Source organism: Podarcis bocagei, assembly GCF_964188305.1.
Source record: "Podarcis bocagei genome assembly, chromosome: 11".
In the NCBI taxonomy this organism is placed as follows: domain Eukaryota; kingdom Metazoa; phylum Chordata; class Lepidosauria; order Squamata; family Lacertidae; genus Podarcis; species Podarcis bocagei.
The window spans coordinates 7,531,258-8,550,260 of record NC_138136.1 but is presented as its reverse complement, the minus strand read 5'-3'; the positions used below and the strand labels follow the sequence as shown (position 1 = coordinate 8,550,260).

Here is a 1,019,003-nt window from a genome sequence, read left to right as displayed (position 1 = left end):
AATGATTAAAACAATACTAACACTTATGAAAACAGCCATATTTAACATTCCTTATTCATGGTTTTACATGATGTCTGAACTGAGCCATAATATACAAAATCTACACATGAATAGGTTTAATTTTCCATATGTGGCTGGCAAGCACATGGGCACTGGCTTTTCAGTGGTGGCCCCACAACTGTGAAATATCCAAGCATTATTAGGCAGGACCAATCCCTGGATAAACCTTGGCTTGCAGAAAATAATTGTGGCTGTGTATCTGATTGTGTGGCCAGGTCTTGGTTACTATTTTATGCTCAATTTTTTATATTGGATTCTTAGTTATAATAATATAGGATTGTATTATGAAATTGTTTTCCTACAAGTTTTTTTTAAAAATCTATTGTATTTTATGTGAAATGTCAAGGGAGGTATAGGAATTTATTAAATAAATAAACTTGTATAGTCTAGTCTAGATAATGAATATATTCATACCTACTCTGTGCATACATAGTCTCAAACAATTGAGTTTTAGAATACTGTATGTCACTGCAGCATAATCTAACACTCGGCCAGAATGAGATACAAGAATACTCAGCCCTCCAGTTAAAATCTGACACTTGCATAACCATTTGTACAGCTGCACTACATCAAAATTTACAACTCCCTCCACATGTGTAGCACAGTCAGCTGTGACAAATTATAATATGACACAATTCCACTCCCCCCCAAAAGGGCTGATTCTGATTTGAAATCAGCTAAGTCAAACAGCTTTGAAATTTATGAGACTGGCTTGTTCCAAGATTAGACAGGAGCCGCTAAAAAAGCAAATGTTGGGGTGGGGAAGATGTTTATGCTAGCTAATTAAAATGAGGAATAGCAACAAAAGTGAAGCAGGGTGTATTGTACAGTACTAAATTTGTGACCATTGCAAGGCTAGACAAGGAAGCCAATAGCTATACTTGATGAGCAAACATTTTAACGAGAACAGATGAATAAATAATGAGGAACAGCCCTGAGTGTTGATTTTTAAGGAGTCAACATTATTTTTGTTTGTGATGTGTTCCCTTCAATACTTAACACAAAACATAGGTACAGCACCAGATTAACCCCTTCATATCTACATTAGGCTGGGAGGGATGTGGAGAATGGCGATCTCTCTTTCATATGTGGTGGAGTCACAAACGTGGAAAACTCCTGGGTTTTTGCCACACTATCTGACATCAGTGATCCAGGCCTTGTCTACTATTGCTTGGAGGTGATCTAAATCCCTAAATGACTAGTAGCTTTGCTTCTTTCAACAGTATGTTCTGAGATTGTATTATGCTGAAAGACTCGGGCAGGCTTTTCAATTATGACAGAATCTGGTCAATTGTGCTTTCTGAGCATCTTACCTATCATGCTAGAGTTATCTGAGGCACCTCAAAAAGGGATAATTTTTGAAGTGGTTGGGTTCCCTTTCATAAGTTATGTGAGATGACAGGCATAACTAAATCCTCTGGTCACTCGGTTTTCACTTTCGAGAGCTCTGATTCTTCCAAGAAATAACACCACACAGAATAATGTGTTGTAATCTTTCTTGAATGGGACAACACTTTTTCTTCTTACTTTGTTTCAAGCTTTGAGGTATTCTACTCCGGTTTTGTGGTTGCATGCATTATTGTTCTAGTCTGATGTGTACGGCATTTTTACATTGTTTTTATTTCCATACCATCTGTCTTTGTAAGACTTATACTTGCAATTGAAAATCCAACAAAAACTATTTGAATGCATGAGTGAATGAATAGGTACACTAGTGTGAGGGAAAAGCTCATAGTACTGGGATAAAAAGTGCACAAAAGCTTCTTACAATTATATTGATGACTGAGGTGCCCTACCATGGAATATGGGGGGGGGGGGACGGGACATCCCAATACAAAAGTAGGTTATTATTTTCTAAGTCCCACCTCACAAAGGTGTGTTTCCCTCTCATCTCTCTAAACAAAAAGTTCCATTTAAAAAACACTACTGGCTAATAAAAGGAGTTGCTTCTGATTGTGTAAGTCTAGATTTTGTGCAAGGGAACCTGGCTTTGTGTAGCTACTAAGGCCATTGCTTAAGGAACTTTTGGTGCCTGGAGCTTTGAGGCATGTTTGAATGAGAGGCCACATGCTTCTTTAGTTTTAGGGAGTTTTCCCAGTCTGGATTTTTGGTTACCAGTGAGACAGGTTATAAGGGCACCTTCTATGGTTTGTTATCCCTCAAGCAGAAAATGAAACAACCTTCAACATGGTAGTAGTAGATCCTAAGAAATCCAAATCAAATTTTGCCATACCACTAGAGCTTGGGGCTGGGGAATTGCTACGACTCCCATCATCCCTGACCATTGGTCATGCTTGCTGGTGCCAATGGGAGTTGTAGTTCAGCGACATTTGGAGGGTAGTGGGTCCGACACACATTTTACACCTTGGGAGTTCCATAGTCTCTTGCCTCTTCCATCTAATGCAGAAGACCCAAGGACCAACGCCTCAAGGCCTCTCTCTCTAGCACACAGAACTCTCACCAGGCCACCCCTCATTGAGCTTCCTTGAGTGTTCTTTGTCTGGCTGGAGTGTCCTGAATTGTGATGATACCTCTTATTAGCCAGGGTGGAGAAATGGGTATGTTTGAGTGTATAGGTGTACAAAGCTCCGACTTCTGTGCAGACGGAATGCAGCCTGATGTACAATGGTAAGAGTCACATATGCTGCATCCCTGACCATTGACCATGTTGGCTGGGGCTAACAAAGGGGAGCCTAGCACCATTTGTTGGGCCACAGATTCCTCATGCCTTCTGTAGATGGAAGCATCAGGCATAGCTTAAACAAGGGCTCCCTGGCTGCCAGTTATAATCCAGACAGAGACACAGTAATGATGAATTGATATCTCTAATTTTCCATTTATTTGGTTTCATTGCTTAGAGAAGCTACACTTCCTGTTTGCCACATGATTATAATTTCTGATCAACTGCCGCATGAATGGAATTGAGCCTTGGAAAGACGACTCTGAACAATGTCAAACTGGCATGTTAGACAGCTGCAACCAGAGGGCTTCAGATAAATGTTTTGACTCGAGAACAATTCAATTACTCATCCGGTGGTGATGGGAACTAAATTTGGCTAATGGCTTGTGATCTGATTTTAACCCTTCCAGCACTGCTTCCTCTTGTTATAAAGGCTATTATAAAGTCACGAAGGCACCAAGCATTGGAGGATAAATCATGATGCTCTGTTAAGGGTTAACAGGCTCTAAACAATACACAAGCCTTCTGCATTTCATCTGCTGCTTTACTGTAAAAACAAAGGCAATATTTGCAAAGAGATTTACCGTAGCTCTTTAAAATTTTATGATTGCCAATGCAGTCTCGAAGATGCAATCCCAGGATGAACACAGATCAGCTAGGTAGGGGGCTGTTCTTGGCATTTAATATCCTGACCTTTAGCTATCATAATGGTACAAGATGAAAGAAAAACTGTACCAGCATCACAGACTGGCAGGTTTTACCTAATTGTTGTCTCACTCACCTAATTGTTGTCTCACACGCACTCTCTTTCCCCTCACCCCCACCCCAACATTAAATGTGAAACCAGCCACTCAGAAATACCCCGGGCTGCAATCATGCTGCAATCTAAAGACACCCCCCCCCCATTTTGTTCTCCAGCCACTGAAAGAGCTTTTCACCACCAATTAATTTCACTGGCTGACATTAAGGGTTGGCTGTCATTAAGGAAAGCAAAACAACAACACAAACAAATGTCTAACCCTCTTTAACAGACTCTGGAAATCTTTAAGATTTCTTTCTTTATTAAATTTGTACCCCGCCCTATCCCAAAGGAGCCTTCTTACTGGGGCATAGCGTCACACTCCCAGGACCCACGGTAAGTGCTGCCCCCCACGGTGTGCCATTTTGTCACCCCCTCAGGGATGACACCCCGGGCGAAGCGCACCCCCTGCACCCCCCTTCCTATGCCCCTGCCTCTTATGCCTTTCTGTTCAGCTTTTGGTGTCCTTTCCTTAGCTGGTAGAGTGTTCAAGGCAGGCATTTAGGTCCCATTGGAAAACCGACCACTGGGGACCTAAATAGGCCAGATCAGAAGAGCTACTTTTGATGCTTCCAAAGGCTTGGGACCCAGTAAGGCTTGGAGCCTTTTCCCTTGAGCAAACTAAATAACTCTATGTGGTTTACAAAAATCCATTGACAGTAATGTACAACACCTTCTAATACTTAGTTTTAAATGATATGTACAGTGCCAAAATAAGAATGACATACACAAATCAATATCTCAAAGCCAAACAGGCCAAATATTCCTGCAATAGAGAGCCAGTGTGGTGTAGTGGTTAAGAGCGATAGACTTGTAATCTGGGGAACTGGGTTCGTGTCTCCGCTCCTCCACATGCAGCTGCTGGATGACCTTGGGCTAGTCACACTTCTCTGAAGTCTCTCAGCCCCACTCACCTCACAGAGTGCTTGTTGTGGGGGAGGAAGGGAAAGGAGAATGTTAGCCGCTTTGAGACTCCTTCGGGTAGTGATAAAGCGGGGTATCAAATCCAAATCCAAACTCTTCTGCAATAAGTCCAAGAGAATAACTCTCTATTTGTATACTTGTTGCTGGTGCAATTCTGATGGAACTCCAACAACGAGGTAACCGGATTTCAATCTCTGATGCGTGACTCTTCTTCTGGTTGGTCCAAAAAGGAACTATGGAATGGCAAGTAAATGCTCAACCAAAAAGGTCAGTTCCAACCTCGAAAAGGCACTTTGCTCTCGGCCTTTTCAAAAAAGAGCGACCTGGGAAGGTAGCCCATCTAGGAGAAGGAAAACTCTAACCCTAAACCTCCACTGCCTTGTGGGACATCTTCAAGAGAAGAAAAGGCTAAGCAGTAAAGCCTACACAAATCCAGAGTGGAGTCCCTAAGATGGTTGGATGGTACCTCACATGCCTCCTTCTGACAACTGCTAAGCCAAGCTGGCACGAAACATATTGCTCTGCTTTCCTTTGGACCACATCAGCGAGGCCGAGAGGAGGGTCTTGCCATCTAGGCAGCCAGGACCAACATACACACTACCCAGTTTTGCGACCTGGAGAGATGACTTCAGTGCAGCTAATGCAGCCATTTGACTTCATTCCCAGAGGTGCACTCCATTGTCTCTCAAGACAGACGGATGCCAACAGTGCAGTATTAGATAGAGATGATAGATATAGATAGATAGATAGATGATAGATAGATAGATAGATAGATAGATGATAGATGATAGATGATAGATGATAGATGATAGATGATAGATAGATAGAGGGGAAGGACTTGCTGAACTAAATATCTGAACTGGAATACAAAAAGGGAGGTGTGAGGAGGTCAGGAAACTAGTAAATGAAGTATAAGATATGAAAATATTTCTTTCTTTCTTTCTTTTTCTTCTTTTTAACTGTTTTCTATTTTGCATTTTTCACGTGTTTTGTTTTTGTATACTTGTAGCTCTTTTTTCTTTTATTAGGGTTATTCTTTGTTCTTATTTTTAAGGTTTAAACTTTGAAACTCTTTATTGCTTGTAAAATTTTAATAAATATTACTTTTTTAAAAAAGATAGATAGATAGATGATAGATAGATGATAGATAGATGATAGATAGATGATAGATGATAGATAGATGATAGATGATAGATGATAGATGATAGATGATAGAGATAGAGATAGAGATAGAGATAGAGATAGAGATAGAGAGATAGATAGATACCTCTGGTCTGATCCCAATCACCACAGGATGGGGAGAACCAACTCTTGAAGTCTGATCATTCACTGCCAGGGTTTTGGTGGTGGTGGTGGTGGTAAATCTCTGTGCCCATAATCCACACAATGAGAAAGTAATATCTAAATGCCATTGCTGCATGTGTTAGTCAAAACTGAAGCATTTGTAGACCACTGCCAAAGAGTGTATGAGTAAGCGAGTCATTGCCCTTTGTAAATTGCCCTGGGAATGATCAATAAGGATGAATGGCAGTTTGAAAATGTTTCTAATAAATAAATAAATAGTCATGAGAAACACTGCCCTGGCCATGTTAACATTGCATGCATCTAGGCTGGAGCATGCTGCGTGCATTTAGATGGATGAAAGGGCTTTTTGCAGCCACCACAAGCAGCGAGCAATGGACAATGGACCCTTAATGAGAGATGGAAATGCTTATAATTCTCATCCCTCGAGGTACATACAGCTTCCAGCTACATTCTAGGCAGCCTGGAAAAAAGACATTCAGGCCTCCGTTTAATAAACCTGAAATGCTGCCATTTGTTAATGGCTACCATTATAGACAGAACTCCAGAAAAGGGGCATGAGCTACATTGACTGTATACATGTTACTGTAACAGTCAGATTCATATCATACTTGCATCACTGAGCAGTCAGTATTTTTTTATCTTTCTGCCCTGTCCTGGCTGTGGCTCTCCAAGGTCTGGGATAGAGACATCTCCAGCTGTGCTTCCAGGGTCAGTCCCATCATTAGGCAGAATGAAGGAACTGCCTCAGTCGGCAAATGTTCATTGGCTGGATATATCCTGACACCCTGGCTGCACTTTTCTGTTGAAGGGCAGAGCTGTGTTATGGGAGAGCAGGGCACACAGCCTGCCCTGCTCTCCCATAATTCATCTGCTGCCATCAGGCGTGAAAGAGGACACTATCCTGTTATCTAGTATTCAACAGTATGTAACTGCAGGCCTGGTCAATTTCTGTAGATGGAACACGGGGGTTCACAATACATTTTTATACCTCTTAAGAGAGTTTTGTGTTTAAGTAATCTACATAAATATTTCTAAATTATTATTTTTTTAAAAAAATAACTGGAGTTGGTAGGATTCATCCTGTGTGTCCTTTCATTTGGAAAACAATGTATTTCACCATGGGCGAATGCGCAATCCTGCATATTTTTTCCAGAACCATTGTAAACTCTTTTCATTCCAAATAGTTGCTAGAGACACAGCAAGAAGGGCTAAACTAGTGAAGAAGGGGGAAAGATTAGGATGAAATGTTATCTTTTGTATGTTTTAAGGATACGCTCTGAGAGATGGAGAAAGAGCTAAAAATCTAAATATAGCATAATAACTGTTGACTGGGATATTGATGTTTGGGACGTGTAAATTTCATGCTCCTGACAGGCAGAGAATGTTCTCTGCCATTTTCCATATGCTTCTTTTATCTTTTACTCCCAGTCTTTTCTAATCAATGGAAGATTAAAGTACCATTTTGAAAGGCCACAATGTGAACATCTTAAAATGCTCAGTGCTTGTACTTAGAACAAACAGTAACCTTCAACCACTTCTTTCACAAAGTATGTTTTGTTTACTATTTGTAAATTTTCCAGCACCAGAAAGCAAACCCAGAGGTGTGCCTAGGGTCCCTTGCGCCTTTGGCAAGAAGCTGTATCAGCACCCCTCCAAAAAGGGAAGAAATCAATTTTCTGCAATAGCCACATTAGAAAGGTACTCAAAACATCTAGATTGAAAGCAAGTTGAGTGAAATATACTCGGAGTCAAGAGTGGATTTCATGCTCTTTATTCAGCTCATAGTGGTGAGGAGGAATGGAAGTTCCCCCAGAATGTCTGCTTTATATACATTATTTACACCAGTGTTTCCCAACCGGTGTTCCCCGGCACACGAGTGTGCCGTGAGACACCGGCTGGTGTGCCGCGAGATGCCTGGAGGGAGGCGGGCGAGTCGGGCGGCGAGAGGCGGGGCGGGGGCGGCGAGGAGAGGCCGCGCCTCCTGCTGCTGCCTGGCGCTCCTCCTCGCAGCCGGCAGCGCTGCCTGGGCGCCTCCGCGCGACTCTGTCTCGCTGGGTTTGGTCTCCCAGCAGAGACGGGTCACACGCGCCCCTCCCTCCCTCCCTCAGCCTGCGCGGAGGCGGATTGAGCGCAGCTGAGAGGAGCTGCCGAGGGAAAAAACGTTCACTTTTGTGCGTCCCTCCCGGCGTGACGCTGCGCGCTGACGTCACGGGGCGGGGCTTTAATGGTGGTGTGCCGCGAGATTTTTTTTTAGTACACAGGTGTGCCGTTGCCCAAAAACGTTTGGGAAACACTGATTTACACAATGGGCCCCACGTGATTGGCTAATTCCAGGATTCTCCTGTAGGCCAATCAGGTTGCGGATTCACTTCCACCTGGAGCTGGACTGGGTGGCTCCTGTGGACCAGACTGCTGCATTCTGGACCCTCTTGTTCTAGGACCAATCAGACTGCTGCATTCTGAATCCTATTGTTCTAGGACCAATCAGACTGCTGCATTCTGAATCCTATTGTTCTAGGACCAATCAGACTGCTGCATTCTGAATCCTATTGTTCTAGGACCAATCAGACTGCTGCCTTTTGGATCCTATTCAACTCAGTATATAATATTGAGGAAGAGCAAAATAATTCATGCAGCTTTGTGTTGTAGTGTAAGAAGGATGGGAAGCTTCTCTCGCATTTGATCTCACCACAATAGCAGCGTTGTGATGCCAGATACATATGCCTCATGCACTCCATAGTCTGATAAGGGATTTGGGGGGTGGGGTGGGCCTGCACCCCCAGCTGGTTTCCGCCAACCCCTAGGCATGCCTCTGAGTAAAACAGTTAGCCTTTGCAATTCACAAAACATGGGCAAGGATACCTTTGAAAGTTCACAAAACTGTTGGCGACAGATAATTTGCACAATCAGGATGACGGATGATCGCCTGGGTTAAATAAGCAGCCAAATTAGCATACAGTGGTACCTCGGGTTACGTACACTTCAGGTTACATACGCTTCAGGTTACAGACTCCGCTAACCCAGAAATAGTACCTCGGGTTAAGAACTTTGCTTCAGGATGAGAACAGAAATAACGCAGCAGTGGTGCGGCAGCAGCAGGAGGCCCCATTAGCTAAAGTGGTGCTTCAGGTTAAGAACGGACCTCCAGAACGAATTAAGTACATAACCAGAGGTACCACTGTATTGAAACCTGAGGTGGTAGAGTGAACTTTACCACTTCCCTATATTTAAACAAATCAAAACAAACCGTTGTACAAATAAAACAACAAGCATCTCAGAGCAAAAGTGTTAGTCCAGCCCTCTCCTTGCTTACAAATAAGGTTTTTACATAAGGGAGGATTAACAATGTGATTCTGATCCATGTAAACAATGCACTTTTTCTGTGCCAATAAAGGAGATTGATTGATTGATTAACAATGTGATTACCCCTGCTGCAGAATAAAGTGGCACATGCTATCACCTCCTATTAAGACCAAGCCTCAATTTCAACCTTCTTTATTAATGTTGCTGTTGCTTCAAGCATAGGCCATAAGAGCTACTACTCTAGGAGCATAAGGACCCACCTGCATCAGACCAAGGGCATATCAAATTCAGCATACTGTTTCCCACAGTAGTGAACCTATGGGAAGCTCACCAGCAAAACATGTGTGCAATAGCTTGCACCCACTGCTGTTCCCCACTTACTGGTACTCAAAGGCACGGGGCCTCTCATCCTGGCAGCGTGGTCCTGACCTTCCTATACCAAACTAAGCTTGAGCTGTCATCATTTTCATAGCACACTTTTGACAGGGACAAATGACAAAATCAAACAGCCACGATTCAATTATAAAGCACTTCAAATTCACCTGGTAGATTTAGCCACACAGCTCTTTAATCACCAGACACGTTCATGGCATGTTAATAGCAGGGGTGAAATTAATCAAGTGAGCTTTTCCCTAATGGACTCTTGTGGGACAGAATTGGAGACAGGCCAAATTACATGGAGGAGAGGGAAATCACCAATGACATCGAGCTGCTATTCCCCCTCCCCACAAACTTCCCAACTTTGCTTCTTGTGTCTCCCCCCCTCCCTCAAACTTACTGCCTGTTAATGCAAAGCACAAGACTAGCAGCGGCTGAAAACCTATCAGTAATGCTTTTTGAAATCAGTTTATCTTGGGCACAACTCTGCCAACTAATTTACTGTATATATCTCTACAGTGGAGGGGCCTACACGCAAACCCCTCCACAGGTTGAAATAACATGTGGACGAATCTCTGGGGCCACAAAGTCTAGTTCTGCCCACCAGTATTGGGGTGCTCCACTGATGTGTGTGAAGGGCAGAGCTCTTCCATTATTAACAGTGAACATTCCCAAAATGGCATTTGTGAGCACACAGACATCCAGAAATTTGTTCTGCCAGTGATTTCCTTCTACATTCTACACAGGAGAAAGAAGCCAGTCTATGCCAGATAAAAAATAGCTGTAAATCTGACCTCAGAACTGGCAATATATTGATTAAAATAATAAAAAAGCAGGGAACATTTCAGTCTCCCAGCATACTCTGTCACTGGACCAGTGTGAGGGCCAGATTGTGGGGACTATGTCCAAGGCCCATGCAGTCAGGGCTCCCAAATGAGGTGGCAACAGTGGCAGGTTGTGAAGCAGTAGGAAGTGAAGTGTTGTGCCGCCATTCAAATTGAAAGCATTTCCCCAGAGTTATGAGAAGTACGGCAAGCGGAATAGTCGCACGTGTGTGGTGGTGTGGAATCACAGAGCCACCTTCCTGACAGTATCATCACTGCTGCTTGCCTGGACAGGGCTGGGGCAGGGCAGTTGTTATGTACTGAAGTTCTCACCCTGGGCCAGCAGGAGGATACTGTAGATAGTTATGCAAATAAGGGATCGAAAGTGACGTTCAGTGATTGGATAGTTTTAGAAAATTGTTACAGTTACGTTGTACTGGAGCTCTATATAAGCAGGCTGACTGAACCCTTCAGTTCAGTTCTGTCCTGGCCTGTGAATAAACAAGAGCTGTTTGAAGAATAGCTGTGTCATCTGATATGTTCACCCACAACGTAACAGCAGTGCCAAGACTGGGGTCATGTGGATTCACTGGCAGGATCAGATTAATTACAGCAGTGCATGTGTGAGGCCTAGCCATGCTGCTGACCTGCTCCAGCCCTGTCTAGGTAAGCAGTGGCAATGCCAGTGTCAGAAGGGCAATTCTGCCCCAACATATGCAATGCTACTGAAGCTGAACACAGGCATCATAGATGGGCCCCCTCACACAGGGACCCCAACAGCACCTCTGCACAGACTTCAAGATAGGTGTTCTCAAAACAAAGGAACTTCAAAAGCTGAATTATAGTTTATCAAAAGGTTTAGTTTACTGCCTGTGGCAGGAATTGGAATAACTGTTTATTATCACACTACATGTGTTGATTCGCTTGCCAATTATCTCCAGTAGTACTTTCTAAATGGCCACTGTTGGTAACTGTTGTTTTTTGTAATTAACTTCTCTCTAACCTCACTGTCCACACACAGACACACACACACACACACACACACAGTCCATGAAAGCGTATGTGTCATGGACTGGCTGGAAGCAGAGAAGTAGTAGGAGGCACCAGCTGGGGAACCCCCAAGGGAAAAATACTCAGAGTCCATGGATTGGTGGTGGGACAGTGATGAGTGGTCAGAGAGAGCAGAGAAGAGGGAGGAGGAGGTGTTGGAAACTGAAGAGCAGGAAGAGGCTGTGGAAGACAGCAATCCGGAATCAGAGGCAGAAACTGAGGCTGGAGAGGAGTGGGGCCAAGAGACGGAGATGAGACAGGCTGCTGAGGAAGCTAAGGAGTCTCCCCCTCCTGCTGTGACCAGCTCCCCTGCCCCTCCACTTTTCTCGCAGAACCCACAGAGGTATGAAGAGGGCAGAGCAAAGACAGGCAAGATGAAGGAGTCTTAGATTGCTTGGGAAGGAACCAGGGGAGGAGGAGACTTAAGAGCAGTGTCATCAAGTTGCGCCCAACATTGGGGGGGGGCCTGTCGCACGTGCATGACATCACATGCACGATACCCACTCCCCGATCTGGCCAGACTGACTTAGCCTGTCATCTCCTACTCTCCCACTGCCAAATGCCTTACCTTTTTGAAAGAGATACGTGGTGTGAACACGCTTCACCCTGTACATCCCTGGTGATCCTCAAAAGGAGGCAGCAAGGCAAAGCATATTCGTCCTGGTGCGTCCTTTTAAGGATCAAATTGGATTTGGGAGGCAGCCCCTGACCCCCCCCAGCCCCCCTGACTTAAGAGAGCTGTCGGGAACTCACAACTGCCTCATTGGGGCAAGACCTACTGGGAAGAGTTGCTGTGTCACTAGGCCTGAGTTGTTTTGTTTCTTTGAATAAAGAATTAACTTCGCTTGCGCCTTGTGAGTTATTGCTGGCCTGCCCCTGATACGCACCCAAACAATATGCCACAGTAAAAATGTTAGTCTTTAAAATGCCCCAAGTCTCTTGGCTGCTTTTGCTGCAATATGCAGAAACCCTTCTTCCATACATGTACGTGCACTGCCAGTTGTAATGATGGGCACTTTGCTGTGAGATTTTTATGATAAAGCAAAGGGGGAATTGGTGTCTCTGAAAATCTTCTAGTTTAGGAAGGCTACACCGCTATATGCTCTCCTCTCTTCCTCTTCTGTCTGCATCTCTCTCTCTCTTACACACACACACACACACACACACACACACACACACAACCTTTCCCCTTTCACTCATAAAATTCCATTACCGGTTCTTCCCCAGAGTAAACAAAAACCATCCAACAAAAGTGATACAGTGAAGATCAAGAAAACACATGCTAAGTATTTGGGTAATGTATGGAATGCTAGGTCACCCAAATTTGCTGACAAGTAGACTAATTTCCCGGTAGTGCCTCTAATCCATAGAACTGGGATGTACCACAGCGAAAACCACAGACCACACCTATGCAAGAATTTTGTACTAATTCATTCTGGCTTTCGTGCTGAAGTTTCATTTGAAGAGACTGCTGTTAAGAGTTAAAAGAGATTTTCTTGCTTGCTGAGTTATAGATAAAGAGGCATTTGATGAAATAAAAATCCGGGAGGGGATCTTTCTAGTTTCCAAAACAAGCATTTGGAAACAACAAGACCAGATCAGTTTTTAAAAGAAACAAAAGATACAGCTCAGTGTGAGAATTGTATTTTGTTTTGAGAATATTATTAGGCATTCTGGGAATGGCAGGTGGCCAAAAAAGCACTCAGTGGAGCTTTTCATCCCCTCTGTTCCCCGTGTGTGTGTGTGTGTGTGTGTGTGTGTGTGTGTGTACGTTTGCAGTTATAGTCCTTAGGGGGAATACTAGGAGGCCAGAATGCTTTATCAACCATTTGTACTATTTATTTCCCTGCCTCTGCTCTCAGTTTTCAAATCATGCTTGTATTAAGCTGGTAGTTTAACTAGATTTATTCTGAAGATTCAGTTTTAAAATCACCCATTCTCAGCCATTACAAATGTACTAAAGCAACTATATTTGCACCTGATGAACCCGCGAGTTCTGAATCATAGACCAAGAGTGATTCCAGCAACAAAGCTGAATCTGGACACGTAACAATAAGGCTGACCATTTTTATATAGTGCTTTCAAATGTTTGAAACATCGTACATATGTTATCTTGCCATTTTTACAACCCCCCTGCAAGGTGGGCCAATATTATCATTCATCAGCTGCAAGCTGAGGCTGAGATCAAATTAAAAATTATTACTTTATTTATTTCATAAAAGTTATACACCATATGGTTGTTAAACACCTCAAAGCAGTTTACAAAAAAGCAAAAAATTAAATAAAAAAATACAACCCTACTTTAAAACATACGTAAGTTCAAATAGTAAAGCAGATTAAAGTTACCTCAACTTTCAAACTTTCTTTAGCTCAGTCAGTAGAGCACGAGACTCGTAATCTCAAGATCATGTGTTTGAATCCCACTGGGCAAAAAAGTCCTGCAACTCTACAATTCTATAAGCATCTGGGTAGACTTGTCTAAACAGGAATGTTTTTAACAGGTGCCAAAATAGTACAATGAAGGCTTGATCTTCATAGGCAGGGAGTTCCAAAGTGTAGGGGCTGCCACACTAAACTGAGTTCTTACAAATGTGGAACAGGTACGATGTGGCAGTTGTAGTGGGATTCTTTTTATCAGTGCTTTTTTCTGTGGGTACGCAGGGGTACACATACCACCAGGCAAAGGCAAACTCGGCCCTCCAGATGTTTTGGGACTACAACTCCCATCATCCCTAGCTAACAGGGCCAGTGGTCAGGGATGATGGGAGTTGTAGTCCCAAAACATCTGGAGGGCCAAGTTTGCCTATGCCTGCCCTAAACATTTTGTGTATCTTTGTACTTTTGTCCATTTACTGTACAGTGGTACCTTGGGTTACATACACTTCAGGTTACAGACGCTTCAGGTTACAGACTCCGCTAACCCAGAAATAGTTCCTCGGGTTAAGAACTTTGCTTCAGGATGAGAACAGAAATCGTGCTCCGGCGGCGCGGTGACAGCAGGAGGCCCCATTAGCTAAAGTGGTGCTTCAGGTTAAGTACAGTTTCAGGTTAAGAACGGACCTCCAGAATGAATTAAGTTCTTAACCCGAGGTACCACTGTATTTATTTATTTGAACTATAAAATGCTGGTTTTCTTGAGTCAAAATGAGAGTACCCCTAAACATTTTTTTTTAGAAAAAAGCACTGTTTTTTATTATTATCTTTTCGCTCCCTCTCCTTCAGATAAATTCCAACCCCAACTGAAGGAAGCTGAGAGAACTAAGATAGTGTGAAAGTGCCTTTCAGGCTTATCTGGCCAGGAAGTCCCTGGAGCTCTGCAGGTGGAGTTCCTGCAGGTGGCAGACCCTGAAGCCTTGGATCCACTGGATCACCTCATATTCCAACTGCCACCCAGTTCAGGTCTCCCATCTATGCCAGTCTGGAGCTCCCTCCCATTGGGAGGGAAAATAGTAAAAATAGGGACTGCTGGTTATTTTTTCTTTAAAATAAAGTGACACACAGAGAACTCTGCCCTCACCAGAGCAAGCTGGCGGGACTCTGAATGCGGCACTGGCTCACCCACATTGTTTTATTTTGATGGGACAGTCCTGTTGTTTCCTGCCTGACATTTTCTACTCCTGTCAGCCTAGCACAGCATAAGGCTACCCATCCTATAGGCACTTACCTGCAACTAAGCCCCACTGAAGCCAACGGGGCTTTCTTATGAGTAGGCTTGGAGAGGGCTGCACTATAAATAGCCTCGGTTATGGATTTTCTAACCCTGCCCTACCCTCATTTCTTAAGCTTATTCGTCTCCCTTTTTCCTAAGACTTGCTGCACTGGAGTGGCAGTTGGGGAAGCTGTCAGTTGTTATGCCTAGTGTAACCAAAGGCAGATAGGATTTCTCAATATCCTTCTGTGATGAAACTTGCCTTGGTTTTACATACTGATGTCTAACCTAAAATAAATAGGTTATTTATTTATTTATTTATTTATTTATTTATTTATTTATTTATTTATTTATTTATTTTAGGAAGATTCTTTTCAAGACTCTCTTAAGACAAAAAGACTTGATTCTCTTAAGGGAGTTCTTTTTGGATCATCTTTATTTATTTATTTATTTTTTAATAAAATTTTTTTATTGCGTTTCTTTCCATAGGTTAACAGATTTGTTTACACAGCAACATGCAAGAAACATTTTTTTTTTTTTACATATGAAGAAAAGTAAAGAGAAAGAAGAAAAAGTTAAGATACTTTCATAACGTCCTTCGACGGCTCATTTTTGGACCTCCTCGCATCCTCTCAGCATTGCATTCATTATTCTAACCAGTTCAGCAATTTGTTATCTTGTTTCCCATCTTATTATACCTTTAAATTTATTATGTTACCAATTTCGAAAATTTGTAATTTAGTTATAACACTCTTAATAAACATAATATTTTGTTTCTAATTTGTCTCGTTTTTTTTCCATCAATACTTACTTTATCATTTACTTAAAATAAATTGCAGAAGCGTGACGTTTCTTAATCGTGCACAATCTTAACATTCAAACAACTTATAATGTTTTTGCAAATAGTCCTTAAATTTTTTCCAGTCCTCCTCCATTGTTTCTTCGCTCAGATCTCGAATTCTGCCAGTCATTTCTGCCAACTCCATGTAGTCCATCAGCTGCGTCTGCCAGTCCTCCAGTGTGGGTAAATCTGGTGTCTTCCAGAACTTTGCGATAAGAATCCTAGCTGCTGTGGTTGCATACATAAACAAGGTTCTGTCCTTCTTTGGCACCTTCCGGTCCACCATGCCCAGAAGAAAGGCCTCTGGTTTCTTAGAAAAGGTATATCTGAATACCTTTTTCAGCTCATTATGTATCATTTCCCAAAAGGCCTTTACTTTCGGGCAGGTCCACCAGAGGTGAAAGAATGTCCCTTCTGCCTCCTTGCATTTCCAACACTTATTATCAGAAAGATGATATATTTTAGCCAACTTGACTGGGGTCATGTACCACCGGTATACCATTTTCATAATGTTCTCTTTCAAGGCGCTACATGCCGTGAATTTCATACCGGTGTTCCATAACCTTTCCCAGTCCTCAGACATAATGTTGTGTCCTACATCCTGTGCCCATTTTATCATAGCAGATTTAACTGTCTCATCCTGTGTGTTCCATTTAAGCAGCAAGTCATACATCCTCGAAAGTACCTTAGTCTTTGGTTCTAGTAACTCCGTCTCCAGTTTCGATTTCTCCAACTGGAAACCCACTTTTTTATCCATTTTAAATACCTCTTGAATTTGAGCATAATGTAACCAATCTCGCACCTTGTTTTTTAGTTTGTCCTGGCTTTGGAGCTTCCAATTATCTCCAACTCTTTCAATCAATTCCCAATATTTTGGCCAGTAGGCCTCCATATTGGGCCTTTTTTTAGAGATCTTGGCTTCCACTGGTGATAACCACCTCGGGGTCTTGCTTTCTAATAAGTCCTTATACTTCATCCAGACGGCAAAAATTGATTTTCTGACAATATGGTTTTTAAACAGTTTATGAACCTTCGCCTTGTCATACCACAAGTATGCATGCCAACCATAAACATTGTCAAACCCTTCCAGATCTAGGACATCGGTGTTTTCCAACAGAAACCAATCCTTCAGCCAGCAGAAGGCCTTTTTGGATCATCTTTAAATAAAGAATTTTTAAAAATCTTTCATCTTATTTATTATGACTACGACAGACCAACACGGGTACCTACCTGAATCTAAAATACAGTGGTACCTCGGGTTAAGAACTTAATTCGTTCTGGAGGTCCGTTCTTAACCTGAAACTGTTCTTAACCTGAGGTACCACTTTAGCTAGTGGGGCCTCCTGCTGCCGCCGCGCCGCCAGAGCACGATTTCTGTTCTCATCTTGAAGCAAAGTTCTTAACCCAAGGTACTATTTCTGCTGTTTAGCTTCACCTTCCTGTCCTTCTGCTAGCAGTTCTCAGTCACTCTAGCAAACAGGCTGAAACACTTTCAGATTAGCAAGGCAGCTGCAAATCTGCTGCGTATCACTTGGTGTCTCTCACCCACATGGCAAGCTGCTGCAGTCTCTTACTGTAATGAAATACACACAGAGGACCTAACCTTTTAAAAGAATGTGCATGAAGTGTTCCCCTTGCTTGGCCCATCTCACATCCTGGGCCTGCAGCATTCTGGGTTTAATAACTCTTCTGACAAGTGGGCTGCTGAGAGCAGTATCTGGCATGTCAGGAAAAGGACTGTGGGTGTGAGGTTTTGAGAGTCATACAATGAAAAAGCAATGCCTCCTGCTGCTAATCTTGTGTAATGCAGGCAATTCAACCTTTCCAAATGGAAGACCGTAAAGGCAAATGAATGCTTATTGTGTTATTACAGGGGTCAGCAAACTTATTCAGCAGGGGGCCGGTCCACTGTCCCTCAGACCATGTGGGGGGCCAGACTATATTTTGAAAAATAATAATAATGAACAAATTCCTATGCCCCACAAATGACCTAGAGATGCATTTTAAATAAAAGGACACATTCTACTCATGTAAAAACACACTGATTTCCCAGACAGTCCGCGGGCCAGATTCAGAAGGCAATTGGGCCAGATCTGGCCCCCGGGCCTTAGTTTGCCTACCCATGGTGTTATATGGGATCAGATTTAACTGACGGAGTCTATTACTAGAAAGTTGTATCTGTGCTGAACTTTGTGAAGTTTCATCCAACTTTTTGTTAAGGTATAGTGATCTTGGCAGCAGTGGCGTAGCGTGGGGGTGCAGGGGGGGCTGGCCGCACCGGGCGCAACATCTGGGGGTTAGGGTTAGGGGCGCAAATCCACAGGTCAGGGGGCGCAAATCCACGGGTTAGGGGGCGCAAATCCACGGGTTAGGGGGTGCAAATTACTTGCCTTGCCCCGGGTGCTGACAACCCATGCTACGCCACTGTTTGGCAGTAGTAAATACATGACATAATTGACAAAACCATGTATGTGAGAGAGATTACTAAATTTAACTATATTAACTATATAAGATTGCAAATGGGAAAATAATGAAATAAAAGCCAGGCCTTATTTTCAGTGGGAGCACAGTTCTGGCACTTCTCAGGTGGGTGAAATTGCCATTCTAAGAGAACAAAGGAGAGGCTTTCTTGGTGAGTCCCGAAACCTCTTTTTCCTGGAAAAACAGTACTGATGAAAGCTAGTATTGAACAAACAAGGAGTGTGTGGGGATTTGCAATTAATTTTTTTCCTTCATTTAATTTCTACAGCATTTGCAATACATTAAAATGCAGACTGCAAACAACCACACCACCTTAATTAGCTGTATATGAAGCTAAAATGCGGTTTTGGCAAGTTATGCTGCTGTTGAAGCCTCTGACCAATAGTTTTACACTCCAGCCCTATGTTTAAATTAAGAAGGGCACTCAGTGGCTTGGGCTGGCACTGCTGTTGTGTTATACTAAGCTTAGTAAATGGGGCAAGACTGCCCAGCTACGGTCCCTGGACTTTACTGGAGTTTCTAGTTGTAAAACTTTTTTTATTTACACTTTAGAAATAGAAAAGAGCTTGCAGCTTTCATGGGCATAGCGATGATTTTTGTTAGGAGGGGCAGAACCACAGTTTGCTATGTAGTTCTATTGATTTTCATTGATTTGGGTGGGCAGCTGCCCCTCCCTGCTCCCCCCTTGGCTACGCCCATGGCAGCTAGGAACTGAAATAAGTTATTGCTGTGTGCTTTTCTTTTTTTCTGAAATGTTCTGCCTTTTTATTCTTCCTTCCTCTTTCTTTTACATGCAGTAAATAACAGTTGAACCTATACTTTGCACCTAGACATTTCATTTTTTTAAAAAAAAATCATTTTTATTTGATTTTACCAATACAAAGTTATAAAAAACCAAATCTATATCCATATATAGAGATTTCCCCAGAATCTCAGGACTTCCCTCCACCCCTTCCATGGAGTCCCATTTTAAATATTTAAAACTGCATCTTTTCCCAACCTCTAACTTTTATATCAATCCATATTGTCCATGATCATTGTTACACTACAAGTACAATCAAAATCCTGCCAATGTTTCCATCTGCTTACGGTGGTCTCTTAGATAACTTACAAAATTTTTCCCATTCTTTTGTAAAGTTTTTGTCCTCTTTGTTTCTGAGTTTTCTAGTGAGCTTTGCCATTTTGGCATAGTCCATCAACTCGAGTTTGCCATTCCTCTCTGGTAGGGACCTTGTCTTCTTTCCATCTCTGGGCCAGCAGTTGTTCTGTACATTTTCTGTGTGCCTAGACATTTCAAAAGCCATCTTTTCATGCATGGCTTCTTAGTGCGCTGGAAGTTTTGTCAGATGAACCAGAAAGTCCTTCCAAATGTAGAAAGAGCCTATAATGAGCTATTGCATTGCAACAAGATTGAGGCTGGAGCAGAATTATGTGCTTTGAAAAATATTCTTTACTTACATTCAATGAGGAAAAGTATTACAGTTTTGACACAGGCAAAGTTAATTTCTCCATGAAAATAGAAGTTGAGCTAATTTGAAAATCTGATTCATGAAGTTCCCTTCCTGTATTTAGCACAAACAACTAGGAATAAAATATTTAAGCACAATATTGCTATGTATTTGAAATAAATCATTTATGGTTTAACTCATGAGCTGATGTTGTGTCTGAAGCTTAAATCCTGATTTTTTTTGCTTTAAAAATAAATAAATCGGGCATGTGCATTTATCTGGAATATTTTTTGTTAAATAGCTCTTTTGGTCATGTGTATATATATGAACATATTTTGTTATGTGTTAAACAACTTAATAGGAATTCCATTTCAAAACGTTTCTATAGGATTTGAGGTTGCCCATGTCCAATATATGGAGTTGCATGACAGCGACAAGCTTTTTTTACATTAAATATAAATATGTAGGATAAGGGGGAAAGAGAGAAAGTGAATTTCCAGTTAAGGAACAAATATGATATTCAGAATAAAGTGACATATAATATTGGATGCAAAGATAGAAGGCTAGAACTCATGGACATGCAGCGAAACTGAACGTTGGGAGATTCACGACAGGTAAAAGAAAGTCCTTCTTCGCCCAGCACATAGTGGATCCATGGGACTCTCTCCTACAGGAGGCACTGATATAATAATAATAATTTATTATTATGGCCAGGACATCTTGCCCATAGAGGCAAGTGGTGCAGGGCGCCAGGGTGCCAAGTTCTGGAGGTCACCAGGGAAGAGGCGGAGGCTGGACGCGGTGCCTCCTGGCATCAGCTCGCTGCCCTCACCCGCCTCCGCCATGCTGCATCGAAGCAGCGCCATGCCCGGAGCCTCCGCCTGCCATGGCCACCGTGGCACGGGCACCAGGGAAGAGGTGGAGGCTGGGCGCGGCACCTCCCGGCATCAGCTTGCCGCCCTCACCCGCCTTGCTGAAGCAGCGCCATGCCCAGAGCCTTTGCCTCTTCCCCACCGGAGGAGCCGCCCTCCAGCCGCTGTCCGCCTCCTCCGGCCCCACAAAGCTGCCTGCAGCACCGTAAAAAGGTGGGCAACTCTGGGAAACGGGGGGCGCCGGAGGGATCTTTGCATCACAGTACTGGATATACTTAAGACAGCCCTGGTGATGGCCACCAACCTAGATGGCCTTAAAAGAGGTTCGATTCATGGAGGAGAGGGCTACTGTTGACTACTAGCTACGTTGGCTGTCCTCTGCCTCCACAGCTGGAGGCAGAAATGCTTCTGAATAGCAGCTGCTGGAAGCTGGGGTGGAGAGCCAGTGTGGTGTAGTGGTTAAGAGTGGTAGACTTGTAATCTGGTGAATTGGGTTCGCATCTCCGCTCCTCCACCTGCAGCAGCTGGGTGACCTTGGGCCAGTCTCACTTCTCTGAAGTCTCCCAGCCTCACTCACCTCACAGAGTGTTTGTTGTGGGGGAGTCACTTTGAGACTCCTTCGGGTAGTGATAAAGCAGGATATCAAATCCAAACTCCTCCTCCTCCTCCTCTTCTTCTTCTCTTCCTGTGCTCATGTCCCACCTGTGGGTTTCCAGCAGGTTGGAACTGGGAGAAGAGGATGCAGGACTGGACGCACCCATTGACCTGTTCCTGCAGGCCCGTATGCTTAGCCTCAAGAAGAGAAGATTAAGGGGAAACATGATGACAGTAGATTTCATCTATCTGAAGGGCTGTCATCATGAAAAGCATGAAGACCAGCTGGTTCTCTGGCCAACTTGAATAAAATATTGGGGAGGCCCACAAAAGCTCTGCCCTGAATAATCAATCACAAGTCAGTGTGTACACAAACCATTTGAATGACAATGCCCATGAACTGTTGGGAGGGCCCCTGACCCCTTCAATTTTTTAATGGGGGGGGGGGGGCTCACAAAGGGACCTCGGCCCCTAGGAGTTGGCTCCTATGTTCTCTGGTGAAAATGACAGGCAAGTTGATTTCAGCTAAATATCAGGACAAACGTCCTAATGATAAAAGCTGTACGAAAGTGAGAAACAGCCTTTGAGAGGATGTGGGGGTATTTAAGGGAGAGAGCTGCTTGACAGCGGAGCAGTTGCCTTAGGGGACAATGGGGGGCTCTCCTTCGCTTTACAGCCACGTCTTAGAGCATGGGTTGGTAAACTAAGGCCTGGGGTCCAGATCCTGTCCCATCACCTTCTAAATCCAGCCCATGGATGGTCTGGGAATCAGTGTGTTTTTACATGAGTAGAATGTGTGCTTTTATTTAAAATGCACCTCTGGGTTATTTGTGGGACATAGGAATTTGTTCATTTTTCTTCTTCAAAATATAGTCCGGCCCCCCACAAGGTCTGAGAGACAGTGGACTGGCCCCCTGCTGAAAAGGTTTGCTGACCCCTGTCTTAGAGAGTTGCATTCTGCATCGGACCCTCTATGGCCCTTCCAACACCATGGATCTTCGGCACAGGAAGGCACCTACTTCGAAAGTAAAAAGACTTCTTTCTTTGGAAGGTATTCCTAGTAGATCGGTTAGTCATCAATAGCAATAGTAACTGTCACAGGCTGGTTCTAGACACATCCAAAGATTGTTTCAGAAAAATGCGTTGTAACCTTTATACTGTAATGAGAAATCGCTGTTGGCAAAAAGGGAATTCCACAGCGCCATCTGGCGTCACAGTGTTATATCGCATACAAAAGGCTTTTTCTTTACCGATCTACAAGTGAAACTCGAAAAATGAGAATATCATGGAAAAGTTCATTTATTTCAGTAATTCAACTTAAAAGGTGAAACTAATATATGAGATAGACTCACGACATGCAAAGCGAGATATGTCAAGCCTTTATTTGTTATAATTGTGATGATTAAGAAAACCCAAAATTAACAATCTCAGAAAATTAGAATACTGTGAAAAGGTAGCTGAGTCCACTAGGATGCAGAAGCTACCAGCCGACTCAAACGTTGTTGCTCCTGAAGAATAAGGCGGGAATACATGACGCTCCAGTGGCTGTAACATTCTGAAGCCCCCACGAATCCTATTTAGTTCTCTTACCACTCTTTTTATTTCTGTTTTCGCCTTTGAAGGGCTTGAACGAAGTCCCCAAGAGGATCCCTATGCCAAGTTCCGCCTAAATTGCCACTTATTATCACGAGGACAAAGAAGTTCCCCGCCCAGCGCTAAGCAAACAGAAGGCGGCAAAAAAGACGCCCAGCGCCGCAGCAGAGAGCCAACCTCCGGCTCTCCCTCCCAACCACCGCCTCGTCGGCCACTTCCCCGGCCCGCCCTCCTCTTCTCTGCTTCCCGCTTCTCTTTTCCCCCTCCTCCGCCTCTCCCTTCCACGCGAGTTCCAGCTTCTCCCCCCAGCATCTCCAGCAGCGTCGGAGTGGTCCAGCGATGGAACGTTGCAACACCTGGATGCGCAAGGAGGTGCCTAAGTTCCTTTCCCCGCCTCCCCTGAGCCGGGATAGGGCCGCCCCCACCCCGCCCCCTGGCAGGATTGGTCCGTTGAGCAGGGAAGGTCGACGCCTCTTTCCTTCCACCCACTTTCCCCGCCCCGGAGTGGTAGATAGTTCCGGGCTCCAGAGAAAGCTGTCGTCTCCAGAGCGCAGCTACAGCAACCCTCTCGTCGCCGCCGCTGCTTTGGGTGTCAGTCACCATGACGGACCGATCCACCTTCGACACGAACGTGACTACCCTGACTCGGTTCGTGATGGAGGAAGGCAGGAAAGCCCGGGGCACAGGGGAGCTCACGCAGCTCCTGAACTCGCTGTGCACGGCTGTCAAGGCCATCTCCACCGCCGTGCGAAAGGCGGGCATCGCTAACCTGTGAGTCCGCCGAATACCTGCATCCTTCGCCTTGAATTCGCCCGTCGCTGCTCCTCCCTAAGCGGGGAGAGGCGCTTTGGTTTGCCTTTCTCAGCCCCCCCACCCCAGATCTTCCGCCAAGTGTCCCGGGTCAGCAGCTCAGGGCCCTAGCGCAAGGGAAGGCGTGGTTCCCTTGGGTGTTGTACTCCAAAGCCCATAAACCTGACCAGCATGATGAGTAAGTAAAAATGATGAGAGCTGTAGTCCAGGAAAGTCTGGAGGGCCACAAAACCGCAGGAAACCCCTTCCCGGAGTCTAGTGGCAACCCCCCCTCCCCCAATAACCTGGAAGTGGTCTTTCCCTATATTATATTTTCTTGACATCGCCTCTTTCCTGAGGTTTCTGCTTGGGACTCTAAAGCAGTCCATGATCCACCAAGATGCCAGCAAATGTTGTCTTTGCTTGAGAAAGAGATCAGCCTTGAGTCCAGGGTCCAAATATCTGTGTGGGCCGGGTGCTCTCTGTATACTCCCTGGGTGGTATTCAACTAGGGTTTTCGTAGAGTAGACCTGTTGACATTAATGAGCTTGCTTAGTCGTGTTTATTAATTTTAATAGGTCTAAAAGGTCAAGGGCCATCAGGTCCAGTCACGGACGACTCTGGGGTTGCGGCGCTCATCTCACTTTATTGGCTGAGGGAGCCGGCGTACAGCTTTTGGGTCATGATTAAGTCGCGTCTGGCGAACCAGAGCAGCATGTCATGTGGCCAGCATGACTAAGCCGCTTCTGGCGAACCAGACTAGTGCATGGAAACGCCGTTTACCTTCCCGCCGGAGCAGTACCTATTTATCTACTTGCACTTGGATGTGCTTTCGAACTGCTAGGTTGGCAGGAGCAGGGACCGAGCAACGGGAGCTCACCCCATCGCGGGGATTCGAACCGTGACCTTCTGATCGGCAAGTCCTAGGCTCTGTGGTTTAACCCACAGTGCCACCCGCCTCCCTCTTTAATAGGTCTACTCCTGAGTAAAACTTAAGTTGAATACCCACTCTTATCTCTATCTGGGTCTCTCTAGGGCCCAGTCCAGTGTTTATGATGCCATTTGCCTTCAAAATCTCCTTAAATTAGCATCTATCAACTCCCAAGCCCTAATTTTCTACCATCCCGGGTTCCTTTCTTTCTATCACATACTTCATCTTGGCAATGAAGCTTCATTTGCTAACTATCTAATACCATATCCCTATTTACGACATGCACTAGGATATTTCACATCCTATCTAATGGAAAACTTGGGGCTGCATTTTAATCTGGTGGTGTATGCCAGCATGAAGGTTACTTCACATGATGCACTATTTCTTCATAACCTGTATGCACAACATAACGTAAGAGCAGCTCTGCTGGATCAGATCACAGGTCTGCCTAGTCCAGCATTCTGTTTTCAAAGTGGTCAACCAAATGTCTATGGGAAACCCGCAAAGTTGACATCTAGGCTCTCCACTTCTGTTCCCCAGCCAACTAGTATTGAGAGGCATACAGTCATAATGACCAGAAGTCACCAACAGTCTATGATTTTTAAATCTCATTTTAAAGCTGTTGGCGTTGGTGGCTTACTCCTGTTTAGCTTTTCCCTCTCCATGGAAACACAAGTTAATGAACTGAACATAAAGTAAACTGGATATAAAAGTTCGTTGACAGTATTTCGGAGCACTGCAGGAAAGAGGAAAAGCACCCTTGCTTAGGAAGCTTTGGTTTAGTCCCATATTTCTCCGTCTTTTGGAACACAATATAAATGCATTTTCCCCCTCCCTTCCTAAAACCGAAAAAAGCCTCGAAGTACAGATCTCACAATGAAACCTGAGCGCAATTGCCATTTTACAATGTTTACTCTTTCATGAGCAAGTCATGATGAAAGTGCAGCCTTTTGTAATTCCATCTTCATGGAAAGAGGAAGCACAGAGACACTGATGTTGTCACTCTCCATGTGTACATCTGTTTGCACATATTTCGTTAAAACTCTTTATCAGGCGGTTATGTTGGTCTTTCCTCAATTGCAATATATAGCTAATTTAAAGCAAAGTTGAACAGTAGCCGTTTATGGTGCTATTGATACACTGTGACTCTCTTATCTGCATTATTGTTAATGTGTTACTCAGACAACATTTCAGTGGTATTTCTTACTACGTGGTCCTAGGTAGTATTCACATTTTATCTATGTGATTTTATTATGGCATGAATTCATTACAATTATATGATATTAAACATTTAAAATACAAGGTTACATAAGCAAAACAGTAGCATTAAAAGAATTTCAGGGAAATACAGAAGCAAGCTTTAGCCTTTGCCCCATTTGATTATAATCTGGACAGCTTTGTTGCATTGGAGCAAGGTAATATTTACAGTTCAAGGTACGCTTTTTTCATATCTGAGTGCTTGCTTCAATCACACATGAGTTCCCTTGCTCGATTCAGCCTTGAAATGGCTTTAAAGGACAACAAAGATCAAATAATTTGTCTCCTGTTTGAAAAAAAATATGTATATATTTGGCAGTTTAAAAATAAGCCATTTTAAGTCCGATTTATTTCAGATGGAAGTTAACCATGAATTAAAGTCTTGTTGGTTCAAATCAGTGAGATTTAAAAGTGCTTAACTGGTTGGATCGCATTGGGGGAGACTGCTAGATGTTGACTCTCTTTAGGTAATTCTCTTTCAGGGAGTGGAAATAATACTACTGGCATCTTTTGCAGCTATTTTTTAATTTGTTGTAGAAATATCAGGCGCTGTGAGAATATTTTTATTTACACTGTTGCAGTTTTCAGCAGAGATGTAAGAGAACATACTAGTGTATTAAGATTTTAAGAATTAAAATGAAAATTAAGAAGGGTGGTGTGATCTCTTTTGAGAGTTACAAAAGAAACATCAGTTTGGAAATATATATGAATAAGTCAAGATACTTGTCTATGTGTTTCTTGCCTACCTGTCTCAATATAGAACTCTTAACTAATTAGTGAAAGAAATGGTGCAACTCCAACTGATGATAACAAGACCTGGTGGAACCAAATTATTTGGGGATCTGTGTGAGATATCTAAATCATATTTGATACAAGAGTGGCTGGGACATGTACCCTACTTATTTAAACACACACACAAATCTTTTACTGGTCATCTATTCTTCCCTGTTCAGATATGGAATTGCTGGTTCTACCAATGTGACAGGAGACCAAGTCAAGAAACTGGATGTCCTTTCCAATGACATGGTGATCAACATGCTGAAGTCATCTTTCACAACTTGTGTGATTGTCTCTGAAGAAAACAAAGATGCCCTCATAGTGGAAGAAGATAAACAAGTCAGTACCTCTCAAAACTATCCCAGTGCTTGCTTTCCCATTGGCATTGAGCAACAGCTGTCTCTTCAAACATGTAAAAATTAACCTAAGATACAGAAAACAGGACAAAGGGCAGTGCCCTTCTGAGGTCAGAAAACGTAAGCAGGCTCTGCTCTGTTGCCTGTGGTGCTAGACATTATGAGGGAAATGGCTCCCTTCTTGTGTTGCTAAATGGTAGGGAGGGCATTGGTGGGGAGAATTGGTAGGCAAAAGGGGTGCGTATAAGCCTTTCAGTGCCTGTTGATTCTCCCAAGTTTTTCAAAACTGGAAGTGAGCCCAACTGCAGGAAAAACAGCCAGGAAAAGGCATTTTGCAGAAGATAATTGATGAGCAGAGAGAGTAAATACCCTTTCCATCCACCTGTTTCTCCACGCTAAGCCCTGTCCAGCCTCTGATTCCTGTTACCTTGTCAAATGTGGGATTGGTATTCCATGTTTCCTGATAACTCCTGTCAGGGCTAAACTAGATGATGTCCACTCTAAACTCTTACTGCTGTTGCCTGAGCTACAGTAAATTCATTAATTCGGATTATCTGAGGAAGTTTTGAAGAAGGTATGTTGAGGCAAGCCTGCTTATCAGCACCCAGCCCCACCGGGATGGACCTGACTTCAACTTCCTTTGATGGGACCAAATATAGGACTGGTTTTCCTTGCCGTCTTCTATATGCCAGCATGGACTCTTCAGCAAACACATAACACTATATGTAAAATCACCAGTTGGTTGAGATATTCAAAAAGTATCCTGTGCAGGAGGCACACATTTCCTGGGAGGATAGAAGTGGCAGGGACACACCCCACAACTGCTGCACAGCAGGTCCTCAGGTCCTCCCCGTGTTACTGGACTACAACTCCCATCAGCCCTGACCAGTGACCATGCATGCCTGGGGCTTTTGGGAGTTGGAGTCCAGCAGAAATCAGTATGTACAGGCTAAAGCTCCTGTGTTGGCTAGCAAGGTCGATCCTACACCTTTATAACTGTTGATATATGCTGTTGTTGCACTGTGTATTTTGGGTCTATGGAGCGCAATAAAGCTGTGTGTGTGTTACTAATGTGTGTGAGGGACTGGGAGTGCAGCACTCTGAAGCTGGCATGGGCAATGCCCTTGCATGCCTGATAAGATGGCGGGTAGATTTGGGAGAGTGTGATGGTAGCAGAAAAAAGCAGAGGGAGGAAGACAAGGAGCATGGGATGTTTGTAAGTGTACAGTAACAAAAGCGAGAAGGAGAATGGCTGCCCCAGCGAAGTCATGATGGCTGCGGCTGATGGGATTTGGAACTGAGCAACATATTGGGGGCACCACTTTGGCTATCCCTGCCCTCAACAGTTTTCATCAGATTAACAAAAGTTTAAGTAATCAGTTTTGTACAACAGCCCTTCCCTGTTGGCCTAGGGTGTGGTTGTTCATTTGTGATTGGCTGTGGTGAACTTTGTTTTCATGTGTGAGTGGGGTGGGTGGGTGTTTTTGAATCAGGTTAGCCATATTGATTTGTATGCTGTCAATCTTGTTGTTGTCTTGTTGGGCTGTGTATGTGATAAAGGGGAGCCATACCAGGGGTGAAGGCATCTTCTTCCATTTTTCCCCATGTCACACAAGCGAATAGTAAAGAGAACCTGCACAAGCGACACTGACACAAAACCCCACACATACATTGAGTAAAATAGAAACATCGCCACCCGACTCCACCCCCACTCACCATGGCCCCCTCCACCTCTTTCCCCATTTTCTTCCTAATGTTACAGTAATGTCTCAACAAATGAAACTGATCTGTAGAAAATGTAACTTGAAAAAAGAGACATTGCACATACTTTTGTAAACCAAGAAACTTTTAATTAAAAATACGTTTAAAAAAAAGGCTGTGGGTACCTAACACATATTTAACATGATTCTCCTTTCTCACTTAATCCTCAATCTACATAAGAGCCATGGGTAATTGAGCCATCATTAGTGTGAAAGTTGCCTGAAATCACCCTCAAAAGCATTATTCAGTTGGAGTATTTTAGCAGTGAAGCAAGCACTATACACATCTAGTTTATTTTAAGAATATTTGAATGTTTCTATCTTCTAGGGCAAATACATAGTCTGCATGGATCCGCTTGATGGCTCATCTAACATTGACTGCCTTGTCTCTATTGGGACCATTTTTGCTATCTACAGAAAGGTAGGATATATTTAATGGTTGCTTGCGGAAGTAGTGAGGTAATAGGAGTAATGAAGAAAATACACTGCTTTGAGGACTGGGTTTCTGCTTATATTAATAAGTCAGTAGGGACAAGGGTTAACTGAACAGAGTGAATGTAATATGTGAAACAAAAATAAAATTATATCAGATTTTCTTTTGTTGAAGTGGATTGGGGTTAGCTGATTTAATGGAATCTGTTCCATGGGTTTTAGCGGTGTAAACCAGTGGCGTAGCGTGAGTTGTCAGCACCCGGGGCAACGCAAGTAATTTGCGCCCCCTAACCCGGGGCAAGGCACGTAATTTGCGCCCCCCCTAACCCCTAACCTGCAAGTTGCCGCTGGCGCTGCTGCCCAAACGACGCCGCTTGCCCGGAGGAGGAGGGGGGCAGAGAGGCGAGGAAAATGCAACGGCCCAGCAGCTGCAGCAGCACCGGCGGAGGCGGGGCTGTGAGGAGGGGCTGCCTGGCGCGTCCTCCGCGGCGAGCGCTGAGAGCCGCTGCCTGCCGGGCGCCTTCAGCCGGGCGCCGCGAGACATGCGGCTCTGCTACAGCCTGCGCCCGAGGCTCTTCGGCGACTCCGGAGGCAGCGAGCGCGCCCCCCCAGATGTTGCGCCCGGTGCGGCTTGCACCCCCCACGCTACGCCACTGGTGTAAACTGACTTTTCACACAGGGAAATGATCTTGCAGCATAACCTGCAAACTTGCTATGTAATCCTCAAAGCACTTGTGTTTGTAAGAGTTCTGTTAACTGCAGAGAGGATATTACTTGCGCCTTATTTTGACAGGCAGTTAAACTGTTTAAAGAGACCTGAAGTTCTGGACTAACATGTTTTTAAATAAGCAAGCTGATTGTGTTTAAGGCACTCACCCCGTTTTAATTGTTTAGCTTCTAGAATAGGATGTCTTTGAATCATATACTCTGGAACTTAAAACCTAACATCAAAATAAGATAGTGCATTGACAGCCAGGTCTTATCTATTTTATGCTCATTTACTATATAAGGGTCAAAAGGAGCTCTCAGTGGCCTATCCAGCTCAGTGCTGTCATTCTTGACTCTCAAATATCTCTCCATTGCAACTTTGGCATGTATACAGTTGGCTTAATAATTCATGTAACTTTTCCATTTTCACTCGCATGTGGGTATGCCAATCAGGGATGCACTTGGAGCCGAAATTGGAAGGTGGATAATGTGGGCAGGAGTCTCTACCATTTGTTGGGGACCCCTTACTCTTGTAAAAAACAGTTGTGAGTACAGTCATACCTAGGGATAAATGTGCTTCAAGTTAAGTATTTTTGGGTTGCGCTCCGCGGCAATCCAGAAGTAACGGAGCACGTTACTTCTGGGTTTCGCAGCGCGCGCATGCGCAGATGGTCAAAATGATGTCACACACATGCGCAGAAGCGCCGACTCGCGCACACGCAGACGGATCCCATTCGCATCCCAAGGTACCACTGTACAACATACCACCTCCAAGCTCCAGAACTCTAAAAGGGAAAGGGAAGGGAATTGGGCTTTGTGCCACATGTTCCCTGAATCCAGTGCCCACCTCCAGGGATTCTGAGACAGAATGCTTGTGGACATGGCAACTGCAAGCAGCATGACTTTTAAACCCACAAGCAGGGCCATACGTGAGGCTGACAGTCACGTGACTCCTTACTCAACCTAATTTGAAAAGATAAAACAGTCACACAAACCAATAATGAAGCTGTTTGCTAGCCAAGCAGAAGTCTTAATGAGATACTTCAGATTAATAGTTTGCTACAGTGATGAGGAAAGGGACGCGGGTGGCGCCGTGGGCTAACCACAGAGCCTAGGACTTGCCGATCAGAAGGTCGGCTGTCCGAATCCCCGCGATGGGGTGAGCTCCCATTGCTCGGTCCCTGCTCCTGCCAACCTAGCAGTTCGAAAGCACTTCAAAGTGCAAGTAGATAAATAGGTACTGCTCCAGCGGGAAGGTAAACGGTGTTTCCGTGCGCTGCTCTGGTTTGCCAGAAGCGGCTTAGTCATGCTGGCCACATGACCCGGAAGCTGTACGCCGGCTCCCTCGGCCAATAAAGCGAGATGAGCGCCGCAACCCCAGAGTCGGCCATGACTGGACCTAATGGTCAGGGGTCCCTTTACCTTACAGTGATGAGGAAAGGCAAGTGTCCCACAGAGCCCCCACTCCTCTCCAGCACTAAATGGAGCCATTAAACTTGTGCCAGCCTCATAGAATTCTGTTTTAGCTCCTGACATTGATTCTTCCTCTTTCTTTAACCATCTCCATATTTGATGCTTCATGGGAAGAGAACAGCAGCTTAAAGTTAAAAGCTTTTAATGTCCAGATTTTAAGGTTCTCGGGGAAAGGGTCATAGCTCAACTGGTAGAGCCTTTTCTCTGCATGCAGATTCCAGGTTCAGTCCCCAGAATCTCCACATAGAGCTGGGAATAACGGCTGTCTGGAACACTGGGAAGCCCCTGCCAAAGCTCAATGGACCAATGGCCTTTCTCTGCAATGAAGCAGCTTCCTGTGTTCTTCTCTTATTCAAGTCTTCTCCTGGTGCGCCGTCTGAGAAAGATGCTCTGCAGCCCGGGCGCAACCTTGTGGCGTCTGGTTATGCCCTCTATGGCAGTGCCACCATGCTAGTTCTCGCTCTCGAATGTGGTGTCAACTGTTTCATGCTTGATCCGGTAAGGAGTGCTGTTATGGCCTATGAAAATATTATTGTTTGTTGTCATGCTTTTTTTAAAAAAATATTTTTTATCATTTTACACAAATGAGTTTATTCTAAGGGAAATTAATAGAGCTTATTCCACCGTAAAAATGTCAAGTGAAGTAATACTTTTTTTAAAAAAGAATTTTTTTATTTTCAATGCAGAATCATAACAAAAATTACAAACACTGAATCCAAAATAATACTGTACAAACAAAAATCCCCGGAACATATATAGAAAAAAAAAAAAACAGAAAAGGGAAAGAGGAAAAAAAACCAAAGGAAACAAAACTAAACTAAACAAAAACGAAAAAGCACACATCTACAGAAAAAAACCATATCATTACGTACATAAACACAAATTGACTTCCTTCCTTTGTTCTAAGACCTCAAAAAATTTACTCTTACTGTATTGTTGTGTCTAATTAGATTACTTCCACCTTGGTACTTTTTTTTTTTTACACCATTTTTCTTTTTCTTTAACCCTGTAAAGCATCATTCATTACATACCAATATACTAACTCCAGAACAATGTTTTTTCATATACTCTTTGGCACAACCCCATTCTTTTAATAATTTCTGGTCCGATTGTCCCCTTATGTAAGCTGTGAGTATTACCAGATTTATGTATTCACATAATTTAACTTGCCAATCTTTCACTGATGGAATTTTTCTGCCTTTCCAGTTTGTAGCTATAAGCATCCTGGCAGCTGTTGTTGCATAAAGGAATACTTTCCTTTGATTTTTGGGGGTGAAGTAATACTTTTTAAGGACCAAAATATGCATCTGTGCATCAAACAAACAGAGGGGCTGCAAATACTTGCAATCTTTCAACTCTTTTTTCTTTTAAGTAAAATGAAAATTAAAAAATACAGGGTTGTTGTAGAACAAACAAGATAAAAATTGTACAGAATTTTCAACATGCCAGATAATTGGAAGCAGTTGGTGCCTTTAAAACGCAAGTCGCTAACCAGTGGTCCTCCAGATGTAGGATTCAAACTCCCGTCAGTCACAGCCACCAGAGCAAATGGTCAGAGATGATGGAAGTCATAGGCCAACAACATCTGGAGGGCCAAAGATTACCCAACTCTCCTCTAGAAAAGAACAACAACAATTTTATTATTTATACCCTGCCCATCTGATTGGGTTTCCCCAGCCACTCTGGGCAGCTTCCAGCAAAATATAATAAAACGTCAAACATTAAAAACTTCCCAATACAGGAGTGCTACATATACTATTTGCCCTGCCAAGTCACTCCCACCATTGCTCAACTCCCCTCATGCAGAGCTCCTTCACCCTGTTCTACTTCAGCTCCACCCATGGGTAGCTATCAGCCAGGATAGCTAGACATTCCATATTCAGATGTGATATCATTCAGCTTGGACATTGAGATCTAGCACTGAGGGCCTTCTGGCACGAGAGGTGAGGCTACAGGGAACCAGGCAGGGGGCCTTCTCGGTAGTGGCACCCACTCTGTGGAACACCCTCTCATCAGATGTCACGGAGATGTGTAACTATATAACCTTTAGAAGGCAGCCCTGTATAGGGAAGCTTTTTAATGTTTAATGTTTTGTTATGTTTTTATATATGCTGGAAGCCACCCAGAGTGGCTGGGGCAACCCAGTCAGATGGGTGGTGTACAATTATTATTTTTAAGCTCTGAAGAACGGATAGGAAGAACAAGATGCCAGCCAACCTGCTACTTGCAGGTGCCAGTAGGGGGCCCTGGATTCCATCATAGTGGCATACTGAGTGTAAACCCAGTGTACATTTTGTGTGCAGCGTCACTAAAGAGCTGGTGCTTGCACTGTCTTGGTTCCTTAAAATATCCCAAACTTGAACTGCTCTCATAAGGACAAAAAGAAGGGGGAAAGAGTTGACTAATTCCCTACCCCCAATTATCCAATATAAGCTTTGCATGTCCTGTAGTCTGTATAATGAGATACAGCAGCATAGAAAACAGAAGTTATCAAAAGCATCCCACAGCAGAATCAGGTTTTTGGTCAGTCATTATCTCCACAAAATGCAAGCGATCCTGAAAAATGATTATGCATCATAATCGAATTAAGACTTATAGGAAATTTAAACCCTTTTGGTACATGAAGGCTGCCTTTTGTTTTAGCACTAGTGTGTAGGATGGCTAATCATGATGCTCCAGGTGTTGCTGGACTCGCCTCCCATCATTCCTGATAATTGGCCACGTGAGATTGGGCAGATGTGAGATGGAACCCAACAACCTCTGGAGAGCCACTGGCTAACCACACATTTAAGGAGCTTGGAATTTAAGGCAGCATGTTGCCCTCAGCCTTGTTTTGAAATGGCTACTATCTTCTGTTCATCTACATCTCAACAAAACCATGTTAACAGATGTTCTTGTACACTTTCAGATTGCATCTGATGTCTTAAAGAGTAAGTGGGGTGTTTACGTGTGTGTGTGCGTGTGCGTGTGTGTCAGAAAGAGAGCCACCTTAAACACCCTAGAATCTTTTCATCTTTGTGCATCTACGATAGAAAGCATGTTTCAACATAGCTGATGCCATACAGCTTCAATTAAAATTGCTTTCTAGATGAAGCAAGGTTGTATAGCCTTGCTTGGGTTTTTCCATGTTTGTTCAGTTTAAAAGAACTGGAGTTTATTTTCTGCTGTTAGAGCCCAGCATTCTCCAATATGTGTATCTCAAGTAGTTGCATGTCCTTTACTTTATTTTTGTTTATTTTTTAGCAGCTAGACTGTTACGTTCTATGTATGTAGTAGCATTTTTTCCTTCAAACAACTGTGAAGAAATGACAGTGTGGCCATTGCCTACAAATGGTTTCATGAGCATCCTAGTTTCAACAGGGCAAGATTGATAAAGGCTGCTGCAAACTGCTTTGAGGCCTTGCCCTAGTAAACAGGATATTGGAAAAGGTATTCTTAAGTGCTTGAAGTTTCCCACCCAAATATTTATATACTGCTTTTATCAGAAAGGAACACAAGGCAGTTTACAAGAGAAAACAAAATCAAACAATATAGCATACAAAATGGATAAAACATCAAAATCCATAAAACCACTTTCCACTCTATACACACAAATTTCACATTCGCTAACTAACCTGTAGTTCAAGTCAACCTGTGCATATTCACCAACCTTGTAACACACACAGCTCTCACGCTCAACAATTACAGATCCCAACAGTCCATACTACAACCCTGGCAGCCTAACACGCTAAGAGACAGAAAGCAAATTTAATCTGTGACTCCACCAAACCCAATTAAAACCTCACGCTCCTTCACATAGGGCTCTCGTTAATACCTTCACAAGGGAATTGCAGTGAACTGGATGCACTTGGTAAATATGCTATGGCTGGTCCTCATTTGTAGACATGCACTATTTTGCCTGTATTAACTTGTCCGACACTGATTCACATGGCGGTATTTTTTGTTTTGTCTTGTAAATGACGAATGCAATTTACTCAGGAATAAAGTGTATGCTGTGCAAATGATAATGCTTGCTTTTCTTCTTATGCTAGGCCATTGGGGAATTCATTTTGGTCAACAGGGATGTAAAAATAAAGAAAAAGGGAAATATCTTCAGCCTCAACGAGGGATATGCTGCATACTTTGACCCTGCTGTCACAGAATATCTCAAGAATAAGAAATTTCCACAGGTGAGCTTTCACATCCTGCAAAGAAATTTGCCATCAAGATATTCCGGAATACAACATTTCTTTTAGTCCATATACATTTGCTTTATATAACTTCACAGTGAGTAGGACCCTCACTTGTGCGTTGGGTCAAAAGCACCTTTCTCCAACAAAACAGGCTCCTCTGGATCCAACCCAATCTTTTTTGTACAAAGCTTAGAAACAATTTTGTGGGTGCAAAGTGAACCCATGGATGTAGCCATTGTGTCCTGTCCAGAGAACCCTAAGACTTGGTTCAAACATTAGAAGTTTCCTGGTGTGAAAACTCTTCTTAGGGAAATGGATGGGAAGGTGTGTGAATTGTTACCTGCACACAGTACTCAGCTTCACACCGTTTATAAGTACAGTGGTACCTCAGGTTAAGTACTTAATTTGTTCCAGAGGTCCGTTCTTAACCTGAAACTGTTCTTAACCTGAAGCACCACTTTAGCTAATGGGGCCTCCTGCTGCTGCTGCGCCGCCAGAGCACTATTTCTGTTCTCATCCTGAAGCAAAGTTCTTAACCCGAGGTAATATTTCAGGGTTAGCGGAGTCTGTAACATGAAGCATATGTAACCCGAGGTACCACTGTACAGTGGTACTTTGGTTGTTGAACAGCTTGGCTCCCGAACAAATCGGCTCCCGAATGCTGCAAACCTGGAAGTAAGTGTTCCGGTTTGCAAACATTTTTCGGAAGCCAAAGATCCGACTTCTGCGGCTTCCGATTGAGCGCAGGAAGCTCCTGTAGCCAATCGGAAGCCACACCTTGTTTTTTGAACGGTTCTGGGAGTCGAACAAACTCCCAGAATGGATTAAGTTTGACAACCAAGTTACCACTGTACTGTCTGGGAATTTCTGATGGGCAGTAGTAAACACAATACAACAGGCACATGAGTGATCATTGCACAGACTGACTGGCTTGCTTTTCCTACAGCTTAGGAACGTTGTAATTTGTTGCAGTCTGTACAGATGGTGTGCTTCAGCATTTACTGATTCCTTGTCTTCCTGTGTGACTTAGAGGCATGACTGACATTTGCATGGCTGGCTTCCCTATAGTGAGCCTAGTGATGGCCTGGGCAAAAGGGGTTCTTCCATTTATTGGGAACACCTCCTGTCCTTCCCATTGGATGCTACAGCACCCAACCAGGAAGCTGCCATCTGGACCCAGCCAGGGACAGAGGCAGCTGCTATCCATTTCGCATCAGTCTGGGGTATGTAGTACTTCAGAACACTTATACAATATTTCACCAATCTTCTCTTCTAGGATGGTAGCGCTCCCTATGGCAGCAGATACATAGGTTCCATGGTTGCTGATGTGCACCGTACCCTGGTGTATGGAGGAATCTTCCTATATCCAGCCAATTCAAAGAGCCCCAAGGGAAAGGTAACATAGCTAGCACATGCTTAATTTTTTACAAGAATTCATCATGTGATGCTTCTATTTTCTTCATGTTTTACAACTGAATGTCCTTCTAAACTACATGTTTAGTTATCAAAGTCTGGGCACTCTGGTCAAGGTCATAGAAAGGCACTGTTATATTTAACAAAGGCAGGGAGAACATGCTTTCCCTTTGTAAGTTGAGCGGTAGGACTATCCATCGTCATTTGGCTTCCCCCAGTACGCATCTGGCTTCTCTGCTATGCAAGGTAGGACACCATCAAGCAGCACTGTGATGGTGTAACATCCAAGGAACTGGCTGATGCTCCCAACCAAAAGCGCCGGGAGTTCTGGGGAAGTGAACTGCTCTGAGACCTCCAGGTAGAGGCTGGTATAGAAATTAAATAAATAAATTAAAAGTGCACCTGGACAAAAAGTAAATAGTAAGGGGCTCATCACAGAAGTAGAGCACCCATTCTAAAAGGCACAAAATGGGGCTCAGTGGATCATTATTGTTGCCCTTTTCCAGGCAAGGATTTACTGAAATAAGTGGTAGGTAAAATGTCATCAATCCTTGGGAAAAATCTCTGCCTCTTTGTGTGCTTGATCAAAGGCTCCTGAATGAAATACACTTGGGCTAGGCTGTTATCTATAAGCAGCAGCTGGATTCCTTTCCCCTTGCTAATTAGGTTAATACTGGTTGCAATACTTTTTGTCACCACTCCTTTAGGCGCTCAGTTTTATTTCTCTCACACACCCTGTCCCAAATTGCCTGTGACATACAGAGCTTTCCCTGTCCCCTGGGTTCGGGGAACTTAAAAGCTAAAATTTTATGAGCTTACAACTTGAAACGGGGGCTAAACTTGATATGGCACACTAGATACATGAATAGGGGTATCCTATTGGGGGAGAGTTCTTGTTTTCATTTGCTAGTATGATATATACATATTTGTTTTTTTATATTGTAAACCACCCTGTGATGTACCAAGTTTCCTGCAGGAATTTAAAAAAACAAAATTTAAAAATGAAAGTGCTTATAGTGCCCCTCCCCCCGGTGTTAAACATACAGTGGTGCCTCGCAAGACGAAAAGAATCCGTTCTGTGATTCTCTTCGTCTAGCAGTTTTTTCGTCTTGCGAAGCAAGCCCATTGATGGATTAGCGGATTAGCGCTATTAGCAGCTTATCTGCTGATCGGATCAGCTGATAAGCGGCTTAGCGGCTTAGAAAAAGGGGGGGGGAACTGCAGGAACTCGCAAGACATTGTCGTCTTGCGAAGCAAGCCCATAGGAAATTCGTTTTGCGAAGCACCTCCAAAACGGAAAACTCTTTCGTCTAGCGAGTTTTCCGTCTTGTGAGGCATTCGTCTTGCGGGGCACCACTGTACTCTGCAATCAGTAAACTAGCACAGCAGGGAGTGAACTGGAATCTTTGTCCTGATGTGCTAGTTCTTTTAGTTTTGCAGGAAACTTGGTACATGAGAGAATAAATAAAAAATGGCACCCCCTGCCTGCAACCTGAAGTGGTACAGTCCACACCACCGCTCAGGATTGTACCACTTCATTCTGGATAAACTAAAACTGGGAAATTTGGGAAAGACTATGTATCTGACATATGAGACCGCAGCAAGACTAAACTGCTTAATTGTTGAATTGCCAGTTTTGATATCTAGTATCATTACAGTGGTACCTCGGCTTAAGTACTTAATTCCTTCCGGAGGTCCGTTCTTAACCTGAAACTGTTCTTAACCTGAAGCACCACTTTAGCTAATGGGGCCTCCTGTTGCTGCTGTGCCGCCAGAGCACGATTTCTGTTCTCATCCTGAAGCAAAGTTCTTAACCCCAGATAATATTTCTGGGTTAGCGGAGTCTGTAACCTGAAGCGTCTGTAACCCGAGGTACCACTGTATAAGGAGTAGAATAGCCTGCTCCACAAAAGAGCAACCATTGAGTTGCATTCAGTTTTCACAGGTTTTTCTAACATGGCATTCAAGTTTAATCTCAGACTTCCAACAATTGAGAAGAAAGTGCAGTGGTTTCTGCGGCAAACTCTTTCCCAACTCTTAACTGGGCAAGGGAAGGACCTGTGTTTATTCAGCCAAAAACTAATCTGAACTACATTTCAGTGCTTGCTCCAGCCTGTAGATAAGAGGCAGTTACTCATTTACACAGAATGTCACAAACAGGACCTTTTCCTCTACTTATGAGCAAAGCAGTACTACTTCTGTTAATAGGCTTTGTCCTCTTGCATAGTTTGGTTGACCAGCTGTGCATTTACCTGTGTACCTTTCCCCCAAGAACTCACGCTGATATACATCATTCCCACCCTTCTCTCCACTCTCCCAACCAAATTTTTAATCCTTATAATATCCCTGTGCATTCAGTTAGCCTGAGAGATAATGACTAAATAAATATCATCCAGTGAACCTCATGGCTGAGTGAGGACTCTAACCTGGGTCTCTCTGCAGTTCTGATCCAACCAACTAACTCAGAAATATGGAAGTTATGGCCCTTCAGATGCTGTTGGACCAGAACTAGCATAATCCCTGACCATTGGCTGTGCTGTGCCGTCAACAAGTCCAACAAGAACTGGCTCCAGCTTCTCCATTCCTACTGTAACTTCAGCCCTTCCAACTGACCCGATATTACAAAAGCAGTCCTGGTTTCTGACTTGATCCCAGAATGTCCCGTGTTTCCCTTATCCTCCATGTCTCAGGGGACAATTAAAAGTGGTGAGTGCAAGTGCAGAAACGGAAAATAAAATCCCTGCACCAAATGAAGGAAATGGTGACGCTGGCATACAAAGCCTTTCCTATAATTTCGAAGGAAAAGGTCACCAGTCCACTTTAAAAGTCTTTCATCGCAATGCTTCTGCAGCCAGACGTTTCTTAGGAAACACGGGGAGTGTTGAGTCCTTTATTGCAAATGGAGTCTGACACTGTCTACTCAGAAGGAAGCCCCACTGTATTCAATGGAGCTTACTTCCAGGTAACTGGGTCAAGACTGGGCAGCCTTACACGGCCATCTGAAGCATTTTGACTCAGAACTAAGTCCCACTGAGTTTCTTTCTTGTATGTTCCTAATCATAGGGATGCGGGTGGCGCTGTGAGTTAAACCACATAGCCTAGGTCTTGCCAATCAGAAGGTCAGCGGTTCGAATCCCTGCGACGGGGTTTAATCCTGTTGCTCAGTCCCTGCTCCTGCCAACCTAGCAGTTCGAAAGCACGTCAAAGTGCAAGTAGATAAATAGGTACTGCTCTGGCAGGAAGGTAAACGGCATTTTCGTGCACTCCTCTGGTTCGCCAGAAGCGGCTTAGTCATGCTGGCCACATGACCCGGAAACTGTACGCCGGCTCCCTCGGCCAATAAAGCAAGATGAGCGCCGCAACCCCAGAGTCTGTCACAACTGGACCTAATGGTCAGGGGTCCCTTTACCTTTATGTTCCTAATCATTCTCACAGTTTCTATTATCATCATCATCCCACCTTTTTCCTTGACAGGGACTCAAGGCAGCTTATCGCTAAAATTTTGTATCATTCCCTTTATCTGTGGAAGGTGTTGTACATGATCCCTTCCCTTCCATTTTTTCTTTACACCAGTCCTGTGACAGGTGAGGCAGAGAGGTTGCAATTGGCTTAAGGTGACTGATGTTGATGTGTCTGTGTGCGCGCGGTGAAATCAAACATAGGAGAAGCTTCCAGATGTAGAATAGGATGTCCCTATACTCATCGGAGAAATGTTGGAGGGGATGTTACTATGGTATCACACTGCCTCTCTAAGCATAAACATGGAATGAAAACCTCAGTTTCCTACCTGCACCAATACTGCCATTAGAAGCATGCATGTTGGGGAGCAATCCCCTTTAGACACAATGGAACTTATTTCTGAGTAATCATGTGGACATTTGCAATGTAGAAAACCTGTGCAGAGAGCACTATACAACTGTGGCACACTCTTCTTGTGAGTATAGCATTTGGCTCAAGTGCAGTGCTGATGCCTGATCTGTTATTTTTAACATATGTAATTCCAGCTGAGGCTCCTCTATGAATGCAACCCCATGGCTTTTATCATCGAGAAGGCTGGAGGTCTTGCAACAACAGGCAAGGAGGCTGTCTTGGACATAGTGCCTGAAAACATTCACCAGCGTGTGCCTATTGTCTTGGGGTCTCCAGACGATGTGCAGGAATACCTAGCCATGGTCAAGAAGCATTCAGCTAAATGAGGAGAGGGCGGCTGCATCTGCCATTGGAATGCCTTTCAACTGGACCAAAGACCATAACTGTGCAAAACTACGGACTGAAGCAAATTTATAGTATGCAAAAGAGCCATTACTTCATTATGCATAAAAAGCAAACTCAATGCGTTTTGCTGTGCCATTAAAAACAAATCTAAAAAGCTATTTCATTTGTAACTTACACAATCCACATAAATAGTAGAAGGCTTGCAATTTCAGGGCAGATCAGAGGGATACATGGGTAGTCTGAAAAAACTAGAATGTTTATGATGTGAGTGATGGGTTAATCCAGAACATGGGTGGAAACTGTTATGGCCTTTCTTTATTTCAGCTCACATGCAGCACAGTTAACAGTGGTCATCTCCAGCTTTGGGAGAACAAGCACAGGATTATACTGCTACAGCTAAAGTCATATCTCACCCTTAGGCAACTGGGATAGAGCTACCCTATTCTGTACGACCAATAATTTCAATTGCCCTAAACACTGGTTCAGGTTACACCTAACACAAAGCCAAACCATGGCTTAGTGTGACCATGTGGGTTCCTGGCTGCACACACGTTCTTCATTTAGGGCAGCAATTGCCAAAGCGAGGTAATAACACAGAGGATACTGTGTCATGAAATATCTATGGTCGATATTACTCCTAGTTTGATAGTTGGAATTTAGTGGTAGATCCCAAATGAAAAAGTTGATTCATCTGTTTAATTGGATATGTCAGCCACAGCTACAATTCAGTTCCATTTCTATATTAGCCAAAGGCCATAAACAGAATATAGAACACAATGGAAAACAATAAAACCCTAGTCATACAAATGATCATAAAACAAGTTAACTAATGTAGTTTTCATTCCATCAGTTGTGGCAGTTCACAATTTAAGGCTCAACAGCATGAGAGTTAGATAAATGTGTTAAATGGTGAATTGCATTCGTTGTTGATATCTAGACTTTGTTCAGACCACTGGTCTGTACAGTTTCTCCCAACTGCATCATCACATCAAGATTCCTCTTTTGTGCTGTGATCTGATCAGTGTGCGTAGGTGCAGGTAACTGAAAGCTACTTCAAACTCACACACATACTAAATCAGTTAAACCAGAAGACGAGTAGCTCTAGATATGCAGTGATGCCCACAAAACAATAGAAGAAATGGAGAAATGTGTTAATCTCTACAAGCCACACAGAAATCAGCACACATTTTAGTTTCTCCTTTGCTTTCTGTAGAGAGGAAAGCATAAGAAACTCATCCTCAAAGGAAATTTCAAAACAAATGATCACCTAGAGCAGCATTTACCACACCGGTTTCTGTCTTTCCAAGTGACTAAAGAACTTTGGCATTTGGTGAAAGGTCAGGGTCTCTCATTACAGATGGTGTCAGTAACACGGATGACTTGCATCTGCATTCTCTTGGAAGAAAATAGCATCTCGTAGGAGCTGCTTTAGCCCGTTGGATAACAGAAATAAGTAATACAGGTGGAATACAGTATATAAATCCAATATATGCATCAAAGAGAGAGACCCCCAACCTCCATGGGTTCCCGGTGTCCCACATTCTCTGGGGCTCCTCCATTTCTGCAGTACAGCAATGCCACCCCCATGTGTGTATGTAGGAACATGGGTGTGCCTCAATGTGAATGAGAAGAATGTGGGCCAGTGGTAAAGGGAACTTCATGTGTGATTAGGCATTAAGGAAGAACTGGGCCATGTTTTCAAAGCCCACTCTTCTCTGGCCTTAGGAAAGAATAATAGAATTGAACGATGTTAAGCAATTTTCATTCTTAATATATTTTCCATAGCATTTTCATGAAGTAAATAATTGGAAGGCTGCAAACAGAAAATGGACCTTATCAGAAAATTGCATTTATGGACCAGTCTTAAAACTCAGTAGGCCCTCAGCTTCTCATTGCTGACTACACAAAGGCACCATCCAAATGCTGGTAGATACAATGGTGCAAATATGAGACAAGGATGGAGTCTTAATCCATATTCTATTTAACTGTTCCATAGAGTTTAGTGTTGTTGGTTTAATAAGTTCCTTGAGAACTGCAGGATTTGACTGCACATTAAACCGCCAAGCTAAACCATAATAATCTGCAACAAACAGGAATTACTTCTAAGTAAACATAAAATATGGCTGAAAAATGTTCTAGTTGGGAAATGCCAAACTTATCGCTGCACTTCTATAGTATATGCCAACATACATACAAGGTAAGCACCCTTCTTTATTCTTACAATTCAGCTTTGCAAGCTACTACACCAAGGTACCCCCAAGCTTTTAAAGACTTTATGGTGTGCTTTGGTCACATTTCACTATTGGGTTCCAACTGGAAGACGATTCTTACCATGGCTGACAAAATAAATTGAATCACTCAGTTTGCGGAGTTCAAGAGCCACCAAATTGGAATCAACACAGAAATGGGTGTCCAGTTTGTAACATCATTGCTACCATTCTACAATAATGCTGTTTTGTTAAAAAGATACTTCAGTGTCCTAAGAGAAGGGGAACAGAAACCATAATGAAGAGCAAGAGCGCTCCAGGATCTACAAGTCTGTAGCAGATCTTCCTTAGGTGCTTTTGGATATTGCTAAATCATCACAGGCACAACTTTCCTCTTGCCGAGCTAAAATTAGAATTGCTTTGGGCCAGTTTCAAGACTCTGGGAAAGCTCTTCATTTGCCATCCTGCCCTTCTTATACTGCTACCGCCGACTCCATTCTCAGGCTGATGCTTTAATCCTGCCCTGGATATTCTATTCATTTTGCTAGCCAATGAAACAAGGCAAAACACATGCAACACATTTTATCTGGTTCATTTAATTTATATCCTGATTTTCAGGACCAAAATATACATGTAAAAGCAGAACGCAATTCTGTAAATCAGTGGTGGGCAACCCATCAGTCCACAAGACAAATTAGACCCACCAGCCCAGTCCATTTTGGCTGAACCACACCCACCTTTTCTGCACTTGACATCAGAGTGTTATGAGGGTGTGTGTGTTTTTTTGCAGGGGAGTAGTCTGTATGTGAGATAGTGAGAAAGCCTGAGTTTAGAGTTGAAAGTTGCAGTGATTAGGGCCAGAAGCAGCAGCAAGCTGGAAAGTCAGAGCAACACTTGAGAGCAATGTTTGTGGTCTGTTTGAATCCAAGGCTGCGGCTATGGAAGAGGCAATACCTTTTTGAGATGTAGACTTTGGTGGTAAAGGTAAAGGATCCCTGACAGTTAAGTCCAGTCGTGAACGACTCTGGGGTTGTGGCGCTCATCTCGCTTTATTGGCCGAGGGAGCGGGTGTTTGTCTGCAGACAGTTTTTCCGGGTCATGACTAAGCCGCTTCTGGTGAAACCAGAGCCGCACATGGAAACGCCGTTTACCTTCCTGTCGCAGCGGTACCGATTTATCTACTTGCACTGGTGTGCTTTCGAACTGCTAGGTTGGCAGGAGCTGGGACCGAGCAACGGGAGCTCACCCCGTCACGGGGATTCGAACCGCTGACCTTCCAATCGGCAAGCCCTAGGCTCAGTGGTTTAGACCACAGCACCACCTGTGCTCTGTTTGTACATATGTGTAAATAAACCATGAACCATAAAGACATCACAGACTCCACCGTGCCTCATTCGAAAAGGAAACACAAACTCTGGGTAACGACCTGGAACCTCACACTGCTCTGTGAAACAATATAATTCCAGGCACAGGAAAGTTCAAGCTGGAACAATTCAAAAAGGGAACTCAACCCATAGCTGCAATTGCTTTGTAGCTGTGGCTCAAATTTGGTACTTACTGAATTTGGCATCTTACAGACAGGTGCCTAATGTACCACTTTAGATAATATGGGTTGTGTTCTCATTATATAATTCATATATAATATTTCATGAGTGGGAAAGTAGCTAACCCTCTGTGGTTCACTCTGGCAGACAGAGCTGTCCAGGTGTCACTCACCAGTTGTCATAAGATTCTTCCTTTGCAGGCTGAACTTTAATTCAGTGCTTCAAGCTGCAGCTTGAAGTTTCAGTCATGCGATGTCACATGGCCCGAAAGAGGGTTAGCCACTTCTGGATGCAGCCTTCGAATCTAATGACTCACTGCAAACAAACAATACTGGGGTAAGGGATAACAGAACATTAGTATGATGTGCTCCAATTATCAGACTCCAACCCTAATTCTGACACCCACCTTTTTTACCAACTGCAGTTTCCAAATTGTCTTTAAAGACACTCCCACATAAATGTATTGCGGTAGTGCAGTTTACTTGCAGGATATACCGTAAGTAGGGTATGAGTAACTGAGGCCAGGTTGATTTTCTCCAGGAAAGAGACCAAGTCATCCGGGCAGCTGGTAAACCAGCCAAACTAGTTGGTGAGCATGTGATTGGCAACAGTGGCGTAGCGTGGGTTGTCAGCACCCGGGGCAAGGCAAGCAATTTGCGCCCCCTAACCCGTGGATTTGCGCCCCCTAACCCTAACCCCCAGATGTTGCGCCCAGTACAGCCGCTCCCCCTGCACCCCCCACGCTACGCCACTGCTAAGGGGACAAGGAACACGCGTGGGGTGGGTGGAGAAGGATGTGGCTAATAATGCAGGAGGGGGGTCTAAGGGGAAAAGGAGCTCGCATGGGGTGGGTGGAGAAGGAGCTTTTCGGAGAGCTGAGCGGGGAGGGGGGAGGGAAAGAGCACTGTTGCTTTAAAGGAGCCAACCGGACAGCAGCCACTTACAGCAGTGTAAGCAGCTCCTTTCCACTCCCGCTTTGCTCCTTCTCTCCCTCTTTGCTGCTTTACACAGCTAATGGCAAATCCCCTGCAACCCAAGTCCTGCTCAGCGGATCAGCTGAGACGCTGGGAGAATTGTAATTTCCCCCTCTCCCTCATCCTGTGCCCTCCTGTCCCCAGCAGCCTTTAAAAAAACTTTTTTACTGGTTTTCACTGAGCTCGTGGCTCAGAGCCCTCCTGTGCCCTGCCGTCCCTCTGCAGCCTCATTGCTCCGTTTAGAGAGCGCACGGACCTTTGCAAGCTGAGGCTGCAGCAGCTGTTGCTGGCTACGCGGCGCTTTTTCCGGGTCCCTATGGCTCCCGCCTGTCCCTCCTCGCGTGTAAGCGGCTGCTGCCCGCTTTGCTGGCATGGCTCTCCTTCCCTCCCTCCTCCTCAGCTCCACCCCCTCCTCCTGGCTGTAAAGCAAGCATGAGTGCTCGCTCCACCTCCTCCTCCTCCCGGCTTTGCTGCTGCTGCTGCTGCTGCTGCGCGGCTCTTTTCCTCCACCGACGGCGCGCTGCGCCTTGGAGAGGTTCCCGCTTCCTCGAGGGGGGCCGGCCAAACGCGCCCCCCAAAATGTTGCGCCCGGTGCGGCCGGCACCCCTGGCACCCCCCACGCTACGCCACTGATTGGCAATGGTCTTATTGGCAATAAAAGCCACTTGTATTCTGTGGACAGATCGTCCTCGTTCACGTAGCTAACTTGCATCACGTATACTGCTTATCAGGTAAAGATGTGGGTGGCGCTGTAATCTAAACCGCTGAGCCTCTTGGGCTTGCCACCAGAAGGCTGGTGGTTCGAATCCCTGCGGTGGGGTGAGCTCCTGTTGCTCTGTCCCAACTCCTGCCAACCTAGCAGTGTGAAAGCATGCCAGTGCAAGTAGATAAACAGGTACCGCTGCAGCAGGAAGGTAAACAGCATTTCCGTGTGCTCTGGTTTTTGTCACGGTATTCCGTTGCACCAGAGGCGGTTTAGTCATGCTAGCCACATGACCCAGAAAGCTGTCTGTGGATAAACACTGGCTCCCTCGGCCTGAAAGCGAGATGAGTGCCGCAACCCCAGAGGTCCTTTACTTCTTTTTTTTTTTTTTACTGTTTATCACTGACATTTTCCCATTAGAAGGACAATTATTGTTCTGAGAATTTTGTTTTTAATTTTTACAAAAATCACCTAGGAAAAATCTAAGGGGAAGGGGGACAGCAAGGGGGGGATTCAAAGCAGTTCACATAAAATGGTATAAAATATTCATTAAAATGCAAATAAAAAGGCAACAAAACACTAAACAAAAAATTATCAAAATAAGGTTAAAATAAATTTGAAAAACAAATGTACATAATTACATAGTTGGGTAGGCTTGCCAAACCAACTTTTTTTTTTAGCCGGCATTGAAGGTTAAAGTTAAGATTAATAGGATCTCTTGCAGACTGGAAAATTCAGAGGAGTTGCACTGCCCATCTATTCCAAGCCTGTAAGTCACATGGGCTCAGAAACCTTTTACTAAACCGCTTCTCGCATCCATGCCAACTGCTTCTTCTTAAAATAAAACTGCCACTGAAGAGCAGCAACACTGAGGGTGCAAAGGAACTGCTAAATTCTAGGGAAGAAAACAGACCCTTTTCACCAGCCAAGATGTCGGACAGAAGCCCCTTTGAAACAGACATGTTAACCCTTAACCGATATGTCATGGAGAAAGGACGGCGGGTTAAAGGGGCCACAGGAGAACTGACCCAGCTGCTGAACTCGATGCTCACTGCCATAAAGGCCATCTCTTCAGCGGTTCGGAAGGCAGGCCTTGCTCACATGTGAGTTGCACAGAATTGGGGAGGATAAGAATTCTTTTAAATATAAAACGGGGGGTGGGTGGGGTGAGCATTGGGAACTCCTTCTTTTAAACACAGCATGAAGCTTTTAAACTAAATGCCATGGCCAGAATAGCAGTATGGGAATTCCATGTGCCTGGAATGAAAGGAGGCTAGTATCGCAGTCATGGTGTATGTTAAATTACGGAAACTCCACAATCAAATGGTCACTGATTTTATTTTGGCCAAAGTTTTAAGAATAACTACTGCAGCTAACTACTGACTGCTTTAATAATGGGAGTGGCAGCACCTGCAATTACCTGTATTACTATTTACTTTTAAAAAAATGGGAATAGGCTGCTTTTCTTGTGGGCCCCATTTCTATTGCCATCAAGGTCAAACAAGAAGGTCAAGCAGTTAATTTGGCTTAATCACAGTCTGAAGTGATTGGAATGGCACTGTCTTCATTCAGCATGGACATACACGTTGGCCATTGCATAGAAACCCACTCTTATTAAAACGAGTGACTCATTTCTTCATCTCATGCATAAATTTCAAAAAAGAAATTGTCACCACAACTCTAAGTGGCACTATACAAAATGTGAGAACCTCGGAGAATAGTATACAAAACATGCAGTTGTTGCGCATCTTTATTCAGAAGCATATTCCATTATGTTCAGTGGTACTTAACTCCAGTTGCTAGACTACAATTCCTATCATTGTGGATTACCATTGGCTGGTGCTGAGCTGTAGTCCAACAACATCTGAAGGATATCCCTTCTGGTTAAAGAGTTATAATTAACATTATGACAATATTACATGTAAGCTAGTATAAAAACAGCTTTCAGAGAGTATACTCTGATTATTAGTTTTGTTTGGTTGGCTCTCCCATTAGGCTGGAAAAATACTGCCAAGGAGAATCGTTGTTACACAGTAATTTTAACTGTTCCTTACTTTTGTTCAGCAACAATTATATATGGAAGTTTCCCCACAAGGAATTTTGTGTGGAATTGTCATCCTTCGTTTATTCCAAGGGACCCCATCCCATCATTGTGATCCTGTGTTTTAGCTGTGATTCTTCCATCTGTCATGGTCTAGAGCAGGGGTGGGCAACCTAAGGCACAGGGGCCACAAGCAGCCCATGGGGGTCGTTTAACCGGCCCATGGACCCCTGCCGCCTGCTCGGTCGGCTCCCATGCTCCCATGCTAAACCGGCATGGAACAGAGCAGGGACCGCCTTCTGCGATGCTGGCCGGATTCCCATAGGGTGCAGGAAGCTCCTGCAGCCAATGGGAAGCTGCGCACGCCTCCTCCGCACTGGAAGGAGCACGGGAAATAGCGTTTGCGCATGTGCACACGCGCACACTCTGGCTCACTGCAGCGTCTGCGGGACCATGAACCAGCCCAAGCCACAAAAACTTTGCCGACCCCTGCTCTAGAGCTAGGGACTCAGTCCAGGGGACATAACTTTTTACACAAACGCCCAAGGGAGCAGAGTTCAAGATGCAGCATGATCTCAGCAAGCCAAACTCAAGGGAACTCACTCTGAAACTCACCTACAGATGTACTTAACACCACAGAAACTGGTGCTGATACAGCCGGAAACCTCACCAAGATGTGAGCTGGAGGCACATACCTCCACATGTGGCGGGAATGCCCTAAAATCCAACCCTTCTGGAGATATGCAGAATAACTAAACAGGTATTAGAACTCACCCCACAACTGGCCCTACTGAACATCTTCCAAGATCATAATGACCACTCACATTATACAGAGCTTATAACCCACCTACTCTCAGCAGCCTCATAGCCAGACATTGGTGACACTTGTCAGAAGTAAACCTGAACCAATAACTGTCTGGGAAATGACCTTGCTAGAAAAGCTAACCAATAAACTGAAATTGACACAAGTACAAATAGAAGAGGACACCTTCACCCCAGTATGGCTCCTCTTTATCACATACACAGCCCATCAAGACAATAAGAAGAATTCACCAACAGCATACGAATCAATCTGGCTTACCTGACCCAACAAGTCCCCCCCCACACACTCACAAATGCAAAGAAACCCCATTGCAGCCAACCACACCCTGCCCCCCAACCCCTCTCACTATCAAGCAAATGTAATAAATGAATAGAAAGAGAACCTACCGAGTTGACACTGACACAAAACCCCAAACATACACTATAGAAAAGAATATAAGCCTCACCCCCCTCTTCTTCCCCCAACCTTATACTGTACTCAACACTAATGTCTCACCACAATCATACCTTTGGTTACAGACGCTTCAGGTTGCGTTTTTCTGTGTTACGGACTGCTGAAACCCAGAAGTACCAGAACGGTTTACTCCCGGGTTTTAGCGGTCACGCATGCGCAGAAGCGCTAAATTGCACTTTGTGCATGCGCAGAAGCACCAAATTGCAACCCCCGCCTGTGCAGACAGGCAGCTGCAGATTGCGAATGTGCATCCCGCAGATCACATTTGCAACACGAGTGTCCACTGTACAGTGGTACCTTGGGTTAAGTACTTAATTCGTTCTGGAGGTCCGTTCTTTACCTGAAACTGTTCTTAACCTGAAGCACCACTTTAGCTAATGGGGCCTCCCGCTGCTGCTGCTGCGCTGTCGGAGCACGAGTTCTGTTCTCATCCTGAAGCAAAGTTCTTAAACCGAGGTACTATTTCTGGGTTAGCGGAGTCTGTAACCTGAAGCGTATGTAACCCGAGGTACCACTGTATTTGTAAGAAAGACTGTACCACCTGAAAAAAGGCATGAGCTTTTGTAAACCAAGAAAATCTTCAACAAAAATAAATCTTAAAAAACAAGCCAAACTCAAGCACAGAGAATCAGTCTAGGGCCAAAGCATTATTCGGAAGCAAGGCCAGAAAACCCCCCCATCAGGGAGCTCAGCCAGGCAGGGGAACTGTAAGTAGAAACAAAGAACCAGAAAACTGCATTGTTTCCAGCAAAAGGAAGACTCTAGAAGGTCTTAAATACTTCCTAAACCACTCTCTAGCCACAGTAGCTAACTGTGAAGGACCATCAGGCACTCCTTGCTCTTGAGTAAACCCCATACTCAGGGGTAGACTGGTAACTCTGGGTCTGTAGACATTACACTGTGCTCTTTGGCCTTTACCTGAAGCTGTTGACACGGTGCTTTCAAGGACCGGGGACTATTCTACCTCCTCTTTTGACAGCTCCAGGTGTTCCTTGTCTGGTAATGACTTAGAGGTCCCTCAGAGGGATCCAGAACACTGGATTTAGGGGGCTCTGTCTGCTCCTCAAGATTCTGGACCTATGGGGAGTCTGGTTCATTTTTTGCCAGACAGCAAAATATCTGTGACCCCCCCCCCAAGGAATTGAAATAGTAGAAGAATCTCCAGAAGCTTACATACCTTTAGCATGACTTCTGTCTTTTTAAAAAGGTGGTTATTTTTTACATGTATCAGGAAAGTGAACCTATCGCAGATCAGCCACACATACTCATTATTTGTAAACAGTGGTTTAAGCTTTTAGGATGAGCCCGACGTTATTGTTCTGCATTGTTTTTAATTATATTTTAACTCTCTTGCAGATTTGTTTGTACACCACCCCGGCTCTATATTTTATTTAATATCTATATGACATTTGCAATGGGAGCCATTTTATGAGCCAAATTTTAAAAGCAACTTTTTAATTTTGGCTAACACACTTTTCTGGCTATACAGTAGTCATAAGTGTGTGTGTGCCAGAGGTGCTTAGTAATAATTAAAAATTCGGTGAAACAAATAAAGCAGCACCTACCTCAGGGTTTGTAATGAGTGTGTGATGAGCTTCAAATTGCCCCATCCTTAGCATAAGTAGAATGTACACGCAGGAACTCAATACTGTGGATTGTCAATGGCAATTTTGCTTTCAGCTTACAGTGGAAGAGCAAAGACGGAGTAAAATAAGTCCTTGTGAAGAGAGAAGCAGGATTGCTAAAACCTAACTCAACACAGGTGTGGACGTTGAGTTGAATGCCTGCATGAACTTGATGCCATAAAGGCAACACCTGCGGGGTTTACTTCATGTGATCATGACTCCTATTTCCCCAGGGTTTGCAAAAGTTCAAAGAGTTGTACAGTTGTATATGCTAGGGACATTCAAGTGAACAAGTCATGTATGAATCCACCTTCCCTGCCATACATTTATAATGGTGTTTGCCCACCCCTTCCTTGTCTCTAAAATATTATGAACACATCCAAATGAAGTAGTATTATCTATTTGTTTTTAGAAATCTGTATGCTGCCCTTCAAAATTTTATTCCAGGGCAGGGTACAACATATTTCACCATTAAAAAAAAAACAATAAAATATGCACATGAAAACACTAGAGCAGAGTGAAGTCATAAGCTGGAAGCTTGTGAAAGGAAGTAGATACCTCTAGTGAGAAATGAATACATGTTGAAGACTAATCAGTCAGGCGGCCAAATTGTTATTGTGCTGTTGTTATTACTCCATATTTTCTATTTTAATTTCCAGGACAGAGGCTTCCATTTCTCTTCCACAATATTTTTTTATCTGTTAAGATTGCATTGTCTCTGCTCACTCACACACAAACTATTGTTATCATGTTTAGACTCTCAGGTCCAGCTCACTGAATCAATGGCGATGTGTCAGTCTTCACGTCCTAAGCATGCTTACCCGAAATCAAATCAATAAGGCTGTCCTCTGAGTGCATAGGAAAGGGCATAGAAACTTCTATTTAAGTTTTCTTCTGCGGTATGAGGAGAATATTTTATCACTGATAGTTGATTCATGTGCTATTAGCTCCATACAGCCATTGCATCATGATTGTAATTCTCTCTTGACGGTGTTGTGCAAATACAGATTAGGATCACCCATGTATCGTGGGGATTATCCTCAAGCTGTCAAGCAAAATAAAACTATAGTGTATTGCTGTAACTAGCATCCAGCTAAGTTTTCTGAATATATGAGTTCCAACACAGGTTTTAATTGGTATTTATCACTAGTAAAAGGTTTGGGAAGTCCTTATAAATCTGAGACAATTACATGAGGGACAGTTTGAGTCATGTCAGTGTGAAAGTCAAGTAAAAGGGAATAGTAAGGAAATAATGTAAAACAGTATTGCAGTATAATGTGTACTTTTCAGTGTTCCCTTATTATAATAACGAAGCCCTTTCCTATAGGTTCGGAATAGCTGGCACTGTGAATGTGACTGGGGATGAACAGAAGAAGCTTGATGTTTTATCTAATTCTCTGGTTATTAACATGCTACAGTCCTCCTACAGCACATGTGTCCTGGTCTCAGAGGAGAATAAAGAAGCTATTATTACTCCAAAAGATAAAAGGGTCGGTACGCATTCAGATTTGACTGGGAAGAGGGGCTGTTCTCTCCTTTTAGCAGCAGGTGGCACAATTGTATTTCTGAAGAAGTCGTTTGCCTGATTACCGGAAAGATGCTAAACACAACTGCATACCAGAAAGGGAGACAGATTTAATAAATGGAAACTGAGCAATGGGGTCAGTGTGATTACTAAACTGAATGAAGTGATATGTACATGAAATCATGGGAACTGAAGTTTTTTGGAGGTAGTTCTGAGGCAGTGTTCTCTGCCTCTCAGAAAACTATAACTCACAGGGTTCTGGGGAGGGTGGTGAAGCCATGAAAGTTATACCAGTGTATTTTAGTATAATACAAAATTGTTTCAGTGCGTAGTACTCCAGTCAGATTTGAAAGATTAAGAGAGAGAAAACATTTTTATTTATTTGCTTTTCATTTGATTATTTCCTCCTTTTTCAGGGTAAATATGTCGTGTGTTTTGATCCACTTGATGGCTCTTCCAACATAGACTGCTTAGCTTCGATAGGAACTATATTTGCTATTTACAAGAAGGTAAGGTGAGAAATGGAACAAAATGGGGGTTCAGCCCTCTTCCTCCTCACCCCCCTAAATGCATGATGTCTATGACAAAAGTGTGTGTCACTAAATACAAGCAGAGTGTGAAACAAACTATGAATTGAAAGTGGAGACGAGGGATGTACCTTTCCCTCTTTATTTGTTTTGTAACACAAAAAAAACCTTTAATAAAAACTATTTTTAAAAGATGGGAGTTTGGTAGAATTTATTCCCAGAAAGTGGGTATGAGATTGCAGCTTCAAGTCTCAAAGCAATACTACAACATTATTAATAGGGGTATGGAATGTAAAAATATGGTGATTCTCTAATTATTATTTGTTAAAGACATTAGTAACTTGGCAGCATTTTATTTTTTATATCTTCGCTATGCTGTGGGTATCCAAATAAATAGTTTTCCTTGCAAAAGCCATACATATACTTGCTAACTCCATGCTAATGATACAGAAAATTACCCCTAGAACTTGAATCCCAACAACAACCCTATAAGGTTGGTTTGGATGAGAGGCAGTGATCGGCTCCAGATTGTATATTAATTTCCTAAGATTCAGAAAAAAATCACCACAAGATGATTAGGTGAGAAAATGGGCTTGTGAAAGGGGTTTCCATGTGGCAAGATTGGAAGTTAAGGTGCCCTGGAAAATGCTAGAACTATTAACAATATTCTGAAGTTTGAACAGCAACAAAAATATTTTAACATGTACAGAAGCATTGTGAATTGTTTCCAAGAATGCTTCATTAGATGAATATTCTATTGCCACTAGCTGCCAGTTAGATACTGGGCTCAGTTCAAGGTGTACTGCTGTACAAAACCCCATATAGCAGCCGATCCATTCTGTACAATGCAAGAATTGGGCCTTTAGTGTGGTGGCACCTAGCCTTTGGAACCTCCTCCCACTGCATAGCAGACAGGCACCCTCTTTACTCTTTTTGGCACCTATTGAAGGCCTTCCTTTTTCAACAAGTCTTTTATCCCAGCCTATCTACATATTGGATTTGAAATGGCTTTCCTTGCTCCTGTTTTTTTTATTATTAAATTGCTGTGGGATGATTCATGGGAAGCAATTGGTGAGTGAAATAAATAGATAGATGATGATAGATAGATAGATAGATAGATAGATAGATAGATAGATAGATGATAGATATAAAATGGCAGTAAGCGGACAGTGTTATTTTTAACTACTGCTGGATGTGCCCCTCCTATGGTTCACTATTTGCAGTTTGTCACTGAAATTATCACTCGAGATCCTCTTACAAAAATGCCCCCAAACTCTATCTCGTTATATCGGGTGTCGATACAAAGCTTTCACGAGGGCCTGTTGTACAATGTGCACCATAACTGGGAGAGAGTCCTATTTGAATTTGTGGTTTTATTTTTCTTCTTCTTCAAATGCGTTTTAATAATAACAACAGCAAAATACTTGAGATTTGAGTACAACCATCACTTTCCCCTTAGACATCAGAAGACGAGCCTTCCGAGAAAGATGCCTTGCAGCCGGGGCGCAACATCGTCGCAGCCGGCTATGCTTTGTACGGGAGTGCAACCTTGGTAGCGCTTTCCACGGGGCAAGGAGTGGACTGCTTCATGCTGGATCCGGTACCTGTGCAAACATTCATTACTAATACTAATTTCTGCCGCCCTCTCGTATTCATATGAAATTCACCCCACCTTTTCAGCATGTAGAGTGTAGCTCCCTTCCTGGCCACTCATTTTGAGTGATTGTATTGCTTCCTGCCCTCACTTTGCATCACGCTATCATCGTAGCGAGAGTGTAATCCCTTGTTAGGTAGCTAGAAGAACAACTAAATTATGTCAGCAGCGAGAAGGAGGAATTTGGTAGAGAAATGCTGCTCAAGTCTCATCTGATGGGTGCTTCAAACAAGTTGCAAAAAAAGTAACGGAAAGGGTGAGGGCGGTTGAGAGTCAGGAGATATCTGTCAATTTGGCAAATTGACAGACATAATAAGACAAAAACCAAAAAGTGAAGTAAAAAAAGAATGGGAGTGCCTAAATGAATACCTCAAAAGTCAAGGTTCGAGGGCAGAAATCTGGCTGAGTCTGGAATAACCTTGTGAAGTGAAAGGATATGAAAGAAGGATTTATATCTAGATGTTAGGATAGAGATGATAAAGAAAACAGGAAAACAGGAAGACACAATGAGAGATAAAGGAGGTGCTGTGGGATTGGTGGAAGTCAATGTCTTGTTGTTGTTTTAGTGTTTATAATATTAACTTGTAAGATATGGATTTGTTTTTGTTGTTTTGTTTTTGTTGTTTTGTTTTTAGTTTTGTTGTTGTGTGGAAAATACTAATAAAATTCATTTTAAAAAAAGAGAGAGTCAGGAGATATCTGAGCACCCTTTAAAGCCCTCTTTTTCCACAGCAAAAAAGCAAATATTACAAATGCACTGTAAGTTTCCTGGACTCTGTTTTTGAAAAGGAACTCATATTGCAATCCCATGCATGTTTATTCGGAAGGGTGTTCCATTGGTCTCATACCCTGGCAGGTATATTTAGGATTGCAACCAAGCCTTATTACTCTTTGAAAGAGTAGGGAGCATGTAACTGTATATTAGGGTCGTAACTGGACAAGCCTCAGAACGTCAAGGAAGTAAACGCATGGCATTTATGACTCGTGACATCCTTTAACTATTCTGCAGGCTCTCGGCGAGTTCATTCTGGTGGAAAAAGACGTAAAAATCAAGAAGAAAGGGAAAATCTACAGCCTCAATGAGGGCTATGCCAAGTACTTTGATCCTTCAGTGACAGAGTATTTACAAAAGAAGAAATTTCCTGAGGTAATATACCATTTTATTGCAACTCTATCATGCTACTGTCTGTGAAACTGGGCAAATCTCATCATCATTGTACATAAAGCACAGTTTACGCTGGGATACATTTTACGTGGGCATAGCTTAGCTAGTTTTTTGGTTGACTGTTGTTAAGCTTTTTTTGACAGATCGCCCCCAAAAGTTGTTGAGCTTTTTGTGGGGAGATCATGGGTAACAGAACATTACGGGGGGGGCAGGCTTCTGCTGGGGGGGCGGGAGCAGAACCTCAGTTAATTTAGTATTTTAAATGCAGCTCCCCCCCCCTCGGGATACATCCATGTCATTTTATCTTCCGGTACCATGGAAATCCTACACCATAACAATTGCTATTTCCTTTGAGAGGGAATGTGGCATGGTGCCAATGGAAGCTTGGAGGTGAGGGTTATTCAGGGGGAGGGTTGCAGTCTTGATTTAGATCCTCCATGGCTGTTATGTTTAAAGCAAAAGGCAAGATGCATTAAATGCACATATGAATTTAACGTCTCATCTTTCTTGCCTGCTTCTGCTCTGTCTGGCTATACCAGGGGTCAGCAACCTAAGGCCCATGGACCGGAAGCGGCCTGCAGAGGCCATTTTACTGACCCACGAGCCGCCCCCGAACTGAGTTGCCCGCTTGCGCGCTGCGCTAAACCAGTGCAGCGTGGGGACTCGTTTTCGAGGCGCCGAAAATTGTGTCTGTGCAGATGCCAAAAATCGGGGGGGGGGGGCGCTCACACACACATATGATTCGGCCCACGGAGAGATCTCTGTGGGACTGATCCAGCCCAGGCAAGATAAACCTTGCTGACCCCTTCCTATACCAGTCCCAGGCACTTCCCAGCAGTTCCCTTCCTCTTCCTGTAACCTAGGTTGTTACATTTCCCTATCCTTGGGAACTAGGTGAGTCGAACATTCAAGTCAAATTTGACACCAAACCACATAAGCGAATATAGAACCATGTGTATTTAAATTGCAAAGTCAGAGCCCTGAAATATGAAAATACAGAAAGTGCACTCACTTTGCAGGTGAAATAGCTGTGTATGCTATTAGCATAGCTGTCAACTTTTCCCTTTTCTTGCGAGGAATCCTATTCGGAATAAGGGAATTTCCCTTTAAAAAAGGGAAACATTGACAGCTATGGCTATTAGACTCGATTCAAACAAACGAAGCTCCTCAATCTATGCAAAATAAATGCACCATGTTAGACACTTGTGGTTCCTATCTCTCCCAGAGGACCACATTCTCTTCCCTTATCTCTCACTGACGCTAAAAGGGTGCACTTTAACTGGGGACAAACTGGATCGCAGCAGGAGAGGTCAGAACATTGATTGTTCCCTTTGGTATGGGCAAATTGCAAGATGCTTGCAACGTAAGAAGTCTGCATCAGAAGCCTCAGTTATTTGCACTCAAATCTACTTTAAATAGAAGGGAACAAAAGTCAATGTTGTCGTATTTGTTGATTTGAGAGTTCTTAAAATGTGTCTGCAAATTAAGACCCATGACAACATGTGGCAGATAAGGGCAGGCAAAGGAAAGAGTAAGGTGCTTAGTGGAGATTAAAACATTCCTATACAAAGGCAGCTTCACTTAGCTTCAGCTGGAAAGGAGTGAGGTAGCAAAACAGTCACAGCCTTCCAGCCACTGAAAATACCAGTACAAATGGTGACTGTTATGTGTGTGTCCAATTGACACATGACTGCCGATGTGCGGGTCCTTTTGAACCCAGAAGAGGGCAGAACGGGCTTATGCTTCCTCTGCCAACATGAGTGGGGGCCAGGAACAGAACCCCTGCACAAAATGTTAACTGCCTGCACTCAGGAAGCCTGCATTCACATGGCTGTTTATTCACAGCTTTCCCCTGACTGTTAAGTTCTGCATTATATTTGAGCTTTAAAGGTAAAGGGACCCCTGACCATTAGGTCCAGTTGTGACCGACTCTGGGGTTGCGGCGCTCATCTCACTTCATTGGCCAAGGGAGCCAGCGTACAGCTTCCAGGTCATGTGGCCAGCATGACTAAGCTGCTTCTGGAGAACCATAGCAGCACACAGAAATGCCGTTTACCTTCCCGCTGGAGCGGTACCTATTTATCTACTTGCACTTTGACGTGCTTTTGAACTGCTAGGTTGGCAGGAGCAGGGACCGAGCAACGGGAGCTCACCCCGTCACGGGGATTTGAACTGCCGACCTTCTGATCGGCAAGTCCTAGACTGTGGTTTAACCCACAGCGCCACCCATGTCCCTTTGATTTGAGCTTTAACAGCATGCAAAAACTGCTTCTGGAACTATAGTGGGATGTAGTGCAAATTTAGGACTCACTTCTATGTTATTTGCTTTCAGAGAAAAAACCTGTTTGTAAATAATATAGGTATCAGCAGTGCTTTTTTTCTGGGGGGTACGCAGGGGTACGCATACCCCTAAACATTTTGTGAATCTTTGCACTTTTGTCCATTGTATTTATTTTTCCCCAATTTGAACTATAAAATGGTGATTTTCTTGAGTCAAAATGGGAGTTCACCTAAACATTTTTGTAGAAGAAAAGCACTGGATACTAGTACTAAACTTGCATTCTATTCCACTATTGTTCCAGCTTTGGCTTTTACATCATATGAAAGCTCAAATATCATGCAGAAATTAACAGTTAGGCAAATAGCAGTTTATTTCACTTTCATGACATGTGACTGCAGCCCAAGTGTTCTCACGAGACAAAGCCCTGATTTTTATGGAGCAGCCCATCCCCCAGCAACCCCCTCCCCCGAGCTGTCTCTGTGCTTAAAGAACCACAATTTAAAAAAGAATTTTAGGTAGAAAAGAACTAAGCAGCATTTCCTTAGTATCAAGTATCAATGGTATGTTGGTGTTGCTCTAGCAAATACTAACATAATATTTATGTGTCATACAAAAATAACTCAAGATCTATGGTAGAAAACTTCCTGCTAGTACTGTAATGGTTAAGTACTGAAGCAACGACACCCTTCCTGCTCTTTGCATCTATATTTTCTTTGGAATGCTCTAAACTCAATACAGGTATTACCTGATTCCGCTTATGAAATAACCTATTGTGTTAAAGCCAGTGCAACAAATAAAAGAAAAATGACCAAGTAAAGCTATATGCTAACAATTTTCTAAGCTTGTCACACTGAATATTTATTTATTTATTAATTTGTTCATTAGATTTCTTAATGGCCCTCCACTCACATAGATCCCAGGCTGGTTAACGAGTCAGTAATAAAACATGAAAAATCAAAAAACTATTAAAATAACACTATGCTTGTCTATGAACAAGCATAAAGCAGGACTTAACAATGGGCAGGATTCTCCTATATGATTGTCAATTTACACAACCAACTCTTAAGCATATTTACTTGAAAGCAAGTCTCACATTTTTTAATTGGGTTTCCTCCAAGTAAGTTAAGCATACCTGGGTTTGCTGTCGTCAAGACAGATGTAATGCAAAACCATAGTTTACTTTTACATTATGAGCTTTAGAATTGTGAACTCTCCCTTCCTTCCTGCTATAGTCCATGGCCTAATAAAAATAAAAATAAAAATAATTAATTCACTCACTCCCCGCTCCTTTTTCTCATGACAGAGGAGATCAAAAGCTTCTTTTGAAGTTTTAAAGTAACCAGAGTGCCTCATGTCCAAACTTGAGAATCTATAGGTTCCCCAAGTTTGGACTTAAATGAGATTTCTGGTTATTTTAAAGGTTTAAAAAGGAGATGTTTCCTTTTTCTCTTCTGGCATACACCAGAGCAGTGCAAAGAACTGAGAAACACACAAGCGTGAGTTACACTGTGACTCGTACACAAAACACTTCTTAAACCATAGCTTAGCTCTACCTCCGAACCTGTCATTGGGGTTCCAAGACCATGACCTCAAATTGCCCTTGTAAATTTGGTGTTCTTTTTATTCTAATCTGAGGATATCCCTTTAAATAAATTCCTTGCATCATCCCCCGCCCCCGTAGTGAGATCATAATGATTTCATTGCTAGCTGAATGGATTGAGGTAAAATTAGCCTTATGCAAAATGTATAAGCACTCTTTAGACTGGAAAGGATATTGTTTGTGCTGTAATGCATTCCAGTAACTTACAGTTTCTTGGAAACAGAGAAGTGGGTTTGATTTTGTAGAAACCCGAACTGCTTGGCACAGGTTTCAAAAAGTAAGCAGTTGAGTAGGATACAGGCACTTCTGTTTTATCCTGTCTTATTTTTGTAAACTCCAGGTACATTCGTCAGAACATGACCTGAAAACCTGACATTTAAAATCGACTGCTTGTGCAATTTGTAACAAACAAAAAGAGCAAGCACAAAACAAATCAAGGAAGTGACATCACTCTGTCACCAGGCTACCTATATTTCAAACACGGAATCATACTGCGGAATCCAATGATAGTTCAGTTGTGTTCCCTAACTTGCTCTCATGAATATCAGTTCAACTACCGTCATTCATATCCAGTAACAAAATGAAGCAGGTAGACGTAAACACACCCTGTACAAACCAGTTTAAGATGGTGCTATTTAGAATTTGTGCTATATGAGAAAGCATTTATTTGAAATGTTAGAATTTTAAAATCTCTAAGTAGCCAATAGGGTTGCTACCTTCTCTTGTCCTGGCCACCACCCGTCTCCCAGTAAGTCATAGTATGTCAGAATTAAACAGATGCAGCTCTCCCAGACATTTCATTGCAAAGTTATTGTAGAACTTTGGTCAGGAAACCAGGTGGCAAATCTCCTTGTTCCACAATCATCATGATCACAGGGCTTCCTGTTAATAGTGATCAGATGCTTGGTTTTTGTTAGAGCTGCAGACAGTTCAAGCATCAATCACTGGGGCGAGGGGGGGATCACCTCCCAGTTATTCATTGGGGCTAAAGATAAAGGTAAAGGGCCCTGACCATTAGGTCCAGTCGTGGCCGACTCTGGGGTTGCGGCGCTCATCTCGCTTTATTGTCCGAGGGAACTGGCGTACAGCTTCTGGGTCATGTGGCCAGCATGACTAAGCCGCTTCTGGCGAACCAGAGCAGCGCACGGAAACGCCGTTTACCTTCCCGCCAGAGCGGTACCTATTTATCTACTTGCACTTTGATGTGCTTTCACCCCGTCATGGGGATTTGAACCGCCAACCTTCTGATCAGCAAGTCCTAGGCTCTGTGGTTTAACCCACAGTGCCACCCGCGTCCTGCTCATTGGGGGTAGCATCATGTAAAATTCTGGAACTGGGACTTCTTGAAAATTTGATGCCACATGGCTGAATTTTCCATCTTCCCTGTGTCAAGCACACTGTCCAGCTTAAGTAATTAATCTGTACTCAAAGCTAATGAATTGTTTAAAAGCAGGAGGTGATTGAATCACAATTACTGGATTCACTGCCTGAAAGCCACTGAGCTGAGTTTCAAAATTCTTTAAATTCCTGGCTGCTCTCTTGGCCCCCCCATTGTAAGAGTTTCATCTTTTAAAAGTAAAAATGGTTCCCAGGTGCCAAAAAAGAATGTTTCCTATGCAAGAAGCCATTAAAGGAATTGAAACTCCATCAGATGTCCCTGTAACCCCAATATCTCAAATAACCTTTGAAGCCTCTTGTAACAGCTGTGTATGTTGCTGACTTATAGGAGACTGGTATCTATGAAGGGAAGCGAAACATGCTGCTATGCTGCTCACTGCAGAATCATTTCTTTGAGTTTTATGGCTGGAACTTCCTCCAGGTGCAAAGCCAGGGAACTTAAAAGCTGAGAACAAGTTACAGTACTTTCTTGGTTTTAAGCGAGAGCACAACAGATGGAGCCAACAAGCTTTCTCATGCTGCGGAATCTACCCCACAAAATGTGGGTGGATGACTCCTATTAGGAGCACTTAGGAAATGTTTGATTGAGTGGCATCACAGAGAACAATACACTTCTAGGATTCCAAGCAGAAGGAGACAAGTTACTACACCAATTGTGACAATTCACACTATTGCTTTTTCAGGAAAGGAACACTGAATCCTTCCAAGTTTGTCAGGTAGCATCAATTCCCTTTGTCATCTGAAAGGGAAATTGATGAAACATAACCATTTGCCTTCTATCCTGATCCTACACTGATATTGTTATCCACCCACAGCCTTTGCCTGCAAGATTATATTTCTGTCCTACAGCAGACAGGGATAACATGAGATTAACTGGTGAAAGAGCAACAACTATATCAGGTGTGGGGAACCCTTGGCCCACAAGTGTTGCTGAACTACAAATCCCATCAGTCCAGCAAGGATGGCCAATGGCCAAGGATGGTGAAAGTTCAGCAGCACGTGGAGGCCAAAGGTTTCCCACACCTGGGCAGTGTCTTTGTTGGTGTTAAAAGCAAAAGTCCCATATTTGATCAGGGATTTAGCAATCCTTAATATCTAACCAATCTTTTATACTTTAATCCCAAATCATCATTTCATGTGAGCAATAGTATTTTTGTGGACGGGTGTTCCTTGCATGGTTTTCCTCCACCTAGTTTCACCTTTTCCATTGCAAATCAATGTGTGCAGACACTGGCCAATATATCTATCCCTCTTTTTCATAGGAAGGTGTTTCTCCTTATGGAGCCAGATATGTGGGCTCCATGGTGGCTGATGTTCATCGTACCCTGGTTTATGGTGGGATCTTTTTGTATCCAGCTAACCAGAAAAGTCCAAAAGGAAAGGTAACTTTTTCTCATCCCATACTCGGTGTATAATTATATTGAAACAATAAAAGAATTTTGTGGCACCTCAAAGAATAACACATTTATGATGGCATCATGGCATCATGGCGTGAGCTTTTGTCAATAATAGTATTATATTATATTATATTATATTATATTATATTATATTATATTATATTATTAATTTATATGCCGCCCACCTGACTGGGTTGCTCTCACACAATCCCAAAGGGATTAAGAAAATAGGCAAAATTATATATTTGTGAGCCTATTTCATTTGATCACAGAACACTTTCTCCGAGTCCTCAGCTTTAAAAATATGTCAGGGTTGGCAATGCAGATTCAACCACAAGTATTTCTGCTCAGGAAATCCTATTGGCTTATCTGCTGAATGATTGTAGGGTTTTCCTCTGGTGAAAAACAGAGCAAATACACAAACTTAAACATACATGGACCGTACCTCTGAGTAAACATACATTTGATTGTATTGCATTGACATAATAAGGGCTCATGCATCATTTTTGGGGACCTAATACAAAGTTGTAATATGGGCCCTTTCCAATGCATATATGGCAATACCATTCATACAATCTTATGTGTTATGCAATAAAGGTTTATTTTTTAGTGCTACAATTTTCTACATTCTGAAATTACAACATGATGCCCACTGGGGCTTTTCTACCATGCTCTCCCATTATTATTTTTTACATCTGGTTTGAAGAATAGTTCTATAGAGCTTCCTGAGTACTTTGTAATTTTAGAGTTGGTTTTATCTTCAAGGATTTTTTAAAAATCTGATGGATCAATGCAGCTACAAACATTTTATAAATAGACCAAATCACTGTAAATCTTTGTTTTTATTACAGACTTTTCCATTGCAAAATCATTAATTCTCTCCAAAAAGTAAACTTCTCTTTCAGATAGCATTTGATGAATAAAATAGCTAGGTGGCTTAACTGTTTTTGCTGCATATGTGTGAACTAGTGATTTACTCACATATTTTTTGTGCCTTTAAATCCTACCAGTAGCATTGTCTCACTGTGTCCCTGGGATCAATGTCTTTGATTAATGTCCACCCCTGGCTTCAGACATCCCTTCCTCTTGTCTCTGTACAAAGAGTTCTGGGACTGGTAGTTCTTGAGAGATCATGTCACTGCTTAGGGAAGCCCAACTTGATCTCCCTCAGACTATTAGTATGATCTCTGTGTTCTTGAGAAAGGCCATCAGCGCACTGTTTAGAATACTGCTGGTTCTGCTCTAATGCAGCTTCTGATTGGCTCCAGTGAATCTCACAAGATCTGGAAAATAGGCACATAAATACAGCACATAAATATTTCTGTTAATATCCTTAAGTTGAATATCCAATTTAGCATCAATTCACTTCTCCCTGGCATTGTAAGAGGGTGGGCTCTTTTGCCCTCCCCACCAAATACTTTAGCCCTGCCATGCAGTTCATTAGTGAGCAAAATTACAAGGAAGAGGAGTTTGGATTTGATATCCCGCTTTATCACTACCCTAAGGAGTCTCAAAGCGGCTAACATTCTCCTTTCCCTTCCTCCCCCACAACAAACACTCTGTGAGGTGAGTGGGGCTGAGAGACTTCAGAGAAGTGTAACTAGCCCATGGTCACCCAACAGCTGCATGTGGAGGAGCAGGGAAGCGAGCCCGGTTCACCAGATTACCAGTCTACCGCTCTTAACCACTACACCACACTGGCTCTCATTTCTTTGCTGGAAATTACTTTGCCTAAGCCTAAAAAATTGCACCTCAGCCTATAACCCCAGCCATCCTGCTGTATGTGTTCCACAACCACAGCAAAGCCCCAATGAATAATAATAATAATTATAATAATTATTCCCCACTCTGGGCGGCTTCCAACCGAATATTAAAAACAATGCAGCATCAGACATTAAAGAGTTGTCTTTTAAAAGTAAAATACCGTATTTTTTGCCCTATAGGACGCACTTTTTCCCCTCCAAAAGTGAAGGGGAAATGTGTGTGCGTCCTATGGGGCGAATGCAGGCTTTCGCTGAAGCCTGGAGAGCGAGAGGGGTTGGTGCGCACCGAGCCCTCTCACTTTCCAGGCTTCAGGAAGCTATCCGCAAGCCTTGGGACAGCAGCCTGCAGCTATCCCAAGGCTTGCGGATGGTAGCCTGCAGCCCAAAACCCGGGGAGCACAGCAGAGCGCACCCTGGGCTTCGGGCAGCTCTCCGCAAGCCTTGGGAGCCCGGCGCAACTTCCCGCTGGGCTCCCAAGGCTTGTGGACAGCAGCCTGCAGCCCGAAACCTGGGGAGAACAGTGGAGTGCGCCCCAGGCTTTGGGCAGATATCCACAAGCCTGGGGAGTCCGGCGGGAGTTCCCGCCGGGCTCCCCAGGCTTGCGGATAGTAGCCTGTTCTGGGGGCTGGGGTCGGGGGAAGCTTGGGCTTCCCCGCCCCAGCCCCGCGCCTGGGGGAATTTTTTTTTCTTTATCCCCCCCAAAAAAACCTAGGTGCGCCCTATGGGCTGGTGCGCCCTATAGGGCGAAAAATACGGTAGTTGCTTATTGCCTTGACATCTGCTGGGAGGGCATTCCACAGGGCAGGTGCCACTACCGAGAAGGCCCTCTGCCTGGTTCCATGTAACCTCACTTCTCGCAGCGATGAATTCAACGGTTTTCTCATTCCGAAATAGTGGTTGGAATTGTTAGTTCCGCTGATGGAATTTCAGTAGCAGAATGCTCAGTACTAAGAAATTTTATTAGTTGTGGACTGAATTAGGGTTAAACAAGATTAGCAACTCTGTAAGAAACAATTGGTTAGTGCACAAAATGTTTTGTGGCCGGGAGGGAGAGGAAGGATGCCATGGTTGAACTGGCAGAGAATGACTTGACCGGCTGTACTCTTGTACTATGAAATGCAGTCCGTATTGTACATTTCTGGGCACAGACGCATGTTTGTGTCACATGCCTTTAACCTCTGCAAACTGCTTTGTCAAATAATGCAGAGTACAAAGGGAAACAGTACATGATGGAACATGGCCTTTTGCCCACCTTTTCCTGGAGAGAACACAAGTGGTTTCAGATTCCTGGGCAGTTAAGAGAGCTGCAGGAGCCATTGTTAAGTTAGCAACAAGAAGTTACAGTAGTTTGGAAGAGTCCGAAAATGGATAAATAAGCTGGGGTGCCAGGGTAGAATGTATTCCATATGGAAAAAATAACCTAGGTAAAGGTAAAGGTAAAGGGACCCCTGACCATTAGGTCCAGTCGTGGCCGACTCTGGGGTTGCGGCGCTCATCTTGCTTCATTGGCCGAGGGAGCTGGCATACAGCTTCTGGGTCATGTGGCCAGCATGAATAAGCTGCTTCTGGCAAACCAAAGCAGTGAACGGAAACGCCATTTACCTTCCCGCCGGAAGTATAAATTTATCTACTTGCACTTTGACATGCTTTTGAACTGCTAAGTTGGCAGGAGCAGGGACCGAGCAACGGGAGCTCACCCCGTCACAGGGATTTGAACCGGCGACATTCTGATCAGCAAGTCCTAGGCGCTGTGGTTTAACCCACAGCGCCACCCGCGTCCCTTCCAAAAATAACCTAATAGTATGTAACTTCCACTCTGGTGGAGCTGGGAGCTTTAGAAAAAAGTCTCCAATGGGAATTTTTCCACCCTAAGGCTCCTAGCTGGTAGGAGAGCGGCCAATCTCCATTCCAGCCTTGGTGTGGTAGTGACAAGATAAGGGAAGTGATTTTGGCAAATTCTTTCTTCTCCAACAGAAATAAATGGGACTTAGTACTTAACGTTGCCTGGATTGCAGTATTTTTAAATAATAATAATAATAATAATAATAATAATAATAATAATAATAAGGATTATGATATTGTAATATACAGAGTGTCTATAATTTGAAAAACTGTTTTAGTTGACAGTAAGTTCCCTGGTTGCTTTCTAAACTACCACCAACCACCTAAACTGAATAAAGGATTTTCTCTTCCGCCACAGCTCCGACTTCTTTATGAGTGCAACCCCATCGCTTTCATCATAGAGCAGGCTGGAGGAGTAGCTACCACTGGGACAGAAGCTGTGCTGGATGTGAAGCCAGAGTCCATTCACCAAAGAGTCCCTTTTGTTGTTGGTTCTCCGGATGATGTTCAAGAATACCTGAGCTTCGTGCAGAAACACGCAAAGAGCACCTCGTGATCTTCTGCTTTTCACTGCGCACTGGGAAGAGGGTGATGCTTAAGAGTGAAAAAATGCCACCCTGCTGACAAGCAATAGAAAAAGCCATTTTTGTGTTGTTTTTAATAAAATGGTTTATTTTCTGCTAATGCAAAATATGACACTCCTCACCTCCCTTTCTGTGATACACAAATAAAAATGCAGCCTGCAGAATGGCGTTTAGTGAACCAAGTAAGTCATTTGCCATCTTCCTCCTTTACTCAGATAAAACATTTGTCAATGTTCAAACCATCAGTCCAGCTAATCAGTCTGCTGCAGGTGTTTGTTTTCCATTCAGCCACATGAGACTACCCTTAGTCTTGTGACCTGTGAGGTAACATGTTTATTTCCCCAATTTTACGGTGGGGCAGCTGATCAAAATCAGAAGGCAACTGTCCTTGGCTGCCACGCCACAACAACTGGACTTTTGCATAACCAACATGACCCAACATTGTTCTGATAAAGATGGCCTCTTTGTTTTCCAGTTTGGTAGCTTATTTATGCTTATTAAAAGCATCATATCTCTAAGCATGTATTTTCTCTCCAACTAGCTAACATGGATCACTTCTGTATATCAACCCTCCCCTGTGTTTTCCCTCAAAGAAGAGGCCGTGTTGTTCTGTTTGGATCAAAAGTCATTAAAACTCTTGGATAAAACCCTGTTTATTCCACATCCAGTGCACTCCCAACCACTAGTTTGAGAAGCTGTACACACATGATGTGAGTCACAAATATCTAGCCTCTATTTATCTTCTTGTTTCTTATAAATCCTGTATTTTGATGCACACACCCACCCTGCCCAACGCAGCTTCAATCCAGATTGAGAAAAATGACTACCTAGCTGTTCTTTCAGCCAGTAATATGTACAGACCAACCTCAAAGTTAACAACAAATATTTCAGAGGAAGGCTCCAATATAGAATTGTTTAACTAAGAGTTGTTCACAAATTTGTTTTCATTCAGTTTGGACTTAATTGGAATGCTGGACCTCTTACTACAAGTGTTAAATTCACAAAGTATATAGTTGGAATAATAATAACATCATAAGGACAGCAGTTATGAATGGGGGAAGTGGGTTTGTTACACAAGACCCCCAAATAAACTTTAATTGCATAACGTGAATGTTGATGTTGTTGTTGTTGTTTATTTATATATGCCCCACCTTTCCCCCTGTTTTTTAATAGTTCTCATTTTTACATGAGTCCTGTCTCATGTAAAAATGAGAACTACTAAAAACATATTTGATGGTATGTGACTGAAGCTCTCCCCAAAATGGCAATAGTCTGAAAGCACCCTTGGTCCTCTGACAATGGGTTTGGGTATATCATATGTGTGTTTGTGAATACATAGTTGTTGCAGTCCTAATACACATAAACAACTTAAGAATAACTCTCCCCAAATCATTATGTGTCAAATGAATTTCAGCATGGACTGTTCCTCACCATAGCTAGGGAAAAGCAGTCTATCATTTGCAGAGGAAAGAATAAACCCATGGCCACATGCCCAGCTGAACTTGAAACATAGCAATAATAATAATAATAATTTATTATTTATACCCCGCCCATCTGGCTGGGCTTCCCCAGCCACTCTGGGCGGCTTCCAAAAGAATATTAAAATACTATAATAATAATAATAATAATAATTTATTATTTAGCAACATGTGCACATGCTCTGAGGAAATGCATAGATATATCTGCTGGAACATAGATATATCTGCTGGAACATCTGAAGAGTCCAGTAAGAGTCCCAGCAAAACATTAGCATGCAAACAAGTCTTCTTTGGAATGCTTGAGATTATTATCTCTGCCTCGCTGGCCCCAATTAGCATAGCACCAAGATGACTGAGTTTGACTGAAGCCTGAAGCTCTACTTCATCAAGTGTAAAGGTTAAACTTTTGACGCGAAACCATTGTCTGCCGCACGAGTCCTGCCAGCCCAAACTTGCAGAAAGTAAAAAACGATTGAGAGGCTTGGAAGAAGGCAAAGCTGGCAACATTATATGGAATGAAAGAGTATATGATGAATGTGCTATTTTACTTCATTGTCAAGGCAACTGTGTTCCTTGATTTATTGATTGCTTTAATTTACAGACTGCTTCTCATGGAGCATCCGAACGTGATTAACAAATGTGTCTTTAGCATGTTTGACTCAGACATGATATCAGTGCCTTTCGTGTGGGTACATTGCATGATGTACCCACACGATGTACCTCATCCTAAGCACCTAGGTTTATTTCTTTTTGCAAAACAGCTTCTAAGCATTTTGATTAATCTAACTGAATTTGCTTTTGAAATCCAATTAATTGGGTGAAACAGCTGCACACGTTTCCAGGATTGCCGTGGTGCAGTCAGGTAATTTCTGACTCTGTGGTCTGACTGCTCTTTAGGCAGTAATATGCATTGTATGCATTCGAGGTGGGAGGGTACCAACTTTTGGGGAGTCAAAATGCACATTTTTTTGGGGGGGGAGTGTTGTGTGAATCACTCACTTCTAGCTGCTTTGTGGCTCTTCGTGATTTCCCCCCTCGGAGTGTAAGATGCTTTGTGGTTCTGTTTGGATCAGGAAGTGGGTCAGAAATATCCTAAATAAATAAAAGAGGACCTGAAATTCTAAGCTGAAGGCCTAACTTCAGTTTAGGAAATGAGATTAAGGCAATATGAAACCACTTCCTTAAAACGAATTAGGAATCTAAAGTCAAAAGGCTAAAATAAATTATGGCTGTAGGGGAGAACAAATGCAGAAAATATTCACACAATTGGCTTACGCATAATTTTTGGATGTAGCTTGATTTTTATTCTGGAGGCAGCTTCCACAGTGCACACTGCCATTTCTCATACAGAACACAAATTCAGGCTGTGGAACTTTGGCACAGCCCAGTGCTGTGTAGACATTACAGTTTAGGGTGGCTCCAGCACATGCCCACCACTGGTGTTTGAACCTGAGTGCACATGGTGTTAGGCACAATCGACATGTACGCTGCATTTTTTTAAAATAGAATGTGTGCTGTTTGTGTACTTTCCCTCAAACCAGTTCCATCCAATTCCAACCGAGATGCAACTGTTAAACTGAAATGCCTACATTTCAAACAGCCATTGCACATGACCGCTTCATTGAATCGGAGTTCAGGGGTGTGGGGATTACAGATACAGAAACAAATCAGGTAATGCGCATCAGGAGAAGACACATCCACACACTCTCTCTAGTGTGTACAGCATGGGTCGGCAAACTAGGGCCCGCAGGGCGGATCAGGCCCAATTGCCTTCTGGATCCAGCCCACAGACGGTCTGGGAATCACTGCGTGGATCGCCAGTGCGCACACTCTTTCCCTCTCCCTCCCTTGGCAGTGGCGCCAGCGCCTCCTCCCTCCCTCCTCCTGGCTTCTCCCTGCCCTGCCTAGGGGAGGAAGGGGGCTGGGCTTTGTTGGTGCCAGCAGCAGCAGTCAAATGGCCGCCATTTTAAGCAGCCCCTCTCCGGAGCCCTTTCGTGCGCCGCTCATCGTCCTGCCGCTGCTGCCAGCCCCTGCCGCTTGCAAGACACAGGTAAGCAGCCACCGGGGCTGGTCCGGTGCTGTGGAGAAGGGAGGGGAGAGTCAGTGGGCGGTGGCTTATAGTCCGGCCCCCCACAAGGTCTGATGGACAGTGGACCGGCCCCCTGCTGAAAAACTTGGCGGACCCTGGTGTACAGCATCATAAGAATGCGACTTCATGCACAGCTAATTTCAAGATACTAAGGTGTACATAGGCAAGGTTTTCTTCCTGCTGTGCACTGCCTGATAGAAAATGAATGAAGCCCAGCTGCTGCCATTTTTGTTATCTCAATGGAACTGAAAATATCTCTTCTCCATACTATGGTTCAAAGATATGCCATGGATAGTGATAAGGATATGGTTTGCCCTTTAGGGGAAGGAGGTAGGAGCTGAGCTCTGTTGGATGTTGGAGGGGGTAATCTGATCAAGGGCGTTACTGTGCTTGGGGCACAAGTCCATGGCACAAATTTCCATATGCCCACTGGGCATATTTCAATATGCAGGGGGGGGCGGGGGCAGGTGACAAACTCCTGCTGTCAGGGTTTACTCTGAGCTATCGGGTGCCAACAGAATATTTTGGACCCAATACATTGTATGTGACTTGGGCTCTCTGCCCCAATCCCATCTCTCTATGCAATCCATAGGGAAGAACTAGAAGGGTAGGTGTTGGGACATGAGTGGGCCATGACATTGCAGAGCCCTTTTAAAAATTAAACATTATTTCTGTTTACCCTTTTCCTCGTAATTTCTGCTCATTTGGTATGTATGGCATAAGGCATGGGTAGGCAAACTAAGGCCCAGGGACTGGATGCGGCCCAATCGCCTTCTAAATCCAGCCCATGGATTACATGAGTAGAATGTGTCCTTTTATTTAAAATGCATCTCTGGGTTATTTGTGGGGCATAGGAATTCGTTCATTTCCCTCCCCCCCAAAATATAGTCCGCCCCCCCCGAAGGTCTGAGGGACAGTGGACCAGCCCCCTGCTGAAAAAGTTTGCTGACCTCTAAAAGGTTAAGGTAAGACCAAGTTTTTTCGTTTCGTTTCGTTTTGTTGTTGTTTCGTTTTGTTTCGTGTTCTTCTTCTTCTTCTTCTTCTTCTTCTTCTTCTTCTTCTTCTTCTTCTTCTTCTTCTTCAGGTATCAGTCTGCAACCTTCAACATTTTCTTTTAGGTTTCAAATGCAACAACCCGTCTGAACAAGAATGAAAATTATTAAATCTTCAAGGATGGGCTGCTCTTTGCTGGGCCATGAAACCTAAGAACCGAAGCCAAGCGAAAATCTTCTTGCTTGGTTCCTGTACTGATCACCAGTGGAACAGTTTGCTCACTGCTGAGAAAGAGATCATATCCCCTGCTCAACTGCTCACTCAGTCGTGGGCTGTGCAATAACAAACGCACTGAGCAAGCCTAATCCCAGCCCAGGGCAGAACTGCTTGCTATGCCCCACTGATTCAAAGCGAAATTCAAAAATGCTTTATCAGCACAGGCTCCAGAGAGAGACATGCCAGTTTACTTGAAAAACCCAACGGCAGCAATTTATAGGCTTCCCCTCCAACAGTTGCTCTCTCTTTCTTAATATCCACTGATACAAAAGCAAACCTAGTGTAGGAGGATGTCTTCTGTGTTCCACTTCCTGTTCCAGTCGAACCTTTTGGGTCTCCCCCAGCCCCACAGTCTTAGTGAGAAATAACTTGTTTTCCTGTCATCAACGTTCGCGTGTGGGCTTTTTAAAAAACTAGTCTCATTGATGTGAAAAGGTGGTTGGAAAACCTCAAACGTAAGTTCCAACAAAACAAAAACAAAACTTGGTACAAGTAATGCTGCAGCCTTCATCACATGTGCTAAGAACTAAGTCTTCCTTGGTTCTTGGTAACTGTGTACCGAGTAAACATGCATCTGATCAGGCTAGACGGCTTTGCAGGAACAGAGAGTTCAATCACCAATGTACTTATCGCCTGGTTAGGTGAGGACGGTGGAAACCTTGTTGATCTAGATTTAAATGGTAAGCTGTGAGCCAACCAGCCAAGGTATTTTATGTACATATAAATGGATAGCTGGGTAGTCATGTGACCTACTTTATTTTACTGTTTTGAAGAGCTGTATTTGAAGGTGTCTTGTATTTCAATGCTGACCAGTCCAAGTCTTCTTTTAAGAGAAGGAACCATAGAGAGAGAGAGGAGCTTGATGCTAGCAGACTGAGTAGGCATACAAATCACCTGGTGTCTCCACCCCCACCCACGGGTGAAGTTCTATTACTATTTATAGTAATTATTTCTACATTTGCTTCTGCATATATCATTGCCATATGCAAAAAAACTGCCCTCTTTGGGGTGATGCAGACCCTCTTTATGTTAACATGGGCGGCATAACTGGACACCCTAATGGACACATCACAGGCAGATTTATTTTGTTATTTAATTTTATATCATGCCCGTCCACCCAAAGGAGCCCATGGCAGCATGTGACTATAGTTCAATCTCCCCATTGAGTTGGTTTAAAAGCTACTTCAGTCTGCTGCTGCATATTTTCCCTTTGCAGGGTTTGAAATGCTGAAGGTGTGCAGTTTGGGGCAGGAAAATAATGAAAGGTCTTTCTCCATTGCTGCATCTCTGCTATCCATTGTAAAGCCACTCTTTTTTCCAGTTTTGCAATGGATGTCTGTCATGAGCACCGACGACTATTTATTATTTTATGTATTGATTAAATTTGAATGCCACCCTTCGTCTGAAGATCTGCGGGCAGTTCACAGCATTAAAACACAAAATATCAATGCAAAATTGTTGTTTAGTCGTGTCCGACTCTTCGTGACCCCATGGACCAGAGCACGCCAGGCACTCCTGTCTTCTGCTGCCTCCCGCAGTTTGGTCAAACTCATGCTGGTAGCTTCGAGAACACTGTCCAACCATCTCGTCCTCTGTCGTCTCCTTCTCCTTGTACCCTCAATCTTTCCCAAAACACATAAAACTAAAAGCAACCAATAACCCCTTCACCACTCAAACACATTTAAAAGGACATAGGCCTGCCCAGAGTGAAATTAAAAGTCTGGGAACAAGCAATATCCCTCTGGCTGAAAATCCATTACAATCCTAAGGGTCTATTACCCTGCTTCCTGGCCGCAGTTCCCTATCCTCCTTGGCTTATGCAAATAACTAACAAGATCAAACAAATTGGTCTAAACCCTGAAAATCTTTTTATTGGTACTTTGAACAAGGCAAAAGCTATTATCACTCGGAGACTTTATGATATCAAATTACAACAAGAAGGCGCCCTGCTCCCGGAGACGTATAGATGTTTAAAAGCTTGGCCTAATTTTGCAGCTGCCCCTTACTTAACTAACATCACTAACAAAGCCTATAGATGGGCTTTCTCTAGAGCCCGCTTTGAGACAATGCCCTCAGCTGTGCTGTACGGCAAATTCACGCAGGTCCCAATGCATGCGCGTCTCTGCCCTTGTATGTCTAATAAGGTAGAATCTGTCACACACATTCTTCTATTTTGCGAATTTTATAGTGAAGAACGAGTTCAACTTATTTTACCGCTTCTATCAAAATTTATACCCCTTCAATATTATTTGGAATCCTCCCCTGAAATTCTTCGAAAATACCTCCTGGAAGATTCCTCAAGCTCAATATCATATGAGGTGGCTAAATTTTGCACTTTAGTAATTAGGAAGCGTAAATCTCTTCTGTTGAATGGCACACTGCAAAGTTCCCTTGTGTAACCTTTTTTCTTTTCTGAGGTTGTTGCTGATTTCTTGTTGTCTGATCTTGTGGTGTTTAGTGTCACTGGCTTTGGCCGCAATAAAACTTGACTTGACTTGACTTGAAAAGGACATAGGATGTTAATCAGCCTAAGGCCTGGCTGAAGAGGAATGTTTTTGCCTGGCGCCTAAAGATGTATAATGATGGTGCCAAGCGAGCCATCTGGGAAGGGCATTCCACTGCACTAAGGGCCTGTTCTTGCATTGCCACCCTCTGGGCCTCTTGTGGCGGTGGCACACAAAGAAGAGCCACAGATGATGACCACAAGGTCCGGGTCCTATCAGGGATAGTTGTTGGACTACAGCTCCCACCATCTCTGACCACTGACCATGCCTGGGACGGATAGGAGTTATAGCTCAACTCCTGGAAGACACCAAATTGGCTTCCCATGAGCAGTTGAGAGAAGTTGGGGGAAATGCTAATTATGCAGACTTTCAAGCAGAGAACAAGGGAGGCTATGTGTTTTGCTTTACAGAACACAACCTTCTACTTGTGGGTGTTCTGTGTTAGAAGAGCGGCCCAGTCGAGATCTGGTTTATAAATAAGGGAAAGCAGGGGCATCGAAATCACCCATCAACAATTAGCACCCAGAGAGCACACTGAAAAACTGAGCAGGCACACAGCTTACATGGCAAGTTTTCTCCACTATGGGGCTATGAATTGTATTTCGGTTTACTTTTTATTATTTCTAAATTTGCAGAAACACATTAGTTTATACAATATCTGTGCACCGTTCTTTGGTGATACCAAATAACCCACCCTATAGAAAACACACACACTCTCTCTCCATTTCATTGGGAATCTCCACGGGGCAGTGAATGAAGAACAGGAAGAAAATTTCAAATAGAAAAAGGTAAAGCACCAAAACTAAAGGGATTTTGGCCCAATCCATAAAGGCAGGAAGGCCTTCCTTTGCACCTTACCCAGCGCCTCTTTTTTCATGACAGCATAACCAAAGCGACAAAAACAGGAGCTTTCACATTTCAGCAGTTTACCTTGTCTACTACAGTGGTACCTCGGGTTACATATGCTTCAGGTTACAGACTCCGCTAACCAAGAAATAGTACCTCGGGTTAAGAACCTTGCTTCAGGATGAGAACAGAAATCAAGCTCCAGTGGCACGGCGGCAGCGGCCCTATTAGCTAAAGTGGTGCTTTAGGTTAAGAACAGTTTCAGGTTAAGAACGGACCTCCGGAACGAATTAAGTACTTAACCTGAGGTACCACTGTACATAGAGGCTTTTATAATACAGTATTAGGTTCTCAGTCCACCAAGAAGGGAGTCTTATTGGTCACAGAATGCTACAACCATTTTTATTAACACTTTTCACTGTGCAAACTGCTTAGAAGACCATCTTCAAGACAGCTCTGTAGAGGCAAGATCACTATGCCCCCCCCCCATATTAAAAAGGGTAAAATTTGTTGATTTTAATATTTTTCTTGTAAGTTGTAAAGAGTTGGGGGTTTTTTGTACTAATTTTTTCTTTTTGGAAAAAGCTTTGAGGTTTTATTACAATCGGTGCTTATTTTTATTTCACAAGATTCATAAACAAAATACTAAGCAGCTGTGGAGTTCTTTACTTGTTTCTGCATTCTAAGGCCTGTTCTACCCAAGCAGGAGGTGGTAGCATAACCGACATAATGTGGGTAAGATTTCAACTTCAACAATTTTTCCTAAGACAGAAAACTGCACAGTAGCTTTCTTCAGCTTTAGATTTCCAGCTCTACTGGTTTACTGACTGCAAATCACTTTGCTTGCAGAGCATTCAAAAAAAATTTATAACTCACCAACAGACAGCTGATACAGTTCACTCTGCTCTGCTTGTAGAACAGGTGTCATTTTAGCAGATGGAAAAGATACCCTATTCAACTGTCACCCAAAGGAAAACTTTTTTTCATATATCTGCATAGCAGAGAGAGCAGGTCCCTTGGCATTTAATTGTATAGTCCTTTTGTGAAGTCATTTGAAGTCTGTTGCAGCAAAGGCTGCCAAGGAGCTTTGTGGAACGTTCAAGACTAACAAATATATTGCGGTGTAAGCCGGTTTGCATTGTAATGACTTTTGCTAGAAATCTTTTAAGGTACTCATTACAGATGGAGAAGCTCAACTCCAATCCCATACAGAAAACATTGCATTACATGCTTTGCACTACTGTTCTGTTATTTTGCAGCTTTTATTACCACACCAGAAACCAAATTGGTCCAAAACTAATTGATGTGATTGAGAAGGGGGATACAGGGTGAAGTTCACGTACAAAAGAAAGCACACAAAATCCATTTAGGTACATTGAAATGTTTGGTGTTTTATTTTAAAAGCTGTAACGTTCTGTGCAAGTTGTTGCCTAAAAAATAAAATTAAAAAAAAGAAAATCTACATGGTTTAGCCAGTCTGCAAGCTATCAATATTACAAGCTTGTGCACATAAGCAACATTTACATCAAGTAATAAAAAACATTGAAAAAAAGAGGGGCACATGTTGCCATCAAGTAAACATCAGAGAGGTTCAAGGTTAAAAAAAAAACAAAAAACAACCCAAACAACAATCTTGGAAGAAACAGATACTAGTCAGTTTAAAGTCTTTCTGCAGCTGGAATGCTTGGTGGCCTCAGAAGATGCCTAGCGACCAACAAGCTGGAAAGCTTATTCCAGTGGTTCATATTTCCTCAAGTTAACGGCTGTGGCTGTTCCAGTGGCTCCTTTTTCTGCAAAATTATACTAGGGGATAGCTAGCTGCTGTAGCAATTCCACAGTGGTTTTTTCGATCTTTAGCCATGTAGATGTAGCCTTTGAGGCCCCACTTCTCGCTCCAGCTGGATAAAACAAAAACACAACATTACAACTTTGCCTCTTGTTACAGGATTTACTTTTGTACCTCCACCCTGTCCCCTGCAGTTTTGCACAGAATGCATAACAGATGGGCTGCTTCTCTGGCTAAAAGCAATACGACTAGCCAAAAGTGTTTGGGCAGCCTAGAAATTATTAGGCCCGAAGGAATATTTAGTGCCCTGCGTATCTGTTTTTGGGACAGTTTATACATTCAGCGGATTTCAAACCGAGAAGCTGTTCTTGGTTTGTACAACTTCAAGACTCAGGTGGGAAGTAGGAGTGCCTAGATGTCCCCAAACCTCAGCCAGAAGAAAACCAAACTTGCATATAGAAACAGTTAAGTCTGCCAGAGATCAAAAAATTAAAGAAGTCTCAGTACCTGTTTTTCACAATCCAGTATTTCTTGCCATCTTCATCTGCACCCTCAAAGCCATAGCCAACGACAAGAACACCATGATCCAGCTCTTCACTGCTACACTCCGGCTCATAATAAATACCTAGAAAGGAAGGAGTCAAAAACAGTGGGTCAGCTTCTAGAAGAACAGCAACCTTTCCTCATCTACTTTGTCCAAAGTTATCCATCTGAATGTTCAGTCATAGGAACTGCCAGTGGCCTATGTAGCTTGGTAATGCCTTACACTGACTGCAGGCAGCTTGCCCGGGCTTTTCAGAGACAAGTCTCTGTACCACTGAACTATAAAGGTAAAGGAACCCTGGACGGTTAAGTCCAGTCAAAGGCTATGGGGTTGCAGCGCTCATCTCGCTTTCAGGCCGAGGGAGCCGGCGTTTGTCCACAGACAGCGTTCCGGGTCATGTGGCCAGCATGACTAAACAGCTACTGGCGCACGGAGGACTGTGACGAGTGCCAGAGCACACGGAAATGCAGTTTACCTTCCCACTGCAGTGGTACCTATTTATCTACTTGCACTGGCATGCTTTCAAACTGCTAGGTAGGCAGGAGCTGGAACAGAGCAACAGGAGCTCACTCTGTTGAAGGGATTTGAACCGCCGACCTTCCAATCAGAAAGCCCAAGAGGCTCAGTGGTTTAGACCACAGCGCCACTACTGAACTATAAGTCCTTTCCCTCAGTTGATGGGTGCCCCTTGTCCAGAAAGTGTTAGCACTAAGCTAGTTTTGCCCAGTGGAAGAAACTGACACAGGGCTCTATAAGCCTTGGCAGCTTGCAAAAGGCAACTATCTCCCCACCAAACCTCTGCATGAACTCACTAAGAATACGAGGAATGGGGTTTGTCTTATCTTTATGCAGAAGTAGCAAGAGCCTTGCAATGCTTCTGCAAAAACCATCCATGCATATTGGAACAAGACCCAGAACCCCACTACACCTCATAGATAAAATGGCCTAAGGATGTGCAAGACTAGCACGCACAAGAATATTGTTGCCCACATTGAAATCAAACTGCGTAATACTCCATTCAGCCAAGTCCATTACAAATCATTTTCAGACCCTTAGACTAATGCTCACCTGACTCATAAAACTGGAAGGAGCTGTGTCCTGCATCGATCGCCACAGAGACTGGTCCTACTGCAGCGACGGCCTTCATGAGGGCCCTTTCCCGCCCTTCAGGGATGTCCACAAAGCCAGTGTCGTTAGCAGAGTTGTATTCAGACTTGTACAAGCAATCTTCGTCATCCTTTGAAACAACAACAATCACGTTGATTGTGGTTCAGAATTCATAATGTCGGTGAATGCAAAAGGAAAAAACACACCCCAAATAGAAATAAATACATATCCAAATTTAAATAACCACAAATGACACACGAAGTATGTGCCCCAGCAAGAAAATATCACATCTGAGCTTGTGACTAGGTCTTCCCAACTACTTCTTGTTCCCAAACCCAAAGATATTTCACATGTGAAAGAGGTGCCAATTTTAACACGCACACACAACGCTCTTCAACTTACAGAAGATATACTGGAGCAAACCATCCTCCTCCCAGATGTCATTACTTCAACAAAGACTAAATCAGGGGGTGCTAGAATAGTTGATTTCTTGAGTCAGCAGGGTGTTGGACTACATTACCTTTGAGGTCCCTTCCAACCCTGATTCACATACATCATGGGTGGAAAACCCATGTCCCTCCAGATATCGCTGGATTCCAACTCCCATCAGCCCCAGGCAACAGGGTGAATAGTCAGAGGATGGGAGTTGTAGTCCAGGATCTGAAGGATCACAGAATCCCCATCCATCTATCAATTCCCCACCACAGCACTTCTGACAAGTCTCACATTCCACTCCTAGGAATCTCTACAATGCATGCAACGTCTGCCCAGGCAAAACAGAGTTATGATGCCAGGAAAGAAGTATGGATAACAGGGAAACGTTAGCAGAGATAGAGTTCTTATCCGAACAGACCTGTCCTTTCATCTCCGCAATGAAACAGCACCAGAGGTGAGCAGTATTGGAAAGGCACTCCTGAATTCAAGAAAGACTTTCTGAAGCAATTCAACATACAGCAGAGATGGGAAAAAGAGGGCTCCCCGGAGAATGCTAGACTAGCAGACTCAGCCAGCATGGCGGAGGGTCAGGGGGATAACAGCATCTCGATGGCCACAGCTTCTCCCTTTCCAAAGTGTTAAGAATTTTATTTCTTTGCTGGCCAAGTCATAGGTGGGCCTTGAAGTTAAAGCTGTTAACAAGCTAACAGCAGTTTAATGTTGTATTACATCCAACTTGCCACCCAACAAGTGGTATTAGAGGCAAGTAGAAAAATAAAACAGAATGTTCCATTAAGAAGTTGTGGAAGAATGGTTTCAGTAGTGTAACTCTGAAAGCTATATACAGTGGTGCCTCGCAAGACGAAATTAATTCGTTCCGCAAGTTTTTTCTTCTTGCGAGTTTTTCGTCTTGCGAAGCACGGTTTCCCATAGGAATGCATTGAAAATCAATAAATGCGTTCCTATGGAAACCGCTTGCCAGGCTGGAGGTGCGGAGAAGGGCTTTTCTCCCCACCGCAAGCCTTCAGGACAGGTACGGGAACAGAGGGGAAGGGGCGCAGCGCTTCTCCTCTGTTCCCGGGGCTTGCGGTGGGAGGAGGGTTTTTCCTCCCCACCGCCAACATTCAGAACAGCATTCTGAATGTTGGCGGTGGGAAGGAAAACCCTCCTCCCACCGCAAGTCTTCAGGACAGCCATCCGAAGGCCGGCGCGGGGAGAAGGGCTTTCCGCCCCACTGCCAGCCTTTGGAGGAGGTCCGAGGACAGTGGGGAAGACGCGCTGCGCTTCCCCGCTGTCCCGGAGATTTCCCTATGGGCTTTCGTCTTGCGAAGGAAGCCCATAGGGAAATTCGTTTTGCGAAGCGCCTCCAAAACGGAAAACCCTTTCGTCTAGCGGGTTTTCCGTCTTGCGAGGCGTTCGTCTTGCGGGGCATCACTGTAGTTTTACAGGTATCTGCAGAACACTCGGCTGATTAAGAATCCTATCAAGTCCTTGGAGATAATTAGCCAGCAGCAACTCACTGATGTGTCAACAATGTAAACCTGTAGTTATATTTTTAACTTGCATTGCACAAGTAGAGCTTTAAAGGGTTATCTAGCATGTGCAACCTAGTTAAATTAACCACAACACTATCATTGCTCAAGTCTTTCAAATCAATTCAGGCCAATGATGAAAGAGGGGGGCAGGGAAAGGCCTAGTTGTCACTTTTATCTGCTGGGCTGCCAACAACTCAGTGAAACCCCCATGTATGCTTGGGTTCAACCTCTTCCAACACAACTTTTGGAATTTCTTTTCCTGGGAGGTATGTTGACCTGGTAGATCTGACAAGAGAACAGACAAGGAAGAAGCTGTCAGTCAGGAAGCCATTTCACCTTTCCAATGTATGGGTAGGAGTCCTCAGAATCAATGCCGCCGTTGTCCTTTATGTACTGGAAAGCCTGGTCCATGAGGCCCCCATTGCAGCCCTGGTTCCCTTCGGGCCGAGAGCAATCCACAAGGTTCTGTTCACTCAGAGAGACCAGCTTGCCAGTTTTGCGAAAGTGCTGTCCTTCCAGGGCTCCGGTGGTACTGAATGCCCAGCAAGAGCCACACTGACCCTGAGGGCAAATGGGGAGAAGTGCATTGGTTTAAAGCCAGGAAGAAGTTCAGCCCATGCTACTGTCATGCTTCTAGTAAAGCAGCGGGAGAAAATGCTGCTTTGGCAGTGTCACTACTTTTCTCAATTTAGTATTTAATGGATGGGACTGATGGGAGTTGCAGTCCAACAATAGGAGGGAGCCAGGTGGGAGCCAAGGCTGGCCTAGACAGAAAGCATACAATCTAGAGGCATTATTCAAGCTCAACACATTCCAGTTGGGCAAAAGACACCCACGGAAGGTGCAAAGCAGGGCCTGTGCAAAGGCAACTCAATTTCACTAGCACCAAGTAAGAAAAATGCACTTTGTATTTTTGACCCCATTGCAAGCATCCCTCAACCAATTCTCAATGGGTACTCCTTGAGTACGTTTCCGAGCACAATTCAAAGTGTTGGTGCTGACCTTTAAAGCCCTGAACGGCCTTGGCCCAGTAGACCTGAAGGAGCGTCTCCACCCCCATCGTTCAGCCCAGACACTGAGGTCCAGCGCCGAGGGCCTTCTGGCGGTTCCCTCATTGCGAGAAGTGAGGTTACAGGGAACCAGACAGAGGGCCTTCTCGGTAGTGGCACCCTCCCTGTGGAACGCCTTCCCTTCAGATGTGAAGGAAATAAGCAGCTATCTTCTCTTTAAAAGACATCTTAAGGCAGCCCTGTTTAGGGAAGTTTTAAATATTTAATGCTGTATTGTTTTTAACTTTGAATGGAAGCCGCCCAGAGTGGCTGGGGAAACTCAGCCAGATGGGGCAGGGTACACTGGGGACAGAGAAAGTGTTGCTGTGGTCAGGCATTTAGCTGGTCACTCTGAAATTGGGATAGTTCCCTAGGAGCTTGATCCAACAGGCTCTTATTGTCCTCGGGTTCAGCAGCTACCTCCCATAAGTAAAGTAAGGTAAAGGAGCTATTTTTTTCTTGGCAACGTAGCTATGTTTTGGCTGTCAAGTCCTACAGAAGCTGAAGTACCACTTAGAAATCCAACCACAGACTAAGCTGCTTGTGTTAGGCAAAGGAAAAGAAAAAACCCAGAAGATCAGATACATACTTGATCCTTCACTGGTGTGACATATCCTCTATCTCTCCAGTCAACAGATCTTGGCGCCTCCAAGAAATTTGGTTCAAGGAACTGTGATCCTGAAAACTTCCTTTCTGTTTTGGAGCGTTTAAATCCATTCATGACTTGCCTAAATTCTTCATTAGTCTGAAGAAAGAGGAAATAAGTCAGCATGCCATCTAAGCAGTTACTCAAGAGATGCTTGCTGTGCAACTTGGCATTTACGTACCATGTCTCCAAAATGATTCATTCCCAGTCTGTAGCTGTGCTTGCCCAGGCTGTGGTCCAGGTTGTGCAATTCAATCATCTTCAGGTTCTTCTCCCAGATCATTCTTCTCCAGACTTCCTCCTTCTAAAAGGGGAAGAAAGCAACAAGGAAAACTGAGCACCCAACAGCCTCTAACAGCTAAAGACATAGGCTCAATTCAGACATCAGACCATAGTTTGGGTTCTAAACCATAGTTTGTGACAAACCATGGTTGGAACCTCTGTATATTCCTGCAAACCATGGTTGCTTCCCTGTTTTGGTTTCCCCATCTATTTGGTATAGCTACGGCTCCAAATGCCATAGGCTGCTGCAGCTATGGTTTGTAAAGTCACGCACCACACCAAATCATGGTATCCAGTTCTGGTTTACTGGCTCATTACAAATCATGATTTGTCCATCCAGGCATCATGCCAAGCCAGACTTCTTAAATGTGGCTTGCAATGACATCTGAATCGAGCAATGAAAAGTATGCCTAGCTTTTCTTTGCTGCTCTAAGCAGCTTACCATTGCTATGAAAAACATTTCAAACATTAGCCCTAATATTTGAGTAGTTCATACTTAACATGACTACTCTTGCTAGCTTGGTATTCCCATATAAAAGGAAGCTACATTTTTTGTTCCCAAGATGAGACTTATTCAAGCAGCAAAATAATATTGAGAAATTCTTTTTGTATCTGATAATAAAAGTATCTAGAGCACCTGAGTCTACCTGTACAAGTTGTCTGCTTGATGTATGCCTCTGAATCACAACTGGGGAGAACAGTACTTCAGATCCTGCTTGCCTGCTTCTCAAAGGAATCCGGTTGGTCACTGAGGGACCAGGATACGGGACTAAAAAAGTGTTCATTATGTTCTTAACTACGATCTGCTATACCAGTAACTCTCAGATTATTGAAGTGTTGTTTGTGTGCCCTAAGGTGGCAATTATGCCCAAATACATAGGCTGGCAGATGGTTTCACCAACAGATACATGAACCATTCATACAACTTTTGCTACCGCATGTTTTCTGAACACCTTTTGCCCATGCACACTGAGAGTTATGTAGTGACACTCACCTCATGGTACTTCTTGTTATGCCACGATTTCCACATGCCCCAGTGATCGTCCAAAGCAGGGTCCAGCCCTGGGGCGGCAAAGCACGCCTCCAAACTTAGGGCCAAAATGCACAGATAGAACTTCATGGTGAAACCTCTCTAAAGGGAAAGAAAAAGATCTGATTAGACAGGAATCTCTCCTTCACATACAGTGAGGAACCAATAGACAGAAACAGTTTAATTCCCACTGATGAGGCCATGCAAACTATACAGAAATGAAATTCACTGAAGTGAGAATAAATCACTTCTTTAAAGTTTTGGTATAAATGCACCACAGCGCTACCACACAAGGCACCTAGTATGTATATACAACGTGTTTCAGATCGTGGTTCTGGGGCAAGTGCAAAACGAGCACCAGAAACTAACTAAATGAGATACAGTGGTACCTCAGGTTACATACGCTTCAGGTTACAGACTCCGCTAACCCAGAAAGTGCTTCAGGTTAAGAACTTTGCTTCAGGATGAGAACAGAAATCGGGCTCCGGTGGCACAGCGGTAGCAGGAGGCCCCATTAGCTAAAGTGGTGCTTCACATTAAGAACAGTTTCAGGTTAAGAACGGGCCTCTGGAACGAATTAAGTACTTAAGCCGAGGTACCACTGTATATGAAAGGCCTGTTCAAGCAACAACTAAGCCTAGGTTCCCCAATTCTGCCAGATGTCCACAAATCACATCTCTAACAATCCTATACTTTATTATTACCCACCGCACAAATATTCAATCGGAGTGAATTAGATTGGCTGCTTTACAAACAGATTTTTCCTTTGCAGGTTAGATAACTAAGACAGCGACCTTTCCCCCCACCCCTCCCCAAATGTACTTTTCTCAAAGCCCTTGTCGAAGGCTGAAGAAAACCAGGAGGGATCTGTAAGCATTTTAATAGCTGGCGCTTTCAGAAGCCTCCCTGGATACCGATATGAGTCATCAGGCATTTTCCAGGAATCACTTCCGCTCTCCCGACATCCCAGTCTGGGGCGGAGTAGCAAGGGGGGGTGAAGGGGGGGTCCTTGCAAAAAAAAAAAAAAAAAAAAGCCCAAACCCAGCACGTGACCCCGCTCCAGTAAACAGACACGCGAGCGCCCCTCACATGATAGGCGGCCGAGGGGGGAGGGCGCCGGGCCCAGTGTAAACAAGCCCGTTTGGCTGCTGATCCGGAGCCAAATCGCTTGGGGGAGGACGGCGCTGGAGCAGGAGCGCGCGGCGGTCTAGTTCAGAAAAGGGAAAGGGGGAAATCCCTCAACCCAGGAGAAGATGAGAAATCCCAGCGCTGAGCTGCCTCAAAGGGAGAGAAGGACCCGCGCAGCAGCCAGCTGGGAAGGAAGGGTCTGGGACCCACCCCAGTTGGGTGCGCCCCAAAAAAACGCGCACAAGCAAATCGGGCGCGCCCCAAATCCCCGCTACTCCCACTTGTGAAAGATGGGCAAGGGGGCTCATCGGAGCGCTGCCCACCCAGGGAAAAATACATAAGCTCAGCCGAGCCCCCAGGCGCCTCCTTGCCCTTCGCTCGCCGAGAAAGATGCACACAAAAACACCCCGTTAAACGGGCAGCGACGCCTCCCGGATTCCTTTCTCCACCGGGGAGAAGGAAGCCGAGTGGCTCCGAGCATCAATGGGGCAGCCAAGGGAGCCCCCTTCTTCTCCCCCCCAGGCCCCCGTTAGCAACAGGGACCGGGGAGGCGGCGAGGGATGCTGGAGACCCAGCGCTCAGCCATTACCCAGAAAGGCCCGCGGAGAGGAGCGAAATGGAGGCGCTTGCAAACCCACCTCGTCGGCCCGGGGAACAGAAAACCCTCCTCGGCTGGCCCCTGCTCTGGCTTGTTTCGGGCCGGGGGCTTTGCTCTAAATGTGCCCGGCTTGCCGAAGCCCGGCCCCCGTTGCGCTTCGATTGGCTGCCAGGCGCCGAGGCGGAGCGAGGGCTAATCCTGCCGAAGTTCGTGACTCCCGATCCCGTGATCCGAGCGGTGCCCGGACCTGTTCCGTGATGGAGGAGCGGGAGGGGGTGGTGGGTTGTTTTGATGGGAAGCAGCGGGGCTGCCGAGGACAAGGACCCGTGCCCTGGCTGGCTTGTGGGTTTTGCTGGGAAATCATAGAGGCGCAAGCTTTTCGATCTGGAATTCAATTATAATAATATAATCAGCAAGGCGAGGGAAATCCTGTTTCAAAACAATGCCGGGGGGGGGGGGGAGAGGAGACGTTGCAAGCAGATATGATCTCAATGCCCCGAAGCGCAGTCAACGCGCATTCAGGCCATTTCACCTCGCAAGACAAGGCGTGGTTCTCTTCGTCCAACTCAAAAGCCTTCGCCGCCTGCAAAGCGCAAAAACAAACCAGCAGACGTGACGGTAGACATCGGGCTACAACTAAATTAAATGCAGATGAACTCGGGTTTCTTGATGTTTTCTGCTATGCATATCTCCTGGGGCGCACCTAAGGGTTGGTGGTTGTTGTTTAGTCGTTTACAGTGGTACCTCGGGTTAAGTACTTCATTCGTTCCGGAGGTCGGTACTTAACCTGAAACTGTTCTTAACCTGAAGCACCACTTTAGCTAATGGGGCCTCCTGCTGCCACTGCGCTGCCGGAGCACAATTTCTGTTCTCATCCTGAAGCAAAGTTCTTAACCCGAGGTAATATTTCTGGGTTAGCGGAGTCTGTAACCTGAAGCATATGTAACCCGAGGTATCACTGTAGTTGTGTCTGACTCTTCGTGACCCCATAGACCAGAGCACACCAGGCACTCCTGTCTTCCACTGCCTCCCGCAGTTTGGTCAAACTCATGCTGGTAGCTTCGAGAACACTATCCAACCATCTTGTCCTGTCGTCCCCTTCTCCTTGTGCCCTCAATCTCTCCCAACATCAGGGTCTTTTCCAGGGAGTCTTCTCTTCTCATGAGGTGGCCAAAGTATTGGAGCCTCAGCTTCAAGATCTGTCCTTCCAGTGAGCACTCAGGGCTGATTTCCTTCAGAATGGATCGGTTTGATCTACTTGCAGTCCATGGGACTCTCAAGAGTCTCCTCCAGCACCATAATTCAAAAGCATCAAATCTTCGGCGATCAGCCTTCTTTATGGTCCAGCTCTCACTACTGGGAAAACCATAGCTTTAACTATACGGACCTTTGTTGGCAAGGTGATGTCTCTGCTTTTTAACATGCTGTCTAGGTTTGGCTAGGGGTTGGTTAGATTGGCCCAATTGGCGTAGACAGGATTTTTGCTTGGGGGGGACAGAACCAATGTCATTGGTCAGTAAGTTAAGTTCTGTACAGTATTTTTATGGTTTAACTTGAAGGGGGGCAGCTGCCCTCCGCCCATGGTTGGTCCCCACCATGGGCACCACAATAATGGCACGGGCAGATAATCTCTGCATTGTAGCAATGGTGGCTCCATTTTTCTCCATGTCTAGGTGTTTGTACAAAACCCAACTGTCTGTCAAAAAGGCAGCGCTGGTCACCTACTTCTCATTCCCGTTTATGCCACATCCTATCATCATACTCAGGACAATACGAACTAGGCCTGCTCAGTTAATGATATCAGAAGTTGCTTTGAGAAAACAAGTCAGATCATTGGTACTGCTTAGGCTGGCTGGCTGCAGCGCCTAAAGATCTCAGGTGTCATTCTCAAGTTTGCTATCTGAAACCCCAGATGGCAGAAGTTGAACCCACAACTTTATTCCATGCCACTGACATACGGGCTCTGAGCTCTGCTGGCTACAGATCAGGCCTGAAACATTATTTACTGTATTTTTTGCACCATAACACTCACTTTTTTCCTCCTAAAAAGTAAGGGGAAATGTCTGTGCGTGTTATGGAGGGAATGCCTACGGGTGGCATGCCTACGGATTTTCCTCCTCTAAAAACTATGTGCGTGTTATGGTCGGGTGCGTGTTATAGAGTGAAAAATACGGTAATTCCCCGCAGCAAATAAATGAAAAACTCTTATTGTGTTAAATGATTGTATGGAAACCACTCTGGGAACCTTTTTGGCTGAAGGGCGGTGTGCAAACACTCAAAATAAATAAAATTTTGAGTTGTGCAGCCCAAAATTCTCCTTGATTTTACTGCTAAGCAGTTTATGTAGGATGATAGTCTTAGAAAACATTTTCATTGACATCTGTGCCTTTTCCTCACAGAGGAAAACATTTTCTTTATTTATTTTAATGAAATAAAAGTAACAAAGTGATGATAACTAAATTTAACCTGTGTCAGACTCTGTGGTCTAGTATTGTCTACTCAGGCTGAAGTTGCTAGGGGCTCCATCTAAGACCTTAAAATGCAAATAATGTCATCTGTCATGGACTGTCCTTCACTCATTATCAAATTCTTTATTCGTCTTTAAACTTACTGGTTTTGATACAGATTTTTCAATACCTTCAGAACTCACAAAACAGGCACACACACATATTTTTTTACATAATTCCATTGGTCTCTCACCTTCCTTATAGCAGCTCAGATGCAGATTAATATTGTATATATTAAAACAGCCCTCTGAGGCTGTGAGATTTTCTTTTGCCCATTATCACCCAAAGAGCTTCATAGCCAGGCAGAGATCTCAATGTTCATTTCTGTGTGCTTTCAAGCATAACACAGCACTCAAACAAAAAACTCCAAAACGCAATTTAGAAGTTATTGTAGCATTTTAATTTCCTTAAATGAATGCATAGAATTTTGAGGTAAACACCATAATAGTCTCTGTTGGTGTTCTAATAGTACTATCCTATGCAGGTTTACTTGGAAGCAAGTATCACTGGATTCAGTAGAAATGTTCAATGGGATTTTGCTGTAATTCTGCAATCCTTTCATTGAGTCTTATTTTTGACTAGGCACACATAGAATTAGGATGTTGCTTAACTGTAATCCAATGCATTTGATAGATACAATTAGTATTACACTGAAAATAGCATTTCTGTTGAGAAGTAATTTCTGTGTACAACCATGCAAAGGTTTAATGTTGAACAAAACCCCAAATCTAAACACATCTATACATGTGCACATGTCAGCCTCTAGTTCTCAGTAGGCTTACTTTGACATATCTTTTACTGAACCATTGTAGAACATTAGTGTAAATCTCAATAAATTTAGTGACAGTTGCAAGTGGGTAGAAACATAAGACTGTAACAGATTTGCTTTCACATGTGTAACTTTAATATGCAATATTGTGCAAACAATAGTAAAAAAACCCACAATTTAAAGTTTGACAGTGAAATTGTGTAATTAATAACCACAATTGACTTAAGTTGCATTTAAGTTCAGATATTACTTTTGAAACGAATAAGACTATATCAGTGTAAGTGTAAGAGGGGTCCCCTTAGATAGGTTCACATTATATAAAGTTTCCAATCCTTTGCTTCTTTTATATTTGGACTTTTACAAACATCTGACACTTTAAACAACATTCAGGAGATTCATCTGGTAATTATTGTTATTTATATCAGGCAAATAAGTCAAATTATTTATTTAGTAATTACCAGTTGCCCAGAATTGAAGTTTTCGTGTTGACAAAGTGGGTGGGACAAATGGAGGTCATTTACCTTTAAGTTCTGGCAGTATTCAGCCACTCTTATGTTAAAAAGCACATGATTTCTGAAGTCATGTGAGGATTTCAGCTGGTCTTTGAAATGATTGGATTTTCGCCCTAAACTAAACTGAAAAGCTTCAAAGCACATTTTCTTCTAATTAAAAGTTAAACAGTAGCGTAGTTAGTCTGAATAGTCTAAGCTGAAAACCAAAGGTCCTTTGAACTGGGAATTTTTTGTGTAAATTTCCACAACAGCAGTGATGATTGTAGTAGGACATATGTAAAAAGGATTGGCTCTCGTTGAATTGGCAAAATGGCTTGTTAGCTAGCCAAGCATATGGAATTGTTACTAGATTTTAGGGTACACACACATAGCAGACACACACTCCACAGAAAACTACTCCTTCACCCTTCATAATGAAAGACCAGTTAACCCACCAAGGCCAAAATAATTCATTTATTGCATTAAAACACTACCTTTTTCTTCATGGTTAGGTTGAGAAAACTGGCTCAAAGTCACCCAGTGAGTTTACTGGCTGAGTGGAGATTTGAACCCTGGTCTCCCAGGTCCCAGTTGGACACTAACCACTACACTGCACTGCCACTTCTGTGTCCACTTTTTTTTGGAACCTATTGAATGAAATTGGACTTTACATCCCCGTAAGCAGGAATAGGAAGGAATCTAGCTACATGGTTAAGATAGTATTTTAGACAAGTCCTTTCAAACTAAGTATTACTTATTTCCTAGTGGATATGTATAGGATCCTTAGCCTACATTTCATGAAACAATTACCACTTAACTAAGTGGAATTTAATTCTGAGTAAATCTACTTAGCAGAAGGCTGCAGCAGGAATTTAAAGCCATGCTGACTGTTCTACAGAATCATGTTGGCAGGTGCTATACATATTTAACAAACATATGTAAAGGCAGCATATAACGGCAGCAAAGCAAATACCACTTTCATTCTTTTAATAATACCAGAGGAACGCGGGTGGCGCTGTGGGTTAAACCACAGAGCCTAGGACTTGCCGATCGGAAGGTCGGCGGTTAGAATCCCCGCAACAGGGTGAGCTCCTGTTGCTCTATCCCAGCTCCTGCCAACCTAGCAGTTTGAAAGCACATCAAAGTGCAAGTAGATAAATAGATACCGCTCCGGCGGGAAGGTAAACGGTGTTTCTGTGTGCTGCTCTGGTTCCCCAGAAGCGGCTTAGTCATGCTGGCCACATGACCCGGAAGCTGTACGCCGGCTCCCTTAGCCAATAAAGCGAGATGAGTGCCGCTGGACCTAATGGTCAGGGGTCTCTTTACCCTTTACCTTTAATATGGTTTTGAAGGATCTTGGATTCAAGTAGCAGCCTATATGCCAGGGCAACCTAAGACCCATGGGCCATTACCAGCCCATGGGGGGTCATTTAAGTGGCCCATAGACCCCCGCAGCCCACTCGGTCGGCTCCCATGTGCCGCGCTAAACCAGCGCAGAGCAGAGCGGGGATCGCCTTCTGCGACGCTGGCCGGCTTCCCATTGGCTGAAGGAAGCTCCTACAGCCAATGGGAAGCTGCACACACCTCCTCCGTGCTGGAAGGAGCACCGGAAATAGCATTTGCGCATGTATGCGCGCACACACACACACTCCGGCCCACCGCACCATCTGCGGGACCGTGAACCAGCCCAAGCCACAAAAACCTGCTATATGCTATTAAGGGCTTGTCCACATTGGAATTGATAGTGTATTTGCAGAGGTTTGCATTCCCATTTAATGTACAGGTACTTAGTCCACATGATATTACCACCAAACAGCACCAGTTTCAATGTTTGCCCCCTGTAAATTTGGGTTTACCCAGTGCTTTTTTTCTAGAAAAATGTTTAGGGGTATTCTCATTTTGAAACCACCATTTTATAGTTCAAATCAGGAAAAATAAATACAGTAAATGGACAAAAGTAGAAAGATTCACAAAATGTTTAGGGGTATGCGTACCCCTGTGTACCCCCAGAAAAAAGCACTGGGTTTACCCAATAAAGAGATAATCCGATAAACTGATGGAAATCTCCAAACCACTTCACTTGGGACCGCAAATGTATTGGGGTAGGTTGATCAGCCAACACTTTCTGCAACTCTCCTTCCCACTGCCATTACTTATGAAGTACTTTCATTTATTTATTTTTACGGCCATGCTCATAACTACTGCCATATCAACAGACAACTGTCTGGTCTCTGCTCAAATCTCTGTTTCGTCACATTGGATTCACCTGGAGGCATATTTTAAACCTCAGTTACTCATCTGCAAAATGGGAACTGCAATAGTCTTCTGGCACGTGGTTGGATAAAGATGAATGTGTACTCTGCACATTAAAATAGGCCGTGGTTACACAGCTGCTAAAAATAAATAGTGCAATGAGTTAAGCAGGCGGCAGCTGGAGCTGGAACTGCGTATGGCGCTGCATCTTCAACAATGAAACAACATGCAGATATTAATCAGTTCTCTCTCGCAGTGGAAACTTGCCTTCTTTGGGTTCTAATGTTGCACAATACAAATTGCAGAGATCATGGGACCTTCAGTTAACTCACTTCCCAGATGCTAGCACTGTGGTTTTGGGGAAAACATTCCCTCCCCCTAATTTGTATGGGTCCTTAAAAACTGTTACTGTTATGGATATTCTTTTTAGCAGCTCTCTTTAGATCTATGGAGAGGGCAGATCTCAGCAGAAATATGGGGCCCAAACTTATTTTGCTAGTCATGCACGATGCACAATTCATATTATGTGCGGCTGTCTTTGAAGATGTTCTGGAAATCACAGTTGCTCCAAAATAAGACTGCGAGACCACATTATGCCTGTGCTCTATAAGTTGTACCGACTCTCAAGTCTGTTTCTGGCAAGAGTGGACACCCGACAGTGGCACAACTGCCATGTCAGCATCCCTGTATGCGTCTGCAACACTGCTGTTGGGTGGGTGAGGGCAGGTCCATGGCACCGACCCCACCAGGGGTGCCAGCTTAAATAAAATATTGGGGGGAGGCAGGTAAGCTCCAACCCACATACTTGATCACAAGATGTGGCACGCACACACCTAACACACAACATCAACTTTGGGGGAGCCTCAGTCCCTCCAATATTTTATTGGGACAACGACAAAGAGAACTTAGGCCCTAGGATTATGCCAGCAGCTGCTCTTGGTTTCTGGGCCAAATTTAAAGTGCTAGCTTTAGCCTTTAACACCTTGAACTGGTTGGGACCAGGTTACCCGTATATATACTTAACTACTCCTTAAAATCCTTGTCATGTGCGCTTCTCTGTGTGCCTCACAAGTTAAGATGTGGCGAATGACTAATTCTAATTGGCAGCATCCATTTTATATATATATTAAAACACAACAATTTAAACTTCTTTGGCGTGGATGTCCTGGTTAGCTGTTGAACGCACGGTTCTTACTGGACTTTACGCATAATTTTAATTCCATTTTCATCAATTTCAGGAATTAAACATCTGCCTCAGAAAAGAACAGGGACCTTTTATAGAAAGTGGAAGGCGAGGCTAATTTTACGGCAGATGGGAAGGTACCTTTTACATTTGAACTACACAGTACAAAAAATGGTCTACAAAAATTGGTGAAGGTGGCCTGGAGACACACTGCTCCGCATTGAGAAATTCCATTGTAACCTTATCTTGAAAAAGATGCCCTTGGAATGGGAGGCACCATTTCAATTTGTCAGTAATCCTTCCCTTTTTGCATATCAACTGGCCCTTCTGGTCACAAGTTTAGGTCGACAAACAATCGCCAGAGTGATGAAATTAAATGCTTGTCTTGCATGAGGGGGGTGGGGAAGAACTGTAGAGTCACTGATAGAAGTAGACTGGTTGGGAAACAGCAAAACCTTCTCACTACCTGCCCAGGTCCTTGTCTTTTTATTTATTACATGTATTTATTTATTTATTTGCTTTACAAAGTTATAAACTGCTTCAGAGCCTAAGGCAGGCATGTCCAAAGTCCGTTTCGGGGGCCTAATCTGGCTCGTTGGTCAGTTTATCTTCTGGGGTAAAATCCTAAAAAAACTCAACAGCTCCCAATACTAAAAAAAGGTCAACAGCTTCAATCCTAAAAAAAGGTCAACAATTTTGGTCGGCCCCCACGGTCCTTCACTTCATCAAATCTGGCCCTCTTTGAAAAAAGTTTGGACACCACTGGCCTAAGGGAATCAAAGTATAGATGGTTTGGGGGGCGTGCAGGAAGGGCAACCCCCCCCCCAACAAGCAGCTCACTTCCCCACTTGCCTCCCATTGCTGAACTCCTGTCATCAACATATGCGGTTATTTTCCTTTCTCCCCTACCTAGAAATTTCCTTCACCTTCCCATAATTTTTTTTCTCATGCTGCCCCTGCATCAAAGCAGTGTACAACAAGATTAAGAAAATAGAAATTCTAAAAATAGTTAAAACCATTTCTGCAAACTATTAAGAAACCCCATAAAATAATCCCCACAGATGTACACTGAATAAATGGGTCATGCCTCACGGAAAGCTTTCTTAATAACAAACTGTAAGTCATTTCAGCTGGAAAATCCCCCAGAGGGCTGGAGCTGCAACGCCAAAAGCCCAGTTTCTAGTATAAACTAAGCACACCTCTGGGGCAGACAGTACTTGTAAAAGGTCTGTGAAAACAGAAGCTTCTAGGCATGGCCTGAGTGTTTGTAATCTTATCCTTTTCCTTTCCTTTTGTTCTAAAATCTGCAGACTCAGCAATGTTGACACCAGCACAGTTGTATCATCGCACTGAACCCCTAAGATTCATTCCTGAAAGTGCTCCAAAGTGGCTTTTTTGACGCTTTTCCTGTTGTTGTTGTTGCTGCTTCTTGTTCTTGCTGTTAAAACCTATCACTCAACTTGACAGTTTGCAATTTTGCGATAACCAATGGTTGTTAGCAAATTTGACTGGATGACTGACTCAACAGTTGGCTTATATTTACGATTCTGATTTTTACCATCTGTTGCCATTTTATGGGAAGCCACCATGGATACACTTTGGTGTAGAAAGGTGCCTTAGAAATTATTTAAATAAACTTTTAAAAAAGCAAAAAAAAAAAAAAAAAAGGTTGGTACTACTTGAAAGATTATTTCCAGTGTGTAAAGCGACTAGCTGGTTCCACAAAAGCTATTATTGCATTTACTCTGCGTTTAAATTTTTACCTATGGAAACTACTTCTGGTGAGAATCAATACAATGTTGAAGCTTTAGTTCATAACATTTTGTCCAGAGCGTCAGAATTGAGTGCAGATCAGCTCAGCCTATAGGCCAGGGGTAGCCAAAGCAGTGACCTCTATATGTTTTGGAGTACAACTCTGATGGTTGGGGCTGATGGGAAATGTAGTCCAAAATACACAGAAGGTATTATGTTGGCTCACCCTACCGTAACCTAAGTTTTTAAAACTGATGGTTACTTGTATTTCTGCCTACGTTAGTCATGACCTTTACTTTCAGTGGGACTGCTCTGAATATGATGCTGTAGCTGAGATTTCTGCACGGCAGATTAAATGACACTCCCAACTCTACAATTGTATGATTCTATGATTCTGTGACTAACACTGGGAAAAACCCAGAGCAAGGAATTGGACCTTGTGGCCCTCCAGATGTTGAAAACCACTTCCATCACCCTTGACTATAGGCCGGGCTCAGTGGGGCTGCTGGGATTGACACCACATGCAGGATGGCAAGTTCCCCATCCCTGCCCTAGGTGAATATTCCAACCCTCAGACCATTCAGCAAACTTTTTAACCTTTTTTAAAATATTCATTTTTAAAGCTCCTAAAGTAGTTTAAAACAAAACAAAGCACCTTGCAACATTATTTTACCTTTCCACTATCTTGCACCAGGAAGCCTGTTTACATTTCAAGCCCTCAGCTGCTCATTTTGTTAAAAAATAATAATATCACTGTCGAATTTGGCTTGACATTAATAGCGCAATACTTTTCAGCCATCAGGCACAATTGCCAGCCTGGGAAACAGCTCCCTGCCATAACGAAGCACCAATTAGTCATCCTTGCTGCTGAGAAAAAGCCATGGAAACACAGGCTGTGCTTTCAATGCAGTAGCAGTCCACATACCCTTGAGAAATTCACCACAGTCAATGACAGTTGAAATATTAATATACAAGCATCTTGTTTGTGCACTATAATACATATAGCATTGTCTTGCTAGGATTCATGATTGCCGACCTTGCTTTCATATATATTGTTACAGATTTGGGGTAACAGAATTTGTGGGGTACAAGAGCACCAATTTTTGCTGGAGTTAGTGAATGTTAGAAATTGATAAATGGTAGAATTTAGAAAATAGCTAAGTTTCTTTTCCAGGCCAGGACCTCACCTGGGATAGAAGTCATTACCACAAAAGGTAATGGAGGCAAGGCATTCATCCAGCAATGGAAACCATCAACCAGTTTCCTCTCGTAGTCTCCAGTTGAAACCTTTTGGCAGAAGTATGACAACTTTCAAGCCTGATATTGAATGCCTATGAAAATTGCTCATGAATTAGTCTTGTGAATAATTGTAGCCTCACTTTTTCACAGGTGTGTCCCGTCCCCCCACGTGAGCTTTGGGATCACGCCTCTTCATAGAGCTTCTAGAAGAAACTCCCTCTTACACACCCTTTTGTGCCTTCCAGTTATCCTGACCTTGGTAACTCTTGAGACAGTTGGTAAGGTCTTGACATTGCATGTCACCGCCTTTCCTGTACAGTACTTCCCTGGCCTGCTTCCATTTCTGAGAGTGTTTGCATTTCTAAAAGTGTTCTACTCTTCAGTGACTGTTAGTACAGAGAAAAGCAAGCTTTTTATGGAGATAGAAAGCCAGTAGCCACTGCGATTATATAAGAATACAGAAGCCAGAAGTACAACATCTTATATATAAACCTCAAGCAAAGTCTTTACTGTTCTCCAGTGCAGACCAAGTTAAAAGAAAACTCCACGGGGAGGGAGGTATATCTATCAATGGAACAGTTTCCTGCTTGCATAGCAAGCTTTCCCTTTCTCTCCTCCACCTTGCACCCAAGCTCTCAAATTTAACTTGGGGAATCTTCTGGAGCAGGGGGAAGGAGAGTAAGGAGGCAACCCATTGGAATTGTTGCTTGGAAAAAAGAAACTCAACATAGCAACTCTATTACCATTGGTTGGCTTTGCAGATCACTTAGGCTGAACATAGGCACATAAGACTTTTCATATTCAAGCCTTCTTAGCAGATTTGCAAATCTTTTTATCACAGACCTCTGCTAGCCCAACCCCTGCTATGTGAATAGCAATTTTAAAATCTCTCTCTCTTCTCTCTCACAAGTATAAACCTCTTGGTTATAAGGATTATTTTGAAAATAGGGTATTAGTGTACCAGTGTACACTTGCACAAGAAAACCCACTTTTGTAGGCTACGATGAATACAAAAGGATAGTAACTGGAGAAATGAACTTTCCACTGCCTTCTTGATGTACACCAGCTGAAATATTGTGTAGGAACTACCAATATGTATGACAGATTGCAATCTTTCTGAAGACACAAATCAAGTGACTAGGGTTAAGATTGGTCAATCAGTCTACATTCCTGGGTGTTTGTCATACCTTTGTCATTCAGATCTTTGCTCTTTCTCTCTCCCTTCAGAGATGTCACATGCCATCTGCCCTTCCCTAAAGTGCTTGCCTTTTGTTTGACCAGTCAGTTATTTACCACCTCAGCCAACAGGAGATAAATCTGTTATTTTCCTGCAACTAAAGAACGCAATATTGCAATCGCTTTTTAAAACTAACTTCTTAAAACTAGCACCTCTCCCATCCTCCCTGTTCACTAAGATTTCAGCCCCACTTAACTTCCCATTAGACAAATATTTGTTCACCTGTAAGTATGTTAAGAGTATCTGAAATAGTTTTGTTAAGTGAAGCACAAAATGTCAAAGAATGACTAAGAGACTCAGGTAATACACATGTTCTGCTGCTGGTAATGCATGGGTACATAGTCATTTTGCTAGTTTTAAAGAGTCCAAATAAATATTTGTTATACACAAACTTTAGCAAAAGAGAAGTGTTTTTTTCTAAAAACCTGGAAACATTGAGAACATTTGCTATTTATTATAGGTTATTGCACTAGTTCATCAGTCCCAGTTAGGAAACGTATACTGGCATTTACACGGGGGTTACATTCTAGGCCCCCACATACATAAATATAGGTTGCATTAGTGGAGAGCACCCTCTAATAAGCCTCTAAATGTTTGTTTTCCCCCTGCTCTTCATCCACAGAACTATGTCTTCAACTAAAGTTTAAACTCTGGGGCTGGCTGGAGGCTGACTGGCTGCGCTACCGCACATGTCAGCTGCTAGGCAGGGAGGCTGAGTAGCCTAACCAAAGCCCTCCGGTCTTTACAGGGCTGGTCTTCACAGGGCTTCCTCTGCCCTCACTGACATCCTCTTTGGGCTCTGGGGAGGGTCCCTTCATGAGCCACGATGACTCCAGTTCTCTCCCGCCATTTTCAGATTTGAATATTTTTATTTTTCTATTTCATGGCGCAGAGCTTCTGTGTGGTCACATGCGAGTTGATCGTATGTAAATGGGGAGACGCCTGTATATTACTTGTGATTTCCCATCCTCAAGTCACAACCATCGGTAATCCTTGCAATGAGACCCAGGGCCACAGTTCAAGATAGTTAAGTGCATGTGGGGGAAAGATACCTTCAGGTATGACTGAAATTATCACATGTCTGTGCATATTATTTACCAGTCTGCTGAAATCATGAGATTCGTGCTCCCTTCTGGACGACCTTCCAACAGCCAGAGACAAAAGTGAGTAAAGGCACATATTGCCCTTGTAAAGGTAAAGGTAAAGGGACCCCTGACCATTAGGTCCAGTCATGACCGACTCTGGGGTTGTGGCGCTCATCTTGCTTTACTGGCCAAGGGAGCCGGCGTACAGCTTCCAGGTCATGTGGCCAGCATGACTAAGCCACTTCTGGAGAACCAGAGCAGCACATGGAAACGCTGTTTACCTTCCTGCCGGAGCGGTACCTATTTATCTACTTGCACTTTGACATGCTTTCAAACTGCTAGGTTGGCAGGAGCTGGGACCGAGCAACGGGAGCTCACCCCGTGGCGGGGATTCGAACCGCTGACCTTCTGATCGGCAAGTCCTAGGCTCGATGGCTTAACCCACAGCGCCACCCGCGTATTGCCCTTGTACAGTAGTCTAATTTCTAGACACAACCTTCTTTATTATCCATCTATGCAAGCAAGAGGCATCCTAACACACCAGAGTTGTGAGGATAAAATAGCGAGGGGAATATGTATGCCATGCGCACATAAATATGCATGCCAGCCTGAGCTGTTTGGAGGACAGATAAAATAAAATAAAATAAATCTAGAGTTTGCACTGTCGCCTACAGTATTAGTTGCTTGCTAAACTGGCAGAGAGTATCCCACACTACAACTCCCTCAGCAATTTATCTTCACGCAATGATCTCAAATATGTATAAAACGGCAGGCGAGACTGTTACGCCAATTTTGTGCAGTATGCAGCAGAGTTCAAACAGCTCAGAGATAGATACCTTTTATTCTGTACTACAACTTGCTACCGTCTTCACAGTTAACCAAGTAGAAATGTTGAGATGCTTTGAATGCATGAATAATTAAAAACTATTTACTGTGAACACAAATAAAAGGAGATGCAAGAGAACATTCCAGAAATGATTTGGAAATGCAGTTTAGATAGCAGAAGGACAGCCTGCCAGAGGCTGCCTAGATCAAGGTACAGTCTCAGATCTATTAACTTATTTTCATTTTATTCTGGAAAGTCTTTTTAAAAAATGGTTATTGAGTACACTGGTACCTCGGGTTAAGTACTTAATTTGTTCTGGAAGTCCATTCTTAACCTGAAACTGTTCTTAACCTGAAGCACCACTTTAGCTAATGGGACCTCCTGCTGCTGCTGCGCCGCCGGAGCACGATTTCTGTTCTCATCCTGAAGCAAAGTTCTTAACCCGAGGTACTATTTCTGGGTTAAAGGAGTTTGTACCCCGAAGCGTTATATAACCTGAAGTGTATGTAACCCGAGGTACCACTATATTATATACACTCCTAATTTTAGTGCCCAAATGTTTTCATAATATAAATGTTCATGGCCAGTGGGCTACAATCTCTGGCCGACTCCCTGCTCTTTATAGAATTTGTTAAACAAACCATGGTTTAGTGTTACGTGTGTCTGAGGCTGTACCACTTCAGAGCTTCACATCACTGAATGCACATAGGAAATCTCCAAAAACTAGATGTCAGGCACAACACGAGTCTGGTAAATTTTGTATGGAGTTGTATTCAGTCATGTCAGCTTACACCTGCACTAGGCAGTGTGGTATAGACTAGGGGCTCAAGAGTAGAGAATCTGTGTCCCCTCCAGATATTGTTGGCCAGCCACTTCCAGCAGCCCCACTAGCATAGGCAGTAGTCAGAGTTATTGTCCAGCAACATCTGGAGGGAAACATGGTCCATACCCTCCAACATTTCTCCGATGAAAATAGGAACATCCCATTCCATAATGATAATTTTACTATTTATATCCCACACATCTTACTGGGTTGCCCCAGACACTCTGGGCAGCTTCCAGCATATATAAAAACATAATAAAGAATTAAACATTTTTTAAAAAATCCCTATAAAAGATTGCCTTCAAATGGCTTGGGATTTGGCAGAATAACTGCATACCCTCCAAAATATCTCCAGTGAAAATAGGGACATCCAAAGGAAAAATGGGACATTCCAGGATCAAATCAGAAACCGGGATGGCTTTTCTAAATCAGGGATGTCCCTGGAAAATAGGAACTTTTGAAGAATATATTCCGTCAATTGTAAAGACAATTTTGACTTTACATTTTATGCTCAAGCTATGGCTAGCTAATCTATTATATGACTTTTCTCCCCAAAGGCAGGATAAACATTTCTTCAAAGTATTTCATTTCACTTCACAACAAAGCCCCTTGGGGCCTTTAAGGTGGAATGTGTTAATATTATGGGATTGCAAATGGAAACATTGGTACTAAAGATAGGTGGTTTGTTTTGAAGTAGCTGGCTTCTGTTCTACATTAATAATAACGTTTCTGGGGGGGGGGGATGGATAAAAGCACATTACCTCAGGGGAAGTGTTTTGTATACATGAGGGTCTGTTTCTCATTTCCATCAAGCCTGCTGAGAGAAAACACTGCCGTGTCCGCAATCCCGGAGGTGTGGTTCCTGCTGAGTCACCAAAGAGCCTGAAAATGCTTAGTCAAACCAGTAGAATCTGCTACTTAAGGAGCTCAACCAGCTTGGCAAAACAATTTCACCTCATGCATCATTTTGAAATAGAAGCAGCACCACCTTTTCCCCTATTGTCAACAAGACAAAGTCAAGGCTGGTTTACAATCAATCATGTTCTATTGTGGTCTCCAGCATACAGACCAGATATTCTTCTCCCATAGCTGTCAACATTTTCCTTTTTTAAAGTGAAATTCCGAATAGGATTCCTCGCAAGGAAAGGGAAAAGTTGACAGCTATGCCTTCTCCACTTCCACCAGGGATCAATAAAAGAGATCTGCAACCAATCTACTTCGTGTGGCAAGAACCCCAACATGGAGTGAATTAATACATTACGTGAAAGAAGGAAAGTGTAGGCTTTCCCTAAGTCACTTGCGATTGTGAACAACCGCATTAAAAGTCAAATAAGAATTTGCCCGAAAGAAATAGAATAAATCCCAATTTGAGGCACAACAAAACCTGTTCGTCTTGCTTGTGAAGGTAGTGGATCTGTAGCTCATTGGTAGTGCTGTATGAATGGCATCAAGAATACAGTTGTACCTCGGGTTACATATGCTTCAGGTTACATACGCTTCAGGTTACAGACTCTTCTAACCCAGAAAGAGTACCTCGGGTTAAGAACTTTGCTTCAGGATGAGAACAGAAATCGTGCTCTGGTGGCACAGCGGCAGCAGGAGGCCCCATTAGCTAAAGTGGTGCTTCTGGTTAAGAACGGTTTCAGGTTAAGAACGGACCTCCGGAACGAATTAAATACTTAACTCAAGGTACCACTGTATTGGAAAGGCTGTCTCATGTGGAGGATGGAGCAAGTTTATTTGCTGTTGTTCCAGAATGTAAGGCCTGAACAAACAGGTTTAAATTAAAAGAGGATTTTGATAGAACATTAGGACCAAGGATCCAGAAGTTGCTAGCTGTTTGACAGTGGAACAGCTTTCCTCAGAAGGTGGTGGTCTCTCCTTCAGTAGAAGTTTTGAAGCAGAAGATGGGTGACCACCTATCAGGGATGTTGTAAAAGTAGATTTCCTGCTTTAGCAGGGGTTTGGATTAGAGTAGTTTTGAGGAACCTCCCGATATTATGGGCAGTATTCAACAAAGCCACCCCATTATTGCAAGGACTTCAAGTCCACACAATGGGCATCTTTCCCTGCAGCCCCCTTCCAATCTGTTCTGGGTTTCCTCTCAGCCCTCTGGGTATTATTATTGCTATTGCTATTGTTATGGTTATACATTTATTAAGCATCCTTCACCAACAGTTCCAGGTAAGGTTACAACAATCTAAAATTCAACGTTAAAACAAATCAGAGTCATGGGAATAGAGTGGAACCCCAAAACACATCTCAGAGGTCAAAGAGGTGTGTCTTTAGCATACAACAAAAGCTGTACAATGGAGGTGCCAGCCACACCTCTGTGGGGAAGGAAATTCCACAACGTAAGGCAGACATAGGCACACTTGGCCTTCCAGTTGTTTTGGGACTACAGCTCCCATCATCCCTGACCACTGGTCCTGTTAGCTAGGGGTGATGGGAGTTGTAGTCCCAAAACATGTGGAGGGCCGAGTTTGCCTATGCCTAACCTAGGGGCTATCACAAAGAATGATCTCTCGCTGGCCTCTCCCCCCCCCCAAATTTCTGTGGGTGGTGGAACTACCAAGCTGCCCCCACTTCACTGATCTTAATACTTGAGAGGGTCTGTATAGAAGGAGACATTCTTTCAGATATTTGGGGTCTAAGTCATGTAGGTCACTGATGTGAGCACCTTGAACGAAAGACTCTTTATGGACTAATACGTTGTAAGATAGAAATGTTATGTGACGGCTAATGTTACCTCTTGCAATAAATGGTTAGGAAACTTGAAGATGAGGTACACGTTGCTAAAGTCTGTATATTCTGTGGTTTCTATGTGCAGTGTGTGTGTGTGTGTGTGTGTGTGTGTGTGTGTGTGTAAATCTACATATCAAACAACACCCTTCTCTAGGAGGCCTAACTTGATTAAGCAAACAACTGCAAAATAACTTCAAGTCTATTTCACCTTGAAGAAAGAGAGGAAGTACTTCCTCAAACGTGAGTCAGTTTTTTAAAATAGGATGCAGCCTGCTAGGAATTTATCTCCTCCACACCTACATAATAGAGCATTCAGAGTTCAGTCATACCTGCTATTAATAACACATCACCACTGGATTTACTGATACACTCCTGCAGCCATTATAGCAATGTAAACCAGTGATGCAAACATGCTGCATTTGATAAAACCATGTAGTATGCTTCAGCCATGTGTAATAACACCTCCAGCATTATCAATTACTTTTGGAAAGAGGTGATATAAAAGGGATTGGGGGGGGTTAACCCTTGTTTTCTCCTGAAACTGCACTTCTACAGCTGTTTTTTCATTTGTGTTTGATTTCAGAATTTATCTCCATCATCACCATCACTAGGTAAAGGGACCCCTGACCATTAGGTCCAGTTGTGGCTGACTCTGGGGTTGCGGGCGTTCATCTCGCTTTATTGGCCGAGGGAGCCGGCTTACAGCTTCCGGGTCATGTGGCCAGCATGACTAAGCCGCTTCTGGTGAACCAGAGCAGCGCACGGAAACGCCGTTTACCTTCCCGCCGGAGCGGTACCTATTTATCTACTTGCACTTTGACGTGCTTTCGAACTGCTAGGTGGGCAGGAGCAGGGACCGAGCAACGGGAGCTCACCCTGTCACGAGGATTCAAACCACCAACCTTCTGATCGGCAAGTCCTAGGCTCTGTGGTTTAACCCACAGCGCCACCTGCGTCCCTAAAGCACCATCATTATCATGTATCTATCTATATCCCAGGGGCTATACCTTACCTATTTATATCCCACCTTTTCCCCTGACAGCGACTAAAGGCGGCTTACAGATAAAATCATTAAACATCTCCACAGCTTGACCGATACTTATTTTCCAGAAAGCTTAAAGTGTGTTTGGAAATCCCGTACTCTGCTTACATTCACAGCGAATAAGTAACATATTGGAGCGTAAAATAGGTAAATAAAACACCGCTTGGATATGCATGCCGCTTTAGAGATATAGAATTGATGCCTGAAGACATATGAAACATCGTTAACAGCTAGTGAAGCTGGATAATTATTTTAGGGAGGGTGCTCTGTACTTTGAGGTGACAGATTAGTGCGCAGGTCTGTTGCATTCCTCCTCAGAATCCACACCCAACTCATGTGAAGTTCTACAAGGTGGTGAGAGTGGGCTCCCTTTTGCTGTTTACATCTTTCTTTCGTTCAGACTGGTAAATTAGGGCTGCTAGAAGCGTGACTATTACTGCTTGGATTGTAATGGGCATTGGGGGAGGTAGGACATGATAGCCTGTTCACTTGTGGCTCTGCTTCAGCCAAATTAAGCAACAACAACTGCTGGAAGAAAAAAAGAATGTAAAAGGCAGTCCATAATAATTTAAGTAGGTTGAATTGGTTCTCTATTTGCAAAATTCTACAATTTCCAAATACAGGCGTGCTTTCAATTTTGCAAGATTCAATACACAGTGGTACCTCGGGTTACAGACGCTTCAGGTTACAGACTCTGCTAACCCAGAAATAGTACCTTGAGTTAAGAACTTTGCTTCAGGATAAGAACAGAAATCGTGTTCCGGCGGTGCGGCGGCAGCGGGAGGCCCCATTAGCTAAAGTGGGACCTCAGGCTAAGAACAGTTTCAGGTTAAGAACGGACCTCCAGAACGAATTAAGTTCTTAACCCAAGGTACCACTGTACTGCCTTCGGCTGTACTTGAGGGTTGATTTCAAAAAATTCCGCTCCCTGAGGAGATGGCAGTATGGAGTCCGTGGCTCATGTACTTCTGGTTTGCACTCTTTTATAAAGATGTGAGAAGTGAGGTTATTACCCCTCTACTATTGTCTATGCCGGTTCGCTCAACCATCGATACTGTTTCCTTTCTTCAAGCGGATCAAGTTGATCGGGTGACAGCAAAAACTGCAAGGTTTTTAGCAGGGGCAATTAGAATAAGATCCATTTTTTTGATTATTGATGTAAACCTCCAAAATGTATTTTGTATCGTTAAGTTTCTACTTCTATAAAGATTCTTCTGATCTGATCTAAGTAGGGTGAACATTTGGAGTGTGTATGTGGATTTAAACAGACACACACACACACACACACACACACTTAACACTTATGCAGAAATGTGATGGAATGGTCCGAAGGAAGGGCCCACATGGAATGGAAATAGGAGGAAACTAAACTGGTCTGTTCATCCCAATAGCGTTTGTTACACCGACAAAGGAATGAGAGCCAGGGCCACACAAGACAGTATGTTGAACGCACAAAAGCATTTGAGACATTTTTAAAATTTACTTTGAGAACAACAGCCTTTGGAGAGGAGGGTGGTAGGAAGGTGAATTAGGATAAGGGCTACAGTATGTGGAGGTGTTTCCCAGTAGTGATGTATGGAAGTGAGAGCTGGACCATAAAGAAGGCTGATCGCCAAAGAATGGATGCTTTTGAATTATGGTGCTGGAGGAGACTTTTGAGAGTCCCATGGACTGCAAGAAGATCAAACCTATCCATTCTGAAGGAAATCAGCCCTGAGTGCTCACTGGAAGGACATATCCTGAAGCTAAGACTCCAATACTTTGGCCACATCATGAGAAGAGAAGACTCCCTGGAAAAGACCCTGATGTTGGGAAAGATGGAGGGCACAAGGAGAAGGGGACGACAGAGGATGAGATGGTTGGACAGTGTTCTCGAAGCTACCAGCATGAGTTTGACCAAACTGTGGGAGGCAGTGGAGGACAGAAGTGCCTGGCGTGCTCCGGTCCATGGGGTCACGAAGAGTCGGACACGACTAAACGACTAAACAACAACAAATGTGGAGGTGAGTGTAATTGTATTGGAGCTGCCCAAGTGAATAGCAGATGAGTTGTGGTGTTGAGGATCACAACGCAGGAGCAATGTGCCTTCTCCACTTGCCAAACTGCTCTTATTTTTAAAGTAAAGGCAAGAGTCTTTAATACACACACACACACACACACACACACACACACACACACACACAACGCATACACACACTTTATACAAGGTTGGTAAAGCTGTAGCCCTCCAGCTGTTGCTTGACTTCAACTCTCACCAGCCGAAGCCAGAACGGCTAATAGGGATGACGAGAGATGATCTACAACAAAATTTGAAGGGCCAGAGGTTCTCAGCTGTTGAGGCAAGTACTGAATAGCGGTCACAAACTACTTCATGATCCATTTAGAACTGCTCCTGCACATAATTGTCTTACAATGAGCAGAAAACATTGCTACTGGTTTTTATCTGTCTGGACAGAATGACACGCCCTATCTGCAAGAAGCTGATTTGGCTACCATTTGCCACATTATGAAAATTAGTGGTTTTCTAGAGAACAGAATAAATTACAGGTGGAGAAGAAAACAAAACCCTACAATGGTTCAGAAATCACTCTATAGGTTGTGTACTAAATTATATCTCAAATGGAAAGTTCTTCAGAACCCTGTCAGTCACTCACACTTAGTGGGCAGCAGCCGTGGTCAGTTATAAGCCGCCATTTTAAATGTGCCGCAGTTCCCAAAAGCAACATGTTGGCAGCATTGTGAGACATGGTGGCTCACAGACCCAGTTGCCTGGTAGATGTTGTCATTAGGCCTTCAGCAGCATTGGATTTGAAAAGCAGTTTTTTTTATTCACTGGAAGTAATTGGAGTCAATGATTGCTGGAAGGGTAGGAAAGGAAAAACAGGAAGTGGGTTAGAGAAGGTTTGAAATGTGTTTTTATATATGTTCAGTGTAGATTACATTAATTTCCTAACAGTTCAGCATATAAAAGTAGCAGACCCTCCAAGTGTCCCTATTTTCCAGGGTCAGTTGTAGATTTACAGAAGCCACCCTGGTTTCCATTTGATCCTGCAATGTCCTGCTTTTCCTTAGGACAGGGGTCTGCAACCTTTAAGACAAAAAGAGCCACTTGGACCCGTTTCTGAAGGGAAAAAAAAACTGGGAGCCGTAAAACCACTGCGACATTTAAAGCATGCGCGCCGCTGCCCTCCGATCTGACAGCGGGCGGGAAGGTGACGGGACGGTGCGTGACTAACGCACGCACCGCCCCCATGCGACGTCACAGCCAGTACAGCGCCCGCCACAGTGGGGAGTGTTGGGGCGCACAATGCGCCTCCTCCCCTCGCTAGTACTGTATCCGCCCCGGAGCCGCGGCAAAGGTGTAAAAGAGCCACATGCGGCTCCGGAGCCGCGGGTTGCTGACCCCTGCCTTAGGATATCCCTATTTTCACTGGATAAATGTTGGAGGGTATGAAGTAGGGAATGAACAAAATGAAGAGATCAGTCTTCCTTTCTACTTTATGTTAGCTAAAATACAAGCAGCAGCACAAACAAGATATTTGACTGTGACGTGTTGTAACTGTGAGTCAGAAGATGGAAACTGCAACCTTAACAAGATCAGTACTATCTATGTCAGTCCCTTGCTCCTTTTTGTCGTTTCTCAGCAGGACAGTTGGGAAAGAAAAACACTAAACCTCACATTTCAGTCACAGGATTGATTGTTGCACAAGTCATACTTGCTATTCTTCACATTCTTTCAGACTGTAAGCTTCTTGAGAACAAGCACCTGGCTTTTACAAATAAAACCCCTCCACAATGCCCCACATTCATGGTATGGTGCAAATATAGGCCTAATAAATATTACATTCTCAGGGAAGGACTTATGACAGTCCTAAAGAGAGGTTTAAATGACACACACATTGATTCTACTTAAGTTGCACATTGGCTACAATAAGACTACAATAAATGTTACATGTAAAACATATTCCAGGTAACATCTAAACATGTTTCCCTCATGCTAAGATCCTCAAAGGATGCGGGTGGCGTTGTGGTCTAAGCCACTGAGCCTCTTGGGCTTGCCGATCAGAAGGTCAGTGGTTCGAATCTCTGTGACGGGGTGAGCTCCCGTTGTTCGGTCCCAGCTCCTGCCAACCCAGCAGGTCGAAAGCACACCAGTGCAAGTAGATAAATAGGTACCGCTCTGGCGGGAAGGTAAGTGGTGTTTCTGTGCACTGCTCTGGTTTCGGAAGCGGCTTAGTCATGCTGGCCACATGACCCGGAAAAACTGCCTGCAGACAAACGTCAGCTCCCTCGGCCAGTAAAGCAAAATGGACATCAGAGCACAGCCAGATGCGGCCATCCTATGAACTGAGCTGAATCACTGAGCGAAATCACTGGACAGAACCAATTCAGAGCTGACTGTTCTGGCTAGAGCACTGCATTCCATCCATCGCCCTGAACCATGGCTTCACTTGTGCATCTACCGCCGATTGCGCCAGCCTCTGAATCGTGGGACTCCTACCTCGCTCGGTTCAACTGCTTCCTCCAAGCCAACGAGCTGACAGCAGCATTAAAGGAACGGAAGCGGGGCCTATTCCTCAGCCTCTGTGGGCCTGAGGTGTTTGAGATGGCCCGAGCATTGGTTGCGCCTGAAGCAGTCCAGGCAACACCATGGGACACGATCCAAGAGAAGCTCCGCAACCACTACGCGCCAAAGCCGTCCAAGATTGCTGCCCGCCATGCGTTCTACCACCGGAAGCAGGCAGAGGGGGAGTCAATCAACAACTACACCACCGCCCTGCGACAGGCTGCAATGCACTGCGAGTTCCGAGCCTTAGACGATGCCCTGATGGATCGAATCGTCTGCGGGGTCCGGGACATCCATCTGCAACGGCGTCTCCTCGCCAAGCCAGACCTCACGCTACAGAAAGCCATTGAGGAGGCTGTGGCCTCAGAAGCTGCCCAGGAGATCTGCAAGTCCAGCAGCCCGCGTCTTGCTAGGAAGCCAGTTCCAGTGCATCACGAAGAGGCCAGCAGTGATGAGGCATCCTCCAGAACTTAACAAGTACCAACTTGAATAAAATGTTGGGGGGCCCAGGTAGGGCCCCACCCCACATAATCAATCACAATACAGCACCCTCATTTGAATAGCAATGCTCATCAACTCGGGGGGCAGCCCTCTCAAATATTTTATTGAGGGAACCGAAGGGATCTCAGTCCCTAGGAGTTGGCTCCTATGATATAGTATATGCAAATTAAAAACGGTTCTGTAGGTTTGCCATTTTCATGGAACTACCTATTATTTTAAAGGTAGTTCTCACTAACAAATAGGAAGCTATTAAAAATGATTGCTACCGCAACTATGGTCTTTTGATTGAAAATGGTACTTCTTGGCAGGCATTACGAGGGCCTCATGATGAAATCTGTCATAGTTTGATTTGCACATTCCTTTGCTGTGTGGCTTGTTTTGTGCGGCTGCGTGCAGTTGAACTTTTCTCAGTTCAAAGGTTAAAAAAACAATTATGGCTAAGCTATGTGGAAATGTCACTGAGTTTAACAGGACTTAATCTCAGAAAACACCTTACCTGTGTAGGCACAGGCCTGGACTAAACTGGAACGCTGATTTAAATAGGTATAAGGCGGCTTCCTTCCCTGGAAGACAGGAAAGGAACATCTATCTACCTATGGAGATACTTATATATTATATATAATAAACAAACAGGTCCTCAAAAGGGCCACCTTGAGGACCTGTGAAAATCTAACTTTTCATGCTCTGCCAAAATATAGACCCTGCAAAGGAGCCAGACCACCTGGCTACCAGACCTCTGTCAAAACAAGCATATTCTGCCAGAGGAAGATTTGTTTTAAGTGCCGAATAAGATATGCCTTAAGGCATATTTTCATTATAAGCAGTGGGTTTTATAAAATCAAGTACCGTATTTTTCGTCCCATAGGACGCTCCGTCCCATAGGACGCACCTAGTTTTTTTGGGGGGAAATAAAGGAATTTCCCCCCCGCTTTATTTCCCCCCCAAAAGCAGGTCGGGGAAACCGAACCAGGTCGAGGAACAGCGGGATGGCGGCGCTGCGCCTCCCTGCTGTCCCCCGAGCTTGTGGGGCTGGCCGATGTCTGCCCGGCGCGAGGGGCGCTCTGCATCAGGGCGCCCCGCCCGCCGGGCGGCAGGCTGCTATCCACAGCGTTGGGAGCCCTGCGGGGAACTCCTGCAAGGCTCCCCACGCTGCAGATGTCTGCCCGGCGCGAGGGGCGCTCTGTTTCAGGGTGCCCTGCCCGCTGGGCAGCAGGCTGCTATCCACAGCGTGGGGAGCCCTGCGGGGGACTCCTGCAGGGCTCCCCACGCTGTGGATGTCTGCCCGGCACGAGGGGCGCTCTGCTTCAGGGCGCCCCGCCCGCCGGGCAGCAGGCTGCTATCCGCAGCCTAGACATCCCTGCGGGACCTCCCGCAAGGCTGCCTAGGCTGCGGATGTGTTCCCGAAGCGCCGGGCACTCTGCTTTCAGGGCGCCTGATGCTCCGGGAATCAGGCTGCTATCCGCAGCCTAGACAGCCCTGCGGGACCTCCCACAGGGCTGCCTAGGCTGCGGGTGTCTTCCTGAAGCCTGGAGAGCGAGAGGGGTTGGTGCATTCGCCCCATAGGACGCCCCTTCATTTTTGGAGGGGAAAAAGTGCGTCCTATAGGGCAAAAAATACGGTAATTGCAAAATATCTTATTCCTAGAAGCAGCACTGCCATCCCACTGTGGATTTGTAGGGTGCAAGTAAGTATTAAAATGAACACAGAAAAAAGAAATCTCGCTGCATTGAAAAATCATCTGACTTTTAGAAGACATTTGAAAGCAGCCTGCATAGGGAAATTTTCAATGCTTGATGCTTTACTGTGTTTGATCTTTTAATTTGTTGGAAGCCACCCAGAATGGCTGGGGCATCGCAGTCAAATGAGCAGCATGTAAGTAAGTAAGTAAGTAAGTAAGTAAGTAAGTAAGTAAGCAAGTAAATAAATAAATAAATAAATAAATGAAACTGTGAGATTCCTGTCCAAAGATCCCTGGAAATTGAAACTGAGATCCCATACTGATAGGAACTACTGCTGAAAAAAGGAAGCTTAATCACAAATTACGTTTTATGCACTCATGAATGCAGCACATACCATCTGCAGAAAGTAATCCTGGATTCTGCTGTCTGGTGATGGTGATTCACTCTGCATACTTAAGCAAAGCCACACCCTTCACTATCACTGCTGTTTCCAACTATGCAGAATAAGCACTTTTGGAGGAAATTAACACAGACCTTGGCCAGAAATCATTGTATTTACACAAGAAGTCATTTCCTCTTCACACACTTAAAAAAAAAAAGATGATTCAGCAGAGGAAACTCTTCAAAAACATGTTTGCATATGTTTTCGCCTTTGTGTCTTCCAGAGTCCTCCTCTAGTGTGCACAAGCTATTTGTTCCCTTTCTGCTTGACTTACTTGCAATATCCGAATCACTACCAGAAGCAAATTACAGCCTTTATCCTAAATGTTCTAGGGATGGCTCACAAATCACGGCAGACTTTGGAAGAAAGGTGGAACATAAATGTAATGGTGGCTACCAGGTTGGCATGCCTGCAGGTTAAAAAAGCAGGCCATGCCTAAAGGATAGCCTACAGCAACCTCTTAATATAAATACTGCAGGGAGTAATATAGTCCTGCAGAGTTCACAGCTGCTGCTAAAAAGTCAAGTTGTTGGAACCATCAGCTAGCAATGCTCAGTTTGCTGGTTTACACGAATGCAGCTAGGAAATGAGGAATGATGAAAAAGTTGCAACAGGCAACCATTTATTTGTAAAAAAAACTTTAAAATTTTACTACAACAAAGATTAAGGAAAAACAGTATTAATATATATACATACATTGTATATGTATATACACATAATGTATCTTGTACAATTAAAATTACATGCTTTTCAGAACAGAAGAGTCTTGATCCCTCATACCAACTTTTCTTACCGCAAGAAATTCTTGCTTTCCTTAATTAAAATAAAAATCAAAATCAAACTTTCAAGTATAAGAAATAAGCACACTAGTATCTGAAAGTGAAAAAAACATTTGCTTTGCACAAATGATCACTGTTAAGTACAGAGTAAATCTGTTTAGCTAACACTTGTATATGTGCCTTGGTGAACTTTACAACTGTGTAAAATCTTTACCTGAGATATGTGGAAAGAATGGAAGGTGCAAGTTCATGGGGTTTCAATTTTTCCATTCCACTTCAACGGAAATAAAAACTGATAATGTCTTAATGTTTGTACTCGCACGGTATTCAACATGAGAGCTCTTCAGCAGAACAATTTTCATGTTACCAAGTATCTTAAACTCCAGAAAAACACAGAGGCAAGCACCACTTGTAGCAACCAGCATGCAGAGACAGTGAAATAGAGGTAGCATTGTCTTATAGCTTCAACAGGATCACTTGATTTTAGCCACATTATCTTCTGCAAAAGGCACTCACTTTTTCATTTCTAAGTCTGGTGTTAAAATTGAAATATACTAGCATTGTTTTACTATAAATGGTTTTTTCGTTTTTAAATTAAACAAGCACGATAAAAAAGGAGAGGACTTAGGAAACGAGCTTTGTATGCTTCTTCTGTTTGGAAAAATGACTTTAAAAACCTCTAGGTACCGAAAAGCTAGAGTCCTCCCAGTTAAAATGCCAGTATTTAAGCAGCACGATGTATAATCAGAAACAAACTGTGAAATACCCAGAAATACACCAGCCTTTTTATAACTAAAATAAGAGCAAGAGGTCACAGTAAAAAATTAAGATGATTGGTCACTTAAAAAGTGGTGCTGGGAGGCAGCGGCAACCCATGAATGTAGAAACTTATAAATACATACAAAACTGTCGTACTTAATCCTTTGTCGCTATCTGCTATTAGAAAAGTGTGTGCTTTCTCGTGTTTGCTTTTACCGAGAGACAACTGAGCTAATTGAATTATAAGATGTCCCGCTGTTACAGCTTGAAGCATAGGCTTCCTGGCCATTTACATCTAAGCTGACTCTAAACACAGAGGATGCTTTCATTAAAAAGTCGGCTGCATCTCTGCGCCCCAGTTCCCTCAATTTAGACATTAGGGTGCCCACAGTACTTTCAGGGCTATTTCCCCATTCCTGTAGAAGAGCATAGGATGGGCTCGGGACAAAGTCATTCGGACTCCCATTGTTTGTATTGTATTTCGCAACCAGGTCAGGAAGGCCCAAGTTCATAGCAAGAAGGCACCAGTCCTTGCCCATGGGATCAGGTGGATCCAGAAGTCGACTCAGTTTCCTTCGTGTAAGCAGATTCAGATCAGACACGTGGATATCCATCCCCAAACTCCCCTGTGAATAGACATCTAGACACCCAAAGCACAGTATACTGCTAAAGCTTTCTTTGTAGCCACCCATGGTATTAGTCAATGAGGTCTCCTTTTGACTTTGTGCGCGGAAAAAATCTCTCGGGTGGTAGATCATTATTGGCTCATGGTGTTCCCTCAGCTGCTGCGGACTGAGATAGTGTTTGACTGTCAGGAGTCCTGGTAATGTTGTGGCCATCAGGTTATCAATCGTACTGCACACAGAGTCCAGGAACAAGCAGCATTTTATCTTCTCAGTTTCCAGGCCTCTAACTTGAACCTCAATACCCTGACCATTGTTCACAAGGAGGACAAGGAGCTCAGCTCCACGGTTCACAATCTTTGACCCATTGATCCACAAGCGTATGTCTGCATCTCCCTCTGTGCTCTGTTGATGGATCCATCTACAAAGGTTCACCTGAACTTTGTGGAATATCCCACAAGGCAGTGGGGTGAGGTGTTCCACAGGAACAATTCTAACACCACCATAAATCATAACTTCATCCTCCTCGTCAGCCCAAGACCTATGGAGGCTATCAGTCTTGATTAAAGCAGGAATGTCAATCATTGTTCCACTGCTGAGATCCCTGGCACAGATGTCCATAGCGTCCAAGATTTGTATGAGTTCTTCTATATCGCTATCTGGGACCAGGCGCTGGATGTCCTCTATGGTGTAACGGCCTCTGTAGTGATGGAGGGCCTTGGGGTTCTCCACGGACAGGAGTCTTCCAAGCACATTTGAGCACAGCCAGCGAGGATCCAGGAGAACAACATCTTGGACTGTCTCGCTTTGCATGATATTGATCTGTTGAACAGAAGAAAAGCCACAAGTCAAATCCAAATACGAGAGGAAGGAAGAGTTTTGCAGACATCACAGCTTTAACTGTAAGAGGACTACAGGTTCTCATATGGTCCATTATCTACATCCAATGAAAAATGTGAATTTGAGAAAGGGAGGAGAGCTTCTCCTTGGGCTGAGTTCTCTGGCATACAGCACTTCAAGGACAGTGCAGACCACAAGTTATGGCTGGGCATCAAGCTGAGCCAAAATTCATTCACCTCTTTTGATGGCCAAGCTGCAAAGAATGCAGAGTTACCTACAGAATTAAAATTGGATTAATGCAGTTTACTTACTTCTCCTATACTGTGTAGTTGCTGGGCAATGTGCCTCAGCTCATCTTCGCTTGCTAACGGGTTAAGCTGATCTTGCACATCATACACAAATTGCTGCAGTGACATGAGCTGGTTGGGTCCATTTACTTTTCTCCATGAAGGCAGCGTGGAGATGATTTTTTCGCACAAGTGTGTCATGGCTGGACATGTCTATGGAAAGCACCAGATCGGACATTAGCTCTAATTCGAGAAGGTAAACTGTCATCTTTTCACTTTAAAAATATATATGCCATCAATCACTCATATCCTAGCAGGAACAGACCCAGTGCGGTGGAACAGTCACAGAGCCGCACTTCTGAGACTGGTGTTACTACAGCTTAGCCAGATGGGTCTGTGGCAGGGCAGGTGTGATGCTACACAGACACAACAGCAGAGCCAATCTGCTGCCGCCACTGGTGCATCTGCACAGTCTCTACCTGGCCAGGTAAGCTGAAGTACTGTGTGAGGGCTGGCTCCATGGCTCTGCCACACCTCACTGGATGCTGAAGAATAGAGCATTGATTCTCTTTGGCCATGTATACTCCTCTATTGGTAACGATGCTAGAAGTGGAAGTTATTTCCACAACTGATGCAGCCCTAGCAGTATTGGCTTGCATGCTCATTCTGCTGAATGTGAAGGCTGTGCTATTCTGTCATTCCCATTTCAAGGCAATGCATTCTGTAAAGGAATACAAGAATGAAAGAAGCTATCAAATCACAGATTATGCTAAGTACTTAGTCATAGTCACTCCTGCTCCAGGCATCATGTAAACTGTATTTTCTTAAAAAAACAACAACGAACAAACCCCAAAGCAAACTGCGACAGCATAACTGTAACACTCATCCTTTTTATATTTGTAATGTGAAAGTATGTCACAGTACATTTTCCTCAGTTTTTGACAAGACAGTTAACAAGCCTTTTCTTTTATATTACAAACTTTTCAAAAAGACAGCACAACATGTTAGTATGGCTTGCATTAAATCTGTACTGGCATAAGCAGACAGGCTCTTGAAGTCTTTTTAATGGAAAAACTGTGCAGCACCACGAACTTTCTGGAACAAAACAAACCCCGTTTCTTGGCACCATTTGCACAAGTTAACAGAATGAACTTCAAGTGCATGCATATACTGCAGAAAAAGAGCAGTGAAATGATCGCTAGTTTAGCTGAGTGGTTCTGGGAAAGAAGGACCAGCTTTTCACCACAACATTGCAATCTACGAATCATGTGAAAGCAGGAATCAACACACACTGCTTAAAAGGGGTTGCATTCTTCAGACTCCTGCCTCTGGCGAAAACTCATACTGAAACGAACTGTATAGCTGTTGCCTGTTTGACAGCATTGTTAACTACTTATTCTGGGAGTGAGAAACATTTTACACACCAAAAAAATCTGGTGGCAAACCCAGCAGTAGGAGAGTGTAAGAATTATGCAGTAGAGGATAGTTGATCTACACAGAAAAGTATGCTTCTGTATGCATACTATTTATTTTTTTACAAAAAACCCCACACACAATTGGATGCCAGACAAATTAATTCCTCTTTCAAATCTGTTGGAAGTGAAAGTGGCTGAGTAAATGATGTGCAAAATAAACATAGAAGCAGTGAGACCACCACTATGGTATGCTGTGTAAAATATTGGACTAGGACCAGTGTTCAAACAACCACTCAGCCATAATACTCAGTACGTGACCTATGGCAACTCATGTGATATGAGGATAAAGTGGAATAGCTCATTTATTCCACCATGAGTTCCTTGGAGGAACGGCAAAGTATAAATGAAGAAAACAAAGATGACTCTCACTGAAAGGTTCAGGATGGTTTGGTCACATGCAATTCAAGAGGCCCAAAGCTTTTCAGAAGAACTAGTTCAACACTGCAGACACATGTTTAAAAACTTGCTATACTTCAATAAAATATTTATTAGGCCGTTTCTGCAGAATGAGACAAGTATATTTTCTATCTAAATTTACTTGCCCCCCTTTTTTTACAAGGTGTAAGAAGGAGCTGAAAGAATTTGTGGGCTCATGATCTATTTAATACTTCTTGCTCACCACCAGAGGGCACTCAGGCCAATGAATCTAATTTATCCCATACAGACCTTGTTTGTACTTGATTCATATTTCTAACTCTCTTCCTTTCTTCCCATACTTATAACCACAAGGCAACTTCATAATTCAAGGTGCACTCAAAATGGAAATATTCTCACGAGGCCTGGGCCAAGGGATGTACTAAGAAGATGTGACTTACAGAAATAATTTGACTACGTAATTCTTGGAGGTGGTTGCGGAGAATCTTCATATCTTTAGACCCAGATGCCCCAGCATCCAAAATAAATAATCTGTCTAAAATGTGAAGGTCATTTCCAAACCTGAAAGGAAAAGAATAAAGAACCTGTTTATCATTTTACAGTAATGCATCCATCTTTTTCATTCTTATTCCATGTATTAATTGAAGCACTTTGAGGAAGCAAGTTCTACTAATATCATATATCTAGTAAAAAACACACCCTTGTAACTTGATCCTATTTCTATATACTCAGATCCTTCCAAATTTAGTGGTGCTTATCCCACAGTAAGTGTGCATATTTTTGTGGTACACAGTGCCCTGGTTTAGTTGAAATTACGTTGACCCCCTCATGCATGAGCGAAGGAAATTGAAACCTTCCCACTTTCTATTTTGAATTAACTGTGGTTTCCCATTATGCCCGGACTAAGAAAGCTGTGGGTTACTCTAACTGTGCTCACTTCAAACACGATCTGAAAACCATGGCTTAATGCTGCTTCGCTTGACTCAAGAGTTCAAACAAAATAGAAAATGGACGTCTGTTTAAAATGGAAAGCAAGCAGATGCTTGTATGTGGAAGTAGGGAATGCCTGAGCTCACGTTTGCTGTGGCACATTTTCATAATGGAAATCCATTGTTTTAGACATATATATATATATATAGATTGCCCAGGATTTTTACTGATTTTATATCTACTGATTTTTGTATTTTTTACTTTTGCTGCAATAACTGCTTTTGTTTCTGATGTTTTTGATCTGTTTTATATTTGCTTTATGGTTCTCTTTAGTTAAAGATAAAAAGGGAATCCATTGTTTCCTTTCTGTGTCTGAACCAGTTCAATGAAAGGTGTAGATTTTCTTTATGTGTATGCAAGTACAGCCTTTTCTTTTTAAAAAAAGTTTAGCTCAAGGTCTTAACATGCACACAAGTTTTATAATATATTAATTTCTTAGAAAAGCAATCGTTCTTTTTTAAAAAAAATACAATCCCCCTGTCTTACCTGTTCCTGATTTCTTTCAGAAGAGATGTATCTTTGTCATACTGGAACTCTCCTCCAGCAGAACGCGGAAGATTGACAATGTCGGCATGAGTAGCCACCAGTGCAACATGTAGTGGGTTTTTTAGCTTTCCTCCAAATGCTTCAGGAGAGAAAAAAAACCATAAGGAAGACTTTGAGAGGAAAAGCTTTCTCTTCTAATGGCATGGTTCAAATGTAACATTTTATGGTATGTTAAATTGTTATAATTAGTTGACCATTTTAACTTGGACCAGCAGCTTAACCACGGTTTGTTAACCATGACAAACCATACCTGTAAGCCATGGTTTGTTATTGCTCTATAAAGTTTGGCTTAGCGTGATATCTGAACCTGGTGCTCGAGTCAGGGATTGATTAAATGTTTCCCCAAACTTAAGAGGCTGACTGTGGCTAGTGTGATTACATTCATAGCACAAAAAACAGACGTTCATCATTCCAAAGCAAAATTGATGGTCCATGTCATAAAACAGAGACATATTACAAATCACAATAAATCTTTGTAAACCATCTATTTCGTTTCTAACAAAATAAATATTTGGAGACGGGGCAATGCTTTTTTCAGCTATAGCTACTTTTTAAAAAGATCATCCACTGACCACACTAGTCTACAATACTATGGTTGAGATTATTATAGGCAGGAAACAAACGATCTAAAAAACATTCATACAGTGGTATGAATGCAACTTTACAGTACTTACACAAACAAAGAATTCTCACATAAGTGAGAGTTAAGAAGGAAAGCCTGGGAGATACCATGAAAAAGAATGAGAGAGAAAGAGATACAAATGGGATATGAATGAGGTAACAGCACTGAACACAAATTTGTACAGCCTGCTTGCTTATACATCATCTTGATAAGATGAAAGTATTTTGCCAAATTTCGGAAAATACTGAATTTAACTTTATTGCTTTTACCTGTATTGTGGCAATACCACAATTATCCGTATGAGCAAGGGCCATCATATGCTAAACACATACATTCTTCAAATGCAGAATACAGATAAGCATACTTCAGACTTCCATGGAACATAAGCATGCCCAATACAATCCTTGCTTTCTGTTTTGTGCTCTTTGTAAATTCTGTGCAACTCTAGAACACCCCAAATCCCTAATTTGGTTCCAGTGCAAATATGATCTGTATGCATTCTAATGTGTAGCAGAGCATGTGCTTTGCATGCAGAAGGTCCTATGTTCAATTAAAGTAGGACTGGGAGAGAGCACTGTCTCAAACTCCAGAGAGCCATTGGTAGCCAATGAAGACCAGCGGTGTTGTCAGATGACAATTCCCATCAGGTCTGACCATTGGCCATGCTTGCTGGGCTGTTCAGCAACATCTGGCAGGCCAAAGGTTCTCTACCCCGATATAGACAATGCTGACCTAGATGGACCAATTAACTGGTTCATCTTATATCCTTATATTCATTAGAAGCACTATGGTCTTTCTTAAACCGTCAGTCCCATGATCGTTTAATTAATGGCTTTGTTGCACACATTTCAGCAACTTTGCTGTTGATGAAGTGAAGACAGACATCATTACTTTGTTCTTCCAAAAAACTTCCACAGTAGTAGGTGAAGAGTAATTTACCATAATGTAGCTAGATTTATGATGTTAGCTAAACCTATATATTTAATCTTTCTCCAAAATATGGAGCAATTAAGTTTGTTGGCATACCCAACTTTAAAGCATCATGCCTAGTTAAAACAGTTGACCAGTGATCTCATTTAAGAAGTATACTGAACAGCAAAGAATTCTAAAAAGGTTAATTTGTATGAATCAAGGCAGTAGAGTAAAAAGAAGGATGGAATGGTTCAACATAGCTCTACAAAACCATGAACCCGTGTTGAAGGGCTGGCAGAGATAAAGTACTTGTGGCATACCTATGGATTCTTCGACTGGAACAAGAGATTTTAGGAAACTAAGCCAAAAGGTCACTTGGTTCAACTGTATTTCATAGGGCTCTTCAAGACTAAAAAGTACAACGTGAACTGAGGTGGGATCATTTGCAGCAAAATAGTCATAGCAGCAGAAATACACAGGATTCCCAGAGAATTCCCACACACTGAAATCACCAACTCCTGCAACAAGCAAATATATATTAAGTAGAACAAGTTTTACAAACATTTTTATTCTTGTTGTTGTTGAAGTATACATATCATTATTGTTATTATTATTATTAGTTATTATATTCAGAGACAGAGGCTGCAATCCTGATCACAGCTACATTTACTGATTTCAAAGAACCAAGCCATGTATACTGGGTGCAAGACTCCTGTCAAAATTAGACAGGTTTATCCACTGAAGAAATTCAAGTCTTTTTTTTTTTTAACACAGTGGGTCTTACATTAGAAGACAAACTTTCCCCCACAACTTTTCTGTAAAAACTATAGAAAACATGATACAATATACCTACGACTAAAGCTGTAGTTTGTGCAGAAGTACACGTTAAGACCACTGCAAGAGAGTTAATTGCTAAAATATTAAATGAGTAATTTTATTATTTTTGTCTTGTTTGACAGAATCTGAAGCATACTATTACACAGGCATATTATTGTGCTATATAAAGTGTCAAAACAGGAGGTTTTCTATTTTAAAAAATCAGAACAGGCCATTTTGTTTTACAAGACAGTAGAATAATAATGTGTAATTGTAAACTCAGAGAGAGATTAGAATAGTCATAGTTCATTACTAACTGCCATTTTATGCAATACTTTATCATGCAATTTTTATTTTTTTAATTTTTCTGAAGCTGAGAGAAGCATATGTTTATTCCCTGTCCTCCAGAGAGTAACAGGCATTTTTACAAACTTTAATTAATAGGATTTATAAATAAATGCATCTCAGGAAGGCGGGAGCACTAGAGAAATGCCTCAGCATTTTAAAAGGAATTGTAATTTCAGATATTAGTAGTTCAGAAATGTTATCCTTATTAATCTGGAGGATTTGAGCAAATACTTTGGCTAGTGTAATAATCTCAATCTGTATATATAAACAGGATGTCAGGCTACAGCTGGTAGTGACAGTATGCTAATTCCAGGCTGGAATTTAAGCCCCAACGCATACTATCTTTAGGAATTCCTTCAAAAATTGTGACATTTTCCTAAGCTCATAATTTCTATGACAAACCCCTGGCACTTTTGACAAATACTGTGTCCTACGACGGCGGAGATGCAATCTATTCCTCCTTCTCGTGGAATATTTGGCTGCTGTTTTTCGAAGCTTTGAAGAATAACAAGTAAACATCTGAAATATCTACCCATTAGTACACCTGCAGGTTGGAATGACTTCAACCTTTCTTTGGGTGCAGGTTGGCTGAATGAGAGCTTCTTAAACAGCAGTCTAGACCTGGCCCTTAGTAAGCGCCTCACAGTGTTTGTTCATCAGTGGCAGAGTGAATTCCTCAGACTATAGATACAATGCTCCCATCATGTCTGTTCAACCCTGCGTTGAATACCTGGGAGAAGACTGTACCTCGTATAAGGGTTTCTTTGCAGGCTGTAAAAGGGCCTATATCTCCTCAGACAGAGAATGGCTCTCTCCAGCTTGTATTCCTCATAGAGATGCTTGTACAGAGCACACAGCAAGTTAAATCACACTTCAGGGATTCCATCAGTAAATGCAGCTCTTGCTGAAAATGTAATACCACCACTGGCTTTGGCCAATATCTCTTGGCTCTCAGAGGATTAGTGCTGGATTGAGATACTACGCTGACACTGAAGAAACTTTAAAATGGTAATGTTTTTTGAGATATTGTGTTGAAATAGCAAATGTAACACCTAACTGTAAGCTTTTATTGTGCTGGTAGAGAGTCTGAAATTAGGGATAAAGGTAAAGGGACCCCTGACCATTAGGTCCAGCTGTGACCGACTCTGGGGTTGTGGCGCTCATCTCGCTTTATTGGCCGAGGGAGCCGGCGTTTCTGGCCAGCATGACTAAGCTGCTTCTACCTTCCCGCCAGAGTGGTACCTATTTATCTACTTGCACTTTGACGTGCTTTCGAACTGCTAAGTTGGCAGGAGCAGGGACCGAGCAACAGGAGCTCACCCCATTGCGGGGATTCGAACTGCCGACCTTCTGATCACGGAGCAATGGATCCAAACTACAAGAAAGAAGATTCCACCTAAACATTAGGAAGAACTTCCTGACAGTAAGAGCTGTTCGACAGTGGAATTTGCTGCCAAGGAGTGTGGTGGAGTCTCCTTCCTTGGAGGTCTTTAAGCAGAGGCTTGACAACCATATGTCAGGAGTGCTCTGATGGTGTTTCCTGCTTGGCAGGGGGTTGGACTCGATGGCCCTTGTGGTCTCTTCCAACTCTATGATTCTAAGTCCTAGGCTCTGTGGTTTAACCCACAGTGCCACTGCATCCCTGAAATTAGGGATAAAGCACTGATATACTTAAAGTGTGCCCCCTCTTAGAGAGGTTTGAAGGGTGGAAACTATAGGGGAGACTTATGTCTGCAGAATGCTCTCCCCAATGATGCTCACCTGTTTTCACTGCCAGGTTAACACTTTCTCATTCCCAGGACACTTGATGGAACATGATCCAGCTGTGCTCTGGGTTACTGATAAATGTTTGCTTGCTGGTTTTCTGTGGTGGCTGGCACTGTTCTATGTATTTCGTTAATTTTTCATGCGTGTTTCAAACAATTATGGATTTTTTCAACCCAATGTAAGCCACCTAGAGCTTGCTCTGTGTTCGGCAACTAACAAAATAAACCAATAAATCATTTAAGTGGATTTCAGACTGAAGCGTTTTTGCACAAAGGACCCAATTAGTTACATTAAAAGAAGAGGATTTAAGTTCATGTTTTACCATTCAAATATGCATTCTGAACGTCAATGGCCTTGGTTGACTGGTCATCTGCTGAGCAGTGGGAATGGTGAGAGGGCGAAACAAAGACTTCCAACATCCCTTTGGTAAGGCCTGGCTCAAACATCATGCTCCGGCTTCTCACACTAACATTCTCACAGCCAGGATACAGATTTGTAATACTTACTGAAACTGGATCACAGGAAGAAAATGAGAAGGGCAAAAGAAGATTAAAAACCCTGAATTTTTAAAAACAGCATTATTATCTAAAGATTAAGGAGACTACCTATAAAGCATCAGTTTGAATAATAAATAGCAAAGCATGAAGAAGAGCCATTTCATTATCCGTAACTTTTTCAGGATTAACAGAAACCATGCAAATTTAGTACAGTGGTACCTCGGGTTACATACGCTTCAGGTTACATACACTTCAGGTTACAGACTCCGCTAATCCAGAAATAGTACCTCGGGTTAAGAACTTTGCTTCAGGATGAGAACAGAACTCGTGCGGTGGCAGCGCGGCAGGCCCCATTAGCTAAAGCGGTGCTTCAGGTTAAGAACAGTTTCAGGTTAAGAACGGACCTCCGGAACGAATTAGGTATGTAACCAGAGGTTCCACTGTAAATATGTATAATTAGTACTTTTGGTATTGAACTAGCCTCCTCTAGTGGTTGAAATAATTAAGGCACCCCTGACATTTCTGAAGGCGCAAGTCAGCTTTGATCAACTTGGTGCCCTGTTTTTAGACTACGGCTCCAATCAGCCCCAGCCAGAATGGCCCTGGAGGGCACCCAGTTGGGGAAAGCTGAAATAAATATAAATACATATTTTAATATGAAAAACAGTATTATCTTAACTGCACCTTTAATGCTACACTGTAAAGCATTATCATCCATCTGAACAGTGGTGCATCCACTCTTGTTAGAAACCAAGTACTATGCTAGTGTACTACTGAAATATAAAATGTCAGGAGCCAAAAATGAATGGTGCAGACCATCACCACTCCCCAAGCAAAGCTCTGCCATTTTGTGGATCCTTCCTTCTAAAAATACCAAAACATTTCTTTCCAAGAGTTTAACACCTGCCATCTTTAAAGCTGGCATGTACCGTATTTTTCCATCTATAAGACGCCCCCATGTACAGTGGACGCTCTGGTTGCAAACGTGATCCGTGCGGGATGCACATTCGCAACCCGCATCTGTGCACGTGCGGGTAGCGATTCAGTGCACCTGTGCATGCGCAAAGCGCAATTTAGCACATCTGCGCATGTGCAATTACCAAAACTCAGAAGTAACCCATTCTGGTACTTCTGGGTTTCGGCAGTCCGCAACCCGAAAAAAATGCAACCTGAAGTGGACGCAACGTGAGGTATGACTGTATAATTTTGGGGGACTCAATTTTAAGAAAATGAGGGGAGATGGCCCAAAATTGTTGAGCTTCTCCCCCTATGCAGCTGCGGGCAGAAAACACTCCCTAGATCGTTTCCCACATGCAGCGGCATCGGGGGAAGTTGCGCTCCTGTCAACCAGCTGGCGGGCGGGCGCGTTGCTTCTCTCCCCCCCTTCATGCCACTATCCGTGTATAGGACAACTCCTGTTTTTTGACAGGATTTTTGAGTCAAAAAACCTCATCTAATACATGCAAAAATACGGTATCTAGCAAGCCCCACCTTCCTGCAGGAAGGCTACTCTTCTGCCTTCTCCAATTTTGCATGAAAATTCATCACGGCATTACTGTAACTAGATTAGGCCCAGCACAAACACCACAAATTAAAACAGTTGCTGTAAATTAGTAAGCTCACCCAATGCACTGAGGTAAAAAACAATGACTATTAAGAGCGACAATATAAAAAGCTTTAAAATGGTACCTGATGGCTTATTAGATAAAGGTGAAGGGGGAAAACGGACAGAGTTTGTAGAGGAAAGTCTTGGTCTGCGCCTTCTGAAAAAGCTCCTCAGGAGCCCACACTTCAGAGACTCCACAAGAGTAGTTTTCCCAGATGCCGAGTGTCCAAAAAGCTTAAGTTTTATTCTCGGCTGCAGATTATGAGTAGGTCTAAGATGCTGGATGAAAAGTGCTCTGTGTGTATCCTGTAAGGTGAAAGCAAAGAATAAAACAAACACGTAATTGTGAAGAGAAATGCCAAACATCAAAATGCTTCTGCTTCTTAAACATCCCATATTTTCCAGAGCAAAGCAGTTGTGCAGGAATTAGTATTCTGATTCAAGTAGCAGAAATATAACGAATGACGGGAGGGATAGGGGAGACAAAGCCCCATGGCACAAGGGGAAGCCTTTGTGCTAATGGAACAACTTTGCTGGATACGACCCTGCTTTCCTCTAGGGAAAAGGGAATGCTTTACCCTTAGGGGATTTTGTTAAAATTAAAGTGATATCTGTCAATGAATTACTAACCATTACTAAAAATTATTTTTTGATCTATTATTTTTCATAATATTTTGGGTTCAAGTGAAAAGTTGAAATAAAGATCGATTCCTCACTCATCTCCTCACCTTTTTTAATCTTGTAAGCAGACTGGCTACGTGTTCGTGTTGCTCTGCTCTAGCCAGGTCTTCTGCTGTTTTTCCATCCTGTTAGAAGACAAGTGATTAGCTCCAATGACTTCTGGCCCACAAGAGAAAAACAGAAAAAAAATGTTCCAGTATCCTCAGGGTGGTAAGAAAATAAATTATGTCAGAAGCAAATGGATTAAGGAAAGAAATAGCAAGGACCTCCTAGCTGGAATCTCTATTTTGTTCTCTTTCTGCACTTTTTTCTCTTAATGCTTCTTTTACAGAAGCATCCTGATATTACAGAAACACTTGAAGCATTTTTTCTTTTACCACTTTCAGCATGATTGCTCCCGTCTTTACAAAGAAACAGGCAAAATGCTTTTTCCAAGCCATGTGTTCCTAATACTGCACATGAACAATATGAATCTTTAAAATGCAACTACGATGATCTGTTGGTGCTCATTTAAATAGGATGCAAGAAATCAAGAATTGTGTTTATATAGCTATGAGAAATAGAGAGGGGGAAATGAATTACTTGGTTACTTTGTCTATCATCTCTGGGAGGTGTTAGTGCAGGGAAGATGACAGCGCAGCTTTAAACAGCTTAAGCAAACTCAGGAGCGGAGCAAATCTGTCTTCAGCATTCTGCTTTTGACTTTTAATTACCCACATTCCATGAGTCAGCAGTTTGGTGTGAAATGAAGTATAAGAAAAATTGCTTACTGCAATAGCTTCTTAGGGCTGCATTCGTGTAACTGTTATACCTTGAGGACCTACGCATTCTGTATTTACAATCTTTTCTGAAACAGAACTGCATTTTCGATTTAATCAAGGAGAGCTAATGCAGTCCTTGTGATAGCGTGTTAGCATGTCTTCCATTAAGACCACCAAGATCAACAAAATACTGGAACTCAAAGTGGTTCTTTTCTGCTAACCATTTGAAGACACTGTGCTACCTCATCTATCCAAAACTATGCTTCCATAATCACATATCCCTTAAGCTACTTAAATGAATGCACTTTATACCCATCCATTAAATAAAACACAAGAGTGTGGTGAAAGAATGAAAAAAGCAACCCCCACCCCCCAGTTTTTCAATATAACCTTATGATGCTGACCAAGTAGTAATTCTAATTGTTATTAGCTAGCGTGCATGCAAGTGTGGACATAGGTGGAGTTATTCTGGATTATTAAGTTCCAAGTAAAAAGTTAAACTCTTCAAAATGAGGCCCCTTTATTTCCCTACTCTGCAGTACAGTTCATGGAGATTCCTTTGAATACGTGAATTAGCTTTAAATCAGTGGTGTAGGGGTGATGCAAGCAGGTACATAAATTGCACACAGAAATTCTCTCTTTCTGTTTTTTTTACAGTAATGTTGTGAGTCTATGACAATAATAAATAATAAATAAACAAAATAATAATAATAATAATAATAATAATAATAATAATAATAATAATATATTATTATTATTTATTATTTATACCCTGCCCATCTGGCTGAGTTTCCCCAGCCACTCTGGGCGGCTCCCAATCAAATGTTAAAAACAGTACAGCATTAAATATTAAAAACTTCCCTAAACAATAAAACTATTTGGCTTACAGCAGGAGAGCCCTGAGAACTATGCAGGTAGACTGAGGGGAGAGGGCACACATTTTAGGTGCAATCTCTAGGCGCCTCCTGCAGAAAACCCCCACATGTTACTTAGTTAAAGTGCAGGCAATGATGTGTGTGATAGCTATTTGGTTCTTCAAGAAGGTCAGTTTTAGGAACATTACTCAACCCTGGTGAGAGCTGAAAAGACAGCAGGTGGTGCTGATTGGAAGCAGTGGCGCAGATCCGTTGGACAAGCAGTAATTGTTTTACAAGTTCACCTGCAAAGCTTGCTGATCCATTCACTCTGCCTCCCACACATGCCAGTACACTGTGAATTATCCTTCTTATTTTTAGCATGAAAGCTTTCCAGAGGAACTAATTTCAAAAAGGCCTAAATATTGTATTTATAGGTTTTCAACACACATTGTCAGGGGAATAGCTAACACGTTACTGGAAATGAAGTAGCCAAGTTCTTAGCAAGAATACTGTCGCTAAGCTAGGAACCGCGTTCCAAATTAAATTATTTTAGGCTTAGTGTCAGAAAAGCCTGTATATTGTGTGTAAGATTTTTTAAAAACCTAAGTGTTATAGCTCAGAAGCTCTTTGTGTGTTGGGGGGGGGGGGAGAGAGATTTCAGAAAATTGCCAAACCCATATACTAGGTCATACTTACAGAAGTTAACGCCTCCACATTTGCTCCACTTAGGCAAAGGTACCGGACAACATCGAGAATTCCATTGTTTGCTGCCAGATGTAAAGGTGTCCTACCATACTATAAAAGATAAAATAAGACTTCTGCTGAAACGATAATCCAGTCAAAATATTAAAATGTTGTGATTGGCTTGCAGACAGAGACATGGTCTTGCACTCAGTCCTCCTTTCCATGCAGCTGAAAGGAGGCGTTTGGTGAACAGCAGTTTCCTATTTTCCCCCAAACTGGGAATCAAAGTTTATCACTAACTGCGGCTGGTTTAAAGACGTCACATTTCCTGAACCATGGTTTGAAGTTAGCTTGTTTGAAACCGGACCATATGGTATTAAACTATGATTCCTGGACAAAGTGGTTCGTATTAAACTTCGATTCCTGGTTCAAATGAAGTGGGTAGCTGTAGTTAAGCAAAAGTGAAAGCTGTCAAACGCTTCCTCTTGGCAATGTGAGAGAAAGGAGGAGTTTGCAAGATCAAGGCTCCTTGTGCGCAGCATTATATCTGAACAGGGTCATACTCTAGGAGCCTTTCAATATACCAGTTTGATATAATCATGCCTCTTGCAGTTTAGTGACGAAACCATTCAGCACACCGTAATCTAGCAAGGCAGTTTGTAACCCAAGAAGTGCACTCCCAAGGCTTAATCTTCAGCAGAAGCAAACAACTTTACAGTGGTGCCTACTTACTTTTTCCTCCTTAAAGAAACCTTTAAAACTTCCATGAATCAGTGTTTAGAAACAACATCTGAAAGGAATGTTGAGGTCACAGTACAGTGGTGCCCTGCAAGACGAATGCTTCGCAAGACGAAAAACTCGCTAGACGAAAGGGTTTTCCGTTTTTGCGTTGCTTCGCTAGACGAATTTCCCTATGGGCTTGCTGCGCAAGACGAAAACGTCTTGCACTTTTTTTTAAAGCCGCTTGAAGAGGCGCAGTTGCGACGGACCATGCTTCGCAAGACGAAAAACATCGCAAGACGAAAAGACTCGCGGAACGAATTCTTTTCGTCTTGCGAGGCACCACTGTACTATAGTAATTCATCTTGCTGTCTGGAGAGGGAAACTATGGATTCACACTAAACACATTAAAGGAATTCCTACACTTGTTGATAACTTTTGCTTGAGGGCACTCTACTGCCCAGTACTAAAATCCTAGATATCTGCATTGTTTTCTATAGGCAGCTCTCATTTCCTCAGGGGGGGGGGGAGGAGAGAGGGGGGAAAGCATCTAAAACAGCAGTGGCATCACACACACACACACACACACACACACACACACACACACACACTATTCTGCTATGACTATATAATTTAGGGATTTCTATAGGAGTGCAGAAACACAAGTGTCTGCATATTTTAAAGCTTGTATTAAGGCTTCTAGAAGTTTTACTTTTAAAATATGAAGTCATTGCAAATTACATACAAGTCTGTGTTCCTTTTGTAGGATAATTAGAACCATGTATGTTGTTACTTCTTCCATCGTTTTTGTGAAATCCTGGCTTTACTGCCAGACACAAAATGGACATTTACATGGTTAATACGTTTTCTGTGCACCTTCTAGGCAAAGCTGCTTAGTGATATTACTTTATCTGTGCTGCTGCAATTTCATCAAATATTATGACCTTTTAGAGCACATGCACAGTAATATTTCACCTTTCCTTAATTAATCTGGAGAAGCAGCAAAGAAAGTTAATAAGAGCTTGGTGGTTTGAGAACTACTTGCATTTATAACTCCTGGCATCTCCAGTCAAAGGATCTTCAACTGAAGAGCTGGGGAAAATATTTTCCCCAAACTCTGCAGACCCCTTGTCAGTTACAGTAATCTCTACTAGGCTGAACAGATTATTTACCTGACACTATGCAAGACAGTGACATATCCAATAAACTGCTTAATGTCACGTTTAAGGATCCAGAATGGATGCTTCATTAAGTCCATTATTCCTTGTCAAAAGATTTGATTGTGAAGATGATTTACAGAATGTTTTGTGCTCAAAGTCGAACAAGCTAGTTGAATAAAATTCATGGCATCTAATGATGTCACAAACCGAAAGAGCTTAAGATCATACATGTGTAACGAAACTACTTGACCTCTTTAGATGGAGGGGTTTGCTTTTTTCTCCAGGGGGAAACTGGTGCCAAGCCACTGAGACCAGTATAAGATTTTCAGCCATAAAGTCAAGCCTTTAGCTGTATTAACTCTGCTTCCCTGAAAACTGAATTTCTATCATGGTTCTACATTTAATTGCTCAATCAGTCAGGATTAAGCTAACGCAAGAGGGCAGAGGGCTTATTATCATAAGCTTTTTACTTGGCAGCTGGTGATACTTAAATTTAAAAATAATCCAAATAAATGATTGCACAGGGTCAGCCAAAAACCCACAACTTTCCATGGTGGGTTGTAGCACAGAAGGTCATGGAGGGTGTTTAGGTGGTCAGGCTGTAACTGCAATATTACAATGTTCCTTGAAAGGAATGCAAGGACTCTTGAATTGAACCGATATGTGTCATATAAAAGCTGCATTATTCAAAATATCCTTCACTTCTGTAGCATTATAGAATCCAAGATTTGCCTCCCTCCCTACCCATACACACAGAGTGTGTCAGCTTTAGGATCTCTAAAGCCATTGAAATTAGCACCAGGAAAAATCCTGAAGTTCTACAAACTCCTACATGGAAAGTCACAAGAGTCAAACCTGTTAAGTACTGTATTTCGCTTTCCCACATACTGCCGAGCCATTTTCACAAAGTAGTAATACCAACACCACAGAGGCATACAATGTTTTTGCAATGCAATTAACAGCAATCTTCTAATGCACAAAGGAACAAGAGTTGCTGAGATGTATTATTTACCAGCTGCATGGAAGCAAAATAAAACATGAGAAGCTGTCTAAGGGATCTAAGCCTTTCCACCTTAGGACCTAAAATCATCCTTACACCCACATGCTACCTATCACCAATGCACCTTTTCCCCAGTTAATTACTAGTTCGCTTAATGCAGCAACTTTCTTGCTCGCTTCTGCTACCTCAGAAGCAGCTGAGAACTGCCAGAAGGTAAGTGGCCAACTTGCCAGGAGGTGGGTAGGCAATGTTGCTGAAAAACAGCTTGAAGGGGTCTATCTGGCTCTATAATGTCAGAACCGAAAACTGCACTGATAAATTTCTGATTGCACAAGAACAGTATGAAGAATTTTGTGTAAACTGGGACAACAGTGGTACCTCGGGTTAAGTACTTAATTTGTTCTGGAGGTCCGTTCTTAACCTGAAACTGTTCTTAACCTGAAGCACCACTTTAGCTAATGGGGCCTCCCGCTGCTGCTGCGCCGCCGGAGCACGATTTCTGTTCTCATCCTGAAGCAAACTTCTTAACCTGTAGCACTATTTCTGGGTTAGCGGAGTCTGTAACCTGAAGAGTATGTAACCTGAAGCGTATGTAACCCGAGGTACTACTGTATGTGTCAAATTCAGATTCTCAGCAAATAAAATGAAGAGTGACTTAACCTGGCATGATGAAATAAAAATACATGTCTAGAAGATACAGTGGTACCTCAGCTTAGGAACACTCCTGTTTACCAATGATTCGGTTTACGAACTCCGCAAAACTGGAAGTAGTGTCCTGGTTTGCGAACTTTACCTCAGTCTCCGAACGGTGGAAGGGCACGGGCAGTGGAAGGCCTCATTAGGGAAAGCGCGCCTCGGTTTTAAGAACGGTTTCAGTATAAGAACGGACTTCCGGAATGGATTAAGTTCGTAAACCGAGGTACCACTGTATAAGTATATTAGCCTGCATGCCCGCCCAGCTTAGTATGTGAACAGATGAGGGAGGATAGAGTGTAACTTCTCTGGATACTGAGGCTATTCAAGTAAAATAATATAAAATTCACCAAAGGACATGGGGGGGGGGTAGACAATCATGAGAACTACCTAATAGGTACTAATTACACTGAACAACGAGAATTCACTCTTGAAATGGAACCCCTAGCTGTAGAGAAATATCCCCTTTCCTCCCTCAGAGATTAGCAATTGCGTTTTCGGTACTCAGAAAATGGGAGTTCTCATTTAATTGTAGCCTTTTTTGGGGGGGGGGGAAAGAACTGTTTGATCCCTCTCAAGTGCAAACCTACTGTGCATTCAGTGCTGGAACAGTTTGTCATCTGGAAAAGCCCTTAGTACAAGCAGTGTAGGGTTGCTGGGTGTTGTGTTTTTTTTAAAGTACCTTATTGGTTATATCGATGTTACAGTTTGCTTCACAGAGTGCCATCACAATGGGAATGTTTCCATCTTTGCAGGCCACATGGAGAGGAGTGTTCCCATGTCTATCCTGGAAATCTATTGAGCATCCCTGTATGATAAGCATTTTAACCACTTCCAGCTGACATCTTCGGACTGCAAGGTGAAGGGCTATGTGTCCGTCCTAAATGCACACAAAAAAAGAATGACCAGCTATTTCTTGTATTGCAAACAAAATCAGTAACTGTTTTTTTAACATGTTTCTATCAGAAGCAAATACAATAATATTCAGTCATTTTGAGCACCACAGAGCTCCTTTTGGGCTTTGTGGAACCTGATAACTTCCTTGCTAAGTCAGTGTCTGCAGTTGGATGCAACACTAAACCGTGGTTTAAAATTACTAGAACAAGATTAACCTCCCTCTGGACTGCTGTGCTCCCTCTGTCCTCACATGACTGTGAGGAGGAACGTTACTGTGATGTGTCTGGAATCTTCCATTTCAGATTAACTGCCATTTGGTGTGTCACCTGAACTCTAAAGTATGGTTAATGTCAACTATGTATATAAACCAGCTTAATAACCCATTAACCAAAGTTAAGATTAATCACACTTTAGAGGTTTCAGAAGGCATCCTAAACCGTAGTTAATTCTAAAGAGGGAACCAGATGCTTCCATTCTTCCTTGTGGAACACCAAGGAAGGAGGAAAATGCAGGAACCAGAGGCTAGGATTGTTCTTGTATGCTAAATTATCACATTACTTCTGAACCAGCCCCACTGTGGTCCAGTGGGCTGGATTGTAGAGGAATGTTCTTAATGCCCTGCTTGACCATGAAGTCCATTTGATGATCTGGGGTCCTCAACTTCAGAGTTGCGGTTAGGATAAAATGGCAATCACCATAGGTTTTCAACCGTGACCACCTTGGACTGAGGTACAATTGGTTTGTCCCATAAAAAGTTACATCCTTTCCTGCCTTGTTTGGGACCCAAATGAAAAAAGAAATGTTCTAGATAAATGAAAGAGTAGATTTAAATAGCACAGCTTAGCCCATGTACATTTCCCTGGTACTGAAAGCTACTCCTTGCAGGTGTCAAGAAAAAGGCCAAACAGGAACTTCAAAACTACCTCATGAAAAGCTAGTCCTGTTTAATTAGCTGCACATTCAGTTAGCATTGTGCAGTGCTTAAAAGGTTATGAGGAAATTTCTATATAAATCTATCACAGACAAAACCACTTGAATTTCTCCGCTTTCCGCAATGATTCTTTTGCTGTAAGCACAGTACAGATGCAGAGAATCGCAAGTAAGACTCACAATGAAAACTCTTAAACTGCAAAAGAAACAGCTATTTAAAGAAACCCCGAATTTCTAGTAAGAGAGATAGAATTGTATTTTTCTTCTTCAGTACATCTTGATGATAACGAATACTGCTGAGTTTGTACTCATTGTGACACTTCTAAGCAGTAAGTGGAGCTTTGCTGGAGAGACTCTAACCTCATATATGGGAAAGAGACCTTGTGGTAAACGGAGGACTCACAAACACACTAGAGTTTCCTGGATTTCAGATACTTAAAAGTTGGAAATAAAAGCTTCATTTGCTTGCTCCCGGTATATGGGAAAGCATCTCTGAGTTATTCAAAAAGGGGCCCCAAATCTAGGGTTATTGTCAAAGACTTTTACATTTTTTGATTTGTTTCTTATACTGCTCTATTGCTCTATGTCTTAGAAGTAATTCACACTGAATTCAATGCAGCTTACTCTCAGGTAAGTGGGAAAAGGACTGAAGCTTGAACTTCTTATTCAGCTAAAAATGCCTTGTTTCTTTCCCCCCCCTTTGCCTTTTAAGTGTCTCTCTGATTGATAAAGAACCAAACTGAGCTCCTGCTGCAGGCAGGACAGAGGGCTCTGACCATGAATGAGAGCCCATCAATCCAGACTATGGATTATCCTTTCATAGGGTTGAACTGGAGTCGGAGTTGGATCAATCAATCTTCAAAGACTGGATGCAGACAAGGAAGAAACGGCAAACTTCTAGTAATCTATCTGTATGCTGAGCATCATATATTTTCACCATCTTATTTCTACTTCAAGTATTTAATAAAAATTAAAAAGTCTTGCTATCATTTGGGATGTTCTGGTGGAAGAGCCTTATGTCTCCCAAAATGAACAGCTGACCCACAGAGGAGATCACTATACAGTTATATGAAATAAGCATAGTAAATGCAATTAATTAATTTTTCATAGTGCTGTATCCTACTTCTTAAGACAGCCTTCATTTAGTGATTAACAATGACATGCAATATCCAAACAAGTTATGAAAGCTATTTAAAGCTCTTCTCTACTATTCAAACCTTTACAGACAATTTCTTGCTAAATGCGACGCAATTCAACCATAACTAACCTTGTCAGTTGCATCGAGGTCAGCGCCATGCTCCGCCAAACATTCCACAATATCATGGTAACCTCTAGCCGAGGCTGTCAAGAGTGGAGTTTCCCCTTCCTTATTTTTAACATTCACATTGCAGCCTGCCTTGCAGAGTGCTTTGGCAACAAGGTAGTATCCATGCCAAGCAGCACAGTGCAAAGGAGTTTCTTCTTCCTAGAAAATAATTTAGTAAGATTGCTATTAACAAAGCTGACATTATACTTAAACAACACTTCCAATTTTGACTCCATAAATCTAACTCCTAGGCAAATGTCGCAATCCCATTAAAAGGTTATTAACACGATGTGCTTCGTATTTGTGAATTAGTGCCCTTCAATGCATCAATCAGGCATAGTGGCCCATGCACTGGGGTCGATATCTGAGGAAGCGCACACAAGTAGGAGATTTGTGCATAGGCTTCATCCATGCAGATGTCCTTGTCATGGTCTCCAACAGCAGTGTGCTCCAGCTCTCCAATCGACATGCGGCAGACTTGTGAAACTGCAAATTCTATTAGTTTCATATCTATAGATCACAAACAATCCCAAGTGTTAATTCCCCCATCAACAAACACAGAAAAGAATATTATTACTACTACCATGATGATATCACTAGTAATACATGCAGTGAATGTATTACTGGCCTGCCTCAAGGGATACAGGGTAAATCCCACGTAGCACAGCTATGAATGGGATAGGGAAGGGGGACTCTTTATAAAAAGGGGGGGGGAAAGCTTATCATTTATTTGCAGAATTTTTACTTAGGACCAGATAGCCCAACAATCTGTGTGAACACGTGAGACGTCCCAACCATTCTGGAGCAATCACAGTGGGAAACAACTCATAAGACTGCACTAAATAGAGGAAGTGGAGTTGCAATTTATTAAATCAGCAATGGCTATATTTGTGACTGACTGGGTCCCATATGCTTCTCTACCAAGTTGGCAATTGTAAAACATTCACAGAAACATTCAGTGAGAACTAGCCTTAAACAGGCCTTTTCAATCCATTTTTAATATTTAGTGTTGGTGATTAGTTGGTGAAGGGTCAAAGTTCAGAAGTAGAGCACGTGGTTTGCATCTTCAGGTAGGCCTGGGAAGGACTGCTGCATGAAACACTGGGAAGCTGCATGCTGTTACGTAACCTTGCTATATTTATAGTACTGAAATGTGGCTTTTTGGTATGTTATATTTTGTTTTGCTTTGTTACTATGAAATTATTTTGCAGCTTGTTAGAAATGCATCCCTGTTTCTTTGCTGTAATCCACCTGGAGCAGGCTTTCTTGTGGAAAAGTGGCAAAATGAATGAATGAATGACCGTATTTTTTGCTCTATAACACTCCCTTTTTCCCTCCGAAAAAGTAAAGGGAAATGTGTGTGCGTCTTATGGAGTGAATGCAGACTGCGCAGCTATCCCAGAAGCCAGAACAGCAAGAGGGATTGCTGCTTTCACTGCGCAGCGATCCCTCTTGCTGTTCTGGCTTCTGAGATTCAGAATATTTTTTTTCTTGTTTTCCTCCTCCAAAAACTAGGTGCGTCTTGCGGTCTGGTGCATCTTATAGAGCGAAAAATACGGTAAATCTGCTACTAGTACATGCGTAAGCATGGACTGCAGGCCTCATTACATGGTTGTCAGACCCATAGAAACTGGAATGTTAGGCCCACTAATTTCTACTCTAAGTAAAAAACCCACATGGTAGTTTCAAGTACTGAATGGGAAGGAATCCTGGTTTTGCTTAGCAGCAGAATAAGGCTTAATCTCTACTACTCACCTTATCTTGAAAATTTGGATTTGAGCCAATGCTACACAAGACTTGAACCACATCAACGTGACCATACCGAGATGCCACATGGAGTGCTGTTTCTCCAGACTGAGAAGAAGACAAAACACACACAAGCGTTATTCTTCATGCCACACTGTGGAATACAGTGGTACCTCGGGTTACATACGCTTCAGGTTACATACGCTTCAGGTTACAGACTCCGCTAACCCAGAAATAGTGCTTCAGGTTAAGAACTTTGCTTCAGGATGAGAACAGAAATCGTGCTCCGGTGGCACAGCGACAGCAGGAGGCCCCATTAGCTAAAGTGGTGCTTCAGGTTAAGAACAGTTTCAGGTTAAGAACGGACCTCTTAACCCGAGGTACCACTGTACTCCCAACATCATGGATTATATTGGTTCCTATAAATACTGGATGGGAACAATTTCTAGAGAGAGGTTTGCCCTTTTCCTCCCATGCCAGGTCAACAGCAGCAATAATATGAATACTACAAATAAACATAAAGGTTCTGCTTTGGAGCTTGTTGTGGGCTACTGCTGGCTGGAAAATAGCTTGGGGTAGCATTACCTACAGGCATCCACACTGACTGCTGAAGAACCCACCCCATCCCAGAGCAGATCAGCAGATGGCTACCTCTGGCACATACTAACCTTACTCTAACAGAAAACTTCAGGAGTTAGCATAGAACAAGTACTTTGTCAGAATCAATGTTATTTAATTTTTAGAAACACTGTAGCCTGCCCTAAACTTGAGCACTGGATGGGTCAGGCTGCATTCACATACACATTTATTTCGGAGTAGGTCCTACTGAAAGGGACGCGGGTGGCGCTGTGGTCTAAACCACTGAGCCTCTTGGGCTTGCCAATCAGAAGGTCGGCGGTTCGAATCCCTGTGACGGGGTGAGCTCCCGTTGCTCGGTCCCAGCTCCTGCCAACCTAGCAGTTTGAAAGCACACCAAAAAGTGCAAGTAGATAAATAGGTACCACTCCGGCGGGAAGGTAAACGGCGTTTTTGTGCGCTGCTCTGGTTCGCCAGAAGCGGCCTTGTCATGCTGGCCACATGACCCGGAAAAACTGCCTGCGGACAAACGTCAGCTCCCTCGGCCTGTAAAGCGAGATGAGCGGCGCAACCCCAGAGTCGTCTGCGACTGGACTCAACTGTCGGGGGTCCTTTACCTTTACCTTTCTTAGGTCCCACTGAAGTCAGTGGGGCTTATTTCTGAGTAGAGAAGCTATACGATGGCACCACAAGGCTATCTAAAATAGAAGTTTTAAAATAATGCTCCAACAGATTTAAAAGTTTGCCCTTACCTTGTCTCTAACATCCAAAGGACATTTATTTAGATGGAGGAATTTCAGAGTTTCGACGTGACCATGTCGAGACGCCCAGTAGATTGCATTAGATCCTGCCTGTCCAAAATATTTGATGATGGCAATCAATAAAACCATAAGCAAATTGCAGCAACATATTCCAACACACTTAGGATAATGTTACACGATGAGGAGAATTATCAAGATCTAACAAAGTGACTTTTCCAAAGCGGAAACATTTTGTTTAGCTATTCATTCAAATAAAATGAATTCATATGGGTATTAACTTGCTGATACTAACGAAAGGGTGAGAAATGCAATTGCTCTTTACCAAATTTAGAATATGACTGGCTGAGCTGCAGGAATGATTGCAATCTATAATCTTCATTTACAACAATGTAAACAAATGTTTAATCTGTTTCTTTCTAAAATGCACTGCAAATAAGTAACACATTTAGATACCAATCTAAACAATTGTCTCACCTTATCTTGGACATCAATACGGGCACCTCGCTTTAGGAATAACTGAAGCATTTGAATATTTCCACATCCAGCAGCAATCAGAAATGGAGGTGTCCCATGCTGCAATGAACAAACTGTTAAAAACTGATCACTTTTCTCAATAATAATAATTTATTATTTATATCCCACCCATCTGGCTGGGTCTCAAGAGATTATGGGAGAGAACAACATATATATATATAGCTAGTTGATAGTCTCTGATTTAATTTTTTAACAGATTTTATTATATATGAAGACAAGATTGTAAACCGCTTTGATTTTTTAATGATATAGTAGTATATGGATATTTATAAATGTTTTAGCTGATGCAAAATCTGTGTACGAAGAATAAGCGTCTGCTATTGAAGAGCTGCGTCAAAATCGCTCTGAAAGTCCAGATACATTTAACAAACATCCAAAAATGCAATGCTATGAGTTTCTGAGAAAGATTTAGAGTGGGTCCGGTGCACCATGTACAATAGATCTCTGTATGTAATAAAACCTATAGCTAACATGCAGAGTCTTTATTTTTCATTATTAGGATTATTGCTTTCATAATGTAGTGAGCGACAGCACTGCTAAATTTACCTTTGTGAGCATTGTGTAAGTTGGCATCGTATTTCAAAAAGGATATTGACAAATCATGAAAAACCAATTCACTGGAGAAATGCAAAGACAATGAAAGATTCGGAAGATAAATAATGATTGAAGGATAAAGGCGCTGAGTATTTTAATTATACAGAAAAGCAAGTTTTTCAGGGCTGGAGGTACACTGCCGGTTTTCAAGCATTTATGAAAAGGAAGAGGAATAGCTAACTATGTAACACCTCATTCTCACAGCAACAACCATCCATTCCACCCACTCATGCAGGCAGCACCAGGATCCTCCCTCCCAGGACCACCCAATGAGAGGCAGGAATGGTAGCTTTTGGATCCGACATGGTTTTTTTTGGAGGGGAGGCCTAAACTGCACACAACAGCCATAGCTTTTCCTTCTTTTCCACTTATCACTGCTGGCCAATCTGGGCAAAGACATCAAGAATGGAAGTAACTGTCTATAGATATTGTGGTATTTTCTCAAAATGGGTGTTAAAAGCTAGATATCAAGTGGAAGAGATAGGTTCTTGTCCACACATGCAAATAAAAAAACCCATACAAAACTGTGTCCTCTGTAACCTTCCCAGGAAGATTTTCCTGAATTGATATTGGAATGCTCATGAGTCTTTGGGCTGATCTTTGTCGGTAAAAATGATAGCTTCTTCTTCTTTAGCTGCTAAATCTATACAGCAACAGCATACCTTATTAGGTTGATTGACATCATAATTGGTCAAAGAGCCCAGAAGGTGCTGGAGACCAGGAACGTTGTCATCATTGATGGCATGAATGATGGCTTTCATTACAAATGAATCTTCCTCGTCCTCATAAATTAACCAGAAAGTAGATGGGAAGGGAAAGACAAGAGAAAAGAAGTTATTAGCTTTGAGAGGGAGGAGGGTATGGAAAGGAAATAAACTCTTCAGCAGCAATATATTGTCATTTCACAGTATGACTGCCATTCCCAATGGGAAACAAGCTGTTATAACATCTGCTTAAATTCTGGAGGTAATTTACTTTCTCTAATAAGAGTCTCCTTTTTTATGCATCAGCACATATCACTGACCCTGATTTAAAAGAGCTCTATTATGCATTTCACAATTCGTTTTTTAAAAGCTACATCAACATAAAAACAGGAATAAGAAGCATCTATTTCCCAAGAACGACATCTTAAAGCAGAACAGTGCTATAAATTAGTCCTATCTAGAGTTTATAAGGTTTTAAACCACAGTGGCACGAGGCTACAATTTTACTGGGAGCTGGTTCTGCAACAGTTAGGATTACTGATTCAACATTAAAAAATAACAGCACATCAATAAGCAGAGATTTCATTTACAAAAATGTAGAAGTTAGCAAAGTGAGATAAAGAGAGTAAGACAGAAAGACTTGCCACTCTGCAGAATTTTTAATGCCTAAGGACTTTTAATTCTAAGGAAAAAAATGTTTGCATGATACTTATTAAAACTAGTACAGTGGTACCTTGGTTTAAGAACAGCTCTGTTTATGAATGATTTGGTTTACAAACTCTGCAAAACCGGAAGTAATGTCCTGGTTTGCGAACTTTACCTCGGTCTAGGAATGGAATCCGAATGGTGGAAGGGCACCGGTGGTGGGAGGCCTCATTAGGGAAAGCGCGCCATGGTTTAAGAATGGTTTTGGTTTAAGAATGGACTTCCAGAATGGATTAAGTACGTAAACCGAGGTACCACTGTATTTAAGAACACATTTCATAAAGTACAGAATCAAACCTTTAAAAAGAAATCTACAGGATTTATGCACCTCCAAGTGTAAATCAGAAAGACTCAAAACAGATAGCATACCTGCTTTCATGTGAAAGCATAAAAAAGGAAGTGTTGCTGGTTTAAACTAAACACGCAATACATTATGATGTCTAAATTAAGAACAGCTGTTTCAACTATGGTTTATTAAAGCAAACCTAAACCAAATATCACAATCTGAGCCTGGCTTGTTTAAAAAAAAAAACATAGTTCAAAGTAACCACACTTTTGCTTAGTGTAGACATGATGAGAATCTAAAGCAAGTTTAAAACCAGGAAGCAAATGCTTCCAGTTTTTGCATTATGTTCACTAAAATATGGTTTAGTCTTAAAACCAAAAACTATGGGTGTTTTACTCAGCAGACCCACTGAAATTAATGGGTCTAACAGTTATGTTTATTAATTTTAATGGGTCTGTTCAAGGACCTGGGAAAACAGGGTTCAAATCCTCACTCAGCCATGAAGTTCACTGGGTGACCAACAACTTATTGGGAATGGCACAGAGTCTCTTCTCACATCTCTTGGCCAACTACACGGTTACACTAAAGCAAATAAGGTGGCGCACCTCTCAACTGTATCACACTGATGGCAGCTCAGACAAGCGGAAGGGGGAGAATCTTCTTACACTTTGGTACCCCAATGTCCGCCAGCCAAGCTACTGCTGTAATTAAGGTGACCTGTACGAAGGAGGGAGACAAAATGCCAGCCCAATTTTCTGTTTGATACCTGCTGTTCTCCTCTATCTACTTGAGAGACCTCTGGCTTGTTTCTAGATTTAACCCATTAGTGGTGCTCAAATAGCATTGCAATGAATTAGCTTCGTCCAGAAATATGGAAAGCAGAACTGACTGAGCAAAATCTAGTCATCTATCTTAAATTAGATTACAGGTATTGTCCACATATTGTCTTTTGTCTGTATTTATTGCTCAGTTCCTTGGGATCAATTTGAAACACCTGCAAGGGACATTACAGTTCTAATTACTGCAGTTCAGAAGATGTTATATGCTATGTTAACCCCCATACTCCCAAGTATTTACTTACCAGAGTGTCATCGCTCCTAGCCACGCTCATGTTACTTCTGGACAAAAAGGATCTTGATAATCTTTGGCATAGCGATATTAAGCGCACTGATTGCTTTTGTAAGAGAAGAGACAAATATTTATGTGAAACCATAAAAACTCATTACAGGAAACATTTCTGATACGAGTTCACTTCCGCAAGCAATACTGCTAAACTGTTAGTAGTTGCATTCAAGCTAAGTCTCTAAGGTCTGTATTTCTATATGGTTCATTTGCCTCAAGATAATAGTATGGTTACACACTCCCTACTTCCCTGAGCATTCCAGGGGTCATGCTCTAAAATATAGTGTCCTCTAGATGAAAGAGGCTGCAGACTCACAATGTATCTGCAATATTTGTTCAGCAAGATCGCTACAGAGGGCAGCAAAAAGATTTGCTCCTACATGGATTTTGCAGGAAGGAAGTGCAGACACCCTGACAGTTGTTTCCAGTCCAGGTTAAGTCCTGCTAAAACCTTTATTCCCCCTGTCCTTGTTGTATCCAAACTGAACCGCCAACTCTCTCCATTTCTTCCCACATTACCTTGCAGAACGATCCTCTCAGATCTGATTCCCTATAGACAAATTGCCCATCCAAAATATAAAATAAAACATTGTCGTCTGATGGTGAGTTAGCCAATGGTACCCCCTCCAGATGTTGCTGGACTTCAATTCCCATCAGCACCAGAAAGCACAGCTGATGGTCCAGGATGACCAACAACTTCTAGAGCAGGCTTCCTCAACCTCGGCCCTCCAGATGTTTTTGGCCTACAACTCCCATGATCCCTAGCTAGCAGGACCAGTGGTCAGGGATGATGGGAATTGTAGTCTCAAAACATCTGGAGGGCCGAGGTTCAGGAAGCCTGTTCTAAAGGACACCATTACAGGCAACTCCCCAGTTGTGTGGGGATTGCGTTCTAGGTCATTGTGCACTTGTGTGAAATCATATGTAATCAGAGCACCCATTGAAAAAGCCTGCAAGCACCACGCTCTGTCCCTGCCTTGTCTCTTTTGGTGACATTTTCAGGTCACTTTTGGGTCTGGAATGATGCAGTCGCACACATATCAGACACACCTAAAATGGTCACTGCCTGTATTTCCCACTGAGGAAAGATCCACTGATCATCAGTGAATGATTGCTAATAAGCATATTAATAAAACAGGGTTGCCAAGCAGCAACACAACCAATATTACCATGTTAGTACTATGTGGCATATCGTTCTATGTGGCATATGGTTCAATGTGCCATTGTTCAATGTGCATTTGGAGAGGCAACTAATTTCTGTCATATGGTGAACATGCCAAGGCATACAGGACATTACGTATTTGCCACTGAAAACTGATATGGCCAAATAACCTTGGAATGCCTTATTATCACATTAGAAAGTCAGATCTAGGACAAATTTGGGATCTATTATTATAGGGCTGAATTCATCAATAGCCACATCTGCCTTGCATTTGCTGATCTCGTTTCCAAGAAGGAGTTATTTTCTTTGGTTGGACTTATTTGCTAACTCTCACTCTCTCTCTACTAACAGTTATTATCCCCTGATGATAATTATGCACACTGTTCCATATCTCTTTCTTCCAAGTTATCCTTCCTACACATCTCTTTTTCACAGTTTGCAAGAAACTCCTTGCTGCTCTTACTTCCACCTGCTCTTCTTTCATTTCTCACGATACACTGGAAATACTATCTGCTGCTCAGCTGTAATGCCCCGTACCAATTTCACTCTAAAAGTCTAACAAATATACAAGAAGTTCAGGACTGAACTTAACCAAATCATTTAAGGCCCAGATGAAGCTCTCAATAGCTTTCATGTGTTAATATATACTGGCTATGTTGACATGCCATGTTAAACTACACTTAATCTTTAACCATTCATTCCCACTTGCTCCTTCTTTACTCCTGGCCCAGTTGTGCTGGGGACAATAAACGAGGATGAGCGGTGGGTACCATCATGCTGCTTGTTCCATGTTAGAGCATAGTGAAGCATTATGATTTCATGTGAGCCGCTGTTACATGTACTTATTCCAAAGCCAAAGAACAATAGTTACTATAAAGAACTGTTAGGTCTTACTTTCCATTTCCTTCGTGCTGCGAACTTCTTGAATTTTTCCATATTCACGGCAGATGCTTTTCTACTAAGTGCTTGAAGGGTATCCTTCGGCTGTGAGAAAATTAAAACAACACTTTGAAATGCTATATCCTCCAGTGAAGAAGCGAAGAAGATATTGCCTTCTACATGGGCAAAAGAAAGAGGTAAAACTAATATAATAATCTATGCATTGCACACTAACCTTAATCCATGGGTGCTGCAAGCTGTCTTGAATTGTCATTCTTTTCCTTTTAAAGGAGAAAAAAAATTCATTTCATTTATTACTTTTATGGTCTGTATTTCCTTCAAAGGCCTCAAAAAGGCATATACGTACCCCTATTTTTATTCTCACAACAATTCTGTAAGGTAGGTTAGGCTGAGAAATGATCCCATGGTCAGTTTCATAGATTAGTGGACACTTAAACGTTACATCTTCCTGGTTCCAGCTGGAGATTCTGAACATTACACCAGACTGGTTCTAACATATTCTTCAGGCGGTTACTTCCACTACATATTTATACAGCACTGAAAACATGCTAGAAGTAACTAATAAATAAGCAAATGCAAATTGTATAAAGTGGTGTGGTAAGGGCAGCAATGGGATGCGGGTGGCGCTGTGGGTAAAACCACACAGAGCCTAGGACTTGCCGATCAGAAGGTCGGCAGTTCGAATCCCCGTGACAGGGTGAGCTCCTGTTGCTCGGTCCCTGCTTCTGCCAACCTGCTCCAGTTCGAAAACACGTCAAAGTGCAAGTAGATAAATAGGTACCGCTCCGGTGGGAAGGTAAAAGGCATTTCCGTGCGCTGATCTGGTTCGCCAGAAGCGGCTTAGTCATGCTGGCCACATGACCCAGAAGCTGTACGCCGGCTCCCTCGGCCAATAAAGCGAGATGAGCGCCTCAACCCCAGAGTCGGACACGAATGGACCTAATGATCAGGGGTCCCTTCACCTTTACCTTAAGGGCAGCAAACTTGACAGCTTGGATCAACAAAACAGTGAAGATCTCCTTCATTTTGAAAGGCATAAGGGTAACTACCAACTAATCCTGTTTGCTTGAATCACAAAATGAATCCTGGAAGAAACTTACTTTGGATCCTTGATTAGTAGTCTTCTTATAAAATCTTTCGCTAAAGCACTGGTGTTACTGAAGAATTCCTCCTCGAAGTCATAGTTCACTGCAGACACATTGGCTAATGTTTCTTGTTTTGTCTCTCCCAGAAACGGCGATGCACCACTCAGACTGCAAAAAATAAACCCAGATGCCAACTTTGCTGCCACATACACCCGGACAACACCATTACTGGCCCCAACAACATCACACATACCATCTCGGGACTATTTAATTGCTCATCGTCTAACATTGTGTATGCCATCAAATGCCAACAGTGTCCCTCAGCTCTCTATATTGGACAAACAGGCCAAACCTTACGCCAAAGAATAAACGGACATAAATCTGACATCAAGAATCACAAAACAGAGAAACCAGTAGGAGAACACTTCAATCTCCCAGGACATTCTATACAAGATCTCAAAGTAGCTGTTTTACTACAAAGGAATTTCAGAAATAGACTGGAAAGAGAAGCTGCTGAATTGCAACTCATTACCAAACTTAAAACTATGGAGAGACCTGGTCTGAACAGAGACATTGGATTCTTATCTCATTATACATGACTAAGCCATTTCTCACCTTCTCACCCCTTGCCTTTTCCTGTATGACCTATTACAGTCGTTAAGAGTCGACAACAGGCTCATCTCAGCTATCTGCCAATCTCCCATTCCCACCACCCTTCTGAGTAATACCCCTCCCCACCTTCTCACTATATAGAAGGATCTGGCAACTTCTGTTTCAGTGTATCTGAAGAAGTGTGCATGCACACAAAAGCTCATACCAAGAACTAACTTAGTTGGTCTTTAAGGTGCTACTGGAAGAAAATTTTTTATTTTGCAAAAAATAAGTTCGGTCACAATGATATAGTATGACACCAGGACAAAAAGTTTGGTTCCAGGATCGAGTTTTAAAAGTGATTCTGAAGCTCAGCCCAATAACTTAAACAAGGCCTCCACTATCTTCTCACAGTGACTGCAACTCTCAGAATTTACATATTTTCGCTTTTCATCATTTATGCTGACTGCATGGAAAAACACACACTATTCAAATAAAATAAAATTATGTTCCCACATAGAGGAACATAATAATAAATCGTAACATTGAAAATAAGGACAGCGACAAATTATGTTTGTAATCAGTAGTTTGAAGCATATATTTGGAAAATTATGTACAACTATCCAAAACATGGGCCTGGATAGATTAGTAACCTTGACTATAACTTTGTGGAGTTGATTTAATAACCAAATGGGTAAAACAAAGTGATTTAGAGTGTTAATACTTACAGAATATACGTTATTACACCAATACTCCTGAAAAAAGAAAGAGTGTCTATCACTATTCAAAAAGACACAAAAAAATTACAAAACTTTCCAAGTGCAGAAGAATTGTGAACTTACCACATATCTGCCTCAAGGCCCAGCGGTTCATAATTTACTATTTCAGGAGCTAAGAGACAAAGCAGAAGCTTTAGTCTACAGCAGAGCAGTTTGACACGAAACAATATATTTTTTTCAGCTATGAAGTATACATACCACAAGGATAGGGTCTAGAATGAGCAAATGGAAAAAGCAGACTTTCCAACAGGAATCATCTGTACACTAGCTTACAAGCTTCATTAGTTTACACAAATGCAGATCCACAAACATTTTATCGTTAGTTTATTTTACAATTAATTGTACTACAACCTCACCCCCTTTTAAACTTTTTATGAAACTGATTCAGACTGTTCTGTAAGATATTTATTCATTATGATCCCCGGTATTTGAAAACAACACAATTCCATGTATATACTATTGCCAGAAGTATTCATGTTCCCAAAACATCTGCTGTGTATTGTATCCAGGGCTGATTTTGAAGACTGTCCAGAAACTTCAGCTGGCCAGGATCATCAAACCAGAACTAAAAATTGCCACATTTGTATCTGGAGAGATGTCAAAGTTTTTAACTTATAAAACTATATACATTAGTTTGGGACTGTCTGCTTCCATAGGAATCTGTGCATCAGATTTGGGAATGACCTGCCTTCAGTGATTAGGTGGAGAGTAGATAGAATCATCCTGGAGGGGGTGCTATTTTCTCAGGAGGAGGAAAAGGTCAGAGGAGCTTTGGATCAAGTTTACTGTGCGATCTGCACATGCCTACCCCAAAGTAAGGCAATGTCATTCCACTAAACTGATTTCCTTCTCTCCTTTTGCCACTGCTATTTTACTGCTACTTTGTCTGTGGTTTTGTTAGGGATTTTAGTTACAAAGCAATCAGGTAAACGTGATTTTATTTTAAAAGTATTGTTTTAAGTTGTTTTTACCATCTTATCCACCTTGCAAGCTTTATATTGAAAGGTAGGACATAAACCTTTCAAATTAATATTTTCTGCCTGGACTTTCTATACTCTCTCTCTCTATATATAGTATAGAAAGTCCAGGCAGAAAATCATGACTTCCACATACAGAAAGGAAAGGGTGTTAAATTTGCAAATATTCAAATTCAAATTAGTTTGAATGCAGGTAAATATTATCTACCTAGAAACAGTGTTCAAGAGGATGGGCAACATTTAAAGAGAACTTGTAAAGACTGAACACATGTAATGATCACCACTGCTCACATATGAAATGTAGCCCAAAGCAACAGTGACATGTACATATCAAACTGCCTAATAATAATGTGTTTGGCACTCTGAGAGGCTTATGTTTTTCCTAACATATAAAACACTACCACCCACTCTCGTACCATTTTCTTCTTTTATTTCTGCTTGATGAACATGTACATGTTCAACATTATTTCTCTGTTAATCTCTCTTCCACTTGCTATTGTCTCCTGTTTTGCTCTCTTAACATACGGAAACATACAAGCCCCGGAAGTCTGCTTTTAATGTTTTCCTGACTGTTCCTAGTCATATAAGTCACTTTAACTCCTTTGGTCTTCTATGCAAGGTTTATGTGTGGTTATCTTTGTTTATTATCTTTATGACTTTTTTTTCTTGAGTTAATTTTAGAAATATTCCTTCTCCTCCTGCTGTTCAATAACCCCCCCCCCAATTATTCAAATGCCTGGTGTCTTTGCTTTATGTTAACCTGAAGATTTTCCCTTTATCACAGCCCTTGTTCTATGCTCTCCCCATTTTCTTATTTCAATATGGAAACAACTTTGCTTTATATGGTTTATTTATACAATGCTTCCTTCTGCCTTCCTTCCCTATACTCCACAGTAGGAATGTTCTACATTGTTATTGGTATTTCAACATATTTTCCAAGTCATTATGGAGTCTATTTTAAAAACTTGCATTAGTTCCCAACAGTTTCCTCCCTCATGTGGACTATTTTTAGTGCCTGGAAGGAACTTAAAATAAAACATCCATTTTTTCCTTCTCACTGTCTTTGCTTTATATGTTGCTACATGCAAAGAGATAAATGAACACTCTTTTATGCATTAACAGCTATTCCTTTTATTCAATCTACGCACTTTTGTCAACAGCTTTTCCTTTCCACAGAATTTCTATTTTTGCATTAACACTCATCCACCTTGCTTAAATTCCTATATGTTTTTTCTAATATGAACCACTTGCTGGTCTCTGAACTTTTCTTCTTCAATTACAAGTGTCTTGTTCCCTTCCTCCTTTAGTGGCACAATGTTTTTCATCTGTGTTCTTTTTATAATTTGGTTATCTCTCACTTTTTCTGTATTTGTTTACCTTCCCTTTGACTATTGCCTATCAGGCTACTATATTTCCCCCTTCAGTCTCAGGAACTGGCCTGTAGCTCAGTCTGCACCCTTTTCACATATTCTAAAATGGATGCGAGAATTATTTTTTTTAGAGATGTATATATTTCACACGTGCTTTAGAACAACTAGAATAAAAACAATAAACCAGCATACAACCAACTAAAGAACAAATAAGCAAAAAATGAGCAGCAGCAGCCAGACAGTTATACTAAAAAAAGCTTTGGACAAATTTATTTTTATTTAATAAAATTTATATACCACTTCATGGTAGCAAAACATCCAAATGGTTTACAAGAATAATAGAATAATAGAATAATAGAATTGTAGAGTTGGAAGGGACCACAAGGATCCTCTAGTCCAGGGGTCAGCAAACTTTTTCTGCAGGGGGCCAGTCCACTGTCCCTCAGACCTTGTGGGGGGCCGGACTATATTTTTTTGGGGGAAAATGAATGAATTCCTATGCCCCACAAATAACACAGAGATACATTTTAAATAAAAGCACACATTCTAGTAATGTAAAAAAACCAGGCAGGCCCCACAAATAACCTAGAGATGCATTTTAAATAAAAGGACACATTCTACTCTACTCATAAGGCCGGATCCAGACCCCTGGCCTTAGTTTGCCTACCCATGCTCTAGTCCAACCCCTGAAATGGAGGAATCTTTTGCTCAGTCTCACAACCTTGAGAGTCTCACGCTCTCTACCGACTGAGCTGTATTAAATTAAAAGTCCAATAAAAACAGTTACAAACAATAACATTGAAATATATTTAAAATCAAGAGTAAAAAAGATTAAAAACAGCAACATGTCTGAATAAGCGTGCCTAAACAAAAATGTCTTAAGCGTTTCAAATTTATCCATTTAAAATGGGTGCCAGGATACCATCAATGCTGATCAGATGTCATTAAAAGCTTAGGACATTTCCTGGGAAACTGCAATAAACATGCAAGGTGAACATAATTTGGGCACCACCACTGAAAGGGACCTCTCTCTCTGGTAGCCACCCTTCCAATCTCAAAAACCAGAGGAACCAAGATTTTAGTTGATGGTTATCTGGTAGAAAAGAGTCTCCCAGATACCCTGATTCCAAGCCATTTAGGTTTTTAAAGGCCAAAACCAGCACCTTGAATTGAACTCAACAATGAACTAGCAGCTAGTGAAGTTCTCCATACCACTGAAGTATTCTTGTGGTGCTGACTCAATCCTGCTACCATGCTCTAAACTAGCTGTAATTTCTGGATGTTCTTCCAGAGCGGCCCCATGTCTAACACATGACACCAAACCTGGATGTTTTTGGAGAATGGGTACAAGAAACATAGGCCACATGAGTATCCCTGCAAAGCAGGGGCAAGCAGAACTCAAGAGAATGGAGACCTGATTCTCATGAAGCTCAACCCCATCCAGAATAGGCTGAATACCACTTTCCTGGATTGATAAATCATTCATCATCACCACAGTCTTTATCTGGATTGAGCTTCTATTTGTTAGCTCTCATCCAGCCCATTACTGATTCCAGATACCAGCTGATACCATGCCAACACCTGGGTCAGATATAAAAGAGAAACAGAGCTGGGTGTCATCAGCAGATTTCTGTAAACCTCTCTTGATATTTCTTTTGATGAGTAAGCAGAATATAAATATTTTTAAATAAATAAAAGGTCTCCCATCTGGCACCAGGAATGAGCTCCAGGTTACCAGGCGTTTGCAAATGGGTAGAACTGTTTCTTATTTTCGGTTTTGAAGTCAGGCCATCCATCTGTCACAAATTTCTAAGATTGGCATACAGGGACAGGAGGGCTGGAAAAAGGTGTGTGAACTTGTAATGTATGTTCCTTTATTTGCATGGCAAATGAGAAACTGGGAGAAGTACACACTACAGTATCGTCCTAGGTAAATTCTTTTGCTGTGCAATCTGGACAGGTTGTGCTTGCCCATCCACTGCCCCTGTTCTCAGCACAGAAAGTACAGGCGAAAGACTAAGTAGACTGAAGTTTCCAGCTCATGTGGGAAATGGAGGTCAGTTCTGCTTTGGCTATACGAACCAGTCCACTTTAGCACTGTCATGCAAACACACCACAACAGCTAAATAGGGAAGTACAATACTCACCAACAAATTCAGGCGTCCCAAAAATGTTCTTAAACTCATTACTAAAGTCTATTTTATGCGCTAAGCCGAAGTCAATGATCTTGATACGAGGCTTTGGTACATTTCTATCCAGCAGCATTATGTTCTCAGGCTTTGAAGAAAAAAAGATTGGTTGCGTGTAAGCAGTTGCAAAACACAGGAACAATTTGGAAAAATAATCTCTTCCTGACAAGTACTCAAACTCATATGCTCTAAGCATCACACTCAACGGAAATGGCCCGGTGGCTATGAAAACACATTGGTTCCTAACACTGAATCCTGACTTGACATAGGGTTCCCAGATGATGATTTATTATATCCATACATCATAATATAATGGTGGGTCCTGCACATAGAAGAGCTGCAAGACTCCCATTTGTTCTTTTCAAAATCAGGAGTATTCCTAAGTGCTTAAAATAATTGAGGCAGGGACCCGTAAAACACACATTTGCACATGCTAATTTGTATATACAAATGCAAGTTTGGAAATAAACTTCACAGCAGCAAGCTAATTTATTTCTCATCCAAATGACCCTAAGTAAAATAAATTCTCCAATTAATTTGAGCCCACCCCCCCAATCTACCCCAAATCAGCGAGTCTTTAATTAAGTTCTCCTCAATTCATTTTCCACATCCAGTTCAAAACCAGAGTCTTCCTTCAATTAATAATTACTCACATTCATCAATCATTAAGTCTGGTTTGGCACTGAGACTGCACAGGTTCTTTCAGGCGGGCAAAGTGAGTGGACTAGTAGGTAGGGGCACAAAATATTTAGGAAATAGTGCAAAAGCCCCAGGGCATGCTCCGCCACCACCCATGATACTCTTATCAATAGCTACCTTTCACATAAATAATGGGGATTTTTATTATGCTACCCAAGTTCTAAGTGTTGCTTTAGGCACTATTCCCAAACTTAAAATCTATCCAACATACCTTGAGATCAAAGTGTGCAATTTGCAGAGAGTGCAGATAGTTAACACCATTGAGGATTTGCTTGAGAAATTCCGTGGCCTCCTCTTCAGACAGAGATTCCTTTTCCGCTAAAAAATCAAAGAGCTCTCCTCCTGCAACACTGTGAGAATAGGAGCAGCAGTTATTGACTTTAACCTATTGATTTTTTTTTTCAGCTTAAGGACTTTGTACAGCCATATTAAGAAAGGCAATCCATTCTTAAAAGCTTCCTGCACAGGATCTGAACACGTTTGTTTTTGTTTTTTTTAATTACAATTCAAATGTTTATTTCAGCCTGCCATGTAACAATGCATGCTTGAAAATTCTAGGCACCTAGAAAATTGACGATTGCCTCTGAAGAATTGTTCTGGTATACTGAACTATTTTTCTAGCTTTATTATCATAGGTTGTACTTTTATTTATGAAAATCAATGAGGATCATACATTGTTTTGGATGACAGGAAGTGGGAGTATTAGCAAATCTCCGGTGACAGGAGAGAAATAGCAATATTATATGCAACTATTGATTTTAAAGCACAGAAAAGTCACACATTGTTTCCCCATAACTCTATAAACGTTGACTCCTGCCATCTCCCAACCATTTCCATACTTTGGTTATAATTTTCAGTGCTGCAGCAAACTTTATTTTAAATATTTCTGTGTACCCTTTGCCTGCATAAAGACTACATTTTAAAAGTTCTCAAATATTTTGATTGTAAAATCTGTCAAGAAACTCTTACATGTGTACACGCATAGTCCTTTTTCCATCCATCACTTTCTGTGATGATGAATAGCAGCTGACAATAACAGTTTACTGGCTCACCATCACATCCTTTCGTTCTATACAAAATTGAATCGCAACACTCTCTGAAAACAACTGAGCAATGTTCTTGGTTTTTTTGTTCCAAATGTTACTTCTTTGTGTCAGCATCTACATTATTAGCAACAAATATTAAGTGACAAAGGCGGATTTTAAAATGAAGCATTGATGAAAAGATCCTTGCCTATTACCACTGTTTGTATTGTATTTATTACTTATTTATATATCTCCTTCCCATTCACCAAGCGCTCTCAAAGCAGTAACTAACCCATAAAAAGAAGAAATTTGGCACTGAAACTCAACAGTGGTAATTAAAAAACAAAAACAAAAAAAACCAACCCAAAGGGGGAAAGATGCAGATGCCTTAAGCAATCTTTAGAAGACAAGGGAGAGGAAGCCAACTGAATGGTTTTCCTTGTGGAGATCCACAACACAGAGATGGAAAAGACCTTACCTATAACCGTATATAAATTGGAACTGTATAAAAATTTGAATTATGGTGCGGGAGGAGACTCTTGAGAGTCCCATGGACTGCAAGAAGATCAAACCTATCCATTCTGAAGGAAATCAGCCCTGAGTGCTCACTGGAAGGACAGATCCTGAAGCTGAGGCTCCAATACTTTGGCCACCTCATGAGAAGAGAAGACTCCCTGGAAAAGACCCTGATTTTGGGAAAGATGGAGGGCACCAGAAGAAGGGGACGACAGAGGACGAGATGGTTGGACAGTGTTCTCGAAGCTACCAGCATGAGTTTGACCAAACTGTGGGTGGCAGTGGAAGACAGGAGTGCCTGGTGTGCTCTGGTCCATGGGGTCACGAAGAGTCGGACACGACTAAACGACTAAACAACAACAACAAATTGGAAAGGTCTGAATGGAAATCAGTCTTCCCTCAAGTAACCTGGTTTTAGGCTGTCTGTGGCTTTAAAAATTAACACCATTATTTTTTATTGTGCCTGCAAACTACCTTGTAGGCAGTCAAGCTTCAAGAGGCACAATATGTGCTCTGTGATCAGACCCAGATAACAGTGTCGATGCATCATTCCGAACAAGCTGAACTATTCCAGCCTTCCAAAAGTAGCCTTATACAGAACATGGTATGCAAGCCAATCTGGAAGCTACCAAAGTATGTATGAAACAGCGAAGCCCATATTTCTATTTACTTTAAAGCTCTAAACCAATTGTAGTACTGTCAGGGGTAATCATGGGTACCTTCACCACTGGGGTGTTGTGCAGGCATTAGAACAGCCCATAGACAAAGTGCCATTAAGTCCACCAGGAGTTGGTGAGATGTATCTGGAAAGTCCCATAACAGGGTGTGAAGGCAACAGCCTCTCTGTCCCACACTCCATCTTCCCTGCAAGAAACCACTAGCATACCTGTCACACAAATCTCAACAATGGCCTTATCTTTCACTATCTGACACAGTGAATCCCATAATGATTTCTTGTTCATATGAAGACATACAACCACACATGCAATCACTGTCCTATATGGCTGGCTGAGGTGTTTTTTTCACTCTTTTTATGTTAAAAATGTTTTGCGATCATGCCTGACATATGTTTTATCCTTCTAAGCTGGGTTTGGATTCAGTGCCAAGGATGTACAGAGTGTTGCCTTCCCTAGCAATCTGAACTAGTCCTGAGTGACCATCAGTCGCAGAGCATTATTAATTCTTATTGCTTATGCTGCTGCATCATTTTTAAGCAGCTAGAGAGACATGCTCATACCCAGAAGAGCTTAGTCTAAAACTGGACAGAAGACACAAGGGGAGTAAAGGTTTGCAGACAAAGATTACAAATACTCCACATGTCAATCCACATCCCAATGCTCAATTCAGTTCTCTGCCTTCCACTCAACTTTGAATAGCTCAAGAATCCAAATATCCCACTCGTTAGGGCCATTCACTGAATATCCTTTCAGAAATCTGTGGCCTCCAGGTGCTGATGGACTACAACTTTCACCATTCCTGAGCACTGGTCATACTGGCTGGGGCTGATGGGAGTTGCAGTCCAATAACACCTGGAGAACCACAGGTTCCCCCATCCATAGCTGTCAACTTACAGATTTGAAAATAAGGGACCAGCAGCCTCAAAAATAAGGGATCAGCAGCCAAAATAAGGGATTTTCCAGGCACAGGTATGTTCAACTTCTGAGCCCCTCCGAGCCAAAGGCAGAAAGCCCAGCCAGCAGCCAAACGAAGCCTCAAGCGGTAGTTCCCACAGCGCAGCAACCCGGCAAAGGGGATGCAGCAAGGAAAACCACCATCACCTCTCCGCTGGGAAGCGCTGAGCAAAGGCGAGTCCCCAGGCAACGCAGCCGATTTGATCGGCACAAGGCATGCAAGCTCCACCCCCAGTCGTTCTTAGACTCCTTATTGGGTGAGCAATGCAGCCAAGCAACACAGTTGGAGCCTCCCTCCTCCCTGGCCGGTAGGCAGGGAGGGAGAGGAGCTGCTTCCTTTGAAACCCGGGAAATTTAAGGGACATCATCAATAAGGGACAGCAGCGGGACACAGTCTTATTTCCCGCCAAATAAGGGACGGTTGATAGCTATGTCCCCATCCCTAATTTTATAGAATATAATTTCATTTTACAGTTTGCTAGTATGACAATAGCCCATGCTACTTTCATTTTCTACTGCAGAAGTTTGCTTTGTCCAAGATACATTACCTTTGAATCTCTACATCATATGCCTAACATGAATAGCTGCACTGTATAAAGGCTGCTATTCATGTTAGGTGTATAATGTATACCCTGTACCCGTGGCTCCTAGAAGCAGTGAGCATGCAACAGTGGCCACACACAAGGAAATGGCTTTGACTGGTCAGCTAAACCAGGAGAGGGTAACCTATGGGACTTCCCCTGCATGCGAAGAAAGGCTCTGTTGCATTGAGCGGTCTAGACCAACAGCGGGTCCAACGGTCAAGAAGGTGGTTACTGCACATGTTGTAGAGGGAACTGAGGGGCAGATGGGGCTAGTCAACCTGGGAAGGTCGCCCATCTAGGAAAAGGAAAGCTCTGATCCTAAACCACTGCTGCCTTGCAGCTCTACTCATTCATGAGAAGGGCTTTGGCAGCAAATCTGGAGGAAAAAATCTGTATCTGCTAAGGAGTAAACTCCACACAAATCCAGAGTGGAATCCCAAAGACAGTTGGATGGTGTCTCATACGCCTCATTTCAGCAACTCGTTTCTGCAGCCAAGCTAGTACCAAATGTACTGTTCTGCTTCCCCTTTGACCACATCAGTGAAGCTAAGTGTGGGGTCTTGTTGTCTGGGCCACTCAGGACCTCCATACACATTGCCCAGGCTTGCACCCCGGAGAGATCACTTCAGTGCTGCTAAAGCAGCAAAAACAACATTTGAGGCAGGTGTTGCTACCGGTCTCCACAACCACAGCAGGCGCTGTGATTCTCCAGCAGTTTGCCTTCACCCCCAGAGGCACACTTCATAAGTCTCTTGAGACAGATAGATGCGAACAATAAAGACTGTATATACCGGTACTACAGAAAAACAACTTAATAGGAACAATTAAAGGAGACAGTAATGGGCATAACCTATGGTTGGATTAGAGGGGATTGGAGTAGTATTGAAGAAATGAAGAGAGGAGGAAGAAAAAAAGTAGTGGTAGCCATGGGCAGGAAACAACCTTTGCTTCTCAATGTGAAATGCAGGAAAGGTGAAACCATTGTAAATGGGCAGGCATTTCATCAAATAGGCTAGAAGTATAAAAAACCCCCCACATCTAAGAGGTTTACCTAAGCAGGGCAACTGCTAACACATCCCACATTTCAGTGCACTGCTGCTTTGTGGTTCATTATAATGCCACAGCATGCACCAAGTTAAGCTTGAGCAGTTTATTCACCTTAATGGAACTAAAAAAGCAAATTATAAAATTAAAATGTGAATAATCTCCATTTCACCCAGATGAAGCCAGTGGAATGTTTAAAATTCTGTTTTCAGAAGTTCACTTCTTGAACATCTGCTATAAATATTTCTGAAAAGAAATGCAGCGCAGCAAAATGGTGCTAATTAGTTGATGATTAACTTGTCCTTTGAAGAAATAACTTGTCCCCTACATTAGCCGCCATATTTTTTCCACACAGGAGATTTTATTTGCAGCATATTTATGACAACAGCTGAGGGCAAGTCTAATGGATTATTTTCCTTCAGGTTCTCTAATAGGGATTACTGAATAAATTCTGCATAGCTCCTTAAAGAACTGCATGCTCTTGAACTCTGATTAGCAGAACATTATAGAGAGTGCCACCCACAGACTCTAAATACTTCTAATGAACATAGCATATAATTACATTAAATTCAGATCATGTATGAACCCTGCAGCTTTCTCATTCAGCAGCAGAAAAGTAACCTTTCCAATGCAATTTCTCCAATTCATACCTGAAAGTTTATACTGACTGCTTCCCCAAGCATAAAATAACACAAAGATCACACTAAGCAAACAGCAGACACTATTAGTCACTGGCATATGCTGTATCCTTGTAAGAATAAACAACCATAGAACCAACGTTTCACAACCTAACATTTCATTTTTGTTCTAGTTTCATCCTTAACATAAAACATTTTCCAGAAACAAGCTCTTTGAGATTTGCTTTTTTCTGACATGTTGGTTAATCTCTTATATGGAAGAAGCACCAGCAACCAAGACCTGCACTCTGATTACTGAATTGGAGGTAGAAGCAACAAGAAGCCATTGCAGAGTTGGTTTTTCTGAGACCTATATACTCAGAGCAAAACAGCTGCAAACCCAATAAAACCCCTCAGTATTTAACACACAAGAAAGCTGTATCTACAGTACTCCCTCTCTGGATCACAAGAGGTAATTATATTTTTGTGCATGCATAAGGAGTTTACAAATGGAATCAACAGAAAACATACATGTGGAGTTGGCTATAGGTTCTAGTGCAAGGTTTAACTGAGAATCTTCAAGAAGATCAAGCACTGTGTTTAACAGTAAAAAAAAAAAAAAGATGCGTGCAGTCAACACTTCCATCCTCTGGGAGGAAAAATATATCACACAGCACTAGAAAATAATTATTTTTCAAAAGAAGCAAACAACCCTTTTTCAAGCTTTGGGATTAAATGCTACATCCCATAAGATATAATTATAGATTTTAAACAGTAACCTTGAAAGAGATTAGCTTCAAAAACCAGCATCATCATTCCTTAATGAGCTAGTAGCATTGTACTTACATGCCTTTATTAATGGACTGATTAAATAATTAAGGCACCAGCTAAATAGTTATTGTCCCATGGAGCATTTTAAGCCCAGTGCGTTTAACAAAATTTAAATGGCCTACATTGGAAATGGAGAGTAAATCAGAACAAAACAGAGATTAGCCTGATTGGTTTTGCTATTATTGGGGAACCTATCCTTTTTCACTGATCATTCATGGTGAAAAATGAGGCCTGAACGTTTAGTTAATAGCTTTTCTTCTTGCTTGATAAGATAGAAAAGAAAAGAGTCGCATAGGCGCCGACTTTAGCCCAAGATTGAGGGGGTTCAGCAGGTGTCACGTGTTTGTGACATCGTGTACCCAATCTTGCTTCATCAGGAGGGAGCCAAGCACGGACCCCAGGGCAGCACGGCTTCAATGGCCAGCAGCTCCTTCTCTCTGGCTCTCAGGAGGAGCCAGTCACAGAAGCTACGCCGCACTCGGCCTCCTCTGCCCCTCAACACTGAGTGCACTCTCATGTTAAATGTGTATCCTTTTCAGATTCATCCTACGTATATTGAACACTAGATGAAATCCCCGCCCCTCATGGGGCTCAGCAGCGTTAACTAGCAGTGTTAACTAACTAACTAAGTCAGCTAAGCGCGTTAACTAACAAGAAGGAATAAATTCTAGGGAAATATTCAGCAATAACAGACCAGATGTCTGACAGTTAACCTTTATTGAAAATTGTATTTTTAAATGAGTAAGTTTGAAAAATTGATGGTTCAAGTTTCCAGCCCGTCTCCCCAAACCAAATGAGTTCCTTTTTTATGCATTTGAGATATTTACTTAACAGTGCTTCGTTTCTGTCAGGAGCCAGTGCCAGGAGTAAATCAGCAATAAAAAAAAAAAACCACTGGTGTCAGTGGATTCTTTATTCAAAGAAACCAAATCAGTGTAGGCCTAGTGATCATACTTGCGAGGACTAAAGGTCCCTGCTTTCCCACCGTTCTCTTAGGCTCCTCCCTCTGTACCTTCCCCAGCAGCCTAAGGCTCCTTCGCTTTGTCTCCCTTCGCTCTGACCTCTTCATTTCTCTGTGTCCTGGGAGACCAGAGAGGAGGGGAGATGGCTGCAGCAGGAGGCAGACACCCCTTGATTCTTCAGCAGCCTGCTTCATCTCTGTCTCCTCTCCTCTCCTGCCACTGAGTCTGGAAGGCTCTCTGCCCCAGCCTCTTCCTGCTCACTAAACTCTGTTGCCTCTTCAGCTTCTGACTCCTCCTTCTCCCAGTCTGCTCCCTCTGACCATGCATTGGTGGAGCAATAGAGTACTTCTATTGCTCCACCAACAAGCAAAATGCAAGAAACTGGCAACCGGGGGGAAGAGAAACCTAATTGCCACATGTAGGTAAAAATGACAGGGATTTCCCACTTCACCACTCAGTTTGATTCTCTTGTTTGTTTTCTCACTGTTTAACTCTCAAATCATTGATCTGCTATAAAACAAAATAAATTTTCTAACTCACCTCTGTGCACACACACAATTCTTTTTCACAATTCTACCACCCAGAACTACCACCCTTCTCTCAAAAAGCTGCAGATATTTTATTAAGATCCGTACCACAGTTTTTTCTAGCACAAACTGACAGAAGGTGCATTTCCAAAAACATCCATTTCTGATTTTCAGAAACTGCCCCATCCCCTAAAAAGCAATTTCAAAACTACTTACAGTTCAAGAATAAGAATTACATCCATTTTACTTTCATAAACATCGTGCAGAGTAATCACATTGGGGTGCTGGATTTCCTTCAATATGTTTACTTCTCGTTCGATGTCTTCTCGAGTAACTCCTCGGCGGCTGGATTTTGTTCTTCGTTTCTTGATGAATTTTGCAGCATACTGTGCCCCAGTGCTCTTCTCTCGACATTTCCTTACTACTGCAAACTGTCCACTAAGAAACACAAGACAGCAGGAAAGGTATTTATTAAGTATAGTACAAAAATATTTTCTATTGCTACACACAATAGAAATGACAAAAATTCGGAATTCATTGGCATATGCAAAATCGGGTTAATGTTGGAAAACTGATTAAAAAAAATTCGGCAAAAAAGAAAGAAAGGCAAAAATTAAATATGAAAGGAACACAGAAATGTGCTCATACCTGGTGACACCACTGGTCCATTTAGCTCACTTGGTGCTAGCTACGGATTCAACCAATGAGCTGTGATCTTCCCCCAATATAACCACTCATTTAAAAAGAAATAAATCCCTAACTGCAATGCGGAAAATGTTTGGGGGGTGGGGAATCACCAGAAAAGCAATTTAGCACTAATTAAAATAGGCTTTAAAATGCTGCACATAACAAAGGTTAGAGCGAATGTGTACCAAACTGATACCACCTTTTTGACACATCACTGCCAGAGTCAAAACCCTGACATTTAAACAAGAAAGAGCAACATTTTAAGGTGGAATCCAATGCAGCACCAAGTCTCTCATTCCATTAGCACAATTATTTATCCATGTACAAGGGAACACCCTCTCACTCTCCTCCTCTTGCGTGCTTCCTAAATTTGCTTTAAGGATTCCACCAACCTTCTGGAGCAGATTTAGGGAAAGTGTGGAGTGTGCATGAGAGAAAGTGGGGAGGGAGTCCCTTTGTGTAAGTGGAAATCCTTGCACTGAATACCACCCTTAAGGGCATCTATACCTGTGGATCGTGCGCCCAATCTTCTGGGGATGAATCCTAAGGAAAATACAGGATGCTGACCATTGGATGCCCCAATGCCCCATAACAAGCACAGTAAGCCTGAAACTTGCTCTCACTTTACTTAGGCGATTGACACCTGCAACCTTACATGAGCGAGGTGGGGGAAATAACTAAATGGAGAACTGGGGGAACCCACTGCCCTCCGTGCCCCATTTATTTACAGTCATGGGAAAAAAGAAAGTACACCTTCTTTGAATTCTGTGGCTTTACATATAAGGACATAATCACCTGTTCCTTAGCAGGTCTTAAAATTAGATAAATACAACTTCAGATGAACAAATAATAATAATAATAATAATAATAATAATAATAATAATAATAATAATAATAATAAATTTGTATCCCGTCCTCCCCAGCCTAAGCCGAGCTCAGAGCGGCTAACAAGTAAAAATACCACAGTGTACATAAAATCACAGTCAATTAATTCTAAAATCAATTCAGAATCAAATTAATGGCAACCATTGGGCTAGAGTTCTATGAGGATTACTGAAGGAGGGGGTCAGACTGTGCCTTGGCCAAAGGTCTGGCGGAACAGCTCCGTCTTGCAGGCCCTGCGGCAAGATGTCAAGTCCTGCAGGGCCCTAGTCTCTTGTGACAGAGCGTTCCACCAGATGGGGCCACAGCCGAAAAAGCCCTGGCTCTGGTCGAGGCCAGCCTAACCTCCCTGTGGCCTGGGACCTCCAAGGTGTTTTTGTTTGAAGACCGTAAGGTCTTCCGTGGGACATACCAGGAGAGGTGGTCCCGTCGGTACAAGGCAGACCCCGTGTCTGCCTTTGCAAGCAGACCCCTAGAACCAAACCCTCGCCCACTGTAAATGAATGAAGCATGGTAATTCCACATTAATTGCCCAGTGTGGAAGCATCCCATGATAACCAAAACTCCAGTGTAAAGAAGACTGTTATTTCATTTGAAGGGTGTATTTCATTTGAATTTAGTGTAACCAGTACTGCGATTCAGTTACATGTTGATACAAATTTCAAAGGTGGCTAAGATCTTCCTTTGTTCATAAGCAACAGCAACCCAAGGGGCAACCATTCTGTAGATGATCTCAGTGACTGAACTGCAAAATAAGGGTTCAGGTGTTCCCTAAGGTTCCTTGGACCTACCGTATTTTTCGCTCTATAAGACGCACCAGACCACAAGACGCACCTAGTTTTTGGAGGAGGAAAACAAGAAAAAAAATATTCTGAATCTCAGAAGCCAGAACAGTAAGAGGGATCGCTGCGCAGTGAAAGCAGCAATCCCTCTTGCTGTTCTAGCTTCTGGCTTAGCCGCGCAGCCTGCATTCGCTCCATAAGACGCACACACATTTCCCCTTACTTTTTAGGAGGGAAAAAGTGAGTCTTATAGAGCAAAAAATATGGTAAGTTGTTCCAGGTTTTGTGAATCTTGAATCTGACTTAGCAGGAGATATTTCTAAATATTATGGAAAATTTGACATTATTTACTGAATATGCCTATTTTGCAGTGTTAATTTATTTTGTAATGAAGAAATATCAACAATATATATTACTGATTCATACAATTAAGGACGTGGGATTTTTATTACTACAGAGGCAGGTATAAGAGAGAACTTTCCATGGGTGTTTGTGAGCTGAAGTGTGGGAAGAAATCCTGAAAGCCATTTTGCTAAAAATTAACTCCAACATTAGTGTGCCCTCATTTCATTACTATGCCTCATCACAGCTGCCTGTGCTGCAAATACAGGAAACACTCTGCAGGTTTCAAAAATATAGTGCCAAGTGTCATAGGTTTTATTAGAATTGAAGAGATAATTTAAATAATAATAATAATAATAATAATAATAATAATAATAATGCTGCCTAGCACTCTACTTAAATAATATTAAATAGCATATATAATTTCCCTCATGGGAGAATATCAGTTGAAGACAGCGAGAATCACAATGAAAGCACTTTGCAAGAATAAGTGCTGTCTTTTAATAACAGTGATTTGTTTGTGATCCTGCAATTCTCTTTGAATTGGTGGATAATTGCTACTCTAAATCTCCTCTGTTCAAGGTGCTTGGCATCAGCCTATGCAAGTGTTGTATGCGTAGTGATTTTTTCAACCATCTTTCTGACCAGTTAGCATATCATCTGACAGATAAAATTGTGTTTTAGCGTTTAGTCCAGGAAATCATAAGCTGCTGCTTAAAACAAAGCGTGGGGAGGAAGGAGAAGGTGAAGAGGGAATTCACAAATTTACGTAAATGGGCTCTGCGTCCCAGCCCTCTTGTTGCTCTCCAGCACGGACAGGGTGCACACATAAAGGATTACTAATTAGCACAACATGGGCAATGATAACTCCCACGGCAGCCCAACTTCCTTCTCTTTATAGAAAAAGATAAAAAGAATCAGACACTGGAATGTTTATAAAGCTATTACTACTAGATGAAATTGGGGACACGGGTGGCACTGTGGGTTAAACCACAGAGCCTAGGACTTGCCGATCAGAAGGTCGGTGGTTCGAATCCCCACGAGAGGGTGAGCTCCCATTGCTCGGTCCCTGCTCCTGCCAACCTAACAGTTCGAAAGCACATCAAAGTGCAAGTAGATAAATAGGTACTTGTCTGGCGGGAAGGTAAATGGCGTTTCCGTGCGCTGCTCTGGTTTGCCAGAAGCGGCTTAGTCATGCTGGCCACATGACCCGGAAGCTGTACGCCGGCTCCCTCAGCCAATAAAGCGAGATGAGCGGCGCCACCCCAGAGTCGGCCACGACTGGACCTAATGGTCAGGGGTCCCTTTACCTTTACCTTTACTAGATGAAATTATAGTAAGTTGTATTTACCATTTCCACCCCCTGCACTGTAATTAATTTAGAAATTCTGTAAGACTTTACAATACCAGTTTATCAGAAGAAATTTCACTGAACAAAAAATTTAAGCCTATATGTCTTAAAGGAAGCTGAAGTCCCATCAGTTAAATGGATTTGATTGTATTTAGTTCTTTGTTTCAAGTTCCGGACGATACTCAGAAGTTGCTTGCCCACTGAGGTGGATCCACAACACAACCTTTCTTGCAGCAAAATTAGTGTCCTTACTGAAAGGGTTGAGATGGACAGGAGGTCTGCATGGTGTAGGCAACAGGGACGCCGGACTGATTCTGCTGACCTTCCTGTCTCCTCACCCTTCCCAGTAAGGGGCAGTGACTCTACTGACAGCAGGCTGGGTGAGGTGCAATATGGGGCATATTTTTTAAACTTAATTTTTGGCTTTATGTCTCTGGAAAATTATTATGTCTCATTTCTTAGAAGGAGGGGAACGATGAAGACAGGCAAATGCACACAGATCAGTCTTGACCAAATAGAGATTAGTCTGTTAAGCGACAATGGAAAAGCTATTGTTCTGTGAATAGAACTTTAGCAATCAAGATGGCAAGGGGCCTCTTTTAAAGCCTTCAATTTAAAGCCACAGTTTTCTTTAAAACAGATGATACTGTCATTTCTTTTCTTTTTGTCAACTGTGTGAAAGGCAAAAATTAACAGAGGCAGCTGGAACTTAGGGAAGTTGAAAAAGGAAAATGCTAAGAAGTCAATTCATGATATATTCATAGAATGTATCACTCCCCCCCCCCCCCGGGAGATATATACTGTACAAGATTTTCCCTTATAAAAACACTCACTAGTATAGTAATATTTACAAAATGAACAAATATTTTTAAACCAGTTTACACTGCCTCCCACATCTGTCTGAAGGGAGTACAAAAAAGCCCAACACAATGATAAGATAATACAAAATAAATGCAGCTGAAATTGAAAATGAACAAATTAAGTGACATGCTGGATTTAAAAACCAACAGAAGCCTCTGTACACAAATATGCTTTGACGGAGGTGCTGAAAAAGTATAAATGATTTTGGCTTAGTTTGGAGGGAAGGTGATTCAAAATATGGGATAGCAGCATAGTAAAGGCTCTCCCCCGGTTGTGCTTCATCTTCTTTATGATCCAGGGCAGATGCACAACTGCAAATCTCTTAAACATGCTTTATGGGATGGGCTTGGCTTGTGAGCTACCTTCCCTTCTGACTTCTCTGTTCTAGCATCAAGTCATCCCTCCTTCCCAAACATTAAACATGATATAGTGTTACATCTCAATTGGCACCAACAGCATTAGCACTAACCAGAATTTGAAAAAAACAATATAAAAAACAGCTTAAATCTTCATTTAAAGCTCTGGTTAGTACTAAGGTGGTGTACAGACTGCCTTCCCTAACCTCACATCCTCCAGATGTTTTGGACCACAACCCTCATCAGCTAGTACGGCCATTGACCAAGGATGATGGAAGTTGTAGCCCAAAACATCTGGAAGGCACCAGCTTGAGAAAGTCTGATGTAGCCTTCAATCTGCATTAGTGTGAAGTCTGGCTAACACTTACAAGTGGAGGAGGATTAATACGGAAGAAGGGAGGGTGTGCACAAATGCCCTCACTCATTCCCTTAACCATGGGATCAGCATGGTTAAGCGATTGTCAATATTACATCTGTACGGAGCTTTCAGGCGATGTATCCATAAGCTCAGTTATGTTTGAACCTATTTCAACACAAAAATCATGCTTTGTAAGGAACTGACAAATCAGGACATCAACCACAGTCTGAAGCTGGTTTGAAAACCAGTTTCTGCTGCTGACATATGAATTCACAAATCGAAGTTAGAGCCGCGCTTCTCAATCTCAATGGGCTACTACAGAGACACGAAGTAAAGAACTCAAGAAGTTGTGTGCCGCACATGGAACAAAGTTGGGAAAGGCTGTTCTAGATACTGCAGGAATGAGTGTGCACAAAATAATCAAATACAAGAATCCTTTCATAATATTCATGTTGTGCAGGATGTAAGGAAGGTGTAGTAAAGGTATTAAGGGATGTGTCATAAATCTCTAATTTGCTGGAATTTTAATGCTGCCTGATGTCCAAGGCTATGAATTATAACACACTAAAAAGCCAATATGAAAACATTAAAAGCATTGTCCTAAAAAAACAAAAACACCACTTACGAACTAATGTTATGTTAGTTGTATCCACCTTGTGAAAGTGATAGAAAGCAGAGTTTAAGGGCAAGTACAGTGGTACCCCGCAAGACGAACGCCTCGCGAGATGCAAAACTCGCAAAACGAAAGGTTTTTTCGTTTTCGAGTTGCCTCGCAAGACGAATTTCCCTATGGGCTTGCTTCGCAAAACGAAGCTTGCCCCGCAAGCTCCGGGGACAGCGGGTCTTCCCCGCTGTCCCCGGACCTCTTTTGAAGCAAGGGGCGGTGTGGAGAAGCGATCTCCCCGCAGCCCCTTGCTTCAAAAGAGGTCTAGGGACAGCGGGGAAGAAGCGATCTTCTCCCCGCAGCCCCAGGTCCGGGGACAGCGGGAAGCGCTTCCCGCTGTCCCCGGACCTCTTTTGAAGCATGGGGCGGCGGGGAGAAGCTATCTTCTCCCCGCAGCCCCTTGCTTCAAAAGAGGGGACAGAGCAGCGCTTCCCCTCTGTCGCCGGACGGTCTCCATAGGAACGCATTGATTGATTTTCAGTGCATTCCTATGGGAAACCGTGCTTCGCAAGACGAAAAACTCGCAAGAAGAAAAAACTTGCGGAACGAATTAATTTCGTCTTGCGAGGCACCACTGTAATAATGAACAAACAAACAAACAAGCGCTTCAAATTGCACATGTAAAACACTAACTGGTGCTATTTAATCTGTTTATATTGCAGTAATTCTTAGTGATAATCTGGCCAATACATTTTATATTAAATATCAGACAGGTACATATTGTGAATGACAGATTGTGGAACATTCCCTAATCAGAACAAACTGGTTGCCTAGTTTGATAACCTAGAACACACTGTAAACATGTAACATCTGATAATAACAATAATTTCACGACCTGCTTTTTTCCAGTGGGGGGAGGAGGGTTTACTCCTACAAGCTTTACTGCAACTTGTTGCCCATGAGAAAGAGAAAGAAAGAAAGAAAGAAAGAAAGAGAGAGAGAGAGAGAGAGAGAGAAAGAAAGAAAGAAAGAAAGAAAGAAAGAAAGAAAGAAAGAGTTTGTGTGATTGAGAATGAATCTAGTAAGGAATCTGTACACCTTTTCACCACCACTGGGCCTGTGAGGGACTTTGCAACTATGATTAAGCATTTGGCTGACTAAAATCACTCACATTCAGTCAGTGAATGTTAAACTGGGCTTGTTAAACTGTAGGAACTTTGTTTTGTTTGACAGCTTTTGCTTTTTGTATTGATGCTTTTATTGAAAGTCACCTTAATCTTAAGCCAAGAAGGAGTGCTAACACAAACATTGCCGTAGCTAGATAAATAAATGGAGCACACTCGTTTGTTTACTTTTTCTCACACACCTTCCTGAAGAGACACTAGTCCTGGTAGACAGTGCATGAAAAAGAGCAACTGATGCAAGTCCTACTGTTTGGAACTTTTAACACACAAACGCACACACAGAGAGATTCAAGGCAGATCAAATTTCCAAAGTTGTTCAAAGAAACATTCAACTCAGCACCATGAATCCATGACCACAAGTGAACTCAGTTCTGATGTCAGAAACAGAAATTAGAAAGCCAGCATTTTACGGTCAGTGTATGGAATCAGTTCCTTGAATATAGTAGGCTGGGATCTACCAGTGGCCTTGTGCCAGAGCCTGGCAGAGCCTGGCATAGCCTCACCTGCTTTTTGTCCTCAAGCCTTTTCGTTGGGCCAATGCCAGCACCAGGCAATGCCTTGGCATGCAGAATGAAGACGGCCAGGAAACAGAGGGGTTCGTGGGGGAGAGGATGGAAGAAATACGTTCCTCCTCTAAGGGCTGGAGAAGGTAGTGAAGATAATACAGTATAAATAAACTGGGAATATAAAGGAAGGGTAATGAAGGAAAGCTATCATAGGAGGAAGAAGTGAATGTAAAATGAACAGGGAAGAGCAATGAAAGAAATTTGCCATTTGGGGAAAAAAGGTATAAGTTGAATGTGGGAAGGAAATTACAAGAAATTGGTAAAAATACTTTGAAAGGGATGTGGGGTTGGGAAGGAAAATACCAACAAAAATGCCTTCTCCATTTATGAGTCTGTGGACTCTACCTAAAATGAGTAGAGGCAAAATTCTCACCTCAGCCTTCCTGACTTAAGGAAATGGACATGTGCTTATATCTCAATAAATATGCATAAATTACACAGATAATTTAACTATGCCCAGCCACACGACCATCTATCTGTGGCTTTGGCAATAAGACTAACACATTAAAAACTGCAGTGAAACTACTGTTGTCCTGTGAATGGCCACAATTGGTGTAATTTTCACCGTTTGTATCTTCTGTGTTTCATTTCCTCCTTGACCTCCCTGTTCACAATTCCTACTGATCCACAACTGTGTCTGTATATACGCCTGTAGCTCTGGTTAACTCTTCATACATTTGATGCAGTGGCCAGTGTTAGAAACTGAGATATGAAAGCTAGGAGCTAAATGGCACCTTAAACCTAGGTTGTGGGCGCAACAACAGAATGTCTAAGCACACTTTTTTTATAACAATACAAAGCTGAAAATGAATGAACTGAGGCTAAAATAAAATGTTAATTTTTCACATGGTCTAGTCCTTCCCTTGCCCTCCCCACTAATATTCTTAAGAGGCTTTCTTCTCCAGTCTTCAGAGTAGCTGGAAATGGGGAGGCAGAAAAAGGCCCTCCTTTCCTTCTACTCTGCAGTTTTAATATGAAATCTTAGGTGCAGTACTGTGCCCAGAGCTCAGAAACTGCTCATGCTAATGAAATTCCCTGTCGCAAAATGCGCCTAGAACAATGGGAGTTTTGAACACTGGCAGTGGATTGTAGTCCATAAACGTTTATTCAGTAATAAGCGTGTATGTCTTTAACATGCCAAAAATGTTCTTTTTGCTGCAGGAAACTATTACAGCTATGCCTCTGAAAATTGTTGTTAAAGTTTCTCTGTTCTCTTTTTTACATCCTCTTTCCGTTTCCTGTATCTCGTAAGAACTTCAGCATATTTGTTTCTTCCAGATTATCATCTGTGGGTGCTTCAAGACCAGGCAGCTCCTAGGAGCTAACCATACATTGGTCTTCTGTTGTAAGCTACATGTTGAATTTCAATTGACTTCCTACACTTTGGGGCAGTGTAGCACTTTTTAAGTGTCTATATTTTGTTGTGCTTCATCCATACTCAAGCATAACATAGTCACGTGAAGAGGGGACATGCAATGTTTAAAACCATTTCTTAATTTGTGCTCACCTATTTTTTAAATGTCAGTTCCACTGTGCAATTTAAAATCAACAAATTTTACGTTTGAGCAAGAACACTTTAAATTAAATATATTTAATGGCAAGACCCACATAAACTAAAAAATCGGTTAAGCATGCAACTAAAATGACACTGGCAAGAAAAACACGAGTGAAGGTGTGTGGAGGTACATAGCAATTCACATAATGTAGCTCTCCGAAAGAAAGAAAAATGCCCAATCACTGGGCACAGTTCCAGTTATGCTTATCAAATCTGAAAGAGGTGTTTATCTTCTAAAAGGACTGTAGACTCCTGCTTAAAGGTTTTTCTGTCCAACAAAAAAACAACTGCCTTGGCTCACTCATGGGTGCAGTACTCAGACCTTTGGCCTAGTTATTACCATAGGTTTAATCCAAAATTCACTATACAGTCTAAATATCAATCTGGTAACCAGGTGCACATTTAGCAGATTAATACTAAGCTCTAAGTACATGGCTTGGTGTTAAGGTAAGACATTATCCCAACACTTAACACACACGCTGAGCTCCCCTTTTGTAGAGCAGGCACAGTCTTACATGCAGATCATTGATCCACAGGACTGGGCAAGCAGGCAGGCACACCTTTGAGTAGGCAGAGTTTATTCACGCCACCACAGCCAGCAGCACTGTGTCCTTGAAGATGGAGGCAAGGTTGACTGTGCCAGTTCACTGTTCAACCTAGGCTCAGGTGCCTACCTGGGATGAGAAGTGCTTTGCTAGCAGTTGGTGAGACAGGGGCTAATTTGGACACTCCCCAGTTGGTGCCTGGGACGGCCAATGTCCCTGAGGTCGGGCTTTCTCCTGACAACCTGCTCAGCCCCTCCCCAGCATCCTGATGGGTACCTCCCAAGCTCCTTCAAACCAGCCCTGCCAAGGAGTCCTCCCAGAAGTCACGACACAGGCAGCCCAGTGTTCACTCACTAAAAAACTTGGGCAACTTTTAGACTTCATGACCATGTAGACTTCATGTACAGAAATAGGTTACTTGCCTAATAGGTCATTTCCTAACCTCATTATACGTTGTTTGCCTCTATTATACAAAGCAATAGATAAAAGCACAGCAAGACTCACTTTTGCTTTCATCATAAGGTACACCAAACTAAAAATGTAAAGCAAGTCTGACTGAAAGCAAATTTGACTGTGGCTTTTCCAGAAAGCAAATTATCAGTGTACAATTACAATGCATTACTGTTAATAATATTCCTAAGAACAACACTTGCATAAACCATCATGGAAGGGAAATTAATGTCTACTAAAAGTATTGCTTACATAAAAGAAGGAGAAAAATTTCTGAATCATCCTATATTTATTTTAATATACATACATAATTGTATTTGTATGCTGCATTTCCATAATTCAAACCATGCTCAAGGCAGCATACAACATGTAAAAAAATACATAATTCTAAATGCTACAAAAGTAATCACGAACAAAAAATAAAACATCAAAAAATACACAACCAAATTGAAATTTCCATATAAATCGTAATATTTTTTTAAAAAAGAAAATAAACAATAAATATCAATAACAGCAACACCCTTCCCCCACAATAAAACTCCCTAAACAATATCGAACCCAAGAGTCTGGACATACCAAGCACATAAATGAAAGAAAATAAGGCAAGTATTATTTAGGGATTAAGACTTCCAACTTGAAGTCATGGCAATTACCCTGTTGTATTCACACCTACAATGAAAGACAGATAAGACAACTAAATGCATGAAATGGAAAATAAACTCGACATTATTTCCTTTAAGCAACAGGACTTTCACTCTGAAGCAAGTCAGCAACAATATATTTAATTTAATTTACTGATTTAATTCATACACACGTAAATTTAATAATTTTTATTTAAACGTAAGGAATTATAAAAGTTCTACAACAGATACAAAACAGAACAAGTAAGCTCATCAACTATTATTCTGTTACAAATGGAGGGGAGACAAGTAAATGACGCATTTAGTCTGCAAGAAGGCAGACTAAAAAGGAACTATAAACCATAATAAGGTTCAAGAAGATATTAGTAGTACACTACTAGAAACTATTTTTCCTTTAGAAAAAAATATTTTTACCATTAAGTCAATTATATCAATTCCATCTTTTACGCAAGTGCATTTAAGACGGCTCAAAATCTTTAAAAAGGTTTTTACACAGTGCAATCACTTCCCATGCAAGGGATCTTTTCCAGAGGCAGCGTATATATGCTTAATCGCATGCAGCCCAAAGCTGCTGGTAGGCAAGAGAGGGAACCTTCGCATGGAGGACTTCTGGTGACTCTGATGCCTTTCCTCACTCCTCCATACATGATACCTGCACTGAGAGGGCCATAGCAGATTGTTTTCCTTCCTCTCCAAGGTATCGAGCAAGGAGGAGAGAGTAGGGAGTGGAAACCAGCCTCCCTTAGTTCCAAGACAAGTGGGGAAGCAGTGGAGGCAGACAGAAGAAGAAACCCCATTCCGTTCTCTTCAACTGCAGAAGGGAGGAGAGGCAGGCAGCAGCTGCGGTTCCATTTCAGAGGCATTCCAGCCTTTTTCTTGAAATGCAAGATGAAAAAAAGGTGTCTTGCCCAACACATCCAGTGTGTCTTCCCTCACCATCAAATCATCACCAGAAATAGCCTATTCCCTGGATAACAGTTGCCATGTCAGGTGGTGTGGCTTCCAAGCATGCTGGAATCTCATTATAATAGATTAAACAGAAGCATACTGCGTTGCTTACTTATGTTAATCATTGGGAGCTGTCTGTCCTGCAGACAGATTTTTTGAGCCCTTCTCTCCATTTGTGGCATGCAGCAATGAATGGCATTTTATGGATTAAGCTCAGAAATGGACCTCGATAGGAAAAAAAACACCATCTGAGGTGATATCCACTGTAGACCCAATGGAAATCAATTTCCTTGATTACGGTAGGCTTTCTCCCAAGTATGACTGATGCTGGGTATCTCCCTTGGTGACCTTATGTATAAAATATCACTCCTTTCATGCAAATTTACTAGCTAATAATAGGCAGTCATAGTTGACTAAGAATGAGGGGAAGAGAAAGATGATGAAAGCTTGAAATGAAGATAAGCGTATCTGTGTCTCTCTCTTCTCCTGAGATTTCAATTTAAGATTAAACACACAAATACTGATAATCCAGCTTTATTGTATTCTGCATTTGGAGCTTTGCTAAAGCAGTGTGCTAAATATAAGCAGTATACAGCTGTCCTGAACTTGAAACAAAAATATGGATAGCAGAGCTTTACAGAGATAAGGTTTCCAACTGCCACCTTAGCGCTCAGAAAATTAAATGCAGGAGTCTTTAAAAGAATGAATTTAGGGAATTCTCTTCCCTCATCATCAATACAATCACATCTTTAAACTGCTGATCCAAATGAAATGACAGCTCAATTTATTGTGAAGTGGAAAGAGACAGTAGTACTTTTTCTTTTTTTTCAGAAATTTAAGAATAGTCAGTAACCCTGATGTTTGTAGAATGGTTGGCATCGGTGTTCCAAATATTATCAAACCTTCTTAACCTGTATAAGGTTATTCAATGAAATGACTAGTCAGCCTAGAACCACTGTTATTTCAAACCATGGTTTTGAAGACTTATATAAAATGTTTGAATTTCTTTCGTTTCTCTTGGTTTGCAATAATGCACTAATTGGGGACACTGTGGTTAGCATTAACCAGGATTGACTTGGAAATAGAAGAGTGCGAAAGCCTGTGGCACATTCTCGGTCTTTCAAACTATTGTTTGGCATATTGGGATCATGATGCTCAATTGAGTCTTAAACCAGGCTCAAGTTAGAAAACTATAGTTTCCCGCTTTTCAAACAAGACACAGAAAGACCTGAGATCATGTGCTTCTTCCTCATCTTCAGCATAGCAGGAGAATGGAAGCTTCTATTTCCAATACAGCTCTCTGTTCTGTCTTATATCAGGGACTATTGTTTGTTTAAACCAGTGTTTCCCAAACTTGGGTCTCCAGCTGTTTTTGGTCTACAACCCTCACCATCGCTAGCTAGCAATACCAGTGGTCAGGAATGATGGGAATTGTAGTCTGAAAACAGCTGGAGACCCAATCCAAGTTTGGGAAACACCTGCTTAAACCCTAGTTAGGAAAAACAAACCAGGATGAGAAATGAGAGTTTGATATTTGGTGGTAGGAAACGTCCTATGGAGATTCAGTCACTCCTCTTGGTGTGTTGTGCGCATATGCTGTGGTGGTGGGTAGGAATCAATCATCTCCAGTTATTTAGTGAATCTAAACCCACAAAGTAGAAAAACTAAGCAGCCTACTTGGTAAAATAATTACTTTTATTTCAGGTATTGGAAAAAATAAAATAAAATAAAAATACACATTTAGAAGAATAGAATCATATTCGGGTCATCTAGTCATCTAGTCCAACCCCTGCAGCTAAAGCATCCAGGACAGATGTCCATCCAACCTCTGCTTAATAACCTCCAATGAAGGAGAGTCCACAGCCTTCAGAGGGAGTCCGTTCCACTATAGAACAGTTCTTACTGTCAGAAAGTCCTTCCTCGGAATCTCCTTTCTTGTAATTTGAAGCCACTGGTTCATGTCCTACCCTCCAGAGCAGAAGAAAACAAGCTTGCTCCATCTTCCATGTGACAGTTGTTTAAATATTTGAAGACGGCTATACTATCTCCTCTGGGTCTCCTCTTTACCAGACTAAACATAACCAGCTCCTTTAACCATTCCTTATAAGACTTGATTTCGAGACCCTTGATTGTCTTAGTTGCCCTCCTCTGCACGCCTTCCAGCTTGTCAACATCCTTCTAAAATTGTGGTGCCCATAACTGGACACAATATTCCAGATGTGGTCTGATCAAGGCAGAATAGAGTGGTATTACTTCTCTTGATCTGGACGCCATACTTCTGTTGATGCAGCCTAGAATAGCATTAGCACTTGCATTATACCTACCTAGTTATCAAATAGGAAGGGGCCACAGGTTTGTATTGTATTCTTAAAGCATGCAACTAAAAACAACAACACCACCCACTCATCTCTACCTCTTTCCCCTTTTCTTCCTAATGTAACACTAATGTCTCACAACAAATGAAACCGATCTGTAGAAAACGAAACTTGAAAAAAGAGACATTGCACATACTTTTGTAAACCAGGAAATCTTTAATAAAAATATATTTAAAAACACAAACAAACAAACAATGCTCCAGCATTAGGCATCATCCAGCTACAGTGGTGCCTCGCAAGACGAAATTAATCCGTTCCGCGAGTCTCTCCGTCTAGCTGTTTTTTCGTCTTGCGAAGCAACCCTATTAGCGGCTTAGCACTATTAGCAGTTTAGCGGCTATTAAAGGCTTAGCGGCTATTAAAGGATTAGCGGATTAGCGGCTAAAAGGCTATTAGTGGCTTAGAAAAAGGGGGGGAGCGAAAAAAAATCGGAACACTTGCAAGACGTTTTCGTCTTGCAAAGCAAGCCCATAGGGAAAATTGTCTTGCGAAGCAGCTCAAAAACGGAAAACCCTTTCGTCTAGCGGGTTTTCCTTCTTGCGAGGCATTCGTCTTGCGGGGCACCACTGTACCTTGCATGGAAACAGCAGCAACAAGTAAGAAAAAGAATTTGCAGCCATATTCCTAACAAGCTTTGAGAATGGCAAAATTTAATACCTAATGCCTGTTTCTCGGTTAAAGACACTAAAAGAGAGCAACCGTACTAATAATTTTATTCTAGCCATAAACTCAGTTGCTTCAAGGCTACTGAAAACACTGAAGTTATTTTCCAAGTTCCTAAATGTATCTCTTCTTGGGATAAGACTGTAGCTAGAAGGATACACAGTGATTCACAATATATTCCCAAGGAAAATACAGCATCTTTGTGTGTTTGCTGCTTGACAATGGGAAGACCCAAGTGCTTTGAAAATGGGGGTATGTGGATGGAACAGCACATTGACCACCCTACTGATATGCTGCTGTTACTGACATCTCTAAGACACCCATAGGAATTCTCCAATTCAGATGACTATATTCACATTACAATAATCTGTTTATGGAATTAGTTTTCTCTTTTAAGCAAAAAATTCATTGTTATTGTTCTCTAAGCAGGTCATTAATGGTCTCTGCAAACTGGAAAGGGATGGAATTGTAAATGGCATGCACTTTATATTGGCTCCATGTACTGCTCAATGCTGGGACGCAGGTGGCGCTGTGGGTTAAACCACAGAGCCTAGGACTTGCCGATCAGAAGGTCGGCAGTTTGAATCCCCGTGACGGGGTGAGCTCCCGTTGCTCGGTTCCTGCTCCTGCCAACCTAGGAGTTCAAAAGCGCGTCAAATTGCAAGCAGATAAATAGGTACCACTCTGGTGGGAAGGTAAACGGCGTTTCCGTGTGCTGCTCTGGTTCACCATAAGTGGCTTAGTCCTGCTGGCCACATGACCCGGAAGATGTACGCCGGCTCCCTCGGCCAATAAAGCGAGATGAGTGCCGCAACCCCAGAGTCGGCCACGACTGGACGTAATGGTCAGGGGTCCCTTTACCTTTACCTTTTCCGCTCAATGCTATGAATGCAAAATTTGAAGCTGAGGTACAATTCCCAAAGTGGACACTAGTTTAACAACATCAGGAATCAGACCACTGCTGAATTACCTCTGGTTGAACACAGGTACTTTAGAGCAGTGTTTCCCAACCACTGTTCCGCGGCACACTAGTGTGCCGCGAGATGTTGCCTGGTGTGCCACGGGAAAAATTAAAAAATTTGAAAGATTTTTTTTTTAAAAAAGTCAAATTTTCGATTGGGGCGCCGTCACTAGATGACCCCTGGGGTTCCCTCCCTCCCTCCCTCCCTCTCTGCGCCTCCCTCCTCCTCCGGGGAGGCCCTTCCTGGCTCTCGGCCAAGGCTTGGCGGCTGCCACTCACTCGCTCGCTCGCCCACCCGTCCCTCCATCCCTGCACCCGGCCTCTCCCCCTCCATCCCCAGCGCGGGGGGCTGCCGGGATCCGTAGTCCCCTCGCCCTTGGGCTCCGCGCCCGCGCGGGGTGTGCGAACTACGTTTCCCAGCGTGGCCTGGCGGGCCGGGCGTTTTGTTTGAAGCGCTCTTCTCCCGGCCATGGAATGAGCGCAGCGGCGGCGGCCGGGCGGGCAGGGGCTCTTCCGCGCAGACCCCGCGCAGCCTGCCTGCGCCCCCGCGGAGATTGGGCGGCAGGATGGAGCCCGGGGATCCCCGCGGAGGCGGAGTGGTGGAGGCAGAGGCTGCCCCCCAGGTAGGGCTGCGTCGGGGGTTTTTTATTTTTGCAATGCTGCATCCGCGCCGGAGGGGACGCATCGGACCACGGGGAGACCCCTTGGCGGGCATGCAAGGCAATGCATGCGTGCAGGCGTTGCATGGAGTGCAGTGCAATGCAATGGCAACGCGGCGCCCTGCATGCATGCATGCAACTTCCACCGGCGCTCCGGACTTGGCAGGTGAGGGGGGTCCCCAGTGGGCGGCAGAGAGAGCCGGGAGGGCGAAGGGGAGCCGGGGGGGGAGCAGCGCTGCTCCCCGAGCCGAGCCCGGGGGGAAACTTCGGCGTCGTTGCGCCGGGTGTTGGAAGCGGAGGCTAGCGGGGGGCCCTCACCTGCAAAACCTGGTCGCCTCTCATATATTTCGGGCATTGCATTCATCGCCCGCTTTCTCCTCCAAGGAGCTCCCGGGGGCGCGCGTGGTTCTCCCCGTGTTATCCTCGCAACAACAGCCCTGCGAGGTGGGTCAGGCGAGTGGCCCAAGGGAGCACCCAGGGATTGTCCTGGCCAGGTGGGGTGATTTGAACCCTGCTCTCTGCCCGGTCTTCGTCCTCATTTAGCCCCCACATGTGCATGACTGTGCATGACGGAGGTTTTCCCCCCTCGTCTTGGCTATGGTGTGAGTCTGTGCTGTTAATTAATGGGGTTCTGCCTTCGGAGAAGATGAGCCAGCCCTCAAGGAGGTGATTATGTAATTTGCTAGCAATTCACGTCCCTCCCGGCGTGACGCTGCGCGCTGACGTCACGGGGCTGTAATGGTGGTGTGCCTCGAGATTTTTTTTCATGAAACAAGTGTGCCTTTGCCCAAAAAAGGTTGGGAAACACTGCTTTAGAGAACAGACTGTAAAAACAGGACAAATCATACTGGAAATGAGAATACAGTTCCAAAGTACAGCAGACGTGCTATGCTGGAGCTGAGGGTGGTGTGGTAGGGGACACACATGGGTCAACTGAATAGATCATGTTACAGCCATCACAACAGAAATAATTTTCCCGGCAAAATGTATGCACTAGTCTTGGACAGAAAGATGTGTGTATGTGTGTGTGAAGGGATGGCGATGCTTTGGAAATTGGTGCTGGAGAAGACAGCTGAGAGAATGTTGTTAAGCAGGCAAGTAATCAACTATTTGAACTCCATAGGTAAAGGTAAAGCGACCCCTGACCATTAAGTCCAGTCGCGGATAACTCTGGAGTTGCGGTGCTCATCTTGCTTTACTGGGCCGAGGGAGCCGACGTAGAGCTTCCAGGTCATGACTAAGCCGCTTCTGGCAAACCAGAGCAGCACACGAAAATGCCATATACCTTCCCGCCGGAGTGGTACCTATTTATCTACTTGCACTTTGACGTGCTTTCGAACTGCTAGGTTGGCAGGAGCAGGGACTGAGCAACAGGAGCTCACCCCATCGCGGGGATTCGAACCGCCGAACTTCTGATCGGCAAGCCCTAGGCTCTGTGGTTTAACCCACAGCGTCACCCGCATCCCTTTGAACTCCATAGCAGTAGCCAAATTACAAAGTGACACCACAAATAAAGTCATTCTGCTAGCAGTCACACATGGGAGATCTACTGTATTTGGGACAGTGTCCTAGAACTCTGCTAAGAGGCAGGTGAACTAAAAGGCAACATAGCACAAGGACAGAGCTTTGCACAGCAAGTTACATTTGCACTCACATTTGGCTTCTAAACCATGATTAGTGCAAACCATAGCCTGTCACGGTATATGAACCAATTCTGTTGAGAAGTTACTGGACTTAACCGAGGACTACTTGCCAGGAATACTAGCTAATATTTTAATCTTCTTTCCTTAGGTTTAAGTCTCCTAAATTTAATTTATTTATATCAGTTATGGGGGGGGGGGAATACTTGTCTGATAGCTGAATTTTAGGCATAAGTAGGAAGTCATCCTCCTCCAAGCACATCTATTTAGCCATTATTGTTTGCAAGGCCTGTTTCATCTACTTTTACTCTACAACTGTCAATTCATTTGCTCAATTTACTCTGCATTTGATCAGAGGCTATATTGTGCACTCCAGAAAACATTGTGGCAAACAATGATAGGAAACATGAAAGAAAGTGGTGGGAAATCTAACAGCTGTAACTTAGATCTCCTACTGATGCTAATTCACTAACTAAAAAGCACAACTTAAAAAAAAGAATTTATGGCTAGAGGCCTAGCTGATTAGATGTAGGGAACAACTGTGATCACATGGAACTAAGCAATTAGGTCAAAGCCTGCTCTTTAAATTGAGACAGATGAAGGTCAAGGAATGCATGAATGGAGACAAAAGAAGATTTATTCTGTCCTCAGAAGTTATACAAGACTTCCAACAAATAATAATTAGAACTTTTGAAACTTTATGTAAGTAACAGATACAGTTTTGTCCTAGAACATATAAAATAAAATACACTTAAGATTTCCCAGTAAGGCAGGCAGGAACTGACAAACCAGTGCTCAAGCAGTCATATGCAAATCCCTCATAGCTAATGTTTTCTGAACACGGATGCACTATTTTTTTTTAGTGGATATTAAAATCCAAGAAATAAATTTCCAGGGTGCATATATGGTTGATGTGCTTATTTTTCTAGCTACTGAATGATGACGATGATAATTTAACAATAAGGCTTACTTCCAAGTAAGCAGGCTTAGAACTGCAGCCTTAGAGACTATATAAGGATGCTCTGAGACATGATGCAGAATGCATCCATTGGTCCATTCACTGGTGGGTTCATCAAACCCTTCATATTGTGGAGGAGAATATGATTTCTTTCAGCCACAGCAAGCAGAGGAGGTGGGTGAGGGATGAGATGATAACACAGGCTGTACACAGATCAAAGAAACCATGGGGTTCCTGCACATCACCATTTCAGTACAAGGGCATGGGACCAGGGTAATAAGCATGCTATAATGGGGTCAGAACAGCATACCTAAACACTTTTGTAGGAAGAAGATTGATGCAGGATCTTGATGCAGATGGTTTTGAGGATCTATGAATGATGCACATTTGTGAGGGATAGCAAATTCATGGGGATTATGAGGTTTTTTAAAAAAATATATTAGAGTTTCACAACATGGTGCAGTATAACACATCAAACAAACACGAATATAACAAACAGAACTAAGAAAACACAGCCAGTTAGACAATCTAAATGGCAATAAAAGGGAGTTAAATCACGGGTGGGGTAGAACATTGTGCCAACATAACCGAGTCCCTTTAAAATGAGTTTTGAGATCACGAAGGTACCAGTCCCCTTTCTACCTTACTAAGAGAAAAGAAAAGAAGGGAAACTAAATAAATTTAAAACTCTTATGGTTTCAGAGCTCTCAAGCACTTAACTGCACACGTCAGTCATAAACACTGTCTTGAGAACTAACATTGGGACATAGTTCATATTTTCTTTGTGGAGCTGCCAATACAAATGAAAACACACATACAGACAAGTGGATCGTTTCTTCCCCCCACCCTCAAACCTTCCATAGGGGACAATCAAAACAAATGCCACAACATTCCCAAGGCAACTCTAGCTTATAATACAGTGGTGCCTCGCAAGACGAAAAGAATCCGTTCTGTGATTCTCTTCGTCTAGCGGTTTTTTTGTCTTGCGAAGCAAGCCCATTGATGGATTAGCAGATTAGCGCTATTAGCGGATTATCTGCTGATCGGATCAGCTGATAAGCGGCTTAGAAAAAGGGGGGAGGGAAAAAAAACCAGCAGGAACTCGCAAGACATTGTCGTCTTGCGAAGCAAGCCCATAGGAAATTCGTTTTGCGAAGCACCTCCAAAACAGAAAACTCTTTCGTCTAGCGAGTTTTCCGTCTTGCGGGGCACCACTGTACTTCTTTCAGAAGATGCTACAGCATCTTCTTGTTTTCTTCTGAAAACAAGAAACAAGTACAGCAAGATTAATTCCTCTAGCAAATGCCAAGTAACATTGTTATGGTTAAAAGGGGTTTGGGGTTGGTTTTTTTTTTGCTAAACAACTATTTTTTCAACAACATATCATGGTTAAAGATAAAGGTAAAGGGACCCCTGACAGTTAAGTCTAGTCACGAACGACTCTGGGGTTGCAGCGCTCATCTCAATTTACTGGCCAAGGGAGCCAACGTTTGTCCGCAAGTTTTTCCGGATCATGTGGCCAGCATGACTAAGCCGCTTCTGGCAAACCAGAGCAGTGCACGGAAACGGCGTTTACCTTCCCACCGGGGTGGTACCTGTTTATCTACTTGCACTTTGACATGCTTTCAAACTGCTAGGTTGGCAGGAGCTGGGACGGAGCAACGGGAGCTTACCCCGTTGCGGGGACTCGAACCGCCAACCTTCCAGTCGGCAAGCCCTAGGCTCTGTGGTTTAGACCACAGTGTCACCCTCATCCCATATCATGGTTAGGTCCCAAGGCCAAGAGACTGACCCTGTCCATGAATTCATACTATTCAAACGTATTACTGCTGCAGCAGGTGCATGTAAACTGGGCCTTATGCACGATGAATTTTTAATGTGATAAAACCCAATTTTTGAAATCCAGGTCTATTTTAGACAAACAGAGCACATAATAGTCCTTTCAGCAACCTGGTGTTTAGAACTGGGAATGCAGTTGCTTTCACAAGTGTTTCTGCCTGGCAGTTTGGCAGACCCTCTACCTGCCATTAACTTTCAGTTGTCACAGTAAACCATAGTTATTTACTGTGCATGAACTAGTCATGTCCACTACCTCCTTGCTAGTGCTGGGGAGAAAGAAACCATGGCCCTTGGGCTTAGTATTACATTGTAACCAGGGTCTGTTTCTATAGATTGTTTTGTTCATACCAGCTACGATTAGGAAGCCAAGAAAAGCCTAGGCTATACCTTGCGACTTTTTTCTGAGTGAAACAAAACAAACTCTTTGTCTTGGACACAACACTAAACTGAGAATTCTGATCTGATTCTTCCTAGAACAACAAATCTTTAACTATACAGTGATACCTCGCAAGACGAATGCCTCGCAAGACGAAAAACGCGCAAGACGAAAGAGTTTTCCATTTTTTGAGTCGTTCCGCAAGACGAATTTCCCTATGGGCTTGCTTTGTTTCCTTTTTCTTAAAGCCGCTAAGCCGTTAATAGCCGCTAAGAGCCGTGCTTCGCGAGACAAAAAAACCGCAAGATGAAGAGACTCGCGGAACGGATTAATTTCGTCTTGTGAGGCACCACTGTAGTTTATTATGATGTTCATGACTGTTGCCATCGTCTTCTTCCTAATGAGTCCCAAAAGGGAATGCCGTATAAAGGAATCTAGCACCGGAACTAGCACACTGTACAGGTGTATCAATGAGATCTCTCTTTGCTGAACAGGTAACAATATTAAGAAATCAAGTGGAAATGTGGATGGGCCCCTAAATTGCTTTAAAAGATGATCAGACAAATTCATAAAGTATAAGGCTATCCACAGCTACTACCCACAGTTGCTGTGTTCTACCTCCACTGCTGGAGGCAGTTTGCCTCTGAGTATCACGAGTCAAGAGAGAGCCACTGCGGTGGGTCCTGCTTATGAGCTTTCCACATATATCTGGTTGGCCACTGCAAGAACAGAATGCTAGACTAGACAAGCCCTGGTGCCAATGTGGCTAGATGCTTCTTATGATAACTCAGCTTCCAACATATGAAGGGCTGCAAGAACTGTGATGTGATGGAGGTAGTGTTCTCCCTGGCACCATCCTGATGAGGTGTTAATCAGGGGGATGGGGATTGATAAAAATGCCTGAGTAGTTTCTGGGCTCACCTACAAGTCCCAGTCAAACAGGAATTATACAACTGCAATGCCCAGGTACGACATCTACCCCTCCTCAAGTATAACTCCCACTCCCACACCTGGTATGACTAGCAAAACCCTATATATGAGTGCTCAGAAGCAAGTCCTACATGTTCCATAGGATTTACTCCCAGGAAAACACATGCACGGTTGCAACTTTGATTTCAGTGTGCTTCACAGCTTCTTTGCAATCCTCCTCTAAATATTCTGCAAGGCAAGGCAGCTCATTGTTCATCTGGAGAGTAGAACAGTGGGAATGGAGGTTAAAATAAATGGCTTTGAGTGTGTCAATCAAGCTGAAAAGCAGCCTCTTTCCTAGATGATTTAACATCACTGATTTAAAAATCAATCCACCCAACCTCAAGCCTGTTTTTAAATCATTTTTCTCAGCCAACTGCTGAAACTGGAAGCCAGCCCAACTTTGGGTGGGGAGGCAGAAGAGTTGTAGGGGAGGATTGCCAGACATGGGTTTTAAGCAGCCTTATCTCCCGCATGCCCACTGCATTTTCCCTACAAATGCCATCTCTGCCGTCCACCCCCCTCCCCCCAATGCATCTTGGCAAACAAAGAACTGGAAACACAAGTTTGCCAAGATAACGTTAAGGTTTTTAAAGCAAGGATGCATTTTAATTACAGTTACAGACACGGTTTAGTCTACTGTTTCGAAAAATCTATACAGTATAGCAAATAGTATGGAACTAAGATGGGGAGATACATTTAATTTTCACGTGGCCCCTAGAAATTGAATATGTGTTCCTCCCCTTACTTTAGTCCCAGGTCCAGTACTGTATCAATTGTCCTTTTAGGTTCTAAGTAATATTGGCAGAGCACAGGGCACTGTGATAAAAAGGCAGGTAAAATAGCATTAGTGAAGTAACCTCAGAGGGCAGGCAATACAGAAATTTGGGCTGAGTGTTGCTGGGGTAGCAGATATATAATAATAATAATAATAATAATAATAATAATAATAATAATAATAATAATAATAATAATAATTTCATTTATATCCCGCCCTCCCCAGCCGAAGCCGGGCTCAGGGCGGATAACAACAATAAAATAATACAACATTCTAAAATCATTTCATTAAAAAATTACTTCAGATCAAATTGATGGCAACCATTGGGCTAGAGTTCTGTGAAGATTGCCAAAGGAAGGAGTCAGGCTGTGTCCTGGCCAAAGGCTTGGTGGAACAGCTCTGTCTTGCAGGCCCTGCGGAAAGATGTCAAGTCCCACAGGGCCCTAGTCTCTTGTGGCAGAGCGTTCCACCAGATCGGAGCCACAGCCGAAAAAGCCCTGGCTCTGGTTGAGGCCAGCCTAAACTCTTTGTGGCCTGGGACCTCCAAGATGTTTTTGTTTGAATGGGTTGTCCCTTTTGTTTGATATGGGTTGTTCACAGCTGTAAATCAACTGAGATATGACTTATCGTTATTATTTGACTTGCATTTAAAAACAGAACTGCTGTAAAAGCTTTTCTAACACGTTTGATAGGGGCGGAGCACAATAAATTGTGCCTAAGTGTGGTTGAAATGTTATATTCAAACAGATTCAAAGATTTACAAATCTGTATCTAACAGGTTTTCTCCATGGCACCACTCTAGTTATGGTCTTCCCTCTCAGCTTTGAGCTATCCAGTCCCAGCGCTGTTTTGATTTAGGAGGCAGCTTAAGGCTCGTTTATTTTTGCAGGTCTTTGGTTCATAGTGGAAGTGGCCCTGCCAGTTTAATAGCATCTGTTCACTGATTGCTGGTGTTGCTGTTATTTCATGGTTTTTTGTTGGCTTTCTTCCCTTCTTCTATTTCTCATGAATTTACTACTTGATAGCCACCCCAGGCTGCTTGATAAAGGGATTCATTAATTATGGTGAGTTGCAATAAGAAATTATTTTTATTAGAATACTTGTAGATTTTAAAAGATGACAATTCATATTGCTAAACTTAGTTTGCAAACCCACTTCAAAACCTAGATTCCGATTTGCAAATCATATTTTGTTAATTTGGCGAACCCATACCACAGGTAAGTTGATTTGAGTCAGTGGTTGCATTTGAGCTCAAGGATACAGCCTGATGATCTTCATCTCATACACTCCCTCAGTCTCTCCAATGCAGCCACTAGAAGAAGTTAGGAAGCTTTAGAATTTAGCATGTCCAAACCTTGACAAACTCTGGCTAATCTTAACTAAAGTTTGTTTGGAACAAACTGTGGTTTTTGAAGTTGGCTTGTTTCGAGCAAACCATAATTGATGCTAACCAGAGTTTAGGGTTCATCTATAATACTTTAATGTGGTTAGTCAAAAATGGAAGCTAATGCCTTAGATCTCTGTCTTGCACCCAAAGGCTTGCTGTGGCTTATTCCCATCACAGTGAACCATAGCTTACTGTGATGTCCAAATGCAACCAGTGTCAAGGCAGCAAAAGTTGTATTGAATAGCAAAGCTCTCATCCCCTAAAGTAGATATAACAGGACATTACTAGAGGAAGGGCCATTGACAACTCTGTCACCTAGCTAGTCTGCACAGTATATTCGTCCTTTTTTAAAGGGCATCTCCAAGCATATTAGAATGGATCTGCGTGCATCAGGCTGTGGGCCTGCAATTTCACCAAGCGTTTAGCTTAATATAAGCACTTCAAACACAATCTTATTTCGTAAGCCTCTTATTTACCACTCACTGTATTAAAACACACAGAACAGCTGAAGCCAAGAGCCAACTGAAAGGTGCACTGCTATGAGTGTTTATTCCAACAAAGTTGAAAGTTCCATGGTAACTTACTCTATACAACATACCAAAGTGGGACTCAAATAGCTGTAGCTACTAAGTATTTGCTCTGTGAGATAAAATCCAATTCCTGGATAGGGACTCAAACATGGGTGTACATTCCATCAAAGATAAGATTTTTTAAAGTGCTAACAACTTTCAACTAGACACTTTAATGAAATCATTGGGAGTTTCTGGACTAAAGTATACTCTGATTTTTTTCCTGGTGGTACTCAAAAGTGCAGAACTGGCACCTTTTTCCCCTAGAAAAAAAGCACTGATGGTGCCTAATAAAGTAAATAAAATTCCTAGGTAGGTGTGGGAGGGCACGATCCAAAGGCATCCCAGTTGCTGACTTGCACCACCAGCTCCAGCAAAGCAAAGGCAACAACTTCCGAAATACGGAGGGGAAAGAATCGAAGGTCTGCCTTGGCAGGAACTCAGCAACCCAAGCCAAGAAGTGAGGGAAGCAGCTCAGACCCAAGAAGCAGTTCCTCCCTTGCCTTCCATGCGTGCCTCTCGCTTGTTGCAAGAGACTCTCCTAGGCCTTCCAGAGAGGCAGAGGGAGTGTTTCTTTTGGGGAGGGGCGAAGCCAAGAGGAAAAACTACCGTAATGAAGTGCAATTGGGATGGAATAGCAATTGGAGATGTTAAATCAAACAAAGGACAATCTATTTAGGGGCAGGATCCTGCCATCTGCCTTCTGCAAAATGGATACAACTGTGCTCAGTGGGTAGTGGGTTTGAGTTCCATGTTGGGTTTAAGATTCCTGAAGGGCAGGGGGCTAAACTAAATGATCTCATGGTCACTTTCAATTCTGTGATTCTGTAAACTTTCTAGCACCTAATTTAAGTAGTCGTGGGGGCGCAAGGCATTGGAGTTCAGGCCCCACCTCTGCCTTGTATTCAGTCTGCCTCCTTATGTTACTTATGTGCGTTTAGCTGAACACAGTGTTTGCAGCAATGACCAGTGGAATACCTATGAAAAACTGTCAAACAAGTTTCATTGGCAACTGTGTTCCCATTTGCTTGCAGCAACTGTATTCAGAGATTGAGAGAAGGAACCTGCGCATTAAATGTGCAGTTGTATGAGACTTGTCTGTATGCATGAGAGAGGCAAAGCTGCATGAGTCGGTGTGAGTCAGGCTTGCTCCAGTTCCACAATGGGAACATTTTTATAGATGCCTTCCACACATTTAGCTCATTTAACATATCATGGACGACTTGACCAGCACTCTTGCAGTTTCACTCAACTTTTTTGTTTTTTAATGTGTGTGTTTTTCCTAGATGCAGGGCAGGTCTTTGTAAAACTAAGCCACCTTCGTGAGGATTAAGTGTTTTGACTCTTTTGATCAGGAGCAATGAAAAAAGTTTCAGAAGAATGCAGCACTGTGGCAACCACATACACAAAGTCCTTGAAACAACAAAGTATCATAAAAGAACGGCAGAATTGTTTATTTAAAATGCACAGCCACACTGCTTGCAACCGCAAGAGAACTAAACAGAAACAGGCTTATATTTGCTTGCATTTCATAATCATTTCCACCAAAATCTGCTTTGGTCTTCTGAAATTGCATGATGAGCCGATTGCTTAAAACATCTGTTTAAAAGATAAGCAAGGGAGTACTTATCTTAGTTTTAAGTTTGGTATTTTAATGGAGATAATGTGACTAAGTGAATATTTTGCATTCCAATCTCAAATATTTTTAACCAGGCATTTCATTGATTTTGACAGAACTACTCTCAAGGTGACAAATATAAGGCCTGATTCATATAGTTACTGCCGCCCACATGAGAAAACATTTGGGTAATTACTTGATTACAGCTCCACAAAGCAAGGCATTTGTGTGAAGTGGCTTCCAGTCCATATGGCAAGTATTCAGGACACTCTGTCTCGCTGGTTTAAAACAGGTAATTATGTTGCAGCCTTTGCCTATATGGCTGTAGGTTCAAATCTCCTATCACTCTGTTTATTGATTTTAAAAAAAGAGAGGGTACCTACTTCTCGGTCACAAACATCCTCAGTTAAAGGATCTCATGTACCTTTGAGGTCTTCTGCTAGTCAGAATAGACTACACTGGATCAGATGGTCCAGTGATTTGACTCAGTATAGAGCTGCAACTTAATCCCTTAATTAAGATAATCCAGTTCAGATAGCATTCTAAAAAGCACACAAATGAACATGCTAGATTCCAACTTAACTAGAAATCATTTGCAACTTTTTTGCTATACAGTAGTGCCCCGCAAGACGAACGCCTCGCAAGACAAAAAACTCGCTAGACGAAAGGTTTTTTCGTCCGCGATTTGCCTCGCAAGACGAATTCCCCTATGGGCTTGCTTCGCAAAACGAAGCTTGCCCCGGGGACAGCGGGTCTTCTCTTTTGAAGCAAGGGGCTGCGGGGAGATAGCGATCTCCCTGCAGCCCCTTGCTGCAAAAGACGTCCGGGGGAAGCGGGGAAGCGAAGCGCTTCGCTTCCCCGCTTCCCCCGGACCTCTTCTGAAGCAAGGGGATGGGGGGAGATAGCGATCTCCCTGCAGCCCCTTGCTGCAAAAGACGTCGGATGAAGCGGGGAAGCGAAGCGCTTCGCTTCCCCGCTTGCCCCGGACCTCTTCTGAAGCAAGGGGATGGGGGGAGATAGCGATCTCCCTGCAGCCCCTTGCTGCAAAAGACGTCGGGGGAAGCGGGGAAGCGAAGCGCTTCGCTTCCCCGCTTCCCCCGACCTCTTCTGAAGCAAGGGGCTGGGGGGAGATAGCGATCTCCCTGCAGCCCCTTGCTGCAAAAGACGTCGGGGGAAGCGGGGAAGCGAAGCGCTTCGCTTCCCCGCTTCCCCCGGACCTCTTCTGAAGCAAGGGGATGGGGGGAGATAGCGATCTCCCTGCAGCCCCTTGCTGCAAAAGACGTCGGGGGAAGCGGGGAAGCGAAGCGCTTCGCTTCCCCGCTTCCCCCGGACCTCTTCTGAAGCAAGGGGCTGGGGGGAGATAGCGATCTCCCTGCAGCCCCTTGCTGCAAAAGACGTCGGGGGAAGCGGGGAAGCGAAGCGCTTCGCTTCCCCGCTTCCCCCGGACCTCTTCTGAAGCAAGGGGATGGGGGGAGATAGCGATCTCCCTGCAGCCCCTTGCTGCAAAAGACGTCGGGGGAAGCGGGGAAGCGAAGCGCTTCGCTTCCCCGCTTCCCCCGGACCTCTTCTGAAGCAAGGGGCTGGGGGGAGATAGCGATCTCCCTGCAGCCCCTTGCTGCAAAAGACGTCGGGGGAAGCGGGGAAGCGAAGCGCTTCGCTTCCCCGCTTCCCCCGGACCTCTTCTGAAGCAAGGGGCTGGGGGGAGATAGCGATCTCCCTGCAGCCCCTTGCTGCAAAAGACGTCGGGGGAAGCGGGGAAGCGAAGCGCTTCGCTTCCCCGCTTCCCCCGGACCTCTTCTGAAGCAAGGGGCTGGGGGGAGATAGCGATCTCCCTGCAGCCCCTTGCTGCAAAAGACGTCGGGGGAAGCGGGGAAGCGAAGCGCTTCGCTTCCCCGCTTCCCCCGGACCTCTTCTGAAGCAAGGGGATGGGGGGAGATAGCGATCTCCCTGCAGCCCCTTGCTGCAAAAGACGTCGGGGGAAGCGGGGAAGCGAAGCGCTTCGCTTCCCCGCTTCCCCCGGACCTCTTCTGAAGCAAGGGGCTGGGGGGAGATAGCGATCTCCCCCCAGCCCCTTGCTTCAGAAGAGGTCCGGGGGAAGCGGGAAGCGAAGCGCTTCGCTTCCCCGCTTCCCCCTGACGTCTTTTGCAGCTGTTCCGAAGTGGGGCGGGGGGCGGGGTCACCTGCCCCAGCCGCCCCACTTCGGAAAGCTGTTCCAGGAACAGCTCCATAGGAACCTCCATAGGCGCCCGTCACCTCTCCAGCCGGGAGAGCGCGCGCGGGGCTAAACCAGCCCCCCGCGACCCTCTCCCAGCTGGAGAAGTGACGCGTGACTATGGCAGCAGCCTCTGAAGGATGCACCGAAGCCTGGCGTGGGGGGGGGGCGGAGAGACCTTCTCCCCGCGCCAGCCTTCGGATGGCTGTCCTGAAGACTTGGGGTGGGAGAAGGGTTTTCCTTCCCACCGCCAACATTCAGAATGCTGTTCTGAATGTTGGCGGTGGGGAGGAAAAACCCTCCTCCCACGCAAGCCCCGGGAACAGAGGGAAAGCGCTGCGCGCCTTCCCCTCTGTTCCCGTACCTGTCCTGAAGGCTTGCGGTGGGGAGAAAAGCCCTTCTCCGCACCGCCAGCCTGGCAAGCGGTTTCCCTAGGAACGCATTAATTGATTTTCAATGCATTCCTATGGGAAACCGTGCTTCGCAAGACGAAAAATTCGCTAGACGACAAAAATTGCGGAACGAATTAATTTCGTCTTGCGGGGCACCACTGTACTACGTATTTTCTCCATGGTGCATTTTTATTTTGCTTTGGTAGCACCCAGTGTTTGAAATTCCCCAAACACCAGGCATGTTTTGCTACTGGTGCGGATCCAATGGTGACTACGTGGAGATTGCTGGGCGCCAGGTTGGCGGCTGACCTCTCTATTGAGCCAGCTGACTCATGTGTGGCAAAAGAGGTGCTTCTTACGCTTCCATGTGAATCAGGGGCTCCTGACCCAGAACACAACCTCCATACAAGACGGGGTTTGCCTGCATTCGGAAACATACTTCCTCCACCTGCAGAGGCACAACATTGCTATCATGGCTAGTAGCCCCTGAAAGGTTTGTCCTCTGTGTATTTGACCAAGCTTCATTTACAGGCATCCAAGTTGATGGCCATCACCACCTCCCGCAGCAGCAGAGCTTCCTAGTTAACTACGCACTGCATTAAGAAGTACTTTATCTGCATAGCTGTCAACTTACAGATTTGAAAATAAGAGACCAGCAGCCTTGAAAATAAGGGATCAGCAGCCAAAATAAGGGATCAACAATTACTTTGATAAAATACATATTTTGTTGCGTGCAAATGGCTTTAGATACCTATTAGGTCCATAAATTACCATATAGCATATATTCAACACAAAAAACCAGCAACAATTTGTTGTTGACATTAATAAGGGACAGCAGCGGGACATGGCGCTGGAATAAGGGACTGTCCCGCCAAATAAGGGACGCTTGACAGCTATGTTTGTCTGTCCTGAAGCTTCCAACAAAACTTTTCTGTCCACTTTCTCCATGCCATGCATAATTTTATATGCTTCCATCATGCCACCTCCAACTCGCCTTTTCTCTACATTAAGAAGTCCCAAATGCCGTGACATTGCACATGCTACAATCGTCCCAATTAGTTCTGATCAGTATTCTGTTGAAGGATGAATTTCTTTATTCACTTACTGGGAACAAGTCCCACTGAGCTCAGTGGGGCTTACTTCCAAGCAGACATGCACAGGCTTGCACTGTTAGTGACTACCTGTTAAGATTGTACTTGGGAATCATCAGTACTGATGCAATCTGCACAAAAAGAAGCACTGCCCTTAGTAAAATGGGAGAACATCCATGTTTAAATTTAAGCTGAATTATGGGAGCACTACTTTTGTTTTCCCATCAGCCACTGTATGACGATTGCCAGAAACCAATTTAAAGGTCACTGAATTAAAAGCGATCAACTGTTTTACTGTACATTTTAGGGAGAAATGGATTCCCACATAACATGTCGAGGTACGGAATTTAGCTTTTATACACTAAATAGTGCACATTCAATTCACAATAATTAAAGGGACACTGTTCCCCACCTCCACTCCCCCCCCAAAACCCCAAGTTTACAGCATTGAAATAAAAGGCTGCAGCATCAGATTTCTATTTTTGTATAACAATTTTGTATGATACACACATCACTGGTAAAAGTAAACTCATTTAAGCAAGCACAAAAATCAAGATGGAAGCCAACACTAATGCTTTTTTTCCAAGCGTGAGAGCCCCTTCATCCACAGGGCAGGCTCACAGTATAGACTTTGGTCAAGCCGCTAGCTCAGTTTAGATGTAATGACAAACAAGAGTTTGGTGAATAGGAGCATCTCTATAGGTTTAAATAAATGCATGTTCTCTCTTTGGATGCAAGTTCCCTCCATCCACTTACTACTTTTTGCTAACCATAGCTTGTCATGTTGTCCAAATTGGTACACCATGGTTAGTGATAATCTCTAAACTATTGTTTGCAGACCCACACCAAATCATGGTATGGAGGTCAGTGGCTCAACTTAACCTTCCCCAGAGTTGTCGTGATAGTAGTGAAGAATAATAAAACACTTAGGGGCAAATTTAACTTCACACTATGGTGAATGTGCAAGTGTATCAGCTTGCTAGAGAACCCTCCCATTCCTAAGCTGGGGGTTCACCCAACCATTTTGGGGGTTCAGGGAAAAAGCCTTATTGTGCAACCCTTGTGCAGAGCCTCCGCTTACAGAACTTGTTAGGTAAATCCTACCCTTAGTGTACTGCAGAGTGCTATACTGCAAAGCACCAATAGTTCACCTAGTTTTTAAATTTAAAAATTAGCAATACCTTAAAAGATAAAATGCAAGCAGCAAACACAACACACAGTAAAAAGCGCACACTTCATTTAGCAATTAAGCTAGGAGATTTAAAACCAAAAGCAAACTATAATCTCTAGTCAATGGTCTGGGTTTTCCAGCACAAAGCTGTGGCATAGACACAGCATTCTGTAGTATTCAACTAACAAGCTTTATGGAGACCGTGTTAAATCTACACTGCTTAATGACTATAAATCTCTTGATCTGACATTTGACTGGAATGGAATAATTGAACTCTGATACCTTGAAACTGATCAATCTCCACTGGATTGAAAACAAATGCTAGAAATTATCTGTATTCAGGCACCCTCATACTTAAAGAACCAAGATGAAGCTGGAGAAATTATTAATATTGCATGCTAGTATTAATATTGCAAACTGGTTTGCATTCTTCCACATACACTTATAATTCACTACTGTTATCATCAGAACTTAAGTGTGCATACAAAACCCACCTGCCTATGCAAACCACTTTTGCAATCAGCATAAAAATAGACATACAAGTATGTTTCAATCCTCCAGCCTTACATACAGAAGAAAATCGCTTTAGCTTAGAATCACCTTTCTACGCAATGTCATCTGAGTACATATAATGTATGCAAGGAGACACCTCTCTATGAAACACTAATAGCAATGCCAAGTGTAACACATTTTGCTTCTGGCTTACATATTAACTCTTATAAGGCACACAGGCTCTAAAATATACCACAGAACATTCCTTAATCTGAGGCATATAAGCAGCTCACTGGGGTTAGCAGCAAATGAATTTACACTCCAATCCAACACAGTCTGCTCATTTCTCCTGCTTCCTCCAACAGAACCGCTGGCTTCTCTTCCTCCACAGACCCTCTGCTATCTGGTCCTTGACCGGGGGACAATCTTACTGATACAGGCCCACACCTGGCATGCACTTTTCCTTCCAACAAGTACGGTACCTTCCAAGTTCCTCCCCGATCTCATAGTGATCATCCAGGTTCTCTTGCCTGAAGACAGTCATGATAGCTGCCACTCCTCAGAAAGGAAAACAACACTCTCGGCCGTCGCCGCCTTTCAACTCATCACATCCCTGGTAAAATCCTCCAGCATTTTGCGGCTGCAATCCCTGAAGAAACAGAGGTGGGGACGGGGAAGGGGAAAGACAGTTGTTTAGTTAAAACGCCTGCGTTTGCAAGAGGGGTGTGGTTATCTGCACACTGCAACATGCACCCAACCCGCACCGGTTAACGCCAGATATCAGCAGCGGCGGAGGCGGCGACCCCGGTTTCAGAATCGCCGTGCGGATCAGCCCGCGCGCGGCCTTGGGCTGCTCAACTTTGCTCTCCAGGAGCCTCTGGGGCTGCGCTGCCGACGGCAAATGGAAGGCGCCGTTTCTTCCCCGGCCTCCCGTCCATACATACATAGGAGAGGGGCTCTCCCTCGCCTCCCCCCTTCCTCCGAAGCTGCAAAACGGGAAACGCGCCGGCCTGCGGGAGGGAAGGGGAGGGGAGACCCGACGCTCGTTTCCCGGATCGAGCCCCTCCACGGGCGAGAGAGCAAAGCGCAGCGCCCAAGCGCGCCTCACCTTTCGCTGGCCAAGAAAGCCGGAGCGGCGGCGCGAGCAGCCACCATTTCCACCTCAGGAAGGCGCCTCCGAGCCGCCCGTGCGCCACATTCCTCAGCGACTCCCCCTCCGTTACCCGGTCAACTAGGACGTGCTACCGGGAGGAGCCGCCGCTGCTACTACTACCCGGTTTAAAAGGCGCCTGCCTCAGAGGAGACCACATCCATCTCGGGAGGCAGCCAGCGCCGGCCTGCCCAGGTTGCCTCCAGGGGCGCGGGGACCCTTCCTCCTTTCCCTTTCCCCTCCTCGGCGCTCGCACGAGGCCTCCTCTCCCCCACACGCAGCGGCGCCGGAGAAGGAGGGAAGCGGCCAGCAGCTCGGCTCAACTAACCGAGGGGAGGGAGCGGCGGGGGGAGGGAGGGGGGGAGGGAGGGAGAAAGGGAAGGAAGCCCTCCGCCTCGCCGCGCTCTGCTGTGGCGGCGGCGGCTGCAGCTGCAGGGGGAGGAGCGCGCGCGCCGGAGTTCTCCTTTGGCGCAGCGACCCTCTTCCCGGGTTGGGGCAGCCCGAGAGAGAGAGAGAGAGAGAGAGAGAGAGAGAGAACCCGCCCCCTCTTTCTCCTCCTCAGCCACGCAGCGCTCTCTTTCTCTCGCGCCGGCGACTCACCGGCCGCACTGGCTGCAGGCGGCGACAATCGGCCCCTGCCGACGTCCTCGCTCCCGGGAGAGCCCAGCAAGGCAGGAGAAGGACTCCGGCCAGCGGCCAATGGGAAGGCAGCTGCGCGCGGCGCTCCCCCCCCTCCTTCTCCTCTCCTGACCTGCGCTCCGCAGCGGCGAAGGGGCGGGCAGCGCGGACGCAGGCGCGCAACGCGGCCGTACAGGTGTCAAGAACTGCCGGTGCGCGCGCGCGGGGCCCGCTTGGGCCGCCCGAGGGTTCGCCTCGGTTTGCCCAGCGGGGAGGAGGAGGCGCTTAGGCCCGCTGCCGCCCCTGCGGCGCCCTTTGGAGTGGCTTCGACGGCCCGGCAGCTGGGCGCAAATGGCTCCGCTTGGGATTAATCGACGGCGAGAGGGCAAAGTGCTAAAGCAACAACCTGAGATATGCAAGTGACACAACCTTGATGGCAGAAAGAGAGGAGGAATTAAAGAACCTTTTACTGAGGGTGAAAGAGGAGAGCGCAAAATATGGTCTGAAACTCAACATCAAAAAAACGAAGATCATGGCCACTGGGCCTATCACCTCCTGACAAATAGAAGGGGAAGAAATGGAGGCAGTGAGAGATTTTACTTTCTTGGGCTCCATGATCACTGCAGATGGTGACAGCAGTCATGAAATTAAAAGACGCCTGATTCTTGGGAAAAGAGCAATGACAAACCTAGACAGCATTTTAAAAAGCAGAGACATCACCTTGACAACAAAGGTCTGTATAGTAAAAGCTATGGTTTTCCCAGTAGTGATGTATGGAAGTGAGAGCTGGACCATAAAGAAGGCTGATCACTGAATAATTGATGCATTTGAATTCTGGTGCTGGAGGAGACTCTTGAGAATCCCATGGACTGCAAGAAGATCAAACCGATCCATTCTTAAGGAAATCAGCCCTGAGTGCTCACTGGAAGGACAGATCCTGAAGCTGAGGCTACAATACTTTGGCCACCTCATGAGAAGAGAAGACTCCCTGGAAAAGACCCTGATGTTGGGAAAGATGGAGGGCGCAAGGAGAAGGGGAGGACAGAGGACGAGATGGTTGGACAGTGTTCTCAAAGCTACCAGCATGAGTTTGACCAAACTGCAGGAGGAAGTGGAAGACAGGAGTGCCTGGCATGCTCTGGTCCATGGGGTCACGAAGTGTCGGACAAGACTAAATGACTAAACAACAACAACAACAACATTGTGACTTCAGGCATGCAGGAGCTGGAGCCTGTGGTTGAGAAGAGGCTCCAAATCACAGCTCTCTCCTCAGCTTGCCCTTTCAAGTTATGCTCTCTGGCCTAATAAGCAAGATAAGCTTATTAGATAAGATAAAGGACCGTATTAAAATGGATTGTCTTGTAGCTACACCAGGTTAAGAAACATGAAACTTACTGGAACATAAGAGGTGAACAATAGCAAAACTGGAACAACTCACATAGTTTTTTTGTTTACTTTCACTACGGGGGGGGGGGGAGAAAGTATTGTAAAGTATTGTAATGTTTGCGGTAGATGAGCCTTTCCAAAAGTGTGACGGATTCCAGAAGGCCTAAAATGATTTAAAATTGGCTGAGATAATGTGTGTTGGGGAAGATGGCAGAAGGTGCTAGTTTAAGTCTACTACTGTGCAAGGGACTGCTATTTATAGACTTTAAGATTTACAGCAACACCTACAAAATCAAATTAAAATACTGTAAATTTCCCCATCCTTCTGTCAGTTTATTTGTAATCACAACAAGTGAGTCCAAATAGGTCTTGCAGTGCTTCTGAAAGATGCTCTACTATCAGCTTTGAAGGCTTTCTGAAGAGAAAGAGTTGCTTAACCAAGGGATGACTCTTATCTACATACCTTGCTAAATTTGCCTGAGAAGGGATACTGATAGGACTCTACCACTGGCTGATTTCAGATAACTAGCATCATTGCTTAGCACAGGGAAAGAAGTGATTGGTTAAGTTTTGTTGTTGTTAGTCTGAAGCCTTTTAGCTGTGTATTGGTCAAAACCAGCTGCTTACATTCTTTTTAGAAGCGGACACTGGAACAATGTTGCCTGTGATCGATTGCCATTAGCAGGAGATGGGCTGATTTGCTCAGCACCAAAGACGAAACTCATATTAAAAGGACATTACTGTTCAAAATATGTATGTTGATTTAGTTTGAATGAATTTCCAGAGGGATATCTGCATAAATCTAATGCAGAAAAAGGAACAACATAAATTGAGCCCTGCTGAATCCTGCCAGAGGCCAATCATACCCAGGATTATGTCCTCACAGTTGCCAACTTGATGTCTGAGAAGCCCGCAAGCAGAAATTGAATGCATCAGCAGTCTCCCCACCTATAAGTCCTAGTAGCTGGTATACTGAGGTTATACTTACTCGTGAGAAAGGTTTTGGGAGTAATCCGCAAGGAAAAATCTCTCCTTGCTGCCTTGTGGGGCATCTTCAGGAGAGGAAAAGTTTAAGGAGCAAATCCTACACAAATCCAAAGTGAAGTCCCTGAGACGGCTTAATAGCATCTTGTATGCCTCCTGCCGGCAGCTCCTGCAGCCAAGCTGGTGCCAGAACTTGGACTGCATCAGTGAGGCCGAGTGGAGGATCGTGTTGTCTGGGCCGCCCAGGACCTCCACACACACACTGTGCCCAGGCTTGCACCCTGGAGAGGTCACTTCAGTGCTACTAATGCAGCAAAAACAATCAATGCAAGAGGCAGCAGTTATGAGTTACCAGTCTCTGCAGCCACAGCAGGCGCTGTGATTTCCCAGCAGTTTGCCTTCAATCCCAGAGGCACACTCCATTGTATCTTGAGAAAGACGGATACCAACAAAACTGCCTCCAACGGTGGAACATCTCTCATGGACTAGAAACCATTGATACCCTTGCCCTTCATGAATTTATCTAATCCCCCCTTAAAGCCATCCAAGTTGGTTGGAATCACTACCTTTTGTAGGAGCAAATTCCAATCTAACTATGCTCAAGGTGAAGAAGAAAGAGCCTTGTATTACTCTGAAGGCTAATGCATTTGATTACGAGGTTTTTAAGGTTACCGTATTTTTCGCTCTATAACACGCACCCGACCATAACACGCACGTAGTTTTTAGAGGAGGAAAATCCGTAGGCATGCCACCCGTAGGCATTCCCTCCACAACACGCACAGACATTTCCCCTTACTTTCTAGGAGGAAAAAAGTGAGTGTTATGGTGCAAAAAATACGGTAAGAACAAAACTATATCCACATTGAGTTTTCAGTCAATGTGAACTGTGTAAAACAAATCCTGTATCCTCCTCCTGTTACATGTTGACAGTACTGAAATTTAAATTGCCAAAACAAAACCAAGAGAACTGCCTAGAATTACCGTAGATATAGCTTGCTTCACCAGCTGGCTTATATAATATGATGAAACTCTTGGGATGACTCAGGATTGAAGAAAGGAAACCAAACGGAGGCAGTTTGGAAAACAAAATACATTCCTAATTATACAGAAATGTTGCAGTATTTATTAAATTTCACACTTTATTACCAAGATGAAAAATGTGGGGGTTTTTTACTCATTAGTAAGTAAAAAGTAAGCATTAGATGATGATTCTACAACGCTACTAAATGTTTTTTTACCCATTCAATTCCGTTCTATCTTGCCCATTTCTTTTCATAATTGAGATTGTGATTCCACGATTCTACTAAATGTTTTTGTACCCATTTAATCCAGTATTATCTTACCTATTTCTTTTCATGCTTGAGACAAGTTTTCAGGTCATACGCAACCCCAAAGGAGCATAAAACCTACTGCAGATGAGCAGCTTTTAATTTTCGTGTGAACTATTTTATCTCATAAAAATTGCTGATCATTAAAGGTCAAGGGAAGTACAACAATCAGACAAGGCATGTCTTCATACACAAGGAACCCCAGTTGTCTAATGGCTGGTGTGTAGGTGTACATATTTTGTCTCTCCAGGACTCAGTTTATCTGAACTGGTAATTTGGGTAATTCTGGGTGTTGGATAAAGTATGATTAAGAACTGTCGACATGTAGTCTTTCTCATCCCAAGAAATATGGGATCCATGGCTCCCAACTTCCTCCACATAAACTTGATAAATAATATGAAGTTGTGAATAATAAAGATGGTGGAGAAGAGAACTAATTTGATGTAGCTGAATGAGGTGAACAGGTTTGATTTCTCCTTGTGCAAGCACCCAGGGTACATTTTGTCTGGCATTGATTATGGTTTTTTTTTTGTATTTTTCTAAGGACAAGTTTAGCATTCTGCTTAGTTTAGCAACTTCCCAGGGAGCTAGCGGATTCTATGATCAAATAGATAGAGGTGATCTTAAGCCTGGTGTTTGAAGCATTCTTGCTTATGGTACTGGATGTCCTCTGACATTCATGCCAAGGTCATCTGACTTAGGACTGTTGGGAATTCCATTCCACCCTTGCTGCAGATATGTGGGATTGTTACATGTCACATGTCTGTTTATATTCCAGCACAGATTGCTGGAGTCCCATGAGCGGAACATCCTCTCTGTGTTGCTTTTGTTTTCTCTCTCTCTTAGAAGAACGACCATGTTTTTCTTTGTCCTGATTTATGTATAATAAATGCGTAGTATAGTCCAACAAGGACTTCATGGCTGTCATAACTTCCAATGAGTTGTCCTAGGTTATATTGGGAATATTAAAAAGTTACAAAGTTCAAGCTTTAGATTTACTTTTCAGTATTAGGCAGACTCCATTAATCTAAAATTATTAGTGACATTGATATAAGGACGTTGTTACAGATAAGACAGCTACCTAATCAAGGTTGCTTACCTCTGCAAGGATGGTAAACTAATTGGGTTGGTCTGTTACAGGGATCCTAATGTAACTCTAATATATTCTATAATTAACATGGTGGAGTTACTAATGGAGAATGGAAAGAGGTTCTGTGGATACCCTAACCAAACGGTGAACATAGTTCCTTAAATTTAGCAAAGAGAAATGCTGTTGCAACCCACACCTGCCCCCCCCCACTAACGTGAATACCATTCTGTGTCTGCTAACATGGGCCACCACGTTCTTCAGTAGCTGGAAGTTTCCAAATCTTTTTCAGATGCACCTCCAGGCAGAGTGCATTACAAGAGTGTAATCTGGAGGTTGCCAGAGCATGAATGACAGCCACCAGTCTCTGTATTCAGAAAGACAGTGTAGCATTGCGTACAGCTGCATTCTGATGGCATAGGACCTGCGAATGATGAAGTATTATTGCAAATTCTGTGTCTCTTGCCCGGAGCATTATCTGGATTTAAGACCATCTGGGAACCGTAAAGTTAGCCACTTAAGAGCAGAAGAGCAGGGTTACAAGTGCAGCAACCAACTGCAGCCATTCAAAATCCAGACAGTTAATCTGCTAAGGCTATCACTTGAGAACAACTGTGTTGAATTTTGTAGATGGTAATCTTAATTGCCTGAAATTTGCTAGTTGTTCATTAGGGCAAAGAGAGACAAGTTATTAGAATTATCTGGCCATATTTATTTTAGCAATAAAATATATTCTGTTATTGTGCCATCATTTGTCAGGGTCAATTAAAAATTTGCTGTATTGAATTGAGATGTAGAAAAACTATATTTTCTCCCTAGCAATAAATAGTTGATCTTGTTTGAGGCAAATAATGGCTAAAGCAGTAAATTGGAAGTCAACAAGTAATGCATTTAAATTGGTATCTTCTATTTGAAGGGTCTCTCTCTCTCTCTCTGTATTGTGCAATGGCAACCCATAATTATTCCAACTCTAGGGTTGGGTGCTGATAGCACCTACACTGAATATCACAAGCATTAATGATACTGTTCACATAGTAAGAGACATAAATATATCTAATGGTTCAGATCATGCTTGTTTCACTTCCTTAAGTGTTCCTGGACATATTTAAGGGAGAAAGTTTTAAGTCGTCTTAAAAGCTGCATTACTACTGGGTACAAATATAGATTAGTTTAATATCAACCGCATGATTATGTGCAATGTGTTTAATCTGTGCTACAGCTCCAAATAATGCAGAAATTATCTATATAATGCAGAGCAGTTGGCTGTAATCACTGTTGCTGTCCTGGGATCTCCTTGGTACCAGAGGCTGTGTCAGTGACGGCTTATTCCATTCAACAATATTGTTCTTCCTCTCCAGTTTCACTGCGTCACAAAAATAATACTGTATGAGGATATCCTTTGGTAACCTGCTATATCCTGCTGGCTTGTTAAATGCTGTAATAAACAAGCAGGAAGGAAAACAGGCTTACCAGGCTTGATTCTAGAAAAGCTAAGTACTCCAGATTATCAGGTATGGCAACAACCCAAAAGGCTGGGCAAGTATAGCAAATTATTTTTCGCACAGAAATAAGCATTAATTATCATTCATTGTATTTCTTAAGCAGTAGTTTTCTAGTATCCAGACTTACTCATTTCCCATCCTCAAATAACTTTCTTCTAGATCTAATGTGTGCATTAAATGTCCTTCTTCAGCTGCCTTAGCATAGCTTTGACATACAACGTGATATAAACCAAAATCTCTCTCTATGGATTTATTATCTTTCTTGCACTCTCACGACATTCTATCACACTCTAGTATGAGACCCTGAGAAGGGCTACCAAAATATTGCGGTTCAATCTGGATATAACTGGAGGGGGGGAGTGTAAGATCTGCTGGGATTACCAGAACAGGGAACAAGTTTAATTGTTCTGCAACAGTATGATCTTGAAGTTTCCAAAGCAAGGATCACATTGGCTAGCCTATGTCTCTGAGACAGTGCCTTTAATAGTTATATGTACGATGCAAAGGATGCAATAGTTATACGTACGATGCAAAGCACCGTGCATAAATAAACAAAGCATCACTTTTTTAAGGAGAACAGAATCAAATACCCTGGAATCAGTAGCCTAAGCCACCGGCATATTTCACAGAGAGGGGCACTGCAAAAAGGAAGAAAAGCAAAGTCCTTCTTGGCTAAAAGAACACCAACAAATGGAAAATGCTAATTTTCACAGTACAGCTCACAAAGGAGGGCAAGTGATATTACAAAGGACATGGCAGCTATGTGTGGAGTTCTCACTTCCCTCCCTCTGGTAACTTTCTCCATTTATCTTCTGTCCTGACATCAGGATGCACATTCCCCCCACCTAACCCTGAACCAATGGCAGCCAATGATGTGAAGCAGGAATGGGTAAATGCGCAGTCCAACACAGCACAGGATGAGTTCCATTGCTTGTTACAAGGACTCATGATGGGCTTGCTGCTTTTAATCATACACAGGTCTGCTATCCCTGGGTAAACAGACAATATTCTTCCCTTCTTGCTAAAAATGCAAAGGGCCAATATTACCCCACTTGCTGATAATCAAGGAGGCTTAACCTTCTAAAAGCCAAAGAGGATAAAATTGTGTTGCTTTGTTGTCTAACAACCAAATCACAAAAGCAGCTGTAGTGCAAAGCCAAAATTTATGTGACTGTTTGCCTGTTATTTGTATGTAAAGATGACTGTGTAAATTGAGCATAAGTGATACTGAAGAGGGTTGTAAATCATTTGCCTAGTTGAGATAATGGGACCTTTATTTCCGTGGACCATGCCAGGAAATATAAAGGCTTTCAGCCAGACTGGATTCCCTGTAATTAATAAAAGGCATTGTAATGAATCAAACACAATTCTAGAACAGTTGGGAATTGAAGGTGGCAACAAAACATTATCATAGCTTGCTCATTTGGGGATACATGTCTGTATGTCCTTGAATGGTTTATACACTTAGGCACTGGGGAGAGAAATCCTATGCATATTTTGCAGGAAGTAACGGCCACTGAATTCTGTGTGATGTTCTTCAGGGTAAATTTAATGGAGGCTCACCCTGTATATTACCTTCCTATAGAGTTCAGTATTACAAGGTTTCTGTGCTTTTTGCTAAGGAATAGCTTTGCTGTTTGTCAACTTTGTTCGGTAAAATAAATCTTTATTTGTTCATCTTCTGCCTGAGTCTGCAAGTAGCTAAGTTTACCTTCACACAAAACTAAAAGATAACCCATGGCAGTATTATAGAGGGGGTCCACCGCAAAATATTACGGAAACAATACCACAATAGCACAGCAAGACAATGACATAACAACAATTTCATAATAACATAGCAAAAGCAATAATGTAGTAAGAATTTCATAATAACATAACAAAACAAAAATAAAACATGCAAAAATCCACATTTCAATACTAAATATAACCAGGTTACTTAAACAAGAAAGGACCTGGGTGGTGCTGTGGGTAAAAGCCTCAGTGCCTAGGGCTTGCCGATCGAAAGGTCGGCGGTTCGAATCCCTGCGGCGGAGTGCGCTCCTGCTGCTCGGTCCCAGTGCCTGCCAACCTAGCAGTTCGAAAGCACCCCCGGGTGCAAGTAGATAAATAGGGACCGCTTACCAGCGGGAAGGTAAACGGCGTTCCGTGTGCTGCGCTGGCTCGCCAGATGCAGCTTGTCACACTGGCCACGTGGCCCGGAAGTGTCTGCGGACAGCGCTGGCTCCCGGCCCATAGAGTGAGATGAGCGCACAACCCTAGAGTCTGTCAAGACTGGCCCGTACAGGCAGGGATACCTTTACCTTTACCTTTACCTTTACTTAAGCAACATGCAGCATCTAATAGCAAAAATTAAAAAGGGAGCTTCACAGTTTCACCTTAGTCCTAGAAACACCCCTCCCATGATGTTGCTCATCCATGGTCATCCGTTTAATGTGCAGCAGGTGAAGAAGAGCTATCCGAAATGTGACACAGGGCAAGAGCATAGGCGATCCTCCTTGCTCCAAGGACAGGACCTATTTACAAGCCCATTTTATCTGAGTAAACATCAGTTCAGCAACCTTTGATTTATTAATTTTCTCCGTTCATTTAATTTGAAGCGAAAACACCGAAACCTTGCACCTTAGGAAGCAAAATGTAATTCTGCATGAATATAACAGTTCCTTTTCTGTTTTGATACCAGACAGCCACAAAATGTTTTGGAATACACTGTCTTGGTTCTGTTGCCTTTTCTGCATTTTCTGAGGCAGGCCGTTTAGCATTTGTTGCCATGGATGCTGAACAGCACAATGAACTGTTTGGAAGCTTTTTTAAAAAAAATAAAGGCTGCAATGCTGCCCACATAGACTATATTTAAATTCCATCAGCTTCACACTGTGCTTCCAAAGCTGCTTTACATAACTCCAAACTATACATGAAGGTGGCAGATAAATCCCTGGATTTTCATGTGTAAAGTGGGAGTGTATTTTGAAAGGCTAAAGAATCACAGGGGGGAGGGATGTTAATCCATCTTCTGACCAATAGTCTTATTCCTGATTCCTGAAATCTATTCCACTGTCCCCCGCCCCCAGATTGGTGTGTTTTGCAGGTGTAATCTGGAACATGTTGACATAATAGTACAGTTCTGGAGGATTTGTATCAGACCATCATTCTGCTTCGTTAGTTCTGTGAAGCTTCCTGAAACCACATCATTGCACTCTTTCACTATAGCACAAGAGAAACGGGATACAAAACTCACAGCCAGAACACTTGTGTTATAAAAAGTTATATGATTTTAGCAGGAAGTTACAGGACAGGCAGCAATGGGTATGGCTGCACCAAACCTTTTGCAGACGCAAAGTGGAAAACTTCCATCTCTGCCATAGTGTCATTCCTGGTCCCAACACACACAGTTGCCATTTTAAAGCAATTTAACCCAGTTCTAGGTATCACCACAATACCTCAGACTCTGGCTGAACTTGTCTTCTTTGTGATGAGACTCAAAGTGCGTTCATCAGAAAAGAGGACACTGACATTCTTTGCCGTTTTTAAACACATATCAGATAATGGACAGTGGAAGAGCACTGTTGGTGAACAAGGAAACCTGGTGCCACTTGGAAACACACAAATAACTATGAAAAATAACTTTTCCCGACATTTGGTCTTGCATAAGTGATGCGGAGTTAACATGATGGACCAGAGGATCTGGTCTCAAGAATGTTATTAGCAAGGGTAAAAATACCAAGCTTAAATTATACATTTTTTCAGTCTTTTATTTTCTTTTTGCAGGCAGTTGCATTTAGATCAGAAGTCTCAGGACCAGGAGAATAAGCCACTTGGTCTGTAATGACATCAAGAGCACAGGTCCTGGTTATAGGTAGTTGTTGTTGTTTAGTCATTTAGTTGTGTCCAACTCTTCATGACCCCATGGACCAGAGCACGCCAGGCACTCCAGTCTTCCACTGCCTCCCGCAGTTTGGTCAAACTCATGTTGGTAGCTTCGAGAACATTGTCCAGCCATCTCATCCTCTGTCGCCTGCTTCTCCTTGTGCCCTCCATCTTTCCCAACATCAGGGTCTTTTCCAGGGAGTCTTCTCTTCTCATGAGGTAGCCAAAGTATTAGAGCCTTGGCTTCAGGATCTGTCCTTCCAGTGAGCACTCAGGGCTGATTTCCTTCAGAATGAATGGGTTTGATCTTCTTGCAGTCCATAGGACTCTCAAGAGTCTCTTCCAGCACCATAATTCAAAAGCATCAATTTTTTGGCAATCAGCCTTCTTTATGGTCCAGCTGTCACTTCCATACATCACTACTGGGAAAACCATAGCTTGAACGATACGGACCTTTGTCGGCAAGGTGATGTCTTGTGTCCAATGAACCATATATAATGTTCTTCCTTTCATTTAAACAGCAAACCCTACGAAGGTCTCATTTTACCAGAAGATTAGACAATTTAATGGCGGACAAGGCTACCAGTGGCTCCTGACAACAATGGCTGGGCTCTACCTCCACTCTCAGAGGCACGATGCCTTTGAATAGCAGCTGGGCAGAGTGTTGTTGTGTTCCTGTGATGCTTGCAGGCTTCCTGTAGGCATCTTGTTGGCCACTGTGAGGATGCGGCCTAGATGGCCCACTGGCCTGATCTAGCAGACTCTTCTTATGTTCTTATGTTTGAAATGGATTACAGCCATCATTTATCCATTATATCACAATGTGTTATGTTGAAGCATATTATTTATATTTTCTATATATGGGACCAAGGGTTCAGAGTGCTTCCATACACCCGTGTCTATCCCAAGGTCAGCTTCTGAGTATCTATCATTCTGTTGTTCTCGGCAGTGGCTCGCAGGAGAGATCGTGATTCAGCCAGTTCAATAAGGATATGTGTATCATTATTCAGTCAAGAAGATCTGAGGCACAAGAAGGTACCTTGCTCAAAATTAATGTATCCATTACATCTAGAGAAAGGAAGGAACAGCCCTGCAGACTTTCTAAAAACGCTGCAGTGACTGTCTAATTTTAAAAACTGCTAGATAGACTCATTCAAAGTCTATCACATGCTTGTGGGTTTATTTACATTCATCTTGTTTTATGCAAATTACCTTACCTTACCTTTATAAGCAGAAGGTGTTGCCTCTGTGTTTCTGGGAAAAAGCTCAGAGACAGCTCAAGCGATTAGAACCCGCAACGTGTCATTTAAAACCCTACTGAATAGCCATGATCTGGCACTGCTTAATTTATTATCAAAATGCCTGTGAATCTCAGAATTCAGACTCAACAAATTATAATTAGAATCAAAGATTTCTACATCACTATAATCCAGCTGCCTGGATTTCATCTCGCAAAGACCACCAGTGAAAACAGATAGCCTGATACAAGCCCAGAGACTTTTGTTGTCTTAACCTTTTTCCTGCCACATCCTTACATGTTCTGTGGTCAGGGGACCTTGCAAGCCTTTGTTTGACTGGGGTCAGGGTGGCAGTGTTGCATCTGGCCCAGATCTATTTTACTTGCCCTTCCCCACTCATCTGCTGCTGCAGCTTTTAATGAGTGAATGCAGGGAAGGCAGTGAGAGATTTTACTTTCTTGGGCTCCACGATCACTGCAGATGGTGACAGCAGCCACGAAATTAAAAGACGCCTGCTTCTTGGGAGAAAAGCAATGACAAACCTAGACAGCATCTTAAAAAGTAGAGACATCACCTTGCCGACAAAGGTCCGTATAGTAAAAGCTATGGTTTTCCCAGTAGTGATGTATGGAAGTGAGAGCTGGACCATAAAGAAGGCTGATCGCCGAAGAATTGATGCTTTTGAATTCTGGTGCTGGAGGAGACTCTTGAGAGTCCCATGGACTGCAAGAAGTTCAAACCTCTCCATTCTGAAGGAAATCAGCCCTGAGTGCTCACTGGAAAGACAGATCCTGAAGCTGAGGCTCCAATACTTTGGCCACCTCATGAGAAGAGAAGGCTCCCTGGAAAAGACCCTGATGTTGGGAAAGATGGAGGGCACAAGGAGAAGGGGACGACAGAGGACGAGATGGTGGGACAGTGTTCTCGAAGCTACCAGCATGAGTTTGACCAAACTGCGGGAGGCAGTGGAAGACAGGAGTGCCTGGTGTGCTCTGGTCCATGGGGTCACGAAGAGTCGGACACGACTAAACGACTAAACAACAACAAAAGGGAAATTGTTAGGACATAGTTTATTGCAACGCATACATAAGCTCCATGGAGGATTTAGCAGTGGTTGCTGGTGCCTATTGCAGGCTGCCGTATGTCCCGGATATTACTGGAATTTCAAAGGTGGAAGTGACGTTTGGGGTGGATTTCTGGAAGGAAACAGTTTGTCCTGGAACTTCAGCATGCAACAAAATTGGCATTTTTTGTAATTTTGGGGTCAGTATAAAAACGGTTTTCGAGGTGTCCTGGTTTTTTTAAAATGCTGTATGGCAATCCTTGGGACTGGTAGGGTGGAAAATGTGGAGCCTAAATGTGGGGAGAACGAGAGCCAATAAGAGGCAGAGCCACCTAATTCTAGTTTTGTCTCCATCCTTCTCCCTGCTGAATTCTACATAGGCAGTGCCACCCCCAGGAGGCAGGTAAGGACTGGCTGAGGCCAGAATGAGATTTGTGGGCCAAGCCCCATTATCTCCTATAGAGCAGCTTCCACTAGTATTTAGCAAGGGAATTCTGTAATTCCTAAGTAAATAACTGGGTCATACAGTTATTAACTGGGTTTTCACTGTGGTTTTCCTATGTGCATCTCACAGTAGTCAAGAGTCAGGACAGATTAGCTCAAACATAAAATCAGCACCTGACTGGAATTAAATGTAGCTAAAAAGAAGAAGACATGATCACTTGAGGGTTACATTTTGAAAAGAAAAATAGCATTGTGAGTGTACATTTTGTCCTGTTCCAGTAGCAGAATATGAAAGGCAGATTTATTTTCAAATTCTGGAGCTCTGGAAATAACATGTCTGAAACCAAAATGTATGATAACTGCTTCTGCAGCACCCAGCTATCACCACTAGCAAGCCAAATATTTCCAAAAACTGCCCTGTGCAGCTGTTAGTTAAATGCTTCTTGCATGGTCTTAAATTAGCATATGAATGCACTATTTTCTGTGCGTATTTACCCACATCCCTTGGTATTTCCTAAAGTAAACACTCATGTATATGAAATGACAAGGATCAAATCTATGCAAACAGTGTCACCAAGACATTTTAGAGATATTATAATCATGTGTGGCATATTTCACAGACGTACACTCCACCTGTCTATCTTGCACACAAAGGCACAGATCAGATTAAAATATCTGGAGCATGATATTTACACACAGAGAGCTGTTGCGCTTCTTTCCACTTGGAACAGAAGTACCCTCGTATGCGAACACAGTTTGGACTGAGGAAACTGTTGTTGTTGTTGTTGTTGCTTAGTCGATTAGTCGTGTCCAACTATTCGTGACCCCCTGGACCAGAGCACGCCAGGCACTCCTGTCTTCCACTGCCTCCCGCAGTTTGGAAACTGATGTGTGGATAAGAAGCTGCATGGATCCCACCACGCATTTGGACAAGGAGTGTCTCTAGGCAAAATTTGCAATGGGACACAAGGGCCTCTAACTCCTTATCGTCAGGAGTTTCCGGCTCTTTAACAATTTTGTCTTCTCCTGAAATGGTGCTGCAGCCAAGTCACTTCCCCACCCATGTCCCCTGAGCCTTGCTAAGGTCTTCTGTCTCTAAATGTCCTGGGGGCCTGTCACCTGCATTTACAGTGTACATGTGGCAAGAAGCCTTCCTGCTGTCACTTAGCATCACACGAAAGAGCTTTCAAAACCTGACCACTGGAGCAGAAAATAGCTATGCTTTCTATATGGCTAATGCCCTCTTCCCCCTCATTTGACTAGGATTTTTAAATATAGGTCATTTTCATCCTTTGTCACAAAAACTTTTTTAAAAATGGGTAAAATTGTTTCATTTCCTGAAAAGCTGCAGCAGTCCATTTGTAAAAGATTGTACTTCATAGTCTCATTCTCCCTTCTCTCTTTTTAGTTTTGTCTCTTGCATTTCTTGTTTTTGTTTTGCTTTTTAAATATGACACCGTGCATGATTGTAATGTGCTAGCTGTAAGTGACTTCTGGGCAGTTTCTGTAGGTTGGAAAAGTGGGTTATAAAAGCTTTAACTAATTTAATGAATAATGCTTCGAATTCAAAGTCATTTATCATAGAGTGGTAAATTGGCCATGGGTCAGCTGCCAATGGATAGGATAACTTCCCCTCAACATGGTACCTTCCAGATGTTTTTCACTGCAATTCACAGCATTCCTATTGGCAGTGCTGGCTAGGACTGATGGGAGTTGTAGTCCAAATCATCTGGGGGGCATTATGTTGTGGAAAATTGGACTAGGACATGCACCTATTCATAAAGTCATGGAATACTTCGCTATCTTGCCACCTCCCTTTTGCTGTCACTTATTAGTAGCTTAGGGACGCGGGTGGCACTGTGGGTTAAACCACAGAGCCTAGGACTTACCGATCAGAAGGTCAGTGGTTCGAATCCCTGTGACGGGGTGAGCTCCCGTTGCTCGGTCCCTGCTCCTGCCAACCTAGCAGTTCGAAAGCACATCAAAGTGCAAGTAGATAAATAGGTATCGCTCTGGCGGGAAGGTAAACAGCATTTCCGTGCGCTGCTCTGGTTCGCCAGAAGCGGCTTAGTCATGCTGGCCACATGACCTGGAAGCTGTACGCCGGCTCCCTCGGCCAATAAAGCAAGATGAGCGCCGCAACCCCAGAGTCGGCCACGACTGGACCTAAGGGTCAGGGGTCCATTTACCTTTACTTATTAGTAGCTTACAGTACAATCCTATACATGCCCACTTGGAAGTAATTCAGTGGGGCTTACTACTAAAAACTGGGTCTAGCATTGGAGCCTTAAGGGTTTTTTTAAACAATTGAATAAGTTTCTTCCAGCTGTTTGACAGTGGAACTGACTCCCTTGGGAGGTGGTAGACTTTCCTTCCTTGGAGGATTTTAAGCAGAGGTTGGATGGCCATGCTTTTCAACATCTACATGCAGCCGCTGGGAGAGATCATCAGGGGATTTGGGCTGGGTGTTCATCAGTATGCGGATGATACCCAGCTCTACCTCTCTTTCAAATCAGAACCAGTCAAGGCGGTGACGGTCCTGTGTGAGTGTTTGGAGGCGGTTGGAGGATGGATGGCGGCAAACAGATTGAGATTGAATCCTGACAAGACAGAAGTACTGTTTCTGGGGGACAGGAGGCGGGCAGGTGTGGAGGATTCCCTGGTCCTGAATGGGGTAACTGTGCCCCTGAAGGACCAGGTGCGCAGCCTGGGAGTCATTTTGGACTCACAGCTGTCCATGGAGGTGCAGGTTAATTCTGTGTCCAGGGCAGCTATGTACCAGCTCCATCTGGTACGTAGGCTGAGACCCTATCTGCCCGCGGACTGCCTCGCCAGAGTGGTGCATGCTCTGGTTATCTCCCACTTGGACTACTGCAATGCGCTCTACGTGGGGCTACCTTTGAAGGTGATCCGGAAACTACAACTAATCCAGAATGCAGCAGCCAGACTGGTGACTGGGAGCAGCCGCCGAGACCACATAACACCGGTCTTGAAAGACCTACATTGGCTCCCAGTACGTTTCCGAGCACAATTCAAAGTGTTGGTGCTGACCTTTAAAGCCCTAAATGGCCTCGGTCCAGTATACCTGAAGGAGCGTCTCCACCTCCATTGTTCTACCCGGACACTGAGGTCCAGCACCGAGGGCCTTCTGGCGGTTCCCTCACTGCGAGAAGCCAAGTTACAGGGAACCAGGCAGAGGGCCTTCTCGGTAGTGGTGCCCTCCCTGTGGAACGCCCTCCCACCAGATGTCAAAGAGAACAACAACTACCAGACTTTTAGAAGACATCTGAAGGCAGCCCTGTTTAGGGAAGCTTTTAATGTTTGATGTATCACAGTATTTTAATATTCTTTTGGAAGCCGCCCAGAGTGGCTGGGGAAACCCAGCCAGATGGGCGGGTTATAAATAATAAATTATTATTATTATTATTATCTGTCATGGATGCTTAAGCTGAGATTCCTGCATTGCAGGGGGGCTGGACTAGATGAACCTTGGGGTCCCTTCCAACTCTACAATTCTGTGATTCTATTCATAGAGTTGTATGGTATAATAAACTAGACTATATGGTGCAAAAGAAAGGTTGAAATCCTGTGCCCAGTTTTATATGCTGTGGCTCCTTGGTATTCAAGATACGTTCCAGGGAACTTGAGATTCCTTGGAAGCCTTTCAGTAGTTCCTATATGAGAAGATCAGAAGTGATGGACAAGTTCCCCCAGAAGGCAGCTTGTCTGTCTTTATTGATCTCCCCCTTCAGCTTGAAGATGTAAGACATATATTCTAGCTCACATTCTCCATTCTAAGAAGAGTAATTGTGATGCTCAAGTAGATTTATCAACTGTGGTGGAAGAAATTCCAGAAGATCCCCTCTCCCAATACTGACAGTGAATTTCTACCCAATTTGACCCCTTCAGCTCACCTTTAAACCCCAGGGAGAGTGGTGGGTCTCCCCAGAGTCAACCTCCGGGGCCATGTCTGTCCCCCTCCCAAACTTCTTGTATTCTCCCTCCCTGCAGCTAGGTAGTTGACGTGCCACCTTCATAGTGAAATAATTGAAATTAAATGCTTTCTTCAGCCCAAACATTACAACGACTGATACCAAGAAGCATCAGCACACTTAGGGATCCGCAGAGTATTTGTATAACAGAACTCAGTAGCACAGCATTTTGGCTAATCTATGTTTATTTGCATATAATACACTTAGAGAATTCTGCCTTGGCTGCTTTTGCTTTCTCATCAGACAGCAAAGGGAGAGAAACAAAGGACAATAGCCCCACTTCACGGAACACAGTAACACCCAAACATCCTGTCTCCGTCACTTCCCACGCTGTGGAATGAAAACATACACCGTCATGTGATAGAGAACAATCCCATGACTGCAAACACGTAGCAAGAATCCTAACAGTTTTTACCTGAAAGCTGGGTTGGCTTGTCCTTGCCTTCCTTCCTTTTAAATTTGTATTTGAGCTGGCCTCTTGCTGTTCTTAGCAGATCTGGGTTCTTTTTTTAAGCAGTCAAGAGAATCTGCACAGGCCATGTGAATGTTCAGCTGCACCTGCATCTCAGTCTTCACTACGCTATTTCTCAGCCTGTTTCTGTCCTTGGACTTTACTTATGAAAACTTTCTCACATTAGATCCAGGAATGGAAAGCGTGAAAGAGACTAGTTTGTTTACATCTGCCCTCTGGCATTCATCTGCAAAATCTCCCCTCATCTCTGATTTATATTCTGTTCCTTCAAGATCATCTCAACCCTTGTTTGTTGCTGTCAGGGAACTGACATCGGAGCGAGAGGCGAAGGGGAGGCTCCCAGATGATGCTGGCAAAGGACCCAGCAGTAGGGGGAGAAACAGCTCAGTAGAGGGGGAAGCCAATCAGCGCAACACCAGGGATAAAGGGAGGCAGACGGGGGAATTGGAGAGAGGGCTCCAGGACTCTTCACTGGACATCAGTGAGGAGAGCCCAGGTCCTCCGCTACCCACGCCTTCCCTGTGCAGAAGACTCCCGCGCAGTGAGAGGAGGAGGAGACTGGGTGTCAAACAACTTTTATGTTGGAAGAGGTTCAAGAAATGCCCACTGACGGATTCTGCCAGTGACTGAGGCAGCCGCGATGAGAAGGGGCTGTGCAGTCAGAAAGGTTTAACAAGGCAAATTAACCGAGAAAGGCACCAGTTTACGCGCGAGTAACTCATACCTATTACAGTTGCATAGCGCAGAAATCATCGTACAGCTTGCCAATGTCTATCTCAATGTGGAGTGCTGTAGAAAGAGACCCTAAAGCTGTCCATTTCATGTCATTGTGAAGTGAGAGCACTGACATCTGTTTTTATAAGTGATGTTTCAACACCATACAATTTCTCCAGGTATTCAGCGCACCATGTCAAGGATTTCCATCAGGCTGTGCAGAAAGAAAGCAAAACAAAGAAGCGGGGATTTGTGTTCTTCCTCACCGAATGCTGAACACACAATCTGAAACCCCCTTCTGAAAAAAAAAGTATGCCCTCACTGTTGACTGTCATGGTAGTATGAGCATATAGAAGTGACAGCTACCTTGCTGGCATGTGCCTAAGCACACCTTTGTATTCTGGTTATACAAAGTCAAAAAAAGGACACAAGCGAGTTTATCATATTGACTGAGGAGGAAAGCACACGGTTTACTTTGAGGGCAAATCTTCCTACATCAAATTTCAAAGCCTTCATCTCATGTTTGACACAACTGTGGATTATATGACATTTAACTGTGGATTATATGACATTTGCATCTGACTTGTATCAGATGCTGATAGCCTTGATAGCTTTATCCACTGTGAAGTTGTCTAATCCTCTTCTGGAGATGCAACTATTACTTGTGGTAGCAAATTTTGTACTGTGCACCTCCTTTTTGTCTGTCTTGAAACTCCCACACTTCAGCTTTAACTTAATTGAATGACCAGTTTTATGGAGAGAGGAGAAAAAACCTATGCCCAAGTTTTCCACACTGCACACAATTTTATTCATGTTAGCCCATCCCCTGCACTCCAAGTCAAAATCTCCTCATTGGAGAGCTGCTCCAGCCCCTTGGTCACTTTGGTCAACCTCTTATGCCTTAGAACATGCCAAATCTGAAGAGTTTTGTGGCAGATATGCAGTGGTTCTGCAGCAGACAAGATGATGTAGAAATGAATCTACTGTACCCTGAAGGTAGACAATTTTAAGAATTGTTTATTTGAAGACACCTGGCTTAAATGGATGCAGCTATAGCTACAGGACTACAGCTGTACTTCCCGATCCAAAGTTGTGTGCTCTCTTAGTATTGGAAGACACAGGATCTACCCACTCTGGAAGAATGGCAGATGAAGGTGATAGACTATATGGGACTGGCCGAAATGACTGGCAGAATCCGAGACCAGGGGAAAGAGACGGCGGAAGAAGAATGGAAGAAATTCAAAATTTATCTTAAGAAATATTGTAAAATTAATGAATGCTAAAATGTTGAGGTTATAGAAAAAAGGGGACTACAGCTGTAAAAGATTAAGTAAAAGAAAAGAACGGGAAAATTAGATAAAATCAAGGGGGAGGATTTGCTGAAACAAATTTGGAAATTGGGATGCAGAAAGGGGAGGTACGGGGAAGTCGGTGAAGTAAGGTTTAAGAAAAAAGGATTTGAAATTATACATGTTTGTTTATGTGTTTGTTTGTTTGTATTGTGCATTGTTTGTGTTTATAAAAATTGTGAAAATCAATAAAAATTTTATAAAAAAAACAAACAAATTTGTGTGCTCTCTAGTGCTTCTCTGTTCAGCTTTGTACATTCCTTTGAAGCATGCCATTTTACATTTTGAAAAAGGAGGCAGGTTTTGCAGCAAGGTTGGAAGGCCTTCTTCTCTAGCATGTAGAAAACATTAAATTGTGCAACAATCAATGTAGACAACATAGATTAATTTGTTGCACAATTTGCTGTACAACTTTTTATGCTAGAGATCGTTGTTCCTAAGAAACAGAGCTCTGAAATGAAGAGGGAGATGCAGACTTCCCCGCTGCTAGCTAAATACTGTCCCAACAGTTTCTCATGTTGGGTGTGATGGGGCTGCCTCTGCCACTGAAATGGAAGTAGGAGCATTTCAGAGCTCCCACTCCTGCAAGGGACTCTTGGATCCTGACACTATTGTTTAAAGGCAACTTTAATGGAAGGTGCACAAAGCTTGCAGCAAGCAGTTCATTGTATTACTTATTTCATATTTTAGTGCTTGGCCATAAACATATGGTCCTCCTGATATTGCGCTTCGAGACCCCCAACCACCCGAAAAAAATGAAGACACAGTGTCACAGGATTTTAGTTTAAGTTACTGGGCAAAATTTAGGCCACAACTTTATTGACTACAGAATGTGAGTGGTATTGGCTTAGGCATTGGAATCATCCAAACTAAATGACTGGCAGAATCTGAGACCAGGGAGAAGAGTCGGTGGAAGAAGATTGGAAGAAATTAAAAAACTATTTACAGAAATACTGCAAAATTAATGAATGTTAGAATGATGTTGGATTGAAGTTAAGTGGTTTTTAGCAGCAATGTTATAAAGGAATATGTAAAAATGGATTGTTAATAGGTGATAATTTAAAGTTATAATATATTAAGATAAAAGGTTAAGATAAAATCAAAGAGGGAAAGGAATTGCTGAATTAACTAATTGAACTGGAATACAAAAAAGGGAGGTGTGAGGAGGTCAGGGAAACAAGCAAATGAAAGATAAGATATGGAAAGACTGGTTTGTTTTTAACTGTTTTTACCTTGTATTTTCATTTTTGGTTTTTTTGTTTTCTCTTATTTTTTCTCTTTTTTTGTAATATGCTGAAACTTTAATAAATATCTTTTTTTAAAAAAAGGAATCATCCAAACTATATCAGACTTCCACCTACATTGCAGGGAATCTGATAAAAGGGTGAAACACCTCCAGAGGGAGCCCCACCTATGCGAACCAACTCAAGCTCCCCCCTGGTGCCCCCGTGGGGTCCTGGTATGGCCCTAGCCCCTACCACGGGGTTTTGGACAATACCCAGGCCAACCCCTGATTCCTTTACTGGAATACCCTTGAGCTTGGAGAGGCAGGTGATGGCTGCACCTCCCCACACATTGCTGATCCAATGCCTAACCGCCAGACCGTACAAAGTTGTGACGATTGCTATGTGGTAGGCGAAAACCAAATGGCTCTGCCAATCTGCCAGACGGAAAAATTCTTACCAGGCCCCCATTGCAAAACAGGCAACCAACAATGTCCATAGCAAGGCCAACACACCAGATAAAGGGGGGTGGGCGAGTGATCCGCTGCGCGAAGGCAAAGAGGTCCAGCAAACATTGCGCAGGGATTAAAGAACATTTCATGGCCACCCCCCAAGCCAAGCCATTGGTTTTAGGCACCAAGATGCCTGGGGGCCCAAGCACAACGCGTACCCTCCTTGAAGAGGATCCGATTTACTGGACTCCTGGCACCCATCAGTTACAGCCGGTACGACTAATGGTTAAGGATGATGGGAGCTGTAGTCTATCAATGTCTGTAGGGCCATTCCTGCTCTCCAAAATCAGCATGAGAGTTGCTTTGTTTCACCACCCTTTTCTCACAGAGACATTCACATAGTTAACGTTAAAAAAATAATAATACTGGAAGTTCTTGTTTCCAACATGCAGGTATAGATCGTGGTGACATGAATGCATGCTCAGAGGCACTCTCTCCTCACATGATTTTGTCACATGTCCTGGGTATGAACCTTTCAACTAGAAACAGGTTGTATGCTAAACTCACAATTTTCAGGTGTTGATTACATGGCTCAGATTACTACCTGGGTACTAAGTACACTTGATGATCCTCAGCTTCAGCCCTCTGCGTAAACATTGTAAAATGAATGATCCATCTAGCATTGACATCAAACATCTGTAAGCATCTGAACAAGTCCTTGGAATTATAATCATCACACATTTCCAAGGAGGACACTAATATAAAACCATGTAATGCCATCATTAGGATGAAGATATGGAACAGAACACAGAACACCATGCTTGCCTGTGGCTCCACTTTCCAGCTATGAGAATGTATGACTCATAGTGCTCCTGCACAGGATTACAAACATTGTATGAAAGGTTGAATATAATTGGTGGCATCTTTGCCACGGCAGAAGGTCTTGCCGATGACAAATGAAGGATTTTTGCTCATTCTATGTGGCATCAATTCTGCCTCACTTGAAATGTTTAAGAAATGTGCCATCCTTATAATCGGTCTTTATTTAGTCGGACAAAGTTGTGCTTCATATGCTTTTATTTGATATATCGTACCTGAACCTTGAAGTGAAAGCAAAAGTCATTGACAAGAGAGCTTTATGTGCAAATCAGAATTCCCACACTCAAAGCATATTGAAATGGGGCAATTGTTCATCATTGCCAGCATTTTAGCCTGTTAAACAAAGACCTTTTTTGCATTATAAAAGTAGCTCATCTAATGAAAAATGAATGTCTCCTCTTAGCTAAAATTTAATGCACTGCTTTATGCATGTCTCTTGTGCACATTAATTTATATTAGGTCTTTTGTAATCACACACAGCCTGGAAGTCTAAAGAGATGTAAAAGAACAGATGATACAAAGAGTTCTTATTGCTTGTCCATTTAAACCTACTTACTATTAAATGGCGGTCTGAGCACCATGCAAATCAATACTAATGTGAGCCTTTTTTTATAACTTGGCATCATTTATTCCTCACTATAAGCTGACTTGCTCCTTCAATGCACTTTCAGAAGTTTCTTAATGGATGTAATAGAATCTAATTAAACAATATCCAATACGGATATTCAGTGTGACATAATTAGCAGCATATCTAAGTGAGTTTTCTTACTCCAATAATAGCTGCAAAGGCACTGCTTAGTCTCTGCTTGGGAGGCGGCAAACAGTGCGTTTTACATCCAAGGTTGGGCTAAAATTGCATCATCATCCTACATATGCTGACTCAGAAGTAAGTCCCATTATGTTCAATGGGACTTACTTCTGCATAAACAAGCATATAATTGTACTTTTATGTCTGCAAAAATGCAGCCAGATATATGGAAAAGATCCATGTGTTTTGTTACATGCCACCCCCTCTCTGAACGGTGAGAGATTGCGAGGGTTCCAGGCGCTTACCGTTCCTGGGATTTGGTTTCCTTGGGATAAAGGCCAGCGGAGACTGTGGTGTCTTTAGGAGAGATGGTTTTATCTGCACCTATATATGACCCGAGCCTGAGATGGGGGAGCTCACAACATTAACAGAACTTGCTCCTTCATTAGTACAGCCTTAGATACCCAATCAAGCTTGTCTCTGTCTTTCTGTCTCTGTACCTGCTGTCTTGCTCAGCTGATACACAACTTACCGTGTTTTTCGCTCCATAAGCCACACCTGACCATAAGACGCACCTAGTTTTTAGAGGGGGAATGCAAAACAAAAAAAATTCTTTAAAGGGAGCGCTGAGCAGAGCCTGTATGCATCCCAGGATCTGCTCAGCGCTCCCTTTCATGAGCCGCGTGGAGATTGTGTGCAGGCTTGCAGGCTTTTCCCTGAGGAGGGAGAAGCCCCCAAGACCCGCACACACACTTCACACGGCTCTTTAAAGGGAGTGCGGCTCTTGGGGGCTTTTCCGGGAGGTGGGGGAAGGGATAGAGGGGCTATCTCAGAAGCTAGAACAGCAAGAGGGAGCACTGCGCAGCAATCCCTCTTGCTGTTCTAGCTTCTGGCTTAGCTGCGCAGCCTGCATTCGCTCCATAAGACGCACACACATTTCCCCTTACTTTTTAGGAAAGAAAAAGTGTGTCTTATAGAGCGAAAAATATGGTACTTTGGCTCTTGTCCTTCTAACTACCAGCCAGGTGAGGAGGGGAAAGGCTCACCCTTTTGTTCAGAAGGCACCACCCCTTCTTTGGTTATGTTAATCATGATGCTCAACTATTCTGGTGCTCAACTATTTACAACCATTGCCTAGATAAAGGGACTGGGATTGGCAAGCCTGTGCTCATACTTTCTACCCCCTCAGACTCACACTATCCTCCTTCATGGTTCCCCCAGCCCCAGTTAATTTTCTTATGCTGCAGCCTTGGACTTCCATGGGTTTATTTGTTTACTGCATTTATAGATCACCTTTCCTTCAAGGAGATCAAAGTGGTATACATAGTCCTCCGATATTATTCTTGCAACAAGAATAAGGCTGAGAGTGAGTGATTGGCCTGAGGTCAACCAGTGAGCTTCATGGCTGAGTGGGGATTCAAACCCTAGTCTCCCAGGTCTTAGTCCAACACTCGAACCACCGTGCCACACTGGTTCTTATGTGGAAGGCTGAGCTCGTATGGAGCTGAGGCAGCTAAACAGAGATGGGGGAACTGTGGCTCCAAAGACGATGCTGGACTCTGGTTAGAAAAGGCCAATGGAACTTTGTTACAATATATGATTACGGCTCTGTGTCGTTTATATGCACAAAGATGGAAGGACATATTATTACCAACAATGCGAGAATGGCTGTTAAAACTAACAGGCTTAGCTGAGAAAAGTCATTGCTAACATTTGTTAAAGACTAGAAACCCCTTGTAGACTCTGTGTGAAAAAGAAAAAGAAATAATGATATCTGAATTTGATGATTGAATATAATATTTGTTTATAGAAAGTGGCTTAGTTGGGTGTTATACTGATTGGACGAAGTGAATTTTTTTTTTTAATAGCAGACAGATGAAGAATAGGAAGTTCTTTATTTTCTGAATCTTATTTTTCTATCTGTCTCTTTTAACCTCTTTTCTACTCTTTTTCTTTCTTTTTCTTTCTTTATCTCCTCTCCCCCTTTGCATTTTTATCGTATTTAGATAAAATTAATGGTTTGGTTTAAAAAAATGGAAAAAGATATTAAGTTTTGTATCTTCCTCTATGAACCTTAATAACATTTATTTTAAAATAAATAAAATGATGCCGGACTCCCAACTCCTTTCAACCCTGACCATTGGCTTCTGGCTGGGGTTGATGGGTATTGGAGTCCAGCAATATATTTATATCCACAGGTTCCACATACCTATTAACTATGTATCCCTAAACCAAGCTCACTGCAAACCATACAATACTAATTTGTGTCAAAATGGTTTTTGTAGCCAATTACCTGGTTTTGATCCAATAAATTTTAATTGCACTCGGATTTTCATGCATTTATTGCATTGTTGTCTTTCTTTTTTATCCTGAAAGTGTCAGTTTAGAAAAATAGCGTACACATGTAACCTGTTTTCCTACCCAGTTCTGTATAGGTATTTCCCTTCTTATTGCTGCATTAATCTCAACCTTCCTCTTTCCTTTCCCAACTCCGCCTGCTTCCCCTATCGCCCACGTGTGTGGAGATCTTTTTCTATTCTTCACTTGTAATGAAAAACTCCTTTCAGTAGAAATAGACCATTTTAAAAAACAGAGGACGTGAAAACACTGGGAAGCAAGGAGTAAATTGCTTTTGCTGTGTGTTGTGGGATGCTGGAAACAAACTCAAAATGAAGGGAGAGAACAAAGTATTGCTAGACTAATTGTACAGGCTCTTTCATAAGTGCTGAAATGCTAACTACAAATCTTTTAAACCACAGAGTATATCCCCCCCCCTTTCGGAACTAATTCAGTTCCTTGGCATGAAGGGTATATTTTCTCCTGGTACATTGGAGATTTCTGCCCCCCCCCCACATTTAATCCTGTAGAGATATCAAATGCTGGTGAACGAGGGAGGCAGAAGCACACTGCGTAAATGCAGTAGTATTTCATCTCAAGAGAACAAGATGCAGCTTCAAACATTAAATTGCCTTGGCAGCATCAGTCTAATAGATGTTGGTTCTCATCTCATCATCAATAAGGAGAGCCGCCTTCAATTATACGTGAAAAGGTAGCAAAAAGTATTCCTAAGGATTCCTTTGCACTTGGATCACTGAAGAGGTATTTTGCAAAATAGCTCCCTTTTAACAATTCCAAAATCCATCTTCATTCCCTACTGGCCTGCTGTATAGCTAGCTAGCTACATGTTACACTCCTCCCCCAAATTTAAACCTCGTATATAGTTAGCTACTGGGGAATATGATGGCAGGAACATTATTGACAGACTGAAGAACGAGTGGGAGTTGATTGCACATTGCTGAAAACCTGAAAGAAAGCCAGTTTGATATAATTTCACTGGGAATCTATTGCTATAGCAACAAAGAACATTTTTTAGGAAAAGGTTCCAGTTCAAAAGAATCACAAAAGCATAATTGAACCCTCTTTTAAAGTTGCTGGTTTATAGTCTTATTAATTCAAATATCTGGAGTGGGGGAGCTATTTCTTGTTCTTTGGCATCAAAGCTAAAGGATCTCTGCCAAAAAGTTTTCTCTCTCTTTTTAAATGTTATTTACTTGGAAGCCAGACACAGCGTGGACGGAGCTCTGTTGCCACCTTCAATTTGTTTTCCGCAAGACGACAGTTATTCCTTGGCAAGGCTATGGAGTTTGAGAATCAAAGCAATGCTCTTAAAAACACTTGTGCGCACACATTCATGCAAATGTAGCAAAGCAAATGTTATTCAGTCTATACGGTTGCATACCTACTAACTGATGCTTCACAGATAAGATTCACCTTCTGTTGTTTGGGCAGGGCAGTCCCTCCTCCTACCTGGCCAGTCCCCTGGCAACACCTCCCCAGGCAGGATTGGGTGATTGGTTGAGGTGGGCAGAGACCACCAGGTATCCAGCCTGGGGAGAGCAAAGCCAGCTCGTACTACTGGGAGCCGCACTGGGATCTGGGGGGCTGCTCACAACCACACAAAAGGCGCCCACCATTTGATGTGGGGAGCGGTCATTGTAGCAGGAAAATGTAGTTTTTCCTCAGTTGGGAATCGGTCATGCTCTTCCTCATCTGCTTGGACTACTGCAACGCGCTCTACGTGGGGCTACCTTTGAAGGTGACCCAGAAACTGCAATTAATCCAGAATGCAGCAGCTAGACTGGTGACTGGGAGTGGCCACCAGGACCACATAACACCGGTTCTGAGAGATCTGCATTGGCTCCCAGTACGTTTCCGAGCACAATTCAAAGTGTTGGTGCTGACCTTTAAAGCCCTAAACAGCCTCAGTCCAGTATACCTGAAGGAGCGTTTCCACTCCCATCGTTCAGTCCGGACACTGAGGTCCAGTGCTGAGGGCCTTCTGGCGGTTCCCTCACTGCGAGAAGTGAGGTTACAGGGAACCAGAAAGAGGGCCTTCTCGGTAGTGGCGCCCACCCTGTGGAACACCCTCCCTTCAGATGTGAAGGAAATAATCAGCTACCCTATCTTTAAAAGACATCTGAAGGCAGCCCTGTTCAGGGAAGTTTTTAATATTTAGCGCTGTAATGTTTTTAACACTTGATTGGGAGCCGCCGAGAGTGGCTGCGGAGACTGAGCCAGATGGGCGGGGTATAAATAATAAATTATTATTATTATTATATAAGTTGCTTTCAGTCCAGATTGATTCTAGATACTGACATCCAGAATGGCAAGAATGATAATACTTCTAAACTGTGTGTGTACTATTTTAGAAAAACAAGTACTCGGTCTGTATTAATTCTAGGATAAAATGTTATGTGTACACAGGCTATCTCTACCTATGCTTAAGAATAAGCAGAGTTTTATATGAGCCACAGCTTAGACCTAGAACAAGATTGGCCCTAGGAAATAATAATAAGGAAGAATAAGTAATGGTGCGGAATAGCTGCAGAGTGCATAAGAACATGCACAATGATGCTTTTAAATGAAAATTGAGGGATATATGTTTTCTGTGGAATTGAGAGCTGTGTGAAAAGCAACAGTGCAGCAGTGTGCAGGGAAGGCACACCCACAGTTAGGAAGACAGATAAGGCATTGGCCCTCAGTAGCACAGCTGGTCACACAGGAGCTGAACGGAACTGGCTCTCTTGCCATGATGCAATTCAACACCAACCCAACAAACGTGACATGCCCTATCTGTTCCTCTGCTGTTGCAAAACGAACACAGAGCGGAAATGTCAGCCAAAGGACAATGGGTGGATGGACAAAATTGCTCAACTTGCACGTAAATTCGGATCACGATTCTTAAATAAACAGGCCACGGGACATGTTGGGCCAGATTGGAATGATGACTGAGATGGACAGGCCATTCATCACAGGCATATTTCTTCCGTGTTATGGACGATAATGATACTGACCCAGAACACTCAGAAACCAACGAAACGTGCGTTTTGTGTGGTTTAGCAGTTTCAATGTATGTCTTTAATCCTTATTGTAAAAGGTTGGGGTGGAGGCCTGTGAATGGAGTCTGGCTTATGGAACAGAAGGCTCTGAGCTCCCATTAAACCTATGCACCCCCAAAAGACTGTATTAAGAGCTTGAGCGCGACTGTTGGGGTGAGGGGGAATCTACTCCCCCCCCTTGTCTGCAGAAGCTCTGCTTGATGCAAGGCCTTCTATGAATAGGCTCCCTCCATTCATGGAAGGGAACCCGGATCCATGTTTCTAGCATTTCATCGCTCGTTACAGCTTAACAAAGAAAAGCATTGCATTAAACATGTTGCAGTAATCTATACGTTATATGCAGGGCTGCTTCTGATGATGGTTTGGAAACTTCAGCTAGTGCAAAATTCAGCAGCCAATTTGCTCACCAAAGCAAGACGGTTTGAGCATATTACACTGATCCTGGTCCGTCTGAACTGGCTACCAATTACGGTAGTTTCCAGGGCCAATTCAAAGTGCTGGTTTTAACCTATAAATCCTTAAATGTCTCAGGACAGCAAGACCTCAAGGACCGCCTCTTTCCATATGAACCTATCTGGACCCTGAGTTCATCTTCTGAGGCCCTTCTTCAGGTGCCTCCTCCTCAAGAGGTCCAGAGGGTGGCAGCAGGAGAACGGGGCCTTTTCTGCAGTGGCTCCCCATCTGTGGGAAGTTCGCCTGGCACCTTCATTCTACACCTTTAGGCACCAGGCAAAAACATTCCTTTTTAACCAGGCTTTTGGTTGATTTGATTGACAACCTATGCCCTTTTAAAATGTGGTTCTTTTTGGGTTGTGTGTGTTATTGGTTGATGATGATGATGATGATGATGATTATATATATTGTGGTTTTATATTTTGATTTTGTTCTGTGAACTGCCCTGAGACCTCCGAGTATAGGGAGGTATATAAATCAAATCAAATCAAATCAAATATGCAAGGTAAATATGCAAACTTTGTCAGTATTTCTTGCCTTCAATGTAAAATGGCATTTTCCTGGAAAGCGTACAGGTTATCATGAATAAGCGTTGTAAATTGCAATCCCACATATCTTTAGCATATGAAACAGCTCTTTGAGGTTCAGGTAGGTAGATAAATAGACCCAGAGCCTGGACTATCAGAGCAGAGGGACTGACAGGCCAGCCGGCCTCTGAACAATCCCGAAAAGGGAGGCTGCTCTGAGATTTCATTAGAGCAGGTGCAAAAGCAGCAGTTCCACAGCTGAAGTTTCAGACTGCGCACACAGAGAAGACCTTAAATGCACTGGCTTGTAAAGCTGCAGCTGTTTCCTATTTGCTTTCTGTGGGCACTGTCAGTAATTACCACAACTGTGATCATGAAGGCTAATTACACATCATTTAATTTTTTTACCTTTACTGCTGGAAGAACTGGACTTAATCATGGCTAACCTGGTGGCGCTTCTTTACACCAGGCCCTTGGGCAAAAGGCTTCTGCAATGTTCTTGCATTGTGTTAAGACCTAGGGCTTGCCGATCAGAAGGTCGGCGGTTCGAATCCCTGCGATGGGGTGAGCTCCCATTGCTCGGTCCCTGCTCTTGCCAACCTAGCAGTTCGAAAGCACATCAAAGTGCAAGTAGATAAATAGGTACCGCTCCAGCAGGAAGGTAAACGGCGTTTCCATGTGCTGCTCTGGTTCGCCAGAAGCATCTTTGCCATGCTGGCCACATGACCCGGAAGCTGTACGCCGGCTCCCTCTTCCTGTAAAGTGAGATGAGCGCGCAACCCCAGAGTCGGCCACGACTGGACCTAACTGTCAGGGGTCCCTTTAGCTTTATGTTAAAGGGATGGTCACATCCTATGTGAGCCTATCAAACGCTATTCTGATGGTACCTGAATGGCCTCTTTTGCGTCTTCCCATCTTCCAAGGTTAGGAGATGACTGGAGAAGAGGGGCTTTTCAATTTTGGGGAAAGGGTTGCAGCTCAGTAGCAGAACACCTGATATGCATGCAGAAGGTTCCACGTTCTGTCCTTGGCATCTCCAGTGAGGACTGAGAAGGTCACCTTTGTGAAACCCTGTAGAAATGCTGCCAGTTTGTGTAGACAATACTGAGGTAGATGGAGTAGTTGTTTGACTTGGTATAAGGCTGCTTCTTGTGCTCCTATTTGTAGCACTTAGAATTAAATCTGATGCCTTTTTTCAACAAGCTGGAGAACTTTTTTAGTTGCCAAGGCATTCCATAACCTCAGCTGATTTTATCCAATTATTTTTATGGTTTGAATGGTTCTTACCACTCTCATCTGTTTTTCTTGCTTCGGCTGACTTAATTTCAAACATATTTTTTTTTATTCTGAGTTCTGTACTGGGTATTCTTTTGTTCAGAGCTACCCTGAGAAATTTTAGCAACCTGGTGTACAAATGGTTTAAATAAATGAACAAACAAACATTTGGTCAGATTGCCATGACAACTGCAGAATCATCTTAAATGCACCAGTGTAATGACAGTTGCGGCCCTGGCTGGAGGGTTAATTGTAGTCACCTCCAGTTGTGACAGTAGGGCAGGGTAATTTAGAAGGAAGATTTCAATATACCCTGCCACGGAGGTGCCCTCATTTCTCAAATAAAAGGATTATCAGTACGGAGCAGCAATATTTGAAAACAATAAACTTGACTGTATGTGTGTTTGTATTTTATAAGATGCCTAAAGCTTTATAGACACTGTACAAAAAATTAAAAAATGTCAGAGGCCCTGCCCTCAGGCTTACAATTTAAAAGATACAACACAAAGGGGAAAGAAGATAGCCCCATACAGATGTACCCCTCCTATAGGTCACTTATGATGTTACCTTTTACTGAAATATTTTGTGAGGCCCCTGTCTCAATATGTATGTCACTGGTATGCAGGCTGAGACCCTACCTGCCTGCGGACAGTCTCACCAGAGTGGTGCATGCTCTAGTTATCTCCCGCTTGGACTACTGCAATGCGCTCTGTGTGGGGCTACCTTTGAAGGTGACCCGGAAACTACAACTAATCCAGAATGCGGCAGCTAGACTGGTGACTGGGGGCGGCCGCCAAGACCACATAACACCAGTCTAGAAAGACCTACATTGGCTCCCAGTACGTTTCTGAGCACAATTCAAAGTGTTGGTGTTGACCTTTAAAGCCCTAAACAGCCTCGGTCCAGTATACCTGAAGGAGCGTCTCCACCCCCATTGTTCTGGCCGGACGCTGAGGTCCAGCGCCGAGGGCCTTCTGGTGGTTCCCTCATTGCGAGAAGCAAAGCTACAGGGAACCAAGCAGAGGGCCTTCTCGGTAGTGGCGCCCGCCCTGTGGAACGCCCTCCCACCAGATGTCAAAGAGAAAAACAACTACCTGACATTCAAAAGACATCTTAAGGCAGCCCTGTTCAGGGAAGTTTTTAATGTGTGACATTTTAGTGTATTTTTGGTCTCTGTGGAAGCCGCCCAGAGTGGCTGGGGAAACCCAGCCAGATGGGCGGGGTACAAATAATAAATTATTATTATTATTACTGGACATTTCACACCAAGTTCAGGGGCAGGATTGTGGTTCAGTGGTTAGAGCATCTGCTTTGCATGCAGAAGGTCTCAGGCTTAATCCCTGGAATCTCCAGGTATGACCTCAACTTAAAACCCAGGACAGCTGCTGTCAGTCAGTGTAGACAATACAGTGGTACCTCCGGTTGCAGACGGGATCCGTTCTGGAGGTCCGGTCGGATCCCAAGGTTTCCACAATCCGAGGACTACTTCTGTGCATGCGCGCATGGCGAAACCCGGTCAAATACTTCTGGGTTTGCCGCTTTCGCATCCTGAAGTTTACGTAACCAGAGGGTAACCGGAGGTACCACTGTACTGAGCTAGATGGATCAGTGTTTGGACTCATATAAGGTAGATACCCGTGTTCCTTTTTTCCAAACAATAGACAATATTAACAAAAATCAACCCTGTTTCCAGTCTAAAAACTTGTGTGAGGGGGTGTCCACATGATTTAGAGGTTAGTGGGGGCTGCACAGCGGACCATACATTTAAGATATGGGGACACTGTGCACATAGGCTATCCCTCTGAAGAGATCAGAATATAAAGACAGGATACTGGGGAAAGCTCATGACTTTTTTATTATTATTAAAGATTTTCTTGTTTTATAGAAGTATGTGTAATGTCCCTCGTAGTTTTTTCCGTGTAACATTTTTTCAAATCAGTTTCATTTGCTGAGACATTGGGGGGGAGGGGGGAAGATGGGTGGTGGTGGTGGGTGTCAGGTGGCGATGTTTCTATTTTCCTTAATGTATGTAGGGTTTGGTATCAGCGTTGTTCGTGCAGGTTCTCTGCTGTTCGCTTGTGTTCCTTTGGTGGTGAGAGAGGTTGGGGTTGGCCTAGGGTGTGGTTGTTTGTTTGTGATTGGCTATGGTGGTCTTTGTTTTCGTGTGTGAGTGGGGTGGGTGGGTGTTTTGGATCAGGTTATCCATATTGATTTGTATGCTGTTGGTGGATTCTTATCATTGTCTTGTTGGGCTGTGTATGTGATAAAGGGGAGCCATACTGGGGTGAAGGTGTCTTCTTCTGTTTGTCCCCATGTCAGTTTCAGTTTATTCGTTAATTTTTCTAGTAGGGCTGTTTCCCATACTATTTGGTACCATTGGTCCATGCTTACTCCTGACAGGTCTCTCCAGTGTCTGGTTATGGTGTTTCTGGCTGCTGAAAGTAGGTGGGTTATGAGTGCTTTGTGGTGTAAATGGGCATTGTTGTCTTGGAAGATGTTTAGTAGGGCCAATTCTGGGGTGATGTCTAATACTTGCTTAGTTATTTTACATATTTCTCGTATGGCTGTTGTCCAGAATAGTTGGATTTTGGGGCACTTCCACCACATGTGGAGGTATGTCCCTGTGGAGGTGCACCCTCTCCAGCATTTTGGTGAGATTCCTGGGCGTATTAGCGCTAGTTTTCCTGGTGTTAGGTACCACCTGTAGGTGAGTTTCAGAGTAGGCAAAGAAACCCTGCTGCCCCTTGATTGATTGAACATCTCCTCACACAAGTAACGTCTGAAGGGAAGTACTCTTGCAGTCAGCATACAAGGGAGATGTTCTTATAATCCACATCATGGATGATCTATTATAAAGAAGAAAGAGGAGGGACCTGTGTTGAGCAGAGCAGACTAATTAGGCCTGGTTCTCATGTTCCTTGCCAAGAGTAATAAATCACATTATTTCCGTCTTTTGGAAATGTGTCTGGTTGCTTCATCAATGCTTCCGACGATTCTTACATATTCACAAAGTATTCCTGGGCTGCCGGAAAAAGATTTTATTGAGTTAGTGAACTCTACATTTCAGATGGCAGGGCTGCAATATATGGAAAGGGGTGATTCCTTGTTTTGCTTGACAAAACAGGGGTTGTCTATATTGTCTTGCATTTGTAGCAGTGAAGATGAATTGGCTGGGCAGCTGAGATGGTACATGTTCATGGCTATTCCATCTGCCGAGGGAACAGACTTCTCAGGAAGTTGTGGAGGACTCTTCGTGAGATAAATAAAAGTTGCCTCTCATGGACCCTAGGAGCAGGAATAGTTTTGTGGGGAAGGCTGAGGACCAGAAGAGGTCCCAGAATGTAGTGAAGCTAAAAGGCAGGAAGCCCAAGTGATAAAGCAGATGAACAGAGGATACAATGGATTAAAATAAAATAAAATGAAATCTGAGGAATATACAGGGAGGGCTTGAGGAAAAAGGCAGAGAGGTTAGAATTTCACATAGCAGCTTGGTCTAACCAGCTAGTTCTTTGGTTGTAGGCTTCTAGATATAAAACAATTCATGCCTTTTTCTATAGGATGCATAAAGACGAAAAGCATGCTCCATTTTTATTGTGTCTGTCAGTATTTATCTGAACAGTAAGTGTAAGATGTCCAGGCCTGCTATCCTGCCTCTCTTTAGATGATGATGATGATGATGATTTCTTTTAGATGCAGCACCAACAGCAGAAGGTCACATTACTTTCACCTGCCATGAAGTGTTTACCAGCAATTCCAAAGGCAAAATCAGTTTACAGCTCTTGCAAATCTCTTTCCTCTCTGTAAACGTCCTTGATTATTAACTGAGGACATAGCACACTCGCTGTTCTCATGTTGAAGTGAGGGCGCACAAGCAACCAGAAAAAATAGTTTGCCACTCTTCTATGGACTGAACTGCAAGTTGTACCCTCTGACTTACGCCATTAGCTGGGTTGTGCGCCGTGATCTAATCGGTGCTATTTCGTTCCCAAGTAGGCTCAAATAAATATTGATTTAGTTGCATTGATGTTTGTTAGCCAACTGTGCTGTGGGCGGCTTCTGCCTTTTAAACAGAGGCCTATGGTTGAGCATAAGATTAAAGGATCAAGAGGAATGAAAGGTATGCCTGAACGAAAGATAACATCTCCCTAAAAGTCAGCAAATGTTTTCCCTTCACTTCCTCTCTGAGAACCACATTTTCTCTCACCTTTGTGCTGCAGGCCAGGAGAGAGCAAGCATGTTTCTGCCACGAGGCAAGTTTCGCTAGCTTATATATGGTACAGTTCAGTAGGAGAAAGTATTGAATGCAGAGGAAAATGAATTTCAGGAGCATTGGGACATGTTCTCTCATACATTTTTTTTAGTTTTTTTTAAATTCAAAATTATAACAAGACATATTATCCAAAAACATATCATCCTTGTTCCCCCCATTTCCCCCCTCCCCCCCACAACCCCCCACCCCCGACTTCCCTCAGTTCCAGTCTTTGGTTTCTCTAAGAATGCTGTTTTCTGCATGTTACAAAGTTGTATAGATCCTCAAACTATTTAGCTGATTATTATCAATAAAAAGTTTGTGAATGTTTATTCAAAGCCTGCCAAGGAGTCCAGTACGCTTTGTTGCGTCTTCAGATACTTTGTAAAGGGTTCCCATTCATCCTTAAAGTCACAGTTATCCTTGTCCCGTAGCTTATATGTCAGTTTTGCCAGTTCTGCATAGTCCATCAATTTTTCTTGCCATGATTCTTTAGTTGGGGTTTCTTCAGTCTTCCATCCTTGTGCTACCAGAACTCTCGTGGCCGTTGTCGCATACATGAAGATGTTTTCCAACTTTTTTGGCAAGTCCTCTCATACATGTTTTTACCTCTGTCCGGTGAGTGGATCATTAGGTCTTCCCACTGCTGAGCAATATGGTGCACAGATCTGCATCTGCTGAGAAATTCCTAGATGATACTGCCTTATGTGAGGGCAATGACCATTAGGAATGCCGGTGAATTCCAACAGAAACAGGAGCAGAAATTGCCAGTGTTTGCTTATCAATATCTGGAACCAAAAGCAATCCAGTTAATCCAACTGAGTATTCATTGTTGTCGAGAAGAGTAAGCAGAGGTGTTTAATTAATATTATTGATAAAAATGAGAGTTAAAAACAAGTGAACCAAAACAAATATGAAATTCAAAATATGCATATAAATAAAACCAGCAGTTATAGCATACACTGTAAAGTAAAATTACGTGTTATAATAGATGCCAGCTTTATTTATTTGGGTAGCCTTGCCTAAACAGCACAACCAAGTTGCTCTTGGAAGAGAAGCTGTTCCAGCCTCTTCCTTGGAAGCATATATAGACCTATTAAAAAAGGTTTTATATTGTGAAGGAGATAAAATAGGCTTTATTTTGTATTTTGGTGGTTTTGAAACATTTAAAGCAAATACTATAAATAGGGAGGTGATGGTGATCTTTTCAAGAGCAGATGGTTCTCTCATGCCTAATGTGGGAGTTGACTTCTGTGCAACTGTTAGGTTTTTTGTTTTCTATTGCAGTTCAGATATCCGGGAGTGCACTGCTGCAAGAAAAAAAAGCTTCCCCAAATTCTGCAGTTTTTCATTAAAGTATTTGCCAAATATTCAGAAGTTGTCATTTTGGATCAAAAATCTCAATTTCTGAACATTTGAAATACAATACAGTCATACCTTGGGTTGAATGCGCTTCAGGTTCAGCGCGTTTGAGTTGCTCTCCATGGCAACCCGGAAGTAACAGAGCGCGTTACTTCTGGGTTTCACCGCTTGCGCATGCGCAGACGGTCAAAATGACGCCACGCACATGCGCAGAAGCGGCGAAAAGCGACGTGCGCGTGCGCAAACATGCCGTCACTAGTTACGTTTGCTTCTGGATGCGAATGGGGCTCCGGAACGGATCCTGTTCCTTTCCAGAGGTTCCACTGTATTTGAATTAAAAACATTATTAGGGGTTGAAACTTAGATTTCACAATCATACCTTTATAAAAGCAAACCGAGAGCCCCAAACATGAAGTTTGTCAAAACTCAGAAAATATATACTCAAATGTACAAAAATATCTTTTTGATAATATTTGGATTTCTAAATCGAAATTACAAGCGTAGTATTTCTCTGCAGATTTCTGTCCTACACTTTCTTTTGCCAATTATTCAGGCATGTGAGTTTTCAAACGAGGCAACTGTTAAAGTTAATGCAGAAAGAAAATGCCAACAAATTAACATGCCAACTAATTAAATGCCAACTACGGTGAGATCAGGAGACTAGATCAGGGGTCAGCAACCTTTTTCAGCCATCTCTCAGACCATGTGGTGGGCTGGACTATATTTTTTTGGGGGAAATGAACGAATTCATATGCCCCACAAATAACCCAGAGATGCATTTTCAATAAAGACACATTCTACTCATGTAAAAATACGCTGATTCCCGAACCGTCCGCGGGCTGGATTGAGAAGGCGATTGGGCCACATCTGGCCCACAGGCCTTAGGTTGACTATCCCTGAACTAGATGGTCTATTCTATTAGGCTGATTCAACAGGGTTGCTCTTATGTAATATCCAACCTTCTTCTTTCCCATAGTTACTGACCATTTTCTGCCTTTCATCCCCCAATATTGCACCATATATCTTAGTCACTTCTCTCTCTCTCTCTCTCTCTCTCTCTCTCTCTCTCTCTCTCTCTCTCTCACACACACACACACACACACACACACACACACACATAATTTATGATTTTTTGTTTTATACATTTCAATAATTTTACAATCATTCTAACCAGTGCTTTCCCCCCTAATAATAATGTTTAGGGGTACTCTCATTTTCTGACTCATATTGAAATACTGCCCCTCAATGAGGCCAAACTGAGATTCACAAAATGTTTAGGGGTATGCGTACCCCTGTGCTCCGCCCCCCGAAAAAAGCACTGATTCTAACATTTCAAAACTTGACTTCTTTCTCCCTCTTTCTGCAGTTACATAAATTTATTTTTAATATTTTCTGCATATCCAAATTAACTAAATTTGCTCATTTATTCATCTACTTTAAATATATACTCTTATAAAACTGCAGGTTATTACAACAATCCTGCCAATGTTCTTACCTGTTTACAGTTTGTTTGTAAATATTCAATAAACCATTTCTATTCTTTTATAAAAAGTTTGTTATCTTGATTTCTTATTTTTCCGGTAAGTTTCGCCATTTCTGCATATTTCACAAGTTTTTTTTATCCATTCTTCTTTTGCCGGGACTTCTTCTTCTTTCCATTTTTGGGCAAGCAACATTCTTGCTGCTGTAGTTGCATACATGAATAAATTTCAATACAGTTTGGGTAGTTCTGTCTCTATAATTCCCAAAAGGAATTTTTTGACCTTATTCCAAGCTGCCTAATACATGGCCATCAATTGATGACAGATATGCAATCAAAGCTAAATCTCTGGATTGAATGTTTTGAAATCATTACGCTTACTCGGGAGTCGGAGTGCCCACTCTACAGCTAAGCCTTCCTTCTGGAGCCTTAACCTGGCCTTCTCTAGGATTCTCTGGAAGTAGTCAGCTTTCCGTGGGCAGGCGGAGTCCCCCCAACCCCAGGCGACCTCCGAGCGGAATAATGACTCAAGGCAACGTGCTATGTGTTAAGTTGTGGGTGAACATATCAGACAACACAGCGATTCTTCAAACAGCTCTTGTTTGTTCACAGGCCAGAACAGAACAGAACTGAAGGGTTCAGCCAGCCTGCTTATATAGAGCTCCAGTACAACGTAATTGTAACAACTTTCTGTAACTATCCAATCACTGGACGTCACTTTCAATCCCTTATTTGCATATGTGGGCCTGAACTATCTACAGTATCCCCCTGCTGGCCCAGGGTGAGAACTTCAGTACATAACACTATGGGATTAAAATTGGCCACAACTTTATTAAGTTTCAGATGTAGGGAGACCTTGGCTAAGGCATTGGTGTTTATTCTTCCCAGCCCCAGCCGGGGATCTGGGAGGCATCAGGGTTATCCAGAATGTGTGGGGATTGGGCAGGCTCTGGAGAACATATGTTCAAGCAGAGAGCCTGCCCCCGTTTCTCCGCTGTCACAGGGTAGAGCAATGACAACCTCTTGGCGTATGGCCAATGCCTCCCCTCAAGACCCCTTTGCTATGGGGAAGGCAAAACCTGCCAATGCAGGAAAATTCCTTTCCGGCCCTTCAACAGCAACCATGACGTAGCAGCGCCTGAGTACTTGTGGAGAAGAGGTTAACTTGCAAAAAAAGGCTTAACTGAGGGAGGGCAGGGTGGGAGATGCTCTGGAACCAACTGATGCTTCATAGGTAAGCTTCACCTTCTGTTGTGTGGGCAGGGCGGTTCCTCCCCCTACATGGCCAATCCCCTGGCAACGCCTCCCCAGGCAGGATTGGGCAACTGGCTGAGGTAGGCAGAGATCTCTCGGTATCCAGCCTGGGGAGGGCGAAGCCAGCCCATACTGCCAGGAGCCGCACTGGGTTCCAGGGGACTGCGCATGACTACGAAAAAATGTGGGGAGCGGTCATTCAAGAAGAGAGAACAGAGATGAGATTCAGACAGCAGTGAATCGTTTTATTGCAGGTTTGTTGTTTTGGTTGCTTATTATAAATGTGTTCACTTCCACAGCAAAATTTTTTTGAAGGTGCTTAAAATTCCAGCAAGTTGCCTGTATTGCTGTACCACAGATCCTGAATCCATTGTATGTAATCTGAAGACCCACTCAGCCCCCCACCCTCCAAAAACCATGCTGAAGCTTGGAGGCAAACAGCGAGGCTGTTCTCACAGGCCAGATGCACAAGAATTACGTGACAACACATTGACTGCTGCCAGGCAGAATTAGGAAGGAAGGACGCTGCAATGTGCATAATCCAAAACAGTTTGATGTACTTGCAAGTGGAACAGCTTGTTCAGACTTTTGTATGAAGGATTAAAAAAAAAAAGAAAATTGTGTTAAATTGTTCTTTGTGAGGCATCTGCAAGAGGCAGAGCGCAGGTTCCGCCCCTCCTTTCCTCAGTTATTTCCCACACCTCAGCCACGTTCACCAATCTTCTACTTTGTAAAAAGTGCCATTTCAGAGTGGGGGAGAAAGGGGGGAATATGGAGGTCTAGATGAAGTAAGGTCCATCATAATGGGGAAAATAATATAATGAACATTTTTGAAATGACCCCTGCTGTACCTGTAATATATAATCTATTGTCATTTCCCCCCTTCTCTTATATATCTAACAACAAACTCTATAGCAATGGTATCAGCACAGGGTAAGCAAGCACCTTTTGGAGCAGAAATATGCAGTGCTTTTTTTCTGGGGATACGCAGGGGTACACACAGTCCTAAACATTTTGTGAATCTAAGTCTGGTCTCATTGAGGGGCAGTATTTAAATACGAGTAGGAAAATGAGAGTACCCCTAAGCATTTATATATACCGGTATATATAGGAAAAAAAGCACTGGAAATATGTATAATTAGCATATATTCATTTTATTTATTTACAAGATTTCAATCCTGCCTTTCTGAGGGTTTATACTCCACCCAAGCCAGGTACCATAATTTAAATCTTGGGGTCTCAAATTTCAGTGGTGCCCTGTAACACCAAAATACAGTGTCCCCCACCTCTCGCCTTCCATTCTACATCATAGCTGTGGCACCCCCTATGGTTCCCCCGAGGCCCCGTGCCCTGTGCGACTGAACTTGTTGCACTTGCTGAAATACACCTCTGCTACCACCTGGGTGCTGGCCTCTGTTTTTGATTAGCCTGACCCCTTCGTCTTTCCTTTCATGGTTCCTGTTTTCCTCCAGTTATGTGCTGTATATTAGCAAATCTTCCTCTTTTGTCTGGGAACACTTTCTAATCCTGTTGTATTCTTAGCATCTTCCTTGGGTAGAGCACTTCCTTAAAAACAGAGGGCTATGTGCTCTTATCAAAAGGGAACAGTGGTTTGGAAGCTCCGGGTGGTGCAGAATGCTGCAGCTAGATTGTTGGTGGGGACAGATAACAGCCAGCATGCAACTTTGCTCTTAAAAGCTTACACTGACAACAGCAGCAAGAATACTTATCGCAAAATATTGGAAGACACAAGATTTACCCACTCTGGAAGAATGGCAGATGAAGGTGATGGACTATATGGAACTGGCGGAAATGACTGGCAGAATCCGAGACCAGGGAGAAGGGTTGGTGGAAGAAGATTGGAAGAAATTTAAAAACTATTTACAGAAATACTGCAAAATTAATGAATGTTAGAATGATGTTGGATTGAAGTTAAGTGGTTTTTAGCAGCAATGTTATAAAGGAATATGTAAAAATGGATTGTTAATAGGTGATAATTTAAAGTTATAATATATTAAGATAAAAGGTTAAGATAAAATCAAAGAGGGAAAGGAATTGCTGAATTAACTAATTGAACTGGAATACAAAAAAGGGAGGTGTGAGGAGGTCAGGGAAACAAGCAAATGAAAGATAAGATATGGAAAGACTGATTTGTTTTTAACTGTTTTTACTTTGTATTTTCATTTTTGTTTTTTTGTTTTCTTTTACTTTTTTCTCTTATTTTTGTAATATGCTGAAACTTTAATAAATATCTTTTTTTAAAAAAAGGTTACACTGGCTGCCCATGTTACAAGGCCAAGCTCAAGGTTTTTGTATTCATTTACAAGGCCCTTAACAACTTGGGTCCAGGATACCTTTTATCCCTGCCCCATCACTGAGATGTTCAGAGGAATCTCTGTGAGTTGTCTCACATTGTCTCAGATGCCTGACTCATATCCACCAGAAACTGTGCATTATGGTCTGTGGTTCCATTTCTGTGGCATTCCTTCCCTGCTGAGATTAGACAGGCCCCCTCTCTAACTTCAGCCATTTGACTAAGATCTTTCGATTTCAGCAGGCACTTTTAAGCAAGTTTTCTGTTTTTCACAATTAATTGTAATTGATTTTACCCATTGCATGGCAAGGTCCCAGACCCTCCCGGGAAGTGGAATAAAGACACACGAAACAGTATTTTAGGTTAATGGGCAAAAAAGGCCACAACTTTATCGGTTACAGAATGTGAGTGGTATTGGCTTAGGCATTGGAAACAACCATATCTGATTCCTGCCCGTCTGCAGGAGTCTTGGAAGGGTTAACCACCAGAAAGGAAGGGGAGCCCTGCTGATGCACATCAACTAGGAACTCCCCCAGGGTCACCGCTAGGGGTCGTGCCATGGCCCTAGCCCCCTCCCATCTGGGGCTTTGGACATCAAACATGCCCCTTGAAATAGGAGGGGTAGGAGATGGCCACTACCTCCCCTCCCCTTCAACCTAATACTCCAATGCCTAACCACCAAACTTTACAAAGTAAGGGAGGGATTTTACTTTCTTGGGCTCCATGATCACTGCAGATGGTGACAGCAGCCATGAAATTAAAAGACGCCCACTTCTTGGGAGAAAAGCAATGACAAACCTAGACATCATCTTTAAAAGCAGAGACATCACCTTGCCAACAAAGGTCTGTATAGTTAAAGCTATGGTTTTCCCAGTAGTGATGTATGGAAGTGAGAGCTGGACCATAAAGAAGGCTGGTCGCCAAAGAATTGATGCTTTTGAATTATGGTGCTGGAGGAGACTCTTGAGAGTCCCATGGACTGCAAGAAGATCAAACCTATCCATTCTGAAGGAAATCAGCCCTGAGTGCTCACTGGAAGGACAGATCCTGAAGCTGAGACTCCATTACTTTGGCCACCTCATGAGAAGAGAAGACTCCCTGGAAGAGAGCCTGATGTTGGGAAAGATTGAGGCCACAAGGAGAAGGGGACGACAGAGGACGAGATGGTTGGATAGTGTTCTCGAAGCTACCAGCATGAGCTTGACCAAACTACAGGAGGCAGTGGAAGCCTGGCGTGCTCTGGTCCATGGGGTCACGAAGAGTTGGACATGACTAAACGACTAAACAACAACAGTTGATGGCCACTACCTCCCCTCCCCTTCAACCTAATACTCCAATGCCTAACCACCAAACCTTACAAAGTTGTGACAATTTGCTAGGAGGTAGGTGAAAAGCCAAATGATCGGTGCCAATTTGCCAAGTGGAAAAAATTCCTACCAGGCCCCTGTTAAAAAACAGGTGACCAACCGAAGTCCATAGCAAGGTGAGGAGAAAAAGAGCCTAACCTACGGGAGGGAGGGAGGGCGGGAGAACTGACCGAGCAGGGAGAAAAGGAACATGTCCTTGGCCATGGGCAGTTTAAATAGCCCACACCCCGCCCCCGGACTGTCTGGACTGGACAGCCTTGGGATGATGTGGCTGAGGACCAACCAATGGCACAGGGAATATCTCGCCCCATGCGCGTGGGGAGGGCTTGCTCCCAGCCTGCAGCGTCATCTCCCCAGGGACAGGAAATGGCTTTGTATGATTTTTATAATTTTTATGTACACCACTTGCAGACTGTAGTGCTTAAGCAGTACATTAAAGGTACAGGGACCCCTGACCATTAAGTCCAGTCGTGGCTGACTGTGGGGTTGCAGCACTCATCTCGCTTTATTGGCCAAGGGAGCCGGCGTACAACTTCCGGGTCATGTGGCCAGCATGACTAAGCCGCTTCTGGCGAACCAGAGCAGCACACGGAAACACCGTTTACCTTCCCGCTGGAGCGGTACTTATTAATCTACTTGCACTTTGACATGCTTTCGAACTGCTAGGTGGGCAGGAGCAGGGATGGAGCAATGGGAGCTCACCCCGTCATGGGGAGTCGATCCGCCGACCTTCTGATCGGCAAGTCCTAGGCTCTGTGGTTTAACCCACAGCGCCACCCGTGTCCCAAGCAGTACATTATGAGTACATTAAATAAAGAAATAATAGTGAGGTTTCCTTCCTTTCCCTCTGAGGCATAGCCTGCAGTCACAGGCTGGATAATGACTTGATCATGTGGAAATCATTGCATGACTGGAGGTGACAGGCAGTCTAGTGCCTGGCACCTATATAAACTGGCCTTTTAGACAAATATCTACATTGACCAACGATTGGGCTATTCCATCTTTCGATAGCACCCCCATTAAATGGCTCGTGCAAACAGCTGTGTATGTAAACTAAATATAAAACTAAATATAAACTAAATATAAAACCAAGGTTTTACATCAGACTTTAATTTTAAAAAGCAGAACTTACCTTCACTTAGTTCTGGAGGTGAAATTAGCACTTGAATCAGCAGGGTTAACATTTTTACAAGTTACAACTTGGAATACATTTGGGGTATTGAATTTCTAACATGTTCAGATCTCTAGAGTTTGGAGCATAAGAAGTGATGGCAACTTTGATAATAAACCTCCTGCTGTGATTCTACAAGTTTGGGGGGGAAACTAGAGCAGACTTTCTTAATGCATTTCTTTCATGCAGACATGTTATGATAAACTGCTCATTTAACAGTTTCTAAGATACTGTAGCATGCAGTGGCAGCGTTTTAATGAAAAAGGTTTCTGGGAGACGAAAAAACCCTCCTGTGTGGGCAGGTACATATATTTTGGCCACAAAGAGAACAGGGGAGGAAAAGAAGATGTTTTTGGAAATTTCTAGAGACTTGAGCATTTAGAGAAAAATTTTGTCCGGAGAACCACATGCTCTAAAATGCTGCATTTTAACACATATAAATTAGCATTTCTGCTTTAATTTTGTTATTTGTCATTTTGCTATTGCTGGAAAAATGCACAGTGTCCTGCAAGACACGTTTTCCAGGGACATTTTCTCTGCCACCAAGCCATTTATCTCTATTGCTATGTTTTTAGGTGCCACAACAATATTTGATTCATGATGGTGATGGTGGCGATGTTATAATGTGCAAAACGACTAGGGAGTTGTCTCCAGTGCGGGGAACTGGTTGTCATTAGTGTGTGGCCACAATATGATGCTGACTTGGCTGCACTGTTGCCACCACGTCGAAATTTGGTGGGGCTTTGGTGAAGGAAATGAATCGTGTACAAAATGTGTCTCTGTGTAGGTAGGTTCGCTGTGGACTTCCGGACGTTGTTGGATCCCAGCAGCTCCACCATCCAGGATCAAAATAGTTTCAGGAAGGAAAGATGCTACAAGGCCTGGAAAACTGTGGCCTCTACATCAGGGACGATGGGTCAAGGTCCATCAAATTGAGCTTCCATTCCTATCATTTCAGAAATTCATTAGTCAACAAAGTGCTGCCTTTTTTGTATAGTCCCTGCCTTCATGACAGATACTAAACAATTTGGTAAGTGGGGTTGAGGAATATATAATAATAATATTTTTATTTATTTATTTATACCCCCACCCTTCCCGATTTAAAAACCGGGCTCAGGGCGGCTAACAGCAAATATAAAACACTGATTAAAATGTGACTTAAAAACAGCACAAAACAGCATAAAATACAACATAAAATGCAGCATCAATATCAATAAAATTCAAAAAATTCAGGGGTCATTTTAGGAAAAAACCAAACAAAAACCCAGTCAGTAGACATCAAATGATCACCAGGGCTAACTGGCCAAGTTGGCCCTACTAGGGCCAACAAGGAGACCAGGGAATAATTTAAATGTGGGGTCCCAGAAAGGGTTTCTTCATAGACGAGGAAAGGGAAAAGGGAATCAGGCTAATTCAAATTGAAGGCCCATATGAATTGATCCATTAGTCTTTCCTTAAACAGTAAAAGGAATGTTTCCTTAGAGTTCTTGTTAGTATGATTTTTATTGAAACCTCCAACTGCCAAAATATACAGGGATAGGGAACCTACATTCCTCCAGTTATTGTTGGAGTCCATCAACCCCATTCAGCATGGCTAATAGTAAGGGATGATGGGATTTGTAGTCCAATGGCATCTGGACAGAACTATCTAGGCAACCCCTGATTTAAAGCAGAGGTAGGGGATCTGCCCCTCCAGATGTCATTGATCTCCAACTCCCAACAGTCTCAGCCACCGTGTCTGATAGTCAATGATCAAGGGAGTTTAATCTAACAACATTTTGAGGGCCACAAGTTCCCCTGATGTATAGGACGCAGTTTACCAGACCTTGTAGCACTTTCCCTTCCTGAAACCATCCTGAAAGAACTAGATTCTTAGTAGAAAAGGCAAGCCCTCAGACCAAAAGCAATACTAGACAGCTTCTGTTTTGGGGAAGCGGTTGGTAAACACTTTGAGGTGTCTCAGTAGATATGTGTTCATTTGAATAAAATGGAGAACCAGATATTTTTGGATCTAATCATATAGACTTTGTGGAGAGTCTTATCACATTCTCATGGCAACAATTGATGTGATTCCCATCTAGAAAGTGAAAGTATGGAAGCCACATTTTTCAGGAAGTCTGAGCCAAAATTTGAGGTGTGCATGCGAGGCCAAAGAGAACTGAATTATTTATTCCCTGTATTTAAAGCACAGCATATTGTCAGATAATAATCAACTCTTTTCGAATTAGTCAAAACTGTTGGGTGTGCTAACCATATTCTTAGATACTGACTTCTGGGATTTAATCTACCAAAATATTCCCTTTAGATATTCATGTCTAAGTTCTATGTCCTGTTTTTCAAACGGTATCAGGTCCTGGTATTTCCAGGCGATCTCCTGTGCTGCTGAATATTTGGGATTCTGAAGGCTACTGAAAATGGGTACAGACTTCCTTCCTTACCTGTTTGTAGATATATTTTTAGTTGTAGCTGCTGCTGATTATAGGACAATGCATATTCTTCACCAACCAATGTTGAGGGAGCATATCTTAGATGCAGCTGCTGTGAGGCAGGGTCTAAGGCAGGCATAGGCAAACTTAGCCCTCCAGATGTTTTGGGACTACAACTCCCATCATCCCTAGCTAACAGGACCAGTGGTCAGGGATGATGGGAGTTGTAGTCCCAAAAACATCTGGAGGGCCTGGTCTAAGGTGCCTTCTGAGAACTCAATCCAGTCAGCAAGACATTCTCTTAACTTTCCTTTTCCTTTTGAGAGTACGTCATTTCCACCTGAAGATACCAAATAATACTTGGCTTGCTGATTGGATGGTTGGCGGTTCGAATCCCCGCGACGGGGTGAGCTCCCATTGCTCGGTCCCTGCTCCTGCCAACCTAGCAGTTCGAAAGCACGTCAAAGTGCAAGTAGATAAATAGGTACCACTTCAGCGGGAAGGTAAACGGCGTTTCCGTGCGCTGCTCTGGTTCACCAGAAGCGGCTTAGTCCTGCTGGCCCAGAAGTTGTACGCTGGCTTCCTCAGCCAATAAAGCGAGATGAGCGCCGCAACCCCAGAGTTGGTCACGACTGGACCTAATGGTCAGGGGTCCCTTTACCTTTACCTGTATACTGAGGTCTTTGGTGGAGAGCCTTCTGCCCACCAGGTGAGGTGAGATGGTGGCCTATTTATCTACAGGGACCAGTGAGAAAAACATTTCAGTGGTGGTGTCACCCAGATGCAGAACTCCTTTTTCAGAGGTTTTCCTGGCACCCAAGGTCACATGCACGGCATCTATTTAAACTACATTCAAGTGCATGGCTTCTTGCCAAGATTCCTGGAAACTGATTTTACCTGTCACAGAGCTCTAACTCCCAATGCCCTATTCTCAGGAGTCTTTGTGAGAAGCCATGTGCTTCAAATGTGTGTTAAGTGTGCTTTATTGTGGATGAGACCTTATTCTCCTTTGAGAATGTGTCCCACTGCATGTGTTTGAGATATAAATTAATCTTGCCAACTGTTTTATGATGCATTTGTGGTTTGTGTAGCCCTTTCTTTTATTTTCAATGACCATTCTATTTGTTTTATTCTTCCTTGTAAATTGCCCTGGGAATATGGTTGAAAAATGGTATGAAAATGTCTATAGTAGATAATTTTTCTAGAATGAAGAAACAAAATAAATACATTTAAAAATGTTCTTATCACAAAATGAAGTGAGGCAAAGGGCCCTCTGTCCTGTGTCAATCATCAGCTATTGAACCTTCAGGATTGAACTTCAGATCTTCTGCCTGCCAAGCTATAGCTCTGTCCCTCAGCCATGACCTTCCCCCAATGTGCCTTGTTTTTCTGACAAACAAACATTCCCAAAGAAGCTGAAATTTCCAGCTGCTCTCTTCCCTTGGGCTTATTTAGCAAGTCAGCTACTTCTTGCTGCATTTGGTTTATTATCCAGAGTGATGGGAAGGATGATGACGGATGGGGGAAATAATTGCCGAGCCTATAGCCTCAAAATAGCTTTTTTTTAAAAAACCCAACTGCCCCTTTAAAAATCAATTGGTGATGAATATGTATTAAAGGCAAGAGGATTTCCCCACAGCGATGGTAATGTGGCAGCAATTGCTTAGGTGAGCCAGTTCCTTCCTATCTCTTGGTATCTGGCAAGGTCATAAGATCAAGAATGCTCCCTCAAGGCATATGCAAAGCATGTGGATAATTCTTTTAGAACAAACAAACACCACAAATTCTGAAGTACACAATGCTGAGAGGGGAAGAAAACATGCACATTTAGGCCATCCAAGCCACGAAGTGACCAAAAGTGAATCATAGAATCATAGAATCATAGAGTTGGAAGAGACCACAAGGGCCATCGAGTCCAACCCCCTGCCAAGCAGGAAACACCATCAGAGCACTCCTGACATATGGATGTCAAGCCTCTGCTTAAAGACCTCCAAAGTAGGAGACTCCACCACACTCCTTGGCAGCAAATTCCACTGTCGAACAGCTCTTACTGTCAGGAGGTTCTTCCTAATGTTTAGGTGGAATCTTCTTTCTTGTAGTTTGGATCCATTGCTCCGTGTCCGCTTCTCTGGAGCAGCAGAAAACAACCTTTCTCCCTCCTCTATGTGACATCCTTTTATATATTTGAACATTGCTATCATATCACCCCTTAACCTCCTCTTCTCCAGGCTAAACATGCCCAGCTCCCTTAGCCGTTCCTCATAAGGCATCGTTTCCAGGCCTTTGACCATTTTGGTTGCCCTCCTCTGGACACGTTCCAGTTTGTCAGTGTCCTTCTTGAACTGTGGTGCCTAGAACTGGACACAGTACTCCAGGTGAGGTCTGACCAGAGCAGAATACAGTGGCACTATTACTTCCCTTGATCTAGATGCTATACTCCTATTGATGCAGCCCAGAATTGCATTGGCTTTTTTAGCTGCTGCGTCACACTGTTGGCTCATGTCAAGTTTGTGGTCAACCAAGACTCCTAGATCCTTTTCACACGTACTGCTCTCAAGCCAGGTGTCCCCCATCTTGTATTTGTGCCTCTCATTTTTTTTGCCCAAGTGCAATACTTTACATTTCTCCCTGTTAAAATTCATCTTGTTTGTGAGACGGCCTCATTGGCAGAGTTGCCTTCATCAACCTATCTAACCAGCTAGTGGCCCCTCCATAGGCTTGTCAAAGGTCTACACCAGCCTTTTCCAACTAGATATTTTAGACTACAACTCCCATCAACCCCACCCAGTACGGCCAATGGTCAGAGATGATGGGGGGTTGTAATCCAATAACATCTGGAGAGCAGCAGCTTGCAGAAGGCACATGCTTCAGTTGTCAGGTTCGGAGACACTAGAAGTATATGGGATGAAGCTGGCAACCTCCACCATCCCAGTGGTTGACAACTATATCTCTAGAGAGGCAAGTTCCCCATTTGAACTAGTGAGGCCAGAGAGGGAGAGCTTCATTGTAACTGACAGGGCACACTTGTAATCGGAGGGAATGCTTTTCCCTTGAGAGTTAATCTCGTTTAGTTCTCTGCCTAGCACAAACACCCCTGGACCAATTTTCCTGCAATTTGGCAGGAAGCTTACCCAGGGACATCACTCCCATATCTGAAATGTTCAGACCGGTTTATATAGATAAACTTTATTTGCATTAGCCAATGGCCATAGCAACATAAAACAAGCAATATATACTGTCAGGGGTACAGGGACAGAGGCACAGGGAAGGCAGGAAATGGAGAGCGATGGAGAGGAATCCCAGGACAGCGAGGAAGAGGATGGCAATGACGCAAGGGATTCTATGAGTCTCTCCAGCGAATCAGAGGATTCCCAGAAGGGGGCGCCCGTGGTCAGGGCAAGGGGAGCCCCAGGGGGAGAGTGTCAGGAGCGGGGGGCCAGCAGGGGACCCCAAAGCGGCAGCTGGGAATCAGGGCCAGCTTCCCCACCAGAGCGCAGCGAAGGGGGGGGGGGAGGTTCCAGTGTGTCAGGGGAAACAGCTCCGGCAGCAGAGAAGGAGGAGGGGTCAGAGCAAGCCATCATCCCGGAAGGGGAGGAGGGCAGTGAAGGGAGTAGTATAACTGTCAAAAGGAAAGTTAGAGGTTGGGCGCGCGCGCCAAGTTCAAATGTGGAGGCGCGCGGAAGTGCAGGGAGCCCGGAGGAGGAGCCAGGTCCCAAAGCCCGCAGGAGGGGGGAAGAGCAGTCTGGGGATTCCGCGTCAGGGGAATCCAGGAGGAGCGGAACCCCAGCGGGCAGAAAGACCCTGCGGAAAAGGAAGGAGAGAAAGAGGTGGAGCAGCGTAAGCCTCTTAAACTGGTGCAGGGGAGGGACTGATTCAGAGGGGACTTCAACGGTCTAAGGCTAACAGACGTGGGGGCTGCACACCTCGCTTGTGGAACCAATTATGAACTGCAATAAACATCCTTGTATATAAGAAGAACTTGGCGTTGGTCTTTTGTGAGCTGAGACCTGAGGCAGCCCTGACATATACAATTAAAAAGACAACAATGGGTAAAAAGGACAATCAAATGACCAAGATCATCGTTCATTGCACCCTCGATAAACCTAGCAACATTTGCTGTTGTCTGATCATTTTGATCTGATAAAAGAAAGAACAATGTGGCCGCAGATGGGCGGCCTGGGATGGTAAGTAAGAGTGGGGTGATGATTTAATTCCTCAGATCTTTATAAAGGGGACAGGACAGGAGAACATGAGCCACTGTTTCCAGATTGCGATCTCCACAGGGGCAGAGTTGTTTCTCAGCTGGAATCTTTTGGTATCTGCCCTCAAGTACGGCAGAGGGCATCACATCCAGTCTGGCGAGTGTGAAGGCACGTCTGTATTTTGGGATAGTTAATTTATACAAATATAGTGCCAGGGAATCAAACTGAGAAGGGGGGAAAAAGGCATACCAAGGGCAGAGTTTCTTTATAATGGCCAGATTGTTCTGTTGCTCCAAGTCTTTCAGATGCTGTGTTCAGACCGGTTGCCCACAAAACACTTGGGGTGACTAAGCAATTGTTTTTTAAAGCCAACCCCAAACTGTAACAGCAGGTCCTCCAAGGGTCTCTATTTTCCAGGGACAGTCCCAGATTTACCGAAGCCATTCCAGTTTCTGATTTGATCCTGGAATGGCCTGCTTTGACTTAGGACATCCCTATTTTAATCAGAGGAATGTTGGAGGGTACGGCGAGTCTTGTTGTTGAAAGACAAACATCTCCACCAGGCACCGAAAGGGCTACAAGGAGGGCAATAGTGAACTGGTGTAGGGAAATAAAACAGACTCAGAACCTAAACTCTCCTAGTGCCTCTTTTACACAGGAAGGCTATCTTCCAAAGTGCCACATCAGGATATAAACCAAATCTTGTGGTGCACACCCTACTTAGAACCATTTTGTTTTCTCCTTGAAGATGGATTGGTTTGTTTGTTTTTAAAAATCCATATCTCAGGTTCGTTCTTTGGAAGCTCTCTGCAATTATTGTAGAAATGCACATTAAGTGTTGGCCAAAAGATACCACACAAGGCTCTGTCAAGAGTTTTTGGAACATGGAATTAGCTCACCTTTGAATTAATAATATTATTTAATGTTTCTCTATGCATGAATGTGAAATATCCTATATGCTTGAGCTGTTACGATGGATCGGTGAGGTGGGGGAAACCTCTTGAAAGTTACCTTGTGAAATGTCACCTAGATGAGGCTTGTGGAACTGCTCAGTATGGCATATTTAAGAGGTCACTTGATAATTTATGGTGACAAATGGAATTGCTGTACCCTTGCAGCTGGACATCAAAGTGCCTTCCACATATATCCATATTCCCTTCCACAGGAATCTCTCGAGGGTGATTGCTGAGTTAACAGTGCCATGTCTTTGCCAGTATGTCAGGCAAGAAAAATATCCCTTTGTGGTTACTATGTATGTATTAAAATGATACGGGGTGATCTGAATTGCAACAAAGACGCATAGAAATATCCAAGTGTGCACCTCACAAGCGTATACAAACCCTTGCAGTCTTGTTAACATTCAACATGTGGAACCTGCAACAAAATTGCACTGTATGGAATTTCCTAAAATACTGCATTCCATTTCTGTTTTCTACCCGGTTGTCCTTTCCCTCCTTCATCCCCCCACCATCAGTCAGTATTCAAGGCCAGTGAGCATTGGACGTGTTCTAACATTCCCCATCCGGCTTCGGCTGATATCCCCCTGAGCCCGGCTTCGGCTGGGGAGGGCGGGATATAAATAAATTTATTATTATTATTATTATTATTATTATTATTATTATTATTATTATTATTATTATTATTATTATTATCATCATCCCTATTGGAGTTTCCTCTCCCCTAAATATTTTTGTACTTCTGTACACTTTGGGTTCCCTCATCTCTTTCTTTCTTTCTTTCTTTCTTTCTTTCTTTCTTTCTTTCTTTCTTTCGTGTGTGGTGCCATTTTGGACACTCATTCCAGAACACTGAAAATAGAAGGGATGATATGGTTATGCAAACTAGGAAGTTATTTAAGCAAGATAGCCAGGAGTGCAAGGAGACCCTGAAAGAGGAGAAAAGTTGTGTCCTCTTGAAGGATGTAAAATGCATTGGCCAATGCTGTCCCTGTAATCAGCAATTTCCCCAATCCAATATTTTAGACAGTCTCTGCAACACATTCATCACAAACTACAAGGTGGAACACCTGTAGTTTTTATGCCAACTGGAACAATCTCCCCCCCCCCTTTTTATTTGAAGTGTGCCTGCCTAAATATGCATTCTTCTGTAACAGATAGTTATGATAAAACATAAATCTATGGTTCATTCAAATGCTTAAGATTCGATTGTATTAAAAACAAACCCCTATATGAAATTTATCCATGCTTTATTTATTCTTCTGTGGTTGATGGCGAATCCTGTCTTCATTTCAAGTGATTTGCACACTTAAGTGTGCAACACCACCCTCTGCTGGGCAGGTTTACTCAAGATTAGAATCTGAAAAAACAGAGAAGAAAAGTCTATACAGTTTAAAGATTGAGTTGTTTTAGATGGTATTTTTATTATTATTATTATTATTATTATTATTATTATTATTATTATTCAAGCAAACTCTTTTTATTAAGCTGAAAAGTAAAGAGAATGTCTGTCTCTCAGAGTTGTTCCTTATACAGCAGTGACAGGAACACGAAGGAAATCAGACACCTTTTGTATCAAGGAAAATGCGTTTACAGAACATGTACTTTTCTGAAAGGTCGTGCCACTGAGGAGTTTGAGTCATACCTCTGGGGAGAATACTCTTTGCCCGAAGAATAATTGGAAATCTAGCAATGGTACGTGCGAAAATTAGACAGATAAATGAAGTCAAGTGTTTACTGAAATGAAGTGTTTCATTTTCCTCCACCTCCGTTCCCACTATCAGAAAGTCTTGCATGGTAATTAGTGACCCAAAGCTTATGTTCCTGATGAGCAGAAAACAAACAAGCAGTACTCTATTGAGTCTGAATTATTTCCTTCTTTGGAGAAGGCTTTTTTTTTTGGGGGGGGGGGCTTTTTATGTATTCCTACTTTCTGGATAAAGAGGTCTTTGAATGGGTGATTTAAACCAAGGGGGAATGTTCAGTTTAGTGGGGAAAGTGGGAAGAGGAACTCCATTGAACACAGTGGGTCTTACTCCCAAGTAAATATGCACAGCCTCATGGAATAAACTTGCTTATTCCCAACTTGAAGGCAAATCTGCCGGTTCTGGTTTCTCTTGTTTTCTCATTTTCCTAATCTTCAATTCCATTCTCTTGTTTACACATCAGCAAGCAATTAAAAAAAAAAGAAAGACCTCATGTAAATTCACAAGCAGTTTAATGTTAATTTATCCCGATATGCACATTTAGTATGCAATTTTGCCTATTTTTTAATGCAAATCAGTGCCCCCTGCTATAATGCATTCCTGTATGTCATTTTCACTGATATGAGCATTTTTATGCACACTATAGCTTAGCATATGCATTTTTCACACACCTCTTAGCTGGAGAACTTCACTGAAGGAGGCTTGCCTTTAAATACAAATTGAATCCAGTTTCTTCACCATCCCTATGTATTCCAGCTCTACATCCCATGAAAGAAAAATGCAAGTTCCAATAATGCTATAATAAGTTTATTATTACTATAATTTATTTGTAAATATATTGATTCATACACAGATGCATTTGTTACATTTATAATCTGCCCTTTCTCCCTGAAGGGTGCCCATGGTGGTTAACAACATATAATCGAATGAAACAATATCCAGTATACAATAAATGAAGCGATGGTGCCTAACGAAACCTGGCCCCTTTTAAAGGCCAAATATATCCATCTTGACAGCATCTTAAAAAGTAGAGACATCACCTTGCCAACAAAGGTCCGTATAGTTAAAGCTATGGTTTTCCCAGTAGTGATGTATGGAAGTGAAAGCTGGACCATAAAGAAGGCTGATCGCCGAAGAATGGATGCTTTTGAATTATGGTGCTGGAGGAGACTCTTGAGAGTCCCATGGACTGCAAGAAGATCCAATCTATTCATTCTTAAGGAAATCAGCCCTGAGTGCTCACTGGAAGGACAGACCGTGAAGCTGAGGCTCCAATACTTTGGCCACCTCATGAGAAGAGAAGACTCCCTGGAAAAGACCCTGATGTTGGGAAAGATGGAGGGCACAAGGAGAAGGGGACGACAGAGGACGAGATGGTTGGACAGTGTTCTCGAAGCTACCAGCATGAGTTTGACCAAACTGCGGGAGGCAGTGGAAGACAGGAGTGCCTGGCGTGCTCTGGTCCCTGGGGTCACGAAGAGTCAGACACGACTAAACGACTAAACAACAACAACAACAACATCCATCTTGAAATTCCTTCTGAACATGTCCAGGGAAGCCATTTTGCATGTTCCCAGCCTCTTTGCCATTTGTGGCCGTGGTACAGTGATAAAGAACTTTCCCCACAATACAAAAATATAAGAAAAGTGCTCCTTTAAATGCAACTGATTGTGTTGAGCAGGCATAAGCAAACTTGGCCCTCCAGATGTTTTGGGACTACAACTCTCATCATCCCTAGCTAACAGGACAGGGATGATGGGAGTTGTAGTCCCAAAACATCTGCTGTTGAGAGTATGTTCTTATGGCCATTGGCAGCTAACACACTTAGAATCCCTTTGTCTTATTTCAGGCTATGAAAAAGGTGGCAGTGCTTGCTGTTCTGTAGCTAGTCAGCTGCATGTTCTGCCCAACTAAGTGGAGGTTTCTTATTAAAGGATCAAATAATTACAGTTTCCATAGCCACCAAATTGACCTTTGTTTAAGGGGCTGCTATTCTCTCGGGCCAGGGATGTCTCTGCAGTTCCTCTCTCTGAATAATGAGTAGTGTCTTTTGAAGTCAGTCATCATGTTGGTCTCCACCCCTGTCATTACTGTATCATTTAAGAGTGTTGAAATCACGGCAATCTTCGCTAGGTTGGTGGAAGCAATTTGGAAGGATTTAAATGTATTCAGCGAAGCTAGTATTACCAGTCGCTTTAGATATGCAAAAAAAGTAAATGGAACTAGAACACACGTTTTTGTTCTCTCTTTCACTTGCATCAAATGAAATATCTTCACTGTGACCAATGAATCTTGAAGTCAAATGACATTTGATCGTGATAATTTGAGGTATTTTTTGCCTATATACATCTCTTTTCTTACTGACATGCATTTTAATTTGTATATCGCTGCTGAAGGCAAGGGAGAACATTTAGTACAGAAGCCCTGCAAATGTTCCTCAGGGAGCGTGCAGAGTTTGCTGACGTGACCTTTTCTTAGCCTGCTGAACAGACAGTTCATGCTTCTTTCCAAATCCCTTTGAAACCTTGGAACAAGGGGTCATGGGGTGTGTGTGTTGCCTTTTAGCAACAAACAAGACACAGAAGACATGAAACACAAGACCTTTCTAGGACATTTTCTATTGACAGCCCCTCTTAAGCACAAATAACAATATAATGACTTGTGTGTTTTTATTTCTCCCCTAGATGCTTTCAGTGTGAGAAGTTCACTAAGCCCCGGTCATAAATCTGGGGGGCAGCAGATGCTCTTTTGCATGTCTCTGACCTGCTGCTTGCTGTTATTGGCCAGCCTTAACCAACCTGAAGGGATGCGGGTGGCGCTGTGGGTTAAACCACAGAGCATAGGAATTGCCAGTCAGAAGGTTGGCGGTTCGAATCCCCACAATGGGGTGAACTCCCGTTGCTCGGTCCCAGCTCCTGCCAACCTAGCAGTTTGAAAGCACGTGAAAGTGCAAGTAGATAAATAGGTACCGCTCCGGCTGGAAGGTAAACAGCGTTTCTGTGCGCTGCTCTGGTTCGCCAGAAGTGGCTTAGTCATGCTGGCCCCATGACCTGGAAGCTGTATGCCAGCTCCCTCGGCCAATAAAACAAGATGAGCACTGCGACCCCAGAGTCGGCCACGACTGGACCTAATGGTCAGGGGTCCCTTTACCTTTAACCAACCTGATGCCCTCCAGATGTTTTGGACTGCAGTTCTCATCTGCCCTGGCCAGTATGGGCAATGGGCAAGGATGATGGGAGTTGTACTTCAATGATATCTGGAGGTAGAGCACCAGGCTGGGGAAGCCTGCTGTTGATAGTTGAGAGCTGCCTGGTTGATTGGGATAGGCACCAGGCCTTGGGGTAAGATGCAGTTTGACTTACTTTCCTTTGTCTAAAACAAGCCCGAAGGAGGCCCCTAACCTGCTCACAGGTCCTTGTATGATCAGTGGAAACAGTTGGTCCTGGCAATTATTAACCACTCACAATTCCACCCTGGTAATTGCCACCTGCCCGGATTTTAACTTGCCTGAATTAATTTTAAGATGTATTCTAATTAATTGATGTCTGTTTTTATGCTTATTGTGTTGCTTTTATGATGTTAGCCGCTCTGAGCCCGGCCTCGGCCAGGGAGGGCGGGATACTAATAATAATAATAATAATAATAATAATAATAATAATAATTTACCTCTCATAGTCAAATCCTGACTGTGGATTCTTGCCTGCAGGTTGGAGAAATGGCCCCCAATTGGCTTGTTGTTGTTGAACTGCAAAATTGAGAGAAGTACAAATTTTAGAAAGATAGTTTCACTTTGCTTATTGTGTCAGAAAGTGGATTAGGTAGGATTGCCAACCTGAATTTCTACCCAATTTCTCCCCCTGCCACTCACATAGAAGGGTAAACGACAAAGTTAAACAATAACTGAGTTATAAATGGAGCCAGGGCTGCTCCTGAGCTTTTCCCATTTGTACCTGCTTGTAGTCAGCATCCTTCAGCCTTCATTTGCATCCAGTAATTATTTTGCCCTTCTTTATCTAAATTTCAAGATATGTTAATCAGAGTAAAGTGGGGAGTGAATTTTTGTCAAGTGCTAATTAACTCAGCTAGGGTCCAATTTTGCATACATTAAAATCAATGGGAGTTCTGCAGGGAGGCTCTGCTCTTAGTGCTGGATAAATAAAATAAAATATCCTCTTTGACTAGTCATGCATAATATTCCAAGCCCCGTTTTTGATTATTACTGGCACATCATTTAAGATGGAATCACAATTTATGCAAGTCTCCTCCCCATCCCTGCCATCTTTGTTAAATGACGGGAAATTCTCTGTTTACAGAATGCCCTTGCACAGGGCAGTACAGATTTCAAATGTCCTCTGAAATGGTAGAGAATCACCATAGCAGAACAGGTTAGCTAAAGACAAAAACAAAAAAACACAGAAAGGTAGCTTCACTGGTACAGAACATATATGTTCAAAAGGGCTTTTATATCAAAGCTTTGAAATCACATCAGTTTACAGGAGAGAAGCTGATCATGGCCCAGATTTTGTTTTTGTTTCTTTGTTTTTTAAGGTAAGACTGGTAGTTTGTGGTACATTAAGAGTGAATTGGAAGGTGCAAGAGAGTGGGACTTAAATGGATTATTCGTTAAACAATCTGAAATACAGGAGGACTGAAATATGAGGACTGAAATATTGGATTATCTGCTGCTACTTGTGTAAAAATTTCTCACACCCAGGCCTTAGCACTGGGAATGATTTCCAGTTTTAGGGCTGAGTGGTTCAATGTGTGAAGCTGTAATAAAAATAAATGTCTCCAAACGTGTACAAGAAATAACCACCTTGGGTAATCTCTATAGATGTACCACTCCTTGTTTTCTGTGACCTCCAAGTGAAGCAATTTTCATGAACACTAGAGAGATCCTGAAGGACGTTCAGGTCTAGCATCGCCTGGATAAGTGACATCCTAGGAACCACGTGTGTGCCACTTAGTGTTCCACGATGGAAGAAAGGTGGGCTATATATGTCATTAAATGAATCATAAATAAATAAGCTAGACTTCTACCCGCCAGTGCAATCAAAGACTCTGTCCCATCACTGGTGTTGCAACAAGATTCCACAATCAGTCAAGTCAGCTTATGTAGATGGATCAGAGAGCACCATCTTGTCCTTTGCCCCAGGCAGCAAAATATTTTGAGCCAGCCCTGCTCTCAACATAATTCTTCTTGAAGTAAATAATACTGCTGCCCCCAGAGAAGATTGCATTTGCAATAGGTTGGGCTTTTGGTAACGTTTTAGTAAGAATGAACCTTGCAGTTTGAGGCTTGCCTCTCCCCATGCCCGCCCTGTTTATTGATACTCCCCCTCTTGCACTTTTAATACATACACTACTGTCCTGTTCCAGAATATCTCCATTTTTTATATACTGACATTTCTTAGAAGATCTGTTTCCCCCTTTATGGCCATAAATAGAGGTCTGTAGACACAGGTTATCTATGGATCTCTGTACACAACAGTGGCAGGCTGGGCTGGATAAAAGCGAAAACATGAAACAATGCCTTCATTGTATTGCTTAGAGTACTTTCCTGTGCCCAGAATAAGCACATCATGACAATTTAGTTTTTAAGAATTATTGTTCTCTCTCAGGGCAGTCCTATACTCAGAAATAAGTCACTTGGTAACTCAAGGGGGCTTACTCCCTAGTAAACTGTGTTTAGAATTGCAGCCTTAAATTGATTTATTTGCTCACCTGAGCCAGAGAAAGCAACACCTGTTTATTAAAGGAATATTTAATCTACCTCATTCATTAGTTAGTTGCCTAGGAACAGGCACATTACTCAAGAAGTGTTTGTATTAAAGTGTTCTTTGGAAATCAAAGCTGAGCCACTATTTTTATATAGGATTTTTTAAAAAACCAAGGTGCTTTTACACAGAGCTTCTTTGTGATATATTTAAAGTATTTGTGGCATGTAGCTGGAGGGCTCAAAAGTATTATATATTTTTGGTGAACAAGGAACATACTATGACTGTCCAAACATCAGACAAAAATAGGAAGAACTTGGATACATAAACAAATAACAATTTTTTCTACCCAACCGCTTGTGTGTTCATGAAATGCATGTGATATTTAATTTGCGATTGACTTGGCCTAATCTTGATTAGTCTTGGGTGGATTTCAGCCTATCAATATCCTGGTGGGGGCTATTTTTATGATAAAGTATGGTGACTTGGGTGGCACTGTGGGTTAAACCACAGAGCCTAGGACTTGCCGATCAGAAGGTCGGCAGTTCGAATCCCCGTGATGGGGTGAGCTCCCGTTGCTCGGTCCCTGCTCCTGCTAACCTAGCAGTTCGAAAGCACGTCAAAGTGCAAGTAGGTACCGCTCTGGCGGGAAGGTAAGCAGCATTTCTGTGCGCTGCTCTGGTTCGCCAGAAGCAGCTTAGTCATGCTGGCCACATGACCCAGAAGCTGTGCGCCGGCTCCCTCGGCCAATAAAGCGAGATGAGCGCCGCAACCCCAGAGTTGGCCATGACTGGACCTAATGGTCAGGGGTCCCTTTACCTTTACCTATGGTGACAAATACTAGTTGAAACATATGATGACAATATTACAGTGGGAAGAGTAAGTTTATAGACTTTCTGTGTAAAGGGCCCTGTTTTATTTGCACAGGCTTTCCTCATGTAAAATAAGTGCCATACTTTTCTGTCTATAAGACGCCCCCATGTATAAGACATTTGGGGGGACTCAATTTTAAGAAAATTCAGGGAGATGGCACAGAGTTGATGAGCTTTTTTGTGGGGGGATTATCAAGGGTTGTTCGGCTTTTTTTAGGGGGGACTGCCGAAAATCGATCACCCACACGCTTCACAAAATCCGCCTCCCATTTGTTCCATCACTGGCAGAAGCTGCCAATTGCCCGCCCAACAGCTGGAGCGTCAGCCAATCAATACCACCCATTGACACAGCAACCAATAGTACGCACACTAGCTGCTGACAGCTGTGGCAGCAACCAATCAAACATCCACTCTATGCACTATCCATGTATAATACGACCTCCACTTTTTAGCTTGATTTTTTTTAAAAAAAAAACATAGTCTTATACAGGGGAAAATACGGCACCTCTTAAACTGTTATCACACCTTTGTCTTAGGCATTGTGGTGCAAAAAAAGTCTGCAGTGTCACAGGTCTCCCATTGCAGTCTACAGTAGAATAATGCATAAAGGCAAGGGCTGAGTTTCTGTTTCTGAGCTGCAGGCAGAGATGGCTGGAAAATGCATTTGCTTTGGTAAAGTGTGCATAAAAATGCACATATTAGTGAAAATGGCATGCAGGCTGCATTATAATAGGATAACGTCCAACCATGGCCATTGCAAATATAACATTTTAAGCGCATTATACAAATGTGACACTAGATGGCGATGGGGAGCTAATGGCGAATTTGACATATATTTTTAAACTTTTTTTAACAAGCGTTTTCACAGCGTTTTTTTATATATATGCCTAGATTCAGCCCATGGGACAGGGAGCAATGGTGGACCTCAGGCCACTTTCGACTGAGCCTCCGTACCACAACCCACCCCAGGTTGGCTGGATACTAGCTGTAGCTGCTCTGGACTTATGCAATGCATAAATGTGTGTGGAGACAGGATTAGGCTAGAGAGCAGAGTGAAGCATGGATAGGAAGAAGAGAAAGAAAGAGGAGGACATGGACAGTGTCGTCAACTGAGTATGATGGATGGAAAAGAAAGAAAGAGAGAAGTGGAAAGGCAGAGCTGAAAGGGGCGAAAAAAGGAGAGGAAAATGGGAAGCCCCTGGGAGCTACTAAGTCTTCCACTTCTCTCTCTATCGCTCTCTCCCTCTCTCTCACCCACACACCCTCCTTCCTTCCTTCCTTCCCACATAGTCTCCTGTCAGGAAGCTTCTCCTTCCTCCCCTGAGGTGAAAAGTCCAGAGAGGGCATTGACGGATATTAGGTTAATGTTTTTAAAAGTAATAAGAGAGCAGGAATAAAGAGGAAGAAGATAAGAGAAGGAAGCTGTTATAGGAGGAAGGCCTGGATGTTAAAAAAGAGAGAGATGGATAAAGGATGAAAGAACCTGGTAATTGGGGACAGGAATAGGGTTCAAGTTAAGGGTGGAAAGAGAAGGAGAAAAGAACTGACAGGAGTGAGGTAAATACTCTGAGGTGTGTATGAATATACTGTACAACCAAAAGTCTAAGAGCAGGAGTGGAGAACATATAGCTCTCCAGATGGTGATGGACAGCTGTAGCCCTTCTCACATAATTCATGCTTGATGCCATTCATGATTCAGGGTGATTTCTGATTAATCCTCTCACATTTTAACTACACAATATGCCAGTAATTTACTTTGAAACCCTGTGAATGCGCAACAATATATTTTTGAACTTATAATGGCTGTTCTATTCCTGAATTAGATTTCAGTTCCAGCTGCCTGCTTTTACATTTTAAATAATCTGAATGCGCTCTATACCACAAATGCCCTCTTTAAAATCATGCCTTCCAAAAATATCCCTTTAGGGAACTGCATGCTTTTAACTATTAGAAGATATTAGGAAGAAATAAAAGAACACCAAAGCTGATGTAATACTGTGGATGACTATTCATAAGCAATATTTTGCATTATTCATGCATAACTAGCATTCAGTGCTTTGCTTTTTTATTATTATTGCAAATTAGCATGCAGTATTAAGCCTCTTTGTAATTATATCCAATAGCTTCAGAGAAAGGCAAGACATTTCAGTGAAGTCTATATAGAAGCTGAGCTGAAAAGTAAATATGATCCTACACTTTGTTGAAGGGAAACTCCCCACCCTATATATTGAACAGATGGAAAGCTCTTCAATCTGAGTAGGCTGAAAGCAAAGAGTAAGGTTACCGTAACTTCTGTCATAGAGCTTCAGTATGCTGATGACAACGTAGTGTGTGCACACTCAGAGGATGACCTCCAAACCATCCTAAATATCTTCGCAGAAGCTAACAAAAAGCTTGCCCTATCACTCAACATCCACAAAACCAAAGTGCTGCACCAACAAGCACAAAACAACCCCTCTGCAGTGCCACAAACCCAAGTAAAGGTGTAACGTTGGAAAGTGTTGATCACTTCTCCTACCTGGGCAGTTATCTTTCCTCAAGGGCCGACATTGGTGCCGAAATCCAGCATTGCCTGAGCTCTGCGAGTGCAGTTTTCTCCTGACTGAAGTGCAGAGTGTTTGAGGATCGGGACATTCACCAGGAAACCAAAATGCTTGTTTACAAATTTATCATACTACCAACCTTACTGTATGCTTGTGAAACGTGGACCATGTATAAACGCCATCTCCAATTCCTCGAAAGATTCCATCAACGGTGTCTCCAAAAAAATGTACACATCACTTGGGAAGACAGGCGAACTAATGCCAGTGTACTGGAAGAAGCAAAGATCATCAGTGTCGAAGCAATGATCAACTTTGTTGGTCTGGTCATGTTGTGCGAATGCCTGATTATCGTCTTCCAAAGCAACTATTCTGAACTTAAAAATGGAAACCATAATGCTGGTGGTCAACAAAAGAGGTTTAAAGACCCTCTCAAGGCAAATCTTTAAAAATGTAGTATAAACACCGATAATTGGGAAACACTGCCCTGTGAGCGCTCCAATTGGAGAACAGCCTTTAACATAGGTGTCTTGAGCTTTGAAGACACTCAAACTCAGAATGCAAGGGAGAAATGAGCCAAGAGGAAGGCACGCTTGGCAAATCTTCACCGTGATCAACTTCTGCCCAGAAACCTGTGTCCACACTGTGGAAGGACATGTGGATCCAAAATTGGCCTCCACAGTCACTTATGGAATCACTGTTAAGATCATGTTCATGGAAGACAATCTTACTCGGCTATGAGTGATCGTTAAAGAAGTAATTTTTAAAAATCATCTCAAAAAGACTGTTAGGGCTAGGACATGGACAGAATTCTGGAGTGACTCAGGAGCCAGGAGTCAAGACCAAAGAGCAATCACACACCTCCTAACATTCCTCAGATGAAAGTAGGGCTATTTCTACCCCCCCATCAATTGCCCCTCCTCAACCACCCCATTTTTGTGCCCTCCACAGAGCATTTCCTGTCAGAAGAAGGGCAAGTGGGACTCACCACACCCACCCTCCACCCGGCCTTAGAAAACCCCTTAATCCCATTTTATTTAATTTTTTTCTTTGGTAGATTTATGAGAAGAAAAACACACGCCAATAAATAAATTTTAGAAAAGGGTATGATAAGACACAGATGCACAAAGCATTATTTTAAAAAACCCAGACTCCTTGCGCTCCCCCTTTCCTCCTGCCCAAGGCAGCCCTGCTCTCTGCCCACCCCTCAAATCTGGTGCATCACACGGGGCTACACCTTCTCCTCCTTGCTCGCTCTCCAGCAGCCACTATGAGCTGCCCAAGGGAGAAGGTTGGCAGCGGCAGCCATGGAGAGGCAAGGAGATGCTCCATCGCAGTCACAGCAGCCATTGTTGTCACTTGGGGGAAGCATCACTTCCTCTTTCTCCTCCTGGAGCTTGGTGGTGGTGCTACTGGGGAAAAGAGGGACATCCCAGGATCAAATCAGAAGCCAGGATGGCTTTTGTAATTCTGGGACTGTCCCTGGAGCCCATGATGTCAGGATCAGAGGGCAAACCTCTCACCCAGATCACTACTTTCTAGGGAAAAGTGAACAGGCGGAACATTTGCCTCAGGCTTCTCCTGGACTTGGGAATGGGCAGCAGCAATCAATCAATCAATCAATCAATCAATCAATCAATCAATCAATCGGTTTAATGGTATATAAACTCAACAGTAGACTAGAAAGGGGGAAATGTGATGAGTACTTAATGTGCAATTGAGAAGACATCTTCCTTTAGCTAGTACAGTGGTACCTCGGGTTACATATGCTTAGGTTACAGACGCTTCAGGTTACAGACTCCGCTAACCCAGAAATAGTACCTTGGGTTAAGAACTTTGCTTCAGGATGAGAACAGAAATCGTGCTCCAGCAGCGCAGCAGCAGTAGGAGGCCCCATTAGCTAAAGTGGTGCTTCAGGTTAAGAACAGTTTCAGGTTAAGAACAGACCTCTGGAACGAATTAAGTACGTAACCAGAGGTACCACTGTACTGTATACGTCTTATTTGGCTTTGTGCTGCCCTCTCATCTTTGGATAGAGCTTGATTTAGGCCCCCTTAGCGGCTTCACGGCATAACTTGTTTGCTTTGTCCTTGAAGACTGTTCAGATACTACAGTTAGGAGTCTGGTTATTAACTGGAAGAGGCCAATAGGAATGAATATATACCTCCCCTGTGTTAAAAAGCCTTCACTAACTGCCAATTTATTGATGGGCACTATTCAGACAGCTACTTTTGACATATAACGTCCTATACAGCTTGAGACCAATATCTGAGGAATCACCTGCTCCGATATGGACTGCTCCTTAAGGTGTACAGCAGAGTTTGGGTGAAGCCCTCTTCAGGTGCCCTGAAGAGACAGGGGCTTCTTACTTATGCTCAGTATCAGGGGGTTAGTATATTAAAGCCTGATCCTCTGCACACTGTTCTATGTCCTACTTTACAAAGTATTTGATCTGGTTGCTTGACTAAATTTGCCAGAAGCAGCTTTTCCCCTATGCAATCTCATTGTTTTCAGCTGTAATACAGTGGTACCTCAGGTTAAATACTTAATTCGTTCCGGAGGTCTGTACTTAACCTGAAACTGTTCTTAACCTGAAGCACCACTTTAGCTAATGGGGGCTCCTGCTGCCGCCGCGCCGCTGGAGCACGATTTCTGTTCTCATCCTGAAGCAAAATTCTTAACCTGAAGCACTATTTCTGGGTTAGCGGAGTCTGTAATCTGAAGCGTATGTAACCTGAAGTGTATGTAACCCAAGGTACCACTGTACTACAGGAACAACCTCTTTTAAAAACTGAATTTTGCACGATGCCAGTCTGCCAAACACCACTAGATGGCAGCCTAATACTTCTGAATCAGGATGCAGCGAAGGATTTGCTTACAAAAATCTCAGATAGATTTTGCGCATTAGGTGATACTTATAAAATGAACTCATGCTAGAAGGTCCATTCTATTAAATACAGTAGGGCTTCCAGGTCATTATCAGGGTGCTGACAACAGTACTCTAATATTTTCTTGTGGTCTGGTGTGTATGTTTAGTCTGAGGTGCTTTTGTGATATTACTGGAAAGATACCTATACCATACAGCCCATGTTTAAGATTTTGCTTTTGAATTGGGAAAGGTTCAATTTTGCCAGCAAGTCCCAATAAGAATTGGCACTTTTCTTTATTTATAATTGATTGCACATCAATTGGGAAAGGTTCGGTTTTGCCAGCAAGTCCCAATAGAATCGGCACTTTATTTATAATTGATTGCACATGGGAGAATGCATATTACTACAGTGGTACCTCGGGATAAGAACTTCATTAGTTCTGGAGGTCCATTCTTAACCTGAAACTGTTCTTAACCTGAGGTACCACTTTAGCTAATGGGGCCTCCTGCTGCCCCTGCATGATTTCTGTTCTCATCCTGAAGCAAAGTTCCTAACCCGAGGTACTATTTCTGGGTTATCAGAGTCTGTAACCTGAAGCATCTGTAACCAGAAGCGTCTGTAACCCAAGGTACCACTGTATTCATTTCATGTAGCTCCCCAATGTTTCAGAGGTGCACATTAGGACATGTTCGAAAATTATTATTACATCCTGAAAATGTTACACATGTAGACAAAAGGCCAGAGAGCGGTGTGGGCCTAAGTTGCTCCTTCAGTGATAGTTCTCTAGGTCTGTCCATCGCAAAGGTCTATCTCAGAAGTTCTTTAGCCATTCAAGACTCGGCCCTTCCTTGACACAGAGGAAATATCTGGCATATAACCAGGGATTGCACCTGGAACTTTTTGCATGCAAAGCAGTTGAATAAAGGTGTTGTTGTTGTTTAGTCGTTTAGTCGTGTCCGACTCTTCGTGACCCCATGGACCAGAGCATGCCAGGCACTCCTGTCTTCCACTGCCTCCCGCAGTTTGGTCAGACTCATGTTTGTGGCTTCGAGAACACCATCCAACCATCTCATCCTCTGTCATCCCCTTCTCCTTGTGCCCTCCATCTTTCTCAACATCAGGGCCTTTTCCAGGGAGTCTTCTCTTCTCATGTGGTGGCCAAAGTACTGGAGCCTCAGCTTCAGGATCTGTCCTTCCAGTGAGCACTCAGGGCTGATTTCCTTAAGAATGGATAGGTTTGATCTTGCAGTCCATGAATAAAGGTAACCCAGGGCAAAGGCTGCAAGTTCCCAATTCAGAAAGGGCTCCAGGGAAATATCTGGGGTGGTTTTTTTTAACTTTTTAGTTTTACCTGTGATAAAAGGTAATTGTTAAGGTACACCCAGAAGTTGCCCTGTCGACAAAGGGTTAGAGGAAGACCAGAGAGAAGGAAGTTAAACTTCTCAGTTAAAACTTCTGCTCAGTACAGTGGTACCTCGGGTTAAGAACTTAATTTGTTCCGGAGGTCTGTTCTTAACCTGAAACTGTTCTTAACCTGAGGTACCAATTTAGCTAATGGGGCCTCCCGCTGCCACCACGCAATTTCTGTTCTCATCCTGAAGCAAAGTTCTTAACCTGAGGTACTATTTCTGGGTTAGCGGAGTCTGTAACCTGAAGCGCCTGTAACCCGAGGTACCACTGTATATCTGTTACTATAACCATTAACTGGCTAAAGTCAGTGGTGCCCACAATTTCCACTGCCATTCAGCCTCACAACCACGTGAACAAAGCTTCACTAAGTGTAGCCACTAGCTTCTCCAGATTACCTGTTTCAGTGTTACTGTTATATAAACGAAAGCACACTTACGAAGGAATAAGCCTCATTGAACACGGTTGGCTTTGTTTCCAATAAAATAAACATGCACAGGACTGTACTGTGAGGCTGCAGTTTTCTACACAGTTACGTGGAAGTAGGATCCATTGCACATGATGGAACTTAATTTCTGAATAAACAAGCACAGGGTCCCACTGTAAATTAACCTGAAGCCAAAGAACACACTGGGGTCTTGAACGTGCTGTGTGCTCATCCAAGCTATTCAATTCTAATTTATGTGCAGAGTATATGTTTTGAAGGGAACAGATGATGCAAGGAGAAACAACTGTTTACGCCAGCTTTTTATTTTTATTTTTAAAAGACAGAACAGTTTTGTTCCAGACACAATTTCAAAGATGAATAGCTTGTTTTTACAAAAAAAGAATCTTGAAAGTAACAGACATTGCTGTGGGAAAGCTGGTAACCTTTCTTCCAAAGGCATATGGAAAAGTGCCCATTCTTTCAAGTACAAATAATAATAATTATTATTTTTAAGAAAAACTTAAAATTCAAAGACTGGTTTATGCATTGGGAAGGGGAAGAGATTTTCCAATGGGCACCAGTGATGGTTTCATCAAAATACACACTCACCCACACCTACTGTTGCTGTACTGGTTATGGTTTGGGGGAAACTAGTTTCTCCTTTTGAATGACATGATGCTTCCTATTTATATGTTTAAAATATTTACAGGCTGACTTTTTTTTTAATAAAAAAGTGGCAATAAAAAATATATGAAACACATAAAACAGAAGCGTTTTCCAGCAGAAGCAGATTAAACTGGCAAGAGCATCTGACAGCCAATTAAGAACTCATCGAAAACCAATCTATAGCTAGGAAAGCACAATTGCTTTTAATGTGGTATGTACCAGTAAATGACATCTGATCTGGTAACGGAGAATTTCATTGCTGAGGTGCCACCAGCATTGAGGCATTAGAATACAGTGGTACCTCGGGTTAAGTACTTAATTCGTTCCGGAGGTCCGTACTTAACCTGAAACTGTTCTTAACCTGAGGTACCACTTTAGCTAATGGGGCCTCCCGTTGCTGCTGCGCTGCCGGAGCACAATTTCGGTTCTCATCCTGAAGCAAAGTTCTTAACCTGAAGCACTATTTCTGGGTTAGCGGAGTCTGTAACCTGAAGCGTATGTAACCCGAGGTACTACTGTATAGGAAGAGCTAGCTGGATTAGGTCAGTAATAATAATAATAATAATAATAATAATAATAATAATAATAATAATAATAATTTTATTATTTGGCCCAGCCCCTCTGGTCAGCTTTCAACAAATATAAAAGCATAATAAAACACAAAATAATGGAGCATCTCAACCAGCACTCTGTTCTCACAGCAGCGAAACCAGACTCCCATGTAGACACTGAAAAGAACTTTCCCCAGGTCTTCAATAGGCCTTCTCTCTCAGTTTCTCCTAAGAAATGAAGTTGTTCCCTTGGTCCCGGGGGCTGCTTTGTTATTTTGCTTTATAGTTTGCTTATTTTGATTCCTAACTCATCCTGAGGGCTCAGAGTAGATTAAAACACATTATAAACATGGCGTGCTAAAACTAGCACAATAAAATGCTCAATTAAAGTATAAAATGATGTGTTTAAAAGGTGATTAAAAGTAGAGCACAGTTGTATTAACCTGGCTGTTAAACTCCAGCTGAAATGCAATGCTGTGATTTGCTTGCAATTTAGCAATTTATACCTGGAATTTATATTGCCCCATTAGAACCACAATTAAAAGTAAGCAAACAAAATCTTCAGATAACATAAAGCTGATTGGTGACCATTTGTCTTAAGTTGGGATGGGGAACCTGTGACCCTCCAGACATTGCTGGAGTCAAACTCCTGTCAGTTCCAACCTGCATGGCAACAGCCAGGAAAGTAGAGAGTTGGAGTCTAACAACATCTGGAAGGTGACAGGTTTCCCCATCCCTACTTTAACACCGGTGTTCACAGAGTTAACACTGTCATTCCAGTGCCCACATGGGTAAAGGGACCCCTGACCATTAGGTCCAGTCATGACCGACTCTGGGGTTGTGACGCTTATCTCGCTTTATTGGCCGAGGGAGCCGGCGTGCAGCTTCCGGGTCATGTGGCCAGCAGGACTAAGCTGCTTCTGGCGAACCAGAGGAGCACATGGAAACGCCGTTTACCTTCCCGCCAGAGCGGTACCTATTTATCTACTTGCACTTTGACATGCTTTTGAACTGCTAGGTTGGCAGGAGCAGGGACTGAGCAATGGGAGCTCACCCCGTCGTGGGGATTCGAACCACCGACCTTCTGATTGGCAAGTCCTAGGCTCTGTGGTTTAACCCACAGGGCCACCCGCATCCCTGCCCACATGGGTAGACCTCTATAACTCTATTCCCATCACAGTACAAAATATAGGCTGAGCCCTGTGGACGTATCTGCTGTGGACAAGCAGGACGCTAATATTCCACCATTTTTACTGAACTTCTGCAGCTTCTTGCATACTAGGCTACTAATGGAGGTGCTCTTGCTGGGAGCTATTCATATGCACATTGTAGCATATATGGCAGGGGTAGGCAATCTAAGGCCCAGGGGCCGGATGCGGCCCAATCGCCTTCTCAATCCGGCCGGCGGACGGAAAAAAATCAGTTTGTTTTTACATGAGTAGAATGTGTCTTTATATTTAAAATGCGTCTCTGGGTTATTTGTGGGGCATGCCTGGTGTTTTTACATGAGTAGAACGTGTCCTTTTATTTAAAATGCATCTCTGGGTTATTTGTGGGGCATAGGAATTCGTTAATTCTCCCCCCCCAAAAAAATAGTCCGGCCTCCCCACATGGTCTGAGGGACGGTGGACTGGCCCACAGCTGATAAAGGCTGCTGACCCCTGATCTATGGTAAACTCCATAGTCCAAAATATTTAAGATGAAGCTCAATCTGCTTCTTCTAAAATCCTGCTGGTATCTGTACCTATTTAGATATTCCACAATTAGACTTGCAGCTTCCTGGGAGATGTAGCACAACTGGTTGGTTGTCTTTTGTTTGAAATGCAGATGTTTGAAAATGATGTATAGATGGTATATAACACCAGTACCATAAAGTGACCATATGGTTTATTCAAAACCTGCCGAGGAGTCCAATTCATTTTGTTGTCTTTTTAAATACTTTGTTAAAAGTTCCCATTCTTCTTTGAAGTCACAGTTGTCCTTATCTCACAGTTTGTATGTCTTTATGGACCATAAAGAAGGCTGATCGCTGCAGAATTGATGCTTTTGAATTCTGGTGGAGACTCTTGAGAGTCCCATGGACTGCAAGAAGATCAAACCTATCCATTCTGAAGGAAATCAGCCCTGAGTGCTCACTGGAAGGACAGATCGTGAAGCTGAGGCTCCAATACTTTGGCCACCTCATGAGAAGAGAAGACTCTCTGGAAAAGACCCTGATGTTGGGAAAGATGGAGGGCACAAGGAGAAGGGGACGACAGAGGACGAGATGGCTGGATAGTGTTCTCGAAGCTACGAACATGAGTTTGTCCAAACTGTGGGAGGCAGTGGAGGACAGGAGTGCCTGGCGTGCTCTGGTCCAGGGGGTCACGAAGAGTTGGACACGACTAAAGGACTAAACAACAACACCAGTACAGATAGCAAAAATGTACAAAACCGGGTTGAACATATGTTGGAAATGTAAAGAAAAGGAAGGGACCTTTTATCATATGTGGTGGGAATGTAGAGAAATTAATTTTGGGGGGAAATGATACATAATGAATTGAAGAAAATGTTTAAAATGACATTTGTAAAAAAAACCAGAAGCATTTTTGTTAGGAATTGTAGGACAAGACCTGCCAAGGAAAATAAAGAACTTATTCAGGTATGCTACAACAGCGGCAATAGTCTTGATAGCACAAGGATGGAAGAATGAGGAAACCCCGACAAAAGAACAGTGGCAAGAGAAATTGATGAACTATGCAGAATTGGCTAAACTGACATACAAACTGTGAGATAAGGACAACTGTGACTTCAAAGAAAAATGGGAACTTTTAACAAAGTATTTAAAAAGACAACAAAATGAATTGGACTCCTTGGCAGGTTTTGAATAAACGTACACAAATTTAGTGATTGATGGTTGATTGAAATAATTAAGGATTGAAATAATTTTATAATATGCAGAGAATAACATGTGTTGAGAAATCAGAGAGAGGAGCTGAGGGAGGTCTGGGGGGGGCGGGAAGGGTTTGATGGGGAATGGGGGAAAAGGGGAAAAATAATGAATATGATATGTTTTGATATATTGTTATGTTGAAATTGTTAATATTTTTTTAAAAAAAGAAACCCCTTCATGGATCACTGCCTTGCCATGGCGAAGGGGCTTGAATAACTCAGAGAAGCTATGAACTAAGCCGAGCAGGGCACCCAAGATGAACAGGTCATAGCGGACAGTTTTGAGCAAACGTGATCCACCTGGAGGAGGAACTGGCAAACCACTCCAGTATCCCTGCCAAGAAAACTCCAGTGAGAGATTTTACTTTCTTTGGCTCCATGATCACTGCAGATGGTGACAGCAGCCACGAAATTAAAAGACGCCTGCTTCTTGGGAGAAAAGCAATGACAAACCTAGACAGCATCTTAAAAAGTAGAGACATTACCTTGCCAACAAAGGTCCATATAGTAAAAGCTATGGTTTTCCCAGTAGTGATGTATGGAAGTGAAAGCAGGACCATAAAGAAGGCCAATCGCCGAAGAATTGATGCTTTTGAATTATGGTGCTGGAGGAGACTCTTGAGAGTCTCATGGACTGCAAGAAGATCAAACCTATCCATTCTGAAGGAAATCAGCCCTGGGTGCTCACTGGAAGGACAGATCCTGAAGCTGGGGCTCCAATACTTTGGCCACCTCATGAGAAGAGAAGACTCCCTGGAAAAGACCCTGATGTTGGGAAAGATGGAGGGCACAAGGAGAAGGGGATGACAGAGGACGAGATGGTTGGACAGTGTTCTTGAAGCTACCCGCATGAGTCTGACCAAACTGCGGGAGGCAGTGGAAGACAGGAGTGCCTGGCGTGCTCTGGTCCATGGGGTCACAAAGAGTTGGACACGACTAAATGACTAAATGACTAAACAACAACAACAACAACAAGAAAAAAAGAAATGCAGATGTCACCTTAGTTCAAATAAATGTGAAAACCGGCAGCATCAGCTTCCCAGATAGACCATCTGTGGCTGCTGGCATCTAGCTAGGCTGGTTGGCAGCTGGAACACCAGACCTAGGCAACACTTGCCCACAAACTGAGGCTGGGTCATGTGGGAAGAGGTCTTATAGAGACCTCTCCATTTTTTTGAGGTGGTTCTGCTGAACTGAGGGTAGAAACATTTGTCAGCCAATTCAAGCTGGAATAATTTGCATGAGAATCCCTCCCTCCCCCAAAATCATGTCACTTCTAATTTCTCAAACCCAGTTTTCTAGGCTCTTTTAAAACAAAAATCTTGGCTATTCTACTTCTTAATATCTCTGGGATCAAATGTGCGGTCTCATATACATACAAAGCACTCACTTAGAACATAAAAGGGCAAACAATCAGGCAGTTCAGATTCGGCTCAAAAGCTTACATATGCAAAACACTACCAAATGAAATATTTTATCAAAGGCAGAAGGGAGATGTTTGCCCTGCAATGGACTGCCAAACCAAGATCTATTTAAAACAACAACTTAATGTTGGCATATATGGATATGCATATAGTTGTTTCTGGAAAAGGCATGCATTTAACAGGGCCTCTTTTGTTTCGCTCGCACTCTGGAGCAGAGGACATGTTTCTGTTAAACAGATCTGCTGCTCTCTTTTTATAAACCTTGATGGAATCTTGGCACTGAAATGATAATGATTGCGGCATTGCAAGAAGACAATAGCCTTTCCATAGACAAAGTAGTTACTTGAGTTTTCCCTTATAGGAGCAATTTCCTGACAAATCTTTTTTTATGCCTCAGATAATCCATCTGCAATATCAACCATGATCTCTTCTTCCAAGGGAGAATTTTTACATCTGTATGGAAACTTTACTCCCTATGGGACTAGATCGTGGGAGTGCTGTATCTGTTTTTTCAATGCACGGTTCCTTTATTTCCGCTGGCTGATTATTCCCCTTCCAACTATAGAAGACTGCAAAAGGCCTATTGGCCTGACTAAAAGTCACATTGATTTTAAATTGCACGGGTGTCTGCAGGTAAGTCTTGTGGGAAGGTTTCATATACACAAGAGAAAAACAGAAGACTTTGGGCAATCCTTTTGATAATTTTGGACCATTCTAACAGTAGGAAGAAGAGGAGAAAGAAAAGGAACAAGGAACTAGAAAAGCAACAACAGGAGATAGATTTAAATGTTCCAGATCCAGTGCGTCGGATTTGATGAAGACACACAATCACTTTGTGCATTTCTTTTTCCATACATGCAGATCTTTGGCTGCCTAGCTATCACATCAGTCATGTGAATTGGTCCCCATTCAGATAATTGGCTCACACTCCATAAATCGTGTGAGAATTTCCAAGTAATTCATTGTGGCATGCTTCCTGGTTCTGCGGCATGCACAACTTGTTGAATGCAGGGGAACATGTTTAGGTGCATCGAAAAAGAAAACATCAAAGTAACTTTGCCTAAGTGGAAGTGTCATGATGACACTTTTCAGGAAAATATATAGCCTTGATTAGCATGCACCCGTTATCTCACAATTTTAATTCCGCTGCTTCTACGCAAAACTGGACTTTTCAAATTGAAGTGTTGGTATATTAGCATGTAATTCATCTGCAAGCATGCAGCAGCTAGGACTATAAATATGCAGCCCCGTCATACGAGCCGTAGAGGAACCATTTATCTCTTCAGTGAGAAGAGGGGACAGTGGGTGGATCTACACACAGGAAAACCCCCGCTATAAATATGTCAGAAATTAGATCGTTATAAGAAAAGAAAAGAAAAACCCTATGGAAAATTGCACTCAAAAAATTCTACTCTCTGGTGCCATAACAACCCCCCACTCTAATGTAGCTGAGTCCTAAATCTAGCCATCTACTCTCCTTCCTGAAAAACCGATTGTACTCTCACAGAGTGCTATGTGTATGTAGATCCAGCCAGGGAATCACATGCACACCATATGTTTGCAGGTCCAACTGGGCTTGGTAGGCCCTGCCCAGCACAGATTGGTCCCCACTCAGTACCTGCTTTGACTTTGGTCCTGTGCTGTCACTGATTCCTTTTTTTTATTTTTTTTATAAAAATTTTTATTGGTTTTTCACATTTTATAAAGACATAACATACACAAAAAAAGACAAAGACAAAAACATGCATAATTTCAAAAATCTTATTTTCTTAACCTTGTTTCTTGACTTCCCCCCACCCCCCCTTCATGCATCCCAATTTCCATAATTATATCAGCAAGTTATTATGTCTGCTCTTTACCATCTTAATATAACACCTTTTAAAAAAAATTAGGTTCTTTCCTAAGTTGGACTCAAATTCCCTTCCATCGATTTCCCAATTTGTATTAGATAAAAATCATATTAACTAAACCCAAAAATCAAGAGTGTTTTTAAAGTTCTGTTTTCCCTCTCCCTCCCATCCCCGGTTTCCGTCCCTTCCCAAATACATGTCCATAATAACAGTTCTTAGCCTGGGTTCCTCACGTCCGAGGCCTTCAAATCTCTTTCAGTCCCTCTCCGCCGGTCTTGTTGGAAGTCCTTTATGTTGGTCATCGAATCTCGAAGGAGTTCTGTCCCAATCAAATCAGGTTTTCTTCCCACAGGAGCACTTAAAAACAACTGCTGCAAAAGTTCCACAAACTCTTCGTCTTCAAAGTGGGGGCCCCAGTTATATTTCTTCTTTATTTTAAATTCCTGTAATCCAAGTATTCCAGGGGCCTCCTCCTTCATCTTTCACATCTTTCGCAGATTTGTAATCCATGTGATCCAAAGGTCTTCTTGCTTATACTCCACTGATATAACCTTCTGGTTGGTACTTTCCATGTGTACTTTCTCCTTTCCTTGTTTAGTCTTCCTCAATTCTTGAGATATCTCTTCCAATTCAGCTGCAGGTTCTTTCCCATTCAAGTCCTCAGTACATTCAACAGAGCTGCTTATTCCAGAAGTCAAGGTCGTGAGTTGTTTATTCATAGCCAGACTCTGTTCTTGTAAAATTCCCACAAGATAGAACGTTCTTTCTATTTCAGCTAGTAACTTTCCATCCGCAGCCATTGTAATGTCTCAGAATTCCCCCTAGAGGGAATCTGGTTACTTAGTAATCTTTTTCCAACAGTCCTCAACCTCGTTGGTTTCTTTGTTATCAACAACTTTAATTCAATTGTATCACAATTAATCCAGAGAGATCTTAAGTAGCAAGCTTTTTCACTTTAAGTTGCCCGTTTGACAGCTTTGACAGCTGTCAAACTCCTTTCCTCTTCAACAGGCTCAGAGGCAGGACGCTCCCGGGCCCGGGAGGGGGGGGGGGTTGCACACAACAAGAAAAAAGCTTCTGAAATTCCACTCTTACACTCCAGCTCAAAACTTCTTTTATCAAATCGTGAAAGTTAATGTCTTTTTAACTCACCCCAAAAGGGTAGGCTCTCCAACTTAGTTCTCCTGCTATTGCTTTAAATCTTCTGCAGGAGGGGGGGTGCGGACTTCCCTTTGACACATCCCCCGGTCGTATCAAATTCAAAAATAAATATTTTAGAGTCCAAATTCCCATCTACTCACGGGTTGCTTCTTTTCCGGTCCGAATTTGAGGAAAAAAGTCAGCGCTCATCAGCCATGGCACACGGCTCCGCTCCGCTGGGATAGCGGTCTACTCCCAGCACCACGCCGCTCTCCGTACCCTTTCCGAAGCCTTTAAAAAGGCTCTTCGTGGGTCGGGGAGGGCGCTTAAGGTGCCCACCGAGTCACCAGGTCCGCAGGCATCCGCGCCTGCGGTTTTTGAGGGTCTCCGCGTCACCGTCGCGGTAAGACCCGTCCCCAGCGGAGCCGATTCCCTCCGGAGCTCCGAGGGAATCCGCCATTAGCTGTTCGCGCCAACCCGGAAGTGTGCTGTCACTGATTCCTGCTCCCCTTTCTGCCCTTGTGTTCATCCAGTATCGACAGCCCTTTAGCGGACCCAGAGTTGAGCATGACAGCAGCACTAGGGAGTAAGTCTGCAAGGGAGCACAAAGGGCTGGGGCAACTGAGAACAGACTGCTGGACTAGGTGAGAAAAGGGTATTTAAATATACCTTTCTGAAGAAACCAGAGGCCTTCCTCTTGGGCATAGCTGGCCAATTGGTGCCAAAGAAGGACAGAACTTTTTTTTATGTATGCAACAACAGCAGCAAGAATACTCATTGCAAAGTATTGGAAGACACAAGATTTACCCACACTGGAAGAATGGCAGATGAAGGTGATGGACTACATGGAACTGGCAGAAATGACTGGCAGAATCCGAGATCAGGGAGAAGAGGTGGTGGAAGAAGACTGGAAGAAATTTAAAGACTACTTGCAGAAATACTGTAAAATTAATGAATGTTAAAGGGATGTTGGATTTAAAATAAGCGGTATTGGTAAAAAGATTAATAAGAATATGTAAATATGGACTGATAATGGTGGAAAATATATATTTATAATAGGCTAAGATGCTGAGCAAGGATAAATGATAGAGGGTAAGGACTTGCTGAATTAAATATCTGAACTGGAATACAAAAAGGGAGGTGTGAGGAGGTCAGGAAACTAGTAAATGAAGTATAAGATATGAAAATATTGATTCCCCCCCCTTTTTCTTTTTGTTAACTGTTTTCTATTTTGCATTTTTCATGTGTTTTGTTTTTCTATCTTTGTAGTTCTTTTTTCTTATATTAGGGTTATTCTTTGTTCTTATTTGTTACGTTTAAATTTTGAAACTTTTTATTGTTTGTAAAATTTCAATAAATATTACTTTAAAAAAAAGAGATCTTCTTAAGTTCCTGGTCCCTGACAGGATCAAGAAAATGGTGCTGATGGTCAGCGGAGTGAGGAAAATAAATCTACACTTATATTTTTATTTTGTCAAACACAGTGCTTTTTTCATTATTAAGAGAAAAAGGTGCCGTTACTCACTTTGAAGTTGTTACAGCATGGGCCACACTTTTAACATAAAAAAATAAAATAGGGCTGATGCTGCGAACTTTGAGTACCCCCAGAACAAAAAGCACTGGTCAAATATTCGGACAGGATAAAATGCAAAAACTGAAAATACTGCATTGCAGGTATCTAAGAAGGAAAAAGCCATAGTTTGCTTAAATCTTTTCTGTTTTTCTTAAGTCCGGAGATTTGTTTTTCATGCTATGATTTAGCAAAACACAAATGGGTTAATGCAACTAAGACTAAGGCAAATATTGATTTTCTTTTCCCAGGAAGCCTTGTCACAATGAGAGTATGATCTCAAAGGTAAAGGCCCACAGGAGCAGGATAACATTTTGACATTCACTTCAGTTCATGTGTCAGACACAGAGTGTTAAAAGTATGGACCTCTGCTTCGAGAGAGCATGGCAAAAGGTAAGTACGTATGGATAAGCCCTTCCTCTTGGCAGGCAAGATTAATCCCTTTCCTAGTGTAGCATAGCGGTAAAAAGTAGGAACTACAAAATATCCTATTTACGGTAAATCTCTGCTAGCTCACTTGGCCTCACTGTGTGGTCTCCGGCATGCCATACTCTTTGACATCATTCTGCAGGGCCTGAAAGATGGAGCTGTTCCGCCTGGCCTTCGGCTTAGAATTACTCTGACCCCATATATGGGTTCTGGTATATAAATTTTCCCTTGGCTTTTTTGCTGGCCCATATAGGACCAGCATGGATAGCTGGCTCAGGTGAATATCTGATGTTTCTTCGCTTTATGGTCTTGATCTATGGGCTGTAACTAAAATGAGGCTGCATTTTAAGCTGTATTTTAAGCCATACTTTAATTAACTGTTTTTTTCTATTACGTTTTATTATAATTTATATTTAGTGTTAGCTGCCCTGAGCCCGGCCCTGGCTGGGGAGAGCGGGGTATAAATAAAAATTTATTATTTATTCTTATTATCATCGGGACACGGGTGGTGCTGTGGGTTAAACCACAGAGCCTAGGACTCGCCGATCGGAAGGTTGGCGGTTCGAATCCCCGCGATGGGGTGAGCTCCCATTGCTCAGTCCTAGCTCCTGCCAACCTAGCAGTTCGAAAGCACGTCAAAGTGTAAGTAGATGAATAGGTACCGCTCCGGCGGGAAGGTAAACGGCATTTCCGTGCACTGCTCTTGTTCGCCAGAAGCGGCTTAGTCATGCTGGCCACATGACCCAGAAGCTGTACGCCGGCTCCCTCGGCCAATAAAGTGAGATGAGCGCCGCAACCCCAGAGTCGGTCACAACTGGACCTAATGGTCAGGGGTCCCTTTACCTTTACTATCACCATCATCCTCAGTCTTCTATCTATAAAATGGGATAATAAAACTGGCATTTCCCCCAGGATTTTAATCTCAGGGGGTGGAATTCAACCCCACAGTCTTCCAGTTGTTCAGTCTGTGGAAGCATTCCAGCTTGCTAGATGGACTTGCACCTCCTTCTCGCATGTGCTGTTCTGTGGTTTCTCCTGACACACCCCAATTTATATCTGCTTCTAACAAATTTATTTATTGGATTAGTTCAATATGCCATCTAAATAACATGTATTATTTCACTGACTTGTGTAACTTTTGGCAATTTAGTCTTCAAATGAGATTATAAAGAGTCAGAACTTAACTTATGCCTTAGATTCTAAAATCCAAACTCCACAATGAACACCTGTGCCAAATCTAGACTAGAGTCTTTCTCTATTTCAGCTGACAACGTGCTTTTGCTCCTCAAACACTTTTATTCCTGAATGAAATCTATATTTTCACCTGAACTATACCCCATTGCTGGATTTGTAAATCCTGCCTCAAGAACTGGAAACAGCAGAATGGATGATCAGGCTGTGTTTACATTACTCTTCTTCTTGCCACACATATTATTTTGCTTTCTTATCTAAGCACACCTTGAATACCTGACTCGTCATCTAAGGCCTTGAGCTGAGAGCACCATAATTTTAGTTGCTAAAGCAAACAGTTGAGAGATTTTCTTCTTTTTTTTTATTACATACCAGGTGACACTCTGTACAGATGCCTATTCTTGCCAAGAGACGGCAGGCCTGCATTTTAGCTCACAGGTTTCCTGTAAAGAATCCAGTTTTTGATCTATACAGCTCCATATAATTCCCATTCATTTCAGGGAAAATTATTCATAGGGTCTTGTAAATTAGTGATGGGGGGGAAAGGCCCATCTGAATACATTGCCAAGAAACTGTCTAATTATCCAGTGCACAATTGTTTCCTGTATTTCCTTGTCCAGTCTAGTCTAGTTTGTGCAATCTGGGATTTAAAAGTCTAAGTGCTCCCACCATTTCCTGTTGGAGTCTAAACCACATTCTCATATACTTCACTGTCTGGAAGGTTTTTTTAAAAACCAAGAAAACCAAAAACTTAAAGCTGCAATTTGCTCTTTTTCTTAATTTTACCTCATTAGCTTTCTTCTCTTCTATACTGCACTAGTGTAATCGAAGATGCCTTTGCTCTTTCTTCCTTTGCAGATGTTATTACTTTATCTGTAAGCCATATAACAGGGATGGGAAACCTGTGGCCCTCCAGACGTGGCTGGACTCGAACTCCCATCAGCCCTGATCACTGGCTGGGGTTGGTGGGAGTTGGAGTCCAAGGACATCTGAAGAGCCACGGGGTCACGGCCCCTTCTGTAGAACATACATGACTTTTAAATAGCTCAGGGAAATTACAACAACAACAACCACCATCTTTTAAAAACAAATTTGATCTTCCATTACATATATACCTAGAGGTCAGCCTTGTGGCAATGATAACTTTGAACACTGTACAGTGGTACCTCGCAAGACGAATGCCTCGGAAGACGAAAAACTCGCAAGACGAAAGAGTTTTTCGTTTTTTGAGTTGCTTCGCAAGACGAATTTCCCTATGGGCTTGCTTCGCAAGACGAAAACGTCTTGCAAGTTTGTTTCCTTTTTCTTAAAACCGCTTGAAGAGGTGCAGTTGCGACTTGACCGTGCTTCACAAGACAAAAAATTCGCAAGACGAAAAAACTCGCAGAACGAATTAATTTCGTCTTGCGAGGCACCACTGTAAATAGACTTAAGGCTAGAAATTATATGATGCTGAAGCAATTAATTCCTCTATTCTACATAGAGTTGGCCTTATTCTAAAAACAAGAACATCTAACAAAGTAGACTTCAGAGACAGCACCATTTTCCCACCTCCATCCTTTGATGTATTGCTCCTTTAAATCCCACCTCTTTTGCAGTTAATTGAGCATTAAACAGGAAGTAATGCTCAATTCAAAAAAAGACGCTTATAATGGCTTCCTGTTTGCTGTGGGTTTCTCTGTGGATTGCCCCTCAGCTTGTTAAATCATGTCCTCCCTAAAAGAGGGCGTGTGTTGCGGTGAGATCTGGAGATTGACCTCTTGGTTGTGGGTGGGTCCATTGGATAGCCACAACACCCAGCTGGTAGGTCCCTCGATGCTGGATTTCAATGGGGTTGCAGTCTAAACTGATCGAGGGACCTATACAATCCCATGCACGTGACCCAGAGCTTCCTCTTTCGGCTCGTGCATTGGAACACCCACCCACCTCTCCCTAATTTTAGGGCCTTTTGCCATTGACCTTGCTATGCTGTTGTATGTCGTCTGTCTTTGGGACAGGGGCACGGCAGGAATTTTCCCACTTGGCTGATTGGCTGTTGCCATTTGGTTTTGCCTGCCGTGTGGCAATTCATCACAACTTGTAAGGTTGCGGATAGGCTCTGGTTCATGTGACAGGGATGGGAAAACAGTCTCGCCATCCCTATGTGAAGGGTCTTCCGTTAAAGGAATCCAGGGACTCAACTTGGTTTGGTCAACCCCTGAGAGGGGGTTGTCCCCGTGCCTGAGTCCAGGGGGGCATTTGGGTGGCGGAGTTAGCCTGTTCCCAGCTTTCCGCCTATCCAGGTGTTCACCCTAGGCTGACCTATGCTGGTGCCCTGGGTCAGCACTACGTGCAACGGTACAGGGAGCTAGTCAAACCAGAGCCTATGCAATCACTCACTTGCTGTAATCAATAAAGTTGTGGCCTAAATTCTGCCAAAAACCAAAACTAAAATTTGAGTCAAATGTGTCTTTATTTAGGAGGGAGGTTTCTGGGTCTGAACATGCAACTTACATATATATTACACCTGGCAGTGAAGTGCTGCTCACCCCTGGGTGTCTGGAACACTTTGCTCCAGGTGCACCAAGGCAGAATGCAATGGTCGGGCAGTGAAACTGGGCATGGAACAGTTTCTTGCTGCAAAAGTGGAACTGACAGCACACAGTATTTCCTCTTGGAATGTGTGAAGGAATCTCCAGTTCTTGCCTTACATGTGTCATCAGAAGAGAAGGTTTTCTGCTAATGAACCCAGGAGGTCCTAGTATGATGGAACTGGAGCCTAGAACTGCCATTTAAATTTGGTGCTGCATATGCAAGTTACCACAAGCAGCCACAGGTTAGGAACCTCTTGCGCCATAAGAAGAAACCATCAAGTGTCAGCCTAACTGATGGCCCTGGGGTTTCAACTTGTTCCTTGATGAACAGCGCTAAAGCTTGAGCCAAAATTAGATGCTTCACAGCCAAGGTCCTCTCTGCTGGGACCGCTTTTCAGACTGAGGATAAGAAGGCCCTGCTGGATCAAGCCAACAGCCCATCTAGTCTGTTATCCTGTTCTTAGAGCAGCCAACCAGATGCCTATGGGAAGCCCAAATGCAACAACGTTCTCCCCACTTGTGATTCCTGTTAAGTTGTGGGTGAACATATCAGACTCTTCAGACAGCTCTTCTTTATTCACAGGCCAGAACAGAACTGGGCTGAAGGGTTCAGCCAACCTGCTTATATAGAGCTCAACTACAAGGCAACAGTAACAACTTTCTGTAACTATCCAATTACTGAATGTCACTTTCAATTCCTTATTTGCATATGTGGACCTGAGTGAAAACTATCTACAGTATCCCCCTGCTTGCCCAGGGTGAGAACTTCAGTACATAACAATTCCTAGCAAGTAGACCGAAGGCCAAGCCCTGAGGCCTGGTGTAACTGTTTCCATTACTGAGAACATCTCATCAAGTGTTAAATCTGAGGAAGAGCTTGTATTGTAGGCTGGATATTATCCTCAAGGCCAGGGGTCAGCAAGGTTTATCTTGCCTGGGCCGGATCGGTCCCATGGAGATCCCTCTGTGAGCTGGATTGCTTACGTGCATGAGTGTGCCCCTCCCCCCCCGTGATTTTCACAGACACGATTTTCAGTGCCACGGAAGCGAGTCCCTGTGCCACGCTTCGTCAGTTTAGTGCAGTGCTTGAGCAGGCAGCTCAGTTTGGGGGTGGCTCGTGGGCCGGTCAAACGACCTCCGCGGGCTGCTTCCTGCCCACGGGCCTTAGGTTGGTGACCCCTGCTCAAGGCAGACATTTTAAGCCTATGAGGCCTGACAAAGCAACAAGGCCCTCTTGGCACATGAGGAAACATAGGCTCACAAGCCTGACTACTAAATGTGCAGGTCTCAATCTTAACATCATGGATCTGTAGAGCTGGAAGGGATCCGTAGGATCATTTAGCCCAAGCTCCTGCAATGGAGGAATCACAATCCCTTACCGTACCCCACAGAAGGGTGGCTAAGAGGTACATTCAGAAGCTAGGATGTACACTGCCTATGTACTGGCAGCTAGCTAACCCTGGTCAAGATTATAGTTTCACATCCGGTTAATTGCTACTTAGACCAGGCATAGGCAAACTCCGCCCTCCAGATGTTTTGGGACTACAACTCTCATCATCCCTGACCACTGGTCCTGTTAGCTAGGGATGATGGGAGTTGTAGTCCCAGAACATCTGGAGGGCGGAGTTTGCCTATGCCTGACTTAGACAAAATGCTACAGCATTTTCCTTCTGTGCTGAAATTTAAGCCAAATCACTGGTGTATTTTGCCTGAACCACTCCACAGTATTGAAAGACTGGCTGACTTAAGATGTGGTTCAAGACATAGGTAATGTATTTTATTCATTGATTTATTTTCTTACATTTATAACCCGTCTTTCCTCTTTCAGGAAGCCCAAGGTGGCATACATGTGATTCCCCAGCTGCCAGGGGCATTTGAAGGTTACCACTTTCTGAAAAAATAAAATAAAACAAATACAAGAAGGCACTCTTGTTGAATTCAGAAGAGAAAGAGGTTTTTGAATCTTCTTGCATGCTTTATCTTTTATAGATGTTAAAGAAAAACAGGGAGCAAGTTTCCCCTTCACAAAGCAGAGGTCAGAAAAGGCAAGCAGATCGCAAACTAGGGTTAGGTCCTTGCTAATGTTCGAAGCTCATTAATTACTTGGATTTCCTCCAAAGGGAGAAGTTCTGGCAGGCCTTATCATGAGGGAGACAGGCCCTGCAGGGTGCTTCAGGTCTGTGGTGAGGGATTATACCTGGGGAGACGGTGCATGCTGGTTTCAGATAGGAATTAATCAGGTGAAATGCACAGTGCTCTGTAGCTTGAAGAAATCAGATCTGAAAGGAGGTCTATGTTTGCTGTTAATGGGCAGGCTTTCTCTGCTCAAATGAAGAGGGCAGGCATTTGAGACAGACCACAAGGAAAATAAATGCAGGGTGAAACTTAAGCTGTGAAGGCCAGATTCCCACTAAATTCATGCACTCAGGAAACCTTGATTACAGCACAAATGGGTAATAAAAAAGATTTTGTGCTATACTGAAGGGGTACAGGGAAAGGGTTGCAGCTCAGTGCAGAACATCTGTGTTGTACATTAAAAGTCCCAGGTTCAGTCTCAAGTGTCCCCAGGAAGGGCTGGGAGAGACTCTTGCCTGAAACTGTGAAGAGCCACTGCCAGTCTGAGTAGACAGAACTAGGCTAGATGGGCCAATGGTCTGACTCAGTATAAGACAGCTTTGTATGATATACAGACCGTATATGGGCATCAACAAGTTGTTCATATTCCCTTAACTCTGCTGAGTGGAGACGTACAGAGCTTAGGCTACCATCCAAAATCCACTTACCTGGAAGAAAGCCCAGCTGAACTCAGTAGGTCTTACTTCTGTGGAAGCATGGGATGGAAGGATCTGTCCATTTGGTTCTCTCAGTTTCTCATTTTACCACTCTTAAATGTAGTTCTCCACATTTCTGCAGCAATTTGAGAATGTTAAGAATAAAAATAACAATAAATTACTGTGAATTTCTCCTTATAAGCACACTTTTGTATGCACCTGCCTTTTAAACTATTTCACGTTAGTGGAACAGGGGTGTCTGTTGCTAGAGAGTCAGTGTGGTGTAGTGGTTAAGAGCGGTGGACTCGTAATCTGGTGAACCGGGTTCGCTTCCCTGCTCCTCCACATGCAGCTGCTGGGTGACCTTGGGCTAGTCACACTTCTCTGAAGTCTCTCAGCCTCACTCACCTCACAGAGTGTTTGTTGTGGGGGAGGAAGGGAAAGGAGAATGTTAGCTGCTCTGAGACTCCTTAGGGTAGTGATAAAGTGGGATATCAAATCCAAACTCCTTCTTCTATGATAAACTGTTGGGCAGATGTTCACAACAACACCGGTTATAAGCTAGTGATGTCATGGCTAATAAGCTATGTGAGTGAATGATAGAAGACATAGGTTCGGACCCAAGTGAAGAAGTCATGACTTTGGTGTTGGCCTTGGTGAGAGGATGTATGCAGAAAGGAAGAAGAAAGGAAGGAGTAGAGTGGAGGTCTTGGGAGAAGCAGAAAAGCTCCCCGCTCACTCCATAAAGTTGGCTGAGATGCAAATCATGTCAAAAGTTCAGAACCTCAGGATCCAAGTCAGAATAGAGGAAGACATAACAAGGTTCTAGAAACTGCATGCTCAAGAAGATAAACGTGTGTACGGAGCTTTATTGATCACCCCACTGATACTCCTACTATTATCATCATCTCATCCAAGGCATTCAGCTGATTATTGTGTGTCTTTTCTCCTTGTGGACCAAAGTGAGCTGGTAACAGTAAAGGCCGTAAAATTTCGAGTGACATTAAATCAGGGCCATGATGATGGTCTAGAGAGACAGTGATGATCTAGACCAGGGAGACCACAGTTAATATTCCTGTTCTGTCATGAAGCTGATTGGTTGACCCTGGGTTCAGTCTCCCTGTCACAGTCTGTCAGCCTACCTACTTCACAGGTTTGTTGTGAAGATAAAATGGGGAGGAGTGGAACCATTCTGGAGGAAAGGTGGGATATAAAATATAATGTCATAATAGTGTATGAGTTTGAAATGATAGAATCTTTAAATTACTTATGCAATTTTATCTGCTTAGTTGTGTTTATATCTGTCTGTACTTTGTGTGCAAATTTCAGTGGCTGGTGGCTGGTGGAAATAAATATCTATCTCAACCCAAGATGGCAAGCAGGTGTACAACTGAGATCAGGGAAGTATAGCAGGGTGAACTTGCTATATCTCTGCTATGGGGTAAATGGGGTTAATGAAGACAGCTTTGGTAGTTGAGTCTGGTGTATTTTGAGACATCCAGAAGGCAGTTGGTCACCAGGTGGGTTTTCTGTGCTCCCTGGACTCTACTAATAATGTACTGCAGAGGGGAAAGGGATCGGCCATTAGATTTTTTGCAAAGTGTGGAGCTGAAGCACATATTCTGAGCTGCAAGAAGAGAAGCTGCTGAAATCCATCTCTGCCAAATGAAACATCTGGAAAGAGACCTTTTCAAAAAACCCTTAGCAAAATATTATCTCAGCGTTCGATAATGGAATGTGGTTTGATTTATCTCCTCTCATTTCTCGCTCTCCCCCAACTCCAACGCCCTGCTCATCCCAAACAAGGCTAAGAGGGCATCTCAGCCTCAGAGAACAACCAAGAAAACAGCCGTGGTGTACGTGAGAGCAGCCTGAGAGCCTGTGGGCTGCAATCACTTATACAGCTCTCCTGGTATGTTGAGAGAGAGAGGGTTTTTTTTTGGTCTTTCCCTTCAGCATTTTTTATAGCTGGGGTCTGCATTTTTGTGTGGTAAGCTCACAGAGCTGGAATCCCTGAGGACTTGCAAACCTTTTCCGCATTCATATTTTATATGAGCTACTCTGTGCAGCTGATCTTTCTGGTGTTTATTTTGCTTTATGTGAATTAATTTGTATTCCCTCTGCAAGACACTTGCTTGTAATGAGTGCTGGCTGCAGTGCTTCGGCAGGTCTCCACCAGTTTTTCTCTCTTATAGCTCATTCTCTCTCTCTCTCTCTCTCTCTCTCTCTCTCTCTCTCTCTCTCTCTCTTCTACTTATTGCCCCTCAGCAAGTAGGTCAGAGATGGCAAAGGCATGCAGAGCCATGAGGATTAATTTTTTGCCCTATCATGAAATGTGGTGTTTGCACCACCAAACATTGCAGGGTGCAGTTTGCCAGTGTTTGGCATTGCTTTCGAGTGAATTGGACGACGCTGGGTTTTGGGTGAAACAGTGACCCCGCAGATTAGGGCGCCGAAGGCTCCTTTTACGGCCTACTGTGAAACATGGTGTTTGCACTGACAAACGTTGCAGGGGCCAATTTGCAGCGTTTGGCAAAGTTTTTGAGTGAATCAACAACGTTGTGTTTTTGGCGAAACTAGGACCCCATGGGTTTGGGCGCTGAGGGCTCATTTTATGGCTGTCAGGCAGCTGTAAGCAACTCCCATGGTGGGTTGCCCAGGAATGTACAAAGACAAGGAAAAGTTCCTTACACTCCACTTTTTATTCAGTATTTACAGAGAGAGGCCTTGGAACACAGCCTCTTGGATAATGGCGTTGTCCTGAGTGACTCTCCACCCCTTCTGTCTCTCCCATTCCTTCTATTTAGCTTTGGATATGGTCTCCTTGCTGCTAAGTGCTCATGACTCACCCTTGCCATTAAACTGATCCTGATGAACTTAAGCATCATCTCAATGGGTTAGGTTTTGTACATTTGCATGTTGGTTTTGCTTTCCTGTCATTTGTACAAGGGATCTAACATGAGAAGCTAGATGTATCCCATGCCAGACCCATGCTCAATCTATGGTAAGATCTTGGAGACAGTCAGTCATACTGCAGCTGCCAGCAGTGACGTAGCGTGGGGGGTGCAGGGGGGGCCCGGCCGCACCGGGCGCAACATCTGGGGGGGCGCGCTCGCACTCACAGCTCTCTGCCCCTACCTGCCCCTACCTGGGTTAGGGGCGCAAATTACTTGCCCTGGGTGCTGACAACGCTACGCCACTGGCTGCCAGTCATATCCCTCCTGAAAAGCCATATGCAGTTGTTTCTGAAATAGAAAGAGAAGCCAGGAGATGTAAAGACTGAGAGAAACGAAAGGGCATGATAGCAGTCTTCAACTGTTTGCTTCAACAGGACTAGATCTGACTGGCTTAAGTAACAACATGGCAGATTCAGTTGAACATCAGGAGAAATGTCTTGTCAGAAAGAGCAGTCAGCAAGGTACTTAGATGGTCTTCAAACAAAGGCCGGACCATCTCTCAAGGGATGCTCTAGCTCTGGATTTCCAGCATTGAGCAATAGGTTGGAAAAGATGGTCTACAAGGCCTCTTCCAACTCTATGAAGTACTTGGGTTTCCTTTTGGAACTAGAAGTGTGGACCACCAGACGTTGGGCCGGAAACCAGTACAGGCCAGGAATCCAATTAAGCAGTTAAAAGGAGAATTGAAAATAGGGGAAGCGGAATGAACAGTTAATATACACACAAAACACACACACACCTCACAACAGTACGCCAGAACATTGGTCTACCTGTTCCTACATTAGATGAAACTACCATAAGCAAAAGTTGTTCTCGGCGGTCATCTTTGGCTCTGTTGGCTTCTGGTATCAGTTACACAACATGGGAGGCAACAGAATTCAGGGATGATATCAATATTTAAGGTCTTATGTACCCAGATGGCTTTGCATGACAGGCTGCTAAGCCAAACACAAGATGGCAGCCTGCTGCTGAGAGGGGGGCTTATCCCCTTTGGAAAGATGGGAGGTGGGCTGCAAGAGTGTTAACTATTATTTGAGAGTTCAGTCACAAGCAAAGCTGCATTAAACTTACTAAGGAAGTTTCTTGCCACTCTCCTTTCTGGAAACCACAGGAGGGGAGAGCCCTCTCGTGCTCAAATCCTGGTTACTGGTTTCCCACGGGCATCTGCTTGGCCTGGACCAGATGGGCTATTGACTTGATCCAGCAGGCTTTTCTTATGTTCTCTCCTGACTATTGTTAGCAATCGCTGTAGGTAATGAACCACACATGATACCAGATTCAGGCAATCAAGTAGAAAATGATAAACGTAACACAGAAATAGCTTTCTGGGTGGGGTGAAGCTGCTTTGCTAGTTTACTGTGAGCGGGAGATGGGAGGCAATGGGGAGGCTGGCATGGTGTAAATGCAGTGGCAGAAGCACTGAACTGGCTGCATTGCACCAACCTTTGCATTGAACAAACCTCCCCATTTGCCTTAAGCGACAGTGACTCATCTGCTGAGAAGCTGTTGCAGGGCTTCATCAGACCCAGCCCTCTATTTCTGACATAGCACCGAACGGTCACTTCTTCCTTATATGGCTGGCTTTGTTGCCAGTACTGCGACTGAATGATGACTATGCATAAATTAAACACAGGATCATCCCAAGAATGGCTTTATCTGATTGCATGTCACTTGGAAACAAATGGAAAAGAGAATGTGGTCTCTCTCTGTGCTATGGTATTTGAACTGAAGCTATATTTGAGTGAAAGCCCTGTCTGTAACTTTACAAACATGCAATTAGGGCTCATGGCCTTATCTAAATCCATTTTCTTGCCTTATAATTTTATGGCTAAAAGCATTCTTTTTTTAAAAGACTCTCTTTGGGTGTACAGTAGCCAAAAAGGGAACCAAATATTGTTTGTTTACTTACTTGTGATACAAATTGTGCCCTTCTGCTGCCTTGACTATCTAATCTGTATTGGGTAGAGAAAGTTTAGGAGAAATCAAGCGTACCCTGGTAGCTTTGAGGAAACCAGCAACAGAATGTGACATGTTACTGCCTATAATTTCAATAAAACAGCACGTTATAGAGGCTCATTGACTGGAACAAATGTGTGCATTTCAACATGCACTCTTATGCACCCCTAATAAACAAAATATGCTTGGCAGAATTGGAAGAGATCTTATTACTGGAATGCCTTCTAGGGTATTGTTGTGCACAACTCCATAAAATTAGATCTTTTCCCATTTACTAGATGGGATGCTTTTTGTTTAAGAAATGCACAATAGTCAGTTTTCTGATTATTGGAGTATGGAGGGAAAGAAGGGCAAGACTCCCCTTAGCAAATTCCCCCCCTGCTTTGTGCATGCGTGTTGCTTGCTTTCACATAGGGTTTTCCCCTAACATTATTTGGTTTTGGATAATTGCTACTATATGAATATAAAAGCCGCATAACTGGACCCGTATCAAGTCCAGCTTCATGTTCTCACATGGCCAGCCAGATGCATATGGGAAGACCCCAAGCAGAACACATTTACAGTGGTGCCCCGCAAGACAAATGCCTCGCAAGACGAAAAACTCGCTAGACGAAAGAGTTTTCCGTTTTGGAGGTGCTTCGCAAAACGAATCTCCTATGGGCTTGCTTCGCAAGACGACAATGTCTTGCGAGTTCCTGCTGGTTTCTTTTTTCCTCCCCCCCTTTTTCTAAGCCACTAAGCCGCTTATCAGCTGATCCGATCAGCAGATAAGCCGCTAAAAGCCTCTAAAAGCCTCTAAAAGCCGCTAATAGCGCTAATAGCGCTAATCCGCTAATCCTACAATGGGCTTGCTTCGCAAGACGAAAAAAACCGCTAGACGAAGAGAATCACAGAACGGATTCTTTTCGTCTTGCGAGGCACCACTGTATAGCGCTACAAATGTATTGCGTGAGTGTGGCCTTGTTCGCTCACACTATGATTGGAGTGATGCCATAGTTCATGTGATGGCTTATTCACATCGGATTTTGACCCCTTGATGTTGCAGTTGTGTGTTTAGACCTTTAAACCTCCCCCTTAAATAAATTCAGACAAGACTCAAATTTTGGTTTGGTTTTTGGCAGAATTTAGGCCACAACTTTATTGATTACAGCAAGTGACTGGTTGCATAGGCTCTGGTTTGACTAGCTCCCTGCACCGTTGCAGGTAGCGCTGACCCAGGACACCAGCATAGCTCAGCCTAGGGTGGACACCTGGATAGGTGGAAAGCCGGGAACAGGCTATGTCCACCACCCAGATGCCCCCCCGGACTTAGGCACGGGCACAACCCCCTCACAGGGGTTGACCAAACCATCGAGTCCCTGGATTTCTTTAATGGAAGACCCTTCACATAGGGATGGCGAGAGCGTTCCCCCATCCCTATCACCTGAACCAGCACCTATCCGCAACCTTACAAGTTGTGATGATTTGCTACGCAGCAGGCAAAACCCAAATGACACCAGCCAATCAGCCAAGTGGGGAAAATTCCTGTGGTGCCCCTGTCCCAATGACAGACGACACACGACGGCATAGCAAGGTCAAGCGTGCAAGCCTTAAATATAGGGAGAGGTGGGTGGGTGTTCCGATGCACTGGCTCAAAGAGGAAGCTCAGGGTCACATGCATAGGTCCCTTGATCTGTTTAGCTTGTGTCCCATTGGCCTGATGAAACTCAGCATCAACGGACCTATGAATTGGGTGTTGTGGCTAATCAATCAAACCCACCCACAACACAGGGTTTGGTTGCCAGGTCCTCTTTAAGGGAGGACCCGATTTGTCAAATGGTGAACTTTGTATGGACCAGGCCTTGCAGAAGGGTTTTTATGTGTTTGGGCTGCTACTTTTCCAGCCACTCAAAGGACTAAAACTTCTCAAGCAAACTGTACTTTCCTTGCTGCCTTCACTGAAGAATCCTGGCAGTCCAGGTCATCTGAATTGTATCTTTTCTGTTCCTTTGCCAGAGCTTGTTATGAGGCAGGGAGGAACATGCAAAGAATTCCAGTATTTGTACTTCTTGACACTTGCTTGGCGGCAGGAGCAGAAAATATATATCACTATGTAAACAGAAAGCCTTTTAGCGGTGAGTGTGCCCCTTGCCGATATTTCTACTCTATTTATGTTAAGTCGAAAGCAGGAGATCTTGGCAGCAGCACCCAAGAACTGACAGGAGCAAATCTAGAACGTTGCTTTCACTTGAAAAAGAAAAACGAAAATGCATGCTAACATCCATTGCAAGAAACTATTTTCTGATTTAATTAAAAGGCATGTGCCAATTGTAGTCTTCACAGAAGAGACTGGACTGTATAAACTTTGATGCCTTTCTCACCAGTCCAGATCCAATGGTACAATCTTTTGAAAAAATTCTGCTTTCACTGATATCATTGAGTACAACCACACACTGTATATATATTGAGGCAGGCACCTACAAATTCCGAGTGTGAATTAAACAAAGATACAGTGGTACCCCAGGTTACATACGCTTCAGGTTACATACGCTTCAGGTTACAGACTCCGCTAACCCAGAAATAGTGCTTCAGGTTAAGAACTTTGCTTCAGGATGAGAACAGAAATCGTGCTCCGGCGGCACGGTGGCAGCAGGAGGCCCCATTAACTAAACTGGTGCTTCAGGTTAAGAACAGTTTCAGGTTAAGTACGGACCTCCAGAACGAATTAAGTACTTAACCTGAGGTACCACTGTATTTGCAAATATCAGCCCCACAGGTGCATTGATAAGGCAGCTGTGGCTGAGCATGCACTTACTTTAGGGATAGGTTGATCAGTCTATTTTCAGGCTGTGTCTCTCTTGCTTGCATTCAGTCGTAAGTCCATTCTGTCTCAGTTCTGCAACGATCTGCATTAAAATAAAAAAATCTGCATGAAAATCTGCATATTTTCTCACAAACTATGCATTTCTCAGTGTATTTTCTCTCAAAATACAAACACTTTATTTTTGAACTGAGAACTGCATTGCAGCATTGGGAGAAGTATTCAGTTGAAAGGTACCTCTATGTTTAAAGTCCTATTGAAATCAGTCACAGTTAAGTTACGGTGTCTTAAGTCGCATTATGTTACTGTCAATGGGACGTTGTGCCAAATAACTTCTGATGGAATATCCCCCATTGTTTTTAGTTAGAACTTCTCTAATATGAACTTCCCTCTTTCTCTGTGACAGTCTCCAGCTGTTTTCCTGCTGAAAATATATATATTACTTAAAGGAAGCATGGATCTCTTTTGTAGGAGTTTGGTCTGAGCCTCTTTGATTACATGTTGGCATTCAAGGTGTACTTGTGAGGGGTTTTTTCCCCAGTCGGAACTCACTGGAACTCAGTTCTGGCACTTCTCAGATGGACACCATTGCCATTCTAAGAGAACAAGGGAGGAGTTTATGGTGATTTCCGGTACCTCTTTTTCTGGAAAAATAGCACTGCTTGTAACTTCTTCCAGTGGTTTCAACTCAATGCAGATTGAAATCTGCATCCCCTATCAATAGGACTTGATCCACCATGCCAATCTTTTTTTCATCAAGAAGAAGAAGAGGAAGAGTTTGGATTTGATATCCCGCTTTATCACTACCCGAAGGAGTCTCAAAGTGGCTAACATTCTCCTTTCCCTTCCTCCCCCACAACAAACACTCTGTGAGGTGAGTGGGGCTGAGAGACTTCAGAGAAGTGTGACTGGCCCAAGGTCACCCAGCAGCTGCATGTGGAGGAGCGGGGAATCAAACCTGGTTCACCAATTACGAATCCACCACTCTTAACCACTACACCACACTGGCTAAAGACTGCCAAATCCACTGTTTCTGGGGGTCTTTTTCTGCGCTTCTGAATGCACTAGGCACAAAAGAAGAAGCTTGTCGCAATGTGTGCTGCAATGTACAAAGGAGTCACAGCAAATATTTCTGAGAAATGACTCTCCTCATAACAAGTAAATGATTTTTGGTTCACCGAAATCCTGAAGCTAATATTAAAGTGCAATCCTAATAGCATTTGGAAAGATGTATTGGCAGTTCCTGTTGAGCTATTTTTTTAAAATGTCAAAAGTGTTTCTCAACTTTTTGCAGTGGGTGTTGAAGTGACATTTTGCTGTGAGATTGAATGACATCTGGCTACAGAAACTTGAAGCAGCACAGAAAAGATAATACCAGTGAGAAGAGGAAAACAATGTAACTTCCTATACCCACCTAGGAATAAGCCCCATAGAAAATAGTGGGGCTTCTGAGTAACTATACATGTTGTTGTTTAGTCATTTAGTCATGTCCGACTCCTCATGACCCCATGGACCAGAGTACGCCAGGCACTTCTGTCTTCCACTGCCTCCCGCAGTTTAGTCAAACTCATGCTGGTAGCTTTGAGAACACTATCCAACCATCTCGTCCTCTGTCGTCCCCTTCTCCTTTCCCAACATCAGGGTCTTTTCCAGGGAGTCTTCTCTTCTCATGATGTGGCCAAAGTATTGGGGCCTCAGCTGCAGGGTCTGTCCTTCCAGTGAGCACTCAGGGCTGATTTCCTTCAGAGTGGATAGGTTTGATCTTTTTGCAGTCCATGGGACTCTCAAGAGTCTCCTCCAGCACCAGAATTCAAAAGCATCAATTTTTCGGCGATCAGCCTTCTTTATGGTCCAGCTCTCATTTCCATACATCACTACTGGGATAAACTATACATAGCATTGCACTATTCAAACATGTAGCAGTTGTCTAGTTGTTAGTATTATTGTTTACTTTATATATTTTCTGAACTCCTCACTACTTAGAAGGGCAGAAGTTGTAAAGGTGATGCATTGTGACATATTAGGAAATAACCGTGTATGAGCTCCAGAAAAATGGGATGGGGAAGTTTGTGGATTTTGGTTTCTACTGTTTTCCACATTTCCACATAAGTTTTCAATGTTTTTAAAGAACAAGCCCTCATGAACATTCAGGATCATTTCACATGGTTTTCTCATAATATATACATGTTACTATATAATTTTGTGCAATATACTCTTTTTTGCAAAGCAATTTCCCCATATATAATGCATTTTTGTATGTTGTTTTGACTAATATATGCATTTTCATACACACTTTACCGTAGTGTATGCATTTTTGTACATGGTACTTGGCTGGAGAACGGCATTGACAAATTTGGAGAAGTGCAAATTTCAAAGGATTCCTGGAAGTTGGTTTTCATATTGTTTCAGGAAGCGTGAATCAAGCAAGATCATCTTTAAATGTGAACCAAATCAGATTTCTGTCCCATCCCTACCATGTATAGCTCCCATGTCTTTCAAGAAAACTTCCCAATGTCTTTCAATGTCTTTCAAGAAAACTTCCCAATGGAGTGTAATGGGCTATTTCATTTTGCAGTGGGGGCTTATTATATTTTTTATGCCTAGCACTCATGGGGAAAAAATCCTTAGCTGTAGAAGAATGCAAGACATCTCCTTAGCAATGTGAACCTCTGATCTGTCTCCCTATGAAGATTGAGGTCAAGTCCAAGGTCACAGCAGTAATCTTCAAGCCCCTGGGTGGAATTGCTCCAGGATACCATGGGGTGCCTTCTGTTTATGACAATGATGCCCCCTGACAGCTGCTTTCCTCAGGAATGATGAAGCTGTCAAGCTCAAGGGCAAAGCCCCTACAGTAAAAGAGAAATTGGATGTCACACAAGAGAAGCGATAACCACCATCTGATTGTTTTCTTTCTTTATCCGAAAAGCAGCCTCGGAGGCTGTGACGGGGAAGCATAACTGTCTCATTTTCTGCCATTTGTCGTCCCTACTCCCAGCTGCTTTGCTACCTAGGGAGGAAAAGATTCCATGGGAAGAAAAGCAATTGGGGAATGTAATTTTGGGCAGAGGCAAAAGAGCTAAGTAGCCCTTCTCCCTTCCCTTTGTTGCCATCACTGTGAGATTGGGGTGTACCTGTGAGATTCTTCATGGGTTCCCCGTGTAACACGAAGTATATCCTTTAGAGTCCATATACATTGTTGGGAGTAAAGAAATTGCACAAATTGAATCTCCTTCCTCCACTCCCACAGTTGCTCATGTAAACACTCTAAATCTCCTATTGATTAGACTTGGTCCAATATGTCAATCCTCTGCACTTTTTTGACTATAAAATGCCAGCTCTACTATTTTTGGAGAACTTCTAATGAGCTTCTAAGGCACTGGGCACAGAAGGAGAAGCCTGTCCCTGCAATGTACAAAGGAATCACAGCAAAGGTTTCTGATAAATGACACTCCTCATAACAAGTAAATGACTTTGGGTTCACCGAAGTCCTCAAACTAATTTTAAGGTGCAATCAAAAAGGCATTGGGAAAGATGTATTGCTGAGCTAATTCAAGTGGAATTTCAAACAGCAATGTGTGCAGATGATTTGCTATTATTTATTAGTATGTCTGGATCATCTATACCACAATGAATAAAATTGATCAACAATTTTCGGTGTAATTTACGACTGTATGATTAATTGGTTAAAATATGAATTAATGCCAATCAGCACTATTAATGCTAATCAGCAGTTTCATTGGTCCCTATATAGGCTATAACATTTTCAGGTATTGTTCTTGGAGATACTTCTCCAATGATTGAATTTAATTTGAACAGATAAACAGGAATATCTCTTGATTTTGAAATATGGGCATTACTCAGCCATAGTGCTTGCCGATCAGAAGGTCAGCGGTTTGAATCCCCGTGATGGGGTGAGCTCCCATTGCTTGGTCCCAGCTCCTGCCAACCTAGCAGTTTGAAAGCACGTCAAGTGCAAGTAGATAAATAGGTACCGCTCCGGCGGGAAGGTAAACGGCGTTTCCGTGCACTGCTCTGGTTCGCCAGAAGCGGCTTAGTCATGCTGGCCACATGACCCGGAAGCTGTCTGTGGACAAACGCTGGCTCCCTTGGCCAGTAAAGCGAGATGAGCACCTCAACCCCAGAGTTGTCCACGACTGGACCTAACGGCCAGGGGTCCCTTTACCTTTACCTATACTTAAGATGAATATTTTGCCACAAGAATTAGCTAGATCAGATAGATGCCAGTGATGTCATGCAGATAATGGCTCTATGGGACATATGTCACGTGTCGTCTTGTTTCCAGTCAGAAATTATTGTTCTTATTAACTTGGTTTTCGAAAAATCATTAAATCATATTCCTGTGGGGTGTTATATTTTCAAAAGGAAAAAAAATGTATACAAATGATTGAAATCAAGGCAATTAGTGTTATGCCTTTAGATTGCTTTAATTGGTTCTTATCTCATTCCTTCTTGCACTTCTTATGTGACCTGAAACTGAGTCATTTCCCAGCACAATCGCTAATCCCTTATAGTCTGCTCTTTTGATCAAAGGTAACACAGATGTAAGCTGAAGATGAGTTCTTACAGGAAATGAAGTTCCTCAATCTCTGTTGAGCCATGTAACAACACAAGTAAGAGGCATATCACGAATTCTTATCAAGGCAGTTGGATTCAAAGGATATTTTCACATGACTGCAAATTGGACTAACAGCCTTGCTCATGTTTCATTCCAGGTGCGTTTGGTAACCGTGCAAAACAAGACATGCTAACACAGGTGCCAGCCAGCAGTAGATAGATCTGGGGTGATGGTGAATGCACTGCTGATTTTAGTGTTGGTTTTTCAGGTGTTTAACCCTTAAATCTCTGAACTGTTTCTATTTTGTACCAACAGCACCCTGTGTATTGCATAGAAAACAGATTGATAGCCACAGGGAACCTGTGACCTGTCAGATGTTGCTAGACTGTACCTCTTGTCAGCTCCAGACAGCATGTCCAGTGGTAAGAGATTAAGGGAGTTGTAGTCCAACAATATATGGAAGGCTCTAGATTCCCCATTTCTGTTATATTAGATGAAAAAGACAGGGTGGGGAAAACATCGTGAAGACAGGAGCATAGCAGAGAAGTGGGGAAATGGAGAGACAAAGTAACATGAGATTGATTCTTCAATGATTCCTGGAGGTGTCATTAAAAAGGTTCATAATGGGTTTGATTAGGCATCTCCATCACTGAAACCAGATATTTATGTTGTCTTCATGCATCCAGACACTAATTTTTTTTAAAAAAAAATCTCAGACATTACACTGTGTACCTTATACCTGAGAAGGAAGTCTTATCTTTGATTTCCATCTCATAAATATATTCAGTGCAGAACTCATACTTCCCTATCCCTTTTGAACAATTGAATTACATATTATTTTCACATCAGACTTGGCAGGTGGACTTTTCTTTCTTTTTTTAAAAAATGTAATCTAATACAAATGGAAATGAATTTGCTTTGTGTGAACAGGAAGCAAAGCTGTTAGTGCAATGTGAGGTCAGTTGTGTATTAAGTCAATCACTGACGTTATGATTGGCTCTTACAGGTAAAATTCATGAGTACCTCCCCCCCCTCCTCCTCCTCTTCTTCTATGCCCCACAAATAACCTAGAGATGCATTTTAAATAAAAGGACGCATTCAACTCATGTAAAAACATGCTGATTCCTGGACCATCCGTGGGCCAGATTGAGAAGGCGTTTGGGTTGCATCCGGCCCCCAGGCCTTAGTTTGCCTACCCCTGGTATAGATTTACAACAGGGGTTTGAGGGAGGTCACAGCTCAGAGGCAGATGAGGGGGAAGTTGGGAAATCATGGAAAAGCCAGGACAACACCTGGCTGACACATTGTTATTAGAAAGCATTCCAGACCCACCATCTCCCAGAACCTGGCGAGCCTTAAAAGTAGGAGAGCAAAGAGCTCAAAGACAGAGAGGGCACCTAGCAGCACCAGTAGAGGAGACGAATGAGGAATTGGGAGAGACCGGGGTGGGGTGGAGATTCACTCGGGACAATACCATTATCCAAGAGGCCGAGTTCTATCGCCTCTCTCTGTGAAGATTGAAATAAAAAAGGACTGTAAGGAACTTTTCCTTATCTTTATACCTTCCTGGACAATCAGCTGGGAGCCTCTGACAGCATCCTGACACCTGAGCATCAGAAAATGTCATGTTGTAGCTACAGGAAAATGTACAACATATGCTCAGGGCAGTGACGATGAACATTGCATGCAACTAAGGGAAAACACATAAATGCACCACAGATTGAAGACTGGTTGCATAAACTTCGAGCACCCTGGTTTTGAACTTGTAGGCTTCCAGAAGTTGCTGGAGCACAATTCACATCAACCGGATCATTGGCTCTCCTGACTGGAGCTGATGAGGGTAGGAGTCCAATGACATTTGCAGGACCACAGGTACCCCATCCATCATGCTAGGTTTGGTAGACAAAAAATAGCAAAACCTTGATGGTGGCTATTGATAATGTTATCGGAATCAAATCATGGTGAAATAGAGAAAATTATACACTTTTTAAGAGTCAATGCTTTCTTAACTTGACAAGGAATACTACATGATGTGGTTAAGAGACTAAATGGGTGGTGGGATTAGGTATCAGTGTCTGTTTCACTTTATGGAACTGTATATGTAACATACAGATTAAGGATCATAGATAGAATTATTGTGTAAAGGTAAAGGGACCCCTGACCATTAGGTCCAGTCGTGACCGACTCTGGGGTTGCGCGCTCATCTCGCTTTATTGGCCGAGGGGGCCGGCGTACAGTTTCCGGGTCATGTGGCCATCATGACTAAGGCACTTCTGGCGAACCAGAGCAGCACACGGAAACGTCGTTTACCTTCCCGCCGGAGCGGTACCTATTTATCTACTTGCACTGCGTGCTTTCAAACTGCTAGGTTGGCAAGGAGCAGGGACAGAGCAACAGGAGCTCACCCCATGGCGGGGATTCGAACCGCCAACCTTCTGATCGGCAAGTCCTAGGCTCTGTGGTTTAACCCACAGCGCCACCCGCGTCTTGTGTCTTACTCACATTATCTCAAACACAGCACTGCTCATTGGAATCAATTCATACAGTCTCATGGAAGTCATCAAAGTCCTGTTCAAGAAGACAAAGAAGGTATACTGAGCATGTATAGAGGGCAGCAGTCCTTGCCCCTATGGTCCCTATAGTTCTGTGATCTGCATGTATTCAGCTGAAGGTTTGCCTTCACCATGGACAGACAGAAGTTATACTGGGATCCACTGGTATTCTCTGGGTGAACTGAAGCATATCAGTTCAGGTTTCCCATGTGTTTAGCAAAACAACAAAATAACTCTTCCCACCCACCTCATCCTGGCAAATTATTCTGCTGAAATGAAGAAAGCTAGGGTAGGGAAAAGTAGATTTCAGTACGGATAGATTGTGTGCTCTGTTTAGTTCTGGTACTCAGAACAAAAGGAGAATGATTTAAGTCTGTGTACGGTGAATCTTCTAGTGAAACACCCCTGTTGTGCAGAGCCTACATGCCACAAGTACCATGATCACCATCACCATCAGATGCAGCCTAATGCCAAAATAGACTTAGTGGTTTACAAGTATTAAAATCAATCACAGAAGCATGAAATTAAAAACAGCCACAAATAAACCATGCAATAAAGAAACCCTATTAAAGCAACATGGGAGACTCAGGTCATGAGATCAAGGGAACGCCTTTAGGCTAAGTGTAAACCTTTGGCTGAAGGTGAATTCTGGTGTGAAGCTGCCCTCTCCAGTCCTGCTCAGCCCACTTCCAGGGTACCCTGTCCATCATCTGAACAGGGTTTATGCGTTGAGTACGTAATCAACTGACAAGTAATCAAGGGTACAGAACATGTGTGAAGCAGGGACAATAAAGCAAACTTTGTGCCTCATGAAGTTGTGGACTGGTTTTTTGTATGAACACTATCTATCTATCTATCTATCTATCTATCATCTATCTATCTCTATCTATCATCTATCTATCTATCTATCTATCTATCTATCTATCTATCTATCATCTCTCTATCTATCTATCTATCTATCTATCTATCTATCTATCTATCTATATCTATCTATATCTCTCATCTATCTAACTATCATCTATCATCTCTATCATCTATCTATCTATCATCTATCTATCTATCTATCTATCTATCATCTATCTATCTATCTATCATCTATCTATCATCTATCTATAATCTATCATTATCTATATCTATCTATCTATCTATCTATCTATCTATCTATCTATCTATCATCTATCTATCATCTATCTATCTATCTATCTATCTATCTATCTATCTATCATCTATCTATCTATCATCTATCTATCATCTATCTATCATCTATCATCTATCTATCATCTATCATCTATCTATCATCTATCATCTATCTATCATCTATCTCTATCACCTATATATCTATCATCTATCATCTATCTATCTATCTATCTATCTATCTATCTATCTATCTATCATCTATCTATCTATCTATCATCTATCTATCATCTATCTATCTATCTATCTATCTATCTATCTATCTATCTATCTCTCATCTCTCTATTTCTCTAGCATCTATCCAATGTATGTATAAACCCACCCTATCAGATAGTTTTGCAACCATCTGTTTCTTGAGCATCCATCTTTTTTCCCTTCCTTTGTAATTGATTTGCACAGTAGCAGCATCCTGAGTGATTATCACCAAGAGAGGAAGCATTTAAGCAAGCCAGATGCTTCTGGTGCAGGAAGCCTTGGACACAACAGCGAGTAGCAGAAAGTTGCATGGCAGGTGTTTACACAGAGACACACTCATATACACACTGCCCCCCCTTCTCTTATTTCCTGACACATGGAGCGCAGCAGTAAATGCCATACACTCCACATTGCACGTCAACTTCAAACATAGCCCAAATCATCCGTGGAAATGGCAGCAATTAGGAGAAGTGAAATCCAAACAAACTGCAGTAACTCGAAGAGTCTCAGTGGAGGAGAGAAAACCCTCAATACCGCCCAGCCCCTGTGAACGGAGTTAACGGAAAGATAAACCTCAAACCAGCTTGGAGTTTACAGACTGTCATCAGCTAATGGCTCTGATCTCCATAATACGGAAATATCAGTGTTTGCATGGAAAGAACTGGTCCATAACCATCTGGGAGGCATTTCCCCCTGTGCTTATGGGGCAGAGAACATAGATTCCTGCCTTCCCACCTCCGATATGGAGCGGAAACATAGATCACGAGGAAGGCTTGCATTTTTAGAATGCATGTAAAAGAAGTGGTGCAGGACCAATGCCACAGTTTTCTTTGGAGAGGCATCTTCAGATTATTCTGATTTTTAATATATATATTTGGCCTCTTTCATCGCAATGGGCACGTGGTGAAAAGGCCATCTGAATGTTTGATGGACATCATGTATCAACGAGGTTTTGCTTCTCTTAGGGAGACCCCATCAGTCACTAAATTGGCCATGGTCATTGTCCCATCTGTCAGGAAAGTGATTAATGCAGATGGCACAGCAGAGCCTTCTCACAGAAGACACTGATAGCATGGGATAAGCTGTCCAGGGAGGCCACCTGGTACTGCTTTTTCAAAGGGCTCCCAAGACATTTAATTTTAGGCAGGCATTTATGGGGACTTGGGAAGAACTTATTTTGACATTTTTTGTGATCAGTTAAGAGTTCCAATGGTTCTTAAGTAACTGAGATTCATTTTAGAGCTATTGAAACATTTTTGTAAAAACAGCACAAAAATGCTTAAAATAAACAAATGTATCGAAAAGTATAAGGGACGTGGGTGGTACTGTGGGTTAAACCACAGAGCCTAGGACTTGCAGATCAGAAGGTCGGTGGTTCGAATCCCCGCGATGGAGTGAGCTCCCGTTGCTCGGTCCCTGCTCCTGCCAGCCTAGCAGTTCGAAAGCACGTCAAAGTGGAAGTAGATAAATAGGTACCACTCCGGTGGGAAGGTAAACGGCGTTTCCGTGCGCTGCTCTGGTTCACCAGAAGCGGCTTAGTCATGCTGGCCACATGACCCGGAAGCTCCCTCAGCCAATAAAGCGAGATGAGCGCTGCAACCCCAGAGTCGGTCACAACTGGACCTAATGGTCAGGGGTCCCTTTACCTTTTATTGAGAAGTATTCCTAAGATGACGTCTGCTTATGTTCACAAAGGAAAGATCCGAGTGTTCCCCATATGCCATTCTCCGCCTTCTGAGGATCTCTTCAGCTTTTATGTGATGCCTTTGGCTCACTGCCTAGTTCTCTCACCCTGCTGTAACTAAGGCTGCAAGCTTAACTCCACTTATCTGAGGAGTAAACCTCATTGAATTCAGTAGGACTTAGTTTTGGGTAGACAGTTTAGGATTGTGCGGTAAACCTGTAACCAAGCGGAAGTCTTTCCCTGTGTCAATTTCAGATTGTAAACTCTTTGTGGCTGGGACAGGACCTTGTACACTCTGTGAAGCACCATGCAATTTTGCCTAATGTACACATTTATGCAAAGCAATTTTGCAGTATACAATGCATTTTAGTATATTATTTCACTGATATTATGCATTTAATCATTTATTTGTATACTGCTGTGTCATAAAAAAATATATCTAAATGGTTTGCAGCAATAAAACCATGAAAGCATAGAAAAGTTAAAAGCAGACATCCAATAACCACTGTGGAAGGACTTAGTCTTAACTGCCTATATAGGCCTGGTGGAATAGAAAAGTTTTAAGCAGATATTTAAAAGCTGACACAGGAAGAAGCTGCTGGATTTCTATTATATGCACACTTTCCCCTAGTGTATGCATTTTGTACACAGTACTTAGATGAGTCGCCAAACACATTGGAGAATTGCATTCCAAAAGCACAAATTTCAAAGCTCAGCTATGCGTATTGTTTCATAATGCACAAATTAGGTAAGAACACCTTCAAAAGCGAATTAAATTACCGTATTTTTTGCTCTATAAGACTCACTTTCTCCCTCCTAAAAAGTAAGGGGAAATGTGTGTGCATCTTATGGAGCGAATGCAGGCTGCGCAGAGATTCCTCTTGCTGTTCTGGCTTCTGGGATTCAGAATTTTTTTTTCTTGTTTTCCTCCTCCAAAAACTAGGTGCGTCTTATGGTCTGGTGCGTCTTATAGAGCGAAAAATACGGTGGTTTCTCCTCCATCCCTAACTGGAGGTATCATCTGTGTCTGTCGTAGGAAGGAAGCACTCTCTTTCTGTTGCTCTGGTAAAACTTATTTTTAAGAGGATCTTGAGATCCTTAGCAGTGCAATGCATATATGCTTTTGCTAATGTGTAGTACCACTTTTTGCAATGCTCAAAATGTCCCACATTTTTACTTAAACAGTAATGTTAAATCTTGCAATGTGGGATAAGGGCAGCTGCCAGTAAAGATGTTCGACTAGCTTTGCATCCGCTTTCAGTCTGACCATGCTGGTCTGCTTTTAAAAAATAGCACAGCCTCTGTGTTCTTCAGCCGCAGCCGCCTTATAAGCCGGTTCATCCACATAACTGCCGACAAGTGGAGATTTATTTGATCAGAACCACATCTTGGCTGATGAGGTGAAACTGCATCTGCCAAACCTGAGGGCTGAGGTGAGACTGTTCCCAGTTGTAGCCGCAAAAGACCAACTTACGCTGCAATGCTAAAGACACTTATCTAGGGAGTGAGCACCACTGAAAACTACAGGACTTACTTCTGAGTAAATATGTGCCTAAACTGCTCCAACTAGAGAATAAAATATATGGAAACACTTACAAAAAAATAATCAAACATTTTACCAGTCCAGCCAAAAAGCTAACCACTTTTAAGTGCCATTCAATTCAGTGAGAGGCAGGTGTACACTTAGTTTCCAAGCGAAATAAAGTGTATAACTTTGGCCTACCCCTTGATATTTATGTCAATCCAAGTGGCACAGGCCATTTTCTCCACAGAGCTTAGCTTGTGCAACAATGATTTGTACCCAAGCAATGCCAGATTACAATTCTGCAAGAACATTTTACTTCTACAGAGTCACCCTTTCAGAGAGGTACAGTGAAAGTGATTACTTGATACCTCTAGGTCACTAATGAGTATATACAGAGCAGCAGAATTTAAAATCCTTGGCTAAGTTTATGAAGATCTGTAAGCACAAAGGAAACAACAGCCTGGTTCCCTTTCAACTCATTCCACCTGAATCACGGCTAGAATGAAGTTGAGTGTTCAAACTTCTGCCATAGTCATGCATTAAGAGAATCTTTTAAGGCAGCCTGTTAAGCACATAGAAAATAAGCAGCAGCTTTGTGTATCACATACATACATCCTTGGGAATCCTTGGAAGTTAGGCAGAACAGGAACAAATTTCCAGAAACGTAACCGGTGAACCCGAAGTGAAATCACTTTTCTCCTTTTCCCATCCTAGAGAACTGTATGATCACCAGAACAACTGATTGGCAGTAGACTGGCAGCAAATAATGTGTCCTGGTTCAAATGTCATGCCTAGACAGTCTCTCCATGGTCTGTTTGCTTATATGTTGTTGTTGTTTAGTCGTTTAGTTGTGTCCGACTCTTCGTGACCCCATGGACCAGAGCACGCCAGGCCCTTCTGTCCTCCACTGCCTCCCGCAGTTTGGTCAAACTCATGCTGGTAGCTTCGAGAACACTGTCCAACCATCTCGTCCTCTGTCGTCCCCTTCTCCTTGTGCCCTCCATCTTTCCCAGCATCAGGGTCTTTTCCAGGGAGTCTTCTCTTCTCATGAGGTGGCCAAAGTATTAGAGCTTCAGGATCTGTCCTTCTAGTGAGCACTCAGGGCTGATTTCCTTCAGAATGGATAGGTTTGTTCTTCTTGCAGTCCATGGGACTCTCAAGAGTCTCCTCCAGCACCATAATTCAAAAGCATCAATTCTTCGGTGATCAGCCTTCTTTATGGTCCAGCTCTCACTTCCATACATCACTACTGGGAAAACCATAGCTTTTACTATACTGACCTTTGTTGGCAAGGTGATGTCTCTACTTTTTAAGATGCTGTCTAGGTTTGTCATTGCTTTTCTCCCAAGAAGTGGGCGTCTTTTAATTTCATGGCTGCTGTCACCATCTGCAGTGATCGTGGAGCCCAAGAAAGTAAAATCTCTCACTACCTCCATTTCTTCCCCTTCTACTCCGACATAATTCCTACGTCTGTTACATGGAGCCTTGGCGTATTCTACAATGGTAACACTTTAAACTTTATCCCAAATTCTCGAGCATTGAAGCTGATTTTTTTTTAATGTACTGCTGTTTAAACACTTATTTTTAAAAAAATTCAGAATAGCTTCAGGGCATCACACCTTACCTTTTCAATGTTCATGCACATAGAAATTGAAACTGTTTTGAAGTGAGAGGCCCATACTGTGTATATACCCAGGAAACAGACTTAAGATTTTCATTTTAAAAATAACGGAAATTAAACTGTTTTATAAAAGCTGTTAGGGCAATAGAAAAGTGTTGATTAAACTCATAAACCCCAGGAAATTCAGTGCAAAGGCAGCTCTCACACCCGCTCCCACTCTACCACATGAGTAGAGTACTTGAGCTATCCCACACTGTTTTCATAGCTCTACGGTTTCTGAAACATAATCAGGGTGAAGAAAAGGTGATCATAACATAGGTGGTGGAATTGTGCACTTCAGCTTGTTGCAGATGCGCTATGAGTCACCAATAACTTCGTACTCTAGGTTCAGGATGTGGCCTCTTTTTCAGCATATTAGCCATCACAATATGGTCTCGGTCACAATCGAACCAACGTAACAATTTCAGTGTGGTTGTAAAGCACAGGGTTTAGAAATCAAAACCATATTGGAAGTAAAATAGGTGGTTACAGATGGTCACAGCACTTAAAAAGAACTGTTCGTGCTTAATCTAACTTGAACTAGGAATAGAAAATATATTAAGGCTGCAAATCTATACCAGCTAGGGCTGCCATATTTCAAAAAGTAAAAACCAGAACACCCTGGAGTTGTACATCTTTTTTGGGGGGGCAGGGATGGATGCTTCAGGTTACAGACTCTGCTAACCCAGAAATAGTACCTCAGGTTAAGAACTTTGCTTCAGGATGAGAACAGAAATCGTGTGGTGGTGGCGCAGCGGCAGCAGCAGGAGGCCCCATTAGCTAAAGTGGTGCTTCAGGTTAAGAACAGTTTCAAGTTAAGAACAGACCTCCAGAACGAATTAAGTTCTTAACCCGAGGTACCACTGTAATAAATGGAGGAGCAACAGGAGAAAAGAAAATTGAAAGAAGGAAGAAAATCTTTTAAATATAAACATAGAAATTGTTCTGAACCTAAAGGTGCTGCCAGACCGTTGCTATTTTGGGGTGAGATTGTCTCATCCGCTGGCAAATTCACAATTAAAGTTCATTTGGCACTCTTGTACAATTCCCCACCAAACAAAAAACCTTGTCCATGACTTGTGTTAAGGAAAGTGATGTGGAAATGCAGGTGGAATAACAAAGCCTCCCAGCATATAAAACAGAACTGCTGGAGTCATCTAACCTCCCCACAAATATAGGCAAACAAATCAGGATGAATTCTTGATAAGGAGGCTGTCTGTAAGTGACCTGAATGGCTTTCTAAGTTACCTAACTTGAGCACGGAGGCTGCATGTCCATGTGATGAATAATTCCTCCTACGAAACTGATACATGAAGAGCTTTCCCGGAGACTGAGCCTTGCTCTCATTCTGCTGGAATTTATGAAAACCACAAGGCAGCCTTCGTACATCTCTACCAGTCAGCTCCCCTCCTCGCAATGGCAGCATTGTCCAGTGTGATGGAGGGTCAGACTGCAGGCTAGAGGCACATTTATAGCCCTCCGACATCTGGAATTCATTCTGGGCTTGAAGGGGACTGTGTGCAACAGGCAGAGACAGAATTCAATAACATCTCCCCTGTCCCATTGTTGGCAGCCTCAGATGGCCAGATAATCAGAGCACTACTGTGAGTGAAAGTGTTTATGTGTTTATGTGACTGCAGGTATGTGCTTTTTATTATTTAATGCCGCATATTCCTGCATACAGCAATCAGCGGTATCATGAGGCTGAGTGGCGATGGTGCAGAGCAGATAGCGATGGTAGAGCAACACTCTCCAATGGTTAAAGACTCCTCATATTTTCCCTTCTTTTTTTCAGAGCTCACCACAGGGTTTTGTGACCTCCCTTTCTCCCTACATCGCAACAGCAAGCTCTGTCTGCTTTCATTAGCTCATGTTTTAACTTGCTGCTAGGGAATCAACTTTGACCTCCAACATGTTTATGAGAATCAGAGCCATTGGTGAGCAACACTCGCCCAAAGTTGGCTCTCGTAAGATGTTTTTCTTTTCAAATTAGGTTTCGGATCCGGCCAGCATCCCCCTGAGTAAATTCACTAAGCACTGTGAAATCATTATACCAATTTCAACTCCACACATCATCTTAAATTGCTGCCAAGGTTCAGATTCGTATCTGGGCTTCACTTCCCTTGCTTTGCGGAGTGAAACAGTGAACCATTCTGGGAACCTTGGTGGGGCCAAGATGATTGCTTCTGGATCTCCTGCGGTTAGAGACTCAGCAACAAGCAGCATGATCAGCTGAATTTATCTGAGGAACTATTTCTTGAAACTCCTAGTCAGCTTTACAGATTAAAGCTGGAACAAGATGCTTTCAGATAATAAATAATATAACAGATGAGGAATACAGAGCTGTGCCTGTCTACATGCAGACACTGGTGCGGTGCTAAATCAGCAGTTGCTCGGCTGTGGCTCTAAGATGTTGGATTCCGGCTCCCATGAGCCCAAGTCAGCGAGGCACAGTAGTCAGGGATGATGGGACTTATAGTTCAGCAACACCTGGAGGGCCACAAGTTAGCTAACCTAGTGGTACTTTTTGTCGTGCAGGGGCTCATCATGGCAGCAACGCCCTCAGAAGAGCGTTCATAGCTACATCACTTGTGTCGATCCACATCTATCCCACAGAGCAGCAGTACAGAACATATCACCCAGTTTATTAGGATCAGTGGACAGGCACAGAATAGTGAGCTACGAAGGGCAGTCCCGTGGTTGGACTTGCCTGGGGAATATTTGGGTCCACATCCCTGATGAAGTTGAGTGGGTGACCCTTAGACCACTCCCTGTCAAAGGGATCATGCACCAGGTCAGACCTATCCTTGAACCCTGCAAATTACAGCACTGGCAAATGCTGCTGTGGCAGATGATGTCATTGCTCCTGTTGTGACAGCTCTCCTCTATGTTCCTCCTTTACCACATTCAGTATGAGTACAGGGCACCCCTGTGTCTAAGCACCATTTCTTTCCCTCTCTTCACCCACAACTGCTGGCATTGCCTTTAAAACCATTGCACAGCCTGCCTTGCAAGGGCTCCTTCTTTTTCTTCATTCCCTCTCATGTTACATTATGCATATGTAATGGTGATGTTGTAACTAGGAAACCTGACGGTGTGGGCCTCGTAATATGTAGGATTTTATACTGCACTCCAGTTACGCAGAGTTTGGCTACATACATGCTACAGTTGCTCATATAGGAAGCTGCCTGCTAAGAATCCCAAATGACTCGTTCCCACCATGATCTCAAAAGTTAGGGGAAGCTGGCGTGCTTTGAAGGACTGACTGACTCTCTACCCTCACTTTTTCCTGCCCTCTCGGGATGAAGAAAGACCACAGTGAGAATTAACGCAATAGGAAATCCCTTCTCTGATAGTGGGAGTCATGTCATGGTCTCCTGCTGGCTCGGTTTTTTCCTTCATCTTCTGGTGTTTATCAGGAGAGGTACAGGGAAGATTTGCAATTTGGGAGTTAACTGCCCCCCCCCTTGATAAATACCAGAGGATTAAATAACAACACAGCCAGCAGTTGGCTCCATCCGGTAAGGAATTACTCCCTATGCTTTTAATTTATCCAGGGGTCTTTCTCTTTCCTGGGAGGGCAGAAGGCCTGTTTGAGGGAAGGAGCCTTAGCGATGCTAAACAGTTTCCTATAGAAAAAGATGGTTTCCCCATGGCCAAGGGTCAGAGCTCATTGGCAGAGTATGTGCTTTTTCCGCAGGCAGTCCTGGGTTCAGTGCAGGTAGGGCTGGAAAAAAGCTGTAAGGGTGCAAGGATGCAAGGATTAGTGATAGTGCAATGGAACTTTGCCCCTCCTTCCTCTGGCACATGCCCTACACCAGGGCAGGCTTCCTCAACCTCAGCCCTGCAGATGTTTTGAGACTACAGTTCCCATCATCCCTGACCACTGGTCCTGCTAGCTAGGGATCATGGGAGTTGTAGGCCAAAATCATCTGGAGGGCCGAGGTTGAGGAAGCCTGCCCTACACCATGTGCTCATCAGATTTAGGGGGCACACAGTGGGGAGAATGTTCCATTGTGCAAAGGAAAATTCCTGCACTGATGGAACGTTCTCCTTAATGCTACATTTTATACAACTTCAGGTTCCTATGTAATCATCCTCTAAAGGGAAACCTTAAACTTGGCTTGGTAGTAGATTGGCAAATCACACAAGCAAGGCGTCATCCCTGTCCACTGGTTCTGTTAGCTAGGGATGATGGGAATTGTAGTCCCAAACATCTGGAGGGCCGGAGGTTGCCTATGCCTGCTGTGGGACATTTTGCAGGAGCTGTGGGTCTGTTTTAAATCAAAGTCATAGCTGTCAACGTTTCCCATTTTTTAAGGGAAATTCCCTTATTCTGAATAGGACTCCTTGCAAGAAAAGGGAAAAGTTGACAGCCATGATCAAAGTGACATGAGTGGATTGAGGGTTGGGTAACCATTAGGTACACCCAAGAATCCTTTACACAAAAAACAATCTCATGTCTCTTATTGCATTCTATTAAGGGCCATTTATGGCCAAGCATTAAAAACTGAGCAAGACTTTCCAAAGTATCTTCATGCCAATGGCTTTTTGAAAGTTTGCATTTGGCCTAGGGATGGGCAAATTTATCACTTTTCGTTTCTTTCTGTTTTTCAATTTCCCAGTCTTACATTGGTTCTCCACATCTTAGCCTCAGTTTGTGAATCTTTTAAGAGCCAGTGTGGTGTAGTGGTTAAGAGTGATAGACTTGTAATCTGGGGAACCGGGTTCGCTTCCTCGCTCCTCCACCTTCAGCTGCTGGGTGACCTTGGGCTAGTCACGCTTCTCTGAAGTCTCTCAGCCTCACTCACCTCACAGAGTGTTTGTTGTGGGGGAGGAAGGGAAAGGAGAATGTTAGCCACTTTGAGACTCCTTCGGGTAGTGATAAAGCGGGATATCAAATCCAAACTCTTCTTCTCTTCTAAGTCCTTGTAAACATTCACTAGCATTTTAGCTCAAACTTCTCCTAATACAGTATACATGTTTGTATGTAATTTTGCCCAATATACACATTTTTCCAAAACAATTTCCATTGATGTAACACTTTTTTGTGTTCTTTTTGCTAATACGTGGACTTTTAAGCACACTTTATAAAAACCAGTATATGGATTTTTGTGCTCATAGCTGGATTGGATAATTGCGATTGCAAAGGAAGGCTGTGTTTCAGTTCGTGCATTGTTTCAGAAAGTGAAAATTCAGTAGGTTGACCTTTAAAAATGTGAAATGGGTCAAATTGTGTCCCGCTCCGTAACAGGGACTGAGCATGACTGCCAATGACTTTTCCAAAATCTGTATCCATTCACGGAAGCACCCAGTGCCAACAGATTCTCAAGGAACGGTAATCATTTCTATAAATGTTCACACAGGCATCTGCCAGTCTTTTATCCTAATGCAGACAACAGGAACAGCTGCTGCTGACAGTAGTTTTGAAGACACCAACAAAGGTATAGAGTTAATAACACCCTGAGAAGCCAAACAGCTCTTGCAGCTATTGTGGATATGGATCTTGAGCCAAATAAGTTTAAAGCAGATTTAACCGAGATTTAGCAGAACCTCTAGGCAGAAGGTGCTGGTTTGACAAACATATTACATCTAATACACTGAGTAAACAGAGATTTAATGTCGGAATTGAATTGACTGGGAAGTTTGGTTTACTGAGTGACATCCTTTGGCTCTTTTAATCCTCTTTTTTAGGTCTGACAGAAACCACAAATTCCTATTATGGAATTAAGATTCTTTCACTTTTTCAGGTTTTGGACAAAGCAAGCAAATTTCTATGAAATCCCTTAAGGCAGCTGCAAGATTACATTCCAAAGAGAATGTTGCAGTTTTAAGAAGTGTTATCACAGTTCTAATGTCTTCCTCCAGACACTATGCAATTTCTCTTTATGCCCAAGTTATTAGCACCCCTGTATGTTTTGTATGTTTGGTTATGTTGGCTAAAAAATCTAAGAAAAACAGGAAATAATAATAATAATTTTTATTTATACCACGCCCTCGCCAGCCAAGACCAGGCTCAGGGTGGCTAACAACCGATATAAAAACAATTTGATTGAAACACAACTTAAAAACAGGATTAAAATACAACATTAAAACATTAAAATGCAGCCTCGTTTCAATGGAAACTCAAATAAAAAACTTTTGGGGGGATGAAAATATCAGGTCTTCAACAAGGCTAACTATCCAGACTGGTCCTACAGGCGGAACAACACTGTCTTACAGGCCCTGCGGAAAGAAATCAGATCCTGCAGGGCCCTGGTCTCATGAGACAGAGCGTTCCACCGGGCCGGGGCCAGTGTTGAAAAGGCCCTGGCTCTGGTTAAGGCTAATCTGACTTCCTTAGTGCCTTAAATGCATGTTGTTTGCATTTGTCAATGTTACACCGTTGCGCATGCAGTGCTCAGTTGGGATTAGTGGGTGGGGTGCATTCCCCCCCCAACTTATCTGAGATGCCCAAATGCCCTGAATGTAACTGACAGCATCCACTCAGGGTGACTTTCACAGTCTTTGTCTTTCTTATCAAAACCCCCATGGCACGATTCTTATCATAGCAATGAAGGGTTCTAGGGAACTCAAAAGCTTGCACACTATTGGGTGACGTTATGACTGGCCTAATAAAGGCATTGCCCTAACACGGATTTTGGATTATTTTCTTATGGGCCAGCTCAGCTACTTTTGTGTGATTTGTAAAATATTGAATTGAGTCATTTGGCAGAAGGACCCTAACATGGAAGAAGAAGATTGTACACCACCCAGAAGTGGGACTTTATTTCTTGGGGAAACATCCATTCCAATTTCTAAAGCTAACCAATTTGGCTTCCTTTTGGACCTAGTACATATCCTAAATATTAATCTCCACCTTTGGTAATCTACAGGCTCCCTAGTTTCACTTTATACATGTTCTCCACCTATTTAGGAACCTGAGTGTTTTACAAAAACCTGAAGACAAAGACTGATAGAAGCTGCTTTTTGTAACTCCAGAAATGGGGACTCGGCCATTGTGTGTTTCTTCCCCTCCAAAGACCTTGGTGCAACCTTAACCCTAGCCATGCAATCTCATCTGAATGTCTGCAGCCTCCTCCTCCATTCCATCTTAAGACAAGATACAGATTTGTGGCTTTCTCTGCCCCACCCCACTTTGTTTAGCATTTTAGCCTGATGAATAATTCTGAGATCTTGAAAGCTTGCACACAATTTTGTGATACTTTGGCATTCCCCTAATAGGGAGTTTGGAATAAGGCATGGATTCACTATCCATCTGGGAAGGAAAGAATATTGCAGACAGATCACATTATCCTTTGCTGGGGTGCAGGTAGAGCAGCAGTGAAGAACTTTTGACCTGTGGGCTTATTAGATACTTCACTTGAACTTAGCCAAAAGGCAGAGAAGCGATCCTGTGGACTTATTAGTCCCATAAAGGGTCCTATTTTGGCGCACAATACTGTTTTCAACAAGCTACAACCATGCACTCCGTCACCTGCTGTCATCAGTGGTTGCAAATACACTCCCACTTGTTCCTTTTCAAGTGGAGTTTGCATTTGATGCCATTTGAATTTGGAGCCAATGCAAGTCCTCCTGGTTCAGCTGATTGGTGGTGACTCCAAGCTGTGCTTGGAAGTCCTTTGCAGTATGACTTGTGACATCAGGTGATTGACAGGTTGGAGGGCCCAGCCACCTATCAAAAGTGGGATGGGGAGTGAAGGATCCAGACTGTCAAGCTGAAAAGATATGCTGCTCATATCGCTGTCTGCCAATTCCATTAGTTTGGCTTATAACAAGAAAGATGATATTAAATCCTACTGCGATGCTATCGGACTTAAAAATACGACATTAATGCAAAAGGCTGAACCCGAAGAGAATCTTGATCTCTCTCTAAGCATCTGGATTCTGCACATTGTGGGGAAAGAACTCTGTTTGATTAGCCTCTTGATGATAGAAACTGTAGTATGTTAATAATGTGCAATTTCACCAAGAAGACAGTTGTCTTTTTCAACAGCTGTCATCACCACAGACTTCTAGGGGTTAAAGGGAAAGATTAGGACTGTATTGGGGTGGGGGTGGAATTACAGTCGCAGCACACCAGCACTTTTCATAGAGTCAAATTCCAGCAGGAAGGAAAGGCCTTGAAGCAGGAGGAGAATGCGCTGTTTCTTTCTTGGGCTTAAGATTGCCATAAAAATGGGAGCAGACTGCGGAAATTGTGCAAAGCACACTATCTAAGGAACACCAGAACTTTCTGTGTTAAGACTTTGGATATCTGAGGACAGGCCTCCTCCCCTAGAATGGGAGAAAGAATGCTTTGAGAAAGCAGAGCCAAAGTACAAATGATTTATGACCTAACATGGAGGGAGGAGCCCTTTTCAATAAAGCAGATGTAAAACGTCCACCTTGGGACTTGAGCCAGTTTTTGTGTTCCACAAAAGGGAAAACAGCTCTAAACGGAAGAACAGAATATAGAAAAGGACTACGTTACAGTTCCACCACAGGCTGTTTTAAAATCTTTTCTTCATGGAGCTTTTAAATTCCTTGCCTCTTCACTCAGACTTCTGTACCATTCACTTACCCAGGATCCTACCGGTTCACCATTGTCAGCATCCCTGAAACTCAAGACTATTGCCACCAGATCAGTTTAGCACAACAGAAATATGCAATTGTTGTGTTGTTTAGTCGTTTAGTCGTGTCCAACTCTTCGTGACCCCCTGGACCAGAGCATGCCAGGCACTCCTGTCTTCCACTGCCTCCCACAGTTTGGTCAAACTCATGCTGGTAGCTTTGAGAACACTGTCCCACCATCTCGTCCTCTGTCGTCCCCTTCTCCTTGTGCCCTCCATCTTTCCCAACATCAGGGTCTTTCCCAGGGAGTCTTCTCTTCTCATGAGGTGGCCAAAGTCTTGGAGCCTCAGTTTCACGATCTGTCCTTCCAGTGAACACTCAGGGCTGATTTCCTTAAGAATGGAGATGTGATGGCCTGGGATTCCGATTCGGAGGATGAAACAGAGGAATCCCAGCCTGCACAGGAGTCCCCGCCTCCAGGGCCGGCTGAACTGGGGCAAGGCCTAGATGCTGAAGAGCCTGCACCTGTGGCAGTGCAGCAGGAGCTGGCCCCAGGTGAAGTCCTCCTGGCCCCAGAGGGGCCTGATGACTCAGTGGCCACAGGTGAGCCTCCTCCAGGGCTCAGTAACCCTTCGGCCTCTCCTGATCTGCAGAGGCTTAGGGCAGAGAGGCGAAGGGAACTAGTTGCCCCCAGGAGGAGTGCTCGCCTTAAGGCCAGAGTAGGCGGGGCTCCTGGGGGTCGGGACCGCCCCTGACCTTAGAAGAGGATAAAAGCCCAGTCATCCCGGCCCCAGGTTGCGGGAGCAACGTCGTTGTTGGCTTCGGACCTTCCTGTGATCCTGATCCCTGCTCGGCCTCCTGTTCCTGACTAACCGGTACTCCTGTTCCCTGCTCGGCTTCCTGTTCCTGACTATCCAGTACTCCTGTTCCCTGCTCGGCCTCCTGTTCCTGACCATCCGGTGTTCCTGTTACCTGCTCAGCCTTCTGTTCCAGCGTTCCAGTTCCCCGCCCGTCTCTCTGCATCGGACCTCGCCCCGCTTCGTGTGGACTCTGCTACACTCACGGTACCTTACCCCCGGGACCAGCACAGGAGAGGTTTGATCTTCTTGCAGTCCATGGGACTCTCAAGAGTCTCCTCCAGCACCATAATTCAAAAGCATCAATTCTTGGGCGATCAGCCTTCTTTATGGTCCAGTTCTCACTTCCATACATCACTACTGGGAAAACCATAGCTTTAACTATACGGACCTTTGTTGGCAAGGTGATGCCTCTGCTTTTTAAGATGCTGTCTAGGTTTGTCGAAATATGCAATAGTTACACACATTAGGTGTGTACTGTTCCGATATTTTCCTTTGGGGTAGCAATTTTCCTGATCACTATACTTTGTAACTGCACAGTGCAGTTCTCAACCCTTACCCAACACCAGAGAGCACATTGCTATGTTGCTATTCTGGTTGTACTGCAGGAGCACAAGTGTTACCTTATGTTGTTGTCTGTGATGTCACTAAGGATGACCAAGACAGCTCCTGGCCATGCCATTTTGTGAAATGTAATTTTACGATATGATACAATATCTTTATTGTCATTGTCCCATACAGAACAATGAAACTGAAAAATCTACATAAGACATTCAAACCCCCCTAAAAACTCTGAAACCCCATTTTAAAATACAATATACTATAGAGACTCCTTATGCCACGTTTAGAAACCGAATTGCATTTGCGTAGAAACTGTTTCTCAGGCGGCTAGTCCTGGTCTTTATAACCCTGTACCTTCTTCCAGAAGGCAGAAGCTGAAAGAGATCATTTCCGGGGTGTGTACTATCCCGTGCTATCTCTGCAGCTTTCTTATGGCACCTGGCAGCATAGATTTTATCTAAGATGGGAAGAGTGCACCCAGTTATTCTCTCTGCAGTCTTTGCAACCCTGGACAGCATTGTTTTTTCCCTGGCTGTGCAGCTCTCAAACCGCACACACACTGCCTTGCCGTGGCGAAGGGGCTTGAAGAACTCAGAGAAGCTATGAACTATGCCGAGCAGGGCACCCAAGATGAACAGGTCATAGTGGAGAGTTTCGACCAAACGTGATCCACCTGGAGTAGGAACCGGCAAGCCACTCCAGTATCCCTGCCAAGAAAACTCCATGGACAAAGACAACAGGCATATAAAAGTTATGACGTTGGAAGATGAGCCCCTCAGGTCGGAAGGTGTCCAACATGCTACTGGGGAAGAGCGGAGGACAAGTACAAGTAGATCCAGAGCTGATGAAGCGGCTGGGCCAAAGCCGAAAGGACGCTCAGTTGCGGATATGCATGGAAGCAAAAGGAAAGTCCAATGCTGTAAAGAAAAATATTGCATAGGAACCTGGAATGTAAGAACCATGAACCTGGGTAAGTTGGATGTGGTCAAAAATGAGATGGCGAGAATAAATATTGACATCCTGGGCATCAGTGAGCTAAAATGGACGGGAATGGGCGAATTCAGTTCGGATGACTATCATATCTACTACTGTGGGCAAGAAACCCGTAAAAGAAATGGAGTGGCCCTCATAGTCAACAAAAGAGTGGCGAAAGCTGTACTGGGATGCAGTCTCAAAAATGATAGAATGATCTCGATACGAATCCAAGGCAGACCTTTTAACATCACAGTAATTCAAGTTTATGAACCAACTACTGGTGCTGAAGAAACTGAAATTGACCAATTCTATGAAGAATTACAAGACCTTATACAAGTGACACCAAAGAAGGATGTTCTGCTCATTATAGGGGACTGGAATGCTAAAGTAGGGAATCAAGAGATAAAAGGAACAACTGGCAAGTTTGGCCTTGGAGATCAAAACGAAGCAGGGCAAAGGCTAATAGAGTTCTGCCAAGAGAACAAGCTGGTCATCACAAACACGCTTTTCCAACAACACAAGAGACGACTCTACACATGGACATCCCCAGATGGGCAACATCGAAATCAGATTGATTATATTCTCTGCAGCCAAAGATGGAGAAGCTCTATACAGTCAGCAAAAACAAGACCTGGAGCTGACTGTGGCTCAGATCATCAGCTTCTTATAGCAAAATTCAAGCTTAAACTGAAGAAAGTAGGAAAAACCACTGGACAGGTAAGATACAATCTAAACCAAATCCCTTATGAATACACAGTGGAAGTGAGGAACAGGTTTAAGGATTTAGATTTGCTGGACAGAGTGCCTGAAGAACTATGGGTGGAGGCTCGCAACATTATACAGGAGGCAGCAACTAAAACCATCCCAATGAAAAAGAAATGCAAGAAAGCAAAGTGGCTGTCCAACGAGGCCTTACAAATAGCGGGGGAGAGAAGGCAAGCAAAATGCGAGGGAGATAATGAAAGATACAAGAAATTGAATGCAGATTTCCAAAGAATAGCAAGGAGAGACAAGAAGGCCTTCTTAAACGAGCAATGCAAAGAAATAGAGGAAAGCAACAGAATGGGAAGAACCAGAGATCTGTTCAAGAAAATCGGAAATATGAAAGGAACATTTCGTACAAAGATTACCATAATAAAGGACAAAAGTGGTAAAGACCTAACTGAAGCAGAAGACATCAAGAAGAGGTGGCAAGAATACACAGAGGAATTATACCAGAAAGATATGGATGACTCGTACACCCCAGGTAGTGTGGTTGCTGACCTTGAGCCAGACATCCTGGAGAGTGAAGTCATATGGGCCTTAGAAAGCACTGCAAATAACAAGGCCAGTGGAAGTGATGGTATTCCAGCTGAACTGTTTAAAATTTTAAAAGATGATGCTGTTAAGGTGCTACACTCAATATGCCAGCAAGTTTGGAAAACTCAGCAGTGGCCAGAGGATTGGAGAAGATCAGTCTACATCCCAATCCCAAAGAAAGGCAGTGCCAAAGAATGCTCCAACTACCGCACAATTGCACTCATTTCACACGCTAGCAAGGTTATGCTTAAAATTCTACAAGGAAGGCTCAAGCAGTATGTGGACCGAGAACTCCCAGAAGTGCAAGCTGGATTTAGAAGAGGCAGAGGAACCAGAGACCAAATTGCAAACATGCGCTGGATTATGGAGAAAGCTAGAGAGTTCCAGAAAGACATCTACTTCTGCTTCATTGACTATGCAAAAGCCTTTGACTGTGTTGACCACAGCAAACTATGGCAAGTTCTTAAAGAAATGGGAGTGCCTGATCACCTCATCTGTCTCCTGAGAAATCTCTATGTGGGACAAGAAGCTACAGTTAGAACTGGATATGGAACAACTGATTGGTTCCAAATTGGGAAAGGAGTACGGCAAGGCTGTATATTGTCTCCCTGCTTATTTAACTTATATGCAGAATTCATCATGCGAAAGGCTGGGCTGGATTAATCCCTAGCCGGAATTAAGATTGCTGGAAGAAATATCAACAACCTCAGATATGCAGATGACACAACCTTGATGGCAGAAAGTGAGGAGGAATTAAAAAACCCTTTATTGAGGGTGAAAGAGGAGAGCGCAAAATACGGTCTGAAGCTCAACATCAAAAAAACGAAGATCATGGCCACTGGTCCCATCACCTCCTGGCAAATAGAAGGGGAAGAAATGGAGGCAGTGAGAGATTTTACTTTCTTGGGCTCCATGATCACTGCAGATGGTGACAGCAGTCACGAAATTAAAAGACGCCTGCTCCTTGGGAGAAAGGCGATGGCAAACCTAGACAACATCTTAAAAAGCAGAGACATCACCTTGCCAACAAAGGTCCGTATAGTAAAAGCCATGGTTTTCCCAGTAGTGATGTATGGAAGTGAGAGCTGGACCATAAAGAAGGCTGATCGCCGAAGAATTGATGGTTTTGAATTATGGTGCTGGAGGAGACTCTTGAGAGTCCCATGGACTGCAAGAAGATCAAACCTCTCCATTCTGAAGGAAATCAGCCCTGAGCGCTCACTGGAAGGACAGATCGTGAAGCTGAGGCTCCAATACTTTGGCCACCTCATGAGAAGAGAAGACTCCCTGGAAAAGACCCTGATGTTGGGAAAGATGGAGGGCACAAGGAGAAGGGGACGACAGAGAATGAGATGGTTGGATGGTGTTCTTGAAGCTACCAGCATGAGTTTGATCAAACTGCGGGAGGCAGTGGAGGACAGAAGTGCCTGGCGTGCTCTGGTCCATGGGGTCACGAAGAGTCGGACACGACTAAACGACTAAACAACAACAACATAGAGACTCCTTATGCCACGTTTAGAAACCGAATTGCATTTGCGTAGAAACTGTTTCTCAGGCGGCTAGTCCTGGTCTTTATAACCCTGTACCTTCTTCCAGAAGGCAGAAGCTGAAAGAGATCATTTCCAGGGTGTGTACTATCCCGTGCTATCTCTGCAGCTTTCTTATGGCACCTGGCAGCATAGATTTTATCTAAGATGGGAAGAGTGCACCCAGTTATTCTCTCTGCAGTCTTTGCAACCCTGGACAGCATTGTTTTTTCCCTGGCTGTGCAGCTCCCAAACCGCACACACAGACCATAAGTTAATACACTCTCGACAGTACAGTGGTAAAATGCCATCAACAGGTCCTTTGGGAGATGTTTTTTTTCAGAGGATTCTCAGAAAAAAATAACCTTTGCTGTGCTCTCTTCATCAGGTCTTTGCTGTTTTCTCCCCAGGTTAGGTCATCTCTCAACTCCATTCCCAGGAATCGAAACACCGAGACCTGTTCCATGCACTTCCCCTCAATAATAAGTGGCTGAATATTCAATTTACATTTCCTAAAGTCCAATTCCTTGGGTGGCTGTGACTTCCTTCACCTTTTGCACTGAAGTGACTGCCCAGTGCTAGTTTTGTTTTCTCTTGTGTTAAAAATACAATGTTCAAAGAAAGCAAGGTTAAAACAATTTTAGAGAAACAAATTGCTTTCTAAGTTGTTGCTATTGTTTTAATTCCTTGCTACCTGTGCATTTTCCTCTATGTAAAGCTGAAGTTGGATAGGACGGCCTCAAGCACATTTCCCAAAATAAAGAAGAAAAAAGAGAACATAAGAGGATACAAATCTGCATGTGATTTGCGTATGCTAATTTACATAGAGAGCTGGAAATGCAGAAATAATCTCCAATTGACCAAGTGAACTGTATGCTTGTCCAGTCTCTGTCCGGGAGCTAACTATAGATGGACAACTTGAAGGTCCATGCTGTGCTCTTCCGTCTTATGGTTCTTTATATTTAAGCTGGACTTTGACCAGACAGGGCTTCAAACAGAGGATTTCTTCACTTAAAGGGCTGTTCTCTGGTATCCCTTCAGGTCTTTAAAGAAGGGCACATGTCTACCCTGGAGCCAGAGAACTCATCCACTCTTACTAAAAATAAAAATAAAAATCTGGTAACAGTGCAAGGAAGGGTAGTTTTCCATCCACTATGCAAGAACTACCGTATTTTTCTCTCTATTACACGCAGATTTTTTCTTCTAAAAAGGAAGGGGAAATGTCTGTGCGTGTTATGGAGCGAATGTGGGGGGGGGGTCCCTGGAGCCGATTAGGGGAGCGCAGGAACAAAAATCAGCAAAAATCAATCGTGCGTTGTGTCCGAGAGGGAAACCTGAAAAGAGGAAGTTGCAGCTTTCCTGCATTCTGCCTCAGGGTCTTACTGCCCACCCTCCTCTGTTTCGTTGCTGTGTTTGCTCAAACGGAACAAAGAGCAGGCAAATCCCCTCCCCTCCAGGCAAGCAGAGGGGAAAGCAGAGGTCTTTCCTTCTAGTAATTCCTCTCTGTGCTCCTCGCAGGCAGCCAGAAAACATGCAGGAGGAGAGAGAAAGCTGGCTTCGGTTTGTGGAAACTTTTGCCTTTCTTTCCTCCCTCCCATAAAATCCCTCTCCTGCTTTCTTAGCCAGCTGCTTCTCTGCACAACGCTCTCTTGTCCCTTCTGTGTTTTTCCTTCACTCCCCACTTAAAATGTAGTTACAAAGCATGGATCCACATGGATCCTCAGGATCTTTGCATTGGGCCACCCCAAATTCACCATCAGATCACATAGCAGCCTGCCCCCCAAAAATCACACACCCACTGTTGCCTGGGGCTGCAATGGTGCAAAAATGTGGTTAAAAAGCATGGATCCACATGGATCCTCAGGATCTTTGCATTGGGCCACCCCAAATTCACCATCAGATCACATAGCAGCCTGCCCCCCAAAAATCACACACCCACTGTTGCCTGGGGCTGCAATGGTGCAAAAATGTGGTTAAAAAGCATGGATCCACATGGATCCTCAGGATCTTTGCATTGAGCTACCCCAAATTCACCATCAGATCACATGTCTGTGGCCACAGCATGAAGCACAAAAATGATACATCCACTGTTTCATTCAGAATTTTTTTCCTTGTTTTCCTCCTCTAAAAACGATGTGCGTGTTATGGTCAGGTGCGTGTTATAGAGCGAAAAATACGGTAGATTTTGCCCTGTTGATGCAGAGAAATTGTATTCCCTTTGCCAGAAATACATTTCATTTTTTAAGCTACTTTGCACCGTTCTTTTAAAAAAAGGGAAGCAGATTTCTATCGCTAATAAATAGATCCATAGCAGAGGCGCTTATTTCTGGTAATGTAGAAAAACTCCTGCATCAAAGCCCTTGAAAGCATGCTGAAAACACACTGAATGCGCCGTTTGTATCTCTTGGTTTTTATTAAACCAGCAGAATCATCTCTCAAAGAAGGAGAAATGATTTTGTTTTTGTTCATGTTTTACTAATGTGAATGTCCATAAAGGTTAATGAAATCATGACAGAAAAGATTGAAATACAATGCCTAACCCAGAATAATATCTGGGGTACACAGGAGTGATCATCTAATCAAACTTACGTTAATTTCCATCCTCTAGTTTTTCTAGGGACTGAGTTTAGGAGAAAAGGGAACACGCCATCTAATAGCTTGCAATCAGTACCTTCAGTACCTGAATGTGGTAAAAAGGCATTACAATTTATCATTTAATACAATGACTCATGATCCTACTCTTCCCACTGTTTCAGAACAAGACTTTGCCCAGTTGTTAACTATATGGGGAACATATAAAAGGTAAAGGGACCCCTAACCATTAGGTCCAGTCGTGACCGACTCTGGGGTTGCGGCACTCATCTTGCTTTATTGGCCGAGGGAGCCGGCGTACAGCTTCCGGGTCATGTGGCCAGCATGACTAAGCCGCTTCTGGCGAACCAGATCAGCGCACAGAAACGCCGTTTACCTTCCCGCCAGAGCGGTACCTATTTATCTACTTGCACTTTGACGTGTTTTCGAACTGCTAGGTTGGCAGGAGCAGGGACCGAGCAACGGGAGCTCACCCCATTGCAGAGATTCGAACCGCCAACCTTCTGATTGGCAAGTCCTAGGCTCTGTGGTTTAACCCACAGCGCCACCTGTGTCCCGATGGGGAACATATAAAACCGCCCCAAAACACCCCACCTCCAATCTGAAGTGGTATAGCCCAGAATTCAATCCTCTCATATAGCATCATGTTTAGATTGGCTCTCTGTCCTCAGAGAGAGTGCAGGTTGTTTGCATCCTGGCTAAATGCGTTTTAAAGCTTTATACGTGGCTCTTTTCCACCAGCACTACATTAACTTAAATAGGTTTCAACACCACAACAGGTTGTCACCATATAGCTTTCCTAGTGGTTTTGTAGCCAGACGTATTGGTGAAACATGCAACATATATTACTTTTAGAATTATTCCACCACCCCCTCCAGTTTTAAACAGTTAAATAACCAGTATTTATCAGCTGGTTTGAAACATACTGTATTACATATGGCTTGGTTTCCATGAAAGTGCTTCGTTGCATGGAAAAAATTCATAAAGCAGGGTTTGTGTATATAATATTTGAAGTTAATCTGCCTTTGGGGGCTAGGGCCTCCTTTTAATGGCACTGACATCACTACTAGGAAGCATGGGCACAAACTGAATTGAAAAGGGCATCCAAAAGAGGTTTAAAAATAGGGTTGCCATAGAATTCTGATAGCACAGAATTGGAAGACTAGAGAAATACCATCAAAGGAACAATGGCAAGAGAAGTTGATGAACTATGCAGAGTTGGCAAAGTTAACAGATAAACTGCGTGCAAAAGACACTAGCGATTTTGAAAAAGAATGGGAACCTTTTACAGTGTATTTGCAGAAACAACAAAAAATATAGAGAGTCATTGGCAGGATTTAAAAAAACATTTGCAATTTTACTTATAAAAAATAAGAAATCTAATATTAGGACTATATAGAAGTACAGTGGTACCTCGGTTTAAGTACTTAATTCATTCCGGAGGTCCGTTCTTAACCTGAAACTGTTCTTAACCTGAAGCACCACTTTAGCTAATGGAGCCTCCCGCTGCCACCACGCCGCAGCTGCATGATTTCTGTTCTCCTCCTGAAGCAAAGTTCTTAACCCGAGGTACTATTTCTGGGTTAGCGGAATCTGTAACCTGAAGCATATGTAACCTGAAGTGTATGTAACCCGAGGTACCACTGTATATACAAACAGCAGAATGTAATATGAGCTGTAATAAATCAGGGATGGAAGTTGAGGGAAGTCAGTGGGGGAGGGGGAAGGTGAAATTTGAATGTAATGTAATGATTACAGATATTGTTAAAAACAAGAAAAGAAAAAAGGGTTGACATATCTCAAAAAGTGAAAATCCAGACGTAAAAGTTGTGGAGCTGTTTTGACACTTTCAGCATGGGCTGCCATACAGTATGTCTGGATTTCCCCAGGCCTTGCAGTGATTTCTGCCCGGAGGCTGCTAATAAGGGCAGAGGCGGCGCTAGCTGCTCTGGAACCTGGAGCGGCGAACATGCTGTGCACTTGGGGGTGGCACTAGCCACCCGTGGGGGGCTGGGTGAGCGTCCCAGGGGGTGCCATCCGCTGTGAGAGGCCCAGGGGGGCGGTGCAGTGATGTCACCCCCCCAGGCATGACACCCAGGACGGACCGGACCCACCACACTCCCCTTCCTCCTCCAGTGAATAAGGGTCTGCTTTGTCCGGGAAATTCCGGGCATATGGCAACCCTACTTAAAAATGAAAAGAGGAGGAAATGATTATGCAGTGCAAGCCTATGAATTCTACTGGGCTGATTCCCAGGTCAGGGTGTGCAGGATCGCAGCATTAGTAATACTAAAATGCAGCACAGAGAGCAATGTCATCCTTTTTCGTGCGCTATATGACAGTCAGACTTCAGGTCTACATAGGAGCTCTGGAATTTCCCCCATTTAATTAATATGTAGAATAAAAATGAACATTTACTGGTAAAGCATAACACAGGTGCATGTGGTCTGGCCATATTGGTGAATTACTTACAGTGATGTTTGTTCACCTACCCACTAATCCATTCTTAATGGCTTTTTTGTTCTAGGTTTTTTAAAAAATTTTTTTATTATGGATGAAAAATGTTAACATTCTTGTAAATATGACTGGAGATATAAATACGGTGTGTGTATACATACATATACATAAATTAAAGAGAGAAAGAAAGAAAGAAAGATGAATAAAATAAAACAGTAGTCCTTTTTTATCAACAATATGTTAGATAACTCTTTTAAAATGTACAATGTCCTCTATTTGTGTTGATGTTAGGGGGGAAATATATCTTTATTTATTTATTTATTTATTTATTATTATTATTATTATTATTATTATTATTATTATTATTATTATTATTATTTTATTATTAATTAAATTTGTCTGCCGCCCTTTATGTGTAGATCTTAGGGCAGTTCACAACAAAAGATAGAAAACGGAACAAAGATGGCCTGTTAGAGTTTCAGCTTTCATTGTGCTCCTTGATCAACTCAGTTGGTGCCACAAGAAATATGGAAAATCTTCCCTTATGTAGATAAACAAACTTTCTAGCCATTCAAAACTAGATTGTGTTAGTGAGAAATCTAGCCTTTGACTTTCATCCTCCCATCCTAGTTTTAGTTCTGCAAGACATCTGGGAAGCATTCAGACATTCAGTCCTCTACCTGCTGCCCGAAGTAAGAAATACAATGAAATAGACCAGATTTGGGATTGTTTTTAATATGAAAATGGGCTCCTCCTCCTTCTATCTAAAGGTGGGATACCTAGATCTTCTGTTGGTGGTTGATAACATTTCCTCCAAATGCAGGAAACCAGTTTGTGCAAATCATAGTTAGAACCTGGTTTGATATCCTGGTTAGTTAGCAAACTAGGTTTTGAAGAAACCATAGTTTCCTAAATTCAGATGAAGTGGGAAACTATGGCTTGTTACAGACTGCAACTGGAAGCTTTATATTTCCTCCCTTCGTGCATGAAGGAGGAGAGAAGATGTGTAATGAGCATGAGACTCAAATTTGCTTGTTCTATGATAAACCATGATTTTGTCACTATGTCTGAATCCAGTGCTTGTTTTCTAGAAAAAATAGGTGGCGGTACTCACCATGAAGTTCTTACAGTAAGGCCTCTCCTCCTTCCGGAGGGGAGGTGTTGTGAGCGGGAGACGATTCCCACATCACGCAGGGGGCGTTCTGCCCCCTGCCCCACTTACATGGCTGGCACGCCACGCCCCCTGTTGAGCACCCAACCGGGAGGCTTGGTGGGGGTGTGGTTTGCTGCTGAAATGCAGCCGCGCCAGCCATTCTGCCCATTGGGCTCACCTTTTGCAGCTGTGAGGGTATTGGCGGCGAGCCTCTTGGGCTCAGGTGGCGGTTAGGCATTGGAATGTGTCGTTGGTGTGTGGAAGGGCAAGGTGTGGCCATCGCCTACCCCTTCAATTTTGGGTATTCCGTTAAAGGAATCCGGCGGTCGTGGATCCTGTCCGATGCCTGTGTGGCGGGGGGCCATGGCACGACCCTCGGTGACATCAGGGGAGAGCTTATAGTTGTATTAGCATCAACAGGCTCCCCTGACTGGTGGTTAACCCCTCGTCTGACTTACCCCTCTTCAAGTGGGTCGAGTCAAATCTTCTGTGGTCCAATGCCTAAGCCAATACCTTCTCACATGCTGTAATCAATAAAGTTGTGGCCTTTTCTCACCCATTAACCTTATGCACTGTGTCCACGTGTCTTTATTCCACCAAGCGGGGATCGGGTCCTCGAATCACAAGTGCCATACTTTTTAACAACAACAACAAAAAGAGGTGCCAGTACCGCATACCCTTAAGTACTCCCTGGAGAAAAAACACACTGTCTGAATCAATCCGCAGCTTCTGGATGTTTGACACCTGAGTGCAGGTGAGCACTCACACAATGAAAGGGTCCTCCATGCAATAGTTTCTTCAACTTAGAAAACTAGAGGTTAGGAAGACATTCAACTTTCAACTTATCATGCCCATTTCCTCTCAGAAGGGGTTCATTATTATTTTTTTAAAGCAAGTCATGTAAGTCTGAAAGTGTGCAACTCAGACAAGGGTTTACAAAGAAAGTAAGATAGCCAGTTGTGCTTTGGATGTACAGTGGTGCCTCGCAAGACGAAATTAATTCATTCCGCAAGTTTTTTCTTCTTGCGAGTATTTCGTCTTGCGAAGCACGGTTTCCCATAGGAATGCATTGAAAATCAATCAATGCGTTCCTATGGAGACCGTCCGGGGACAGAGGGGAAGCGCCGCTCTGTCCCCTCTTTTGAAGCAAGGGGCAGAGAGGAGAAGATCGCTTCTCCCCCTTGCCGCCCCTTGGTTCAAAAGGGGTCCGGGGACAGAGGGGAATGGCCGCGCGCCTTCCCCTCTGTCCCCTCTTTTGAAGCAAGGGGCGGAGGGGAGAAGATCGCTTCTCCCCGTTGCAGCCCCTTGGTTCAAAAGGGGTCCGGGGACAGAGGGGAATGGCCGCACGCCTTCCCCTCTGTCCCCGGAGATTGTGGGGCAAGCTTCGTTTTGCGAAGCAAGCCCATAGGGAAATTCGTCTTGCGAAGCAACTCGAAAACGAAAAAACCTTTCGTCTTGTGAGTTTTTCGTCTTGTGAGGCGTTCGTCTTGCGGGGCACCACTGTAGATGTGAGATGGATGAGGAAGAACAAACCGAGCTTGAATCCTGGCAAGAGGGAGGCCCTGCATCTAAGGGGTTCCCCATGCCCAAGAAATTGGTCTATTGCCTACTGGTGACAGGATAGCATCCTTCAACACACATGAGGACACCAGGCCTTCTTGGTGGGAGCAAGAGAGGTTATGTGGCCAAGAGTGGAATGCTTTCCCTAACATCCAGCACTCTGCCTCCTGGAAGGGTTGGCCCTGAAAACAGTAGGGCTACAACGGCAAAAGAAATATATTATCTAACATCTTAGGCTTACTCATTGCACATCAGTATCTGAGATTCTAAAAGGCCAGTCTGGCAAGTAAGGCAAACATTCTGTCAGTGAGTCTCCAAGTGAAGAAGTTTGGCAGCCATTGCTTTACAAAATATTCAGACAGACAAAGTAGACTGGCTGATCACATGATGGCTGCTAGAGTATTCTTCAGAATCAGTTTTACAACTAAATTTAGTAGAGGAAGGTCGCTGAGCATGAGCAAAAGTAAACCCTGTTTAAAATTGGTGTGTCAAATACGTGGTTTAGGTATATAAAAGCAATTGTTCTCATTGGCTAACACCGTGCAGACTTTCCAACAAGGCATGTAGAGTGGGCGTTGTTCCATTTCCATTGACTCTGGTATATCATCTTCAGTTTATTTAAAATGAGAATTAGGAACTAACAAAGTATTAGTCACAGCCTTTAGTGTATCCAAACTGTCTCTCTGTGTTTCTTTAATTGCTATAAATATAGTCTTCCCCTGCCACACACAGAGCACCACTTCTGAATATAATCTCCCATCTTAGTTTAACTCTGCTTTTCATTTTTATGGCTGACATAATATCACATATATAAAATACTGACCACCAGGGACCAGAATCTGTGCCAAATACTCTCCCATTTTAATCTTCAAACAAAAATGAGCCATTTGAGGGAGTGTGGAATTTCCAACCATAATACTTTTAATTGTGAGAATATCCACCTTTTAAAACCCTGTGTGGTGTTCATTACTTTCCCTAGCTCATAGATGAGGACCTTTGGCCTCCCAGATGTTGTTGGACTCCAAATCCCATCAGCCATTCAAGGATGATGTAATGAATTCAGTGATGTTATGACGCTGACGCCAGTCAATGTGAAATAAGTCACTTTGGAGTGAGAGCAATGATTCATGAATAGAAGAACATCTTTGAAGCCATTATCAAAAATGTTGAGGGAGTGTATTCGGTGCTGGAAATCAGTGGCAAAGGAACCCTCTCTGGCACCCGGGGCGGGACGCCGAGGGGTGGGGCAAACTGCCCGGCGGCGCATGTACAATGTCCATACAGACTGTGCATGTGTGGCATCCCATAAGGACTGTCCATGCATGGCAGCCCATATGGTCGCCGTGCGAGAGGCATGTTACGATATTCCATTCCACCTTAACAGACGTGTGGAACTGTTGTATGTCCCATGTCTGTTTACACTCCAGCACAGCTTGCTGTGAACTTCCGTTTGTGTATAGCTTTTGCTTATGCTGCTTGCTCTTGGACACGAAAGGGAGAAGACATGTTTTTCCTTTGTCCTGAATAAACTGCTCATAAATATGCTTTACACAGCCTCTATCTGCGCTTCTGTTGCGAAGAGTTATTTATTCTGCTGATTAAGTGTGTTCCAGCTTCTGAAGGCTTCTGAAGCTGCGGGTCATTGTTTCATGCTGAGCCAAGGACCAGAGATTGCCGGGCCACCGGCCGGTGGGCTGGGGGCTTGCAAATTGCCCCCGTTTCCTTGGAAGTATCCCAACAGCCCATACGGTTGCCGTGTGAGAGGCAGCCTGTACGGACGCCACGCACACGGAGCCCATACTAACTGCGTACGCGCCCTTGGCTGCTCTACAGCTGGGGGGGCAGTGGGCCATCTTGTCACCCCCCCAGTGGTGCCCGGGGTGGACCACCCCCCCCCCATCGTACACCCCTGCTGGAAATGCTCAACAAACACATGAATGCATATGTGTTAATTCATTTTTCGGTCATCAGAACTATATAACCAACAAAGAACATCACAACACATGGGTTGTCACAACTTCCTATAAGAATAAAAGTTATAAATGTCCCAAATGTCTGTATTGGCTCAGTTCCAAAATCATTCTATGAATTCAAATGAGAGCGTGGTGGTCTTCTGCTTCTTATAGTCTAGAACTGGTTGCAAAGTGTCGTAAAAGGAAAAGAAATTTCCTTGGGCACTTCTGATTTGATTAGTTAATTTCTGTCATTTTAGCTAACACTGATTTTAAAGGTCTCTTTTTCCATAGAGCACTCCATTGTTCATTAGCAATTTTGATTCCCAAGTCCGACTCCCATAAAATTTCAATGTGCTAAAAAATCACCATATTCAGTTTCTCTCAGAGATTTATACACTACTGAAACTTTACCTTTAGTTGATGGGGAAACATTAATGATCATATTTTCAAAAGCTGTGAGTGTTCTACATGCTTGAGCAGTCACCTCTGGCTTCAACAAAAAAACATGTTAATTGGTTAAATTGAAGCCAGGACCATCAGAGATTACTAATTTTATCTTCAATCTGTTCCCTCCACATTGGGATACCAACAAGGTTAAAATCTATTAACCAATACTGCCCAACCTGTTCCCAACCATCTCAATTTAAGGTTTCTTCTGCATCCTTAACTGTTGGGTGGAAACGCACTGGAATTAATATAGAAAATGGGGGTGCTAGTTTTTTAAAGACCATTTGCCAAACACCGATAGTATCATGCATAAAAGGATTAACAATTCTAAAGGAAGATTTTAGTGCAGATGGCACAAATGGCCATACCTTAAAACTGGTGCATCTATTGCTACCCCTGGATCATGACAATTATTGACAACAGATTATGTAATTGGAAGGCACACATGACTATATTTGACACATCTCTGGACCAGAGTCTACTGTTAACTTTCAATATTAGCTTCTCCTTCTGATTCAGCAGCATTGTCAGATTTTCCCCATCATGGGTATTTGTGTGTTTGTGGTTCTCCTTTCTCCATAGTTATGTGGGAAAGAGACTTTGAGAATGCCATCTGGATGACATGGGTGAGCCCCAGTTGATTTTTGGAACAATGTTTTGTTTGATGCATGTACTGTTCCATAAGGCTGTGATCTCTGCATCAGCGCTAGAACATGATAGATTTTTGGATTGCATTTTATTGATTTTAAAGTGTGAAGTGCCCAGGGGGACACGGTTGATTAGGTGATATAGCCAGTGCTTTTGTATAAGAAAAAAAAAATGTGCTGGTACTCACCATTAAGTTGTTAAAATAAGCGCCACACTTTAAACATTTTGCCGGGTGGAAAGGTGCTGATACTGCGTACTCTTGAGTATCCCCAGGGAAAAAAACACTGGGTATAGTAATGCCTCGATAAATAAATAAACTCCACCAAAGTTAAATGTTTAAGGCTGTAATCCTATACCTGAAAGTAAACCCTATTTTACTATCCAATGGAACTTACTTCTGAGTAGACATGGGTAGGATTTCACAAAAAGGCACACTTACTTTAGAGTAAATGCCATGGAAAACTAAGGCCCAGGGGCCGGATGTGGCCTACTGGGCTCGTTAATTTGGTCTGCGAACCTTGTGGACCCTGCCGCCCGCTCGGTCAGTCCCTGCGCTAAATTGGCATGGAGGCCTTGCCATGTGGGAACTGACTTCCGTGACACTGGCACAGCTTTGGATTGGCTGCAGAAAGCTTTTGGGAGAGGGTGGGTCTGGCCCCCCACAAGGTCTGAGGGACAGTGGACTCCCCCCCGAAAAAGTTTGCTGACCCCTGCTCTGCAACATACATCCAGGCAGTGGCGTAGCGTGGGTTGTCAGCACCCGGGGCAAGGCAAATAATTTCTGCCCCCTAACCCGTGGATTTGCGCCCCCTAACCCGTGGATTTGTGCCCCCTAACCCGTGGATTTGCGCCCCCTAACCCTAACCCCCAGATGTTGCGCCCGGTGCGGCCGGCCCCCCCTGCACCCCCCACGCTACGCCACTGCATCCAGGCACAGCTGCACAGTCCCATTGATTCTTGAGGGTGTTAAGCCAGTAAGATTTAAAAAGTGCTTAACTTTGGCTAGACCCCTGGTCCCCAAGTGGTGGGTTGGGACTCACTACTGGCCCACGGCCTGATTCATTGTTGCTTAGAATAGCAGCAGCACCCCCACCCCCTACAAATATATGATTAAAAGAGGAAAAAGACATTGCTCCACAAATGCATGTTCGGGTTAAAGGTGGGTCATTTTGGATCTGAAAAAAAGTTGAACTACTGTTCTAGACCATCACCATAATCATTATATATTTATTTATTTATCTCTCACCTTTTCCCATGATGGGACTAAAGGCGGCTTAAGTATAAAAATGAGAACGACTAAAACAGAAAAAAAAACTATAATTAAAAAACAATCAAACATTTTTGGAAGTAAAACTATAAACATATATATAATCTATTAGGTCATGGTCTTCTCTCTAGTTAAATAGGTTTAGAATTGGCATCTGTGACCTGAACCACATTTTCCTTTTTTAAAAAAACCACAAAAACAAAGCTCCGCTTTAGTGTTTCATGCAGCACATTAGTTCCGTTCTTTCTTTAGGATGAGGAGGGGCACGTCTGTTTGCATTTATATATGAACAGTAAATCTACCTCCCCATTCTGCAGTGTTGCCTGCTTACTGATTTATATACTGATTTAGATACTGATTACTGATTTAGATACTGATTTAGATACCTTTCCTTCCACATTTATGATAGGGCTACCATATGCCTGGATTTTCCCGGACATTACTGGGATTTTGAGGGAGGATTTGATGTCTGAAAGGTGTCAATTTGTCCTGGATCCTAGACAAGTCAATTGAAAAATCGGGGTGTCCTGGTTTTTACTTTTTGAAATATGGCAATCCTAATTTATATTGAAGCTGCTGGCCCTAATCATTTCAGCTACGACCACGGTGCTCTGTGAAAGCGAAGTGGCCCCGATTCATTCACACCCCTACCCCCTCCTCACAAATATACAAATGTAAAAGGCTGTTTGTTTTCCCCAATCTGTATTTGAAAACAAAGTGTAAACCAACCTTCTTTTACGTCTTTTGCTGGTCAGCGGCCAATGTAAATGCTTACACTACGAGAACAAGCCTATTTCCTGCTGTTAAGGCTTTTTTGTTTATCCTAGGGCTACTCACTGCCACTGCTTGCCCCCGACAGACTATTAACCCCTGTTTGTAGCAGGCAAAAAACAGATGTGGTTTCTTAAGCAAATTATTGGTTATTTCACCACATGTAGTTTTTGCAGCTAAGTGCTTCCAGCTTCTCAAGAACATTCCACAGCAATAACATCACATTTTCCCTCAACCTGTTAATTAGCATAAATTTTATCAGCTTGGAAACCACAGCTTGAATTTGTTAAGCGACAGGCAGAGACATACTGGACGGCAGCCCAGCCAACTTGAAAGAGTGATGAAGAGATGGGGGCTTTGGAAACCAGATGTGTGCCTCTCTGAAGTCAAGCTGAAAACGATTCCATCACCTTCCTTTTGCAGAATCTTCAAGAGGTTTCGCTCCTCATCCCACCCTGCCTATCGGTGCCAGAGAGCACATTAAGGCTGCGCAAGGAACACTGTTGGAAATGGCCTCCCTGCCTTGAGGGTGTCTCATCCCACTGGCAACCCCATCGTGTTGTGAGTCTCCAAGTCACTGTATCACTTTCCCACAGAGACCCTGAATGTGATGTGATGGGTGTGAGTCACATGGCAGTTATTGACAAATGTCAAGGCCAGCAGGGGGATTAATGATCCCAGGAGACCATCAGGTTGTGGTGACCATCACTTGACCTCCAGGTGTCCGTCAGCCAGTATGATATATATAAAAAAGTAAAGTTCATTCAAGTACTGGAACATCAACATATAAAGGATCTACGGGTATTTCCTAAAGAGTGTAAAAGACACTGAGATGTGCACTGCAAGTGGATTTGCGTGGCAAGTCCCCTCCCCCATGTGAAATAAAGACACTAGACACGGTATTTAAGGTTAATGGGCATGAAAAGGCCACAACTTTATTGATTACAGAATTGAAAGGTATTGGCCTTAGGCATTGGCTCCTAACGACTACCCGGCATGGGCGGGTCCCCGGGCGTGCCTAGCCTTAAATAGGCTAGACCACGCCTCCCCAGCCCGCTGATTGGCGGGCCGGGTCGCCGACACGCCTGGGGATTCCCTACTCTCGCGGGGGCAAAGGCTAGCCCCCACGTGAGGATGTGGGAGGATTTCTGCCCGCAACCCCCTCTCCTCTGAAGTCGGAAATGGCTTTGTCTAAAACGATGCAATGCTGGCTGAATAAATAAATAAATGATGGCAGGCACTCCAGCAGAAAGCAAGACAAGCCGTACATCGGATGAACCAGAAGTCTGTGGGAATTCCACCTTCACCCACATCAATTGCTTTGGGATTAGGAGAGAAGGGATTTGTGGTGGTGATTTGCAAAAACATAATTCTGGGAACAGAAGAAGCCACATAATGTCTCTTCCATGCTGAGAAGGAGGGGCAGTTTGGAATATGTGCACATCTGCAGAACGCAAGCTGTGTTCACTGTTCCTATGAGAAGGTGTTAAAGGCCTGGCTAGTTGACCTCCAGAGATTCCTCTGGTTAAACAAAAAAGATACTACATTATTATTATTACTATTATTACTATTATTATTATTATTATTATTATTATTATTATTATTATTATTATTACAGCCCCCCATCTGGCGGCTTACAGTGCAGTGGTACCTTGGTTCTCTGTATTCAAGCAGAAGCTGTGTCAGACGTTTGGCTTCTGAAAAACATTTGCAAACCAGAACACTTACTTCTAGGTTTGCAGCGTTTGGTAGCCGATTTGTTCAATAACTAAGCCGTCTGAGAACCAAGGTACCACTGTACATATAAAACCATTACTTCCACCCCCTCCCCTCTTCCCGCTTCCACCCTTTTCTCAAACTACTCTAGTCTTGTTAGGATAGGAGAGATCCCTAAATCAGCTGTTGACCTCTTGCTACTCTAGAGAGCCAGTGGGGTGTAGTCTCGTAATCTGGGGAACCGGGTTCGCCTCTCCGCTCCTCCATGTGCAGCTGCTGGGTGACCTTGGGCCAGTCACACTTCTCTGAAGTCTCTCAGCCCCACTCACCTCACAGAGTGTTTGTTGTGGGGGAGGAAGGGAAAGGAGATTGTTAGCCGCTTTGAGACTCCTTAGGGTAGTGATAAAGCGGGATATCAAATCCAAATGCCTCCTCCTCCTCCTCTTCTTCTCCTGCTCTTCCTATGACTGTGTTTTTATTCATTGCACCCTAGCAAAACAGGCACATCAAGAAGACCTGTGTTGCATTTAACTATTTTAGCGATGTAACAAAATTTGAATACTGCTTAACTGTAAACAGGGGTGCCAACTTCAGTAAAATATCGGGGGGGGGGCAGCTAAGCCCCTCCCCATATAATCGATCACAACACACAAACCAGTGGCAATGCTCATCAACTTTGGGCGGGCGGCCCCCTCAAATATTTCATTGGGGGACTAAAGAGACCTCAGCCCCTAGGAGTTGGCTCCTATGACTGTAAATAAAACCTTTACACCTGAAAAAGAAGGAAGAGATGGAGAGCTTCTCTTTGGAAGTCTGGCAACTTAGGCAGCTGTGGTGGGTTTCTAATACCCAGACCTGCAAGGATAACACTGGTTTGGTCTGGGAGATGATACCTGGCTGATGCAACCTCAGGTGCTTGTCGCCTGATCCGCAGGAGGTGGTGACACCCTTTGACTTCCTTAACTCTCCAGCAGGTGGCAGCAGCTCAGCCTTTTTGTGGCTTCCTCACTCTTGTTGACCCCAGATTCAAGTTCCATGTCTTTCATTCCTTGGGTGAACTATTAGACTAATTGCATGGCATGTGTGCCACGCACTCTTTCTACCATCTCTGATCTTTTCTAGTGCACAGTAAATGCAGGGATTCAGCCACACGGATGTCAGAAAATTCCATTGGAAATGGAATTGGAATTGGAAATTGCTTCTATTTATAATTTCGTCACAGGTCCAGAACAGAAATAAATCCAGCAAATTCAGTTCGTATTCACTCATAATGTTAATGGTTCTTATTTTTTAAAGGCTGCAATGAATACATTATTTTGATGTTGTTTCGATGTTTCCTTTACATGGAAAGGAAAGGTGTGGAAATAATGATGTCATTAATTTATGTTAAATTTGCTACTTATATTGTATAAATAATTGCATAAATTATGTTAAATAGTGGACAGTGAGATGAATTATGTAGTATTTGGTGGAAATCAAACCATAACAGAACGGAAACAAAGACAGATCTGTGACAAAGGTAGATCAGGACAGAAACCACTGCCTTCAAACATGCCTATTCAGCGACTCATTGATCCTCTAGCTGCAATATTAGTTGATAAACTCACTCTTTGAAGCTTACCTTTTGGCCAGTGTTTAGGACATCTTGGTTTACTGAAATCTTACATGTCATCTATTGTCCAAATATTTAAGTGACAGCAGGATTCCTTGAATGCCAAAATAGCTAGGTTTGTTTTCAAGGTTCCCATTTCAAATCACCTGAAGGGGCATTCGCAACGTTTTTCAGTAGTGTTGGTAGCAATTAAGATGCAGCCACAGATATCTGGCATACAGATGTTTTACAGAAGGGGCAGAAGCACGAATGTACTGCCTCTTTCACCATTCTTCTTTTATGAAATGTAAATTAGAGATAGACTTGAATGAGGATGTTTTCCAGGTCTCCACTCAGCATGTGAAACAACTGAAAGATGGTTAAATAAAGCAGAATATTTTGCTCTTCAAAGCCCACCAGGAACCCATAACAGTTGTGATTGTGCACAGCTTCTTAGGAAAGCATTTTGTTCAGTAATTTTTTGTTCATTCAGGAATTTCATCACTTTTTCATATGTAATGAAATTGTCAGTTTTTAATGGAAAAAACAAGGGGATCTGCTAGCTAAGGCTACAATCCTAACCCTATTTACCTGGGAATCATTCCCACTGAATTCAATGGGACTTACTGCTCTGAGTAAACCTGGTTAGGAATGCTCTGTAATTTGTGTTTCCTGTTTTTTATACAAAACTGTAGCCTTTTTCAGGCATCCAGTCAGAATATGTGATGGCAAATAGTGTGAAAAGTGTGGGATAAATTCCTCTTGGTCTTGGAGGTTCAATTACAGAGGCTCACATCAAATTCCCAATCCATAAGACTTTATTCAGTAATACATTACAGGATGGAGTCCAAAGAGCCTGCAAAAACATTCCCATCAGGGCACGTATTATATAAGCAAATATATGTTACATTGGCTGTTCATCCTATACCTAACCACCTCCTGCCATCCCAATACTTCACCATCTCTCATCCAACCACAGTCCATGAAAAGCAACTTGTTGTTGTTTAGTCGTTTAGTCGTGTCCGACTCTTCGTGACCCCATGGACCAGAGCACGCCAGGCACTCCTGTTCCACTGCCTCCCGCAGTTTGGTCAAACTCATGCTGGTAGCTTTGAGAACACTGTCCAACCATCTCGTCCTCTGCCATCCCCTTCTCCTTGTGCCCTCCATCTTTCCCAACATCAGGGTCTTTTCCAGGGAGTCTTCTCTTCTCATGAGGTAGCCAAAGTATTGGAGCCTCAGCTTCAGGATCTGTCCTTCCAGTGAGCACTCAGGGCTGATTTCCTTCAGAATGGAGAGGTTTGATCTTCTTGCTGTCCATGGGACTCTCAAGAGTCTCCTCCAGCACCAGAATTCAAAAGCATCAATTCTTCGGCAATCAGCCTTCTTTATGGTCCAGCTCTCACTTCCATACATCACTACTGGGAAAACCATAGCTTTAACTATACAGACCTTTGTTGGCAAGGTGATGTCTCTGCTTTTTAAGATGCTGAAAAGCAACTTAAAAAGGTAAAGGTACCCCTGCCCGTACGGGCCAGTCGTGTCCGACTCTAGGGTTGTGCGCTGAGAGGCCGGGAGCCAGCGCTGTCCGCAGACACTTCCGGGTCACGTGGCCAGTGTGACAAAGCTGCAACTGGCGAGCCAGCACCAGCGCAGCACACGGAAACGCCGTTTACCTTCCCGCTATAAAGCGGTACCTATTTATCTACTTGCACTTAGGGGTGCTTTCGAACTGCTAGGTGGGCAGGAGCTGGGACCGAACGACGGGAGCTCACCCCGCCGCGGGGATTCGAACCGCCGACCATGCAATCGGCAAGTCCTAGGTGCTGAGGTTTTACCCACAGCGCCACCCGCATCGAGTAAGCAACTTACTCAACCCAATTTTACTGTATGATCAGTCCCCTCCTTGTACCTTTCACGGAGTCGTTCCCCCCCCAACCATCAGCCATTTGGTTCCTCTTTAACTACAGTGGTGCCCCGCAAGACGGAAAACTCGCTAGACGAAAGAGTTTTCCGTTTTGGAGGTGCTTCGCAAAACGAATTTCCTATGGGCTTGCTTCGCAAGACGACAATGTCTTGCGAGTTCCTGCTGGTTTTTTCCCTCCCCCCTTTTTCTAAGCCGCTAAGCCACTTATCAGCTGATCCGATCAGCAGATAAGCCGCTAAAAGCCGCTAATAGCGCTAATAGCGCTAATCCGCTAATCCTTCAATGGGCTTGCTTCGCAAGATGAAAAAACAGCTAGACGAAGAGAATCACAGAACGGATTCTTTTCGTCTTGCGAGGCACCACTGTAGTTCCTACCAGACTTGTCGTCAGGGTGTGTTTTTGTATATGTGACACTTGGCTTCATATTTATTCCACCTCAAAGCACAGGACCAGTATGCCAGCCCCAGCCCCAGCATCTTGTATGTGCCACCCCCCCCCTCCAGTCCTGATCCTAATGTGTATAGTATCTGTGAACTCACTTTTTATTTTTATTTTTATTTTTTAATAAAAATTTTATTGCATTTTTTCCAGATAAAGAAACCAATCAGATATACAAAGAAACAAGAACAGCAAGAAAATAAAAGGAAAAAAAATGAATCGTTTCAAAGCTTATTTCAGTCATCTATCGGACTTCCCCACATCTCCCGCACAATGCATTCTTAACAATAAAATTATCAGCAAATTGTAACCTTGTTTCATGTGTTTCTTTTATACTTTCAAATTATTGCATTTTAAGTTTAAATTACTTATTATCCATTTACTTTAATAACAAATATAATATCATTTTAGACATTCAAACATTTAATCCTTCCATTGGTGTTACCTAATTTCATATATCATCAGCTCTCATCGCTGGAGCTAACCTTCCAAATCATGCGAATTTTTATAGTTCATATAGCTTATAAAGTTTTTGCAAATAGTCCTTAAATTTTTTCCAGTCCTCCTGTGAACTCACTTTTTAAGAGACATGTCTTGTCTGTCTGAATGTCTTTCATTCCTTCTCTGGTCAGTGGGAACTAGCTGGACGTTTAGTCTTGCCTAAATAGCAAGTCCTAGCTGCTATGGCGAGTTGTCATCTATTTATTCTATTTAGTCCTCAATAAATACAACTATTGAAGATATCCCGATTCCTGCTGCTTTCTGTTATTAGGGCAGACCTGTTGCAAGGCTTCCTCACACAGCGAGTACCCTTCCCAAACCCATAAGATACTACAATATATTTAGTACCAAAGTCTGAATGGAGCTTGTAAGTGTGTTCAGCTGAATATGTCTAGAAGCTTTGTGATTGGGAATCAGTTTTTTTATCATTAGGAGGCAGTTTCAAGGAATAGGTCTGTGATGGGAACTGATTTTTTTATATAAAGTGGTACCTCGGGTTACACATGCTTCAGGTTACAGACGCTTCAGGTTACAGACTCCGCTAACCCAGAAATAATACCTTCGGTTAAGAACTTTGCTTCAGGATGAGAACAGAAATTTTGTGGCGGTGGCACAGCAGAAGCGGGAGGCCCCATTAGCTAAAGTGGTACCTCAGGTTAAGAACAGTTTCAGGTTAAGAACGAACCTCCAGAATGAATTAAGTTCTTAACCCGAGGTACCACTGTGTATAAAAAATGATCATGTGCCAGTTCATATTGTAGTCCAACTCGTGTTACCCAGACAGATGACTACATGTTTTTATAAATGAAATATCTGTAATATACTCATTAAATATAGGAGTTCACCCCTTGCTACTCAGGCTAGCCCCTAGGTGACCCTTAGACAGATTATTTAAAAAGAGCTAGGCCGGTCGTAGCAGACTTTCCTTTTGCCTAGAATTCCACCTCCGTCTTCTCTGTCAGAATGTGTGATAAAAAGGCAAATATCAACAGCAGGAAACTCTCAGGAACAAGAAATATAGCCATCCTGATGTGTCAGAAACTTGCTGACTCTGCGTGTCGCACTGCTAGTTGTGCTCACAGTGATGAAATTAGTTGAGTGAATCCCCACAAGCCAAGAATGTGAGTAATGCATTCTCCAGCCCTAACTTAACGTAATAATTTGCTCGCTTGGATATTTTCTCTCTCTCCTGTTGCATCTCAAGAGCAGCGCATCTGCCTTGCCTTTATATATCCTGGCTTCCTCCCCCTCTCCCCCCCCCTTCTTTCATTTTGACTCTTTAGATGTAATTTAAATATAGGGGGATTTGTGTTTGTGTTTAATTTAATGCAGGTTTGAGTATCCACTGGAATGCTACAAACTAGCATTACTGCGGAGATCGTAATGAAAAACACAAGGGCTGTGGACCAGATTGTGGTCTTCTCTGGAATTCCGGACCAGCTCTCTAGTGGCTGCTAATTCTCTGCCATGATTCCATTCCCAGCCTTCTGCTATTCTAGTTAAAGACGTCAGGAATTGTGGGTCGGATGGTACAATAAATGGCCACAGGCTTGCGCTGAAGTGCAAAGACAGAAACATGCAGCTCAGAAGACTCCACATTAAACCAGGCAATTCCTATCTGTGCCATTTCCAAACTGGTTTTAAAAAACAATGCTTTAAACTATTTTTGGTTGCTTAAAAGAAAAAAAAAATGAGTAATGACTGAGGGAAATTATTGTATCTAAGACCTTGGGAGACCTATTATTATTATTATTATTATTATTATTATTATTATCATTATTAAAACCTCGCTCTCTTCATATGTGTATAAACTCTGGGTAGTCTATTTGTTGCGTTCTTCCTCAAACCTTCATCTAAAAAAATGATCACTGTAGCAGCAGCTGAAAGCAAAACAAAGCAAGCACACACACTTAAATCCATGTAAGGTAAGGTTTCTAGCTCCCCTGTCCTGCATAGCTTTTGTTCCTTAACAGCTCTTGGGCAAAGAAATTCATGAAGGAAAGTTTTCCTCAATCTCTATGCTGGAGAGATCCAACAACTGTGGAGGTTTTACCAGCTCATGTAGATATTAAAGGCATCTGAAAAAGGAGGCAAGCCTAATTCGTTTTTCTCTACAGAATAATTTATGAATCTGAAACTAACTTTATGGGTGGTTCTTTGTGCCAGCTGTATGAAATCTGAATTAACCTGAACATATGTTATTGGGATCTCCTTATCGCGCATCGCAAGGTGGCATTACTGCGATATCATCAGAATGCAGGGATGGTCAATTTTTTCCTCGTCAGTTCCTCTCTGCCTTTAATAGCTCACCACATGGCAGATGAAGTTTACAACAGATGCACCGATACAAAAAATATCCCCTGTTGAATTTTTCTCCTCCAGATGTTAAAGGCACAGGTACATTGCCAGGCATCCAGATTGCGTAGGGATGCGATTAGATGCTAGGAGAGGACATATTTATCAGATATTTTCCTTCCTTCCTAATATTTATGAGTTCAGCAGAGTGCATCCCTTTGCAGATTAAAAGGGAAGCTTAGCTAGGCTAGTTTTAACCTTTCAGTTTAAGTAATCCAGGATGCTTTAAGGCAGACTGGATTCTCCTGGCATTTTCCCCCTTTCTCCCCCTTAAACTAACAATCACATACAAAATAGTATTGAAAAAGCTAAAAACAGCATTTACTCACTCAGAATACTGGTTGAAGAGCAACAGATACAGCAGCTTTGTTCAGGTGGGCTTAAAATGGTAATTCAGTTGCACAGACATACTTCAGTCTAGCTTAAAATGGAGCTGTCTTAGCAGTTTGTTCTCACATTTCTGGCTTGTTGGAGAGTGAAGAGAGGCAAAAGACAGGATGTGCCCAGGCAGGTAAGGAAAATATATGTGGCTATGCCCTCTCCCTGTCAGGGCACAGTGGGAGAGTCTCTCAGAGTTCTCTCTAGCAAATTTACACGAAAACCTTGTGAGCTTCAGCTCCTATCACTGCCTATCTAGCAACATGCTTTGTTGTTTGGACTGCCTTGCAAATATCCCACAGATTATGACAGCCGTTTAACTGCTCTGAGGCACCATGAAACATCTTCCTCCATTCCAGCCATAGCAATCATGACAAAATAAATAATGAACATGAAGAAATATCGCCAATACAATAGCCACTTTCATAGAGAACCCCATGTGTCCTGGTTAATTCTCCTCAACCTCTCAGTGGCTTTTGATACCAGTGACCCTGGGATCCTTTTGGAGTGGCTACCGAGTTACGGGTGGGTAAAACCACATCAGTCTTCCTTGGATGGTCAGTTCCAGAGGATGATGCTAGGGGAGTGCTCTTTGGCCCCACAGAGCCTTCAGTGTGGGGTTCCTTCATGCTGTATCCCTCATGCATTTCTACATGGAACTGCTGAGTGGAGTCGTCCAGAGTTTTGGAGTATGTCGCCAGCTATATATATATGACACACATCTCAATTTCTCCTTTACATCTGCAGGTGAGGCTGTGAGTGTGCTGGACCATTGACTTCCCTTGGTAATGGACTGATAAAGGTAAAGGGTAAAGGGACCCCTGACCATTAGGTCCAGTCGCGGACGACTCTGGGCTTGCGGCGCTCATCTCGCTTTACTGGCCGAGGGAGCCGACGTTTATCTGCAGACAGTTTTTCCAGGTCATGTGGCCAGCATGACTAAGCTGCTTCTTGCGAACCAGAACAGCGCATGGAAACACCATTTACCTTCCTGCCAGAGTGGTACCTATTTATCTACTTGCACTTTGATGTGCTTTTGAACTGCTAGGTGGGCAGGAGCTGGGACTGAGCAACAGGAGCTCACCCCGTCGTGGGGATTTGAACCGCCGACCTTCTGATCGGCAAGTCCTAGGCTCTGTCGTTTAGACCACAGTGCCACCCGTGCCCCAAATGGACTTGATGAGAGCCAATAAACTCAATCCAGGTAAAACTGAAGCACTGCTAGTGGGTGGTTCCCTAGACTGGATGGCTGGCCTGCTCTTGATGGAGTTACACTCCCTCTGAAGAAGTTGGTATTCAGCTCAGGGCTACTTCTGGATCCATTGCTGTCACTTGAAGCTCAGCTGGGTGTGGAGTGCCTTCCATCAGCTTTGGCTGGTGGCCCAGTTGTACCCCTATATTGATAGGGATAGCATAACACCTGTTGTCTATGCACTGTTAACAGGGGCGCCGACTTATAAAAAATATTGGGGGAGCCCGCGAAAGCTCATGAATAATAAATAAGCTCATGAATATGCAGATAAAGTGGCGCCGCCTCCTCGTGAGCGAATTGGGGAGAGCGTGCTGCGCCTATTAATCAGCTCCAAAGGAAATTGGGTGGAGCTTTTGCTCGGGAGGGAGGGCAGGAGGCATACAGCCCGACCCTGTGCATTTTGGGCTGGGGGAGGGGCAGCGGTGGCGCTCTGCTGGAGGGGCACCCGAGATTATTGGGGGGGGCTGAGCCCCCCCAAACGAATTTTTGAGGGGCCCGGGCCCCCTCAGGCCCCATGGAGTCGGCGCCTATGACTGTTAACCTCTAGGTTAGATTCCTGCAATGCATACATAGGGCTGCCTCTGAAGACAGTTCAGAAACTTCAGCTGGTGCAGAATTCAGTGGTCAGACTGTTCACCAGGGCAAGATGGTTTGAGCATGTAATGCCAATCCTAACCCAACTGTAAAGGTAAAGGTACCCCTGACCATTAGGTCCAGTCACAGACGACTCTAGGGTTGCGGCGCTCATCTCGTTCTATAGGCCGAAGGGAGCCGGCGTACAGCTTCTGGGTCATGTGGCCAGCATGACTAAGCCTCTTCTGGTGAACCAGAGCAGAGCTCGAAAACGCCGTTTACCTTCCTGCTAGAGTGGTACCTATTTATCTACTTGCACTTTGACGTGCTTTCGAACTGCTAGGTTGGCAGGAGCAGGGACCGAGCAAAGGGAGCTCACCCCGTCATGGGGATTTGAACTGCCAGCCTTCTGATCAGCAAGCCCTAGGCTCTGTGGCTTAGACCACAGCGCTACCCGCGTCCCTAACCCAACTCTACTGGCTGCCAATTAGTTTTCAGGCCTAATTCAAAATGCTGGTTTTGACCTGTAAACAGTGGCGTAGCGTGGGGGGTGCAAGGGGGGCAGGCCGCACCGGGCGCAACATCTGGGGGGCGCGCGCTCGCTGCCTCCGGAGTCGCCGAAGAGCCTCGGGCGCAGGCTGTAGCAGAGCCGCATGTCTCGCGGAACCGACGAGCTGTGCGCGCGTCCGGGCTGAAGGCGCCCGGCAGGCAGCGGCTCTCAGCGCTCGCCGCGGAGGATGCGCCAGGCAGCCCCTCCTCACAGCCCCGCCTCTGCCGGTGCTGCTGCAGCTGCTGGGCCGTTGCATTTTCCTTGCCTCTCTGCCCCCCTCCTCCTCCGGGCAAGTGGCGTCGTTTGGGCGGCAGCGCCAGCGGCAACTCGCAGGTTAGCGGTTGGGGGGGGGCGCAAATTACGTGCCTTGCCCCGGGTTAGGGGGCGCAAATTACTTGCGTTGCCCCGGGTGCTGACAACTCACGCTACGCCGCTGCCTGTAAAGACTTAAATGGTTCAGGACCATGATGCCTCAAGGACCGCCTCTCCCCAGACCCCGCAATCATCATCTAAGGCCCTTCTTGGTGTGCCTCCTCAGAGGCCCAAAGGATGGCAGATCACTGGCACAAACAGTTCTGTTTTCCAACAATGCCCTGATGCTCCCGTTCTCCCTCCTACCTGCCACAAGTGCCTCATTTTGCCCGATGATAGGGCTGGCCCTCTCTCCTTGTGTGTAATGAAGAAGGTCGTATCTTGGAGGTTTTTTTTAATTCACTATAATGCTTAAAGTTCCTGCTTAATGTGCTTCCTTCCAGAAGTGGCATCGCATAAATGTTAGTAGGATTAGCCTAAAGCTTTCATTCATTTAACTTAAATGCAACAAAAGAAAGCTTTGTCACTAAGTACTTTGGAAATTGTTATTTGCTGTTTTTGAAGCTTCAGGAGAAAATGACCATTTTATACGGCTATGACTAAACACCAGAGCAGTCTCTCCTATTATCAATAATCACTGTAATGAAGCTGACTTATTGTTCAACTTTTAAAAGGCCCCACTATGTATTCCTTATTGAGTTTAACTGCCATTTCTGGGAATGCTGAGATCAAACCAAAATTACTGGTTTTCATATGTCTCTCTCTCACACACACCAATTGTCCCTGTTCTATGGGGTTTTCAGCATCCTATTTATTCCAGTTAAATAACCCATAGAATGTTCCCAATTGCATTTGGTTCTTTGCACTTTTTCATGGCTCATTGCTTCTAAATACAGATTTTTATGTAATCTAAGGTTGTAATCAGACCCACCATATTCCATGAGATGTGGATTGTATTCAAAGGGACAGAAATGTATGAATCTGCATTTTCTATATAAATTAGAGCCAGTGTAGTTTAGTAGTAGCTCAGCTTGGAAGCTGTGAGTTCTTGCCTCCACTTTCCAAGTACCTCATAGCTTCCTGATCTTTTGCTCAGTCCTGGTTCTGTTCCTCAAAAAGTGGATGCTGCAAGGTGAGCCTTGATATCGTTTCATTATTGTCAATAAGCAGCTCCATTTTGCTTTTTTTTGGGGGGGGGGTAGTGCTGCAAAACTCTGCAAAAGCTGGAATTATTATCTGGGAATTGTGCAAAAAAACAGAGAAAGGTTTTTAATTTTTGTATGTTTTGCTTAGCTGCTTGAGGAAAATTGTCACTAATCAAGCGTGCAATTTTCATTAATGTTGCAGTTGCTTTAAGACAAACTCCCAAAGGAAGTGTAGCAAAAAAAAGAGAGGCTTTAGTATGTAGCACAGGCATAGGCAAACTTGGCCCTCCAGATGTTTTGGGACTACAACTCCCATCACCCCTGACCATTGGTTGACTATGGATGATAGGAGTTGTAGTCCCAAAACATCTGGAGGGCCAAGTTTGCCTATGCCTGATGTAAAGGTAAAGGTAAAGGTAAAGGTAAAGGTAAAGGTAAAGGTAAAGGGTCCAGTAAAGGTATTAGGTCCAGTCGCGACCGACTCTGGGGTTGTGGCGCTCATCTCGCTTTATTGGCCGAGGGAGCCGGCGTACAGCTTCCGGGTCATGTGGCCAGCATGACTAAGCCACTTCTGGCGAACCAGAGCAGCACACGGAAACGCCGTTTACCTTCCCGCCGGAGCGGTACCTATTTATCTACTTGCACTTCATTTTTTCAAACTGCTAGGTTGGCAGGAGCAGGGATCGAGCAGCGGGAGCTCACCCCATCACGGTTTAACCCACAGCGCCACACTCATCCCATGCCTGATGTAACATGCTTCAAAACCATGCTACATTGCTCAGTACAGCATGAGCCAGGTTGAGGCCAGGTTTTAAAGTGGCCGTATTAAGTGAAGGATTCCAAGTGATAAATGTAGTTGCTCTTGTCTCCATTATGGTTTCTGGATCTAAATGGGAAAGGTTCTGATGCTGGAATAATTTCACCTCTGGTGCAGGATGACAGTACCTCTGACAGTACACTGTACCAACTCAGAAAAGATGTGCAGTGAGTTCCCACATTTAGCATTTCAGGGATCTAATCTTCCAGGCCAACAAGATTTCCTTCCCCTCTTCTGTAGTTACCTCCTCATTTGACGTATCTGGTTAAGCCTCACTCACAAAATTTAATGGACCAAGCAGCCTTTCCCAGCCTTGGGTCTCCAGATGTTGTTGGACCACACGTCCGGTCATCCCTGCAGCGGCAGAGCAAGTTGATCGGGCGCCTGGGGTGGCGTGCGTGCCCTGTGCCCAGGGGTGGGGCGAGCTGGGGCAGGACACTTTACGGGACCTCCGAGGAGTCTGCCTGCCTCCTCCCACTCAGCTGCCCTACAGCTGGGGCTGGGGAGGCAGCGGGCGGACCATTTGGGGCAGTGTGGTGTCTGTGGGCGCCCAGGAGAGATATGTGGCTTGGGCATGCTGCAGGCCCCGCAGTGAGTGCCGCTCGGCATTTTGTCACACACACCCCAGTGGTTGTTAGGAGATCGTCCTACACTCAAGTAGGACCCTGCCAGAGACACATGCCCAACTGGCATGTTCTCTCCCTCCTGGTCAGGAGCTTCAGAAGCTTTCTTCAGCCTGAACATCACAGGGACCAATGCCAACAGACATCGGCACACTTAGGGATCCGCAGAGTCCTCGCAGATTGCATAACAGACCTCAGCAACTCAGCATTTTGGCTAATCTACTTTATTTACATATAAGCACACACGGAGCACTGCAACATGGTTCCCTCTCTCTCTAGCATCAGACAGCAAAGAGAAAAAGAACAAGGTCCCACTTCACGGAACACAGTAACACAAACATCCTGTCTCCGTCACTTCCCACTCTGTGGAGTCAAAACATATACCGTCATGTGAAAGACAACAATCCCATGACTGCAATCATAGAGCAGGAATTCTAACAGTGGTAACACCTGGGGCAGCCTGCATCCCGCTTCCTCCAACCTGCATCCCTGACCATTGGCCATGCTAGCTGGGGATGGTGGGATTTGGAGTTCTACGACATCCAGGGATGACAACAAGTTGAGGAAGCCTAACAAAATGGGCTCCAGTGAGCTTCCAACTTGCCTCCATGTGGAAGTTTAGGATAGAGGACACCCTCTCCAGGGAACACACTGTGCAAATAGATGCAGCTTCTCTAGCTAGTGCCAAAGGGCTGCAAATCGTAGAAACGATAGTCTGGATAATGTAATCCATTTAATGATCTGTTCAGGGCAGATGCTGTAAATCCAAAGATTCCATGATAGGCTTTAACATATGCTAAATCTCTATTTAGTATTATGAACTGAAGTAGAAGGCAATGTAATCCTATTATTATTACTCACGATGAGCTAATAGAAGAATGCTAAAATAATTTCCTCTCCCCACAAATAAGAAGGCTTTGTCTAGATTCCCAAGGTAAACCAAAATCCCATAATATTATCCGTTAATTTAAGCTTGGCTGTAATTTTCAGGGAGATTTCCCCCAGGCAATAAAGAGGTTTGTTTACTGAGAAGGAGGAAGGGGCAGAAGGAACTGGCAAGTAGGCAATGATCGGTATTTTTGATCAATCTATTGGCTGATTATTCAGTTAGGATTACCAAGGTCTGCCCCAAACCCTTGACAGAGGCAAACAATGGGAAGAAAGTCCTGACCAGCTGCACCATTTATGTCAGCCACAAGTTAAAGACTCTGGCAGCTGTACAGTGCAGAGAAAGAACAATATGCATGACCTCCTAAAAGCACGAGCTACAGGAAACAGGAAGGGAGGAAAAGTACTTGGACGGTGCTCTCTAATTTAGGATAATGCAACACACTCCTGTTTCACACAGAAAGTTATCATTTTTACAGCGTGTGATTTCGTGAGTCTCTGTGTGTATTTGTTAGGGGTGGGCATTTGTAAACCCCTTCTATAAATGCTGACTATGTCAACAGAGGAACAACCATAATGATACGGAGCAAAATGCTTGAGGTAAAAAGAACACAAAGTCTTGAATTTAACATTGGGAAGGTTCATGCACAAAAAGGACGCACAGCCAGATTAAAACGTCAAAGTTTGCAACATTATGAATTTGAGTGAAGTTAACCCACTGAGGGCTCTTCCAGGAAACCAGCTTATCGAGCATTGATCCTGACACTGAGGTTAGGCTATAGCTGGTCTTTATTAAACATATGTTCTGATTTCATTCTGAGTCACTTGGTGTGTTTCCATGTCTTCCTGTTAACCTTTCATACATCTCACACTCTTCAGTGCATTTTCCGGTCACTTTTCTAACCACAAAATGTCAGCTGTTTTTATTTTTAAGTGGATTTGTTGTGCCAAGGAGACACAGTGCTTTAATACCAAGTTAATTGTGCAAACCTAAAGCGAAAGGAAAGTCCAATGCTGTAAAGAAAAATATTGCATAGGAACCTGGAATGTAAGAACCATGAATCTGGGTAAGTTGGATGTGGTCAAAAATGAGATGGCAAGAGTAAATATTGACATCCTGGGCATCAGTGAACTAAAATGGACAGGAATGGGCAAATTCAGTTCGGATGGCCATCATATCTACTACTGTGGGCAAGAAACCCGCAAAAGAAATGGAGTGGCCCTCATAGTCAACAAAAGAGTGGCTAAAGCTGTACTGGGATGCAATCTCAAAAATGATAGAATGATCTCGATACGAATCCAAGGCAGACCTTTTAACATAACAGTAATCCAAGTTTATGCACCAACTACTGGTGCTGAAGAAACTGAAATTGACCAATTCTATGAAGTCTTACAGCACCTTATAGAAGTGACACCAAAGAAGAATGTTCTTCTCATTATAGGGGATTGGAATGCTAAAGTAGGGAATCAAGAGATAAAAGGAACAACTGGCAAATTTGGCCATGGAGAGCAAAACGAAGCAGGGCAAAGGCTAATAAAGTTCTGTCAAGAGAACAAGCTGGTCATCACAAACATGCTTTTCCAACAACACAAGAGACGACTCTACACATGGACATCACCAGATGGGCAGCATCGAAATCAGATTGATTATATTCTCTGCAGCCAAAGATGGAGAACCTCTATACAGTCAGCAAAAACAAGACCTGGAGCTGACTGTGGCTCAGATCCTCAGCTTATTATAGCAAAATTCAAGCTTAAACTGAAGAAAGTAGGAAAAACCACTGGGCCAGTAAGATACAATCTAAATCAAATCCCTTATGAATACACAGTGGAAGTGAGGAACAGGTTTAAGGATTTAGATTTGCTGGACAGAGTGCCTGAATAACTATGGGTGGAGGCTCGCAACATTATACAGGAGGCAGCAACGAAAACCATCCCAATGAAAAGGAAATGCAAGAAAGCAAAGTGGCTGTCCAATGAGGCCTTACAAATAGCGGGGGAGAGAAGGCAAGCAAAATGCGAGGGAGATAGATAAAGATACAGGAAATTGAATGCAGAATTCCAAAAAATAGCAAGGAGAGACAAGAAGGCCTTCTTAAACGAGCAATGCAAAGAAATAGAGGAAAACAACAAAATGGGAAGAACCAGAGATCTATTCAAGAAAATTGGAGCTATGAAAGGGCCTTCTCGGTAGAGGCGCCCGCCCTGTGGAACGCCCTCCCACCAGATGTCAAAGAGAACAACAACTACCAGGCTTTTAGAAGACATCTGAAGGCAGCCCTGTTTCGGGAAGCTTTTAATGTTTGATGTATTATAGTATTTTAATATTCTTTTGGAAGCCGCCCAGAGTGGCTGGGGAAGCCCAGCCAGATGGGCGGGGTATAAATAATAAATTATTATTATTATTATTATTATTATTATTATTATTATTATTATTATTATTTCGTTCAAAGATTACCATAATAAAGGACAAAAGTGGTAAGGACCTAACAGAAGCAGAAGACATCAAGAAGAAGTGGCAAGAATACACAGAGGAATTATACCAGAAAGATATGGATGTCTCGTACACCCCAGGTAGTGTGGTTGCTGACCTTGAGCCAGACATCCTGGAGAGTGAAGTCAAATGGGCCTTAGAAAGCACTGCAAATAACAAGGCCAGTGGAAGTGATGGTATTCCAGCCGAACTACTTAAAACTTTAAAAGATGATGCTGTTAAGGTGCTACACTCAATATGCCAGCAAGTTTGGAAAACTCAGCAGTGGCCAGAGGATTGGAGAAGATCAGTCTACATCCCAATCCCAAAGAAGGGCAGTGCCAAAGAATGCTCCAACTACCACACAATTGAACTCATTTCACACGCTAGCAAGGTTATGCTTAAAATTCTACAAGGCAGGCTTAAGCAGTATGTGGACCGAGAACTCCCAGAAGTGCAAGCTGGATTTAGAAGAGGCAGAGGAACCAGAGACCAAATTGCAAACATGCGCTGGATTATGGAGAAAGCTAGAGAGTTCCAGAAAGACATCTACTTCTGCTTCATTGACTATGCAAAAGCCTTTGACGGTGTCGGCCACAGCAAACTATGGCAAGTTCTTAAAGAAATGGGAGTGCCTGATCACCTCATCTGTCTCCTGAGAAATCTCTATGTAGGACAAGAAGCTACAGTTAGAACTGGATATGGAACAACTGTTTGGTTCAAAATTGGGAAAGGAGTACGGCAAGGCTGTATTTTGTCTCCCTGCTTATTTAACTTATATGCAGAATTCATCATGTGAAAGGCTGGGCTGGATGAATCCCTAGCCGGAATTAAGATTGCTGGAAGAAATATCAACAACCTCAGATATGCAGATGACACAACCTTGATGGCAGAAAGTGAGGAGGAATAAAAAAAAAACTTTTATTGAGGGTGAAAGAGGAGAGCGCAAAATACGGTCTGAAGCTCAACATCAAAAAAACGAAGATCATGGCCACTGGTCCCATCACCTCCTGGCAAATAGAAGGGGAAGAAATGGAGGCAGTGAGAGATTTTACTTTCTTGGGCTCCATGATCACTGCAGATGGTGAGAGCAGCCACAAAATTAAGAGACGCCTGCTTCTTGGGAGGAAAGCAATGACAAACCTAGACAGCATCTTAAAAAGTAGAGACACCTTGCCAACAAAGGTCCGTATAGTAAAAGCTATGGTTTTCCCAGTAGTGATGTATGGAAGTGAAAGCTGGACCATAAAGAAGGCTGATTGCCGAAGAATTGATGCTTTTGAATTATGGTGCTGGAGGAGACTCTTGAGAGTCCCATGGACTGCAAGAAGATCAAACCTCTCCATTCTGAAGGAAATCAGCCCTGAGTGCTCACTGGAAGGACAGATCGTGAAGCTGAGGCTCCAATACTTTGGCCACCTCATGAGAAGAGAAGACTCCCTGGAAAAGACCCTGATGTTGGGAAAGATGGAGGGCACAAGGAGAAGGGGACGACAGAGGATGAGATGGTTGGACAGTGTTCTTGAAGCTACCAGCATGAGATTGACTAAACTGCGGGAGACAGTGGAAGACAGAAGTGCCTGGCATGCTCTGGTCCATGGGGTCACGAAGAGTCGGACACTACTAAGCGACTAAACAACAACAACAAAGCTCCCTTATGCATTTGAAGCCCTCTAGCAAAATACTGAGAGGGACACAGGTGGCGCTGTGGGTTAAACCACAGAGCCTAGGGCTTGCCGATCAGAAGGTCGGCGGTTCAAATCCCCGCTCCCGTTGCTCGCACTTAAGTCAGTAGTGACATGTCACAAACTTTCAGCCCAAACAAGTGTTCAGGCTCCCTACTTTAAAAGTCATTGGGGGTTTTGAGCAGCACCCTTGCTGCTTTTCCTCAAGAGCATTTGCAAGAAAATCGTTATTTTTATTTATTTTATTAAACTGAATGATTAGAAAAAGAGAGAGCATGGGCAGCAGAATGGGTCATGTTCTAATCTGACTTGGTGTACTGTTTTCACAATGTTTAATTTTCTAATCTTATTTTGTTTCTGCCTTTTAAATTATTTTAAACTTATAAACAAACAAAGATGAAAAAATCCAACGTTCCAAGCTGGCCTTCCATCTCCCTCCTTGTTAACAATTCCATAATAGAAGCATTACTTCTAAATAAGGCAAAACAGGCTTGCTCTTCACAGGGTTTAGGGAAAAACAAGATGCTGCTGCAGATATCATGACTGTGTGCAGCAGCGAAGGCCCAGCTCACAAGTACAACAAAAGGAAAGACAAAAAGCAAAGCAAAGAGAGAAAGGTTCTGAGCAAAACAGCCCATATATTTATTGAATGTATTCTCATTTCTTTTGGTTGTTGGTAGGGGTGGTCCAACTTCAGTTTCTCATTTTTTTTCAATCTTAAATTCAGTTTTCCACATTTCCTAATCCATCTGCATTTTTAAAAAAAATCATCATGAAAATTCATCCATTCAACCCACCAGAACATGTCTTCACATGCAGAGGAAGTCTTTAACTTACTGCGAGTTTGAGAGCCATCGGCTACCCTCACCTGGTTTAGTCAAAGCCCCCTAAACACAAACACACACACACACACACACACACACACACACTTTGCCCAGTAAAAAAAAAATTGTTTAAAAGGAAGCTTGTATTTTTGCATGGATTAATAATGAAAACTAATAAGCATAAACAGGACGATGGGAAAATTTAGGGTTTATTATAACATTATCATAAATCATGTAATAATGTTACTGCAAAAATATTTCCCTGAGGCTCACATTTTAATGCTCACAAATTACAAATAAAACCCATTTTTGAATATGTTAATAAATACAATGAGTTCACATTAAGATATGAGACAATGACTGCTCTTTCTGTGTGCATTTGGCTAGGTCACTAGTGTGGGGGAGTGAGAGAAAGGTTAACAATAAAACAATGACTGTTAATGGTTGTGAATGGGTAACACAATCACTTTAACAGTGAATCAATGAGACATAAGATAAAGTGAATACACATTTCAGCAAACTTAGCAAACTTTTATGATCAAACACTGATGGCGATGGTAGTTGACCTAATCATATTGGAAAAAATGTCATGTTCCAAAAATTATATTTTAAAATGGTATCAGGAAAATCCCTAGAAAGTTGCTTTGCAAAGAAAGTAGACATTATTATTATTATTATTATTATTATTATTATTATTATTATTATTATTATTATTATATTTTTGTATACCGCTTTCCACAACCAGGACTTAAGGTGGCTCACAAAAATTAAAACATTAAAACAAACAAAGATAAAACTCAACAAACTAAAAACATATAAAAGATAATATTTAAGAAGCAATTAAAGTATAGTACGATTAAAACAATACAAAAGCAAATCTATAAAGTTGGTAAACAGATCTAGTGAAAAACAGCACAGCACTATTTAGAGTCCTTCTGTAAAAGCAGTTGGCAATAGCCTGATGAAATAAAACAGTCTTCACCTGCCCTTGGAATGGCAATAAGTAGGGGCCAAATCTATCCTCTCTGTGAAGTTTGGCAGTAGCCACTGAACCTGTTGCTGCAGAAAACCAGGACACTTGTGTGAGAACATGGCGTCCCCAAATGCGTGGTTTTGGCACCACAATCTCACTCACTTTTGGCTGCCATATTCTCACATGAGAGCATGCCCACCCCCAAAAATGGGGTGTCCCAATTTAATCGGGACTGTTGAGGGGCATGCACCAAGAAGGCCCTCTCCTGCATACCATAATAATAATAATCCCTTTATTGTCAATGTACAACCTGTGTATAATGACATTAACTGAGCTTCCCCCCCCAAAACAAACCTTCAATCTCATTGCACTCTGTGTGCTTGTCGCACAACACACAAACCCCGAAAGTCAGTTGCACTATATTATTTTCCATTCAGCAGCCTAACAGCCCACGGATAGAAACTGTTTTTCAGCCTGTTGGTACGACTGATTATACTTCTATATCTCCTGCCTGGGGGTAGAAGATTAAAGAAGTGCTGGCCGGGGTGTGAATCATCCCTGAGAATTTTCCTCGCTCTCCTAAGGCATAGATCCCTTGCGATGTCATTTTGGGGGCTCAGGGGACAGCCCATGATATCATGTGCTGTGTTCACCACCCTCTGTAAAGACTATCTGTCCGTGGCTGTCAAGCCAACCTACCACACTGTGATACAATATGAGAGGGCACTTTCTGTTGTGGACCGGTAGAAGGAGGTCATCAATTGTCGTTTAACATTGTTCTTTCACAAGACCCTGGGCCTTCTCTACATTGTTTTTCCAAGTGAGGTCTTCACTAAGGTAAACTCCCAGGAATTTAAAGGAAGAGACTCTCTCCACACAATATACATTGGGGCTAGTTCCCCTCTCTTCCTCCGAAAGTCCAACACCTTCTCCAATGTGCCTATGAGCATGGCTGGATTGAGAGAATGGCCTCCCCTGTGGATTTCAGAGCCCAAGCAGGTTCATAGGGCTTTATAGGTCATAACCAGCACTTTGAGTTGTGCCCGAAACAAAGCTACTGTTTTGCTCCCCATAACCAGCCCTGGTCAATGGTCTGGTTGCAGCTCTTTGGGCCAATTGAAGTTTCTGAGTACTTTTTAAAGGCAGCCCCCTGGACAAGCGTACGATAGGCCAGTTCAATGCTTGATCCACATATAGTGAATTTTGCCACCATCCCTACTAGGGAGTAAACACCACTGAATTCAATGGGACTTAATCCTGAGAAGACATTGTAAGAATTGTATTTTAAGTAGGAATGGGAGAATCCATTAATTTCAGTTTCTATCAGTTCTTCATTTTTCCAGTCTTAAATTTGATTTTCCACATTTCCACATCAGTTTGCAATCTGAAAAAAAGTCCTCATGAGAATTCATCAGCATTTTAGTGCAAATTTATCATAATACAGTAGTACGTTGGTTTACAAACTTAATCCGTTCTGGAAGTCTGTTCTTAAACCAAAGTTGTTCTTAAACCGAGGTGCACTTTCTCTAATGAGGCCTCCTGCCGCCGATACCCTTCCACCATTCAGATTCCATTCTTAGACCAAGGTAAAGTTCGCTAACTGGAACACCTACTTCCGGTTTTGCAGAGTTTGTAAACCAAATGGTTCATTAACAGGGCTGTTCGTAGTCTGAGGTACCACTGTATACACATTTTAATATGCAATCCCCCCTAATATATATTTGCAAAGTGTTTTCCCCCATTAGAATGCATTTTTGCATGTTATTTTAACTAATGTCATAGAAAATGTATTTTTGACTCACTGCTTGGTTGGAGAACTGAATTTTCAAGATTTGAAGAAGTGGGAATTTTGGAGAATGGCTGTGTTTTTATTCATGTTTTATTCTGAAGCTGAATGCATCAACTTTGCCTTTAGATGCAAATCACATTTCTCCCCCATCCTTAGGTCTAAGAGAAAAATATGGTCATAGGTGAAAATAAAATAAGAAATTAGAAGTTAACTGGGACTGAAAAGAACACAAAGATACGTTTCTTCATTTACTGTTGGCTAAAGCATGATTTGGGGTTTAAACTATCAACACATCAGTTTGAATTGAATGTCACTTCAGAATTCTGTTTTACTTTTGCGTCACACTATAGGTAAACAGACCAAAAAATTTGAAAGAAATGTTAACTGCTAGAACGATACTAGTGCACATCTGTCTATAAAGGCCTTCATAAGACTTATTTTTTAATATGCCTTCTCAATTATGCCTTTTTTTTGCTGTGGAAAATATTTTGTAACTGAAACGTGCTGATTTTACAGTTACAGAAGAACCCACATAACAGCAGGAATGAGGTTTTATAGCCACTATAATAATGACCAGGCTATTAAACATCAAACAGTAGCCCATTTTCTTACCATGGTCTGAGAGATCTCCAAAAACAAAGCTATAAAATATAATCCTGTGTAAGACGTCACCCACACAGTTTAATTTTAGTTTATGGAAGGAGTTTTATATAATTAGCACTTGTATTTAATAATGGCTATTAGCGCATTTTTATGCTTGACCGTGGCAGCAAAATGCAGGCAACTCATTATTTAAGAATATACGGTTGTTCAGACCAAGTGATAATAGTCGAAAGGTTGGCCACAAGACGGTTGAGCAATAATGAAAATTCAGATTTGTCCCAGGTTTCCAAAATTACTTTTTGTAGAATTCAAAGGGAAAGTTCACTACAATAGCAAATGGAAAGAGAAGAGAAATAAATAAAGTACAAAGAGACACCTGGGCCGAAGCCATCTACTGCATAGAGTACTTCTGGCCAAGGATTCAGATGAAACACATCCCATAGAACTAGCAGTCTAGTTTAACTTCATAAGTAGAAGCTGCACAGCTGAGTTTTGAAAATTCCCCAGAGGCCACAAATTCTATATGCATTTTCAGGACCCCACCCCCGGTGAATTTGCAGTAAGTTGCAGGGCATCTTATGCTAGTTATTCTGTCTGAATCATTAAAGGGTGACTTCTATTACATACCTCATTTAAATCATTGAGATTTAAATTGCAGGGTGCCCAATTTAAAATCAAGAAACTGATGTAATCTTTAAACAGACGCTTCCTACAGACACATTTGTCTGGTGAGAAATGTTGTAGCTTTGCTATATCCATAATCTGAGCCAGGGGTGGGGAATCTGTGACCCTCCAAATGTTGCTGTGCTGCAAAGCCCATCATCCCTGACTGTTGGCCATGCTAAATGGGGCAGGTGGAATTTGAAGTACAACAACATCTGGAGGGCCATATCTTCCCACGCCGGGTCTCAACTCTTGCATACTTTCCAGATCTCGATTTAAAACCAAGAACATTTCTCTCTTCGTGACAAAAAAATGAAAGCGGGGAGAAGGGGAAAAGCTTCCAGCTATCATAGTTTCAGAGAAGGAATGCAATCTTAAATTCTGTCAACAAAGCCTTGCTTGCATTTCAAGACGAAAAGCAGAATAAAAATGCATTAAGAATAATTACGTGTTAAATCCAAACATGATTTCTTAATAGACTTGAGCATATAACTATGTGGGGATTGATATCCTCATAGTGAGGCCTCCTGAAGAATGCATAGCTTAAAGGCACAAGATAGATTAAAAATTAAGAAGGAACATGAACTAAAACCATGTACATTGTAGAATCCTCTTGTGTTGTATCCACTGGATTTAGAAAATGAAGAGAGTAGTTGTGAATATCTGCATTTCCTGTAGATAATGTTTCTCTGAAGAGACGGAAAAACATAAAGCCACTCTTCCAATGTGACTGATGTAAAATTTTATAGTGCACCCTCTTTTGCTTCCGGGAATAAAGTGCTGTAAGTAGGAGAAAGTTTAGGTGGATCATGTATGTGGCAGAGGAGTGAAAGTGCTGGAATGATTTTGATGTAATCAAGTTTCTTTTCCACAATGTTTCTTGGGCTCATTTTCAAAAGTGTGTTAAGGCAAGAGCAATTTTGTGGTTGGGACATAAAACCATTAACAAATTCTCCGTGGAAATCTGTGGATGCCCCATATGCTGGAAAAGTCATGTTTATATCCTTGTGCAAACAGGTGTGATCCCGGAAGGCTCTTTTCCTTTATTGGAACACTTTTGGGATGGAGCTGCCTTTATGCCGTTTAGAGATATAGCAAGCATGCTTTAGAAGAACAGTCTTCTCTAGCCTGGTGCCCTCAGTGTGGTGTAGTGGTTAAGTGGTAGTCTCGTAATCTGGTGAACCGGGTTCGCTTCCCCGCTCCTCCACATGCAGCTGCTGGGTGACCTTGGGCCAGTCACACTTTTCTGAAGCCTCTCAGCCCCACTCACCTCATAGAGTGTTTGTTGTGGGGGAGGAAGGGAAAGGAGAATGTTAGCCGCTCTGAAACTCCTTAGGGTAGTGATAAAGCGGGATATCAAATCCAAACTCTCTTTTTTCTTCTCAGCTGTAGTCCAAAATATTGTGGCTGGGCACCAGCTTGGTGAAGGTTGCGTTAGAAGCCCTTAGTTTCTTGCAAAATGTATTCAGAGGCAGTATGCTAAAAGTGACTTTGCTTTCACTATAATGATCTTCTAGCAGAGATCTGGCAAGCACCCTAACTTTGTCTTTCAGGTATCTCTAAAAGACTTTATTTTTATGCCAACAGGCCTTAAAATTTTCTTGAGTAGCCAGTCGTTCTGTTTACATTGTTTTGTACTGCTTTTAATGGTTGCATATTTTTTTATTGTCATATACTGCCCTAATATGTTATGAGAGGGGTATATAAATACTCTGAAAAATATATGCGTACCTTTTAGGGCTGGCCCACCCAAGAGACATGGTGAGACAACTGCCTCAGGTGGCAGAATCCACGGAGGGGGGGGGGAGCAGATCTGGCCTCCACAGAACACATCGCCCACTCCTGCTGCCACGGTGCCAGCAGCAGCTGCCCTGTGCTCCCTGGAAGCTGGATTTCTCGCTTTCTCAGCAGCCTCTCCCCTCAGTGCTGCCTCCATATCAGCCTCTCAGTGAATGGGAAGCACAGCTGGTTTCCTCCCATCGCTGTTATTGATGTTGATCTTTATTCCCTTCTTCCTGATACAGATCTTCAGTCCCTTCTTCTTCCCTGCCATTTTGTGGTTTCCCTCAGGTGCCAAAATGTATTGGGCAGGCCCTGGTACTTCCACACACTTCCCTTAACCCACAATATGTTGCTTGGATGCCCAACCAGAAGTTCAGAGTCACACAAGTACGATGCAGGAAATAAATACATCGCATTGCCCCACTTGTTGTTATAGCTGTCATCAAGGATATATCCCCCCCCCCAAAGAATAAGAACCTACACATTACCCAAACCATCTGTTCCCACCCCCCTAATATGTGTATTAGCAGAGAAAGTTTATGAATTACTTTGCTCCAACTATCAGGGGGATTTTTCTCTTTCCATCTGATCCATTTATTCCATGGAAACAGGAGACATGGAAGTTGATTCACAAACCAGAACTAATCAAAAGCAATCCTCTAGCATTTGGGAGGTTTTTTTTTGTGTAATTGCATATTGTTGGGATTTAATATCAAGTTGTTTGAATGTTCGTGGCATTCTGTGGTCCTCGCTTTTTTGTGCTGTGCTTGCAACTATCATTTCTTCCGATAGAGCAACAAATTAAGCTGCAGTTTTGCTGAATTTGGAGACCATTTTTTAAAGAAAATGACTCCTATACAGTGGTGCCTCGCAAGACGAAATTAATCCGTTCCGCAAGTCTCTTCGTCTTGCGGTTTTTTCGTCTTGCGAAGCAACCCTATTAGCGGCTTAGCGGATTAGCGGCTATTAGCGGATTAGCGGTTTAGCGGCTATTAACGGCTTAGCGGCTTAGGGGCTTTAAGAAAAAGGAAACAAACTCGCAAGAACTCGCAAGACGTTTCGTCTTGCGAAGCAAGCCCATAGGGAAATTCGTCTTGCGGAACGACTAAAAAAACGGAAACCTCTTTCGTCTAGCGAGTTTTTCGTCTTGCGAGGCATTCGTCTTGCGGGGCACCACTGTATTTGTGCTCCAAATTTTATATAGCATGGTTGTGAGTTGAAGTTCTTTAAAAAAATAATAATCCACAGATAGTAGATGCAGAGTAAATACATTCATCTGTAGAAAGTCTGTGAACGTTTTAAAGGACACACTGATGGCCACAATAATGTTGTGTATACACATATTCAAACATCTTTTAAGCCAAATTTTGACACAGTGCACCAGCAACTTGCACTGTGAACCCTTGTTTATATGAATGGGAATATTCTACTTCTATGCTTTTGGGCAAGCTCCTTTGGGACGCGGGTGGCGCTGTGGTCTAAACCACAGAGCCTAGGACTTGCCGATCAGAAGGTTGGCGGTTCAAATCCCTGCGACGGGGTGAGCTCCCGTTGCTCGGTCCCTGCTCCTGCCAACCTAGCAGTTCGAAAGCATGTCAAAGTGCAAGTAGATAAATAGGTACCGCTCCCGTGGGAAGGTAAACGGTGTTTCTGTGCGCTGCTCTGGTTCGCCAGAAGTGGCTTAGTCATGCTGGCCACATGACCTGGAAAAACTGTCTGCAGACAAACGTCAGCTCCCTCGGCCAGTAAAGCGAGATGAGCACCGCAACCCCAGAGTCGGTCACGACTGGACCTAATGGTCAGGGGTTACCTTTACCTTTGTGTATATGTGTGTGTCCATAGTGATGTTTCTTGTGAACTGTGTGTTTGCTGTGAATGTACATAATATTTGCTGATATTTGATTTATAACCTAGCAGTTATTCCAGTAGTTATCACAGGGAACAGCAGGTGCAGCCCCTAGACAGAGGTGTGTCCCCTCAGCTACAACACAGAGGTCAAAGAATGATATGGAGACACTGTGCGTTTTGGTCTTGCTGGATCTCTGCTTCTTTGGAGATGAGGTTTGGGATGCTGGCCAATTGTATCCTCACGTTCCTTCTCAAAGTGGCCTGGTAACCAAGGATTTCTGCAGAACTAGTGACCAACAGAACTGGACCATGCAACCTGTTTGTGAGGGCGTTTTAGAACCTGGGCCAAGGCTTTTCTTGTTAGGAAAGCCCTGCTCCCCTCACAAAGCTACAATTCCCAGATTACTTGGGAAGAATGATTAATCCACTCTGGGAACTGTATCTCTGTGAGGGGCACCGGGAACTGAGCTTACATATATATTTATAGTCTGGTCCTTATCATTTCACAGCTTGCTTCTAATTCAGTGGGGAATTGCCTCACAACATAAGCCACATGTGAAATCTGTGACAGCAGCTTTAACACATTCAGGTTATCAAAGAGTAACCATGATTATAAGAAAGCAGGCAAAGCAGCTCTAACTATTTAGACCCCCTGAATGGCATGTAGGTCAGAGCTTTTCTCAGAACCATAATGGGTTCCCCTCCCTTTAGCTTCTTGAATAGCTGTTTTTCTACCTCTGAAATGATCCCTAGAGAAAATTCATCCGTGTCCATCTATTAGCTGGCATGTTTTCAAGAATGTGCTTTCCCTTTACAATGCAAACGAGGCCCTTGCTTTAAAATAAAATAAAAATAAAAATTACTGCTTACAGCTCAAAAGCCTAACCCTGGCTGTGTCTAATGCTGTAGAGCTTGTACTGTACATAATGGAAATTTATGTTGGATGAGAGCAGAGGGGAGCATTCATCAGAGCCACAGAGATGTGCTCCTCTTTGCAAACATAATCCATTTCCAAACTAAGCAAGCATTAACTGAAGATGTTTTGGAAACCACAGAATGCTATTTTTAAAGATGACTGGTGACTGTGACATATCAAAAGATAAAACACTGCAGACTAATGAATTTCATGCAGCTCTGCATTGGTTCGTTTGGGCAATATTTTCCCTTCAATCTTCATGTGGTTCTAAAGTTCATTCATCGAACAGTATACAATATTGCATGCATTACAAGAGATGGCACTATACTATGCCAGCTGTATGGGGCTGGATTGGCACCACTTAAAACAAGCCACAACAGCTCTCTTTGGGCACTCACTGTTGGAAGTGCCACGACAGAGATCATTCTGTGTGCATCTTAAGGGGTTAATTCTTATTTCAGTGTTAGTCAGCTACCCAACGGGAGGTAAGATGGATGTGTGGTTTAGCAACCAGAGTGGCATGATCTTCATTGAGGTAGCATGTTATGTATTTTTGTGTTTGTACAGTGGTACCTCGGGATGCAGACGCTTCAGGTTACAGACTCCGCTAACCCAGAAACAGTACCTCGGGTTAAGAACTTTGCTTCAGGATGAGAACAGAAATTGTGTGGTGGCAGCGGGAGGCCTCATTAGCTAAAGTGGTACCTCTGGTTAAGATCAGTTTCAGGTTAAGAACGGACCTCCAGAACAAATTAAGTTCTTATCCCGAGGTACCACTGTATATTGCTCTGATATCCTTGGATAGAAATTTTAATACTAGTAGTAGTAGTTCTGAGGAAGTTCCCCTGTATGTTTGGCTTGATGTCTTTCAGCTATGGACAAGGCCTGACCTAATAAAGACAAAACCTCTCTGTTCCTTTCTCCTCGTGTTAGATGCTGTTTTGGTTCAGTGACTCTGCTAACACTCACTAATTTAAGTGACTTTGCTAACACTCACTAATATGAGGAAGGGTGTTTAACCCCGGTGCCTAACACTGGACCTAACATAGTAATGTTGGTTAATTTCAGTAGGTCTACTCTGAGTAAAACGTAAGTCGAATACCACCCAGAGTCTCCAGAACTACAGGAGGCTCCTTTCCTTGGGGTCCTTCAACTCATGGAGGGCTGTAAGGATGGACAAGTTCATACCCTTAAGGGGATGAACCTTGCCGGCACACGTGTCTCGCTGTGTGATGACAACCACATGTGTGAAATGAGTCGAAATATCAGCTGAATATACAACTAGAAGAAGAGTCCACCGTTCTGTTCTCGCAGGCAGGACATGCTGGAAACAACACTTTCCAAATTAATCAAATTAATGCACTGCGGACAGAAGATAAAAAGATTGGGATAAACAGGAAAAAAATCAAGATTCCAGATAGAAATACTGGAAGGAAATTCAAAACTCTTATCAAAAATGTATAATCAACTGTTAGAATGGATACTAAGGACGAGGAAATAAAAGAAGTTATGGTGAAATGGGCGATAGATATGGGACATAATTTGGAATACGATAGTTGGATTAAGCTCTGGAATAAAGATATGAAGTTCACTGCTTGTGTTGCCTTAAGAGAAAACATGGAAAAAATGATGTACAGATGGTACATCACCCCTGTAAAATTAGGAAAAATCTATAAGAATGGAGATAAAATGTCGTGGAGGTGTAAAAACAAGGAAGGTAGTTTTTACCACATGTGGTGGACTTGTGAAAAAATCAAGAACTTATGGGAGCTCATTTATAATGAAATAAAAAAAATTGTTTAAATATACTTTTGTTAAAAAACCTGAAAATTTTCTTCTGGGAATGATTGGCAATGAAATTAAGAAAGAGGACCAGACCTTATTCCAGTACGCAACAACAGCTGCTAGAATTTTAATTGCCCAAAATTGGAAATCAACCAATATCCCAACAGTAAGAGATTGGCAAAGTAAATTATTTGAATATTCAGAATTGGCAAAATTAACACAAAAAATCAGAGACCAGAAAGAAACAAAGTTTATTAAAGAATGGAATAAATTCATAACCTATATTGAAGTAGATTTAAAAAATCCAAAGATCACAGTAGGCTTAATATAACCCTTCGACATACAAAAGTTTTAAAGAAAAACTGCGGGGGAAAATGTATTACATAACCCAAAACTGAGGTGGAGGGAAGTCAATAACTTACATGTTTGTTTTTGTTTTTTCTTCTTTTTTTCCTTATAATTAAGTTATGTTGTCCTTATTACTGTTTTTTTTCGTGAAGAATTTATTTTCTTATGTGTGTATATGTGTGTATGAAAATTAATAAAGAGAAGTAAAAAAAAAAAGAAACAACACTTTCCCGATGAATTGTGGAGAAATTGAAAGAAACAATGTAAGAATTCATCCCAGTCTTGTTATGGTGTTGCATCCAGCATCTGAAAATATATTGCAAATCTGAAAGAGCCTTACATCTTTTCCTCTAGCTACTAACAAAAGTTTGTGTTTTCCTTTAACGTCCAGCCTGAATAAAGTTTCTGGTGGGCTTGAATGTTTGCGCACAACTTTGTGACATTTTATCCGGATTATTATAGTTGTTCCTCATTTTGGATCCCTCTGCCCCAAATACCAACATGGCTTCCAGCCCTTTGCCATAGCATTTTTACCCAGCCAACATGAGAAAAGACAGTGCTGAGATAGGAATAGCATTTGAGAGTCAGTGGAACAGAGAAGTAAGGCGAGGACATGCCACATGTAAACAGAATTTGAGGAACAATGGGATTCCCAGGAGATTAGTTGCACAATTGCCTTGCTTTTGAGAGGGGGACTTGTATTAAGGCAAGCAAATATTTGCAATTTGTGGTTTTGTAAATACCACTGCATGGCAGCGGGAGTGTTGATTTAAAGGATTAATTGTCCTAGTAAAGCTTGAAATAACAGCCTACTGAAAAAGGTGGAGCACTTCATTCCCAAGCCAAGAAATGCAGAACTTCTAGCTCCGAGATGCGATGTGGTAGCACCAGAAACAGCCCCTGAAAAGTGTGAGGCTTGAGTCTACCCCTGGCTGAAGCTGGCCCTGAAAACTGGGAACATGAAGAGTTGCTTTGGAGAAGCTCCCATTGTTGGACAATCTTCCTTAAGTATTTTGAATGGGACAAAAGAAGCCTCCCCATTTCCAGCTATGAAATCCTGGGTGTTTGTGTGTGAAGATAAAATATGGCACTATAGTTTGAGGGCCAGTAGGTATCAGAAAGCTGGTTAGCCTGCTTAAATTAAAAGAGGAGGCTGCAAATTTGAAAGAGGATTTTTTAAAAAATGTGCAAATGGCTGCAGAAATATGGAGAACTGAATTTAAGACTGAGGAAATGAGAAAACCAAAGCGGACAGATCCTGCGGCCCTGCTCCCATTATCCTTGAACATTGGCAGTAATTGACTGGGGATGATGAGAGTTGAATCAGAAAACATTTCAGGTGACTCTTCTATGCTTATTCTTAGCAACTGGGATCTGCAACAAAATGTTGCAACATGAGGTGCTCAGGGTGCCAGCCAGCCATACCCTTCTCCTGGATACCCCATTCCATCCCATTCCCACCAGTTTTCAGTCTCACTGAACAGTCAGCCAGCATTCACGCGACGGTCACCTCCAGACTGGATTACTGTAACTCACTCTACGTGGGGCTGCCCTTGAGACTGACCCAGAAACTCCAGCGGGTGCAGAATGCTGTGGCGAGACTCCTTACGGGGTCCTTGCTGTGGGATCACATTCACCCAGTGCTATACCAGCACTGGCTCCCGGTGGAGTACAGGATCAGGTTTAAGGTGCTGGTTTAAAGCCATATACGGCCTAGGACCCTCATACCTACGGGACCGCCTCTCCTGGTATGTCCCACAGAGGACCTTACGGTCTTCAAATAAAAACATCTTGGAGGTCCTGGGCCACAGGGAGGTTAGGCTGGCCTCGACCAGGGCCAGCCTGGTGGAACGCTCAGTCACAAGAGACTAGGGCCCTGCGGGATTTTACATATGTCTGCAGGGCCTGCAAGACAGAGCTGTTCCACCAGGCCTTTGGCCAAGGCACAACCTTTGGTGATCCTCATAGAACTCTAGCCCCAATGGTTGCCATTAATTTGATTTGAACTGATTTTATAATGAATTGATTTTAGAATGCTGTATTAGTTTACTGTTACAGATAGGTAGCCATGTTGGTCTGCCATAGTCAAAATAAAAAAAATCCTTCCTGTAGCACCTTAAAGACCAACTAAGTTAGTTCTTGGTATAAGCTTTCGTGTGCATGCACACTTCTTCAGATACACTGAAACAGAAGTTGCCAGATCCTTCTATATAGTGAGAAGGTGGGGAGGGGTATTACTCAGAAGGGTGGTGGGAATGGGAGATTGGCAGATAGCTGGGATGAGTCTGTTGACGACTCTTAACGACTGTAATAGGTCTTACAGGAAAAGGCAAGGGGTGAGAAGGTGAGAAATGGCTTAGTCATGTATAATGAGATAAGAATCCAATGTCTCTGTTCAGACCAGGTCTCTCCATTGTTTTAAGTTTGCAACTCATTACCAACTCACTATATAGAAGGATCTGGCAACTTCTGTTTCAGTGTATCTGAAGAAGTGTGCATGCACACGAAAGCTTATACCAAGAACTAACTTAGTTGGTCTTTAAGGTGCTACAGGAAGGATTTTTTTTATTTAGTTTATTGTTGTTAGCCTGGCTTCGGCTGGGGAGGGCGGTATATAAATAAAATATTATTATTATTATTATTATTATTATTATTATTATTATTATTATTACAGTGGTGCCCCGCAAGACGAATGCCTCGCAAGACGGAAAACTCACTAGACGAAAGAGTTTTCCGTTTTGGAGGTGCTTCGCAAAACGAATCTCCTATGGGCTTGCTTCGCAAGACGACAATGTCTTGCAAGTTCCTGCGGGTTGTTTTTCCCATTTCCCCCCCTTTTTCTAAGCTGCTAAGCCGCTTATCAGCTGATCCGATCAGCAGATAAGCCGCTAAAAGCCTCTAAAAGCCGCTAATAGCGCTAAGCCGCTTATCAGATGATCCGATCAGCAGATAAGCCGCTAAAAGCCTCTAAAAGCAGCTAATAGCGCTAAGCCGCTTATCAGATGATCCGATCAGCAGATAAGCCGCTAAAAGCCTCTAAAAGCCGCTAAAAACCGCTAATAGCGCTAATCCGCTAATCCTTCAATGGGCTTGCTTCGCAAGACGAAAAAAACCGCTAGACGAAGAGAGTCACAGAATGGATTCTTTTCGTCTTGCGAGGCACCACTGTATTATTATTATTCCATGGCCAATGATATTGTTCAATCCTCATTGGACTTTTTTCGGGGGGAGCTCCCTCAAGCCTGCTGATGCCTCTCTCTTGTGTCCAGACAGTGACATTTTGGCTACATAAGGATCCACAGAGACTGAGTTTGCTATTCGCCTATACAGCATTGCTTTCAAAGAGAAACACTGTTAGAACTTTCTTAGATTTAGTTTTATAGCAAAGGAGACTGCCCAGGATCATCATTCCAAAATGAAAGGAGAGGAGACCACACAAAAGCAGAACTCAGGGCGATGAAAAAGATAAGGAAGTCCTTTTTACCAGTGAATTTCAAACATTACAGGAAAACAATCCCTCTATGTGGTCTGGGATACTTGTAAGATCAAACCTGTATTTGTAGCAATGGCACATCTCCCACATTTTTTCATTTTCTTTTTGAGAAAAAATTCCCTTTTACTTTTTTCTGCAAAACAGTTGTGTAGATCAAAGATTACTGTCCACGAAGGATCGCTTAAGAACCTGCAGTTTCCCCTAGAGCATTTATTGAGCATCTATCCTGATTTACTTTCACAAAGCTTACACAGAGGTTACATAATGGCTGGTCTTCATTCTGCATTGTTTACAAGGAGTTTAAAAGACAGTGAGCATTCCTCTAGCATTCATCCTGATGTTTGTACATCTTCCCACAAAGATGTACAAACTAACATTTTCCATTGCATTTCCCTAGCTGCAAAAAGTTTGTTTCTTTTTTATTTTAAAAGAATCCATTTTAGGATTTGTTGCACTAGGCAACAGAGCACTTCAATCCACTGCACAACTGCACAAACTTAAATTTCCTGGTAAGCACTTGAATCCCTCCCCCAAATCCTGCCAGTACGGAGGCCCCTTGAGCTGCAAGATGAGTGCTTACCAGTCTGTGCCAGTTGTCTGAAGCCCTGGCTGGCATAATCAGTCTCCTGATTTTAGTAAGCATGTATAGCAGTAAATGCAGATCCTTGCGCTGTGCAAGGATCGAAATAATCTTAGCCGCCACTGGAAATTCTTCCTTCCCCCAACCCAAGACTGTTGTGTGAAGGTGAAACTTGCACACTGCTCAATTCTGCCCCATGAGTCCTCCTAGTGGTGCAGCAGTAAAACTGCTAGTACATTTGCAGAGCTAAGCAGGGTCCAATGTGGTTTCAAACGGGATGGGAATCATGGGTGGAGATTCCTGCATTGCAGGGGGTTGCACTAGATTAGGGTTACCAGATGTCCCAGTGCCCAGATTTGCAAATCTGTCCCCAGACAAATTCTGTCCCCGGAATGTCCCCAGATTTGCAAAACTGCCCCCGGGAAACGTGGCAGCGGCAGCCTCAGCAGCCCGGAGCCAGCCTGGTAGCGCAGTTGGCTCTGGTTGGCTTCAAGAGCTGCTCGCTGCCTGCTGCCGTGGCGCCCGCCATTTTTCCTTGCTGGAACTTCCGGCGAGGAAAAATGGTGGGTGCCACGGCAGCGAGCAGCTCCTGAAGCCAGCCAGAGCCAACTGCACTACCAGACTGGCTCCGGGCTGCTGACTGCCACTGCCGCCGCCACTGCCTAAGGGGAACCGGGGATGCCCGGTGGTACAGATCTCCTGCCCCCTTCACCCTTTGTTTTGACTGATCGGGGGAGGCTCGGGAGTTGCAGGCGGGCGGCCGTTGCCCAGTTTTTTAAAAAACTCTGCGCATTTATGTTTCACAGGGTGCGAAAGAAGGGCTTTGCACCTTTACACAATATGCATGTGTGCTTAGGCCCAGGGTCTTTTGCCTCACCATCCCCGCTACTGACTCCCTGTTGCTACTCAGCTTAAAAAAGAGACGTGTCCGTGGATTTATTGGAAAAAATCTGGTAACCATACACTAGATGACCCCCAGAGTCCCTTCCAAGCCCAGTTCTGTGATTCTATAAATATCTTGCATCACTCTCTGATGGAGTGCTACCCACTAGAGAAAAAATAAGGGTGGCAGATCAACTGCAGCTTATGCCAGTCTGGGGGTGAGTGATAATTTTTTGTTCAAGTCCCATTTGTATTATATGAACCATAGATGCGGTGGACTGTGATGTACAATTCAAGAAGGCTATATCTGCTGGGCATCACTGATTCAGATATTGCTGAAAAATGGAGAGATCTTTATTTGTATGCAACAGTGGTAGCGAGAGACCTTATAGCTACAAGGTGGAAGAGTGACATAATTCCTTCTAGACAAGAGTGGATTCAAAAATTGACTGCATCTGCTGAATTAGACAATCTATCGGAAAAAATAAACAATAAACCAAGAACCGAATTTTTATCAAAATGGGAGGCCTTCAGAACATATCTTAAACAAAATCATACCATGTTAAGATCTGTAGCAGCTTTTGAGTGATCCCAGCAGTTTTTAGCAATAGCTTATATAAACATACATATTTATAAATTGTGAAACTATTAACACAAAAATTAGTATTTTGGTATGGCAGTAAAGATATGTAAAAAGAATTAAGGAATAAATGGGAGGTCGGGTATAAAAGATAATGAGATTTTAATTTTTATTGTAACATGAAATTGCAATCACAAATTTATGTCATACTTTTTATCTAAGTTTTATTTATATATATATATTTCCTTCCCCTCTTAAGTTGTACCCTTTTTTGGTATTATTATTTTTTGTATTATTTTTCTTGGTTATGTAACAAGCATGGGGAAAAAAATATTGTAAATAAATAAATGAGGGTAGACCTGGTAAAAATAACTATCATATATGCCAACATTACTTCAGGGGATGAACTGTCTATTTCATAACTTTGTATGCCGTTAAATAAAGGCTCAACATTCAATTAAAGTGTCTGTGATTAATACTGTGCCTATTCAAATCTGCAGACTTGCCTATGGCTTATGGTTTTCATCACCAGTTCATGGGATCAGAAAGAATGATGATTTAGCAATTACACTGTGAAATCAGTTCCAGGAAAATACAGCAGGCAATGAGTGTACATGCAGACAACCCTGATCAATGCATGCACATGTCAAGGGGCGGTGAAGACCCGGAGGGAGACAGAATTAGCATAAACAGCTTGGATATTTATTAAGCTGTTCAGCTTCAGAACTGGAGTACGTTGCTCAAATCCCATGGAAGATCAGAGTTTTGCCTTAACATCATAGCCTTTACTATGTGAATACAGCTTGCAAATATTTCTTTAAAAAATATGTAAAGAATTGCGCTACAGGCTACAGAACTCAATGCCCCCAAAAGCACAGCCTATAGTCTGCAGGGATGCCAGAAAACTGCACTGAAAATGGAAAACAGAAATTCTCACAATTTGCATGTTCATCCGAGGTAAAGAATAGAAGTCATGGAAGTATGTATGAGTGGCAAGCAAATATGAGTGGCATTTGCTATAATTTCTTGTATGCAATAATTATGCACACAACTATGTTATTTTCTGTATTTTTTATATTTCCCTTACATCGAAATGCAATTAAATTAATTGCCTAAGTTTCAGTCACAGTGGATGGAGAGATGAACGATGTAGCTTTTAAGAGAAGCTGAATGGAAACAGTACGGATTGTGGCTAACCTAGAGCAAATCGCTGCCCCCTTACATCCCTACCCACAAGCCCCTAGGTGCCACAACCTATCAGACAGACATAAGAGAGAGAGAGACGCAGAGAGAGCTCATCAGTGTTTTTCTCTGTAATTGCTGCGAACTTTCCCCAAGAATGACTCAGTGAGATAGAGTTACTTACATTACAGTCTAATATGTAAGGTATGCCAGATGTCTGACTAGGAGTGATGTGCCCTCAGGCCAGCTAGGCATGGAATTTTGCTCCAGGAGTGGCGGTGCCTCTGCTGGTCTGAGCTCAAACTGACCCCATCTTCTCTGTTCCATCTTTTCTTCTGGATTAGGGGTGCCCCTCTGCTGTTGACACCTCCAAATATTTTACTTCAGGGTGGGTGGGTGAGCATGCTTTAGAGGAGTTAGTTGACCCAGAGCTGCGTGGCATCCCACAAACAATGCTGGAACGAAGTTGGAAAGCCATATACAGTGGTACCTCGGGTTAAGAACTTAATTCGTTTTGGAGGTCCGTTCTTAACCTGAAACTGTTCTTAACTTTTGGTACCACTTTAGCTAATGGGGCCTCCTGCTGCTGCCACGCTGCCGGAGCACGATTTCTGTTCTCACCCTGAAGCAAAGTTCTTAACCCGAGGTACTATTTCTGGGTTAGAGGAAGCGTCTGTAATCCAAGGTACCACTGTATCTCAACTGAGTATTAAAAACAATACAGCATCAGACATTAAAAACTTCCCTAAAAAGGGCTGCCTTCAGTTGTCTTTTAAAAATAAAATAGTTGTTTATTGCCTTGACATCTGCTGAGAGGGCGTTCCACAGGGCAGGCGCCACTACCGAGAAGGCCCCCTGCTTGGTTCCTTGTAACCTCACTTCTCAGAGCGAGGGCACTGCCAGAAGGCCCTCGGTGCTGGACCTCAGTGTCTGGGCTGGATGATGGGGGTGGAGACGCTCCTTCAGGTATACTGGACTGAGGCCGCTTAGGGCTTTAAAGGTCAGCACCAACACTTTGAATTGTGCTCAGAAACGTACTGGGAGCCAATGTAGGTCTTTCAAGACCGGTGTTATATGGTCTTGGCAGCCGCTCCCAGTCACCAGTCTAGCTGCCACATTCTGGATTAGTTGTAGTTTCCGGGTCACCTTCAAAGGTAGCCCCACGTAGAGCGCATTGCAGTAGTCCAAGCGGGAGATAACCAGAGCATGCACCACTCTGGCGAGGCAGTCCATGGGCAGGTAGGGTCTCAGCCTGCATACCAGATGGAGCTGGTAGACAGCTGCCCTGGACACAGAATTAACCTGCACCTACATGGACAGCTGTGAGTCCAAAATGACTCCCAGGCTGCGCACCTGGTCCTTCAGGGGCACAGTTACCCCATTCAGGATCAGGGAGTCCTCCACACCCGCCCGCCCCCTTTCCCCCAAAAACAGTACTTCTGTCTTGTCAGGATTCAACCTCAATCCGTTAGCTGCCATCCAACGGCCTCCAGACACTCCAGAGACTTTTAAATTCCCCACAGTGTCCCAGAATGACACATTGTCACCGTGGGCATTGTGGGAAATAAAAATGGCAGGTCCCAGTTCCCCAGAGCTGCCACCACCACAAGATAAGCCTCACAGAAGGGCCTCATCAAACTTGGAGTCAGTCTTGGGAACATTCGATTATGCAAACCATGTGTGTGTGCGTGCGCATACATTCTTATACTTACTTCAAGTTTTCAAACTTATATATGGACAGTGCTTTTTTCTGGGGGTACGCATACCCCTAAACATTTTGTGAATCTTTGTACTTTTGTCCATTTACTGTATTTATTTTTCCCGATTTGAACAATAAAATGGTGATTTTCTTCAGTCAAAATGAGAGTACCCCTAAACATTTTTAAAGAAAAAAAGCACTATATATGGAGATTGGTGAGGAAACCCTGAGTTTGCAATGGGTTGCATCTCCGACATACTTCTTCAGCCACAAAGTCCAGTCTGTTGGCTATAGTGACCACAAGAAGTGGGGGTGCTTGAAGAATTTGATTTTTGTAAATTCTGATGTGAACTGATCTGATCCACATTTCCTACTGCTATTGAGATTTTTAAAAGTTTCCTTTTAAACCTGTAGCAATTAATTTCTAATGTACATGATGCCAAATCCATTTCCATTCTTCATTTTCTATACTAAAGGGCAGAGTGGTGGCTGTTTTAATAATGAATATGTGAGCAGAATAGATCAATGTTCTTATGATGACAGGGATAAAGCAACTCTTGTATCCTTTCAAAATTTCTGTAGTGAGCACTAAGAAAATAGTTGCAAAACCATAAGGTTAAACATATTGTGTCCTTTTTTCCTCCAATATATTTTATTTGTTGTTGACTTGCAAAATACTTAAAGATTAGGAACTCAAGCATGGGACATCTGCACGTCCTATGAGTCACTGGGGACAAGAATATTTTTTAACTCTCAGCAAAGAGACCACAACTGTATTTCCATTCTTGCAGAGCTATTATGATAGAGAAAATTTCCATTAAAGCAAATGCAAGTTCTCTGTGGGAAGATTTAATATGTAGGTTTGAGTTCAGTACTCAAGAAAAGATTGGGGTAGATTTCAAGGAAATTTTGTAGTCCAACTCATATTTCTTTCCCCTCTCAAACCAGCATTCAGGGAAAAGTTGGATACAACTCTCTCTTTCGTATTCAGTGATCAAAAGACAGCAAAATTTATGTGATTCTCACTGTGTGGTTCTTGAGTTGTGCCAAAATTTCTTATCAGACTTATTTTATGAATTCAAATGAGACAAACACATATCTTAATTCCTTTCTGATTCAGACAGATTTGCAATTAAAGTTTTCATGGACATTTACTAAATTGCAATGGTGGAACAAATCTAACAAAAATAAGTTAACTGACAGACATGGAGCAAAGTACAAAATCTGATTAGCTGAAAAGGTGGTTTTTCCCTGCCAAAAAGGCTCTAGTTTGAAGGGGACTGACTTTTGCAAGGGAAAAGAAGAATATAGGAAGAATAATGGTTACCAGAACAGACTGGAATTTGGTGGTTCTGACCCAACTAAGCTTTGCTTGCATCAAACCAAATCTTGCATCAAGCACTCTCTTAAGTCTGAGCTGCTCACACACAATTTGTATACACACAAATATGCATATAAATGCATACAAATATACATATAAAAGAGACACTATTTGCCATGTATATTATCGTAGGTGTCTATTTATGCGATGGCTACTTTAGGAGACCTGGAGTGCATATGCATATAACATCTGTATAATAATGAGTAATAAAGCATATAAGAATGAACATAATGCAGAAGACTTGTTCCTATTTTTAGTTGAAAACTTGCCTCTCAAAACAATCAAGGAGATGACGGTTTGAAAAAAGTCCATGCAGATAAGCTTATCGTCATTATTTACAGAAACCTTTTTGCTTATTGGCTTTTTAATTGCAAACAAAGCCTTATAATATTCTGTAAGAATCCACTAACTCCACCCTCATTCTCCTGCAGTCCCTTTCAATATGTCTGCATGTCTGCATGCTGGCATGTCAATATGTCTCCCTTTCAATACAGCACTATGTTCTGTAATTTGTAACCCAAGCCAAAATTAGTTGGAGGCTAATTCTGGCTCCAATCCTGTACTTGCTTGTCTGAGAATAAGTCCCATTGAACTCACTGGGGCTTGTCTCTGAGTGTACCAATATAGGATTGTACTGTTGCTCCACAAAGAGAAAGGCAGATCTGTTGCCAGATTGCGCTCCCCTCCTCGCTCCCTCTTCCAACAATGGCTATTCTGTTCTCAGTCTTGTCTTCCAAAAGCAGGTATTTCCTGAGAGAAGGGCAACAAGCGAGCTGACAGGGATCACCTTTCTGTGTCCTGCTCTCACTCACACACTCTCTGCCCCCGCAAGCCATTGAAGGGAAAGAAAAATCGGCAAAGCTGAATCTCCTGGCTAACAATGAGAAGGCTTGTTTCCTACACAAGCCCATTGCGGTCATCATTTAAGACATGTAATCGGAGTAAAGACAGCTTTGACATTATCTAGTCATGGTTTTTCTTCCATTATTTTTAAAACCTCAATAACGTTGGGTATCTTATAAAAATATCCAATTGTCTCAGCTGTTGTGTAGGCAACTTATGCTGTGTGTATATGGAAGTCTTAGCTTGTGGTGAATATTCATAGGAAAAGCGTTGGCCTGATTTATGGCAACACAGGGACTATAGTATAGAAGTTCTTAAGGGATTTGGTTCCCAGCCAATTTTATATAAGTTTTTAATTAGGGTTCCCTCCCACCATTATTTTCCACATTCTATCTCCATATAATTGCTTTGCATAATTGCTCAGGATGGGTGAGCTTTAAATGAGCACAAATCTTTCTTCATATAATGAGAATATAGATCCCAGAAGGCAAATAGGAAACACCACTTGTCACCTGTTGATTAAGCCTTATCTGCTCATGTCTGTGAAGAAATTATAGATGAAGGGAGGGCTTCCATAGAAGGGAATAGTCAGGCAAAGCAGCAACGGAAAAAGAGAGCAGAATAGGTCCAGTCTGCTTAGGAGGAAAGAGAATGTGAGTTGAGGAAAACATTTGGATGGTCGAAGGAAAAGTCACTGAGTTGTGGAAGAGGAGTGATTGAGGATAGCAATATTTTGTGAACAGTTAGACCAAGGAGAGAAGCTGGTGGTGTAGGACTCCAAACCAGAATGGCCAATAGTCAGGGATGAGGTTTGTTTGTAAGTCTTACCGTATTTTTTGCTCTATAAGACTCACTTTTTCCCTCCTAAAAAGTAAGGGGATATGCATGTGCGTCTTACGGCGCGAATGCAGGCTGCGCAGCTATCCCAGAAGCCAGAACAGCAAGAGGGATCGCTGCTTTCACTGCGCAGCGATCCCTCTTGCTGTTCTGGCTTCTGAGATTCAGAATATATTTTTTTCTTGTTTTCCTCCTCCAAAAACTAGGTGCGTCTTGTGGTCTGGTGCGTCTTATAGAGCGAAAAATATGGGGTGTATACTGCTTTATGTCATGCAGACCTCAAAGCGGTTTCCATAAAAGTCAACGTCATATCATAAAATACAAAACATACATATTAATTTATAACGATTTCATTACATTTAACAATAGTACGAAAAAAGAAAAGAGAGAGAGAGAAGTAGGCGGGAAACAAAGCCCACCTCCAGAAGGTGGGAGGCGATCCCTGTAAAGAAAAACAAAACCTCCTTGGTTAGTTTCCCATTCTTCACAGCCATCTTGGTGTGAGTTGTAGTTCAGCAACATCTGGAGAACCACAGGTTCCCCAACCCTGACCTATAAGGTAGTAGGAAGATGGTCCTTACAAGAAAAAAGAGAGAAGAATGGGTTGCAACAGGACTGGTGTTAATGAGACTCAGGCCAAGGCTTTATGTCATTCAGAAAGGTGAACAGGGAGCTAACTGGTGCCAGAGGGATCTCTTAAACAATCACAAATTTGGGGCGCCAGGTGTGGCAGATTAGGAAAACCTTAACAAAAAGTGGCCTCCGCCCTCATTCTCTTCCTGTGCAAAGAAAGATGGGCAGAATCACCATGACATTATATTTTCTGGTGTTCTTGGTTTTCCTGCAACACAGCTACCTACCTTGAAACTGTTACGAAGCATCGTTTGTCATTAGTTATTTTCTGAGGTCTGCTCCTCCACCTCCCACCAAAGCTTCTCATTGGTTTGTGGTGATGTTCTCCATTTCTCCTGGCCTGTGGGGAGGTCTCTTTCCGCCCTCTGTTCTTATTGTTTTAAGTCTCTTTTCTTATTTTTAACATTTGCTACTCATAGCTGCTTGAATTTGTTTGCAAGAAAAGTGGGGTATGAACTATAATATTTAGTAAGTAAAGGAATAAATCATCAGAGCAAATTGTGTGTGTGTGTGTGTGTGCGCGCACACGCGCGTGCGCCTGTGTGTAAGTGTGGAATGAAGGCACAACGTCTGAAAGGAGGGGGGGACTTCTGTAATTTAAGACACTGTCTACTGCTTTTGCTGGGTAGATGACCCTTCCCCTCAAAGGCTGACTTTGCTCCCAAATAATTGCTTCACCAGGCATCTTCTTTCCCTCACACCCTTGGAAAGAAAGAAAGAACGAAAGAAAGAAGAAAGAAAGAAAGAAAGAAAGAAAGGAAGGAAGGAAGGAAGGAAGGAAGGAAGGATTTGCCCCTAACCTCATCCACTCTTGCATGCACTCTCCCTCCCTCATGATTTACATTCTTGTAAGTGAAGAGCAATGAAAGATATTCCCAGGAATATTCAAATTCTTTAATATGGCAGCCCTGTGATGAAAGCACATTTTTGGCAATGACTGACATGTCTCACGATAATGTCAAAAAGCAAGCTTAGAAGATAAGGAGAAAGAAAAATGGGAGCGAGCTCGCAGAACAGTTTCAGATGATAGGATTTTATGCTTAGGCTTTTAATTCTGTGTACACTTACTTGGGAGTATAAGCACAGTCCTAACCATGCCTATTTAGAAGTAAGTTCTATTGAATTCTGTGGGGCTTACTTTCAAGTAAGTGAGGTTAGGATTGCAGCCATAGTTGGATATGACCTCTCACTATTTTATTTGTTTGATGCTTTGTATATGTTTTGTTTCATTCACAGTGTTTCCTTCCCATAGCTTTTAGGATATGGTGAACTAAAAATCCGTATCTGGTTGCTCCTTTTAATTTTTTGTTTTTGTTTCTTATTTGTTGTGTTTACCTGGATGCTATCTGATTGGCCTGAAGCTTTTTAATATGAAATATGCCTAATAGTAAATATATCAGAGCTTATATATTGAGTTCCTCCATATTATATTTTTATTAGATCAGACTGTAGAGATGGATAAGGGCAACATTCCTCACATACAGAAATGGGGAGAACACTCGCCCTGATGATATATTTCATAATAGCATGTGTTTTATTTCTCTTTTCATTAGGGGCCCTGAGTTTGTGTAGATGAGCTATAATGAATAGTTAAAATGACATATCCTCTCCTCCATCCACCCAAATCATTTCATCCCAAAAGCAAGCGAGTCTGCGCTTTGACAGGAGCTTGAAATGTTCCCTCACACAGCTTATATCTTGCCTGTCGTTAAGATTTAAATATTTTAGCTCCTGACAGTTTGGTCTGTTTCTTGCTGATTACAGCGTGATGATCAGAGTTTTCTAACTGTGACGGGTCTTATTCATGGTAGTGCAGGTTCCCTGTTTCCCAACTTTGGCCCTTTCATCACACTGGTTAATAGCCGACTTACTTAACTGCCATGAAAAGTAGTATAAGAACAGTCCCTTTGTGCATAATCAATGGAGGCTTTGGGTTCTTTCCTGCCCTATATTATTATGGGGAAATGAAGCCTTTCTAGTTTTCACTTGAACAATGAGGACATTATTATTATTATTATTTCAAAAAGAAAAAAAAGGAGCAAAGAAAGGAGAAAGACGATCAGACCATATAAAAACCTCACTGCACTTTTATAGTCGTATGTGAAAAACACCATAGTGTGGAACTCTGGCTTACAACATTGTAGTATAGATAGAATGTCTGTAATTTTTATAAAGAATTTCTCTGCAAAGGAGGTACTGTTTTCACCGACGTATTTGAAACATTTGGATTAGCATTGCCAGCATGATGAGGCCAGACACACACCACCGCAAGCAGAGTTTTGTGTACCTGTTTTTCAGAGAAATGGATAGGCAGTTTGGCAAAAGGCAGAGGAGAAATCTGTTTCAGGAGTCTGGGTTTTCTATGGCTCCAGCCTTTAAGCCACTTGATGCAATGTGAAGCGTAGAGTTTTGTCTACGAAAGAAGCAAGGATCACTGCAGCAGAGACAGAACCTCTGTTTTAACACAGAGGACTTTTGAACTTTCAAAATATGGCTGGTATTTTGCAGTGGTGAAACCTTAATCACAGCTAAGCTCCGCATAACTCGGTCCAAAATTGTGAAACTTAATTTTTTATCGAACATCTTTTTTTGTTTGTGTAAAAACCATGTTCCTGGCACACACAGAAATGTTATCTGGTTTTACTCTCAGAAACCTTAAAAGAGAGAGAGAGAGGAGGAGGAAAAGTGACTAATGCGTTTGAATCTAATATATGTCTTCTGTTTTTAATCCAAGGCTGATAAGGTGGTCCAGATCATCTCTGGCATTCTGGTTTAACTTCACTGTATGAAGAATAATGCTACAAAAATGTCTTGAGTTTCTGTGAGTAGAAACAGGAAGGTATTAACAAGTCTTATCAGTTATACAAAATTCTGTGCAGTGTATCATATAGATAGTGCTATTTTTCTAGAAAAAGAGGTGCCAGAACTTACTATGAATGCCTCCCTCATTCTCTTAGAATGGCATTGGTGCCCACCTAAGAGGTGTTGGAAATGGGGGGGGGGGGAGCCCAGCCTCCTTCTTTCCTTCTGATTAATTTTTATAGGAATCAGAATAGATTCTGAAAGGATACTCAAGCATACAGGCCAATAAATATGTTGATTTCTCTCTTACTGAATGTTACAAACTGAATGTCTGCTGTGATGAGAGTTGCCATTCATTCAGTCAAGCAAAATGCTTTTGGGTAAGGAGATATTCTGGACTGTTTCTTGACTACACCATTTCAGGCTGCTGGGGTGGTGGGGTGATATCACATGAGTGTAGTATGCTACAACAGCAGCAAGAATACTTATCGCAAAGTATTGGAAGACACAAGATCTACCCACCTTGGAAGAGTGGCAGATGAAGGTGATTGACTACATGGGACTGGCTGAAATGACTGACAGAATGCGAGACCAGGGGAAAGAGACGGCGGAAGAAGATTGGAAGAAATTTAAAATTTATCTTAAGAAATATTGTAAAATTAATGAATGTTAAAATGTTGTGGTTATATAAAGTAAGGGATTACAGCTGTTAAAGATTAAGTAAAAGAAAAGAAAAGGAAAAAATCGAATAAAATTAAGGGGAAGGATTTGCTGAAATAATTTTGGGAATTGGAATGCAGAAAGGGGAGGTATGGGGAAGTCGATGAAGTAAGTTTAAGAAAAAAAAGGAGTTGAAATTATACGTGTTTGTTTGTTATTGTATGTATATTTTTGTATTGTGTGTATTGTATGTGTTTTTAAAATTTGTGAAAACTTAATAAATATTTATATTAAAAAAAGATATCACATGAGTGTAACATAGTACAGTGGTACCTCAGGTTACATACGCTTCAGGTTACATATGCTTCAGGTTACAAAACTGCATCTTCTGGGGTCAACAATGCACAAAAAAGGCATATAGTGGTACCTCGGGTTACAAACACCTCAGGTTATAAACACTTCAGGTTACAGACTCCGCTAACCCAGAAATAGTACCTCGGGTTAAGAACTTTGCTTCAGGATGAGAACAGAAATTGTGCTCCGGCGGTGTGGTGGCAGAAGGAGGCCCCATTAGCTAAAGTGGTGCTTCAGGTTAAGAACAGTTTCAGGTTAAGAACAGACTTCCCGAGGTACCACTGTATCTGCTTTGGAGCTTGAGATATCAAAATGAAAATTCAGGCCAATTAACAAATACAGTGGTACCTTTGGTTACGAACTTAATTCATTCCGGAGTCTGTTCTGTTTATAACCTGAGGTGTTTGTAACCCGAGGTACCACTATATGCCTTTTTTGTGCATTGCTGACCCCAGAAGATGCAATTTTGCACACATTACTTTGTTGGAGACCTGCATTTCAAATTTCAGATGAGTGCAAATTTTGAAAGGTGGCTGTGTTTGGTTGGGTGGAAGGTGACAATTAGGTAAATTCGCCTTTCATAGAATCATAGAGTTGGAATAGACCACAAGGGCCATCGAGTCCAACCCCCTGCCAAGCAGGAAACACCATCAGAGCACTCCTGACATATGGTTGTCAAGCCTCTGCTTAAAGACCTCCAAAGTAGGAGACTCCACCACACTCCTTGGCAGCAAATTCCACTGTCGAACAGCTCTTACTGTCAGGAAGTTCTTCCTAATGTTTAGGTGGAATCTTCTTTCTTGTAGTTTGGATCCATTGCTCCGTGTCCACTTCTCTGGAGCAGTAGAAAACAACCTTTCTCCCTCCTCTATGTGACATCCTTTTATATATTTGAACATGGCTATCATATCACCCCTTAACCTCCTCTTCTTCAGGCTAAACATGCCCAGCTCCCTTAGCCGTTCCTCATAAGGCATCATTTCCAGGCCTTTGACCATTTTGGTTGCCCTCCTCTGGACACATTCCAGTTTGTCAGTGTCCTTCTTGAACTGTGGTGCCCAGAACTGGACACAGTACTCCAGGTGAGGTCTGACCAGAGCAGAATACAGTGGCACTATTACTTCCCTTGATCTAGATGCTATACTCCTATTGATGCAGCCCAGAATTGCATTGGCTTTTTTAGCTGCCGCGTAACACTGTTGGCTCATGTCAAGTTTGTGGTCAACCAAGACTCCTAGATCCTTTTCACATGTACTGCTCTCAAGTCAGGTGTCACCCATCTTGTATTTGTGCCTCTCATTTTTTTTGCCCAAGTGCAATACTTTACATTTCTCCCTGTTAAAATTCATCTTGTTTGTTTTGGCCCAGTTTTCTAATCTGTCAAGGTCGTTTTGAAGTGTGATCCTGTCCTCTGGGGTGTTAGCCACCCCTCCCAGTTTGGTGTCATCTGCAAATTTGATCAGGATGCCCTTGAGTCCATCATCCAAGTCGTTGATAAAGATGTTGAATAAGACCGGGCCCAAGACAGAACCCTGTGGCACCCCACTAGTCACTCTTCTTTCAGTGCAAAGTGAATCAAATTTCCCCATAATCCCCATACGTAACTAAGCTCACGGCTTTTTTCAGCTGGAACTCACTGGAACTCAGTTCTGGCACCTGTCAGGTGGGCCCCATTGCCATTAGAAGAAAACAAGGGAGGTGTTCATGGTGAGTTCTGGCACCTCTTTTTTAAAATAGAAAAATTGGCACCTCTTTTTTAAAATAGTACTGACAAAGCTACATCCTTTCCCTTAAGCTTCACCCTTCACACATAGGACTCAGCTATACAGCTGCAAATAAAACGTTGTAAGTGTGTTTGAAGTGCAATATAGAATGTGACACTAGATGGCAAAGGTGAGCCTTATGGAAAATTCAATGTATTTTTTTTAATAAATGCTTTTTAAAAACCATTAGATTCCAAGAAGGATAGAACTTTCTTTATGTATGCTACAGCAGCAGCAAGAATTCTTATCGCAAAGCACTGGAAGACACAAGATTTACCCACTCTGGAAGAATGGCAGATGTAATTAATGGTCTATATGGAAATGGCAGAAATGACTGGCAGAATCCGAGACCAGGGAGAAGAGTCGGTGGAAGAAGATTGGAGGAAATTTAAAACTTATTTACAGAAACATTGTAAAATTTTTGAATGTTGATGACATTGAAATGAATTGAAGGGGTTCTAGCAACAAGGTAAAATGCAAGATGGGATTGATAATAGATGAACTAAATTGATTATGAATTTGCTGAACCAACTTTAAAAAAGGGATACAAAAAAGGGAGGTGTAAGGAAGTCAGGAAAATAAGTTAACTAAAGAGGAGTTAAAAAAGAGGGAGTTTTGTTTTTTTCTTTATGTGTTTTTCATTTTTCTTCTTTTTTGTGTTTAATGTTTGTATTTTTGTATTCTGACTTTGTATTTTTCTGTTTTTGTATTTTTTCTGTTTTTGTATTCTTTTTGAACTTCATCGAGAAAACTTAATAAAATATTAAGGAAAAAAATAAAAAAATTAGGGTTCTCAAAAAAAAAAATTTAAAACCATTAGATTCCACCCTGCTCTACTAGAATGAACTCACATCTTCCCCTCAGCCAGCTGCGTTCCATCTCAACAGCAAAATAAAGGGAATGGTCCCTTGTACCAATCCTTGGCTCCAGTTGTGTGGCAGATCTTGCGCCTTCCTTTCCTAAATGGCTTGCTGCTGAAAAATCAGAGGGGTGGGGTGTGAAATGCCAGGGCAATTATCTCTCCTAATGAGCACCTGTGCAATTATCGAAGTTCACATTCAAGGTGACAAGCAGGATCATTGCAGGGGTACCACTCTCCTGCACTCCAGCCATCTTTGTGGGCACGAAGATGAGGAAACGCCTCAAATTGTTCTGTGCTTTGGCTCGCAGTACCAGCCTGTTACTACTTGAGGAAAGAGTGAAGAACCCTTCTGGCTCTTGAGAAGTCTGCCAAAAGAACGGAGAGAGTTGTTTTAATTAGAGAAAGAAGTGAGTGTTGTGGGAGAGAAAAACAAACTAGACATTCACTCGCCATTCTCTGATATCGTAAGTGTGGAAAAAGAAGGTGCGCAGGGGGACATAGGAGGCCTGCTTTACACCAGGGGCGGACTTTGGTAATATGGTACCCTGAGTGAGGACAGAATTTGGCATTCCCCCCAAAAAATTCTTTATTTATTTATTTTTATTATTATTTTTAAAAAATACTCTTATTTTGCTTTAAACAAATACAGATAGATATAAACAACCAAAATTACAAAAGAAAAATCCTTAATAATAATAATAATAATGGGAAAAGTTTAAAAACTACAAAAAATATCAAAGTACATGGCATAGAACACAAGCCATTATAGGAAAGAAAAATATTTCTTATTTTTGTGCCCTCCTGCCTTTGGCCTTCCATTCTGTACCCCCTTTCAGCCACCCATGCATTCTTTTTCAAAACTTCTAACGGCCGTGGTGTCACTGAAGAAATACAATGCAGTTTTCTGGGACACCCCACATTTCTTTGCAGCTATGAGCACAAAAGCTGCCCTGATGAAGAACACATCTTCCCACCCCTGAACCCCATCATTCCTGGCAATGATGCTGGAAACTCTCTTACCTGAAGTCTTTAATGGGATTGGGAATAACAAAACCTAGAGTTCTCTAGTGGGATCAAGACAGGAAAGGAAATGAAGTGGTATCATGAAATAACACCTTCCCATTATGCTGTTGTCTTCTAGGGCAGGGGTGACTAAGCTCTGGCTCAGGGGCTTGTTCTGCACTCCCCAAGCCATTATTTCCAGGTCCCGAGGCCTACACTCATTTCTGATATGTATGGCTTCCATGCATAGCTGTCAACTTACAGATTTGAAAATAAGGGACCAGCAGCCTTGAAAATAAGGGACCAGCAGCCAAAATAAGGGACCTGCAGCCTCACCTGTTCCAGGCACTCCAGTCTTCCTGCCCGCCTGCAGTCTAGTCAAACTCATGCTGGTTGCTCTGAGAACAATGTCCAACCAACTTTGTAACCAGAGGTTCAACTGAATAGAATCTGAATCACATGCATCACAAGGCCTGTGCAGCCTCAACTTAAAATGGCTCCCCGGCCTGGCTTTGCACTGCAAAGTTTGCAGCAGCACGTGCAACAAAATGGCGTCCAGCATTCAAAAAACCCCTCAGCTTGCATTAACTAGCCACAGACGAGGCATGCAAGCTTCACCCCCCAGTCGTTCTTAGACTTCTTATTGGGTGAGCAACACAGCCAAGCAACACAGTTGGAGCCTCCCTCCTCCCTGGCCGGCGGGGAGGGAGGGAGAGGAGCTGCTTCCTTTGAAATTTAAGGGACATCATTTAAGGGACATTTAAGGGACATCCATCAATAAGGGACAGCAGCGGGACATGGCGCTAGAATAAGGGACTGTCCCTTCAAATAAGGGACACTTGACAGCTATGCTTCCATGCAAGAGTGTACATGCAACAATGTAGACTGCCCTCACCCACCACAGCCATGAACCCCCCTAAAGTTTTGCCAATTGGCCCTCAGTGCCCATACAGGTGGGACGCGGGTGGTGCTGTGGGTTAAACCACAGAGCCTAGGACTTGCCGATCAGAAGGTCAGTGGTTCGAATCCCTGCGATGGGGTGAGCTCCCGTTGCTCGGTCCCTGCTCCTGCCCACCTAGCAGTTCAAAAGCACGTCAGAGTGCAAGTAGATAAATAGGTACCACTCCGGCGGGAAGGTAAACAGCGTTTCCGTGCGCTGCTCTGGTTCACCAGAAGCGGCTTAGTCATGCTGGCCACATGACCCGGAAGCTGTACGCCTGCTCCCTCAGCCAATAAAGCGAGATGAGCGCCGCTGTGACGTTAACATATGAGAGAGTGCTGAAGGCGAAATCGTTAAACAGGTTGCCCAGTCAGGACCCGGGGGGGTGGAGTCAGTGGGACTATAAAACTAGCTCTGGGAGTAGCTAAGGGGGGAGTTCGTTGGAGGAGTTCATTGGGAGTTGGGTGGTTGGTTGGAGTGGAGTGAATTGGGCTAGAGTTGTGGGTAGGTTGAGTTAGTGTAACAAAACAGGCTGAGTCAGGAACAGTTAAGGGCTAGGCAGACAAGTAAATATCGGAGAGGTTGTTTAGTGAGTGAGAGCAGGTAGTGAAAGTTATAGGACTGGATAGGCACCCCATGAATGTAATTGACTGATGTTGTTGTTTAGTCGTTTAGTTGTGTCCGACTCTTCGTGACCCCCTGGACCAGAGCACGCCAGGCACTCCTGTCTTCCACTGCCTCCCGCAGTTTGGTCAAACTCATGTTCGTAGCTTCGAGAACACTATCCAACCTCTGTCGTCTCCTTCTCCTTGTGCCCTCCATCTTTCCCAACATCAGGGTCTTTTCTAGGGAGTCTTCTGTTCTCATGAGGTGGCCAAAGTATTGGAGCCTCAGCTTCAGGATCTGTCCTTCCAGTGAGCACTCAGGGCTGATTTCCCTAAGAATGGATAGGTTTGATCTTCTTGCAGTCCATGGGATTGACTGATCAATTGACTGATACTGTTTATGAAACCACACGCTTGTTAAGCTGCAATAAATAAACAAAGGTTTATGTTCCAATTTAACCCTGACTGGACTCAGTATTGTCCCAGGTAGGGCCTGGGTGGTGGCAGCGAGAAATAAAATGGTGGCACAGGGATCAATAGATGGTGAAACGTCCAGGGACCCTGTGTGATCACCACAGCCGCAACGCCCGAGTTGGCCACGATGGGACTTAATGGTCAGGGGTCCCCTTTACCCATACAGGTCATCCCCCACTCTTGTCAGTCATGGCGGAGATCCTTGCTCCTTTGGATGTAGTGATGATGATTAAGATGGCTTGGCTTTGCCCTCAACACAGAGCATCTGCCTTGAACCAGAAGCAGTGATGACTGCTCCATGTATGCCCAGTTCACATTTTTAAAAAAGTGTCCTTCCCAAGTCTCATTTCACTTCCCTTCGCGTTTTGTGGGATCTACTTACCACTTTCAGATTGGACTGCATTTTTGTGTGGACTCGGATTTCCTAATCTGTGCTCTCTTACGCTCATCCAAGCAGGAACATGCCCTTGTTCTCCACCTCCATTGGCCCTCTGTCTCTTTCCCTTCTGCTTTCTTCCTGCAAAAGTGTTCTCCTCAATTTTCCCTCCTGACCATCTGCTCCTTCTTTCTGTTCCTTGGCTCCGCTGTTCCTACTACATGATCGCTCCTCAGCGCCTGCATTTTGTCTGAACAAACCCCTGCTCCTCCCACCATTTAATGCCTTCTTTTTCTAACTGCTGGCTGAAAATGCTACTTTACAGTGTGACTCTATAAATCATGACTATGTGTGATACACAAATACTGTGCACAGGTGTTTTATTTTTAAGAAAAATACAGTTGTGCATGCTTGACTATAAACAGTACTGTGAAATATATAAACTCACATTCACTCTTGCTTATATTATACTTACGTCAAAATTTGGTATAAGACAGACTCCAAATAAATCTCTAAATAGAAGCGTAATAATAAGAAAACTTGGTGTAATTTTAGCAAATCTTTCAGTTGAGGTTAGGGATGGGGAAGAAATTTGATTTGGTTCACATCTAAAGACAAATCTGTCCAATGTGCATTTTCCCAAACAATATGAGAACTAGAAACAGCTATCCTTCGAAATTCATATTCATCTGAGTTTAGCAATGCAGTTTTCCATCCAAACAGTACATGCTAATATGCATATATTAGCGGAAAGTGTGCATAAAAATGAATATGGTAGTGAAATTGCCCTATGTGAAGGGGAAAACTGCTGAACTGCAACCCATCATCCCTGGCTGTTGGCTATCCTTGCTGGGGTTTATGGGAGGTATATTTCAGCAACATCTGGAGGGCCAAAGGTTCCCCACATCTGGGCAACAGTGATTGTGACTATGGAATCAAGAACGGCTGTTGTTCTGCTTGAATTTTTTAGCAATAGGCAGCCCCAAAAGAGCTGGAAAAAATGAGACAAGATAAAGTAATGGTAGTTAAATAATTTAGGCAGCTTCTTTGCATTGCTTGTGCCTGGTTTCTGGAAGAAAGGAAGAGCTAAGAAGGAAAACAGCTATGGATCTGGCATGGGCCTCATTTCATGCAGAAAACAGATACACGCTTTTGAAGCATGTGGAGTAAGGATTGGCACATTGTCTTTCCCTGATGTGGGGAAATACCAGACTGCGGATGTCAAACTAGAGTTATTTCTGGGAACTGCAAGTTTGATTTTCTGGAAATGCAGAAATTGGTTCCTGGGGAAACAATATTTTTGTGTTTTTTGTGTTGTTTTTTTAAAAACCCTCTCTCTTCAGATGCGGAGCATGGCCAACAAATATGTCTTCCTCTTGGTGCTTTTCTCCCTGAGATAATACAGTACTTGCTCTCTGTTTCCCACAATAGCACAGAAAACATTGCTTGGTTCCAAAAACACCAAGGGTTGAACCTACTCTTGCGGATGAGTAGGGATCTCTGTCTTGAGGGCTGTCATGATGGTGCCTTTAATCAATGCTAAATTAACTTTATTCCGGAAGGAAGATCTTATCAAGTGGCATCATCTTTGGAGCTCTGCCCTTGTTTTAGTTTGAGGATTAAGCTGTCACTCCTTTCACTTGTATCGCATGCGGAAAAACAACATGAAAAGTAAATATTCTGTACTCCAAGGAGTCCTGAGAACTTACAAGAGTTAGTGAGCTTCTCTTCTTAGAAAATGGCTGAAGCAAAATATAGCTCCCACGCCATTAGCCAGGGAGGCGGCTTGGTATGCCCCCTGCGCAGCGTGGCCCCTGGGGGGCAGGGGTAGCTGGTCCCCCCAAAAAATAAATTCAAGGAGAGGGACTGGCCCCCTCAATATTCTGTGATAACCATGGGCATGCCACACATGCACACTGCATATCGTGTGTGCAACATGTCAGCACAACATGCACAAGTGATGTCAGCATGTCACACAGTGTTGGGATGCGTCCGGGGAGACGGGGGCATTCTGCAGGCCCCAGCTGGCTCCAGCCACCGGCCGGCAGCCGGGTGAACTCCGGCCTCCCTTGGAACAGCATCAATCAGTGACTCAGCGGTTCAGAAGCCTTCAGAAATTGAGCACGCTTTATCAGCAGAGTGAATAACTTTTCACAATGGAAGTGGCGGACTGAGACACGTGTAAGCATTATTTATAGGCATTTATTCAGCATAGCTCAGGAACAAGGGAAAAACATGTCTGCTTCCCTTCGTGTCCAAGCACACAGCAGCATAGCAAAAGCAATATACAAAACGGAAGTTCCCAGCAGACTGTGCTGGAAGTAAACAGGCATGTGACACACAACAGTCATGCCTGTTCCTTTTAAGGTGGAACAGGACTATATCCTAACAGCGCACACACCGCAAGCAACATAGCTGTCAACTTACAGATTTGAAAATAAGGGACCAGCAGCCTTGAAAATAAGGGACCAGCAGCCAAAATAAGGGACCTGCAGCCTCACCTGTTCCAGGCACTCCAGTCTTCCTGTCCTCCTGCAGTCTGGTCAAACTCATGCTGGTAGCTTCGAGAACACTGTCCAATCAACTTTGTAACCAGAGGTTCAACTGAGCCAGTGTGGTGTAGTGGTTAAGAGCGGTAGTCTCCTAATCTGGGGAACCGGGTTCGCGTCTCCGCTCCTCCACATGCAGCTGCTGGGTGACCTTGGGCTAGTCACACTTCTCTGAAGTCTCTCAGCCCCACTCACCTCACAGAGTGTTTGTTGTGGGGGAGGAAGGGAAAGGAGAATGTTAGACGCTTTGAGACTCCTTAAAGGGAGTGAAAGGCGGGATATCAAATCCAAACTCTTCTTCTTCTTCTTGAATAGAATCTGAATCACATGCACCACAAGGCCTATGCAGCCTCAACTTAAGATGGCTCCCCGGCCTGGCTTTGCACTGCAAAGTTTGCAGCAGCACATGCAACAAAATGGCGTCCAGCATTCAAAAAACCCCTCAGCTTGGAAACAATACAAACTGAAAGCTTTCGCAGATGACTTAGTCTTGACAGTACAGGAGCCAGAATCTAGCACAAAAAGAGTTCTGGAACTTATCTTGGAGTTTGGTCGGGTGGCGGGATTTAAGCTAAACAAACAAAAAACTAAGGTTTTGGTTAAAAATCTGACACCTACAGAGATAGAAGGGTACCAGAAAGAGACAGAGCTAAGTGTGGTTAAAAAAGTGAAATACCTGGGGGTATCCTTGTCCACTAAAAATTTAAACCTTTTTAAAGATAATTATGAAAAATGTTGGTTGGAAATTAAAAAAGACTTGGATATTTGGTCAAGATTGAAACTTACCTTGTCAGGCCGAATCACAGCTATAAAGATGTGTGTTTTGCCAAAAATGTTATTCTTATTTCAAACCCTTCAGGTCGTGGACAGAATGGAATGTTTTGGAAAATGGCAGAAGGATATCTCTAAGTTTGTCTGGCAGGGCAAAAAGCCCCGAATAAAATTCAAAATACTAACTGACTCAAAAGAAAGAGGGGGGTTTGCCCTGCCGGATTTAAGGTTGTACTACGAAGCTGCAGCCTTCTGCTGGTTGAAGGATTGGTTTTTGTTGGAAAACACCGATGTCCTAGATCTGGAAGGGTTTGATAATGTGTATGGTTGGCATGCATACTTGTGGTATGACAAGGCGAAGGTTCACAAACTGTTTAGAAACCATATTGTCAGAAAATCAATTTTTGCCGTCTGGATGAAGTACAAGGACTTATTAGAAAGCAAGACCCCGAGGTGGTTATCACCAGTGGAAGCCAAGATTTCTAAAAAAAGGCCCAATATGGAGGCCTACTGGCCAAAATATTGGGAATTGATTGAAAGAGTTGGAGATAATTGGAAGCTCCAAAGCCAGGACAAACTAAAAAATAAGGTGCGAGATTGGTTACATTATGCTCAAATTCAAGAGGTATTTAAAATGGATAAAAAAGTGGGTTTTCAGTTGGAGAAATCGAAACTGGAGACGGAGTTACTAGAACCAAAGACTAAGGTACTTTCGAGGATGTATGACTTGCTGCTTAAATGGAACACACAGGATGAGACAGTTAAATCTGCTATGATAAAATGGGCACAGGATGTAGGACACAACATTATGTCTGAGGACTGGGAAAGGTTATGGAACACCGGTATGAAATTCACGGCATGTAGTGCCTTGAAAGAGAACATTATGAAAATGGTATACCGGTGGTACATGACCCCAGTCAAGTTGGCTAAAATATATCATCTTTCTGATAATAAGTGTTGGAAATGCAAGGAGGCAGAAGGGACATTCTTTCACCTCTGGTGGACCTGCCCGAAAGTAAAGGCCTTTTGGGAAATGATACATAATGAGCTGAAAAAGGTATTCAGATATACCTTTTCTAAGAAACCAGAGGCCTTTCTTCTGGGCATGGTGGACCGGAAGGTGCCAAAGAAGGATAGAATTTTGTTTATGTATGCAACCACAGCAGCAAGGATCCTTATTGCAAAGTTCTGGAAGACACCAGATTTACCCACACTGGAGGATTGGCAGACGCAGCTGATGGACTACATGGAGTTGGCAGAAATGACTGGCAGAATCCGAGATCTGAGCGAAGAAACAATGGAGGAAGACTGGAAAAAATTTAAGGACTATTTGCAAAAATACTATAAGTTGTTTGAATGTTAAGATTTGTACGATTAAGAAACGTCACGCTTCCGCAAATTATCTAAGTAAATGACAAAGTAAGTAATGATGAAAAAAACGAGATAAATTAGAAACAAAATATTATGTTTATTAAAAGTCTTGAAAACAAACTACACATTTCTGAAATTGGTAACATAATAAACTCAAAGGTACAATAAGATGTGAAACAAGATAATAAATTGCTGAACTGGTTAGAATAATGAAAGCAATGTTGAGAGGATGTGAGGAGGTCCAAAAGAAAGTGAATTTGACGATATTTAACTTGTGTCTTCTTTTTTCTATTTTTCTTCATATATTAAAAAAAAATGTTTCTTGTATGTTGCTATGTAAATTAATCTGTTAACCTATGGAAAGAAACGCAATAAAAAATTTTATAAAAAAAAAAAAAACAAAAAACCCCTCAGCTTGCATTAACTAGCCACACACAAGGCATTCAAGCTCCACCCCCCAGTCGTTCTTAGACTTCTTATTGGGTGAGCAACACAGCCAAGCAACACAGTTGGAGCCTCCCTCCTCCCTGGCCGGCAGGGAGGGAGAGAGAGGAGCTGCTTCCTTTGAAATTTAAGGGACATCATTTAAGGGACATCCATCAATAAGGGACAGCAGTGGGACATAGCGCTGGAATAAGGGACTGTCCCTTCAAATAAGGGACACTTGACAGCTATGGCAAGCAAGTAGCACAGCTTGTGCGTGGCGCACAGTGCTGGCCCCCTCAGCTGCAGGGGCAAGGCGGCCTGCTTTCTTCCTCTTCAGCTACACTGCAGGCCTCGCCCCATGGGAGCCAATCAGTAGCTGGGTTGGCTTCAAGAGGGAGGTCATGAATGGACGAGCGGGTATGGTATATTCCTGGATTATAAATCCAGGCACTGACCGCAGCCACAACTTCTGCATTGCTGCCATTGGCTTTCCCATTCACCCACCATTGGTTAATAGCTTATGTTGCTCTGGACCAGCGGTTCTCAACCTGTGGGTCCCCAGATGTTGTTGGACTACAACTCCCATCATCCCTGAGCTCTGGCCTTGCTAGCTAGGGGTGATGGGAATTGTAGTTCAACAACATCTGGGGACCCACAGGTTGAGAAAGGCTGCTCTGGACCATGGTCAGTTGCTGAGGGACACAGGTGGCACTGTGGTCTAAACCACTGAGCCTCTTGGGCTTGCTGATCAGAAGGTTGGCAGTTTGAATCCCCACAACGGGGTGAGCTCCTGTTGCTTGGTCCCAGCTCCTGCCCACCTAGCAGTTCGAAAGCATGTCAAAAAGTGCAAGTAGATAACTAGGTACTGCTCCAGCAGGAAGGTAAACGACAATTATGTGTGCCGCTCTGGTTTTGCCAGAAGTGGCTTAGTCATGCTGGCCACATGACCTGGAAAAACTGTCTGCGGACAAACGCCGGCTCCCTCGGCCTGTAAAGTGAGATGACCACCACAACCCCAGAGTTGTCTGCGACTGGACTTAACTGTCAGGGGTCCTTTACCTTTACATTTAGGGCTGGGGAACCATTTTACTCATTGTTGCAATTAGACAAGATGCTGTGGAATTTTTGCCTTCTCCATAGTAACCACTGTTTATATTGTGCTACTGAATGTCTATTGTCACAAGTTCTGTTATGGTAGGGTTGGCCTTCAGCAAGGCCTTGTGCATGTCATCCTATGATATCACCCTATGACCCTACCACGGGGGACTGGCCTGCCACACTCCAGGTTGTCAGCAGACGCCACTGGAGCAGCCATGGTAAGTCCAGCTCCCAGCCTGTGGGTTGGGAGAGGCAGCTGATGGGCTGCTCAGTGGCAGGATCCTTGCCCTCTGCCATGCCAACCCCTGGTGTTGCTGTAACCAGCAAAGTTGTAGCCATTTGCAACCCACATCAGTTTCCTTTGTGTTTATTGTTCCCATGCAACATGCCATAATGTGCATGGGCCACAATATATACAAGCATCTCATATATTCCTATTACAAAGAAAGAAAGAAAGAAAGAAAGAAAGAAAGAAAGAAAGAAAAGAAAAGAAAAGAAATTTCACTGTCATTCTCTTCAAGGGAACTCTACATGGTAGGGCAGATTCTCTGCCATGATATGATGACTGACGTTAAATAAATTGGAGTTCTTGTTATTAAATATACCAAGACAAAAGCACATCAAGAACTCAGGCCAATGTAAGTTTCAGTAGTGGGGGTGGTCCCTACTCGCAAATTAATAGTCAGTTGTAACAAAAACTAATCCATTCAAAAGTATGTACAGTGGTGCCCCGCAAGACGAATGCCTCGCAAGACGGAAAACCCGCTAGACGAAAGGGTTTTCCGTTTTGGAGCTGCTTCGCAAAACGAATTTCCTATGGGCTTGCTTTGCAAGACGAAAATGTCTTGCGAGTTCCTGCGGGCTTTCCCCCCTCCCCCCCTTTTCCCCAAGCCGCTAAGCCGCTTATCAGCTGATCCGCTAAGCCGCTAAACCGCTTATCAGCTGATCCGCTAAGCCGCTAAACCGCTTATCAGCTGATCCGCTAAGCCCGCTAAGCCGCTAATAGCGCTAATCCGCTAAGCCGCTTATGGGCTTGCTTCGCACGACGAAAAAACCGCAAGACGAAGAGACTCGCGGAACGGATTCTTTTCGTCTTGCGAGACACCACTGTATTCTGACAACCCAAACAGAGATTTCAAACTCATAAAAATATGTATAACACAATAATTCGTTACAGAATTAGAGATAAGAGTTTATGAGTAGAGATAAATTCATGTTAGTCCATAGTCAGATTCAACGTGAAGGTCTTAGTTTCAATCATTGAGCAGAAGTCAGACGTCAATTATGGATCAGAAACCAGGACAGGGTTTCGATGTATTCACCTTCATCAGCTAATTTTTAAAGGGTCGTGTAAGTTTGAAGAATTTCGAATAAATATATCCTGTTATTTTCTACGTTTCTTAGAGATAACAACTACATGTGGGTAGATCAACATGTATCTGGAGCTTTTCTGTGCGTTTTGTTTAGATCATTGCTTCAGGATGGGAGTTGGAGGAATGGCAAGATGAATTATAGATGATCTCTGGAGGACTACGGCATAGTAAAGCTAATTTCAGATGCTGAGGCAGGATTCTTGACTGCAGAATAGTGTTAAAAAGGAAATTCCAGGGAAGGAAGATAATTTAATGAACAAGATCAAACAGCCAGCCTTCTTCTCATTTGTGCTCTTAGAAATCCTGAGTATTTCTGCTGGCTGTTTGTTGTCTCTACAATAAATGGGTGCCAGGACCTCAGATCGATTCACTGTGTTTATACTAGCATTGAATCATAATTACAACACCTTTCAGAAGTTTAAAAAAATATTGCCTCAATTTGTGAATTATAGACTCTTAATTTGGTTTAACAAACTCAACAAAGCCTACTAAGAAGCACTTAACTATGGTTTAGTGTTACATGAATGAGCTGGCATGGCTCTTTGACTCACATATTATAAATTTATGGAACAGTGGGTACTTTAGACTATGGTTGGTGATCAAGCCATCATCATCAGTCATGGTTTGAAACTGGATTCTTTGAAACTCAACATAGGACGTCGCGACTCCCCACCACAACCAATCACTCTCGCAAGCTGGCATCTCCGGCCCTAACTTTTCCCCTACAAAAAAAAATAAAAATTAACTGCACGCCACTGCCAGAAAGCAAAGATTTTTTTTGCACATGAGCTCAGCTATGTTTGCCATTAGGCCCTTTTAAAAAGTTTCATTTGGGACAGAAAGGCACTCTGTGTGCTCTCAGAGGCATTGGGCTTGAGGCGCCAGAATTTTTGAATGCCAAGTTTTGCACCCCTAACTGAGACGTCTTCATATTCACCTGCTGCATCCTGGCAGTTTTCTCAGTTGGGGCCAATGAGTCAGACTTTCTGCTTATATTTGATGACTTGCTTGAAGAAGAACAGACCCCTAATAAATTGCAGAGTCATTACCCTTTATGCATACTTGTTCTAATAGGTGTTGTGGATTCCTGCCTCCTAATAAGAAAAGGAAGTAGAAAAACGCATAAATTCTCCCTTGGGAGTCAGACAGCCTAAAGCCATATTTGACAGCTGTTGCTGTTACCAGGAGCACCAGGAGCAAAACAAAAAGATTGAAGAGGAGGGGAGGTATTAGAAGTAATTTTGGCATGATTTTCTTGGAAAGCAAATGTGTTTTGCATTGCACTACCCTATGAAAAAGCAGCACTCCCACAGTGCAAGATGGCATGAAGAGATTAAACAAATACTGGCAGTGACGGGCTGAAAATAAAGTTATCCAAAGTTTGCATTTCTGAGTAATCCAAGTTCTGTTTAGTTTGAGTTTTTAAAAAAACTAGTTTACTTTAATCTTAGGCATTAATGACTTGGTATTGCAGATAATCTGCTGTCACTGTAACTATTTATTAAAATACACAGCATGCCTGAAATATACTCAGAGTTGCAAAGTGATTTCATGCTCTTTATTCAGCTCATAGTGGTGAGGAGGAATGAATGGAAGTCCCCTCAAAGTATCTGCTTTATATACATTATTTACACAATTGGCTGCACATGATTGGTTAATTCTGGAATTCTACTGTAAGCCAATCAGGTTGTGGATTCACTTATATCTGGAGCATGATTGGGTGGTTCCTGCCAACCAATCATACTGCTGCATTGTTCTTGGACCAATCAGACTGCTGCATTCTGAATCCTATTGTTCTAGGACCAATCAGACTGCTGCAATTTGGATCCTATTGTTCTAGGACCAATCAGACTGCTGCATTTTGGATCCTATTCAACTCAGTACATAACAATGCCTCTTAGAAAAAAAATATTCATGGATATTTCCATATCTATAATCTTCATCCAGGGTAAATCTTGGTGGCTTTGCTGAACCTCCACAGGTTTACAGAAAACTGAAGGTTTTCAAAATGATAAGGTGGAGGTTCCCTTCTAAATAGTATTTTCAAAAGTTGCTTTAGCATACTCTGCTTCAGAATGTAGAAGAAATAATTCAAAAGTGATGAGCATTAGTGGGCCAGAGATGACTTGGTAGTCCATGCTCTGAGAACTTCCATATTGGATTACTGCACTATGCTCTCTGGGGGGCTCCCCTTGAAGGTGACCCAGGAACAGGAACTTCCATTGGACCAAAATGCAACAGCTAAATTCCTGGCTGGGATTGCCTTGAGAGCTTATATAACCCCTGTTCTGAAACATCTGCATCAGCTGCCAGTTTTTTTTCTGGACCCAACCCAAGGTGCTCCGGTTTGTTTTTAAAGCCCTGAAGAATTTAGGCCCCAAATATCTGAAAGACCACCGTCCTCCCTACCTACCCTCTAGGGTGCTAAGATCAGCAGAAGGCCCTCTGTGTAGTTCCACCTCCTATTTACTGCCACACCACTTATTGGTGTTTCAGCATACTACTAAAACTTTTAAATTTGACTATGCTTATTTTCCACACCATTCTATGCTTTTGATTATCAAGCTGTGGTTTTTTGCCTTTTTAAAGTTTGTTTCTGTTTAGTTTTTATGGTTTTATGCATGGCACATTGTTTTAACTAATGTTGTAAGACCCCTCAAGGGTCTTGTGAGGATCTGAAAAGTGGGACTGACATATTTTAGGGGGAAAACCATATATACTGTAGCATGGCATTATGGTGCATAAACACACACCCCCACCCCCTGGATCTGGAGTGGTTTTTTCATGGAAGAGATTTACTGTGTGATTCCCTTAAATGTGCAATAACTGAATGTGCCAATAGACGTTAAACACACATTTATTTATTTTAGTTTGTGGTCTTGTTAAGCCATGAAGAGATTCAGGACAGCTTGACAATATGCTGGCATGAAAAGGACTGTTATATCTTTGACGAGAGCACTTAAAAAGACAATGTGTCCTACAGTTTATAGAGTATCAACTTGACATAGTACAGTAATTTTAATTCACTGTTTCTCAATATATATATATTTAGTAATCCCTTCTTCTATCCCCCTGCCCCTCAGCTAACCACCAACCATATTTGGTGAGGGAGCACACAAAGATTCTTCCACATGTGAATTTAGATCTACAGCTTGTAGCACTTATGGAGTTTGCATTGGCCACATTCACACATCACAGAAAGCCCTAAATCATTGTAAGCCACAAACCATACCTGCATGACTGAATTGCACTGGTATTGTTCCTCCCAGATAGCAGATAAAGGAAACAAAACACGATCTCCTTAGTGCTATGTCTGAGGTAGCTATCATGGTTTGTTTGACTCCACAAGCCACAATAGTTAGAGCAGGTTTGTTCTTGGTGTACAGACCATGGTTTGTTTACGTCTTGCCATGATGTGCAGATGTGCGCCACAGAATGGTGTCAGGATAATCAAATCTGCTCGTGATTCCCAGTATAGCATGGGAAATCACAAACTAATCTCCCTTGCTTGTTTCACGGCACTGCAGGCTTCTTTCTGGCACTGATATCTGTGAAGAAGAAATGACGTCTTTTAATGAACAATGGCCTTTAGAAGTGGAAAAGAGTGCAACGGTTTGTAGATGCCTTTTCAAAGCATTGCTTAAAATACGTCTCACTGTTGAGCTTTCAAATCACATACAAACAAGAACATTAATGGCTCTTCAAAATAATAAGCAACGTGGCTTGTTCCTTGGGCCCAGTTTAATTTATCCCCCCAAGTCTCCACTTAATATCTGTCCCTTGGGCTGGGAGGAGGCCTTGATTTACAATTATGCCTTGACGGATTACCTGAAAGCGTAACCTTCAGGCAAACTGTGATTAACTTGACCAAAGACATCTGGGAGAACCATCTATGGTTGAAAATTATGACCTTGGTATTGGGGGCGGGAGAGGCTGAAACTAGACACCGTATAAATTGCGCCGCTGAAAACGCTCCAGCACAGAGGCCTCTGTGTGAGATTCCAGCAGACATTTTTGTTTGTTTGTTTGAGCAATAGCTCTGGCAGCAACACCTCCTATTAAGATACATCAGATGCATAGAAAAAAGAGGAAATGTCCTAGGTTTCCTTCAAAGCCATATCTTGAGCAATGAGACTAACTTTTCACACACACACACACACACACACACACACACACACACACACACTTGTTCAAGAAAAGCACCACAAACAATTAACATCTTAATGAGTAGCAAATGCTCTAGAGATAGAATGGGGGTTTCACTTCGGCAGATTTATGGAGCTAAATATAAAAGTATGACTCTCAAAAGCCATGTGCTCCTAATTAGCTAGCTTTTTTTTTTTTTTACCCCTGGATACTGTAAAAGCACAACGTGCTGTCAGAGCCCATTTTCTGATCCTGTTATCAATGCAGAATAAAGGCCCAAATGAAATGCAAACCAGATTTACAGGTGCTAAAACAGCTATTTTATCAGTGGGGAAACAAGCTACCTTTTGTTGTCTAGAACGGCATTTCATGCTTGAGGAAAGTGAGTAATTACAACATAGGGAGAAACACAACAAGTTTGTCTGAATATTTCAAAAGGAAAGGCTTTGAAGGGGGGAGGAATTAATGAAATAAGGTCTTAATCAATCGCACTGACGGCTATAGCCTTTTAAATGTCCACTGCGCTTTTTGAACTCTTTATCTCAGTCAACCCTGATGCTGTGAAACAGGTCCTGAAAACTCCCATTTTAGAAATGGGAGGCCTGAGGGTGAAAGTGAATGACTTAGCTACTGGTAAGTCCATCCGTTGCTGAATAAGAATTTGCACCCCAGCCTCTCCCATCAAATCAAACATTTTAGTCACTCATCCACCCTGCCTTTTGTTGACTGGAGACAGACCATACTTTCTCCCACCTGCAAGAATTAAAGGAACTCAGAGAGGGATTGCAGCTTGTGGTGTGTGGAGAATCCAGTTGGAACTGATTTATGCCGACCAAGTACCCCGACACTCGTTTTGTAGACTGGAACCCCACTTCTCCCTCCAAGCAAGTGTGTAACGGTAAGAACTGTGTAGCGAGGCCTATCCTGCAAGACAGCAACAAATCCCAAATAACTGCAGTGCCTCATCCTATAAAGAAAGGAACAACCACTTGCGTTATGTAACAAATTAAAGTTTTATTCCTGGTGTCAAAACACTGTATATAGTTATGAAACATTTTTCTAGAGGTCTCAAGAGGTTTCAAATTGTATGTGCTGCTCTGTGTTCAATGAATATCTAAAATGGAAATTGTAACTTTTCTTTGCAATTGTCACTTCTTTATGTAAACTATGTTTCTTGGGAGGGACGCGGGTGGCGCTGTGGGTAAAACCTCAGTGCCTAGGACTTGCCGATCATCAGGTCGGGGGTTCGAATCCCCGTGGCGGGGTGAGCTCCCGTCTTTCGGTCCCAGCGCCTGCCAACCTAGCAGTTCGAAAGCACCCCTGGGTGCAAGTAGATAAATAGGGACCGCTTACTAGCGGGAAGGTAAATGGCATTTCCGTGTGCTGCGCTGGCTCGCCAGATGCAGCTTGTCACGCTGGCCACGTGACCCGGAAGTGTCTTCAGACAGCGCTAGCCCCCGGCCTCTTAAGCGAGATGGGCGCGCAACCCCAGAGTCGGACACGACTGGCCCGTACGGGCAGGGGTACCTTTACCTTTACCTTTTTTATGTTTCTTGGGAGGGTCAAGGCATACTCTGTATCCAGTCTTCAATGGATTATCAGCAGCAGCTGTGAAACCTTGAAACTCTATTGTTATATACAGTGGTACCTTGGGTAACAGACGCTTCAGCTTACAGACTCCGCTAACCCAGAAATAGTAATAATAATTTTTATTTATACCCCGCCCTTCCTGGTTCAGAAAACCAGGCTCAGGGTGGTTAACAACAAATTTAAAACACTTAATTGATGCAACAAAAACCAGTATAAAATACAATATAAAATGTAAATAACAATAAATTCAGAATTCAAAAATCAATTTAGGGGGGAAATCCATCCAATAAACATTAGATGATCACTAGGGCTAGATGGCTAAATTAGTCCTATTTGGGCCAGCGAGGAGACCAGGGGAGAATTAGCTGTGGGATCCTAGAGCGGGTAATCTTCATAAAAAGAGGAGGGGGAGGGAAGGAAGAGGAATAAAAGATCAGGCTAAGTTCAAATTGAAAGCCAGGCAGAATAGCTCTGTCTTACTGGCCCTGCGGAAGGAAGTTAAATCCTGCAGGGCCCTGGTCTCATGGGACAGAGCATTCCACCAGGTTGGAGCCATCACTGAGAAGGCCCTGGCCCTGGTGGAGGATAATCTGACTTCCTTAGGGCTCGGGACTTCTAAACTATGATTATTCATGGACCTTAAGGTCCTCTGCAGTATCTCAGGTTAAGAACTTTGCTTCAGGATGAGAACAGAAATCATGCGGCGGTGGTGCAGCGGCAGCGGGAGGCCCCATTAGCTAAAGTGATACCTCAGGTTAAGAACAGTTTCAGGTTAAGAACAGACCTCCAGAACAAATTAAGTTCTTAACCCGAGGTACCACTGTATCAGCCACCGGTCAGCCTTTCTTCCATATGCTTGGGAAAAGAAAAGGTCAATGCGTTAACACAATCATCTCGACTGTACTTAACTTTTGGCATGCCCAGAGGGAATGATCTTTTCACACTCCACCTAACGCCCCCACCAATCTGCAAAGCCCCAGGCAGCCCATGACTTACCTTTCTTACGTGTCCATGATGTAGGGCTGACACAAGGGGGGAGGGCATGGGAAATGTAAGACCAGTGAAGGGTAGAAAAGCTTGCCTTACCTTTTGTCCTGGGTTCTCACCAGCCTCTCACAGACACAGGGGGAACCCTGTTGCAACAGCACTTCCATAAAGATCAGACCTACTGACCGCCTTGCTTCAAATTCTTTGACTTCCTTTCCTCCCCCAACTGGCAAAGGGCTCTCGGAGATCTACCTGAACTTCTTTGAGTGTGGGGAGAGCTCTTTGGGGTTTGATCTCTCTCCAGTTTTTGCATTCATCAGAAGAGAGGTGGCAGTGGAGTGGGACAAATACCACATTTAGACTATTTGTTTTAAATAAAGAAGATTTTTTATAAATTTAACAACAACAATGATATTTAATAGGTTACGTCATTGCAAGTGATACCTCTGTTTAGTTGCATGGATTGTTTCAAGAAGTGCCAATTAGGTAGGCTTGGATTAAAACGTGAACAGAATAAAATCCCCACATCTGCATATGAGCTGGCTAATGTGTTATAGAAAACAGATTACAGCAGCAAAAGTGTGTGGGGTGTGTGTATGTGGCCTGGACCCATCTCTGCATTTTCTGATTTCAGTACTGCTGAAGCGACAAGAATGGATGGCTTCTTTCTTAAACAGCTCAATCCATACCAAGTGCTTCAGATAACAATTGCAAGTTTAAATTCCTGTTCATGGGCATGCTATTTCTAAGGCCAAAACTCTGGCACATATCCCCAGCGCCATCCTCTGAAGGGGAGGTGAAAGTAGTGATACTTGGGGAAAGAAACCTTTGCTTGGTGAAGGAATAGTCTAGTTTTCTTTTCTTCTCTTTTTTACATAAATTCCCATCTGCATGCACATCAGGACCGCATGCTTTCAAACCAGTAGGGGAGATAAAGCAATAGGGAATAGTTTGGGAAAAGAAGAGGGCAGATAGAAATTTGTGATATGTGGGACAATTATGCATGGATGCAAATGCTCATCTAATAAGTGCTCAGGGCATTGGTATGCTCACAGTTATCTTATCAGCCAGTCCAACTAAAGTTAAAATAACTCTTAATGTAATATCTCTGTTGTAGTAGCAGTGTGTTCTGCATGTCATGAAGGGACAGTAATGGATAATTATTTCATTTATTATTGGGGTTTTTGTTTTTGTTTTACTTCCAGGGAGGTGCACTTGGGGTATTTATTTATTTTTGTCTCAGGCTTGAAACTAACCTGGTTAGTCTCGGTTATGATGATCCTTGACTTGGGAAGGGGGTTCCATTAGCTGTCCTGCCTCAGGCAGCAAAATGCCATAAGCTGGCGCTCCTTGCTGGTATGCCATTTAGCTGATCTAGTCACCACTCCACGGTCTTCCCAGCAGAAAAGTCATCTGGAAAGTCCTAATCTGTACAAGATGGGCTTTGCAAAAGCTGTCTTTTGTTGTCTAAGAAGAGACTTTGAAAGAGCCCATCCTGTCAAGTCAAAGTGCTGGTTTAAGTTTCAGCAGCTTCGCCATAGAAGCAAGTTTAATGATGCCTAGGAAACTAACATTATGTGATCGTTTGTTAATTAATTCTAAGTCCTGCTGGGTCTAGCTGTCATGATCCAGCACCCTCCTAGTGTTACATTTCCTGGCATTGTTGCACTGTTTTGTAAAATATTTAATCCATGTGGGTACAATATCTAGAAAGATTTGAATGTCAAATAGTAATAATGAGGCTGGCTCCAGACTGGCTGATCTTAGCTACGACTTTTTCCAGGAAAGTTCTTCCCCACTGCCCTAATTATGCAAGAACTGGAACAGGGCATGAAAGCTACAAAAATGTGAACTTTTATGGTGAGCTAAATATTCCAAACTCTTACTGCACTCCCCCTTCCTTTTCCCTAGCTTGGATTGCATCAGGCAAGTGCCTTCATAGTACATTAAAGGTGGGGCATATAGTTGTCCCAAGATGCATCAGGACTCGATTAACCATGAAGCTTCGCATGCAAAGGAGCAGGGCCAGAGCCAAACTCCTGCGTGTGCCAGATTTGCTTTCTCTGCTGAGCTCCATAAAGTTCTTCGCAGCTCAGAAGATGGAAGTCATTCCTTTTATAGAGGAAAGCGTGGCAGCGACCATGTTCTTGGTGGTGGGGTCACGTGGGCAGCCTGCACTCTGTGGGGTGTGCACGGGGGCAGCTAGCAATTTTCAGCAGCTGGGTTAGCAGAACCCAGGTGTCAGGATTCAAGAAATCTGATCCATCCCACGGTGGCAGCCAAGAAGTAGGTAAACAAGAAGAGTTCTTACCAAGTCTTGTATTCAATATACACAGAGAGAGACGTAGAAATGCCGTCTCTCTTAGATAATAGCATTGTTCCGAGTAAAGTCCCACCACCTCCGTCCTATTATATGTCATCCCTCTGTTGGCTGATCGGAGCTTTCTGCCTCTGAGCTTTTTATTCTCCTACTCTCAGTGCCCCCCAAGTTTAGGGAGGGGGGGAGTCAGGCATTCTCTCTAAAGGCACTGAGTTCGTCAGTTGTCTCTCTTCTTCTTCTTCTTCTTCTTCTTCTTCTTCTTCTTCTTTTTCTTCTTCTTCCTCCTCCTCCTCCTCCTCCTCCTCCTCCTCCTCCTCCTCCTCTCCCAATATTTCCCAGCTTCTCCCCTCTGCTGAGAGGCTATGACCTTCCCCAAACCACTGTTGTAAATCTATACTGTCTCTCTCTTCTCTGGCATGTTCAGGCTTTGGAGGCAGTCTCCACCATTCCTCCTAAGTCCAGTCCCTGACACCAGAGAAGATACCTGTCTCTGTCTGCATCCAAAAACTAATGGCAGAAAGCGTGAGTAGGAAGTGACTTTCTTGACCCTCCTTCCCTGGCAGCATCTCCCCCCCCCAAAAAAAAAGCTTCTTCTGAGGGTCAGAGAACCCTCTGGAATGGGGTGAGGTGGGTCACGGTGCAGGTGACTGCGGAGGAGATTGGATTTGCTGGAAATCAGGCAGAGGCATATTCTGGACACAGCATGCCATCGATTTGTAGAACAGCGTTATGATATTGGCAGATTTATTTTCAATTCCTTTCCCAGTGAACCCTTGCATGGAATTTGCCTTTTTTACAGCTGCCGCAAACCAGGTCAACATCTTAAGGGGCAATAAAATAGATGCAGCTTACAAATGAAGGAGCTTCATGTTCATTAAAAACAACTCAAGTAGGTGTGATATCTGGTTGTTTATTCAACATTAATTGCAAATATGCTGAATATTTGCTATGTGACAGCAAAATAAGGCAATTTGTAGACTTTTCCTCCCACATGGACTACTTAACATAGCAAGCTTTTACTTGAGAATGGGTATGATATACATTAATATTCAGTCAGTTGCCTAGTTTAATTTATAAGCAGCCGAGCCTTTCTGAGGAGGTCTCTGTGCCTATAACTAGGCAAACGTTCTGGGATGGGACAGTAAATGTCAATCAAGCCTTTATTATTGTCACAAAGAAGACTGCCTCAGTGCCTGCCAGATCTAATGTTACATTCCAGCATCAAAGGCTGAATATCTTGGGCTATCAGAAAGAGTGGGAAAATGGGCTCTGCTGTTTACACGGGGAAAGAAGCGCAGTTGTTGGTCCTCCGGGGCTCAGAAATGCATTAGGAATGTGCATAATATGGTACTGGGGAATGAGTCATGGTGGAGGTCGGGATGGAAGAAACTAAATACTTTCAAAGAGTGGCTTTTAAAATTCATTGCATTTCCCATAAAGACTGATTTCCTGAACAGGAGCATTCTCAAAATAATAGGATTTCTTGAGGATGTTGCTGAGATACAGGCTGCCCCACATGTGGGCTATGGGGCTTTCAAACAGCACTTACATGGCTTTAGAGCACTACCAGGCTTCTCCAATTTCCTGATTCATAGATTGTCATGATGTCCATGAACAATGGAGCCAGGGTGGGCAAGAATACTGATCCAGTAGATTTATCTATCCATAGATTTATATGCAATCACCCAGATGCCTATTTTGTCACCATTGTTGTCTCTGGTCTATTATAAAGATCAGTGATGCATTCAAATATATAGACGCTACATCTAGTTTGGTCCTCCTGAGTCTACACAGCTTTTCACCTATACATACATGTGCTCCAGTCAAACGTGGATCATTGAAAGGCCTCTCCTTCTTCTCAGCTGAAAAACCAGCTTTATCAACTTTATCTAACAGTGGTGGCATAGCGTGGGTTGCCAGCGCCCGTGACCATGCAGAGGGGTGGGAAGGAGGGAGGGAAAATGGGTGGAATATGGATTGCACATTCAACTGCCTAATGACACCAGCATTGCCTAGCAGATCGCAGCCGCAGAGATAAGAAAAGACAAGTTGTTCTGTTGTCTGGAGAGGTCCCATTCTGGTTCGCATGGAGAAGCCATTTTCAGTGGAGCCCAGTGACCCCGAGGCAGCACTGGATGTTGAAATTTTGTGCCCCTATAGCAGAGGAAGAGGTGGGACTGCAGAGCTTCTTCATTGGCTCGGCTGAAAGTTCAGCAACTCTGGGATCCTCCTCTCCTTGAGAAATTTGCATTTCATTACAAGAACTCTGTCACCAAGAACAAATGCCTGAGTTTGCCTTTCCCCCCTTCTCCTTCCCAATCACTTTTCCTTTTGTGCCATGTTTTGAAGATTGTAGGCCTGAGGACAGGGAATGTATTATTTCTGATATTTAGAAGCCACACTAGGAGCCCTTTTGGGGGCTGAAGAGGAGAGTAATAATAATAATAATAATAATAATAATAATAATAATAATAATAATAATAATTTATTATTTATACCCCACCCATCTGGCTGAGTTTCCCCAGCCACTCTGAGTAAACAACAGCAACAACTTTAAACAACTAAAAGAATTGATTTCAACTCAGGAGCAATATAGCCTGAACTAGTAATGCAGACCAGCACTCACATTACTCCTAATCCTATTTATATAGAAGAAATATGAATTAGCACCAATGCAGTTGGTACACAGGCCACATTCACACCATAGGTTAAAGCACTATGATGCCTCACGGAGCTACAATTCACAGGGAGACCCCACGGAGAACAGGGGTCTCCTAACAACTCTCACCATCCTCAACAAACTACAGCTCCCAGAATTCTTTGATGGAAGCCATGGCTCTTTAAAGTGGTATCATAACACTTTAAAGGTATGATGTACATGTGGTCACAACAAGGAATAGACCTATTTTAGTCTTAATCAATGCCGTATTTTGAAAATACCATATTTTGTCGATTATTTTGAGAAGCACACAAGGTCTCTCCTTTTTAGGCCTCTTCAGAAATTTAAAATGCATGAGTTTCTTAGTGACAAGCTGTGATTAATAATGCACTTTCATGGACGTTCTGAGTACATTGAGCAAGCGGAGAAGGGGGTGAGGAGAACCTGAAAAAGAATTCTTGGATTGACTTCAAGACGTTTATCCCTTTGGCAAAAAACAACACACACCCTTTCCAAAAGGAGAAATGTAAAAGCAAATATTAGCCTTCCAATAAACCTTTCTCTCGTTTCAAATACAAATGCATGTTTAACCGTAGAAAAATATTTTTTCATTTCCCTTTCGAGGCTTCAGTTTGAATGTTTATCCAAAACAATATTGAAAAGGGCGCCATGACCTTCTCTTTCTTATTGCAACATAATCAGGTGCCTCCCTTTCTGCTAACAGAAGACAGAGACAGACGCTTGCCCTCCTTGCTGCTCACCCGGGACATGATAGCATTATTTAAAGTCTAAGGACTTCTTTAAATTGGCTGTTGTATTTCACTGGCTAACCAAGTTACCAAATTCATCACAGGCCTAAAACATAGGCCTGCTGGCACCAATTACACTTTCCAATATAGAAAGACTTTTCCTAGCTCAGTACAACTTTTCTCTTTATGCCATTTAAAGTCCAACCAAATCCCATTATTCATTATTTTTTAAAGTGCACATGTGAACCAATTACAGGCGACTCCCTTCTTACATGAGTTATGTTCCAAGCACATAAGTGAAATGACCTAAATTGGGGCGCACCCTCTAAAACCTCTTTAAATGCCCTCTCTGCCACTCTCTCTTCAATACATACCAAAAATACTGGATCAGAAAATAGCCACAACTAGAATTGAAGTTCTGGAGTCGGCAGGAGGCTGAAGGACACTTGGAAAGAAGCAGCTGCTGCTGTGCTATCCCGGACATCAGCTGTTAGGTGGGGAGGCTGAGCAGCATTAAACAAAGCCCCACTGCACCTCTGGTCTCTTCAGGACTTCCTCCATCATTTTTAAGTGCTGTCCATGAAGAAAGAATGGGCCATGATAAAGAGACTTAGTGGTTTTTAATGGTAGGTGATGTTGCTGTGTTGTATTATATTATCTTTGTACATTGATTCATTTCTTGGAGTTAAGAATAGGACTAGGATAAATTGTGTTCGTTGAGCCCGTATTTTATACAGTTTGTATATGATGTTTGTTTGTTAATGTGTGGTGTGTTATGCCTAATAAAGGATTTTGAATTTGAATTTGACTTCCTCCATCCTCACTGATGTCCTCTTTGGGCTCCAGGAAGGGTCTCCTCGCGAGCCACAAGGACTCTCCAGCTTTCTCCTGCCATTTCTGTGTATGAATTGAAGTAGTTAATTACTTCAATTGAAGTAGTTAATTACTTCAGTTAATTACTGGGCATGGTCGGCCAATCGGTGTTAAAGAAGGATAGAACTTTCTTTATGTACGCTACAGCAGCAGCAAGAATTCTCATTGCAAAGCATTGGAAGACACAAGACTTACCCACCCTGGAAGAATGGCAGATGTAACTAATAGACTATATGGAAATGGCGGAAATGACTGGCAGAATCCGAGACCAGGGAGAAGAGTCGGTGGAAGAAGATTGGAGGAAATTTAAAACTTATTTACAGAAACATTGTAAAAATTTTGAATGCTGATGACATTGAAATGAATTGAAGGGGTTCTAGCAACAAGGTAAAATGTAAGATGGGGTTGATAATAGATAAACTAATAGGATATGAATTTGCTGAACCAATTCTTAAAAGGGATACAAAAAAGGGAGGCGTGAGGAAGTCAGGAAAATAAGTTTAACTAAAGATGAGAAATCAAAAAAGAGGGAGTTTTGTTTTCTTTTATATGTGTTTCTTCTTCTTCTTTTTTGTGTTTAATGTTTGTATTTTTGTATTTTGTAATTTTGTATTTTTCTGTTTTTGTATTTTTCTGAACTTTTCTATTGATAAAACTTAATAAAATATTAATGGAAAAAAAATGAAGTAGTTAATTATATCCCAGTGATGTGCATATATGCAGTCATGCTCACATAGACCTCCCATAAGTGATGAGGGGATGCCTGTAATCATTTCCAATGCACCCCAACATCCTTTAAGCCATGGCAGGCTCCTCCTACTCTCAGATCCCAACCTGTGCTACTTAAATCCCAGCCATTTCTGATCTGGACCGTGGCTCCAGTGGCTACTTACGCATCACCAGGAAAGAGAAAACACTCCTTGAAAAGGAAGGCAATTATATTTGCATAAAACGTACATATGCTAACTTACATGTGTAGACGCACATTTAAAATATAATTGCTATAAGTGTTATACTTCATCTCACCAGGGTGAGATGGGCAAGATGGAAAAGGACTTTCATCCATTTTGTGTTGGGGTTTTGGTTGTGAAATGGTCACTTCTGACTTTACAGGTCCTTGTGCACAGGAGGGCCTGAAGTTTTTTTTAAAAAGGATGTTTTTCTCAAAATGTTTCACACAGAAGGGTCAAGGGTTTATCTCAGGAATGTGAGAAACTGCCCTCCCATGCTGACTGGGTTGGTAGGGGAGAAAAATTAGTATATATCAGGAGGTAGAAAACAGGATTGTTAGGTGGAAGGTTCTGGAACTGGAAACTTAAGAGGAGAGGGAGAGAGAATGAAAGAATGAATGAACACCTTTGGGTGTCGCAGGAGGAAGGAACAAGGAGAAGGAACTATGAAGGGACTTGGAAGCTGCACTGAGGGAAGCAAATTGATAAGCATTGGCTTGGTTAGGGAAACAGTCTGGAATAAGAATACAGTGGTACCTCGGGTTACAGACGCTTCAGGTTACAAACGCTTCAGGTTACAGATTCTGCTAACCCAGAAATAGTACCTCGGGTTAAGAACTTTCCCTCAGGATGAGAACAGAAATAGCGTGGCGGCAGCGTGGCGGCAGCTGGAGGCCCCATTAGCTAAAGCAGTACCTCAGGTTAAGAACAGTTTCAGGTTAAGAACGGTCCTCCAGAACGAATCAAGTGCTTAACCTGAGGTACCACTGTAGCTGAGTGTGTTTATATTAATTTAGTCTTTTTATTTACTGCTATGGGTAACTATTTAAATGGTAAAATTAGTTGTTGTGTTTCTTTCCAAATTAGTTTTCTCAAAAACTCTTTGCCTTGATGCCTTGCCCTTCATCCCATGCACAGCAGTTAACAGAAGGGTTTGCTTGACTGCTTGCCTGGCCACTCTTCCCTCGCATACTTCAGCCTTCCACAAGTGGGGACAACTGTGGCCAGGTGATCTATATGCTTGCTCAGACCACTGTCTAGGACAGGCACCCCAAACTCGGCCCTCCAGCTGTTTTGGGACTACAACTCCCATCATCCCTAACTAACAGGACCAGTGGTCAGGGATGATGGAAATTGTAGTCTCAAAACAGCTGGAGGGCCAAGTTTGGGGATGCCTGGTCTAGGGGCTACCTGCTGGTGAGCAACCTCAGACCCTTTGCTCTGGTTTACCATTAACTTGGGCATCGACCAGGCAGCCTTTCAATCTGTGAGTGCCTTTGAATAGAGGATGGTCCCTAGCAATTGCTCCAGGTGCCTCTGCTAAGGGCAAACTTATGAGAAAGAAGGGTGCTTCCTAATGTAGCAGGAACCCCCCCACCCCAATCATTCTGTTTGTACAAACTTCACACACACTCACACTCACACATTACATACGCCACATTTCTGTTATAAATTCATAGAAAAATCAACCATACATCGGATTTGCACTGTTCCATTTTTATTTTACTCCATATGACAAGGACTATCAGAGGGGGGTGGCTTGGTTCTGGTCAGCCATAATCCCTTCACCATCCCAGCACATCCACAGGAGCCCTGCCCAGCTGCTATGCCAACCCTGATGATCCCAGACAGAAGACAATCAGGATCACAAAGAACTTGTATATGGGAGTGGATTCAGCATGGACTGAAACAAAGGACAATGATCAGATCTTCCCTCTGGGGGCAGGAAACTGCAAACTCCCCTTTGTCTCCTGGAAGTGACTCATGGGCAGGGGGAAAGCCAGGTGACAAGACACTCAGGTTACCACCACAATTCCTCCCTCAACCCCTCCTTTCTGTAATGTATGCATGATGTTTCTGGGGGTGGGCTTGACCTAGAGGATGGGAATTTTAAAAGTTTTTATAAGGTCTTGCACACCATCTTTTTGGATCTTTCCTCTCTCCTGCAAGTGAGGGGAACACCCTGTTGCAACAGTTCAATAAAGGCCAAGCCTACAGGCTGCTGTTTTGCCCCAAGTTATCCTGGTTCGTGTCTTTGTTTTTGTCCAAGGGAGCCCTCGGATTTTTCCGGTAACAGTTAGAAAATAGCCTTAATGATTTTTTTTCTTCTTTTCTAAGAGCTGCTCAGCCACCTCGCTCAAATTCATCATATAAAATAAATCAAAGAGAGTCTTTAACAGTGATTCACCAAACACAAAGGAAATTTATAAAAGCAAAAAATGGGGTGGGGGGCCAAAATGTCAAAACGTGCTAAAAAGCCCTTTGGCAACAGACAGGCCAGAGGTGGCTAAGTGGAAAGAAAGCAAGTTTTAATATTAAAAATCAAATAAAAAACAAACTGAAAAGCCTTGAGGAAATACGAAGGAATGAAAAAGGGGCACAGAAAAATAAAGGAATATATACTCCTCTATCTATTATTTTTTGGTAAAAGATTGGCAAACTAATGTTCAAAACACACACACACACACAATACTACTAGCAGATCTGAATTGGCTCAAATGTTTTATTTAGAATTGAGAGCAGTTTCTTATTGCTCCTCTACTACCACCCTGCAGTTACCTTAGTAAGATAGTTTTACTCAGATTGGTTCAAAAATGTGTGCTGATTTTGTTGTCGGTAAATTAGCATCGCTCCTTAAAATAAATGCCTTAATTAGACTGAGAGCCTAGACTCTGGAAATGCTATCCCCAGGGACTGTTTTGAGGTTTACTTGAGATGCAACACTTTTTAAAAGTGGGTGTGAACCTATAAAAGTACTTTTTGAGCAACGCCACATCTGAGAGAAGCAAACTCTGGAGAGATCTGGACGGGAAACATTGGAAATCCAAAGAAAACCTCCACAAAACAAACATTAGATTTATAGGAATATTTTAATCTCTCCTTTTCTTGTTATTTAATAAAGTTGAGAACATAATGCTATTTTATGAAGTTTTCTTTCTCAATACTATCGTTTATTGCTTTTCTTTTCATTTTCGCCAAAAAAAAAAGCGCTTTATAGTACTGCCAATAACGAAGGAATATTATACCCTGGAATCTGTTACTTTTTTCTCCCCAGTGAACATTAGAGAGGAACATTTGGCAAGAGTGTGTCAAAATAACAAGTCACAATAGCATGAGTCAATTCCAGAGAATTCCACACTTTCTCTGTTCCTCTCTGGTCACACACACACAGAGATACACACACATATTCTCTCAAAGTGATCTTAGTTCAACAAAACAAACCCCCCCCCCATCATCTGGTTAGAATTTCTATGCAGTTCATTTGCAGGCAGCCCTTCCATTTCCTCTTCATATGTTCTGAAAACCACAGGGAGGACACATTCGTTATTTTGTAGGAATCAGGAATGAGATGCAATTATGGGAGGCCTCAGTACAAGACTGATAACATCTCCTTCCTGCCAGCCACCATAAAGGGCAGCCTGTCTGGACCTCAAGGCAGCGGATCAGATTGGAGCTGGAGCTTTCGAAAAAGAGTCTTCACAGCCCAACTGTCCCTGCTTGCTTAGAACAAAATCATTGTGTCCCTTGGTTATTCTAAGGTCTGCAAAAGCAAATGCTGGCATAGCGATGACGATGTTTGAATGCTCACGTTTGAGTGCATTTTGCGCCTGCTTTTTAGATGCTCCCAGAATCTTCCACCCTCTTGCTGAGGCTTGCAGTTTCAATATAGTTGTGGGTGTTGGGTTGCCTTTTGTGCATTTGAATGCAATTTACATCTGTTGTGTGGACTTTTTTTTCCATGTGAGCACAACTACAAAACTGCAATTCTCTAGCAACAGTTCAATAAATAGTATGCACTCTTGTGTTTCGTTGAAATCAATGTGACGTGTTCATGCATAAGTCTGTACTGGATTGTGACCTGTGTATTTTGGCCCAATCAATTTTGAGTTTCGTTCCAGGGCTGGTAGCCAGGAGTAACATAGCATGCGGGCACCAGAGTGATTATAATATTATTGTTCAGCTTTCAGAAGAACATTTCCCCCCCTCTGAGTTTGCTTTACATTTTACACTAGATTTTTTTTAGTAAAATAAAAACAAACGACACTGCCTATTCCATCTGTTTTCTTCTTCTCTTAATGGTTTGGTATTACAGAGAATTGGACAGATTGGAGGATAGGGGCAGCCTAGAGGTTACCATTAATTACGTTAAAGACCATGCAGAATAGAACTGGCTTGTGCTGGAGGTTTTCCTTTCTAAGAAATGATTGATAGAGATTAAAACCTGGCTTGTGTTGTTGTTTTTTCTGGGGTTGAAGCAATGAGCCACCAATGCCAAGGAATCCCATGGTCTCTTAAAGATGAGAAAGAGTCTTTTTGGCAACATGGAAAGGTCTACTGCCATTGGTCAATCTAGCCTTGTATTATTTACACTGACTGGCATCAGCTCTCCGGGGTTTCGGACCAAGATCTCTCCCAACCCTACCTGGGGATGCCAGGAATTGAACCTGTGACTTTCTACATGGGAGGCAGATGCTGTGGCCCTTCCCTAAAAGAACGAAAAGAGTGCCACCATGCTACTTCACTTCACCAAACAAACCCCTGTGTTGCAAAGAGAACGTCAGCAATGTCTAGGCAACACAATGACGATATACATATGTAATAGACAATCTTTATAGAATTCCTTCAATCCATAACAAGTACAAAATGAAATCTTTAGTCTCAAAGTCTCTGAAAATCTTTAAATGAAGCGAGGTACCAAACTTTGTACGATGAAAGACAAGCTGTGAAGCTTTGTGTATTCAGCAAATATGATGTCCAACACTGAACAGTGATTTCGGATATTGACTACTGTTTCGTAGAATTCTTCGTCAGCATGGTGGGAGGATATAGAATTGCTTCTTAAACCCATCTTATCTTGAATGAATTTATGTAAATGAAAATATCAAATGCTGTGGAACAGTGCTCATGTAACGATGTAGCATTGTTCCACAGCATTTGATTTTTTCATTTACATATTTGCTGAATACACAAAGCTTCACAACTTGTCTTTCATCGTACAAAGTTTGGTACCTCGCGTCATTTAAAGATTTTCAGAGACTTTGAGACTAAGGATTTCATTTTGTACTTGTTATGGTTTGAAGCAATTCTATAAAGATTGTCTATTACGTATGTATATGGTTATTGTGTTGCCTAGACATTGCTGGCTTCATTGCACCAGCCTTGATAACTGCTTTGGCTATCCAACCTGAATTGAGTGAGTGAGGCAGCTGGAATGCCTCACTATCAAGGGCGAAGGAGAGATGTGCTAGCCCTCCACACAGCTCATTTGATGCATATGCTATATACCAGGGGTGAGGAAATCTGTGGATCCACCCCTGACTCTTGGCCATCCTTGTTGAGTTATGGTACAACAACAACATCTGGTGGCTCACTGGGTCTCCATCCTCTGTATGTGTGCATCATCAGGAGAACATTTGTATTTTCCCTTTTTGATACAACTGGAAGAGTGAAAATATTTTGGAGGATGTGTTTGTACGTATAAATTCCATCCTTAGGGGCAATCTACATATTAAGGGGGACGCGGGTGGCACTGTGGGTAAAAGCCTCAGCGCCTAGGGCTTGCCGATCGAAAGGTCGGCTGTTCGAATCCCCGCGGCGGGGTGCGCTCCCGCTGCTCGGTCCCAGCGCCTGCCAACCTAGCAGTTTGAAAGCACCCCTGGGTGCAAGTAGATAAATAGGTACCGCTTACCAGCGGGAAGGTAAACGGCGTTCCGTGTGCTGCGCTGGCTCGCCAGGTGCAGCTTTGTCACGCTGGCCACGTGACCCGGAAGTGTCTCCGGACAGCGCTGGCCCACGGCCTATAGAGTGAGATGGGCGCACAAACCCCAGAGTCTGTCAAGACTGGCCCGTAACGGGCAGGGGTACCTTTACCTTTACCTTTACATATTAAGTTAAATGTGCTGCTTGCAGGGGCAATTTCCCCTCTTTATTCCCAGATACAACTGAAGTGGTGGGGATGTTTAACCCTTCCATGCTACAATCACAGCACAAATTGTTCTCTCTACATATCCTGCAGTGCCAATGTTAATCTGTGCTCCTGCACCTAGAATTGAAGGCAGGGAATCCGTTGATATCACAAGGGAGTCATTTAGCACAGCGTGTAGCTAGGCTGTAAGTGAAACATGAAAGGCTGCTCTAAATTAATTTGTAAACTAGAGGCTACCATTAATTTCAGTTGAATTTTGATGTTTTCCTCCTCAAGAAGGAATTAATTTTATCATCCTGAAATCATTATCTCTAGGGCAGAGGTAAGCATAATGATCTTGGGATGTTTTCCACCATGGTAACCTAAATACCATCTGTTTGCCAGACGTTTCAATGCATTTTCATTCCACATGTTTAGAGATTTAAACTGCCCTTTTAGAAAAGGGGGGAAGGGGAGAAGCATGCTTAATGGGAAAATTTAGTAAAGTGCAACTTAAATAACTAAATTGGGCATGACGGGGAAGAATGCATAGTTGTGAGATTAGTCACCTTTTGAAGAAAGGATTGGTGAGTTTGCATCCTTTAAAGACTTAGTGAGGCTTGCTGCTCTAAACTCATTACACGCCACCATAAATTATAAGAGCCTTCCAAAACATGCCAGGGCCAAAGAATTGGGACACTTTTGCAGTGGAAAGGAAGAATGTGGCAAGTGGTGGCAAGTTTTGGGTGGGAAGAAGAGGAGAGGGGAAAGGTGTGTAAGTGACAAGTTGACAAGTAGAGGAAATAAAATCAGATGGGAAAGATTCCTTGGGATCCAAGAAGTAAATAAGAAAACAGAGATAAGGGAGACTGAAAAGCAAACTTCCACAATCTTCTGGACAGGAGGCTAGAATTTTTGTGTGTGCAGATCTGCAGTAACATTAAATACAATTTAGAAGTATCATTCATTGGCTGAGGACAGGAAACACATTTTTAATTCCATTTTACCAAGAATTGAACTTAATGAAAGTGGCATGTTGTTTTCTTGTAACTTAAAAAAAGCAAAAAAGCAGAGGTTTGAGTCACCCTCACTAGTGGTTTAAAAAAGTGCATTTTTACTCAGTCCTCCATCCACCCTAAAGCGCACTCTTTGTGTGGTCAGTGTTATGCAGAATAGCTAATAATCAAAAGGATTCACCAGGAATAATTTTATCTCCTCAGGTGGCCCCACTGCAGCTGTAGCCTTCAGAAAAGCCAATAATCTAAAGGCACCAACTGTTCCACTCAGGTGGACTTATTCCACCTCAGAATGCCATCTGAATTTGATCTTGCTCAGTCCTATGCAGCTTGAATGGCAAATGACTAGAACAGCAGCAGACTGACCATTTCTCTTAAGGAGGCTGCCTAGAGATCTTGCTTTCAAGCAAAGCAGATGAGGCACATGAAAAAACACCTCCCCTGATTTCTCTTGAACATTTATTTATAAGAAAACAAATTGCTACATCGTTAGGCAAAAGAGTTTCTCAGCCCCCTATCTGTACTTCCATGGTGGTATCATGGTGCCATCTTAAAAATCTGGATCAACATGACGCTTTGGCATTAAATATTTGCCAGGTTTAATGCTGGACACCATGGACCGGGACTGAACTTCTGCTTCACTTGACTGTCTACTACTAGCATACTAGCATCATTGCATGGATGCTATTTGTCTGCAAGTAACCATTCAGGCTTGTATAAACACACCTTCTTACTTGGTGTGCTGGAAAAGAGCGATGTGTGTTATAACAGCTGGCGTTCCACTGTTTAGCAAGTAAACATTATGTCCAGGGGTTAAAGTGGATTGGAATAACTCCAGCTCAAATCTACTGTCTACACAGCTACTGTATTAGAAACTCCTCCCCTTGTATTTCCCCTTCCTGTTCCCTAGTTTAGAGCATTTAACACACATTTGAAAACAGTGTTACAAGGTTTTGTTCTCTCTTGGGGGGAACGGTGTAGCTCCATTTTACATCAGTTAGCCTTTAAATTACCCACACATGTGAAGTGTGTATTTCATAGCCTTTTGTGTATTTCATAGCATTTTGTCCTATGTCAATCCCATCTATATTTTAAATACCAAATTCTATATGATCTTGTAAAAAGGTGATCTGGAAACTGAAGTTGTGTCCAGTTCCTTAGGGATCATCCAGGTGCAGATTTCCGGTGCTTCTGGTTCAGTGTTGATTTTTTTTGTGTGTGTTCTGGGACACCTAGGCAGACTTTGCAAGAAAACAGCTGCAGGGGTTGCCCAGGTAGTGAGCAGCAAAGATGATCAGAGTCTGGTCTAAAGCATCCGCTGTGAGTTGATCCAATACAAAGAACCACCTATGTTTCCACCAAAACTGTGCTGGATTGGCGAAGCAGTTTCAGAGTCTTCATGGCACTAAGGGGAAGAAGCAGGGGAGCAAGTCTGGTGGTGTAATAAACAAAATCTGCCCTTATTCCCTTATGGCATACACAAGAGCCCTTGTGGAGTCCTTTGTAGGTTCTCCATCAGTAGGAGAAAATAATAGAGGCCAACCAGAGAATATTGAGAAGCAAAGCAGCTAGTAAACTTGATCTTTATTCAACTATTGCAACAGGGTGCCCCTTCACAGGCAGGAAAAAGGAGGAGGAACCCCTAACAAAAGCGTGCCTGCCCTTATATAGACATTTAAAATTGTCCACCCTCGAGTCCAAGAAGCATCATACATACATCACAGAAGGGGTGTAGCCCAAGACACCCCCCAGATACATCATACCTACATCACAGAAAAGGCGGTCTACAACAGAAATCTGAGTGCATTGTTTATTTCCTGTCTGGCAGGTTACCTGTTTAATGGTCACTTGACTGGATTACCTGGGGAGCCTGGCCATCCTTTTGTAATGATAAATACTTAGTTCCTGAGCCAGGTCACAGGCTCACACCCTATTCATATCTTAAATGCGCCCTTAAGGCAGGATCTGTGAGGAAAGAGACAATGGGGAGGTTTTCCACTTTGACCTTGCAGAGAAATATTTGAGGTCAATTTGTTCAGGACCTTTTTTCTGTGGGGTTTCAGAAATGTGATTTATACATTTATGTATGTGTTTGCTTGGTACATTTATGAGCATTTATTACATATCTAAGACCTTAAAATTCTTATAACAGTGGCTAGAAACTTCTGTGAAGCAATGGGAAAGGGAACTAAGATGTGATGACAATATAGAAGGCAGCATTGTGGCTCTGTAATCTCTTTATATACCATAACCACTGACTGCCAATTAACTCAATATACAAATTTACTGTGCTCAGAACTAAGACCATAATTCTCCCTCAGGTCTTCCACATAACTACTGTGAATGATTTTTTAAAAAAACAACTCACTGCTTAAACACATGCACAAAGGGAGAATAAACCCACAAGATTACAGGTAATCAGGTTTTCTTCTACAATTTTGTCATCATGTGTTTAAAGCTCATTATCTAGAACAGGTTATGGTATAAAAAGATTAGGGTGCAGGCACCCACCTCTGTAATTTTCAAGTCATCTGTTATGTGCATTCAGAAAGCAGCGCCGTTCCTGTGAATAACTTATTGCAAATAAAATACAGCCGTACAAATAGGTTGTCAAATTATGAATAAAAGTGCAGCAGGGGGAGGGGGAGAGCAAAGATAGAGACAGGTGAAACACAGGGAAGGAGGGAGGGAGGGAGGGAGAAGAGCAGATATTGCCATCAAATTCCCAAGAATTAGTTTGAAGAGAGCAAGAAAAACAAAAGGTGAGAAAAGGGAAACGGGGCTAAAGGCGTCCAAAGAAAACAAGGAGTAGTCACTATTACAAAATTAAAGATTAAGAAGAAAGTTTTCTGCTCTTCTCTTCCACCTGGGCCATCAAGTAGGATGGAAGAATCTGACAATTTTGATGTCTCTCAGTTTCTCATTTTTCAAGTCTTAAGTTCACTTTGCTCCATTTTTACCTCAAGTTATGAATTTTTTTTTGGGGGGGGGGGAAATAAACACTGCATGGAAATTCACATGCATTTTCATGCACATTTGTTCCAATAAAACATTTTCTTCAGCCACAGTTTGTTCATTTAAAAAATGTCCCTCCCCCTCACACCAGGGCTGTTCAACATGGTTTTACACATAAATATTTAGGAACCCAACCCCAACCCCTGTTCATGTCATTTGGAGACCCACCCACCCCATAATAAGCACAGCAGGATGAGAAGTCAAAGCTGGAGCAAAAGAGCACTTTTAGAGATCTTTCTTACAGAAATGACAACACTGGAAAGAAACAAACCAGAAACCATTTTTCAAAACAGATTTTCCTCCAGGTGTTTTTTTCTTCTTCCTCCTCTTGTGCTGTCCTTTCAGAATCTGTTATCTCACACTTGGTTCACTTGTTTACAGCAGCCGAGACTTTAACAACAGCTTTGGTTTATCACTTTTGCCTAACTTGGCAAATGAATGCTTTGCAGTTCTCCAAGCCATAAAGCAGATGTTTAAAATCCTTCTGCAATGTCAAGACACTTTTGCATGACCTAAGCGCACGATGCAAATTTGCCTTGAAAAATTATCCTTCCCATTCTTCTTTTCATTTTCCTATACTTTTACTTTGCACTGATCAGGAGGTTTCATATATAATACGGAACAGATGGATGATGCAATATTTTCACACTTAAAAAGAACATGGAAAGTTCTTTTTCCAGTGCAGAATTGCTTGCATTCTTTATCCTAATAATGCCATCTGACTCACCGTGGATCACATTTCCCCACATCCATCATAGCCAAATAATGCATTGTCTAGGGGCCGCAATACTCTTAGCTTGCCCATCCATGACTGACATTCAGCACATTGTTCTCAGAGTAGACTATAAAGGTTGACAGAAGGTAAATTCTAGACCAGGAGATCAGGCTACAAAACCCTTTTGTGTGTTGTCTTTCCTCAACCCCTTCCAGCATCTCTGTAGCCTCCCTTGGTGCTCAGAGTACTTTCAAGTGCAAGCATGCAGGGTATCACTTTTCTAAGAATTCTGGCCTGCAACCATACACATTCAGCTCTCAGTAAAAAGATATGCCAGCAGAGGAAGCCAAACACAACAGTGAATATGTTTTTTTTTTTTAAAAAAAAACACCTTTTGCAATATGAGCTTGTATTACCACTGATGTCAAAGCTAGCACATTGCTAATCTAATAAAAATGCACTGTAATTTATCAGCATGCCTGCCCTGCTTTTGCCACTATTTCATTTAATCATGTGAAATCTGTACATTTGAATTTTCCTTAAAATATAATCTAAATGAAGATGTAATGACTTCAGGCCTCAAGATGTTTGGGGTCTGAATAAGCCCTTTGAGGCCTAATCCTGATTTAACCTCCCCCCCCAAAAAAAACTTCTTTAATCCTTTTCCTGGTGAGTCTGCAAGAGGAACTCACGTGAACTTGTATCAGCTGATATTCCACCTCAGGTAAAGCATCTCATGTTGCCAACTCATCTTGTACTGGAAAGAAAAATGCTAAGGAATTTTGAAGGCACCTCACCTGGGGAGGAACTGCCCAGGTAAGGTGCAGTACCTTACTCTCTGTACCACTACTGTGGAACAGCTCACCAGTTCTTTGTTTATTTTTAATTTTAAATTTTTTTAAAGAATTTTTTATTCAGATTTCACAAAAGATTTTAACAAACACAGCAACACAAACAAACATAAAGCAAAACAAAAACATGTATAATTTCAAATCCTTATTTTCGTATAACTTATTTCCCAGACTCCCCCATACCTCCCCTTACTGCATTCTAATTTCAAACTTTTTTCAGCAAATTCTTACTCTCAGTCTTCTCAGATTTATAACCTCCTTTCTTCTTTTTAATCTTAATCTTTACAGCTGTAAACCCCTTAATTTATAAAACCAGCGCCATTCTAACACTCATTAATTTTACAGTATTTCTTAAGATAGTTCTTAATTTTTTTCCAATCTTCTTCCACCGCCTCTTTTCCCTGGTTTCAGATTCTGCCGGTTAGCTCACCAGTTCTTTGTTTAAGCATGACCACAGATGGCCAGGGAATCATATCACAACTATTACCACAGCGGGGATCAGGGGCTACTAAAGCTCAGTGGCAATTCACTTGAACTATAATGCTGCTCCCATACCCTCCATTTGTCCCTATTTTCCAGGCACAGTCTCAAAAATATGAAAGTCCCCAGCTTCTGATTTGATCCCAGAATGTCTCTGTTTCCCCTGCCAGTGCTGCTGGCCCTGAGTTTGGGGAGGAAAATGAGCTGGCACTGGTCCCGAGTACTGGTGGTGGTAATGGCGGCAGCTGTGAGGGAGCACCCCATTGTCTCTCCAGGGCTGCTGCTGCTGTTGCCAGACACCTCCCTTGGGCAGGTGACAGCAGCTGCTGGAGGGCAGGTGAGGAGGAAGAGAGGCTAACACCACTGAGACCCAGCTCTGTGTGTCACGCTGGCTCGAGGCAGAGGGCAGGGCCAGAAAGGCAGAGCTGAGTGGAGTGCAAGGAGTCTTGATTTTTTTATATTTTAAAAAATGCTTTGTGTGTCCGCATGTCAGGGGCTTGACCGAGGAAGAATGGTGAGAACCCCCGGTGGCAATTACACAGGGTCCCCGGACGTTTCACCGTCTATTGATCCCTGTGCCACCACTTTATTTCTCGCTGCCACCACCCAGGCCCTACCTGGTACAATACTGAGTCCAGTCAGGGTTAAATTGGAACATAAACTTTTGTTTATTTATTGCAGTTTAACAAGCGTGTGGTTTCATAAACGGTATTGGTCAATTACAATCATGGGGTGCCTATCCAGACCTATAACTTCCGCTACCTGCTTTCACTCACTAAACCACCTCTCAGATATTTACTTGTCTTCCTAGCCCCTAACTGTTCCTGACTCAGATTATTTTGCTACACTAACTCAACCTACCCACAGACTCTATCCCAATTCACTCCCACTCCAACCAGCCTCCCAACGAACGCCTCCCTTCGCCCCTCCCAGAGCTGGTTTTATAGTCCCTCTGACTCCACCCCCTGGGTCCTGATTGGGTAACCTGTTTTAACTATTTCACCTCCAGCACTCTCATATGTTAACGTCACACACACCCTCCCTCTCTGCACCTTCCCAAGAAGAGGAGGACAGTATAGATTTAGAACAGTGGGTTGCAGAAGGTCATAGTTCAGAGGCTGCAGAGGGGAGAAGCTGGGAAAGGAGGAAGAAGAAGCACCATGGGAAAGACAGCTAACAGACTCAGTGGTTTTTTTGAAAGCATTCCTGAGCCCCCCTCTTCCAGGACCTGGCGTGCATTGAGAGTAGGAGAACAGAAAGCTCAGAGGCAGAAAGCACAGATCAGCCAGTGCAGAGGTGGTGTAGAATAGGAGGGACTGGGGTGAGTGGGACTTTACTTAGAGCAACGCCATTATCTAAGAGAGATTGCATCCCTTCGTCTCTCTCTGTGAATACTGAATAAACTACTTGGTAAGAACTCTTGTTTTTCTGCTTCTTGCCATCCCACCGTGGGAGGGATAGGCTTCCCTGAAGCCTTGACACCATGTCTAATCTTGCCCCTTTCTAAAATTTATCTATTGTTGTGCATTTTTTTCTTTTTGCAAAGAATAAAAGAAAATTGGGATTAAGGAGTTTTGTCAGGATGGCGGAGGGTGTGTTTGTGCCCCCTTGGCGTTGTAGTGTTGGAAATGCATTACGAGGGGAGGGGCAAAAATGGGAGAGGGTCAGTTCAGTGCAGTGAGAAATGTCCCTATTTTCATCTGAGGGATGTGCTCCTCTTCTAAATTGGTTCCTCAGCAGCAATGGTGTCCAGCACAGCCTGAGCATCCCAGATTACCCATCCCTGATGGACTGTTAGCCCTGATGTTTTGTCTTTCTTTTTCATCCCTGGAAAATGGACTTTAGACTACAACATCTAAACATAAAATAGAAAAGCAAACCAACTCCCCCACCCAAAATAGATGCTGGTTTCCTTCTGTTGTACATCTGGCTCCTGGTTCTTATTATCCACCAAGTACAGTGGTGCCTCGCAAGACGAAATTAATTCGTTCCGCAAGTTTTTCTTCTTGCGAGTTTTTCGTCTTGCGAAGCATGGTTTCCCATAGGAATGCATTGAAAATCAATTAATGCGTTCCTAGGGAAACCGCTTGCCAGGCTGGCGGTGCGGAGAAGGGCTTTTCTCCCCACCGCAAGCCTTCAGGACAGGTTCGGGAACAGAGGGGAAGGGGCGCAGCGCTTCTCCTCTGTTCCCGGGGCTTGCGGTGGGAGGAGGGTTTTTCCTCCCCACCGCCAACATTCAGAACAGCATTCTGAATGTTGGCGGTGGAAAGGAAAACCCTCCTCCCACCGCAAGTCTTCAGGACAGCCATCCGAAGGCTGGCGTGGGGAGAAGGGCTTTTCTCCCCACCGCCAGCCTTCGGAGCAGCCTTCCGAAGGCTGGCGCGGGGAGAAGGGCTTTTCTCCCCACCGCCAGCCTTCGGAGGAGCCTTCCGAAGGCTGGCGCGGGGAGAAGGGCTTTCCGCCCCACCGCCAGCCTTCGGAGGAGGTCCGAGGACAGTGGGGAAGAAGCGCTGCGCTTCCCCACTGTCCCGGAGATTTCCCTATGGGCTTTCGTCTTGCGAAGGAAGCCCATAGGGAAATTCATTTTGCGAAGCGCCTCCAAAACGGAAAACCCTTTCGTCTAGCGGGTTTTCCGTCTTGCGAGGCGTTCGTCTTGCGGGGCACCACTGTATATGGTTAACTGTTGGTAGGAAAAGATAAAGGTGTAAATATCAGGCCTGCCAAAGAGACCCACCCCCCAGGCAAACACAGCCCACGGGCAATGCATGCTGGTCTAGCAGGCACCTTGACAACCCTACCCCTCTATCATTTCAGTTTGTTGTGCCCGTGATGAACGGCTGTGCCCAGCTAGTAGAACCAAATTTGGCAAGGGTCACAAATGTACCTGACTGGTTTGTGTGACTTACGGTAATGTTCAGAATTCACGTTAGGTCTTCATTTGTGACAAAAGACATTGAGTTTGATATAGAAGCCAGAGAGCAGCTGATCTTGAATGTAGATATGAGGCTGGGCAGAGGACAAAAGTGCATTATGTCTCTTTTTTGCTCTGTGCACAGCCACAGTTCTTCCAAGAAATGCCTTTGAAACATGATATTGCCAGGAGCTGCCAAAAATAGGCTACCCCTTTTATGGCCAACAGAGAGACAGATAAGCTGGACCATGAAGTTGTGCTGATTGATTAATATAACCCCTTTCTGAAGAATAAGGATAATCCAGTATTACAAAGATGGGAATCAGACCCACATGAAATGTGTGGATTTACCTAATAACTGCATCATTTTATGTCCATGTGATGTCCATTATTTGAGCAATACCATAGCAGAAATTCAGACATTGAACTAAAAGGAATTCATCTGAATGGCATTCGGACATCAGAAATCTGAAGCTAGTCCCAAATTTAGATGAGTATTCTGCACTTAGAAAGTATACATGAAAAAGATTGTCTCAAAGTAATAAAGTCCGAATACTGGTGGTCTTGCCCACCACACCTCAAATAAAATAAAGATCTGAATACCAGTATTATTGAACTATGAAACAGAGGTGGTTTATTCTAGAGCAGCCTTCATCAGAACTGGACTACAACTCCCATCATCCTCAACCAGCATTATGTAGCTACCGTGCTTTTCTTCTAGAAAAAAAAAAAGGTGCTGGTACTGCATCTCCTTGAGTATTCCCAGAAGAAAGCACCAAGAAGCTAACAAAATTTTATTCCCAAATGCTCCTCCGACTTCCCGGCTAAACATTGTTAGAAATGCAAGTCAGATTGTGAAGCACTTCTTGCATTTTAGACCAAGTAAGGTCTGGTTATTCCGTGTCCTAAAAAAGGAATGAAAACTGCTCATAGCACATGCACACCAGACAAAAGGCAAAAAAATTGACCAGAGGTGTAAAATATAAATAGTGGGCCGTATGATCAAAGTATAGCTATAGTTGCATGCTATTCTTCTGTGATTCATGGTCTATATAACAATCCCTTCCATTTTTACCTGGCAATGTCACTAATGTTTACTCACTGACAATGAACTCCAAAATGGTGTGATAAAGAGTTAAGCCAAGATCCCCAGATGTGAAGGCTTGAGGAAGTTTAAAGACAATATCTTAGGTTCACAACTTGATCATTGTGATTCATATGTGGGTAAAGACTGGGCACAGGTGGGCGATACTCAGATTGGCTGACCCAGGGAGAAAGATAGAGAGTATAGTTTTGCATATAATTAGTTAAGTTCCTTTAAAAAACAGCAATCGTGTACAAATGGTTCAGATGTAAGAGTCAGTTTGAGGCAAGCAAAGTTTGATTGTGCCAGAACTGCAAAATCCCTTGTATAAATCCATTAAAAATGGCTTCCTCCTACATTTTTATTCCCAGCTCAGCAGGTTTCAATAGGTTTCTACATCCCACCTCCATTTTACACCTCCGTGGCAGTGAGAATCCCTGAGCTTTGAACTCACTGTCCTCAAGGAGGCCCTTAGCCGCCACATCTAATAAGCTCATCAGTAGCTGAAGTTATTTTAAATTTTTATTTTTTAACAAATATTTTAAGTAGTTTTCTCTCTCTTGCCTTCTTTGGGCTTTAACTAAAACTGTGATTTCCTTCCGTTACGATTTATTAATGAGATCTCACGCAGAGGAATACATCTTAAGCATACTCTGTTTTGGCTCTGATCCAACTCCAAAAGCGTTTATGGCTCTTTCACAGAAATAGAGATCTTCACCAAAACAAAATAAACAAAAAGAGAGACTTTTCAACTCGTATTTCCCCAGAGAGCGCTACTCCAGCCAAACCACCCCTGGAAACATATTTTAATCCATTTGAGCAAAGAGGAATTCTGGGATTGCTGCCTGATTTGCTTAGGCATCAAATTACATGTGGGGGAGCTTCTGCTGTTTCTGCGTATCACGCTATTGCTTAATATACAGGAGATAATATTGAAAAATAAATAAAACAACGCTTTGTGGCGCCACTATGACATCAGAGACTGTAACCACTCGGAATGCAAAAAATGCAAATCCCTGGCCTGGAAAATATCTGCAAGCAGATTGCATGAATTCATAGCCTAGATGAGCTAAGTGCAGGATTCTTTAGCTTTCTGCTTGGAAAACAAAACAAAACAGGTTTAACAGACATAAAGGTGGTGTACTTGAAAAATTGGCACTGAAAGCCAGGAATTAAGCTGGGGAAAGGGGAGGGCACCCAAAGAGGCGGAGGAAAGGGGAGGGAGGGAGGTGCCAACTGGCAGAAAATATGGGGCCCTGCCCCCCCTAAATATTTTATTGGGCAGACCAAAGGGACCAGAGCCCCATAAAGTTGGCACCTATGGAGTGAATCATGGCAGAATGTGCAGAAAGGGTGGGAGAGTAGCAACGTTTTCCAGTGGCTTCTGTTGTTGCATCACACCGTGCCCACTGGCATGAATGAAGTTTAGCATGGCATACTTGTATATCACTCCAAAAGTCTCAGTTCCGTAACACAACCAGTGAAAAGGAAAAGGACCCCTGACAGTTAAATCCAGTCGCAGACGACTCTGGGGTTGCGGCGCTCATCTCGCTTTATAGGTTAAGGAAGCTGGTGTTTGTCCTCAGACAGTTTTTCTGGGTCATGTGACCAACATGACTGAGCCGCTTCTGGCGCAACGGAACACCGAAACCAGAGCAGCGCACGGAAACACCGTTTACCTTCCCGCCAGAGTGGTACCTATTTATCTACTTGTGCTTTTTTGGCATGTTTTCGAACTGCTAGGTTGGCAGAAGCTGGGAACGAGCAACGGAAGCTCACCCCATCGTGGGGATTTGAACCGCTGACCTTCTGATTGCCAAGCCCAAGAAGCTCAGTGGTTTAGACCACAGCGCCACCCGTGCCCCAAACACAACCAGTACTGCAGTGTAAAAATGAGACAGAAAATGAGAAACATTTAGTATTATAATAAGGGAAATTAACCCAATGTCTCCCTTGTCTGAATGCAGCCTAAGTGTTCTTAAGTTACATGCATCTGTCCTGCCATATAAACATGAATAGCACACATGTGGGAGAACTGTGGCCAGCTACACCCTTCTGTTGTGCTTTCATGATGGGAATCAAATGCCTGTGAGCAGCCTCCCCAAATAATAATAATAATAATAATAATAATAATAATAATAATAATAATAATAATTTATTTATACCCTGCCCTTGCCAGTTTGGAAAACCGGGCTCAGGGTGGCTAAAAACAAATTTAAAACACTTAATTGATGCAACAAAAAACAGCATAAAATACATTATAAAACATGAATAACAATAAATTCAAAAATCAATTTAGGGGGGAAATCCATCCAATAAACGTTAGATGATCACCAGGGCCAGCTGGCTAAATTTGGGCCAGTGAGGAGACCAGGGGAGAATTAGCTGTGGGATCCCACAGTGGGTAATCTTCATAAAAAGGGGAGGGGGGAAGGAAGGGGAATAAAAGATCAGGCTAAGTTCAGATTAAAAGCCAGGTGGAATAGCTCTGTTTTACTGGCCCTGCGGAAGGAGGTTAAATCCTGCAGGGCCCTGGTCTCATGGGACAGAGCATTCCACCAGGTCGGAGCCATCACTGAGAAGGCCCTGGCCCTGGTGGATGATAATCTGACTTCCTTTGGGCCCGGGACCTCTAAACTATGATTATTCATGGACCTTAAGGTCCTCTGCGGGGCATACCAGGAGAGGCAGTCCCGTAAATATGCCGTATATCAGCTCAAGCATGTGAGCAGAACTCAAGTTATAAATCCAGATGCACAAAAAATGGAAATGTAGGGAGCTTTGAAAAGTTAGTTCTTACTCATCAACAATCTAAGCCCCCCACGCACATCCCAATCCATACATGGAGCTCCTATATGAGCAGGTGGTTCCCTGGATCTGGTAGCAGATGCTCCTGTTAGGACATAGGAAGGCTCTGTACTTCTCAAGCTGTAGCACCTTTATATGGAGAGAGAGAAAAAGTTACTTTCCCTGTTATTTTTAGACATGTTATACATTTATTAGTATTAATTTTCCTTATGGTAATAAAAGCACATGACTTCGCAGGCCAAAAGATACAAGAAACAGTACCAGTAAAAATAAAAAGATTTTTTTAAAATAAAAAAACAGCCTTATGAAAACATTCTTGACTGAGTATTTTTATGCAATGTGTATAGAAAATAAATGGCGGCCTTTAGTATGATTTTTTATTGAAATGGTTTGCATAGCTCACAAGCTGCATAATGCAAGAATCCAGAGCTCATGCACAGGTAAGCCACACTGGCGAAGTGTTGGATGGAGCAGATATTTTGTACCAAGGCAGATCTAAATATTGGCCAAAACAGAATCTAAATGGGTCTGCTATTTGTTAGTTGAACCCATTACCAGGACCAGACATACACTATTTAACTAAACACATACCCCCCCCCAAATAAAATGTGTCTTTGGAAACCAAGGTTCTGCACACAGGAAATCTAAGTTTTCTTTTCATTCAAATTTTGGAAATGAGACTAACAGTGCGATCCTATGCGTGTCCACTCAGCCAGTGAGTTCAATGGGATGTGCTTCCAAGTAGTATGTAGCCTAGCTTGTATGGACGCTATCAATCTCAAACCATTTTTTTTTTAAATTTATTTTGCAACTGCATTTCTGTTATTCACTCATGCACATGTGGGGGAGGTCAAGGATACTTTTAGGTGTCACATGTGAAATCTTTCTGACTTCTTTGGGGCGGTGACTGATGAATCAGGAAACAGAACCAGACACCATAAGCACCAGACCAGCATTAGGAACATTTTATCTCACCCCATCTGCGCCTCAGTCTCCTCTGTTTGAAAGACAGATTATAAATTGTTACTGCTTTCATTAATTTGTTTTCAAGAATCACAAATTACGCTGTTATTTTATCTGCCAAGTCTGCAAAGGGAATTGGAATGTGCAGCCAAGCCCAACTTTATAGCACCAGAAGTCGACAACGCCCAGGTTTCTTCATCTAATATGAGCACTTGGTGAAAACTTTGCTGCTTTTTTAAAAAACCGGGAGGTTGGGAAAGGTCACCCCTTTCTTAATTTCCACTGCCATCATTTCAGACTCTGCTGCCTGCCTGTGCGTGCCTGCTGGATCGAAGCAGAGCAATCTAACACAGAAAACACATTTTTTTGTTATTTTTAATTAACTTTTTTTACTCTATCAAGACTGTAAACTCTGCAAGTGCACTTGAAGAAAAATCATAAGCAAGAAACCTAAACAGAAATCAGAATGACCTCCCCGCTGCAAATGACTCTGCCAATGGGGAATAATTTCAATTTGTATGCGAATTTTATTTTATAGCTAAACAAATTATAGGAAGACAAGTATTCCATTAACCCCAGGAGTCTTCCCATAGTTTGATATGAGTGCACCAAGTCTCTTGGTCTGTGGTTTTTCATTTCTTTTCCTTTTGTGATCACTCCATTGCAAGACGGCTCTTGTGTGAGACTGACTGCATTGACAGTCAAATACGCCCCAGCCGATACCCAGAAGGACAGTCACCATCAGAACTATTATTCGTTTTTATCCAGCATTTTCTCCATGGAACTTGAATAGACGCATATGGCTCTCTCCCGCACCATTTCCATCTGCCCAACAACCCTGAGAGGTAGGTTAGGCTGAAAGACAGTGAGTGACCCAAGGTCATCCAGTGGACTTCATGGCTACATCTGGATTTGAACCTGGATTTTCCCAATCCTAGTCAAACATTTTAACTCCTGCATGTAAAGGTAAAGGTAAAGTTAAGTCCAGTTATGAACAACTCTGGGGTTACAGCACTCATCTCGCTTTACTGGCCGAGGGAGCTGACGTTTGTCCGCAGACAGTTTTTCCAGGTCATGTAGGCAGCATGACTAAGCTGCTTCTGGCGAACCAGAGCAGCACATGGAAACGCTGTTCACCTTCCCGCCGGAGTGGTACCTATTTATCTACTTGTACTTGCTTTCAAACTGCTAGGTTGGCAGGAGCTGGGACCGAGCAACGGGAGCTCACCCCGTCGAGGGGAATCTAACCGCCAAACTTCTGATCGGCAAGTCCTAGGCTCACTGGTTAAGACCACAGCGCCACCCGCGAAAAAGATGTGTACAAATACGGGAATGGGATCATACCAAGGAGCAAACACTACAAGGCAATTGCAGGATAGCATGAACAAAACCACACAAGCAGAGACCTGTCTAAGACTGGAGGCACTGCTTCCTAATAATTGTTTGCGATTAACAGTTTCCCCCAAAGAAAGTGAACTGAATTGAACTGGAATGAGTGCCATAACCCTCCATGTCCAATCTACCTTTTATGCCAGCCTCTTTCACAATAAGCTGGGCTTGTAAATTTAGCATGGGAGGCTTCCTTTTTCCAGAGTTTTCGAGATTCCTGCAAAACCCCCTGAAGCTTGTGTAACTCCTCCCTTTCCCTGGCACCTTTAAATCACTCTAATGTCACTCCTGATCAGCTCCAAAGGAAACAGGTGGTTTTCATACAGAATGTTGGAAAGTATGACAATGTGTCTCTTTATTCTGAGATAAATTGAAAATGAAAATTAAGAACCACTTAATAATCTAAGGCCCTAGAAAATTTACAGGTAGCTTGATAAGCAGCTCCTCTCACCCACCCTTTATTGACTTGGCCAGGTGGCATCTATTCTACTTCCTAAGGTAAAGGTAAAGGGACCCCTGACCATTAGGTCCAGTTGTGACCGACTCTGGGGTTGCGACGCTCATCTCGCTTTATTAGCTGAGGGAGCCGGTGTACAGCTTCCGGGTCATTGGGCCAGCATGACTAAGGCACTTCTGGCGAACCAGAGCAGCACATGGAAATGCTGTTTACCTTCCCGCTGGAGTACCTATTTATCTACTTGCACTTTGACACGCTTTTGAACTGCTAGGTTGGCAGGAGCTGGGACCGAGCAATGGGAGCTCAACCCGTCACAGGATTCGAACCGCCAACCTTCTGATCGGCAAGTCCTAGGCTCTGTGGTTTAACCCACAGCGCCACCTGCATCCCCTAGAATGGTACAATTAGTATGTGTGAAGTTATGCAATGGTTATCCCTCTGCCATTCTTAAAATAATGAAGGTCAAAAAGCACAAAGTTTCACAAAAGATAAAGAACTCAGTCTGTTTTGTATGAAATATAAGATATGAAACCCAGTTTTGAAAACTTTATTATTATTATTATTATTGAAAACTGTAGCAGCCTGTGCCTGGAAATACCCACGGGCTCTAAAGATGGTATCAGTAAATAAATATTCACAGCTTCCTGAAGATTTTTCCCGACAAAGATGTTCTTTTCTGAGTTTTTTTTCCCCTTTCTCCCTTCTCTCACTCTTTCTTCAATTTCTTTTGACCTTTAAAAAACCAGTCATTATTCGCAGCTTGATTTTTTCAAGATGTTCTCTGGTACAAAATGATGGCAGTGAATTCAATTTGAGAGTCAACTCATGAAATGCAATATATATAACAGGCTAAAGACGGTATTGCTTTAGGCATGATTTTATGAAGCAAACAACCATTCAGAGTATTTCACCTTGGAGTACAGCATATCCTTTTCAATGCAGTGCCCTTTGGCTCTGGAGCCGAAGCATTTTACAAGGGGTATATTTAAACCATTCACAGGCATCCGAGCAAAATGTGCACTGCTCAGCTACATGTCAGGTAACTCTTGCTCTTATAAAGCATTGTATACATGGCTGGTTTGCTCATATCAATACTGTTTAACAGCTTCCTTGCCCTCCTTGATGAGCGGAATAACACTTTTATCCATCAGCAACATTTTGAAAACCTGAGAGTATGTTGTAGATCTGTGGTGAAATCAAACCTTGGCAAAAAAATTCTTACCGTGCTCTTTAATAAAATCACCTTGCGGTTCTTTATTGCCCTCTTGCACAACTACAGTTAAAGGTGCCTCAAGATCTTGCCGCCCCCCCCCCCCCCCAATCTCAACAGAATAGCAAACAAAACCATAGCATTAAAAACACAAGCATACTGAAAAGGCTTGCAGGGTGTGGCATGGTGAAAACCTTCAAAACCATCAGGTGGAAATCGGTGGCCTAATCCAGACTAGTGGAAATCAGGTAAGGTATTCAGCCTAAGGAAGGGGGAGATCTTCCATTAAGTGTCCAAGTTTGCACACTTACAGGAGCATGGCTGAATTGAGCATTCATGGGATTGGGCTGGATCTTTCTTACTTCCAGACATTTCTTCAAACTGGACCAATCATGGCAGAGGAGATGGAAATCAGACTGTGAAGAGTAATCTAATGTTTGTATGCAGTGCCCGGTTCACACTTAATCTTATTTACATCATGGTAGAGGCAAGCATATGAACTAAAGCATAGATAATATTGTGCAATTGATAGATAAATAATTCTCCTCCAGAAAACTGGTGCCTGGATACTTACAGACTAACATGGGTAACTCAGATTTAGGAATGGTTATCAATCTCTTCATTGCTGCAAAAAATAAAAAAAATGGCAATGTCTTATGACTGGAAAGCATTTCTCTTCTGATGTCTGAAAGATTATACAGAATATGAGATCTTGTCATATTCTAACAGCTGCAGTGTATGTTTTCTGATGATTATCATTTCATAAAAAAACGAAAGCTGATAAAACTGGAAATAGGCATTTTTTTTAAAAGGGTCCTAAGTTCTAAATGAACTATCGTGTGATTCTGTTCACAGCTAAACCTGCAGAGGAACTTGACTCAGTAATTTTTGTGGTGGGGAAAATAGGACTTGTATCCTGGAAGATGCTCTCCAGAGGTTATGCTCCTGTTATTAGATTTGTGTGTCCAACTGTGCAAATCCATTTCAAGTGTGCTTCTTTCAAAGCTCCACGGGAGGGATGGAACAGACCCTCCAGGGAATTCCTCTTAGAATTCCTCTCCAAGCCAGAACCTTACATGCTTCCCTGACAAGCCTTCCAACCACTTGAAATGTTACCCAGTGAAAGATTTATTTATGTGCCAAGCTCATACCCACCTTCCTGCAGGGAGTGCCAAGCCCCGCAAGGCTTCCTTCCACCACAGTTTCTTCCCAGACATTTTGGCTTTTTAATAGCAAGCAATTACCAAACCTCAGCCAAACCAGGGAACATTTCTCTGCTCATTGTCTACACAGGTAAGGGAGCACCCTGATGCAAATGTTACAAAAGGTGCTGCTCAGAAAACCCATCCAATAATACCACAAAAAATGTGGTCATTTACATGGCCATCTATAAACAGATTAAGTGTTATCTAGACAGTAATTTGCTGTGGGCTGTCTAAATCTCTTTATGACAGTTTGCCTTAAACTTGTATATTTGCTGTGTACAAGTCAAGGCCCTGGACTTTACTCTTTGAGAACCTAAACAGAATCTAGGTGTCTCTTTCGTAGTGGGGCAGTTTAATATTTTCTCTCTCTACTATAATATTTTTTTAAAAAGAAATCTAAAGCAGAAATCCTTTTGAAACAGAGTTATGAAGCAGTCAAAGGTTCTGCAAGCGTAAAAACATTGTAGTTATGTTTGTTTTACATATTTAAAGCATCGTGCTTAGGATGGCCACTTTTGAATTGCCAAAGGGGGGCGGGGTCACCAATTTGTATAACATGTATATATGCTAATATATATGTTTAAATGCAAATGGGTTAAACCATGGAGTCTAGGACTTGCCGATCAGAAGGTTGGCGGTTTGAATCCCCGCGATGGGGTGAGCTCCCGTCGCTTGGTCCCTGCTCCTGCCAACCTAGCAGTTCGAAAGCACGTCAAAGTGCAAGTAGATAAATAGGTACCACTCTGGCAGGAAGGAAACGGCGTTTCCGTGCGCTGCTCTGGTTTCCAGAAGCGGCTTAGTCATGCTGGCCACATGACCCAGAAGCTATACGCCGGCTCCCTCGGCCAATAATGCGAGATGAGCGCCGCAGCCCCAGAGTTGGTCACGACTGGACCTAATGGTCAGGGGTCCCTTTACCTTTATATACACATCACCATAGTGGGGAAGACAGTGATCAGGAGAGCTGCATGCCCACTTGGTCTGCTGCCCTGGTGATGATGGGCAACTTCAAGGCCTGTTTTCCTTTCTTATGGATTTTTAATCTTTCAACCAGACTTGGACCAGACAGCCCTTCAAATAAAGGCCACCTTCAAACACAGGACTGCCCTTTGATAGCCCTGTAAAGAGAGGACAGTCTTCTGTAGAGGACATGACCATCCTAATCTTGTGGCACAGACACAGAATTATTTGTTTCAGGAGCCAAATGTTCGCTATTTTATCACTTCACTGCCTGGCCTCAAAAGAGGCTCGGATGGGAGCATGCTTGAAGTGGAACCATAGGAAGAGCAAAAAGCCACATTTGGGACTCCGCCATGGCTGTGTGCCAGGACATGGGAGGAGCAGGTGGGGTTCATCTCCTCCCCTCTTCAGTCTTCAAGCCACACCCAGCCCTACTGCCCTGTATATGGTTTGCGATTAGCAAGTGATGATCTAACTCAAGTCTTGACCCAACCCAACATTTCTTATAATACTTCTGTCCAGCCTTTCCATGAGGGAAGACACGCACAGTAGCTGAAAACAAAGATAAAAACCAACTAATCCTTCCAAAAAGACAAACCATCACATAAGAACTTTTCAAGAGCACCACAGCAGGGGGACAAGCACCACATCTCCAACTGCTTTCTCTCACGCTTGTCATCTAGTTGGGATGGGGTGGTGCCTATTAGATTTTCTCGCCCTCGTGTCCAACAGTTGGTTATTCTAAATCCCCATGCTTTGAATTTCCCCACCCACAAGCAGAAGCCAAGGGTAGAGTGGGTGACAAGGAAATTCAACAAGTCAATAAGACAATGATAGCACATCAAGCGTGAAGGAAGGTGTGGTGCTTGATTTTGGTGGCAGCCATGAAACCCACCTAAAGATGAGTCCAGCCTGGGTTAACTTACCTGCAGCATCCTGGGAAGTTCAGCACCTCTAGATTTTTATTTTTTATTTTAGCACTTCTAGATTTTCAACGTGGCTCTGGTAGCCACAAAAGGAAGCTCAATCTAGAAAACAGCATAAAACAATCCAACAGCTGTCTGCATATACAAAGCTGTCTGCGAACACAAAGAAATAACTCCCATAATAATGCTATCTACAATGTCTGGTACATATAAACAATGTGTGTGTGGCTAACACTTCTCTTTGGTTATGCAAAATCTCCCATGTAGATGGATTAACAGATATCCATGTATTTGTTTAACACAGGGTTGGGGAACCTGTGAACCTCCAAATTTTGCTGAACTAGAAACCCTATCATCCTTGAGGCTGAGGGGTGCTGGAGTCCAATATCTTCCAGAAGGCCACAGGTTTGCCTCCCCTGGCTTAACAATTACCCTTACAGTTAGTAAAGTCAAAAATAAAGGGGTATTTGACTCCTCTTCTGTTTGTAGCTTTGTTTTAGCAACACGTGTGGTCCAGTTTGCAGTTTATATTGGGAAAGGGTTTATAAAGCAGTGATCCAGTAAAGAATTGAGCAATATCTCTATGTTTACCATACATGGGGTAAATACCCTCCGTAATACTTACATTTCATATAAATAACAATCCCATTTTTAAGGAGGCAGCCAAGCAAGCAAATATGATATATTAGGAAGACAAAAGACCCACAGACTGGGAAGAGCTTTAAAGACCGTTTGTATAAGCATTTATATGCTGCTCTCTGGAATTTGTATTTTCATATTCAAGGAGAAAATAAACCTTCCTTTCTCAACAGGGATGGCAGCATATCCACATACACAGACACCTACCTCTGAAAGAGGACAACCAATCAGAGTAGAAATGTGTTTTGAAGATAGCCACTCACCTGCTGGAGTCTCTCACTCTACAGAAGTATGAGATATATAAATCTCAGAGGCTGCACTGGGTCCCTAGATGCTGGCCTTCATTAGTCAGTTGGGACGCGGGTGATGCTGTGGTCTAAACCACTGAGCCTTTTGGGCTTGCTGAAGGTCAGCAGTTTGAATTGCTGTGATGGGGTGACCTCCCAGCTCCTGCCAACCTAGCAGTTCAAAAGCACACCAGCACAAGTAGGTAAATAGGTACCACTGCGGTGGGAAGGTAAATGGCATTTCTGTGTGCTCTGGCACCCATCACAGTGTCTCATTGCGCCAGAAACAGTTTAATCTGGTAGAGAATTTCCAGCTGTCTGGAGTATTCTCAGCTTTTCTGCCCAGAAATGGTGCAGGGAAGGCACTTTTGCCCAAAGCCAGACCCATCCATTCATACACTACTTGACATTGCTGTCATCAAGTGATTAACATGCATGCGCAGATCATCTCCTAGCTTCCGTCCTGTGAAGGACAATTGCAAAGATCCAAGTCCTTTTCAAATCTAAATGACTGGCACAGCAGAGAGATCAAACAGCATCTAGCACAGTGCATTTGCTACATCAGGCAGAAAAATCATTAAGCGGTCCACCAAGAACATTAGCAATTTTCAAGAGGTCCATGGAAGTGAAAAGTCTGGGGTCCAAGCCTTTCTCTTAGGCATGGTCGGCCAATTGGTGCCAAAGAAGGGCAGAACATTCTTTATGTACGCAACAACAGCAGCAAGAATACTTATCGCAAAGTATTGGAAGACACAAGATCTACCTACTCTGGAAGAATGGCAGACGAAGGTGATAGACTATATGGGACTGGCAGAAATGACTGGCAGGGAAGAGAGACTGCGGAAGAAGATTGGAAGAAATTCAAGGACTATCTTGGGAAATATTATAAAATTAGTGAATGTTAGAATGATGTTGGTTAGAATTTAAGTGGTTATCAGCTGTAATAATTAAGATAATTGGGGGGGAAGAAAGGTGGGAATTTAAGTGAAAATTAATGGTAAGGATTTGCTGAATGAATAATTTGAATTGGAATACAAAAAGGGAAGGTATGAGGAGGTCTGAGAAGTAAGTTAAAAGAAGTGAATGGAATTATATGTGTTTTTATTTTTGTATTTTTGCTTTTTGTTTTTTCTGTATAACCTGTGAAAAGTTAATAAATATATTATTAAAAAAAAAAAGTCTGGGGTCCACTGATGTTGTGGTTGGTGTGTTTGGTTGGAACAGAGGAGACCTGCTTTAAAAGCCTCACCAAACCATAAAACTCACCTTGAGTCTGAGGTAAATGATGGGAATCCAGAGCAAGTGTGGAATGGCAAGTTAAGAATGCTGGACTTGGGACACAAAGAAGCTGGTTCAATGCCTGGCCGCCCCCACTAGCCAGAGAGATGGACCAGTCGCTATCTTTCATCCTAACCTACCTCATAGGGTTGCTGTGGTGATAAAATGGGGAGGGGCAGAACCATGTGTGCCTTCTGAAGTCATTGGAGGAAGAGCAAGATATAAATGTAAAGGAACACCACACCTCCATCATCATGTGTAAGGATGGCACAACTATACTCATATGTGCAATGTAATTATGTGCTGCAGCATATAAACCAGGGAGATGGTTGTGTAGGTTTCACACTGTTTCCTACACAAGAGGGAATTTGTGTGAAAGAGACCAGAGTCTTAAGTTTCTAAACTGTGAATCATCTCCTGAGTGTAAAAACAGATGCTTGCTGGGAAATGCTTCGAAAAAGATTGTCAGATTGACTCCTAATTGTTGGGCACTTTCATACTAATGTAAGATTTTAAGACAACATTTATCTCACAAATCCAAGCTCCTTTTCGTTCTGGAAAATAGCTTTAGTCTTGATTTTTATGACAGATGGAGCCACAGTCTCCTAGAGTCTTTGACAGGCCGTAGACACTGATGCCCCTGGTGGTCAAATGACTGTGAAACTCTGAAATTAAGGTAGCACTAAACTTAAAACAAAACAACTGTGCAGGACACTCTTGATGCCAAAGTTTTTAATCCCTTAGGTTAATTTTTTTCCTTTGCCTTTTCAAGGTGGCAACGAATGCCACGCAAGAGACGTGAGTGGCTGGGTTAATTTCCTTCTCAGCATTGTCACGGATTTTAAGGAATTGTTACTGTTTTTCACCCTAAGAAAGACACTTCCAAAACTTTACAGTTATCCTGGTTACAAATGTTTAACATGTTTCAAGTTAATCTACATGCGGAATCCCTTCTTCTGCCCCTGCCTCTAAATCCATGTGCTTCATCCCATGGAATTCATATGCAAAAGCTTAACTTTAATGCAAATTTGTGTTTTCAATGAGTTGGAGCAGAAGGCAAGGATTCTCCCACAGATGCTCTGGTCGTGGAATTGCAGGATCTTGTCTTAAGTGAAAGTTTGAGGGAAAGGTTCCCTCCCTGTCGAAAGGATTTAAAAGCGTGTGTGAGATCCCTGATCCTTTGAGGACTCACTTCTGTCTCCAAGTTCCCAACCAAACAACTCACAGGGAAGCCACTGATCCACCTTTTCGCAAGCTCTCCAGTATAAATAAACAAGTGTGTACCTATTTATGATGAAGAACCTTTTAACCCTTCCGTTCGGTTCAAGGTTCCACCACACGGAGAAACTTTTCAGAGCCACGTTCTGCCTAAAAAACCCGCCAGCGGAACAAAACAAAACCGTCAATCGAGCAGCAGCCCTTTCTGCCCGCTGCAAAGAACTGCAAAGTTTCTGCTTTCTGCTTTGAGAGCGCTGCAAGTTAAGCTGCCTGGAGAAGCCTCCTAAATGGGAGGAGGGGCTCCTCGGGGGCTGCTGTCAATCTCTTTAAGCCTTTCCTTTCAAGCTTTGAATGTGAGCTGCCCACTAGCCCCCCGCCCCGCACCCTCCCCCTTTCTCCAGCAGATCGTAAAAGAAAGGAGGGGGGGAGTTTCAACAACAGCCCGGACCAATAGCAAGTCGCAGAGCGAGGAAAAGGGGCCGAGCAACGGGAGGGGGAAAGAAAAAGTGGAGAAAAGGAGAAAGAGCGAGCCAGCCAGGGAGCTCGGGCGGAGGGGGGGATGTGTAAAAGGAGAAGAAGCGTTGCTAATTTTTTTTTGTTTGTTTGCTTTTCCATGCATGCATAATGAGGGCTGATCAGAGCACGCTGCTGCTGCTGCGGCGGCGGCGGCAGCTTGGAGGGCACTTTTGTATTTAAAGCCTCGCGAAAGAAAACAGCTCCGCAGAAGGATCCGCCGGAGAGAAACGGCTCGCCGGGCTCGGCGGCAGCAGCAGCAGCCGCATCCCGGAGTGAGGAAGCGAGAGCGCGAGCCGGGCGGCTCTTTCTTGTGCAGCCTCCAGCTCGCCGGGCGAGGAAGGAGGCTCGCGGCGCGCACCGGGCGCCCGGCGACGGCGGCTGCCCCAGCGACCTGGCATGCACGGCGATGCTGCCCGCCGAGCGCTGAGAGCGAAGAAAGAAGATCGGCGGGAGCGAGGAGGCGGCGGCGGCGGCATGAGCTCAGCAGGGAGCCCCCGGCCCCGCAGCCCCAGGCTCCACTGACCGCCTCGCGGCCTCCCCAGCCCGGGAGGAGGGGGCGGAGGCTGCTGCTGCGCGCGGCGGCAAGAAAAGGCGCCGCTTCCCCGCCGATCGCAGGCCGAGCCGGGCGCCGCGCGGATGGATTGATGAGCGGGACCCTCATGCCCACAGCGCGCAGGACTTCGGCCAACTTTCCCACCGGCGGCTGCCACCCCACCCCCAGCGCCTCCCGCTCGCCCTCGTCGTCCGCCTCCCGCCCGCGATTGTCCTGCCGCCGACCGCGATGGTGGCAGCCCGGCCAGGAGGAGGAGCAGCAGCAGCAGCAGGCGGGCGGCGCTGGCGGGCGGCGCTGCTCCCGCTGCCCGGCGCCGTGGCGCTGCGGCTGGGGCTGCTGCTGCTGCTGGTCGCCGCTGCCCCTCCGCCGGGGGCTGACGGCCGGCGCTTGATCTGCTGGCAGGCGATGCTTCAGTGCCAGGAGGAGCCCGACTGCAGCTACGCGTACAACCAGTACGCCGAGGCGTGCGCGCCGGTGCTGATGGCCGCGGGGGACGGCGCGGGCGCTGCTGCAGCGGCGGCTGCCTCGCCGTCCAGTAGGCGGCGGTGCCCGAGCCACTGCATCTCGGCGCTCATCCAGCTCAACCACACCAGGCGGGGCCCGGCGCTGGAGGACTGCGATTGCGACCAGGACGAGAACTGCCGCGCCACCAAGCGCGCCATCGAGCCCTGCCTGCCTCGGACCAGCGGAGGCGGAGGAGGAGGTGGAGCAGGCGGCGTCGGGGCGGGCGGCGTGATCGGCTGCACGGAGGCGCGTCGGCGCTGCGACTGGGACAGCCGCTGCAGCGCGGCGCTGGGCCGCTACATGACCTACTGCGGGAAGGTCTTCAACGGCGTGCGCTGCACCGAGGACTGCCGCGCCGTCATCGAGGACATGCTGGCCGTGCCCAAGGCGCTGCTGCTCAACGACTGCGTGTGCGACGGCCTCGAGCGGCCCATCTGCGAGTCCGTCAAGGAGAACATGGCGCGCCTCTGCTTCGGCGCCGACGCCGTGGGGCCCGGCAGCAGCGGCGCCTCCGACGGCGCCATGGACGACTACTGGGAAGAGGAGTACGACGAAGAGCTGGCCCCGCGCGGAAGGGACGACCTGGACGACGTGGCGGCCGTGGCCGGAGCCGGCTCCGAAGCCGCCTCGCCCAGGAAGCCCAAGGACGGCTGCCCGCCGCGCGCGGCTCCCTGGACGCTTGGCGCCACGGCCTCCATTTTGCTGCTGCTGCTGCTGCTCTCGTAGCCATTTCCAGCCCGGCGCTCGTGAGGGGCGCTGGAGGAGACCAGGCCGGGTGGAGGAGAGGGGGGGAAGGAGCCTGCGCTCGCCCGAGGGCCCTGGCTCCTCTCCGGGAGGAGGACGGGGCTTGGGCACGGAGAAAGGAGAGCCTCACCCCCAGCAGCGGCCCTGCAGAGCCCGGGGACTCTGAACTCGCCCCAGGCAGAGGGGCCTCTCTTCTCTTCCCCCCCGAGCCTTGTATTCAAGCAGTGTGCCTTATTCTGCACCTCCAGTATGCCTTTGGTTTTGATGGGGCTCCCCTCCGTGTCCTCACTGGGCCCGGTTGCCTTGCCTGACTAGTTCAGTTGGAACAGATGCTGGGCTGGATGTTATGGTTTCTTTGCGCTGTGGTCACTCCTTCCTCCTGTCCTCATCTCTGTTTGTACATCAGACCCCAGAATTGTGGTATTTGTTGCTTTTGGTTCCAAGCGTTCCGTGCATGTCCAAATAAGCGTGCTTAGGGCTGCAACCTTAGAGATGTTTTACTCCTGGCATTTTTTCCCCTGCGGGGCTGTATGAAGCAACCTGGATATGCCTGTCATATACAAAGATTGTGCAGTCCTTTCTTCCCTGTGTACAAATCACTACCAGTTGCAGCTTCCGAATCTTTCCCCTGTACATGCAGGAAAGTAAGTAGCAGTGTGTATAATGGTTTGTTCCCTTCCCCACACACACACTTAGCCCCTGCATACAGCCGTGTCAGGGGAAAGGCGTGATTCACCCCTCACTGCACTATGCAAGTTGTTGCTACTTGGCTCCTTAGAAGCAAGAAAATGAATTCACAATAAATGTGTAGCGTGGGTCATCGCGCCACGAAACCAACTTGCAAATAGCAAATGTTTGCTCTCCGCCCCCTGCCCCCCCAAGCTGTAGACATGAAGGTAAGAAAGAGTTAGGCTTCTTCCCTAGAGTGCCTTCAGAAATGCTGCTTTACAGAGCTAGCCAGCATCTTGAAATGGAGTCCTTTCTCTCCTCCCATTCACAGCATTCATCATGATGCCTAAAAGAAGATGCAAACTTTGATTCCTGTTAACTGGGTGTGTGCTTGAGTGGAGGAGACTTGAGTATATGTGAGGGTTTTCCAACACCTTTTCTCAGGGTTGTTTTGAACATTAGTGGTAGGGACTTTATTCTGCGTTAAGGTATGGAAACCCCATGTATTTTTGTCACGTGTGAGGATTGCACATGCTTTTTTTGCATGGTGCATGTATGCTGGGAAGCTAAAGTTGTGGTTTTCCAGTAAAATAGGTGTGTGTGTGAACTTCACACATTGTTTTCATGCTTTCTCCTACAAGGATTCCCCTAGCCCATAATGTTCAAAGTGGCCCTTGCACCACTCAGAATTGCAATGCAATACAATTCATCAGCAATTTTCTCTTGCCTCAGCCTAGTAGGAAAAATAATGCTGATTTGTTGGCTACATCGAACAATGCAACCATTGTCTTAAAAGAGCTCTGCACTGCCATCTTCAAAAGACACTTTTAAAATTCAAGAACTTGTATCTGCAAACATCACGAAAAGTTATATTGCCTCTAATCCTATCAGGGGGCTGACCTCTGGTAAATCTTATATAAAATGTATTTAAAACTGGGATTTGTTACCAGTCGTTTTTGCATGTATATAGAAATTTATAAATTGTATACTTGGGAATAATTTATTTTTTAAGAAATTAAAGATTTAAATGCACCCCAATTGCAAGATAAATGCATCTGCTATTCTTTTGTTGCAAAGGTACAGATCTCATTTGATATGTAAAGGGATACAAGCAACAGTAATTCCCATGGAAAAATGCTAGATCAAATGTACAGTGTATTTTATAGATTTGAAGTTAACATCTGTATTGTTTGGAGAGACTTGATGAACTTTGTAGAATTGTATAAATGCCTCTCTGAGCTGCCTTGAACATTGTATTTTTATAGAATGTGTGAAAAGGTCCCATGTCTTAAGTATCTATTGCTTGTGTATTTTTATGTGTAAATTAGTAAAGAGAGATTTTTAAAGAATATATATCTGGTGAAGTTGTTTTCTAGATACTGCACTGCTCTTGAGATAGTTTAGAGGCAATGGGAACACACATGCAAGTAGTTAATGTATGGCTGCATTCCTCAAAACCCTTACACTGAAGTAAACCCATGGAATTCTGCTCTTGCATATGAGCAACTGGAGGTTATCCTAGCTATCACTTTTGTAGCTGTTGGTAATGGCGTACCCTATTTTAGTGAATAATTACTTGGAAGAAGCCAGTGCCCCTTTGAAAACATTCCCAGTGGTAGATTTATAAGTCTTGAGCTGCATTGGTAGGACAATGAGGTAGAGTTAAAGTTGGGGAGGACAATTCCACTGATGCTTTTTGTCTTTCCACAGAAATGTGATGCTGTTGCCACAGCTTCCTCTTTGAAGGCGTGAAGGCCAGTTTCATAGAAAGCCCTGTGCTAGTGCACAAGTCTCTTGCTTGCAGTCCTTCATTACTGAAGGAGGTCACATTCCACGAGTAACGCATTAAGGGGGCATATCCTTCAAACGCTTGCATTTGATGCAGAATTGAGGGCACTTTGCATACCAGCTCACCTTCCGTGCTGAAGAGGGCAGACATAAACAAGCATGTGTGACCAACAATGACAAGCCCTTGTCTGATACTGGCCTGCGCCGTTGTTTTGCAGCCTGCTGATGGCTGGTTTTCTGCCAGAGCTACTGATCTACACTCAAACGCCCTTAGATAAATAATTACGCTCTTAAGCTGTCTCGAGTGCTGATACAATTGACCTTGTAAATAGAAATGTTTGCAGTTGGAATAAACTCCGGCATTTGGAAATCTTTTAAACATTAACACAAAAGAGAGCGGCTCAGTCCTCCCTCCAGGGGATTGCGCTTGAACTGTGCCAAGCTAGGCACTTGCTTTTAAAAAAAGAGAAGAGTTTATTTATCTTGTATCCCTTCTGTTTGTTTAAAACTTTTCTTTTTCAACGCTGTGATTGGAAGACAAGTCAGAAGATTAAAAGCCACAACAAATAAACCTTGACTGGGGGTGGGGGAGAAGATCAGCAAGGACTGTCGTTTTTTCTTAGTTAACTTGCTTGGCTTTTTAAAACCCCCAGCAAAGGTAAAAACCAGGCTTGCTACTTGTTCAGAGGCAATTAGCAAAACAGTAAATTTCCTTATACTGTATAAGATCTGTTCTTCCCACCATGCCTTTCACCATTTTTGCTAGATCACTTGTTCAATTTTCCCATCAGTTCACAAAACCTTATGCGTTTCCCCCCTTCAAAAACAGCCACCACCAAGGAAGCTGAGATATCATATAACAATTCTGCAAGTATCTAAACTTGTTGCTGAGGTTAACTTGAATGGTAGAATAAACCTATTGTTACAACAGAAATTGTTACTTTTATGTGAAGAGCAAAGAACAGTGAAATGAATTGGATGCCTTAACTACTGAGTTTGCAGTCCTCTAAGGATGCAATCTGGTGTTCTTCCTGGATTGTGGTCAAGCATATTTTAATCGTGTTTTTATCCCCTCTTCCGGATCTGATTCAACGCCAACTCATCCCTGATAGTGGGGAAATATGTTTAGGGAGGCAGTGGAAGACAGGAGAGCCTGGCGTGCTCTGGTCCATGGGGTCACGAAGAGTCGGACACGACTAAACGACTCAACAACAACATGTTTAGGGCCCATTCCTGATCCAGGAAGGAGTAAATAATACAGAAACACAGGAAAGGACTGATAAATAACTGCTCCAATAGACACCAGAAGACTTTGAGAAGCAAAGCTCCTGTCAAAAGCAGCTGCCTGAAGTAATTGACCCTCAGCTTGGCGTTGGGTTGGGAATGCAATGCTTTTTGTGTTTGTGTCATCTTTCTAGTATATTTCCTGGAGCATTTGTATGTAGAAGTTGGCCATTGGCACACAGCTGCGCTTTCTCTGCTGCATCCATAACTAACAAAAATGGATCAAGGTTATTGAGGAATTCATGGGCCTGTATCCTGAAGGGATCCACGCTCTTATTTCAACACTACAATGCCTCTATTAGACACTGGCATCTGCCACAACTTACATTTCCTTAATAGCAATTATAAAGGGTTTTAAAAACAAACTTGTAAGCATCATTAGAGAGGATTCTCTTTCCCCGCTAAAGAAATAACTGTCCGTACCAAAAAGGACACAGACGCACACACACACACACACACCCTTTCTGCTTCTCAAGCATTTCTGAGATGACACATTGGTTTCCATTCTCACAAGCCTTCCGGTCCCATAGTTGACTTTGCATTCTGCAAAGCAGGTGAGACTTGCCAGGAGGGCAATGTGCTTTCCAAGAAAGGACACGGAAACCTTTGACGTTTCCAAGATTTTCAAAATATTTACAAGCCTCAGCCCACCTCTGACAAAATGAGTTGGGGAAGGAAAGATTCCCTCTCTCGCTCTCTCGCTCTCTCTCCACCCCCCTTCAATTTCATGTAAAATAATCCACTGGGTCTCCTTGTGCCCCCTTTCTTCCCAGTTACCAGGTTTGAATTCTCGGTGACAGTTTATTTGTCTTTGGAGGCACTTCAGTGACAAATGTTTAAGGGAGTGTGGGACAATGGTGGAGAACAAGAAGGCAGTTCATTGAACTGACAGTGACCATACAGTAAATAGAAGGCGATTCAAGCTTCACTGATCACCCAAGAGCACTGTGGGGCTTTTGTACACAATCACAATAGGCATAACATAAGGTCTCTGTTTATTTTTAACAATATAAACCAGTGTACGCAGGCAAGTATACATCACCTGGAAAATAATTGCAAATACCAAATCAAGTAGACTGAAAAGCAACAGCACTTAAGCAAAACCACTGATTCCAGCCAGTCTCTTTTCCAAGTCACGAGATGAAGATTATTGCTTTCAAAATCACACACAGTATCTCCCAAGAAATGCTCTATGGTTCAAAGGAGCTGTGCATTAACAAGAACCTTGCTGTGCCTAAGTAATAGCAGCGCAGAAGAATTTATGTTTCCTGAGAATCAAGCACTGCATTCTTTAAAAAATAAAAAGCAAACAAATGCTGCGATCCTAGGACTTGTGTCTTCTGGACCCAACAATGGTATCCATATTTCAAGCAAAATACAAATGAATGTATTCCTGCCTGGGCACCTAGTTTTCAACTGGAAAATATAGGTGGCCTTATCAAAGCATGGGCATGTTCATTGGTTGACTCATACGCAACTGCTACAGGAAGTCCCCTTTGTACAGTAGAAGCTGGACTTCGCCAATGAATGTTCTTTATTAAGTAAGACTTGGTTTTGATTTCATGATCCAGCAAGGCTTTTGAGCAGTCTGGGGAAATGTTTTGTGAAGCACAGACCTAACCGGTTTGATCATTTCTGACAGATACCACAGTACGTAGCAGTACAGAATGTTCCCCTATGTATTGCCCAAAATAACAGACCACGGGGTGTGGAGAGGAGAGGCTCCCTCCATTTGCTTACAAATGCTGCGGGACTGAAATAGTTAACATGGAGGTTAACACAGGGTAAGAAGCAGTTGAACCCAAGGAGAGCATGTGCGAATACAAGCCTACTGTATTTTACTTGAGGTATTGGTTGTGGTAGACAGTTGAAAAGCCTCACACTGACTGTCTGAATGACACAAGTAATGCGCTATTAGCATAAATACTTTGTAAGGCATCCATTTAATCAATTTCTCAAATAATGGAATGATCTACTACAAAATAGTGAACTGTATACACTATATTTTGGCACAAAGATGGTCATTCTCCCACTAGTAACCAGGGACTCTAAATAAATGATTTCAACAATGTTTTATTAAAGGAGGACAAGAGCCCTCAAGCTGCATTAATCGGGGAGAAGTCGAGTGGCACTTTTGTCATGGAAATGTTAAGCACATAATAGTTCAGGCAAACAATGCAGAGCCACTTCATTCTTTCAGCCATGCTGACACCTCTTAAAGAGGAACTGCAGGGAAGGATGTGGGAAAGATTTGGTTTCTGGAGAGCTTGTTTCAGTGAATATTTTGGAGGTTTACCTACAAACTCCTTTACTAAAGAGTATAACTGAGGGACACACGGGCAGCCATGCAGGAGCAGAGTTTGGGACAAGACATTTTATTCCAATTCATTCTTTGACTGGATTTATTACGAGTCCATGGCATTTTATTGCAATTCAACAAATCCATACATCTACAGCCTCAGTAGCCTCTAAGGATTTGGAGAGGAAGATAATGAAAAACCAAGTTCATCCCAAATATGCATAAACGCCCAGGCTGCCAAACTGAAAGAGAGAATGCAAAACTTCAGACTTCTTTCTATAAAATATATGGACTTGCAGTCCTGCAATATGTGGATTGTGGTGGGCTTGGATAAAAGACAAGAGACTACATTTTGAAAATATAATTTAACTATTTTAGTACCACCATAGTGAATGTGCTATGGAAATAAAAGAGGTGAGGTCTAGGGAAAAGAAAAAGCAGGAATCAGGAAAGATTCAACGTAGATTTGTGGTGGTGGTTCTTGATGAAGCTTATGATGTTAAAATGTCATGTCAGAGACAAGAAATCAGAATATGACTTGTGCAGTAAACATAGGGGCTAACTCCTAGGGGCCTTTGCCCCACCCCAAGAAATATTTGAGGAGGCCTGAGGAGTCCCTCCAAGTTGATGGACATTACCATTCAAGACGTGCCGTGTCATGTGATCAGTTATGTGGGGCAGAGCTTACCTGGGCCCCCAAAATATTTTATTCAAGTTGGTACCTCTGGCAGTAAATGATACAAGATGGCCAAGAAGGAGAATTGGAGGGGAGCATATTGTGAGGGGAGCATATATCTAGAAGCACATGTTTTGGAATTAAGAGTAGTCAAGGCAGTAAATTAAAAGAGAAAATAAGAATCAATTGGCATTAAAACAATACATACACCTGTACAACCAGAAGTATATATATTAGATCAAATGCTGAATGATGATTAGAAGCTACAAGGGTAAGGAATACTTATTCCATGCAGGAGGTTTCTATCCCTGATCAGGCTGTGCTTAATATCTGGAAGAAGGAAATAAGAATCCAGGTGTACTTCTAGTTACCATCTCTAATTCTCTGATTTAACAGCCTGAAGGTAAGAATGTCTTTGTTAATGAAAGCTTAGCTCACACACTCATATTGTGGGATAACCAACATGCTTAGATCTAATCAATGCAGGAAGGGGTTAACACCATAGAGGAAGCTGTCCTGCTAGGCTTAGCTAGGTTCCCCATCTTGGGAGGAAGCTAATCAAAGATATTGTTCCCCTTCAGTCTACCAAAGAAGCTCAACGAGTGAAGAGGTTCTGAGCTGGTTGCTCCAGGCTCAGACCACATGGCTTTTATGAGCCGTTCTTGTGTTCCTATGCCAATAATTTAGGAACTTTCACCACTGTAACTAAGCCAAGTTTCACTGCCTGTGTTTTCTGACTGCTGTATGGAAAAGCACATGAATCTAACCTTCGGAGAGTTTGTATGTAAACAATTTTTACCAAAAGTGTAGTCTTTTTCTGTGCTTAGGGAAGTGCAGCACTTTGGAAGGAACTTAGAAGGGCATATTTTAAGGTCATTGTGAATCCTGATTTTGTCTTCTGTGACATTGGCTGCCACTCACAGCTTGGTGTCATCTGCAGATTTGATAAACATTTCCTCAATTCCTTCATCCAAGTCATTTATAAAGACGTTGAACAATAACGCGGCCAGGACAGAACCCTGACAGAACTCTACTTGTCACTTTTTCCCAGGGTGATGAGGAACCATTAGTGAACACTCTTTGGGTTCTGCCAGTCAACCCAACTACAGATGCATCTAATGGTAGCCTCATCCAGCCCACAATTTAGCAGCTTCTCCAAAGAAGTCATCCCCTCCATCTGCTTCCATCTTGTAGTTTTCTTTTTTAAAAAAATAATTTTTATTAACCGACCAATCAAATCAAATCAAATCACATCACATCACATAAATTCCAAATTACAAAGCCGAATTTTAAATTTTTGTTGTTGAGGGGACCCATATTTCAAGTTTCGAAGGGGGATTCCGATCATCTTCTTGCTACTGCGTTCATATCCAAATCAGTCCAAATAAAGTTCATAATTCTATCCAGTCTTATCTTGCTGTTTCCACATCTCATCTTATTCGTACGTTTTTCTTTTTCTTTATGATCTCTTCTGATAATCTCCTTAAGCAGATAAACACCAATTATATCCTGTGTGGATTTTTCCGTTCGACCAATCCTCATATCGTGATGGTTTCCATATATCATCACTTTCATAAATAACATCGCTCTTTCCATCATTAATCTCAGGATCTGTTGTTTTTGAGTCCCACTGAGGAGTCTCGCCCACAGTATAAAAACAGCTCTTTTCCTCCTCCCAGACTCAAGTCCTCTGACAGAGCTTGCCAACATGGTGACGGTATTTTTAACTGCGTCATTCCAGAGCTCTTAAACTTTCCACGCTCTTCTTAAAACATGCTTTGGTTAGAAAAGTTATCTCCACACAGACGTAAATCTACAGCTTAAGTCATTAAAGCGGCATTTCTGACTTGTGAGGGGAGGGTTCTTGTTTTATCACATAGAGGAAAGAAAGAAAGGTTTTTTTCCCCTCCCCCATCAGTCCCTTTGCCATACCGAGTCTTAGCTGTCTTCTCATGATTGATTCTTATTCTTCCGACTCATCTTGCATATCAGAGAACTCTTCAGTTAGCAGTCTTTACTCCCCCTCCTTCCTTGAAATATGTGCATTCTCTTCTTCCTAATTGTTCCTTTTGAAGTTCTTGCAGCTAGCGGCACGGATCAGAGACAGCGTCCAGGAGCACCGAGATCCACAGGGGGGCATTCTGCCTAGTCCCCCATCCCCTCAAATTCAGGGGGGGGGGATATAGGGCACTGCAGGCACGGGCAGCCCCCCCCAATCCTGGGGGGGTAGGGAGGCTAATTACTCCCATCACAGCCTCCTAATTACCCCCTGTGGGTTGGAGAGATGTTATTGTCAGCCATCTTCCGATGCGCCCCTAGTGGCCCCCCATCTTGTAGTTTTCTGCCCTTTAATGGGTTTCTGTAGTACTGCTTCAGTTTCCTTTGCACCACTGAAGCTATTATCCCAGGTGTTTCCCTGTTGTCTGTAACATTGTCTCCATCCTGCTTAGGATTTAGCTTAAAGTTCTCCTGATCTCAGATACACAAGACTCTTAGCAAACACATTCTTGCCAACTGCTCTGAGGTGCAGCCCATCTTTTGCCAGAAGTCCTTCCTCGTGGAAGCAGAGATCATGGTCCAAGAAGCCAAACCTTTCCTGGTGACACCCTCTGGGCAGCCAGTTGTTTACTTCCAGCATTTTCCTCTCTTTTCTTGGGCCATGACCTTCAACAGAAAGGAGTGATGAAGAAACCACATATGCCTCAAGGCCTTTAAGTTTCCTACCTAGAGTCTCATAAAGGTAAAGGGTAAAGGGGCCCCTGACCATTAGGTCCAGTCATGACCGACTCTGGGGTTGCGGCGCTCATCTTGCTTTATTGGCCAAGGGAGCTGGCGTACAGCTTCCGGGTCATGTGGCCAGCATGACTAAGCTGCTTCTGGCAAACCAGAGCAGCGCATGGAAACGCCGTTTACCTTCCCGCCAGAGTGTTACCTATTTATCTACTTGCACTTTGACGTGTTTTCGGATTAAATAATTTTTATTAAATTTCTTTTATGCACACAAAAGCAAAAAACAAAACATTCAGCAAAAAATCACGACACTTAAGTACTATGAAAGAAAATAAAGAAAAAAAAAAGAAAAAGAGAAATAAAGAATCAGACAAAAGAGAAAAGAAGAAAGACAAAAAACTACAACATAAAGACATAAAAACTGTCGACTTCCTTCCCTACTGATTTCGGGTTTCCACTTTCAGTAGTTATCTTTTTACCGCTGGTTTTTGTTTTGGATTTGCACATCGGGAGTTTTACAACAGACCTGCTGTATTTGGTAAGTTTTTAAAATTACCTTCAAAATAGGCCATAAATTTACTCCAGTCTTCTTTTAACTTTGTATTTTTGTGATTTCTGATTTTTTGTGTCAATCTTGCTAATTCAATAAAGTCATGTAGTTTTAATTGCCAGTCCCTCACCGTTGGGAGATTTGTGCTTTTCCAATTTTGAGCAATTAGCATTCTGGCCGCTGCTGTTGAATATTGGAATAGAATTTTATCTTTTTCTTGAATTTCTTTCCCGACCATCCCTAATAGAAAGGCCTCTGGGTTCTTGGGAAATGTATATCTAAATATCTTTTTTAACTCATTGTATATCTGATCCCAAAATTTTTTAATTTCCTCACAAGTCCACCACATATGTATGAAATTACCTTCTTTTGTCCTGCATTTCCAGCAAGCCTTGTCTGTGGTCTTATACATTCTATTCAATTTTTCTGGTGTGAGGTACCATCTGTATATCATTTTTTCTAAGTTTTCCCTGATTGCAGCGCTTGCCGTGAATTTTAATCCCTCTCTCCATAGCTTTGACCATTTTTCATATTCTATATCATGTCCCAGATCTTTTGCCCATTTGACCATAACTTGTTTGATTTTTTCATCTTTGGTTTCCCATTCCAGTAGTATGTTGTACATCTTGGATAGTATCTTCGATTTACTTTCGACTACTTCAATCTGGAATTTGGACTTCTTTTCATTCATTCCTAATTTTTTATCTTCTGTCCATATTGCATTAATTTGGTGATACTGTATCCAACCCGACAACCTCTCCCTTAGTTCTTCATATGGTCTTAGTTTCCAGCTGTCTTGGGATCTCACTAATAGGTCTTCATATGTCAGTTTTTGTACTTCCATGTTTGTTTTTTTGATTGATAACAAATCTGTTGGGGACAGCCACCAGGGTACTCTTTGTTCCAACAATTTCTTATTTTTTCCCCAGACTTCATACAAGGGTCCTCTTATGATATGGCTCGAAAACCTTTTGTGTACTTTTTCTTTATTTAACCAGAGGTAGGCATGCCAACTGAATCTATTATCGGCCCCTTCCAGATCTAATAAGTCCGTATCTTCTAAGGTTATCCAATCTTTGACCCAGCAAAGACAGGCCGCTTCGTAATATAATTTTAGGTCAGGTATTGCCAGTCCTCCTCTCTCCTTACGGTCTGTTAGTAGTTTAAATCTAATCCTTGGCCTTCTTCCCTGCCATATGAATCTTGAAAGTATCTTCTGCCAATCCTTAAATATTTTAGACCCTCTGATGACAGGTATATTTTGAAATAAGAATAGCATCCTAGGGAGTATGTTCATTTTTATTGCTTCCATCCTGCCCAACCACGAGAGATTCACCCTGTTCCAAACATCCAGGTCCTTTTTCACTTTGTTCCATGTTGGTATATAATTATCTTCGATTAAATTTATATTTTTGGGTGTAAGCCAAATTCCTAAGTATTTTATTTTCTTAACCACTTTAATTCCAAATTGTCTCTCTAATCTTTCCGTCGCATCGTTTCTCAGGTTCTTCGTTAACATTTTTGTTTTGGTTTTGTTCAACTTGAAGCCCGATAATTTACCGTATTCCTCCATGATCTCCAATACTTTGCCCACGCTTTCCTGCGGCTCTTCTAGGGATAACATCAGGTCGTCAGCGTAAGCTTTTAATTTAAACTCCTTAAATCCTATTTTGATCCCTTTTATCTCTGTTTTGGACCTAATTTTATTCGCCAGGACTTCCAGGGCCAGAATGAATAGAAGCGGGGAGAGGGGGCATCCTTGCCTTGTTCCTTTCTCTATTTTGAATTTATTCGTAAAATTGTTGTTTATTATCAATTTAGCATGCTGGTTTGAATATATTGCCTGTATTCCTTTTAAGAATTCACCTTCAATCCCTGCCTTCTCCATCGATTTTAGTAAAAACCACCAGGAAACGTTATCGAACGCTTTTTCTGCGTCTATGAAAATCAGGGACGCCGGAATATTATTGTTAATCTCCAAATATTCAATTAGGTTAATGACGTGCCTCACATTATCTTTCATGAATCTGTTTGGGAGGAAACCCGCTTGATCCTTGTGAATTATCCTTATTAAACATTTCTTCAGTCTATTCGCCATGATGTCCGCATATATTTTGTAGTCATTGTTTAATAACGATATTGGCCTGTAATTTTTCATGTTCGAATTATCCGTATCTGGTTTCGGGATTAGTGTTATAAAGGCTTCTCTCCACGTCTCAGGAATTTTCCCTCCTCTTAAAATATTGTTCATGGTGTCACAGAGTACTTGTGCTAATTGGCTTCCCAACACTTTGTAATATTTGGCCGATAGCCCATCCGGGCCTGGTGCCTTCCCTAATTTCAATTTTTTTATCGCATTTTCAATCTCCTCCATATTTATAGGTCTATTTAATTGGGTTCTTTCTTCTTCTGTGACAGTTTTTCCTATGCAGTTCTCTAAATATTTTTCTATTTGGGCTGGGTCTTCTTCTCCTTTCTTATATAATTCCTCATAAAAATTAAGGAAATTTTTTTGTATTTTTTTTGGGTCGGTTATTGATTCTTCTTCTACCATTATTTTATTTATCACATTCTGCTTCTGTCTTTTCCTCAGTTGCCAGGCTAGGAATTTTCCTGTTTTGTTCGCTGATTCGAAGTATCTCTGCTTCATTAGCTTGATTTTCCATTCTACTTCTTGGTTCGTTAATATTGAGTATTGTCTTTGTAGTATTTTTATTGATTGTAGACTTTGTTCGTCTTTCGGATGTTCTATTAATTTCTTTTCATACTCCCTCAGCTGTTTAAGTATTTCGTCTGTTTTTTGCTGCCTTATTTTTTTCCTGTGGTTGTTTTGCTGGATAAAGAAACCTCTTAAGACCGCCTTGCTGGCGTCCCAAACTGTTTCTATGTTTATCCCTGTGTTAAGATTCAAGTCCCAATACTCTTTTAATGTTGTTTTGGCTTTTTCGATCACCTCATCGTTGTCCAACAGAAAGTCATTCAATCTCCATCTAAAACCTCCATTTGATTTTCCTTTTAATTCCAAAGTTATTGAGTTATGGTCGGAGAGGGTTTTCGGTTGAATTTCACATTTTATCGCTCTTAGGGTAATTTCTCTTGAGGTCCAAATTTGATCTATTCTTCCCCAGCTTTTATGTACTTCTGAGAAGAAGGTAAATTGTTTTTCTGTTAGGTGCTTGTGTCTCCACACGTCCGTTAGTTCCATGTTCTCCTTCAGATCTTGGAATGATTCCGGTAACTTTCCTTGTTTTCGTTTTCTCTTTTCTGTTTGCCTATCCAATTCTAGTGTCGGCACTGCATTAAAATCTCCTAATAATATCAACTTATTGTTTCCTAGTTCTACTAACACTTGTTCCAATTTTTTATAAAACTCAGACCTATTTGAATTTGGAGCGTAGATGTTTACCACGTCAATCTTTTCTCCTTGAAAGCTTATTTGCACTCCCAAAATTCTCCCTTCTTCATCCTTGTAGGACAATTTGGGTTCCCATTTTTCATCGACATATGTTACCACTCCCCTTTTTTTCTCTTTCCCAGAATTTATAAATTCTATTCCCAGGTTCTTATTTACTAATACATGCTTGTGCTTTTTGGCTACATGAGTTTCTTGTATACAAATTACATCTAATTTTTTCTTCTTCAACACATTTGCGATTTTATTCCTTTTCGTTTTTTCATTCAATCCATTTACATTCCATGTTAAAATTTTAAGATTCATTATTACTTTTATCTAATTAAGAAGTCAGTAATTTGTCTGTTTCGGTTTTGAGTTTTAACTAGTTTAGATTCGGGTGTTTTGATTCTCTGTTTCCTCCTGATCCTCCCCTTCCTCTTCCTCCTTCGCCTCCTCCTCTTCTTCCTCCCCCCCACCCTCCTCCTCCTCACCCCCTCCCTCCGCCCCTCCCCCTGCTCCCCCCCTCCCCTCCCTCTCACCACCTCTCTCCCCATATCTCACCAACAACCCCCCGAGTTCTTTTTCGTATCTGCGAAGGAATTTACTGACTTCCTGAATCTCTGTTATCTTGAATCTTTTCCCTTTGTAAAAAAATGAGATCCCTTCAGGGAATTCCCATCTGTGTTGTATGCCATTCTTTTTCAAAGTATTGACTATCTGTTTGTAGCCCTCTCTCTTGCGAAGGAGCCTGATTGGTATTTCCTTGAAAATAATGATTGGTTTCCCATCAATCATTAATTTCCTTTGGTAGCTTTCTCTCAAAATTATGTTTCTCATCTCTATCGATCTGAAAATCACTAAGCAATCTCCTGGGATCCTTTTCTGTTTGTTTTGTTTCGGTCTTATTTTTATTCTAAAAGCGTTTTCTATGGTTTGTGCAACCTCTTCTTCTTTCAGTGCTAGCCACCTCGCCAATTCTTTTGTCATTTTTCCCTTTATATCTTCCTCCCTTGCCTCCCCTATTCCTCTAAATTTCAGATTTAGCTGCTTTTGCTTCATTTCCATCATGGCTAAATTGTCTAAAACTTGATCCTGACTTTTACTTAGTTCTTCAAAATTCTCCTTAATTTTTTCTACTTCTCTTCGCTGGTCTTTCGTTTCTTTCTGTATTTTCCTATTTGAGTCCTCTAGGGACTTTGTTCGGACCTCTAGATCTTTAATTTTGTTTGATAATTCCCCTACAACAACCTCTATTTTTTTATCAAAGGAGTCCTGCATCTCTCCTAGCTTTTTTTCCATGTGTGTTTCATTCTGTCTAAATTCCTCTTTTATTTTCAGCCATAAGGCATCTAGGTCCCTTATTTCCTCTTGCCTTGAAATTTTCCTCTCTATAGGTGTTCCCACCGACTTTTTCCCATCTCTTCCCGCCATCCTCCCGGTTTATTCCCTCTCTCCTCCCCAATCTTAGAAGATAACCAGCCTTGTATTTCTTTCTGCTGACCCCCAAGGGGCGTACAATCTAAAAGGAGATTCCGTTGGCTTGCTCCTTTGATAGGTTAAGGCACTAAAGTTCAATAAGTAGAGAAAAAAGGGGGGAGAGGGGGTTACGCAGATGAGGGGGGGAAGGGCAGGGGGGTTGGAGAGGGGAGAGAAACAAGAGGCAAGAAAGAGGTATAAAAAGTCCAAAGGTCCAAAAGCAGTGAGGGAAAGCTTGTAAATCTTTCTTCTGAGTTGGTTTCAGCCACTTGTTTGGCCTAATCCAAGGTTCTGGTTTTAATAGCAGCCCAATGTTCAAATTTAGTTCAGGTAGTAGTTTTATTCAGGTTCAACTTGATGTCTCCATGAGGGCAGCCGGAACTACAGATCAAGGATGGGAAACAGGAAAGGCGGGGAGGGGGAGCACACGTGGAAGGATAAAAAGGAAGAAAAAGGGGGGCAAAAATGAGCAGAGGGTGGTACACCGCTTAAGGTCCTTTAAGTTTCCAGGTCTTTCTGTAGGATTTAGGTATTCTGCAGGTAAGGAATGTGGAGGGGTAGCTAGGTTTTAGACCTTACTTCCAACTAGACAGGTCCTTTAGTCAGGTCAATGTTTCCATAACAGCAGCGCAGGTTTCCAACAGGGAGGGGGGGTAAGGCTTGGGGGGGCAGACAAAAAAAAATAAAAAAATAAAAAGGGGGGGTTTGGGTTGGGTACAGGGCAGGTGCAGGGGTTGGAATTCTGCAGATTTTCAGGTCTTTCTAAGAGGTTTGAGTAGTCCACAAAGAAAGGTGGTGGTTGGAGTTCACTCTTAGTTTTAGAGCAAAGGTGGGTAAATATGCAGGGATTCTGCTACCTCTAGATGGAAAAGGGGTTCCTCAGATCAAAACTGAGAGGTGGTAGCTTCTGTATTTTGGATTAGTTCCAGAGCTATAATTAGATCCGTTAAAATCCAGTCAAATATCAAAGGTTTCAATTATCGAACTGCTAGGTTGGCAGGAGCAGAGACCCAACAATGGGAGCTCACCCCGTCACGGGGATTTGAACCGGCGACCTTCTGATCGGCAAGCCCTAGGCTCTGTGGTTTAACCCACAGCGCCACCCGAGTCTCATACTCCCTTGCTATATGTTGAAGGCTGTGTCTGACAGTATCGTTTGTACCCACATGAATCAGAAGGAAGGGGTTGTAAGTGGGCTTTATAAGATTGGTAACTTCTCTGTCACATCTTGAATCTTTGCACCTGGAAGACAGGACACCTCCCAGGGCATCCTGTTATCGCCAGACACTGCTGCCTCTCTCCTGCTCAGTAGGAAGTCACCTACCGACGCTATATGTCTCTGCCTTCTCTGGGGGTGGCAGGAATCATTCTGTGCATTGTACCTACCACAGCCACATTGGTATGTTCTGAGGTCTGCAACTGATGTCCTTGCTCCTCTGGCCCAGAATCAGTGTCCAAGGTGGGGACACAGAATTGATTTTGCAGCTCCCGTGGGTCCTGATAGTCCTGCTTGTGTGTATCACATTCCTCCAGGGGTTCATCTCCTGCACTGTGCAACCTTCCTCTTCCCTAGGGGGCAGCCCCCCACCAGCACATTGCTGTTCCAGGACAATCTACTCTGCTCTATTGAGAAATTCTGCATCTTGCCCGACAACTCAAAGTGTGGATAGTAAGGCCTCAAGTTGCTACAGCTTCTCCTCCAGCAAGGCAAGCAGCTTGTAGTTGCTGCAGGTGTATTTAGCAAATTTGCAGATAGGAAGACAAACATGGCAACGGACTTGCAGGTCACTGCAGAAGCCCCCTTGCTGCCCATGTCTCTTGGCCTGACATACAGTGTGAGACAGCACTCTGGGCCTCTCCCACTGAAGGCCCCTGTTTACAAGTCCTGATCATGAGCTCCTGGTCATGAGGTTCCAGATACTGCAAGTGGCTAAAAAGAACTGCTGCTGGCTGCTAAGTCCTCCCCCAATTTACCTCAGCCTCAGCCTCATCCCCCAAACCCTCAACTAAGTCTAAGGAGATGTTTTGAATATATGATGCGATGTAACCAACATTTTCCATGGTTTCTTCCACCTGGAACATTCCTGAATGTACAGTGGTTCCTCGCAAGACGAAATTAATTCGTTCCGCGAGTTTTTTCGTCTAGCGAATTTTTTGTCTTGCGAAGCACAGTTTCGGAAAAGTTTTGGAAAAGCTTCAAAAATCACCAAAAACCTCAAAAAAGGCTACCACACCGCGTTCTATGAGTTGCTCCTTGAAGTCAAGTCGCAACTGTATTAACGGTGTTAAGAAAAAGGAAACAAACTTGCAAGACATTTTCATCTTGCGAAGCAAGCCCATAGGGAAATTCATCTTGCGAAGCAGCTCAAAAACCGCAAAACCCTTTCGTCTAGCGAGTTTTTCGTCTTGCGAGGCATTCGTCTTGCGGGGCACCACTGTACAAGAAGTCATGGACCACATAATTTCCAGGGCACTTGACTTCTTTACCAAGTACATGGGCACTATGGGAAGCTACATTTCCCAGGGCTCCTTGCTGAAGAAGCTCTGTTTACATTGCAAGCTAAAGGTAAAGGTAAAGGGACCCCTGACAATTAAGTCCAGTTGCAAACAGCTCTCGGGTTGCAGCGCTCATCTCGCTTTAAAGGCCAAGGGAGCCAGCATTTGTCCACTTTCGCAGACAGTTTTTCCGGGTCATGTGGCCAGCATGACTAAGCCGCTTCTGGTGAAGCCAGAGCAGTGCACGGAAATGCTGTTTACCTTCCCACCGGAGCAAAACCTATTTATCTACTTGCACTGTGTGCTTTTGAACTGCTAGGTTGGCAGGAGCTGGGACTGAACAATGGGAGCTCACCCTGTCACAGGGATTCGAACCGCCGACCTTTCGATCAGCAAGCTCAAGCAGCACAGTGGTTTAACCCACAGCGCCACCTGCGTCCCACACATTACAAGCTAGAGAAGAATTTATGGGGTGGAAATACACTTGGTGTGTAGTTCAGGTGAGCATTACTTTCTTGTGAAAGTCATATTATGGTCCAGGTAAACTCAAACTTTGGCAAAATAAGTTCTTTTAGGTGCCAAAGAATGGGGCTTTATGCAACTAAACACAAGGAACATTGACTTTGCATATCCTAGCATTATTCTGCAGCCTCCTTGTGTTTCATAATCCTGTGTTATTGGCTCTGAAATAGTTGTTTTTTGACAATTGTACAAAAGCATTTGTATCAGAGCACAGGAAAAAAGCCCCAGATGAGTATTTGAAATCTCTAATATTGCTGTAAATATGTTGATTCAAGTCTTAACAGTTAACAGATTTAACAAGGAAGCATGAAGGGTTGGAGATGCGGATGTGAGCTTGTGCACAGCAAAGTCTCAAGACATTTTCACACTTGAAGTGAAAAATCACTCTCACTAGCACCATCATACATCTCCATCTTATTGTCCCCTATGAGTGCTATCCACTGGTACATAGAAGGCCCACTTTGAAAATCCCATGAACAAATTAGGTTTTTCTCACAATAGTGACTTTCATCCCTTCAAAACACATGCATTTGTGGTTTTTGGGTTCCATAAGTTTGTTGCAGCAGCGGAACTATAAAGCATTTGGTGTTTCTGCCACGCACCCAGAGAGTCAACTGAAAAAGAGAATGAGGTACCACAGAATGGAGATTTCTTCTACAATTTCATTATCAGACTCATATAATTTCATTCAGTTGCGTGCTCAATAGCTACAGGAATAAGAGCTGTTGCCGTAACTACTACAGTTTCCCAAAATATGTACTTCACAGTTTGCTTAGCAACAGCAGAGACTGCAAACATCCCCATTTGCTGAAAGGATTATGGTCTCACGGTTTCAACTGCACAGCTACTGCTGATCAATTTGCAGCTTATGTCATTCAGTTTTCGTTCTCTTTTTATAGTTCCAGCAATTCCCTGTATCCCTTGTTATAGAATGGAGGTGGGATCCATAATTTGCCACCCCTCATGAGCCATTAACTCCATTCTAAAACAAGGGAAACTGGGAGTTACTGGAAGGGACAAAGCAGTGTTGCAGTCGGTGTGGTGCAAACACGGTGGCAGAACCAATTCATTGCTCACCCCTATCACATCCTTCCCTCTCCCAGTAATTCACAGCTACTCTGGTGCCGATGGCTACTGGGCTGGTGGAAAGCAAAGAGAAAGAGAGAAAAATATCTGTCAGAGTCCGTATATATTAATAGGAAACTCATTTTTTTCTGAGTGTGGATCCTTATGTAGCTAAATTGCACTATCCTCATAAAAGAGGGAGTTGTCTGCAGGCTTGGGGAACCCCCCCCAAAAAAAAACTTTAGGGGAAAATATCTAAGGAAGTAGGGAACTTCTTGTCTGGCAAGCCTTTCCACACAGCCCGCTAGGGATCTCCTGCTTAATTTCTAATTGCAATGAGTTCCACAGGGCCTGTCACTAAAGTTTCCAGCCAAAACTCAGGAGCATAGGGGACCACTGAAAGTGCCTCTCCAGAAGTTCTCAGTGATTGAGGTGGAGCATAACGAACCAGGGAGTCCTTAAGGTACTTTTAGGGCTTCGTGAAATAACACAAGAACCTTGAACGTATAAATTGTTGTTAGTTTATATGTTGTGAAATTCAGATCCATTGCTATGGCCATTTGTCAGTTTCTTGCATTTTCGCTTAAAAATGGACTGGAGAAGCAGAGCATCACATAACTATTTACAGTGGTACCTCTGGTTACGTACTTAATTCATTCCGGAGGTCCATTCTTAACCTGAAACTGTTCTTAACCTGAAGCACCACTTTAGCTAATGGGGCCTCCCACTGCTGCCGTGCTGCTGCCGCGCGATTTCTGTTCTCATCCTGAAGCAAAGTTCTTAACCCGAGGTACTATTTCTGGGTTAGTGGAGTCTGTAACCTGAAGCATATGTAACCTGAAGCGTATGTATGAAGCGTATGTAACCACTATATTATTGGTATGGTGAAGGCATCCTTAAGTAATGATGGACACCAATGCAGGCACCCCCTGATAATTTTCTGTAATGTTTCAGCTCATAGTGCAAAACCTGCTTCATTCTTCCGCCTTGCGCTGGGAAGGTAACATAAAAAGAAGAGTGAAAGTGTCAAGGCAGAGAGCCAGAGTATGAAACTGAGAAGAGATGCTGGTAAATTAAAACATAAACAGCTTGCCATGGGAGGCATGAGGTAGCTAGTAAACCAGCCAACAAGACAATCATTTTTATGCAGGGGTGTGGGGGGAGAGATATTGTTTCAAATAGCATTTTAAAACACTAACATCATAAGGTTTTTGTTTCAAAATCAGTTTAAAGTTTTTATAACACTGGTTAGGCAGATTAATAGCAACTATAATTTTATATCATGCAATTGCCACATTAGCCCTTTTCATGTGTGTCTTTCTAACACTAGTCTTCTGAGAATTCTCATGCAGTTGAAAAGGCTGCAAGCCAACAAACAAAAATCATTCATGATATGCTGGTGTTTTAGCTTTTTAATGAAAAGCACACCGTAGAGCCTTGAAGAAAAAGGCAATTGTGTGCATTTTTAAAACACCATCCACTTAATTAGCTATGACTGTCTAGTGTGAAAGATAAGTGACAAACTGTATAGTATATTAGATGGACATGTTTTTCTCCAGAACTTTTTATTCTCTTAATTTGTTTCAAATATCTTATTTGGGGTAGGTGGGAAGAATGTGAAAGTCACGTATCTCGAAAATGCACAGCCACTATAAGAGAATGCAACATGCCTATTAATAATTATTTACTCCTCTGGTATTGTTAAGAATAATGAAGGAATGGGAGTGTTGGCCCCCAAGCTGAATTTCTCCTGAAATGTTTTCAATTAACTCTTGGCACCGGCAGGAAAGCATCAAACCTTTCCCATGCTGAAATATGGAAAATCTGCAGGGTACATCTCCGCAGGGGTGGAATTTCATTAAAACAAGCACATCATAATTCAACGACTTCTGCACCCTCTTTAAGCCTCTCCATTGATAAGGAGGCCAGGGTGATTTTTATGGATTTGCAAAGAGAAATGATTCCATAAAGATCTTTTCAGAACGTTTGCTTTGGCCTAGGCCTTTTGAGTCCTTCTCTGCTCTCTGATGCAAAAATGGTAAGACGTTTAGCACAACTGTGACTACCAGATAAGAGGCAGAACCGAAGAGACTTCAGACAAGACTTTATCCCTTAGACAACTCCTTTCTGAAGTCTCGGTAGGAACTCTCTCTACAGTGATTTCCTGGGGTCTTTTAAAAGCTGAAAGCTTGCTGCAATCCACATTTTTTTGTATGGCTTATTTGGAAAGCACATACATACTTGGAAAGGACAAATGATGTCTTTTAAGGTAACAAAACTTCCACCCATGACAACCCAATAAACAGATGTGGTCACACACTACTCAGAAAGGAGGGAAGGGATTTTTAAAGAGGGAATTTTATACTGAGGAGTCATGCTGCACTTTGCCGTGTGAGAAGTGCCTTTGTTGCCACCGTCTCTTTGCGATTTGTGTTGTGTGTCCCTCCTTCTTTCAGCTTTTGAGCTGATCAGTTTCCCTTCTCCTCTTCATTATACTGTGAATACTAAAGAGAAATGCCATTATCCCTTCATATTGCTCCTGTTTGTCGCTTGGAACTTTACTGGTTTGAAAAATACTTTACGCTTTACGCCATTATCTCATTCATAACATCCCAATGAGATAGATTGCTAATTATGTCTCCATTTTATAGGTAGGGGCCGAAGCCGAACAAGGACTGTGACTCCAGGACCACCCAGTGCGTTGAAGGATGGGGATGGGGCGGACGAGGGGGGGCGGGTGGAGTGGGGATTTAAGATGCTGCTCTCCATAGTCTGAGACTATCTACTATGCTGTAATGATTTCATAACACCTATTCTTCATACTGGAAGTAAAAGAAAGATAGTAAAATGCTACCGGGAGGGTGGGGACGAAAGTGTTGTGTTCGCTTTGTGCAGATCCAGTTTTTCTTTTGTAACAGATTTTGGCTTGGGCAGTGTATGAAGCTGCTGTATTCACCACCTTTTCCCCGTGTGGGTTTTCCTTTAGTGTTGAGAGCTGCATATACCCTTGTGAGAGACTGAGGCACACGAGCAGTACCACATCAGAAACCCCTGAGAGACCTCTCCCATGGTATGTGCTTGCCAATGGAGAGGCACATTGTGTATGTCAGTGTGCAGGTGGCAGCCACAATGCTGTGTGGCTGCACAGGATTTCACAGACCATTATACTCCCTAGTTTGATGGATGTGGCTTGCAGCAGAGTAAATGTGTTTAAAATTGCACTGTATGCATAAAGGAAAACTGAAATTTAGAGTTGTGTTAGTCCGTGGGTTTTTATTTTAAAATAAAAAGAATGTAGCACTTTGGCAATAAACTTTTTAAAAATGTGCCCGAGCTCTCATACTCTAATCAAATCCTGATACATCAGATCCTGAAATGAACTGAGCAACTGCAATCATCTAAGGGCTGTTGTTTATGATTTAAAAGGAAATACCTCAGTAGAAGCTTGATCTTATAACCCTATGTAAATAAGAATATGCCTTCTCTCACCCATGAGAACAGAATCCATTGTCCCTCTTGAGATCTTGGGTTCATGCACTTTTGTTTGAGGACAGCTGCTCTGAGGTCCTCCGAGGTTCTCAGCCTGGGAGCTGGCCCCGATTCCAATGGATTCATGGATAAGCTGTTCCATCCAGAATCTCAAAGTGGCCGAGGTGTTTAAGATGCAAACAATCTGCTCTTGTACAGCTGACATTACTCAACTCATTACAGCATCTCGTGACGCTAGCTCCAAATCACACATTTGAATAAGGAAAAATAGTGAATCGGATGGTAAAATTCTAGTAAAATATCTTGATTTTTGTAAAAGTATTCATCACAGGCTTTGTGGGGCGGTCAACTGTTCCTTAATTATTGCATAACTGGGACAGCTGGAGAAAACTGCAGGAAATCTAGGACAAATATTCTAAACTTCTGGACAAAGCCTTATCCAGGTTATTTGGGACAGAGGAACAGGCAATTATCTGCTACTTTCATCTGTTGAGGGTGATATCTGACCAAGGTTTTGTACATATTACCATCAAAAAATGAAATTAGGTCGTTTCCCTCCTGTTCCATTTCAAATTGTTGAAAACTCCCAGAATGATTGTCCTGGGGTACATAAACATACATGTTGGACATGAATCAGTTCAGAGCACGAATCAGGACACATTCTAGATTTTTTGTTTTTCAACTGAACAAGATGGACTGAAAATAGGGGCGGGGGATACCTGCCGTGATCAGCTCGCTTCCTGTTTAGGTTTAGGCTCTCAGTTGCTTTGCAGGAGTGGAAGACCTACCCAAATGATTTGCTCACAGAGGCAAATGGATTTTGATAGATCTTTTTTTAGGGCTTTGTGGGATTTTCCAAGTGGTCAAGTTGATGCTGCTGAAGTCCCAGTTGGCTTCTGGAATGGAGAGTGGTGGTTGATGTGATCTCTCCCAATCACTTGCTTCCATGAGGCTCCTTAGTATACACCTGAGCTGAAGGCAATGAACATATGATAAGATACCTGGAGAAAAACTCATAACATGCGCAACCAGTGAAGTGAGGGCCCTTTATTGAGCTTACTCCATGGCCTCGATGGACGTGAAGAAACAGGTTTTCAGCTCCACAAATGCATCCTCTCAGTATTAGACCTTTTGCACTGTAGTAAGATGTGTGTTTCTTGGAATAAGTTTTCCATAGGTCCCCAAACCTGCAAATTCAGAAAAGGGGTTTGGAATATCTGAGGTGAGCAAGACCCACACAACATACTTTCAATGAAAAACATGTGGCATGCTTAAATATGTCACAAGTCAAATGAGTATATAGCAGTGCTCGATTCAGCAGCACATATACTAAAATTGGAACGATACAGAGAAGATTAGCATGGCCCCTGTGCAAGGATGGCACGCAAATTCGTGAAGCGTTCCATATTTTTAAATAAAAAATGTCAAAAAATATATATGATGAGTATATAACATACTTACACTGTACTGGATAGATTTCTGTGGCTGCACATCTCTTTTAGTGTTAAATGAAAGAAATGATATGTTAACAGATGAGCTGAGGAATTGATTCATTTGAAACATATTCAGTATATGTTCCAGTACAGTCAGTAGCAAACCCTCACTGCCCACCCCCAGCACCAATGTTAATTATTTGAAATTCCACCTGTTGAAAATAATTAACATTGTCTCACCAGTTTTGCAGCACATGCCTATGGACAGAAATCAGAGGCTTCATGAAAATGTGCCTCTTAAAGCTGAATTAATTTGCACTGGTATTTCCAAATGCATTTCATTTCATAATAAAACCAGTTGCACCACATAATGGTTCAGCTAAGTGCAAGCAATTCTTTTGAAATGCACTGGTGCTTTCCATATATTCATGCCCACTGCCACCTCTCTTACCAAGTTCTTCAGACCTGGATTTCAGGAAATCCCAAATCGTTTCCCAATCCAAACTGCCACTTTGATTTCATCACATCAACCCCTTGTTGAGATCAAACCTTTGAAATGAGAAAAGATTTTTTAATCCAGTTACACCAGATGGAGTCTATCTCTACAGGTCCTGAGAGCTAAAGGATTAGCATTTCTCAAACGTCCCCGCACACATAACACACACAGACCCACACACAGCCGTGTGAGTGCACACACAGAAACACTCATAATGTTCAATTTCCTTGACAAATTGTTTTTAAAACTTTATTGTAAAGGTGCCCCCCCCCTGTTTAGAAGAGGGTTCAGCTTTAGCTATAATTGCCTTCATTCCCTTCTCTCTCTTGATTCACCCTGAAAACACATTTAAGCACATTCAACATGAAGATTTAAAGAAGACAATTTCTTGCATTTATCAGAGCCAGCAGACTTCCTGTTCTCAAAAATATATTGTAGTATAATCCATTGAGACAAAAATTGCCTGCCACAAAAACAAAACTATAACATCTACTCTTATAATGTGTGTTTTTTTTGAAGAAGAGGAAAAGTCCAACATATTTGCTGGTAACATCTTGGACTGTTCCTGGCTTCTGTTAAGTTTGATGACATCATATTCACTCTATATCCCCAAAGTGGGTAAGTATGTCTTCTAAGTGGTTGGTATGTTGCTCTGTGACCCATGAAATGGGATCAAGAAATTAGTCAGGAGCAGAAAGGCAAGTATGAGGAATCAAAGCATCAGTGAGAAAACATAAAGACGTGTTTAGTTTGTGGCAATTGTAGCTGGCACTTCTCCAAGGCATCAAAAATGTGCTTATTATGAGAGAAGAGTTTCTGAATATGAACTGGTGCTGGTTTCTTTTTGTTTAGTGATTTCATCTTATTGTCTACTAGGGAATGGGGGGGGGGCTCTCTCTCATAACATTACACCTGCCCATTTATGTCATTCAAGTGGTAGTTTCAATCAAAAAGAAGGTTGGGGGGGAATGCTTTCATAAAGAAACTACAGTGGTACCTCGGGTTAAGTACTTAATTCGTTCTGGAGGTCTGTTCTTAACCTGAAACTGTTCTTAGCCTGAAGCACCACTTTAGCTAATGGGGCCTCCTGCTGCCGCTGTGCCACCGGAGCACAATTTCTGTTCTCATCCTGAAGCAAAGTTCTTAACCTGAAGCACTATTTCTGGGTTAGCGGAGTCTGTAACCCAAAACGTATGTAACCCAGTGGCGTAGCATGGGGGGTGCAGGGGGGCCCGGCCGCACCGGGCGCAACATCTGGGGGTTAGGGTTAGGGGGTGCAACATCTGGGGGTTAGGGTTAGGGGGCGCAAATCCACGGGTTAGGGGGCGCAAATCCACGGGTTAGAGGGCGCAAATTACTTGCCTTGCCCCGGGTTTTTTGCAGATTCCAAATTGCTCTTTAACATGGAACATCACCACAAGAGAATAATCATGGAAGCCATCGAGATAGAGAAACACCCTCACAACATGAACAAGCGTGACGACACGTCCCGCCTGCCAGACATCTGGAAATTAGCCCTCCCCACAAAAACCGACACCAGAACCAGAGGCACACAGAACGCCATCTCCAATCAACCACACCAGACCCAAACCCAGACCCTCTCCACAGATAAATTACAGACACCATCCAGTAGCCAAACCATAGTGGCACCTCCGGATGCTGCACCCCCCTGCAATCCCTACACAGATCTGGCTGGCACAGGGCACAAAACCACAGCTCGCCCCTATACACGAAGCCAAGCCAGAGCACAACTAAGTGCAGTACAGCCATCTTCTCAGAAAAACTCTTCACAAGCTCAAGAGGTCAAGACACGAAAGCTTTAGCAACTAATTCACACCTAATGACCCTCCTAAATGGTACTCAGAATATCACTCAGGAAATCTCTCAAGATATCCCTCAAGTAATTAATGAACAAAAGAAGAAAAGGCACACTAACCTGGGAACTTCCTCTCTGCCCAGAACGTTGGAGGCTATACACCACACCCCCTCAACAGTATTTATAGGAACTCAAACACTGAGATCCTGCTCTGTTCCAGTAACAAGAAGCCGAAAGCACCAGCCTGAAGATGACGAGTGAGACCTCGTCGAAACGTCGCCTAAACACCCCAACTCTTACACGGGAAGACACCCGAAGACACCAAAACCTGCATTCCTGTACCCGTGAAAATCTACGAAAACAAATATCTCACCTCTACGGGGAGGAAACCTTCCAGCTGACAAGAACCTACGAGAAACTAGAAATCCGAAGAGCCACCATCTTATGTGATCTCTTGTTCCTACGCAACTGCCGAGACAACAACTTAATTCCCACATGCTTCCAACTTAAATTCCACTCTAAAACCCCAGCTACCGAAAGGATCCTGAAACGAACTGAACTATCCCTTCAGAAACGAACTACATAGGAAAAGATACCTACTAAACCAAACCAACAAAGATCTGCTCACTCTTCACCTCAAACTCTGTAACAAAATCCACCCTGCACTCTGGGACAAATGCAAACAACTAGCCGTTTGGAGAGCTGAAACTGAGTCCTCACATAAGACAGACACACACACCAACAAACTCCACAAACTAGAGAAACGCCAGAAGCCCAGCCACCCTCCACAACAACCCATGAAACAAACAGTACATAACATATCAGACAGGATCCTCACCTCAACTGAAACCAAAGTACTCTCCAAAGGTTTCAACTTTGCAGTCGCCCCGAGACGCATCCCCACGGAAAACATCATATGCGGAGTCGAAGCTAGCCTAACCAAAATCAACCCAGATGAAGCCAATAAAATCAGACTTGAAGTCACCAACATCCTCTGCTCCAGCAAACCACCCAGAAGCAATTTACACAAAGAAGAACAGAAAGCACTCACCAACCTGAGGAAAGACAACAACATAATCATTCTCCCAGCAGACAAAGGTAATGCCACTGTTGTGATGAACACATCGGACTACGAAGCAAAACTATCAAATCTACTCCAAGACCCTACCTACCAACCTATAAAAACAGATCCCACCACCTATCTGGAAAAAACCACCAAATCCAAAATAAAAGCCTCTCCTATCAGTGAAGAAATCCAGCTAAGAATCATCCCCAGAGAAAAATCATCCAGATGCCCCAAACTCTACGGTCTCCCCAAGATACACAAAGAAGGAACACCACTCAGACCAATAGTCAGCTCCATAGGCTCACCTCTACAAAATCTCGCTAAATTTCTCGCTAAGCAACTTCAGCCCTATGCAGAATCTATCGCTTCACACGTTACAAACTCCTTCCAGTTCATAGAAACAATAAAGAAGCAAAACCTACATCCCGATGACCTACTTGTGAGCTTCGATGTTGTATCTCTCTTCACACAAGTGCCCATTAATGAAGCCTTGACAGCCATTCAAAACAAATACAATCCCCCCGAATACATCCTGGACCTGACCAACCACTGCCTAACCAACACGTACTTCATCCACAATGGACAAAGATACAAACAGATAGAAGGAGCACCTATGGGATCACCCCTCTCACCGGTCATCGCAAATCTGTACATGGAACACTTTGAAACCAATGCTTTAGACAAGTCAGAACACAAACCCAAACTTTGGCTCAGATATGTTGACGACACCTTTGTAATTTGGCCACACGGGAAAGAAAAACTAGATAGCTTCCTCACACATCTCAACAGCCTACACCCCAAAATACAATTCACTATGGAAATAGAAGCCAACAACCAACTTCCCTTCCTTGACGTCCTAATCTACAAAAAACCTGATGGCTCCCTAGGACACACTATCTACCGGAAAAAAACACACACCAACCGCTACTTACATGCACAATCACACCACCACCCTGCACAAATAAACTCCGTAGCCAAGACTCTCATCTCCAGAACCAAACGCCTGGCTGACAAAGACCACTTGACAACTGAGTTACAGAATCTCTCAAATGTGTTAATCGCCAACGGATACCAGCAAAACAGGGTTACGAAACTAATCCAAAAAGAAACACCCCCCAAAAACCAAGACACAGAAGAAAACAATGGCATGGCCCTCCTTCCTTATATCAAGGGCACTACAGATAAAATTAGCAAAATCCTCCATTAACACAATATCAAAACAGCCTTTTGCACCAACCAAAAAATAGCCAATATCCTCAGAAACCCCAAAGATAAAATCCAGTTAGAAAACCAAGGGGTCTATGAAATACCCTGCAAAGTCTGCCCAGCCACGTACATTGGACAAACAAACAGACGAATAAATGCACGTATCGCAGAACACAAGAATGCCGTCAAAAAAGAAGAAAAAACTTCCTCTCTTTACCAACACATGAAAGAAACAGGACACGAAATTAATTTTGCAGATTCCAAATTGCTCTTTAACATGGAACATCACCACAAGAGAATAATCATGGAAGCCATCGAGATAGAGAAACACCCTCACAACATGAACAAGCGTGACGACACGTCCCGCCTGCCAGACATCTGGAAATTAGCCCTCCCCACAAAAACCGACACCAGAACCAGAGGCACACAGAACGCCATCTCCAATCAACCACACCAGACCCAAACCCAGACCCTCTCCACAGATAAATTACAGACACCATCCAGTAGCCAAACCATAGTGGCACCTCCGGATGCTGCACCCCCCTGCAATCCCTACACAGATCTGGCTGGCACAGGGCACAAAACCACAGCTCGCCCCTATACACGAAGCCAAGCCAGAGCACAACTAAGTGCAGTACAGCCATCTTCTCAGAAAAACTCTTCACAAGCTCAAGAGGTCAAGACACGAAAGCTTTAGCAACTAATTCACACCTAATGACCCTCCTAAATGGTACTCAGAATATCACTCAGGAAATCTCTCAAGATATCCCTCAAGTAATTAATGAACAAAAGAAGAAAAGGCACACTAACCTGGGAACTTCCTCTCTGCCCAGAACGTTGGAGGCTATACACCACACCCCCTCAACAGTATTTATAGGAACTCAAACACTGAGATCCTGCTCTGTTCCAGTAACAAGAAGCCGAAAGCACCAGCCTGAAGATGACGAGTGAGACCTCGTCGAAACGTCGCCTAAACACCCCAACTCTTACACGGGAAGACACCCGAAGACACCAAAACCTGCATATATATATATATATATATATATGCTTTCGTAGATTTTCACGGGTACAGGAATGCAGGTTTTGGTGTCTTCGGGTGTCTTCCCGTGTAAGAGTTTGGGTGTCTAGACACCCAAACTCTTACACGGGAAGACACCCGAAGACACCAAAACCTGCATATATATATATATATATACACTAAAACAAAGAGCCACACCGATACATGTTTATTTGGAAGTCCCATTAAGTTCATCAGCAGAGCCACTATAACCCATAGGTCCTTACGGAAGCGCACTTCAGTACACTGGTCATGACGTTATGGAAGAATATACCAAAAGGGTATTGGGGGGTGAGGGAGTCCCATTGAGTTAAGTGGAACTTACACTCAGGAAAATGTGAAGAGGGTTGCTTATATGGACATAAGCCCTACTGGACGCAGTGTTTCCAAGTAACATGTACTCTCAGTGTTCTATCCAAATAAGTCATTCTTCAAAGGCTAAGTGTACCTCTTACTGTAGCGCTCATCTGTGGAAGTGTTCATGAAGCTCTCACATTTTGTTTTTAGAGATAAGTAGGAGAAGAAATCTACATGCAGCTGATCTCCAGTGGGGATGGGGAGTAGTGCTGGCAAGGTGTCGGAAGATGTAGCCAAAGGGCACCACTTGGTCTTCTGGCCTGTACGCCTTAACTTAGCCAGATGCCTTCAGGGGAAAGATGCCAGGCCATTGCCAATCCATTTGGACTCTTCATGTGGAATGTGTGAGGAGGGGACTGCAAAAGCGCCATCTTCTGGCCCCATCACAGAATATTCTGAAGGCCAGGAACAATGGTCCAAAACCAAGAGACCCACAAACAATTTCTAGGTGTTTTTGGTTTTTTTTAAAATGAAAATGCAGCTGCCAGTTTCACTGGAGGAATGGCGAGGGAATGTCTGCTTTGTTTAACCTTTCTCTTCCTGGCATTTGCCTGCATAAAATCATTCTCCCAGATGTGATTTCACTTTGCATGGGAGTATATTCTGCCCCCCACCAAGGGTGAGAAGGCACCTTGGAGAGGGGCAAATTCTGAGTAAATGATCAGAAGGGAAAGGGTCAAGCGTGCCCTCTCTCACACAAGTGAGATCAGAAAAATAGTGTGAGGGAGAGGTTGCTTAACACTGTTTTTCTGCTCTGACTTGTGGCTCCCATGGCTGCTTTTCATACAGTAAGCAGGTGTCAGAGGACTGTTCATATTTTTCCTGTGTTTGGCTCTGACGATAAAGAAGTCACCATATTTTTCTGTGTATAAGACGCCCCCCATGTATAAGATGACCCCTATGTTTCTTAACCCAAAATTAAGAAATTAAGTTGTTTAGCTTTGGTGGTGGGGAAGTCCTTCCACCAATCGCTCACCCCCCTGCCCGCCACTGCCAATTGCACACCTTGCCAAAGCCGACAATTGTCTGCCCCCTCGCCACCACCAACAGCCCAGCCGCCCACTTGCCACAGCAGCCAATCGCCTGCCCAGCTGCCCAATTGCCACAGCCAATCGCCAGCAGGCCTTGCTGCAGCCGCCAATCACCCGCCCAATCGCCACTGCCAGTCTCCTGCTTGCTGCCGCCATTAATCGCCCTCTGCAGTCACTATCCATGTATAAGATGACATTTTGCCTAATTTTTTAAAGCAAAAAGCATCGTCTAATGCACAGAAAAATACGGTACTCTCTCCTACGCTTTCCCTGCCCATCCTGCCATTATCAGCTCTGTCGGCACTCTTGAGGGATTGATCACCTAATGCCGGTGGTTGTCAAACCCTTTTCTGTGGACTACTGAAAAATTGGGGCAGAGGGCAGCAGCATTGGAAACAACTTAATCAACCCTTTCTTCCACTTCAGTACCAACATCATCCTCAAGACTAGCACTGCATTAGAAAAAAACCACAGGGTCTAGGGCAGGCTTCCTCAACCTTGGCCCTCCAGATATTTTTGGCCTACAACGCCCATGATCCCTAGCTAGCAGGACCAGTGGTCAGGGATGATGGGAATTGTAGTCTCAAAACATCTGGAGGGCCGAGGTTGAGGTTGAGGAAGCCTGCTCTAGGGGATGAGAAGGGCCCCTATAGCTGGTCCATTTTTAGGGTGATATTAGCAGACTTCTCCAATGCAGTATGCTGATATCACAGGCCCCAGGCCAAGTCAAAATAGGACCCTGGTCAAAACAGCCTTGAACTACATTGTCAGAATAAATCAAATGTGTTGTATAGTCGTTTAGTGGTGTCCGACCCCATGGACCAGAGCACGCCAGGCCCTCCTGTCTTCCACTGCCTCCCGCAGTTTGGTCAAACTCATGCTGGTAGCTTCGAGAACCCTGTCCAACCATCTCATCCTCTGTGTCCCTTCTCCTTGTGCCCTCCATCTTTCCCAACATCAGGGTCTTTTCCAGGGAGTCTTCTCTTCTCATGAGGTGGCCAAAGTATTGGAGCCTCAGCTTCACGATCTGTCCTTCCAGTGAACACTCAGAGCTGATTTCCTTCAGAATGGATCGGTTTGATCTTCTTGCAGTCCATGGGACTCTCAAGAGTCTCCTCCACCACCATAATTCAAAAGCATCAATTCTTCGGCGATCAGCCTTCTTGATGGTCCAATCAAATCAAATGTAGGCCCAAGTAAAGTACAGATACTTTGTACTGTTCCGTAACTTCTCTGCAGACTACAGTCTGCCTTGGATGTCTGTAGGATCATTTGCCTTGGACAGCAAACCCCTTAATTCATTTCAGTATTAGGAGGTATTGAAGCGAATTAAAGCAGCACAGGTACAGGCTTTTTCCTTATCCCCTTTCCTCCTTCTATTAGCTGACTGGAAATAATAGCATGCCCTGTAGCTTGAGAAGGCAAGAGCTGGGTGGTGTTCACTTGTCACTCTCTGGTTGCATGAAGCCCAGATGACCCCTTGGTTTTCCCTGGAGCTGAGGGCGATGAAACAATTTCTGAGCTGGCTAGAGCGCCAGTGGCGAAAAACTCATTCTGAATAGGACTGAACGCAGTTTAGAGCTCAACATCGAGCATACCGAGTGGCGAGAGCAACGGCGAAGAAGACCTTCTGACAGTTCTCTCACTGTGAGAAGCGAAGTTACAGGGCCTTCTCAGTAGTGGCGCCCTCCCTGTGGAACGCTCTCCCATCATATGTCCAGGAGATAAAGAACTACATGACTTTAGAAGATGTCTGAAGGCAGTCCTGGATCAGGAAGTTTTTAATGTTTGATGTTTTATCATGGTTTTTCTATGTTCTGGAAGCTGCCCAGAATGGCAGGGGCATCCCAGTCAGATGGCCGGTGTATAAAATAATAATAATAATAATAATAATAATAATAATAATAATAATAATAATAATAAGAGTTGCTAGTGCCCAGGGAGTTCATGGTGGTGTCCAGAATAGTAAAATGTAGAGAACCTGGGTATTACTTTCATAAATCAGCACAATAGAAATGAAGGATTTCCCTCAGAGTGCTTTGGTACCAAAGTGCCCAAACTCAGTGGATTCAAAATGTGGACTGCATTATGACATCCCAACAACAAGTATCCGCTGTGAGGGTTACTGCGTTTTCTTTTGTTGGCTGTCCACTTGAAAAAGGACCATTTAACATAGGGTGGACAGCGAAACCAAGTTTCCCACTAGTTATGCAAACTATGGGGAGCTGTAGCCATTCCTGCATGCCTAGTATGGTTACTTTAAGAACATTGTGAGTGTTTGCCTAAATACCGTATTTTTCGCTCTATAGGACGCACTGGACCATAGGACGCACCGGACCATAGAAGGGGGAGAACAGGGGAAATTTTTTTTCCCTTGTTCTCCCCCTCTAAAATAAGGTGCGTTCAAGGTGCATTCACCTGAGCGTGTGGGGCTGGCGGCGGGGGGAAGCGCTGCTCAGCCTCAAAGATCCCTGAAGCCTTTGGAGCGCAGCACCCTGCTGCCCTGCAGAGGCTTTGCGCGCAGCCATCCCCAAGCTAGAAGAGCGAGACGGAGCCCTCTGGCTTGGGAACAGCCTTGCTAGCCTCTGCAGGAGAGCGGGGTGAAGGCACCCCACTGTCCTGGAGAGGCTTTGCGCGCAGCTGTGCCCAAGCTAGAACAGCAAGATGGAGCCCTCCGCAGCGCTCCGTCTCCCTGTTCTGCCTTTCAGCTTAGCAGCGCAGCCTGCATTCGCTCTATAGGACGCACACACATTTCCCCTTAATTTTTGGAGGGGAAAAAGTGCGTCCTATATAGCAAAAAATACGGTAAGTAATTTATGAATAGGTCCTAAACGTGTATTGCATTGCTGACTGTTGCTGTGGGATTTTCTGCTAAGAGAGATCCTCTCCACAATACAGTGGTACCTCAGGTTACATACGCTTCAGGTTACATACGCTTCAGGTTACAGACTCCGCTAACCCAGAAATAGTGCTTCAGGTTAAGAACTTTGTTTCAGGATGAGAATGGAAATCGTGCTCCGGCAGCACGGTGGCAGCAGGAGGCCCCATTAACTAAAGTGGTGCTTCAGGTTAAGAACAGTTTCAGGTTAAGAATGGACCTCCGGAACGAGTTAAGTACGTAACCAGAAGTACCACTGTATATAGATAGGTACCGTATTTTTCGTCCTATAGGGCGCACCGGCCCATAGGACGCACCTCGTTTTTTGGGGGGGGGAAATGAATAAAAAGAAATTATTTTCCCCCCCTCCGCCCTGGCTGCCGCCCCAAGCCTTGCGCTCACCTGCCCGAAGCACGGGGCACCCTCCGGAGGGCTCCCCGTACTTCGGGTGACAGGCTGCCGCCCCAAGCCTCGCGCACCGGGCGGGACCTCCTGCCGGGCGCGCAAGGCTTGCAGACACTCGCCCAAAGCATGGGGAGCCCTCCGGAGGGCTCACCGTGCTTCGGGCGACAGGCTGCCGCCCCAAGCCTCCCGCGCTTGGCGGGACCTCCTGCCGGGCGCGCAAGGCTTGCAGACACTCGCCCAAAGCACGGGGAGCCCTCTGGAGGGCTCACCGTGCTTCGGGCGACAGGCTGCCGCCCCAAGCCTCCCGCGCTTGGCGGGATCTCCTGCCGGGCGCGCAAGGCTTGCAGACACTCGCCCAAAGCACGGGGAGGGCAAGGCGATCACATGTGACCTAACTTTTCTTGAGTTTTCCCCATTGTAGTCTCAGCGCACATCTGGACTGAGGAGTACAGGGACTGTCGGGTCTGTCTTGGTCTGATAACCAGGCAGTGTGAGGGTCCTGGCAAAATGGTCCTCATGCTTCGGCAGAGTCTCCGCCCCCCTTTTATGTGCTTTCCAGCTGCACTGCTTAAGGTTTAATATTGCGTTTCTGCTCACTTTATTACGGGATCATCTAATGTTTTCGCTGTCACTCTATCCCGTTTTCAGTTGGAGAGCTTCAGATCCTGGCCTCTGGACGCCCAGCTATAGCCGGATTTTCTGGAGCTCCTGTGGCACTTTGGCAACAATTGATAATTAAGAGGAGTAGTAGCTTACATTTCCCCTTCTGCTTTCAGGCCTGGACTGATTTCTTAGCATTTAGCTGGCAGTCCTCGGCCATTCAGAGGAACTTGCCTCCATCCTCTGAGCAGGACCTGCAGTAATTGGACTACCTGCTGCAGATCGGATGCACTGTTAAAACTATCAGAATTCAGTCCGTTGCAATGTCTGCTAGACTAAAGCTTTAATTTTTCAGAGACCCTTCTAAAAGTGTGTCGTGCGCAGGGTCTCGGAAGGTTGTAAAAGGCTCCAGCCTTCACAGGACTGCAGGCAAGAAGCCAGTCAATCTTGACCTATGCAGTATCCGCAACAAGTTAAGACTTGTCTCCTGGTTCTAGATCTAGACGAGACTTCTTTCAGTATTCCATTCTAATTTTGGTGTACTGAGGGTTGGGGAAATTGTGTTGGAGCCAGCACAGGGCTGAGAGTTTGGAGGCTTATTGCCTCTGGATTTTTCCTTATCTGCTTTGGAGCTTGTCATAAGTGTCTGGAGCTCTAAGTCAGACCTAGTGGGCTGGGTTGCCATCATCGGGCTTCCAGTCACAGGTAAGGTGGGCCCTTGCCCTGCTATTGGATACCAGAAATATTTGGCTTTTCGTTCCCCTGGGGGCTGGCTCGATCCTAGAAGTTGCTGGTTCTCATGGGTTGCTCCTTGGGGATATATGCGTTTCCCTTTTGGAGTTGAGACTTGTAGTGCGCAGCTCCAAAACTGACCAGCTGGGTCGGGGGGAGGTTGTCCGCCTCCCAGCGACTGGGGAGGTGGACCCGTGCCCGGTCAAGGATGTAAGGAAGTACTTGGCCTTGAGACCTCCTGGGGACGGCCCCCTACTCATGCATGAAAATGGTCACCCTTTGACGCGACACCAGTTCACAAAAGTCATGCGTAAGGCCATCTCTGCTTGTGGGATCTCGGCCTCTGGTTTCGCCCCTCATTCCTTTCGCATAGGTGCAGCGACTATGGCAGCCCATTGGGGCTTCTCAGCCGCCAGGATCAAGGATTTGGGGAGATGGAAATCGTATGCTTTCAAGGGTTAAGTGCGAAACAAAATGCTGAGTTTGGTACTAATGCTTGTTTGTTTCAACCCTTGCAGATCCCACGCTGGTCCGCGTCGAGATAGTGGGACACAGCATCGTTCATTGGGCTGGCAGCAGAGCGAGGCAGTCTGCAAGGGGAGCGTGTCTCGGCCTCCCACAGCACGTGCAAGTGTCATGGTTTTCCAGACATGGAATGTCATGGGGAGAGTTTATGCCGCTGATTGGTCGCCGGCTGCTCTCGGACCTCCCCACCCTATGGTCATAGTGGTGCAGCTGGGAAAAAATGATGTGGCAACTATTGATTGCCTTGCTTTGCGCACCTCAATCCAAAAGGGATTTGGAGGCATTGGCAGCCTTATTACCTTCAGTGAGAATAATTTGGTCTCACCTGTTGCAGAGGCAAACCTGGCGTGGTGTTTCCCGCCCGGAGGCCGCTGAAAGGGCCAGGAAGCGCATTAACTCTGCTGTTTGCGTGAAGGTATTGGAGCTGGGTGGTTTGGTGATTTCGCACCCAGACATTAATTTTAAGGCTGAGGCCCCTTTACCGGGCAGTTGGAGTGCACCTCTCCGATTTGGGGAATGATGTTTGGCTGGATGCGGTGGCTACTAAATTGGGTTCATGGTTGGGTTTGTGAGTGGTTGGCGGCGAGCGTTAGAGCTCGTGTGGCGGTTAGGCATTGGTTATAATATGCTGGTGGTGGAGGGGTCAGGATAGGCTGTGCCTGCCCCTCCCATTGCACTGAAGGGAATTCCGTTAAAGGACTCCTGGGGCTTGCCATGATTTCGTCCAATCCCTGTCATGGGACCAGGGCCGCCCAATCCCTTAAAAAAAAAAAAAATATTGGTTTTACAAATTTTTTATAAACAATACAAAGAAATAAACAAACAAACAAACATGTATAATTTCATATCCTTTTTTCATAAACCTCACTTTCCGACTCCCCCGAACCTCCCCTTTCTACATCCCAATTTCCAAAATTATTTCAGCAAATTCTAAATTTAATTTTATCAACTTTATTCCTTAATTATTCTTTTCTTTTACTTAATCTTTTGTCGCTGTAATCTCCTTTCTTTCTAAAAACCTCAACATTTTAGCATTCATCAATTTTATAATATTTCTTAAAATAGATTTTAAATTTCTTCCAATCCTCCTCCGCCGTCTCTTTCCCCTGATCACGGATTCTGCCGGTCATTTCAGCCAAAGTCATATAGTCTATCACCTTCATCTGCCATTCTTCCAGGGTGGGTAGATCTTGAGTCTTCCAATGCTTTGCGATGAGTATTCTTGCTGCTGTTGTAGCATACATAAAAAAAGTTCTGTCTTTCTTTGGCACCAATTGGCCGACAATGCCCAAGAGAAAGGCCTCTGGTTTCTTAGGGAAAGTACATTTAAGTACCTTTTTCATTTCATTATATATCATTTCCCAGAAAGCCTTAATCCTCGGGCACGTCCACCAAAGGTGATAGAAAGTACCTTCAGTTTCTTTACATTTCCAACACTTATTGTCAGGCAAATGATAAATCTTTGCTAGCTTGACTGGGGTCATGTACCACCTATAAATCATTTTCATAATATTTTCCTTTAAGGCATTACATGCCATAAATTTTATCCCGGTGTTCCACAACCATTCCCAGTCAGCAAACATAATGTTATGACCAATGTCCTGTGCCCACTTAATCATAGCTGATTTAACTGTTTCATCTTGTGTATTCCATTTCAGCAACTAGGGCCGCCCAATCCCTGTCATGGGAATCCTTGTCATAGGATCTGGGCTGGCAAGCTTTCGGGGAGCTGCTGGGGTGAGCGGCGTGGGTCCGACGCTTAGCTCAAATGACCCCCAAGTTTGACTTTCCCTTCTACTGGCTACCGATCGGACCTCAGGATGTCAGTTCTGTCCCAGGCGGGGGGACAGATAGTCATAACCAATGTCTAAACAACCACTCACTGATTTTGTATTTTAATAAAGTTGTGGCCAAAATAGTGCCCAAAAAACCAAAACTAAATTACGTGTTATGTGTGAAGTTATTTGAGGGGTGGCCTGGGGACCTACACACGCAACTCCCAGAAAACTGGCCATGATGTTGCAGCTTAAACTGTGTTGAAGCCCTAGTTTAGGAGACATTAAGGCATTTGGGTATTAGGTATTGTCTACCTCACAAGTGCTCGAAACTTTTTAGTCTTTGTTTTTTAAGCCTAAAAATTTTAAGCCTTTGTTTTTTAATTCACAGAGTTCCACAAGGACTCCCGATAAGCTCCATAAACACAGAAATGGTTTTCTTTGCATTTGTTGCACAGTGCTCAAATGTATAAATTAGCCGGGCCAGTCAATAATTTCCTAATGGGCTGTGTGAGACAGAGTGGAACGGGGGAGAAAGAGAGAGAGAGAGAAGCCGTAAGAAGGTTGTGCGTTAGAGGAGGAGAGAAGAGTGATTTTTGTGCCGAGGGAGAGAGAACAAAAGTCTCCATTTTGATGATTCTTCACTAGTAAGGCCCCATCAGCTCCATTTACTAATGCTCAATAGCTGAGACCTGACAGGAGCAGCAGTAACAGCTCCCGCCAGGCTCCCAAACTCCTTCTCGGATGTGCACTTCCCAGCAAAAAGAGGAATAAAAAAAAGAGGATGGGAAGGGGTAGCGGGGAGAAAGAAAGAAAGAAATAGGGGGAGGGGAGGGAAAGTAAAGGGGGGGAAAAACCTTGCTGACACGGGGCATAACTTAATTTTCACGGTGCCGGGACAGCTGTATCGTGTAATCTGCCATGGCATGCCATTAAAACTTCAATGCCTTTACTGACCCAGAAGGGAAACTCAGACCGTGGAGAGTCTTTTGAAAAGAAGTGGTGATCTTTCACGATTTATGAGCTTGTCTTAAAGAAACAGACTCCACTCACTTTATATTAATCACCCTTTTCAGGGTACATTGAAATCTGGGGTCTCTTAACTGAAGAGTGTGGAGACCCAATACCTTGAAAATGTTTGCCCTTTCTTGATTGTTGTTGTTTTGATTGTGGTCATTCTGATTCGATTTTTATTATTATTATTTGTTTCTGCCCACCAAACAGGGCAACTGGAACTGTACCTTAGGAATCAAGAGTGCAAAATTCAATTACACTGAGTCAGTTTGAATGGCTGGAGTGGGGGAAGGGAGGGAAACTTTCGCATTTTTTTCTACATTGTATGTAAAAAGGAAAATAAAAAGGGAAAGAACTTGAGAACTACGAGGAGTAAAGGTCTTAGGCGCTCATGAAAGCCGAGATCTCTTCTGTGATCCAAGAACTGAAAACAAAAAGCAACCATTCCTCTGCTGCTGCTGGAAAATAAAAAAGCCTTCAGTTCACACTACTAAAATGTAAGCACTTAAACAATCATGTAAAAAAACTGGGGAAAGATGTAGGTATCATGTTTGTCCATGACAAAAAGTATGCATCAGAACTTACAGCACAGTACACTTTCAGTAGGACCAACTAAAGTGTCACAAAAGATTTTGAGCTCTTTCGAATGCTTTTTCAGGCTGGATGTTAAATAAAGGGGTGTGTGCTTTTGTGAGCCATACACACACAGCGTATATTACCCCCTAGATCACCTGCAAATGGACATGCTTTAACATGTAAGGGCTGGGTCCAGAACAACTTCCTCTGATAACGGAAGAGGTTCCTTAAGCTCTTCTGTACCCAACTAAAATAATTTATAGAGATTGGATTGTTAGATGAAGAAAGCTTTACTGGGTGGGTCTACCAGCCTATGGGCCTCCATTGGCCCACGGTCATGGATAATGGGAGTTGAAAGTCAACCTCATCTTGATTGCTGCAGGCTCCTCAGTTTTGCTATACCATCTTTATCAATGCCTGATGGATTGCATCCCAAAGTAGCTTTCTCTATTCACACATGGACAATCCAGCTTACAAAAAAAAAAAAAATGTGTCTAAACCATACCAAATTTCTAGGGAATCATTTAAGGAAGCATAGGAGCCAACTTCTAGGGTCTGAGGTCCCTTCACCCCCCCCATAAAATATTTGAGGTGCCCCCCATTTGAAGGACATTTCCATTCAAATGTGTGTGTGTGTGTGTGCCATGTCATGTGATTTATTGTATGGGCGGGGCTTACCCCCATATTTTATTCAAGTTGGCACCCCATCAGGAAAACTCATACACAAGTCCTACTGAAATTCCTGGCTGCTTGCACTTGTTGCCTTCAAGGGACTGCACCTCTTACCCCTCCTTTTCTGCCCTTGTCAGAGAAAATACCAAAGTTCATTTGGTTGCAATCATGTACTAATAAGACTGTTGTTTTTAAGTGCAACAATAATTAAGGCTGAATGCCCTGTCCCATTCATTTACATGACCTTGCAATTTTTCAGTCTCTGTGAGCATCAGCGCTAATTTCCCCTTGGCTAGAGGAAAACATGAAAAGGGAGCCTCCTTGCTGTAATTTAAACCAAACAATAGTGTGTTAATTTCAAAGCTGTCAAGAGTGACCATTCACAATTTGATCCAAAAGTACTCTTTTACCAAAATTGACATAGATGTGTGTACTCAACACCATTGTAGAATCTGCAAAATGTGTCTTAAATGATAGCAGTCATGGCTAGTTCAAGGACTCGTTCTTTCCTGTTGGAATGTGTAACTTCTCTTCTTTGAACAGCTGGCTGTCATGCAATATGACAAATGCCTTTTGAAATTCTCCTGGAGCAATTTACCACATGAGTCCAGGGGCCACAGTTGGCAGGAGGGCAGGGGAAAGCGTAAAGCCCTATCAGATTCATGGATCCTACATTGCACAATTAATTTTGATGGAAGGTATTGTTAAGGGCATGTTCAGACAATGGACATGATCCTGCCAAAGCTCAGTATTTCTTAAGACCACAGACCTTTTATATATAGCATGGACTTTGGAACCAGTTGCATGAATTCCTGAGAAGTTTTTTTTTTAATTAATTACATTTATTTGTCCTAAATTACATTTAACTTCTTTTCCCCTGTGGTTACATAATAAAAGGTAAAGGACCCCTGACAGTTAAGTCCAGTTGCAGACGACTCTGGGGTTGCGGCGCTCATCTCACTTTACAGGCCAAGGGAGCCGGCGTTTATTCGCAGACAGTTTTTTGGGGTCATGTGGCCAGCAAGACTAAGCCGCTTCTGGTGCAACAGAACACCGAAACCAGAGCAGCGCACAGAAACGCCATTTACCTTCCCGCTGGAGCGGTACCTATTTACCTACTTGCACTTTTTTTGGCGTGCTTTCGAACTGCTAGGTTGGCAGGAGCAGGGACCGAGCAGTGGGAGCTCACCCCATCGCGGGGATTCGAACCACCGACCTTCTGATTGGCAAGCCCAAGAGGCTCAGTGGTTTAGACCCAGCGCCACCTGCGTCCCTTTTTGGTTACATAATACACACATGCAAAAAAAGTACTTTGACATATAACAAGAATTTGCAAACCCATCCCATAATACAATTAGTGAGAATTGTCCATGTGAAGACTACCTGGTGGAAACCCTCGCATGTATGGTTCTTAATTATAAACTATATGCTGATCTCCACCAGCAATTTCTAGATCGACTTTGTATCCCCAAATGGAAACCAGAGTAGGAGGTCATACATTTTCTATTATTGGGGAATGATCAGGAGCTCACCAAGTTAGTGGCTAAATATCTCTATTTGGTTTTTCGTTGTCGAAATACACTGCAGACGTCTGATCTCCCTGGAGACCTAGAGATGTGACGATAGACTGCTCTGCCTCCTTTCTTTTAGTAAACGTTTTGTGCCACTGGGGAAGTGGTAATTCTGTATTGATTTGTTTTGGATGTATGTATGTGATGCCAATAAAAGGTTTGATGATGATGAATTAGTGAGAAGCCTGGGTGGTGGTGGTGGTTTTAAGAAATTAATAATAATAATGATAAATTTTATTTATATCCCGCCCTCCCCAGCCGAAGCCGGGCTCAGGGCGGTTAACAACAATCAAATAATCAAACAGTAAAATAGTTACACAATCTAAAAATATTTCATTATAAAAATTAATTAAATCAAATTGATGGCAACCAATTAAGCAAAATTCTGTGCAGGTTGCCAGAGGAGGGAGTCAGGCTGCGCCCTGACCAAAGGCCTGGCGGAGCAACTCTGTCTTGCAGGCCCTGTGGAAAGATGTCAGGTCCCGCAGGGCCCTAGTCTCTTGTGACAGAGCATTCCACCAAGTTGGAGCCGCAGCCGAGAAGGCCCTGGCTCTAGTTGAGGCCAGCCTAACCTCTCTGATTAAAATCATCATATGAATAATGTCTGGTTTATTTACTCTTCTAATAAACCTTAAGTGGAATTGTAGTCACATAACAAAAAATCCATTTCACAAGGGCATAACCAACCTGATATGTTCCATCATTTGACCAAGTAGAGTAGTCATAAGTCCTACTTTACAGAGGACCACCCTCTAATTGAAGGCGTCCCCCATTTCAAGGGCCTGTTCCAGGTCAGGAAATAAGAAGGAAGAGCAAAGGTCTTGAAGTTGCCTGGTGACAATCAGCACCTGGACAGCAGACTGAGCAGGCACACAGGTATATCTGTCTAAATTATAGTAATTATTTCTAAATTCCTACCTAGAAATATAAACCAGCACATGGAAATGCTATGTGTGCTTTCTTTTTCAGTGATCCATTCACTCCTTTTTTGTCAATGTGTAGGCGACAATCCTTTTCCTAGGGAACAGGGCACAACTTCCAGGAAGGCTTCACTTCCCTCCTAAAGAAAGTGGTCCCCATTCATGGAATCTGAAAGTTTTCTTGCTGAGCTTTGTGGAGCTTTTATGGACAGTAATAAGCCAAGCAACATTCCTTCAAATAATTCATTAGCTATGCCACTTAAGCATTTCATCTGTGAAACAAACACTTATTTCATAAGTCTTCATGGTACAGAGTAGCACTGAACCAAATATTACCAGTGAAACCGATACTCAGGAAGCATAAGTGGCCTGAATCTCTTCGCTCAGTTCAGTGCTGGGTATTAAATTACTTGAGACTCAAACATCTGTTCACATAACTTCTTCTCTTTGGGGCAAGCTGTTCTAGAGTAATCAGGAATAACTAATATGCTAAGTATTACAACCTCTAATTCACTTTAAACACACTGTGAGAGCACCAAGAGTGTAAAATAAGATAACTTTCTGATAAAAATGTGAACAGCAGTAAATTACAGAACCTGCCTAGGTCCATATAATATTTTAGATCATTAACAGGTCAACATATTTTAAATCACATAAATTATCAGAAGCCACCATACAGAGCAATGAACAAATTGTTCTGGGGAAATGTAATGGAAGACTAAAGATAGTTCTTGAAATTAGAAAAGCAACAACAAAGGTAGTACATCACAAATTAAAATATCTTTCACATAACCACTGCTATCACTGTTCAGTTTTCTGCAGCCTAAGACACTAGTTGAATTCCTAAGATGTAGGTGTGGTGTACTGAAGTAAATAACAGATAGGATAAATTTCAGTAAAGGACTGGATCCAGATTAAAAGCACAACCCTAACCAGGTCTACACCTCAGTTTGTCCTGTTGAATCAAATGGTGCTTACTTTATTCCCAGTAAGGTTAGGATTGTACCCTAAACTAGTTTTACATAGATCCCACTGAAATAGATGGTGCATGTTAGCTGCGACTTAACCAAAGTCCTATTGATTTAAATGGGAACCAGTAGCTGGATTCAGTTCAAGATAATGAGTATTTATCACGTCAGGAACGAACTTAAGAGTTTTATACATAATAAACCTGGCTGAACACCCACTGAGGTCAAAGAGAGGCAAGAAATGTAGGCCTTTTTTCTGTATTTGTATTTTATATTCTGCTAACCTGCTGCAATACCCTTAAAGAATTCCAAAATAGAGAACAAAATATAATTTCTGTATATGAGTTATATAAACTTACAGTGTGTGCATAATATCATTTCATCCAATAGCAAACTCTGATGGTTGAGTGCATGGGCATAGCTGGGGGGGCAGGGAGGGGCAGCTGCCCCCAATAAATAAAAATCAATAAAAATATATAGCAAACTGAGGTTCTGCCCCCCTCCCACAAAAGGCCTGCCCCCTTTAACAAAAATCCTGGCTACACCCATGGTTGAGTGCCCATCAGCTTGGAAGATAAATAGTTCCACCTCAAATTGGCCTCTGGATGATTGGAAGGGTCTGAAGTCTTTCTCTTGGCATTGTTTTACTAATGTAGACACCCCCTTACTGATTGCCTATACCTGGCACCCCCAACCTGCTGTCCTCCAGATGTTTTGGCCTACAACTCCCATGATCCCTAGCTAACAGGACCAGTGGTCAGGGATGATGGGAACTGTAGTCCAAAACATCTGGAGGGTCGAAGGCTGAGGATGCCTGGCCTATACATTTCCTCCAGCAGCAGATACAGCAGACATGGGGTGCTACTCTGGATTGCGCTCTGCATTTACTAGTCCAGTTATGGGCTATTCCTGTGATTTTTCTTGAGCACAGTCCCCGCATTTTGTTATGTGAAGGAAGCCAGGAGACTCCTAGTGCTGCCTATTTTCAGACTCTCCTGGGATAGCCTCTTCAGCTCTCCTGGCTCTGAATTGAAGTGCAGGTGAGTACTGTTTTACAGAGAAGCCCCAGTGTCTAGCCCATTTCCACACATTGCTAGGGAAATTCCTGGTGAATTCCTGGTTACCAGTACTCCAGGCATGGGTTTGCAGTTCCTTGATGATATGGCAGCCATTTTACACTCCACCATCTTTGAAAACAGCCATCATAACCATATCAAAATGAATGACATCTTCATTTGTGATGGTTGATTTGGTTTCACAGCCCCCCCCCAAATATGCATGCTTGTGTGTCATTATTGTTCTGCTCAATCTGCTCTTGAGAATTTTATTTATTTACTGTTTGTTTGTTTGTTTGTTTGTTTGTTTGTTTGTTTTGTTTATAGCACTAGCCCAGGGGTCAGCAAACTTTTCCAGCAGGGGGCCGGTCCACTGTCCCTCAGACCTTGTGGGGGGGCCAGACTATATTTTGGGGGGGAGGGAAATGAACGAATTCCTATGCCCCACAAATAACCCAGAGATGCATTTTAAATAAAAGCACACATTCTACTCTTGTAAAAACATGCTGATTTCCGGACTGTCCGCCGGCCGGATTTAGAAGGTGATTGGGCCGGATCCGGCCCACAGGCCTTAGTTTGCCTACCATGTTTTATACAAAAAAGAAGTGTCTCAAAGTGACTTAACAGCAAAATTAAATTCAAACAGATAAAATCAACTAGTAGCCAAACTTTAAGAGGTGTACAATACAATATTCCTAAAATACTCCACTCCTCACTGAAAGATATGCACCACAGTACAGTCTTTAATGGTCAGAATGTAGTTCCTTAAGAGTTGGTGTAACATGGTTCGGACTAGAATTCTGGCAGCCAAATTCTGTACTAGTTGGAAGTTTCCAAACCAGTTTCAAGCGTAGCCCCACATATCACACATTGCAGCAATCCTAGAAGAGCATGGATCGCTCTGGCCAGGCTACCGCTATCCAGGAAAGGCTGGTGTTATGTACTGAGTTGAATAGGATCCAAACTGAAGCAGTCTGATTGGTCCTAGAACAATAGGATCCAAATTGCAGCAGTCTGATTGGTCCTAGAACAATAGGATTCAGAATGCAGCAGTCTGATTGGTCCTAGAACAATGCAGCAGTATGATTGGTTGGCAGGAACCACCCAATCATGCTCCAGATATAAGTGAATCCACAATCTGATTGGCTTACAGTAGAATTCCAGAATTAGCCAATCATGTGCAGCCTATTGTGTAAATAATGTATATAAAGCAGATACTTTGAGGGGACATTCATTCATTCCTCCTCACCACTATGAGCTGAATAAAGAGCTTGAAATCACTTTGCGACTCTGAGTATATATCAGCTGGTAAACTAAATGAATCTGGTAAAAGGTGGTCTGAGCCACCCAGCTTCAGCTGGCGATGGTGGTTGAAGGAGGACTCCAAGCTCCATCCCTGCTCCTTCAGGTGAAATAGAACCCCAACCAGATAAAGTAATACACAAACTTCTTGGTCCTCCACTTTGTCAAGATTCAGCTTCAGTTTATGGGACGCACTCAACCCACCACTGAGTCCAGACAGCAGTTCAGCACTTCCACAGCCTTTTCTGATGCTGCTGGCAAGGAGAAACAGAGCTGGATGTTACCTGCATATGCGTGACACCTCACTCCAAATCCCCAGGTAACCTCACACAGTGAGTATGCATGCTTAGAAACATGGGGAATAGACAGCAAAATCCACACTAGGTCCCATAATCTGTTACCTCGTGTCCTTTTTACCTCTCCATTTCTCCACCTTCTCTTCAATCACCTTATACCTTGTTCCATCCATTCCCAAAATCACCTAGAAACTACTATATAGCCTTAATCCAGGGTGGGGGATTTGTGGTCCTCTGGATTTCGTTGGACTCCGACTCCCATCACCTCCATCAGGCAAGTCCAGTTGTCTTGCTTCATGAAAGTTGTGGTCCACCAACATCTGGCAGGCACCATGTTGGTTACCCTGCCCTAATCCAACCTCATATTGCAGCTTCAGCAGCTGGATTAGCAAGAAAACCCTTTTTCTCCATAGAACTGTAGAGGTGGAAGGGGCCACAAGGGTCATCTAGTCCAACCCCCTGAAATGCAGGAATCTTTTGCCCACCATGGGGTTCAAATCCATGACCCTATCAAGAGTCTCATGCTCCACCAATCTGGAGAGTAGCTCCATAGATGTTCACATGGCTTCTCTGAACCAACTGAACATGTGTTTTGTAAAAGGCCAGAATCCAATAAACCTTCATTTTTATCAAAACTATAGAAACAAACCTACTGACAGTAATCAGACAAAAAACTCATAACATCCATCTCAATATTTCCCCCACTTTGTGGACATGCTTATGGCACACACGGCATTTGATTGATTGATTTACTGGATATTCGCAGACACCAGAACATAGTTATTGTTATTAAGCTTTAAAAAGCATTGACTAGAAGAAATATGTGTGCATGTGAAATGTACCATGGGCACGGCAAAAGAAAGGAATAAAAGTAAACTAAAATTAACTTTAACAAGAGTTTAGGCTGCAGTTCTGCACAGATACTACTTTACTCACCTGTTGAAGTTACTGGGACCCAAACAGTGTACAGGATGGAAGCTTTAGCTTGGGCAATCCTTAGCTAATTTCTCTCTCTGTATATATATACATACATATATATAAATGTCCAGTAGCACCTTAGAGACCAACTAAGTGTGTGCTTTTGTGTGCATGCACACTTCTTCAGATGCCTTAGCTAGATTCAGATTCCTTAGCTAGACAGAGATACTGTGCTATGCCTGACAGGAGTTTTCCCCCCTGAAAGGGCAAATTTTATATGGCTTTTGCTGTAAATGTGAGAAGCTTCCAAATTTTATGTGATCATGTTTTTCACATTTTGCCTGTTCTGCCTTTACTATTATAAAGTGCTACGTAAGTGTTAAGCATTATTAAATTCTAATGGTAATAATGAACATGCAAAGCAGTAAATATTTAGCCTTTCTGTTGCCCTTCCCCATTACCATGCCTTAAGAGAAGCACACAAATACAGTACTGTTCTAATATATGCTTAATTTTACAGATCTCCTGCTGTAGTTTCTGACTAATGGTACGTTATTTGTTCAGAAAGATTTTATGGCGCTCATAAAATCTCAATTACAGTTTTAAAATAACTTGTAGGTTTTTTGTAACACGATGCTGCCATCTCAGTTCCCAGAGGATATATTAAATTCTAGTAGCAATAACAAATCATTTAAGCAATAAATAAATAACCTGAGACCAAGAGTTGTTAAGAGTTAATAGTCTCCCGTACACTCAATAGAGGCTGAGACACCACTCTATTAAAGTGACCCCTGGGGCCATTGGCCAAATTGCACCCAGTTGCTTTGTCAAAGGTATTCATCCCTCACACATTCATTTCCTTCTTTATGTTGTCTCTTTTCATCAGGGAAGGCCCTCTGCAGTCCCTGAGTCCTGAGAACAATTACGGTACAGTCTCGGAGAAAAGAAAGAAAACTGGGGTCATAAATATGTTGAATGGGTGCGTGGGTTTAAGTGCCTTTGTAAAATAAACACGAAGGAACCCTCAGACTAATTAATGAATATGAAACAGCATGATAGGAATGTTTTAAGTGGAAATTCACAGATCGCCCCCCCCCCCCAGCAATCTTCTTAGGTAGATTATTTCAACTCCTCCTCCTCTAAATTGTCTTTTTCCTACTCTTCCTCTCCAAGTGTTTTCAGCTAGAAAGATAAAATATTATGCACATTTTTAAAAAAACGTGAAAGCTGGTGACACAGAAAACTCATCTGTGGTGCATATGTTGCATTTGGTTTGAAATGGATCATGTATTTAAATGTAAGTGTATAGTGCTTCTCTCGGCCAGCTGTAGGAATGCAGATAGCAATGTATGTGCATTGTGTGTGGAAGCACATGTGCAGGGCTTGAGTATAACTGCAACATACAGAAGGTCGTAGCATCAGGAAGAGTAGCTCATGACATAGCGACGCTGCAAGTCAAAACATCTCAGTGAGAGTCTCCAAGATCCGTGGGAAGGAGCGCAGTTCAGTGGGAAAGTGTCCGCTTTGCATGCAAAAGGTCCCAAGCTCAGTCCTCAGCATCTCTAGGGAGGTCTGGTAACACAATGCTGAGATACAGAGACCAAGTTCTGACTCACCTGAGACTCCAGGGAGTAGCGGCTGCGACTGTAGCCAAGGCAGCCCAAGAACTGAGGTGTCTCCAGGCAGAATTCAACACAAGAGTTGCAGCTGTACAAAAACAGAATCCAAGACCAGTGTCAGTAGCCGGAGTCAGGTGAAGGTCAGCAATTAGAAAACACTGGTGTCAGCGAAGTTAACTCTTTCAAAGTCAAAATCAAAACAGCAACTCTTCATAGCAGGTCTTGCCCCAGTGAGGAAGTTGTGAGGACTGAAGATCCCACAGCGGTCTAAGTCCCCTCCTCTCTCAGGATTTCTCCAAGCAGTCGTAGACTGCATCTGAACACAACCAGGAGACCAGGGTGAGGGTGGGGGAACTGGTCACAGCAGGAAGGGAAGACTCCCTGGATTACTCATCAGCCTGTGTCATGTCTGCCTCTTTGCCCCCCGCCCCTCCTCTCCAGCATCTGCTTCTGCCTCTGGTTCTGGGCTGCTCTCTGCCACGGTTGCTTCCTGCTCACTAAGCCCTGTAGCCCCTTTGGCTTCTGACACCTCCTCCTCCCAGTCTTCTTCTTCTCCCTCTGACCACTCACCATCATCCCACCACCTGCCTCTAAGCCTTCTTCCCCTTGGGGGTTCCCACCCCTTCTCTGCATCCAGCCAGTCCATAGCAACCAGGTAGACAGAGGCTGGAAGGGCTGGAAGTATAGCTATTCAAAAGTACAGCTATCATACTGGGAGATATTTTACTAGCAAAGGTCAGGTAGACTCACTCCTTCCTGGTCATGAGCTGGGCTATAAAATGCACCTGGTGCCTCATCTTGGGTAGACCCCTCTTTCTGAATCGACCTCTGTCCTGAAGTCCCCTTGTAGCCAAGTGAGTGCTCCTCCACCAATCTGCCACTGGGCTCCCTTTGACTTAGATCTTGGGAGGGCAGCAGGAGGTGAATTGGGTGAGCTTGCTAGTCTGGCATAGGGGCCTGACCCCCAGGCAAGATGTCTGTAGGACCAGGTGAGTTGGACAGCTTGCTGGCTGCTTTAGGGACCATTGCCTCTTCCACAAAAGATGTACTCTCAGAAAATAAGGTCTTACTGGCTTACAACACCAGAAATAGGATTTCCCCCTAATGTGAACGTAATTGTGTTGATACTCACCTTACTCCTGAGCAAACATGTTTACGATTGCATTGGCCAAGTACTAACTCCATGCTAACAGTTTGAATTGCAATGTACACTTGTAAGTCTGAGTTCATGTAAACTGCTTATTTGGAGGCCAGAGTGGTGTAGTGGTTAAGAGCGGTGGACTTGTAATCTGGTGAACCGGGTTCGCTTCCCTGCTCCTCCACTTGCAACTGCTGGGTGATTTTGGGCTAGTCACACTTCTCTGAAGTCTCTCAGCCTCACTCACCTCACAGAGTGTTTGTTGTGGGGGAGAAGGGAAAGGAGATTGTTAGCCACTTTGAGACTCCTTAGGGTAGTGACAAAGCGGGATATCAAATCCAAACGTCTCCTCCTCCTCCTCCTCCTCCTTATCTTCTTCCTCCTCCTCTTTCAAGCAGAGTGCCTCCCTTAAATGAAGAACTGGACTTTAAAAGACTACTAAAGTATAGCAGCAGGCATAGGGAACATCCAGCCTTCAAGTCAGGCAAGGTCCTAATTTTGCCCAAGAGGCAGTTTTCCCCAGCCTTGCCCACCTGGCCCATGCCTGATGCCACATGGCTTCTGGTGTGGGTTAGCTAAAGTCACAGCTTCAAAAGTACAATCAGGAGTCTTAAATAGCACTCCCAGTTGGCACCAAATGCAGCCCCACTGCTGTTGGCTCCACTTGAGAGCACCCAATCAGAGCTCCAGAGTTGAGCCGCTCTCTGCTGAAAAGGAGGGGGGCTTGCAGTCAGTGGTGAGTTAAATTCAAGCCCTACTGACTTTGCTTGCAGTCCTCTTATGAGCCCCCAAGTCGAGCCAATACTTCCCAAAGCAGGAATTTGCAGCTGGTGCTGAGTTGAAATTCTGTGCTGAATACAGCCTCTGCGTTCTGCAAGAATCTTTGCAGCCCTGACTTGAATTCAAGCCAAGGCTACAAAGGAAGAATCCCAGCACACAGAGGAGTTTAAACACAGCAAAATAATACTATGCATTAGCCTTCAGGCCTCTTCTCTCTCATGCCATCTCCTATTCATTATTGTTTATTCCTTCCACTGACTCCTCAAGATGAAAAAGTGATCTATGTGTATTTTCTGATATATATATATTCATATTGGCAGAAAAGACATATACGTACTGTTTTCCATCTAGGGCTGTAATGGCATTTTATTGCCCAAAGAGGCAACTTCCACAGTGGTGAAGGTGTGTATCATTGAGGCCAGTTATAAAACATGGTTAATATGAAGATTGCTTAGGGGCCCAACTACACACTATGTTAAATATGTGGACTAGGATCCACCATACCATTTAAAAAATAGTTCACAGAGACTGAAATTTGGAGTAGTGGACTACAGAGGGGTATATGCTTAACCCTTTTACTACGCACTATTTTTTTATTCTAACTCTCAACCCAGGATTTTTTCCTACAGGATTCCAAATTTGTGTTTATGGTCACTGTGAGTGTATAAATGTATTTATAAAAACTGTTATTATCATGCAAGGCAGATCATGGTCCCAGGTTAAAAATATAATACAACTTTTAAAAAACGAACTAACCAATCAGAGAGCTGAAAAAAGAGAGCTAAAAACTGTACATGGCTTATGAGACCAGAAAAAGTTAAACCAATCCAAAATATTGACAAAAAAGAAAGGTCTATCACAAAGTCAACAAAGAGGAAACCAGCTGGGCCTCCTGAGGTAGGAATCGCCACAATTTGGGAGCCACAACCAAAAACACTCTATTCCTGACATGCTACCCAGCCAAGTGGACTTCTGGTAGCATCCCAAGATGCAGAGCACGGTTTCTCATTGCAGAATGCAGTGGAGGAGCAGACTAATGTGGCAGAATAGTTTGGTCTCAAACTATTTAGTATAAGGACAGAATCTCTCGTGAACTGCTTCTGTCTTGGGCTAGCTGGCAACGTGCGCGACTGAGTCCTCCATTCCATCTTCCTTAGAAGCTTTGCTTCTGAATCCTAAGTAAGTATGATTGTAGTGTGTTGAAATAAATACCCTACACCAGCTTCGAGGAATTTAAAATTAACTTGACTTTACCTTTTTCAGAATTTAACCCTGGTCATCAAAAACAGATTCAGGAGATAAGGTCTGGAGAACCATGAAAATGTCTAGTTGCTTGGCAGACCAGAAGCATGTGCTGTTTTGAGCCTGGCTGGTATCAGGCATGAAATTTGGAAATTTGGGGTGCACTTACGGGTCAGTAGCAGCTTGGCTAGAAGCAGTACATCAATCTAGCATGCTGATACCAAGATGCCTGACATACCACATGAACAGAGTGTGTGCTCCACAGCCCAATTCTAGTATGGTACAAAAAAATGAATCCAAAATTTGATGTACAATGGAGGCAGTCCTCCCTCAACCTCAAAAGGCCTCTTCCTGCACAGGGAATTTTAATGCAAAGCTGGAGGACTTAAGACTATCATGGCCACTTATGCTCACCCAAAAAGACCTTGATGGTTAACTGCTCACCCTTCTTAGGGGTCTTTATCTTTAAACTAGACTTGACAGCCCTTCAAATAGAGGACTTCACTCTATAAAGTAGGAGACATGGCCGCTCTGCTTATTAAGGACAAATGATTGAGAGATGTCTATTATCCACTCCCCGACCCCTTTGAAGTGTAACATTTTAAATATTTCTGAAAGTTCGTGTTATTTATTTTGACAATTTGTATAGCGCTTAATCACAGCCATCTTGAAGAGGTTTACAACAATCTCAATGCAGAGCCCCAGAGATCGAGCAACATTAAATTAGCCAGATAAATGATTCAAAATTTTTCAAATTTTTAAATTGATTTTCCTAATTTTTCACACAGAAAAAAGAGAAAACATGACAAAACACACAACAAAGACAATAAACTAGACAAAAAAGAAAATTATTACTTCAAATACCTAAATCTCTTAACATTGGTAACTGACTTCCTCGAATCCCCTCTATCTCAATTTCATTATATCACCTGTATAACAGTTCTCCAATTTCAGATTTCTAATAATATTAACTCCTTTCATTAACTAAGCTCTTCTCCTTTATTAGTATTCAAATCATTAATATTTACTACCACATATTCTTATTCTACCCCTAAGCCTATTTGTTACTTCCAAGAATTTTCTATTTCTCTTATATTGCAATATTTAGCTAAATATTCTTTAAATTTCTTCCAATCCTCTTGTGTCTCCTCTTCTTTCTGGTTGCGGATTCTTCCAGTCAGGTCAGCCAGCTCCAAAAAATCCAACATCATCATCTGCCAATCTTCTACTGTTGGTATTTCTTGTGATTTCCAGTTTTGGGCTAATAAAAGTCAAGCAAGCAAAACATTCTTTTCTGCGCATGAGGGAAGACGAGGCGGTGGCTATTTACCTTTCCATGGTTTGCACTGTGTAGCTAACAAGCAGCCTCCCCAGCAGAGCGCAGAACTGCTTTGGAGTGCAGCTGCCCAGGCGGTCCCCACTTCCTCTGGCGGGGAGCACCTCCGCCACACACACTGGTGGGCGTCATTCCCGGGGCGCCCCCAAGTCCCTGCCACCACAACTGCCCTTCCTGAGGCCAGTTGCCAGGAGCTCCATGATGGAAATGTCAGGAAAAAGCAGCAATGCAAGAGCGAGCTGCAGCTGCCTGGAATGCAAAACAGGATGTTGATGTGTGGGACTGTACTATTGGAACAAAGGGGCAGTCTATTCACTGTGCTGAGCACCGGATGTTAGCTCAGAGTGTCATCTGACCTGTACTGGAAGTACAGGGGTGGAGTTTTATCTCTCTACTGTTGGAGACTGGAGAGTGCAGACACGTTTCTCTGTACTGCTGGAATGACAGAAATAAAGACATGTAAATAGATTTCTGTCTGTCTCTTTTCCCCTCCCTGAGGGAAGCAGGGAGGAGGGAGGAGAGGTGTGTCCCTCTCACGCTGAGTGGGATCGCCGATTAGTGGCCTTGCCTGTATCCTGCCGGGAGACGCAGACGGGGAGGTCAACAAGGATCTCAAGCCGAATGCCTGGAGTGTGGCCAGTTACCTCTGACTGCGGCCTGAGAATCCGACAGGAAATCCAAACTGTGGCTCCTTCTGCCCTCTTCCCCACCCCGGAAGAAAAGATTGCTGCGCATGCGCAACGGACTGAGGAGGGGCTTGTCTCGACACAGCCACCCGCCTTACTTTTGACCCCCAAGCCCGGCTGAGTCGCAAAAACCATTGTGCATGTGCTATGCAGGCTGCCTGGATTCCCAGACAGCCTGCGGGCCAGATCTAGAGGGCAATTGGGCCTGATCTGGCCCTCGGGTCTTAGTTTGCCAACCCATGAGCTAGCTGCCCTTGGCCTCTGTTATTCCATGTGTCTATTTCTTTGTGCCAAGATGAAATAAATAGATGGAGGGCCAAACTTAGAGTGGGGAACTACAGGACACAGGGTTGATGCGGCCCTCCAAGCCTCTCTGCTTGGCCCTCAGGATTCTCCCTAGGCCACACCCCTCATTCCAGGCCACGCCCTTCACCCGCCCTGCTCTGTACCCCTCTTTGAATGTCTTTGCTTGGCTGGAAAATGCACTTGAACTGGGATTCTGCCCCTTGCTTGCCTGGAAGGACAGACAAGAAGTTTTGCATGAGTTTAATTTCGTCTTAGTTGTTCTGCTTGCCTTTGTATCTGGCCCCAACCATTGCTGCCATGTGGCCCTGGAGGGTTGCCAATGAGGGCATGTATCTCCCTGGCAGAAAGTGATTCCCCGCCCCTCTTCAAACTAGCCATGCCATGGCATTCAAGGTGAAGTTAATGGGCCCCTTTTTGTTATGTAAATTAATAATAATAATAATAATAATAATAATAATAATAATAATAATAATAATATATTTTATTTATACCCCGCCCTCCCCAGCCAAGTCCAGGCTCAGGGCAGCTAACAACCAATAATAAAAACAAGTTGAATGAATACAACTTAAAAACAAGATTGAAATACAACATTAAAACATTAAAATGCAGCCTCATCACAGGAGGAGAAAGGAAAAAAGAAATACTCCAAGCCAAAGGCCAGAAAGGCCAGGCGGAACAACTCTGTCTTACATGCCCTGCGGAAAGAAATCAGATCCCGCAGGGCCCTGGTCTCATGAGGCAGGCCGGAGCCATCACTGAAAAGGCCCTGGCTCTGGTTGAAGCCAATCTAACTTCCTTAGGGCCCAGGACCACTAGGGAGTTGCTATTCATGGATCTTAAAGTCCTCTGTGGGGCATACTGGGAGAGGTGCTCCCATAGGTACAGGGGTCCTAGGCCGTGAAGGGCTTTAAAGGTCAAAACCAGCACCTTAAATCTGACCCTGTACTCTACCGGAAGCCAGTGCAGCTGGAAAAGCACTGGGTGAATATGCTCCCATGGCAGAGACCCCGTGAGGAGCCTCGCTGCAGCATTCTGCACCCGCTGGAGTTTCTGGGACAGCTTCAAGGGCAGCCCCACGTAGAGCGAATTACAGTAGTCAATCCTGGAGGCGGCCTTCGCATGGACTGCAGGAGGTAAAAAGGAGAAAGTTTTACTCTTTCATATCCTGCTACAGTCCCAACAAAAATCACCTCCCACCTCAAAGCTGCTATTTTGTCCTCACAGGCTTTTTGCAATTAGGCACGCACACTCCCTTTTGCAGTGTATGTGTGTTTGTGTTATAATGGCTGTTTTCTCTGAAGTGGTTTTTAATTGTCTCTGGGTTTTATTCCAGCTGCATTGTGTTACTTCCTGATGCTTGTTTTGGTATTTTAGATTTAGACTGTGATATGTTAAAGCATTTTGTTCCTTCCCACAAAATGTAGTGATGACCACCAAACTAAATGGCTTTGAAAGTGCATTAGACAACTCCATGTTGGATAAGGGATGGCTATTTATATATAGCGGTCAGTCAAGAGTAGGGGTCAGCAAACATTTTCAGCAGGGGGCCGGTTCATTGTCCCTCAGACCTTGGGGGGGGGGCTGGACTATATTTTTTTTTGGGGGGGAATGAACAAATTCCTATGCCCCACAAATAACCCAGAGATGTATTTTAAATAAAAGGACACATTCTACTCATGTAAAAACACGCTGATTCCCAGACCGTCTGTGGGCCGGACTGAGAAGACGATTGGGCCGGATCCGGCCCCCAGGCCTTAGTTTGCCTACCCATGGTCAAGAGGAATGGCAGCACTGACCTAACCTCCAGCCACCGGCGTCACCACAGCATATTGGAAAAGACAGGGAGAGAGGCCAGATGGTTAATTGTTGGAGTTAATTATTATAGCATAAGCAATAGAATATTGTTATCACTTCAGATAGCCAGTAGTGTCACATGTATTGATGTTTACACCCGTTTACACCCTTTCAGCCATACCCACTCCAGGAAATGAGGGGTCAGTACTACACTATGGCTTGTTGTGGGTGGGTGGGGGTGTTGAGATGGGATGAAGTGGCCCTTGACACCATCTGCCCAAAGGGGAGACAGGATAGCTCTGCCTGCTGCAACCCAATACATACATACCTGGGAATAAGGCTCATTGAACCCATTAAGTCTTACTTTTGAGTAGACAGGCACAGGATTGCACTGTTAGATGCTGAGGGTGTGTGATTTGAAACACTCTGTGGAAAGCACCTGGGATTAGAAATAGCTCCCCTTCCACTGGCCCCAGAAATAAATATGTGATAAATAAGTGGATATGTACAAAATCAGCTTGACTTTTGAGAGAGAGAGAGAGAAAAGACAGAGTATGTGGCAATAAAAGAAGAGAGATGAGCCAGTCACCAACGATATTGGAGGAAGCTTGCCGATCGGAAGGTCTGCGGTTCAAATCCCCGCAACGCGGTGAGCTCCCGTTGTTTGGTCCCAGCTCCTGCCAACCTAGCAGTTCAAAAGCACGTCAAGTGCAAGTAGATAAATAGACACCGCTCTGGCGGGAAGGTAAATGGCGTTTCCATGTGCTGCTCTGCTTCGCCAGAAGCAGCTTAGTCGTGCTGGCCACATGACCCGGAAGCTGTATGCCGGCTCCCTCGGCCAGTAAAGCGAGATGAGCACCTCAACCCCAGAGTCGTCCGCAGCTGGACTTAACGGTCAGGGGTCTTTTACCTTTTTTATATTCACACAAGGGACCTGGGAGCAATAATGAGGCATTCATTTCCCACAAGAGTAAGGAACTAGCTAATAAGGATACGTCAGGATGGGAGATGGACATAGCTCAGTAGCTGAGCATTTTTTAAATATTTTTTTGCATGCAGGGGGTCTTAGGTTCAACCTGGAACATCTCAAGGTAGGGCTGGGAGTGTGGTTGGACCTATTGTCTGATTCAGTTTAAGGCAGCTTCCTGTGTTCCACTGCAGAAACCACCTGTGCCTTTAGTTGTACACGTGGCTGAAAAAAAACATTTTCAAGTCTTTTTTTATTTTAAATTACAAAATGCATAATCTGCTTGTGGCACATGATCCTACCAATGCATACTTGTTGAGAACATCAAGTTGCATGATGTTCAAGAGGAATCGGTAAGTGGATTCAGGATTGCTGTAGTCATGGGCTTATTTATCAGCATGATTTCATCTTCCAAACGTTTCTCCTGCATCAAGCAGGATGCACAATTTTTTTTTAAAAAGCAAGACTCCTTGAGGTCCACTCCTCTCCCCCTTTCTCCCCACTCTGCCCTCTGCCTGCCCCTCAAAGCTGGCATGTCTCCTCCTTCTTCTCCACTCTCCAGCAGCTGCTATGAGCTGCCCAAGAGAGAAGACCAATAGTGGCGGCCATGGAGAAGCCATTGGAGAGGCAACAGGTCCTCCCTGACAGCCTGTCGCTCAGGACAAGCATCAGCTCATCCACCTTCCTGAGCTCAACGGCAGCAGCGCTGGAAAGGGAAATAGGTACATTCTGGGATCAAATCAGAAGCTGAGATGGCTTTCATAATTCCGGGACTGTCCCTGGTAAATCGGGACACTTGGAGCATATGGCATGCTCCCTTTAAGCGAAGGTGTAATGTGATAAATGTATACTGTACAATGGAGCCAGATGAAGCTGCATCAGCAAAAGGACAGTTGAAAAAGTATATTACACAAACAAATCTGTATTCGATGGACGAAAGGTTATATGATTTCTGACATGACTGAGGATCGCAGAGCCAGAGACAAAGAAGCTTGGAGAGTTAAAATCCAGATGTGGAAATATGGAAGTATCGATGAGAGGCAGGACTGAGATTCGGATATGCTTCAAGGTTCAGACTATGGGAAGTCGTAAAATTAATAATTACAATTTGGAAGATAATTCAACCTTTTTATTTTATTTTCTTATTTTTATTGGATTATGATTTGATATGTTAATTGGATTCTTTTATTGGAAAATTAATAAAAACGATCTAACAAAAAAATTGTATACTGTACAGATCTCACTAACAGAGAAATTGGATGGAACTCAGTTTATTAAGGATGTGCTTGACAATCTGACTATGCTGCTACATGTGTGAAAAAGCCTATAGTGCAGTGATGGTGAGCCTTTTAGAGACCGAGTGCCCAAGCTGCAACCCAAAACCCACTTATGTATCACAAAGTGCCACCCACAGCGGAAGTTCCCCAAGGGAAAACACACACCCTGGGGGTGGTGGCTCCGTTTTGCACCGCCACCACCCTGACGCCCCACCTGAGGCGCTTCTACTCAGAGACAAGTCCCAGGATCCACGCCCAGCCTCTGAAAACAACATGAGCACCTGCTTGGGGATAGCGTCACATATCCGAATGGGACCAATGCCCCACCTGGCCTTTCCCTGGCCACAAGAGTGCCTTCTTGGTCTGGGCATCCTGGGCAGAGTGGTTGAGCAAAAGGATCCCTAAAGGCGCTGCAGCAGATGGGCCAGTTTGGGGATTTGGGCTCTGTAATGCCGTGCTCAAACCTAGACAGCACCTTAAAAAGCACCTTAAAAGCAGAGACATCACCTTGCCAACAAAGGTCCGTATAGTAAAAGCCATGGTTTTCCCAGTAGTGATGTATGGAAGTGAAAGCTGGACCATAAAGAAGGCTGATCGCCGAAGAATTGATGCTTTTGAATTCTGGTGCTGGAGGAGACTCTTGAGAGTCCCATGGACTGCAAGAAGATCAAACCTCTCCATTCTTAAGGAAATCAGCCCTGAGTGCTCACTGGAAGGACAGATCCTGAAGCTGAGGCTCCAGTACTTTGGCCGCCTCATGAGAAGAGAAGACTCCCTGGAAAAGACCCTGATGTTGGGAAAGATGGAGGGCACAAGGAGAAGGGACGACAGAGGACGAGATGGTTGGACAGTGTTCTTGAAGCTACAAACATGAGTCTGACCAAACTGCAGGAGGCTGTGGAAGACAGGAGTGCCTGGCGTGCTCTGGTCCATGGGGTCACAAAGAGTCAGACACGACTAAACGACTAAACAACAACAACAACTGTCCTGCTTGTGCAGCATCCGAAACCACAGGGCAATTGGGCACAATGAACTTGGGCCAAAGAATAGCTGTGACCCCTGTTTCGGAGAGACGGGCATCACATCCCACTCCTTCTGTGCAGTTTCCTGTGCTGACCTGCCACGTACATGGTCCAAGTTGAGCTGAAGATTCGATGCGCCACCCTCGCCTTCTGCCGGCTCTGTGCTGGGGCGACGGCGCGTGTGCCCACAGAGACGGCTCTGAGTGCCCCCTCTGGCACACTTGCCATAGGTTCGCCACCACTGCTATAGTGCAATCCTGTTTGCATAGCATTTTCTTTCCTCATTAAAATAAAAAATAAAAAATCCAGAAGCATTTTCAGTGAATATGTTTCTAATGTCTCCATGAAGGAGAATACAGGAAAAAATACAGGGGGGAAAATAATACAGGGGGGGAAAAATACAGTTAAAGAGAACCCAATGTGTTTTTTCTCTCCACAATGACATTTTCACTGTTGCTATGGAAGTTGCTGAAATAATAATTTTAAAAAAATTGGCAGGATTTTCACTCTTGCAACATTTTAAAGAATTTTAGAAGCAAAGAATCTCTCCCTGTCTCCCTGTTAAGGTTGTCAGAATAGTAAATCACACATTTGGCCGGGGGGGAATTCATAACTTTAAGAAACCCTGAAAGTGTCTCGTATGGCATCTGTAAAGATTCCATCTGGAATTATTTAACTCAGGCATTGATACATGTATCAGAGTTTAAAGAGCATGTATAACTGGACAATGCATTGCAAAGCAGAGAAACTCATCATACTTTCTCCTTTCTTCCAACTCACTTAATTTATTTTTTTGGGAACACTTAAAGAAAGGTTTGAGGGGAGTTGCACTGTGTGTGTATGTGCACTTTAGTGACTATGCAGAAAGTTCATATCACAAAAGACCAGAATTTATTTTAAAGCAAGGAGCCTTGTGTGGCCATCTTTACTCAGGCAAGGGGAGGGGGGGCGGAGAGAGACCGACTGTGGAAGACAGGCCTGAATGTGAGTTCATGGTTGGTAGCCCACCTTACTTTTTTTTACTGAAAAAGATCTATCTGTCAAACTCAAAGAAAAATAGACTCCCTGTCTAATACTTCTTCAAGCTTTTGAATTATCTCTAGCAGTTGCCTTTTCATTGAACTGTGAGACAACTTAATTTGAAATTACTCTTTCTGGATATCCTAAGCCCTTGACACATTTCATTACCCTACCAAATGATTATAGGTATCTGTTAATTTGTTGGAGGACTTAGTAAACATCTCCGACAACGAGTGTTTAAAAGAACCAGTAGTTAGCGAAGAAGAGGAAGCCGGCTATATCCTTTTGTTTATTTACTTAGCACTTACAGAGCACCACTTCTGTATCTAGCCTAAAAAGAAATATTTTAAGCAAACCGTAAAACTGGGCCTGACCTTTTCACAGGCACATCATAAATCATTGTTAAAGCGAGGGCAGAAACTCTGAAAGAGGTCAGAGGTGGGAGAGAGGTCATCTCGAAGAAGGGACAGTGTGAAAAACCAGAATGGGAGGAGCTTAGGAGAATATAAAGGATAGAGAAAGGGAAACTCTTAACAGTAGCTGGGCCAGCTGTAGCACAACTTAAAACACCAACACAACTGTAGCTCTCAAATCATCAAGGGCACCAGAATCAGGCTACCTTTGGAGTCATTTTCCAAAGATGCATGCTAAACACTGAGCTCGTGGTTTTTGGTTGTTATTTGCAAAAGAGTCAAAACAGTAACAACACCACTCAGTGTTCCAAACTATTGAGTGTTTTCCTGCTTGATTTTCAAACGCTTCAATGATGACACCATTGCGAACGTTGCTAACAGTGCTGAACATTACACAGGAGGAAAACTTAATTGTTTTGAAATTGCTCAATTTATTAGTCATGAGGACATGCTTTCATAGGGCTGATTGATGCCCTAATTACAAAGACAGATTGTGAGTTTGTACAAAATGCTTTCCTTGTTTTCAGTGGGTCAGTGCTGGTTGGTCTGTATCTGCAGAACTTCATTCAATGCACTGAAAGAAATTCTCCTCAGAATATTACGGCCCACGTCTTCAGTACACATTTAAAGCAGTATCCTATCACTTTCAATTTCAGAGTGGTCTCACAGTCAATCCCTCTTCCCAGGGAACTCTGGGAATTGTAGCTCTGCGAGGGGAACAGGGATCTCAGCATCGTTAATAAGCTATAGTTCTCAGAATTATTTGAAGGAACCATAACTGTTTAAAGTGGTACGATGCTGCTTTAAATGCATAGTGCAGATGGGGCCCCAGAGCTCTTATTGTGTTAACAGCAATGTGTTGCTGCTTCTTTGTGGCAACCTGTTTGAGAACCAGACATATGAAATGTTACATCACTAGCAATTACATACCCTTCAGGTTACAGACTCCGCTAACCCAGAAATAGTGCTTCAGGTTAAGAACTTTGCTTCAGGATGAGAACAGAAATTGTGCTCCGGCGGCGCGGCAGCAACAGCAGGCCCCCATTAGCTAAAGTGGTGCTTCAGGTTAAGAACAGTTTCAGGTTAAGTACAGTCCTCCGGAACAAATTAAGTACTTAACCCGAGGCACCACTGTAATTTAGGGCTCGGGAAATAAGCAATGAACTTTCCAACATGTCACATTTGCTTCAAAGAAAAATCAGTTGGGGGCCCTTTCAGTCACTAATTGCAAGGTTTCTATTCTGACGGCTTGAGCATATAGCAAAAGCTGTGCTTGTGAATATTGTTGCAGTGGGGGCAACCCCCTCCCCATTGCCCATGACATTAGAAGCTCCATCTCCCACAGACTGGGATCCTGTTGTGGTAACCTGTACAGAGTGTTCCTGCTGCCCTCATGGACTTTGCCATTGGCTTGTCAAATTATGGCCATTTCTCTGTTTGATGAAAAAAGTCAAAGATACAGATTCCGTTTCTTTGAAGAGAAGCCCAGCCCAGAGGGTGAAAGGGAATAAATGAAGTCCAGTTATTTTACACACAATATATGTGTTTATGTATAGACATATATGGGAGTTGTCTTTCATAAAACACTTCTATAAATCAACCTCTTTTCCCCCCATGCACATTCCTATGTCATTATGAACTTTCAAGCTCACTCATCCAAATATGCACATGAACATTTTATGTATGGAGTGATGACAAAAGATACGCGAAAGGTATAATTGTGCTCTCCTTCTGGGCAAAGGTAAAGTCCCAGTCCAGTAAAGGCTATTAAAAAAGGTAAAGGGACCCCTGACCATTAGGTCCAGTCGTGACCGACTCTGGGGTTGCGGCGCTCATCTCGCTCTATGGGCCGAGGGAGCCGGCATTTGTCCGCAGACAGCTTCCGGGTCCTGTGGCCAGCATGACTAAGCCGCTTCTGGTGAACCAGAGCAGCGCACGGAAACGCCGTTTACCTTCCCGCCAGAGCGGTTCCTATTTATCTACTTGCACTTTTGAACTGCTAGGTTGGCAGGAGCAGGGACCGAGCAACGGGAGCTCACCCCGTCACAGGGATTCGAACCGCCAACCTTCTGATCGGCAAGTCCTAGGCTCAGTGGTTTAACCCACAGCGCCATTAGGTGCACTTAAATTCCATTGGATGCAATGGGAGAAGTTAGCTGCTGCTAAGTTACATCCTTCGAATTTCAACGGGACTTAAACCTGAGTGACTTCTGCTGGCTGGGAGCCAAGCGTGCTCCTTGCTTCCCATGCTTCTCCCCCCAAGTTGGAAAAAGAGGTTTCTGTATGCAGTTATTTTGCTGTAAGAAGAAACCACTGTTGAGAGAACAACAGACGGCAAGCCAAATTCTTGTCTATCACTGAAGCAGCCACTCCACATCTATTTCTCATCTTGCCCATAGCAATATTTAATAAAACAAAAGTGCAGTGCGATGTCATCACACCCAGGCAGTGTACACATTTCTATACCCTCTGGTTCCAGTTTGGTATATCCTCTGATTTAACCCCATTTTGGCAAATTTTTAAAAGCAGGAAATAATGGGACTATCAAGTTTGGGGTATCCAGTCCTTCCTCCCCACCCTTGGTAAATTGAGCACCAGATTTGATGGGGTCGGGGCTGTATATGCATGAAGGAGATGGTGTTTGTTTGGGGGGGGGCAAAGCCAACCGTTTTGCAGTAAAATGCACTCAAGGCAAGCCATTACACCACTCCATCCTAAAAGTCGCTGACTTCCAGGGCTGTCATCAGCAAAGATAAATGTTTGCTGTGCAGGCTAAGCAGGGGAGAGGAACTCATCCACTCGACAGCCATGAATACCTCTTGAGAAATGTCATGTTCATTCAGTTTGGGGAGGCAAGTAAGAACTGGTCTTCCTTAGGGAAGGAGGGTTAGGAAGGGTGTTTTGGCTGTGTTAGCAATTCCTCCTCCTCCTCCCTTAGATTCCACTCATTTCGCGATGGAAAATGCACAGAATGAAGCAGATGTCATTTCGGAAGGCAGCATTCTCTGCGACAGTGCCCTGAATGAACTAAAACAGACGAGGCATGGGGTGGGGAACATCAGGCCTGAGGGCTAAATGTGGCCCTCCAAGCATCTCTAGCTGTTCCTTGGTACTCTGCCTGGGCCAGCAGGCCCCACCTGCCACCAGCTCTGCTCTGCTCTCTCCTTTAGAGTTTTTGACAGGCCAGAAGGTGCCTTTGAACTGAAACTGCCTCTTGTTTTCTTGAACAGAGGGTGCATGTGCACGTCTGTAGGAACCTCTGGCTATGGTCTGACTGGAAGGAAACCTCCTGTATGGAGGTGATCCCACTCTAGACTTCCTGGAGCAATAAATGGCCTCGGTCCTGTATACCTGAAGGAGCGTCTCCACCCCATCGTTCAGCCCGGACACTGAGGTCCAGCGCCGAGGGCCTTCTGGTGGTTCCCTCATTGCGAGAAGTGAGGTTACAGGGAACCAGGCAGAGGGCCTTCTCGGTAGTGGCGCCCATCCTGTGGAACACCCTCCCTTCAGATGTGTAGGAAATAAGCCGCTATCCTATCTTTAAAAAACATCTGGAGGCAGCCCTATTCAGGGAAGTTTTTAATATTTAATGCTGTATTGTTTTTAACACTCGATTGGGAGCCGCCCAGAGTGGCTGGGGAAACTCAGCCAGGTGGGCGGGGTATAAATAAATTATTATTATTATTATTATTATTATTATTATTATTATTATTATTAATTGTGATTTTGACATTTCTGGATGGGGAAGGGGGACAAATACACCCAGAACCCCTTGTCTTTCTCCTTCTCACCCCACCCAGAGTTGTGCACTTTTTTGCCCCCACCCAATCTTCATACCACCCTCACCTACTGCCACACCTTTGCCACCTATCCCTCATCTGCTGCCTTGGTGGTGGCTAGCCCTCAGCCGTAGATGGAAATGGTGCATCTGCTTCTAGAAGTTTGCTTCCAGGTGTGTTGTGCCTGCTTGCAGATGTGCGGTGGAGGGTGAGGCGGCGGCAGAAGCCGTGGCGGAGACTGCCACAGCCGCCCCGACCGCTGCGGAGTCGGTGGTGGCAGAGGAGAGGCAGTGGCAGTGGGGCATCCCAGAATTCAAACAGAAGCAGAGACAACTTCGGGACAGTTGACTGGTATGACATATTGCACAAGCATATATTTATTTCTTCTTGTGCCATTGACTTTGCACGAAGAGTGTCTTATGACTTGGAAAATGGCACATGGAAACAAGAGGCTTTTATGAAAGGGGAAGATCAACAGGCATTTTACTGAAGCAGCTCTTCAATGTGGAAAAACCAGAAATGTTTGTACCACCTTAGCCAGAGGTAATCACATGCCAGAAAGTGGTCGTGCAGAATTTGGAAAAGACATCATACACGGGGCTTAAATTGGAGGGAGGTATGGGAAAATCATGGATCAAAACTGATTCACAAATATATGTTAGTGCACATAAATTGTGGCTCAGTTTAAAATTATTAATTTGAGTCACAGTCAGGTTGCAATCCTAAACCCACTCAGTCTAGAGAGTAAATCCCATTGAATTTAGTAGACTTACTTTTGAGAAAACATGCCCAGGATTGCCCAGTAAAACTACTCTCATAGGCTCATGTATATGGGAGCAAGTCCCATTGATCTTGCAACGACTTCTTCTGAGTAAGCCTGCTTAGGTTTGACCTGCATGTATTTTAAACCACAAAATACTTACTGTATTTAGAAGATAATGTGTGCAAGCAGGAAAATCTTATTTTTCATACGAGTATAGGGCACAGAATACTTTTTAAAAAAAAGGTTTGTTGCAACAAGAAGTTTATGTAAAATATTTTACACATCCTGCATTCCCGCCCATGAATCCAAGACGAATAATGCACATTTTCCAGTTCTAAGCATATTTAATACAATGTTTTTACAACAGCTGTTGCTTTCACAGAACTTTAACCTTGCTGCACAAATCCATGTCAAGGAAAATACTCTATTGTCTTGGATACGGCCTCTACACACGTCCCTTTTCTCAGCTGGCTGGTGTCAGCTTTCAGCCTCAGAGGCCTTCCAAAACTCGCAGCCAGGATCAGGGCCTCTCATCTGCCCAGATTTCTTTTCCAGCCCTGATTAAAGTTTGCAGTGGAATCATTCTGCAGTAATAGCTGTCTTCATGTATGAGCAGCTTCCCTCAAAGTACCTGATGAGAGAATGGCAAAATTAACTCCAGGGGGCGGGAGAATATTAATCAGCCTTTCCTGGCACCGTGCACCGAATTTCTTTCTTGCCTAGCCAGGTGCTTTGTCTTGCTAGACTTGGACCAATTTATTACACTTGGAAGACTGTTCAGAGTATTGTGTGACAACTGACTGTCGCTCAAGTGTTCAGAAAACTTTTGGCTGTCTCCTTGAGAGGGGAGATATTATTACTACCTCCGAGTTTGCTCGCGAAAGCACTTTCAAGCACAGCGCTTTGTTAAATGTGTATGAGCAGTTGCTGAGAAACGTGGAAGACTAATGATCTACAAGGTTCCACTCTTTTTGTTACATACTGCAGCACTAAGCAACATTATGGCAAGCCTTGAAGGCTCAGCCTTAAGCACATTTGCGTGTTCAGACCTTTAAAACTCCCCCTTAAATAAATTCAGACAAGACTCCAATTTTGGTTTGGTTTTTGGTAGAATTTAGGCCACAACTTTATTGATTACAGCAAGTGAGTGGTTGCATGGGCTCTGGTTCGACTAGCTCCCTGCACCGTTGCAGGTAGCGCTGACCCAGGGCACCAGCATAGGTCAGCCTAGGGTGAACACCTGGATAGGCGGAAAGCCAGGAACAGGCTATGTCCACCACCCAGATGCCCCCCTGGACTCAGGCACGGGCACAACACCTTCACAGGGGTTGACCAAACCATCGAGTCCTTGGATTCCTTTAACGTAATACCCTTCACATAGGGATGGCAAGAGCATTCTCCCATCCCTATCACCTGAACCACAGCCTATCTGCAACCGTACAAGTTGTGACGATTTGTTACGCGGCAGGTGAAACCCAAATGGCAACAGCCAATCAGCCAAGTGGGGAAAATTCCTGCCGTGCCCCTGTCCCAACGACCAACGACACATGACGGCATAGCAAGGACAAGTGTGCAAGCCCTAAAAGTAGGGAGAGGTGGGCGGGTGTTCCGATGCACTGGACCAAAGAGGAAGCTCAGGGTCACATGCATGGGTATATATAGGTCCCTTGATCTGTTTAGCTTGTGTCCCATTGGCCTGATTGAACCCTGCATCAAGGGACCTACCAACTGGGTGTTGTGGCTATCCAATCATACCCACCCACAACACAGGGTTTGGTTGCCAGGTCTCACCGCAACACGTGCCCTCTTTAAGGGAGGACCCGATTTACATGGAGACCAATCTCAAAGAAACCAGTGTGACTTGCATATACAGTATGTCAGGCTTCCTCAACCTCACCCCTCCAGATGATATGAGACCAAAATTCCCATCATCTTTGACCACTGGTCCTGCTAGCTAGGGATCATGGGAGTTGTAGGCCAAAAACATTGGAAGGGCCAAGGTTGAGGAAGCCTGCAGTATATGAAATATCTGCTCACCTTGGGCTTCAGGCAGGGTTTGACACATGGTGCGGCTGTGGCCATATCCGGAGAAAATCACCTTTGTCCCACCTGGTCAGAGGAGGGGGACGGCCACTTGGCCCCACACTCCCCTGGCCATGCCAGACCCACTGTTTGGGCAGGCCTGGCTCACAAGACTATCAGGACATGAATATGGGGGCTGTGCCCTGCACACCCATGGGGTATTTAGGAGGACATCCTGGAGCAGGCCGCCCTCTTGGCTGACCGACACAGGATTTGCATCCCACCCAGACTGTTAGGGACCTGCTCAGTGGGGGAGTGGGCAGGTTAGCATAAGGACGTTGATGCTTAATTGGTCGCCATATTCAGGGCCAAGGAGGAATTTTTCCTGCAGATTTTTGCCTACCTCATAGCAGCTGTCACAACTTGGGTGGATAAGGCATTGGGCCGGATCCTTAGTCCCAGGGGTACTCTGTTAGAGGAGTCCAGGAGGGGTGACTCTGTCTGGGAGTCCAGTGGGTGACCAGTGGGCCAATACACTTCTCCCAATGGCGGCCTACGTGAGGTGGTCGTGGCATCCAGTCCATGTTGGGGGTCCAATCCCCAGCCCAAGTTCAACCCCACCAGGTTCCTATCAGGTACATGCCCAATGCCTTAGCCAAACCTACTCTTACCTGTAAAGTTGTGGCCTGATTCAACCCAATACTAATCTCCTGTGTTCATTTCCTCGCTCTTCCCTGCACCGGCTGCAGACATCATGCGTCTGTGGCAGCAGTGAGTGTGGGGAGTTCAGTGCTGGAAAAACTGAGCAAACTATTGGCAGATTTTCAGTCTACTCTTTTGTACAGTCTAGGGCTGAGTGTTGCACTCAGTCCCAATCCAGTGCAAGGGGACAAGACTTAGGAACGTGGAGAGCCGCCTAATATTGAGTCACACAATTGCACCAGTGTAGGAGGAGGAGGAGACGTCAGAGGACGAGATGGTTGGACAATGTTCTCGAAGCTACCAACATGAATTTGACGAAACTGTGGGAGGCAGTGGAAAACAGGAGTGCCTGGAGTGCTCTGGTCCATGGGGTCATGAAGAGTCGGACACGGCTAAATGGCCAAACAACAACAGCTCAATACTGACTGGTAGCAACTCTCTGTGATTTCTGACAGCATTTTCTCCCAGCCCTACCTAGAGATGTTGGGAATAGAGAGGGGCAAATATGTCAATTTCAGTTTCCCTGAGTTTCCCTCATTTTTCCAATCTTAAATTCACTTGTCCACATTTCCACATCAGTTTGCAATTTTAAAATAGTCATCATGACCTCCCTCGTAATATACATGTTTGTGTGCAGTTTTGCCTAATATACCCAATCTTGCAAAGTAATTTCCGCTAATGCAATGCATTTGTGTATGTCATTTACACTAATATATGCATTTCTGTGCGCACCTTATGTATATGCATTTTTATACACAGCACTTGCACGTGTATGAAAGAGATGCATGGCAAAATTCAGAGAGGTGTCAATTTCGAAGGATGGCCGTGTTTTGGTTCTTATACGGTCTTGGAAACTGCAAATTAGGAAAGTTTGCCTTTCATTGTGAACTGATTTGAATCCCCGCCCCCCCCCTAGCCAGGGATCGTACCTTGGACCTTCTGAATGAACACTGGATGCTCTGTCCTTGAGCTGCGACCTTTTTCACTTGGTCCTGTATCAAAAGCCAGTTCCAGAACAGCCTTCCTCCAACTCTGTTGGAGGAAGAATAGAAAATAATAAATAAATAAATAAATGTCAGACTGCTGACATTTCATTCAGTAATAATAATAATAAAAATCACTGACAAGAGAAGTAAATGTATTGATTCATATTTACAGCCTGATCATAGTCATGCTTACAATAGATTCCCTCCATAAACTCGCACTCCAATGTTTCATGGCCTGATTCAAATGCTTTCCAATTGACATTTCAGCTCTGGAGACTGAAAATCGATTAAATAAACATCAGTTATGGTTTAATATGCAAGATCAGAAGCGTATCATTTTTCATTCTGGAGTTCACAGGGAAAGAACCAATGAGGAGAGGAAGATTGATTGAGTATAAACTCTTAAAATATCCCCCTTGCCAACGGGAGCAAAAGCTTGTGAGGGTCTATTATATGATGTTTTAAGAGGCAATGTCAGCACATTCATAACTGAGTAACTTAATGAACACAGAGAATAGAAAAGGCTATTGGTTTCTTTTGTAAGTCTTTTCCCTTTTGACATGTCAAAAACCAAGGAGGGGGGGAGTCCCCTGAGTTTATAAATGTTAGAAAAGGTACCTTACCACAACAAATGAAAATAAAGTTCAGCTTTCCTAGCCCCATTTTTTTTTTGGGGGGGGGGTGCACACTGGTTGAGAGAGCAGGGATACATAAGCCCTGCAGCTCAGTGTTGTTGGACAGAGTGTTGTTGTCGTTGTGGGGTTTTTTTTGAGAAAGTAGTGTACATAGTAGACAAAGGGGGCAGGGAGGTGCAGCTGCCCCCTCTAAATCAATAAAAAAACCACACAATAAAAATACATAGCTGAGGTTCTGCCCCTCCAACAAAGGCCTACTGCCCCCCCCCAAAAAAATCCTGGCTACACCCATGGTAGTGTACAATAACCCTGCATGTTAACTTGGCTGTGAGTCCTGGAATACCTGCTCCCCACCTTGCAGGCCTTTTTTCACCTGGCCTGGAAAGGTGTGTTGAAGTAAGAGTTGCAAAAAACACAGTTAATAAGCTCAACTTATATATATACGACTGACACCCTTCTTTGGAAATTAAACCAATGTCCAGACTTTAACATCCAAAAACTTGCAGAAGCCTGTAAAGTGAAGGTAAAGGGACCCCTGACCATTAGGTCCAGTCGTGGCCGACTCTGGGGTTGCGGCGCTCATCTTGCTTTATTGGCTGAGGGAGCTGGCGTACAGCTTCCGGATCATGTGGCCAGCAGCGCACAGAAACGCCGTTTACCTTCCCGCCGGAGCAGTACCTAGTTATCTACTTGCACTTTAACGTGCTTTTGAACTGCTAGGTTGGCAGAAGCTGAGACCGAGCAATGGGAGCTCACCCCATTGTGGGGATTCGAACCGCCGACCTTCTGATCAGCAAGTCCTAGGCTCTGTGGTTTAACCCACAGCGCCACCTGTGTCCCGGTTGCAGAAACCTGTAGTTATAGATTAATATTTACAGTCACATGCTTCTCCAAGCATGGGCTTACAGCCACTTCTTCTAACTTCCCAAACAACTATATTTTCCTTTCTTTCCAGAGCTCAGCCTTCTGCACCTCAGTTAGGCCATGCCTTGCAACTCCTATGAGAGATTTCCACTTGTGCCTTTTCCTGTAGCTTTTTCTCTCTTTCTTTCAAGCAGGGAAGAAGCATTCCGACACTCTATTCAAATTAGCAGTGTTCACAGTGGATTCTAAAACAGACATCTTGCTTCACATAAAACAGGGTCTCTCCTTCGTTAGATGCCTCCCATGTGACCAAAGTTAGCCAATCACATGAGAACTCTCTAGAATTCAGTTACCAACCAATCAAATTTAAACACATAGTTTAAATGCATATAAGTAAATGCATACAAGCATTTACAATTTCAGTGAATTAAATTATTTAACAAGGTGGGCCTTGACTGACTCCAGCTACAAAAGCTGAGGCTGCTGAACAGGGGTATTGTTTTGGGTTGTGGGTGGGTGGTTGTTGCTGTTATTACCCTTAATTTTTGTATATTATGATTTATGTGGTATTTGTTTGATTTGGTTGTGTACATTTTCAATGTTTTATTTAATGTTGATGATTACTTTGAATTATGTATTTTTAATGTTGTAAACCACTTTGAGCATGGTTCTAGAAGTGTGCATGCACACGGAAGCTTATACCCAGAACAAACTTAGTTGGTCTCTAAGGTGCTACTGGACAATTTTTTTTTATTTTTTTTAATATATTTCGACTTTGAGCATCTTAACTTTATTAAGGTGGTATGCAAATAAAATGATGCATATATCTATCTATGTATGTATGTAATCCAGAACTGTTTTCCAGAAAAATGTGTTGGAGGAGGCTACTGTGAAGTTTATTTTAGCAGCAACATGAGGGAAATACAGGGATTCTTATGGGTGGATTGCTGCTGATGGTATAAGCACTTAAATGTGTATACCCATGTAAAAGGTTCAAATTCTTTTTGTAGGGGAAGAAAAGAGCAACCGCTTGACCTATGCTAATAACACTGCTATAAATAATCACAACAAATGCTCTTGGAATGCACTGCTTGCTTTTTACCAATCTCATCTTGAACTTATCCAAGCATAGGCATTTGAACCTTGGTTGCTATAAATCTTAAATCTCATCTGACCCCACCACACCCCAGTCTAAACTACCATGCCTGGACTTGCACTGAATGTCGTATTGCCAGCCAGTTTATCAAAAACCTCCAGCAACAAAACTGGTTTATAACTCATGGTTGAGGGCTGGCCCTGCAGGAGAGCAAGGCTCTTAAGTATTTAGCAGCTTTATGGCAGGCAGAAATTCAGCAGGTTACATCTTTGCCTGTACAGAAATGCAATAAGTGATGCATCACTTATTGACATTCTGTCTGTCAGACAACTTATTACTAGTGTGTCACCCCAGTTTTTAGGTGAGTTAATGGACGTGGGTGGTGCTATGGTCTAAGCCACAGAGCCTAGGGCTTGCCAATCAGAAGGTTGGCTGTTCGAATCCCCGCAACGGGTGAGCTTCCGTTGCTCGGTCCCTGCTCCTGCCAACCTAGCAGTTCGAAAGCATGTCAAAGTGCAAGTAGATCAATAGGTACCACTCCTGCGGGAAGGTAAATGGCGGAGCCAGTGTGGTGTAGTGGTTAAGAGTGGTAGTCTTGTAATCTGGTGAACCGGGTTCGCTTCCCCGCTCCTCCACATGCAGCTGCTGGGTGACCTTGGGCTAGTCACACTTCTTTGAAGTCTCTCAGCCTCACACACCTCACAGAGTGTTTGTTGTGGGGGAGGAAGGGAAAGGAGAATGACCGCTCCCCACATTAAACGGGGGGTGCCCTTTGTGTGGTCGCGTGCAGCCCCTGGACCCTGTGTGGCTCCATTAGCACAGGCTTGGCTTCGCCTTCCACCAGGTGGGATACTTGGAGGTCTCTGCCTACCTTAGTCAGTTGTCCAAGGTGACCAGACCAGGTAGGGGAGGGACTACCTGCCCACACAATAGAGGGAGGATCTTACCTGGGAATCTTCAGTTGGCTCCAGAGCTCCAGAAAGGAGAATGTTAGCTGCTTTGAGACTCGTTAGGTTAGTGATAAAGCGGGATATCAAATCCAAACTCTTCTTCTTCTTCCGTGCACTGCTCTGGTTCTCCAGAAGCAGCTTAGTCATGCTGTCCACATGACCCGGAAGCTTTCTGCGGACAAACGCTGGCTCCCTCAGCCAATAAAGCGAGATGAGCGTCGCAACCCCAGAGTCGTCCACGACTGCACTTAACGGTCAGGGGTCCCTTTACCTTTTAATAGCCTCTTATAGAAAAACTGTTTCCCAACCCAGTCTTATGCTTAGCAACAAAATTAAGAGATGTAAATTATGCTAAAATTAAGAGATGTCCATTATGCTTAGCAACAAAATTAAGAGATGTAAAGGGTAAGAGATCACCTGATCTTTTCAGTCTTCCCCACTGTGGTCAGATGTACTGTGTTTCTATTCAAATTGTTCTAATAATTTATAAATGCCCATCTATGCACATAAATCAGAACATGTGCAAATATTGTGCAAATTTGTGCCACATTTTGTGGGTGGGACCAATTGCCTAATCTACATATGGTATGCTGGGTGGGCACAAAAAAATATTTGCTTACACTTGAAACAGAGTCAAATTTCAAATCATTCCATAAAAAATTCTGATGGCTACCATATTTGTCTTTGAGATAGTATTAAAAAACATGAGCTGAATGATTCCTCTTCACTTTCCCCTAGGACAGACATGTTACCCACCCTCCTACCTTGGTCAGATTCCAAAGGAAACAATTATATACTTCACTTAATTTATTCCTTCCACTGAAGTGAAGCCTAATATTCTTCACTTCCTGCTTTAAGCAGTACTGGAGTTTTGTGTCATATTTTGTCTCAGAATTAAGAGCTTTCAAATTATGTAATTTCCAAATGAAGAGAATCTAGGTTTTTAGTCTTTGTATATGTTTCATTTGTATTTACTCTTTCCGCTGAGGTGATCTAACTTTGGGCAAAATCAATCCAGAGATAAGGGCTTTTAAGGTCTGTTAATTTAACATGTGCTTAAATCTTTCCCCTATTCGGAGAACATAATTTCACTTGTTATCCATAATTTCACTTGTTATCCATAATTTCACTTGTTATCTAGGCAACTTAGGGACCAGTCCTAACCCTCCAATGTTGATGGTGGGGTTAGGAAAGCTGAATCCCCTCACAGGGAGTCGACGTTGCAGGCAGATCATGAGCCCGACCCGTGCTTAGGTAGCTCCGTGTCACAGAGAGTTCCTGGCCGCGTCTTTTCATATCAGCCAGTCCAATCGGCCGAAGGGGGCATGGCTTAGCCCATCTAAACAAGCCGCGGCCAGGCTCGCTCCCTCTTTTACCTGGCTCGGGTGGTGGTTAGGCATTGGAGTATTCGGTTGGAGGTGAGGGGAGGTGGCGGCCATCACCTACCCCTCCTATTTCAAGGGTATTCCGTTAAAGGAATCCGGGGGGGGGGCGTGTCCTCTGTCCGAAGCCCAGACAGGGGCCAGGGCCACAGCACGACCCCTATCGGTGACCCTAGGGGAATTCCTAGTTGATGTGCATGAACAGGGCTCCCCCTATCAGTGGTTAACCCTTACTAGACTCCCGGCAGGTGGGCAGGAGTCAGATATAGTCATTGGTTCAAATGCCTAAGCCAATACCACTCACATTCTGTAATCAATAAAGTTGTGGCCTTTCTCAGCCCATTAACCTAAATTCTGGTGTCATGTGTCTTTATTCTACAATGGGGGAGGGTTCAGGACTTTGCCACGCAAATAGTGTAGGAGTCTTCTTGCCTTGCCTTGGTAGCAATTGGGTATCAGGGCACTCCAGAAACACAGCATCTTAAGGAGAAGCTAAGGTCAAATACAGTGAGTCCATTCAAGACTGGCTCATGGTCCAACAACTGGGACATGAGACAAAGGAGTTGAACAGGAGTTCAGGGTGGTGGTGTTGCAGATACAGGGAAACAAATCAGGTCATCATGTGTCCAGAAAGTTAAAAACAACTTGAAATGCAGTCTATGTGTGTGAGGGAGAATCTTGCTGCATTTTAAGTTGCTAATGCGTACATGCCCTACATCTGCAAAGGATTATACTGCAGTAATTATTCTGTCCCCAGTGTTCCTTATTAATGAATTACGTAATATTAACCCAGTTTGGTACTCAGGAATGATGTGGAGATGCCACAAAGAAAGTACAAATAAAAAACCAGAAAACTCAAAGTCTAAATGCTTTCTCTTTTCCCCTCCAGGCTATTATCTCTCACATATCTTAGAGTTGTTGACAGAGTCATGCTATGGTTGCTTCTGCTAAAACCTTCTTAATAGCTGATTAGCTGGCTTTTCCTCCTGAGAACACAGATGTTGTTTTTCCCTTTTAGCCAAGGATTTGTTAAGATACTGCAGGCCCACTGTCACCACTTGAAAGCGGAAAAAGAGAGGAATAAGAGAGAACCATCAAGCAGTCAAGATAAACGCCAAATGGATATACCCCAAAAAACAGCCGAAGACTTTGGGCAGGTAAATTGTTTCAATTGTTTTCCTGACCCAACATTGCTTTGTTGTTGTTTTTAAAACCTAATTATGTCACACAGTGTTTCAAATCTGATGTTCCTTTTCAATAGGGATGATAGGTCCGTGTTAAGAGTTTGATCTGACAGATTTTGTCCATGAGAAACATTGGATTGCAAATTTTATTACAGCAGTTTAAAAAGACAGCATAATACACGGTTTAAAACAACTTGCAATCACAAAAACAGGGTGGGTCCAAAAAATATACATATCAGGTGTTAAAGGCCAGGGTAAAGAGGTGTGTATTCAGCATTTGCGCGTGAAGACCCCCCCAAACCACCCCCAAAATAAATACACAATAGACACAGAATTTTAGTTTAAGTTTTTTGGCAATAATTTGGCAATTTGTGCAATTGTTGTTGTTTAGTCTTGTCTGACTCTTCGTGACCCCCTGGACCAGAGCATGCCAGGCACTCCTGTCTTCCACTGCCTCCTGCAGTTTGGTCAGACTCATGCTGGTAGCTTCGAGAACACTGTCCAACCATCTTGTCCTCTGTCGTCCCCTTCTCCTTGTGCCCTCCATCTTTCCCAACATCAGGGTCTTTTCCAGGGAGTCTTCTCTTCTCATGAGGTGGCCAAAGTCTTGGAGCCTCAGCTTCAGGATCTGCCCTTCCAGTGAGCACTCAGGGCTGATTTCCTTCAGAATGGATCGGTTTGATCTTCTTGCAGTCCATGGGACTCTCAAGAGTCTCCTCCAGCACCAGAATTCAAAAGCATCAATTCTTCAGTGATCAGCCTTCTTTATGGCCCAGCTCTCACTTCCTCACTGCTTTGCAAAGGGCAGTCCAAAAGACTATGGTCCAGTGAATCTGGTACTCCCTGATTACAGGCACACAGGCGGGCTTGATAAGGAATTTGCAAGTATGTACCTGTGGTCACTGTGGAGGGGAATGCATTTAGTCTTGTGAGCATAAAAGCTCTTCATTGGGAAGGAAGTAGTAGATCTTTTAGGTAATTGGCACAAAATCCATAAGAAGTAGTTATGCCTAGGGCCTCTGGAGAACAGGGTCTCTGAGTTTGAGGAGACAAACGCTGTTTTTCATGGTCATAAAGCCACTGCTTGATTGTTTGGAACCAAAGTTGTTGGTTTTTTTTAAATTAAAAAATCATGTACCTTTGAATCCCTTCATCTGAATTAATTGCCATGAATTAGACTTGTGTATGCTGTGGGTTAAACCACAGAGCCTAGGACTTGCCAATCAGAAGGTCGGCGGTTCGAATCCCCGTGACGGCGTGAGCTCCCATTGCTCGGTCCCTGCTCCTGCCAACCTAGCAGTTCGAAAGCACGTCAAAGTGGAAGTAGATAAATAGGTACCACTCTGGCGGGAAGGTAAACGGCGTTTCCGTGTGCTGCTCTGGTTCACCATAAGTGGCTTAGTCATGCTGGCCACATGACCCGGAAGCTGTACGCCGGCTCCCTCGGCCAATAAAGCGAGATGAGCGTCGCAACCCCAGAGTCAGTCACGACTGGACCTAATGGTCAGGGGTCCCTTTACCTTCACCTTCACAAACTTGTGTACAGTCCAATAGTAACATGTCTACTTTGAAGTAAGTTCCACTCTTACATACACTTAAGATTAATACTTTTTTATTATTCTCCACACCACCACATGAAACTCACAACTGATTCCTTCAGTTTCCATGGGGAAATGGGGAAGAGAAGAGAAGGAGAAAAGGGAATCAAATAGACCTGGATTGAATTAGTTCACCACGTGCTAAATTGTGGCTTGGAGAAGTGTGTCACTATTATGAGCTGTTTGCTTTGTCTTGGGAAATTGAGGAAATTACGTAAAGAAAAGGTGGGTTGTATTAACACATGCCAATGACACTTGAAAAAGAATAGTTTCACGTGATCAGTCCTCAGTAAATTAATCAATCCTGGTGGATTATTAATTTTCCTTCCTAAAATACACCCGCAACGGTGGCATTTCAATGACAAGTTGATTTTTTAAAATATGAGTTTTGCAAAGTAGGAGAGAACAGTTACTCTTTTATGCGTCTAGTAAGTGTTTGCCATGTTTTAAGCACTAAAAGAAATCCAGAACTTTAACAAAGGAAACCTTTTCATATGCTTTGAAACACAATATGTATATAATGGAGTCGAGTCATGGTTTTATAGTCACAACATGATCATGTACCAGAAGCATGGCCGAGGCTAAAGGAGGAGTTTGAGATCTCTGGTGAGGCTGCAGGAACTTGCACAACATGTTGGCAAGAGGATAGCAAAACTACGGGGACTGCAGCCCCACCCCCCATTAAAAAGCCAAGACATTTTTTGTAAATGAGCCCACAGGATGAATATGAAATCTCTGATCTGGAGACCAGTCGTCAGGAAATTGCCAAATACTAACAATTCGTATTATGCTCATAAGCCAGCTGGCGAGATATCTGAGAACCAAACGAAAAAGCAAAAAAACACATTTGTTCCCTTTTGGGTATGAAAAAAAGGCAGCCATTAAGAGAGACCAAGATATTTGGTTTCTGCTTTTCTAAATCCACCTTAAAAATCACTTAGAGCCAATAAGGGCTAACCACAGGAGAGCATAACCAACCACATATCATTTATACTGAATTGCTTCTAAGGGGGCGATAAAGTGTATTTCGCAATCCATCACCGGCTGGGTTTTGAGCTGGCATAACAGTCCCCTAAAATGAATCAGTGCAGTGCTCCCAGTCCTAGATCAGTCACAGCAGGAGCGAGCCGTGCGTCTCTCTTCAGACAAGTTCGCCTTGCTGTCTAGACTGTGTCAAGTCACTGTGTGTGAATCTGGAGGCTGTTCATCATGGTGGTGCTTTCTCTTAAACTTGCCTTCTCAGCCAGCCCAGAAGAAACACAGTGAAGAGTAGCTCTACACCTGCAAGTTTGCCAAGCATAAGATCCACTACCAGCTTGGCAGATGAAAACGACAGTTTTGAAAAACACATAAACCAGCATGGTGGGTATTGTGGAGTTTATTCATAAAGTATCTACTCTCTTTCACTGTGAAGAATGTGTTTGGCATGTGTGTATAGGTGGTTATTATTATTATTATTATTATTAGTTTATATGATGCCCATCTGATTGGGTTACCCCAGCCACTTTGTGAAGCTTCCAAAAAATTAAAACATAATACGATATCAAACATTAAAAACTTCCCTGAACAGGGCTGCCTTCAGATGTCTTCTAAAATAGTTATTTTATCTATGAACAAGAATGAGTGCATCTCCTTCAGCCTAAAATCACACCTGCCCTTTTTATACAGACTGTGAGCATTATGGAGGTGTTTTCTCAAAATGTGTGTTGACCTCTTAATCCATGTTGCCATCCAAAGGTTGTGCTACCTGGGTGCAAAAGCTAAGTTGGAAATTTGGCCACATCATTTGGCCTTGTGATTTCACAACTTGAGCACGAGACACACGGTACATTCGAGAAAAGACAAACTTCTCTCATACATGCGTCTCTCTATCATGATCATATGTTGTGCTGTTTGTTTCAGACATCTTCCAGCCACATTCCATCCTACATTTTTAAAATGTCAGAATCTGCTTCGGGGCATCTGAGCATTCCATACAACTTGTAGGCATAACAATAGCTTTCCCATTCATTGTCCAAACTTGTAGCAAGTGTTTTTCACCAGGACCTCCTTTGCTTGAATGTCCTCTTCAAAATCACTGAAGCCATATTAGCTGACTGCACTAGAACTAGTGCCCACCTTAATGGAAATTATTATTAGGACGGCTGTTACGAGTAGTCGACATTTCTTACAGAATGTAGGGACTGGCCTCCTCCTGCAAAATATAGTGCAAACAAATGATGCCATATTTTGAGTCATGAAAATAAAGTTAACAGCAATTTAAGTAGGTCAGCAAGAGCTATTAAATAAGTTATTTTGGAGGCCTTGGCTTATTTATTTATTTTTGTTAAACACACTGAATTAAGAGTACAGACATTGCATCAAATGCTCCATCGCAATATAGGCTCCTGTAAGTTGTTGCTGGAAAAGGCAAATAGATTTGTCAGCCTGCAATATGACTCCATGAGGTCATCTATTCCTTCACAGCTCTAGCTTGCTGAGCCATAGACCACCCACACAGCTGGCCTGGACTCTCTTTGGCAGTCAGAAAAAAAACCCTTATGATACTAGTGTTGGGGGGACGGGACAGAGTGAGCTATATTAAATATTTGCATGGTATTTTCTAGTGAGGATTTTCTCCCCCACTTTTGTGGCTCCGTAGAAGTGCTGTTCAAGTATGGTTCAAAAGTCTGTGGGAAAGATGAAATCTTGGTTAAGGTTACCAGATGTCCCCGTTTCCCGGGGACAGTACCCGGATTTACAAATCAGCCCCCAGACAAAATCCATCTATTTAGTAGGCAGTTGAAAAGTGTCCCTGGATTCATTGGAAAAAAATCTGGTAACCTTAATCTTGGTGTTATTGGTTTTTACTAAGACTATATTAAAGGAATTAAAGAACCTTTTAATGAGGGTGAAAGAGGAGAGCGCAAAATATGGTCTGAAGCTCAACATCAAAAAAACGAAGATCATGGCCACTGGGCCCATCACCTCCTGGCAAATAGAAGGGGAAGAAATGGAGGCAGTGAGAGATTTTACTTTCTTGGGTTCCATGATCACTGCAGATGGTGACAGCAGTCACGAAATTAAAAGACGCCTGCTTCTTGGGAGAAAAGCAATGACAAACCTAGACAGCATCTTAAAAGCAGAGCCATCACCTTGCCAACAAAGGCCCATATAATTAAAGCTATAGTTTTCCCAGTAGTGATGATAGAAGTGAGAGTTGGACCATAAAGAAGGCTGATCGCCGAAGAATTGATGCTTTTGAATTATGGCACTGGAGGAGACTCTTGAGAGTCCCATGGACTGCAAGAAGATCAAACCGATCCATTCTGAAGGAAATCAGCCCTGAGTGCTCACTGGAAGGACATATCCTGAAGTTGAGGCTCCAATACTTTGGCCACCTCATGAGAAGAGAAGACTTCCTGGAAAAGACCCTGATGTTGGGAAAGATGGAGGGCACAAGGAGAACGGGACGACAGAGGACGAGATGGTTGGATAGTGTTCTCGAAGCTACCAGCATGAGTTTGACCAAACTGTGGGAGGCAGTGGAAGACAGAAGTGCCTGGCGTGCTCTGGTCCAGGGGGTCACGAAGAGTCAGACATGACTAAATGACTAAACAACAACAACAAATATTTGTATGTATATAAGAGAGGTGCAATCTGCATTTTTGAAATCAGTACAAGATTGCTTTTTTTTTTTTAGGGAAAGGCGTGATTTATATGACCTGGGACCCAAATACCTGAAAGAATGCCATACCCTATGCCAACCTTTCTGGTCTTTAAAGCTGATGAGCTGTTTCTAATAGTCCCTGCATGGGTTTAAGTCAGCACTGTGAGGACCCAGAGCAGGGTTTTGTCAGTGACAGCTCCAAACCACCGACTGACCCCTCCACTGAGTTAGGCCTTCCCTCTGAAGAACATAAGAATAGTCTACTGGAGCAGGCCAAAGGCCTGTCAGTTCCAGCATCCTGTGTTCACTGTGGCCAATCAGATGTTTATGAGAAACCCCCCAGCAAAACCTGGTAATGCTTGCAGAGGAGTGACAAAGAGGTACTGCAAGCTGAACACCCAGCCACCCTTGGAAATTTGTACTTATCTAAATTTTGCAATACAGTTCACCAACCAAGCAATGTTTACAAAAATGCACACATAGGGGGAAGTGTGCATTTAAAAAAATGAACGTATTAGGGAAAATAACATACAAAATTGCATTATATTAGGATTTTATTGCTTGAAACAATGTGTACGTTGGACAAAAACTGCATGCAGAAATTTGTAAGATAGACAAAATTAACATTCAAACGCTGAAGAATTTTCATGATAGTTTAGAAAAAGATCGCAAATTGTTGCAGGAATGTGGAGAACTGAATTAAAGACTGGGGAAATGGGGAACTTCAGAGAACCAAAACTGACATCCCTAGCACCTCTGGAGACTGGGGGCACTGAATTCTGCTGTTTCTCCAGCTGGCTTCCTTTCACCTTGATAGTGGTGGTTGTGTTTCTGTCCACCCATCAGTGGCATAGCCTCTTCTCCACAGTGAAACCAGATGATCACAGGGGTTGTATTTTTGGTGAATCACTCTGCAGTGGATATGAAGAAAACTTAATTTCCTGCCTAGTGCAGCTGGAGGGTGAGAAGAGGGGTGAGAAGACAGGAGAAACTGTTGTCTGCAACTTTTTTTCCTGTTGTTCATATTAACATCTGTCATAAGGATTGTTAGAATGAGCTTATCCCCCCCATAACAGCTGGTGAATCACAGGTGTTAGTAAAGGAAACCACAGCTTCACAGAAACGTACTGGGGAGTTTCTTTGTTATGTTAACACCGTATTTGGAGAGCACTTAATTTGCTTCGATGCAGAATGTTCTTTATGCATAAGGTGCTGTGTAAACACTGCTCCAGAGGCGACTTGCACTAACTTTAATTTTATTTGCAAAGAGGGCTGCTTTAAAACAGATGAAATCTAATTACTCAACTGTTTTCTCAATATGATGTTAGCCCATGTGCATGCACTGTAAAAAAACCCAAAACCTAACAGGCCACACCTCAGAAAGACTGGGGCTTAGAATGAGGTTGTATCAACAGCCCACTGCCTCAAAGCATGACATTGTGCTGGCTTTACAGCAAAATCACAGCTGGGCATTGAGGACAGAGTCAATTCCTTAAGTCAGTTCTGGCCTTAACTAATTGAAGTTGTAAATAATTCTACTGACTAGGGCAACCACCTCCCCCCACCCCACCTTAAAAGGCCGCTGAATCTTTGACATCCATGCGCTAAGCAGAAATTCAGGTGGCGAAGTCTTTCCCATTACTCCATCTGCTTGCTGGGAAATGTGTCACCCTGGAGTTTGATTCTGCATCATGTCATGTAGCTGTCAAAAAGCAGACACAGGAGCTCTGCCAGAAAAAAAGCTGGCAATCCTCCTTCATAAAACACTGTTCCAGAGCTCTAGAAACCACAAATTTGTTTGTCCATCTTTCACATTTGCTCTCTGGAGGGCCAAATATGGAAGGGACACCGTCTGTCAGTGGCTTGCTTGAGCACTAGCTTCAGAATGCTTGAGAGAAAAATAAGGAAAGAGTTTGTGTTTGCTGAACACAGTGTCATGGGACTGGTATCTCTTCTATTAAAAGATGTGCAAAACAGATGCTTTCATTTTCTCTGGTGAGGGTGTATATAAATATACTCGTGGCTGTTGTTGTTTTACAGTAGTACACAAAAAATGCACAAACGAATTAGTGTTTCATCTCTTGGTATGGAGATGTCTGCAGTAAGGATTGAAGGAGTAGGCAACTTGGTGCCATCCAGATGTTGCTGTACTACAACTCCCATGGCTGCTGGAGTCCAACAACATCTGGGGGCATCTGGTGAGTGAGCGTTTACTGTGGAGATGAGGGGAGGGGAGGAATCAAGAACAACGTTGCCTCAGAAAGCCCAACATGTCTGTTACGTCCTGCTTGTTGTTGTTGTTGTTGTTTAGTTGTTTAGTCGTGTCCGACTCTTTGTGACCCCCTGGACCTCCTCACGTTCTGCCATCAAGGTTGTGTCATCTGCATATCTGAGGTTGTTGATATTTCTTCCAGCAATCTTAATTCCAGCTAGGGATTCATCCAGCCCAGCCCTTCGCATGATGAGTTTTGCATATAAGTTAAATAACCAGGGAGACAATATATAGCCTTGTCGTATTCCTTTCCCAATTTTGAACCAATCAGTTCTTCCATGTCCAGTTCTAACTGTAGCTTCTTGTCCCACATAGAGATTTCTCAGGAGACAGATGAGGTGATCAGGCACTCCCATTTCTTTCAGAACTTGCCATAGTTTGCTGTGGTCGACACAGTCAAAGGCTTTTGCATAGTCAATGAAGCAGAAGTAGATGTCTTTCTGGAATTCTCTAGCTTTCCTGCTAAGTAAAGGCAAAATCCATCTTGCAGTTGCAGGGCAAATCATTTAACTATGCTTCTTGCAATTATCACTTAATGGGGTTACAGTCTTGTGTTACAGTTACGTATAATATGCATATAAGCATACGCTTAGTAGGGAACGGCAGAGGGTCCATGGTTCAGTCTCCAGCATCTCAAAGTAGGACTTGGAGAGACCTCTGTTGAAACACTGGAAAGCCTCTGTGCTCTATGGACCAATGGTCTGGCTTAATATAAGACAGCTTGTTATGTTTCTATCTTGGAGACTGGCTTAAATTTAGTGACAATGCACTGGCAGGCGAACACTGTAGACTGGGGTGTTGGTGGTACCTTTTAAAAAGATACTTTTTTGTGCAGTTTATATCTTACCCTTCATCACAAATGATCTCAAGGCAGGTAGCAACTACATAAATTATAGTAAAGATCAACAAAACACAACAGTGGAACTTCAGTACGTTGCAGTAAACAGCCTGAAACACCTAGTGCAAGATAAATAAAGGTCTTCAGCTGGTGCCAAACGATGGATATTATTGGCACAAGCCAAACCTCAGGTTGTAGAGTGTGCCAATGTCAAGAAGGCTCATGGCCAGATCACTGTTCCTCTGGTCTCATTCAGCGATAGTATAAGGAAGAGGGCCGCCTCAGCTGAACTTTACAGATGAGGCGAGGTGCATACGAGGAGAGGTGCTCTTCCAAGTACAGTGGTACCTCGGTTTATGAACTTAATCTGTTCCAGAAGTCCATTCTTAAACCAAAGCTGTTCTTGAACTGAGGCACACTTTCCCTAATAAGGCCTCCCGCCACTGGTGCCCTTCCACTGTTCGGCTTCCATTCGTAGACTGAGGCAAAGTTCGCTAACTGGAACACTACTTCCAGTTTTGCAGAGTTCATATATTGAATAGTTCGTAAGCAGGGCTGTTCTTAAACTGAAGTACCACTGTAAACAGGTCCCAATCTGTTCAGGGTTTTATGCGCCAAAACTAACACCTTGAAATGCATTCGTTGAGAGAGACACATGGTCTGTAACATAGTAACGTGCAACAACGTTCACGTTTGACCAGCTGCACTCTGAATTGTCTTCAGGCGTGGTCCTACGTATAGCAAGTTACAATATTATAAATGGGAGGTTTTTAGAGCATGGAACGGCCACAATTGAACCGCCAGTTGGGACTCCCTGGAGCATGTACTTATGGCATCCTGTCACTTATTGTGGGTGCACCATGAATACACAGCATAGCATCTAGACTGTAATACATACTATGAACTATAAATGATCCTCAATTCTTGTGACATATGGTTTGCAGCCAGGTATATTCCATAAGCAATTTGACTGGCGTACAAGTGTGGCAGCTTTTTTCCAGTCTCTCCATGCCTTTTTTTTTAATCAGAAAAATCTGAGCCCCATCTACACACTGGCAATGGGCTGGACAAATGTACTAGTGAACCGATCCTCAAAGGCTAAATTAGAAGCTGCAACAGAACTACAAAGCTATGTCTGCCCAATATTTCTCCAAATCAGCAGACTGGGCCAGCGATCCTGTTCAGTTTCATGCACACTAGAACTCCGACAACGCCTCTTTCTTGCGTAGATGGAGAGCAGAGAAGGCTGTGTGGGCAGAAACAAGCCCCATTAAACAAAGGTAGGCTTCACAATTATTGCTCTTCCGCCTTTGCCTCTCTGGCCCTCCATGCCACTGGCATGTGGCCCTTGGAAAGTTACGCAGAAGGAAATGTGGCTGGAAAATATCCCTCACAGAGGGATACTGGCCATTGGCATTTGCCAGCAGCCCAATAGGCTACTGAGTTCTTGTCAGAAAGGATTAACTACAGTGGTACCTCAGGTTAAGTACTTAATTGGTTCTGAAAGTCCGTTCTTAACCTGAAGTGTTCTTAACCTGAAGCGGACTTGCCCATTGAAAGTAATGGGAAGTGGATTGATCCGTTCCAGACGATGAAAAACGCTCCCTAAAACAGCAATTTAACACGAATTTTACTGTCTAACAAGACCATTGATCCATAAAATGAAGGCAATAATCAATGTACTGTACTATAAAATAAATAAGACAGTATTTTAGATGGAAAAAATTAACATTTTTTCTTCTTACATGCACTGAAGATAGTCAGCTTGGATTGGGGGGGGGGGCTTTTATCCATTTCTGAAGTCACACAGTCATCCAGTAGCTGAACTGGGTTCCACACAGTCACAAAAATGAAGTCACAAGCCACAGTCACAAGAGCGAAGTCACAAGTCAGTCCCATAAAATGAAGAACAAATCACAGTCAAAAACCGAAAAAGCCACACAAACCAAAAAGCAAAAAGGAACCAGACGATGAAAAGCGACCCCTAAAACAGCAATTTTACATGAATTTTACTATCTAACGAGGCCATTGATCCATAAAATGAAATTAATAAAACAGTACAAAATAAAAATGTGATTTTTTTTCTTACCTGCGCTGATGATAGTCATTGTTTGGATGGGGACTCAGGGTCCTCTTCCACAATCATAATCAGCTTGGCTCCAGGCATCGGCAAGGCCTCCGAGAGCTTGGCCAACTTACTTCCAGGTTACAATTGTTTGTAACCCAAAGAAACGTAAGTTGAAGCATTCATAACCCAAGGTACCACTGTACAGGGGAGAAACACCACCATGTGAATGGGGGTGGGGGGAATTCCTGAGAGGGGTATAGCCTGAATTGGGGGGGGGTGCTATGTGTCCTACAGGACTTATACAGTGACAAGTACAGTCATACCTCGGGTTAAATTTGCTTCAAGTTGAGTGCGTTCGAGTTGCGCTCCGCGGCAACCCGGAAGTAACGGAGCCCGTTACTTCAGGGTTTCGCCACTTGCGCATGCACAGATGCTCAAAATGACGTCAGGCACATGCGCAGAAGCGGCGACAAGTGACGCCCGTGTGCGTAGATGTGCCGTTGCTAGATACGTTTACCTCTAGATGCAAACGGGACTCTGGAACAGATCCCGTTCATATCTAGAGGTACCACTGTAATGTCAGTTTTGCTGAGCGTAAAGCACTTCCATAAAGCAAACATGGATGTTCTCCAATTGTTTCAAAATGACAAGAATCAAAAAAATAAGCGTACTTTAATATGTAGATACAGGACGGCAACCCAAATCTTAAAGTTGTTAAAGTTGTTCGCCTCTGTTCAAGCAAGATAAAAGTCGAAGGATATCTCCAAGCTCTCACTTTGTAGCCTGCACCTTTTGTTCCCAAATTACCCAGTAACCTAAATAAAAAATGGAGGGGGGGGAGATGGAAGAGGTATTAATACAGCCATCTGGAATGCATAATATAGAAAGATCTGCAATGCATTACATGGTCTGGAAAGTGGGCTGGTTGAATTCCAGGCAACTGAGATAGACTTCAAAGCCTGGCTGCACATCAGTGAAACTGTTGATCAGCTCAGATATTTAAAATGGGTGTCGATGAATGAATTTATTGCATTTTTTTTATCCGTTGCATTCATACGGGAAAACACAACCACAGATAGGTTTCTCTATTAATTTCATGCTGGCTGGTTTTGTTTTGTTTTCAAGTCTGTATTTTTTAACACTTGTGTCATCTCGTACCGAAATGTATTTTCCCAAGCACTGTTATGTAGTTGCATGTTCTGTCAAGGGCAATAAAAATTTACAAAAACCAAATGGCAAAATTAAGATGCATGTCTTGAAAATGCTTACTTGATGAGGAGGGGGTTTTTTTCTTTCTCTGGGGCAGCGTTTCATGTATTCTAAGGGAATGTGGATAATAAAAAGTGCCAAACTAGACATAACAGATCTCTCACTGTTTTTAACTTCTGGGCTGAGGGAGGTCATCAAGACCACAGCATAGAGGAAAGAGTGGAGCTCTACTTTCACGAGGACTATGGTCCTGATGGAATTCATTCCCTCTCTACAATTATTATTAATAATAATCCTGTGGAACAGCCAATCACACATATTTTTTGTCATGTGTAGTTGTGCCCTTTGAGCAGGAGTAGATAACTTTTTCCAGCCTAAAGCAGAATTCTTTCCCAGGCAACTTTCTCGGGCTTTTCAGTTGTTCGGTTATTTGATGCAAGTTTTAATCTGTTTTTAGTTAATTGCTATTTTAACTTTTTGGAAGTCTTAAGTAATTGTTGATCATTTTTCTTAGTGACAATTTTATTGTTTCCTCTTTTTTGTAAGCTGCTTTGACCTTCTTTAACCATCAAGCAGTGTACAGTGGTACCTCAGGTTAAGAACTTAATTTGTTCTTAACCTGAAACAGTTCTTAACCTGAAACTGTTCTTAACCTGAAGCACCACTTTAGCCAATGGGGCCTCCTGCTGCTGCCGTGCTGCCGCCACACGATTTCTGTTTTCATCCTGAAGCAAAGTTCTTAACCCGAGGTACTATTTCTGGGTTAGTTGGAGTCTGTAACCTGAAGCATCTGTAACCTGTAGCGTCTGTAACCTGAAGTGTCTGTAACCTGTAGCGTCTGTAACCTGAAGCGTCTGTAACCCAAGGTACCACTGTATAAATTTTACAAAATAAATAAACAATCTGCAACATGTTTGAAAAGAAAATTCACTAAACACACTAAATTCGCCCCCTAAATAATGACCACAAGGGACTGCTTAGCCGGTGAGGTGTCTCAGTAATAAATCTAACCAAAACATTTTTTGAAGAAGTGGCGACCACATAACGGAAGAAGAAGTTGTCCATATCTGGAAATGTTCCCCTTTGCTGGTTGTTGTTTCTTTGGTTTTTTAAAAACTGACCAGGACTCTCTGCCTTTGCCAGCTGCCTGAGCCAGGCAGGTTTTAAACAGGTGCAGCATTCCAGGAATGGAGGTGTCAAATGATGGGGAGACCTGAATGTCTCAAATTTCTGCTGTCATGCAAATATCAAAGACTGAAGGTCAATCCCTTAAGTTTTCCATGAAAGCCATAATGGAAAAAAAAAATAGGTAGTGATAAATAGTAAGATTAAGGCTGAAACTAAAAAGTCTGTTCTATAACTTACAATGAAATGATGCCTGAATCACAAGAGATTGCTCTTTACTGATTGCCAAAGGACACCTCTCTTTAGATTTGTGTTTTGTGAGTAGAATCATAGAATCATAGAGTTGGAAGAGACCACAAGGGCCATCGAGTCCAACCCCCTGCCAAGCAGGAAACCCCATCAGAGCACTCCTGACATATGGTTGTCAAGCCTCTGCTTAAAGACCTCCAAAGTAGGAGACTCCACCACACTCCTTGGCAGCAAATTCCACTGTCGAACAGCTCTTACTGTCAGGAAGTTCTTCCTAATGTTTAGGTGGAATCTTCTTTCTTGTAGTTTGGATCCATTGCTCCGTGTCCGCTTCTCTGGAGCAGCAGAAAACAACCTTTCTCCCTCCTCTATGTGACATCCTTTTATATATTTCAACATGGCTATCATATCACCCCTTAACCTCCTCTTCTCCAGGCTAAACATGCCCAGCTCCCTTAGCCGTTCCTCATAAGGCATCGTTTCCAGGCCTTTGACCATTTTGGTTGCCCTCCTCGGGACACGTTCCAATTTGTCAGTGTCCTTCTTGAATTGTGGTGCCCAGAACTGGACACAGTACTCCAGGTGTGGTCTGACCAGAGCAGAATACAGTGGCACTATTACTTCCCTTGATCTAGATGCTATACTCCTATTGATGCAGCCCAGAATTGCATTGGCTTTTTTAGCTGCCGCGTCACACTGTTGGCTCATGTCAAGCTTGTGGTCAACCAAGACTCCTAGATCCTTTTCACATGTACTGCTCTCAAGTAGGTTACAATTCAGACTGGATGAAAAATACCTGGGAGCGCTGTTCAAAAACACTTGTGCTGGAGCCTGCAAAGAGAAGTCAATATCTGTTCTCATGCTTGGGCAACCCTTGTGTAAAAAGAATTTGGGGTTTAATTTCAGAAATTTTTCTGTAACACTCGAGCACAGCCCAAGGACTAAATTTTCTCATGGGCCACCTTTGGGTGGGGGCGGGGGTCACATGTCAGCAGTGGGTGGGGCCAGAAGCAAAATGGGCAGAGCAATGGATATGATGCTCACCGTTGGACAATAGGCCGACTTCCAAGTCAGAGGTTTCTTGTTGTTGTTTAGTCGTTTAGTCGTGTCCGACTCTTCGTGACCCCATGGACCAGAGCACGCCAGGCACTTCTGTCTTCCACTGCCTCCTGCAGTTTGGTCAAACTCATGCTGGTAGCTTCGAGAACACTATCCAACCATCTTGTCCTCTGTCGTCCCCTTCTCCTTGTGCCCTCCATCTTTCCCAACATCTGGGTCTTTTCCAGGGAGTCTTCTCTTCTCATGAGGTGGCCAAAGTATTGGAGCCTCAGCTTCAGGATCTGTTCTTCCAGTGAGCACTCAGGGCTGATTTCCTTCAGAATGGATAGGTTTGATCTACTTGCAGTCCATGGGACTCTCAACTGTCTCCTCCAGCACCAGAATTCAAAAGCATCAATTCTTCGGCGATCAGCCTTCTTTATTGTCCAGCTCTCACTTCCATACATCACTACTGGGAAAACCATAGCTTTTACTATACGGACCTTTGTTGGCAAGGTGATGTCTCTGCTTTTTTTCTAGACACATGCATTTCTCTGCTCCTCTGATCAATATCTTTGACCATATGGATTTCCCTTTTATACTTGTATTTTTTTTCAAGTTACAGTGGTACCTCGGGTTACATACGCTTCAGTTTACAGACTCCGCTAACCCAGAAATAGTACCTTGGGTTAAGAACTTTGCTTCAGGATGAGAACAGAAATTGTGCTCCAGTGGCGCGGCAGCAGCAGGAGGCCCCATTGGCTAAAGTGGTGCTTCAGGTTAAGAACAGTTTCAGGTTAAGAATGGACCTCCAGAACGAATTAAGTACTTAACCTGAGGTACCACTGTATTCAACTATTCTGTTTTACAGAATGTTTTATTCACAGAATAGTTACAGAATGCTTTATTATATAGAATGCTTTGTTCATTTCCCTTTCACCAATTTAGGCCAAAACACGAGTTCATGACATGCCTAGAATGAACTGTCATTAGAAAGCAGAAGTTTATGTTCAGACTGTTCTGTGTTGGAAAGCGATTCCCAGCCCCAATTCAGCATGAGATCGCACATGCAACATTTAATGGCAAAAAGGGTGTGCCTCTCATGTTCATAATTATCTAATGACACAAGTCTTTTGGGAGCCACCCTTCATCCTGTACATGACTGAGTATCCCATCAGAGTGCCAATTTTTTCTTTCTTTCATTCATTCAGAGTAACTGGTGATGAGAAGTCATTGATATTTTGCCACACAAACACTGATTTAATGTACAGTCCCCTAAGGGATTGATTTGGAAAGGAGGCTTAAAAAAGAAGTCCTCTGATCTAGTGCACAAGACATATGGAAGTTCTTTGGCGTTTCACATTTTTTAATTTTAAAAAGTCTTTATAATGTGCATATTTTACACATAAAAGACCCCTAAAGTAGTTAATTATAGGTGTGTGAGAAAGAAGGAGAAGCAGCCAATATATAGATAAGGTACATTCGGTATGTTGTCAAATTAAGCATCCTTTTTCTTTGCTGCATTCCAGAGTTATTAACCAATTTATGAAGCAAGTCAGAACATCTTTGAAATTATTATTGTTCACTCCCTACTCCCCTAACCACCACCCCCATTTCCCAGAGACCTTAGAGTTGGTTCTGATATCACCTCATCTCTTGGGGAAAATGGATAATGCAAATCCATATCTAGAGCTTTGCTTAATCTTGACATATTGCTGAGTTCCTATTTTTTAAAGAGTTTTCTCAATTCCCTCCTAACATCCCCAAGATTAAGCCAAGATCAGCTCCAGTCTTCACTATGTATGATACCTCAGGATGCCCACATTTTGGGCACAACAAGCTGTGATGACCTATGAAAGTGGACAAGGTGCTATTTTGCAGCTATTTACCACTTACCTCTTAGGGCGCTGAGTCTGTATAAGCAATGAGTCCTTCTGGATGGGGAGGGCAGCAAAGTATTATTATTTTATTATTATTTAATAAATGCACTCAATCCCCAAGTCCAGTCATTTAAAATGAATTGACTTTTTTTTTTTTTAGCTCTAAGGTGGATGGAGTTTAAACACAGACATGATCCACTCTCTTGTCTGAATTGGTACTGAAATTTGGTAATTGATTTTAATTGTGTCAGGATTACACAATATTACAACTGTGTATTGTAATATTTTAATTGTATCATATTTTGTTGTAAACTCATGTTCTGAACTGTCCAGGGATTATTAATAATAATGATAATAATAATAATAAAATTATTATTTGTACCCTGCCCATCTGGGCGGCTTCCAACAAAGATTAAAAATACATCAAAATGTCACACATTAAAAACTTCCCTGAACAGGGCTGCCTTCAGATGTCTTCTAAATGTCAGGTAGTTGTTTATCTCTTTGACATCTGATGGTAGGGCGTTCCACAGGCAGGTGCCACTACCGAAAAGGCCCTCTGCCTGGTTCCCTGTAGCTTTGCTTCTTGCAGTGATGGAACTGCCAGAAGGCCCTCGGCGCTGGACCTCAGTGTCCGGCCAGAACGATGGGGGTGGAAACGCTCCTTCAGGTATACTGAGCCGAGGCCGTTTAGGGCTTTAAAGGTCAACACCAACACTTTGAATTGTGCTCAGAAATGTACTGGGAGCCAATGTAGGTCTTTCAAGACCGGTGTTATATGGTCTCGGCGGCTGCCCCCAGTCACCAGTCTAGCTGCCGCATTCTGGATTAGTTGTAGTTTCCGAGTCACCTTCAAAGGTAGCCCTACGTAGAGCACGTTGCAGTAGTCCAAGCGGGAGATAACTAGAGCATGTACCACTCTGGAGAGGCAGTCCACGGGCAGGTAGGGTCTCAGCCTGCGTACCAGATGGAGCTGGTAAACAGCTGCCCTGGACACAGATTTGACCTGAGCCTCAATGGACAGCTAGGAGTCCAAAATGACTCCCAGGCTGCGCACCTGGTCCTTCAGGGGCACAGTTACCCCATTCAGGACCAGGGTGTCCTCCACACCAGCCCGCCCCCTGTACCCCAAGAACAGTACTTCTGTCTTGTCAGGATTCAACCTCAATCCATTAGCACCATATAAAAAACCCTTAAATAAACTAATAATCTGTTCCCCAAGGAGTTCAGGATGTGGCCTGTGTGGTTCTTCTTCCCCATTTTATCCTCACTGTAATCCTGTGAGGTAGGTGAGACTGAGAGAGATTGACTGGCATACAACGTGCTGGTTCACTAAACACGTGCAAACCAGCCCTGAACTAGTGAAGGGTGCAAACACACTGAAGTGATCATTGCCTTACAAAACCTATTTTTAAATAGAGAGAGAGATGAAAATATGATAATTAAGAAACTGGGAAGGAAGAATAGAAATCTATGAGAGAGGCCAGGAAATGCTCATTAGACGGCTTGGGAAGGGTTATGTTGTTTTTGTTCTATCTCCTCTCAGTGACATAATTTTGGATAACTCCATAGCCCTGAGCAAATTTCCTCTGTTCGTATAATCTCTCCCATGTTCTTACACGCCACTAATTCAGTTTGCCCTAACTAGGCATATTTGTTTATTTTCTTTTCCACCATTGCATCCGTTTTAAGATTCCTACACTGCCAGTCACGAGCAAAATGACACAGCGTACATAATCCGTACGAAAACACTTTTTATTGTCTTTCCCATCAGCGCACGGCTGATGATCAAGATGACATCCAAAAAGCTGGTCAAATCTCGGTTTAGCAAAAGTTCAGCTTTTCTGGCTCTGTTTTAAAAATAATAATCATGTATTGATTTTTAAAAGCAGAATGATTCTTCACATATGCCTTTGTTTAACATAATTTTTTGTAAACATTTTTTTTTTCCGAGATGCAGCTGCAACTATTTTAAAATGCATGCATGTGCATTTGCTAAAAGAAACGAGTCTACCAATATTAGAAAGCTAGCCTTGAGGCAAGAGCAACAGCCCCAGGAGAGATTATAATCTGGAGCTGAAAAATGAAACCACCAGGTCCTAGTGAAAAAGAGACCGGTGGTTTGTGGTTGTTTAACATAGTGCCCTATGTGAAATACTGTCAAGTTTTAACTAGGATTTTAACCAGTGCTTTTTTTCCTCCTTCTTCTTATTATTATTTTTACTGGTACAGTGGTACCTCGGGTTACATACGCTTCAGGTTACAGACACTTCAGGTTACAGGCTCCGCTAACCCAGAAATAGTACCTTGGGTTAAGAACTTTGCTTCAGGATGAGAACAGAAATCGTGCAGCGACGGCGCGGCAGCAGCGGGAGGCCTCATTAGCTAAAGTGGTGCTTCAGGTTAAGAACAGTTTCAGGTTAAGAACGGAGCTCCGGAACGAATTAAGTTCTTAACCCAAGGTACCACTGAACTCTCATTTTGGCTCAAGAAAACCACCATTTTATAACTCAAATCGGGGGAAATAAGTACAGTAAATGGGCAAAATTACAAAGAACAAGCATTACCTCGTATTGCACAGCTTCCACTTGGGCATGAGGCTGTGTGCACTAACATCTTCCCGACTTTCATCGGTAAAACACCACACATCCACCTTCCACACTGCTTCACACATTAAATGCTCGCTTCCGTCTAAGACTCAGGGAACACCATGACAGGAAATGAGGCCGACATTGGGGGTAGCAACAGAACTGACGATTCACTGTGCTAGAGAAAAAACTAACAGTCTCCTGTTAGATTCACAAAATGTTTAGGGATATGCGTACCCCCAGAAAAAAGCACTGATTTTAACTATGGAAAGGCAAATTAAATGAATTATTATTATTATTATTTATTATTTATACCCTGCCCATCTGGCTTGGTTTCCCCAGCCACTCTGGGCAGCTTCCAACAAAATATTAAAATACAATAGTCCTTCAGATATTAAAAGCTTCCTTAAACATGAATGCATGCATGTATGCTGCAGACTTAGCCTGTGGGTGCTAGGAAAGGACATAGCTCAGTGACAAAGCATCTGTTCTGCACAGTGGCGGAGCGCAGGGGGGCCCGTGGCTCTGGGCGCAGAATCTTGGGAGGGGGCACAAACCAGGTGCCCCCCTGGTGCTTTTCACCCTCTGCCCCCTGCAGGATGAATCCACCACATTTCGAAGTAAGTGAAGGAATGTACATTCACATATAAAGAGGCGTTGGAGACCCTTGTAGGTTAAGACTTTGGGAATCCATCTTATTTGTTTAAAAACAAATTATTTATATTCATTTATTTACAGTCATACCTCGGATTACAGACTCTTCAGGTTGCGTGTTTTCAGGTTGCGCACCGTGCCAAACCCAGATGCGCAGAAGCGCCAAATTGCAACCCGCACGTGCGCAGATGTGGTGCTGCGGGTTGCGAGCGCTGCGGGTTGCGAACGTGCCTCCTGCACGGATCACGTTCACAACCCGAGCGTCCACTGTAAAAACAAAGCATACATTTTTATACAGTGGCACCTCAGGTGAAGAATTTACGGTAATTCATTCTGGAGGTTCGTTCTTAAGCTGAAACTGTTCTTAACCTGAAGCACCACTTTAGCTAATGGGGCCTCCTGCGGCTGCCACACGATTTCTGTTCTCATCCTGAAGCAAAGTTCTTAACCCGAGCTACTATTTCTGGGTTATCAGAGTCTGTAACCTGAAGTGTCTGTAATCTGAAGCATCTGTAACCCAAGGTACCACTGTGTTTTCATATTTGGAAAATGAACAGCCACTCCCAAGCACCACATATGACTTATAGACATATGTATAAATAAAAATAAGTTTTTTTAAAATTCCTCACAGTGCCTCTTGGCGTTCTTTGGGCTGTGGCTTCTTAAATTAATTGTACGTGCCAACGATTGATCGCCAATTTTGAATCACAAAACCTTTCTTAACATACTAATGCTGCCCTCCAGCTGACTGCATTATGGAAATGCATGTCAAAGATTATAAAGCTTTTCCAAACCCACTTTATTGCTTTCACCTGCTCATGTGGTAAGCACCTGGTAATATGTTTTCCTAGCTCCAACCTGCATCCAGGCTTCTCTCTTAATTAAATAAAATAGCTCATATTATCCAGTAACTAGGCTAGCCAAGTGTGATCCCGCTGAGGGTTTTCCAAGTGTATTGTTTGGGGGCGGGTTATTTTCCATAAAAGTCATTCACTGCTGGTTTTAAAGTAAGTAGAAGCCTGAAATTCAACCCTGCTAACCAGTTGCATGATTTGCAAAATGCTCAGTTGTATTCTTAAAATACGTGGCTTGCAGATGGTCAGCTCATGCATAACCATGTTTAGTCATGTAACCTGTGCTCAGTAGGACTTTACTCTCAGGTAAGTCATGTGATTGAAGCTTTAAATGGTAGAAAGTAATCAGCTTGCATACATTTTTCAGCTATTCAGTTTGGGATATTTAATGGGCCTGCGCACTTCTGATTTCCACAGGAAAACAGTATCCATAATACTCAGGATACTCACCTAATGACATGAAGAACAATCTCAGCCCAGGTAGTTTGCTTAAATACAATTGGATAAGTTCCAACCTGAAAAAAGTCTGCAGCATATGTTAACCAGGTGTACTTTCAGGCTAAAGGATGGCATTACAGCTGTAAACAAAAACAAAAAACAGCAACAACAAACCCTATCTGCCAATCTCCCATTCCCACCACCCTTCTGAGTAATACCCCTCCCCACCTTCTCACTATATAGAAGGATCTGGCAACTTCTGTTTCAGTGTATCTGAAGAAGTGTGCATGCACACGAAAGCTCATACCAAGAACTAACTTAGTTGGTCTTTAAGGGGCTACTGGAAGGAATTTTTTTATTTTGACTATGGCAGACCAACACGGCTACCTATCTGTAACCCTAACAAGTGTGATGCTTTAAATCTGCTCCAGCTAAATTAAAATCGTGGAAATGACCATGCTTCCCCCAAAATTAGTCACACTCCAGTGTATCCACGCGAAATGTCTGAATGAGCTTTTTTGGGTCCCAAGAATTCCACAGCTCAAATGAATGGATTGGAGGGAATGGGAAGGCAGGGAAGAAAAAGCACAGATGCTCACTGCAATCTCACACGTCTTTACTCAGAAGGAAATCCTGCTAAGATTAACTGGGCTTCCTCCCTTCCTTGCAGTGGCGTAGCAAAAGGATGCCAACATGTGCCCTAGCCCAGGGACAGCTGGGGGGGGGGGGGAGCTGCCACTAACACCGCCCACTGAGGAGGGATGGAGGAAGAAGGTGAGAAATCACAACCGGAGCCATGTGCTCTGTCCACGTGCTTAAGATGTTCTAAACTTTAGGATTGCAACAATCTCAATTACTATTTTTGTTTAAAGGTGTTCTACTCAGAAAAAATATGGGACGTGGGTGGCGCTGTGGGTTAAACCACAGAGCCTAGAACTTGCCGATCAAAAGGTCGGTGGTTCGAATCCCCGCGGCGGGGTGAGCTCCCGTTGCTCAGTCCCTGTTCCTGCCAACCTAGCAGTTCGAAAGCACTTCAAAGTGCAAGTAGATAAATAGGTACCGCTCCGGCGGGAAGGTAAACGGCGTTTCCATGCGCTGCTCTGGATAGCCAGAAGCAGCTTAGTCATGCTGGCCACATGACCCAGAAGCTGTACACCGGCTCCCTCGGCCAATAAAGCGAGATGAGCGCCGCAACCCGAGAGTCGGCCGCGACTGGACCTAATGGTCAGGGGTCCCTTTGTCTTACTCACAAAAATACCATCAATGCAAAAAGGTGAGTTTGCTTTCTGGCACTGTCATCACTTTCCCTCCATAAACCTGAAATTTTGGATGAAATAAAAATATTTCACACTAATGTTATATAGAAACTGTTTCTGAGTGTCAAGCAAACACTAAACACATTGACCTTCCGAAGATTATGTTGTTATGTATTCCTTAGCAAATCTGTTGCAAAAAAAGTTTTCTCATTTTGATATATGTTAACTTTTTCCACTTGCAGTAGTATTTTCTAGACCTGTGAGATGGAGTGTTTTGGAAAGCAGAAACCCAACCCAAACCTGTCTGAACAATTTACTGTCTTCTTGGCCCAAGTGAAAATCCTGGCACTTCTCTGCCATTAGTTGTATGTGCTTTTCCAAACACTCTTCCACTCCCAGAACTCAGCTTTTAATCCTTTTTGAAGCTTTTATCGTCCTCTCAACTCTTGGGATGTTTTCTTTCTTTGCAAAAAGAAGTGTTTTGGAAGAAGAGGAAGTACAGCAGTGTATGATTAGAACAAACGAGAAGGGGACTGCAGTCCTAATCACATTTTCCTCAGACAGAGTAAGCACCATTGGGTACAATGGGATATACCCTAAATAAATATGCATAGGGTTGGACTGTAGTGCTGGCTAGGACTGATGGGATTTGTAGTCCAAAACATCTGGAGGGCACCAAGTTGGCAAGGTCCTCCTTTATTACATATGCATCAAAGAAAGAACATGCATTTAAACCAGGGGTCAGCAAACTTTTTCAGCAGGGGGCCGGTCCACTGTCCCTCAGACCTTGTGGGGGGCCAGACTATTTTTTTTGGGGGGGGGGATAAACAAATTCCTATGCCCACAAATAACCCAGAGATTCATTTTAAATAAAAGCACACATTCTACTCATGTAAAAACACCAAGCAGGCCTCACAAATAACCCAGAGATGCATTTTTAAATAAAAGGACACATATTCTACTCATGTAAAAACACGCTGATTCCCGGACTGTCCGCAGGCCGGATTGAGAAGGCGATTGGACCGAATCCGGTCCTTGGGCCTTAGTTTGCCTACCCATAATTTAAACCACCTAAGACACATGGGAGCATGTGGAATGATATTTTTTAAACCAGCAACTGTAGAAATAATTTTTTATTTGATTATATTACTAATGTAATTACCTGGACGTAGTTGGGGCTGTTTTGGGGTGGTGAGTAGGAGAAAACTGTATTTGATTGCTTGTATTTGATTATATGTTGTTCTTATATTCAAATAATAAAATATTCAAAACAACAACAAAAGGCTGATGTAGTTTTTGTCCACTGTTGGCTTGCCTGAGCAGTCTCCCCTTAAGAAATTGTTTGATACCCGGCTGAACAAAGTTCCAAGCTTTTGACAAATTGGTTTGGTGTTTTCTTTGCTGTTCCTCTAGTTGCCCTGGCATCGCATTGTTGTGTGCAATAGGTTTCGTGCTCCTGAGCCACGAATAAATATCAAGAAACTGGAACTTATTAAATGGTTTCTCACTTGCCTCCACTGCCAAGACCTCTGAGCTGGGGGGAGATACAAAAGGGCATAGAAAATCTATTCTAAACCCAAACATTGAATGCCCTATATTTATAGTAGGCTGGAATGGGCAGCTTTCAATACACAATACTCAAGCAGGTGCCTTCTTCCTGGGTTGCTTACATGGCCTTAATGAGAGAGAGTGGGAGGGGGGGAGAGAGAGAGAATAATGGGCATTTAACGTATCAGTGAGAATTATATGCATATGTTATTTCTTTTTGGGTAAATGTTTAGCAGGAAGTTGTGTATTACTGCACTGCTGTATATAGTGCCTTAAATATGCCACTTTAAAAATTCCTGTCATAATACTGGTGCAACTATTTTAGCCAAACTGAGTCACATCACAGAGAGCAGATACATGTAAGCAGGCCACGGGGGAAATGGCCTTTCGGGAAATTGAAGGTTTATAAATGCCTCAACTGCTACCCAGCAGGCTCGCTTGTTCAAAGAAGCAATGGCATTTATTTTTTGGACACCTTCTTGCTCATCAGACTTGTAGCAGCTAAGAGGCTCACAAAACTGGCTGAGGCAGTGGGAAAAATATTTTGTTTCCCAGCCTGCTCCACCACTCTAGGACACTGATAACAAGCTGAATAAGCTCCAAGCCGTGTTTAATGAGCACATATTTTATACAAATAAGTGCCAAAAAGCTTACCCATCTCTAATTAAACTAGAAAAGAAGCATTTGTCCTAATTGGGCAGCACTGCTGAAGAATTAATTGTGAGACTGCTTAGAATTGCAGTCTTATGGCCCAGTTCACAGATAAATGCCCATTTGAACCTACAGAATGTACATAATTTAACTGGTGCCTGTTCCCTCTTCACTCAGCTGGAACTGACAGATTCACGAGCAATTTTGAAGCCTCTAAAAAAAAAAAAAAAAAGGTTAAAGGGCTGTTTATACAAACATATCTGAACCTAACCAACCTGAGGTTAATGCTATAGTATTGATAGCATAATATGGTAATGTATGCCTGGGAACAGAGCCTGTTGCTATAACAATGGATTTTGATCCAATTTCTAAGGGAATATTTTGGAAAGAAATGCTTTGCAAATATCAAAAGAGCCATTGTGCTCCGACTGGAGAGTAACAAAAAGTACGGAATCGGAATTCATATGCTTTGCAAATGATGCCCAGTGCTACCAAGACTTTGATGAATTTTACTGGCACAGCTGGTGCGTTCTGAAAGGTGTTTGTTTTCTGCAGTATTTCCAAGGCGAGATCACTAGAGATGAGATCTGATGGGATTCCTTCGGCTGTCTCCTCTTTTGCTTACCAAAGAAAGCATGCTGGGACGACGGTGCTGTCTGCCCAGCCAAGGGCTGCTGCAACAGAATGTGGTGAATTGCGTTCTGCCTCGAGCTTCGTCAAGGAAATTGTCAGGTAAGTGCCAATTCCAGACTCTTTATAGCTGAAGCTTCATGTGCAAAATACAAGAACAGCATGACTGAGAGGCAGGCCAGGACATGTGGCATAATTGGAGCTGCAAAAGTCATCATTTCCAATCTTGAAACAAGTTCATTTTATGCACCCTGCTAAAACAAAGTACTTAAATGAGCCTTGGTCTAAGGGCAGTTTTGCATTCCTCTTTAGTTTTAGGATGGTGCAGCAGCAGACCCTGTTCATTTACAGATTTCACTTGAGGAAGTTGCTGCTTCTCATCCTAATTCCCCAGGATCTTTGAGATGACATTAATGATAAACTTTGCCTAGTTTGACTTGCTAAAATCCAATAACATGGCTAAAAGAAGAGGAGGAGGAGAAGAAGAGTTTGGATTTGATATCCCGCTTTATCACTGCCCGAAGGAGTCTCAAAGCGGCTAACATTCTCCTTTCCCTTCCTCCCCCACAACCAACACTCTGTGAGGTGAGTGGGGCTGAGAGACTTCAGAGAAGTGTGACTAGCCCAAAATCACCCAGCAGTTGCAAGTGGAGGAGCGGAGACGCGAACCCGGTTCACCAGATTACGAGACTACCGCTCTTAACCACTACAACACACTGGCTCTCAGTGCAATTGAGGGCTAAAATCCAATTAAAGAAAGCAATTCATTAACATTAAATTAATTTCAATCAGTTTATCCTATGAGTTTTAGTCTATTAAACTATCAAATGTGCACATATTTGAATGTGGATATTTACAGTGTTTTTTTCCCTAAAAAAATGTTTAGGGGTACTCTCATTTTTCCTACTCATATTGAAATACTGCCCCTCAGTGAGGCCAAACTTAGATTCACAAAATGTTTAGGGGTATGCGTACCCCTGAGTCCCACCAGGAAAAAGCAATGGATATTTATGAAGCAGGAAGCATATCTTCTTTGTTTTTATATGATGTATATGTGTTATCGGGTTAGAAAAGGCATTCTCCTGTCTGGGAGAGAATAACTCTTTTAAGATCTGTCTGTCTGCCTACTTAAAAAAAAAGGTTAAGGACCCCTGACAGTTAAGTCCAGTCGTGGACGACTCTGGGGTTGTGACACTCATCTCGCTTTACTGGCCGAGGGAGCTGAAGTTTGTCCGCAGACAGTTTTCTTGGGTCACGTGGCTAGCATGACTAAGCCACTTCTGGCGAAACCAGAGCAGTGCACAGAAACGCTGTTTACCTTCCCGCCAGAGTGGTACCTATTTATCTACTTGCACTTTGACGTGCTTTCAAACTGCTAGGTTGGCAGGAGCAGGGACAGAGCAACCGGAGCTCACCCCATAGTGGGGATTCAAACCGCTGACCTTCCGATCAACAAGCCCTAGGCTTAGTGGTTTAGACTACAGCGCGACCCGCATCCCTATCTGCCTACTTACATACTGCTTAATAAAGGTAAATGGACCCCTGACCATTAGGTCCAGTCGTGGCTGACTCTGGGGTTGCGGCACTCATCTTGCTTTATTGGCCGAGGGAGCCGGCGTACAGCTTCCAGGTCATGTGGCCAGCATGACTAAGCTGCTTCTGGCGAACCAGAGCAGCGCACGGAAACGCCATTTACCTTGCCGCTGGAGCGGTGCCTATTTATCTACTTGCACTTTGATGTGCTTTTGAACTGCTAGGTTGGCAGGAGCAGGGACCGAGCAACGGGAGCTCACCCCGTTGCGGGGATTCGAACTGCCGACCGTCTGATCCTAAGCTCTGTGGTTTAACCCACAGTGCCACCCGCGTCCCATACTGCTTAATACATACTGCTTAATATAACAAAATCTCTAAGTACTTCACACAAATTACAATTGCAAAATCACAAGCAAAAAGTAAATACATAATATGCAATCAATATATGCAATTGAAATCCAACGTTGCTTGCCACCTGCAGTTATTATAAGAGATACTTGTTGCAGGATTTTCCTAGTCAATAATGACAGGCACCGGGTTCTTTGAGGACGGTCTGGTTTATTAAGCTGCCGCTGGCATCAGCGACATCATTCTCAAAGGCTGAGCCCCAATTGCTATCTGGGGCTCACTTTTATAGTGTGTCACAAACTTCCAGACAGGGGTACAAGAGCATGTGCAAAGCGATATTACACAATTTTGCAAACAGTCAGTACAAGAGTCCTTCCCTAAGCAGTTCCTCTTTCGGGGAGTGTCTCAACAGTTCCTCTTTGACATTACAATAGCAGGCAAAAAAGAACTTTTTCTAGCCTCTTTCCCCCTTCCCTCCTGTCCTGTCTGCAACTGTGACCTATGCAAGTTTCAAAACAGACACCAGACACCAGTTAGCTCATCTTCTTGTGACTGACTTTCTGGACTAGCCGGCTTACACATCATTTTATGGCAAACTCGAAAGTGGGGGAGTGGCTCTGGAGACATTTTCTGCTCATAGGGTACTTTTTGGGTGTTGGACTGCTGAGGCAAGTAGATTCTATTTTCCAACTGCTGAGCTGATTTCTGCAGTATTCCCTCAGGCAGACACTTTCTGATCAGCCTCGGGGCAGGGGCTGCTGGGGTATGGTTACCAGACATCCCCGTTTCCTGGGGACAGTCCCTGGATTTACAAATCTATCCCCGGACAAAATCCATCCCCGGATTTCATTTAATGTCCCCGGATTTATATTTTAAGTGTTGTAGATTTATTAGTAGGGAATGTATGCTGCGTGATTGGTTCAATGGCACAAGACACATAATATGGGGACTTCTGGTGAGGCAAAATGGTGGGCATCACAGTAGCGAGCAACTCCTGAAGCCAGCCGTAGCCAAGTGCGCTACCAGGCTAGCTCCGGGCTGCTGAGACTGCTGCTACCGCCGCCACTGCCAAGGGGGAATTGGGGGCACCCAGCATGTCAACTGGGGGAACTGCTTACCCCCCCATGACCCAAATTGAACCAGGAACAAGAGTGTCCAGCCGCCCAGCCGGCTGCCCAGTGGCAGTGGCGTAGCGTGGGTTGTCAGCACCCGGGGCAAGGCAAGTAATTTGCGCCCCCTAACCCGTGGATTTGCGCCCCCTAACCCATGGATTTGCGCCCCCTAACCCTAATCCCCAGATGTTGCACCCGGTGCAGCCGGCCCCCCCTGCACCCCCCATGCTACGCCACTGCCCAGTGGCGCTCTGGGACCAGGAAAACCCTGGAGCCAATGCAGGGAGGAGGAAAGAAGGAGGAGAAGGAATAGAGAGAAAGAGGTAGGAGAAGAAAGAGGGGAGCCCTGACCTTGCCACGCCGCTGCTGCAGAGGACGGGTAGGAAAGCACTGGGAGGGCAAGGACACATGGCCGAGTCCAGGCCTGACCCGAGCCTATTCCACGCGTGACAGAGGAGACGACAGAAGAGAAGATGTTACTTCTTATTTTTTTTTTAAAAAAAACTTTTTTTAATAACTTTTTTTTCTCTTTTCAAAAAAAAGTGTCCCCGGATTCTTTGAAAAAAATCTGGTAACCTTATGCTGGGGGCAAATGGATTCTATCTCACCATTCCTCATTTCTAATGGAAATAATCTTTTGGGGCATTTCAGATGCCGCCTGATCATTTGGTGCACCTTTTTAGTTTATTAAAAGGTTTTAAAATTTAGCTGATTAACAGAGCAATCCTGAATTAGAGGAGGGGTACCCAAGTCAATAGGAGAAGATTTGGCGAAGGGAACAAACAGAGTTTTCCCAGGCCAAAAGGAATGAAGACAAAAAGCATGTTGGAAAATATCCATTTTTGTGTTCTATTCAGGCTGTGACGGAGCAGCAGTAAGAAATCCCCAGATGTTTTGGTCTTTCTTGGGTTTTACACGTACACAAGATGGTTGTCAGGGCAGATCCAGGGCATTTTGCTACTGAGGGAAAGGGAAAAAATGCCCCCCAGCCCCACTCCTCCATTCCACATGCAGAAGCCAATTAGACTGGCAATTCACAAAGCGTTAAAATCGAGATGTGGAAAATATGGAAACAGCAAGGAGAGGCAGAACTGAGATGTGGAGATATGCTTCAGAGGTCCAAACTATGGGGAGCCCCCAAAAACCAACAATTATAATTTGGTCTTTTTTATTTTAGTTTTTTATTTTGATTGGATTATGATTGGATATATTAATTGGATGTTTTTTATTAGAAAATTAATAAAAATGATTTTTTAAAAATAAAAGTTTTTAAAAAATAGACTGGCAATTCAACAATGACTTTGGCAAGGGGACAGCGTCCCTCAAGGCACCTGAGGGCAGCTGGCCGGTTTAGAAATTGATTTTGGATTCTTCCACCATCGATGTCTTTGTCAAGCAGGTGTTCCCACAAAAGCTCTTGATTCATGTATCTTCCTCACTTTGCTAGTTAGAGGAAAAGCAGGCAATGGATTGGGGGGTTGGGACTTTCCAAAGCTCCATCCATGGTGGGCAGGGGAGGGATGAGTGGAAGCTCTCTCCCATCTCCGCTACTAACCATCTGAGAACTAAGGTCATTGGAGCAGATGGGCCAAAGTGATTCAGGCCAGCTTCTCCACTCAGGAAGAGTGAGATGAATGAACATGGAGGTGGGTGGTGAGCTGGAGGAGGAAAACACTGGAGCTCTCAGCTCATCCACCCTCAAACTTGATGGGCCCTTAAAAAGGAAATAATATTTCACGATTTATTTGCAACAGCAAATACCATTGATGCTTAGCTCTGGTAAATACGATGCACACCTGAGTAAGAACTTTGGCCTTAATTTTATGAAACCAGGTATTTTCATCAGCACCATATTTTCTCATTTCATATAGGATTCTCCTTTCTTTTTTAGAACTCAGCTGTTATCTTCTTGCAGAATACAGAAAAATATGCATTCCATTAACTACCCTGCTCTTGATCTTTTAGCCCACAGGAAGTTTGTTCAACCATCTTCTTCCTGTATCAAATTTTCATTTAGAGGGGCTTCATATTCTTTGATTCTGACAGAACTTAAGTTTTCTTCTTTTTCTTCTGTCTATCAGATCTGTTTTTTATTTAATCTTGAATAAAGAAGGAAGTGTAGAACCCTAAAAAAGATAGAAAGACAGATAGATTTATTCACCACTGGCCCCAAAGGTAATGGTAGCTAAGAAAGGAGACTTTTTAATATGAAACAGCACGGATCATCACAAATTATCATAAAACTTTACTGAATAAAAACCGGATGGCAAAACAAACTGATAATGCCATAAGCAATAAAATCATAAAATGGCATGGCAACACTCCAAGTTATAATGGATTTGCAACATTTTGGATGTATGCCTCTCTACGTTCGTAGAAACTGTGCTATGGGATCAACATAGCAAACAATATTTTTTTTCCCTTTTAGGTTGCTGCTGCTGTTTTGGTAGTTTTAGGAAATGTGATAAACTGCACATAAAAGGTTCTGGTATAGGATCCCTCTGCTGTATTTTTTCTAGAAAAATATGTATGTTGTAGAAAATGTGGCTTCAAAGAGAACCTAGCACTGCTGACAAATCCAGCTGATTATCAAATATAACAGTCTGCACAGTGATCCAGCTTTTTACTCTACTATACCCAAATTGTAAAAAAGTCACTATTTAAAAATAAAAGAAATATTGTTTTACTGACCAACCACACAGGTCCACCACAGTGCTTTTGTGATGCCAAAATATTTTGTGACCTGGGGAAGGGGCATGGCCAACTGACTGGAAGACTGAACAGGCGCATCATGCACAGCAATGTTTTGTTGCAGGCCCCACTCTCATTTACTAGTGAGCAGACCAAAAAGCTACGGTAATCTCTTTTAATACCCAAGGAACATTCAGGGCTGTTCAGAGGGAAAATGGGTAAGATGATGGTAACCCGAAGGTGCTTTGGCAGAGGTCATCAGGTCTGGAAACAGAGTCCACATTGGTGCTTGACAAATGGGCTGCGCCCATGACATAACCACACCTGGGCATCGCCAGCATCTCTCCTGACTCACCCGACCTGAGGATTTCCTATCCCACCTGTGCTACAGTACATGGGCAGCCAACAACCCATCATAAAGCACATCTAAAACAATTAACATTGTAATTAGTTTGTTTTGGAATGAAAACTTTTACAAATACACTGAGCTCTTCAAATTATATTGGTTATGAAGGCATGCCCTTAAGACTTAAAAGTCTTCAAGCTTTGTACCAGTACAGGTTTTTTAAGGAGATAAGTCTGTTCTTGTCTGAGCAACAACCACAGGAACTCAGATAATTTTTTTAAAAAAATCATGTCAATATACCGTATTTTTCATCCCATAGGGCGCACCTAGTTTTTTTGGGGGGGGAAATAAAGGAAAAAAAATTCCCTTTATTTCCCCCCCAAAAGCAGGTCGGGGAAACCGAACCAGGTCGAGGAACAGCGGGATGGCGGCGCTGCGCCTCCCTGCTGTCCCCCGAGCTTCTGGGGCTGGCTGATGTCTGCCCGGCGCGAGGGGCGCCCTGCTTCAGGGCGCCTCGCCTGCCGGGCGGCAGGCTGCTATCCGCAGCGAGGGGAGCCCTGCGGGGAACTCCTGCAGGGCTCCCCACGCTGCGGGTGTCTGTCCGGCGGGCAGGGCGCTCTGCTTCAGGGTGCTCCGCGCGCCGGGTGGCAGGCTGCTATCCGCAGCATGGGAAGCCCTGCGGGGACCTCCCGCAGGGCTGCCTAGGCTGCAGATGTGTTCCCGAAATGCCGGGCGCTCTGCTTTCAGGGCGCCCGACGCTCCGGGAAGCAGGCTGCTATCTGCAGCCTAGACAGCCCTGCGGGACCTCCCGCAGGGCTGCCTAGGCTGCGGATGTCTTCCTGAAGCCTGGAGAGCGAGACCCCTCTCGCTCTCCAAGCTTCAGTGAAAGCCTGCATTCGCCCCATAGGACGCACCCAGATTTCCCCTTCATTTTTGGAGGGGGAAAAGTGCGTCCTATACGGCGAAAAATACGGTATATATTTTAATATACACACACTGTAGCTTTCATTGTATACACTTCCTCTTTATGACTGAATCCCACCCAGTGAGTGTCTGAGGTGCTGAGAGCCCCGGCAAATGTCACTTTGGGAGTCAAGAATGCACAGCCATGTGTTGCTCCTTTTGTATTGCATTGAGGTGGATATGGGAAGCCAACAGAAAAAGTTTTTCAAAAGAATTACAGTGGTACCTCAGGTTAAGTACCTAATTCGTTCCGGATGTCTGTTCTTAACCTGAAACTGTTCTTAACCTGAAGCACCACTTTAGCTAATGGGGACTCCTGCTGCCGCCGCACTGCCAGAGCACAATTTCTGTTCTCATCCTGAAGCAAAGTTCTTAACCCAAGGTAATATTTCTGGGTTAGCGGAGTCTGTAACCTGAAGTGTATGTAACCCGAGGTACCACTGTATTTTGAAAACATTTACATAAATTTCAAAGAAGGACAGCCCAGGGCATTGTAGTCCCGCAGATGCTCACAGAAACTCACACAATGTGGAATCACTTCCGTGAGGCCATGGAACAGCAAATTACAGGTGATTTCATAAGCAGTTTAGAAACTGCTTTCTGCACACCCCAAGTCTATGGTGGGGAACCCCTCTCCCACAAGTTTAATTGGGCCCAGAAGGGGTCCTAATTTGGCTGGTGAGACCATTTCCCTCAAGCCACAGCTACCTTCCCCACACAAGTGACATCTGATGTGGGGCATAATAATAATAATAATAATTATTATTATTATTATTATTATTATTATTATTATTATTATTTATTATTATTATTTGTATCCCGCCCATCTAGCTGGGTTTCCCCAGCCACTCTGGGCAGCTTCCACAAAGACCAAAAATACACTAAGATGTCACACATTAAAAACTTCCCTGAACAGGGCTGCCTTCAGATGTCTTCTGAATGTCAGGTATGTCTCTTTGACATCTGAATGTCAGGAATGTCTCTTTGACATCTGGTGGGAGGGCGTTCCACAGGGCAGGCACCACTACCGAGAAGGCCCTCTGCCTGGTTCCCTGTAACTTGGCTTCTTGCAGTGAGGGAACTGCCAGAAGGCCCTCGGCGCTGGACCTCAGTGTCCGGGCAGAACGATGGGGGTGGAGACGCTCCTTCAGGTATACTGCGCCGAGGCCGTTTAGGGCTTTAAAGGTCAACACCAACACTTTGAATTGTGCTCAGAAACATACTGGCAGGTGAAGATAACAAGTAAATGCAAGCTGTAGTAGGAGATGTCCCACTTTGGAGCAACCAGGTGGAGCCGTCCATTTCAAAAGCAGGATTTGCAAACCAGCACTGAACTAGCTGATCAGCAGTGCCTGCAAACCCTGTGACTGACAGGGATCAGTGACATCTGAAAAACCCCTTTTGGCAGGGATCTTCCTTTGCAGCCCAGCTTGAGTTCAAACTGGGATGGAAGAAGAAGGGGACAACCAGGAATGCCTTTGGAGCAAGTCTTGATTCTTTCCTTTGAACTTGGCTCACCTGACATCTTGGGGATGTTTCGTGATTAACAGCTGGGCAGACCTGCCCATGTATTGAAGTGGCCTGCTGGCCGTGAGGGAACTCAAGATGCAGCTGGCCAAGTTCTGTACCCCTGGTCAATTGTCTGCCACCAGAGCCCCAGAAGTCACAAAAGATGGAGGTGGCAGCAAGAATAGCCCAGAAGAAGTCCCACTAACATCTGGCTTCTTGGGCAGCCATATTTGCGCCTAGGTTCTTCTGAGTTATGATCTTTTGGGAGGCCCAGGAATTCAGAGGATTGAGGGGTGGGAGTTGAATCCACATCTTCCCCTTCTTAGTCACTATTATTCTATTTTAAGTATATTGACAGTCTTATTATTCTATTTTAAGTATATTGACAGTCTACCCTGAGAAATCTGGTCTGTAAGTGGAATATAAGCAAGCGAAAATAAATGTAACAAGGAAAGACAAACACCAGAGGAAACTGTAAATCTTGTAACTTGTTGATTTCTCCAGGGGGTTTTTTGGAGGGTGAGGTGGAGTAATACATTGCAGGCATTAAAAAAGTGCATTGCGGGGGTACTTATGACATACTTTGGGGGAAAAGGGATCTGAGATAAGAGTGACATATTGTGAAAAGAAGAGGGGAGGAGAATCCCTAAAAGTTCCTTGAATGAGTGGTACAGACAGTCCCTTCTCGATTTTGCAAGATTCTCCCATCACTTTTCATTTAGAACTCTCTTTTGGCCAGATGTTTTGTGGGTATTTGGTCTGGCCCATCCTCCTTCCTCATGCTCTTCACGTTTGTGAACTTTGCCCGGCTTTTTCCTGGTTCCAGACATTTGGAGACCCCCAGGGGTTTGCAAAATGTTATGAGTGGAGTTGTGCTTTTGGATTCTCGTCGTGGAAATCACTTCTGACATCCTGCTTCCCCCCCCCCCCTCAGCTTATGAACTATATTAGCAATAAGATCTCCTCTGGGGACTAGGGATTATTTATCCGTAGGCTGTTTGGGCTAAACTTAAAGAAAGAGAGAAACCTCTGCATTTCTGTTTTTCTTTTTAGTATTCACATTTTCATGTCTTTAAAGTAGCACTTTTATTTCAGTTGGACTATTGTCTAGAGTACTTTGGGTGATTTGTATATGTTTGTTGGTTAACATTTCAGCTGAAGACTGTAAGGAGTTGCTTAATGACAAAATTGTGAAGAACTGGAAGTGCAGAACACTAAATATACACATCTATGGTGAAGGAAATGACTCCTCCAAAAAGCTGTCGCTGATGTCAACTAATCATGCAGGGTTAAAACCACAACTCAGCCACAAACCTCCCTGTATGCCCTCGGGCCAGGCATTAACTCTCAGCCTAACCTACCTCATAGGGTGGTTGTGAGGATAACATGGGGGAAATGAGATCCTTGGATGCCACCTTGAACTGGGAGGAAAGCGGGAGGGGTATCAATGTAATACTGATAAATAATGAAAATTCAAAATAAGCAGTCCCACTCCAGTCTGCCTGCTCCCAGTTTTGAATTTGGGCAGTAGGGTGGAATCTTGAAAAGAAAACCTAACCTAAAGATCAATGGAAAAAGGAATCCGGGACACAACCAGGATATCCAAGGCTACAAATGTTGTACATATTTCTGTGTGGTGTCCACTGGGAGAGTGGATAAACCCAAGTGTTAAGAGGCAGCTAAAGCTGTTGCTTCTTGCGCTCTGGGCCACAGCTAAATGCTTCAAGCCCAGCCTTCTCTCCCAAACAAGAAGTGCAATTCTTCACTCACTTTTTTGTGGGAAGTAGGTCACGCTGCCAAAACCACACCGCATAGTTTGGCAGAGATCTTTGGTCTGCTGTCGAGAGAAGAGCAGCAATAAGTCAGCTGTGAGGCCTCATTGACTTAACATTTATGCAGCACAGTCATTTTGGTGTTTCCTGCTGTCTTCCATGGGGCTTTCTTTGAGGAAAGTGTGCATAGGGTTGCTGTCTCAGAGAAGCTCAGAAGACCTGTTTCTTTCAGATAAAGGGCATTGACCCGACCAGGAGCTCCTGTACTAGTATATAGAAGCATTTCACAAAAAGACAAGATGAAGGAATATTGTTGTTGTTCAAGTACAGAGGTACCTCGGGTTAAGAACTTAATTCGTTCTGGAGGTCTGTTCTTAACCTGAAACTGTTCTTAACCTGAGGTACCACTTTAGCTAATGGGGCCTCCCACTGCCGCCATGCGATTTCTGTTCTCATCCTGAGGCAAAGTTCTTAACCCAAGGTACTATTTCTGGGTTAGCGGAGTCTGTAAACTGAAGCGTCTGTAACTCGAGGTACCACTGTATCTAAATCAGGGCTGGGAAACTTCAGGTCCAGGGGAACAAATGGAGCCCCCCGACTTCTCTCTCTAACCCTCAGGACTCTCCCCAGGTCAGATTCCTTCCTCAGCCACATCCCCTCTCCCCAAACCACACCCCACACCTCCTTGACCTTCTGCCAGAGGCGTACAAAGGGGTGGGGGGTGGTCTGCCCCAGGTGCCATCCCAAGGGTGGTGGTGACAACCTCCCCCCCAGGGCAGATCGTGCGACCGCACCATGGTCGGCCCCCCACCGGGAGGATCACACCGCTGTGCCGCAATCACACCCCCGGAGGATAGTGGCACTGCGCCGATCGCCCCGTGGGCAGATCACGCCGCCACTTTGGGTGCAAGGAGCAGCTAGCTCCGCTACTGCCCCCTGCCTGCTTGGAATGTGCTCTTGAACTCTGGAAATGCCTCTTGGTTGCCCGGATGGACTGAAGATAGGGCTTTATATGCATGTGTAGAAACCAGCCGACTGCAGAAAGCTGAAATAGGCATTAATTGCTCTGTGTACTTTTGCCTCTGGCTCAGCACTGGCATGTGGCGCTTGGAAAGTTGCCCAGATCAGAATGCAGCCCTAAGCCTGAAAAAGGTACCCCCATCTAAACAATAGTCAGGTATCTTGGAGAAGCTTTGTCTTATCCTACGAGCATCTTCAGGGAAAGGGTTTGCTCCTGAGGTAACTCAGCTGATAAAGGTCACAGGTTCAATCCCTGTATGGGAAAGCTACATATTCCTGCATTTCAGGTGGTTGGACTACATGATTCTTAGGGTACCTTCCAACTCTACAAGTCTATGATTCATTATCCTACATGCCAACAGGAGATTTCAGTATTATATGTGGGCACAGCTCTCTGCATGCGAGAGAAACACCAGGGTTGGGGCGAGGTAAGTTGGTGGGTAAGGTAATCCTAAACAAAGAGGGAAGTGACGTAGGACTGAATTATCCCTGAATGCACAGTTCAAGCACTCCAAAAGATAGCCAAAGTCCACCGCTCCTCTGTTAGATCCCTTTCAGATCCCTACAGATCCTTAAACTAAGATCTCTGTGCCCCTCTTCGTCTCTGTCTCAAACACTGCAGATTGTTCTTGGTTTTCTTCACAGAGACCTAGATCTTGTCAGTCATAGCAGTTAAGAAAGGCTTGCCCTTTTGCCAACGTGGAAATATTTTCTCCAAATATTTCCTAGAATTTCTTGGCCATTTTTACCTGCCATTTCTGTTGAATGGTTTCTTTAAATGTAAAGGTTCATCATTGTTCCATTCCATGTGTATGTCTTTAAGGGGCCGGAGCAAGGGCCAGAGCAAGATAACGAGACCCAGCTTTACAGCTGTGAAACATAGCAGGTGCTGCTGAGTTGTATTTGATTAAGGTGTGTCAGCATCTGGGTGTAGTATATAAGGAGCAGCACCTAGCTCTCCCATTACCCTGGGGGATGGGTTGGTGGTTGGGTCATGTTTGTTTGTTAATGTATTTAGTGTAAATGGAGTTTTTGTTTTTCTTATTAAAACCTTCTTTAAGTTATTTTTGAGTCCTTTCTTTTTAATGCATGGTCTCCCCAGCAAGCTCTCTGCAGCGTTACTATACTGCAAAAAGCCAACATCTTTGGTTATGGGCCCAGCTGCTGAGTGGATGACTGCATATTTTTGCACTCTGAGAAAGGTTTGAAAACTCCTCCTGTTAGCGTAGTTTTTGTGGGTCTGGAAGAGTTCCAGAATGGTTGACCGGGTTCCTGAAGATGAGAAGGCTCTGGTCTTCCCACAGCTAACAGATGAGAACTATAGTTTATGGTCTTTTCGGGTGGAGGCGCTTTTGACCTCTAGAGAAGTATGGACCTATGTAACTGATGACCCTCCTAACCCTGTAACTAATGCTTGGTCGAAAGGAGATGCAAAAGCCAGGGCGATAATTAATTTGGCAGTCAGCGACCAGCAAGTAGTCTATATAAGAAATAAGAAAACTGCCAAAGAAATGTGGGACAGTCTTGCAGCAGTGCATGTTAGAAAAGAGTCAGCATCTGCATTGACATTTTTCAAGCAGTTGTACCAGACGAAGTTGCAGCCTGGTGGTGATTTGGCAGCACACTTGAGACGTCTGGAGGCAATACGCGGCGAGTTAATTCGAAGGGACATGGAGATACCTGATATTCAGTATGTTTTTATCATTCTATGTTCCCTTAATGAGGACTTTGATGGTATAGCTAGCCAGATATCTGCCGTTCCACCAGCACAATTAACTGTGGAAGGGGTAACGGCAAGATTAATGGGCGAGTTGGATAGAAGGGAGGCTTGTGCCATAAGCACTCCTGTTTCCAGAAAGAATGAGGAACGCCGTATGCAAACCTGTGGTGATACAACTGCATTTAAAGCTGCAAAGCGTTGTTGGTTCTGCAATAAGCAAGGACATTTTGCAAGGGACTGCAGATTCAAAAGAAAGCAAAGTACTCCCAAGCCTGTTTCTGTTCGTCAATCACGGTCGTCAGCCCAGCAGCCGGCATCGTATAGTAGAGACAGAAACGAGCCGCGAGCTTTTCACGCTCGGACTAAAGATCGTAAAAGAATTAAAGATGCCAAGTGGAAGTCTTTTGTTATCGACTCAGGAGCATCTCAGCATATCTGCAATGATCGAAGCTTGTTTATTTCTTTCGAAGAGGAAATTGGTAATGTACATTTAGCCAATTCACAAGTCCTGCAGTCGCTTGGCAGGGGTACTATTAAACTTGACTCTTTAAACATTACTATAGCAAACTGCATTTACTGCCCGTCAGTGGACAATTTATTATCAGTAAGGTGTTTTGCTCGTCAAGGCATAACTGCGTTTTTTAAGGTCAATGTGTGAGTTTTTCGAGGGGAACAAACGTCTATTGTATGCCCGGGAATCTGATGGTTTATATAGACTGTATTTTCGCACCTACTCACAATCTCCTATAAATTGCAGGGCAGCACAGTCAAGCCAGGAGTTGAGGAATGTAAGGCCACATTCTGGGTGTATCCACATGGCGCACAGAATTCTGGGACACCTGAATTTTGCTGATGTAATTAAGACACAGAATATTGTCAATGGCCTCAACTTAAAACCATGTAAATTCTTTATGCAATGTCTATCTTGTTGCAAGAATAAGATTAAGGTTGCACGCAAGGGTAGGTGCTCAGATAGGAAAGTAACTGAGCCATTTGAGCGTGTACATTGTGATTTAGTTGGGCCACTCCCACCATCATTAGGAGGTTCAAAGTACTGGCTTACCCTGATAGACCAGTATAGTAGATATTGTTGGACTTATGCAATAGCTGAGAAGTCCCAAGCATTTGAGAAGTACAAGGTTTTTTGCAACTGGGTAAAAACACACTTTAACAAACCAATTAAGAACCTGTTTTCTGACCGGGGTGGGGAATTTGTTTCTGAAGATTTTGAGAAATTCCTGGAAGCGCAGGGGACTACTCATGAGTTATCTTGCCCCCGAAGTCCCTGGCAAAATGGGCTTGTTGAAGTTGTGCAGCGTGACCTGCAGGCAGGGGTTAAAACTTATCTGCACGATGCTAATCTGCCCAAAGACTTTTGGGCTGAAGCGCTCCATGCCTTTTGTTATGTTAGAAATCGCAGTTATCATTCTGGTTTAGATGTCACCCCCTATGAGAAGCTGTTTAAAAAACGCCCTAATCTGAAATACCTACGCATTTGGGGTTCAGATGTAATTATGCATTATCCCGCTAAGCAGAAATTGGGTGAACGTAGTGTTCAGGGAAAATTAATGGGCTACCAGCAGGGGGCGTACAGAATTTACATACCAGCAACTGGCAAATTTCATATTACCAGAAGCATGATACAAACTGTAAATTGGAATGGGGTTGCTGTTTTCCAAGATGCTAATGGTATAAATGAAACTGAGGAAGAAGAAGCAGCAGCAGCAGGAGGAGGAAATGATGCTTCTGAATTAATGGGGAAAGACAAAAAGCCTGTTGAATCTGGTAATTTGTTTGATTTAAAGTCACAGGCACCCGAGGGGAGGTTAGATTCTCTTGAGTTTTCTGACCATGAGCTTAGCCTACAGGCACCTCTTCAGTCTGACAATGATGATTTACAACCTGAAACTAGTAGTTCACTCAGTCCCATTAAGTCTGAGGAGTGACTCTCCTTCCGGACTGAGACGTTCAGATAGAAAGAGGCAGAAACCACAACGTTTCGCAGATGAACATTTTAATACTGTGTATGCCAATAAGGCGGTTTTTGAGCCAAAAAGCTACAATGATGTTCAGAATTTACCTAAGCACCAAGCTGTAAATTGGTATAAAGCTATGAACTCCGAGATAGCTTCTTTAAAGGAGCATAACACTTGGTCTCTTGTACCACAAACCCCAGATATGAGACTTATTGATTCAAAATGGGTTTATAGAGTTAAAATGAATGACAAAAATGAAGTTGTAAGGTACAAGGCAAGACTAGTTGCTAGAGGTTTTCAACAAATTCCAGGAGAAGATTATGATTTGTGTTATTCACCAAGTGTAAAATATGAAACAGTTAAGCTTTTGTTAAAAGATGCATCACAACGTGGACATTCTGTTTATCACCTAGATATAAAACCTGCATATTTGTTTGCAGATTTAAAAGAACAAATTTTTATGCGTGTTCCTGAAGGCATAGATGCTGCTGAAGGTTTGGTATGCAAATTAAATAAATCCCTTTATGGTCTGCACCAAAGTGGAAGGAACTGGCACCAAACTTTAGCAAAAGAATTGCTAGATATTGGTTTTTCACAAGGAAAGGCAGACAATTGTGTGTTTATAAAGGAAAGGGCAAACTCTGTAACAAAAATGTGTGTGTATGTAGATGACGTGTTAATTTCTACAAAAACTAAACAGGAGTATGAACAGGGATGCTTGGCAAGGGTGAAGAAAAAACTAAAGAACTTGAAAGAAAGAGCATGACAGGTCCAGAATATTTTGAGAAGCATCATATAAACACTTCTTTGTGTCCTGTATGTCAGGTAATGACAAAGATGATTTTCTTATGGAACAGCCTGCTCTTTGCTTGAAGGCCGGTTTAGGCATACAGAATGGAAATCAAAGTGCAGCCACTGCCAAAGGCATGTCATCAGTATAGAGAAGCCGATCACAAGCTAAGTGCTAGCCATGGGTAGGCAAACTAAGGCCCGGGGGCCAGATCCGGCCCAATTGCCTTCTCAATCCGGCCCATGGACGGTTCAGGAATCAGCGTGTTTTGACATGAGTAGAATGTGTCCTTTTATTTAAAATGCATCTCTGGGTTATTTGTGGGGCAAAGGAATTCATTCATTATTTTTTTCAAAATATAGTCTGGCCCCCCACAAGGTCTGAGGGACAGTGGACCGGCCCCCTGCTGAAAAAGTTAGCTGACCCCTGAGTAGGCTTTCTGTAGTGTCAGATGAAGCCTTAGTCTGCCTGATGTCACTGGTACTTTAAGTTCTCTTGCAGATGGAAAAAGCAGTTGTTGTTATTACTACTCCTACTACTGGCTGATCGCCGAAGAATTGATGCTTTTGAATTATGGTGCTGGAGGAGACTCTTGAGAGTCCCATGGACTGCAAGAAGATCAAACGCATCCATTCTTAAGGAAATTAGCCCTGAGTGCTCACTGGAAGGACAGCTTCTGAAGCTGAGGCTCCAATACTTTGGCCACCTCATGAGAAGAGAAGACTCCCTGGAAAAGACCCTGATGCTGGGAAAGATGGAGGGCACAAGAAGAAGGGGATGACAGAGGACGAGATGGTTGGACAGTGTTCTCGAAGCTACGAACATGAGTCTGACCAAACTGCGGGAGGCAGTGGAAGACAGGAGTGCCTGGCGTGCTCTGGTCCATGGGGTCACGAAGAGTCGGACATGACTAAACGACTAAACAAAACAACAACAACATCTCCTACTACTCCTACTACTACTACATTTCAATTAAAAATACAGTCAGTAAAATGTAAAACTTCAAAAAATATTAAAAACAAAATGGAATACTGTACCTCAAAAGACTAAAACAGCAGCAGTTTAATCAAAAACTCAGCCAAGGAAAAGTCATTCAGTGCCTGGAGACAACTTTAGGGTACAAACATTTCTTTCAAATGCAAGGAGGTTTACTAGTTAGGCATCAGATAGGGAGTTCCACGTAACAGGGTCTACCATTGGGGGGGGGGAATCTGATTCCAGTCTACATCCCATTTAAGACAGGCCTAGTTATTATTGAGATGGTAATCCCATGTAGTAATCCATTCTTAAGAATGTGGAAGATGGTGAAGGGATTTTTCATCTGCTATAAAATTGCAAGAGGTTTAAAAAGAATTAAGAACCTAGGTAAAAGTTTAAGTATTATCCTCCAAGTTGAGGCCAGGAGCTTTTAGCATCTCAGGGGGGAGGGAGTGGTTTTCCTACTGTAAATATTCCCAGGACTGAATACTCATGCAAATTGAAATATCTTGCAAGAGGTTATGTGTGGTTGTTGATTTCTTGTAATAGATGCCATATTTTCTGAAGTGGCTATGGAGGCTTGCATTTGATTTTCCAATATACTGGATGTGTCATTCAGGGTATAGATATGTATGCACATGATTTACATTATATTTTTTATCTTGCAGTTAATATTCTGTTTAGTGTAATAGGATTTGCCAATCAGCTCTTGAAATGGATTCATAATGGGGGGAAAAGCCTGGTAATGCAATTTTTCACAATACTATATTTTTTTTTACTTGCTGTTATAAGTTATGTTAGATATTTAGTTGTGTAAATTATGTTGGAAATCAATAAAAATATCAATATACTATTATATAATAATGAAAGATTATATACTATATAAAAAAACAAAACTTTGTATCTGTATTCAGATAATATCTTGCCTACTTTTCATGCCCTGTAAGAACAAATGTGTTGAGGTGTGGGTGTTTTGTGTGTATGCAGATGCACATGGAGGTGCAGTGGCGTACCGTGGGGGGTGCAGGGGGGGCCGGGCGCAACATCTGGGGGTTAGGGGGCGCAAATCCACGGGTTAGAGGGCACAAATTACTTTCCTTGCCCCGGGTGCTGACAACCCATGCTACGCCACTGTGCAGGTGTGCCGAACTGAGTCTTTGACCCAGGTGAAAGAAAGCCTAGCTGCACCCTTGAATATGCAATTTCAGAATGATAGTGGACCCACTCCAGTATCTCCTTTAGGAAGAGCTATTCTAAGCCTTCTTGATCACACCCATGAATGGAGGAAGTCCATTCCTTCTAGGAGAGCTACAAAGACTGCAAAAACTGAGTACGTATAGAGATGAGCCAGATACAAATAATGGATGTGGAATACAGTGGTACCTCGGGTTAAGAACTTAATTTGTTCTGGAGGTCTGTTCTTAACCTGAAACTGTTCTTAACCTGAAGCACCACTTTAGCTAATGGGGCCTCCCGCTGCTGCCGCGCCGCCAGAGAACAATTTCTGTTCTCATCCTGAAGCAAAGTTCTTAACCCGAGGTACTATTTCTGGGTTAGTGGAGTCTGTAACCTGAAGCATATGTAATCTGAAGCATATGTAACCCGAGGTACCACTGTACTGAGATTTCCTATCACTGAATAACAACATTCATCTGATTGTCTGTACAAATCAACAGAAATACAGGGCTGCTTTTTTTAAAATACCTCTTCTGCAATCACTAGATATATTGCAGCTTGGATGGTTAAAAAATAGCAAGAGAGAAGAAACCTGCCCTTTCCCACTAGGAAGCAAGTACTTCTGAAACAGTGTGTTTCTACGGTTTCGAGATTTATTTATTTTCTATGTAGATGTTTTGAAAAGTGGTTCTGCTGTAGCCATTTGAAAAGAGGTAAAAAGCCTGTGGTTTGTTAATGGGACTGTTTCTAATCAGGGTGGATTAGCTCTTGTAATGACATAATTAGAACGATGACTGCAATTCGATGTGATTTTTCACCAGCCTCAAAGCCTGGCAGATTTTTATGTAGATTCATCGAAAAGTCGCCACTTTCCCATCCCTGGGCTGGCAGGACTCTGGAATGCTGTGGTGAATGGCTGACAGTTTGCAGACCGACTGCTGCTTTTTGCTCTTGTCAGGGTCTAAGAGGGAACTGTGTGCATTGTGTTTGTTGCGGTGTGTGGAATGCAAAGTAAGTGGTGCGCAAGGCCCCCTCTGGCCTTCCTTCCCCAGCTAACTGGAACACCTCCAATGTTAAATAGCCCAGACTTTTTATCAACTTTTGTGTCCACCACATTACCCAGTTGGCAGCGGAGCTGAGGTAAGTTCAAGCAACCTCATGTCTTGCACATTCCCAGGTCCTCAGTAGCAGCTTTATCCCCACTGGCAATTAGCTTGTGACCCTCTCTCTCTTAAAAAACCCCCAACATGTTTACTTGCGTCGAAGCCCATTTATATTTGGTCGCAAGCTAATAAAACAGTGTTTATTCAGGTCTCCCCATCGACATATCGGTAAAGGACTGCAGTTCCTCTCATGTGGCAAACGCCAGCTTTTCGTTTCTCCACACACCAAGATCCCTCAAACCACTGCAAAGGTCCCTCAGACCGCATTAAGGACGTCTTCTAGGTTAAATAAACTGCAATACATTACCCTGCCCTGCAACTTACAAGCAAGTTTTCAGATAAAGAGGGGGGAAATTAGAGAGGGTCTGGTGGTTAGGCCAATACCACTTTCCTTACCAAAAAGGATTTTAATCCTGTCAGTTCGGCTATCAATCATATTTTACAACAGCTGTATAATGGCCATGCTACCATAAGGAACAAATGTGCAAGTCTGTAGCTACTGGGGTGTGTATGGTTTTTTGTCCCGGGCGAAACCTCCAGAGGGGTGCCATTGAGGCTCCCAGGCTGTGCATCCTAGCATGGGGGTGCCAAACTGGGTGAAATAAAGCCTAGTTTTTCCCCTGCTTTCTCTCTCACACACATACAACATTTTATCATTGCAACGTTGAGAACCTCAAAAGTGCAGGAGACTGCACGCAACCAAAATCCCTTTGCAGGAAGGATCAAAAGTCTCATTGTTGGACCAGAGACCAACTCCACTCAAGCAAAAGGAATCAGATGGACAGCTGGCTTCCCAACTTCAAATATCCTAGGTTCTACTGAGAAAATTATACATTTTTTTGTGTTTGTGTGTGTGCGCACACATGGGTGTGGAGCAGGGCCGGATTTAGGTTTGATGAAGCCCTAAGCTACTAAAGGTAATGGGGCCCTTTATATGTCCAGCTGTCCTTTGTCAACAACAAATTGTCACTGGTTTTTGTGTTGAATATATGCTATATGGAAAATTGTGGACCTAACAGGTATCTAAAGCCATTTGCACATAACAAAATATATATTATATCAAAGTAATTGGTGAACTGAAATACAATTAAGTGATATTTTAGGGAGCAGGCTAGCAGGCGGGGCCCATTACTTACATCATAGGAACCTACACAACACAAAACACTGCTGCTATATGTAGGTTTTATTTTATTTGTTTTTTATCTTATATTTTGGAAATGTACATCCAGTTGTTTTTTCCTTTAATTTTTTGGGGGGCTTTGAAGAGAGTAGGGCCCTAAGCTATAGCTTGTTTAAGGTAAAGGTAAAGGGACCACTGACCATTAGGTCCCATCGTGACCGACTCTGGGGTTGCGACGCTCATCTCGCTTAAGTGGCCAAGGGTCATGTGGCCAGCATGACTAAGCCGCTTCTGGTGAACCGGAGCAGCACACGGAAACGCCGTTTACCTTCCCGCTGGAGCGGTACCTATTTATCTACTTGCACGTTGACGTGCTTTCCAACTGCTAGGTTGGCAGGAGCAGGTACCGAGCAATGGGAGCCAGTGGCGTAGCGTGGGGGGTGCCAGGGGTGCCGGCCGCACCGGGCGCAACATTTTGGGGGGCGCGTTTGGCCGGCCCCCCTCGAGGAAGCGGGAACCTCTCCAAGGCGCAGCGCGCCGTCGGTGGAGGAAAAGAGCCGCGCAGCAGCAGCAGCAGCAGCAAAGCCGGGAGGAGGAGGAGGTGGAGCGAGCCTGCTAATTGCTTGCTGGGAATTACCGTAATTTTCGCTCCAAAACACACACTTTTTTGCTCCTAGAAAGGAAGGGAAAATGCCTGTGCGTGTTACAGAGCGAATGCACTCATGCTTGCTTTACAGCCAGGAGGAGGGGGTGGAGCTGAGGAGGAGGGAGGGAAGGAGAGCCATGCCAGCAAAGCGGGCAGCAGCCGCTTACACGCGAGGAGGGACAGACGGGAGCCACAGCGAGCCGGAAAAAGCGCTGCGTAGCCAGCAACAGCTGCTGCAGCCTCAGCTAGCAAAGGTCCGTGCGCTCTCTAAACGGAGCAATGAGGCTGCAGAGGGACGGCAGGGCACAGGAGGGCTCTGAGCCACGAGCGCAGTGAAAACCAGTAAAAAGGTTTTTTAAAAGGCTGCTGGGGACAGGAGGGCACGGGATGAGGGAGAGGGGGAAATTACAATTCTCCCAGAGTCTCAGCTGATCCGCTGAGCAGGACTTGGGTTGCAGGGGATTCACCATTAGCTGTGTAAAGCAGCAAAGAGGGAGAGAAGGAGCAAAGCGGGAGTGGAAAGGAGCTGCTTACACTGCTGTAAGTGGCTGCTGTCCGGTTGGCTCCTTTAAAGCAACAGTGCTCTTTCCCTCCCCCCTCCCCGCTCAGCTCTCCGAAAAGCTCCTTCTCCACCCACCCCATGCGAGCTCCTTTTCCCCTTAGACCCCCCTCCTGCATTATTAGCCACATCCTTCTCCACCCACCCCACGCGTGTTCCTTGTCCCCTTAGCAGTGGCGTAGCATGGGGGGTGCAGGGGGGGCGGCTGTACTGGGCGCAACATCTGGGGGTTAGGGTTAGGGGGCGCAAATCCACGGGTTAGGGGGTGCAAATTACTTGCCTTGCCCCGGGTGCTGACAACCCACGCTACGCCACTGATGGGAGCTCACCCTGTTGCGGGGATTCGAACCGTTGACCTTCCAATTGGCAATTCCTAGGCTCTGTGGTTTAACCCACAGTGCCACCCACATCCCATAGCTTGTTTAACTTATACGTAAATCCAGCCCTGGTGTGGAGTACATAACAGCTTTAAACACCGAGAGAAAACAGGCAGAAGGTCTGCTGGAACAACATTAAGAAGGGAGCTAGACATATATTCTGGAAGGTGGGTAGTGCCATAGTCTGGGTGCGACAATGGAAAAGTCTCTCTCCTTTATCCCTACCAACTGTACTTCTAAATGCAAGGCTAAGTTCAAGGTGGTGGGTTTGGTGTATGAAGCCCTAGACAGCTTGGGACCAGGATGCTTGAAGCACCATCTCATCCCTTTTTATACCCAACTGATCACTGTACTCTGCGAGTGTGAAAATGCCAGGAGTTGAGTTCTCGTAGCTCGTTGACTTCGCTCTTTCTTCTAATATAAATCACATAGAGGATTTCTTCCCCTGGGCCCGCTTAATAAATAAATAAATCTCAAATTACCATTTGCTATTTTTGAAAGTAACAATCCCACTAAATTAGTCCCATTTGGGCCAACATCTGGGTTTTCACAATTTACCAAGGGCTGTTGTATCAGAAACAAATGTGAATAAAGGGCTTTTGTTCCAAAAACGAATTACCGTGGCTCTGATATAAGCAAGCTGTATGATAATAATGCTTTACCAGAATAATTTGGGCTGTAACTTCGGCTCTCTCCTTAACTGCATGTTCTGGATCTAAAAACTGGCTTTTGTTACTGAGAGCATTAAACTGTGTGTAGCGGGGATAGGGGGGCAGAGAAACTAAAGCCATGCGTGACTCAACCCTGCATGAAAAAGAGATAACCGTGTCCTGTAATAAAATATATGATTAAGGAAATACAAGGCAATTTTCTGAGCTATTCCCTGCCCCCTTATATGGCAGTAAATGTGAAACACTGCAAGTGTTTATGTGGACTTTGGGCCCCACCGCTTACAGGCTAGAGAAAGGGCAAGAGCAGCAATTGCAGAGCTTTGGTGCCCAAAGGGAATTTTTAAACAATACAAAGCACTGAGATTCCTGGAATAATGTTTCAGGAGAACTACTAGCCCGCCTTCCTCCAGGAAGCATTCGCGAGATGACACCCCTTTAGCCTGGACTCATAAAAAACCAACCACCTGTCCTCGCCATCACTAACACGTATTAGAATCACCACTTCAAAATTTTACTATGCATTTTTCTAGTTTTCACCATGCAAATTCCTTAATGAAAGCGATCCTTTAATAAAAGCTGCTTAAAACCCCAGTAATCCATTTCTTTGATTCAAAATGAATGTCACAGATGTGCTTTTTACATTCAATAGGTTCTGGTCCTTTCAAGATTTATTACCACCTCTTGGACTACAAGGAAAGAAGAGTTTTAAACTTTGAAAACTTGGGTTATGTGGACAACAGCAGTTGAAAAACGTGTCGTCTGTGTTCCTGAGCATGAGGACAGATGCTGCCTACCAGAGGCGTAGCGGGGGTTGCCGGTGTCCGGGTGACCCCACCCCCACCAGCCCAGAGACTGAAGGGTGGTCCGGCCTCAAGGATGTGCCCTTGAGAGCACAAGTAAGTCTGGCGGAGCCCTCTGCCTGGCCTGTGTGGAGCTCTGTGGTTGCTGGGCTTCTCTGCCACCTTCACTGGGGTGGGTATCCCCACGGAAGCCGGCATCTGCTCAGAATTTTGCACCAGGGACTATGCCCCCCTGGCCCTTCCCACACTACACCACTGCTGCCTACTGTCATCATCATCATCATCATCATTTATCTATACCCTGCCCATCTGGCTGGGTCTCCCCAGCCACTCTGGGTGGCTTCCAACAAAATATTAAAAATACATTAAAACACCAGTCATTAAAAACTTCCCTAAACAGGGCTGCCTTTAGATTTCTTCTAAACGTCAGATAGTTGTTTATTTCTTTGACATCTGATGGGAGGGCATTCCACAGTACCGAAAAGGCCCTCTGTAACTTCTCGCAGGGAGGGAACCACCAGAAGGCCCTCTGCGCTGGACCTCAGTGTCCGGGCAGAACAATGGGGGTGGAGACTCTCCTTCAGGTATGTCGGAGCCTCCGTACGACTGAGCTGTAATGGCGTTCCTCCTCGTCATATCTTCGGAATCCATCTAGGTTCTCCTCCGACGGTGATTAACGACCTAAGCCTTTGCATGAGGCTTCAGGCACGCTCCCCATTACGCAGAGTACCCAGACAGCAGCAGAAGAGCCAGAAATATGTGCTACATTGTTACGTTTATTTCTAACTACACAGAACAGAAAGAATATGTGTCTGCTCTTTGTGAGAGACAGAAAAACAACAGGAACAAAGGAACAGGAAGCCAGTAACATCAACATCCGTCTCCCGTGAGACTTCCAAGAGTCTGGAGTGTCAACAGAGTCTTGTGACTCCAAGAACTGCACAGTGGCATAACAGAAACCTAACAAGGTATACTGTCAGCCCTGACCTCCCCTACAAAATTGACCAATACAAAGAAAAGAAGAGTACGATGAATTCCTATTACTTCATTTTAATCCCAGCTTTGGGTTCTGAACCCCTTTCTTTGCACCCCCCTTCATTGCCTTGTTTTTCTGTGCCATAATGACCATCAGTCCTGTTACTGGAAATATCTGCAGCCCCTTCGTGGGACTTGTGTTTCATTACTCACTAGCTTCAGGATTAACTGGGGGAGGGGGTGATGCAGAAAGGCAGAAGGAAGAACACTTAAATAAACACTTAAATACTGACATCACCTGAAATAAAGGCATGTTTCAAAATGTGACTTTGGGGTGGGGAGGGGATGGTTTTTAGAACATGCAATAAAGAGTAATGACATGACTTGCATTGGGGGGCGGGGACTGTTTCCAGGTTTCCTTGTAGCAGGTCTTTATATATCACAAGGGCCTCTTCCAATGTACCATTTGGCACTCATAGAAGCACTTTTTGAAATGATGCCCCAAGGGCTTACACATGGAAGCGGTATATTACACATAAAACGTATCCAGAGACAGGTCCATCTGTAGCAACATGGCTTTTAGTTTAGACAAAAAAAATGGCAAATGCATATGTGTGAGCAGCAGAGACAGAGAAGTGCCAACTGGTCTCACTACAGTTCATTACAGATGTTAAAAGTCAGTAGAATGAATGTGCAGAGATTCATTGGCTGGAGAAGTCCAGGGCCAAGATGCCACTGTGGTGATCACATAGGGTCCCCGGACGTTTCACCATCTATTGATCCCTGTGCCACCACTTTATTTCTCGCTGCCACCACCCAGGCCCTACCTGGTACAATACTGAGTCCAGTCAGGGTTAAATTGAAACATAAACTTTTGTTTATTTATTGCAGTTTAACAAGCGTGTGGTTTCATAAACGGTATTGGTCAGTTACAACCATGGGGTGCCTATCCAGGCCTATAACTTCCGCTACCTGCTCTCACTCACTAAACCACCTCTCAGATATTTACTTGTCTGCCTAGCCCCTAACTGTTCCTGACTCAGCCTATTTCGTTACACTAACTCAACCTACCCACAACTCTAGCCCAATTCACTCCCACTCCAACCAACCACCCAACTCCCAACGAACTCCCCCCTTTGCCCCTACCAGAGCTGGTTTTATAGTCCCTCTGACTCCACCCCCCCCCCGGGTTCTGATTGGGTAACTTGTTTAACTAATTCACCTCCAGCACTCCCATATGTTAACGTCACAGCCACCACCAGTCCCTCTAATAGACTTCATTTGACATGCTTCTTAATGACAAATCGGGTCCTCCCTTAAAGAGGGCACGTGTGGCGGTGAGACCCGGCAACCTAACCCTGTGTTGTGGGTGGGTACGTTTGGATAGCCACAACACCGGATTGGTAAGTCCCTTGATGCAGGGTTCAATCAGGCCAATGGGACGCAGGCTAAATGGATCGAGGGATCTATACAAACCCATGCATGTGACCCTGAGCTTCCACTTTGGTCCAGTGCGTCGGAACACCCACCCACCTCTCCCTATATTTAGGGCTTGTGCGCTTGACCTTGCTATGCCGTCGTGTGTCGTCTGTCGTTGGGACAGGGGCACGGCAGGAATTTTCCCCACTTGGCTGATTGGCTGGTGTCATTTGGGTTTCACCTGCCACGTAGCAAATCATCACAACTTGTAAGGTTGCGAATAGGTTCTGGTTCAGGTGATATGGATGGGAGAACGCTCTCACCATCCCTATGTGAAGGGTATTCCATTAAAGGAATCCAGGGACTCGATGGATTGGTCAACCCCTGAGAGGGGGTTGTGCCCATGTCTGAGTCCAGGGGGGCATTTGGGTGGCGGAGATAGCCTGTTCCTGGCTTTCCGCTTATCCAGGTATTCACCCTTGGCTGACCTATGCTGGAACCCTGGGTCAGCGCTACCTGCAACAGTGCAGAGAGCTAGTCGAACCAGAGCCTATGCAACCACTCACTTGCTGTAATCAATAAAGTTGTGGCCTAAATTCTGCCGAAAAACAAACCAAAATTTGAGTCTTGTCTGCATTTATTTAAGGGGGAGGTTTAAAGGTCTGAACACGCAAAAGGTTGATGAGAGAGAAGTACCTGGGCCTAAGGCCAAACTCTCTTTTTTCCCCACTTACATATTTAATTCTTGAAATGCTGATCTCAGGCTTAGAAGCTGTTCTATTAACAGTGGTTTGTATTCCCTATTCAGTTCAACCCAACAAAATCACAATGCATTTTGATACGCATGCTAAGTTTCTGAATATAAATTGTGAAAAAAAGGAAAATACATATTCATCTTGATTCAATTTGTAATGATTTTATGACAGCCCCCTTGTGTTTTTTGTTATAAAGGCCAATCTCAATCCTTCTTGCTTTGGAATCTCCCAGTATTTTCTTATGCTCTGCTAGGGATGGTGAAGAATTGTGCCATTTTCAGATGGTGGTGCAGAATCAGATCCTGACATTGTGCAAGGATCAGGTGTCAATGTTGTGGCTGCTAGTGGCTTTCATTGATACCATTAAAAAAATAAATATTAATCCTGCTGTGCTTTCGAAAACAAGTCATTTGAGATGCACATTAATAAGTCTCAAATTGCTGAACAGGATCTTGAGTGGAGCTGAGCAAGAAAGGCCTCAGTCTGTGCAGAATGCCTGAAACCAGTTCATCAGTAAACTAAACTGGAGATTCCTAGACTGGAATTTGTAAGTACAGCGAAAGAATCCAATTTTTAAAAGATTTAATTTCTCTGCCTTCAAATATGACAGCATTAATCTTCATAATGCTGCATTTAGCAGAGGCATCTGAAAACTGGCTGCTTAACTTCCAGCCGCAAGCAGTTTAGTGCCCAGAGCAAACGTCCTCTTCCCCTTTTGGCAAACCAGCCTTATTCCATCATTTATGTAGGTATCTGTCCCACAGAATGGTAACATATTTATGACTACTCAGCAATTCCCTTACTTTCATTGTTTCCTTTGCTCATCTTGCCTTTTCAAAGATTTCTCAGTTGCCAATCTCTGAATCGAGGAAGGTTATTGCTTTGTGTGTGTGGCTGCGTGGAGATTTCATATGCTGAATAGTTTCTTTATAGACATTGGCATGTAGCGTTTGAGTTGTTTTAGCTCTGGGATCCAAAAATCTAAGGTTGCTCAATTTGCCAAATCAGTGCATCACTAGTTTTTAAAACAGGAAAAAATATCATAGTACCAGTTAGGAACATATTAGTAAAACACTAATTATGAAGTGGAATGTGTCAGTATTAAATGAGTTATGATCTGGCGAGGACCTGCAAACTATAATCAGATACTTAATAAACTCTAGACATGCAGCTGCGAAGACTCCTGGATCGTTGCCACCTTTTATTAGAGTGGCGCCCAGAAACGCTGCGCAGTTAAGGGTCTGTCAGCGTTTCCATTATAAAATTCATTTTTAAAGGACTTTGTTGCTTTCAAATCGCGTCAAGCCAAAACTTGACATCCCGCCATGTTGGGAGACCTTCAATTTAATGCAGTAGCCTTAGGTTACTTCTGATACTGTTTTCATCCAAGAAGAGCAAGAATATATGCCTTAACTATAGCTATTTACCTCTTATATGGAAGCCCATATAGGTTATCTGAATGCAAAAGAAAGAAGAAATTGACCCAGGTCTGAATGACCTGCCACTTTCCCCCAGAGGCCTCCAGTTCCATCAGGACCACATTTTTGATGGCTTGAAAAAACTAGCTGCCTTGGGGGTGACAGCCTTAAGTGAAAAGGTTGGGGAATCCTGTTCTACTACATCAAGCATCAGGACTGAATGTGGCCCTCCAAGCCTCTCTGCCTGGCCCTTAGGACTCGCCCTAGGCCACACCCCTTTCCAGTTCACATCCTTAAACTGTGACAATGGCTGGATCTAGAAGCGTTTCAGTTTTGAAGCGTTGTAAATTTAAACAGGGAAAACTGGTAGAGGAAAACAGGACTCCACATCACCATCTGGTGGCACAATGTTATATCGCATATACAGTGGTATCTTGGTTTACGAACATAATCCATTCCGGAGGTCCATTCGTAAACCAAAACAGGTCGTAACGCAAGGCGCACTTTCGCCAATGGGGCCTCAAAAAAAAAATTGTTTGTAATCCAAAAAAGTTTGTTCGTAAACCAAAAAATTTGTTCGTAATCCAAAAAAAGTTCGCAAACCGGGACACGCACTTCCGGGTTTGACGCGTTTGTAATCCAAAACATACGCAAACCAGACTGTTTGCAAACCAAGGTACCACTGTACAACACGTATAAATAGCTTTTTCTTTACCAGTCTAGCTGAGTCCAATGTCTCTTGCTTACATGTGTTAGGTGTGGCTCTGCTCCCTCATCCACTTCAGCTTCTGGCCTTGCCTGCCACTGGAATGTGGCCCTCGGATGTTTGCCCATGAGGAAATGAGCCCCTTGGTCTGATAAAGGTGTCCCCCCCCCTTGCACTAGCTAGATGAGCATCATTCACTCCTGCCCTGTTCTCTTTTGGTGCACAAAAGAGAGTGGCGAATGCGTAAGTCCTGCTGAGTGAGACCCAAGTCCAGCGGCCTGTTCTCATTGTGGCCAACCCAATGTCTACAAGAAGTCCACAAGCAGGACGTGAGTTCAACAGTACTCTACCTGTTATGTACTGAGCTGAATCCTAGAACAATAGGATCCAGAATGCAGCAGTCTGATTGGTTCGCAGGAGCCACCCAATCCAGCTCCAGGTGGAAGTGAATCAGCGACCTGATGGGCCTGCAGGAGCAGCCAATCAGGCTCCTGGGTGAAGTGAATCAGCAACTTGATTGGCCTGCAGGAGCAGCCAATCAAGCTTCTGGAGGAAGTGAATCCGCAACCTGATTGGCCTACAGGAGCAGCCCGGAATTAGCCAATCACACGGGGCCCATTGTGTAAATAATGTATATATAGCTAGACGTTTTGGGGAAAATTTCATTCATTGCTACTACGAGCTGAATAAAGAGCATGAAATTCACATTTATATTTCACTACCCATTTGTGATTCCCAGAAATTGCTATTTATCCTGCCTTTGGCACTGGAGACAGTGCATGCCATCAGGGCTAGTAACCACTTATAGCTGTATCCTCCATGAACTTGTCTGCATGCTTTTTGAAGCCATCCAAAAGTTTGGCTATCATAGCTGCATTAAGAGAACTTATAGGGCTAATGAAGGAGAGAAGCAGTTAGAGAGGGGAGCGGTTGATGGGGCAAGGTAGGGCCAGTATTAATTTTGGATAATTTAATTCAGTTGGCTTGGTTTCAGCCTGTTCAAAACAGCAGATGACTGGTTTATAATAATTATTATTATTATTTATTGAATTTATATACCGCCCTATGCCTGGAGGTTTCACGGCAGTTCCAAGCTATATGAAGCCAGAGTAATTTATGCCAGAGTAAATTATGTTGCATCTTAAAAAGCAGAGACATCACCTTGCCGACAAAGGTCCATATAGTTAAAGCTATGGTTTTCCCAGTAGTGATGTATGGAAGTGAGAGCTGGACCATAAAGAAGGCTGATCACCGAAGAATTGATGCTTTTGAAGTATGGTGCTGGAGGAGACTCTTGAGAGTCCCATGGACTGCAAGAAGATCAAACCGATCCATTCTGAAGGAAATCAGCCCTGAGTGCTCATTGGAAGGACAGATCCTGAAGCTGAGGCTCCAATACTTTGGCCACCTCATGAGAAGAGAAGACTCCCTGGAAAAGTCCCTGATGTTGGGAAAGATGGAGGGCACAAGGAGAAGGGGACGACAGAGGACGAGATGGTTGGACAGTGTTCTTGAAGCTACCAGTATGAGTTTGACCAAACTGTGGAAGGCAGTGGAAGACAGGAGGGCCTGCCGTGCTCTGGTCCATGGGGTCACGAAGAGTCGGACACGACTAAACGACTAAACAACAACAACAAATTATGTTGATTAATTTACCCCTCTTCCACAGTCCATTCAGGAGTAGGGTTACTGCCAGCTGAGCCAGCCCGAGTCTGGCAGTGGGAAAACAAGCTTCTACATTTTTACAAGACCTTTCCCCCCAGTATAATTTAGGAATATGGGAATCTGCCTTACACCAAGTCAGATCCAGTGCAGTATTGTCGACACTGGCTGGTAGAAGCTCTTCGGGATTTCAATCGGGAGTCTCTCCCAGCCCCAGCTGAAGATGTCAGGGGCCGAAGCTGGGACATTCTGCTTGCAAGACAGATGTTCTACCACTGAGCTATGGTCCTTCTAGTCTTCTGCTGGGTTTCTAGCCCACGTGACCAAGCTGATCAGAATTTGGAATAGGGGTAAATTGCTCCCGCCCCAGCCCTACCCTGCCACACCCCCGCCACTGCCCCTTTCCCAGAAGTTACCCTGGCCTCAGCTCAGGGCTCAGCTGGGCTAGAGGACTTAACACTGGGCTATGTTCAGCTGGGGATGTGGGTGACACTATGGGTTAAACCACAGAGCCTAGGACTTGCCAATCAGAAGGCCGGCGGTTCGAATCCCTGCAACGGGGTGAGCTCCCTTTGCTCGGTCCCTGCTCCTGCCAACCTAGCAGTTTGTAAGCATGTCAAAGTGCAAGTAGATAAATAGGTACCGCTCCAGCGGGAAGGTAAACGGGGTTTCCGTGCGCTGCTCTGGTTCGCCAGAGATGGATTAGTCCTGCTGGCCACATGACCCGGAAGCTGTACGCCGGCTCCCTCGGCGGGTAAAGCAAGATGAGCGCCGCAACCCCAGAGTCGGCCACGACTGGACCTAATGGTCAGGGGTCCCTTTACCTTTACCTATCTTCAGCTGAGCCGCTATGGGGAATATCAGTTGACATCCATTCCAAACTCCACTCATTCTGGCAGATCTTGAGTTTGGAATACCCCCTAAGCCATCCGTAGACCCCTAAGACTATGAGGAAGTGGACCATCGTTCTGCCTCTTTTTCGCATTCAGGAAGATCTCTCCTTGCTCCTTCACTGTTTGAAACTCCTGTGGCTGATTTTGATGCAGTGACACCGTAGGAGCCCACTTCAAAGATCAAAATGTGATCTCCAGTCAGCTACAGCTCACATGCAGCCAGGTTCTGGGTGATATTCCCAAATCACAGAGGTGCCAGTGCAAAAATAAGAGGTAAAGGCAAACACTTGTGCAGCTGCAGATCACACATGTGGTCAGCTTTAAATTAATACGCTTAAATCGCTTTTTTGCCAAGGCAAATAGCTCTTATTTGAGTTTGACTGCTCAGTTAAAGGGGAATGAATCTCTCACATCTTGGCAAATTGTCATTTTACTAACAATCCCAGTCTAAATGGCATTTGAGTCTCCTTAAGCTTGGCTGGAGCTTCACCTCCTGATCTAGGAATTGGCAGCCTTGCTTTCTGCTTGGAGAGGAATTGTTTTGCCAGGTATAAGGGAAATTGATTAAACTATTTTTGAATTAGAGGCAAATAAAACCTAGTGTGGTTTTAAATTTAATGTAAAGAAAGAGAAAATCTAATGTTTTCCATACCTGTAATTCAAAAGTGATTGAAGTATTAAAGCCTTACCGTCAATCCCTACGGGAAAACAAAGCACCATATGGAAGAATTTGTGTTTCTTTATTATTTTTAACAAAAAGTAAAAATATTACAATTAAAATGTTATTAAAAGTTTAATTCTAACTGACCAGTTCCACGTGGCACAGCTGGGGTGCTGAAATAGTTTGTTAACAGTTTGGGCATTAACCCTTATGTATTTATTTCCCCCTCCTTAATTCCCTTTTAATTACACAGAACGGCCCGGGGTTTACATGAATGGAGAACTAGGGTCACTGGCAGATACCAAGGTAACTGCTGCAGTTTCTGAACCAGAAAATAACCAAAATGCGTTTGCATGCTGCCTTCAGTTGCATAGTGGAGAAAGGGACGATAGGGCCCTTCAAAACATCCATTTTCCTGTGTGTTCACTGTCGGTGCTCTTGATAGCATTGGGGATATTGCAGAGGAAACTTTCAGAAAGTATTCAATAGCATTATGAAGCTGCAAACATCCCACATTTCTGAGGTGTTCCTTACTCTGAAGTTCTAATTTTAGGAGACAATTAATAGGCTCGTGTCGTTTGTAGAAATATTCAAGATGTGTGATTGGTAGACAGGATCTGGTGCAACGAGACATGGCTACATGACAGATAAGGGAGTGTTCATGTGCAGAGGGTGGTAACCATGTTTTGAATTCCAACATTAACTCATGGTGTTTTGGAGTCCTCATGAAATCTAATTGTCCGTCACTGCATCATGGTAATGTTTTGTGTATATATACATTCAAAATGTGCAAGTTGCCAGAAAACAAGACAAAAAGTCCTTGTAAAAACTGTGAGCCAGGCCCATTAACGTATAAAATTATCCTTCACGAATCCTTTTATAGGATGCCCATGTCAATGTTTAGATGAGATGCAAAGCAAACTGTCAGCAAAATGCTACCTGGGTGAAATTAAAAGCATTTCTGGAGCTCCATCATCTGTTTCCCATCCTGTTGTTTTGAATGGAAAGTTCTATTTTTAAGGGCATTATTTATATCCTGGCAATATTTTATTCTTCCTTTGAAGTCAAGCGTCTGGTGGAATAAATGTGTGGAAGGCTTTGCCAATTTTATGAAAAGTTTTTGAAGCTGGTGTTACTTGCTTTCCTCAGTGTGTCACTGGGCTAGGACGCTAAAAACAAAAGCAAATCCCTATGCTATAAATGGCCTACAAGACATACAGGAGGCAGCATGGACAAGCATGAAAAGCAATGTTGGAGTGACATCAGCCCATTGTTAGGAGACTAGCAGAATTTAGGATTATAGATTTACAAGCAAGTCTGGCAAGTGGCGTGTTCTTCTTTCTTGCCCTCCTCCAGGGCTGCTTTATTCCAGCCGTTGCAATTTCAGATAACACACTTTGCCCTAGAATATGCATTTTTGCACTTATTACTTGGCTGGAGAACAGCACTGCAATATTCAGAGACGTGCAAATTTCAAAGGATGGTTGTGCCTCCGTTTGCATATTGCAAGTTTTCATTTGTGTATTGAAAGTTTGACTCAGGTTCACCTTTAAATGTGAACTGAAGTCTTTTGCTTCCCCATCTCAGGACCAGCCAACTAAGCCAGAACGAATGAAATTCAAGAGTGCTTACGCCATCATCAGCATTGACTTGGTGGTTTTCTTGGTAAATTAAGAAAGTGGTCTGACTCACCCTTTTTGACTTTTATACTATGCATATTGCCATGGCCACTCTGGCAGCCTTTCTCAACAAAACCAGTGAAACAGGACTGCTTGGATGTAGACCCAATGGTTTCCAATGACTTTATACTTCTGTATGCCAGGCACTGGCCTGTGTTATCTCACTTCTGGTGCTGCTTGAGTCTGCTTTGCATTGTTAAGTGGTCTTGCATGCAGACCTGCCATAGAGAATTAGAGGAAGAGACAGCCTTGAATATTGAGGCATTCCACATTCCACAAAGACTCTTGACACCTCTCCTTTGACCCCACCTGATATATCTTCTCCCAGTGTCCTTCCTCCTCTGACAGACCACTTCAGCTGCCCGTTCACTGTGGTCATCCAGGGGGCATCGCCTTCTGGTGCCACAGGTGCTGGAGGTTTGTTCCATGACAGCTGGGACTAGGCCCTTCCGGAAAGCAGCACTTGCTATCTGATCCCTCCCCCAGTGGCAGTCAAAAAGCAGATAAACAAGAAGGGTTCTTACCACATAATTTATTCAGTATTCACAGAGAGAGACAAAGGAATGCAGTCTCTCTTAAATAATGGCGTTGCTCCAAGTAATGTCCAACCTTCTCCATCACTCCTATTCTACGTCGTCCTTGTGCTGGCTGAACTGGGCTTTCTGCCTCTGAGTTTTCTGTTCTACTACCCTCAGTGCCTGCCTAGTCTTGGGAGAGGGGATGCTTTCCAAAGACACTGAGTCTGTCAGCTGTCTCTCCCCCAGTGTTTCTTCTTCCTGCTGTTCTTCTCCCAATATTCCCCAGCTTTTCCCCTCTGCAGCCTCTGAACTATGGCCTTCTGCAAACCACTGTTCTAAATCTATACTGTCCTCTTGTTCTTGGGAAGGTTCAGGAGAAGGGGGGTGGCCCTCACCATTCCTCCTAAGTCCAGCCCCTAACAACACTATCCACTGAAGTTAGATAAGCTCCACTATAGTATACGTTTCATTGAATGCTAAAAAAATTTTTACAGACTTTCCCAGAAGGGTAAGTTGACATGGGCAGTATCTTTGAAGAACTGCTCTATCAGTTTTTATTTGCTGTATTTTATTGTTATTGTACACAACTTTTTTTATTTTGTAATGTTAAGTTGACAATAAATAAAATTATCTCAGCTTTTTCCTAGGCTGACTGTTTCCCTAAGTAACATACATTATTTAAAAAACAGGTCTTACCAGATCCCAGTATCTTTTTACTTGTGCTATGGCAATTTTTAAAATTATTATTTAATGGAATTTTAAAAATCTCATTCATATTTTATGTATGTCCATACTCTTTGAAAAACTAATTACTTTTTGTAAAATCAACCTTACAAAAATTTAGTACATAATTTTAGTACATAATTCTTTTGCTCCTCTCACATCTGAGCCTAAGTCTACCTTCTGAGGTTGGGTTTTGAGTTTCCATGTGTGTGAAGTGTTTGACTGAAATCCTATCAGGGTTCTATCCTATCCATCAGCACTGGACACCCTAGGACAGCTGCCAGGACCCCAGAATCCAACAGGATGCAGTGCTGAAACTCCACCCCTCCATAAAAAAACCCCAAAAACCCTGGCCCAGTGCCTCAAGAATTCCTGGGCACTTAGGGCTCACCATTTCTATTTCCCACAATGCCCCAGAGCAATGCAACATTGGGGGGCATAGAAGTGGCAGCTGGACACAGCACTCCTCAAAGCACTGTTCCTGCCAACTACTCCCACCAGGGAAGCTCTTCTAGAACCCACTCCTGTAGGAGGGGGCCCACCAGAGGGCATGTTGACCTGGAGCCTGTTAGAATTCCTGCTCCATGATTGCAGTCATGGGATTGTTGTCTTTCACATGACGGTGTATGTTTTGACTCCACAGAGTGGGAAGTGACGGAGACAGGATGTTTGTGTTACTGTGTTCCATGAAGTGAGACTATTGTCCTTTGTTCTTTTTTCTTTACTGTCTGATGCTAGAGAGAGGGAGCCATGTTGCAGTGCTCTGTGTGTGTTTATATGTAAATAAAGTAGATTAGCCAAAATGCTGAGTTGCTGAGGTCTGTTACGCAACTGCGAAGACTCTGCGGATCCCTAAGTGTGCCAATGTCTGTTGGCATTGGTCGCTATGATGTTCAGGCTGAAGAAAGCTTTTGAAGCTCCCGAACGATCAACCAGGAGGGAGAGAACATGCCAGTCGGGCATGTGTCTCTGCCAGGGTCCTACTCGAGTGTAGGACGAAGTCCTGAAAGAGCCATCCCTGAATCCTATGCGCATTTGCATAGGAGAAGGTTGGGAAACTTGTGGCCCTCCAGATGTGATTGGATTCCAACTTCCACCAGGCCCAGCCAGCATGGCCAATGGGCAAGAATGCTTGGGAGTTGTATTCCAGCAGGATCTGGAGGGTCACAGGCTCCCCACTGAACAAAGTGAGCTTTACTTCTAAGGATGCATGTACACTGTGAGTTATTTGCACACCGTCTAAGTGCACTGCTTAATCCAGCCCTGACAACTCTTCCTTAAGTGGTCACACCATGCCCAAGTGTTGTTATTGAAAAATGGCTCTCGACGAGAAAGGGGGGGGATGTTATTTGCCTCTCCCCCATCCCAGATGGAACAAACTTCCAAATGAATGCAATGCACATACCAAAGAAACCTGGGAAATGTGCCCATATTATGGTAATGAAACTGGCAAGTGAGAGCAGAGTTAATCCTTGGGATACTTTTCAACATCCAGAGTTATTTTGAATTCTTGAAGCATGGAAATTCTCTTTGTTTCTGCTAAAACTGGCCTCATGGAATGATTACCTAAACTTACCATAATTCACTCTGTGCACCTACTTGTTATATGTTTTTATTACTTTCCCTTGCAGATGTTGCTGTTTCCAATTAAGGGCTGTAACTCCTACTCTTGACTGTTAATAACTATTTTGCCCTAAGACATATCTCATTTGCTAACTGAAAAGGCAGGCTAATAGAGTCTACACCGGGGTATATTGTTTGGAGTGAATTCATGAAGCAAACTCCCAGTGACTGTAATCTCTGGAATGCTGACTCCTTCTGAGGTCAGTAATTGGGTATTTTGGAATTTGCCATAGCAGCAGGTCTAAGCCTGTCTTCAGGATGCTTTGAAATTTAGACCCTAAGGTCAGCAAAATAATTGGTTCAGTAGGACACAAACTCAGAGAAGGGAGGTTGCAATTTTCCATCAGCATCTGAGACTTTCGGTGCACTAAGGTGCTTGCAATATAGCAGCGTCATGATAAGAAAACGAATTTTCTACAGAATTCACATCCGCAAAACGACTGCAAATTAAATTGTTAGTACCAGCTATAAACATCCTGTGAGATTGCTTTACCTGCCTATGATGATCTCACTCCTAAAACCACTGATGTGGTAGTTAGCGTCATGCCATTCAGACATTTGCCACAGCATCCCTGTTGTACACATGCTCATTGAATCTGTGAGCATAATCTCATAGTTCAGCATCCTGTTTTCATAGAATCGTAGAGTCGGAAGGGACCCTGAGGATCGTCTAGTCCAACCCCCTGCAAGGCAGGAATTGGCAGCTGCCCCTTATGGGGATTGAACCTGCAACCTTGGTGTTATCAACACCACACTCAAATCCAGCAGTAATCAATGAATGCAAGCCATGGTTTGTTGTTGGTTTATAACTTTGCTTTATGTTAACTATGGGTGAGCCCAGCAAATATTTAAGCTCCTCCCCAGGTAAAACTGAGGTGCCATCATGCTGACAGTCACAACTGAGTGTCTGTAGACTTCTTGTACCCTTCCTGTAAACCATACACTACCTTCCTTCCTTCCTTCCTTCCTTCCTTCCTGTGTGCCGAGAAGATCAGGCTCATTATGTTCCCTCCATGGGCTAGCTCCAGGCTTGGGGGGTGGGGGCCTGGCCTGGACCTATCTGGTGGGTGCTGCAATGCCTACCATGGTATGTTCTCCACGGATTAAAGGGGGAATAGGAAGTTAAGGTGACCCTTCCAAATATGGCTGCTTCTCTTTCTTTCATGCACAGTTCTACACAATGTCAGAATGGGATAATATTGTGACCCAGCAGAGGTGAACCGAGTAAGGAAAGGAGAAGAAAGGTTAGTGGGAAACCAAAGGGAAGAAAAAAGAATAGAAGCAAGGTTTTAAAACTGACCAAACAGAGCAGGGGGAAACATTGCAAATCAATAGAGAAAGCAACAACGAAGCTTGGGCCGAGGGGTAGTGGTAGGGAAACCCTGGAATTGTCAGAGAGCCAAGTGGAATTCTGTTTTGAAAGCTACAGATCCCAAAACAGAAACGACCCAATTGCAGAAATCTGATTTTCAAAATACAAGTAGCTGGCCCAGCTGAATTAGGAGATTTTCAGAGACAGAGGACAGCTTCTGGGTTGATGTGGAAACCAGACGAGCATGAACGACGGTCTATTTTTTTTTGCAATGGGGGAATACTGCAGGCAAGATTGGGGGGGCATGTCTCTCACTGCAGAAGACCAAAAGGTTTGTAAAAATGTGAAACGTGTTTTGGATAACTCTTTTGCAGAGAGACAAAATGTCATATATAGGATTGCTAAATATAACAAGAGGTGCCAAGAACGAGAGGAAACTGCAGAAGCTTTTCTCACTGCTCATCATAAAGTAGCACAGGGGTCGGGAATCTTTTTCAGCCTGAGGGCCACATGCTAGTGGTGGTTGGGGCCGGAAGTGAAAGTAGGCACAGCAATTAATGTGATGCTTAGCTTTGTATGGTAGGCTATTGTCAGGTGCTGATGGTGGTTGCTCATGAGTAACCAGGCAGGACTCCGACCTGCCTTTTACAGGTTTATTGGTGCAAACTATTTACAGTGCAGAAACACAAAGTTCATGTCCGTCTAGTCACTTGCAGAATCTGGGAGTGGCCCCTTCTCCCCCAACATAAGAACTTTGGCACCCCAAACCTCCGCCTCCCCTCCTTACGTTTCACCCCTCTGCGCAGGCTGGGCGACGGAAGAGCCGTGTCTGCCTCCTGGCCAGCCGGGCTTGGTGAGCCGCTTGGGTTCTCTGCAGCATCTTTGAACCCTCACCTCGCTTGGCTGGCCCCGTCCCTCTCTGCTGCACTGGAGGGGTGGCTTTCCCCACCACTGGACGAGGAGCAGCTCCTCAGAAGCGTAGGAGGCTCTCTGTATCCCCCTGCCTCCCTCCCCTGTTCCGATGGCAGTCCCCTGACAGCTATTTCCCACACTCACACGCACTCCCTCTATTCTCCCTCCACACCTGCCAAGGGCCATTGTCAGAGTGCAAGGGTACATTCCAGCCTGGCCTAAACACTCAAAGTGGGTGTGAAGCAAGGTTTGGCCCAAAGAAAGTCCCCTGAGTCAGACCGAGAAGCCTAGAGAGCCATATGATTTGTCCTCTGTGCCTACAGTTATTCATCCCTGCCCTCAATGAACATCAAGCAATGGGACATTAAAAGAATGGAACAGCAGCCATTTCTAAAAGTAAAAGGCTGAAGTTTCTCTCCCAGAAGAGATCAGCCCTCCTTTATGGAACTCCACCTCTACTTCCTGTTCCTGCTTTGACCAGTGAAAAGCCATAACAGTATCTTGCCACATCTCCCTTTCTTGACTACCAATACCTAAGGCTCTTAGAGCGTAATATCCTCCAACATTTTCCCGATGAAAACAGGGACAGCCTAAAGAAAAGCAGGACATTCTAGGATCAAATCAGAAACCGGGATGGAAAACTGGGACACTTAGGGGGTCTGGAACATAAGCTGTACAAATGGGAAGGAGAGGGAAAAAGTGAGGATCCGTTACAGTAGGACTGTTGGGGTGGGGATGGGCAGAAGGAGAAAGCTGAGCAAAGAAATGAGCAAAAGCAGAAGATTGGAGAAGAAGCCGATGAAAGAGAGACAAAATAGGGAAAGGAGAGATGGGACTGAGAGAGGAGAAAGAAGAGCAAACACTGATATCTGAAATATCAAAGACGGAAGCTACCACCGAAACAGCTTAGCCATTCACCAACATGGTTGCTTCGTTGATGGAAGGAATTTGCTGCTGCCAAGCAGCCAGCAGTGGTTTGGGGTTGGGTTCCTGCAGGAGTATTTCAATTGTTCATTAATTGGCTGTGCTTGTTCTTTTCTCAGAGCGAAGCTTTGATTTTCCCCTGTCAAGCGCTCCAAGCCGAATTAGCCCAATTTCTAAAGTGGGATCCAAACTGAATTTTGTTTTTAGTGCATAATTCTACTGAGCACCCTTCCCTTCAAAAGAAGGAAGGAACCAGGGCTGTCAACAATGGGGACCTGCCCCAGGGTGTTATCCAGCCTCTGCCTGGAAGCCTCCAGTGTGGGAGAACACACAATTGTTTCTATTGATCTTACTATCAGTTTATGTCCAACCAAAAATCTACCCTCTTTTAATGTAAGCCCATGAGATCTAGTCCTGGCCTCCAAAGCAGCAATCTTTGCCCTCTTCCATTTGACAGCCCTCTGGTATTTGAAGGGTGCTAGGTTAAATATCCTTCAGCCTTTCCTTGTGGAACTTGCCTTCTACACCCAAGTTAATTATATTTTTATAGATCCAATTCCTGTAAAATATACATAGGAAAAAGCTTGAAGCTCTGAGTTCAGTGGAGCTAACCTTCTTGCATGGACAGCAGGCATTCTAATCATTTCGTGGTGTTTGGGTGTAAGCAGAACTGAGAAATGACACCTTCGCAGATGTGCTTCTAATCAGATCTCAGGTCTTCACAGCGTAGAAGGCTGAACTTGTTAGTGCTGTCTGAAGAGACATTTTCACAAACAAATGGTTAGTTCATGATTCCACCCCACCCCCTTTATTTATTTGAACAGTTTCATCCAACTCTCACTCTGTTATTTATGTCCTGGCAAGTTCAGGGCTGTGTTTTGGGAACCATCATTTGGTTGCTCCACAGTCCAACTCTCGGTGTCCAAGTTATTTCAGAGTTGCTAAAACGGTGACAAAGATATAAAGGAAATTCACGTGTTTATCATTGAGAAGGAAACCAATTCCATATGTTCCACGCATATACCTCATTTTGCATCTGGCTTTCTGGATGGGCAGAATCACATTGCGATGTCAAGGAGACGGGGGAGGAAAACAGAAACAACAATCTGCTTTTGCTTAAAACCTGTTTCAAAGAGTACATGGAGCTGACCCCTTCAAAAGCCGTCAAAGTTCATTCCAAGTGGCTAGTTGCAGAGCTCTTGTGTGGAGAGAGGCTGCCAATTCCGCGTGTCTCTCCCCCCCCCCCCCATCAAAGCTTTTCATAAATCTATAGCCAGAGTGCATGGATGGCACCTTGCAGTTCTTTCAGGATTTGCCTTTGGGGAAGGGTATTGGAAACAGCTGTCTGCCTCTGGGTGAGAAAAATAGTCAGGCCTACTCACCATGGAGCTGTAACCCCAAGTTGTAAAAAAAGGTAAAATTGCAAGCTATTAACAACTGCATACTGAGGGGGCAGTGAACCCCCCAGTTGTTCCACTGTGAATATATGCATAAAGATTGAGCGTGCAGGGAAGGAATGTGCTCATTTTTTAAAATGGATCCACTGACAGCAAATTCATGTGCAGGAATTATTATTATTGTTATTGTTATTGTTATTGTTATTGTTATTGTTATTGTTATTATTATTATTATTATTATTATTATTATTATTATTATTATTATTATTTTATATCCCGCCCTCCCCAGCCAAAGCCGGGCTCAGAGCGGCTAACAACAATAAAAGTAGCACAGCATTCTAAAATCAATTCATTCTAAAATCAATTCAAAATCAAATTAATGGCAACCATTGGGCTAGAGTTCTGTGAAGATTACCAAAGGAGGGGGTCAGACTGTGCCTTGGCCAAAGGCCTAGTGGAACAGCTCTGTCTTGCAGGCCCTGCGGAAAGATGTCAAGTCCTGCAGGGCCCTAGTCTCTTGTGACAGAGCGTTCCACCAGATCGGGGCCACAGCCGAAAAAGCCCTGGCTCTGGTTGAGGAATAAAGTTTCTCCACCATCTGCTACCCTTCCTGGACCAACCTTCCCGTCATTGGCCATCTTGGACTCATAGGAGCTGGAGTTTTATACTGTAGGACCATAGCTCAATGAGATGTGATGTGATGGAGAATGGTGTTTTTCTGTTGAAAATTGCCTCTTCCTAGTAGCCTGTCCTATGACTTATAAGGTTAAATGTGCACCCTAACCCCCACCCTACCATAAAGCAGTTGGGGGACCATTGTCAACATATACGGTACATACTGCCATTTCTCCACTCCAAACTGAACCGTCCCCAAGCAGCTTTCCCCACCCTACGAAAAGGAGACATTTGCTACATGGACTCTGTGTATTTCTGCCCAGAGAGTCACTTTTCATCTTCTTTCCTCATGCCTTTAAAAGGCCTCCTCAAACCTCCACGAGTCATCAAAGTGCAATCGATGTGGAGACAGCAGGCCTCTCAGCAAAGTCTCCAGGGAGTCTATTTGTTGTTACAGTACTGGAAGGTTACATGACGGTAACAGAGATGTGGATGCAAGCTGTCCTGGCTCTCAGGTTTTATTTGGTAAGGAAAAAAGGGAGATGCCTGTTGCCAGGATCAGCCAAAGATTATTATTCTTCATTAAAGCTGTGAGCCCTTGGAAAAACCTGGCCAGCTCGTTTTAAAAAACAAAAACAAATAAATCCTGCAGGAGCCTGTAGGGAGGATAAAGTTACTTACCGTTGCTTTAAAATACATCCAGTGCTATGTCAAAGCAGCAGTGGGTATATTTAAAAATGACAAGTCAGACTTTAAAAAAACAACATTGTTCTTAGTCACTCCATTAGCCTCTCAGAGGCTCTCTCTCTCCCCACCCATCCTAAAACGAAGAATCTTGTCTCAGCTCCCAATTAGCAAGCTGAAGAACTGTATTTATAATACCAGCAAGGACTTTCTCCTCCCTCTCATGCTCATTAGCTCACTCTGGCCCTTCTTAGCAGAAGGATTTTCTAAAGAGTCTTGTTAAGAGCATTAATAATAGTAATTAGAGGGTCAAGAAACCATCCTGAAACGTGACCCAAATCTTCACCCAGTGCATAAATGAGCACTCTCGCGCTCTTGCTCTCTTTCCCTCTCGAGTGGAGGCTGGAAAAAAATAGCTAATGTCTGTTTCGCTGCAACAACATCAACAGAATGGCCCTGTCAATGGACGCCCAAACTTTCTGATGTTGATTTTGAAGACTGATCTGTGGCTAGTGTCATTATATGGTCTAGTCACTAGGCAGCATTGGACTTAGTTGCAGTTGGGAGGAGTCAAGTGTTTCCTCTTCCTGTTCTTGCTAGACAGAGACAGTAGTTCTTGACTGGTGCCCCCCCCCCCAAAGCTTTCCGTGACAGGTGGTGTGCAAGCCAGTGCTGCTTCACAAGGGTCATATAACTCAGGGCTGGGGAACCTGTGGCTTCCTAGATGTTGCTGCACTCCAGCTTCTGTTGGAGTGAACAATTGACCATGCTGGCTGGAGATGATGGGAACTGGAACCCAACGCCAGTGGTTCTCCATCCCTGGTTTATCTCCCAGTTCATATAAAAGTAGGCCTTCTAAGAACTAAACAAGGCAGAATAAAGAGAAAGGGGAGCCAACCCAAGCTATCTATTCTGTACTTCCTTTGCATGTGACTTGTGAAGCAAAATGAGATCAACAGCACCCAAATGTCCAAGAGTCAAAACTGATTAACATAACATCTAGTATCACTGTTAGGATAAGATGTGGGGTCCACATCTATTTTGTTCATATCTGTGTTTTTATCACTGTGAGATGCATTTTTCTTCAGTAAGCACATACAGTGGTACCTTGGTTGAAGAACAGCTTAGTTTATGAAAAACTTGGAAATAGAACACTGCAAACCCAGAAGTAGGTGTTCCGGTTTGTGAACTTTGCCTTGGAAGCTGAACATGTTGAGGGTGTTCCGTTTGTAAATTGAGTCCCCCGCTGCTAATCAGAGGCTTCCTGTTGAGTCTGTTGGCTGTTGAGTCCCGAGCACCCACGCAACACAGAGGTGATATTTGGAGCTTTTGCTTTTGCTATTTTTTTGCGTTTTTGTTTGTGTGGCTTTTTTGTTTTTTTGACTGTGACTTGTTCTTCGTTTTATGGGACTGATTTGTGACTGTGGCTTGTGACTTCGTTTTTGTGACTTGTTTTTGTGACTGTGTGGAACCCAGTTCAGCTACTGATTGACTGATTGTGTGGCTGCAGAAATGGATAAAAGCCCCCCCCCCATCCAAACAATGACTATCATCAGTGCACGTAAGGGGGAAAAATTAATTTCAATTTTTATCATCTACAATACTGTCTTATTCATTTTATAGTACAGTACATTGATTATTGCTTTCATTTTATGGATCAATGGTCACATTAGCAATTCATGTTAAATTGCTGTTTTAGGGGTTGTTTTTAAAAGTCCGGAACGGATTAATCCATTTTGCATTAATTTCTATGGGAAAGCACGCCTTGGTTTTAGAACGCTTTGGTTTTGGAACAGACTTCTGGAACGGATTAAGTTTGGGAACCCAGGTACCACTGTACTGGGTTGTAGCCAATGTTAGTCCTACTCAGAGTAAACCCACTGAAATCAATGAGCTTAAGTTAGTTATGCCCATTCATTTTAACAAGTTTCCTCTGAGTAGACTTAGCACTGGATAGAGCCAATACATTGCAGAAACAGAAAACCTTTTCTCACTCTAAGATACGGTCCATATAGCAACACTAGAATTTCTAAAATTTGCTGCAAGAGAAAAATTGTGTACTGTGCCACTCACCTTATACATTTTTTGCTTCCTTTTATCTGACGATGAAGGGCCACAGCTCAGTGGTACAGCATCCATTTTGCATGCAAAAGGTCCCCAGCTTCAATCTCCTGCATCTTCAGGTAGGACTTTGAAAGCCCCTTGCCCCAAACCCTCCATTTGGGCAATACTGGTCTAGATGGGCCAATGATTTTGGTTCAGTCTAAAGCAGCTTCCTATGTTGTCTGTAGGGACGTGGGTGGCGCTGTGGGTTAAACCACAGAGCCTAGGACTTGTCAATCAGAAGGTCGGCGGTTCGAATCCCCTTTACGGGGTGAGCTCCCGTTGCTCGGTCCCTGCTCCTGCCAACCTAGCAGTTCAAAAGGATGTCAAAGTGCAAGTAGATAGATAGGTACTGCTCCGGTGGGAAGGTAAACGCCGTTTCCGTGCGTTGCTCTGGTTCGCCAGAAGCGGCTTAGTCATGCTGGCCACATGACCCAGAAGCTGTACGCCGGCTCCCTCGGCCAATAAAGTGAGATGAGCACTGCAACCCCAGAGTCGGTCACGACTGGACCTAATGGTCAGGGGTCCCTTTACCTTTTATGTTGTCTGTATTTTTAGGTCACAACACCCCAGACAGAAAAGCCAAGCCTGGCCATCAGACCAGACAAGTTACAAAATTCCCCCGCCAAGTGCCTCCAACAATGTCTGTGCTTAGTAACTGTTGAATAATAGCAGCAGTTTTGCCCTGACTATCATGGCCAGAGTTCAAGAGCTTGCAAAATATTTAAACTATTAGCTGGCCAAAAACAGCCAACAGCAATATATCATTTAAACACTTTCTGTGGATGTGTGACACTAGATGAGATTTCCCACATGGAATTCACTTCTACATGGTGCAAATCCCACACGTAGTTTGTCATCTCTGACAAATGTATACACCCAGGTGCTTACGGACGTGTTTCATGGAAGCGGCTGCCAATCATGGTTTCTAGCATTGGAAAAACCATGGAGATCACTGAGTCCAATTCCTTGCTCAATGTAGGGTCCAGCCTGCTCCACTGCTGAACAGCTCTTACCATTAAGAAGTTCTCTTAATGTTTACCTGAAATCTGCTTCCCTGCCATTCCCACTCATTGGTGGAACAGAGACCAAGTCTACTTCATTTTCAGGTGAAATAGCCACACCATCTCATGCACATAAATGACCACCAATAGAGAATTTGACTGGGGAGAGGAGAGCCTAGGAAGGGGCAGCTGTAGGCTTGAGGAGGCCCTTGTCAAAGAGTGAGGGGCCACGTTTTAATTTACCATCCTACCAAAAATTAAAAATGGGTTTTTTGTGTGTGTGTAAGGGGCTCAACACCAGGCATAAGCAAACTCAGCTCCCCAGATGTTTTGGGACTACAACTCCCATGATCCCTAGCTTACAGAACCAGTGGTCAGGGATGATGGGAACTGTAGTCCCAAAACATCTGGAGGGACGAGTTTGCCTATGCCTGCTCAACACCATTGCCAATGTGCCCTGCTAGGGCTTTGGAACCTAGGTACCTGTCCCAGGCTCCCAGCTGATGGCTCCAGATTCATAAGACTCACCACTATACTGAGCTTTCATTCACATTATCTAGATATGAGATGCTGGTAGTTGTGTGTTTGTTTTTTTCAGAGAGGGGAAAGCTGTGTGAAGGACTGACTGCTGCTCATCTCACCGCTGCCTCCGGTAAACAGGCTTAGCAGGTTTTTGTATTGTTTCAAAAAAACAAACCAGCTGCTTGAACAGGGGTGAATGGAGAAATGTGTGCACACCATTGGAAGCAAAGCCTCTCTCAGACAGCTTCCAGTTCCCTTTTTAAAAAGCTATTGTCTGCCTCCAGCAAAAGGCGAACAGCCCACTTCAATGGAGATTGTTCAGGTGAAAGTACTTTAATTATGTTCCTTATGCCCAGGAGTGCATTCACTGCTTTTCTCCACCAGGAATATCATGTTAATTGAAGTGAGAAGTGATGATTCAAAGCACATCACGTTTGTCGAACCGAAGCAATTACTTGAGTGAAGAATATAAATATTTCACTTTTTCTTGTAGTGCTGTGTCATATTGACTGTGGTTCTATTTAAACAGTCTGAATTCTAAACCTTACTTTATTACTGAAACTCCAAAACTGCTGGGATTTCTGATCCTGGCAAAAGCACTTAAGAAGAAAATGGTCTCTGGTCTTGTAAAGGGCTTTCAAAGCCAACATGAAACATCTTCTTGGGGTTAGGATGAAATACCAGCTCTATTTAATTTTAATCCCCAGGTTTTTGTTTTGTTTTGTTTTTTAAGCCAAAGCTTCTTATTTATATTACTTCCAAAACAGTGTGAACAACTGCACGTTTGCTAAACTAGTAGAAGCAGCTGTTGGTTGCTTCTTATACCCAGTTTTCAACAAAATGGATGTGACATTTTCTCAGTAACAATTGCCTGGATTACTAATCCCCAGAGGCAGAAACCTTTCCATGCTCCAGTTCATGTTGCAATGCATCAGGTGTCCAAAAAACCAGCCACGTGAGTGAAACCAACCAATCATTTTCATAATGAATGGATGGACATAGAAATAAGCAGTAAGCAGCACTATCTAATGCAATAAGCAGCACTATCTAATGATTCTGTCTCCCCTCTTCCCATGAAGATAAAGGGCACAATCCCTTTATCAGCATGTCTACAGTGTGGTGTAGTGGTTCAGAGCAGTGGACTTTTAATCTGGGGAACCGGGTTCGCTTCCCCGCTCCTCCACATGCAGCTGCTGGGTGACCTTGGGCCAGTCACACTTCTCTGAAGTCTCTCAGCCCCACTCACCTCACAGAGTGTTTGTTGTGGGGGAGGAAGGGAAAGGAGAATGTTAGCTGCTTTGAGACTCCTTCGGGTAGTGATAAAGCGGGATATCAAATCCAAACTACTACTACTACTACTACTACTACTACTACTCCTCCTCCTCCTCCTCTTCTTCTTCTTCTTCTTCTTCTTCTTCTTCTTCTTCTTCTTCTTCTTCATTCAAAACTATGCCAGTTTCAAAGGTCATTGGACTGAACCGATTGCTTGTCCAACTCCCCAAGACAGGCTTGCCTCTTCCTTGAGAACTGGAAACTTTTCTTTGGCGAAAGAGATCTCTTCCCAACAAACTATAATTCCCAGATTTCTTTGAGGGGTGACATGGCAATTAGAGACTGGCTGTCACTGGGACCTGTCAAAGGCTTCCGGCAGCTGCACCTTTTCTCCACAAAGCCTCACAGCATGCTGTAAAGAGGGAAACAATTTGGGGAGCAGACAGGAGCCATAGGAACAGCATAGGTTGGAAGGAAGTGATGCTTAGCAAAGCATTGCCTCAGTGTGGGAGACACAGCAAGAAGCAATAGGGAGCTCTTTCTGGGTTAAAACCTTGTAGCAAGTTGGGAAGTCAGCTCCTTCTAGGAACAGATAGTCCCATGGACTGCAAGAAGATCAAACCTATCCATTCTGAAGGAAATCAGCCCTGAGTGCTCACTGGAAGGACAGATCCTGAAGCTGAGGCTCCAATACTTTGGCCAGCTCGTGAGAAGAGAAGACTCCCTGGAAAAGACCCTGATGTTGGGAAAGATGGAGGGCACAAGGAGAAGGGGACAACAGAGGACAAGATGGTGGGACAGTGTTCTCGAAGCTACCAGCATGAGTTTGACCAAACTGCGGGAGGCAGTGGAAGACAGGAGTGCCTGGCGTGCTCTGGTCCAGGGGGTCAGAAAGAGTTGGATAGGGACAGGGACAGGGACAGAGTCCTTCAGGGACTCGCATCTCTGAAGGAAAGACAAGGTCTAGGGGCTTCAAGACCGCTCATAGGTTGGTGGCTCTCATCTGGGGGAGATTGCAGAACAAGGAGGATGTTACAATGCCCTTGACTTTTTAAGCTACACATCCATATACTACACATGAACAGTTGTCCATTGTCCACACCGCTTGGCTATGCTTCAGACTTTGCTGTTGAAGCTTTATCTACATGGAAGGATTCAATATGTTGTCCGGGGGTGGGGAGGTGTCAAGTAAATGAAGTTATTAGTACCTGTGCTCAGAAAGAAGTTCTGGTCCTGGAGCAGGTCTATGGAGCCTTATCTGGGTATTCATATTACTCATGGGTAAAAAAAATCATGTGAGGGACAACAGGGCACACTTCTCATCTGGGGAATCACCTTCGTCCTTATTTATAGCTCTCCACAAGTTTGAGGAAAACGTTCTAAAGCAGAAAGCCTTGTATATCAATAGAAACTCCCCATATCACATAAACATTGGGACCGTCAGGGTTCTAAATCATGCACTTATTGAAATACAGTCAATTATTCAACGCAGAAAAAGAAAATGGGGGAGGACATTTCCCTTTTTTAATGTTTTTTGTATATATTCAGTAATTTTAGAAACTGGCAATGATTTGTGGGCTTCTGTGGGTAAAATACTGCTATTTCATGGGTTTCTGCAGGTGCCTGATGTTCTTTTAGCAAAGGCTGAATATGCACAGTCTAGATGTCATGGCAAGGTTTCTGATTTATAAAAATTCATAGTCCAAGCATAATGAATTTTTCCAAGCTTGGGCGCCTTGCTCCGTGGATGCACACAGACACAGAAATTGCAGGCCAAAGGAGAATGCTCACCACACAAACAGAGGCCAGGGTAATTTTGCACATTTTGAATATGTTCAGGTTAGCAGTGCTCTAATTAAACTCTGATTAGCAAGTGGGTTTGATCCAGGCCAATTCAGTCTTGAAAGAGGCTGTGTTCCCCACCCCCTTTGGCTGCCAGTTTATCAGAGGTAGGCAATTAAGAACTCACACACCTCCAGGTCTTGGGCGTTTTGAAAGCCTGGATCTCATGCCAGTCAAGCAATAGAGACCCATTGTCCTTAGAACAATATTCTCCTCTAATCTCACTTCTAGCAATTTACTTTTTCTTTCTAAGCAGATTTAGAAACAAAAACCCTTGAATAAGCAGGGGGGAGGACTAGTCTATGGCAGTGGCAGGCTGCGGCGTAAATACCACTGCTCTATATGAGTGTCTAATCTCATCTCCAAAGTGGGAGTTTTCCCAGTCCATTCAGTTTTTCATTTAACAAGCACTGGGTAAATAAACGTTGACTGCATCCCTGCTTTGATTTAGGGGAACCTGCGAGGATCCAATTATGTTTGGGGGTGGGGTGGGCAGGCATTCCCTTTCTCAAAGCAAACACAATGCCGCCATAGAAGTCCCATGTAATTATTGCTTCACTACAAATTTACAAGCCTAGAGGTGAGCTTTGCTTTTGTTGACTGGTTAAATGCAATTATTACCTTTCTTTCGCTTTCAGGTTCCCAAACTCTGATGCCTGACGCTTTTGTTCACAAAGCCCAAAGAGCCAAAAAAGATTTAGCTGGAAATCAACACTATAGCTTTGGGTTCACTGAATGACACACAGTCATAGCTGGCCAAAGGCTCCGAGTTTAAAGGAACCCCCAAAATATGCTATATACATGCTTAATAATCTCCATTCATGACCAAAGAAAAATCACATAGACGTGGCACTCAAAAGCAAGAGCCCTCATGTCGTAGCCCATGGTTTGACTGACCTATACAGTGGAACCTCGGGTTAAGTACTTAATTCGTTCCAGAGGTCCGTTCTTAACCTGAAACTGTTCTTAACCTGAAGCACCACTTTAGCTAATGGGGCCTCCCGCTGCCGCTGCGCAGCTAGAGCACGATTTCTGTTCTTATCCTGAAGCAAAGTTCTTAACCTGAAGCACTATTTCTGGGTTAGCGGAGTCTGTAACCTGAAGCATATGTAACCCGAGGTAGCACTGTAACACCTTTTGATCCATGCCACATCTGTTCCTATTAGCTCTTGCAAAAAGCTAGCCATTTTCTTTTGCTTAACACTTTCAGAGAGGGGGAGTGGAGAAGAGCGGACCTGGGATACTGCAGCAAAACTCCAGATTTTAGAATGATATCCAGAATGGACCTGTCACACTGTACCAAGTTATGGGTATTGACAGAAAGGGAGCACAACCGAGGAGCTATCCCCATGGTACTACAGACTTGAGTTTGGATGTTCAAGGTCATGGTTACAGCAAATGATCCAGTGATGTTATCCATCTAGCATTCTTCCAAAGGCATCTGTACTTAGAATCATAGAATAGAATCATAGAATCATAGAGTTGGAAGAGACCACAAGGGCCATCGAGTCCAACCCCCTGCCAAGCAGGAAACACCATCAGAGCACTCCTGACATACGGTTGTCAAGCCTCTGCTTAAAGACCTCCAAAGAAGGAGACTCCACCACACTCCTTGGCAGCAAATTCCACTGTCGAACAGCTCTTACTGTCAGGAAGTTCTTCCTAATGTTTAGGTGGAATCTTCTTTCTTGTAGTTGGGAGGCAAGACTGAGCACAATGATGTTAGCATTGCCCTGGGAGAATGGTACATGGCTGTTCCATCATTTGTACAAGCTACTGTACTTCCATTGAGAAGACACAGTTAGGATCCGGTGTGGATCTCCAGGTTATCTGCCTGGTTTCCTGCTGAAGGCCTACAGTGGCATAAACCCCACATCCTGGCTCAGTTGGGGATTAGCCGGCTCAGCCGAGACTGGTGGATCTTATACTGGAGTAAGACCCACAAAACAGCATGCAAAAGACATTATATTACTGAAGATTTCTTCGTAAAAATGTGCATCATGCCTTTTCTGCATGTTATTTTCAGTGATATATTGCATATGGAATTTTGTGTGACAGCAGACATTTGCACAGAAATGTTGACTCATTTTCATGATATTTTTTTTAAAAAAATCAAATGGATGCCAAATTGTGAAGAGCTGAATTGAAGAAACTGAAATTGACCTGTTCACTCATCCCTATATGTGTGTTCTGTGTGTATACAATAATGTGTTTGCACAATTGGCATGTGGCCCCAAGAGAGTTGGCCAAGGAAGACTGTGGCCTCTGGCCAAACAGGGTGAGCCATCCCAGTTATAAGCCATACTAAACCGAAGTGAATTTACATGTTTATTTCCTTTTCTCAGATTATACTACAATCTTATGATGATGCGCCTTTTATTCTCATATCAGTAAACTAGGCTACGGGGATGGGGATGATAGATCTCTTTAAAAGTGGGCAAAGCCAAGCTCATTTGGAATGTTATTTGAGTCTGGCGCATGTCCTTGACCTCTCGATAGGAAGCAGAGAATTAGCTGCAGTGCAAATCAAGAATGCATCTAACAGTCTCCTCCTGGATTCCTTTACTCTCACTTTTTAAATTTAAAAGAAGAAGAAAGTCTCCCTGGGAATTAAATGAGTGAATCAAGCGATGCTGTCACACACACACACACACACACACACACACACACACACACACCCTTTTAAAAGAAATAAGTGAGTAAATGTTTCTGTTTTCCTTCAAAGTACAATTTAAAGTTTCCCCGAATGTTCTCTTCCTTTGTCTTTCCTCCAGCCGTTGAAGGGTTAATACTAGACAGCTCCGAGAGCTTAACACTGTGAAGGGGTGTGTTTGTGTAGAATTATTCCCACAATGAGAAACGGTATTCTCTAGTGGTACACATTAATCAGCGCCAAACTGAAGTGTGTGCCTCGCTGACCTGCTTGCATTTCCTCAAGTGTTTTGTCTCGGTCTTTCTCAAGAGGAATTTTGGTATTCACAGTTGGTGATGGGTATTCCTCTGTGAGATTGTTTCACTTGAAACTGAGATCACCCCTTTTGACTATCCGGGGCTGAACTTCAACCCACCTAATACCAAACATGGGCAGATACTTGGGAAGGGAGAGGCAACCGAGTGGCTTGTATGCGCTGGAGCTTAAATTCATATCCGCAGACCGCAGGTTCACAAGCCAAAGCAGTATATTAGGCAGCCATTCATTTAAGCCAGAGCTTCCCAAACTTATTTGGTTTATTGTCCCCTTTTTAGGGAAGAAAAAAAAAGTGACAAATTGAATTCTTTTATGTATCTATATTTCCATTTACGTCCTACAACAAAGTAAAGAACGATCTTGTTGTAAATAAGACACCTTGAAGCTTTAAATTATAAAATTATTTATTAAAATTGACCACAGTAACATTCGCATTACACACAGGAAATCAAGATAACAAAGGATGACATTAGAATAAAAATTATGAATAACATTTAAAACAATCCCAATGAGAAGGAGGAACCTCTAAGGTTATGTTACATGGGTAAGCATCATTACACAATAGATGAAACATGTACAAATGGTTTTTCAAAATTGGACAAGGAGGTGGACTAGGCTCTGCGATGGAAAACCCAGGGGGCAGGCCGGACTAAAGCCAAGGGGAAACCCCTTGCCTCTACCATGGCTACCAAATCCAGAGAAGGTGTTGTTGCCATGCTGCAACGATGCTTGACCTGACGGTAAGCATCATGACACAACAAATGAAACATGTCTGAATGGTTTTTCATTTTTTTATCTTTTTATGCTTCCACCACCCCCTTATTTTTATTCAACGCCCCCAGTTGCCCCCTGGATTATTACAGCGCCCCCAGGGGGTGGTATCACTCCCTTTGGGAAACACTGATTTAAGCTATTTGTGGTGTACATTTGTGATTAGACACAGTTTGTACTTCATGATATGGCCTGAAAGGGACCGTTTATCCAGCAGAGGGCAGAGGCGGAATAGCTGGCTGTGGCCATGCAGATTTCCAGGGTGTATTTGGAGAAACATCGCAATGTTCTTTTTCGTAGGGTGTCATTTGTCTGAATTGCTTGGCAGAGTAATGGGAATAAGGCCATGGTGCCCTGTGCATTGATCCAAAGAGTGGCAATGGCTTTCCACAATACAATTTGTTAAAAACACACTGGAAGAGAACAGCTGTTGCAGAGCCAGTCTACTATGCAATATATCTTACCAGAGCACACTAGTAGTGAGCGGTTGTTGCGTGATCAGCAGGTGAATCTATTGCTGGCAAGTGTGTCGCAGTGGGAGTCCACATTTTTCAGTACAGGGTTGATCATACCATCTGCTGGAGCACCAGAATAATTGAGGGAATGCTCTGGTAAGTGAACAAGATGATGATAAGGCTTTTAAGTTTGTAAGAGTTTGGTACGGAGGACGTCACAGAATGAAGTAAAACCGCGGATGGTGACAAATGCATACTGGATATTTCTTTCCTGTTTTTTGATGGGGCTCCTACTTCATGCAGTTTTAGTGGTAAGAAACACTTTACTGACAGGAAGTCCCATTGCATAGGACAGGAGTTGGCAACCTAAGGCCCATGGGACACAAGTGGCCCACGGGGGTCGTTTAACCGGCCCACAAGCCGCCCGATTGGTGAGTCCCTGCGCACTGTGCTAAACCAGCGCAGTGCGGCACAGGGACTCGCTTCTATGGCGCCAGAAATCGCGTCTGCACAATGCTAATGCTGGAAATCGCAGGCACACACACTCATGCACGCGTGTGATCCAGCTCATGGAGGGATCTCTGCTAGAGTGAACCAACCCAGGCGAGAAAAACCTCGCCGACCCCTGGCATAGGATTACATAGCATACTTTGCTTCTTACAAACAAAAAGTAGATTTTTGTACAATATCTTATATCTTCTAAAATACAGTGGTACCTCGGGTTAAGAATTTAATTCGTTCCGGAGGTCCGTTCTTAACCTGAAACTGTTCTTAACCTGAAGCACCACTTTAGCTAATGGGGCCTCCCACTGCTGCCACGCCGCCAGAGCACGATTTCTGTTCTCATCCTGAAGCGAAGTTCTTAACCCGAAGTAATATTTCTGGGTTAGCGGAGTCTATAACCTGAAGCTTATGTAACCGTATGTAACCCGAGGTACCACTGTACCTTGAAGCTCTGGAAGCATACACACAAATGCCAAAATGATTTCTGATCATCCTTCCCCAACTTGGTGCTATACAGATGTTTTGGATTACTGCTCCCATAAGTCCATGTCGGTCTCGTCATTCGTCAGGGATGGTGGGAGTTTTAGTTGACTCCACAGCATCTGGAAGATACCAGGTTGGGGACATAAATGGGGCAACATTCAAAAGACAGGGGATGAGAAATTGAAAATAGCAGCTGGAAGAAAGTTTGTGAGATGAAGGGAATCACATGTAAGGCAGAATATGAGAAATGGCACAGAAAAGAAAACAGAGGGATGTGGGAAGGATGAGAGACTGGAAATTCCACTTCATACCAAAGAGACAGTTGGACACCTTTCAACCCATCAATATGCTTACAAATATGTCTTTTAGCTTCTCAGTTTCTATCCCGTACACTTTGAAATATTGGAAATACTATTTCATAATTGAAGTAAAGTTTGGCAGACATCACATTTAACACGGGTCTCATTTGACTTTTCCATTTTAAATAAGAATATAACAGACATACCTATCACAGTAGCTGTGAGAAATTTGTTACTTGCAGGCACATTCCATCCATTTGACCACTGGGCCTTTTGCAGAGAAATGTCAGGAATGTGTCTTTAGTTACACCTTCCAGTAATTGGGCTCTGCTTTCCCATTAGATGATGCTTTGAAGCTAGTAAGCAAACACACGCACCAGCTTTCTTTTATTTCTGCAGATGTGGCATAAAGCTCAGCCCCTTTAAAGTAGTTGCAAGCCATACACATCCCCCAAAAGTGTCAGCTGAAATGAAAAATTATAATAATAACAGATATTACGCATTTAGACCATACCAGTAAAGCGAGATGAGCGCTGCAACTCCAAAGTCATTCGCGAATGGACTTAACTGTCAGGGGTCCCTTTTACACCAATTTTGCAACAACTGCACCGGCTGTCTATTCAAATACAGGCCAATTTCCAAATGCTGGTACACACCTTTAAAGAAAGATCTTTTTTCTTCTTCATTTTCAAGGTCAGACTCAGTAATCCTCATCCTGCATAAAGATAATACTATTAAGTGGCTGAGTTTCATAATCACATTATTTCCCCCTTTGCTTGTTCCTAAATACGCTAGAGATTAGAAGTGGTTTGAAATCTGCTATGTTGATTTGTGGGGGAAGATAATATTAAATATAGGGACGCAGGTGGCACTGTGGTCTAAACCACTGAGCCTCTTGGGCTTGACGATCAGAGGGTTGGCGGTTCGAATCCCTGTGACGGGGTGAGCTCCCGTTGCTCGGTCCCAGCCCCTGCCAACCTAGCAGTTTGTAAGCATGTCAAAGTGCAAGTAGATAAATAGGTACCGCTCCGGCGGGAAGGTAAACGGCGTTTCCATGCACTGCTCTGGTTTCCAGAAGCGGCTTAGTCATGCTGGCCCCATGACCCGGAAAAACTGTGGACAAACGCCGGCTCCCTCGGCCAGTGAAGCGAGATGAGCGCCACAACCCCAGAGTTGTTCACAACTGGACTTAACTGTCAGGGGTCCTTTACCTTTACCTTATAATATTAAGTAGGATGGAAAAATGGGGGGGGTGATGTTGTCACTGCATTTTCCATTCCAATAGCCAATAAAGAGAGCCCATCTCTTGATAAATGGGCTGTTCTGCTGATCAGTTAGTGTTCCTCTCTGGTGACACTCATAATCAGTTTCCTGAGGTGGTCGCCTCACGCTACCCAATGATAGAGCTGATCTTGGACTGTCCGCTACTTATGGAAGAATTCTTCATCATCATCATCATTTGTAACCCCCCTACATCTGTAGATATCAGGGTGGTTCACAACTGAAAAGAAAGCCCGGCGCCTTTTCTGTCTAGTAAAAGAGACTATCATTGCACACACAAAAGTCAGCCTACTGTGAGAGAAATGTTTATAACCTTCAGATGAAACCAAGATGGATTCCTCTGGCACTACAATAGAGAAGAATCTGTTGAAAATCTTAAATCCCTTCAATATGTCACTAGACAGCTCTCGTTCTCACTCGCTCTGTGTATGGAACAGGTGAGGTCATGCTGAAGAGGATCTTTTTTCTTTGATGAAGCTACATAAACCTCTATCACAACAGCAGAGGCTTCCTAAACAAAGGATTAAGAACAAGTGAAAGGGAAGTTAAGCCTTGTTCTGCCACTCATCGTCTATGTCAGAGAAGAGCAAGAGAGATGGTTTATTTAAACTAAGCCCATTGCTTGCTATAATTTTCTAGAATCTGAGGAGGCTTGTTTTTTGAGCTTTCAAACTGTGGTAACCGCAGGACATCTCACTGAGTACCAGTGGCGTAGCGCAGGGGGTGCAGGGGGGGCCGGCTGCACCGGGCGCAACATCTGGGGGTTAGGGTTAGGGGGCGCAAATCCACGGGTTAGGGGGCGCAAATCCACTGGTTAGGGGGCGCAAATTACTTGCCTTGCCCCGGGTGCTGACAACCCACGCTACGCCACTGCTGAGTACTTGCTTGTGTCAGATTCTTCAATGCCCACAAGCGGTTCAGTTCACTTGCTGGGCCAGGGGTGCTTTAAGAAAACTCATTCCTATCATCAAATAATGGCATGATATGGAAGCAGTCTGCTGTCTTGGGCTTGCAGTCTTGGGCCCAAGCAAAAATTATATATTGCTTTCCTTTAGGGAAGGGATGGGATATCTCTCTGATCTCCCCTTAGGCCCCATCCCACCCCAGGATTCAGGTATGAAGGTGGCAGAGGAATTAATAGGAAGCCCAGAGTGACTGGAGGAGCACCCATTTGTGTGCTGGGCCCGGGGGTAAACCCGAGCAATGCGGTCCAGGTCCGGTCCCAAATCCAAGGATTCCGCGAGGAGTCAGTCCAACAGAGCCAAGGGCAAGTCACAAGGCAGGAAACCAGGCTAGGTCAGGCACAGGGTCTCAGGCTGGTTCCAGCAAGCAGCAATGTTGCTCCCACAACCTGGGGCGGGGTCCAACAACCTTTTATCTCTGTCAGGGTAACGGCCGGTCCTGATCCCCCGTTGACTCACCTTCCTGTCTCGCCCGAAGGTGAGCAGTCCTCCTGCAAGTACTCAGGTCTCTCCTCTCAGACCTCAGTCTCTGCAGCTTGGGAGACGTCGGTGGGTTACTAGACCCAGGGGCCTCCTCAACCTCTCTTGACCCAACTGGTAGTGGAGCAGCTGTAAGTGATGGCCCAGCTGAAGGCAATGAGGTAATCCCCGCATCTGGAGCCAGGGCAGGCTCAGGCCCCTGACTCGGCCCAGCTGGTGCTTGTTGCAGGGGAACCTGTGCAGACTGGAGCTCTTCAGAATCAGGCCCCAGACTAGGTTCAGATGCCACCTGAGGCAGAGGATCCAGTGTGGACCGAGACTCCTCCGGTTCTGAATCCGAGCCTGAGTCCCAGGCCATCACAATTTGGTTGCCAGATAGCTCTGTTGCCAGGGATCTAGTTGAGAGAAGATCCAGCTACAAGCAACCCAGCAGAGGATCTGGCAGTGATTATATGTCTCCTTGATTCCAGTTACAGATAGGTAGCCGTGTTGGTCTGCCATAGTCAAAATAAAAAAATTCCTTCCAGTAGCACCTTAAAGACCAACTAAGTTAGTTCTTGGTATGAGCTTTCGTGTGCATGCACACTTCTTCAGATACACTGAAACAGAAGTTGCCAGATCCTTCTATATAGTGAGAAGGTGGGGAGGGGTATTACTCAGAAGGGTGGTGGGAATGGGAGATTGGCAGATAGCTGAGATGAGCCTGTTGACGACTCTTAACGACTGTAATAGGTCTTACAGGAAAAGGCAAGGGGTGAGAAGGTGAGAAATGGCTTAGTATCTCCACCTTCTCACTATATAGAAGGATCTGGCAACTTCTGTTTCAGTGTATCTACATGACTAAGCCATTTCTCACCTTCTCACCCCTTGCCTTTTCCTGTAAGACCTATTACAGTCGTTAAGAGTCGTCAACAGGCTCATCCCAGCTACCTGCCTATCTCCCATTCCCACCACCCTTCTGAGTAATACCCCTCCCCACCTTCTCACTATATAGAAGGATCTGGCAACTTCTGTTTCAGTGTATCTGAAGAAGTGTGCATGCACACGATAGCTCATACCAAGAACTAACTTAGTTGGTCTTTAAGGTGCTACTGGAAGGAATTTTTTGATTTTGACTATGTCTCCTTGAGTCCTTTGTTGGGTTAACAGATCCATTCTGAACTCATTCTTCTTTAGCTCTTCCTAGCTCACCTCCTGCCCTGATTCTAGCTCTGACCTCCACACCATGTGCTGGTCATGGGCAGCAAAACAGGACTCTGGACAGCAGTAGCCCCTGCTGACTGAGATATGGGTAGCGTTGGCTCACCTGAAGGCTTAAGATGGCTCATGTTTTCGCCTCCTCTGGTGGTTCCGCCCTCTTGGAAAAGCGATATGTAGTCTTTTGGAGTTCTCCTTTCTCAGAGCAAGGCATTGTGAGCAGTGCCTGTAACTCAGGCTTTTCTCGGGTTTTATAGAACATAATTAGTAGACTGTGTTTTGCTAGCAGGAGGCTAACAAAGTAAAGAGGGCTATCAATGTTTGAAGGATGCCCTTCAGTTGTAGTCCCTTGTTGCATGAGTGCCACGCAACCACACACAGCAAAATTAGCAGGAGGGCTCCCAGACATAGCAAGTTTGGCTTCCTGCATTTTGAAATACACATTTACATCTAAACAGTGTGAGAATAAGACCATTAAGTCCACAGTCTTCTTTATTTCACTGCCCCACTGTGAGTTTATGTTGGGAGCACATCAGGGAAAATTAGTTTCCATATGACAAGGTGCTGTACCTTAGCTGGTATGTTTTGCCACCAACAACATATTCAGAGAGTCCCTAACTATTTAGAGAGTCTTCCATATTGGCGACAAAAAGCCCAGCAGACTAATGCTCCCCTGGCCATTTTGAAACTGCTGCATCAAAAGGTTTGCATGGATTATTTTTTTCTACTCTGTTGTTCTGGAGCTTTGGATAGTATATTGGATAGAAAATGATTATTTGCCATCTATGGCAATAGCCAATGGAAGTGCTTAAAGCAGCTGCCTTAAGTTGGACAAAAGTGATTCTGCAACTAAGGGTGGAGCCACACCATACATTAAGGCATATTCTATGCATGTTTACAGCACATGAATTCCCCCAAAGATTATTGGGAACTGTAGTTTTTTGTTTTTGTTTTTTAAAAAAAAGAATACCAGGGATTTTAGCCCCATGAGGGAGAAAATGGAGTTCCCAAGATTCTTTGGGGGAACTTGTGTGTTTTAAATGTATGTTGGATGTGCTTTAAATATATGGTAAAGGTAAAGGGACCCCTGACCATTAGGTCCAGTCGTGGCCGACTCTGGGGTTGTGGCGCTCATCTCGCTTTATTGGCCGAGGGAACCGACGTTTGTCCTCAGACAGCTTCTGGGTCATGTGGCCAGCATGACTAAGCCACTTCTGGCAAACCAGAGCAGAGCACGAAAATGCCGTTTACCTTCCCGCCGGAGTGGTACCTATTTATCTACTTGTATTTGACATGCTTTTGAACTGCTAGGTTGGCAGGAGCTGGGACAAAGCAACGGGAGCTCACCCTGTCGCTGGGATTCAAACCACCGACCTTCTGATCAGCAAGTCCTAGGCTCTAGCCATAGTGCGCACTAGAACAGTGCCAAACTTGGGGAGAAGTGTAGAACAAATAAAACCTAAGGAGTGACTTGATTTGTTCTGCACGCCCCCCAAAGTTTGGCTACTACTGGGTTAAACTCTGTGAACCCAAACCAACATGTTTCATTTGATGACACATGCCGGTGATATTCAGAAAGTTTGTCTGTGGACTAATGGGATGTGTTCCCATTTCCATCCTCATGAACCGTGGATGATAAGAAACAGCCATATAGCTTGAACAGTAAGTCCCTGGAGAGTTAGGAGCGAGTGACACATTCCCTACTATATAATGCATATGGGTAATTATGTGAGTTACTCCCATTAGGTTTAATGGTAGCCACATGGTAAATTTCCCTCTGATTGTACTATGGCTCTCTGCCACCATCTGATTGCGCAAGACAATATTTGGATGAAAGGCCTCCTAACCAAAGTTAAAGTACCACAGGAAATAGTGTGACTGACTCAGAACTCACACTTTGAGCACTGATTTGTATGAGTCATCACCACAGAACTAATGTTCCAGAATAGAATGAAGATTTCTGGAATAAATCATTGTATGGTGGAGATTCTCAGTTGGAGTTAAAACATTTGCATTGTTTAAAGGATTGAAGCAATTCCATAACTGTGGCCTTCCAAATGTTGTTTGACCAAAACTCCTATTAGCCCAGTTACAGATAGGTAGCCGTGTTGGTCTGCCATAGTCAAAATAAAAAAATTCCTTCCATTAGCACCTTAAAGACCAACTAAGTTAGTTCTTGGTATGAGCTATCGTGTACATGCACACTTCTTCAGATATACTGAAACAGAAATTGCCAGATCCTTCTATATAGTGAGAAGGTGGGGAGGGGTATTACTCAGAAGGGTGGTGGGAATGGGAGATTATACATGACTAAGCCATTTCTCACCTTCTCACCCCTTGCCTTTTCCTGTAAGACCTATTACAGTCGTTAAGAGTCGTCAACAGGCTCATCTCAGCTATCTGCCAATCTCCCATTCCCACCACCCTTCTGAGTAATACCCCTCCCCACCTTCTCACTATATAGAAGGATCTGGCAACTTCTGTTTCAGTGTATCTGAAGAAGTGTGCATGCACACGAAAGCTCATACCAAGAACTAACTTAGTTGGTCTTTAAGGTCCTATTAGCCCAGTTAGCATGGTCAGAGGCCATGGTTAATGGAAGCTGTAGACCAATATTTGAAGGCCCAGGGCTCCCTTCCTCCTGTTCTAATTATTGTATGGAACAGAGTTTTTATCCCAGCTATGGATCATTTTACATTACACTATGTGTCACCATAGTGGCTCTTAACAAGGACTCTAGAACAGCTAACTCCAGCTATGAGATTCAGACAAGAGATTTGGACAAGACCTTTAGATGCAGCCATGACAGTCGAGTGATCATCACCATTAAGCCACATGATGTTTATGAAGTTGCAAGGCAGCAGGTTCTAGGGAAAGTGTTGTTTTCCTGCTTCTGTTGTGTGAAAGTTTATCATAGTTTTTTTGCAATGTAGTTGTAGGAACATCTAAAGCTGGCTATGAGAGACAATAAAAGGTCACTAAAATTGCCGGTTATTTAAGAGATAAAAGAGTTTGCAGCAGGCTGATACTGAAGTTGTCCTTTTCCTCTTTCTGGGTATATAAAACCATGTTTACTATGCAAGATTCTGAAATATTACATATTCTTTGAAACTGTTGTCGATGTGTGTTGCTGTTGCTATCCTTCAGAAACTGGGCCTCCTGGTGTCTATGGTTCAAAAGTACTCTTTTATTTGGTCATTTCTTATCCTATTTCTTGAAATTCAGAGCACAGGAACGTTGGGAACACAGAAGTATCAGCTTCAGGATGAGTCAGATATTCCATTTGAAAAGAAAAAAACATTAATAGTAACAACATGTCTCTTTTTCGTGGTTAGGCAGAAAATTTCCCATCTATTCATCTGCACAGTATGTCAGTTTGACCCACTGCAACAGATAAACCCCAATCTGCTAAAAGCATCAAATATTGGAAGGCTTGAAAACATTTTTTTAAGTGAATACAGTTTTAAAAAATCAGATATTGTATTATTTTTCAGATAAGGTGTTTTTGGGGTTTTTTTTAAGAATCAGAGTGTTACTTTGATGTCAGATTTGGCTCTGCTTGTTACCACTTCTGAAGACAATCCAACTTCCTTTTGTGTGTAGGCTTTGGATTGAACGCCAAGTAACCAAATTTTTGTTTTCTTTGGATGTTACTTTTCAGTGCAACACTAGAGGGAAGAACAACAACTGTGATGTCCAAAAGAAAACTAAAGGAGGCTTCCAAAGCGTGTGAACTTGAGGTTCAAAGACGAGCTCTCAAAACATTTTAGTCCATCTCCTCAAGAGTGTTAAATTTCATCTTTGCTTTCCTCTCCTGAGCTCCTTCTTTCTGCCACACAGAACCTCCTCCAGTGTAGCAAGTTATAGTTGTTCATTCAGTTTTTCAAACTCTCCTGAGAATGAATACAATGGTTCACACAGACTCAGCCATGGTGATCCATGTACACGTGTGGAACTTCTGCAGCCTACATGCTACACATATGAAGACAGAAGGTCTTTCAGGTATCTTGCTACCAGGCGGTTTTAAGGCAGGGATGGGGAACTTGGACCCTCCAGATATTGTTAGATTCCAATTCTCATGAGCCCCCGCTAGCATGGCAAAGGGTCAGAGTTGATGGCAGCTGTAGTCCAACAACATCTGAAGAGCCTCAGGTTCCACTTTCCTGGATACTTTATAGACCACCACTATTGGCAATATCAATATAAAGGCTGGCTTTTGTTTGTAGCAATGAATGATAGATGTACTGAAAGAATATGCATTTTCAGAAGTATAATAATAATAATAATAATAATAATAATAATAATAATAATAATAATAATTTATTTGTACCCCGCCCATCTGGCTGGGTTTCCCCAGCCACTCTGGGCGGCTTCCACAAAGACCAAAAATACACTAATATGTCATACATTAAAAACTTCCCTTAAGATGTCTTCTGAATGTCAGGTAGTTGCTTATTGCTTTGACATCTGATGGGAGGGTGTTCCACAGGGCGGGCGCCACTACCGAAAAGGCCCTCTGCCTGGTTCCCTGTAACCTTACTTCTCGCAATGAGGGAACCGCCAGAAGGCCCTTGGCGCTGGACCTCAGTGTCCGGGCAGAACGATGGGGGTGGTGACGCTCCTTCAGGTATACAGGACCGAGGCCGTTTAGAGCTTTAAAGGTCAGCACCAACACTTTGAATTGTGCTCAGAAACGTATTGGGAGCCAATGTAGGTCTTTCAAGACCGGTGTTATGTGGTCTCGGCAGCCGCCCCCAGTCACCAGTCTAGCTGCCGCATTCTGGATTAGTTGTAGTTTCCGGGTCACCTTCAAAGGTAGCCCCACGTAGAGCGCATTGCAGTAGTCAAAGCGGGAGATAACTAGAGCATGCACCACTTTGGTGAGACAGTCCGCGGGCAGGTACGGTCTCAGCTTGCATACCAGGTAGAGCTGGTAGACAGCTGCCCTGGATACAGAATTGACCTGCGCCTCCATGGACAGCTGTGAGTCCAACATGACTCCCAGGCTGCGCACCTGGTCCTTCAGGGGCACAGTTACCCCATTCATGACCAGGGAGTCCTCCACACCAGCCCGCCCCCTGTCCCCCCAAAACAGTACTTCTGTCTTGTCAGGATTCAACTTCAATCCATTTGCCGCCATCCATCCTCCAACTGCCTCCAGACACTCACACAGGACCTTCACCGCCTTCACTGGTTCTGATTTGAAAGAGAGGTAGAGCTGGGTATCATCTGCATATTGATGGACACCCAGCCCAAACCTCCTGATGATCTCTCCCAGTGGCTGCATGTAAATGTTAAAAAGCATGGGGGAGAGGACGGAACCCTGAGGCACCCCACAAGTGAGGGCCCAGGGGTCTGAACACTCATCCCCCACCACCACTTTCTGAACACGGCCAAGGAGGAAGGAGCGGAACCACTGTATAACAGTGTGTTCCTTAGTCCATCATTTCAGGAAAGCATTCAACTGATTTTCATGCTCTGGAAGACACAGGGGAGAGGTGTTTTTCCAATCTCATCCAATGATGTTGCTGTTCTTGTGGCCTTCTCTTTGCAGGCTGCCTTCTTACACTCAATGGGAATGGGCAATTGAGCTTTCCTTTCTACACAGTGCAAGATGGAGCAGTCTACACTCTCAAAACTAGCAATTTTGACTAATGATTGGGAGAGAATATGCTTGTATGTCAACAGCAATCTATATGCAGCCCATATTTTCATGTAAGGATCTATGGCCTGGAACCATCTTGTTAGTATTGGTTATCTCCTGCAATGATTTTGCAAAGTTTTTTGCAGATAAAATCGCCCAGATTCGGGAAGAAGTAGACTCCACCGTGGGAGCAGGGCCGGGGCGGGAGAGTGCTAGAGTTCTGTCTAGTCAAGTTGAGTGGGATCAATTTCAATCTGTTACCTCCGAGGATGTGGACAGGCTGCTTGGACGAGTGAAACCAACCACCTGTCTCCTGGATCCTTGCCCATCCTGGCTTATAAAAGCTAGCCGGGAAGGACTGGGCGATGGGCTTCGTGGGGTGGTGAATGCTTCCCTCCGTGAGGGAGCCTTCCCAGACCCGCTGAAAGAGGCGGTTATTAAACCGCTTCTTAAAAAACCATCTTTAGATGCGGCCACGATGGCCAACTATCGCCCAGTCTCAAATCTTCCATTCCTGGGCAAGGTGATTGAGCGAGCGGTTGCCGAACAACTCCAGGCACGCCTGGAAGAAGCGGACCATTTGGATCCCTTCCAGTCGGGATTCAGGCCTCATCATGGGACTGAAACTGCCTTGGTCGCACTGGTTGATGATCTCCGGCGGGCTAGGGACAAAGGTGAGAGCTGTTTCCTAGTTCTGCTGGATCTCTCAGCAGCGTTTGATACCATCGACCATAGCATCCTTCTGGACCGTCTTGAGGGGCTGGGAGCTGGGGGCACTGTTATACAGTGGTTCCGCTCCTTCCTCCTGGGCCGTGTTCAGAAAGTGGTGGTGGGGGATGAGTGTTCAGACCCCTGGGCTCTCACTTGTGGGGTGCCTCAGGGTTCTGTCCTCTCCCCCATGCTTTTCAACATCTACATGCGGCCGCTGGGAGAGATCATCAGGAGGTTTGGGCTGGGTGTTCATCAGTATGCGGATGACACCCAGCTCTACCTCTCTTTTAAATCAGAACCAGTGAAGGCGGTGAAGGTCCTGTGTGAGTGTCTGGAGGCGGTTGGAGGATGGATGGCGGCTAACAGATTGAGGTTGAATCCTGACAAGACAGAAGTACTGTTTTTGGGGGGCAGGAGGCGGGCAGGTGTGGAGGATTCCCTGGTCCTGAATGGGGTAACTGTCCCCCTGAAGGACCAGGTGCGCAGCCTGGGAGTCATTTTGGACTCACAGCTGTCCATGGAGGCACAGGTCAAATCTGTGTCCAGGGCAGCTGTTTACCAGCTCCATCTGGTACGTAGGCTGAGACCCTATCTGCCTGCGGACTGTCTCGCCAGAGTGGTGCATGCTCTGGTTATCTCCCGCTTGGACTACTGCAATGCACTCTACGTGGGGCTACCTTTGAAGGTGACTCGGAAACTGCAACTAATCCAGAATGCGGCAGCTAGACTAGTGACTGGGAGCGGCCGCCGAGACCATATAACACCGGTCTTGAAAGACCTACATTGGCTCCCAGTACGTTTCCGAGCACAATTCAAAGTGTTGGTGCTGACCTTTAAAGCCCTAAATGGCCTCGGTCCAGTATACCTGAAGGAGCGTCTCCACCCCCATCAGTCTGCCCGGACGCTGAGGTCCAGCGCCGAGGGCCTTCTGGCGGTTCCCTCACTGCGAGAAGCAAAGCTACAGGGAACCAGGCAGAGGGCCTTCTCGGTAGTGGCGCCCACCCTGTGGAACGCCCTTCCAGCAGATGTCAAAGCGATAAACAACTACCTGACATTCAGGAGACATCTTAAGGCAGCCCTGTTCAGGGAAGTTTTTAACGTGTGATATTTTACTGTATTTTTGGTTTTTATGGAAGCTGCCCAGAGTGGCTGGGGAGGCCCAGCCAGATGGGCGGGGTATAAATAATAAATTATTATTATTATTATTATTATTATTATTATTATTATTATTATTATTATCTATGCATGGGACAGATTGGTGAGCAGGACCCAACAAGGGTCTAGAAGAATTCTGCTAAAAGATGCATAATTGAAAGCATCCTGGCTGTGGATAAGATGCCCTAGGATAACCCTGCTGGGTAACAAGTCATTCTGACCTGTGTTGGAATGGGATGAGGATCTGTCATGATTGCAGTTCCATATACTCAACCTGAAGCCATTGTTGAGTGGCATCAATATAAATAAAAAGTCTGATGCACTCACTGTAGAATTAAAACGTCTTTTTTCCAAATTAATTGTAACTAAGGGACGCGGGTGGCACTGTGGGTTAAACCACAGAGCCTAGGACTTGCCGATCAGAAGGTCGGCAGTTTGGATCCCCATGACAGGGTGAGCTCCCATTGCTTGGTCCCTGCTCCTGCCAACCTAGCAGTTCGAAAGCACGCCAAAAAGTGCAAGTAGATAAATAGGTACCGCTCCGGCGGGAAGGTAAACGGCATTTCTGTGCGCTGCTCTGGTTTGCCAAAAGCAGCTTAGTCATGCTGGCCACATGACCCGGAAGCTGTACGCCGGCTCCCTCGGCCAATAAAGCGAGATGAGTGCCGCATCCCCAGAGTCGGTCACGACTGGACCTAATGGTCAGGGGTCCCTTTACCTTACTAATTTGTAGCACTTAAAACCTAGATGAGAGAGTTTAAGAGAGAGTTCTTCTCTGCTCTATTTTATTTTTTTTTAAGAAACCCTTCTAAGTTCAAAACATCCAGGAGGATCAACATAGAAAGTTTGTGTAAGTGGTGATATTTCTTTGGATAACTTATCCATAAGACAGTGGAAGTTTTTATGTCTTACACTCTCTCTGCAGGAATTGGCACCATAATGCAAAAGATTAGCAGAGCTTCCCCGACAAAGAAACATAAACCAAAGGGAATTGAAAGAAAACAACAATCCTTATCCCGATCATCTCACTGTTAATTGTCTCAGCCTTTTATACCTTACTGTAAACAAACATATTTCAAAAGTGTGAGTTAAGTAGGCTGTTAAATGTATGCAATCTATTCAGTCACATTTGCTGCTGTACAATTAGCGTCTTAAAGTGATTAAGGAACACCTGGTTTCTTAGCAATAAAATTTTTGCAGTGATAATCACTCCCCCTTTCCATCCCTGCTCCCTCTTTCTTTTTAAAAAACCATTATTAGCAAATTTACGCACGATAACAAATATTGTAACAAAACAATGCTAGGTTGTGTTTATGTAACAACAGGTTTGCACAGACCTTGCTGAATGGGCGTTTACAATTTAGAGAGAGATTGGTGTAGTCACTAGACAGGGATATTAAAAGAGACCTGATGTTTTAACAATCCCTTTATCTTCCCAGGAATTTCTGGGAATAGTAACTCTGGGAGGGGAATAGGTCTCTGATGACAATTCTCAGCACCTTTAACAAACTACCATTCTTTGGGGGAAGCTACAAATGTTTAAAGTGATAAGATACTGCTTTGAATGCATAGTGCAGGTGAGGCCACAGTTGCAGAAGGCAGGAGAGATTGCACAACAGCAGACTGACAGTGCAATGAATGTTTTAAGGATTACTATTCCCTCTGAAAGCTTCTTCAGAAACAAAAATCTCTGAGACAGCAGATCTTCCCGTTTGCTACCCCCACTGTATTGTCTGGCTTAATTTTAAAAATGAAAGCTAACAACCCTTTAAGAAGATAAATATATGCCATAAGCACTGATGTCAGAAAGAAAAGCCTTAGAAACTTGTTAAATAAATCAATAAATGCACACACACACTTAAAATACATAATTCTATCGAAACATTAAACACCCACAATAAGACAAGCCCATTAAAACAGCACAACGGTGAGCACAGTTAAAACAGCAATTAAAACAGGAGGTTCAGGGCCGGAGATCAGGGACGCACAATTCCTTTGCCTGACAGGCCCTGAAATCCAACGCAGAGTTCAGAAAGACGTCTGAGTCCCTGACGAGGGAAATGATGTGAAGTTCAAGTGAAAAGGAGAAAGGGTTAAAGAGAATTGCATTACTGTACTTCTGTGCAAGGCTAGTGTGACTGGGGCGCCCCTGAGCTCTGTGCTTGGGTGGTCTGGTACAAATTCTTATGCGGCAATCTATTGGGGCATCTAGCAGCGTGATTTATGCAGCTGTCAAGCAGCCTTCACCAGCACAAGTGAATTGCGGGCACCGTCAACGAGCGCAAACGCCATCCTAGCGTCTAAAGCAAAAGAAAAACAGCCCGAGGTACCACCCACTCATCTTCTCAGTTCTTTAATGACAAGTTCCCTCTACAGAAAGGGGGGGGGGAGCCCATACAGCTGCTCACATGAGACCACACTTACAGAGACCCTACTGTCTAATCACAGACAGCCCATGAAAAGCTCACTTTCAGGGGCTGCACAAGAGCAAAGCAGGAGAACAGGGCAGATTGGCAGAGCTCCACCGAAAAGGAACAGAGAGCTGGTGGCAAATAAGAATTTGATGCAGAAACACATGGGTTAGCTTTCGTAATAGATACGGTGCTATTGTTGTGTAAGGAAACAGCTTGCATCATTTCTGGACAATATACATTTGACAAGTGGAAATGCTAGGGGTTTATTAAATTGAAAAAAATATACCTGAGAATCTCGGTACACCTATGGAAATAACACGTTTAAGGTACATTCCAGTTTCAGGAGTGTGATGAACATTTGTACAATGTACACACATGGAACAAGAACTGGAGAATGGCAGGGAGCACAGCAAAAGAGCCGCACACCTTCACTTGACTCTCTGCCCCAGGGATTGGCAACTTTCAGAGGCCAGTGGACGCATTTGGAATTTTGAGAAAGTGCCATGGGTGCCAGTCACAAAATGGCTGCCAAGGTGGTGTGTGACATAACACAAAATGGCTGCCACACCTTAAAGAGCAGGAAAAAAAGACAGGAACCAAAAAGAGTGTGGGCATGCCCTCACCATCAACCGTCTTCATCAATGGTGAAAAGGCACCTACACATAACTGTCAACTTACAGATTTGAAAATAAGGGACCAGCAGCCTTGCAAATAAGGGACCTGCAGCCTCACCTGTTCCAGGCACTCCAGTCTTCCTGTCCTCCTGCAGTCTGGTCAAACTCATGCTGGTAGCTTCGAGAACACTTCCAGGGAGGAGAAACTTTGTAACCAGAGGTTCAACTGAATAGAATCTGAATCACATGCACCACAAGGCCTATGCAGCCTCAACTTAAGATGTCTCCCTGGCCTGGCTTTGCACTGCAAAGTTTGCAGCAGCACATGCAGCAAAATGGCGTCCAGCATTCAAAAAACCCCTCAGCTTGCATTAACTAGCCACACACAAGGCATGCAATCTCCACCCCCCAGTCATTCTTAGACTTCTTATTGGGTGAGCAACACAGCCAAGCAACACAGTTGGAGCCTCCCTCCTCCCTGGCCGGCAGGGAGGGAGGGAGGGAGAGGAGCTGCTTCCTTTGAAATTTAAGGGACATCATTTAAGGGACATTTAAGGGACATCCATCAGTAAGGGACAGCAGCAGGACATGGCGCTGGAATAAGGGACTGTCCCTTCAAATAAGGGACACTTGACAGCTATGCACCTACATCAGCCATCACCCTGCCAACACACAGAGTGAAGCTCCTTGCACCTCTCCTCCCTTCAGAAGGGAATGATGGGTAGGTGTCCAATACTGGCATCTAATGAAATGTGTTTAAGGGGCCTGTTCAATGCAGGAGAGCATGAGCCACTGCAAACAGGAACCGAGGAAGAAAAGCAAACAATCTCTTGTATGTTGTAGAATTTTGAGGGTATATTTACTGACACCTTTTGCGGGAGCTTGGGGTGGGAGACTGGGAAGCAAGTGTTGGTGGCCCTTGGTCTGTACACACATACAAATTGTACTCTCATAGTCTCTCTCTCTGTTTGGTCAGGGACCATGAAAAAAGACGGATCCCTGACACATGGACTCTTTGTACGCGCATGAGGCCTACACAAAGTCCATCTAGTGAATGCACCTTGGTTAGTGGAAGCAATTGGACTCTGCTTTCTTCCTTTCATGAATGTATTTGTGTCTCATGATCAGGGCACATGTGGATGTGTGGCAATATAACATAGGTTGCATGGCTTTGGCCTGTGATAAACTTAAGGGTTCACCTGCTATGAAGTCTTGTTATGTACTGATGTTCTCACCCTGGGCCAGCAGGCGGATACTGTAGATAGTTTTCACTCAGGTCCACATATGCAAATAAGGGCTTGAAAGTGATATTCAGTGATTGGATAGTTACAGAAAATGGTTACTGTTGCGTTCTAGTGGAGCTCTATATAAGCAGGCTGACTGAACCCTTCAGTTCAATTCTGTTCTGGCCTATGAATAAACAAGAGCTGTTTGAAGAATCGCTGTGTCGTCTGATATGTTCACCCACAACTTAACAAGTATAGCAGAGGAACCAGAGCAGGAAAATCTTATTTGTGGATAAGTCAAGGCTGCAGTCTGTAATGCAGCTGTGATCTACATCAGCTATTACCATTTACTTCATGACTGGCGGCTGAATGTGGATTGGTTGGAGATAGCCCTCTGCCCACCTGTCAGGGACTGGGCAGAGGAGGAATGGTGGAGACGGCCTCTCCATCCTGACTCTTCCAGGGAGGAGAAAGAGGGAGGCAGTCTAGATTTACAACAGGGGTTTGAGGGAGGTCGCAGCTCAGAGGCAGATGAGGGGGGGAAGCTGGGCAATAATGGGAGAGGAGGTAGCAGGACCGGAACGGCAGCTGGCTGACACAGTGTCTTTAGAAAGCATTCCAGACCTTCCATCTCCCAGAACCCGGCGGGCCTTAAAAGTAGGAGAGCAAAGAGCTCAAAGACAGAGGGCACGTAGCAGCACCCGTGATGAATGAGAAAGTGGGAGAGACGTGTGTGTGTGTGTGTGTGTGTGTGGAGATTCACTCTGGACAATGGCATTATCCAAGAGGCTGGGTTCTATTGCCTCTCTCTGTAATATTGAAATAAAAAAGGACGGTAAGATACTTTTCCTTGCCTTTATACTTTCCTGGGCAATCAGCCAGGAGCTGCTGACAGCATCCTGACACTACGCCTGCTGACCTCTCCTGGCCAACAGGTGGGTAAGGGCCACCAGTGAGGTTGCACACACACACACACACACACACACACACACACACACACAGTGGCAGCCAGTGGGAGTATTCCAAGGCTGTGGATGGGCTCAGCTAGCTCAGGATGCCTTGGGGCCCAAGGTGGACCTGATTGCTATGCCACTTTCAGGTAACTTTCTTTTATATATATATATATAAATATTTATTAAATTTTCACAAATTTCAAAAACACATACAATACACACAATACAAAGATAGACATACAATAACAAACAAACACGTATAATTTCAACTCCTTTTTTCCTTAAACTTACTTCATCGACTTCCCCATACCTCCCCTTTCTGCATTCCAATTCCCAAAATTATTTCACTTAATTTTATCCGACTTTTTCCTTTCCTTTTCTTTTACTTAATCTTTAACAGCTGTAATCCCTTACTTTATATAACCACAACATTTTAACATTCATTAATTTTGCAATATTTCTTAAGATAAATTTTAAATTTCTTCCAATCTTCTTCCGCCGTCTCTTTCCCCCGGTCTCGGATTCTGTCAGTCATTTCAGCCAGTCCCATGTAGTCAACACTTTCAGGTAACTTTCTTTCCATCCCAACTGGGCTGCACGGCAGCCAGGGTTTCATTGCCCCCTAAGCTAGCTGAACTTAAGCCACGTAAACAGTATATTTTAAAAGCACTTTGGAAGTGTGCACACACACACCCAGCAAAAAGAGAAAAAAAGAATTCTGTGTTGAACCAAAGGTGAACTGTTCCGGACGCTTTGCTAAAAATGCCACCTTGGTAGTCAAATAACCCCCCTGTTAATTGGTAGTTGCTGTAGCAATGAGTTCACATTCACTTGCTTTGATATAGGCTAATTGGCTGGCTTTGATGCTATCCTTATCTGTGGGCTTGGGGTGCTGGGCTCAGAGCCCAGAAAGGGGAACTGTTTGTAAGGCTTGGGTATTTGCCACCTATGCCCTCACCTGGGCAGGTGAAACAATGGGAAGCCCTAGACAAAATCAAGTATGCTGCTTTGTGTATAAAGAATATACACGTGTTTACTTGGGTGCAGGCAAGCCACCTCCTTATGACATCCTTCTTTGGTACCCCTGCCCCCAACCATTCCTACAGTCCTCCTTTGGGCCTGCAGCTCAGAACAACTGTAGTTTAAGGGTTGCTGGGAACTGTAACTCTGTGAGTACCGTGGCCAGAATTCTTTGAGGGGAATATGTGGGCTTGAATGTGCTTTAAAGGTTTAGTGTGTATGCAGTTTGTTAATTCCAACTGAAATCAGTGGGACGCATTAGTCATGGCTTAAGTCTCATTGATTCCTGAGTTCAATTAACTTTGCTTTGAAAATATCTTTACTTCCCTCAAACTGTTGTGCAGAAAAGATTCAGGCAACTGAGTTGCTCTGGTTTCTTTTATCCTTTTGGTTTGTTTGTTTGTTTGTTTGTTTGTTTGTTTGTTTGTTTGTCTCCCACAATATTAAGCTCAAATGGTAGAAAGCTTTTCCAGGCAGCCTTCCAAACAATGAGATCTATAAAAAGTATATTTTGGATGATAATTTATTCTGAAGAGTCTTTATTCGACTGCCTGAGAAAGGCACCCATAAATCAAAGAGATCAACAAACAAGACAAGACTTCTTAATTTGCATCAAAGTGAAAAGCGACATTTCTTCTAAGAACGATTTGTACCTCAAAAAACACATAAGAGATGGCCCCCCATGAAAGCGTTTTATGAGTTGACGCAAATCCAAGGGCAGCCATAGAATGCCAGAAATATTCAAGGCTTCAAATGCTGGATTTGGAAGCACTTTAAGCCTTCAATGTGTTGACCATTTGGGCCACAAAGCTCTTATGTGAAATAATAAATTCTCAGTTAATTGAAAACATTGTTTTTATAGCAGTAGATTTTTGCCTGATGTTTAATTACACTGTATGCTCTTTCATTTAAATATTATAGTTACAGACGCGCACACATAGATAAACATAAGCACATGGCCCCATGTTTTCTGGCACTAGACTTCGGGCTCATAGTGGATTCAGCTCACAAATTCCTGACGTAGATCACACAGGCCCTGACCCAGGAAAGGATGCCCAGTGTAGCTGTATGTAGTGCACAAAATCTACAGTAAGTTTTGTGGAGACAATGACCTTGGTGGTGGTGGTGCCATCTTGATTCCTAGGATCACCATTGTCTTTTTCTTTACTGGCCTCCTCTGATGTTGTAATGGAGTGGGGGGAACTTTTCCCATTCCATTATCTATCTCTGGGTAAAATTTCACCTGCTATATTTCAGCATGGCTGAGATCATGGAAGCAGGGGTAGGGAACCTGCGGCCTTCCCAATGCTACTCCAGCTCCCATTAGCCTCAGGCAGCATGGGCTGATGGGAAGAGAGGAGTTGTAGTCCGGCAATATTGGGAAGGCCACCCATGCCTGTGTTACAGAAGCTCCACATGCTAGGTTTCTGTATGGCAGACTGTCTTAAAGGCACAAAAGCATTAATGAAAAAACTAATGACAACAATCTGTTCTGAGGGCTCCAGATACTGCAGGAACCCACGTGCCTACAGGTTTCAAGCAAGGAGTCTTTCCCAGCCCTATCCAGAGATGCTAGGTGTTAAGTTGTGGGTGAACATATCAGACGACACAGCGATTCTTCAAACAGCTCTTGTTTATTCACAGGCCAGAACAGAACTGAACTGAAGGGTTCGGCCAACCTGCTTATATAGAGCTCAACTGCAAAGCAACAGTAACAACTTTTCTGTAACTATCCAATCACTGAACGTCACTTTCAATTCCTTATTTGCATATGTGGACCTGAGTGAAAACTATCTACAGTATCCCCCTGCTGGCCCAGGGTGAGAACTTCAGTACATAACACTAGGGATTGAACTTTGTACCTTGGGCATGCAAAACAGATGCTCTCCCAGTGAGATGTTTATTCAGGGGTTCCCCAAGTCTCATTGTTTAGTATTGCAGTCTTTCCAGGGAAACATGTTTAGGATCAAACTCAAAGTGGTCAAAGGGCAACACCTTTGCCCAATGCAGCTAGATCAGGCATAGGCAAACTCGGCCCTCCAGATGTTTTGGGACTACAACTCCCATCATCCCTGACCACTGGTCCTGTTAGCTAGGCATGATGGGCGTTGTAGTCCCAAAACATCTAGAGGGCCGAGTTTGCCCACGCCTAGGTTAGATGGTCTGAAGAAGCCTGGTTTTAAATAAGGAAACTGAGATCATCACTGGTGCTGATTTAGGAACATGGGAAACAAAGCAGTCACTGAGCTACGGCCAATCTCCAGCAATGGCCAAAAGTAGCTTATAATTCCCCTCACCTTATATATCACTAATCAGTCTGAAATGAGAATTGAATTTCTGAGCAGAGCCACCTGTGACTACATCAGTCCAAGAGTACATCAATAACTTGCCAAGAACAGAAAATACAAAGCTATTTCCAAAGCAGTATCCAGACTAGATCTGGATAAAGTCTAGATTTTTCTAAGCAAAGACTTCATAGGATTTCTAAAAGCACTGCTTTTAGAATATTCTTAGTGATATCCAAGTTTAGTCATGCTCAGTGACATTCAATCAAGTTTTATTCAGAGTAGACCTATTGAAATTCATGGCTCTAACTTAGTCATTCATTTCAGTGGGCTTGCTCTCAGGAAAACATAGTCATATATTATCCGATACCATAACTCAGTACAAATATTCAGTAATTAGATTTTAAAAAACAATGCTCAAATGTTCTATAGGATAGAACATAGCATAAACATCTGGAATTCGTTTTTAAGTCTTTCTCCAGTCTCTTGCAATCTGCCCACTCTGATTTTTTGGATCCTGTTAGATATTTTTCCACTCATAAATTGTTGGGATATTTTGTTTTCAGATTTAAATAATAGCGAAAGATTTGTTCCCATGTTCAAAGACAGGGGTTGGTATGGCTTCGATTTTGATGCAAGCATAGATGAGAGAGGGGTGTTGTTCTTGTAACTTTCTGCAGCCTTTTGTTGGTATATAGACGAGAGATGAATTTAACATGCAAGAAAGTATATCACAATTTGCATTTATTTTTAAATTTGTGCCGCACCACTTGGCTTAAAGTATTTCCCTTGTTTATAAGAAAGCGTTAAAAACCAGGGCAGAATTCACAACAGCTTCCTCCATCTAAACTCCAGTGAAATGAATGGCAGCTGCACAAGGCACAGATGTTCTTGCACAACTCCCCGGGGCTTGTGCATGTGAAGCTTCCAAATGTATCAAATTTCTTCTCTCTCTCTGTCTCTGTCTCTCTCCCTCCCTCCCTCCCTTCCCCCCCAACCCCCCACCAACAGGCCCAGTGTCAGCCCAGGGTGGAGGAACAGAAAGGCTGAATGTCTGCAGTCACCCAGCTAAGAACTGGGTATGTGCAGCCAAGCAGCAAAATTGGTGGCTGCAGTTTGCGCGTCGAGGTCCCTAAGTCAACCCCAATAAAACACGATTCACATGGAATTTTTGTTTAAGGTTTTTGGCACAATTTTAGGCCACAACTTTATTAAAATACAAAAAAATGTGAGTGGTTGCTTAGGCATTGGTTGCGACTATCTGACCCCGCATGGGGACAGACTGACATTCGCACGACCGTGAAAGTTAGAAAGAGAAAACATTTTGGGGAGAGAGACGGGACTGGGAACCATGCCTCACCTCTCCCCAAATGCTCCCAGGGGCTCTTGCGTGGCCCTAGCCCCTTGACAGGGGTTCGGACAAAAGCATGGCGAGCCCCTGGATTCCTTTAACGGAAAACCCTTGCAGCAGCATTGGAGGGGCAGGCACAGCCAATCCTTACCCCTCCACCAACCAATTCATTAAACCAATGCCTAACCTTACAAGTTGTGACGATTTGCTACGCAATAGGCAAAAACAAAATGGCACCTGCCAATCAGCCAAATGGACAAAATTCCTACCAGGCCCCTGCCCCAAAAGCAGACAACCCCATGACAGGCATAGCAAGGTCAACGCGAACAGCCCTAAATGTAGGGAGGGTGGGCGGGCGATCCGATGCGCGCAGCAAAAAGAGGAAGCTCAACGCTGCGCGCAGGGAGTTTTAACTCTTCTGGCTGTCAATCACCAAATGGCAACATCAAAATCTCCCCAACGATAAGGGGAGCCCAATTACAACGGTGGCCAACTAAATTTTACCCGCCCAGCAACAGTGGGGTGTTTAGTTAGCCCCCACCGCAACACATGCTCTCCATGAAGGAGAACACGCTTTCTGCAATGTGCATGCGTTGCCATCTACCCGGCAACTGACATGCTGCCCATCCATTGTGCTGTGTGTGCCACCCTCCACACAAGAGACGGCGGCTCATAGTGCATCAAGTGGTATGTACCCCTGCAAGGCATCAAGGAGAATGTTGCATTTTTGAAAACCACATTTTCCACTCCCTTGTTGCCCAAGGTCTGACATTGAATTCAGTTTAAAACTACTATATGGGAATATTGTGACGTCACCAAAGGGCTGAAAAATATTTGTTTTAGGGTGTATCCATGCTGTTGTTTAATGTGGATAGTAAGCTTCCAATATCTCCATTCATTCTCCCTTGTCCATATGATGTTCTCCTCTGAAGTGTGCCTTCCCACACTTTCTTCTCTCTCAATCTGGTTTTTTAAAATATTGACTCCTTTTTGAAATATTTTATTGTCACTTGTACAACTTGTATACAGTGAGATTACAGGAGCACCCCCCACTCAGCTCTCTTAGTCTTAATTCCCTGCGTTTACTGACGCACACCCACCAAACCCGAAAGTCAGTTGCCCTGTTGTTATCTTTTCATTCAGCAGCCTAACAGCCCACGGATAGAAGCTGTTCTTTACCCTGTTGGTGCGACTAATCCTGCTTCTATATCTTCTGCCTGAGGGCAGGAGATCAAGAAAGTGCCGGCCAGGGTGTGAATCATCCCTGAGAATTTTCCTCACTCTCCTGAGGCAACGTTCTTCCGCGATGTCATCCAGTGGCTTCACAGGACAGCCCATAATATCTTGTGCTGCATTCACCACCCTCTGTAGGCCCTTCCTATCAGCTGATGTCAAACCAGCGTACCACACCGTGATGCGGTATGAAAGGACACTTTCTATTGAGGACTGGTATATTGGGAGAAAGTGTGCTAAAAATACATATATTGACGAGCGCTAAAATGCTGGCAAATGTTTCACAAAAATAACCGTCACAGTCTGATGGGAAAAGGTGGGGAAGTGCACTTAAGAATGCGAAACTAAAATTAACAGATTTGCCCAACCCTATTCTGAAGAGCAAAAAATAAATAAATCTAAACGATGCTGTCAGTGTCAGCACCTGCACCCCAAACCTCTCACGGTATTGTGCAAACACAAAGGGCCAGAATCAACCAACTAGTCCCACTAGTGGAAGCCCATATAAGGACTTCTGCTAGCACAACAACACTGTCCTCATGTGTCCCTGTGCCTTCCCGCAACTGGATCAGAGGGGTCGGGAGAACCCCCAGAACAGTTCACAAGGCGCGGATAGGGGAGATCACTCTAACAGCACAAGCATTTATGTTTGCCTGATGGAGCAATCTCCTTAGTGCTAGGACTCAGCTACACAGCTGCAAATAAAACATTTTAAGTGTGTTGTAAAGTGCATTATACACTAGATGACACTAGATGGCGATGGTGAGCTATGGGAAATTCAATCTCTTTTTCACAGCGTTTTTTAAAAAAGCATTTTCACGTCGTCGTTGTTTTTATATGTCTAGATTCCACCCTACACTGAATTCCTCCCCAAACCTAGTGTGACTGTTTTCATTTTTAACATAAGTAGAAAAGCAAATGAGCGGAAGAGGAAGCTGTGGCTGCAGAAACGTTACACTGAGGTGCTGTGTTGAAGAAGTCTCCTGTGTCTTCCTTATTTAACACCAAATCAATAACAATCCCTTTGAGGATAAAATTAGCAAGGAAACTGTTGAGGCGCAACATGCAGCCTCTATATTGATTACAGTATTGTGGTTCTCACTCCACAGGAGCACTTATTTTGTTGTGCTAATTTATGTACACCTTTGTAGGTATTTCCCCCTTTGGCACTCTCTGTAATGGCTCTGAATAATTTCTACATGCCCTTCACTTTTTGGAATTGTCAATGACTTACGCTGGACTGCTGCAAAATTCAAGGCTGCGAGTAGAATTTGGGAAACTGCTCCGGATGGCTCCAGATGTTAAAGTTCATGCATGAAGCATCTGAATCCCAGTTTAGGCTGAAGGAAGTAGCAAGACAAAGGTCCTGTCACACACACATTCTGAGTAGTTAGAAACATGATCACACAAGGTTAGGGTGGTTATCATAACTGATTTGAAGCCTGGCTCTTGTTTCTCAGGAGTTTCAGCTGCCCTTGCTCTGGATACACGGAGCAGCTGTCCGAATCATGCTTGCTAATATATGCAGAATGGATGGAAATAAATCCCCTTGGGGAAAATAATAAATGTCACATAAAGCTTCACAGTTTTTTCCAAAAGTGCCTGCACGATTAGCAAACAGGTTGCAAAATTAAATTTAAAGGTCACAGAAATCCTACCCCAAATTTCCAACTTACTTTTTGACTAAAATGACCATGTTCTACATCAGGGGTCGGCAAACTACAGCCCGGGGGTTGGATGTGGCCCACCGGGCTTGTTAATCCGGCCCGCAAACCTTGCAGACCCTGCCGCCCGCTCAGTCAGTCCCCGCACTAAACCGGCACGGCGTGGAGGCCTCATCGCGTGGGGACTGACTTCAGCGATGCTGGTACGGCTTCACTTGGCTACAGGAAGCTCCTGCAGCCAATCCAAAGCCGTGGACGCCTCTGGGTGACGCCCCTTCCTTCCCACTGAGGCCGCCGCGTATGGCCAAGAGCCGAGTGGGAGGAAGCGGTGATGGGGAGGCTGCCTCTGCCGCCCAGGCCAGAAGCATTGGCTCTGCGCCCCGCGGACCCCTGGCCAAGGCAGAGGACAATGACGATGACACTGCCGAAGACGGGGCAATGGTGGAAGCATGAGTGGCGGCAGCGGGGAGTCCTTTTGGGAGAGGGGAGTGCTTTCAGGAGACGGTAGGTCCAGCCCCCCGCAAGGTCTGAGGGACAGTGGACCGGCCCCCTCCTGAAAAAGTTTGCTGACCCCTGTTCTACATCAAAGAGGAGGCCATTCCCGGTTGGATTAGAGACAGAGTAGCCAGCGTGGTACCCACAGCTAAGCACTGGCACATGCAAACTAATAAATGAAGCACAGGATGTTTATGAGTATGGGCAGCACACAACTCTCTTTCCCACTGAGTAAATATGCAATGCAACTGAGAACTAGAAGTCAAGGGTTCAATGTGCATGTTTTCTTGGGAAGCTCAATTCCCCGCATGCCGAGGGGCAGGTGTCAGAGACTGACAGGATGCTAATGAGGGTGATTGGGAGTCTGACTCAGGAAGGGGGGGGCAATGGTTTGTGGGGACCTGTACCATCCACGAAACAAGAATCAGAGGCAGGGGAAGCTTCAGAGCTGGAGAAAGAGGCAGGTCAAGGAAGTGAAGGGCCGGGTGCTTCCCCACCTTTCCCTGTACTGCTGTCTCCTAGAACCAGGAGAGAACTGAAGTGGGAAGAGCATAGGCAGCTTCTCTGTAGGTGCAGTCTCTGGCTACATGCACACAGCCCATCGAGGGAAGGTACCTAAACTGGTGGAAGGGGGGGTTGCCTTCTGTTGCTGCAACCGCTCCATAGGGAATAGCTGCCTAGACGCTAGATTGGTGTACATCCATAGCTGAAGAAGCGACTGCAAGTGCTATCTTTGACAATAAAGAGCTCACTTTCTGCTATGTACTATGCTTTGGCTGGGAAGCACCCTTGGCAGCAGGCAGGTGAAGAGGGTGAACAATTTAGAGCATCATTTGTGGAGGGGACGCGGGTGGCGCTGTGGTCTATACCACTGAGCCTTGGGCTTGCCAATCAAAAGGTCGTTTTTTTCGAAACCCCATGACAGGGTGAGCTCCCATTGCTCGGTCCCAACTGCCAACCTAGCAGTTCAAAAGCACACCCCCAAAAAGTGCAAGTAGATTAATAGGTACCACTCCGGCGGGAAAATAAATGGTGTTTCCGTGCGCTGCTCTGGTGTCAGTGTTCCGTTGCGGCAGAAGTGGCTTAGTCATGCTGGCCACATGACCCAGAAAAACCATCTACGGAGCAGACGAACACTGGCTCCCTTGGCCTGTAAAGCGAGATGAGCGCCGCAACCCCAGAGTCGTTCGTGACTGGACTTAACTGTCAGGGGTACCTTTACCTTTACCTTGTGCCAGGACCTAACCTTGGAACTTGTCTCACTGCCAGGGCTGAATCCTAGATCTTGTGGAGCCATAATAAAGGATCTTCCACATGACCAGACTGTCATTCCTTCGCTGCTGAGTAACCACAGCCAGTCACAGAACATTTGATATCACAAAAAGAACTTGACTTCCAGCCACCCATACCAACCAGCCACCTACCAACTAAAGGATGTGTGTGAGTGTTTTTCCCACTACCAGGCCATTCAAGCCATATATGAAGTAATAATCAAAACAACTATACCCTCCTGGGAAGCAAACGCCGTATACAGAGCACCGCAGAATTGTGTCTCCCAACCCTCTATTCAAAGTCCTCGTAGAGTGACCACAAGAGTGAAATTTAAGATGGGGGAGAAATTCAGTTCAGTTCATAAGCTGCGCTTCTCAAAACAATCTGTGAACCGACATGGAACTCTTCACACTTCTCTGACCAAAAACCGTTTACGAAAGGTGTGCCTGTTAGAAGAATATGTGCCTAAAACATCAAACGCTAGTGAAAGCAGAATACAAAAATGCATTATATTAGGGGAAACTGCTTGCAACAATATTAGGCAAAAAAGAGCTATATATTAGAAGAAATGTACACTAAATTGCTGTGGGGGGAATGTAAACTGGTGCAAATATGTGGCAAAATTAAGACTGAGAAAATGTGAAACTGAAACTGGCAGATTCATCCATCCTTGTGCACATTGCAAAGTTTTAATGAGGTTTTACAGAAGGTTTTTAAAACCCGAGAATGTGGACATTTCCAAGGCATTAATTTTCCTGGGATAACGATCCAAAAAACAGTGTCAGTCCAAAGTAAATTGCAGAGTTGTCATGTATGGCTTTGGCATTCCCATTGTTTTGTGTGTTGCCCAGTCTTGCACAATCTGGGACTTGAAGTCCTGATGATCTACAGAGCCATGACTGAAGATGGGCGTGAATATTCAGCTCACTCTGGTGGTATGAAGCCTGTATTTAGTTAACACATCCAATAACTTGTGAGTAAAGGTTATGACTGCGATTCTGTTGAGCTGGCCAGGTTCATCTGGTTCTGATTTAGTTCCTTGACACAGGCTGAATAGCACGAGCTTGACTGTTTCCATTAGCTCATATGTTTTAGAACTGGAGCGAAAGTGTCTAGTTCCTTGATGTCACTTTGCACGCATTATCTGAGCAAGAGTCCCCTCAAAGCGTGCTGGAGAGAAATGCCATGAATCCAGCAGAGAGTTCAGTGGTTCTTAAGAGACATGGAAGGGTAACATGGAAGAAAATGTGGGTTTCACTTCCTCGGCAAAAGAATGTCTTGAAAGAATGCAAGAGAGTTTAAACAAAGGAAAGTTTGTTCTCATTATGTTAACTGTGTCAGGCTGTTTTTCTTTGGTAGAACAATTTAAGCAAACAAGGGATAAGCACGGGTGCCCAAACTGTGCTGCTGCTATTGTTTTCGCAGAAAAAGGCCTTGTTTGGTTTTTTTCAAAAATCTACTTCTGCTCTGACTGGTTTTAATATAGTGCAGTTGGTTAGTGTAGAACGATGGAGCTGTTCCATCAAGGACTGGTTAGCTCTGCCACAAATACGCATATCCTAGAATTATTTTAAGTTACTGTTCCTCATTCACTGACACCAACAGCTGGAAGGAATGCCACAATTGTTCCAGTGTAGCTTAAAAAGCACTTCAGCCAATTTAGACATTAGATTCTGGCAAGGCTTTCCCCCCGTCCAGAGTCCCCACTCCCACCCCTCAGCAATTGCCCAAAAAATTCCCACAAGGGCTTGATTTTGAACTAATCATGTCAACATTTTGCCTTCCCAATGCAAGCACTGCAGTAATTTCATTGTGTAGGAATTCTCTCACAAAGCTAGAATAGAAACAATTGGGTAACTGGACTGATAGAAAGTTCATCAGCATAAGACACTCCAAGATGACAGAAACCCAGGGAGTGTTTCCCTTAATTTCCCCAATTACCTTCAGATTGGAGAATGTCCAATGTAAAAATTTGGGAAAGTTGCTGTAGAGAAGGTATAGTGAACTTATATCATAGAAATGTAGAGGTGGAAGGATCATCTAGTCTAATCCTCTGCAGTTCAGGAATCTCAACACTTGGTTCCCCATCCAGTCTGAAACCATACTGGACCCTGCTTAGCTTTGCAAATGTGCCGTCAGTTTTATTGATGCACCATTAGTAGATTTGTGGCCTTTTGAGGTGTTGTTAGACTGCAGTCTTATCTGCTCGAGCCAGTAAAGCCAGCAAGGGCCAGGGATGATGGGATTTGAAATCCAACATCTGAATAGTCACAGGTTCCCCATCCTTGTTGCAGAGCCTTCAGGAAATATAGTTAGATGTTACTATTTTCATCTTTTTCTTCATTTAGAAAAGCAATTATATACTAACCTCTCAAAAAATGTGAGGCCACTGTAAGGTAAAGGACCCCTGACCATTAGGTCCAGTCGTGGCCGACTCTGGGGTTGTGGCACTCATCTCACTTTATTGGCCAAGGGAGCCAGCGTACAGCTTCCAGGTCATGTGGCCAGCATAACTATGCTGCTTCTGGCGAACCAGAGCAGCGCACGGAAACGCCGATTACCTTCCCGCCGGAGTGGTACCTATTTATCTACTTGCACTTTTGACATGCTTTTGAACTGCTAGGTTGGCAGGAGCAGGGACCAAGCAACGGGAGCTCACCCCATCACGGGGATTTGAACCACCGACCTTCTGATCGGCAAGTCCTAGGCTCTGTGGTTTAACCCACAGCGCCACCCGCACCACTGTACAGCAGTGTAAAAACTTTTTTTAATTAAAGAGCCTCATTAATAAGTCTCTTAGTGATCATAAGGGTTCATAAAATCCATTTTTGTTGTCGTGTCATTATTCCCTGGGGGGGTGTGGGGTGTGTGGGTGTGGGTGTGTGAATCCAATATGGGATGTCCTTGCAAGTTTGAGTGCTAAGTTGTGTGCATGCGAAGAACAGCCAGTATTTTCAGTGTCCAGCTACGGAACAGATCTGCCTGCAAATAATTAAAGATAATCTTTTAAAGAAAGCAAAAACCATTTTCCTTTTCGGTCACTCAGAATTCAGTATTTTTATGTCTTCTTTGTTAATTCATAAGGTAGTCCTCTTGGAATGGTCAGTTCTTCACGATCAAAATGATAGTAGGACTAAAACAAAGAGTGAAGCAATGGCTGGCAAACAGCTACTAAACATTTCAAGGCAAGCAGAATTATCCATTTATTCCTTCCAATGTGACAGAGTTCTGCTTAATGTACAAATGAGCAATGAACGTTTTGCTTGACTTGGATTATGAGAACGTCACCATTATGCTGATTGTACTGTATGATGTTGCCAGCTTGTCATTATTTATCATGGATAGATGCTCTGTGCTTTTAATGCAGGGATGAAGCCAAGGGGTAGCAGGCCAAATTTCTCACTATCACATTCACTACTCCAGCTTTCAGTCACAGTGTATTGAGATCTGAGTAGAAGTGGGGAAGAACTGGTGTGCTTCTCCAGATGATCTCGGATTCCAACTCCCACCAGCTCTAGTCCACATGGCCAATTGTCAGGGATGATGGGAGTTGTAATCCAACAACATGTTGAGGGCCACAGGTTTCCTAGTCCTGTTATAGCTTGGATTACATCTTTGTTCCCTTATAGTGGTCTTTGCCACTCCTTTGCTCCCCAAAACAGCTTTTACCATGCTGGGTAAGGGCTTTATCTGCTGAATTTCAACCTCTTGTGCTTTACAATGCAGAGCCTCTGTCCATTAAACCTGAGATGAGCATTTTATCAGCATAACTATAGCCCATGGCCCAAAGCCAGCCCTTCTTGGTTTCCCACCTGCTAAGGCAGACCTGATGATAATTATGTCTTGCCCAGAGATTTAACCAAAATGATTACTCCTCAGTGCCAGGAAGCCGTAAAGTTTCCTGACATAAACAGTTCAAAAGTCCCCAAGGCTAAAGAGTAGCTTTATTGCTGGCTCTGGAAAGAGCAGTTCTGCCAACAAAGCAATGCAAATGAAACTATTGAACCTATCAGTTGCTTGCAATTCCGGTGTCAGTAGTAAGAGCCCTGTAAGGCTGAGAAACTTCTTGCAGCACTTTAAGCTTCAGTTAGTTCATCGAAAGATACTGTATGAAGGATGTGGTTATGCCAAGATTCAGAAATCAGTCTGGCTCATTTCTAATGCAACACTCTTCTTTGCAACATCAGCCCAGGAATTACTTGGTTTGTTTATGTCTGTTTCAGCTGATGCTGTTTTTCTTATTAGGAATTGGATCCAGTGCAAACAACTAAGATATGCAGGTCAAGACTATGCCAGTCCACAATCAGGGGAGTTTTATTTGTGCGTCCCCAAAGCAAAGTTACTATCCTTGCACCTGCATGCCCAATTATGACCCCCTTCTCAAATGCAGCCCACAAAGTTTCTTGGGTGTACCCTGCGCACCTACCAGCATGGTTTGCAGCACCAACACAAAATTGTTATGGCGTGTTGTTAGTGAAGAGGGACAAGAAAACAGTGTGCAGGCAGCTGGGAGCAGAGGAGGAAAGGAAAGCATCAGATTGTAAAGAACGCTGCCTTATCCTGAGGTCTTATGGACTCCCATTCACCACCTGCCATGTCCTCTAAAACCATGCAAACATTGTGGAGAGACTCAGACTAAGACTCAGTCCTGCATTCTGACTTTTTAAGTCTATATCATAATACGATGAGCCACTGACCAATCAATTAGGTATGTCTGATACAGACTGCTGTTCTTTAGTCTCTGCGAATCATGCCCACATCATTCGCTGTAACAGCAAACTCATGTGCTGAGTGTTGACAGAAACAGCTAAAACGTGTTACTAAAAGCAAGAGGACCGTATCAGCTTGCTATCAAGAGAACCCTTAGCTATCCAGAAGTACAAAATAACTTTTTAAAAAATAATCTGAAGTGGGAGGCAAAAAAACCACAAAAAATACATGTTTTACAAGTATGCTATTTGCATATACAGAAGGTGTTTGCATACCTGCACAGACAGTAATTGACAATGCAGTAAGACAAAGACCACACCTGCAAGTAGGGTCATGTCCTCCAAATCCCTTTTGGAATATACGTATCCTGTCCTTACGAAGAACCTGTGTGTTACTTCTTCAGAGACTCTAATTGGTAGTCAGGTGAATGACTCACTCCTAAATCTTCAGAGGTGAAACATGTGAGCAGGAGTAGATCTACTATGCAACTAAGCAAGCTTCAGCTTCAGGGCTGCTAATCCTGCCTGGGCTCCAGAAGCGACTTTAGTCCACATTGCTTTTAAAAATAATAATGCACTACTGAAATTGATTCAATTTTTTGTCAAAAGTTTCAGACTCAGTAGCACCACCACTGAAGGTGGCAGTGGTTACTCAGACCTCGTTTCTGGTTGTGAAGGGGGCCCCATAACAGTTCAAGCTTTGTTGTTGTCGTCGTTTAGTCATGTCCGACTCTTCATGACCCCATGGACCAGAGCACGCCAGGCACTCCTGTCCTCCACTGCCTCCTGCAGTTTGGTCAGACTCATGCTGGTAGCTTCGAGAACACTGTCCAACCAACTCGTCCTCTGTCGTCCCCTTCTCCTTGTGCCCTCCATCCTTCCCAACATCAGGGTCTTTTCCAGGGAGTCTTCTCTTCTCATGAGGTGGCCAAAGTATTGGAGTCTCAGCTTCACGATCTGTCCTTCCAGTGAGCACTCAGGGCTGATTTCCTTCAGAATGGAGAGGTTTGATCTTCTTGCAGTCCATGGGACTCTCAAGAGTCTCCTCCAGCACCAGAATTAAAAATCATCAATTCTTTGGCGATCAGCCTTCTTTATAGTCCAGCTCTCACTTCCATACATCACTACTGGGAAAATCATAGCTTTAACTATACGGACGTTTGTCTGCAAGATGCCCCACAAAATGCAGGGCTGCTGCTGCAAGTGAATCACTCGACTACAGAGCTTCTCTTGACACAAAGGAAGCAGAGAGAAAGCAGAATAGTTTGCAGACATCATGCAAAACTGTTCAAAGTGTGTACTATTCAGCATGAGGGTACATATGGCCATGCGCAATTTGTGCGCCCCACAAACATACCCACTTTGGTTCTCGAAACTAATGGCAAACAATTTAACACCAAATGAGTTCATGCCAAAGATAAGTCTTTCTGCAGTGTGTTCATATGATAATGTAGGGTGTTGTCCTCCCCTTGTTAAAAAAAATCCCCTTGGTTTAATAAAAGCTGTTGATACACGTATGCCACTGGGAAATTCGATACATTGACTATTGAAACAGATTAGTTTTTTGTTTTTTAATCATTACAGGGCTAAGGAGGCATGATTAGTATAATTCTCTGATTGAAAAATTTAAAAGCAATGATGCTTTCAGTGACAAGTGGCTAATTATGTTTAATAAATAAATGAACAAGCAAACTAATAAATAAAAGCGATTATGCTTTCGGTGACAAGTGGCTAATTTTGTTTAATAAATACTGTATTTTTTGCTCTATAAGACTCACATCTTCCCTCCTAAAAAATAAGGGGAAATGTGTGTGTGCGTCTTATGGGGCGAATGCAGGCTGCGCAGCTATCCCAGAAGCCAGAACAGCAAGAGGGATCGCTGCTTTCGCTGCACAGCGATCCCTCTTGCTGTTCTGGCTTTTGGGATTCAGAATATTTTTTTCTTGTTTTCCTCCTCCAAAAACTAGGTGCGTCTTATGGTCTGGTGCGTCTTATAGAGTGAAAAATATGATGGATGAACAAGCAAACTAATAAATGAATGAAATAGTGCCACAGCTTCTCTGCTGAAGTGTGTTGCTTCTGACCAGAGTGCAGGGACCGCTGAGATGGTCACTCTCCTCAAAGATGGCTCCATGTTTCCAGTAAGCATGGGGTGCAAAAGGAGGGGGAATATCCTCCTTAGTGCCCTGCCTCTCTTACTCTCCATGCCGCACCTGTCTCTCGTATGTTCCCACTTCTGAATAATTAAACTCAAGCAATGCTCATCAGCTGCTCTAAAGGGCAGAAAATTATTTTGAACATCTACATTGACTTCATCTGCCGTTGTCTAATCTCATTTCACAAGGGTGGCTATGTTTTACACTAATTAGCTAAAATGTTAGGACATTAATCCACTATCAGTGAAATGCTCCTAGGAGATGTAAAGCAGGGAAGAACGTGACCAGACTTGTTCTGACTGATACACAAGAATTTACCCACACCACCATTACACAATCGACTCGCCGATGAGAATGAGCTGAACAGCTCCTCACGTTGTTAGAGCTTTGCTGTTGGCTGGGGAAATTAATGAAGGCCCAGCTGAAAAGAAGAAATTTTGCAGAGCGCCATAGGCACACTTTCATGCAAAATCTGTTAATTTCACTCATCCTTTCCAAGTGGAAGTTCCTGGAGGTTGGGGTGATGTATGGAGGATTTATCTATGTTTAGGATGGTGACATGGAATAAATATTCTGAGTTTAATTCCATGACTGAACAAATACAGATGCAGGAATGAACAGAAGCTTGATTTCCCCATGAGAACTATTCCTTTATGCACAGATTAGGATTTCAACCACGTATACACTTGTATGGTACTGAAGTTCTCACCCTGGGCCAGCAGGGGGATACTGTAGATAGTTATGCAAATAAGGGATCGAAAGTGATGTTCAGTGATTGGATAGTTTTAGAAAGTTGTTACAGTAACGTTGTACTGGAGCTCTATATAAGCAGGCTGTCTGAACCCTTCAGTTCAGTTCTGTTCTGGCCTGTGAATAAACAAGAGCTGTTTGAAGAATCGCTGTGTCGTCTGATATGTTCACCCACAACTTAACATACTGTTCTTTCACCCATTTGTCCACAGATAAAGACCGCTGATTTTCAGACACCACTAAAATCATACATATGATGTGTGTTTTTTAAAAGTTTTTAGCCCACCTTACTCCTAGGATTCTAAGCAGCTTACAGATACACTACATCAATAATGATACCACTTCAATGAAATCTGAACACCACCTCAAAATATGGCATGCTATAAAAAGCAGACAGTGCAAAGGAAGAAAAAGAACAAGCTGGTCTTCTTGAGAAACAGGTCAACCTTCAAAAAAGCTCAGTTGAACTGGACTGTTTACATTATTTTCTAAAGCTTTGCAAAGTCGCATACAGGTACTTCTACTGGGTAGATAATTCCAGAGAATGGAATGCACACAATAAAGGGAAGTAGTATATATTAGGGATGGAAGACTTGTGGACTTCCAAAAGTTTACTCCAGCTCCTAGCATCCTCACCATTGTTCATGTGGGACCTGGAGACCAACATTTGGAGGGTCTCAGACTCCCTGTACCTCAAACCTAGATAGCCAAGAGCAGGGCTGCTGCCAAATATCCTAAGAGACTGGAGGGCCCTGTATTCTATCTCCACATACCCAGTCACTGATAAGAGTTTAACTCAGGGGTCTGTAACCTAAGGCCCATGGGCCACAAGCAGCCCACAGGGGTCGTTTAAGTGGCCCACAAGCCGCTCATGAACCGAGCCACCCACAGTGAGTCCCCACGCGTGCGCTAAACCGATATAACACGGCGCAGGGACTCCAGAGACGCAGATGCCAGAAAACGCGATCCGGCCCATGAAGGGATCTTTGCTGGAGTGAACCGGCCCAGGCCAAGGTAAACCTTGCCAACCCCTGGTTTAACCCGTATCATCCAAAGTATAGAGATCTAGGCACCAGCTCCAGGATTGCCCTGATTTAAATCACCCTGTCTCACAAGAGAAACCCATTTCTAAAGATCTCAGTTTAAAAGAAGCTGGTGAGAATGCAGTTGTTGAAAGGAGGGTGGTTCTCACATGAATATATTGGCTAAACCCAAAGCTACGGGACAAGTATCACTAGCAGAAGTGTTGTGTGTGCATTTCTGAAATCTTGCTATCTTTTGACTTACTGTGATGTCAAAATCTTTAATCAGTGACAGTTATCATTTCACTGAAACTCTTATTATTTTACATTCAGACACAGATTAAATCTTCCTGTGTAGAGTAGCTCATTGGGGGAAGAACAGGCCAGAAATCTAGGATGCAATCCAACTAAATACTGTACATGCCCTAGCGCAAGGATTTCTGCTGGCTCAATGGAGCTTTCCCTCTCTCTCCTGTCTCCACACGCCACGCCCCCCCCCCGGTGTTCTCCCCAAATCTGCCCTGGATGGTTGGGGGGCAAATCCAGAACAGATTTAGGGGGGCATGGGGGCAGTGCAGCTAAAAGTCTTTGCCCTAGGGGATCAGGGTCTTTTGGGGGGAGGGAACTAGTGATATGTCATAAAAATGTATTCTCTTGTTGTAGTTGCTGCTTAGCATACCACATCAATTTATGGGAAAATAACTTGCATTCAAAAATTATGAAGGGAAGATAAAAATTTTGTGAAATTCTGACAGGTGGGTGCAATGTTTTTGTTAGGATTACCTTACTTTAAAGGTAGACAAAGGATGTTTGTGGTTGAATTTTATATTATTCTACAAATTAACTCTCTGGTGGTCAGAACTCCGCAAACCTCTTGGGTGTCTGTGTTACCTAAAAACTTGACTGGGCTTTGGGGTAAGGGCAAGAATTTACAGAATTTACAGCGTCATCATATGTTATCTAGTTCAACCACGTGCTGAGACAGGAAATCTGAGAGAGAGAGAGGGAGAGGGGTGTGTGAACCGATTCAGGTCCTTTTCAATCACTGGAGCAACTGAGACCAAATTTCAGTGGTGTAGTGTGGGGGGTGCAGGGGGGGCCGGGCGCACCGGGCGCAACATCTGGGGGGCGCGCGGAAGAGACTTGAGTGCTAAAATTCACGGGTTAGGGGGTGCAAATTATTTGCCTTGCCCCGGGTGCTGACAACCCACGCTACGCCACTGCCAAATTTGCTCCATTATCTATATGCAATCTTTCAAATATCTGAAGATGTTTATTATAACGCCTCTTCCCCAGGCTTAGATATACTTCAGCACCCACCCCCCCCCCCCCCCCGCCCATCGCTTGATCTCCATTACCCTCCTTGGGACACGTTCCAGTTTGTAGATATTCTGCTTAAACTATGGTATCTCAAACTGGACTTCTTGCAATCTGAACACGATACATTTGCTGATGCAACATTGAATTTAAAACGCTTCCATGCCTATCAAGGCACTGAACACATTTTATTTCCTTATTTATTTGTTTATTTTATTAGTGTGTTTTTTTACCCACAAGATAAGGTTGCAATAAAATATACAATTTTAAAATAAAATAAATAAAAGTTGCAGCCGTAAAACAAGAAAACCTGTGCATAATGAGAAAACTTTGATGAACTGAATGTATTCATAATCAGTTTAGCATTATATTGGTGATGCAGGCTAAGGCTTAATTGGTAAGGAATGGGTTTTCTGCCACCTAGTGGAAGCAAACATTATATATTTTAGGAACACAGGAAGCTGCCCTATACCTCAGTTCTGTCAACACTGACTGGCAGAAGCTCTCCCAGTCCATAGCTGTCAACACAGATTTGAAAATAAGGGACCAGCAGCCAAAATAAGGGATTTTCTAAGCACAGGTATGTTCAACTTCTGAGCCCCTCCGAGCCAAAGGCAGAAAGCCCAGCCAGCAGCCAAATGAAGCCTCAAGCGGTGGTTCCCACAGCGCAGCAACCTGGCAAAGGGGATGCAGCAAGGAAAACCACCGTCCCCTCTCCGCTGGGAAGCGCTGAGCAAAGGCGAGGCAACGCGGCCAATTTGATCAGCACGAAGCATGCAAGCTCCACCCCCCAGTCGTTCTTAGACTCCTTATTGGGTGAGCAACACAGCCAATACAGTTGGAGCCTCCCTCCTCCCTGGCCGGAAGGCAGGGAGGGAGAGGAGCTGCTTCCTTTGAAACCCGGGAAATTTAAGGGACATCATCAATAAGGGACAGCAGCGGGACACGGCGCTGGGATAAGGGACTTTCCTGCCAAATAAGGGACGTTTGACAGCTATGTCCCAGTTGTATCTGGAAATGCTGAGTATTGGGCCTGGGACCCACTGCATTCAGAGCAAATGCTTCCTCACAGAGCTATAGGCCTTCCCCTTTTTTCTTATAGAACATCCCAACCTAGAAATATTTCCCCCCACACATTACTTTACTGTATTTGCTGGCTACGTTGCAATGTAAATTTCATCTTATAGAAAAAGGTGTGGTTCATTCTCTGCAATGGGGATGAAGAGGGGGAGGTCAACAGACCACAAATGAAATGCATAAAAGCAGCTTAATTCCAAACTTTCATAAATGGCAACATTTATAAGTGCTTCACTTTGCTAAAAGGCTTCACAGCCAGTTTTTCCTTTTGTATTTCTCCCACACAGTTGGGATAGAAGGTTTAGAATTCAGGGGTCAGCAAACTTTTTCATCAGGGGGCCAGTCCACTGTCCCTCAGACCTTGTGGGGGGCTGGACTATATTTTTTGGGGGGAAATGAATGAATTCCTATGCCCCACAAATAACCCAGAGATGCATTTTAAATAAAAGGACACATTCTACTCATGTAAAAACACACTGATTGCGGGCCAGATTTAGAAGGCGATTGGGCCGGATCCGGCCCCCGGGCCTTAGTTTGCCTACCCATGGTTTAGATCTAAAGCGACAAATTTAATCCTCAGCCCATTTCCCACACTACCACTGAGCTAAAACTCTCTCTCCCATCCTCCAATTTAGGAAGCTCTGCTGTAACAAAATTTGAATAATTGTTTGGATAATACAGCAGCATATCCCTAATGCTGAATGCATTAATTTTGCTTAATCTGATGGGCAGCGGCAGTGGGAATGAACTCTATTCAGCATGCTCTTCATTGGGGGCAAGCGGAGGAACCAGTTTGGTTGGTACTTTGGAATAATTGTGGCCCAGTTGCATCACTGGCTTTTCCTCACAGTGTTATTTTTTTGGGGGGGATCGGCAAATGAAGCAGCTAACCTGACACTGCCGTTCAGCCGCCTACCTGGCACCACAGTCTTGCCATCAGGTATGAAGCGTTCACAGGTAGCAACAGGTAAGCATAATTCATCCCTGTAGCTTGAGAACAAATTGAACCGAACAATTTTGACAACCTTTTGCAAACTCCCTTGCGGCAATCGGTTTATTTGCACTCCTGACTGGCACAAGTACAGAACATTTTACGCAAGGAAGCAAGGTGAGGAACGATGCCAAGTTGAAAAGGAAAAACATTTCAATCAAATTATTCCAGCTCTTTTAATCTGCTGTACAGTTATTGGGGATCATTTGTAGTAGAGATTACTGAAAACATTTGATTTTATTAGTTTTACCAAAAATAAAGTAACTGTGCTATGTGTTGCACTACAAACATATCTTTTAAACTACAAGCCAGTGCATGTCTACTCAAACGTAAGGCCTGTTGTGGTCAATGGGTTCTACTGTCAGGAAAATGTGCGTAAGATTACAAACTGGATGTGTAGTCCTTTGTATAATCCAGGTGTGGCCAACCTTTTGCCCTCCAGGTATTGCTGAACTACAACTCCTATCATCCCTGGCCATTGGTCATGCTTGCTGGGGCTCAAGAGAACTGTAGTTCAACAACATCAAGAGGGCCAAAGGTTCCACACACGTGGTCTACTCAGAAGTGGATCCCATTTAATTCAAATACACTTCTTTCCAGGCAAGTGTGCTTCTTGGCTGTGAGTCTGGGAAGACCTGCTCCCTGAGAAGGTGGGCCTGGATTGACTCCAGCTACAAAAGCTGAGGCTGCTGAATAGACGCTTGGGGTGTTGTTGGCAGGGGGCAGTTGTTGTTGCTATTGGTTGTTTTTATTCTAGACTTCCGGGGTTAGCGCCATCGGTAATGGCGGAATTCCTCTGACTAGGAGGAATTTGCTCTGTGGGAACCGGGTCTGGCCGTCACGGCGAAGGCGGAGACCCTTCAAAAATCACAGGCAGGTGAAGCCTGTGAACGTGGGATTCAGCGAGCACCTTTCGCGCCCCCCCTACTCGTGGGGAACCCCGATTTCGGGGCTCCGGAACGAAGTAGGGTGAGTGGCGCGGTGCTGTGAATCGACTGCTTTTTCCACGGAGCGAAGCCGCACAGCCGTTGCCGGAGAGCGCTGACTTTTTCCTGTGGACAATTGGATTTTAAAAGCAACTACCCGTGAGTAGGATAAATTGTACTAGGACCAATCAGACTGCTGCATTCTGAATCCTATTGTTCTAGGACCAATCAGACTGCTGCAATTTGGATCCTATTGTTCTAGGACCAATCAGACTGCTTCAGTTTGGATCCTATTCAACTCAGTACATAACAGGGGGCAAACAGTAACAGTAAAGACTCAACAAGCTGCCTTCATGGGGCAGAAAAGGGCAATTCTTTCACGTGGGGGTGGGGGGATGTGCTGCAACATGCCAGAAAAAAAAATTTCCAAGGGATAAGATTCTAGCTTTGTGAGGGTCATTATCCGCTGATTAGACTAGCATTGGACAATGGGCAATTGACTTATTCAGTAACTGAAACCAACAAAAGCTGATTGCCCAAATCAGGCCAAGAAGATGGTTTCTGGACGGCACCAGTTCACTGGTAAAACAACAAGCGAGAACAAGCAAAAGATAAGAAGGAAATTATTCCATGCGGTAGTTACTCAACATGTCTTAGGTAAAAAGGGCTCATCGGGTGAAAAATGGTATGAGTGAATTAAAAATAATAATAACTCCCTTAATAGAGAAGCCTGCCGCTGTTCGTCCTTGCTTGCCTTCTGGGAATAGTCAAGCCAGTTTTGGTTAGGCATGTTTTTCATCTCCTGTCAACTGTGATGTTTTATTGTGACTATCATGCATTGTATTATTCAGTGGGGGTTTTTTCTGGGAGGGAACAGGGGTGCACACAGCCCTAAACATTTTGTGAATCTAGGTTTGGCCTCATTGAGGGGCAGTATTTCAATATGAGGAGGAAAATGAGAGCACCCCTAAACATTTTTTTAAAGAAAAAAGCTGCCCCCCCTAAGTTTTAGGGAAAAGGTTATATATAAATATTGTTGTTGTTGTTGTTTAGTCGTTTAGTCATGTCCGACTCTTCGTGACCCCATGGACCGGAGCACGCCAGGCACTTCTGTCCTCCACTGCCTCCCACAGTTTGGTCAGACTCATGTTGGTAGCTTCGAGAACACTATCCAACCATCTCGTCCTCTGTCGTCCCCTTCTCCCTGTGCCCTCCATCTTTCCCAACATCAGGGTCTTTTCCAGGGAATCTTCTCTTCTCCTGAGGTGGCCAAAGTCTTGGAGCCTCAGCTTCAGGATCTGTCCTTCCAGTGAGCACTCTGGGCTGATTTCCTTCAGAGTGGAGAGGTTTGATCTTCTTGCAGTCCATGAGACTCTCAAGAGTCTCCTCCAGCACCATAATTCAAAAGCATCAATTCTTCGGCGATCAGCCTTCTTTATGGTCCAGCTCCCACTTCCATACATCACTACTGGGAAAACCATGGCTTTAACTATACGGATCTTTGTTGGCAAGGTGATCTCTCTCCTTTTTAAGATGCTATATTACAAGTAAACAAACGGAATTGCTGTACCCATCACTAGTAAAAGCCCATCAGAATAGTACCCTGAGACCTGCGGGTACAGGGTGCTACAGTCATATACCTCTTCTTGTGAATGCTTCATGTTGCGATTTTTGGGGCAGTTGCGAACACGGCAAACCCGGAAGTGTTTACTTCTGGGTTTTGATGCATGCACACAAGCAGTCTGTGCACTTTGCGCATGTGCAGAAGTGCCGCTGTGGTGGCAGGCTTTTCGGGGCGCAAACGGCACCCCAGAACGGATCGTGTCCGCAACCAGAGGTACCACTGTACAGATCCGTTCTGGAGCCCCATTCGCATCCTGAAGTGAATGCAACCCACGTTTGTGCGTCTGTCATGTGCAAGTGGCAAAACCCGGAAGTAACGTGTTCCGTTACTTCCAGGTCGCCGCGGAGCATAACCTGAAAACGCTCAAACTGAATCATATTTAACCTGAGGTATGACTGTATATGGGGACGCGGGTGGAGCTGTGGGTTAAACCACAGAGCCTAGGACTTGCCGATCAGAAGGTCGGTGGTTTGAATCCCCGCGACGGGGTGAGCTCCCATTGCTCGGTCCCTGCTCCTGCCAACCTAGCAGTTCGAAAGCACGTCCAAGTGCAAGTAGATAAATAGGTACCACTCCGGCGGGAAGGTAAACGGCGTTTCTGTGCGCTGCTCTGGTTTGCCAGAAGCGGCTTAGTCATGCTGGCCACATGACCCGGAAGCTGTACTCCGGCTCCCTCGGCCAATAAAGCGAGATGAGCGTTGCAACCCCAGAGTCGGCCACAACTGGACCTGATGGTCAGGGGTCCCTTTACCTTTACCTTTATGACTGTATATAAATTCATTAAATAAAATAAAATAATATCTTGGCTACTGCTTTTGGTTTGTTTGATGAGAAATAAACCATAAGTCCATATTCAGACAACGTGGCAAGCCAAGCACTAGTTTTATCTATGGTTCAGCGCTAGCAGGAAGCAGAGAGGAGCTCCATGGGATTCAAACTGCTCATTCCCATTGAACAAACTGTGGCTTCACGTGGCATGCCAACGGGGCCCTAGGCTATGCTATAGTCAAGTTTTTTTGGATTCCAGGAGGCCAGAAAGAATTCCGCATGGAGCTGATTAAAAGCTGCCCTATATTTCCATTGTGGGAAGAGGAATGATATAGTGAGCACCAAACGTGAAGCAGTTTCCTGCATGGCAAACCTGAACCGTGTTTCTATTTATCTTGATCCCTTTGGACCTTTTAGAATGTAAGCATATGTTTATGTTTAAGCAAATGCTAGGGTGATTTATTATCACTGTTGGATTTACACACGTGATTAACTCCTTTATTGAATTAGGACACCAGCTTGTCAAGGCAACAGTGTGCTGTTCATCCTATCGAAAGGGCTATGCTGTAAAACATTATTTATGCCTATGCACCCCTCTCAAAAAAAAAAAAAACAACCCAAAAAACTTTGAAGGCCATTGTCTTTTTCCCACATTCCCCCCCCCCCCTGATCAAGGGTTTGAAGCAAAAGTATTTTTGTTATATGACTTCTTAACAAAATGTTTTATTTGCCTGGTTCCATGAGTCTATTAACTTTGCCTCTTGTCATGGTATTTTTAAAAATCTGAACAACGGGAAGCAATTTAGCCAACTTTTCTCCCAAGAGCTCAAAGACTGGAATGCAACTTTCTTAAGGGCTTTAAAGGGAGAGCTTTGACTGATCATTCATGCTGACATTTGGTTCTCGCACATCGCTTTAATAGGCCATAAGGTTCCAATTTTTGTCTTCAAAAGGTAAAAAGTATCTTTGAAAAGTCTGAGTTTGGAGAGCTAGGCCTAACTAGTCCTGTTTTATTACCCTTATTTCTTCAAGAGACTACATGCCTGCATATGAATCTGACGTTTGATTGGATCCATTCAGCCCAACTTGGGATCTTTATTTTTCTCCTGCAAATGGTCTCTATAAAATGCAGGAATTCACACACTCAGATAAACAGATGTTTGTCTATTTTTATCACTCTCAAAAACCAGGGCAGAGCAAGGCTCTATTCTAGTTATGGCATAACTAAGCTGAGAGATTAGCCATCATATCCTATATGTTCTCAGTATAGGAGGAAAGAAGCATACAACCCAGAAAATCTTTAAAAAATGGAGTATGAATCAAAATATGCTCCAAGCGTCCTTGGAAACGCCTGGTACCACAACCTTCAGTCAGGGGCTGAGCTAGTGACAATGACCACATACCTCAGAGACACTGAGTCAATCCCTACGTGCTAGTGCTACCATTGAAAGTTACAATTTCCAGCAACCCTTAACAAACTACAATACCCAGAATTCTTTGAGAGAAATTATGCATTTTGAATGTGCTCTAAAGGTATACTGCATGAAGCCTGAGAACTTCTGATGGGACACTTTTCGTGTTCCTCCATGCCCCTGAGGGTCAGGCAACCTTTACCAGAAACCAAGTGTTTAGTGCGAAATGGTGAAACTTACTGGAATAATAAAAAAATCAAGATAACAAACTTTTTATAAAAGATTGGAAATCATCGTCATCATCATCATATATTATTATTTATACCCCGCCCTTCTGGCTGGGTTTCCCCAGCCACTCTGGGCGGCTTCCAACAAAATATTAAAATACAATAGTCCGTCAAACATTAAAAGCTTCCCTAAACAGGGCTGCCTTCAGATGTCGCCTAAAAGTCTGGTAGTTGTCCGGTCGGCGCCAGCGCTAATGGCGGTCCTTTTTCCGAGCTCCGGAAAAGGACTGCCCTGCGAGTTCGGGTCTGTCCCGCTACGGCAAGCGGGGGACCCCTAAAATCACAGGCGCGGAAGCCTGTGAACGAGGAGATTCGGTGGGCACCAAAAGCGCCCCCCTTTACCGCAGAAAGAGCCTTTTTAAAGGCTCTGGAACGACATCGGGGGAGCGCGGTGCTGAGAATCGCTACCCAGCCCGCAGGGTGAAGCCGCGTCGCTATTAGTGGAGAGCGCCGATTCCTTCCTGTAAATTTCGGACAGAAAAAACCCGTGAGTAAAACGGAATCTTTATTTGGAATTAAAATCTGGAAATTTGGTTGAAAACGGGGAGGTCAAAATTAAGGAAGTCTGCCTTCCCCCGACTGCATGAAAATGAAAGCAACGGAACTCAAAAGCTGCATCCGTTAAAGACTTTGTTTTTGTTTAATTAAACCTGACATTTGGACTTTAGATCTCCCCTCTAGCTAGCAGGGCAGAGGGGAGGCAAGAGAGACTTTGGCAACTGCATGATTTATTTAAAAGAAAAATTCTCTGCTGCCTCTGCTGTCTCAAGAACATGAAACGGTCTGCCTTATAGGACAATAGGACACTGAACTGACTTTTCCCTGTGAAAGTTACATTGTGATATAAAGTTTTTGTATTGCCTGGCTACAGTATATCAGAGCAGGCTGAGACAGTATCTACTGGGAAATTGTGGCAACTGGCAGTTACAAGCCTCCAGTTATACTTGCTTTAATTTTTCTTTTTCTCCTTTTCCTACGTATTTGGATATTCTCTTTGCCTTTGTATTTGGACATTTTGATTTGCTCCCCCTAGAGGGTAAAGTAAAGGTCGGCACAGCTTAAGACAGTGGAACTTTCCATTGGGAAACAGCTCCCGTGAGAAACGACCTTGACATGAGTGGCTCACAAGAAGAGATAGTTACAAGAGCCAAGACCAAACAACAACAACAGCACCAGCAGCAGCAACAGCAACTAAAGAAAAGAGGCTCGATCACAGGCGTAACTTCTGGACCCACAGGAACAACAGGACAAGAAAAAGTGACAGCTGTCTCCATGGATGCCGTGACACAAGCCTTACTTAAGATAAACCAATCCCTGGAGTCTCTGACAAAACAGACTTCAGAAAATACACAAAAATTAACAGAAATATCAGCAAGATTAGATCAGAACACAGAATCTATAAACAAATTGGTTGAGGAAAATTCTGCTACACGTAAAATTGCTGAAGAAGCTAGAGCTATTGCTGGAGAGACCCAAGAGAATTTAGAACCGATTGCCAAAAAGGTCCATGAGCACGACGCAACTTTGGCTTTGTGGGAACTACAGAGAAAAGAGAGAAATCTGAAATTGAGATTGATTCCAGAGAACGAAAGTGACAACCTCGCGGAGTTTTTAACACAAGAGTTTGCGGATTGCTGGGATCTGGAGGAAGACGAATTTAAAATCACAACAGCCTTTAGACTGGGTAAAAAGCAGAACAGAAAGACCCCGAGAGACTGTCTGATTACACTTAGATCTAAGGAAGAAAGAGACAAAATACTAGGACTACACTTTGAAAAGGCCTTGCAAATTGGAAACTCAGCTGTACAGATTTTTAAAGACATCCCAAAATATATCTTGGATTTGAGAAACTTCTATAAGGACTTGGCTCTTCTGTTAAAGAAAAACTCGACCCGCTTCAGGTGGGAATTCCCACAGGGACTGTCCTTTGATTACAAGGGAAAGAAGGTGAAAATAAAGACTATTCTTGGCTTTTTGGCTTTTATGGAAGCCGCCCAGAGTGGCTGGGGAGGCCCAGCCAGATGGGCGGGGTATAAATAATAAATTATTATTATTATTATTATTATTATTCAAGACAAAGGGAAATTTTTGGAAAGAAATCAAGAGGACCTGCAGAAGGGGACTGTGGACCCAATTGCAGAAGAGAGGAGAGCAATAGAAATTTTGAATCTATCGTTTGGACATATTCCACCACCATCAGAGGAAGAGCAACAACTTGGAGCTGTTGGAGGAGTGTCAGAAAAATAACAAGATGGCTCTGCAATTCCTTAGTTGGAATTGCAATGGGCTCAATGGGCCTTTGAAGAGACGACAAGTTTTTCACATTTTGAACAGAGAACAATTGGATTTGATATGTCTACAAGAAACCCACATAACCAGAGCTCACAGGAGATTACTTATAAACAAAAGACTAGGACAAGAATTTATCTCATCAGACAAAGTTAAAAAAAGAGGAGTTGTGATATATGTAAAAGAGAAATGGGCCCCAAAAATGATGTTTAAAGATGAACAAGGGAGATATTTGGCAGTGGAGATACAAGTACAAGGAGAAAAAATTTTGATTGTTGGAATCTATGCACCAAATGAAGGCAAATCTGACTTCTTCAAGAGACTTCATGAAACTCTGACGGACTATTTGGATTACAATATGATAATTATGGGAGACATGAACGGTGTGGTCTCCACTAACATGGACAAGGCACAAAGACTAACAGTTACCAAGGAAGGGAGACTCCCTAAGACCTTTTTTGAAATGACGGAAAACATGGACTTGATTGATATATGGAGAACAATGAACCCTCTGGAGAGAGAGGGAACCTTTTTCTCCCAAGCAATGATGACCTGGACCAGAATTGACCAAATTTGGATTACTAGTGGCATGGCTCCAAAGATTAAGAAGGTAGAAATCTGCCCAAAAACTTGCTCCGACCATAACGCTGTGAAGATGGAAATGAAACTTACAACAACTGGTCAATTTAGATGGAGAATGAATGACACCCTCTTTCAAGATAAGGAGATCCTTATGAAGGCCCAAAAAACTTTAAAAGACTATTTTGAAATAAATTTGAGGGCTGACGTGGAAAAAAGAGTGATCTGGGACGCAAGCAAAGCTGTGATGCGAGGTTTCTTGATTCAACAAAACTCAATAAAGAGGAAAAAACAAAATGAGAAAAAAGAAAAGATTTTGGAAAAGATAAAGGAAGGAGAGAAAAAATTAAGAGTAAAACCAAAGTCCCAGGAGATTCTAAGAGAGATCAAGTTATACCAAACACAATATATGGAATTGATGAACCAAGAGATTGAATGGAAGATAAAGCAAATGAAACAAAAGACATTTGAATCGGCAAATAAATGTGGCAAACTTCTGGCATGGCAATTGAAGAAAAGGCAGAAACTAAATACAGTTACAAGCCTAGAAGTGGATGGAAAGAATATATCTAAACCCAATGAAATCAGAAATTGCTTCCTGAGCTATTTTAAAAAACTTTATACTCAAGGCCCGCAAAATGAAGAAGATATAGACAAATTCCTTGATAAATATGGACTACAAAAAATCTCTCATCAAAGCAAGATGGATCTGAACCAGAGAATAACAGAACAAGAGATAGAGGCTGCCATTCAGAATATGCAATTGGGCAAATCTCCAGGACCAGATGGACTGACTTCCAGATACTACAAATCGTTGAAGGAATGGTTGACTCAGCCACTAAAAGAAGTCTGTAATGAGATCCTAGAGGGGGAAAAGGCACCTGAATCGTGGAAAGAAGCATTTATTTCACTCATACCAAAGACAGAGACTGAAAAGACTCAACTGAAGAACTACTGCCCAATATCACTACTTAATGTGGATTACAAAATTTTTGCAGACATTCTGGCAAAAAGATTTAAAAAAGTGTTGATGGAGAAGATTCATAAGGACCAAGCAGGCTTTCTCCCAAAAAGACACCTAGCAGACAATGTAAGGAATATAATAGACATTTTGGAAAAGCTAGAGGTGAATATAAATACTAAAGCAGTACTGATTTTTGTGGACGCTGAGAAAGCCTTTGACAATATCTCTTGGAGCTTTATGACAAAGAATCTTCATGGGATGGGGGTAGGCCAAGGTTTTGAGAATGGTATGGCGGCAATATACTCTGAACAAAAAGCTAAATTGATTGTAAATAATGTAATAACTGAGGAACTTAAAATAGAAAAAGGAACACGACAGGGGTGCCCAATTTCCCCATTGCTCTTTATTTCAGTTCTGGAGGTGTTGCTGAATATGATTAGAAATGACCAGCAGGTTAAAGGAGTGCAGGTCGGAGTTAAACATTATAAGTTAAGAGCATTTGCAGATGACCTAGTATTGACTTTGCAAGAGCCAAACACTAGTACGAAAAAGGTTCTGGAAATAATCCAACAGTTTGGCCAGGTAGCCGGATTTAAGTTGAACAAACAAAAAACCAAAGTTCTAGGAAAAAATTTAACAGATATGGAAAAGGAGAAATTCCAAGAGGAGACAGGGTTGACGGTGGTCAAGAAGGTGAAGTACCTAGGTTTATTTGACATCTAAAAATGTGAATTTGTATAAGGATAATTATGAAAAATGTTGGTCAGAAATCAAAAAAGATCTAGAAATATGGTCAAATTTGAAATTGTCAATGTTAGGCCGAATTGCAGTGATTAAAATGAATGTATTGCCTAGAATGTTATTTTTGTTTCAGACCTTGCAGATTCTTGACAAGATGGAATGTTTTAAGAGGTGGCAGAAAGATATCTCGAAATTTGTCTGGCAGGGCAAAAAGCCCAGAATTAAATTTAAAATATTGACAGACGCTAAAGAAAGAGGGGGTTTTGCCCTGCCGGACTTAAAATTGTACTATGAGGCAGCAGCTTTTTGCTGGCTGAAAGAATGGATGCTCCTCGAGAACACAGACATCTTGGATCTGGAAGGTTTCAATAATGCTTTTGGTTGGCATGCATATCTATGGTATGACAAAATCAAGCTGCATAGTGCCTTTAAAAATCACATTGTTAGAAAAGCATTGTTTAATGTTTGGATAAGATACAAAGATCTGTTGGAAAACAAAACCCCCAGATGGGTGTCACCAGTGGAGGCTAAGGCAGTGAAGAAACTCAATATGGAGGTCGGATGGCCGAAGTATTGGGAAATTTTGGAACAGGAGGGAGATAAATTGAAATTACAAAGTCATGAGAAAATGAAACATAAAGTACAAAATTGGTTTCAATATCATCAAATAATGGAGTTTTTCAAACAGGACAGGAAAATTGGCTTTCAGGTGGAAAAATCAAAACTAGAGACTGAACTGTTAGAACCCAATACTAAGAATTTATCAAGAATGTATAACTTGCTGCTGAAATGGAATACACAGGATGAAACAGTTAAATCGGCTATGATTAAGTGGGCACAGGATGTTGGACATAACATTATGTCAGCTGACTGGGAATGGTTATGGAACACCGGTATTAAATTCACGGCATGTAATGCCTTAAAGGAAAACATTATGAAAATGGTCTATAGGTGGTACATGACCCCAGTCAAGCTGGCAAAAATTTATCATTTGCCCGATAACAAATGTTGGAAATGTAAAGAGACCGAAGGTACCTTCTATCACCTTTGGTGGACATGCCCGAAGATTAAGGCTTTCTGGGAAATGATCTATAATGAAATGAAAAAGGTACTTAAATGTACTTTCCCTAAAAAACCAGAGGCCTTTCTCTTGGGCATTGTCGGCCAATTGGTGTCAAAGAGGGATAGAACTTTTTTTATGTATGCCACAACAGCAGCAAGAATACTCATCGCAAAGTATTGGAAGACACAGGATCTACCCACTCTGGAAGAATGGCAGATGAAAGTGATGGACTATATGACATTCGCTGAGATGACCGGCAGAATCCGTGACCAAGGAAAAGAGACGGCGGAAGAAGAATGGAGAAAATTCAAAAGTTATCTTAAGGACTATTATAAACTTGAAGAATGTTAGAGTGTTGTGGTTTTTAGGAACAAAGGGATACAGTGATATAAGGTCAGAATACAGAGACGACTAAGATGACAGAGGTTGGAAAGTAACAATTGGGAGTTGCTATAAAATTATGGACACTGGGATGCAGAAAGGGGGGGTATGGGGGAGTCTCAGAAAAGAGGTTGATGAAAAAATGTTATGAAATTATACGTGTTTGTATGTCTTTCTAAGTGTTTGTTTGTTCTTTAAAATTCTGTAAAACCAATAAAAATTTTATAAAAAAAAATAAAATAAAAAAAAATAAAAGTCTGGTAGTTGTTTTTCTCTTTGACATCTGGTGGGAGGATGTTCCACAGGGCCGGTGCTACTACTGAGAAGGCCCTCTGCCTGGTTCCCTGTAACTTGGCATCTCGCAGCGAGGGAACCGCCAGAAGGCCCTAGGCACTGGACCTCAGCGTCTGGGCAGAACGATGGAGGTGGAGACGCTCCTTCAGGTATACTGGACCGAGGCCGTTTAGGGCTTTAAAGGTCAGCACCAACACTTTGAATTGTGCTCAGAAACATACTGGGAGCCAATGTAGGTCTTTCAGGATCAGTGTTATATGCTCCCTGCAGCCACTCTAGCTGCCACATTTCGGATTAGTTGTAATTTCCGGGTCACCTTCAAAGGCAGCCCCACATAGAGCGCATTGCAGTAGTCCAAGCGAGAGATAACTAGAGCATGCACCACTCTGGCGAGACAGATAGTGTTGTGTATTGAAGTTCTCACCTTGGCCACCAGGAGTATTGTGTATGTAGTTTTCACTCAGGTCCACGTCAGTTATTTTAGGCGGGAAACCCTGGGTTGTTGTTGCTACAATATTGACAGCTGGCTGCCTATAAAAGCAGGCCGGCTGAGCTGTTTGCTGTTCAGTTCTGTTCCAGCTTACAAATAAAGAGCTGCTTTGGAAGAATCGCTGTGTCGTCTGCTATGTCTACCCACTATTCAACAGATAGGGTCTCAGCCTGCGTACCAGATGGAGATGGTAAACAGCTGCCCTGGACACAGAATTGACCTGCGCCTCCATGGACAGCTGTGAGTTCAAAATGACTCCCAGGCTGCGCACCTGGTCCTTCAGGGGCACAGTTACCCCATTCAGGACCATGGAGTCCTCCACACCTGCCCACCTCCTGTCCCCCCAAAACAGTACTTCTGTCTTGTCAGGATTCAACCTCAATCTGTTAGCCGCCATCCATCCTCCAGACACTCACACAGGACCTTCACTGCCTTCACTGGTTCTGATTTGAAAGAGAGGTAGAGCTGGTTTATTGAATATTTACAGATATTTATTGAATATTTACAGATAAATTGTAAACAGATAAAAACACTGGCAGGATTATTGTAATAACCTGCAGCTATATGAGAGTGTGTGTGTGTGTATGTATGTATGTATGTATGTGTGTGTGTATATACACACACATATATACATACACACATGTATACTATACACACACACACACACACACACACACATATATGATATGTGCGTCTTATGGGGCGGATGCAGGCTTTCGCTGAAGCCTGGAGAGTGAGAGGCATCGGTGCGCACCGACCCCTCTTGCTCTCCAGGCTTCAGGAAGCTATCCGCAAGCCCTGCGCGCCCGGCGGGAGGTTCCACCGGGAGCGCAAGGCTTGCGGGCGGCAGCCTGCAGCCCGAAGCACGGGGCGCGCTCCACAGCCTGTTCTGGGGGCTGGGGTCGGGGGAAGCTCGGGCTTCCCCCGCGCCAGCCCCGCGCCTGGGGGGGGGGAATAATTTTTTTTCTTTATTCCCCCCCCCCAAAAAAATCTAGGTGCGTCCTATGGGGCGGTGCGTCCTATGGGGCGAAAAATACGGTACTCTTCTTAATTAAAATAAATAATGAAAAGTGTCCTCCGTCACCTGGAAATCTAAGCCCCCTCCCAGTGCCACCTGGGGGGTGACCAGACAAACATGGAGACTTCAGGTCAGACCAGGGGGGTCTGACAACCCTACTATGGTTCTCTTATACACACCAATTACATTACTTCCAGCCCGGGCTGCTTGGGAAGGCCTCTTTATAGCATCAACAATTGGTTTCTGTGGTAGTCAATCACCTGCATTCTTTAGTCATACAAAGAGATATTCAACAAACTTGGCTATAGCCATTGACTTAACAAACAGATTGGTTTGACCACTTTAGTAGTAGTAGTAGTAGTAGTAGTAGGAGGAGGAGGAGGAGGAGGAGGAGAGTTTTGAATTTGATATCCTGCTTTATCACTACCCAAAGGAGTCTCAGAGCAGCTAACATTCTCCTTTCCCTTCCTCCCCCACAACAAACACTCTGTGAGGTGAGTGGGGCTGAGAGACTTCAGAGAAGTGTGACTGGCCCAAGGTCACCCAGCAGCTGCATGTGGAGGAGCGGAGATGCGAACCCAGTTCACCAGATTACGAGACTACCGCTCTTAACCACTACACCACACTGGCTAGTATTTTTCTACATAATCCAGCATGCTGTACTATTTTTTATAGTATTTTTATTACATTTATATCTTTCAAGAGCCATAGCTGTGACATTCCTTTTAAAATTTTGTGATGGACTATATTTAAAAGATTGCTGAAACTTATTTTCATTTTCAATTTAGAATGGTGCATGACTGTCTTTCTGTGCAGAGTATTTCATGTAATGACAGGATTTCCAAAAGCTACTCCATAGGTAAGAGGCACATCTGATGGATCTAACAACTATTAACATCTGGAAGACCACAGATTCCTCTTCCCTGACCTAAAGGCAACCCAGTGAGTAGATAAATGATCACGAGGTTGAACCAATCTATCCCAGTTCCATGATCCAACCACTGAAACACGCATGTCTCCAGTTTGAACTCAGTGTGTGTTTATTTCTGAAATTTCCTTGAACATGTGATTATGTTTACAGTGATTTTAAGGATCCAGTTCAAGGCTTCCATACAGGCAAGATTTTCCTCTCCTTCAGTGACGAACCATTAAATATTTGTCCGTAACAACCAAACCATCATAGCATAAATGACACAAAGATTAAAAATGACTGGCTTGGGTGGCCACTGTCATTTTACATGGGGATTGCTAATGTCTAATCTACCCAACAGTACGCTAAGCAATACTCTACTTTTGACAGCTTTAACAGGAGTAGGATTAAACTGGCATTTTCAGTGAAAAACTCTACAGAGGTAAAATGTACTTGTAGCTAATTAAGAACATCTGGATTCCATCCAGGGGTGGATTATGCAAAGTGACTTTTGTTGTTGCTGCTGTTCTTTAATAACGGAGAGCTTGAAAGGTATTCCCTCGGGTTTCTGCACTTTTCCAGCCACAGCAAGACAAGCTAACTTTGGAGCTGCAGAAAATTGGCTGACATTAAATAAAACTGTCAACTTCCAGCTGTTTCCATCATCACTGTTCACTGATTGGGCCAGAGTCAATATTTAAGTCAATACTTGTCATATAATAGTAACCTAGGATAGACATATTTCATGACTTTCCAGATGTGATTATGACAGTAACGTGTAAAAGCAGCCCTGCTAGGTAAGGCTATCTAGTTCAGCATCCTCTTTCCAACAGTGGTTAGCCAGGTGTGTATAAGCCGAAGTTGAAGACAAGAGTCCTCCCCCATTATTTGTTCCCAACTGTCAGGGAACTGACATCGGAGCTAGAGGCGGAGGGAAGGCTCTCAAATGATGCTGGAGAAGGGCCCAGCAGGGAGAGAGGCAGCTCCGCAGATGGGGAAGCTAATCAGCGCAACACCAGGGATATAGAGGGGCTGATGGGGGAATCGGCGAGAGGGCTCCAGGACTCTTCACCGGACACCAGCGGGGAGAGCACGGGTCCTCCGCTACCCACGCCCACCCTGCGCAGAAGACTTCCGCCCAGAGAGAGTAGGAGGAGACTGGGTGTCAAACAACTTTTATGTTGGAAAAGATTTAAGAAACGTCCGCTGACGGAGTCTGCTAGCGACTGAGGCAGTCACGAAGTGAAGGGCTGCCCAGACTGAAAGGTTTAGCAAGGCAACAAAGCCTGGAGAGGCGGCAACTTACGCACGAGCAACCCATACACATTACACCAACGTTGGATATCTCAGCAGATATGCTGTTTCTGAACATGGAAGCTGCGTTTAGCTTTCAATGTCCTTAGCCAATTCAGCAGAGGTAGCAAATGTAGTGTCTTCCAGATGGAAGGAACCAAAGGCCTGAAGCCTAGGGTTGGCCTTAGCAAAACCTCTCAACACCTTGCCACTATGTTATGATAATGTACGCAACTGTTGTCGTCTACAGGTATTGCATTTTATCAATAGGCTGCACACCCACCCAGTACGTGGTATGTGAGCTCACTTAAAACTAAATTAATAGACTGCTCTCAAGTCTTAGGCCTCCCCAACCCCAATTATGATCCTAGTGTTAAGTAGTGGGTGAACATATCAGACGACACAGCGATTCTTCAAACAGCTCTTGCTTATTCACAGGCCAGAACAGAACTGAGCTTATATAGAGCTCAACTACAAAGCAACAGTAACAACTTTCTGTACATATCCAATCACTGAACGTCACTTCCAATTCCTTATTTACATATGCGGACCTGAGTGAAAACTATCTACAGTATCCCCCTGCTGGCCCAGGGTGAGAACTTCAGTACATAACACCTAGGACCAACTCTAGATACCTGATGCTCAATATTGATACTGGAATTTGAATGCCTAAATTGCCCTTTAAAGTGGATGGGTGGAGGGAGGAATAAGCATGATGCCAGATCTTTCTTAAAGACATGTGAAGGATTTTGTGTTTGTTGCAAAACATGCCCGTCTTGACAAAGCTGAGAAACAATGGTTTGGCCAAATGCTGGATCCACTTTTAAAACACACATGTGTGCACCAGGGACCAAGTGATCTTCCAACTAGCAATCCAAAATAAATGTCAGGCACAGATTGTGACTCGTGAGGCAAAAGTGCCCATGCGTCACAATTATGGTACTCCAGATAAATATGCTTCCCCATTTACTGATTAATAAAGTTGCTAAATCACAGTGCTATCCTTATAAATGTTTACTCACAAAGGAAGTCACGAGTGAATTGTGGCTTAGACCACCAGTAAGGGTATAGCACTGAAGCTTCCAACTTTTAGTCTCACATTGGCAAATTCAAAATAAAAAAATTCCTTCCAGTAGCACCTTAAAGACCAACTAAGTTAGTTCTTGGTATGAGCTTTCGTGTGCATGCACACTTCTTCAGATACACAGTGTATCTGAAGAAGTGTGCATGCACATGAAAGCTCATACCAAGAACTAACTTAGTTGGTCTTTAAGGTGCTACTGGAAGGAATTTTTTTTATTTTTACTATGGCAGACCAACACGGCTACCTATCTGTAATTGGCAAATTTGTAAGACAAGTATGCCAATATATAGATATACCAGGTTTATATTATCCTTAGATTAAGCACTTTCACTAGATTTTCTCGCTTATTTCCCCCCATTAAAAAAGTTAATATAACATCTAAACGGAGGGGCCTAATAAGGCAAGAGGTGAGATCATCTAGCCATATATACTCTTATTTGCGACCCAATTAGAAATAAGACCCTAGTAGTTTGATTGAGATCAAGTCCAGGTCTTGTCCGTAATTCTAAAAAAGATACATTGGCATGCATTAACAATACCACCCATGTCTTTTTATTGTTATTAATGGGAACAGTAGTGTTGTTGGGAACATTTGAAAGCATAGGAACACCTTCTTGATTCTGCTCTTTCAACTCTGCTTTCACTTCCTTTCTCTTTCATCTTCCTTTTTAGCAATCCCCTCTTTTTTTTCTTTAGAAGATTTTGATCTTTTAGAAATCAAATGTGAGTGTTCTGGATTTTTCTTGGCAATCGTCCACTTAATTATATGCTGAATTAGATAACACTGTGGTCGCTGTTCCCATTAGGTTCAACAACACTCATATCTCACACCAGGTCCTGAGCACCGCTTAAGATTATGTCTGAGATTGCTTCCTTTCTGCTTGGTTCAGTGACCAGCTGCTCTGGGGCACAGACATTTAGGACAGCTGCAGATTTTACCTGCTTGTCATTGTCAGAACATGCATTTACCCAGTCGATGTTGGCAATGTATACCACCCACTGCTATGATATCTCCACCTTTGAATGCCTCATTGATTTAATTCCCCATCTCAAGATCACCATAGGCATTTTAGTCAGGGGAGCAACAGTATTCTCTCAGTACTAAATTACTCTTGGGGGTCGGTATTGCCCCCCGCAGCAACACTGTGCAGGAGTCTGCTCCTTTTAGCTTTGCTGTGCTGTGTCTTCTTTGCTGTACAGAGTGACATCACCTGTATTCCCTGCCTTCCTTTTGTATCCAGTTTGTATCCAGAAATAACAATGTCCTACTGCTTCTCGCCATTCCACCATGTTTCTGTTATACAGTGGTGCCTCGCAAGACGAAAAGAATCCGTTCTGTGAGTCTCTTCGTCTAGCAGTTTTTTCGTCTTGCGAAGCAAGTCCATTGACAGATTAGCGGATTAGCGCTATTAGCGCTATTAGCGTCTTTTAGCGTCTTTTAGCGGCTTAGCGGATAAGCGGATAAGCAGCTTAGCAGCTTAGAAAAAGGGGGGGAGGGGGAAAAACCCGCAGGCACTCGCAATACATTTTCGTCTTGTGAAGCAAGCCCATAGGAGATTCGTTTTGCAAAGCACCTCCAAAACGGAAAACTCTTTCGTCTAGCGAGTTTTCCGTCTTGCGAGGCATTCGTCTTGCGGGGCACCACTGTACAGTGGTACCTCGGAAGCTGAACGGAATCCATTCCAGAAGCCTGTTCGACTTCCAAAACGTTTGGAAACCAAAGTGCAGCCTCTGATTGGCTGCAGGAGCCAATCGGAAGCCGTGGAAACCCCGTCGGACGTTTGGGTTCCCAAAGACTTTTGCAAACCGGAACATTCAACATTCACTTCTGGGTTTGCGGCATTTGGGAGCTAAAACGTTCGAGTACCAAGGCGTTCTGGATCCAAGGTGTGACTGTACTCACAAAGCACTCCCATCTGCCCATCTTTGCTCAGAGGCTTCTAGCACACCTACACACAGCACGTTTTGTCTCTTGTACGGGCATATTATTTTGGCCTAGTTGGATTGCTATGAAGGAGCCAAGCAATTTACTTGACTAGTTCTCCCTTTCTCCCATTTGGGTAATCATGAACATCAGAAGGGCCAATGCTTCAGAGAGAAATTTTGGCAAACCTAGTAGAAAATGTTCTGGTTTGAATCACTTCTATGCAATACCTTCCCTTAGTTTCTAATCTTGACTACCGGTAATTCCTGGAAAATATAACTATGGAGACTCAATCCCCAAATAAATCATTGGCAGCAGTTCCTCTATGCATATCTTATTAACTTTACTGTGCTTTCCAGCATTCCCACTTTTGCTCAGAAATCTATCAGCTTAGAGTGGGGAAAATGCTTGTTCTTAATTGAGTTCTATTATATTTTAAGATAATTTTCAATGGATATTTTTTTTGGGGGGGCAGGGTGACTTGCACAATTCTACTATAATCACTGTGGCTTAAAAATTCTACAACCAGGTATTGCTTAAGTGGTTCAGCCCAGACTGTGAGCCCATTGCCACAGGAGACAAAACTGAGGCTAAATTGCAGGTCATACTTGAGAATGTTTATAGAAACGTATTTACTTGGGGCATCCAGATCTTGTAAGTTTTTACTCTAGTCTACAGATGTTGCTGGACTCTAACTCCCATCAGTCCAGGCTAGTATGGCCAATGGTTAGGAATGGGGGGAGCTGGTGTCCAGCAACCTTTGGAGAGCTAAAGGTTTCCCAGCCCTGCTTTTAGGATATTGAATTTTCTATACTGTGTGGAGGCTTCCAGGCTATTTATTTAAGCAAGAGCTCACCATCACCTCCTTGAACTAGAATAGGGAGAAAGCAGTGGCGTAGCGTGGGTTGTCAGCACCCGGGGCAAGGCAAGTAATTTGCGCCCCCTAACCCGTGGATTTGCACCCCCTAACCCTAACCCCCAGATGTTGCGCCCGATGCGGCCGGCCCCCCTGCACCCCCCACGCTACGCCACTGGGAGAAAGGACTGCATCTGGGCGCCTGGGGTTTCACAGCCATTGAGACCGACTTCAAGTTGGCAAAGAGAGCTGTGAGACAGGAACAGAAGCCTGGAAAATACTAAGGCCACCATGTTACTCTTGGAAGAACATCAACAAGTGTATGGCAGATTGCTGGGGCACAGATGCAGGGCAGGATCCAAGTGCACAAAGGCTGGCACAATATGTGTTAGCATTCCTGCTCCATGATTGCAGTCATGGGATTTTTGTCTATCACATGACGGTATATGTTTGGACTCCACAGAGTGGGAAGTGACGGAGACAGGATGTTTGTGTTACTGTGTTCCATGAAGTGGGACTATTGTCCTTTGTTTCGTTTTTTCTCTTTGCTGTCTGATGCTAGAGAGAGAGGAAGCCATGGTGCAGTGCTCTATGTGTGTTTATATGTAAATAAAGTAGATTAGCCAAAATGCTGAGTTGCTGAGGTCTGTTACGCAACTGCAAAAACTCTGCAGATCCCTAAGTGTGCCGGTGTCGGTTGGCATTGGTCGCTGTGATGTTCGGGCTGAAGAAAGCTTTTGAAGCTCCCAAACGAAAGACCAGGAGGGAGGGAACATGCCAGTTGGGCATGTGTCTCTGCCAGGGTCCTACTCGAGTGTAGGCTGAGCTCCTGGCTCCTGGTCCACTCTTTTCCTGCTACCTCCATTTTCTCCTACCCTCTCCCATCTCTGCTCTAACTCTCTCATGCCTACACATGCTGTTACTCACAATGAGAGACGTCAAAGCCCAGGCGGGGAGAGGGGGAAATGTTCTCCTCCACCCCAGCCCATTTTCTTCCAGGCCTTCAAATGTCTGTTCACAGTAACAGAAGTCCAAAAGGTGATACCGTGTGCCAGTGGCAAAATAAAGATGGGTGAAACTCATAATTCAACAATGCCCACACAGGTGCTTTCAGACAATGTGTTACCAGCTGCGTCCCCTAATAAATAATAAACCATAAATCCATGTCTTTGAAATCTTAATAATGATGCTCATTGAAAGCTACTAGATTGGCCATAGGAAGTTGCTCCAGAAACATGTGGAGCGGCTACCAAGAACCAGTTCAGCAGCTCTTAAGTGACAACGGTTTAAGGACAGTGGCAGCTCCAAAGTTAAGAGCCCTTTGTGTATACCCCATTACTTAGTTTCACTATAGGCGGCGCTGGGGAACCTAACGCCTTCCAGATGATGCTAGACTCCAGCTCCCATCAGCCTCTGCCAACATGGCCAATGGTCAGGGATGACAGTAGTTTCAGTTTTTGCAACATCTGAAGGCCACAGGTTCCCATCCCTGCTTTAGGGCCAAATGTTTTGGTGTTTGATATGGAGCAGCAAATAGTGCCCCACACAAGTCAAGTTGCACAGTACAGTGGTACCTCAGGTTAAGAACTTAATTCATTCTGGAGGTCTGTTCTTAACCTGAAACTGTTCTTAACCTGAAGCACCACTTTAGCTAATGGGGCCTCCCGCTGCTGCCGCACCGCCGCTGCATGATTTCTGTTCTCATCCTGAAGCAAAGTTCTTAACCCGAGGTACTATTTCTGGCTTAGCGGAGTCTGTAACCCGAAGCGTCTGTAACCTGAAGCATCTGTAACCTGAGGTACCACTGTATTAGTGCTGTGCTAAACTCTGTCCTCCAATTTCTCCAACATTTTCTTCTTCTGTGAAAGGCACGTCTGTTTTTCTGCATCATTCTCAGGGCACTTTAGATTTTTTTAAGCATTTCAGTAGTGAGTACAGGGTTAGGGGCTCAGCCTTATTGCAAAAATGGCCAAATGTGGTGTGTGATTCCCCCACTAAGCATTTCTTCAGCATTATGAGGCAAGTTAGGCAGAGAGTGGTGATTTACCCAAGGCTAGCCACAGAGCAAGGATTTGAACCCACATTTTCCTGGGTTCAAATCAAAGAGTCTGGCAACTATAATACACTAGCTCTCAATGGCTGATGGATGGTCGATTTGCCAGCCACTTCTAGCTATTAGGGAAGTCGCAGTAAGATTAGTAGCTATTCTTATGACTCACTAATGGCAGCGCTAAGAAATGTAGAACTGGAATGCTACACAGGACAGGACAGACATTAGGTGTGGACTTTGTGAGTTACTTACAGCAATTGACAGTACAAACCTTGAGAAATCTCCCCAGTGAGAGGATATCACTTCAGTTCTGGTGACGTCAAAAATAGTAATAGAATCAAAACTGGGGTTTTCCACTTGGGAGTGCCTTGCCAAACTTTTTTTTTCCCCCTTACCACAATTATTACGCAGGGTTAAAATATATGGATTTAGGGACAGGTTAACAAGACGGTTCTTTGTGATAAACCCCAAATATGAAACTCGCAGGGAACCACTAGACTTCATCTCAGGCGCTGCCAAACCACAAATTGTATGTGGCTTCTATTTGAAGCCATGAACCAGTCCTGGTTTGCTTGAAATTAGTCCTAATATAACTCAAAACATTTTTCAAACTCTATTTAACCTTTCAACAAACCTGTTCTGAGTTTTGCATTTCTTACAAAATATAAAGACATTCGTGTTCCACATGGTTTGGCCTTTTGCTGGGAACATTTCCTAGTTATACAGCACTGAGAATAATAACCATTTATTATGTGTGAGGAGTGGAAATGCAACTGAGGCATCATTCCTTATTCGGAATAACCAGAATAAAGGCAATATTGGGGCAGAACTGATTACTGGCATATTAAGTGAATGTTATTTAAAGCTGCAGTCCTTAGGACATGAGTTGAGTAGAATGTCCCAGTTCAGTTCAGTGAAACCATGCATTGGATTTTGGGGGGGCGGGGATTTGATTCCATTCATCTTTACAGATGTGCTTACCTAATTTAAAGGTAAAGGGACCCCTGACCATTAGGTCCAGTCATGGACGACTCTGGGGTTGCGGTGCTCATCTCGCTTTACTGGCCGAGGGAGCCGGTGTACAGCTTCCGGGTCATGTGGCCAGCATGACTAAGCCGTCCAAAACAATATGCAAACTGAAACACAGCCATCCTTCAAAATCCATACTTTTCTGTATATACTAGTGTAAAGTGTGCATGTTTAATGCATGTATCAATGGAAATATCATGCAAAATGCATGCTATGGAAAATTGCTTTGCATAAATGTGCATGGCAGCCAAAATTGCAGACAAAAATGTGTATATTAGGATAGATTTACATTAAAATTCTGATAAATTCTCAAGGGGACTTTTTATATGTTTAAAATATAGCAAACAGATGTGGAAATGTGGAGAAAACTTAAAAGTAGAAAAATAAGAAATGGAGAGAAACTGAAATTGACAGTCACACAATTCTGCTCCTTGCTACTACCTTTGTAGATCTGATTTGTGGTTTGTGAGGTGAGGTAGGGTACAGCTTTATTATATAGTCTCGGATGGACTATAGAGCAGTAAAAGTGGGAGGGGGGAAAACAAACCAGAAAACTTGTGGTATGAAAAGTAATGGGATTTCAGTAGGAAGTTACAGAATTTGCACTGACAGGAAATCAAACGGTATGACTGTCCCAGGCATAAATAGTATTGAAAGCAGGATTGCGTATAACTGCCCTAATAGCATCATGAGCACAAGTCGTCATGAATACGCAATAAAAAGAAATTTGGAGAGGCCCTAATATATTGTTTCGCAAGTGCTAATGGATGTGTTGAACTGTAACAATGTGGAGATATGAAGTACTATATAAACAATGATTACAAATAATTATATCGAGTTTTCAACACTCAGAAGAAATAGGAGAACAAACTTCTACACACAGGTTTTGACATGATGAGAGAATGCACTGATGAAATTTAAACCAAATAGAGGATGTAGCAGAATTATTATTTTTAAAAAAATAATAATCTCTATATACAGTAAAATTTCAAAGTTTTCCATTGACTATTGCTAAAGTCATGTGTGGAAAGAAAAGAAATCTTTTTTGGGCTGCTTTCCAAATGTGGTTGAGGCATTCCTTGGTAGGTGCAATTTGAAGCTGTCAAAAACTAATTAAATAATTACATGGTTGTTACTGCAGCTGTGTGAATTCTTCATTACATTAGAGGGCTGCAAGTATGAGGTGCTCTTCGGCTTGGGGTTTCAAAGTATTGGTAATGGAAGGTGTGCTGCCAGTGCATGTTCAGCTGTTGCCAGAGAGAGCAAAAAAGGAAGCTTTCCACACACACACCCCACCCTGTCAGGATCTGTCACTCACTTAAGCTAGGCACCCTGTGTATATCCCAGGGGCATTGAGAAAAAGCCCCATTTGCCTGAGAGTTTCAATATATGGCTTGGAAACAGAAACAATCCAGCCCTGGGACTACAGGAACTGATGTAATTTCCTCAGAATTAGGCTGCATCAGGCTTTGCCGTGGACTGCAAGAAGATCAGACGTATCCATTCTTAAGGAAATCAGCCCTGAGTGCTCACTGGAAGGACAGATCCTGAAGCTGAGGCTCCAATACTTTGGCCACCTCATGAGAAGAGAAGACTCCCTGGAAAAGACCATGATGTTGGGAAAGATTGAGGGCACAAGGAGAAGGGATGACAGAGGACGAGATGGTTGGACAGCGTTCTCGAAGCTACCAACATGAGTCTGACCAAACTGCGGGAGGTAGTGGAAAACAGAAGTGCCTGGCGTGCTCTGGTCCATGGGGTCACAAAGAGTCGGACACGACTAAACGACTAAACAACAACAAGGCTTTGCCAACCTGATGCCCTCCTTATGTTTTGGACTACAACTCCTGTCAACTCTAACATGTCTGCTACCTCCTTAGCCCACCCTACGTGGGAGCAGTGATGACTGAATAGGACTAAAGACTGGAGAATTCTAAATAGACATTGCATGGTGAATGTACTATGTAGTCAAGATCTGAGTATATCAGAGGAGCCTTAAAAAGTCAGTCTACTTCTCACTGTGTGATCGTCAAAAGTCCTCCTGAGATATCTCAGGAACAGGCCGTCTTGGGGGGCTCCCTGCTGGAACGCAAGAATACAAAACAGAAGAGGCCTCCTGCGTCTTTAACAGTTGCATAGAATATGGAATTTCAGCAGGTGTCTCTTGCATGACTTGCTCCCAAGTAAGCGTGCAGAGGATTACAGCCAAAATTACTGGGTTGGCGCAAAGTATTTCCTGACTCCTCTTCAAAGATTTTTGGGTAGGCTTGTTCTCGCCTAGGATGATTCCTGTCCCTCCTATTTTGGAAACAAACTAGATGAAATCATGGGTTTTCCTTCACGCTAGCCTGGCCTGACACATCCCTGACAGACCCAGAAATTGGAGAACGGATTTAGACTTGTTAAACGCAGGCCAAAGACAACCACATTCCCTGGCTTTTCTGTGGCATGAGATATGCCCAGGGTGAACAAGTAGCAACGCAATCTTTTTAAATTCTGTCACTAGCTCACAAGAAGCCACATGTGCAATGCATTTTCTGAATCAACACATCTTAGTTACTGATGCTGCTATTCAGATTGTGCACCAGAAGTGATGTTCAAGCCATAGCCTCCCTCAGTTCCCTGAAGTGAGCATTTTATGTGGGAAGGAGCCAGCAGGAGGGACAGAAGTACAGGATTCACTAATACAGCTGGCCATTAAGTGGCAATTATGCTTAATAAGACTTTGGGGACAAATTCAGGGGGGTTTTTTTAATAGATTTTCCTTTGCCTTATTAAAATGTCTCAAGCTAGGTACAGTTGCCTGTTGGGCTACCACTTTAGAAACAATATCAAAGCGGGAAAATTTGAAATTAAACATATATTGCAATGTTCAGTTTTAAGAGCTCCCCTCCTTCCCTATATTTATGATTTGAACATTGATAGATTAGTTGTTTCCCAGGGCATCTGAAGGCATCTGTGCAGAGCATCAGGTTCAACAATATTTATTACATTTTCATCTCTTCCACAGAGCTCATGGCAGTGGAAAGTTGGCGTCAAGGGGCAGCATGCTTGGGCACCTGCTGAGGTCCATAGAGCTCTCCTGGATCAGGCCAAAGGTCCGTCTAGACCAGGATTTTGTTACCACAGCAACCAACCAGATGCCTATGGGAAGCCCACAAAATGGGACATGAATACAACACAGCTCTTCCCAGCATTCAGAAGCATATTGCCTCCCACAGTGGTAGTATGTCACCATAGAACATAGCTGTCATGCCTATTAGATACTGGTAGCCTTATCTTTCATTGATCAACTGGAGACACTGATCCAGAGAAGGTCCTACCATCTGTGAGACAGACAGAACTAAAAAGAGTCACTCTGTTGCCTGTTGTTCCATTAGAAATTGGGAGATAATCCAAAAGTTTCCTATATGCTACAGTAGCTGCAAGGATTGCTACACACTGGAAGTACCCTCCAAATCAGAGTGGCTATTGAAACTTGCAGAATATGCTGAGCTAGATAACCTTTCAGGAAGCGCCAAAGATAAGCCAAAGCAGGAGTTCACCTCAAATTGGGAAGTTCTCAATAAATATTTTGAGAACAGTTGTTGTGATTTAAATTCTGTAATAGCCTTTGAATAACCTCCGTAAACAATTCGTGCAAAAAGAGAATGATATAATTATTTGTACTTTATTTACAATTGTTTAAACAAATGGACAAATTGATGCGATAGGTTTCAACAGAAATAAATATGGAAAAGACGGGAAGTCTGATGCTTTGGAAGAAAATTTATTGTTAAAGAGAGAGTAGTGACCTCATCATACTAAAAGAGCCAGAGGGAGTTGTACTTTGTGGCCTCCAGGCATTTCTCTCAATGGGAAAATGAGAACTCCTTCCAAGGTTCCTGTAATGGCAACAGGGACTTTGGAGCAACTCCCCCCCCCCATTTTTCCAGACTTTTTTAGTACCATCATGCTGATAAGACTGAACAAAAAGAAACAACTTCTAATGGGGCAGGGAAGAGAGCAACATGGGAAAGCATGGAGAGGAAAGGAGCCACAATTAGAATAGGGGGCAAGTGCCACAAGAAAGGAGTGGTGGGTCACAAACAACTTGTGCCTGAAGGCCTCACAACCCTGAGAGGTAAGTTGAGCTTTGTCAGGTTTCAACTCCATTTTGAGCCAATGACCCAAAGGATACCAGGCCTGGACTCAGCCTGTGCAACACCACCCGGCTTGGGTCAAAGGACAGAATGGAAGGGAACTAGCTTCAGCACTAGCCAAGGCAGCCATCTTGAATGGATGTACACCACAGAGCAGGTCAACAGGTCAGTGGTTCCAAGTGACCCTCGCTCCTCATTCTGAGTGAAGGAAGAGTGATATTGACTCTTGAGTTGACTCTTGAGTTGACTGACCAAGATCACACAAAATAAAAAAATTCCTTCCAGTAGCACCTTAGACACCAACTAAGTTTGTTATTGGTATGAGCTTTCATGTGCATGCACAAGACTGAAAGCTCATACCAATAACAAACTTAGTTGGTCTCTAAGGTGCTACTGTAAGGAATTTTTTTTTTATTTTGTTTCGACTACGGCAGACCAACACGGCTACCTACCTGTAACAAGATCACTCAGCTTCATTGCCAAATCAGGATTTGAATACAATGGACGCTCGGGTCGCGAACGTGATCCGTGAGGGATGCATGTGCGCAACCCGCATCTGCACATGCATGGGTTGCGATTTGGTGCTTCTGCGCATGCACAAAGCATGATTTAGCACTTCTGCACATGCACGACTGCCGAAACCCGGAAGTAACTCCCGAAAAAACACAACCTGAAGTGACAGTAACCTGAGGTATGACTGTACAAATCTACCCTTATGCAAGGACATAACTGACACGACTACAGCACTCTGACTACATTTTCAAGGATGCACATTTTACCAGTGATTTTCAGGTATTGCCTTCAAAATCCAGAAGGGTTCCTTTGGCTTTCCCCTCACAGACCTTGCAGATAACTACTTGGTAATTAGATACATGCAATTCAGAAAGCAACACCTCTCTCAGAAAAAACAACCACCCCAATTTTACCTTTTTAACAAAAAAAAAACCCCAACCCAATTCCCATGTTCCATTTTTACAGGAGAACGTAACAGAAATGTAAGTTTGATGTCTTGTCTGCTCCCCCTGGTGGTACAAACTTAAGGCTAGTGATATTTGAAGCAGGATTCTAAAGCAAGAAACTTTCAGACTGTTGCTATTCTCTAGTGAGATTCAATCACATACTGGTACGTTCAGGTTGCATAATTAAAGCTAACATAACAACAAACTGACTGCCCCACCCCCCAATCTTTTGCAATAAGTGACAGGAAAATGCCCTGCAAAGTGTGGAGTTACACTTGCTTGACACAATGTCATATAACCTCCCCACAAAAACATCAGAATTAATGCTGAATAAACAGTTGGCACCTTATAACCTGCCAAGAAACTCTGTGCAAATAAATCAGTTCAGATTCTTCATAAACAGATCGTTTGGAAGCAACCTCAATCTTTCCCCCTATAAATGGGAAGGCGGTTGGAGACAAATAGCTAGCATTGTAAAACCCAGCAAACCTTTTTAACTAGAGGCTATATTAGGATAACTGTAACCACTTTAGGCATGCACTCTTAGGTCACTCCTAACAGGAGCATTCTACACGTGCTTCAATGAGTCAGTCATGTCTGCAGTGACCAGTAATACTCCCCCCCCCAAAAAAAAAAATAGTGTGGCCCCTGACAAGGTCTGAGGGACAGTGGACCGGCCCCCTGCTGAAAAAGTTTGCTGACCCCTGATTTTGACCATTGTGGAATGGTGGGAGTGGATGGAAATTTGTACTGTGGGACAATTAAGCATTGCCATGACACCTCCAACTCTCTGAAAAGCTATAATATGCATACCATCTAAAACTGCAGAACATGTTTATTAATAATAATAATATTAAGGATGATGCAGATGATAGACCCAGGTCAATCTTGAGAGCAATGCGCACAGATGCCCTGAGGAACCACGGTACTTTCTGTTCTTTCATTCTACGATTCAGACTAGTGGTTGCTGCAAAGCCATGTGAAAAATGGCAAAGTGCTTTGGCACTAAAAGAGAACCTTCATTATCTCACCTTCACTTTTCCAGAACTCCTGGCTAATTTATATACCAAGACCCATAACACTGGTGCCTGGTGTAAACTGCTTTGCTCTCCATTTTCTGATTTTCTGAACTGTGTCGCTTTAAGTTGCTACATTTGGGCAGAACATTTATGCACCTTCAACAGTTGGGAAAACATCAAAAGGAGGTGTTAAAGTTTCACTGGATTCCAATTCCATGTGCTTAATAGTCCTTGGAACAAATTTCCTCATGTCAAACAACACACCAGAGAGAATGTGGGCTAGAAGCATATATTCAGCCAAAAAAACAACCACCTTGATTTACACAATTCCTGCACCCAGTCATAGTCTTAAAGGCCCAGTTCTTTTCCACAGATGAAACCCAAATTCTATGTATCTAACCCAGTTCTCTACTTTGTTTATGTTGCTTGCACTGGAAGCCTTAGAAAACAACTCGAGTCAAGGTCCAGTTTGGGCAGTGCTGGCTGAAGATGTGAATGTCTGGTCTCAAATAAGCATCTCACCAAACTATTTGCAACTTCTCCAAATTCACCTTTAACTCCAATGTATTTTTGACCTTCTCCCTTTTCCAGTCAGGTCATGCCCACTTTGCAGTAGTTCAAATGCCCCAGCTCTATTTCCCAGATGCCCTCTTGTTTTGCTCCTCTGACGTAAAACCTTGGATCAGGAATTGGGTGTGTATGTAAGATTGTGGCCAACTTTGAACTACAACTGCCATCACCCCTTGACATTGGTCATGTTGCCTGGGACTGATGGGAGTTGGAGTCCAACAGCTATCCCTACTTAGCCTGCATTGACTCAGGGCACTTGCAGACTAGTCACTATTTTCTGGCGCGATTCAATCACATATCAGCAAATTCAGGTTGCAGAATTAAAGCTGATTTGGAGCTCTCGCCCAACACACCTGCTTTCCAAAACCTGCTTTTGGCAACAAGGAAAGTGATGGGAAAATGTACTACAAAGTGTAGCACCAAGTTTTGCTTTGACATGTCATTAACTTTTCCATCAGCAACTCAGAATGAAGGCTCATGGGTTAAACCACAGATCCTAGGACTTGTCGATCAAAAGGTCGGCGGTTCGAATCCCCGCGACAGGGTGAGCTCCCGTTGCTCGGTCCCAGCTCCTGCCAACCTAGCAGTTCGAAAGCACACCAAAAAGTGCAAGTAGATAAATAGGTACCGCTTTGGCGGGAAGGTAAACAGCATTTCCGTGCGCTGCTCTGGTTCGCCAGAAGCGGCTTAGTCATGCTGGCCACATGACCCGGAAGCTGTATGCCGGCTCCCTCGGCCAATAAAGTGAGATGAGCGCCACAACCCCAGAGTCGGCCACGACTGGACCTAACGGTCAGGGGTCCCTTTACCTTTACCTTACTGTCAGGGGTTCAGGAGCAGAGGCGAGGGCAAGGGAGGAAACAGAGAGCGAGGGGGAGGAGTCCGAAGGAAAGATGAGTGATGACGACGACCCGAGATCTCCGAGTCTTTCCAGTGAATCGGAAGATTCACAGAAAGGAGCGCCAGTGGCCAGAGCGAGGGGGGAGATTAAGGGGACACCCCAGGAAAAAGGGACAAAAGGGGGTTCAGAGAGCAGCAGTTGGAAATCGGGGCCAACGTCCCCAACAGAGCGCAGTGGGGAGGAAGGGCGCCAGGTATCGGGATCCGGCGGCTCGCCGCAGGGGGGAGGGCATGAGTCAGGAGTGGCCACACCTCCATTGGGGAGCGAAGGAACGGTCAAGCGGAAAGTGGGAGGTTGGGCGCGCGCGCCAAGTTCAAATGCACAGGAAGGCGGCAGAGTAAGCAGCCCGGAAAGGGAGCCAGGTCCTAAAGCCCGCCGCAAGGAGACAGAAGGGTCCGGGGGTCAGCGTCAGAAGAGTCCAGGAAGGAAGAGACCACGGGGGGCAGAGGGACCCAGAGAAGGAGGGGAAGGCGGAAAAGGTGGAGTAAGGTGAGGTTATTACGTTGGTGTACAGGAGGCGGGGACTCAGACGGAGCTTCGCCGGTCTAGCTGATAAGACGTAGGGCTGCATGCGGCAGTTTGAATTTTGGAAACTGTAACTCAATAAAGACTTTTATAAAGTGAACGCTGGCTAGCGTGATCCTCTGTGAGCTAGGATCTGGAAGCAGCCCTGACACTTACTTTCCCTGAAAACAAATCAGAATGCATGCTCAAACTGTAAGTGCCCTGACGCTGCTCTTGAACAATGCCTAAAATTAGGGAATGACTTAGGGAATCTGTCACAAGCCCCACATTCTAGAATTTTCTATTAGGTTATTTTCAATTGCATCTCAAAAGTGGTGTTTTGACTGTATTCTCATGCCACTTACCTAAAGGCCTATGATGGAGACAAAGAAAGGAGGCAGTGGAAGCAGAAGTAAATCCTAGGTTACAAACAAAAGCCAGTGTGATGTAGTGGTTAAGAGCGGTAGACTCATAATCTGGTGAACCGGGTTTGATTCCCCGCTCCTCCACATGCAGCTGCTGGGTGACCTTGGGCTAGTCACACTTCTCTGAAGTCTCTCAGCCTCACTCACCTCACAGAGTGTTTGTTGTGGGGGAGGAAGGGAAAGGAGAATGTTAGCCGCTTTGAGACTCCTTAAAGGCGGGATATCAAATCCAAACTCTTCTTCTTCTTCTTGGTATTTTGTGCCTGAGGATAAACGAAATAAAGATAACTCAAGGCCAAATCTTGTTACTTTCCTCAGATCAGGTCAGCGTAACTACATATTTATCTTTTAATGTCAAATTCTTCCTTTAATGATACCTCTGGAATTTCTTCCATTACAGGAAGAATGAAGCATGGGGAAGACCTTGGCATTTCAAATTTGTGGTTGCTAATCTTACATTGTCATAGCTTCACCCTTTTTACCAAAGTTTGTTTTCTAAGCAAAGATACTACATGGGTCCTATAAAATGTGGTGGTGGTGTCCTGTTGGCCAGAAAAATGGATCAAATAAGGGGCTTGCATTTACGTAGACCACAACTATAGATGGCCTTTGAAAGGTCTGCACGACTGTTAACACATTAAACCTAACAAACCCCTCCAGCCATGTACAATGGGGCCTGCCAAGGGGTTGGCAACCTTTGTTTTTGCAGAGTGATGCAGGGAAAAAACAAAGGAGATTTGTTCAGCCCCTGGTGGGGCATGCTTGGTTTGGATGGGTAGATCTCAAGCAGTGTAGGCCTGTTCTGTGGTATACATCTGGAATGGGGGAACTGTGGCCCTCCAGGGACTACAATTCCCATAATCCATGGGCAGTGACTATGCTGATGGGAGCTGGAGTACCACAAGATCTTGAGAGCCACAGATTCCTCATTGTAGGTATACAGTGGTGCATTGCAATGTGCCTTTCGTGTCCAGGAGCTTCCAATGCCCTCCTTCCTTTGCAGAGCAATGGAACACTGTGATCTTCCAATGAAATATTTCCCTCCATGACAGTATTTTTTGGAATAATTCCTGTGGAAAATACTGTGCATCGAGAAGTCATTCGCACTGATTTTTCCAGGAGGCACCTGTGAAGAGGAGCTAGCCAGCTCCTATGTGGTAATGCATGCTCTAATCCCCAGCCCTCACTGCCAAACAACAACCAACATAGGACTGGCTGCTCTGCATTTTCAAGTGTTGTCACTTTTCAGTGACTCTGCAACCAGGTGACTAACAACCATAACAAAAACAGTAATTACTAATTTTTAAAAACCAATACTGAACAAGAAGGAATTTAAGCAAGTGCCTATTTATTTATCACTGTATATAGCAGGCATCCCCAAACTCGGCCCTCCAGATGTTTTGGGACTACAATTCCCATCATCCCTGGCCACTGGTCCTGTTAGCTAGGGATGATGGGAGTTGTAGTCCCAAAACAGCTAGAGGGCCGAGTTTGGGGGTGCCTGGTATATAGGAAGCTGCCCAACTACCTCTTCCTCAAAAACTTTGAAAGGTGTATGGGCATCTGGTTAGCCTCTGCAGATCCAGATAAATTTTGTAACAGAAAGTACCACCATACCTTCCAACATTTCTCCAGTGCAAATAGGGATGTCCCATTTCATAATGATAATTTTACTATTTATATCCTGTTATGTACTGAAGTTCTCACCCTGGGCCAGCAGGGGGATACTGTAGATAGTTCAGGTCCACATATGCAAATAAGGGATCGAAAGTGACGTTCAGTGATTGGATAGTTACAGACAGTTGTTACAGTTACGTTATACTGGGGCTCTATATAAGCAGGCTGGCTGAACCCTTCAGTTCAGTTCTGTTCTGGCCTGTGAATAAACAAGAGCTGTTTGAAGAATCGTTGTGTCGTCTGATATGTTCACCCACAACTTTACATATCCCACACAACTTACTGGGTTGCCCCAGCCACTCTGAGCAGCTTCCAAGATATATAAAAACATAAGTAACATTAAACAAACTTCCCTATACAGGATTGCCTTCAGATGGCTTGGAGGTTGGATAACTCCAACATTTCTCCAATGAAAATGGGGACATCCTAAGGATAAGCGGGACATTTCAGTATCAATCCAGAAACTGGGATGGCTTCTCTAAATGAGGGACGTCCCTGGAAAATAGGGACACTTGGAGGGTCTGCACCACTGAAATGAATGCTTTCAAGTAAAATGTGTTCAGAGTTGTAGTCCAACAACAACCAGAGGGCCGCACGTTACCAACCCCAGATTTGCATTTCCCATTGAAAGCAATGGGCTTTGTTAGTCAACTTCTTTCCTTTCATTCCAGTTGGGCTTCATTGTGAATACTAACTGTAGCAGGATCAGGCCCCAAAGTTCTACTATCAACTGGTATAACTGTTGTACTTTTGTGGTAATTAATCATATACATCCATAATGATGATTCCACCACCAAAGCAAAATTGCAATAAACTATGGGCCAGATTACTGGCCAAAGTAAACTAACACAGTCCATTACAGCAGAACCAATTAGCATTGGCTATGTATACATGTTAGAAATAATTATATTTAATTAGCTCTTTTCCTACTCCCATCCCAGTTGTATATACTTTGCAGGGGGGAAATGACTCAGACTCACTCCAATCTATTTTTAACACCTTGTGTTTAACTTGTCATATTTTTGGAGAAATTAGATAACATGGCACTGGGCAAAAAGAGAAACAAAGAAAATGAAAATGTGGTCTGCAAAACTACTGGCAAAATAAAACCGTAATAAAATATTGCATCTAGTTTACACATATGTGCTTCAGTTAGATGGCTGGAAGAGTTATGACTTAAGGTTTTCCACTGCAGCTGCAACTTTCCATGAATACATCAGCTGCTATAAGGAAAGAGAGGCAGGATTTATAGGGTGAGGACATATCTTGAAAAATCATTGCCACTGTCAGAACTGATGCATTTGGGAATCATTGCATGCATCCAACCCCATCAGCTCAGAAACGTTTGTCACTGTGCCTTTAAAAAAACAAACCCAAAAACCCCCACCTTTAATCAAGCTCACAAATAGACAGTTTACAACACAACAAATCCCATTGATTTCAGTGGAACAGAAAGATAACAAGAACAGCACAATCTGTCCTTGATGTTATACATACATATATGTAATTTTAATTGCCTTTCTACATTTCAAACTCAAGACAGCTGACAAATGAGAAAAATACTTTAACTACCGTATTTTTTGCCCTATAGGACGCACTTTTTCCCCTCCAAAAATAAGGGGAAATCTGGGTGCGTCCTATGGGGCGAATGCAGGCTTTTCCTGAAGCTTGGAGAGCGAGAGGGATCGGTGCGCACCGACCCCTCTCGCTCTCCAGGCTTCGGGAACACATCCGCAGCCTAGGCAGCCCTGCGGGAGGTCCGGCAGGGATGTCTAGGCTGCGGATAGCAGCCTGCCACCCAGCGCTAGGGGCGCCCTGAAGCAGAGCACCCCCCGCGCCCGGCATACATCCGCAGCATGGGGAGCCCTGCAGGAGTTCCCCGCAAGGCTCCCCACGCTGCGGATAGCAGCCTGCCGGCCCCGAGGGGGGGGGCGCCCTGATGCAGAGCACCCCTCGCGCTGGGCAGACATGGGCCAGCTCCACAAGCTAGGGGGACAGCAGGGAGGCGCAGCGCCACCATCCCGCTGTTCCTCGACCTGGTTCGGTTTCCCCGACCTGCTATGGGACGAAAAATACGGTACAACATAACAAAATTAGTCATAAAAAATAAATGAAACATTACGAATACACAAGCAAACGGAACCATTTCCACATGGATCGAAACAAGATCTGGACTAAAGATACAAAAAAGCCAACAGCAACAAGAGCAACAACCCCACTGCCAACGGCAAACCCCCAACATTACCCAAGCCCAAGAGTTTGTTCAGCAGCCTCAGCTGTGGGGAGCCCACTGGGAGCCCAGGCCAGAGTTAAAGCCACAGTTTATTCCTCACTCAAAAAGCCCCTTCCGTTCATCTACGAAGAAAGTGCTACATGGAACCAGTGCACAGGATTTTTTGTGAATCTTATATCCAGTGCTTTCCCCCCAAGAATAAAAGGTGGCGGTACTCACCATGAAGATGTTACCCTCGTCTTCTCGAAATCGCTTCCTGATTTTTGTTATCAACTGCAGATTCCCATCCTCCCTAGCTAGGCGGACCAGTAGTCAGGGATGATGGGAGTTCATTCATTCAGCCTTTATTGGTACAGTGGTACAAGGGGTTACATACGCTTCAGGTTACATACGCTTCAGGTTACAGACTCCGCTAACTCAGAAATATTACCTCGGGTTAAGAACTTTGCTTCAGGATGAGAACAGAAATCGTGCTCTGGTGGCACGGCAGCAGCAGGAGGCCCCATTAGCTAAAGTGGTGCTTCAGGTTAAGAACAGTTTCAGGTTCAGAACAAACCTCCAGAACAAATTAAGTACGTGACCAGAGGTACCACTGTAGAATAATAATAATAATAATAATAATAATAATAATAATAATAATAATAATAATAATAATAATAATAATAATAAAAATAAATAAATAAATAAATAATATCTTTATTGTCATTGCCCCCTTCGGGGACAACAAAATTACTTGATTGCTCCATAAAAACACTAATTAAACAATACAGTATAATACAGCAAGGGAGATTAGATGACTTTCAAAGTCCGGGCTTCCCATTCAGGGCCAAGATCGCTCTGGAGAAGAAGCTGTTCTTAAGACGGCTCGTTCTTCTCTTCATCGACCTGTATCTCCGTCCCGACGGCAAGAGCTCGAAGAGACAGTGACCAGGATGCGATGGATCTTTTACTATGTCCAGTGCCTTCCTATGGCACCTTGTGGCATAAATCTGCTCTAAGGTGGAGAGTGGGCAGCCAACAATGCTCTCTGCTGCCTTAACAACCCTGCACAACCCCATCCTGTCCTGGGCAGTACAGCTTCCGTACCACACACATAAGCCATAAGTGAGCACGCTCTCAATGGCACAGTGAATGAATTATGACAAATGAATTATGGGAGTTGTAGACCAGCAGCTGTGGACCTAAGTTTGAGAAACACTGGATGATGATTCTCAGAAGTCCCTTCCAACTCTACAATTCTATGACCCTGTTGCTTGATTCTTAACATCTGGCTCTCGCCTTGAGCAAAGTTTTCAGCAGCTCCGAAACACAGCTTTAGAGCATCCCTCAGCTTAAGGGGTCTTTCTCTCTCCCTGCTGCTTTCTCAGCTCCTCACCGAACCTCACAAAAACACCACAAGGCGGTGTTGGAGAGGATGCAAGTGTGAAATGCCCAGGCTGGTGCTCCCTAATGTGGAGGAAGGACTCTCTTTAACTCCCTCACACTTTTATCCCCTCAGCCGGGAGGGGCTGGAGAGGAGGGATGGCCATGGCCTGCACCTCTGGGCTCCATGGGGAGGGGAGGCCACATGCAGTGGTACTAAGGGGAGGGGGACAATGTCAGAAGACTCCTTCCCCGCCCTCAGCACTCCCACCATTCACAATTCCTTGATGAGCACCATCTTCCCCTGGAGAAAGGAGGTTGGCTAGTTCCAGCCCAGTGACACCCCATTCATCCCATCTTCCTGAATTTGACCAAAGAAATGGTCCCAGTATTGCGTTCTGGCGCGTTCCACCAGAAAAAAAGCACTGCTTATATCAGGATTCTAATGAATGATAGTTTTACATGCATGTTTTAATTTTTCTAGGGACGCAGGTGGTGCTGTGGGTTAAACCACAGAGCCTAGGACTTGCCGATCAGAAGGTCGGTGGTTCGAATCCCCATGACGGGGTGAGCTCCCATTGCTCGGTCCCTGCTCCTGCCAACCTAGCAGTTCGAAAGCACATCAAAGTGCAAGTAGATAAATAGGTACCACTCTGGCGGGAAGGTAAACGGAGTTTTTGTGCAATGATCTGGTTCACCAGAAGCAGCTTAGTCATGCTGGCCACATGACCCGGATGCTGTCTGCGGACAAACGCCGGCTCCCTTGGCCAATAAAGCGAGATGAGCGCCGCAACCCCAGAGTCAGTCACAACTGGTCCTAATGGTCAGGGGTCCCTTTACCTTTAATTTTTCTATTATTGTTTTGTCACTTGTTGCTTGCCACCCTGCGCTCCTTTGGGATAAAGGGTGGAATATAAATTTAATAAAGTAAATAAATAAAATAAATTTAACAAACTCATCAATATGAAAATTAGTATGTGTATACATGTTGGGAATATCTGGTCAAGAGCAGCTTTCAAGTTTACATACAACTGTTTTCAGCACATATGTTAGCTATTCATACAAAAAGGCTTATATAAATATTCCTATAGGAAAGTGACTACTGAATAGAAATTATGTTGTGTATAAAATGGGAGGGACAGTTTCACAAGGTGATGTGAATACACATCAGAAATCTACATTTGGGCTGCAGCTACAATCCTTTCTACACATTATTATGAATCTGCTGCCATCTAGTGAGAAATGTTGATTTTAAAACTCTTGCCATTACAAATCAGATTTGTACCCAGATTGAACTGATCTTGTAGGTCAGTTGCATGATTTAGTGGGAAAGCAAGCGAGTTGGCAGACACAGAAGGAAACTGACAACTCTTGAAACTTCTGTATTATCTCACAACAATGTTGTGGTACTATAATGATTACCATTAAAATGAAACTGGGAACACCATCCCCAAACAGTCCCAGCTTTGCTTCTGTCCCTCACCTATACTTTACAGTTTTGCATTATTTTATTCCATGGTCCACCATCATCTTGCAGTTGGGGTGAGGAGTAGGAAACTTCAGGTCCAAATGCCTTCAGAAATCTCCGCAAGACACACTGCTCACTGGTTCTGCTTTGCATCCCAAATATTTTTGTCTGGCTAAAATGAGTGGTGTTGTGGGTTAAACCACAGAGCCTAGGACTTGCCGATCAGAAGGTCGGCAGTTTGAATCCCCACGACGGAGTGAGCTCCCATTGCTCGGTCCCTGCTCCTGCCAACCTAGCAGTTAAAGTGCAAGTAGATAAATAGGGAAGGTAAACAGCGTTTCCGTGCGCTGCTCTGGTTCACCAGAAGTGGCTTAGTCATGCTGGCCACATGACCCGGAAGCTGTACGCCGGCTCCCTCGGCCAATAAAGCGAGATGAGCGCCGCAACCCCAGAGTCGGCCATGACTGGACCTAACGGTCGGGGTCCCTTTACCTTTACCTTTAAAATGAGTCCATAAACTCTGGATGGAGAGCAGAGAGGGATGTGTGAGTGTGAGCAGAAACCTACTGGACATGTTATTTTAAACTTTTTAATGCTTCTATCATATGGGTTTTGTGAAAGTTGTAAACCACTGTGGTATATTTTTATGTTTTACAATGGTACCTCGGTTTAAGAACAGTCCTGTTTACGAACAATTCGGTTTACAAACTCTGCAAAACTGGAAGTAGTGTTCCGGTTTGTGAACTTTACCTTAGTCTACGAATGGAAACCGAACGGTGGAAGGGCACCGGGGGCGGGTGGCCTTATTAGGGAAAGTGCACCTCAGTTTAAGAACGGATTTGATTTAAGAACGGACTTCAGGAATGGATTAAGTTCGTAAACCGAGGTACCACTGTAGAGGTACGGGGTGCTGAATAGCGATGGAGGGGCAGTTTCCTCCACTGCTTTATATCACAAAACATTATGTTTCAAGAGAGCCAGTATCTCTAGCTCCTATTGAAATCTGTCTTCATCCTCATACAGCCTCGTTCCATACATGTGGGGCGGCTAGATACCAAAGAGGACAGCTCTTTTGCTCTTCTACTTTTCCATTTTAAACACAGGCCTTACTCAAAGTGTAACCTTTGTTGTTGTTGTTTTAAATGATATTTATTGAGACAGAAGAATTTTTTTAAAAAAAATACACAAAAAGACAACATTACAAAAAAGAAAAAAAGAAAAAATAAGAAAAAAACAAAAATAAAACCATCCTTTTCAAATTCTCCAATTTCCATTACCTTCTTTCCACGACCTCCTCCTCCTCCCATCTCTTGTATCTTGATTAATAATTGTCACAGCAAATCCTTTTCAAAGTTCGTAATATTCTATCATTACTTTACCTTACTCTATTATCATCCTATCTTATAAAAATCCTTGATGTTTAAAACTTAAATCCATGATTCATAATATTTAATCATTACATTACCTTACTCTATTCTTGTTTTATCTTATGAAAATAATATTAGAGCTTAAAACTTAAATCTTTTTTACCAACTTCTCATAGCCATTACCTTTTTACCATACAGTATTCTTTAAACATTTTTAAACAAAGTGTAACCTTTGAGCGTAACCTTTGATATAAAGTGTATCCTTTTGATATAAAGAGTAACCTTTGATATAAGCAAAGGAGTGCCCTTAATAGTTCTGTGCCTTTAACAGCTGTGAAGAAGAGGGAATTTGCTTATATACGCCTACTGAAATTCCCTCCCTGACAGGAGCCTTATCCTCTTTCCTTCCTTCCTGTTTCCACCCAACCTACTCTTAAGCATTCCAATGGAAATCAAACATCAATAAGTGTTGTGCCTCAGGACTTTTCATTGCTCAGGGTAGTGATCTGAACACATCAGCATCAAATGGAAGTTATGTCAGCAAGAGAGCAAATATAGTGTTGGAATCTAACATTCCTTAAATATTTCCAGTATTCTGCTGCTGGTTCAGAAAACTTTCCTAGCAAAAATTGATTGATTATAACCAGGGCTTTTTTTCCAGCTGGAACTCACTGGAACTCAGTTCTGGCAGCTCTGGTGGATACCATTGTCATTATAAGAGAACAAGAGAAGCCTTCGTGGTGAATTCCAGTACCTCTTTTCTAGGAAAAATAGCACTGATAGCCACTACAGAGAGTGAAGAAGCAGAGAGTCAAAGTTAATCTAGGTCTGTATTTCTAGTATTGAAGGGAACAGCTAAAGGCAATGGTTTCTCTTTTAGTTCAGCTATAGCCTGGCTAATTTTTTAAAATATTAAGTGCATGATTTAATAAATAATCAACAATCAACTAAACCTGCATATATTTGCAAATGAATGAATGAGTTATAAGCACAGGATAGTAGATATCATTTTAGAAGGGGCATTCCCTACGGTGTGACAGAAAGAAAATCCCCTTTCTAAGTTGGCCACACACCTACAATTTTTATGTTATATTAAACAATACAGTACATTTTTAAAATCTCATGTTTGATGCATTGGAAATCATAATTTTAGTCAGTTATAAATGGCCATACTTCCACTTAGGTGTCTCCTTTCTATGTGTTTGCATGTGGTGGCAAAATCCCACCTTTTGGCATTTCAGTCAAAAAGTCTAATTTGTGTACCCGCACCCCCCATGTGTGAGGCTTAAATAGCTTTAAAGTTGTAGTGTTTACAAGCATGAGGCTTAAAGCACCTCTCCCTCTCTTTCATGTTAATACTGTATAGTTGTTCAGAAGAGAAGGGGCAGAATGCAAATGAGCATTCAACATCGATTTTACCTTCAAGAACCCATCAAAAACTGTTTTAATCTCAGGCAGGACAATATAGCTAGCAGCACTGTGCACAGGTTTGCACCCTTGGATAATAGTGTACTAGTCAGTATCTCAAGCCTTCTCACACATGCTCTGACAGCAGACCTAAAGGAAAAGCCAGCTATAAACACACCTTGAGTAGTGATTATGTTTTGGAAGCCATTTTGACAATTATTTCCAAGGCAACATGGTCACATCTAAGTCCTTTTAATCAGTCCATAGATGAGGTTAAGAGTCCTTCATATATGCTAGTTTGGCCTAGTTTCTGCTTGGGTGTGGTGCTATGTTGCAAAGACCTTTATTTTGAAGAGATTACTGTGCTATTACTACTTTAATATGTAGATGAAGAGGCTGTAAATCATTTTTTAAAAAAAATCAGAAGGCCATCAGGCAATCCTATTAAAAACAGCAACAACTAGTAAAGCTGGAATACTGGACTTCATCTTCTCTATGGCCCTTCTAGACATGCCATGTTCAACAAATGGCAAAAACTACAAACAACATTACTAAAGCTCATGCCTTCCTTCCACGTGAATTACAGTTTCCCCTGAACATAAATCACAACGATGAGTGATGGTTAAATACAATTTCATCCCATCCACAACCACATTATTATGATAATTTAGAATTCTGCGACTTGCCATCCCACGACTGGCACAGCACCTACTGATTATTCTCCCCTTCCCACCCCTTTAGCCAACTGTGGCCAGTATTCAACAATATTTCAACAATATTTAAAGCACAGATACATTTCCTGTGCAAGTTGACAATAAATGTGGAGCAAAGAGCAGAGCTATGTGCCCTGCCACCCTCATACCCACCTACCCCTGATGCCCTGGTATTTGAAGTAACAGCTGTAAAGCGAAAATATACATAGCTGTCAACTTTCAGATTTGAAAATAAGGGATCAGCAGCCTCACCTGTCCCGGGGACAGTCTATGGGTTAGGAGCGGACAGCAGCGGGAAACGGCGCTGGAATAAGGGAATTTCCCGCAAAAGAAAAGGGAAGGTTGACAGCTATGCACACATATTCTGCTGAAAGTATGGATACTAAGGCAGGGAATGGTTTAAATATGTGTCTGTGCCCGATAGCATGAGATGCCATTAAATAAGCAGGGCAGATGAATGTCTTCTACCCATCAAGAGAGTCATCCAGAGAAACCCACAAGGAAAGGCCGGGCAGGAAGAAGTCTGTCCACCCCCCTCGTCCTTCTGTATCTTTTTCTACTACCACCTTATTTGTGCACCAGGCAGCTTTGTGAGGGGTTGTAACCCCCTCAAAAAGCAGAAATCTATTCAATGAATAATAATATGCGATTTTTTAAATTTTCATGTTGTAAGCCGCCTTGAGGGACACGGGTGGCGCTATGGGTTAAACCACAGAGCCAAGGACTTGCCGATCAGAAGGTTGGCGGTTCGAATTCCCGCGACGGGGTGAGCTCCCATTGCTCAGTCCCTGCTCCTGCCAACCTAGCAGTTCGAAAGCACATCAAAGTGCAAGTAGATAAATAGGTACCACTCCGGCGGGAAGGTATATGGCATTTTCGTGCACTGCTCTGGTTCGCCAGAAGCGGCCTAGTCATGCTGGCCACATGACCCAAAGCTGCACGCTAATGATCAGGGGTCCCTTTACCTTTAAGCCGCCTTGAGCATGCTTTCGGAAAGGTGGCATACAAATAAAAACTACGTAGAATAATTCACAATAATTTTTATTATTTATACCCCCTCCCCTGTGGCTAGGGCTGTACGTATGTGGTGTGTGGGTGTTTGTGTTTTGTCAGCGCGCCTTCGTGCCTTCTCTGCCGTCCTCCTCTCGACCAGCCGCGAAGGCCGGGAGAGGCGTCTCCCCTGCCTCTCGTGTCATGGCGCCCGCAGACCGTGAGGTAAACACCGCGCGCCGGATGGCGCCAAGGCGGCGCGACGGGCGCTGCTGAGGGGCGGGGCAGAGGGAGGAGGAGGAGCTGGAGGGCGGAAGGACGAGGAACGAGGAGAGGCGGCGGAGGAGGGGGGGGGCAAGGATCTCGGACGGTTTTCTGCGACTGGGGCTGCTGCTGCTGCTGCTGCTGCTGCGGGCGGCTTCCGCCTCGGTACAATGGAGCGGCGATAAGGCGGCGGGTGCGAGGGCGAGGAGGCGAAAGCGAGGAGGCTGCGGCCCGAAGGGCGGTTAGATCGGTTACCGAGTAAGTTCATCCTCATACCCGACCGGCCGCCGCCGCCGCCGCCGCCTCTTTCTCTCTCTCCCCGCCCCCCACCCGCAGTGAGGCACGGACTGGCTCCCGGGTGGGGACGGCGGAGCGCGCACCCGCCGCCGGTAGTTTCCCGGGGGTGCGAGGGAGACGGGCGGCCTGAGGGGAAGGGGAAGGGGGGTCTTTGTGGGCCTGAAGGGCTCTTCCCCTCCCCCCCCAAAGTGGCCCCAGTCACCTCAGCCTGGGCAAGGGGAGGGGAGCCCAGGGCGACACCCACCCCCATCACCCCCGCCCGGTGCCAGAGGCGTTTTTCCCGTGTGTTGTTGTTTCACGGCCGCAGAGAAAAAATAAAATAAAATCGATTGGGCTGTGTAGTCAAGGCTTTAATTGGAGAATAATCCTCAAATGTGATCACCGCTCGCCTTAAGGAGATGTTGGGGAGGATGAAGCTCCCGAGACCGGCCATCCATCCTTAAAGGGGCTCAGGGAGGTTTGCAGAAATCGGTTTGTTCACTGGAAAGGTACCTAGCTCTTTTTCCTAAGAGATTTTACATCTGTTTGCGATAGGGACTGAAATGTTACCTGCACACACAATTTTTATAAAGTAATGTAGGCCTCAATGTACATTTGATTAAGTAATAGGCTTTATCTTCGTTCTGTCCTGCTGTAGCATTCATATGTGAAAGACAAAGCAGGGAAGTTTCAGAGGTGCTCTTTAGTCTTCTGTGTTAAAAAGCTCTGCCTATTGGCTTCTGCCTTAGTAATTACATATTTACTGAGCTACATGTATTTGATGGGTCCAGGGAACAACTCCCTTGTGAGTTGTGACTGCCGGAGTTTATTGTTGGTTGGACACTTTCAAATATAACGTGCTGTTCTTGCTGCTTGGCAGCTGTAACCACCAGCACTTTTAAAGGAAAAAGTGGATGGACTCAAGGTGAGGATGAAGCAGAAATATGGAAATTACAGTGGTGCCCCGCAAGACGAATGCCTCGCAAGACGAAAAAGCCGCTAGACGAAAGGGTTTTCCGTTTTTCGATGCGCTTCGCAAGACAAATTTCCCTATGGGCTTGCTTCGCAAGACAAAAACGTCTTGCAAGTCTTGCCATTTTTTTCACTCCCCCCTTTTTTCTAAGCCGCTAATAGCCTTTTAGCCGCTAAGCCTTTAATAGCTGCTAAACCGCTAATCCGTTAAGCCGCTAATAGGGTTGCTTCGCAAGACGAAAAAACCGCTAGACGGAGAGACTTGCGGAACGGATTATTTTCGTCTTGCGAGGCACCACTGTATGTTTCCCTGACACTGTGCCTTTTTGTGTGACAATTAAAATAGTGGTCAGCTCCTACCCCAGACATGATTAGAAAACAGAAGGGTTGAGGATATCCTTATGATATTCTCTCATCTTCATGGAGAATCTGTTAATGTACATAAAAAGAAATGACCTATGGAAAGAGCTAGTGTCAGCCTTATAGTGAAGGACCTAGCCTGTAGATTTTTGTTTGTCTGTTGTATTGGCCTCTAAAGAGGCCAGTAACTTATATTTCCATACTGGCCGTGGAGGGGAAGCCCCCTCATCTGCAGCCAAAATGGAAACACTGACAAGTAGAGTCTTAGCAGGCTAGTTTTTTGAGGGAGCCTTCTGTCAAACACACTTGTGGAAGAGGGACAGAGTGATCTGTCGCCTCACCGCTAATCCTCTGTGTTTCCATCATGGTTGTGGAGGGATACACTTTTGTTCCTTTGCAGCTAGCACAGCAATCATCTCAGTCGGTAGATGGGCAGCAAGCAACCCAACCCTCCTTCACTAGCTTGCTCACTTGCAAGAGCCAGCAAGAAGTCCTGGCAACAAGGAAGTTTGTCACAAATACTTCTTGCCCAGGGATGAGTCAGACCCACACTGTGTATTTAAAACACTTAGACAGTCATGACTTCTCCCAGATAATCCTGGGGACTGTAGTGCTGAAAATTATTAGGAGTGCCCTCGCAGAGCTACAATTCCCAACACCCTTAACAAACTACCTTTCCCAGGATTCTTTGGTGAAGCCATGACTTACGGTGGAATAGGGTTTCTTTAAAGGTATCGTGTGGCTGTGACCTATGGTCCCTTCCCGTGTAAGGTTGTGGTGTGATGGTTTTGCACAAAGATTCACTGTCCTGTTCAAAGCAGCTAACTTGATATACCAGTTGAAGATGAAAGAGAAGTCCTGCTTTTTAAGGAAAATAACCTTAGCCTTTATGTGCACACTTATTGTAAGTTGCATGCACATTAAATTGCTTAGCAGGTGATGGTTTCCTTAAGAATGCATGAAGATAAAGTGCCCTCAGTCTCAAGAATGATAGAATCAGGCTGGACTTTAAATAAATCTCTTACAGTTTTGCTGCATGCATAGAGTTAATGCTTTTGTCTGATTGCTGCCTGCTTTTATTTTCACTTAATTCTCTTTCTATGTGCCATTTTATACAGTACACTTTGAATTCATGTTCCAAAGGTGCTATCTGTTGTGCCGTTAATTTTGGCTGCTTTCTGTAATCCTGTCAGACAGAGGGGTGGGGAATTTTGACATCTATGGATGTATGTAATTCTCACAGCTACAAGCCAAGCACACTCATCATAGGATGAGTTAAGACTGATGCCACTCCTTTTCTGCAACTTCTGCCTCTGTTAATACAAGAGCAAGAGGCAAGTCCTGTAATTTGAAGTTCAAAGTGCTAGCGCTGTATAGTTGCCTCATCAGCTTCTTATTTGCTGTACTAGTCTTTGGAGTTCAGTGCTCTTTGTTGGGTGTAGCATATGTTTTCTAGGTCATTAGCAGAATGATAGAGGTTGAGGAATGTTGGTTGTGTACCCACCCACACCTTTCAGAGGAGCTCTTAAAGGCAATAGTCTTGCTGGAGCTGCTAATCCGCTGCAGTTTGTATAAATCTGCATATATTACAGTATTAGTTTGACTACCTTGGATGGTCACAATCCTTGGCATAAACTTTATTCTGTGACACATTTTTCTTCTCTCTCATATTTCATGCTATATTTCAAAATCTGATAATTGTTTTGTGTAGGGGTAATACAGTGGTACCCCGCAAGACGAATGCCTCGCAAGACGGAAAACCCGCAAGACGAAAGGGTTTTCTGTTTTGGAGGCGCTTCGCAAGACGAATTTCCCTATGGGCTTGCTTCGCAAGACGAAAGCCCATAGGGAAATCTCCGGGGACCTGTTTTAAATTGCTGGCGGTCGGGAGCAAAGACTTTCGCCCACAGCCGGCCTTCAGAAGAGGTCCTGGACCTCTTCTGAAGACCGGCGGGGGGCAAAAGTCTTTGCTCCCCCCCGCCTGCCTTCCCGGGACAGCGGAGACTTCTCTGCTGTCCCGGGCGATCTTAAAATGCTGGGGGTCGGCAGCGAACGCTTCGCTCCCGACCCCCAGCATTTTAAAATCTCCCCGGGACAGTAGAGACTTCGCTCCCGCCCGCCACAATTTTAAAATCGCCCCGGGACAGCAGGGGCTTTTAAAATGCTGGCGGTCGGCAGCAAAGCCCTCCTGTCCCCGGAGCTTGCGGGGCGGGAGGTGGGAAGAAGGGCTTTTCTTCCCACCGCCAGCCTTCAGAACAGCCTTCTGAAGGCTGGGGGTGGGAAGAAAAGCCCTTGCCCCCCCCCCAGCCTTCAGAAGAGGTCCGGGGACAGACTGTCCCTGGACCTGGTCTGAAGGTGGTTTCCATAGGAACGCATTAATTGATTTTCAATGCATTCCTATGTGAAACCGTGCTTCCCAAGACGAAAAACTCGCAAGAAGAAAAAACCTGCGGAACGAATTAATTTCGTCTTGCGAGGCACCACTGTATATTTTTGTTCTACCTCCACAGTCAGAGGCAGTATGACTCTGAATACTGGTTTTCTGGGAATCACAGATGGGGAGTATGCTCTTGTGCTCAAGTTCTCCCTTGCATGCTTTCTATAGACATTGGGGTGCCTACCGTGAGAACAGAGTGCCGGACTAGGTGGCCTTTGGCCTGGGCTTCTCTTATGTGGGATAGCTCAGTTGGTAAAGCTTGAGACTCTTAATCTCAGGGTTGTGCCCCCCATTGGATAAAAGATTCCAGCATTGATCAGGGTTGGATTAGATGACTCTTCTGGTCCCTTCCAACTCTACAAATCTATGAATCTACGTTTACTAATACAGTAGACACTCGGGTTGCGAACGTGATCTGTGCGGGATGCATGTTCGCAACCTGCAGCTTTCGCAACCCGCGTTTGCGCATGCGCGACCGCCGAAACCCAGAAGTAACCTGTTCCAGTACTAACAGGTTTCGGCGGTCCGCAACCAGAAAAAGTGCAACCTGAAGCGGCTGTAACCCAAGGTATGACTGTAAAAGCTTGGCTGGGTGAGAGAGAGTAGTTTGCCCAAGGTGCCCCAGTAAGCTCAGTGCAAATTTGACCCTAAGTCTCCCACATAGTCATAGTCACATTCATCACTGCCCTCTTCATGGCATCCTACCTGTCCCGTTTTGAACATGTCTTTCTTTCCCCATCCCACAGGGAAAGAGCGAACAGCTAATATGATGGGAGATGCCGCAAAACCGTGCTTTGCCAGACGTAATAAGGAGCGGGGGATTTTAAATGAGGAGGATTTCCAGAAGTGTGCTTTACGTCACGATTACCAAGCAATGGATGATTATGGAAATGGACACGGCAACAAGATGGACATAGGGATTGAGAAAAGAAAGGGAGCACTGGGTCACTATGGAACAAGTCCCCGAAAGGGAGCACACGGTGTTTCAAATCACCCAAATTCTTCTAAAAACACTGTTCACAATCAAGGGATGAGGATAAATGAAGCCTCAAAAGACCAAATTAAAAAGTGGGTGTCTGACAACCATCATGCTAATTTAGACAGTTGGAGAGAATACAGATCTACACCCCGGGTTCCTGTGGTTAACAGAACAAGGAAGGATTCTTCTCATGAGTGTGAGAGCCAAGGAAACAGAAATGGAAGGAAGCAGCTCCAGAGAGACTTAACAAGTGACGATTTATCAGATAGGAAAGGAAATTCTGGTAATATAAACACCTTTAGATCATTTTCTTGTATTTTAAAATGTGTTTAAATATTTTGGGATGACTGTAGTCTTAAGAATTGTCTTTAGGTATCTTCTAACCTTAGAAAATATAAAATCTACAATATTTCAAGATAGTGTTTTATTGCTAAGTTATGGCACAGTACCTGCTAGTCTAAAAAACAACCAAAGAATGACTGGGTTGATATCAATCCTATATCTTGCTTTAGCTATTGTGGGGTTTTCTTCGTAGCAATCATAGCTGTATCCTGTATGAGGTAAGTGGCTAAAAGCTGTGTTGTTATCTGCCTTCCTAGTAACTATGAAACCTTCAAGAAAAGGTTGGGGGGAAATATTTCAGATTCATAAACAGTCATCCCAATATTTTAAGAATGGCATCTAAAATTTAAAACAGCAAAACATTAGGCCCTTAAATTTACGCAGTATTGCACAAATGCCCATGTGGCAGAATCGGTACTTGGGGACAAAATCTAATGGGCAGCTGTGTTGCACAATCCTTACTGAAATGGTGATGGTCATCCCCAGCTTACACAAGAGTACTTTGGGGTGTATTGTACCCTACATGGATTGAGTAAAACAAGCGTCTGAGATTTTTCCATCTTCAGCCACCTGCTGTAGCCAAATCAAATGTGCACTGGTGCCAGGGGCATATGGCTACTTCCAAAGCCCTGAGTGGGTGCGCTTAAGGGATAAAAATGTGCTTTTAAGTAAAAGCTTAAGGCATTGGTGGGAACCCTGCTTCCCTTCTGTTGCTGTTGGACCATGTCTTCCATCAGCTGCGTCTAGCATGGCCATTGTAGTTCAACAATGAGGGCCACAGATTCCCCATCCCTATCTTAAAACTGCTTGATTTCCTCTACTGCCACCTGCATTCATGGCTGTAAGTTAATGTAGCATGAGAACAGGATGCTTAGGATAATGCTGTTTTCTGTTTGGTGACACAAATATTAAGAGACACAAGCTTAAATTCCAAAAATTCACAGTTGGGTAATACCTTTAGTAGGATCAACCAGAATGTTACAAAATAATAACAAGGTTTTGAGTTCTGCAGAACTCTTCAACAAGTAAGATATAAAGGAGTTGGGGGACAAACAACACACACATGCAAAAAGTAGGCCAGATGCTGTAGCCGTAAGATGATTTTGTAGACTCCTTTCCAAGACGGAGGCTGAATAAATTTTTGCTAGATGCTACATAGATCAGGTTACACACCTAGGATTTTGGAATAAAGAAGCATTGGCCGCCTCCCATTTTTTTTTAAAACAAAAAGCCTAGCTGTTACCAAGATTAGTCCCACACCTTAAGCAAAACATACAGGTGACTGGTTGGGTAGAGAATTTTAAGGTGATCTCAATTTTTTAATGCAATTCAAATGACCAGGAGCTGTTTGGGAAACTTCGGAAAGAAAAACAAACCACTTTGAGATTTTTTGAGATATAAAGTGGTATGGAAATGATTTAAGTAAAAAATAAAATAATATCAAGTTAACTCTTTTTCACCATTTTTTGACAGTGCTTATCTGCTATTAGGGTTCAGTAGACCCCTTTAAAGTTGTATCTGAAAATAAAGGTTAAGGGTAATTTGACAATTATGTTTTACTTCAAGCAGTCCCACTGAAATTGAAGGATCTAATTTAGTTATGGCCATTAATTTCAGTGGGTCTACTCTGAGTAAAATTTAGTTCAATACTACCCTGAGATTGATTTCAACACTATTCTACTTTAACAAAACAGGATGTGGTATCACATTTCAAAAGCGTAGACTAAAACAAACTGTTGGTTCCTGCCTAAATGTTAATGAAAGGGAAAGCAAAACGATGCCTGTCTGAAATACTGGACTCATAGTAAATAATGGAAGGAATCCAGTCTACCTGATAGCCTAATAAGGAGGCCTGTCCTCCCTGCCTCCAAAGAATTTAGATGACAACCATTTTAGGTGCATCCAATTGATGTGCGATCACTGACATTTGGGTCCTTTTGGACCTGGAAAATGGCAGAACAAGGTGGGGGCCAGGTATGGAACCTCCATGCGAAATGATCACCACCTATATTACAAAAAAGAAATCAGTGCTGTGAGTCTGCACTATGTTAAGATAAAAGCCAGTTTGGAGCAGAATCATAGCTATCAACTTTTCCCTTTTCTTGCGAGGAATCCTATTCGGAATAAGGGAATTTCCCTTAAAAAAAGGGAAACGTTGACAGCTATGAGCAGGATTAACTTTTGTGTGTGTGTGTTAAAATTGACTCCTGGGGTCCTTTATAAGTTTCGTGTGTGCATAGGAATGTACATTTTGTTCTGTTTCTATATATATGATATACAAACATAAAAATCTATTACAGTGCTCTTGAAGTGGTATAAGCACATAAAAATTGAAATTTTGATATGGGCAAAATGCTAAGGTTTTCCTACCCTATTTTGAGAAGTTGCTTGGGGATGGGGTGGGGTCTCAATGAGCTTAGGCATTGATAGTTTCACTTTCCCATTTGTCCAGATAGGTAAATTGGACCCATAAGTAAGTTAAACTTTTTTAAAAACTGAAAAACAGGGGTGGAATTAAACAACACAGGACAACTGACCCCATAATTGTTGGGGAGTACACAGAGTGTGAAGTGGTTCACATGGCAAAAAAAGGTTTGCAAATACAGTAAGCCCGGCAGCTTGCACACATTTAACTTGTATGCATTCAGCTTTATGTGCTTGGCAAATAATTTTAAAAAAAAATTAAAAGGGGGAGGGGGAAACTGGCAGTCCCACCCATATGCAACTTTGGCTTTAAGTGCAAGTAACCCCTGTGGGAGGGACATGGGTGGTGCTGTGGATTAAACCACAGATCCTAGGGCTTGCTGATCAGAAGGTCGGCGGTTTGAATCCCCACGACGGGCTGAGCTCCTGTTGCTCAGTCCCTTCTCCTGCCAGCCTAGCAGTTTGAAAGCACGTCAAAGTGCAAGTAGATAAATAACTGCTCCAGCCGGAAGGTAAACGGCATTTCCGTGCGTGCTCTGGTTCGCCAGAAGCGTTTTAGTCATGCTGGCCACATGACCCGGAAGCTGTATGCCGGCTCCCTCGGCAAATAAAGTGAGATGAGCACCACAACCCCAGAGTCGGTCACGACTGGACCTAATGGTCAGGGGTCCCTTTACCTTTACTAACCCCTGTGTACGTTGAGGGCTTACTGTATTTCAAACAGTTTCTGGGGTCCACAGCAACCCTTTAGGCATTAGAGTCCAAATAAAAAATCCGCTCCAATATATTTCATCATTTTGTTGGTTCTGTTCACCTGTCAGTTATCTTAACATGGTTTGCCTTCTTATCACGTACTTCCTCTTCTTTAATAAGTACATTAAAAAGCTTCCCAAAACAGCATTTGTAGGAAGATAAAATCAGCGATACTTTAAGACTGCAACCCTATGCACAGTAACAGCAAAGTTTTATATATGGCTAGTGAGAGGGCAAAGGGATTTCCTCCCAGGTAAGTGAGCAAAGGATAGAGTTGCAAGTGAAGTCTTCCTGGGTACAATGGGGGCACTGGATTGTACTGCACATCTTTTCATATTCTAGGTGCCTTATGTTATGTTGTGCCTTCCCTTGTTGGGTTGCAAACTCAAGAGTTTTTGCATCGCAACTGTAGATTCCATCTGAAGCTTGAATGGTTTCTCAACGATGGTTTGTTTAGGTGCGGAAATGCACTAAGGTCACAGTCGTTATTTGTGCCGTGCACTTACAGCAACTTTGTTCTAATAACTGTTCAAAAGAAACAAAGAAACATAGGAAGCCAAGAAGATCAAGACGGATAAGAAAAGAAGAAAATGATCAAGAGGAGGATATGGATGGGCCGGTTATAGATGAGTCTTTGCTGACAGCAAAAGAATTGCTAGGGCTTCAACAGGCTGAAGAACGACTTAAGCGAGACTTCATTTACAGGCTGAGGAAGGTAGCTATTTCTGCAATATATATATATATTCTTGTTTTGGGGTGAAATGTGCAAATATTGGTACTGAAGAATACCAGTTAGGAATATGCTTGGCAAATGAGAAGAGCAACAATGGTGGGAAAGGACTTGGGAAAGCAAAGAACATGTTTAACCACAGATTACTTTATGTATTTGAAAATGCTTACAAGGGGATAGTGCTGCTTGTTCATTATGATGAGCAGCAATAATTTGGATGAACACCTGTAATTTATTACTTGGGTTTAATGAATCTTGCATTGGGCAGAGTAGACGTACTGTATTAATATTTGAAGGTTTTTTTAACATTCAGCAAAATGGTCAATAGGTAGAAAATCTAAAGAGCTGGAATGCTATATAAGTATTCTTATTCTTACCATTTCTGTGATACACTGATGATCTGATGTAATTCATATTAAACATCATAAGCCACAATACTATCCTTAGAATAAAAAAATGGGAAGGCTTACCCAGATCCTTCTTCAAAGTCACATCTCTGTATGGTTGCAGACACTTTCAGGAGGGTGTGTGTTGAGAGTCCGTCCGTCAAGAGGTCTAATTCTCCCCTCTCTTCTCAAGGAAAGAATTCCTTTGAAGTGGTTAACTCTCATATCCATAGTCTCTTGTAAAAATTCCAATCACACAACAAAATCATTAACATAACTTAAATGTTGAGCTGATCCAGGAATATGAAATGTCTGGGTAATTTTTATTAATAAAATTCTCACTTGTCATCACAGATATTGAAGAAATCAATGTGCAGCTCAGATTTAGGCCCAAGGAATGAATATGTAAAAATCATTGCAAATCTGAATCAAAGGCACGTTATTGGCCCTTAAGCAATTTTTAGAGTCAGGGAGCTGCCTGATTTAATAGGTAGTACATAGATATTTCAATATGAGTATCATGCCTGTGCAGGAAAGACCATGCTGTTAAGTGAACTGGAAATAAGGTCCGTTCAGCATGAATGGAGATACATATCATAGCTTTCCTATAGGACTGAAATGCTAGTTCTCAGTGCTATTTAAATGATCCTAGATGTTTTCTGACAAATGGTTTGAGTCCAGGTGACTCGTCTTGACAGGAACATTGTGAAATGATATATTTCTTGAAGCTTTGATTTGTTTTAGTCTGTTTTATTCTGGTTTAAACTTTTTGTATACAGTTGTACATCGGAAGGCGAACAAAATCTGTTTCGGAAGTCTGCTTGACTTCCAAAACATTTGACTTCCAAAGCGTGGCTTCTGATTGGCTGCAGGAAGCTCCTGCAGCCAATCGGAAGCTGCAGAAGCCCCGTCGGACGTTTGGCTTCTGAAAGAACGTTCAAAAACTGGAACACTCACTTTCAGTTTTTGATTGTTCGGGAGCCAGAATGTTAGACTCCCAAGGCGTTCGAGGTATGACTGTATTTTAAATTTCTGTTGAAATTTTTCTGTAAACCACTTTGAAGTTGTTGTTTTCTACGATCGAGCGGTAAATAAATTTTAGGAAATAAATAAATTAAAATCAATACATTTTAATGCATTGTGTTCTCCTTAGCGCCCTCGAAGTTACCCAACAGCCAAATATACTTGCAAATTATGCGATACTTTGATTGAGTCGGTGGCATTTGCTCATAAGCATATAAAAGAAAAGAGACACAAGAAAAACATAAAGGTGAGTCAACGGCCAGTCAGAGCTATAAAAGCATTACAGGGGTTGTGTGTGTGTGTGTGTGTGTGTGTGTGTGTGTGTTGTGCAGATTATTAAGACAAAGCTCAAAATATCACATGTCAGTATGGTAGCTGATGAGCAGCAGCAGCTAAACATGGGGGCCCCTACATTGCCCCTCCCCCAGCAACCTTATTCCAACCTTTCCTGCTTCAGGGCAGGATGTTCTGTGCTTGGGACCTATAACTAGTGGGGAGGGAGCAATAGAGATGACGCAGGGAGGGGTAATAGGTGCATGTTGTGAGCTGCATGTGTGTCCAAGAGGAAGTGGCCTGCAGCCAAAGGGCTGAAGCAGGTGAGCCATTCTTGCTCTGAAGGTAAAGGTAAAGGGACCCCTGACCATTAGGTCCAGTCGTGGCCGACTCTGGGGTTGCAGCGCTCATCTCGCTTTACTGGCCGAGGGAGCCGGCGTACAGCTTCCGGGTCATGTGGCCAGCGTGACTAAGCCGCTTCTGGCGAAGCAGAGCAGGGGATGTGAGATATAGGGGGAAGGAAACACCAATAGACCCCAAGTTAGGTAAAGGTAAAGGACCCCTGACAGTTAAGTCCAGTTGCGAACGACTCTGGGGTTGCGGCGCTCATCTTGCTTTACTGGCTATGGGAGCCAGCGTTTGTCTGCAGAAAGTTTTCCCGGGTCATGTGGCCAGCATGACTAAGCCGCTTCTGGTGAACCAGAGCAGCGCACGGAAATGCCGTTTACCTTCCCGCCGGAGCGGTACCTATTTATCTACTTGCACTTGGACGTGCTTTTGAACTGCTAGGTTGGCAGGAGCAGGGACCGAGCAACAGGAGCTCACTCCGTTGCTGGGATTCGAACCGCCAGCCTTCTGATCGGCAAGTCCTAGGCTCTGTGGCTTAGACATTTGTGGGAGCCAGAGACCTTCAGGCAGCTGAGGGAGGTTGAAACGGAGGAACAAATGTTGCAGCCAGGTATGTACTTGGGTAAGAGAGCCGAGATCAGAAAGTGGCAAGTTTGTGGGAGCCTTTCAAGTTGGGGCAATTGGTTCATGCTTGATCTGGGCATGAGCAGGAAGCCATGGTATGGATTTGAAATCCCCTGCTTAAGATGGCCTGCCTTGCCCGCCTCTTTTTGGCAGTTTTTTTTAGTATCTCATGAATACCTTTCTTTTCTCTAGGCATCTGGCTTGCCAAGTTGATGCCTGTTACCCTTGCTGTCGTTTTTCTAAACAACGTTGAATTTATGTTGTAAGCTCCTTGGGTTAGCTAGGGACCTTTTTGTTCTGCAAACTGCTATGCACATTACTACCACGATACAAATAGGAGTACATAGTATGTCTTCTTACATTTGTTTTCTCTTGCACAAGAAATACCTTTCTGTGAGTAAATATTATCTACAGATAGGTAGCCGTGTTGGTCTGCCATAGTCAAAATAAAAAATTCCTTCCAGTAGCACCTTAAAGACCAACTAAGTTAGTTCTTGGTATGAGCTTTCGTGTGCATGCACACTTCTGTGATGTTTTAGCTAGTAAGAGGACATACTTTTGGAAATGCTCTTTGCAGGGACATTAGAATTTGTTCTCCCCCCCCCCCCAAAAAAAAATAATAATATGGAGAAATAAAAGTAGGTAAACTGTACTTTTTACATTATTAAAATGATTCTAAGAGGAAAAAATTATATATTTCTTGCATATTATCTCTAAAGGAAAAGCAGGAACAACAACTGCTGACTGCCCTACCCCCACCAACGCCTTTGCAGATTGAAGCTATTGGTGTTGCCATTGAGAAAGTAGTGCAAGAGTTTGGTTTAAACAATGAAGACTTGGAACAACGGCTTGGAGTTAAAACTGCCATGGAAAGTGTATTGCATCAGAAATTGCCAGGTAACATTTTATTATAATTGTCTTTAACAAATGGTGATCCAGGTTGTATTTCCATGGTATCTTAGTTACTTGATGCAAAATATAGACCCGGCGCTGTAAAATAGATGAACTGCTAAAGGAGAAGCCAGCATAATGGCTAAAAATAAGCAGTGCTTAAAGATCACTAAATCAGATTCATATTCATGTCCTTTAAACATTGATAGAACATAGGTTAACCAGGAAGGGATGTGGGGAGTTTAAACCCCTGTTGTTCCTGGATCTGCTCTGGTCAAGACTTCTTTGTGGAGAAGAAAGTATTTTCCCCTGTTCTGCATTTCAAATTGAAATTTTCCGTTTTCTTTCACTATAGATTGTTCTCTAAGACTGTATGGCTCTTCTTGCAGCAGATTTGGTTTCAAAAACTCAGATGTAAATCTAGATATCCAGTTTCCAGCTAATGTAAGTAATCATTTTCTTCAGAAAATATTGTATAAAGGGGATTCTAGCAGCTTTGCTGCCAAATTAAGTTTACATGGTTCATAGCAGCCATAATGGTACTATAAAAATCAACATGCATGCCTACAGCTCTGGGAAAGTTAGAAATTTAAGCAGTTTATAAAAGCAAAGCATAGCAAAGCAAAGATGCATATACAAAACTTCAAATAACTATTGATGTGAACTAAAGTTTTAATGAGATTCTCTTTTTTAATATGGTTATTGGTTGGCATCCATCTGTCTCCAGAGACAGTGGAAGAGTCAAACCATTGGAGAGTTACAGCACATGCTGTGGTTGTGAGACTGATATGGGAGAGACATGTTTTGTTGCAGCTGGGGCAAGTGAGGGTGTCTGGTTGTGCTGAAACAGATGTACCATGGTGTTTCTTCTTTCTGCATATTTCCCAGTGGTCATTCCTCCTCTGATTACAGGTCACTGCTGTGGATACATGCCCTGAATTATTGTCTGGTTATCATAATTTATTTTATTTTATTGCATTAAAGCCACCTCTTCTTTTTAAAGTACCACCAGACAGCTAGTTTTCCCAAGTTAAATGTCATGAAGTACTATACTAATATTTCAAAATAAATAATAACGTCAGTAAATGTTAAAATTTTATAGTTTTTGTTTTGCTGTTCTTTATAGATGTCCCAACCAGATGTTCTCTTACTTGTACAAGAGAGCCTGAAGAATAGTGGTAAGGCCCATTCATTCATATCTCAACTTAGCCATGTCCTCACCCACATCGGGTGAGAATGTCTCTTCTGTGAAAGTAGCACCAAACCAATCTCTCTTGAGGGTAGGCAGTGGACAGGACTGCCTGTATCTAATGATTGGTGCCATTGGCCCTATTTTCATACAGCAACTCAGAGGAGAGAGTATTAGCACAGTGGTGGAAGATGGTACTAGATAGATGTCTGGATTGGAATGGTTGATTTATAATTCATTCAAAGCAGTTCATCCAAAGCCCAACAAACCATAGCTTGAGAAAAAGAATGGAGGAATCATATGGATCATAACGGCTCCCCAGAAATTTTGGCTACAGGAGAAAAGTATTGCCAGATGGTTCTTAGAGCTGATGGGGCCTAGGTGTTAGCATGTATCAGGTAGCAGCAAAAGAGGCAACACCTCTATAGTATGCACTTGGCCTTACACAACAGCAACCCATCAACTCTTTGTTGTTAAGGCTTCATTCAGGATATGAGGAAAAGGCTAAAAGAGATGGTTTATAAGGGAAGATTGAAGGAAAACGGAAGTGATCTGATGTTTGGGGTGGCCACTGTGAGAACAGAATTCTGGACCATATGGGCCTGATACAGTGGGCTCTTAGGTTCTTATGTCCTTGTACTCTGTCTTGATTTATCTGGAATATTGACTGCTGGTTCCACAGGTTAGAATCAGGAATTGCCACTTCACTCCAAAACCTGCATTAAGGTGGTGGACAAAACTCCAGTGTAACTACAGTGGTGCCCCGCAAGACGAATGCCTCGCAAGACGGAAAACTCGCTAGACGAAAGAGTTTTCCATTTTGGAGGTGCTTCGCAAAATGAATTTCCTATGGGCTTGCTTCGCAAGACGACAATGTCTTGCGAGTTCCTGCTGGGGTTTTTTCCTCCCCCCCTTTTTCTAAACCGCTAAGCCTCTTATCAGCTGATCCGATCAGCAGATAAGCCGCTAATAGCGCTAATCCACTAATCCGTCAATGGGCTTGCTTCACAAGACGAAAAAACCGCTAGACGAAGAGAATCACAGAACGGATTATTTTCGTCTTGCGAGGCACCACTGTATTTTTAAGAACCCCAAATAAAGCAGATTGGCTAACGAATACCAATAATTAAAATAAGGTTTGTAACACCGGCAGTCCTGGGCAATTAATGCTAGTTGGTGCATCATTTTCTGAAACAATCGTTCCTGATTTTTTATACACCAACAGAGGTGTCAGTTATACAAACTGATCAGTAAGTACAACCTGCATACTACTAAGCCACACATTTCATTGTGAGTGTAAGCATAGCCTGTAGACTTGTCTCACCAGTCATTTTGTTGGTTCTGTTTGCCTTATCTTAACATGGTTTGCCTTCTTATCACATACTTCCACATCTTTAATAAGTACATTAAAAAGGTCCTAAAGAACCTTCGTTGGCTCCCAGTTTCCAAGCACAATTCAAAGTGTTGAAGCTGACCTTTAAATCCCCAAATGGCCTTGGCCCAGTATACCTGAAGGAGCGTCTCCATCCCCATCACTCAGCCCAGACATTGAGGTCCTACTCCAAGGGTCTTCTGCTGGTTCCTTCACTGCAAGAAGTGAAGCTACAAAGAACCAGGCAGAGGGCCTTCTCGGTAGTGGTGCCCTCTCTGTGGAACACTCTCCCTTCAAATGTCAAGGAGATGACACCCCTTTATTGGGAGGTTTTTAATGCTTGAAGTTTTTAGATAATGCTGTAAGCTTCCCAGAGTGCCTGGGGAAATCCAGCCAGATGGGCGGGGTATAATTAATACAATTATTATTATGATTACTCCAGTTACTCCAGAGCCTTTGCTTTACGGGTGTTTTTTCAAGCTCAGCCACCTAATCAGCACCATGTGGACCAAGCTTCATGTCTGGATAAAGATATTCATTTGCCTGTTTCCATTATGCTTATAAAAACAGCTAGCTGGTGGCCCTTTTTAATACCTTGGTAATTAATAGAAGCTGAATGAAGAAAAAATATATGTGTAAATTGAAACTTAGATAAGTACCTTAATCTTCAAATGTATGATTTAATATGGCAGGGATACTACTGTGCCCAACAATTTCTGTTTACTTACTCCAAAGAAAGAAAGAACAGATGCATTTCCATCTCTCATTTTAAGGGCCTGAACCACTGGTCAAGCTGTGAAGGATCAGGCCCATGGGTTTGTGTGGCTTAAGCGGAACAGTTGTTGTTGTTGTTGTTGCTGACTAGTTTTATTTATTAGTATCATTAGAGGGTTTCTTCTGGTCTTTAATTTTTGCAGTCTAAGAATGGATTCAGATGACCATCTGAAGCTCCATTCACATGGGCAAATGTTTTGCCCACTGACAGCTGAACCCTGTATGTATTGAAGAGGTATTTATCAGGGGAACCAGCACATTATAGCATCAAAGGGATGGCTGTAGTTGTCACATGAAAACTGCATACATGTGAATGTAAAAGACCAGCAAGGGAGTAGATTTTCCTCTGCTCTTCTGTGTGTGAGACAGTTTTTACAACTTATTTTTCTTCAGTACCATGATTAATGTGGCTTTCTTTTTCCCCTTCTTAGAATCTTTTGTTGATGTTGATGCAGATTTCCATGCTAGAGTGCCTGTGGTGGTGTGCAAAGAAAAACAAAGGTCTCTGATAGCAAATTTGTGTGTGTGTATAGTATTGAACAGTGTAAATCCACACATCTCTGTTGGCTTCTGTATTAAATCATTCCAAATATATTGATTCCCATAGTAATGTGAGCAAACAAATTAGAATCTAACAGTAAGGACTGCTGCTTCCACTCTCATCAGTGCCCAAAGAATCACTTCAGTTCTGCACCCTTGCCTTCAAAGGGCAAAAGAAACAAAACAAAAAGAAGCAATTTCCACATGTGATGCAAGCATAAAGCCTTATCCCAGCTGTAGTTTCTTGTAAAGAAGTTTAGGGTTAGGGTCTTATTAAGATAATATCAAGCTAAGTCATGCTCATAGTAGGCTCGTGACTTAAGTTACTTAGGTCTATTGACTTTGATGAGACTACTCTGAATATGACTAATGTTGGATATCTCCCCAAGGCTTCAGTCCTGTTCCTGCTTACCTGGTAGTAAGCCCCGTTGAACTCAGAACTTCTCAGTAGACATATTTGTGCTATGAGAAATATCAAGAACAGCTGGCACAACTTTAATATTAAAAAGGGGAAAGGACTACACTCTGGTATTTTTTCTAACCATTTACATAGCAGCACTTACTTAAAGCTGTTACAGTTTATTAATACGTTAATAAGAGCCATAGCATAATTAAATGGTTTACATTTACATAGTGCTTGTTTACCAACTGAAGTAAGTAAATCATCTATTAAAAAGTAGGCTAATGTAGTTTTTAAGAGTCATTAAAGTGCTATTCCAAAGCATAATTGTCTGTTAGAAGGCTAATGCAAGTAATGACTGCAATTAAGCGTAATCCACGTCACATCAAGTGAGTTTTATGCAGTCATGATGTATATATTTATTATAGCTTCAGTACAGACATTTAAGCAGAAATTCTTCTAGCTACTTCCTTGATAGGATGACAATCCATTAGCCTGTCTTTCTTCAAACCCTGCTAATGAGGATTCACCATAGTATACAAATGAGCTTTCATACAACAATAAAGCAACCATAAATTAGGATCCAATAATTCCCAAGTATGTCAACTGTGATTGTTATATACGGCCCCTGTTATTGCATGTTAATCCAACCGCCTGATTCAAGTCTAAATAGAAAAATCTCACTCTACAAGCAGGTATCTCATTTGTGAATTTAAAAACATCATGGCGGCTGTGATTTAAGTCTTTATTACACATCAGATAGAACCACCCATTCAGTGACTGCCACTGAAAATACCAGTTTCACGGCTGTTCCACTTCCTCACCTCCTGAATAACATTTAGTAGAAGAGCATGTGTTGCACCAACATTGTAGTCATGATGTCATAACTTGCTTATTTCTGCCACATTTCTGGGAGAAATAAGGAAATGCTGTTTTCTGCGGTATCCACTCATTTTCAATTCTACCCTTAGTTTGCTTTTCCTAGGGAGTGAAAATATGGTTTTTACATATCTGTCTTTTATCATTTTAGTGGCCTTGTTTGCAGAGTAAGTGCTGGGAATGAAAACGCTTGGCTGACAACAAATCACTTGGCTAAACTAGGAAAACTAGAACCTCCTCTCGTGTCCCTGGTAATTGCCTTTAGACACTGGGCCAAGGTAAGTCTGGCTTTGTAGCAAAGCACAAATACTTACATTGTTTGCCATGATCAGTGTTCAAAAATCCCATTGTTCTAGGCGCATTTTGCAACAGGGAATTTCATTAGCATGAGCAGTTTCTGAGCTCTGGGCGCAATACTGCACCTAAGATTTCAGATTAAAACTGCAGAGTAGAAGGAAAGGAGGACCTTTTTCTGCCTCTCTACTTCCAGCTACTCTCTGAAGTCTGGAGAAGAGACCCTCTTAAGAATATTAGCGGGGGGGGGGGGAGCAGGGAAAGGACCTGGACCATGTGAACAATGAACATAATATTTTAGCTGCAGTTTGTTCATTTTGAGCTTTGTATTCTTGTTATTAAAAAGCACACCGAGACATTCCGTTGTTGTGCCCATAACCTCGGTTTAAAGTGCCATGTAGCTCCTAGCTTTCATATCTCAGTTTCTAACACTGGCCATGATTAAGGTTGTGTGTACAATGTGTACTCTGTCCTTTAATTTTTAATTTTTAAAAAACTTTATTCTGTACATATAATTAATTTAAGCAAATGTACTTAACGCTTTGGAGCTAGCTGAGCCTTTCTGCATTCATGATTGAATGTTGCATGCCAGCTACAACAACAACAACAACAACAATAATAATAATAATTAATAAATTTCTTATATCCCGCCCATCTGGCTGGGTTTCCCCAGCCACTCTATCTGAAATAATGTGTTTCTTAAACATGGGGGGAAAGTTAGCTTTAGACAATCTCAGCTAAATTTTCCAACACCTGAACTCTGTTTAGTAGCATTTGAATACAGTGGTACCCCGCAAGACGAATGCCTCGCAAGACGGAAAACCCGCAAGACGAAAGGGTTTTCTGTTTTGGAGGCGCTTCGCAAGACGAATTTCCCTATGGGCTTGCATCGCAAGACGAAAGCCCATAGGGAAATGCTGGCGGTCGGGAGCAAAGACTTTCGCCCACAGCTGGCCTTCAGAAGAGGACCTCTTCTGAAGGCCGGCGGGGGGCAAAAGTCTTTGCTCCCCCCGCCTGCCTTCCCCCCCCGCCTGCCCCGGGCGATCTTAAAATGCTGGCGGGCGGGAGCGAAGCGTTCGCTGCCGACCCCCAGCATTTTAAAATCTCCAAGGGACAGCAGAGAAGTCTCTGTCCCGGGGAGATTTTAAAATGCTGGGGGTCGGGAGCGAAGCGTTAGCTGCCGACCCCCAGCATTTTAAAATCTCCCCCTGTCCCGGGGAGATTTTAAAATGCTGGGGGTCGGGAGCGAAGCGCTGCCGACCCCCAGCATTTTAAAATCTCCCCGTGTCCCGGGAAGGTTTTAAAATGCTGGGGGTCGGGAGCGAAGCGCTGCCGACCCCCAGCATTTTAAAATCTCCCCGTGTCCCGGGAAGGTTTTAAAATGCTGGGGGTCGGGAGCGAAGCGTTAGCTGCCGACCCCCAGCATTTTAAAATCTCCCCCTGTCCCGGGGAGATTTTATAATGCTGGGGGTCGGGAGCGAAGCGCTGCCGACCCCCAGCATTTTAAAATCTCCCCGTGTCCCGGGAAGGTTTTAAAATGCTGGGGGTCGGGAGCGAAGCGTTAGCTGCCGACCCCCAGCATTTTAAAATCTCCCCCTGTCCCGGGGAGATTTTAAAATGCTGGGGGTCGGGAGCGAAGCGCTGCCGACCCCCAGCATTTTAAAATCTCCCCGTGTCCCAGGAAGGTTTTAAAATGCTGGGGGTCGGGAGCGAAGCGCTGCCGAACCCCAGCATTTTAAAATCTCCCCGTGTCCCGGGAAGGTTTTAAAATGTTGGGGGTCGGGAGCGAAGCGTTAGCTGCCGACCCCCAGCATTTTAAAATCTCCCCCTGTCCCGGGGAGATTTTAAAATGCTGGGGGTCGGGAGCGAAGCGCTGCCGACCCCCAGCATTTTAAAATCTCCCCGTGTCCCGGGAAGGTTTTAAAATGCTGGGGGTCGGGAGCGAAGCATTAGCTGCCGACCCCCAGCATTTTAAAATCTCCCCCTGTCCCGGGGAGATTTTAAAATGCTGGGGGTCGGGAGCGAAGCGCTGCCGACCCCATCATTTTAAAATCTCCCCGTGTCCCGGGAAGGTTTTAAAATGCTGGGGGTCGGGAGCGAAGCGCTGCCGACCCCCAGCATTTTCAGATCTCCCCGTGTCCCGGGGAGGTTTTAAAATGCTGGGGGTCGGGAGCGAAGCGCTGCCGAACCCCAGCATTTTAAAATCTCCCCGTGTCCTGGGAAGGTTTTAAAATGCTGGGGGTCGGCAGCCCGACCCCCAGCATTTTAAAATCTTCCCGGGACACGGGGAGATTTTAAAATGCTGTTCGAAGGGGGGGTGGGGACACCTGCCCCAGCCGCCCCACTTCGGAAAGCTGTTCCGAAGTGGGGAGGGGAGGCGGGGACACCTGCCCCCGCCGCCCCACTTCGGAAAGCTGTTCCGAAGTGGGGAGGGGGGCGGGGACACCTGTCCCAGCCGCCCCACTTCGGAAAGCTGTTCCGAAGTGGGGGGGGGCGGGGACACCTGCCCCCGCCGCCCCACTTCGGAAAGCTGTTCCGAAGTGGGGAGGGGGGGTGGGGACACCTGCCCCAGCCGCCCCACTTCGGAAAGCTGTTTCGAAGTGGGGAGGGGGGGCGGGGACACCTGCCCCCGCCGCCCCACTTCGGAAAGCTGTTCCGAAGTGGGGAGGGGGGGTGGGGACACCTGCCCCCGCCGCCCCACTTCGGAAAGCTGTTCCGAAGTGGGGAGGGGGGTGGGGACACCTGCCCCCGCCGCCCCACTTCGGAAAGCTGTTCCGAAGTGGGGCGGGGGGCGGGAACACCTTCTGAAGGCGGGCAGGGGGCGAAAGTCTTTGTCCCCCCTGCCTGCCTTCCCAGGGGCTTTTAAATCGCCCCGGACAGCGGAGAAGTCCTCCGCTGTCCGGGGCGATTTTAAAATGCCGCCCGCCAGCATTTTAAGATTGCCCGGACAGCGGATAAGTCCTCCGCTGTCCCGGGGTTTTTTAAAATGCTGGGGGTGGGAAGAAAAGCCCTTATCCCCCCCCCCAGCCTTCAGAAGAGCCTGGTCCGAAGGCGGTTTCCCTAGGTCCGAAGGCGGTTTCCCTAGGAACGCATTAATTGATTTTCAATGCATTCCTATGGGAAACCGTGCATCGCAAGACGAAAAAACCGCAAGATGAAGAGACTTGTGGAACGAATTAATTTCGTCTTGCAAGGCACCACTGTATTGGATTAGGAAACATACTTCTTTCTGAAGAATTTGTGTGGCCTCCAACTTGCTATAACTCTGAAACAGTAGTCATAGCAAGTGATTGGCAAATGGTAGAAACCTGAGGCAGCCCCTTCAAGTTTAGCTATTTTATATATAGCTTGGTGCTTCACGTGATACCCCTCCTGATTGTAAGAGATTTTTGGCCCAAATCAGACAAGACCCTGGAGGTAAGACTTGTTCCACCTATGTATCTATATCCAACCAAGCACAGAAGTATTCATAAGGTATGACATAGTTGGAACAGATAGCTTCTTTTGTAATCCTGGCTATGTGTGATCATAAATATTCGTGGGCAGAGTCAAAGTCGGCACACTTATTTTTGTCCACTAAAATCCATTGCCCAAACTTTCAAAGCCATGTTTCCTACCTCCTTTTAAAAAAATGAAAACTCAAATCAGGGATCCGAGATCTGTACCCAGTACTGAAATCCACTGAAGTACAGACATTATGTTTCCTGATATCATAATCACAGTTAGGTGATTGGAAGTGCTCTTTGAGCTCACACACCTTCCCCTGCCCCTCCTCTGATGCGTAAATTCTCCCATTCTGTTCATTTTCAGAGCTGATAATGGTAGCGTGTTAATAGCTACAATGATGCTTGGCTAGCCGTGGATAGAAGTGGGTTTGCAAACAGTTTTATCTGAGTGAAAGTTCCTTCTCTATCTTTGCTCTAAACATGAAAGCCGGGTGGGGGAATTCACATATCGAAAGTGGGGGCCGTAGAAGGATGTGAGCCTGCAGGGTGCTTGTGATCTCCATACTATAGCAGCATTACCTTAACAGCAGGCCACATCTAATAGGATTCTGAAGCTTGCTCGCAGTGCTCCTCAATGAATGTTTCCTTTTCCTTTTCCTTCCTTGTAGCTCTGTTGTGCAGATCGTCCCGAAGAGGGTGGCTTACCACCTTATGTCTTTGCTTTAATGGTCATTTTCTTTCTGCAACAGAGGAAAGAACCCTTTCTTCCTGTATATTTAGGATCATGGGTAAGCGTGCCTTGCATAAAGGTTTCTTAAACTTCTATATAAAGTATTGAAGAGAGAAAGAATGCATTTCAAACAGTAGCAGCATCTATTGTTCCACAAGCTCAAATGTTTCCTCTTGCTTTCCTCATGTGCACAGCTTTAATACACCCCAATCTGACGAAATCATGGTTTGCAATTCACATCTGATCTGGCAGATATTATATGAGGTTTCGAAAGGTTTTGGAGAAACTTCTTTATCAAAGACTAACATAACTAGCAGTTATGATGTAAGATTTTTTTAAAAAACCCTCTTCCAAATTGTTAAGTGGAAGAGAGTGAACAGTGAGGTCCCGCAAGGACCTGCATTGATACTTAAATTAATAAATTACCTGGAGTCTGTCTGTCTGAACAGTGAGGTTAGCAGATGACATCACAGTATTCAAGTTGATGAAATCCCAAGTTCATCTGGTTCAGAATATGGTGATGGAGTTATTAACAGGGATTGTGATGATGACCATATCTTCCAAGCACAGTTCAAAGTGCTGATGTTGAACTTTAACACCCTCAACTATTTGGGTCCAGAGTCTCTGAAGAGTCGACCCGTTCACCTGTGCAAGATTTTACCACTGTGCAAGATTTTAGCCAGTGTGGTGTAGTGGTTAAGAGCAGTAGTCTCCTAATCTGGGGAACCGGGTTCACTTCCTCGCTCCTCCACCTTCAGCTGCTGGCTGTCCTTGGGCCAGTCACGCTTCTCTGAAGTCTCTCAGCCTCACTCACCTCACAAAGTGTTTGTTGTGGGGGAGGAAGGGAAAGGAGAATGTAGGCCGCTTTGAGACTCCTTCGGGTAGTGATAAAGCGGGATATCAAATCCAAACTCTTCTTCTTCTTCTCCTGCTATAACAATAGTTTTGGTTTGGCTCCTGTTTTTATATGTTTAGATTATTTATTGTATTTATATCGATGATCTTGACAAGCTACCTCGAGTGCAATTTTAGGAAGGTGAGGGGGGGTGGTGTTTTTTTTTAAAAAAAAAACACAAGAAAGGCAGACATAAAGCAAAAAATTAAGGTAGCAGTATTGGCTCATAACAAAAAATCCAAGTCATCTATAAGCCATGTGACTAGCAAAAGTAATGTCAGAGGAGATAACATTGTATGTGCAGAGCGACGAGGAGCTGGAAGAAAAAATTATAGTCTTTTTTGAAGCTTGGTGGGGTCTTAGTGGACAGTGACTGTTCAGGGGGGGATAATCCTAGACTCACGGGAAGCTTGCTGAGAGGAATTTGACTTCTAATCATTTTCTCTTCCCCTGTTGCTAGATTGGAGGGTTTTCATTGAACAAACTAGTGAACTTCAATCTAAAAGAAGTTGAAGATGACATTGTGGTCTGGGAGCACAATCCTGCTGTTGAGGATCCTGGTTCTTCAAAGGAAACTTCTCCTAAGCGGGGAAAGGTATCAATTTTAAGACTGGAATTTTAAGTTTTAAACCCTTCACACACTTTTATTTTTAAAAAGTAGCAGCAATCTAGAATTAAACAAGAAACTATTCTGCTGTTTTTTATATTGCCTCAAACACTTTTTTTATACATATGTCTGTTGAAGGTACTGTCTGATGATTTTGAAGAATTATGTCAAAATATTCTGTAGATCCTGTCTAATGAAGCTTGTGCTCTGATAATCTGATGTTTGAAGTCAAGTGCAGTGGTACCTCTGGTTGCGAATGGGATCCGTTCCGGAGCCCTGTTCGCAACAGGAGCAGAACGCAACATGCACGGGTCGCGATTCGCCACTTGTGCACATGCACGTGACGTCATTTTGCGCGTCTGCGCGAGCAGCGAAACCCGGAAGTAACCCTTTCCGGTACTTCCGGGTTGCCGCAGGACACAACCTGAAAACGCGCAACCTGAAGCAAACATAACAAGAGGTATGACTGTACTTCCAGCTTTAATAATGTCAGATAGAAATTCTGTTGTCTGTCTTTGGGTCCCTAAAATACTTCAGTATTATCTAATCCCATGATTTTTTGGCACATCTTGCTGATCTGAGTACGGGGTTGCACTATACTGCTGCAGATTTATTAGCCCTTGTCTAGGGGCAGCTGCCTCCGCCCATTTTGCTTTACAGCTCAGGCAAAAGAAGCACCACCTCACAGCTTGCCTATCCCTGTGCTCTCCTGCTACCACTGGTGGTGGGTGAAGGGGAGCAAGTCTCCCCCTCATCTCCCCGTGCTGTTCTGCTGCCTCCCAGAGAAGGAAGTCTGCTGTTTTTAAATGCAAACTTCCTTTCCTTGGTGACAGTGGCGGGGAAGGAGAGATGAAGAGGAGAAAGGCTTTCTTTCCCTTCACTCCCCAGTGTGGGAAGGCCTTCCTAGGCCACCTGCTCGCTCCCCTGGTGGGCTAATTTGGGGTGCAGGATTACTTGGTCCCAGCTTGACAGTGGATGAATGCAAATACAGTACATGGGAATATATGGTAAATTCCGGATTACAGCTCTCTTTCTCCTACAGTGGACCCTCTGGATACAAATTTAATTCATTCCAGGGGTCCGTGCACACCCCCGAAAATCCATAACCAAAGTCACCGCTTTTGCGCATGTGCGCAACACGATAGAGCGCTTCTGTGCATGTGTGTGGCGTGCAGAGTGCTCGCACGCGCAAGCGGCGAAACCCGGAAAAATACTTCCAGGTTTGCCGCTTTCGCAACCCGAAGATTACGTATCCAGAGAGGTACGTAACCCGAGGGTCCACTGCACTGGAACTTAAATCTTCAAATCTAGGCCAAAGTGTGATACTGCCTTTTTTTAAGCTTTGGAGCGCAGATGCCAGGCAAATCAGATAATCCAGCCTTTGTTTTAATTGGCAGGTTCCTTTAGTGTTTGATTCGGATCATCAATGTTTAGTCCCAGTTGGACAGCTCTGGGTTGAACTGCTTCGTTTCTACGCCCTGGAGTTTAATTTGGCTGACTTAGTCATTAGCATACGCCTCAAAGAAAAAGTGTCTCGTGAATCGAAGGACTGGCCTAAAAAGCGGATTGCTGTGGAAGGTATTTGAAAGTAGTTCGTTTGCAGGAAGGTCCAGTTTGTATTACCTGTTGGAGAAATGTGTATTGTTTGGCATTTAAAGCAGACTATCCTCCCCCCCCCCCTTTTGACATTCTTCTTAAGCAGGTACCACTCAAATCATTCAATCTTAGAACTGTAGAGTGTGAAGGGACCCTGGGGTCATCTAGTCCAGCCCCCTCCAAGGCAGGAATCTCAACTAAATCATATATGATAGGTGGCCATCCAACCTCTGCTTAAAAACCTCCAGACAGGTCTTACTGTCAGTATTAGCTACAGCTGAGAAAACTCAGACTAAGTTTTGTTTTGTTGTTTTCTCTATTTGTGTTCATTACGACTGTCTAAGGACTCTTGGTTTTGGCCGTGGCGCATGGAACAACAGTTCAGCTGAGCATGCCTTTACATTGGTCTCCATTACTACTGGTTCTTTGTGGCAAGCCATCTCTGTGCACCTGCTGGTCATGAGTTGGAAGGGACCTCTGGAGCCATCTAGTATAATAATAATAATAATAATAATAATAATTATTATTATTATTATTTATTTATACCCCGCCCTCCCCAGCCAAGGCCGGGTTCAGGGCGGCTAACAAGCAATAATAAAAACAAGTTGAATGAATACAACTTAAAAACAAGATTAAAATACAACATTAAAATAGTGAAACATTAAAATATTAAAATGCAGCCTCATCACAGGAGGAGAAAGGAAAAAGAAAGGGGGGGAGGGAATCAAATTGGCTCCAAGCCAAAGGCCAGGCGGAACAACTCTGTCTTACAGGCCCTGCGGAAAGAAATCAGATCCCGCAGGGCCCTGGTCTCATGAGGCAGAGCATTCCACCAGACCGGAGCCAGTGTTGCAAAGGCCCTGGCTCTGGTTGAGGCTAATCTGACTTTCTTAGGGCCCGGGACCTCTAGAGTGTTGCTATTTATGGACCTTGAGGCTCCCCGTGGGGCATACAATGCAAGAATCTCAACACACGCCTTTGTTCCACGCTCCCGGGCTGCTGGGGGGGGGGGAAGCCATGTGATAAGGCTGCGAATATAAGCCACACTTTAACTTTTCATGGCCCGAATATTCGGGTTTTATCACTGCATCACTCGGAGGTAAAGATTAGGTGGTTTATGCACACACCCCACCCCACCTCACCTCACCTCAAGCAGCTGTGTAAAGTAGCTCCTAGAGAGAATCATTTGCTGCAAAATATTTCTGATAAACATCTATTTCATAAAAATAGTTTTCTTATTTTCCATCCCTATGGAGACCCTCAGGGTGGCTTACAGTTTCAAGTATAAAACAATAAAACCATCAAAAACAGAATAAACTCAAGTAATAACCACATTACATGAACAGTAAGGTAAAGGGTAAAGGGACCCCTGACCATTAGGTCCAGACGTGGCCGACTCTGGGGTTGTGGCGCTCATCTTGCTTTACTGGCCGAGGGAGCCAGCATACAGCTCACTGTCATGTGGCCAGCATGACTAAGCCGCTTCTGGCGAACCAGAGCAGCGCACGGAAACGCCATTTACCTTCCCGCCGGAGTGGTACCTATTTATCTACTTGCACTTTGACTTGCTTTCGAACTGCTAGGTTGGCAAGAGCTGGGACCGAGCAATGGGAGCTCACCCCGCCGTGGGGATTCGAACCGCCAACCTTCTGATCGGCAAGTCCTAGGCTCTGTGGTTTAATACACAGTGCCACCCGCGTCCCTTTGAACAGAAACAGTAGCACCCCCCAAAACCAGGGTAGTTGGACTCAACAAGCATGCTCACCTAAATGAAAATGTTTTGACCTATTGTCAATGAGGCATTGAGCGGAATTTCACAGTCCTGGCATAATGACCCATATCACCTGGTGGGCAGGTTTTATTATATTGAGACTCTCAACTCCTATCAGCCCCAGTCAGAGTAGCCAGTGGTCAGGACTGGTAGCCGCTGTATTCTCAATGGGATCTTAGAGGGCTAAAGGTTAGCCACTCCTGCTTTCTGTAGCTTGCTGTTGGCTAAAAAGCTTCATTGCTTTCTTTTAAGTTCAATGATTGAAGTAAATCCTGTGGGTTTTTAATAGCCATCTGTTTATGTAGATTTAAGTGTGTTTTATTCATGCCTCAGATGTGATAGATAAATCTGTGAAGAGGGTGTCTGCTATGGAGAGAGGTTTCCCAAAGATGCTCATTTGATGCCTCCTTTATGATCTTTTGAGTGCCAAGAGGAAATCTTATTATTCACCTAGACCTTGGGGGGTGGGGATGATAATATTAAGACCTACTGCAACACCTTCAGTAAGATATAGTTGACTTTGACTCTTGTTTCCCCCAGATCCTTACTCTGTGAAGAGGAATGTGGCAAGAACCCTTAATAGTCAACTGGTTTATGAATATATTCTTCACTGCTTACGGGCAACTTACAAGTATTTTGCCTTGCCCCATAAACAAAGTACAAAAAACAACCAAAAGAGACCTGCTGAATCCTTGGCACTCTCAGAGCCGGAGAAGAGCGCTCTTAAACCTGGCATCCCTGACATACAAAATGCACATGACGAGGCAGAGAAATCGCCAATGGACAGCTGTGTAACTGCTAGCATGAAAAGTTCTTATTTTCCTCAGGAACCTGCGTTGGATCCTTCTCAGGTGTTTGGTGCTGAAAGCTTTGTGGAAGAGCAGTTGGCAGACGATATAGAGCATTTAGGTGTTTCTCATGAGGACTCAGACTGCATAATTGAGGAATTTATTTCGGGTGACAATGAGGAATATAAACCGAGCTGTGAGGAGACAGAGAGTGGAAATGAAGAGGAAGAAGAAGATGGGCCCGAACGGGATAGAAAATGGCAGGGACGTTTGGGTATCAATCAAGGTTTGGATGAAGACAGTGAAAGTGGAGATCTTGCCGTTCCAGCTGGTGAGCATGATGTTGAAACTGACAGCATTTCTGATATGGAGAATTTTCAGAATACAGTAGCTGCTCTTGACGGGTTTGGTTCAGAATGTGGCGGTGGGCTAGACGATAAGGTTGACATGGATGCAGAGAGCACAGAAGGAACTGATGAACTGGATGATTCCCTGATCAAACTGGAACCAGCAACTCAGGAGCAAGTATTTGAAATGGATAATTCGGAGGAGGAGGAAGTGGAAGAAGAGGAGGAAGAAGAAGAGGAAGAGGAGGAGGAAGTTCACAGTATCATAAACCAGAGACAACTTGGGAATGTTATCAATACTGAAGATGAGCTGGATAACACGTACACTGGATCTGGCGTTGAAGAGCCTCTATCGGAAGAGGAAGAATTGTTTATTTCTGTCAAATATGAAGACAGTGAGTTCAGGAAGAAAGCAGATGACCCTCCAAGGGCAGATTTGGATAAAGAAGATAATGTTGAAAAAGAAGCGTCTTTGGAAAGCAACATGCTCATAGACCAATGTGGCAAATCTGACTTCTTCTATGAGTTTAATAAATACTCTTTCACAAAAGGCAAGGTAATAACATCTAAATTGTAAAATACTATTTATGCTGCAGTTTCTTCATTCCATTGCATGTTAATCTGTAGAGGTAGGACTAATCCACATTAGAGGCTGTGTGTTTGGTCCCACAAATGTCATTTAATTCCAGAGTCATAAATCGGGACTAGAGGAACAAGTTTTCTATTTGTTTTTTTAATGAAAAAAAATTACATTGATGCATTATAATTTCTACAATCCATAATCAAGCTGACTGTTATTTTGAGTTTCTGCCACATGTCAAAATATTCACAGGTTTGAGCAAATAGCACGGCAGGCTTTAAACACGGTCAGTATGATATGACAGTTGGAAGTTGCAGTCAGACATGTATAATATGATAAGCTGTTACTGATGTACAGAGAGTGTCATTGACCATAGTCTGGCCATTCCTGATAACAGATATATTCATTATCTCCCCATTTATAGTTTAAGATAGGTGATGTTTGCTGTCTCCTACCAGGCCTTGTTCCCACTTATCATTTAGCAAGCTTGAGAGTGTACTTTAGCTCAGAGAAGAAAAAAGTTTTAAGGATGTCTTCCTTTCTCTTTGATACAGTCACCTACAGTTGTGTGTAGCCTATGTAAGCGAGAAGGTCATCTAAAGAGGGACTGCCCAGAAGACTTCAAAAAAATTGAGCTAGACCCTTTGCCACCATTAACACCCAAGTTCTTAAATACTTTGGATCAAGTATGCATCCAGTGTTATAGTAAGTTGACTGAACTTCATTTTGGTTGAAAGTTTTTGGAAATTAATACTTGTACAAAATAAACAGGGTCAAGTACTTTTTCTTAGTATTTCCCAAAATTGGGCTATTTTCCCCTCAACAATCTTCTACCATGTTAGAGTTGGGGAGTGTGTTTGCAGATCGCTGGAGAAAATGATTTCTGGAGGTAGGGTTGTAAGATGAGAGCAGAAGAAATTTGGAAGTAGTTGGAAGAATTAAGTGCCTCTGCCTACCTGCAATTTTCTCTGCTGCCAATCATGCCATCCCTCACTGTTTTGCAGCTATTTGGCAATTTCCAAACCAGGTCCACTGCTGAGGCTGTACACTAATGTGTATTGCTTAAAACACTTTTAAAATATACATTCATTGGGAAGTTGTATATTACCTAGCATTTAATATAAAATGTAAAGTATATGTCATTGTTCTTACATCACTGCTTACCACAATATCAGATACAGTCTAATCGCAAAGTTTTTGTCCAAAAATGTACATTTATATGTTGTAATTGGTTCTGTTACTTTAGGCTAACAGCATTGGGTATTGCATTATAGATTTCATATTGATGCCTCAAGTTAACTAGATATACCCTCAGTCAATTAACGTGTAGCATAATATTATTATTATAAAAGAAATTATCTTTCTAGTGCATCTACTTGCTATCATAATTCTGATTCTAAATGAATATATGCTGTCTCTTCAACAGAGGACTTTGCTCCAAACATTATAGAAGACCAGGCTCGTGAATATATACGGCAAAATCTTGAAAATTTCATCAGACAAGAGTTTCCAGGTGTTCTTTGTGATTATATTTATTTTCAAAGTACTAAAGTAATTTTTATGATGTCCTTAGGTCACTAATCTCAAACCAGTTACTACAGAATGTGTTACCTAGCAGAAAATTTAAGGATATGCTTTATATTTATTACAGCTTGTTTTCTTTATTCTTGGCCTAATTGTCCAATATTTATTACAAACGAATGCTAACGTGCTCAAATAATTCTCTGAAATACATCCTCCTTTACAGGCACTAAATTAAACTTATTTGGCTCTTCAAAGAATGGATTTGGCTTCAAGCAAAGTGATCTCGATATTTGTATGACAGTTGATGGTCTGGAAACAGCTGAGGTAGCCTTTTTAACATGAGCAACACGACAAGTACAAATAAGTGGGTTTATGGGTGATACTCAGTTGCACAGTGGGCTGTTCCCCCTTCCTCTTGTTCCCCTTCCCCTCCCCCTGAGGCATCTCCAAACCTCCAGTTTCCAGTTTGCAGTGCAGGGGGCAGAAGAAGGGGAGATTCCATTGTGCCAGCAAAAGTTCATTCCTCTGGAAGACATAGGCTGATCTACTAAGCATCTTTCTCAGGTTCCCCCCCCCCCCAAGCTGATAATATTCCAAGTGCACACACAGACATGTCTGGTTAATCATAATCTATTCCGTGCAAGAAAACAAGAGAGGCTGATAAATGAGCAGGTTCACTCTTTTAGATTCCAGATGGATTTCAGATAAAGCCACTTTCTTTTCCTTTACATCAAAGTGAGTATTCAGTAATCACTTACAATGTTCAAATAAAAAAATTGTCCAGGAGCACCTTAGAGACCAACACTTCTTCATGCACACAAAAGCTTATACCAAGAACAAACTTAGTTGGTCTCTAAGGTGCTAAAAGGGACGCGGGTGGCACTGTGAGTTAAACCACAGAGCCTAGGACTTGCTGATCAGAAGGTTGGCTGAGCTCCCGTTGCTTGGTCTCAGCTCCTGCCAACCTAGCAGTTCGAAAGCACGTCAACGTGCAAGTAGATAAATAAGTACCACTCCGGCAGGAAGGTAAACAGCGTTTCCGTGCACTGCTCTGGTTCGCCAGAAGCGGCTTAGTCATGCTGGCCACATGACCCGGAAGCTGTATGCTGGCTCCCTCGGCCAATAAAGCGAGATGAGCTCTGCAATCCCAGATTGTCGGTCACGACTGGACCTAATGGTCAGGGGCCCCTTTACTTTTAAGGTGCTATTGGACAATTTTTTTATATGTTATATATTTATATATTTTGACTGTGTCAGACCAACACGGCTACCTACCCGAATCTATCACTTACAATGCTGTTGTTGCATTGATACCAGCATAAAACCACCGACATAGCTCCTAAAATATTAGTGACACCTTGATCATGGTGACTGTTTATTTCTGGGGTTTTAAAAAATTACACAGCTTTCACTGGCAACTGCTTCAGATGTGTGAAGTGGGAAGGAGAATAAACAAAGTCACAACAATTTGCACTTGAAAACAGTCTATCCGTTATGTAAATCTGGTGTAGTTGGGTACAGCAACCTATTCCATGGGAAGGCAAAAGAAAGAGACACCTGTGTCTTGCGGGCAACCTGTACACGTTAGTGCTGTTGCTTGTTCACGATGGCCAGTCTTTTCCCAATAGCAGATTGGCCTTGGTCTGTCTCTTGCAGGAAGCAGAAAAAAGTGTCTTTACTTTTCTCCCCCTCCCTCCTAGCCTTAACAAGAAACTGGAATTATGAAAGGTTTCATTGGGAAGCCCCTTGTGAAATTTTACCTGTATAGCCAGACGAAAAGTTGACCAGGGCTGTGAGATATTGAGTGCAACAGCAAGTTTATGTTTGCCATTTTCTAAACTGGAGGTGCTAAAAGCCGTATGGATTGATCTGTTACACAGTCAGGTTCATGATAGAAGAAAAGTGCAATATGAATGAGATGGCCTTTTAAAAAAAAACCACACATTGGGTTACCTCCAGTGAAGTTGTCCTGTAAGCAAAGGAGTTCTACTCACCACATTGGGAGTGACCTTTCTCTTGCTCTCCTCTCCTGGTGCATCACTCCCAAATCCATTATATGGGTTCTACCAGGCCTCTGAAGGGATGGGGGAGCATATGTGGTAAGGAAGTCCCATTTTGCAGATGTAAATTTTTATTTTGTTTTTTAAAATTAATTTTAATTAGGTTTTGCCTCTTACAAAAATCTAAAAGAAAAAACATTCCAACAAATAGAACAAAAACATTTTGCAGATGTAATTTCCTGTTCCAGTGGGGCAACTTCACTAGGTCTGCGGGTTGTAGCCATTGATCTGCCTATTGTAATGCTGGCAATTGTAATATTCACTATTTTTTTCCCTTAAGCTTTGTCGTATTGCTGTGTTTTTAAAGCTTTAAAAAAGGATTATGATGCATTCTTTTTTATCACAGGGACTTGACTGTATAAGAATTATTGAAGAACTTGCAAGAGTGCTCAAGAAACATTCAGGTAACTGTTGCTGAAAATGTGGTTGGTTTGTATGTTGTTGTTTTCAAACCATGCACACAGGAACATGAATTGTGTGAGGGTGTTTGTGAATTTCAGATTCTGCCGATGCAAAACACTCACGAACGGAGTTTAAATTTAGGATCAGGCCTTTGATGCACTTTAGCCACAAGAGCTTTCTAGTATGTCTGAAAACCATAACGCCACTTGCATTGACTTCTCTTTGCATATCATTTATGTGATAAATGAATGGAGAAATTTAGCTTAGTTATTGGTGGACTGGCCATCTTCCCTGATTTAGCATGCATTCATTTGATTTTTGGTACAGAATCCTAACAATCAAATTTTAATTTCCCCCCCAAACCCTCCTGGATGCACAATACTTGATAATATTGGTCTGTCTGCAATAATAGCGATACATTCTTAAAGTCTGTTAGCCCACATATCTGCGACTCTGTCTGCCCTTAGCCATTGGCCCACAATCAAAATGAAAATATGCAAGTTAGTTGCCATAAAGTGTGCAAATCTGTTCTTGCAATGACCTAAAATGGTGGTGATGGAATAAACCTAACAAAAAAAAATAGCACAATTAGCATAGCCTTTGTCTGCATAAAATGATGAAGGTATAAAATTTAGGAGGAATAACAATAATGAAGTCAGGTCTTCTTGTAGCCAGGCTGCTAGCACTTCATAGATATTTCTAAAGCTAAAACAAATACAGTAGACAGATCTGTGTGGTTTCATGTTGTTCTCTTTTGGAAGAACATTGTCATTGTCAGCTTGTTCATAGTTAATTAGGGCTGCCATACGTCCGGAATCCACCAGACATAGGCGAGATTTATCCGCCGAAAATGGCCTCTGGGTGGAATTGTCAAAACTGGACAAAGTGTATAGGAAAACCCAGGCATGTTGTAGCCCATAGCTTTAAAACTTTTGGGGCACGTTATAAGGCATTCGTAGAGTGTGCTAGCCAGGGCTTTGAGGCCTTGCCATCACTTTTCCTGAAATGACTGTGCTCCGTAATACACTCAGCACTCCCCTGTGGGTGTAAATTGCAGAAAAAGATCAATAGTAGTGTGCAAGTTGTCTGTCTTCTGTTACTGTTCTTCACATTGAGGAATCCCTGATAAGCTTCCATGGAACCCTAGGCTTCCTAAGTATGTCTTGGAACATGGTTGAAAACCACTGCCAAAAATGAGATGTGTTCAGTTCAGTGAGATGTATTCCTGAATAACTCTGTATAGGGTTGTGGCCTAAGTATCATTGTGTACTTAACAATGCTGAATTTCAGCCAACATCATTCCTATGGAGTTCAACTGGTATAAATCTTCATTTTTGTACTTCCATAGGTCTAAGAAATATATTACCGATAACAACTGCTAAAGTGCCAATTGTCAAGTTCTTTCACGTACGAAGTGGTCTTGAAGTAGACATCAGCTTGTATAATACATTGGTAAGAACATCTCCTAGTTGAAATTGAAGCACTTCTTCAAATAGCCACTGGAGATATAGCAAATGGGATATGGGGCCACTGTTATGGAGGAAAACAGCTTTCCAAATTACATTGCTGAGTTCTTCCGTATTCGTGTTGAACAGAAATGGGGTTCATGTGGACAACTGATCAACAGAGTTTGGGAAATAAAAAAAATAAATAAGTCAAGGTAGTCACTTCACTTGTAGAAATGGCTGATATTAAAATCTGTCCAAACATGCACTGTGATTTTGAGCATATTTTTGTTGAAATTCTGTGTTTTATTCACTTGGTATTTTTAAAACAAGGTTGTTTAATTACATGCACATTCCACATTCCAATTGCATGCTTCTGAAATAATGCTGTTTCTGTTGACTGAGCTATTTCAGAGAGCTTTCCAAGTCATACAGTTGCTCTCCTCCTTCACCAATCCATCTCAAAATTCTAATCTCATTTCTTTGTAGGCTCTGCATAACACAAGACTCTTGTCCTCTTATGCAGCTATTGATCCAAGAGTAAAATATCTCTGCTATACAATGAAAGTCTTCACAAAGGTACATCAATGTTCTAGTTAACTGGGGGAGAAAAAGTGACACCCGTTAAGTTTTTCCACTAATTTCTACTCCACCCCTCTTTTCAGATGTGTGATATTGGTGATGCATCTCGAGGCAGCCTATCTTCCTATGCCTATACTCTAATGGTGCTCTACTTCCTTCAGCAGAGAAACCCTCCTGTCATTCCTGTTCTTCAAGAGGTACACACTTTAAGCCTGTGTGTGTGCGCGCACAACATTATGCATAGGGACTTCGCCTTTCCCTCCTTCTTGTGGCTGGGTAAAGGGACCCCTGACCATTAGGTCCAGTCATGGCCGACTCTGGGGTTGCGGCGCTCATCTCGCTTTACTCGCAGAGGGAGCTGGCGTACATGTGGCCAGCATGACTAAGCTGCTTCTGGCGAACCAGAGCAGTGCACGGAAACGCCGTTTACCTTCCTGCCAGAGTGGTACCTATTTATCTACTTGCACTTTGACGTGCTTTCAAACTGCTAGGTTGGCAGGAGCAGGGACTGAGCAACGGGAGCTCACCCCATTGCGGGGATTCGAACCGCCAACCTTCTGATCGGCAAGTCCTAGGCTCTGTGGTTTAACCCACAGCGCCACCCACATCCCTTTCTTGTAGCCCCTACAGACACTCAAAAACTGCTCTGCACTGCTGGGAGACCCTCTGGAACAGATTTTGGGAATGCGGTGGGGTCTGGGGAAGAGAGGAAAGCAAAGTCCTGTTGCAGGACTGGAATTTTGCTCGCACAGCATTGGATTCTACCCTGTTACGCTTGCACACTCACTTGAAAACATCTCAAAAGCACTAAGCTCCTGCCCTGATAGCCTTAATATTTATTTTCTTAGATTTACCAAGAGCCAAAGAAACCCGAAATTCTAGTTGATGGCTGGAATGTCTACTTCTTTGACAAAACAGATGAACTGGTGAGTCTAATACAAAAACAACTCTGCTATGTAATCTTAAGCAAAGTTACACTGCTAACCTTTTTAATGAGGTCAAACTGACCATGGGAAATTGGGGGGGAAATAAGTAAGTTTGCTCAGACTTAACGAAGTATGTTACCTTGTGTTTCATGATCCCAGTTGTAACTTTTTATAAACTGCAGAGGACTCTGTGACACTGTTGGTCATTTTTACCTTAATTGTATGGCATGAGAAAAGGGCAGTACTGTGCTCATAAGATCCTAAAGATCTAGTGGCCTCTTAAAATGATGTTTACGTTATTCACTAATATTTATGTCAGCAGCTACTTAGATCAGAACCTGTTCTGTTCATTTTCTTCATTCATTGCATTTATCTACTTCCTTTTTGCCAAGATAGAAAGAAAACATTACGAGAGCCTACACAGTGAAATGTAGAATGTGTTGGTGACAAGGAAAAAATATAGATATAAAAGGAGTTTGAGACAAGTCTTATTTGGTGAGAGAACTCCAGCAGAGAGTTCAAATCAAAAATATTCAACCAAGTGTGGAAATATAGTCTGTTAGACCTTTGAAATATGCCCTTCTAAGTTCCTTCCAAAGATTCCCTCTTTCCCTCGCATAGAAAAAGAGCACATGTTTGGTAAGATAAAAATGGTTCACTTCTAAACTGTCCAGAGGTCAGATTCATGTTGCATAGGCAGTAAAACTTTGTTTAATTCCAAACTGGTGAAAGCTCCTAAATTATTGGTACAGGAACTTAAAAGAGGCTTGTTAGAGCCATGCGGCTGGAGGCAGCAGCTCAGAACACTTTGCACACTGGAGTTCACATGTAGGCTAGAGGGAAACAAAGGGTTGATTATTAGTAATTCCTGAGGTGAGCTAAGCCTGGCAAGGACAGCTTACTCTATAGTCTTAACCCCTTCATTAATTAGACTTAAACGTGTTGATTATATGAGGCAGATTATCCCACAGAACGTTGTTGATTTACTTAAGTATTAGTTTATGTGTGTGCAAAAATATCACTTCAAAGGCTTTTGGGGAGTTAATAAAAGTAAGACCCTAAAAAACCCCTTACAAACCTGAATTGTGGTGTATATATTTAGCAGTTGGAAGCTTCCTTACATGAACCATCGAAACTGTTTCATTCTTATCACACCGATTTGCAGAATTCATGTTGGGAATGCTTGCCAATCAAGTATATGGGGTCATTTTAACCCATCATTTATTTGGTAGCTCATGATTGGCAAAATATTTGCAGCCAGATCCGAGGATCTCAGCAGATGTAAGATTTACTAGCAGTTCTCAGTTAGGAACCCTCCGTTGTGGCGATCACACAGGGTCCCCGGACGTTTGACAGTCTATTGATCCCTGTGCCACCACTGTGCTCGCTTCCCCGCTGCCACCAACCCGTTACTCTCGGGTACACACTGAGTCCAGACAGTTGTTAAAATTAAATCAAATAAACAAGTTTATTTTGTAAGCATTAACAAGTATGGTTTCTCAGTTAATTTTCTTGTCAGTTTCTTAACCTTAGTTTCTTTACCGGCCTATACCTTCCTAATACAGTGGTGCCTCGCAAGACGAAATTAATCCGTTCCGCGAGTCTCTTCGTCTTGCGGTTTTTTCGTCTTGCGAAGCACAGCTATTAGCGGCTCTTAGCGGCTATTAACGGCTTAGCGGCTATTAACGGCTTAGCGGCTTTAAGAAAAAGGAAACAAACTCGCAAGAACTTGCAAGACGTTTCGTCTTGCGAAGCAAGCCCATAGGGAAATTCGTCTTGCGGAACGACTCAAAAAACGGAAAACTCTTTCGTCTAGCGAGTTTTTCGTCTTGCAAGGCATTCGTCTTGCGGGGCACCACTGTACCTTCCGACTGATTATCTCAACTTAACAGTTTCTCTCACTCTCTCACATCAGACCAGCCCAACCCACAGACTTATCCTCTCTCTCTTTTCTCTAACTCCAGACTGACTTCTTAACAACTCTAACTCTAACTCCTCCCCTTGGGTTCCTATTGGTCAGTCATTTTACACTTAGTTAACCCTTTCCTTATGAACCCAGTATGATGTCACAAACCTAGGAGGGCAAACACCACACCCTCCAATTTACTTAAATTAGTAGAAGACTTGTATCCATCCTTTCAATCCAATGATTCTCAATGCGGCTTACAATATATTGTAATAATTTACATAAACACAAATCCAATACCTTGACAGCCCAGTAGCCCCCTGGATAGAGCTAGAGTATGCTTCTCTTTAGCCTGGCAGCCCCAGGGTAACTGGCAATTGACCCTTTCTACAAGGTTGGAACAGTTCACACATCTAGGCAAAGAGTGACAAGAGATCAGTAAATTGCATGCTATTGTCTACACCTGAAAAAGATATATATTTCACTTCCAGCCTGCAGTTTGGCCAGACTTTGGTAAAAACAAAGAATCCATTGGTGAATTATGGCTAGGACTTCTCCGTTTCTATACTGAAGAATTTGATTTTAAAGAGCACGTTATCTGCATCCGAAGAAAAAGTTTGCTTACAACATTCAAGAAGCAGTGGACTTCAAAATACATAGTTATTGAAGGTATTCCTCTAAATTATGAGACCTTTATTCATCATTTAACAAATATATTTGAACAACAGGGCCAAGTTTGGTGAAATGCTTAATTTCTGTTGGGGGAGTAATACAGTTAAAGGTCTGTCACAGTATAGGCAGCAAACTGAATCATAGAATCATAGAGTTGGAAGAGACCACAAGGGCCATCGAGTCCAACCCCCTGCCAAGCAGGAAACACCATCAGAGCACTCCTGACATATGGTTGTCAAGCCTCTGCTTAATGACCTCCAAAGAGGAGGAAGGAATTTGCATTTTAGCAACCTGATTTGAAAAGCATTGTACTGGCAAATTAGTTTTAAAAATACACCGCGAGCTGTTGTATGAACACAGCATCATGAGCTGTGATGCCACAGTTATTGGATGCTGACTGTAGACTAGCAATGCCTTGGCACAACTGCCACTTTGCTCAACTGAATATGGGAGGGGGGAACCTAGGACCCTTACCAGCAGGGGTGGGAAGAGACAGCAGACGCCACAGGTCTGTTGCTTCAGCACTGAGCCCCACCTGGCATGAGCACAGATGAGATCACTGACTCGCCCAGAACATTGCTGTCCACTTGACAGTAATGCACCTGCACAGTATGCTTCCTGATGCCTTCTGAGAAGGGTACCACGTTCCCTTTTCTTCTTTGGCACTCATCTGTGGAAGCGTCTAGTCCATGAAAAAGCTGCCCCATACATTGAGATTAAGGAGGCTAGGCATTATAGGGATGCAGGTGGTGCTGTGGTCTAAACCACTGAGCCTCTTGGGCTTGCCGATCAGAAGGTTGGTGGTTTGAATCCGCACAACGGAGTGAGCTCCTGTTGCTCTGTCCCAGCTCCTGCCTACCTAGCAGTTCGAAAGCACACCTGTACAAGTAGATAAATGGATACCAGTGGCGGGACAGTAAATGGTGTTTGCGTGCGCTCTGGTGTTCACGGTGTTCCATTGCACCAGAAGCGGTTTAGTCCTGCTGGCCACATGACCCAGAAAGCTGTCTGTGGACAAATGCCAGCTCCCTCGGCCTGAAAGCGAGATGAGTGCTGCACCCCCATAGTTGTCTTTGAGTGGACTTAACCATCAAGGGGTCCTTTACCTTTACCTTTAGGCTAGGCATTGTGTTAAACAATGGGATGTGAGATATAGGGGGAAGGAAACACCAATAGACCCCAAGTTAGGTAAAGGTAAAGGACCCCTGAACAGTTAAGTCCAGCTGCAAACGACACTGGGGTTGCAGCGCTCATCTCGATTTACTGGCTGAGGGAGCCGATGTTTGTCCGCAGACAGCTTCCGGGTCATGTGGCCAACATGACTAACCCACTTCTGGCAAAGCCAGAGCAGCGCACGGAAACACCATTTACTTTCCTGCTGGAGCGGTACCTATTTATCTACTTGCACTTTGACGTGCTTTTGAAGTGCTAGGTTGGCAGGACTGAGAATGGGAGCTCACCCCGTCACGGGGATTCAAACCGCCGACCTTCCGATGGGCAAGCCGAAGAGTCTCAGTGGTTTAGACCACAGCGCCACCTGCCTCCCTAGACCCCAAGTTAGATTGGTATATAAAGTGGTCTGATGGAGGTGTTTTGTAGTATGCCATTATTGGACTCTTGCTTCCTTTGATCCTCCCTTCTGTGTCTTATGAAGTGTCATGGGCCATGCTAGGCACGTGATATTGGCCATCAAAGGGTAGCCTTTTATCACTCCAGCTTTCTTGCATATCTTGTTGCCTTGATTTGCATTTGCTCTAGCTTTCCCTTGAATAGACATAGAATATTATTGGCTAGCTGTCAGGGAGCTCATGCTGGTAATCCCCAAGTGACTAGTTCTGTTTGGCCGTGCAGCGTTATCTAGATAATCCCTGCCTCTCTATTCTTAATAAACTAGTAAATACAAGGATCGGGCACGCTTTACTGGTGGTTCTTCTTCTGCCTGCTCCCTCTGACTGTGAATTACTATACAGGTGTCTCCCCACTTGTGTGCGATCAGCATGCATGCTCCCACTGACACATGCGCTGTTTTCGGCGCCGCAAGGTGGTATGATGGGGGTGGAACGGGGGAATCTCCACTCACTCTGCTTGGTGGCCGCAAACAGAACCCCCGAGTGAGTAGGGGTCCCCTGTACTACAGCTTTTTCTCTATATACATTTTTTTGCAATAAAATGATTGGCTTAGTTTTTCAGTTTGAACAACTATTGCTTTATCTTGTTGAAGGTTTTTCATCTTCTTGTCGTCAAAATCTTAGATCACTCTTCAGTGTTTTCCCTTTCTTTGTACATGACGAAGGGGAAGAAATCTGTTTTATAAATGTGGCTCAGCGTTAAAAATGTAACCAGCGTTCCCATTAGTTTTTTTGTTCTTTGGATTCTGTTTGTTCACAAGCTATTTTAATATGGGTTTTGTTAAAACCTGCAACACTCTTCTTGCAGATCCTTTCGACCTGAATCACAATCTTGGAGCTGGTTTGTCAAGAAAAAGTAAGTGATTGCCATAAATTATGTTGTACAGAGATATACTTTTATCTGACTCTGTTTCCATTTAATTGATCATTGTTTTTGTTTTGATTACTCTAGTGACAAACTTTATAATGAAGGCTTTTATAAATGGTAGGAGGGTGTTTGGCACCCCGGTAAGAGGATTTCCTAAAGAATACTCTTCAAAAATGGTGAGTGTGTTAGAAATCTAACAACATTTTATTAAGATGTTCTATGCTGTATTGTACTGCATTACAATTTGAATTATATAGATAAGAAATAAAAGTATCTACAAAAATAAAGTTTAAAATCATTATAAATATTTAATATGGACACCCTTCAAACCACCAGAATTCAGCTTGTGAGCCACACTTTAGGAACCCTGTCTTAGATGTTTCACTAGTCCTTGCTGTAATTTTAAAACACAGCAATATGCAACCGGTAGTGTTTGCTTATTTTGCACTAGTCAGAAAAAAATGCCCATTTCATTTCAATGCTAACATTTTGTATTTTTGTTAGGAGTATTTTTTTGACCCAGAGGTGCTGACAGAAGGCGAACTGGCCCCAAATGATCGATGTTGCAGAATTTGTGGTAAAATTGGGCATTTCATGAAAGACTGTCCCATGCGGAGAAAGTAAGTACATTTTGTCTTCCTGAAGGATAATATGCCTCTAATTGTGCATTATTTTTTTTACTGACAGCAGTGCAGACATGTTCCCCATTTCCTAAACATTGTTAGCAGATTGGAAATATTATGAGTGCACTGGGGAACGTTGGGTGTGAAGCCCCTTGGTGTAGTAATACTTAGCACATATAAATGCTTTAGTGTGACATTTAGCAAGCCTTAAGGGGATTTTAGTACATTTCTTCATATTCAGGCTGCCTTAAGATAAATTTTACTGTGATTCATGCATTCTTAGACCCAGAAGACGGCATGAGAGTGAAGATCTTAAAAACCAAAGATACACAGAAAACAAAGAAAAAAGAAGTAAAGAGGAAAAAGAGACCCCTGTTAAAATTGCAGAAAGAGATGTCCTGCTAAAAGATGGGAGATTGCAGATATGTACACCTAACAAAAACAAATTGGGTAGGGGAGCAATGGAAACTGCAAAAGAGAAGACACCCAAGCAGCCAGCAGAGAAATGGAAGCGACAGGAAGACCGAGAAAAGCGTTGCTTTATTTGTGGAAGGGAAGGACACATTAAAAAAGAGTGCCCTCAGCACAAAGGAGCTGGAGGTAATAATAATAGTGTTCATGGTACTAAAAATATGTTTTAAGGTCAACTGGGAATTTTAATGACACTTGTTGCCTTCTTTTCTTTTCTCTTTTCTTTGCAGACGAGGGCAACCAATATGATGGTTTTTTTATAAAAAAAAAATCAAGAAACAGGATATAAGCTTAAGCGTAACATTATCCAAACAATTAGTTTCCCCTCCTCCCACAACGGATGAATGCAGTAAATTGTTCCATAAAACTTTTCTAAAGTTGTGGTTCTGAAATACTTTTCAGTAGAGAGAGTAAATGTTTTCAGATGTTTTGTTTGATTCCTAGGAGTGGCTGGTTGCTTTTTAACCATTTCCCTTTATGCCATTTCCTTATTGAAAAGCTCCCCCACCGAAGCTGCCCCCCCCCCCTTAGGAAGAGAGAGAGTAAAAGCAGCCTAAGATATGTGATATTTTCAATGGGAGCATGGGGCAAGGAAATCCCCTACTTCAAATAGCAGCCTTGGTGGTTGTCAGGGGGTGGGGGAATTTGTTTTTATTAAAAAAAAAATCAGAACTGCCCTGAAGGGAGAAAAAAATATTTTGAAAGTTGACCTTTGGCATGCTTTTTACTGTTCCAATTAATAGGTGGATTTTTCCAAAGCAGATTTTTCTTGTAAGATAAATTTTAATCTCATTAGATTTTAACTTTCCTAGGTCCCTTGAAGTTGGAAAGTCCATGTGGGTCCCCTTTATCCAGTGCTGTTAAGCACTCTGGTCGATTGAATCAGGTAAACAGTTACCACGTGTGATTTATTTATTTTTTAAGTGAAAAATTAACTTTTGGCTGCATAGCACAATTCTTATTTTAAATGTTATGCTGCTATTACATCTTGCAATAACTATCTTCAAATGGTCACTCCTGGCTTTTTTGTTTTTTTTTAAGGGACTGCTTTTACAAGAAGAAAAAAAGAAACAGAAAGGAAGAATATTCTTGAGTCCCCAGTCAGGTTTGTGAACTAGACTTGGCCTATGCATAGCACTCTGCAAGCATGACAATCAGCTGGTCGTTTGGTGTACTGGGGCATTCTTCACAGGACTTCACAAGTCCCTTGCATAGCACTCCACCAGTCACATCTTTACCTGTGGGGCTACTTTTAAAGGTGACCCGGAAACTGCAATTAATGCAGAATGCGGCAGCTAGACTGGTGACTGGGAGTGGCCGCCAGGACCATATAACACTGGTCCTGAGAGATCTGCATTTGCTCCTAGTACGTTTCTGAGCACAATTCAAAGTGTTGGTGCTGACCTTTAAAGCCCTAAATGGCCTTGGTCCTGTATACCTGAAGGAGCGTCTCCACACCCATCATTTAGCCCAGACACTGAGGTCCAGCTCTGAGGGCCTTCTGGCGGTTCCCTCACTGCAAGAAGTGAGGTTACAGGGAACCAGGCAGAGGGCCTTCTCGGTAGTGGTGCTCGCTCTGTGGAACGCCCTCCCATCAGATGTCAAGGAAATAAGCAGCTATCTTATCTTTAAAATACATCTGAATGCAGCCCTATTTAGGGAAGTTTTTAATATTTAATGCTGTATTGTTTTTAACACTCGATTGGGAGCTGCCCAGAGTGGCTGGGGAGACTCAGCCAGATGGGCAGGGTATAAATCATTTTTTATTATTATTATTATTATTATTATTATTATTATTATTATTATTATTATTATTATTATTATTATATACCTGTCCCACTCTTGGTGTCATGTTGTATCAGCTGTGGGATAGGTGGGTACGGCTTGGCAAAAATAGCCCTGCAGGCCAAATGGGGAAGTCTTGTGGGCCAGAGGTTTCCCACCCTGGTCTAGAAGAACCAACAGAGTGATCAAGACAGCACTAGTAAATAACAACACCAGGCCTTAAACCAGTTGAAACAGATCCAGACAAAGTCTTATCCCAGAATGCCTGCATTTGCATGGCCATCACCACTCAAGCACTTCAACAAAGAATGGGATACTTGGAGCTTTCCAATAGCTGCTGCAATATTTGACATCTACAGAGGCTTTGTATGAAGCGCTAGATTGGAAACTTCAAGAGAAACAAATTTAGTGACAGAATGTATGGGCAGAAATAACAGACCAAAGGAAGGAATACAGAAGTGGAGGCATGCTGTTGCCGCTGGATAAATATACCTTGAGATCATGACAGACACGCTTAGAGAAAACAAAGAAGGTGCTTTAGTGTAGATGGGTAACAGGAGGTTACAGTCAAAGACATGGTTGGTAGCTTGGAATAGACTTGGAAGTGTCCAAGTGCCCCGTTTTTCTTGGCTCTGCTAAGTTTGCATCATTGTAAACTAAAAACATACGTTACTAAAAAGTTAACTAGTTTGGTTTCTACCTATTTACTCATTTTTGTGGTCTTTCTCCCCATATACAGGCAGCCTTTCCAGTAAATATATGACTCAGGGAAAAGCTTCACAGAAGAGGCCTCATCAAGATTCATGAGGGATTGAAGCAATCTTACGTTGCAATACAGACCGTCCATTTCCTTAAATGTTTATTTTCTTTATAGCCTCCAGGTTCACAAAACAGCAGCACAAACAGTCTTCAACATAAGTTTAAAGAAAACACATTTTATTTTAATTAAATTGCTAAAGATAAAAAGCAATGGATTTTAATGTTTGTTCATACCATGAATCCCAGCTCTTAATAGATGAGCATTTTAATAGAAAACCATGTTTTTGTATTTACTAGGTAAAACATGTAGATCAGGGAGGTTCCTAACTCAAACCACTTCTAAGAGTTTCTACATTCAATCAGAATGTTTTGAGTGCACTTAAATGATGTGCAAGCCAAATATAGTGTCTCCTTTAAAATATTATATTTGAAGGATTAAAAGGGTATTTATTAATTATGATCATTTACTGATTCCTTGCGTAAAAGTGTTTTGAAATGTTTCTGGATTGCTACTGCTGTATTTGCAAATATTTTAATCTGTGGGGAGCTAACACATGGACGTAAGCAAACTTTTATGTAAAATCTCTGTAGAAAAGCGGTGCCATTGAATGAATTCTTCCCTTTGTTGTTTTATGGTTTGATATGCTGCTGTGCTTCTGTACGGAGAGACTGAGAGGCTGGTTCTGTTTGCTGCTGCTGTAATATTTTCCCATTGTCTGCAACACAAAAAAACACACAAAACTCCTATAAGGAAACAAGAGGTATATTTGGCAGTTAAAATGAATCCACTTCTGCTTTATTGAAAAGTGAAGAAGATCCATGAAGTAGACAAGGGTTTGCTTTTTTATTGTCATCAAGGCTTAATGTCAGGTTTTCTGGATATGGTACAACATACCCTTTCCAGGAAAAATATACAGCAAAAAATTAGGCCACTGTTATTTATGACCTTGAAATAAACCAACCAAGTGAAAACTTTAAAGTTCCTTTTTGTATTGTATGAATCATAAAGAAGATTTAGTCTTATTTATTAGTTACTCATCCTTTCAATGTATCCTTCCAAGGCAGGTTGCACAAAACATTAGACTTTACATTTTTTTAAAAAGAGGGAACAATGTCCTTGTATAACAAGTCATCCGGATTGTTCCTACAGAGCAGTTGGTGGTAAGAATGGCCTTGTGGTTGGGAGGGAAAAGTCCAGTAAGAGCAGCTTGCTTCCCTCTTGCACTGTTACAGGTATTCCAGTTGAAGCTAATAATTTTTCAGAGTTGGTTTGGCTTTTCAGAGGATGTAAAACGTTCAGTAATCAGCTTCACTGACAATCTCTGATCTGGAGAAGATTGGTCAATGCAAATCAGGTAGACAGAAATCAGAAATTACTCACCCTTGGAATATCACTTTCAGTGGGATGGACATCCCTATCAGCATGCGTCCAAGTGTCTGCTGTTTAAAGTACTACAGCACAGATAGACAATTTCTGCATTTGGTTGTACTTCAGGCTTTTTCTCACAATTCCTGACACTGTACATTTAAGTAAGCATCTGAGCAGTTGACCTGCTATGCGGAGCTTGTTATACAATTTGCATACGTTTAGTAAGTTTGGTCACTGTGCTGTATGTCAAAATCTCTCTGGTCAACTGGTGGAAGTATAAAAATTACTGTGAAGCATTCCTAATCACACGTCCCCAATATCTTTAGATCATAGTAGAACCTGGTTCTGTTTAATAGGTTTTCACGCCACCTTTGACAGATGCCCTTAAAGTAGTAGTGAAACCTTGTTCATATAAACTCCTTTATGACCCAGCAAAAACTGGCTTTCTTCTGGAATCTGTGCTTCAAGGATAGCTGTAGAATAAAGGATGTCTGTTAACAGCAATCTGCCCCAGCCTGGTGTCTTTTAAATATTTTAGATCATAACTCCTGTTAGCCCCAGTCAGCAGAGGTGGTGATCAGAAAGAATGGGAGCTTTAGCCCCAAACAAGGCACTAGGTTCAGAGAGGCCAAGTTCCAGAACCCAGAAAAGATCCTGCTCCACCTACATCAGGAATAGTTTAGCAGGTATTGCAACCGGGGTCAAATAACTTTTTTGCATATCCTTGTCTTGGATGGATTATGCAAACTAATACAGGGACTGCTTTCCGGAAAGCTGCGGGAACTAAAAACAACAGCGGACCTGAGGAAATGGGAGTCAGTCTGCCAAAACTTTATGATGCTGACTTCATGATACTCTAATTGGCAGTGGGATGCGGGTGGCTCTGTGGTCCAAACCACTGAGCTGCTTGGGTTTGCTGATCGGAAGGTTGACGGTTTGAATCCCCGCGACGGAGTGAAGCTCCCGTTGCTTTGTCTCAGCTTCTGCCAACCTAGCGGTTTGAAAGCACACCAGTGCAAGTAGATAAATAGGTACCGCTGCAGCAGGAAGGTAAACGGCGTTTCTGTGCGCTCTGGCACTTGTCACAGTCCTCCGTGCGCCAGTAGCAGCTTAGACCTGCTGGTCACATGGCCCAGAAAACTGACTGTGGACAAACACTGGCTCCCTCTGCCTGAAAGCGAGATGAGCGCCGCAACTCCTCAGTCGCCTTTGACTGGACTTGACCGTCCAGGGTCCTTTACCATTTACTGCAATTGGTCAAAAGGCCTCTCAGTTAATTTATTCAACAATCCTATTGAACGAGACGCCAAATTACGTCTTTAAGAGTGCAGCTCATTCTACCAAGTTACAGGGAACCAGGCAGAGGGCCTTTTCAGTAGTGGCACCCACCCTGTGGAACGACCTCCCACCAGATGTCAAAGAGAAAAATAACTACCAAACTTTTAGAAGACATCTGAAGGCAGCCCTGTTTAGGGAAGTTTTTAATGTTTAATGTTGTTGTTGTTGTTTAGTCGTGCCCGACTCTTCGTGACCCCCTGGACCAGAGCACGCCAGGCACTCCTGTCTTCCACTGCCTCCCGCAGTTTGGTCAAACTCATGCTGGTAGCTTCGCGAACACTGTCCAACCATCTCGTCCTCTGTCGTCCCCTTCTCCTTGTGGCCTCAATCTTTCCCAACATCAGGGTCTTTTCCAGCGAGTCTTCTCTTCTCATGAGGTGGCCAAAGTATTGGAGCCTCAGCTTCACAATCTGTCCTTCCAGTGAGCACTCAGGGCTGATTTCCTTCAGAATGGAGAGGTTTGATCTTCTTGCAGTCCATGGGACTCTCAAGAGTCTCCTCCAGCACCATAATTCAAAAATTAATGTTTAATAGGTTATTGTATTTTAGTGTTTTGTTGGAAACCCTGCCAGATTGGCGGGGTATAAATAATATATTATTATTATTATACCTTTGCTCAAAGGCTAGTCTCACTGCATTGAATGGGATTTACTCCCAAGTAAAGTGTACCAAAGATTGAAGCACCCCCAAATGAAAGAATGCAACCTGGGTTTCTGACGGACCTCAATGCGCGTGGGGGGAGTTTTAAATAAGACAAAGCAAATATTTTGTTTTTGCTATTGTTATTGCGCCAACTACGTCCTCCTGAGTATTACACCTCCGCGCAGAGAACTAATCCCGGCGACCCTCGGCCTCGTATCCCTCCGCAGCGGGCGATCCGCTCTCTCTCCTCAGGGGCCGGAATCGAATTCTTCCCGCCTCTCCCGCTCCTCCTCTCTCCGCTGATTGGTCAGCCATCCTGAGAAGGACGTGAGGGGAGGAGAGAGAGCGCGCGAGACACCTCCTTCACGGCGGACTTCCCACTGGCCCGCTGCGTACCCAATAGGAGCGCGCCGTCCTTAAGCTCCCGCCCCCTCCAGTGACGCCACCCGCGCGCCGTGACGTCGAGCTGCGCGTCGCTCCGTGCGCCGTGTCCATGGACAACCTCGGAGGACGGGGCTGACAGGGCGGAGCGGGAGAGATGGCCTCTTCCATGGTCAGAGCCACCGTTCGGGCCGTGAGCAAGAGGAAGATTCAGGCCACTAGAGCCGCCCTCACACTGGTCAGTCCTTGAAGGGGGGGGGAGGCGGGTGCGCGCGCACTTCACCTTTCGCTTGGGGGCGGGGCTTCTCGACCCTCCGCTGGCCGGTAAACAAGAGGACTGCGCAGGCGCAGTTGCGGCGTGTTCCGGGGGCTGGGGGAGGGGCACATCACGAACTGGGGGTGGCAGGCGGAAGTTCGCAGGGTGAAGCGTTTCCCCTCCTTGCCTGTGTTGGGAGATGCCATTCGCCACAGGAGGGAAGGAGATATTGCTCTGCTCCTGCAGGTTATCTCTGTGTGTGTAAAATAGAATTTTTATTAGTTTTCAATTACAGTACAGTCCAATAATAGCCTCATAATAACAATGCCAAATTATAATACAGTTACTAATACCAATCATTCAGGTACCAAATTATATAATTTAGGCGGCCCCCCCATGCAGTCTCGTTGGTTCCCAAGCCTTTGCCTTAAAGGAATTTACTTGGGAAAGTCCTGTTTCTGCTAAGGTGGACCACATAATCATCATCATAATAATAGTAGTAGTAGTAGTATCAATTTATTTATATAGTGGTACCTCGGGTTACAGACGCTTCAGGTTACAGACTGCTAACCCAGAAATAGTACCTCGGGTTAAGAACTTTGCTTCAGGATGAGAACAGAAATTGTGCGGCGGCAGCAGGAGGCCCCATTAGCTAAAGTGGTGCTTCAGGAACCGTTTCAGGTTAAGAACGGACCTCCAGAATGAATTAAGTTCTTAACCTGAGGTATCACTGTACTCTGCCCATCTGGCTTGGTTTCCTCAGCCACTCTGCCAACAGAATGTTCAAAACACAATAAAACATCAAATATTAAAAGCTTCCCTAATCAAAGCACATAGGGCTCTTCAGACAAGTTCCAGCCACTGAATATGTTACATGCAACCATTGAAAATGTAGCCTAGTCATCTTCTGTGTCTGATCATTGGAATCTCTCTTTCTTTTTACAAAGTGGGGGAAGAATATGAGAAAGGATTTTTTTTTATAGGCCAAATGCAGTATGAGTAGCATAGCATGTTTTTTCTTCCTTCCTTCATAAACCCTCTTTTCGTATTCTGGACAACTTCTTTGCGGAGTTCATGCTGGGGAGCAGGATGGCACCTGCTAGGTTCATTCCTTGGCCTCCTTGTGCCTGACCCTTCTCTCCCCCTGCCAACTTAAACAGATTGGTTGGGTAGTCAGCAACCATAGTCAGTAAGGCAAGAACAAACGTGGCTTGTTTTGTCACCTGAATTGGATATAACACTATGCCCAAGATCGTGGTTTGTTCTTCCTGTTTGGTAGCAGGAAGGAGCAAAGTAGTCAAGATCAGTGTGTTCTTCATGGTAAGCTGTTAACTATGATTAGCATATACAGGTTGAGCGGTTGATGTCATGGACTGGCTGGACATCAAGGAATGGTGAGAGGCACCAGCTAGAGAGCCCCCAAGGAATGATGGCTCAGAGCCTGGAGATTGGTGGTGGGATGACAGTGAGTGGTCAGAGTGAGAAGACTTGAGAGGAGGATGTCAGCCTGGGTAAGCTCAGTTGGTTAGAGGTGTTGGAAGAGGGAACAGGGTTTAGTGAGCAGGGAGAGTCTGTGGCAGAGAGAAGCAGAAGTGGAAGCAGGAGAGGATGGAGGCCAAGAGGCAGAGATGAGTCAGGCTGGTGAAGAATCCAGGGTGTCTCCTCCTGCTGCTGTGACAGGCTGCCCTCCTCCCCTGGTCTCCCGGGACCAAAGGAGGAACAGAGACAGGTGCAATGGCGAAGTTTCAGATTGCTTGGGAAGGACCCAGGAGAGGAGGAGATTTAGGTAGTTGTGGGAAGGCTGGGATCGTTAGCCTCTGCAACTGCCTCTCGGGGGCAAGACCTACCAAATAATTGCTGTGCTCATTAAGCCTAGCACTTTTGAACTGACCTTGTTTCTTCTAATGAAGAGTTAGCTTCGCTTACTCGGGGTGATTTGTTCCAGACAGTTGATTCCTTTTTTATACTTCACTGAAGTTTATTCTTTTCTCAGAAATTTGCATTGGTTTCTGTGCTGCAGTGTTTGTGACAATTAAGGGTAATCAGAGTAGAATCTGTCCCAGAAAGTCACCTTATTTATGTAATTGAAGATGTTTAGAACTAGTGGCATTACTTAAGTTCATGGTTACTTGGTTTGGATTACAAATTTATCCAACTCTTAATGCTCATTCTAATTTCATACAAAGCAACATCTCTCCAGAAAGTTGTTCTTGTGCTCTGTTTATTATCCAAGCTGATGTGTCTCCCTCTGTGCACTTTGTGTATTACAGCAGCAACATAGTAGTCTCCAGGACACCTGATACCTATCTTAAGGATTTGGGGAAACTATTTTTCTCAGGTGCCTGGGAAGTTGCCTTGCAGCATCCAGGGATTGAGGTATCCCAGTTGCCATAAAATTAGGGAAATGGAAAGGAAAGGAGACATTGGGCTGGACTCAAAGATGGGGGGTGGATTGAGACCATGTTATGCCGTTGGAAGTGTGGCAACCAAATTTTGGGATTGTGCTTGATAAAACTTAGAGTTGCTGAGGAGTTCTATTGTTTGCTGAGCCCAGTTTTGAAGTAAACCAAGTGAACTTCACAGATCTCTAGTTACAACCTAATCCTAAAATATCAAGAAATCAAATAGTTGCTGTTCGTTGCTAGTATGAGCTGTTGATCGTGGGGATATGAGAATTTGTACTGAATCTAGGCTCTGAAAGTGGTGGGGAAAAACAGGTTTTGATTTAAGATAACAAGATGCAGCTGAGTATTCATCTAATCCAAAGCTATTCCTAAAAACCTTTCAGACCCCATCGGCTGTGCAGAAGATAAAACAACTGCTTAAAGACAAACCTGACCATGTAAGTAGAGATGGAGGGTATGCCTGACATTACTCATCTGTTTAATATTTCCATGGAGGCGCAAGTCACAGCAACAGCCAAGGCGACATTTTTCCACCTTCGCCGCATCAAGCAGTTGGTCCCTTACCTTTCCCGCCCCGACCTGGCCACAGTGATCCATGTGACAGTCATCTCCAGGCTTGACTACTGTAACTCGCTCTACGCGGGGCTGCCCTTGAAGCTGTCCCAGAAACTCCAGCGGGTACAGAATGCTGCAGCGAGGCTCCTCACAGGGTCTCTGCCATGGGAGCATATTCATCCAGTGCTTTTCAAGCTGCACTGGCTCCCGGTGGAGTACAGGGTCAGATTTAAGGTGCTGCTTTTGACCTTTAAAGCCCTTCACGGCCTAGGACCCTCGTACCTACGGGACCGCATCGCCTGGTATGCCCCACGGAGAGCCTCAAGGTCCATAAATAACAACACCCTAGTGGTCCCAGGCCCTAAGGAAGTTAGATTGGCTTCAACCAGAGCCAGGGCCTTTTCAGCACTGGCCCCAACTTGGTGGAACGCTCTGTCTCATGAGACCAGGGCCCTGCAGGATCTGATCTCTTTCCGCAGGGCCTGTAAGACAGAGTTGTTCCGCCTGGCCTTTGGATTGGAGCCAATTTGATTCCCTCCGCCCCCCTTTTTCTTTTTTCTTTTCCTTCTCCTGCAATGAGGCTCCATTTTAATATTTTAATGTTCCATTATTTTAATGTTGTATTTTATTTTTGTTTTTAAGTTGTAATCACTCATCTTGTTTTTATTATTGCTTGTAAGCCGCTCTGAGCCCGGCCTTGGCTGGGGAGGGCGGGGTATAAATAAAAAATTATTATTATTATTATTATTATTATATTTGTTTACATGTGCTGCTGTTTGTTATAGTTCTAGCAGATACTCTGTGAATTAATACATTGTAAAATAGAGTGAATGGTGGACTTTGTATTTTAAATTTGAAAATATACTAATCTTGCAACTGCATGTTCAACAGTGGAGAAAGGCAATGCTGTTCCTGGTGAAAATTGTTTTAGAGTGTTGCATGTTGATAGTGATGAAACTTCACTGTTGTTTTTCACATGTATTAAAAATAAAGTGAAACGTGCTGAGCTTCTTGATATCATGTGAGAATGTCTGGAATAACATGTGATTCATTCGTTATTAAGTCCATTGTCCCAGTCCTTAAAAAGTTAGTGCTGTTGGGATGTATCCAGTTGTGTCCCACTGCTGCTAGAAGGCTCTTAGATCCAGCAAAAGCTTCCATTTGAAAGCAGGAAATGTGTGGATTGCTTGCTTGCTTGCTTGCAGATTCCATTGGAGAAGGGCTGAGGCTCATTGGAAGAGAATCCATTTTATAAGCAGGTTCCATGTTCAATCCCTGGCATCTTCAGTTAAGGCTGGGAGAGAACTCTGCCTGGAGATCTGCAATCATTCAGTATAGACAACATTGAGCCAGATGGACCATGGTCTGACTCTGTATGTTCCTATAACCCCCTGCACCATCTCTTATGCTGTTTAAAAGGGTATTTCAAACGTCTGCAGAAGATTTTGGGGTTAAGGAAAGGTAGAATTGGCAAAAAATATCACCACTTCCCTTTTACACTTAGGTTTTTTTATCCAGGAGATGCTTGTCTATCAGCAGGTGGATACAGTTGGATGCAACTTATGAAATCTACCAAGCTTGAATCATGCACAAATTGTTGACGTCACTGAAACTCAATTACTTTTTCCTGATTGGGAGACCAGAGAATGTCAGGCTTTCGTTTCTATGTAGACATGAAATTTTAGTAGATTAATTGACTGTTGCCTTGTAGGCTTGCTATATTAACATTCTGTACCATTTAAAAAAACATTTTTTATATTTTATAATTCTACTTTGTGCAGCAGTGTAAATGTACTAATCATATTAGCTGAGGTCATACATGTTTGAAAACAATTTATTTCTGCTGATGCTATGAAATTTTTAGATTAATTAAAAATGTTTTCTTACTGGTTTTTTAAACTTATGTTTCAGGTAGGCGTTAAAGTTGGTGTCCGTACAAGAGGCTGTAATGGACTTTCTTATACACTAGAATACACAAAATCAAAGGGGGACTCTGATGAGGAAGTATTACAGGATGGTAAGTGTGTTTTGGTATCCCAGAGATAACTGCAAGTCCTTTTTTACTCCTCCTCCTTTAAAATATTGTTAATGCCATTTAATCTCAGTTGTGCATGTTTCTCACTAAACTTGGTGTCCGTAAATTAAAAAGTAACCCTAATTCACTTCATTGACAAATTGACTTTCTCTCAAATAAACTTGGTGCTGTCGCCAGTCAGACTTGATTTCTGTAACTAGCCATTAAAGGTCTAATATTTGAATGTGCTTCTTATGTGGTAAGTTTCACATACTGGAGCAGCACTTCTAAGTTTATGCTTTGAATCACAGCTTTGAATGGACAAAAATGGTCCATCAGAATTGAGACCGCCAAGACATTTTAAAGAGATTGAAAATAAATCACTAATAGATGGCATCAGCTCAAGCGGACTAGAATTATGCTGAATTACGAAGAAAGCACTTTTTCTGCAGTTAGAGCAGGGCAACCATGCAATGGTTGCAATCTAATTTGTGGAGGGGGGTGTTAAACTGTAGTACAACAGGCCTGAGGTCTTTGTAGTTTGTCTCTGGGTGAAATAATGTGTCTTGATGCATGCTAGGACAAGGATTAGCTGTTCACAAATGTTTTGCATGGGGGTGGGATCCAGAATTTGCTCTCTTTCAAATCTCATAATTGTTTCTTCTTCTTTTTGTCAAGGTGTTAGAGTGTTTATTGAAAAGAAAGCACAACTCACACTTCTAGGAACTGAAATGGACTATATAGAAGACAAACTGTCCAGTGAATTTGTTTTCAATAACCCAAACATCAAAGGAACGTGTGGTTGTGGAGAAAGCTTTAACATTTAAAACATCAGGACTGTTAACTTTTAAGACCACAAAACTGCTTTCTGAAGTAATCACTCAGTGTGTGTGTTTTCACATCTTTAGGCTTTGTAATATACAGCTGCCTTCACAGGAGAATAAAAGTACTGTGTTTTGAAAGTGTAATCTGTGTGTTAAATTCTAGCCCTTGCATATTTTGGGTTTAAGAGTGTGGAGAGGAATTCGTCTGCAGAAGCTCAGAACGCTTAGGTTTACTGTAAGATACCTCTTCAAATTTCAATCTGCAAAAAGCTCCTGTCAGTTCTTTGCAAGACTGAAAAATATTGTATTAAGGCCATATGGCTACTTTTTAAATCTTGGATTGGAAGGAATTCCAGTACTGTAGGCCTAACATTAATGCATGATTTAAGGCAAAAATAATCCTACCATGTACTAGAATTTTACAAAGTATTTTTAGTACTTTCTCTTCAAACGTTAAGTGTGAATTTTGAGGGGCATATGATCTAATAGAGTTGAGGTGAGTCAAAATGCAATCCTAACAACATCTACTTTGAAGTAAGTCCTCTTGAATTCAATGGGACTTACTCCCAAGTAAGTAGGGTTAGGATTGCAATCTAATCTGCATTTCAGACATCATACACATGCAGATATTCTGCCCCCTCTTCTCTCCCACCATGCTATTGTTATTCTAAGAGGCATTAATAATTTTTGGTTGCCACTAGGAAAGTCACTAATATTTTAAGGAACAATGTAGTCGGTGTGATTTTAAAGAAGGTAATGCAGAATATTTGATGTTGCTTGTTTTAATCAGTTTTAAAATATTCTGAGGCTAATTCTAAAACCACTCCCTACATTTCCTAAGTCTAGATATTTTATTTTATTTTTATGTTCCTGTCAAGCAGCAGAGGACACTATTTTTCTGGGTGATGTGATTTTGTTACCCTAACAGCTTGTGGCCTGAGTTAATTTTAAGAAGTCTTCAAATTTCAACCTAAATAAGAACAAAACTTCTCACTTGTAAAACCATCTTTGAATGTTGATAACGACTGTTCAAGTAGGGAGGGAGGAGTAATTTCTTTTTTTAAAAAAAAACCTGTTTTTATTTTAATGAGATTTATTATGTTTCATATTAATGATTTTTTTTTTAAAAAAGGCTGTTTATATCATCTTCCAGCTAACATACTGTTGCACATAAGAAGGTGGCGGCTGTTTTATTAGTTTGAGAAAACTCAGAGCCATTTTTTCACCCCAGTATTTCATAAGGCTCTGTGTAACTAATGTTCTAACGCTGGCAGTTATCTTATATAGACAGGCATTCATGCTATGCTTGATGTGAGAGGGATATGCAGTGTGGGGAGGATGGTACATGTGTTTCTGTGCAAGATTACTAGTGCAACAACCTTATCAACTGCCACAGTTCTGTCCATTCAGGCCTTGGCGTTTAAGTTAAACATTGGGAGTGCGGGAATCTTAACTGTGAGGACAGTTCGGCAGTGGGGCAAACTGGTGAGCTGTGGAATCCCTGCCTTGCAGACTTCCTTGAAAAAGCTCAAGGCAGGCTTTTCCTACATAGTAAATTAAATGTGCAACTAGGTAAACTGTGCGCAAACACCGGCTCCCTCGGCCTGAAAGCAAGATGAGCGCTGCAACCCCATAGTCGCCTTTGACTGGACTTAACCGTCCACGGGTCCTTTACCTTTTTTACCAAATGTGCAACTTTAAAAAATGCTGGAAAGAGGGAAAGACGGTTCTGTGCAACTTTGGCATGTTGGCGCACTAGAACTCATGTGCTTCTTATGAAGCAATATGTTGGAAGATTCAGGACTCAAAAGAAATTTTTCCAAACTGAGGTTTGGGGTTTGTTTCCTCCCAAACAAACTTAGCAATCATGGTTGGTTTTAAGGGAACAAACATGAGGCTGGGTTTGGGTGACAAGAAGTTAGACTCTGGCTTGTTTCATTTGGTGTGTCAGTAACAGGAATGAAGAATAAGCACGACATAGAGTGTGTACCAGTGTGAAGCTCATTTACATTAAACCATGGCTTAATGTACTGTGCAAAGCAGGCCAGTGACTTAAGAGCATGTCTGAGACTATTAGAACCTTTGCTTAGGACTGCTGCATTTCTACCCTGTGGAAGTTTTGGGCTAGTGCAATCAAAAATTCCATATGGAGAACAGCCCCAGTATTTGACTGCTTCTTAATGAATGAAGAGGACACTGAATGTAGACAGTACTGTGTAAAAATGGTATTGCTGTATTCTTACATCTTAATATTTTTAGAAATGTTGTATATTCTGTGTTTTATGAAAGTGTGCACTTCAGTACTATGAAAGTACAATGTATGTAAATGCCTAATGCACAAATTGGAAGTAAATTTTTGTTAGCTGTAGCTTAAGAGATTGTAACTATTAATCATCTATCATGTGTGCAATAATGTAATGTTGACATGTAATAAATATTACCTTTTGCTAAACATGGAAAACACGTTTTGTAGTTTCTACATCAAATCCTAAATGATTTTTTTAGATTTCTGCTTTAGATTAAGGATCTTTACCCTACACTTCAACCAAAGCAAGGCTCCTCCCAACAGGGCTTACAAATATCTGTAAGACAATCTCTGCCTTCCATTTTATAATCTAAAAGCAACACTCAAGGAAAATGGGTTGGTAGGGAGGAGGAAAAAAGGAAACCCAATCACTAGTTCTTAGTTACAAAGTTCTTGTAACCAGCTCCACCTGGTACGCAGGCTGAGACCCTACCTGCCCGCGGACTGTCTCGCCAGAGTGGTGCATGCTCTAGTTATCTCCCGCTTGGACTACTGCAATGCGCTCTACCTGGGGCTACCGTTGAAGGTGACCCAGAAACTACAACTAATCCAGAATGCGGCAGCTAGACTGGTGACTGGGGCTGGCCACCAAGACCACGTAACACTGGTCTTGAAAGACCTACATTGGCTCCCAGTATGTTTCTGAGCACAATTCAGAGTGTTGGTGTTGACCTTTAAAGCCCTAAACGGCCTCGGCCCAGTATACCTGAAGAAGCGTCTCCACCCCCATTGTTCTGCTTGGACGCTGAGGTCCAGCATCGAGGGCCTTCTGGCACCTTCTGGCGGTTCCCTCATTGCGAGAAGCAAAGCTACAGGGAACCAAGCAGAGGGCCTTTTCGGTAGTGGCACCCGCCCTGTGGAATGCCCTCCCATCAGATGTCAAAGAGAGAAACAACTACCTGACATTCAAAAGACATCTTAAGGCAGCCTTAAGTTCAGGGAAGTTTTTAATGTGTGACATCTTAGTGTATTTTTGGTCTTTGTGGAAGCCGCCCAGAGTGGCTGGGGTACAAATAATAAATTACTATTATATTATTAATGAGTCAGAATGGAAGAAGTTAAAAGGAGTGGAAGAGCCAAAAGTTGCTGATCTCTCAGCTGAGCCAACGGTGAGATCCTGCATTCCCATCCTCCACTGCTTTGTTCTCATGGTTGCTGTGTGTATAGAGATTTAGGGGTTTCTAGGGATTTAATAAAGACATTGCACCAATCTCAAGGCACACGTCCCACAAGCCTGGCTTCTAATAAAGGCCCGTTACTTAATTCCAACGCCGAGCAAGTAAGGCACCCTCAAAGCTAAATAAACATCAAAACTTTGGGGCCGGGTTGTATTTTGGCATCTAAAACTTCTGACTCAGATCAGGGCCAGATTTAGGTTTGATGAGGCCCTAAGCTACTGAAGGTAATGGGACCCTTTATGTGTTCAGGTGTCCTTTGTCAACAACAAATTGTCGCTGTTTTTTGTGTTGAATATATGCTATATGGTAATTATGGACCTAATAGGTACCGAAAACCATTTGCACATAACAAAATATATATTTTATCAAAGTATTTGATACAGAAATGAGCAAACCAGTGATATTTTAGGAAGCGGGCTACCAGGCAGGGCCCAAGACTTACATCATAGGAGCCTACACAACACAAACACTGTTGCTGTGTGTAGGTTTTATTTTATTTGTTTTTTATCTTATATTTTGGAAATGTACATCCAGTGGTTTTTTTCCTTTACATTTTTCGGGGGACCCCATGAGAGTGGGACCCTAAGCTATAGCTTGTTTAGCTTCTACGTAAATCCAGCACTGCTTTGGATCCCATGCAGCAAGCAGCGATGGCAGGGACAGGCCGAGTGTCAACTCTCCACTTGAAGGTTGGCCTTAATAATAATAATAATAATAATAATAATAATAATAATAATAATAATAATAAATTTATTTATACCCCACCCTTCCCCGTTCAGAAAACCGGTCTCGGGGCAGCTAACAAATTTAAAACACTTAATTGATGCAACAAAAAACAGCATAAAATACCATATAAAACGTGAATAACAATAAATTCCGAATTCAAAAATCAATTTAGGGGGCAAATCCATCCAATAAACATTAGATGATCACCAGGGCTAGCTGGCTAAATTAGTCCTATTTGGGCCAGTGAGGAGACCAGGGGAGAATTAGCTGTGGGATCCCAGAGAGGGTAATCTTCATAAAAAGGGGAGGGGGAGGGAAGGAAGGGGAATAAAAGATCAGGCTAAGTTCAAATTAAAGGCCAGGGGGAATAGCTCTGATTTACTGGCCCTTAAGGGAATCCCAAGGTCCCTCGCAGCGCAGCGATTTTGCCCGCCCGGCTGCGGCTCCCCGGGTCTGCCTCCGGCCGGGCTCCGCGCCTCTCGCATTCGGCGGAGGGGACTCGGCGCGCCGGGGGCACCGTTTGGAGAAGGGGCAATGCTCGGATCGGTTCCCTCCAGCCCTGATCTGGGCCCCGAAAAAATGCGACGGCAGATGCCTCCTTGAAATCAGCAGCAGCCCTGGCCCGATTCCCTTCCCCGCGCCCGGGCGTCATTCCCCCGTGCCGCCCGCCCCCCCGGCAGGGAAAGTTGTGGCGTGATAATGGGGTCACTATGAAAACCTCTCCCCGCGCCGACGGCTGCCGGCCTCGCCGCGCTTGCTGGCCCGCTGCTGCTCTTCTGGGCAGCACGATTTGCTTCCGATCGGGTTCCCTTCGATCCAGTAGATCGGCGCCCTTCTGCAGCGCCGATTCGCCCCGTCGGTTTCTTGCAGCCCCGACTCCGCCCGGTCTCCCAGTCCAGGGATTCAAGGCTTTGTTTTGGCGCTGGAGGCAGCGTCCTTTGCTCCCCCCGCCGTCTCCTAGCAACCCAAAATGCACCTGCCCTGAAATCTTCTCGTCCGAGATCAGGTGTTCCTGGAAGGTGCTTTCTGCATCCATCCCGTGAGTAACGATGCTGGCACCTGTGAAGGATAAAGAAGGCTCCTAGCGCAGGCTTCCAGACTGGGTGGGAGGGTTCACACTGTTGCCTATGTAACCAGGGTGAGGCCCCCCCCTCAAGTAAATAAAAATAACTGAAATTGTAGAAATATTGTGACAGATTTTATTGAGCACTTGTAAAGGTAAAGATATAAAGGGACCCCTGACCATTAGGTCCAGTCGTGACCGACTCTGGGTTTGCGGCGCTCATCTCACTTTATTGGCCGAGGGAGCCAGCATACAGCTTCCAGGTCATGTGGCCAGCATGACTAAGCCACTTCTGGCGAACCAGAGCAGGGCACGGAAACGCCGTTTACCTTCCCGCCAGAACGGTACCTATTTATCTGCTTGCACTTTGACGTGCTTTGGAACTGCTAGGTTGGCAGGAGCAGGGACCGAGCAACGGGAGCTCACCCTGTCGCAGGGATTCGAACTGCTGACCTTCTGATCAGCAAGTCCTAGGCTCTGTGGTTTAACCCACAGCGTCCCCCGCGTCCCCTGCTGAGCACTTGAGGTCAACAGAAATTTAAAACAACTGTGATTGAGACATTTCATTCCCAAACTGCTAGACCAGTGGTTTTCAGCCAGTGTGCCGTGGCACCCTGGGGTGCCTTGAATGATGGTCAGGGGTGCCGAGGGCAACACTGGTCTCTGTCCCTCCTTCCTTCCTTCCCTCCTCCTCGGATGCCCTCTCCTGTCTCTGCCTCCCAAAGGCTTGCACAGCTGTTTGTTGCAGCAGCCCTGCTGGCTATAAGCTCCACAAGAGAATGGTGCCTCTGGGAAGCCCCTCTCTTTGGGGCAGGGTTGGGGGGCAGTTCAGAGACCAGGGGCGGCAGCAGTGACTGCCCAGAGGACTCCCAGGGAGAGGGGAGAGGAAAGGAGGCTGAGGGAACAAGCCACAAGGGAGGGGGTTTGTTCTGCAGGCAAGGGGGGGGGACATAACTGGGCTCCTGAGCCCCACAGGCCGTTCTTTTTTTCTGTGGGGACGCAGGGATACACATACCATTAAACATTTTGTGAATCTTTGTACTTTTGTCCATTTACAGTGGTACCTCGGGTTACCGGTAAGTACTTAATTCGTTCCGGAGGTCCGTTCTTAACCTGAAACTGTTCTTAACCGGAGGTACCACTTTAGCTAATGGGGCCTCCCACTGCTGCCGCCGCGCAATTTCTGTTCTCATCCTGAAGCAAAGTTCTTAACCTGAGGTACTATCTCTGGGTTAGCAGAGTCTGTAACCTGAAGCGTCTGTAACCTGAAGCATATGTAACCCAAGGTACCACTGTACTGTATTTATTTTCCCCGATTTGAACTATAAAATGGTGATTTTCTTGAGTCAAAATGAGACTACCCCTAAACATTTTTTTTAGGAAAAAAGAGCACTGCCCACAGGGGTGCCACAGAAATAATGTAGTTGGCTAATGGAGCTGTGGACTCAAAAAGGTTGAAAACATCTGTGCTAGACAGAGCCAAACAGAGGATGATGACTGGTGGTGTCACCAATTGGGGGGGGGGGGAGGGATTCAGTTGCATAGAGGCAAATTCAGATTACAGAAATAAGGTTGGTTAAGAATGTAAAAAGAGCTCGCTGGATCATGCCAGAGACCCCTCTAGTCCAGTGTCCTGATTTCACAGAGGCCAACCAGATGCAAAGCATAGCCTTTGTGGCTAGTAGTCATTGATAGCTTAATAATAATAATAATAATAATAATAATAATAATAATAATAATAATTTATTTATACCCCGCCCATCTGGCCAGGTTTCCTCAACCACTCTGGGCGGCTTCCAACAAAACATTAAAATACAATAGTCCGTTAAACGTTAAAAGCTTCCCTAAACAGGGCTGCCTTCAGATGTCTTCTAAAAGTTTGGTGGTAGTTGTTCTCTTTGACATCTGGTGGGAGGGCGTTCCACGGGGCGGGTGCCACTACTGAGAAGGCCTCCTGCCTGGTTCCCTGTAACTTGGCTTCTCGCAGCGAGGGAACCACCAGAAGGCCCTCCATTAATTTACCTCCTGTTCCATAGCTCAATTGGGCACTGCATGAAGTACAGGACTTTTTTTACCTGTCCTGAATCTTCTGGCAGCTTCACTTGATGTCCAGGAGTTCTGGTGTTATGAGAGACGGAGGTGGGGGAAAATATCCATCCACTTTCCCTGCAAGGCATGCCTTTGTAGACGTCTATCATGCCACCTCTTATCTGTATGTAAACTAAAACATCCAAAATGCTGCAATCTTTCATTACAGGGGAGTTACTCCACATCCATGATCATTTTTTATTGCACTTAAAAACAAAATAAAATTGCACATTTATTTGATATTAAAGCAAATCATAACAATACATTTCACAACGCAGAGTACTAACCACAATACGAAACAAAATCAAAAGTTACACTACGGCTTTGTCCAATGCCATAATACCACAGAACAAACAGCCACTCCAATTCTCATTCTGCCATCACTGTCATGTTGGCTCCAATTGGCACCCAGCTACCAATGTGGTTTACTAGACATTTTCAATCATGTCCACAGAAAACTCTGTGATGATGATGGCATTGAAATACCTTGTTCTTCTTCAATAAAAGAGTAAAAGGAGACCGAGTTGTGTCAAACTATCTTTTTCCATTATAGTTTTGATTGCCCTTATTTGTACCTTTCCCAAGTCTGCAAAATCCTGGATTTGAAACTCTCTGCCACAAACTTGCTTACCCAAAAGCAGTAAGGAAAGTGATGGGAAAATTCAGTGGGAAGTGGGATAACCAGTGGCGTAGCGTGGGGGGTGCAGGGGGGGCCGGCCGCACCGGGCGCAACATCTGGGGGTTAGGGTTAGGGGGCGCAAATCCACGGGTTAGGGGGCGCAAATCCACGGGTTAGGGGGCGCAAATCCATGGGTTAGGGGGCGCAAATTACTTGCCTTGCCCCGGGTGCTGACAACCCACGCTACGCCACTGGGGATAGCACTTACTGTGAAACGGACAAAAGGTGATCTTGCCTCCTCACACACAAATCAGAGGGAATGCTCAGCAAATAAGTCCTCTGGAGGCAACCCAAATTTCCTGTGCATTCCCGCTGACATTGTCGCTCAAAATTTCGATAGAGGTTGTCACCTGCTTTATTGAACACCTGTCATCCTGATGTTTTTGCAGAGGTTATGTGACATTGCCAGCTAATGATCCTAGTGCAATTTCCCCTCACTTTTCCTATCAGTTTTGTAATTTTGATGGGATAATTGGTCTACTGGAATAGGTGGGATAGCAACACAATTTTGTGTGAATAAGCAGACCATCTGGAAGTGCCTTTGCGCACAAATTGGAAAGAGGATTATAGGTACATTTCACAGAAGGGGCTCCTATGCTAGGACACTTCCAAACAGGTGGGATTCAGTCACATACTGGCAGATTCGGGTTGTGTGATTGAAGTTGACCTGGAACTCTTGAGCGACAAATATTCTACCTTCCCCAAAAAGAATCAGACATTTAGCAATGAGGGCAGTTATGAGAAAATGCACTGGGAAAATGGGATAACACTTGCTTGACACAATTTTATATAAGCTCCCCACAAACAAGTCGGGAAGGGTGCTCAAAATATAGCCAATGTCTTCCAGCCTTACTGCAAGCTTTGAGCAAATGTATCAGGAGAAATGGAAGCAACTTTCCATCTCTTGCATTAAAAGCAACAAAAGAGTTTTCTGGCACCTTGAAGACTTGCAAATGTATTCTGGCATGGGTTTTCATGGGTCAACAGATGCATGAAGCATAATCCTGAATTAGTAAGCAGCCAGAGCCAGCCCCAAACCTTTTGCTGCCTGAGACAGCGAATGATGCCCTGCCCAAGTCATGCTACCCTAAGATGTATAGTACCCAAGGCATGCCAAGTTATTTTGGCATCCGCGAACCCTGTCAGTATTTATTTATATATTCAATTATATTTTTTCTATTTGCCCCTCTAGCTGTGGTTTTGTGGGGTTTTTTTTTTTTTTTTTTTTTTTTTGGCAATTCACAACATGATAAATCCAGTCAAAGTGTCATGTTCAAGAAAACCCAACATTGCGTTTCAAACAATATGAAGCAGCAACTAGAAATTTCCCCTGGCCTTGCAACAACATTAAACTTCAAGAAGTCCAAGCTGCATATCCCTCTTTGTCTTTTTCTCCCCAGAACAGAGTTGTTTTGCATTGTCAGTAAAGTGCAGCCATGATGAGTCAAGCTGAGGATAGCGAGGGAATAGACGATGGGAAGAAGAATGAGTTAATTCCCTTCAGCTACAAAGTGAGTGATTCATAATGAAAAAGCCAAAGAGAATTCTGTAGTCGCTTCCACTTTATCCATCTTTTTATTTATATATAGCTTTCCTTTCAGTTTTTTTAATCTTTTATCAGAGTCGGGGGGGAAATACACAAAACACTTAACTGGGAAACAAATGAAAACCACAGCATGTATATACTAAATTCAAAAAAGAGATTGTAACTTTAGTGGCTAAGAGACAGAATTATTTCTGATTTGTTGAAAGAGAGGTTTAATACACACATATGTGATATAATTGGCAACATCTCCATTGTGGGCTTTCCTTAGGAAATCTGTTATTCATCAGTTCTATTTATCAGTCACCAAGGAAGGGTAGTTCTCTGGGTGACTTAAAATGATAAAGCAAATCTAAAAAATAACAAATTCTAGATCAAACTTATTTCTAAATGGCACCATTTTTAGAGTGAAACCTGTCATATTTCACAATTGGAGAGACTAAAATGAATGGCTTGGGACATAGGCGCCGACTCCATGGGGCCTGAGGGGGCCCGAGCCCCCTCAAAAATTCGCCACCGCCACCCCTCCCCCAGCCCAAAATGCACAGGGTCGGGCTGCATGCCTCCTGCCCTCCCTCCCGAGCAAAAGCTCCACCCAATTTCCTTCGGAGCTGATTAATAGGCGCAGCACGCTCTCCCCTATTCGCTCACAAGGAGGCGGCGCCACTTTATCTGCATATTCATGAGCTTATTTATTATTAATGAGCTTTCCCGCCCCCCCCCCCCCAATATTTTTTATAAGTCCGCGCCCCTGGCTTGGGAGCCAGTTACATAACGGAGCACCTTCCCCTGTACTATCCTGATTGTGACCTGCTAAGGAAGCACTTCTGATAATAACATCAACACATGAGGTCAGAGAACCCATTACTCACCAAAGGGCCTTCTTGGTGATGGCCCCTTGGTTGTTCAACACCCTCCTGTCCCCAAGGTTTGGCAGGCACCAATGCTGTCTCTCTTGGGGTGCCAGCTTCTTCCACTCGTTTTGAATATGTGCGCAGATGGCCTGCACAGCAAGATGGTGATCAGTGTGTTGCTCTGTGTCTTATTTTTCCATTATAACTGATTTCACTCTCCCCTCTCCCCTCTCCCCTCCCCCCTCCTGGTTTTAACTGCATCTTATATTTTATTGCATTCTATATTATTACTGGAATGAGATCATCTATGGTGAAGAGAGGGATCTAAATCTCAGAAATAATAACGAAATAAATAGCTAAAATTGTAGCAAACACCCATTAATGCAAGAGCCAAACAATACACAATACACGGGAAAAAGCCAACCATTAATTCTGAGAGTTTCATATTGCCGCATAGAAGCTGTCACGGTTTTAAATCTGGTTTTAGCTTATTTTGCTTTTAATTACATTTTGAATGTTTAAATAGTTAATTTCAACTGTTGTTGTTTTTTACTGATAGTTTTATTGTTTATTCTTTGTGCAAAACACTTTGAGGTTTTATTACAATCAAGCTGTATATAAACTTTGTCAAAAAAAATACTTGGGTGTAATCCAAGTTAGCTAACCTCTCTATGCTATATACTAAATTAAAAAGTGAAAGTGGGAATCCTTATCTTAGGCCTTTTCTAAGGGCGATAGTTTCTGATTTCTGCCTCCCAGAGTTCAATTGTTTTCTTTTTCAGCAAAGTGCAGCTGAAATGAGTCCAGATGATGAGCCAGCCAAGAGCAGCTGCAATGTGAGTGATTCACAATGAAAAAGCAACAGACCGTTCTGCAGTTTCTCTCTCTCATAATTTTCCTTTAAAAAGAAGATTTATAAAAGCAGAAAAAGGAATTGCCAGTGGGATCAGTGGTCAGGGATGATGGGAGTTGTAGTTCAACAGCATCCATGGAGAGTTATAATTCCCTCCCCTGATCTGGTGCTGTTCAGATGATCGAACAAGCCGGTTGTCACAAGCTTTCTAACTAACATAAAATGAAATTTCCAGAACAGGTTTCTCTGGAATAATTCCTCTCTAAAAGAGCATGCTTTTTTCCTCTCTAGAATAGTATTTGTGGCAACTGTGCTTGGCACAGGTAAAGGTAAAGGTACCCCTGACCATTAAGTCCAGTCGTGACCAACTCTGGGGTTGCGACACTCATCTCACTTTATTGGCCGAGGGAGCCGGCGTACAGCTTCCAGGTCATGTGGCCAGCATGACTAAGCCGCTTCTGGCGAACCAAAGCAGTGCACGGAAATGCCATTTACCTTCCCACTTTGACATGCTTTCGAACTGCTAGGTTGGCAGGAGCTGTGACCGAGCAACGGGAGCTCACCTCGTCGCGGGGATTCCAACCGCCGACCTTCTGATCGGCAAGCCCTAGGCTCAGTGGTTTAGACCACAGCGCCACCCGCACAGGTACAACAATCTTAACACTGCTGTTTCCTCCTTCATGCATTTCCAGTTCAGAGCCAGGATGGTAGGAAAGCAAATATATTAGAAACTACTTTTAAAGTTTGCTACTGATGTATGGGAGGCCAAGTTTAAAAACATAAGCTGCATTGCATGTTGTTGTTTAGTCATTTAGTCGTGTCCGACTCTTCGTGACCCCATGGACCAGAGCACGCCAGGCACTCCTGTTCCACTGCCTCCCGCAGTTTGGTCAAACTCATGTTAGTACCTTCGAGAACACTGTCCAACCATCTCGTTCTCTGTCGTCCCCTTCTCCTTGTGCCCTCAATCTTTTCCAACATCAGAGTCTTTTCCAGGGAGTCTTCTCTTCTCATGAGGTGGGCAAAGTATTGGATCCTCAGCTTCACGATCTGTCCTTCCAGTGAGCACTCAGGGATGATTTCCTGAAGAATGGATAGGTTTGATCTTCTTGCAGTCCATGGGACTCTCAAGAGTCTCCCCCAGCACCATAATTCCAAAGCATCCATTCTTCAGCGATCAGCCTTCTTTATGGTCCAGCTCTCACTTCTGTACATCACTACTGGGAAAACCAGAGCTTTAACGCTGCATGGCATAGGACTGGGAAATACTAAAAGCCTTTGAACCCTTTCCTGCACCACACACATACACAACAAGGAGGTATCAGCCAACTCAAAACCACCCAAATTTTTACTGGGGGGGGGGGAATCTAGGATGAAGGAGGGGGGAACCCCAAAGCAGCCCAATGAAAACTCATTTCATTGTTTTGGCAGGAGGTTTCATGGTTCACACAGAGGAGGTATTTTTAAATATCTCCAGAAATGGAAGCAAAGGATACCCATAGAAATCAATGGGGGAGCCCCAATTGTTCATCATGTCAGGAACAGACACCAGTGTACACAAACACAAAACCACCACCTCCTCCCCAAAAATGGAGAGGGAAACCCAACAGGCATGCTCAGTGGGCATGGATTGCTGTTGAGGGGTGGAAAATTGGGAAGGGGGAATAAAGGGAGCTGCTGGGACCTTGAACAAAAACACGCCGCACTGTAGCAAGCCCTCGTTTGTTGTTTCCTTTTTTCCTTTCCTTACATTAAAACCATTGAAAGAAGTGATAAGCCGAACCCTAATTGCTCCCCACCTGGAATACCTTAATTCAGGGATGGATTGCTCTTCAGATGATGCTGAACTACAACTCCCATGAGCCCCATGAGTGGGTGGGAGCCTTGCTCTATATCTCCCCCGGGTCAGAAGTATGGTTGGTGACCATAGTGGGCAGAGACTTTTTAACAGTAGCACCAGGAGGGTGGAACTCTCATCCCTTTCTTTAGGTTCCAACCAAAGGTAGAGCATTCTCCCAGAGAGCTTCCGAGGCTCACTGAGAGATTACTGTTGCTGCTGTTTCTCAATTTGTTGCATTGTGTATTGCTGTGCTTTTTCAGTTTTATTGATTTTTGTCTTCATTCAAGCACTGGCGTTAACTGGCTTGTAGAATCCATAGATCAAAAGGTAGGGTAGAAATGTTTTAATCTATGACTACATGCCTCTGGCCATTGCTTGATATAACGGCATTGTGTCTTATTTTGTGTGCAGGTGTCGGAACTGATAATGACCCCTGAAAGCGTTAAACAAGGGCATGGAAAGCATGTCGATAGGCTGCCTTTTATGGACTCGCATGCGTCTCTTTTCCATGCCATCCGTTCAATCACAAAATCTATTAGACAGTTTGGAGAGCATGAAGGTGGCATAACCTTGAAGGTCACGAAACGTCGTCACATGGACCTTGGCACATCTCAGGATGAGGTTGTTATAAAGGAAGATCTTGATTTGGCTCAAGATTCACAGGATTCCGATAAAGACTCATTGAATCCTGACTTGCTGAGTCCTGTTATGGTTACAGATTCACAGGATCGCGATTTGGCTGAAGACTCAAAAGATCTTGTCTCACGGGAATCTGACTTGGCTAAAGATTTGCAGGATCTTGTCTCACAGGAATCTGACTTGGCTAAAGATTCACAAGATCTTGACGTACGGGATTCTAAATTGACTAAGGACTCACAGGATTCTGAGTCGACTAAGGACTCACAGGATCTTGATGCACGTGATTCTGAGTTGATTAAGGACTCGTATGATTCTGATTTGGGTAAAGACTCACAGGATCGTGATTTGACCAAAGACTCGCGTGGTCCTGAATTGGCACAGGACTCCTGGGATCCTTTCACATGGGTTCTTGAGTTGGGACAGGACTCCTGGGATCCTGACTCCTGGAATCCTGGTTTGGCTAAAGGCTCATGGGATGTTGACTACTGGGATCCAGATTTGGTTAAAGCTTTTCTGGACTCTGATTCAAGTTCAGCTAAAGACTCACAGGATTCTGATTTGGCTAAAGACTCACAGGATTCTGATTTGGCTAAAGACTCACAGGACTCTAATTCACAGGGTCCTGATTTGACTGAAGACTCACAGGATCCTGATTTGACTAAAGACTCACAAGATCCAGATTCATGGGATCCTGATTCAACTAAAGACTCGCAGGATCTTGATTTGGCAAAAGATTCACAGGATCTGGATTTGGCAAAAGACTCACGGGATCCTGATTTGGCTAAGGACTCCCGAGAAGCGAAAGATACTTCTGCACCTGTGCCTTCCAGTCAGTCTAAATTAAAAAGCAAAAGCGTTATTTCTAGAACGCAACAGAAACGTTACCTCATAGAACTGCCACCGGCACACCTGCTTCCTTACCTGGTTTTAATCAAGAGGGTCATGTCCTTGCCAATTTCCGCCATTCAAAAGCAGTGTCTTTCAGGAGAGATATTGTGCAGAATACAGTATTTTACACTGAAGCTGCAAAAGAAGAAACTACTGTCTCGGGCTGCGTTAGCAGAACAACCCACTCGTAGGCTACCAATAGTTCGAGGTTAGCAAATTTTATTCAGTTATGTACAGGTAGGAATGAAGGCTCCAGTAAAATTTACAGCCTAGTCAAATGAGTGGGATTAAGTGAAAGTATAGAAAATTAAATAGTTTATGGTTTGCAATGGAAAAAGCATGACATGAAGACTCCAGGCAAGCAGAGACTGGATATTCAAGCTTTAGTTCAGGTCATAAACATGACTATGAGGTGGACTTTCAAAACTATTTGGGCCTGATTGCTGCCATGATGAAAGCACCCCTGTAGCGGATCCCACCACTAACACCAGTTAATATGTAGCAGATTCGCCCCACTAACTGCCCCCAATTAAGCATAGCAGACCCACCTCACGGTACTTCAGTTAAATGAATGTCTACAATTTACAATTTCATGAGCGAGGAGCACTTTTTCCCCAGTTACCCACTCTCTTAGCAATCCCATTCCTGAGGTATTCCAGTTAGTATTACAGACCCAGGGGATCACCTCACCCCTTGTTACTGGTTTGGGAGTCTTCTTTTCTTAGAAGAACTCTCCCCTCACAGCTTCTACCTCTCCTGACTCAAATTTAGCCCTCCAGTTAATTCCTGTCCGTATACTTTCCCCAGACACTTAACCCAGTCTTCCCATCTAAGCTGTGAGGCTCTTTCCTCTTGCTATAGTCTTCTCATTGTGGATGTTCCTCTCAAATCAGAACCAGTTCTCCCTCAGACAAATCCTATTTCCCATCTCCATCCCTCTCTCTCAAACAGAACCTTGTCTCCCAGGATCTCCATACACATTGCCCAAGCTTGTGCCCCAGGAAGGTCACTTCACTACTGCTAACTTAGCAGTTTGACTTCACTCCCAGAGGCGAAATCCGTTGTCTCTCTCAAGCAGACAGATGCCAACAAGATGGGGTACCTTCACAGGTTGGCGAGCCCCATCTGCCCCTCATTTCCCTCTACAATACATGCAGTAGCTGGCTTCTTGACTGTTGGACCCACTCTTGGTCTTGTCTGCTCAATCCGCCGGAGCCTGTCTTCGCATGTAGGGGAAGTCTCCAACCCACTGAGACCCATCAGCTACCCTCATCTGGTTTAGCCGGCCAGCCGAGGCTGTTCCCAGGGTGTGGCCACTGTTGCGTGCCGACAGCTTCTAGGAGCCACAGGTGGGGACAACCTAGCTAGGAAGAGCACAACGTGTCCCCCACCAGAGGTACTGCCCCATCCCCAACGTGCCATACAATCCTACTAAACATATACTGATCAATTAATCAGCTATAAAAGTGTCCCTTCTTAACTGGGCAGCAGGGGAAATTACAAATATATAATTAGTAGCAGTAATTGTTGTAGAGGTAGTAGTGCAAGCGGGAGCTGCAACAAATTTGTTGCAGTGTATCATCTCCTCAACAGGAGTGGTCCTAGTCCAGGGGTTCAGCTAACCAGGCATGACCTCCTCCAGGATAATGTAAGCAGTAAACGGCAGAACCAGGCCACTTCCTTCCCATCCCTTTCTCCCATTTTCTGTTTTTGTTGCGTATCGAGACCCTGCAACCACCCCTTCGTTGGGAAATAACTCACACAAGGACAGAGATACTAGGTTTATGTTATTGGGCAAATTTGGCCACAACTTTATTGAATTACAGAATGTGAGCAGTATTGGCTTAGGCATTGATTGGACCTGACTATATCTGACTCCTGCCCAATGTGCAGGAAGTCCAGTAAGGGTAAACCACCGGTAGGGAGAGCCCTGTCAGTGCGAACCAACTCAAGCTCCCCCTGGTGTTCCCGTCGGGGTCGTGTCAAGGCCTTAGCCCCCCAGCCGGGCTTCGGGCAAGATCAACACCCCCGGATTCCTTTAACGGAATACCCTTAAGCTTGGAGGGGCAGGTGATGGCCACACCTCCCCTCCCCCACACAAGGTCAAACAATGCCTAACCGCAACCCTAACAAAGTTGTGATGATTGCTACAAGGTAGGCGAAAACCAAGTGGCCAGAGCCAATTTGCCAAGTGGAAAAATTCCTACCAGGCCCCTCGGACAACCAAGGCGGCCAACTGAGGTCCATAGCAAGGCCAGTGCCTAACCTGCAAAATAGGGAGGGAGGGCGGGTGATTGAGGAAGCGAGCCAAAGAGGAAGTCCACCGGCTCGCTCCTTGGTTTAAACTGTCCCGGCCACGCCCCCCCGGCCAGCGGATTGACTGGGCGGGCTCTGACATGGCCGGGATCCCCGGGCAACAGGGGACAAAGTCCCCCCCCACTGGGGAGTGGGTGGCCACGCGATCCACTGCAACTCCTCCCCACTGGGAAGTGGAGCGGATTTTTCCAACAGGTACTCAACATTCCATGCCTACTGGGCATGCTCAGTCCTCCTCACCGGGCTATGTTTGGCACTCTTGGGGTTGGCTTGGCTTGGCTTCACTTGACTTGGTTTGTTCGTGGTTGCTTTTTAATCTATTTCTGCCATACCTCCCACCACCACCTTTTGAATAATAAAAGCAATGTTTGCATCTGGTGTTCTTCTTTTCTTTTAAGAAACAGGCTATGTAACGTTTGATTGCCTGAGGGATCTACAGTGGAAGTTATACAAAGGCATCGCAAAACGGAAACCCAAAACAATTGGCGTGGAGAGGAAATCGTCTTACAGCTACGGAGTCACAGGAACCACCTTTGCCAAGTTTACAGAGTACGTCCTCCCTTTGATCCCTAAGGGCTGGATAGTTGATGACTCTCTCAAGTTTTCTGAGAATATGGTTGTCCTGTTTGCACAAAACACAGACTTACTGGAGGGCAGGGTCTGAGAGTGGAGAAAATCTGTCTGAAATGGCATTAAACACCTTTCGGTCTTGGGTGAGTTGTGTGGTGCTTCATAGCCATTTGCGTCTGTGGGCATTTTGGCATCTGCCATGACCAAGAATGGGATCAGATGTTGTGGGACTCCAACTCTCATCATTGCCAATGGTCAATGGTCCTAGACCACGCATAATCCTTTGCTGCTGCCTCTACCTCTATCATGCGACAATCTTGTATTTGGGTTATTAACACTTCTCTGTAGGGCCACCTGATCACTGAAAGATCTCACCTTTTTACATTCAGAAATATTTTGGATCTGGCTGCAGCCGCCTTCAGTGCAGTTGCGCAACCAAGGGGAGAGTTTGCTGTCCTCATTTCCCTTCTGGAGAATCAAATTGCCAAAAATCTGTCTAGCTGACCCCAGACAGAATCATTTGTTTCTCCCATGACTTGCCCTTTTTATCCCCAGCTAGCTTCAGCTCCACATGTGTATATATGGCATCGTGTATATGAGAAGGGCACTGAAAGGGCAAAGTGAAGAGACCCTGTGATATATCAGCATACAGTGGTACCTCGGGTTACATACACTTCAGGTTACAAACTCCGCTAACCCAGAAATATTACCTCGCGTTAAGAATTTTGCTTCAAGATGAGAACAGAAATTGTGCAGCAGCGGCAGCAGGAGGCCCCATTAGCTAAAGTGGTGCTTCAGGTTAAGAACAGTTTCAGGTTAAGAACAGACTTCCGGAACAAATTAAGTACATGACCAGAGGTACCACTGTATTGCATATTTAGCTGCTGATATATCGCGATGTTGAAAACCAGATGTTGCCCAGCCTTACTCCCTACATATAGGTATTTGTTTTAAGAACTTAAGACTGCCATGTAGCGGCCACGTCACTTACAAACAGGTTGTCTAGTTTGTTATTGGGAGAAGTTCCAATGCTAGATTGTTCATGGAGTTGCAACTGCTGCAGATTAATAGTTCTACCTCCTAGGCAAGTTTTCTTTGCAATGAGTAGGGGCTTGGGCTCAATGACCTCTAAGGACCTCCTAAATATATTATTCAAAGTCCTTGAGTAATGAACATGGCAGAGGCAGTACGTAGCCCGGAAGTGAGAGGCGTCATAACTTTGTCATGTTACTGATGGTCTGGAAAACTAGAAACATAGCAATTAATATTGCAACTTAACCATCAAGTTCCAGAGTTATCATTAATAATCTGTTAATGATCAAAAGTTATTTAATGGATGTTTCACTATGTATTTTTTTACACTTGAAGAACCAGGGAGAATCTTCCTTTAAGGTGTTGCTGCCCAATCTAACAATCTGCAGATATGTAAAGGAGCTGGTGCAAAGAGCAAAGACAATAAAAAGGGTAAATAAATCAACACCTGAATCCCAGACTAGCACAGAATAGTTAAATAAAGCCATCTGTCGTGCTGCAATGGCTAATGAGTCAAATCTCAGAACGAATGGTGTCTTGACTTGGCCACGAGATGGCAGCAGCCTCATGTCATTCCTATGCAGAACCACCTTGGCTCTCTTAAGTCAATGTTGCAATGTTGCGCTTTGTGATTGCACCCATGCTCAGTCGAATCCTATTTAGTTTGGTGTATTTATGGCCCTTAAAGTCAGTGGCCTTTGAGACACCCCAAACCGCATAAGATTAGTCTGATATCAAAACATCTGGAATGTCGTCGCAGTGGCTGATGCAGCAACTCAGGTTACAACAGCTGCACTCTGTAGAGGCTTCTGCCACTCGGATGGGAGAAATGGGGGGGGGGGGTCATGGCCAAGCTGGAAGAGAAGGGTCAGTAATGGATCGATTGCATTGGGTGCACCAGTGCCACCATAAAACATTAACTTGAAACTGTGAGCTCCAAATCTTTAAAAGTGCATCTGATTAAGCTGTGTCTAGTCTTGTTTGCTTTAAGTCAGGGGTCGGCAACCTCAGGCCCATGGGCCAAAAGCAGCCAATGGGAGTCGTTTAACCGGCCCATGGACCCCGCCACCTGCTCGGTCAGGTAGGGAAAAGGTTGCAGGAATATAAAAGGAAAAAATAAATGAGGGGAGGAGGAACAGCCCAATGAGAGCTTGGCATACCCAATGTGCACAGGATCCTGACTGTCAGGTGGGGAGGGTGAGGTAGAAAAATGGAAGTGTGGGAATGGAACAAAGTTTCTAGGAAAGAGCAATTTGGACTGTGCCCTCCTCTTTCACTGTATTGTTTTAATACAGTGGTGCCCCGCAAGACGAATGCCTCGCAAGACGGAAAACTCGCTAGACGAAAGAGTTTTCCGTTTTGGAGGTGCTTCGCAAAACGAATCTCCTATGGGCTTGCTTCGCAAGACGAAAATGTCTTGCGAGTTCCTGCGGGTTTTTCCCCCCTCCCCCCTTTTTCTAAGCCGCTAAGCCGCTTATCAGCTGATCCGATAAGCTGCTAAAAGCCTCTAATAGCGCTAATCCGCTAATCCGACAATGGGCTTGCTTCGCAAGACGAAAAAACCGCTAGACGAAGAGAATCACAGAACGGATTCTTTTCGTCTTGCGAGGCACCACTGTATTCGGTTGGAAGCTGCCCAGAGTGACTGGGGAAACCCAGGCAGATGGGTGGGGTATTATTAATAATAATGATGATGATGATGATGATGATGTGGCTGGCACTTTTCTCTTCCATCAAGCTTTCAGTGACATGGGAGTTTTGTATGTCTACACCAAATGTATCTATAGAAAAAAGAGGGAGATGTAATATTTACGAAATTTATATAGTGTCAATGTTTCATTGATGATGCATTGTTCTCTTGTTTTACTTTTTTGGTAGCTTGCCCTCTGATAACTTGTTTGATGAAGGGTAGATAGGAATGAACACTCCTGACACCTTTCCTTCTCATCTGGTTCCCAATACCAGTTCTCCCCTCCCACCCCACCCCCAATACTACTTTGAGAGGAGCACCACTCCTTAGGCATCTATTATGTTGCCTCCAACTCCCATCAGCCCCAGCCAGCATGCCCAATGGTCAGGGATGTTGATAACTGTCCATACATACATAAAACAATGTTATTTTTATGCTGCCTCCAGCAATCACCTGCTATGCGGTTGCCCCTTGCCAGAGGGAGTTTTGCTATAGTAAATTTACCCCTCCAAAGGGAACAGTGGAGCAATACCCTTGCTTTAGGTCATGGGTAGGCAACCTAAGGCCCGGGGGCCGGATGTGGCCCAATCGCCTTCTAAATCCGGCCCACGGACAGTCCAGGAATCAGCATGTTTTAACATGAGTAGAATGTGTGCTTTTATTTAAAAAGCATCTCTGGGTGATTTGTGGGGCATAGGAATTCGTTCATTTCCTCCCTCCAAAATATAGTCTGGCCCCCCACAAGGTCTGAGGGACAGTGGACCGGCCCCCTGCTGAAAAAGTTTGCTGATCCCTGCTTTAGGTCATGGGTAGGCAACCGAAGGCCCGGGGGCTGAATCCGGCCCAACCACCTTCTAAATCTGGCCCGCAATCCGGGAATCAGTGTGTTTTTACATGAGTAGAATGTGTGCTTTTATTTAAAATGCATCTCTGGGTTATTTGTGGGGCATAGGAATTTGTTCACCCCCCCAAAAAAAATATAGTCCGGTCCACTGTCCCTCAGTCCGGCCCCCCACAAGGTCTGAGGGACAGTGGACCAGCCCCCTGCTGAAAACGTTTGCTGACCCCTGCTTTAGGTGCACCCTTGAAACAACTATTCTAAAGGTGCCATGTTTAATGTTACTAAAGTTAAGTGAGCACCTGGGGGGCGGAATCATGATTTTGGGGAGAAATCACCACTGGAAGGATACTTTCTGGCACCCACTCTAGCAGTTGGTGTTGTGCATTTCCTTTTTTTTTTTTTTTTAAAGGTATTTATTGCAAATTTTTAAACAAAGGAAAAACAAACCAATAAACATATAAAGGACCATCACCATACACCATAATAAAGACAAAAAGAGAATAGACATAACATAAAAAGAAAAAGTACAACAAAATCAATTTATCCTTAAATCTTATTTTCATAATCTTAGGACTTCCTCACATCGCCCTTTCCTGCGTTCTCAGTCATATAGTTGTAAACAGCAAATTATAACCTTATTTCAATTTCTTATTTTATAATTCTCAAATATTATGTCCCCAATTTTCAATATTTTATCATGTACTGAGCTACTTAGCTTAAACATAATATTACTTCAAATTTTCATCCTTTTCTTAGTCATCACTTATTCATATATCATACAACTAAATTACTGATGCCCTGTTATTTTTAATCATGCATTCTCTTAGCATTCATACAGCTTATAGTGCTTCGGTGTTGTGCATTTCCAAGGGGCAGTGCAGTTTTGCCAAGTTGCTTAAGAAACTGCAGTGCCTCTGGGACAAAGGCAACCAGCGAAGGTTTGTATGTGCATGCTTGCTGGGTGCGGATGTTTAAAGTTCACCTCCCAACCTTCTGTTTGTTCTGGCTGCCTACTGTTCCTTCGCCCTCTGCAGCTCATGGAATGAAAATGTTTTTTTTATTATTATTTCTGAGGGTGCTTCCAGGTTGTCACAATATTGTGGGAAGGATTCAAGTTAATACCAGATATTTACGTTTGTGCAATTTAAATGGATTGAAGTGCTCTGTCACCCTAGCACACCAAATCTATTAAAAAAACAACAACATTGACTTTTATGGTTAGGAAAGGGATGGGATGAACAAATCATTGTTGGGAAGATATGCAAACAGCCTACAAGCAAATCAGGATGAATGCTCATTGTCCTATAATTCCCCTCTAGACAAATAAGAATAAACACTGAGTAAGCTTTGCAAGGGGGACGCGGGTGGCGCTGTGGGTAAAACCTCAGCGCCTAGGACTTGCCGATCGTATGGTCGGTGGTTCGAATCCCCATGGCGGGGTGAGCTCCAGTCGTTCGGTCCCAGCTCCTGCCCACCTAGCAGTTCGAAAGCACCCCTAAGTGCAAGTAGATAAATAGGTACCGCTTTATATCAGGAAGGTAAACGGCATTCCCGTGTGCTGCGCTGGTGCTGGCTCGCCACAGCAGCTTTGTCACGCTGGCCACGTGACCCGGAAGTGTCTCCGGACAGCGCTGGCCCCCGGCCTCTTAAGCAAGATGGGCGCGCAACCCCAGAGTCAGACACGACTGGCCCGTACGGGCAGGGGTACCTTTACCTTTACCTTTAAGCTTTGCAAGGTCCGTATAGTTAAAGCCATGGTTTTCCCAGCAGTAATGTATGGAAGTGAGAGCTGGACCATGAAGAAGGCTGATCGCTGAAGAATTGATGCTTTTGAATTATGGTGCTGGAGGAGACTCTTGAGAGTCCCATGGACTGCAAGAAGATCAAACCTCTCCATTCTGAAGGAAATCAGCCCTGAGTGCTCACTGGAACGACAGATCGTGAAGCTGAGGCTCCAATACTCTGGCCACCTCATGAGAAGAGAAGACTCCCTGGAAAAGACCCTGATGTTGGGAAAGATGGAGGGCCCAAGGAGAAGGGGACGACAGAGGACAAGATGGTTGGACAGTGTTCTTGAAGCTACAAACATGAGTCTGACCAAACTGCGGGAGGCAGTGGAAGACAGGAGTGCCTGGCGTGCTCTGGTCCATGGGGTCACGAAGAGTCGGACACGACTAAACAGCAACAACAAGCTTTGCAAACCAGGATGAATGAACAGGCTGTGGAGGAGCCCTAAAAATTCAGATGCAAGGCCTGCTATACATATGTTTGGAAGCAGCACATCTGTAAGCACTTAAGCTCCAGCCCTGTAATGTTTCCTTGCAGAAAGGAACATGTGTCCATGTACAAGGCATTTGTATTATCACGTTGGCAGATTTTAAACCCCATGGTCTGATCCTCTGTCATAGGCCTTTTGCACCTTAAGCAGATCTGTCTTCTGTGGAAAGTTTTCATCTAAGCCTTTAGGTGAAAATGTTTAATGCAATCTTGCTAAAAGGCACCTGACCATGTGAAGATACTTTTTCTGTCAGCCTTGAGATGTCATTCCTGTTTTGGTACTGACGTACCAAAGGAGCATGTATCATCTGAGTAATTGTAGAATATAATTTCAGACTCACTTGGGATACAGAGATCCAGGCTAGGTATCTCTAGAGATAAGAATCAAAATTGAAAAGTACAAGACCTCAGGGATCATCTAATCCCTGACATAGTGATGCTGATGTCAAGACTTCTACTCTGCATCTAACAAGATGAAGGGAATATTAAATGTTTCTTCTCCCTTCAGCATAAAAACTATCAAATAAAATAAATTTATAAAATAAGATCAGTGTATTCCTAGCCAATACAGTGGTACCTCTGGTTAAGAACTTAGTTCGTTCCGGAGGTCCGTTCTTAACCTGAAACTGTTCTTAACCTGAGGTACCACTTTAGCTAATGGGGCCTCCCACTGCTGCCATGCCGCTGGAGTACGATTTCTGTTCTCATCCTGAAGCAAAATTCTTAACCCGAGGTACTATTTCTGGGTTAGCGGAGTCTGTAACCTGAATTGTCTGTAACCCAAGGTACCACTGTAATTGTATACCCAGATATATTACTTTTTTACTGTATTCAATCCTTTTTCTTCTAGCTCGTTTTTCTTTAGCTCCCATATTTTCATTTTTTCTTTGTTTAATGTAAACCCCAAGACTTTGACAAATTCTCCCATTTTCTCTAATACCTTTTGGATGCTTTCTTCTGGGTTTCCTACCATCAATACTAAATCATCTGCAAATGCCCGTAACTTATAAAATTTGTTTCCTAGGGTTATCCCTTTCATCTCTTGGTCTAGTCTTATTTCTTCATTTAATATTTCTAAAACTAGGATGAAGAATAAAGGTGAAAGTGGGCATCGCTGCCTGGTCTCTTTTTCGATTTTAAAGTATTCTGTCATGTCATTATTAATTATCAGGTTTGCATTTTGTCCTTCATATATTGCTTTTAAGCCCCTTGTGAATTGTTTTCCCATATCCATTTGTTCAATTGTTTTCTCAAGGAATTTCCAAGATACATCATCAAATGCTCTCTCCACATCTATGAATATAAAAGCTGCTTATTTGTTTGGGTTCAAAGCCAGGTATTCTATTGAATTACTTACTGCCCTTATATTATTGCTCATTTTCCTGCCTGGTAGGAAACCAGCCTGATCTTGATTAATATATTTGTTCAATACTTTTAAAAATCTTGAAGCTAAGATATCCGCTTATATTTTATAATCATTATTAAGTAGGGAGATCGGTCTATAGTAGTTTATAAGTTCTTTATTTCTGCCCTGTTTTAATATCATTACTATGTGTGCTCGCTGTCATGTTTTAGGTATTTATCCTTCTTCCAAAATTTTATTTATCAATAATTTCATAGGTAAGACTAGGGAATCCTCTATTCTTTTTTGTAATGCATTGTGGTAAGACCGTCTGGTCCTGGGGATTTTCTTGTTTTAGGTTTTACTATCGCTTGATGTACGGTACTTCCATTGTAGATACAGGGGAGTTTAGGTATTCAGTCTTATCCCTAATTACCGTATCTTCTGTATGTTTTTCTGTTGCAGGTATTGTTATTTCTTCATCTGTTTCACTGCCAGCTTTATAGAGGCTTTTGAAATGTCTAACAAAGCTTTCCTTTATTTCTTCCTGTTTATCTAATACCTCTGCTTACGAACTTACCATAATTCGTTCTGGTGGTCCGTTCTTAACCTGAAACTGTTCTTAACCTGAGGTACCACTTTAGCTAATGGGGCCTCCTGCTGCCGCCATTTCTGTTCTCATCCTGAGGTAAAGTTCTTAATCATAGGTACTATTTCTGGGTTAGCGGAGTCTGTAACCTAAGGTCTTTGTAACCCGAGGTACCACTGTATAGGCAAATAACAGAAAAAGAAAACCAAGTTCCTTTCACTGGCTGAACAAATCTGGTATGCTAAGGTTATGTTAAACAGGTCTGCAATCCTAAACATCTAGCTTAGATTTGATCAGACTTTGTTCTTGCAAAAAAAGACCATTAGGAGCCTTTGTGTCATTTTGGAAAAAATAGGCTTCCCATGGAAGGCATAGTTTGGAATTGTGCCAGCCATCCCATTTCATGTTTATTTTATGAATATGTGCATCACTGAGGGCTGATGTTCTCTGCTGCATCATGCAACTTTTAGTCGGCAGCAGTGTCTTAATAACGTTTGGGATCACTTATCATGCGTTTTAAACCTATAGATTTCGTTTTTTTGCAAACCACTAGCGGCCCTTCCTTCTTTCCTACTACTATTGCATTTGTGCATTTTCTCGAGGAACCGTTTCTCTTTTTTTCCCATTTCCTTTAATAAAAATGCTCCCTCTGTGCGCCCTAATGTGTACCTTGACCCCCCCCCGAAAGCAGCCCCCCCCAAAGGCTCGCGTTGTTTGGCTCCACCGGCTGCCGTCTCGCCCTTCTCCGGAGGAGCCTTTGTTCGCGGGCCCGTCTTCCCCTGACAGGAAGCGGGCGGCGGGCGAGAGGGAGCAGGTGCTGCGGGACGGAGCCGCTTCTTCTTCCTCCTCGGAGCGCGCGCGCGCAAGCAGCTGCCGGGGGCGGCGCGGGGGCAGCTCCTGGCGCGCAACCTGCCCGGCCATCCTCGCCAGCTCTTCCCGCCGCTTCCTCGCCGCCTGCTGCACTTCCTGCTCTGCCCGCAGTGCCTCCTTGCAGCAGCAGCAGCGCCAGCTCCTCCGACTCGCCTCTGGACTTCCCCACCGCCGCCGCCTCCTCCTCTCCCTCAGCCAGACGCTCCGGCCGGCGGCGGCGGCTGCTACTGAAGGAAGGCGGGCAGGTTTGCCCAGGCGCCGGGAAGGAGAACCCTTCCCCGGGGCCGCTTCCTCGCCTTCTCCCCGGGGGCAGGGAGCGGCGCTCGCCCTGCTGCTCCTCTGGCAGCCGGCGGGAGGAGCGGGCCTCGCCGGTGAGGAGACGCGGCGCGGAGCGCGGAAGGTGAGCTTGTATCTGCGCCGCGCCTCCTCCAGCGGCCCTCTCCGCCTTGCCTCTCCTCAAACCCTGCCTTCTTCTGCGCCGAGAAAAAGGCCCTCTTCTTCTTCCCCTGACGAAGGAAAGCGGGGCAGGAGGCGTCTCCGTGCAGGCCGGCGCTTCTGGGCGCATCGCGCACGGCCGGCTCTTTCTCTCTCTCTTGCGCGCGCGCGGTTCCGCCAGCCAAGGGGCGCGGAGGAGCGCCGCGGGTCTTCCTCGGGGCGCACCGAGGTCCCCGCGCGAGGAGGGCGCGCTTGCTTGCCCTGCTGGCGGGGTCCCCTGGGCGCGCGGCCGCCTCTCCCTGCGCCCTCCTCGACCTTTCCATTTGGAGCGAGGGGGCGTGGGGGCGCTCCGAAGTCTCCCCGCCTTCTTCTAGTCTGAAGGGGGCTCTGCCTTTATCAGGGGCTCCGATGGCGCTTTTAAGCGAGGGCAGCCCCCACCCCCCCGCCTCCCAAATCGAGGCGTCCCCAGCAGACCCCCCCCCTTTCTCCCACCAGACGAGAGAACGGCGGGGATGGGGCGGGCGCAGTCGGAATGCGCGCCCTTCCTTTCCTCGGGGAGCCTCGCCTGCGCTTTGGCAATGTCTCCAAAAGGCTTTCCTGCCCATCTAAAAGAAGCGCAGTCCAGCAGGATTATGGCTCCTCACCCCTTAAAAAAGACTTTTGGTTTGAGAGGGTTGCAGTCTGACGTTTCTAGGGAGTGAAGTAGCTCATGGTGGTTGGAAAATTAAACTCGCTCAGTCATGGTTGCTCTTAAGAAGAGACCACTGCTGACGTTGGCACCTCTGAAAGGGGCATGGAAAGAAGAAGGATGTAGGTTGATTTGTTTTGTGTGTTGTGCTTTATGATGGGCGTAAAGCCGAAAAAACATTTTGATGATGTAGGTTGTGGGATCGCATTACTTGTACTGGTTGAAAAAGTCATCCCATAAATGCAGAATAATTCCCAGTTCTGGTTTATGTTTCAGATACTTCAAGTTGCCACGAATCCAGTTACGCGGAAGTCATTAGTTGATTTTTAAGAGGGCCTACGGAATGTCTTGAGATTAAGACCCTGTGGTTTAATAATTTACTCTGTGATTCAGATAGTTTATACTGAGTGTTTCAGGTTGTGACATTTATTAATATGTCTTTGTGCTTTTGCGGGGGAGTCGAAAATGTTGTTGAATTGCTGCAAGGTATCTTTGAAGTACTTCCTCTTTGATGTTCAGATTCTCATATCTACTGTAGTATCTAATTTCTGTTAAACCACTGAGCCTCTTGGGCTTGCCGATCAGAAGGTCGGCAGTTCAAATCCCCCGACGGGGTGAGCTCTCGTTGCTCGGTCCCAGCTCCTGCCAACCTAGCAGTTCCAAAGCACGTCGAAGTGCAAGTAGATAAATAGGTACCACTCCGGCAGGAAGGTAAACGGCATTTCCGTGCGCTGCTCTGGTTGGGAGCTGTACACCGGCTCCCTCGGCCAATAAAGTGAGATGAGCTCCGCAACCCCAGAGTCGTCTGCGACTGGACCTAATGGTCAGGGGTCCCTTTACCAAATCTTGTAACAAAAACACAAACTTTGCTTTGCTCAGTTGGGCTATATTGTACAGCAGTTATGCAGATAGAAAAAATCTAACTAGTTTACTCAAAATTTCCCCCATTTTTAGCTTCTAAAAGTTTGACATCACTTTGACAATACAGGTAGACTAGTTTTAACTTGATTTGCTGCTAAGTTAGCTATTCTTTGGGTATAAAATGTTTGTGTTGCAAACACTGAAAGTGTTGGTGGTTATTTTGTATGCATTGCTTAATCCCTCTCTTTTTTGTCCTGATAATACATAGATTAGTCTTCGTACTTTTAAGGAATTGAAATGCAGTACACTAATAATGTTAGCTTTAAAAATACCACTTGAGAAGACATGCAATTTCTTAAGAATTCAGCATTATTTTGTACATGGAAAATATAACAATTCAGAAACAAACATTTCTCATGATGAAGACGAGTTACCCTCATCATGTGGGCTGCAGTCAACCAACTTTATACGGCCCTTTAGGTGTATTCAAAAAACAATGCCAAATAAATACATTCTCTAAGCAAGTATCAGTAGTAAGTGACACCTGAGGGGGAGTTATTTATTGGGGAGTTGCATTATTCTATAGGTGGATTACACTGCACGTGATTATGATAATGAGTGATGCTTTATTTTATTTCTGCTGTTAGATGGTGTGCAAATTATGGCACAACAATCCAAAAATCATGTCACTGTGCATCAGGTTTAAATTATTTAGAGAGTAATTTCACTGCATATTTATGGAGGGGGGCGGGCAACCTACAAGGCAGGGCAATAACCACTTCTATTGCCCTGCCATTTTGCTGCAGGCAGTATGGGAAGAGTGCGTGAGAAGCTTTTACTTCTTCCCTCCTGTTGATGATGCACGCAAGGGAATAAGATTGCCCAACCAATGTAGCTCTTTCTCTGACAGTGTAAAAGCCCTGAAATCACTCAGCCAACTTTATACTGAGCATAGGATTGTCCCCTTAGAATCAAACTTCATGCAGACTGCGACTTCAGTTCTTTACATGTTGACTGTGAAAAAAATAGAACCATTGTAGTGTAATTTATTATGCTTTGATGGGAAAATATAGTTCATTACAGTGAGCATTTTTTAATCAGTTGGAATACATATGAAGGCTTGGATATTAACTTCTTCTTTGGCGTCACTCGCAGCCGAGTAAGATTGTCTTCCATGAACACTGTTTTAATAGAGCCGTAAGTGACTGTGGAGGCCAGTTCTGGATCCACACGTCCTTCCACAGTGGGGACATAGGTTTCCGGGTGGGAGTTGATCACGGTGATGGTTTGCCAAGCGTGGGTTCCTCTTAGCACGTTTCTCCTTTTCGTCCTAAGTTCGAGAGTCTTCAAAGCCCACGACACCTTCGGTAAAGGTTGTTCTCCAATTGGAGCACTCGCTAGCCAGTGTTTCCCAGTTGTCGGTGTTTAGATTACACTTTTTTAGATATTAGCATAATGTTGGATATTAACATAATGTTACAGGCCACCCCAATGTCTGCCAAGCAAGAGTTTCCAGGGGTCTTGGCATTTAACTAGGGTTTGTGTTCCTTTGGAAAGTGGTACAGCAGAGACTAGCGTCTTTTTCAGAAATATGGTTTATTTTACACATATTTACATCTAAAGCCTTCTGTGGAGAATGTGCATGCAGAACATTATGGCCAAAGAGTGTCTCTTGTTGCTCCCCTAATAGCTTCACAAGCTTGGATCCAAAGCAGCAGCCATCCACCCCTGCCCCCCCCATCTCTCAGTGCAGCCTCCAGCCAGTGCCTTCCAGTATCCCCCTCAGTTTCAAAAGCCTACAGCAAGAACCCCACTTTTCCCCATGATGACATCACGCCTCCTGTTACCATGGCAACATTTCCCTGTGTGCCTTCTGCCTGGCCATCATCAGCACAATGGTGAAATATATTCAGAGCTGAGAGTGGATTTCATGCTTTTTATTCAGCTCATAGTAGTGAGGGATGGAAGTTCCCCCAAAATGTCAGCTTTATATACATTATTTACACAATGGGTCCCACGTGATTGGCTAATTCTGGTATTCTCCTGTAGGCCAATCAGGTTGCGGATTCACTTCCACCTGGCGTTGGATTGGGTGGCTCCTGCGGACCAATCAGACTGCTGCATTCTGGATCCTATTGTTCTAGGAGCAATCAGACTGCTGCATTCTGAATCCTATTCAACTCAGTACATAATACCTGGTTTCTTCAAGGACCCACCATCACCAGGTGGCCTCATAATGAAGTTATTCCCAGCCCTTGGGGGGGGGGGGAACTTTCTGGAGTTTGCTCAATTTCTGACCCTTCCCTGAATGTAGAGTTTATGGGGCTCTGAAAAGACTTCAGGGGATATTGGTGGCTGCATACTTCTGTGTGTGTGTGTGTGTGATTGTTTTGCATTGTGCATAGATCGGCATTGGATATGTAAAATACGTGCCTCTAAAATGTACTGTACCCCAAGTTATGGAAACAAAGTAGCAAAGGTCTGCCTGTGGGAAAAGGGGGGGGAACATCGGGGAGAGTTTGTAGAACAGCATGCATGCTCTCTCTCGCAGACACACTCATGCACACACATGCGCAACCATACGCAGAGTTTGGTGAGGGTGTTTAAACTTCTCAACTACTTTTCTAAGTTCTCAAGATTAGACTCTTTTCTGATGTTTTGCTTATAAAAGCGACAAGCGAACATAATGGAATGTTATTGATAAAGCAACCATCCATTCCAAGCAGGGTCTTTGATTATACAGCAAAAGACAAATGCTTTTTTTAAAAAAAGTTATTTGGTAAAGAATAACCAATTTCAGTATGAATTACCACCAGATTCTTGGTTTGGTCAGAGAACTATGTAATTGTGGTTGTAAAGCAGTACTGTAGTACTATAAGTGTTACTCATTAACATTCCATTTACATTTCAAAAAGGAAGCTTGGCTGTTAAAGCAAATAGTATGTAAATGCTCCTTTTAGCAACCCTTGACACACACCTGGTTTAAGGTTTTTGTATCTTTGGATCACAAATAGAAGGCTTTTGGGTTAAACAAGCAAGCAAAAAGCAGCAAAGCTTCAAAGTAGTTACTGAAAATATGAAAGGCACTGTATTTTTCACTCTATAAGACGCACCAGACCACAAGACGCATTAGTTTTTGGAGGAGGAAAACAAGAAAAGAAAAAATCTGAATCTCAGAAGGCAGAACAGCTGTTCTGGCTTCTGGGATAGCTGCGCAGTCTGCATTCGCACCATAAGACGTACAAACATTTCCCCTTACTTTTTAGGAGGGAAAAAGTGAGTCTTATAGAGCAAAAAATACGGTAATTAAATGGTACAGTGGCCAACACATTTTGGTAAAGACCTTCAGGTTGCACTGAAGAACAACTATATACCGGTAAATAAACAAACCATAATACAGATTATATATATACATTATATACATCATTCACTAATTATAATTTAACAATTTATGTTAAAAAGTATACTCCCTCCTTAGGCATCACTTTGTGGAGGCATGTCCCCAGACGGTTGCTTATAAATACCTTGAAGAAATTATTAACTGTTTTTATATTGTTTTGTTAGGTCCTTTTAACATATTTAACATATTTGACCTAGACAAATCCTGCCACCTCCTATTTGAATACAGTCAGTACTGCACCGTGTTTTGGATGAGTCCCAAACCAGAAAATATGTGTGCAAACCTCAAATTTCCCAGTGCAGCAAGGTTTTTCTTTACTGTTCCTCCAGTTGTCCTCTCCTGTCATTTGAACCCCTTTCCCTGCCTGTTGATTTGAGCAGGACTCGAGGCTAGAAATAGTAGCTTTCAAAATAGTTGGAAGGCTACGCAGCAGACAGAAGTGAGCCAGACCAATGTGACCAGGGCAGAAATAGGGAGTAGAAGCCATCATTTTTGCCTCTTGCCTTGAGAAATATACTCCTATTTTCAGGGTTGTGAACTGGCAACAGCATTGCATCCTGTTCATCATAAAGTTTCAGGGCAGTTCACAGAATTGTTGGACACCATTGTCTGGGCCAGGGGTCAGCAAACTTTTCCAGCAGGGGGCCGGTCCACTGTCCCTCAGACCTTGTGTGGGGCCGGACTATATGGGGAGGGGGATGAACAAATTCCTATGCTCCACAAATAACCCAGAGGTGCATTTTAAATAAAAGGGCACATTCTACTCATATAAAAACACGCTGAATCCCGGACTGTCTGCAGGCCGGATTTAGAAGGCGATTGGGCCAGATCCAGCCCCCAGGCCTTAGTTTGCCTACCTGGGTCTGGGCTGTACATTTTTGTAATGGTCTTTCTGTTGTTAAGGAAGTTTCCTCTGTTTTTATTTGCTTTAATTTGTGTATATTTTAGAAATGTTTTGGTGTAAGGCTGTACAGAGAATATTTATTCATAGGTGGCTATATACATTCAATCAATCAATCAATCAATCAATCAATCAATCAATAAAACATTAGCCTGTTGTATTTGGGTTAAAATAGAAATCCCAGTGAATTCTGCCATGTGTTCCACAGATCCCACAGAGATTTATCCACTCATGACTTGAGTCTCTCCGTTTAGTGATTCAGCATGTACTTACCGGTCCTGACTCTTTTCCTCCCATATGGAAATTGTGCCTCTAGGGAAAGACTTTCTCTTTTCCTGATAAGTGAAGCAAGTCATCTGCAAGCAATGTCTACCAGCCGTATGCTGTCAGAATTATACTTTCAGATAATTCATCAGATAAATAGCATTTATTTGTGGCATCACTTCTTTCAAGTATGATTTGCAGCATGCAGTAGACTAAGATTTGCAGCGTTTTTATTGTTGTTGGGCTTAACTTCAAGTCAGACATGGTGATGTGGAATATTTGCTTTCTGCCCTACACTGTTGGTTCAGTACAAATCATAAGGGGAGAAAATGATGTGTTCCTTATTATAAGACACTTTGTTTGGAAGACTTCCAGAACTGGCTTTGATGAAGCTCAGAAGCATTCAGTATCTCTTCATTCTTTTACCTTTTATATTTGACATAGTATTACCAAGATCCTCCTTGAGGATCTTGTTGATCCTAAAGGTAAACGTTAGGTCCAGTCGTGGAAGACTCTGGGGTTGCGCACTCATCTCGCTCTATAGGCTGAGGGAGCCGGTGTTTGTCCGCAGACAGCTTCTGGGTCATGTGGCCAGCATGACTAAGCCGCTTCTGGCGAACCAGAGCAGTTCACAGAAACGCCGTTTACCTTCCCGCCGGAGCGGTACCTATTTATCTACTTGCACTTTGACGTGCTTTCAAACTGCTAGGTTGGCAGGAGCTGGGACCGAGCAATGGAAGCTCACCCCGTCGTGGGGATTCGAACCGCCGACCTTCTGATCGGCAAGCCCTACGCTCTGTGGTTTAGACCACAGCGCCACCCGCCTCCCTAGTTGAACATAAAGATTGCCTTGGAACATTGGAGAGGATAGTGATGATTAGCATCCACCCTGGCATGTTGCTCAAGGACCACCCTATCCTCAGTCACACAATATCATCACCAGGAAGGGGAGGAACATGTCATTTTGAAATTGTCTCTTCATTGTATTCCATGGCATCCCTTATCTGGCTTTGCAGTGATTGATGTCCTTGCTGAAACGAGCTGTATGAGAAAGCAAGAGCATTCAATCCTAATAGGTCTCTTCTGTATGTCTTAAGTGGCTCTCTCCTGTATTTCTTAAGTGGCACCAGTAATAGGATATGATGCTAAGCAAATAATAATGCTGTGAGCCATCCTGCCATTTCCTCTGGGCAGCTACTTGTTCATTATTGCTAGGTTGCTCTGCTATTCAAGGTATGTAGGGCCTGTGGTGCTGGAGGAGACTCTTGAGGGTCCCTTGGACTGCAAGAAGATCAAACCTATCCATTCTTAAGGAAATCAGCCCTGAGTGCTCACTGGAAGGACAGATCCTGAAGCTGGGGCTCCAATACTTTGGCCACCTCATGAGAAGAGAAGACTCCCTGGAAAAAAGACCCTGATTTTGGGAAAGATGGAGGGCACAAGGAGAAGGGGACAACAGAGGACGAGATGGTTGGACGGTGTTCTTGAAGCTACCAGCATGAGTTTGACCAAACTGCGGGAGGCAGCGGAAGACAGGAGTGCCTGGCGTGCTCAGGTCCACGGGGTCACGAAGAGTTGGACACGACTAAACGACTAAACAACAACAAGGGCCTTGGGCAGTTTAGGGCTGGCCGACCTGTGGCCCTCCAGATGTTGTGGGACTCCCAACTCCCATCAGCCCCAGTCAGCATGGCCAGCGGTCAGTGATGATGGGAGCCTTCACCTTCAGGGCCACAAATTAGCTGTCCTTGGCTTTAGAGATTACATTTTTCGAGACTTCCGGGTTGGCGCCTCTGGCAATGGCGGATTTCCTCTGATCGGGAGGAATCCGCTCCGTGGAAAACAGGGTCTGAACCGCCACGGCAAGGCGGAGACCCATCAAAAACCACAGGCGGGAGAAGCCTGTGGACGTGGGATTCGGCTGGCACCTTTGCGCCCCCTCCTACTCGCGGGGAAACCCTGTTTTGGGGATCCGGAGCGACGTGGGGGTGAGTGGCGCGGTGCTTTGAATCGACTGCTTCTTTCATGGAGTGAAGCCGCATTGCTGTTGCCAGAGAGCGCTGACTTTTTCCTGTGGACAATTGGATTTTAAACAACTGCCCGTGAGTAGAACGGAAAATTGGACTATGAAATTTCTTAATTAGGCACCGAAAGCGGAAAGGTCTAAACAGGAAGTCCGCCTTCCGCTTTTGTAGATAGATTGAAGCAAAGACACGGCAAGCTAGAGTTTAGAAAGTCGTGTGTAAAGGATTAAATTTTCATCATTTAAAATTACTGAACCCCCCTTGGAAGCAGGAGAAGAGGGAGGAACCTTTTTTAGACTGTTTAAACCTGCAGAAGAGAGAGTAAAGAAAGGCAATTTTCCACCGTCTTGAACCTGGGAGCGGGGTGTCAGGACAGACGTTTTGGGGAAGTTCATTGACTGTGGACAAACGTTTTTGACAGATAGTTAAAAGAAGAGAAACATATTGACTCCATTGTTCCCTTTCGCATTTAAAAGGAACAAAATATCGACAAAATATCCGAAAAAGGAAAACTTTGTTGCTAGATCTGCTTTTAATAATAATATAAAAAAGATGGATACAAATAGAAATTGTGTCCCCTAGAGGGAGCTTGTGAAACTGTTATTAAAGTCGAACTGGGGAGCTTTGCAGCTGTTAAGATTAAAGATCATGGGACCAGACTTCGACCTTGAACAAGAATGTGCTCAGAGGCTCTGGTGCTTGCCTTTTGCAAGACAAGTGCTTTATTGGAACAGTTACATGAGAAGATGGATTTGATGACTGTTGCGATTGGAAATTTTGGACAGGCAATGGGTACCTATATAGAACCCACTCAGGAATTAATCCAGGAATGTGCTTTGACAGATCAGATGAGGGAGGCGGTTGTTGCTGGACCTCGGGTGGCAGAGATGGAGGGAGCTGTGGCCCAGCAGGAACATGAGTTGGTGGATTTGACGAATGAACCTGGAAAAAGTCAGATTTGGAGAGATGGAGTTCTGTTTGGCTTGGAGATGGGGGGCTGTATGGATATAAGGTCACCAGGTTGATGGACTAGATGGATGGGATAGAAAGGACTGACAAAACCCGAGACCAGGAAGAAGAGATGATGGATGAAGATTGGAAGAAAGTTCTAAAAATTTATTTAGAAAAGTATTGTAAAATTAATGAGTATTAGAAAAATGTTGGAATGAAATTATTTGGCTTTAGCAGAAATGTTAAAAAGAATTATGTAAGAATATGTTATGGTTAAAAGAATTTGGTATAAATAAGATTTAAGTTTTAAGTTTTAGGGTTTTTTATGGTAAGATAAGGTTAAAATAGATTAAGGTTATTTAATGACAGAATATTGTGAAAGATGCAAAGGATTTGCTGAGATAATTAATAACTAGAATACAAAAAAGGGAGGTGTGAGGAGGTCGATGAAATAAGTTAATGAAAATTAAGGATTTGGGAATATTGGATTTGTTTTTAAATTTTTTGTTTATTTTTGGCTTTTTGATTTTGATGCATTGTGCGTTTTGTTTTTTCTTTTTGACTTTGGTTTTTACTGATTTGTAATTGTTACTTTTATCTACTTTTTCTTTCTTTGTAACTTTAAAATTCTCAATAAATATCATTTTTTTAAAAAAAGAGAGATTACATTTATCATCCTGGGTCTGTGCTCGGAAGGCTGACTTTGGAACCCTGGTGTAATTTGCATTCCCTAATCTTCCTGCCTTCCAGAAGCTGATCAGCTGCATTCTGTACCACTGAACAGTTTTCAAGGGCAGCCTTAATAATTGCTGATGCAAGATGTAGTCTGATTTAAAAACCAAGAGATATGTGATCTGAACCAGGGGGGAAATCTTTGCCACAGCAGTGATAGAAGGGGCACTTTACTCTTGCCTCAAAGGCACTTCTCTGTGAAGATCCACCCAATGTGGAATGGATAAAAATGGGTCTGGCTGACTGGTAAAGACAGCATATTGAATATTAATACTGCATATTTAGTTCAAGCTTCGTTAATTTCATTGAGGCTTGTACTAATTCAGCTCTATATATTTGCTAACTCCCATTATACATCATGTTTTAATGGTGTGTTTAACACAAAGCAATCAACTGAACGCATTATTAAATTGTTATTCTTTAGTATAATCTATTGGTTGCATTGTGCTTTAGGATATCTTATTTTAGAGAGAAGCCAGGCAATAAATGAACACAATTGTTCCTACGTTTTCTATAATGTTTGTGCTGAGGATTATAGTAATGGGTGACAGTAAGAACTTTTGTTAAACCTAAACTTCCATTCGCCACCGCTTCTTCCAGGGCATAGCAGGTTTTGTTGAAATGGAGGTTTGCTCATGTTGCCAGACGGTTGTTGAGAATGAGGCCTAATTGGCAAGGAAATATTTCTCTAAAATAGATGCAAACGCAAGCATAACACAGGCAGAAAGAGACAATTGCTTTTTTAATCAATTTTAATCAATGTTGAAACAATGTGTTGTGCGAATGAAGGAGCAGAATAGTTAGTTTCCCCTTTCCTCGCCTCCAGATAATAAGTGTACAGTCAAACTTCGATTTTTGAACATCCCAGCTGACAAACATTTTGGAAGCTGAACGCTGAAAACCCAGAATTGAATGTTTCCATTTTCGAACGCGCCTCGGAAGTCAAACGGCTTCCAAGGCACATTTCTCTTTTTTAAAAAAAAATAATTTTTATTAAACTTTCCATTTTAACAATCCAATCAAATCACATTAAATGTTCCAAATTATACAAATACATATCATATAGTCCAAATATTCTGCCAAATTATAAATTTTTATAGGGACTTCTCATGCTTCAAGTTCGGGGTGGGTCTGATCATCTTGTATCTCTACTGCCTTGAGTTTCCAATAGTTCCTTTAAATCTTCCTGTTGTTAACCTTCCTTCTTTCATGGCCTCTGAGTTGTTTCCACAGGCGAGTTGAAGTAAGCAATGATGTGTTTCTGTGTGAATTTTGTGTGCTTGACTCTCCTATTGTTGCAGTATCTCCTCACACGCTGGTGTTTATGCCGAATCAATCCAAAAGTCATTTTGCTGCTGGCAGATGCCATCTTCTCTCAGTTCCGATGAAATCAAATCTAGGCATTTGCTCATTAATTTTCCCACACCCGTTGCATCAAACATTAGCCTTTCCAGGGGAGATTTGCCAAATCGGACTTAAAGTGCAGATATAATAACAAATTAAGAGCTCACCTTCCAGGGCACATTTCTCAATTTCCCCATTGAACTTGCTGACAGCCCTTTGATCCTCGGTTTTCGAATGTTTCGGAAGTCGAAAGGACTTCTGTAATGGATTACAGTGGAACCTCGGGTTGCGAACGTGATCCGTGCGGGAGGCACGTTTGTGACCCGCAGCATTTGCAACCCACAGCACTGCGTCTGCGCACACGCGTGACATGATTCGGCGCTTCTGTGCATGCGCAAAGCGTGATTTAGCGCTTCTGCGCATGCGCGATTGCCGAAAGCCGGAAGTAAGCTGTTCCGGTACTTTCAGGTTTGGTGTGTCTGTAACCCGAAAACGCACAACCCGCAGCGATCGCAACCCGAGGTATGACTGTACGTTCAAAAACTGAAGTTCCACTGTATAAGTTAGATAATTCCTGTGTAAAATTCAGAACTGATACAACATGACTTACCCAACTTTGCTCTCTGAGTGTTCCAGCTGAGGCGGCTCTCCCCTTCCCTAGCAGCTGCCATAGGGCTACTCAAGGAGATACAACTGAAGATGATCAAATATAAGTATATCAGTTTCCGTAACTAATACCTTTTCTGCCTCATTCATTCATTCAACTACCTTTATCTTAAAATGATCTCCAGGTTTCATGTACAGTTAAAAAAATAATCATTGAGTGATGTTAATAGGAGATACTACATAAAACAAATGGTAGAAACTTTTTAAAGACTATTTCGTTTGTTTACAGATTATATTTGTGCTTTGTTCATCCATCTTTGTAGAACAAGAGAACTGGAATTTATAAGATTTAAGTGTTGAAATCAACAGGATTTACTTCTGAGCTTGTAACTGGGCTGTTAGTGTCTCTGGTGTGACGTGGATGCAATTGCAAGTTCAGCGAAGGGAAATGTAAATATGCCTTTCCCCCCTTTCAATCAACAGGTATTAGTATCTTCACTTTGAGATGGTGGGACTAGGAAATAGCCGTCGCGGGATGAAGTCTCCACCCCTCCTAGTGGCGGCACTTGTGGCTTGTATAATAGTTCTGGGATTCAATTACTGGATTGCAAGTTCCCGCAGTATTGATTTGCAGGTATTACTCTTCTATTGGTTTTCCACATTGATGGAATCAGCAAAGATGTTTTCCTTTGTTCAGAATTGCAGTGAATTATTGAAGTTTAAAAAGCACTTCAGGGTTTCCAAATCATCATACCTGACAGGAATTTGGATGCTGGCCAGGAGAGCAAATAGTGAGAGAAAAGAGAAGTGCCTGGGAAAAGGTTGTGATGATGGAAGTTAAATACTGAATCCTGCTCAACCAGGAAATTGTGGAGCTTTATGCTACCCTTGCTATATCAGTGTAAAAAAACTCTTTCTGTTTCTCTCATGCCTATGGATACACATATATGAACGCAGACCCAGAGACAAAGTTGGCACTGGCTATTTTGAATTAGTGTGTGGAACAATCATCCAGCTCCCCAACGCCTCTGCCCCTCAGTCCATTTTCTGCCTTACTCTCTACTTAAGAGAAAATAGCTCCTTCTGTGTCCCTTCTCTCTCTACTCAAACAGTGTTTTTGCCTCACTTCCTGTTAACTACACACAATCTTGTCTGTCCCCAACCCAAGGAACAAGAATCTTTCCTCACATCAGCACTGATTATCAGTATTCCTAGTGATTTTTTCCCCTTACCATCCATCCTATCCCATGTTCTAGAAGCATTTAGCATGGGCTCACGGGGGGGCTCACAGGTGACTGGTAATTGTGTGGTGTCCAATTTTGTTTTCTGCAAGCATAGAATGGGAAGTTAAAATTTTGATTACGCACATTTACAGCAAAGATTGCCAACATTCTCTTCTGAATTTTTGTACCTGCTGCCTCTTAGAACCGCATAATGGAGCTAGAAGGAAGAGTCCGCCGGGTGGCTGTAGAACGAGGTGCTGTAGAAATAAAAAAAAATGAATTCCAAGGAGAGCTGCAGAAACAGAGGGAACAGATTGACAGAATTCAGAGCCTGCATAACTTTCAGATGGAAAACACTAACAAAATACACATGGATGAGAAGGTAAGATCTATTTAGTTAGCCTTGTCGCTCTGATCTGGGCTTCTCTATGCAGCTCCTCCTTTGTCCTACTGCTGCTAAGTCTTTCTTTGCAAAAGAGACTGTGGATTTATCCAGTATTATTTTAGCGTCAAAAAAATCCCGGTACTGCGTCTCTTCTACCATAATGGAAAGGGCCTCGCCATTGTTGGTGTCTGTGAAAGGGAAGGTGCCTCAAAACTGTATAGATACTATTTAATATAAAATGATTATTTATTGAATAAAGAATACTCTTCCAAAGGAGCCCAGGGTGGCAAACACAACATTCAAAACAATGAGGTTAAAAATAAAAAGGCATTTTAAAGAGAGTTTATTATTACTTACACACCTTGTGCTGTAAGCAGCTTCTTGAGGGGGAAAAAACGTAAGAGGAAAACTGAGGTGGGGTGTTGTGAAGATGGTATGACAACCTGTGAGACTAACAAACAGCTCCTTCCACATTGCGAGGGATGTGAAATGTCATGCTTGGTGGGATCATTTCCATCTACTGGCAGATTGGATTAACAGTCTGAACGCTGATTACTAGCCATTTCTCCACGGTGGAAGAATTGTAGCTCACTGTCCTTTGAGTGGTTGAGTCATGGCTGTGACTTCATCCTAGAAAAACCTCAGCATCTAGAAAGATCCTAAAAGGGTACATGCAAATGTACATATTTTAGCAGAGAGTCTGCTGTGCCCTTGTGAGGTTTTTGGTAGGTTTCTTGGGCTGCATACAAATGTACCTGCAAACGCAACCTGGTGTGCTTTTTCTCCACTGCAGAGGGATGGGGGATTTCCCCAAAATTGGATGGAAGGATTGGCCAATTCCTTTGTACTGCAACTGCGTACACTCAGGAGGTCCCCCAACACTCTAGAGCAGTGGCTACCAATTAGCTAAGTACTGAAGGCCTCCCCTTTTTCAAAAGCCATGCTTTTGTTGTGTGAAAGGTGCCACTGTGCCACGGATCCCCTGGGTGGGTTACGTGGGAGCCCTGGGGTCCACAGACCACCAATTGGGAACCACTGTTCTAGAGAGGGTCCTTGGTGTCTACATTGGGGAGAAGAGGAAGGGAAAGATTGGACTGCAAGCTGCCTTCTGCCCATGCAACCAATGGGTACAACTCCATGGCCTTGATTCACAGGCAGCACTAAGCCAAACCATGCCAGAGTGTATAGCCACAGGCGCTCATAGAAAAAACTGCAGCCATTTTGTTCCTTGCTTGGTCATCCTGCTACTGCTGCACTGCCTGGAGCTAAGCCAATCTGTATTGCTGCAGGCAAAACATGAGCTGTAGGCCAAGGTTTGTACTGCTTGTAGTTTGGGGGCGTCTAAACATGAGCCAGGGTTGGGCAAACCATGGCTTATTCATCTGATACCTATAATTCTATATTTGCACAGTAGTCCAGCACAGCCTTGATCATAATAAACTGACACATGTATACTACAGATATACAATGAAGTAGTTTGTATGCTCTGAATTGATTATTTTTATGTAGCTGTTCTTTCTCCAGGAAATTACTTCCAGCAGGATTATACCATCTGCCCTCCAGCTGGAGCAAGGCATTTTTGCAAAACTAGCTACAGTTCAACTTTGTGATCAGATATCTAAGCTCTAGCTGTAATAAATGAATCGGCTCTCTTTTTTACACAAACAAGGGCTTGCTGTATTATTTTAAGAACAAGATTTAAAGGAGAGCTAATACAAAAGGCCTTCTGTATTTGCTGATCTCTCCTTCTCCTGTTGCCTGCATTAACTTTGTGCAGGGTTAGCTACAAGGCGTTTGCCAGATCTTATGCCCACATAATTAAGCAGAGTTTCCTAGCTAGTTTGAATTTGAGCTCCATACGGCTTCACAGGATTTTGTAAAACCAGCAGCAAATGGTACCAGCCACCTCAGTGGTTTCTCTCTTTGTGAGGAGAGTTTACACACACAGTTTTAACTTGTAGTGTAGCACCCTGCTTGTGGTTAACGCTTAGCTGGAATGAAATATTCAACGCAGCAATAGAGAAATTAAAATAATAATTTATTTGTCAGACAAATAAATGAGAGGCACAGTGGTATATGGTTACCAAGCTCTGGCCTGGCCTCCTGCCATTATGGCCAGCACTTATATTCCCTTAATCCAGCCCCCTTTGCTCCTCCTGTGGCTGCCTCTGTCCAATCAGCCTGGTTGGATTTCCTATTGGCTGATTGCTATAACCAATCCTAAAAGATACACCCATATCCTCCTGTCCTTATATGGAACACAAAGAGCTATATATTGTTACATCTATAAATGACAAATAAGTAGTAATATATCTTACATGTGTCTCAACAAGGAATCTTAATTACCAGCTCACCTCTTGCCCTCCTTGCCCTATTGCCTTCTAAAACAAATGGTTAATCTTAAATTTTTATCTTAAACATATGTCAAGGATCTTGAGTTTCACATCAACATTGAAAGATCTCCTTCATTTGAAGGTTTCTAAACAAATGCCTGACAGCTATATATCAGGACTGCTTGGATGGCGTCTTCCTGTCTGGCAGGGGGCTAGACTGGTGGCTGACTTAATTTCAGGATAAATACAACTCTTACAATTATATGAAATAAGAATTTAGCATTTCTTAAATCCTTTGCATAATTACATTTAAGCAAATATATTTAATACATAACATAGGTAGCCTTTTAAAAGGAATAAGGCCTTTGTAAAGTAAAAAAGGAACTCAGTAAGAAACCGCTTTAAAAGAAGCCTCTTCAGTTTACACCCCCCCCCTTCAGCCAGCTGCTTTTCCCAACATTTATTGCCCTCTAACTCTCTCAGTTTAAGAAAGAAACAGCTTTAAAAAGACTTCCCAAAAAATGCTCTCTCCCTGCCAGCTAGATGCTTCTCCATTTGGTCTTTAACCTTAGAAAGAAGATCTGGCTCATTTTACTGGGAGGCACATTGGTATTATTTTACTATTTACTCATTCCTAATTATGTTTATCTCTGCCTTTTTTATCTTCTGTAACATGTAGGGTCAGTGTCCTAACTCTCAGTCTGTAATTCCAGCTTTTACGACTTTGAGAATTGTTTTCTGCTATAAATCAAGGGGCCCCTTGTCTAGGAGGAAGACATTGCCAGTGTTCTCTAAACAGCTGTCTTCTTGCCTGGCATGAAACATTTGAAAATCTAAGCCCATTTAATTTAGGAACCTGATCAAACATTAATAAAATGCAGGCTTATGCCTGATGCCTCATTAGGCTAAATTGAGGTAGCTTGATAAGGAAAGAGCTTCATGCTTGGGGATGAATTAAAAGTGCAGTATACCAATTTGTGTATTGTTGCTGGATGCTTTGATGATCCTGAGAATCTCAGCTGAAACAGTTATAATTATTCATGTATATCATGGGTAGGCAAACTAAGGTCTGCGGGCCGGATCAAGCCCAATTGCCTTCTGGAACGCCAGTGCACATGTTCTTTCCCTCTCCCTCTCCCTCTCTCTCCCTCACACGGCAGTGGCTGTGCTTCCTCACACAGCAGCAACACCTCCTCCCTCCCTCCCTCCTCCTGGCTTCTCCCTGCCCTGCCTAGAGGAGGAAGGGGGCTGGGCTTTGTTGGTGCCAGCAGCAGCAGCGCTCCAGCAGCCGCCATTTTAAGCAGCCCTTTTCCAGAGCCTTTTTGCGGGCCGCTCATCATCACCCCCGCCGGTGCCACCAGCCCCTTCTGCTTGCAAGACACAGGTAAGCAGCCACCGGGGCTCGTGGTGCTCTTGCATCATTCCCCCCCCCAAAAAATATAGTCCAGCCCCACAAGGTCTGAGGGACAGTGGACCGGCCCCCTGCTGAAAACGTTTGCTGACCCCTGATGTATATTCTACCTATCCTTGTGCTAATAACCCCCGAAAAAGATGATACTTTATGCCACTTGGGGACAATTTTTTTGTTTTCTTAAAAGTATACCCAGCATTTAGGTAGCATTCCAGTGGAGTCTTCTTGTTGGCCCCATGGCCAATCTGCGATCTTTGCTCTTTTGATTTTCCTGTGTGCTGAACATAGGCAACAAATATATAGGGCTGAGATAATGTAGAAATGGAAACCATTGCTTTTCAAGCACTCAAACAATTCATTTTTTTCCCTTCCTTCCTTCCTTCCTTCCTTCCTTCCTTCCTTCCTTCCTTCCTTTTTTCAGGCAATGCTGATGAATAACATTACAACAAATGAAAGACTCATCCAGAATTTGAAAGGTAAATCTCAGCAAAGCACTATCTGCACAGCAATTAAGTTTGCTTATTTTTATAACTTCGTCCATTGTATGTCTACTTATACATTTTCCCCCCAGGCTGGAATAGTAGGAAAGTATGGGGGCAGCTGTAGCTGTTTCAGAATGTAACCCCCCACCCACTTTAAACAGAGACAGTATAAAACTGTGGGACCTAGAAACTTACTACTTGAAGACAGAGCCTTGGGTCAACCTAGGAAATCCTTTTTTTATTTTCTTAAAAGCAGCCACAAAGGGGTCTCTTTTATTAGATCAAGATTGTCATTCTTGGGGAGAGTTTTGGTTTTTTAAAACCTTTCTCAATGCTGTTTTTCTTATTAATATTGCCATGGTGCCCCTGCCAGCTGCTGTTTGGTCAATTGGGGATAGTTTTGGGAAAAGGGAATAATCATCAATTAAATGCCATGGTAGAAATGTTAGCTCCCTCTCTCCTCCCCCTATCCCCAGTGTGATAGCCTCATTTCAGATTTGGCTACTTATGGCTGTGTATTCAAAAATTTAAAGAGAGCTAGACATAGCTGACCAACATCTCATCTAGTTATGCACTTAAAGGTAAAAGGACCCCTGACCATTCGGTCCAGTCGTGACTGACTCTGGGCTTGCGGCGTTCATCTCGCTTTACTGGCCGATGGAGCCGGCATACAGCTTCCGGGTCATGTGGCCAGCATGACTAAGCCGCTTCTGGCGAACCAGAGCAGCGCACGGAAACGTCGTTTACCTTCCCGCTGGAGCAGTACCTATTTATGTACTTGCACTTTGACGTGCTTTTGAACTGCTAGGTTGGCAGGAGTAGGGACCGAGCAACGGGAGCTCACCCCATCGCGGGGATTCGAACCGCTGACCTTCTGATCGGCAAATCCTAGGCTCTGTGGTTTAGACCCCAGCACCACCTGTGTCCAGTTATGCACTTAATATAGTTCTAATGTAGTAGTTAATGATATGAACTGTGATGAGAGAGCTAAATAAATAAATCTTATTTAACCAGACATCAAGGGATAAATAACTGTATCCAGGGAGGAGAACCTTCCCCTAAAAAAAACACCAATTTGTGAGGGACTTAAAGGTTGTTGCAGGAGGTAAGGTCCACAAATCTCAAGGGAAAAGAGCCAGGTGGAATAGTAATGGAAGTCGTAGGCTACTGGATTTCAGGCTAGAATCATGCAAGACTGTAAAGATTAACTCGAAAGAGTTATATGGAGGAAAATACGGTTAATACTCTTCTTTTAAAAATGTGCATTCTCAATATTCTCCCAGTATTTTTTGGTGCAAAAGCAAACAAAATAACCCAAAGTGCTATTTCTTTTTTTTTGGAGGGAGGGGGAGCTTTGAAAAAGTATGGGAGGGAAAAGTGGATCTGCACTCAGGTGACCAGAAAATTCTTCTTGCAGATGGAAGTTGGGATGATAGCTTCATGGTCTATTGATTCATGTATAGGGTGATATTCAGTTGTGCCCGTTCACCAGCAGAATACGCTTCTGCTTGCACACCAGAACTTCTGTTACACCCCCCCCGCTACTGCCCCCAAACCTGCTCCAGATTTTGGGGGGCAGAAAGGAAGGAGAAGTCGCTGGAAGCAAATGGAAGTCTGCTTGTGCAGTATGGATTTCACAGACACTAGGCAGTAAACTCCGCTGAATGTAGTGGAATTTACTAAACATGCATATGTTTGAGCTACACAGGTCACATAAACTGAAAAGACAAGCAGCGTTTTAATCTAATTACTATGAATACCGTATTTTTTGCACCATAACACTCACTTTTTTCCTCCTAGAAAGTAAGGGGAAATGTCTGTGCGTGTTATGGAGCGAGTGCCTGCGGGTGGCGGGGTGGATCTGCTGCAGTCGTGAGCAGAGGATCCATGGTTCCCCTTCCTTTCCTCCTCCGTGGTTACAAAGCATGGATCCACATGGATCCTCAGGATTTTTGCATTGGGCTACTCCAAACTCACTGTCAGATCACATGTCTGTGGCCACAGCATGAACCACAAAAATCATATATGCACTATTTCATTTAGAATATTTTTTTTCTTGTTTTCCTCCTAAAAACTACGTGCGTGTTATGGTCTGGTGCATGTTATAGAGTGAAAAATACGGTAATTGGTGAAATAAATAAGAATATTCTTTCCTACTCATCATTATTTTCTCCTTCTGCTTGTTTTTAATGAAATTTAATTTTTACTCAGAAAACTTGAGAGGTCTGCAGAAGGAATGTGGAAGGCTCCAACTTGACATTTACAGGTTTAAGAAAAACCAGACAAACCTTCAGAAAAAAATTACATATGACATGTAAGTATGTGATGATTGGCCAACTTCTGTATAAGCAAAGTGGCCACAAGCCAAGTTATGTGTTTCCTACATTGAAGTCAATGGGATTAAAAAAATATAAAATCAGGTTTGCTGCACTGGCTCACAGATCTAAGAATTTAATTATAATACTGTACCTGTGAACAAACCAAAACAACAAAGGTTGGGTATAATTTTGCATTGAAATATCCTATATTTAAGTTAGAAATATTTCTAACTTAAAAAGTATAGACATCACCTTGCCAACAAAGCTCCGTATAGTAAAAGCTATGGTTTTCCCAGTAGTGATGTATGGAAGTGAGAGCTGGACCATAAAGAAGGCTGATCGCTGAAGAATTGATGCTTTTGAATTCTGGTGCTGGAGGAGACTCTTGAGAGTCCCATGGACTGCAAGAAGATCAAACCTATCCATTCTTAAGGAAATCAGCCCTGAGTGCTCACTGGAAGGACAGATCCTGAAGCTGAGGCTCCAATACTTTGGCCACCTCATGAGAAGAGAAGACTCCCTGGAAAAGACCCTGATCTTGGGAAAGATGGAGGGCCCAAGGAGAAGGGGACGACAGAGGACGAGATGGTTGGATGGTGTTCTTGAAGCTACCAGCATGAGTTTGACCAAACTGCGGGAGGTAGTGGAGGGCAGAAGTGCCTGGCGTGCTCTGGTCCAGGGGGTCATGAAGAGTCGGACACGACTAAATGACTAAACAACAACATTTCTAACTTGCCTTACCTACATCCCTCTGCAGTTCTGCTGGCTCCTGGGTCTACCAGAAAAGTATATCTGCTAATGTAGCTGGATTGTCTTCACGGCAACAACAACTGGCCTGCAATTGGCTGAGTGGTGCAGAGAGCTGGTTGTCTCAGGAGATTGGCAGAAATGTCTGCCAGGGTCGGACAGGAACAAGTGCGGCTTTGAGATTTTTTGGACCTTTTTCTTAATTGCTTGAACACTTTCTAATTGCTTGAACTAAGCCCCAGTTGCCTGATGGACCAGCCTGTACTAACTTTAATCAGGGAGTTGGAGAAGCAGAAACGATTCAACCAGCTAAAATACTCAAATTCAGCAATTGGCAATACATTGTTGGTTGTCATGTTTCAAAGATATCCTCTCAGTTAACAATATACACTAGTAGATGGGAGGTTTCTCAGGAGCACGAGGCCCTAATTTTGCACTTACTGTGCAAAGCTATAAATCTGCCACTGGGCCTGCACAATTTGTGACTGTACAAGCCTCACGAGGGGCTCAATAAACCTCCAATTCATGATCTCTCTAGGACTACAAAAACAAGGAGGTTGTCAATCAGACAGAAGGCAGGAGTATGTGTCTGACAGGCTGTGTTTGACCTCGTGGGTTTCAAGTTGTGCAGATTTTTCGTGTTTTAAAGAACACATTTTACAAACGACATTCTTTTGCTTGGTTCTAGGTCTCAGTGTATCAGTCAGATGAAGGAACTGAAAGAACAATGTGAAGAAAGGGTAGAAGCAGCCTGCAAAAAAGGCAGTCAGATACCAGAAGACATGAAGAATAGTTCAAAAATATTAGAGAGAAATGATCAAGTAAGTTTTTAAAATTTGTTTTAGAGGGGTATTTATACACAAATTGTAGGTGAACCAGGCTGGCTGAATGATTCAGGCCATTATCCAGACCTCTATGTGGGGCTGAACAACTACAATTGCTGATGGGCCAAAGTAGGAAGAAGGTGAACCACAATACGTCTCTTCCCATCTCCATTTTTTGAATGTATATTCCTTCCATTTGTTTCTTCCTTGACCATTTGGAATTCCAGTGTGCTCATTTAACTTTAGAAGTTCCTAAACTTTGGCATGCTTATCTAACTCCCCAGTTAGAGCAGCAGCAACTTAAAAGAATCAACATTGTTTCAGTTAAATTATTTAAGTTCTTGAACTTAAACAAGGAACTTTCAGTTCAACACCTGTTGTTTGAGGAAGATTTATGACACCTTCCTACAAAACCTTTGACCCTCATTTTTATTTTTATTTTTGTAAATAGTATAGCTCCATTCTATGCCAACAAGTAAAATTCCTCTTCCTTAACTGAGATTTATTTGTGGACATAAAATCATTTGTCACCATAGATGACAGGGAGTGGCACATAAAAGTTGTACTTAGTACATTTTCATAAAGTTGTGAAGGATTGAGGAAATGATTAACCGTAAAAAGTGAGTTTTTATAATGCATTTAAAATTGCTCAGAAGTATCCAAACAGCTTTCAAAGTTTGGTCACATTGCATGAAAGCCAAAATTACCTTCCCTCCATCTCTCTCTCATTACGCCAACTATATGAGAGAACTCTGACTGGATCCCCTGAAGTAATAATCTTTTGAAAGCTGGCATGGGGAGGAAGAAGGCTTTATTCTCCCCCTCCCCACTGCCACAGACCTGATCCAAACATACAGGATGCTTGTTTGCTTTTCCCTCTGTGGCTAATAGCAGCTCTATGGGCCCCCCCCCATAGGGTTATGGGGAGGTTGACTCTCCTCATACAGTGGCTTTGATTAAAATTGTCATCCCCCTACATGAGCCTTTCTTAAGAGCAGACAATTATGTGGAGAGATCCAATCACAAATCCGGCTAGATCCTGTCACAATGTGGTAAAGCTGAAAGCTACCTAAGTCTCTTCTGATTTCAGTAGGAGAAAAAAGTGTTTAACTTGCCCCTAGAAATTAATGGGACCTGCTCCCTGGTCATAGGCATGCGGTGAAATATATGCATGTAGCTATTGTCAAATGTAACTTCTTCCATACATAGCAGGCTGCATTATCTTGTGGCTTGTGAAGCAGCCACAAGAAGGGAAAACGGCTGTCTGTTTTACTGTCGTTCAGTTTCTACCAAGGACTTTGTTTTAATTTTGCTGTGTAACCACTTAAAGTAAAAATTCTAATAGTAGATTATTCATTTGCGCTGAAGAATTGTATGAATCAAGTAGGGCTGTTTTTTTGTTTTTGTTTTAGATAAATATTCAAGAGCCAACAGAGTTTGGGCAGCGTGACCTGACGAAACAGGGAAATGAACTTCAAGGAAAACATTACATCTCTGATGATTCTTTGAAACTAGAAATCTCAAAGCCAACGCCACCCAGCATTAAAAATGTGGCAGAACTGGATTATCAAAGAGAAAAAGGTAAGAGTGTTGTATGAAAGATTACTATAAATTTCCAATCTCGTCATCAGGTGTTAGCATCTAAAACAAATAGTCCAAAACACCGAACGACTTTGCATGAATAAGATTTGTTCCCCAATACAAAGTTGTGACTTTGGCCAGAGTTGAAACAGTGATTCTATCACTTTCTGCCTCTCAGGCTTACTATCTTCACAGTAGTCGTGTTGTGAGCTTAGCAGTGCTAGAAATATAGGTATGTGAGTGTTCAGTTCTTGAAGTGATGCTTTCATTGCCTGTGCAAGGGAACGTGCTTTTGGTTTTCGTTGGGCTCCTGCCCACCCCACCAATGAATGAAATATGGTCACAGCTAATGATGGGGATCCTGGGCAGGGCAATCTGGTGCTGGGTTAAAACCATTTTCCAGGCGTTTGATTAGTGGCCTCATTTTACTTCTGCTGTTTGCTGCTATTGTTTGCAAGGCATTGCTGTGCTGGTATTTTTTCACAAACTCAGTCGCTGCTCACATGACATTTGGAAACACAACAGTGTTTCCCCCTTATTTATAAAACCATTCCATGCTACGTGTCATTGCAAAGCAGGAAAGGTCTTAAGTCACATTTGCTGTACTGTATCTTTATCATGTAGGGACGCGGGTGGCGCTGTGGGTTAAACCACAGAGCCTAGGACTTGCCGATCAGAAGGTCGGCGGTTCGAATCCCCGCAACAGGGTGAGCTCCCGTTGCTTGGTCCCAGCTCCTGCCAACCTAGCAGTTTGAAAGCACATCAAAAGTGCAAGTAGATAAATAGGTACCACTCCGGCGGGAAGGTAAATGGCGTTTCCGTGCACTGCTCTGGTTCGCCAGAAGTGGCTTAGTCATGCTGGCCACATGACCCAGAAGCTGTCTGCAGACAAACGCCGACTCGCTCAGCCAGTAAAGCGAGATGAGCGCTGCAACCCCAGAGACGTTCACGACTGGACTTGACTGTCAGGGGTCCCTTGTACCTTTATCACGTAGTGTGGAAGTAACTATTGCTTGATAGGTCACTGTGTGGAACAAGGGTCTCCCAACATTTTTGGACCCCTGTGCACATTTTGAATTCGAAGAGACTACTGTGAGCACCAGCCACAAAATGGCTGCCGTGAGGAATGTGGCATAACATAAACCATCCCGACAACATGATTATATATCCCCCCCCCAGTGAGTTTCTGGCTAATCAACAGGGATCATTCCTCAATATTAGGGAAAATATACAACACTTACTGTACAGAAATAGTTTCAGAAGATACCTGCACATCTTGCCTCTTAACTTCCTTTCTTGGAGGACAAGAGATGATTATTTAAATGAAAGCCCAGACTTTAGGACTCCTGCCCTGCTGCACCAATGAAAGAAAGCCTTTGCAGTGCTAGCTTGGTCCCCCCTGGTTCAGATGGTTAATGCATAATAATTGTCTTTCTGGTAGCGTGCATAGAGGGAAAGGTGACTGTACCCCCAAAATGGCTGCATAGGAGCCAGCACAGTGGTGCCTCGCAAGACGAAAAGAATCCGTTCTGTGATTCTCTTCGTCTAGTGGTTTTTTCGTCTTGCGAAGCAAGCCCATTGACGGATTAGCGCTATTAGCGGCTTTTAGCGGCTTATCGGATCAGCTGATAAGCGGCTTAGAAACAGGGGGGGGGGGAGGAAAAAAACCCCGCAGGAACTCGCAAGACATTGTCGTCTTGCGAAGCAAGCCCATAGGAGATTCGTTTTGCGAAGCACCTCCAAAACGGAAAACTCTTTGTCTAGCGAGTTTTCCGTCTTGCGAGGCATTCGTCTTGCGGGGCACCACTGTACCACAATCACAAACATTCTCTCCCTCATACAAAGTTAAGGCTTAGAGGAAAGGGCTTTCAAGTTAAGTGCAGCGGCACACTGAGAATTAGCATCCAGTTGAGGGCAAAATGGCAGATAAAGCTTCTTCATTCCTAAATGTACATAGTTGGATGTGTGTGTGCAGGTGTACATACAATTGACCATACCTACCGCTGATATGTGGCCCTCAGTTCGAAAAAGGTTAACCACCTCTGTTGTAAACCAACTGGCCCAAGCAAGACTATGCTTGTTGACTGTTGTTATGGTGAAAAATTTACTAGATCCTAAGCTGTTTTCCTGACACTGCATGGAACATTCCACTCCTCTCTCGTTGCTCAATCTGTTGCTCATGTATCTCTGCATACCGTTTGGACATTGACACATCCTGTCCCAAGTTGTCCTCTGAAGATGGAACTTTGTCCCAAACCCAAATGAGATTCTGGATCCTGGGGATTCCCCTCCCTTTTGATGCACCTCCTTGATTAATACCCCCCACCCAACTTTCTCTTGCCTTGAGGATGGTAGTAAAATCTGGTTACAGCAGGTAAATAGACTCAAGTGAGTCATACCTGTACTGCGTCATTGTGTATTTTGTGCTGCTATTTGTGGGATGAATGTTGAACATCTAGCTCGTGAGAGAAGCGTATAAAAATCTGCACTCATTTTGCTGATCTTAAGGAGAAATATCCAGCTTGCCCAGAAAACTCTGCTATATGTTCACTTGCTGCTTTGTATTTACTGATTTTCCATCTTTATTCAAAGTCCTTTTTAAGGGATTGCAGGTGTGGAGAATGGGAGTGAAAAAGTCCCATCTCATTCGCCATCATGCTGATTCCTAGACCCCTGCCCAGTAAACACGAAGTAATACAAAATACACCTGGTGAAAGTTTCTCTTTATTTATTGACTATTACGATCTAAACTCTGAAAGTGGAACAGCCCACTGGAAGCAGTAAAACCATACACATTACCAGTTTCATATTAATCCCTCAGTATAATGTACCTTGGGGCGTGGGTGGCGCTGTGGGTTAAACCAGAGCCTAGGACTTGGCGATCAGAAGGTCGGCGGTTTGAATCCCCGCGGCGGAGTGAGCTCCCGTTGCTCGGTCCCGGCTCCTGCCAACCTAGCAGTTCCAAAGCACGTCGAAGTGCAAGTAGATAAATAGGTACCGCTCCGGCGGGAAGGTAAACGGTGTTTCCGTGTGCTGCTCTGGTTCGCCAGAAGCGGCTTAGTCACACTGGCCACATGACCCGGAAGCTGTACGCCAGCTCCCTTGGCCAGCAAAGCGAGATGAGCGCCGCAACCCCAGGGTCGGCCACGACTGGACCTAAAGGTCAAGGGTCCCTTTACCTTTATCATGTACCTTGCCAACACCTCTTCCTCCATTTTATACTTGATTTGGCTGTGCTGGATAACAGGGACCAATGAATGAAGAATGTTTGGCATGGAGGATCTCAACTCAATGTAAAGGTTAGATCAGGTTGCATGCCTTGCAGATCTTTCCTAGCCTTATACTTTCTCAGTCCATGAATATGTATTAAAAGAGACGCTCAGGATGGTCTCCAGAAGTGGAACAATGTGTCCAGTAAGTGTCTTGTATGACAAGAGCCTTTAACCAACCAAAAGACTGCATGGACTTCTGGTTTCAATAGGTGGTGTGCCCATTCTGTGAAACAAGTTAGGCAAGGAAAAGCAGCTTAAGTTTTAAATACTTAAATTTTCATACCAATCCCATTCTTGCACTGTGTTCTTATTGTGCTTTTAGAATTGTTTACAAAAGGAACTGCTTTTGCTGTCAACGAAAAGGAACCCAAGGAAGAGGAACACTCTGTTGAACAGGACAACCTACAAATAGTTGCTAAGCTTAACGCAGATAATAATGGTCTGCCCCCAGAACCGGGAATGGAACAGAAGTCGTATGAAGAAGTTCAAAATGTACTTCAAGCAGCAGCAGAAAAGCAGGCAGGCAAATTGGCAGAAGCTATGCGCCAGCAAAATGCCAATCAAGCAAAAGCAGACGATGAAGAAGTTGAGCGAGAGCACCTTTTAAATGATGAGCTGCAGCCGGATGAACAGGAGACCAGAAAGATTGGTTAGTATGAAGGCTTGGCTGCTGTCCAGGAAGGACATATTTGAGGGTATAAACAAACAGCAAAGGAAAAATATAACCAGCTGTAGTTTGACATCTATCACTCCTGAAAAACTGTGTTTTGGGTGTAGCACTTGGGTGTCAAACTTCCATTCCTGTTTATAATAGTTATCGCTGAGGAAGCAGAATGCCAAATGTTTACTTGTTTTCCTCCCCACAATATTTGAAGTATTTTATTTGTCTATCTACCGCTGGAAACAAAATGGTGGAGCATCGTTAGTTCCAAAACCATGTTTAGAAGTGATGTTGTTTCACTTTGAACATACTACTTCCCCTCTTTGTGTTAGAGGTTATCATAGGGCAGGAGTGACTAACCTCGTTTGGGCTGCTGGGCCAGGGGTCGGAGGCCAAAAGTGTGTGTGTGTGTGGCCAGTTTATTAAAGACAGATTTTGGGGGGTGGAGGTCTCAAACATCTTGGACCTGTAGGAATGGTATCCCCCCCCCCCAGTGGAGGAAGCCTTGAGGGCCTCACAACATAGGAAGTCAAAATTATTTTTTAAATATAACATTTTGTGAGGAGGATGTCCATTTTCTTGGGAGTGCTGGATGCAGACCATTCCTGCAGTCGGGCATTATGCTACACATCCAAAACTCCTACTGCATTGACAAGGCATAGCAGGTTTCTAAAATAGATTATCCTAATTCCAAACCCTAAGGGAGGACATGCCACCCAGCCTCTTGCTAATTGTTAAAAGATCCTTACTTACTGGTAAGAAGAGATCATACAGCAGACCACTTGAAGGAATAAAGAGCTGTCTATGAGAATATGTTTGATCTAGCATGCCACCAATGCAAATATTGCCTGTATCTCAAAGAAATGATCAGGTTGCAAGAGTTTACCAGGGTATAAAAGTGTTGAGACAAATGAGCACTATCAGATATTACAATATTTAAATAAAACCATTAGTAATCTCGGCTAACTACTGAAAATGTAACGTGCCTATGCTGGTTGGTTGGTTGACTGATTGATTGTAATGAGCCGAGAAAGCCCAGTGTTAATATTTGAAATATTGAATGCTCTACAGTAAAAGACAACTTTTATATTCAATAAGATTCATAAAAAGAATTATTCTGACTTGTCTTTGCAGGTGAATTTGGAATCAAAACAGTAAACCAGGATAACGTAGTGGACTACAATTTAGAAATGAACGAGGCGGAATCTGAAACAGATAAGCAAGCTGCTCTTGTTGACAAGCAAAGTAACTTTAATGGTAAGTGGTGCATTTTCCGTTCTGAAGGTCATAGTTCTCAAAGATATTCTAGAATACCTTAAAACTATTTTGCACAGTGATCAGTCAGATTTTTCATTAGTTGAGTGACATTTTAAACATTTTCAAACTGGGTATTTAGCGAACTTTGTCCTGATTTAGCAACATGGGACGTCATGCTGACAGCTGCCATTATGTTGTGAAAAACTGTCAGTTGAAAATATGTAAATTTTGCACAATGATCAATAGACAGGCATAATGTTTATGTGTAACTATTCTGTGATTAAATATTTAATTAACCGAACTCTATGTATTTAGAATTTCATAAAATTTCTTCTTTTCAGTCCAGAAACTTGAAGATCCCAACATGCAAAACCACTTATTTAAGCTTGGCGAAGAACATCAACAGAGGCTGTGAATAATGAGTTGTTGCAGGAAACAACTACAGACACTGAGACAAGGCTTGAAACCTTCAAGGCTTGAAATGTTAGACTGAAGTGGATCAATTAGGGTTTATTTAAATAATTTCTGACCTTATTAACTTGTCTCCTGATGTAACGTTCTTACTATTCCTATGAAGTGTGCCATGAAAACATTTCAGGAGGAAGTCTTTTTTTTTAAAAAAATGAATCTATACCTGTTCTTCTGGTTCTCCTTGAACTGTGACAAAAAAGCCCCCAAATACAAGTTGTCTAGCTACCAAAACTGGAATTTCTTAAACTTTAGAAATGCCATTGTTTTCTCTAGCTATCAAAGAAAGACAGTTCTTCCTAATTATTACTGGATTTTGTACTTGTTTTCCATAGCAATTTCCTCTAGAAAGAAGATATCCTAGGGTTATACTCTATAAACCAGTTTTTAAACACTGAAATATTCGCCCATAGTAGTAGCCAAGAGCATGATTTATGATCTTATTGCAACTTGAAAACATGGAGATGATGAATCTACAAGCCTCAGATAATATTGACTATTTCTTATGAAGTATCTTAATGTAAAAACAAAGCTCAGTACTCTAATCTTATCACACGAATAGGAAAAAGCATGGTACTGAAGTGGAATCAGTATAGGGTCATAGAACTTTATACCTGTTGAAATTCCTCCTTGAGCGTAGTGGTGACCCTTAAAAATAACAGGCACATAGTAAATGTGGTACAAGTTTGTTGCTCCATAATCTTTTTTCATGTTTACCAACTAACGGTTCTATCCAGTTATTGCTCTTGCACAAGCACTTTTGAGGCAGGGAGTAGATACCCCCACCCAAATCCTTTCCCCTCTTCCAGCTATTGAAAATCTCTGGAGAGTTCCCTAACCTTCCAAAACTGTCTTGGGGATGCTTGGTGGTAATAACAAAAATGGCCTCCCTTCTTTTGCAATTGCCTTCCACTTGTGGCATAAGCACAAAGCTAACCAATTAGATATGCCATTACGTAGCTGATTTTGATTACGTCAATAAAACAGCCTAGTCTTTGTGAAATGAAAACCTATTTTGATCAATGGTGAATTAAATTAAAGAGTAAAAAAACCCAAATAGCCTGGCTGATGGTGTCTTATTCCAAGTAAAACATACTTCAAGGGGAAACAAAATGTACTATACAGTGTGTCTAAATTTTAGGTCTCCTATTTAAGCTATGAAAAAGGAAACATGTATTCTACAGAACATTCCATGAAACTACCTGGCCCTTTATTTGCATAGACATATCCTTACCTTTAATGGTGCTGTTTACAGCTGTTTAGCTGATACTTCAAATGTGTAAACAAAAAAAATCCCAAACCCTCAACTGTATTATGCTTCAAAAACTAAAATATGAAAACAGTGCACAGAACATTTAGCTAACCAAATAAAAGTGGTCCAAATCATTTTAAGGCTTACAATTTACGGAAATAACTTGGTATAGGGCAGCCTTTAAAACAAGTGGAGAGGAAGGTGCAACCATGTATATATAACCATGTATATATAGAGGCTTGCCAAATAATGTCAAGTCCTGAATGCAAACTCTCGGCAATTAAATCCAAAGACATCTGTCTAGAATACTCAACCAGTGGCCAGAAATTTCACCCCCTTCTTTTGAAGATTTTGCACTCTAAAAGGATATGCCTTCCAAATTATTTCTTAGCAAAACTCCAATACACTTGTGTGTGTGTAAGTTAAGAACATTTCATATGTGGTCTAATAAAAAACATGCAGCACATCTGCAGAGCCTACTAGTGTTCCTTCAGAGGAGAGTTCTGCTTTTTAGTCATCAAAATATAGCCGCTCCCTTACTGCAGTGTACTTTTTGAAGTGGGCAAGTGTGTTCTGAAATGCTTACAAATATTCAAAAGCCATTCATAAAAACGATTTATGGGTAAAACTGAAGTAAAACCGAAACATACAATGCTTTAACAATGAAGTTGTTAAAATCAGGTCCAATGGTAAAACATTACACAATCCACTTTAAAACAGCAGTTGTCAGGCTGTGTGGAAGCCAAAATAAAGCTACTCCCAATACAACGGTACTTTTGTCCAAGTGAATCATGTCCCTTTTGAGCACAGTATCAAAGAGCCTACCAAAGCAGCTCTGTTGTACATATTATAGATTGTTTGTTCTCCTAATCCTTTGCCTCAAATAAGCTTCACTACTGGGAAGTATCTGTGAGGGGAGAAGTCAAATTCTGGCGGAACCTAGAAGAAAAAGCATTGAAAGATACTTTAAAGCATGTCCAAATGACTCCTTAATTAAACATTTTGGATTCCAAGAGTGAGAAAACCCTGAAGGTGAACAGCAAAAAGGTGAGACAAAGCACTCTTTACCATCTCTTCCAGGCACAAACCATACAGAACTTATGCAAAAATTAGATACACTGCCAAGTGCACTATATCGGACCAGGGATGGATGGGCTAGTCTTTATCCATTTCATGTGCCTTTTGAATACATCCTGAGTGTGTGCAGACTTTTTCTGATTTTTTTTTTTGGGGGGGTTAGGGTTTGCTTTGGGGGTCTTCCAAGTACTTGCTATACAAGGGATGACTTTATTTTTCCCCATTTCATAGGCGCAAACTGCCTGGAGTGACTAAAGCGCAGCTCCTGCCACACATTTTGAAAATGGGGTCAAAACTGGCTCTGGGAATAGCAGCTTATGATAAACCCACTGAGCTGTCCATAGCTGTCAACTTTTCCCTTTTCTTGTGAAGAATCCTATTCAGAATAAGGGAATTTCCCTTTTTAAAAAAAGGGAAACGTTGACAGCTATGGAGCCAGCGTACAGCTTCCGGGTCATGTGGCCAGCATGACTAAGCCGCTTCTGGCGAACCAGAGCAGCGCACGGAAACGGCGTTTACTTTCCCGCCGGAGCGGTACCTATTTATCTACTTGCACTTTGACGTGCTTTCGAACTGCTAGGTTGGCAGGAGCTGGGACTCAGCAATGGGAGCTCACCCCGTCACGGGGATTCGAACCGCCAACCTTCTGATTGGCAAGTCCTAGGCTCTGTGGTTTAACCCACAGCGTCACCCCCAAAACTGGTGGGTTGGTGTTATGTACGAATCAGGACATGGAGTTCAATGGGGCTTATTCTCAAGTATGTTGGTAAAGGGCTGCGGCCCAACCAAGACTTTTAAGGTACAGTGGTACCTCCGGTTAAGTACTTAATTCGTTCCAGAGGTCCGTACTTAACCTGAAACTGTTCTTAACCTGAAGCACCACTTTAGCTAATGGGGCCTCCTGCTGCTGCCGCGCCGCTGGAGCAAGATTTCTCTTCTCATCCTGAAGCAAAGTTCTTAACCTGAAGCACTATTTCTGGGTTAGCGGAGTCTGTAACCTGAAGCGTATGTAACCCGAGGTACCACTGTATTACAACATAGCACAATGTCCTTTAGAATAAATGTATTAAATCTTATACTATTAAGTAGTTACAGCAACATGCCCCACCAATATAGTTTGTTATCTGCTATTTTAACTAAAACTATGCATCAATTATCGAGTGTGCCATTAAAAATACACTATTTAATCATGGCCCACTAGCACGTGACATATTTGCAATACATCTACCCCTTCTGATAGTCCAATGCTATGTTTCAAAAGCAGTGATATTAATTTAGCAACAATCTGCTTACTTTAGAATCCTTTTTGTGACCTCCTGCCAGCAGCTTCATGACCACAATATTGGGCTTAGCAACTTTAAGAATTCTGTTGACCTAAACAGAAATATTCCAAGTTTGATATAGTTCACAGGCAGAAAAAAAAGAACTGAATTCACAATAAAATGGTAATTGCAGTGTTTACTGTATTCGTTTTTTGTATTTAAAAAGGAGCAAAACTTTACGCAAGCGCCAACACTCTGCTTTCAAGGTACCATATTTTTCGCTCTATAAGACGCACCAGACCATAAGACGCACCCAGTTTTTGGAGGAGGAAACAAGGAAAACAAGAAAAAAAAAAATTCTGAATCGCAGCACAGCCAAGCCAGAAGCCAGGGCTGTAACTGAAGCAATGTTAAATGCTCACCGTTTAAAAAACGCCCGAATCAAGTGCCAACAATTTATACAGGCAATTCTTAGTAATATGTTAGAAAGGATCTCACCTCATGGTCTGGGTTAGGGATATTTTCCAGGATCATTTTAGCTTGCTGAAAGTGTTTGCTAGCAGCCATGTAGAGATCAGAGGACTGAGGTGGAGGACTGTATTTGTTTAGGTCAGACATTTCCTAAATATCAGAAAAATAAGCATCCTTTAAGAACAGCCAAAATCTCCCAGAAAGATCCTTCTTTTGAATGAGGCTACACTTTAGAGGCACAGAGGTGACAGCAGAATGAAGCAAAATAGTTTCTACACATTTACTCCCTAGTTCTTCCTTGTATAATTTTGTAATTGGATAAAAAGCGATCTATTAAATAATTTTAAAAGATTTTATGCTTTGCAACTAATGAACACTTGGGAAATGGCTTTTTATTTCATGTGCTTTGGTTTTAACTATGGCATTCTCCCCAACGTAGGCAGGCAAATAAAGAAGGAACCTTGGGATGTGCCTTGCTTACTAAACAGAGTGTTGCCTGCCTCCACTACAATGGAGGGAAACCCATCAAACTGGTAAAGATCCAAGAGGAAGGGAAAAGAAACCATATAATATACACACGTCCTGAAATGTTCTTGTGGCTCACCTTGAACTGCAAATAGTGTACGGGTGGCGGCGTGATGACACTGTTGAAAGGGGCAAACCGGTGCTCGTACCGAACTTGCTCGCTATCAAGCTCAAACTTCGGCTTTCTCACTTTGCCATCCATATCAAAAGCAATCATAGTCTTCAGGAGAAACAGGGAAGAGAAACACACAGAATGAGAAATCTGCTTATTGCAATGTACAGTGGCACCTCGGGTTAAGAACTTAATTTGTTCTGGAGGTCAGTTCTTGACCTGAAACTGTTCTTAACCTGAAGCACCACTTTAGCTAATGGGGCCTCCGCCGCCACACCATTTCTGTTCTCATCCTGAAGCAAAGTTCTTAACCCGAGGGTAATATTTCTGGATTAGCGGAGTCTGTAACCTGAAGCATATGTAACCTGAGGTACCACTGTATCAGCAACAGAAGCACTGGTGCACATACAGAGACAAGTGACTCCAGAAAGATGCCAGAGGAAAAATAAATGTAGCTGCAACACAATGAAACATGACACATATGGTTTCCACTCATTGGTCTCTTGAAAGGGGTGTTACAACGGAAAAGTATTTACTAATCTGCCAAACTGATTCCAGTAGCCTCACACCTTAGAGACAAATTTGGCAGTATTAAGGAGAGGAACTTCTGATACAACTTGTACGGAACAAATCTGCGGGTTCTAGTTCTGCTTTGTCATAACAAAACAAAAAAAATGCCAACATTTCCTTAGGTACTATCTGGCATATAAAATGCATCCCATCTTAACTGAGGACAAGCACAGTTTCTTTGGATCATAATCTTTGTTTTTAACACCACAACATGCTGACTATAGTTCTATCCACACACTAACTCATTTGGAAAAGTGTCACGGAATGCAGACATAACACTGCTCATTCTTAAACTATAGGATCACATGCTCTCTCCCTCCCAGCACCAGAAATTCCCCTGCCAAGCCCAACCTATAACTAGCTTTTGAGCTGAAAGAATGATATTAACTAGTCTGGGATCCAATTCAGCCAACAACTGAAATTGTTTCATAGTTAAGCTATGTTTGCACTGTTCCTACACATAGCATTACTTAGGAAAACATGCAGTCATTTAGGAGTGTTCAAGTACAGTTTTCTTGCCTTAATTCTGAAAAGTATCCAAATTTTATTTTTTTTAAAAAAGTTATATTTACAATCACAATCAACAATACATCACTCACCTTATACATTCCAGCACACATGTTTTGATAGGCTTGGCTCATGGTGATCTCTCTGCTCAGAGGACGAGCTGAAAATGTCATATACAGAAATATTTTACCATGTAATGTTGATTTCACCAGAATTAAAAAATGCAGGATGTAAACAACTACGGCACTTTTTGCAAGTGACAGACCTACTACCCTGCAAAACCCAAAATTAACTACAAGATTCATGTAGCCGTAACAAAAATCATGCTTTGACTGCTCAGGGGCAGAAGAACTTGGGGAGGGGGGAATCACTGTTGCTGTATAAAGAACTAAAATAGGATGATAAATAGATGAATTAGGAGTTTTATTACCCAACAATAAAAGTGAAGTGCCAATGTTCAGCCAATTAGTAAGGTTTCAGTCACTGGGGATGTCAGGTGATTAACAGATGGACTCCCCCACGCACTTGCCAAATCTGACCTGGGGATTGGATAGTAGGGGATATAGGATTTGGCCTACTGGCGAGATCTAGTTCCGTAATCCCTAGACTACAGAGAATAAAACACTTTATTCAGTGGTTAACAATTTTGGAAAGTAACTATAAATAGTTATATTCAATTTCATCATTCAGCTTCATCATTCAGTCACATGTAACAAATCTTATGAAGCTACATTTTAAAATGGCCAACAACAAACATTAGACTCATTCTATATGAAGATAAATGAAATACCTATTGAACAACCATCACCTTATTTAGATGGCTGAACACAGGAAAAACATCAATTTCAAGTGTTCAAACAGAAACATAAGATGTGATAAAAACCAGCTTGCAAGGTATTTGAAAAGGAGCTACACCTTTTTTCTTTTTCTTGGTTTTTTTATTACTCCGGCCTTTCTGCTGCTCTTCCATTATTCTTTCTTCTGCCATTTGAGAGCTATCAGCACGACTGAGAGTTGACATTAGCCATGCATAGAGAAACTCAGAGAGATACCTACAGCAGAAAACAGTACTAAATTTAGGCGAATCTTGGATACGTTTCTGGGATGGCCAAGACCTCATTCTTGAGTAGCTGAAGAGCACCACTATAAATGCTTTAAATACAAAAACAGGTTTTCAGTATAAGCGACACACCAGGCCTTGGCAATATGGTGACAGATTGTTGAAAACTAGTTTTGAGTCCACATTGTGTTAAACCAGTTCAAAATATTTGCCCTGACAATACAGCGGTGCCTCGCAAGACGAAAATAATCCGTTCCGCGATTCTCTTCGTCTAGTGGTTTTTCGTCTTGCGAAGCAACCCTATTAGCGGCTTAGCGCTATTAGCGGTTTAGCGGCTATTAAAGGATTAGCGGATTAGCGGCTAAAAGGCTATTAGCGGCTTAGAAAAAGGGGGAGAAATCACAAGACTCGCAAGATGTTTTTGTCTTGCGAAGCAAGCCCATAGGGAAATTCGTCTTGCGAAGCGCATTGAAAAACGGAAAACCCTTTCGTCTAGCTGGTTTTTCGTCTTGCGAGGCATTCGTCTTGCGGGGCACCACTGTAAACTGCTTGAAGCCAGAGAATGCGCTTGTCTGTTAACCGGTCCAGCTCTCCTCTGCCTCCTGCAGGGGGCAGCAAACCACAAAGCAGGCACAGAGCAGGATCTTTCCTCTAGCTATCACACTACTAGTGCAACTGAGGCACAGAAAGGCTTCCATGCCTCAGCTGAGCAGTTCAAAAATGTCCGTCTGGCTCACACACAAGTCGGAGAGGTATTGGGGCTTGGCTGGGCAATGTATCTTGGCTGCTTCTTCCTACCATAAGGTGGGGGGGAAGAAGCTGATGAGATGGCATTTCAAACATCGTGATACATCAGCCTATTGTTGTATTTACCTGACAATATATCACAATGTTGAAAACCAGATATTGCCCAGCCCTACAACAAACATCCTTGCAATCTATAGTAAATTCTTGCAAATCTTGTGCAGTATAAATAGCAGTTCAAAGAATGCACTTATGCTGCACTGCCTATTCTGCTACAGAATGCACTGTATTTTATTGACAACCATATCTCCTCCCTGCTCCCAAGTACCGTATTTTTCGCTCTATAGGACGCACTTCCCCCCTCCAAAAATTAAGGGGAAATGTGTGTGCGTCCTATGGAGTGAATGCAGGCTGCTTGGCTTCAGCGATAGCAACGCGAAGCCTCCAAAGCACAGAGGGAGTGCTCCGTCCGCTTCACATTGCTTTCACTGCAGCCTGGAGAGCGAGAGGCGTTGGAGTGCACCGACCCCTCTCACTCTCCAGGCTCCATGGATAGCCGACTGAAGCCTTCGGAGCACAGCGCTGCATTCTGAAGGCTTCAGGTTCCTTTCACTGAAGCCAGGTGTGTCTTGCTCTCCCAGCTTCAGCAAACGGAACCCGAAGCCTGAGGAGCGCAGTGGGAACTTGCGCTGCGCTCAGAAGGCTTCAGGGATAGCCGTGCGCAGCCCCTCTGGCAGGAAGAGTCTGCACGCGGCTATGGCTTCTTTAGCCCCGCGCAGCCTCTCCCTGCCGTAGGGGTTGCACATGGCTAAGGCACAAGCCAAGACAGCGAGCGGGATGTGCCATAGCTGTGCGCAACCCCTCTGGCAGGGAAAGGTTGCGCGTGGCTAAAAAGGAAGCCAAAATAGTGAGCGGGATCCATCCCACTCGCTGTCTTCGCTTGTGCCATAGCTGTGCGCAACCCCTCTGGCAGGGAAAGGTTGCGCGTGGCTAAAAAGGAAGCCAAAATAATGAGCGGGATCCATCCCACTCGCTGTCTTGGCTTGTGCCATAGCCATGCGCAACCCCTCCGGCAGGGAGAGGTTGCACGCAGCCTGTACGCTGCTCTTTGGGGCTGGGGGGGGGGGAAATAAAAGTTTTTTTCTTGATTTTCCCCCTCTAAAAACTAGGTGCGCCCTATGGTCCGGTGCGCCTTATGGAGCGAAAAATACGGTAATTTGTTCCTCTTACCAATATATGTAGTAGTATTCGTGCATACTGTAGAGTTCCAGTTCAAACCCACTCAGAAGATACTGTATCATGATGCGAAGGTTATGGTAAAGGACCCAGGTGCCCAGGCAGGCCAAGTGTTGCCTTTGGGGTTCTTGTTTCAGCAGCATACTGTGAAGTGCTGCGTCCACTTTTTCTGCCTAACAAGTTGAAAGAAGTGGCGTTATGCTCAAGTACCACGTCTGTAAATTGCCAAACAATATTGACAAGAGTCATGATTTATGCCCGCAGTCACATTCCAGATCCAGAGCTGGAAGCTAGATGACAAGAATGTCATATACTTGAAACAGCAAAATTGAAGAAGTGTTCAAAGGAGTAGTAGGTCATGCTCAAAATATTCTAATTTGTATTAAATTAAGCACTCTGTTTCCCAGAGGATGTCACATCCCAGAAATTTGCTTCTTAGGCACATTAATTTTTTTGTGTAACCTAGACATTTCTTAACCAGTATAATCAACATTTCCCCACTGTGGAATGCTTTTCCTTTCACTAATCCCAGTGCATATTCTCTACTTTAATACACCTGTGTACTTTGTTATGCCACATCATATTAAGGAGATAAAGCACTCATCAATAAAACACAGTATGGCCATGTGTAAAGAAAAAAATATTTCCCCCCAAAGTTAAAGGTAAATATTCCTGGACAATGAAATTTGGATTAAATTTAAGTGCTTTTTGAAACAGCAAGGAAAGTACAACAAAGCAAGCCTGCAAATGGGGTCTTGGAGGCCGGAGGAAGGAACAGCAGCAGCAGATATCTTAGCCATTAGAAACTCTGTCCAAGGTTCTAATGCTGACTGCACAGCTCACACATTTGACTGTTACAAGAGCTGTTGTGGGGGAAGGATAGAAAACACAAAGCACTGTTCATGATCTTATGCTCTGTACAGTATTGTGTCTCCCTTTGAATTACCTCATCTTGCAAAGTAGCAAATTCCTCAAGAATGTGGCCAAGTTTATCTCTCTGACGAGCCCTATTGTGCCCATGAATCTGAATCAAACTACAGAATGGCTGGAAAAAAAGAAAGTCTGGTGAATTTTTAGACTTGTACTTCATTTTCACACCCTAGACTTTATTTGCATTACACATCATAAGGCTGTTCCTTAAGTTAACTAGAGGTAGCCTGACACTTGGTTGTGCCCATCAGTGCCCAACTTGGCCCTTTGGGAACGCCACCAAAGGAAACCTGGCCGAGTTCTTGGCTCAATTGCAGTGCTGACTTAAGACAGTCAGGGTGCTATTTATCTGAGTCTATGTGCTGGTTGGACAACCACAGAGCCAAACACATCCTGCATATTGCTAAAACAAACAGGTGTAGAAAGATGCCACTCATTTCAAAGACAATGCTTTAGATGCAACTGGACACACTTGGTACAACTTCTGCACGTGTCTAGCAAAGAAATCACAGGGATAAAAAGTAGGATTTGGCAGAAACTTTTTCTTTTTCTCTGATAGGTCCATGATTAGCTGTTGGGAGGTTCACCAAAGATAGTATGAGATGAGGGGATCAGTGATTCACAGTCTGAGCAAGTTGTGACCTTTGTGAACGTGGCTTGGGCAGAAAGGTCTGCTAGGCTGGAGAGAGGTACCTGCAATAGATATTGCTACTAGTGACATCTTGATTAAGGTGGGTGCCAGTTTCTTATCCCCCACTGCCTGATATTTAACTTCACTGATTCAGCAGAATGATGCAGTAACAAAATAAAAGCTTGCTACCAGTGCCTTATTATGGTAAAAGCTGGAGGCTCAACATTTGTGTTAGGATTGCTCTTGAGCATGCAGACTGTGAAAACCGCTGCTTAGATCTCCCCAAGCCTTTTAAAACGTTAACATTCTATCCATTATCGAACAAGGACAAACCTTGCTTCTAAAGGTTGATCTCACCCCAATAGCTCTTTCTTCTAATCCTCCGTGGGGCAGGAATAGCAAGGGTCCCAGTGCCCTTAGCAGGCATTAAGGGACAGTCTGTAAAGAGGGAGAAGGAGCCTTCAGAAGGATGAGGAGTCAGTCCTCTTTCTTTTCTATTTATTGGGGGTGGAGGAAGAGAATGCGATAGAGAATGCTCTGAACATTTCCTAAGTATTTTAGGGTCTCCATCACAGAGATCTCTGCACCCTTAAGAGTTCTGCTTCATAGACACTATCTTTTCCCATAGAACCTTACAATTTTTGGGGGTGGGGGGTGGGGGGAGTGCTAAAGCCTGATCAGGTGCCTGAGGACCCAATGAGATGCTGCTTGCAGGGGAAGCATCCGACTGAGGTAGGTCTGTTTTACACAAAAACAAGTTGAGGTGACTTAGAATGCCCATCCAAACTATCTCTGTACTTTCTCTTTTGCTGCCTCAACTGCTTCATCCAAGCTTGCAAAGTGTAAGTAACTTCAATCCCTACAGGCAGATAAACTGAAGGAACTCGAGGAAGAGGAGAGTGATCTGTGCTGGGGGCAGGCGACACTTGCTACTCAATCACAGCTACAGTAAAATCCAGAATTTCTCCATTTACTTCTGCCATGGGGACAAAAAACAAACTTACTGAAACCAAAACTTCAGGCTGGGCTTCCTCCTTTCCCAAGGAGTCATATTATAAATCATGGTCCTCACGTAGACGTTTTTCTCTCTCTGTCACTATATCAATCCCCAGTGTCACAGAAGGGATTCAGGAATGACCAGGGAAGTACAGTAGCATCTTGGCTTACGTTACCCTCGGATAACGTAAATTTCGGGTTGCGAAAGCAGCAAACCTGGAAGTGTTTCGCTGAGCGTGCATGCGCAATGTTGCGGAAACCGTGGGATCTGACTGGAGCTCCAGAATGGATCCCATCCGCAACAGGAGGGACCACTGTACTTCTTTACACAGCACATAGGTTATGGGATTCCCTATGACAAGATGTAGCAACGGCTACCAACTTGGAAAGTTTAAAAAGGGGACTAGACAATGCATGGCACTTAGAATCATAGAATCATAGAGTTGGAAGAGACCACAAGGGCCATCGAGTCCAACCCCCTGCCAAGCAGGAAACACCATCAGAGCACTCCTGACATATGGTTGTCAAGCCTCTGCTTAAAGACCTCCAAAGAAGGAGACTCCACCACACTCCTTGGCAGCAAATTCCACTGTCAAACAGCTCTTACTGTCAGGAAGTTCTTCCTAATGTTTAGGTGGAATCTTCTTTCTTGTAGTTTGGATCCATTGCTCTGTGTCCGCTTCTCTGGAGCAGCAGAAAACAACCTTTCTCCCTCTTCTATGTGGCATCCTTTTATATATTTGAACATGGCTATCATATCACCCCTTAACCTCCTCTTCTCCAGGCTAAACATGCCCAGCTCCCTTAGCCGTTCCTTATAAGGCATCGTTTCCAGGCCTTTGACCATTTTGGTTGCCCTCCTCTGGACACGTTCCAGTTTGTCAGTGTCCTTCTTGAACTGTGGTGCCCAGAACTGGACCCAGTACTCCAGGTGAGGTCTGACCAGAGCAGAATACAGTGGCACTATTACTTCCCTTGATCTAGATGCTATACTCCTATTGATGCAGCCCAGAATTGCATTGGCTTTTTTAGCTGCCGCGTCACACTGTTGGCTCATGTCAAGTTTGTGGTCAACCAAGACTTCTAGATCCTTTTCACATGTCCTGCTCTCAAGCCAGGTGTCACCCATCTTGTATTTGCGCCTCTCATTTTTTTTGCCCAAGTGCAATACTTTACATTTCTCCCTGTTAAAATTCATCTTGTTTGTTTTTGCCCAGTTCTCTAATCTGTCAAGGTCGTTTTGAAGTGTGATCCTGTCCTCTGGGGTGTTAGCCACCCCTCCCAGTTTGGTGTCATCTGCAAATTTGATCAGGATGCCCTTGAGTCCATCATCCAAGTCATTGATAAAGATGTTGAATAAGACCGGGTCCAAGACAGAACCCTGTGGCACCCCACTAGTCACTCTTCTCCAGGATGAAGAGGAACCATTGATGAGCACCCTTTGGGTTCGGTCAGTCAGCCAGTTACAAATCCACTTAAGGCCATCAAAGGCTACTGGTCATGGCAGTCATGCCCTATCTCTCGGAGAAGAAGCAGCCTGCACCCAAATGCCAATGGCTGGGGAATGCAAGCGAGAGAGTAGTACTGCCCTCCTCGTGGGCATCTGGTTGGCCATTGTAGGAACAGAATGATGGACTAGATGAACATTTGGTCCAACAGTCCTCTTTTTACATGAAAATATACCATCTTTTATACTTAATGTGCATAAGTATAAATATTCTGTAATGCCATCAATACTCACTCGAACACAGTGCGTGACAAAGGAGTCAATGTAGTCCTTAGCCTGGTGGTTATTATATAGACAACATCTAAGAGAGAAGGGACAAAATTGTTCTAAGTGAAAATCCTGCAGTGTTGTAAAATCAAGGGGTTGGCTTACCATCCTGAAAATGGCTGTGCCATATTGATCGCAGAACTGCTTCTAAGGGGATGTGTAAACCAAAAACATTGAAAACTAGCGAGAGATCGTGTTCATTAGGGACTCAGTTCTTATTATGAAGTAGCTGATAGTATAAAAAGCTGCATGATCCTGAATGGGAAAATAGTCAAACTTATTTTAGGTTCTAAGTATTCCTTGCAGATTTACATCTAACATTTTTGTGTTCCTCTTTAAAGGTTTGGCATCACATGGGAACAACTGCAGTCATGCTGGACTGCCTGATGAGGAAGATAAATATCACCTCCTTTTGGCCTACTTACAGACATTCAAGGAGAGGCAAATGATTGGCCATTATTCACATACAAAGTTACAATGCAGTAGAAGGTAGCATCTAAGTCCCACTCTGGTATCACAGCCTGCAAATAATTGCCTTTTATAGGCCCCAAAGCATGAACAATTTTCATTTAACTGAATCTAGTCAGACGCAGTGTGATTTTGTTAAATAATGAGACATGAGGTAAACATGCATATAATATCAAAACTAGATTTTGTTACTCACTTAGGTGAAAGTACTGGAGGACTGACAAAAGATCGCAGGGCATCTTTCACCATATCTTGCATGAGATGAGTACCAAATACCTTTTTGTTATCCACAAGAAAAGTAGTCTGCAACGAACAATACATTTGTTACTTCACACAGTGACTTGACACACCTAAAATGTATTTTCTGTATACGTCATTTTCTACTTGCCTGTAACAATGATCTTGAAAGAACGCAAGGTGATTGTTCACTAAATTCACAGAAAAAATCCTAATTTATAAACAGAATGAGGAAAATTATGATTAGCATAACACAATGATTTACACCACGAAGAAATAAAATTCAGCTTTGCAGTGAACACGAGTCCATTAGAAAGGACTCTCCACAATAACCTCCTAAATGCCAATAATTCGATTTGTTTGTCTACTCCTTGACCACTTTGCTGATGCAGATACCATTAAAATGTTGAAAGGGAGAGGGTATTGGTTCTCTAAGACATAGAGAGAGTTGGGTGAGTTTTACTATCTCCATTTGGTATGGAGAAATTTTTGGCAGATAGAATGAGAAGAAAAATAAAAACTTCCCTGAGTTCTGCATTAACTGTAGAGATGTAGCCAGCAGTGGCATGAAGTGGAAGCACTTCTGCCTGTGCAAGACTGGACACCCAGTTTGCTGGAGGAACTGGACATGGAGGAAGGGCTTAATTTCCTTTATGAGCACAAATCACCCCACATATAAGATAAGCCAACAGGTCCAAGGTCAGCCAAGCCAGTTGCTGTGACAATGGCCCAGTGCCGGCCTCAGCTCATTGTATCTGGGGTCTTGCGCTGTCTGCGTTGGAGTCTATCCTAGTGTGTCAGGGTCAACCATGAGAAGTGAGGTGAAGTCTGTGTTACATCTTGAATTGCTGGAGCAACATAAATACTTTGAACTTGTATATATCTGTATCTGCAAATACCTGAAGGAGCATCTCCACCCCCATTTTTCAGCTCGGACACTGAGATCCAGCGCCAAGGGCCTTCTGGCGGTTCCCTAATTGCGAGAAGTGAGGTTACAGGGAGCCAGACAGAGGGCCTTCTCGGTAGTGGCGCCCACCCTGTGGAATGCCCTCCCACCAGATGTCAAGGAAATAAGCAGCTATCCTATTTTTAAAAGACATCTGAAGGCAGCCCTGTTTAAGAAAGTTCTTAATATTTAATGCTGTATTGTTTTTAACACTTGATTGGGAGCTGCCCAGGGTGGCTGGGGAGACTCAGCTAGATGGGCGGGGTATAAATAATAAAATTAATTATTATTATTACTACTACTACTAGCTGTATACAGTGGATGCTCGGGTTGCACGATCACAACCCGCAGTGTTTGCAACCCGCAACGGCGCGTCTGCGCACGCATTGGTTGCAATTCGGCGCTTCTGTGCAAAGCGCAATTTAATACTTCTGTGCATGCGCGACCGCCAAAACCTGGAAGTAACCCGTTCCGGTACTTCTGGGTTTCGGCGGTCCGTAACCTGAAAAAATGCAACCTGAAGCGTCTGTAACCCGAGGTATGACTGTATCAGTGTTCAAAACTATATTACTGAAGCCTTATCTTCTGCAGCTGTAAACTATTTTGGACCTTAAGCAACTTCTGTATGATTACTGGCACTGAGGGCAACTTCCATTGCATGGGCATCTCACCTCAGATTCCCAACATCGTTGTCACAGATCCTTTCTACATACTGCAGCCACACTCCCTGCACCCCTTGAAAAGCTCCTGCAGAGGGTTGTGGGGGGACTTGTATAACAAATATAGCGAGGTGGACTGCCATGGGTGGTGGTGGGGAAATCAGCAAAAACTTGTCTTCTGTGAGAAGAAATGCTTATGTCTGCCTCCACCCCCGTTTTCACACCCTAGTTTCTCTCCCTAGTTTTCATCAAAGTTTTATAGTCTAAGTTTCTTCTACATTTATTCCGCATGTGAAACGACAAGAAGTAAAATCAAAGAAAAAGTATGCAGATATTCAAATAACATTCTCTTATGTCCCTATGAACAAAAAGCTAACAGTGTTGATACTTACCAGTATGCAGTGCAAATTAGTCAAATTGACAACTTCACAGACAGTTTTTATTCGGTCTATAAGTTTTGAAAAATAGTTGACCATTTCTTCCCTTTTAATAATTTTTGCATATCGAGGAAAAGTTGGAGGAAGCAATCTCTGATTAACAAGGGGTTCAAAACCCATCATAATAGGATGATCTATTAAAAAAAAGAAAGACAAATGTCCAATTACTATTCTTAATCGCAACTAAGTGCTGTATCATACACTAGCTACTTCAGCCAGGGGGAAAAATTAGGGGGGGGGGAACAAGGCATTCAAAATATTAAGCAATTTCTTCTTGTCAATTAAGCAATTTAAAATGACTATTAGAAAAACAATATGCTCAAGGTAATTTAGTTTTGTTAGTGGCATTGCAATTGCTATAATGTATTATGATTATTTGTACTGTTGTATTTAGACAGATTCTTTTTTTTTTGCAAACTGCTTTGAGCAGTAGTGTACCTGCAAAAAACCCAATATATCAATAAGTGACTATGATTTATGACTGTGCATTTTTCTTCTCAGGAGGGAAACCATTTTATGTGTATTAATGTATACTTTACTTTGTGCTGATGACGCTGTCTCAGAGCTACATGCAACGTGACTGGATTTTGGCCCTGAGTTTTTAAGAGGGCCATAGCCCACTATGACTCATCAGTCGGGTGTTCTGAGAAACAACCTTGTACTGATTCACACGTATCAAATCACAGCTAGTGAACTGTTATCAATGAGAGCCAGCTGATTGCTTTTTCACAGCACCTATGCAAATCTCTGACTGTATCATGGGAAGTCTATGCCATCAAGCATGGTATAGCATCATTCAATAACATCCAGAGGGCAAATGAGGTAAAAGATTGCTGCCAACTTGGCCTATACCCACAAAAGCTCTGCCATACCCCACCTGTGCGCAGAGGGCAAGCATCTGGGGGTGGGGCAGTTTAAAACCTGGTTCAGCAGACGGGGTGTTTGTACTGCAAATCAGTGGTGCCTGAAAAGCCCTTTTCAAATTGCTGAGCAAAATAGTGCTTTGAAAGGAGCTTCTGAAGAAAAGCAATATAGATCACCTGTCATCCTAGCGCCAACAGGTGATTGATTGGGGGGCAGCTCTGTCACACTTGGCCCACAAGAGGTGGGAGAGATAACAATCTGACCCACTGGGCTAAAAAGCTTCCACAATCTTGAACTAGAATAACCTCCCTAAGGAAATGTGAACCTTCTCCTTCTTGAAATAGCTCCAATGCCCATTTATTTAGAGCGGCTTTTGGAGTTTTACAAGATGGGAAGCTGTCTGAATGATTCTTAATCCACAGAATTTTGCAGCCTTTTACATTCTGTGGACAAGAGTTCTGCATCTGTGAACAAGACTCCATTAGCTGAACAACCACATATTATGAAGGATGTTCAGTAAAAAAATCTCTGATTGAATAACTAGAAGGTAAAGTAATAGATCAAGACAAAAGATCAACCTAGATGAGAGTAGCAACAGGTCACTGAGTGGTTTTTATACCTCAACAGAGAACAAAGGCAGAGAACACTTCTGAAGATAATTGCTTACCTCCTTTGGTTGTGTCATTCTGAGCCTGAATGCCATGGTGTAAAGAATTGTGGATAGCAGAAAGCAAGTCAGCTGCCTGAGTCATCAACTTCTGAGCTTCTGCAACTGCACTAGTCTTAAAAAGGCAATTAAAAAATCTCTGTGAATGACACTAGGCAATAAAATAACACCAGTATTTCAAGAGCAACAGATAAATGTCTACCATATGGTCTAGTAACAAAGCAATAAAATTATGCAACAAAAATGTTATATATGTTAGATAATTGTAAAAGTTTATCTCTAAAGCTATGCTTCTGTTTTATACATGCTGCAATTGATAGTAATCCTAAAGGCTTCATTAGTGTGGCATAAGACAGCTACTGGTACAGATGAAGGGCACATCTTGTCCATCATCCTGCCCCTTGGATGCTCATAAGCAGGACATGAAGACAGCAGCCTCCTGTCCAGCACGACCATTCTTTGGCCTCAGCATCTTTATTCAGCCATAGGGGGCCACTGAAAAGCGAGGCTTCACATACCCATCTGCCTTTAACACTTGAAGCAGCAATACTCTGTAGCAATCATACCTCTTTTTTGGTAAAAGCTATTAATACAGTCAGTAATACTCGGGTGAACTTCACTCTGCTGAATACTGCAAAGCACTGTTGATGCTATAGGGGAGAAAAATAAATCCCCAAATTAATAATTTCCAGAAAAATAACATTTAGACGAAATGCTACAAGCACATTTACTCCTCATATATACAAAAGTTGTTTTCCAATAACCATTGTTTTGCTGGGACTTTACTAATGATAAGATTAAATTATTGCATTTTATGTGATTAATGTATATTTAGATACTAGATAATCTGGTGTGCAATTCAAGCCCAGTAAAAAAACAAAACAAAAATAAACACCCACGTGATTGGTCTTTTTGCATAATTCCTTGTAGTTTCTTGAGAAATATTTTATTTTAGAGCATATTCTAGGTCACTAGAAGTTGCTCAAGTAACCTTTTTACCATCTGTAATAGTATGCAACCATCCTTACTTCAAGTTCTACTTCTGGATCTCTCTCTTCCCCTTGTCGACTTCGAGTGCTCTACAATAACACACATTAGAAACAATTTAATTAGATATTAAGTGAAGTACAAATTTCACTTTTCAGATTCTGCTGATTCTATCTATACACATTGCTTAGAAACTACTTTGGATTAAGTAGTTTATAAAGTCTTCCATTATATATCCCTCCCTAGTAATCTGTTTAGATTTGAGCACTCTATGTCCTCATTCACTAAGACAAGTCATAAGATAAAGATTGGTTCAGACAACACAATAAGCAAAACAATGGCTTAGATCAGCAAAACAACCATCAAGGAGCGGAGCCACCATGATCTCCTTCTCAGGTGCTCAAACTTGGCCTATATTTATAAATACTGCCTGCTGACAGAACCTAAGACACATTTTGTTATGACAGAATTTATGAAGCGCCACCAGATTGTTACATCATATTGCAGATCTACTAAGAGTCAGCAACTACAGCTTGAAGTTTGTGATTCTGTGTTTTATATTATATTGTACTCTTTACCACTTTGGGGCTATATTTAGCTTGCATTAACTGTGCTACAAATTTCTATATAAAATAAAAAATTGGGGGGGGGATAAAAGAAATATACCTTAACTCGCCGTTGCATGTCATCCTCAACATCCTTCAACATACCTGGAAAAATGTAATTCAGTTTAGAAGCATAAATGCCACTTGGCAGACTCCTTTGTGTATCTAAGTGAATATTTCCATGCTACATGCAACAGTCATTCTAACGAAATCAGGGAGGGGGTACCTGTGTCCCTCCAGATGTTGAAGCACAACTTTGATCAGCCCCCACTATTAAGAATGATGGCCAGAGTTGCAACCTAACAACATCTGGAAGGCCATAGGTTCCTTAGCCCTTAAAATCTTAAAATTCAGAACCCTAAATCTATTATTTTGATTTGCCTTCACTAATTTAGTGACAGCATTCTTATTCTGAAGGCATTGTATTTCAAATAATCCAAACCAAGATCGGACATAATGGCAAGCTTGGCTTTGATAAGACATTTGGTGGACCATCTCAATACAGCTAATTTCTTGACCGTACAATCTGTGCATAATGACTGAGCATTAGTACTTGTGTCAAAGTTCAATGGAGCTCAATGGAACTGGATCCTAGGTAACTGTGCATAGGACTAGAATCTTATCCTTTAAAACCTATGAAGCACAACTTTCTTCCCAGAAAAAGGAACGAATTGTTTCAGCTCTTACCTGTAACGCGAAGATCTGTCACACTATTCGCCATTTTAAATCCATACGTCATAGACTGAAAATCTTCCTAAACACACAAAAGAAAAATTAAGTGCTACAATCAAGGTGTATCTACCAACAACAGCTTCCTTCATAACTTTATGCACAAAGCACTGAAAATCTGGCTCTAGCTTTAGGTGGAAGCTATGCCTACAGATAATTTCAGTAGACTGCTCTTAAAAAATGCAAGATGTGTAAAATGCAATATAAAATGTTAAATCATCATTCCATCAAAGTACTGGGGAACAAAGATAACTATTCTAGGCTGTATATAATTTCCTGGAATAATAATATAGCTGATGTATAGGCAGTCTAGTGTCCTTCCAGATGTTCTGGACTACAGACTCCAGCATGGCTAATGGTCAGGGATGCTGGGGCTTGTAGTCCATAACATCTGGAAGGTATCATGTTGCCTATCCTTGACATAGTGTTACACTGCTGCCCATGAAGCTGTTTAACAAATCAGTTTCCCATGCAATTTTTAATGATATTTTCATTGTTTATTCTTTTTGTAAGCCACGATGAGATTTCAAAAAACCAATCGAAAGGTATGTAATTTTTTATGAAATAAAGAATTATTAAATAAAGAACTAGTTATGAGTTTAAAACCAGAAACTACAATTGGAAGACAGCAGCAAACTAAAAAAAGTTATACAAGGCAAGTTGTATTTACTAATAATAGGTAGGAGAAATCATCAGCTGAACAATGACTTACCTCTTCAAATACTGCAGCTTTGTTTACTTTTTCTCTAGCAATATCACAGATTTTGAGGATCCCCAGAGCAAATGCCTTCATGGCAGGATCTTCTATAAAGTCTGGATTATGAATATAAAGGCAAGTGAATACTGTCTGTGCCAAAGAATGGCCTTCCAACCATGTAATCTGAAAAAGAAATCAAGCTTACAGAATGAAAAGGGCAAGAGACCAATTTTGTTACTCAATTCAGTCAGGATCTGTCAGGGGATGTTTATTCAGGACTAGTGTAGCTGCACGATTGTCACTACTCTTATCAGGGCACTTGTATGTAGGAGGCTGTGGCATGGCAGACAGACCAGGGCCAAATAGGTCACATCTCCAAACACAGCCTTATTCACTACAAGAGCACCAGTAAGGGCTGCAATCTACCTGGCCTTGGAATTCACCTTCCCTCCATAGGATGCACTAGCATAGTGGGTAATGCATGGCTGGTTTTCCTAGATTTTACCCAACGTTAGTTTACATTTATAAATTTATTTCTGCAAAGGAAACAAAATCTGGGAGGATGAAATGTAATACTGTACATTTTTCATTTTGTCAGAAGTTTGATTATCCAAACTGAGCCATGCTTTAAAAATTATTTGTCTGGAGGAAATATACCATAGCTCTAATCTGGACCCTAATTCAAAGTGCACTCCTATACATGTTTACTCAGAAGTAATCCCACCCACATTAATAGAAATCTAGTAGTTGTGTTTAGAACTGCATCTCCAGAAACTCCATAGAGTTAAAATTGATAAGCTGTTCTAACTAGTAACTTGACTGGGAACTTCTATCAAAACACTCCTGGAGTACTGTTACTCATACTAATCAAACATAAAAACATAATATTCTTACCAAGCAGCAAAAGCAAGTGTCCATGATCCCTATCAACTCAGGTAATGATAAATCTTTAATTTTAATGGTACCATCCTAAAAAAGAGAGAGTGTGCGCATGAATTTCCATCACTGGCAAATTAAATTTCATCAGCCTACCAAAAAAAGCACCTGTATGGGGGCAGGGAGGCGAAAGTGATGTGCATAAATGGAAGTGAGACTCTAGAAGCAGTGTGCAGCTTTCTGTTGAGTTTGTAGTGCTGTGTGATGGAACAAGAGTCATGTATCGAACACCATACAGTCCTCTCTGCCTTCTCCCTTAGAACCTCTCCTCCATGCATAGTTTTATTGTAATGGCTGTATGTTTTAATACATCATCAAAACACACACACACGGAGTGAGTTGATGTTTAATTGTTTTTTAATTATTGCTTCCCATCCCCTATGTTTTACACTGTATCTATTTTAGTACTAAGCTGCCTTTAGACCCTGTTGAAGAAAAAGGCGGATATAATAATAGTGGAACAGAGCTGTTCTACACTCATGTAGATCTGAAATTACACACTGCTTTAAATTTGAAGTTTAGCATATTAGAGTTCATTAAATGATGATAATCATTTTCATGAATCACCAAGCAGCTGACAAAAACACAAAGTGTGCCAACCTTGATAGCTTGTTCAAAGTTAAGAACTTTTCGATTAACTTGGTTTCCAATCATACCAGCATCCATCTTGGGATCCATCATTTCAATAGCAGACATTGCTTCAAAAAGACCAAAACTAAGGAGAGCAACACAAACAGAAAAGAAAACCTAAGCTGGAACTAATGAATTCATATATAAGGCAAAAGTTGTTTCAAAGCATAACTGCCAAATACTGTGAAATAAAATCAAAGAGTTTATGCAATGTATTCATATCATGCAACTGGTGAGTAGTCACCTTAAATTAAGTGAACAGTAAGATGCCCTGGTAAGACGCAGAACATATATATGAAGTCTTCAAAAACATTTTAAAGGAAGGAATTGGGAGATTCAGCACACTGAGAAGCAAACTACCAGCTAAATGCAGAATTAATGAAGCAGTAAGATTATTCATTACTATGGATATACCTTAGCAGTTCAATCCTATGCATGACTACACAGAAGGAAGTCTCACCGCGACACTGGCAAGTGTGCTTCCCTGATACAGGGATTAGGAATTTGTTGCCCAACAGATGTTGTTGGACTCCAGCTCCCAACAACCCCAAGAGTACAGCAAATAGTCAGAGATGATGGAAACTGTAGCCCAGCAATATCTGGAGGGCCACAGAGGTTTCTTATCACTGATGTAAAGGAATTAGCATTCTCAGGGAGGAGACTTCATCTGTGTCCACAGATGTCAGAGTTTACATTGAAATCAAATCTGCTAATGGACTTAGGCATTCCATGCATGCATAAAATACATATATGATGGACTGAAATTACTGTGAATGTCATATCCACAGTGAAAAAAATAGAGTGAACAAATGTAACAAATATAGAGCATGAGTTTAATTGTTTTCCATAATCTGAATGATTACAGTCTTCATCTACTTTTACAAAGCTTTTACAAATATATGTTATGTGCCCAAGGTTTCAAAGCTTTAAGAAATTGAGGGCTTAACTAAGCAGCAGAATTAACAATTATGAAAGAGGCCAGTTAAAACAGTTCCAGAGATTAATATTCTACCTACAGTTATTTTTGACTAAGCATGTTTGTGGCTGAGGCATAAGAATCTGGTTTATCTAGGAACTGTATACCCCAGTCCTAAACAGCTTTTTTTCCTGAGCAGGTTATTAGCTGCAAGTATGACTATACAGTATTTATATATAATTAAGTCCTCCTGAGCTCAACAAGTAAGTGTGCATAATGCTGAAGCTATGGGTTGCTTAAAACAGTTTTCAGATTGATAGCACAAAACAATGTTAATTAATGTTCTTTAAGTAGCTAACAGATTTGTCAAGAGCATGATTAAGAGTAAGCACCACAAAAATCAGTAGATGACACTTCTATGTGTTTGTTTCAGATTAAGATGCGAGAAAAAACATGAGAACTTGTTTTTAATGGTTCACTCACAGTTTGTCGTGAAGCAACTCGCCCAACTTCAATTCTACAAGGAAATTAAAAAAGAACAACTCAAAAACTTTACATAACTACTCACAAAAACTATTATATATAATAAAAGAGAAAGAAAAACTGGATTGGTTTTGACATAATGCTCAGCTACAGTTTAGTATTAAAACATCAAGCTTAACTTTCCCCAACCTTGGCTCATACATTCTCCATACTTTGTGAGCAACATGAGGCTTACATTTATATACTGCCCTTTACCAAAGCTTGTTGCATAATCTGAACTTACATGGTTGATCTTCATATGGTTAGTGGAAACAAACCAAGTTCAAAGCATGAGTTTCAATCCTGGCTTATTTTCACTAACCATAGTTTAGGATTTGGAAGACATACTATACTGCAGTTAATCTAAAAGAAAAGTAGAATCTTCTGATTGTCTCCTTAAACTGAGCTGCAGAACTTAGAGAAATAAGTAGAAAGATGAAGAGAAATAAGCAGAAATCAGTATTTCGAAAATAACTTTAAAATCCAAGGTTTTAGAGAATCATAACAAAGTACACTGAGCAATTCATTGAAATTAGGGCTCAGGTCCAGCACATACACATCTAGTGTCAACATTGCCCTTCCCAGAAAAAGAGGAAGGTAAGCCATTCATGCCTCTATCATAAGAATAACCAAGAAGAAAGTATAGTATTTTTGAAAGAGGGTTGCATGAAACAGAATCTGGCATGGCTGATTTTTTAAAAATCTCTGGGCCAGTGGACCCCATTTTAACCTCTGGACCTGTGCTGCACAAGAAAAAAGGGAAATCCTGATTTCTCCACTATCCATTAGTGAGTGTGTGTGTGTGTGTGTGTGTGTGTGTGTGTGTGTGTGTGTACACACACACACAAACAAATCTTGGCAGCCCCCAAGAGGGCTTCAACCCCCTAATCTCAGCAAGTGGCAAAAAGCAGCTGCTGCCACTAATTAAAGTGGATTGTTGGCACATAAGGTGGGAGAGTGATGGAGGAAATGGGAAGGACTTTTCAAACTGGTCCAAGTCAAGTCCACAACTCTCCACTAAGTTTCTGCCTGGCATGTCCCCCCATCAAAGGAGAGGGAGGCAGGCAGCAGGAGTAGCAGCAGAGTTCATGTGACACAGACTCCACCTTTTTTTATATTACAACGACAATATCTTTCAGTTACAGAGACTGTATCATATCTGCCCTCTAGACGTTTTGAGGGCATAGCATTGACCTGTGCAGAGAAAAATCTTTCGTGTGTGTGTGTGTTAGTTTACCTCTACAGCAGTCCTCAAAGTCTTGGGTGATATCTATCCAGCTCGTGTTACTCTCTTCCATCTTCTCAGGTATATTGAGCTCCCATCCCGAATCATCATCATCTACTGAAGCCTTCATAACCATGATCTTAAACCTGCAAGGATTTTTTCGGGGGTGGGAGGGGGGAAAGAGAGCATTCAAACCTGGTCCTTCGGACCCGCGGAGAGGAGTGGAAGGGCTTTACTTGAAAAGGGGCCGAACTTGTGCTCATTTGTCCTGTCACTGCGGTTTTCAAGGAGGTTTTAAGACTATCATGGGGGGGGGGGAGCAGTGGCGTAGCGTGGGTTGTCAGCACCCGGGGCAAGGCAAGTAATTTGTGCCCCCTAACCCGTGGATTTGCGCCCCCTAACCCGTGGATTTGCGCCCCCTAACCCCCAGATGTTGCGCCCGGCCCCCCCTGCACCCCCCACGCTACGCCACTGGGGGAGAGAGAGCCAGTTTTAAAACCTGGCCGTGACGTGTTAATTGCTGACATCCCCCCCCCCCGACCAAGGAGGCTGGAGGAGAGACGCCTCAGCAGCCTCAGTCCTGAGGCGGGGCCTCCTCCCACCTTCTCCGCCGGAATGAGGCTCCCCGGCCCCGAAACGGCCACTTCCCTGTCCCGCCTCGGAGCGTAACGGCTGAAAAGGGAAAGCGGGGGGGGGGGAAGGGGTCGACCTTCTCCCCTCCCCCCTCCCCGCCGCGGCTGCCTCACCTGAGTCGCTCGCCTCGCGCAGCGCAGCCGAAGGAACCCGCTTTCCCCTCCCACTCTCAGGCGCGGACCGGAGAGAGAACGCCGAAGCGCCGGCCCGCCTGCTGCGCGTGCGCAGGACCGCTTCATTTCCCCCCCTCTTCATCATGCGCGCGCACCTGCCTCCCTCCCCCCCCTCCCTTCCCCGCAACGGATGCAGAGGTCGCGCCCGTAACTTCCTTTCGCCATAGAGATAAGAAAGCAGAAAGTCTTCCCAGAGACTGGGAGCGGACTTCCGGGTAGCTTCCTGGGGGGGGGGGGGGACAGCCGCTCCTGGAAAAGCGGTTGGAGGAAAGCGGGGCTGCGCGTGTGGCGCGAAGGGGGCTCGGGGGTCCCGACTGAGGGCAATGCAGGGCGGGTTCCCCTCAGAGATCGCCCCGGGCTTGTTCCTGGCGCTCTGGCAGGTGAGTGCCGTGCGCGAGAATGGCGTCTGGCTCCCGAGGCGGGGAGGCTTTTTTTTGGGGGGGGGAAGGGGGAGTCTCGAGGGCCGCATTCGCTCAGGGGAGACCTTAATGGAGGGCGGAGCAGGGCGATGGGTCAAGTGCGGTCCTGTGGCTGCGGTGCAGGAAGCTGAGAAAGGTTGGGTGTGAGGTAAAACCTGGTGGCAGAGATACCCCTCTCCTCCTGAGCCAAAGCTCTAGCTCGCGTCTTTTTTAAAAAAAACACCAATATATTTATTAAGTTTTCCATTTTATAATATTAAATACATCCTCATGAAACCCTTTCGCTATTTGCTCATACGAGCTAAGACTTATTCTATTCTGCCTCATAATTCCAGATTCAGGTAGGTCACATGAACTCTGCTGCTACTCCTGCTGCCTGCCTCCCTCTCCTTTGATGGGGGGACATGCCAGGCATGTATGTATATGTATATATATATATGTATGTATGTGTGTGTGTCCCGTAGCATCTTAGAGACCAACTGAGTTTGTTTTTGGTATGAGCTTTTGTGTGCATGCACATTTCTTCAGTGTGCATGAAGTGTGCATGCACACGAAAGCTCATACCAAGAACAAACTTAGTTGGTCTCTTAAGGTGCTACTGGACATTTTTTATTTTTAAAAAATATATATTCATAATTCCATAGCATTTGTACCTTTTCCAGTTTACGTTTCCCTCCTTCGTTTTATCACATATTTTAAATAAATGTAAAACGGTAATAAACATTATTACAAGTCTTCTTACAACAACCCTGCTAGTGTTGTTAATTGTTTACAATTGTCCTTCCTTCAAATGTTGTACACTCCAATCTGTTTGGAAAGCTTGATCACATTGTTTGAATGAATGAATCTTTTATTTGCATCAGGCATCGGCCGTAGCAATAAAACGATACGATATACAAAGAATAGAAATAAAAAGTCACTTATATAAAATACATTTTAGGATTTTGAATCAATAGTCAAATAGTGGATCTTATTCTGATTGCCCCAGCTAAAAACCTTGCAACCTTTGCTGTCACCTGCTCATCTTGGTCTGCCAAGAGAAAGGACACTGTGGCAGTAGCTGGGCGACCCAGAATTGACAACAAAACAGGGGTGAAAACCTCATTCCTCAAGTCTTTATAAAGAGTGCAAGTCAGAAGGGCATGCACCACCGATTCGGTACTGCCATCTCCACAGGGACATAAGCGTTTTTCGTGTGGAATCTGTTGGAATTGCCCCTCAATTACAGCTGAGGGCAATACATTCAATCTTGCAAGAGTAAAAGCATGTCTATATTTTAGAATTCCTAGGTTATGCAGATAGGGTGATCCTCTCTGACTATTGGCTAAGCTGGCTGGGGATGATGAGAGTTGTAGCACCAGAGGTTCCATGGGCTCTCTAGGGTTTGGGGCAGGGGACATTTCCAGCCCAATTTGGAGGTGCTGGGAATTGAACCTGGAACCTTCTGCATGCAAAACTAATGCTCTAACGTTGTGGTATGGTTGTTCTCAGATGTGTTAGTTTATTGTTGTTCTTTTCAACCATTGTGGCCATATCAACTACTGGTTAAAAAAAATTCACGCTAATACAATTTAAAAAACCACCCATCAACCAAAATGTATGTATACATTGACATATACCCATAATAATAATATACAAAAGGTTAAAAAAGAAAATAATTGAAATATTAAAAAATAAAGGAACTTCGACAGTATGGTTGTTCTCATCCTTAGTTAAATCTACCTCTGCATTTTCAAAGGCTTGCTAGTCTTCAGTGGTGTTTCTAACTCAGGCATAGGCAAACTCGGCCCTCCAAATGTTTTGGGACTACAACTCCCATCGTCCCTGAGCACTGGTCCCTGACCACTGGGCTTTAAAAAGTATATTTATCTGGTATTGTTCCCTCTAATTCAGATGTCCAGGTATGAGTTCCATTGCCTGGTACTACACATATGCTAGAGGGAAGTATTGGCAGTCCTGGGGGAACCCCAAGGTATGTGGCACATCCAAAATACATAAAATATTAAGAACCCTCAAGGGGAAAGTTGCCAAATCATCCCACTGATAACTGAGCATGCTCAGTGACTACATCGGGAGCAATACCTGGAACACTGCATTGGAGAGGAAATCGAACAAAGTAGCCTTGGATGATGAAGAAGAAACACTTCACACTGCAACATATTTATTTTCATAATTTATACCCCACGCCTGAAACATAAATTTATGTTTCCAGGGCAGCTAATGGCATAGTAAGAAATGAAAATGTAATAATCATAAATAATAATAGAAACATACAAACTAATACAGTAGATTTAAACAAAGCAACTACAGCCCATTCAAAGAGACAGTAAAATCAAACGTTTGAATTAAAATGCTTACAGTAGCAGTTCTGTTTATTTTTGCTGCATATCTCATTTGGTCATGTAAAAAGGCAAAGTTAAACTTGATACAAAGCTACAAATACATACGGTAACTTCATTTAGAACACACAAAGCATACACTGGTGCCTCGCAAGACGAAATTAATCTGTTCCGCGAGTATCTTCGTCTAGCGGTTTTTTCGTCTTGCGAAGCAACCCCATTAGCGGATTAGCGCTATTAGTGGTTGAGCGGCTATTAAAGGCTTAGCGGCTTAGCTGCTAAAAGGCTATTAAAGGCTTAGCGGCTTAGAAAAAGGGGGGAGCGAAAAAAAACCTCAAGACTCGCAAGACATGTTCGTCTTGCGAAGCAAGCCCATAGGGAAATTCGTCCTGTGAAGCGCATTGAAAAACGGAAAACCCTTCCGTCTAGCGGGTTTTCCGTCTTGCAAAGCATTCGTCTTGCGGGGCACCACTGTAATTGAAAAGTAAAAGGACTTGCAAGTGCACACTTCTGTTGCACTTTGCAGAGGCTTCTTGTTTATCAAGAAATATTCTAGGCTGCTGCTCATCCAAAGGGTCATACATATAGACCCAAGTCCCAAACAGGGTGAAGTGGCCACCTCAGACGGCATCCTCAAGGGGTGCCACCCCCGTTCCGCCACCCAGATGGACTGGCAGCAAAGCTCTGCAGAACGCCTCTCCTCCTGCCAAGTAGGCGAAAAGGGAGGTGTTCAGCCACCTAGCAGTGTGGTGGAGTTTTGCAATGGTAGAATATCACAAGGTAACCACCTTGTGATAGTGCTGCTGAATGCGAGCATATGACAATCACTTCTGAAAGATCTGCGCTGGTTGTATTTAAGATTTTGCTGATGCTGTTTAAAGTCCTAAACAACTTGGGGCCAGGCTACCTGAGAGAGCACCTTCTCCCGTATGAACCTGCCTGACCACTGAGGTCTGTAAGTGAAGCCCTCCTGGTTATACCGCAGTCTGTACATGTTCATCTTCTGGTAAATAGCAGGAGGGCTTTCTCAGCCATGCCAGCCACTCCATGGAATCACTTCCCCTGAGATTAGGCAAGCTCTGATGGTTATGTGCTTCTGACACTTGTTGAAGACCTATTCATTTACTCAGCCTTTCAGCCCCATTAAGTGGTTTACTGCATTTTAGTTACTTGTGAATTCTGATGTACATTTTATCGTATTGGTTTTCATGTACTTTTATTTTAGTTGGCCATGTCTATATATTTTTGATCGTGGGCGGCATATAAATGGTGTTAATAAATTGCAATGTGGAATGTCATTTTTAATGTACCATGGTAACAAGAAATAAGTTTCCAAAAAATGAGTGATGAATAACAATACAGTTAATTATGTGTAGAACTCTTAACTGTAGAAAGTATGAAGAACAACTATGCATACTCTATGGATTAGGAAATTATGAGGAATGTGTATAAAGGCTCCAAGAAAAATGTACAAGCGTGGGAAAGACGATAACCTGCTACGGTCTATAATTAGTATGTTCATTTTAATTCCCAAAGGCTAGATTATTTCTATTTGTTATTTAAAGATTGCCATTTTTCCTATTCAGGAAGCATTCAGAATCAAAGTCAAACCATTCCAGAGTTTCCTTTTGGTTGGGATACTCTCTGGAATTCTTCTTAACCTAAAATAAATCTAGAGCCTGTCTTTCTGCTATACAGACATTCAAGTCAAATTTGTAAGCCACCATAACACAATATGAGAAGCCCCTAACAGAAATGAGCAGTTTGTAAATGCACATATAGTAAAGATGACACGAATAGCAATTAAAACCAGTAATCACATTAATATCACTGGGCATAGATGGCAGGGGATTGTGTCTGGGCAGGGAATCCCACAACCGGGGTCAGGGCCAGACAGACCATGCAAGCAGGTGGAAGCCTGCTTCAGGTAGCCAGGCCCTCAGATAGATTCAGAGAGGCCTGAGCTACTTCCAGCTTTTGACGCCCTTAGCCATAATAAAAATAAAAAATGATGATGCATTTAAACATAGTAAGGTACCTCCTTTCAGAAAAAAAAGAGTTGTTTGTTTATAGGAACAGCTGGTCTAAGAGAGTTCATTGATCACTTCCTGATTATGTGCCAACAGATCAGATAGGGCTTTTTTGTTATTTGATATCAATTTAACTAATAAAAAGTTTGATATGTTCAAATCTAATTTACCAAATCCTATCTCTATCTTGAATCTGCAGCTCTAAGCTGAGAGTGTTTGTCACCTTTGGGTTCAATGCACATAAAAACAAGCTGTGAAGCTTATCAAATGTCAAAAACTAATAAGCATCTAAATTTAAAGCCCTCTTTGAACTTGAAACCCACCCTGGTCCTGCCTCTGATTGACTCTTCCGGCAGCACCATGAGGCAGGGAGAATAAATGAAGGCAGAAATTGGTATATGGATGGTGCAACAAAACTAAACCTTGGCCCTAGCAGGAGGGATGATAGATAGCTTGGGGAACAAGACAGCGATGCAGAACCATGTAGCATACATGCCACAGAGTTGAGCATTTGTCCCTGAGCAACTTCTGAAATATACCAGTAAGATATGAACAGAACCACTGAGCATGGTGCTTCCAATTCCCGTTCCAGACAGAAAAGCAAGAAGCATAAGAAAGGATGCACTCAGTCTCGGAACATGCCACCCACTAAAGTTGCCAAAGTCATTTCAAAACTAGTTTGGAAGCCAGATGGAAATGAGACCAGATAATCTGTATCCTCCAGACAGAAGTTGCACCAAAAGGGTTTACTGAAGGCAAGAATCAAAGAACTAGCCCCAATAAGGAAGACAATTAAAACTCAGTATATGAATGTACAAATCCTTCATCTTTGCCTTACATGAATAGCCATTACCTTACTTGCTAATGCTATGTGCCAGTAAATAACACCTGACAGTGTGGTCCTGTACAAGACTACTTAAGAGTTCAAGGGGGCTTACATTCTGGCAAGCAGGTATGGAATTGTACAGGACTTCCAACAAAGGAAACTGAATCACCTAGTGACAAGCAATTGTTAAGATGGATGGAGAAAGGACTGGACTTCAGAAAACAAAAATTGTTTTGTTAAGCTATCAACTGTGAAATCTAGAGCCACTATAGACCCCAATACTAAATACATTTATTTGGAAGAAAAGCCTATAGATGGAGTATGTGCGTTTAGGAATGAGTGGTATGATTGTGTAAATATAGAGGATAAATAAAGCCAACTGCAGGATTGTGGTTCACAAACATTTCTTCTGTTACATGCTGTACTATGTGTTTTGATCCGCTTTCATTATTGGAATACTAGATTTGGAACGTGTACTGCCACAATTACCGCTATATAGGAGGTTCAACATTTTGAGTTGTCATCATCAAAATAAAGGCCACAATCCAATAGAGTCAAGTACACTTAAAACCATTAATTTCAACAGGCTTAAGTGCTCTTAATGCTCTCTTGGATAGTCACCAAACTTTTGCTCATTCTGTTTATGTATGCACAGAAAGAGACCAATTTAGTTTGACGTATGTGAATAGTGATTCATTTTATTAATGTCTCCTGAAACAATATAAAACAGATGACCTCTTGAATTATGACATTTATCCAAGAGTACATCTACAAGTGAAACTACACTGATACTTTTCATATTTGCCTGCAATCATTTATAAAGAAATAGAATAAAGTTGTCCTTGTAATTGTCTTCTTTTCCTTAAATGTTGTTATTACTTTTGCAGTAAAATTCTCAGTCATGTTACATACCCAATGAACATTTTGATACGAGTATGATTATGATGTTTTATACATTGTAATGGTGTTTGGTTTGACTAGGAATGGACAACCTTGACAGAGTATGCACTCATATAGTTGTGCTTTTCCCTTTTTTTCAATGTTCTGAAAGGAGATATGTCATATATGAATATTATTCCTTTCCCATATTGCCTTGTACCTTTTGCTGTGGGCTGCTACCAGCTTGAATATACAGTAGACAATACCACGTTTAGAGGGTTTTTATTGACCTTGAAGAAATGCAAGAGTGTAGAGAGTAATTTGTAGCATTGCATATTTAGCATTATTGGACTGTTGGCGCGGATCCACTCTCCAAGTGGTATACATTTTAAATTACATTTTTCTGCAGCCCTGAGAACCTGAACACCATATTTTTTAAATATACTGTATATAATCTTGAACTAACATTTTTGGGTTCCTTGCTACAAAGACAGAAGACTGCAATTCTAAATACAATTATTAGTGAGTTGGCAATTATGTATAGGATTGTACAAGTTCTAACTGAAAAATTTTCCAAACTCCCATCTCTCCTTAAAGTTATCTGTTATTAAAATGCACTTTGCATCCTGTGCACTGAGATCTAATCTCCATCTTTATGAACATTTTCATTCTCAACAGCTAAATTATTGCATTAGTAATTTTCCTTGGAGTACTGTGGTTTCTAAGGGGCTATTACAGTATATATAACTGATTCTCCAGCAGAAGTCCCTTGAAAAGGGGAAATCTTGCATATTTTCTTCTTCTAATGGACTATATTAGCTGCTAAACCAAGGATATATGCCTATCAAAGATGTTCCATTCCTTGAAATCCAACTTAAGCTGGGAAACTGAAAAACATTGTCTTAAATGCCCTAGAAATGAAGTAGTGAAACTTTTTTTTTAAGTGTTTAATGAGTCGATGGCATTATATACTTTACATCAGGATGGCTACTATTGGGTTCTCTAGCTGCTGTTGGGCCCTCAGTTCCCATCACCTCTGGCCATTGGCCTTGGTGGCGAGGGCTGATGTGAGCTGGAATCCAACATCATCTGTGGTGGGGTAGCTAGCACTGGACTAGGGCCTGGGAGACCAGGATTCAAGTCTCATTTTGCAGTGTAGTTCACTGGTGACCTTGGGCCGTTTGTGAGAATAAAATGGGGGAGCAAAGAGAACCATGTAACCATTGAGCTTCTTGGAGGAAAGGTGGGGTATAAATGTAAAAGGAAAAGTAAATAACAATATTAGAAGGGCCACTCCTGCTTTGCATAAAGGAGACTACCGAGGGCTCTCTGTTAGCAGTGCCCTTAGCGCCCTTTAAAATGTTCCTGTCAACACACTGCTTATTAATGGTGTGACATGTTTTGTCTGAAGAATAGAAGCAAAACAGGTCAGGGCACCGGCCATTTCCCTGGGTAACTTTATAGAGCCCCAAAACACCTTTAGGCAGGCAGCCTCTTTCTGACACTTGCACTTCTCTCTGCCTTTGTACTGGAGGCTTCAAGTCACACGCAGTTCTGTTCCAGGGCTCCTTGCCCTGATGAAAATTCCTGGGTGGCAAACATGAAAACTGCCTTCCAAAGAGAAGCGGGTTTGTCAAAGTAATAAGAATAAATAAATAAGAATACAAATGTGCACCCTACCATTGAGACCATTCCATTGTAACTATCCAACTTCCCAAAATTTCAACACCTCTTGCGATGGTTTGACCCCTTTCCGTATTTAACAGTACAAATTCTACAAACACCTTCTATATCTCCTCAAAATAATTTCTCCTGCATATTCCGTCTTACCTTAATGGCACATGCTAATTTATCGTTAATAGCTATATCCCACACCGCTTTATACCATTCTTCCATTTTATATTACCCTTGCCCCTTCCACTTCCTAGCTATAATAATTCGCGCAGCTGTCAATAAATTGGTGAGCAAGTCCTTCATAGCCTGCAAATCTTCCATAAATTGATAATAATTCAACCTCTGGATTTTGGGTCAGCTTTAACCCAGTGATTTCTGTTATCTCCTTAAACACCCTTTGACATTTTTTTAAAAAATATTCTGCATATCCAAATAAACTTAATTTGCTCATTTATTCATCCACTTTAAATATATACGCTTATAAAACTGCAGATTATTACAATAATCCTGCCAATGTTCTTATCTGTTTACAATTTATCTGTAAATATTCAATAAACCATTTTCATTCTTTTATAAAGAGTTTGTTATCTTGATTTCACTATTTCTGCATATTCCATTAGTTTTTGTATCCATTCTTCCTTTGCTGGGTCTTCTGCTTCTTTCCATTTTGGGGCGAGTAACATTCTTGCCGCGGTAGTAGCATACATGAATAAGTTTCTATACAATTTAAGTAGTTCTGTCCCTATAATTCCCAAAAGAAAAGCCTGGTTTTTTTTACAAACATTATTTTAAACATCCTTTTCAATTCATTATATATCATTTTCCAGTAAGCTTTAGTAACAAGACCACCACATATGATAAAAAGGAACTTCTTTATGTTTCCCACACTTATTTGATTTTGATTTATACATTTTTGCCAATTTACTCGGTGTTAGATACCACTGATATATCATTTTCATATACTTTTCTCTTTATAGCATGCTGTAAATTTTATATCCATATTCAGGGTGGGTTTTATTTAAATCAAATCGATTTAAATCGCTAGTCAGTAATACTTGATTTAAATCATTTTATTTTTTTTTACAGAAAGACTCATTCTTGCTGGTATAATCTTAATATTAACCAGATGAATAATAAATTTTCAGAGTAGTTTTTACACTTATATAAAAATTACTGATTTGGTTATACTATTAGAAATACATAGACAGATAATTATGAAATTACTGTGAGGTTTATAAGTTAACTGTTTATATTTGGACAACTTTTCTGCTGTACTTTATTGGAAGGAGAAAAATAACTATTTCCTTAATAACAATTTATTTAACTAAAACAATAACATTCTAGCATATGCATCCATGTTTGTTAACTGATGTGGTTAAGCGTTTAAAAAAACAACCTTTGAGTTTTAGCACACATGAAAAACTTAAAACAAATCCTTATTTCCTGATGAATAGCCTTTGGGCTATAATATAACTTCAGTAGAAAACTATATTTAGAAAGATTTTTCCTCCAAAAGCATTTTATTTTAAAAATCCAATTTAATTCAAAAAATAATTTTTTTAATCATTGATTTTTATCCACCCAGTCCATATTCCACAATCATTCCCATGCTTCCTTGTCTATATTTGTCCAAAAAAATGTAGGTATTTACACCCCCACCACATGTGAACATAAATCCTTATTTTTTATTTACTTCTTCACAAAGAACATTATTTATTACTGAAGGACAACCTGGGCGCTCACTCAGCTTTTGGCTCCCAGGGAGTTGCGACCAGGCCCGGATTTAGGTTTGATGAGGCCCTAAGATGCTGAAGGTAATGGGGCCCTTTATATGTCCAGCTGTCCTTTGTCAACAACAAATTGTGCTTTTTTGTGTTAAATATATGCTATATGGTAATTTATGGACCTAATAGGTATCTAAAGCCATTTGCACATGTTGCCATGCAACTAGTCCATGCAGAATGTAGGCACCCTATATATAGAAATGAGCAAACCAGTGATATTTTAGGGAGCAGGCTAGCAGGCAGGGCCCATTACAGTGGTGCCTCGCAAGACGAAATTAATCCGTTCCGCGAGTATCTTCGTCTAGCGGTTTTTTCGTCTTGCGAAGCAGCCCTATTAGTGGTTTAGTGGATTAGCGCTATTAGCGGTTTAGCGGCTATTAAAGGCTTAGCGGCTTAGCTGCTAAAAGGCTATTAAAGGCTTAGCGGCTTAGAAAAAGGGGGGGGAGCGAAAAAAATCTCAAGACTCGCAAGACATTTTCATCTTGCGAAGCAAGCCCATAGGGAAATTCGTCCTGCGAAGCGCATTGAAAAACGGAAAACCCTTTTGTCTAGCGGGTTTTCCGTCTTGCGAGGCATTCGTTTTGCGGGGCACCACTATACTTACATCATAGGAGCCTACACAACACAAAACACTGTTGCTGTATGTAGGTTTTATTTTGTTTTTTATCTTACATTTTGGAAATGTACATCTTTTTTCCCTTTTAACTTTGGGGGACCCCAAGAGAGTGGGGCCCTAAGCTATAGCTTGTCTAGCTTATACGTAAATCCGGCACTGCCATATTCCACAATCATTCCCATGCTTGTCTATATTTGCCCAAAAAACTGTAGCTATTTACACCCCTGCCACATGTGAACCCAAATCCTTATTTTTTATTTACATTAGTCATTCACAAATAACGCCCTCCCACCAGATGTCAAAAGAGCAAAACTATCAGACTTTTAGAAGACATCTCAAGGCAGCCCTGTTTAGGGAAGCTTTTAATGTTTAACAGATTTTAATTTTAATTATTTTAATTATTTTGTTGGAAGCTGCCCAGGGTGGCTGGGGAAACCCAGCCAGATGGGCGGGGTATAAATAATAATAAATATTATTATTGTTATTTATAACTGATATGGCAACCTGGGTGCCCCCTCAGCTTTCGGTTCCCAGGGAGTGGCGGCCACAGCTGCCCGCCCTGAGGGCGAGGCGGTCGCGAGCGCGCGGGAGAACTAAGGAGGCGGCCGTGCACGCGCGCGCGGACGGGGTGGGGACGGAGAGCGCGGTGACGTCTCCAGGATGCGGACAGGTTCCTTCGCCGCCGCCTGAGCTGTGGGCGGGGCCCGAGGTTCTCCTCCTCCGAGCGGCGTTCGGCGGCTGCGCTGTCCGGAGCCGGCCCGCCGCGGCTCACCTGCCTCGCTCCGTGGCCCGCCTGAGGAGACCCTCCGCCGACCTGGGCGGACGCGGCTGAGGGCGGGGTGGCGCTGAAGGGGCCCGGGCGCTGAGGAGGAGCGAAAAGGAGGTGAGGGGAGGGACGGGAGCCTGCCTGGCGGGCGGAGGTCGCGGCGACCCCTCTGAGGAGAAGGAGGCGAGGGGCGCCCAGCGCGGGGATGGGGGGCGGCTGCCTTGTTTGGCCCCTCAGCTTCTTCTCCTTAAAACCTCCTTTTGACGAAAGGCTTCACGGTCATCCAAGTTGGTCCTTCCTCCTTTCCCACGGCTCCAGCTTTGAAATCGGCCCCGTTGCGTTTCCATGCGGCGCTCCTGTTTAGTAAACAAACTGATTTATTGTTAGTGGCCTCATCAGCTGTTGTTGTTGGTGGCTGTTGTTTTTAATGGTTTTTTTAAAAAAATATTTTTAATATTTAATGCTGTATTGTTTTTAACACTTAAGCCGCCCAGAGTGACTGGGGAAACTCAGCCAGATGGGCGGGGTATAAATAATAAATTATTATGATTATGCTCGGCCCCTATGCTTTTCCATTCCACGAGAAGCTCTGGAGGTGGTTTGCGCTGGCAATAAGAAGATCATAATGCAAATGGCATTTAAAAAAGGGATCCGGTCAGTAAGGCACAGGTGGGTTGGGCCACTTGCAGCATGGGCACCCGTGTAGTGGGAATTCCCATAGAACAAAATAGAACCCTCTTCTTGTCCCTACTTCTTGTATAGCCCTGTTAAGCAGGCCTGTGTGGTTCTCCCATATCCCCAGCCATTTCGCCCGCTCCACCTGATGCAGGTTGTGTGTATTCTGGAGAATGAGAAGCTTGGGCCGAGGATGTGGGAAGTGTGTACAAGCTTTTCATTCCCCTACTGCAGGGGTGTCAAACTCAAATTCATTGGGGGCCGCATCAGCAGTTTGGTCACCCTCAAAGGGCCGTGGTTTGGTCACCCTCAAAGTGGAGGTTTCCTGAATGCATGTAAAGTGGAGGTTTCCTGTGTAGAACGGCCGGCGCAGCTAGAGGGCAGACGTTCTCTGGCTTGTAGGCTGCCGCGCATGTGCTGAAGAGGCGGCTTTCTTGTGTAAAAAAGAAAAAGCGAGAATAAAAGGTGAAGGCTGGCGGCGGCTACACGGGTCACATGACGAGGTCAGGCAGGCCGGATTCGGCCCACGGGCCTTGTGTTTGACACCCGTGCCCTAGTGTAAATAGGTAAAGGGACCCCTGACCATTAGGTCCAGTCGTGACCGACTCTGGGGTTGCAGTGCTCATCTCACTTTATTGGCCGAGGGAGCCGGTGTACAGCTTCCGGGTCATGTGCCCAGCATGACTAAGCCGCTTCTGGCAAACCAGAGCAGCGCACGGAAACGCCGTTTACCTTCCCGCCGGAGCGGTACCTATTTATCTACTTGCAGTTTGACGTGCTTTCAAACTGCTAGGTTGGCAGGAGTCCCCTAGTGTAGCTGGCCATTATCTCTCTCTGTGTGCCTAGGCAAGGGAGGAGACAAAAGTGGCTCTAGTGAGCCATAGGAGAAACCTCTGGTTGCAGATTGTGCCTTCACTATGAATCAATCAAGTCCCGATATACAGTGAGAGCAGAAGCCAGGACTCATCATGATATTTTCCAAAGGCCTCCTGAAACAGGATGGTTCAGAAGGCCTTCGTGATCTAGCCCAGTAGGTTTCGCAGTTGAGAATTTCTACAAATGAGGTGCCACTGTTGGAAAAGCTTCACTTTGAATTAGTGCTTGCCCTTCTGGGCTTCAGCTGGAGAACTTAGTCAGGCACTCCCAAACTTGGCCCTCCAGATGTTTTGGGACTACAACTCCCATCATCCCTAGATAACAGGACCAGTGGTCAGGGATGATGGGAGTTGTAGTCCCAAAACATCTGGAGGGCCAACTTTGGGGGTTCCTGATCTTCGTGCTCGTATGGGAGAAGGCACTTCTGAGGTACTCTGGACCAGGCTGTTTAAGACAGAATAATAAGATTGGCTGTCGTAATCATTTTACCCATAATAGTGTTGAGTTCAAGATTTGAGCTTCTTGGTAAAATGACTAATCAAATGATATGGGGTGGAGTGACTCAAAGATCCAGGAAGCCCATGGTTTGCACAGAGATTCAGTGTGGCTGAAGGTCTGCATTTTGAGCAGTTACAAACCTGAGTGACTTTGGAAGATTGATTTGGAAGACTGATGCTGTCTTTGAGCAACTATAAGCCTTATTTGTGTGACCTTCAAAACTTTCTCATAACAAGTTTGGATTTTAGCACACACTTTCAAAATGAATTTATGTAGTAAAACTGCAATGTAAAATGTTTAAAGTGGAATTGATTAATGTTCTCTAAAGTATTTATAAACAATAACTCACTGCTTGCTTGTATTTTATTTTGCCAGTCTTGAAATTACATTGCAAGTGCAACTAAAATTAGGTCAGATACTATTAAAATGGTTAAACTCATAAAGCTGCTGTTCACAGAAGTCACTTCTATCCATTGGAAATTTCCCTGAACTGAAGGGAAAGGAACGAGATTTCTAATAATTTCCCCTTTCTACTGCAGTCTGATGTAGCACCATCTATACTTTTCTCAAAGGGCCCGTCAACAACTATATGGAACAGAGTTTGGTGTTCATGGAAGCCTCTGCTGGACCCAAGAGCCTTCTATGAATGGAAGAACATTGTTAGATACAGCTCATAGTAAAGTCAAAGCAGTGCAGTCCATCTGTCAGATCACATGGGCCTCCTGTGCAGCTCATTGCTTGTGTAGGAGAGGAACAGCACCAAGAGAAAACTACCGTAGGTCCAAGGTACACCCAAAAATGTGGTTTCTTGGGCCCACTGTGTTTTGAATGGGGGAAACATGGGGAAATGGCCTTCCACGTTTTTTACCACAAAGTAATTTTGAGGAGCAGGAAGAAAAAAAAAAAAAAACTTCCTCTTACCTCCTTCATTATTTCTTACTGCGAGTGTTTGGGATTTGGAAGCACTGCAAAAGGACACCAGCAAACTAGGCCCATGCCCTTTAGCATCACTTGTTGGCAACCACCCAAGACGGTTTGCATTGCTAACAAAGCTCTTAAGCTCTTGGCTAAGCCCATCCCCTTGTCCCAACAGAGGGAAAGCGTCAAGTCTGCAGTTTGCAATAGGCAGTTTTGTTCATCTGTAGTTACGGGTTTAATTTTACAAGCGTTGAAATGAACTGATTGTGGAATTCTGATTATTTTAGTTTCCATCAACGGGCCGTAGCCAAAATGTATTTGTTCAGCATTTTAAAAATTATTCTATCAAAATCAACTAGAGAGATGGTTACCTTTTCAAATGGACTGTGTTCTCTGAGATATTATGCCACCTTGTTTTTCTTCATTATTCTGAATTTCCCTAATAGTGTTTTTTACATGTCAGCTGCAGATCTTTCAAAAAGTTACAGGGCAACCACAACTGAGAGTCTTACCGTGCTTCATTTGGTTATCACTTAGACAGCTTGCTCACTCCACCCTAGTATATGGATGTGTCTGTCTGAGATTACGATTCTTGATCTATGTAAAGGTCTCCAGAAAGGTATCTACTGTCTGCATAGATATCCTTGCCTCACTCAGTTTGCAGAAAGAAGCAAGCTGTCATTTTGCATCTGTGAGCGCACTAGAAGTCAAAAGCTGCTTTTTTATTTCTTCGTGTTGCTGTGAGACTGATGCACTGAGTGGCTGTAAGTAGATAATTCATGTTACATTTGGCCAGAGATTTAGCTGATTTATCCCTTTATGTTGTCATATGAGCGATGAGCCATTTGCCCTTTATTTCTTACAGCAGCTATGTAGAAATGCTTTTTTGTGGCTCCATCTCATTATTCTGCTGAAATGTTTGATCCTGACTGTATGGTTAAAGCCCTTTAATTTCAAGGGTTCTTCTCATGCGGTGGCTACCCGGTGAGAATAAATGCTTGATTCTCTATGTTTGCTGTTGAACAGCAGCAGCATGGAATAATTTCATATAAAAATGACTCCCATGCTACGGATACAACATATAAAAGGTCTCCCGAGAATTGGTGAGTGTTGAAATTTGTATATAGCAAATGTTGTAGGACCTGTTTAGGCAGAAAACAGACATTCTGGACTCAGTGGCGTAGCGTGGGTTGTCAGCACCCGGGACAAGGCAAGTAATTTGCGCCCCCTAACCCGGGGCAAGGCAAGTAATTTGTGCCCCCTAACCTGCTGCCGCTGCCAGCTTCTTCTTGCTGGTCTGGTGTGGTTCTCTCCCGCGCTCAGCGCTGCACTGGGCGGCCGCTGCACTGTCCCTCCCCCAGATAGTCCCTCGCTCTCTCTCCGCACCGCACGCCTGGCACCCCCCCCCTCCACAGTGGGCGGCGACCCGGCGGCTCGGATCGGATTCGCACAGCAGCACTGCAGTGAGAGAGAGTGAGTGAGCCAGGTAGGGGCAGAGAGCTGAGAGTGCGAGCGCGCCCCCCCAGATGTTGCGCCCCCCTGCACCCCCCACGCTACGCCACTGCCTGGACTAAGCAAAATTGAGAAGGAAGGAAGGAACGGGAATGATGTAAGAACTGTAAGCAGTGTCACAAGACACCGTATAACAGTATAACATCAATCCTCATGAAAGACACTGGCTATCAGTTTGCTGCTAGGCCCAATTCATGGTGTTGACTTTAACATTGAAAGCCCTAAATGACTTAAGGCCCAAATACTTGATGGCACTCCTCCTCAAATCAGCTAGGTCAGGCCCTATGGGTCTGTCTTGTGGGCCCTTTGATTGATTATTTAATTTCTATACTGCTTAATACGTTAAAAATTGTAGAAGAAATTGACACAACAGAAACTTAAAATATTACAGAAGCACACAGTTACATAGACATTAATTCTATCTATTTATCTACCTAAATCAATAGCAATTCTTTTACCTTCTGACACACCCTCTCAGCCTCCAGGTTCTTACCCAAGGTCCCAACAAACACTCATCTCACCCACAAAAGTCTCACAAGAAGAGTTTCTGGAAACAGCAGACATCACCCCAGTGCCTCACTTGAGACTTGCTTTTTCTGGGCAGGCCCAAGGTGGATGGTTCTTTCTCAGACTGCCCACAGCTGTGTCCCATTTAGTACAGCAAGTTTGTTGAGTTTTCTAAGGCAAAGGAAGTTGGTCTATATCTAATCAAACTATTGGTTCATATACAGTGGTGCCCCGCAAGACGGAAAACTCGCTAGACGAAAGAGTTTTCCGTTTTGGAGGTGCTTCGCAAAACGAATTTCCTATGGGCTTGCTTCGCAAGATGAAAATGTCTTGCGAGTTCCTGCGGGGGTTTTTTTCCTCCCCCCCCCTTTTCTAAGCCGCTAAGCCACTTATCAGCTGATCCGATCAGCAGATAAGCCGTTAAAAGCCGCTAATAGCGCTAATCCTCTAATCCGTCAATGGGCTTGCTTCGCAAGATGAAAAAACCGCTAGACGAAGAGAATCACAGAACGGATTCTTTTCGTCTTGCGAGGCACCACTGTATAGCTAAGTATTGTCTACACTGACTGATAGTGACTGTCCAGGATTTCAGACAAGGTTATTTCCCAGATCTACTCTGAGATGCTGGGGATTGAATGTGGGAACTGCTTAATTGTTTTGTAGTATTTTTCTGTATATTAGCTATACTGCAGAATTTTGATTACCGGTATATCTGTTGAGTGGGTGTTCTTGTATTTTAAAGTTTTACCGTGTAGTAAATTCAGGTGAGTGTTGTATCTCCAGTTTTCACCTTCAGTTTTAAATTTTATTCGTCCTATGTGGAAGTGTCAATACAATACATTCAAAAAACAGTTGATTTATTTTGGGAAGGGTCTTAATGAAGTTTATGATTTAGAAAAGTGAAAGGCTCATGAAAACAAAGTTCCCCACAGCCAACCACAAATGAACAACCACACCCTAGGCCAACCCCACCTCTCTCACCACCAAAGGAATACAAGTGAATAGCAGAGAACCTGCACAAGCAACGCTGACACCAAACCCTACATATATTAAGTAAAATAGAAACATCGCCACCCGACCCCACCCCCACCCATCTTCCCCCCTCCACTTCTTTCCCCTTTTTCTTCCTAATGTCTCAACAAATGAAACTGATTTGTAAAAATGTTGCATGGGGGGAAAAATACGAGAGAGAGACATTGCACATGTTTTAGTAAATCAAGAAAATATTTAATAAAAGAAAGAAAGAAAGAAAGAAAAGTGAAACGCACTTTTAGGTTTTTGATACTATGAAAAGCAAAACAGTGGTTGATATATATGGAGCATTAATTGGTTTTATAATACAACAGCCAAAATCAAAATATAGCTGGAAAGGGTGGCTAGCCAAAGATGTTACCAAACAGTGCCATGTATGGATCTAGCATTTCTTAGCCAGCAACATTTGGAGCTTAAGCACTTTCCCCCTGCATATCTGACTGCAAAGGAAACTTCCTGGTTGGTTAAACCACATTTTCTGTGCTTGGTTATCATGGCAAACATGTGGTTTAATAAACCAGGAAGTTTCCTCTGAAGCCAAGTGTGAGGAAAGAGGAAACATTTGAGTTCACAGCTCATTTATTTTTCAAGAAACAATCCATCTGAGTCAGGCAATGTCTGATATCAACTGACTTCCCCATCCTTCATACGGGGCAGTTATTTACAGGGCGTAGGAACACACAGACTGTTTGTTTTTGGCCAGGATATGATCCTCAGAGGGCACTGGGTTGCTTTTCAGAGTGATTTGTCTGACTGTGAGGATCAAGAATCAGAGTAAATAAGGGACATTCTCTGCAGGACCTGGGAGAGTTCCTCCCGCAAAAGAATGGGGGTTTTAGCCAGTAGATGCAGAGCATGCAGATTGCACAATATCTGGTTCCCATGCGTTTCTGAAACTCTCCAGGCCTTGGTTGCCTTGAGGAAGGATTGTGTTATGTCAGTATGACATAATATTTTTGTGGATTTTGTCTTTATAAACTCCAGTTTTGCTGATTTAAGTAAGCTAAGAACTTTTTGGAGTAGAACTGAGGACTAAATGAGATGAGTAACTGATAACTCCCTGATACACAACCGTTGAAATAATGTTTCTCCAGTAAAAAGGGGGGCTTATCCATTAAAAGGGTTATCTGGAACACATGGATGTCACCTTCTTAGTTCCAATTTGTTATGAAAATCTTGATTCCAGTAATGGTAAATGCAAGCAAATGACAACTTGGTGTCTGTTATGAAATCATTTAAAGAATAATGACAGCTTAGAGATCCCCATTATAAGTAAATCTTTGGTGAATAGAAATTACAGGGGTGATTATGAAGCAAAGCATATTATTCCAGCAAAGTAAATTATTTTGATTTTACTTAGTAATATAGTTGAGAACATACTAGCATCTATTAACAAAAAAAAGCTGCTCACAAAGATGGAAAATTCATTATTCTGTGAAACATTTTCCTTTTAAAGCAGGTATGCATTCAGTAATAAAAAAAATGGATTTGTTTAGCTGAAAACGACTAGAATTTGAAAAAGCTTTTGGTACGAATAGCTTCTTATATATAATTGCTGATACCTTGTTTTGATTGGGTAATGTTAATATCAAGTAGCTTCTATGAGGGCTGGTCAGAAAATATTACATGTGGCATTTCCCGAATGGAAAGTACTAATTTTCTTCAGGATTTTGTATGGAGCTGCAGTTTTTTTAATTTACCATTTTGGGCCAGAACTGAGTGAAAAACGTCATCATGGCAAAACCTCCCTATTGCCAAGAGGTACAATAGTCTCCTATTACTCTCTCCAGCAATATTTTCCACTGATTGCTTATCCATGTCTTTTTCCGCAGTCTCTGCCATCTTTGTCACTGCTACACCCTCTTTAGCAGGCACCTTTGCTTTTTGCTTAACCAATGGCTACAGCTACATTTCCCCCCTGACATTTTTGTTCCCAGGCCCTTATAAGGTTGTATTTGCTGGCTATCTTGGTTTCTGCAGATGGTGTTATTTCTGCTGTGTTTTCTCAAACATTATCCTGTTTCTCACACTAGAATTTGAGTATACTTACACACTCTTCTTCTTTTTTCATTTTTGCCGATCATTAGAGATGTTGCTGTGGAAGAACTAAGCTTTCCAGATTGATATGAAGAACTTTACATGATGAATAAAATAAAAATGGCATCAGAAAAAAGGTAAGGGGATTGGGATTTTTTTTTTCAACAGCTGGGTTTGTATTCCTTGAAGATAGCTTGTAAATGAACCCAAAGTTATCAGGCTTATTCAGATGATTAAGAAAAAGATTTTCCGTAATAGTTGGTGACCTGTAATTATAAAATTTATTTAGTTTTTATTGTGTACATATAATTGTCGCTTTGATAGTTTAATGAACTATTATACAAGTACTTATATGCTATCCATGTAATTTTACAATAACCCATTGTTTTTTGTTTGAGCAAAACAAACCATGATCCCTGGTTTGGAGTAGATACTAAGATAGAGATTATGATGCAATCCATCAATGGCTACAGACTCAAAGGGATCACGGTGGAAACTACGTCAGCGTTTGCAATAAACCTGTAACTAGCGTTCACCATGATATGTGAACTGGGAGATTGGATTGGATCCCAGGGTTGCATGAGCAGACAGCTGCTCTTTTCATGTCCTTCCTTTCCCTACTGCTTTACATACTACACTTCTGGTTAGAAATTAGTGATGGCATCCTGTAAACTGACAGTTACTATGATCTTGCATGTGGGCTTATCACTGTTGAGCTTATCACTGGTTTGTGTTAGTAGTGAACATATGCTTAGGGTTAGGGTTAGTCGTGATTTCACTTGTATATAATAAACGCAGTGGAAATTGATGCACCTCTGCTGGCATAATAGACTTCTGTGTGTGCAATGGAACTTCCTCTTCGGTCTGCTCAAGCTCCCTGCACACCCTCAAAATCAGCTCCAGATGGTTCAGATGTGTAGTGGGATGAGAGGAAATGAAAGCTACTAGCCAGCTGTTAGAAGGAGAGTGCTCTGGTATTCAGGTCCTACTTGTGTCTGATTGGCTGTTATGAGAACAGGGTCTGGACCAAATGTTGGCCTGATCAAGCCATATGTAAGAATGTAAGCGGGGCTTACATTATGCCAGTGGGACTGAGCACACGGCGCATTCGATACATGTGCTTAAAATAATCTGAACTGCTCTACATAGAACTTATATAATACGTCATCCAATGAAGTGCCAGTTATTTTGGAACTGGTACTTTGTGGGGCCATTCTTCACCCCATATATTTTTAAAGGAAACTTGTTTGCAAATAAATTTAAACATTTCCTACGCTTATTCCAGAATCATTTGATTGAATCCAATAAAACTCTCTGAGAGTGTGTAAACTTAGAGGAATTGTAGCCTTATGACACAAAATGGTTTCCATGGTAACTTCCTACGATGCAATTGTGTCTGGGTTGGGCTCTAGAATAAGGTCACTATGTAAGAAATGGTTAAGCTGTAGGTTGCACTTAGTTTGTAGCTTGGTCAAAGGCATTATTAGAGGAAATAATGCAAACATGAGGCGCAGCACTCGGATCCATATCAGAGTCAGGATGTTTAGACCAGTTGGGAAGTGGGTAGGATCTGACAACTCCTCTCATCCTTGGCCTGTAGGAACTAATCCCCGGTGAGTGGAAAAGCCTGTGGAATGATGATAATACTAAGGGAAACATTCTTACTATTTATTTAATGTTTATTTATACTTACTATTTACTTAACATCTATTTTTGCTTCCAGCTGCTCAGTTTATTTTCATATCAGCCTTGAGAGCAATTGGGATCTCCATAACAATTTATTTTAAGACTAGTCCTAACAGGGTATCTGTTTCCAGTTACTTAAGTTTTGCTGGTGCTCTAAGTATCCTAAAAGTAAATCTCTAGAAAGTTCCTATTTCTTATACTATTAGCTGTTGGTCCTAAAACAAACTTCCATATATCACATGGAAGAGATTAATCTTTCTGAAAGATGTAATAAGTGAGAATGTTACTTCCTCTAAACTTTTAAAATATTTTCAGAATAGTTTGCCTGTTTAAACCACCTCAACTCTACTTTTAGATTAGTGATAATAATAATAATAATAATAATAATAATAATAATAATAATAATAAGAAGAAGAAGAAGAAGAAGAAGAAGAAGAAGAAGTGTTTATATATAGTTTGGAGGTTTTTTTTTCCAAAACACATCTACATTTATATGGATGTCATCCTACCAAATTGGTGGGCAGCTTTAATTGTGCAAGTGGCACATACAATTTCGTAATCAGGATTATGCCAGTTGTGCAAAGTTGCCAGCTTTGACGTGATGTAATAGAGCTTGGAACCTTGAGATAGCTTTTTCCTGCTACACTGACCCTTGGTTATTTGAATGTGTGCCTGTGTATCAGTTTCCATGTTGCTGCATGTTTTACTGCAGTATCTATGCAGGAGTACAGTGGTACCTCATGTTGCGTAACCTCCAGGTTATGCAGCAAACCCAGAAGTGGGTTTGCCACTTGTGTGTGTGCAGAATCAGTCCTTCGGTTACGGAATTTTTGGGATATGGCTGGGCCTCCAGAATGGATCCCATTCCTAACCGGAGGTACCACTGTTTCAGGTTGCCTCCTACTAGAATAGTTTTGTGAATTTTAGATGAGGCTTGTTTATACCCCAACCTCCACCAAGTTCCTGGGGCATCTTACAAGTATTTGATTGAAATACAGCCATATGTCAGCAGGAATAGCCAGGACAGTACCCTCCAGATGTTGGTGGGCTCTGACTCTCTCTATCCCTGGCCATTGGCAACTCTTGCTGGGTCTGGCGAGAGTTGGAGTCCAACAACATCTGGGAGGCACGGCATTGACGATCTCTGACTTAGAGCAACTTGGTGGTAAATACAGAATCATTTTCTAACTGCAGTTGAACTGTTTTCAAGCTGCTGAGCGAAGAATGGTGATTTATCATATCTTTGGTAAACCAGCAGTGGCAGTATTTATTAAACTAGTGCCATATACTTTTAGTTTTATTGCAGCTAACCATATTTCATTGTAACATGTATAACAAATTGTCACTTGCTGTATAAGCTAGCTGCATGGTAAGCTGACAAGCAGAATGGCTTATGGTGCCAGTTAAATGCAACAGGAGCATTTTGTCACTCTAGAAAGGCAATGGCAAAGGAAAGTTACATAATGATATCACTCCAAAAATAACGTGTGTACTTTTACCAGTGGAGTCACATTTTGGACGTCATTAATGGCTTAAAGATTGTGTTACACTGTAGATGCTTAGAGGTAAGTTGAGGTGTGTGTGTAAAAGTGTGTAAGAGATCCATGACCATTCTGAGCCCCAATGATGACTCAGTGGACTTGTTAGGAGTATTGCCATTTGAGCATTCCAGTAAATAAAATACTCTGTTTTCAGATGATAGTTCTAGAATTCATGACAACCTCATACTAACTCAATTGCTTAAAAATACCACCCTGATCTGTGAACATTTCAATGATTACCGTATTTTTCGCCCTATAGGACGCACTTTTCCCCCTCCAAAAATGAAGGGGAAATGTGTGTGCGTCCTATGTGGCGAATGCAGGCTTTCCCTGAAGCCTGGAGAGCGAGAGGGGTCGGTGCACACCGACCCCTCTCGCTCTCCAGGCTTCAGAAAGCTATCCGCAAGCCTTGCAAGCCCGGTGGGAGGTCCCGCCGGCTCGCAAAGCTTGCAGGCAGCAGCCTGCAGCCCACAAGCTCGGGGGATAGCGGGGAGGTGGAGCGCCGTCACCCCGCTATTCCCCGACCTGATCTGGAGGCTGGCCGGGGGGGGGGGGGGAGAGAAGCAAGCTTGCTTCTCCCCATCGCCAGCCCCATAAGCTCGGGGGACAGCGGGGCAAGCCGCTGCCCCACGGAGGCTAGAGAGGCTGTCCCTGAAGGCAGAAGAGGGAGACAGAGCGCTCCGTCTCCCTCTTCTAGCTTGGGGATGGCTGCGCAAACCTGGGGGGGGGAAATAAATTTTTTTTCCTTGATTTCCCCCCCAAAAAGCTAGGTGCGTCCTATGGGCCAGTGCGTCCTATAGGGCGAAAAATACGGTATCTCAATCTATGCAAAATCAACAGTTCTTTCAAACCAACCAACCAACCAACCAACCAACCTAAAGTGCTATTTGTAACTAGTCCAGTGCAGCCCTGTCTCCATGGATGATTTTGTGTATCTTCTTGCTTTAAAGCAAGGCTGGGAAGCCTGTGGTCCTCTATATTCACTCATTCCCAAGGAGTGAATATTGGCTAGGGCTGGTGAGAGTTGGGAGTCAGCAAGAACTGGGAGGGGGAACCATGTGTGCCACCCCTGCCTTAAAGGCTGCTGTTAAAGACACAGAGACATATGCCTAGCCTGACAAGGCAAAATGAATTTTGTCCTGAACTGGGGTGAGAGGAAGAGGTGAACACAGAGGTATCCTCACCTCCTGGATTTCAGGCCAGGTAAAGCAAGATGTTAAGTGATATCGTTAGCATCGGATACTTGAGTCTGCCCCTGATGTGAAATCCAGTTGGCCTATTTTAGTTTGAGAGTTTCAAAAGACAGCTGCCTCTGGATCCATGACTGAGAGTAGAATTACTTTATAAATATTCTTAATTTAAATGTATTATAAAATGAAAAACATTGCTTAATCACATTCCTTCAGCTCAATGTGGAAGCCAGTGTAAATCACTGGGCTGCCTGATAAAGCTAAAATTTATTTGAATAAACTTCCACTTCTTTGCAGTTTATATGTCTTCTCTTGGGGTATGTTAAGGCTACATAATGGAATAATCAATGGACCTTTTGATACTAATCAGAACTGAAATTCTGCCAGGATGGGAAATTCTTGTTGTCTCAACTAGAGATGGTGTGAAAGTCTGTCTGAGGCTGGCTTGGAATAGAAACCAAGGTGTTAATAGGACCTAAATCCAAACCAGAAACAAGTCTTCAAATGTCTACCCTTCATCTCCAGAGCTTTCAGGAATTCTTAGAAGATGAAGTTTCATGCCATCACTAGCACTCACTCCCCTGCTTTTCGAAAGCAGCAGCAATGTCAAAAGGCAAAAGGGAGGATTTTTCTCTCCTGTTTTCCCACCAGAAATTCTGGGTGTAATGGATTCTAGGATGGTAGCCCTGGCTAAGAGTGTGACGTCACAATGGATAACTGGAACCTTTAAAGCATGGGTTACCCAGTTTTTTGGACCAATAGATGCAGCACAAATTTTGAGAGGGTATTGTGGGTGCCAGTCAAAAATTGGCTGTCAAGTGGGTTTAGCATAACACCAAATGGCTGTGATAGGGTGGCATGGCATAACAGAAAATTAGAGAGTACAGTAATTGCTACTCCCCTGTCCCAACAACATCATGGTTATCAGTAGAAGTTGGCTTCAGGCCCTGATTGTGAACAGGATTAACTTGTTCAATTTCTGCTTCTCATACAGCCCTTAAAGGCACAAGGACCCTGTTTTTCCACAGTGTCAACCTTAAATGAAGACCAAGGCTACATTCTTACCTGAGAGTAATTAACTAATTATTAATTTTTGGATCATCACCCTAATGTTAAGTATTCCTAAAATGCCACTCTGAAAAATGCCTGTCATATTAAAAGCGACAATATCAAATAATAATAATAAGAATTTTATTTGCTCCAGTCTAACAAACAATTCTCGGATTCTGAGTTTGCTGTCACAACTGGAAAAGATCAACACAGAATGTTTAGTGGAAGCAGACACTACCAGATATGTTACATCAAAAATTCTCCAACTGGCTCAGAGTCAAGGTAAATATTTGTACATTGAAATCAGCCTTTAAATTTATATGCACTTTACTCTTGAAAATATTCTGTATATAATATACGTATGTCATCCCATATGTCATGGTACAGAGTTATGTTCTGATTGTAAATTGTAGTCAGTATGCTTGCATACATAGAACGAAACACTTTTTTTCTTGATTAGAAGATGTAGTCACTTAGCTCAGGCTGGATGTAGACACATCAAAGAAGCGTTTCAGTTTAAAACGTAAATTTAAACTGGGAAAACGAGTAGAGAAAAATGGGACTCCACATCGCCATCTGGTGGTACAATGTTATATCACATATATAACACTTGCTTTTTCTTAAAAAGTTCCCTTCTTATAATGAGGTTCATTCCTAATATTAGTCTTCTTTTACTTTAATTTCTGTTGATGCAGATAGGTAGGAATTATTACATTGTTAAAAGGAATAATTTCAAGCATCTAGTATTTTTGCAATGTAGATTGTTATTTATTAAGTAAAGTAATCACCATTGGGGATTGAAAACATTTTTTACTATTGAACTTTATGCTTTTCAGCAGCTACTATCTGGTTGCCCACATTTGAAATTTCCTGGTTTATCAAGTGCTCACATGTATTTAACTTTCAGAAAAAATCAGGAAGGAAATGACTGCAAAAGGTTCAACTGGAATAGAAGTTATTCTATCAACTTTAGAGGTACTATTTTTGTTTTAAAAACTAATTTATGGTAAAATAGTGGGTCGGTATGACTTAAGTTTCTTGCACAGTTTCAGTTTCTAAAGTTTGCTTCTCAGTCAGTCTGTTCACTGGATTTTCATGTTTGGGATAAAGTAAGAAGTTTGTTACTTTCCTTTAAAGTAGATGTTAGAGATTTTAGCTATAGCAACTTCTTTTTAAATGAAGGATTCAAAACTTAACACAAAGTTAATGGTGTCCCAAAGTAATGGCATTTAAAATAATTGATAGTTTTGGTTAATTGTCCAGTGCCACTGTTAAGATGTGATTTGAAAACCTAGTGTAGAGCATTGATGTCAGAGATAGAGCTGTCATTTTTTATATCTAAAACAGGCATAGGCAAACTTCGGCCCTCCAGATGTTTGGGACTACAATTCCCATCATCCATAGCTAACAGGACCAGTGGTAAAGGATGATGGGAATTGTAGTCCCAAACATCTGGAGGGCCAGAGTTTGCCTATGCCTGATCTAAAATATTACTGTATTTATATTCATGGTCCTGATTCTGGAATTTTAGTACTTTTTAAAGCTTTAAGTCAAGGCATGGGAATGTGTGGCCCTCCAGATGATGTTAGACTTTAGCTGCCATAATGCCTGACCATTGACCACAGTGGTGGGACAGATGGGAGCTGTGAATCCCAACAACATTGTTAGGGCACCAGGATCCCCATCCCAGTGCTTTAAGAATACGTGTTTGCATATTTGTTGTTGTTTAGTCGTTAAGTTGTGTCCAACTCTTCATGACCCCCTGGACCAGAGCACGCCAGGCACTCCTGCCTTCTGCTGCCTCCCGCAGTTTGGTCAAACTCATGTTGGTAGCTGTGAGAACACTGTCCAACCATCTCGTCCCCTGTCGTCCCCTTCTCCTTGTGCCCTCAATCTTTCCCAACATCAGGGTCTTTTCCAGGGAGTCTTCTCTTCTCATGAGGTGGCCAAAGTATTGGAGCCTCAGTTTCACGATCTGTCCTTCCAGTGAGCACTCAGGGCTGATTTCCTTCAGAATGGATAGGTTTGATCTTCTTGCAGTCCATGGGACTCTCAAGAGTCTCCTCCAGCACCATAATTCAAAAGCATCGATTCTTTGGCGATCAGCCTTCTTTATGGTCCAGCTCTCACTTCCATACATCACTACTGAGAAAATCATAGCTTTAACTATACGTACCTTTCTCAGCAAGGTGATGTCTGCTTTTTAAGATGCTGTCTAGGTTTGTCATCGCTTTTCTCCCAAGAAGCAGGCGTCTTTTAATTTTGTGGCTGCTGTCACCATCTGCAGTGATCATGGAGCCCAAGAAAGTAAAATCTCTCACTGCCTCCATTTGTTCACCTTCTATTTGCAAGGAGGTGATGGGACCAGTGGCCATGATCTTAGTTTTTTTGATGTTGAGCTTCAGACCATATTTTGCGCTCTCTTTCACCCTCATTAAGAGGTTCTTTAATTCCTCCTCAAATTTCTGCCATCAGAAAGTGTTTGTAGATATGTATTATGACAGGTATAATATGATAACTATGAAATATTCTGTTCATTTCAGAATACCCAAGATCTTCAGACTACACTAAATATCTTGAACATCCTAAATGAACTGGTGGCAGCAGGTGTGTTTTTATATTAAATTGCAAATTTGTAACATCTGTCTAGGATTGTAGTGTCTTTTATCTAATAAATGTGAATTTTTATAGTCTTAGATAGTTTAGAAACTTACATAGCTAAGGTTTTCTGCCATAAAGAGAATAAATACTTCATCTGGCCTTTTATATATGACCGGCCTTATACATGTGACCTTATACTTGTGACTATATGATTAAAAAGTAAGAGTTGTTAGAAGGGATGCAGGTGGTGCTGTGGGTTAAACCACAGAGCCTAGGACTTGCTGATCAGAAGGTCGGCAGTTCGAATCCCCGCGACAGGGTGAGCTCCCGTTGCTCAGTCCCAGCTCCTGCCAACCTAGCCGTTCGAAGCACGTCAAAGTGCAAATAGATAAATAGGTACTGCTCTGGTGGGAAGGTAAACGGTGTTTCCGTGTGCTGCTCTGGTTCTCCAGAAGCGGCTTAGTCATGCTGGCCACATGACCCGGAAGCTGTACGCCGGCTCCCTCGGCCAATAAAGCGAGATGAGTGGCACAACCCCAGAGTCGGTCATGACTGGACCTAATGGTCAGGAGTCCCTTTACCTTTAAGAGTTGGTAGTAAAATCTGAATACCTTAGCATTGCTGCTAATGGCTCATGTTCTATTTCTAGGCAGTAGCAGAAGAACAAGTGTTCTTGTTTCTAGAGGAGGGACACAGATTTTACTGCAATTGCTTGTGAATGTCAGCAAAGAATCCCCTCCAAATGAAGAATTAATGGTGCTGCTTCATTCTCTTCTTGCAAAAATTGGCCCAAAAGGTAAGTCAAACCTAACTAAAATCCTCTTGCATATGTTGTCTTTGTGGCACTACCATCGTGTGGCTTTCCCAGACTCAGAACCCCTGCAAAAAAAGAACTCATTCTGCTACTGGCACTGTTCAATAAAGGCCGTGACTGCTTCTTCTGCAGGTCTGTTCTACTAAGGATTAGCAGATAGTGACATTCCCACAAGCCACTTGTTTTTCACTTTGATTGTGTTCAGGATTGGACACACAATGCAAACTGGGCCTAGTTCCCTCCCCACAAAACTTCTACAATGGTAGAACTGAATGGGGAGGCACCAACATCTCACTCTCCTTCCAGTGGCTATTGCAGGTGTAATACCGTTTGTATGCAGCGAGATTGTGTAATGGAAGTGGGGAAATAAACGGAAGGTACTCTAATTTAACCACATGACTATGGAAGAGGCTTTCAAATTCATATGGGGAACAGTTTTGGCAAGCTAAAGCTAAACTGGGGGCCACTTGAGGCACCTGAATTAGTAAATTGGTTCTTGCATCATTTGCACAGATTGGCTATAGGTTGTGCAGGTCTCTTTCCCCAAAAAGTCCATGTCAGTAATTGAATTTTGGGCCTCTGCTTAGCTTGGGCTGTTCTACTGAGCAATAGCCCCATGTAGGGCCTTCTTGGTACCAAACTATGTTACTGAGATCAACCCATGCACAGGGCTGGAAGGGAAACAAATCAAGTGAATATTGTTCAGAGACTAACATGAACTTCTATTCCACCTTCTGTGGTTAATTCATTGTCCTGTGCCGTGTGATTTGTGGGTTTTGTCACTGCAGTCTCCCTGTTTTGGTTGCCAGTTTGTTTCTCAGTTCAGTTCAGTCGTTCACACCAATGTTTAAAACCCTGTATAACTTAGACCCCCAAATATCTGAAAGATGAGCCCCTAATGGGGCTCCTGTAGTAGTTCCACTACCCCAAAAATTGCAGGGAATGGTGGCCTAGGAGAGGTATATCTCTATGGTAGACCCTAAATTGTGGACCCTCCCTCTCCACTGAGGTGTGTCTACCACCAACATTGTTCAGCTTCTGCTATGTGCTGAAGATACATGTCTTTACTAAGGTCATTGTAACCTACCCTGGATCTTATGGTGGAAAGGCAGGAAATTTTATAAATAAGTAAATAAATACAGCAGTTTTTTAATCTAAAAAGCTGTGGCCAGCTAACCCCCACCCCAAATTATAGTTTGCATAGGTTCTAATATTGCTGCTGTTCCTTTTGAATTTCCAGATAAAAAATTTGGAGTAAAAGCCAGAGTTAATGGTGCTTTAAATATAACTCTTAACCTAGTGAAACAGAACTTGCAGAATCAAAGGTTAATATTACCTTGTCTCCAAGTTTTACGAGTCTACTCAACTAATTGTAAGTACCGTGACATTCTTCTCTCAGTGTATCTCAGTTTACAAAGATGTTTAATATGAAAAATCAAAGGACCTTCATCTCCCATTTACATTAGCGCTGAAAGCTAGTAGGCATTCTCTTTTCTTATAAAAATCTGTATGTTGGCTTTCTAACTCCTGAGCATGGAATGTTGCTGAGTAGGTATGTAGATCTAGCAGTTTTAGTGGTAGAGGGAGAAAGATTTTGCCAGCCTTAAAGTTCAGTTCTACACATGTGTACTTTTGCCTCATTGAATTCAATTTTATATACAGCCTCCATCCTAGTTAAATGTTGTGTTGCTAACATTAACCATACTTAATGATAGCCAGGATTCCCTTGAATATTTGCCTGCAAACTTGCACTAGTGTTAACCATTATTAATTTACTGCCAACATAACCCTCAAGAATGGTTAAGGACAAGGGGAATTCAGTAACAGGAGGAGAGGGGCTTAGAATTAGGATTCTTTTGGCCCAGTGCCTTAATCACAATTAAGCAAGAATTGTGTCTTAGCATAGTAAAATTTCCAGAAATGCTGAAGCTGTGAAAAAAAGTTTCAAAATGTTCAAAAACCAAGGCACAGGTTCTGATAGGTGCAGGTACTCTGGAAACAATAGCCAACAGGCGCATATCTGCAAAACATAGTTAACATTCCAGTGTAATAGCAGATGTTCTGCATTAGAGTTTACACATATAAGTAGCATTTAGGTATCTTGAAACTTCACTAGACATGCAAATACAGAATTTCAAGTTGAATGCTTAGTTTTGGGATTTTTATGCTAAGTTAGTGAAATATAAATAGGTAAGATGGTGTTTTGATTATATTTGCCTTGCTTCAAGTGTAAGCATTTATATCTATAACTTTGCACTTTGGTGTAACTTTTTTTTATAAAATTTCAGCTGTAAATGCTGTATCCTTGGGCAGGAATGGACTCGTGGAATTGATATTTAAGATAATTGGTCCTTTTAGCAAAAAGAATACCAGTCTTATGAAGTGAGTAGAAAATCTGAATATATATATATTTTAATATTGTGGACCGTATTTATTTTAATACAAGATTGCTGTTTTGTGCTGCTGTTTTGTTAACTTTGACATTTGTTCGTTTTGTAGTTTTGTTTTACAACTTGAATGTAAATTGCACCTGATTTAATTGTGATACTTTTTGTAACCCACCCTGGGGTCATTTGGTGAAGAGTGGGATGTAACTACAAACAGTAGATAAATAAAACCCAGCAGTTGTGATGGGGAGGAGGATGTGATTTGTGTGGGTCAGTTGAAGTCATTTTGCTAAATGAGTCTTTGAAAACAATTGAATCGATTCATCTCTGTTTTCAAGTATTTGTCCTTGAGACTTAATATACTGAAATAGCCTATCTACTGCTTTCATAGGCCACAATCCAGAGAACCATGTGGCTTGCTCTGTGTGCCCTACAGGGCTTTGGGTCCCGCCCCCCCCCCAAAGTTCCTTCTCGCAAAAACCAGCACCTGATACATTCACAGAACTAAAGAAGAATGAATTGATGATAACATAAATGCACCAGACAATCTATTTTTAACATCTGAATTCTTAATTACGTACCCAAAAGACATTCAGCCTGATTATTTGCACATGTATTAAGGCCCACTGATGTCCATGAGATTACCTAAGTTATTTCTTTTTTTTTTCCTTTTCCCATTACTTCTGAATTTTATTAACCAATGAAGATTGGGTGGTATTTGATACTCAATTGTTTATGCATTTTTGTTTTTTTAAATAAATTTTTTATTAGGATTTTCTCATTTTTTAAGACAAACACACAAAAACATAAACATACATGTCAACATTACACACAAATAACACATATAATTTTAAAATCTTATTTTCTTAACCACTTTCCCGGACTTCCCCCACCTCCCCTTCTTGCATCCCCATTCAAAGTTTAGCCCAGCAAGTTCTTTGTACCCAAATTAATCCCTTATTAATATTTTACTTAAATCATCTTAGTTAACCAATTTCAAACTTCTATATTTCATTTTAATACCCAACATCAACCCCTTTTTCTAAGATCGATCCACATCCCCTTTCACGAAATTCCCAATTGTTAGAATACTTACAAAAAATCTTAACAAATAAGAGCATATACTTGTAACCCTTTGGATTCTAAGGCTCTTCCCCCCCCCTCCCCCGGTTTTGATCCCTAAAAAATTGTCCTTCAATCTAACAGTTCTCAGCCTGGATCTATCACATCCGAGGCCTTTAAATCTCTTTCAGTCCCTTTCAGCCGGTTTTGTTGACTGTCCTTTATGTTGAACATCCGATCTCGGAGCATCTTTGACCCAAAAGGGTCTATATTTTTTCCAACCAGTCCTCCATATTCAAAGGAAGAGTCCAGATCCTGCTTCTTGTTCTTTCCAAGTCCAAATATCCCAAATGTCTCAAACGTTCCAATTTTCACCTTGGTCAAATTTGTAATCCATAAGTCTTCCGGACTCCCCATGGGGAAGAATCCCCACTCTTCATTCTCAATTTCAAACCAAATTTTTGACATCCGAACTTTATCTTCCTTGTATTCTGACCTTAGAGGCCTCTGGTTGTCCTTTTTCACTTGCATCATTTCTGCTCCTCCTTCACATTTCTCCAAAATTGCTTCCCAGCTGTAGATTCTTCTTGAGTCAAGTCCACCACTTCAGCAGAGTTGTTTATTTTAAAATTCAAAGTTGTCAGATTCGTAGCCATAACAAGACTTTGCTCTTGCAGCTTTCCCAGGAGTTCAAAGACCCTATCCAGCTCTGCTTGTAATTTTCCATCTGCGGCCATTGTAATGTCCCAAATCCCCTCTAGAGGGATTTTGATTACTAAGTGTTCTTTTTCCAACAATCCGCTTATTTTGTTGTTATTGCCACTCTAATTTTAAAAGCTTACAGTCCAATGTAACAAAAGTAACCGACACAAATAACAAAAAACGGAATTTCCTGACTGACAGCTCAGTTGACAGCTGCCAAACTCTGTAGATATCTTCACAGGCTCCCTCGCGGGTCACTCCCGGATCCGGGGGGGGGGGGGTTACACTTCAACTCTAAAGATCAGTTCTAATCCTCCAGCGATAAACTTATAAGTCCAAATCGTGAAATTAAGAATTTTATCTCAAAAAGAGAAAGACAGTCTCTCGATCTTAGTTGTTTAATTCTTGCTTTAAATTGCCTGCAAGGGGGGGGGGGGAGGCGGACTTCCTTTTGACACCTCCCCCGGTCGTACCGAATTCAATTGAAAAGAATTTTTAATTCCAAATTCCGTATTACTCACGGGTTGTTGCATTTTGAGTCCAAATGTTCAAGGAAAGAAGTCAGCGCTCTCCAGCCATGGCTTGCGGCTTCACTCCGTGGAAGAAGCGGTCTACTCACAGCACCACGCCACTCTCCGCCACCCGCTCTGAAGCCTTTAAAAAGGCTTCTTTGTGGGTCGGAGGGGGCGCAAATGGTGCCCGCCGAGTCACCAAGTCCACAGGCATCCGCGCCTGTGGTTTCTAAGGGTCCCTGCATCGCCGCCGCGGCAGGACCCCTCCTCCACCGAGCCGATTCCCTCCGGAGCTCGGAGGGAATCCGCCATTAGCTGGTCGCACCAACCCGGAAGTCCCCAATTGTTTATGCATTTTTGTTGGTTGTTTTTTAATTTTTTTTTATTCAAAGTTATAACAAGACATATTATCCAAAAACATATCGTTATTCCCCCCCCCCCAGTTTTCTTCCCTACCCCCAACCCCCCCACCTCTCGACTTCCCTCAGTTCCAGTCTTTGGTTTCTCTAATATTGATATTTTCTGCATGTTACAAAGTTGTATAGATCCTCAAACTGTTTAGCTGATTATAATCAGTAAAAAAAAATTGTGGATGTTTATTCAAAACCTGCCAAGGAGGTTTTGTTGCGTCTTCAGTTACTTTGTGAAAGGTTCCCATTCATCCTTAAAGTCACAGTTATCCTTGTCCCGTAGCTTATATGTCAATTTTGCCAGTTCTGCATAGTCCATCAATTTTTCTTGCCATGATTCTTTAGTTGGGGTTTCTTCAGTCTTCCATCCTTGAGCAACCAGAACTCTCACAGCCGTTGTCGCATACATGAAGATGTTTTTTCAACTTTTTTGGCAGGTCTTTCCCTACAATCCCCAACAAAAATGCCTCGGATTTTTTAACAAATGTTAAATGGAACATTTTCTTCAATTCATTGTATATCATTTTCCAAATTTTTTTAATCACCTTACACTCCCACCACATATGATAAAATGTTCCCTCCTTTTCCTTACACTTCCAACATATATTTGAACTAGTTTTGTACATTTTCCCTAACTGCACGGTTTTATACCATCTGTACATCATCTTCATGTAGTTCTCCTTCAGTAGGGAACAATCTGTAAATTTTAAGTCAGTTTTCCATAATCTAACCCAATCTTCTATCATAATGTTGTGATCTACATCTTGTGCCCATTTAATGAGATTACCTAAGTTATTTCAACACGGGTAGAGAACTTTTAGCCCACAGGTGGGATATGACTCGGGCCCTCCCCATCCTGTCTGTGGCCTCCTCTCCTCTGCCCTGTCATCCCATGCGCTAACTAAGCTTTAAAAAACTTCCTCTGTGCTGAATTTTTGTGTTGGAGGGGGGCAAGGAGGGGAGGCGTGGCAGCTGGGAAAACATGGTGAGTATAAATGTGCTCTGTGCCCGGTTCTTGTGCATATTAGCCATTCAACTCACACTACCCCAAAGATACTTGCTGTTGCAGCTAGACCAAACTTATGGAATGTAAAACAAATTAAAATTCATTTTCAACACTTTATCGTGTTTAGGATTGCAGCCACATGCAGAGTTAGGATGCTTATCAATGATCAGGAATGTTACCTAAATCTAATAGTTTGTCTGTTTTTTGTTTGTTTGTTTATATTTATATTCACAGAGTTGCTTTAGACACCCTTGCTGCATTGCTTAAATCAAGTAAGTGTGTGCCTTAATATTTCAGAAGATATGGAATGTGAGCAGATTAAAATAGGTTTTGCTGGCAATCACCCTGTGTTTACACAGGTAAAACTGAAAATAAACATTTTAAAGATTGCAGCTTAGTAGCCAGTATTGTGTACTGAAAGACTCAGCAATTCCGTGATTATTATATCAGTGAGCTGTTCTGATGAAGGAATAGAACAAAATATGCAGAAAATGCATACATCTGTTAGCCACACTTTGGATTAATCTCTGTTTTGCAATACTCATCATGCTGTTTGGAATTGCTTCCAATATCTATTTTTATTGATTGAGGGTTATTAAAAATTACAGTTTGTTTCCTAAACTTTCTCCAGTTTGTTCAGAAATGTATACATTCATCCTGGCCTTCCATTTTAATTTTTCAACACTGTGAGTTAGTTTGGGATGAAAGAATGTTAGATGGTCCTAGGGCACAGCGAGTTTAATAGCCTAAATGGGGATTTGATTCAAGTCTCCCCAGTCTAAGTCTAGTACTCTGATAGCTTCCCCACACTGACTTCTGTATGTAATAACTGTTCATGGCTATAGCTTGATATGGGCAGATAAGTCTATTTTTTGTCTGTGCCAATTTTGCATATGTTCATACGTCCATACCATCCTGTAATCACAGCAATCAGCAAAGATTTTTTCAAAAGCATATAGGGGAGGAAACATTTAAGTGCATATTTTTTTACAATGTAATCTCAGTGTATGCATTCCTAAATGTATTTTATCCTAAAAGACATTAAAAAAAAAAAAAAGATTTACATATTTTGGTACATTTTGGCATGTTGTAACTGCTTATAGTTTCTTGAGATCTCTTGATTCCCCCCCCCCTCCAAGAAACAAATGCAAGGAAAGCCGTAGACAGAGGCTATGTCCAAATGCTCTTGACAATTTACGTCGACTGGCATCGCCACGATAGTCGGCATAGACATATGTTGATCCGCAAGGGCATCTTGCAGTCTATAAAGAGCATTACGAACATCAAGTTGGGAAGAAAAGCATTCATTGATGTCAATGGGATGAAAATTCTGTACAACACTTCACAAGTAAGTGTTTAAAAAGCTTATATTGCTATGAATGCACAGTGAAGCGTATTTATATGTACCATTAAGATGATAATACAAAGTTGCCTGTGTGCATGTCCCAATACATGGGTAAAATCTTAAAGGTTGTATTATTGCTATTCTTCATCAACTGAAAAACCATCATACATCACAGGAAATGCATTCAATCTCATCTGCTACTTTTGACATTATAAATTTAAATTAATCTGTACTTGACAGTTCATTACCCAATCACCTCATCTCTTAACAATTGATATCCCTGTTCTGTATTAATCTGTTTAGTCCTCTATGAATCTTTATTATCACTATCAAGGAATCATGCTCAAAAAAAGGGTGAATTTGGATTTTAAGAAAGGGAAGAAGTATGCATAGAGAAGGCACACTAAAAAAAATCTTGAAAAGCTATTTTTAAAGACTTGTATCTTAGAAAGGGTTAGTGTGGAACTTCAGATAGTTTTTGAGGGAGACTCAGATGGAGATTTAAATCAATTGGAGACAAAAAACTGATCTCAATGTATCGTACCTTGGAAGTCAAACAGAATCTGTTCTGGAAGTCCATTCGACTTCCAAAACATTCAGAAACCAAAGCGTGGCTTCTGATTGGCTGCAGAAAGGTCCTGCAGCCAATTGGAAGCCACGGAAGCCCCATTGGACGTTCAGCTTCCAAAAGAATGTTTGAAAACCGGAACACTCACTTCCAGGTTTCAATCTTTTGGGAGCCGATTTGTTCAGGAGCCAAGGCATTTGAGATCCAAGGTACGACTGTACTTAAAAGCAGTAATAGCATCAATGTCTGCAGTGTTCTTGGTGCTAAGGCTGAACTAGGCCACCTCTATCTACTGCAAATGCAGCAGCAAAATGAAATGCAGAAATCTGCTGAATGTTATGCCAGTTCTTCCCTCAATCTTCATGGGAGCAGATTCTACATCTGTGCTGCTATTGATTTGTTCCAAACTGAATTATGACGTTCTAGTTTTTACAGTTATGCAAGGCCATTTGTCTTAAAATTGGATTGTATACATTACTGGGTACTTGACCTACTTGAAGTTGGTTAATGTACGTAATCAGGAATTTGGTCATAGACTTTTTGCAGAAGCATTTGAACCAAGACTGAACATATGTCCTTTGCAACATTTTGCAGTATGTTGGTAAACTGCAGTCATTCTTGAACATCCCACTTGCTGGTTGAACTTTGATTTTAATTCCATTAACAGTTGTGCTTCAGTGATTCCAGCATCTCTACCTTGTATCAGGAGGACATGGGATTTACCTTGTTCTTTCCCAACTTCCTTGGGCTATGGCGCCTTTGAACTTGAGCAATAGTTCATGAATGTTGTTCATTTCACTAGAGTTATGCCACATTTTTTACTGATAACTCCAAGCCCCACGGTTATGTGGCAGTTAGTAGTTTCCAGTTAGCAGTTATGTGTCACTGAAATTTGGGTTGGTAGTTCCTATTCTTTGGAGCTCTGTCCCTGTATGTGTTGCACAGGCACCAAATTTATATATTTTTCCAACACTTACTGAAAACTTTCTTTTTTTCTCAGGCCTTGATTAGACTGCATTTTATCTCCATTCTAAGTTTACTCTATTATATACTGAAGTTTGTGATTTGTATCTGTAACTGTCTTTTATTGTATTCTGTATATTCTCTATGTGAACTGCATAGATCAGGCATGGCTAAACTTGGCCCTCCAGATGTTTTGGGATTACAACTCCCATCATCCCTAGCTAACAGGACCAGTGGTCAGGGATGATGGGAATTGTAGTCCCAAAAACATCTGGAGGTCCAAGTTTGGCCATGCCTGGCTTAGATCATTTGAAGGTGTGTGTATATTAATAATGACAATACATAATCAAGGTAAATATTCCATCATAAAATGAAGTTCCTTCAAGAGTTCCTATTCCTAACAGTTTACCACAGTAGAATGATAGTGCACAAAGAATGAAATTATTTGACATGCAGTGCTTTGTTTTATAATGCTTATTTATTGTACTAGGAATGCCTTGCAGTAAGGACGCTTGATCCACTGGTCAACACATCCAGTCTAATCATGAGAAAATGTTATCCTAAAAACCGTCTTCCACTGCCAACCATTAAAAGTGCTTTCCATTTCCAACTACCTGTCATCCCTGTTAATGGTCCAGTGTATCAGCTGTATAGTTTGCCTCCTGAAGGTATGCTTAATTTTGAAACATCATGGTCTTGTGTATATCTGCTTTCCTATGAGGATTAGGAAAAAACATAGACACGGAAGCTTACAATTATCTGGTTGTTCTAGCAGCCTACTTTTGAAGTCTTAATACTGTACAGTTAAATGCAGAATGTTGTTGTGTTTTTTAAAGAAAAGATTATATATTTAGATTATTGAAATTTATGCCTCATAAATAGGAGACCAAAATGTGACACCTCAGTTTTCATTTTGATTAAGTAAAATAATAAAGTGATCTATTACACAAAGATAAATTCTGCAAAAAAATTCATTGCCTTTTGAAGTCTTTAGAATATATAATAAGCCTGACAGATCCAAAAGAATGAGTCTGAAAATGTGTGCTGTATATCCTAAATTCATTTTATTAATCCAGCATTTAAAACATTAAAATTATAATTTGCTTGTGTATCTCAGGAGTGAAAGTACTTTCACACTTCATCCACTTAAAGTTTGAAGTTGACAATGGATGGGTGCATTGGGGAGTATAGTGTACAGCCTTCTTGAAGTGTATGTAAAATAAAAAGTTATGCTGCCCTTCATGAATTGAAGACATACACTTTGGTAGAAATGGTGGGCATGGAATGGGTTAAGCACCGCTCCAGTCCACAGGCTATTTTTCTCACAAATACAACTTTTCCTGCATTTGCATTGCATGCATGCATGCACACATACATAATTTTCTTTGTATGCCACCTTTCCCTAGTTAAAACTATGTTCAAGGTGGCTTATAACCTGAAAAACATTTACATAGTTACAAATATAACAAATGCAGTCCTAAACAATAAATAAAACACATCAAAATGTACACAACCAAATTGAACAATTTTCACTAAACATAAAGATACCCCAAAAATAAATCAGTAACAACAACCACCACCGCCCACAACACACTCCCCGAAGCATTACCCAGCCCAAGAGTCTGGTTAGCAGCCTCAGCTTTTGTAGCTGGAGTCAGTCAGGGCCCCTCCCTCCCAGGCCAGGTGGGAAGAGGCCTGCAAGGCAGGGAGCAGGTCTTCCAGGACTCACAACCAATGCAGGTTTTGGAGCATGCTTTTGTCAAGATAAATGTAATTCCACCCTTAAAAGGCCTTGCTCTAAAACTGCCAAATTTGTTCATATTTAAATAATCCTGTATAGGAACAGTTACATAAGCCACCATTCTATTCTGTACTCCCCTGGGCTTCTACTTAAGGTGCCTTATTCAAGGTTGCTGGAGTGCCTCAGAAGGGCAAAAACTACCAGATTTCTTTCTACTCTCTGGATGATACAGAGAACAACTTTCGATAGCTTGCATAGCCTTAGCTGTTCTGTTCTACCTTACATTGTTCATGTCCTCTTATGTTTAACGGATTTGTTTCTGTAACATTGAGAATCTGTGTTATTACATATTCAGCATGTGGTCTCATTTAACTTCATAAGTAGTATTAGGTTTCAGTTGGAGAGTGAAAAGTTTCACATGCATCATTTCTTTTCTGGGATGTACATGTTGTAGAAAACGTACATCTGCCCTACTTATAGAGCATTTTATATCACAGTGGATGACGTAGTAGATGAAAGTGATGACAATGATGACGCCGAAACAGAGTCCGAGATTGAAAATGATAATGAAGATGATATAGATTTTAAGGTTAGTGGAACTGAGGGCATACTACTCAGATATTGTGCAATTATTTTCATTAGCTTTCAGAAAAATTGTTCGTGCATCGTGTTTTCCAAATCATAAATATGCTTGCGAATTAATTGTAAAAACAGTCGGGGAAGGGACAGGTGTTGTGTTGTCTTGTTTCAAGCAAAACATTTTGAAAATGCACGTTGAGCCATTTGTCTGAACTCCCAATATGTGGGTGGGGGGTAGTGATATATACATGGAAGCCACAGCCCAACATCATTGTGCATATTAGCCCCCCGTTTCCAACATTCCCCATATTGTGTGACAAAGGAAGCTTCTCTTCTCTTCATTTGATCATTATCTGTGTATATTTTTCCTCACAGTACATCACAACACTTCCAACAAATCAGGGCATTAACCAGTATGTTAGCATCTTGTTGTAAAATCATTTCAATGGGTTGAACGGAGGAAGATTCCTTCTTTTGGGATCCATTCCATTATCAGCTTGCCAGTCAATAAGAGCTTTTGTGTATTTTCTCTTGAGGTGCAAAAGAACCTTATTTGCAGTATGAAGAAAATACTAGACATTCTCTTAAACTGGAAATTGTATCGTGTATCCCACAAATCTTTTAATAATGCAAGTTCACTTCCTCCCCAACAGAATGATGACATAGAGACTGATATCAACAAACTGAAACCAAAGCAGGAATTGGGGCGATCAGTGGAAGATCTGAAAATGTATGAACAGTTCTTCCCAGAACTTATAGAGGACTTTCAGGTACAGACATTGATATCTTTAAATAATAATAATAATAATAGCATAGTTTAGGAGTCTTGCTAAGATGCGTTTTATTTGGCTGCTACTTCTATTGAAATACAAATCAGCATTCAAAACTTGCCGAGTTGCTATTCAAACAACTGAACTGGAGAAAGAAAATGAATTGGCACAGTAAGTACAAGCAGAAACCATTTTAGGTGTGTCCAGTTGACGCAAGATTGCTGACATGCAGGTCCTTTGGCACCCAGAAGAAGGCAGGACGGGGCGTCACGCTCCACCGATGCTCGCAGGGGCCAGGAACAGAACCCCCACATGAATTGGTTGCCACCTGTAAATAAACCTGCACATTTCTGTAAGTTAAAGAGGAGATCTTAAGGCAGGGATAGTGTGATGCCCTCCAGATCTTGATTGACTCCAACTCCCCATCAGCCCCACATAGCAGGGCCAATGGTCAGGGATGGTGGGAGCTGGAGTCAGAAACATCTGGCGGGAACAGCATCTGCCTTTGCCACAAGCTGTTAGAATGCCTCTTTTGACACTTCCTTAGCATACCCCTCCTTCATAACATTGCTCACTTTCTACTCATCTGATTTCAGGCTTGTTGAAAGAAAAACACCTACCGTATTTTTTGCTCTATAAGACTCACTTTTCCCCTCCTAAAAAGTAAGGGGAAATGTGTGTGCGTCTTATGGAGTGAATGCAGGCTGTGCAGCTGTCCCAGAAGCCAGAACAGCAAGAGGGATCACTTCTGGCTTCTGAGATTCAGAATATTTTTTTTCCAGAATATTTTTTTTTCTTGTTTTCCTCCTCCAAAAACTAGGTGCGTCTTATGGTCTGGTGCGTCTTATAGAACGAAAAATACGGTAATTAGGCCTCCCTTTTTCTTTTGCTGCTACCCTTTCATCTTCCCTACGTGACTCCTTGAATGAATGGCCTTCACTTAATGGAATGCACTGTAACCAAGATTTCTAATAACCCTTTTCCAGCTAATTGTTTCTTCTTAGCACTTCTTCTTCAGCTATCTGCTGCTTTTCTTAATTTGTTAATTGTGTCTTTGGTTGCTGGGACACTTTTTCTTCCTGGTTCTCTCGATGTCTTTCTGAGTGCTATCCCTTTCTGATGATTTCCCCTACTCTGACGGTCTTTTGACCTTATTTTTCCATTTTGTTTCTATGGCTTCACCAAGCACCTTTATATTGCTGACTCTTTCTTTTTCTCTCCACTTCTTTTTCATCCCCTGTCCTATTTCACATCTTACTGGAAGTGGCTCCTGAGTGAATTTTTAAATCTAAAGATAACAAACTGATCTTGCCAATGGTGGGGCTCTTCATGTCTTGCCAAAGTCCAGCATACCCTTTGCTGTCAGACTCGGAGATATTCTCTTTCCCTGAATGTAGCCTGTTGTCAGGATCTTTTCCTTCTCAGAAATGAGCCCGGCCTTGGCTGGGGAGGGCGGGGTATATATAAAAAGTATTATTATTATTATTATTATTATTATTAGTAGTAGTAGTAGTAGTAGTAGTAGTAGTAAGATAAGATATTTGCTATTTGTACCTATTGCTAAATTGTTCCTTATGCTTGTAAAGTGATTCCTTTTCCATTTCTGCATTAGTGTGCAAGCTCTTTAGAAATACATCTCTATTCTCATTTTTTTTTCACATTCTGCTTGTTCTTGCAAACAAGTTCACCTGCATTTGGCGCCTCCTTTTTTATTCCGCTTCTAGGTATTCTGCTGCTGTTGCCTGGAAGTTTCTCCCTTCTGATTCATTCTTCCACTTTTGAAAACTTAAGACTGTAAGGTCTCTGGACAGGAGTTTTGGTGTTATTTATGCATTGTTAAATCAAGTGTCTAAATAATGATTTCCCCTTCTCTTTTTCCTTTCTCTCAAAATGAGGAGTGTGACTTAGTTTCCAAAGAACCAAAGCCTTTTTCACCCAATGTAACCCTAGGAGGGCCTATTGTTGTCCCTACCGCTGGAGAGGAGCCATCTCCAGCAAACCCTGCAACAGAAATTCCTGCAAAGGAGGGTCCTCCTCTACAAACAGAGGACTGTAACAAAAGACCCATCTTTTTGGGTCTGGTAAACCGTGATAGCAACACGGACAATAGCTTACAGAATCAAAGCGATCGCAAGAAATTGTTCTCATCATGCCAGTGCCTAAACCATGAAATAGTTAGAGACTTTGACAGAATTTCGTTGCAAAATGCTTCCAAAAATGAGCACTCTTATAGTACAAGGGCCATGACCAAAAAAGAGTGTAAAACTAGCCTCAGTGAAGTTGCCTGTAATAAACCTTTTCAACACGCTTCATCCTGTGGAAGTGTGTTGTTTGAAGGACGGTCTGTCCAGCTGGGAAAGCTGTGCTGTTCTGGAGCAGAGCCTGAAGAGGAGGAAATTTCCTGTTCCATTTCTCTGGGAGAGCAAGTGATGCTTGAGGCACCTGATAAGCTACAACTCCACGACCCAGAACTTTATATTGAGGTAGTGAAAAATACGAAGTCTGTTCCTGAATATTCAGAAGTGGCTTATCCTGATTATTTCGGACACTTTCCACCTCCATTTAAAGAGCCTATTCTTGAAAGGCCTTACGGTGTGCAGAGGTGAGTTTCCAATTTCTCTTAACATGTTTCAAGGATTATCTAAACTACGATTTACAGTGGTACCTCTGGATGCGAACGGGAACCGTTCCGGAGCCCCATTCGCATCCTGAGCAGAATGCAACCCGTGTCTTTGTGTGTTGCGATTCGCTGCTTCTGCACATGCGCGTGACGTCGTTTTGAGCGTCTGCGCATACGTGAGCGGTGAAACCCGGAAGTAACCCATTCCGTTACTTCCGGGTCGCAGTGGAACGCAACCTGAAAACGTTCAACCTGAAGCATATTTAACACAAGGTATGACTGTACTGTGAACAGTAAAATTAAATAAAATATTGTTGGGTTTAATGCAGAGGATTTTTTTTGTGAATGGAAGAGACTTTGAGCCAGTGCAGAGGAGGCCATTTCCCCCTATATCCCCCACAATTCAGACTATATCCCCCACAATGTGAACCTCCCTGAAACTGTCTTTGGGGATTTAGAAGGGCTACAGAGGAAGTAAAGAACTGATAACACCCTGTTCCATGAGTGGGAACTCCCTTTGTGACTATTGCTCTTAGCTAATACGGGAGAATGGTTTTTGAACACAGAATTTTGTTTTCTCATAAGCTCCCTCCCCGCTTAACAATAATGAAACCCACTGAGAACTTGAAATATATATTCTGAAGTATATATATAAAGCAGGAGATAGATGTGGTGCAGTAGCAAACTGAGCTGAGCTGGGAAGCCCCCTGTCTAGCTCTCATTCTGCCATGAACCTAAGTAATCTGTTAGCTTCAGTTTCCTTATTTGCAGTGTTCGATTATAACAACAACCTGTTTCACAGGGAGGTGGTATAGCTTACTGGGTTAATGTATATAAATTGCCTTGAACATGCTAAAGTATGATGTTAATGCTAAGATCTGTTGTTGTAAAAAAGAAAAAAAAAAGGAGTTGGACTTCACAGGTGTTTCATAATCTCAAACTTTATTCCCTTTCTTCCACAAGGAAGAAGAGAATGGCTGGCAGTCACATGCGAACTCTGATGTATGTGAAAGAAATATTGGATATTTCTCCTTCATAACATCGGGGTCTCTTGAACTCCTTTTTGGCAATAGTTGGCAGTGAATGGGTGTGTGCAGTTTCCTTGAACCTTATTCCAAATTGATAGAGCAGAAAATCAATTTTTTTAAAAAAATGATCTTGGTTTCTCTCTTCTCTTTCAAAATCTTCATTTTCTTTTCCATAATTTCAAAAACACATGGGATTACTCTAATACACAGTGTGAAATGCTACTAAAGCTTGTGGTGTGGTGCTACGTAGAATCTACAGTCATTCCAGAGTCCCAGCATGGTGTGCAGATAAGTAGAGCGACTGATGCTGGTCATTTGTTCACAAAACACTCAGAAAGACTTTGGAGAACCTTAAGACCCTGCTTTCATTTGTTCATAGGGCACCAGATGCAAATGTTCTGATGTCCTCATCTTTAAACATTTTTGTGCTGTCATTCTTGGTCCTGCGTTTAAGGTTAGAATTTGACTACAACAAGCATTACATTATTGTGAAGGTGGACTGTACCTCAGATCATTACATGAAAGGAAGTGTTTGCCTTACAAATTAGATCATGTTTCATTTGCTACCGGAAGGACCAGAGCTAGAAAATGCGATGGAGATGCCCTCTGCACCTCAGTTTTGGTTCAGCATTACTCCTTCTTGTTGCATATGTCTTGTGCAGTTACAAATGCAGTGACAACACTTTCGTAACGGTGCCAGAGGATTTCATGTTAACATTGTGCGAGTTACAGATAAATGTAGCAACGTTCATAGTTAAAAATTTGGTTTGCCTTGCACTGTACATTCAGTGAGTGAAAGATTCAAAGGTGTACTAGAAGTGTTGACGCTTCTGTTTGTTAGTTAGTCATGGCTCTAAAGAATCAAAGTTCCAAAATAATAAATAAGTGTAATTACAACTTGACCACTGAGAGATATTCAGTGTCTAGCTTAATACTATTTTTCAGGTCTTGGCAATACCCCCAAATCAGATAATGTTGGTCTCTGGTATTGAGAAAAAATAGGTAAGATAATTTCAAAAAAAATTGAATTGACTAGCGTCACAAGTAGACTTTGAAAGCATGTGCAAAACTATTCCATTAAAAGATGTGTTTTTTCCTACTTTCCTTCTGAAACGATTTTAATATAATGACTGTGTTTACAGAATGCTGAACTATGGTTTGTTCAACAAGCCAAGGGCCATCTTGCAGAGAAGCAAACAAATTAAGGTTTTTTAAAAAACAAACACACACACACACACACACACACACACACACACACAGTTGTTCTTGCCATCTACCTTTGTAATCTGGAATGTACCTGAGGTGGAGTTGCCAAACAGACCATAGCTATTGTGTTCAGACATAGTGCCAAGCCATAGTTAAAGCAAACTGTACTTCATAAGCCAATCACCACCCATGGTTTCACATTGTGGTTTGTTGCCGGAAAATAAACCATGGTTAGTCTGCTAAGCTGGGTTCAGACATTCAAATAAATAACACTTTGGCTAAACAAACCTTGACTTAGTGTTATGTGCGAGCTCGGCCACCTACCAATATGCAGAAAATATTAAGGCATAATAAAATAAACAGGGAAGCAAACTTAGAATATGTATGTCAGTGATTTTGTTTCGTTGTAAAGGAAGAAATCTAAGATAATTTTAATATATAAGAACTGAATCAAACAAAACATTATTTCCAGAATAATTCCAAACATATTATATTATACATTAGATTATACATTATTATTACATTATATTATTCCTGTAATCCTAAATATCAGGCTATTCTTAAGAAACAAGTTTGAATGAGCCTAGTTAGGCTTGATGGAGAAAATAAGACTAATTTCCGTAGCAATGGATCTTCAAAAAATGTCAGTAGTCAGATGGGTCCTTAACGGTGACATAAAAAAACTAAATTGTGGCAAGTGTGTCTAGGTTTTACTTGCTAACAATTCTAAACTTACTTTCTTGACATTGTATAAACATTACTTTTGACAAAGAGTAGAAGAGGGAAGCTGTGAATTAGATGTTAGTTATTAGTTTAGCTACTCATTTCTATATTTTGGTGCCTGTGCTTAATATGTCTTCTGAATGATAGTTTACAGTAGGTTTTCATTTTGTTCACACTGTCAGCGTACCACACAACAACTCCATTCTGTTTTGGCACAATATCTGTGGGAATGTTCAGGGGTGCAGGAGAGGATATATTGTGAGATTATATCCTAATCCAACTTGTGCTAACAAGTTCCCAAAATATCAGCAGAGTTTATAACATTCCCCTTTTTAAGTTCGCAACGGTAACGTCTGCACAGGTGCACTAGAACCTCTATGATAATTACTCTGGTAATTTCCCCTTTTGTTCCCTCTTAAAATACAAGACACGACACAGTCTTTATAAAAGTATAAAAGAGTTTACTCACGTTCTGTTCACAATATGATCCCAGAAGGCAGACAGGCTTGAAAAGGTAAAATACATATAGAATCTATCTTATAGGAAGATAGTCCTTTCCTCCTCTCTTGGCTGAGAGCCAAGAGGGCATGTTGCTTCTTCCAAGGAAGATGGCAGAGAGAGAGAGATGGCTGCCTGCCCTGTGCTTTTATCATTTACCTGCACAGGTGAGGCCACACCCACCTCTGGTCACATGCGGAGGAAGTCTGTCCCCAGGAAGTTTACCTGCTTGCTGGACAGACATCCCTCCCCATGTTCTAACATGTACACTCTAGGAATGTTGTCATTGACTGCTCCTGCGTTTTACATCCCACAATTTCTACATCCCATATCAAGACCAGTTGGGATATGTTTTCAGACACAGAATGGCAATTGAGAAATATTTTTTGATGTCATAATCTGCCTCTTTGTTTTTATTATTGTACGTGCTTTTCACTCTTTACTATTTAGCTATTGAATAAAGCTAATTTCCAGGTGTTCAACTTTTCTGAGCAGGTGTTTCCAACTGCATAGGCTTTCTGTGCCATGAGGCATAAGAAGATTTCTTTCTGACACAGACAACACATTTGTGTAGGGAATTTTGTGTCTCCTGTGCACATGGTTACGGACATGCTTGTACATCTGGCTCAAGAGTTCTTACAGCATCTATACATGGCAGAATAAAAGCACCAGATATGATGCTCCACAGAGTGGGAGCACAGAATTATTTTCGCAGAAGTGATAGTTGTGTCACGTGGTTAATCTTGCATTAAGTGTACTTTTTATTTATAACCTCATGTTTAAGTAGAGGTTTTCGTAGGTGAGAAGCTCGCACACTAACCCAATCACTGCACAGTACTCTTTGAAACTTTATTTACTTCAGCTGTAATTGCATGAATTGCTAATATAACTTAATTGTTCTCAAAGCTTAATTAGTTTTAAACTAATAATACTAATTGATATAATAATTGATATCTGATATTATGCACTTTGGAAGGAAAAGGAATCCAACATGTGATCTTGAATCTTTGATGTCTTCTGTACAGGTTGATTCTCTCCATAAGGAAAATAATTGGGATGTGTCTCCCAGATAGATAATCACATTCTATGCAAAATTAGATACCTCATCTGATGGTCTTTCCTTACCTGATGATGTATTTTTAATAACTGGCGTTGTACCTTTCTCGTTATGAAACATGAGCTAAGGGCTCTCTCTATTTTATAGGACAAAAATTGCCCAAGATATTGAAAGGCTGATTCATCCTAATGATATCATAGACAGAGTTGTGTATGACCTTGATAATCCCAGGTAGGTTTCACAGGTAAAGTTCCTGTTTTAACTTTCTCTTTTGATCTGGTTTTCCTTTCGTTTTAAATTAATTTATACATACAGAAAATAAGTAAGAAAATGCAGCTGATGAGAAAATGAGGGTAATGGTAGCCAGTTGCTTTCCTAAACTATTCATATAGTTGTAAAAGTTCTGGGAGTGAATTCCTGCTCAGATGAGATGCAGTTATAGCTTAAAATATCAGTTGTAATTGTTTGTATTTAAACAACAATTAAAAGAACCTAAAACTCACTTTATTAATTGGTAAAATAGGTTGATTTGATTTACTATTATATTTACTTCAAGTGGTTTCAAATTTTGTAGCTTCATGTAACCCATTACAGTGGTGCCTCGGGATGTGAATGGGATCCATTCCAGAGCCCCGTTTGCATCCCGAACAGAATGTAAGATGTGACGGCGCATGCACGGGTCGCATTTTACCACTTCCGCGCATGCACGTGATGTCATTTTGACCTTCTGCGCATGCGGTGAAACCCAGAAGTAACGCACTCCGTTAGTTCCGGGTCGCCGTGGAGTGCAATCTGAAAGCGCTCAACCTGAAGTGTATTTATCCTGAGGTATGACTGTATGTGCTTCCTTATCTTCTGAGGAACGTCTCTATGCCTGCAATGAAACACTTGTGTGTTGCAGAGTATTCTGGGAAAGTAACTCACCATTGGTCCATGAAATATGAATTGAAAATACTTCCCTAACACCGGCCTATGAATGCACACTGCAGGTCAAGATTGGCATTAGTGAGCAAACTTCTAAAAGTGTGCTTTCTCTACCTCTTACTAGTCTTCTCTTTGACAAACTCCATAAAAGCTTCCAAGTTATTCCACCTTGGAAACTTGAAAAACCACTTTTAGCCAGTAGAGTAGCAAACTGAAGCAATTAAATAACTTAACGTGTGCCGATTTAACTGCATGTTTAGATACACATTATACCAAATATTCCCATATTCTTGTTTATATGGAATGTGTTACTCCATTATTTTTTGTCAAGTTAAGAAACTTTTTAAAGAAATCTTATGGGTGATTCCAGCGTCACATGAATGGATGTGATGGGATTTCCCTTTGCGCTCCCTCCCCTCCATAGCTATGCACGTCCCCTCCTGCAGTCTGCTGCAGAGGTCCCCAACATCTGTGTGAGCAGAGGTAGATTGCATCAGCAGGTTGACTCCACTGGAAGTCACTCCAAGAGAAACAAAGATTACTCTAATATTTAAACATCTTCTTAAACATTTTCGTTGGGTTTAAGTAAATCCCTGAGTTAATTGGATATTTTATTTCTGCAAATAGCAGGTACCGTATTTTTCGCTCTATAGGACACACTTTTTCCCCTCCAAAAATGATGGGGAAATGTGTCTGTGTCCTATGGAGCGAATGCAGGCTTTCGCAGAAGCCCGGAGAGCGAGAGGGGTCGGTGCGCACTGACCCCTCTCGCTCTCCAGGCTTCAGGAAGCTATCTGCAAGCCTTCGGAGCGCGGCAGGAGTGCCTTCCGGGCTCCGAAGGCTTGTGGATAGCAGCCTGCAGCCCGAAGCCCGGGGAGCGCAGCGCTGCGCACCCCGGGCTTCGGGCAACTATCCACAAGCCTTGGGAGCCCGGCGGGGCTTGCGGATAGCAGCAAGCTCCGGGAGCGAAGACGAGGTTGTGCGCAGCCCCGCAGCTAAAAAGGAAGCCAAGACAGCGAGTGGGATCCATCCTGCTTGCTGTCTTGGCTTCTGCCAAAGCCGCGCCCAGCCTCTCCCGGCTGGAGAGGTTGTGCGTGGCTAAAGAGGAACCCCGCTGGCTGTCTTGGCTTCTTTGCTCTTTGGGGCTTGGGGTGGGGGAAATATTTTTTTTTATTATTCCCCCCCCCAAAAAAACCCTAGGTGCGCCCTATGGTCCAGTGCGCCCTATAGAGCGAAAAATACGGTATCTGTTTGAGGTTTTTGCAAAACTCTTTGTAAATTCAGTGAGAATAAGATTGGAGAGATGTTATTCTCTGGTGAACACACATCATGGTGGGTTGTGCTACCCTATTGTGTAAGAAGACCAGAAATGTTGGGGAAAAGTAAAATGTATGGCAGTCATTCCCAGCCTCAGATGTTTTGGACTACAACTTCAATGTGGCCATGTCAACACAGACATATACTGCCTGGGACTGATGGGAGTTGTAGTCCAAAACATCTAGAAGCACCAGGCTGGGAAAGACTGCTCTATGACAACTGAGCATTACATAGATACTTCAGTTGATGTTCTTTACCCTAGAATAATCCGACTGATGAGCAACATCAAAACTCCTTTAGGCTCTGCCTTATTGGTTGAATCAGATTCAAAAGAAACCAGGAATATGAAGCCCTGAGTAATTAAAGTCATATAACTAAAAGTGATATTTGTAGCCATCGTAAGGAAGAACTGTTATTATTTATTTTCCATCGCCCTCTTCATTATATGCACCCAGCCATATTTATAGAATAGTATAAAATTGGAATGATAAATATATATATATAACTTTCCTTTCCCTGTGATTTTATTTCTTTAAGCTGTCCAGTGCCAGATGAAGGAGACGTCCTGAAATTTAACTCCAAATTTGAATCGGGAAATTTACGCAAAGTTATTCAGATCAGAAAGTAAGATGTTGTCATTTGTTTTACTTCGTTTTTAATTTTGAAGCTGTTCTTCATTTTAAGACTTGTTTCTGTTCATCTTTAGAAATGAGTATGATCTCATTCTGAACTCTGACATAAACAGCAATCATTATCACCAGTGGTTTTACTTTGAAGCCAGCGGAATGCGAGCAGGTGTTGCCTACCGATTTAATATAATCAACTGTGAAAAGACAAATAGTCAGTTTAATTATGGTAAGACATGTTTTTCTTCTCTTATTCAAAAGAAGTGCCTAGGAAGAATGTGGATTTATTCAGTTGTACAAAACCTTCACAGTGCTTTCCCCCCCTAGTGATAAAGAAATATATATTTTGAAGGGTTAGATTGTTACGTAGCTTTATCAACTCTCAGCAATCAAAATGACACTCAAGCTTAGTTGATTATTTATCTTGGCATATTCAGAATGCAGAATGATAACTTTTTAATATATTAGATGGTATTTTCCTTGATTAAAAAGTTAAGTTTTCCTTTAACTCTATGCTCTCTAAACCATGGGTAGGCAAACTAAGGCCCAGGGGCCGGATCCGGCCCAATCGCCTTCTAAATCCATCTTGTGGACGGTCCGGGAATCAGTGTGTTTTTACATGAGTAGAATGTGTCCTTTTATTTAAAGTGCATCTCTGCATGATTTGTGGGGCCTGCCTGGTGTTTTTACATGAGCAGAATGTGTGCTTTTATTTAAAATGCATCTCTGGGTTATTTGTGGGACATAGGAATTTGTTCATTTCCCCACCCAAAATATAGTCCGGCCCCCCACAAGGGCTGAGGGACAGTGGACCGGCCCCATACTGAAAATGTTTGCTGACCCTTGCTCTAGACAAGTATATTTCTTCACTGAATACATGCAACCATGTTGAATCACGTAATATATTTTGCTTGAAGGTATGCAGCCCCTTATGTACTCTGTTCAAGATGCACTAAATGGCAGACCCTGGTGGACTCGTGTAGGAACTGATATTTGTTACTACAAGTAAGTATAACTGTAAATGGAGGAAATAAAACATTGAATTAAATGGGCTGAAAAACTAACTTAACTATATTAGTAATTAACACTGTTTTTAAAACTAACAATGTTAGAGTATATTGAACTGGTTAGATTAACAGAGGCAATTAGATCACACTAGACAAGAGTTTCAGAAAGCATGGGGAAAATGCAGAGAATACTACACAAAACAGCACCCTAAAATACATACCTGGACTTGTTTCGATTATTGTCTGCAGGAGACTTTGTGGATATTTAAGTTATAATTAGAAAAATCTTAATAATTATTCATAAAGGAAGCAGTTTATAAGAAGTAAATAAGGAGGCCAGATACAGGATAAAGGAAGTCTTTTATTTGGTTGTTTGTATTGTTGTATGTTATGCTCACTGTATGTTATGTTCATGTTTAATGTGGGTGGATTTGTGTATTGGGGATGGGAGGTTTGTGTTATGTTGTAAATAAAATTATAATTAAAAATAAAAACTAATAAAAGGAGAATTCAAATTTCAACCTTTGTTAATTTGTACTAAAGGTACTGTAATAGTTGAGTGAGTGATGCGTCTCTGCAGATTATTTACCATAAATTGTAGCATGCACTGCATCTTTAATCTAATTCTAAAATGTTGTTTCTAGGAATCACTTTTCAAGAAGTTCCATTGCAGCCGGCGGCCAGAAGGGAAAATCCTACTACACAATTACCTTCACTGTCAGTTTCCAGCATAAGGATGATGTTTGTTACTTTGCTTACCATTACCCATATACTTACTCAGCTTTAATGGTGAGTTAATTTGATCTTATGGGAGTTAATTTGAGCTTATGGGACGCTTATGGGACGCAGGTGGCACTGTGGGTTAAACCACAGAGCCTAGGACATGCTGATTGGAAGGTCGGCGGTTCGAATCCCCACGACGGGGTGAGCTCCCGTTGCTCAGTCCCTGCTCCTGCCAACCTAGCAGTTCGAAAGCACGTCCAAGTGCAAGTAGATAAATAGGTACCGCTCCAGCGGGAAGGTAAACGGTGTTTCTGTGCGCTGCTCTGGTTCACCAGAAGCGGCTTAGTCATGCTGGCCACATGTATGTCGGCTCCCTCAGCCAATAAAGCGAGATGACGCCCCAACCCCAGAGTCGGTCACGACTGGACATAATGGTCAGGGGTCCCTTTACCTTTACCTTTAATTTGAGCTTAGGTAGAGGCATAATTTGTTTATGCACATTTTTACTTCAACGATTTCAAGTATTTTAACTACATGGCTTGATAGTGATCACAAAAATAGCTAGATGCAAAAGCACTTTATGTTTGAAAACAGCTGAAATGTTCATACATAAAGTTTAGGAAAGTAAAAATTTATTTATTTTTTACAAGTAAAGCTCCTGTAAACTAATGGAGTAAAAAGTTTAGCATTAATTCTGAATAACCAGGACTTTGCAGATGTAGAGCACAACGTTGGCTCTAGTTGATTTGTTTCAGCTGTAGGCCATAGCAATGCAGATTAGAGATGGGGTTTGACAAAATGATGTTGGTACAAAAATAATAAATGTAAACTTTAATACATTCAGTTTGCAAGAGGTTATGGGCCATAAATGTAGGAATACATATAACACTTTACAGATGTCAAGTGCCCCCCTCCCCCAAAAAAGGTATGGTGGCCTCTGATAACAGAGGAAGCAGTTTTCTGTTGGGCGGGGGGCGGTCTTCAGAAAAACTCTGTTTTGAAATAAAACTGCATTGTTTTACAAGTATACTGGTGGAGAACAGTTCTAGAACTGCTGGTGGTGCCTGCTGTCTTTTAAGCACAGGAAAAGCTAAACCTGTAGTTATGGTAAAATATGAAACAAACCCTGGCTATAGGCTTACAGTCTAATTCTTTTTGTCATGAAGATGCATCTCAAAAAACTGGACTCCACACACAATCCTCAGCAGATATATTTTCGACAAGACGTTTTGTGTGAGACACTCTCTGGAAACAGCTGTCCCATAGTAACTATAACCGCCATGCCGGAGTCAGATTACTATGAACATATCTGTCAGTTCAGTAAGTACAAGGTTTTTCTCCTTTTTCACTGAGAATTTATATCTATATTTGTTTTTCTGAATGCAGGCTGCTTTGTAAAAGATACGTGAATTGCATATAGATGTTCTGGAAAGTGTAATTTGTGGGCCTAATTAAACATGCCAGGCAGCCACATCTACCTGCTCAACGCTTTATGCCATATGTATATTCTACTTTAATGAATTCAAGTTCTTTAATTACATTCATTTCATGTTCTAGTTCATATGTGTCAATTCGTAATAAGCAAGCTGCTGTGACTTGTGATTGTATCATGCTATTTTGCTTGTGCTGTGTTTTTTTATTTTTTAGGAAACCGTCCTTATATTTTCTTATGTGCTCGTGTTCATCCCGGAGAGACTAATGCAAGCTGGGTTATGAAGGGAACTTTGGAATATCTCATGAGTAATACTCCTGCTGCCCAAAGTTTACGAGAATCCTATATTTTTAAAATTGTACCAATGCTTAATCCTGATGGGGTCATTAATGGAAAGTAAGTTTTTAAGTGTATTCAGCAGCAAAGATCATGCTTCGTAGGCACTTCCAAACCAAGTTTAGGCCGTGGACTTTCTGTCCTTTTGCCGCAATATTCAATGAACAGTGCAATGAAAACGTCAGCCCAGTATGCAAGCAGCTGTGAACTCCATGTTAGGGATCAGTAAAAAGCGATAAAAAATAACATCAGAATAACTTTATACAAATCCATGGTGTGGCCACACTTGGAATATAGTGCACAGTTCTGGCTGTCCCGCCTCAAAAAGGATATTGTAGAGCTAGAAAAAGTCAGAAAAGGGCAACCAAAATTATCAGAGGCTGGAGCAACTGGCTTATAAGGAAAGATTACAGCATTTGGGGTTACTTGCCTTTTTTCTAAACTAAATGAGAACATGATTGATGTGTGTAAAATTATCCATGGTGTGGGGAAAGTATACAGTGGTACCTCTGGATGCAAACAGGATCCGTTCCGGAGCCTCATTCACATCCTGAAGAGAACACAAGCAGCACGTGCACGGGTTGTGATTCGCCGCTTCTGTGCATTCGTGTGACGTCATTTTGAGCGTCTGCACATGCGTGAGCGGCAAAGCCCAGAAGTAACGCATTATTGGAACGCGTTACTTCCGGGTCGCTGCAGAGCGCAACCCAAAAACGCTCAACCTGAAGCAACTTTAACCCGAGGTATGACTGTATAGGCTTTTTCCTGTCATAACACTAGAACCCGGCGTCTTCCAGTGAAGCTGAAATGTGGGTGACAGGGGTGCCCACTTGAATAAAATATTGGGGGGGCCCAAGGTAAGCCCTGCCCCACATAATTATTCACATGATGTGGCACACAAACACCGTTTGAATGGTCATGCTCATCAGTTTGGGGGGCAGTGCCCTCAAAAAAAATTGGGGGGGGGAGAGGAAAGGCACCTCGGCCTCTAAGAGTTTGCTCTTATGGGGGGAAATTTAGGACAGACAAAAGTAAGCACTTTTTCATGCAGCACATAGCTAAACTGTGGAATTTACTATCACAAAATGTAATAATTCCCAGCAGTTTAGACAAATGCTGGATACAAGCAGGATAGCTTTCTAATACCATGATTGATTTTCACTGAACTGGTTTTTAAAAAATCAAACGGCTAAAACAAGACTTTAAAGACTTCTTTGTCTTAATAAAATTGCACAAAATAGCCACAAAAGTTGTCTCACAGACTTACTTGGAGGGGGAAACATTTTTGCTTGGGACAGTAAGAACTTACTGAGATTGTCTTTCTCCTGTAGTCATCGCTGTTCTTTAAGCGGGGAGGACCTGAACAGACAATGGCAAAACCCCAACCTAGATCTGCACCCCACCATTTATCATGCCAAAGGCCTGCTGCAGTATTTGGCTACCATAAAACGTTTGCCCCTGGTAAGTGTTCGTATCCGTGTGCTCACCCAGTTCACTCCACTGAAGTAAAAGCATCGGAGGTCATTCTGGCATTGCATGAAAATGCCCCTTCCTCTCCCAAAATATATGAAATCTGCGAAGGAACTCTTTTGACAGATGTTTCTCCTTAGAAACTTCTACACTTCTACCTCCGCAGATCCCATGCTCTGCTTTTAAATGTGGTCAGTATTATTAGCAGCGACAGACAGATGAGACTCTTCATGTGATTTTCTGTAGGTGTGGCTTTCTGTAGATCAGGAGTGACTAACTGTTGTTGGTCCAATGGCCATATTGACGCTTTGCCACCACCCCCGCAGGCCTCATGTCAGTAGTGTGTGCGGCCAGTGTGTGTGCATGCACGCATGTGCATACATAAACGTGCAGGTGCACAGTACCGTTTGCTATGCATAGGTCATTTGTAAAGGTAAAGGACCCCTGACAGTTAAGTCCAGTCGCGGACGACTCTGGGGTTGTGGCGCTCATCTCTTTACTGGCCCAGGGAGCCGATGTTTGTCCGCAGACAGTTTTTCCAGGTCATGTGGCCAGCATGACTAAGCCGCTTCTGGTGAACCAGAGCAGCGCACGGAAACGCCGTTTACCTTCCTGCCGGGGTGATACCTATTTATCTACTTGCACATTGACGTGCTTTCGAACTGTTAGGTTGGCAGGAGGTGGGACCGAGCAACGGGAGCTCACCCTGTCATGGGGATTCGAACCGATGACCTTCCAATTGGCAAGCCCTAGGCTCAGTGGTTTAGACCACAGCGCCACCCACGTCTCAACATAGGTCATTCTAGGCAACATAAAAAGCAGCATTTATCCCTACACCAGCGTTGGATATGTGTGGAAATGTTGCATTTCCCTCTCAAAAAGCAAGCAGGTTTTATCCCAAATCTTGCCTTCTATCACTGTGCCATTGAGAGCGTGCTCACTTATGGCTTATGTGTGTGGTACGGAATCTGTACTGTCCAGGACAGGATGGAGTTGTGCAGGGTTGTTAAGGCAGCAGAGAGCATTGTTGGCTGCCCACTCTCCACCTTAGAGCAGATTTATGCCACAAGGTGCCATAGGAAGGCACTGGACATAGTAAAAGATCCATCGCATCCTGGTCACTGTCTCTTCGAGCTCTTGCCGTCGGGACGGAGATACAGGACGATGAAGACAAGAACGAGCCGTCTTAAGAACAGCTTCTTCTCCAGAGCGATCTCGGCCCTGAATGGGAAGCCCGGACTTTGAAAGTCATCTAATCTCCCTTGCTGTATTACACTGTATTGTTTAATTAGTGTTTTTATGGAGCATTCAAGTAATTTCGTTGTCCCCGAAGGGGGCAATGACAATAAGGATATTCTTATTCTTCTTATTCTTATTCTTATTCTTAGTGCTGTGGTGTTTCATGCTAAGATCAAAGGTCTCTCTTTAGAGAAAATCTTTGAAGAGCAGGCAGAGGAAATTAGACTTCAGGATCCCAGGATGTTTGTATGTGAATGGAGGCAGAATGTTGGTGAAAAGGGAAAGACATGAATGCTTCTGTTACATTTAGTTGGGCTAATTTTCATTCTTCCTTTTTTACATAGTTGAACCATCTGAGAGAATGTAAAGAGGTTTTGGACTATTTCTCAGGATTTGTTACTTGATTTCATTGTTATGTAAAATGACTTTTAACAATACTTAATTCCATTTCATTCATTTCTTTTTTATGTTATGTTTCCTTCTCTCTTTTTTAAATCAAGAGTTCTAAGCCAAACTTCACACTTTTGTCCTTGTTCATATGTAATAGTCCTGATATGATAAAACATTGTGTGTTCCATCTTAGCCCTTCCCTGTTGCACAACCAAACTGGGAATCTGTGACTAAGAGTTCATGATTAAAAGCAGGATCTGATTCTGGTTTCATATCCTCATTTGGAGGGAACATTTTAATAATGATTTCCCAGTTCAAGCATCATAAGAAACAGGTTTAAGAAACAGATAGATTCACTGAAGCTGCTTATGTGAGGGAAGGCAGGAGCATACAGTTAGCTCCCAAGCCAATAAACCATAGTTTATTAGCCTGGGATCATTACATCAGAACGTGGCCTTTGACTCCTTGAATAAATGGGATTCATTACAGAGTAATAAAAGACAGCACAGAAATTGAACAAACTGTATATAATTGATGAGCTGGAATATTTGTGAAAAGTCTCTGCCCCCAGTTAATTTATAATTGTTATAATTTGGCTATTATTGGGGGAATATTTGAAAACTAATAAAAAATTACTTACAAAAAAAGACAATATCTCTGCCCCACTACAGATACAAGAAAGTTGCATCTTCTATAACTTTTGAAAACTTTATTTCTCCTAGGTTTTTTGTGATTATCATGGTCACTCTCGCAAGAAAAACGTATTTATGTATGGCTGCAGCATCAAGGAAACCATCTGGCACACTAATCTTAGTGCTGCTTCTTGCGATGTGGTTGAAGACCTTGGCTATAGGGTGAGTTGTTGCTTTAAAAATCCAAACAAGGCCACAACAGATTCATAATTTCTATTTCTATTTATATTGTCTAATCCTCAAGTGATAACACTGCCAGTAGTATTTTGCCCAGAGGAGGTCCATTGAAATTGAAAGACCTGAGTTATATCCACAAATTCCAGTGTGTCCACTCAATGAGCTATGACTAACATGAATACAACCCACTGTTCTGGAAAATTTAACTATCTGGTTTTTAATTAGTGAAGTGAACATAAAACAGCTTCCTTAAAAAATCCAGTAAAATTTCATGTAAGAAACTATTAAAACATTGGGGATAGATAGATAAATATTCTATATATTGTTGATATGCATCATATGTAAATATATTTTAATTAATTTTCCCTGTCTGTTCATTCTACGGCTATAGCCTAAAACCCCAATAATATATTATTACTGTACTAAGGAGAATGCTTTAATAAAGTTTTGCAGAATTATAAAGGATAAAGAATAGAAGTATATTTATTTTTATTAATAATTTTTATTGCTTTTCCAATAAAAACAGCCAATCAACATATCTAAATCATAATCCAATTAAAAATAATAAACTAATTTTTTTTTTTAAAAAAATTGTAATCCAAATTGTAATTATTAATTTTTCCGGGCTCCCCATAGTCTGGATCTCTGAAGCATATCTCCAAATCTTCGTTCCTGCCTCTTCTCATTGTTTTCATATTTTCCGCCTTAAGAATAGAAGTATATTTATAATCATAGGCGCCGACTCCATGGGGCTTGAGGGGGCCCAAGCCCCCTCAAAAATTCGTTTGGGGGGGCTCTGCCCCCCAATAATCTCCGGCGCCCCTCCAGCAGAGCACCATCGCCGCCCCTCCCCCAGCCCAAAATGCACAGGGTCGGGCTGCATGCCTCCTGCCCTCCCTCCCGAGCAAAAGCTCCACCCAATTTCCTTCGGAGCTGATTAATAGGCGCAGCACGCTCTCCCCTATTCGCTCACGAGGAGGCGGCGCCACTTTATTTGCATATTCATGAGCTTATTTATTATTCATGAGCTTTCCCGCCCCCCCCCCCAATATTTTTTATAAGTCCGCGTCCCTGTTTATAATACAATTGTAGAAGAATTGGCAAGCCAGATCCTCAACAGTTTGGACAAGTCTCATGAGGCTAGAAGCTCCTTCCCCTCCATTCTACATCTGGTATCACTGCAGTGGGATATAAAATCACAGCCGCAACCCACACGCTGGATTGTATCTCATATAATAATAATAATAATTTATTATTTATACCCCGCCCATCTGGCTGGGCTTCCCCAGCCACTCTGGGCGGCTTCCAAAAGAATATTAAAATACTATAATACATCAAACATTAAAAGCTTCCCGAAACAGGGCTGCCTTCAGATGTCTTCTAAAAGCCTGGTAGTTGTTGTTCTCTTTGACATCTGGTGGGAGGGTGTTCCACAGGGCGGGTGCCACTACCAAGAAGGCCCTCTGCCTGGTTCCCTGTAACTTGGCTTCTCGCAGTGAGGGAACCGCCAGAAGGCCCTCGGTGCTGGACCTCAGTGTCCGGCCAGAACGATGGGGGTGGAGACGCTCCTTCAGATATACTGGACCAAGGCCGTTTAGGGCTTTAAAGGTCAGCACCAACACTTTGAATTGTGCTCGGAAACGTACTGGGAGCCAATGTAGGTCTTTCAAGACCGGTGTTATGTGGTCTCGGCGGCCGCTCCCAGTCACCAGTCTAGCTACCGCATTCTGGATTAGTTGTAGTTTCCGAGTCACCTTCAAAGGTAGCCCCACGTAGAGTGCATTGCAGTAGTCCAAGCGGGAGATAACCAGAGCATGCACCACTCTGGCGAGACAGTCCGCAGGCAGATAGGGTCTCAGCCTACGTACCAGATGGAGCTGGTAAACAGCTGCCCTGGACACAGATTTGACCTGTGCCTCCATGGACAGCTGTGAGTCCAAAATGACTCCCAGGCTGCACACCTGGTCCTTCAGGGGCACAGTTACCCCATTCAGGACCAGGGAATCCTCCACACCTGCCCGCCTCCTGTCCCCCAAAAACAGTACTTCTGTCTTGTCAGGATTCAACCTCAATCTGTTAGCCGCCATCCAACCTCCAACCGCCTCCAGGCACTCACAGGCACTCATACTGCTGTTCCTCACATAGTGGACTTCCATTTGGTTGTACAAACTGTATAAATAGGGAATGCCCTGCTTTTTCTTTTTTTTTAATAGCTGGGTGGTATTCTCATGAGTGTCCACTACATCACAAAAGTTCCTCTCATTTTTTGTGTAGTTTTCCCTGACTCTGGCTACTTTTAGGCATACGGTGAGAACTTTTTTTTATTCTGCCAAGTCTTCGTGGTGTAATAATTTTTCTGCTAACCATCCAGCTGTTTTATTACGGTTGTTTTCTGTGTTTGTATTGGTACTTTAAGTGGCGCTTTTTGCTGCTGTTGTATTTCGTGTTGTTATATATTTGTTAGCTGCCCTGGCCTTGCTTTAGGGGGGAAAGGTGGGGTATAAATCAGTTGAAATAAATTATTGGAATGCATCCTTCTTCTAGCCTTAATTTTTTATTTATTTGCATCTAAATAATATGTAGCCTGAAATCCACAGGAATTCAGTTCCGGTTATATACTTTTTCACATATTGAAAGTGGACCAAGTAACGCACCTTTTAATATTCAGTGGTTTCTTGACATTGTACCTGCTAAGCTTTTTAACAGTTTCAGACTGCTGTTAAATACTTCCTTCCTCTAGACCCTTCCAAAGATTCTGAGTCAGACAGCGCCAGCATTCTGCATGAGCAGCTGCAGTTTTGTAGTAGAAAAGTCCAAGGAATCTACAGCACGTGTTGTTGTTTGGAGAGAAATAGGCGTTCAGAGGAGTTACACCATGGAAAGCACATTATGTGGATGTGACCAGGGGAAGTACAAGGTAAAAAATAAAACTGAATTGTAAAAATGGCATCTGTATATTTAACGAGTCTGAAAAAGTAATCTTGTGCATTGCCTGGATTCTCTTTAGAGGAACGCTTTGAAATATGTATTATCTAAGGGCCAAACCACATATTAGGGTAAGCAAACATTTTTTTCAAATGGTTCAGCCTGGCCACTTTCTTTAAAAAGGGAGGTGAAAGGGAGAAATCTGTCAGGTCTCAATCTGGGACATGCCACTGATCTGGATTGTGTCCCTGCAAAGGTTTTCTGCCAAAAACTGCCCCTAACCATGCCTGTAATTTGTCCCTGAATGTGCTTTGCAGTAAGCAATACCTTTGGGGGTTAATAGCAGAGGAGATTTTAAAGCAAATAATAGGCCAGAAGCATGTTCAGGATAAAAGGGACGTGGGTGGCGCTGCGGGTTAAACCACAGAGCCTAGGACTTGCCGATCAGAAGGTCGGCGGTTCAAATCCCCGCGACGGGGTGAGCTCCCGTTCCTCGGTCCCTGCTCCTGCCAACCTAGCAGTTCGAAAGCACGTCAAAGTGCAAGCAGATAAATAGGTACCACTCCGGCGGGAAGGTAAACACCGTTTCTGTGGGCTGCTCTGGTTCGCCAGAAGCGGCTTAGTCATGCTGGCCACATGACCCGGAAGCTGTACGCCAGCTCCCTTGGCCAATAAAGCGAGATGAGCGCCGCAACCCCAGAGTCGGCCACGACTGGATCTAATGGTCAGGGGTCCCTTTACCTTTCTGTTCAGAATGGTGTCCCGCAAATGCTTTTTCTTCAAAATAAAGTGGCCAGTTTAGCCTACTTTTTGAATGGCATGTTTATCATAGCTTGTACTCTGGACCCCAAACACATCTTATAAAGATATAAACTTTGGGGATCATCCGGTTTTGCATTTATTGCTTTAATACTTTAATTAGCTGGTCTTGCATCTCTTCATAAGACAAACTGTGCCAGGAGTTATTTTTAGCAATAGCATCAGACATAATTAAACTAACCACTCAGTGAATATGTTGTTCTCTAATTAGGGCTTACAAATTGGGACACGTGAACTCGAAGAGATGGGAGCCAAGTTCTGTTCTGGTTTATTGCGTTTGAAAAGGTTGACATCACCACTAGAATACAACCTGCCATCTACGCTCTTTGACATTGAAAATGAATTGATTGAATCCAATTGTAAAGTGACAAGGTAGTACGAGCTTAAAATGTTGTTGTACTAAATGTTTATTTGTTTCAGAATACTTAAATTCCACTTATGAAGTTGTTTTCAAGAGATTCTTACAATAAAACAATACATTCAAATCTGGTAACAGGAAGAGGAATACCATGGTGACCCTGTGGTGCCAGGTTTATGCAGCTAACATTTCCTTCTTTCATCCTTGCCCTTCCTGGTGTTGCCCCTCTGCCTCCGCCTACAAGACTGCAGACATCACTGATGATCTGAGAGACAAGGGATAGTGGATGGAGCAGCTGGGTCTCATCCAGTCCATGATGGAGGCAAGTCTTCTCTTGCCAGGCAACAGTTCTCAGTGATGTCCTCTAGATAAAATAAGAATATGAAACAGTTGGAGGCGGGGAATTTAAAATGTAGTAACTACAGCAGAAGGTAGATTTCAGTGCAAATTTGGGGTGTGTGTGTCTGTAAAACAGATGGAGAAAGAAAAGCAATGCCCAACACATGTCCAAATCAATTTTTCTACGTGTGCATGTAAAGAACACTCTGCATCCGTAACCTGGGTTGCTGAATCTGGAGCAGGATCTCTGTGTAAAGAACACAATTTCAGACAGACATTTTGTAGTACGTACCTAACTATGGCTTTCTCAGCTCTTTAATCATTTTAACACCTAAAATGAAAGGACCAGCTTCCTTTCAGAGGTACGTTTCAAATTATCTTTGTTGGATAGCGTTTGAGATTGATTTTTGGTAGAGTCTAGTGGCACATTTCACTGCTAGAATTGATAGTGGGCAAAGATTCTCATGGCCTGGGAAATGGTGAGATTTCCCTTTTGTCTTCAGACATGTGAAGACGCTTCCCTTTCCCCACTGTCTGTGGTTTCACTCACCTACTGTGCTGTCACAGTGAAGTGATGCACTGTTTTCATTTCTGTTGTCTTTGTGTGATGCACTTTAATCGGTTTTATATGAAAGTTGACCTGACTTGCTCTGCAAAAATGTTTCGGGGGGGGGGAGGGTAAAGCTTCAGTGAAGAAACTTGTCTTGTAGAAAATGTCCTCCTGATTGAATCTCCCAAACCTGTTTCCTTAGGAGACCACATTGACACCCATTGCTTATTTTTCTTTACTTCATTTTAATAAAAACACATTGAAATCTCAGTAATCTTGGAATAACTTTTGTTATAAACATTAGCCTCAGTTTTGTTACTGTCGAAATTACTTTTCTATTTTTAGTTTGTTTTTTCATTCTGTGGCTCTGACAAACTAGTTGGTGCAGTTCGGCATGCTGTGAAAGGGGCAGTTATCCAGTGTATAAAAATGCCCTATTCTGGTGTCTGCCTAAAAATGTGTTGATGGAGGAGCGGGGAGGCATGACTGGCCCCCACATTCCCATCACTGCTGGCTGCAGCCTTGGATTCTTTGCATCTCCAGCTGAATGCGCTTGGGATCCTTCTTGCAATTGGGAGCCCTCATCACACAGATCTCTGTTCCCAGGAGGCTTCAAGAGAACATGCAAGAATCCTCCTTCAGACCTTCCTTTCAGTGCGATGTCATAGGGGGAGCCACCAGGGCTGATCCATGCAGAGAGGATAGAGAGAATGCATATGGCCTTTTGCCACACAGGCTTTCGTGTTTCTGGGTCTATGTGTTGCGTGTTTTGAAAATTCAGAGTTCAGAATGTTTTGTTAATATAAGATTCATATTTATTGATGAAGGGCTTAGTAAGATGATGTTGTTGCTGCCAATTTTGGGGAAGAATGGTAATGCATCTCCTATATAACATTTGGCACTCAATGATACATAGCTGTCAACCGTCCCCTATTTGGCGGGAAACTCCCTTATCCCAGCGCCGTGTCCCGCTGCTGTCCCGGATTGATGATGTCCCTTAAATTTCCCGGGTTTCATGCTTGCCCGGCTCGGGAGGGAAGCAGCGGCTCGGGGTCCTCCGCTTCGAGAGAGCGAGAGAGAGTGTGCGCACGAGCTGCCGCGTCTCCGTCTCTCCCTTTTCCCCCTCGGGGGTGCGTCGTGAGGAGACGGGTGGCGGCGGGCAGGCAGGCAGCCCCTCTCTTGCGAGACTTCCGCCGCGCTGCCAGGGGAAGCCAGAGGTGGTGGCAGCGGCCTGAGGGAGGAGGAAGAGGAGGGGATGGGGAGGGACATAGAAGGGCGGTGCTTCAGCGGCCGCTGCGGCGCCGCAACCGCCTCATGCCGGGCTCGCGGGTAGCGTGGGTGAGAGTCTCTCTCCCTCCCTCTCGGGCGGGGAAGAGCCGATGGAACTCATAAGATAAGCAAAATCCCTTATTTTGGCTGCTGATCCCTTATTTTCGAGGCTGCTGGTCCCTTATTTTCAAATCTGTAAGTTGACAGCTATGCAATGATAGAATGAATGGCTATAGTTATCATGTTATTGGTCCAGAGCCTCTTGGCCACATTTTAGAAAAACTAATTAGTTTTTTCATTGCGTTAAATATGTTTATGCTGGGAAGCTGCTTCACTTGAGCATAATAGACGATAAGCCTACTCTCCTGGTGTTCTTGCTGCAGCCCCACTACGTACGTTCTGGAAGAAGACGAACCTCGCTTTCTTGAAGAAGTGGATTATAGTGCAGAGAGCAATGATGAGCCGGATGTTGAGTTGGCCAATAATGCTGGTGACTATGAGCCCAGTCTCCAAGAAGAAGGACATTCTGACTCTGAAATTACAAGGACGCATTTGCCTTGAGACATCCTTGGAGCACAAAGAAGAAATTAAATACTCTGGATTGATTATGGAAGATGGACACGGAGGGGTATTTAATCCTGAGATTTTGCTCGAGCAGATTAACCGCAGTCAGTCCAGTTCAAAAACAATAAATGTCTCTGGCTTTTAAATGAGTTGACACTTGTTTTATTTAAAGAATTTAGTTCTTATCCTGAGCACTGAGCTTTATCACTTGATTGCCTGTTAAATATTGTTGCATGGCTATTTGTGTTCATCCCTATAATTACCAAAAAAATTAAGTAAGAAGTTATTGGTGTTTCAGAAGGCAGCAGCTACACTTTATTCCTTGCGATGCTGACTTCTGAGCTGGTTTCTGAAACTCACATAAACAGACCTTCTTGGTTTTGTGTGTGTTTGTGCGGACATTTCCCCCTCCATATTTTGCTGTATGTGTTTAACACAGCGCAGGGCTCACTCTGCAGTAGTTTGTTTTGCACTTAACTGAGAAAAAAACCCGGATGTACTGAGTGATGTATATCTTGAGCCTTAAATAAAATGTGATTACATGATTTTACTATCTGAATATCTAATTCAGAAAATATTTGTGTTTTGCACAGTAATTCCTTTTGCCAGGCAAAGGCTTTGATAGTCTTTGTAAAAACACATCAATCTATGTCTGTACTATACCACTTCATACAACAAGTAGGAGCTCATATGGTTGCAAGCTTCTCCATATAAAAACAGTTACTGAGCATAGGAAATCACCATGGAAAACAGGCAGGAGTCTAGTTACAGATAGGTAGCCGTGTTGGTCTGCCATAGTCAAAATAAAAAAATTCCTTCCAGTAGCACCTTAAAGACCAACTAAGTTAGTTCTTGGTATGAGCTTTCGTGTGCATGCACACTTCTTCAGATACTGCACACGAAAGCTCATACCAAGAACTAACTTAGTTGGTCTTTAAGGTGCTACTGGAAGGAATTTTTTTATTTTGAGGCAGGAGTCTGTTCTTCATGGCATAGCATTCTATGTGCAGCAATTTGGTGTGTGTTTTTTAATGGAGGAGCTTTCTGTCGTGTGCCTCTCCCCCACTTGTAGATTGAAGTGCTATAGTCCAGACATACAGTTGCCATCTCACCTGCTTTTTATGAGAACTAAGCCTTCCAGGAGTTATATATTTTATATATGCATTCATAACCTTCCTCCTGAAGTAAATATGAAACTTGGGGGAAACCTGTTTTATTAGTAAGTATAAACTTTAATTGTATGTATATTTAGTGACAGATACCAATAACATGGTTGTATTCAATTAAATCATCCCATTCATGAAAAGACTTCCCCTCCCTCTCTTCTCCCTGTGCCCCCCCCCCAAATATGCAGGTTTGGAAGAACCCACAGAACAGATTTAGAGGGCACACGGGGAAGGGGGGAAGGTATGCTGTGAAAGAGGAGTCCTTGTACAAATGGGGCAATGTTGCTGGATACATGCCTTAGTCCTGCCCCCCATTTAACATGCCCATAGCTAAAATAAATTGTGTGTGCCCTGGATGCATCACTTGTACTTCTCAGTTCTGCACACGTACTCCTAGAGGGATAGTGGTGTCCATTTGGAATGGAGTTTCCAGATGCATATTTGTTGTACCACTAGAATTCAGCGTGATTCAGAGAAAATTAAAATGAGAATTGAGAAAGTTTAAATGTGGTACCTAAATATGCAGATGCCCTAGATCAGGGGTCAGCAACCTTTTTCAGCTGTGGGCCGGTCCACCGTCCCTCAGACCATGTGGTGGGCCAGACTATATGGGGGGGTTGAACGAATTCCTATGCCCCACAAATCACCCAGAGATGCATTTTAAATAAAAGGACACATTCTACTCATGTAAAAACATGCTGATTCCAAGACGGTCTGTGGGCTGGATTGAGAAGGCGATTGGGCCACATCCAGCAACTGGGCCTTAGGTTGCCTACCCCTGCCCTAGATGCTCAAATTTTCATTTTGTCTTGGGTATACCCAATTATAGCTGCTGTTTCTGTCCCATCCTGCCCCACATCTTACTTTCTTGAGATTGTATATCAAATCAGATGCAAAATTGGCACCTAGACATGAATACTGAGAGGGCAGAACTCCATGTGTTACTTCCCTGTTGCATCTTCCTAGACAAAACACACCTGTTTACCCTCACAAACACCTGTCTCTGGTTTGGGGGGCATTAGAAATGGAGCTGGTTTGCATTTTTGTTTTGTTTTTTTGCAAATTAAACCAGCTGCTTGTTGGTCAAGAGGAACTGGTTTAATTTTGTAACTGGTCCTTCACTTACCAAGGAAACTTCCGGAAAGAAATAACATAATCAAAGCATTCTTTCGCGCGTGTTTGTCAAATGATCTTTTTTTAAAAAACGCTCTGAAGTGTTTCACATTGTAAGGTAAAATGAATAAATTTATGAAATGCTTTGAACCGAAATATCGAGAACCAAGAATTAGTATTATAGTTCCAAACCAGTATAAAAATTATTAAGGGCCCAAGCTGCCACTTTTGCTACACTTTGCAGCATTTCAGGATGCTGTGCCAATACTGTTCCCTGGGACCCAGGTATATAGAAATACTCTCCTAGTGGTGATATTACATTTCTGGCTGGGAGGTATGCAATGACTCCTCCTGGCGGCAGTAACATCCTTGCAACCAGGCTCCAGGATTCCCTTCTCCTCAACAGATGTTTGAGGAGCTAACACTCAGCCAGTATCTGTTGCTCTGTGGTTCAGTAAAACTGTGGATCAGAACCTTGAACCTTTTGTGACTTACAGAAGTGGTGGTGGGGGATATATTGCCATAAACATAAATGAGAATTAATTGATTCTGTACCTATTTGCTGTTTGCATTGTCCTAACAAACAAACTTCTTGTGAACATGGGGCTTTATAAATTACGTTGGCATAACAAGCAGTACTTCATTTCTTTTCCCCATCTCCTTAATCTATAAGGATTTAACAATCTTGCAGGCAATCTGTGAATGTTATAGAATAAATACCTGTGTTTTTAAAAGCCTTTTAACCTAATTTTGATTTTACAAAGTGATTTCTGATGCAAGCTTGAAATGGTGCAAGTATATAGATTTGGGTTGTACTTCCCTATTAACTTTTGAGGACTTTCTGAATTTAAGAGAGAAGATTGTGTATCTTTCCAGTAATACATTTTAATGAATGCTGGAATCTTCCTTTTAAAGTATTGTACCTCTCAGGCAAAGGTTGCCATTTGTGCCAATTTTCAGATGTTAGTATCATGTGAAATACTACACTTCTCTTAGCTGACGAAAGGCAGCAAATACTCAAATTAGGCTGTCAAAACAAAAACGTTTGTAGAAAAGTCAGGAAGCCCAGGTTTTAAAATAATTATTCAATGTAATGCTGTAATGATAAATTGTGGCAATATTATTGTGCATGCCCCTGCAGATATATTATTTATCAAGTAAGTGTATAATAAAAAAAAATACTATCATCTGGTTTCAGTACTTTTTTTTTGCTGAGGAGTGTAAAGAATCTTTAAAGTGCGAAAGTCTTGGCATGTTTTAAAAGACATTGTACAGATTACTAGTGTTGCTACTAAGACATTTTTGTGATTCTGTTAAACTCGAAGAGCAATGAATCTGATACATTTCAAATTTTGCTTCATGTCAACATGAATATACAGTAGATTTCTTGTCAATGCATGTGTTTAAAATGGATATCCTATAAGCAGGCACAACTCTACATAAGTGGTCTACTGCTATAGATATGGTAACTGTTCCCTCTTCTGTGTATCTCTGCATATACCATGCAGAGAGAAAATAAGCCCAAATAACCATGCATTTCCAAAATTTAAAGGCAGCTTCATTTCCATTGCCTGTTGGGTTTTTTCCCCCATTGCTGTAGCATTTTAGACATTATTCCATTAATATATAAAATACTGATCTCTTCAGCTTGATAAATCTATTTCAAAATTAATAGATGGGTAGAACCTTTGGACTATACTCACTGAATTGGATACAAATATATAAATAACCAGTGAAAAATGAACAAATAATCAAAAATGCCTTTGGTGGGCAACGAAAAAGAAACAAAAGCTTTTTTGTACAAATACATGAAATAGATATGCTCCATTGTACTTTGTGCTGAAACATTACAGACATTTCTTCTCCTTAATGAGTTAGTTATGGTCATCTTTAATGCAAAAAAAATTAAAATCTTCTCCTTTCCTCTCTATTTTCATTTGTCCTGCATTTTGTGTATTGTTTTGGTTTCACTTGAAAATGGGCCTTTGCTTGATACTTTAAACAGATATATATTTGAAGTTAACCATCAGTACTTAAAGTTTTACTTTACTGACTATTCAATAACAGTAAAAATTTGGGGAAGGGCATTGTGAATTAAACACCCAAAGATGAATTTTCTTTGTTTTCACAATCCTTATGTCATTAGAGCTCTGAAACTGATACAAAAGAATTGCAGAAGCCAAAGGTTAGATAGAGATAGTGAGGAAATCTATTAATGTAAGAAATAAAAACTGTCCCTCTGGCCTCCCACAAAGCAATTTCCCCCCTCTAGAGTTTAGTGGAATAACCATTCACTGCTGGCTCCACAATGTGCATTTTTGGTTTTAGATCAGATTTTTCTCAGGCTCTCACTCGTCTCATTATGGTATTTGCCTGCCTAAGGCTACAATCCTATACGCATTTATGTGGGAATATGTCTCGTGGGATTTACTGCACTGCACTGTAAGCTAGTATTTTCTTCATTCCAATATATCATGTAAGGTCATGGCCACTCTTGGCCTATCCTGTTTCTCATGACCACTTTTGCACAGAACATGTGAGGGAGCGGGGAGGAAGAAAACTCGACAAACTCATCTTTAATAGTTCTGTGGTCAATCACGAGACCAAGTCTCTAAAGAGTCAGAACATTGTTTTTCACAGAATGAAGACGACGATCATTTTGGGATCAGTTGGGATAATTTCTCCCATGCTCCTATAGTTCTGGTGGTACTTGTAGTCCCAGCCATTCAGCAGTGTGTGTGTGTTTTGTACACTCCCTGTGTGTTGCCTGAAAGAACCTTGCCTGAACCCGGACCTGCTTGTGAGAGAATCTTGTTTTATATTCTTTTTTTTTAATTATTAAAGGACATGCGAAGTCTGGTGCTGGGCAAGAGGGAGAGCACACATTTTTCAAAGAAGGAAATGTTCTTATTAGAGGAGTTGTTAATATTTTATTTTATTTAATTTATGAGTAGTTTCCCTTGAGGCATCCTGAAGCAATTCACAATATAGTAGCATATATAAAACAGTTACATATGTAAAAACAGTTAAAGTGATGATTGCATATATAAAAACAATTTTAAAAAGCAATTATAATTATAAAAACAGTTCTTGAATGTGATGATTGTGTGTGTGTGTGTGTGTGTGAGAGAGAGAGAGAGAGAGAGAGAGAGAGAGAGAGAGCGTGAGCCCATGGCTGAAAACTGGCCAGAAAAGCCATCTTGATTGGACTGCCATCATCCCTCTTATATCATCTGGGTTACAACACTGTCATTGAATCCCTGAGGCAAAGGCTTTGGGACATCTCACATAGCGACCTGTGATCCCGATCTTAGGTAATTTGTAGCCTGGTCGCAGCTGGATCCAATAAGGTTCGGCTTTCAGATATCCTCATACCTTAGGAATTTGTTGGTACCTACCTATCGGTGTTTATTTACCAAAGGCAGACTAAATGTACTTCCATTTAGTCTAAATGGTAGACTGACATGCATCCCCTATCAGAATAGGCTCTGTTTATGTTCTTGGGACATTGATTGTATGAAGCATAACCTACTGCATTGTGGGCAGTATGAGCAAGCAAGGGATCAACTGATCAAACCCTTTGCCGGGAAAATCTGAAGCCTCCTGTCAGGGAACTGACATCGGAGCTAGAGGCAGAGGGAAGGCTCTCAAATGATGCTGGAGAAGGGCCCAGCAGGGAGAGAGGCAGCTCCGCAGATGGGGAAGCAAATCAGCGCAACACCAGGGATATAGAGGGGCTGATGGGGGAATCGGCGAGAGGGCTCCAGGACTCTTCACCGGACACCAGCGGGGAGAGCACGGGTCCTCCGCTACCCACGCCCACCCTGCGCAGAAGACTTCCGCGCAGGGAGAGTAGGAGGAGACTGGGTGTCAAACAACTTTTATGTTGGAAGAGGTTCAAGAAACGCCCACTGACAGATTCTGCTAGCGACTGAGGCAGCCACGAAGTGAAGGGCTGCCCAGACTGAAAGGTTTAGCAAGACAAACAAAGCCTGGAGAGGCGGCAACTTACGCACGAGCAACCCATACACATTACACCTCCCATATTAAATACCTTCTGGAGGATAGGTCAAATGATATTACACTGACGGTGGCAAAGTTTCTTTCGGAAGTCGCAAAAAAAGAAAAGAAAAAAAAGACCATCATGCTCTTCTAGACATAACAAAATGACTACCTCGGTCTCTTCTGCCTGTTGTTTGGTTGTCTGAACTGTGTCTTGTTTTGAAACTTTTGTGAGTCTATGGACCGCAATAAAGATATTTTATATATATATCAAACAATTTTAAAAAGCAATTGTAAATATAAAACAGTTCTTGAATGACAGAGCACTGTTCAAAGAAAACAGTAACCTTTCACTATTTTTTGTGTGGTTCTTTTTCTCCGCCTACAGGGCTGCTTGTGTGGTAAGACAGGGTGACACACATGTTTTACGCTCATCTGAAAAAGAAAAAGCCTTTTAAAACTGCTTCAAATCTAGGGCTCGTGGAGAGGGATGTTCTTTTGCTATCAGAGATACCACAGGCCCTGTCAAATAGCTTCCAACAATAGTAGCATTGCTTGAGTCACTGAGTGAGACAGGGTTTGGGTTATGACAGGATATAGTTGACGAGTTTGCATGTGACAGAATTGTCCCTCACTCCTAATGCACATTATTGCAAGACAAAAGTTCTAAATCTCTAGAAAATGTAACTTGAAAAAAGAGACATTGCACATACTTTTGCAAACCAAGAAATCATTAATAAAAATATGTTTTAAAAAATAAAATCTCTGAAGTATACTATGACTTTAACCTGACGACTTTTCTGCAGTTATGTACTGATGTGTCTCCTGCTCTAGATGGCAGTATCCTCCCGTCTGTTGCTTCACATCAGCAAGATTCTGCTTTTATGAGGAAAACAGTATAGCAGGCAGTTCTAATGAAATGGAGATTGACGTTATTCAGGTGGCCAAATCCCGACCCCAAAAATGCCTAATTATGAGAGAAGCCATACCTCCCAAATCCTTTCTGCCCGGCAGCAGTTTAGATGCACCCTTAAAGGTAGCTGAGCTGACTGCATGATCTTGTACATGCCTACTCAAAAGCAAGTCCCACTGACTTCAGTGGGGCTTACTCCCAGGTAAGGTGGTACAGGACTTCAGGTTCGTTTGGGTCATTCATGTCATCCTTTCATTTAGAAAATTATAATGTGATTCAGTTCAAAGATTAATAATACGTAGACTATGAACTGGAATATTTTCTCAGTAGGCATTCCTCTATCATTATAGCAACCTTGCTCATCTGTATCATACAAACCAAAAACCAAATTGTAAGCTTTTGATTACTTGTAACTCTGATACCATGGGACGCGGGTGGTGCTGTGGGTTAAACCACAGAGCCTAGGGCTTGCCGATCAGAAGGTCGGGGGTTCGAATGCCTGCGACGGGGTGAGCTCCCGTTGCTCGGTCCCAGCTCCTGCCAACCTAGCAGTTTGAAAGCACGTCAAAGTGCAAGTAGATAAATAGGTACCGCTCCAGCGGGAAGCTAAATGGCGTTTCTGTGCGCTGCTCTGGTTCGCCAGAAGTGGCTTAGTCATGCTGGCCACAAGACCCGGAAATACTGTCTGCGGACAATGTCAGCTCCCTCGGCCAGTAAAGCGAGATGAGCGCCGCAACCCCAGAGTCAGCCACGACTGGACCTAATGGTCAGGGATACCTTTACCTTTACCTTTAACTCTGATACCTGGAATGAAAACTGACACCGCAGGACGTGTTCTGCTCAGTAAGTGTGTTCAGTAGGTCTATATAACAACCACAAATCTAGGATTCAGCTGAGGTGTTGCAGCGGCATATCGTCATACAGCACAAATTTCCTTCAGCAATGAGAATTCCACAGGATTTAGCTAGAAAGCATTGGAGACTTACTGTATGCCCGTTATATCTGTTTGCTTCCAAATATGCAAGCAGAACAGGCTCCTAATGCAGGCAGTGCTACCATTACTTGCAAAATGGAACCCCACGTCCCTCCCCAATTTCCAGAGCCGCTCCCGATCCAGCAAGACCCACAGCTGTCCACTCTTTGGCTGCTACATGTGGACATATTTGGACTGGGATCGCTGTCTTTTTCTGGGGTGGGGGGCACTTTCCGAGCTGCCGTGTTTTCCATGTGTTTGCTGCACTAAACAGGTATGCTTCCTTTACACTTTTTGGGGGGACACCAATCTTAAGACATGTCTCTATTCTGAGGCATTTTAATTCATGTAATGCCTACTGAATGCTTTTAACCTGCCGCGTCGTATGATGATCAACACTCTGGTTTTATTGTACATTTTAGTGTTTTCTATGACATATATTTATTTATATGCTCATTGTTCACCGCCCTGGAATCTGCTGGATGAGGAGAGGCGCGCAACTGTTTTCAATAGAACGCCAAAACAAATGTTCTGTGCCTTACGAACAGCTTTGAACAAGGAAGATCCCAGTGGGACATTGTCTGGGGCAGAGGAGACATTATGGATCCTAGAGAATTCCTTGTTCTTCTTTCTGTGGTTTCCGGTTCTTTCCCTTTTTGCTGCTGCCAGCTCAGCTTCCTACTTTTGTGGTTATGTTGCCACAGTCCTTCCTAAAATTAGATTGGACTGCCTGAGCCTTAGACTAATGCTGTGCACACTTTCTGCAAAATACGTCTCCTTGAATACATCTCAGAGGGCTTACCTCTGAGCAAACATGCTTACAAGTGAGTTGTAAATGACCTGGGGACATGATCCAAATAGGGATGAGAAAATGGACACACCTCTGTTGACCTCACCAAATGACGAAGGAGCTCATCAAATGCTACCTAATTCAGCCCCACTGGAAGCCATTCAGTAACAGTATTCCTTCTTTGGTGATCACTCATAGCCGAGTAAGATTGTCTTCCGTAAACACGGTTTTAACAATGAGTCCTTAAGTGACTGTGGAGGCCAATTCTGGATCCACACGTCCTTCCACAGTGGGGACATTGGTTTCTGGTTGGGAGTTGATCACAGTGTGGATTTGCCAAGCATGCCTTCCTCTTAGCACATTTCTCCTTTGTGTCCTGAGTTTGAGTGTCTTCAAAGCCCATGAGTTTGAGTGTCTTCAAAGGCTGTTCTCCAACTGGAGCGCTCGCAGGCCAGTGTTTCCCAGTTGTCAGTGCTTATATTACATTTTTTAAGATTTGCCTTGATACAGTCTTTAAACCTCTTTTTGTTGACCACCAGCATTACGCTTTCCATTTTTAAGTTCGGAATAGAGGAGTTGCTTTGGAAGACGATCATCAGGCATCCGCACAACATGACCAGTCCAACGAAGTTGATGTTGAAGAATCATTGCTTCAACACTGGTGATCTTTGCTTCTTCCACTACACTGATATTAGTTCGCCTGTCTTCCCAAGTGATGTGTAAAATTTTTTGGAGACACAGTATACCCCACCCCACACTATCATGATTACCTTGCTGTGGAAGGAGAGAGAGAGAGGTTCAATACTGATAAAAGATGAGTTTATTTGGGAGCATACTTTAAAGCCTAATCCTTAATTCCATGTACCTTTTTCTGAGGTAAAAAATTTCACACAAAACCCAGTTTAGGCTGGATGTGGCGGCAAATTTTTGGGAGCCTTTAGCAACAAATTGTCAATTATTTACAGTATTCCATTAATTGTTACTAGGAAAAATTCAAGTTTTATCACGTATAATCAGTTGACTCAGGGAAAATTAGTAGGACAATTATGAGTGGAATCTGATACAGGAAAATAAGCCCCACCCAGGGCTGCCCAAAATATATTTTTTTATTTGAAAAAGGGCCAGAGGAAAGAAAGAGAAGGATATTTAGGAAGGCAGAAAGAAGTTATAGTAAATTTGGAAGGTAGGAGAAGTGACAGAAGCAGCAGCGTCCTTCTCACCCCTTCAAAACTATAGCTTGGGCACTGCCAGGGGGGCCACCATATTCCCCTCCACCCCCATAATGCCTCACTTGAAACAGCACATGGAATGGGAGCATGATAGCCTTCTGGATTGCTGATAGCAGGGCTGACACCTGTCCCTGATGACAGAGAAATAATGTCTGACACGAGAACAAGCAGGGGCAGGCCACCCCCACCTGTCTGAGTAAGCACTTGAGCACTGAAAACTTCTCTTCCCCCATGCCACAAGGCCTATGGTAGCTGTGTCTCGCACTGAATGCAACTGCCATATAAAAGGATTCTATGAATTGGAAAAAAAATTGATGTTACAATATATACAGTGGTACCTCCGGTTGCGGACGGGATCCATTCCAGTGCTCAGGTTGGATCCTGAGGTTTCCGCAACCAGAGATGCCTGTTCGGCGCATGCGTGCGGCACAATAGAGCACTTCTGCACATGCACAAGCTGCGAAACTCGGAAAAATACTTCCAGGTGTGCCACTTTCGCAACCCGAATTTTACGTTACCTGAGGGTAACGTAAGCCGAGGTTCTACTGTACAGTGGTACCTCGGGTTACATACGCTTCAGGTTACAGACTCCGCTAACCCAGAAATAGTACCTTGGGTTAAGAACTTTGCTTCAGGATGAGAACAGAAATTGTGCTCTGGTGGCACGGCGGCAGCAGGAGGCCCCATTAGCTAAAGTGGTGCTTCAGGTTAAGAACAGTTTCATGTTAAGAACGGACCTCCGGAATGAATTAAGTACTTAACCCAAGGTACCACTGTATATGAGAATGTCTTATTCCCCTGAAGAAAGCCCTGGAGACTGATGTTCAACCTCACCTATGAATGGGGCTGTGGGAGCAGGTGGTAATTTCAGCTCAACAATAGACTCCCATCACATCCCAGAAAAACCAGGAGAACACAACATCTTGTATTTCAAAAAGTGAAGGCCTTTTTAAGGCGAGCTTGTGCTCATGTTTATAACATGTGACATTCTCCTTCAAGTTTGACAATGTCTTGTAATCTGGGAGAGAGACATCTAGTTCTTGTATGTGGTTGGGAGAGGAACACTCATCATTCAATGAAGCAAATGTGAATGCGTATGAGACGGCCAGATGCAAGTCATTATCATCCCCACAATTTCGCTGCTTGGACAACACAAGAGGCAGCCTGCGAACATAGGGCTTTTTTCTTTTGGTGGTTTTACGTAGGGTGTCGTGCATTATTTTTAAAAAACCCAGCTGAAATCATATGGCAAGTGAAAAAAGACTTTGGATGAGGAACATTTTTTAAAGGGGGTAGAACAAAACATGGCAACCTTCAGCTGTGTCCTAGTTGCTGTGGTTTCTATGGTTACTTCAGATGCATTGCTTTCTGCCGCTAGTTAAAAATCAGCTTCAGAATTTGATGGGTTTAGATGACTCCACCAGGGATCCACTGGCTGAGTCGAGAAAACTGATAAAGGAGGGAATAGCATGGAAGGAGGTTATCAGACTACACTGGCTGTCCTATAGCAAATTCCGCCCTCGCTCAATGGACTGTCAGGTAGCAGATTTACCAGTGAGGTGAAGCAATTGGCTCCCTGTTCTGAGATTTGCCAAAACACGCAATGGTGGATTTCTTCAGAGGTGAAGCAATGTTAGCAATTGATTTCTTTAATGATAAATCTCTGCAAATTAATATCCCTCTTGAGCTGGAAATGCATTTGTTAACCTACTTGAAAGGTACAGTCCCTAGGGATAAAGAAGTGTGTGGGGGAATTCTTTTAATATGGTCTGCAACACCAAAGTAGCATGGCTTTTGAATGCTAAATACGAGAAGCAAAAATAATTCCCTTGCATTAGGGCAGCGGTGGTGTACCTCAAGGCTGCGGGGCCAAATGCAGCCCCTTAGTCCTCTTTATCTGGCCCTCAGGAACCTCCCCAGACTATTGGCTGTGTGGCTGGAGAGAGTTGTGGTCCAAACATCTGGAGGGCAACATGTTGGCCACCCCCCAAAACTTCAATGTACCCCCTGTAAACATTCTTGTGGGGTAATGTGGCTTTTGGCCTAGAAAAAAAGACTCCACGCTGGATTAAAGTGTCAAGTTAGGACTGTGGAAACTCTGATTTAAATCCCCACTCCACCATGAAGTTCACTGAGTGGCTCAAGGTTGTTGTGATGAGGATAAGAAGGGAGGGAGAACAATGCATGCCTCCTCAAGTCCGTGGAGGAAGGGCAAACTATAACATATAAATATGGAAGTGAGAGCTGGACCATAAAGAAGGCTGATCGCCAAAGAATTGATGCTTTTGAATTATGGTGCTGGAGGAGACTTGAGAGTCCCATGGACTGCAAGAAGATCAAACCTCTCCATTCTGAAGGAAATCAGCCCTGAGTGCTCACTAGAAGGACAGATCCTGAAGCTGAGACTCCAATACTGATGAGGGGGGCAGTACTGGGATAAGACCCAGACCGCTTCTTTTTTTTCTTTTTTAAAATTTCTCTTTATTAATTTTCATACACACATATACACACATAAAAACAGAAAAACAAACAAAAAAAAACAACAAAGACAAACATGTAAATTATTGACTTCCCTCCACCTCAGTTTTGGGTTATTACAATACATTGGCCACCTCATGAGAAGAGAAGACTCCCTGGAAAAGACCCTGATGTTGGGAAAGATGGAGGGCACAAGGAGAAGGGGAGGACAGAGGACGAGATGGTGGGACAGTTTTCGAAGCTACCAGCATAAGTTTGACCAAACTGCGGGAGGCAGTGGAAGACAGAAGTGCCTGGCGTGCTCTGGTCCATGGGGTCACGAAGAGTCAGACACGACTAAATGACTAAACAACAACATATAAATACCCCCCACTGTACAAAATATGTCAAAATACATGGGAATGGGATGCAGTGGAAGTGGGAAAATGGGAATGAAATGCAAAAGTACAGTCTGCGACAGTCCTTTGTGCACTTTAAGATAAACAAAGAGACCGGTCACAACAGCAGTAATTGCTGATCACACAACCCATCCTAATTCTGCTATGTTAATTAACACCCCTTGCGGGGCATGAAACAATTGACTCCATTCAAGTCTAATCAAATAGAATCAACCCTCTTGAGTAATTCAGCAATTTCAAGCTAGAGAATAGCAACTTCGATGTCAGCAACAGAGTGTCTTGTGAGATTGCAGCCTTCTCCCGCCGGTATCTGAATGCTGCTATTTCTAATGTCATATTGATGCCTGGTTATTCCTCTTTTTGCAGAGCAACAAACAGGGCTGCACAAAGATCTGATCAAGGGCAGCCAATCAATACTCAGATTTTACAGGCAAGGAGCGTTGAGGCAAGCAATTAACACTAGGCCGGCCATGGCAGAAAGATGTTGTTTTTAAAACTTGCTGCTGTTGAATGATTTGGAATCAGAAGGACTTGGATTGAATTCAACATTGTTCTCCCCCTGTATGCTGTTCTGGGGGTTCTCCTGACCCCAGAGCCAATTTTGGGGGTGTTGGAAGGAGGGAAAAGCCCTACTGCACAAGCCCTTGCACAAGGTTGGCACTTGGAAACAGGAGTGAAATTGGGTCCGGTTCTCATTTTAATTCAAACCTACCTAATTTGCACTTTCAAAAACAATACATAAGCAAGGGCACAACTTTTATTCAAACTATTATTAAAAATTCACACACTTCTGAATACATTTCTCCAACAAATGGGCACAAAAATTCATATAGTAGGGGAAAGTGTATGCAAAAGTACATATAGTGAGAAAATAACATACAAAATTGCATTGTATTAAGAAATATTACTTGCACCATGTGGATATTAGACAAAATTGTGTCTGGTTTTTTGGATTTGAGAAAATAAGACCAAAACTTTGGTGAATTTTCATGAAATGTGTGGGTTCTTTTTAATACTACTGCTGCTGCTGCTGCTGCTGCTGCTGCTGCTGCTGCTACTACTACTACTACTAATAATAATATAATCGCAAACTGATGTGGAAATGTGGCATATTTGAGATTGAGCGAAACCAAAACAGAACGATTAATCCCTCCCCGTTAAGGGAGCATAGAATAATAGCTCCATTTCCCATTACTATTTGTTTCTTATCTCCTGATCTCTCCTAACTGCCTGACAATAATATGTAATCAGGGATCACCAATATGTTTGATCCAGTGGGCGCACACATAATTTTGAGTGCTGTGAATGCCAACCACAAAATGGTTGCCACTGTGGCATGACAGAGCAAAAGATTACTGTTGTGGGGTCATGGCATAACACAAAATGGCTGACACATCTAAAAAAGTAGAAAATGGTAGGCATGCCTTCCATAAGCCTGCTCCCACACGCATGAAGGGGGAAACCCATCCGTATTTGCTCCTGAAGTTCTTCCTCACAAAGAGAAGCTCTTTGCACCTCTCCTCTGTTCAGAAGAGATAGGAAGGTCTCCGATGCTGATATCCAGTGAAATTTGGCATGTTGAACAGTTTGTGTGTTCAGTGCAAGAAGAGCAAACAGTCTCTCATGCTTTGGGGCTTTTTGAGGAGATTTTTAGTGAAACCATTAACAGGTGTCATCGGAGGTACTGACAGGCAACCGTGGTGACATGCTGTCTACCCCATTGTACATCACTTTCTTGCAGTCGGTCAGGAGCTGCAGAATTTTACCTCACATTTGAACTTTCGCCCGCTTCATGTATGGTGTAGAACAGTGTTTCCCAACCACTGTTCCGCGGCACACTAGTGTGCCGCGAGATGTTGCCTGGAGGGAGGCGGGCGAGTCGGGCGGCGAGAGGCGGGGCGGCGACGGCGAGGAGAGGCCGCCCAGCGCGGGGCTCTCGCCGTCTGCCTGCCTGGCTGCCTGCGAGCTCGGCGGGCAGCGCCTCTGTCCGCAGCACCCGCCTCGCGGCTCTCATTCCCTGCCAAAGCTCACCCAGTCAAGCCGCGCTCTCCTTCCTGCCTCGCTTTGCTGCCTCCTCCCCCCCACCCCCAAAGCTTGGCGGTTCCCCGGCAAGGGGGAGGGGAAAAAATTGAAACTTACACTTTCGTGCGTCCCTCCCGGCGTGACGCTGCGCGCTGACGTCACGGGGCTGTAATGGTGGTGTGCCTCGAGATTTTTTTCATCAAACAAGTGTGCCTTTGCCCAAAAAAGGTTGGGAAACACTGGTGTAGAAAGCCTTATAAACACAGATTAAGAAATGGGTTACAGTTTCCTCTGTCCTAGGCAGCCCTCTAATACAAGGGAGGGAAGAACTGCCCTGTAGCTCCCACAAACCTTAATTTTGCCCTATTGCGAGAGTATAAGCATACAAGGCCAGCGTGTTCTGTAATGTTTTTCTTGACATTATTCATCCAGGGAAAAGGATGACCTGGACAAGAGCAGTTCCCATTACCATTCATTACTTAATCCTGGACATCTGGGAGCATTAGAAGGCAATTTCAATAAGAAAATAAACATTGCTGGCATTATTTTCCCTGATTTTAGGAAAGTATGTGTAGCAAATTCCTGTTTTCCCAAGGTCATTCTCATTGTTTAGTTGCTGCTGCTCCCCACCGCAAACTAGTCTAGGGCCTTCCCAGAGTTCAAAGATGTGAGAGTGTGACTCCTTCACAAGATGGCTGTATCCTGCCAGATACATATTATAACTAAGGGAATATTTGCATGGAGGTTCTGGATGAGTTCATGCCTCTGTCTAATGGACTTTTCATGGCTGCGGAACACAGAGATGCCATTACAGCACTTCCTCTCCTCTCAATGTCTGCTAACTTTTCAACCTGCTACTATATATGTATTTCAGCCTTCAGTATTTTTCCTTTTACAAACTCCCATCCATCTTTGACTACCTTCTCTGAGGATTTCTGACCATGGTCTCTCACCCAGTAGCTCCTTAAGCTTTCTGAAATTGGCCTTCTTGCATGAAGGGGTTAAGACCACAGAATTGTATTCCTAGACTCAGTTGGGTAACACCCCTTGCTTGGAAGGAAGGAATTTAAGATTGCTCCCTACTAGCTCAGACTGCGTGCGTAGAGCTATTTCACTATATTTTGCACCCCGAGATTTCTGCCTGAGTTTAGTTGCTGCTGCATGGAATAATGTGTGAATCTGACCTTTGGAATTTGTAAGTACAGCATTTGAATTTACTAAATGGTGTGGTCTGTTCATCGTGAGAGAGGTTGAAACAGGGGAAGCACTGTAAGCAGACTAAACAGAATATTTAAAAGGTCTAACAGCCTATTATTCCTCACACTTTACTGTGCTGCATGATTCTGTGATTTTAATACTTTGCTGAGGACTCTCTCTTGCCCCATGCTTGGATCTTAGGGATCTTCCTAGCTTCCAAATGCCTACTGTATATCACTATATTATGCAATATGACTCAGTCAGAAATTAGGAGCAAGCAAAGTGCATTGCACCACACTTTCTGAAACTCATGTTGTGCAAGAGTTGCTTCCTGTCAAATGTGGTATTGTGATTTTATAGTTTGGCAAATTGCTGGCAAGTTAGTCTAAAGTCAAAGAATGTTATTGGAAAAGCAACATTTGTCTGACCAAATGCATATGTCAGGGCCACTGGAATTCAATGCCATTAATATCCCTGCTTGAATCACTTTTTCCAAAACCAAGACATATGCATTCTTTTAATCTGTTACCCATCTTCTCTCATACTTGGCCGCTACCAACTTTGTTTTCTGTTTGGTGTGCGGCTGAGGTTTGCTGCTGTCATCTGTAACACAGAAGTCAGGCTTTCTGATGGCAGAATATGAAGATCTTCTTGTACTTGCTAAATTCCAGTGTGATTTGCTAGCTGATGTTGACAGCAGACCTTTATCCTTTATTCCATAACTTCTAAAATGTACCAGGGAAAGCCACACAGAACCACTTTTAGAGGGATCCACGCATTCTACTCACAAAGACAGTCCCAAAGGGAAATATTTTGGATTGATTGGCCCTGTCTGACCCGCTCAGCTCCAACTCTGAGTACTTCCAGACTTGAAGTAGCACTACATGTCCACAAAACTACATTTTAGCCTTTTGAAGTTTTCTTGTGGGGAGTCTCCCATTTGCAGAGCCAAGGCAGAAGCAGCAAAGATGTGAATAAGAAGTTTAAAGCGGGGGGTGGGGGGTGGGAATGAAAAGGTGCCACAATATGCAGGGGGGAAAGTAGGTTCCTTGGTTGAAGCAGGCAATTCAGAGTGGGTTTTCGGGTTTTTTTAGTGGAAAGGAATTAAGGTGAACACATGTCCCAAATTACATAGTTGTTGGTGTGAAGGCATCCTCTATTTGAAGTGCTATTGGGCTAAGACCATAAAGAACCATAGGAAGAGAGAGCAGGGACCTTGTAAGCTGCCCATCAGCAGCAGATTAATCAGGCACATGGTCACCCGCTCTAAGTTTGTGACGAGATGTGCTGCATTTCTGTTAAGTTGTGGGCGAACATATCAGACGACACAGTGATTCTTCAAACAGCTCTTGTTTATTCAGAGGCCAGAATAGAACTGAACTGAAGAGCTCAGTCAGCCTGCTTATATAGAGCTCCAGAACAACGTAACTGTAGCAATCCTTCATTTGCATACAAACTATCCAATCACTGAACGTCACTTTCGATCCTTCATTTGCATAACTATCTACAGTATCCCCCTGCTGGCCCAGGGTGAGAACTTCAGTACATAACAATTTCTATTTAAATTCTCGCAATCATTTTAAAATGTGTGTGCATGTGCTGTATAATATATGCAAATTTTGTATAAAATGCTGGCATCATTTGACTATGTGTTTGTCAAACATGCAGGCAATGCAGAGCTGGTGGCAAGGAAAGAAGGCAAGCCGGCTTCAGAAGGAGGCTCAGCTGGAGTAGGAGGGGCTCAGGCTTGCAGGAAACTGGTGGCAGCAGCGGCAGCAGCAGTGGCGGCTGCTGCGTCTGAGGCTGCAGAGAAAGGCTTTCCTCTCTCAGCCTGCTGATCTCCAGGATCAGGGCCTTGCAGAGCCAGGCAGAGGCCCACGCCAGGTAGATAATGTGCCCCCCCTTTTTACCCTGGGTGATAACCGAAGTCTTATGCAGGGGTAACTCTAGATGCGAACGGGATCCATTCTGGAGCCCCATTTGCATCTAGAAGCAAACATAACCCGTGTCTGTGCATCTGCGCGTGCGCAGGTCACATTTTGGCGCTTCTACGCATGCGCATGATGTCATTTTGAGCATCTGCGCATGCACAAGTGGCGAAGCCTGGAAGTAATTCGCTCCGTTACTTCTGGGTTGCCGCGGAGCGCAACTCGAACGCGCTCATCTTGAAGCATATTCAACCCAAGGTATGACTGTACAATGGTGCCCCGCAAGACGAATGCCTCGCAAGACGGAAAACTCGCTAGACGAAAGAGTTTTCCGTTTTGGAGGTGCTTCGCAAAACGAATTTCCTATGGGCTTGCTTCACAAGACGACAATGTTTTGCAAGTTCCTGCTGGTTTTTTTCCCTTTCCCCCTCCCTTTTTCTAAGCCGCTGAGCCGCTTATCAGCTGATCCAATCAGCAGATAAGCCGCTAAAAGCCGCTAATTGCGCTAATCTGCTAATCCTTCAATGGGCTTGCTTCGCAAGACGAAAAAACCGCTAGACGAAGAGAATCACAGAACGGATTCTTTTCGTCTTGCAAGGCACCACTGTAAATAAGTAAGTATATAAATGCTGGGGAAGCTTTTTTCGCCCACTGACGCCTTTGCACCTCCATGTTCACCCCAATGGATCTCCTGTGATTGTGAATATGCTGACTGAGGGCCCCTTTGGAATTGGAGACCCAGGTCAAGTGGCCCATATGCCCCCCCCTCTGTCTGGGCCTGTCCAGGATCCCTCGTGAAGCTCCATGCACCAGGCTCACTCATGGCTGAGGGGGAAAGAGTGCCTCTGAGCATGGGCAAAGCGCTTCTCTTTCCCCCCCTGTGTCACCTGACTTTCCGGCTCTTTCATTTCTCCTTTTAAAAACTAGCACGAACCCGCTGTATCGTCAAGGCTGAGGAGATTTATTCCCCCTCCGAAAAATATTTCTAGCTATTTGAGATAGGGTTCAGCCCAGAAACCTGAGGAATTATAATTATTAGAAAATTAATTTATTTGTACAGGTATTTATTTTCCTCCAAATAATAAACTTCCAGCTTTTTACTGGATCCTGTCAAGGGCTTTGATTTTTTGCCAGGAGCACAGGAGTGTACAGCCTAGATCCCTATGAAAACCATGTCTCCTTCGAAGACAGAGGTCCTCTGGCTGGGACGGGACGATATGGGATTGGGGGGGGGCAACTCCCATCTCTTGTGGGGGTGCAATTAGTGCCAGTACCGTCCGTTAAGAGTTTGGGTGTAATCTTCGACGCCTCCCTTTCCATGGAGGCGCAGATTGCAGCTATAACAAAGGCGGCATTTTTCCATCTCCGCCAAGCTAAGCAGTTGGCTCCTTACCTCTCTCACCCTGACCTAGCCACTGTGATCTACGCGACGGTCACCTCCAGACTGGATTATTGTAACTCGCTCTACGTGGGGCTGCCCTTGAGACTGACCCCGAAACTCCAGCGGGTGCAGAATGCCGCAGCAAAACTCCTTACGGAGTCCTCGCTGCGAGATCACATTCACCCGGTGCCATACCAGCTGCACTGGCTGCTGGTGGAGTACAGGATCAGGTTTAAGGTGCTGGTTTTAACCTTTAAAGCCCTATACGGCCTAGGATCCTCGTACCTACGGGACCGCCTCTCCTGGTATGTCCCACAGAGGAACTTACGGTCTTCAAACAAGGTCCCAGGCCACAGAAACGTTAGGCTGGACTCAACCAGAGCCAGGGCTTTTTCAGTTGTGGCTCCAATCTGGTGGAACGCTCTGTCACAAGAGACTAGGGCCCTGCAGGACTTGACATCTTTCCGCAGAGCCTGCAAGACAGAGTTGTTCCACCAGGCCTTTGGCCAAGGCACAGCCTGACTCCCTCCTTTGGCAATCTTCACAGAACTCTAGCCCAATGGTTGCCATCAATTTGATTTGAATTAATTTTATAGTGAAATGATTTTAGAATGTTGTACTATTTTATTGTTGTTAGCCGCCCTGAGCCCGGCTTCGGCTGGGGAGGGCGGGATATAAATAAAATTTATTATTTTTATTATTATTATTATGGATAATAAAACATGATTATTATTTTTTTTAAGTGTCCCCGGATTCATTGGAAAAAATCTGGTAACCATAGTTTAGAAGGATCTTGCATGTAACTTCCTTCCTTCCCCACAAATTCATAACAATACAATTTAGGCCATTCCTCCTATAGCTTTCAACAAATTCTTTTTTATTTAAGGAAACCATGATCTTTTCATAAAATTAGGATTTATAAGAGAAATAAATCTCTCAATTGTTCTCAAGGGGCACAGCTGCTTTAAAGTGTAATCATGGGAACTGAAACAGGTTTCCTCCTGCAATAACATTTATATTGGTTTTCCTGACATCTTACACATTATATAAAAGGAGCTTTTTAGAAGCAATTTCCATTAAAAGCAAAACAGAATAGCCAAGTACTCCGGTTGCTAAAGCAGGGCTTTGGAACAAGTTTCCCCAAGTTCTTTAAAGCTTGAATCACTGCTATGCACCCAAGTGCAGGTTTTTAGCTTATTTGTTTTTTTAAGATCTAATTTATCTGTCTGTCACCTTCATCATGGTCTTACTGAGGAAATTTGAATAATAAATTATGTAAATAAATCACGTGAGCCATATTTTATCATTTGCTAAGCCTGGCCGCAGCCAAAAATGTGCACAGCATTTCACATTTTTATCTTGTGTCCTGTGGATGAAATCTCTTCTTCATGAAGTTGACTAGGCAGGAAAACACACAGTGCAACTAACTGCCTGTTACACAATTGGCCTATCAGATGAACCATCATGAGCCATTGACTAATAGATCAGTGTGCCAGAGAGAACAAACGAAACTGTGGGATCGTTCCTCTAGACCAGTGTTTCCCAACCTTTTTTGGGCAAAGGCACACTTGTTTGATGAAAAAAATCTCGAGGCACACCACCATTACAGCCCCATGATGTCAGCGCGCAGCATCACGCCGGGAGGGACGCACGAAAGTGTAAGTTTCAATTTTTTACCCTCCCCCTTGCCGGGGAACCGCCAAGCTTTGGGGGTGGGGGGGAGGAGGCAGCAAAGCGAGGCAGGAAGGAGAGCGCGGCTTGGCTGGGTGAGCTTTGGCAGGGGCAGGGAATGAGAGCCGCGAGGCGGGCGCTGCGGACGGAGGCGCTGCCCGCCGGGTTCGCAGGCAGCCAGGCAGGCAGACGGCGAGAGCCCCGCGCTGGGCGGCCTCTCCTCGCCGCCGCCGCCCCACCTCTCGCCGCCCGACTCGCCCGCCTCCCTCCAGGCAACATCTCGCGGCACACCAGGCAACATCTCGCGGCACACTAGTGTGCCGCGGAACAGTGGTTGGGAAACACTGCTCTAGACAATCTAATAGTTGAACATTCATCCTATTTTGCTTACACAAAGTTCACAAGGAAGTTAGACTATATCCAGTTTTATAGTGCATTCATCCCAGTTTGTTTGCAGAGTGGTTATACAGCAACAACCATTCATCCTGATATGCTCTTGGGATGCTTATACGTCTTTCCACTCATCATCTGTTCATCTCACATATTTCCCTGTCAGTTTTCTAGCTGCAAATAAATAGGTTTTTTGTTTGTTTTTTAGTTTTAAAAATTTCCAGTATGCACTTGAATTCCTCCCACAAAATACTGACAGCCGGAAGGTAATGGTTCAATGTTAGTCTTTTAAATGGGAGCTGCCCATAGTCACGGCCCATTGCACAAGTGGGAATCCTTACGCTGACAGGATGTTTATGCCTGCATTGGATACAAGCCTCTGTGTTTTCCCCATCCACTCAACTGCAGCTTTGCTATTCATCTCACTTAAGGTTCTGAAATATACTCGGAGTCAAGTGTGAATTTCATGCTCTTTCTTCAGCTCATAGTAGCAATGAATGAAACTTTCCCCAAAATGTCTAGCTATATATACATTATTTACACAATGGGCCCCGTGTGATTGGCTAATTCCGGGCTGCTCCTGTAGGCCAATCAGGTTGCAGATTCACCTCTTCCAGAAGCCTGATTGGCTGCTCCTGCAGGCCAATCAGGTTGGTGATTCACTTCCACCTGGAGCTGGATTGGGTGGCTCCTCCAGACCAATCAGACTGTTGCATTCTGGATCCTATTATTCTAGGATTCATCTCAGTACATAACAGGTTCTCTCCAGGATGGGATGAGAATGAAAATGAGTGTAGTGTGCTTCCCTGTCTCCCTGCTGAATTGATCTTGAAAGTGAGAAGGCGAGGTTGAGATGGCTGCTATGCAGCCTCTGCCTGAAGAAGTCACTGAAAACCCAAAAGGTGCTTGGTACTTGCCGATCAGAAGGTCAGTGGTTCAAATCCCCGTGACAGGGTGAGCTCCCATTGCTCGGTCCCTGCTCCTGCCCACCTAGCAGTTCGAGAGCACGTCAAAGTGCAAGTAGATAAATAGGTACCACTCCAGCAGGAAGGTAAACAGTGTTTCCGTGCGCTGCTCTGGTTCGCCAGAAGCGGCTTAGTCTTGCTGGCCACATGACCCAGAAGCTGTACGCCAGCTCCCTCGGCCAATAAAGCGAGATGAGCGCCACAACCCCAGAGTCAGCCACGACGGGACCTAATGGTCAGGGGTCCCTTTACCTTTAACACTGGTAATAAATTTGGTCCTTCGGTCAATATAGTAACTTGCCATCACGGTTCTTCAGCAACTGTAGTATTGTAGAGGCTGCATTGTAGCTGAAACCCTACTTAAATACTGATCACCATTTTCTCTTAGTGTCCATTCTTCAGAGCATATTTCCTCATTTCTGGTCAATGGGTTAAAAGCTGTCTTGGCTCCTTCCTAGAGAACTTGATTTTCTGAATAAGACGAACACACAACCATGTACGGTACTTGCAGCTACTACTACGCAGCAAGAAAAGACATAGCAAGAATCTTTACAGCACAACAGGATTGCTTAGAGGGCCTCAGGTAGGGAAGAAGGACATGATGAGCAACATAAAAGAACAAGTGGCCAGTAATGGGAACATCTGTAAAAAAAAATCTCTGTTCTGTGCCAGACAAATCACAATATAGTTATTGTACACCTAAGAGTATTTCTGGCAGAGTCTTGTAACAGACCTTAACACAATGGGCTCATTGGGAGGAGAACAACACATCTAAATGGATATCTGATCCAACAGATGAATATTCACAGAGGTGACTCATACCTGCTATTCTCATGCATATCCTTCTTTATAGCTCCTTTAGGGCTTGATTTTGTGGCCTGTTGCATTGGCAACAAAGCCTGTAGACCCAGGAATTATAGTCATTTGCTAATCCAGGACCTATGGCAGTTCTCCAGTTCCCACTCAGTGCATATAATCCATGGGTGAAGTGAGAAGGGGGACTCTGCCACCTGCTCCCATCCCAGTGTTCAGATGCCACAGACATCCATGTCAAACAGAATGTGGGAAGGGGGTACCCATGTGTGTACAAGTGTATATATTCAGGCTGTGCACACCATCCAGAACCCTGCATGATCAGGATTCCTGAGGGCACAGGTGTGTGCAGATACTTCTTTCTGATATTCTGCCCATCACGTGGATGTCAGAGCTGAGAGTTCTCCCATACCAAGGGTGAAGTTGACAGGCATGGTTCTCCTTTTCCCTCACCATGTTGGGTATATGTCGGGGGACACAAGCAAGCCCAGTGTGTGGCTTTGAACCAGTGGCAGAAGCAGAGATAACCCTCTCCAGTACGCAGCATCAATGCTGATGTGAAAAATGTAATCCAACCAGTTGAGTGGTGTCATAAGGTCGCTTGTGTAGGCCACATTCACACCATGCATGGTTGGTTAAAGGTGCTGGAAACCGTAGCTCTGCAAGAGGTTTCCTAACAACTCTCAGCACCCTTAACAAATTACAGTTCCCAGGATTCTTGGGGGGGGGGGGAGCCATGACTGTTGAAGTGGAGTAAGAATGCTTCTAAAGGTATCATAGAATCATAGAATTGTGGAGTGGGAAAGGACCCCAAGGGTCATCTAGTCCAACCCCCTGCAAGGCAGGAATCTCAGCTAAAGCATCCATGACAGATGGCCACCCAACGTCTGCCTAAAAACCTCCAAGTAAGGAGAGTCTTTAAGATGCTAGACAGCACCTTAAAAAGTAGAGACATCACTTGCCAACAAAGGTCTGTATAGTAAAAGCTATGGTTTTCCCAGTAGTGATGTATGGAAATGAAAGCTGGACCATAAAGAAGGCTGATCGCCGAAGAATTGATGCTTTTGAATTATGGTGCTGGAGGTGACTCTTTAGAGTCCCATGTACTGCAAGAAGATCAAACCTATCCATTCTGAAGGAAATCAGCCCTGAGTGCTCACTGGAAGGACAGATCATGAAGCTGAGGCTCCAATACTTTGGCCACCTCATGAGAAGAGAAGACTCCCTGGAAAAGACCCTGATGTTGGGAAAGATTGAAGCCACAAGGGGAAGGAGACTACGGAGGATGAGATGGTTGGACAGTGTTCTCAAAGCTACCAGCATGAGTTTGACCAAACTGCGGGAGGCAGTGGAAGACAGAAGTGCCTGGCGTGCTCTGGTCCATGGGGTGACGAAGAGTCGGACACGACTAAACGACTAAACAACAACAACAAAAGGAGAGTCCACCATCTCCGGAGGGAGTCTGTTCCACTGTTGAACAGCTCTCACCATCAGAAAGTTCTTCCTCATATTTAGTTGGAATCTCCTTTCTTGGGCAAGACCCATACACACAATCTCACTGGGAAAACCCTTAATGCCTTCTGGTTTTAAGTGGGCCAAGAAATGTGTTGGTGGTGGGCAGAGCCACCTTTTGAGGCTAGGATAAAACTTTGGTTCCAGTAGCTCTGATATCTGACCTTCCACAGTCACTTCACAGCCCAGTAATACTTCTTTGGTGTCCTTAGGGATATTCCTAATTAAAGTTATTTCCACTATAGAAATAGTACAGTGATCACCGGAGTATCTGTCTACAGTCGGCTTCTAGTTTTAGTGCTTAAAAATTAATACAAGCAACACCCCATTTATCCGTGTATACACGCATCACGCCAAACCCATCATAAAAGATGTCACTAAAAGGGCAGAATGGGCAGGGCATTTGCAGGCTTTTTCAATTAAATGCATAAAAGATGTCACGAGATGTGATATAACACTGTGACACCAGGTGGCGCTGTGGAGTCCTATATTTCCCAACTGGATTTCCCTGTATGAGTTTACAACACATTTAACTGAAACGCTTCTTTGATGTGTCTAGATCCAGCTACCGTGGGGTTAAAAAGATACAATAAAGATGAAGCCAGTTAAAGCTAACCATAAAATCAGATAAATTACTTAAAATGCCTGCTGAAATAAAAAGGTCTTCAATTGGCATAGGAAGTTCAAGGCGGGGGGAATCTAATCTGTGAGGGAGTTCCACAGAACTGGGCCCCCAATACTGAACACCTCCTGCTACAGCCATGGCAGACCACTAACAGTGACTCCCCTGGAGACCACAGGCGGTTCCTTATATATTTTCCATTTTCCCTTTAATTGGATGGACAAATGGAATTTGCATACAGATATTTCTGCTTTAGATTCCTTTTAATTAATTAGGTACCAAAAAAACTACTGGTTATATTTTCTTTTTCTTTTTTTTATAATTTCATCTATATACATTTCAATAGTTTAACAATAGTTCTAACATTGCAAACCTCGACTTCCTTCCTCCTCTTTCTGCAGTTCCTTAAATTCTTTTATTCATCTATTTTGATTATATATTCTTTTGAAACTGCAGGTTATTACAATAATCCAGCCAATTTCTTTATCTGTTGTAGATAGTCAATAAACCATTTCCATTCTTTTATAAAAAGCTTGTTGTTACTGGTTATGTTTTCACCCTGAATATTCTTTCCACGGGTTTATTGGCACAGCCAGTCCTTCCCCCATATTGCTGCTGCCCTCTGGGCTCCTGGGCTCACTTCACACTTCTGCCACTTTTATCAGCTATGGCTTCACAAAAGATGGGCTGAACTCACTCTCCCCCCTCCCTGCCCCATGGCTTATCTATATGCTATATTTAGAGTGTACCACACAGCAATGAAGAAGAGCATGGTGTTCTCCATCCCTGATATTCATATGAATTCTGACTTTTAAGGACATTATTGCTATCCGATTTCTCAACGTAGGAATATTTAGATTCCTCTAAAATGCTGAAGGCTATTGAGCAGTTGTTTGTTTGTTCTTTTAATGGCTGGGCATCATTTAAGCAGCTCCAGTGCCAACAAAAAGATAAAGGTTTTGTGGGCTTTGTTTGGGCATCTCCTTCACTTCGGTTGTGCCCATATTTGTGCATACATTGTGCACATATTGGTCACTGTCATGCACCCATGTGTGCTTTCAATTTCATGCTTCCAAAATCTGCCAGTGCACCTTCTTCTTCTTCTTTTTTAAAAATACAAGTTTTCTTATATACCTGATTTGCACAAAAAAGCACTAAAAATAAAATAAAATGTGTATCGCTCCATGACAGGCAAGGATTTGGAGTCATTCCTGTAAAAGGCTGCTGCTTCCTTAACCCCCCCCCCTTTCCCTTTCTGCTTCTTGTACCTGCAAAGGCAATTCTCCTTTTAAATACTTTTGTGCAAGAGCACTTCTGTGCCAAGGAGTTTGTCAAAATAAAAAATAAACATGCCTGTAGCAGACATGCCTTCAGCAACAACTTGTGGGCAAGGGCAGGCTGCATGCTTTGCTTTGGACTGATGGAAGTAGGGGGTGTGGTGATAGACGACACTCAGTAAAACAGGTTTTTAAAATCCTGCCCACACAACGTGCTTCAGAGCATCCACAGTTAGTTTAGACATGATTTTATATTGCATTTTCTTCCTTGTCAGATTATCCATGGATCAGGAAAATCTGAATTTATTGGAGGAGAAATTCATGCTGCCACTTGGATGAGGAGACTGTTGTGTGGAACCTGCAAAAATAAAAATAGAGACACAAGGAATCTCAAACCCACATTAAACTCCAGTATGGATGAGCCCTTTGTCTCTCTTCATGACCACTGCCTCACACTGCATCCCTCATTATTTAATTTTCCTGTTTGAATTTGCACCATGGTTTCTATCCTTTTTCATTTTAATGTTAAAATTCTTGCATTTATTTCCCACCTTTCTTCCATCATGTAAACGTAGTAGATCTTTGGTAGTCACCCATTCAGGCACTGTCCAAACCTAGACTTGCTTGGCTTCAGCAAGGTGCTGCTCACATGCGATCCCAGGGCAATCAGTGATCACCCTGAGATCTCTGCACCAATAATTGCTATTCCCCAGCCCAATCCCAATTTCTTTTAGCAGTAGCTACATGTGATTGTTTCCTATAAACATTTCTCAGTATTCTTTTAAAAATAAATCCGCAAACTGGGACAGCTATATAATGAGATAAGGTAAAGGTAAAGGCACCCCTGACAGTTAAGTCCAGCCGCAAACGACTCTGGGGTTGTGGCACTCATCTTGCTTTACTGGCTGAGGGAGCCGGATTTGTCGGCAGGCAGTTTTTCTGGGTCATGTGGCCAGCATGACTAAGCCGCTTCTGGCAAAACCAGAGCAGTGCACGGAAACATCATTTACCTTCCCGCTGGAGCAGTACCTATTTATCTACTTGCACTTTGACGTGCTTTCGAACTGCTAGGTTGGCAGGAGCTGGGACTGAGTAATGGGAGCTCACCCCGTCACAGGGATTTGAACTGCCGAACTTCCGATTGGCAAGCCCTAGGTTCAGTGGTTTAGACCACAGAGCCACCAGCATCCCAACATATAATGAGATATAGGATGCAATTAAACAAATTAAGCATTAGAAACCCTGAATCTGCCATTTCTGCAGAAGGAACCATCATATATATTCCAGAGCCGTCATTAGTGAAAGGCACAAAGAGTGATGGAATGAGCATACTTCTTGTATGCAATATTATAATGAATGGGTTAATGAATCCAAATTGCACAGAACTGAATCCAAATTCATAACTCCATCTGAAGGGTGGGGGGGTCATGGAAAGAGGGGAGGGAGTGTGTTAGATGTTCACATCTTGTTTGCTTGGAAACATCCTGCTCTTTCAAGAAAGCACATTTCAGTTGGTAAACAAGCATTAGAATTCTCAGCAGATCTTCATAGCTTGCAGGAACAAAACCTCTCCCTGCAGCACCAGCAGCCTTCTTCCAGCAGATGGGAGTTAATAATCACCTTTCTCCTGTGGGTCTTGTCCTGTGCAACTGAAAAGCAGGACAGCCCTTACTTTCACCAAACCTCCCTCCCCTGAGCAAAAGCCCAAAGTGCAAGCCTTGGATTGGGGCACTAAAATGCAAAGCACCTATTGTGGCACTAAGGCTGTGATAGATGTGATAGATAGATATCTGCCAAATGCTTAAAAGCTAATCAATGAAAGACCCTCTCCCCAAATGCCTCCCTGTGGTTATTTATTTACTCACGCGACCCTTTCTTTTTGACAGAATTTTAAAAACAATCCTGTTGTTTGATCCCACAGCCCCTATAATTACAGATGACTTTTACTCTGAGGTCTCTCCTGCCTCTGTCTCCTCTGCTGCGCCTGCTGGCATTCACTGTGTGTGGCTTTGCTACAGAGCCTCCTTTGATGTCTGAAAAGGATGTCCTAAGACAGACACATGGGAATCCAGCTTGAAAAGAACAGTGATGCGCAATGGATGTGGCGTATCTTTAAGGTTCAGTAAACTCCTGCGAGCACACTTTGTCCCTTCTCCAAAATTGAAGGGACTGTTCTTTGTCATTCTCTGGCATTTGCTGAAGATAAGGAATTTGGTAACTTCACTTGCATGGAGAGCTCATTGGAGACTGTGATACAGCGCACAGCATCCACTGCCCTCTAGTGTTTTTCTAAGTCACATTTTCTGTCACTAACAGTTGTTGCTGTTTTTGAAGCCTCATCTGTACTGTCTCAAATTTTACCGTGTAGGTAAAATGAAATTTTCCTACATTTTGGGAGTAGAAATTACCCGCCTTTTCTACTGGTTGGGTGACATATCAGTTTTTCTGAAGCTAAAATCTGCCTTCCAGCTAATCAGTAGCAATTTGAAAAGGTTTTTTTAAACCGATTACATTCTGCTGTGCTATGTAATGTGTGTTTGCCATATCACAGTATTGGGGTTATCCCATTTCCCCCTTAACTCCTCCTCTGAATTGCTGAATCCTGCCACTGGGTGCCTGCGAACGTGAAGCAAGGCAGCAGACAGGGAAAACTTAATGCTATGAGTTTGTGGGTGCTAGACCACTATAATCTCTGGATCAAGCAAAGGTTAGAATTTAATCAATGCTTGGAGTGTTAAGACTGGGTGTAAGACGTGTGCATTAAGCCAGACCTGTGCATATTAAACTTTGTACTAGACAATGCTAATCTCCTGGAATCAACAAAATATTGAGAGCTAATTAAGCAAGGCTAACTTCCTCATGGGACATGGGTGGCGCTGTGGTCTAAACCACTGAGCCTAGGGCTTGCTGATCGGAAGGTTGGCGGTTTGAATCCCCACAACGGGGTGAGCTCCCGTTGCTCGGTCCCTGATTCTGCCCACCTAGCAGTTAGAAAGCACGTCCAAGTGTAAGTAGATAAATAGGTAAACAGCATTTCCGTGCACTGCTCTGGTTCGCCAGAACTGGCTTAGTCATGCTAGCCACATGACCTGGAAGCTGTACGCCGGCTCCCTCGGCCAATAAAGCGAGATGAGCGCCGCAACCCCCGAGTCGTCCATGACTGGACTTAACGGTCAGGCGTCCCTTTACCTTTTAACTTCCTCATGGTGTGATAGCCTGGGAGATGAGCCATTAAACTTTGCATGTGATGGCAAATGGAGGGGGGGGGGGCTGGCTTTCACTTTACAGAAAAAGGCAAGGCTTAGGGATGAGAATTTAGAAGCAATGAGAGCTAGAAGCTTAGAGAGTTAGCAAGTTGGTTGTTTAATGTTTGGATAAGATATAAAGATCTGTTGGAAAACAAAACCCCCAGATGGGTGTCTCCAGTGGAAGCTAAAGCAGTGAAGAAACTCAATATGGAGGTCGGATGGCCGAAGTATTGGGAAATTTTGGAACAGGGGGGAGATAAATTGAAATTACAAAGTCATGAGAAAATGAAACATAAAGTACAAAATTGGTTTCAATATCACCAAATAATGGAGTTTTTTAAACAGGACAGGAAAATTGGCTTTCAGGTGGAAAAATCAAAATTAGAGACTGAATTGTTAGAACCCAATACTAAGAATTTATCAAGAATGTATAATTTGCTGCTGAAATGGAATACACAGGATGAGACAGTTAAATCGGCTATGATTAAGTGGGCACAGGATATTGGTCATAACATTATGGCTGCTGACTGGGAATGGTTATGGAACACCGGTATTAAATTTATGGCATGTAATGCCTTAAAGGAAAACATTATGAAAATGGTTTACAGGTGGTACATGACCCCAGTCAAGCTGGCAAAGATCTATCATTTGCCTGATAATAAGTGTTGGAAATGTAAAGAGACTGAAGGTACTTTCTATCACCTTTGGTGGACATGCCCGAAGATTAAGGCCTTCTGGGAAATGATTTATAATGAAATGAAAAAGGTACTTAAATGTACTTTCTCTAAAAAACCAGAGGCCTTTCTCTTGGGCATTGTCGGCCAATTGGTGTCAAAGAGGGATAGAACTTTCTTTATGTATGCTACAACAGCAGCAAGAATACTCATCGCAAAGTATTGGAAGACACAAGATCTACCCACTCTGGAAGAATGGCAGATGAAGGTGATGGACTACATGACATTGGCTGAAATGACTGGCAGAATCCGTGATCAGGGGAAAGAGACGGCGGAAGAAGAATGGAGAAAATTTAAAAGCTATCTTAAGGACTATTATAAACTTGATGAATGCTAGAATGTTGAGGTTTTCAGAAAAAAGGGATACAGTGATACAAGACCAGATTATAGAGAAGATTAAGATGACAGAGGTTGGAAAGGAATATTTAGAAGTTGCTAAAAAATTATGGACATTGGGATGCAGAAAGGGGGGGTATGGGGGAGTCCCGGAAAAGAGGTCTATGAAAAAATGTTATTAATTTATACGTGTTTGTATGTCTTTTTAAGTGTTTGTTTGTCTTTAAAAAATTTGTAAAACCAATAAAAAATTTTATTAAAAAAAAATAGAGAGTTAGCAAGTTGGATAGTGAGTCATAGGGCACAATGGCTGATGTCTGTTTGAATCCAGGGCTGTGGCATAGAACCTCTCCGTCATAGGCTTAGGTTGTATATATATGCAAATAAACCATAGATCATAAAGATATCACAGTCTCTGCTGTGCCTCATTATCAAAAGGAAACCTAAGGTAAAGGGACCCCTGACCATTAGGTCCAGTCGTGGCCGACTCTGGGGTTGCGGTGCTCATCTCGCTTTATTGGCTGAGGGAGCCAGCGTACAGCTCACTGTCATGTGGCCAGCATGACTAAGCCGCTCCTGGCGAACCAGAGCAGCGTACGGAAACATCATTTACCTTCCCGCTGGAAAGGAAACCTAGATCCTAGGTAAACGCGTCTGGAACCCCTGAAATCTCATGCCGCTCACAGACTGGGTGTGTGTGTAACAATATTTACCTAGGATGAAGTCCCTTTGCACTCAGTGAGGCTTACTTCTGAGTAGGAGTGCCTGAGACTGAGTTGTCAGTAATGCTACAGGCCAGAAACAGGGATAGAAGACAATGTCAGTGGGTTTTATGGTTTGCTTGTGAAGGGTGGGGCTTTTTAAATAAGCAACATGACTCTAGATCTGAAATACAAATAGGCAGCATGTGTGGTCCAGATACAATGGAATGCAAGAACAGCAAACAACTCGAATAGGTACAGAACCACAGAGGGCTACAATACACAAAACGGATTTGAAAAATGTGGATTTTTGAGAGCAGTGCAGAAGATCCCTTACTGAGGTCCACATTCACACAGTTATTTATGAGGAAAAATCCCCCAGTATTCAGGAGTACCTCACACTGGAATCTGCCTCAGACTAAGTCAGATTATTTTCCCCTCACACTTGGTGTTGTCAAGTCTGGCTTGCAGCAGCCATCTCAAGCAAAGACCTTTCCACTTCTCTGTTGCCAGATCCTTTTAAAATGTGGTGCAAGGGACTCAACCTGGAACCCTCTGTATGCAAAGCAGATGATCCAACACTCTGCTCAATTGCCTGTGTTCATTCATCTTACTAAACTGAAGTACTGCTACTACTAATAAATTTCTACTGCTTCTACACAATAATCATAACAATAATTCAGCACAATTGGTTGCAGAGTCTCTTACAGTGATCTAGTCAAACGTGTACATACATCTCTGTCCTCAACACAATCCATGTACATTGAGCCTTATGGTCCCTAGGCAAAGATAGGTCTCTGTCCTCAAATAACTTACACTCTAAAAATAGACAGTGGGAAAACAACAGAGGAAATGAAGATACTAAGACGGTGGGCAAATGGAGCTGAATAGAGAAACTTAAAAACTGCAGCAAACAATTACAAATACAAAAAAAGAAAAAACCACGAAGCATTCAGCAAGATGTAGAGCTCTCTACCTGTAGGATTTCCATGTGATCTGGAACCATGTGTGATCAGGGTTCAATATTGTGTGGGAAAACTATACACATCGTGCTGTATGATTGAAGGCTTCCTGCTCAGATGCCCATGTTCAATGAGTGGACACCAAGGCAGGCTACCACATGATGTTGGGGATGAACCTGCAGCACGGTCCCCTGGCCTCTTCTGGGTATAAAGCAGATTATGCAAGAAGGGAACTTTGAGTCTATGTCGTACAATCAAGCTAGAGCTGTGATCTCCCGGAGACTGAGTGACATTGCTAGACAAGAGGACATAGCCCAGGTAAAACCAGGGATGTTCCTAGGGGACCAGATCTATCGGACCATACCAGCCCCCTACCTTGCAGAAATTCACTATGTGGAATACCGTAGACTTCTTACAGCGGCTAGATTAAATGTCCTTGACTCTGCGATATTGTGGGGAAGGTACAGGGGAGTACCATACGCCCAGAGAACCTGTCATTGTGCCATGGGTGTGGTTGAGTCCACTGAACACATTCTCTTGACTTGCCCTTCTTATGCAGAGCTTAGACAAAATTTTATAGACCCACTTCTATGTCAATCTAGCTCCCTACCCAGAGAAAACCAGGTTTTACACTTGCTGAATAACGTCACTAGAGCTATACCTTCCTTGGTGGCCAAATTTCTTTTTTTAGCTTTTAAGCGTCGCAAGACTTTAATTGATTGTATTGATATGGGGCTATCTGTTTAGCCCATTTTAGTGTTGGCTAAGCTCAAAAATCTTCTTGGATGTTTTAACTGTGTATTGACAATTGTACTTTTTTCTGACTGACGGTCGAATAAAAGGTTGATGATGATGCAAGAAGGGAACATTTGTCTGTTCTCATTCTAAAGGCATCTAAACTTGTAGACATCAGCACTTCTTGTGGTAGCAAATTCCATGAATTTGTATTATGCAAAGAAGTCCTTCCTCTATCTTTTCTGAACCTAATCAATGTCATGGAGTATCTCCGTGACTCAGTATTGTGAGAGAGGAATAAGGGAGATATGGTTGCCACAATGCTTGTGTCTTTCTTTGAAGGTAAGATGTGCCAACACTTAGATCATTTGGGTTTCCCTCTCTCCATGTTTTCTAGCCTCTTATGTCCTTTTTGAGATGGGGCAATCAGAACTGCACACAATATTCCCATGGAACGTCCCCAATATCAAAAAGAAAACGAACCAACTGGTTAGCTTGGGGGATCTCTGCACCTTCACCTCTGCCCTCTTCAATTTGGCATTGTATCTCTTGTTCCACGGGACTACAATGGAATAAATGATTTATGGTCATTTATCTCTCTAAAATATGTGAAGGTACAATCATCCTCTTCCCAAAGTAGCATGCATGCTCCCAGGTTGTTAATGAAAAATTAAAAATGAGAGCAGGTTAATTGATTAGTAGTGAAGCACCTACTTTGCAGGTTCAATTCCTTGCTTCCCCAGTTTTAAGACAAGGGTCAGGTACCAGGTGATGGAAAATATTTTTCTCCGTCCAAGTCCCTGAAGAATATCATTTGGGGATAGAAGGTAGAAGGCAGCTTTCTATGTTCCTATGAGGCTCAGCTTGACCAATTAGAGTCCTCCTCCTACAGTTTCAAACTGCATTCAGTGAACATCAGGAATCCACCTTGACAGATTTAAAGAAATATACTGGAAATCCAATTTGTTTGCTGTGGAAATAAAAAGGTAAGTTTAGGTTCAAGAAACTGATTTCAGGAGGGGAAATGTTGCCTCCTAAATTTTCGTTTTCTAGATGCCAAACTTCAGATTTTACTCACAAAATGTCATGCTTGTAAATCCACAACTGCATAACTGCAGAATTTTCACCTCTGAATGCAGATTTTAGCATCAAGCTGGCTGACAATCTGGGTACTTTTGCGCTGCAATTATACATCTGCTAACAAGACAAATGACACAGAGGTCCTCTTTTGCAAATAAGTGTTATTTCTTTCCAAGGATCCTGCTGTGTAATTATTTCACATTCATTATATATCTCAATAAAGAATCATTATCAGGGCTGTAGTAAATGTCAAGCCTTCTAGATTCTATATATTGTCTGTCTGTCCTTTGTTCATTAATATGACAAAGTCCCCTTCCTATCGCCACTCTTCATACCAAATCTTGTGAGTAGTTGCGTATGCCATTATAATATTTGGGAGTATAAAGACAGTGGGTTAGAGGCAAATAAGCTGGTTGCTCTTGGGTCCCTTTTAAATCAGTTTGAAAAGTTAGTCATGATTTCAGTCTCACTGATTTTAAGGGAACAAAGGGGAGATAACTAGCACACTTCGATTTCTACTCCATTTCTACTCAGAAGCTGAATTCAATGGGGCTTACTATGAGGCAAATCGGGTTAGAATTGCAACCCAGTATTTAAGTGTCTTCTAACACTTAATACAGGGATGCGGGTGGCGCTGTGGATTAAACCACTGAGCCTAGGGCTTGCTGATCAGAATATCGGCAGTTTGAATCCCCGCGACGGGGTGAGCTCCCGTTGCTCGGTCCTGCTCCTGCCAACCTAGCAGTTCGAAAGCATGTCAAAGTGCAAGTAGATAAATAGGTACCACTCCGGCGGGAAGGTAAACGGCATTTCTGTGCGCTGCTCTGGTTCGCCAGAAGCGGCTTAGTCATGCTGGCCACATGACCCGGAAGCTGTACGCTGGCTCCCTCAGCCAATAAAGCGAGATGAGCACCGCAACCCCAGAGTTGGCCACGACTGGACCTGGTGGTCAGGGGTCTCTTTACCTTTAACACTTAATACTAGGATGTTGGTAGAGGATGAGACTCTCAATCTCAGGGTTGTGGGTTTGAGCCCCATGGTGGGCAAAAGATTCCTCTACACTTCTATGATTCTATGTTTATAAAATTCTAACTTTATGGCTGAACAAGACACAAGATGGATCATATTATTTAGCGGTAAAGTATTTCTTGTGTGTGTGGCCTTGGACTGCTGGATTTTGTCAGTACAGGTGCTTGAAGAGATGTGAAAAACCAATTTTCTAAGCCTTTCAGATTTCAGGAAATCTCTTGGCTTTATGCAGCAAGCATGATCATACTTCATTACAGCTGAATACATTTAAAAACCTCAAAACACTGAACCGTGTAAATCCAGGACATAGTAATTTAACCAGCGTTAAATCCAGTGGTATGAGGAGGCAGACCTCTTCCTAGCATGAACCAAGGAGCAATTCTTGGGTTGCTTTTATTGGTGATGAGATGACTTCACATTACTCTTAAGCACAGCCTGAGAGCTGTAATTTGAATATGGAGTTTCTGAATGCGTGGATATTTCCATTCATTTAAATGTGTGACACAGCTTTGTGGTGTGTATGCCCCATTGTGTACACCAGCGGTAGGCAACCTAAGGCCCGGGGGCTGGATGAGGCCCAATTGCCTTCTCAATCTGGCCCGTGGACGGTCCGGGAGTCAGCGTGTTTTTACATGAGTAGAATGTGTGTTTTTATTTAAAATGCATCTCTGGGTTATTTGTGGGGAATAGGAATTCATTCATTCCCCCACCCCCCGCAAAAAAATATAGTCCGGCCCAGCACATGGTCTGAGAGACGGTGGACCGGCCCATGGCTGAAAAAGGTTGCTGACCCCTGATGTACACAGATGCACCTTCACCATTGAAATATATGGAAAAATGCTTTGGGGGAAGTGGAAAAGCACATATGGCATTGCAATCTTCATGTCTGCATGGGATCAGTTCAGGGCAGTTGTGTGAATGAATGCTGAATGTACACACACACACAGAGAGAGAGAGAGAGAGAGAGAGAGAGAGAGAGAGAGAGAGAGAACAGAACAGAACTGGTGCCTAGTCTAGCTTCTTTGGAGGCTTCTATGCACTCAGATAGATATCAGCAGTGCTTTTTTTCTGGGGGGACACTGGAGTACGCATACCCCTAAACACTTTGTGAATCTAATGGGAGAAGAAACTAAATTTCTTTTAAAATATTAGTTTCTTCTCTAGCACAGTAAACCGCCAGTTCCATTGCTACCCCCGATGGTGGCCTCATTTCCTGTCATGGTGTTTCCTGAGTCTCAGACAGAAGCGGACGTTTAATGTGTGAAGTAGGAGTTGGAATCTAGCACTGTGATAGGTCAGTTTTGTTGTTACCACCTCTGATGGCGGCTTCATTTCCTTTCCCAGTGTAATGCATGTTCTTTGTACTTTTGTCCATTTACTGTATTTATTTCCCCCGATTTGAAAATGGTGATTTTCTTGAGTCAAAATGAGAGTACCCCTAAACGTTATTTTTAAGAAAGAAAGCACTGGATATCAGAGTCTTCTTTGGGCACAGAAGGGAATAGGTGAGCACAGCACTGGCCATTATGATAAGTAGATAGTCTGAACCTTCAAAATCCATGATGGGGATCCTATGGCCCTCCATATGTTCTTGGATTACAAGCTCCAATCATCCCTCCAGTCATTGTGGCTGGAGCTGAAAGGGATCAGAGTACAGCAACATCAAATGAGCCACAGGTTCCACATCCCTTAGATTGGCCAAGCCTGGCTTCAATACAAGGGCCCAGCCTTCTGGTCTTGCTTGGTCCTTTCACCTGCCAGGGTGATCAATTACACGTCACAAAAAAGAGGACAACAGATGTCGCAGATTTGCATAAGCACTGCATGTGTTAATATGTGTAGATGTCAAGTTGGAAATAATAGCTGTAAATCTAAATGGAAATACAGTGCATCTCACCATAGTAGCTTGGGTAGGACCCTGGCAGAGACTCATGCCCGACTGACATGTTCTCTCCCTCCTGGTCAATCGTTTGGGAGCTTCAAAAGCTTTCTTCAGCCCAAACATCACAGTGACCGATGCCAACAGACATCGGCGGCACACTTAGGGATCCGCAGAGTCTTTGCAGCTTGCGTAACAGACCTCAGCAACTCAGCATTTTGGCTAATCTACTTTATTTACATATAAACACAGACAGAGCACTGCAACACGGCTCCCTCTCTCTCTCTAGCATCGACAGCAAAGAGAAAAAATGAAACAAAGGACAATAGTCCCACTTCATGGAACACAGTAACACAAACATCCTGTCTCCGTCACTTCCCACTCTGTGGAGTCAAAACATACACCGTCATGTGAAAGACATCCCATGACTGCAATCACGGAGCAGGAATTCTAACAGGAAGACTGTGCCCTGGTGACCTCAGTGTCTTACTCAGTCAGCTGTCCTGGAGCTAACTCTCGCTGGACAGCTTCAAGGGCCTTGCTCTCTCTATTAATGCATTTTTAAATCTTTAAACCAGACTTGGACTGGATAGCTCTTCAGTAGATGATCGTCTCCTGGTTGCATGTGGGTACCCACGGGAGCAACTGATTGGCCAATCCCTGTTTTGTGGAAGCATGAGAGCCAATGAACATTTAACAGAGATAAAAACCACATAACAATTCAATGCCCTGACTGTTAAACCCGTATGACAGAACAAGATTGTGGGAAGAAGGTGTAACTTAGTGGTGGAGCCAGGGGTGCCATCTTGAATAAAATATTGGGGGGAGGCAGATAAGTTCCATCCCACATAATTGATCACAAGATTTGGCGTGTGTGTTCGTGCGCGCGCGCACACCCCCCCCCCGTTTGAATGGCTGGCCCCCTCAAATGTTTTATTGGGGGACCCAAAGGGACCTTGGCCCCTAAGAGTTGGCACAATTTTAACATGCAGAAGATCTCAGTTTCAGCCCTGGGCATTTACAGGTAGGGCTAAGAAAGATCCTTGTCTGAACCCTGGAGAGCTGTTAACAGTTGCCAGTCATAGCAGACAACCGTAATAGATTGCCCATTGGTCTGTGCCATTAAAAGGTCGCTTTGTACATTCATAACAATTGGTCAAAATGCATATTGTTGTGGAAATTCCTAGAGTGAAAATTCTGCAACCTAAAAAGGACCGCAGAGGAAAAAATGCTTGCAACTATAAAGTAGAGAAAAGTGAATTTGGTGTGTGTGTTATCCCTATATACGAGGCATGGTGCCAAGACAGTGGTAAAAAAAATATGCTTCATCTCTTTTACATGGTACAAAACGCTCTAGAAAGAAGAAAACATGGGATTCATTTACTATTTTTAATATCCATGAAATGTATTCTGTTTCTAAAGAGCACCAGTGGGTGTAGAGATGGATCTGAAGTTGATGCGCATACACTAAAAATTCCAGATGATAAACAGCAGAACAAAGAATGCAATCTGCAGGAATTATATAGAGCAAAACAGGGTATTATTAATTGTGGTAATTTTGCCTTTCAAAGGAGAGCTGGAAGCTAGTGGGAACAAAAATATACTCTCTGCAGCTTTATTAAAGGATTTCATAAACAAAATCTCATTAGACGGGAACTCTGCTGCAGTTCATCATTCTGTTAATATCCAGCAGAAACAGGCGGTTTGGCCTAGTATCCAAGAAGATTGTGACTAGGGAAATCTTCCCTGTTTGGAATAGGGTGGCCACTTATATTTCCTCACCAAAGTAGGACAAAATAGGACACCGTTTTGTATCAGCTTTGCACAGCGTGATTTTTCTAGAAAAAGAGGTGCCGGAACTCTTATGATTCTTCCTCTTTAAACTGGACTTGGAGCAGACAGCACTCCAAACAGAGGACTTCCCTTTGTAAAAGAGCCACCTCACTTTGGAAGGACATCTCTCTGCTTAGCCGAAGGGTCATAGCTGAGGAGCAGAGAATCTGCTTCGCATCCAGAAGGTCCCACTTCCAATCCCTGCTAAACCCCCAGAGAACTGCTGTTAGTTAGTTAGACCGTACTGAGCTAGACCAGAGGTCGGCAACCTAAGGCCCAAGTGCCGGAAGCAGCCCATGAGGGTCGCTTAACTGGTCCATGAGCTGCCCCTGAACAGAGCTGCCCGCTTGGCAAGTTCCCGCGTGCTGCGCAAAAACCGGCGCAGAGCGGTGTGGGGACTCTCTTCTGTGGTTCCAGAAATCACTTCTGCGCACGCCCAGACACCAGAAATCGCGTCTGCGTATGTCCACGGCACCGAAAATCGCTTCTGCACATGCCCAGACGCCGAAAATCGCTTCTGCACAGGCGATTTTCAGTGTCTGGGCATGTGCAGAAGCTATTTTTGGTGCCGCGGACATGCGCAGACGCAATTTTCAGCATTGCACTGCGCTGGTCCAGCCCACGGAGGATCTCCATGCCCGGTAAGCCTTGCTGACCCCTGAGCTAGATGGACCAATGGTCGGATTCAGAATAAAGCGATTTCCTGTTACATTTAAGCAACGTGTAGGGCCTGCTTTTTAAAGACACTCACACTGACAGTTCACTTGAGGACTTGGTTGGTTTGGTTCATATGGGATAACTATGGTTATTTTAAGTAGACTGTAGGAAAAATAACTGCCTGGCAGCTAAAAAACATAGCTTTTTAAAAAATGTTTTGTTCATTTTTAATTAAAAAGGCATGGGAGGAGTGTGTTTTGGGAACCACGTGGGATGGTGGGGATCAGTGGCGTAGCGTGGGTTGTCAGCACCCGGGGCAAGGCAAGTAATTTGTGCCCCCTAACCCGTGGATTTGCGCCCCCTAACCCTAACCCCCAGATGTTGCGCCCGGTGCGGCCGCCCCCCCTGCACCCCCACACTACGCCACTGGTGGGGATGGGTGTGAGATGATTGCCCCCCACCCTGCCCAGACTATATTAGATCAAATACTGAAATACAGCTCCAATCCTGCCAAGTGCACCTCACAGGGATTTTCCATGGCAGAGTCTTTTTCCTGTATGTGAGAGGCAATCTGTTTGAGCAAGCAAAATGCCTTTATTGGGCCTGGGAAATTGTCTTAAAGTAATCTATACTGTTAAGATGTGCTAATGTTCCACATCCTTCCTTGCTGAACATGTCGTATTTTATATAAAAAGGCACTGGGTCATATTTACATGGGACCTTAATCTTATTACCCTTAAAACAGAAAAGTGGCTTTATACTTGTGTACAATTTGATAAGTGAGAGAAAACAGTCTTCCTGATTTCATATAATGATGCCTTGTTTATAATCTTTCGGCCTTTTATTTCTCATTTATCTTTCTCCCTTTCTTTTCTGGCAATTTGTTTTGCATGTTTTTCTGGTTTCCCTCTCCGTCTTCCACAGCTCACATTTAATTACTGGAGTCGAATCCAGTTTATGTCTTTGCCAGCACAGTTTGCTTTTGTTTTCATTTCCCACATCATTACATCACAACTTGCTTGTGCTTTCTTGTGGCTGTTTTAACTTTACGCAGATGTAAAAGGAAAAGCTGTTTCAGAATTATCACGTTAAAAGATTTTGAAATCAAATCCATTCTCATCAATTGGATCGGTGACAGAAGAGAATGGAAGTTAATTACACCCAGAACAATTTGTAATAAATCATAATGACTTGTATGGAAAGCATGAGTGGATTTCTGAATGGAGTCACGAACCCAGGTTCTGCTCCCAGCTTTTGCAGTTATTTTGAGAGCTAACTTCCAACACCTTGCACTCCAAAAGGCATAACAGAGCCATGGCACATCTTTAAATCAACCAGTTAGGATAATACGTTGTTCTTTAGAGGGTGGTAGATGCCCCCTGAATTAAATCAGATGTCTATCTGCCTACTCCTGCCAACCTAGCAGTTCGAAAGCATGTCAAAGTACAAGTAGATAAATAGGTACCACTCTGGCGGAAAGGTAAACGGTTTTTCCGTGCGCTGCTCTGGTTTGCCAGAAGTGGCTTAGTCATGTGGCCACATGATCCGGAAGCTGTACGCCAGCTCCCTCGGCCAATAAAGCGAGATGAGCACCGCAACCCCAGAGTTGGCCACGACTGGACCTAACGGTCAGGGGTCCCTTTACCTTTATCTGCCTAAGCTGTAATATTTTATTGACAAGATGCAAATCCCAATTTTAAACAAATATTCAACCTTTCCTTTTTAGGGAGGGTGATTGTGCAACTTCACTCATTTCTGGATGACACAACTTCCCCAAAACTCTTTTCAGTCTAGGTCCTGACGTAGTTATGGGACTGAGATAGATGGCCCTGATGAATAAATGACTCTCCTCAGGGCTGATGGGGAAACGTTTCCCTGTTGATATGGTTAAACCTCTCCGTAGCTTTTGACATTGTAGAACTGTGGTGGTTAACCTCTGACCTGCAGGCCTGAGTGAGCCCAAGCAGCAAATTTCGCTTCAAGATCTCACTGATTTTTGGCAGCAACAGCAAAAAGAAGGTGTGTGTGTGTGTGTGTGTGTGTAAAGCAGACAAAGAGATGGGCTACACTGAGAAGTTTAAATCTTCCCACCTAGCCCTGCACTCTGATGGAGATGCAAATCACCCCTTCCCTGGTTGTCAGATTACTTATTTGATGAATGGGGTTACAAGCTGGCTTCTGCATGGATCAGATTGGGGGTGGGTGGGTTTGGGCATCCTGTGTGTGCATGCAAGAATGTAGGGTGGCCGTACCCACTGGGGGCCACTCTTACAACTCCCATGTGGACCCTGGAGGCCAACAAAAAGATCAGCCAATCTCTATTGTGGAAAATAACCTTTATTAAGACTGACTTCAACAACCAATTACCCCAATCGGGCCTGATGCCCCATATGCTTCTATCATTTCTATATATATTTTCAATAGGTAAAGGGACCCCTGACCATTGCGGGGATTTGAACCGCCAACCTTCTGATCGGCAAGCCCAAGAAGCTCAGTGGTTTAGACCACAGCGCCACCTGCCTCCCTTATCATTTCTATTTGTGAAGTTAGTTCTGCAAAAGAAGGATTGGCACATAATGGCTTCTCACCAGTGTTGTTTAACATCTATATGGCATTGTTGTGAGAGAGCATCTGGATCTTGAGACTTGGGTCTCATCAATAATATAGCGGTACCTCAGGTTACAGGACGCGGGTGGCGCTGTGGGTTAAACCACAGAGCCTAGGGCTTGCCGATCAGAAGGTCGGCAGTTCGAATCCCCGTGACAGGGTGAGCTCCCGTTGCTTGGTCCCAGCTCCTGCCAACCTAGGAGTTTGAACGCACGTCCAAGTGCAAGTAGATAAATAGGTACCGCTCCGGCGGGAAGGTAAACGGAGTTTCCGTGTGCTGCTCTGGTTCGCCAGAAGTGGCTTAGTCATGCTGGCCACATGACCTGGAAGCTGTACGCCAGCTCCCTCGGCCAATAAAGCGAGATGAGCGCCAGAACCCCAGAGCTGTCCGCAACTGGACTTAATGGTCAGGGGTCCCTTTACCCTTTACCTTTTACCTCGGCTTACAGATGCTTCAGGTTACAGACGCTTCAGGTTACAGACTCCGCTAACCCAGAAACAGTACCTCGGGTTAAGAACTTTGCTTCAGGATGAGAACAGAAATCGCGTGGTGGCGGCGGCAGCAGCAGGCCCCATTAGCTAAAGTGGTGCTTCAGGTTAAGAACAGTTTCAGGTTAAGAATGGACGTCCAGAACGAATTAAGTTCTTAACCCGAGGTACCACTGTATAGGCAAATTTGCCCTAAATCAGAGTTTGGAAGTCCTGACAAGTGAATGAAGTTGAACAAATTGGAGTTGAATGAAGGTATGATGACTGCAGTGCTAGTAAGTAACCCCAATGTTACTGAGGGAATTCTTATGCTTGCTTTTGAAGTTGGAAAGGTACTCAGACTAAACTAATGTTGGCACATTGATGTTTTCTTAAAATTTTAAATTACCTATAATTAAAATGTTTTCCTAAAATTCCTTTCCTTCTGGAGAAACAGGTTGTGACAGCATCCAAAAGTTTATCAACAGTGTCTGCTACAGAGGTTCTGGTTCTTTTGAGGGTCCGTATCCAAGTGTTTGCAACCTTGAGGATTGATTTTATAAAACTGTATGTGGGGCTGAAACTGAAATGGACAGATTTGCACATCCCTAGTGGTCAGGCATTCAGGGTGGGCAGAGCAGGCGGTGAGGAAGTTCTTTCCAAGGCTACTGAATTGCACGTTTCCTAAACAGAGGAAAACTGTTTCTCACCACAGAATGGCTAAATCACCTTCAAGCAAGCAAATGGCTATACATATATAATCTCGCCTCTTGCCTAACTTTGACAGAGAACTAAAAAACACCCAGCCCACATGGCCAAAAATATATATTTGAAGTGTTTATACTGGCACTTCTACCATAGCTAGATCTTCCCCAGCTTTTGCTGTGTTTCTCTCCTCTAATGACCTTCCTTCCTTCCTTCCTTCCTTCCTTCCTTCCTTCCTTCCTTCCTTCCTTCCTTCCTTCCTTCCTTCCTTCCTTCCTTCCTTCCTTCCTTCCTTCCTTCCTTCCCTCTTGCACCCCTATTCTCTGGCCACCTTCTTTCCCCTGGAAGTGCCTTTTCTTGCACCCCCGCAACTGAACAGGAAGCGTCACCCACTTTACCTTATTTTTCTCTCTTGAGGTGTGGGCAGGTCTACCTGCCCCTTGCTTTAGATAGCTCAGCACAGCATTACTAAGTAATCACTTTTGTTATCCAATCTTTTTAAAGCTGTTTTAAAAGAGAGAGAGAGAAGGGGAGGGGGGAAGAGAAGGAGGACGGAGGGGAAGAAAAACATACACACTCTGAATCCTGAATAGCTGTGTTTCTATCATCTGTTGTCATGACACAGATGACGTGGGAGCATTCCTCAGCAACAAGGCTCGATTGTGAGATGGGTTTAATTTTGGTTCAGAATTCTAATAGGAAAGGATGTCAAAAATATATCTGGGTGGGAGAGAAGAAGGTGGGCCCCTGGCTCAGTGAACAAAGGAAACAGAAGTAGCTGGTTAATTGCCAGATTTTGCCAGTGAATAATTACATATTCATTAGTCCTTTGGTTCCTTCTATGCTTAGTGAGCGAGTGGAGAGATTTATGATACTCTCTTGGTTTTCCTCCTTCTAGTTTCTTAGCTGGAGAAGCTTCTTATGGATCAGACTGTGCAATGAAAGCAGGGGACAGAGACATTTTGTCTGTATTCCCATTCATGTGTCTGGCTGCATGAAGAAATAACATTTGTGTGGACACAGTGAATGCAGATGTTCCCCTCCTAAAAAGGGAAAGCAATATATTCTCACCCAGTGCACCAAAGGGGGCTGATCACTTTCCCCACCCCCAGGATTAATACATCTTTTGTAGAGAACGTTTCCTTTTAGAAGGCACGAAGCTTTTTGAACAATCAGCACTTTGGCTCATTTCCAGCAACTCCCCCCCCCCCCCAGAATGGGTTCAGTGGACACCTGTATTGATTTATATTTTATAATATAGATTTGTATCTCGCCCGTGTATATGAATGGTGCTAACAGAGCTAACAACAATAAAAATAAATATGGAATTTGAAAAACAATAAGCCCTGTTGTTACACCTCCCTCTCTTTGTAGCCAGTGAGTGCTGTTCCCGTAAGTTGTAGCATTCCAAAAGGGCAGGATGAGGTTGGAAAGATGATGATGTAATGTTGGTATGGCTGGCCACAGATAAACATAAGAAGAGGCCCTCCGTGACCAGACCAAAGGCCCATCTAGCGCAGTATTCTGACCACACAGTGACCAACCAGATGCCTCTGGGAAGGCTGCAAGCAGGACATGGACGCAAACCAATAGCACCCTGCAGCACTCAGGCACCTCAGCAATTAGCTCTGGTCTGTCAAGTAAGCTATGAAAGACATGCACACAGTAGCCCAATTGTAGAGGGATAGCATAGGCTGTAAGGTCCGTATAGTGAAAGCTATGGTTTTCCCAGTAGTGATGTATGGAAGTGAGAGCTGGACCATAAAGAAGGCTGATCGCCGAAGAATTGATGCTTTTGAGCTATGGTGCTGGGGGAGACTCCTGAGAGTCCCATGGATGGCAAGAAGATCAAACCTCTCCATTCTGAAGGAAATCAGCCCTGAGTGCTCACTGGAAGGACAGATCCTGAAGCTGAGGCTCCAAGACTTTGGCCGCCTCAGGAGAAGAGAAGACTCCCTGGAAAAGACCCTGATGTTGGGAAAGATGGAAGACACAAGGAGAAGGGGACGACAGAGAACGAGATGGTTGGACAGTGTTCTCGAAGCTACCAGCATGAGTTTGACCAAACTGCAGGAGGCAGTGGAAGACAGGAGTGCCTGGCGTGCTCTGGTCCATGGGGTCATGAGGAGTCGGACACAACTAAACGACTAAAGAACAACAAGCATAGGCTGTAGATGATAGATTTGGGTAGGTTTTAGATTCATTCCTAAAGCTCAGTTAGAGCTCAAGATCTGCATGGAAAAGGTATTGGGTTGAATTCCTGGCATGCCCAGTTAAAGGATCTCAGGGGGCTGGGAAAGACTTTGGCTGCAGCAGAACTGCTGTAGACATGTGCTAAGAGCTAGGTGGATGTGAAAGTCACATTTCTTCTAGAGGCTTTCAACATGGCTGGTGAGCTGTATTGTCTTCAGAATGAAAATACTTAAATATGTTCATAAACCACTTTCTAGCACATGTTTGAACACAGTTCCTTGAGGAAAAGTTTCTAGTTTACTGGGCAGTGTTGTTTCGTAACAGGACTCCGCAAAACATGTTCTTTTGTTTAAAACATAGTATTGCTTGAGTAAATAATGTACCACAAGCCATTTTCATAGAGTGTGCAAAAAACTGTGCATTTAATTGCACAAATAAAAAGCTTTTAAAACGAGTGCTTTGAAGCTTGCTTCTACTAGCCACAGTTTAATAACCTGTCATAGATATTTTCTCCCAGTAAGAATGAGAATGGCGGGCAGACAAAAAAATAAGACATTTCAATGTCAACAAAATGCTCTTAAGTAATAATAATAAATCAATTCTCCTTCTCCTCTGTATTATACCCAACCCAGGTTGGTTACACAAACAATTCATTAAAATACAGAGCATAAAACTAATAAACATCATAAAACAGCAACCCAGAAGCAGAAGAAGCTATTTCTTAAATCAGGCATCTCCTTAGGCCTAAAGGAAGAAATACATCTCAACCTGATGTATAAAAACATTACAGTGGTGCCCCGCAAGACGAATGCCTCGCAAGACGGAAAACCCGCTAGACGAAAGGGTTTTCCGTTTTTGAGCTGCTTCGCAAGACGATTTTCCCTATGGGCTTGCTTTGCAAGACGAAAACGTCTTGCGAGTGTTCCGATTATTTTTGCTCCCCCCCTTTTTCTAAGCCGCTAAGCCGCTAATAGCCTTTTAGCCGCTAATCCGCTAAGCCTTTAATAGCCGCTAAACCGCTAATAGCGCTAATCTGCTAAGCCGCTAATAGGGTTGCTTCGCAAGACGAAAAAACCGCTAGACGAAGAGACTCGCGGAACGGATTAATTTCGTCTTGCGAGGCACCACTGTATGTGGGAAACAGGTGTATCTAGCAGAGACTGGTAACCTATTGACTTGGGAGGGCTGCAATTTTCAACTTTGCTGTTTTCTTCACAGTAGGACTTGTGCAGCACTCATTTAGGAAAGTACAGTGGTACCTCGGGTTACATACGCTTCAGGTTACAGACTCTGCTAACCCAGAAATAGTACCTCGGGTTAAGAACTTTGCTTCAGGATGAGAACAGAAATTGTGCTCTGACGGCGCGACAGCAGCTGGAGGCTCCATTAGCTAAAGTGGTGCTTCAGGTTAAGAACAGTTTCAGGTTAAGAACGGACCTCCAGAATGAATTAAGTTATTAACCCGAGGTACCACTGTATGCCATTAGCACAGGGGTCAGCAACCTTTTTCAGCAGGGGGCCGGTCCACCGTCCCTCAGACCATGTGGTGGGCCAGACTATATTTTGAAGGTGAAAAAAGAACGAATTCCTATGCCCCACAAATAACCCAGAGATGCATTTTAAATAAAAGGACACATTCTACACATGTAAAAACATGCTGATTCCCGGACCGTCTGTGGGTGGCATTTAGAAGGCGATTGGGCCGAATCCGGCCCACAGGCCTTAGGTTGCCTACCCCTGCATTAGCACATGAACAGAGTCCCACTATGTCCTCCTCTCTAAAACCTCTCCAGCAACTATGGGATTTGGTGGTACTGTGCTTTCTTGAGTGCCTTTTCAGAAATTCCTCCGGGGCTCCATATGTTCAACGAATGTGCATAGGGCAGAGAGTGGCACTGTGGCAGCAGGCGTCTTCTCACTGCTGTGTGTGTTCTCATACATGTCTGGAACATGCTTATGCATGCAGAAGCATAAATACAGAAGCGCCTCTTATGGCGTTTGCCCTCCTATGTGTGTGACATCATACTGGGTTCATAGGGAAAGGGTTAACTAATTGTAAAATGACTATTGAATGGAAACCCAAGAGGCAGAGTTAACTATGCATAAGGTTTAAGCACAGGTAGAATTTGTTAAGGAAAGTTAGAGTTAGAGTGGTTGAGAAGACAGTCTGGAGTTAGACGAGAGAGGGAAGATAAGTCTGGCTAGTCTGGTGTGAGAGAGGGGGAGAATTTGTTAAGAGGAGTCAGTGAAACAGTTGAGATAATCAGTCAGAAGGTATTAGGAAGGTATAGGCTGGTAAAGAAACTAAAGTTAAGATACTGACAGGAATATTATCGGAGAAACCATAAACTTGTTAATGTTTGTAAAATAAACTTGTTTTTTGTGGTTCACTTTTAACAACTGACTGGATTCAGTGTTTTACCAGAGAGTAACTTGTTGGTGGCAGTGGGGAAGCAATCACAGTAGTGGCACAGGGATCAATAGACCGTTAAACATCCGGGAACCCTGTGTGATCGCCACACCTCTCTTTTGTCGGACATATATATTTATTATTGTGTATGTGATCCCACTGCATCACAACCATATGTGAGGTAAGAGTTAGCCCCCAAAATGGGAATTTCTTCCACAAGCTGACCCAATGAGCTCCCATGGCTAAATAAGAAGTTAGAACCACAGTTTCAATGTGAAGCTGCATAAAAGCGGGATATAAACGGAAACAAACAAGACAATCACCACTGAGGCAGATGGTGTTGCTTTGAATGCTGACGGTCCCTTAATCAAAGGAGTGAAGGCACAGATGCTTCAGGAAGGAGGAGACTGGAATGCCAGCTCAGGGTAAGTTGCCATTGGTAACAACCTCGTAAGTATGCAATCCTAAGCAGAGTTAAATGACAAGGAGTCCAATGAAATAAACAGCATTTGCTTGCGTACACACATGCATTTAAAGCACATTCGACCCTAGCCCCCAAGAATCATGGGAACTGTAGTGTGTAGTGCTATGTGAGGGGTAAACTGCAGTTCCGGGCATGTGTGCTTTAAATGTATGCTGTGTATTCAAGTATGCATAGAATCGAAGTGTCTGTCTTTTAAAAAGCTGTCTTCTTGTTGCTTTCTGCAAATTCAGGAATGTAGCATTTATTGTTGGAAGGGGGTGGGAAGTGTTCCATTGCAGCTTTCATGCGACATGACTCTTAAATAATCATCTATTTTAAAAATATTTTTAAAAAGGACACATGTGATCAAACAAGTTCTTCTAATGGTATCACATTTGGTAAAAGGCAATGACAGCTTACTGGTAATTCCTGCATAAAGATACATGCAACTCCTGGTGAAAACTGGCCATTCACTGGAGAATGAAGCAACTGGACTTGGAAAGTTCATCATTAACAAGCATGGATTTCTTCCTTTTGGGTCATTCCTGAAAACTAAAACCATCCAGTGGGCCAGAGGGCAGGATCACCTGTTACTTTGGCTTCTGGAGACAGCCTCCACTTAGTGAGTTATCCCACCATGTAATACCTCTTCGTGTTCCTGCTTGTATATTTGGCTGTGGAGGGACTTGAACACAGCAATCCAAAAACTCATAGCATGCTGATTGTTACCCGCATGAAATTTTCTTCTTAAGAAACACCTGCCTATTGTTTCATGGTTCTGGCTAAAAGTGTGAAAAATGACAGCCTTTATGCCCCGCCCAACATCTGTACTGAACTTTAAGAGATTTCAAGTATGTCATGGAGGCAGAAGTGAGATGTACAAAACTGAAGTGACACATCCTGACATCATAGGGCAGTTTATTCCGTTCTCCTGATGTTTCCCTAACTGTTAATTTCCGCATTATAGTTGAGCTTTCACATGACTTAAAGGCTTAGCTCTCATTTCCCTGTTATTTGCTTCCAGAAAAAAAGCAAATAATGCAGACATGAGAGCTAAACTTGAGCTATATTCTGCTTTAGTTCTGGAACTGACTTTAGGTTAGCTTGAGGGAAAGTAGTGAGCTTCTCTCTGCCTGTGCTTCAGATCAGATGCAGGCTGCTCCAAGTCTCGGTGTCTTGTTTTTTTTAAAAGGCCACAGAGGAAATAATCATACCATGTAAATTTGAGCATAAGTGTATTTAGGAAAGAAATGTTAGTAAGATAATGTCACTCAGTAAGGTTAATGATAATGTCATTATATGATAGCGTATTTCCAATAGGGCCCACTGTAACTAAGTCTGAAAGTTATCCTAAGTACATTTAACTGCAATAATTGCCCATTCATCTGTCTACTCCTGCCTCCTCTGTCCTCTGTTGTTTCCCCTGTATTGAATTTTACATTGTAAGCACTTCAGGGCAGGGACTCTTGTTTTCTGTGACTTGCTATGCACAATGATGGTATAATAATAATAATAATAATAATAATAATAATAATAATAATAATAATAATAACAACAACAGCAGCAGCAGCATATAAAAATACTGATAGAAAGAAAGAAGAAAGAAAATGGAGTTGGCAGGAATAATAATAATAATAATAATAATAATAATAATAATAATAATAATAATAATAATATCTTTATTGTCATTGCCCCCTTCGGGGACAACGAAATTACTTGACTGCTCCATAAAAACACTAATTAAACAATACAGTATAATACAGCAAGGGAGATTAGATGACTTTCAAAGTCCGGGCTTCCCATTCAGGGCCGAGATCGCTCTGGAGAAGAAGCTGTTCTTAAGACGGCTCGTTCTTGTCTTCATTGTCCTGTATCTCCGTCCCGACGGCAAGAGCTCGAAGAGACAGTGACCAGGATGCGATGGATCTTTTACTATGTCCAGTGCCTGCACAGAAAGTGAAGCATTAGGAGAGAAGGGGGAAAAATCTGGTTCTGTATTTATACTAGGAATGACAGCCATCTCTTGTATTACCCATTAAAATACCATAGAATCAAAAAATTGTAGAGTTGGAAGGGACCCCAAGGGTCATCTAGTCCAACCCCCTGCAGCTAAAGCATCCAGGAGAGATGTCCATCCAATCTCTGTTTTAAAACCTCCAAGGAAGGAGAATCCACCATCTCTGGAGGGAGTCTGTTACACTGTTGAACAGCTTTTACCATCAGAAAGTTCTTCTTGATGTTGAGTAAGAACCTCCTTTCTTGCAACTGGAAGCCACTGGTTCAAGTCCTACCCTCCAGAGCAGGAGAAAACAAGCATGCTCCCTCCTCCATGTGACAGCCCTTAAGATATTTGAAGATGGCTATCATATCTCCTCTCTGTCTCCTCTTTTCCAGGCTAAACATACCCAGCTCCTTCAACCGTTCCTCATCAGGTTTAGTTCCCAGACCCCTGATCATCTTGGTTGCCCTCCTCTGCACACATTCCAGCTTGTCAACATCCTTCTTAAATTGTGGTGCCCAAAATTGGACACAGTCTTCCAGGTGTGGTTTGACTAAGGCAGAATAGAGTGGTATTATTCTTTCCTTTGATCTGGACACTATACTTCTGTTGATGTAGCCTAGAATAACTTTAGCCTTTTTTTGCTGCTGCATCGCACTGTTGACTCACATTAAGCTTGTGGTCATGCAATATTCCACTCTGGCTACTTAAATCAGTTAATCACTTGGTGGCACTGCTCTATAGCTATACTGGCATCTCAGCTTGCTCACGTACAAGCAGACACAGAGTTTTGCTTTGTTGTGCAGAAATGTAGGGCCAGCACAGTGAAGCTGTACTACATTTGCTGCAATCCAGGTGGAGGCATTCATAGGCGGAAACTGTCTTCTGCAGATGTGTCCCCAGATGTACAGGGCAAAGTATGGAGTACATTTAGGTAGGGATGGATCGCTCACAGATTAAGGGTTATAACTTATCTGCCAAAGACTATCAAATAAGCTCGCAGCGTGATTATTTTCTGATCTCCACTCCCATTATTGGCTGTGTTACTTATAGGGCCTTATATAATAGCAGATCGTACCCTAGTGACTATCACAATTAATTTTCAGAATATGGAAAGTGAAAGATCTCCACACTAGAAACCAAATACATCACTGCTACAGGAGCTACACTTTCTTTTTTTTAAATGATATTTACTACTTTTTTAACATTTCCAACACAACACTACAAACAAAAAAAGAAAAAACGAAAAAACGAAAAAACAATGCAAATACAATACAAAAAAGCTACATGGACTAACAAAACAAACAAAAACAAGCAAAGACAATTTAAAAACACCTCATACATTTTCAACATCTTATATTTCATTCACTTATTTCCAGCGACCTCCTCCCACCTCCCTTTTTGTATTCCACTTCTGTTATTTGTTTCAGCAATTCCTTTCCATCTTACTCTGTTTTCTGTTCTATAATTATCTTAACACATTCTTGCCATACTTTTCCTTTAATTTTCTATTAATCTATTTATACTTAATTCCTTATGACATTTCTGCTAAAGCCATATAATTTCATTCCAACATTTTTCTAACATTCCTTAATTTTACAATATTTCTATAAATAGTCTTCAAACTTTTTCCAATCTTCTTCCACCGACTCTTCACCCTGGTCTCGGATCTTGCCAGTCATTTCTGCCAATTCCATATAGTCCATCAACTTCATCTGCCATTGTCCAACGCTTCAATGTTTTCAAGAAACAACTATTCTCTCAACCAGCAAAAAGCAGATGGTTCACAGCAAAGTTTAAAGGTCTGGCAGAGCAGGTCCACCTCCTTCTTTGGCACCCATCAATATCTTAAGTTTTACTCGAGGCTTCCTGCCCTGCCAAATGACTCTAGGAGCATCCCTCTGCCACCTCCTGAAACCCTCCATCCCATCCAAAGCTTGCAATGTTTGAAACAAAAGCAACATCCCCAGCAACACAGCAGCCCTCATCCCCACCACAATAACTCGGCCCAACAGTAACAACTTCTGATTTGTCCATATTTCCAAATCCCCCTTCTCTTCAATCCAACATCCTTCACAGTTATCCTTAAGCATATTCACATTTTTGGCGGTCATACTAACCCCCAAATACCTCTCTTTCTCAACCAATGTTAGTATCGCCTCCTGAAACTCTGTCAAGCTTTCCTTTTCCAATTCAGATAGGGCTCTGGTCCTCAAATTCATCCGTTCTTCTTTAAGTTCAATCATAACGAATGTCAACTTATGTTCGTCAAGTTGTCTTTGTATGGATGGGACTCTCCTCTCCTGTTGTATTACTTTAGATTCAGCAGCAAGGGTTTTTCCCCTGACTTCATCTGCAGTTTGCCATATCGAAGTAGATTCCTGCGTCAGTTTCTGGGTGGTTTCTGAATTGGTATTCACCTTTTGTCCCAAGTTATTTAAACTTTCTACAGTTGAATCAATTTCAATATTTGCAACATCCAATTTCACATTTATCGCATCTGTTTTCTTGTGGAGTTGTTCCAGTGAATCATTTATTTTCAATAATGCAGCCACTAAGGCCTCCTCTGTCGACATCCCATCTGTTTTTTCCTTTCCATTTGCCATAACACTTAAGAGATTCAAGGTCAATTCCAAAGTCTCACACTTTTTTATCTTGCAGCTGGAAATTCCCCTAGCCCAGCTCCTATAAAGTAACCAATTTCAAAAGCTTCCACTAGGGGAAAGCGAGTTGTATTTGTATCGGTCAGTATGTCCTCTTTTAAACACAGTTTCAATAATCCAAAGTTAGTTTCAATTTTCAGTTACTTTCCTCCTTTTTTAATAAAGTTCAATAAAGTTGTTTCAATTTTCCGTTACTTTTACTCCTTTTTAAGTGCAGATGAAGAAAATGGAAACATTGTATCTCTCTTATGCTAGCTGTCACCGAACGTTCTATTCGCTGTCAATGAACCTTCCAAGACACGTCGGTCTTACTAGCAGCCCGTTTCCAGGTTCGGAACGGTGGTATTTTAACTTCCTTCACTCACTCCTGCAGGGATACACAATCCAAAGCCTTCCCCCTCTTCTCCTGCTTCCAAGGGGGTTTAATATTTTTTACTGATGAGAATTTAGTCCTTTACAATAGGCTTTCCAAGACTTTAGCTTGCAGCCTCTTTGCCTCAGTCTTATTTACAAAAAGGGGAGGTGGACTTCCTGTTTTGAGCCTCCCCGTTTTGGTGCCAAATTAAGACGTTTAAAAATCCAATTCTTCACTCTACTCACGGGTAGTTGCTTTGAGATCAAATTGTCCACAGGAAAAAGTCAGCGCTCTCCGGCAACAGCTATGCGGCTTCGCTCCGTGGAAGAAAGGAGCTACACTTTCAATAAACAATCAAATCAGAAATCAAGGATCTCCTGCCATTTGATGACTTGTCTACTGTCAGCAGAGCACTTCTGTGGGACAGAATGAAGGCATTTCTGGGAGGCCAAATCGTATATTATGGTGCCCATTGGAAAAACAGTAAAGGCTAAGCAGGCGCTATCTTAGAGCAGCAATAACAACAACAACGATTATTATTATTATTATTTATTATTTATACCCCACCCATCTGGCTGGGTTTCCGTAGCCACTCTGGGTGGCTTCCTACCGAATATTAAAAACAATACAGCATCAGACATTAAAAACTTCCCTAAACAGGGCCGCCTTCAGTTGTCTTTTAAAAGTAAAATAGTTGTTTATTGCCTTGACATCTGGTGGGAGGGTGTTCCACAGGGCAGGTGCCATTATCAAAAAGGCCCTCTGCCTGGTTCCCTGTAACCTCACTTCTCACAGCGAGGGAACCGCCAGAAGGCCCTCAGTACTGGACCTCAGTGTCAGGGCTGGATGAAGGGGGTGGAGAGAACTGGATCGTGTACTATTGTCTTGGAGATCAGAATGTCTGTTCAAATCTGTAAATGCATCAACCTGCTTAGTACTTAGATAATACACATTAGGTTTACAATATGGTTGAACCCCTGGTTCAAATGGGGTGGGGGGACTGCATAGATTTCTCATCAGATCTAGGCACTTCTTTTCTGGGGAGGGATAGCAAGATAGCTTTACTGACCTAGAAAAAGGCAAAGCAGTGGCAGCTATTCTGTGTGGCAGAGCTACATGAAAGCTGGAAAATCTACTGAAGTTCTTGCATGTTAACCCTAGCCCACAGAGGGTCTACATCTTAAGGTGTCAAATGCATTAGCTAACCTGGATCCCACAATGGGTGATGTATGAAACCAATGGGGGACAGGGGGACAGGTTAATAATGATAACAACAACAGCAGCAACAGCAACAACAATTTATTATTTGTACCCTGCCCATCTGGCTGGGTTTCCCCAGTCACCAACAAAAATTCCAACAAAGCTTCCAACAAAGATTAATACATTAAAATGTCACACATTAAAAACTTCCCTAAACAGGGCTGCCTTCAGATGTCTTCTAAATGTCAGGTAGTTGTTTATCTCTTTGACATCTGGTGGGAGGGCGTTCCACAGGGCGGGCACCACTACTGAGAAGGCCCTCTGCCTGGTTCCCTGTAGCTTTTCTTTCCCTGCTTACAAAAATATTTACAGGGCATGTCTACTCAAATGTAAGCCTCATTGAATTCTATGAGACTTACCACCATGTAAGCATGTACAGGATTGCAGTCTTAGTACTTAAAATACCAGACCATACACACGTATGAATGTCACAAACTATACTGAACAACTATTCCTGTTTTTGAGATGTTACTTGAGATGATACGAAAAGGATAAAGTTATGACAATGCTGCTGTTGCTGGTTTATTTTTGTCTGCTTCTAATAATAATAATAATAATAATAATAATAATAATAATAATAATAATTTATTTGTACCCCGCCCATCTGGCTGGGTTTCCCCAGCCACTCTTGGTCCACAGAGACCAAAAATACACTAAAATGTCACACATTAAAAACTTCCCTGAACAGGGCTGCCTTAAGATATTTTCTGAATGTCAGGTAGTTGTTTATCTCTTTGACATCTGATGGGAGGGCATTCCACAGGGCGGGCGCCACTACTGAGAAGGCCCTCTCCCTGATTCCCTGTAGCTTTGCTTCTTGCAGTGAGGGAACTGCCAGAAGGCCCTTGGCACAGGATCTCAGTGTCTGAGCAGAACAATGGGGGTGGAGACGCTTCTTCAGGTATACTGGGCCGAGGCCATTTAGGGCTTTAAAGGTCAACACCAACAATTTGAATTGTGATTGGAAACGTACAATGACAATGCTTTGAGGGGTTTTTTAGGATTAAACAGGACAGTATATAAAGCCTGTTAAATAGATAGATAGATAGATAGATAGATAGATAGATGATAGATGATAGATGATAGATGATAGATGATAGATGATAGATAGATAGATAGATAGATAGATAGATAGATAGATAGATAGATATAGATGGATAGGTAGATAGTCCTGGAAGCAATTGTGTAGTGATAAATATGCCCAGTCTTGTCATATGCTATGTGTGTCGAAGAAAACTGTGGGAGAAATCACAGTCTTTACGGTAAGTATGCTTTGAAGAGCCATTTGATTCCACCAGTTCATTATGTAGATGGAACCCAGTCTCCCCCATTCACATTTTGTCCTCGAACAAGAACACATCCTGAAGATGTAACTGAGGGTGAACAGATTTCACATCGCGCTGCCTTTGTCAATCAGCCTGTGGTTCGCTGTGCCTGTTTATTATAATTGAATTGGTGGTTCGAACTCCTTGAACTTTGTATTCCATTAAAAACTGCACTGGGGCCTTGCAGGCAAAGAGGACACCTTCTGAAAGGGAGCCCTGCTGGAAGGGTTGAGAGAGGGGGAGGGAGGGAGATCATGAAACAAAAGGCTTTTAACTTGTGCTGTACATGATAAGGATAGACTTCCTTCAAAGAGCACTGGGGCTTTCAAAAATCACAGGAGTGCAGAGAGGTCACCCATAGATATTTGAATTATTAACACGTGTTTAAACATTAAAGAAAGATGTATTGATAGAATATCAATATGATTAATTATTTACATACTGAAAGTGAAGCATGGAAGGGAAATTAACTGTTCATTGCTCCTTGGTAGGGGAAGGCCTTCCAAAATGCCCCATAAAAGGATTTGTTAGTGCTAATAAGCTTGTTAATAGCTTCCACGGGTCATGGCCACAAAGGCATGGAAGCTCTTGGTAAAGGGGTGGCAACCTTTTCGTATTGGACCAATGGCTCTCATCAGTGCAGGGCTTATGAAGGTTTTTCAATGCCACAGAACCTTTATTGGGCCGAAAGGGGACACAGCCCAAACATCAGTGGCAAGTAGGGGGAGGATTCTGAAGCCGCCATTTTAACTCCCCACAGTGCTCTTCTGTAGTGATGCTCTGGGTTGCTGAGGGAAATGTAAATGGTGTCCCCAACATTGACTCGTTTAAAAAAACACATATCCAGCCTACTTTGATAAAACACAAGATGGCTGACACGTCAAAAAACTGAAAACAATATTTCAAATATAAAGCAATCCCCAAGAAAACCACTGGGGAACCTCATCCCTGCTTCACACATACCTTGAGTTTGTTTTGCCTGATATAGAACATGCCATTGAACTCTCAATGGAGAACAAAGAGGGGTGTGTAAGTGTATGTGGAAACTAGCCTAGTTTAAAATTTATATGTATTGCTCAGTCTGCTTTTGCCAATGGTCTCCCCAATCGCTAGTGGGAGATGGCCCCCCACCACTGTGCTAATCCTATTTCTACCCTGACATGTCTACCTGCAGCAAAGTGGTAGCATGATGTCAACAGCTCTGAAAGATCATTGTTAGGAATGATGTATTGGTATAGCAATTGCACTGCTTAACCCTGAACACAAGGCTCTTTCTGTGTGTTGGACGAAGCAACAAAGCAGGAGATGCCTTCTACGCTGCATTATAAACTAGGTCGGCCTGTTCCCTATGCCTTCATGATAAGGACATATGAGGCTGAATGGAGGGTAGTAGTGGCTCCAGGCACTTTTATCCCTCTCATCAGGGCTCTTCTGAAGGTTACTAATTCTTAGTACTTAGATTGCACTTTGCATCTTCAAAGCACTTTACAAGCATTATCCTTGGAGCACCCATGGGAGACAGGCCTAAGTATGTTATTATTAAGTAGACTCTTGGCCTTCTGGCAGAATAGGTCTCTGAGGAGGCTGGTCTCTTGCTTCTCTTACATGCTGCAATCTGACCTTAACATGCATTAAACAAAAAAGCTTTTGCCCCTCTGTTTGCAATTCAAGCGCATTAGGATTTGTAAACCACCATCACTAAGTACATAGACAACAGTTTTGCTTTTGTTAGGGGCTAGAGCTAAAACGCGGGTGGCGCTGTGGGTAAAAGCCTCAGTGCCTAGGGCTTGCCGATCGAAAGGTCGGCGGTTCGAATCCCCGCGGCGGGGTGCGCTCCCGCTGCTCGGTCCCAGCGCCTGCCAACCTAGCAGTTCGAAAGCACCCCTGGGTGCAAGTAGATAAATAGGGACCGCTTACCAGCGGGAAGGTAAACGGCGTTCCGTGTGCTGCTCTGGCTCGCCAGATGCAGCTTTGTCACGCTGGCCACGTGACCCGGAAGTGTCTCCGGACAGCGCTGGCCCCCGGCCTATAGATGTGAGATGGGCGCACAAACCCCAGAGTCTGTCAAGACTGGCCCGTTCGGGCAGGGGTACCTTTACCTTTTAGAGCTAAAACAACGAACATTCATTCATTTGAAAGTGCCACCCTTATTATTCCCAATATGCTATTTGACTCTTTATGTTTTCTTCCTCCTTTGATCGCTCATTTCTTTGGAGGGCTAAAGTGACAATACTGTTTTAAGGCCTAAAAATACACACATGCACCAGCGTCAAGGGATGGTATGACAGCTTCTTCTTCTTCTTCTTCTTCTTCTTCTTCTTCTTCTTCTTCTTCTTCTTCTTCTTCTTCTGCGATCACTCATAGCCAAGTAAGATTGTCTTCCATGAACACAGTCATAACAGTGAGTCCATAAGTGACTGTGGAGGCCAATTCTGGATCCACACATCCTTCCACAGTGGGGACATTGGTTTCCGGGCAGGAGTTGATCACAGTGAGCTTTTGCCAAGTGTGCCTTCCTCTTAGCACGTTTCTCCCTTGCGTCCTGCAATCGAGTGTCTTCAAAGCCCATGACACCTTTGGTCAAGGCTGTTCTCCAATTGAAGCATTTGTAGGCCAGTGTCTCCCAATTGTCAGTGTTTATACTAGATTGTTTTGATTTTCCTAGAACAGGGGTCAGCAAACATTTTCAGCAGGGGGCCGGTCCACTGTCCCTCAGACCTTGTGGGGGGCCGGACTATATTTTGAAAAATAAAAATGAACAAATTCCTATGCCCCACAAATTACCCAGAGATGCATACATTCTACTCATGTAAAAACACCAGGCAGGCCCTATCACCCAGAGATGCATTTTAAATAAAAGGACACATTCTACTCATGTAAAAACACGCTGATTCCCGGACCGGGTTTAGAAGGCGATTGGGCCAGATCTGGCCCCCGGGCCTTAGTTTGTCTACCCATGGCCTAGAGAGAGTCTTTAAACCTCTTTTGTTGGCCGCACATGGAGAAAGACTGGTCAATGAAGGAATGAGAATACAGAGCTCCTAATTTTTATTTTAAAGTCTGATCCTATGTCACTGTGGATCTTTGGATTAGACATGGGATCCTGTCGCAACCCAAACGTCTCTCTCTTAGATTCCTGCCTTTATAGAAACAGATGCCAGGTAATATGGTTGGCACACTATGGGCTCTGGAGCACATACAACAGGGTATACTCACTCACCACACCTTTTGCTCTTTGTTCCCTTCCCATGTTGCTCAGAAGTATTTTTCACCTCCGTCTTGTCTTTCCACCACCACCTGACATAGTCCTAAACGTGTGAAGCAGCTCCAAGTCTGGTAGTGACAGCTTTCCTCATTTATCTAATAAGATGGCTATGAATGTGTGATGGAGATAAAGGAGCACAAAGTATGTGTCTCTAAAACTGAGTTTCCTTCTGAGACCGTGAGCGGGCTCGAGAATTAGTTTCAACATACAAAGACAAATTTAATTAACCGTTTCCTTTTATACAAGAATTGGGAACTTTTGCTTTAGCGGACCCTCCCTCACCCTAAAGGATGTTAACAGGGATGATGTATGTGCTCAGCTCTGAGCAATGACTGAAAAATATGGTAGCATTTTATTATAGGCTAATTGAAATAGACGGGGGGCTGTGAAATCCCACAATGCAATGGCAGGCCATCTAAAGAGCTATGCCAAGAATTATCATATCACATGAGGACTGGGTACAAAGGTTACTGCTCATAGTAATTTGTCAGCTCATGTGGAAGTGCTTGCGAAGTGTTTCCATAAGAGAAGCATCAAAGGTTGTCATAGCACAGGCTGATCCCAAGCTGGGGGTTAGGCCAGTTCATGTCAAAGGGTGGACCACCAAGCCCTCTATTCCTGAAAAGGGAATATTGTATAACACCACTAATGGCAGCTCCCTCTGAAATTTGCATTCTCAGATTTTAAAAGCTGCTCAGGGGAGACTCCCGCGAGGGTCTGCCTTTAATTTTTTACAGCCATTATAAGGCTGTTAGTATAGCCATGTGAAACAGACACTTTGCATCTTAGAGTGAGGGAAAACAGAATGACAGCTGTTCTGCCCATGACTTTCAATTCTATTCTGTGCAATATGGCTGGTTATGATTATCGCTTATTATTTACCATTTAATCTCATCATTTCAGCAACAACCCAAAGAAATGTAACATGGCTTCAGTGGGGGTAAGTGAATGAGAAATGGTCTTTCGGGACTTTGGAAACTTTCTGTGGTCACAACAACCATATTTAAGCTTATGTTTTCCAATAAATCTTATTACTTTCTCCTCCTGCCACTTCTGCTACCATATGAAAGCCATCTAGCTGACCACTGATTTACTAAATGGAAATATGAACTCACTTAGCCTTCACACCACATAAACACCAAAATGAGATTTCTACAATTCCAGCATTTATCACAAAAGACTCCTTAGGCGGCTGTAAGTCATTTAGACTTCAATCTGTGTTTTCATCTCATGTTAAAGTATTCAAAGGCCAGGAAGGAAGATGGTTATGCTTGCATTTCTTGGTGAGAAAATGCCTAGAAGCAAAGGGGAGTTCTGTTTGGTTAAATGTGAAATGACCGGGAACCTGGCCCAGCCCCTCTGACACATGTGACCATTTAAAGACTGAGTGAGCAACTTGTTCAACACTAGAAAAAGAGATCAGTTTGGTCACCATTTTTATATTCTATCTCCACAGCACTTCTAGGTGAGTTTAGGGGGTCATTGTAATTTTTTTGAATTTCTTCTGTTTGTTTTTATGCTATGCCTTTGGCTCTTAATTTATTCTTCATTGCTTAGAGACACTTTTGCAGTGAGAGACTAACAAGTTTACTATTACTACTACTTCTACTACTAATAATAATGTGGGAGCCAGCAGTTACTATAATAACCATTATGCATGGTGAATATGTGTGTCCTGGGCTATTGATGGTGATAATGTTAGATTTATTTCAGTCTTTTAAAAAAATGAACATTACAAAATAAGCCAATATTTCAGTCTATTGAACTAAATAGGATTTCTTTATAAACAACTATGCCACTTGGATCTTAGAAATAATATGTAGAAGGCATTGCAACTATACAGGGAGGGAAGCAAATTTCATTTGGTCTGTGTTTTTAAGTGAACAGGCAAAACTCTTGCTTCCCAGACCACATTGGAGTTATTCTTCAGATTTCACACTTCTCTGAAGGGGAGAAGGAGACGACAGAGGATGAGATGGTTGGACAGTGTTCTTGAAGCTACCAGCATGAGTTTGACCAAACTGCGGGAGGCAGTGGAAGACAGGAGTGCCTGGCGTGCTCTGGTCCATGGGGTCATGAAGAGTTGGACACGACTAAATGACTAAACAACAACAACTGAAGTTTCCAGTACTGGCTTTGGAAATCTGTACTTTGGTATAAAATCAATATTTTGTGATAATTTCCATACGGATTTTTTAAAAATAAACAACAGTTCATAGTTTAATGTGGAAACAGGATGGAATAGACATTGAACCAACACATGCAAAAGTGACATGAAGTGGAATCAGATTGGTCTGTCCATCTTTGCAACTACCATAAATGACACTAAACAGGGAGCACCAAAGCTGTCTCAACCTGTGGACCAAATGCCCACGGTGCAATATTCTCGGCCTATGCCAATCAACTATGGCATTCTTCTGTAGCCATGTGCTTATTTATGTGTGTACAGGCTGCGAAGCATTATGGGAAGAGATGCAAAAACAAGTATACAGGCAGCACCAAATTCAAACTTGTCACAAGCATTTCAGCTTGTGTGGGGGAGTGATGCTCATTGGGAATACAACTTGCAAAAAGCAAGGTTTAACTCAGGGGTCGGCAACCTAAGGCCTATGGGCTGGAAGCGGCCCACAGAGGTTGTTTAACTGGCCCCCGAGCCACCCCCGAACCAAGCAGCCCACTCGACAAGTCCCCGTGCACTGCGCTAGTCTGGCGCAGCGCGGGGACTCTCTTCTGCGGCTCCGGAAATCACTTCTGCACATGCCCAGATGCCGGGAATCACTTCTGCGCATGCCCAGACGCCACTGCAAGAGCTCCTGGCTGCATTTGGGGTGGGCTGAGGGCAGGTTCCCTGCTCCGTCGCTAGCCCCAAGTGTATCCCCCTTTTCTGACTTTCGCATCGTGTGGAATGTCAGTCTGTCCCCCATGGTGGGGGCAGATAGTCGCAACCAATGCCTAAGCAACCACTCACATTTTTGTATTTTAATAAAGTTGTGGCCAAAATTATGCCAAAAACCTTAAACAAAAAATTCTGTGTGATGTGTGAGTTATTGGGGTGGCCCTGGGGACCTCGACACGCACGTTGGCCAGGGCTTCGACAGGAGTGCCAGTCATAAACCAATTGGATCCATCAGCCTCCAAGTGTGGAAGAGAAACTTCCAATGCAGGGAGTGCGGTAGACATGGGCATGGAAGAAGGGAAATGTGAAAACTGGAATGCAAAAGTAATGTCTTCTGCAGTACAACTGTCTCATATGCAAGGTGCTTTAAAAAGCAGCAGTGCTCTACTAGTGGCCATCAATAATAATTAAGCCATGCCAAGTACAGGAAGGATTTGCATAAAAGGATAACCCAATTCACATTGTGCTTTTTTACAGCATATTGTGGCATGAACTTAAACAGAGCCCTCACAAGAGTAATTGTTCTCAATTAACACGGACTAGGACAGTATCACACATCTTTTTCAAGGGTGCCATCATCTATTACTATATTCCGTGAGAGTGCGACAGTAATTTGCTCACCTTCTTTTCTCTGCAAACATCTCTTTTTAGGTGAGAAGTTAAATATTTATAAGGTTTCACTAGAGATTATTCCCTTTCTTTTGGAGATTCCTCCCCCCCCACCGCCTGTAGGAAACACACATCTGTCTAGCGCCTGTAAAAGGCACTTGCCCAATTAGTGCACAACAATTAAAAAATGTCTATTCTAAACTCTTAATTGATATTTGGGGGATTCTCTAATATGGATTGCTCAGTCTGTGAGTTGCCATATGAAGCCTCGCCTATTTGCAGGATGTCATTCCTAAGGACACTGGGTTATTTCCTCATTGCTACAGGCCAGAAACTGGTATAAAAATGGCTGCCAAAGATTCATGTGGTTAGTAGGCTGCCTCCACAATGGGCATTTATTGTGGAATAGCCGTGCTTCATTCACGGCACCTGCACGGCATCATAATCAAAACCAGTGGCAGTGTTGGGGCAGGACTTTGAGGCAGGAGCCCGGGATCCCACTCAGCAGAAGGAGAAGATAGTCCCTCAAACACAGGAGGAATAAATGACCACATCTTGAAGTGAGGCAGCAGACATTACCAGCCCAAGAGGAGGCTCCCCGTAAGACCACTAAGTCCAGATTCCAAAATTACTTAAATACAGTGCTGGTCAAAACACCCTCCTCCCATGTTTTATTCCCTCCACTCAGAAAATGTGACTTTATGGACAATTTGACAGAAGTGAACTACTGCACAATCCCCCCCCCCCAGCTGTGTTATGAGGATTTGACTAGTTATAACCTGCATTTCCTTCCTCTGTAGTAATTGGCTCTTCACTTTAACTGAAATATACTCAGAATTGAGTGTGAATTTCATGCTCATAGTAGCAATGAATGAAACTTTCCCCAAAACGTCTAGCTATATATACATTATTTACAAAATGGACCCTGCGTGATTGGCTAATTCCAGGCTGCTCCTGTAGGCCAATCAGGTTGTGGATTCACCTCCTCCAGAAGCCTGATTGGCTGCTCCTGCAGGCCAATCAGTTCGCTGATTCACTTCCACCTGGAGCCGGATTAGGTGACTCCTGCGGACCAATTAGACTGCTACATTCTGGATCCTATTGTTCTAGGATTCAGCACATAACATTAACCCTTCCCTTTCTAACTGCCATTGCCTTTATACCTGTTTCTCCGCTGCCCCCGGGGGGGAGTACCATGATTAGGAGTGCATTCCCTTACATCATGGTCCCCACCTCATATAATTGAAATGGCATTACAGTGGTACCTTGGGTTAAGTACTTAATTCGTTCTGGAGGTCTGTTCTTAACCTGAAACTGTTCTTAACCTGAAACACCACTTTAGCTAATGGGGCCTCCTGCTGCTGCCGCGCTGCCAGAGCACGATTTCTGTTCTCATCCCGAGGTATTATTTCTGGGTTAGCGGAGTCTGTAACCTGAAGCGTATGTAACCTGAAGCGTATGTAACCCGAGGTACCACTGTATTTCAACATTTGAGGCTTGGGAATGAAGAACAGCCCACCTGGCTACAGAACAGATTCTGAAAGCAGAGGCTGGGTTTCTTCTTCTAGATTAAAGCAGAACAGCATTGCTTGGTGCTTCTAAACCACCCACATCTGGAAGCAGCCCTACTCTTTGCAGAGAAAGCGGTAAAGAAAGCAAAAGGGTGAAGATGTGGGGAGTTCATTCCAAAGCTACGGAAGCAAGATAACAGCATCCTCTGGAGCTATTTTAAGAAAGCAGACATGCATTAAGAGTTAAATATCTGCACAGTTTGACAGTCATTCTGTAGCCTAGCAATACGTGTCCCCTTTAATGGTGCCAAGAATCTAGATTTCCTTCCTGTCCTATTGATTCTGTATAAAGCCACCGGGCAGTTGGAAAGCTACACTGAAGCGGAAAGTGAGAGTACTCTGTGCCCGGGAGGCTGGGGCGGGGGGCTCTGAACACCCTGTAATTCCCCCACTTAATGGTTCCCATATCTGGCCATTACATCGGGAATGTGAGAGGCTTGAAAGGCATGCAGATTGGGGTTGTGCAATACGCTGCCCTGTCACAATTGCTTGCCTTTTTAATTCATTCATTAATTCGTCAAATTGCTGCTACAGTTTTGCATCCTGTTCCCAGACAATGTAGTTCCCTGTTTCATAAAAACCTGTTAAGAAGTTTCTCTAATGCTCTCAAGAGAAAGCAGAGAAAAAAGTTCTCAAAAATGTTGCCGTGTTTCACCATTCAGATTGAGGCTGCCCTAGTGAGCTATTAGGGCTAGATCATTCATCATCCTAAGTAGGCCAGAGAGCACAGCCCCGGCTAAAAATAGGGTCCCTTCATTATCCCTCTGGCTGGCTATCACATATGAGATTATAATCCACAATTTCCAGAAAAAAGCCTACTGACACATGCATTTTTCTGTTATAAGTGCATCTGATTCCTTTATGTCACAGTCTCTTTGTGATTGTTTTGGCAGAGTAACTTCTGGGCTGTTATGGACTCTTTGCCAACCCGCTCAACTATGAAAACGACCCTGTTCCAACAACCCTCTTCTTAAGACATCTTTATAGATTGATTTGGTGTTAATTAAAATTGTTAATCTCTACCCCACTCCGGGAACAAATAACCTCACAAATGCTCAGTGCAGCTGTTTGTTCTCAATTATCCCCTTTCTTACAAATCAGATTTTTGGAGATCTGGCTGTTCTACAGAACATACCATAAATGATATGCACGATGCTGAATGCACAAAGTGATCAATCTCGGCTGCAAATAACTCTGCTGAATTTAGCTGTGCCCTCAGTTTCCGTCGATATACTCCTCATTTATTAGTGATGTCTCATAGTATCATATTAAGTGGTCATAACATGTACCCCATGGAGTGGCCAAGATGGCGGACATACTGGACCTCCATGAGGCGGGCGGTGAGGATGGCGATGAAAGCATCCACAAACTGAAGGAACAAGTGAAGAAGAGGAAAGGTTTGGGTCAGAGAAGGGTTCCAGAGCCCAAGTCCGTGAGGATTACGACAGCATGAAGCAAGATGGGGATAAGTCGGGTCCCCAGAGATTGGTGGAAGGCTGGATTCTCTTCTTCACGGGTGTCCATGAGGAGGCCACCGAAGAGGACATTCATGACAAGTTTGCAGAGTTCAGGGAAATCAAGAACCTCCACCTGAATCTTGACTGGCGGACTGGTTACCTGAAGGGCTACACCCTGGTAGAATATGAAATGTACAAAGAAGCCATGGAGGGACTGAATGGACAAGACCTTCTGGGGCAGCCAATCAATGTGGATTGGTGTTTTCTCAGGGGACCTCCGAAAGGGAAGTGAAGGGGTGGCCGTAGAAGGAGGAGCAGGAGTCCTGACAGAAGGAGGCGCTAAAGGTGGGGAGGGAGGTTGTCCTTTTTGCGATGCTTGTGGTGTTAAATCCTGGTGAACCAGAAGGAAATGCCCATCTGCACTAAGACCATATGCTTATATCATTTTCTCCCCCCCCCCGCCCCCTGGTTAATTTTGTATTTACATAGTTTGATTATTTCTTAATTACTCTCAATCTGATGTCTCAGTTTACATGAGGTTTCCTGTTATTGGTGTCCTTGGACATACGTCCTCCTGTGTCTTGGTACAAGTCATTGTGCTTTTTAGTCTTTGAGAAGGGACTGTCTGAAAGCAATGTTCAGAATAAAAAGATTATGGACTTTTAAATATATACCGTATTTTTCGCTCCATAGGGTGCACTTGACCATAGGGCGCACCTAGTTTTCAGAGGGGGAAATCAAGGAAAAAAATATGATTCCCCCCCCCCCAGCTCTGGGAGCAGCGGGCAGGCTGCGCGCAGCCTGTGTGATTCTCCCAGACCTTCTCCCTGCTTTTGCGGGAGGTGGGGGAATTCCCCCATTTCCCACAAAAGCCCACAGGAGCCATGCACCCTTTAAGGAGCGCACGGCTCCTGCGGGCTTTTCTACGAGGAGAGAGAAGGGACTGACACGGCCAGTCAGTCCCTTCTCCCTTCTTGGGGAAAAGCCTCAAAGAGGTCGGGGAGCAGCGGGAAGGTGGCACACCGCCTTCGCGCTGCCCCCCGAGCTTGTGCGGCTGGCGGTGGGGGGAAGCGCTGCTATCCCCCACTGCCAGCCTCAAAGATCCCTGAAGCCTTTGGAGCGCAGCGGGACCTCGTGCTGCGCTACAAAGGCTTCGGGTTCCTTTCGCTGACCCAAAGCCTTTGGAGTGCAGCGCGAGTTCCCGCTGCACTCCAAAGGCTTGAGGCTTCTAGGACAGCCTTTGTAACCTCCGGAGGCTTTGCGCAGCTAACCCCAAACTAGAAGAGTGAGATGGAGCGTTCCGCAGCGTTCCGTCTCCCTGTTCTGTCTTTGGGCTTAGCTGCGCAGCCTGCATTCACTCTATAGGACGCACACACATTTCCCCTTAATTTTTGGAGGGGGAAAAAGTCCGTCCTATAGAGCGAAAAATACGATATATATATCGTATGCATGCACCCCATTGGGAGAAGTGGGGGGTTGGCACGCTTGAACCTAACTGTGGCATAAAGCTAGGCCTGCACTTCTGTTTTCCTCTGTAATGGCTCCACAGTTCATGCACCCAGAATCATACCAGAATGGGGCCTCTCCTGATTTTGGACTTGTAACTCTCTTCAACTCCAGCCAGCATGGCTAGTGATCAGGTATTTTAGGGCTTGTAGCCGGGGCAGACTTTGGTAATCTTTCATTACATAGCACCCTATGCATGGGAAAAATATGGCACTCCAAATGGATCTTCTCAGTTATGGGTCTTCTCAATTTTGCGCCCCATGGCCTAGGTGTCCTGTGTGGGGAAACCACTTGCAACACTCCCATCGTTCTGCCCAGACACTGAGGTCCAGCGCTGAGGGCCTTCTGGCGGTTCCCTCATGTGAGAAGCCAAGTTACAGGGAACCAGGCAGAGGGCCTTCTCGGTAGTGGCACCCGCCCTGTGGAACGCCCTCCCATCAGATGTCAAAGAGAAAAACAACTACCAGACTTTTAGAAAACAACTGAAGGCAGCCTTGTTCAGGGAAGTTTTTAATGTGTGACATTTTAATGTGTTTTTAATCTTTGTTGGAAGCCACCCAGAGTGGCTGGGGAAACCCAGCCATATGGGCGGGATACAATTATTATTATTATTATTATTATTATTATTATTATTATTATTAATCAGGTGCTGCTTGTAATTCCACAGCATCTGAAAGGCCACTGGTTCCTCGTCCCTGTGCTAACGGCACGAGCAATTCCAAGACAGAGAACTCCATGTGGACTCAAGATAGCGAGTGACGCCAATACTTTGGATCAAATCTATTTTTGTTTGTATTCTATCTTTTGTCTTGCACAGGGCTCACAAAGTGGCTTGCAGAGCACGCAAACCTTAATACAAAGGCAAGAAAATATCCAACCTTTGAAATGATTAAGAAATCAAATATACATTTCACACTAAAGCTGCAATACAGTATAATGTTATAATGAATAAACTAGCAGTGAGGAAAAATCAGCCTAAATCTTCACATCAGCTAAAGGCCTATTTTTGCCACCCTTGAAGAAAAGGTTTGACATCAATGTATCAAGGAATTTAAAAGTCACAGAACATTTCCAATCTCTCTCTCCCTCTCTCTGTCTGAGAAGGGTCTGAAATGCATAATTCCCCTTGTGGTCTAGAACTCCCTAGGACCTTTCTAAAACTTGAGAAGGAACGCCTGTTTTCTTGTGATAAATGAGAGGGCATATGTGTACCACAAATGTAGTCCTATTTAAAGTGACGGCGTGTTTCTCATCACAACCTCCAAGGAAGACAGGGAGAAGGAGGTTTCACAAGGGTCCTCAGAATTCTCTCACAGAGGTCCATAACCCTGTCTCAGAATGACATTTCCTAGTTTTCCTCAGAGGATAGAGCCACAAAGTGATGTCTTTCAGTGTGCAGGGAAGTCATGTCCTACATGGGCAAACTTTACTTCCAGACAGAAATACATACTCCAGGGAGCCAATACAGATCAAATGTGAATCCTTGGAGCACATCTACACAAGGAAACAAAAAGAGGTTTGTACACAGGTTTGTTCCCATGGTTGCAGTCCCGTACTCTGGGAGCAGCTCTGTCATCCTGTTCCTGCAGAGTCCGTGCAACCAAGCAGAGTGACAGGCTTTCCCTCTCAAATGGTGGTGGATCACTAGATTCAGTTTTGCTTTAAGCGTCTGCTGTTACTTTGAAAAGTGCCAACTTGCATTCTAAAGTTTTGGAGGAGGTATGGTGGGAGTTCAGGCCTCATTACAATACCTATGAACTTAAAAGAGTTCCCCAGTCTCCTTTAATTCCTTTTGTTTGGGAGCATTCACGGTGCAGACATTAGAAAGCCTTGTGACAACGCAATACGTTCTGTTTAAATATTTGCTGTCCATTGTGTGCTGCTGACCCTCCAAGTGTCCCTATTTTCCAGGGACAGTCCCAGATTTACAGAAGCCATCTTGATTTCTGATTTAATCCCGCAACGTTCCATTTTTCCTTAGGACGTCCATATTTTCACTGTAGAAATATTGGAGGATATAGTAGGAGGTCTGTGTTTTCATCAGAGAAATGTTGGAGAGTATGCAGTTATGTGACCCCCCCCCCTAAGCCATGGAGATAACTAACTATACAACCTTTAGAAGACATCTGAAGGCAACCCTGTATTATGTTTTAATGTATGTTGGAAGCCACCCAGAGTGGCTGGGGCAATCCAGTCAGATGGGTGGGGTATAAATAATAAATTTATGGAATAGGACATCCCATCAGAGAAATGTTGGAGGGTATGATGCTGTCAAGTGTAACCTCCCAAACTGCAGTAACTTGTTACAATTTGTACGGTTGCATTTATATTTAGATGGAGCATGACTGCATCTAGACCCGGCGTGGCGACCTGGATCCAGCCAGTAACATGTCCTCCGTCCCCTGTGGGCCAAATGTAAAAGCTGGATGAGGCCACCCATTTGTCCTTCGCCTGACATCACAATGATATCAGGTGACTATTTTTTGCCGATGAAGATGATCATCAGGGCTTGCAGAGAAGATGGAGCTATGCAAAAGCCCTGACAATCAGCTGACAATTGGAATTTGCATAGCTCCATGTGTAGGGCTTTGCAAGCTCTTATCATTCCTGTTCACTGTTGCAAAGGGCTTTGCAGCTGCTGCTTATCAGCTGATCAGTGGTGCCTGGAAACCCCCTTTGGCCTGATGTCAGGTGTAGGACAGGTGGGTGTGGCTTGGCCCCAAAGGCCTCACAGGCCTAATGGGGAGGCGGCCCAATTAACTGAGCTTTTGCGAAAAGAAACTAGGCAAAATTAACAAGACATTTAAGTGAATGGATTCATGAATGCAGTGGGGGGGGGAATTGCGAAGAGAAGTAGAATAAAGAAGGTGGAAAATGTATGTAAAATATCCTCCAAACAACCGCTCTCCAACTTTCAGAGAACATATTCAAGTAGAGAAGTGTGGGGAGAAGACTTAAATTTTACACGGCGCCTCTTTACATAATTAAGTGACTTACATCATTGTTCCATTAACTTTCTCAGCATCTTGAGCAGGAAAGGAGGCCAGTATATTACCCCCCAACCCTATTTCTAGCATTGAGACATGAAGAGAAAATGACTTGCACATGACCACCCAAGAAGCATATGAATAATCTACTACATAGATCTCAGTCCTTTCTTGTCTCCCCAGCCCAACAATCACCCTTGCAGTTCAGCTTCGGAAGAATTCTTTTCTTCATTTTACAGCCGGCGTTTCTAGAGTGAGAGCCAATGTCTGAGAAGGAAAACCCTCAAATGGTTTTCCAGCAAACTGAATCCAGAAGAACAAAGCAGATCCGCATGAAGGACATAAAATTGTGTTTTTGGTTTCATCCAGAAAAAAAGTGGGCGTAGTCGATTTGGAAAAGGGTAAAGGAGGCCGAAGCCATGATGGCAAGACCCATAATAAATCATTTTCAGAAAGAATCCACTTGTATGTTCTCTTGTCCAAGCCAAGTAAGATAATTGGAAGCAATGCAGGAATACAATCTTGAACCTGCTCTTTTCCTTTCCTTTTCCATACGACTTCTACACAGGGAGCTTATAGGAATACCGTATTTTTCACTCCATAAGACGCACCCGACCATAAAACGCACCTAGTTTTTAGAGGAGGAAAACAAGAAAAAAAATATTCTGAATGAAACAGTGGATGTATGATTTTTGTGGTTCATGCTGTGGCCACAGACATGTGCTTTGATGGTGAGTTTGGAGTAGCCCAATGCAAAAATCCTGAGAATCCATGTGGATCTGTGCTTTGTAACCATGCTTTTGTGCCATTGTGGCCCCATGCAACAGTGGGTGCATGATTTTTTTGGTGCAGGCTGTAGCCATGGACATGCTATGTGATCTGATGGTGAATTTGGGGTGACCCAATGCAAAAATCCTGAGGACCCATGGGCTTTTACCTGCCCCCTCCCAGGCAGCCTCCTTTATCTCTAGCTCCCTTATCTCCCTCCCCGATCGCTTGCCGATCAGCTGCTTCCCTTCAACACCCCCTTCCCTCTTGTTTGATTTAGTGTCTTTTTCCTTAGCTGGAGCAGTTTTTTGCTCCTCCTTTTCTTCTAATTTCTCTCCTCATTGCATTAGTCTTCCTGTCTCCTTTCCTTGCAAGTTTGCTGTCTTTACCTCCCCCCTCCCAGGCAGCCTCCTTTATTGCTAGCATCCCTTATCTCCCTCTGATCGCTTGCCGATCAGCGGCTTTGTTTCAACACCCACTTCCCTCTTTCAAAAAAAAGAGCATGATCTGCTTTTTGCCCCTGGGCAATTCGGCTCCAGGGACCATGCATTCGCTCCATAAGACTTACTTTCCCCCCTTACTTTTTAGGAAGAAAAAAGTGTGTCTTATGGAGCGAAAAATACGGTACCTTTCAAGGGATCTTTGAGTTCTTCCTGGAAAGCAAAGTGTGAGAGGCCGTATCTCTCTTTGCTGCTCCACCTGTGAATGCTGTATTATAAAACCCATAAGAAAGAAACTGTAGGAGGCTGTACATTCCCGTGCCTAAAATTCAGTTCCTGAAATTCTAGGCAAGCTATTGATTTGCTGCAAATGGACGTGTTTTGTTAGGAAGCAAACGTGAAGGAGGAAGGCACGTGAAAGGAGAGTGGTGTTCCGAGGCGCAGCAGTGCTGCAGAACACGCCCCGGCTTCGCCTGTCCATTTCCTGCCTCTGAAGCCATGCTCGGTCTTCTGTTTCAAAAGCAGTTACTGCATTATTGATTTCCTAAATACATTTTTTAAAAGCATTTAAAATTGGGCAATTAGTTACTGATTAATGCAGAATGTCAAAACAAGAACAATTGATTCGGCCAACTGATCAATTGATTCATAATTTCCTTGATAGCGCTAGATGCCTTTCGTTGTTGTTGCTGCCATTACCCTGGTCCTCACCTAGGGGCTGGGGAGGAGGGATGGGAGAAGGACTGCAGAGGAAGATTTACAGGCCTCCAAGGATTATGTTGGGTATGAAGGCCATTTCCAGTAATTGCTTGTTTATTAAAAGTAACCCGCTCTAAGAAAAAGCTTGTAATAGAGGAAACAGCAATAAGGAATAAAACATAATGGAGACCAAGTGTTGGGTTTAGTAGTTTTGCTATTAACCAGGCTAATAATGGAACCACAAACCACAGACCTAGAATAAGGGGAAATGATTTTGAGGAATCGAGAATAAAGGGACTCTTCAACCTTTCCATGCTACTGCTCTCCATATTCTTCCGGCTATAGCTCCCACCAGTCCCAGCCAGTATGGCCAGTGGTCAGGGATAATGGGAGTTGCAGTACAAAACATTGGGAGGGCACCAGACTGGGGGAGCCTGTTGTAGTTCTTGTAGTTCTTGTTTATTTAAATAGTTTTATGCGACTGTCTTTTAACAACAGGGATAAAGATTAGCATTATGAGGGAGACATTCCTGATATGCAAGAGAGCTGGAAATGCCAAAAGAGGTCAAAGGTCAGCCTTCATCTTAAAGATAACTTCAGCTCTGCCAAGGTAACTATTAGCAGGCAATCAAGAAGAGGTGCTGGTTGCTATGGTTCAGTTCATACAGGTTGCAATATAAAATAAAGCCCAATGTTCCTTAGAAGAATAAGCACAGGTACTACAGTCATACCTCGGGTTACAGGCGCTTCGGGTTGTGCGATTTTGGGTTGCGCACCACACCAAACCTGGAAGTACCGGAACACGTTACTTCCGGGTTTTGGCGCTTGCGCAGAAGTGCCAAATTGCAACTCGCAGCGCTGTGGGTTGCAAATGTGCTTCCCACACGGATCACGTTCGCAACCCAAGCGTGCACTGTACTACTACTACTAATTTATTATTTATACACCGCCCATGTGGCTGGGTTTCCCAAGAGAATATTAAAAACACAACAAAACTTCAAACATTAAAGACTTCCCTATACAGGACTGCCTTCAGATGTCTTCTAAAAGTCAGATAGTTGTTTATTTATTTGACATCTGATAGGAGGGCGTGCCACAGGGCGGGTGCCACCACAGAGAAGGCCCCCTGCCTGGTTGCTAAAAGGCTGATCACTTATGCAACACCGAAAAAGAGGACCTGAGGACACGGGCAAACAGATTTTTATAATATATCCTAATTTATACGTATTGATGCACAGTTAAGATATTTCCCCCCTTTTTAAAATTAATTAACTTTAACATTACCCTGCACAAAAGCACTTGCATGGATCTGCCTGCAATTCAGCAAACTTAATCCACTCTACAGGGGCTTCTTGGACTGCAAATTTCATTTGTGAAAAGGGGGAGAAGTTATAGGTGTTTTAGATTTTCCATTATAATAAATTGTGGGTGGGTGTGGGGAGGGAACAGTGTTCCAGATTTAATAGATCTGATTGGGACCCAATAATAAGTCAAATCATGTCAGATCTAAGAAAGACCAGGTTGCTTCCTAATGTTATAGATCGAGACTGAAGGCAAATCTTGTGACCTGTGCATATTCCCAGTTTGTACCTAAAGTCTTATTCCAAAATTATTGTAAAAATGCTTTGCCTTAGTGAAAAAAAAACACTGAAAAAGAAGGCTACATAACTAGTACATTGTATTCTTGCTCAAAACATTCCACAATACAGAAAAGCAAGCCAGGATGTTAGCATCACAGGAGGTATTTCAAATCATGTTAAATATATTGCTGTGGTTTTCACAGCTGGTAAAAGCAGGAAGCCCATCAAAAGCCATCCTGTTAACTTTCTATTTTCTTTCAGTTCAGACAGAAATCTGATACATTATTCAATTTTAATACGTCAATTCCAACACAGATGATAGAGTACATTCCCAGCACCTTTGCAAGATATTCTTGCTAGGCCTGACATCAGAAGCGGAAGATGCACTCCTTTGTGTGGTTACTTGGGTGTAAGGACTATTGAACGGGGTGCACTTACTTCTGAGTAACACTGCAGAAGTTAGAGAGTCATTCTAGCTTAATTTCAGTGGAGCTTTTATTGCGTGGACAGGCGGAGTCCCCAGATCCTGCACGGTCCCCCCGTCATGTGAATAACGACTCAAGACAACGTGCTATGGGATTAAATTGGCCACAACTTTATTAAATTTCAAATGTGGGTAGACCTTGGCTCAGGCATTGGGCGTTCTCCCTCCCCGGTCCCCAGCCGGGGACCTAGGGAGCATCAGGGTTATCCAGTGTGTGTGTGGGGGATGGGCCGGCTCTGGAGAACATATGTTCAAGCAGAGATGGCCGCCCCTGTAACGCCGCCGCCGCAGGAGGGAGCAATGACGACCTTTCGGTGTACGGCCAAAGCCTCCCTTCAGAAAACCCCTTTAACGGGGAACCCTGGTATCGCCGCCACAAGAGGAAGATGGACAAAAGGATTCCGCCCAAGGCCTGATACCGCCACCCGAGACCGCAATTGCGGTCTCGCCGCCAAGACTACCAACATCTGAAAGACGCCTTTGCCATCCTCCACCAATCAATCAGGCCATGCCTGATGTCGCTCAGCCAACGCTCATTACCCAGGTCCGATAGGTGCACGCCATCGGGCTGAAATAGCTCCTGCATGTAAACTTTAATGTTGGGGTGTTTCATGACCTGACCTCCCATGCGAGTGGTTGCAGAGCGCACTGCCCTATTGATTTTTTCCACAGTGTAATTAAGTCTAGTGGGTTTGATGTTGCCACGCCAATGCAAGCGTGGTAGAGGTTCGTACCAGAAAATCGTGATATTGGGGTGAGTGGCGTGCACGCTTTCCAGGTCTGCGATCGCTGTTTTGATCAAAATTATGCTTTTGTGCACGACCAAGTCATTTTCGCAGAGGTGGAGCACAACCGCGCTTGGCGGGTGGCAGAACGCAAGTCCGTGACGCAACTGAGGGAGCAGGGCATCCCACCATGGAACGCAGGTTCGTGACGCAACCGAGGGAGCAGGGCTTCCCACCGTGGAACGCAAGTTCATGACGCAACTGAGGGAGCAGGGCATCCCACCGTGGAACGCAAGTTCATGACGCAACCGAGGGAGCAGGGCATCCCACCATGGAACGCAAGTTCGTGACGCAACTGAGGGAGCAGGGCATCCCACCGTGGAACGCAAGTTCGTGACGCAACCGAGGGAGCAGGGCTTCCCACCGTGGAACGCAAGTTCATGACGCAACTGAGGGAGCAGGGCATCCCACCGTGGAACGCAAGTTCATGACGCAACCGAGGGAGCAGGGCATCCCACCGTGGAACGCAAGTTCATGACGCGACCGAGGGAGCAGGGGATCCCAACGCCTTCCCCGTTGTCCGAACCAGGCAATGGAGATTTTTGGCTGCAGACCCAGATGTTCTCCGCCTGGACCAGTGGTGGCATGGATGGCCGCCCAATGCACAATGCTGTGGCCGAAGTTTGGGGGTTGAGCCTGAAAGAAAGGATTATATGGTATCTGTCAGTGTCTGCTGGTTGTATCTAATGTAGCCTTTGAAGGCAGCTGAACGCCACCGCCCCATTGCTTTTATGTGTTCTGCCGGGAGGCCGCTTGCAGCTGCCATGGTTGCTGCACCGATACAAAAGGAATGCCCAGAAAATTGTGCCGGGTCGCCTACACAAGCATGGATGGCCTTACGCAATATTGAAACAAATTGGCAATGGGTCATGGGGCGGCCTGATGCATGAATGGGAGGGCCTGGTCCTGGAGGACGTACCTTCAAGAATTTGCGTGTCCACGACCAGGCATGGTCCAGTGTGTGGGGAGGGGGCTAGACTTGGCATGGTACCCTTACCTAGTTGATCGGTTTTGGAGGCTCGGATTTTGACTTGTAGCATGCGCCTGTCAGGGTTGATATCAGCCACAGACAAGCCCCTGCGATGAGATGACAATGTGCCCCCAACGCACTCTCCGATACGGAGCGCACCAAGGAAGGCCAGGGAGAAGGCCGCCCTGAATAGCCTAACCTCATAGTTGGACCAGCAGATACTGGGGAGCACATCCGATATCAGCCGGAGGATCTCAATGGTTACTGTCCTCCTCTTATCTGGAATGGGCGGGTGGGAGTGACGCCACCCTGAAAAAGCTTCCTTACGTGGAAATTGTTAAGAGGGGTCTGGGAGCCAAAAACAGTTGCTGAAGTATGAGAAAGCAGCCTTGTGCAGGCTGATTGTCTTAAGGGGCCATGCCTCTACGCTTTAGGTGAACTATTAGAACATCATACTCCTTAGCTGCACGTCTGCGTCGTAAACCAAACTTATCTCTGAACCCCTTGAATTGGGACCATGCTCCGGTGTAGGATTGCAATGTTGATGGTGCAAGGGGGCTCAGTACCCCTGCTGTCACTTCTCTCGACCAAGTTCCCAGAGGTCCTCCGGAAAGGCCTCTGGGAGTTGATTGGCCTCGGGTGCTAGGTCACCAAAACGCTCCATCTGAAAGCGAGACAGGGCATCTGCAATGTCGTTATTGAGGCCCGGGATGAACCGCGCGGAAAAGGTGATGTTACCTTTCAGACATTCCAGCACGAAGAGACGGAGCACGCGAATTACCCTGTTGGATTTTGCAGATTGCTTCGCAATGATTCTTACCACCGCCTGGTTGTCTGACCAGAAGCACACCTTGGTGTCCTTGAGAAGGTCCCCCAAACCCGGAGAGCTACTAGGATTGGAAAGAACTCGAGAAAAGTTAAATCGCGTGTAATGCCCTCTGCGTGCCAAGATGTCGGCCAAGGCTGCGCATGCCAGTGACCCCTGAGGTAGACACCGAAGCCAGAGCGACCAGAGGCGTCAGAGTGCACATGTAGCTGCTCCTTAAACAGCAGCCAATCTCGCCAAAAGGATACCCCATTGTAACTTTTCAGGAAGGTCAGCCACATTTTGAGGTCCTCCCTTATGGTATGAGTGACCCTGATGTGGTGGTGGGGGGCAACACCACCAGCCGTGAGACGGGCTAGGCGTGCGCAAAAGGCGCAACCGGGCGAGATAACCCTGCCTTCAAAATAGAGGTGTCCTAAGAGTGTCTGGACCTGACGCAATGTAGTCGTTTTCTGGGCCATCGTGGTGGTAACCAATTCCCTCAACGTGGCGAGTTCGGCTAGGGGCAGGCAATAGGTTTGGCTGACAGAATCCAGTTCAATACCCAGATATGATTTGAAACCTGGCAACCAGAAGTCCCTGGGGTGGACTGGTAACAAACGGAAGGCCGATTCGATGTCACATTTTGCCGTGAGCGTGCCCGAGCCGCACTCCCTAACCAGCCTGATTGCCTGATCAAGAGATGCATATTTGACTGAGCATTGTTCTTGAGGATTGGCATCATTTACTGACCCACCCTTTGGGTAAGAAAGGTTGTGTATTAATTGAAACTCGCCTGGGGCCTTCTTAGGCACGATACCTGGTGGAGACACTATGAGGGTGGGAAATGGAGGTTCTGAGAAGGGACCTGCCACTCGCCCCAGCAAACGTTCTTTGGTGATCTTCTTCTCAGCAATGTGTGGCATATCTCAGACAGACTTTTGGTTGGGGGGATTGGTGCATGAAGGGGTGACTACCACTGGGATGTGGAAACCTTCCCTAGAGCCCTCCTCAAAGTATTTTGCTGCCTCTTTATTGGGGTACTGGAGTAAAAAGGCAGCATTGCTGATATAGATACGGGTGAGGGGGCTAGGGAAAGGAGAACACTATTTGCGGGCATTGTTTTTGCTTTGCTGTGTGCCAGAGGAGCCTGTAGAGGCTCCGGCCTCTCTTTGTCTTGAGATGTGCCTGCGCCTGATCCACGGGAGCCTTGAAAAAAACTTCTACCCCAAAAAACATTTTGTGGTGGGTGAGATTCCTAGGTAAGATCCTCCCTCTATTGTGTGGGCAGGTAATCCCTCCCCTACCTGGCCTGGTCTCCTTGGCAACGCTTCCCCCAGGTGGGATTGGACAACTGACTGAGGTAGGTGGAGACCTCCAGGTATCCCACCTGAGGGAAGGCAAAGCCAAGCCTATGCTGTTGGAGCCGCTCCAGATCTAGGGGCTGCACGCGTCCACGCAAAGGGCGCCCCCCATTTTAAGCGGGGAGCGGTCATTGTAATGAATGTTAATCTCTTGTTAGTATTTATATTTATATGCTGCATTTATATACTTCCATTCTGTTAAAGTTTAAATTTACGATTTAAAATGTTACAAGAAAAATTAAGTTACAGTCAACCAAAGCAGCAGCATTCATTGCTGGCCTCTTCAAGTAGCTCTGTCAAGTTAGCTTTTGCCCATTGGTGCTACTACTATAATTCTGTTTTATTGCCGTTCTATTTTCTTTTTTATGGGAGTTGATTCTATTGTTAATTGGTGGTTAAAAGGTAAAGGGACCCCTGACCATTAGGTCCAGTCGTGGCTGACTCTGGGGTTGCGGCGCTCATCTCGCTTTATTGGCTGAGGGAGCCAGAGCAGCGCACAGAAACGCCGTTTACCTTCCCGCCGGAGCAGTACCTATTTATCTACTTGTACTTTGACGTGCTTTCGAACTGCTAGGTTGGCAGGAGCAGGGAGCGAGCAATGGGAGCTCACCCCATCGTGGGGATTCGAACTGCAGACCTTCTGATCGGCAAGTCCTAGGCTCTGTGGTTTAACCCACAGTGCTACCCGTGCCCCCAATTGGTGGGTAGGGGGCCCTATATTTTAAACTAACAACTTATTTAATAAGTGATTTATTGATTCAATTATAAAAGTGATGAGGGAACCTTTTTGGCCTGGTGGGCCAAGTCTCTCTCTGCCCCACCTTGTCAGGCCAACTTTGACAAGTAGTCAAAATGACCCATTTGTTAGTCCCCTGATGTCTTTAATCCTGCCCTCCTGTTACAGTCCCTTCTGCAATGTTCCCCAAATGCCTGACTGCCAGCCTGGATGCTGTTGGATGCTGAAGAACCGCAGTTTTCCCAGCTCTGTCCTCAGTGAAGCTACTTTCTGCAAGGGACCAGCTGTGTGATCAAGTTTCTCCTGGACAGCTCAGACACACAGCTGCCCCACACAATGTCACATTTGGGTGGGGACAGATGAGTGGGGTTTGGAAAAATATCCTCGTGCGTCAAATTGGCACCCATGCCACCTGGCCAAATTTGGCCCATGGTTAGAGCTTCCCTACCCCCGATTTGTCAGAATATTTCTAAGCCACCAACTCATAAGAAGATCAAGGCGGTGTACAATAAAATCATTAAAACATCATAAAACTATTCTATTATGAAACTATAAAACCATAAATTACAGAACAAATGATCAATACTGAATCAAATTAATTCTCCAAGAATTGTTGCTGAAACAAATAGATTTCCAGCAGACCCCTGTTAATTAGATAACTGTGCTCATTGCATATCAAGATCAGCAATGAGTTAATTTCTGCAGTGCGGCACTTTGATTAAATCTGCAGGTGTTTTGAATCTTAAAGCTGATAACTGGCTACTCTCTACTTTTCTTTCATTCATTCATTCATTCATTCATTCATTCATTCATACCAGTACTTCAGTGGTCTGGTCCTCATTCAGTGCAGTAAGCAGCTTGTTGATTGACGCCATTGTTGGCCTCTGAAGTTAAGGACAAATACATTGAGGACCATTTAAGTCTTTTGGGTTGTGTATGTATTTTGTCACCTGGTTATCATTGCAACTGAATGATAAATCAGAGGCAACCATCATCATTTCAATGAGATAACAGGACATGGTAATTTTCAGTGCTGAAAACTTGCATCTTCCTGAGTAATTTAGATACAGCTGCAGATTTTTTAAGCTGAATTGCTCTAGCAGATGGAAGGAGCCTGAATATTCAAGGAGGACACTGGCATTTCAATACAAGGTGATTGCTCAGGAAGTTTCCCATGCTGCTTGCAGCATACAGATCTCCCTGCACTTGTTTACAACACAATGATCACAAACCAAAGTCAACTATGCACCTGCTTACGCGGCTCATGAGAGTAAGAACATAAAAGACATTGAAGAGCAATTTAAAAATTGAGTGGAAAAGGGGAGAGCAGAATGTTTTCTTTCATGTGTTCTGAGAGCTCTCAGATCACTGTGAGAAGTAGATATTTGTCTGTTATGGATGTGGAAATACTACATTTCTGTAGCTCCAAGTATATCAAATGCAATTTTAGCATTGAAAAGATGGAATTAGAGATTCAGAGGAAAAGATTATCATTCTTGCTGTCTTGTTACATTTCAGTTTAATCCAAATAATGCAACCATAATCTTAATGAAAAAAGTCAGCTTCTGGGATTTACAGATTGGCATGGTGAAAATGTTTGGAACCATATTCCTTTTCTTTCCTTTATTTTTATCACAGATTCCATGTGGTCGAAAAAGTATTTGATAACTGTAAAACTGTGACTGTGTTCCTCAAACCCACTTTATGGCATATCAGATGCTGCTCTCTTTCTCTCTCTCTTTTGTAGTTTTGCCCAGAATACACTTTTAATGCACATTAAAAAATGCTCATCTTGCAAATTGTTCTGCAATCCAAATATACAATAGCTTGGAAAACAAATACGTAGTTTAGAAAAGGAATGCCAATGTAAAAAGACTACTTGAACCTATAACAGCAGAGTTTCTGCATGGCTCATCTTTACTGTTTTTTTGTTACTACTTCATCAATATCCTTCAACTGGCTCCACTCTTCTGGATTTAGAGAGATACCTGTTCTGCCAGGTGTCATTCCACCTTCTTGATCGATCCAGTATTCTCTAACATCAGTTAGGACTTCACTTTTAAAATCACAAACACTGACGTATCTCATTTTACCAATCTGAAACATATTCTCCTCTCTGTTACTACTTTGTTTGTAGGAGGCAGCACCTTTTAGCAGCCTTCTGTTTCTTTACAGGATTTTTGGGCACTGCTTGTGTTTTCCTTTTTGCCTTTTCGTCAATTTCACTGTCTGAATCACTGGCAGATGAGCTTGAAGACACAAGTTCTTTTGATTTCAGCATTGTTCCACTCAACACCCTCTGCTCTCCAGATGCTGGTCTCTTAGAGGGCCAAAACAGGGATCGCCTAACCTCCTGTAGCCCAGAGACTCTAACTTTGGCACTGATCCAGAAGACTTCTGTATCCAGAGAGAGACCTTGTCTCCAGACATTGCCCTGGAATGATGCACAGGGTGCATTATGGACTCATTCATAGCACACACAAAAAACCCTTCCAAGTTAGAGGGAGAGGCTGAACCTTCACTCAGCCTGAGAGAACAGATTTCAGAAAGCCCAGGCTGAGGTGGCCATTTGACAAGGAAGCCAATACCTGGGATCAAAAAGGAACAGAGTGGTTTGTTAGTAAATGGCTCCTTGAGAGAAGACTTCTGAGACAGGAATGGCCACTTCCTTCTGCTTGAGAAAACAAGCAAGCAAGCAAGCAAGCAAGCAAGCAAGCAAGCAAGCAAGCAAGCAAGCAAGCAGGAAGACTCCTTGAGAAAACATAGCTTCTCTGTCCCAAACAGAATTCTGCAAGAGTGCTAGAAGAATTGGTCTTAACCAAGAGCATACAATTATCTTTTTCACCTCTGACTCTTCTTTCTGCAAGTCCTTGTGCATTCAGTCCAAAAGAAATACGAGTACAACAAAAACTGTACACTGAATGTACATGACCAAATATGTTGGTGGCTGTTATTGCTAAGATTACAAGTTGTATACAGTAGAAATGGAAAGAACACCAAAGCAGAAACAAAAGGACAGGGGGACGATTACTAATTATCCAAGCAAAGAAATGAGAGTAAAAAAACCCATGTCAGATTGATCCTTTTCTCCTTGGCCAAGGTCTGATACTCTCTTTTATAGCTGCTCCTGCTTTCAGAGTAACTGTATATGCAAGCCTTTGACAAAGATCACCTTCCTGGCCCAAGCAAAATCCAATCGCCTTTTCTTTTGAAGAAGGCATATTTAAAGATAATGCTCAGTGAGCTTGCTGTAAAAAAGTGTGCCAACTTCCTGACCAAATGCAGATATTTCCCATGATATCTATAGACTGTGGAAAGCAAAGTCACAGGGCAGACCCACAGACAAGGAAGAAAATAAACAGCTGGTGAAAGTGCAAAGCTGAATTGCATTGTGGGTTTAATGTGACTTGGCTTAAGGCAAGGCATACAAATTGTAATAATAATAATAATAATAATAATAATAATAATAATAATAATAATAATAATAACAATAATAATAATAATTTATTATTTATATCCCACCCATCTGGCTGGGCTTCCCCAGCCACTCTGGGCAGCTTCCAACAAAATATTAAAATACAGTAATCCATCAAACATTAAAAGCTTCCCTAAACAGGGCTGCCTTCAGATCTCTTCTAAAAGTCTGGTAGTTGTTGTTCTCTTTGACATCTGGTGGGAGGGCGTAGAAATGAACGAATGAATAAAAAGCCTTCATTAAGGCCATCTCTACGTTTCCGTAAGCTAGTGCTGAAATGGATCCTCAGCGATGGTCATCAAACTGTATCATTACCTGCTTTTGTTGTCTCTTCCCAGAAATGGGCAGCAGAAAGGGCAAGGAGTAGGGAGTCTCCTTAGAATTACTTTTGTGATTTTCTGGTTACTTTATTCTGTTCTTCTTGATTTTATATGGGGGCAGACCCACGCCCATTGTATACTGCTTTGGACAAATGCTAAATGGAAATATTTTTAATAAACAAGCTTAACAAGCAGGTAGCTAGAAGTGAAATCCTGTGCATGCTACCCAAAAGAGCTCCATGGGACTTAGTCCCAGGGAAGCATGTATAGAATTGTAGCATGAAGAATGAGTGAATAGCTCTGAGCTTTAGTGATGTCACTTTTCGAGTAATACAGATCTTGGAACGTTGAGTCCGCTTTCATGACCTCTGGGACCACACATTGTAATTCTCCCTTCTGTGCAGATGTGTTTGACATTCTGCCCCAACATGATGTCTGAACTGACCCTTTGAGCAACTGTTTATCTAATAAATAAACATTTTTCCATGAGTGAAGCAGAGATAATGGCACCCTGGCCATCTCTGGCTTCACAACTGGGCAAGGAAATTGGAACTATTATACTGATTTTGGGTTTTTCTCCATTATTCCCTTTCAGTACTTCTCTTTCAACAAAATCCAGGTTACCCATATGTTTTCAGACTGCGTATGTTTCCCCCCCCCCCCTTGCACGTCAGCTTTTCTCTATTTTATTTGAGCCTGTAACAGCGGACCTTCAAGTCCATCCAACTAGTCTGTCACATTTCACTCGCGCTGTGCATCACATGAGCATGTGGACAAAATGTATCTCTGGCAATGCATAGAAAGAATGGCAATAAAGTTGCCAGATTGCTCTGTTGTGTCGGGTTTGCCTATTTCTTACTTTGGGATCCGATTACCGTCTTTGATCTCCTTTTATTAATATTTTCTTGGATATAAAAATGGAATCTGCAAATAACCTCACAGCTGGGAAGATGTTGATACTCTCTCAAGAGGAGACATTTGGAGACTTTTCAGTAATTATTGTTATATCAAAATATCAAGGTACAAATTCTTCCTTTGTTACCTTTATAGGATGGATGAATCTGTCAATTTTCATTTCTCCCTATTTCTTTTCCCCCAGTCTTTGGTTCAGTTCACCTCATTTTGCATTAGTTGGCCTTTTTTTTAAAGTCCACATTAAAATTTATACATCTTTTCACGTGCATGTCTCCTAGTATACATTTTTTTTTGCAAGCATTTCCCCCTAATATAATGCATTTTTATATTTTTGCCACCTTTTGTTGGCATCCGTCTGTCTCAAGAGACAGTGGAAGAGCGTGCCATTCCTTTAGTGCACACATTTTCATATGTTTTTTTTTTGCACTTGGAAAACTGCATCACCAGTGTGTGGATTTCAAATTATAGATGTGCTTCAGTTCATATATTGGCTTGTGGAAGTGCAAATTAAGTGGGCTTGCTTGCAAAAGTGAACCAAACCAATATCCCCATCTCTACTCCCTTATTACTTCTCCTTCTTTTGTTTGCCCTTCACTGTGAAATTTTTCATTGTAAGATTCTTGGGGCAGGAGCATTTCTGTCAGTGGTCACACCTGAAAATTCAACTAAGGTTTAAATGTTGACCTATTTAGCCAATACATATTAGCCCTGGGAGGGCCACTGTTTTCAGCTCAGATCTTCCCGTACATAATTGTTTGGGGGTTGCACCATGATGTCATCATGGAGAAGTCCTGTATTCCCTGGATGACATTGTTTGTTGTCAATCTTGGTATGGGGGGGGGGGAATACCTGCTGAAATTGAAATGACATCTCATGCTGTGCCTAGCGATGAGCAGAAGCATCTGAACTCAGCAGGCCCTGTTTGAAATGACAGGACACTCCAAAAGGCTCTGAGATAACGGAGAGACCTCTGGATTATCCTCTTTCACAGAAGCTGTGCTGAGGGGATGAGCACTAACTGTCAAACACAATGTCAGGGCAGGGCTGGGAAACTCTAGGCTTCGGGCCAAATGAAGCCCTCTGGGCCTCTCTATCTAGACTTCAGGTGTCTCCTCAGATCATACCTCCTTCCCACGTGCCTCTTGCTTGCCTGCCTGGATAGAGTCCTGACCTTTGTGTAACTGGACTGCAGCCTACTAGACTCGCATCTGTTGCTGCACCCACCCCAGAAAGCTGTTCATGAGGAACGGTGGACTTGGGGAGAAAATGGTCCCCCACCACTGTTTTAAGGGGAAAGAACAACTAGGAATAAGATGGTAGGACAATGCCATAGGCAGAGAGGCATTCTTGCTGGTGCTCTTGACGTTGTTGGTTTGTTTAAAGGACCACTTAAAAGGCCCGTGAATGGCACAAAGGGAGAACAGTCAGCCTCTAACGTATTTTGAAAAAGGAAATAGCACACAGGAGTGGGAAGGCAAGGCCAAAAATGGTCTGGGCAGGGAAAGGGACTTGCCTTGCTTGCTTGCCCCAGTGATGCCACAAGCAGAAGCTAATAGGGGTTAAAAAGGTAAAGCGTAAAGGGACCCCTGACCATTAGGTCCAGTCGTGACCAACTCTGGGGTTGCGGCGCTCATCTCACTTTATTGGCTGAGGGAGCCGGCGTACAGCTTCCAGGCCATGCGGTCAGCATGACTAAGCCGCTTCTGGTGAACCAGAGCAGCGCATGGAAACACCATTTACCTTCCCGCCAGAGTGGTACCTATTTATCTACTTGCACTTTGACATGCTTTCAAACTGCTAGGTGGGCAGGAGCAGGGACCGAGCAACGGAAGCTCACCCCTTCTGATCGGCAAGTCCCACCCGCGTCCCATAATAGGGGTTAGTGGTACTCAAAATGCACTCAGCACTTACACCTGCAGAGGGGCTGAGGAGCTAATTCTGTCCTGTTTCCGTACTGCTGGTGCTCAGCCATAGGTCTGTTCAGTCCCATTTTGTGTGGAATCTTTGAAAGAACGTGTGGGAAATTTGCACTTAAATTGTATGCATTCTTTCAAGCATAGAATTGTAGGTCTGGAAGAGTTGGAAGGGACCACGAGGGTCATCTACTCCACCCCCTCGCATTTCAGGAAACTGTTGCCCGGCGTGGGGCTTGAACCCACAACTCTGAGATTAAGAGTCTAATGCTTTACCGACTGAGCTATCCCAGCTATATTCTGTCCACATTTTTAACGTAAAATATGCACTTTCCAATGCATGTCCATAAAATGCACACATTGTACACATCTTTTGTGTAAAAAGCATATTCATGTGAATAATAATAATAATAATAATAATAATAATAATAATAATTTATTATTTGTACCCCGCCCATCTGGCTGGGTTTCCCCAGCCACTCTGGGCGGCTTCCAACAAAGATGAAAAATACACTAAAATGTCACATATTAAAAACTTCCCTGAACAGGGCTGCCTTCAGATGTCTTCTGAATGTCAGGTAGTTGTTTATCGCTTTGACATCTGATGGGAGGGCGTTCCACAGGGCAGGCGCCACTACCGAGAAGGCCCTCTGCCTGGTTCCCTGTAACTTGGCCTCTCGCAGTGAGGGAACCGCCAGAAGGCTCTTGGAGCTGGACCTCAGTGTCCAGGGCAGAACGATGGGGGTGGAGACGCTCCTTCAGATATACTGGACCGAGGCCGTTTAGGGCTTTAAAGGTCAGCACCAACACTTTGAATTGTGCTCGGAAACATACTGGGAGCCAATGTAGGTCTTTCAAGACCAGTGTTATATGGTCTCGGCGGCCGCTCCCAGTCACCAGTCTAGCTGCCGCATTCTGGATTAGTTGTAGTTTCCGGGTCACCTTCAAAGGTAGCCCCACGTAGAGCGCATTGCAATAGTCCAAGCGGGAGATAACCAGAGCATGCACCACTCCGGTGAGACAGTCTGCAGGCAGATAGGGTCTCAGCCTACGTACCAGATGGAGCTGGTAAACAGCTGCCCTGGATACAGATTTGACCTGTGCCTCCATGGACAGCTGTGAGTCCAAAATGACTCCCAGGCTGCGCACCTGGTCCTTCAGGGGCACAGTTACCCCATTCAGGACCAGGGAATCCTCCACACCTGCCCGCCTCCTGTCCCCCAAAAACAGTACTTCTGTCTTGTCAGGATTCAACCTCAATCTGTTAGCCGCCATCCATCCTCCAACCGCCTCCAGACACTCACACAGGACCTTCACCGCCTTCACTGGTTCTGATTTAAAAGAGAGGTAGAACACTTTCCCTCTACTGAAAGTGAATTGCAAAACCTAGAAAAGCATGTCTTTTGAATGGGTCTTGCTTTCCACTCTGCAAGAAGGCTCAAGAAAGTTGGATTGGATCAGTGTGCTGCAAAATGCAGACCAAGCTAATGTCTCCTCCATCCTGAAAGTTGTTTCAGTTGCTGGGATGTGTGTGTTGATGTGGGATCACATTTATTAGCAAGAGGATGCGACTAAGGAAAAGGATAAATAAATTCCAAGTGCTAATGCTGTCCATTGGAGGAAAGTCACCTAGATTCCCTCTTCCCAATTATTAGGGAATTGTGCACCTATGCAAACAATGAGAGAGAGAGAGAGAGAGAGAGAGAGAGAGAGAGAGAGAGACCCACAAGTAGTTCTCTTTAGTTATATTTCCAATTTTAAATATACTATATTGCATTCAATAGCATTTTCCTTATAAGGTAAATGTCATCGTATCGGAATTCTGATGGCAAAAAGTAATTTTTCAGCATATTGCATCCTCTTAAGCAAATGTTTAAGAAAACGTCCATTATAGATTTTTCTTTTGAGACGGGGACTCAGCCACTCATTCTATACAGTGTTTCCGAGGAGATCAGATTACCTCTCTTGATAGCACTAAAGCAACTTACAGAATGTGATACCCTTGCTAGATGCATCCCATCTTACACTCTTAAAACCTTAACAGCTATCATCCTGTGATGCTTTCTTCAGTAAAAGATGAAGTATTGCCACGATGGGTACAGAGGCAAAATGTTTCCCAAGATAGATATACCTTTGATTTGTGACAGTCTTCTACGGCTTATTTTTTATGAAGCTGCTTCTAGATGTTTAGTATTTAGTATCTTCTTCCTATCAACCTTTCCTGTCAAAGAGCCTCTTTCAGGGCTGATGATGATTAAAGACCCCTCAAGTGTGACCCAGTTTAATTGGGACACCCCAAATTTACAGAAGCTGCCCTGCTTCTGATCACGATCCAGGATGCCCCAATTTTCCTGGAGGCCATTCTAGGCATCAGGGCATCTCCCAGAGTCGAACGGCCTCAGAGCATGTGGTGGGCCGGATTATATTTTGGAAAAATATATATGAATGAATTCCTATGCCCCACAAATAACCCAGAGATGCATTTTAAATCAAAGCACACATTCTACTCATGTAAAAACACGCTGATTCCTGGACCGTCCACTGGCCAGATTGAGAAGGTGATTGGGCCGGATCTGGCCCCCGGGCCTTAGGTTGCCTACCCCTGGGCCTAGGACTACCTTCCTGAGGCTGCTTTAGGCTGCTGAACAGGAGGCAAAAGAGAGCAATGGTTAGAGAGGGGAGGGGAGGAGGGGTGATCAGGTGGGCAAGGAAGGAAGGCAAGAGGGTGAGCAACAGAAATGGTGGGTGGTAGGGGAGTGCCCTGACTTTTTCTTACAAGGGAATCAATGTTGAAGGGAATGTTATTGTTAATAAATATTATTATTGGTACCCTGCCCAACTGACCAGGTTGCCCCAGCCACTCTAAGCAGCTTCCAACATAATAAAAACACAGCAACACCAACCATTTAAAACGACAAGCTAGACACAGGCCTATGGATTACCAGTCTTCGTTCCTTGATTTTATGCATGGCAGAGAGTGTCAAGTGCTTGCTGGGAAGTGGGGAAGATTGACGTTGGGATCCACTGCCCCTGTGGATCCTGCTACCTGAGCTGCTTGTCTCACCGTGCCTCTTGAGCGGGCTGGCCCTGGGCACCAGATTGCCTCATCGGGTGTTTGCACCGCACTGACCTTGTTGCTGCCTCAACCCTTCCCCCTCTCCATCCCTATTTGCAGCAGAAAATCAGCCAGTGTGAGCTCAGGTGAGCAGCAAAGCCCCATCTGCTACTGCATGGGAAGTGGCCTTAACCTGCATAGCTCACTATTGCAAACACTGACTGGCAGTGGCTCTCAGACCCTGGAGACAGTGGGAACTGAACCCAATGCCTTCGCCATACGAAACGGATGCTGGACCTCTGAGCAATGTGAGAAGTCAGCCTTCTTTTGAGGCTGGTGTTAAAGGGTCGAAGTGGCTTTCCATCAAGCGAGGCGTGCTGCAAGTTGTTTACGGAGGAACCTAGGTAAAAGATGTCTTATGTCTTAAATCAGCTCACAAAGAAGATAATCCATGGCCTCTTAAATCGGATGCCTTAGACTGGAAGAGCATAGTCCAGACAACCAGGGTGTAACAGCAGAGCAGGATTATAATTATTCCCACTTGGGGACTTTCCTAGTCAAAGAGAATAAGCAGAAATTCAAGAGGTTGCAGTCTTCAAAACATTTAACTCCAGAACTGTCCACAGGGAGTTCCATGGATCCAGGAGTCTCGCTGCTTCAGTCATTTGCTCACCACAAATGAGGGCAACCAAAACAGCGCCAGAGAGTGGGGAAGCAGCATCCCCATCCCCTCTGCTCCACTTCTGGTGTGTTTTCATAAACTTGGTGGTAGGCTTCCAATGAGCTACAGGTATCCAAAAATCTGGTAACACAATACATTTATAAAGTGGATTGAATTTCTTGTTTTGATACAACTAGAATATCTCTCTCCCTCCAGTTCCCAATTTGTGTCTATTTTTGTCTACCAAATGTTGTCGTGCTTTGAAACTATTGTTTAATTTAAACCTGCTAAATCATTTCCAAACTGGTGTACAATCTGTTTTAATTGAGTGCTTCGTGAAAGGAACGTTGCTTGGGTAAACAAAAAGTAAAGCCCACTTTTGAACAAACAAGACTAATCCATAAATCATTTTTGTGTGTGCATCAGATTCAATTTGGAATAATTTAAACACAACCTTCTGATTTGTCTTCCCTCTTAAACGAGACTGAAATTCAAATTGATGACGTTTTCCATCTATATAATATTATAGTAACTTGCTGTATTGGATGAAGTGATACTCCTCAAACATTAGTGTTGACATGATGCTATTGTTCCCATTCCTCGCACTCAGCATCATGGGCCATTGCTAAGGCTACAACAGGGTTCACTGATTTTTATCATCATTAAGTTTTATGCTGCTTACATGCCAGAATAGATTCTATGTGGTTTACAAGTATGGCATCAATTATTAAAAAATAAAACCACACATAATTAAAATATACAACAATTCCGTACAACGTTAAAATAAACACCCATAATTAAAAAGGTCCATATAGTTAAAGCTATGGTTTTCCCAGTAGTGATGTATGGAAGTGAGAGCTGGACCATAAAGAAGGCTGATTGCCGAAGAACTGATGCTTTTGAATTATGGTGCTGGAGGAGACTCTTGAAAGTCCCACGGACTGCAAGAAGATCAAACCTCTCCATTCTTAAGGAAATCAGCCCTGAGTACTCACTGGAAGGACAGATCCAATACTTTGGCCACCTCACGAGAAGAGAAGACTCCCTGGAAAAGACCCTGATGTTGGGAAAGATGGAGGGCACAAGGAGAAGGGGACGACAGAGGACGAGATGGTTGGACAGTGTTCTTGAAGCTACCAGCATGAGTTTGACCAAACTGCGGGAGGCAGTGGAAGACAGGAGTGCCTGGCGTGCTCTGGTCCATGGGGTCATGAAGAGTTGGAAACAACTAAACGACAACAACAATTAAAATATACAGTGAAAAGGCCCATTTCACTGAATGCTGGAATTGGACACCATCCCTCCTCCACCCATTTTTAACAGATACAAATAATTTTTTGTGAGTGTGGCAGTGGCTAATGTAGGTACTCGCTTATGTGTGCATGAATGTGTGTGAATTGGACTGTAAGCACTTAAACTTATTTTACTCTCAAAATATTCTTTGAGGACTTGGAACGGATGGCGCCTTCCCGGGTCTAAAGAGTGACAACTAAAGACTTCTATGGATACTTGTCTCCAGCTTAGGATTCGGCAGGTCATTAAAACCAACTGCCTCACACCCTTTGACAAGGGAAAAGTTGTTATAGCAATGATACACAAAGCCTGTCATTCTGGGCTTGACTAATTTCCTCCTGTGACCCTAGGTGACTCTTTTCTGCCTGGAGGTCTGACCTTATGATATGGCTGCAGGACGTTTGATATAGCTGTTTGCCAGGCAGCTGCCCCTTGAGATTTGGCCGAATGAGTAATGAGACCCACTTCCTTTTTGAAAGGATGCAGATCCTTTTCTAAACAGAACAGCCCCTTGGGAATTCTAAAAATGTGGAAAGAAAGAAAGATATTACCTCTAAGGCCCTGAAAGCTTTGCACCAGTATTTTTATGGGACTGTCAGTGCACGGAAGAAAAGGAAGTTTTAAGACAAAGGTACCCTGCCATAAGGCACTTACAGTCTGAATTTAGGCAATGAGGGAGACAACTGAAAAATGGGAGAAAAAAGTGAGCTGATAGCAGGAGAAGTGAATATGGGCAGATGCAGTTGCACTTAAACTCTTCCTCGCTGGGATAAGGAAGGAGTGGGGAACCAGTGGCCTTCTAGATGTTTTGGGCTACAAGTCCCTCCGTCTCAGCCAAGCTGGCCAGTGGGCAGGGGCAGAGGGAGTTGTGTGTCAAGGTCCCCAAGCCACCCCAAATAAAACACAATGGACACATAATTTTTGTTTAAGATTTTTGGCATAATTTTGGCCACAACTTTATTAAAATACAGAAAATGTGAGTGGTTGCTTAGGCATTGGTGGACAGACTGACATTCGCACGCCCGCGAAGTCAGAAAGGGGAGAGAGACGGGACTGGGTACCATGCCCTCACCTCTCCCCAAATGCTCCCAGGGGCTCTTGCATCACCCTAGCCCCTTTGACAGGGGTGTGGACAAAAGCATGGCAAGCCCCTGGATTCCTTTAATGAAATACCCTTGCAACAGCAGCATTGGAGGAGCAGGCACAGCCAATCCTAACCCCTCCACCAACCAATTCCTAAACCAATGCCTAACCTCAACCTTACAAGTTGGGACGATTTGCTATGCAGTAGGCAAAAACCAAATGGCACCAACCAATAAGCCAAATGGACAAAATTCCTACCGGGCCTCTGCCCCAAAAGCAGACGACCCCATGACAGGCATAGCAAGGTCAACGCGAACAACCCTGAAAATAGGGAGGGAGGGCGGGTGATCCGAAGCACGCAGCGAAAAGAGGAAGCTCAGCGCTGTGCGCAGGGCTTTTATCAGCTTTGGCTGTCAATCACAAAATGGCAACATATAAATCTCCCCAGCAACAAGGAGAACCCAATTACAATGGTGGCCAACTCTCTTATGTTCCGCCCAGCAACAGTGGGGTGTCTTCCTAGCCCCCACTGCAACACGTGCTCTCCATGAAGGAGAACAAGCTTTGTAGCTGGAGGGTCACAGTTTCCCTCTGCATAATGACTGAAGGTCAAGCTATAGGTTGAGGCAAACAACATACTCCAATTTCAGAACTAATATTAGAATTTCTGAAATATACTCGTTGCAAAGTGATTTCATGCTCTTTATTCAGCTCATAGTGGTGAGGAGGAATGAATGGAAGTCCCCTCACAGTATCTGCTTTATATACATTATTTACACAATGGGCTGCACATGATTGGTTAATTCTGGAATTCTACTGTAAGCCAATCAGGTTGTGGATTCACTTATACCTGGAGCATGATTGGGTGGTTCCTGCCAACCAATCATACTGCTGCATTGTTCTTGGACCAATCAGACTGCTGCATTTTGGATCCTATTCAACTCAGTACATAACAATTTCTCACTGTTAAACTGGATGTGAGGAGTGGAATAAAGAAAAGCGAAAGAACAATAAAGTATTCTCTCAGCCCTGGAGTACTGGGAAGGTGTAAGATGTCTGTGTGTGAGGGAGGGTGGGAGCAAATTAGCAAATGATACACAACTCTACAAGTATCCTTCTGTACAAGAGTTTCTTGGGAACATATGTGGAAAAGGCCTATTGTGCTCATGTCCAGTTTGTGGCCTTCTCATGGGCGCTGGGGTGGCCACTGTGGGAACAGGGTGCTGTGCAAGTGCATCTTCAGGCTGATCTAGCAGGGCTTCCATTCTGCTTTATTAAAAGCACCACCACTCCATGCAACCTCTTGGCGCAGTGGCATCAAAAACATGCTGAAGAGACGACAGGATCCAATGATCAGAGGGCATGTGAGACCAAGCTCAGAGTTTCCATAGGTTCATGTAGGTGAAAGAAGACATTTTGTAAGGTGACATTCGGAAAATGTCAGGAGAGAAACAGTTGCTTATTTATACTGGACCAATATCCTTTGAAATAGACATTTGTGCTCACAGAGAGATCCCTTTAAATGTACCATCTGGAGTAAGAACTCCCGAATACTTTCCTGCTTTTTTGTAATATTCATTAAGTAAGAACAAAGTGGCACTGTAAGATGTTCTTGACAGGGCTTTAGAAAAAGGCTTTGTGGCAAACAGGGGGAAAAGCCACACATTCTAAAATATAATGTGCTTTCCCCCTTTTTTCCGGCTGATGCAATGGACTCATCATTTGCATTAATATTCAATATCACTCTCTTAGTTTTAGTCTCTTAGCAATGGAATGTTGCTTGGACCATAATCTGTGCACTCAGAACACTTGAAGAATTAATTAGGAAATGCATATCTTATTTGTGTGTGTGTGTTAACAGCTGGGTGTTCTCTGTCAATGTACTTATTTGCTGAAGTTCCAGCAGAAGGCAAAGCCACAATGAAAATCAGAGGAATGAAAGCCTGTCAGAACATTCTGTGCCAGGGCAAGAATATGCACATCAGTTGATGTGCCTGGTTCTCTTCTAAAAAAATATTATTATGTCATCAAAATTTCTGCTTAAGAGACTCAGCAAACAAACACTCCTAAGTGAGCTAATATGATTTATGGTAGTAAGAAATAAAAACTCCCATTTGCTAAGCTAACACATGACTGATGGAAATATACTGAAGAGTCCTCCAGGTTCTGACACTGATGTTTTCTGAATGTAAGTGGAACAATAGGAGAGTAAAAGGAGATTGCCAAGAATTAAAAGCTTCTTTTACAACTCTTCACACTTGTTTGTTTGCTTTTTTGCCTAAAAGATAGTAAGACTGAAGGGGAAGGAGGATGAAAGACAGATGAAAGGCAACAGTTCAGTGGTGGAGGGGCTAAATCTGTAACTGAAGACTGCAGCTTCCATTTGTCTACAGACACAGCCTCTGTGTCTCCCTCCAGTTTGCACAGTGATGCAGTGGAGTTTGAAAATGGGAGGGATGTACAGTGGTACCCCAGTTACAGACGCTTTAGGTTACAGACTCCACTAACCCAGAAATAGTACCTCAGGTTAAGAACTTTGCTTCAGGATGAGAACAGAAATCGCGCGGTGTGGCGGCAGTGGGAGGCCCCATTAGCTAAAGTGGTACCTCAGGTTAAGAACAGTTTCAGGTTAAGAATGGACCTCCAGAACGAATTAACCTGAAATATACTCAGAGTCGCAAAGTGATTTCAAGCTCTTTATTCAGCTCATAGTGGTGAGGAGGAGTGAATGAATGTCCCCTCACAGTATCTGCTTTATATACATTATTTACACAATGGGCTGCACATGATTGGCTAATTCCGGAATTCTACTGTAAGCCAATCAGGTTGTGGATTCACTTCTATCTGGAGCAGGATTGGGTGGTTCCTGCCAACCAATCATACTGCTGCATTGTTCTAGGACCAATCAAACTGCTGCATTCTGAATCCTATTGTTCTAGGACCAATCAGACTGCTGCAGTTTGGATCCTATTCAACTCAGTACATAACATAACCCGAGGTACCACTGTACACATTAGGTTTCATGGGTCCATTCCATTTGGAAACCGATTGGAGCCTGGACTGAACTGATCCGTTTTGGTCCACTGCAACCACTGGACCATTCCTGGCTGCTCTATTCCTCCCCTCAAACCTCCAGAGGTGAGGTGGTGGTGTTAAGCTCCAGACATTGTTAATAGCAATGTGCCCACAGTCCAAGGCTGGCTAACCTGTGGCTCTCTGTATGCCATTGTACTCCATCTCCCATCAGTGTCAGCCAGTGTGGTCAGGGGTGAGGGGAGTTGCAGCCCCATGGGTCCTAACAACCCTAGATATTGCCCTACATATTCACAATAGCGCTTAGGATTGATGGTTCTGTTCACTGTTTACAGACTACTCAAAGCAGGCAGCGTTTCAGAAGCAGAAAAGGGACAAAAGACTCCATCTCCTGCCTCATTCTGAGGCCTTTCCCTCAAGTGCTATCAAAGGCTCAGTTTGGGGCTGGCTGAGCATTTTGTTGCTATAAAGTGGGAGGGTGGTAAGGTTGGGAAATGTGTTTTCTCCTGAAACGTCCTGATATAGTGCATGGAAAAGAATGTTTTTACGTCATGGTATGTATCCCCACCCACCCAAAAGTGTGATAATGTTACAAAAGTTGGGTGTCTCCCCCTCTCTCTGCTGAGCGGTGGCTAGAGGTTCCAGCGGGTTCCAGGCACTCAACCAGGGTCTGTGGTCCTCTGGAGAAGTGAGATACGGGAGAGACTGTCGTAGCTTTAGGAAATATGGTTTATTGACCTATTTGCACTCAGTCTGCATGGAGGGAGTCCAGATCTTACAGCATGGTCATTTCGAGAGGGGCTTATGTCCCCCACAGGAGTACAGCCCTGGACCCTAACAAGGCATCTCTCCCAGCCTGCCCAAGATGGATCCCAGTGTTGTTGTTTCTTCTTCTTCTTCTTCTTCTTCTTCTTCTTCTTCTTCTTCTTCTTCTTCTTCTTCTTCTTCTTCTTCGAAGCCGCCCAGAGTGGCTGGGGAAACCCAGCCAGATGGGCAGGGTATAAATAATAAATTATTATTATTATTATTATTATTATTATTATTATTATTATTATTATTATTATTATTATTATTATTATTATTATTATTATTATTATTTCTCCTCCTCCTCCTCCATCCCAGCAACCTTTGCTGGAGACTCTCTTTTCCTGTCACCTCACACCCAGTTTCCTTGGCAACCTTCCAAACCCCCAGTCCCTGTTCACACCTCAGGGCAAGTGGGGAGGACAGTTCTCTTGCATTGCCAATGGCTCTCAGTGGCCCTGTATTGTTTCCTAATGGCCATAGCTTGGCCAGGTCATTTTGCATAGGCTAGCCCAGGAATTCCTCTGAAGCTTGTATTTCTCCCTTCACATCCCAAATAATCAACATCCCACCATTTATTAATTTCTATTTCCCCCCAAATTTATAACAAATGCAACTTATAACGCATATTTCGATAGAAAATATATTTAGAACTTTCTGTTTTAATTGGAAGTATTTAGAAATGCATGTTTAAATAGGGATTTTTCGGTGAATAACATTTTTTTTAAAAAATAATAATTGCAGATTACTGAGGAAATGGCACACAGTGGAAATATGAGAGAACCCATGTCAAAGTGACGTGGAGCAGAAAAATAGGTTGATTTTTCATCCCTAATCAAATTACCAAGAGAACCTATTGAGCTGGGTTTGACTCTCTCAGGATCTGGACAAAGTTCTGAGTGCAAACCTAGATTCTAGGAATAATAAGAGTTCCCCAAAGATGAATTTAGCCATGCAACAAAAACCCCTGCTTGTTTGTGAAGGGGAGCTGAGGTATATGAGGGTAGCCCAGAGATCATAAAGCTTCTTTGTGTTGCAACCAAAATCTGCCCTTCTTCCCTTATGGGGTATCCAAGAGCCCGTACAGAGTCCTTAAGTGGGTTCCCTATCGGTAGGAGAAAATAACAGAGGCCAACCAGAGAATATTGAGAAGCAAAGCAGCTAGTAACTCTGATCTTTATTAACTCTTGCAACAGGGTGTTCCCCTACATGCAGGAGAGAGGAGGACCCAGAACAAAGGTGTGCCTGCCCTTATATAGATATTTTAAATTCCCTGCCCTGGAGCTCAAGACCACCACTCCATACATCATACATACATCACAGAAGGGGTGTAACCCAAGACCACCCCCCTACAAACATCATACCTACATCACAGAAAAGGTGGTCTACAACAGAAATTTGAATGTTGTTGTTTTTCCTGTCTGCCAGGTTATCTGATAATGCCTTTCCTGATAGTCTGGCCATTCCTTTGAAATGGTGATTACCCAATTCCTGAGACAATGGGAAGGTTCCCTCTCCCCCTCCCTCCTTGCAGAGAAAACATTTGCTAAGTTTGGGAGTCAAAATGGTTTCAGGGCGGTCTTCCTGTGCTGCTTCAGACATGTGGTCCACATATCTATGTACGTTCTTGGTTGGTACATTTATGAGCATTTATTATATATATATGTAAGACCTTAAAATTTTTATTACATATGTGCTTATCATTTTAAATGATGTTGTGGATCAGATATAGCCTTGGGAATGTCTCCTACTTATGCCTGGCCTGAATAAATCCTTTTATTCATCAACATATGCAGAACTATCCTTGACATCTTGCGTTCTGCCAAGCTGGCGCAATTAGCTCTGAACAAGTAACATTCCTTTCTCCAGTCTCTAAGAGTTACGAAGGGAGGGTGCCAACACTCTTGAATGCACTTAAACCACGGGGTTTGTCTTAACTCACACATGCTTTCGTAATAATGGATCTCGAGTGGGACAGGCGCCATGTGGGGATAATTAGATAATATTTGATGGAATAAGATTTCAGCATTGTTCCTCTGAATCAGCGGGATTGGCATTTCAATGTCTGCGCTCCAGTTTGGGACAAAAAGAGGGGGGGGGGAATCAGAACATGAGCGAACTGTGTTTTTAAAAATGCTTCTTAAATATATTCTGTTCTACCTCTAAGGAGCTTAGGATGGTGTGCTTGTGTTACTCCTACAACAACCCTGTGTGCTAGGGTTGTGTGTGTGTGTGAGAGAGAGAGAGAGAGAGAGAGAGAGAGAAAGAGAAAGAGAGAGAGGTGTCAAAGAAACCTGCCAAGCTTCATAAACAAGTGGGGTTTGAGCCACAGTCACCCTAGGCTAAAAAGGTAAAGGGACCCCTGACCATTGGGTCCAGTCATGGCCGACTCTGGGGTTGCGGCGCTCATCTTGGTTTATTGGCCGAGGGAGCCGGTGTACAGTTTCCGGGTCATGTGGCCAGCATGACTAAGCCGCTTCTGGCGAACCAGAGCAGCGCACGGAAACACCGTTTACCTTCCTGCCGGAGCGGTACCTATTTATCTACTTGCACTTGGACGTACTTTCGAACTGCTGGCGGGCAGGAGCAGGGAGCGAGCAATGGGAGCTCACCCCATCGCGGGGATTCGAACTGCCAACCTTCTGATCAGCAAGTCCTAGTCTCTGTGGTTTAACCCACAGCGCCACCTGCGTCCCGTCATCCTAGGCTAAGGCCAGCACTAACCACAATCCCACATTACTTTATATGGAGTTGGAAGGGCACTGTCTTGGGCAGAGAACCTCTGCACTAGCCTCTCTAGAACGAATAGATATAAGTTGCTCAAGATCACAGTAAGTTGCTCAGGAGAATTTCACAGCAAATTAAACCCATAATCAAGCATGTATAAAAAGCAACGAACTGTGCCTTTCTGGCTGTTAATACTCCCTTTCTAAACTCTCCTTTTGAAAATAAAAACCAAAGGAATGTTCCACCAGCTTTGCATTTTTTGAAGCACTTCCAATTTCAAGCACTTCCACTAACCCAGAAAATGGTCCACATGTAGCAGAGATTTGCCTTACAGTGAATGGGAGGGAATGTTGAAAGGAAGGTGCCAAGGGCTGCTGCTTGTGAGAGCAATTGGTCCTGGACTAGACAGTCAAGTGACTCAGTCCACTATACCATACACCTTCATGCATATACAGTGGTCCCTCTGGTTAAGAACTTAATTCATTCCGGAGGTCTGTTCTGAACCTGAAACTGCTCTCAACCTGAAGCACCACTTTAGCTAATGGGGCCTCCTGCTGCCGCCGCACCACCGGAGCACGATTTCTGTTCTCATCCTGAAGCAAAGTTCTTAACCCGAGGTACTATTTCTGGGTTAGCGGAATCTGTAACCTGAAGCGTATGTAACCTGAAGCATCTGTAACCCGAGGTACCACTGTAGGTCAAACAGAGCTCCATTTTATAGGCTGTGAGCACTCTATTCCTTTAAAGCACATTCAAAACACATTCTTTCACTCAAAGAATTCTAGGCGCTGTAGTTTTCACCTCACAAAGTTGCAATTCTCAGCACCCTTAACAAACTGCAGTACCCAGAATTCTTTGAGGGAATGAATGTGCTTCAAATGTGCTTTAAAGGCATAGTATGTACACAGCCACACTGTCCTGAAAACTGCTGTGGGGATACTTACTTGGCAGGGGAGTCATATAGAGTCCTTACATAGGTTCCCTATTGGTAGGAGAAAATAACAGAGGCCAACCAGAGAATATTGAGAAGCAAAGCAGCTAGTAAGCTTGATCTTTATTGATCTGTTGCAACAGGGTACTCCCCTCACACGCAGGAGAGGAAGAGGACCCAGAACAATGGCCTGCAAGGCCTTATAAAGACTTTTGAAATTCCCCTTCTCTAGATCAGGACCACCCCCAGAAACATTATGCATACATCACAGAAGGGGTGTAACCTAAGACCACACCTCAGATACATCCCACCTACATCACAGAAATTTAAATGTTGTTTTTCTCTTGTCCTTGTTTATCTCCTGTCTAGCAGGTTACTTGATTGGATTTTCTGGGGAGCCTGGCCATTCTTTTGTAGTGCTAAAATACTTATTTCCTGGGCCAGGTCACAGGCTCACACCTTATTCAAACACAGATTAAAGGAAGAGACAATGGGGAGGCTTTTCCATTTTTAACCTTGCAGAGAAAGGATTTGGTCAGTTTAGGAATCAAAATGGTTCCTGTGCTGATCTATGTATGTGCAGTTATGAACATTACTATATATCTAAAACCATAAAATTCCTATCACAATATTCCCCCCTTTGGGGCTAGAATTTTTCTTAAAAATTTTTGCCCCACAAATAATAACATCGTATGTTGTAAATGGATGTGTTTGTATAAATATATCATAAAAATAACACATGTTGCGTTTTGCTACTAAATTACTTGTGGCATTCTAACACTTTGGGAGAGACCATTTACTCAATAGTGTTCTATGCTTTACACCTAGCAGGAAGGTAAGGTCCACTAATGACTGAAAAGTGCAGTTTGCTTCCCCCCCGCCATTTTAGTGTTCTCAGGTGTCAAGGTAGCTCTTCTGTGGTCTCACACTGACATAGTGCTACAGCAACACATCCCTTCTGTTGAATCCCCTCAGGGCTTTCATTTAACCATGTCGCCTGGCATTCACCATAGCTGGCACAGGTTTTGGGCATCTCGTGAGGGAGAGGTCTTCGCCTTGGCCTTTAGCTATGGGATTTTATTATAGGCTGTGGTCTCGCACTCGCACAATGGGAAGTTGCTCACTTGCACTTAAAGGACCAAAAGCTAATTGCAGCCTGGATACACTTGCCCAATTCAAACTGAGTCCAATTTGAATTTATCTTGCCCCATGGTTGTCAAGTCTTCAAACCAATCTGTTAAAGAAAACCATTCTTAAAAAGGGCACTTTGTCCAAATAAGTCAATTTAACTCTATAAGGGATCATTCCTGCTAAACTAAAGCATATCCACCTTCATGTACCTGGTGTTTTATGGATCCAGAAGTTTGTCCTTGGCAAAACGAGGTTTAACACATATTAAAATGGATAGGGAAAGATTGGCATAGTGTCAGGTGGGACAATGAAATGTGGTTATCTAAACATTGGACTACACAATAGTGTGAGCTATTAGAAAGTATAAAATGCATGAGAATTCTCCATTGGTGTGTAAGCAATAAGACATTAAACATAAAAACAGTTACACACAATATTCCCCCCTTTGTGGAAATTACACTGTCAGACACATTTCAACATTCTTACATAATAACACATAATACAAAAAAAAAACTAATTAAATATCTGTTACATATCTTGACACAATTGTGATCTTTTACGTATGTATCTTTTGAATCCTGGAGCACAGTCTTAAGGTTCAAAAGTGGGAAAATGTCCTTGCAATTCAACTCCTCCCCCCTTTGTCAGGTCCACTCCCCCCCCCCGGCAGTCTATATCCTTTGAAAGAGATATCTGTGGGCACTTTGAAAACTCTGTTGTTGCTGGTCTTGTGATGGGTTGACTGAGTTGAGGGGTTGTTGCTGCTCATCATTGCACATCTGTAGAAGTGATATCCTGTAAGGGGCAGGGTTTTGGGGTGACTTAAAAACACAGTTAGACATCAAAGGGGCAAAAGGCAAAAAGGATGTCCTCCAGTTTCCATGGGAAGCTGCAAATAATAACAATTTTAGTGGATTAAACATTTTATTCATTATCATTATTGGACTATTTTGATTGTTGTTAGCCGCCTTGAGCCCAGCTTCGGCTGGGGAGGGCAGGATATAAATAAAATGTATTATTTATTATTATTTATTATCACATTTCCATATAATTACTGTTATTATCTGCTAAGTTTGTTTGCTTTCTTTCACTTAATAAAAAATTACTCCACATGTAGAGAAAGAGAACTGTAAAAAATACAAAGGTTAAAAAATAAAAAGGAAAGCAAAAAATTAGATTACCAGTTAGATGAAAACAAACTTGACACAAAGACATCAGATTTAGAAAAGAATTATTATTAAATAATACAAAGATATTATCAAAAACCGCACAGATTACTACTGGACTGAAAAAATGGGAAAACAATGGGGGAAAACTTAAAATTCACCATATGCTATCTGATAAAAGAACTTCATGAAACTGACTTTCAACATGTGATGAACATGTCCCCAAAGTAAAACACACACACACAAAATGACCTATGAGGAACCAAAAATAAATAAATGCTAAGACACACAATTAATAAGCAACCTGAAGTAACCTGAAGTAATCTGTTTTGGCATTCTAACATCCCAAATGAAAATAAAAGTGTTTCTTGATGTGACATCATCAGCTGTAATGTTAATACTGGGAAATGAGTTAATACCAAGAAAATGAATGGCAATTTAAAGTTGTGCAGGTACCTTGCACTAGCCAAAATGACAGAATTAGTAAGAAATGCTCAGGCAAAAAGGTAAACAAATACCATTCCACAAACAATGTTTGGTTGTGCTTAGATTAATTTAATGGAAGAACTGATAAAACGAACTTAATAAACGAAAACAGATTATTTGTAACCTAAAAAAAATGTCAAAGCCACAAAGAGAAAGAAATCAACCAATATAGCAGGGATTCAGACGTGTTTTGCTGAACAGAAAGAAAGTGACTGTTTGGCTTTAAGTGAAGAAAGACAAAAGGAAAAACAAATGCATTTACTTTTTATAGAGTATTTAAATCACTGTTTGCATCCCCTCATTATCATTTGTGCTGTGGGAGAAAAGAAAGGACACTCTGTTGAAAGGGAAAATTATTTCATGTGAGAGGTCTGTCAGGAAATGCTGTTCCTAAAATGCATAGGCATATACACACCTGTTGAAAGGGAAAATTATTTCATGTGAGAGGTCTGTCAGGAAATGCTGTTCCTAAAATGCACACTCTGTTGAAAGGGAAAATGATTTCATGTGAGAGGTCTGACAGGAAATGCTGTTCCTAAAATGCATAGGCATATACACACACACACACACACACAAACTGTTATAAAATCTACTCAAGAGAGGAACTCACAGTGGGAGTGCTTTGATATTTACCTGTGAAAAGAATTGGGCATGTCCAGTACTTAACTCTTTTGTATTAAGTAGCCCCTGGAGCAAAACACATTAAGGGTGATTTCCCTCAATGGCTATTTGGAAAGGTTTCTCCCTGCAGCACACTGCTCTCCAAACCTTCTCTCTCCCCCCCTCTCTTTTTTAAGCTGATCTAGCCTCTGTGCATGTGCAGAGTTCATGCCTCAGCAAACCTTTTATACCATTGAAAATGTTGCATCTTTTGGCTCAATTAGAATAAGGAAGGGAAAGGTAAGGAGTAGATTTTAAAAATAGGGTTAGATTTTAAAACAAAAAAGAGAAACTCAGCAATTCAAGTATTCACCAAAGCTAGCAATTTCAGCCCAAGCAAACTGAGACTGCTTCCTTTATGTACAGGAAAGGGCTAATATCCCTCTGGCCATTCGCGGAACAATGCCACGCCCTTATATATGGGGAAAATGGCCAGAGGATCAGAATTCATAGGATTTTTTCTTTCTTTATTTTTTTTTAAACATTCTCAGTCATTTCAGCCTTACCATTTGCAGACAAATTTTACTGCCCCTTTATTTACAGGATTGGTCTAGGCGCATTCTACTTGACTATATGAATTTTTATGTGCTTAAACTTTTAATAGACTTTTAAGTTTGATTTTTTTTTTTAATAGTAGACAAAATGATAAATACTGTAATCACTCAACTGCCTGATATCACCAGTTCTGCTTCAAACATCATGGCTTCACCTCACACCTTTTAAAAAAACAAAGAGCAAATCTGGGCTGAATTTCAACTCATCAGCCACAAATTGGGAAAGTTGAAAGGGACCTGGGGTCATCTAGTCCAACCCTAAAATACAGGGTTCATAGCAAGATTGTACTACCAGAGAGACACACACATACTTATGTACACAGACACAACTGGGGAAGAGACCACAAGCCATGCGCCTATCATGTACTAAGGAAGAGGAAAATAAAAGTACCCAACCCTTTTAGCAGATCTTGAAGCTAGTTTGAGTGAGTGTTTACCTCCTTAGACTAAAGAGTGAAAGTTCCTAGATAAATTATCTTTAAAGACTGAAGTGAACATTTTTCCTAAGATAGGGAGAGGATCTCTTATAAAGCATAGTTAAAACAGCCATAGATTTGATTTAAAAGGAATACAAAAGTGACATTTTTTCCTGAACTTGCAGAGGAATAGTAAGCCTAATCTATGCCCCCCCCCTTTGCAGTTTCCTTTAAAGGAAGCTTACTCGGGAGTAAATTTACCTGGCACAGAATAAGAAGGAGAAGGGAAAAAAACAAAAAAAACCTGAAAGAGACAGAATGAAACAAGGGGGGGCATTTTCTAAGAAAAGAGGCCAGGACGTATCAGGAGCCTTACAATAACTCTTCTGTCCAACCAAATCAAAGTTAAAACTGGACTCACATATTTTTCTTAGAAGGAACACCATACTTTCATAGGCATATGCTTAATGAAGTACATACAAGGAGGAAGACTCTTTTGAGCCTCTCTCAAATAACAAACATTTGCACACTTCATTCTCATTTTTTGTCTTTTTTAAGATTGATAAGGCCCAACATGGCTTTCTTAGATTTAAAATTTTGAAGCAAGCTTGCATTTTTATTTTAGATGGCACATTTAAGATAAGCAGCTGCTGGATGTTACCTAAGTACAATTTAAACACTGGAAAAACGCTTCTTAAACACAAATTGAAGGGGACTGTCAGAGTCCAGGCGGGAAGTAAGCACCAACTGGGCTTCTTTCCCATCAGGAGTCTGTGGGTTCATTTCTTTTGATTGAGGTGCACCCATTTTAAGAATTTTAATAGCGCTAGCTTTTACTTTTATACTGCAGTCGGGGTTTTATCCCCACTTTTCAGGAAACACAATAAATAACCCACAGTACACTCAATTTGGACAACTCCGAGAATTTGTACTGTGACACACCGCCGTTCGTCTGGCCTGACTTACTAGGCTGGTACAGCTGTTGGCCTTTCCTGGCTACTAAGCTAACAGTGCGGTCAGCGATCTCAACCCCCCCCCCTTTGGTCATTACTCAGCCGGGGAGCCCACAGCAACCTCCTACCTTTTACAATCTAACCTGAGAGTTCCCTACTGGACGCTTGCGTAGCGCAGTGCCAGATTGGGACTCAGAAATGACAAAGAAGGAAAGGAATCAGATGCCCTTGCTTTCTCTGCTCACAGGTCATCTCTAACAAAGATCGCCATGGCAGAGGTGCGGCTACACCTGGGAGTTATAGTTTTCAGTACAGAAGAAAAAGCACGACCTTTTTCTGGGCAAAACTCCGAAGGAATAGGTCGGCATATAGACTGTAGAAGGGAAATGAAAGAAGTCACACACAACTTTTGCCTGGGCCTACTCCGAAGGGCTAGGGCTGGTGTTGAGATTGAGGGGACAGAAAGGAGGAGAGAAAGTAGAAATTTTTTTTTTTGAAGGGGAAAGGAAGAATTAAAGAATTTTGGTTGCTGTGGTTTAGAGACCCCAACCCACTACCCGTGTTTCCTACTTAATACTCACTTCCGCATGCTCTGTTCCTGGTGATCCCACGATGTCTTGACTGATTGTTTAAGGCCGGCCTGATCAAGCTTTGCTTCCTCTGGTTAGCCCCGCTGAAACTCCAGTTATTGCCAGACCCTGGGACCGATGGAAGACTGGTTATTCCTCCTGGCAAACTGCCTGGTGCGCGCTGGATAACCAGTCCTTCCTCGTTTCCAGAATCCGGGTAACCAAAAGTCCCTTCGTGCGTGGTCGCCATCTGTTGTAAATAAAAAATATGCCCTTTTCCCTTATGGGGTATCCAAGAGCCCATATAGAGTCCTTACATAGGTTCCCTATTGGTAGGAGAAAATAACAGAGGCCAACCAGAGAATATTGAGAAGCAAAGCAGCTAGTAAGCTTGATCTTTATTGATCTGTTGCAACAGGGTACTCCCCTCACACGCAGGAGAGGAAGAGGACCCAGAACAATGGCCTGCAAGGCCTTATAAAGACTTTTGAAATTCCCCTTCTCTAGATCAGGACCACCCCCAGAAACATTATGCATACATCACAGAAGGGGTGTAACCTAAGACCACACCTCAGATACATCCCACCTACATCACAGAAATTTAAATGTTGTTTTTCTCTTGTCCTTGTTTATCTCCTGTCTAGCAGGTTACTTGATTGGATTTTCTGGGGAGCCTGGCCATTCTTTGGTAATGCTAAAATACTTATTTCCTGGGCCAGGTCACAGGCTCACACCTTATTCAAACACAGATTAAAGGAAGAGACAATGGGGAGGCTTTTCCATTTTTAACCTTGCAGAGAAAGGATTTGGTCAGTTTAGGAATCAAAATGGTTCCTGTGCTGATCTATGTATGTGCAGTTATGAACATTACTATATATCTAAAACCATAAAATTCCTATCACAGGAGACACCTTGATCATGAAGGAGGTTTTCCCAGAGTGAGGCTCATCTACTGCACTGTGGGTGTGCTGACCCCTGTGATTTCCCCAAATGAGGGGGGGGGGACGACGACTGCTATGTTCTGCCCCACTTTGAGACATTCAAAGGTGGAAGACTGTAAATATGCACAGGCGCATTTCAATGCATACGGGTCATGTGCAAGTACGCAAGTACCAGTGTGTAGACCAGGGGCATTGAACGCAGGGCCTCTTGCTGCGACAAGTCCCACATCTTGCCCCCTGGCTATGCTGGTTGGGGCTAATGGGAGTTGGAGTCCAACAACTGCTGGAGGGCACTACGTTGGCTACCCCTGGTGTAGACACTGTGTGGACACGCAGGTAATATGATCCTGCCACTATGCTGTCACCCTCTGTGCTGTGCATGTCAACTGAATGTGTGGAGTCCTTCCTGAACATCTGAAAATGGCTCCTGACTTAGGGTGATGATTTATAAATATTCATTCTCCTTTGGATTCCCATAAACAGTTGCCCTTATGTTGACATGGTCCCACTCAAGATGGCCACATTCACTTTCCATAGATGGAGATGCACCACTGAACATGCACAAACACCTGTGCCAATTGCCAGCTAAAGATAAATATGCTTCAGTCAATACTGAATTCTGATCCTTCTTTTCCCGGCTCATAGAGGATTTTTTTTCTAGTCTACATGATGCCATTATTTATGTCCAATTGTAACCTGTTAATCATATAATGTTTTTGACTGATAATCGCTTCTTAGAAGACTTCTAATTATGTTCATATTAGCCTTTCTGATCATGAAGGTATATTGGGGATAAATTGCAGACCTCCTCATTATTCTTCATGAAAGCTAGGCCAATAACTGCCCTAGTATCATTGATAACGGATTCCTCTCTGTTCTATTATCATCAAAGGAGCAGTCTGAATACTATTTATCTGTCAAAATTGGAGTTGTTAACCTTGATGTCGCAGCTTGTAAAGAGGGGAGATAAATGTCTCCTTCAACAGGCACTTGAAACCTCCTGCTGTAATTTATTACAAAATTGCCACCCCAATAAAAATGTTAAATACTAAAGGAACATTCTGTAAAACAAAAACAAAACAAAAAACCTGGATCCAATCCAGAAAAGTTAAGTGCCGGAGTCAGTGAGACTTGAGCATACTAGCATCTTACATTCAATGGGGCAAATTTTCCTCTGCATTGTTCCATTTCTATCTCTCTATCTATCTATCTATCTATCTATCTATCTATCTATCTATCATCTATCTATCTATCATCTCTCTCTCTCTCTCTCTCTCTCTCTCTCTCTCTCTCTCTCTCTCTCTCTATTTTCTATCTATCTATCTATCTATCTATCTATCATCTATCTATCTATCATCTATCTCTTTCGCTCCCTCTCAAAGCTAGCAAGATCCCCATCAAATCATAGCATGACTCTACAATCTGATTTAGAAGACAAGAAAATGGGAATGATTAGGTTGTCCCCCCATGACTCAGACCAATTGCACGGATGTAGAAACACAGGACAGTGCTACTACACCAGTTGGACTGCAGTGTGCAAAACAGTTTCATCAGGATACAAATGAAAAACAGTCATGGGACTGTTTGATGGGTTGCCCATGTAATGACGTTTTGTAAAGCACTTCAGATACCAAAAGGCTTTATAGAAATTGGTAAAGGTAAAGGTAAAGGTCCAGTCGTGGACGACTCTGGATTGCGCGCTCATCTCACGCTACAGGCCGAGGGAGCTAGCACTACTTAAATACACATAAGTTTTGGTGACACTGTCATCCAGACAGCTGCCTGAGAGAAGAACTCTGTGGCAGGAGCTGCCCTGGACATTGGCACCAGCTCTGCTCCTGGATCTGATCTGGATGGAAGAATGAGGGAGGGACAACCAGAAATGCTGCAGACATCAGCTGTGATTTCAAGAACTATAACTTTAAGAACTCATGCTTGATCTTGATCTTCCTTGCTCTCTTCAATTCCTTTTTCCTTGTGCCCTTTTAGATTGTGAGTCTGAGAGAATGGTTGTGTTAAAACTGATTTTTGTAAGCTGCTCTGGGAGCATTTTTGACTAAGAAGTGAGGTATAAATGCATCACTGTTGTTGTTGTTGTTCATTGTGCGTTATGTCGAGGCAACACTGACAGTGTTCCTGTGGCCATGAAATAAAACCAAGGGAAATACCATTTTTATTATATTTAATATTAGTATTAATATTATTTATAAAAAATATTTCTTTCTTTCTTTCTTTCTTTCTTTCTTTCTTTCTTTCTTTCTTTCTTTCTTTCTTTCTTTCTTTCTTTCTTTCTTTCTGCATCTCACAAAGTATTGATCCGATTGCACATGTTGGAAAATTAAGGCCAAATTAATAAAACTATCGTATCTAGTAAATAGCTACTTTATCAATATTTTAGAATACCATGGAGGTATTCACTGGTGATCTCAGTTGGAGGAGGAACATAGCACCTTTTGTCGTTTAACAACCTTCTGTATAAGGATGACTTCAAAGAGTTTGCAGAGCAGCAGGGCTGATTCCTTTGCTCCTCAGATTTAGGCTCTGGAAATGACACGTGCCTTAACTCTGTTACTGTATTTACTTTTGCAAGACGCTTTGAATGGACACGGTGGAGTTCCACATTTTTTACAACCTATCGGCTCCTTCAAGGTGATTCACTAGCAAATTGTTCAAATGACTGGAAAGGGCACAGCTACTCTCAGTTGAAGAGCACTGCCATTTTGAAAGGTTGGGTTTTCCTGCTAATCCACATTTTGTATTTAGACAGGAAGGAAGTAGCTCTGGCAGCGTTGATAAAATATGGGACATATTTTGGGATCATATTATTGCCACGGGCATGACGCAGTTCTGGAGTTCTGTTTCTATTAAACTAGAGCAACACAGGCTTCTTAAAGGACACAAACAAGACTTTTAACATGAAATGAAACCTCTGTGCTTTAACTAAAAGCAATCCAGAGCACTTTAGGGCTCTGCAGGAAACGTTTTGGACAGCCTCATTTTTTGCATAGCCCATGGACGTAGGAAAAGAAGGAGAAACAAAGGAAATGTAGTGCAGAGAAGCTCAGAATGAGGGGGTTTAGATACTTTGTGGTGGCCTCAATCTGATTCTGGGTTTCACCTCGATTCACCTTGTTTTTCAGCCCTCCACTCGGCCCATGCATGCAACTATTACTTGTTACATTTGTTGTACCCTACATTTTCCCCAAGGTGGTTCACATGGTAGGTAAAGGTAAAGGGACCCCTGACCATTAGGTCTAGTCGTGACCGACTCTGGGGTTGCGGCGCTCATCTCGCTTTATTGGCCAAGGGAGCCGGCGTACAGCTTCCGGGTCATGTGGCCAGCATTACTAAGCTGCTTCTGGCGAACCAGAACAGCGCACGGAAACGCCGTTTCCCTTCCCGCCGGAGCGGTATCTATTGATCTACTTGCACTTCGACATGCTCTCGAACTGCTAGGTTGGCAGGAGCAGGGACTGAGCAACGGGAGCTCACCCCGTCGGCAGGATTCAAACCGTCAACCTTCTGATCAGCAAGTCCTAGGCTCTGTGGTTTAACCCACAGCGCCACCCGCGCCCCGGTTCACATGGTAGTTGTGAGAATAAACTGCCATTACCACATAACTGGCCTTTGAAGTAGGGTTAAACTGAGAGACTCTTCTGTAAGCTTCATGTGGATGAGTAGGGCTGGTCCAACATGTAGACTTAGTTATTCTTTGGCAACAGCAGTCTGTTTGAAGACCGCTAGCTGAGGCAGACCGACATGCAGCAATTCCAGCCCAAACACGGACAGTGGTTCACTCAATTGTACATCTGTGACAAGGATGGCTTCTTCTTTTTAATTCCATACCCCTAATTGCCATTGAACTGTTAGCCGCCAATGCTGCTAATTGCTATTTGTAGTTGTTTTGTTCTTTTTAAGGGGAAATATCAATTTAAAGTTAAATAATAGCAATGAAAGAGGAGTTCTGTTCAGCAAGGGCTTCGGGCGCCATGTGGTGATGGATGTTCATAACAATGGCTATATATCTCTGTCCAGAATCAAAGAGGCATATAAATGGTTTAAATAAACAAATAAATAACATTTGCCAGGTAAAATTATTTAATAAACTTTCTGAGAATTTGGAGAAAGTGTGGTGATTCAGAATGGTTGCTCCTGAAGATTTGGGGTGGGACCGTCTTACCTCATCAAAAGAGAATAGAACTTAATCAAGTTAAGAGATTTCCCAACTTTCCCCTGAATAATCTCCAAAGACCAGACCCAACGGGGAGTTTTCCTATTACTTGTGAAAGGTGCTAGAAAGGATGTTGGCTTGTGAGCAAATAGATTAGTAATTTTTAATGACAGCCGAGAGAGGCATGGAGTCCTTTGGTATACCTACACATTTATTTTGTGGGCTCTGTTCAAACAGGTTTTTGAAACAATACTTTTTTAAAAAAACCTGTTTACCAGAGGAAAAAGTAGAAGAAGTGAGCGCACTACAAGCAGTGATCTCTATTTCAAGCTGCCATTGACTCCCGGGAGGGCGGGGGGGGGGGAGAGAGAGAAGCTATTGTCTGTCTCCATTCCTAATAGGCCCTCCCATCATGAAAGCTTGATCTATATTTATTACAAGTCGCCCTGTTCTGTCTTTTGAGAACATGGCCATGTTTATAATAATGCTATAAAAATGGCACTTTTAATAGCGGCTTCAAAGAAACTATTTCCTATTCTGTGCTTTTCCTCCTCCTTTTTGTCCCAGACAAATGCTAGCCAAAATCTCCCTTCAAAAATGATGTCTTTTTCTCCCCCACGCTGTACCATATGGTTGATTGAGACCAGTTTTCTCTGGCCTACTTGCCTCTCGTTCTGGAGCCGATTTATCCAAGAGACTAAAATAGGGCTAACTTTGCTGGCAAGAAAAGAAAGCTCCAGCTAAAATGAAAATTGTGGTGTCTAGAAACCAAGGGCTTCTCACAAATGTTCAGATCAGATTGAAGTGCATTATTCATTTCTGTATTTGATATAGTTCTCCTCACCACATAAAAAGATATATTGCCTCTTAGACAAAGGTGGATATACCTTTTTGTTTTGTTTTGTTCTGTAACGGAGCAACCTTGGGACAACAGCCAAAACTAGGTTAATCCAGAAAGTTTCAAGATTGTGGCATGTGCAATAACCCAAATGTAATCTTAAAAGGGCAAGTATCTGGTCAGTGATTTTAAAAAGTCTAGCTTTGCCAATACCTAACGTTTAACATATGAAAGCTAGGTGCTTTGGTCTATGGAATAGCACGCTAAAGACCCATAGATGTGGGAACCACAGTACTTTCAAAACATTTACCTCATCAGGCAGGGTAGGCCATACTCCATATGTAGCAGGAAGGTGAGATATAAGTCTTTTAAATAAGTAAATACTCCTTTCAACAGTCTCTTCTTTTGCTTTTCAAGCAAAGTAATGTTTGATCCTGGCCCAAGACGTTTTGCTATCTGCAGCTAGGAATGGATGGATCTGTCTATTTCAGTTCCTCTTGGTTTCTCGTTTTCCAAGTCAGTCATTTATATTCCTGCAGTGTCTAAATGGTAACGAAGTCTGCCAGCCTCACCTCAGGAACCCTTATACCAAGTTTGGCAATGATATCTCAAGAGATGGCTGAACCTATGCCAAAAAACAGGTGAAATCATGCAAGTCACGTTTTGTTCTGCCATCTTGATTCAAAATGGCGATCGGCATTCAAAAGTTAATCAAGAACCCTCAGAAACCCTTGTGCCAAGTTTTGTGAAAGAAGAGGATGAAAATCTATGCCACAAAAATGAGTGAAATCATACCAAAGTCACATTTTGGCCCCCCATCAAGAATAGAAATGGCAACCAACATCCAAATATTGACAACAACCTCCACCCTCACCTCAGGAACTGTCATGCCAAATTTGGCAAGGATATCTCTGAATGCATAGAGAGCAAACAGACAAACCACTTTCCAAAACATTATATTGTCTTATAATATAATCATATTATATAGTATCAAAAGCCTTTCTATGTCTTACACAAAACATAAACATTGATTCTCCCTCCCTTTAAGGGATTTTCTTGGCACCCTTTCAAAGCAACAGAAGGATGTGAAGTTTCTCAACCATTGTTCTATCAAGAAGGCAAAAGTTATAAAGGACTCTGTGTTCTTCTAGCCAGTTTCTTCTTGTGATAATATCATCCTATAATGAGAATGGTAGAAAATAAGTAGAAATAAAACCCTTAGGATCTGCTCTTTTGGTTACCTTATTCATCTGTAAGAAGGAAAGACAAACTCTCTCAGACTGGATACTCAGAAAAGCACACATGCATGCAAAGAAAATAAACCCCAAAAGCACATTTGGTTGTCATCTGCTGTACAAATATTTTGATAAACGTTACAGGAAAACACTACTGCTGAATTATGTCAGAAAGTCCCTTGAAAAGAAGCTCATGCCCTGTCGGGCATTTTGAGATGTATTTATTTCTATTATAAAGCTGGCAAAGCTGTTCAAATAATGTCAGAGTTGTAATAGCACCAGATTATGAGGAGGTTTGACAATGGAATGTCAATGGAAAAGGCCCTGGGCAGAATGAAGCAGCAGTCACTTGGCAGTTATGCAGAATGGACAGTAATGGGCTGTGAATGAAACTCTCACTCACTCAAGAGGCGCTCCTTCCACCCCAGCCTTGCGTTTTTGGGGCAATCAGATCCCTCCAGTGAGAAGTATCTCTCTCTCCCCGCCCCGCAATGGCCCACTCATTTTCTCTTGAGTAAAGGAGGAAATGAAAAGCTCTTGTGTGAAATTTCATCTGGCAGCCTTGGTTAGCTTATACAAATAGTCCCCTTCTCTAAATGCAAGCAGATACTGGGAAAATCTGAAACAATGCCCTTTTCCCCATGTAACATTTAAACAGGAAAAAAGGCATACATATACAGTGAGATCCAGCGGTTTGGTCATATATTTTCTAGTCTTCACATGCCATTATAAATTCAGAAGGAAGAATATGAACAGGGCCGTCTTTAGCATATGCGCCACCGGGGTGCAAAGATCTACCCAGCACCCCCAAATTAAATTAATTTCGCGTGCATGGTGCCATTGTGAATGACAAGCACTGTCATTGAGTCTGACAAGTGCCACCATTGTGAATGACAAGCGCCGCCGCTGGCATGGTGCATCTTTGGTAAAGTCGAAAGTCCTTTAGTGAAACAGTAGGTATACATTTCGGTAATACCTAGATATGTATGTATTTTGTTTTTCTAGCTTGATCAAAATTACTTATTATTTCATAGCAGGTAGATAGTTAAGAGCATGGGTAGGCAAACTAAGGCCCAGGGATTAGATCTGGCCTAATCACCTTCTAAATCCGGCCTGTGGATGGTCAGCATGTTTTTACATGAGCAGAATGTGTGCTTTTGTTTAAAATGCATCTCCGGGTTATTTGTGGGGCACAGGAATTCGTTCATTCCCCCCCCCCAAAAAAAAAACATAATCTGGCCCCCCACAAGGTCTGAGGAACAGTGGACCAGTTCCCAGCTGAAAAAGTTTGCTGGCCCCTGGTTAAGAGCTTAGGCGACTTCAGCAGTGAGCGCCTGGCACCCCCCCCCCCTGAATTCGGCACCCGGGTGCCCCACACCCCTTGTATCCCTGGCTAAAGACGGCCCTGAATATGAGTGCTGCTTCCATTCCTTCTTTGGACTGAGCATAGACATTAGAGTACCCTTCCCCAGCCACAGTGGACTATTAATTCCCAACATCCCTGACCATTGAGCTTGCTGGCTGGGACCGATGGGAAAGGGTATGCAATGCTACAAAGTAAAAAATAGTAATGTTCTTCTAATATTAAAATACTCTCGTAACAGTGATGGATTTTAGCTTTCAGACTCTCTAATGTAAGAGGAGATAAGTGTATGCTCCTAAATCTTTCTCTTGGGGAATTAGATGCAATTCAGCTTTTTCTCCACGGTTGCTGGAGTAGAGCACCATTGCTATGCCCTGTTGGCTTCCTTCAGACACAACATGTTTGCTGTTGCTAATATCCTACAGGAAAAATGGCATTCTCTTTCACAGCTAATATCATTTGAGAGTGGAAAAGTATACTTGTTGACATTCTTCCAGATGTATACTTTCTTTCTTCTATGAATCATGGATTCCACTTTGCTTCACAGACAGCGGAGGAAATTCTCGTGTTTCCTTACTTCTTGGAAGACAATATTTACATCATGTCAACATCTCCTTGAACATCATGTTTTGTGAAATCCACTTTTCATTCCTGAAAATAGTGTTGGTGGTGGGTAGATTCAATGTGCTTTTTTTTAAAAAAAGCATCAGGCAAAATAATTCCAGATAACAGAGCAAAGAAACTAAATCTGAATTTAAACCAAACAATGGTCTATTATGATACAAAAATCCAATACAGCTGAGAACACAGGTGTTTGGAACACGGACCTCAAAGGTGGTTTCATCTGAAGCACGCTTACTGGCGCTATTACTACCACATGAAGCAAAAAGCTTCATTTCACTGCACAGATTCAGCCTCTTTTTAGAACATGGAGCATCTGGGCAGCTGAAGCAAACACACACACACACACACACACACACCAGCCAACATGGAACTGTCAGCCTTTAAAGCTTACTAAAAATGTATAATAAAGAATGGCTTTTCCTCCCAGCACCGAATGACACCGCATCACTTGATGCTGAAAATCATTTATTGTTAAATACATATGGAAATGGGAAGAGAAGCAAAATTTATCATAAGAATAAGATGACTTTAAATTGGTGTTTCCCAATGTACTCCTGGGGGGATTGCAAAAGTGTTTCCAAGGGTCCAGGCCAGAATTTTGCATTTTTCCTTCATCATAGGTTTTATTTTACCTGCAGAAAACAATTCAAAAATAAAAAAGTTCAGAAGCTATGCCCTTACAACTTGAGTCAGAAGTCACACAGTGCTGTTCCCTATGCAGTCCTTGTAGCTGGTCTTTCTAATGGTTCCAATCTTTTATCCTGTATAACGGTCTGGATTCCCATGCTTTAAATACTTCATATTTATCTTGAAAGAAAGTGGTTGGGTGGTTGAATACTGGGATAAGAGGAGACTTAATTGAGCCTAGGGTGGAACTCCAGCACAGTCATACCTTGGAAGTCAAACGCCTTGCAAGTCGAACATTTTGGCTCCCGAATGCTGCAAACCTGGAAGTGATTGTTCCGGTTTGCGAACGTTCTTTGGAACCCGAACGTCTGTCACAACTTCCATGGCTTCTGATTGGTTGTAGGAGCTTCCTGCAGCCAATCAGAAGCTGAGCCTTGGTTTCCAAACCGTTTTGGAAGTCAAACGGACTTCCGGAACGGATTCCGTTCGACTTCCAAGGTACAACTGCACTTCCAAACCCATAAGGTCGCACATAGAAAGGCACAACTAAGCTTATGCTCCTCTTCCCTTTTGTTGTACAGCTATTTAAAAGCTGCTACCACTTTAAGATCCACTGATCTGGAATAGTGACATGGAGGGTCTCAAAAAAGTACAGGAACAACAGCTGCCATTTTGCCAAGCCATGAGGATGATAAGTTTTTACTCTAGCTTCGGACCAAACTGGCATATTTTTTTGATTTTGATTTTTTTTATTATCAGAAAGCAGACTGCATATGAGACTTCAGCCGCATTTTTACAGAGACCACATTTTAAACCAGAGATTTAATGATGTTATAGGATTGGAACATAGACTGGCTTTTTGCATGGAAAAGACGAGAAGACACTGAGCTGGATTAAGGCTGGTGGCGAAGATTCAAGGCAGTTACATCATTTTCAAAGCCTCCTAACTTGTTTAACTCCCCCCCCCCCCCGCAGCTGTACTCTGGAGGAAGAGAGGCTTCTCGACACAAATGTGTTGCTAACCTTCCTTGTCTGGAATGCTTGCATCCCCTGCTATGCCCTCATCCACACAGGGGTTGGCAGCGCATCCCGTTTGACCCTTTGAGGTGAAATGAGAAGTGCCACCCAGTCCTGCTGCCACCTCTGCCACTGGCAGAGAAGATTGCATCGATTTCCGGCGAGATCTTGCTGAAATTGGGCAGTATCTCATGCACTCCGCAAGAACTCACATGATTTCAGTGAGATCCTGTGAGAAACTGGCATGATCTCACCTAAAATTGGCATTGATACCAGCAGCAGGGCAGGCAGGGTGCCCGTGTGGGCACTGCCTTGTGGGCTTCTGCCACCTGAGGCGGCAGCCTCACCCGACCTAATGCCTGTGCCAACTCTGCATTCACAACACAAATTTGAAGCACATTTAAATCATATGGTTTCCTCCTGGGAACTGTAGTTTTGTTAGTTTGTCATTTTGTTAGTTTGGGGCCATGTCTCCAATCCGTTCAGGTCATATTGAATTCCAATTCTGTCTTCTGTGTCATTAGCTACCCTTCCCAGTTTGGTGCCATCTGCAAATGAGATGAACATCTCTTCAATTTCTTCATCCAAGTTGTTTATAGAGACATGGAACAGCTATGGGCCTAGGACAGAACCCTGTGGTACCCCACTTGTCACTTTTCCCCAGGATGATGAGGAACCATTAATGAGTACTCTTTGGGTTCAGTCAGTCAACCAGCCACAAATCCACCTAACAGTTACCTCATTCAATCCACATTTTACCAGCTTCCTCAAGATAATATCATGAGGGACTTTGTCAACATACTGAAATCAAGATACACTATGTCCACAGCACCCCCTGATCCACTAAGCTTGTAACTCCATCAAAAAAGGATACGAGATTCATCTGGCATCTTGTTTTTGAGAAACCCATGCTGGGTTCTTGGTAGTCACAGCATCCTTTTCTAAGTGCTCACAGATTGACTCTTGAATTATCTGTTCTAGGATGTTTCCTGTTCTAGGAATACATTGTGCTGGTCCCGAGGATCAACCGTATGGCGAGGTCTGAGTCCAGTCCGAGGTCAAGGGAGGCTGTCCGTCAAAGGTGAAGTGGGGTCCAAGGCAGGGAGTCGGGTGAGGTCAGGAACTCTGGCAGAAGAGCAGGACAGGGTGCAGGCAGGAACAGGCTACCAACAATGTTGCTCCCACAACCTGGGCCTGGGGCTGGCCGGCTTTTATCTGCCCCGAGGCATAGGGCGGCCCCAGTCCACAGGTGACTCGCCTCTCCTGGCCTGGAGGCGAGCACTCCTCCTGCGGGAACTTAGTTCCCTCCGCCTCTCTGCCCTGAGCCTCTGTAGCTCAGGAGAGGCTGGAGGGTCACTGGACCCAGAGGCAACTCCAGCTTTCTCTGACGGGGCTGAGAGTGGAGCACCTGCAGGCAGTGCGTCCTCCATCACCTCAGGAGCCAGAGCAGACTCAGCTGGTGTCTGCACCTGAGGACCCAGCACAGGTGAGGACCCTTCAGGCTCAGGCCCCAGCCCCGGCCCAGCTGGTTCTGGAGGCGGGGAATCCTGTGCAGACTGAGATTCCTCAGGTTCAGCATCTGAATCCAAATCCCAGGCCATCACATACATGTTACATGCCTCTTTTTCTAAATGTTACAGGAAGATTCATTGGGGGAGAAGGAGCTTGCCTTTCAAAAGGAGTTCCTTCTAGTTAGAGAGAACTCTGCCATTAGACACCCGCCAAACAGCTTTTGCCTAAGACTAGTCTTGCAGAAATCCCCAATCCAATTTTGAGCATCTTTTCCTACATAAAACTAGGAGCCATCCATGTTGAAAGATTTGGGACAGGCAAAAGACACAGTGCATAATTAAATTATGGAACTTGCTGCCACAAGAAGTAAAGATGTCTACCAACTTGGGTGGCTTTAAATTAGACCAATTCGTGGTGGATGAAGATATCAATGGCAATGAGCCATGATGGCGATGTCCTGCCTCTTCTGCCAGAGAAAATAGGCCTGTGAACGCCAGTAACTGAGAAGCAATTACAGCAGATTCTTACATCCTTTAAGCACACACAAAGTTATTTTTTCCCCAAGTCACATTTCACAGATTCAGTCTTTCACATTTTGGAGGATTAGATTTGCATCAATAAACCAGGAAGCAAATTGAAGACTGCCATCTGAAAATTCAAATGTACACCCAATAATTCATTAAGCTGGTAGTAGTTGATTCTGTTTTATGGAATTACAGAAGCATCTATTTCAGTCAAACCACTCAGGATGCACCACTGATTACCGTATTTTTCGCACCATAGGACGCACTTTTTCCCTCCTAAAAAGCAAGGGAAAATGTGTGTGCGTCCTATGGAGCGAATGCAGGCTTTCGCTGAAGCCTGGAGAGTGAGAGGGGTCGGTGCGCACCGACTCCTCTCGCTCTCCAGGCTTCAGGAAGCTATCTGCTAGCAGAGGGAGACCCAGCTCTCCCACCGCTAGCGGAGCGCTGCATTAATCCCGAAGTTTGGGGCGTGCGGAGCTCAGCACGCCCCAAGCTTCTGGGTGCCGGCAAGGTCTCCGCTAGCCCTGGGAGAGCCCCGCGACGTCGCACGGCTCTCCCAGGGCTAGCGGACCACTGCGCTAATCCCGAAGTTTGGAGCGTGCGGAGCTGAGCGCGCCCCAAGCTTCTGGGTGCCGGCAAGGTCTCCGCTAGCCCTGGGAGAGCCCCGCGACGTCGCGCGGCTCTCCCAGGGCTAGCGGACCACTGCGCTAATCCCGAAGCTTGGGGCGTGCGGAGCTCAGCACGCCCCAAGCTTCTGGGTGCCGGCAAGGTCTCCGCTAGCCCTGGGAGAGCCCCGCGACGTCGCACGGCTCTCCCAGGGCTAGCGGACCACTGCGCTAATCCCGAAGTTTGGGGCGTGCGGAGCTGAGCGCGCCCCAAGCTTCTGGGTGCCGGCAAGGTCTCCGCTAGCCCTGGGAGAGCCCCGCGACGTCGCGCGGCTCTCCCAGGGCTAGCGGACCACTGCGCTAATCCCGAAGCTTGGGGCGTGCGGAGCTCAGCACGCCCCAAGCTTCTGGGTGCCGGCAAGGTCTCCGCTAGCCCTGGGAGAGCCCCGCGACGTCGCGCGGCTCTCCCAGGGCTAGCGGACCACTGCGCTAATCCCGAAGCTTGGGGCGTGCGGAGCTCAGCACGCCCCAAGCTTCTGGGTGCCGGCAAGGTCTCCGCTAGCCCTGGGAGAGCCCCGCGACGTCGCGGGGCTCTCCCAGGGCTAGCGGAGACCTTGCCGGCGCCCAGAAGCTTGGGGCACGCTGAGCTCCGCACGCCCCAAGCTTCGGGATTAGCGCTCCGCTAGCCGTGTCTAGGCTGCGGATAGCAGCCTGCTTCCCGGAGCGTCGGGCGCCCTGAAAGCAGAGCTCCCGGCGCTTTGGGAACACATCCGCAGCATGGGGACCCTTGCAGGAGCTCCCCGCAAGCTTCCCCACGCTGCGGATAGCAGCCTGCCGCCCGGCGGGTGGGGCACCCTGAAGCAGAGCACCCCTCGCGCCAGGCATACATCCGCAGCGTGGGGAGCCCTGCAGCAGTTCCCCACAAGGCTCCCCAAGCTGCGGATAGCAGCCTGCCGCCCGGCGGGTAGGGCGCCCTGAAGCAGAGCGCCCCGCGCGCTAGGCAGACATCAGCCAGCCCCACAAGCTCGGGGGACAGCAGGGAGGCGCAGCGCCACTATCCCGCTGTTCCTCGACCTGGTTCGGTTTCCCTGACCTGCTTTTGGGGGGGAAATAAAGGGAAATTTTTTTTCCTTTATTTCCCCCCAAAAAAACTAGGCGCGTCCTATGGTCCGGTGCGTCCAATCGTGCGAAAAATACGGTATTTAGCAATAATTAGACTCTCGTAACTAAAACAAAGGTGAAATCCTGCTTCAGCCATACATAGTAATCGACCTTAAAGATACATGGAAGGGTTCCACACCAAAAAGAAATTATATCTAATCCAGATTTTACAAACCTCAGTAATTCTTCCACATCATCCTAATTATTCCTTAGCAAGTAAAGCAATTTTAAAAAGAGCTTCAGATGACTTTCACTTCTTCCTAGATGCCATGTAGAAAATGAAAATGAAGAATGCCAATTTTAGTGGGTTGTCAGTGCTGTTAAAATACACATAACATCTCAAGGGAAGCCTGTTCTGTTATTCTTTCTGTACCAGATAACAGTACAGTTTTATTGGTGCACTCAAGTTTGAATATGCTGCATGTTTTTTTATTTAATAGTACAGCCTTCTGGTGCATGAATTTCCTGAAAAACAACAGTAATATGCACTTGGCAATATTTTACCTGTTTTATCCGCACACGAAACTTAATAAAGTCTGAAATTCAGAGTGAATTTTAGATGGGAAAAACGATGCATTGTGGAACACTTTCAAGCTGAAGTTATGAGCTCTGTGGAACTGAAGTGAATTCACAAAAAGCCCATAAGAGAAGAGGGCGCATGCAATGGTTTAAACAAAGGGCAAAAGGAAAATGGCAACCCCAATTCTGCTGCTGATGGAAGCAACAGCTGTGGCAAACATCCTGGTGTCACAGATTACAATTCTTCTGGAAACTGGCTATTGTAAAGTACTGGGCTATTGTTCATCTCAGCTTTGTTTTCTGCTTCCCCCAAAACACATGGTGTCCTGCGTAGTGGTTAGAGCAGGGTTAGCCAACATGGGTCTCTGCCAGGTGTGACAACTCCCATCACCATGACTATTGTCCATGTTGACTGGAGCTGATAGGAGTTTGGGTCAAACAACATTTGGAGGGGACCACATTGGCTGCCAAGGGACGCAGGTGGCACTGTGGGTTAAACCACAGAGCCTAGGACTTGCCGATCTGAAGGTCGGTGGTTCGAATCCCCGTGACAGGGTGAGCTCTCGTTGTTCAGTCCCTGCTCCTGCCAACCTAGCAGTTCGAAAGCACGTCAAAGTGCAAGTAGATAAATAGGTACCGCTCCGGCGGGAAGGTAAACGGTGTTTCCATGCGCTGCTCTCGTTCACCAGAAGCAGCTTCATCATGCTGGCCACATGACCCAGAAGCTGTACGCTGGCTCCCTTGGCCAATAAAGCGAGATGAGCGCCGCAACCGCTGCAACCCCAGAGTCGTTCACGACTGGACCTAATGGTCAGGGGTCCCTTTACCTTTACCTTTACATTGGCTGCCAAGTAGAGAGTTAGCATCCTAAAGTTCAAATCCTCACTCAAACGTGAAGCACAGTGGGTGGCCTTGGCGCAGTCTCCCTGTCTCTCCCACAGCCTGAGTCACGTGAGGAGAAAATGGGGAGCTGCTCTGAACTCCTTGGAGTAATAAAACCATTTTGCCATTCCAGTTTTATCAAGCCATTCACGTTCTTTCTTTCAAGTAGTTTTGAGAACTTCACCTTCATTCAAGAAAACTGAAGGTGGATTTGCTAGGTGGACTTGACCCTTCCACAAGATCACGACTGGATCAACCTAGTAAGCAAATAGAATGCAGTAATATACATTTCGCCCAAATTGGTGCAAAACACATCTTGAGATGAAGCCTGGGTGGTTATTTCTTGTAAAAAGAAGACCCCACAAAGACAAACCAATTAAAATTAAGCATGTTTCAATCTCTTCCAAGGAAAGATGGGCTCCCATGTGTCTGTGCATTCCATACTGTCTTCCTTGATGAAATCATATTTACAATATAATCTTACAAGGAAGACAACTTTAAGGAAATTAATTATGAACTGTGAGAACTATTCATTTTAATGATAATAACTTGCCTACACAGTCTTCTTTAGATGTGATAAAAGCCATGGGATTAGGCTAAATATTGTCATGGTAACAGTAAGAAAAAGAAATACTTTTAAAAGGGTTTCCCATAAGCGAGAACAGCTCACATTCAGTAAGTAGCCTTCAATAGAAGTTGACATCTGTTATTCATTTGTTGTTTCTTGGTTTCAAGAAAGGCAGGGATAATTGGAAATAGTCAAGTGTTCTGGGAACGCATTGAGTGAAAGGGCTCTTAGAGCTTCTTAAATACTGGTCTGTTTATCCCTAAAAACATTACGTATGTACCTTCTTTGCCCATTTACACACTGGACAGGCTAGTTGCTTAGTGTTCTTGCATTGCTGCTTTTCTTTTTGATCAAAGCGGACCTGTCCCTTAAATAAAACAAAGAGTAGATCTACTGATCTAGCTGAGGAAATACCACCCGTTTTGAAAACCCAAAGACGAGAGGAAGAGAGAATGGAGGATATGATAGAGGGAAATGCTTGCTTCCATCTGACTTTTTACATTACATGTGATTTATCTCATACTTCCCTTGCTTAGATGGCAAAAAAACACCAATGGTTGTTTGACAAAAGGGCCATAGCTCACTGGTAGAGCATCCGTTTTGCATGCAGAAGGTCCCAGGTTCTATCTCTGCCATCCCCAAGGTGGGCTGAGACAGTTTCCTGCCTCAGATCCCAGAGAGCACCAGTGCAGATGATGCTGAACTAGATGGACCAATGATCTGACTGAGTATAAGGCAGTTCCCTATGTTCCTCCTAAGTCCAGCCAGAAGAAGCTTTCCCCCAAATCTATAGCTTGTTGTTGTTTAGTTGTTTAGTCGTGTTCGACTCTTTGTGACCCCATGGACCAGAGCACGCCAGGCACTCCTGTCTTCCACTGCCTCCCGCAGTTTGGTCAGACTCATGTTTGTAGCTTCAAGAACACTGTCCAACCATCTCGTCCTCTGTCGTCCCCTTCTCCTTGTGCCCTCCATCTTTCCCAACATCATGGTCTTTTCCAGGGAGTCTTCTCTTCTCATGAGGTGGCCAAAGTATTGGAGCCTCAGCTCCGGGATCTGTCCTTCCAGTGAGCACTCAGGGCTGATTTCCTTCAGAATGGATACGTTTGATCTTCTTGCAGTCCATGGGTCCTCCAGCACCATAATTCAAAAGCATCAATTCTTCGGTGATCAGCCTTCTTTATGGTCCAGCTCTCACTTCCATACATCACCACTGGGAAAACCATTTCACTATACGGACCTTTGTTGGCAACGTGATGTCTATACTTTTTAAGATGCTGTCTAGCACATCACCATAAATTGGTAAGACATCTCAAAATGGTGGTGTGGTCAACTCTGCAGCGCAGGCACACTGTCAGATTGGCTCCACCAGTGCACCTGTCCAGCCCTGACCTCCTGCCGCCATGCTCTCCCACTTTCCATTCCAGGTAGTGATAGTGATAGTGATTCCACTGCCACCAGGCCAGGTGTGCAGCGGATCCCCTCCTCATCACTGCTCTTTCCATGACCAGATGAGAACAGATGAAGGTGAGAGAGCTGTTTGTGATGTGGCTACCTTCCTCAACCCCAGCTAAACACAAAAAAACAGCTTGCAAAGGGAATTTATGTGTGGTTTATGTGACAGAGAGATACAAGGATTGATATGATGATGACTTTCTTAGGGCCACCATATAACCTCCAACACTTTGTAGCTAAAATCCAGGACACCATCTTCCCAGACAACACCTTTCCCTTTTTAAAAAAAGCATGCAGACATTTTGGCAATTTCGTACCACAGTCCTGTCCTGTCCCCCCAAGTGCTTTTTTCAGGGGGAAACCACACAGTGAAATCATGCAAGATCACAGCAACCCAAATAGTCACTGTTCTCTTGAGATTAAAAAACAGGATGTCCTGGTTTTTCTAGGACACTTACCACCCGTCTGGTAATTTACCTTTGGCCTGATGACTTTTGGATGCACCTTTAGATTGCACTAGAAGAACTCAGGGGTCAATCGACGGTGTCAGGTTAATACTTATATTAAGGTTAGAAATGAAGCAGTTGAAAAAGGAGGAAAGAAAGATGGTATGATAAACAAGATTCCTCATTTTGATTATGCAAGATGCATAGAAGCCTGCATAAAAAGTAGACAATTATATTCAGACTCTGTAATACATTATTTATATTGCTTCAGAAGAGTTGGCCAGCATCTGTCTGCCTAGTCCTAAAAGGCACTGGACAAAAAACAAGAACAACAACTTGTTGAGCGGCAAATGTGTGGTGCCAAAGAGCTGTCCTTAGAGGAGGATTTTTCAAGCTTGTAAAATTAGCCACAACTTTGGTAGCAAACTTTTGAAAAACAAACAAAAGTCTTTTAAAAACAAGAAACACAAGAAAGCCCCCCTCTCCTGAGCCAATCACACTCAATTAGCTAAACAATCAACCAGCAAAAGGCGTCAATCATGCTACAAAACTCTGCAGCTGTCCATTCATTATTCATCATTGTGTATGCTTTCTGCATACCATATGGGAGACTCAGATATCAGAGATCGATAAATATAATGCATGCCAGGATAAGCAGTATAGCTAAGAAGGTCTTTTGAATGCTGCTGGAACTAACAAGCACATGTGACTGATAAAAAATATTCCCTCCCCCCTTCTAAAAATGACCAGGCCAAAAAAATTAAAACTCTAGCAGATCATGGGGGACTCTCCATTCCAATCCAATATATTTACTTATTAGAATGTTTAAAAACCACACTACCTGAGAAGAAACAACACTTTACACCCATAGTAGGACTAACAGAGACTGCGAAATGTTGGGTTGCTTATATTTTGCTCTGTGTCTCATTTCTATTTTTTGCTGTGTTCACCTTTTTTTAAACAACAACAACATCACTTTGGTTTTAGAATGCTTTCAATTTACAGAGGACCCCCTGTTTGGAGGGTTGATGGTCCAAGTCCATTTAAAGATGAAGAAACAGAAGAAGACAGAACAGGGGCCTCAAAGTTACCAACTGAGTAGGTCCACATCTCATGTGGTCAGTCCTCTGTACTATAGTGTGATGTAAGGTACGGTATTTCTGTTTAAGTGATAATGCTTCTTTCTAAATTTGTGCCTACATATATAAAGCAGCACACACACATTTCATGCAAATATCTATCCTCGTTTGCCCACCACCTTTGTTTCAGGTCATTTAGGGTTTGTCCACCGCTTTGAGCTTGAGAAAAGTGTTTTATACACATGTTAAGTAAATAATCATAAACAGCCTATCAGTGAGATTAAAACTATTTTCAGGTCCTCGGCGTGGGGTTGTGGTGGGGGAGAGGGACATTTTGGAACAGTTCTTCATGGGACTCTATGTGGAATGTGCATATTTTGTGAGATTTTTTTGGAGCTTATCAGTTGCATTGTTAGTACAGACTAAGCAGTGAGGAGGAATTAAAGAACCTTTTAATGAGGGTGAAAGAGGAGAGCGCAAAATATGGTCTGAGGCTCAACATCAAAAAAACGAAGATCATGGCCACTGGTCCCATCACCTTCTGGCAAATAGAAGGGAAGAAATGGAGGCACTGAGAGATTTTACTTTCTTGGGCTCCATGATCACTGCAGATGGTGACAGCTGTCATGAAATTAAAAGACACCTGCTTCTTGGGAGAAAGGTGATGACAAACCTAGACAGCATCTTAAAAAGTAGAGACATCACCTAGCCAATAAAGGTCCATATAGTTAAAGCCATGGTTTTCCCAGTTGTGATGTATGGAAGTGAGAGCTGGACCAAAAGGAAGGCTGATTGCCGAAGAATTGATGCTTTTGCATTATGGTGCTGGAGGAGACTCTTGAGAGTCCCATGGACTGCAAGAAGATCAAACCTATCCATTCTGAAGGATATCAGCCCTGAGTGCTCACTGGAAGGACAGATCCTGAAGCTGAGGCTCCAATACTTTGGCCACCTCATGAGAAGAGAAGACTCCCTGGAAAAGATCCTGATGTTGGGAAAGATTGAGGGCACAAGAAGAAGGGGACGACAGAGGATGAGATGGTGGGACAGTGTTCTCGAAGCTACTAACATGAGTTTGACCAGGAGGCAGTGGAAGACAGGAGTGCCTGGTGTGCTCTGGTCTATGGGGTCACGAAGAGTTGGACATGACTAAACGACTAAACAACAACAATGTGGAATGTGCGTATTTTGTGAGATTTTTTTTGGAGCTTATCAGTTCCATTGGGAGTACAGACTAAGAGTTGCTTTGAACAGTAAGCTGTCAGCTCAGGGCATCGAGGTGAGATAAGAGTCCATACATTGGAGAGAGAGAGAGAGTGCACAGAGTGTGCTCCTCTTCTAAGAACTACAAGTCCTAGAATTGTTACTATTACCTGTGCAGAGAGGCAGGAGGAGCCAGCAGGGCCTGGCAGCAGGAGTGTGGGAAATTGGGGATAATAATTAGGGAAATTGAAAAGGATGAGGGTAATGCCTCTGGTCTCCAGGAATGCATAAAACTGACACCAGATCCCAATGACAGAAAATGGTGCCAAAATACATGCATGTCATACCACCATGTCTGGCTATAATCACAAAGCAGTCCGCAGAAATCAAGGACCATAAGCAAAGGTAACACAAAGAAGGTAAAGGGCATCAATCAGTCTTTCAATTTTAAAAAAAACAACAACAGACAAGGTTTTTCTTCTCACTTTTGCTAACTTGACAAAACTTGTGTGTGCATATATTGTGTGTTACACTTTTGTACTGGGTCTCAGAAAAACAGTGCTTGAGATCTTCCCTTTTCCCTGCAGTCTGGTTTTTAGCTCTTCCTCAGCTTCAGCTGCTCTGAAAGTGCTCCATGCACACTTCATTGAGTTTGGGCAGACATGCAAATCTTCAAAGGTGGCAGCAGCAGCAGGGGAATTTACTGCTAAGGTATTCCCCCCCCCACAACAACAACAGCATATATTAACTTGAGATTGCTACATACTGTTTCTCCTGCCACAGAGTTAGCTTCTGCACAATCTGTTACTATCTTACCCCCTTATTTAGTGCATTGAAGTTTTAGGATGTTTTTGCTAGAAGTAGATATCCAAAGAAAAGTGGACATAGAAACTTGCATTTGGTAAACATTTTGTTTTCTAGCCCTGAAATGCTGAAGGGAAAAAAAATCCATACACAGTGCCTCGTTTTATTTATATTTGCCAGTGATTGCAATTTGGCACCCATCTCAAAGCCTAATCAACGGCCTCACTCGTTTCCCCCCTTCCAAACTGTTAAAAATCTCAGTTTAAAAATGGTTGTTGGCATTGCCTTAAAGGCGCGTCTGTACTCTGTTAAAGTGCAATACATTATCATTTAACAATTTTTCGTTCCTTTAGCTGCAGCGGGAGGCAGGAGGGCAGCAGCAGAGCTGTATTTCCCAGGACAAGGATGAGGTGGGACAAAGTGGTGGTGAGGTCAGGGGAGCTCAGGACTGGTGATGTTCTGTCGGTGCTGTTGTTACCAACTCTAGAGCTTGCCATCACTGCACACACCCCATGATTGCTAATGTGCCATTGCCTCTCCACATTCCCCCCCTCCGCAATGCCACTTCTAGATTCCATGCTATTGAAATAAGCATTTCAAAGTAACTGAAGGGGTTATGGCAAGGGTCAGCAAACTTTTTCAGCAGGGGGCCGGTCCACTGTCCCTCAGACCTTGTGGGGGGCCGGACTATTTTTTTTGGGGGGGTGAACGAATTCCTTTGCCCCACAAATAACCCAGAGATGCATTTTAAATAAAAGGACACATTCTACTCATGTAAGAATACGCTGATTCCTGGACCATCCATGGGCCAGATTGAGAAGGTGATTGGGCCACATCCGACCCCCAGGCCTTAGTTTGCCTACCCATGGGTCTGACTGTTGAACTGACCAATTTGCAGCTTTTTTACCCACCTTGAACTGAAGTGTTTTGATTTGTCAATATTTTCGGAGAGGCAAATCTTGGGGCGGGTGGGCGGGGGTTTGAACCAGAGCCATTTTGTTTCTGGAATGGTCTGCTCTGACCTCTGAAGGACATTTTAAAGAACTTTTTCTCCTTGAATTATTGGGTCAATTTCAGAGGGTTGTTAGATTTTTTTTGGTCAGTTCGGTGAAACTGATTTTTGCACATTCTTCATGAAATAATAAAAGTTTTGCACACCTTTCAGATGTCACATATAACACTTGCAGGAGAAATAGTAAAAGGTAGGGGGCTCGCTTAAACCCCAGCAGAAAGTCACTCACTGATTTCTCTCCACATCATCCCCCACCCAGCTACTTTTCCCAACTTGACTGGAAAACCCTACCCCAGAAGAAGATTGCAATAATAGTGACTGGAGGACAGGGGTTACAGAGAAAAATGGGGTTGCAGTGGGTATCAGGATGAGTTAAGCACCACCCCTCCTGGCTGTCATTTCTCCTTTGCAAACTCTCCTCTGGGGGAATTGAGAATCCTTTATTTGCCACCGAATGGCCAGTTCTGCTCACAGTGGCAGCTAGATAGACAGTACTATAGAAAGGTCAACCGCTGGAGTTTCCCTTCACATTGTCCCTGTGCTTCATGCAGGCTCGCATTTCATGCAGCTCCCTTCCGACAGCTTGACGCCTCGCCATAGGAAGCCTTGCTGTATAGCAAAAAGCTGATCTCGGCACTGTGCCACATTTGGAAACCTTAGCTCTTGGGCTTCTATCCATCTTCTATAGTCTGAAGAAGACGGAGATGAGGGTTGGTTCCATTAAAACTGAGCGGCTGAATGGAAAATAAGAGGGGTTTTTAAAAACTCAATTGTTCTTTGGCAAAACTCTCATTATATAACCAAAGGGCAGATGTTGTTGTGAGGTCTAAAGCCAAAACAGGCCCTGCCAAGGATGGAGGGAGCCCAATTGTTCAGTTGAGAAAAGGCATGGAACATTTAGTGGCCAAGTGGGATGTAGAGGCAGAAGGGAATAAGCCGCAGCCATTATTTCTTCTCCCCTGCAGTTTGTCTGCTTCATTGTAGGCAGCAGAAAGGCAGCTGCTATCTGGCTCTGCAAAATAACCCCTGAAGGTTTCACCTTACCTAATAGCACTTGAAGAAAGAAAGGAGCATGTGGATTTATTTGCAGTGCCCGTTATTGCAATTCAGTGTCATTTATTTTGAACTGCTGCCTTTCAGTCGGAGAAGATTTGAATTTGCAAGCACATTCATCTTTGTTGGCGGAGTCTTGAACACCAGTCATCATTTCTTGCTAGGTCTGTACACGGCGTTCATGTGCAGCTAGAGAAAGCTGAATTCCTACAGAAGCGCATGGATGCCTGGGACCTAGGATCAAGAATATGATGAATAAGTGGAAATTTCCTGAAGATTTTGGAGGAAGCACTCTGGCTCTATGGCAGGCAAGCTTTCCAAAAATTACCTGAGCTCTTTTGGGAGAATGAAAATTTTCAGGGGAACTTCAGCAGTTTCCATCAAGATAGTTCAAGGGCTTTTTCTACTCATCCCTTGTAAAAGAAGATCTAGAGAAGGAATGGAGAACCATTTTTGGTTTGTGGGCTACATTTCTTCCTGGGCAATCTTCTGCGGACAGCATACCACTGGGAGGCGCAGGGTCAGAGAAGAAAGTAGTGTTGGGATGCGTCCGGGGAGACGGGGGCATTTGACAGGCCCCTAGTTGGCTCCTGCCACCGGCCAGCAGTTGGGCGAACTCCGGTTCTCAGAACAGCATCAATCCGCGACTCGAGCCCCAGAGACCTTTAGAGACTGAGCACGCTCCAAACAGCAGAGTGAATATGGTAACTCTTCACAACGGAAGTGGCGGACGGAGGCATATGTACAATTCAGCATCAGGACAAAAGAAAAACATGTCTGCTTCCCTTCGTGTCCAAGCAAAACAGCAGCATAGGCAAAAGCTATATACAACGGAAGTTCCCAGCAGACTGTGCTGGAAGTAGACATGTGACACACAACAACTCCACATGCGTGTTCTAAAGGTGGGATGGAACTATATCCTAACAAGTAGGTGGAGTGATGAATGTAACTTTTCTCTTTGTACAGTAGGCTAATTTTTACACATGCTCACACAGCCCTCCATAACTTTTACTCAGGCAAACAAGAGGCAGTACTCAAGAGCACAAAACAAGGTCAGTGAAGGGCATGACTTTGGCAAACAGGATGTGACTGGGGGAGAAGTTTCTTTGCGTTCTCCAAGCTAATTCATGAAGAGGAAAGCAGCTATCCTTCAACATTCACACCCCTGAATTTTATGATGCAGTTTTCCAGTGAAAATGTATACAAAAAAAGTGTGTATTAGAGGAAAGCACACACACATGTCTGTATAACTGAGAATAACATACAAAATTTCATTTTGTTAGGGAACATTGCTTACAAAAATGTATATATCAAGTAGAATTGGATGTAAAACTGCATGGGCAAAATGAGTAAGAATTTTTGTGCTGACTTTCCCCCCTTAAATTGATGTGGAAATGAGGCGAAATGAATTTAAGATTGGGAAAATGAGAAACCAAGGCTGCATTCGGATGGGGTGTGTGTGTGTTTTTAATGCAATAGCTTTACTGGGTATAATGCTAGGACTTCTGCCCTGATTTCTAGCCTTCCTTTTACACTGCCATACCTTGTTATGCTATGGAACTGCAGCTTTTTGATCAATATACCACAATGTCACACTGAATTTTAAATGATGATAAAGAACTGTGTACATCACCCCAAATTTTGTCAGTGCAAATCTTCTGTGATTTTCCAAGTTATCATGGTTGCAAATTGATTTTTTCTATAAACATTTAACATGGAAATGTGTGCTAAACTTTCACCAGATTCCACTAGATTTTCAGAAGTGGCCTTTACGTCATGTGAGAGTTCACATAAAATGTGAAAATGAACAGATAAAGAAACGTGAAGATGGAGTAGAGTGCCCTCTGAATGCAACCTGAGAGAAATTGAAATTGACAGATCTATCCATCCCTGCTATAAATTAAACTCAATTTCTCAGCAGGAGCTGTGATAGCTGTGTAGTCACTGACCTTAGATAAATACTTGCCTCTGGTGTTCCTTCCTCATAAGGATACTTATCTCATGCTGCTGAGGGTTGCAGAAAAGGGTGTGATGCTTTACAATGTTGCTTGAGTCACAAGCTTTACGGTGACATACAAAAGAATAAAAGGAGAATTTCCTTTTCTTAGTGATGATCATTTCTAAAACTGGCAGGAACAAATTAAAAGGATGTGGTGGCTAAGCAGTACTTCAAAATCCAGGAACATGGTTTCTCTGTGTTACCTTGGTGATGGTGCCATATGCAGGCACTACCAGCCAGGTACAGTCATACCTCGGGTTGACATAGCTTCAAGTTAATTATTTTCGGGTTTCGCTCCATGGTGACCCAGAAGTAACAGAGCGTGTTACTTCTGGGTTTCGCCACTTGCGCATGTGCAGACGCTCAAAATGATGTCACACGCATGCGTGGAAGCGGCTAAATGCGACCCGCGCATGCACAGAGGCACAGTCACATCTTACGTTTACTTCAGGATGCGAACGGGGCTCCAGAATGGATCCCGTTCGTATCCAGAGGTACCACTGTAATACTTAGAAGCCATGGGCTCCTCCAGACATCCTTTTTATTGTGCATTCATGCTGATTTGTACTCATGAAAGGATTAGGACAATTATGCATTATCTTGCTTTCAATTCTATTTCGTGCCTGCAAAATTTTCATAGCAGACATACTACTTTGTTTCTAGTCTATTCATGTCCTGTAGCTTTGTGCTGAAATCCTGTATCTTTTCATACCACAAATGTTCCAGCAGCTTGTGAAACATAGACCACTTATAAACGCCATCTCCAACTCCTCGAAAGATTCCATCAATGGTGTCTCCGAAAATTTTTACACATCACTTAGGAAGACAGATGAACTAACATCAGTATACTGGAAGAAGCAAAGATGGCAAAGTGGCAAAGCAATGATTCTTCAACATCAACTTTGTTGGACTGGTCATGTTGTGCAGATGCCTGATGATTGTCTTCCAAAGCAACTGCTCTATTCCGAACATAAAAATGGAAAGCGCAATGCTGGTGGTCAACAAAAGAGGTTTAAAGACTTTCTCAAGGCAAATCTTAAAAAAATGTAGTATAAACACTGACAACTGGGAAACACTGGCCTGCGAGTGCTCCAGTTGGAGAACAGCCTTTACCAAAGGTGTCATGGACTTTGAAGACACTCAAACTCAGGATGCAAGGGAGAAATGTGCTAAGAGGAAGGCACGCTTGGCAAATCCACACTGTGATCAACTCCCGACTGGAAACCAATGTCCCCACTGTGGAAGGATGTGTGGATCAGAATTGGCCTCCACAGTCACTTACGGACTCACTGTTAAAACCGTGTTTATGGAAGACAATCTTACTCGGCTACGAGTGATCGCCAAAGAAGAAGAAGATAGGCAATAATGCGGTAACAATGGAGAAGCACTGTGGAACACCCAATAAAATGGAACGGTGTCTGTACAGCCCAGTATAAATCCACCAGAATCCACCTGCAAACAACAACAACAAACAACAATTTGACATTTTATCTTAGCCAACAGGCTGAGAAGCAATCTAAATAGACTATGATTTGTGGTGTGGCATCCATTTTGCACATACTTATTTTTGATTCAGATTTGTCATGGCAAGTACAATAAAGTTATTTGGATTGGATTGCGGAAAAAAACCCCGCCAGTATGAAGGGTCCCTATGTCGATCTGAAGGCTCAACTTTGCAAAGCTAAGCAGTTGTGAATCTGGTCAGTCTTTGGGTGGAAGATTGCCTAGGAATGCTACAGATAGTACATTGGAAGGAAGGTGGGATATAGAAGTCATAAAATAAATACATGCGTGTCAATCAATCATGATTGTGATGTAAATCCAGCATCCTCAGTTGCGGTAAACACTCCTCCTGGCTTCCAGCCCTTTACCCTCAGAAGCGTAAAGGATGTAAAAGCTTTTGTTTCCTTGAAGTTAAGCCCTACTATTGTGGTTACACACCAGACTTATAAGCTGAACCCTTTTAACATTTCATCACTCCCAATTGACTGGGTTTTTTTGCTCTCTGTGGTTTGCTATCTGAAAGTCTTCAAGAAGATTAATTGTCTTATTGCTAATGATTACAGTACAAGATCAGGAAAGGCTCAAAGCTGAAGGCTTTAACGCTTTCTCTCTTTCTTTGAATGGTAAAGAAAGGGACGAGAGACAGACAGACACAGACAAAGGTGGGGTAGGTTTCTTAATACACTTTATGTTGCTCTTGATACAGCTTTATTACAGCTTCTGCTTCTGCTATCTGTTGACTTGCTATAATCTCCTGAATCCTTCTCAGTCTGTAGAAACCAAGAAAACAGCTGGTCTAACAGTTGAATTCACACATTACTTTTTCTACAGGTCTTGCAGAAGCCACGTGTCCATGAACATTCCTAGAAAAAAAGACAAAAATTCAAGTGCACACAATTCTAACAGTCATATCCCTGTTCAGATATGTACTTTGGAGTACATAGATTTGTCCATGGGTGAGATCCATTACGTCACTGATCTTTTGCTATATATGTTGCAGTGTTGCTCCCCCCTCCTTTTTTTGTTGGGTTTTATAAACAAGAATAATGTTATATAGACAAGTATACTAAGTTTTCTCATGTCATTCATATATCACAAAAATAGCATAATAAATGTGGAAAAATATCTACAACAGATGTTTTATTCTTAGTGGTCAGTGTATAAGTTCTTGGTTCATGAATTGGTTTAAACAATTAGGAAGAAGGAAAAAAGGGGGAGGGGGAATGGAAAGTGGGGTGGGGTTATGCTTCTATTATTCCACTTAGTGTGTGTGTGGGGGGGGTTGTGTCAGCATTATTTGTGTGTGTTCTCTTGCTATTCACTTGTATTTCCTTGGTGGTGAGAGAGGTTGGGTGTGGCTTAAGGTGTGGTTGGTTGTCTTTGGTTGACTGTAGTGAGAATTGTTTTTGTATGTGAGTGGGGGGTGAGTGTTTATTTTTGAATCAGGTTAGCCAGATTGATTCGCACGCTGATCCTTGTTGTTGTCTTGTCAGGCTACATATGTGATAAAGGGGAGCCAAACCGGGTTGAAGGTGTCTTCTTCTATTTGTCCCCGTATCAAATTTCAGTTTATTGGTTAGTTTTTCTAATGCAGCACCTAGCCAGTGTGGTGTCCCCTTCATGGATCACTGCCTTGCCGTGGCGAAGGGGCTTGAAGAACTCAGAGAAGCTATGAACTATGCCGAGCAGGGCACCCAAGATGAACAGGTCATAGTGGAGAGTTTTGACCAAACGTGATCCACCTGGAGTAGGAACCGGCAAGCCACTCCAGTATCCCTGCCAAGAAAACTCCATGGACAAAGACAACAGACATATAAAAGTTATGACGCTGGAAGATGAGCCCCTCAGGTCGGAAGGTGTCCAACATGCTACTGGGGAAGAGCGGAGGATAAGTGCAAGTAGATCCAGAGCTGATGAAGCGGCTGGGCCAAAGCCGAAAGGACGCTCAGTTGTGGATATGCATGGAAGCGAAAGGAAAGTCCAATGCTGTAAAGAAAAATATTGCATAGGAACCTGGAATGTAAGAACCATGAACCTGGGTAAGTTGGATGTGGTCAAAAATGAGATGGCAAGAATAAATATTGACATCCTGGGCATCAGTGAGCTAAAATGGACGGGAATGGGCGAATTCAGTTCGGATGACTATCATATCTACTACTGTGGGCAAGAAACCCGTAAAAGAAATGGAGTGGCCCTCATAGTCAACAAAAGAGTGGCGAAAGCTGTACTGGGATGCAGTCTCAAAAATGATAGAATGATCTCGATACGAATCCAAGGCAGACCTTTTAACATCACAGTAATCCAAGTTTATGCACCAACTACTGGTGCTGAAGAAACTGAAATTGACCAATTTTATGAAGACTTACAAGACCTTATAGAAGTGACACCAAAGAAGGATGTTCTGCTCATTATAGGGGATTGGAATGCTAAACAAGACCTGGAGCTGACTGTGGCTCAGATCATCAGCTTCTTATAGCAAAATTCAAGCTTAAACTGAAGAAAGTAGGAAAAACCACTGGACAGGTAAGATACAATCTAAACCAAATCCCTTATGAATACACAGTGGAAGTGAGGAACAGGTTTAAGGATTTAGATTTGCTGGACAGAGTGCCTGAAGAACTATGGGTGGAGGCTCGCAACATTATACAGGAGGCAGCAACTAAAACCATCCCAATGAAAAAGAAATGCAAGAAAGCAAAGTGGCTGTCCAACGAGGCCTTACAAATAGCGGGGGAGAGAAGGCAAGCAAAATGTGAGGGAGATAGTGAAAGATACAGGAAATTGAATGCAGATTTCCAAAGAATAGCAAGGAGAGACAAGAAGGCCTTCTTAAACGAGCAATGCAAAGAAATAGAGGAAAGCAACAGAATGGGAAGAACCAGAGATCTGTTCAAGAAAATCGGAAATATGAAAAGAACATTTCGTACAAAGATTACCATAATAAAGGACAAAAGTGGTAAAGACCTAACTGAAGCAGAAGACATCAGGAAGAGGTGGCAAGAATACACAGAGGAATTATACCAGAAAGATATGGATGTCTCGTACACCCCAGGTAGTGTGGTTGCTGACCTTGAGCCAGACATCCTGGAGAGTGAAGTCAAATGGGCCTTAGAAAGCACTGCAAATAACAAGGCCAGTGGAAGTGATGGTATTCCAGCTGAACTGTTTAAAATTTTAAAAGATGATGCTGTTAAAGTGCTACACTCAATATGCCAGCAAGTTTGGAAAACTCAGCAGTGGCCAGAGGATTGGAGAAGATCAGTCTACATCCCAATCCCAAAGAAAGGCAGTGCCAAAGAATGCTCCAACTACCGCACAATTTCACTCATTTCACATGCTAGCAAGGTTATGCTTAAAATTCTACAAGGAAGGCTCAAGCAGTATGTGGACCGAGAACTCCCAGAAGTGCAAGCTGGATTTAGAAGAGGCAGAGGAACCAGAGACCAAATTGCAAACATGCGCTGGATTATGGAGAAAGCTAGAGAGTTCCAGAAAGACATCTACTTCTGCTTCATTGACTATGCAAAAGCCTTTGACTGTGTTGACCACAGCAAACTATGGCAAGTTCTTAAAGAAATGGGAGTGCCTGATCATCTCATCTGTCTCCTGAGAAATCTCTATGTGGGACAAGAAGCTACAGTTAGAACTGGATATGGAACAACTGATTGGTTCAAAATTGGGAAAGGAGTACGGCAAGGCTGTATATTGTCTCCCTGCTTATTTAACTTATATGCAGAATTCATCATGCGAAAGGCTGGGCTGGATGAATCCCAAGCCGGAATTAAGATTGCCGGAAGAAATATCAACAACCTCAGATATGCAGATGACACAACCTTGATGGCAGAAAGTGGAGAGGAATTAAAGAACCTTTTAATGAGGGTGAAAGAGGAGAGCGCAAAATATGGTCTGAAGCTCAACATCAAAAAAACGAAGATCATGGCCACTGGGCCCATCACCTCCTGGCAAATAGAAGGGGAAGAAATGGAGGCAGTGAGAGATTTTACTTTCTTGGGCTCCATGATCAGTGCAGATGGTGACAGCAGTCACGAAATTAAAAGACGCCTGCTCCTTGGGAGAAAGGCGATGGCAAACCTAGACAACATCTTAAAAAGCAGAGACATCACCTTGCCAACAAAGGTCCGTATAGTAAAAGCCATGGTTTTCCCAGTAGTGATGTATGGAAGTGAGAGCTGGACCATAAAGAAGGCTGATCGCCGAAGAATTGATGCTTTTGAATTATGGTGCTGGAGGAGACTCTTGAGAGTCCCATGGACTGCAAGAAGATCAAACCTCTCCATTCTGAAGGAAATCAGCCCTGAGCGCTCACTGGAAGGACAGATCGTGAAGCTGAGGCTCCAATACTTTGGCCACCTCATGAGAAGAGAAGACTCCCTGGAAAAGACCCTGATGTTGGGAAAGATGGAGGGCACAAGGAGAAGGGGACGACAGAGAATGAGATGGTTGGATGGTGTTCTTGAAGCTACCAGCATGAGTTTGATCAAACTGCGGGAGGCAGTGGAGGACAGAAGTGCCTGGCGTGCCCTGGTCCATGGGATCACAAAGAGTCGGACACGACTAAATGACTAAACAACAACAGCCAGTGTGGTGTAGTGGTTCAGAGTGGTGGACTCGTAATCTGGTGAACTGGGTTCGCTTCCCCGCTCCTCCACATGCAGCTGCTGGGTGACCTTGGGCCGGTCACACTTCTCTGAAGTCTCTCAGCCCCACTCACCTCACAGAGTGTTTGTTTTGGGGGAGGAAGGGAAAGGAGAATGTTAGCCGCTTTGAGACTCCTTAGGGTAGTGATAAAGCGGGATATCAAATCCAAACTCCTCCTCCTCCGTCTCCATCCTGTAGCTGCTATGAAGCAACCAGGAAAGCATTCTGTTTTACACAAGCCTGAGAGTGCTGTATAACTCTTCCATCCTTTCTAATGCAAGTCAAAAGGAAACCCTTGTTAGGGCATCCAATTGGTGCAAGGCTGGGCCAATCATAAGAACTGTGAACCTTTCCCTCGGGTTTTAGGATGTGGCATAAGCTGGTAATAGCCTCATCAATGATTTGCCCCTTTCTAGCCTCTCCAAAGCCCCTAATACAGTATCAGAAACTTCTCAAACTTCTCTGAAGCGTCAACGTGGAAATCTTCTTGGCTGTGAATCCTAGGGGATCTGCTCCCTGCCTTTTTCCACCTGGCCCGGGAGGGTGGGTCTCTGACTGACTCCAGCTACAAAAGCTGAGGCTGCGAAAGAGGCCAGAGACCGTCTTGTCTGTCTCTTAGTGCAGATCCAGGTCATTGAGCCTGAGCTTCCACAGCTGCCCCCTTGCCACGAACCACCGTTGGCAGGATTGGCAGCGACAGCAGCAGATATGTTCTCTGCTTATGATAATATATTATTCTCTTGTTATTTATGCTGTTTAAATGTGCATTTTATATTTGACTTCCTTTAGTGGTGGTTTCTTTTGAAGTGTTTTGTTTTATTTTATTTTGCTAAATTTGTTGTGTTAAATGTGTATTGTGTAGTTGACCTCCTTAGCAGTTGTTGCATGCCACCCCAATCTCCAAGCTCTGTGAGATTCCAGGGATTCCAGGCACTTACCCAAAATTTGTGTTTCTTTTGGGAATGAGGCACAGCAGAGACTGTGGTGTCTTTGTCATGTATGGCATATATATATATGAATATATATGTATATTCATATATACAACCTGAGCCTACGATGGAGGGACTCACAGGATTGCCAAAAGGGTCTTGTTTCTCCCATCTCTTTAGAATGTCCTTGGATTCAAATAGAAATCAAACATTGCTCTCTCCCTGCCTTTTTACTGATTTGCGTCTAGCTTAAAGGTAAAGGGACCCCTGACCATTAGGTCCAGTCGTGGCCGACTCTGGTGTTGCGGCACTCATCTCACTTTATTGGCCGAGGGAGCTGGCGTACAGCTTCCGGGTCATGTGGCCAGCATGACTAAGCCACTTCTGGCGAACCAGAGCAGCGCACAGAAATGCCGTTTACCTTCCCGCCAGAGTGATACCTATTTATCTACTTGCACTTTGACGTGCTTTCGAACGTCAAAGGTTGGCAGGAGGTGGGACAGAGCAACGGGAGCTCACCCTGTCGTGGGGATTCGAACCACCGATCTTCTGACTGGCAAGTCCTAGGCTCTGTGGTTTAACCCACAGTGCCACCCGCATCCCTGCTTCTAGCTTACATCACTGAATTCTCAGCTCTCATCTTTGTCTTTCTAACTATCAGTCAGTTAGTGGGGAGCACCCATTTGCCCCATTTGCAGCCTCACACAGATCCACTTCTTTTGTTCCCCTTAATGGCCCATCACCCAGGTGATCACCTAATCAGGAAGCTAGCCTTTCTTAGATTTTAACCGTTGCTGGATCCAGGGGTTATAAGGGTCTCGACATACAGCCTATTCCCCCCAAACTCATAGCACAATGTTTTATTTAAAAACTTTAAGATGATATTTTAGTTTCCTGTTAATTATGTTGCTTTGAATGTATACTTTAAATCTGACTTTTTTCAGTAATGATTTATTCTGGGTTGTTTTATTTGATGGTTTAACCGCTTTGAGATTTTCTTTTCTTAAAAATATAAAGCGGTATAGAAAATGAAATGAATACTAATAATATGGATGCTGACTCCTTTTGTGAAGGTGGCCTTAAGTATGAAATGCTTAAATGTTAAAAATCATGTTAAACAACAACAGCAATTGTAATGACAGCTGCTTTATCCTGAGGGAAGCAATTCTAGGGAAAGCTGTAAGAACGAAAGCAACCTTGGAGCAATCATGGTTGGTATGTCAACGCTGCTCAGAGCTCAGAGCAGGGGTGGCTAACCTGGGCTTCTCCAGATGTTGCTATTGGATTTCAGGTCCATGCTGGCCGGGACTGATGGGAATTGGAGTCCGACAACATTTGAAAGGTCACAGGTTAGACTCCTCTGGTTTAGCACAACATTAATTTATTTCATACTTCATTCTATGTCCACTTGTTTCCAGCATAAAATGAGCAATGATATACCCAAGGGACACCCACATACGTAATACGAAAGAAATAGTAAGCAGAGCTTTGGAGAAAGGAGGTTTTGTAGAAAGCTGAACTAGAGATGCAGAAAGTACAACAACCAACAGAAAACAAGAAGGACTAGTACAGTGGTACCTCTGGTAGCGAACGGGATCCATTCCGGAGGCCCGTTCGCAACATGAAAAGCCCGCAACCTGAAGCGCCTTATCTGCGCAGGTGTGCGGTTTAGCGCTTCTGCGCATGCGCGAGTAGCAAAACCAGGAAGTAACCCTTTCCGGTACTTCTGGGTCGCCATGGGACGCAACCTGAAAAAATGTAACATGAAGCAAACATAACATGAGATATGACTGTATATGGTTATTCATTCTTATTTTAAAAATACTGTATAAGATATAACCATACCAAATTCTGCCCTTGGAAATTATCATCTTTATTGTGTGTGTGTGTGTGTGTGTGTGTGTGTGTGTGTGTCTGGCCCATAGCAGGAGTGTGTTTATAAAAGTTTCCACAGAAGAATGTCGGGAAAGTGTGGTCACTAAACCATTTAAGCCCACTGGCTGGTTTTCCCTTAATAGGGATAATCAGTACAGGAAATTTTACTACTAAGTATCTTGGATACATATGAAGGATTTATGCGTGGCCCCTTTGATAGCACTTCATTAATTCAGAAGGTGGGAATGACTAATGCCAAGTGACTATTGGAAAACTGGTCGTATTCTGTAAGTGTTAGAAACTAATATGGAGGAGAGTATGTGCTGTTTGCTCTGAAGAGTGCAATGTCTCTGCCTTTATGGTGGTGAGGAATTTTTACTTGGGTGACAGCCCAGTTTATTACCTGATTTCAGTGGAATTTACTTCCATGCATTGTGCTCATTATTGGGGTACTGCTGTGCCATTTTCACCACCACTCCTAGGCTGGCTCTAGACACATCAAAGAAGCGTTTCAATTTAAAGTGTTGTAAATTTAAACAGGGAAAACAGGTAGAGAAAAACGGGACTCCACGTCGCCATCTGGTGGCAGAATGTTACATTGCACATGCTTGTTGTTTAGTCGTTTAGTCGTGTCTGACTCTTCATGACCCCCTGGACCAGAGCACGCCAGGCCCTCCTGTCTTCCACTGCCTCCAGCAGTTTGGTCACACTCATGCTGGTAGCTTCGAGAACACTATCCAACCATCTTGTCCTCTGTCGTCCCCTTCTCCTTGTGCCCTCCATCTTTCCCAACATCAGGGTCTTTTCCAGGGAGTCTTCTCTTCTCATGAGGCGGCCAAAGTACTGGAGCCTCAGCTTCAGGATCCTGTCCTTCCAGTGAGCACTCAGGGCTGACTTCCTTCAGAATGGATAGGTTTGATCTTCTTGCAGTCCATGGGACCCTCAAGAGTCTCCTCCAGCACCAGAATTCAAAAGCATCATAATTCAAAAGCATCAATGAATGCCAACATGTTAGTCTTTAAGATATTGCAACACTTACTTTGTGATCCCTTATTTCACGTGTTGCTTCTTGGGTAGGGTTACCAGACATTCCCGGGGACAGTCCCTGGATTTGCAAATCTGTCCCCAGACAAATTCCGTCCCCAGAATGTGCCCAGATTTGCAAATCTGTCCCCAGGAAATGTGACAGCAGTAACCTCAGCAGCCCGGAGCCAGCCTGGTAGTGCAGTTGGCTCTGGCTGGCTTCGGGAGCTGCTCACTTTTGTAGTGCCCGCCATTTTTCCTCGTTGAAAGTTCCCATATGATGTGTGTTGGCAACGCAACTCCCGAGTCTCCCCTGATCTGTCAAAACAAAGGGGGAAGGGGGCAGATCATTGGGGAAAGCTCAGGATATGCATGTGTGCTTGGGCCCAGGGTCTTTTGCTTCTCCATCCCCACTACTGACTCCCTGTTGCTACTCAGCTTCAAAAAAAAAAAAAAAAAAAAAGTGTCCCTGGATTCATTGAAAAAAATCTGGTAACCATATTCTTGGGGAAAGGGGTAAAGGTAAAGGTAAAGGGACCCCTGACCATTAGGTCCAGTCGTAACCGACTCTGGGGTTGCGGCACTCATCTCGCTTTACTGGCTGAGGGAGCTGACTTACAGCTTCCGGGTCATGTGGCCAGCATGACTAAGCTGCTTCTGGCAAACCAGAGCAGTGCACGGAAGTGCCATTTACCTTCCCGCCACAGCAGTACCTATTGATCTACTTGCACTTTGACATGCTTTCAAACTGCTAGGTTGGCAGGATCAGGGACCGAGCAACGGGAGCTCACCCCGTAGCAGGGATTCGAACCGCCGACCTTCTGATCGGCAAGTTCTAGGCTCTGTGGTTTAACCCACAGCACCACCCGCGTCCCGGGGGAAGGGGTATGTGTGTCCTATTTTGGGAACTGCACCTGGGTTCCTAACCACTTTCATCCAGATTTGAGTTTGGGGCATGTGCAGGTGGTCAGGACTGAACAAGTTGCCAGAGGCTGAGAATTTCACTAAGCGAAGCTTCCCTGGCCATAGATCTTTAGCAAGCCAAAGCGGGTGGCATCCCCCTTCTCTGCTTTCTATGCAGCCTTTCAAAGGTATGGCAGCCTTCTCTGTTCCTGAATCGGCTGAGGCCTCCACTGAACCTTTCACCCTTCCCTTCTTGCCCAAGTTCATGCCATCCTGCACAGACCTGGTGTGCTAGTTTAAAAGATGCCATCTCTACTGCAGGCAGGCCGACAAAGGCAGACATTCATCAAGCTTGTTAGGAATTAGCAGTGTCTTTTCATTCAAATTTAATCGGCCGGCAAGTTCAACTTGCATTTGTGAGGGGTGAGGCATTCGAAGATGGTTTTATGGTTGCAAATAATAATAATAATAATGATTTGAGAGCTGGAGCCAAGAGGACCTCATCAGACAGGAAGAGAATGGTCTCCTTGGTAATATTTAGAATACTTTCAAATCCAAGTGCTTTGAATTAGAGCTTTCCCAGCACTTGAATGGCACTGTTAGCTCTCTAATGTATTGGGAATTACAGCTAAACATAATCATCATAGTAGCTAGGAGAAGGAAATTACCAGATGAGGCCTTGTAATTCTATACCTCTGGTTAAGATTGCTTAATTTCATTTTTATCTCTTTTTCTCCTTTTTTTTTTAAAAAAAAAACAACCCACATTAATTTCATTCAGTGATGAATGCTGTTGCATTCCCATGTAGAAAAATGTGACAGACACCACTCAAAAAGACAGAACAGTCATCTTCAAAATTCTAAATGGATTTTAATATTTGATGCCCAAATGAATCACTGTTTATTTCTCAGTATATTTAGCATCTGTCCTACTGTCCTGAAGGCATCCAAGGAAACATGGACCTCTTGCAACTCAAGACATTTCCACCATAAGCAATAAAAAATGAGTGAGAAGGTCTTCTCTGTGGTGGTCCTACCATAGCTCTAGAATTTCCTTCTACCAAATCTGTGCCAAGTCACTTTGCTGAAGGTTTCCAAAAGACCTTGAACTTCTTGTTTTCAATTGGCCTTTCAGGAATGACATTTTATTAGCTGGATAGTAGCTCTGTTTGTTTGTATTATTTGTGTATTGGAGTTTTTCACATTTTTTCAATAGCATAATTCAGTCTCTTCCTCTCCTTGATTCCTCTCCCTCCATGGACCACTTACTGTTGAATTATATTTTTCTCTGGCTCATCATCATCATTATTATTTTAAAAGGATTAGTTGTTTGATTTTGATTTTAACATTTTGTGCTACTGTCTTTTTTCCTATTGCTCTATGTTTGTAACCCATTCAAGTGATGGGTGTTGTCTCCCCACCAAAAAAAACTCCATACTCCATAAATTAGGAGTATAGCTTCTAGATCAAGGGAAGTAATAGTGCCACTGTATTCTGCTCTGGTCAGACCTCACCTGGAGTACTGTGTCCAGTTCTGGGCACCACAATTCAAGAAGGACACTGACAAACTGGAACGTGTCCAGAGGAGGGCAACCAAAATGGTCAAAGGCCTGGAAACGATGCCTTATGAGGAACGGCTAAGGGAGCTGGGCATGTTTAGCCTGGAGAAGAGGAGGTTAAGGGGTGATATGATAGCCATGTTCAAATATATAAAAGGATGTCACATAGAGGAGGGAGAAAGGTTGTTTTCTGCTGCTCCAGAGAAGCGGACACGGAGCAATGGATCCAAACTACAAGAAAGAAGATTCCACCTAAACATTAGGAAGAACTTCCTGACAGTAAGAGCTGTTTGACAGTGGAATTTGCTGCCAAGGAGTGTGGTGGAGTCTCCTACTTTGGAGGTCTTTAAGCAGAGGCTTGACAACCATATGTCAGGAGTGCTCTGATGGTGTTTCCTGCTTGGCAGGGGGTTGGACTCGATGGCCCTTGTGGTCTCTTCCAACTCTATAATTCTATGATTCTATGACTTAACCATAAAATAATGTAGGAAAACACATCCACCTACACCTAATCTGAACTGTTTCCCTACCCTGGAGTCTGGATCCACTGCAATCCTCTAGCTATTTCCTTCTGATTTTAGCTCTGTTTTCTTTGCAGTGAGCTAACTCACTCCCTTTGTCCATTTTACATCTATACATGTTTTCTTCTCCAGCCAACCTTTGGCCAATCAGAAGGACAGGAGAGCCCTATTTAGGTTTCTTTTCCCTATTATTGATTCCTCCCCCCACCAACTTAAGTCTTCAGTTTTTATTTCCTCCTTAATGTTTAGATAATAATAATAATAATATTTATACCCCTCCCGTCTGGCTGGGTTTCCCCAGCCACTCTGGGCTGCTTACAGCATATCTAAAAACATAATAAAAACATCAAGCGTTAAAAACCTCCTTTGACTCTCCAGGGATAACTAAAGAAAAAGAAAAAAGCAACAGTTGTTCAGCCCCAAAACAAAACACAAAATGAAATATTTTCGTTCTTTCACAGGGTTCCAGAATGTAGCTTTAAAACAACTATCCTCTCCATCCAGTAGAATGCAGTATGAGCACTCTGCTTTTCCTTGGTCTAGTTAGCGAGTTAGAGAGAGAGGGTTGTGTTTTGCAGAAGTATAGTATACTGAGCCCCCACCCAGCCCAGTTTATCATATCACAAGCCTGCCCCTCCTGAGACATGTTTTGCCTTTTCTGCATTCTGTGATTCATTGCAATCGATAGGACCATGCATGCAAATTTGCTCTCTCTCTCTCTGTGTGTATGCAATATAATTAGTTGGGTTATGTCTCACATTATACTTTTAAAATTAGCATCAATATAATCATTAGTGACTTAGCTTACTAAATTATATGATTTCCTCATTGTCACTGGATTCCAACTTAGATATGGATAATGGGCACTACTGTGTAATGAAGAAATAAATCACGCAGAATTAAATTAAAAGACATGCCTCCCCCCCCCAATAATAGCATCTCATTCTGCTTAAACATCACATGGACAACCCTGGCCAATCAGTGATCACATTGTGAGCAGGCTGCACAGTGCTATACAGTCAATCAAATATGACTACTTGATGACCTCGAAAAGGGCAGGTGAAGTCAGTTGAGAGTGAGAGCAAGTCAAGATGATGCAAATAGGTGGATGTTTCTTAAGGTGTGTCAAAGAAAGGGATGCCCATCTTTCTACACTGTTTAAAATATTTACAAAAGAACTGTGAGCACCAGCTTAATATTTGTGTTTACAATTCAGCGCATCACTGTCACATCAAAGTAAGCATAGCCGATCTACTGGCTGTAAAGAAGCTAAATTGCACAACCTCCTAGCATGCACTGATTTTTTTTTAGGGCATGCTGTTTGTTCATTTATTTGTTCTGTTTTTACTGATGTACTGACTGTGGAAAAAACACCTGGATCCCCCTCCCAACAACTAAATTACGAAAATCCAACCTTTGTCTTAAAAACAACTGTTTGGAAAGGTGAAAAACACTGAGGTTACCATGTTCTTTATACTTTCCCAAGACAGCTTGATATTGCTTCAGTCCTATTTCTGACCTGGAGATATTATTTATTGCAAAATGGAGGGAAAAGAGTTCCAGTCTTCTCTCTGCACAAATGAGCACCTAGCAGAGTGCAAAATGATGTGTTTTAAGCAAGGCATTAGTCTATTTATTGCACAGATATTGATGTGTATTGGATTTGGTCTATTTTTGAGACAGTGCCATGGTAACTAGTCTCGCTTGACAAAGGCCTTATGTCAGAGCCAAATTAAAGTACGTAGAGGCTGAACTTCAGGTAGCCTGTGAGATCAAGGCTTCTAGCACAATAGTGCACCCAGCAGCAACAGAAAAACAAGCTGCTGTGCCTTTTTATTTTCTGAAAATAACGCTCATTGGAGACTGCAGAATTAATTGTCAAAGTACCCAGGGCAGTCATGCCTTCTCATTCTAATGATGCCATCATTTCTGCCTGCATTTACAACAAATCAGAATGGGTAATATCAAGGAAGGGGGCACAGTTTCAGGCCACAAGCAAGGGGGCAATTGAAAGAGTTTTAGGCTGTAATGCTGGACACACTTACACAGATGAAAATAAATCCCATTGAGCATAATGGGTCTTACTTCCCAGTACACAAGCGTATAATTAGGCATTTGGATATAAAGGAATATTTTACTGAACAGACCATAGATTTGAAAATCAAAAACTCTAGCCATTGCTGCGAATGGCACCTCCTGTAATCAAAGTTGGGAGACTCCTATATATATTTTAGCCTTGTACTGTTCATTTGCTGTTGTCTGTACATTATTGGGGCTGTTTTACACCATACAATCATAGCTGGAAAGCAATTGGTTAGAGCGTGGTGCTGATAATGCCAAAGTCACTGGCTGGGCCCCCCGCATGTTCCTGGATGACTCTTGGGGTCCCTCCTTCTACAACTCTATGACTCTAGGCTTTCAAACAACTGAAAGTAAAGCCAAATGAAGCCAAAGTCAGCCAAGACACATGGAACTACCTAAACTTCTGTAGCAACATGTTTGCTTTCTTGGTTGATAAGTGAAAACGTAGGTGCAAGGCACAGGTACGGGACTCAGGACAGCAACTCTTATTGGTTAGTTGCCAACCAGAGATCAAGACCGCCTTGAAGTTTGATGCCTGGTGTGTGATGCTGGGCTTTGGTTGCTTAATTGTGAGAATGACCGCTCCCCGCTTAAAAGGGGGGCGCCCTTTGCGTGGACGCGCGCAGCCCCTAGATCTGGAGCGGCTCCATCAGCATAGGCTTGGCTTTGCCTTCCCTCAGGTGGGATACCTGGAGGTCTCCGCCTACCTCAGTCAGTTGTCCAATCCCACCTGGGGGAAGCGTTGCCAAGGAGACCAGGCCAGGTAGGGGAGGGATTACCTGCCCACACAATAGAGGGAGGATCTTACCTGGGAATCCGTTAAAGGGGTTTCTGAAGGGAGGCTTTGACCGTACACCGAAAGGTCGTCATTGCTCTCCCCTGCGGCGGCGGCATAACGGGGGCGGCTATCTCTGCTTGAACATATGTTCTCCAGAGCCGGCCCATCCCCCCCACACACACACACACTGGATAACCCTGATGCTCCCTAGGTCCCTGGCTGGGGACTGGGGAGGGAGAACGCCCAATGCCTGAGCCAAGGTCTACCCGCATTTGAAATTTAATAAAGTTGTGGCCAATTTAATCCCATAGCACGTTGTCTTGAGTCGTTATTCCACATGACGGGGGGACCACTCGGGATCTGGGGACTCCGCCTGTCCACGCAAATGTAACCTCTGCATGCACATGGAGCTTCATGGTTACTTTACCTGCTCTAGAGTTAACTTGGATCCAATTTCTGAGAACCTGTTTGGGGCTAGTCAACTTGGTCTTTTCCGAATGTTCTTGGGCTCTATCTTCCATCAGCCCCAGCCTGCATGGCCAGTGGCGATGGGAGTTGAAGTCAGGATGTCTGAAGGCTACCCACGCTTTAGTGAGTTCCATTTTCTGCTGACTCCCACAGGGATTTGGATAAAGGATTAAACCCACCTTCAACTCATAATTGCCCCAAGTACTTCTTAGGACTCACCTGCTTCTTCAAATATATATTTTTTTACTGTGTTTATATCCCACTTTCTTCTCCTAAAGAGCCCAAGGTGGCATACATGGTTCTCCACTTCCTCATTTAATTCCCACAAGAACCCTGTGAGGTAGGTTAGGCTGAGAAGCAGTGACAGGCCCAAGGTCACCCAGTGAGCTTCAAGGCTGAGTGCGCATTTAAACCCTGGTCTCCCAGGTCCTTGTCTGACACTCTGACACAACACCACACTGGCTCTCTTGTCCAAGAAAAATTATGTGGGACTTAATCTGAAGGCATGTGAAAGACTATAGCCATAATCTCCATCTCCCTATGCATTACCTAAAGCAGATATTACAAGTCCTTCTGTAATTCAAGGTTATCATTATCATCATGCATTTTTTAGTACATATACAGAAACATGCCATCATATTTAGGACAGTCATTAGGCACCATCATCTCTTGTTTCATGATTTACATCTGTGTGAGGAATAATTCTTTGAATGTGGTGTGTTGATTACAAGCTATAATTTTGTCGGCCTCAGATTAGCTTTGGGGGGAGAATATGGACCTACCACCACATTTCCAAAATACTTCCTATATCTTCCCCACATTTGAGAGAAAAGAAAATACAGCGGCCACACCAAAAACTATGAATACAATCTTACCAGTGTTTTGAATCAACGTGACTGCATTTAAACAAATCTCATTGTGGAGCGATAAAGAAATTATTAGGGCTCTTAGAATGAGGGAACATTCTGTTCGGTTGTCAGTCTTGATTCACTTTCTCTGCAACCTTTACTGAGAAGGCAAATCAATAAAGATTTGAAGTTGTTCAGCCATTAAGTCATGTAAATGCATCATGCATTTAATAGTTAATCGTGCAGGGTCTGGGTGGGTGGTTTAGCATCCATAGAAGCTGGTTCAGACTAGACATGATACCCTATCCATGTCCACTCAAAGTATCTACTAATAGAATCCATTGGCACTTGCTCCCAGGAAACGGAGCATAGGATTGCAGCCTAAGAAACACGGCACTTGCGACTGCATCTTTCCCTCAAACAATTACAAGCAAGTTTGACACAGACACCCCTGGATTTTCATACAGAGAGAAGCAGACAACCTTTTTCTCCTTAGCTGCAGCCCTGACAAAAATTCCTTCCCCCAATCTGGTGTCTACTGTTAGCTCTGAGACAAGGCTTCTACGGGCATGAATTGCAGCCGGTAGGAGGGAAAATTTAACTGGGACCACACAGTGGGGAGGAAAGAATTAAACTCTCCCTCCCCGCATATTCTACAGGCCCACACAATGAAAATCACCTCCATGCTCGCAAGAACAAGTGAAGTGCTTAATGTCCTCTTTAGTTTGCTTCAAAGCTTTACATGTATGGAACCACAGTTAAATGGGTGTGAGGTGATCATGGCTTAAACACAGGTATAACTAGGCCTATAAAAGTTGTGAAGAAACAAAGTAGACGTCTGTCCGTTACTTGAAGACAAAATATATGGGCCAGATGCTTTCTAAGAGTTTGCCCTGACCCATAGCTAAATGTTGCATGGTGTGGCAGTTTTTGGGGGGCTCACAGTTGGGGGAAGATGGGTTAAACTTCCTTCTCATGTGTTTTGGTGGTCCCAATTACCCCCCTCCCCCGCTGGGCCGGGTGCTTAGTATTACATTTTAAAATCCTCTGATATGGTTGCTAACCACATGATGGATGTAACATGTACTTTGTCCTTCTGCTCTCATGGTTAGGGGAGCAATTTTGCTTAGAGGGGCTTGTCCTCCTGACTGGAAGGCTGACTGGAAAGAGAAAATCTGTGTCACGTGGATATCCTAATTTGTTGTTCATCAGCCTCTACTTCCAGGTTATGAGTGCCTGAAATGTTGATTATAGGATTTGTGGGTATCAGTGGAGATCTGTTAAATAGGGTAACGTCAGTGACGAACATTGCATTCGATGAATAAAGAGCTCTATTTTAGAAATGGCAATCAAATACAACAAAGGCGAAGTGCGCAAATGCCTTACATACAGAGCACTGCTCAGCAACCAGGTCTCTGGGTTTAATTTTTTTACCTACTCTGTTGCTAAGAGACGGGACCGCTGTGTTCCTACCAGTTCCACACTTGCTTGAGGATCTAGTAATTGGCGTGTGTGTGTGCATGTGCACCAGTTCCCAAAATATCACAGAAATATATTTAATGAAAGGACTGCAGCAGGGTAAGGCGGATGCTGGCAAAATCTGAAAAGGCCAAAGATACTTGGAAGGAATGAGCAAAGTTCAATAGCATTCAGGAATGAAGCAGGGACACAGTGGGGTTCAACCGGCAACCTAGATAAACAGACATAAAGTGGATCTTAAGTCAAGCTGCCTGCTCAAGCCGGGATTGGGCAAGTGTGTAGGTCCGGGGGGCACTGATGTGATCTATGTATCTGTCAATTGAGGACTCCTGCAAACCTGTTGCAGAAGAGAGGACGACATGCTCAGTCCGTATGTAAACAGCGAGAGAGGCTCATCAAATAGCCCTGTCCATTGGCACAGACATCTTCAGGGAGGAAACTTTAGTGTCCAGCCGCACGGCTGACATTTCCCTCCTTAGGGATATTTGCACTGCATAAGCAGACACCATGGGACGCGGGTGGCACTGTGGGTTAAACCACAGAGCCTAGGACTTGCCGATCAGAAGGTCGGGGGTTCGAATCCCCATGATGGGGTGAGCTCCTGTTGTTCGGTCCCTGCTCTTGCCAACCCAGCAGTTCGAAAGCACGTCAAAGTGCAAGTAGATAAATAGGTATTGCTCTGGCGGGAAGGTAAACGGTGTTTCCGTGCCCTCCTCTGGTTCACCAGAAGCAGCTTAGTCATGCTGGCCACATGACCTGGGAGCTGTATGCCGGCTCCCTCGGCCAATAAAGCGAGATGAGCGCCGCAACCCCAGAGTCGGACACGACTGGACCTAATGGTCAGGGGTCCCTATAGCCTTTTAAGCAGACACCAGGGTTGGGACTACTTGGATTGTATGACATTGGGGTAGGGCTGGGGGTGGGGACAAGGTTACTACTCCCCTACTCACATGTTGAGAGACTGCATGTGCTAGTCTTCTGAAAAGGAACTGCACTGCTCACATTCATGCAGGGGCAAACCTAGGTTTCATTTCACTAGGGTCAAAGGTCTAGTTTGCACACCCCCTATGTACATTTGCGTGTACACACACACACACACACAGGTTGGGAGCTTCAATGACACCCCTCTGGAGGCTTCACCCGGGGCAAGAAACCTGGCTAGCCTCGTTGTTGTGCGCACGTGCAGGGCAGAGATTGGGAACAGTGATGTAGAAACATTTCCTTGTTCACTGCTTCTTCCTTCTCCCCACGCCACCATGGATGAGCTAGACTTCATCCGCTATTGTATTCCCACAACCTAAGACTGGCTGAAATATTAGCAGGCAGCTGGTGGCAGAGAAATGAGCGATAGTTCCAGCTATTTCTGCAAAGCAGGCCTCTTTGCCAGAGTTACAAAAATACTGAGCCGGCTAAATGTGCCAGGCATTGCACTTGTTTCTCATTAATCTTGTGAATATTTACCTATCTATTTATTTGCAAAACTGACCCTATTGCGAATGTAATATGTTTTCAATATTTTTAATTCTGGATTTTAAATTGTGTAACCCACCCTGAGACCTGCCGGTGAAGGCTGAGTAATAATGATGCTACTGATAGTAATAAGGTTAAAAAAACTTATTTCTGAAAGAAGAAGCATACTGTTTTATAGATGCTGTGCTGGCATCATATTAGAAGAAGCATTCCCTTGTGTGCAAGAGAAAAGGGAGACAAGGTTTTTTTTGCAGGAACGTGTTTTAAAATGTTCGGTGCCACTTGCTTGACAGCTCTGAGCAAACAGAACTTTGTGCCTCGTTTGTTGTCTCAGACTGGGTGGAAGGGCAGCAGGTGGAAAGGGAGGCAGGGTTTTGTTATTGCTGTCAAAACGAAAATTCAACAAATAACAAAGATGGTTCTTGCCATCTGCAGTTCTACAAATTATGCAAAATCATTGATGAGCAGCATATTTCCCATCGATTATTTGTTTAACGGATTAATCTAACCAGTTAACCCATTACACATTCTTACGTACACATCCTTCTCTTTCCAAAGTCTTTGCAATACAGTGGTACCTCAGGTTACATATGCTTCAGGTTACATACGCTTCAGGTTACAGACTCCGCTAACCCAGAAATAGTGCTTCAGGTTAAGAACTTTTCTTCAGGATAAGAACAGAAATCGGGCTCCGGCGGTGCGGTGGCAGCAGGAGGCCCCATTAGCTAAAATGGTGCTTCAGGTTAAGAACAGTTTCAGGTTAAGTGCGGACCTCCTGAACGAATTAAGTACTTAACCTGAGGTACCACTGTATACAAATCCCTTCAACACATATAGTACATGTAAACTATGCTTCATAATGATAGACATTTTGCTAGTATATAGATAAGTATAAGTTTAGAGGTCTTACTGAAATATTGCCTTCTCCCACACATACCCTGAGATCCTTTTCAGACACAGCTGCCCCAAGGCATTTTGCCGCCTGAGGCAAAGGACAAGATGGCATCCCCATCCCCATTCCACATACAGGGTTGGCTGTTGGATCCCACTTCAGCACTGGCAATGGGATAGCACCACACCTAGTTATTTTCCAGGGTGCAGGGCAGGCCATCTGCCACAGACAGCTCTGTTCACCAGTCCTCATAGTTCCTACAGGCACCTGATGCCTAAGTAGGCTGCTGCCTCACTTAGCCTAACAGAAGGGCCGGCCCTGTTTTCAGAGTCCTGCTCCAGGCGCCTCTGCCAAGGGAAGTGAAATTCTCTCATACCTTTTGCGATCTATGATTTTAAAGTGATACACTATAAACACTCTGTTTACATGGCATGTATTTTTAGCCATGCCATGAAACTGGTTTCGAAGTGTGTGTGTGCACTGTGGGATGGGTGGCAGCAGTTGAGCTTTTGGGCGGCTTCCATAACATCTGTTCCACCATGGCTGATGACCTAGACTTCAAGACCAACAATGCCAGGGGTCTCTGCTACCTTCTCCATGCAGTGTTTTGCTCAAATTTTGCAAGATTGTGGAGGTGTCCACTTCCAAGACCAGCAAGCACAGTCATGTCAAAATGCTCATTCACTGGGGGAAATAGGAAGATATCTGCCTTTCTACCCACAACATGGACGTGCCCAACATGAAGAGAAGTGACTTCCAGCTTATTGGGATTTAGAATGGGTACCTCTCCTTGTTCCAGGACAGCGGGAGTCTGGGAGAATCTACACCTTCCTGAGGAAGACCTGGGCAAGGAGACTGAACAGAAATATGATGGGTGAAGAAATCCTGATCGCCGTACTTTCTGCAATTGCTGTCAAGGCCATGGCTATGTAAAGGAACTGCAGGGCAGCAGTTTCAACTGATTATGAACCAGAGAGGATTACAACCCGCAGATTGTCAGATTTGGCCCAAATCTCTCTCCCTCTCTCTTTTCTTTTCCCTTCCTTTAAAAAACAAAACAAAACAACAACCCCTCTCTTCCTTTTGAATTAAACAAAAGAAAAGAAACTTTTTGTGGTCATTGTAAAACAGGACAGCTGGACGCTTAATTGTATTCCTTTTGATATTATTTCACTTGTCCCCCTCTCACCTTGGTCCTCCCAACCCCCTCCCCTTTCCTGGTTGCTTGTAACAGTGCAGCTGTTTTCTCGCAAGAGAAGTTGAGAATTTGCACTTAAAAGGGGGAAAAAAGAATAATAATATTAAAACTGCTAGAAGGAGGGGAAATTGCAGGAGGCTTATGTTGATTCTTTCTCTCTTAAGTTTTAATGCTTTCTGTTTAGAGGTGGAGGTGTTGAGGAGGGAGGTGCGTCTTTTCCCAGAACAACAAACTGAGCAAAAAAATACATTTAAAATTCCCGTTGCGAATTGCGAAGAGTTGCACTCTTAACCCTGCCAAATGTGTTTGTCTTGTGTTTTCTGTTGAGGCAACGTGGGAAGGGGAGGCCTGGCTCTCTCTGCCATCGGATGCTCCCCACCCCCTCCACATAATAATAATAATAATAATAATAATAATAATAATAATAATAATAATTTATTTATATCCCGCCCTCCCCAGCCGAAGCCAGGCTCAGAGCGGCTAGCAACAATAAAAGTAACACAGCATTCTAAAATCAATTCATTTTAAAATCAATTCAAAATCAAATTAATGGCAACCATTGGGCTAGAGTTCTGTGAGGATTACCACATAGTGGTGGTTGCAGCAATTGGAGAAATTCTATTGGGATGACAACCTTTCTTGTGCTTGGAGGTTAATCCATTAAATTTGGAGGGGTGTTTTTTTTTGGGGGGGAATCACTGTTCTAGTTGCTTAGCTTGCTTAAAATTCCCTTCCTTCTAGAGCACCGAAGTCCCCCTCCCCAGATTTGGAAGTTGGGGGCAGGGGGTGTTCCTCCCACAGGCACAGAGCACTCCCCCTCAAAGTGGGAGGAGACGCCTGCTTGCGGCTGCCTAGCAAATGACACACTTTTTTTGCCCCTTGCCTTCATTCCACCTGGGCTCTGGTCCCTGTTAATCATGTTCAATTACCTTCCTTGCCCCCCACTTCCTGGCCAACCAGTGCTGTAGCTGCCCCCTAAGCCCCTTCTGTGGCCTCCTCCCCCTCCTCCCTGTTAATCCAACACATTTGTTAATCAACATTAATAAACAAGCTTAATATGAATACAGTGGTACCTCAGGTTACATACGCTTCAGGTTACAGACTCCGCTAACCCAGAAATATTACCTCGGGTTAAGAACTTTGCTTCAGGATGAGAACAGAAATCGAATGGTGGCAGTGGGAGGCCCCATTAGCTAAAGTGGTACCTCAGGTTAAGAACAGTTTCAGGTTAAGACCGGACCTCCAGAACAAATTAATTTCTTAACCTGAGGCACCACTGTACAGAAAATTAAAGAAACTGGTTTCCTCTTCATTTCTATTGGCATTTTTTAAATGCTGCAGTTGTGTTACACTTTTGTATTTCACTGTTTTTTGTGTGCAAGCTGTCTAGAGGACAATACATTTGTTTAAAGGCTGTAAATATAAATAAAACTCGGAAGCCTATGAATAAAAGTCTGAAAGCATAAATCTTCGTGTATGTGCATATGCTGTGGGCTGACGCACACCTTCCCACATAGTTTACGCAGAAACCATATCAGACAAAATATAATGAAAGCTCTGGTCATCTGTTGAGTAGGAGGTAGACTGAATGCATGTGGGCAATAGGGGCACGGCTCCACCAACCTTAGTCTTGATTCCTCCAAACCAACCTGCTTTCTTACAACCAAAACAGAGGGTTCTTACAAGCAGTGCCTGTCTGCTTCCTCTTCATTTTGCCCTTCTAGGGCTCAGCAGAAAAGAGGATGGGGACAAAAGCAGAAAAGTTGTCCCCTGCCATTGGCTCTTGCTCTACTGGCTCTACTGCTCTCCTGTTGGCCTCCTTGCCTTCTGCCCTTCCACTCCCAATAGACATCAGCCATCACTGGTGGGATACTAGTGCAGAGAGCTAGATTCAGTCACCCATGCTTCCTTTTCAAGGAAATACCGTATTTTTCGCTCCGCTAG

The 1,019,003-nt window shown here is 43.4% G+C and overlaps 11 protein-coding genes, 2 long non-coding RNA genes and 1 pseudogene across 21 annotated transcripts; 10 read left to right on the top strand and 4 right to left on the bottom strand.

The window, feature by feature from the left end:
- Window positions 1-23,297: 23,297 nt before the first annotated feature.
- On the top strand, window positions 23,298-41,242 carry LOC308597757 (fructose-1,6-bisphosphatase 1). The gene is made up of 7 exons (XM_081213846.1): window positions 23,298-23,572; window positions 26,732-26,894; window positions 29,000-29,092; window positions 31,642-31,782; window positions 35,316-35,453; window positions 36,733-36,852; window positions 40,874-41,242. The coding sequence occupies exons 1-7, from the start codon at window positions 23,403-23,405 to the stop codon at window positions 41,063-41,065; spliced, it is 1,017 nt and encodes a 338-aa protein (XP_081069972.1). The 5' UTR covers window positions 23,298-23,402; the 3' UTR covers window positions 41,066-41,242.
- Window positions 41,243-47,299: 6,057 nt separating this feature from the next.
- Window positions 47,300-67,368, top strand: LOC308597754 (fructose-1,6-bisphosphatase isozyme 2). Its single transcript, XM_081213842.1, has 7 exons — window positions 47,300-47,615; window positions 52,782-52,944; window positions 53,396-53,488; window positions 54,966-55,106; window positions 56,170-56,307; window positions 62,867-62,986; window positions 66,965-67,368. Exons 1-7 carry the CDS (start codon window positions 47,443-47,445, stop codon window positions 67,160-67,162), a joined length of 1,026 nt encoding a protein of 341 aa, XP_081069968.1. The 5' UTR covers window positions 47,300-47,442; the 3' UTR covers window positions 67,163-67,368.
- Window positions 67,369-76,747: 9,379 nt separating this feature from the next.
- Window positions 76,748-85,707, bottom strand: CTSL (cathepsin L). Its single transcript, XM_081213933.1, has 8 exons — window positions 85,557-85,707; window positions 83,755-83,890; window positions 82,660-82,782; window positions 82,422-82,577; window positions 81,120-81,344; window positions 78,775-78,943; window positions 77,670-77,787; window positions 76,748-77,274 (listed from the first exon to the last, which is right to left on the bottom strand). Exons 2-8 carry the CDS (start codon window positions 83,878-83,880, stop codon window positions 77,175-77,177), a joined length of 1,017 nt encoding a protein of 338 aa, XP_081070059.1. The 5' UTR covers window positions 83,881-83,890; window positions 85,557-85,707; the 3' UTR covers window positions 76,748-77,174.
- Window positions 85,708-111,251: 25,544 nt separating this feature from the next.
- On the bottom strand, window positions 111,252-664,100 carry DAPK1 (death associated protein kinase 1). 3 transcript variants are annotated; one of them, XM_081213542.1, is made up of 26 exons: window positions 664,085-664,100; window positions 190,850-190,951; window positions 158,322-158,543; window positions 150,580-150,718; window positions 149,628-149,757; window positions 145,197-145,245; window positions 145,083-145,109; window positions 143,779-143,931; window positions 142,893-142,938; window positions 142,673-142,762; window positions 140,576-140,668; window positions 138,462-138,581; window positions 137,146-137,244; window positions 136,663-136,761; window positions 135,344-135,442; window positions 133,550-133,747; window positions 131,138-131,335; window positions 126,895-126,993; window positions 124,628-124,705; window positions 123,983-124,205; window positions 122,119-122,307; window positions 119,186-119,383; window positions 117,272-117,410; window positions 116,236-116,356; window positions 113,970-114,158; window positions 111,252-113,640 (listed from the first exon to the last, which is right to left on the bottom strand). In XM_081213542.1, the coding sequence occupies exons 2-26, from the start codon at window positions 190,909-190,911 to the stop codon at window positions 112,408-112,410; spliced, it is 4,293 nt and encodes a 1,430-aa protein (XP_081069668.1). In that variant the 5' UTR covers window positions 190,912-190,951; window positions 664,085-664,100; the 3' UTR covers window positions 111,252-112,407. The 3 variants fall into 3 exon arrangements, with proteins under 3 accessions (XP_081069668.1, XP_081069667.1, XP_081069666.1); XM_081213541.1 differs by lacking the exon at window positions 664,085-664,100 and adding an exon at window positions 192,118-192,308 and having other exon boundaries at window positions 190,850-191,016; XM_081213540.1 differs by lacking the exon at window positions 664,085-664,100 and adding an exon at window positions 191,476-192,041 and having other exon boundaries at window positions 190,850-191,016.
- LOC308597888 lies at window positions 192,931-196,015 on the top strand. The gene is made up of 2 exons (XR_014013255.1): window positions 192,931-195,178; window positions 195,350-196,015. It is a non-coding gene; the product is annotated as an uncharacterized lncRNA (long non-coding RNA).
- On the top strand, window positions 428,697-431,867 carry GAS1 (growth arrest specific 1). The gene has a single exon (XM_081213849.1). The coding sequence runs from the start codon at window positions 428,830-428,832 to the stop codon at window positions 429,829-429,831; it is 1,002 nt and encodes a 333-aa protein (XP_081069975.1). The 5' UTR covers window positions 428,697-428,829; the 3' UTR covers window positions 429,832-431,867.
- On the top strand, window positions 663,878-709,451 carry TUT7 (terminal uridylyl transferase 7). Its single transcript, XM_081213526.1, has 29 exons — window positions 663,878-664,053; window positions 668,587-669,102; window positions 672,875-673,053; window positions 674,608-674,724; window positions 676,442-676,619; window positions 676,969-677,057; window positions 677,740-677,791; window positions 680,380-680,449; window positions 681,919-682,045; window positions 686,176-686,295; window positions 687,593-687,727; window positions 689,137-689,317; window positions 691,647-692,797; window positions 693,376-693,526; window positions 694,248-694,334; window positions 694,569-694,669; window positions 696,752-696,809; window positions 698,156-698,259; window positions 698,742-698,831; window positions 698,918-699,031; window positions 699,683-699,760; window positions 702,158-702,335; window positions 704,775-704,822; window positions 704,919-705,010; window positions 705,339-705,454; window positions 705,741-706,057; window positions 706,741-706,814; window positions 706,970-707,033; window positions 708,453-709,451. The coding sequence occupies exons 2-29, from the start codon at window positions 668,607-668,609 to the stop codon at window positions 708,518-708,520; spliced, it is 4,635 nt and encodes a 1,544-aa protein (XP_081069652.1). The 5' UTR covers window positions 663,878-664,053; window positions 668,587-668,606; the 3' UTR covers window positions 708,521-709,451.
- Window positions 708,629-712,206, bottom strand: LOC308597837. 2 transcript variants are annotated; one of them, XR_014013180.1, is made up of 2 exons: window positions 711,790-712,206; window positions 708,629-710,314 (listed from the first exon to the last, which is right to left on the bottom strand). It is a non-coding gene; the product is annotated as an uncharacterized lncRNA (long non-coding RNA). The 2 variants fall into 2 exon arrangements; XR_014013181.1 differs by having other exon boundaries at window positions 711,902-712,206.
- Window positions 712,207-712,270: 64 nt separating this feature from the next.
- Window positions 712,271-718,400, top strand: ISCA1 (iron-sulfur cluster assembly 1). The gene is made up of 4 exons (XM_081213960.1): window positions 712,271-712,440; window positions 715,247-715,300; window positions 717,330-717,435; window positions 718,111-718,400. The coding sequence occupies exons 1-4, from the start codon at window positions 712,360-712,362 to the stop codon at window positions 718,257-718,259; spliced, it is 390 nt and encodes a 129-aa protein (XP_081070086.1). The 5' UTR covers window positions 712,271-712,359; the 3' UTR covers window positions 718,260-718,400.
- A 4,979-nt stretch (window positions 718,401-723,379) lies between these two features.
- LOC308597710 (uncharacterized protein) lies at window positions 723,380-735,942 on the top strand. The gene is made up of 5 exons (XM_081213734.1): window positions 723,380-723,504; window positions 727,696-727,806; window positions 729,475-729,528; window positions 731,797-733,120; window positions 735,627-735,942. The coding sequence occupies exons 2-5, from the start codon at window positions 727,732-727,734 to the stop codon at window positions 735,890-735,892; spliced, it is 1,719 nt and encodes a 572-aa protein (XP_081069860.1). The 5' UTR covers window positions 723,380-723,504; window positions 727,696-727,731; the 3' UTR covers window positions 735,893-735,942.
- Window positions 735,943-744,454: 8,512 nt separating this feature from the next.
- On the top strand, window positions 744,455-774,664 carry GOLM1 (golgi membrane protein 1). Its single transcript, XM_081213819.1, has 10 exons — window positions 744,455-744,839; window positions 757,129-757,279; window positions 758,071-758,250; window positions 762,419-762,473; window positions 764,691-764,793; window positions 766,233-766,365; window positions 767,781-767,949; window positions 771,559-771,870; window positions 773,017-773,139; window positions 773,481-774,664. The coding sequence occupies exons 2-10, from the start codon at window positions 757,151-757,153 to the stop codon at window positions 773,552-773,554; spliced, it is 1,278 nt and encodes a 425-aa protein (XP_081069945.1). The 5' UTR covers window positions 744,455-744,839; window positions 757,129-757,150; the 3' UTR covers window positions 773,555-774,664.
- Window positions 774,665-775,461: 797 nt separating this feature from the next.
- NAA35 (N-alpha-acetyltransferase 35, NatC auxiliary subunit) lies at window positions 775,462-799,150 on the bottom strand. Its single transcript, XM_081213687.1, has 23 exons — window positions 799,025-799,150; window positions 798,292-798,423; window positions 797,016-797,049; window positions 795,587-795,701; window positions 794,945-795,019; window positions 794,066-794,233; window positions 793,312-793,378; window positions 792,686-792,729; window positions 792,061-792,111; window positions 791,599-791,682; window positions 791,033-791,147; window positions 789,457-789,635; window positions 787,611-787,670; window positions 787,419-787,525; window positions 786,722-786,788; window positions 783,370-783,468; window positions 782,418-782,596; window positions 780,299-780,435; window positions 779,476-779,543; window positions 778,274-778,414; window positions 777,697-777,819; window positions 777,230-777,310; window positions 775,462-775,798 (listed from the first exon to the last, which is right to left on the bottom strand). Exons 2-23 carry the CDS (start codon window positions 798,413-798,415, stop codon window positions 775,739-775,741), a joined length of 2,178 nt encoding a protein of 725 aa, XP_081069813.1. The 5' UTR covers window positions 798,416-798,423; window positions 799,025-799,150; the 3' UTR covers window positions 775,462-775,738.
- A 168-nt stretch (window positions 799,151-799,318) lies between these two features.
- Window positions 799,319-863,835, top strand: AGTPBP1 (ATP/GTP binding carboxypeptidase 1). Of its 5 annotated transcripts, none has more exons than XM_081213557.1 (27): window positions 799,319-799,465; window positions 818,524-818,610; window positions 824,095-824,222; window positions 824,848-824,915; window positions 826,484-826,547; window positions 827,191-827,337; window positions 828,596-828,727; window positions 829,644-829,737; window positions 833,669-833,706; window positions 834,574-834,782; window positions 836,801-836,978; window positions 838,549-838,640; window positions 839,284-839,400; window positions 841,296-842,002; window positions 842,984-843,022; window positions 846,680-846,763; window positions 849,311-849,397; window positions 849,480-849,628; window positions 850,317-850,404; window positions 851,051-851,195; window positions 852,296-852,449; window positions 852,777-852,957; window positions 854,229-854,358; window positions 856,719-856,850; window positions 859,606-859,782; window positions 860,821-860,981; window positions 863,509-863,835. In XM_081213557.1, exons 2-27 carry the CDS (start codon window positions 818,576-818,578, stop codon window positions 863,684-863,686), a joined length of 3,714 nt encoding a protein of 1,237 aa, XP_081069683.1. In that variant the 5' UTR covers window positions 799,319-799,465; window positions 818,524-818,575; the 3' UTR covers window positions 863,687-863,835. The 5 variants fall into 5 exon arrangements, with proteins under 5 accessions (XP_081069683.1, XP_081069685.1, XP_081069684.1 ...); XM_081213558.1 differs by lacking the exon at window positions 799,319-799,465 and adding an exon at window positions 810,518-810,535; XM_081213559.1 differs by lacking the exon at window positions 842,984-843,022 and having other exon boundaries at window positions 799,320-799,465.
- Window positions 863,836-929,803: 65,968 nt separating this feature from the next.
- Window positions 929,804-930,640, top strand: LOC308597569 (RNA-binding protein 8A pseudogene; annotated as a pseudogene). Its single transcript has one exon. The product of its transcript is annotated as an RNA-binding protein 8A pseudogene (transcript).
- Window positions 930,641-1,019,003: the final 88,363 nt, after the last annotated feature.

Coding starts and splice junctions, on each gene's coding strand:
- LOC308597757 (XM_081213846.1), top strand. CDS start 23,403: ATGACGGACCGATCCACCTTCGACACGAACGTGACTACCCTGACTCGG. Junction 29,093..31,641: donor TTTTTGCTATCTACAGAAAG/GTAGGATATATT, acceptor CTCTTATTCAAG/TCTTCTCCTGGTGCGCCGTC. Junction 36,853..40,873: donor CAAAGAGCCCCAAGGGAAAG/GTAACATAGCTA, acceptor ATGTAATTCCAG/CTGAGGCTCCTCTATGAATG.
- ISCA1 (XM_081213960.1), top strand. CDS start 712,360: ATGGCCTCTTCCATGGTCAGAGCCACCGTTCGGGCCGTGAGCAAGAGG. Junction 712,441..715,246: donor CTAGAGCCGCCCTCACACTG/GTCAGTCCTTGA, acceptor AAAACCTTTCAG/ACCCCATCGGCTGTGCAGAA. Junction 717,436..718,110: donor TGAGGAAGTATTACAGGATG/GTAAGTGTGTTT, acceptor CTTTTTGTCAAG/GTGTTAGAGTGTTTATTGAA.
- TUT7 (XM_081213526.1), top strand. CDS start 668,607: ATGATGGGAGATGCCGCAAAACCGTGCTTTGCCAGACGTAATAAGGAG. Junction 686,296..687,592: donor CTGTATATTTAGGATCATGG/GTAAGCGTGCCT, acceptor CCCTGTTGCTAG/ATTGGAGGGTTTTCATTGAA. Junction 698,260..698,741: donor TCAGCTTGTATAATACATTG/GTAAGAACATCT, acceptor ATTTCTTTGTAG/GCTCTGCATAACACAAGACT.
- NAA35 (XM_081213687.1), bottom strand. CDS start 798,415: ATGGTTATGAAGGCTTCAGTAGATGATGATGATTCGGGATGGGAGCTC. Junction 793,379..794,065: donor AAGCTGCAGTATTTGAAGAG/GTAAGTCATTGT, acceptor TTGTGTGTTTAG/GAAGATTTTCAGTCTATGAC. Junction 786,789..787,418: donor CCTCCAGTACTTTCACCTAA/GTGAGTAACAAA, acceptor CTTCTCTCTTAG/ATGTTGTCTATATAATAACC.
- LOC308597754 (XM_081213842.1), top strand. CDS start 47,443: ATGTCGGACAGAAGCCCCTTTGAAACAGACATGTTAACCCTTAACCGA. Junction 55,107..56,169: donor ACTGCTTCATGCTGGATCCG/GTACCTGTGCAA, acceptor ACTATTCTGCAG/GCTCTCGGCGAGTTCATTCT. Junction 62,987..66,964: donor AGAAAAGTCCAAAAGGAAAG/GTAACTTTTTCT, acceptor CTTCCGCCACAG/CTCCGACTTCTTTATGAGTG.
- DAPK1 (XM_081213542.1), bottom strand. CDS start 190,911: ATGACTGTCTTCAGGCAAGAGAACCTGGATGATCACTATGAGATCGGG. Junction 142,763..142,892: donor TGCAGCACCCATGGATTAAG/GTTAGTGTGCAA, acceptor ATTTTCTCACAG/CCGAAGGATACCCTTCAAGC. Junction 119,384..122,118: donor TCAGAATGCATATTTGAATG/GTAAAACATGAA, acceptor TGCTTGTTGCAG/GAGTTGGTGATTTCAGTGTG.
- GAS1 (XM_081213849.1), top strand. CDS start 428,830: ATGGTGGCAGCCCGGCCAGGAGGAGGAGCAGCAGCAGCAGCAGGCGGG.
- GOLM1 (XM_081213819.1), top strand. CDS start 757,151: ATGGTGGGACTAGGAAATAGCCGTCGCGGGATGAAGTCTCCACCCCTC. Junction 762,474..764,690: donor ACTCATCCAGAATTTGAAAG/GTAAATCTCAGC, acceptor ATTTTTACTCAG/AAAACTTGAGAGGTCTGCAG. Junction 773,140..773,480: donor CAAGCAAAGTAACTTTAATG/GTAAGTGGTGCA, acceptor TCTTCTTTTCAG/TCCAGAAACTTGAAGATCCC.
- LOC308597710 (XM_081213734.1), top strand. CDS start 727,732: ATGATGAGTCAAGCTGAGGATAGCGAGGGAATAGACGATGGGAAGAAG. Junction 727,807..729,474: donor TAATTCCCTTCAGCTACAAA/GTGAGTGATTCA, acceptor TTTCTTTTTCAG/CAAAGTGCAGCTGAAATGAG. Junction 729,529..731,796: donor CAGCCAAGAGCAGCTGCAAT/GTGAGTGATTCA, acceptor TTTTGTGTGCAG/GTGTCGGAACTGATAATGAC.
- AGTPBP1 (XM_081213555.1), top strand. CDS start 819,977: ATGAGGCGCAGCACTCGGATCCATATCAGAGTCAGGATGTTTAGACCA. Junction 842,003..842,983: donor AGGCCTTACGGTGTGCAGAG/GTGAGTTTCCAA, acceptor TTCTTCCACAAG/GAAGAAGAGAATGGCTGGCA. Junction 843,023..846,679: donor AGTCACATGCGAACTCTGAT/GTATGTGAAAGA, acceptor TCTATTTTATAG/GACAAAAATTGCCCAAGATA.
- CTSL (XM_081213933.1), bottom strand. CDS start 83,880: ATGAAGTTCTATCTGTGCATTTTGGCCCTAAGTTTGGAGGCGTGCTTT. Junction 78,944..81,119: donor CCTACCCATACATTGGAAAG/GTGAAATGGCTT, acceptor GTTGTTTCAAAG/GATGACGAAGATTGCTTGTA. Junction 77,788..78,774: donor CTTCCAGTTTTATGAGTCAG/GTGAGCATTAGT, acceptor CTTCCTTTCTAG/GTATTTATTATGAGCCGGAG.